The sequence below is a fragment of the Balaenoptera acutorostrata genome, chromosome 5 (assembly GCF_949987535.1).
Source record: "Balaenoptera acutorostrata chromosome 5, mBalAcu1.1, whole genome shotgun sequence".
NCBI classification, from domain to species: Eukaryota; Metazoa; Chordata; class Mammalia; order Artiodactyla; family Balaenopteridae; genus Balaenoptera; species Balaenoptera acutorostrata.
In genome coordinates, this window is record NC_080068.1 from 45,860,739 (window position 1) to 47,014,171 (window position 1,153,433).

Sequence of the window (1,153,433 nt, forward strand, 5' to 3'; positions counted from 1 at the left end):
TTTTTTTTTTTTTTAAAGAAAGAGATGTCCATATGTTCTAAAATCTTGCTTTGAGTTACATTCAGAAACAGATATAGTCCGGTTCTCCCTGGTGGAAATCATCAGTGTATTTACTCATTCTCTTTTGACTATTACAAAATCTTTTGAAATGAAAGGCATTGGCAGTGTCAAAAAAAAAAAAAAAAGTCCATAAAAATAAACTAATGATTGAATTAAGCATTCAGATGAGTTCTTTGCCGGGTTATCTGCAAGCGCAAGACTCTACCGTCATGTTTGGATATACCTTAAGTACCACATTCTTATTTTCATCAAAGAATAAGATGCTGAGCGAGGACATCTTTTCTGGCACACAGCAAGGCTCAGGAATCCCAGGAACGACGCCCACGGCTCTCACTATACTCTGGATGGTAGCATGATTTGATGGCTTCAAAGACTGGAAAAGAAAAGGGAGAACACCAATTAGGTGGAACTGCTTTTCCGCTCTCCAGCCCTCATCGCTAAAATGTATATATTATGAATTTGTTTCAACAGCTTACTAAAGCCCTGGCATCATTACACATTCAACCCAACCTCCAATATCACCATCACCAAAACGGTGATTTGTCATTTACTAAGTGCCGGCTCAGTGCCAGGCATGTTCTGTGTAGTATTTCTAATCCTTACAAAACAACGATCTCGTACATTTTACAGGTAGAGACATAGACTCAGAAAGCTTAAACGACATGTCTAAAGTCATGTAGACATGTAGAGTGAGGATTTTAATCCAGTTTTTAAAGCAAGAATCGTTTAATTAAAAATGACTTACTCCCCAGAGGATGGATTAATACACCCTAGGTTGTTTTGGATAACAGGATTGCAACGGAAACAATTTGATCTTGATCCTATGCTACTCATAAAAAACCCTTAACAAGAACCTATTTAACATAGATATTTTTGCCACTGCTATAGTGAAATTTATACTTTGTTTTAAAAATAACACCGGCGTGTCGAGAGGCATTGATTTAGTTAATGATTACCGCCAGGATGAATTGATGGTGATTACACAATTGGCCACTGGGGGTCACTGTTGCTCAGTGGGTTCAGACTTAAAGGTTGTAGCGTCTTCCAAGTCTCGGGCACATCCTCAGGGAATAATCTAGAGGGCCTGAGGTTATCCCATAGCTGTCAGAAGTTTGACCAAAGAAACCTGGGTAAAAGCTGTTCCCCAGAAATGCCAAATGGGATCATTAACATCCACGGAGACGTGTGGTTTTATCTAGAGAGTATCATCCAGCTCTGCTAAGCATTGAAGACGGGTCACTCTTCCAAGCCCGGAATGCTTAGGTATCGCCAGAGTGGTAAGAACGTCTTCATGAGCGGTGCCACAATTTTCAACATTCGTTCTCCCCAATGTCTCTTTTAAGCAGATGAAACCAGTTTTGTTTCAAACAAATTTAAAAACAGGAACTTGGTAACTTGCCAGAGATCATGTGTCAATTCAGGAGTGGGATTTAGGCCAAAACTCCGGTTTTCTAATGTTAAGATTTTGAGCCACGTTTCAGAGGCACCTCTGCCCCCAGTGAATTAATTGGTATTCGAATTTTACACACCTAAAACTCCCAGTATGGGAAACTGGAACAAGTTAAAAGGTTAAGAGTATATACAAGCCAAGGAAGAAGCAAATAATATAGAAAGGTGGCACAGTGTAAAAAAAAAAATAGGATTGGGGGAAGGGGGGCAGAAAAAGGGCAAATCTGATTTGTCTCATTTCATCTTTCAATCTTAGTGAAAAAAAATTATCCATACATTAGATTTCAACATTATTGCTAACAGGCATAAATTATTTTAAAATTAGTCTTGATGATGGCCAGCTGCCTTATTTACTCTTTCTTCCTAGAGATTTTAAGTGTGTGTTAAGAAGAGTAGTTAACTTACAATTAAGTAGCATTGCAAAGAAAGGTATTCTCTCCCCTTAAGGATAAGAAGTCTATGTTGCTCTGGGACTTCCCTGGTGGTCCAGTGGCTAAGACTCCACCCTTCCAATGCAGGGGGTCTGGGTTTGATCCCTGGTCAGGGACCTAGGATCCCACATGCTGCATCATGTGCCCAAAAAATAAAAATTAAAAACAACAATAACAAAAAAACCCATAGTTTAAAAAAAAAAAAAGTCTATGTTGCTCTATTTTGCATATCATGTGCCCTGTGGCATCAATACTGTCTGTGTAATTGACAAACTGCAATCCATATTGTACAACAGGGCTCAATGGCCACTGTTTGCTATTTTATTCTTATTGGTGATTTCTAAAGAAAACTTTTGCAGCTACACTTTTCTCTACTAATTTATTTTTAAGATTCCATCATCCAAACAGCATATGATAATGCTCCAAAGGATTTTTTTAAAAACCATAGATTTTACGACAATATTCTGTTATTGTTAATGTTTTACTGACTCCTATACTATTTAATTTTCATATAAAGTAGATCTATTTAAGTAGACGAGGACTTGATCCATAAATCCTGCTGTGCACGGCTAGTCCTGAAGCAGAGCTGGCTCTCTAGGCACTGAATTAATACTTGCCAAATGGATGAAATACTTATAAATAATAACATACCCTCCATTGTACCTATTTCTGCGGAAATAATTCCCATCAACAAAAATAAAAGGTTCTGAGCAAATGACCTGGCGCAGATATGGAAAATATTCATGGGTGTTCCCTAGGAAAATTCCTGTCTTTTTTTTTTTTTTAAGCTCTAACTCACAAATGATAGATTCAGGAACTATGAGCTGTCTCTGGTGGGCTCACTGGAATCCAGGTGCAAGCCCTTGATTCCCTGCTGGTGTGTCTTATCAGTATCCTCTCTGTTTTCGAGGGAGCTGTCCCCTTTTTTCTCACTGTGAAGTTCTCTGATCAAGCTGCCATGACCAGGAATAATTATATCATGCACAAAAGATCCATGCGGTCATTTGCTAGTGTGGAGCATTTGCCAGTTTATCGTTTTTGTTTGTTTTTGAGCTCCGATTACATTTCTCAGGACTCTCTTTACGTAGCTTAAGAAACCTGGCGATGACAAAGGCAAACCTGTGTTGTTTTTCTCCCCAGTCTCCCTTTTTATTGAAGGTGAAACATGACATGGACATCTGTTTAGGTCATTTTTTTTAATTTTTTGCTTAGGTAACTCGGTACATCAAGATTTAGGATTTTTAGAGTTCATCTTCATGATCAGAGATTGGAACTGGAAACCTCAGGAAATTAATTGAGGGTGCATCATTTTGACCTCATCCATGTGAATTTCTTCTTTATATAGGATGCTTGGTTCAAAGCGTTTAGCTTCTTTGCTCCCTAATTCTGCGTCTTTGCTATTCCCAGCCTTTGCACCATTCCATGCAAAAAGTCCTTCACTCCTCCGATCCTTGCTGGTTCCCTTGGACCTCTGTCAGCAACAATGGCTCAATCATTCTCTTCTGAAATCTCTGTTTTCCATCTCTTTTATGGTGGTGAGGGGAGGCAAAAGCATACGGCTTGGCTAAAGCTACATGGGTATTTCTCATCTCATGGCAGAATGCCAGGGGTCTCTCTCCCTGGGAGGACACATTGGCTGTAGGGGCTAGAAATCAGAAAAATTCAAGCTGCCGTGTCTGTGAATGAAATCTGCAGTGGTCAGGCCCGCACCTGCCAAGCTGTGGATGATGTCCTCGAGTTGAATTTGATTACAAATGCATTAGCAGGGGAGAGTATGTCATCAGCTCCAAGCCTTCATTCCTGACTCAGGCCATGGGGTTTCGCTCTACACTCTTCCAATCCAGCCCACATGGGTGTGATAGCCCAGAAACTATCTAATTGGAATCAGTGAAAGGGCAAAGCCTGGAATTTGGGAAAGGCAGAACACAGCTGTTCTGAATTACAGACAGGTTGTCAACTTTTGCAGACAAAGAACCCGCTCTAGAGAGCAGGCCCTCACTCAGGAGGCCAGAAGGAAGGAGGGCCAGCAGAGGAGTCTGGCCTGCGAGAAATTTTCTCTGGGGCAAAATGTATATCTACAGTCTGAGAGTTCTTTGGCACCTCACTTATTCCACATGTGTTTGTACTGATCTGGTCAGAGACCTTGTTTTCCTCTGTTGCTCAGACTATATATATATATATATTTTTTTTTCAGACTATATTTTTATTGAAATAGTTTACTCTGCTTACCATGCTGGACACCGCTGATAACAGCAACACTGATTAGTTACCCCTGACGTCACAGCTTCACACTGCTTCACACTTCCCATCCTTTAGGTGACTGTACCATTTGAAAGACACAAAGCCTGGAACACTTAAAGGGAACCACTAAAAAGCTTGAAAAGCAGATCCACACAAGGTGATGAGAGACTGAGAACTCCACATCACAGCCAAACTTCTACTCTCAACTTGGCAGAAGGAAATCTCCAACTCAGAGAGAAAACAACCTTATCCCTGTTACGTCTCCCTATAGTTCTGATGCCATCTCAAGTTTTGACAAATATTATCATGAGTTCAGTGGTGCAACCAATGCCCTCCTGATTCTGTTACCCTCCAAAGAGGTTATGGACTATTGGACCGAAGGGAGAATCCAGTTTGAAGTTTTGTGATGTTTAAAAAGGGGTAAGAGGGGCCTTCCCTGGTGGCGCAGTGGTTGAGAATCTGCCTGCTAATGCAGGGGACACAGGTTCAAGCCCTGGTCTGGGAAGATCCCACATGCCGCGGAGCAACTGGGCCCGTGAGCCACAACTACTGAGCCTGCGCGTCTGGAACCTGTGCTCTGCAACAAGAGAGGCTGCGATAGTGAGAGGCCCGCGCACCGCGATGAAGAGTGGCCCCTGCTTGCCACAACTAGAGAAAGCCCTCGCACAGAAACGAAGACCCAACATAGCCATAAATAAATAAATTAATTAATTTTTTAAAAAAGGGGGGGGTAAGAAACATATACAAAACTTTTTCTTGTCTTACATCTTTTATTCTTTTGATCCCTTTTCTTAAGTGGTTTTTCTTCAGTCCCCTACATTTGATTTTCTATTCTCCTCAGTCCATTGGCCATTAATACAGCAATAATAATAAACAATTGCCATTAATAATCATGTCAATGGCAAAAATTTATTGAGTGCCTACTAAGCACAAGGTGACCTATGATCTCATTTTCCCACTGTTTTCATCATGTAGATACTATGATATTTTTATTTACTGCGGTAACTGTTTCAAAGATGAGAAAACTAACACACAGAAAGTTTGAGTAACTCCCCCACCAGCAAAAAAAATACAAAAAACACAAAGCTGGTAAGAGGTGGAACCAAGTTTTAAGGCAAAAGGATTTGACGGCTCAAAGTATGATGTGTGAACCAGTAGCACCAGCAACATCTAGGGGCTTGTGAGATACATAGAATATTAGACTCGAGCCTCAGAACCACTGCATCAGAACCTACAGATTAACAAGATCCTGAGGCAAATTGCAGGCATCTTAAGGTTAAGAAACCCACCTATGGGGCTTCCCTGGTGGCACAGTGGTTGAGAATCTGCCTGCCAATGCAGGGCACACGGGTTCGAGCCCTAGTCCAGGAAGATCCCACATGCCGCGGAGCAACTAGGCCCGTGAGCCACAACTACTGAGCCTGCGCGTCCGGAGCCTGTGCTCCGCAACAAGAGAGGCCGCGATAGTGAGAGGCCGGCACACCGCGATGAAGAGTGGCCCCCGCTTGCCGCAACTAGAGAAAGCCCTCGCACAGAAACGAAGACCCAACACAGCCAAAAATAAATAAATAAATAAATAAATAAATAAATAAATAAATAAATAAAAATAAAGGAATTCCTTAAAAAAAAAATTAAATAAAAAAAATTAAAAAAAAAAAAGAAACACAGCTATGATGGAGCATGCACATTTAATCATTCTGTTGCACTACCACACTTCTTTCCTTAAACTTATCTCTTCTAGTCTTAAAATGCTCATAAGTTTTTGAATTATTATTCTTTAGATCACTGAGAGCCACAATGAAGATCTATGGAAGCAAGGTTTTTGAACAGGAAAAGCAAGCGGAACCAACAGGAAATGGGAGAGGTAAATTGGGGTAATTGTGGAGACCAGGCCAGGTAAGCTAACTGACTAAGTATCTCCACGTTATCATGGCTCCCTGGGTCTTAAAATCTGGAGTCAAGAGGAAAGAGGGAAACTCCTTCCCCAGGCTACCTAGAAGAAACCACAGTTTATGAGAGTGAGAGGAATTATTTGGAAGACTCAGAGACCCACTTAAAATCAGTCATCCCAAGTTTAGAGACAGTTTGAATCCATCTCTGCCTCTCAATGCCACCAAGCAAGCCACACTGTAAAATAAAGATTCATCACTGCCTGTTATATTTGGCATCTTTGTTGTGTGTTTTAAATGCTATCCCAGTTCGACCAAGTTTCGTTTGATCAGTAAAATGTCCTTTATAAATATTTAGACAAGATAAGGCAGTTTATGTCATTATCAATGTATATAATGCTTACTTTGTGTTTGTGTTGACAAAACATGGAATTCACTTTCTAGAGAAAGTGTAGAAAGCTCATCCTCCTGAGACACTGTAACAGGAAAATGGGATTTCAATCAAGGTCCTGGCCCTGAGGCTGACCTGGTCTTGTTCAGTCGGCCCTTTGCTTTACGGGTGTGTTGCCCTTAGCATCCCAATGATCACAGGCCTGTAACATGAACAAGCTGCTTTAAAGATCTGTAGGCAGAAGTTGGTCACTTTTTGAGGCAAAGGGTTTTTTTCCTCCATCAACATACAATAGCAGAAGTTGATTCACTTCAAGTTTTGCAAAAAACAAACAAACAAAAACAAAACGAAACAAAAAAACCACTCTTATTCTTCCTCTGAATTCTATTTCTAGGAACACTTTTCATTGTATAATTCAAATTGTTAACAAGCTAAGAATGAAAGTGCAGCAATAAGCTTAACGGAAGGCAAAGGGGTACAAATATGTTTTATTAACTCTAAATTCAAAGAGAACAGTCACTGGGACTTGCTGTGCAAGATGGAGGTGGGGTTGGGAAGGCTTCTGAGAATATATCTGTCAGGATTCTGAGTACTGATAGGAGGAAGTTCAGTCCATCGATTTTGGAAGAGGCACAGGTAAGCTCTGACCGGATGAAATGGGTCTTAGAAGTCTACAGAGTCATCGTTCCCTATTCTGACTCCTGTTTTGATATTTATCAGAGAAGCAAATGATATAAGCATCTGGTGGATTTCATGAGGCAAGTTTTCCTAGCCCAACCCTGGTGCTAAGCCCCATGACAATTCATCTCACAAGAGACTATCAAAAATGTTCTGAATCAGGGCATCAGTCCAATTAGTCCTTCCTTTTGCTCTCATGACATTCACTCATTCCCTGAATACCCCCTCAAAGATCAGCCTTCTACCACTTGGCGCTTGCTTGTTGTGGACCAGCACAGATTCACATGTGACCAGGTAGCTGAATATGCACTGTGTTTGGAAACAATGCAAAAAACATGCTTTACACATACATTTTTTTCTCATATCCTTCTTCATACCAATATTGACTTCGTATTACTTTAACAACCATTAAAGAGAAACCAAGCATAACCATGTTACCTATTACACTTCAGAATGCAAGAATAAAGGTCCAGATGGATTTTGTTAATGAAAACACACACTCAACTTGTGCCTTTCTACTCTGTGGAAATAGGAAGGACAGGACAAGGAACAATGGCTACCTTTGGCATGGGGAACTGGCATGCTCCGGAGCAATAATAGGCATCAAAGGACTTGGGGGAGATAATCCATTCACTCCAGCCAATATCTGCAAAGTCCACTTTAAGGTATCGCCTGGCACAATTGCGAGGTTCAATCCATTGCTTTCTTCTCGCCTTCTTCAGGGTCTGTTCATCAAACTGGAGCGTCTGGCTCTTCTGGTGAGGTCCCTTTCTCTGTTTCTTTTTGTTCTTACTCTTTTCAGGGGGCTGAGTCTGAAGAGTCTTGTAAGGTTTTCTCTCCTCCCATACCCCATCCTCCTTATACTGATATTCTGCCCCAGGAAGCTCATTGTTCTGCAGAGGTAGCAGGACCCCAGTAGAGCGCTTCTTCCTCCGTTCAGTAGAAAGGGCAGCCCTGATATGGCTATCCAGTTTGGGCACAGCTCCAGTGAGGAAATTCCGGTGTCCTTGCAAGCTTGATACCACACTCTCGGGCTCAGAAATCGCAATATCATTGGCATACACCAAGATATAAGGCTCAGGAAAGGGTGTTATCTTCTTTGGCAGCTGGTGTCCTTTGGAAGTAATGTTAAATCCTATGAGGAACTCCTCATTTTCTTTGGCTTTCCTCAAAAGTTGAGTGATGTCTTTCGACAACCAGGAAACAAAATCTCGATGAAGTTTCACTCCATCTACTGAAAGATGACCCAGGAGTTGACTTTGGTTTCCGGTGGATTTGAGGATCCATGTAGAGAGCTCAATCTGAATGTGTTTCCTTTGGGTATGATGTGAGCATCCTTGGGACACAGGACAACTCAGGCTGATATTTATTAGCTCTCCAATATAGAAATACAGTGTGGCAGATAAAATGTTTTCAGACTTGGTTAGAGAAGTCAGGTTAAAAATATGCAATTTCTCATTTTCAAGGGTCCCTAGGAAGAAAAAAAAAAAAAAAGAAGAAAGTAAACAGGAGTAAACGTGATCCCTACCTCACATCATATACAAAAATTAACTCAAAATGAACGAATGACCTAAATAAGTACTAAAATCATAAAATTCTTAGAAGAAAACATAGGCGTAAAATCTTCATGGCTTTGGATTTGACAGTGGATTTTTATATATGACACCCAAAGTGCAAGTAAGAAAATAACATATAAATCAAAAAAGTAGATAAATCCATAAAATAGATAAACTGGACTTCATCAAAACTTAAAATTATGTGCATCAAAAGACATTATCAAGAAAGTCTGTACAACCTACAGAATGGAGAAAATATTTTCAAATCATATATATGATAAAATCTAGGACCCAGAATATAAAAATAACCCTTACAACTCAAAACAAAAAGACAAACAGACCAATAAAAAATGAGCAAAGGAATCAAATAGACATTTCTCCAAAGAAGATATACAAATAGCCAACAAGCACATGAAAAGATACTCAACATCATTAGTCATCAGAAAAATGTAAATCAAAACCAAAATGAGGTACCATTTGACATATACTAGGTTGGCTATAATAAGAAAAACAAGATAACAAGTGTTAGTGAGGATGTGGAGAAATTGGAACACTTTTACATTGCTGGCTATAATGTAAAATGGTTCAGCTGCTGTGGAAAACAGTTTGACAATTCCTCAAAGTTAAACATAGAAATATCACATGACCCCACAATTCTACCCCAGGTATAAACCCAAAGGAATTGAAAACAGGTGTTCAAACAAGTACACGTACATGCATGTTTATAGCAGCACTACTCTTCACAATAGCCAAAAGGTAGAAACAACTCAATGTTCATCAATGGGTGAATGGATAAATAAATGTGGTATAGTCATATAATGGAGCATTTTTCAGCCATAAAAAGGAATGAGGGATTGATAATACTACAATGTGGACGAACCTTGAAAACATTGTGCTAAATGAAAGAAGTCAGACACAAAATGTCCCATGTTGTACGATTCCATTTACGTGAAATATCCAGAACAGGTAAATCCATAGAGACAGAATGCAGACTAGTGTTTGCCAGGGACTGGATGTGGAGAAATTGCTTAATGGGTAGGGGGTTTTACTTTGGGATTATAGAAATATTTTGGAACTAGATAAACCTGGTGGTTGCACAACACTGTGAAGGTACCAAATGCCCCTGAGTTGTTCACTTAAAAATAGCTATGCTTAAATTATGTAATTTTCACCACAATTAAACAAAAGGAGTAATTTTATAAACTGGATGAAGATGAAAGCAAGGATCAGCCATTTTTACTAATTTTCTCTTTCCTTTACTGAAACACACTTGTAGACTTAGTGGTATGAGAGCTGAGAGTTCTGGCTTTTAATTATGAGACTGCCAAGAACTATTCCTGTAATTTTGGCACAGTGCCATGATAGCATCTTATCTGAAGCAGCGTCTAGCCTACTGGTTACAAGCATTAGTGGAAGTAAATTCACTTTGATTCAATTCCTGGCTCAGCTGCTTATTAACTATGTAACTAGTGTTCTCATTCATTAAATGGAATAATACTCCTGTCATCAGAATTATGAGATGTGTGCAAATCAGTTCAGGGGGCCCAGTAAGTGTTTCTTAAGTATAAATTATTATTGTTATTAGTGCTGGTGTTAACCGTAATACAGGGATTACCCCTTCTTCCATCTTCCTCACAAAGTTAACGGTGCAGGATGAGGGTGGGTAAGCGAGACCATATAGCTCCATCTTCAGATAACATCTGAAAATATGAGTCACACATTCGAAAAGTGTCATGAAGAATTAGTGCTGTTGTGGAGCTTGTCTAAAGTTTATGACATTACATGAATATAGGAGTTGAATTGCTTCTGTAGAGTGCAACAAAATTATTGAAACTGGGCAATTTGTATTTCCAAGTCTTCAGATGCAGAAATGAGAGAGAGTAACAGAATGGGCGATTGATTAGTAAGGGCAGAATTGGTTCCTGTTCTTGAGATCATCTAATGAGCTAATGGTAAGGCTGAGCTTAGGCTCAAGAATCCCCTGTCCTGGGATCGGTCACCAGAGCCTGGGCCCTCCTCCATACACTTGTTTCATATACATATTTGTTTCAGAAACATACACGCAATCGTGAAATTATGCTCTTGATCAAAAACATATTTTAGTAAAAACATTTTTATAAAGATCTGGAAACTTAAAATGAGTTCATTGAGTCCCCACGTATAAGGGAAGTGCAGTGGGAAACATATTTTACTCATTTCTAACATTGTGTGAGGGAAAAGGAGTAAACTGCCATTTGTGAATGTTTGTATAATCCATGACACCAGGATAATATTTTACAGACCTTTATAACAAAGCCATGGCATCAGACTTGTTCAGACTCTAGCTTTAATTCATACTTTTAATTCATACATTCAAAGAGCGTGTACTTTTACCCAGATGGAAGTTTTAAATGGAAGGAAGAGAAGTCACTCTGTTCTAAGTATGTGGCAATCAGATGGTTGCCAAACGAACACAGTGGCAGGGAAGAAATGAACTCGGAGGGATGTGGGTGGTCGTGTCTTATTGGGGAAACCAATCCTACTCCTTTCCCCTACATTTTGCTTCAAAATATTTCCTTCCTTCACACACGTTTCCAGACACCTTGTGCCCTGATGTTAACCAGCCTCCGCCTTGTGTCTAATCTTCAATATCGTCTCATAAATGTCACAGAACTTGCCATATTGCCTCTTCTGATGGCTTTAATTTTAATTCAGTGCCTTCGTTTGAAGTCAAAGCCCTATGGCCCAGCCTCAGCTCCACCACACCCAATAGCTGTACTCAGGCAAATTACCTAAACTCTTCGAGTCTCAGTTTGCTCACCTGTAAAATGAACCCAATAGTATCAACGGCAGAGTTGTTGTGAGAATTAATTGAAAGAATGCAGGTAATGCACATAGCCCTTAGGAAAAAACTCAATGAATGTTAGCTAACTAGACCTGCAATGTCCACTAGGATAGCAACTAGTCACTTAAGTTTGAATTGAGATGTACTGTAAGTGTAAAATACACACTGTATTTCGAAGCCTTAGTATAAAATATCACATTAATATATTTTGTATTGATTACGTGTTGAAATCATAATATTTGGATACACTGGGTTAAATGTTGTGATACTGTGATTTATAATAAGAAATACATATTTGGTCTTCGTCTCCGTTTCTGGTCTAGAACTCGGAAAACTCTAGGAATTTCCTAAGTGATGAGAGCCATAAGGTGTCCTTTGTTATGTTCATGAGGTGACTTTTGGAGGTCACCTAAGAATGGGGTCTGGCTGCCTGGGAAACAACCCTGTGATTGGGGGTTTGCACTTTCAGCTCTAATCCCCACCTCTGGGGTGGGGAGAGGGGCTGAGGGTTGAATTAATCACCAGTGGCCAATGATTTAATCAGCCATGCCTACATAATGAAGCTGTAACAGGGAAGAGCCAAATCTGACTACATATCAGATCTGTTTCTTTTACTTTAACCTTTGCTTTCTGCTGCTTTTGTTCACTAAAAGGATACTGTCTGTACATAATGGCCTGCCTCAGGGAACCCTGCCCCTCTGCCTGAATGTTAAACCAAAGTGCCTTTGTTCAGGGAAGCATCCTGACCCTGTCCACCTGTGGATGGCTGCAAGAAAGAAGAAATTAACACATCCCCTCCCCGAGGCTGGCCATTCCAGGGGATATTCGCAAAACTTATGGCCTTTTTACTTTACTTCCTCATCTCCTCTCCCTCTCTGTGCTATAAAAGAAACTGGCATCCAAACCCTGATAAGATGGTTTTTCAGAGACACTAGTCTGCCATCTTCTTGGCTTTCCAAATAAAGTGTATTCCTTGACTCAACACCTTGTCTCCAATTTTTTGTCCTGTCCTGTGGGGAGCAGAGCGAACTTGGACTCGGTAACAAAGCCTCCATAAAAATTTTAAAAAACAAGGTTTGGAGAGCTTCTGGGTTGGTGAACAAATGGAGATTGGGGAGAGTGGAATGCCTAGAGAGGGCATGGAATCTCCAAGCCCTTTCCCCTACCTTGCCCTCTGCATCTCTTTTATCTGGCTGTTCCTGAGTTATATCTTTTTATGCTAAACTGGTAATCTAGTGAGTAAATGGGTTTCCTGAGTTCTGTGAGCCACTCTGGCAAATTAACCAAACCCAAGGAGGAGGCTGTGGGAAACTCCAATCTGTAGCTAGTTTGGTAAGAGGCACAGGAAACAACCTGGGTTTGGGGCTGGCATCTGAAGTGGAGGACAGTCCTGTGGGACTGAGCCCTTTACCTAGGGAATTTGATGCTGTCTTCGGGTAGATGGTGGGAGAATTCAGTTGAATTCTCAGACCCCCTGCTGGTGTTCAAGAATTGCTTGTTGGTGTGGGCGCAGAACATTTAAAATGTAATATATTATTGAAATTAATTCCTCCTTTCGCTTCTCATATTTTTTAATGTGGCTACCAAAATTTTAAAATTACATATGTGGCTCACATCTGTGGTTCAAAGTAAATTTCTCTTGGACAGTGGAATGACCACCATTTTTGTGGCCATATAGCCCAAAAGGAAAGAAAAAAGGCATTGTTTTTCAAAGGCGGTGAAGAATTAGGAATTTGCTAAACATGAATATGCAAACCAAAATGTAAGTTGAGCAAAAGATTATTTTCTTGGAATGCAACACACCTTCCTTTATTAAGGACATATTATATTAAGATAATTTTGGTGAATACTTTAAAATTTTCCCTCCAGCTGTAGCTAATCAGTTCAATCTGCAATCAAAAGTCTAAGACCAACAGACTGCTCTAAAATAGAGTTAAATGGGCAGTTGAGCAACAGTGCTTTATGGCAAAGCAATTATACACATAGCTTCAATTGTGTTATTTGTGTATTACACATATACAACCACTACAACCAACAAAGAACAGGAACTAAAGCAAAACAAATGTTTTACTTTAATAAATATGAATTGAACACCTATTAGGTGCTGGACCCTTGGCTGGGTCCCAGGGCTGCCCAGTGGCCACTGCTGTCCACACCAGGACAAGGGGAAAAGATTAATATGCAGGTAGCTACACCGTGATGATGCTACTTTCCGTCAAAGTCAAAGGTATTAACTATGCTTTTGGACCACAAAGGAGGGAGCAATGAACTTTCCCCATGTATGGGGAAGAGGGACATATGGGGAAGATGCAACCTTTAACCAGACTTTTAAGAATGAGGAGAGAAAGACAAATATCATATGATATCGCTTATATTTGGAATTTTTAAAAAAAGATATAAATGCGCTTATATACAAAATAGCAATAAACCCACAGACACAGAAAACAAACTTATGGTTACCAAAGGGGAAGGTGGGGAGGGATAAATTAGGAGGTTGGGATTAACAGATACACACTACTATATATAAAATAGATAACCAACAAGGAACTACTGTACAGGGAACTACACTCAATATTTTGCAATAACCTATAAGGTAAAAGAATCTGAAAAAGAATATATATATATGTATAACTAAATCACTTTGCCGTATACCTGAGACTAACACGGCATTGTAAATCAACTATACTTCAATTAAAAAAAAAAATGAGAGGAAAAGGGAGTGTTGGGGAGGAGGTAAAAGCAGCACATTCTAGCCACAAGCAGTGCTGGACATCTGGAAGATTTTGCATGAGCAATATTTCCAATGTTTAATGGAAACTTATAAAAATATCCCAGATTAACGTAGTTATTCGAAGGCCTCACGGACACCTAAGCTGCCGAAATTCAGAAAAGGAATGGCCAATTCACATTCAGCTCCTAACTAAAGGTGTTGTATGATACGTAGCACTCGATGCCTTTGCTATTTCCACCCAGATGAGGAGACGCATTACCTCTGCCTGCCCTAGATCTCCCTCCTCCCTACGTCTTTTAAAACAATGAGCTAGAAGTCTCAACAGTTCCACAAAACATTCTTTAACCCATACTTTATTTTTGCCTTCCCTGACTTTAAGCATTTCATTTCCGTGCAAGTCAATGCTCTTTTCCCTAAAGCAAGTCAACAAATACTTAGTCTTTATAAACGGACAAAAAGAGTAGTGAGAGAGCTGCATGGAGTTGAGTAGATGAGTGCAGTAGAGTATATAAGATAAGATAAATACCTCCCTGCAAGTTGAAATATGTGGTAATAATATCTATTCAATTACTCTCATGCTTTTTTAGATTTTATATTAATTTAACTTTTCAAAAAATATCTTCTCGTATACTTAACAACAGGAGTTTTGCAGTAGCCTTCTCTCTCTTCCCCATGAGTAGCAGACTTATCTGTGAAGAAGATATCTATGTTGAAATATCAGTGAATGGAAAATGCTTTCGTGTTCACTTTTTCTATTCTTCTGAAATATTCCGATACTTACCTATTTGGAATCGATGAATCCGGAAACGGAGGTATACTTTCTGGTTAATAAGAACAAACATATAATAATAATATTAAAAAGCAATGGCAGATGTTATCAGGTTACAAAACAATAGTTTATGTATTTTTAGGCTCTTGGTAGTCTTCAGGTATTAGAGAACGTTACTGTGCCACGCCAATCCAATTCTATCTAGAGTTGCATGGTTAATTCTGGGTGCTCTCATTTTAACTAGTTTATTGATATAAAAGAGAGCAACTAGGAAAGTAACCAAGATGTTGGTCTTAAAGTTATTTCTTACAAATTTGAGTTAAATAGAGAATACGTGCTCTGGAAGAAGAAAAAAAAAAAGGTTAATCGTTGACGTGAGAATTGTTTGCAAATATTTGAGGGGCTGCAGAGAGATCAGGTTTTTTTCTTGTCAGTGTCAAAGATGAGAATTAAGTCTAAAGGTGATAGCTTAATGGAACCAGAATCAAGGTCAACGTAAGTAATGACTTTCTAAGTGTCTAGCCTGAGGGTGAGACCCCTGTGGGACCAGGCAGACAGAAGAGAGATGGTCATAATTCAAGACTATTACAGGAGGATCTCTTTATGGTAGGGAAGGTGTGAAAAGTGAACTAGATAACCTCTCAGATCCCTTGCAAAGAACTACGACAGGCTATATATCCAGCTCTTCCTAAGGAAATGTTTTTGATGCCAAAATATAACTACCAATAGGTGGTGCTGTTTTCTTACTGTTTGCTGGCACTAGCACAAACTTGGATTTTCCTTGCTGAGAATGTGTCTACTGTGGTCTAGTTAGATTATCATGCCATTGGCATGATAATCTTACTCTGAATTTTCTAGAGTCATAATACCTGTGAATTGGAAAGGGGTTTAGAAGTCAGGTGAGTTTCGGAACAAGCCATACTTTCCTTTGCACATCTGTTAGGACTTTGCGGCTGCTGCCACTTCTCCCTGAAATGCTTTCACCCAACGTAGTTCTCCTTGATTATTATCCGGATTCGATTTTTAAGGCAAAGCAGAGGCAAGCTTGTCATGACAACCCACTCCTTCGGTTCAGACCCCTCCTCTATTACTATTTTCATTATATTGTTATTCCTTCCTAAGACCATAAATTCCTTAAAGACAAGGCTCTGTAGTAATTACATCAGACCCTTCAGTCCCAAGCATGGAGCTTAACTCTTAAGCGGTGCTCAATAAATGCTTCTTTTGTGAATAAACAGATTTAGTCCAACCTATTCATTGTAGAAATGTAAAAATGAAGGACCATAAAAGCCAGCCAGCTGGTGAGCATTGATTTTGGAGAGGAGCCCCAGGTCTTGTACTACCTATACGGACTTTTTAAGGAGTTTGGTTATTAGATAAAGGTAGAAGATCTATTTCTGTTTTCATCTGAAATGAAAGCACCTGCACCTCATGAGACCAAGGGCTCAGCAAGGAAACTGTGACTTGGGACCAGCTGTACTATTGCGACCGTTCAGTTCCTCTCAGGGAACAGCCGGGGCAGTGCCCAGGGAGTGGTGAGTGGAAGGTCACCTTCGTGCTGGCCCACACAGAACGTTTTCAAAGGGAAATAGAATATACAATGGAAAGCTTTCTATGTAAAGTCTGATTTTAAAACAAATAGACTAAATGAAATCTTGATGATTTGTTAAATCCCCAGGAAGCAGGGAAAACATTTTAGTCATACAGAAAATATGTAACTAAGAACAACTCTTTTTTTCCACCTCTTTCTCCAAACAAAGCACAGCTGCTAGAAATGCAGGGGTGCCTAGGACAGGGCCATATACGCCCACGGTCACTGGCTGAATATTTGCTGTAGATTATGGAGTCAAGGCTGCAGATCCTCTATGCCACCTTCCGTTTCCGGGCAAAGGTGAGATGGAGAGATTGTAAATAGAACACAAAGTCAGAATGTGGTTTTTCTTGCAGGGTTACAGTCAAATGACTGACTTTTATGGGATCTCAAAACAACCATTCTCTATGTCCAAAGTAAAACATGGCCAAAGATGGTATAATGTATGTTTTTCTAGAACAGCAAAATGTTCACTGATCAGTTTATCTGCTCTTCGCCTCCATCCAAGGGCATTCCTAGACTGTGAGCTCTCGGAGGGTAGACCCACGTCCAGATAAAGTTTTGAACTCCTAGTTCTTTGCACGGTCTGGAGCATCGATATCCTGAAAACTACTTGTCAAATTTGTTGAATGAGCAACGGTATAAACTTACCAGATTCTAAAGTGTTTCCTACTTCACACTAAAGTGAAAAAGCTTTCAAGTGAAAAAACTTTCAAGTCAGCACAAGGCCTTCTTGGGGATAAATACTGTATGGAGTTTCAGTTCATCAGAAAAGAAGCATTACAAGAACAGTGGTCTATAAAATAGAATAGTTTTGCCGTTCAGCGTATATGTGGTAAAGTGCCTCATGGGAAATTCTTTCATGGCAAGTTTCTTTTTAAAGGATCCTTTGCCTGGCAAATAGCTTTTCTACTATTTTTTCTTATCTAGTCCTCTGAACATCTAATTCAGGTCAACTGAAATATTTACTGAGTGCCTACTGTGTGACAAACTATGCCAGGCCTTCAGAATACAAGCATGACATGAGCTATGCTCTTTGCCCTCCAGAGACTTGGCCCCTGTCCCATCATCCTCTTTCTAGCAATCCTATCAGGCCCCAAACTCTCTGCAGCTGTGAAAGAAGGGTAACACGTCTTTATCAACTTACTTTTGAACTCCTCCCCAGGGTAAAACTGTCATAAAGACATTAATATACCTTCCAAAGTGAAAGAAAGTTACCCTTACATAAATTAATAAACCATTTGTCTGGGGGAAAGGCCCACTAAAAGGGCCAGATGAGACCACAGCTAGAATGTTAATCAATCCTAGATTTCAGACGCTGGTTATAAGATACTCAAAACTCCAGAGACGTGAGCTTAGAACAGAGCGTCTCAAATATGCATCAGAATCACCTTGATGGCCTGTGAAAACAGAGATTTGTGTGCCCCACGCTCAGAGTATGATTCAGATGGTTTGGGTGGGCTGGAGAATTTCTAACAATTCCCAGGTGATGTTGCTACTACCAATCCAGGGACCATACTTTGAGAAAAACGAACTTCAAGAAATCACTATAAAAAGGTGCAACTCTGCTGCATGCAGCCACCAATGTCAGGACAGAAACAGTAGTTTCTTGAATGTAGGTTTGGCATAGCATAGACTGTATTACAAGAGGACTACTACCGCTTCATATTTACATTGCTACCCAGATATATCCTTTGTGCTACAAACAATTGCAATTATTAATGTTTTACGTAGGTTTAAGGTTTGGTGGGAAGCTAGAGAGAAACAATATCTCCAAATATTAAGAATACCTCATTTATATAGGGCTTCCAAACTTTTAATGCATTTTCACACTCAATTTTTTTCAATTAAGTTGCATCATCTTTCTGTGAGACTAGCACAGTAGGTGTGACTTAAGCCATTTGATAGATGTCAAAACTAGGCCTAGCAATGTTAGATAACTTTATTAATTAGCAATTCAGCCAAGATTAGCATTTAGATCTCTTAATGCTTAGCCTCAGGAAATAGAAAAACTGAAACTCTAGGAATTTATTCTCTTCTTGAAAACCATTTATCTTAACCCATGCCTAAGTGCAGCAATTATACTCAATTCAAACAGTCTTTAGATTAATTCCATGCAATTAAATTAAAATTTTCTTTGAAGGAAAAGCAAAGAGGATCATGTTGGGCCTCAATAGTTTTAATTGTAAAATCAGAGGACTGGGCAAAGAAGCTTTCATTTCTAAAGCTATTGGATGCAATTATTTTATAAAAGGAATATTTAACACTTACTATAATATTTAATAGGAATATTTAATATTTACTCACTCAATAAAGGAAGAAGAACATACTGAAGTTGGTAATACAGTAGGATCAGTTTGTCCAAACACTTTTACTTACAGTGTGCCCAAATAAAATCAAGGCACTGCATTTACTGTGGTTCTATTGCCAAGAAACGATGGGTCGTAAAGGAAGGTAGATCATTGAAGGAGTCAATAAAACACCATGGTCAATTGGCTTTATGACTTACATGCTGATGTTTCAGATGAATAAAGAGACATTCGTGCCTTTAATAATATCATCCCTGAAAATATTCTAGGACACAGCCACTACTAACATATGAATAGACTAGCAATTTTATGGATTTTTAAATATATTCCATAGATGAGGGCTCTTCGGTCATACTGCCATGGTTTACCATGGTCCAAAGTAGATATTATCCTGGTATACTTGTGTCACTTGATTAATACTATGTCAGTGTTTCCATTACAAAATTCTATTTTCATGTGTTCATAACATAATCCTAAAAATTCACTCTGAATTGAAACTTGGCATAGGAAAGTTCAAATAGAGACTATTTGTGATGCCAAACTTCTTTCCACCATACCACTGAAATAAAGTTATTAAGATACTGATTACTAGGGTATACACATTGGATATATGAGAAAACCATTAAAATTTTAGGAGAAAATTTCTGACGTAGGAGCACAAAAATCCTGAATAGCAAATACAAAGTATATGCGAAGTTGCTCAATAATTTTCACTAGGCTTTTTGATAGGTATGAGCTTTAGTATATCTAATAAATATAGCAAACAAATTGGGATTATATAAGAGATTTGATAGGTGTCTATAACCAAGGATTAATTGTGGTAAAACCTTAAAGAAGTGATGTGCATGATCTCTAGTGAATTTTTCCACAAATAAAGTAGCTTTTCTTTTAAAAGAATAATACCAGATTAGATGTAAAATAATAAATATTAATCCTATAGAAGAAAACAATGAAGGAGAATTCATAGGGAAACAGGCAAAATAAAATTTAATGACAGAAACTCTAAAATTACATTCAGAGAAATTTAAGATATTTAATCAGGAAGATGGTAGAGTCGGCCCTTGGTATTCGCAGGGAACTGGTTGCAGGACCCCTGCAGATACCAAAAGCTACAGATGTTTAAGTCCCTTATATAAAATGGCATAGTATCTGCATATAACCTACCACATCCTCCCGTACACTTTAAACCATCTCTAGAGTACTTATAATTCAGCAAAATCAAGTTTTGCCTTTGGGAAATTTCTGAAATTTTTCCCCTCAAATATTTTCAATCTGTAGTTGGATCCCTGGTAACCAGGCATGTGGAGGGCCAACTGTACAATGCCAACTGGACTCAAGTCCAAAAACTAACAATGTAAGTAAACATCCTGAATAAACAAATGAGAAACGAGACAGTTTTCAGTCATAATATTCACTTGAATTTTGCATATCTTCTCTCTTGAGAAATTAGGAAGGCTCTGAACCAATGTTTCCCCAAATAGATATCTTAGAACCATAATTCTCTAAAATGCTCTCTTGGGGAGAAAGTGATCCACTCTTAAGAGGGTCCACTAACATTTAAAGGACCTGAAAGGTCCCAAAGCAAACTGATCATTTTTCCCAAACTTATTTGACCATGGAATGCAAATTTATGTAACACCTGTTAACATCTTTTAAAGACCCTCTTTTAAAAAATCTTCTCCTAGAAAATAAGATTATTAGAAATCATAGGTTTTGAGATGAGCTCAGTATGTCTGAAAAACTGTCTGGCAAATACATCATGATGCCCATTTCTTCTTCCATTTAAGTAAGGGGTTGGACTTGCTTTCTTTAAAGCCTCTTCCAAATACAAAATTGTATAATTCCAAAATGCTTAAGAGCAGGTTTGACATCTACATCTCTATTTAATTTTTAGAAAAATCTTAACTGGGTCAATCAAGTGCTTATAAATTTCCACTGCTTAGATAAAATGCCTGTAACCCTTTTAATATATTCTTAATTATGTATATATTTTTAATGTACAAATATTTCCCGAGTGAATTATCTGCTTAGGGGATGTTTTTCATTGACCCTCGTGGTCTCTTGGTCTCTTTGAGTATGTCTAAACTATACTAAAAAGCTAAATTTAAATTATTTTCTATGTAATACATTCTCTTTCTCTTTTCCATTAGCATAGATAATCAAGAATTCATGGTATTATGGATTTTTAAATGTCAGAGATTGTAAAGCTGTCTTGCCTATTACAGTAAAAACTTCATTAAAGGCTATCATGTATTCAAAGTAGTGTGTAATTCAAAGCAGCTGCACATCCAGCTCCCCTTCTCCAGATGTACTATTGTTCTTGGAATAAAAACATCAGATAATCTAAGTACGCTTTAATTTCAAGCCTAGTTTCTAGGTGCCAGAAATTTCAAGGTAACTGTGTTTTAATGAAGTTATTACATCCCCTTGCCATCAAATCCATCAAAAATGATGCTTTCCCACTGGCCCATGCATTTTACAGGACTGGCTCCTATTGGAATGATTGTTTAGCCCTTAATTATATCTTTTCTAAAGCCTTACATTTTAGACTTGCACTTCAGAAACATGTCACTTTATAGTTCTTCATTTTTAAAGACTTTTGGTTACAGTAGGAAAGACTCTCCCCTTTCTCACTGAAGGAAAATATTCCTTTTTGGGTCTGACTTTCCTCAATTTTCTTTTCTTTTTGTCTATGAAATCTGTGTCATTTTTTTTTTTTAAAGGTGACATAAATCCACTGAAATGCAACCATTTTTGTAGTTACATGTCATAAATTAAAATAATGTTAGTTTCCTAATAAGAACATCTGTGCTTTAATTGCTTTCCCTAAAGAGGTTAAATTTATGATTAAGAAAAATAAGATTAAGTGACTATGGAAATGATGAGAAACTAATGAACACAAAGTATGTATCTTAAAGGATCAAGCCAGGAGAAAACCTCATGTAAAACACTCTTCTTTTATTACATAGAAGCCAAGGACAACTTAAGCTAAGATTAAAATAAAAGCTGATTTCATATCCCTCTTGTCTTCCTTTAAGACAGTGTGTTTTTCTAAAGCCGAACTTCTCTGTCATCGATAATTTTGCAAATTACCTTTTACAAAGGGAAAGATAAAACGTATCTTTATGTAAACCCTTACACATCACAGAAAGACTTATGAGTTCTCCAAACTTACGGTTTTGGCACACCAACTGCACACCATTGAGGGAGGAGAAAAGGGTTAGCAGAAAGTGTATTTAGGATGAATGCCACCCACCATCAAGTAATGGTTTAAGTAGAAAGTAATCAGAGGGAGACCACAGCAGCTAAATTTCAACCAAAGATATTCTAGGTCTAGAACAATAAATAATTTTAATCAGGTATGTTCCAAGGAGCAAATAGGGCTCTAAGGCTATAACTCAGCCTGAATAAGCACTGGGAAAGTCTGCCAGAACAGCAGCCACTTCATAGATACAGCACACACCTGACCTCCCATTAAAATCTGTAACATCCTTGGTACGGAGAAGCCCATGCGTTGTGAAACTTAAACACTACGGACTAGAAAAAACATATCTAATTTATTAATGCAGACAGCATCTTTCGCCTGCATCAGAACATATGTCACAAGATGAAGGATGTTACAGAAATGCTGTTATGGACAAAGGAGAGAGACACACACGAAAACCTTAGCACCTTCCTGGAGCCCTGCCTTACTAAAGCCAGAACTGCCTCATAATAAGGTCCTTCTAGTGTGTTAGTAACTAAACACTCTTGGAAGGGGTCCAAGGCGAACAGTCTCTCCAGGAGTCTCCAAGGTAGTAACAGGACACTTGAGCTTCCACAAAAACCAGTGTCTACAGTTGATGAATAAGTCATTAAGACAGTCTCTAGGATGTTAAAGGAATTACTTTTCTTATCAGGGCATGCAGCCTTGTATATATGCTTCAAGCTGCAATTCATCATTTCAAGGGAACTTCTGGCCTCTGTATCAGAGTTTATCATTTGATGGTATAAGAGTACAGAAAGGCTGATAAGGGACACTCTGAAATTATAATGCATGGAGTGAGTTGGACCCAAAAAAGTAAATGGGGCCTGAGTTATTCAAATCCTTATCCATCTCCCACTCATGGTTCCCTCAGTCTAAAACAAACATACAAAAACACTATACAATAGGTGTGAATGAAACAAACTCACATGCTACTTCCAAACTTCGTGATTCATACTAAAATGAAATTTGCTGATACCAAAAATACTATTCACCTTTTGGGTACCTCAGCTACTCCCTAGGAATAGTGCCAAGAAAATGAATATCGAGATAAGAATGATTCAAGTATCTTCATTATTGCCACCTGCCTTGCCCACCCAACTACCCTTGTTTCTCCCACACTACTTCTTCATTGAGCGCTGCCCTTGGAGTTGCACTAAAGTAAACAGGGCATTCACTGGTGTGGTCAGCTGTCAGGACAGCCTTCTCAAGTGGCTGACACACTGTGGATGAACCAGAGCAGGTTTCTGTTTCCGTAGCAAAGGCCAGCTCCTTATAGATCATGCTCATGGTTTTAAGAAGAAAGTGAAATCTGGTTCAGCTCAGACTATAGCTGAAGACTTCTGCATTAGAAAGCATAATTCACGTTTATTGTAAATGTCATCATGCCTATGAGCTCTAGAGTATATTTACAGTGTCAACCTAGGGCTTTCCTTGATGGATGCTTTCGTGTTCCTCTTTTCCAGGAGTCCTACATATCAAAGCTTTGGGAGATTTCTTTCTAGTGATTCTGACAGAATTGATAGAGCATGAGGCATGGCCCCCTTACTTGAAGTTCTTGGCTATTTTTCAACGGTTCACTGAAGACAGGTCCCTTTATCGTGAATGTAGTGAACAAAAAAGCCTGGTGCATCCTCAAAGCACATAAAGCGTGTTAGAGTCCAGGAAACTTTCCCTCAAGCTGTTAGCACAAGGGAGGCAGGCTGTTAGCATAAGTTATTCGCTTCACCGCAGGGGCCAGGAGAAACCTTGTTAAGCCATGAATTTCAGTCCGCAATGATCTGTGTGTTGAAAAACGGGATGAGCAGATTTTCATCGGCGGATTCCAAGAGGTGTTTACATCCACGGCTGCTCCCCTCCCTCCCAGCTCCTCCCAAGGTGGGTGGTACAGCCCCTATTTGCCCAGATGGGTTTTAAATAATCAAAACACGCAAGCACCTGGTTTAGTTTGTGTGTTTGCCACCAAGGGACTATCAAGTAGACAGTGTCAAATATAGTAACACAGAGGACGCGAGTTAAGAGGAGGTGCAAGGTCTGGAGAAGCGACTGTCTAAAAGCCCGAGGGAAGGCATCTAGTTCAGGTGTGACTTTTCTCTCTGGTGCCCCGGGGTTGGCATAAAATGACATCTGCCTCTAGGTAAACATGGCTAAAGTCCAGTCCAAGGGAATTTCCGCTGACCGACTTAAGAAACATCAGCACAAGGTACCCCAGAGAAGCTGCAGACACCCAGGGCAGGAGGACCCTGTGGGCGGTGGGGGGGGGGGGGCGGGGGCAGCCCCTTCCCTTCTTTCACACACTTCCTCCAGCCGACCCCCTCCAGGGTTCGGCGCCCTTCTCTCCACTTCTCCCTCTCAATTCGGACTCTACCATTGGGCTGACTCACAGGCGGAATGCGGGTGTGACAGGACCGAGGGGCTCGGAGGGCAGCTGGAGGGCGAAGGAAGGTCTCTAGGTAACACAGGGCAGACGAGGAAGCCGTGGGGGTCCCGGGAGACACCTGGGGCGGGACCGCGGAAAGGGGGCGCCTCGGGCACTCACCTGCTGCTCGAAAGCTGCGAACCGTGTTGCCCTCGCGCAGGGGCTGGGGGAGCCGAGGCGGCGAGCCCCGCTCCGAGGACCCCGGTGTCCGCGCCGCCTCGGCTCTGCCGCCGCCGCTGTACCTGTCGTAGAGCCGCAGCATGTGCTCTGACACCTTGTCGAGCGGCTGCGGGAGGGGGTCTGGGCCGCCACCTGCCGCGCGGTCGCCTGGCACAGGCTCGCGGAGCTCCGGGAAATGCTGCTCGAGTCTCTGCCCGTGTGCCAGGCTCACGCACAAGCAGCTCAGCCATAGACAGAGCAGTCTGCGCGCCCCAGCCATAGCGAGGTCCGCGTCCGCTGCTGCGTCCTGGGGGGTCCCTCTGCGGCGCGCGGGGCCGGCGGCAGACAGGAAGGTTGAACTCCCAACGGGCTGGGCGAGGGCGCCCGGAGCCCGGACGCTGCCTGAGCAGGACAGCGACCAGCCCCACTTTTTGCGCCGGTCGATCGCGGACCGGCAGGTGGGCTCTTCCCCGGCAGCGGCGCGGACCTCACCAGCGCAGGGCGCTGCCGGCGCAGTCTCCACTCGGACCCCAAGAAAGAGCTGAAGTCGTGGCGTGTGTGGCCGGGGTGTTTTCGGATCTGTCTGTACCCTCCCTCCCCGCTTTATTTTCGGGAACACCCGGCCGAAGTTGCCGCGCTGGGCACGGGGACTAGCGCCGCGTCGGGCGCAGAGACTGAGCGGGGTTGAGCGCCGCGGTCCTGAGGGCGCTCGCTCGCCTTTTGCAAGGATTGGAGCAGCCGCGGTGCGGCCAGTCCGAGTTTTGAGTGTATGCGTGTGTGTGTGTGTGTGTGTGTGTGTGTGTGTGTTGTGTGCAACAGAGAGAGAGAGAGAGAGAGAGAGAGAGACTGCCTTCGTTCTCTGGCTGATCCGCAGCCAATCTTGGTGTATCCCTCGCCCTCGCAGACAGCTGGGACCCCGCTATAGCCGGGAGAGAAGGGAAGGGGGAAGTAACCAGCAAACCAGCAGGGGGAGGGAGAGAAGAGGAAGCAGGGTTGGGGGTGGCAGGGGAGAGGAGGGGGGAAAGGAGAAGATCGAGGAAGAAGGAAAGGGTAGGAGGGACGGGGTATTATTTTTTTAATCCCTTCAAGAACATTGGCTATGTCCCGGCCAACAAGAGAGCAGAGGAAAAATAAACTTCTTCCTGGACACTTTCGCTTCTGATTCCAAACAAGATCAAGATGTGAACACCATCCTCGCTTCCTTTCGTGGGCCTCTCGAGACCCAGGTTGCGGACCCTGCACCTGTGCCGGGTTGCCATCTCTCCCTGTCTCTCTGAGAGTTTACCCATCATCGCTCCTTCTCTTCTGCATCTTCACTCTGCATCCAACCCCTCCCCACCGCCCCCCAGGAGAAAAAGATGTGCGAGTGGAGTCAATCCCGTCTTAAAACAAATAAACAAGCAAACACACTACAACCCCCCCCCCCCACCACCACCACATTCCCCCTCGAGAGGATTCTAGGCAGGATTGTGAGCGGTGGTGAAACGGAAAGACTTCTGGGACGCTCCAGAATCCAGAGCGGGCTCTCAGAGTTAGCACCTCTGGGGTCCTTCCTCACCCTGTCTTTCCTGGCTGTAAAATGGCAATTAAACTACTAGCTAACTAACATTTTACCCCACACTTATCACGCCCTAGGTACTCGCTGTTCTTTTGATTTCAAGTGTATTATCTTTAAAGGATTTTAACGAGAAAGCCCATTTTACCGATGAGGAAACTGAGGCAAAAGGACACTCCGAGATGGCAGACCTGAGCTCCAAAATCAGGGAGTCTGATTCCTGGGCTCAAGCCGTTAATCATCACACTATTGATAATGAAACTAGCATTTATTTTATTTATTTATTTTTAACATCTTTATTAGAGTATAATTGCTTTACAATGGTGTGTCAGTTTCTGCTTTATAACAAAGTGAATCAGTTATACATATATATATGTCCCCATATCTCTTCCCTCTTGCATCTCCCTCCCTCCCACCCTCCCCATCCCACCCCTCTAGGTGGTCACAGAGCACCGAGCTGATCTCCCTGTGCTATGTGGCTGCTTCCCACTAGCTATCCATTTTACATTTGGTAGTGTATATATGTCCATGCCACTCTCTCACTTTGTCCCAGTTTACCCTTCCCCCTCCCCGTATCCTCAAGTCCATTCTCTAAGAAACTAGCATTTAAACTTAAGTTTCAGTGTGACAATTCAGGTACATGTTCTTAGCACAGTGCCTGGCCTGCTGCAGTAAAGACCTCAGTAAATGTCTGTTGCAGCGTATCTATCTGTTCCCTCGGTGGGAGCAGACTGGGGTTTATGGAGAAGAATATAGGCTGTGGGATCACATTGGGCTTCCAAATCTCCCTTTCTTCTTTGAAGGTGAATAAGGACACATTCCTTTTAGAGTTTTGTTTGCATGACAGTAGAAGACAGTGCTAAAGTGACTGGCACACTGGCTAGCCTCCAGTAAGGGCTCAATCTCTTTGTATCCCAAATTTATCCCGAATGCAGACTACATCCTCCCCACTAAGTCACTTCTCAACCCTTTGTGGTTTGGAATTTGCCCTTGGCCACCCCTGGAACTGTGCTGCAGATAATAACACAAACTTCTAGGCTGGTTGTGAGACTTATGTGAGATCGTGTGTGTGATCTTTGTCTGGCATAAAGAACATAATAGCTTTTGTGATTAATAATGAAGACCCAATTGCAAAATTCAATAGGCCCTGGAAATTCTCTCCCTCTTTGATTTTTCCCTGTGAATCTTCGGTTCATTCCCTCTGCTTCTTGCTCTCTCTCAGTTCTGTGAGCTGCCTCCTCTTTCTTGGGCTGCCTTCAGTGTTTCTCACATGTTTATAACCTGCCTTGAGAGGATACCAAATTGAGAAAAAAAATCTCCTGCTTTGGTGGTCACCTCTGACCGTCAAATATATAGTTCTGGCACTCTCCCAGTCCCAGTCTGCATTGCTTAAATTTCACCTTCCTCCGTTTTGAAACCATCCCCAAGACTTCCCTTCCTTTAACTCTAGTGCATAGCTCCATTGTTACTTCTGCTACTTTGTACTCAATGTAATTTTTCCTTTGTAGAAGCTGTGCTGTGACTGTGGGAGTTGACCACATGTCTTCAATGTCTACCCTTACTTCTTCCTAGATGTATATACTTTCCCTTCCTTGTGTTTCCATTTTCTTATTTGAGTCGTAAGTATAAAGTAATAGTTCCTGTTGACAGGGTCGTTGTAAAAAATCATGGGACAGCCCATGTCAAGAGATTAGTACAGTGCCTAGCACATAACAAATGCTTAAGAAGAATCAGCTCTGAGCTAAGAGAGAATTGCTTGTATGTTTTTGTCTAAAGCAGAGGTCAAAAAAAAAAAAAAAAAGCAGAGGTCAAGCCATACTCATCTTTATATTTTAGTGACCAGCCATTACATTCAGAGTAAACAAAGTGACAAGGAGATATTAAGCGGGTAGACTAACCCCTACCTGGGACTCTCACCTGTAATTGCAAGACCAGATAAAAAAGTGTGGATAAAAGCTGGCAAACTGAAGAACACTTGTAGCAGCCAGATCCTGGACCAAAAGTGCTTCATTTACAACTAACCTACACCCAAGTAGATGGAGCAAGGGATGAACAGATCAAGCCAGCAGCATAATGTTCTTCAATGACAAAGAAATGACACTCATGTCAGACCCTCTGAGTGACCTCCTGAGAAACTGAATTGAAAGCAAATTGAATTGGGAGTAATAGTTCCCTCATCAGAGTACCTAGAGATGCCATCTTATGATACTTCACAACCGTAGCACAATGTTCCTTTTATCAAAGTTCACAGAATCACAGATCTGGATGGTCTAAGTTGTCTCAGAATGCTGGCATCTTTAGATGCCTTCCCCCAAAAGGGATGAAAAGTGGGATTCATAATTCTGGCTGAGCATCTGGCTTACCTGATACTTGGAGGATTTGTAGCTACACAAAACAAGGAACGTCTGTATTGAATCTAATGGTGGTACATGGTCTGATTTCTTGTTGAGTCTGGTTAATTAAAATCTGTCTTATATTTTAGTGATAGGAGTTTCCTATTTTTATCTTAGCGAGTAGCTGTTACTGTTACCACCAACAGCTGAATCAGAGGACGCTTACCAGTCTCTTTTCCTAAACACAAGGAGGGTTAAAGAAAGACATTTCTGTAATCTAACAGCAAATGCAAATTAGAGATTTTAGTGGATTCCGTTGAGTTGAGCTCTACTTTTGACCACAAAATCATGTCTCTGTGTGTGTGTATATACATGTATGTATATGTATATACATGTATGTATATGTATAGACATGTATATATGTGTATACATGTCTATATGTATATGTATATATGTATGTGTATATATGTATATGTATATACATGCATGTATATGTATACATGTATATACATGCATGTATATGTATACATGTATATGTGTATATGTATATACATGTATATGTATGTGTGTATACATGTATATATGTGTGTATACATGTATATATGTATGTGTGTGTGTATATATATGTGTATGTGTATATATATATATATATATATAATGCATGTCCTTTTATTAGCCTTCTTAAGCACTATATACATTTATTTTCTAAAAACATCCCATGGACAATTTTTATTGAATACTTACATAAGGCTGCAGTAGCAATTGTGGGGAAAATATATAAGAAGATTGTGTCTTAGGCTTGGAGGAGTTTAACCTTCTAGTAGGTGAACCAAAGAAACCCACATGGGACAACTAACAAATAATGGGAGAAGTAGTGTTCAACCATGTTTTGCAGACTGTGTCACAATTTGCTGTGTCAGTCAAAAGGAGGAAATCAATGGGAGATGGAGTAGCCAGAGAAGACTTCCGGGAAAAGGTGAGTCATTTTTTTAGCCTTGAAAAACGAGTAGGACTTTAGACAAGTCCAACATAAAGGACTTGTAATTTAGGAAAGAATAGCAGTAAGAGATGAGTTGCAGAAGTCAAAATGAGCTTGCCCTGTTAATAAGGCTGTGCCTGTTGGGACTAGGGTTGATCTGATTTGAATAGAGCATGTATGCTGGAGAGTACAGAAAATAGAGATGGATTGTTGGCTCGAATGAGTTTATGGAGGACCTTGAATGCTAGATCAAGGGGAAAGTAGGGAACCATAGAATGTTTTTTGAGAAGAGAAGCCTTTCTAATGGTCCAAACTCTCCAAAATGGTCTGGAAAGTTTTAATAACTAATAAATTTCCTGCCTCTGGAAGTATGTAAACATAAGGTAGATGACAACTTGGAGAAATTTTAGAACTGATTCAAATATCAGAAGGTTGATTAAAGATATTTAAAGCCTTATTAGTTGCAAATTTACTTGACTGCAAGGATATGTATATATCTATCTGATTCACAGCAGCTTAAACATATAGGGATTTATTCTTCATCCTGTTGTAAGAAATCTGCAGATAAAGAGCTGTTGATATTTATTCAGTGGCTTGACAATGTCATTAGTAATGTTTAGGTGACTCATCTTTTCTCTCTTACTGCCTCAGGGTCACCAGATGGCTCCTGCAACTCCAGCCATCCAGCCCTTGCTCAAGGAAGAAAGAAGGAGGAAAGGGGAGGCACCAGCTATATCTCTTCCTTTTCATCAAGAAAAGCAAACGCCCTCTCAGAGCTCTGGCCGTTATCGCTTATATCTCACTGGTCTAAATCTTATCTCATGGCCTTCTTTACCTGCAGCCATTCAAAATTATCTGAGTGAGGGGGACTGGAGTATTTTATCTCAGCCTGGGCACATTGCCATTGCAAATAGAATCTGAGTTCAGCTGTCAAGGAAGAAGGGACAATGGAAAATGTAAAGTAACTAACAGGGTTTGATATAAGGACCCTCCCAATGTTGAGAGTCTATGAATCTTCAATCCATTTATTAGTTATTTTCTATTCTGCCTGTAAACTTGTTTAGTTTTTCTCCATTCTAAAAAACAAACATCAAAACTCTTTTCCATATCTATTGCACAAACTATCATCCTCTCACTTTCTTTTCTTTGGTCTCTGAACTTGTTTAAAAAGTAGTCTACACCTAACATTTCACTTTCTCACTACCTATAATCACGTCACTTCATTTTATTTCTTACCATCTGTAACAAGATCTTTGTACTCTACTGAAACTGTCCTTGCATTAGGCACTAACCTTCTAATCACCAATCTAATTGCAACCCTCCTCCCACCCCAACCCCCAGGCTTCATCCTTATCTGAGTGTTTGACACTATCTACCACCCTCTCCTTGAAACTCTCTTCCTTTTTTATCTTACCTATTCTGGTTTCTTCCTATCTTTTTGATTACACATATTGTTGTTTCATTCATTCAACAAATATTTAGTGTCTACTGTGTTTTATTTATTTATTTATTTATTTATTTATTTTTGGCTGCATTGGGTCTTCGTTGCTGCACACGGGCTTTCTCTAGTTGCGGCGAGTGGGGGCTCCTCTTCATTGTGGTGCACGAGCTTCTCATTGCGGTGGCTTCTCTTGTTGCGGAGCATGGGCTCAGTAGTTGTGGCTCATGGGCTCCAGAGCACAGGCTCAGTAGTTGTGCCACATGGGCTTAGTTGCTCTGTGGTGTGTGGGATCTTCCTGGACCAGGGCTCAAACTCATGTCCCCTGCATTGGCAGGCGGATTCTTAACCACTGTGCCACCAGGGAAGTCCTCTACTGTGTTCCTGATGCTTAGTTTGGTATTGAGAATACAGAGATGGAATGAAATGGTCCCTATCCTCTGGAAACTTAGTCTACTGGGGAGATAGGGATATTATCACTTGAGAAACCTTAAGATAATTTTGAATGGCTGAATAAAGCCAGAAGTGCTACATGGAGGAGATGATACTGAACTGAGATCTGAAAGTTAAATAAGTGGTTTTCCAGGACAATTTCAGATACAATATTCCAGGCAGAGGAAGTATACAGAACACAGAAGTAGGAGAGGCCTTTCTTCTGGGATCCTCTTCCAACTTCATACCAATCTCTCTCTCTAATTATTTCCTTGGTAGTTAAGTCACTTTAGCTATGTACGTTTATTTACTTTTCAGAAACTCCCCAAATGACTTTCCTAACCTACAAAATTTCAGACTCCATTTTTTATAAATTTGTGGATGTTCTGTTGGCATCATAAATTCTGTGCATCTGTAATGAAACTGATCATCACCCTCCCCACCATCTTATTCTTGGTTTCCATTCTTCCGTGAATGGCACCATTATCCTTATAGCCATCTAGGTTCCAAGTCTTAGAGTCACATTTGCCTTCTCTCTCTCTCTGACTACCATATCTAATCATTGCTAAGTCCCTCCCATGCAAGCTATCTCTGTGATATCTCTGCCATCTGTCCTCTTTATTTTTATTGCAATCTCTTTCATTTAGTTGCTAATATATTCTAATCTAGATGAGTTGTCTCCCAAATGGCTTCCCGTTCCTCGTCACTCCAACTGTTTTTGATTTCTATTGCTGCATAACAAATTACCACAAACTTAAAGGCATAAAACAACACCCATTTATTATGTCACAGTTCTGTAGGTCAGATCCAGGTGGGTTCATCTGGGTTTCTGCTCAGGGTCTCAGATTGAAGGTGTTGGATGGGTGGTGTTTTTATCTGCTAGCTCTGAGTAAGAATCTTCTTCCAAGCTCATTCATGTGTTGACAGAATCCAGTTCCTTATGGTTATAGGACTGGGTTCTCATCTCTTTGTTGGTCTTGTTATCAGCTCCCAGAAACCACTTGCCATTTCTACCATGTGGTTCTCTCCATCATCGAACCAGCAATGGAGAATTTCCTGCACGTTTTATACAGTGCTTCTAATCTCTTTCTCCAGAAAGAGTCCCCATCCTTTTAAAGGACTTGCCTGAGGTCAGGCCCACCCACCAAGGATAACCTCCCCTTCTTAAACTCAATTTTGCCATATAGTATAATCACCAAAAGGATATCCCATCATATCTATAGCTTTCTCTTACATGGAAGATTGTACAAATGACTGGGAGTCAGTTTAGAATTCTGCCTACCATAGTAATCATCTAAATACTACTACTAGATTTATCCTCCTAGAACTTACTTCAGTAATATTATAAGCTTTCTCAAAAACAAATAAGTAGTTGCTCATTACCAACTAAACTTAAGCAAAACAAAATAAATCCTCAGTTTGATTCTCATAGCCTTCCACAGTATGTCCTCAGCCCAATTTTCTGGTGTATCTCTATTCTTTCCCACATATTCCCTATGCTCTAGCCAGAGTAGATTGTTCTTTCCCACTTTTTTTCACTTGCAGTCTTCCTTTGCCTGGTTTGTAATCTTTAAGATCCATCTGAAAATGCTACCTTTTCTGTGCAGTGATTCCTAATCAGTCCAATGGCTTGTGAGCTCTTAATCCTTTAAATCTTCATAGCATTTAGCACCTCTTATAACACTTAAGAGATTCTGTCATATGCTGCTTTTGTTTACTTTTATAAAGAAATAGCTGCTTCTCTAATAAAACCCAGCTCCCTCAGTGCTGGCAGCAATGGGAGAACATCCACCTGCGGAAGAAGTGGCTGGACCTCTTGTCTGACTCTTCGTCCCCGGAGATTTTTCATATGCCCCATCTTTCTCTGGCTGCTTCCTATTTTTATTACTGCATTGCACAAAAGGATTCTGCTACACCTTTCTCTCTCATTCTAGCTAAGCTTGAACACACAACTAATTTAATTTTGGAGTTTTGTCACATAGTTCAAGCAAGCCTGGAACTTGCAAACAATAATTGACTAAAGGTTCATGGAAATAAACACACAGATATCAACACACAGCTCCATAATCTGACTTATACCACATTTTGATTTTCTGCTTTTTGGGTCTTTTTCTTCCTGGCTCCTGTCCTACCATCATTTTTGCTAACAATTATTTAACTGAACATCCATCGTGTATCAGAAATCCCTCTACGGTGCTGGAGAGGCAATGGGAACAACATGGTTTTTTTTTTTTTTTTTTTTTAATCTGGGTCAAGATAGTAAGACCCAGAGAGGCAGAGGCAAGTGCTTCCTCATCTATTCATAAATATTTATTGAGCGTACATTATAAGCCACACGCTATTCTAGATGTTGGGGATATAGCCACACAAAAGACCACTGAAATCCTACCCTCATAGAGTTTATATTCCAAGAGAAATGGACAATAAAACCAAGCTGAAAATTTAAGAATTTCACAAAAGTATCATGAACATAATGCAGCAAAGTAACAGGATCTAGAATGGTATGTGTGTCTGGAAGGGGATGCTGGGGTATTCCCGGACGATGAGGTGGTCAAGAGACACCCCCTGAAGACCCAGCATTTGAACTGAGACCTGGAAGTGTCCTTACATTGATCCGACTTCTTATTAGATGCAAAGGCAGGGAGAGTTATTCATCTTTTACGCCCACCGCCTTCCTCTAATTTCCTTACACTTCATTACATGCTTAACATAATATTTGCAGAACAGAATCCAACTGAATAGTGACAAGATGAAGGGGTGTTGCACCAGACATCTCCCACCAAACACATTTGTTTTCCTATGTAAATACATAGAACAAAACATGTTTATCTTCCTACAACACAAAATAATTTGATTTTAGCTGTTGCTTATTCCCTTATTTTCTGAATTCATTTCAACTGCTTTTCAACTAAGACATTCCTTAAAATTTGAACGATGTGAAAATTAAAGATGACTAAACAAATATAATAAGGAAAAAGAATTAGATCCTTAAGGGCAGAAACAGTATTTTATATACTTTGACATTACCTGTTGTCATAGGACCGAACCAAAACCAAAATTAGCATCTTGGGATATAACTTCTCAGTCTCCCTTCTTCTGTGCCTAGGGCATAGAATATTTCCACGTGTTAATTATATCTTTAGAATCACAGAGTATTTTGACTTTTTACTGTTTAATAAAAAAATAAAGAAATTATATTGTGAGGGGACTGGATCCTTTTTTACGCTTGACGATGTTGATTCTGCTTCATAATCAACATATCAGAATCACATGTACACTAAGGTTTTATAACTGACATGCCCAGTCATATTCTCCCTTGTATTATTCAATTCCACCTATACTGAAAATTTCAACTGATAATGATGCTATGAGAATATGCCATTACACCTCCCCCCTCCCCCAAGAAAAAGGAAAGAACTTTACTTATAACAACTGATGTTTTTCCCCTTGGTAGAATGTTTTGTGTCATGCTTGAATCACAGCATGAGAAATTTTGCAAGCCTGTCTTGAAGCTTTCCTTCCACTGGCTGTTCATTTAGTCCTTGTGATTTGATAGTTGGAGTGTCTCCTCAAGTGCTGGTCCTATTGTTTTCCTAGTGCGTGTGGAACACTACCTGCCATCTTTATCAGCTTCTTCCTGCAGGCAGTTCAGGTGGCATCCTTCCTCTGGAATTCGTGTTTTAATTCTTAAGGCCTCCTAAAGATCTTTTTACCAGCAGATTTCTCTCTCTTGGGCTTAGCTGTTTCTGTACATGGCAGTTTATTGCATTTGATTCTTTTGGGAAAAGCCGTTACTTAAAAAAAAAAAAATCTCCTCTTCTTAGAATTCATCTCTCTGTTCTCCCTCACCCTTTTGGTGATTGTTTCCTAAATTGAGTTTCTAAAAGTATAACAGTTAAATTATTTTGTGCCCTAGCAATTGTTCCATGCACAATTCAGTGAATATTTCCATTCATATGTCCATAGTACTCTCCCAGGTAGTCATGCCTCCAAGCCCCCAGAGGTGAGGATTAGCTGGCAATGCAGAAATACCTGTGGCTATCCCATTCCTCTTCTGCTCTCAGGCTCACACCTCTCTCTCTACCTTTGCCCACTCTCTTAATTCTACCTCCTTTTGTCCCTCTTCCTTCCCAACTGGCCCTACCTCTAAATGCAGTCCATATGATGGTTGGCAGTAGGACTGAGGATTGAAAAGGTTACTGACCCTCCAGTATCTGGAGGGAGGTGATCTCATTTGTCACTGGTTGCCCCTGGCAACCCAGGGATCCAATCATTGGCATGGCTGCAAGCATCTGCCTTTTCACCCTGCAAATAAATTTCCAGGCGTAGCTGCTCAGATGACCCATGTAAAAACCTTACCAGGATCAATTAAAGTTGCTTAGGTATGGTGATGAATCCTTTAAAAATATGGATAGATGGGGGGTGTAGAAATGATAGATATCATCACTGGGAACTAATTTTATTCTCAACTTTCACTGTAGAATTTCCAGGTGTTTTTCTGTCATTTCTTCCTTGAGGGAAGTCATTTCAAACTGCTCCTGGATATCTGCCCACAGAAAAGCAAACAGCTTTCTTTGACCACAAATGATCAGCACCAACAACTCCACCCTGTTTTTCAATTTTTGAACTCTGGGGTAAATTCTTGACTTATAAAATTAAGATCTAGATAACTCTGGCAAGGAGCCAGCCCCTGCAAACCCATCTTTACTAGGCAATGAAGAGTGATTGCATAAATGCTATATAAATGCTTCAGGTATCCATGTCGTCAATCCTGGTAACCATTGCTGAGCTGTAAACAGAGCAGGAGTGTCTGGGTAGTGCTGGGCGAGCTAAGTAGGATTTGGCTGGACTGGAATTATCATTGAATGGAAGCTGACAGATCCTGAGCTCAGCAAGACCAAAGCCTGCTTCTTTTGCATCTTTGTCCTCCTACATCTATACTAAGTATACATTTTTATTGAAATCCATATTTTGAAGGAAGTGTAAATAATTAAAAAGAGATTCGTGATGATCTTTGTAGCTAGTTCAGCATATATTTTTGAATTCTAAGGAATTGACAAGGAATACCCTCAAGGAATATGCTGCTGTCCTATGGCAGCTGTTCTTGCTTTAAAACACTCTGGTGCAAATTTCCTCCTAATGTGACATCCAAGCCAAACCAAAATGTGAATCTTCTCCGGATCAGCATACTTCAGATTTTATTTTTTTCATAAAGCTTTCCTGGATGACTTCAGGCCATTATTATCTGATACATAAACATATGAGAAGTTAACTGACCATATAAAATGGGCATTTGTATACATTTGCGTCTCTATTTAGAATGCAGCCTCCTAAGAACAAGAATCACGTGTAGTGCCTGAGAGAGCTTTTTGACTACAGTAGATATTCAGTAGCTACCCTTTAGAAAAGTAACTGAAATAAGAACACTGAGGCACAAATAGTGATATCCTAGTTCTGTCACCTAAGATGACATAAAGATGAAAAAGAGAAGCTTTAAACGGGATAGTCTATTATATCTCCAAACCCCACAGGGCTGTATACAGAGGAAATTCATGTTGATAGCAGAAATGTGTTTCCTTTTTAGAGAAAAGCAGTACTACTCTTCCAGTGACGAAAAAGATTGGGAGAAAAATTTTTTTTCAATATTTTTCTCTGTTCATTCAGCACTTATACATAATGTGAGTATAACTGCCTTCTCCAATATTTGTAAATGATGCATGTCATAAAAGATATGCAAGTGATCATACAGCAAACCTCAGCCCCTGAGTGCCTATTTCCCACTTTCCTTTTGAATCATGTGTAATAGACTGACTATTTGAAACTAATTTAGGAAATCAGATATAAGTTCCAACAAAGGGCAATAGACAACCAGGTATTTTTCTAGTGGTTTCAAATTGTTCCAATTTTTCCCCATTTAGGTAGGAAAAGGTGTTAAATGTTGCTGATCTTGGAAGTGCTGTGGGAAATGTCTGTCCTGCTAGGTGAAAGAAATCCCAGCTGGTGGCAGTGTTTGGATTGTATTCCCAGCAAATGTCAAGGCACAATCCTCTTACTAACAATATTCGGGCACAAAGAATGGAGCGACAAAATGTTTTCAGGGATCCTGCTGCTTAATGAGGAGGTCGCTGAGACAGAACCAGATGGGTCCTGATGTCAGAAACTTCTGGGCACAAAGATGATACTTTTGTTTCCACTTCTGTCCTTCAGACAAAGCAAAACCTCAAAGTATACTGGTTGATGTTATAGGAGAAGAGGTTTCTCTCTGGAGATGGTCTCTGGGGTGGCAGAGCAGGGGGTGAATGGTCCCCTGGGCAGTACACATTGTGAGCAATGAGAAGGGAACAAACTCTCCATCAGTGGTTCAAAGAGCTCTTTTCCTTGGTTCTTGAAATTCATCCAGGCTTCAAGAGCTCACTAATAAAAGGTAGGTATCCCCGGGAAGGCTAACACTTTGAGCATTATCAACTGGTATCAGTTAACACCTTGAGGGAAACTTGGGAGAGTTGCCAGAAATTGGTAGAAAAAGAAAGGGAAACTAGAAACAGTCCCTGGGATAAAGTATTATCTACTATCCTCTTTGGTCCAGGAAGGGCCCTGCTTTAATCTCCAGAACAAGTGGACTTCTGTCTTACCTCAGTGGCCTTGGGCAAGTCATTCAGCTAAGCTAGTTTTTGCTTTATCTGTTAGGGGAGAGTAATCATTCTTTATCTCATGAAGGGTGTTGGGAGAATTTATGGTCTATAAAACATTTGAGATTTTTCAGTGTGAGGCAATTCATAAGTACAAAGTATTATTAGTGGCTTTATTACAGGACTGTAAACTTGATCTATGTAGTATCATAATGGTAATATTTTGTGGAAGTACTTATCTCTAGTTCTGCAGAGAGGTGGACCTGTTTGTATCCCCTTGCCGGGCCACGGTAGAAGTCCTACTAACCACTGATGAATATAGAAGTCCTGATAGAAAGGAGATGTTGTTGACTTTTATTACCTAACACAGGTGTTTTATAGTATTTCTTATCGGAGAGTGATATCCGAATGCGTAGCTAAGCCCCGTTCAAAGCAGTTTGGATAGATTTTTTTTTTTTTTTTAATCCCGTGAAAAAGTGGAAGGCCTTCTTTTCCATGTCCACAGTCATTTCTATTCTCCCCCTCTTCTAAGGCAGCCACACTCGTCTTGATGCCAGCTTAGAAGAATCGCTTGCTGATGGCCCCTATCTCTGTCCACACAGAAACAGGACAAGAACAGCCGAGGATTTCCTGGTTGCTTCACATTTCGGGAATCTACAGTGACTGTCCAGGGCCTAACAGAGTTAACACTTGAACTCCTCGCTCCAGAATTCAAGGGCTTCTAACTTCCATCAGCTTCATTTCCATTTCCATGAACTCAGTACATCCAATCATTTTTGCCACTAATGGCTGACCCTCTGTGTCAACTCCATGACTCTGAGGACAATTAGAGCCCCAGTACTATGAAAAGCATCTGGTTCATAGTAGCTGTTCAATAAAGAGTTGCTGAATGCGGGAATAAATGATTTAAACCCCGGAACACTTCTCCTTGTTCTTTCTCATAATCTGTGTTGTTGAGTCATCAGGCTCAAAACTCAATTCCTTCAGGCAGCCTTGTAATTCAGTGTGATATATTTGCCAGAATAGGCAAACTCATAGAGGCAGAAAACAGATTAGTGGTTGCCAGGAGCAGGGGAGAGTGACTGCTTAATGAATATGGGATTCTGTTTGGGGTAATGCAAAGATTCTGCAAGTAGCTAGTGGTGATGATTGCACATTGGTATGTGCACCTTTATAATGGTTTAAACGGTAAATTTTGTGTTCTGTGTACTTTACCACACACACACGCAAGCTAGTGCAGTGCTAAATTAATATAGTCTGACTTGTGATTGGCTAGATAACTTGTGCCAACAATAATTGGAAAGATCCTGCAAATATGTATAACACTAATATTTCTTTTTGCCATGCAATTTACTGCAGGAAGAGACACTTTAATGTAGGATGATCAACTTGTCTTGGTTTGCCCAAGTCTATCCTGGCTTTAGGACTTAAAGCTCCATGTCCCATTTAATCTCTCTATCCTGGTTAAACCACAATGGTTGGTCACTGGATTAGTCAGGGTTCTCCTGCTCTCAAGACCTTCAACTAATTGGACGAGGCCCACCCCACTATGGAAAATAATCTGCTCTATTTAAGTTCAACTGATTGTGAAAGTTAATCACATCCACAAACATCTTCACAGCCACATCTAGACTAGTGTTTGAAGAAATAGGCACCATAGCCTAGCCAAGTAGACACATTAAATTAATCATCACAGTCATGTCACTTTAAATGCCTCTTGAAATATTTGATGTCTACAATAATACAATCTGGAGGAAGCAATGGAAATAAGACATTTCAAAAAGAAATCTCAAAAAAATATTGATATTGACAGTATACTTTGCAGGGCACTAAAGGTGAAATGAGCTATTTTTTTTTTTTTTTATAAAACTGACATAGAATTGTGAATAATACTTTATAGTGCTGAAATAGTTGCATTTGCATGTACAGAATTTCCAATTTATCTGAAATTGAATCTAGAAGCACAGAGCAGGTGGAAGAGGGTAGCATGTTATGCTATGGTGCACGTCAACCCAGTGAGATAATTGTTCTTCAAATACAGATACTGCAGTGATGGACCAAAGAGACAGTGGGAGGACACATTAAAAACACACTGGCTGGAGTCAAAGAGTTGAATTCAAATCTTGGTTTTTACACAGTACTATATATGAAAAACAGATAACACACAAGGACCTACTGTAGAGCACAGGGAAATATACTCAATATTTTGTAATAACCTATGAGGGAAAAGAATCTGAAAAAGGATATATATATATATATATACACACACATATGTATATATGTATACACATACATATCTGAATCATTTTGCTGTACACCTGAAACTAACATAACAATGTAATCAACTATACTTCAATAAAAATAAAACAAAACAAAATAAATCTTGGTTTCTCTACTAATGGCTTAGGGGACTTGAACAGGTTATTAAACCTCCATGAGCCTCAATATACTCATTTACAAAATTTGTTGTAAGGTTGTTGGAAGGAGCACACAAATACCCTTTTCCTGGTGCAGTGTTTGACTCCGTTGACACTCACTGTATGGCAGCTACAGAGAGGGTAAGAGAACGTTTAAGTGGTTAACAGTCATTTCATACGCTATGAGCTGTACTAGTCATTTTACAGGCACTATTTGTTTAAGCCTCACAATCACCAATTATGTAGTGATTGTTATCGGTCCTCATTTTACCAGTGACACAATCAGGCTTGGAGGGGTTAACCAATATCCCAAGGTCAAACACATAGTAAATGGTAGAACTAGGATTTGAACCCAGCCACTGAGATTCTAGAACCTTCTAGCCTAATCCTTCTAGCACGCTGACTGTTTGAAAAAATTAGTTAAGGTTAAAGTCCCTAGATGAGGCTAAGTTTGAATAGTCGTTGAGCCGGTTATTTCCTAGATGGATATCCTTGGAAAGTTATTTAAGCTCCCTCTATTTCTTTATTAAATAGGAGTAATAATAATTATGGTCAATCCTTATTATGTGAAGATTCTGTATTTGCAAATTCACCTACTTGCTAAAATTTATTTGTATCCTCAAAATCAATATTTGGCACTTTTGCAGGCATTCATGAACATTTGCAGTGTGGTGAAAAATGTGAGTTGTCCACCGTGCACATCCCCAGCTGACGTTGAACAAGGCAACCCTCTGCTGTCTTACTTCGGCTCTCATACTATAAACAGGTGTCCTTTTCACAGTCTAGCTGATGCCATGGTTTTCACATTTTTATGCTTTTTGTTGCTGATTTTGCCTCCAGTATGGCCCCAAGCATAGTGCTCTAGTGTGTCTAGTGTTCTTAAGCACAAGGCTGTGATGTGCTTTATGGGGAATAAGATAATGTAATGGATTTAATAAGATAATGTAATGTGCTTGGCACAAAGTAGAAACTCAGCAAATTATAACTAGATTTTTTTTCTCTTTCAAGATACTGTATCACTTCATTCTAATTTAGAGAGTATTTAGTACAAATTTTACTATGTTGTCCTAATATGTCATTTCTAAAAGTTACCTTTAAAAATACATGTTATAACCCATATCTCAAAGAAACAACAGAAAACATTTTTTGAATATTACAGTAGGAGGCAAAAACTGTTGCCTATTAGACCTCCTGTGAATCCTCATGTGTGGATGCACAGAACTATGGAATAGAATCAAGTAATTACTGTTTCAAAAGACAAACTCTTATTGCCTTGATTCTCCCAATCATAAGAATAAAACATTGATTAAAAAAAATCAGGAAGCTTCTATAAATGCTCATACAATTGAACAGAATCCTTTACTTGGCGGGATTTTTTTTCTTTACTAAGGTCTTTTCAGTAGAACAAAGAAGAATGAAACACATCAAAAAACCTGTAAGAACTCATGTACTTTGTAAAAATATTGAATGAATAGGTCACTATTTTAAAACATTTTTATCTATCTCTGTTAGATTATATGGAAATGTTAATCTTGTTCAGCTGTTTTTGAGACTTTCATAAAATTTCTTAATTTCTCTCAAACAGGATAATTTCTTTACATCCTATTAACCTCTTCTCAAAAGAATATGTATTATTCTCCGGAAAGAAAAGTTTAAAGTTTAAATTTTAAGTTTAAAATTTACGAGATTGGTTTCAAAATCATTTAAATGTCAATACAATGGGTTTTAGTTTTCTGATTACTAGTCAGTTCTTTCTAGTAGGAAAGTCATCCACAGTGGAAACACGTGGCAAACGCTTGTTCGACATTTGAGAGAGTTCAGATTTTACTTCCTTCGTGAAGTCTCTCCATAGCCAAGGGGAGCTTTCCAGTCTTCTCTGGAAGCATTCCCAGCACACTGAGTTGTCTTTTGTTTCACTATTAGTACCTTATAATTCCTCCTCTGCCGTCCCCCAGGGTGGTGAACAGTGCCTAGTGCAAAGAGGATGTTCAATAAAAGCTTGTTGAATGAATAAATGAATGAATCAATGCCACTAACTTCCCAGTGTTGTGTGTGCGTGTGTGTATATGTGTGTGTGCCCGTGTATGTGTGTGTATTTAGCTACAGCGTGTTTGTTGTTTTTCTTATCCAAGGCACATAGCTAGCAAGTAGCAGGGCAGGGGTAAGAAAAAAAAAGTTCTTCCTGATCCAGTGTTCTTTACACTTTATCCTTAATCTTTACCCTCTAATTTTAAATTTGGGATCCTTAAGACCTAGTGTGTTCTGACAAGGAGATCTTCTGGTCTGCGAAACGAGGTGAGTTGATAAAGCCACGTCCTTAAGAATAAATAAGAGGTCATTCCCAAATGTGTTTTTCTTCCTCTAGCACTTACCTTTTTTGGTGTAATGCATGATATCTCCACCAACTGTAAAACAAACTTAGCTCTAATGCAGCATATGTTAACATTAAGGATCTTACTGATGAAGTTAAGATAAGAAACCTAGAAATCTAAGAACCACTCTTGACCCCGTGCCTGGAGAGCTGTGAGCATTTTGACACATCTTATCAGTTACCACCGGTTTGAGGAAAACTTACTGATTTCTTGGTTTTCTATGGTTTTTAGAATGACTTAGCTCATTTATATTAGGAAATTATTCCTTTTCATGTGGAATTTCTCAACCAAAAGCTTCTCATCATTTTGCAATCTTGTCTTCCTCTTTTACCCTCTGTCTCTAATTGTTCTCAAGTTTTGCCAGTTCTTCTGGTAAAGATCTGATCCTTTTAAAAATATTCTCATTGACACCACTCTAGTTTACATTTCTGTGTCCTGAGGACTGTTTATGCAGCAACCTCTCTTTCCCGACCTTTCGAATTTTTGATTCTCCTTCCCATCCATCCATTTTTGCATACAAGTAATGCATCATCTTTCTGCAGTACAAATTGATTCTGCCTTTTTTTTTTTTTCTGATAAAAACACATCTAATGGTCCCTTTTGTCCATCTGATTAAGGATAAAAGGCCTGGGTAACTTAGGGGAGCTTCCTCATCACTCTTATGTTTCTGTGACCTGGACATAAAGTTTATGCGCTATGCCCATCTTTGCTCACGGCTCTGTCCCAGGACTCAGCAGGGCATGTGGCATAGAGGAAGCACTCATGCCTAATTTTTGATTGAACAAATCAATTTTTAAAAACTGGTGTTTAGGGGCTTCCCTGGTGGCGCAGTGGTTGAGAATCTGCCTGCCAATGCAGGGTACACGGGTTCGAGCCCCGGTCTGGGAAGATCCCACATGCCGCGGAGCAACTAGGCCCATGAGCCACAACTACTGAGCCTGCGCGTCTGGAGCCTGTGCTCCGCAACAAGAGAGGCCGCGATAGTGAGAGGCCCGTGCACCGCGATGAAGAGTGGCCCCAGCTCGCCGCACCTGGAGAAAGCCCTCGCACAGAAACGAAGACCCAACACAGTCAAAAATAAATAAATAAGTAAATAAAATTTTTAAAAATGGTGTTTAAATTCCATTTGACTTGGGTTTAACCTCTAAATGAAATATGTAGTTCTGTGACATTTCATATTAATGCACACGGACTCATACAGAGGCACTTTGAGTCTATAGGAGACATAAAGGTATGAATTTAGTTCTAGTTCTTGCTTCCCAGCCCACCTGTATGTATTCAAGTTTCCTTAGCATTTTGTCTTTATGTATTAAATTATCCAGAAATAGCAATAGTTCTTGGATGAGTGATTGTGTCTAAGACTAGTTGTTGTTGTTTTTGTTGTTTTTAGCTGTTGTTTTTAATCATATTCCAGTATGGTTTAATGCGGGAAAGTGATGAAACAATGGGAGTTTGATTATTCAGGTTTTCCCTATTTCTTCCAGACCCATTCCTAATAGTCTTCAATTTTCCTCTCCTATCACCATTTCTGGGTAAAAAAGATTAGTGGGAAATCTCTCCAATAAATATTACAGAAGTTCAGCCTTTTCTGCCTCTTCTCTATTTCATCTCTAGTGATATTGCTATTCTGCTCCATACTTGGGTTCTCTAAGGCTGCTTTATTTCTAAGCCAACTTTTACGCTAAGGAGAGGGGAGATCTGGTCCTTATCTCACCAGGAGCAGATGTGTATCATTTCACACTATTAAGGCAGTATAGATCGGCTTGACCATATTTACTTCTAAATACAGGGGGAGAGTGTTTCAATCCTTAGTAGTTGACCACTCTACCCACTAAACCTTGTGAATCCTTTCTTGGATTGTGACAAAGTCTGGGCTCAGCTGTGACTTTTTTGTCAGCTTTCATGGGATGTCCACACTGGCCTTTTCTACTTCTTCCTGGCCCTTTTTCCCCTTCCCCTCCTCCCTTCTTCCTGTCCTCTCTGCCTGTTACTGCTCTTGCCCAACTTCTGCCCTTAGCCCAGAGGGCAATTTCCAGCTCTGGGTATGGTCTACTTTTTTTCTTTTTTACAACATCTCCTTCAGGGCAATAAACACACATTTGCATTTCAATAGCAACTCCTGGCTATGTTTTAAAAGTACCACCCACAAATAATTAATATTTTAACCCAAGAAACCTTGATTCCCCTTTCTGATCTGTCTCCTCTCTGCTTTCAGAAGGGAGAGGGGGTTGGCCTAAGCTTCTCACACACTGCTTGCTTTGAGTGCAAGTGAAGCTTAAAATAGTCATGCTTGACTAATTGTGCTTTTCACACTTTGAACTTGTGATGACTGTTCGTCCATTTATGGTTGTAACTGCTCTCACCTTTTTCCTTGCGGACTCACCACACCCACCTTATTTCCTATAAACCATCCAATGTTTGACTTACGGAGGGAAAAAATGGAGACTCCCTTCTCTCATTCACACCTTCTGCAGACAATCCCTCTCCATCGTGGAGAAAGATGATTGAAGACCCTTCCACTTCTTCTGTACAAATGCTCACTTCTCCCTTTCCCACTCTACCCTTAACCTCACCCCAACCCCCCCTAGATAATGTAAAGGTAGATTGAAAGGGACAAAATCTGTGGAAACATACCAGGGACTTTTCACTTTTTTCAAGGAAGTGAAATAAAAATTACTTAATTGTGTAGAGCACTTGTAAATTCCAGAGCGCACTCATTTGAAAATTACAATGACTCTTTGGGGTAGGAAGGATTATTCAATTTTAACATTATTACTATATACATTTTCCTAAAGAAGAAACTGAGGTTTAGAGAAGTAGGTTACTTGATCACCATTCTGTCAAAAACCAAACAAATGAAAAAAAAAAAAAAAAAAACCCCAAACCCACAACATATATTAGTCTGCATTTCCTATCCTCTTACAGTCCAAGACCAAACTCATTCATTTATTCATTCATCCAGCTAACATTTCTTGAATTCCTACTATGAGTGAGGCTGTGTCGACTGCAAAACTGGGAGGTGCTTATATTAGATGATGTGGTTTAAAGTTGTTCTACAAATGTCTTAATAAACCTCTTCCCCCTCCTGCCCCCCGCCCCCGCTTGGTGCTTTGACACTACTTTAGCACTACACAGTTGATTCTCACATATTATGCCATCCATCCTTCCCGTAGTGGACCCATGGGAACTGGTTTTCTGCAACCTTCAGTTAGAACTTTTGTAATTGTTTATTGTAACACTTATTTCTCAAGAATTAATGAATTCTTATTTGTTGGACTCAGATTCTCCTGCTCATGTGCTTTTCCAGATTATTACTTCTATTTATGTTGTTTTTTGGGGGGAAAAAAATGTCATGTATAAATATTTCTTATCCCAAGTTAACAAAGGTGCCATATAGATATTTCATTTGCCAATCTTCTATTAGACATTGAAAATAAGATGTATGATTTTTAAAATATGTATCAATGCTTAATAATAGACGAATCAGAAAAGAAAATAGCAAATGAGTATATCTTTGCTGCAATACTTTAAATAATTTGGTCCTGGTGTAACAGGCCATTCCATTCATTTGAAAATGTATAGAGGCAGGTAATGAGGAAGATGGGCTATTGTCATCCTAAAGGGTTTTTCCTTTAGTGAGCAATTAAAGTAATAACTTATTGGCACTAAAAAATTGACAAAAATATTTTCTCACATTGTAAAGGTACTTATGCAACAATACAGTAGTTATACACTATAAATTAAGAGCAAGGTAGAAGGTGAGACAATTTTCTAGGAATGGGTTAAATTATATCAACAAATCCATAGTACAAATTGTACACCCTTATTGTACAGAGCCATTTTTTTTTTTTTTTTTTTAATTAATTTATTTATTTATTTTTGGCTGTGCTGGGTCTTCGGTTCGTGCGAGGGCTTTCTCTAGTTGCGGCAAGTGGGGGCCACTCTTCATCGCGGTGCGGGGACCGCTCTTCATCGCGGTGCGCGGGCCTTTCACTATCGCGGCCCCTCCCGTTGCGGGGCACAGGCTCCAGACGCGCAGGCTCAGCAGCTGTGGCTCACGGGCCCAGCTGCTCCGTGGCATGTGGGATCTTCCCAGACCAGGGCTCGAACCCGTGTCTCCTGCATTAGCAGGCAGATTCTCAACCACTGCGCCACGAGGGAAGCCCTGTACAGAGCCATTTTTGAGGTAAGATGGCAATATACTTGTGTTGGCGTCATCCAATGGTCAATTAAATTGATTAATAGTCAGCCTAGATAAAATACTGAGTTAACTTTTATTGAGAACTTAGTATGTGCTAAGGACTACTCTAAGAAGTTTATGTTGATTACCTTACTAAATTATCTTAACCCAATGAAATGCGTACTATTATTATTCACTTTGCAGATGAGGAACCTAAAGCTTCATGGGGTTAAGTTACATTCCCTAGTTCACACAACAAGTGAGTAACAAATAGGGACTGTGCTATGAACCCAGGCAATCTGGTTTCAGAAACATGAACTCTTGAAATCAGCTCATTCAAGTCCAAGTTCTATCAGATACATTTTGAAAGGTCACCCTCATAAAGCCCATTGATGATAGAGAAAGTAAAAGTCTATTCTGACCATATTTTCCAAACAAAAAATTAGGACACACAGTTTGACAAACAGTAATATACTCTGTATGGCACAGAGGGGCCACTCAGTAATTGCCTGGGGTGAACATGGCAAGATGTTTGAAATCAAGGTTGTCTTGGAAACCCTTGGGAGATTTGGTGTTGTATACATGCTCTTCAAGGGGCCAACCATAGACCTTATGCATAAGGTGAATATGTGATATTCCTCCTCTAGAATGAAAGACTAGTTGATATTCTTTTTCAAGGTCTGTTGGTATCCATCTAGTCATTCACCTAGAACTGAATCATTTAATCTTTTGTTGACTGGTAATATTTAATCCGTGGTAATTCAGGTATTGATCAAATACTTGACTTACCTGGTAAAGCACGAAGTCTAAAATCTTCTTTGTATTATTTATAATTAACTTTAATCTAGGTTTGATGCAGCATTATAGAATTTTTTCCTGTTCAACTGGGGTAACTTTCCTGGGGTTTTTCTTAAAAGTGAAATAGTGTACACTGGTTACTATTTAGCAACCAAACATAAAATCAAAGCAAGGGCAGGGAAAAAGAAAGAGGAGAAGTGTTTTCTCTTTTAATTTGCTTATAAAAATAAAACAAACATTTCAAGAAGAAGCATTGTCCAGTTCCTGTAAACTTTAGGAGGTTACAGCTTCCTAAATCACTTTGGAAAATTCCAACAACCCTGTCTCTCTATGAGACAGAGACCCAGCAGCGATATCGGTGAGTACAGAGTGGAAATTTCAGGATACTGTGTTAAGTCAGGTCTTTACATGAAAGAGAAGAAACAGTATAAACAGCTTGTATCTGGCCTGTTATCATTCCTGCAGACCCTCACCTCCTGATGCCGTGGAGCTTCAAAAGAATCTTTCAAAAATAAATATAAAAAGTAGGACTTAGTTCAACTGACTTGGAAGACGTCTTCAGCGTCAGCAGTGATGTGGTAATGGTAGTATTATGAAATAGAAGGTGTAATTAACTTGAGCTCTTGTGATCCTGAAATAGCGTATTAGTGAAAACATCTAGACACACATAGGAGGGCTGATATAACCATAGGAGAGAAGTGATGTATTATTTACATTACACTGTTTCATCCAGTTGGTTTTATATTCCCAGTGACAATTTGTGTGTAGACTTTACATTATGTAATTATACGTTTTTTTAAATTGATTTGTTCAGTCAAAATAATCCCTGAATGGGAATGGGTGCTATGCTTATGGGAAAGATGACAGATGGATATTATAAAGACAATTGAGTTTTTTTCAGGTATTCTCCTGTGTGTGTGATATATATAATGCTGAGTCACTTGTACCTTTAATTGTTACATTCACAATCTTCTCTTTAAAATGTCACCTGAATGTAGAGGTTTTGTCATCATCGAAGAATAAAAATAGTAAAAATAAGCATGTGAAGTATTCTTAGAAGCAATATATCAGGGTGGATAATAGAATGAACGGGGGCTCGGCTCCATGTGTTCAAATCCCAGTTCTGCTGCTTAAAGCTGTGTGACCCTCAGAAATTTACCTGACCTCTCTGTGTCTCTGTTTCTGCATCTGTAAAATGAGGACAATTAACAGTACTTCCTTCAGAGGGTTGCTTAATTAATTAAGATTAATTAAGATCACACAAGTCAAATCCTTAGAACACTGTATATATGTGCTAGCTACTTAAATTAACTGCAAATCCATTCCCTGCTGAAGAAATAGTTTGCAAAAGTGCAATCAGGAAAGCATCCCATTCTAACTGAGGTACCTAAGCTGCTTCTTCAGGAGGTAAAAACAAGAACCATAGCCTCGTCAATGTCACTGCACACCAACTGATGGTGTGTATCAATGGAAGATTGGAATTAGTCAGGGGAGACAAGGAGCAAGAATTTTTCAGTGCAGACTAGATCTGGCCAAAATAGAGGTTCCCCTGTCAGGTTAGGCCCATTGTAGACCCAGGCATAATGATGTTATTCTTGAGTTAATCCAAACCCCTTTGTGCCTACTCCATGCTCACTCACCAGAGCCCTTCTGAGAGGAGTTTAGTTTCTCATGTGCTGGGGACAGAATAGACCCAACCAACCTGAGTATTACCATTTTCTTGGCATCTATATTTCTTTTCATAATTCTTTCTATAATTACATTTTGGGTCATATCAGGTTCTGTAAGTTTCACTTCAAAAGGTAACATAGTATTGTGCAGAAGTTCTCAAATTTGAATGGGTAAAACAATCACTTAAAATTTGTTTTAAAAAATTTAGATTTCTGCCCCCCTTCCCCAGCAACACACACACACACACATACACACACTCTTTGTGTGGAAGGTCCAGCCTGGGGTCCAGGAACCTACATTATAAACAGACACCCCAAGTGCTTCTCACGCAGGTAGTCTTTGGACCACACTTTGTATTGGCATATCAGGGAAAATTAGCTTCATAATTAGAGAGACCAGGGTTTGAAACCAAGCTCTGCCTCTTACAATTTGTATGATTTGGGGCATTTCTCAGCATTTCTGAACTTCAGCTTCCTCATCGTGTATATGATGGGACTGATAAGGCTCTAGTGAGTACGAAAATACGTATTGTGGGGAAAGTGCCTGACAGGGTCCTTGTGTGGCAGTTATTATTATTTCATCAGTGTGAGGCAGGCTCTAGGAACCTATTCATCTCAAAGAGAAGTGAAGCACCTATTAATATGCTCCAAACCATGAACATTCGAGACTAGACCATAGAAAATGTGACCCCACCAAGACGCTACCAACTTAGTGTACTTATTTCAAGCATCTAACCCACTGTGGGTGCTAAATGGAAATCAAACTCTTTCTCTCCTGCGTAGACAGGTGGCATCCCTTCTTGAGATCTTTTACTTATATATCCTTTGTTTCAGAATTTCCAAGATGACCAAGCAAAGTTCCAAAGCACACACTGGTACATCACATTTTGTCTGTTTGGGACAAACATCCCAAAAGTTAAAACACTTTATTTTACTTGTAGAATCCCTGAATCTTATCTATGAAGTTAAAAAAGTAAACTACACCCTAGGGATGCCTTTATTTATGTTATAGAGATTTGAAGCTGGAAACGACCTTAAAATCATCTGGTCCAGATCCTGTCTAATGTAAAGATGAAGAAACTGAGGCCTGGAGACACTCAGAGCCAGGTCTCAATTCCTGTTTCTTGTCCGTTCGGTTCCTCCAGTTTTTAATGGTTCTCTAGGTAGATGTGTCACAGCTACTCAGAGAGCTCTGTTCCTCGAGTGTGGTTCAGGACGGGGCAGGTTTCTCGGAGGCTGAGTTCTGGTCATTGTAAGGAGGTGGCTGTGTGAGTGACTTTAACAGCTTTACTTTGCTTCCCAGATGAGAATCTGACAAAGTCCAGGCACTTCGGAGACTGCTGTGTGCTGACAAGTGGCTTGACAAATGGGAGACGTGAAGAGGGTGTTGGTCGGTGGGAGAGGGGCTGGTTCTTCCCTTGGGAATACTTTAGACCAAAAGCCAAGGGCTACAAAGTGATTTCTGAGTGTGTGGCCTCATCGGATTTAACTGGAAGGCTTCTTTTTGTCATGAGTAGTTTTGTATTTCACTTGATATGCAATGTCAACTATCAGAGAATTGGTCCTTTTTATTATAAAGGCTAAGTTAGAAATTCATTTTGGTGTTAAACAGTGTATCAGGCAGGTTCTTTATGGGAATAAAAGGAAGTGTACTTTGTGCGTTCTTTATAGTACTATAATCTTTTTTCTCTGTAAGATATTAAGATCTGAAAGTTATATGCACGAACATTTAGACCTTAACCTTGGTTTGTACATACTGAGAAGGGTCAAAATTCAGCTGCTTATCCCAGAAATTAATTTTTCACTCCAAACTTCCAATGGGAGTGTTTTATATGCCTCTGGGTAAATTTATTTGACCCTCATAACACACTTTTGTCCACTCCATTAACAGATCCTGACTCTGTGACTACTTTTTTGTATCCTATTTGGCCAAGTGACTTCTGCAGGATGAATTATATGTGGTATACATCATTAGTAAACAGTGTCATATATAATTTCAGACTTGATAACCAAAGAGCAATGATAGAATAGTGTTAGGGAAAGAAAGAAATGAGGAAGAGGGGAAAGAAGTAAGAAAGGAGGAAAGAAAGGAGTAAAGAAGGAAGGAAGGAGTGATGGGAGGGACAGAGGGAAGAAATGAGGGAGGGATAAAAATGCAAACTACAGGGAGAAATTCACTGTGTGACTAAGTTAAGGCCTAAAGGAAAGTAGTGTGTTTCTATGAAAATGAAGGGCTTGTAAAAGTAGACAGAAGATTATGTGCAAAGGCAAAAGCTCTATTCCTGCTCTATCCCTCTCTCTTTCTTAGAATCATTACTGTATGCTACCAGATATTTCTCCCCTGTTGAAATATTTTATTGAAGACTTGTCTACTGTGTGACTATTCCTTTGTGTTCTGCTTCCCTACTTCTGGTAGAAGCATCAAGGGACTGAGAAGTGTCTGTGTTCAATGTCCTTAATGCCATCACTTATTGACTGTGTCCAGACAGTCTGCTCTAGCAGGAAAGAATGGAATTTGTAATCTTACATATCAGACTAAAAGCACATGTCTTCAATATATCTACAAGGTGGTCTTGCACAAGCTATAAAACCTCTCTGACTCTCAGTTTCCTCATCTGCTTAATGGGGATAATAGGCTTTTAGAGAGGTGCGCTGGAGAGGCTTGTACCAGCTCCTAAGAGCCCGGTGTGCATAACTTTTCTAACTCTGTGATCAGAGATGTCATATCAGTAGTTTGAAATTGAAATAATAGTAGTAGAAATATTTACACTAAATAAATTGGCAAAGAGTACAGATCAAGGCCCCCTTTTTATTTCAGAGAGTCTATTGTTAAACATTTATCAGTACATCTCTGCTTATGTATAAAATGAGATAATGAATAGGTTCTCATCAATTGTAGGGAGGCAATATGAATTTTCCTTCACCTGATCCATCCCTATAGAGCACATGTGTCTGAAAATCTTTGATTTCAACACCTCTAGACAAAACAGAATGATAATAGATTTTTACTTGGAAACCTAATTTCATATTATATTATGTGACTCAGTTCTCTACTCTCTGTTTCTCTCTCTCTTTCAACCCAGCTCAGACAAGATCAGAAATTCAGCCTCTTTTCTCTAATTCTCCTTACATATGCCTAATACAGTGTCCCGTGGAGATCGTTATAATATTGCACTTTGGTGACGGTTTTCAGTGTGGGCATAGATAGTTCAACATCACCTTTAATGGATTAAGAGGCACAAGTTTAACATGCTAAGAGTTATAATGGATTTAACACATACTAAAGGTGGAGAAAAGATTTCACTAGGGAGATGGTATTTGTGCTGATTTGCAAAATATGGCAAAATTTCCCTGGGAGAAGGGCGAGAATAAAGGGTAAGAAAGGTAAGTGAGAGAAGCCTTAGCTGTATGAGGAAGGGCAGAAACCCAGGATACAGCTGATACAGGTCAGGCTGAGACTACATCTTAAGAGGCAGACAGAGCAGTTTGTATGTCCTTGACTAGATAAGGGAAGGGCTGTGGAGTATGAAATAATCAGAATTTTACAAAGATAAATGAAGTAGTGTGAAGGATGAAATGAGGAGAGGAGAGAGTTGTGGAGAGTATCAGTCTCCCCTAGCTTCAGTTTCTTTGCCCATCAAGTGTGAACAGCAATGTTCTCTTGTAGGGGTTATGATGGTGATCAAGTGAAGCTTCATCTGTAAATGATGGACATGCACCTGGCACAGGGTAGGTATCAAGAGGGCCCTTCTCTCTTTCCAAATTCCTCTTCTTATAGTTGACTTTCAATTCCCCAATTTCAATTTGGGGAAATAACAGCATGTTTCAGACAGAACTGGGAGCTGATAACATACAACTGGATGGAAAAGATGCCAGGAATCTGTATAGAAGCAGATGGAAACTGTTCTCCTTAAAAAGACTGAAGACAAGAGAGAGATGTGTGAGAAGCAGACAGGCTATAGAAAAACGGTTCTAGTGTGTAGTCTCTGACTCTCAGCATTCACGTAATTAGCACGTCTTGACGGGGGGAGAGCGGCCACCCAGCCTTTCCCTTTGAAGGGCCAGAGGTCATTGACAGCTGCTGCTTGGGCCTTTGGGGGGATATGCTGCTTGAGACCAGCTGGGGGAAATAGATCCCCAGGAAGAGTGGCCACTCAGTGATGAGAGCTCTGTTCCTTTTTCTTGTGAACAGTGAACACCCTCGAAGGCCCATCTGCACTGCTCCAATACATTCTGCACCTGGCTTTCTGTTTCCTTTGCTGAAGAACAGTTGCCTGGTATGCATCAGGAGTTCTCATCTGTCTCACAGATAGTCATGGAGCTCTTGACTGTGTGCATTTTATCTGAGAATGAGTGACTCAGTTCATTCCCACTCCAAAACAAAATCTCATCCTGGCCCCACATCTCAATATTATGAATGTTTCAGTGGCAGAATAGGATTGTAACATAAAATACAGAATTATATACTTACATAAGACTTAGAAATGATAGACTTCTTGCCTGTCATTTAATGAAAGTCTCGTTCTTCTTCAGACTGCAACTTCAGAATTTTTGGCAAACTGCAGTGTCTGCAAAAAGACTGTTCCTCTGCAAATTCCCAAACACTTTACATTTGTCATTTGGTGAGGAATACTGAAATTTGTATTTTATAAGTTAAAAAGAGCAGGAAATGAAGGAGGAAAATACTTGCCAATACCATTTTTGAAAGCCAGAGAAACAAAAGGGCAGATAATTTTTTTTTTAAACATCTTTGTTGGAGTATAATTGCTTTACAATGGTGTGTTAGTTTCTGCTTTATAACAAAGTGAATCAGTTATACATATACATATGTTCCCATATCTCTTCCCTCTTGCGTCTCCCTCCCTCCCACCCTCCCTATCCCATCCCTCTAGGTGGTCACAAAGCACTGAGCTGATCTCCCTGTGCTATGCGGCTGCTTCCCACTAGCTATCTATTTTACATTTGGTAGTGTATATATGTCCATGCCACTCTCTCACCCTGTCACATCTTACCCTTCCCCCTCCCCATATCCTCAAGTCCATTCTCTAGTAGGTCTGTGTCTTTATTTCCGTCTTGCCACTAGGTTCTTCATGACCTTTTTATTTTCCCTTAGATTCCATATATATGTGTTAGCATACTGTATTTGTTTTTCTCTTTCTGACTTACTTCACTCTGTATGACAGACTCTAACTCCATCCACCTCACTACAAATACCCCCATTTCGTTTCTTTTTATGGCTGAGTAATAATCCATTGTATATATGTGCCACATCTTCTTTATCCATTCATCCCATGATGGACACTTAGGTTGCTTCCATGTCCTGGCTATTGTAAATAGAGCTGCAATGAACATTTTGGTACATGATTCTTTTTGAATTATGGTTTTCTCAGGGTATATGCCCAGTAGTGGGATTGCTGGGTCATATGGTAGTTCTGTTTTTAGTTTTTAAAGGAACCTCCATACTGTTCTCCATAGTGGCTGTATCAATTTACATTCCCACCAACAGTGCAAGAGTGTTCCCTTTTCTCCACACCCTCTCCACCAATCACAAGCACTGAAATTGAAACTGTGATTAAAAATCTTCCAACAAACAAAAGCCCAGGACCAGATGGCTTCACAGGTGAATTCTACCAAACATTTAGAGAAGAGCTAACACCTATCCTTCTCAAACTCTTCCAAAATATTGCAGAGGGAGGAACACTCCCCAACTCATTCTACGAGGCCACCATCACCCTGATACCAAAACCAGAAAAAGACGTCACAAAGAAAGAAAACTACAGGCCAATATCACTGATGAACATAGATGCAAAAATCCTCAACAAAATACTAGCAAACAGAATCCAACAGCACATTAAAAGGATCATACACCATGATCAAGTGGGGTTTATTCCAGGAATGCAAGGATTCTTCAATATACACAAATCAATTAACATGATACACCATATTAACAAATTGAAGGAGAAAAACCATATGATCATTTCAATAGATGCAGAGAAAGCTTTTGACAAAATTCAACACCCATTTATGATAAAAGCCCTGCAGAAAGTAGGCATAGAGGGAACTTTCCTCAACATAATAAAGGCCATATATGATAAACCCACAGCCAACATTGTCCTCAATGGTGAAAAACTGAAACCATTTCCACTAAGATCAGGAACAAGACAAAGTTGCCCACTCTCACCACTATTATTCAACATAGTTTTGGAAGTGTTAGCCACAGCAATCAGAGAAGAAAAAGAAATAAAAGGAATCCAAATCAGAAAAGAAGAAGTAAAGCTGTCACTGTTTGCAGATGACATGATACTATACATAGAGAACCTAAAGATGCTACCAGAAAACTCCTAGAGCTAATCAATGAATTTGGTAAAGTAGCAGGATACAAAATTAATGCACAGAAATCTCTTGCATTCCTATACACTAATGATGAAAAATCTGAAAGTGAAATTAAGAAAACACTCCCGTTTACCACTGAAACAAAAAGAATAAAATATCTAGGAATAAACCTACCTAAGGAGACAAAAGACCTGTATGCAGAAAATTATAAGACACTGATGAAAGAAATTAAAGATGATACAAATAGATGGAGAGATATACCATGTTCTTGGATTGGAAGAATCAACATTGTGAAAATGACTCTACTACCCAAAGCAAGCTACAGATTCAATGCAATCCCTATCAAACTACCACTGGCATTTTTCACAGAACTAGAACAAAAAATTTCACAATTTGTATGGAAACACAAAAGACCCCGAATAGCCAAAGCAATCTTGAGAACGAAAAATGGAGCTGGAGGAATCAGGCTCCCTGACTTCAGACTATATTACAAAGCTACAGTAATCAAGACAGTTTGGTACTGGTACAAAAACAGAAACATAGATCAATGAAACAGGATAGAAAGCCCAGAGATAAACCCATGCACCTATGGTCACCTTATCTTTGATAAAGGAGGCAAGCATATACAGTGGAGAAAAGACAGCCTCTTCAATAAGTGGTGATGGGAAAACTGGACAGGTACATGTAAAAGTATGAAATTAGAACACTCCCTAACACCATACACAAAAATAAACTCAAAATGGATTAAAGGGCAGATAATTTAGGAATCCAGAAGCACCCAACTTCTAATTCAGAGGACTTCACCACTAGGTGGCAGATCCTCTAGATAGGAGTAGGATTCCTATTCCCTCTTCCTGGGTTCTATCGAATTATGTTCGCTGTGTGAAGTGGAAATCTGGTGGAGTGCCCTCAGCCAAGACACAGTGATGCCAAAGTGCCTCAGGGAGATCAGCTCGATGGTTTGTGACCACCTAGAGGGGTGGGTGGGATAGGGAGGGTGGGAGGGAGGGAGATGCAAGAGGGAAGAGATATGGGAACATATGTATATGTATAACGGATTCAGTTTGTTATAAAGCAGAAACTAACACACCATTGTAAAGCAATTATACTCCAATAAAGATGTTAAAAAAACAAAGTGCCTTTTTTACAGTGATGGGGTGCCACTGAAAAACAGTTCAGAACAGGTTTTGGCATTTACTGCCCAGTGTGCTTAGATGAGCAAACTAATTCCACAAAGATATGGATGACAGAACACTTATGTGTGCTTTTGACAGAACTTTATTTGGTTTGTCTCTGTCCAAGGATCTTTACCCTTAAAATGGGGGATAATGTGTAACTTGCAGTGTTGTCTCGAGAGTGAGATGGAATAACCCTTGAAAGGTTACCTGGCACATACTAGTTCCTCCATAAATATTTGTTCAAATAGTGACTGAATTAGTCAACAAGAAAATAGAGGTAGATAGATTTCCTGTAATGCCCTGAATTGAACATGGCTTTGTGCAAAGAAAGGGAAACTTAAAAATTATCTTTCAAGAAAATAAAGTGACAAAATCTTTTTATAAAATACAAATATATATAAATATAAAATACAAATATATATATAGTTTAAAATACACACTTCCAAAAATTTCTGCTAAAAGGTGACCTACCGTCTGGTAATACTATGAGAGAAGAGTGGGTTATCACTCTAGGTCCTGGATGAGGGTCTATTGCAAATGCAAGGACCATGGTAATTCACTAATAGTATATCCTTTTTCCTTTGAGCTGCTATTTCTTTTAGGACTCTGTAGTTGCAGATGGTGGAAAATAAAGTGTAAACTACTCAGTATTTTTTAGATGTTTAAAAAAATTGTTGACAATAATATAAATCCATGTCTATGTATTTTGAATAATTAAGTAAGTCCATTCTAAGCTTAAGACAGCTTCCAGGATTTACATGGTAAGAAGCTTTCATTCTATCATTTAAAAAGGTATACAAATAGAAAGAGTAGGATATATGATGAATGTACAGTCTTAAAAAAAAAATTCTCCAAACTCTGTCATGTTAAGATACTTAGACATGTTCAGACACTTAGACACTAACAAAATCCACTAAAAACAAAATAAACACACACAGTACAGCCCCAACTATCTCAATTCTGCCATGTGATTCATTTTGTAGATGGCATAACTGCAGTATAAGTTTTCATGTATTTCAAAACAAAGTCTCCTAAAACATCTCACGAGTGAGTCAAATTATACACATTTTTTTGGTTTACTTGTTTCTTGGATGATAAGATTCCCTTTCATTTGACTATTTCATACACTATTTTCACTACATTTCTCTTTTCAACATCCCTGTAAGTTACGTTCATTATGAAGATGAAGACTGAGACTCTGAGAGGCTATTTCTCCTCAGCCACACAGCTATTATTACTCAGCAAAAACAAGATTCAAATCCAGATCCTCTGACTACAAGTTCAGTGCTCACTCACTTAACAAGGCCGTAGGTTTCTCTGTGGTTTTAGGAAACTGAATTTGGATCTGAATTAAGTGAGTTTTAGCTGTAAAGAGGACTGCTGCTCAAGTCCTATGTCAATTCCAACTGTAGCAAGAGTAAAAGAACTAATACTAGGCAGGTTGGGACAAGAAAAAAAAAAAAGAAAAAGAAAAATATTTGTAATAAGATAAAAGAAGAAAAAAGAAAAATACAGGAGAAAATGAATGGAGACATGGGGAAGAAAGCCACACATGAGTTTTCAGATCACTTCCTTGGAGTTTGCTCCCTTCCACACCCACAGATCCCATGACACATTTAGTTACTTCTGCCACGTACTTCTACAGAATACTGTATCTCTCAATTATTACCACATTATATTATATTACTTGTTTAATCATTTCCTTGTTATTTAGTAAGCCCCATAGAGGCAGGTGATATCTTTCACACCTTTGAAATTGGTATGTGATATGCACTTACTAGATGTATTTTGAATGCATTAATAAATAGGTAGGGGATAGTCTAATACCTTGGGCTGCTTGGATGCCACTGAATTTTGCCCCTATATATTCTACAGGGAAGGGATCTAGAAGCTGGAATGTTTGCTTGAAAGTGGATCACAAATGGCTGGATCCTTAAGGAGTTGCCATTTGGACTGACTAATTTGGTATTATTCAAAAAATGTAATGGATATTCAACACTTTAAATACATTGAGAGAACAAGTTCTCCTCTTTTGAATTTTGGATTATTTTCTGAATGAGTGCTGATTACACTCTGTTTCTTTTGGGTAGAGTTTTCAAATTACATAATTGGATATGATTCATGTTATACTCATATTAGAAAGTGAATTTATTCCATACTACCGAATACCATAATTTGGCAGTGGAAAGTTTATTTCTTTTTCTTCACTAATTTGATTAGGAAGCCCCTGTTTCATTCTCTTATAATAATAATGGCTGTAATGTTTTTGATCTGTGCCTGAGGTCATTTATACCTCAAGAGATTTATGCGTCTTTTCTATGTTGTTTCACTTCCTGAGTTTAAGACTGTCTCTATTAAAATATTAGGCAATTAAATAATAGGTAAGGGAAAAATGTCTCTCCAGGGACAAAAACAATTTCTTTAAGTTTTATGTTATAACTAATAAGAAATATTTGAACTTTATAGAACCCTAGAAAAATACTCTTTCCCTGCTATTTAAATCTTCCTTAAGCTGGAAAATAGGCATGTGTTTTTAGACCACAGAAAATCATAAAATGCAACTCTTCAGCTTACTCTATGTGTTAATTACTTTGACTAAATTGTATAATATGGATCGTGTTGTTAACTTCAAACTTAAACAAGTAAAGGTTTTGTTTTTTGAAGCTTAGAACCCCTTTAAAATTCTGAGTTTCTGAGACACTAATCCTAATCTATCTGGTGAATAGTTCAGAAATGTCTTGGTTAAGAAGTCTTGAAATTACATTAAGTTTAAGGTCAAAGGCAGCTGTGTGTATGTGTGAGTGTGTTTATGTGTCCTGTTCTTTGACTATTGCATTTTCAGTTGTAAAAATGTCTTTCAATGGGCATATTCTGACTATGCGTGCTAATACAGAGTCCTCTACATGGAGGCAAGGCAATTGCTTAGGCTGGGGATAGGGTCTGGAATTTCTGAAAGGGAAGCAAATTTTATAAATAAGATTATTTGGTTTAGTGTATCTTTTATCAAGAGTTTTAAATCTTTATTTGGTCTAATGGTGGTTCCTTCCTCCTCCTCCTCTTTCTTTTTTCTTCTTTCTTCTCCTCCTTCACTATCTCCAAGTATTTAGTAAAGTCTATTTAATGTGTTGGCTTATTGCCAGTCATGCCAAGAGCAGGCAAGGGAAGTCTTGGATGAACATTGAGGCCACATTGACAAGAGAGCAGTGGCCCTGGATGATGCTGTGCTCTTGGCAGCCATAATTAACAGCCTTTCTCCCATATGGAGGATGCATTTCCAAGGAGACAAAAGTTGAGGTTACAATGCCTACTGACTTTTTCCCATGTGGAGATTATTTTGTATTGCCAACCTTGAAAAATCTTAATTTATATTCAGTAAATAAAGATAACAGTCCTGTAATTGGGTACTGAGATAATGGTTGGGGAGTATATAAAGAAGAAGAAAGTGTAGTCCCAAATTTAAAGAATTTGAAATAATAAGAAAAAAATATTAATATTTGCATCCTATGTTAGATTTTGCAAGGCACTTCAACACACATATATCATAATTTTGCCATCTTCTTCATTTTACAAATGGAGTGGTCACTTGCCTAAAGTCTCTGGTAGCTCAGCCTGGGTGACAGAGGGTGGCACAAAACAGATTTGCTGTTGTTCTGACTTCATAGTCAAATGTTTTTAAAACTATTACATCATCTGGTGTTTTAATTGTTATCTTTTCCTTAAAAATTACAAATTATGAAATATTTATACATACCAAAACTTCAGAAAATAACACATACATATATATTACTATTAAGTCAAAGAAGATATTCATTTTTCCCCTATATTTGTCTCAGCTTTCTCTTTTTCAAAAACTCTCATTTTGAACAATGTAATACATTAAAAAACCAAACAATTAAAAAAAATACGTTGAAGAGCATTGTTGCAATTCCCATCTATCTCATACCCACCAACTATGGGTAACCACTTCTATTAGCTCCCGTTTTTCTGTCTCTCATTTTTGCTTCAGCAAAGAGCATCTACTAACTGCTTAGTGCCAGTGATACACTAGTAAAAAATACAAACAGCCCTTGGACATTACAGTCTAGAGAGAGAGGCAGACAGTAAAAATATACACAAATAGTGGAAGTATTACAGATTGCAGTAAGTTACTTAAACAAAATAATAGATACTGAGATGTCAGTGGTTCTTAAAACTGAAGGGCACCAGAACCATCTTGTTTTTTTTAAAACAGAATATGTTAATACATCCACCTTGTAGAAATAAACTACATACAACAAAAAACTATATAGTAAAAAGAATATATATCCCCCAAATGCTTTTCCTCAGAGGTTAAGTTGTAATAATTATATGCATTGCTCAAGTTATTTTATATATTAATTCAAACATATTTATAGGTACATATCTAATAAGATGTTAAATATGACTTTTTTATCTCAGAATTTCTGCTGAGGCTCCAAAGCAATAGAGCTATTGCTCTTAGAGCAATAATAGAGGTACCAAGTTCTCCTTACATAGTAAAGCAAGATGCCAGACTGTCTATACAGGATGTATTGAGAAGCCATAAAGCTTGTGTGGCTGCTATTGGCTCATTATCCATCACAAGGCTATAAAAAAAATTGGGAGAACAACATTTTTGGAAAGTCGTTTTTCTGCTGTATGGATTCCTTTCCCCAATGAGGGGCACTTGGGTGATCCCTCCTCTTCACATTAGCCCACTTGGGAAAGGACGCTTCAAGAGAATTGCTTAGAGATCTTGCCTTGTGCTATCTGGGGTTTGGAGGACACAGTGACCTTGACTCATGTTTGCAAAGTCAAGGGCAAGAGACTCTTGAGGGACAGAGCAGATTGAGGACTGCAGGTACCTATTTTCTGAAGGAGAAGATGCAGGGAGAGGCAAATGTAGGTGAGTGGGAGGGATTCTATTGGGAGTCATCTTAAAAGGGATCTCATCTAAGAGGACTGCCTGGAAGGGCCATGTAACCTCAACAAAAGGCTGGACTGTCTGAATCCAAAGGCTGTAAGAATGACCTAAGCAATCAGCCAGAGAAGTAGCCAGAGACCATTTGGAGGTCTCCGGCCTGAAAACTCTGACCTCAAAAGAAACCCGTAGGAGAAGAGTTATAGTGACTGCAGCCACCGCAGTCATGGGGAACCAATGCCAGGTTACAACTGCACCAGCTACCTAAAGCTGTGTTCTTTCTCCTCAAGCTCCTTCCATCTGAAGCCCCACCTTAGAAAGATCAGGAACAGCAGGTACTGAGTGGCAGAGGAGAACTACGAAAGTAAGAAAGGAGAATAGATAAGATGCTTGTCATGGTTTCCAAGCTAGGTTTCCAAGCCTAAAGCTAGCCACAGTCTTGGGGTTAGGGGAATGGGGTATTATTATATTTTAACTTTTTTACCACTTTACTTTTTAAAAAACTTTTAATTAACATCCATTTAATGTAACACTTATGCTTATAGTATAGTGCACAGCCTTAGGGAGGGGGTAGTTTTAAGACAAATTTTATATTATTCTCTTTGACTGGTGTTAGTAAAACTATATCCCCTCCCCCCAATCCTGATTTTTAGCATTCACCAATTTTGTGGTGTAAATACTCCCGCGATTGCCAACATCAAGCTACCAAAACTTTAACAACTAGCACGAAAGGTCTCCGAATAGTAGATACATTTTAACCTCATCTGAGTTGGCGCAAACTAGTTGAGATTGTTCTGCGGTAAACAGAGAAGGGAAAAGTTATAGGATAAGTTCTTCCTCATGGAGTCTAGGGTGGGGAATTGGTGTGGGTAAGAGAACAGGCCAACAAAATCAGTTTAATAGGGAGTGTTGAGAAAGAATTACATATCTGTATGAAGGTTCTCCAGAGAAAGAGAACCAACAGGATATCTTTTTATCTATCTATCTATCCATCTATCAATAGATATCTATCTATCGATCGATCTATCTATCTGTTAAAAGGAATTGTCTCAAACAATTATGGAGGCTGAGAAGTCCCAAGATCTGCAGTCTGAAAGATGGAGACCCAGGAGAACTGATGGGTTACTTCCAGTCTGATTCCAGGTAAGAACATGGAGAGCCAAAGATAAAAGTTTCAATGCAAGTCCAAGTCAGAAGACAAGAGAAGACCCATGTCCCAGCTCGAAATCAGGCAGGCAGAGAGAGAGAGAGAGAGAATTCTTTCTTACTCATCCTTTTTGTTCTATTCAGTCCTTCAATGGATTGGACGATGCCCACCCACATTGGGGAAGGTAATCTGCTTTGGTGAGTCTATTGATTCTAATGTCAATTGCATCCAAAATCACTCTCAGGGTCACACCAGAAATAACGTTTAACCAAATATCTGGGCACTCCATGGCTAGTCAAGTTAACACATAAAATTAACCATCACAATATTTTTATTATTGAACTCAGCTGACTTGAGTTTAAATATCTGTGGAACAGGGTGTTAAAGCGACTTCCTAAATGTTGGCTAAGGCTGAAAGTGGAAAACAATAAGAGATAAGTATTTCCCTATTCTAAAGAGAATTACTAAATTTATCTCCTCTTTTTGCATGGTGAATGAGCTTGTCTCTTAACTAGCAGGACTCATCTAAAGCATATAGGAAAGAAAATTACAATTTGGAAAAATCAATTTCCTAAAGAAATGTGTCACAGAAGGAAATATTTTGACTTTTCTCTTCCCAGAGAAGAGGAGGGTACTTCTTTTCTCAGCCAAAGGAGAGTCTCTAAGTCAAGAAACACTTAAGAAGATTGTGCAGGCATGCACCAGATATTGACTAGGCTGAAGCACCGCTATGGGCATGGACCAAAGCATCAGGTATGATCTCAATGCATGTTCTCTAGGGGTCGGGAGTGTATGTAGTTATAGGGATTAGTGGTTGCTTCCCACCTGGAGAATTATGAAAGTGGGAAGCTAGCAGGGTGAGGAAAGCAGGCCACAGTTGGGTAAGCTGTCCATTGGTGGAGAAATAGAGCATGCCATTTCCTGAAGATCAAAGGACATTTCGGATGGTGGTTAGGTCTGAGCTGTCTTGAAAGGAGCCTACCCCAGAGTGCTGCCTGCTGGGCTGGGCCATGGCACCCAACTGAAAGGGAATATTCTCATGATTTCTAATGACAGGATATGAATGTGCCACTTCTTGAGATGTTGATTCATTAGAGCTAGGATGTAGCTTTATTTTTAAAAGACTTTCCCAATTACTGAGTTGGGTTTAAGATCCACTGGATTTTTAGATGATAACCTCTGTGAACATCCCTCCACAACCACCTGCCTAACTATCTTCATTGCTGCCTCCTCACAAGTGTAATAAACAATCTAGAAATAGTATACATTCAAACTTTTAAAAAACTGCACATGTAACATGTAAATGCGAATATACATGTAATTAAAAAACGATGTTTTACTTCCCTTACTGCTCAAACAAATGCATACTCTCTTACTTCTAAACAGAATCTTTTTCTTTAGCATATTGCTGTTATGTTGCTGTATACCCAGAAACTGCTAATCGCTACTCAGAGAAGATATAACTATCCTCAGTTCCACCATGTTTTAGAAATTAGCGGGATTAAAATCCAATAAAATGGATTAGCTTTCTGATATTTTCTTTTTAACCTTAAGATGATTTAGATCCCATATTTCAGCATCTTCTGTAAATTTCAGCAATCTCAGTTAAACTCACATAGAAATCATACTATATAGCGGAAGATAACACTTGAATGATATACACATATTATATGCTTTTCGCATGGGAACAACTTTTTGCTGCTAGTGCTTTTTGTTTATTTTAAGGTATAGTATTTTTCCCTGTGTTTCATAATATCACTTGCACTATAAAGAGAATGGCAGTAGAGTTTAGGAGAGCAAGCTGTTATAGATGAGTACACACCTGCTCCTGAAGCAGGTTCAGCTTTGACAGCTGTTCCCAAGAGCTGAGCTTCACCAGGTGCTTTTGGTTATTACCATTTTGAGACACTGGCCAGGGAAATGGCCAAGATCTGTGCTTTTATACACATGGCTGGCTTCAGGAATTTATTTATTAGCTTTGATTTCTAATCTATTGTTAAGATCTAGCTCTGAAAAGTTGGAGAAACTGGGGAATTTTCCTAGAGTATGAACCACTGAGGGACCTGGCGTATGACTTTCTGAAATTGTACAAGTCTGGCTGCAAGTCACATTCTTGAATCTCTCAAAACAAACAAACAAACAAAAAACATAAAAAAAACCACCCAGCTCTATATTCCTTCTTTTAGACAGGGAAAGTCTTATACATGCACAGATAAATCAGATAATGAGTCCCTTCTGCCTCATTTCCACACACATTCCTTCTCCTTTTGTCTTAATACCAAACTCCAGCCAACTGACACTGTTCTCCTCATCTCTCCCGCCTCAAGTTTCTAATCTGGTGTTATGCTGCCGCAAACAGATCCATATGATCACAGATTCCCCAATTTTGGGGACAGTGAAACATATTCACACCCAGACCACATCCATTTCAGAATATGTTCATCAGACGTGAATGCTGCAGAATTATTGACGCTCACATTTTGCACTGGGGCAGAAATTATTTGAGTGGGTTCAGCTTCTTAATTTCACTATGAGAAAATTTAGCTCTTAGCCTCCTGGAGTTAATTTACTGTGTATATCATTTCCTTCATTAAGGATAATATGATTGACCTGTTGCAAGTATTTGGATGGACTGACAGGCAGGTTTAGCCAAATTGGCTTTTCTATTTTCTATTGGCAAAAATACCATACAAGGCTCAGAAAGCCAGAGACTGAATAGGATTTCAGAAATGAAGATTTATTATGTAAACCCGGTGTAAGACTGTCCCCAACATAGGGAAGTAGACTAGCCTGTTTATAATATTGCCATCCAGTGTCCAAATGATATATTACAATTTTAACCTTTCACACACCACAAGACCAAATGGATTACCACTTTACCAAAGATGTACAAAGCTAAGTGCCCTCAAAAGATAAAGTATTATTCTGTCTATGGCCTACCTTTGTGCTCAGAAAAGAAAAGCATTTGCTAGTCTGTGGCCCTGGGCACAGAGAGCCTATAACTTACAAAGTTAAGGTTTAGGCTACAGTCGGAGATGACTACCTCTAAGTTTCCTGAACTTTCCTGGACATCATTTTCTTCAAGTGTTGCGAGTATTAGAGGACATAGTATGCAAAAATAATCTAAAACAGTGCCTGCATATAACAGGTATTTGGCAAATATTAATACCTTTTTCTTTGGCCAAGTAAAATTACATAGAAACGACTCTGAGAGTGGTATAAAAGCCACTTCTGTGCATCTTCTTTATGTATTAATGACATGTTTGGGCAACATTTTAGAAAACATTTTAAATGAAAAATCATACTAAATTATAAACTTTTAGTTCTTGGATAATTTTCAGCTGCTCCATGAAGATGCTGGGCTAATGTGTGCGAGTCAACATAATAAATAAAGCAAGCTTTTCTCCCACCTCCGCCATGAACTCTGTGCCACTTTCACTAGGTTTACTATCGTTTAATGCCATCATCACTTTCCCAGTTTCCCAGGCTGGAGATCACTAGGTCATCTGCAATGTCTTCCTCCCTCATAGCCAATAGGTCTCTAAATCATGTTAATACTACTTCCCCAATATTTCTCACAGCTGTTTTCTTCTTTCTAGACCTCTGTCACCCCCTGATGATTCTTTCATGAATTATGGCAAGTGCCTCCTAAGTGACCTTCTTGTCTCTCATCTCTCCAGCTCCAATGTTTCCATTACACTGAGCGGCCCAGTCACATCTCTGCAGAAGCTCAAGAACTAACCAAGCCTCTCCTTTTCTCTCTTCAATCCCATGTCATCTAATCTACAAATTAAAATGCCCCTTCTTCCATTCTGTCTTACCTCAATCCTATTGATATTTCAGGTTTTTCTGTCTAGTTTTCCCAGGTTTGTCAATACAAAATACAAATGCATGGGTAGCATGCAGGAGACCTTTCATGATCTGGCTGTTGTTCACCTCTCCTTCCCATCTCGCCGGGCACATCCTGCTGCACTTTGTTCCAACAAGCCTCGTTTATGCAGAGTTCCTCAAATACATCCTGTTCTCTCTCTAAGTCTTTTCCTGTAGATGTCTCACCTTTGCCTGGGTCTTTCCTCTCCTTCTTTAGGACTTATCTTAGGTATCGCCTCATCCAGAAAGCTGTCTTGGTGCGTCTTCTTTAGACTATCAAATAGTCTTGTGAAAACTTCCATCATACTCTTTACCCCATTTAATTAAAATCATTTATTTATCTATTCCTACTACTATGTTCTCAGTTCTCAGAAATTCTTAGAATTTCTCAGAAGCAGGTTAATTCACCAAAAGCTGAATCATTGAAAATAAATCGTGGAAAGCCCATTAGCCCCTTAGTGAATTAAACAAGTACGAAGTGGCTGAGAATTTAAGCTTCTTGAGGGCAAAGCCTTATATTATTAGCTTTGGTGTCCCCAGTTCCTACTCTAGTGCCTAGCAGAGCAGGCATTCAATACACAATGTCCCCAATATAACTGAATTACTTCTCCCTTTATGTCTCCTAAATGTTGTTAGTTCCAACAACACTGATTTTCTTGTTTCATAGAAATACCATTTTCCAACAGTGCCCTTTTAGAAGTAGTCAATATTATGTAGGAATAATGAAGTTATTTTCTATGTCAAGAAGGTGATTCTCTTTTCTGAAAATATTGAACCAGTTTCCTTGTCCCTCTGTATGACTCCCACTTCAGCTCATATAATTTGCACTTTCTTTGGCGAAAAAGTCCCAAAGCCAAGGAGGACATTCTTAAAACTTTTATGTGGTTATCATTTCTGGGAAAATCATTGCCCTGTCATCCATATGTTTGGCACATTTGTCTCACTCTGTCTGCCTAGGGCTCTGGGCTGACATTGCTTAGAGACAACAACATTGTCATTTTCAAAATATGGAAAAATAAGGAAATCAGAGAATGGAGAAACAAACATTGGAACATCATTAAAGAACCATATCAACCGTAGGGAAATTGTTCAGACTACAAGAATGGTCATGGTCTAAAGATTACCTACAATGTTTATTGCATTGTATGTTACAGAGAGACCCAGATGATACTGTTGTATCAGAAGATTTTTATTATGACTGCCTTCTAAAACTGTAATATGATATTTACTCTTTAGTACCATAGAGATAATTCAATAAAATTAGTTTTAAAAATCTGAAGTGTTCCTTTTAAAGCAGATCAGATATGTTATACCAGTTCTTTAAACTAGTCATGAGGAAATGACATAAATGTGTGCATTTTCTACACATTTATTTATTCATTCTTTTATTCTTTTTGTTCAACAAAAAAATTCTTGAGTATTTATTTACAATGACCTGAACTCAGAGCATTAGGGGTTCAAAGATAAAAGTCAAGATTCTTGTTCTTGAAAAGCTCATAGATTTAATAAGGACAAAACAACATTTCTGTATTAAGAAGTTAGAAGGAACTAAAACAAAATTAAGAGACATAAACAGGGTAAAGAAAGCACAGAAGAGAAAATGATTCCTCTCCTGCTAGAGAAGTCAGAAAAGGCCACTTGGAGGAGATGGCAATGGATTTTGAATTTGAAAGACAACTAGAATTTCAGCAAGTGGCGATGAAGAGGAAGCAATTCCAGACAAAAGATGTGCAGAGGCACAGTGGTGGGAAAGTGAAGGACTGATTTGGAGAGTAGCTTATAGACATTTCTTAGGTATGTAATGGTGAAGGGAAATAGTGGAAGATGTCTACAATAAAATTATAAATTCTTTTATATATAATGTTGACTCACTGGAGTTACACCTGACAGGCGAATGGTTGTTACAGAGTCTTCAGCTGGAAAAAGAGCGTAGGGATGTTCTTAAATTGATTAAACTAGCAGCACATGAGTATTCATTTTCAATTGCTGCTGTACCAAATTAACACAAATTTAGTGTCTCAACACAAAATTATTATCTTCTAGTCCTGTATAAAGGTCAGAAGTATGATGTAGGTCTTGCTGGACTAAACTCCAAGTGTCTGCAGGACTGTGTTCCTTTATGGAGACAGTAGGGGAGAATGATTCCCTGCCCCTTTTTTTTTTTTTTTTTTTTGCTCTTTCCAGCTTCAGAGGCTGATGCATTCCTTGTCTCTGGCCCCCTCCCTTCATCTTCAAAGCCAGCAACCTTACATCCTCTGACCTTTTCCATTTAGTCACATTGTCCTTGGATCACAGGAGGAAAGCTTCTCTGATTTTAAGAATTTGTGATTAGGTTGGGCCCACCTGAAGAATCCGCAATAACCTCCCCATCTCTAGGTCCTTAAACTTAATCACATCTGCAAAGTCCCCTTTTGCTGTGTAAGGTGACAAAGTCACAGGTTCTGGGAATTAGGATGTGGCCATCTTTGGGGGCCATTATTCTGTCTTTCACCATGTAGGTGGATTGAAACTGGGAGGAGGCTTGTCTTAGGAATTAATTAGGTGGCTTTTGATCCTCCCTAGGTAAGGAACAGGATGGGCTTGGGCCAGGGCAGTGGCACTGAGAATGTAAAGAGGAATTGACACAGGATTGGAGATCTACCAGACAGACTTTGAACTAAGTAGAAGTTCTTGGATATCGTAGGATATCAATGGGAATGGAAGTATCAGGAGAAGGACAAAGTTTAGAAAGAAATATTATGAGTTCCATTTTGAATTTGTTGAGCTTAATGTGCCATGACTTATTCAGGCAGAAAAATTCAACAGGCAGTTGGTAAAATGCTTCTGAGTTTTGGGAGACTGGCTGAGGCACAGAAATGTTATAGTAAAAATATATGTTCCTGTATGCATACCCCTACTGACTATGTGATATAACAACTTAGATGAAACATCCTTATATAATGTTCATTGTAAAAATAAAAAACAGATTGCATCTTGTCAAATGAATACAATTAATGGAGGAAAATTGGTAGTCCCCAAATTGAATTCTAATCTATAATATGTTCTCATTTTATGTTGTCAGCTTTCAGACTGAAATGCAAGCATTTGACTTGGCATTTAATATTGCCACCCTAAATTTCATTATGTTTAATAAATTTCTTTGGCATTTTTTAAGTGGGTTGCATCTATTTCAAAGAAACATATCAAAATATCAAGCATTGGAATCTCAGTCTAATATCAGGGTATTGAGGTTTGCATCTCAAAAATGCTAACAGTTGAGATAGGATCATCTGTATTTAATTTGGGGTTTAGCCACCTCTTTCCTGGCCCTGCGCCCGTGTTGTTCTGCCATTGCCTACTGATGATCTGCTGAAGCTAACAGAACATCAGGATATGTTTTACATTGGGCAACAGGAAGAATTCTGCACTTTTGGGTACTTTTGAATTGTTCACTAGCCTTAAAAAGGACAATTAAAGGAAGACATAGTGCTGAAAAAGAATGTACTTTTTGAAGATGACTTTAACCTTATAAATATGTTTCTCTTTTTCACTATTTTATTGCAAGGGGTTGTTTCAGGTCTTATATCAGTTAACTCTAACAAAAATGTATATGATTATTGCTTTTTTTCATGTGAGGGATCTGAAGATTGGAAAATTAAATTGTGATTTACTTAAAATAATTCAGCTAAAAAGTGAATAAACTGGCACACAAATGAAGGTCTCTTGAGTCCAAAATCATAGCTCTTTATATTATGCTACAGTTGTTCCTCAATCTTAAAAGCACAGTTGAAAGTTATAGAATAATGTTATCCTTCTCTCTTTCTTTGTCTATTGTCTGTGTTCCTCACTGGAAGGTAAGATCCCTGGGATCAGGGGCTTTGACTATATTGTTTACTGCTTCAGTCCCGGGGCTTAGAAACTTGCCTGGCACATAGTAGGTGCTTAGTATTTCTTGTATGAATAAATAAATAATACACACTTTAACAACGTCATTGCTTAGGTAGTGAATATTCATATTTCTAGGCACTTCACAGTATGTGACAGTGTCAGATGCAGCCCTTCAGGTTGACGCTATGAGGTGCATGCAGACTCTCATCAGGAGATAATTGGAGGCGTGCCTGCAGACTCTTCCTAAACCCATATGGGGGGGGGGAGGGGCCCTGTACAATATTCTAAACTGTGTTTGACTGCAGTCAAGGAATTATGACACGTGAGAGCTGCACGGCTGAAGATGGGCCCAGAGCAGTTAAAGAACTTACTCAAGTAAACTGCAGGGGGTAGAATATCAGAAAATGAACTTGGATCTTCTAAGACTAAGGCTGGTGAAGGTTTTTGGGTTGTTTTGGTATGTATGGCGTGGGAGAGGTAAGTAAGGGTACCTTCTTACTTTGCATTACAGATATGGCTGGGCAGAGTTACAGTCAGTGATAACAGTTGTAGAATTTGGCAAATGTGCGTTTAGGTACAGCAATGCAAAATCATAGGTTTTTATCACTTACATTTCCAGGAGTCTCTTGAAGGTTTTTATTTGTTTGATTCCACGCCACCCCCCCACCCCAACCCTGCCATTTGTATCTGATTTTCTAAGTTTTCAGCTTCCTTAGTACACTTTTGGACTTAGACTGGAATTTCTCATCATTATAATAGTTAATCCTTCGTACAGTGATAATTTGAAAGAAACACTGACCAGTTTAAAAATAATTGGCAGGAATTCTGGGACGGACACTGCTCTGTACACCATGCAGCCTCCTGGGAGCTGTAGTCGTGGTCCTGAGGCAACTGGAGAGTGAGCGCGTTGTTTATTTGTCTCTTCAAATCTCAACTCGCAGAAAGGAGGGGGAATGAAAAAGACACTGAAGCCATGTGGCTGACAGGGTCTTGGTGCTCTGGCCGGGTGTCAGGCTTGTGCCTCTGAGGTGGGAGAGCTGAGTTCAGGACATTGGTCCACCAGAGACCTCCTGGCCCTATGAAATATCAAACAGCAAAAGCCCTCCCAGAGAGCTCCATCTCAACGCTAAGACCCAGCTCCACTCAACGACCAGCAAGCTAGAGTGATGGATACCCCATGCCAAACAATTAGCAAGACAGGAACATAACCCCACCCATTAGCAGAGGGGCTGCCTAAAATCATAATAAGGTCACAGACACCCCAAAACACACCACTGGATGAGGTCCTGCCCACCAGAAAGACAAGATCCAGCCTCATCCACCAGAACACAGGCACCAGTCCCCTCCACCAGGAAGCCTACACAACCCACTGAACCAACCTAAGCCATTGGGGGCAGACACCAAAAACAAAGGGAACTACGAACCTGCAGCCTGCAAAAAGAAGACCCCAAACACAGTAAGTTAAGCAAAATGACAAGACAGAGAAACACACAGCAGATGAAGGAGCAAGGTAAAAACCCACCAGACCAAACAAATGAAGAGGAAATAGGCAGTCTACCTGAAAAAGAATTCAGATTAATGATAGTAAACATGATCCAAAATCTTGGAAAGAGAATGGAGAAAATACAGGAAATGTTTAACAAGGACCTAGAAGATCAAAGAGCAAACAAACAATGATGAACAACACAATAAATGAAATTAAAAATTCTCTAGAAGGAATCAATAGCAGAATAACTGAGGCAGAAGAACGGATAAGTGACCTGGAAGATAAAATAATGGAAATAACTACTGCAGAACAGAATAAAGAAAAAGAATGAAAAGAATTGAGGACAGTCTTAGAGACCTCTGGGACAACATTAAATGCACCAACATTTGAATTATAGGGGTCCCAGAAGAAGAAGAGGAAAAAAAGGGACTGAGAAAATATTTGAAGAGATTATTGTTGAAAACTTCTGTAATATGGGAAAGGAAATAGTCAATCAAGTCCAGGAAGCACAAAGAGTCCCATACAGGATAAATCCAAGGAGAAATACGCCAAGACACATATTAACCAAACTATCAAAATTAAATACAAAGAAAAAATATTAAAAGCAGCAAGGGAAAAGCATCAAATAACATACAAGGGAATCCCCATAAGGTTAACAGCTGATCTTTCAGCAGAAACTCTGCAAGCCAGAAGGGAGAGGCAAGACATATTTAAAGTGATGAAAGGGAAAAACCTACAACCAAGATTACACTACCTTGCAAAGATCTCATTCAGATTCAACAGAGAGATAAAAACCTTTACAGACAAGCAAAAGCTAAGAGAACTCAGCACCACCAAACTAGCTTTACAACAAATGCCAAAGGAACTTCTCTACACAGGAAACACAAGAGAAGGAAAAGACCTACAATAACAAACCCAAAACAGTTAAGAAAATGGTAATAGGAACATACATATCAATAACTACCTTAAATGTAAACAGGTTAAATGCTCCAAGCAAAAGACATAAACTGGCTGAATGCATACAAAAATAAGACCTGTATATATGCTGTCTGCAAGAGACCCACTTCAGACCTAGGGACACATGCAGACTGAAAGTGAGGGGATGGAAAGAGATATTCCATGCAAATGGAAATCAAGAGAAAGCTGGAGTAGCAATTCTCATATGAGACAAAATAGACTTTAAAATAAAGACTGTTATAAGAGACAAAGAAGGACACTACATAATGATCAAGGAATCAATCCAAGAAGATATAACAATTGTAAATATTTATGCACCCAAAATAGGAGTACCTCAATACATAAGGCAAATGTTAACAGCCATAAAAAGGGAAATTGACAGTAACACAATCATAGTAGGGGACTTTAACACCCCACTTTCACCAATGGACAGATCATCCAAAATGAAAATAAATAAGGAGATACAAGCTTTCAATGATACACTAAACAAGATGGACTTAATTGATATTTATAAGACAGTCCATCCAAAAACAACCAAATACACTTTTTTCTCAAGTGTTCATGGAACATTCCCCAGGATACATCATATCTTCGGTCACAAATCAAGCCTTGGTATATTTAAGAAAATTGAAATCGTATCAAGTATCTTTTCTGATCACAACTCTATGAGACTAGATATCAATTATAGGAAAAAAATCTGTAAAAAATACTAACACATGGGGGCCAAACAATACACTACTTAATAACCCAGAGATCACTGAGTAAATCAAAGAGGAAGTCAAAAAATACCTAGAAACAAATGACAATGAAAACATGATGACCCAAAACATATGGGATGCAGCAAAAGCAGTTCTAAGAGGGAAGTTTATAGCAATACAATCCTACCTTAAGAAACAAGAAACATCTCAAATAAACAACCTAACCTTACACCTAAAGCAATTAGCAGAAGAAGAATAAAAAACTCCCAAAGTTAGCAGAAGGAAAGAAGTCATAAAGATCAGATTAGAAATAAATGAAAAAGAAATGAAGGAAACAATAGCAAAGACCAATAAAACTAAAAGCTGATTTTTGAGAAGATAAAAAAATTGATAAACCATTAGCCATACTCATCAAGAAAAAAAGGGAGAAGACTCAAATCAATAGAACTAGAAAGGAAAAAAGGAGAAATAACAACTGACACTGCAGAAATGCAAAAGATCATGAGAGATTACTACAAGCAACTATATGCCAATAAAATGGAAAACCTGGACAAAATGGACAAATTCTTAGAAAAGCATAACCTTCTGAGACCGAACCAGGAAGAAACAGAAAATATAAACAGACCAATCACAAGCACTGAAATTCAGACTGTGATTAAAAATCTTCCAAAAAACAAAAGCCCAGGACCAGATGGCTTCACAGGCAAATTCTATCAAACATTTAGAGAAGAGCTAACATCTATCCTTCTCAAACTCTTCCAAAATATAGCAGAGGGAGGAACGCTCCCAAACTCATTCTATGAGGCCACCATCACCCTGATACCAAAACCAGACAAGGATGTCAAAAAAAGAGAAGACTACAGGCCAATATCACTGATGAACATAGATGAAAAATTCCTCAACAAAATACTAGCAAACAGAATCCAACAGCCCATTAAAAGGATCATACACCATGATCAAGTGGGGTTTATCCCAGGAATGCAAGGATTCTTCAATATATGCAAATCAATCAATGTCATACACCATATTAACAAATTGAAGCAGAAAAACCATATGATCATCTCAATAGATGCAAAAAAAAGGTTTAGACAAAATTCAACACCCATTTATGATAAAAACCCTCCAGAAAGTAGGCATAGAGGGAACTTACCTCAACATAATAAAGGTCATATACGACAAACTCACAGCCAACATCGTTCTTAATGGTGAGAAACTGAAACCATTTCCTCTAAGATCAGGAACAAGATAAGGTTGTCACCTCTCACCACTATTATTCAACATAGTTTTGGAAGTTTTAGCCACAGCAATCAGAGAAGAAAAAGAAATAAAAGGAATCCAAATCAGAAAAGAAGTTAAGCTGTCACTGTTTGCAGATTACATGATACTATACATAGAGGACCTAAAGATACTTACAGAAAACTACTAGAGCTAATCAATGAATTTGGTAAAGTAGCAGGATACAAAATTAATGCACAGAAATCTCTTGCATTCCTATACACTAATGATGAAAAATCTGAAAGAGAAATTAAAGAAATACTCCCATTTACCATTGCAACTAAAAGAATAAAATATCTAGGAATAAACCTACCTAAGGAGACAAAAGACCTGTAAGCAGAAAACTATAAGACACTGATGAAAGAAATTAAAGATGATACAAAGAGATGGAGAGATATACCATGTTCTTGGATTGGAAGAATCAACATTGTGAAAATGACTATACTACCCAAAGCTATCTACAGATTCAATGCAATCCCTATCAAACTACCAGTGGCATTTTTCACAGAACTAGAACGAAAAATTTCACAATCTGTATGGAAACACAAATGACGCCGAATAGCCAAAGCAATCTTGAGAAAGAAAAATGGAGCCCAAGGAATCAGGCTCCCGAACTTCAGACTATACTACAAAGCTACAGTCATCAAGACAGTATAGTACTGACACAAAAACAGAAATATTGATCAATGGAACAGGATAGAAAGCCCAGAGATAAACCCAGGCAAATATGGTCACCTTATTTTTGATAAAGGAGGCAAGAATATACAATGGAGAAAAGAAAGCCTCTTCAATAAGTGGTGCTGGGAAAACTGGACAGCTATATGTAAAAGAATGAAATTAGAACATTCCCTAACACCATATAAAGAAGAAGTTCAAAATGGATTAAAGACCTAAATGTAAGGCCAGACACTTTTTAAAACTCTTAGAGGAAAACATAGGCAGAACACTCTATGACATAAATCACAGCAAGATCCTTTTTGACCCACCTCCTAGAGAAATGGAAATAAAAACAAAAATAAACAAATGGAACCTAATGAAACTTAAAAGCTTTTGCTCAGCAAAGGAAACCATAAACAAGACGAAAAGACAACCCTCAGAATGGGAGAAAATATTTGCAAATGAAACAACTGACAAGGGATTAATCTCTAGTATTTACAAGCAGTTCATGCAGCTCAATATCAAAAAAACAAACAACCCAATCCAAAAATGGGCAGAAGACCTAAACAGACATTTCTCCAAAGAAGATATACAGATTGCCAACAAACACATGAAAGGATGCTCAACATCACTAATCATTAGAGAAATGCAAATCAAAACTACAATGAGGTATCACCTCACACTGGTCAGAATGGCCATCATCAAAAAATCTACAAACAGTAAATGCTGGAGAGGGTGTGGAGAAAAGGGAACCCTCTTGCACTGTTGGTGGGAATGTAAATTGATACAGCCACTATGGAGAACAGTATAGAGGTTCCTTAAAAAACTAAAAATAGAACTACCATATGACCCAGCAATCCCACTACTGGGCATATACCCTGAGAAAACCATAATTCAAAAAGAGTCATGTACCACAATGTTCATTGCAGCTCTATTTACAATAGCCAGGACATGGAAGCAACTTAAGTGTCCATTGACAGATGAATGGACAACAAAGATGTGGCACATATATACAATGGAATATTACTCAGCCATAAAAAGAAATGAAATGGAGGTATTTGTAGTGAGGTGGATGGAGTTAGAGTCTGTCATACAGAGTGAAGTAAGTCAGAAGGAGATAAACAAATACAGTATGCTAACACATACATATGGAATCTAAAAAAGAAGTTTCTTAAGAACCTAGGGGCAGGACAGGAATAAAGACACAGACATAGAGAATGGATTTGAGGACTCGGGAAAGGGGAAGGGTAGGCTGGGATGAAGTGAGAGAGTGGCATGGACATATATACACTACCAAATGTAAAATAGATAGCTAGTGGAAAGCAGCCACATAGCACAGGGAGACCAGCTCGGTTCTTTGTGACCACCTAGAAGGGTGGGATAGGGAGGGTGGGAGGGAGACGCAGGAGGGAGGAGATATCATGATGTATGTGTATGTATAGCTGACTGACTTTGTTATAAAGCAGAAACTAACACACCATTGTGAAGCAATTATACTCCAATAAAGATGTAAAAAAACCCAAAATTGTCAAATTAAAAACTAAAAATTTGGTTTATAAGCTTACTGACCTTTTGACTTTGACATGTGGTTATAACTTGCATAGTAAGCACATTTTTTCCCCATTATCACATGCCAGCTATGGAATTAATAAACTGCCAAGAAAAAGTAGAAATTATTTTTCAATTTTAAATATTACTTATTACATAATGAGATTAGCAAACACCTACTTATTTGATTTCCTGAAAGAAATAACCACAACACATTACTGGCTGAATGTTCATATTTTTTGGAAGAAAATTATGTCTGAGAAGGGGAAATCTTTCAAATAATGTTCTTTTTTTCCATTATGAGCCATTTGAAAATGAAATAAAATATCTTTTCTTCAAAATTGACAGTTATGATCTTTAAAAATAGATATTATTAAAATAAGAATCATCAGTGGCAAGGATTGGGAGAACCAAAAGGAAGATTTGCAAGCTGGTAGTATTCACTCAAGTGTTTTCCAAAGTGTAAGAACAGAGCAAATGAAATATTGGAGAAATTGAGGATCCAAACTGGTCTGGTGAGAAAGATGTGAAAGTAAAATAAAGACTGATTCAAGGTATCAGTTACCAGGTATCCAATTCTTATGCATGTTTTCATGGGCTACTGGAGGCTGAAACCCACCAATGAGAAGACATTGCTTGATTTATGTTTATTTGCTGTTCATCATTAACTAATAATTTTCTGATTACTATGGCAGTACCATACAATCTAAAGTCTTCAAGGAGGCTGGTATTAAGTGCTATCACACTAGGAGGACTTGATGCAGTTTTCCTAACCTTATAAACACTAAATTACTAAATCTAACAGAGCCTGGAGGGAACCCCTATTAATTAAAGTCTGATAAAATGGATTGAAAAGCATAACTGGTTATCAAAAGCAAACTTGCCAAACTGAAGAAAGATATGAGGTGCTTCACACACCCACTATTATGGCCTCAAGATGCAAAGGCATGATCTATACCTGTGGTTCTCAGCTGCTGACGATTTTGCCAACCATGCGAGTTTTGGCAATGTCTGCAGACATTTTCTTCTATTACAAGTGTGTAAGGATTGCTACTAGCTAGAGGCCAAAGCTGTTGCTGTACATCCTACAGCTCACAGAATATCCCCCTCTACAATAAAGAAGCTTGTAGCCCAAAACATCAATAGTGCTGATGCTGAGAAACCCTGGTCTATACTGCCTAGAGGGTTGGATAGGAGTCTCTCTGCTGTCTTGTCCTCCCCTTCCCAACATTTATTTTAAAAATTATTTCATCATTTGTCCCAGTGAAGTATTTCTTGAAACATAAAGAGCTGTTGTGGCTGAAAATGCACAGGAGTCTTGGAGCTCCATTAGCTCTACCTTCTATTGCACTTTGAGATGGTCCTTAAGGCTTTTAACCATAACTTCAGGGTTCTGAAGAATACAATTTAAAAACAGCCACTATGGAGAACAGTATGGAGGTTCCTTAAAAGACTAAAAATAGAACTATCATATGACCCAGCAATCCCACTCCTGGGCATATACCTGGAGAAAACCATAACTCAAAAAGAGACCTGCACCCCAATGTTCACTGCAGCACTATTTACAATAGGCAGGTCATGGAAGCAACGTAAATGTCCATCAGCAGAGGAATGGACAAAGAAGATGTGGTACATATATACAATGGAATATTACTCAGCCATAAAAAAGAACAAAATAATGCCATTTGCAGCAACATGGATGCACCTAGAGACTGTCATACTGAGTGAAGTGTCAGACACAAAGACAAATGTCATATGATACTGCTTATATGTGGAATCTAATTTTAAAAAGGGTACAAATGAACTTATTTACAAAACAGAAGTAGAGTCACAGATGTAGAAAACACACTTATGGTTACCAGTGATAAACTGGGAGATTGGGACTGACATATACACACTACTATACATAAAATAGTTAAGTAACAAGAGCTTGCTGTATAGCCCAGGGAACCCTACTCGGTACTCTGTAATGGCCTATATGGGAAAAGAATCTTAAAAAAAAAAAAGAGTGTATATATGTATACGTATAACTGATTCACTTTGCTGTACACCGGAAACTAACAGAACATTGTAAATCAACTATACTTCTTCAATAAAAAATAAAAAAAAAAAAAGCACTGCTCTCTCACATGTGTACCATTATTTTACCACTCTTAAAATAACTGCACGAGAAGAAGAAGGAATCCTTGCAGTAGTGTGTATGTATGCCCCAGGTACAAGACCCTTGAGCAGATAGGAAGAATCTTGGTAAAAGTGCATGCTGGGAATAACAATTGTCACAGTATCTTTTGGTGCTTGGCATGATGAGCATAGGAGAAAGTCCTAACTCAGCCTAGGACAGATACACAATATAAATGACTGCTAAGGACAGCTGCATGTGTTCTGCTGTGGTTGAGGAACATATGTGAATAGAGAATTCAAGCAACATCCAAGTGCAGAGTGAGTGGAGACAGTGGAAATGTCACCATCTTCTCAAGGTCTAGATAGATTTTACTTCATTGGACAATTAATTTAAGTGGCTAAAATTTATTGAGTATTTACTATGTGACAGATATTATTCTAAATGCATACATTCCTTATATGCCTTTTTGGAATTTGAAAATGATATTAAAGATAATATAAAAAAAATTATTGTGTGAACTATAAAAAACGTAATGAAGATGAACTTGCTCTAAAGGACATTGAAAGCTATTATAAGAAAAGAGAAATTAAAGCATGCAATGACCCAGCAATACATGAGATAGAGATACTAGAAATGAACTAAAAAAAGGGTGACTTTATTATGATAAATTTGGGATTTTAAATTAGTGAAGAAAAAGTGAATTATTTTGAAAAATACTGGAACAAATTAACAGCTATTTGAGAAAAACATTATGTTAAATTTCCTGCATCATCCCTTATATCAAAATAAATCACAAATATACAAAAATGTACATCTAAACAATGATAAAAGTATCAGAAGAAAATTTTAAATGTTATTATCATCTTGGAGTGGGGAAATCTTTCTGCCATTAAATGCAAAAGCTAAGCGCAATTGAACTTGGCTACTTAAAAATTAAATCCTTTTGCACAACAAATGTTACCATAGAAAATCAAATAACAATAAACTGAGAAAAACATTTGCATCACATATTTCAGAAAAAAAGAATTCTTTATATATCCCAAACTTCCCCAAATCAATTAGAAAATAAAGAACATCAAAATAAGAAGTAGGTAAAAATGCAAAAATACATAAAGGTATTCAATACATACATAAAAATATGTTTAAACTCACTTATGATTAAATAAATACAATGAAACTACAATGGAAAACAAATATTTACCTATTAGTGAGGCAGATAATGAAAAGATCACTAAGATGCATTATCAGTGAGGAGAAAGATGCACCTTCATATGCACTTTAGAGTTATGAATTGGTGTAACATTTTGGGATGGCAATTTGATAATACCCATAAACATTTAGACATACCTTTTGACCCAGCAGTTCTACGTTCAGGAATTTCTCCTACATGTAAATTCACTCCATGGCAGAAAAATACATGAAAAAGGATGTTAACAAAACTATAGTTTGTGACAACAAATAGTTAAATACCATAAATACCAGACTGGTTAAAAACATTACGGCACATTTCTACAATGGAACAGCATGTAGTACTTGGGAAAACTGAAACATGTTCATGTTCTCTTGGTCTTTGTCTTGCATAAATGCCTACAACAGCAGGCATCTTAATATTTATTGAAGTGAATGGGTGACCTTCATTCTAAGTGTGGAGCAATGAAGAGTGGCATGTAGCAATGATCCCAAGTATTTAGGGGGAAAAAAGCTACACATACATATACATGCAACCACATACAGTTTCCTGGAAAGAGAGAGAAGAAACCATTAGCAGTAGAGTCTTTTCTAGAGTGGACTGAGTACAAGAAAGCAGAGCCAGACCTACAGTGAGGTGAATGAGGCACCTAGGCTACAGGTTAGAGGAAGCACCCTGAGATTAATTACCTCCTTAAATTTTGTGCCCAGGCATCTAACTCCCTTCACCCTCCCCCTGACCTATGAGGAAGGGGACTTGACTTCCAGTTTTCTATTTTTCAATCCTGTTTGAGTTATTTGCCATGAGAAGGTAAATGTAATTTTGGAATTAAAAAAAAAAAGAAATTACTTGATAAAATTAGAATTTAAGAATAGAGATTTCATTCTATAAAAACTTCAATCCCTTATAAAGGGACTGAAGGTGACATTCAAGCACTTTAAAAACAGAATCGAGAACAACTATCATAAATATTGTTACAAAACTGATTTTAAATTTCAGTAAACATTATTGAAAGAGAGGTTATATTAAAAATGAAAATAATACAGCCTTATACCTTAAGATTACATTAATAAGTACTGAAAAATGTTGGGAGTGGTAATAAATTGGGCACTTATTTATCAGACAAATAAAAACAGATATAAAGTAGTGTTGGTATTTTAAATTTCAGAAAAAAATAGGATGCAGGTTAAAAAAAGAAAAAAAAAAAGGAAATTGAAGGTTCTTTTCTTTTAGTAAAGGTAAAACCCATGCTGACAACGCCCATGAAGAACAGCAAAAGAAGAGTTTCAAAATTAATTAAACAAAAATTTTTAGATTTACAAGGAATAATAAACACTTTTTAGTAGAAAGCTTGACTATATCTCTGTTAGCCTCTGATGGGCCAAAATATATACATTCATACATATACAGATATACACATAAAACAAGAGCTATAGGTACTTGGATAATATGCTAATAAAGTTTAAATGCATATTAAAACAATACTCAGTTTTTTCAACCATCTGTGGAACACTAAACTAGAAAAATAAAACTAACTGTAATCTAAGTAACAAAAGAAAATAGCAATAAAATCTCCATAGTAGGAACTATAAAGGCAAGGTTCTTTGACAACAATGCAGTAACATTAGAAATCATGTTCACAACCTTAGATAAAAGTAATTAGGGTTACTTTGAAATTAAAAAAGGATCCAGCAAAAATATTGTGCTAAAGACAAGTGCAAATCTACAAGTGCGGAGTACTTATAAAATAAGAAAAATGAGAACTCTAATTCTCAAAATTTGTTGATTGTGGCCAAAGCTGTTCTCAGAAGGAAAGATTTTGTGTTAAAAGCTTTCATTATTTTAAAAAACAGAAATAAAAAATAATGACTAATCACAACTCAAGGAGTTTGGGAAAAACAACAAAACATACCTAAAAAGGCATAAAGAAGGATGTGGTAAAGAATAAAAATAAAAATAAAATTAATCAGAATCAGAATCAATTAAAAAATTAAATGGTAAGTGCTTTAAAACCAAATATCTTATGAATATAATTAAGGGAAAAGGTCAACACAAATTTTAAAAATAGGAATTAGATATTTGATATCACAAAAAGTATAGAGGAAATATACTATGATGATATTATATACTATTCTATGAATATATATTAGAAAATTTCAGTGCAGTAGATATTTGAGAAAAATTTAACATTCAAATTGGCTCAAGAAATAAAAAGCATTATTTTCTCTTATCAGAAATAATCAAAATTTTTTTGTGAAAAGCTATGAGCCATGTAGTTTTACTGTTGAGAATTATGTCAAACTTTTTAAAAAAGATAGTCCAAATTCTACATAAAAACTTTTCTCAAATATGGAAAAAGCCAACTTTGATTTTTAAAGAGTCTTTTAAAGGTAGTATGAAAAAACTATACTGTATACTTTAAGAGAATGAAAAGAAAAGCCACAGATTAGGAAAAAAATATTTGCAAAGCATATCTGGTAAAGGACTTGTGTCCAAAATATACAAAGAACACTTAAAACAATAAGGAAACAGCCCAATTAAAAAGTGGACAAAATATTTGAACAGATACCTGACCAAAGAAGATATACAGATGGAAACTAAGCATATGAAAAGATGCTCAATATCATATGTTATTAGGAAATTGCAAATTAAAACAACTGAAATACTATTACATACGTACTAGAAAGGCCAAAATCCAAAACACTGACAACGCGAAATGCTGACAAGGATATAGAACAATAGGCACTGTCATTCACTGTTGGTGGTATAGCCACTTTGGTAAACAGTTTGACAGTTTCTTGCAAAGCTAAACATAGTCTTACCATATGATCCAGCAATCACGGTCCTAGATATATACCCAAATGAGTTGAAAATCTGTCCGCACAAAAACCTGTACATGGCTATTCATAGCAGATTTATACCATAACTGCCAAAACTTGGAAGCAACCAAGATGCTTCAATAGGTAAGTGGATAAATAAACTGTCATACATCCAGACAATGGACTATCATTCAGCACTAAAAAGAAATGAGCTCTCAAGCCATGAAAAGACATGGAGGAACTTTAAATGCATATTACTAAGTGAAAGAAGCCACTCTGAAAAGGCTATGTACTACATGATTCCAACTATATGACATTCTGGAAAAGGCAAAACTATACAGACAGTAAAAAGATAAGTGGTTGCCAGAGGTTAAAGGGGATAGAGGGAGATGGGTGAGTACCTGGGGCACAGGGAATATTTAGGGCTCGATATTTGGATATCTGCTCTGATAACTGTTACGGTGGATACAAAACAGTACTTATTTGTCAAAATCCATAGAACTGAATGACAGCACAAAGAGTGATCCCTAATGTAAACTATGGACTTAGTTAATAATTTTTCAATTTGGTTTATTAATTGTAACAAACATAGCACATTAATGCAAGATGTTAATAACAAGGGAAGCCATGTAAGTATGGGGAGAAGAGGTATATGGAAAATATACTATCTGCTCAATTTTTCTGTAAACCTAAAACTTATCCAAGAAAATAAATTAATTAAAAAAGTTACATAAAATTCAATATCCAGTGTCCATAAATAAACTGTTATTGGCAAAGAGGAAAACTACATACATAGAAAGCACTCTCATAAGTAGAATTGCAGAAATCTCAAATAATAGATGAGCAAAACAATTTGGATGATCTATTGAAGAAATAATTCAAGAAGCATTTTTACCTGGAAGACATCTCAAAATTTATACACATAGCACATTGTATAACTTAATTTTATTCATAATAATAATTTCAACTGATGGCAAAACTGCATTTGGAAGGAAACACTGACATCCATTCCTGGTTAAGTCTCAACTAGCAGCATTAGGAATAGGAGTATATTTCCCCCCAGATTAAAATATTAATATTAAATCAAGAGTCAACATCACACTAATGGTTTTTAACTAAGTGTGTTGCTAGTTTCAAGAGATTTCATAGTAGATATTTCTTGGGTGTCTTCCCGACTTATGATAATCTCCCCCTCTCTAGAAACAGCCCTTGAGACATAGGGATGAGCTTCCAAGTGTTACGTCTACCATCTGACCCTGACCATTGCTGACTGATGCAGTGGGGGACACTTGACCCTTCTGTGGCCTATCAGGTTCCATCTCCAAGAATTTGAAATTTGGGATTGACAGAGACTGGGAAGTAGATGGAGCTCTGCTTTACTTACTGACAGTGTTTGACAGAGAGGCTTCCAGAATTCTTTAGTCTTTCTTTCCTGAGTCTTGGCTTTCAACCATTCCTTGGATTCTAGTATACTCCTATATCTGCTTAAATGTGTGAGATTTGTTTTTGTGGCTTGCAAACAACAACAGAAAGCCTCCGGTAACTCAGACACTAATAGGTGTTTGATGGTGAAAATGGAGAGGTGTTGATCAGTGGACAATTTGTGTGGGAACTTAAACAAACTTACAGAGCTGTCCTTATTTTGGAACTTCTCAGAGTCAATAAAATGTCACATTGTGAGTCTCTAGGAGAAATCTGTGGTATGCAATTTCTCAGCCTTATTCGACCACAGAGAATTTTATTTTTTGGAAGATACTTTAAAAAGACTAGTGTGCTACAGAACATACTTTGGGAAATACTTCCCTAGTGGTATTCCCAATAAACCAGCATGGTCATCCTCATGACTTCATATGGTTCTGGAAAGTCTTGGCCAATTCATGGAATACCTGTAACAATCTACTGGTAGCTGTAATGAGGAGGAAATCCATCCATAATAGCAGCAGCAGCAGCAACAAAAATAAAAGCATAAGATCCCTCAGATTTCTTTTTAATCCAAGTTGGTGAATTTCTTGAGGGAAGCACTTATTCACTACTGTGCCCCTGGAAGAGTATCTGGCTCACAAGAAACAAACAAATGAGTAAGTAGTGTGTCCTCTATACTTAAATAAGTAGATATTTCCTTTTAATTTCCTTGAGATTAAGATAGTTTCTGGTTATTGTCGACTGTTTAAATCATATTATTCTGGAAAATACAATAAAATTTGAGGAGGTTGGTCATAGATCAGGCAGTTTTAATCATATAATTTCTTATCTTAGAAAGTTGTGTTATAAAGTAGGAATCATACAAAAAGAAGATTCATCCAGTCACATTGCCACTGCTGCTTTTCTTGCTTTTGTCACCACCAGTGAAAAGAGGAAGAATGAATTGCTACTCCAATGACTGAGTACCTTAGCATCCCAGACTTCTCCCTTTTCTCTCTCCTACACTCTCTCTCTACTCCATTGAACTGGATGCATTGTTTTGTCACAGAATTACCTGCTTTTCTGAAGATTCTCATTCATTCACAAAATTGTTATAGTTGTAATTAAGGAAAACATAAATCTGCACAGCCTGACCATTCTAGGTTTTAGTGGGGCTTGGCTCCCGACTGATGCTGAGTCAAGTTTCCCTTCTCTGGGAAAAAAAAGAGAAGGACTTGGGGAAAAAAGAGAAGGGGAAAGGGAGGGAAGGAGAGAGGGAGGAAGAGAGAGAGGAAGAGGGAGAGGGAGGGAAAGGGGGAGAGGAAGAGAGAGAAAAGTGTGTCTGGAGAAACAGAGAGCCTGTTTTGTTGGAAGAGAATAATGATGCACAGAGAAAAATACAGTAATGAGATAGAGTGGGACGTCTGATAGTGTTCAAGGGTTTGATTATTCCTGGGATGCAGACATATTCCTTTCTTTAGTTCTGGGAGACCCCTCAGTGTTTTTATAATAAAGCTTCAAATTGGATAGCCATCACTTGCAACTAGAGTCTTGGACAATGCGTTTAAACTATCACTTGGAGAAAATTACACTTACCTAGCAAGGTTATTCTGTTCATCCGAGGGAGTCTATAAATAGATTAGAAAAACAGCAAGGAGAAATCATAGATGTTTTGGATTTTGAAGGGACCTTCAAGAGCCAAAGTCTGGAGAGATAAAGTGATTTGGCCAATTACCAACATCAGCTTGCCAAACAGTCTGGTTCTTAATGCTCTTTACTCTGTATTGCATTGCTTGATTTCTGGTTTCATTTCCTTTCTGTTGGCTAGCTCATTCTTTGGTCCTGTGTCTTTGGCCCGCTGTTCTGCTGATTCTCACATTCATTTCACATATTCCATTTCCTTGGCCCTGCATTCAACCATTAACTTCAAGTTAAAATTACTTTCTTCGTGTACCCTGGACTCAGGCACAACAGCTTTCTAATTGCTCTCCTTTCTTTACTGGGTAAAAGTCAACCTAATGAGCTTCCATAAAAGGAATTTCCAATTTCTAATAGTTGCATTAGTTTGACCTCAGTACTGTGACCACAGCGCAAGGTAAGATGTGAGGGATAAGCTCGACACAATGGGATGTTATTTAAACATTTATAGGAATTGTGGCTCTGTTGACAGAAAGAATATGCAAAAAAATCAGAAATAGAATGAAACCTTGAATATCAGTCAACCTGAGTGAGTGCTGCAAACTTAAATCAGGCTACAAAACGAGGCAACATGACATCTGAATCCAAGGCCATCCACATTTAAAAGACATGAACCTCAGAAGGAACCCTCAGAAGTCTAGACTTGGCTTAGCATTGAACGAGAGGTTCTAATCATGAGAATGTCCTGGGTATTTGTAGTCCACAACCTATGTTATGGGTCGAATTGTGCCCAAATTCATAGCTAAAGCTCCACCCCACTCCCCCCACCCCGGTACCTCAGAATGTGATTGTACTTTGAGAAAGGGTGTTTAAAGAGGTTACTGAGTTAAAATGATGTCATTATGGTGGACTGTAATCCAATCTGACTGTTGTTCTCACAAGCATAAGAAATTTTCACACATAGACAGACACCAGGGATGCCTGCACAGAGGAAAGACCATGCAAAGAACAGCAAGAAGCATGCCATCTGCAAGCCAAGGAGAGAGGCCTCAGAAGAAACCAAATTTGTTGATACCTTGATCTTGGACTTACAGTCTCCAGAAGCGTCAGAACATAAATTTCTGTTGTTTAAGCCACCCAGTCTGTGGTATTTTGTTATGGCAGCCCTAGCAAACAAAAACATCCCATAACCCAACTCAAATCTCTGTTCAGTATTTACTGTCATTAAATTCAGTTCAGAAGGTAAAGTAAAAATTACTTGTGATGACATAATTAATGTTTGTGTCTTAAACCATGGGACTAAATATAGGAATAATCTGTAAATATACAAAGTATTTTAAATATTTGAAATACCAACACTTAAAAATATTTAAAATAGTTAAAACATTTAAGAAACACCAGCATATTAGAGGATAGAGTATTTAATAGGTAAGCATTATTTTTCCAGTTTAGAATATATACAAAACAGAAACAGACTCACAGACATAGAAAACAAATTCAGTAAGTCCCCTACACACAAACAAGTTCCGTTCCGAGAGTGCATTTTTAAGTCCAACAAAGTTAGTCTAGGTACCCAACCAACACAACTGGCTATATATTACTGTACTGTAATAGGTTTATAATACTTTTCATACACATAATACATAAAAAACAAACAAACACAAAAAGTAAAGAAAATATTTTCAATCTCACAGTACAGTACCTTGAAAAGTACAGTAGTACAGTACAACAGCTGGCATACAGGGGCTGGCATCGAGTGAACAGGCAAGAAGACTTACTGACTGGAGGAGAGAGAGTTGGTGGGAGATGGTAGAGCTGAAGGATCATCAGCAATAGGAGACAGAGGGCAACCTGCAATTTCACTCATGCCTGACATTGATGGCACAGGTTCTGGTTCCTTGCTGGATTCTATTCTTTCTACTCTCTTGAAAAAATGACCCAGTGATGTCTGGATAGTAGCTCTTTTTTTCTCATCATAGATGACACGGTAGCACTGGATTGCATTCTGAACCTTGCAGAAGGTAGCATTGCTTCAACCTTTGTGTACAATTCTACTTTCGGTTCCTGTGCCCCCAAAACTGACAGTGCCTCCTCAAATGAAGAAAATCCCCTGGCCATTTGTTGCATCGTGAATCTCTTCAGTTCTTCAGTTACTTCTTCTTCCTCTTGTCTCTCTTCCTCCTTCCTATGCACAGCAAGTTCCATTGTTATTGCTTGGCATTTCTTAGCAGTACCAGCTACATCACCGCTGCTTTTACGCTTGCTTCTGGACATCCTGGGCTTGAAATAAAGATTCTGTACTACTGTACTCTATACAGTTCTGTACTGTAAAGTACACAAAAGCACAACCACTTGTAGAGGATGCACACATATGACAATGTACGCCAGACATGTGAACTAACTTATGTGATTGGAGATGTGAACGTACTTTCACATCTTTGAAAGTTTGCAACTTGAAGGTTCGTATGTAGGGGACTTACTGTTTATGGTTACAAAGGGGAAAGGAACGGGGAGGGGAGGGATAAATTAGGAGTATGGGATTAACAGATGCAAAACTACTATACATGAAATAGATCAGCAATAGGATTTACTGTATAGCACAGGGAATTATATTCAATATATTGTAATAACCTATAATGGAAAATAATATGAAAAGTATATATAAGTGAATCACTTTGCTGTACACCTGAAACTAATGCAACATTGCAAATCAGCTATACTTCAATAAAAAAAAGAAAAAAATATCTAAATTAGATCAGCTGAGAGGCAGCTCCTAAAAAAAGGGATTAAGAGAAATTTAAATCTTGATAGAAGTTACATTTATTTAAAAATAAAATAAAATGTGATATTTGAATAGTTAATTCAGACTATTTTAAATTGAAATTTTATAAATTTGTGAACTATATTGAAACTTTAAGAGAACATGAATCATTACAATTTTAATTTATTAAATTTATGACAGCTATTTAAATGTGTATGAAAGCTTATTTGTTACTTGGAAATTTGAAATTATTAGAAAATTGAATGTAATGAAGTTCAAAAATAAAATTTAAAATGTTTAAAGGAATTTAGTTAACTGAACTATAGAAGAAATAAAAATGATTGCTAAAATTTCATCAAATCTATAGATAGAACAAACTAATTTGTGTACATACTTAAAATATAAGTAGAGTTTTGAATTGATAAATATAATAAATTAAATATTTATTTTATTTCAAAAACAATCTCAGACTTACAGAAAAGCTGCAAGTACAGCACAAATAATTTTTCCCCGTAAAATTTTATAAATAATTTGCTGACATGATGCCCTTTGACTCCCAAATGCTTTAGTGTAATTTCCTACAATCAAGGACATTTTCTAATATAACCACAACATAATCGTCAAAATCAGGACATAAACATTTTTATATTACTACCATCTAATCTTCAGAAATCATTCAATTTTCACCAGTTGTCCCCGAATTCCCTTTATACGGTACAGATGAAACTCAGAGTCTTGTGTTGCATTTGATTATCATGTCTCTCTAGTCTCACTCAATCTGGGACAATTTCTCAGTCTTCTACTCTGATGATCTTGACACTTTTGAAGATGTCAAGCCAGTTATTTTGTTTAATGTCCTTGGATTTGGGTTTGTCTGTGTTTTCTCTTGATTAGATTCAGATTATGCAACTTTGGCAAGATTATTACAAAAGGGATGCTGAGTTCCTCTGTTGCATCTTATTCGGTGGGGAACAAATTCAGTTCACCTCATTACTAATCATATTCTCTTTGATCACTTATGAAAGTGGTGTCTTTCAGGCTTTTCCATTGTTCCCTCTGTAATTAATAAGTATTTTATGTGAGATACTATGTAAATATCCCATTCCTCATCAATTACTCATTTACATAGATCAGTATAGACTCATGGTTTCCTATTTTACGCCTGTTGTTATCACTATTTATTTTGATGCTCAAACTGTCCCAGATTTGGCCAGTGGGAACACTTTCAAGGTGGATTCTGTGTCCTTTTGATAAGTCCCCTTCATTTTTCTGGAATTGCTTTGCTTTCTGGCACAGAAAGAGATTCCAGACTCTTTTATTTTCCCTGTCTCAGCCCTGGAATCAGTCATTTTTCTAAGGATCCCTTCTTCCCTTTGGCAGAAAATGGTGTTGAGAAACTAAGATCTGGGTGCTAGGTGTGCTCACTGATATTGGGTGCTGCTGTTCCAAGGCCCTCTCAGTGGATGGAGTATTGGAATATGCAGACATACACACATTAACATATATTCTGTACCTGTTGTATATATTGAAAATGATGAGATCACACCAATATATCCAATTCTAATTTAACACCACTCTACTCACCTAGATTGAGATCTGACACCTCGTGCCAGACCATCACCTCCACCATGAATACAGCCTTCTTACCCCATTGTAACTGGGGAATTCCTGCTCTGGGATCTCCCACCCCCATATCCACACTGAGCAGACTTCTACCTTGCTTGGCTCCACCTAATTGCTTTAGAACTGGATTGTTTAGAAAGGGAAGAAAGACAATGGGAAGGAGAAGAGGAAGAGCCAAATATGAATCTTAAATCACAAATGGCCTCTGAACATCTTTTCTGCACAAAAGCCACCTGCAGGGGCATATTAGGAAAACGTGTTCTTCACTCTTCTGAGGTCCTCATTTCTCTAAAATCTTCTGGTTTCCTTTAGATTTCATTTTCTCAGCTTTATTGTCATGGGGTTCATATTGTCCAGGCACATAAACATATCAAACACTTCAATCATTTTATACATCATCTCATGGGATATTTCAGATTATATTTACTCATGCAGTGCTACTAAAAACCTTGTATTTATATTTCCTTATGCCTGTCCTCCAGTGATTTCGGAAGATAGCACTGCCATGTGGTATAAGGCTTGGCATGCTATATTTGGCAATAGTAGGACCTAGAACATTTTTGGAACATTTGGAAACATGTGAAAAATCTGAGGTACAAAAGAAGTCACTAATTACTATATCTTTGAAGTAGCAACAAGATTTTCTCCCATGAACTATTGCAATCAGCTTCAGTGTTTAGGGGAAAAAATTTTAGAAAAAGCTCAAATCAGATTAAGAAGTTATTTGTACCACAAAACAGATAGTCAAGATCATGATTTTCTTTCTAATTTCTTTATCAACTTTTATTATTCTGATTTGCCTTATAGCTACAGGACTCATTTATTATTCTAATTTGCTTCTGTTATAGGAATCATTTAAATTTAGCAAACCATTAGGAAACCATCTAACATGTTGATAGTTAAGTCTTTCTTCTGGAAACGTGGTCAAAAATGACAGCTTGTATGTACAGCTCTGTCTGGATAGGGGTTCTAGTAGAGTTGTCACCTGGTTGAGCCTAAAATACATAAATCATATCGTTAATCAGTCCAGTCCATGCACATAATTAGCATTAAATGAATTTTCTTCATGCTTCAATGTTGTAGCAAACAGAACTAAGAAGGCTGTGGCCATGGAGATATGTTTGTGTTTCCCCCCAGATTCTTTTTCTCAGGAGCGGTAATAATTCCAATCAGGAGCTTTGAGGCCCTGGGTTGTGACATTACTGAAAATATCTAGGATCAAAGCAGTGTTCCCCAGGTTCATGCTTGTCTAGACTCTGCTGAACCCCATGGATCACTAACTCTGCAAAGTTCCCAGGGAAGGGTTTTGTAAACACATGTGATTGCAGGGTAATAAGTCAAAAAGAATGCTATCTTGATTTCAAGTTTGTCAAATAAAAATGTCTCAAGTTTGGAATTGGTTCAGACTAGTGGAACTAACTACCTGTCCCTGGTGGGTTTCATAAAAAACTTCTTATCAGTTTAAAAACTATTTGATCTACTTTTTTTCCCCTTTGTATTGTAATCTGTGAAAAAAGGTTTGGTCCTTTTGCCTTTATTCACGATAGTCTGTCATGCTTACAGGCTCCTAGGGAATGCCTATGGGGGCAAGCATTCACTAATGTGGTACTGGTAAGAGAGAAAACAGATGTTAAACGAGTCAGACAGTATCTACAATTGCAAAATATTAGTCATTGGGCCTTTTCTATATTTGAAGTACAGAAGAATGATGTTACTCGCTCTCTCTCCTTCTCTTGTAGGAAGAGATGATAAGAAATTTAGATCTGGGACTAGAGAGAAGCTTTGATATTGCCTTTTCCCCATAGTATTCATTTTCTTACACTAGTGAGAAAGAATATATTTGACCCATCTTTGGTTAAATAGAGTTTGTAAAATTGTAAAGATTTTGAAATGGGTAGAACAAAAAGAGTGGGTGTCTCGAGTGGCTTACCCGTCCACATTTTTGCGCCATTTTAGATTTTACAAATCTTTAAGTTGGAGAAAACTGATAATAATGCAATATATTCTTGTCTACAAAGATGCAAATTAATTGTGCCCAGTGGCATGCAATTGATTATTGCCCTGTATGGGGACCTGCTTTGTACCAACTTGTGAATTAATTTTATTTAACTTTGTTGATCCTCTGTTTCTTTACATATTTTCCTTTTCGCTATTTTTGCATTTTGTTTGTGTTTTCGGAACTTTTACAATGAATAAATTATTCCCCATTGGTGACAACAATGATTCGAAATTTGATTTTACGTCTTAACCTTAGTGATCTCTGTAAATAGATTAATAGATCACCGAGATTTATTCTTTCTTGAGGGAGAGATAACAGAGAATCTGATTTGTTAGCATTTTTTCTTTATTTGTTTACTTGTCTACTTTGAAGAAATTAAGAATTCCATGCGCATCAGGAAAGAGGACAACTCTTTGATATATGGACTGGTAACTTCTTTGCGTTTACTTTTGAATTGTGGCTAATGTTTAGATTTGAAGCTATAAGTTCCCTACATGTCTGTGTGTATATATGCTTAGCATTCAGAAAGGCCTTTACATCTTTATGTGTGAGAATATAATATTTTCCTATCTTTGGAGGAATTCACAAATTAGATTTAAAGGTCTCCTAAATTAAAGAAACTCTGTTCTGATTGGCCTATAGAGTTGTTATACAAATAAGTTCTTATGTAAGTCAAATATTTATAAAATTCCAGGAAAATATGGAAATTAAAGTTTGGATACTTTAAATGTGCTATCCTTAAAAAGTTATTCTCACAGAAATGTTTAAACAAATTAAAGTCATATAATTGAGATAAATATTTGGTAAATCAGACTACTGTAATAATTTTGGTTTAATGCAAACAGCTTGTCCTCTGATTTTTCAGTGTTAGGTATAACATAAGCATATACATTTTATTCTACTGTAGTTGGGTTTATTTTTTAAACTTATTGAGATATACTGTTGAAATAAGCTAACATTATTCTGACACAATCTTTAAGATAATGAGAAATGTAAGTCTGTATTCAACAAAATCAAATCATTATTCTGACAACTTTATGTCAACAGTAATTTTGTTTTTTACTATGTCAGCTTGGATATAATTCCCCAGATCTTTAAGTAACATAAAAACTTAGATGGCTATTGGGTTGAATTACATAATGAATATTCATATGATATCCAGATAGTTTCTAATTATGATAGAATACTGAAAATTTGATGCCTAATTATTAGGCATAATTTTAAGTTTATATACTTTGCTTATATCCAATGGAAAGTTCCTATCTTGGGTCATGTTAATGAACTGTTCATTTTGTCTCTTTAAAAAGATCTGTGTGTGGCTGTACAAAGATGTAATATAAACTTTGCTTGTCTGTTAAAATGCTTTTGGGAGAGAGACAGTACTTAGTTATCCACCTCTAGTTTTCTCTATGAAATAGAAGTTACTTTGGTTAAAAATCACAATTAATATGAATGGTTGAGACTCATCATAAGCAATAGGGACAGACTAATACCACTGTCTCTTTGCTTTTGTGTTTCAAAGAGAAAGTAGTTATATCCTATACTGGAGGCTTTATAACAGTATATAGTAGTAATTATACATATCTATATACACATATAACACATTTATATATAACTTATACATTTATATATTTATAATTTATATATTTATAAATATAATTTATATAAATTTATAATTTATATATGTTTATATATATAAAATCACTATTATAGGAACTTCCCTGGTGGTGCAGTGGATAAGAATCTGCCTGCCAATTCAGGGAACACGGGTTCGATCCTTGGTCCGGGAAGATCCCACATGCCGCGGAACAACTAAGCCCGTACACCACAACTACTGAGCCTGTGCTCTAGAGCCCACATGCCACAACTACTGAGCCCACGTGCTACAACTACTGAAGCCTGTGCTCCTAGAGCCTGTGCTCTGCAACAAGAGAAGCCACCACAAGGAGAAGCCTGCGCACGGCAACGAAGAGTAGCCCCCGCTTGCCGCAACTAGAGAAAGCCCACACGCAGCAACGAAGACCCAACGCAGCCAAAAATAAATAAAATTAAATCTTTAAAAAAAAAATCACTGCTATACACTGTTATAATTTTATACACAATATATATTAAACATAACTATATAATGTATATATAGTAGTGCTTTTCAGGCTTTTCTTTTTTTTCTCTTTTGTTCTATCTCAGAACCTCTGTAAAATCTTGGGACTTACTGAAGACCACAAAGAACTTTTATGTGGATTATAACTGTCAATATTTACCATACTGGAAGTGGAAATTGAGCAAATTTAAAATACTGATTCATTTGATCATAGCTATGATGAATATAATTGAAATGTTAATAGAAATAACATCTTACTATTAATACAAAAATTATTTTCAGTTCATGGATCTCCTGAGAATTGCTGTGATATGAAAAAGCAAAATGAAGGACAAAATTTGGAAGTAAATTTTCCTTTCCTTGGTTTATAGTACTTGAGTCTGAATAGAAGTGCTGAAATGTGCTAAAATTTTAGTTACGTTTGCCCTGTCTTGATGGACTTGATTACTGGCTAATTCCTTTGCCTACTATATGAAAGTCTTTTCTTTTCTTTTCATTTTTTTTTAAACCTTCCGTGTAATCTGTCTAGGTAGCAAATTGTGTCTTACAAGAATAATTTTCTGTGCTTTATGATGAATTTATCACATCCTTGATTGTTTAAGAGAAAGAAAAAATAAGAAACAAATAAAAGAAAGCAAAGAACAAAAATTCCCACTTATAAAGAGCTAAGGTTCTTTACAATCATGTTAATGTAATGTTTATTTTTAAATGTTTTATTGTCTTAAAATGTTTAATTAGTTAACTCAGTATTATTTTTTGTAGCACCCTGATGCTATCTTAATCAAGTGTCCAAATATCTTCTGATAATTTTTTTTCCTGATTTTTGACTTTCCATAATTGGATCCTAAGTATAGAAAAAATTAAATAAAACCTTCCAGATATATTTTACATCAGAAACTATACTTGCGATTTCCCAGAGGGCCCCTGGAAAAATCACAAAGATTTATTTTTTCACCTTTGAAAAGAGGTGCCAGAAAGAATTAGATTTTTCTGTAGAATTCTGTGGGAAGAGTTGTTAAATCAGAAGAGGTGCTCAGCCTTGCTGAGGTTAGATTTGTATAGGTATAATGTTATTAACATAAATATTTCAGATATGTTGTGTGCTTTTTGGGAAGCCCCTGGAGTTATGTCATTGCCCTTGCTGTCTTATAATATGGCTTTACCCTCAGGGAAAACACTGATTGTAACTCTTAGGAATATTTCCATCAGGTTTTGCTATATTTAGCAGAGTTCTGGTGGTACTGAGCCTGATGATATTAGACAACAGTAGTATAATGTTATCTGTCATAATTTCAGCTCCTGTTTTTAAAGATACAAATGTTTAGGTCTTACTGCAGACTTACTGAACCTCTTACTTGATGTTGCTGGTATAAACAATTATATCTCAGGATTATTTCATGTCATATCTCAATAGTTCTTCCTCTATAAAATTATTTTCATCCATTTTTCCGAATCAAATACAGCACTCACAAACTTCTTTTAAAATAAATTTAATCATTATCCTTAGATGGTTTGTCATATTTTTTTTTGCGGGGGGGCAGGGAATGGCTTTATCATCTTTGTTTTGTATGCCACAGAAAGCACTAACCATTTTGTTTTCTGCATTATTCTTATTATGAACCCTCATCAGACTGTTCACATTTGAAAATTATTAGTAATAAATCACTCAGCCATTTTAAGTCCCTATCACCTACAGATGGTATTGTTTTACTCCGATGCTTCCTTGAAGTCCCTCTTATAGTTACAGGTGAGAATCTGTGTCTTCGACTAAGAAGAAAAGTCTCAGAATATTGTAGAAAAGAACTATACCAGGTACTTCAATTATTGATACTTCAAAGCTGAGCTGACATAGATTAGACAACCTCCAAACTGCACCGCCGATGGACTGAGTCAGGATTTCCAGGTCCTGTTTTGGCCAAACGAGAGGACTGCATAAGACAGCTAACCAAAGATCCAGTGGAGCAGGAATCAATTATAATAAGACTGAATGAACTAATAAGAGAAATTATACTGTGGCTATTTGTCTGGAATATTTTTGATATTCTTTTAATGTTCTATTTTCAGATATATAAGAACTACCCTATCTCTCTCTTGTTAAGCAATGTGTAACCCATTGCAATTTAGTAAAGTCTGCTTTTGTAAACTGAAATGAAACTTTTTTTAAAAAAAAGAGTGGTTGCTTGAGGATAAACAGCTAGTTTTTTTTTTTAATTAATTAATTAATTAATTAATTAATGGATGGCTGTGTTGGGTCTTCGTTTCTGTGCAACGGCTTTCTCTAGTTGTGGCAAGCAGGGGCCACTCTTCATCGCGGTGCGCGGGCCTCTCACTATCGCGGCCTCTCTTGTTGCGGAGCACAGGCTCCAGACGCGCAGGCTCAGTAATTGTGGCTCATGGGCCCAGCTGTTCCGCGGCATGTGGGATCTTCCCAGACCAAGGCTCGAACCCGTGTCCCCTGCATTGGCAGGCAGGTTCTCAACCACTGCGCCACCAGGGAAGCCCCGAAATGAAACATTTTTTAAATGATATCTGATTCCCACTTACTCTTCCAGGATTCAGAAATTTATATTAAGTCTCCTTACTTTCCATGGCCATTTAGTTATTTGCATAGGTTCAATAACGCTCTGTCATCTATAATTGTACATAATATAATTGCACAAATTATAAAATCAGGGCCTTGTCTAGAATGTCATACTTGAAAATAATGCTTATTTAATCAGGTAGAAACAGCCACTCTTTTCAGGGATTAAGTTTGACTTTACTTATGGAAGCAATGCCTACGAAGCCCTGGCCTATTTCTTGGCTTAAAAAGTCCAAGAATATTATATATTCTGTGTAACTAACTTTAAAATATTTGGGAGACCTAGTGAAGAGAGGAATTTACCCAAATTTATAGGTATTTCAGGTGAAACATGGTAGAGAGCATTCCTTGGGCTTGGTTTCCTAGCCTCAGGTCAACAAATAATAGAGGTTTTTAAAAATCCAATTTGAGAGTTCTTATGAAAATTTCCAAGCACAGTTTAATTTAGTATTTGTTCAAAATTGTATGGATTTAGAGTTTACATGGGCAACTTAAGGTGTCCAATATGGTAAAATAAAATTTTTACTTCACCTATGTAAAAAATCAGTCAACTCTAATGAAACCAGCTTTATTTTATAAGAATAATCTTTCTTTGAAATTATTATGATAAAAAGAGGGGAGGAGACTGTCAGGGAAAATTGTGAGAGACTGTGAAAGGGCAAAAAACAAATGGTGACTATCTTGACTACTCACTAATTTAGGTTTTCTCATCTTTGATTGATACTACAACTCTGTAAGTTGTAGAAATCTGATAATAACGCAAATACCTCTTGTATGTATAAATGCAAAGCAGTTGTGTTTGATGGACTGCAACTGATTTTTGCACGGATTTTGATAGAACAGTTTTGCATCTAGTTGTAAATTCATTTCAGAATTTATTTTTCCCTTTATATGTCTCTGCTCTGAATTCTTCTTGGAATCCATAGTAACATCTACCAGTTCCTCATTAATTAATGAGTTAAAAATCTTTGATACATGCTCATTTTATATCTATATCCTTAACGATAGATAACAAGAATGCTAGAAATAATCTCACATATACAACAACAACAACAAGCAATGCAGTTGGTTGAGAAAATTCTGCACTTAGAAAACTCTGACTCCAAGTTCATAGCACTGTAAGGAGTTGCTAAAAGACTTCTGCCTGAAGTCACTACTAGGTCCCAGGAGAGATGGGAACTCCAAGCCAAATATAAAATATGAGTAAAACAAGACCTGGGATAAGATCATTGGTTATAAATTACTGAAAAAGAATAACTGACCAAAGTAAAAAGACTCTAAACTTACTCTACAAAATCTGAGAAAAGTTATAGAGTTAAATGTATAAAGGAAACCATAAACCAATCTACAAGAAAATATCATTAAATACTTGCCCATTCTTAGTATGGGAATCTTTTTAAACATAGAAACATGGGAAGAAATCAGAAAGGGGAATCAACAGTTTGGGCTATATAAAATTTAAAATTTGTATGCCAAAAATATTATAAATGTGAAAAGATAGATATCTAAATTGGAATGTGTCATGAAGAAATATGAAAGCCAAAGATTTTCTACCTTTCATACTTTAAATTTAATGAAGAAAAAAAAAAAACCCTACTAAAACTCCATAGAAAAGTGTGTAGAGGGCAATATACTAACATGCATGTGAAAGAAATGTTCATCCCTGATAATAATTGAAAATGAAAATCAAAGTGACCCTCAATTAATCTGAACTATAAAATTAACAAAGCTTCAAAAGTATGCAAAATAAATAGAGCATGGTTTGGGGGCAGTCTTAAAGAGTTCAGGTATAATTGTAAATTGATATGGGTTAACTGCCAAGTGATTTGACAATATCTCTCTAAAGCTTTACAATGTATGTACCTTTTGACTAAGCAATTTCCTTTTTAGGAGTCCATCTTAAAGAAAAAAAAATCAGAAACTTGGTTATAGAGAGTTGTTATTTAAACCTAGGGAGAAAAACAGAAACCAACCCAAATGTCCATCAGTGGGAAATTCTTATATAAATGATGAGTACTTTATAGTGTAGAATATTGTTTTACAGCTTGCTTTTTCCATTTAATAGTGTAAATAAACATCTATCTATACTAGCACATCAACTTCAATAAGTATAGCTTTAACTCATTTTTAAAGCTGCTTCATACTATTTCACTGTGATGATGTATCATAATTTATTTAGTCATTGCCCAGTCATGGACATATGGATTATATCCAGTTTTTAACTATTCCAATAAAAAATGAAATTCCTTTAGAACTTTCATTTTTTTCTAAGTTGATACACCACCAGGAAACAATATCTATTCAATAGCACATTAAACACGTTCTCTCATTTAATCAGCACAACAACCTTGTGTAAAATGGTTGTTTTTTACAGATTTAACAGATGAGAAAATCGAGGTAGAGAAGTGCTCCGAAGGGGTTAAGTAATTTGCCCTAATCATGAAGCGGATAAGATCTATTTAACTCCAACTCATTTTACCTATTGCCCCTCTTTTTATTTTTTATTTTTTTAAATTTATTTTATTTATTTATTTATTTTTGGGTGTGTTGGGTCTTCATTTCTGTGCAAGGGCTTTCTCTAGTTGTGGCAAGCAGGGGCCACTCTTCATCGCGGTGCGCGGGCCTCTCACTGTCGCGGCCTCTCTTGTTGAGGAGCACAGGCTCCAGACGCGCAGGCTCAGTAATTGTGGCTCAAGGGCCATTTGTTCCGTGGCATGCGGGATCTTCCCAGACCAGGGCTCGAACCCGTGTCCCCTGCATTGGCAGGCAGATTCTCAACCACTGCACCACCAGGGAAGCCCACCTATTGCCCCTCTTAAACAGCTTTTCCCTGCTTGAGTCCTGGTGGTTATTCCCCCCACTTTCCCACTTGTGTTGTTCTTCTAGCCCCTTTCAATTGATCCCAGGCATTTTGGAGAGCCCTTAGGTCTTCAGTTCTCAAGTGGAATTCATTAAGAGACTTACGCAGGTCTTGTGAATATCCTAAAATATTATTATATTACTCTGTGTGTGGCCCCATGTGTGCATTTTCTTTTCTGAGCAAATCCATAAAATGTATCAGATTGTTAAAATAAGTTGTGTTTCCCAAAAGGTTAAGAACCTATTCTCTGGAGAGCAGCCTCACGTGCTTGTTAAGGTAGTGTTCTGGGTTACCAAGTTGGGGCTGCCATTTGTTTGTTTCTTTTATTGTGTTTTTTACTCTTGCTTCAGCTGTTTGAGGCTATGTGTATCACCAAGGCCACCAATATTTATGCTGAAGACATCCCAAGCAGCAATAACCATTTAGAAGTTATCAACGTGAGATTTTTCTCTCTTGCCAATGGACTTGATCACTATTCATGCTAGTGTGTTCCATGTTCCAATACATTTCAATATCCCTCAACCTGCTTTAGGATTTCAGTGACTCAGAAACTGTAAGCATCTGCTGGGGTGGTGAATGGTTAAGGAGCTGACTACGTGTTCAACTGTTGAGACCCAGAAGAAATCATGCTCTCTTTGAATTAGAAATGATCCATTAACTGTGGTCTTGCACCAACAATGACTCCACGCCTGACTCTGTGTTTCTGGTGCCTGCTTCTCTGTCATTAGTTATCAGTCTTTGAAATCATGAAGGAAACAATTAGTTTGTTCTTATTTAATCCTTTCATTTAGCCAAGAAACTAACCTTCCACTCCTTCCTTCCTTGTCCTGATTTGTGACAAATTTTGCAAAAAAGTGAGCATGAATTGGGGCTAAAGCTCTCTTCCTCAAATTTCTCCATTCTCATTTCTGTTTTGGTCTGTTTTACCATTGGCATAATGTTTGATTAGGCTGTCCTAGTCGGAAGCTTAAAACAGCAATTTTCCTTTGTCATGTATATTTTATTGAAATATGTACTTTTCTTTTCACAGCAGATATTCAACTTGGACGGTGAAGGGTTATCATTCATACTTTCATTACTAAGCACTGATATAAATATATATATATAATAATTTAAAATTATATATTTAAGTTTTTTCTTTCCTCCAGCTCACCTTTTCTGTGCTACACCTTATATATGAGTTCATATATTGGACACTTAACAACAATGTGCTTATCTCTAGGGGTTGTTGCATAATACTGAATAAAAATTAAAATCAGTTTTCCAGGTCGAGAAGAGGTCATCGCATTTAAGTTTTAGGAGTTTTAATTCATAAAAGCCAAGCTCTGTTGTGTAATTTTTAATGTATTCCTCAAGGCCATTGATTTTAGCAGTTAGTCGAGTAAATACTTAATTTATATGTGGTGGACTTTCAGTTCAGGTACACCAGGTGATTGCCCAGGGGAGAAAATGTTTAAAAGCTTCTTAGTATGCGGGTGTTTTAGGGCTATAATCAACCAAACATTCAGTAATTTGGGCAGCAAAACCAGAAAGTTGGCAAGGCCTCAGCGTTACTTAATAACTGTGACTGTGCCACAGTTAAAAAGCAGCTTTTACAAGAGCCCTCTGAGGAAAATCCAGGAGCCAAAAAAGTGGCGCTGGCGATTCAGTAAGTGTCCCCTGCCCCATTAATTCAAGTTTGCGTGAAGTTGAGGGAACGCTGTTGGAGACTTTGAAGAAATCATAGCTTCTCTTAAACCTATTCTAGTCAATATGGGTTCTTTTTAAAACTATCCAGTAGGAAATATACCTGGGCCTTGTAAAATGACAGACTGTAAAACTGAGGACCTTCAGTGAGGGTGGAGCTTCAAGAGAATAAATTCGAAACATCTGTGGAAAGGATGTAGGAATGTTATGGGCCAACATTTTGAGAAGAGAAACTTCAGCCTGTGACAGGCTCCAGACGATTTTAACATAGTCATTGAACTGGGAGGCAGCACTAGGAGGCAGTTAACACCTTTTCTACTAATAGTAGCAAGTGTTTGGGTGGGGGGTTGCTTGGCAGGAACGGAACAGAGGAGAGAGGAGCTGTGAGGAGGTATTGCTGGAATCGTCCTCTAAATTCAGCAGACAAACAAAACCCCCCAAAACAAAAACATATGTTTTCATTAGTAGAAGTTATTTTTAATTTTAAACCTTGTTCACCTAGCTATTGTTTTGCTCATAGAAAAAGAAAGTAAAATTTGGCTTTTTGATTTTTTGTGTCTTTTTGCATCTGTATCATATACAATATGACTATACATTCATTTTAAAAAATAATAAAATACCAAGAACCTAACACAGCGCCATTGCCCTGGACACCTAGAATCAGCACTCCAAAGTTCAGCAAAGGACCCCCAGGGTTAACTCACCTACCAAGGACAGAAAAGCACCAGAGTCAATTACTCTGGCAATTTTCAACTCTTTAAAGATAGCATTAACTCTACATATGTTTCAAATGTCTAAGATCCTAAAATATTTTAAAGTTAACCTCAAAAGTTTCCAGGATATTTTTGGCCCTCCTATTCATTTCTTTAGCAAATATTTAATATTCAGTTTATTCATTCCACAGATGTTTGCTAAGCACCTGCCATATGCTAGCACTAGAGACCAGAAAGGGTTTCTGCCCTACGTTTCAGTTTATGCTTTATAAGTCTCTGTCATGTATGTTTCATATAAGCCTCTGGGCAAACCTACCTGACAAAATGCTTCTTGATGAGGCCATGACAGCAGGAATGAGTACCATCACCCTCATTCTATAATGATCCAAGTAAGTAAGGAAAAATAGTGGCGATTTATCAGTGTAAGCATCTACTGCAGTCATTCATATTACTGTGGAGGTTATTGAGAAGCCTTTGGTGTATGGTTTGTACTTTGTAGTCAGTTTGTGCAGTCTCAGGAATGTGTAATTTAGACTAATTAAAATTAAGACTGTTGACTTAAAAGATGTTTTAGAGGAATGAAGTTTGATTACCTTACGGACATATGGTAAGGTGAAACAATAGCTAATAATATATCACTATGCAAAGCAGTATATATCAAATCCAGCTAATCTTTAAGCTCACCTGAGGAGACATTTAAAAATACTCCTGGGCATATATCTGGAGAAAACCATAATTCAAAAAGATATATGCACCCCAACGTTCACTGCAGCACTATTTACAATAGTCAAGACATGGAAGCAACCTAAATATCCACTGGCTGATGAATGGATAAAGAAGATGTGGTATATATATACAATGGAATACTATTCAGCCATAAAAAAGAATGAAATATTGCCATTTGCAGCAACGTGGATGGACTTAGAGATTATCATACTAAGTGAAATAAGTCAGACAGAAGACAAATATCATATGATATCACTTATATCTGGAATCTAAAAAAATGATACAAATGCACTTATTTACAAAACAGAAATAGACTCACAGACATAGAAAACAAACCTATGGTTACCAAAGGTGACAGGTAGGGTGGGGCATAAATAAGGAATTTGGGAGTAACATATACACACTACTACAAATAAAACAGATAAACAACAAGGACCTACTGTATAACAAAGGGAACTATACTCAATGTTTTGTAATGACCTATATGGGAAAAGAATCTGAAAAAGAAAAAAAAAAAAATGTAGAACTGAATCACTTTTCTATACACCTGAAACTAACACAACATTGTAAATCAACTATACTCTAATAAAATAAAATATTAAAAAAATACAAATTCCTGGGCCTTGCCACAGAACGATGCAGTTTGAACCTCTCGGGGGTGGAGCCTAGTGTTCTCCTGATTGGCTGGTGTGAGGAGAGAGGAAGGGGAAATGCTATATAGAAGTGAAGGAAATTGCTACTAGTCAAGCCATGGTGGGCTGGATTTTGAGGAAGAGCTCTTGTGATAACAGCCTGCGTTCCAAAGTAGCACATTTTTATGTTTGAACAGTTGTGATTTTTCAAAAATAGGAGACTGGGTTGGGGAGCGCCTGCTGTATAGACAGGAGTATTGATATGTAAAGAGAAAAGAAATACATCCTGCTAAATCAATGCACAGTCTACATTGCATAATGTCCAAGTTCTGTGACACTCAGGGTGAACCAGAAAGGTTTATGCTATAATAATGTCTTTTGTTTCAATTTCCTACATCTAATAGAAACCATGCATCTCTAAGATCTTTTAACATTTTTGTTTGTTTGTTTGCTTGTTTTGTTATCAGCTATTTATCAGGGAACTATATTCAAATGCACTCTATTAGACACTAAACAAAGTAACAAAAAGGAGCCTCTGTCTTACTGAATTTCACATTTTTCATACAATTGATTTTCTTTTGCACACCAATTGGAGTTTAGCCAACAGAAAAATAACCTCCTTTCAAAATGTCTTAATCATTTTTGTACTCAGAAATTTTGATTCCAAGTCATAACACAAATGGTACAGATTTTCATTGAACTGTGCAGAATGGCAAAAACTCATTAGATTTGGCTTCCACTCTTGGAGTTCAATTTTCTCTCAAAACGTCTCTGCTATTTCTCTCCTTCCTGTACCTTGGTCTCAACCCTGCTTGCAGTTAAGAATCACCTGAGAGCTCTTAAAAAGTACGGATGCCCAGGCCTTCCACCCAGACCAATTAAACTAGAATCTTTGGGGATGAATCTTTGGACATCAAATATTCTAAAACTTTCTGGGTGATTCTGATGTCTGGCCCATGCTGAGAATGAATCTTCAGCCAAAAGGAGCTCCTCTCCCTTCCCATGTAGCCTCATGCTCTGTGCTTCCACACCTTTTATGTGATGTTCCTTCCTATCAGAATACTCCTTGGCTCCAGTCCTCATGTTTTCACCATACTCATCCTTCAAGATCTGGTTCAGATGCTATCTCTTTCATTAACTTTTTTTTGAACGCCTTAGGTCTAAAGTAACTTCTGCCTCCTTTGAATTCTTAGAGCATTTTCTTTCCTCTCAGGTCACTTTCCAGCTTGCCATTTCTGTGCGTATTTTATGTTCTCACCCACCCACCAATTAACCTATCAGCTTTTTAGGGCAAGAAACCCAACTTTCTGGTTCACTTTTTATACCTCACAGTGCCCAGTAGTTACTCAGTAAACATCAGATGAGGAACAGGAGGGTGGAAGGAAGAATGAAGAGGCGACAGACTGACTAACATCTGTCCAGCTCACCTGTTTCTCTATACTCATCCAGCACTAGAACTAACTCTCTTTCTCTTTCCTAAGTGTTGGAGTAAAGTGAGATCTCTCAACCACTTTTTCTTCATTGATATATTCTCTAAGTTTTGTCCTTACCTGGATGGCCAGGTAGTTGCGATACTAAAAACGTAACTCAGAAACATCCTAACTATGGTAGGGCCCCTAATTCTGGTGCTCTTTGCTCTTCACCTGGATTACTGTTATGCTCTCATCTTCTCCAGTCTTTCTCCCTAGTCTGTCGTAATCTACACCCTCTCATCTCTTTAAAACACAACTTTCTTCCTGTTATTTCCCTGCACAAGAGCCTGGGCATATTTCTCTATTTCCTGTCAAGTCTACTCCAAGGTCCTCATCAGTCTTGCATTCAAGGCTTTTCATGACCTTTCCATGCTCAATTCCCATTCTGCTCCTCTCCAAACCAATTCAGCAGCCAAATCGAACTATTTAGGGTTTTCTTTGCCTTTGTTTTACACTCATCAACCTTATCTTTGTTAATAGGTTTCATTCCTGGCATTATCTTCTTCTCCATCTCTATGAGTTCAATTCTTAATCATTCTTCAATTTCAGTTAAAAGATTACCTCCTCTATTAATAATCACCTAATAATCCCCAATGCTGTCCCTTCACCATCCCCTTTCCACTGGCTCCTGCCTCAGATCAAAAGTCATCTCTTCTTCCACTGAATCCCCAAAGCATTTCTCTTTTTGCAACATATTACTTTCTTCCTTATGTTGCAGTTATATTTTTTACATGCCTGTTTCCTTAAAAATCTTTCAAGCATTTAAAGGGCAAGGGTTGAACTCTTGCTCATCTTTACATTCCCTATGGTGTCTCAAATTTATGTTTAAGCTCCATCGTTAGATTCTACTAATGATGGACTCTGTGACCTTGAGCAAGTCATTTAACCTGTTTGTGTCAATTTGTTCATAAATCAAAAACATATTCTAATTTAACAGTGTTAATTTGAGACAGCTTAAATTACATATTCCTGGGACTGCACAAGAACACTTTAAAGCACATACCAAAATAAAGGTTTCTGCATAACCTCAACAAAGCCTAAAATTATGGCCACACTAGCTGTTTCCACCAATAAGTTCCTGTAATTTGTTTTCTGACTTACTTGGATCAATACAGAGCGGTGTGACTGTACCCTTTCTAGCTATCACTGTTACCTCAAGCATCAGTGACATAATCCACTCCTCAACTTTGAATTACTATGGCATTATATTTGTGTGTTTGGAGGGAATCATTCATTTAATCATTTGTTCCATGAATATTTATTAAGTACCTATTAACCAGACATTTTTCCAGGTGATGAGTTCTCACATTAGTAAATAGAAGAGGGGAGGGGAAAGGAAAAAAGCTGGTGTAACTGTGGAAGGTTTTTCCTATTTTAACCATTTTATACATTCTCTCATCTTATTAGTAGATCATGAAGGTTTTAGACCACCTATGTTAGGCTAAGACTCAAAGCAAACTCTTTCAGGTTAACGTTTCCTAAAAGCAAAAGAAAAATGCCTAGTTTTTCTCATTTGTCCAGATAATGCAGAGGAGTGAGTGCAAAGTGCGTCCCCTCAATCTTTCTAAAGATAATACAATGGAAACATTTTGGTGGGTGTGAATCACTTAGACAAGCATTCTTCACTCAAAAATAGAAACTGACCTTATTTGTTCCAGATGTTATACAGCTGCAGGGAAGTTAAAGCCAGTGGTCCTGTTTTCAGTGCAACCAAACTCTTATTGCATTGGGAATTTCTTAACCAATGAACTCATATTACTTGTTCTAAGACCTGCACAATTTTCTTTTTTCCACTCTTACCATTCACAAACAACTATGTTTCATAGGAACCATGCTTCAGAATTAATGAGTCTACATCTGTGTTGTACAAAGGAAACACATCCTTTTTACCAGTATTTCCACTTTTCATTTATCTTGACCGCTTTAATTTTAAGCATAAACTATTTCAAAGAGAGTACTTGAAGGAAATGAAAAGGAGAGTTGAGTTGTATTGTTCTTACAACATTTTATAGCACTTTAACTATGGAGTTATTAGAAGGTGTTCATCTTCGGAAGAATTGTCAGCAAAATTATTAAGAAGAATACTGACTATAAAAATGTAACTCGTATCATTGCTTGTAGTTCAAAAACCTTGACATATTAGCTTCTTTCTTTTTTTTTTTAAAATTTTTATTTATTTATTTATTATTTATGGCTGTGTTGGGTCTTCGTTTCTGTGCGAGGGCTTTCTCTAGTTGTGGCAAGTGGGGGCCACTCTTCATCACGGTGCGCAGGCCTCTCATTATCGTGGCCTCTCGTTGCGGAGCACAGGCTCCAGACGCGCAGGCTCAGCAATTGTGGCTCACGGGCCCAGTTGCTCCGCGGCATATGGGATCCTCCCAGACCAGGGCTCGAACCCGTGTCCCCTGCATTGGCAGGCAGATTCTCAACCACTGCGCCACCAGGGAAGCCCCTTAGCTTATTTCTTGACTCTCCTGCAGGCCTGTAAGAGCTGCTATGTGGATGCATGAAATATAAAAGGATCATGGCTCTTTGACGAGGGTGAAAAAGCTAAGAAATCAGGTAGGTGATGTACATGCTACTTTTATATCTAGTCCATAAAAATGAAAATATATGTGTTATATTTTATTTGAGAACACTTGTGTTTGGGAACAGAGTACCAGATCTCTTGAGATTATTGTGTTTTTATAGATAAGACTTTTTCAAATTGTGGTTCATGGCAATCTACAGCAGAATCACACTGGCCACTTATGAAAATATGTACTTCTGGGCCCAGTTGAGTCAGAATCTCTGTGAATCAGGTCTGAGCCTGTAGAGGGACTCCAGAAATCAGAAAACAATGATAACAACTACAAAAACAGACTCTCATCGTCCAGTTGTGAACAGTAAAGTCTAGGGAGGTAAAGTGAATTTCTCAAGGCCATGCAGCCAGTTAATAGTAAGGAAAGGCCTAGAATTTTGTTTATTAATGCTGAGACTGACATTCTTTTTCAGTAAGTTTTTATCTTTAAAAAGATAAGCTCAAAATAAAATTTAAAGAAATAGAAGTACCTAAATATCATTGGATGTCTCACCCAATAATTCTTTACTTTTATCATTAATTAACCAAATCTTTGTTCATTCTCCAAGATTTTGGAAGTAACTTTCCTTCAGACTCATCATGAATCTTTTGAGTTACAATTAAAATCTTCCAGGAAAAAAGAGGAAGATGTTATATTTCATGGATTGTTGACTAAGTCTTTGAAAGATCATGATTGATTATTTTGTAAATGCGTGTTTTAGTTAAAGTTATTTGAACCAGTCAAGCAGCAGTTTGGATTCAATAATGATTCTTCAAAGACATAGACAAAAACTCTAATGCATGACATACATTCTTGATACATGTATATGGCATCAGTTAAAATAGAGCCCTAAGAGAGTCTGTGTGATGTCATTCAAAACTGATTCAAAAATTTGTTTCATACATCTTAATGATGCTGTAAATTAATTTATATCTTTTCTTATGTACATAGTTCAGCCTTTGAAAAGGAAAAGACTCTGTGAATGCTATTTATTAAGTTTTCTGTAATTTGCCTCAAATGAAAACATTTTGACACTCATCTATGATGAGTATAGAGGCACCACCAGAGAGAAGATGCACTCATAAACTCTGCTATTCATAGATTCATAATAAATATGGCCCTACTGATGTTCAGGTCCAGTCCCTCATCTTACTAATGAGAAACCTGAGAACAAAAAAAAGGAGTAGTGTTCTTTTGAAGGAGATAGCGTTGTGTCAGAAACTGTCACCCTGGTTGTTAACTCTAACTCTCCCTCTCCCCTGAGGGAATGTAAGCTGTGGAGAAGTGTTATCTTTGTCTCACAGGAAACCACCAGAAGAGAAAAACAGGAGGCCACCAGAACTGGTTAGAACCAGCCAAATCTAAAATGGCTGATGACCTGGTCTTCAGTAGACCTTGAGCCCCATCATATGCTCATTGTAATACACGAGCATGCTAAGTGACATGCCTGCCGGTGGCCATAACAGGAAGTATCGCACCATAGAAGGAAAAAAAGGAGGTGGCAACCAGTTCCAGGAAGAGCCCAGCCTATTCCCGGAAAGCCAATGTATATGCCTCACTGCCATTAACCTTACCGTTAGAAATCTTGCCTTGCTAACCCCCTGACTAGAAGTTGATTTGTGAACTAAGTTCTGACTTCTCCATTCTCTGGCCATTGAATAAAGCTTGTGTTATTTCAATCTCAGCATCAGTTTTGTTATTGCCTGTGCAAATATGAACAGGAAAAGAAGCTCCCCTGCCAAGGCAGGGGTCTTCAGCCAGCCTAGGGCACAAGGGTGGGGGGGGGGATGTCCATAAGGCCAGTCTAGGAACAAAACTGCTAGTTGTCTACCCAAACCTCTCTTCTCCCTTTTGTAGAACTCTTGTTTCTAGCTGGACATATGGCTACCTAAATAAAGATTACATTTCCTAGCCTTCCATGTAGCAAGATATGGCCATGTGACTAAGCTCTTGCCATGGAACATAAGTGACCATGAGTGTGGTAGCTTTGCGGAAACCTCCTTACAAGGCAGTGGGAGCATGTTCTTTGTACCTACTCACCTTCTTCCATACATTCTGTTTAAAAGGTGTTTGTTTTGGCTGGAGATCTATGTTGGCCTAAGAGGATGAGGGCCACCTTGGCCCAGATGACAGTGTAGCTGCCACTCCAACTTTGGACAGCCACTATCTAGACTTACAAGTGGGAGAGAAAGAAGTCTCTGTTCTCTTTAAGCCACCAGCTTGGGGTTTCTTGTATTTGGAGCTGTATCTGATTCAGACAAGAATCTATTTCTTGCTACAAAATTTCCTTTATTCATTTTTTGAGCCCATAGTTACTAAGTACTTTTTATGAGCAAAGAACTACATTAAGTGGATATGAAACAAAATATTTTTTATTTTGAAAAACTTTTTCAAAAGTTTTTAGAATCAGACTCCCCTTTACCTTCGGTCCATCCTTTACCTACCCCAGGCATATCACACAATTTCTATTCTTTCACTATGAAGAACTATTTTTCTTGACTTTGGATTTTAGACTGATACTGTCATGTGAGTAACATGTTTTTCAAAAGTTAAAAAAAAACCACCAAAGCAATCCAAGCACATACGATTTTTACGTTTCAACATTCGACCCCAGCTATATGACAAATCATGATTAAAAGTCATGATGTAAATGTAGTCTTTGAAAATATGTAAACATTGTCTTTGAACAAATTCAAAATATCATGGGACATGTTTTTAAAATATTTAAATCAAATGTATTTTCTAAGTTAATGCTCAGAAATGCACTAAACACAATACTGTTTTCAGTGTTAGTCACATAAAAAAAGGTACGTATGTGAGGTGAGAGTTTCTCTTCCCTAAATGATTCATCTCCCCATTCAGAGCAGAAAGTGACTGGACTCCCCAGAATCAGAGCAAACAGATTTGCTGCCACTGGCTCCCTGACCTAATTCTGCTGTCAGACATGGAGAAGTGTTCCCACATGTGAGTTCCATTTAAATTCCCCCCAAATTCTTCCTTGTTGATTTCTGATAATTTATTGCTTTGAAGTTTTTTTTCTTTAGGGATAGTAGATGCTCTAAGTTTCCACATAGCTTTTCACTTCTAAATTTAAAAGCTTAAGATCAAATATTTAATAATTTTTGAATGATGGTAGAGATACAATAAAATTTGAGGAGATACCTAAGTGTAAAAGCAGACTTACCTTAGGGTCCACGTTGAGAATTTTTCTGTCTCTTTTGTATTTGAAAAGTAAGCCTTCTGGATTATCAGCAATCACTTGGTAGTTGGGAGTTGAATTCCAAACAGCAACATGACTGTCCCAGTTGTAAAAACTATAGAAATAAATATTTATTAGGAATTAATATGCATAATGAATTAAATTGACAAATATATTTCAGAAAATATTTGGGGCAGTTCAGCTTCAAAATAAATGGATAGGATCACAGTCTATACAACCATGTAGACCACATGTGTGATTAAAATTCTTGCAGAAAAGATTAGACTGGGTTATTTTCAAATCATTTAGATACATATTTATGACTGTTTTGCATGATTTCCTGGTTTGGACACTCTAGGACCTACGACCTATTCCAGTATCATATTCCCAGGAAGTCAAGAAGAAAATTGTTGCAATTTAAGGCTATTTCTTCTAGTTCAGACTCTTCAGGATATTGAGTATTCAGGGTATTAAGAGACTGTTTACTGGAAGGAAAGGCAGGCTAAGTCACTTCTTTTCATTCAAAACAAATTAATTCATTCCTTTAAGGTTCTATTTTTCAATAATATGTTTTCCAGGCAGTAAGAAAACTACTTGTGTTTGAGAGGTTACCAGAGGCCAGACATGATGTGATGTATTCTACAACAACACCCATACGAATTTGCTCTTATTTCACAAACAAGGCAAGGATACTATGGGAGTTCAACTAGCATAGTTAACACCCTGCAACTAATACATCATAGGGCTAATATTTCAACCCAGATCTGTGTGTTTCAAAGCATGTGCATGTTCTTTCTACTGTTCAACATTGCCTGTTCAATCCCTTCTTTGGATGTTCGTCTATGGAAACTTTCTATTTTTTTCCACCTCTCATTTTATACCTACTTGTCAAAAACAAATATAATGCTGTTATGTGCATTGGAAGTATCCTCAATACACTTATTTTTACATATCTTATTCCCATTAACATATCTCTAATATTATGTTTGCTTTTAAAATGACAGCCACAGAGATAAGTCATGTAGAACTCACAGCCCAGTATGCCTCTCAAATATTTGTAATATTTATTTTTAATCATTTTCCCCTTATCCTATTTCTGGGTTGTTTTTCCCTCTATTACTCCTCTTCTTCATTTTGAAAGAGTAGATTTCATTGCTTAAACTCACTCTGAATTACATTGTTTCTGAGGCATCACCTTCTTGCTACTACCTGAAAATGTAATATGTTTGCCCTCAAATTTTTTAATACTCAGAAAAAACTGATTATATAGATCATATATTCATATCTTTGGGGGTGCATATTAGTGAGAACTATTCTCTCTCTTCCCCTCTTACTCCTTCTATGGCCAGGACATAGGAGTGTTTGCCCTTTCTGAGGCACAGAGTTAGGAAAAGTGGTTTTCCAACCATCTTTGTCTGTTTAATCAAGCCTCCACAAGAGAGCAGGAATGACTATCTGATTAGTGAATTGAGAAATGGAGCTGAACATTCATGGCTTTCTAGGTCCTCACTTTAGCTAGCTTTCATGAGTGAAGTTTATCATGGCAGGCTCAATGCCCAATAGGGTGATGATAGGAGAGCAGCTTATAGTACTGGTGATAAATTCAATCCAGTGGTAAAAGTATTACAAGCCAATTTGACTATGCACCCAAGCTGGGTCCCCCAATTCAGTTTAATTCATAATAAAGAAGATAAATTGACCTCCATCCTCCTGGCTGTTCAGTTAGGAGATTCACAAATTGGAATAGGGGACATGGGTATGATCCTCAACCTTACATATATATATATACATATATACATATATATATATATATATATATATATATATGTATGTACACACACACACATACATATATTTCTGAGATATATAGATATACATAATCCCAATAAAATGCTTGAGTCATAGTTATGCTCAGAGTGGCATGGTTTATATCACACATTCTTATCTTGTTGCTCAGACCTCAAATTAAAAGCCTTATTGAAGTACAGGCAGATTTTATATATATACACTTTATCTAAAGAAGTTAATTTGTGTAGCACGTGGTACTTTTGATGAACTGATTTGGATTGTTAGTCAATACTTTTGTTTTCCTAGGCTGGGAAGGGAAACAGGTTTCATTTCACATGCCAATTCTGATAGCTAATAATTATTAGTATTTAATAAAGATAACTAACACTTATTTAATAAGCACCATGTGTTGGGTACTGTTCTGAGACTAATGAATCTATTATCTCATCAACCTTATTGTCAACACCATGAAGTAGGCATAAAACTATCCCCTTTTATACAGGCAGAGCCCAGGTGATCTTGAAGTGTACTTGTGGATGAAGATGAGGGACTGGATTTGAGAAGACACTGAAAAGTGGATTTAATGGTTATGAGAAAGACATCAATGAGATAGTCTAGGATTACTCTTACATTTCTGGTTTGAATATCTAAGTGGATGGAATTATTTACTAGGAAATAAAATACAAGGTAAGGAACAGATTGCAGGAGGTGGGGTGGGGGCATGTAGTTCAGTTTTAGACGTCTTGAACTTGAAATCCTTATGAAATATCGAAGAAAATGAAAGCAAGGATCTTGGTTTGTGTTGTTTACTGCCCTATTTCCATTTCCTGTTTTCAGCCCATGCCTCACAATGGTAGATGCTAAATGCATATTAATGGAAGAAATAGATAATGGATGAATTTCTGAAGTTAGAGAGTTTTCTTAGATGGAGTAATGTATCTAGAAGTATCAGCAGTATTTAAATTCAAAGAGGTGACTGAGATGGACGAAGGAGAAGATGGAGATAAGAATGAAATCTGGAACATCAATTTTATCGGGTAGGAAGAGGAATCAGCAAAAGAGAGTAAAAAACAGTGACCAGAAGCATCAGAAAGAACGAGGAAGGAGTTACTTTGTTGCAAAAACTGAAGAGAGGAGAATATATCAAGAAATAGTACTTTAAGAAAGACAATAGTGTCAAATGCCTCATATATTAGATAAGGAATGAAGAGAGTTCATCGAAATTTGCACTTGGAAGGATATTACAGGAAAAGCAGTTGCAGTAAAATGGTGGGAGCAAAATTCAGTTATAGAGAATTTAAGGGAAGATGAGAACAGATTGCTGAATAAAAAATTCCTTTAGTAATTTAGTTATAAAGGAAACAAGAAAATTAGGGCAGCACTGGGGATATAAAAATTTAAAGGTCAGCTTTTTAAAAAAAAGATGAAATATTCTTGAATATGTTTCCATGGTGTGAAGAGGGAAAAGTAGAGAAAGCAGGATCCTAAAGAGGCAGGAGCTATAAAAAGGCTTTGCCATAAAAAATTCTATATGAGAAGATGTATCTAATATACAACAGAACTATGATATTCTTATATCTATGGAGGTTAATTTGATTTTAGTAAGAACCCTGCATATTATTTATTACTTTTCCTATTATATAGATGAGCGAACTGGAGCTAAGAGAAGATAATAAAAAAATTGAAGTTTACATTACTAGTAAGTACTAGAATACAGTCTCAGACCTAGTCTATAGAATCTAAAACAACTACATTTTCTAAAAATTTTTATTTTATTGTGGTAAGAACACTTAACAGGAGACTTGCCCTCTTAACAAATTTTTAAGTGTGCAATACATTATGTTGACCATAAGTATGATGCTGTACAGCAGAGCTTTATAGCTTATTCATCTTGTTTAAGTGAAACTTTATGCCTGTTGATTATTAACTCCTCAATTCCCCCTCCTCCCCAGCCCCAGGTAACCACCATTCCATTCTTTGAGTCTATGAATTTGACTATTTTAGATACCCCATATAAGTGAAATCATACAGTATTTGTCTTCCTGTGACTGGCTTATTTCACTTTTCATAATGCCCTCAAGTTTCATTCGTGTTGTCACATATTGCAGAATTTCCTTCTTTTTTAAGGTTGAATAATATTCCATTGTATGTATATACCACATTTTCTTTTTCCATTTATTTGTCAATGGACATTTAGGTCGTTTCCACATCTTGACTGTTGTGAATAGTTTCTTTTAGACCACATATAGTTGACTGTTGTTTTTTAAAATCCATTTAGCCACTCTGTCTTTTGATTGGGGAGTTTAATCCATTTATACTTAAAGCAGTTATTGATAGGGAAGGATTTACTCTTGCCATTTTATTAATTGTTGTCTGTTAGTCTTGGAGTTCTTTTGTCTGTCTTTTCCTCTCTTGCTGTCTTCCTTTTTGTTTTGTTAATTTTTTTATTGATATATTTTGAATACTTGATCTTTTTCTTTTGTGTATCTTCTATAAGTATTTTTTTGTAGTTACCTTGGGGTTAACATAAAATATCTTATAGTTGTAAATGTTAATTTTAAGATGATAATAACAAGTTTAATCACATACACAAACTTTACATTTTAACTTCTCCCATCCATGTACTTTATGCTATTGTCAAAATTTATATCTATTCATGCTGTGTATCTTTAATTTTTTTGTTATAATTATTTTTAATACTTTTGTCTCATAATTTTTATAGTAGAATTAAAAGTGATTTACCCACTGCCATTACAGTAATACACTACTCTGAATTTTTTTATATATTTACCTTTATCAATGAGTCTCATACTTTCTTATGCTATCATGTTTCTTTTTAGCATCCTTTCATTTTAACTTGAAGAACTCCCTTTAGCATTTTTTGTAGGGCAAATCTAGTGGTGGTGAACTTTCTGAGCATATTTTCTGCGTGGGAAAGTCTTTATCTCTTCTTCATTATTGAAGGACAGTTTTTCTGGGCATATTACTCTTTGGTAGTAGCTCTTTTCTGTCAGCAGTGTGAGTCTATCATCCCACTCCCTTCTGGCCTGCAAGGTTTCTATTGAAAATCTGTTAATTGTCTTATAAGAAGGGGAGGAGAGTCCATAGAATGTGACAAGTTGCTTTTCTCTTGCTTCTTTCAAAATTCTCTCTTTGTCTTTGATTTTTTGGTAATTTAATTGTAATGTGTGTCTTGAAGTAGATTTCTTTGATTTATCTGATTGGTGTCCCTTAAGCCTTTTGGATTTGGATGCCCATTTCCTTCCCCAGATTTTGGAAGTTTTCAGTCATTATTTCTTTGAATAAGTTTTCTCATCCTTTATCTCTCCTCATTCTGGGAATCCCATAATGTGTGTATTGGTTCCTTGATGGTGTCCCATAACTCTCTTAAGGTTTTTTCACTCTTTTCCATTGTTTTCTTTTTGCTTCTCTGACTTAATTATTTCCAATGACTGGTCTTTGAGTTCATCGATGTTTTATTCTGCTTAATCTAGTCTGATGTTGAAACACTTTAATGGTTTTTTTTTTTTAAGTTTAATTATTGTCTTTAGCTCTATGATTTCTGTTTTGTACTTTTTAATATTTTTTCTTTGTTGAATTTCTCCCCATGTTCATGAATTGGTTTCTTGACCTCAGTGAGCACCTTTATGACAGTTATTTTGAATTCTCTTTTAGGTATACTATCAGTACCTCTCTGTAGGGTCAGTATCTGGAGATTTATCTTATTCCTTTTTGGGGGAACATTCTTGCCTGATTCTTGATTTTCCTTGACTTTCTGTGTTGCTGCCTGCATATTAGACAAAGCAGGCACCTCTCCCAGTCTTCATGGACTGGCCTTATACAGGAGAAGACCTCCACCAAGCAACCTGGACAGAGATTCACTGGCCTCTTCTAACTTTTTCCCTCCCCAGGGAGAAGCAGGCAGCTGTGGGTTTTGTCACTTGCTCTGTGATGAGCAGGGAGTAAGATCTATGTATGATGTCTACCAGCCCAAGCTGCTGTCGGCATTTTCCTCCAGGTGCATGGAATGTGCCTGGCCCACCAGAACTCCAAGACTGGCAAAATTGAAGTTAGTCCTCTGGGGACCCCCCTTAGAAGAGCTGGGAGTCTGGATACACAAACCAACCCCTGCCTCCCTTGGGAGAAGCTGAGAGCTAGGGTGTTTCTTTTTCATAGTATGGTGCTATGCTGGCAGTAGGGATTCCAGTAAGAGGGTGTCCCAAACCTCTCTACTGGCTTTGGTGAGGCTTGCTTTGCATTTGCCTGGGGGTACAGGGACCTTTCAATTAGTTTCTGGATTTCTCACAAAGGGAATTTGTCTAGGAATTCTTGCTGAATCTGTGTATTTGTGGGAGGAGAGTCCAGGGTTTCCTACTCTGCTATCTTGCTGACGTCACCAATCCAAATGCTCTTTTTAATCTGCTATTTCTTGATTTCTTTTATTTTTAATTAATTTTTATTGGAATACAGTTGCTTTACAATGTTGTGTTAGTTTCTACTGTACAGCAAAGTGAATCAGCTATATGTATACATATATGCCCTCCTTTTTGGATTTCCTTCCCATTTAGGTCACCACAGAGCATTGAGTAGAGTTTCCTGAGCTACACAGTAGGTTCTCATCATTTATCTATTTTATACATAGTATCAATAATGTATTTATGTCAATCCTAATCTCACAATTCATCCCACCCCACCTTTCCCCCTTGGTATCCATACATTTGTTCACTATAAAACTTTTCCTAGAACTAACAAACATATAAATTTCAGCTAAACAAGGAAAAGACAGAAAGAAAGAAAAAAAGAGAGGGAGAGAGAAAGAAGTAAAAAAGGAAAGAAAGGAATAAAAAGGGGAAAGGAAAGAAGAGCAAAGAGATTTAAAAACTTCCCCAAACTTAGATTCTCTCCAGGTCATCACACTTTTCTCCTAATATATTATAATTAAATCTATCTTCTCTATGCCAACTTACCCCGACCACTGTTCCATCTCAGTTCTCTCACCTGAGCTGCTTATCTACATGACCTGCTCAATTGTAAATACTTACTGGGATAAATCATAGACTCCTCAATCTCAACATATCAAGAAATAAATTTTTCCCACCTTCCAAACCTGTTTAAATTTGCTGTACTGTCTCTATCAATAAGTGGCACTCAATAAATGTTCATTGACTAAATTAATGATATATGTCCATTCTTATTATTATTTATGATCCAGTTGATTACAGTATTTTTAATTATTACAGAATTAAAATAAAGAAGTAGCAAGAAAATTTATTTTAAAATGTAATTAAGAGAATTGATCTAGAACATTGATCTGGGACTTAGGAAATCTAAACCCTCATTCAGTGGTTTCAATTTTCTCTTATCTAAAGTTTAGAGGTTGAACTATATATTGTAAAGGCTCTTTACAATGGTAATAGACTGTTATTATGAAAGCCTCCTTTGATTCAATGAGTTCTTACACGTTATTTTAATTTATGTCTAAGTGGTCACATCTAGAAAATACTTGTAGAAAAGTTCAAACATACTGTATCTAAAATAGATAGAAGAACTTAAGGGGAAACTTATGTGAAATTATTTAAGGTTTAGGAATACAAGAACAATTTTCCATTTGCTCCCCATGAAAAACATCCAAGGTTTGGGCATTTTGTTGTATGAGAGTGTACTTATACACAACTTATACAAATAAGTTGGGATAATGAATTGAGATAAATATGTGTAAAATCTGTTCACTAAGTGATAAGGGGGTCCTCATGTATGTTTTTGGAAACAATTACCTGTTTGTCATCTATTTTACACTATAACTCCTGATACCAGAGAAAATATTTTTATGACATTACACGACAACAGAGCGTTGGACCACCAGGGGGAGTAAATTTCAAAGCCGTGTCTCCAGAATACTTTGTTTGCCCTAGTTTTGCTCAATATCTTCCTTCAAATGGAGTGGAAATGGCATATTTAGGGAAATTATGAAAGCACAAAATGGACAATGCTATCAAAGATTAGAAATATTTGCACATAAAAATACATTTAAAGGCAATCCAAGGCCTTAGGGGTGAATATAGAACAAAAATAATGACTATAACAATTGTAGTCTCCAGTACATAAAGTATAGGGAAAAAATAAGATCACTACCACAAGAACAGGAAATTTGAAATCACAGAGAACACATCACTGAAATAGAAGCTATTACCATCTAAGACATTTTCCCCATGAATATAACCAACAGTTCATAATGATTAGGAGGGAGTTGTTTCAATCTCTATTAATTATGGAATCTTTTTGGGTTTTAAACAGTTGGACCAGTAGGCATTTACAGTACCTAATACTTGAATATGCTTATAAAGTTAAAAAAACATTTCATTTGAGAGAAAAATAAAGAATATTTATAAGATATAATTTTTAGGACAGAGAGATATTCATATTTAAAGGAAATTTGTAAAAAACAGAAATAAAAACCTACAAAAACGGTTTTTGGGAAATCAAAAGATTTTTATTGAGGGACTTCCCTGGTGGTCCAGTGGTTAAGAATCCACCTTCCATTGAAGAGGACACGTGTTCGACCCCTGGTTGGGGAACTAAGATCCCATATGCCGTGGGGCAACTAGGCCCATGCGCCACAACTAGAGAGCCTGCATACTGCAACTACTGAGCTCGCGCACTCTGGAGCCCCCATGCTGCAACAAAGAGCCTGCTCGCAGCAGCGAAATATCCCACATACCGCAACGAAGATCCCACGTGCTGCAACTAAGACCTGATGCAGCCAAATAAATAAATAAATAGAAACACAAAAAAACAAAAAAACAACTGACAGTGGTTTACACCAATAGTTCATTTCTTTAAAAAAAAAAAGATTTTTATTGAAAAATGAAAATTCAGGGGATTTTATGAGAGTCATGGGGACATTTAAGCATTAAACATTATTGTCTCCTTTTTAATCTCTGTGTAGACAGTCTGTAAGTAGGATGGCTTTACAATTTTACTGTCCGAACTAGGCTCCTTCTGTGAAAGAAGAAAGCTGCTACTAATTGTGCCAAGACAATAAGAGTAAGCCCAGACGATGCCAGGAAAACTGAGATGTGTGGTCTCTACACCTACAAACCATTTAAACACTGCTGTTTTAGAGCTGATTTATCCAATGTTTGTGCAAAATGTTTCCAAAGTTTTGCCATGGATTTGCCAAAAATATGATAAAGTTGTTTAAAAAATGCTAAAACATGTTTTCTTATGGTTGATACTTTTTATTTTATTTTATTGCTGTGGAAAAATTATATTATATGAAATTGCAATTGTGGTATAGAGACATGAAATTTAATCTAGAATAATAAACACTCCTGTTCTTTTTCTATTTTTCAAATAATATCAAAGCAGTAAAACATTCTATATCAAACTAATTTCCTGAAATATCATATTCCATGTAAAAATATAGGTTTGATCAGTTATTTTGGTTGGTAAGAATATGAAATCTAAAGTTTAGTGTTTCCATAAGTTAGTTAACTTGGCTCCTATTCATGACTATATAATGTATCTCTAACTTCAATCAGCTATTTAATAAATGCATATGCCAGTTGGGAAAATATAAATAACTGTTGAACAACCTACTGTAATTATTAAAATAATTGAGAACATTAAAAGCCCTAGTGACAGGTAGTCAGAAGGGTCATTCAATTCAATTCAGCATGTCAAAAATGCAAACAAAGGATTATAATACAGCATGAAAAATGGTGTGAGGTATTTTTGGACTGTAGAGGTCAAAACCAATACATATCTTGCTGAAATATATTTCTAATGAGATTTTCCTGATGGAAAGAAGCAGGGCCAAGCATTCCAGGTAGAAAGGATAGTAAAAGTTAGATTAGATAAGAACTGGAAAATGTTCATAATCAGTGTTAACATTTATGAGAGATATTCAGTAGTTTACTGCTAATGAGGCAGAAAGCAAATTGCTGTGGATTGAGAATTAAGTGTGAAATGTGATTATTAACTCTCTTCTACCAAAGTGCAGAAAGTTTGGTTGTGCATTCCCTTTGGAGCCAGAGAGGCTCAGAGCAAAGGAAGCAAGGAGAGCTGGTAAGGTTTGCTTTCCTATCCCTTTAAGGCAGTGGATAGAAGGGAGTGTTCATTGCCAGCAGGCTATTGCTCCTAATTTTCATTTGAGTCAGAAAACAGATGGGCACCTGTCTAGCATGTTCATCATATTATGTGCTCTGAACCCAAAGTGCAATGTCAAGTATATGGACTGGTTATGGAAGGTGTTAAGGGAGAGATGAATGTAATATAATACCTGGGATACTTGACTATTTGTGATAAGTCCCCAACGGTAGAGAATAATGTAACCCTTGTCAAGAGGAACCCTTCTTACAGGAAGAGATTCTGAGGAAGTACTCCATAACTGCTTCCATACTCCTACGCTGGCCTCCTCACTGAAGGCCCTAGCCCTCTGGTGGGATGTCTGGAATGCTTCATTGCTAGCTCCATGCAATGGGAAAGAAGCAGGTGATAATCACAGATGTACTTATAACCATATCTCCCCATAGTAAGGCTATGGAGATAGATTTATGAGTTACACAAAGCTCTTTCTGATTTTGCAATCAGAGCAAGTATTAGAAGCATCCTGAGAAATATTTGAAACTTCTCAGTTGCAAATCATTGAGTGAGAACCTCAAGGTCAAGCAAGAATGCCAGTAGCTAGTCCTATAGTAACTGGGCTATGTGGCCATTCCTGGTGAAGAGACTGCAAAGGAAGCACTTTCCCAAGGCAGAAACCTGAAGGAATGGTGCAGAGATGGGGTGGGTGTCCCAGAGAGCCCTACCTTTATTTCATTCTCTTTCTGATATTATTATTGAAACAACTGCCACTAATGTTATTTTACATTGATGTAGTGCTTTGTCATTTACAAAGAGCTTTCACCTACGTGCTCTCGTTTAATGTCCAGAATAATGATGTATTAGGTAGGGTATTTATTTATAGCTTATTACAAAATATTGAATATAATTTCCTGTGCTATACAGTAAATCCTTGTTGCTTACCTATTTTATGCATAGTAGTTTGTATCTGTTAATCCCATACTCCTATTTTGTCCCTTCTCCCCTCCCTCTCCCCTTTGGTAACCATAAGTTTGTTTTCTATGTCTGCGAGTCTGTTTCTGTTTTGTTATATGCATTTGTTTGTTTTATTTTTTAGATTCCACACATAAATGATAACATACAGTATTTGGTTTTCCTGGTCTAACTTATTTCACTAAGCATAATACACTCTAGGTCCAACCACATTGTTGAAAATGGCATAATTTCATTCTTTTTTATGTCTGAGTAATATTCCATTATGTGTGTGTGTGTGTGTGTGTGTGTGTGTGTGTGTGTGTGTGTCTGTGTGTGTCTGTGTATACACCAACTCTTCTTTATCCATTCATCTGTTGATGGACACTTGGGTTGTTTCCAAACCTTGGCTACTGTAAATAGTGCTGCTGTGAACATTGGGGTGTAGGTATCTTTTAGAATTAGTGTTTTCATTTTTTTTTCCATATACACACCCAGGATTGGAATTGCTGGATCATACAGCATTGTTTTGTGGAACCTCCATACTGTTTTTCACAGTGGCTATATCGATTTATATTCCCACCAACAGTGTACAAGTGTTCCCTTTTCTCCACATCCTCACCAACGTTTGTTATTTGTAGACACATTTTATGTTTTTATGTCACAGTTTACACTGAGCATACATAAGAGACAAGCCTGAGAAGGAGACAGAGAAATGCATACAAATGTAAGAGGAGTAAGACAGTGCCATGAGAACCAAAAGGAATAGAAGGCATGAAAAAACTATGAGGAGATCCCCCTTGTCAAATGCAAGGAAGGAATGAGAAAATGACCAGAATTTGATGGCTATTATTGGTAACTGTTCTCTTTGGGGTTAGCGAGCATTTATCTTAGGCTAAGGAGATTGTATAGATAAGTAATCTCTGTTGCTTCTACTGGAATTACAAGATTAGAGTTCTGTTACTTAAAAATAACAAACATTCTTTGACTTAACATACTCTTTCTATCTGGAAGGTCTCGACAACTCAAATTTTGTGAATATGAAAATATTTTGAACTATTGCTCCACTCAGCAACCTCACGCTCATTTTTACATTATGAATATTGAGATGTTCTTTAGGTTTACTGATCTTTCTATAAGTAGTATGTCAATTCTGCCCTGTAATCACCATAGTTTTCCTTCATATCTGTGGATATATTTCTAGAATTAGAATTTTCTAGTCATGACTATGTGACAAGGCAAGGCTTTTCATTAAAGAAATGTCAGTACATTAGGGAGAGGAAATCATGGTGGGTCTTGGGTCCTAGGGACCAGGGAAAGAAACCAGAGGGGAAAACTGGAGTGTAGGTATGTCGTGAGGGAGACTGGCTACTCCCCCAGGCTCAGGCACTGTAATTGTGCTTTGAGGTAAAATGGCTTTGAATTTGTGTAAACCAAAAGAGATGTGCAATTTAGAATTATATTATAAGTGAGTTTAATGAAACAAGGTTTAGGCAGCGTGAAGCTATGATGGAGAAATTTAATGCTGGAGGAGAGACACTTCCTGCTCTGCTGCTATACTTGGAGACATCGCCCAGATTAGCAGTAGAACCCCAGGTCGTTAAAGTACTTTTCTTAAGTGGATAGGAGTTTTACTAGGCATTATCTGCCTGGTATGGTATGTTTGTCTAGGAAATGGGATCATTTGGCAGTACAAGTAAGATGATTTTGAGAACATTAGAGTTTCTGTGATTAAATCACAATTCTCTAGAAAGGGAAGGCATCTGAGCTTCTGGGTGGCTGGGTTTCAACAGGGACAACATGTTAAAAGGGGGCTCCTTGGCTACTGAAGATGGTTTTGTGACTTTGTGTCCTTCAAAGGATAGTAACCAAGACTTACTCACTTTGGAACAGGTAGGCTTGGTAGGCAGAATTCAAAATATCTTCTGTGATCTCTGCTCTTTGGGGTTGGATCCGCAATATGTTATGTTACTTGGCAAAAAGGACTTTACTAATTGTTTGACTTTAAAATTGGGAGAAAAATCCTAGATTATCCAGACGGGCACAATGTAACCATAAGAGCCCTTAAAAACAGAAAAGGAAGCCAGAAGTCAGAGAAATTCAAAGCATGAGAAGGATTTGATGCACTGTTGCTGGCTTTAAGATGGAGGGACCACAGGGACCTCAGTTCTATAACTAGATAGAACTGAATTCTGCCAACAGTCTAAATGGGCTTGGAGTGTATTCTTCCCCAGAGTATGCAGAAAGGAATGCAGTTCTGCTGACACCTTAATCTCAGTCTTGTGAGATCCTGAACTGAGAATCCAGCTACACTGTGCTGACCTGTGGACGGTGACATGAGTGTTATTTTAAGCTGCTAAGTTTGTGGTAATTTGTTACTCAGCATTAGAAAGCTAAGATAGTAGGCGTTGTAAGTGCTTTGGAGTTAGCTTAAGGGAGTATGTTGAGGATGAAATAAACATTTTATCACAGTTGGGAGGCTGGGATGGATCGGAGGCTCAAAATTTATTTTGAATATTAAAAGGAATGTGACCTCATTTTGTACTCGAGATTGGTGAAGCAGAATATCAGTTATAAATAGAATGTGATCAGGGAGAAATAACAAAAATAACACTGAAACAACACAGATGAAAGCAATGAGAATCCGTGTACTAGAAAAACAACCTTAGGCAGAAAGAGAAGCCAAACACTTCATAGCCTTTGACTTTTCATTGGACAATTTTGTATTTCTGTACATGCTATGGAAAACTATCTTCAAAAAAATGTATGTCTGGGGCTTCCCTGGTGGTGCAATGGTTAAGAATCTGCTTGTCAATGCAGGGGACACGGGTTCGATCCTTGGTCTGGGAAGATCCCACATGCCGCAGAGAAACTAAGCCCGTGCACCACAACTACTGAGCCTGCACTCTACAGCCCATACTCTGCAACAAGAGAAGCCACCGCAATGAGAAGCCCGCGCCCCACAATGAAGAGTAGCCCTCGCTCGCCGCAACTAGAGAGAGACCACACGCAGCAACGAAGACCCAAAGCAGCCAAAAAAATATATATATATAGTATGTCTGCCCAACTGTACAGAGCTAAACCAGGAAAAGTTGTGCTGGCTCTTCTGGGACAGAATGAAAATGGGAGCAGTTATTCGTTGGGGCCCATTGTGGTGAAGGTAGTAAGAACTGAGGGGGCAAAACATTAAGTGGAAAGAATCAGAGCTGCTCATTCAGCTCTCCTTCCTCAATGGACATATCTCCTTTGAAGGCCTTCTTTATTTAAATAATGAAGTGTTTAATGATTTATATTTACAAGTGAGACCATTACCTTATACTTGTTCTTTTATACCAGAACTCTTTCTACTACACTACAATGTTACTCAGTCTTTTTCCTGCAAACGATTCTCCTTCTCCTTCCTTTGATATTTTTTAACAGTGAAACAGAAGAAACAATGTCTTATCACGTTTATGAGCCATGATCTGATGAATGTGAGTCATCAGTAAGTGACACTACTACCCACCCTGTCAACCAATCTAGAAATGTGGGTCACCTCAGGCTTTTCCCACTTCCTCACCCTGCATCCTGTCTCCCATCAAGTCTCATAGATGCTATCTCTGTAACCTCTCATGTCCACATACTCCTCTCCAAATGCTGCATCATATACCAATTCTTACCTGAATTAATACAATACCTTCACAATCAGTCCCCCTCCTCCTTTTGTCTGCATCCCCTATCATCTATCGTTCTTGCAATCACAGATATCTTTAAAAATATCACATCAGATATTACATCCCTGCTTAAAATATTTTCCTGACACCCATGGCTTTCTAAACACGCTCTGTAGCTTAGCACACAAACTCTCCCAAACCTGGAAGCTGCCTCCCTGGTCGCCCCACACACTCCCAACCCCAGATTTCTCTTAAGCTTTTCCCACTATCTGCATTTCTTTAAACATGTCATTCCAGGCCCTGCCAGTGCCTCTCTACCATTGGACATGCTGTTTTCTTTGCCTGGACTGTCCTCTCCACATTTCTTTTTCTCACCTAGTTAAGTACTGCTCATTCTCCAAATCCGATATCACGCAATATCTCCCAAGGGAACCTCCAACCCTCACCTAGCCTAATTTACATTCCAGTCTCTGGGCCGAATAGTTACCTACTAACAGAAACAAAAGTTCTGTCCTGTAACAATTGATTTACTATTCTGTCTTCTCAATTAGGCTGTGAGCCTCATTAGGGTAGGAACCAGCTTTATCTGACTACTCCTAGAGCTTCTTGTGGTACCTGGCACTTGGTTATTTCCAACAAATGTTTAACCTTTCCCTCCGCTACCACGAGACTGCCATGAGGGGTATGACTTGACTTTCATCTTCAGCATCAGCTTCTCTTTTGCTCTTGGGTCTACTGTCACCTTCTTTGTCCTTTTGTCTTCACTGTTCTGCTAAGAGCTTTGAGTCAGGACATTATGAACTACTCATACATTAGCACAAAATAATATGTGACTTCTTTCATTTGCCAATGTCATGGATCTCTAATTGTCGGGGTGTATGCTCTGTCACTTTTAAGAGGACACATTTTTGTGTGGGAGGTGAGGCAGTTTCCTGACTGTCCTTCAACCACATCACATACTCAGCAACCTCTTTTGTTTATACAGAGCATAACTCTCTTGTCAGTATGACCAGAGCATCAGGCACCCCATTGGAAATTGAATGGCAGAGATCACTATAGTTGGGTAAAACACACTGCATTTAAAAATCCATTGTTTCACCCTTAAGAAAGCTGGTAAGATATGCCTTTGACAAGTATTTGAACTTGATAATAATGACAAAATGTAAAAAGGTAAATTAGCAATATTTTGTTCAGTAAAGATAGAGTAAGAAGACCAAAAGAGACTACATATTGAATGTTATAAAGCTTCCAGAGGATATGAAAGGGAAGACATGTAGGTTACTGTTTATTTGATTGGCACATACCAAGGGATTTCCCAAGCTTAAAAGTAATGGAAGAAATCTTAAAGGAAAAGATAGATCAGTTTAACTTCATAACAATTTAAAATATTTTTATGTCATGAGAAGTCATAAATAGAAATAAAGGCAAACAAAAAATAAGGAAAATATGTGCTATAAATATCCTTAAATTATAAAACTCTCTTATAGAGTAATTTTTAAAATTTCAATGATCCTAACTTTTAACTTTGGGAGAGACCAAGGATAGACAGATCATGAAAATAAAATAATAACCAAGAAATAATTGAAATGAGCATAAACTTTGCTAATAATAAAAGGAATGTTATTGACTTTTAAAATGGGGAATAATTAAGAAGCCTGTAATACTTCCTACTAGCAAGGGTGCCATGAGACCAGCATATGCATTGATAGCTTGTGAGAGTGCAAGTTATCACATTTTTGGAAAGCAACTTAGCAATGTGCATAGTAAGTCTTGTAAGTATTTATATCACTTGACCCAGCAATTCCACTTCTAGGTACTATAGACAAAGATGTATGCACATAAAGACTCTTCACAGTATTATTTATAATAGTGATGGTTTGAAATCAACTTATGTGGTCCGAACTCTTATTCTAGGCAATCAGGAGGCCAAATTCTTACTTAAACTGGGCCTGCAACTAGTAGTAGTGATGAGGAGTTAGTAGGGGGAAAAGGCAGACTGGGAGGTAGAACATGTAGAGAACAGTGGTTTTTAAACAGCAGCTATTGTGAGTCTTTTTTGAATGCAAAATCAATTTGCTGGGCCACAGTCAGAATGAAAATCCAGAATGGTGTAGAATGGAGTAGAAAATATCGGAGGGCATTTTACTGGGTAATTTATACAAAATGTTTATCTAGAGTATTTATTTAGAGACTCAGGGCATCTCCTCTTCCCCTTTAAAAAAATGTTTTTTGAAACATTTCAAACACACCTAAAAGTAGAGACTAGAGTAATAAATCTTCATGTACCCATTATCTAGCATCAATAATTATCCACAAAGTGTCCCTCAGTTTCATCTCTCCCCTCCCACAAACTCACTCCCACCAACCAAATTAGCAAGTTCTGGACTTTATATCATTTCATCTGAAAAAACTTCAGTATGAATTTCTGTGATATTGTGATATAATAAGAAATATATATTTGGTCTTCTTCCCATAAACCCTTGTAATTTCTTGAGCAGTAGGGGTGAGAGGAGAATGTTTTGTTATTCAAAATAAGCCCTTTTCAACCATCCCTGAGTGTATGCTAATGAGCAGACTCTTGGTGGGGTCCTAGATAGCTTCAGGATGGGGGTTGGTTGCCAGAGGAACTGACCTTGTGATTCAAGGGTTAGAACTTTCAGTCCCACCCTTGGACTTCTAGGGAGGGGAGAAGGGCTGGCTGGAGGAGCTAGAGATTGAGCTGATCACCAGTGGCCAATGATTTAATCATTCATGTCTACATGATAGGACTTTTATAAAAACCCCAACCAATGGGGGTTTGGAGAGCTTTTGGGTTGGGGAACACATCCCTGTGCCAGGAAGATGGTGCACCCCAAACTCTATGGGACAGAAACTCCTGCACTCTTGGACCCTTCCAGACCTCACCCTATGAACCTCCTTCTCTGGCTGTTTGTCTGGGTCTTTTATAATATCATTTATGATAAACTGGTAAACATAAGTAAATATTTCCCTGACTTTCATGAGCTGTTCTAGCAAATTATCGAACCAGGTGGGGGAAGTGTGTGGTGGGAACCCCTGACTTTGCAGCCATCTTGGACAGAACCGTGGGTACTTGGGGACCCATTACTTGCAACTAGCATCTGAAGTGAGGGCAGTCTTGTGGGACTGAGACCTTAAACCTGTGTAGTCTGACTCTAACTCTGGGTAGTTAGTGTCAGACTTGCATTAAATTGGAGGAGACCCAGTTGGTGTCCTGAGAGTTGGAAAATTCTTGAGGGGAAACTCCGCACCCCATATCAGGTGTCAGAAGTGTCATAAGTAGAGAAACAGTTTTCCTTTAATCTCTAAAAGATAGCCCTTTTTAAAAATATAACTACCAGTTTTTATCATACCTTAATATGACGATAATTATTCAATACCACCAAGTACCCAGTTACCATTCAAATTTCACCAATTGTCTTATTAGTTTCTTTTTTACATAGAGTTTGCCAAAGTCAGAATCCAAATAAGGTCCATATTTTGTAGGAGCCCTGAGACTTCAACCAATGAAGGACAAAGAGCCTTAGAGGGCACTCAAATTGTTTTGAAATAATGCTTAATAATTGAAAATTGGTTAACTAAAGACAGCACCATAAAGTAAGATACTGGCAGCTGTTGTAACTGATATCCATGAATAATTTTCAGAGAGAAGATAAAGTGCTTACTATATAAGATTCAGAGTTGCATACATACAATAAGACAGCAAAAAAACACATCCATGAACACACCTACACATACGATTGACTATTTGACAGTCGCCGCCACCTTTGATAGAACTTTTCCCTCTTTATAGTAACATCACAGTAAAAAAGGGCAAATATGTTCTTGAATGCTTACTGGCCCTTAGAGCGACACATATACTATACATACTGTTTTGTATATATCCTGAGAGACTATAATGAAAGGCAAAAGTGAAAGGTTGTAGTGGAAGAGATAGTGGTAGATGTGGTGAGAGGTACACAGTTTGGGACCCAGTTAGATTCAATTCTAACTCCACAAACAGGTGTGCCTGAGAATGTCTGTAACCCCCTCCCTGATTGGCTAGGGGTAAACTTGTATTAGCAGCAGTCCTTTGAAGGCAAAGCCCGTAACAACCAGGAAGGAAACCGTCCTTGAGCTAGTGATGTTTTCCCCCTTGGAATAGGTTATTTAAGAAAAATGTAAATGTTTTGCTGCTCTTGCCTTTGTTTAGCAAGTAGCAGGCATGTAACTGATTACATGGCACTCATTCGACCTGCAGTCACTGAACTGAGCAGAATTTTGCCCAATAGCCAATCTTCTATCTCTTCCTAATATGTATGTGTGTGTGTCTATGTATGTTATATATACATATATTATATATATTATATATGTATGTATACTGTTTATATTTATAACATTTAAAATAATTGTAAAATTTTCTGTTTATAACATTTTAACATTTATAACACTTCAGGATTTTGAGTTAGGAGAGATTTTGATTTTCTCTTTTATACTTTATATGCTTTTATAGTTTACATGTTTTTCACAATGAGCATACAATATTTTTAAGTCCAAAAAGAGCAAAATGTTTCTTTTTAAATAGAGGAAAAAGAAAACTCTTTATTAGAATATGTGTATTACATAGATAAATAAAATACATGGTTTTCTTTTGGTTCCAAGTATGTCTGGATGTGATATGCTTTGCAAGATTATACGAAAAATCTTGAAGTATAAACTGGGGGGCTGATTTTGAGAAAAAGAGTATTCTTGAGTTTTTATCTGGGACACTAAAAATTGACATGAAATCCATCTATAAACAGTAAGTTATTGTTTTATTTTTGAGAAAAATATTTAAAATTACCTCTCAAGCTTTTAGTCATAAAATCATGAAAAAGAGTTGTACCTGTTTCCTTACCTTTTTATATTTTAATTTGAAAGTAAAAGTTAATGATATTTGTCAACTGTCTATCTCAAAACATATGTGCTATTCACATATACACAAAATAATAATAGTCATTCTTCAAAAACAGTAAACAAAACTGGTACTGCTATAAAAGGAGCATTATCACTGCTAATGGTATAAAGAACGACCTCCTTGGATAACTTCATTTTCTCTCATTGTGTTAGTTACTACTTATATTTTAAAAATTCCACATCCATTTCTCTGCCTGGACATCTCAGAGATTCAGAATTATATATCTATCTACTGTATTTTAGATATTCCATTGGCACTTTAAATGCAACATATCCAGAACTGAGTCCTTGATCTTCCCCCTGAACTACTGTGGCCCTGAATTTTCCTTCTGTTATTTGTTGGTACCTCTGTTTATAGAGACATTCATGTTTTAGATCTGGAATTGGGCTTGACTCTCCTCTCTCCTCTCTGCATAGCCCGTTTCCACTCAGTTCTGCCAGTTTCCCTCCATTAATATTTCTATCAGGTCCCTTGTCATCCTGACTCCCTCGCTACTGCCCTAATCCAGGCCCTTAGCTTGCTTGTCTGTCTCCTTTCTTCCTGTCTTATATCTCTTCAGTCCATCTTCAACACAGCCTCCAGGGTGTTTCTCATACTCAGATTTAACCATGTTGCTTCCCGATGCAAATCCCTTTCAATGACTCACCATCACCTATAGCATAAATTCCAAACTTCTTAATTTGGTTTGCATGGGTCTTCATGTCTTATAGCTCCCAGTTTGAGGTTTATGCTGTAGCAACCTTGAACTGTGAATAGTTTCTTTCCTATGGCATTTGTTGTTTTTTAGTTTTACGCCCTTGTTCATGCTGTTCCCTCTGCCGAAATGCCATTTCTCCATCTTCCATGCCTGGAAACGCCTATGCATTCCTTAAGAATGAGTTCTGTCGGCACCTCCTCTAGAAAGCCCTGTCTTTTCCCCACATGAATTCTTTCTATATTTTCCTCTATAATTGGATATGCCCTGGGCATATCTATATCTTTCTATTTCTAAACTGTTTTATAATTGTTTCTCTATGTCTCTAACTTTTTATTGGACAATGTGTTCCTTGAGGGAAGGAACTATATCTTATTTATCTTTTATAAAATCACTTAACGCTATGCCCAATGCATAGTAGGTTCATGAAGAGAAATTTAGAAAATAAAATAATAAATGATATGTGGGAGGATAAACTAAACTATTTAAAGATTAAGGATATGAGAACTGGGCTTGGTGCTTGCATTTGTCAATTAATATGGGGGAAATGGTGTCATGAAAATTTAGACTGGAAGGAGACAAATGTGCATATTAATAAATAAGAACATGGCTATTTAATTCATGAGAAATAGAATAAAAGTCAGGTTAATAGAAGTACTTTGTGGGTTTTAGAAGGATTAGGTTGATTAACTCTCGATAGGGAAATAATATTTTATTGGTAAGTTGGGTTTACTTTCAGTTACTTTTAGAAAGTCAGCCACAGCCCAGAATAGAAGTCCTCACTCCTACCTTAACCACATCTCAACCTTTCCTTTCCCAAATCCCCATGTATACTCCTAAAAGTATTAGAAACTGAGGCCAGAGCTTCTCGCTTCCTGTGGCAGAAAGAAGTCATGGATATTTTGGGGACTTCTGGACATTATTAAAAAGTAACATAAAGAGACTGGAGGCTGAGGCATCACTATTTTGCAGTAAAAGTCACATATCTTAGGGCAGGCTGGCTCAGAGACATCATACAGAAAGGAGCTAAAAGGAAGATGCATTATGGGAAGAGAAAGTAGGAGAAGGGGCTAGAACTAGAGGGTAAGAGGACATCCAAGTGGCATACCCTCTCAAGACCTAAAGACATCATGTGAAGACCTAAGTCATGAATCTTGGCCTCTTTTGCAGTCCAGGAAGCAGGTTAGGTACACTGACACTACAATCTGGCTCATATTCTATATGACCCCCCCACCACCTCCGCCTTTGATTTGCTTAGCATTGATTCAATTTGGTTTAGTTAGGAAATACTTTCACCTCCAGTGGGACCCAGTGTGTATTCAAAGGAGAAAAGATAGATGAGTCACATTCAGAGTGAGGAGCTAGGAGTCCAGCTCCATATTCGTTTGATGGATATTGACAAATTCTGCTTATGACCTTATTTGTCAGGAAGGAATTTTGACCAGGATTATTGGTCTTGCTCTATAAGTTTGAAAGGGTATGTATAATTGTAGAAGTAACTTCAGTGCAAGATCCTGGGGTGGGGCTGGAGATGGAGAAGTGCATCACACAAGAGTAGTATTTTGCATAGAGGAGGTTTTACAAGTCCAAATTTTTACTAAGAATTAAAAAAAAAAAACAGGTTAGATAATTCTTTAAGAGAGAAGTTATGTTTGTGGCCTATATTGTGGAGCTGGATGGGGTATCCTAGAAGGCCCATATACACTGGGGCATGTCAAACCCTGCCTATGCAAATGATCTGGGGTAGGCATCCTACTTTTGACACCTGAGGGAGTTAGGTTCATGTAAGAAAATTACAGCTCCCTTTGATTTTATCTGGATGGCAATCTTTGCAATAGTAGTATCTAATATTGGCCTGGAATTATAGAGACAATAAATTTTCCTTTAATGAACTTGATGTCCTGATACTATGTGAACCAGATAAACTTGGACCAAAACAATAGAAAATGATGCCCACCTAGTAATGAAATGATCCAAACACTGAACTTGTGAGTCATGGATTTGGCTCAGAGGGAAAATAGTTTCTCATGTAGCTTGGAAAATGAGAGAACTGCTTAACTTGAAGTAATGGATAATTCAATTTCACCTGAGGATCTCATACTAATAGCTGAAGATGGAAAATATTGCAATAGCCTGAAATTATAACAGAAAATTCTACCCATTTGAATTATAATGTGCTGAGAACTGCAGATGACTGCATTTCTGTCTTAGACATGATTGTGACCTGAGGCTAAATTCTTGAACTTCATGTACCACATTTGTCCAGTAAGTTGAATTAGAGGGTTGCATGGTAATTCAACATGGTTATTAAAACATATGGAGACTAAATACTGATATAATACATTGGATTATAACCTGAATTGTGGAATCTGGAAACCATTCTAACTAGGAATATTCTGTTTTGTAATTTGCTCCTTGTAGTATGCTTTAGGAATTAACATTTAGAACTAAATGTGCATTTACTGAAATAGTAAGAAGAAAATAAATGCAAGTCCTCAGGGTTTTGGGTTCAGTGCCCAATTGTGGAAACTACAGACAGTCCCTGGCTTTTGCCCATACAATTTACAACCAACAGTTACACATGCTATTGTGTGTGGGCTCTTCCTTTACCCTCCTGATTGACAGAAGGGCTTGTGCTGTTGCTGGAGACCTCAGCCACATCACAGTCTACAGATCTTTTACTTCTACTTAGCTTCCTTACAGATGGACACTGTAAATAGAACTTACATCCTCAGAAACCACTTCCCCGAACCCAGAGTTTCCCCTGATTTAGGGGAAGCTGCTATTGAGGCAGCCCAGACACTGCCTGTAAGATTCCATCAGCCTCTCTTCCTTACCTATCCCCCTCTCTTCCTCTACTGGAGCTGGATTGTGACGCTTGTGCCTGAGTAGGGTAGGAAATTTTTTACCTTTAGGGTGGGAAAATTATGTTATTGGATATTATATATTATTAAATTATATTAGATATTATATATTATATTAGATATTAGAAACATTAGAACTTGTAAAATGTTTTTTACATAAAACCACTACTATAGATAAAAGACAGTTATCAGTTTGCCATTAAAAGTTTACAGACACCCACACACACACAACACACTACAGAAGTAATAGTATCATTGAATAGATCTGACTTCGATACGTAACATTGTTGGAAAAATACAGTAAATGTTTCTAATAGCCAGTTTGCAAACTTCTGGAATATAAATCATTTGTAAATTGGGGTCTACAAGGATAAGCTAGATATGATTAGTCATAAATTAGATTCTATCATTTGTTAGTTTTCCCCACCATTTTAAAGTGGGGGGAAAATTTACGTTGTTATTCATAGCCATGGAAACTAGAAATTTATCTCGTAATTAGAGTCAAGGCATGCAGTAACAAAAGAGATATAGGCAAAATGCTTGTTTTAGATGTGTTGTGAAATCAACTGAATCATTGTAGGTCAATTGGAGATTACCCAGGGTTACCCAGCTGCTTTATGAGTGCAACAGAAAACCAGGGCAATGTAAGATACCGACATTTAAGGTGAATAAATAAAAAAATCATGCTTGACTGGCATCTTCCTATCTTAAGAGAGGTTTTAAAAATATTTGCAAGGAGCAGAGCTAATGGTACAGCATGTAGCACTGAGCAGACATCACATTTAATTCTAGTTCTAACTGTGTCATTAATCTGGACAGGAAAGTATACCATTTCCTACTGACAATTTCTATATCTATATAGGAAAGCATCTGGAGTTGGTGATTTCTAAAGTCCCCTGGAATGCTATAATTTATGTTTTTGTCTAATGATTAATTTAGAGTAACAGTGGTGAATGGATTGCTACCCTAGGAAATTATACAGAACAGAAAATTGTGTGATGTATTCTGGAAGTTGTCTGTATTATGAAATGAGCAAAAGAATCATCTATTGTGTTTTTAGAGCCTATTTATGCTGTATGAAATCCTTCCTCAAAGCACAAAAGGCTCAGATTCTTTGGGAAATGTGCCATGGAAAGGAAATGAAAGCATTAGCCTGGCAACTGCTGGTGGTGACTATTGAACGATTTGGAGGCTTGTTTATCTGAAGGTTAGCCAAAATTCTGGTAAAGAATATGAGCTGGAGTTCCCTCAAACACAACATTTTATGTGAGGCTTCCAATACTTGTGTAAGTAATTACACAGAAGAATAGCTTCCCTTGAATTATTATGATATTTCTAATTCCTTTTCAAATCTAGAAACCAAAAGACATTCAAAATCTAAAACAGAGAAAATATTATTATTAGTTTTTCTTTTACCAAAGCAAGATTGACATGAGGATTGAATTTTGAAGGGTAATGCATTTGAGAAGCGACTAAATTCATCCATACTGACCATGTCATGTTTTGTCTAGACTTAGGTCTCCTGCCCAGATCTATTATCTGTAACACAGTTGTCTTTCAACAGCCTCCAGGACATGGTTACTTGGATGTGCCACCTTCATCAGGAAACGCAAGTCCAAAACTTGCTCATCTTCTCCTCTTGAAAGCTATTTTTCCTTGCCCATTTCTTTTAGTATCACCCTGGCTAGAAATCTTGGAGTCAGTTTTGACTTTTCCCTTTCCATTCCTAATATCTTATACCCAGTTTGTCACCAGGCCTTTCCTTTCAGATAATTTCTTCCTTCCAAATGTTGCTCATAGTAACCATCTTCTCTCTACTGCTCCACACTTATCACTGTTGGGAAACGCTGGATTCCTCAACTTCCTAGCTGGTCTCCCTATTTCCACACTTTCTTTCCTTGAATACACAACACAAATTACTTCACCCCAGATTTTATTCCCTTGTATTTTATCAGTTACCTTTTCAAAAACCAATAATAGTTCCATCCTTACTCTTGAATTGAGTTGTAACTTGGCTGCTCAGCTAGACTTTCAATGTCTTTTATAACTTATTTTCTCCTAATTATATAATCCCAGCAACCATTATTCCCTTTCTGTTAGAATCTTCTGGAACCTGTCCTGGCTGAATTGAAAAATAAGGAATTTATTAAAGTATCAGAGGAAGAGTTCCCAGAACTCACCCAAGGGATGAAAGTAGTTCAGGTTCCCTACAGCTGGACTGTAGGTATCATAATATCTGGGTTATTGGGCAGAGTCATTGCTCTGAATCTGCCCAAACACAGCTTGAAAACAAATGTCAGAAGGATCTTACTGATTCCATATAACTTAATTACATTTCAGGATAAAGTGCTACACTCTTTAAAGGAATACAAAAATATCCAGCACCCAAAAATGTAAAATCCACAATACCCAGTTCTAATCAATATACTAGATATACAAAGAAGTAGGAACATGTGATCCACAGCCAGAAGAAAATATCAATTAATGGTAATATACTCAAAAGTGACAAAGATGATGGGCCTAGTTTATAAAAGAGCCAGTATATATGTTTTAAATATGCTTAACAATGTACCTGGTAAAGAAAGAACACGGAAAATATGAAAATAACCCAAATGAAATTTTAAAGAGAAAAAATATAGTATTGGAAATAAAAAATAAATTTGATGGAATTAATAGCACATTAGACATTGCAGAAGGAAAAACAATACCAGTGAACTTGGAGACACGGCAATGGAAGCTATCCAAAAACATTTAACAGAAGCTCAGTGAGCTAACATAGGTGTAATTGGAGTCCTCAAAGGAGGTTAGGAGAGAGATGGAGGATCCAGAGGGGATAGTAAAGAGGGAATTCAGAAAAAAATACTTGAAAAAATAGAGGCCTAAAATTTTCTAAACTTAGTGAACACTACAAGCCTGCAGCTGTAAGAGGCTCAATGAACTTCAAGTAGAAGACACATTAAAAAAAAATATACCAAGGCAGCAATCCACTAAAAATTGTGGAAAATATACCAAATTGTAGAAAATCAGTGATGAAAAGAAAAATCTTAAAAACCAGAGAAAAAGATACATTATGTGCAGATTAAAAAAAGGGATAAGAGTGATAGACAATATCTCATCAGAAACTATGTCTGCTAGAGAAAATGAAGTGACATCTTTAAAGTACCTAAGGAAAAAAAATCTGTCAATCTAGAATTCTATACACAGTAAAAATATCTTTCAAAAATGAAGATGAAATAAAGATGCTTACAAAGATAATTGAGAGAAATTTCCAAACATTTTAAAACAACCCACGGATCAAAGAAAACAATCACAAGAGCATTTAAAAAATACTTTAAATGAATAAAAGTGAAAACAAATATATAAAAATTTGTAGGATGAAGCTAAAGCAGTGCTTAGAGAAACAGCAATAAGTACTTATACTGGAAAAGAAAAAAGATCTCAAATCAATGATCTAAGAAAAAAAAGGAAATAATAAAGATAAAAGTGTACTTTTATCAGTAAAATTGAGGACAGAAGAATGACAGAGAGAAAAATCTATGAAATTAAAACCTTGCTCCATGAAAAGATCAATAAAATTGATAAGACTCCAGTTGGCTTGACCAAGCAAAAAGAAAGTAGACATATCCTACAGATAGTAAAGAGGATAATGAAGGACTATTATGAATAACTTTCTGTTAAATAAATTTAACAAATTAGATGAGACTGACAAGTTCCTTAAAAGACACAAACTGTCAAAGCTCAATTGAGGAGACAGGTAACCTGAAGAATCCTATATATATGCTCATTCAGAGATGCTCACTGCCTTCATTATTAGAGAAATGGAAATTAAATCCACAATGATACACCACTACATTAAAGGTTCTCAATAAGGAGGTGGTCATTTGCCCCAGGGGACATTTGACAATGTTTGGAGACAGCTTTTGTTGTTATAACTAGAGGATTGTTATTGGCATCTAGTGGGTAGAGGACAGGAATGTTTCTAAACATCCTAAAATAAACAGAAGAAAAAATTATCTGGCGTCAAATGCCAATGGTGCTGAGCTTAAGAAACTGACACTACATACACAGTAGAGTAGCCAAAATTAAAAAGTCTCACAATACCAATGTTGGTAAAGATGTGGAGCAAAAGGATCTCATAAAATGCTGGTGGAAGCAAAAAATGTTACAGCATCTTTGGGAAAAAGTTTGGCAGTTTCTTAAACTGTTAAACATGAGCTTATTTTATCCAACAATACTACTGCTAGGTATTTACCTAAGAAAAACAGAAACGTATGTCCACAGAAAGACTTGTTTATTGTCATAGCCATTTTATTCACTTTAGCAACAAACTGGGAAGAACTCAAATATCCATCAACTTGTTAATGAATAAACAGATTGTGGCATATCTATATAATGAAACACTACTCAGCAATAGAAAGAAATACACCATTGATGCATGCAACAGCATGGGTGAATCCTGAAAGCATTAATCTAAGTGAAAGAAGCCATACTTCAAAGACTACATGCTGTTTAATTCCATTTTTATGAAATTCAGGAAAAAGACATATTATGGTACCAAAAAGCAGACCACTAGGGCCAGATTGGGGGTTGGGGATTGACTACAAAGGGGTGAAAGTAGTATTTTAGGGGGTGATGAAAATGTTCTATATTGATTCTTGACTGTGGTGGTATTTGGTGGTATTTGCATGACTGCATACATTTGCCGAAATGCAGATTGTACATTTTAAAATCAGGAAGTTTTATTGTATGTAGATTACATCTCAGAATAAACTGATTAAAGGCGGAAATAAAGAAAGAAACTGCATGCCAAATGAGGGAAACTCCTTCTAAACTTTATTTATTTATTTATTTATTTTTGGCTGTGCTGGGTCTTCGGTTCGTGCGAGGGCTTTCTCTAGTTGCGGCAAGTGGGGGCCACTCTTCATCGCGGTGCGGGGACCGCTCTTCATCGCGGTGCGCGGGCCTTTCACTATCGCGGCCCCTCCCGTTGCGGGGCACAGGCTCCAGACGCGCAGGCTCAGCAGCTGTGGCTCACGGGCCCAGCTGCTCCGTGGCATGTGGGATCTTCCCAGACCAGGGCTCGAACCCGTGTCTCCTGCATTAGCAGGCAGATTCTCAACCACTGCGCCACCAGGGAAGCCCAGGAAACTCCTTCTATAACTCTGGGTTTCAGAACCATTCAGCCTCTGTCAAAATTGGGAAGCCCCCTGCCCAAATAGGAAGCTGCCTCTACAATTCCAGTTCCCTCTACCCCTTTCAGAGCCATAGTTCACACTCCCAAACTGGATGCTTACCACCCACCTCCGTCTCCATAAACACACATCCAAACTGAAGCAGGGAAACCTATTTCTCAGAGTCTAGCTGTACTGGAGTCTGAGCATGTGATTTTTAGCTCCAGATTCCATAGCACATCAAGGCATATTAAATGGAAGCTGGAACCAAAAACAAATGAGCCAGTCCAAAGTGTTCACCACAGTTCTTCAGCTCACCTTGAAGTAGTGACTGGCTAGTCTCTTCCCTGCTTCTCACATGTAATTTATTTTCTTCTTTCTCATTTGGGATCTCTCTCTTACTACCTTCCAACCTTTCTCGCTCGCTTACTGTCAAGTCCTTCTTTATTCTTATCTGGATCCCTACTATCTTTCCAAGCCTAGCTCCAGCCCTTCTTTCTGACAATACTGCTCCTAGACCCAGGGAAGCAGGGCTTACATATCAGGGGCCCCAGTTCTTTGGAGTGCCTTCTAAAAAATGTCAAAATACCCTTACAGTGGTACTTAGTGGTGGAGATCAACTGTGGTAGGCAGTGCTGTATGGGTGGAGAATCAGACCGCCAAGACCTATGTTTTCCCTGGTCCCCGTTAGTCCCCTTGAAGGTCCTCTCTGACCCTCCTTTATCCCTAACTCATGCTTGTGGGATCCACCAGAAGACTCAAGGAGCTCTAGGATTCATACTTTCAGAGTCTTCCTAGACCCAGTAGCTGGATCCTCTAGCATGAGATCACAAGAGATTGTGCTGCTAAGAATGGGGATGAAGTTGATTTTGAGTGAGCCTCACTTATGTCTGACACAGGAAGTATTCAAGACACCAGGTTACCCCTGATGGATGTGTCAACTTTCTCTGTCTGTTAGGATTGCAGCCCTGCTCAGGTCTACAGCACGCTATGGCCTCCACAGGTCCCACGCAATGAAGAAGGCAGTGTTCCAGGACTGGTCATGTCTATCCTCTCCAAGGGCTTTCAACACTATTGCTCAACTGTGCCAATTAGCTCTTCTGATTGATGTTCTCTCTTGACTCTGACTAAGAAGATGACATATTGTTCGCCTAGGTCTGTCTTAGGTCATATGGATCTAGGGTTGTACCTTCTTCATTCCCACTGACGATGAGTCCCTTGCCTGTCTCCTGATAAAGACAGGTGTGTGGTGATAATCTGATGCCCAGGTATTCTCTAACTGCAGCCTAAATGTTAATTATACTGGTGGAGGTAGAATAAGTTCTTGGAGAAGTAGCACTGTATCTTACATTTGTTTTTCATTTTCACTGCATCTAGCTCTATTAGGCACTAGCATGCCATTACTGTTGTATGTTTGTTTGTTTTTTCTCTGAGAGATTGAAAGGCCCACAGAATACTTAATCTTCTCAATAAATCAAACATTTCATTCAGGGGATCAAATGCTTAATATTTTCTTTGAAAAAAGAAGCTATTAAATAATGTTGGCCTATTGCCTTGAGGTCAGCATTCCTTAAATTAAAAAAAGGAAAATATGAATTTTTTTCTTTAGATAATTCCAGCCAAATTCTGCTTTTGAAATAGAGTTCTATGTCAGTTATGTCACAGACTAAACCATTTTGCATGGTATAAAAAAAGACCAAGTAAATAGACACAGGTTTCTTGAATGTAAAACAAGTGCCTCTTCCTTTTTTTGTAAATCATTTTCCCTTTCAAGAAGTACTTCTTATGGCATTATGTTGATCCTGACAGAAGCAATTCTAATTTCCTTCCTCTGGTATGTGGTATGGTTTTAAAGGTTGGTGTGATGTGCTTTGGTATGACATGAAAGTCATCATGAGATTTACGGAATTGACCAGCATCTTATTGCAGCCAGATTTTTTCCTAACAACCTAAGCCTGACATCAATTTGGATGATGAATGTACTCAACTTAAATTTCTTTTTAGCATACAGACAAATAAATGGTAAAAAATAAAAAAAAATCTGCCATTTGGAATAGATACCCGGTTCTGAATCTATCCAACACCTGTGTTGGTCATAAAATTAAACAAAAAAATCTTTTGATTCTCTTTCTTCTTTAATCAACACATTCACTAGTATATTTGATATGAAAATTCTTGTAAAACCAATTTGTATTTATGTCAGAATAATGTCTTCAGAAATGAGTTTGGCAGAATAGAATGGGAGGAGTGTATGAGTGAAAAAGATGGGAAAGGTTAGAAAAAAGAGTGATTGCAATAGAAAAGGAGATATTTTATATATAAGATGGCTTAAAAAAAACAAAATCAAGCAAAAACTTTAAATAATGGATCTGACCAGAGGCAGAGAAACAAAAAAGGAACAAACCACTTATGTTTCATTTTATTTAGATACTCTTTAAGTGCTCAATTGTAAATGTATAAATACTTTAAATATAAATACTTATTTTAAGAATAAAATGTTAAGTTTGGGATGAGTCAAAAAACTGAAAGCCAAAGATTAGGAAAAGTTTGTAAGATAAAGTGTTACTGAACATTTATTAAATTATCCAAATTGCTTTTTTTTTTTTAAATTTGGAAGCACTTCTAGTAATCTATCTTGAGAACTAGAGAGGGTGGTACAAATCTTGCAGAGAACTCTGACTTTATATTTCCCAGACTATTTTACTTTTAGAGTAGAAAATGATAAAACTGACCATTTTAATGAAGTCAATAACTTATGTAAAATAAACTGTCTATTTGGAGATAAAGTTCAGATGTAAATTTTGGTGTGCTAATCTGCTGGGCTAAGAGGACTTTATACGATCAAACATATATTTAGTTATTCTGAGCCTTTTCCTTGCATAGTGAATTTAGATGTAAATATCAATTTGTGGACTTTTTAAAAGTATGAATTAATTCAAGCAACTGTTATTAAAAACATAGTTAATAGCAGGTTGTTTGAATTCCACTTATGGTTTTCAAAAATTCAATTATTTGACTAAATTGAACCATTTAAAAAACCTGTTTTCGTTGCAAGCCTGCTTCAGAAATTGAATAGAGAGTTTAAAGCACACTGTTTTCTAAATTTTACATAGGCCATTTTTTCCTTTTAAAATCACAGAGATTTTATTTATCGTTTTGGAATACTGAAATGAAATAACTTGTAAAAATGAATAAGAATTTAAAAATTACGGTAATTTCTCTTTCCACTTGAAGTTTAAGAAAGGCAAGGCATAATTAAAAAAAACTTTCTTAGAATGAAAAATTTACAGCAGCAAGGCATACAATGTACATCAAATTTAAATGTTTCCTGGGACTCTAAAATACATATTACTGGTATGCATGCCTCTGGAATCATTAGACCATTACATAATAGATTCATTTTTCATATCTGTTTAGAACAGCTAATTATGAATTTATCATTAAGATTGTCACAATTAAAGTACAAATTTTAATCTGGTGCCATAGCTGGAAGGAAACTAAATCTTGTAACAAATATCCAGATAAATTCTAGAAAATACTGAACCCTTTTTTGATGCAACCATGAACTAGCTCAAGCACTTGCTAAAGTTTGGTGACTATTGAACAAAATATAGTTAATTGTTAGCATTCAAGTAGTAAAAAATATAAAGTCAGTTGGTAAAATAGATTTGGATTTAAATTCACAGCCACCACTCTAGATGTATGTTTTAAGTAAGTGTTCACAGGTTTTGCATTTGGAAAATTGGGGAGAATTGTGAGAATTAACGAAGTTGTGTATATATTTGGTCGAGTAAAAAGCCTTTACCATGCTATGAGACTTTCCAGAAGTTTGGGTCATAATGTCAGCATCAGGGCATGACTCTCATTGCCTGAGGGCTCAAATCAGGTGGGACTAAGGCAGAATGTGAGTTCATATATGTGTTTGTGTGCACACATGCACGTTAATGTGTGTATGTTTAAATTGATTTTTATTTATTTATTTTTGGCTGTGTCGGGTCCTCGTTTCTGTGCTAGGGCTTTCTCTAGTTGCGGCAAGCGGGGGCCACTCTTTATCACGGTGCGGGGCCTCTCTCTATCACGGCCTCTCTTGTTGCGGAGCACAGGGTCCAGACGCGCAGGCTCAGTAGTTGTGGCTCACGGGCCTAGTTGCTCCGCAGCATGTGGGATCTTCCCAGACCAGGTCTCGAACCCGTGTCCCCTGCATTAGCAGGCAGATTCTCAACCACTGCGCCACCAGGGAAGCCCTGTGTGTATGTTTAAAATGCATTTTCAAACATTTGCATTAGATCCAGAGTTATATTTTTGGTATAGATCATGCACAAGAGTAAAGTGGTGATGAAAGAGGTGAGCATTAACACCTAAAGATAACTTAAATGAACTTGGAAACTGCTTCAGAAAATATGTCAATTGACAATTTGAACAACCTTAGCGATATTACACAAGGTATAGTACACCAATACCAACAAGGCAATTTGGCTTGCACACTTACTTCCAAAGGACATTTTAATCTGGAGATGTAATGAGAATCAGCCCTTAAAGAAATGCTTTCTCTCTCCTGACTCTAATGTGTAGGGGCAGGTGCATCAGCAAAGCAAAGTATGGAAAAATAAAATCCTGGCATGGGAGCAACTCTATCTTGGATCACTTCTCCACTAATTTTTCCCAAACCTTGTTACTTAAGCAGGTAGGAATGTCATGCTAAACCCATATTCTCAAAATATTAAACAAAGAAGCGGTGGAGAACAAAACTTGAACTCAAAAAATATTCTTAAAGTTTAAACTCTATGGGACATCCTATCAGCAAAATAAATTAAGCGTACTTCGTGTTTTGCGGCTGTTTTCACAGCGTTGATAAATGTAACCCGCAGGATTTGTCCACTACCTGCAGTCAAGTCGTCGTCATATACAGATGTAAAGTGTCTCAACTGAAACACCAGAGTTCATTACACACTCACTAACAGTGACTATTGGGGACCATTGGAAAAGTAGTAGAAGCGTTTGTGAGAATTGAGAAATTCCAACACCAACGAACAAGACACTTCAGGCTCCCTGAAGCAAAGTTTGAAACCATTTTGCATTTGCCTGTTAATCTCAAGATGAAAAAGCATGATGAAAAATTGCAAGGACGAGCCCTTTGCCACAGGGAAACTGCATTGAAAGCTAATGGTAACTAAAAGAACCGTTTCTCCACTGCAGCAACAAGGTGATGGGGCATGAGCTCCCTTAAGCTTCCTGGCAGGTTTCTCCTGGTGAACTTGATGCATTTCTGGCAACCTTTCCGGGTGAGGGAGATTCAGAGTAAAAACACTGTCAGGAGATTTTCTTTGAGTACTAAGAATATTACTGCCGTGTATATCCAAGTCTTTAGAATTCTAGTCTTTTTAAAAAAGATATATTTTCTGGTTAAAAACTATTTTAGTGATTAGAAGGTACAATGGAAAGCAGCCCAGCAGTCTCCGTTGAGGAGCAGGAATTAGATGGCAGTCCTTATCTATGGGCAAACTCAACAGTAAGTTTGGTTTAATAGCTGTTTTCCTTTATTCCTGGCTTTTTTCACTGAACGGACTAGATTCAAATATAGTAACCATTAACTTGATGGACAGAAATGATCAAATAATTGAAATGATAAAAGTTGGTTGGCAAGTAGTGCATAGGTTTGCATTGTAACCAAGGAGTGTTCTTTTAGTGTAATTAAGCATTTCCAGTTTTTCCCAATTTCAAGAAATGGGGAACTTTAATTTAAAAAGTATAGGGAGTGGGAGTACTGTCTTTTAAAAATTGTTTCAACTTATAAAATTTTGATCATGTCTTTATTACAAACTCATGTAGAATTTCATTATCTCACACATACTTTTAAAATATCATAAAGCTGGATATTCTAACAACAGCCTATCATATTGCAAAACCATTTTGTATTCATCTCCCACCGTACAATGCTTTTTTCCTCATATTTAGGAGACGGCTTTTATCGCCTGTGACAAAGGCTTAAGATACTCATGTTTGCTTCTTATGACACATATCACCTCACCGGCTTCTCTGAGGATCAATATCGGTTTTACTGCGTATCAAAAGATTCACTTCTTCTCACTAAGATGTATACGTGGATGATTTTTATTATTAGGCTTTTGTCCCAAATTCCAGTGCATTCTCTTGAGAGCTAGGCTGAACCATGGATGGCTTTCCTAGACCAGGTTGACTTAAGGCCTATAAAAAACATGCTGAACAGCCTGCTTGTTCCTTTTTTCTTGGCCTGGTCTCCAATATAGGTTTCTCCAGATATTGCCACACCAATTGTGAGGAAAGGCAAAGCCCAAGGAAAAGTCCTTCAAGGAAAATGAGGGGGAAAAGAGCATTCCCTTAACTAGGGTATGAAACAAAAAGATGAAATTATCCAATGTAGAGCTTCTTAAAGCGTTCCCCATAGCATCCAAGCAAAAGGACCCTACCTGCCATTCTGACCAGGACCTTGGGGTGGGATGGGGTGGAGAGAGGTACGTGTCTTTATGTCGTTACTGCAGCAGGCCTCACTCATTGACTTGCCAATATGCACTCCACAACTCTAAAAATAGTTGAAGCTGTTCCCACCTGACTTTGAACCATGTTCTGAGATTCATTGCTTGGACTCAGGGTTCCTCAGACCAAACATGTCATTCCTCCAATTGAATCACAGGATTAAGTCAGATAACACTTAGCATCATGCTTGGCAGAGAGCAATGAAGGCAACATTTCCAAAAATGATACACTTGAAACTGGGAAACCTTCCATTTTACTTAAAATCCATAGATAATTAGCTAACTGCACTGCACATGTATTGCTCTAAGTAGAATCTAAAGCACACAAGTATGTCATATGAATCATTTTGAAATAATATTACCTCTATGAAGTGTATTGCCAAATAAAAAGTGATAGAGTTTCTACTAAGTAAATGTGTCTTTGGGCAATTCAGAAATGTCTCTCCATGCTCCTGATTAAGTATAAATTTAAGTTTAACTTTATTTTTCTATGAATCCCTGTATAAGTGCAGGGAATGATAAAAATTTCTTGAGACTAATGACTATGTGTTACACTGCTGTGTATGTTACGGATAATCAAAATTATTTAATGGGTTTCACGGAATTGACTGATAGATGCCTCTCAGATATATGTTTGAGGAACTTCCTTACAACAAATGAAATAATTACAAACAGTCCCCAACTTAACGATGCTTTAACTTACAAGTTTTCGACTTTATAATGGTGTGAAAGTGATACGCATTCTGCAGAAACTGTACTTTGAGTTCTGAATTTGGATCTTTTCTTGGGCTGGTGATATGCAGTATGACACCCTCTCATAATGCTGGGCATTGGCAGTGGCAGCAACCACAGCTCCCAGTCAGCCATGTGGTCACAAGTGCATATGGATAAACCACCCATATGCTTACAATCATTCTGTACCCATACAACCATCATTTTTCACTTTCAGTATAGTATTCGATAAATTATGTGAGATATTTGATACTTTATCATAAAATAGGCTCTCTGATAGATGATTTTGCCCAACTGTAGGCTACTGTTAAATCAGCAGTCCCCAACCTTTTTGGCACCAGGGGCCGGTTTTGTGGAAGACAATCTTTCCACAGACCAGGGTGGGGGGATGGTTTCAGGATGATTCAAGTGCATTACATGTATTGTGCACTTTATTTCTATTATTATTATTACATTGTAATATATAATGAAATAATTATACAACTCACCATAATGCAGAATCAGTGGGAGCCCTGAACTTGCTTTCACTTGCCACTCACTGATAGGGTTTTGATATGAGTCTGCAAGCAATTGATTTATTATGGTCTCTGTGCAGTCAAACCTCTCTGCTAATGATAATCTGTATTTCCAGCCACTCCCCAGCGCTAGCATCACTGCCTCAGTTCCAGCTCACATCAGGCATTAGATTTGCATAAGGAGTACGCCACCTATATCCCTCATATGTGCAGTTCACAGTACGCTTTGCACTCCTATGAGAATCTAATGCTGCCACTGATCTGACAGGAGGCGGAGCTCAGGCAGTAATGCGAACAATGGGGAGCAGCTGTAAATACAGGTGAAGCTTTGCTTCCTCGCTTACCACTCACCTCCTGCTGTGTGGCCCAGGGGTTGGGGGCCCCTGTGTTAAATGTTTTGAGCAGTTAAGGCTAAGCCATAATGTTTGGTAGGTTAGGTGTATTGATGCATTTTCAATACAATATTTTTAATTTACGATTGGTTTATGGGGATATAACCACATTATAAGTTGAGGAAGATCTGTGCTCTAAAAAAGAATTTACTAGAGCAATTGAAATAATCTTGTATGGCAGCATGATTCAAATTTTGAAAATACCTGTATTAGGATCTACATATTTATGTGTACCTATATTGATATCCATTTTGCTATTGCTAATTATATATCTTCACAAATAAAGGAATACTAGAAGGAAATGTCAAAATAATAACAGTAATATCTTGGAGTGATAAAATTATGGATGATTTTCATTTTTTTTATACTTTTGTATACTATTTGTCTTCACTAAAGGTAAATTATCTTTATAATTACAACCAAAATAAGGGTTATGATAAGAACACTTATGAAAATAAGTGTTATGATAAGAACACCTAGGAAAAGTTATTTGTATTTGATTTTAATTTTTTTCTATGTAACTGTGATAGAACTAGAAATCTGCCTTCTGGATAATAAATAGAGGTAAACTTCTCCCTTTTCCATTCCCCAATTTCTCTTGAATTTTAGGTTCTTTGTTGGACCACTAGGAAAAATCTCTCCTTCGGCTATGCAGACCAATGATATATGGTCATGGGCAACACCAACACCGAGGATTTCTTACCCTTGACACATCTGCAGACAGACATGTGATTTGAATTCTGAGGTCAGGGTGTCCCAGTGGGGCAACAGCTGTCAAAATGAAAGATGCTTTGTAACATTCCATAGTCTCCTCTATCCAAAAAGGTAGGAACTTTCAATATCATCTCACCAAAGATTTAGGTTTTCCCACTTAGTCTTTGTCAATAAATTCATTTAAAAGGCTTATCTTTGACTGAGGATTCCTAAGAGTCTAGTAAATCATGATGACCTGGTTATAGTGTAATGCTTTATATGAAATTATACCAAAATATTGAAATAATCTCAATTTATTTGAAGCATAATATTCACTGATGATTATTTATAATATGTATACATAAATGGCATATTTATGTGAAAATGTAATTCAATAATCCACTACCATAATGTCCTATATACAGGTATAGCTCAGACATATTTCAAGTTTGGTTCCAGACCATCAAAATAAAGCAAATATCACAATAAAGCAAGTTATATAAAATTTTTGATTTCCCAGGGCATATAAAAGTTATGTTTATACTATAATGTATTCTATTAAGTGTGCAATAGCATGTCTTCAAAAAGTGTGTCTTCAAAGTGTGCATAAAACAATGTACATAGCTTAATTTAAAAATACTTTTTGCTAATGCTCATAGCAGCACTATTTACAATAGCCAAGACAGGGAAACAACCCAAGTGTGCATCAATAGATGACTGGCTTAAGATGTGGTACATATATATACAATGGAATATTACTCAGCCATAAAAGAGAATGAAATATTGCCATTTGTGGCAACATGGATGATCTTAGAGAATATTATACTTAGTGAAATAAATCAGGGAATACAAGTACTATATGATATCATTTATATGTGGAATCTAAAAAAAGAATAAAAATGAATCTACATACAAAACAGAAACAGACTCAGAGACATAGAAAAGAAGCTTATGGTTACCAAAGGGGAGAGGAAAAGGAGAGGGGCAAATTAGGAGTATGGCATTAACACATACAAACTACTATACATAAAATAGATGAGGAACAAGGATTTATTGTATAGCACAGTAAACTATATTCAGTAACTTGTACTAACCTATAATGGAATATAATCAGGAAAAAAACCCTGAAACACTTTGTTGTATACCTGAAACTAACACAACATTGTAAATCAACTATACTTCAATAAAAAGTAAATAAATAAAGTAGTAGGATTTTTTAAAAAAAGGTTTTTTGCCTAAAAATGCTATCATCCATCTAAGCCTTCGGCAAGTCATAATCTTTTTGCAACAGTAATGTCAAAAACCACTGATCACAGATCACCATAACAAATATAAAAATAATGAAAAAGTTTGATATATTGTGAGAATTACCAAACTGTGACACAGAGACACGAAGTGAGCACATACTGTTGGGAAAATGGTGTTAATTGACATGGTGGGTACAGTGTTGCCATAAAACTTATATTTGTAAAAAATGCAATAGCTGCAAAGCACAACAAAATGAGGTATGGAGATTGGTTCAAGATGGCAGAGTAGAAGGACGTGTGCTCACTCCCTCTTGCAAGAGCACCAGAATCACAACTAACTGCTGAAAAATCATTGACAGGAAGACACTGGAACTCACCAAAAAAGATACCCCAAATCAAAAGACAAAGGAGAAGCTGCAAAGAGACAGTAGGAGGGGTGCAATCACAATAAAATCAAATCCCATAACCACTGGGTGGGTGACTCACAAACTGGAGAACAATTATACCACAGAAATCCACCCACTGGAGTGAAGGTTCTGAGCCCCACCTCAGGCTTCCCAACCTGGGGGTCCAGCAATGGGAGAAGGAATTCCCAGAGAATCAGACTTTGAAGGCTAGCAGAATTTGAATGCAGGACTTCGACAGGACTGGGGGAAACAAAGACTCCACTCTTGGAGGGCACACACAAAGTAGTGTATGCATGAGGACCCAGGGGGAAGGAGCAGTGACCCCATAGGAGACTGAACCAGACCTACCTGCTGGTGTTGGACGGTCTCCTGCAGAGGCAAGGGGTGGCTGTGGCTCACCGCAGGGACAGGGACACTGGCAGTGGAGATTCTGGGAGGTGCTCCTTGGCATAAGCTTTCTTGGAGTCTGCCATTGGCCCCACTGAGGAGCCTCTATTCTCTAAGGCTGGGTCACTTCAGGCCAAAGAGGGAGGGAACTCAGACCCATCCATCAGCAGAAAAGTGGATTAAAGTTTTATTGAGCTCTGCACACAGGAGCAACACCCAGCTCTACCCACCACCAGTCCCTCCCATCAGGAAGCTTGCACAGGCCTCTTAGATAGCCTCATCCACCAGAGGGCAGACAGCAGAAACAAGAAGAACTACAATCCTGCAGCCTGTGGAATGAAAAACACATTCACAGAAAGATAGACAAGATGAAAAGGCAGAGGGCTATGTAACAGATGAAGGAACAAGATAAAACCCCAGAAAAACAACTAAATGAAGTGGAGATAAGCAACCTTCCAGAAAAAGAATTCAGAATAATGATAGTGAAGATGAACCAGGACCTTGGAAAAAGAATGGAAACAAAGATGGAGAAGATGCAAGAAATGTTTAACAAAGACTTGGAAGAATTAAAGAACAAACACCTAAAAGAGTTAAAGAACAAATAAACAGACATGAATAATACAATAACTGAAATGAAGAATACACTAGAAGGAATCAGTAGCAGAATAGCTGAGGCAGAAGAACAGATAAGTGACCTGGAAGACAGAATGGTGGAATTCACTGCCGTGGAAAATAAAGAAAAAAGAATGAAACGAAATGAAGGCAGCCTAAGAGAACTCTGGGATAACATTAAACACACGAACATTCACATTATAGGGGTGCCAGAAGAAGGGGAAGAGAAAGGACCCAAGAAAATATTTGAAGAGATTACAGTTGAAAACTTCCCTAACATGGGAACGGAAATAGCCACCCAAGTCCAGGAAGTGCAGAGAGTGCCAGGCAGGAAAAACCCAAGGATAACACACTGAGACACATAGGAATCAGGTTGACAAAAAGTAAAGACAAAGAAAAATAATTAAAAGCAATAAGGGAAAAATGACAAATAACATACAAGGGAACTCCCATAAGGTTAACAGCTGATTTCTCAGCAGAAACTCTATAAGCCAGAAGGGAGTGGCACGATATATTTAAAGTGATGAAAGGGAAGAACCTACAACCAAGATTACTGTACCCGGCAAGGATCTCATTCAGATTTGACAGAGAAATCAAAAGCTGTACAGACAAGCAAAAGCTAAGAGAATTCAGCACCACCAAACCACATCTATAACAAATGCTAAAGGAACTTCTCTAAGTGGGAAACACAGGAGAAGAAAAGGACCTACAAAAACAAACCCAAAACAATTAAGAAAATGGTAATAGGAACATACATATCGATTATTACCTTAATGTGAATGGATTAAATGCTCCAACCAAAAGACACAGGCTCACTGAATGGATACAAAAACAATATCCATATATATGCTGTCCACAAGAGACCCACTGCAGACCTAGGGACACATATAGACTGAAAGTGACGGTATGGAAAAAGATATTCCATGCAAATGGAAATCAAAAGAAAGCTGGAGTAGAATACTCATATCAGATAAAATAGACTTTAATATCTTTAATATAAAGAATGTTACAAGAAATAAGCAAGGACACTACATAATGATCAAGGAATCAACCAAAGAAGATGATATAACAATTATAAATATACATGCAACAAACATGGGAGCACCTCAATACATAAGGCAAATGCTAACATCTATAAAAGAGGAAATCAACAGTAACATAATAATTGTGGGGGACTTTAACACCCCATTTACACCATTGGACAGATCACCCAGGAAGAAAATTGATAAGGAAACACAAGCTTTAAATGACACAATAGAACAGATAGATATAATTAATATTTATAGGACATTCCACCCAAAAACAGCAGATTACACTTTCTTCTCAAGTGCACACAGAACTTTCTCCAGGATAGATCACATCTTGGGTCAAAAATCAAGCCTCAGTAAATTTAAGAAAACTGAAATCATATCAAGCATCTTTTCCAACCACAACGCTATGAGATTAGAAATCAATTACAGGGGAAAAAAAGTAAAAAAACACAAACACACGGAGGCTAAACAATACATTACTAAATAACCAAGAGATCACTGAAGAAATCAAAGAGGAAACCAAAAAATACCTAGAAACAAATAAAAATGAAAACACGACAACCCAAAACCTATGAGATGCAGCAAAAGTGGTTCTAAGAGGGAAGTTTATAGCAATATAATCCTACCTCAAAAAACAAGAAAAATCTCAAATAAAAAATCTAACCTTACACCTAAAGGAACTAAAGAAAGAAGAACAAACAAAACCAAAAGTTAGTAGAAGGAAAGAAATCATAAAGATAGAGCAGAAATAAATGAAATAGAAACAAAGAAAACAGTAGCAAAGATAAATAAAACTAAAAGCTGGTTCTTATTTTAAAATTAAAAAAAAATTTTTAAAGTTTGTTTTTTTCTTTTTCCTTATTTTTTTATTATTTTTTTAATAAATAGGTTTTTTTCTTTTTTTTTTATACAGCAGGATCTTATTAGTCATCAATTTTATACACATCAGTGTATACATGTCAATCCCAATCGCCCAATTCATCACATCACCACCCCCACCCCCCCGTGGCTTTCCCACCTTGGTGTCCATACATTTGTTCTCTACATCTGTGTCTCAATTTCTGCCCTGCAAACCAGTTCATCTGTACCATTTTTCTAGGTTCCACATATATGCGTTAATATATGATATTTGTTTTTCTCTTTCTGACTTACTTCACTCTGTATGACAGTCTCTAGATCCATCCATGTCTCAAAAAATGACCCAATTTCGTTCCTTTTTATGGCTGAGTAATATCCCATTGTATACATGTACCACATCTTCTTTATCCATTCGTCTGTCGATGGGCATTTAGTTTGCTTCCATGACCTGGCTATTGTAAATAGTGCTGCAATTAACTTCAGGGTGCATGTGTCTTTTTAAATTGTGGTTTTCTCTGGGTATATGCCCAGTAGTGGGATTGCTGGATCATATGGTAATTCTATTTTTACTTTTTAAAGGAACCTCCATACTGCTCTCCATAGTGGCTGTATCAGTTTATATTCCCACCAATAGTGCAAGAGGGTTCCCTTTTCTCCACACCTTCTCCAGCATTTGTTCCTTGTAGATTTTCTGATGATGCCCATTCTAACTGGTGTGAGGTGATACCTCCTTGTAGTTTTGATTTGCATTTCTCTAATAATTAGTGATGTTGAGCAGCTTTTCATATGCTTCTTGGCCATCTGTAAGCCTTCTTAGGAGAAATGTCTATTTAGGTCTTCTGCCCATTTTTGGATTGGGTTGTTTGTTTTTTTTGTTATTGAGCTACATGAGCTGCTTGTAAATCTTGGTGATTAATCCTTTGTCAGTTGCTTCATTTGCAAATATTTTCTCCCATTCTGAGGGTTGTCTTTTCGTCTTGTTTATGGTTTCCTTTGCTGTGCAAAAGCTTTTAAGTTTCATTAGGTCCCATTTGTTTATTTTTGTTTTTATTTCCATTTCTCTAGGAGCTAGGTCAAAAAGGATCTTGCTGTGATTTATGTCATAGAGTGTTCTGCCTATGTTTTCCTCTAAGAATTTGATAGTGTCTGCCTTACATTTAGGTCTTTAATCCATTTTGAGTTTATTTTTGTGTATGCTCTTTTGGAGTGTTCTAATTTCATTCTTTTACATGTATGTAGCTGTCCAGTTTTCCCAGCACCACTTATTGAAGAGTCTGTCTTTTCTCCACTGTATATGCTTGCCTCCTTTATCAAAGATAAGGTGACCATATGTGTTTGGGTTTATCTCTGGGCTTTCTATCCTGTTCCATTGATCTATGTTTCTGTTTTTGTGCCAGTGCCAAACTGTTTTGATTACTGTAGCTTTGTAATATAGTCTGAAGTCAGGGAGCCTGATTCCTCCAGCTCCATTTTTCGTTCTCAAGATTGCTTTGGTTATTTGGGGTCTTTTGTGTTTCCATACAAATTGTGAAATTTTTTGTTCTAGTTCTGTGAAAAATGCCAGTGGTAGTTTGATAGGGATTGCACTGAATTTGTAGATTGCTTTGGGTAGTAGAGTCATTTTCACAGAGGTAGGCTTTTATAGCTGTAAACTTCCCTCTTAGAACTGCTTTTGCTGCATCCCATAGGTTTTGGATTATCGTGTTTTCATTGTCATTTGTCTCTAGGTATTTTTTGATTTCCTCTTTGATTTCTTCAGTAGTCTCTTCGTTATTTAGTAACGTAGTGTTTAGCCTCCACGTGTTTGGATTTTTTTTACATTTTTTCCCCTGTAATTCATTTTTAATCTCATAGAGTTGTGGTTAGAAAAGATGCTTGATATGATTTCAATTTTCTTAAATTTACTGAGGCTTGATTTGTGACCCAAGTTGTGATCTATCCTGGAGAATGTTCCGTGCGCACTTGAAAAGAAAATGTAGTCTGCTGTTTTTGGATGGAATATCCTATAAATATCAATTAAATCTATCTGGTCTATTGTGTCATTTAGAGCTTCTGTTTCCTTATTTATTTTCATTTTGGATGATCTGTCCATTGGTGTAAGTGAGGTGTTATAAAAGTCCCCCACTACTATTGTGTTACTGTTGATTTCCTCTTTTATAGCTGTTAGCAGTTGCCTTATGTATTGAGGTGCTCCTAGGTTGGGTGCATATATATTTATAATTGTTATATCTTCTTCTTGGATTGATCCCTTGATCATTATGTAGTGTCCTTCCTTGTCTCTTGTAACATTCTTTATTTTAAAGTCTATTTTATCTGATATGTGTATTGCTACCCCAGCTTTCTTTTGATTTCCATTTGCATGGAATATCTTTTTCCATCCCCTCACTTTCAGTGTGTATGTGTCCCTAGGTCTGCAGTGGGTCTCTTGTGGACAGCATATATATGGGTCTTGTTTTTGTATCCATTCAGCTAGCCTGTGTCTTTTGGTTGGACCATTTAATCCATTCATGTTTAAGGTAATTATCGATATGTATGTTCCTATGACCATTTTCTTAATTGTTTTGGGTTTGTTTTTGTAGGTCCTTTTCTTCTCCTGTGTTTCCCACTTAGAGAAGTTCCTTTAGTGTTTGTTGTAGAGCTGGTTTGGTGGTGCTGAATTCTCTTAGCTTTTGCTTGTCTGTAAAGCTTTTAATTTCTCCATCAAATCTGAATGAGATCCTTGCAGGGTAGAGTAATCTTGGTTGTAGGTTCTTCCCTTTCATCACTTTAAGTATATTATGCCACTCCCTTCTGGCTTGTAGAGTTTCTGCTGAGAAATCAGCTGTTAACCTTATGGGGGTTCCCTTGTATGTTATTTGTCATTTTTCCCTTATTGCTTTCAATTATTTTTCTTTGCCTTTAATTTTTGCCAATTTGATTACTATGTGTCTCGGCGTGTTTCTCCTTGGGTTTATCCTGTATTCGACTCGCTGCACTTCCTGGACTTGGGTGGCTATTTCCTTTCCCATGTTAGGGAATTTTTCGATTATAATCTCTTCAAATATTTTCTCTGGTCCTTTCCCTCTCTCTTCTCCTTCTGGGACCCCTATAATGAGAATGTTGGTGCATTTAATTTTGTCCCAGAGGTCTCTTAGGCTGTCTTCATTTCTTTTCATTCTTTTTTCTTTATTCTCTTCCACAGCAGTGAATTCCACCATTCTGTCTTCCAGGTCACTTATCCATTCTTCTGCCTCAGTTATTCTGCTATTCATTCCTTCTAGTGTAGTTTTCATTTCAGTTATTGTATTGTTCATCTCTGTTTGTTTGTTGTTTAATTCTTCTCGGTCTTTGTTAAACATTTCTTGCATCTTCTCGATCTTTGCCTCCATTCTTTTTCCGAAGTCCTGGTTCATCTTCACTATCATTATTCTGAATTCTTTTTCTGGAAGGTTGCCTATCTCCACTTCATTTAGTTGTTTTTCTGGGGTTTTATCTTGTTCCTTCATCCGCTACATAGCCCTCTGCCTTTTCACCTTGTCTGTCTTTCTGTGAATGTGGTTTTTGTTCCACAGGCTGCTGGATTGTAGTTCTGCTTGCTTCTGCTGTTTGTCCTCTGGTGGATGAGTCTATCTCAAAGCTGGTTCTTTGAGAAGATAAACAAAATTGATAAACCAATAGCCAGACTCATCAAGGAAAAAAGGGAGAGGACTCAAATCAATAAAATTAGAAATGAAAAAGGAGAAGTTACAATGGACACCACAGAAATACAAAGCATCCTAAGAGACTGCTACAAGCAACTCTATGCCAATAAAATGGACAACCTGGAAGAAATGGACAAATTCTTAGAAAGGCATAACCTTACAAGACTGAACCAGGAAGAAACAGAAAATATGAACAGACCAATCACAAGTAATGAAATTGAAACTGTGATTAAAAATCTTCCAAGAAACAAAAGTCCAGGACCAGATGGCTTCACAGGCAAATTCTATCAAACATTTAGAGAAGAGCTAACACCCATCCTTCTCAAACTCTTGCAAAAAATTGCAGAGGAAGGAACACTCCCAAACTCATTCTATGAGACCACCATCACCCTGTTACCAAAACCAGACAGAGATATTACAAAAAAAGAAACTTACAGACCAATATCACTGAGGAAAATAGATGGAAAAATCCTGAACAAAATACTAGCAAACAGAATCCAACAACACATTAAAAGGATCATACACCATGATCAAGTGGCATTTATCCCAGGAATGCAAGGATTTTTCAATATATGCAAATCAATCAATGTGATACACCATATTAACAAATTGAAGAAGAAAAACCATATGATCATCTCAATCGATGCAGAAAAAGCTTTAGACAAAATTCAATACCGATTTATGATAAAAACTCTCCAGAAAGTAGGCATAGAGGGAACCTACCTCAACATAATAAAAGCTAAATACGACAAACCCACAGCAAACATCATTCTCAATGGTGAAAAATTGAAGGCATTTCCTCTACGATCAGGAACAAGACAAGGATGTCCACTCTCACCGCTATTATTCAACATAATTTTGGAAGTCCTAGCCATGGCAATCAGAGAAGAAAAAGAAATAAAAGGAATACAAATTGGAAAAGAAGAATTAAAACTATCACTGTTTGCAGATGACATGATACTATACATAGAGAATCCTAAAGATGCCACCAGAAAACTACTAGAGCTAATCAATGAATTAGGTAAAATTGCAGGATACAAAATTAATGTGCAGAAATCTCTTCCATTCCTATACACTAACAATGAAAGATCAGAAAGAGAAATTAAGGAAACAATCACATTCACCACTGCAGCAAAAAGAATAAAATACCTAGGAATAAACCTACCTAAGGAGGTGAAAGACCTGTGCTCAGAAAAGTATAAGACACTGATGAAAGAAATCAAAGATGGCACAAACAGATGGAGAGATATACCATGTCCTTGGATTGGAAGAATCAATATTGTGAAAATGACTATACTATTCAAAGCAATCTACAGGTTCAATGCAATCTCTATCAAATTACCAATGGCATTTTTACAGAGCTAGAACGAAAAATCTTAAAATTTTTATGCAGACACAAAAGATCCCAATTAGCCAAAGCAATCTTGAGGGAAAAAAATGGAGGTGGAGGAATCAGACTCCCTGATTTCAGACTACACTACAAAGCTACAGTAATCAAGACAATATAGTACTGGCACAAAAACAGAAATATAGATCAAGGGAACTGGATAGAAAACCCAGAGATAAACCCATGCACCTATGGTCAACTGATCTATCACAAAGGAGGCAAGGATACACAGTGGAGAAAAGACAGACTCTTCAATAAGTGGTGCTGGGAAAACTGGACAGCTACATGTAAAAGAATGAAATTAGAACACTCCTTAACACCATAAACAAAAATAAACTCAAAATGGATTAAAGACCTAAATGTAAGACCAGAAACTATAAATCTCTTAGAGGAAAACATAAGCAGAACACTCTATGACATAAATCACAGCAAGATCTTTGTTGACCCACCTCCTAGAGTAATGGAAATAAAAACAAAAATAAACAAATGTGACGTAATGAACTTAAAACTTTTGCACAGCAAAGGAGACTATAAAAGACAACCCTCAGAATGGGAGTAAATATTTGCAAACGAATCAATGGGCAAAGGATTAATCTCCAAAATATATAAACAGCACATGCAGCTCAATATTAGAAAAAAAAAACTAACCCACTCAAAAAATGGGCAGAAGACCTAAATAGACATTTCTCCAAAGAAGACATACAGATGGCCAAGAGGCACATGAAAAGATGCTCAACATCACTAATTATTAGAGAAATGCAAATCAAAACTACAATGGGGTGTCACCTCACACCGGTTAGAATGGGCATCATCAGAAAATCTACAAAGAACAAATGCTGGAGATGGTGTGGAGAAAAGGGAAACCTCTTGCACTATTGGTGGGAATGTAAACTGATACAACCTCTATGGAGAATAGTATGGAGGTTCCTTAAAAAACTAAGAATAGAACTACCATATGACCCAGCAATCCCACTACTGGGCATATACCCAGAGAAAACCATAATTCAAAAAGATACATGCACCCCAATGTTAACTGCAGCACTACTTACAATAGCCAGGTCATGGAAGCAACCTAAAGGCCCATCAACAGATAAATGGATAAAGAAGATGTGGTACATACATATAATGCAATATAAATAGGAACAAAACTGGGTCATTTGTAGAGATGTGGATCGACCTAGAGACTGTCAGAGTGAAGTATGTCAGAAAGAGAAAAACAAATATCGTATATTGACACATATATGTGGAATCTAGAAAAATGGTACAGATGAACCGGTTTGCAAGGCAGAAATAGAGACATTGATATAGAGAACAAACGTATGGACACCAAGGGGGGAAAGCAGGTGGGGTGGTGGTGGTGGTGGGATGAATTGGGAGATTGGGATTGACATATATACACCAATATGTATACAATAGATAACTAATAAGAACCTGCTGTATAAAAAGATAAAATAAAATTCAATAAAATAAAATGAGGTATGTCTGTATACCATTTTACTCTGTAAAAATAACTTACTCTTGTATTTGAACAGTTATAAAATCTAATTGGAAGTAAAAAGTTGTTTATCAACTTCTTTAAAAATTACTTCCAGAAATCTGCATTTATAAAAAGTGATGTTCTCTTGAAACCATTTCTTCTGTGGTTAGCAAACCAACCATCCTTTTTTTTTTTTATTATTTTTTAACCAAAGGCTGATGATGTACAGTCATCCCTCATCCACATCCTGGAGATAACAAAATCTAGGGATGCTCAAGCCCTTTATATAAAATGTAGTAGCGCAGTATTTGCATATAACCTATGCACATCCTCCTGTATATTTTAAATCATCTCGATTCCTTATAATACCTAATACAATGTAAATATTATGTAAATAGTTGTAAATACAATCTAAATGCTATGCAAATAGTGGCCAGAGTATGAAAAATTCAAGGTTCACTTTTTTGGAACTTTCTGGGTTTTTTTTTTTTTCTGAATATTTTTGATCCACAATTAGTTAAATCCATGGATGTGGAACCTGCTGATATTGAGGGCTGACTGTACTGCAGTCCTAACTAGACATTACCTAAATCAGATTTGAAAAAAAAGAACAGTACTGAAAACCAGGAGCCATCTTCTGCCATATATATATATATTGTAGATATGCAGATGGTTGAGACAGATCTTACTTCCATCCTGGCCCCAGAGAAAGAAAAGGCTCTCTGTTACAGGCTACATGTTTTGCAGCTTCTCCTTCCTTAAGGAAATTATTCAAACTTTTCTCACAGAGAAATATAACTTCAGGGCATCTCACAATGAGAAAGAGGGAGGAACCTGACTCAAATGAAAAATATCACAGTTTTACTATTTAAAGTGCCACTCTTGAATATGTGTAAAAGTGTGTAACTTTAGAGATGGGGAGATCAAAGTATGGGGAGAGGGAAAGCAAACATTAGCCTAAGGCAAAAACTAATTGGCCAACTCAGGAAGAAGGGGGAGAATTTACCTGGCAATCTTTGAGAAGGAAAAATGAAAACTATTCTAAAACTTTGAAAGAAGATTAATTTAGAGTTCTCTTTGGAAACTGTTGGCTTAATAAGCCTCTAGTCATATTTAAGCTAAATTAGGTATCCATATCTGAAAGAAATGAGAGAGTTGGACAAATAGCTGACAGTGATTGAGCCAAGAGGATAATATGTTAATAATTATTAAATCTGTAGTCCAGAAACCTGTCATTCTAGACAGTGGAATAAGATGAATATTTGCACAGTGACCCAATTTCAGTGGGTTTTAAAGTTTCAAGCAGATAAAACAAGCTGTCATATACCTGTGGCAATACCTAAGGACCATAAGCATCTTAGAATTGAAAAAGTGAAGCCAAACATCTTTCTTGAAAATGTTTACTATGATGGAATATGAGAGCAAATGATTTCTGTTCTTTTTTCACCCTCAGAAAGACCCAGAATGTTTAATAAGAATATCCAGTAACATCCATTACATAATTATACTGCTTCATCCAAGGGAGAAGAGAATGTCTCTAGCAGATCCTGAGGGCTGCTAAAAAAAAAATCAACCCTTTGATAAAGCAATGGATTTCAAACATTAAAATTGCTTAATATGTAATGTGTTTGTGTGTGTGTGTGTGTGCGCACACACATGTGTGCATGTTCTAGTCTCTGCTACAGATCCTATACTTGAAACTGTTTTATTCTGCATTGGGTATATTTTGTTTACCCTTCCACATTCCTTCTCCACCCCTTCATGCCCCAAGGGAGAGTCCTGCCTCAGTACGCAACCTTGCCGTCTGATTTGTGCATAGTTGCTTACTATGGTGGTGACTTGTGATTTTTTCTCATGCTCTTTCACAACTGTCCATTTTCCAGTTTTAGAACCAAAATTATTCTAGCATTTCATGTATTTTTCTCAAAGTATATTCCACATGATAGGTGGTCTATGAAATTTACATTGTTACTGGCCTTTATAAATTCCTTTTAATCCCACATTTTTTAAACCAACTTCACTACTCATTGACACTCAGCACTTAATGAAATAATTAACAATGCCTTAATATATTAAGTATCTCCTATGGGTTAGTTTTCATGCTAGGTACTTTACATGCAATACCATATGATCATATGATCCTCTATCATTTGAGGAAGATATTATTTATCAACTTTTATAAGACGTAGAAGCTAAGGGTCATAGAAGTCAAACGCTTGTCCAAGATGACAGAACCAGAATTAGAAATGAAGGTTGAGTGATTCCAAAGCCCAGGTTCTTTAAATATAAGGCATATAACCAGACAAGGACATTGCTATTTTAATACCTCCCTATTATAATCATTGTGTAGTTATAGGAAATGGGCATGTATACATATAAGAGAAAAATATAAAAGAATTGATTTAGAATGACATAGGATGGGATGATTTGAATGCCATTCCGTTTCCTTTTTGCTCTTCTATCTTGTCCTAAAGAACTTTTTTAGTTCTCATATCTCTCTTCCTTGATTGATTACTATTCTCATCTACCCCTACCAACACACACACACACACCTGCAATTTCTTCCACTTTGATTTCTTTTCTCATCGAACTTCTAGAGTTTTCTACTCATGCTATTTCTCTTTCTCCACCACCAAGTCGCCTTTCAATCCACTAAAATACAGTTTTCACAATACCACCACCATGTGACAGAAACTGTTCTTATAAAGTTCACTAATGTTCTCCACATTTCCAGACACAATGGACTTTTTAAAATGCTCATCTTAATCAATAGACGGCACTTCTTCATTCTTTTTTCCCTAGCTTTACTGCATTATAATTGACATATAACATTGTATAACTTTAAGGTATACACTGTGTTGATTTGATACCCTTATATACTGCAAAATGATTACCACCACAGTGTTAGCTAATACCTGTATCACATCACATAATTAATATTTCTTTTTTTGTGATGACATTTAAGCTCTACTCTCTTAGCAACTTTCAAGTATATGAGTGTTATTAACAATAATCACTATGCTGAATTCTATCATATGATTGGGCTCTGCTTTTCCTCCTATGCCACTGTATCTTCCTTCTGTTTAGTTTACTGGGTTCTTTTCCCTTCCCAACATCTAAAATTTGGCATTATATCTCTTCTATTCTTTTCCCTCGTTAGCAACATTCCTTCCCAGAGATTTAAATACTAATTTTCTGTTGAATACTTTCAAATTTGTATCTCTAGACCTATCTCATAGATAACTCAGACTTAACATGTTGGAAAAGTTAATGATAATGACAACCATTTTTACTGTACATATTATGTGTCAGTCACTATTGTAAGTGCTTTACACACACTAAATCATACAATCCTCACAGTAACCTTCTTTGGTAGGTATTATTATTATCTTTGTTTTATAAACAAGAATAACGATAGAGTTTGAGTAATTTGCCCAAGATCATAAAGTAAGCAAGAGGCAGAGAAAGTTTTTGACCCAGTTTGGTTCTAGAGATCTCACTCTTTACTAGACTCTATATATCTCTTTGCCTAAAATCATCTTTCCTCACTCTTCATGTGGAAAGTTAGGAAGCACTCTCCTCTTTTAGGAAATAAGCCTACATTTTACCTATTCAGAAAAGCTGTCCTTACTCATCCTATCTAGAGCAACTCCTGCCTGCTTGTTCTCTCTTAGCCTCCTATTTATTTCTTTGAAATTATTTATTACAAATTGTAAGTCATGCAATTTACTCATCACTTTTGTCAGATACCATGGATTGTTTTGCTCGATACCCATTCTAATCCCTTTCTGGTGTGCCTTCCTGAACTGCTGAGATGGGAGGCCTAAAATCTACTTTTCTAAAATTACCTTGCAGCTGGGTTTTTCCGTGTGATTTAGTTTCCACCAATTAGAAGCTCTCACAGGGGTAATTAATTTAGAACTAAGTTATGTGGGGAGAGACAAAGGCCATAAGGAAGAGTTTTGCTCAAGCAGATTTTGGCAGGAAAGGCACAGTTCTAGAAGTGGCAGGTGTGGCAGAAAATTCAAGATACTGCAGCTCCTGATTGTTGCAGAACCAGCATGGTTCTGGAGCTGTCAACAGTGGTAGAAGCTTCTTGATAATGTAGTTTCCTGATTGTGGTGGAAGTTGCAGCTTTTTGCCAGCTCAGTTCTGCAGTGTGACTTAAGAGTAGAAACTCAATCTGGAGTCTGTTTCTTCAGTCCTCCAAATGATTTTGTGAACTATTTATATTCTTATTAAATCTCTTTGTGCTTAAAGCAGCTTTAGTAGACTCTGTTGTCTGCAATTAAGAACCTTGGTCATTATATCTAATAATTTTTGTTTCTGTCTTATCTGCCAGAATATAAGCACTTCAAGAGAAGTTAGCCTTTTACTGTTGGTTGCTGAATTCCCACTGTCAAGTAGAGTTTAGCTCATAGTAGGTGTTAATATATTATTACTGAATTTCATGACAAAGATTTAAAAATGTTTAATTTCTTCTACAATTATAGAAACTGCTTTGGAATACCAGCTAAAAAACTTCCTGCCAGCCTACCTTCCTCTTTCTCTATGTGTATTATATTTCATTTCAGCTTGGTCCTAGAATATGATGTATCAAGGAGACCAAGATTGCTGAATAGGTATCAGTTACTCACTGTTCCTAAAATTTGTCATGGTCTCTCATGAGCTTTTGCTCCTATTTGGAATACCCCATCCTCCACTTTTCTACTACATAGACTCCTACTTGTTTTTCAAGGACAAGCCAAATTATTTTCTTGCAGCAGCCTCTCCTGTACTTCCCCCAAGTAATTAATTAATCACACCTTAATCTGTGTTCTTGTAATACATTGTAGATATTTTATTATAGTATTTATAACATTTTAATATTATATGTTATTAATAATAATAACATTTTATTATTCTGAGTCATGTTATAATTACTAGGTGAAATAAAATGTATGGGTGAAGAACATTAAAACAACAAAATGCTTGTGAAAATGTGCTATAGACTCACAAATGTAAGTTATTTTTTCTTTCCATGTGACCAAATAGGGTTTATTCCAACAGTACACTCTCAGGAACTCTAACAACATAATTTTTATTCTTTCTCATTTGAAATCATGTCAAACTCACAGAACAGTACAAGAACAGTACAAAGAACTCTCAAGTACCCTTTACCCAGAGACATTATTCAAGTTTTGCCAACTCTCCCAGTAACGTTCTTTAGGAAAGGGATCCATCCAGGATCATGTGTTGCAACTAGCTTTGTCTAGTCTCTGGGAACAGGTCCTCAGCCCTCCCTTGACTCTCATGACCTTAATATTTCAAAAGATCACAGGTCAGTTATTTTGTAGACTCCACAAGTTTGTGCTTGTCAGATGTGTCTTCACAATAACATGAAGATTATGTGTATTGGGCAGGAACTACATATTGATAGAACGATGTGTGATGCTGCATCCCCTTGAGGGGCACTTGAAGTTGATTTGCCTGGTAGTTTGCTCACTAGAGTAAGGTGGCATTGCCCAGATGTCTCCACTATAAAGTTTCTCTTTTTCCCTTTGTAATTAATAAGTATTTTTGTGGGAAGATACTTTGACAATAGTAAATATCCTGTCCCCTGTCCAACTTTCACTCCCTAGTTTCTTTTTTTTTTTTTAACATCTTTATTGGAGTATAATTGCTTTACAATGTTGTATTAGTTTCTGCTGTGTAACAAAATGAATCAGCTATATGTATACATATATCCCCATATCCCATCCCTCTGGTGCTTCCCTCCCACCCTCCCTATCCCACCCCTCTAGGTGGTCACAAAGCACTGAGCTAATCTCCCTGTGCTATGCAGCTGCTTCCCACTAGCTATCTATTTTACATTTGGTAGTGTATATATGTCAATGCTACTCTCTCACTTTGTCCCAGCTTACCTTTCCCCCTCCCCATGTCCTCAAGTCCATTCCCTACATCTGCATCTTTATTCCTGTCCTGCCCCTAAGTTCATCAGAACCAATTATTTTTTAGAGTCCATATTATGTGTTAGCATACGGTATTTGTTTTTCTCTTTCTGACTTACTTCACTCTGTATGACAGACTCTAGGTCCATCCACCTCACTACAAATAACTCAATTTCATTTCTTTTTATGGCTGAGTAATATTCCATTGTATATATGTGCCACATTTTCTTTATCCATTCATCTGTTGATGGACCCTTAGGTTGCTTCCATGTCCTGGCTATTGTAAATAGTGCTGCAATGAACATTGTGGTACATGTCTCTTTCACAAATGTAAGTTATTATCTTTATTTTTACATGCAGAAGCAGAGGAAAGTTATTGCTCAATTTCACTTATTTCTCTTTCCAGGTAGGTAGACCTCCAATTTATTCCATTTATCTTCTTTTTGTGGACTGACTTACACATAACCTGACTTTTGGAAGCCTAAGAAAGAAGGGCCAGGAAGCCTTTGGCATACACATGCTAATTTGTATGGCTGACTTGAAGTGTAGAAGCCTCCCTCAGAGTAATTCCTCAGAAAATTAAGAAACAATTCAGTTTAGAGCTAGTTCATTCCTGCATACAAAACATTATAATACTGTCCTCAAACAGATAAACACAAGTGAATCATTTTTACTTTCTTTGTTCCTTTTAAATTATTTATACTCACTTTCAAAATCATGCTGTATTGCAAGTATACCAAAATGACTACTTCTCTGGTCATTTAGAGAATTTTCTTTCATAGTATTTAATATATTAGGTGACTCATATTCAAACAATAAAAAGGTTTATTATTTCCAATATTTTCAATTTTCTTCTTTAGCAGCTTTTGTTAGCACATGTTAGAAAACAGGTATTATTTTGTATTTGAATATTTTATTTGAAATATCTAGCATTTGTAATATTAATACATCTCTCCACTGATTTTTATTTTATTTTTGTTAATAAACAAAAATTTTCATCAAAAATAAAGTAAAAAATCAAAGAGGTAATATTTACAATATTAAACATAAGCCAGATGTGGAAGCATGCTTTTCCAGATTAAACATTTACTGAGTTGGCAGAAAAAGACTTTCTTCCTCATTCATCCAAGTTAAGTTTTGTTTGAATGGATTCTAATTTCTTATTCCTTTACCCTTTTCACCATCTTTCTGTTGCTTTGTTTACCTAATAGTGATTTTTCCTTACCACTGTCTTCCACAGTTCTGTACAGCTGCTTCCCAGATGAGCTAAACAGCTCATTTTCATCTTTATACAAGTCTAAACTATGGTTTAATCCTACATGGCTTTCACAGACACAGTGACTGAAATCTCTTTGTGACAGTTCTCATATATACATGTATGTTTTTATTTTCTGCAGGTATTCAAGTAAACTTGACTATAGAAAAGCACCGAACATCATTATCTGGTTCTGCATCCTTCAAATCTTACGTGTTCTTTGAAAACTATGGGAGACAAGGTCTCAAATTATGAAGAACATAAAGTATGCATTTGGAAATAAAGAAAATGGACGTTTCCAGCAAATTGAGAAAGCTTCTAATTTTGTTCTTTTCTACTAAAAGTTGATTAATTTCTACAGAGTATTTCACCCAAATGCCTTTAAAGTGGCTTCAATCAACATGAGCTGATGAACTAAAGCAATAATTTCTTTTCCTTTCTTTTCTGTGTTCATTTTTCTGCACTTTCTTGACAGTTCATCGCAGACAAAGGACTTAAGCACCAGCATACTCTCCAACTTAAACAGTAAAATCCCAAGGATCAGACATGCAGGCTTCCATTCAGATGGATGACAATGGATAGAGCTTATGGGAACTAATAAGAAGGATTGTTGGCATTCCCAATGACTTGTCTTTTCATGTTGGACTTTTTATTGCTTTCCTTATTTGAAGGTAAGGGAGGGAAATGAGAGGTTGAATTCTGGGTTATGACTAAAGACGCTAAACCATTTAAAGTGCCATTATTCCATTTCATTAAATTTTGGCACAGAAGTGCATGCACATGGATTACCGGATTGTAAGGTGTGTTCATGAATCAGAATTACACAGCCTGAGGGCTTATCTGGTTCACATTCTTTCTCGAAAAATGATTATGTAAGAATAAGTAAAAATCAAATATAAATGTTGATATAAAGTAAAGATCCTGAGAGTTAAAAGAATAAAAATGTTGGTACGGAATTTGTAGATGCATGTCATCAAGTTAACTTCCCTTCTGTTGTGCCTTTACAAATTTATGTGTGATGGAACATAAATGACTCAGAATATGAATGTGTTAACAAGCCTTTATAATATTTGTGTGTGTGAGAGTTTGAATATATACACTGTATTGTTGTTTCCATAGCTAAATAACATCTAATTGTGCTAATGTGGGAAAGTCAGGAAATCAAAGAATTATATTAATTGTTCCTGAATTCAAATGCTCAGGCAAACTGCAGTTGGGTTTGTCTTCTTCAGCTGAGTGTGCCTAGGGCGAGGTGTGAAATCTTTGTATGTTCCTGGATCCTCTTATAGAAATAGACAAAGGTAAGACACAATTGAATCAGGATTTTGATTTCATTCTTCTCATTTGCTCATGAAAACAAATTGAGAAGTCATCAAATTGAACTGAATTATTTAATTCTTTTAAAATGAGCAGCCTTACTCCTAAAAGTAGGGGTAGGGAAAATAAAAAATAACACACAGAGTGTTCTCTTTACAACAAAATCTTTAAGATCAGCTTGATTTTTCAAATTGTTGTTCTGGTTTTGAAATTTATGTGAAAAATTTTGTAACATTTGAAAATTAAATCATATATTGTTTAAAGAAACTGTTCTCACATTGCTTCATTCAATTTCATAAATTAGTAGAACTGGAATGAATTTTATTTTATAAGTAATTTGACAGTTCAAGTTCTAAATTTTATAAGCTCTTGCATCCCAACTTATTGCCCAACACACTCCTTTTATGTAACAAAGTAGAACCAAATGGAAATTTGATAATATAAAGGAAATCATTTCTATACAAAAACCAGAAGGAAATTCAGATACTTTGTACATATCACACTCTATATTCTTGGATATTTATGAAAACAGTGAAAGATTATATTAAAATTTTAATTAGTTTTTGAATAAAAGAGGCAAGAGTGGGCATCCTTGTCTTGTTCCTGATCTTAGAGGAAATGCTTTCAGTTTTTCACCATTGAGAATGATGTTAGCTGTGGGTTTGTCATATATGGTCTTTATTATGTTCCATCTATGCCCACTTTCTGAAGAGTTTTTATCATAAATCAATGTTGAATTTCAACAAAAGCTTTTTCTGCATCTATTGAGATGATCATATGGCTTTTATTCTTCAATTTGTTAATGCAGTGTATCACATTGATTGATTTGTGGATATTGAAAAATCCTTGCATCACTGGGGTACATCCCACTTGCTCATGGTATATGATACTTTTAATGTATTATTGGAGTTGGTTTGCTGGTCTTTGTTGAGGAGTTTTGCATCTATGTTCATCAGTGATATTGGCCTGTAATTTTCTTTTTTGTGTGTTATCTTTTTCTGGTTTTGGTATCAGGGTGATGGTGGCCTCATAGAATGGTTCTGAAGTGTTCCTTCCTCTTTAATTTTTGGAATAGTTTCAGAAGGATAGGTGTCAACTCTTCTCTAAATGGTGGAATTCACCCTGAAGCCATCTGGCCCTTGACTTTTGCTTGTTGGGAGTTTTTAAATTACTGAATTAATTTCAGTACTGGTAATTGGTCTGTTCATATTTTCTATTTCTTCCCAGTTCAGTCGTGGGAGATTGTACCTTTCTAAGAATTTGTCCATTTCTTCTAGGTTGTCCCTTTTATTGGTGTATAATTGCTTGTAGTAGTTTCTTATGATCCTTTTTATTTCTATAGTGTTAGTTGTAACTTCTCCTTTTTCATTTATGATTGTATTGATTTGAGCCCTCTCCCTTTTTTTCTTGATGAGTCTGGCTAAAGGTTTATCAATTTTGTTTATCTTTTCAAAGAACTAGCTTTTAGTTTCATTGATCTTTTCTACTGTTTTTTAGTTTCTACTTCATTTATTTCTGCTCTGATCTTTATGATTTCTTTTCTTCTACTAACTTTCTTCTAATAACTTCTACTAACAAACCAAACTTTTGGGTTTTGTTTGTTCTTCTTTCTCTAGCTGCTTTAGGCATAACGTTAGGTTGTTTATTTGAGATTCTTCTTGTTTCCTGAGGTAAGATTGTATCACTATAAACTTCCCTCTTAGAACTGCTTCTGCTACATCGCATAGGTTTTGGATCATTGTGTTTTCATTTTCATTTGGCTCTAGGTAATATTTTATTTCCTCTTTGATTTCTTCAGTGATCCATTGGTTGTTTAGTAGCATTTTGTTTAGCCTCCACATGTTTGTGTATTTTGCAGTTTTTTTTTCTTGTAGTTGATTTCTAGCATCACAGTCTTGTGCTTGGAAAAGATGCTTGATATGATTTAAGTTTTCTTAAATTTACTGAGGGCTGCTTTGTGGTCCAGCATGTGATCTATCCTGGAGAATGTTCCATGTGCACTTGAAAAGAATGTGCATTCTGCTGCTTTTGGATGGAATGCTCTATAAATATTAAGTCCATCTGGTCTAATGTGTCATTTTAAGGCCTGTGTTTCCTTATCAATTTTCTGTCTGGATGATCTGTGCATTGATGTAAGTGGGGTGTTGAAATCCCCCACTATTAATGTGTTACTGTCAAGTTCTCCTTTTATATCTGTTAACATTTGCCTTATATATTGAGGTGCTCCTATATTGGCTGCATATATATTTACAATTGTTATATCTTGTTCTTGGATTGATCTTTTGATCAGTATGTAGTGTCCTTCTTTGTCTCTTGTAACAGTCTTCATTTTAAAGTCTATTTTGTTTGATATGAGAATTGCCACTCCAGCTTTCTTTTGATTTCCATTTGCGTGGAATACCTTTTTCCAACCCCTCACTTTCAGTCTGTATGTGTCTCTAGATCTGAAGTGAGTTTCTTGTAGGCAGCAAATATACGGGTCTTGTTTTTGTATCCATTCAGCCAGTCTCTGTCTTTTGGTTGGAAATTTAGTCCATTTACGTTTAAGGTAATTATTGATATGTACATTCTATGGCCTTTTTGTTAATTGTTTTGGATTTGCTTTTGTAGCTCTTTTTTTCCTCTTTCTTCTTTTGTTCTCTTCTCTTGTGATATGATGACTATCTTTAGTGTTATGTTTGGGTTCATTTTTCTTTTTTGTGTGTATATCTATTACAGATTTTTGTTTTGTGGTTACCATGAGAATTTTGTGTAGGACTCTGTGTTTATAAATGCTTGTTTTAAGTTGCTGATCTCTTAATTTCAAATGCATTTTAGATACCCTGCATTTGTACTCTCCTCCCCCTATGATTACCATTTTTGATTTTATATTTTACATCTAATTGTTTTGAGTATTCCTTAACTATTTATTGTGGATACAAATGATTTTTACCACTCTTGTCTTTTAACCTCCCTATTAGCTTTGTGTGTGGATGATTTCCTACCTTTATTGTATGTTTGCCTTTACCAGTGAGCTTTTCCATTTTGTAACTTTCTTGTGTCTAGTTGTGGCTTTTTCTTTTCTGCCTAGAGAAGATCCTTTAGCGTTTGTTGGAAAGCTGGTTTGGTGGTGCTGAATTCTTTTAGCTTTTGCTTGTTTGTAAAGCTTCTGATTTCTCCATCAAATCTGAATGAGAGCCTTGCCGGGTAGAGTATTCTTGGTTGTAGATTTTTCTCTTTCATCACTTTAAGTATATATAATAAGTATATCATGCAACTCCCTTCTGGCCTGCAGAGTTTCTACTGAAAATCAGCTGATAGCCTTATGGGAGTTCCCTTATATGTTATGTGTTGCTTTTCCCTTGTTGTTTTTAGTATTCTCTCTTTATCTTTATTTTTTGTCATTTTGATTACAATGTGTCATGGTGTATTCCTCTGTGGGTTAATCCTGTAGGAGAATCTCTCTGCTTCTTGGACTTGGGTGACTGTTTCCTTCCCCAGATTAGGGGAGTTTTCAGCTATTGTCTCTTCATATATTTTCTCAAGCTATTTCTCTCTTCTTCTTCTGGGACTCCTGTAATGTGAATATTAGCATGCTTGATGTTGTCCTACAGGTTTCTTAAACTGTCCTAATTTCTTTTCATTCTTTTTGCTTTTTTTCTGTTTGACAGCAGTGATTTCCATTACTTTGTCTTCCAGCTCACTGATCCGTTCTTCTGCCTCATTTAGTCTACTATTGATTCCTTCTAGTGTATTTTTCATTTCAGTTACTGTATTCTTTAATTCTGTCTGGTTGTTCTTTATATTTTCTAATTCTTTGTTAAAAACTTCTAATTTCTCACTCTATGCAACCATTCTTGCCACTTTTATTCAACACAGTTTTGTAAGTCCTAGCCACAACAATCAGAGAAGAAAAAGAAATAAAAGGAATCCAAATTGGAAAAGAAGAAGTAAAACTGTCACTGTTTGCTATGCAGATCCAGGTTTTCCTCAGGCAGCCCTGATGCCTGGCATTGACAGGGGGAAGTAGAGGCATTCTCTAGACCAGTGGTTCTTAAAGGGTGGTGCCTGGACTAGCAGCATCGGCATCACTTGAGGATTTATTAGTAATACAATTTCTCAGGTCCTACTTTAATTTTACTAAGTTAAAAGCTCTGGGAGTAGGGTCCAGAAATCTGGTTTTAACAAGTCTTCTATGTGATTCATGTGTATGCTGAAGTTTCAGAACCCATGATTAGACCAACTTTAACAGAAAACCCAGTGTATGGAATTACTGGACTACCATTGAGAAAGTTGACATTTTAGATCCAGTAGCCTCTGTTTCTCTCTGCTTCTATCTTTACTCTCTCCATAGTTTCCTCTTAATTCTATAGACAGCATGATCATGTAAAAATTTAATTCACATCACTTCTACTACATTTACTCTTTTGTGCTTAAGCAAGCCATTAATCCTCTTCTCACTTGTGAGATTTACACTTAAGCATCCTTAGATATTTAGATTTTCAATCATCACCAGATTGATAGTGTTCCCCAAGTTATGAATGTTGGACTTTTGAACAGAATCTACCCGGAATGTGTTGATTTACATGTATTCAAAGAATAGGAACTGATCTTGCCTACTACTCCAGAGAGCAAGATGTGTTCCCTGAAGCATGTTACCTTCCTTTTTTGATTCCATGATGGTCACAGATATGTTATCTGAAGGAAGATTATCATGGTGTGTCCCTATTTATTTAATTAACCCAAATGGGATGGTCACCATATACGTGAAGCAGGGAACTTGCAAAAGGGTGGAGACATTTATTTGCTGTCACAGAATTTCTTCTTGCTACATAAAACAAAATTAAATTTCCAAAAGAAATAATGGGTTTGGCATTTTGTGAGCTGACCTAGGAAATGGACTGATAGTTCCCCTAGGAAAATGGTTCTGAGTTCCATAAACAAGTGCAGTTTTGGTGCACAGTTTATGTACATATTGGAAATTGTTTATGATTTCTGACAGCTCTACAGTATAACTTTATTTGAATTCTTTTATAACAAATACTGTCTTTTATTCTGATTTAGACAATTAAATGAAAAAACTCTGGATATCAAGGTTAATTTGCTACTAATAGTCTTTCTTTTAAAAAAACATAGATTTTAAATAGGAAATAAACAAATACATAAATGTTAGTTCATACTAGTTTAGCTACTATAAAATTTTCCCAAGGAAAATAAAATGTAGCTTTTCTGAAGAGATATTTAACACTTCTTCTTTAACTAAGGGGTCAAATTGAGCATCACTAACTATAAGACAACTTGACATTAAGCACCTTCTGATACGATGCAATACATAGTTGTCACCAATAAAGAATTCTTACTGAAAAAATGTTTACACTTAATACAATCAAGCTTTTAGACTTTATCTCCCAGTTTAAAGAAAATACAGATATGAGAGAAGCAAATCAAATAATACTCCAAGGAAACAATCAGACAAATCCAGAATACAGGACAATGTAAAAGGCAACTGGCCTTATCTCTTTAAAAAAACAATGTCACGACCAAGAAAAAAATACCTTGTTGGAAAGTAGGGGAGAAGGTGCTATCTTAGAATAAAAGGGAGTCAAAATACATAAGCAATGCAATTTTTGTACACTGTTTGGATGATGGTTCACAAAACCAGCTACAAAACACTTTTTGGAACAATTAGGAAAATTTGAATATGAGCTGGATATTAGATAATAATAGGAAATAATTATTAATTTTCTTATATATGATAATGGTAATGTTATATAGGAGAATGTTCTTATTCTTAGGACATGAATGGTGAAACATTTAGGGGTAAAATCTGCAAGCTATTTTAAAATGGTACACACACACATACACACACACCAACATACTAAAGAGAGTTAAAGCACATTTGGAAAAATGTTAACAGTTGTTTAGTATAGGTTGTGAGTATATTGGCATTTATTGTACTGTTATTCAAACTTTTCAAAAATTTTTAAAATTTTGTAATAAAAGTTGGAAGAGTTCCACAGTTTGAATGTACTTAATGCCACTGGACAGTACACTTAAAAATGGTTAAAATGGTAAATTTTATGCTATGTATATTTTACCAAATTTTTTTAAATGCTGGAAAAAATCTTGTGTAAAGAATAATACTGTTTGGGATTCCCTGGTGGCGCAGTGGTTGAGAATCTGCCTGCCAATGCAGGGGACACGGGTTCGAGCCCTGGTCTGGGAGGATCCCACATGCCGTGGAGCAACTGGGCCTGTGAGCCACAACTACTGAGCCTGCGCGTCTGGAGCCTGTGCTCCGCAACAAGAGAGGCCGTGACAGTGAGAGGCCTGCGCACCGCGATGAAGAGTGGCCCCCGCTTGCCACAACTAGAGAAAGCCCTCGCACAGAAACGAAGACCCAACACAGCCATAAATAAATAAATAAATATTTTAAAAAATTATTAAAAATAAATAAATAAATAAATAAAAAAGAATAATACAGTCACAACCACAGTAAATGTTGTCAGTGAACTAGAGGTTGTCTCAGATCTCTAATTATTCACTTAAGGTTTACCCAGAGACATAATCTTCAGTGAAACACATTCTAGACAATTAAAGATACTACCAGATAATTGTTCTGGGATTCTGACTTTTTTTAAGGCAATGAGCCAAACAGCCTAGATAGAATTCTACCATAGAATAATGTAGACAGATATTTCAGTAGGAATTCGGTAGGAACTATTCTAGTATATCCGGGTTTTATAGACCAACAGAAGGAGGTCCATCTTTCAGATCTCTCTTCTACATCCTTGAGTCTTCCATGAGAGATAGTAGTTAATATTCACCTTTGGATAAGGAAAAACTAAAAGGAGTTAAGTATTGGAAAATTAAATTTATTTGTAAAAGAATTCCATGTAAATATTACAAAAATTATGTGAACCACAGTTCAGAGGATATGAATAGATTCTAAAAGTATCCTGGAACATAACTGAGGTTCAACAAGTCAGGGCCAATTTTTCCCTAAAGATTTTTAGGCTGAAGCCACAATTAAAGGCCACTTTTAATTCTGTCCCGAGCTCTTCCACACACAAAGCTGTGGGGCACTATAATTCTTACTCATAGTGACTGAAAATAAAAGCCTGGTCAAGTACAAAGAGTTGTTTTCTGCCAAGCTCAGTGAAAGGAGGAAGTGGCAAGGGTGGGTACAGGATGGCTGAAATTCCCCAGTCTTAACCATGGATAGCAGGATTGCTTAAAGTTCTGAAAAACAACCCCAAATTAGGTCTTGTCAAGTCAGATACACATCTGCAAAAGAAATATATGACCTGACAATGACTAGGATATGGATATAAGACCAAAGGGGAAAATATCTTTTCATGACAAAGTCCTAAAGTAGAATCATGTAGCATCGATTTAAAAAAATCATGGCATCTGGGGTTCCACAGATCTCTATTTGGTCCTGGATTGTGAGTGCAACTGTCTATGTGTAACTTTGGTTAAGCCAGTTAACACCACTATGATGCATGTTCTTTGATGTTAAAATGTGAAAAATATTCCTAACCCATAAGGTTGTTGTAAAGAGTAAGTGAAATGATGTATATAAATTATTTAGCACAGTGCCTTGTGTCCGGTAAGCTCTCAGTTAATTTTTATCAGCATCATAATCATCTCAGGCTTTGACTCAGACCAGTCACAGTGGTATGGAACAACCTGAGAGAGCTCAAGGGCTGTAGTTAAACCCACCCAGAGGGGTCGAGCAAAGGAGATCATGACTGGGCTACTGGCAAATATGACTTTAAAAACCTAAGGTGGGAATTTAGACCGGAAGTCACAAACTCAAAGGCTTAGAAGAATCTGATAGGTGTTATATGAATGAGTGACTCAAGGATGACAGTGCAGTTATCAATAAGTATGAGTGGGCAAGTCTCTGTTAATCTGGTGAGAACATACCCCATCTCACGGAGCAGCTTCTATTTAATTCAAGACCATGGCTGGAATGAGAGAATGCAGGCTCAGTGTGGGAAGACCTTATTAGTTTTTAGGAGAATCTGCAACTCAAAGATATTTGATGTGACATTTCCTGTTTCAAGAACATTGACATTGACACAACTTTTAAATATATTGTGCAGGCCAAATAAAACATGTCTGCAGCCAGACACTATTAAATGGTGATCTCTGGTTTATGATTTCTTGTATCACACCTACCTAAGATCAGTATTGGTCCTAAAGATCAGAATGGGAGTGAACCTCTGGGTTGGGGACCAGCAGACCAGAACAGTGCTCTGTGTGTGTGTGTGTGTGTGTGTGTGTGTGTGTGTGTGTGTAATGTGAGCCATAAACATGAGCCATATATGTCATTTTGAATTTCCTAGTAGCCACACTAAAAACAAGTAAGAAGAAATATGTGAAAATAATTTTAATAATATATCTCATTTAACTCAATATATCTAGCATATTATTATTTTAACACATAGTGAATGTAAATTTATTAATAACTTATTTTATATTTTTATGATGTCTTCAAAATCAGGTGTGTATTTTACACTTACAGCACATCTTAATTCAGGGTTAGTTACACTGAAAGTACTCAATAGCCATACATGGCTAGTGGCGACCCTACTGGACAGCACAGGTCTAGAGTATGCTTCTCAAACTTTAATATGCATATTGAAATTTGGGGGATCATGTTAAAATGCCATTTCTGCTTCACTGGTTGGAATAGAGCCTGAGATCCTTCACTTCTTACAGGCTCTCAGGTGGCTCTCAGACTGCTCCTGGTCCATGGACCACACTTAGAATATCTAGGAGCTAGATGGTTATGGCAAGGCTCCTTCCATCAGCACTTTCCCCTCCAAAGCACTCCCTTCTCTTTAAAATTTAGCAAATATCAGTTGAAGAGACTAAATTGATATTCTAATGTTTGGTCACCATATTTAGATGTGGAATAATATTAATAACTTTAAAATAGGCAATATTTTATATACCACTTGTAGAAGCACTGAGTCATTTACTCCTTTTTTTTTTAAACTTCAGAACCTGCCAATATGTTACCAGATGCTTTCATGAGAATGCGTTTAAGCACAGGATAAGTGCAACTTTATAGTTCTAACTTCAGAGATTTGGCACGTTCAACGTTTTAATAAAACAGACAATGGGACGGCAAGGGAAATTTGACAATAATACCTCTCTAAGCTTTAGTATTTAGGGGCATTCCTCGGTCAAGGGTATGAATATTTCATGGACTCTCCAAAGAGAAACACAAAGAGAACTTTTTCATTTCCTCCTGACCATTCTATTTGAGGGATGGGTAGAGCTCGACAGGCAGACCTTAGATCTTTGTTCAACAATACATAAATACAGAAATTTAAGCAGCTAAATGTGGGGCAGAATGTAACTCAAGGATTCTACATAGTGCAAATGTCCTCAGGACACAAACACTTTTAAACCTAGAAGAGTGTTTTGGAAGTGAGCAGTGAATTCCTAAGAACTTGTTCTCACTTATCACTGTTTCACTTGTGAACTTTAGCAAGTGATTTATCCTCTTTTATCTCCCTCGGATGTTAAGTATAATGCTTGTTGAACCTATTTCACAAAGTTGTTCTAGGGAAGTGTAAAGGAACTTGGTAAACGGTAACATGCTATTTGCTTATAGTTTATTCACAATCATGCTCAAAGGAAGGTACTGAATTGTAAACACATGGTCAAGATGAAGTCTGAATTGACAAGATGATCAAGCTCTCAGCCCTTTCTACTGCTGCATTTCATAACAGTTGCAGCTGTCTGCTCATATTTATGTTTTCCACAGTAAAAATGCAAGGCAGGATTCTAATCACAGACCTACTGTCTCTTCCTACATAGAATAAAACAGCATGTCAAAAGATAAGTAAATAGAAAGGGACATTTTGAAAGCTTTAAAAAGTCATTGTTTTAGTTCTGAATCAAACTAAGTGTGGAATTATGGATACCAAAGATATTTTTTTCCTCTAGTAACAACTGTTTTAAGTCATTTAATGGCATGAAATCTCTTGAGTGAAAAATCTGAAGTCTGATTCTGATGGATGGCTTAAATTAAACTCAACATGGTCAAATTTTACAGTGGGGTCTTCGTAATAGAGCTAATTTTGTTTGAAAGCTCAGAAATTATCTGGCACCGAGGAGGAAAAAAACTCCAAAATGACAAAACTCTCTAATTGAGAAAATTATAAAATATTATTAAAAGACATTAAAGAGGGCATAAATAAATGTAAATAAATAAATGGAAGACTTAATACTATAAAGATGTCAATCAGTGGTACATTGGTCATAACTTGAAAGCAATTCCAATCAAAATTACACCATTTTTTGTGTGTGAATATTTGAAGTTGACTAAAATTTATATGACAGAGTAAAGGACAAGCATAGACTAGATACTCTTGAAAAAGAAAAACCAGACGGAGAAATTGCCCTTCTTTATATCAAGAATTATTATGAACATATAACAAATGAGTAAGATTTTATTATTTTAAGGAGAGAACAGTAAAACAAAAGAGTGAGCCCAGAAACAAACCAGCACATACAGAACTCAACTTTTGACACAAATGGTGTTGCAGATGTGGGAGAAGGGATAGTGGACTTTTCAATAAATGTTGCTAGGACACATTATTAGTCATATGGAAGACAAAAACAGAAAGTGCACCCTTACCTAACCACCATATACAGTCTTAAATTTGGGTAGGTTAAAGATATAAAATAAAAAGCTAAACTACAGTACTTTATAGGACAATATCTTTATGACTTCCAGAAAGGTAGGAATTTGTTAAACAAAACACAAAAAATGCAAACCTCTGAGGAAAAGATTAATAGAATGAACTAATCTATCAAAACTTCTGACTTCTGACCATCAAAAGTCCATGTAAAGGAAGTGAAAGGAGAATCACATACTGGAAGATTATATTTTTTAATATATATAAGAGGCAAAGGATTAATCAATATTCAAAAAAATAAAAGGAACTCCTAAAATTTATAAGAAAAGGAAGAATAAATAACCAATAGAAAAAATGAGGAAAAGTCTTAATAGATACTTCAAAGAAAGGAAATCTGAACAACCAATAAAAGATGCCCAATCTGACTAGTAATTACAAAAATAAAAATTAAGACCACCATGGGAGATCAATTATAACTTAGCACACTGGAAAAAAAAGTTTGTAGATGTCATGTGTTGGTAAGAATGAGGGCTAATTAGAGCACTTATATAGTATTTCTGGTGGATATAAAATAGCATAACCACTTTGAAAACAATTTGGCACTATTTGTATACTCTTGTGCTTTCGGCTTTGCATTTTTTCATAAACTTAGGAAAATAATAAAACATTTATTTTGTCTTTCTGCATGAATTGAATTCTATTTCAGGGCAATCAAATAAACAATGAGGAAAAGTTATTCTCTGTGGAAGAATTCTAGCTAAAAAATGCAGAATGAATGATAGAATTAGAAAATCACCATTATACAAACCTTAGTAAAAACATTTAGGTAGCCTTTGTTACTGTATGCTAAAATCACTGGGTGAAATTTGATGGGAACTTTATGATAGAGTCATCAGACTGACACCACCTGAACCCACTGATCAAACTCACAGAGTTTCACATTTAAAAAAATCTTACCTAAGAAAAATTGAAACTGAATTTCATCAAGCCAGTTGACAGGAAATAGGAGGATAGAGGGAGTATGTAACAAACAACAGCATGAGCACAATCAGTCACATTTAGAATATGACATTTCTTAGGACAAATGACCTAGTTTCTCCAACAAATCACAGCATAAAAGATGAAAAGAAGGAAGGGGGCTGTTATAAAGTAAAAGAATAACACAGTATTATTTGGATTTTGATTTGGTCAAACCAGCTATGGAAAGATAACTTTAAGATAGTCAATGAAGTATGAATAAGGACTAACTAGGTATTAGATGATATTAAGGAATTATTTTGTTAGGTATAATGTCATGATGGTTTCATTTAAAATGTTATCACATGAAGATTCATACTGAAGTGTTTACAAGTGAAATGACATATTTTATATTTGCTTTAATATAAACAAAGCTGTTAAGATAACAGAATCTAGTATTTTTAGTAAATCATTAGTTATAGAGGTGGTGGTGATGGAGAGGAAGAGGTCTAGGATAACATTTGGATTTTGCGTTGGGTTACCAGGGTGGTACTATTTGCCAAGAAAGGGGACACAGAAACAACAGTAGGTTTTACAGATAAAAATGATTTTAATTTTGAAAATAAGTTTTAGATGCTAATGGGATACCCAGAAGGTTCTCAAGTGAGCAATAGGATAATTGAGTCTTAAATAAAGAAGAGGTCTGTGCTGGGGTTATAGTTTCAAAGACAACTCCACTCCAGAAAAGTGATCAAATCACTCAAGAGAATGCATATGATAAGAAAAGAAGTCCAAGGATGAACTCTGGTGATTACCAACATGCATGAAATAAACAAGGGGAGAGTTCAATGAGAGATTCTGACATAAAATGTTAGAATATTTGAATAGTTTTGAGAAGAAAGAATTAATCAGCATAAGGATTAATCAACAGTAATTAAATAATGTAGAGAACTTAAATAGAATGAGAAATAAAAATAGTGCATAAGATTTTGAAATTGGCAGTCACTGGTGATTTTAGCAGGAGTTGTTTCATTTGAATAATGGTGGCAGAGGGCTAATTACAATGGGTTAGCACCTACATGAGAAGTGAGAGTTGGAGACACTTGTTCTTTTGAGGAGCTTAGCTGGAAACTGTAAGAGAGGTAGAGGATTTCTTTTCTTTAATATAGAAATGGTTCTAGCATGTTTAGAGGCAAGATAGAAGAGCCAGTTGGGAGAGTCAGTTTGAGAATGTATATAAAAAAAAAGAGAACAATAGATGAAGTATGGCTTCAGTGAAAAGAAGGGTGAAAAGGATAAAAAACAAGTTGAATAAATTAGCTCTAACCAAGTCAAGGAGTCCTTTTCTCTCTGAATCTGGAAAAATGTGGTGAGAGTAGATGCATGTATAAAGGAATATTTCACTTAATAAAAATGAACTACTAATTTTTTTTCCAGAAAAAAACTGTTTCAAGAAGTAGAGAGTGCAGCCACTTATTTTATTTCAGAAATGTCACTAGAAAAGCCTGAGTCACTCTGAGGGCATATATTCCCTCGTGGTCTTTGGAGAAGCCTAAGCCTTGCTGTGTTGGGGGAATGTGGACAAGTGTGCAGCAAATTGGGCCTCTGAGAGGTGGGCTGAGGGAAGGAGGGCATGTGGTGTTCTAAGAGTTAGGGGCGTATGTGTTCTGAACATAGATGGTGGGCCCAGGGGCCAGTAGCAGCCAGAATGGAATTGTGATTGGGAATAATCAGAAGGGCACTCTGAGGGGGGCACCAGCTAGTGAGGAAGCTGATTTTGGTTGACAGAGAGACAGACAGATCAGGTGTTGGTTTCTATGTTTAGACTCAACGTTCTCTGTGAAATGCGAGGCAAATATGGACAGGAGTCAGGGTCAGCAGTTGAGAACAATGGTTTTGAGAGAGTGGTGAAGCTTCAGAATATTTTGGGGGGAGAATGGTGAAACTAAGAATTGAGAAACAGCAAATAAATGGGTGGCTGAGGGCCAAAAAGGGGCTGGCTGAGTTTGGAGACCATAAATCACTGGTAGCAGCCATCCACACCTTTGTGAAATTTCTTAAAATTTCCTTCTGTGTTACCCAGGGGTCAAGCTAATGGTGCAAGCAAGAGGATAATTGGGTCAATCTGCTTTTGAGGGTTATCAGGACAGATACAACCAAAGCACAAAAAGACATGGGCAGCTGGGATTATTTATTGCAAGAGGCAAGTTAAATGATTTTGCTATGCATCTAGGTTGGATAGGAAAAGGGGTATGTCCATGAAACGGTGATGGGTTATGAAGTCTTCAGATAATAGCAAGAAGGATGGACACAAGAGGGCAGGAATGTCAGAGGAATAGTGTTGTTAAAAGTGTCAAATAATCTGCTGTACAGTGAAGTGGAGTTCCCTGTGCTATACAGCAGGTTCTCATTAATACCCCAATTTAAAAAAGTGTTAAATAATCTGGATACAGCAGTGGTGAGTTAAAGCAGAATGCTGCTACTACTTCTGTGTTCTATGATAAGTGAGAGGTGTAGAATAAAAAGTTTAGCTTGAGAGCTATTCAGGAGGTGGTAGAAGGATCGGGATCTATAAATAGGTTGACTTTGTAGAGTAGATCCTATGTGGTGGGATAAGGGTTACAGAGGAAAGGATAGGGGTCAGTAGTAAAAAGAATCATGAGTAGAAGAAATCCCCAAATAGGCCAAGAAAAACAAACAAACAAACAAAAAAAAAAACGGGAGGAGAATGTGTTCCATGGACTGCTCTTGAGGCTTCTAGACAGACGAAGTCCCAAGTGGTGCAACAGCCATGTGAGAGTAGCAAATTTTAGGCTCTACTTATCATTTAAAAGGAATGTCACTGAGAATTTACTTATCTCATCTCTGAAGAGTTCCCTTCCTCAGGCTGTTAATGGAAAATATGCATCCACGTTCATTCCCCGTTTTAAAATGTATTTACTTTTTATTCAAACCACTCTTACCACATTCTTGCTGTATATACATTAGCGTTCCAGAAAATAAAATTAAAATCCTTATCTTTTCTCTTATTGAAGGTGTGAGAAATGTGCACAACTTACCTCATATCTGTGGGTCTTGGAAGAAGTCTTTTTTTTCCACTAAAGTAGACTTCAAAATCTTCAATCTTTAGCCTGTGGGCATAGTCAATGTATCCTGATACCTCCTGCCCATGAGAATTTCTGTCACGAATAAAGATCACGGACTAGTACATAGAAAAATAGAGAATGGAGAGAGTAAATGAACAAAACTCATTTCAGTAAATTTTACATGATAATAAAATCTACAGTTATTGAGTGATACCTGTGTTATATCCTATTCTAAGTGCTTTACGCTTCATACTTACCATGATCCTATGGGGTAGGTATTATTATTTTCTCCTGGCAGTGAAGAAATTTATGAAAAGTTAACTGAACATGCATATAATGCTTATATATAGTAATTGTATATAACAATGTCAATAAATAACTCATAGAAGTCTTCCTAAGGACAGACATTATTTTCAGTATTTGAAATACATTATTTACTTTTTTCCCAGTCCCATTGTCTTCTCTTTGTCATCATTTTGCAAGTTAAAAAACTGAAAAACAGAGAGGTTGAGTACCTCACACAGCTAGTAAATTGAGAAGCTCAGATTAAAACCCAGGCTATGTGTTTGTCCTTCTAATCATTACATTCTTTTTCCATTTAAAAACCTATATATTTTATGTTATATATAGAGAAATGGGGTCCCTTCTTTTTATTATCATAAGAGTCAAAAAAGTCACTACAAAATTAAAATCTCTTTGCAAATTAAAATCTCTTGGGACTTCCCTGGTGGTCCACTGGTTAAGACTCTGTGCTTCTATTGCAGGGGGTGCAGGATTGATCCCTGTTCAGGGAACTAAGATCCGCATGCTGCACAGCATGACCCATAAATAAATAGTTAAAAAAAAATCTCTTTACAAATTAAAATCTCTTTACAAAATTAATTCTATAGGTCAAACCTATACAGAAAGTACATATTTCTCCTTTGTATCAATTCCTTCACAAATATCTTTGAGCAGCTACTACATGTGAGACACTGTTGAATGTGCCAAGGATACAGTGATAAGCAAGTCAGTAAAGGTCGTGATCTCTTGGAACTTATGTTTAGGTAAGCAGAGACAGACAATAGACATGAAAAGAAAACATGAGTGAGTATAATTGGAAGTATAATTGGAAAAGCTCATAATGTATTCATTTCCAAATCTAGATCAAAATGTAGAATTTCATGGAGAAGTTCTATATTTGGAAGAACCTGTAAACAAGCCTTCCTGGTCCTCTTGAGCAATTACTGGATTGTTACTTGTTGGGTCTCTGTGTAGTCAATTATAGGGAGCACTAACACAGGTCACCTTAGATAGCAGAGTTTCCAAAAGGGTGAAGTTAGAATATTGAAATAATTCTTTTTCCTCCTACACCTATGAAAACAGGTTGCTAACAATATGCCAACGGAAAAATGGAGGAACAGAGACACAATTTACAATTATTTGTTATTCTGCTGATGCTTCCTCTTCCAGCTTACTATGGAACAGCATTGGGTGCTGAGAAGACTGTGCTAAGAAGAATCCTGAGGCACTTTCTTAGCTCAAGGGGAGGGAGGGTTGTGCTGGATTAGTGATGTTTCCCATAGATATGCCTGGATGAACTAATAGTCATTGTTATTCCTGTGCCCAATTGTGTATAAACTCAATCCATAGTCCTTCTCATTTCCCCCATGTAACTCCCAGTTAAATTTATATAGATTTCTCCATGCTTTTAGTCACATAGTTTTTAGTTTATACAGCAAAAAATTTAAATGGATAGTAACTTAGACTTCTTGAGATTCTCACACAACTAAACCAATAACTAACTTTGCTGTCCCTACTTAAACAAGGCCATGAGCTATACATATTTCATATGTAATACGAAAGGTGCTTGTAATCTTTATTCAATCAAGGCTGCACCGGATGTAAGGCAAATCATGCAGGGACAGAGGGGGAGAAAGATCCAAAATAAGTCCTTTACTTTAAAAATGGAACTCTATTAACAGAAAAGAAAGCTCCTCTGTCTCTGTCTGTCTCTGCTTTTGTCTCTGTTTCTCTGTCTTTCTCTCTTTAAATGAGAGATGGACCAGCCTTATTCTTCCAGCAGAATAGCATACCAGATATTTTAACTGACCTTCCTGCTGAAAACAAATACGAAATCTGGATAAAATCTAAAAAATAACTTGTAACATGCATTGAGACACTGGCAAGAAAATGATGAATACTCAGAGTCCAAAAAATAAATGAAAGCATGAGCCCAGAGAGGAAAGCAGAACCCTAAAGTCATCCAGGTATTGCCCAACCTTAGAGAATCTCAGCAAAGATTTCATGATTATGTCAGGTGGGGGTGACAGGAAACAAAATCCAGTCTTTCAGATAGAGAGACTAACAGGACATATTGCAGCAACATAAAGCTGAGAAACAAAAAAAGGATGAAAAAATATCTCCACTGTGTTCAGAGAAAAGAAGAAGAATCATTCCAGAGTTACATCTAGAGAAAACACTTTTATGGTGAACAATATATAGATTTTTTAGACCAAATAAATAAATAAATAAATAAGAGACTTGGCTAACAACAGCCTCTTGCTCAAAGAAATTCTGCAGGATGTATTTCAGGCAGAAGAATGTGACTCCAGCTGGCAAGTTAGAGATAAAGAGTAGAATAATAAGAAAAAATAGAATAGATAAGGAATATAATCAAATATTATAAATATATAGGTAGATATAAATAAATGTTGACTGTGTTAAATAGTAACAGTATCTTCTGTAATAAAAATAACAGTATGCCTAAACTTTTTTATATAAATGTATGTTTGGAGAAAATTGTCAGAGTTAAAGTTGGAGTGTCTAAATTTTTTAGAATGAGGGCAGCTATACTGATTAATTTTAGAATTTGCTAAATATGTATGTATAAATTTGGGTCACAACAGGAGATAGTGTATATCATCTTTAAATTATTAGAGGATAAAACAAAGTGAGGAAAAAGCAATCAATCAATGAAACAGAAGGCAAGAAGGAAGAGGAAAAATTTGGAAGAGGCAGGACAAGTAAAATACACAAATGTAATGATAGTATTATGCGCTGTATTGTGTTCCCTCAGAATCCATATGTTGAAACCTAACTCTGAGTACCTCAGAGAATATTTTAGACAAAGGACCTTTAAAGAGTTAATTAAGTAAAAATGAGCCCATTAGGGTAGGCCCTAATGCAATCTGACTTTATAAGAAGAGGAAATTTGGACACAGAGAGAGACATTGGGGGGTTGTGTGCACGGAGAAAAGACCATGTGAAGACACAGTGAGAGGGATCATCTGCAAGCAAGGAGAAAGGCCTCAGAAGAAACCAAATCTGCCAACACCTTGAACTGTTTTGGACTTCTAGCCTTGAGAACTATGAGAAAATAAATTTCTGTTATTTAAGCTACCCAGTCTATGGTATTTTGTTATGGCAGCTCTAGCAAATTAATACAATAATAATAAATTAAAATAATTAAGTAATTACAATAAATGTAAATGGCCAAATGTTTAAGTTAAAAGACAAAGATTATTAGAGTGAATACAAAAATATGAAGTAAAATATGAGGTTGAAAATTAAATAAAGAATACACATAAGAAAGTTCCTATCCAAAAGAGAGCTGGTATTGGCATATTAATATTAGGCAAAATGGACTTTAAAGGCAAAAAGCATTACTGGAGATGGAGAGTCACCAGATAATGATGAAAGATTCCATTTACAGAAAGATATAATTCTAAACTTGAATGAACCTTTGAAAAGATAGTCTTAAAATATCTAAAGCAAAAATTGATAGAACTGTAGAATAAGTCATCATCACTGTGGTAAATTTATCTCTCTCATTAAGTTCTAGATCCAAGAGAATAAATACTTAAATATTATAGAATAAATATAGATTGTAAAGAATTAAAAAATACAAGCTTGACTGTTCAGTTTTTAACTTAGTCAAGTACCTAAACATCTTTAGTCTTTAATGTTCTTGTGGATAAAATGACTGATTGTCTAAAATGATATATATTTGACCATAATTTCACTATTTTACATTATTATATATATATCCTTCCCATGTGTGTTAAAGCCCTCTGTCCATGGAAATCTGAATAAATTTCAAATCTCACTTCTCTAGTCTTGTGAGAGTTAAGTGCCTGCTCTGTGATTTTTGTGAATCCTGAGATTTTGGGTTTTCTGAAGCTAGATAACTTCAAGTAAGGCCAAACTGGGTATAAGTGTGATTCCCGCCATGTTCACTATGTGTCTTTGGGTGGGTTGTTCAAACTCTTAATGCCTCTCTATATTCATAAGTCCTATGGCCTTAAGTAGGTTCCTGCAAAATCCAGCAAGTCTCTACACCAAACCAAACTGAACACCCCCCAAAACAAAACAAAACACACCAAAATAAACAAGAGGCCAAAATCCTGCTTGGACCTAAGCATTTAGTTAGTTAAGCCTCCTCTTTCTTTTTTCTTTTTCTTTTTTATTGAAGTATAGCTGACTGATTCTGTATATTTTCACTTACATGTGAAATCTAAAAAATAAAACAAATATAACAAAAACCAGAAACAGACTCACAGATACAGAGAATAAACTAGTGGTTACCAGAGGGGAGTGGGGTGGGGGAGGGGCAAAATAGATGAAGGGGATTAAGAAGTATAAACCACTAGGTATAAAATAAATAAATTACAAGGATATAATATACAGCACATGGAACATAGTCAATGTTTTGTTATGACTTTGTATGGAGTATAATCTATAAAAATATGGAATTACTATGTGGTACATCTGAAGCTGATATAACATTGTGGTTAAGTCTTCTTGCAACCTCTCCCTTCTACCTGTTTGTCTTTCCACTCTACAGAGTAACAGAATAATCTCTTCCTTTTGTCTTGCATGAAACTGCTAAATTCACATTTAGGTGCTGTCAAAGCCTTACCTTCTGCCCTACTGACCCAATTTGTAAACAGCATGCAAATACTGTTTCTTTCCCAACAGGAATTCTGGTGATCATTGTATCAATGATTCCTTTTACTTTCAATAAAAACAAAATGTTCAACTAAAATTTATATAATTTTAGACCTAGGAAAATAATCAGAAGGAGCTGTTTTCACAAAAATGTGTACAGACCAAATGAAAATTACTTTATTCATATCTTTCCAAGTATGGTTACATATGTGTAAAAGTATATTTTTAAAAAAACTTTTTAGTAAAATTTAAAAAAAATTGCTAAAATGAAAAATCTTCCTAATGAACAACATGCTTTATGAAATTATTTAAAAAATCTGATTAGAACTGTTGATGTATAGTAGTAATTGGTGATAGTCAGGAAATTACAAATTTAACTTTAGAAATGCATCATTAAAAAAGCACAGTGGGGTTTCCCTGGTGGTGCAGTGGTTGAGAATCCACCTGCCAATGCAGGGGACACGGGTTTGAACCCTCGTCTGGGAAGATCCCATATGCCGCGGAGCAACTGGGCCTGTGAGCCACAACTACTGAGCCTGCGTGTCTGGAGCCTATGCTCCGCAACAAGAGAGGCCACGATAGTGACAGGCCCGCACACCGCGATGAAGAGTGGCCCCCATTTGCCGCAACTAGAGAAAGCCCTCACACAGAAACGAAGACCCAACACAGCCAAAAATAAATAAATTAAATTATTTAAAAAAAAAAAAAAAAAAAAAAGCACAGTGTAGGGACTTCCCTGGTGGCGCAGTGGTTAAGAATCTTCCTACCAATGCAGGGGATATGGGCTTGAGCCCCGGTCCGGGAAGATCCCACATGCTGCAGAGCAACTAAGCCCGTGTGCCACAACTTCTGAGCCTGCGCTCTAGAGCCCGCAAGTCATAAATACTGAGCCCGCGTGCCACGACTACTGAAGCCTGTGTGCCTAGAGCCCGTGCTCTGCAACAAAGATGAGCCACCACAATGAGAAGTCCGCGCACCGCAGCGAAGAGTAGCTCCCCGCTCGCTGCAACTAGAGAAGGACCGCACACAGCAAAGAAGACCCAACACAGCCAAAAATAAATAAATAAATTAATTAATTAATTTTAAAAAAAAGCACAGTGTAGGGTAGTAGAAAAACAGTGAGATAGAAGAGGTGAGAGGTAGTTAGAGAATTAGAATGAAGTTAACTAATGCTCTTGATTAATTAATTTAATGTGTTCATTTATAAAATGTGTATTTTCCTCCAACGTGAATACTAATTACTCCTACCATTAATACTACTATCTATCATCTATTAAGAACCCACTATGTTTTGAGCAAAATATTAGCTTTATACTTATCATCTTATTTAATTCTCTAAAATATATATACAATGGCTAGATAGCATTATTATCCTTATTTTATAAATGTAGGACCTCAAAGCATTGAGAGTTTGAGGAATCTTCCAAAGGACATGCAGCTAGAGAGTGGGGCACACACACTCACACACCTACTTCCCATGAAGCCCATGCTCCTAACCACCATGCAGTGGACACACAGACCTGGATCCAAATGCTGACCCTGCCACCTACTTACTTTGTGACATTGGTAAGTCAGTTATCCTTTTTAAGATTCAGTTTCCTCTATTACAAAATGGTCATAACACCTGCCTCTTAGGGTTGCTGTGTGAATTAAATAAGACTATTTTTGCTAAGCACATAACAATGCCTAGTACATGATAAAACCTCAGTAAATATTACCTATTGCTTAAAAAAATGTTTACTATATTGTCACTATTGTAGTTGTACTGTGTTAAGAGTTTTGTCAATTCCTTTGGGATAAGGAAATGGAATGATCACATCAGAATTCCATTACCTAAGTATTGTATTATGTTTAGGTTGCAGTACATGGTTCAATTCATTTGTTAAATTTAGTCATCCTCAGTTAAAACTTTGGATGTATTTTGAAGTTAAAATTTAAACAATCTTCCCAGGTATTATACAGGATGGGCCTAATTGACAGTAAAATCATGATTCTGGCATCCAGAATGGATATAATAGGTTAACGGAGCCCCTTTGAAGAATCAGGTTTATTTCAGCTTGAGTGTGACATATTTTAGTAATTGAAAGCTTTCTTATTTGGATATCTCTGTCGTTTCAATAGGAATTAGAAAACGTCATAAATAATTGTTTTAAACTTCTCTACTAACCTTTCTTTTTCTTTTAAAAAATATAATAGCTTTATTGAGGTATAGTTTATGTAACATAAAATTTATACTAAAGCTTTAAGTGTATAATCCAATGACTTTTAGTAAATTTCTAGAGCTGTGCAACACAATGTAGCTTTAGAATATTTTCATCACCCCAAAGAGATCCCTTGTGCCCATTTGCAGTTATCCCTGTTCCCACCCCCAGTCCCAGGCAATCACTAATCTACTTTGTACCTCTATAGACTTTCCTTTTCTGGATTTTTTTTCATATAAATGGAATCATACAATATATGGTCTTATTCATTCTAATAACTTTTTAATCACAGTTAATTTCCCAAAAGACACATGAAAACTCTATACTTTATATATCGAAGGGCTCTTTTAAATGATGATGTTATGTTTATAAAAGGAAAACTTCCAAAATGCTCATTGTCCTTAGATAAGACCCTTTAATCTTTTCTAGAATAATTCAAGTTACAACCAACACAAGTATTTCATTAAATCAAATGATACTCATTGAAACCATGAATAATGGTCTACATTTATTTGCAACCTAAGCAAAAGACACAAATTTTTTTTAAGTAACAAAAACAACAATGAAAAGCACAAGAACAAGCTATTGATCAATATCAAGATACAGGCATTCCTGATATTGAAGTGGGGGGTCAGACACCAAGGAGCATGTGGAACCTGAGATTTTACTGAGATGGTCTGTGACCTCAAGTGTGAATCAAAAGACTTATGGAATGCTTAGTTAGTCCTCATTACTTCTCATGTGTTGGGAAAAGATGAATTAAAGTACAGTTTAGACCATTAATATATCATTTGGATCTCTGGCTGCTTGTCTTTTCCCAGAAGTGGATTAAAATACAAATTCATAAACTTGTTATGAGTTGAGTACATGTGTTGCCTGATTTTTCTTGCCAAACACTAATGAGGAGGCATAAACCTGATACATCAAAATGGGACTTTTTCAACCGTGAAGCCAAAGTCAGTTAAACAAAAAGCGCACTAAGCTGTATGTTGCTGCACAAAAACTGAAACATCCATTTCAGGGTATGAAAGCTGTCAGACAAGCTAAGTACTGGTGACTCCCCCCCTGAGACTGTCAGCATGCCCCCTGATAAAGACAAATGAAGAAATAATTTTATCTCCTAGAATTTTAAGACTCTGGAATGCCTTTATGAATCATTAGTTTTAGGGAATTGTTTTGTTTTGGAAGAGAAATGATTTTGCAAATGGAGTCTAAGTTTGGACAAACAATTGTTTTCTAACATTTCAAAAGGTCTGTCATTATAAATTTCTCTGATACAAGTTATTTTATGAATTTTTTATGCTGATAATTATTTCAAAATTCTATATCTTCTTATTCATTTGCAATTAGACATATCTTTTCACTATTCACACACTTCTCAGGGTTATGTGAAAGACAGCTTTTGTCCTCCCTGTTGGAGGCTTATTCTCAGAAGCAGCAGACTTTTCCTTCCACATCCTGTTGCACAAAGCAGGTCACAAGCCAGCTGAGATTCAAGAGGCAGGCAGAGTGACTTCTCTTCTTGATGGGAGCACTTGCCAAGTGTCATTGCAAAGGGGCATGGATAAAAGACAAAGTGAAGAATGGTGGCTATTTTTTGCAATCTATAAGTATTTACCATAAAGAACCTAAGAGTTCTGCTCATTTTCTGACAGTAGGAGATTTGATTTCTGAAGGGAATCATTGACTTGATTAATTTTTTTTTCTCTCCCAGCTCACAAAAATGTCCATATTTAAAAAGGTTTCTCTTTGCATTACCAGTGAGGGTAAGAACTTAGGAATGTCTGATCTCACTGTTAGTATCCAAAGCGTTCTGGAAATTTTAATGAATGAAAATAATATTAAAAGTATATATAAGCTCTAAATACTGGAAAGGAGAAAAAATATCATATTTGTATATAGACTGATAATTTACTTAGAAAATCAGAGACAGCTAACTGAAACCAGTACAAAATATCTATACAAAAACATAATAGCTGGTTTCACACTAGAAATAACCTATTAGCTATTGTTCATGCAATCTTTATTTGTATTATGCTTTTTAAAAATTATAACATTCTTCCAAACATTTTTTATGAAAAACTTTTCTAAAATAACATAAAAACTAAACAAAGAGGCTACATTGATGAAGGAAATATATTATTATAAAATAAATGTATTAAAATTTTAAGCAAAATACCAATGGGGTACTTTTGATTCCTTAGAATTTTACCTTGAAGACTGTGGCTAACATTAGCTAAGATAATTTTGAAAAGGAAGAATAAACAGCAGAACTTGCATTATTAGATATGAAGTTACAATAATTAAATCTTATATCATTGGTACAGTGATAGATGGATAATGGAAAGTAATAACCTCAGAAACACACCCTTACACACAAATGTGTATGCGTATAGTGTATATGTTTTTCTATAGCATATTTTCTAAATTGTCTATAATGAATGTCTACTCTTCTTTTTTTTTTTTTTTACAATTTTTATAGCTACTTTATTTATTTATTTATTTATTTATTTTTGGCTGTCTTGGGTCTTCGGTTCGTGCGAGGGCTTTCTCTGGCTACGGCAAGTGGGGGCCACTCTTCATCGCGGTGCGGGGACCGCTCTTCATCGCGGTGCGCGGGCCTTTCACCATCGCGGCCCCTCCCGTTGCGGGGCACAGGCTCCAGACGCGCAGGCTCAGTAGCCGTGGCTCACGGGCCCAGCCGCTCCGCGGCATGTGGGATCTTCCCAGACCAGGGCTCGAACCCGTGTCCCCTGCATTAGCAGGCAGACTCCCAACCACTGCGCCACCAGGGAAGCCCGAATGTCTACTCTTCTTTAACTACACAATTCCAAAATCTTTTCTCCAAACATACCACTCTCTGAACCTCCACCTCCTATTTTTCTAGCTCACATAATCTGGAAGCCCTTTCAGATCTTTGGAACTACTCATCCATTAAACTACCATGTTTCAATGTTTACTACCCTCTTTATACACTTGCTTTCCGCTTTATACAGCTAAGATTCCATGGTGGAGCATCATAATTGTTCACTTGCATATCTCTTCAAATTCCTTGCACATATCCTGTTACACTCATTGAAAAAATTCCAGTATGGTTTCGACCCAACTTTCCTTTTATTGTTTTTCCATAGCTATGACTGAGTTTGGTAAGAAAAAAAGAAAACTATAATGACTCTCTCACAAATATTAATGACCATAAACTCCTCTGGACCTATAGCACTTGCATAATAATTGTCTACGATAAGCTCTTCCTCCCTCCCACACTCTCATTTTTTTATATCTTCTCTCCTCAAACTTTCAACAATACCCTTTTTTTTTCCCTCACATTCAATGATCTTTTCCCTCTGAAAATAGAAGCATCTTGGGAATTTCCTCTGCTTGTTACCTGAGCTCCCATAACAGTTTTAAAAATATTTTTCTTTTTGCACTTACTATTTTATATTGTAGTGTTCAAGGTCCTTGGAGACTGGAGACTATATCTTTATCTAACTTTGTATGCTTAATATCTCCCCTGGCCCTTGGTTCAAAGAAGGTGTATAACCAACATGGTTTTGGATTTGAGGTGATTAAACAAAGCCCAACAAGATAAACTGCCAGCGTGCTATTTATTTAATCATGCTTCACAGAAAGTGTCACCACGTAACAAAATAATACTAGTGCTAAGAGCTAACTTTTAAAGAGTGTTTACTAAGTGCCAAATTTTCTCTCATTTAATCCTAACACAAGTCCCATAATGTAGGTAACATTATTAATCTCATTTTACAGATAAGAAAACTAAAGCAAGAGGAGGCGCTAGGGCCCAGGCTTATATGGTTAGTGTGTCAGTCAGAATTCCAACAGAAGACAATGGCAACATTTGTGTATGTACGCAGGGATTAATGGATGGCATATAGGGTCATCACAAGGGATACTGCATGAAACCAGGGCTACTAGTACTGAAACTGACACTATCCCTACCACGGGCCTCTCCCTCACCCCCAAGTGGGAGAGTTTATCAGAACCCAAGAGGGAAGGAGAGATGCACAGGCTGAGAGCATGCTGGAGAAGAGCAGATAACTGATGTCAAAGGACATAGATAGCTGTAGGTAATTTCACAGAAGGAGGATCAAGGGAATAAATACCTTCCTGCTGGAGCCTCATATTGGCCAAATCTAACTGGGTCCAGATCCCTGATACCATGTGTGTACCCCATAGAAGCAGCCTCCTTAGGTAGAGAGTATGGTGGAGAGAAGAATGGAAGAGGCTATGAAGAAACAAAACCAACGTATGTGGAATAGTTAGTGATAATGCTGGAAGCCTCTGCTATGCTCGTGGGGTGGCAGGCAGGAAGGTAGGTTTCATTTTCAATTCAGATTCCAAAAACAAAGTGATGCTTATGAACAAAGGGATTTTTACTTCCTTTCCACCATTAACATTGATGGAACATTCATTTTGCAGGGATAATACAATTGCTTAGGAGAATAAGAGACAATCTGGGAATAAGAGAAAAATGACTATGACATCACATATAGATTATTTTTAGCAAGCTGATGGGCACTTAGAATTTTGCATGGTGTTATTGGTTTGGATCAAAGGGCTTCAGGCATGATCAAAGACTGAGAAATCAGAAATAAGAGAGGCTGACAGAACGTGGTCATCCCAGTGGGATAACTGCATCCTGACAATGAAGATGTAACAAAGCCAGAACATAGTCTCTTCAATTAACAAGACTATTTGTGGGTTAAAACCACTTCCTTAGTGAGGAGAAACTATAAATTGATACCTGAACTCATTATATAGTGAGGTTTTATAATTCAATGAATATGAATGTGTAGTAAATTATTTATCATTCTCATTATAGACTGGATTCTGTCAACCTCAAAAATTTTTTTCATTGTCTCCATACAATTCGAAGTTAAAAAACTCATCTATATCTTTTAATATAGGCTTCTGAACAGAGTTAATCATACTTTGCTTTGGAGGGGTTCATTCAAGTACATTTATTGAAAGACCAGTGTGCACCGGGCGCTGTCCTAGGTGCTGGAGATACAATACTGAACGAAGTAAGAACCTGACCTCATGGAGTTCACAGTCTAATGAAGAAGACAGGCAACTTCTCCATATGGAAATCTGGAAGGAACTTCTTCTCCTTTACCATCTGGGCATTTTCTCTTATTCTTAGAACTCGTTTTCTTGAAGGATTTTGTGGACCCACTCCCCTGCCCCTATGCAGTATCCCTACAGAGCCCATTTCTTAGCTCTCCTCTCAACTATCATACTGTATCTTATTGGTCTCTTGACTGTCCCCCTGTTAGACTCTAAGCTGCTTGTGAACAGGGATGTTACCATCATGTACCTTTGTTCCTCCACAGTCAAGCCTCATGCCCAGCACAGAGAAGACATACGATAATGTTTATTGATTAAATGCATAACTGAACAAAAGAGAGAAGAAAAATATCTTTCTTCTACCCACTTTCCAAATGTTAACCTCAAAATGGGCATGGGTCATATGCACACTTGGTGGTGAGAAGTATAAGAGTCACAATTTATTGATAGTCCTCTATGTGACAGGGGCTTTACTTGCATTTCTACTAAGTAAGTTAGGCACTTCTATTTTCATTTTTTTAATCACATAAGAAAAATATTATATTTTTCCCAAGGACTCACAGCTAGTAAATGGCCGAGTTGGAACTCTGAATGAAGGTTTCCAAACTCAAGTCTTTGCTCTCTCCAACACCAGACTACATCCCAGCAAGCATGGAAGAATGTCTCAAAATTAGTTGTAAATTGTTGCTATGACAATGAGCACATTCTCTAGTAAGATGCCCTCAACCCTATGTATAAATTAGGAACATGGTGGGATTGTAAAAACTCACACTGCCATACTTTGCCTTCTATACAAGATTGTGCATGGTCTAAAGGATATTGCCAATCAATATTGCCTGGAAGTGAGTACCTTCTGGAGGAAACAAGGGCTTATCCAGGGTTTAGTAAGTGTCCACCTCTCCGTCCTCAGCCCCCAAAGAGAGGTGATGGTGCCCCACCCAGCAATCAGTAAGCAAATGAAAAAAGGAAGCCTGTGCAGCATTACCTGGAATGTGAAATGCAGGGTGACCATGTGGACCAGCGGTCCCCAACCTTTTTGGCACCAAGGACCGGTTTTGTGGAAGACAATTTTTCCACGGATGTTGGGAGGCAGGGCGGTTCAGGCGGTAACACGAGCGATGGTTCGGGCAGTAATGCGAGCGATGGGGGGGATGGTCCAGGCGGTAATGCAAGCGAGCGATGGGGGGGGTGGCAGATGAAGCTTTGCTCACTCGCCCACTGCTCACCTCCTGCTGTGCGGCCTGGTTCCTAACAGGCCAGGGGGTTGGGGACCCCTGATGCGGAGAGTTAAAGGGATTAGGTAAAAGCTAACTGATATAAAAGTAGCAAAGTCCTAAACAATATTACTCAATGCTGAATACATTTCAGAGGTATGCGACGGGGAGTCAGTGGAGACGAGACTACTACCAAAGAAAGATTTCAGGTCATTCATTCATTCATTCTCACGTTTAATGAATATTTATTGAGACTCCATAAGCAAATCACTGTTCTAAACACTGATAATAAATGGTGAATAAGATAAGGTCCCTGCTCTCACTACAATGCTTTTCAGTAGAGAAAGAAGAATCATAAATATGTAAACAAATAATTGTAGGTATAGATACTGTGCTGTGAGAACAATGAAGTTGATATTAATTGGAAAGGACCTAGCTACTTTAGATAGTGAGGTTGAATCAGGCCTCTCTGAGAAGGAAATGTTTTAATTGAAACTTGAATAATAAAAAAGCCATGGGAAGATGCTAGGTAATAACATACCAGGCAGAAGGAATAGCAAATGCAATGGTTCTCTTACAGGAAATCACCTGGCTTGTTCAAAAAAATAGAAAGAAGGTCATTGTGTCTGGATTACTGTGAGAACAGAGAAGTGGGTGGGGAAGGGATGACATGAGATAAATTTTAGGATTAAGTAGGACCCAAATTTTGTAAGCTAAGTGGGCTCTAAGAATGGCTTTCAATTTGATGTAAATGCGATAGGTCTGCGTCTTTATTCCTGCCCTGCCACTAGGTTCATCAGTACCACTTTTCTAGATTCCACATATATGCGTTAGCATACGGTATTTCTTTTTCTCATTCGACTTACTTCACTCTGTATGACAGACTCTAGGTCCATCCACCTCACTGGGGAGGCTGGGACGAAGTGAGAGAGTAGCACTGACATATAGACAATACCAAATGTAAAATAGATAGCTAGTGGGAAGCAGCCGCATAGCACAGGGAGATGAGCTCGGTGCTTTGTGATGACCTAGAGCGATGGGATAGGGAGGGTGGGAGGGAGGCTCAAGAAGGAGGGGATATGGGGATATATGCATACATATAGCTGATTCACTTTGTTGCACAGCAGAAACTAACACAATACTGTAAAGCAATTATACTCCAATACAGATGGGAAAAAAATGCAATAGGAAGTCACTGAGTAGTTTCATGTAACAGAGTACCATGAGTTTTAATTTAAAGACGTCGCTGGAGAATTTAAAAGGTCTCCTGGAGAAGAAAGTATGGGCTGGAGCAGACGGTGCTGTGATAAGAATTGAGGATGGAACAGAAAAGACAACTGAGATGTATAAGACTTTGTCCCAACCTTCAGGACTAGAAGGCCGCTGCAACCAGTATGAACACAACAGCCATAAATTCTATTTAGTCATGTTTTAGGCAGTAAATTGGCATTTAACTTACATTATTGTTGAAGAAATGATAGTAAGATTGGATTTAGCAAGAATACCCCAGACCCTCAAACCCTATCCACTACCCACTCCTGCAAAGAGTCTGAAGGAAATGAAAACTTAAGGCTAGTGAACGTTCATGATGACTCAGAAGTTCTGTTGGCAATACCTGGTGTCATAGCCTAAGGACTTAGGCTGAATTACGTGAAAGGGCAACTGTTATTGAGGTGCCCGAGGTGACCCTGAGTCTAAGATTATAGGTGGCTGAAAGGCATCCTCTTCCCACATCCCATTTAGGCTCACATCCAAGCTTCGGCTATTGTTATTAAAATCTAATATTTATTAAACGATCAAACTGGGTCATGCACTGTGTAGACTGGGCCATGCACTGTGCTAAACACTTCACATGCATTATTTCATCTAGTACTCACAATGAGCTCACTAAACAAGCACACTTATCACCTCCACTTTACTGATTAGAAAACTGTGACTTGAGAGAAGTAATTTCCCCAAGTTATAGCTATATGTGACAGAGCTAGAATTAGAAGCCAAGAGCTTCCTCTGGTTTGTTTTCTTGCCACGATTTTCTCATTAGCCTGGTAAACAAAGAATTACAGAAGACGGCTTGGGTGGAAAGGAGACAAGAAGTTCCTCTTAGTCTATTTCAAGTGTTTTGGGTCACTTCGGACAAAATCTAGTACAGACAGAAAGGCATCCTTCATGTGGTTTAGTTTCGCTCATCATGGGATTTGGGATAAAAGTCTCATTTTAAAAGAGGGTACCCATTTGCCTGGATTATTATCTTAGCATTCTATTGGGGAAATTTGTTGTCACACAAGTTTTAGTTGTCTGGGGATCAAATGTAATTTTTTGGATTCAGATTGAAATATAACTGTAATACTACCTTAGATGTACCTTACATTACCAAGCATAATTTTGTAATATTTTCATTACTTTCTTGGTTTCTAAAAATCTTGTTTAAGAAGTATATTGTAATAGGAATTTCTGAGCCTGTGTGGATTTGTTTGCTCATCTGGGCAGCAGAACAATACAGTCAGGGACTGCGTTGGAACATCACCTTGGGGGCGTTGTAAAATGTTATTTGCACAGGGACGTTTGTATGGTCACTTTGAGCATTAAGATCTTCCAGACCAGTGCTCTAGAGGTTATTTCCTTCTAGATAGGAAGAGTTTGTGACCTTTATTGCCAATGAGACCACAAAATCGAGGCTAATTGAACAGCTAGGCTTCAATTAAGATGCCTACCTCAGCCAAAGATGATGCACTGATTCCACTGCTATGTGATAGAGCAAAATGAGCACTGGTCAGCAGCTCCACTATTCAGTGTATGTTTATAAAGTGTTTGTTGCTATTGTGTGCTAGGCACGTGGATGAACAGGACACCATCTTTGCCATCAATCTTCCTCCATTCTAATGTATAATGACATATTTATCCTTCTTGGAAACATTTAGTTGTCATGAGTGGCAGTTTGGGATAGTGGAAAGAGTCTAGACTGGGTAGGAGGGAAAACATCAGGGGCTCTTCTAATTTCTGCCTTTAACCAGCTATATGACCAGAGATAAGCAACTTAAGCATTTTGTGACTTATTTTCCTCATATGTAAAAGGAAAGTGGCAGGAATGATTAGACATCTGAATCTAAAAATCTAAGAGGTAAACATTTTTTTGGAGGCTATTTTAGTTTGGTGTTTTCCAAAAATTCTGGAATAACTTGTATGCTTAATAAATATTAAATAAAAATCAGATCATCTTGATCCTCTTCTTCCTTTGCTCATAAGTCCAGAGGATCTTTAAAGAACTTAAAACTCTTATGTATCATGCTAGGGAAAAAAAATCAAAACAAACTCTGAGAATAAGCATAAGATAAAAAGAACTGCCCTTAATCCTAAACTCTCTGAAATTCAAAACATGCAGGATGTGGTTTAAGGGTAATGTGCAAATACAACATTGTGATCTCAAGATTAAAAAAATAATAAATGTGTGTTTATCTTTGTTATCTGCCCATTTAAAATACTTTTGTTTTTAACCATGATAATTATGCCAAAATAACCCAATAGCATCTACTTTTAAAACAAAATGCCAACTTGTCTACTTATATTTACATCATTTAAAAATATCAAGTCATCCAAGTCCTTTCTGTCTGTATGATTTGTTTAGGCACTTTAAGGCTATCAAACATGTAAACATTTTTGATAGTCATAGCCATAGAAATAGTTGATGCTATTTATTAATGAAGATTAATTAATGAAGATTAAAGCATAACATACAGCATCTAGTTCAAATCACATATTTTGATTATGAGAAACATGAATTTGAATGTGGATCACTCAAATCTGTAATGTCCGATTTGTGAATTTTTAATAAACATGAAGTTATTAACATCAGCAAAGCAGATAGATTAATAGATGAACTTTTTCAATTTTCCTGAGTTAAGCACCTAAAAACAATGTCTTTGCATAATGGTTTTCACAAAAATTTACTCGTTTGCAACTCACAACAATCCTGTAAGGCAGTGTCGTCATCTGTAGAATGAGTACAATCTGTAGAGTGGGTACAACAATAACACTTCAGATAAATTAGGCTTCAGCATGGGCTGGGGTTTTCCTTGCTGGGACCTTGATCATTTCTTGGACGTTTCCAGAAACTTCAAGCTCTCAGAAGCAAGGAAGCAAGTAAACTGCTCTAGTGTGGAGTCACAGAGCAGAGGAGGGGCTTTTATGACCTTGAAACACATTCAGGGGATTTTTAAAATGGGAATTCCACAGAGAATGTCTTTTAAAAACCGTTTATCCCCTTGGGAATTCCCATTTGCGAATGTGATTTTAAGATGACAATGAAAGAGAATTTGGTTTTTATGAGAAATATACCTTTTTAAAATAAATTATCTTCTATTTTTTAAATATACCCACAGTATAGCCTAGGGGTATACATAGGAAAGAAATCGCTACAGGGGCAATTTTGCAGGATGAGGAAACAGCACAATGGCCAAGATAACTTAGCTTACCTAGAGTTAGTCTGCTAGTGAAGGCCTGAAGGAGTAGGAGGTAGAACTCCTGATTTCTTTTTAATCCCTTAAAATGTTCATTAGATCACACAGCCTTTTTGTGCTCATAACTGGCCCATGAATTCACCAGTACAAGACAGTATTTCCTTCCCTGTGTATGATGCAAGACAAACATGTGTTAAGCATTTCTGAGGACATTCTTTGCTGTTCTAGACAATGACTTGTCATTTTCTCAGTAAATGCTTACTGATGATGCTGATAATGATGATGAGGATGGGGATGTGATACTGCTGACCAACCAACAAATGTGCTATAATTACCTACAATGGGCAGAACAGTATGATAAGCACAAGAGGAATATGAAGAAACATAATGAATATCATTTGCCACCAAGTAGTTCACAATTCATTTGGAAGAAAATGTTTATCCATAGAAAAAGTAATGGATAATTCAAGGCAGCTCACATGTACCAAATGAACAATATACCAAAGAAACAGTTTAAATCTTTGGAAGAACCATATCACTGCAGACTGGGATAATCAGGGTAGGCTCATTGGAAGAGAGGGATATGAATACATTTTGATGAATTTGTGGACTTGAGATGGGCAGAAATGTCCACATACCTAAAAAAAAAAAAAATCGGCAGATGAGAGTCTGCTAGTTTTCTCTAATGTTTAGGCAACACATTCAGTTAACGTGTTAGAAAAACACAATGAATCAATAACTTGGTTACAATGGAATTTAAAGAACCACAAAAAGGATTATAGGTAAAATATTTGTGACCTCTCATTTTAGCTCTTTTTTCCCTTTTGATAGGCACTGGTAAAATCAATGTCTCCATCTCAGCTTGCTAATTTATAAAAATAGGATAATTCTTGTCTTTCACTTCAAGAAAGATCATCTAACAAGTAACTAAACAATATATTTTAAATAGTACTACTAAAATTATTATATATCTCTAATTTAGGAAAAATAATAATTCCAGTATAAAAACTACTCTAACAATAATGATTCTCAAAATGGCTGAAAGCCTGGCATTGTATTTAGCAGCACTATACAAAGATAAAATATTTGGATGAGTAATGTTTTAAATAAGTATTTTACTTAAAGTGAGTGACTTTAGAAAATAGTTAAGATTAAAAAATCAAAAAGGCTCTTTTATTTTCTAAAAGTACGACAAAATATTAAAATCTCCTACATCATCAAAATTAGGTTGTGGAACTAGAAAGGCTAGATCATGGACCCCAAGGATATCCATGTCTTAATCTCTGGAACCTGTAAATATGTTGCTTTACGTGGCAAAGGGACTTTGCATATGTAATTAAGGTTAAGAACCTAGAAATAGAGAGGTTAGCCTGGATCATCTGGGTCAACCCAATGTATTCGCAAGGGTCCTGAAAAGAGGAAAACGTTTCCCACTGTGATCAAGGGAGAGCTGTGACTCTTGCAGAAGGGTCATCAGATAGACGCAACACTGCTGCATTGAGTAGAAAGGAAGGGGGCCATGGGCCAAGGAATGTGGGCAACCTCTAGAAGCTAGATAAGAAAACTAATTCTCTCTATAAATCTGCAGAAAGGAACTCAGCCCTGCTGCCACTTTGATTTTAGCCTGATAAAACTCATGTCAGACTTTCGAACTATAAAATGTAAGATAATAAGTTGTGTTGTTTTAAGCTTCTAACTTTGTGGTAATTTGTTATAAGTTGCATAGAAAACAATGCAGCAAGAAATTTAGACTACTTACTTTGCTTTTACATTAGAAGGGGTTATTCAATTATTAGCTACAACCAGGGATTATTTAGAAAAATCAAATCCTATCATTAATTATACACAGGCTGAGGGTAAAAGTGCTAAATCAATTTAAGAACTACAATAATTAAGAATTAAGTAAATAGGGCCAGTAACTGAGATACAGAAATTTCTCAATGCTAAATATGTAACTGTATCTGAAATTGAAAAGTAAAATGGAAAAAAAATGAGCAAGTTATGTCATTCAGTAATATGAAGATATCAGACAGGGACTTTTCACTCATTTCGTTCAGGTTCCCTAAAAAGTGTTCTAAGAAAAGTATATGAGTCTTAATGGCACCAAAGGATGAGAGATATTTCATTTAAAAAAGAATTAAAGCTGGTATATTTATTTCCCTCTTGCGGCTATGAAAATTACCATAGACTTGGTGGCTGAAAGCAACAGATGTTTAATTCAACCTCAGTTCTGGAGGCTGTTAAGTCCCAAATAAAGGTGTCGGCAGGTCTTCACTTCCTCTGGAGGCTCTAGGGGGAGAATCTGTTCCTTGCCTCTTTAAACTTCTTGTGACTAAATTCCTTGGCTTGTGACTACATCACTCCAACCTCTGCCTCTGTCTTCACATGGCCTTCTTTGTGTGTGTCTAATCCCTCCGTCTCTCTCTTATAACACTTGTGATGGCATTTAGAGGCTGCTTGCTTAATTCAGGACAATTTTGTTTTATTTCAAGGATCTACTATAATTATATCTACAGAAACTTTACAATATATGGTAACATTCACAGGTTTCCAGGATTAGGACTCGATAGCTTTGGGATCACCATTCAGCCCACTATAGCTGATTTCTGGAGTGCTGGTAATAATGTTTTTTTTGTTTTTGTTTTTTAATCTGGATGCTATACTAAGTTGCATTTAGTTTATGAAATATGTCTGACCCTAAGTCTTACCGAAATCTGCATTTTAACAAAATCCTCAGTTGATTTCTATGCACATTAAAATTTGAGAAGCACTATTCAATAAATAGTTGAAGGTGACATTGTCAGAACTTGAAAAGTGATTGGCTGGCAGTGAAGAGAAGTAAGGAATAAGTAAGAAGGCAGTATGTAAGACTTTAGTCAAACTTTTATATTTTAAAGGAATAAAGTTTTAGGCTAAAGGAACAATGATTTTTAGTTCTAATGAACACATTTCCAAAATGAGAGAAGAATGGCAGAGATATTTGAGTCAGTCTGTCACTGAAGTCTCTGAAATTATTCTCTGTAGGTGGATGCCCATTGTTCAGAGGTGCAAGTCTCTCCTGTAAGTACTGATGACAGCCTCCAGGTTCATCCAAAATGTTCCACAGCTAACATCATACTCAGTGACAAGAAGCTGAAAGCATTTCCTCTAAGATCAGGAATAAGACAAGGATGTCCACTCTCACCACTTTTATTCAACATAGTTTTGGAAGTCCTAGCCATGGCAATCAGAGGAGAAAAAGAAATAAAAGGAATCCAAATTGGAAAGGAAGAAGTAAAACTGTAAGAGGCCATCAGAAAACTACTAGAGCTCATCAATGAATTCAGTAAAGTTGCAGGATACAAAATTAATATACAGAAATCTGTTGCATTTCTATATGCTAACAACAAAATATCAGGCAGAGAAATTAAGGAAACAGTCTCATTTACCATCGCATCAAAAAGAATAAAATACCTAAGAATAAACCTACCTAAGGAGTTAAAAGACCTGTACTCAGAAAACTACAAGACACTGATGAAAGAAATTGAAGATGACACAAACAGAAGGAATGATATACCGTGTTCTTGGATTGGAAGAATTAATATTGTTAAAATGACCATACTACCCAAGGCTATCTACAGATTCGATGAAATTCCTATCAAAATACCAATGGCATTTTCCACAGAACTAGTGAAAATTCTTTTAGTCATAAAATTCAGAGCTTCCAAAACACTTTGGCCTCACATGAAGCATCAGCCATTGTAGCACTGGTAACAACATAATTGATACTTGCAACCATTAAGGGCTTATTTGATGCCTGGCACTCTCTCTGAAAGAGCTTTATGGTCTCAAATAATGTTTACAGCAACCCACGAAGTAAGGGAGGCACTTCACAGATGAGGAGACTATGGCCTTTCTTGCACATCTGGCCCCCGGTTGCTTCAGGATGCCTCTAGCTCACTGGCAAAGTGTCTTCAATCACAAGTGAGAATTAGAAATACTCACTAGTTCATTCATTCAGAAACTATTTATTGAGTGCTAGGTAATGTGAATGAGCTGGGGTATACATGCACTCTGAGGACAAAACAAAAACCAGAAAACCAAAAAACTGAGCTTCTTTAGATGCACATACAGTTAGGGAACAGCAACTATTTTCCGTATGAAATAACTAAAAGAGCTTTACCTTTTTACTCCTCTCTAACTGTGAACCTGCAAACTTATCACTTCTATCTACTATCTAATATACCACTGATTTGGGATGTTCTTAGCTGGCTTCCATTTCTTACTCTGCTCTGGGTCAAAAATTAATCCCTGGAATTCACTGAGAAGGTTGATATGGGGTTGTCTGTGTATCACTGTATCAGTAATGTTAACGCTAGAGAGACCACATGTTATTTCACATCTACCAAGGAAGCTTTTTCCTTCATTAGAATACGCACAGTCTGGTAGACAGTTTTCCATGCAGGGTAGGTTCCACTGTTTGCTTGCATTTGAAATTATTTATTCATTAAAATATCTCCAATAATCAAGCAGTCATACTATTGGGGGAGAATGAATGGATGTATGAAATATAGAGAAAAATCCTTAAACATACTTTTAATCAATAATATCATGTATTTCCTTATTAAGCTTATTAGAATTGCCAAGTGGTAATAAAATTGTCTCATTTATGTTTTGCCTCTTTTCCTTCCCTCCTGATTTCCTAAAAGTACCTGCCTCACACACTGTGTGGCACATAGTAGGTCCAGTACATGGTGTTTCTCTCCCTCCTCGCAGAACTGTTGATAATGCTATAAATTAACGATGAAGCAGGTAGCTGGGGAGGGCAAGATTAGTGTTAGGGAGGTCTCATGGGTTCTCAGTTCCCAAATAAGCAAATGTTGATTTTAACTATCAATATTCAATATATTTTCAGGTTTAAGAACATGAATATATTTGTCTTCACTACAGCACTCTGAAATTAAACTGATAGTACTTCATAAAATAGGTTTATGGGCTTGTAAATTATGCCTTTTATTATCTGAAATATTTGACCCACTTTTGGTTACTATGTTCAGTAAATACTGCAAAGTCTGTTTTGCATAATCCCATGCTAATTGAGTAAAGTAAAATATCATTAAAATATATGGTTAAGAAAACATAATTACTATAAACTCACAAAAGTTCAAGTATAATACTCTCTTCCAGGTATGAATATTTCAGGTTTAGACTCTTTTATAATACTTGGATTTAGAAGATTAAGAAAGTAAACATCAAGAGTAAAAGAGATATGCCTGATTTTTTTTTTTTAAGAATAAGAATTTTTGACTCAGGACCCAGTGGGGGCAGCGCGATGAGGCGGGTGACCCTGTTCCTTAACGGCAGCCCCAAGAATGGAAAGCTGGTCGCTGTATATGGAACTTTATCTGATTTGCTTTCTGTGGCCAGCAATAAACTCGGCATAAAAGCCACCAGTGTGTATAATGGGAAAGGTGGACTGATTGATGATATTGCTTTGATCAGGGATGATGATGTTTTGTTTGTGTGTGAAGGAGAACCATTTATTGACCCTCAGACAGATTCTAAAGTACCGGAAGGGTTGTCAGGATCTCACACAGACTGGCTAACATTAAATGTTGGAGGGCGGTACTTTACAACCACACGGAGCACTTTAGTGAATAAAGAACCTGACAGTATGCTGGCCCACATGTTTAAGGACAAAGGTGTGTGGGGAAATAAGCAAGATCATAGAGGAGCTTTCTTAATTGACCGAAGTCCTGAGTACTTTGAACCCATTTTGAACTACTTGCGTCATGGACAGCTCATTGTAAACGATGGGATTAATTTGTTGGGTGTGTTAGAAGAAGCAAGATTTTTTGGTATTGACTCATTGATTGAACACCTAGAAGTGGCAATAAAGAATTCTCAACCACCAGAAGATCATTCACCAATATCTCGAAAGGAATTTGTCCGATTTCTGCTAGCCACTCCAACCAAATCAGAATTGCGTTGCCAGGGTTTAAACTTCAGTGGTGCTGATCTTTCTCGTTTGGACCTTCGATACATTAACTTCAAAATGGCCAATTTAAGCCGCTGCAATCTTGCCCACGCTAATCTATGCTGTGCAAATCTTGAACGAGCTGATCTCTCTGGATCAGTGCTTGACTGTGCAAATCTCCAGGGAGTCAAGATGCTCTGTTCTAATGCAGAAGGAGCATCCCTGAAACTGTGCAATTTTGAAGATCCTTCTGGTCTTAAAGCCAATTTAGAAGGTGCTAATCTGAAAGGTGTGGATATGGAAGGATGTCAAATGACAGGAATTAACCTGAGAGTTGCTACCTTAAAAAATGCAAAGTTGAAGAACTGTAACCTCAGAGGAGCGACTCTGGCAGGAACTGATTTGGAGAACTGCGACCTGTCTGGGTGTGACCTTCAAGAAGCCAACCTGAGGGGTTCCAACGTGAAGGGCGCCATCTTTGAAGAGATGCTGACACCACTACATATGTCACAAAGCGTCAGATGAGAATCCTAGGGTTGGAGGAAGGTGCCGAAGATGAGAAATGTTCTCCTTATCACTTTTCTTTCTCCACCCACTCAGCTGTCTGGAAGAAATGACACTGGAAGGGAATTAAAAAAAAAAAAAAACATGTAGAGGATTATGCTTGTTCTCAGAGGTGCATAAGGGAAAAAAGTGACCTTTTTTCCACATTGTGATTTTAACAGAGAAGCACTCATGTAGTAGATGTAGGGAAGCTCGATTAGATTGCTGCCTTTTGAGTGGAGTTAGGGGGATTTGCCTGGCTTTGTGACCAGGAATAGTATCTATTATATTTGCTTTTAAATAGGCATGATGTGGAAATACCATCTTGGTTTGAAATGCATTTGAAGATTTTAATTTATGAAAAGCACAACATATGCAATTATATTTATTGAATCTTTAGATGCAGTATGGATATTTAAATTGTTAACCTTTATGACAATTTTGAAAAGGTTGTTCAGGTTTATAAATATCAGTAGCTTTAGTGATGCCTCCCCTACTTTAAATACCTGTCACACCGTGTGAATATGGTGAGATCAGACTCCTCAAGGCTCCTTTTTCAGGTTCATTTTTATAATTTTATTTTCTTTAAGAATAAAACATTAGCTAAATTAAAGAAATCCTCTGTTACTGATTGAGACAGAGTGGAAGGAAAGAGACATTTTTGTACATCATTGTCAGCTTAAGTAACAGTGGAACTTTCCAGATGGAGGAAGGATTTACGTACAGCTACAACTTTTAAATGAGCATTCCTTAGGATTTCATTCTTAGCAAGTTCCACTCAACACCAGACCAGGCAATTTTATCTATCTATTTACACTGCTAGCCTAGTTTCCTCCTGTACAGTCAAAACAAGCATAGGAAGATAATTCTGAACCAAAAAACCAAGGTGCATAATTAACGTTCATTTAATTCAAATGCTAAATAGTTTAAACAGGACCAGCTCGGAAATAAATAGGTATTGAATCCCAATCCACTGCAATCAGCTATAAAATATGAATGAATATGGTAAATTCATCTTTTAGAAGTCAACATAATATAATTGCAGCTCAAACCCTACAATGGGGAATGAGGAATTTTAAACTGACAGTTTGACTATAGCTATCAAAAAACTTAAATGAAAATAAAGGCATTTGACTGGTCCAAGATGTAATACCAATAAGTCGGCACCTGTGGTTCTTATATTTCTGGTTTCTTTTGTTTTAATAAATTTAACCTGGCTTTCGTGAGTTATTATCTCTGCAGCAGCAGGGGCAGGGCCTTTACTTCCTTACCAGTAACTGGTGTCCTTATGTCTACCCCAAGAGCAGGGATGTAAGCTGTGTCCAAATGGGTTCTGAATTCTACAGACTCATCGGTTTGAGGCAAGGAATCATTAAAAACCACTTTGTCTCCTTTGGGAGAATGACATGTCTTCAATATTTACGTAGCTTATTCTTCTATATATACATATGCAAAGCTTTCCTTAACAGTAAAGGGTATATATGCATAGTGGGAGGAGATCAGACCTTTACAGGTGAAGGAAAGCAACTTCAGAAATGAATTATTTTCTTTGCTTTATTATTTTTACCAAGACAGAGAAGTATTGAGAGATATCTATTTTCATAATCAATATGTGCCTAAATTATATTTAAATCATTTCACTCTGTACTATATTTTCAATAATTATAGAATGTGTTGTTCATCCACTTAAGGGTACATCTGTAGACATAACCTAAGACTGCAAAAGAATCTGAAAGATCCAAACACAGTATGCTTAGAAAATGCAGATTTTGGATCTAATGTATACTGCATTAATAAACGACGTGAAATGTTAAAAAAAAAAAAAAAAAAAAAGAATAAGAATTTTTTAAAACTAGGTATCTCTAAATGGTAATAATTATGTCAAATTTCTTGAAATTTTGAGATATACTATCTTCTTGCTTCTAATGTAAATGTAAAGTGAAAATGTTAATATTTGAATCTCTGATAAAAACATTCACTTAATCATTATATGTCTGTAATAGAAAAACACATTCTCTAAGTGGGGCCTCAGGTTTTGTGATAACAAACACTATTGCTTTGCGAATGAATTAAAAAAGCAGTTTATTGTTTACATAAGCAGTCAAGATTAAAATAAACAATCTTAAACCTTTATATTTTAAATTAAAGCCAAATTAAGTAAAGATTAAAACTTTACTTTAAAATTTAATATTTTTGAAAAATTGTATGAAATTTTTTTGACTAGCTGCAACAGTTTTTTATAATTTTTTAAACCAAATTATCAATGATCTTATCTTTGGTGAGTACATGTCTTACTTTTATTTACCAATGTACTTTCGAGCTATTTTAGTCTAAATGTACATGTACCATTTCAAGTAAAGGACATATTTCCCAATGTGATGCCATAGAAAATAGTAAAATAAGACTTAATTTAGAATTTAAAAATTTCTTTGGGATTTAATTACTGCCTCTGAGAGTTGTCACCATGTTGCATGTCATAGACCATAGTATGTATGCATGGTGTCCCCTGGAGTTGTGCAGTGCACATCCTGCATCACTGTACATGACAGCCCTAACTAATAGACACATGGGAAGCCAATTCCTGGGGAGACTCAAAGCCCATTAGCATTAAACAACAAATATTTTGAATCATCAGAGGAGTAAAAATCCATTCCTATTGTGCTCTTTGTTCTGACACAGAAAAACAAATCTGACACGTTTTCTGTGGAAGCGTTATTTGGAAACAGCTCCTGTAACCTTGCGGTGGCCTAGATTTATTATGAATGGGCATAGTACAGTTCTGACATGCAAAATTATTTGGAACACCATTATGGAGTACCAGTCCCTACTGATTCAAGGATTTGTGTTCTCTCTTTCACACAACAGTGATTGATTTGGGAATGATTGGAAATGGAGTATTATACTTTTAAAAAGTAAACAAAAAGGAACAGAGAATTATTAGATGCTAAAATGGTATGTCCTCAATATATAGTTATACATTTGGAAGATTAATGGTATAGCTTTTATTATTAAAATACCTCTGTAATATGAATGCAGGTAAATACCACATACTATTAGTTGTCAAAATTTATGGTACATAACTGTCTCTTTTTCTTTTTAAACTTTGGGTTTATTTATTTATTTATGGCTGTGTTGGGTCTTCGTTTCTGTGTGAGGGCTTTCTCTAGTTGCGACAAGTGGGGGCCACTCTTCATCGCGGTGCGTGGGCCTCTCATTATCGTGGCCTCTCTTGTTGCAGAGCACAGGCTCCAGACACGCAGGCTCAGTAATTGTGGCTCACGGGCCTAGTTGCTCCACGGCATGTGGGATCTTCCCAGACCAGGTCTCGAAACCGTGTCCCCTGCATTGGCAGGCAGATTCTCAAACACTGCGCCACCAAGGAAGCCCCATAACTGTCTCTTGAGAAGCCAGTTAAACTGTAGTTTCTGAGCCACACTCCCAGAGATCCTATATAGAAGCATGGGAGGGGACCTAGGATTTGCATTTTTAATAAGTACTCCTGAATTCCTAATGCCAGCAGTCTTGCTCTCCCATTTTGAAAAACACTGCCATAAATTGTATATAATGGCGGTTCTCAGCCCTGGCATCTCTGAGAAGTTTTAGAAAAACACAGATACATCTCCATATATTTATTCCATGGGGTGAAGTCCAGATATGCCTTGATTTTACAAATGCTAAAGGTGGGAGGGTGGGAGGGAGATGCAAGAGGGAGGAGATATGGGGATATATGTATATGTATAGCTGATTCACTTCGTTATAAAGCAGAAACTAACACACCATTGTAAAGCAATTATACTCCAATAAAGATGTTAAAAAAATTAAAAAAATAAAAATGCTAAAGGTGATTCTGACTCGCAGCTAGGCTGAGAAACAATGGGGTAAATAGAATTAACTTCTATTGGCTGTTCATTATTAAATGCTTTTAATATTTGACCTGTTTAGCTTAAGAGAAATAGTAAAACTTCTTTTGATATTTAGATCATGAAACTAATAAATTATATATAACATCCATTTCCATTAAAGTGTTTAAAAAATATTTTCATTATCTTGACCCCCTTCCCCAATACACCCTCTCCCATTATCCTTCAGTAAATGGCCATACCTTCTACCCAGTTGGCGACAGACTGCCTAGATAGTGGTTATGAGCATGGGTTTGGGAGTGAACCATCCTTGATTGCAGCCCTAATTCTGCTATTTCCAATCTGTGCAACACTGCACACGTTACCCAGCATTTCTAAATTAGTAAATACCTCATAGAGTATTGTGAGAATTAAGTGAGATGATTTATGTAAAGTGCTTAATACAATGCTTGGGCCATGATGAGCTTTTTTAAAACTCAGTTGTTGGAAATTTCCTGGCGGTCCAGTGATTGAGTCCGCGCTTTCACTGCCGTGGGCCAGGGTTCGATCCCTGGTTGAGGAATTAAAATAATCCCACAAGCCGTGCGGCACAGCCAAAAAAAAAAAAAAAAAAAAAAAAAGTCAGCTGTTATTATCATTCTTAATTCCTTGTTCTTCTCATAGGTAGTCACCATTTTCTGACTCTTTCACTTGTTAATCAGCTTGAATATTGTCCACTTGTATCCACTCTTGTTGCAATTACCCTAGTCCAGCTTATATCACCTCTTACCTGGATTACTACCATAATTTCCGGCCATAATGAACATTTTCATTCCTGGTATGTGCCAGATTCTCTTTTGCTTCTGGGTCTATGTACATATATTTCCTCTGCCCAAAGCACATATCCATCTCTCCTCATCTTCTCCTCATTCCTCTGGAGGGTTATCCTTCCCTTCAACTAGGCTTGATCACTTTTCTACGGATTTGCCCCCTTCATAATACACATGGTATTTTATTGTGATTATTTGTTCATTTGAGTGCTTTTCATGCTGGGATATGGGAATCTGGATGGTCTTCACATGCATTATTTGACAACTGTGAATCCTACAACAAATTTAAAAATTTGATGACAATCTATAAAAATAAAATAAGCATGTTCTGGAATAGCTGGATGACTATGCATTTTAGTGTCTGTATTTATTTTCAATTTTTTTAAATTGTAAAATACATATAACATAAAGTTTGTTATGTTAACCACTTTTAAGTGTACAGTTCAGTGGTGTTACATATATTCATATTGGTAAGTAACCATCACCATCATCCATCTCCAGAACTCTTTTCATCTTGCAAAACGGAAACTCTATATCATTCCCTCTTCCCTCCAGCCTGTGGTAACCACCATTCTACTTTGTCTCTATGATTTTTCAATACTCTAGGTACCTCATATAAGAGGAATCATATAATATTTGTCCTTTTGTGATTGACATTTCATTTAGCACATCTTCAAGGTTCATCCATTTGTGGCATATGTCAGAATTTCCTTTCCTTTTTAAGGATAATAATATTGCATTGTATATACATGCAACATTTTGCTTATCCATTCATCCATTGATAGACACTTGGGTTACTTCAACATTTTAACTGTTGTGAAAAATGCTGCTATGATCATAGGTGTACAAGTACATTTTTTTGAGACTCTACTTTCAGTTATTTTGGGTATATGTTCAGAAGTGGCATTGGTAGATTGTATGGTAATTCTATTTAAAAAAATTTTGGAACTGCCATATTGTTTTCTATAGAACCTATACCATTTAATTTCCATCAGCAGTGCACATGGGTCCAATTTCTCTACATCCTTCTCAGCATCTGTTATTTTCTGGGTTTTCTTTTTTTTTTTTTATTGATAGTAGCCATCCTAATGGTGTGAGATGGTATCTCACTGCAGTTTTGATTTGCATCTCCCTAATGATTAGTAATGTTGAGGGTTTTGTTTTTGTTTTTGTTTTCATGTGCTTGTTGGCCATTTGTATATCTTCTTTGGAGAAATGTCTATTCAAGTCTTCTGTTGATTTTTGAATCTGGTTGTTTGGTTTTTGTTGTTGAGTTTTAGGAGTTCTCTATATATTCTGGATATTAATCCCTTATCAAATATGTGAATTGCAAATACTTTCTCTCATTCTGTAGGTTGCCTTTTTAATTCTGTTCATAGACTCTTTTAATGAAAAAAATGGTTTAATTTTCATGAAATCCAATTTGTCTATTTTTTCTTTTGTTGCCTGCGACTTTAGTGTCATATCCAAAAAATCACTGCCAAACTGATTTTCACTGCTATAATGTCATGTCATGAAGCTTTTGTCCTATGTTTTCTTCTGAGAGTTTTATAGTTTCAGCTCTTACATTTATGAATTTAATCCATTTTGAGTTAATTTTTGTATATGGTGGTAGGTAAGGGTCTAATTTCATTCTTTTGCATGTGGATATCTAGTTTCACCAGTACCATTTACTGACAAGACTGTCCTTTCCCCCATTGAATGGCCTTGGCACCCTTGTTGAAAATCATTTGTCCTTATATGTGAGGGTTTATTTCTGGGCTCTCTATTCTATTCCATTGATCTATATGTCTGTCTTTGTACCACACTGTTTTGATTACTAGAGCTTTGTAGTAATTGGTTTTGAAATCGGAGAGTTTTCCAACTCCACTCTTTTTCAGGATTGTTCTGGCTGTTTGAGGTCCTTTGAGATTCCATATGAATTTTAGGATGGATTTCTCTATTTCTTTAAAAACTTCATTGGGATTTTTACAGAGATTGCATAAAATCTGTATATCACTCTTGGTAGTAAGCACACTTTAACAATATTAAATTTTCTAATCCATGAACATGGAAAGTGTTTCTACTTACTTATGTCTTCTATAATTTCTTTCAGCAATGTTTTACAATTTTCAGCATACAAACTTTTTACCTCCTTGATTAAGTTAATTTCTGAGTATTTTATTCTTTGTGATGCTATTGTAAATGAAACTGTTTTCTTCAATTCCTTTTCAGATTGTTCATTGTTAGCATGTAGAAATGTGATTGAGTTTTGTGTGTTGACTTTGTATCCTGATCTTTTGCTAAATTAATATATTAGCTCTAAGAGTTTTTTTGTGGAATTTTTAGGGTTCTCTACATATAAGATTGTATCATGAACAGACATAATTTTACTTCTTCTTTTCCAATATGGGTGCCTTTTATTTCTTTTTCTTGCCTAATTGTTCTCAGTAGGATTTCCAGTACTATGCAGAATAGGAGTGGTGAAAGTGCGCATTTTTACTTTCTTCCTATTATTAGAGGAAAAGCTTTCAGTTTTTCACCATTGAGTGTGATGTCCACTGTGGGTTTTTCATATATGGCTTTTATTATGTTGATGTTGTTTCCATATATTCTCAGCTTGTTGAGTCTTTTTATAATGAAAGAATGTTCAATTTTGCCAAATGCTTTTTCTGCATCAATTGAAATAATCATGTAACTTTTTTCTCCTCCACTTTGTTAATATGGTGTATTACATTAATCTATTTTCATATGTTGAACCATCCTTGCATTCAGTAATAAATCCCACTTAGTCATGATGTATAATTCTTTTAGCATGCTGTTGAATTCAGTTTGATAGTATTTTGTGAAGATTTTAGCATCAGTGTGTATGTTTACACTTACTGAGATCTTTATTTCCTCATATGGCTTCAAATTACTGTCTAGTGTCTTTTCATTTTAACTTGCAGAATGCCTGAGCATTTTTTACAGGGCAGGTCCAGTGGTCATGAACTTCCTCAGCTTTGTTTATCTGCGAGTGTCTTAATTTTGCATTAGTGTTCATAATGTAGCTCCAAATATCGAATATCAAATGAGTCACAATATGATATATCAAGGAAAGCTTCATGGAAATGAAACTAGAAATGATTTTACTCTTGATATTTTATTATGAAAATTTACAAACATGCAGAAAAGGTGAAAGAATTATACAGTGAATCCTCACATACTTGGTGCCTAGATCCTATAATTAACATTTTTGAAAGCAACTCTATTCAAATATTAATTCTATAACTTCTTAGCTGGGTAACCTTGGGCAAGTTAGTTAACCTCTTTGAACTTCAGTTTCCTTATCTAGAAAAGGGGGGTAATGACAGTACTTACTTTATGCATTGCTGCAAAGTTTAAATGTTATGATCTGTGCAGAAAATTTAACACACTATCAGGCACAAATAGATATATGCAGTCAGTGAAAGCTATAGTAGTATTTGTTGAATAAATGAATGAACAAATGAATGAATGAATGAATAAACAAAGGCATAATAAATTTCCTGAATCTTCTAAAGGAACTTTAATATCTATATTTCAGCTGCTGGATGTACAAAAGTGGTGTATCTATTTAAGAATAAGCATTCTGAAGAATATGAATATGGAACTTTTTTTCTTTTTTTGTTTTTGGAAATTGTTTCTTAATAGCTGAAACAATGTACCTAAATAAGCATTGTACCAGTCAAGTTATTTATTATTTAAATTCTGGTTACATGCAGTGAAAGAAAGTCCCCAATATATCCCTTGGATTTCTTTCATAAAAACAATAAAAAGACAATATGAGGGAATTGCTACAGTTTCTGATTTATTAATATGTAGCAGTGATTGACTACTGGCTATACTGAGTTTCAATTATCTGCTGGAGCAAAGAGGAGAGGTATGGGAAACAGGAAATGGAAAGGTCCTGGGAGCAATCTTGGCAACACAAACCAAGCCTCTTGCTCTCTCCAGGTTTCATTCCTGTCCCTGAGGAGTCCAAGGGCATGTGTTTAGGGTTAGGGCAAGGGAGGAGGTGCTAAGTAGGTCCAGGTGGAATTTTTTAAGGCAAACTGGCTTTTCTCCAGCTTCAAGTTTTGCTCACATACTTTCTACAGCTGCATTGCTCTTAAACCGCAGCTGGTGCGTTCTCTCTGGTCCAAGAATGGTTTTGAGTATTCCTAAGATTGATGTAAGTTATTTTAAAGACCATCAGAGAGATTGTTAGTGAGAAAAAAATGAGACAAAAGCAAAAGATTTCAATTTGCTAGAATCTCTAAACAATTTGAGATAGTACCCAATTTTTTACTCATTTTTTTTACAGAAAATTACTGTACCATTGACAAATACCAAAGGAAGACATGCACAAGATAGGCTGTACAATATTCTAGAAAGAGTATATTGTATTAGAAGTTTGAAATATAGTTTCCATGCTAACTCTGTGCCCCTTCTTATGTGGCCCTTGGTTATGTTATGATACATTGTTGTGTGCAAAAATTTTCTATTTTTATGCCCTCTCATAAATCTTATCCAGTTTAAAAATATTATAAATGAATTGAATCTTAGGTTTTTGAAGCCAAATAATTATAAAAATTAGCTTTCCTTTATTTCTCCTGTCATGAATAAGCATTAATCAAAAGCACTGAGTGTACTGAATATTTAAAATACCAAGCAGGCTCCTTAAAGATATTAATTATTGTATTTGAATATATTTGAAATATTTCTCTCATAACATGATAAATGTTACTACATATATTCCTCTTTATTCATTACCAACTTAAATCATATTTTCTGAATTATTTAGAAAAATATTTCAAACTCAAATTCATAGAAGAAAAAAAGACCTTTGTTGTCAATTCCAGGAAATCCAGTTCTGAAAAGTTTTCAAATGTTATTGAAGGCTTTTCAGGTTACGTGAATGCACCTGCTTGATCAGACCTTCAACTAAGTATTTTCATTGGCAAATATGTAATTTATGAATAAATAAGAAGTTGGATCCTGAGAAAGTGGAATAATAAGCTCCATGCCTTCAAGTCTTTGTGTAAACTCTTGCATGCAGTTTCTACCCAACTTTTGCAAAATTAATTTCAGCAAGTCCAAGTGCTTGGGATACAAGGGGATGACTGCATAACAGAGGCCTTTTCACACATGGCTCCTCACAGTCAGCGGTTCTTTTCTATTAGCCCTATTGGCAGTCCAGCAAGCCCTCAGGAGGGTCCTTGGTAAATTTCTTTCAGGTGTGTGTGTGTGCATGTGTGTGTGCGTGTGTGTGTGTGTGTGTGTGTACTGAGCCAGAGGATGGTTACCCATCCACCCTCAGTCCAAACGTTCCCTCTTGGATGAACAATCCTGCACTGTGAGTGTTCTGCAGGTGTCTCTGGTGTCAGCCGGCCTCTGTTTATTATTGGTGTGCTGTGTACAGGGAGGCCTAGTGGGCCATCAGTAACAACTCTTGGCAAATGGGTCAAGGAAATGAAAATAAAGCCTGTGCAGCAGGAACTTCTAACGTCTGGGGTTTTGCTGGCAAGCTCTGCCTGAGTTCCTCTTTAGGTGCTACTTTAAAATTGCTACTTGTTTGACTTGGACGAGACTTCACATGGTAAGGCCGTGTGAGATATGTGAAGGGGGGACCAGCTGCGAGCAGGTGTGCTGCTTTTCCATTTTAGCTTTCACCAGAACACATCCTCTGCTTGGTCCTGAGGCAGTTCTCTTCTTCAGAAGTTTGTTTGTATAATTTGTTTTCCAAAAGTGAGGGAGGGGGGGGGTACTATTAAAGGAGCTAAGAATCATTCACATGATTTTGAACTGCTTTATTTTTCAAATCTATTATGCACAGTTGAATAAAAAGAAATAAACATCTTTTCAAATGGGAAACCTTTTCCTCCTCAAGTTACATTTTCAGAGACCCAAAACTAAGAATGGAGCTTCTTACTGTGATTGTTCCGTGATGAATTTACAAATGCCACTTCATACATGGGAAGGTTACTGGTTTATTTACTAGGCTCACTCAAAGTAAAGTGTATGACGTTTACTCTCTTAATTACAATATTCAAAAACAATTTCTGCTGAAGGAACTGCTGATTTGTAGAAATTACTTAGCATAATTGTTTTATGATAATTCCGTTCTGTGATCCTCTTTGCCATCTTTCCCCATAACTACTCTAATAATATTGTGGACCCTATTCACCACATTTAAAGGGATGTGGTAAAGTTAAAAGCGGCTCAGGATTATTAGGCTGGGAATCTTTTAACTGGTTCTCAGTGCTTAAAATATTCCTCTCTGTCTAATGACCTCTATTATTTCAAATGACAGCTTATATCACTTGAGAAGTTGCTATTTATTATATTCATAAAATCTATCATCAGTCATAAATATCTTCATTCATTTACTCACTCAGTGAACACTGACTGAACCATCCATGTGTGCCAGGCAATGTGCCCGGCAAGGCAAAGTGAAACAAAGAGAATGATGGTGTCTTTCCAGCCCCTTCTCTGTCCGCCCACCACACTGATCCATAGCGTCCACAGGTACCCTTTAAAAACATGAGTCAGATCACATCGCCCCTCTGCCTAAAACTGAGCTACACCTCTAAGGCTAGCACCTCACTCCCTCCCACCTCATGCCCTGCCCCACTGCTGCCCTTAGTCTGCTCCAGCAGCAATGGCCTTCTTGCTGTTCCTCAAACACACTGCCCCCAACTTCCTGTTCTACAAACTGTAGCTGCATATTTCTTTATTAACTCCATGGTATTTATCTCCTGATCTGATCCTTTTCTCATTAATCTCTAGCTTTGGTCTGATCTCTTATTCAAGTTTCACGAGGTTAGAGTTTTTTGTTGTTTCCCTCTTGTATCCCCTGGATCTGGAACAGTCCTTCATATAGTACAATTTCAATAAATATTTGTTCAATAACTGAATGAATGCATCAATACATGGTCTTTAGGCTACTTAGAGATATGTGAAAAAAGAATCCTAATATATCACCATAAATCTTTAGTGTTATTGTATAAGATGTTATAGTGATCATATACCAGTCTATATTTCTTAAAATGGAAATTTACTAAAGTGTAAATCCACATGCTACTAAAGAAGTGTTTAGAAGTCAAGGAAAGCATCATTTGTTTCAAGCTTTATTATATTACTAACATTTCTTTCGGCTACTGTGATACAGCTACTTTCATCTGTAATTCTCTTATCACTTCTCAAATTGTCTGGAGGCCAAAAAAAGAAAAAAAGGGAAAAAAAGAAAAGAAAGAAGGAAGGAAAGAAAAAAAGGAGGGAGGGAGGAAGGGAGAGAGGAAGGAAGGAAGGAAGAGAGGGAGGGAGGGAGGGAGGAAGGAAGGAAGAAAGAAAAGCTACTTTCCGAAAATTTTCAGCTGGTTCTCAAGAACTTTGGCTAGTTAGCCTTTCGAGTTAGTCTTAGGCAAACTCATCACACTGACTGTCCATGACAATGGAGCCTTTTAAAAGGTCTCTAAAATAGTAGGAGCCTGGTGTTGACAACATTGTTGTATTTGTTTTTGTCAGTTTTATATTAAGACTCTCACAGTACTTACTCAAGCTAAAAGCTTTTTTGGATTTTATGAGTTGGGATGTTTCCCAATAGACTTTTTTTAGTTTAGGTAAATAGAAAAGAAATTGACATCGTTCCTGTAGCCTGGAAATGAATAATTCTATTGTCCTCTTACTTATCCTTATTGAGATTGTAAGTTACAGCAATTTCCTCCTCTATACCAGTTAGCTGCTTTTTTTATTTCTTTTTATTTGTCTAGACATCAAGTTAATTTTGACCACTTCCCTGGATTACTTGACCTGGAAACTTGTTTCTTGTGGACTTGGTTGGCTCATTAGTACAACTTTTGTGTGAAGCCATTCTCAACAGTCTCCAAAATGTACCAGGTGGTTTGATCTCTTTCTTCAACTAACACACTCTTAACTCTCCTAACCATAAGTCTTAGGCTGCCTGCACTCCCTGATGTGGCTTTCCTTTCGTCAGTATTTTTACACCAAGCCTGTTCTAAAGACCTCCTGTGACTTTTCTGAAGCCCGCAGACAGTTCGTTTTTACTCTCTGAAATTTTTCTCACATACTTGAAGCCCTCATAAATCCTACACAGCTGCTTCTCCTAGCTGAGGACTTACTGCTCAAATGTTATCATTTTCAGCTTTCTCTTGCCACACATGAAATCAGTTTCATATACAATGACTTCCTAATATACCTAAGTCAAAGAAAATCACATTCCTCCAGTTCTCCTTGTATTGCATGTGTCCACCAATTCATATAAGCAGTCATTTGTCTCACTCTTAGTTACATGTATACACTTTCCAAACCTGGTTTATAACACTATGAAGTGAAACTATTTTCGTTCCCCTCCTGGGTTATTTTCTGTTAAGAGAGAACCTCTCAGCTTACCTCCCCTTCAGTGTGCTCCAGTAATTTAGGTGTTCCTTTCCTTTCTTTTTTATTTTTTCTAAGATTTTTAGTGAGTGAGTTTTATTTAATTCAATTGAATCATGCCATAATGACTTAATAAGCAAAAATCTTAAAGAGTGGGTAAAAGGACAGCATTTCAAATAGGCAATATGAAGCCTGAGGGAGGGGGAGAAGCAGAGAGAAGGGATGGTCCACCAACCACCCTTTTACCTGGACAGTATATTATCCTGTTTGGTTTGACGGAACAGGTTTTTACGGGTAATATATTTCCCAATCCCAAATCAGGGACTACTAGGTTGTTGTTATTGTTGTTTTTGTTTCAATAAAAATCATAGGTACTTAAGGTATACAATATGATTTGATATACATATACACAGTGAAATGATGACATCTACATCACATTTTAATGTGAAACTCACTGTTTTTAGTTCCTTATGTCAAAGTGTTACCAAGGCTCTCCAAATCTCTATTCTAATAGTTCTCTTTGATCTGCTTTTTCCAATTTCAGCAAATTATTGTACATCTAGATTATTTTTTTTGGTGGGTGAAGGTGACTTGATACAACAGTTCCTTATATTTCCTTGAGAGACTGTAAAAGAATCTAATGATATGTTAAAGAGAAGAGTAATGATGCATTTACAGTTGAACTTTAATATTCTATTACCAGCTAAGATGTTGTCAGATAGAGCAATGGAACCAAACATAATATAGTAGACATAAGTACATATAAAATAATTTAGTATATGAAAAAGTAGTGTTTTGAAACAGTGGTAAAAGAACAGTTTATTCAATAAAAAGCTATTGGAAAAAAAATTGGCAAACTATTTGGACCCAAACAGAAGAAAATTTTTAAAAATTATTTTCTAAAATCAAAATAGATTATATATCAATTAAAGATGATTAAAACATAAAAGGAAAACTATGTAAGCACTAGAAGAAAAATAATAGCACTAGAAGAAAGTTGAGATGATTATGAACATACCGAACATGCCACCAAAGCCATAAATTTTAAAAAATTATTCCATGATAAAAAGTTTTTTTTAAAACCTTGATTTTAAAACACAGATAAAATTAAGAGGCAAAGAAAAGTTTGGGAAAAAATATTTGAACCTACCTATAAAAATGTTTTTGAACAAGAAATAATACTAATTACATACTACGTGTCAGATTTGTCCTATAAGTGAATCACTGATGGCCCTTGCTCTCATAAAGTTTCTAGTCTAGTGGAATTAAACATATTTTATTATATTAAACAAATATCCACATGGGTGAATATACAGTCAGAATCTATGATAAGATCTGTGAGGAAAAATTGCATGATGGTATAAAAAAATAATACCAAGGCAATCTAATTTGTATTTTGGGGTCAAGAAGGCCACATTAAGGTAGCTGGATTTGTAATGTAATTTTAGTATATTCATATTAATACTTTAAAGCCAATTAATTTTAATTTATTCATATATCAATACTTACAAAATATATAAACTGTGAATATATACACGTAAATTATATTATCATTTATATATCAGTCTGTATATTAATATACTATATATTATATTCCATGTATTCTCATCACTTGATGAGAAGAAAGGGAGTGGATTCACATTAACACAATTCATAAGAATGATATGCATATCAAAACTCCAATCTATTAATTTTCACAGAGTATATAACTGACATGAGGACCAAAATATTTGTATTGGCTGACAGTTGAAAAAAATCTCCTTGTGAAAACAAACTGATACCAGAAGGTTTCTTGATTTGTATTGTATCAGGGAAAAAAAGTGATGGTACTAAAAGATACCTGCTTTCAAATTGAAATAGTCCCATTATACCATTTTCTATATTAGAAGGATGCATTTTCCTTTACTGTTGAAGGTACAATGATACATTTTTTTTCCAGACTTAATGTAGATTCTACACTTTATTTTATCTTTCTTATAGTTTATTTATTGGTTCTAAATTTGGAAGAATCTTATCCACAACCATTCACAAATCATTTGCAGCATGAGTTGCTCCTGGGGAAATTTTGCATATATTTTATATGAATTATTATCCTAAAGAGGGTGTCTTTTTTAAAAACCTTATTCTCTAATTCTGATGTACTCTACTAATTCATTGACTTTACGAGTGTCTTTGTAGAAATGGTTTGTCAGATAGGAGTTGTATGATTATGTTGTAATAATTTTTTTCTGATTTCAAAACGTTTTTATTGATACAATTATCTTTGGAAAGTAGCAAAATATTTCTTATTTTCAATGTTACAAGTATTGTAAAAATTATTTTATTGGTAAAAAATATTCACTGCAGTTTTCCATCACCACTCCCAACCCTAGTTCAATTCCTACTCAGAGGGAAACAATGTTAAAAATTTGACATATACCTTTCTAACCCTTTACCTATGCACTCACATTTAATCATATGTACTATGCACAACGTTCAAACATAATTGTGGTCACAATTTACACATTGTTCTGCTACTTGCTATATTTTATTTTTATGATTGACTTGGAGAACGTTTTAGGGCTCCACAGTATGCTTATAACAAATTGATGGCTATAGTACCTATTTTAATAGATAATTGTTATTAATTAATGTTTATTGTGATTAGCAATGTCTGCTACCTTATTTTTCCTGCCATCTTATTAATTTTTAAACAAATGCCTCATCACTCAATACCACTGTTTATTTAGTTTGATGTCTTCCTCTTTCTTGAGTTTTTTCATGTTTATTATTTAAACCTTCTTATATATTAAATATAATTAGAACAGAAAGGGTCTGTAGTTAGTGACTTTCTGAGACCTGACTCTGAAAATTATTTTCAATATTGGGAGTTTCTTTTATTTCTTTATTTCTTTCATGGCATTTTCTCAGTCCTATCCTTCTAGAACTCTTATTAGACGAATAGTGGAAATTGCAAATTTATATTTTGTGCTTTGGCTTTTCTTTCACATTTTCCATCTCCAGGTCCTTTTGTGTTACATTTTAGAGATTACTTTATTACATTTTAGAGATTACTTTATTTTGATCTTCCAGCTCATCAATTCAATCTTCAAAATGCATCTATTTTGTGCTTCTACCCATATATATATGAAGCTGTATTATTTAGATTATCACATATATCAATCAGGGTTCCAGTTGCCCTCTGGCTAGATTAGGTAGAAAAAATTTAATAGATTAAGTTAGATGTTTACAAAATCATCTGAAGGTCAGGAGGAGCAGTCCATAATTGGGAAGCCCTGGAACAACTCCCAGAGCATGATAGAACTGGCCAGGCTGAGGGCTTGTGCTACTGCGAAGAATCTGCCACCACAACTGCTGGCTCCATGTCTAAGTGCCTCAGTCCCAGCTCAGGGATAAGGTGTCATTACGTTACATCTCTGCTGGCTACAGAACATGCAGCCTCAGCCCTGACATGTACCAGTAAACAGATGTCACATGCTGCTTCTGAATGCCCCTGAAGCCAGAGGACAGACACTTGGACCTCTGCTATAGCTGCCTCAGAAAAGCCAAATGCCTCCCTGACTGTACTTGCCAGCAGACACAACAAAAGCAGCTCAAGTGTGGCCTCCACCTCAGCATGTTCACGTCTGCCTTCCAAACTTCACACATTGCATTCTCCTTTTAAGAATCCGTCTAGGTCCCACTCAGATCCCTAGATGGAAAGGAGTTTGAGAAATACAGACTTCCCAGTCTCTAGCACGCAACAGGGTATGTTACAAAGGGGTTGGAACAGAGTTGAGAAAGGAAATCTGCTGCATTTGCCACATCATAGTTTTAATTTTACAAAGGTTTATTTCTCTTTCTTAGTAGCTTAATTTTATTTTATAGATGCAATATCTTCTCAACTCTAAGTACATTAAATGCCAATTTTAAAGTTTTTCTGTTTGGTTGCTAATTCTTCTGTTGAGTTTGGCACTTCTCTTTGGCTATTGGTTTTCATCAAATGTTTGGCAAGTTTGTTTATTTGTTCATATTTATACTCAATAATTCCAGTTTGCCTTTGGGCAATGTAGGTGCTGACTGCATTGGCCAACTTCTTCTGACTGGTGTGTGTGTGTACATTTGTATGTGTGTATGTATACATGTTGCACAGAACATGTATCCATTTGAGATGTATGGGTGGCATGCCTTCTAGATTTTATGTCTTGGGTGGCATGTCTTCTAGATTTTATGTGTCTCGGAGCACTATCCTGATACCTGGGTCAGAATTTTCAATGCAAACTTTATGCTAGGAGCAAATTTTATTCTTTATTTTATTTTTTCTCCTTTACTGCCCTTATGCAGATAAGAGGTTACCTCAGGCTTTGCCCGGCTTATTTTTCTAGCATCAATATTCACTAGGGACTTCCTCTCAGCCAAGCTGTTTAATTTGTTAAGAAAGAAAATGAAGATTATTTTTAACCTTCATTTTAGATTAATAGCTGAAAGCAAGTAAAAAGAACTCTTTTTGCTAAATACTCCAAGGAAGTATTTTAAATCACATATGTAGAGCTTAAACTAGTTGGAGACATTAAAATGACTCCCAAATTACAAAGAATCTTAGAAAAAAAATCATATGAACACAAAACTCACTGGGGAGTTGATTTCTTGCATATTTTTCTGTGGAATGTGTGTTCTGGCTCAAGTATTCTCCTTTCACTGAAACTATCTAAAGGCCTTCAAAATCCACTATAAACATGAAAAAAATGCCTCTCTATGGGTTTACTAATGACATGATGACACTCATGTCCATCTGGGTTTGATACCAAATGCCAACATCAAGTACACTTCCAGAGCATGAAACAGGCACGTGCTTTTAACAAGTTTGGGGGTTCCTGAGGAACACGTGTGGATGTCTCAACAACATTTTAAAAGGAAGGAACATCATTAGCTTACTTGTTTAAGGGAAGTGATGAAGTGTAATTGAATTCAACTTATTCAAACACACTTTACAAAGCTTTGAGCAGTAGAAGTCTGCTTCTTAAAGTTCTGGGATAGCGCAATGACAAAAGACAGAGAAAGAAAAATAGTTGTGCTAAATAAAACTTTCCAGTACTTTTGAGAGATAGCTAACATATATGCAGTCATAGCAGATTGTAATATGTAGAATAACGTACACCAACTTTTAAAAACATAATTAATTAGAAAAGAGAAAATAAACATGATCAAATGCAACCTATCTTTACTTAGCAATGATAATAAATTCAGACAAACTGACCAAACTGATTTTCCAATAAGCTAAGGACTTTTCCAATACGCCTTCAAATTTGATTTTTTTTTTCTGGGTAAGAAATTATACCAAATTTTTGGCTGCATTGGGTTTGGCTTCATATCTACACTTATATTTCTGACAATGATTTTTGTCAGAGTGATGATGTTATTTTCATTTATTTGTTAGTTTCATAAACCCATTATGGCTACTCCACATATCCCCTTCCCACCCAATAGATGTTTAAATAAACTCCGGTTTCCTAAACTTCTGAATTCTGTGTGAATTAAATCAAAGTCTTGATTCATGTAAGTCTGTCTCATTTGGTACAGATTTAGTTGATGAGCCATAGGTTTTATTGACAAGCCCAGAAGACTTATTATTTGGAACAGATACCTACTGCCAATAAATATACTAGGATATAAAGAAGAAGATGTCCTTCCTGTAAATACATATAGAGAGCCACTTTGCCTCATTGCTTGTTATCCTATATACAACGCTCCTTGATTTTCACAAAAAAATCCTTTGAAAAATTTAATATAGTTTTAAGAATAAACCTTTAAACTCCAGAAACATTCCTTTGTTCATGGAAACCTGCCTTTCATAAATCTAGTTGTTGAGTGATAGAAAACTGCTTCTCAGTTTATGTCAAAGACCCAGTATAATAATTTTCCTCATCTATTTAATGACAATCTGAACTTTGGTAATATAAACTTTTTCTTCTGTGTTAATAAGTATACTTTAAGCATGTGGAGTTTTACTTGCATATCAACATTCGTGCATACAGGTAGAATAAGCATTTATATGGATCCTATAATTTAATATGTGATGAGAGGTTTTCATATTAGACTTATATTATGAAATGTTCAGTTAAAATATTTTAAAGTTTTAAAGCAACATAGTTTTCTCCTCTAATTTAACATTTTCTGAAAGTTAATAGAACACTAAAATAGAAAATAACATTTCATGTGAAAAGTCAATAATCTCTTAAAGAAATGCCTGCAGACTTTAACGGGTATGCTTGTAAATAAATATATTAGTGATATTGTTAGATTCAAATGTGAAATATGGAACCAACATACATTGTAATGATTAATACAGAAGTCTCAACCATATTGTAGCCAGTCTTTAGGATAAAGTGATCTGAAAATTGTTCATGTAAATTATGATTAACCGAAGTGTTTCCTCTGTAGCCATTCCATTTTTAACACAAATGCTCTATTTTTCCTAGGTGAATGTTTTATTGGTTTGAAAGCAATGTAAAAACTATTCCTGCTAATTTGACCATATTGGTTGTCTGCACTGGACTGCAAGGTCCACATTAGATTGTAAAGCTCTAAAGGTTTTTCAAGCCCTCTGCAGTGCCTTGAAAATAGTAGGTGGTTCAATAAGTACTTACTAACTAAATAAATGGAATAAATGCAAGCTACTTTTCATGATAAATTTTAGTGTTTCCACCACTTTTTAGAGCCTCCTTCTTCAGTTTAAGTGCCATTTCATCTTGGAAGCTTTCCTTGCTCAATTCCAAAACAAAGGAGGGGACTCTTTTATGTAATTGTAATCCCACTACATACAAATTTCTATCAAAACATTTGTCACCTGTACTTTAATAGTGTCAGGACATCCAACCACCTCTGCAATCCTGTGGGAGGTAGGGACTATGTGTGCAGAGACGCTTATGGCGCCTAACAGGTGATCAATAAATGCTGAAGCAAAAAAAATAAAAAAATAAAAAAAAATCAAGGCAATCAGAAAACCGTTCCTTCCAGCTATGACTCATTGGTCAACTCAGCTTACTGGGTACATAGACACATACTAGTCGCCATTTTTACAAGCTTAACTTTTGGAATTTTGGAATGTATAAATACATTACTGACTCATTAAAAAGAGACTTTATCTCCCACTGTTGAAACTATGTGGCTGCTATTGCAATCCCCTTTCACATAACTTTGTTGTTCTTCAGCTACTTCATACGTTGCATTTTTATGTATTTATGACCTCCCATAATCCTGCTTTATTCTAGCTTTTTTTTGATTCCCTGATTCTTTCCAAATTTCTGCCTTTGTGTTTTGCTCTGCTTTTACACCTGCTCTCCTTTTCATACGTTTTTGGCTCTGGGCCTTCAGTTTACACCAAGATTAACCTCTCAAGTCTGAAGTGCCAGATGCCTTATCTTCAATCTTTGACGCCCTTTACAACCAGCTCTCCAGTAATGCAGCTTCTCAACTCACTGCCCTTTGAACACAAAGTGGACACATCTGACCCAGTGTCACAAATTTTTGAGTCAGCCAGCTGTGGTAAAGGGGACAGCCTGTAGCTGCAAAACTAAGTAGGCCATAAGGAGATAAAACCCATGGCCTTAGTTACGGTCTGTGAAGCAGTAACTATGAACAACTCAATGAAACAGTCACTAATACATCTGTCATATTAACTTACATGGAAAATTTGGATTACATGTTTTCAAGCATGCAAACATTTTCATCTAAAGAATTTACATGAGAAACAAATTATTATCATAGCTGATAACAATGTATACAATTAAGTCATATGTTAAAGAATAGGTACACCGTGATGGCCATATATTATATATAATATTTTTTTGGGAATATATCATATTTTTTGCAATTGATGATGGATACATATGCTTCTGGCTATCAATGTGACAGGTATCACTGAAAAGGTATTTAAATATACATTTTGTATATTTTAAATATATAATTTGTGTACTAACAATATCTTGATAAAAGATGATTGCAATTTAAATGAATTGTTTTTACTGGCAGATTTTTCAATAAATTTAGAGAATCATATTATTCATAAAGTTCAGAGGTGATTTGGATCAATCAATTAACATTTATCACAGCCTATGGCATTAAAATTGTTCTAAGGGAAAAAAAAAATTGTTCTAAGGGGTATAAAAATGTGTGGGGATAAGATTTCAACCTTACAAGGTTTATAGTCCTTCATGTGCAAAGGCAAAAAGGGAAGACAAGATAGGAACCAAATGAGTAGGGCTGATGGCCTTTCAGTAAAGGTTCAGAACAGACAGCGTTTGTGTCAGGCTGGAGTGATTTAATCAGAGAAGGTTTCACCACATCTGGAGGAATTGAACAGAGACTTGAAAGCTGGATAAAATGATGCTTACATATTGGCTTCCTGAGGCTATCATAACAAATTACCACAAACTGATGGCTTAAAATAACAGAAATTGATCACAGTTCTGGAGCCCAGAAGTCTAAAATCAAGGTGTGGGCAGGGTTAGTTCCTTCTGGCAGCTCTAAGTGAGAAAGCATCCCATGCTTCTTCCTAGGCTCTGGTGTTGCAACAATCCTTGGTGTTCCTTGGCTTGCAGATGCATCCCTCTGATCATTACCTCTGACTTCACATGATTTTCTTTTCAGTGTCTTTCTGTGTCCTCTCTTCTTAGAAGGACACCAGACAAGAGATTTAGGGCTCACTGTAAATCCAGGATGATTTAGCCTCAAGATTCTTAAATAATTACATCTTCAAAGCTGCTATTTCCAAATAAGGTCATATTCTGAGGTTCTGGATGAACATGAATTTTGGAGGGACACTATTCAACCCACTGCAGATGGCTAGGTAGTACTCACAGAGGTAGAGCACTCTTATTATATTTCTTCAAGGACTTGGAAGTAACAAGTAAGTTACTAGACATCAAGATCAGTCTAAAAAATTGCAAATTCAAAAAATAATTAAAACATGGCTTGCCAGATAATATACTTCTGGAGGAAAGATTTAGCCAGAGGATACCTGGTGTGTATTCTCCAATAAACAACAATAGCAATAAAAATAGCTCTCAATTTGAGAGTGCTTACTATATGCCAGGCACTGTTATAAGTGTTTGACATGTTGATTAGTATTTGGAATTTTCACCAAGACCCTAAAATGCGGATGAAATTATTAGAGCCACTTAGATGAAGATATTGAGCCCCCAAGTTGTTACATCACTGGCCCCCAGTCATGCAGCTGGTCAGTAATGTGACTAGACTTCAAACCTGGACAATCTGAATTCAGTAGGCCATGGGCATTTCCAAACACAATATTGATGTAGCCCTATAGGAAGGGATACACCAAGAAGAGGAGTTTGGGAACAGCTTTGGAAGTTTGTGAAAGCCAGGTATGGGAAATTCTGCAAGGAACAGAGTCACTGAAGTTTTTGAGAGGGTGCATAACATGATAGAAACAAGGAAATGGGAAGATTGTGCCAATGGTTAGTGTCCGGGAGAGACTGAAGAATGAGGATCTTGATGTAATCTGTTAGGAGCCACTTGCACTAAGAATCCTTGCAATCAACAGTCAAGAACTAATAAGGGCCTGAACTAGGGCGGTGGTAATTGACTCATTTCAAACATACACTTGGAGGGAATAATCCTGGCTGTGTAGAGATCTCTCATTCCCCTTCTCTCTTTCTCTTTCGTAGAATTTAAAGAGTCTCTCTATGCAGTTAAGAAAAAGTATGAAACATTATCGTAGAACACTTGCATGGTTTATTCTGTGGACAATTTTACTTCCTTAAAAGTTGCACCTAGATCGAAACAATGCAATCCTCCTGTTTCCACCCAAAGGATTTAGCTATAATACACTATCAACAAAATCATGAGTGATCCCTTCCCATATAATTACAGGGTGTGCCACGGTACAGATGTATCCATGCAAAGCAGGAGTAGCCTGCAATTAGTCAGAATTCTGCAGCAAATGTGGTTAGAGGCAAAAGGTTTACTCTAAATTTGACAGCTTGAGCTATAGCTATAAATAGTTTGTTGGGTTACTTTTTTTTTTTTTTTTTTTTTTGGTCTTTGTCAGGACATTTTTGCTTCATCTAGCATTTTCTTCGAAATCGTGAGTGTTACAGCTATGGATGCCATATGTAAAAGCTGTTTTTGCTTTGGATTGTTTTTCTCCCCCCACTCAAAATGGTCTGAATAATCCATTATGAAAATGTCTTTGCATTTTCCCTGCATCTGGAAGGTATGCGTATGAATTTATAACGCTTATGTGAGGCATAAGTTAGTGGCTAATCCATCTGATTGTAAATCCTGTGACTATGTACCGTGACCACATTAAAACTTAACCACAAATAAAAAGGGAGAATGGGCTCTAACCTATAATTGTGGCTCTTAGAATCAAGACTCTTGCAAGCGTTTAGTCCTAAATGTGTCACATGTAGGAGATGCTTGAAAAATCATATTAGTTAATGTCTAACATGTGCAGCACATGAAGTGACAGGTTAGCAGCTTTTGTAATGCTTATTTTATGGAAAGAGAGAAAAGGATCACTACATACTCAGTGCAAAGGCAGTAGGGTTGGCCACATAACGTATACTGAAATCAAAGATCTTTACTTCACAAAACTCAATAAATTCCCTGCACGTCAGAATTAACACTGTATTTTAGAGTAATGTGGAGTATACATTTGAATTCAGAATTAAGTGTAACAATTTTTTTTCATGACATCACAGTGCTATTCTGCAGGAAAATAACTTAAAATACAGACTGACAACACATCACTATGTTTGGTATTTCACGTGAAACTAATGCTTCCACCGTTGTGCATGCAAATGCCTTCACAAAGGTCATCCAAGGTAGCAGCATATTATGATCTATGAATGCCAAATTCCTTCTTCAAATAGAATTTTGATTAGTAACCGGTGAATCTGGTTTTGTCATAATGATAAACATATGGATCTTAGAAAATTTTAACAGCCAAATTAATTGGTTTGACTCTCAGTATTTCAGTATCAAAATGGAAATACTGAAATATAATCTTGTGAACTTTTGAATATTTATATACGGAATGCTTTGATTTATGCATAATATTTTTAAAAGTTCCATATTGAAAAATTAAATGCTTGTGTCCCCCTTTGTTTTCTTTGCTCCTGACGAACAGGGTTTAAATCGCTCACAGTCCCTAGGCAGGTTCTCGTCCTGGTTTTTCCTGTTCGTGACGTCTGCACGCAAAGTTTTGAAATAGGGCGATTCAACCAATGAGGTCCCCTCACCCACCTCCCACCCTCAACCCTGACTTTTAATGATGGCTCAGTGAAATGGGTTATGTTTTCATTTTAACTCCAAGATCCACCATTACTGAACTGAGGCTCCCTAGCATGTAAGCTTTGAAATGTCTGAAAAATGTTATTCGTCAGGAGAATATAATAAATGACTATCAGAATTTTTTTTTTAATGCATGCTCTTTGTCATGTTTATTGAATGTGAAAGCCCTTCTTTAAACCACTTAGAGCAAAAGAACAGCATCTTTTCAGTTCATTGTGCCATAACCTATGATTGATACCCAGGGACCTTTATTAAAGATCAGATTTTTTTAAAAATTATTATTTATTTATTATTTATTTTTGGCTGTGTTGGGTCTTTGTTTCTGTGCGAGGGCTTTCTCTAGTCGTGGCAAGCGGGGACCACTCTTCATCGCGGTGCGCGGGCCTCTCATTATCGCGGCCTCTCTTGTTGCGGAGCACAGGCTCCAGACGCGCAGGCTCAGTAGTTGTGGCTCACGGGCCTAGTTGCTCCGCGGCATGTGGGATCTTCCCAGACCAGGGCTCGAACCCGTGTCCCCTGCATTGGCAGGCAGATTCTCAACCCCTGCTCCACCAGGGAAGCCCAAAGATCAGATTTTAAGAGTGTATTTTTCTACTAAAGTCTTTTTATTAAAAATTAAATCATTTTTATGTATTGTACCTGAGTCACTAAATTTTTTGAAGGATGAAATAAATGTCTCGAATACTTTCTGGTTTTTCTCTGGTGCTTCTTTGTGACGAGCACAACCTAAAACGTGCATGTTATTGCGTAGTTCAATATCTATTAGTTACTTCACAACTGGCAGATATATTTATTAATTTTGAATTTAAACCAAATTAACTCCAAAAATTGCAATGTAACTCTATGTTTTGATTCGTGAGATGGTTATGCATTTACAGCATACATATATTTCACTGTAAAGATAACTTTTCTTTAAAATATTTGGCTTTATCTGTAGGCAAAATGGAGGACCAAAGTGTTTTATATTTATTCATCACCTGCATTATAAAAAAGTTTATATATATATATATATTTTGGCTGCAATGGGTCTTTGTTGCTGCATGCGGGCTTTCTCTAGTTGCAGCGAGCGGGGGCTACTCTCCGTTGTGGTGCGCGGGCTTCTCATTGCGGAGGCTTTTGTTGCAGAGCACAGGCTCTAGGAGCGTGGGCTTCAGTAGTTGCAGCGTGCGGGCTTCAGTAGTTGCAGTGCACGGGCTTCAGTAGTTGTAGCACGTGGGCTCAGTGGTTGTGGCTTGCGGGCTTAGTTGCTCTGCGGCATGTGGGATCTTCCTGAACCAGGGATCGAACCCATGTCCCCTGCATTGGCAGGCGGATTCTTAACCACTGCACTACCAGGGAAGTCCCAGTTTATACATTTAAACAAAAAAATCAGTCTTTAAAATAGAGAACACTGTTTAAGGGGGATAATTTACTTCTAAGAGAAGAAGCACAACTTCACTTCTATAAACTGCCAGCCTTCCTTCAGTTGACAAGTTTGACACCTCATGAATAGGTCCCAGGGTAATTCTTTCTTATCTTCAAAGCATACTTAATATGATTCGGCCTATACTTTTACAATTATTAACAGAGAAACTGATGTCTTCAGATGATTAAAAATCAACAAGATACACCCTAGAGATATTCTGGCATTTTCTACCATCTAATAGGTTTTAGATTTCCTTAATATATTATCATCTAAGAGGAAGTGAGTGCTGTATGTGAACAGATACCTTGGAAGCCCTGTCTCCCTCAGGACCTTTGAAAGCCTTCAACTTCCATTAGCGATGTCTGACACCTCCTTGTTAACCCAGCAAATTCCAGTTCATCCTTCAAAGCCTACCCTAAATGTCCAGGCCCTCTGTAGTTTCTACGGACTCTTCTCAATCACTGGAATGAATTATCTCTTCATTGCAGGTCCAATTGCACTGGAAAATGAACTCCACAGGGCAGGGATTTTTGCTGGTTTTGCTTGTAATGTATCTCCAGTGGTACACCTCTAGAACACTGCCAGGTTCATGATAGGAGTTCAATAAAATTTGTTGAATGAACCTCTCTTTGTAAATTCCTTAGTATTTTCACGTTATATTTTGGTTCTGTATCTGACTGCCAGAGGAAAGTTTTTCAAGGACATCTTTACGACTCCAGACCCTAGCACAGGGCCTGCTACATAGTAGATGTTCAATAAATACCTAATGGATTAAAGTTTAGCAACATGGTTTTAGAAAGCAAGCAAAGGGTCTTCTTCTGAAAATATAAGCAGAGGTAGAAGATGCGGAATTATGAATTAACCTCTTTAACAGGACCTGATGTTAAATGATAACATCGGCAGTGTGCTCATCAATGACTGGCACATAGGACATATTCAAGAAATTGGGCATTTTCAATCATTAAATCAATCAGCATGATTTGACTTGCCTCATTTTTAAGAATGTGCAAAGAAAAAAAAAAAAAAAAAAAAAAAGAATGTGCAAAGAGAAGTGAGTCCACAACCTCCCTTAGTTGCTATTTAGTAGTTTACTGTTCTGGCATTTAAGACCTCCTTCTTATATCTGATTTATTATTATTTTACATGTTATTAATTACTATAGTTCTCCCCAAGTATGTTATAGGATTCTTGAGTGCAGAGATTATTACATTTGTTTGTATTCTCAGAGCTTTTAGCACATTACCATGCTCTGAATAGCTATTCAAAGATTATTTGCTAAAAGTATTTTTGCTTTAATTTAAAATCACTTATTTTATGAATTAAAGAGATATAGTCCCTGCTTTTGTGAAGCATTATAATTCAGTGGGAAGACCTTACTTACATCACTTTCCTCTGAAGGTTTGTGGTTCTTTTTTGTTTTTAAATGTGTGGTGACAAAAACTGCACTCTGATAAGCGTTAGAGTTACAGAGTATAGTGAAAACTTGTGTTATTTTTGTATCTTTTAATATCATCTAAAACAGATGCCATTCTCAAAATTTCTTTAACTTAAACACTGCACCCTGAAGTTTCTCTTATGTTCCCAAAATGAAAATTTTAATAATGAAAATGTAAAGTTAACTTCTCTGTACCTTAGTTTCTTTTATCTGTAAAATGGAAATGATAATAATGGGATGACTGCAAAAATTAAGTGATAATATAGTAAATTCTCAAACATGGCAACACTCATTTCTTTACATCATATTTTCTGTAAGTTTGACTATTCTCAATTTGTCAAGGTCATCTGGAATTTAATAGTACTCTGACATAGTATTGTTCCTTGAAATTATTTAGAGAACAAGTATATGAATAAAGATGATAAGGAGCATGTATAATAATAGCAAATCAGTAGAAATAGTATCTAGAGAGTAGAGAAGAATGAAAGAGGCAATGGTTAAATGCTTAAATTTATGTATTATCTGCATGAAAATTTCACAAACCACAACAGAAGTCTGTGTAACTATATGGATAAGAATAAAGTAAATTTTCTTAAGTTCAGTCACGTTTGCTAATATACTGACAATATGTATGCCTCCATTATACTCACAAGTTGATTTACGATACCATTTTAGAGGTATTTTTCCTAATATTTCTAATGATTCCACTGTTAGATGTAAAGGTAAAAAACAAATCAGCAAATTCTCATTTATCTAGATGGGTTGTGGGTGCTCCAGTTAATTGAATATTTTGGTTATAAGAGTGTTACTACCTCATAATTTATACATAAATGATCAATTTTCAAGAGATTAAAGTTATAGCTGACACATAATTTAATAGTTCACTAACCACTGCTCTAAATGCTTTACATTTATTAACTCAGCTAATCCTCACAACAATCCTCAATTACAGTTTAAGTAACTTGTCCAAAGACTCACTACTAGTAAGTGTTCGAGACAGGATTCACACCCAAGAAGACTGACTACAGAGTCATGGCTCTTAACCCTTACATTATGTTGCACAGAGTCAAGTATAAAACACTTAGGTTAAGAAGACAATCAACTAAGACCTTTCTAGAACAGAAACTATGCATCATTCTTGGAACCTCCTGCACCCTCATGCCCACTATCAAGTTGATAATGTCCATTCAGCTCTACTATCAATCCCCCTTTCCAGGGCACCCCCATGATCACCACTTTAGTTCAAAACCTCCTTACAGGGACTACTGCAGTAACTTCTCAGTTAGTCTGCTTGCTTCCAATCTGTCCGCCTTAATCCATCTTTCAAACTGCCAACAGAGTGACACAAGTTGGTCGTATTATTCCCCCGCTTAAAATATTTCTTATTGTCTATAGCTGGATCAGTCACTGTGGTGGCTGTGTGGCTATTAAAGCATTTGAAACGTGGTTCGTCCTAATTAAGATGTGCCATGAGAGTAAAATACACATGGGAACTTGACAACTTAGTATAAAAAATGTAAAATATCTCATTAGTAATTTTCATTTTGATGATATTGAAATGGTAATAGTTAGCCCTATTGAGTTAAATAAAATCTATTTTATATATTATGTATAAAATGCAACGTATTATATTCTGTACATTAAGTGTCACTAAAATTAATTTACCAGCTTTTTTCCTTCTTAATATGGCTACTAGAAAATTTTAAATTACATATGTAACTGGTGTTGTTTTCTACTGGACAGAACTGACCCATAGGATGGATAAATGTAAGCCTCCCCTTGCTCCGGTTTCCACCTTCCTCTCCAAACCCTTAGCTGATCATTGAATCAGCCCATGGTCCAGGCTGTGATCCAGTTTGGTATACACTCTGTGACCCAGCCTGTGATACTTTTACATTCATTCAGACTTCTAAATACCGTAATCTCTTTGATGGAAAGCCTTTCCATTTTTTTATTCCCTTGGTGAAATCCTAGTAACATTGCAAAACTTACTTCAATGTTTTTCTCTACGAGATCTTCTCTGATCTATCCAGCTAACATTGACCACTTACTTCTTCATTGATGATGTTCCCATATCTATATGTATGTTAATAATTTCCCTTATTGCACTATATTGTAATCATTGGTATACACCTATCTTCTGTAACAGGCTGAGAGTTCTCCCACAAACTCTAGATGCACTTAATAAGTGTTCATAGGATAAAAGAACAAAAATGAGATTTGGAGTAAAAAATTATTTTGAATTATGTCCTCAACACTGATAACATGGGTGAATTTTAAACTTTTATTTAAATTCTAATATGCAGATAATGTAAGAGCTGAATCTGTTAATTATTCTATTTTATGCCATTTGGCACTCCTTTAAAAAATATATCCTTTATATCAACTTCCTTGCCATTAACTTTTTGTCAATAAAGGATATTTCCAGGTTTTATAAATAAAGATGTTTCCAGGTTTTGGTTTAAGGTTAATGAGAGATTTCAGTATAAAAGAGTTACCTAAATCATACAGATTAATAATGCAATAATGTATAATTTAGAATGGCAATTTGTTACATATTGCATTTTTTTAACCTTAGGAAATTCATTATAGTTAAATGAACAAAAATTGCTTGTATAGAAGAAATGCCAAGTGAAAGACAATATAATCTTTTCAAATTATACCAAGTGAGGGAGATGGAAAGAAATGAAAGAAGGCATGGTGGGGCTCATTTCAAATATTGACCTTTTTCCCAGAATTTCTTCTAAACACTGGAGGTTTCAAATATCAAAGACTGTTTTTGATGGCAGAAAAAGTGGAGTGCATCTGGGAGCTTCTAAGATGGTGGAGGGAAAATCTGAAGTGCTCATAGATGACCACTAATGAACCGACATCATAGCAGCTAATAATAAAACCGAGTTGAAGGCATGTATTAGAGAACCCATAATTCTATTATTCTTTTAAAATGAAATATGATAGAATGAGAATAAGAAATGAAAAATAAACAATACCACAATAATATATACCACAACTCAAAGCACTCACCCACTTCTAAAAATATATATCTTGAGTAAATCCAGGCCTCAAAACGGATACGCTTAAGTGTTCTAAAACCTCTGTCCCATTGCATTCAAAATACATTTAAAATTAGTTATTTACTCCCTCTTTCCATTCCTACATTCCCTACATCTAGTCTCTCTGTTGTAAAAGAAGACAGGTGTTGGAGATAAGAATGTTTCCAAATCCTTTAATTAAAATGATGAATAAAACAATCTTATTTTGAAAGTTTTAGGCTAATTCATTTTGAACATTTAAATCATGTTTTGAAAAATACAGTGTTTTGTTCTTTATGCTAATTTGTAACTTCCTGCTTCAGCAAAAATGGCTTTATAGAAACACACAACATGTTTCTCTGACATCAAAAAGTGCTTGCAGGGGCTTCCCTGGTGGCGCAGTGGTTGAGAATCTGCCTGCCAATGCAGGGGACACGGGTTCGAGCCCTGGTCTGGGAAGATCCCACATGCCACGGAGCAACTGGGCCCGTGAGCCACAATTACTAAGCCTGCGCGTCTGGAGCCTGTGCTCCGCAACAAGAGAGGCCGCGATGGTGAGAGGCCCGCGCACCGCGATGAAGAGTGGTCCCCACTTGCCACAACTAGAGAAAGCCCTCGCACAGAAACGAAGACTCAACACAGTCATAAATAAATAAATAAATAAATAAAAGAACGTGAATTTCTTTTAAAAAAAAAAAAGTGCTTGCAAAACATTGTTGTGCTGAATTAGTTGAAAATGAGTCAGAAACATAAGAATTGCATTTCTACTGAACGTCACAGGAGCTTGAATGTGAGAAAGCAAAGAGTGCTCTGGGCAGAATGGTTTTGAGACTTTACTTAACCCATTCTTGTGAAAGTCAGAGACATCTTTTTCTGCACAAAGTTTTGCCTATTCCAATTTGATGGACAATCTACTTTGCTCTCTTTTGTCCTTCCCAGTTGATGCTATAACTCTACAGAGCTTGAGAAGAATCTGAAAACAATCCACCAGTGATAAGTGGAACATGACTGACACCCCTTCATGATTTCTTCTGCTAACCATGAGTAATAAAAAGCAAGATTCTGACTTAATTCATAAAACTGACTTGGAACAAATGCTTTAAAATGCAGCCTTTATTCTCTCTTATAGATGTAAACTTAATGAACAGCCTATCAACTTCTTGTCAACCATTTTTTTAAGTAATGACTAACAATACATTTTTCTCTTTATTTGGATTTCACTTCACAGAAAATTTCACTAAACATTTTAGAGTAAAGGGATAAAAATCAATATATTACTTACATTTGTTATTCATGAATTTTATTTCATAATGCTTTTTTGGGGGGAGGAATAACTATTGCAGGTAGAAAATTCTCAAAAGCATTGTTTCAAAAATTAATCATTTAGCATAAAGAAAATAATTTTTGAAGCTCAAAATTCATTGTTTTTGTTGTTGAACAATAAATTGGTGTCCCTCAATTATGTGGTCAGGAAATAAGCAAATTGGATATCATTAGATCCCTACTTTCAGATAAATATTATGGGAGGACCAAGCTCAGAATCTCCCTTTGATCCGTAGCTAAATATGCCCAAAACATAAGATGACCAAGTTTTTAGTTAGACCTAAGAGTTGTACATGGATATATGTTGATCTTGCAAAATTCAAATTGCTTACACAAATTGGGTTGTGGAAGGGATAAATGCAGAAAGTCTATCTGAACAAACATTTTAAAATACAGATTTTGTTTATGTAGGGATATAAAGAAAAGAAATTCCAAGTGTGGTTTACTTAACAACCTTCAACTATTTGCCTAACAATACTGTCTCAAACCCACAGCCACTGAAAAATATAACATTTTCATGATTAAATAAATAACATTATACTTAAAATTCATAATCACTATAATGACAGCATCATATATTAACACTATGATTCACCCAGAATTTCTAGAGTTGTAATGCATTTCTACCTTTTCTAAAGGTTGTTTAATTCTTTCACTATCGCTAGGAGGCATTTTCCTACTTACTTGTCTGGTCTATCACTCATGGTTTATGAATTTAATCCAAAAGAATACTAAATCCTACTGCAACTCAGTCAGAAAATTCAACTTTCTTATGAGACCAAATCAACCCAGATATAATTTTGCTGTACAGTCCTACCAGATGCCTACAAAATCTTTACTAAGTCAAGAGTGTGAAACAGAGATCATATTCTGTTTTTTTGTTATTGAAGATCCAACTTGGTGCCACTGAGATTAGATCTTTTATTTAACTCTAAATAAATATTAATTTTAATATTCACATGTAGTAGATGACCATATTAGAAAATTATTACCTGATAAAAATTTCAAGCTACATACATAAAATTATAGATAATAATCTGATAACACTATAAAAATTTTCAGATCAAATTTATTGTAACATCCAGTTATTAATTTCAACAATTTGGTGTGTTTTCTGTTTAGTAACTCTTGGTCAAAGTTGTTTATATTTGATAACCCTGCTCCTCGATGTTGTCCGCCATGATTCTAAGAACATGTGGATGATTAAGATTTTATGCATTTTAAATATATATTTGTCAATATTTCCTTGAGAGGGAATATGGTCTCAATTTCCTTTTTCAGTGAGCTTCTATAGTTTATATTGTTCATTTATGTAGGCAACAATACACCTTAACTCCTTGAAATCTTTACTCATTGGTCATTATGTCCAGGCTCGTTTTCTCTCTAAAGTCAGCTCGTACCTATTTAAGGGTTTGCAAAAGTGCAGTAAAGCGAAGACTGGGGGAGGGGCGGAGTCAAGATGGCGGACTAGAAGGACGTGGAATTCACATCTCTGCACAACTAGGGCACCTATCAGGCACTGGTGGGAGAACACGGACACCTAAGGGGACGGGAGGAACCCCCAGCGACCGGGTAGGATGTGGGGCATGGGGGGGAGTGAGGAGGAGTGAGGGGGGGAGGAGAAGTGGAGGCAGGAGGGGACTGGTGCCCTTGAGGGGTGGCTGGGGGAGGGGAAGGGATCCCATGCCTGAAGGGGGAAATTGGGGGACCATTGGGAGGGCAGAGGATCAAAAGGAAGTGTGGCGAGGTTTCCCCTGCCCACTTGGGCCCCCCGGGAACCTGCTGAGATCCCGGGCCTGATCCTCTGTCCACCAAAGCCCCCTCCAGCTGCCTGCGTTCTGAGGGAGGGAAGGGGAAGCAAAAGTAAAGGCCAGACCTATGGGACCGGCACCAGTGAGGGGTGGCTGGGGGAGGGGAGGAGTTCCTACACCCAGTGGGACCCACCCATGGTTAGGGGTCCAGCAGGGATGGGGGAGACCCTCGGGGGGGTCGCAGAGGAGCGGAATGTGGCCAGTGATTTCCCTGTCCACTTATGCACCGGGGAACCTGTTGGGCTCCCAGGCCTAATCCTCTGCCCTCAGAGCCTCCCTCCTACCATTCAGAGCCCAAGCCCCACCCCTACATCCCCACCCAGGGCCCTACCTCTACACTCGGAGAACCACTCTGAGACCCCCTCCAACTGTGCTGGGCCTAACCCCCACCCACACACCCTCACCCAGGGCCTTACCTCCAAACTCCAGAACTCCACATTCCAGAGGCCCCCCTTTAGATATGCTGCCTCTCCCCTTCCACACACATCCTAAGCAGAGGCCCCGCTCTGAGCTTGAACATAGCCCCGCCTAGGCCCCACCCCGAAGGCTTTTTCCAGCTGCATGGGTCCCGAGCCAAGGCCCCCCCCAGCCGCCTAGGTCCTGCCCTACCCTAAACCCCACCCCTGCCTAAATTCCATCCCCGCCTAAACTCTGCCCCCATACCCAAGGCTTTTTTTTTCTTTTTTCTTCTTTTAGGTTGGGGTTCTTTTTCCCTTGTTGTCATTGATTCATTTATATTTTTATTTTTTCTAATAAATCTTCTATTGTTCTAATTTTATTTTATTCTTTATACTTTGCTATTGTTCTGCTTCTTTTGGCTTGTGCCCACCCCCACTTTTTTTTCTTTTTTCTGTTGTGGTTTTGTTTTACCTTGTTGCAGTTGTTTCAATTATATTTTTATTTTCCCTAATATATTTTTTATCTTTCTAATTTTATTTTATTTTTATTCTTTGTTATTGTACTGCTGCTTTTATTCTTTTTTTTTTTTTTTTTTTTTTTTGCCATGCCACACAGCTTGTGGGATCTTGGTTCCCAGGCCAGAGGTCGGCCAGAGCTCCTGTGGTGGGAGCACAGAGTACAAACCATTTGACTAACAGAGAACCTCAGACCCCAGGGAATATTAATCAGAGTGAGGCCTCCCAGAGGTCCTCATCTCAGCACCAAGACCTGGCTTTACTCAACTGCCCGCAAACTCCAGTGCTGCACACCTCAGGCCAAACAACCAGTAAGACAGGAACACAGCCCCGCCCATCAAAAAATAAAATGAAACGACAAAAAAATATGTTACAGACGAAGAAGCAAGGTAAAAACCTACAAGATCAAATGAATGAAGATGGAATAGGCAACCTACCTGAAAAAGAATTCAGAGTAATGATAGTAAAGATGATCTAAAATCTCAGAAACAGAATGTAGAAAATACAAGAAATGTTCAACAAGGATCTAGAAGAACGAAAGAGCAAACAAACAGTGATGAACAACACAGTAACAAATTAAAAATATCCTAGAAGGAATCAATAGCAGAATAACTGAGGCAGAAGCATGGATAAGTGAGCTGGAAGATAAAATGGAGGAAATAACTGCTGGGGAGCAGAATAAAGAAAAAAGAATGAAAAGAATTGAGGACAGCCTCAGAGACCTCTGGGACAACATTAAATGCACCAACATTCGAATTATAGGGGTCCCAGAAGAAGAAGAGAAAAAGAAAGGGTCTGAGAAAATATTTGAAGAGATTATGGTCAAAAAATTCCCTAGGGCTTCCCTGGTGGCGCAGTGGTTGAGAATCTGCCTGCTAATGCAGGGGACACGGGTTCGAGCCCTGGTCTGGGAAGATCCCACATGCCACGGAGCAGCTGGGCCCGTGAGCCACAATTGCTGAGCCTGCGCGTCTGGAGCCTGTGCCCCGCAACGGGAGGGGCCGCGATAGAGAAAGGCCCACGCACCGCGATGAAGAGCGGTCCCCGCACCGCGATGAAGAGTGGCCCCCGCTTGCCGCAACTGGTGAAAGCCCTCGCACGAACCGAAGACCCAACACAGCCAAAAATAAATAAATAAATAAATAAATAAAAAAGAAAATAAAAAAATTCCCTAACATGGGAAAGGAAATTGTCAATCAAGTCTAGGAAGCACAAAGAGTCCAATACAGGATAAACCCAAAGAGAAACATGCTGAGACACATATTGATCAAATTATCAAAAATTAAATACAAATAAAAAATATTAAAAGCAGCAAGGGAAAAACATCAAATAACATACTTGATGGAATGTTAAGGGAATCCCCATAAGCTTAACAGCTGATGTTTCCGCAGAAACTCTGCAAGCCAGAAGGGAGTGGCAAGACATATTTAAAGAGTTGAAAGGGAAAATCCTACAACCCAGATTACTCTACCTGGCAAGGATCTCATTCATATTTGACAGAGAAATCAAAAGCTTTACAGAAAAGCAAAAGCTATGAGAATTCAGCACCACCAAACCAGCTTTACAACGAATGCTAAAGGAACTCTCTAAGCAGAAAACACAAGAGAAGAAAAAGGCCAACAAAAACCAGCCCAAATCAATTAAGAAAATGGTAATAGGAACATACATATCAATAATCACCTTGAAGGTAAATGGATTAAATGCTTCCACCAAAAGACATAGACTGGCTGAATGGATACAAAAACAAGACCTTTATATACGCTGTCTACAAGAAACCCACTTCAGACCTAGGCACACGTACAGACTGAAATGAAAGTGAGGGGAAGGAAAAAATATATTCCATGCAAATGGAAATCACAAGAAAGCTGGAGTAGCAATACTCATATCAGATGACTTTAAAAAAAAAGAGTGTTACAAGAGATAAGGAAGGACACTGCATAATGATCAAGGGATCATTCCAAGAAGAAAACATAACAATTATAAATATTTATGCACACAACATAGGAGCAATACATAAGGCAAATACAAACAGCCATAAAAGGAGAAATCGACAGTAACACAATAATAGTGGGGGACTTTAACACCCCACTTACACCAATAGACAGATCACCCAGAAAGAAAATAAATAAGGAAACACAAGCTTTAAATGACACAATAGACCAGATAGACATAACTGATAGTTTTAGGACATTCCACCAGAAAGCGGCAAAAATACACTTTCTTTTCAAGTGCACACGTAATGTTCTCCAGGATAGATCACATCTTGGGTCACAAATCAAGCCTCAGTAAATTTAAGAAAACTGAAATCATATCAAGCATCTTTTCCAACCACAACGCTATGAGACTAGATAGCAATTACAGAAAAAACTGTAAAAAATACAAACAATGGAGGCAAACAGTGCACTGCTAAATAACCAAGAGATCACTGAAGAAATCAAAGAAGAAATTAAAAAATACCAAGAAACAAATGACAATGAAAGCATGATAATCCAAAACCCATGGGATGCAGCAAAAGCAGTTCTAAGAGGGAAGTTCATAGCAATTCAAGCTCACCTCAAGAAACAAGAAAAATCTCAAATAAACAATCTAAGCTTACATCTAAAGCAACTAGAAAAAGAGGAACAAAGAAAACCCAAAGTTAGTAGAAGGAAAGAAATCATAAAGATCAGAGCAGAGATTAATGAAATAGAAATGAAGAAAACAATAGCAAAGATCAATAAGACTAAAAATTGGTTCTTTGAGAAGATAAACAAAATTGATAAACCTTTAGCCAGACTCATCAAGAAAAAAAGAGAGAGGACTCAAATCCATAAAATTAGAAATGAAAAAGGAGAGATTACAGCTGACACCGCAGAAATACAAAAGACCATAAGAGACTACTACAAGCAACTATATGCCAGTAAAATGGACAACCATGAAGAAACGGACAAATTCTTGGAAAAGTACAACCTTCCAAGACTGAACCAGGAAGAATTAGAAAATATGAACAGACCAATCACAGGTAATGAAATTGAAACTGTCATTAAAAATCTTCCAGCAAACAAAAGTCCAGGACCAGAGGGCTTCACAAGCAAATTCTGGCAAACATTTAGAGAAGAGTTAACACCTATCCTTCTCAAACTCTTCCAAAAAATTTCAGAGGAAGGAACACTCCCAAACTCGTTCTATGAGGCCACCATCACCCTGACACCAAAACCAGACAAAGATATCACAAAAAAAGAAAATTATAGACCAATATCATGGGTGAACATAGATGCAAAAATCCTCAACAGAATACTAGCAAACAGAATCCAACAACACATTGAAAGGATCACACACCATAATCAAGTGGGATTTTTCCCAGGGATGAAAGGATTCTTCAATGTATGCAAATCAATCAGAGTGATACACCATGTTAACAAATTGAAGGATAAAAACCATATGATCATCTCAATAGATGCAGAAAAAAGCTTTTGACAAAATTCAACACTGTTTATGATAAAGTCTCCAGAAAGTGGGCATAGAGGGAACCTACCTCAACATAATAAAGGCCATATATGACAAACCCACAGCAAACATCATTCTCAACGGTGAAAAACTGAAAGCATTTCCTCTAAGATCAAGAACAAGACAAGGATGTCCACTCTCGCCACTATTATTCAACATAGTATTGGAAGTTCTAGCCACAGCAATCAGAGAAGAAAAAGAAATAAAAGCAATACACATTGAAAAAGAAGAAGTAAAACTGTCACTGTTTGCCAATGACATGATACTATACATAGAAAATCCTAAAGATGCCACCAGAAAATTACTAGAACTAATCAATGACTTTGGTAAGGTTACAGGATACAAAATTAATGCACAGAAATCTCTGGCATTCCTATACACTAACAACGAAAGATCAGAAAGAGAAGTTAAAGAAACAATCCCATTTACCATCGCAACAAAAAAATAGAATACCTAGGAATAAACCTACCTAAGGAGGCAAAAGACCTGTACTGAAAAAACTATAAAACACTTAAGAAAGAAATCAAAGATGACACAAGCAGATGGAGAGATATACCATGTTCTTGGATTGGAAGAATCAATATTGTGAAAATGACTATACTACCCAAAGCAATCTACAGGTTCAATGCAACCCCTATCAAATTACCAATGGCATTTTTCACAGAACTAGAACAAGAAATTTTACAATTTGTATGGAAACACAAAAGACCCCGAATAGCCAAAGCAATCTTAAGAAAGAAAAATGGAGCTGGAGGAATCAGGCTCCCTGACTTCAGACTATATTACAAAACTACAGTAATCAAGACAGTATGTACCAGCACAAAAACAGAAATATAGATCAATGGAACAGGATATAAAACCCAGAGACAAACCCCCTCACATATGGTCACCTTATCTTTGAGAAATGAGGCAAAAATATACAATGGAGAAAAGACAGTCTCTTCAATAGTGCTGCTGGGAAAAATGGATAGATACATGCAAAAGAATGAAATTAGAACACACCCTAACACCTAACAAGAATAAACTCAAAATGTATTAAAGACCTAAATGTAAGGCCAGAAACTATAAAACTCTTAGAGGAAAACATTGGCAGAACACTCTATGACTTAAAGTCACAGCAAGATCCTGTTGACCCACCTCCTAGAGTAATGGAAATAAAAACAAAAATAAACAAATGGGACCTACTGAAACTTAAAAGCTTTTGCACAGCAAAGGAAACCATAAACAAGATGAAAAGACAACCCTCACAATGGGAGAAAATATTTGCAAACAAAGCAACTGACAAAGGATTAATCTCTGAAATATACAAGCAGCTCATGCAGCTCAATATCACAAAAACAAACAACCCAATCCAAAAATGGGTGGAAGACCTAAATAGACATTTCTCCAAAGAAGACATACAGATGGCCAACAAATACATGAAAAGATGCTCAACATCACTAATCATTAGAGAAATGCAAATCAAAACCACAATGAGGTATCACCTCACACCAGTCAGGACGGCCATCATCAAAAAATCTAGAAACAATAAATGCTGGAGAGGGTGTGGAGGAAGGGAAACCTCCTGCACTGTTGGTGGTAATGTAAATTGAGATAGCCACTATGAGAACAGAATGGAAGTTTCTTAAAAAACTAAAAATAGAACTACCATATGACCTAGCAATCCCACTACTGGGCATATACCCTGAGAAAACCATAATTCAAAAAGATACATGTACTACAATGTTCACTGCAGCACTATTTATGATAGCCAGGACATGGAAGCAACCTAAGTGTCCATCAACAGATGAATGGATAAAGAAGATGTGGCACATATATACAATGGAATATTACTCAGCCTTCAGAGCAACGACATGGAGTTATTGTAGTGAGGTGGTTGGAGCTAGAATCTGTCATACAGAGTGAAAACAAATACCGTATGCTAATGCATATATATGGAATTTTTAAAAGCGGTACTGATGAACCTAGTGGCAGGGCAGGAATAAAGATGCAGGTGTAGAGAACAGATTTGAGGACATGGGGAGGGGGAAGGGGAAGCTGGGATGAAGTGAGAGAGAATCACTGACATATACACACTACCAAATGTAAAATGGATAGCTAGTGGGAAGCTGCCTCATAGCACAAGGAAATCAACCTGATGCTTTGTGACGACACAGAGGGGTGGCATAGGGATGGTGGGAGGGAGGCTCAAGAGGGAGGGGATATGGGCATATATGTATACATATAGCTGATTCACTTTGTTGTACAGCAGAAACTAACACAACACTGAAAAGCATTTATACTCCAATAAAGATGTGGAAAAAAAATGCAGTAAAGCAAGTGTTATTTTACTTCTCCTTCACCAATAATGTATTCATTCTCTGATTTCAGTATTAGATTCTAATGTGCATGAAGGGTTTACTTCTAACTTATCAAAATATGTACCACATCTCAGTAATTGCTGTAACTGCTAATATATATTGAAGACCTCCCATGTGCAAGAATGGTACTAAATACTTTCTGTGGATTATCTCACTTAATCCTCTCTACTGTTCTTGAAAGTAGGTATCATTATCCCCATGGTGATCCCCTCGTCTAAGAGTCAACGAGGTTAAATATTTGTCCAAGTTCACACAGTTAGGAGACAACAGAGCTAGGAATCAAATCCAGTCTGTCTGACTTTCAAGCCCACAGACTTAAATAGTTTCTTCCCCTGAAACTCTCATCCATAACAGGGAAATTTTATCTTTTATGTTCATGAAACAAAAGGAGACTTGCTAAGTAATGTATTTCCTTTCTCTAGAATAATCATGAAAATTGCAACCAGTCAGAAAATTCAACTTCAAACTTTGTTAATGTTAAGATCTAGTTAAGATCTAGTCATTGAAAATTTAAGAGGTTTTTTTTGTTTTTTTGTTTTTTTCCCCTGAGGGAGAAGGCATGCATGTTTGGCGTTATATCATTAGAAATTGCAAAACCTCACTTATATAGTTCATGGTTTGAGATATATTCAAAAATAAGTGTCCCATTAGAATTTTAACATGGGAACCATTTCTGCTATTTAGGATTTTGGATGGAATGTTACTAATCTCATCCTTAATTAAATGTTCTTTGCTCACATGTGATAGTTGTGATATCTTTAGCAGGTAAATCTCCTAGTTTATCATCTGTATGCTGATTGTGGTTCAAGATGAATCCCAGTGTCTATGAAAAAGAAAATCATACTGTGACAATTAAGACAGGGACTTCCAAACCTTTTGGAGTTTGCGAAATCTGTCTGTGTTGTACTGCAAAGTGGTAGTATGAACTAGAAAACAATGGAGAACATCCTTTGGCCACAGGTAAATTCATATTTCAAGGAAACCTATGCATTTAAAATGCAACCTGGTGGTTTTCAAACTCGTAAATAGTAAATGAGAATAATGCTTCAATAAAAATGATAACACTTGATCCTACTTTATGCACAAAAGAACTATAACATGACTTTGCATGGAAATGCAAAAAAAATGGATTTGTGGGGAGAGAATATAGTGATGTAGACTCTGAGTTATTTGATGGATGATCTTGAGCAAGTCTCCTACTGATTCCTACTAAGGAAATAAAATACTGGTATATTAATACCTACCTTACCTAGCCATTATGAGTAGAATATGTGAGGGTAGAAAGCACATTTTCATTTTTTCGAAAGCAAATTAACTCTTAGGTGAGGGGTCTATATCAGCAAAATAATTGGATGGCTAACATACAGAGAAAGTTAATGCAGTTTTAAAATGTGTGAACAGGTGAATAGATTTTCATCCTTGATGAGGAGGATTTAGCTGAAATGTAGTAAATTCTAGATTTGCAGTCAGGAACTGGTCCCACATCTGCTTACTAAGAGTTATTTTCTTGGGCAAATCTCTCTTATTTAGAGGTTCTGTTTATTCATCTCCAGGACAGTGATAAACATCAGCCATGTGAAGAATAAATGCATGTCAAAGAGCTTAAACATAGTATACGCTTAATAATGTTTGGTTTTTCATTCACAGATGGTGAAAGTAACTGAGCACTGATTTATAAGGATGTTTAGGATAGAATGATTTATCAGCATTTTAACAAACTCATAATAATCCTATATCAGGTAATTTTCTATTAGTATTAACTTTTACCCAAGTTAATGAAGTTATTTAAAGTAAGTAGAGTAGATTAGGTTCTAACTGAAATCAATTCCAAAAGTTCATTCTGCTTTCCTCGCAAACCCCCGCCTAAGTATACTAAGAGATCAGTTTGGCACTTAAGTCACTCCAACATAGGAGTAAGATATTTTTCAGTTTTCAGGATTTTGGTTTTAAGAATAGCTTCAATGACATTCTAAAGACCTGACAGACTGAAGCACCTTCCTTCCTGCCCAACCCTGGTCAGAACAGGCCAGTTGTATATTTCAGTCAGATGATAGCTGTTCACCTATACTTCCTAGAATTTGAGACTTTCTCTTAGTCAAAATCCCTCCGTGTTTTAGTGTACACACATGCAAAATCTCCAGATGGAAAACGAACCTCACACTATATGTTAATCATTATTCAAGAACTGTATTTCAGCAACCCTCAAGTGACTTGGCAATGTGCCAAGGAGAGCAGCTATAGGAGATGAAGAAAGTATTAGATGTTTATGTTAAGTTAACCACATTTAATTTAAAGGCTTATCCATTCCAATGAAAACCAAAGCTTTGAAAATTCAAGAACATATTGTCTAACCCTAAACCACTTTTTAATAAACAAGGACTTTCCAGTTACCACAGAAAATCATGTTTCAGAGACCTATCATGTGTCCTCTTGTCCTCTATGTAATAGCTTTTTTCGTCCTCTTGCTTCCACTGCTCACCCCCACCCCTCCATAGAAGCTGACCAGTACAAACTGTGCAGTTAATATGGTTGGTAGCCAGAAGAGAGAGACTTTTCAAACAAATTTATTCATAATTCTAATAAGATACTATTACTAAGTACTTAAGATGCACTAGCAATGAGCTCATCACTACACACACACACACACACTTCAAAACCAATAGAGAGGATTATATCAAACATATATTTATATATGTAACATATGTCAATACATTTCATTTAATAAAATAACCAGATATGGTGTATCCTAGTTTTTAATCCTTAAATATAGATGAGGAAACTGAAGGCCTGACAGCTAAAATTAGATACCCAAGTTACCAAACAGCTAGTTCAGGTAGTTGCTGGTACAATAAGATGCGTTTCTGCCTCTCTCCCAAGTCTATAAGATTTTATTTCTCAGTACTGATTGCTTACTGAGTGTCAGGCACTGTGCTCAGGTACTGAAAGTACATACAGTTGCCCCTTGGTATCTGCAGGGGGATTGGTTCTAGGGCCCCCTCGGATACAAAAATCCCTGGATGCTCAAGTCCCTTATATAAAATGGCTTAGTACATTAGGCTCTCCTCATCCGTGAGTTCTGCATCCACGGGTTCTAAACAAAGTCCTTTGCCTTCAAAGAGTTTGCAGTTGAGTTGGGGAAACCCTACATTGTCTTATCATTTTCTATGTTTGACTAGAACCTGGAACAGTGAGTCTCAAAGTGTATCCCTACATTACCAGTATCAACTTCTCCTAGAGACTTGTTAGAAATTCAAAATTTCAGGCCCCACTTCAGATCTACTGAAACAGAAACTCAGGAATCTGAACTGCAACAAGGTCTCCAGGTTTTGGTGCACACTGAAGTTTGAGGGCCTAAATACACAGGGATTAGAAAGAAACACACGGGAGAAAAGGGAACCCTCCTACACTGTTGGTGGCAATGTAAATTGGTGCAGCCACTATGAAAAACAGTATGGAGGTTCCTCAAAAACTAAAAATAGAGTTGCCATATGATCCAGCCATCCCACTCCTGGGCATATATCTGGACAAAATTATAGTTCAAAAAGATACATGCACTCCAATGTTCAGAGCAGCACTATTTACAATAGCTAAGACATGGAAACAACCTAAATGTCCATTGACAGATGAATGGATAAAGAAGATGTGGTACATATATACAATGGAATACTACTCAGCCATAAAAAAGAATGAAATAATGCCATTTGCAGTAACATGGATGGGCCTAGAAATTATCATACTAAAAGTGAAGTTAAGTCAGAAAGAGAAAGACAAATACCATATGATATCACTTATATGTGGAATTGAAAATATGACACAAATGAACTTATCTACCAAACAGAAACAGACTCACAGACATAAAGAACAGACTTGTGGTTGCCAAGGGGGAGGGCAGGTGGCAGAGGGAAGGACTGGGAGTTTGGGATTAGCAGATGCAAACTATTATATATATATATAGAATGGATAAACAAGGTCCTACTGTAGAGCACAGGCAACTATATTCAATATCCTGAGATAAACCATAATGGAAAAGAATATGAAAAAGAATGTATATATATGTATAACTGAATCACTTTGCTGTACAGCAGAAATTAATATTGTAAATCAACTATAGTTCAATAAAATAAATTTAAAAAAATAGAAACACAGATGTTAACTTGGAGGTTAACTGATACTTGAGCTGTGGGGAGGATTTATAAATTTTTTTCCAGGCAGAATGGACAACATTAACAAAAGCAGAGAGGAAAGAATGCCATTTGTTTGACATTCCTAGAAATTGAAAGTTAAGAGGCAGGAGATGGTAATAGATACAATGGAATTGGAGTGTATGTGTATGCCTTAAATATTGCAGGTCTTGTCTCATACAGTGATTGGTATAAGGGCTGGAGCAAATAACTTCAGGAACCCACTGTGAAAAGGACCTGGAATTGATGGAAGATTTGGGTTTCCTGTTAGCCATCTGTTACAGACCATGGCTTTCCGGAGCTTCCTCAGGATGCTCTTAGGTAGTGTCAGGAAGATACTTTGCTGTCTAGTGCTGGGAGAGAAGGAAAGAATCAGAAGAAGGGAGGGAGCCTCAGACTCAGGTGCTTCCATATAGGTGCAGAAGCTCAGGGACCCAGCTGGGCTGTGACAGATGTAAGCAAAGGTGACTGAGCTGGAGTAAAGAGAGGGAAGAAAAGGGGTGGAAGGATAGCAAAAAGTGCTTTTAACTAAAGTTCCCTTTATTCTAAATAAAACAGACACACACAACAATAACAGAAACAACATAGGGGGAATTAAATTAACCACATAGATACGTATGGCTATTATATAGTTACTATAGATAGTTCACAGACCAGGAGATAGAACATTATCTGTACTTCATCGTTATCTAAGATACTATTGACGATGACAGGGTCAAGCATCGGCTCTGCACACTTTCGTTTATTCCTTCTGCTAGTTTCCCAGCAATCTGTTATTTACAAGTTTGGGAGTGTTATTTTATAATCACCAAGCCCATTTTATAGGGACAATCTCTGAATATCTTACCTGTCCATTTTATTGATCCAGTGTGTCAGAGGGACAAACTTCTTAGCACAAATGGTATAAACATTTTAAGCGGTGAGGGATTACATTTAAAGTGAATATTTTGTATCAATCACTGGGGAATCTGAGTTACAGAACGTGGCTGACTTGAGAATTGGTAGCACTGCAGCAACCCAAAAGCACTTTCGAACTCTGGGGCCTCCAGTGGCTTAGGCACAGCTACAAATTTAGCATTCCCTCATTTTAAGCATTCCAAAATATTTTAGTGATTGTCTTGATAGGATTCCAGTAAAAAACAGCTGTCAAAATGTATCATATATTTGCAAACCTCCTACACAGCACTGTTACTATAATTGGTTGAGGGTTGTTTTTTTTTTTTTTGACTTTAAAAAGGTTGGGGAAAGCATAATTTAGGTTTGGTCAAACTTTTATTAATGTTCACTGGAGGACTATAGTCCATAATTAGATTTCAGTTTTTAAGTATTTCATATTTGAAAAGTAAGCAAGCATAGAGGCGGCAATTTTTCTTTACAGTTTCATTAATCTGAAAGTCAAACCCTCTTGGACTGTAGTATGTACATAGTATTGCAAATCACCACTTTTTAATCAGATGTATCTGCTCCATCAAAGAGCCAAAGTAATTTGGTCAGCAGTGTTTTCATTGGTTTTAATATCTCCTTCCCCACCCCCTTTCCACTCCAAACTATGACTTAATTGCACTAGGGTTATCCTTTTAAAGCCCTGACATTAAAATAGCCTGGAGTACTATAGTTCTTTCTGCAGAAACCATAGTCCACTAAACAGAGGGTCTATTTCACCAGCCACATATCTATCATGAGGTCTTAGAGTTTAGGGTAACTAGTTTACTGGTTAAATCAGAGCCAAAGACAATAGCAATTCCAGATTGCAAGATTTCTAGAAAATATGTGGAGGTCCTTTCTGACATTGAAAGGAAAAAAATTAAAACTTATGGGTTTTTTTTTTCATTATTCCATTCTGCTTGGCCCTGAGCATTGAGCTTTATTGCCAGACTCAAGAAGCGTACCTCAAAAATATTATTTTAGTGCTCTGAGTTACTTTAACTGTGTTTTGAAGCAAGGCACTTTCCTATATTGATGAAACCAATTATAGACTCTTTCAGTTAAAAAAAAAGTTACACTGTGAAGAATATTAACTCTAGTAATCACTGGGAAAAATATCTATTCATATGGCTTCAACAGGCAGGTCTATATGCCTCATGATCAAAACTTCTATCCTGACTTTTTATGCTCCATGCGGTCTAATGACTCTTACTACCTACAGACGTTGCTGTGTCATCATTATCCAAAACAAGTGTGTTTACATAAGACTCCATAATTTCATATTTTCACTTTAGTAAATGAATGTTCGGTGCATTTAATGCATGAGCCCAGCAGAGTGTTACTGGGGTGATTAGAATATGCATTGAAATTTTGACCATGGAAATGGAAAGAAAATGGTGATCCTAGGGATGCTCTGCAAGAAAAATTCTAGACATGATGGAGAAGAAAACACCTTAGCTCAAGGACAGAAGTATGTGGGATACCATTGGTAGAGGTGGGAAAGTAGGGCACCATATATAGATATTCCTGAAAGTATAACCTTTGGTTTTCATCAGGGAACTTTTTTTTTTTTTTTTTAAACATCTTTATTGAAGTATAATTGCCTTACAATAGTGTGTTAGCTTCTGCTTTATAACAAAGTGAATCAGTTATACATATACAATATGTTCCCATTTCTCTTCCCTCTTGCATCTCCCTCCCTCCCACCCTCCCCATCCCACCCGTCTAGGTGGTCACAAAGCACCGAGCTGATCTCCCCATCAGGGAACTTTTAACACATGTAAATAAGGATCTTAGCTTTAAATAAATAAATAATGACAAGCTAAAGATGAAGTGCTAAAGACACAGTGACATGGAAAAGAGGTTTCTTTTTGTCGTTAGGGTATTCACAAATACTTTCTCAAAGAAAAATGATACTAAAATTTGGCAAAATGTATCAGCCAACTTGATTCTGTTAAAATAATATTTTAAATAAAATTATTGGATACAACTTGTCTTCTTTATTGATCACAAAGCATTTACCTGTTCTGTAATATGGAACATGCCATATGAATAGCAGAGCATAAGGGTATTTGTACAGTCATTAAACTCTTCACTTTATGAACTGGGTAAAGCCTTCTAAACATACTGTTGGTCCAAAAAAAATTCAATATGAAAGGATGAGGAAAAACAGCCTATTTAAAACAAGAAGAAAGAAGGACTATGGATGAAATATTAACCATTCAGAATATTTTGGTGAGCTAAAATTTTCTGGAAAATCCCCTAAAACTGTGCTCTACATAGGGTTAATTTTTCACTTTACTTACAATTTGCTTCTTTCCAAGTAAGCTATTTACTAATTAAAGGTGTAGGGATGTTGGGCTTGTAATTCTCTGCTTGCCTCAGTGGAACTTCTTTGCCCGTTTCTGCCTGGCTGTATTCCCTGCAGACTGATCCTGAGAAGTGCATTCAAGGCTCCCAAACTGGCTGGCTTCTGCTTGGGTTTGGCCAATGGAGATGCCAGGAAAGTTGTTCCAAATGCCTTAACATACATGAAATCTCTTTGAAACAGCCTTTTGCAAAGATATATTATTTTAAGCCTCACTAATATTTACTATAGTTTTAAAACAAAGACATGTTTCAACATTAAAGTGAGAGAGACATTGTTTTACATTCTATAGTTTTACATCCATTTATGAAGGAAAATGAGTTGCTGAACACATTATAATTAAGTAATAAAGGATAACTTTTACTGAGACAGTTGACTAAAAAGCATTGCATTGTGATTAAGAGAGCAGATTCTGGAAAAAGACTGGATAAGTCCCAAATCTTTTTTTTTTTTTTAAGTTTTTAAAAAATTAATTAATTAATTAATTAATTTTTGGCTGTGTTGGGTCTTCGTTGTTGCGTGCGGGCTTCCTCTAGTTGCAGCGAGTGGCAATACTCTTTGTTGTGGTGTGCAGGCTTCTCATTGCCATGGCTTCTCCTGTTGCAGAGCACGGGCTCTAGGCGTGCGGGCTTCAGTAGTTGTGGCACATGGGCTCAGTAGTTGTGGCTCACGGGCTCTAGAGCGCAGGCTCAGTAGTTGTGGTGCACGGGCGTAGTTGCTTCATGGCATGTGGGATCTTCCCAGACCAGGGCTCGAACCCGTGTCCCCTACATTGGCAGGTGGATTCTTAACCACTGCACAACCAGGGAAGTCCCCAAATCATGTTTTATCACTTAATAGTTATGTGACCTTGGACAAATTGCTTAAATATTGTCTTAATTTCTTCATATTTAAAATGGAGACAATAGCATACTCTTGTGTGGTTAGCCAGTCTCCAAGGCGGCCCCTGATGGTCCCTGCCTCCTGGTATTCACGTCCTTGTGTAGTCGCCTCCTACACTGAATAGGGGTAACTTGTGTAAGCAATAGGATGATATGCGAGTGGCAGAGTGTCACTTCCAATACTCAATCATGAAAGATAGTGAAGCTTCTGTCTACCGGATCATTTACTCTTCTCTCTTGAAAGTGGATCCTCCAGCCCCAGTCAAGTCTTCGGGTGTCTGTAATCCCAAATGGCATTTTAACTGAAACCTCATGAGAGACTATGAGTCAGACCAGCATCAAATAAGCTGAGTCCAAACTCCTGACTTACAGAAACTATGAAACAATGAATGTTAAGCTTTGGTGTAATTTATTATGCTGCAATATGTAACTAATATACCCTGCCTGAGAGGCTGTAAGATTAAATGAGATAATTATGTGAAGCCAACAGAATAGTATCTAGAATATAATGAATACACAGAAGTGTTTGTAATATTCCTGAGCACCAGTGTGTTTTAGAAACTGGGAGATATATATATATATATATGTATATATAGATAGATAGATATCTCCTATCCTCTATCCTAGTTCATATATATATATACATATGTATTGTCTCATTTAAACCTCATATGGTTAGCATTCTTTATGTTTCAGGTGTCCGAAGACCCAACTCAAACTGGCTTAACTGAACCCCCCTCCCCTCATAAAATAAGGAATTTTTTGGTTGGAGTAACTAAAAAGACAAGGCAAGAGCTTCTTTCACAAACTGCTAGATTCAGGGGCTTAAACAATGCCCCCTTGTCTCTCTCCATCCTTGCGCTTTGCCTTCTTCCCATGTTATTTTAGTTCTCAAGCTCTTCCCAGCAAAGGCTCCCAGCAGCTTTGGCCCTACATTCTTCTCAGTTCCAGTCCAGTGGGAAAGAAAATGCCTCTCTCTCCCAACAATCCCAGAAAAATTCTCATTGTATCACTGTTGCTCTGACTGGACAACGTAAATGTCTCTGACCCAATCACAGAGCCAGGGGAAGGACACCATAATTGGTCAGGTTAAATCACATACTTCCTCTGATGAACATAGGTTAAAAGTAGGGGAGGGGTGGCTGCCAGAGGAAAACTAGGGTACTAGGGTCTCATGATTAGAAGAAGGGTAAATGGATACTGGGCAAAAATAATAAATATCTCCCATACCTCACAACAATTATATGAAGTAGTTGATATGATAATGACATTCCACAGGGGACAATGAAGTACAGAGCTTGAGTGGCTTGCCTGGAATTGCACAGCCACACCTGGAAGGGCCAGTCAGATTCCTGATTCCATGTGCTACACCACATTATTATATTACCTCTCTAAGTGATCCTAGGAATTATTATTTTGGCTTGGTGATTATTGTGGCTTGGTGATTTGAGTTATTCAGACACTACACCTGTTCCACGCCCTCTCTTCTAAATTATACTCCTACCCTGTATAATCTGGTCAATGTCTTCAATTATCCTATATACTCAGCTATGAAACCTAAATTTTTGAGTCATGGTCTGGGCTATAGAAAATCAGTGTACAATCTTGTTAATTAAACCTTCCCTTGTGGTTACTGGATGAACAAGTCTTAATAATTTCCCCTCAGGCCTTGCAAATGGTCTTATTCTAGTTTCCAGCAAACCAAGATCAAGGGCTATGACAGACAAGTTTTTATTGGCTATCCTTTCTGCTCTTTATGTAATCTAACCCTTGAAGATTAAATCTCAAAAACAATCTACCGTTCTAGAATATTATACAAAGATACAGGTGCTTACCTATTCCTCTTCATTTAACATATCAATATTGCATTTATCTGTTTTATTTGACATTCACTCTTATCCCAGGCTCTTTTGAAGTACCACTTTAATATTGCTACTGATTATTAAAACCATTCTTAAGTTTTTCAAGATCAACGATATTAATCAAACAGTTCTGCTGATGATAAAATAATTGCCCTCTTTGTCACTTTCCCTGAAACAAAGAAAAATAGTATGACTTTTCCCCCAAAGTAGGATTCTTTAAACTACTCAACAATAGCAGATCTTTGAAGGCATCAGAATTTTCTTCTTCCCTTCCTTAATATCTCATACTATGACTTTTTGAACTTGATTAATTATAAATCTCCTTTAAAGAAAACAATATGGTATGCTAATGTCTAAATATGAAAAGTATACAATTATGAATGTGATAATTATGTAATACACATTTTATATAAATTTCTTATGGCTGAAGTTTGTCACAAAGAATCAGCATAAGCATGAAAATACATGGGTTTGGGGTCCAATTCATAGGCATAACATATTTAGAGAAAAACATCAACTTAACCCTTTTTTATTTATACCAACTGTATTTCTACCGTAAACATAAGATTTTTATTTATACATACCAACTGTATTTCTACCGTAAACATAGACTGTGTGTATTTAGTCACTGACTGTGCAATCACTGACAGGCTTAGATATTATTTTTACATATGTTTCTTTCCCGGATTCAGTTGTATAGGCATATAAGCAAAACTATTTGAATTTTCATTAGTATAAGTCATTAGGAACAACTCTATGCATATGATCAAAGACAAACATTTTTCTAACTAAAAGTCTGTAGCAACAGATTTGAATGGGATTATTGGTTTTAAGTGAACTATGAGGCCAATAAGAATCATTTGCTTGTTTCTAAGGTATTTAAATATTTTCCTGAAACACTGTGTACCTCATATAATTTCTATACCCCAAGCTATGATGTTATAAACATTTCAGTTATTCATTTAACGAAAAATGTCTCTGTAGGCCTTATATGTAGTATGCTCTGCTAATTGCTATGGGAATGCAAAGAAGTACTTTGCCTGATTATGTAGTGGCAAAGATGGGATTCTGAGAAAGTTGCACTGCCATTCAAGAGCTTGTAATGGCACAAAGAGACCATCAGAAGTCATAAATCCCAACATAAGCCAACATATTATTAAATGCCAAAAGGGTGCATTGGTACAGGCAATAGCAGCCAAAGAGCTGCTGGGGAGCAAAACAAGGAATGGGAGTGGAGTGAGAAAAGGAGGCAGTGTCTTAGACAGAGTTTGTTTGGAGAATTAATAAGAATTGCAAATGTGGAGGGGAGGAAAGAGAACATTTCAGGTAAGGATAAAAAAGTATGAATCAAAGCAAACAATGAATAACCATGGCAACAAAAATGGAAATGTGGAGAAGAGGAGAGGAAGGTCCAGAGGGGTGGAATGAGTTGTATGAAATAATGTAAAGGTGGAATAAATAAAAGCAGAGGTGTTTTTAAGCTGTGTTCCACAGAGCCTGGAGCTTTTATTCAATGGGATTCTGGAGACCTTTTTTTTTTTTTCAATACCTATTACATACTGGAATTTCACATATGCTTTCTTCAAAGAAGAGTACTACTCTTCTCACAAATAAATAAATAAATAGAAACTGACAGCCAAAGATTGAGAAGAAGACACTACAATGCTGAGTAGGGGAGTGACAAGCTGAAGATTTAGGAAGTGACATGCCAGCTGGATGAGAAGAAGTATAAGTGTCATTGTGGTGGGTGAAGAGTGGAGGCAGGGCTGGGAGAGGTCGGAGGAAATAAAAAGGCTACAGTCTGTTACAGTATATATATGAACAGTGTCTGAATATCTTAATTTATTATCTTGAGGAATTCAGGTGTGTAATGACAGGGTCTGGACCCAGCTGTGGTGAAATGAAGAAGGAATAATAGATTCAAAGGGAAAGAAGGCAAAAAATTCTTGTTATTATCTCTTCAACACTGTGCTAGACAGTTGACTTGCTGGGTCTCATTTAATCCTCATACCATTCCAATAAAGTAGGATAGATAGATAGCTAGGTGCTGGGCCGGCTGTGACCTGAACTTAGAGTCACAAAAAATAACTTTTCTGTCGCAGAACTAGACGTATTGAAATAGAGATGTTGGCTCAAAAAATTCTCAATTAGTAAGCCCATTTAGAAAGTATGGAAGAGCTGAAAAATGAACTAATTTGTCAGGGCATACAGTGTAAAGATTAAGAGCACAGACACTGGATCAGAATGCCTAGCTCAAGTTTGCGCTTTCCCCCTGGTTTGCTATGTGACACAGGAGTGAAGTACTTAAACACTCTGTGCCTCAGTTTTTTCATTTTTAAAATGGAGAGAACAAATAGTGCCTACTTTCTAAGTTTGTTCTGATTACTAAGTGAGTTAATATATGTAGGATGCTTAGTACACTGTTGGGCATATATTAAATACTGTATGTGTTAGTTATTTTTATGATGGTTCAGTTAACACATGGTATCTGTACAAAAGCATACAAGTGAACATGTGTGGGTTAACCTATACATGCAGCAAAACCACAAAAACCAAGTACATATACACAAATTAGTACAAATAAAATTGAGGAAATCTGGATAAGATTGATGGGTTGTATCAATATCAATATACTGGTTGTGATAGTGTACTATAGTTTGTAGGATGTTAGCAATGGGGAAAACTATGCAAGAAGATATTTCCTACAACTGCATGTGAATCTACAAGTACTCAGAGTATAATTTAAAGAAGGTGTGGGTTGTTCTCTATCCCTTTATAAATCTGTGGAAAAAATGGGTGTGTTGCAGTGCACTGGTTTATGTGAAGGGGAGGATTTCATGTAATATGGAGAGAACAGTCATCTTTTAAGGGCTTAAAAGCAGTTTGCACCAGCAGTGTGAAAGAAGGTGGTAGAAAACCAATGAGAGGAGGAGGGGGTAGTTAATCAGTAATTTTCTATGAAAAAAAAAAAAATCAGTTTGAAAAGCAGAGCCTGGATGATGGAGAAAATATTCCATAATCCCAAGCCTTTCTCAAGAACTTGTTTAATTTGTTCGTTAAAGAATAATGCCCAGCTGAGGGATCAGCAAAGGCTGAAACCCAGATCCCAAACAAGTGGCCTCCACTAGGACTTTTTTTCTAATTCACACAAAGGAGCTCTAAGGACCAGTACAGGTACACAGTAAGACTTGCTCCTCTCCAAATTGGTGTATAAAGCACATTCTGTACAGGTCGTTTATAAATATCTGTTGCATTTTAGCTAGGAAGTCTTGAAACAGTGTCTACATCACAAATTTGAAAAAAGAAGAAAATTTTTAAAAATGATTCTAAGCCTCTATAAAAGGACTGAAACTTTGGAATCTAGAATTGTTGCTTTGACTTTTTGTGTTTCTGAGGAAATACCTGGGACTTAGGTATAATAAAATAATTCCACAGATATGCCTTTTTAAAATATCAATTGTAATCTCATTTTGTTCAACTCAAATAGCTAAAAGTAATTTCTCTTTTTAAAGTTTTGGCTTTTTTATTATAGAAATGTTCTAAAACACAAATATAGGTATAGTAGTATGATAGATTTCCTATATTCATCAACAAGCTTCAAAAATTATCAACATGGTAGGACTTCTCTGGTGGTGCAGTGGTTAAGAATCCTCCTGCCAATGCAGGGGACACAGGTTCGAGCCCTGGTCCAGGAAGATCCCACATGCCGCGGAACAACTAAGCCCATGCTCCACAACTACTGAGCTTGTGCTCTAGAGCCTGCGAGCCACAACTACTGGGCCCACGCACCACACCTACTGAAGCCCACGTGTCTAGAGCCCCTGCTCTGCAACAAGAGAAGACACTGCAATGAGAAGCTCGTGCACCGCAACGAAGAGTAGCCCCCGCTTGCCACAACTAGAGAAAGCCCACGTGCAGCAACGAAGACCCAACACAGCCAAAAATAAATGAAATAAATAAATTTAAAAAAATCATCAACCTGGTAAATCTTAAATCTTAATTCTCCACTGAATTCTATTAAAGTAAGTCATGAATATCATATTATTGTGTTTGTAGTTTGGTACATGTCTCTAAGAGTTAAGGGCTTTAAAAAAACATATCCAAAATAGAATTATCACACCTACAATTCCCCAATTGTTTCACAAATGTCTTTTTTCAGTTTATTAAAATCAGGACACATGCAAAGTTCCAGCACTGCATTAGACTAATATGCATTCAAGATAATTTCTCCTTCTCCTCTCCCTCTCCCTCCCCTTCCCCTTCCTCTTCCTCTTTTTCTTCTTCTTCTTCCTTCTCCTCCTCCTACTTTTCTCCTCTCCACTTCTCCTCTTCTCATTCTCCTCTTTGTTCTTCTATCTGTCTGATGCAGAAACCATATACCATTAGAATTTTTGACATTCTGGATTTGGCTGACTTTTTACCTGATGACATTTAACATGATCTTCTATATCCTTATGGCTTTTGTAGTTATATTTATAACTTTGATCAGATTCATCTTGTTTCCATAGTTTCTGGTTCATAGTTAGGTGTTAGTCTTACTACAGCTGCATTGAGGGAAATGTTTTTTTTTTTTTTTTTTTCTTTCTCTCTCTGGCTGTTTTTACAATATTTTCCTGTCTTAAATTTTCAGAAGATTTTTTTATGGGATACATAGGTGTGGGTTCTTTTCATTCATACTCTTTAGGATTAATAAGGTTTTATTAATTTATGATGATATCTTTAGTTTATTATTTTTTTAAAACTAGTATCTCTTCAAATTGTGCTTCCACCTCATTATCTCTCTCCTGTATATTAGAACCCCTGTGACAGGTATATTAGGCTTTTTCACTGGGTCCCATGTCTCTTACATTTTTTTTAATGTACCTTCCATCCTTCTTTCTTTCACTGCTTTAGTATAGTTTTTATCTGCTGCTAAACATATCTATTGTGCTCTTAATTTCATTAATTGTATTTTTCACTTTTAGAATTTTCAATTTTTGCATACATTATGACTGTGGTGAGTTATCAATACTGTCATTTATTTTCTTAAATATATTAATCAGTAGTTTTAAAGTCTACACCTGGTAACTTCATTATCTTGACACTTTCAGGTTCCCTTTTTATAATTTGTTTTCTTCTCTTGCTTTTCACTTGTCTTTGTCTCCTGACATTTCTGGTAGTTATTGATTAAATGTCAGGCATTGAGTATGAAAAATTATAGAAGTTCTGGATAAAGTTATGTTCTTCCAGAGAGGATTTACTACTCTTCAAGTTGTCAAGAAGAGTTGGTAAAAATCAAGGACTTTGATCCAATCAAGGGCCGAGAGGTATCAAAGATGGGAGTTAGGTTTTATGGAGTCTTTCTATTTTGAGTTTGCTCTTAGTCATAGAGCATATAGCCTTTCTGAGGTCTCAACTGAAAAACATGTATTTTCCAGGGCTCTTTGATACTTTTAGGTTTCCTTTCTATTATGGCACTGGCAGCCCTAAAATCCAATATTTGTCCCTCCATTTCTGTGAGAGAGACATAAAGTCATGTCTGCTTTACAGGCTAGACAGTCTCTGAGAAAACCACTCAACTCTGCCCTTGTCCTGCAGAGCAGCCATAGACATTATGTAATCCAATGAGCATGGTGTGTACAACAGGCCAGATCTGGCCCTCGGGTAGCAGTTTGCTGACCCCTGCTTTAGGTTATTGTTTTCTGTTGCACCTCAGTGCTGTGACTAAAATTTGGCTAATATTCCATGGGGAAAATGGCAAAGAAAGTTGAGTCACCTAAATTTCTTTCTGGAATGTGGAGCCCTCAAATGCTGGCTGCTTTGTTCGTTGTCCACTGATTAACTTTAAAACATTGTATTTATTTATCTATTAATTTTTTTATCCTGCCTTTATAATTATACTCAGTAGAAGGGATGATCTGATGATAGAGATTACTCCATAGTAGCAGAAATAGAAGTTTCATTTACCTATCATTCTTCATTTTGATTATGAAACTGTCTTCCACACAACCTCGGTATTCTTTGAGAGCTTCCTTGATTTCTAGCATGTCAGGATATTCTAGGTTTATTTCCTATGTTTGGAGGAGGGCAAGTGTTGCAATCTTGACAGGCTGGCTTCACTTGAAAAATAAAGACATAAAGTAGAAGATAAGAAATAAGAAATATGTTTTTAACTGGGGGATGGGGGAGGGAAGCAGGGAGCAATCCAGCTAAAGTGAACAGCAAATCAAAAGCCCTGAAATGGAAGTTTGTGTGGAATGTTTTAGGAACAGTAAGAAAGTCAGCATGGATAAAGCTGAAGAATAAGTGGCGGGGGTGTGGACAATAGTAGAATAGGTTAAAGGGTAGAGGGATGCATAGGGTATACGGCCTAAAATTTGCTAAGCATTTACTGAACATTCTTCAGTTTTCTACATGTATATAATATAATAAAAATATAAACACTGTTAAAAATTTAATGTAGAAAAGATGGAAAGAAGAAAGCTGTTCTAGAAAAATATGTAGAGATAATCTTTTCTAATTCTTATAACACTATGAATTGGATATTAATATTTCCACTTTATAGATGAAGAACTTGATGCTTTGAAATGTTAGATAAAAGGTCCAAGATCACACAACTAATAAGAGATAGAACTAAGAATCAAACTTCAGTGTTTTACATCTGTATGACTTGTATTTCTCCATATGCCATGCTGGAAAATGTAGAAGCATTAGTTAAGATCAGCACTGATGTAATTAAAGAGAACCTTGCCTAGTCTGAATGAAAAGTCAGAGCAAGCACATGAGTGACTTAACAGAAGGTGAGGCCAAACAATCAAATGTCCTAGTGATAGAAAAGAGTAGATGAAGTAGGTGTGGGGGCTGGAGTAGAAATGGGGGATATGCAATTTCATTATACTTTATGGAATTGTAGCAAATATTACATCTGAATACATGAAAAATTATTTGATTTTCAAAGATGAAAAACATTTGTTATGGCTCCCTCCCAAAGGTAAGCATTTCTCTACTAATATAAGATGAGGGTACAGAATAGGAGGAGGATTAATCCTCTTTGGTGTGTGTGGTTTAGATCACACCTGAAATTTGCAAGCTGGGAACCACACTTGAAGAAGCAATAAATGATCAAAGTGGAGTATGTATAAAAGAGAGTAGACATGGTGATGGGGCAACCAGTCTTCAAAAAGGAAATGTTTAAGAAAATAAGAGTGTTTAGAGTGGAGGAGATTTTAGGAGTAAATGGTGAATTATTTGTTCTATTAAAGGGTTATAATCAGCTCAAATGACTAGACTTATTCTGTTTTGTCCCAGGATGAATGTGTGTGTGTGTGTGTGTGTGTGTGTGTGTGTGTGTGTGTGTATTTTTTAAGCATTTGATCTATTTGAAAATGTAATCAGCGACCTCTACAATGGTTCTTAATTCTTTTGAGGATGCTGACATTTTTGGGAACTTAAGATATGAAAACTAACACATTTGCATGTAACTTCAAGGTGTTATATGATCCCTAAAACTCGTTTAGGTACTCCTATGGCATTTGTGACCCCAAGTTAAGAACCCAGGAGAGATTGAGAGTTCTCTGTTCTAGAAACATTTAAGTAGAGGCTCAGCAACCACTGTGGCCTGACATTGTAGAGAAGCATGCTTTGTTGAACTTCTGGCTACGGTCCTAAAATAAGTGTGAAAATTGCCAAATTAGCATGATATATCTGTATGTTCCCTCTCTTGATCACCTGTACAAGGGTATCCTTGTATCCTAAACAGTCATAAAAGCCTCATTACCTTGAAGCATTTCATCCATTGCACCTTTTAAATTATTTCCATGGCGTTAGAATTGGCAAGAGAATACTTTGAACTTAGTGGCAACGATCTCAATCCAGGGGGACAAAAAAAGTAAAAGAGATGCAACCTGAGCCAGAACCACCATCTACTCTACAAGACAATTTCTTTTATAAAATGCCAATATCCTCAAATGGCATCAAATTGTCATATTTATTTTGTTGACTCAGTTCCTAAATTGCAATTCAAATCACTTACTGGAATATTCCAATGTGTTAAAAATAATATCGAAGCAAACAAAGACTCATGCGTTTCTCACTTCATACAACCATTTTGTTTATGAATTTACATCCCAGACAAACTTGTTTTATTTGGATGGCCAGTGTTTCAGAAATATTCTCCAAAATTCTCCCAAGCCCAAGATTTTAAACTTTTATACAAACATATTTGCACTGATTTTTTTTTCACTTTTAGTGTTCTGGTGCTTCTTTTAGTTAATTTTCAAATTATTTCTTGTTTTGCAGTGTAGTCTCAGTCAAAGAATGCTTGGTTGGAATTTGGAAGACTGTGCTCTAATTTCATTCCCTAAACTGATGAACTAGATGATCTAAAATTACACCAACTAAACAGAGCCAAATAGCAAGAAAATAAATATGGTGTGTTGCAAATGGAAGAGGCCTAGTCATGAATTAGTAAATAGAATGAATGAATGAATGAATATATAAAATTGAATATCCCTTATTTTTGTTATTAAACTTTAAATAAATAATGTATTATGTATAATTATTAAAGTAATGCATAATCATTGAGGAAAACCTGGATATACAGAGATGCATAAGGAAAATATATTTTAAAGTTTGTAACTAGCAACCTGAGATATTGAAATTATGTTGTAATACTTTTTTGTCTTCTTTTATACCTTACAAATATATCTCTCTATATTACATACTCATTTTGATTAGAAGCATATTTATACATAGGTTTATAGCTTAGTTTTCCACTAAGCAATATCCTCATGAAATTGTTCTGAAACAAAGTTTTTAATAGCTACATCATAGTTCACCACATGAAGACAACTTTTTAATGAGTCTTTTCTTTGGATGTTTAGTTTTATCCAATTTTTTAAAAAGTATGATTGTGATGAATATCCTTGCCTGTAAATATTTTGAAACAGAACCAATAGATCAAAGAATGTGGATATTCTAAGCTTTATGACATATATCACCAAGGTATCTGCCAGAGAGTCTGCCTGTTTTCCAGATTCATTTTACCAGGACACCATTACCCTGATACCAAAATCAGACAAAGACACTACAAAAAAAGACAATTACAGGCCAACATCTTTGATGAATAGAGACGTAAAAATCCTCAACAATGTATTAGTAAATTGAATCCAGCAATATATAAAAAGTATCATATAACATGATCAAGTGGGATTTATTCCAGGAATGCAAGGATGGTTCAGTATCTGCAATCAATCAATCAATGTGATATGCCACATTAAGAAAAGAAAGAATAAAAATCACATGATCACCTCAATAGATACATAAAAAGCACTTGATAAAATTCAACATCCATTCATGGTAAAAACTCTCTTCAAAGTTGGTATAGAGGGAACATATCGCAACATAATAAAGGCCATTTATGACAAACCCACGGCTAACATTATATTCAATAGTGAAAAGCTGAAAGCTTTTCCTTTAAATAAGGAACAAGACAAGGATGCCCACTCTTGCCACTTTTGTCTAACATAGTATTATTGGAAGTCCTAATCACAGCAATCAGACAAGAAAAAGAAATAAAAGGCATCAGAATTGGAAGGGAAGAAGTAAAACTGTCACTATTTACAGATGACATGATGCTATATATAGAAACCCTAAAGTCTCCACCAAAAAACTATTAGAACTAATAATGAATTTAATAACATAGCAAAACACAAGCTTAATATACAGAAATCTGTTGCTTTTCTAAATATATACTAATAATGAACTATCAGAAAGAGAAAGCAAGAAAATCATCTGTTTAAAAATCACATCAAAAATGTCTAGGAATAAACTTAACCAAGGAGGTGGAAGAGCTATATTCTGAAAACTATAAAACATTCATGAAGGAAATTGAAGACGATACAAAGAAATGGAAAGATATCCCGTGTTCACAGATTGAAGAATTAATGTTGTTAAAATATACATATTACCTAAAGCAATCTACAGATTTAATACAGTTCTATCAAAATATCCATGACACTTTTCACAGAACTAGAACAAATAATCCTAAAATTTATGTGGAACACAAAAGACCTCAAATAGCCAAAGCAATCTTGACTAAAAAAGAACAAAGCTGGAAGTATCACGCTCCATGACTGCAGACTATACTACAAAGCTACAGTAATCAAAACAGTATGGTACTGGCACAAAAACAGACACATTGATCAATTGAAGAGAATAGAGAGCCCAGAAATAAACCCACACAAACCCACACACTTATGGTCATTAATCTATGATAAAGGAGACAAGAATATACAATGGGGAAAAGACAGTCTCTTCAATGAGTGGTGTTGGGAAAAACTGGACAACTACATGTAAAAGAATGAATTTGGAACATTTTCTCTCACCAAATATAAAAGTAAACTCAAAATTGATTAAATACCTAAATGTAAGTCTGGAAACCATAAAACTCTTAGGAGAAAACATAAGCAGAATACTCTTTGACATAAATCGTAGCAATAGTTTTTTGGATCTGTCTCCTAAGGCAAAGAAAACAAAAGCAAAAATAGACAAATGGGACCTAATTAAACTTAAAAGCTTTTGCACAGCAAAGGAAACCACTGCCCAATCAAAAAAACAACCTACTGTATGGGAGAAAATATTTGCAAATGATATGACCAATGAGGGGTTAATATCCAAAATATATAAGCAGCTCATCCAAATCAATGTCAAAAAACAATCTAATTAAAGGATAATATGAATAGACATTTTTCCAAAGAAGACATACAGATGGCCAACAGGCACATGAAAAGATGTTCAAAATCACTAATCATCAGAAAAATGCAAATCAAAACCACAATGAGATATTATGTCATACCTATCCGAATATCTATCATAAAAAAGACCACAAATAACAAATGTTGGCGAGGATATGGAGAACAGAGACCCTAGTACACTGTTGGTGGGAATGACATTGGTGCGGCCACTATGGAAACAGTATGGACGCTCCTCAAAAAACTAAAAATAGACCTACCATATGATCCAGCAATTCCACTTCTGGGCATATATATGAGGAAAATGAAAACACTAATTTGAAAAGATACATGAACCTCAATGTTCATAGTAGCATTATTTACAATAGCCAAGACATGCAAGCAACATAATTGCCCATTGACAGCTGAATGGATAAAGTGATGTATACTACTCAGCCATAAAAAAAGAGTGAAATTTTGCCATTTGCAACAACATGGATGGACCTACTGAGTAATAAGCTTACTAAAATAAATCAGAGGAAGACAAACACTATATATTTTCACTTACATGTGGAATCTAAAAAATAAAACAAATGAATGAATATAACAAAATAGAAATGGACTCACAAATATAGAGAATGAACTAATGGTTACCAGAGGGGAGTGGGAAGTGGAGAGGGACAACATAGGTATAAGGGATTAAGAGACACAAACTACTATGTATAAAATAAATAAGCTATAAGGATATATTGTACAGCACAGGGAATATAGCCAATATTTTATAATAACTTAAAATGGAATGTAGTCTATAAAATATTGAATCACTATGTTGTACACCTGAAATTCATATAAATTGTAAATCAACTATACTTCAATAAAAAATCTTTGTCCAAAGAAATGTGTTTTACTCAAAAAAAGAGAAAATAAACTTTAACTGCTTATACATATAAATGTATGTATTTATATTAGCAGAGAAAAAAATGTGAAAGGATATATGCCACTGGAAGAGAATGTTTAGAAGTGCACAAAGATACTTAGTTTTTTTGTTGTTGTTGTTGTTGTTTACTGGGAAAACTTTTTTAATTTAAAAATTTTTTTTCCACATCTTTATTGGAGTATAAATGCTTTACAATGTTGTGTTAGTTTCTGCTGTACAACAAAGTGAATCAGCTATATGTATACATATATCCCCATATCCCCTCCCTCTTGAGCCTCCCTCCCACCCTCCCTATCCCATCCCTCTAGGTGGGCACAAAGCATCAAGTTGATCTCCTTGTGCTATGAGGCAGCTTCCCATTAGCCATCCATTTTACATTTGGTAGTGTATATATGTCAACGTTACTCTCTCATTTCATCCCAGCTTCCCCTTCCCCCTGTGCCCTCAAGTCTGTTCTCTCTGTCTGCTTCTTTATTCCTGCCCTGCCACTAGGTTCATCAGTACGGCTTTTTAAAATTCCATATATATGTGCTAGCATATGGTTTTTGTTTTTCTCTTTCTGACTTCACTCTGTATGACAGATTCTAGGTCCATCCACCTCACTACAAGTAACTCAATTTCATTCCTTTTTATGGCTAATATTCCATTGTATATATGTGCCACATCTTCTTTATCCAATCATCTGTTGACAGACATTTAGGTTGCTTCCATGTCCTGGCTATTGTAAATAGTGCTGCAATGAACATTGCAGTATATGTAAAAGATACTTAGTTTTTATATGCACTTTTGTTTTGTTTAAATTGGTATTACTCTTATTTTTCAAAATATAAGTATTACTCTCCTTCCCCCTAAGAAAGTATTTGTCTGTGTCAAATTTTGGTGACTGTGAGGTTAACTCTTGTGCCTGGAAAAATTAATTATAGCTATTTGGATTCTTTAAATACTAAATTTAATAAATTCATAAAATCACAGATCTATTTTACCTAAGACTTTTAACTTCAAATTTTAAATTATCTTATATTTTTCTTCATTATTCTTTTCATAAATTGAGTAAATTTTAACAATATCTTTCAAGAGAGCCTTTGATTAATGTTTAACCAGTCTAATATAAACAAACTGAAATTTCTTAACAATCTCTACCATTTACAAACTTAGTTAATTAAATTTCTTGAAACACTTTCAGTTACAGCTCATGTGTAAATTTGTTATTAACTTTCTTTTGAAGTAATTCAGTTATTCCAAGTTAGCAGTTTGCTAGAGTACTTAAATAACTTTAGTAACCCAAATATATTAAACTCTGAAGTATGACACCTAAGACTCATTAATAACATGAAAAATTCTTTTATAACTTTTGACCTACAAATTGCAAGTCTCAAAAAATTACTCAGGTACACATTTAATTGAAATCTAAGGCTCACCTGCTAAATATCACTTATTAAAATATTTAAAATATCAAATAAAATGACTGATAATATTATTACAAAAATCTGCATTTCTAGATTTAACAAAAACATAATAAGGCCATGCTTACAATTTACTCTTTATCACTTATATTTGCAATTCTAATACTTGTGGAGTTTTAAAGAAAATTATCCACCAAGGAAAAAAGAAAATTGGGATCACCATTTTTTTGCAGAATGAAAGAAAAAATGGACTACAGACAGCCAGAAGGATTTTTCCCCTGCCAATGAGGGACACATTGGGCCACTAGTCACTATAACAACCATGGATTCAAGTCCATACCTTCCACATGGTGCTGGCTAACATCAACTCAGGGCTCTCAACTCAGGAAACTTTAGCAAAGAATATCTTCTGTCTGGTTTGAGTCATACCCTACTCACTTTAATACTTACTAGGATTCCATGAATCTATCCCCTGCTTCATGCTATTCTGAATTTGTTTCATATTCTTACAGTATGCCAGGCCACAATTCTTAAAGGATATTTAAATGATATCCGATTATATTCCTTATATCTGAGCTATGCTGGTTCTGTGGTTATATCATTAAATTCATACTAATGACAGTTATAAAGAAAAGAGTGCATATTAGGAAAATGTGCTTTCTCAAGTGGTTATAGACAAATATTAACCTAATTATACGTGAGATTTTAATGATTTATATAGAGTCACTATTTTATCCAGCCTAGAGATGAGTTCCCTGAAATGGGAGCATCATCTGAATAGAGCTGGATGAAATTAATAGCACTTATTCCCCCACACAATTGTGTTCCATGTCTTTATATGTCAGTCATATCCTCTTTTCCTCACAACCTCTGAAGCAATCAGATGCCTGCACCACACGTTTTTCTGGCAACTCTTGACATTTTTGTCACATTTCTTCAGGCTCCATTGATGTTTATAATGTCCTTTGTAAAGGAAAAAATTTCTACTAATTTCTTATTGACCACTGATTTTTACCATTTATTTGGTTGCTATCTTAAATGTGCTTCTCTGCCCAGAGTCAGTAAAACCTTAGATTTTCATATCCTATGTGATTTGCCTACCATTGGTTAGCCAGAAATGATAGGTCAAAACCAGTCATAACAACCTGAAGTACTGGCCAACAACATTCAGGGCAGCAATTACAAAACATGTGTCAGTCACTGCTAATGGTCCTCTGATCTTCATTTTCCTTTTTTCCATGATAATAAAAAATTTTGGCTGAATCTGTCATTGTTCATCAGACTAAATTTCTTAGAGTCCTTTGCAGCTAGGAATGGCCATTTGACTAGGCTCTATAAAAAATGGGATGTGAGAGAAAGCAACTGTTAGTCATTCTCTTAAATAGAAATGCCCATGGACATGCCCTCTCTGTTCTTCCCCTTGTCCATGTTAGCTAGAGTTACAGCAGGGGTCAGAGGAGCCACCTTAGAGTACATAATGGACATAATGGAAGACATGTTTTTAGGATGGCTGAGCAACAACATGGAAGGGGCATGGGTCTCTACCATATAAGACCTAGTTGCTTATAGTTAGCCTAATACTTAAGTGAGATTAAAAAAATCTATCTTATACTTTACCATTTATTAGTACTTGAATAGACTTCTAACTAATAATATAAGCTGAAAAGATGAACACAAAAGTGCCAAAGCAGTTTTTATTGGTTGAGATCATGTAATAGATTTTATTCAATTGAATTGACTGGGTATGAGAACAAATTTAGTTATATTAACTGTACTAACCAGTATTGTAATTAATGTTTATATATGTAAGGTGTTTCTGTATCAAATACCTATATTTCTGAGCAAATGTGGATTTATCTCTTTATGGGTGGGAGGTAAATAAATTTGGTCTGTGCCTGATACTTTGAAAAAGCATGTACATCTATCCTGGCTTTAACATATTAAATTATGAAATATGCTTCAAAATAACTGTAGGAGATGGCAGTATAACCTAATATTAAAAGAAGGAGCTTTAGAGTAAAAGAGGTCTGGATTTAGATTATGGCTATTTCAAGAGATTAAGAGTTGTCTCACACACTTCAATCAAACTAGAGGACCTCTAAGAAGAGGAGCCAAAGAGAAAGGAGTTATCTCACAAAGATTTGTGAGTATGGCTTTGCCTAATGGAGTGAATGTCATGGAAATCCATGGAAGGCCCAAAAAGTCCTTGAAAAAATTCTATTAGCACAAACTTCTCAAGCTTGGCCTGAAAAGGACAGAGGAAGTACAAAATGAAAGGAGGCTGTCAGATTGCTCCTCCCCAACCCCGGCCCGAAATTCTACTGCCAAGAAGGAGGTAGATAAACTACTCAACTGCAAACTACTTTTCATAAAGAGAAAGGATGACTCAGAGGGTGAAACTTAGAGCCCAGAGGGTGGAATGAAGAGCCACAGAGAATTATTCACAGCCTTTACAAAGCAATCAAGAAACTCTGGATTATAGAACTGTTTTGGACCAGTGACTCCTTTTGACCGTCCATTTCTCTGCTTTTGAACCAGAATGTTTATAATCTGATATGCCTGTCTCACCTTGTATGTTGGGAATGTTGTGAACAAACTACTTTTCTGTTTAATTTTATAGATCTACAGATGGAGGGGAAATGTGCTCCAAGAGCTGTATTTATGGATTATGGTAGGAGCCTCATCTATACCCCATTAAGATGATTTGGATGATGAAATGTTTTTACTTTAAGCTAAGGAGATTTATGATACAATTTTGGACTTGACCTGAATGGATTATGAAATTTTTGTTTAGATGATGAGATTTGGGACTACAGCTGATGGTGTGATGGGATGAGTCTTTGGGGGACTTCAGAAGGGGAGTGAATGTATTTTGCATTTGTAAGGGCAGACAGTTCTGAGAGGGCCTCCAAGATTTTGGTCCCCTGGTGTATACACCTTGTATAGTCACCTCCTTTCAAATGTGGGTGGAACCTGCGAATATGATGGAATAGTCACTCATTTTCAGGTTAAGTTTTACGCCAAATGGTGATAGGATTGTCACTCAGTGATTACTTTACATTATATAAGACTCCATCATAACAATCTATAAAGATATTTAGAAGTCAGAGGGATCAGCTTCTCCTGGCCTGGAAGAAAGCAAACACTCACATTGTGAACTTCTTATGGGCGTCAGCTGGAAAGGAACTGTGGGCAGCCTCTAGTTGCTAAGAGCAGTCCCCTGCCAACAGCCTGCAAGAAGACAGGGACCGGGCTTCCCTGGTGGCGCAGTGGTTGAGAATCTGTCTGCCAATGCAGGGGACACGGGTTCGAGCCCTGGTCTGGGAGGATCCCACATGCCGCGGAGCAACTGGGCCCGTGAGCCACAATTACTGAGCCTGCGCGTCTGGAGGCTGTGCTCCGCAACAAGAGAGGCCGTGACAGTGAGAGGCCCGCGCACCGTGATGAAGAGTGGCCCCCGCTCGCCGCAACTAGAGAAAGCCCTCGCACAGAAACGAAGACCCAACACACCAAAATAAATAAATAAATAAATAAATAAATAAATAAATAAATTAAAAAAAAAATAAAAAGAAGACAGTGACCTTAGTCACAGCCACAAGGAGATGAATCATGCCAACAACAGATAAGCTTGGAGGAGGTTCTTGAGCTTCAGATAAGAATCACAGGCTTGGTGAGACCCTGAACAGGGGACTGGGCTAACCTGGACCTGTACTTCTGACCTACAGGACTATGAGATAATAAATGGGAATTGTTTTTAGCCACTAAGTTTATGGTAATTTGTTGCACAGCAATATAAATCTAATATAGCTACGAATAAGCTATGCCACACTCAGTAAAATTCTATAACAGACTCACTAATCCTGAGTTAGAGAATCAGTAAAATAGGATAGTAATACGTCTGTCATACTACCGTGTATTGAATGAAATAATTCTCATTAAGCCAAAGCAAAATGTCAGGCACCTAGCAAGCAATTAACAATATATATATATATATCATTATTTCCAAGAAAATTATAAAAACCTTAAATTTTTCTTTCAACTGACTATACTGACTTCTATCAAAGGCTTAACCTAAGGTTATCCAATCTGCTCTGCTTACCTACTTATTCTCCATCTTTAGAAAGTATTGCTGTACATCACAGATCAAATTAATATCTCTTGCTGCCTAAAGCTTTACTTGAATCCTCTCAGACAGCATTAATCAGTCCATCCTTGGAGCAACCACAGTATTTGTTATTTGTAGTTCTATTTAAGGCATACTTTATCCTACCCTCTATCTGGATGTTTGCATGCCTATATTCCCCTTAAATGGCAGACTGTTGGAATTTTTTTATTCTTCCTGGTATCTCTGTCTTCGACCCTTGACCCCAGAATCTAACAAAGCATCTGGTACACAGTAGAAGCTTAATCAATATGTACTGAATTAAAATGAATCATCAGAAGGAAATTCTACATGATGTATTCAGTTAATAAAACACTGAATTTCCCATAACAAAAAAAAAATGGTGATTTTCTGTATACTTGTGATGTTTAAATATTGGACCTACTTAGGCAAAGCAATAGAATAGGCCTGCTGAATAATAAATTTATTTTCATGTTGCAAGTATGAATCTATCTTTAACATTGCTAGTAATTACATGCTAGTCTTATATAGTATGGAACAGCCAGATAATTTATAAAGTTCAGTTAAAATCAAATGTTCTGTTCAGTAGATATGAATAAAATATCATCTGGATAGATTGGATTTTTTATATTTCCACTGATTTTTTTTCTCAGTAGAGATTGTTGAACAATCTCTATCTCCTTGACTTTAGGGTAAGCCATTATACTTAAAATAGTAAACAGATACAAGTTACTATTATGTGATGCCTTCTTACTTCTCAGGTGTATGCATCGTACGACTTCTTGATAACATCCGTGGAAACCTCTACACTTTTTAAAAGCTGTGTTTTAGAATCTTAGGTAGCATTTTTAAAGTTTGGTTACTGATGATTCAGCCTTCCTGAAAGGGAAAAAATGGGTGCTAATAATGTTGACGGCACTGTGGACCTCACTTATTAAAATGCTCTCACTTGCAAAACTGAAACACTAAATATATTTTCAAGTCCAAAGCAAACATATTGTGTATAACTAGAAATAATACATTTTACTACAAATTATAGCACTAGTTTTAAAACATCAATGCTAATATTAATTTATTTGACAAAGATGTACATAGGGTAATTAAAAGGGAATGATAATTAACTAGTGGAACAAAAAATAGAGATTCTACTTTGATGAAGGAGAGTTGTATTTGATAAATAATAAATGGAAACATCAACTTAAGTTCTTCAAAAGAATGAAAGTCACCAAATAATAGAGCAATAAGTCAGGTGATAAAAGTCATAAGAAGGAGACAACTGAATACTGAAAATAATACTAAGTCTGTTATTGTCCTTATTGCATCATTCAGGGCTTAACAGAAATGCAACAAGACTCATATCTGCTTAAAACTAAAATCTACTCCTTTAAAACACATACACATACACACAATCACACACAGTTTTTAACAAGTTGACTCTCCACTTAAGATTCTTAAATCAAGGAGTTAAATAGGAATGAGGAAATGGCTTTATAGCAATTTGCAAAGCAAAATTTGATGACATCTGGCAAAATTTCAGTTACTTAGACCTCAAATACAAAATGTCATTTCTAGCATGTTATCTGGCACTCACAAAATCCCAACATTCATGATAGTTCTTTTTTTGTAGTTTTTTGGTTGCTTGCTTGGTTTTAATTTGTGTGGCATAATAAAGAGAGCGAAGGAACGAGTCAAAAACGTCTGAAGAAGTCTCAAAGTATTTTAGAACCTCAATCTCACTCTCTGTAAAAGAGAAATGGTACTCCTGTCTGATTTAACTCTGTGTGTGTGTGTGTATGTATGTCTGAGGGCTATGTAGAAATGTTGTCAGTGTTGTATTAGCTGAAAAGACCCCATAAATGATATAAAACTAGTCTTTGGCCATTGCTAATGATTTCATATTGCAACTGTGTAGAGAGGATAAAATTCAATTATCTTAAGTGCTTAAAAATGAGCAAATTATTTCCTGTATATATTACACATCTGTGTAAGTAGAATCTTTTACCTAAACAACAGTTTAGAATTCTAGTGTAACATTTATTGTCCTTGAGAAAGTTGAAGCTATTTTCTCATTGTCTTTTGATTTCTATTGTTGTTGACGTTTCATACTATTGTGTACATTTTAATTTGTCAATCTGTTTTTCTTTGGTAGATGACCTGGATTTTTTCTATAGTTATTTTGAGTATTTTCTCTTTGTTCTTGGTGTTATACATTTCACTATGTTCTGTCTAGGTGATGGTTTATTTTTATTTATCCTGCTGTTAACTCATTATGCTTCTCAAGTCTTAAGGTTCATGACTTTCATCTATTCAAAAAAATTGGGGACTATTGTTTTTTTAAATTTATTAAAAAAATTTTTTACTTTAAAAAAATTGAAGTATACTTTGATTTACAATATTATATTAGTTTCAGGTGTACAACATAGTGATTCAAAATTTTTATAGATTATACTCCTTTTATAGTTATTATAAAATATTGGCTATATTCCCTGTGCTGTACAATATATTCTTGTAGCTTATTTATCTTATACATAGTAGTTTGTACCTCTTAATCCCTTACCGCTCTCTTGCCCCTCCTGGCTACTGTTTTTTCAAGTACTGCTTCACTGCCATCTTCTCTGTTCTGTCCTTCTGAAACTTATAGTAGATGTGTGGTCCAACATCTCATTTTATCATTTGTGTGTCATAACCTCTTTATTAATTACAAAATATTATATCTCTATACTGCATTCTGGGTAATTTATTTAATTCTATATTCTGAATTACTAATTTTCTCTTCCATTTCTTTAATGTTATTTAATCTGTCCATTGAGGTTTTCCCCTCCTTTAATTATAATACAATGTTTTTATTACATTTTAGAAGTTCACATTAGTTCTTTTAAAATTTAACATTTTCATAGTGTCTTGTTCTTTCTGATGACCTATTTATTCTATTTTTTTAATCTATTCATTTAAAAACACTAATTTTAAATTCCCAATCTAATTATCTTAAATTCTTGAAACTCTAGTTCTTTAGTATATTTATGTCTACCAATTAATATAAAGTGAATTTTCTTGATATGTTTTATAAAGCATAAGGCTTCCTGAACCACGTGGGTAGAGTAAATTTGGACCTCAGCGTGGGCTAGGCCCACATCCAGCAGTTAGACTTCTCAAATAGTCGTGTTTTTTTCCCTTCCTATGCAGTATCTTGGAAAAACAGATAGCCCTCCTGTGTCATTAGGCAGGTTACCTGTAGTCCACTCTTTCACCAAGTGTACATGTCACAGATTGGGTTCTCTGAAATACAGACTGAAAAAGAGTTTAGTGCTCAAGCCATTTGTTAGGAATGCTCTTGGGATTAACACCTCTGGAAGGAAAAGAAAGGAAATAAGATTGGACAATGGAAGAAGTTAAGCTGTATGCAATTACATTAAATGCCTCTGCTGACCTTATGTATGGCTTTGGAGTTGGGATGGCCCTTTATAGTTGTTTCTCACTGAGGAAACAGGGCCAGGTCTTGCCCTGGGAAAGGGGCATGGCTCTGGTGAAATAGCTCTCTTTAGCTGAGGCAATTTCCAAAGGGGGCTGGTAGCAAAGGACTGTCTGCCAGGCACTCCTAACAACTGGAATAATAAGTGTTTTATTGAAAGGGGATCTAGAAGTATGTCACTCACTACAGTACAGACTTTAAGGGCCCCAACTCCCCTCCTCTGGTGGGCTCAAGACCACATCTCCTATTCCTACATGAGCATTAAACTCATGCTCTAACTTACTGACATCAAAACTACAAACTCAATTCTCACCATATTCCATCCCCCACACCAGGACCAGGTGCATTAATAGTTCATGAGCTTCTAGTTCCTGTTTACAATTAGTGGAGTCATCCAAACCAAGATATTTTTGGAAGTCCACTTACACTTGGACAGCAGGACTGTCCCAGGCAAAAGGAAAAGTATATCATTTATTTCATGTATCTTTCTTTCTTGTGATTTTTATCCACGAGATCAACATTTTTATATTTCATCTCCAGCATTTCTATGTATATGTGGGAAGTTTTTGATGTTATCTTAGTCCATCAACTTGCAAGAAAAGAAACGTAGGTTTTCAATTTTTAAAACTTAACCTTAATTTATCAGAATTGCATCAAATTAATATGTTCATATACTGTTATATTTTATACCAAGTTAAAATCCAGCACCATATATGGAATAATTAATCATTTATCTATTGATTTAAAATGATACTTTATTATATCTGAACCCCAAACACACATAAACATGCACAAAGATATTCAACCACATTTCTGTTCTTGTGTTTTCTATTCATCTCCATTAATCTGCTTATCTACTTCTGTACCAATATCACATTATTAGATATTTGTATATTCATATTTTTTTTTACTATACAGGATTCTCTTATGCTCTCCTAACATAGGTTGACTATTACTTAAAAGAAATATTAAAATTGCCTTTAAAACTACATAAACTTGCATTGGAAATTTGATCAGAGCTTACTAACATTATTTAAAGTCTGAATTTTTTTGTTAAGCTATTTCTCTAGTTATTGTCTAATTATTTTATATTTATTATTAATTTTTGTCCTTTACAGAGTTGGCTATTGTAGATTTAGAGGAAATCTTTTGCTTTTCTTTCTGTATACATTGTGTAGGCATCTACTTTACTGAATATATATTTTAGGTTTTTTTTTTATAAATTTATTTTTATTTATTTATTTTTGGCTGTGTTGGGTCTTCGTTGCTGCACGTGGGCTTTCTCCAGTTGCGGTGAGCAGGGGCTACTCTCTATTGCGGTGCGCGTGCTTCTCATTGCGGTGGCTTCTCTTGTTGCCGAGCATGGGCTCTAGGCACGTGGGCTTCTGTAGTTGTGGCTCGTGGGCTCTAGAGACCAGGCTCAGTAGTTGTGGTGCACGGGCTTAGTTGCTCTGCGGCATGTGGGATCTTCCTGGACCAGGGCTCAAACCCGTGTCCCTTGCATTGGCAGGCGGATTCTTAATCACTGTGCCACCAGGGAAGTCCCTATATTTTAGTTTTTATAACCTGGGTATTTGAATCTAAGGTGAAGCATTCTCTCTTTTCCCCCTATATTGATACAAATATATAAATTTTTCAGTTTTGAATAGTGCCGCACATCATTGTAACTACAGATTGACTATGCTGGTAACAACAGGAAGTAATGCACCCATGATTGTGGTTTCTTTAGTAGTCTAATTCTAAGCAAAGTTCCACTGTGGTTTAGTTTACAGGAGAGTCCTCTTATATTTTCCTTTGGAAAAACAAAGACCACCATAGTGACCACCCAGAAGTAAAGGGCTTGTTGCTAAGAGGATACGGAGAGAGAAAAAAACATTTTCTTAAACACATGTTCTTGTTTATATTATACTTTTAGACACATTTAAATTGAGAATTTTAAAATAAAATGCAGTTTCTATCTGATATAATTATTTCTAAAACATCTGCTGTGAGACAATAATACCAATTAAAGCACACTCTTATCTAGGACCAGAAGAACTTTTAAATGACAATCCTCAGATAACTGAATTACTATCAAAATGAGTATGGGGACAGGAAAAAATTAAATATATTTATAACAGTTTACCAAAGAAACAGTAATTTGTTCATCACAGGTTACGCAGTCCTCCTGGGGACTCAGCATTCTATTGACAGTTATCCTGAACTTTTTTCAGTTCTCCCAAGACACCATGATATCTCTTGGTTCTGGGGCATTTCACATGTTATGTTCCTTCCTCTACTTCTCTCTCCCATCATCCATCACATCTGTTCACCCATCAGGTATTAGTTTAGATGTCTCATTGCCCAGGAAGTCTTCTCTGGTGAACTGTTTTGGAAAGGCCTCTGCCGTTCCCATTTTTACCGGTACTTCTTGTTACACTTTTATTTTGTTTCTTAGATTTTTGTCCCTGAAAAAAGTTGAATTTTGAGGAGAAGTGGCATTCTTGTTTAGAACTGTATCTTCAACAACTAACAAGGGGCCTGGAAACTTGTAAGTGCTTATTAAATAACTGTAAAATAAGTGAAAGTATATATAAATGATTTTTTAAAAAGAGCAGTGTGGTAGTTTTGTACTATGTCAACTTAGCTAAGCTGAAACTGTTTCTCAGAATCCCCTTCCCTGGATAGTTCCTGGCTAAAGTTAGGCAAAAGAGAAATTTGCACAGGGTTTGGAAATTGGAAATTACCCAGTGGCCATTGCGCTTTGAATGTCATTGTGGTTAGATATGGTGGAAATAGATGCAGAGGGGGTAGTGGGTCTTAGTTTGTTCTCTCTCTCCCTTGCTCTATGTCCAGCTCTTCTTCCTTCCAGACACCTAAATTATTCCCTAACTTCTTCCACAGCTATGTAAGATCCAGTTCCTACAATGGGTCCATTATTCCATAATGCTCATAGTAGAGTAGTTCTGCTTTGTGATGAAGCCCTGATTGATACAAAAAGTAATAACCACTATTTCTCTCTCTTTCAGGTTATTTCATACTTTGTTAAACATGCTAAAGATCAAAATTCAGGTTAGTGATTTCCTAGTAGATGTTCATTGCAGAAATAAATAGAACCAATATGAAAATTTAAAAAGACAGTCTAGCTTTGTGAAGAGTTTGTGAAAGCCATAAAGTTGACTAAATCAGGGTAAGCTAAATAAAGATTTTTCTCCGTCCTTGGACATATTTCTTAGACTTGTAAAAAGGTTGTCTGCAGCTATGGGCAAACTTACCCATAACACAATCCCAAATAAAAAACTGCTGTGATAAGATCTAGAGGGTTTTTTAATATATAAGAAAAAAAAAAGCTTAAGGAGAGTAAGTCCATATTGAGGTGAATAAAGCTATGGAAAATCAGGAATAAAATATGGAATAAAGTTATGGAATTAATTAAGTTAGTAAATAAATTCAGTGTAAAAGTTATGTAAATCTTCATTATTTCTATTTTTGTTAAATCCCTGTAACATTGACATCAAATAGTTCTGGTTTTCTATGTTTACGGAAAGTCTGTCCTATACTCTAACAACAAGAACAACAATAAAATAATTCCACAAAAAAACTATAATAATTCCACAAACAAATGAAATAATGGTGGTGTCAAAATTGCCATGGATATACAATAGTCAATATTATTAATTTGATATTTTTTCCCATTTCTTAACATAGGTCAGAATAGTTGTTGAAAGGAGCAACATAAAACAACAAAACCAAACATATAAAACAAAAGACAACTTTGCTCACATTTTTCTTCTATGGTTTTTAAGCACAACTATAATCATAACTACCCTCTACTCAAAAGTTTTTAATGAGTACAAATGAAGTTCAAAGTATAACCATGGCATTCAAGTTTTTCGCTTTAATAGGATCTCAGACTACCACTTTAAATCTTTTTTTCTCATAACTTCATCTGATACACGTTTGGCCATGTAGGAATTGTCCAAATTCTACATCAACTGTTGGACTGTGAGTACCTGGAGAATCAGTCTACATACTGACCAAGTTTATATCCTCCTTCAGAGCCTAACACAGTGCCTGGCACATAGAGGCATTCAAAAAGATTTATTGAAATAAAGTGATTCACTAAAACCACACTAAAAAAAGAAATAGGAAGTTTTAAGCACGAATATTACATAAATCAAGTTTTATGTCTTTTTGTGGTCATGACTTTTATTTTTTATAAAAATATAAATATATTTTTCAAAGTAATTTGAGTGAGCTTCACCACTTCTTTTCCAGAGTTAATTTTAAGAATAAGAATCCAGGACAGTACAAAAAACATTAATAATGCTTTCCTGCTGTTTTAATATTTAGAAGATGGTAGGAATTCATTTTGGCCAATACAATTTACCCTGATTTTATCCATATTTGAGGAAGTTTACTTCTGCTTTCTGGACATCTTTGACATATAATTCTCTCTGTTTTGCTAGCCTTAGAAAATATACCATCTTTACATGCCTGACATACATTTTTTTGCAATCAATTTAATAAAAACTTTGAAAAGGGCAATATTGTTTTATCTGTATTAATATCATTTAGGTCCACAAAGTTATGTCCTTTAGAAATTCTTTATTATCCTTTATTGTTTATATAATGCATATGTTATAAAACATAGGTCCAGGAGGAAACATCAGTTTAATTCAACTTAGATTGGGAAAATTAAAAAAGTGATTTTGTGGAAAAGTTAGAACTAATGTTTAACAATGAAAAAATGTCTACATTAACTTGCTAATATCTAATACTAAGCTAGCAATATGAATAATGGAATATTAGGTCTGGTAAGAAACTATAGAAGCTTTCAGGATAAAGGTGACAAACCCAATTGTTTATAGTCATGAGAAATACAATTTTAAAATTATTTTTTACTGAATTTTGAATCTTAAACAATCCTTTGATTAATAATATATTTTTAAAATTGAACTTTCAGTAGTTATCAAATATCCGATATTTTACTTCTAATTATAATTTTGCTTTCTCTTTTTAAAAAATTCTGTCCAGTGTCTCATATAAACTAATGAAGAGAGATTATAAAAACTGACTTACCAGAACATAAGAAAAACCAAACATTGATGTGTTATGAAAATAGAAAAATAGTACTGATTTCTAGGTGTGGTTTGAGTGATTGTTTTCATTATTTTAAAACTGATTAAAACCCCAACCATGGTGTGGGCATTCTTGGGGAGGAATCAGTATTAGCTGCATGTAACCACAAATATCAACTACATTATTTTGTAAAAATCCAATACACTTTAGGACGTCATGAATTCTAGGTAATGATAACAATGATAACTCTTTTGCATCATCTACTGTTTGGCACACTTCTTTCTCCTTGAAGTATTTTTGATCTTGATCAATCTAGATACTTTATAGACAGCAGAGGCCAACAAACATTTCCTGTTAATTGGCAGATCAGGCTTTGTGGGCCATACAGTTCTGTGGCAACTACTCAACTCTGCTCTCATAGCAGAAAGCAGCCATAAATACTTCAAAGACAAATGAGTGTGGCCGTTCCAATAAATTTCTGAAAAATACTAAGCAAATAAAGTTCTAATAAAACTCGATTTATGGACATTGAAATTCGAATGGCATAATTTTCATGTGTCGTAAAATATTACCCTTCTTATGATGTTATTTTTAAAATAATTTAAAAAATATGAAAACCACCCTTAGCTCCTGAGTGTACAAAACAAGTGATGGGCCAGATTTGGCCTGTGGGCCATAGTTTGCCAACTCCTGACACAGAGTACTGAGGAGCCTGTCAACTGAGCTCAGCTGTGGGATAACAATCTTAAGACCACTGATGGTGGTCAAACATTGGAAAATAATCACAGGTTTTCATACTTAGAGAGTAAACTGTAATACGTTTGTATAAAGACAAATAGATGCAGTGACACTGTGCAAAGGCAACCAGCCAAATATCTAAACCATACTTTCTTCAAAGAAAGAAAAAAATGAAAAACTTGGGGCACAGAAAACAAAACTAATGAAGCCACACAGATTAATCTAACATGCTGTTTGATTGTCTAGTTGGAGAACTATTACAATTGATTCAAAGTAGGCACAGTATTTTCTATATTAAAACTACCTAAATTGCAAAGCAGAGGTACATGGGCTCCCTCTGAAAATGAGGCAGGCTGGGACCTGGGACCTGGGACCCTTTGCTGCAGTGCTTGCATCTAGACAAACGTCTCTTCAAGCAACAGAATACAAAGAAAAGATAAGGGACTAAAAATAACATACTCAGTTGGAGCAAATTATGCATGAACAACACGATACAAAAAGACCAAAACCCAAGTGCCACTTCTGAGGTGTTGGGGGCAAAAGCAGGGTCCTGCATAGGATCCCTGCACACAGCACCACCAAGTGGGTGAGCAGGACACCCAGGCCACCCCTCCTGCCTGACCCCAGGACCTGCCCTTACCCTCACCCTACTTAAGGGACCAGCTTGCCCCCCATTCAGGGAGTAAGCAAGGGAACCTGTTACCTGTTTTCACTCCCTCGTGTTGCAGCATGAGTCCCAAAAAAGCCTTGCCTGAATTTCTTGTCTGGCCTCTTATCAATTTCTATTGATTAAGTAATCCAAGAACCCTGGTCAGTAACAAAAAGATGAAATTTTGAGGGACAACAAGGGGTCTAATGGAGGACATGTGTTTTTCCCTGCATTTCACGAACTTGGGTAACATGCTTTCTTGAAGGTGGAGAGAGCAGAGTCCACACAATATAGCTCTCAGATATCTCTAATGAGAAGGACCATGGGCAGGATGGGAGGGCTGTCCTAAAACTGACACTAGCCCTTTGTTACCAAAAGCACCAAAGGAAAGAAACAGGCCTGCTTGAACCAGTCTTTTTTATTTATTTATGTAGAAGTACAAAAATACTTGCTAGTAAAATGAACTAAGCGGATGTTTCTGCTGGCCACAGAGTTCTAATGAAAACTTCACTGCTTACTGCCCAAGAATTAGAAAGGGAGCCCTTGAGTTTCTCAAGCATTGACAAAGACCTATCTAGGACCTATCTTGGATTATGTTGGATTTCCACTTCCCATTTAGCTCAACTTCTACTTTCATTATTCATTATCACCTTGAAGAGTAAAGGGTGAACTTAATAATTGAATGAAATCATTTTCTACACAATCTTTTAAGTATTTGTTCTACATGATTTATGGTCCTTTAATTTCATTCTCAAAGTATTTTGTCATAATATATAATTGAGAAAACATTGAAGAATGGTTTCAAAATCAATCAAACGAAATGGAAAGAAGTACTAGATTTTAATGTCTTACAAAGAGTTTAGCATTTTTCACCCATGATTCGTTTGGTTGTTTCTTTTCTTTTGTTAGATCTGACTCCAGAGCAGGCAATTTTGTATTTAGCCTAATGCCTATTGGTTCTACTCACCTCTCTCAAAGAGCAGACCAAACAATGGTACATTATGACTCTTTCTATAAAACTATCAGGCAACAATAGTAGAGAAATAAAACCACTGCCCATGTATCTACCTCTTCCCTCTTCACCCTGTCCATAGACTCGGCTCTATCTCATTTGGTTACTATCGACCTAGAAAGCCTCAGACTGCCTGGACCTCTAAAAGTAAGATCCTTGTTGCCGATTGACCATTAATGACTTAGAAATGAACACCTGGTTCCACACAGTAGGTAGACAATACTACAATACCTTCGACAACCTGCAAACACAACTTTTCTTGAACTCATCAGAGTTGAAGTCACAAACTAACTAACGTGAAGTCTAAGGAAAGGCAGGCATCTCCACAGACAGAATACAAGTTTTCTTGCTTACCTAGAGTGGATCCCAGTAAACACCTGCAAGAATTCAACTAAAAATTTTAACAAACTGCTGAAGGCTGACTGTGGACAGCAAGAGAATATAGAACATGTGAGAACCACAAACACAAGGGAAATTCACACAAGCACTCAGGTTCTTCCTGCAAAAAAAGACCAATGAGAGTCATGAGAAAGTATATGTAAGGCACATGCCTAGGGGAGTTGAAGAGTGACCACTTTTAGAAAAGGCGCAACACCTGACCAGATCTTCCTCTCATTTCCCTAGGGGGAAAAAAGGCCTTAAAATGGTGGGGGAATGCCCCAAAACACTGTCACCCTTAGGGACCTCCTGAAAACTCACTGCAACTAGAAGAATGGAACTAAGAAAAAGTCCACTTTGCCCCTGGAGGAGGAGAGAGGAGGGGGATACATGTATGACCCAGACCTGAATCCGGGATTGGGACAGAGTCACTGAGAATGCCCTATTTCAATACCCATTGACAAAGTGCTTACCTACACCTAGTTCTTAATCAAGAAAAAAATGCCCCTGTCCCCCACCCCAGCAGGATGGCAAGCACTGGGTAACAGCAGTCTTCTTACTCTTGGGACAGGGACAAGAGGTGGTAGGAAGACAGTCTAAGGCACTATGCAAAGGGAAGACCTAAAGTTCAAGGTGGAGCAGCCTAAAATACATATATTAGAACAGAAAAAAAAAAAAAGAAGAAGAAGAAAATCAATAGTCCCTAAGTATTCATCTCAGAGAGACAGAAAAACAATAAAAATAAATGAAGAAAAATACAATGAGGGGAATATAAAAGATAAAAGCAATAGAGTGGAATCTCATAGAGAAATTTAGATCTTTGATAATAATAATAAAAATGTCACCTGGTGATACTGACTGTTCAAAAAAAGAGAGAGAGCGAGAAAGCATAATCAATTCCAAGAATGAAAAAGGAACATTACTTCAGGTCATACAGACTTTAAAAAGGTCAGAAAAGAATTTTACAAAGCTTATGCAAACAAATTGGAAAGTCTGTGAAGATATAAAATTCCTAGAAAAGCACATCCCACTACATTGACATAAGAAGAAATAATTTCATTGAATACATAAATAAAAATCTTTCTTACAACAAAACTCTAGCTCAGATAGTTTCATCAGTAAGTTTTACTAACCACTTAAGGAAGAAACAATGTTAATCTTGTAAAAACTCTTCCAGAATACTGAAAAAGAGAAAATACATCCAAATTTGTTTTATGGGGCTAAGATAATCTTGATGCCAAAATCTGAAAAGAACATTACAGGACGAGAAAATTACAGGCCGATCTCATCGATGAATATAGCTATGAATATTTATGTTCAAAACATTAACAAATGAGGGAATCTGCCTTCCAATGCATGGGACACGAGTACCAGCCCTGGTCCGGGAAGATCCCACATGCCATGAAGCAACTAAGCCCGTGCACCACAACTACTGAGCCTGCGCTCTAGAGCCCACGAGCCACAACTACTGAAGCCCGCACTCCTAGAGCCCGTGCTCCGCAACAAGAGAAGCCACCGCAATGAGAGGCCCGTGCACCACAATGAAGAGTAGCCCCCGCTCACCGCAACTAGAGAAAGCCCACGTGCAGCAACAAAGACCCCGCATGGCCAAAAATAAATAAATAAATAAATAAATAAAATTCTATTTAAAAAAAAGAAATTGACAAACGAATTTTAGTCATATATAAAAAAAATCCATCATTGCCAGGTTAGGTTTATTAATATTAGAAAATCAGTTGAGGTAATTCAACACATTAAGCAGAATAAAGGGGGGGAAATAAAATTATTCTCTCAAATAACATCCAGAACGAAGCATGTGTAAATTTGTAATTTAAAATATCTCAGCAAAATTAAAATTAGAAGGGGATATTCTTAATTTTATAAAAAAATCAACAAAAAAATCTAAGCAAATCTCATACTTAGTGGTAAATCTTTCCTTCTGAAACCAGAGAAAAAAAATGGATGCCTGCTATTAGCAATTCTATTCAAATTGTAGTGGAAAGCCTCATCAATGAAATTTAAAAAAAGGAGAAAAGAAAAAAAAAGCAACATCTATGAGTTTTAAAAGAAAAAAAATAATAGTTTATTTGTGTATAATATGATTGTGTATATAGAAAGTGCAAAAGATTTTCTTAGAGTAAACGAGTTTAACCATTTGGCTTGACAGAAAGTTAATATTTTAAAAAATCAATCATATTTCTATTTAAGAGCCACAAAGAGTTAAGAACATGACATTTTCAAGTTATCATTTATGATAATAACATCAAACACTTAGAAATAAATCTAGTAAAACTTTTAAAACATTATCTTGAAAAATGAATAGAAGGAAATATCATACTCAAGAATTGAAAAGGCCATTTTTTTACAGGCTCCCGATTTTCTCAAAATGGTTTATGAGTCAATAAAATTCAAAATTCCATCCAATATTTTTGTGAAAATTGACAAAATGACTGTAAAACAGTTATGGACGTGCAAAGGTTAAATAGCTAAGACAACCTTGAAGAATAACAAGATGGGAGAACTTATTCTGCTTAACATTAAGGTGTGTTTGTGCAAGTACAGACAAATAGATCAATGGAACAGAGACAAAAGTAGAGACAGTTCTATGGAATCAATCATCTCATTTACAAGAAAGGTGCCTCTGAAGGGTAGAGAGGAAAGGACAGTTGTTTCAATAAATGGTCCCAAATCCAAGGGATATCCATACAGCGGAAAAAACTAAAACCTGACTTCCCTACCTCAGTTTACAAAAACCCATTCTAAGTGTTCGGTAAACATAAATATGCAAGATAAAATGGGATAACATGGGAGAGTATCTTCATGTCATTAGGACAGGGAAATATTTCTTAAACATGGCAAGAAAAAGGCACTAACCATAAGAAAGAGATCGATAAATTGGAGTACATTCATTTTGGGAGCTTCTCTTCATCAAAGACACCATTCAAAGAATGAAAATGCAAGCTATACGGCAGAGATGATATGTGCAACCCATGTGTATTAGTTTCTAAAGCTTCTCTAACTGATTACCAAAACCCAATACAACAGAAAGGTATTCTCTCACACTTCTGGGTGACTGAAGTCTGAAATCAACATCACTGGGTCAAAATCAAATTGTCAGCAGGCCCTAGAGGGAGAATCTCTTCCTTGCCTCTTCAGGCTTCTAAGGTTGCGTTGACAAGGCTCTAAGTCCTTGTTGCCTTATCTTCTATATCTTTGCCAAATCTCCCTCTGCACCCCCCTGAAAATGATGTTTATGATTGCATTTACAGTCCATCCAGATAATCCAGGGTCATCTCTCCATTTCAATATCCTTAATTAATCACTTCTGTGAAATTTTTATCACATAAAGTAACATTTATAGGTTCCAGAGATTTGGACCTGATATATCTAGAGGGCTGTTATTCAGCCTACTGCACCATGTAACCAACAGAGGGCTCAAACCTAAACAATATAAAGAACACTTACAAATCAACAAGAGAAAAGCCAAGACAATAAAATATGAAGCACACAACTTCACAAAAGAAGATATCTAAATGGCCAATAAAGATTAAAAAAAAAAGTCAACTCTACATTAGAGTTTGCAGGGAAATGCAACTCACTAGAATGGCTAAAAAAGAGACTGACAGATCTCAAATTTTGCTGAGGCTCTTGAGCAACTGGAAGTCTCACACATTCCTGATGGGGATGTGTTAAAACTACTATGGAGAACTGCTAATATTTTGTACTAACTAACGACAAAGCAATTCCACTGCTAGGTCTATTTCTTATATTGACGTACAGAATGTATAAAGAAGTATAGAAGTATAGAGAAGTCTACCAAAAGACAAGTCAAAGAATATTCAAAGCAGCATTATTCATAATAGCCAAGGGTTGGAAACCAACCCAAATGTCTGTCAACCGTATAATGGATACATAAATCCTGGTGTATTTATACAATGGTGTATTATTTGTAACAGATCTTCAGCGCTCCATCTGTATGTCCTTGAACTCCTTTGCCATCCTCCTTGGTGTACTTTCGTTTTCAGCAGCCAACACCTGCACCTAGATCAGAAGGCTTTCTTTAGACTACAGGAAACTAATTTATTGTGCACCCAGAGAGCCAGAAGTGCCTGAAAATTTATGTACCTTATGGGCAACCGTTAACCAATGAGTGACAGGTGCAAGAGTCTAAGTTTCCCAACTCCTCTAGCCCCGATCCAGACAACTCTGACTTCAAGTTACACTCTGCACAGGGCTCCCCTGTGGGATTGGGCACAATTCCTCCTGGCAACTTTGCTTTATATCGTACTTACCTTGCTTGGCCTCTAACCTTCTCTATCCCCCTCCCACAGTCCCCTACCATTTTTTCCCTTGGGATTTTATTAGGAACGATAAAATCAGTTTAACATAATCTGTTATCCCAGGTTTTGCTTCTGGGGAACATAATCTAAGACATTGTCAAACATGAAAATGAATAAACTATTGCTACACACAACAACATAAATCCCACAATAATAATACTGAGCAAAATAAGCCAAACACAGAAGAATACATACTGCATGGTTTATTTACATAAAATTCAATACCAGGAAAAACTAATGTATATAGCTATAAGTCAGGATATTGGTTTGCTTTACGGAGGAGAATAAAAAGGAGGAATAATTCATCGGTGATGAAAGAGGTAAAAGGAGGGCTTCTGGAATGCTGGCAGTGTTTTATTTCTTGATCTTGGTGGTATTTATGTGGGTGTGTTCACTTTGTGATAATACCTTGAACCACAGCTTGTGATTTGTGTCTTTTTTTACATTGAATAGAATATTTAAATAAAGGTTTAAAAAATTAACAACCGCATACGTAACTATCATAATAGCTATAGCATGCTCTAAGCTATCCATGAATCCTCTATTTCTAATTTATGCTACAGCAGAAATAAATTTCAAATTTAAAAATATATAGAATGAATTATTTAATATATGACCAAGAAATTGGATCATGTCTCAATCATAAGTAATTATTCAAATCAAAATAATAAGCTGGATGCGCATATAAACTCTGTGATATAAAAGACCAATTTTAGGTAATGGTGTAATTTAAATACACTTATTTTGCTAGCCTACCATTTTGCCTAAAATTAACCTTAATAATACTCTTAGAAAGTTCTTCTTAATACCAATTTCAGTTGCACTGAGAATTATCTTGGTAGTGTAGCAGAATTGAGAGGTAGATAATATATTTAGATGTAGAGAAAGTATAGATTTTGAGAACCAGGTGCTAGATAATGGGCTTTCAAAATTATTTAGAGTTGCCTGCTTCCTCTGGACCAAAAGTGATAAAGGGGAAATCAAAGACAATTTCCAGCTACTTAATAATTTTGGTTATTCATCACCATTATCATCCTTGTCCTAATTTTCAACTTTGTCATAAGTAAGTACTTCTATTTCATATCCTTAAGGCTCCATAAATCACAGTCTGCATTACTTTAAGAACGCATTAGATTTCATCTATTGAGATTTTTCTTATTTAAAAATGCTGAAATGGCTTTTTCCCCCCTAATGACAGATGCATTTCTTGAAGTTGCTCTTGGTATCCAACTTTACAGAGACATTGTCTGTAATACCACAGACTGGATGGCATATAAACAACATAAATTTATTTCTCACAGTTCTGGAGGCTGGGATGACTAATATCAAAGTGCCGAAAGATTCAGCGTCCGGTGAGAACCTGCTTTCTGGTTCACAGATGGCTAGCTTCTTACTATGTCCTCACATGGTGGAAGGGAGAAAGGAGCTCTCTGGGTCTCTTTTATAAGGGCACTTATCACTTTGATGAGGTTTCTGTCCTCAGGACATAACCACCTCCTAAAGGCCCTACCCTACTTCCAAATACCATCACACTGAGGATTAGCTTTCAACATATGAATTGGGGACGGGGGCTCAAGCATTTGGTCTATAGAAGACGTATTAAATTAGTATGTGGAAAAAGTAATAGTAATTATATTGCAAATAGAATGCTTCATCTTTTCAGTATAGGAATAGTTGCAAACAATGAAATGTAAGCTGAACTTAAACCAGTCTGATTATGTTTTACAAAAATATAACACCATTTCTTTCAAAAGAAGATTTAATATTTAACAAAAAGAAGACAACTCAAATTAGGATGTCTGCATACCTTTATAATTTTTCACTTCCTGGTTTACAACTTGTTAATTTTTTAAAACTTAAATGTAATAAAAAAAAAAGGTCTTTTTTCCCCTTTTAAACTAAATATACCTAACTCTTTTTCATTTCAGATTTTTATTCCAGAGTGATAGCAAAGAGGTAAAACTATAGGGAAACGTATTAGGGCACATATACTTGGAAATAATTTTGGAAAACAGACCATGTATACACTTATAAATAAAACAATCTTTAATATAGAATATTTCTTTGAATTGAATGTTAATGCAGAGGGCTTGGAATGTTTCAACATTTCTCTTGCATAAATAGCAGCTAAGGACATTATACTTACTTTGCTCCCTGAAAAATTAATCCTACTCATGCATACAATATTATTATATTCAATATATTAAGTATTTATTGAAAATGACTATAGCTCTAAAATTCAAACCTGTCATCATGTGATATGTATGTGAATTTAAGAATATATATTCCCTCTACTATGAAACTTTCCCAAATTTCTTTGGCTGGAATTAATTGTTCTACTCTTTTTGTATTCTAATTTGCTCAAAAACATACTATAGAAACTTATATTGTGTTCCCCAAAATTCACACGTCGAAGTCCTAACCCTCAGAATGAGTGGATCTGGAAATTGAGCTTTAAAGAGGTAATTAAGGTAAAATGAGGTCATGTGGGCTGACCCTAATCCAATATGACTAGTGTCTTTACAAGGAGAGGCAATTATGATACAGAAATACAGAGGGAAGACCATGTGAAAACACCAGAAGAAGGAGGCCATCTACAAGCCAAGCTCAAGAGGCACCTTAGAATAAAACAAACCTGCTGACACCTGGATCTTGGACTTCTAGCCTCCAGACTGTGAAAAAAAAAATTTCTGCTGTTTGAAGCCACCCAGTGTGTGGTATTTTGTTAAGGCAGCCCCAGCAAACTAATAGAGTACATAATTTTACTCTTTAGTTGGAGATAATTGTACAGGTGAATATTTTAGACACTGGATAGCAGGGATCTCATCCCTTTCCTCTTGTTCTGCTTCCACTTCCGGTCTTTTCTTTGTCTTCTTGCCATTCCTTCCCATCTTCTTCTTCTACTCCTTCTTCATGGTATTTCTCACAGTCCCTGTTTATTTGTCAGTTAAATTTTTAATAAATAAAAATTTGTGAGCAGCAACCCTGATATTCAGAGAAGGCAGAGTAGAGAAAATCATGGAAACACTTTTGGAAAAATGAAAGTAGTAACACTAACCTGAAATCTTCAAAGAATAAACTTTAAAAGATAAGAAAATTGGAAAGACAATTCTCTCTTTTGAACAGAGCTCCTCACTTCCTTCAACTTTTACTACTCTGAAGGCATGTACTTGATAAGACTTTGTGTTTGGAAATTTATCATGCTGCCTGGAATCCATGCTTTCCTTTTCCTCCCTCCTCCTTTCTCAGGCCTACATTATAAGTTGACAAGTAAAAGGTAAACCAAACTTCTGAAACTCTGAACATGGTATTAACTTGCAGCATTCTTTATGACTTTGTCTTTCTTAAAGAATAGTTTAAGCAGAGCCTGACATAATCCAAAGCATGTTTTGTTTCTGATGTCGTCACAACATGATCAAACCATGATATTGCGAAAGTAACTCACACAGGGGCTGCAGCTTTCAACATGACTTAAACACAGAGAATTCTCTTACCATTTAAGTATGCAAAGCACTTAACAATGATCTAGATGTGTCAAGCATATTATGAATACTTTAAAGTGATATCCTTTAATTTTTAAAAATATTACTATTTTCGAATGTAATTCGACAAGGGTGGCAGAGAGACTTTTCATTATAATACCATTTTAAACAGTTTAAATGATTTGTCGTGGATTTGTATAACTTATTCATACAATATTAGAAATTTTACATTAGAAAAAATAAGTATTGGCATGTGTCATATTTTAAAATATATTTTATAGTATAAGCAATAATTTAAGACTAAAGATTTATCTTCTTAAGTTTTACTTTAGTAATTGCTAAGATTTATTAATTGCTTACATAGTGCTAGGTACTGTGATAAACGCTTCTTTTTTAATCCTCACAACAGCCCTATAAGATGAGATTTTATTTCCATGTTATACATAAGGAAACCAAAACAAGTAGCTTGAACAGCTCCTATGTGGTGCAATGAAGATTCAAAACTAGGTTGTACATTCCAAAGCCTTGTACCTCATACTCAGTATTACCTCCATGCATTGAACACCATGTAGCATTATTATTCATGATTCCCTAACTATTCAATAAATGTTTTAAAATAAGTGGATGAATGTTCTTTTTCATGGCATGTAAATAGAGCCCTACCATATATGTCTGCACAAATGTTTCCTATTAACTAGTGAATGTGAAATGGTTAAAGAGAAAAAAATCATATCATTCTATAGAGAAAGAGAAAATTAAGAGAGTTGTTAATTAGGAAGTAGTATGGTATTCATGCTGCTGTATTGTATATATGGGCAGAAGTTTACTTTTAATATTGGACCCCAAATGTTTACCAAAAAGAAAGAACGAACCCCATCCATTGTTGCAGTGTGGCAAAGAATACACAGGCTGAACACATGGGCAAATAATCAGAATGTACAATCCTTCCAAGAGGGCAAAGCCAGTCCCAGGTCTATAAGCAAATGGTGGCAGAGCATATGGATGAGAAGAGATCGTCTTAGGGATATGATAAATAAAGACACTGTATTAAAATCAATTTGAGTAAATTCACAAACAGCGATAACATCTAAAACCAAAAAAGGGATATTCCAGCATAAATGAGAATGTGGAAAACACCATGATACATTCTATCCATTCAACGAAAATATACTAAATAGTTACTAAGTGTCAAAAAAGAAGAAACAGTTATGTTTTCCTGGAGTTTACAATCTAGTAGGGAAAACAGACAATCATGTAGAAGAGGGAAAAGAGATGAGGTTGAATAAGTCAACAAGATGAAATTATGCCTGATTGTTTAAGCTACTTTAAGGGATAAAGGGATTTTTATTACCCAAAAAGCATGCAAAATCACTGAAGGGGGTTAAACAAGGGAATGACAACTTAATATTTGAATTCTATCCTTTTTTTTTTTTTTTTTTGGCTGAGCTTCGAGGCATGTGGGATCTTAGTTCCCTGACCAGGGATCAAACAGACCGTGCCCCTTGCAGTAGAAGTGTGGAGTCCTAACCACTGGACCACCAGGGAATTCCCCTGCATCCTAAATAGATTACTCTTCAATGTGAAAAAGGCACTGGGGTTACAGGGTAAATGTAAGGGTACTAATTAGAGAGCTGTTGGTGTAATCTATGACTTGATAGTGGCTGAAAAGAGAAATACTTAATAAGTAGAAGGCAGGATTATGCAGGTGACAGTATATAACAGTTGAAAAAGAAAAGGTGGGTATAAAGGATGATTCCCTAGAACTTGGACAATAGGTGTGATTTACCTAGCAAGAGAACATTGGAGAGTCGTAGAAAGTTCATGAGTTCATTTTTGGACATATTTGATTTCAAGTGCCTGTAAGCTGATATATCAGGAATTCAGAAAAAAATGTTTGATCTGAAGATATAAATGTGTAAGTTTTCATCATATAGCCATGAATACAGATAAGAACACCTGACATGGAATAAACAGTGAGAAAAGAAGAAAATTTATGAGTGAGAGCTCTATGAATTTTACCATTTCAAGTTGGATATCATAGAATTTGACAAAAAAGACTGAGAGTAACAAAAAATCAGCTAAGTACTAGCTATGTCAGGGCAGACAAAGGAAAATGCTAACTGAGTAAAACTAGCATGCAGTCAATTATGCAGAATGCTACCAAGACATTATAGAAGGTGAGAATGTAAGTAACACAAAAAGAAACCATAGGAAATCCTAAAGATGCCACAAGAAAAATACTAGAACTAATCAATGAATTTGGTAAGGTTGCCAGACAAAAAATTAATACACAGAAATCTCTGGCATTCCCATATACTAACAATGAAAAATCAGAAAGAGAAATTAAGGAAACAATCCCTTTTACCATCACAACAAAAGAAATAAAATACCTAGGAATAAACCTACCTAAGGAGACAAAAGACCTGTATGCAGAAAACTATAAGACATTGATGAAAGAAATTAAAGATGATACAAAGAGATGGAGAGATATACCATGTTCTTGGATTGGAAGAATCAATATTGTGAAAATGACTATACTACCCAAGGCAATCTATAGATTCAATGCAATCCCTATCAAACTACAAATGGTATTCTTCAGAGGATTAGAACAAAAAATTTTACAATTTGTATGGAAACACAAAAGACCCTGAATAGCCAAAGCAATCTTGAGAGAGAAAAACGGAGCTGGAGGAGTCAGGCTCCCCAACTTCAAACTATACTACAAAGCTACAGTAATCAAGACAGTATGGTACTGGCACAAAAACAAAAATATAGATCAGTGGTACAGGATAGAAAGCCCATAGATAAACCCACACACATATGGTCACCTAATTTACGACAAAGGAGGCAAAAACATACAATGGAGAAAAGACAGCCTCCTCAATAAGTGATGCTGGGAAAACAGCACGGCTACATGCAAAAGAATGAAATTAGAACACTACCTAACTCCATACAAAAAATAAAGTCAAAATGTATTAAAGACTTGAATTTAAGACCAGATATTATAAAACTCTTAGAGGAAAATATAGGAAAAACACTCTTTGACATAAACCATAGCAAGATCTTTTTTGACCCACCTCCTAGAGGAATGGAAATAAAAACAAAAATAAACAAATGGGACCTAATGAAACTTCAAAGCTTTTGGACAGCAAAGGAAACCATAAAAAAGATGAAAAGACAACCCTCCGAATGGGAGAAAATATTTGCAGATGAAACAATGGACAATGGATTAATCTCCAAAATATACAAACAGCTCATGGAGCTCAATATCAAAAAAAACAAACAACTCAATTAAAAAAATGGGTGGAAGACCTAAATAGACATTTCACCAAAGAAGACATACGGATGGCCAAGAGGCACTTGAAAAGATGCTCAACATCACTAATTATTAGAGAAATGCAAATCAAAACTACAGTGAGGTATCACCTCACACTGATCAGAATGGCCATTCTCAAAAAATCTAGAAACAATAAATGCTGGAAAGGGTGTGGTGAAAAGGGAACCCTCCTGCACTGTTGGTGGGAATGTAAATTGATACAGCCACTATGGAGAACAGTATGGAGCTTCCTTAAAAAACTAAAAATAGAACTACCATATGACCCAGCAATCCCACTACTAGGCATATACCCTGACAAAACCATAATTCAAAAAGAGACATGCACCACAATGTTCACTGCAGCACTATTAACAATAGCCAGGGGGGAGACCTTCAAGATGGCAGAAGAGTAAAATGTGGAGATCACGTTCCCCTGCACAAATACATCAGAAATACATCTACATGTGGAACAACTCCTACAGAACACCTACTGAATGCTGAAAGATGACCTCAGACTTCCCAAAAGGCAAAAAAACTCCCCACGTACCTGGGTAGAGCAAAAGAAAAAAGAAAAAAACAGAGACAAAAGAATAGGGATGGGACCTGCACCTCAGGGAGGGAGCTGTGAAGGAGGAAAAGTTTCCACACACTAGGAAGCCCCTTCACTGGTGGAGGTGGGGGGTGGTGGCGGGGGGAGCTTCAGAGCCACGGAGGAGAGCACAGGAATAGGGGTGCAGAGGGCAAAGCAGAGAGATTCCTGCACAGAGGATCAATGCTGACCAGCGCTCACCAGCCCGAGAGGCTTGTCTGCTCACCTGCCGGGATGGGTGGGGGCTGGGAGCTGAGGTTCTGGCTTCCAATTTCAGATCCCAGGGAGAGGACTGGGGTTGGCTGTGTCAACACAACCTGAAGGGGGCTAGTGCACTGCAGCTCGCTGGGAGGGAGTCTGGGAAAAAGTCTGGAACTGAAGAAGAGCCAAGAGACCATTGTTTCGCGGTGAGCGAGGAGAGGGGATTCAGAGCACTTCCTAAACGAGCTCCAGAGATGGGTGCGAGCTGCAGCTATCAGCACGGACATCAGAGATGGGCACGAAATTGTAAGGCTGTTGCTGCAGACACCAAGAAGCCTGTGTGCAAGCACAGGTCACTATCCACACCTTCCCTCCCAGGAGCCTATGCAGCCCGCCGTTGCCAGGGTCCCGTGATCCAGGGACAACTTCCCGGGGAGAACACACGGCGCACCTCAGGCTGGTGCAATGTCATGCTAGCCTCTGCCGCCGCAGGCTTGCCCCGCATTCCATACCCCTCCCTCCCCATGGCCTGAGTGAGCCAGAGCCCCCGAAGCAGCTGCTACTTTAACCCCGTCATGTCTGAGCAAAGAACAGATGTCCTCAGGTAACCTACATGCAGAGGTGGGTCCAAATCCAAAGCTGAATTCCAGGACCTGTGCGAACAAAGAAGAGAAAGGGAAATCTCTCCCAGCAGCCTCAGTAGCAGGGGATTAAATCTCCACAATCAACTTGATGTACCCTGCATCTGTGGAATACCTGAATAGACAACGAATTCATCCCAAAATTGAGGCGGTGGACTTTGGGAACAATGATATATATATTTTTTCCATTTTATCTTTTTGTGAGTGTGTAGGTGTATGCTTCTTTGTGTGATTTTGTCTGCATAGCTTTGCTTTTACCATTTGTCCTAGGGTTCTGTCTGTGCATTTTTAAAATTTATTTATTTATTTATTTATTTATTTATTTATTTATTTTAGTATAGTTTTTAGTGCTTGTTATCATTCACGGAATTGTTTTTTGGTTTGGTTGCTCTCTTCTTTCTTTCTTTTTGTTTCTTTTTTATTAATTTTTAACTTTTTTATTTTTAATAAGTATTTTTATTGTAATAACTTTATTTTATTTTTTTCTTTCCCTCTTTCTTTTTTTCTCCCTTTTCTTCTGAGCCACGTGGCTGACAGGGTCTTGGTGCTCCAGCCGGGTGGCAGGCCTCTGCCTCTGAAGTGGGAGAGCCGAGTCCAGGACATTGGTCCACCAGAGACCTCCTGGCTCCATGTAATGTCAAATGGTGAAAGCTCTCCTAGAGATCTCCAACTGAAAGCTAAGACCCAGCTCCACTCAATGACCAGCAAGCTACAGTGCTGGACACCCTATGCCAAACAACTAGAAAGACAGGAACACAACCCCACCCATTAGCACAGAGGATGCCTAAAATCATAATAAGGTCACAGACACCCCAAAACACACCACCAGACACAGACCTGCCCACCAGAAAGACAAGATCCAGCCTCATCCACCAGAACACAGGCACCAGTCTCCTCCACCAGGAAGCATCACAACCCACTAAACCAACCTTAGCCACTAGGGGCAGACACCAAAAAAAACGGGAACTACAAACCTGCAGCCTGGGAAAAGGAGACCACAAATACAGTAAGTTAAGCAAAATGAGAAGATAGAGAAATACACAGCAGATGAAGGAGCAAAGTAAAAACCCACCAGACCAAACAAATGAAGAGGAAATAGGCAGTCTACCTGAAAAAGAATTCAGAGTAGTGATAGTGAAAATGATCCAAAATCTTGGAAATAGATTGGAGAAAATACAAGAAACGTTTAACAAGGAACTAGAAGAACTAAAGAGCAAACAAACAATGATGAACAACACAATAAATGAAATTTAAAATTCTCTAGAAAGAATCAATAGGAGAATAACAAAGACAGAAGAACGGATAAGTGACCTGGAAGATAAAATAATGGAAATAACTACTGCAGAGTAGAATAAACAAAGAAGAATGAAAATAATTGAGGACAGTCTCAGAAAACTCTGGGACAACATTAAACGCACCAACATTTGAATTATAGGGGTCCCAGAAGAAAAAGAGAAAAAGAAAAGGACTGAGAAAATATTTGAAGAGATTACAGTTGAAAACTTCCCAAATATGGGAAAGGAAATAGTCAATCAAGTCCAGGAAGCACAGAGAGTCCCATACAGGATAAATCCAAGGAGGAACACACCAAGACACATATTAATCAAGCTATCAAAAATTAAATACAAAGAAAAAATATTAAAAACAGCAAGGGAAAAACAACAAATGACATACAAGGGAATCCCCATAAGGTGATAAGCTGATCGTTCAACAGAAACTTTACAGGCCACAAGGGAGCAGCAAGATATATTTAAAGTGATGAAAGGGAAAAGCCGACAACCATGATTAGTCTACCCAGCAAGGATCTCATTCAGATTTGACAGAGAAATTAAAAACTTTACAGACAAGCAAAAGCTAAGAGAATTCAGCAATACCAAACCAGCTTTACAACAAATGCTAAAGGAACTTCTCTGGGCAGGAGACACAAGGAAAAGTCCTACAATAACAAACCAAAAACAATTAAGAAAATGGTAATAGGAACATACATATCAATAATTACCTTAAATGTAAATGAGGTAAATGCTCCAACCAAAAGACATAGACTGGCTGAATGGATAAAAAAACAAGACCCATATATATGCTGTCTACAAGAGACCGACTTCACACTTAGGGACACATACAGACAGAGAGTGGGGGATGGAGAAAGATATTCCATGCAAATGGAAATCAAAAGAAAGCTGGAAAAAAAAAAAAAAAAGAAAGCTGGAGTAGCAATTCTCATATCAGACAAAACAGACTTTAAAATAAAGGTTATTACAAGAGACAAAGAAGGACACTACATAATGATCAAGGGATTAATCCAAGAAGAAGATATAACAGTTGTAAATATTTATGCACCCAACATAGGAGCACCTCAATACATAAGGCACATACTAACACCCATAAAAGGGAAAATCGACAGTAACACAATCATAATAGGGGACTTTAACACCCCACTTTCACAAATGGGCAGATCATCCAAAAAGAAAATAAATAAGGAAACACAAGCTTTAAATGATACACTAAACAAGATGGACTTAATTGATATTTACAGGACATTCCATCCAAAAACAACAGAATACACTTTCTTCTCAAGTGCTCATGGAACATTCTCCAGGATAGATCATATCCTGGGTCACAAATCAAGCCTTGGTAAATTTAAGAAAATTGAATTTGTATCAGGTATCTCTTCCAACCACAATGCTATGAGACTAGATATCAATTACAGGATAAAATGTGTAAAAAATACACACACATGGAGGCTAAACAATACACTACTTAATAACCAAGAGAGCACTGAAAAAATCAAAGAGGAAATCAAAAAATACCTACACACAAATAGCAATGAAAACACAATGACCCAAAACCTATGGGATGCAGCAAAAGCAGTTCTAAGAGGGAAGTTTATAGCAAAACAATCTTATCTCAAGAAACAAGAAACATCTCAAATAAACAACCTAACCTTACACCTAAAGCACTTGGTGAAAGAAGAACAAAAAAACCCCAAAGTTAGCAGAAGGAAATAAATCATAAATATCAGATCAGAAATAAATGAAAAAGAAATGAAGGAAACAATAGCAAAGATCAATAAAACTAAAAGCTGGGTTTTGAGAAGATAAAAAAATTGATAAAACATTAGCCAGACTCATCAAGTAAAAAAGGGAGAAGACTCAAATCAATAGAATTAGAAAGGAAAAAGGAGAAGTAACTACTGACACTGCAGAAATACAAAGGATCATGAGAGATTACTACAAGCAACTACATGCCAATAAAATGGACAACCTTGAAGATATGGACAAATTCCGAGAAAAGCACAACCTTCTGAGACTGAACCAGGAAGAAACAGAAATTATAAACAGACCAATCACAAGCACTGAAATTGAAACTGTGATTAAAAATCTTCCAACAAACAAAGCCCAGGAAAAGATGGCTTCACAGGCGAATTCTATCAAACATTTAGAGAGGAGCTACGCCTACCCTTCTCAAACTCTTCCAAAATACAGCAGAGGGAGGAACACTCCCAGACTCATTCTACGACACCACCATCACCCTGATACCAAAACCAGACAAAGATGTCATAAAGAAAGAAAACTACAGTCCAATATTACTGATGAACATAGATGCAAAAATTCTCAACAAAATACTAGCAAACAGAATCCAACAGCACATTAGAAGGATCATACACCATGATCAAGTGGGGTTTACCACAGGAATGCAAGGATTCTTCAATATATGCAAATCAATCAATGTGATACACCATAGTAACAAATTGAAGGATAAAAACCATGTGATAATCTCAATAGCTGCAGAAAAAGCTGTTGACAAAATTCAACACCCATTTATGGTAAAAACCGTCTGGAAGGTAGGCATAGAGGGAACCTACCTCAACATAATAAAGGCCATATATGACAAACCCTCAGCCAACATCGTTCTCAATGGTAAAAAACTGAAACCATTTCCACTAAGATCAGGAACAAGACAAGGTTGCCCACTATCACCACTATTATTCAACATAGTTTTAGAAGTTTTAGCCAGAGCAATCAGAGAAGAAAAAGATATAAAAGGAATCCAAACTGGAAAAGAAGAAGTAAAGCTGTCACTGTTTGCAGATGACATGATACTATACATAGAGAATGCTAAAGATGTTACCAGAAAACTACTAGAGCTAATCAATGAATTTGGTAAAGTAGCAGGATATAAAATTAATGCACAGATATCTCTTGCATTCCTATACACTAATGATGAAAAATTTGAAAGAGAAATTAAGGAAACACTCCCATTTACCTTTGTAACAAAAAGAATAAAATACCTAGGAATAAACCTATGTAAGGAGACAAAAGACCTGTATGCAGAAAACTATAAGACACTGATAAAGAAATTGAAGATGATACAAACAGATGGAGAGATATACCATGTTCTTGGATTGGAAGAATCAATATTGTGAAAATGACTATACTACCCAAAGCAATCTACAGATTCCACGCAATCCCTATTAAACTACCAATGGAATTTTTCACAAAACTAGAACAAAAAATTTCACAATTTCTATGGAAACACAAAAGACCCTGAATAGCCAAAGCAATCTTGAGAAAGAAAAGCAGAGATGGAGGAATCAGGCTCCCTGAATTCAGACTATACTATAAAGCTACAGTCATCAAGACAGTATGGTACTGGCACAAAAACAGAAATATAGATCCAGGGAACAGAATAGAAAGCCCAGAGATAAACCCATGCACATATGGTCACCTTATTTTTGATAAAGGAGGCAAGAATATACACTGGAGAAAAGACAGCCTCTTCAGTAAGTGGTGCTGGGAAAACTGGACAGCTACATGTAAAAGAATGAAATTAGAACACTCCAAAACAGCATACACAAAAATAAACTCAAAATGGATTAAAGACCTAAATGTAAGGCCAGACACTATCAAACTCTTAGAGGAAAACATAGGCAGAACACTCTGTGACATAAATCACAGCAAGATCCTTTTTGATCCACCTCCTAGAGAAATGGAAATATAAACATATGGGACCTAATGAAACTTAAAAGCTTTTGCACAGAAAAAGAAACATAAACAAGACGAAAAGGCAACCCTCAGAATGGAAGAAAATATTTGCAACTGAAGCAACTGACAAAGGATTAATCTCCAAAATTTACAAGCAGCTCATGCAGCTAAATATCAAAGAAACAAACAACCCAATCCAAAAATGGGTAGAAGACCTAAATAAACATTTCTCCAAAGAAGATATACAGATTGCCAACAAACACATGAAAGAATGCTCAACACCATTAATCATTAGAGAAATGCAAATCAATACTACAATGACGTATCACCTCACACCAGTCAGAATGGCCATCATCAAAAAATCTACAAACAATAAATGCTGGAGAGGGTTTGGAGACAATGGAACCCTTTTGCACTGTTGGTGGGAATGTAAATTGATACAGCCACTATGGAGAACAGTATGGAGGTCCCTTAAAAAACTAAAAATAGAACTACCATACGACCCAGCAATCCCACTACTGGGCATATACCCTGAGAAAACCACAATTTAAAAAGAGTCATGTACCACAATGTTCATTGCAGCTCTATTTACAATAGCCAGGACATGGAAGCAACCAAAGTATCCATCGACAGATGAACAGATAAAGAAGATGTGGCACATATATACGGTGGAATATTACTCAGCCTTAAAAGAAAAGAAACTGAGTTATTTGTAGTTAGGTGGATGGATCTAGTGTCAGTCATACAAAGTGAAGTAAGTCAGAAAGAGAAAAATACTGTATGTTATCACATATATATGGAATTAAAAAAAATGTTATGAAGAACCTAGTGGCAAGAAAAGAATAAAGATACAGACGTAGAGAATGGACTTGAGGACACGGGGAGGGGGAAGGGTAAGCTGGGATGAAGTGAGAGAGTGGCATGGACATATATACACTACCAAATGTAAAATAGATAGCTGGTGAGAAGCAGCCACATAGCACAGGGAGATCAGCTCGGTGCTTTGTGACCACCTAGAGGGGTGGGATAGGGAGGGTGGGAGGGAGATGCAAAAGGGAGGAGACATGGGGATACATGTATATGTATGATTGATTCACTTTGTTATAAAGCGGAAACTAACACACCATTGTAAAGCAATTATACTCCAATAAAAATGTTAAAAAAAAAAATAGCCAGGACATGGAAGCAACCTAAGTGTCCATTGATAGTTGAATGGATAAAGAAGATGTGGCACATATATACAATGGAATATTACTCAGCCATAAAAGTAAACGAAATGGAGTTATTTGTAGTGAGGTGGATGGACCTAGAGTCTGTCATACAGAGTGAAGTAAGTCAGAAAGAGAAAAACAAAGACTGTATGTTAACACATATATATGGAATCTGTACAACAGAAACTAACACAGTCTTGTGAGGCAATTATACTCCAATAAAGATCTATTTAAAAAAAATAAAATTATTGCTTAAAAATGTTAAAAAAAAAAAAAGAAAAGAAATCATAGCCAGGATTATTCTTATTGTCCATGGCCGCCGACAAGATAGTCAAGAAAAGGAAGTGAAAATTGGCTTCAGAACTCTACTATATAACTATCTTATATATAGCTATAGTCTCATCAAGAAGAAGATTAACAAACTGGACTACATTCATATTGGGAGTGTCTGTTCACTGACACCCCATTAAGGAAATAAATGTAAAGGCAAGGTATAGAGTGAGAAATCATGTTTACAACCCACGTAATGGACAGAAGCCTCAATACAAAGTATGTAAAGAACACTTACAAATCAACAAGCAAAAGACAAACCAATAAAAAATTCACAATTGCTTCCATAACCTCACCAAAGAGATATCTAAGTGGCCAGTATACATGAAAAAAATTGTCAACTCCATTAGAAATCAAGAAAATGCACATTTATACCACAATGTGGCACCTCTATAAACTCACCAGAATGGCTATAAAAGGTCAACAATCCCATGTTTTGGTGAGGTTGCAGACAAACTGCAAGTCTCACACACCAGTAGGCACATAAACTGTTGAAACTACTATGGACACCTGTTAATATTTTCTACTAAATGTGGGCCTAAAAACAACCTATGGCCCAGCAATTCTACTGCTATTTCATACACATACACACACATATATATATATGTATATTTCCTACAGTAATGTTTGCACAAGTCCACCATAAAAGAATGTCCACACCAGCATTATTCATGATAGCCCAAACCAGAAACAACTCAAATGTCTGGTGTTTGTTTCCTCTATCTGTTATTGACCCTAATCTTTCTCTTACAAAGTTCTGGCCAGTTTTAAATCATATTTCCTAAGAACTATGTCAACTCTCATATATATCACATCAAACTCACTGAAATTAAGGAATCTCCCTATCCATATCAGAAATAATTTTAATTAGGTAAAATTTGTGTCCCAGTGGAACAGACACATGCACATAGAAACAAATCATCACTGGTTGGCTAATAGCTGCCTCTTGCTATCCCAAGACAAACTACAGGGCTGAAACCTGTGGAAATCTGGGAAGTGTCATTATAAGAATGAAGCAAAGAGATGTGGAAAAAGGGAAAGAGAAAGAACATGATAGACATCAATCTTTGCTTGGAATATTGATTTTTAAGAAATCCAGACAAGGGCAGTTAAATCCCAGCAACTCTATTCAATGTGATAAATCTTTATCACTCCATTAATATGATGTGTACCTACTAACTGCTGGGTGCTAAAGAGCAGCTCCCCTTAAACCACTGATAATCCCAATGAGCACATTAGAAAGCCCTCAGCTAACAATTGCATAGCTATGAAGGCATACCACTGTGCTTAAGGTTAAGTACCAACAGTCTTGGCAACCTCCTTTTTTTTTTTTTTTTTTTTTTTTAAAGTGACTTCTCCTTGTCAAAGTAATTTGATTAGTTGTGAAATCACAGACTCTGACTGTTTAGAATTACTGCCTTGCTTTAAGGAAACAGAGCTGGATACTTGGGATATTGTCCATAGATATGCTAATGGCATCTGTAATGGAAGAAGAAAACTGACTCATCTGTAAGCCAGCTGAGCTCTAAACACAAGGTTGTCATTTGTTTGCTCACTGATTAATTTCACTGAGGCTTTCTAGTTCCACTATGCTCCTCCTTAAAAAAAATTAAAATAAAATAAAGAAAGCTTGGACGCAAGAATATTTCTTTTTTGTGCATGTAGCCATTCTTTTTTTCCCAACTTTGCAAAATGTGTTCAGAAATATTGGCTATATTGAGAGCCTCAAAGTTCATTAATTTTAATGTTGTTTTGTTCTCTCGAAGCAGTAAACAATTAGACTACCAAATGAGTCTATTTCCTATGATTATAATTATAATTATTATCCAGAAATATGTTCAGTGTGAAGGCTGTTGAATGTGCTAATTTGGGAAGAGCACATGCCTTTAACAGAGACAATAATATTTGCTTTCGATGGCATTTTACAATTTTCTAAGTGTTTTCATTTGGAGCCTATACCAGATTCAATTAATCTGTACCACAATATTACTTAGAGATAAAACAATTCCAATTTATAGATGGTCCCAACATGAAAATGTTTGTTAAAAAATAGAGATTTCGGGCTTCCCTGGTGGCGCAGTGGTTGAGAATCTGCCTGCCAATGCAGGGGACACGGGTTCAAGCCCTGGTCTGGGAAGATCCCACATGCCCAGAGCAGCTGGGCCCGTGAGCCACAATTACTGAGCCTGCGCGTCTGGAGCCTGTGCTCTGCAACAAGAGAGGCTGCGATAGTGAGAGGCCCACGCACCGCGATGAAGAGTGGCCCCCGCTTGCCACAACTAGAGAAAGCCCTCGCACAGAAATGAAGACCCAACACAGCCATAAGTAAATAAATAATAATAAAAAAAAAAAATAGAGATTTTAAGCAACAAACCTAGCTGGAACTCAGGATTCTGGTCAAAATACCTTTTTCTCCAGTTTCAATTTTTATTTTATATTTAATAGTGATACTTTTAATGTGCCAAACTGCATTCTTTAGAGCTTAATTATATAATCAACTCATTAGGATATAATAAGCATCACCTTAGCATCACTCGATTATTCCGATTATTAATTGCATATCTTCTTTGTTATTTTTGTTTCCTCTTATTCTATTTGTGAGAGCTCTTCCACTCAAAAACGGCAACCCCAGTCCCTAGAGCTGGAAAGGAATTATTTTGTGCATCATCTACTTATGTTCTAAAATTTCATGAATTTAATTAATTGTTGATTTGAGATATTCTGCCAATTGTTTCAATCGATTTACTTCTGAGTCCACCTTCGACTTTGGTGTCTGGAATTGATGTGATAATAATTATGCCCTTTGCTTAAAACAGAATTTGACTACATTTAGTAAAATTAAGATCAGTATCAAGCTAGCATTTACATTTATTGAAAGCTTAAAGAGCCGTGGAGTAAGTTCATTTGTAAATTTCTTAGTCATGTACTGTGTATATATTAAACTATAAAGTTTCTTCCATACCTGATATATTCTGAAACTTTACTTAGTAAAATCTTAAAGAGCATTTAACCATAGTACACATGTATAAATAACTTCTATATACTGCTTGGAGCAAATAAATTTATATTCCTACTGGATGTATAATTTCTAAGGCCTCTTTAGATATACTTTCCAAATATATGGAACCTATTTCATGGAACTGTTGTCTAGAAAATCAAACTATTCCAGTGCTTTTTTGAAATTAATACAATTCTATTACAATAATGGAGGACAGATTAGCTAAACTATGAAACAAAGACAAACAATCAAATATCCAGCTCACCCAGGCAAAAGCTATAAATCTCCTTTATATTACAGAGCATCAAATCCTATCTGCAAAGATTTCGACGGTCTCTCTGACATACACCAGTGGCGCCCTCTCCTTTTTTTCCTGTATCTTTCTCTGCTTCTCCATCTCAGTAGGCTTAAAACCATCTTCCACCTGCTTCAGATAAACTTAAAATTGGTCTGTAAATAGAGATTTCTTCCAAAACCAAATTAAATAGAAAGCAGAAAGAAGAAGCAGAGAACATTAAATTTCTTTTAGGCTCCTTGCCTAATTCTTCTTGGGCTCAGAGCCCAATTTCCATTGAGCCCATTCTGGTTTCTTTAAAGCCATGGATACAAAGGCCAGTACTTATTATCATGATCACTCAGTCTTACCCAGCTTGTCATATTCTGACGACCATTTCCTAGTTTCTAGTTTGTTTTTCTAATGGCCTTATTTGTGCACACAAACTTTGAATGGGCTTGATTAGGTTACTTTTTACAGGCTGAATAAAAAATGCATTTCAGTTAGACTATATACTATCTTTTTTCTATTTTCACTATCCACTTGAATAGAAGTCTATAAAAACAGCCGTCTGTCCCAATACTAGATTATTTTCACTATAGAATTAACTCTTGTTTGACTATGAAGGTAATTTTAATAATTACTCAAGGGTGATTAGACACTAAGGAGCTGACCTATCTCTGCTCCTGAAGGAAGTCACGACAACCTGATTGATATCAACCTCTAAATTTGATGAACAACGAAATTTTGGTACCCTAAAAGCTGAATAGATTCTAGTGAAACCAAGTGCAAAACATGTTACTTCCCTTAGTATAACAGTATATATTTCCAAATTAAATATTTTCACAAATTAAGTAGGCTTACTTCTCAAGTCACTCATTTTTAATAGATTCTTATAAAGCCCTGTGCTGTGCCCAACTCTTTACATGTGGTATCTAATAATATTTTTAAAGCTACTACTTATTAATAACATTATGTCATGGAACTATATCAGAAACGTAGCATGCTTCATTTATTTTAATCCTTAGAACATCCTCTAAAGTGGAAGGTGGCCCTTTACTGATGAGTAAACTGGCTCTAGGAGATTAATTTATTTGCCTCAATACAAAAATCTAATGAGTGGTCGAACCAAGACTCAGGCATAGGTCCTTTTTGTTTTCTGTGATATTTCCAATTTTTTACTTGCAGAAAAGCTCCAGGTCCTAAATTGCTTATACCTTGGGTTTTTACAACATGTCTACCTCAACTCAGATAGGATTGATAGCCAGAAGATTCTAGGAAATTGGGGTAGAATTTGAATTCCTTGGGAAATTTCTTAGCTCAAGACACATATCAGGCAAATGAAAACACAATCACACAAATCCCTACTGAGGGATGTTCTGACCAGTATGCCTCAAAATTGTCAAGTCTTCAAAAACAGAGAAGCCAAGAAGAGCCTAAGGAAACATGATGATTAAATCTAATGCAATATCCTAGATGGGACCCTGGAGGAGAAAAAGGACCTTTGGTAAAAACTAAGGAAATCTGAAAAAAGTAGGGACTTCGGTCAATAATAATGAATCAATATTGGTTCATTAATTCTGATAAATGTTTCAAACTGATGTAAGACATTAATAGTAGTGTAAACTGGGTATGTGGTATATGGGAACTCTATATTACCATCACAAATTTTCTGTAAATCTAAATCTATTTTAAAATAAAAAGTTTATTAAAGAAGTTAAAAAAATGCTACTCTATACTTCATTTTTACTAAATGAGACCTATAAACACAATTCTCAAACTGAATGCAATCTTTTTGAAGACTTACTAGAAACATATAAAGGAAATTTTATTTGGTGCATCATACCCACATGCAATATTACAACCTGTAACTTAATTAATTAAGGTTTGGTTCATATTATGTTGGATATGCTGGTCATTTTAGTAATATTATTTTTATACAAACTATGTCATTAATTTCATACATACCATCAAGGCATAACCTTTCACAAACTCCTTAATTCATCTCATTCTGTTTCTTTTTTTTTTTTTTAACATCATTATTGGAGTGTAATTGCTTTACAATGTTGTGTTAGTTTCTGCTATATAACAAAGTGAATCAGCTATATGCATATGTATATCCCCATATCCCCTCCCTCTTGCGTCTCCCTCCTGCCTTCCTTACCCTATCCCTCTAGGTGGTCGCAAAGCACCAAGCTGATCTCCCTGTGCTATGCAGCTGCTTCCCACTAGCTATTTTATATTTGGTAGTGTATGTATGTCAATGTTACTCTCTTACTTCATCCCAGATTACCATTCCCCCTCCCCATGTCCTCAAGTCCATTCTCTACATCTGTGTCTTTATACCTGTCCCACGCCTAGTTTCATCAGAACTATTTTTTTATTTTTTTAGATTCTATACATATGTGCTGGCATATGGCATTTGTGTTTCTCTTTCTGACTTATTGCTCTCTGTATGACTGACTCTAGGTCCATCCACCTCACTACAAATAACTCAATTTCATTTCTTTTTATGGTTGAGTAATATTCCATTGTATATATGTGCCACACCTTCTTAATCCATTCATCTGTCGATGGACACTTAGGTTGCTTCCATGTCCTGGCTATTGTAAACAGAGCTGAAGTGAACATTTTGGTACATGACTCTTTTTGAATTATGATTTTCTCAGGGAATATGCCCAGTAGTGGGATTGCTGGGTCATATGGTAGTTCTATTTTTAGTTTTTAAAGGAACCTCGATACTGTTCTCCATAGTGGCTATATCAATTTACATTCCCACCAACAGTGCAGAGGGTTCCCTTTTCTCCACACCCTCTCCAGCATTTATTGTTTGTACATTTTTTGATGATGGCCATTCTAACTGGTGTGAGGTGATACCTCATTGTAGTTTTGATTTGCATTTCTCTAATGATTAGTGATGTTGAGCATCATTTCATGTGTTTGTTGGCAATCTTCTTTGGAGAAATGTCTATTTAGGTCTTCTGCCCATTTTTGGATTGGGTTGTTTGTTTTTTTGTTATTGAGCTGCATGAGCTGCTTGTGTATTTTGGAGATTAATCCTTTGTCAGTTGCTTCATTTGCAAATATTTTCTCCCATTCTGAGGGTTGTCTTTTCGTCTTGTTTATGGTTTCCTTTGCTGTGCAAAAGTTTTTAAGTTTCATTAGGTCCCATTTGTTTATTTTGGTTTTTATTTCCATTTTTTTAGGAGGTGGGTCAAAAAGGATCTTGCTGTGATTTATGTCATAGAGTGTTCTGCCTATGTTTTCCTCTAAGAGTTTGATAGTGTCTGGCCTTACATTTAGGTCTTTAATCCATTTTGAGTTTATTTTTGTGTATGGTGTTATGGAGTGTTCTAATTTCATTCTTTTACATGTAGCTGTCCATTTTTCCCACCACTTATTGAAGACGCTGTCTTTTCTCCATTGTATATTCTTGCCTCCTTTATCAAAAATAAGGTGACCATAGCTGTGTGGGTTTATCTCTGGGCTTTCTATCTTGTTCCATTGATCTATATTTCTGTTTTTGTGCCAGTCCATACTGTCTTGATTACTGTAGCTTTGTAGTATAGTCTGAAGTCAGGGGGCCTGATTCCTCCAGCTCCTTTTTGCTTTCTCAAGATTGCTTTGGCTATTCGGGGTCTTTTATTGTTTCCATATAAATTGTGAAATTTTTTGTTCTCATTCTGTGAAAAATGCCACTGGTAGTTTGATAGGGATTGCACTGAATCTGTAGATTGCTTTGGGTAGTATAGTCATTTTCACAATATTGATTCTTCCAATCCAAGAACATGGTATATCTCTGCAACTGTTTGTATCATCTTTAATTTCTTTCATCAATGTCTTATAGTTTTCTGCATACAGGTCTTTTGTCTCCTTAGGTAGGTTTATTCCTAGGTATCTTATTCTTTTTGTTGCAATGGTAAATGGGAGTGTTTCCTCAATTTCTCTTCCAGATTTTTCATCATTAGTGTACAGGAATATAAGAGATTTCTGTGCATTAATTTTGTATCCTGCTACTCTACCAAATTCATTGATTAGCTCTAGTAGATTTCTGGTAGTATCTTTAGGATTCTCTAAGTATAGTATCATGTCATCTGCAAACAGTGACAGTTTTACTTCTTCTTTTCTGATCTGGATTCGTTTTATTTCTTTTTCTTTTCTGTTTGCTGTGGCTAAAACTTCCAAAGCTATTTTGAGTAATAGTGGTGAGAGTGGGCAGCCTTGTCTTGCTCCTGATCTTAGTGGAAATTGTTTCAATTTTTCACCATTGAGAACTATGTTGGCTGAGGGTTTGTCATATATGGCTTTTATTATGTTGAGGTAGGTTCCCTCTATGCCTACTTTCCAGATGGTTTTTACCATAAATGGGTGTTGAATTTTGTCAACAGCTTTTTCTGCAGCTATTGAGATTATCATATGGTTTTTATCCTTCAATTTGTTAATATGGTGTATCACATTGATTGATTTGCATATATTGAAGAATTCTTGCATTCTTGGGATAAACCCCACTTGATCATGGTGTATGATCCTTCTAATGTGCTGTTGGATTCTGTTTGTTAGTATTTTATTGAAGATTTTGGCATCTATGTTCATCACTGATATTGGCCTGTAGTTTTCTTTTTTGGGGACATCTTTGTCTGGTTTTGGTATCAGGGTGATTGTCACCTGGTAGAATGAGTTTGGGAGTGTTCCTCCCTCTGCTATATTTTGGAAGAGTTTGAGAAGGATAGGTTTTAGCCCTTCTCTAAATGTTTGATAGAATTCGCCTGTGAAGTCATCTGGTCCCGGGCTTTTGTTTGGTGGAAGATTTTTAAACACAGTTTCAATTTTAGTGCTTGTGATTGGTCTGTTTCTATTTTCGATTTCTTCCTGGTTCAGTCTCGGAAAGTTGTGCTTTTTTAAGAATTTGTCCATTTCTTCCAGGTTGTCCATTTTATTGGCATATAGTTGCTTGTAGTAATCTCTCATGGTCCTTTGTATTTCCGCAGTATCAGTTGTTACTTCTCCTTTTTCATTTCTAATTCTATTGATTTAAGTCTTCTCCTTTTTTTCCCTGATGAGTTCGGCTAATCGTTTATCAATTTTGTTTATCTTCTCAAAAAACAAGCTTTTAGTTTTATTGATATTTGCTACTGTTTCCTTCATTTCATTTTCATTTATTTCTGATCTTATCTTTATGATTTCTTTCCTTCTGCTAATTTTGGGGGGTTTTGTTCTTCTTTCTCTAATTGCTTTAGGTGTAAGTTTAGGTTGTTTATTTGAGATGTTTGTTGTTTCTTGAGGTAGGATTGTATTGCTATAAACTTCCTTATTAGAACTGCTTTTGCTGCATCCCATAGATTTTGGGTTGTCATGTTTTCATTGTCATTTGTTTCTTGGTATTTTTTGATTTCATCTTTGATTCCTTCAGTGATCTCTTGGTTATTTAGTAGCATGTTGTTTATTCTCCATGTGTTTATATTCTTTACAGATTTTTTTCCTGTAATTGATATCTACTCTCATAGCATTGTGGTTGGAAAAGATACTTGATATGATTTCAATTTTCTTAAATTTACCAAGGCTTGATTTGTGACCCAAGATGTGATCTATCCTGGATAATGTTCCATGAGCACTTAAGAAGAAAGTGTATTCTGTTGTTTTTGGATGGAATGTCCCATAAATATCAATTAAGTCCATCTTGGTTAATGTGTCATTTACAGCTCATGTTTCCTTATTTATTTTCTTTTTGGATGATCTGTCCATTGGTGAAAGTGGGGTGTTAAAGTCCCCCATTATGAATGTGTTACTATTGATTTCCCCTATTATGGCTGTTAGCATTTGCCTTATGTATTGAGGTGCTCCTATGTTGGGTGCATAAATATTTACAACTGTTATATCTTCTTCTTGGATTGATACCTTGATTATGTAGTGTCATTCTTTGTCTCTTATAATAGTCTTTATTTTAAAGTGTATTTTTTGTGATATGAGAATTGCTACTCCAGCTTTCTTTTGTTTTCCATTTGCATGGAATATCTTTTTCCATCCCCTCACTTTCAGTCTGTATGTGTCCCTAGGTCTGAAGTGGATCTCTTGTAGACAGCATATGTACGGGTCTTGTTTTTATATCCATTCAGCCAGTCTATGTCTTTTGGTTGGAGCATTTAATCCATTTACATTTAAGGCAGTTATCAATTTGTATGTTCCTATTACTATTTTCTCAATTGTTTTTGGTTTGTTTTTGTAAGCCTTTTCCTTCTCTTGTGTTTCCTGCCTTTAGCATTTGTTGTAAAGCACGTTTGGTGGTGCTGAATTCTCTTAACTTTTGCTTATCTGTAACAGTTTTAATTTCTTCATCGAATCTGAATGAGATCCTTGCTGGGTAGAGTAATCATGGTTGTAGGTTTTTCCCTTTCATCACTTTAAATAAGTTTTGCCATTCCCTTCTGTCTTGCAGAGTTTCTGCTGAAAGATCAGCTGTTAACCTTATGGGGATTCCCTTGTATGTTATTTGTTGCTTTTCTCTTGCTGCTTTTAATATTTTTTCTTTGTATTTAATTCTTTATAGTTTGATTAATATGTGTCTTGGTGTGTTTCTCTTTGGGTTTATCCTGTATGGTACTCTCTGTGCTTCCTGGACTTGACTATTTCCTATCCCATGTTAGGTAAGTTTTCGACTATAATCTCTTCAAATATTTTTTCAGACGCTTTCTTTTTCTCTTCTTCTTCTGGGACCCCTATAATTCGAATGTTGGTGCATTCAATGTTGTCTCAGAGGTGTCTGAGACTGTCCTCAATTTTTTTCATTCTTTTTTCTTTATTCTGCTCCCTGGCCGTTATTTCCACCATTTTATCTTCCTGCTCACTTACCATTCTTCTGCCTCAGTTATTCTGCTATTGATTCCTTCTAGAGTATTTTTAATTTTTGTTATTGCTTTGTTCATCACTGTTTGCTCTTTAGTTCTTCTAGATCCTTGTTAAACGTTTCTTTCATTTTCTCCATTCTGTTTCCGAGATTTTGGATCATCTTTACTATCATTACTCTGAATTCTTTTTCAGGTAGACTGCCTATTTCATCTTCATTTATTTGGTTTTGTAGGTTTTTACCTTGCTCATTTGTCTGTAACATATTTTTTTGTCATTTCTTTTTTTTTTTTTTTTTTTTTTTTGATGGGTTGCTGTACTCCTTTCTTACTGGTTGTTTGTCCTGAGACGTCCAGCACTGGAGTTTGCAGGCAGTTGGATAGAGCTGGGTCTTGGTGCTGAGATGAGGACCTCCAGGAGGCCTCACTCAGATTAATATTCCCTGGGGTCTGAGGTGCCCTGTTAGTCCAGTGGTTTGGACTTGGAGCTCCCACCACAGGAGCTTGGGTCTGACCTCTGGCCTGGGAACCAAGATCTTGCAAGCTTTTTTTTCCCTTTCCTTTGTGCTTAGTCTGGTTTCACTTGCTCACAGGGTGCTGTGTGCAGAGGCCTTGCTCCCAGCACCTCAGACCAGAGTTCCTGGTGCGATGTGGCTGACATCCTTCAGCTTCAGGACCATGGGCAGAAGTTGCAGACAACACCCAATTCAAGAAGGCAGTCTCTCATTCTGTTTCTTTGTGTGTAAAGTGGGGATAACAATTGATAACCCACAGGATTGCAGTTGGGATGAAATGAGATAATGATATCCATACTAGTAGTACAGATGAACCTATTTCCAGGGCAGGAATAGAGACGCAGATGTAGAGAACGGACATGTGGACACAGTGGGGGGAAGAGAGGGTGGGATGAATTGGGAGATTAGATTTGACATAAATACACTACCATGTGTAAAATAGATAGCTAGTGGGAACCTGTGGTATAGCACAGGGAGCTCAGCTCGGTGATCTGTGATGACTTACAGGGGCGAGATAGGGGTGGGGGGAATGGGAAGGGAGGTCCAAGAGGGAGGGGATATATGTATACATATAGCTGATTCATTTTGTTGTACAGCAGAAAGTAACACAACATTGTAGAGCAATACTCCTGAAGAAAGACTAGTGGAAGATCTTTATATGTTAGCTCTTAAAATATATTGCACCTTATTCAAACATTATTTTTATTGAGTATAGGACATCATATTTTGCTTCCTTGCCTGTAACCATCTGAACATTTTCAGAGGGCATGTGGAGCAGATTAGAAATATCCCTTTGAGATTTCACTACAAGATGGGCTAAGGCACATGGCTTCTGGATGAATCACCAAACGTGAGTATTGAGGTGTTACAACACAGTGATGTGCAGCCACCATTTCTGAAGATTTGCTGTGTCACTGCTTCGAGGTCATGTCCTTCTCTGTGACTTAATGCCTGCCTACACTGTGGAGTTGGCTTAGACACTTTGTATGTTTATGATCTTCATTTTAAAGTCAGTGTTCATCTGTCCTTTTCAATTTTTTTTTGGCCAGATGAGTCATTTGGCTTTGTCTTGGTTGAAACAAATAATACATTGGAAATTCCTCTTTGGTAGGGCAAGCCTTAGTTCAGAATGCTTTTATTCATCTATCAGAAATGTTTTCTTATCCCTCACTGCCACATATAAGGTGACCAACCCAACTTCCCAACCAGTGGAGTAGTAGTTTGCATAATTTTTGAAGTGATCTGTATCTCAGATGATTTGGATTTCTTTCAATCATGGAACTCACTTTCTCAAGTTGAGGAGAAATTTGAGGCTTATTATTATAAAAGGTGGTCAAATTCTTAAAAAATCAATGTACTTCCTGTAAACTATACAAATGCATAAAGGAATAATTTATATGCTGGGTAGATCTTGTATGTTAATAGGAATTAATAAAGTGAACAGCCTTTAAAAAGGAAAACAAGAAAACCATAAAAGGTAAGAGAAAGGAGGTGCTCATAGGCAGGGAAGCAGGATTATTTGCCAAGAATGGTGCCCTAACATGCAAAATGTCAGGGCTGACCTGCATTAGTAAAATATGTATATCAAGTTTTTCAAAAGTGAAAATAAGTGCCTATTCATCTATTTTCCACTATTTTCCCCCTGTTCTTATGAACTATAGTAAACATCTCTGAGTTGGCTGTTCAGGGTTACAGAGACACAGACATAGCAGGGATTACAACTAGGACCTAAATGAGGCACAGTGTCCTTGGATTCTTTCTAGGACATCTGGACAATGGAAAGACAGCAATAGCACTCCTTATAAGGTCATTATATTGCTGTCTTTAAAATGAGATGTCTCTGTTGTGAAGAAACTGCCATCTTATTTTCCTACCTTTTTCTTCTATTATCTTCTTTCACAAAAAATCATGAACATTCAGTCCTAACCTAAATTACTTAAGTAATGTTATCGTATACCTTTTAGAGATAACTGAAATAATCTAACTTACGGTTTGTAGCAAAATACAAAGATATTATCTTTATGGAAAACTCACATCTGTAAAGAGTTGAAAACAGATTGAACTAAATTTCCCAAGGAACAGCCTGGGTCCATATTTACAATCTGGCAATAATCATATTTACTATAAATGATGAAAAAGACCACTTGTGTTATACATGTAGGCATGAAAGACCTTTAGATACATTTGCTTTTATGGCTTCTGACATGTGGCAAATTAAGTCATATTTTATAGATTTCAATTCTACTCATTCTCAAATACCACTGAGAAGCTGAATAGTCTCTTTTAAAGATCCCTACTTAGGCTAACCCAGAAAATAGTTCATGAAAACCAAGTCATTATATATTGTAGACTCAAAATTCAATTTAACATTATTCTATATTTATAAACATTTATATGCATGTATTAATGGCTATCATAAAATGCATTTCCTATTTTATCAGAGGTCAAAAGCTAACCACGGGATCAGATGAACCTGTGTGTGTGTGTGTGTGTGTGTGTGTGTGTGTGTGTGTGTTGTGTGTATGTATGTGTGTGTATATATAGAAAATAGTATAAATAAATATAAATTATCTAAAGAATTAGGTTGGGTTATGATGTTTAAAATTTTCCTTCCTTTTTTGTCATTTCTAGCAACAAGTTATATGTGTATAAGTCATAGTTCTACAAATACTTTTTGCTGAATATTTCTGTGCTGGTTTGAGATTGCTCCTTTACCATTTACATTCCAAGTTACAGGATTAGCATAGGGAATTCAAGGAATTATGGACCAAGAGTGAGCATTGCTCAATGTGGAATGAAGCTTGGCTTCTGACCACACATGACAGTACATTAACTTTTTGAAATCAAGTGTATTTTATGAATTTAAATGCATATTTATCAGTTATTTTTATGATTTTTTGGTCAAGGATTTAGATCTCCTCTATAAGGAAGAAATAAGCATTGTTTTATCTATCTAGATATATTCTTTCAAAACCTAATATTTCCTTGTGTAATCAATATCTCACTAAATGGGAGTAAAACAGTTTGATTTAATTTTAGGGGCAATACGTTCTCTCAGATCCAACTCCTAACTGCTGATGAAGAGAACAAAATTCTATCTTGTCTGAAAATGTTACCAGCTACCTGAACTTGAAAAAGAAACCAATGACTTCAACCCAACTTCCTCCTAGAGATAAAAATCATACCCGACTGTTTGTTATTAACTAATTACCTGCCAACATACCTCAAAGAAACCCTAATAATTTAATGATCATTTACAAAATAAGTTTGAAAAGTTGCGTGAACCTTGTTATGAATGAAACACAGTATTATATAACAGACACATTGTGTGTGTAAACACACACTATATATATACTCACACAATGTTTCAATGACATATAAAATAAATATCAAATTTGACAACAAGCTACACAATCAGGTTGAGTCAAATACAGAAGTTGTTAGATGCATATATTCTTCAAAATTATCTCACTTGTAGAAGACCTTTTCAGATCCTGATATCATAATTCTGATAAAGAGCTCTCCTCTTACCACCTATCCAAATAGCCCACTCATTCTCTGACCCGTCAGTTTTCTTCATAGCACTTATCAGAGGCTGACATTATTCTTTCTATCTGTCTGTCTGTTTATCTATCTGTGTCTCTTTATCATCAGTATATGATAGATTTGTTTATGGTCTGTCTCCACCACTATAATTTCACCTCCCTGAGGGTAGGGAATTTGTTTTCTCTCCTGCTACAGCCTAGAACTAGAATGGTGCCTGGCGCTTTTTAGAAACCCAATAATTATTTCATGAATGACTGAGGAAATGAATAAATAAATTTAATGACTGGTATTAGAAACTACCTTATTTTTCCTATAAGAGCTCTATCTATACACTTCTTATTTTATTCCCTTTCTAATGCCCTATGTTAAGCTGAGACAAAATGAGCTGTTCATTAAAATTGGCATAAGTTCAAAGAGTAACTTGGTAGTTCATTAAAAATTTATTTGCATGCCTTTACAAGTGTTAATTTGTATTTAATCCTCTTTCATAGATTTTCAGTTATAGTTCAGGCTAGTAGATTTATGTAAACTTCAAAATTATTATATGCAGAACTTAATATATTATTGTTTCAAAATTATAGACACATGCAAATGATAAGCAACCATAATCACATTACTGATGTGGGCCCAATTAATACTGATTTAGTAGTATACGTGTATAGTCCAGGGAGTTTTAAAAGTAACCCAGGCCAAATGCTTCAATAAGGCTTATAATTCATCAAGAGTTAGAAAACAATGCTAAATTTATTGTCATAGCTCTTGGGAAACAATGAAAAATTTATCCTGAAGTTCGTTCTTGCTGCCTTTCCTCAAAACATTTGTTGAGAGTCTATTATGTAACAGACTCTTCTCTAACATGAGGAATACAGAGAAGAATGAGTCAAAGTCTAGAGTAAACAGAAAAGAATACTGCAATGTGACAATTACTCAGCGTGGGGACTCAGGAAAGGGTATCAGAGAATACTTTTCTCAAGTTGATCTTGAAGTTAGAAGAGGAATTCGTGGGGAAAAAGGAGAATAATGACCCTTAGGGACAAATGCTACTCTGCATCTAAAAGTTGATTGGAACAGTAATAATTAAATATTACAGTGTTGCAAAATAATTCTTCTACAGTTGCTGTTTCTTTTCTTTATTGGCTAAGTAGATGAAAACTCGTATGCATGTCTTAACTAACCCTTGTATGTGGTCTCACTGTGTTCTGTATTTCCAGTCAAAAGGGAAGATAATTTCTTAATTATTGAAAAGCTGAGGAAGCAAGGTTAATGTGTAATCGAAGAATAAGCAGCAGGTCATTCTATGCATCTGGAAACAGCAAGGAGAGCTAATAGGTCAAGGTGTGTGATTCTTAAAGCAAATTCCCAGAGTATCTATGGCTTTCCTCCAAGTAAACAGCAAGATTTATGAAGGAAAACCATGAAACTGAACGCTTTCTTTCAAATATTCCAACCTTCCTGGAACGCTTCCAATCAGATTGGTCTTTTTCCTGCTTTCAGTGTCTACACTCAAAACATACAATATATATTTTTTTAATGCAGGGAAATATTTGCACAGCATTTTAAAGGAGAAATCACACAACAAAAAGAAAAGTTTATGAAAGCTTTCAGAAATGAGGCAATTTGGGGTTATAGCATGGCAAACACATGAGAAGCTGATAATAAAAATTATGAATTATAGAAATAAATCAGTAAAGAACCACACTGAGGGTTGATGAGAATTTAAAAAGTCAGGGATTTTTTAGAATTCTATACCTAGGATATGAACTGGTCATAATCGTGACATTCATTATGAGAAAACGCATGAAAAGCTGATGAAAATCAACTTGGCCAAAGGTTTCTATAGTTTTAGGCCAATGAACTTAACAATACAAGATCACTCACTACTAGATTATGGTGAAATCAAGGAATTTTTTTCCTTTCCATTGGTAAACTGAGCTTGCCAAGGCAGTGCTAAATGAGTGAACGATGAGGGCGAACAGATGGATTGGGCACTGGGGTAACAGCCAGTGATAACGGGATTAAGTAAAAACAAAAACATGTTAAGAACCAACCACACCTGCACCCATTAAAGCTTGGTAATGGTCACTGGGCCCTGACAGAAACCAGAACGTTTGACTTCTTGTAATTTGAAAGTTACTTTACAAGCCATTATTGTGCATTTCCTCATGCATGCCTTCCTTTTTATTGTCAGTGGAGGTTTCTAGGAAAATTGCCACAGGGCATTTTCAAAATGCAGAAGATATGGTGATTTTACTGTGTCTGTTTTTTTTTACCCATATAGTCTAACTTAACGTTTATTCCAACAATGTGGAACTACCTTGTACCTGCTTCAATATGTGATTTGATTGGCATTTTGAAGCTCTCAAAAATTAAAAAAATAAATAAATAAACCAGGGACTTACTACTCTCACAAAGGTTTTACTTTATATGTTCCAAGAGGAAAAGTAGGTGTCATCTTTAAACACACACACAGAGAAAAGAGGCACATAGAATTAGGTTATATGTTTATGAGTCAGAAGATCTCTCAAATCATTACAATAGAAAGTCAACAGTAGGTACAAAGCATAGAAATAATAGAGAGGAAGTGCTATGTAAGTTTACCATCTCAGGAATCTCAGAGTAAGACTAGAAAACAAGTGAAGATGAAGGGCAGATAGGAAGAAGAAAGGCATGTGAAAAGGAGGGAAGAAATGAAACAACTCGGTGTGTATGGGAATTTCTAAAGTCGTTCAGTACTTTAGCAGTGTAATTAAGCTAATGGCAGCCAATGCATTGCAAGGAGGTGAGACAGTTGTAAGGAACAGTGTATTGGTTATTTACTGCTCAAATGACCCCTAAAATTTAGCAGCTTAAAATAACAAACATTTATTATTTTACAGTTTTTGTGAGCTAAGAATCTGGTCCCAGCCGAACTGTGTGCCTCTGTCTCAGGGTCTCTCAGGAGACTGTAGTCAAGCTGTTGACCAGGGCTACAGTCATCTCAAGGCTTGACTGAAATAAAGGATTAATTTCCAAGCTCACTCAAGTGGGTTTCTTCCCAGGACCGCTCATAACATGTCAGCTTGCTTCCCCCAGAATGAGCCATCTAAGAGAGAGTGCTCAAGAAGGAAACCACAGTCTTTTTATGACCCAATTTCAAGAGTGACATACCATAATCTCTGCTGTATTCTATTTGTTAAAAGTGAGTCATAAAGTCCAACTTATTTGAGGGAAGGAGGTAGCATACGTGCATGAATATCAGGAGGGGAGGACCATTGGGAGCTACCTGCCTAAGAGGCTGTCGATCACAAACATATGTAAATTTCCTTCCAGGCATGCTTAAGGTGGCATTGCTGAGGCTGAGGGGTCAGCAACCTATAAAAGCTCTGAGGTGGCACTGGTGTAAGCCAAAGCTTTCACACAGAACCTTATATACTGTTCTGCCTATGAGACCAAACTGGTGGCCTCAGTTCCACTGATGACTAGGAAATCTGTGAAAGCTTTGTGGCAGCACCCAGAGTAGACACTTATTAGGATAAAGATGCATCTACCTTCCATTCTTTTGTGTAATCTCAATCTCATCATTGAAGGGGGACAGCCTACAACAGCAATCTGCAATCTTTTTTTTCCCATCTATCTAAGAAACTTTGTCTTGGTTAATCAAACTCACTTTTCCTGATCACAGGAAAAAGGAGTAGAACTCTTTTGGTTGTATGTGGGTTGGGGGGAGCAAAAGCATCCTTTAAAAATTGAGTGTACATTGGTGCAAAGGTCAAAGCAAGATACTGAATAGGTAGGCAGGAACCAGCAAAAGCAGGCTTTATCTCTCACCTTAAAAAGCCTAGATTTGTCCTATGGGCAATATGTGACTTCTGAAGGTATTATGTTTTATAGAGATCAAATTCACAGTAACGTGGAAAGAGTGGGTTTGAAGGCTATGTTTCAAGGATGATTATATCTTCAAGTCCTCATATTTGGGACTGGTACAGGAACTAAGATAGGGACAGAAAAGACAGAGAGAGAATGGAATTGAGAGATTTTTTAAAAGCAAAATGCATGAGATGATGATTGATTGAATGCAGAGTATATGGAAGAAGGAAGGATTTAGGTTAGTTCCCAGTCTCCCAGTTTACTTGATGAGATCAATTGGGAAGACAGAAGGAAATGTAAGTTTGAAAGAAATTATAACAGGAAAAGATAAATATAGAATATGGTTCTGAATAGTTTCATAAATCTGAGGTCAAAAGCAAATGAAGAAAGAACTAAAATAAGTGTTGCTCCTGGAAAAAGAGTATTTTTTTAAAGAAAACAGAATCTATAGTAACATTCTTCAGTCTACTGTTTTTTGTTTTTCCACAATATTTTTAGCCTATTACTCCGCTGTCATTGTAATACGTGGAAAGTGCTAACCCAAAGTTTTTTAGACTCAGAATTAAAGAGAAAATCACTAAGATTAGAGGAAATAATATTCTACAGGTTTGGAAAAATAAGGGGATAAAAAAAGAATATCACTATTGTGCAATAAATCATATCAGTTTTAAGATTACTTACTGAGGTCTGAATATGGAGATATTAAGGATAGTTTCCTTTCCAAAACCAACTGGAACTTTGTTATTGCTATTAATTTTTAAATTGTAATATGTTCTGAAGGAAAATCCCTGACATTCATGGTTTTAGACATAGCAATTGTTCTTTTGTTATTCACTAAATGCATAATTGGCTTGAGCTTTTCTTAGACTGCCAATTAACAGTTGCAAAAAGAAATTCTATTTTAAATTTATTAATATTGCTGTCACTTCAAAATAGGATGATGAATTTCCTAACATATTTTACCAGTAAGTTCACATTTGTTTTCTATACCATTTTCTGAAATATATTTTGCTTGTCAATGGAAGCCTAGGAAGTCAGGACTCAAGACCTAAAGATCTGTCCCAAATCTAACAACAGAATATTCTTGGGCAACATCTTAAAATGATCTTCCTTGATTTGGTAATAATGATAATAATAATAATAGTTACTAGTTTATGATAATAATGACAATTAATACATAACATTTATTGAGTTTTTACTAAGTAACTGGCCCTATGTAATGTTTTTTATGTCTTACCTTTCTTTAAATTTCTTAACATTTTTATGTGGTACTATTATTAGCCTTATTTTAAAAATGAGAACATCAAGGGCCATGCTTCCACAAGACAAGATCTGAACTCAGGTGGAAACAAGATCTGAACTCAGGTAGTCTGGCTTAAGAGTCCATTACTCTTAACCACCTCTACATATCTTTCCAGGCATTTGTTGTCCTTAAAGCAATAACACATGATAGTGCATGTAAGTTAAAACAATTCATATTCTACATTCTTTATCCTCTTGGAGGAGTAAAGTGAAGTACAGCCTAGTTAAATAATTTTCAGAAGATATTCTAGCTATTTAAAAATATTATAGCAGTAAAGTAGTAAATAAAATGTTCCAGAAGGAAAATAAGAACATGTAGATACCTTCGTTAAATGACCTGGAATGCTGACTATGTCATATTTTACTAGTGAGCTGAAATAAAAATATTTTTTCTAGAAAGGATACATAGACGTTCTTTCACATTGAAAGTAAATATTTTCCTTAAAATATCTAAATGTTATCTTGGAACATATAGGACATTGCCCTAACTCATGGCGATCTATTTTCTTTTATTTATTTTTTACTTTATTTTTCCTGGAAGGCTGGGGGTGGGGTGTGGAAAGAAGAAACCTTTAGATTTTCTCTGAGGGAAATTACTGAACTGAAGGAAAAACAATACAATCATGAAAAGTATTCCTAGATGAGAAAAGACCAACTGATAAACACATATATGCATCCAACTGATTATATAATACCTCATGGGTGTTGTGGTAACACTGTCAAAACATGGTTTGTATCTTTGAAATATCAGATTTAATTTAAATCAATTTCAAGCCAACTACTTTATTCCACCATTGGTGAGTAATACAGCCAAGTCTCCACAATGTTTAAGTTAGTGAAGAAATGGAAAATCAGGAAAAGAACATATGCTAGTTTTGATCTGCTATGAATGTGAAGTGCCAAAAGCATTACAAAGAAAGATAGCTCATAACACATTTCAACACCAGTGAAGTGTGGGGAAAAAAAGTTAATCTTCTTGATACATTTTGTTTTGTTTTTCCTTTTAATTCTCATTATTTGATAATTACTTATTCAACTTTGAACACAGGTTGTATAAATATATTTGTTTTATTTTTAAGTATATTTAAAGTAAGTATACTTTAAATATACCTACATATTTAAAGTAAGTATACTTTAAATATACCTAAAATGAGTAGAAAAAATTTATTTGGAGTCTTTTTAAGAGACATTTTCTTCTCTCTTCTAAGTTAAACTTACCAAGTATTAGTGATCACCTAATGGGACAGTTTTTTAAAAATGCAAAAGAAAACCCACCCAAACACTTGAAAATTACAGACAGCTTCAGTATATAAATTTTAATGTTATTATTCTAATTATGTCATACAGGAAGAGTCTTATACATACAAGCTTCTGGTTAAATTTGACAGATTGAACACACTCATTTACCTCTGCTCCCTCTGGAAAGCCTAATGAAACAACAGTAAAAGGATACAGATTGCATACACTCACAAGAGCAAAGACAATTAGGGAGGAAATGAGTGACAAAGAGAGAAATCCACAAAACCACAGAAGATATCAAGCAGATTGTTGAGCACTAGTTAACAGCAGAAGAGGTTGATGCCCAAGTGTTCTCTGCAGAGGGGAAAGAAAATTAGAGGCACTAGGTGTAAGAAGGTTCCTGTGGGAATGGGGCAGAAATCAAAATGATGTGAAAGCCTAAATGGATACCACTTAGAACTATCTTCCATCCCCTCCCTAGGTTTGGCAGCCAGGAAAGTGTCTCTCCTTCCCTTACCAATGCAAGAGTTCAGAGAAGTTGAAAAACACAGGGTCTCTGGAACTCAGAGATCAGTCAAGCAGGAGGATCAGAGGCCACAGTGAAAACAGGATCATGAAGTGAAAGACAACAAACCAGAAAGTCTGAATAAGAAGACGCCAGCCCCTTGTTCTTAACTCTCAGGTTAGCAGTGAAGTCTATAGTTGCCCCCTTTTTAATCTCCATTGTGGGCAGAAGATTAGAGAAGTCCTCGCTGGTGCTGACCTCTGGAGAGAAAGAATCTGACTTGGGGTAGGGATCCCATAACTAATTAGGTTCTTCTCCACTCAATACCTCCATGGTGAGATCTACTTTTGTACCTTCGGAAAAACTCAGCCACAGGGATAGAGACCTTGCAAATGGCCTTTTCAGTGCATTTTCTTAAATATAAGTAAACCAAGGATCTCCAGACATTGGAGGGAAGTTTCTAACATAAAACAAAGGTGATAAAAAAGACAAACTGAAAATGAGACTCAGGGGAAATATAGTCTCTTCATGCTAATGAAGAAAGCAAAATAAAAACCCTCAAAATATATAAAATTAATATCCTCAAAGAGTTAAAAGAAAGAAGTTCATCCATGATATAAAAAAGAAACATTCAGAGAATAAGGCAAATCTTTTGGGAATTAGAAAAATAATGAAAATAAACTATTCAATAGGAAATATTAAGAAAGTAGTTGGATGTAGTTGTGTATCAAGGGTGGGACGATGGAAATGGTTTTACCTGGGTACAGGCAAGAAAGGGGTGCACTGTGTGTAGAAAATTTTAAAAGAATGAAACCAACTAAAAGTAGTCTGCTTTTTATTAGTATCATGAGCCAACAATTCTAAACTGTGTCAGTGATAAAATAGTCTTATCCATAACAAGTTTGTGTGCATCTAACTTCTAAACAGTTGTTGCAGTTGCTGTTGAGTCTATGAAGAAATGAACTCAAGGAAACAAAGATATGGACGGTACTAAAATTTCTGGAATTTATTGTGAAATGAAATGAGATATTTATGTTTTAACAGAGATTTATGTATTATCATTTCTTACCTTGTATAATTTTGCTTCCCTTCCCTTTTTCCTTACAAAATTAGCTGGTGGTTTGTCTATTTTCTTAGGGTTTTTTTTGTAACAATAAGGTTTTGAATTATTAGTTAGGTAGGTTATTTTTCCATTGTCTACCTCATTATCTCTACTTTTATATTTAATAATTCCTCCTTTGAGCTTCCTTTGATTTGTTGTTTTTTATCTAGTTTTTTTTGTGGGGGGCTGTAGGTATTCAATCCATTTTTTCATTTAATTTTTATATTTTAATAGGTACCATTGACATACATTAAAATATGCACACATATAAAGTGTACTATTTATGTTTTACCTGTGTAAAATCTGTAAAACCATCCTGACAATATGGATAATGAACATACTCATTACCCACAAAAGTTGTCTTGTTGCCTTCCATATCATTCCTCCTACTTCTCCCCAACCTCTCATCCCGAGACAATCACAGATTTGCTTTCTTACACTGTAGATTAGTTTGCATTTTTAGAATTTTGTATAAATGGAATCATCTATGGACCCTTTTATCTGGCTTCTTTCACTCAGCATAATCATTTTGGGATTCATCCACGTTGTAACATGTATCAGCAATTCATTCCTTTTTTGCTAAGTAGTATTCCTTTGTATGTCTACTGTTTTTTTATCCTTTAGCCTGTTAATGGATATATGGGTTGTTCCCAGCTTGTGACTGTTATGAATCATGCTCCAACCATTCATGTACAAGTCTTTGTATGAGGATATCTTTTTGATAACTGACTAGGAGAATAAGTCATATAGTAGGTGTATGTTTAACAGTTAAGAAACTGCCAAAAAAGTTCTCCAAAGTGATTGTACCATTTTACATTCCCACTATAGAGTATGAGAGTTCCACATCCTTGCCAACAGATGGTATAATCAGTCTTGTTTATTTTAGACATATTAATAGGTGTAAAGTGGTATCCCGTTAGAGTTTTAATTTGCATTTCCCTAGTGAGATTAGTAACGTTGAACATTTTTTCAAGTGTTTATTTGCCATTCATGTATTGTTTTTGGTAAGGTATTTGTTCAAGTCATTTGCCTGCTTTTATTATTGCATTGTTTGTACTCTAATAATTGAGTTTTGAGAGTTCTTTGTATATTCTGGATACAAGTCTTTTATCAGATATATGCTTTAAAAGTATTTTTCCCAGTCTGTGGCTTGTCTTTTCATTCTACTAAGAGCATCATTTGAAGAATAACATTCTAAAGTTTTATAAAATACAATTCATCAATTTTCCTTTTATGGATTATACTTCTACATATGTTAGAAAACCCACAACTTGTCATTATTTTTGCTTTAAACAGTTTATTATATTTTAAATATATTTAAATATATTTAAAAATCTATTTACCAATGTACTTATCATTTCTGGTGTCCTTCATTCCTTTGTGTAGATCCAGGATTCTATCTGGTGTAATTCTCCTTCTGCTTAAATGACTTCCTTTAACATTTCTTGTAGTACTGGTCTGCTGGCGATGAATTATTTCAGCTCTTCTATGTTTCAAAATGTCTTTATTTTGCTAGTTTCTTGAATAATTATTTTGTTGGGTAAAAAGTTGTAGTTTGACAGTTTTTTCTTTCAGTTGTTTAAGGACGTTTCTCCACTGTCTTCCCACTTGCATTGTTTCCTACCAGAAATATGCTGTCTCCCTTATCTTTGTTTCTTTGAATATAATGTATCTTCTCTCTCCTCCCCTTCTTCCTGCTGCTTTTAAGATTTTTATCTCTATCACTTGCTTTAAGGAATTTGATTGTGTTGTGCCTTAGTGTAATTTTCTTCATACTTCTTAGACTTGGGGTTCATTGATCTTTTTGGATCTGTGGGTTTATAGATTCCATCAAATTTGGAATTTTTCAGCCATTATTTCTTCTCATTTTTTTTCTATCCCTGTCTTTTCTTTGTGAACTACAATTGTACATATATTAGGTTGTTTGAAGTTAGCCCTCAGCTTTCAAAATTGCTATATTTTTTTTCATTGTTCTTTCTGTGTTTAATTTTGGATAGATTCTGTCATTAATTCAACAACTGCATCTTTTTTGTTACTATTTTTTCCTCAATGTCTAATTTACTATTAACCCTATCCAGTATATTTTTCATTTCAACTGCTATAGGTTTTATCACTAGAAGTTCAATTTGGGTCATTTAAAAAATATCTTCCAACTCTTTTTCTTTTTGCATTGTACTTGGTATTCTCTTTTTTTTTCTTTTCTTTTTTTTTAACATCTTTATTGGAGTATAATTGCTTTACATTGTTGCGTCAGTTTCTGCTTTATAACAAAGTGAATCAGTTATACATATACATATGTCCCCATATTTCTTCCGTCTTGTGTCTCCCTCCATCCCACCCTCCCTATCCCACCCCTCTAGGTGGTCACAAAGCACGGAGCTGATCTCCCTGTGCTATGCGGCTGCTTCCCACTAGATATCTATTTTACATTTGGTAGTGTATATATATATATGTCCATGCCACTCTCTCACTCTTTACTTAACATGTCCAGTCTTTTCTCTAATTTCTTGAACATATGGAATACAGTTATAATAACTATTTTAGTATCTTTGACTATTAATTCTATGCTCTGTATCAATTCTGAGTCCGTTTTGTTGGTTGATTTTTCTCCTCATTCAATAGAATCTATTATGTGTAGTATTTTTCTGTTTCTTTGTATTTTTGGTAATTTCTATTAGATGCCTGACATTGTGAATTTTACCTTTTGGAGTGCTGGATATTTCTGTATACCTATAAATATTCTTGAGCTTTATTCTGGAAAGTTGTCTAATTACTTGGAATTAGTTTCATCCATTCAGTTTTGTTTTTAAGGTTTGTTAAGTGGGGCCAGAGCAACATTTAGTCTAGGGTTAATTTTTCCTGTTACTGAGGCAAACCCCTTCTGAGTACTTTACCTAATGCTCTGTGAATTGTGAGGTTTTCCACTCAAGTTAGTGGTCCTGTGTTGGCTTTAAAGATTGTTCTTTCTCACCCTTTCAGGAAATTAATTCCCCCCAACTCCAGACAAGTTGCTCACATGCATCACTAATACTCAGCTGATTGCTTGAGAGGGACCCTCTACAGAGCTCAGATGTTGTCTCTCTGTGTAGCTTGCTCTTCTCCAGTCAACTGCTTGGTGAACCATAGCTGCCTTGGCCTCCCCAGGTTACCAATTTCATCTCTTCATCTCATGGAGACTTCTGGGCTCTGCCTGGTTTCCCCCTCCCTGCATTGCAACCTACACACTTACTCCAGGCAGTAACCTGAGAAAATTGCAGGGCTCATTTCATTTATTTTCCATTTTCAGGGGTAACTGCCCTTTGTTTTCTTGATATCCAATGGCAGGACAACTGTTTTTTCATACATTTTAATCGATTTCTTTAGTTGTTTCATGAAGAAGGTAAATCTGGTCCCCATTACCCCACAATAGTCAGATATGAAAATATCTTAACTATTTGTAAACTATCCAGGGCTGGTATCTCATTCACCTGCTTCTCCCCCACTTCTCCACCTATGCACTAAGATGGTAGCAGCAAAGGTCTTAATTCAATAAGTTTTTGGATTTTCTTCTGATTACTGTTTAAATATATGCCATTGGTCCTGATATGTAGTATTTTTAATTATTATTACTGTTTGCAAATTCTGTTAGATCAGTTTATTTTTCCCTTTTTATCTGAAAGTTGTTTAATAGAAGATTTTATTTTTAATTTACAGATGGAAGGACCTTTTTGGTCTTTATTTTATGAATAATTTCTAATTTTATTGCCTTGTGATTGAAGAATATTTTTTGTAATATTTTTACATCAGGATACTTACTGATGTTTTATTTGTGACCTAATATATAATTGACTTTTAAAATACAAATATGTTTTTAGAATTATTTTATTTTTTGTTCTTATTTTCAGTACTTTTAAAACTTTCTCTTCCATTAAATTCCTAAAGTCTCCCTACCATCAATTGTTTACTCTTTTTTTTTTTTTGGCTGTGCTGTGTGGCATGCAGGATCTTAGTTCCCTGACCCGGGATCGAACCTGTGCCCCCTGCACTGGGAGCACAGAGTCTTAACATTTGGACCACTGGGTAAGTTCCCAATTGTTTACTCTTGACAACTGTTCCAAAATACTACATAGAGACACTGCTACTGTATGTTTGCATGAATGAAAATAACTGTTTTAAACACATTCCTTATTGATGAGATTCTTTCCTCTCCATCTGCATATTGTTACTTTAATTTTTTTTAATTTTTTAATTTAATTTTTATCTTATATTGGAATATAGTTGATTTACAGTGTTGTGTTAGTTTCAGACCACCTGTATATGCTTCAGTTCACCAAAAAATTGAGCATAATGTGGGTACCACAGATACCAAGTTGAAGACTTGGTCCCTGTCCCAGAGGAAGCATGGTAATCTGCCATGTCTTTTTTTCTCCTTGAGTTTTGCTAGAATCACTCATGGTTTTGTTCCATATTTTTAGGTACAATGTTCCAAAGAGTTAGTACTGCCATGTAATGTTACTCAAATTATTGTAGAGTCTATCTAGAAAAACTATATTAATGATCACTATAACAATATTGTGTATCATCTTTACCTCTTCATGTTCTTGCTTACCCTTCCCTGAGTTATAAAGACTCTGGCTTCAACAATTAGTAGGGCATTACTATTACCCAGTGTAAAATTAAAGGAGCGGTCATAGAAAAATAATACATACTGGAGAATTAATACACAGTTAAAATTATAAAACTAAAAATGGTCAAAATTTTATAGTGATTAATAATAAGAAGGTATTTGTGAAATGGGGAAAGTCAAATGCTTTAGCTGGCACACAGTTGCACATGTAATATTTTATAAAAGTAAGACTTCATGATTAATAAAATAAGAATTAGACAAACTGCACCTCAATTTTTATTTGCACAGTATGTTGATAAAAATATCAACTTATGGGGTTGTTGATAAGATCAGAACTAATGAATGCAAAAGCTTTCTTGACACATAGCAGGCGCTAGATATATGGTAGTTCTTGTTTTCATTATTAGCGCATTCTTATATAAAGATAGACATTTAAAAAAAATTTTTAAACAATGATCCTGAGACATCAATAACTTAAAGGCCTTTCCAGGATACATTTTGGGGGAATTTAGATATTCTGTCTACCAGTAGTTGGAAAGAAAGAGTAGTAGTCATATGTGATTTCTGCTGACCTGAGTTTATTTCCAGTAACACACAGTGGTCACAACAAAGCATTCAAATATGACTTTGTATATCTCAAATGTCATGGGAGAAGCTGGAACTACACAGAACAAAATCATTGCCAGACTTCCTGGTTCTCTTCTCTCATTTAAAAACAGCTAACTCAACTCATCCTTCGGTTTTCTGCTTAAACATGCTCACTTCCTTAGTGAAGCCATTCCCTTTAGGCTAGACTCCTCTAAGTGTCCTAACCTCAAATCCCCGTATCATAATATTCATTGCATTTTTTCATAGTTATTTTTTAGCTGTATATCTTCTCAATATATTGCAAACTCCATAAAAAGAAGAGGCCTGTCTGTCTTATTCATTGTTGTTGCCTCAGCACTACACAGACTGTTTGGCACAATGTTGGCAACTCATTATTTATTGAGTAAATGAATAAATTCCCTAACAGACATGGACATTTCAATGTACAGCCAGAGATAGTTCTAGAATCTGGGTCTGAAGCAAACACCAGAGAACATGCAAGCACACTCCTCCAAACGTCTTGATAGAATGAGAAAATTTTATCTGCATCCCCAGGGTAACTTCTCTATCATTGATAATGATGGCACACCTTCAGAGACCTTCTGGATTGGCATTGCTTTGGAACCAGCAGAGATTCCTTAATCCACAGCTATGTGTTGATTGCTTACATATTCAGATTCAACTAAACTAGATTGTAGAGAACTAGCTATGTACTAGGCTAAGAGCTATGTGCTTTATCATGCCATTTTACTCATGGCACAAACTATAAGGGTGTAGGATGATCATTTCTATTATAAATAAGTAAAGTGGCCACAAAATATGTCATAACTGATCAAAGTCACGTAGTTTGGTAGTAGAAGAACCAGGATACATATACAAGATGTAAGCTTACATGTTGGGAGTGAATGTTTTAAGGTAAGACACAGTGAAGTGATTACATTCAAGTTGTTTTTGCATGGGTGTAGCAGGTGCACATGTCACCAATGGACTCAACTGAAGCTCAGATTAACGTAGTTATATCATATATTAGGAGCCAGAGTTATCCTTATGACATTCACTTGCTGTCAGACATTAGATATTTTAGCTTTCTAAGCTTCCTTTTCCTTATCTGCAAAGTGAAACTATGTGCCTTGTTTCTCTCACAGGATCATCGGGAGGAACAAATAAGACATCCATATAGAAGCCACATTGTGTTAACGTATCGCTTCAAAGTTTTAAAGGGATTGTTAACACACCTAGCATATTGATTTTCTTACTCTATTTTACTGAACAAGGTCTGCTTTCTTGCTTATTTCCATTTGGAGTTTTATAGCGTTATAGGTTACAACTCCTGCATTCTTTCAGTCGCATGAACATTATCCTAGTAAGTTTACAAATAGGAGAATTATTTTCAGTTTCTGACATAATGAAAATCAAATCAGGGTCCCAGAAAAATAACAATTGCTTACACTAAAGGTTTGCTATCTCTTAGTTACACCAAAATGGGTACAAATTCAAGGTTTGATGGAAATACTGGACATGACTTTTAAACATAACTCTGCATTCATTATCATTGCAACCATTAGTTTGAAATCCTTGCCAATATAATGGGGATAACAAACTCTAAACTTCTTAAAATCATCAAATGCCATCAAATTTTTTTTTGATATTTGAATTTTATTTATTTTTTTTATACAGCAGGTTCTTATTAGTTATCCATTTTATACATATTAGTGTATACATGTCAGTCCCAAACTCCTAATTCATGACACCACCCCACCTCCCCCCCGCCACTTTCCCCCCTTGGTGTCCATACGTTTGTTCTCTATGTCTGTGTCTCAATTTCTGCCCTGCAAACCGGTTCATCTGTACCATTTTTCTAGGTTCCACATGCATGCGTTAATATACGATATTTGTTTTTCTCATTCTGACTTACTTCACTCTGTATGACAGGCTCTAGATCCATCCACGTCTCAACAAATGGCCCAATTTCGTTCCTTTTTATGGTTGAGTAATATTCCATTGTATATATGTACCACATCTTCTTTATCCATTCATCTGCCAATGGGAATTTAGGTTGCTTCCATATCCTGGCTATTGTAAATAGTGCTGCAATGAACATCAGGGTGCATGTGTCTTTTTGAATTACGGTTTTCTCTGGGTATATGCCCAGTAGTGGGATTGCTGAGTCATATGGTAATTCTATTATTAGTTTTATAGGGAACCTCCATACTGTTCTCCATAGTGGCTGTATCAATTTACATTCCCACCAACAGTGCAAGAGGGTTCCCTTTTCTCCACACCCTCTCCAGCATTGGTTGTTTGTAGATTTTCTGATGATGCCCATTCTAACTGGTGTGAGGTGATATCTCATTGTAGTTTTGATTTTCATTTCTCTAATAATTAGTGATGTTGAGCAGCTTTTCATGTGTTTCTTGGCCATCTCTATGTCTTCTCTGGAGAAATGTCTATTTAGGTCTTCTGCTCATTTTTGGATTGGGTTTTTTATTAATATTGAGCTGCATGAGCTGTTTATATATTTTGGAGATTAATCCTTTGTCCGTTGATTCATTTGCAAATATTTTCTACCATTCTGAGGGTTGTCTTTTCGTCTTGTTTATGGTTTCCTTTGTTGTGCAAAAGCTGTTAAGTTTCATGAAGTCCCATTTGTTTATTTTTGTTTTTATTTTCATTACTCTAGGAGGTGTATCAAAAAAGATCTTGCTGTGATTTACGTCAAAGGGTGTTCTTCCTATGTTTTCCTCTAAGAGTTTTATAGTGTCCGATCTTACATTTAGGTCTCTAATCCCTTTTGAGTTTATTTTTGTGTATGGTGTTAGGGAGTGTTCTAATTTCATTCTTTTACATGGAGCTGTCCAGTTTTCCCAGCACCACTTATTGAAGAGACTGTCTTTTCTCCATTGCATATCCTTGCCTCCTTTGTCATAGATTAGTTGACCATAGGTGTGTGGGTTAATCTCTGGGCTTTCTATCCTGTTCCATTGATCTATATTTCTGTTTTTGTGCCAGTACCATATTGTCTTGATTACTGTTGCTTTGTAGTGTAGTTTGAAGTCAGGGAATCCGATTCTTCCAGCTCCGTTTTTTTCCCTGAAGACAGATTTGGCTATTCGGGGTCTTTTGTCTCTCCCTACAAATTTTAAGATTTTTTGTTCTAGTTCTGTAAAAAAATGCCATTGGCAGTTTGATAGGGATTGCATTGAATCTGTAGATTGCTTTGGGTAGTATAGTCATTTTCACAATATTGATTATTCCAATCCAAAAACATGGTATATCTCTCCATCTGCTGGTATCATCTTTAATTTCTTTTAACAGTGTCTTATAGTTTTCTGCATACAGGTAGGTTTATTCCTAGGTATTTTATTCTTTTTTGTTGCAATGGTAAATGGGAGTGTTTCCTTAATTTCTTTCAGATTTTTCATGATTAGTGTATAGGAATGCAAGAGATTTCTATGCATTAATTTTGTATCCTGCAACTTTACCAAATTCATTGATTAGCTCTAGTAGTTTTCTGGTGGCATCTTTAGGATTCTCTATGTATAGTATCATGTTATCTGCACACAGTGACAGTTTTACTTCGTCTTTTCCAATTTCTATTCCTTTTATTTCTTTTTCTTCTATGATTCCTGTGGCTAAAACTTCCAAAACTATGTTGAATAATATAGGCAAGAGTGGGCATCCTTGTCTTCTTCCTGATCTTATAGGAAATATTTTCAGTTTTTCACCATGGAGAATGATGTTTGCTCTGGGTTTGTCGTATATGGCCTTTATTATGTTGAGGCAGGTTTCCTCTAGGTCTACTTTCTTCTTTTATCATAAATCGGTGTTGAATTTTGTCAAAAGCTTTTTCTGCATCTATTGACATGACTATATAGTTTCTATTCTTCAAACTGTTAATATGGTGTATCACATTGATTGATTTGTATATATTGAAGAATCCTTGCATCCCTGGGATAAATCCCACTTGATTATGATGTATGATCCTTTAAATGTGTTGTTGGATTCTGTTTGCTAGTATTTTGTTGAGGATTTTTGCATCTATATTCATCAGTGATATTGGTCTGTAATTTTCTTTTTTTTTTTTTTTGTAGTATCTCTGTCTGATTTTGGTATCAGGGTGATGGTGGCCTCATAGAATGAGTTTGGGAGTGTTCCTTCCCCTGCAATTTTTTGGAAGAGTTTGAGAAGGATGGGTGTTATCTCTTCTCTAAATGTTTGATAGAATTCACCTGTGAAGCCATCTGGTCCTGGACTTTTGCTGCTTGGAAGACTGTTAATCACAGTTTCAATTTCATTACTTGTGATTGGTCTCTTCATATTTTCTATTTCTTCCAGGTTCAGTCTTGGAAGTTTATACCTTTCTAAGAATTTGTCCATTTCTTCCAGGTTGTCCATTTTACTGGCATAGAGTTGCTTGTAGTAGTCTCTTAGGATGCTTTGTATTTCTGCAGTGTCTTTGAAACTACTCCTTTTTCATTTCTAATTTTATTGATTTGAGTCCTCTCCCTCTTTTTCTTGATGAGTCTGGCTAATGGTTTATCAATTTTGTTTATCTTCTCAAAGGACCAGCTTTTAGTTTTATTGATCTTTGCTATTGTTTTCTTTGTTTCTATTTCATTTATTTCTGCTCTGATCTTTATGATTTCTTTCCTTCTGCTAACTTTGGGGGTTTTTTGTTCTTCTTTCACTAATTGCTTTAGGTGTAAGGTTAGGTTGTTTATTTGAGGTGTTTCTAGTTTCTTAAGGTAGGATTGTATTGCTATAAACTTCCCTCTTAGAACTGATTTTGCTGCATCCCATAGGTTTTGGATCATCGTGTTTTCATTGTAATTTGTCTCTAGGTATTTTCTGATTTCCTCTTTGATTTCTTCAGTGATCTCTTGGTTATTTAGTAACGTATTGTTTAGCCTCCATGTGTTTGTGTTTTTTACATTTTTTCCCCCTGTCATTGATATCTAATCTCATAGTGTTGTGGTCAGAAAAGATGCTTGATATGATTTCAGTTTTCTTAAATTTACTGAGGCTTGATATGTGACCCAAGATGTGAACTATCCTGGAGAATGTTCCGTGTGCACTTGAGAAGAAAGTGTAATCTGCTGTTTTTGGATGGAATGTCCTTTAAATATCAATTAAATCTATCTGGTCTATTGTGTCATTTAAAGCTTGTGTTTCCTTATTAATTTTTTGTTTGGATGATCTGTCCATTGGTGTAAGTGAGGTGTTAAAGTTCCCCACAATTATTGTGCTACTGTCGACTTCCTCTTTTATAGCTGTTAGCAGTTAACTTATGTATTGAGGTGCTCCTATGTTGGGTGCATATATATTTATAATTGTTATATCTTCTTCTTGGATTGATCCCTTGATCATTATGTAGTGTCCTTCCTTGTCTTTTGTAACATTCTTTATTTTAAAGTCTATTTTATCTGATATGAGTATTGCTACTCCAGCTTTCTTTTCATTTCCGTTTGCATGGAATACCTTTTTCCATCCCCTCATTTTCAGTCAGTATGTGTCCCTAGGTCTGAAGTGGGTCTCTTGTGGACAGCATATATATGGGTCTTTTTTTTGTATCCATTCAGCGAGCCTGTGTCTTTTGGTTGGAGCATTTAATCCATTCACATTTAAGGTAATTATCGATATGTATGTTCTTATTACCATTTTCTTAATTATTTTATGTTTGTTTTCGTAAGTTCTTTTCTTCTCTTGTGTCTCCCACTTAGAAGTTCCTTTAGCATTTGTTGTAGAGCTGGTTTGGTGGTGCTGAATTCTCTTAGCTTTTGCTTGTCTGTAAAGCTTTTGATTTCTCCATCAAATCTGAATGAGATCCTTGCAGGGTAGAGTAATCTTGGGTGTAGGTTCTTCCCTTTCATCACTTTAAATATGTCCTGCCACTCCCTTCTGGCTTGTAGAGTTTCTGCTGAGAAATTAGCTGTTAACCTTATGGGATTTTCCCTGTATGTTATTTGTCATTTTTTCCTTTGCTGCTTTTAATAATTTTTCCTTGTCTTTAATTTTTGCCAATTTGATTACTATGTGCCTCGACGTGTTTCTCCTTGGGTTTATCTTGGGTGGGACTCGCTGTGCTTCCTGGACTTGGGTGGCTATTTCCTTTCCCATGTTAAGGAATTTTTCGACAATAATCAAATATTTTCTCTGGTCCTTTCTCTCTCTCTTCTCCTTCTGGGGTCCCTATAATGTGAATGTTTAATGTTTAATGTTTAATGCTGTCCCAGAGGTCTGTTAGGCTGTCTTCATTTCTTTTCATTCTTTTTTCTTTATTTTGTTCTGCAGCAGTGAATTCCAACATTCTGTCTTCCAGGTCACTTATCCGTTCTTCTGCCTCAGTTATTCTGCTATTGATTCCTTCTAGTGAATTTTTCATTTCAGTTATTGTATTGTTCCTCTCTGTTTGTTCTTTAATTCTTCTAGGTCTTTGTTAAATATTTCTTGCATCTTCTCGATCTTTGTCTCCATTCTTTTTCTGAGGTCCTGGATCTTCTTCACTATCATTATTCTGAATTCTTTTCCCGTAAGGTTGCCTATCTCCACTTTATTTATTTGTTTTTCTGGGGTTTTATCTTGTTCCTTCATCTGGTACATAACCCCCTGCCTTTTCATCTTGTCTGTCTTTCTGTGAATGTGGTTTGTTTTCCACAGGCTGCAGGATTGTAGTTCTTCTTGCTTCTGCTGTCTGCCCTCTCACAAACAAATTTTAAATAGCAATGTTATAAAAAAAAAAGTATGTAAGGAAGACATCCATTCAAGGGAAAAATGTGTATGTTTTATATTTAAAAGCAATTTTTCTTTTTTAAAAGACAAATGCTTTATTTCTGAAAAGCACTTACCCATAATATTAACTAAACTGATGAACAATGGAATATATTTCTTTGACATCACTCTGTAGGCTCATTTAGGTGTTTCAGAAGTGCAACATTTATGACAACCCTCAGGAAATTAAAAGGTATGCTATTTCTAGATGAGAAACAAGAAAAATAATTTATGCCATCACAAAACAAATCTTTTTGTGGAAAATATTTCTTCATCTGTTATTATCAACAGCAAACAGACCTAAGTATTGCCAGGATTTGCAGGGATATCAAAATATATCTGTGGTAAGCCAACTTGCCTTTTTTTTTTCTCTTCTCTTAATGTTTGGGTCATACAGAGGAAGCAAAATGTTTTGTGTTTCTTTTTCTGTGTTCTACCTAAATCATACATCCAAGTTTCAGTACTATTATGTTTATATAGTGAACTTCAAATACCTATTTCCTAATTTGGATTGATCAGAACATCTTCAAAACATCTGCCCAACTTGGTACACTGCCCAGGAAGTCTAATGACTTTTGAGAAGAGAAAATGAGATTTATTGGCTAAGACAGGGAACTACCTGGAAAATTATGAGGTTTTAGTAAGACTATCAGTACTACTAAGCTTGCCAAGAGTAAGCCATGTGGAATGCAGTAAGAACTCTAGGCAGCCTTAAAATAAACTCTTTGATTAAATGCAATTATAAAAAATTGTCAGCTGTCAGAATTGATATTTTTCCTTGGAAGAATATAAGAAGTCATCAATGTCGGAAGTATGATTAGTAGATTTCCAAAACGGGCTCAATTTTCTTACATGATATGGTCTGGAGGTAATGGAAAAGCCAGCTTTCTCAGAACTCTATCTCCCTTCCAAGTCCTAAGATGGAGATGCTTACAATTTGAGTTTCTAAACAGGTCTTGTAAAACTTTCCAAAGGGAAGGGACATATAGCCAAGTAAGGGTGTAACATAGGAAGACAATCTGGATTATTGCCAAAGAGCATTAAAAGAGAGCATTTTCCTTGATGGAGTCACCATTACTCCAAGCCTATCCTCAGTGTGTCAGACTTAGAATTTGATCTGGGAGCATTCTGCAAATGGATTTGCATCTCAGAAACTGACTCACATTAACCAAAGGTGATAGACATGTAACAGATAAAACCAGCTGCTATTTTAGGGATTAAAATTGAGAACTATAAGAGACTGTGTATCCAGGTACTTCACCTTTACTCAGAGCACCCTCTCCAGGCAGTCCAACCACAGTGAAAGTCATATTATAATCAGACGTTTGCTTTGAAGGACAGAATCTGAATATGGATTTTTTTACTATGTAATTTGCATGCTTATATTTATCATACAGGATGAGTATTTTAAAATTAGAGTTAGTCCTTCTAGGAAGCAACCCATTCCAAGTACTTCTGAAACCTCTCTCTTTACTTTCTATCCTTGTATAGCCCACTCTTCATATAAAAACATCCTCTAGGAGAAATATCCCACTGAGTCACTAACAATCATAGATGTTAAAATCAGTTTCTCAGATAACTTTTATCCCAAGAGGTGGGAAAGACAGAATTAAATCACAGATAACCTAGTGAAGAGGACAAAAGTCAAAAAGAGCTGCTTGTAAATTTTGGAGATTAATCCTTTGTCAAACAACCCAATCCAAAAATGGGCAGAAAACCTAAATAGACATTTCTCCAGAGAAGATATACAGATTGCCAACAAACACATGAAAGAATGCTCAACATCATTAATCATTAGAGAAATGCAAATCAAAACTACAATGCAATATCATCTCACACCAGTCAGAATGGCCATCATCAAAAAATCTACAAACAATAAATGCTGGAGAGGGTGTGGAGAAAAGGGAACTCTCTTGCACTGTTGGTAGGAATGTAAATTGATACAGCCATTACGGAGAACAGTATGGAGGTTCCTTAAAAAACTAAAAATAGAACTACCATACGACCCAGCAATCCCACTACTGGGCATATACCCTGAGAACCATAATTCAAAAAGAGTCATGTACCACAGTGTTCATTGCAGGTCCTTTTACAAGAGCCAGGACATGGAAGCAACCTAAGTGCCCATCGACAGATGAATGGATAAAGAAGATGTGGCACATATATACAACGGAATATTACTCAGCCATAAAAAGAAACAAAATTGAGTTATTTGTAGTGAGGCGGATGGACCTAGAGTCTGTCATACAGAGTGAAGTAAATCAGAAAGAGAAAAACAAATACCATATGCTAACACATATATATGGAATCTAAAAAAAAAAAAAAAAAAGGAGAACCTTGGGGCAAGACGGGAATAAAGACACAGACCTTCTAGAGAATGGACTTGAGGATATCGGGAGGGGGAAGGGTAAGCTGGGACAAAGTGAGAGAGTGGCAAGGACATATACACACTACCAAACATAAAATAGCTAGTGGGAAGCAGCTGCATAGCACAGGGAGATCAGCTCGGTGCTTTGTGACCACCTAGAGGGGTGGCATAGGGACAGTGGGAAGGAGGGAGATGCAAGAGGGACGAAATACGGGGACATATCTATATGTACAACTGATTCACTTTGTTATAAAGCAGAAACTAACACACCATTGTAAAGCAATTATACTCCAATAAAGATGTTTAAAAAAAAAAAGTCAACAAGAAATAAGGGTGAAGAGACAAGAAGGGCTGAAGATATATTGTACTACTTCATAAATTTAATAGGGCCTGCTTTGCAGCTTACTTCTGTTTCGGTATGAGCAGACTCCTCTGGAGTTTAAGCACCTGTCAAAATGACTGCAAACTTGGAAGTTAAATGCCCCTTTGAAGCGTGGGCAAAAGCAGTCACAAAGCCCACTTACTTGACTACTTTAGTAGACAAATTTATTTAGTTTTTATTCTGAAAGTCATTAGTATTTTATGCAAACTTAAAGTTATAAATAAAATAAGCTTGGTTGCATAGCATAGTAGTTAAGACCACAGCTCTAAAAAAGATCTGGCTTTGAGTCTCAGTTCACCCAATTCCTAGCTGTGTGACCTTCTCTCAACATGGAGATAATGAGTACCTAACTCAAAAAGTCACAGTAAGGATTGCGCTGGAGCATATAAAGTCTTGGCAGAGTGCCTGGCACCAAGTAAGCTCTCCATAAATTCTGGTTGCTACTGTTGTTGCCACCGATGTTACCATTGTTGCTATTGGTGGTGTCTTTGTGGGATTCTTCTGATATCCTCGAATTCTTCCTACATTCTAGAGAACGATTTATTTTCTATGGAACAAGAACAGCCTACTTCAGACCATCATCATCTCTTGCTTGGCCTCTTGCCTTAAAGTCTGATAGTTCTCTTTTCACAATTGCACACAGCTGCCTGTTGCACAGCTGGATATGCAATTCTTCTGACTTCAGCTCTTCAGTGGCCTCCCTTCAGGGGCTCAAACCCGTTAACAGAATCCTTGTAGCCAAGCTTTTGCCCAACTCTCCAGCCTCTTCTTTTTACTTTATGCTCCATAAACACCATTAACTTTTAGTCCTTTATACTTCGTGCTGTCTCTCTCCTCCATGCCTCTGCTCCAGTCTCTCTGCTCTCTTGGAATGCACTCTCATGCCCCATTCATCAGGTTAACTCCTGCATATTCTGAAATAGTCAGTTCTTACACCCTCTCCTAGGCTCCCAACCCAATGGTTGGCTCACCACTATTCCCTAGCACCCAGAACAGTGCTTGGCACACTGTTGGCTCTCAAAGAATGAATGGATGAAAGGATACCCCTCTGATAGGGTACCTCCCCCCCATACAGAGAGATGACGAAATGGAGGCATACGAAAGCTTCTGTTTGCAGGTTCAAAGTACAATATTGCTCAGAGTGTATAAAACAGTCTGCATATATATGAACATAGCACAACCTTTAGTACCATTTTGTTAAATCTAAAGGTCAACAGATCATTTTTGGACAAACTATTCACTGATTTGTTGAATTAGTCAAGTTATTATGGAAAGACAAATGATTTCAAATCATTTCTATATATGATTTTTAAAAAGTCTTTGGCTCTATTATAATACATTTGGTTGTTGATCTGAAAGATTACAGTTTACTCATTTTAGTGAAGAAAATAATTAAAAATTGTTAAGTATGGATCATACAATTAGTCATCATTACTGACTTACACATTTAATTTGTTCAAGTCAAAATGAGATTTTTTTTGTACAGCCAGCACTGCAAGCTCAAGCTAGTAGCTAAGAAACAAAGATTGCCATTGTTAGCTGGTCTTCGTCATACTTTATGTTATCACATATAACCTAGATTCTGGACTTAGTACTTATCTGAAGTTTTTGTTGATACATGAGGTTAAATGAAGCCAATCTACTCTATCCTGGCTGTACTGGCTTTGCAATATTAACAGTGGTACAGATGTAGGGTTTTCTTCTCAGTATGCTAAACAGTCATAATTCAGATAGTACTTAAGGATCAGATGTTAGGAGATAATGGTTCTCAGGGCAGTATGGCTGTTGAGAAGTAACCAAATGCATTAAATACATAAAGGGGGCACGTTGTCAGACACCTGTACCTTTAGCTTTCAAGAAGTATGGTTACCTCATAACCACAGCCTCAGCATGTGTGAACTTACCAGAAGTTTGGCTTCATTAAACTTTTGAGGACTTTTTGAACAACATTTTCAACTAGATAACTATTGCCTCTTCATTACTAACATGAAAATTTAATGTTAGTAAAATTAACATTACAGAATATCCTGCATTTTAGAAATGCAAGCAAAATATAACTTTAAACATTGGGATGATAATTGCAACTTTACATTTTGATCTGCTCTAAGAGAACAGAATCAATTCTTAGAATTTGTGTTCTACAATGCCTGGTCAAAGAAGTATCTCTTAAGCCTACTGGGAGGGTCTATCTTGAAGTAACCTTATATGATGAAAGATAGCAACTCATTTTTACAGCATAATTAGAAAATATGTCACTCTGGATGAGAACAACTCCAAGATGACTAAATACTTCCACTTTTTAGGTTCATAATTTAAAAAATAGCAATAGTGAACAATAGTTTAAGGAAGTATGGTACTATGGGAAGGCCTTCAATCTTGGTTCCAGTTAGGTGAGAATTAGGACCATGGCCCTGCTACTCACAAGGTATGTGGCCTCAGACAAGTCATTAGCATCCCTTAGGCTCAATTTCATCATCTGTAAAATAAACATAATGTTACTGACCCTGTAGGGTGGTTCTCAGGGTTACTGTCAAGCACATAAAAGGAGGCCAAAAACTAGCCAGTATTACTGTTCATTCTATCATTATCTGCAGAGACTGATGAAATTTTAGAGCCAAAAAAAAAAAAAAAAAAACAGCAAAAGACAATAGAAAGAGAAGTAGAGAGGCTTCATATTCAAACACTGTCAAGGGCAAAGCAAGTGCTTGAGCAAGGAGGACAAAGAGTAGAGGAGGGGAGTCCTGGTAGAATCAGGAAATGTATAAAAGCCTCTTTAAGGCTTTAGATTCAAATCTTTTAAACATCATGGACAAAAAGTCTCACTTCAGTTCTTCAAATTAGAGACCAGGCCAGCAAACTGTAATGCATGATATTCCAACATAATTATTTTAAAAGTAAGAAAGTCAATGCTCAGAGAGACTGTTACTTGTCTTAATCACCCAGCAGCTTAGCAGAAGAGTTAGAATTAGAACTTGCTTCCCTGGTAGGTTTACTTGAGCTTCTTTCTCTCAATCCCAAGTTTGTCCCTTTTTGGGATCTGTAAAAAAATCAAATTTCCTTTTCTGTTTTCTGTATGTTGCTTTCCTTAAACAAAGGAAACCTTTTTTTCTCAATCATCCTTGCCAATGAGAAGACTTCACCTACCTCCACATTGGGTCTCAAATAATGAAGCTCAGATAAAATGCCCTCCCAGTTCACATTCTTCTGATTTTTTGACCTTGAAGATAGCTGGCTACAGAGCTTCCTTCCCTCTTTGAGCCCCAATTTTTAATCCCATAAAAATTTGTTCAGCTACTCTATTAATCACCACAGCCTTATATAATTCAATCTTGATTTATCATTCTCATCATTCTGAGATCAATTTCTCCAGCTGGCATTCAGATAAATTTGATAGTTTCCTAATAGCCATTGATTTTTATTGGTTATCAGAGATATGAGAAGTCAATCAATTGTGCACTACTTACTGTATATGCATAGCTGTAAATATTAAGTATATGTGTCATAGTGTGCTCTGGCTGAATAACTGTGATAGTTGTTAACATTCATTATGTGCTTAATAATTGTCATAGGGACTTTAAAGTTAAAATAATTTTAAAGAAAATGAGAGTCCCTGTTATCTACTGGCCCAAGCTCCCTCCTTATCTTCCTACCTTTCTTCCCCAGATATGTCTTGAGCTCCTACAATGTTGAAGCAATGTGTTTAAGCAAAAACCAAGATTTTTGCACACTGCCACCAACATGAGTGAAATCTAGATCACTGTATAAGTGTTGACTTAGCAAAACACACTTCTTGTTCAACCAGTCTGATCAACCCTGTGCCTGATGACCCAAAGGAACCAGGCTGTATTTGTGTTGCATTTTATCTAGCTTACAGATGATGGAACACCATGGGCCTCTACTGAAACAGACTGTCCAGCATCTGAACTACTAGAGGGTAGGTGAAGCACTAATACACTCAGATTGAAGAAGAAATTTAAACTTGGGAAGAAACTTGCTCAATAATTGTTCTTAATCATAGGGGTAGCGATTTATATCAAAATATGAATGAGGATAGCAGCAATATATAACAGTGCTTCTGACAACCGTGATATTTAACCCAGATTACATATACGTTTTACAGGCTTATACTTGTTTGCAACCTTGGCAAAATTTTCTTTTGTCTTTACACTTTACAACAGCATCATTGACTTTCATTTACCCATACAACAGAGAGGTTGTAAGTTAAAACGTCTTTCAAAGAAGCCACATCCTTTAACAAATGTAAAACATGTGGAAGAATCAAACAGCTAAAGTCCAAAAAGAAAAATGGACTTTTCTAGCTACTGACCAATATCTAAACGCAAAGGCTACAAGAATATATTTGCCTTCGTTATAACATTTACTGGGCTCACTTTGGTTTGGTACACTTTTTCCAGCTATTGAAAAAAAAGCAGAAGTGTTAATAGCTATAGTATTTATAATAGTAAAAGCAGAGCTGACATTTATTTTGTGTGACTTTTACAGGTTTAAGACTGATACTCTACAGATCAGATGTCAAATTAACCATACCCTGATTCCCTCTTTAAATATAGTTTTTCTTTACATTTAAAACAATGCGTATAGTCATCTATTTTAATATTTTAAGTTGTGCTCTTGGTTATTAGTAACTAAAAGTTCAAATTCAAGGGCATTTTCTTATGATTTATAGTCCTTACATGTTATTTGCTTTTTAACCATATTATTATTGCCTAAGTGACTCTCTCCACTGAAAAAGCTATTTGAACATGTCCATATGTACTTCTTTCAGTATGTTAAAAATACTAACATCAAAGGCATTGTTTCATAAATATTTTACGCTAATTTAACATAGAATCCTAGCAAACCTTGTAAGAAAACTACCAACTGACAGCCTTTCCCAATTGAATATCTCTATAAAGAGAATAATTTGAACTGTAAATAGTACATTGAACCTAATAAAGAAAATGCCAGACATCATGTGGAATGTTGGACTCACTTTCACTTATATTCATAAAGTAAAAAGAATCTGGAATACATTCACATAAAGAGCAAAAAGGTTAAAAAAAATCTATTTCCTACTAGGATTGGACTCTTTTCTAGGTGGTCTGCAAAGACAAAAAGAATGTAAAAGCACATAAATAAGTCATAGGATGTTATAAAAACAAAGGAAATATAGTGAATAATATTGTAAGAACTAGTGATGGATGATAACTGGTCTTATTGCAGCAATCATTTCATAACATATGAAAATATTGATTCACTATGGTGTACCACTGAAACTAATATAATATTATATACTAATTATAACTCAATAAAAAAGTGTAAAAGCATAAAGCATAAATTTGATCAGTCCTTTTTTTCCTAGCCAGCTCAAAAGGAGAACTGGTTGAAATCTAACAAGAAAACATGGTGTAAGCATCAAATGATCAAACTGTGAAAATCATATCAAGTGAAACAATTTAAGTGAAAAACTTGCCCACAGTTGGGTTTGCTGGTAAGAGCTATTGCTCAGATATACTAGTAAAGTTAACATTCCTGATTGCTATTGATACTGGGTCCAGATTTCCTGATTTGAAACCAATAGTGTCAAGATTAAACTACCTGTCCCTCATGGATGAAAATAATTGAAAGCTCCTGATTTGTGTTGCTTAGACCTTCAGATAGTCCCTCATCAGATTCCTGAAATTTTCCTTCCTCTGAAGACCACTTTCTCTAATTCATCACAGCTAAAGTGGTGGTGGCAAATAGCCACATGTACAATGATACTTTCTTGAACTAGAAGAAAATGCTCATTTACTACAATTTTGTGTTTGCTGCACACATAGTTAAAATTTAGTAACATGTGTGACTCACTCAATGAAGTTTTAAATATTCAAAGTTGGAAATAATGGGATTACTGTCCAGAAAAGAGACAGAAATAAACTTGAATGAAACATTTGGAACTTTAGAATTTATCTGCAATGCCTAGAACAGGAAGAGTGGGAATTAAGAAGTGTTGTGAAATAAATAAATACTTGGCAGGTTGAGCTATTGATCTGTAGTAATGGTGAGGTTGTGTATGCCCTAGAAGTTACACAATTCTAATACACAAAATAAATGATAATTATGGCATGGACTAAAGTAAAGGCGATCTAAACATCAAAGTGAAGAAGTACATTATTGGTGATTATAAAGATTACCAGGAGAGAAAGATACAATGAGGTTGTGTTAGTTGAGAGACTGATAAAATGGCTGATTAACCAATGTAGCTAAAAGAAGGAAACAAGCTGCATAAGAATGAAACTGAAGACACGATACACTGGTGAGGACAAACTGGAGGCTGCTATGGCAAGGTAACCATAAATAATGAATGAGAATGAGGGGAAGTTGAAAATATTGGAGTTTCTTGTTTTATAAATTTGATAATGCTGGACATGAGCAGTTTTGAATGACACATGAAGCAGTCTTGCAAGTGGATAACTGCCATGATGTACCAATGAGACTTAAAAGAGCCAGGAAAGATGAGAAACTGTAAGATCAGAACATTAAGACTGTCATTATGTAAATGTTGAAGTTACTAAAAGTAAATATAACTAATGGGTAAAAGAAAAAAGTGTGAGTTTTCTATTAATATACTTGAGGAGGATAAATTCATTCGCTCTTTCATATAACCATCTAACATTTATTGAGTTCCTTCTGCTTCTCAATGACACTGAATCAAGTGCAAGAAATTACATATTTTTTTATCTTAGAGATAAAGGTGGGAACCAAATTTATGTGGGAGTAACATGAATATCAAAAGAAACTCAAAAGAACTTAATTCTTCTTTCATCAATACTAAACCAACCCTAAAAGAAATGTTAAAGAGCCTTCTCTAAGTGGAAAAGAAGTAAAAATCTATAGGAAAGAGAAAATCCCACAGGAAAAGCAAATATATAATAAGGACTGAGGATCAAACACTTAAGCCAGTATAAAGATTGTAAAAGACAAAAAATTGTAAAAGCAACTATAACTACAATAAACAGTTAAGGTATAACCATGAAGATGTAAAATATAACACCAAAAACACAAAATGTAGGGGGAGGGAGTAAAAAATTGTAGATCTTTTAGAATGTGTTTGAATTTAAATGACTACCAGTTTAAAACAAATAGATATAGTTATAGGTCAAGGTATATGAACCCCATGCTAACCACAAATTAAAACCCACAATGGGGACAAAACTAAAAAGAAACGAACACAAGCATGCTAACAAAAATCATCAAACCACAAGGAAAGAAACACAAAGAAATGAACAATGAAGAACTACAAAACAACCAGAAAACAAGTAATAAAATTGTTACTTGCAGTAGGTAAATACTTATCAAAAATTACTTTGCACCACCACCACCACCACACCCACCCACCACCACCACCACCACACCACCACCACCACCACCACCACAAAAAAACAAAAAAAAGAAAAAAAAATTACTTTAAATGTCAATGGACTAAATGCTCCAATCAAAAGACATAGGGTGGCTGATTGGATAAAACAAACAAACAAACAAACAAAACCAGGACCATTCAATATGCTGCCTGCAAGAGACTCACTTCAGGGCTAAAGACACACACTGACTGAAAGTAAGGGGATGGAAAGAGATGTTTCATGCAAATGGAAACAACAAGATAGTTGGGGTAGCAATACACATATCAGACAAAATAGTCTTTAAAACAAAGGGTATAACAAAAGACAAAGAAGGGCATTACAGAATGATAAAGGGATCAATACAAGAGACATTAAGCTCATTAACATATATGCGTTCAATACAGGAGAATCTAAATATACAAAGCAAATACCAACAGACATGAGGGAGAAACTGACAATAATACAATAATAGTAAGGGATTTTAACACCATACTGACATCAATGGACAGATCATCCAGACAGAAAATCAATAAGGCAACAGTAGTCTTAAATGACGCAATAGACCAGTTGTACTTAATAGATATCTGTAGGACATTACATCCAAAACAGCAGAATACACATTCTTTTCAAGTGCACATGGAACATTCTCCAAGATAGGTTACATAATAGGCCACAAAATAAGCCTCAACAAATTTAAAAGGATAGAAATTATATCAAGCATTTTTTCCAACCACGATGATATGAAACTAGAAATCAATTACAGAAAGAAAAAGGGGAAAATAACAAACACATGGAGACTAAACAACATGCTACAAAAAAAAAAAAAAAATGGGTGATACTAAACAACATGCTACTAAAAAACCAATGGGTGAATAAAGAAATCAAAGGTGAAATCAGAAAATACCTTGAGACAAATGAAAATGGAAATACAACACTCCAAAATCTATGGGATGCAGCAAAAACAGTTCAAAGAAGGAAGTTTATAGCAATACAGGCCTTCCTCAAGAAACAAGAAAAATCTCAAATAAACAACTTAAACTACCACCTAAAGGAATTAGAAAAAGAACAAAGCCCAAAGGCAGCAGAAGGAAAGAAATAATAAAGACCAGAGAGGGAATAAATAAAATAGACATCAAAAAAAAAAAAAAAAAAGATCAATAAAACCAAGAGTTGGTTTTTGGAAAAGATAAACAAAATTGAAAAATCTTTAGCCCAGCTCACCAGGAAGAAAGTAGAGAGGACGAAAATAAAAAAAATAAGAAATGAAAGAGGAGAAATAACAGCTGATACCAATTGGACAACCTAGAAGAAATGAGCAAATTTCTAGAAAGATTCAACCTGATGAGACTGAGTTAAGAAGAAACAGACAATTTAAACAGACCAATCACTAGCAGTAAAGTTAAATGTGTAATAAAAGCACTCACAGCAAAGAAAAGTCCAGGACTGGAGGGCTGCATGGGATAATTCTATCAAACATATAAAGAGGAGCTAATACCTATCCTTCTCAAACTATGCCAAAAATTGAAGAGGACAGAAAACTCCCAAATTCATTCTACCAGGCCACCATTACCCTGAAATCTAACTAGACAAACACTACAAAAAAAGAAAATTACAGGCCAATGTCTTTGATGAATATAGAAGCAAAAATCCTCAACAACATATTAAAAAACTGAATCCAGCAATATATAAAAGCATCATACACCATGATGATCCTTGGAATTTATTCCAAGGAGGCAAGGATGATTCAATATTCACAAATCAATCAATGTGATATATCACGTTAACAAAGAAAGAATAACAATTACATTATCATCTCAATAGACAGAAAGTATCTGACAAAATGCAGTATCCATTCATGATAAAAATGCTCATCAAAGTGGGTATAGAGGGAACATATATCAACATAATAAAGGCCATTTATGACAAAGCCACAGCCAGCATCATACTCAATGGTGGAAAGCTGAGAGCCTCTCCTTTAAAATCAGGAACAAGAGAAGGATGCCCACTCTCTCCACTTCTATTTAACAGAGAATTAGAAGTCCAGCCACAGCAATCAGACAAGAAAAAGAAATAAAAGACATCCAAATTGGAAGGTAAGAATAAAACTGTCACTAGTTACAGATGACATGATACTTTATATAGAAAACCCTAAAGTCTCCACCAAAAAACTATTAGAACTAGTGAATTTAGCAAAGTTGCAGGACACAAGATTGACATACAGAAATGTGCTGCTTCTCTATACACTAATAATTAACTATCAGAAAGAGAAAGTAAAAAAAAAGAATCTTGTTTAAAATTGCATCAAAAAAAGTAAAATACCTAGGAATTAACTTAATCAAGGAAGTGAAAGACCTATACTCTAGGAACTACAGAACACTGATGAAGGAAATTGAAGTTGATACAAAGGAATGGAAAGATATCCTGTGCTCCTGAACTGGAAGAGTTAATATTGTTTAAATGTCCATACTACCCAAAGCAATCTACAGATTTAATGAAATCCTTATCAAAATACCCAAGACATTTTTCACAGAACTAGAACAAACAATCCCAAAAGTCATATGGAACCACAAAAGGTCCCAAATTGCCAAAGCAACCTTGAGAAAAAAGAACAAAGCTGGAGATATCATTGTCCCAGACTTCAAATTATACTACAAAGCTACAGAAATCAAAACAGCATGGTACTGGCACAAAAGCAGACACATAGATCAATGTAACAGAATAGAGAGCCCAGAAATAAACATACACACCTATGGTCAATTAGTCTATGAAAAAAGTGGCAAGAATATACAATGGGGAAAAGACACCCTCTTCAATAAGTGGGGCTGGGAAAACTGGACAGCTACATGTAAAACAGTGAGATTAGAACATTTCCTCACACCGTATACAAAAATACACTCAAATGGACTAAATACCCAAATATAAGACCTGAAACCATAAAACTCTTAGAAGAGAACATAGGCCAAACACTCTGACATAAATCATAGCAATATATTTTTCGATCTCTCTCTCAAGGCCAAAGAAATAAAAGCAAAAGTAAGCCAATGGGACCTAATCAAACTTAAAAGCTTTTGAACAGCAAAGGAAACCATTGACAGAACAAAAAGACAATGTATGAAATGGGAGAAAATATTTGCAAATGATGTAACTGACATGGGGTTAATATCCAAAATAGTTAAACAGTTCATACAACTCAATATCAAAAAAACAAACAACCCAATCAAAAAGTGGGCAGAAGACCTGAATAGACATTTTTCCAAAGAAGACATACAGATAGCTAAAAGGCACATGAAAAGATACTCAACATCACTAATTATTAGAGAAATGCAAATCAAAAACCACAATGAGGTATCACCTCACACCTGTCAGAATGGCTATCATCCAAAAGTCTACAAATAACAAATGTTGGTGAGGATGTGGAGAAAAGGAAACCCTTGTACACTGTTGGTGGGTATGTAAATTGGTGCAGCCATTATGGAAAATAGCATGGAGATTCCTCAAAAAACTAAAAACAGAACAACATCTGATCCAGCAGTTCCACTTCTGGGTATATGTCTGGAAAAAACGAAAACACTAATCCAAAAAGATACACACACCCCAATGTTCAGAGCAGCACTATTTACAATAGCCAAGATATGGAAGCAACCCAAGCGTCCATCAATAGATGAATGGATAAAGAAAAGGTGGTATATATATATATATATATATATATATATATATATATATATATATATAATGGAATATTATTATATATGTATAATGGAATATACATATAATGTATATAATATATATACATTATATAATATATATAATGGAATATTACTCAGCCGTAAAAAAGAATGAAAAGTCTGCCATTTGCAGCATCGTGGATGGGTCTAAAAGATATTATGCTTAGTGAAATAAGTCAGACAGAGAAAGACAAACACCATATGATATCACTTATATTATGTGGAATCTAAAAATGAAACAAATGAATGTATATAGCAAAACAGAAACAGACTCACAAATACAGAAAACAAACTAGTGGTTACCAGTAGGGAGAGGGAAGGGGCAAGGGGCAGGACAGAGGTATGGGATTAATGGACACAAACTACTATGAATAAAATAGAAAAGCAATAAGGATATATTGTATAATACAGGGAACTATAGCCATTATCTTGTTATCTTGTAATAACTTTTAATGGCATGTAAGCTGTAAAAATGCTGAATCACTATGCTGTACACCAGAAACTAACATAATATTGTAAATCAATGTACTTCAATAAAAATCTTAATTCTTACAACTCTTAATTTGATATAGAATTTTATTTTATAACATCACCTATTTTTCTTATGTTTTTATTTTAAAATAAATACATCAGATATTTACCACCCCCAGTCCTTGACCTTTATGAAATATCATCTTATTTACACCAGAATTGCTGGACTGATTCAGTATTTTTAAAAACATAATCTGAATTGGAATCAGTAATTGGAATCTAAACTCAGTATTTTCCTCTTTTTCTATCCAAATACACTTATCCAAATTATGATGACCACAACAGTGAAATTTTTATAAATTCTACATTTTATAAATTTTATAAATTTTAAATTTTTATAAATTTTTATAAATCCACCAGGGAGCCTCCTGGAAATTACAGTTGCTATTAAAAAGTAATATTAACTAAACCTTATATTAGGAGATAAACTGTTTCATGGTTTTCTTTATTCAGGCAACATTTTCTGAATACCTACTATGTTGCAAGCACAGTGGAAGAAGAAGATAGAAACATAAGTAAGATTTGAAGCCTGTATTTGGAAAATTCATGTTAAAGTCATTGGAGACAAATGCTAACATGTAATGTAGAATACAATAATATCAAAGCTATAAAGAACCTGCTGGGGTGGGAACAACTAAATCTGTGAGGAGAGTCAGGAAAGGCTTCAAAGAATAGTTAGTAATGAAGCTGTGCCATGGAATGCTGATAGGGCACAAAATGTTTAGGGAATGACGTTAAATGTAGTTTGGTTAGACCACTGAGTGAAGGAGAGGATCACATGCGGTGGTGGTGAGTGGGAATGATGTAGTAAATTACTTTCTCAAAACATGCATGTATGATTTTATCCTTCACTTAAAACTCTTTAATGGCTTACCCTTCACTTTGAATAAATCTAACTTCCTTTTAAAGTGTGAAATACCTTGAATAATGTCTTTCCCTCCATCTTATGCCACTCTTTTCCTCACATGCTATGCTACACCCCACAAAAACAAATTTAGAAACATATTTACTGAGACCTACTGGGTGCTGGGGGTGCTGATGACCAAAACAGGCTCTGTCTCAGGATCTCTGCACACATTGTTCCCTTAATTAGGACACTCTTCCTTCCATTCTTTGTAAGAACAGCTCTTCTTATCATTTAGGTTCACCACAGAAAAGGATTCCCAATTCTTCGATATAATGGCGACTGATCATTTATTCTTTTTCAATTCTTGCTTGTTTCTCCCACTAGAATGTAAACTCCATTAGTAAAAGGACTATTTTGACTATTTTTTTTTTCTCCAGTAAATCTACAGTGCCTAGAATAGTGCCTGGCTCAGAGAAAGGAACTCAGTAAGTATTCTGAATGAATGAATGAATAGCATTAGCTACACTTTATAAATATTTCGCACATTTATTTTTTACTTTATTTTACTTAATTTTATTTTATTTTTGTTCTGCTATCCAAACTAGAGTGAAAACCCGTGAAAGCAGGAATTAAGCCTGTCATTCACCCTGTACCTTCTCGCCAAGACTAACACAGCACCTGACACCTAATAGGTGCTAAATATTTATTAGATTAATAAATGGAAAGAAATGAAGGAGTTGAGGAGGTTGAGTTTAGTAACTGCAAAGATGTAAATCATAGAGACATTCTTGATGAAGGTGCTGTATAGCCAATACTATATACGACATCACTTAGAAGCACACACCAAAACAGACATCACTATCATCATTGACCCACAGATAGCTGCACGATTCTAAAGCAAGGAAACTTTTCCTTTAAAAGGACAGATAGTAAATATTTTAGATTTTTGTTGGTCAAGACACAAAATTGAGGAAATTATGTACTTATGTAATTATAACAATAAACATTTTATTGATGAAATTCAAACAATAATAGTAATGATAAAATTCAACTTTTTATAAGACAAGCCTATTACCAAAAATTGAATTCCTTGTTGTTTTAAATAATAATTTACTTAATTAGAGTTCAAATATATTGTTCAAATCAATTGCAAATGCTCATCTGTTAATGCTGATCTTCGATGAGATTTTATGTATTTCATATTTGAGAATGTCTTTTCACAAGACAGGTATTGCCAACTACTGATATCAAGCTATAAAAATATGATTTTAATTGAGCATATTCATTCCTTGGAAGGAATTTGTTTAATTCTACTACATTAATCTTTTGATATTTTCCCTTAAGCATGTTATTACACTGCAGATGAATCACTTCTAATTGAGAGTTATGTCAAAGCTTCTCAATGGCACAGTTAAATGGATTCTTAATTATTGAAATTTTCTTTGTACTTACATAGAGGTCTGAAAAACACTACTGGATCTATAGTTTGAGTTCAGAAAATATACCCATTGTAAAGTTGTGTGGAAATGGAGATCTTGCTTTTCATTTTACCATTCAACAGCAATGGAAGTGCATAAAGCACCTTGACATCACTAATGTGTGGTAGGCAGAATTCTAAGATGACCCCCAATAACCCCACCCTCTGTGTACACACCCTGTATAATCTCTGAGACTGTGAGGGGATGGAATTTACTCCCATGATTAGGCCTGACCACAGAAGCCCTTCAAACCTGTTCTAGAGGTCAGAGATAGAGGAAGTCTGAGATTCTAAGAATGAAAAGGATTGATGCACCTTGCTGGCTTGAAAATGGAGAGTACCATGTGGAAAGAAATGTGGGCAGCCTCTAGATGTTGAGAGTGGTTCTTTGATGAAGCCATCAAGGGAACGATATTTTTGTCCTAAGACTAAACGGAATTGAATTCTGCCAACAAAAAGAATGAGCTTGGAAGTGTGTTTTTCCCTAGAGCGCCCTTAGGAGAACTCAGCCTGGCTGACATCTTGATTTCAGCATACAGAACTGTGAGTTAATAAATAGGTTTTGCTTTAAGCTGCCTACTTTGTAATAATTTGTTACACACCAATAGAAAAGTAATATATTTAATTCAAACAACATAAGTCATTGTTGAAATGACTTTACTGCAATAAAAATTGCACATATAAGCACTGTTTTGCTTATAAGTTTAGGTTGAATCCATTAAGAAACATTATCAAGTCTGAAGCAAAGCTAATTTCCAAAATCATTTAATATTCAAAAATAATCATTAAAGGTTGTTCTTCCTATTCAGAAAAATTTGAATCTCAGCCTTGAGTTAAAAACGAAAATTATAATAAAACTTGACCACTCTTACACCATTGAACTGCCACATGGTGGGGCAACTCAAGATATTCAGTCTCTATTTCTGACAAAAAATGCCTGGAACTGACAGTGGTTAAAGCCACAAGAGTGAACGAAGTTCACCACTAACACAATTAGCTCGGTAATACACTATAGATTCGAATATTTTCCACAAAGTCCCTGGTGATGAATAATAGTTTAAACACCTTTTCATTTTCACAAACTTTGTAAATTTGTATAACTAATCCTTCTCTGCTCGATACATATCTTCAACACTATTATAACGTCTTAGCTGATTCCGCTTCAGGTTGTACTGAATTAGTGTTTTTTCAACTTCTTTACAAATTTCTTACCTATGGTCTATTCATAGGGGCTAATTCTTCTGTTACTTTACACTTGGCATTGACTGCTCAAATTAACAGCAGTATCAGCAACATTCGTGGGCTGATCAACAGCCAAGGAAATCACTTGTTTTGTTTTTCAATTGACTATTGATGTTCCTCCCAACATCCTCAATTCTTTCGGCAACTGTTCTTACAAAAAAGCTAATAGTCTTAAACAAGTTTATTTTCTCCCGATAAATTTCTTCAACTATTGCAATCAAACATGACTTAACATCAGCAAATTACTTTCCTTGTTCAACAAATGAATGATTCAGAAACTTAGAAATATTCTTTTGATTTTTTTAAACCATTTCAAAATGAAAAAACCACTCAGCTTATAGGCCCAACAAAAACAGACAGGCTAGATTTGGCTCACAGGTCATAGTTTCCCAGCCCCTGTTCTACAGCTTAGATATTTCTTGTTCAAAGGGAAACTGGGTGGGTTATTAATCAGGAACTTCATGTGTCACTATAGAATTCAGGTTAAATATGGGTGGCACCAAATATTCATTTCAGAAACATCATTTTGCATAAGGCTGGATGTAAGATGCATGATAAAGGAGTTGAACATTGAAATATTCCTTGAGTCACTACTTAAGGCAGTGTTTCTTTTTTTTTTTTAACATCTTTATTGGAGTATAATTGCTTTACATTGTTGTGTTAGTTTCTGCTGTATAACAAAGTGAATCAGCTATACGTATACTTATATCCCCATTCCCCTCCCTCTTGTGTCTCCCTTCCACCCTCCTTATCTCACCCCTCTAGGTGGTCACAGAGCACCAAGCTGAACTCCCTGTGCTATGTGGTTGCTTCCCACTAGCTATCTATTTTACTTATGCGTTGACAAATATACACTACCCAAGGCAGTGTTTCTTGACATGTGATCCATGGAGCAAGCACCTTGGAGGGGGTGCTTATAATAAATGCATATTCATGCCCTTCTAATTTTATTTCATTAGAATTCTACACTTCTATTAAGCTATCCAGTTAATTTCTGTGTATACTTAAGTTCAAGAACAACTTTCTTGATATGGAGATACTTTGGTAGGTATTATTTAAGTGATGAAATCAATGTTTCATGCTTATTACTGAAACCAGAGAAGCCCATATGCCTATCTAATTATCCATAAAAATGTTGTCAAAACTGACTGTAGCATAAAACTATTCAGTAAATCTCACTCTAACGAATTGGTATGAGAGCAAAGGGAAACTGGAAAACTCAGTCTTACATGCATGCTAAACATACACACGTGGTACACACACAGAGACATACACATTGCCACACAATCCTCTGTCTCATAGCAGGAAGAAATTCAATGTATCTACGAAATTTTTATAAATTTCTCCTCACAATTATTCAGGCTATAGTTCCATATATGATTTCATTAATGATTATTAGGAATTTGTATATTTGCATGTTGGGAGGGTATTAGGACAGAAGAGAATAATAATTTCAAATATGATTTGAATTCATGTTTTTCCCAGAAACCTTTCTTTTTTGGGAAAATCTTTATTCTTTGAAACTTTGAAGCTTGTGCTGACCAGTGAGGCCAAGACTTAATATAAGTAATGTTTCCTTTAATCCTTAGACAATATAGGGATTCTGGAATATTCTCATTTGTTTTAATTAAATTTTTTAACATTTTAAGATATGTTCACACAAACCCAACTCCCAAATATGAGAAAAAATAAACAATATTTTCTTAAGACATAGCACAGACCACAAAGTAACAAAGGCCAATAATAATGACAATTTTTTAAGGAATGCATCTGGGCATACTTGCTAATGAGAGCCTACATTCAAAGTCAAGTTAAGATTATAAGAGAATTATAATCTGAATTTTGAAAATTCCATAGTAGGTTTTTAAACATAACATATACATTAACATAACATAGGCACTTAAACACATTTGAGAAACTTGTACTCACCATTTAAAAAGCAAGAGTTTTTATTTATTGCATAAACAGTATTGCGGCAATAGCAGACATTTTTAAAATGAAAAAAAGTATGTAAAATCCCACTACTTTAACAAATGAATATTATCATCCTCTTTAGTCAAAACGCACTCATTATTTTTACAGTTGCCAATCACAGTGGGGATAAGACTTTGTGTCCTTGGAAAAATAAGAATTTTCCACATTGCCTCATCATCAAGGGTCATGTATAGTAATGGTACTGAGCAGGTGAATTCTAAAACTATTCAACAGTTTTCAAATGTTGGATAATGAGGTTAGTTGCTGATTTCTTAATTTTAAAAATGTATTCAAACAAGGTCTAACTAGAAGGAAACCAGCCACGTGTTCCCAAACATTAAGTGGAGATTAGGGTTAGGTAAGAGATAACCTTCCATATTACATTAATATACCAGTTACTGTTGTCACAATGCCTACTAAGCAGTTAGCATGGCACCAACTGTGAGTTGTTCTACACCCCTTTTCCTCTTCTCCTAGGCACACAACTAGATTACATGCTTAGCTTCCCTTACAATTAGGTTTGGCCACATGACAAAGTTCTGGATGATAGAACAAAATTTAGCACAATCAACGTGCTACACTTCTATATTGGCCCATCAAACTTCCCAGAAGCCAATTTCCAGGATCTTTCTCATTCTTTCATTGGAAGGAGACTATACAACCTCGGAAGCCATGTCTTGAGTATGATAGAGATTCCATTAACCTGGGTTCCTGAATGACTAAGCGGAATGAAACATTCCTTATTTTCCACTAAACTGGAATAGCTCAGGACTGTTTTGTGAGCAAGAAATAAACTAGTTGTTCAAGCAATTATAAATGTTGTGGCACATTTTTTATAGCAGTTACTATTACCCTATTATTATGTAATTGGGGATACAGGCAAAGAGGAGGTTACATTCTCTCTCTTTCTTCTTTCCAAGACAAAACTGCTAGCAGTCCTTTCAAAAAAAATTTAAAAAAGAAGAAAACTGCTAGCACTCTTGTCCCTCCAATGCCTGTCAAGCACTTCTGACTTCATTGTCATTACCATCTCTAGTTTCTACTTGAACCTGTAGTAGAGTCTAAAGCCAATGGTTCTATGATCTCCTATCTATACAAAAACTGGGTGAGCCTTATCCAATTACTATCATCGTATCTAAAATGGCAAAATAACCATTTAATCCTGTAGTCTTAGTTCTTCTTAACTGACAGTAATGTAAAACCATGTATATCAACAGTCTATAAAACAGAATTTTATATTTATTAGAATTGACTGAAACCTCCATAAGTGCTTGGTACATCTGCAGATATAGTTCTGTCTAGGACAGGCTGGTATTACGTTAGATTATTTTAGCAACCAATAGTTATACATTTTGTTAATATTAAAGGCTTGAAGAAAGGCATGTTGCTTCTGCAATTTCAGGAATGTCTGATCTTTTGCCAACAATAACACTGACATGTAATTATGCCTTTTATCTGCTATGTCTATCAGGAACCTAATCATAAAATGTAACTGTACTGCATCATGCCTTATTTTTAGAAATGAACAAAATATGAGATTCCTTAATTGCAACTTGCATCATCTTTATATGTATCTAATCTCAACTAGGTCTTCAATTTAACTTTGCATTCCTTAAATTCAGCTGACAACCTATCTTATTTCCTATGATAGCCCTTCTAGAACTTTTCTACTCTTCTTAAGTGTCCATCATCTCCAACCCTGCATTTCTCATTTTCAGCAGTTATGTTACTGAGAAGATGCAGGCCATCATAATGAGTTCACTCAAATTCTTCACCTTTCACCTATCTATATCTTTATATATATATATTCCTCCTTATTTCCTAAAGCAATAAATAACTCTCCAGCATCTCTTTGAAGCCTTATCATGCACTACCTCCTAGACTCTAGATACAGCCCCATCTTTACTCTTGATTCAGTTTATTTTCACCTCCTCCAGGTTTTCTCTATCAAGCTTCCTCATTTTCCCAGTACATACAATTTTCTCTTCTTCTCTATTAATTTTCTCAGTCTAAAGCAAAATTCTAAGAACAAAAAGAAAAGAGAAAGGAAATCTTCCTCAGGGACTCGCAACATTATTTCACCTTTCTCCTTTTTACTAACAAACTTTTAAAAGGGTAACCTACATTTTCTGCTTCTTTTCCTTTCCCAGCTGCTGATTTCTTAATCGGTTTTAATCTAGATTTATGAGGAAGTGGGCTGGATATTGTCCACTGAAGATGGACTAAGATAGGCATAGAAATAGAAGAGCAAAGTTGAGACAAAAAGACAACGTTTTTGGAGGGAAATATATTTATCTTGTTGGGTGGTTGCAGAGAAGGAAAGGGAGAAAGGGCTGAGAAAGTAGACTATGATAGAGTGTAGAGGGTCCTGAATATCAACATCTATGTAGCATATTCAGCAGTTTCATTATAGTTATTTTTAAGCAAATAAATATTTCATAACCTCTAAAACTGCCAAAATATGAGAATACACTTTAAATTCAGGAAAATGGGTAAGTAAGGAAATTTAGCTACTCTTCTTGGTCCCAAATCCTTGTATTTTGCTACATCCTATCACTTATTCCTTGCTATTATATTCTTCTGCCTTTAGACCAAATCTAACTATCTACGTCCTTATCACATTACAACAATTCACAGCTTTCTTTGCCACTATCAGAACTGACATTTTCATATTTTATATTTCACATAATAAATGAAATACAGTGAAGAGAAATCTGAGTGTGTAAATAAGCCATTAATACAGGATATTCTGGTTAAAAAATGAGGAATAACTAACCGTTTACCATCACTTCCAGTATTTCTTATGGGCTTTTCGAGATATGATTCTTTCACAAGATTGCTGTGACTATAATGGGGAACTTATTGAACCACTAATTTAGCCTTACAAACAGATTTGCTCTTTCAGGAATATATACAATTGTCACTGTTCCTTCTAAGCTTTCTCATAGAGTTATGGTGTGTAATGGGTTTTGGGTGCCTGCTGAAGCAAAGTCCATGGGCTGATCTGATATGTGCATAACTACCTACAGGAATTGATTTATTGATTGTTGACTTGTTGATATTTTCTGTGTTCCATACACTGTTCCATATGCTTTATTTATTTATTAACTTATTTAATTTTTTTAAAAAGAGAAAGGTGGCTCGGAGAAGCCAAGGGTTTGAGTTAAAGTAGAAGAGACAAGATCTGCCCAGGTAGATGAGTCGGTAGCCCATGCTCTTTTCATCACATAGCTGGGACTTTTCCTAAGTCACCAAAAGCTGCTACCGCTATGTACAACCTTTCCCAAGTCCCAGTAAAAATAGTTCATGCAGACAACAAAGGCAAGGAGTGTTTTCACAAAAATATCACAATTTAAGGGAAAGTGACCTGAGAAAGAGATGTTCTATTTTCTCCCAATTACAAGCAAACTTGCGTGCATCAGTTTACCTGGTTTTCAGATTAGATATTGCTCTGTAATAATTAAATAGAAATTTGATTATTTTTCTGTATGGAAGTGAAGGGCCAAGATTATTTATGCACTGTTGATTACAGAAGGACAAATGGGCAGTAACAGAGAAGACAGGGGCAGAGACCAGAGAGAATTCTGTAGATATTTCTAAAAATTTCTATAGATATTTCAATTCTGTTTATAGGTCTTAATTTCCCAGGGTTCAAGTCTTACTGTTTAAAATTTTCATCCTTGATCACAAGAAAGTTGCTGTTATTCTGTACAGAGGACAAAAGATATGTTGATATATTAACACTTCATTGTCTTTAAGGAGATATATAGGGCAAGCTAGACTGTTCCTTCCTTAGGTCTTCAAAAATTGACATTTCCTCTAAGGTCATAGGATGTTAGTTACAGACAGCAGTAGGTCAGTAGATCCACATCCAATCAAAGACAGTCTTTGATCACAAAGATTTCAGTTTAATGAATAAGAAAACTACAAATGTTAATTGGGGTTAACCTGAAGCAACCAAGACCTATTAACTTCTTTATTAAGAAGACATGTGCTATGTTTGTGTTAAGGGGCAGGAGTAGACTCCCCTCCAGTCCCACTAAGACAAAACAGGTCCTGGAAGGTGAAATAGACGTAAGTAGGAAGAAGACAGCTGAGTATATGTCGAGCTGGAGGTTGATCTAACTATGAAAGATGGCATTAGCACAGTTTATTTCCATAATATCTTTCCAGAAAGTTAAGCATTTTTTCTTCCATTATGTCAATTTTTCCAAGGATAGTTCTGAAATGCTCCATGAATCAGAATACAGACTCAATTGGAATAGTTTCCAGTTTATCTGATGAGGCTTATTTGTTATACGATACAAGATTTTAAACCCCATTAGCAGTTAACTAGCATGAAATACTTAATATAGGCAAACTTAATTGAGACTTCATATGTTAATTTTTAAAAATATAAAATGTAAAATATTTGCAGATTCATTTCTTTCTTACTTAGCAGATGTTGTGAGGTAAAATGGCCAGGAAAAAAATATTCAATGAAATTCCAGAATTTACCCAAATAGCAAAAACTTTAAAAAGGGACAAATAAAAGTAGTTGTGTGGTCTTATCTGAGTACAGTTTTCTAGAATGACCTAATATCCATCACAGACATGCAGATTAGCTTGTACCGAAGCCAACATTTCAGACATTTGGTAAGATATTTATCGCCATTCCAGTAAGGAACAGCTTAGTGCTGTATATTAAAGCAGAAAAATAAATTATTTCTGCAGCATTTCCAAGAGAAATTTTCTGTGCCATAAGTTTTTTTAATTGATAAATGTCTTTTAAACAGATGGGAAAAATGCAATAAGCCAAGTATGGATTCGTGAAATGTATGGAAAAAGAGTTTCTGAAAAATGAATATTTACAAACATTGAAATACATCTTCTACATTGTGTTAAGCAAAAGAAAATACAAGGTAATGAGTATTGAGAATGAGAATGAGAACGTAATGAGAACGTCCTAAGCTTGGGATTAACTTGAGTAACTGAAAAGGGCTGAGAAGATTTTTGAAAGGCCATTATAAAAATAAATCTATTTATGCATCTCCTCAAGCATCACTGTAGAGTTTTTCCACTCCACCTCATTCTCCCACCTGTTTGGAAAGATATGTCCTGGCAGTGTGTCTAGAACCTAATATCATTCCTAACCACATACAAATTGAATTCCAGCCTCATAGCATCAAATCTCTGGGGAATAAAATCTGGCCACATACAAAGAACACAAACTGTTCCTTAACAAGATGGCAGGTATTTGGCACATGATTTGGGTTTTGTTTAAACAAGCTGATTAGCAGTATCACCTTGGCAAGTTCATTGTTTATAATCATTCTATTTCATTTGCCTATTAAAAGTAGAAGCACACATTCTGTTTTATAAGCCTGGTATGAATCAGTACGGATTTTTTTTCCCCTCAAGTAAATACTGCATAGATAAAATAAGGAGGAAAAAGATAATTTAAGTACAAGGGATTTTAAAGCCCACCAACATTGCTGTAAGGAAAAGGTTTCTGCTAACAATTACCCCATTAACAACATTCAAACTATTGTGGAAAAAAAACAGACAAATAGACACACCAGTAAATCTCACTGTATTTCCTGCCTAAAATCAGTTTAGGTAAATGGACTCACATCTAGGATTATTATTTTTAAATATCACTTTCAAATCCTTCTTGCCAAAGGAGTCTTAGCACTTCCTCAAGAGAACCAACAGATTTAGGTATTCTTGAAAAAGCAGTAAGTTCATTAAACTTGTTTGATGACTGGTGTTTGACAACTGAATATTAGGATTTAGACATTTTTAATATAAATAATATTTCTGTTTTCACAGTGTCCAAGGTATGAGAAATCTGTTCTCTATATCCTCTCACTTGTTTAATATCTTCCTTTCTAACCCAATCCAAAGATTCTTCAATCCTATCCTCAACTATTTGATGCTCTTGATTTATCCATTTTTTTAAAAAAATATTGAAATATAGTTGATTTACAGTGTTGTGTTAGTCTCAGGTGTACAGTAAAGTGATTCAGTTATACATATAGATATAAATATATATATTCTTTTTTTTTACATTCTCTTCTATTACAGGTTATTACATCGACTTTTCCATTTTTGTTCTCAATTCTAACCCCTACTCTTGTTTTTAGGATCACTGTCCATTATCCCTTTTATTCCAAGTATGGGAAGCAAAATAGTACAGGGCTTAGAGACAATAACTTTGGTAACAAGTAGTCCTGGGTTCAAGGCCACACAGTCCAGCTTAGCCTCTCAAACTCCAAGCTTCCTCATCCAGTACCCATCTGGCTTGGTTCTGAGGGTCCAGTGGGATAATGCATGTAAGTACTTAGAACGGTGGCTGACACAAAATAAGTATGCCTTTTCGTTAGTAAATAATTAATATTAGTTTTTATTTTGATTTTTATTAAGCGTTTTCCTTTCCTTGCCATCCTCTGGCTTTGTATAAACTCAGTCTATAAATATATTAAATCTATTTTTTTATTTAAAATATTTTAAGATTTTATTTTTAAAAACTTTATTAAAAAATTCTTCCTCTCTCTGACTACTGCCATACATATTTTTCTCTCATCTACAACTTCTTGAAAGGATATGCTAGACATCCTATCATCACATTCTCATTTTATTTATTCCTGAACAAATTGGTTTCTGTTTAGTTCCCAAACTCTAGCATGTTTTTTTAGAAGGCAATCTTACCTACTCACATTCTTCTAGCCAGACCCCTTGCTAGAACTGCAGGCTCATCTTCTGGTAGTACGTTGCTACCTGAACATATGACTGGCACCTCAGACTCAGTAAGTCTAAATTAAAACATTACCTTAGTTTTCAAGTATACTTTGCCTCTTCTATTGCCCATTCCAATTAGTGGCACCATTACCATCCATTTGATAAAATAATAAGTATTATATTAACTACAAACTATAACAGCAATAACTAAAGCTATCTGAATGTTTACTGTGTGCCAAGCACTGTTCTAAGAATTTACAAATATTAACTCACTAGTGGTCCAAAAAATCCTAGGAAGTAATTACTACCATAGCTGATGAAAAGCAGGCTTAAGTAACTTGCCCAAGGTTACACAGCTAATAAGTAGTAAAACCAAGTATTCTGCCTTTGGAGACTGCATATTTAACCACTTTGCTATACTGACCTCAGCTTAGAAGACAGAAAGATGAAAGTCACCTTCAATTCTCAATTTCCTTCACCTCTTTATTGGACTAGTATACCAAATTCTACACATTTTAGCTCCTATATACCTAACAAATAGATTGCTTCAGATTCTCATTTTATCTCACCTATATGGTTACTACATTCTTTGCTTCTAGTTCTTTCCAATCCATTTACCCTAATCCTGCCAAAAGGATCTGTCTAATATTAAATCCTGATGAGTTACTTCCCTGCTTCAATGGTTCCCAATAACTTTGAGGATAAAAACTAAGTTTCACTATACAGACACTGCCTACCTCTTCAATGCCAACTCTTGTCATTTTTATCCACACATATAACTAGGGATCCCAAGTTGAGTATAGACTGTGTCCAGAGCTCAAGTTCAGGCATGTGTGATAACCTAGCAGTCTACTGAGTCAGGGACTTAGGAACTTTCTGGCAGAATTTAAACCCAGGGACAAAAAAACAAACAAACCCAGTAAACCAAGAACTAGCCGAAAAAAATGGGACAGGAGATTAGGATTCAAGGTAAGTTTGAAAGGTAACATAATGAGTTAAATTTTTGAAATACTGAGTTTGAAGAGCCAGTGGCATATCCATATGGCAATGTACAATAAGCTAGTGTAAACTTGCACTAGTAACAAAGCCCTGGTTATCAGAGGTAAGGAGTTATTTCATATATAGCCATTGACCATGTCTTCAACTGTTCTCTGGAACTTGACTACCTGTAACAATTGAAGAAGCCGTAAAATATTAGCTAACAGCATTTCTCGGGCAACTCTAATAAGGTATAAGTCAGAGGAAAGTCACCTTCCCATTGTCCATTTTGCCACAGATTGCTTCCCATCTTGGGCACTATGGGGATTCAGAGTGTTTCTGGTACTGCCTGGTGGAATAATAAGTATGCTTTCTGCATCTGGGGAAAATGTGGCAGGTGGTTGGGAATTATGGGGTCTGGAAAAGCAGCCATAGATAACATGGTATCTGTTGGAGCAGCAATGAAGTTGTAGAGTGAAATGTTGACAGGCAACCCATAGCGCAGCAGAGAGCCTGTCCTGCCCAACAGAGCAAATGCAGAACCTATTTGGAACAAAGTTTTTTTTTATAAACACGTCTGAGATAATACTGACTAGTCTCAGACAAAACTAAGTTGCTGGGGTGAAGGGATGTATCAATTATACCCCTTTGGGGTCTGCGAGCTTAAGGCACTTACTGCAAAGAAGTTTCAAAATTTAATTATCACTGTTAAGTGATTTCTTTGGCACCAGTAAGCTTATGAGGACTGAGGAAATTCAAATTGTGCCAGAAATATTAAACATTTAGTAATTTTCCAAATAAGCTTAACATGCTTAGGATTCTAATTCTTATCTGTGTTGGAATTATTTTGCAGCATATGTTGTGAAGTCTTTGAAGGCAATGATCATCTAATTAAGAGAGTGCTTAATATGTAGTAGGCACCTAAAAAATATTTACTGGATTGAACAAAAGTTGAGAAAGAAATCCAATTAATTTAACTTATTAAGAAATTCAATTGCAGTAGAGTCATTCATGTATTCATCCATTCTTTTATTTATTCAAAAACATTCATTGACCACCAGGCCACTGGGCTAGATTCTAGAGATGTAAATATACTAAAGAAAATATTTGTCCTCAAGGAGCCTATGGTGATAGAAAACAGTAATGGCAACTGCTAATTTGGGGTACTTGCTATAGGACAGACACTATGTTAGTGTCTGTAAATGAATTATTTCATTTAATTCTCACAAAAATAATGATGAAATTTGGAATATTCCCCCCATTTTATAAGAAGTGGTCCCTCAAAGATTAAAGTGATTTGCCAAAGTCATACATTTAGGAAGTCAAAGCACCAGAATTTCAATTTTGGTATCTATGTTAGGTCAAGGCTATCATTCCTCAATCTTCCATCGTTCAGCTATGATGTTGACAATTTTTGTCATATAAGGTACTACTTCCATTTAAATATTACCTGTCTAAAGCAATACTGTCTACAAAATCCTTAGTTTGATTTGTTATAGTTCTTTTCTTCATAATATTCATTAAAATAAATATATTTCTAACAAAATTAGAAGTTTGTCCTCATACAACCATAAGTTATCTTGACTGCCACTTTGTATGGACACATCTTGAGACATACTGCCCCAGGTCATGCATGGTAAATTGGAGGGCTAAAGTGAAGCTGAGTAGTAGCACCCATAAATCTTGCTCTTGTCCACTTCCATTGTGACAAATCTAAATGTTATGATCACGCTTACCTTTCACCCTGGTCCAAAGCCACAATTCTACAAATCTAAGAGGTTTCCATGACCCTTCCCAGGGAGTGGTCCCTAACACTGTCACCCAATGTCACTGCTGAGGTTTAGCCTAAATTGTGTAGGTTCATAACACCAAGTCCCAAAGGCCAGGAGCCACTTGATTCTTGTTTCAGTCTGTCTTTTGCAGTTGTGGTTTATTCTGTTTATTTATTCATTTGTTTGGAGATGAGGCTAGTCGTGGCTCCTGTACTTGCTTGAATAGACTTGGAAAGCTGAGGCAATAGGGTTCTATTATGAGAGTGACAGCAATTAAAAAGACAACAAAAACAGTGATTGCACAAACACAATTTGCTTCTAAAATTACCCCCAAACCTTAGGCTATCCTATAAAGAAATTCATCCTCCTCAAGGTCCCCTTTAACCAGGATCTCCATTTCTGAGATAGATAATTTTCTTGGTAACTAGAAATAACTGCTTTAAGGAATGTTTAATTTTTAAAGATTTAAGTACTTTGATTAAAATCTTTTTAAAAGCATCAGTCTTTATATGGTCTCAAATATACTGAACTTCATTTTTTTCCACTGACACAACAGAATATAATCCAAATTGCTTCTCTTCAAAAAAGGTCACATGTGATTTGTGTCTGACTACCTCTTCCCACCCTCATCTCATACCACTCTTCTCAGCGCTTACATAGTCCAAGTATACTGGCCTTCTTACTGTTCTTCATGCACGTTAAATTCATTTATGCCCCAAGGTCTTCACATTTACTATTCCTTCTGCCTGGAACACTTTCATCAGTTCTTCCTTTTGCTCTTCCAGCCATTCAGCCCTCCTCTCAAATGTCACTGTCTCAGATAAGCCTTTCATAACCATCCTTTGAAAGTCTTTATCATGCCTTGTTTTTATTCCCTTTTGTATTTTTCCCATGAAATGATCAGGTTTATTTTTATTTATGTGTGTCCCCACATAGAACGTAAATTACATAGAAAGAGGAGCTTTGTCTGTTCTATCCTCTGTTCTACATTTTCAGTGTCCATATCCTTACTCGCTGTTCTATATCCTTATTCGCCATTCTGTATCCTTACTATATAGAACACAGAAGACAGTAATTATTAAAGAAAGAAGCATTTTAGAGACCAGGTGATGAAGTCTGTAGATTCACTGTACTTTCACAGATCATGTGCTGCTTTCTTTATTTTTCTGTCTCTTATCTTGGTATTTGATTGTCATTTGTCACTTTTAACTGCTGTCGGGAGGTTCTCCTCTCACATGGTGCAGGAAAACCATACCATTCTTCATAAATCCAGCTTCTCCTCTTTCCTATATGTCCACTGAACAAATGACTCATTTTAAATTAGTAAATTTAAGACATAGTGACTCAAATTTTTCTTAAATAGTTTTAAAAATCCTATATACATGAGGGTTTTGTCTGTTTATGCCCAAGTTTTTGTACCATTTAAGATGATAAAAATGTGGTTTGCATTGGTGGATTTCTGATACAGTCAACTCTAGCTTTATGAAAGGAGAGGAACATTTGAGGATGTGGTGGTGGGGAGTAACACAAACAAAATTTATACAGGTGCTCACATCCATTTGGGCCATATTTTCATTCTGAAAAAAACAAAACAAAACAAAACCCGTGGACGGATAGAATACAGCTTGTCCCATCTGGGCAGTGAAGGTACCTGCCAAGGATGGCAACTAGACCTCACTGCATGTGAGGAAGCTGCCCCTGGAATAAGGTAAGTGGGAAGAAGCTAGGTGGTAAAAAGCAAAAACAAAAACAAAAACAACAACCAAAAAAACCCAAGAAGGTTCTAGCAGTCCATATATTATCACTAGACTTAACTGGTAAGATATGCTAATGAAATCAGTTTTATAATATACCTACGATTATCCAGAATAGTCCACACTGCCTATTAGTTAACAACACATCAAATATTTCCCCAAATGAATGATGAGGTATGGATGTGCTATCGAAATATTATCCTGTGCCTAAACAAGAAAACCATGTGCACATTCATATTAATGTGGCTCTCATCACATATACGTGTATACTTAGTTTGTTTAATGATGCTATTTTGAGACATTTCCAAACACCACAGAGTGTATAGGGTTTGTTAGCAAACCGAAATGGTGTGATAACCACTAGAACAATTTTAGCACCCCAAATGTGGCCCCTGCATCTAAAAAAAGGTCAAGTTATGGAGACTCATCAAAGCTAAACAAATGAAGCTTTCGTTTCTGCTTTCGACTCTAAACCTTATAATGCATTTGTTCTGCACAATTAAATCACAGTAGTTTTTCTTTACGTTACTTTAAAAAGTGTCAAATTCAAGACACAATGAAAACAATCTCAACTAAATACATGTTGTAAATAATCTGAGATTTCTTTAAAATAGTAAACATGTTTTCCACCCACAATTGACATTTATGAATAATAAACAACAATTTCTAATGAAAGTGAAACTTTTTAAAGAGCTATTGCCAAGTTAGAATTCAAAATATCAATTAAATAGTCATTATTCTGGCAAGTAATAATTAAATTCACAAACACTACGCAGATACTGGCAACTCTTTTGCACACCTGTTATTACAAATTACAATGAAATTTAAATATTCAGTGTATTTGGCAAGTCATCTACTTTGAAGCTCTGTTGGTAGATAAAGTTGGGAGCAGTATATAGATATACCCTGTTCCTTCCTACTGAGAAAACATTACCATATATAAAACTACTGGTGACCAGCATCTGGTCTTGCAAAATAAGAATAAAAAACACAGACTCCTCCACTCTCAGTCAGGTGGCATGAGTGCTGAGCTTTTTGCTTTTCATTAGAACCTGCAGGAAAGAGCTGAAGAACGCCTGTCTTGTGAGACATATGTATTGACCTCAAAGGGTGAAATGCAGGGCACTATTTATTCAGGTGAAAAAATACAAAGCTTTGCGTGTTGTTCAGCAGTGATCAAACAAAGAAGATTCCAAAGAATGTACTCCATGTGTGACTTTCAGAACTCAACTGTTGTATTTCCAATATTAAGTGGTGAGGCAGAGACACCAGTTCTTAGGGCAGTGACAATTTTATTCATAGTAAACTTTAAAATGGAAGTTTTAAAATAATTTTTATGTATAAATATTAAACACTAGGAATGACTCCCTCTATGATTAAATTTAGCTGTTTATGACAGCTATAAGGGCATTAATCTGCTGAGATGAAAGAATGATTTTTACAAATTATTGTGTTGGCCAAAAAGATCATTTGGATTTTTCCGTAAGATGTTACAGAAAAACCTGAGCAAACTTTTTGGCCAACCTAATATTTTTGTTGCAAAGTTTCTAATGATGGAAGCCAATACTTTACATTTTGGATAGCCTTTAGATGATGAAAAATGGTCACCATTTTCTATCATGTAAATCTGATCAGGATGTCATCATCAAATTATTTACAAAGCACCCGTTACATACTTGCTAGGTGATGGGTATGAGACCCAAACTCTGATCTCAAAGAATTTACAATTGTGATGCCCACCCACCACCCACCCCCTGCCCCAGGGATAAATCCTTCCTCTGTGTATCTTTAAAGCTTTCTTCAATAGCAAGCTATTAATTTTATCTTCCATGGCTCTCAGTTTTCTTACTTATAAAATGAGCTTATTAAAATAGGTCACTTATAAAGCTCCCTTTAGGTATGAAAATTCTGAGATTCTACAATAACTAATTTCAAGAGTTTTGAGGCTGAGGAGATCAACGGTGGTAGAGCTGGAGTTTGAGATAAGAATGTGAAATATGGAGGTTTAATAAATAGAGAAGAGGGAGGAGCACATTCCAGGAAAACGGAATTGGGCGAGCACAGATTAGAGGAGAGTTGACATAGTAGTTTCAAAAGTCCAGTGATGGGTCAGATTTGTTCAAGTGAAGACACATTGGAGGGTGGCAGGAGAGAAAGTTGACTGGTAAGTTGGGCCAGATGGCGTAATGACTTAATTATCCAGCTCAGGGTTCAGGATTTATTTTAGAAGCAAGAATGTTTTCTAAGGAGAAGGGGTAACTTTTGCAAAGTACATTTTATAGAGATTTATGAAACTGATATGTGTGGGTATTTTAGAGGTGATAAGTCCAATTAGCAAGCTATAGGGATATAGAAACAAGTATATAAGGAGCATAACTCAGGGGGTTTCAGCTGGAAGTGTAAAGAGAAAAACAGAAATGGTATACCATGCACATGGTCTCCAAATCACTGCACTGTAGAGTGGAGATCAGTTTTACATGCAACTTTGGAGGAAATTAGTCCATATTTTCATTTGGCAGGGCAGATGCTTCACATTGCGGTAGAAATCTAGGCTCAGGAAAGGCCATATCCTGGTTAAGTGCCAAAGATATGATCAAAAATTATATTCTCTGGAAATCTTCTTGCTCCTCAGAATTAAGAATGGCATCTATGTGCTGCCACTGCACCATAAACCCTGCCATTGTGCAGTAGCAATAAGACCCACGAAATAGTGAGATCTGGGGCAGCATTTCTGTATCCAGTAGGGTGACAAAATTTTTCTTCACATGCATTTGTATGATCATAATGAACTAAAAAATTACTCAGCTCTAATGATTCTTTTAGGAAGAAAATAATATTTGCAATGCAAATAAAAGGATTTTTATAACATAATCTCAAAAAGGAGCGAGAAGAAAGTACAAAAAAGCTAGAGAGGCATATGAGCAACTGGAGGGCAGAAGGTTGTAAAATGTGGATTTCACTAGATAGGTCAACAATCTAAAAAGTTCTCTTAGGAGTTGATCCTAATAGCATTCAAATGAAATTTTCACCAAAGTTCTCATGGATTTATTTAATCCTCAATATGTAGGCTATATTTGGTTGGTTTGGGCAAATTTGCAATTAAATTGTGAAAATGGTGCTTAGCATGTTACCTCTGGGGTCCTTTTTTCTAACTTAGTTCCCACAAGAAGATGAAAAATATTAAGAACCTGAATCACTCAGTAATACTTGTGCCAGATATACTATGTAGATCCCATGGCAGGCATACTTAATGAGGGAGTCAGTTGCTGCCTCAGTTCTAATTTGGTCTTTCCCAGTGTCCAATATGTTTCTCTCAGATGAACTGGTCCACTGGGAGCTTCAAAAAGTCAGGGTGTATGAAGAGAAGGAACAGGAAAAATTTCAGCATTATGACAGTTTTCTGCAAGCTTTATTTTTCACAGAGTTATGTTAATTGATTTCCATGGTTTAAATTAACCAGAGCATAGGCACCTTAATTAATCAAAAAATCCCCCTTAATATCAATTCACACACATGCTACCATTCCACTGTAGAGTAACATATTTCTTCATTGTCCTACATATGGTCCAAATTAGCACCTGCATAGTTCAGTTATTAAATGAAAAACAGCCCTTTACTTGACCTAGAGTGTTCTTGTATACAAGAACCTATCCAACAGCATTATGTCTTCCCTTATCAGATGTGTGTGGTATGACATAATGAATGTAACACTTCAGTGCAATTGGCAAGATTTCAATTCCCAAGCACGGGGTCACATTTCCCTGCTCATTGTTTTGAAAGCAGACATTATGTGTTGGGTAGCTAATGGTGACGCACTGGAGTTTTCCCCTCAGAGATCTCAAACCAAATCTAAGAAACTAGTAACCTAAATTTAATAACATTTTGAAAATTCATTCGCTGAACAAGAGTTTCTTAGAATAAGTGATGAAAACTACAGAGAAATGTTAGCTGAATGTGTGAGGCCAGCCCCAAAGTCTCTTTTATCTGAAAATTTTAAAGGACAATAGCATTGTACAGAGTATTCAATTCTGGCTTTGTGGATAAGTTTCCTATTTTTGTCGCCTTGATAAAGCAACATCCAGACACGAATTTTAAATAATTTTCTAATATCATTTAAATTGTGTATAATTACACAAATAATACATATCGATATCATTGTACTGTTTATATGAACTTTAGTATTTTACCATTTCTATTTTTAAAATTTTTTCTGAGGCGTTATTGGGACAGACATAATATACATGTATGTGTGAAGTGCCTAGGCTTCAATGGAAGAGAAACAGTTTTGAGACTGTGTAAACAGACATAATAGAATCTACAGAAAGATGTACTTTTACTCAGAAAAAGAAAAGTGTGAAGGTAATCATAATAAGAGTTTTTAATGATGTAAAGCCTAGTAGTCCTGGGTAAGAGTGGCTAAACCTTATCCACTGGGTGAAGAACAAGAAAAATGGAATTCATTTCAAAGAGAAGGGGTCTAGTTTAGATAATATTAATGACTTCCTGATTCTAAAGAATTAAACCAGCATATAATAGTTAGAAAGATTAAAAAATAGATATCTCAGGATAAATGACAGAAATAAAACAAAGAAAAACATCTTAAGATGCCCTGGAACAACAAATAATGGTCACTCATACCTAGAAGCTTACATTCTGATTAATCAGTTGTGGAACAGAAAAGATACAACTACTCTGGCAAAGATTCAGAAATGGACAACTGCAATTAGCAAGGATGGTATGCAGCTCTCATACAAGATTATATTAGAAACAACTGGGACTCCAGTTTAGAAAGTGAAATTTAAAAATAGATATGATTAAAGTCTATAAAATCCTAAAACTTATAAAAATGGACCACTCTGCCAAATATTAAGACTAGAACTAATGTGCACTCCTTGACACTCAAAGAAAGACATTTTATAATACAGAAAAGAAAATACATGAGATTTCCATAACACAAAAGCCCTTTAAATAAATACTTATTGAGCATCTGTTATGGATAAGGCACTGTGTAAATAGTATGTACTCAATAAATATCTCATAAATTTTGTGCTATTCCTATTTTTCAAAACTAAAATTATAAAAAAGTTCTAAAATACTTATTTTAGGCAGTTCAGTAGTAAACATATGGAACTCATTAACCTTAAAAGTAAAGCTAAAAATATAAATATGTTCAAGAGATATTTCATTAAATTCAATGTGGATATATCCACATTAGGTTAGTTAAAAGAAAATGGAGATTTTCCAGGTAACCCTGTAGGTTTTATGTTATAAAATAAATACCAGTCTCCTCTATTAAACATCTTTTGGTAATGATAAAATAAGAATATATTAGATAGAATGGTCAAGGGGAACTTCTGTAAGACTTTTGAGTTTATGAAAATTTAGACATCAGGCACTAGGTTTTGTTACTAAGAAGCATGAGGACTTATAGATATTTAAGAAATAAATAATATAATTATTAATGTATTTGCATGGAGCAGAATGTATTGGGAGACCCCGTGAGATATTTTCACTTTGTGAACTTAAAAATAATAGTTTATAGAGGCTTCATACTTACACTGTATTCTGCCCACCACCATCACCACATCAGCCCACAGAACAGCAAATTCATTCTCATATTATCTATAAGATAAAGGTGTTATACTAGAGAAGAAAAAAGAATTTGACAAAATCTGTGGACCAGGTTTTTAAAAATGGGCTGAATGAGAGTTAATTCACAACCTGTAAATCAGCAGCCTGCATAGAACATTGAAGGATGAATTGATACAACGTAAGAACTGCTCTCTGGCAGACGACCTCAGGGCTCTGCTCTTGGTACCAATCTGTTCAACCGTCTTATCAACAATTGGGATGATGACAGGGAAGGTTTTATCCATTGGCAGCCTTCAAGAGCTAGGAGAAAGGGGTAGGATGTCAGAAACATTGGGCCAGATTTGATAGAGTGAAACTTGAAAAATGAAATCTAAGTGATATGCGTAAAATGCTGCCTTAGTGGGGAAGATCTAGCCTAAAAGCAGTGAAAATATGACCTTTGAGAAAGGGACTTCATCTTCTCAGTCTCAGTTCCCTCATTTATGTGATGGAGGCAATAATATGGTTGTCACAAAGAATAAATGCGCTATGCACATAGAATGCACAGCTTAGCACTCAAATTTTAGCTATTGTTCTTCTTATTCAAAAGAATATGAAATAAACAACAAAACAGATCACAGTTTCCTACCCCAAATGTAAGGTGAGACCTTATCTGATAATAATAATTGTGCATTAGACTAAAAGTTTGATTTAGACTGGACTGGACTTTTAAAAACTGAAAGTGAATTTGAATTAACCGTAAGACTATTTTTAGTGGGAAAAAAATAGAAAACTAAGCCTGTGATATTGTCCAGGGAAAAGGAAGGCAGATTCCACAGGACAAATCTAAAAGCAGTGGTTGGAGAAGAATAAAATTGACCTTTTTTGTATATCCCACTGAAATCAGCCCATTCAACAGCTAATTTCTCCCTTTTCTCTTTCACTTATATTCGAATATCACCTTGTATCTCTTTTCTCCACCAGTTTCTAAAGTTGTAAGTTTCCAAGGCCTTCCCCAAAGTTCTGGGAACTTTTGGTGGTCTAATATTCTCCAAGTTCTTGAATTCAAGGGCTGCCTTTGAATTGGGCTACATGGATGCAGGCATGAGAATTAGCCCTTTGGCAGTTTAAACACACCAAAATGTTTCTCACACAAAGCGTTCATGAGCTTAGGGGACTTTATTGAATATTTTGTAGTTACTGGTCAGGATCACAATTATGCATCTTACACATCTTGCCATCTGTTAAATTACCTTTGGCTAATGCTATGCTACATTACATTCTCTTTCTAATTTCACACAGTTTTTATGCTTCACCCTTCCCTTTCAACACGTCAGGAAGAGTTCTCTCCTTTTCTCTGCTTCTATATCTCTAGGTCCCTGGGCAACTAAAGATGTGGGTAGTCCTAATTCTAGTTCAGATGCATAAGTGGAAATGTCCTCTACTGCCCCAGTTTCCAGCATTCCAGTCCCAAACTTTCCAGTTCTACAAGCTTCCCACCTCCTTTCCTCCACTGGCCTCTCCTAATTGTTTTCTTCTGGTGCTAACCCCTTGTGATTTTTTCTTGTTTACCCAACTTACTCCTTTCTGCACACCTGGGTACAAGTTGTCTTTCATCCTTTGTTAAACTTCCACCTCATCAACCTCCTGATTGATGGGGCATTAACAAACATATGCATGTACAGAACTCACAAGAGATTTCCCTTTGCCACAGGAAGGGCTACACATACATTCGATAGAGAGAAGGACTATTTTTCATAATCATAATATTAGCTAGGAGTAGGTAGGGAAAGGAATTAAAACGCTATCATGCAGAATTTCCAAAGATTATATTTTTCACAAAAATTTCAGAGTTAGAACACATCTAGATGTAATCCATTTCAATACCCTCAGTATAAGGATAAAGAAACAGAGGCCCAGATGGATTAAATAGCTTGCTGATGACCACATAGCTAGTTAGAGGTAAGAACCAGAATTTCTCAACTTCTCAACTGCTATCCAAGGTTGTTTCCATTACACAATAATGTCTTCTTTGTATTCTAATGGTTCAGGTATTATTAATATCCAAAAATATGCAATATTCTCCTGCACTAAAAAAACTGATGGAATACTAATTGCTTTTATTCGATGTCCATTTGTGTGGCCGAGCAAAAAGAGGACAAAAAAAATGTGGTTGATAACTAAAATTCATATGAAATTTCAAAGCACCCCAAATAGTCAAAACAACCTTGAAAAAGAACAAAGTTGGAGGTCTCACATTTCCTGATTTCAAAACTTACTACAAAGTAATCAGTGTGGTACCAGCATAAAGAGACGTATAGACTAAGAGAATGGAATACAGAACCCAGAAATAAACCCTCACATGTATTCTCAAATGATTTTCAACAAGGGTGCCAAGACCTTTCAACAGAGAAAGAATAGTCTTTTCAAATGGTGTTGAGAAAACTGGATATCCACATGTAGAAGAACAAAGTTAGACTCTTACCTTAGAGCATAATCAAAAAATGAACTCAAAATGGATCAAAGACCTAAACATAAGATCTAAAATTATAGAACTCTTAGAAGAAACAAAAGGGGAAAAATCTTCATAACACTGGTTTTGGCAATGATTTCTTAACTATGACACTAAAAGCACAGACAAGTAGATAAATTGGACTTTATCAGAATTACAAATTTTTATGCATCAAAGGATATTATCAACAGAGTGAAAAGACAGTCCACAAAATGGAAAATATTTTCAAACCATATATCTGATAAGGGATTAATATCCAGAATATATAAAAGAACTTCTATAACTCAACAGCAAAAAAACAAACAACCCTATTAACAAATTAGGCAAAGGACTTGAATAAACATTTTTCCAAGGAAGACATACAAATGGCCAATAAGCACATGAAAAGATGCTCAACATCCCTAATCATTAGGGAAATTAAATCAAAACCACAAAGAGACACCACTTCACACCCACTAGGATGGCTACTATCAAAAAGCAAGCAAACAAACAGAAAATAACAAGCATTGGCAAAGATATGGAGAAATTAGAGCATTGCTTGTGGGAATTTAAAATGGTATAGCCACAATGAAAAACAGTAGAGCAGTGCCTCAAAAAGTTATGTATAGAATTGCCATATGATCCAGCAATTCCACTTCTGGATATATGCCCAAGATAACTGAAAGCAAGGACTTGAACAGATATGTTTACACCCATGTTCACAGCAGCATATTCACAACAGCCAAAAGGTGGAAGCAACCCAAATGTACATTGACAGATGAATGGATAAACAAAATGTGGTATATACATACAATGGAACACTACTCAGTTTTAAAAAGGGATGAAATTCTGACCATGTGACAACCTGGATTAACCTTAAGGACAGTATGTAAGTGAAATAAACAGTCACAAAAGGAAAAATACTGTGTGATTTTACTTGCATGAGGTACCTAGAGTAGTCAAATTCATAGAGGCAGAAAGCAGAAGAGTGGTTCTGTGGGGCAGGAGCTAGCTATTGTAGAATGGGAAGTTTTGGTTTAATGGGTACAAAGTTACCGTTCAGAAAGGTGAAAAAGTCCGGAGATGGATGGTGCTAATAGTTGCACAGCCATCTGAATATACTTAATGCCATTTGACTGTACAGTTTAAAAAAGTAAAATAGCAAAATTTATGCTATGTGTATTTTACCACAATATAAAATGTTGGTCAATAACTCCATTCATATCTCAGTAATCCTTAATCAAAACCATGCATACACTCAAAATATTTAAATATTCAAGGTCCAAAAACTGAAAGCTAAAAGCTGTGGGGATACAAAGAAAAAAACATAAACTATTTCTTAAAGAAAATTACAAAAGAGGAGAACAGAAAATAATCATCATGTAAATAAATGAATTCCAATGCATAAAACGATAAGAGAAGTAATAGAATTTGAGTGATCTAGGAACTGGAAGATTACATTTGTAGGGGTGAGGTTAGGGCCGATTATGGGAAGAAAATGCAGAATAAAGGCTTGACCACAGGAAATTCTGGTTTAGGTATGAATAACAAAAGTAGTCCTGTTTGTCTGTAGTACAGAGTAATGGAAGGACAAAAAGAAAATAAAAGTAGATGAGCTGATCTTGGAGAGCCCTGAGTGCCAGACTATGGAAATTGAAGGCAGGTCAGTCATAAGAAATGTTCTATCACTCTTCATCCCTTGGGAACTTTGATGTTAGGGTTTCTGCTTCAGCTGTCCAAAATAATCAGATGGTACCATCAAGGTTTGACAGAAGATATGGTGCTTGGTGAGTGTGACTACTGAATCTGCTTGCTTAGCTCCTCCCTATTTGGAGGTATCTATGTCACAAGTAGAAATCTAGTTGCAAGACAGTCTAGAAATATGTAATTTTATTATTTTCCAGCATCTAGAATTTGAGAAGTCAAAATAGAAAGGGGGGGCTTCCCTGGTGGCGCAGTGGTTAAGAATCTGCCTGCCAATGCAGGGGACACGGGTTCGAGCCCTGGTCTGGGAAGATCCCACATGCCCCGGAGCAACTAGGCCCGTGAGCCACAACTACTGAGCCTGCGCGTCTGGAGCCTGTGCTCCGCAACGAGAGGCCGCGATAGTGAGAGGCCCGCGCACCGCGATGAAGAGTGGCCCCCGCTTGCCGCAACGAGAAAGCCCTCGCACAGAAAAGAAGACCCAACACAGCCAAAAATAAATAAATAAATAAATAAATAAATAAAGGAGTTCTTTAAAAAAAAAAATAGAAAGGGGCTGGAATGGCTGTTGAATGAGATACTCTGCTATTGGTATTGAAAAGCTAAAATTGATAAGCCTTGATGAGTATTGTGGGAGATTAGGTGAGAAGGAAGATATTACCTATAGGATGATGTCCATGCTCCTGGCCTCTTCAAGTAGTAGTGGGGAAACACAGGGCTTGGAATAGGGGGAAATGAAAAATAATAAGTTCTGTTTTGGAGAAACTGAGTTTAAAGTGTCTGTAGAACAACTCAGTGGAGATTTCCAGCAGCACTTGGTGATATGGTTCTGGAGTTCATAGGAGAGAGCTGAGATGAAGAAAGATCTGTTAGCCTTGAGCATGAGGTGAAAACTTGGGGGAAAAAAGAAGTACCCAGGGTAGAGTAAGTTTAATAAGAAAGGAATATACAAACATGAATAAAATTCAGACATATTTAAGAGGCTAGCAGTGACATGAGATGCTGCTATGAAAAAGTACCAGGTCTGGAGTAGGAGGGAGAGTTAGAAAAAGGCAAAAAGCTTGAATGACTAATACTATCAAATGCTAGAAAGAGAATTCAATCAAGTCTTAGAAGTGAGCAATAGATTTAGCCACGGTAAACAATTCTAACCCCAGATGTCTCATAATTTTGAGACATACAAGTAGTATATTAAAAAAATATTTTAATGATACTTTTGCATTCTCAATATTTAGAAAATATTTTTAAAATATTGATAATTCAAAATCATTTTTTACTTCAAAATTCACAATAATGGGTATCAAAACTATTTTTATGCTTTAAGTGTTAACTTTCCTTCCAAGGAATCCTTTAGCATTTAGAATCTTCATGGAATAAACAAGATTACTATAGATGAAAGTTACATGTTTTCAGCATTAGTTTAAATAGTAGATGCTGACCCCAAATACAAATGCTAATCAACATTTCTCTTTTTGTTTGGAGATTCTTTATGAAAAAATCCAAAGCTATTTTATAAATAAGAAATTAAAATTTAAGTTAATAATAAGGTATGCTCAGAGAGGTAACATTTTCAAAACGTTAAAAATTTTTAAAAATTAAAAAAGAAATAATTTAAAAATAGAAGAAATGTATGGCTGGACAGACACAAGAATTGAATAAAAAAATGAAAGCTAATGAAAAGTCACAAAGTTCTAGCTTTGTCCTAATAACAAGAAATATATGGCAGGGAGCACATTAATTATTTAACATGGCTTTGATAAAAGCAAATGACTATCTTCAATAACCCAAAATTGTATTAATAATTTTGAGGGGTAATCATAAAAAAAACTAAATAGAATTTTTTGGAAACTTTGAAAAGGAAAAATTTCTCTAGCTTTTGTCAAAGAATTTTCTAAACATTTTCAAAGTGTACATTAAGTAAAAATATATCTCAAAGGCCCCCTAACAATAAGAGTCCATTTTGTACAGTATCAAAATGCAACAATAATATTTCTGCCTTAAAAATGTTCAATGCAAACTGAAATAGCCAAGAAGATAAAGTCACACTTTCTTTTTAATCAGAGCTGAGCATTGGTCTATGCATATTCAAAATGATGTTGCACAATTTAGTGCAGCTGCTCATTTTGAGCAGATGAGAGGAAATCATTAAAGCAACTTCAAACCACCTGACTTCCACCTTCAAACAGAAGAAGTATGTGGTAGAGAGCAGGGAGATGGTTTACATGTCAACAAAGGGAAGAGGGTGACAAAATGTAAATTTCTTTGTGATATCTGCAAATGTTTTCATAAAACGCAGCTGGCAGCTTTCCAGCTTTCCTTGAAGGGTCCCCAAGTTTATAATTTCAGTAGCTAAAATCCACATAATTACAACTTCAATTTCACTTTGAGGCTATTGTTGGGCTTCTTTTGTGCCTGATCAACTGAACAGCTGTATCTTCAAGTTGAAGTGTCTACTCACTGTTTCAAACATTTTAAGGAAATAAAATGAAGATAATATTTGGGACTATTATTAAAAGGAAAAAAATATTCTCATGCCCTTGGAAGATGAGGGGACTGCTTTATTATTCGCTCTTCAAGAATGACACATGCAAAGCATTTGTGAAGCCAACACAGCTGCAGGACCCACTTACCATACCAAGTGTGTCTACCCACTATCCTTTCTAGCTTTTTTATAGGTTCAAATTTAAGACACATGAAATGTATTTCCTGCCATGATTCCAGAATATTGGTTTGTTTTTTTTTTGTTCGTTTTAACTCTTGGCACTCTAGTATTTTTTTTTTTTTAAACTTTGGGGGTTTATTTATTTATTTATTTATTTATGTATGTATTTATTTATTTATTTATGGCTGTGTTGGGTCTTCGTTTCTGTGCGAGGGCTTTCTCTAGTTGCGGCAAGTGGGGGCCACTCCTCATCGCGGTGCGCGGGCCTCTTACTATCACGGCCTCTCTTGTTGCGGAGCACAGGCTCCAGACGCGCAGGCTGAGCAATGGTGGCTCACGGGCCCAGTTGCTCCGTGGCATGTGGGATCCTCCCAGACCAGGGCTCGAACCCGTGTCCCCCGCATTGGCAGGCAGACTCTCAACCACTGCGCCACCAGGGAAGCCCCAGAATATTGGTTTTTAAAATAAGCATTTCAGTGATATTGTATTAGGCACCAATGGAAGATAGCTTATCTTAGTACTTTTCAGTGTCAGCTTTACTTCATAGTAAATCCTTTCTTTCTATCCACTATGCTAGAGAGACTGTTTAGCAAATAATTACTGGAAATGATAAATGGACAACTGATATGTTATCAATAATTTAATGGATAAAACCTATTCAAGTTAATCAGTTTCACTGAAAACCTTCACTGTCTTTCATTAATTCTGTGCAGAATACAAACTCCTAGGATATTATTTTTATAAATAAAAGTAATAAGTTAATATTGATAATTAGGTGGCATTGCCTAGAATTCACCCTTAATGTCTTTTATGAAAATATTACCTTGGTCTGGGGGGGGCTCTGACTAAAGGGACTAGGAAACAGAAGTCTTGGAATATTTCTTACTTATATAAGTGGAAATATCTATTATTATTTTAAAAACAATATTTAGAATAATGAATATAAAATGGCACAAATTAATAAATCAGTGCAATATAGGCAGTGTATCTGTGAACACTCTTACAGTTGTGTGCTTACTTTAAATTTCTATTGACATTTTATCTCCGGATAATCATTCATTTACGTCAGAAGACTTCACAATAAGATTAATCAGACCTGAAACACAGCGTGACCAAAAAGCTGAAAAAAGGAAAGAAACCAAGAACCATAAACACATCATTTAGTATAGAGTCTGACAAGACCTAATAAGAACTATCAGGTCTTTGGAGCACCGCAGAATTTAAGAAAATTCCATGAGTCATCTACACTGACCAGTAAATACCACCTAAATACCTGCCATCTAACTTTATGCCTTTCTTTTTGTGCCTCTCTTTATCCTAAGAACATAATGAATCACTAAATATGCTTCATCTTCCTTGAACATCAGCAATTAGAAAGATACACATGAACCCAATAATGTATTAATATTGTTGATCTTCTTAATCATCTTTCAGAAGATGCCTATCATTCCCCAGTACTCCAACATCATGGAGCTTTATAATCAGGTTAGCCACAATTTGAAGCAAATCTTATACCTGAAATGGGAGTAATTGCAACAAGTGAGCATCTGAAATAAAAAACAATCAGCTTAATGCTTGCCTATTGCATTTGTATATAAAAATGAATTCTCCTTAATTAGCACACTATGCATACCCACATCTACATAACAGACATTACTAGTATGTGAAAAAATTGGACACAGACTTCATGGCAGTGAATAATTTCATAAAACACTCACATGAAATGTCCAGCAAGAAAAGAACACTACATGGCTGTCTAATTTATTGAGAAAAAGTATCTTAGACTATGAAAAAATTTCAATATTGGAGTGTAATAATTCAAGTGATAAACTTCAAATAATTTTAGTGAAAATTAAAACCATTTTAATATAAAAACGAAGTGTTTCTTGATACCATCATGAATATCCATCTTGTATTATGTAAAGTATTATACAGCTGAGTAACCACTTTTGAGATAGTTCTTAATTTTCCCTTTGCTTTCAGGATGTCAGCTGTCTCCTCACATTTTTTTTGCCTGTGCCTACCTCACAAGTACTTTCCTCTAGGAGAACTGGGAAACCAGATAGTGAAATTTATTATACACTATATTTAAATTAGATGGTCAGGATTATGAATAGCCCTTTTTATCTTGTCAAAACTTTTAATTTTAATTTTATCCTGACTTTCCTAAATAGCATATATTCCATAACTATCCTAAATTTATGCTATTTTATTAACCTTTTAAAGAATATGCACTATAAGTAAAAATAAAACACAGAAGTATTTTAAGTTTGTGCCTTTTTTGTTTATTATAAATAGATAAATATATACATATATATTTATTACTTTACTAACATGGATGTATGTTTAAACACACATCAAATATATTTTTTAAAGGATGCAATAGAGATGAAATATAGAATTTTTTTAACATCTTTATTGGAGTATAATTGCTTTACAACGATGTGTTAGTTTCTGCTTTATAACAAAGTCAATCAGCTATATATATACGTATATCCCCATTTCTCCTCCCTCTTGCATCTCCCTCCCACCCTCCCTATCCCACCCCTCTAGGTGGTCACAAAGCACCGAGCTGATCTCCCTGTGCCATGCAGCTGCTTCCCACTAGGTATCTATTTTACATTTCATAGTGTATATATGTCCATGCCACTCTCTCACTTCGTCCCAGCTTACCCTTCCCCCTCCCCGTGTCCTCAAGTCCATTCTCTAGTGGGTCTGCATCTTTATTCCCGTCCTGCCCCTAGGTTCTTCATGATCTTTTTTTTTAGATTCCATATATATGTGTTAGCATATGGTATTTGTCTTTCTCTTTCTGACTTACTTCACTCTGTATGACAGACTCTAGGTCCATCCACCTCACTACAAAAAACTCAATTTCATTTCTTTTTATGGCTGGGTAATATTCCATTGTATATGTGTGCCACATCTTCTTTATCCATTCATCTGTCGATGGACACTTAGGTTGCTTCCATGTCCTGGCTATTGTAAATAGGGCTGCAATGAACATTGTGGTACATGACTCTTTTTTTTTTTTTTTTTTTTTTTAAGGATTTTCTTATTTATTTATTTATTTATTTATTTATTTTTATTTTTGGCTGTGTTGGGTCTTCGGTTCGTGCGAGGGCTTTCTCCAGTTGCGGCAAGCGGGGGCCACTCTTCATCGCGGTGCGGGGACCGCTCTTCATCGCGGTGCGCGGGCCTTTCTCTATCGCGGCCCCTCCCGTCGCGGGGCACAGGCTCCAGACGCGCAGGCTCAGCAATTGTGGCTCACGGGCCCAGCTGCTCCGTGGCATGTGGGATCTTCCCAGACCAGGGCTCGAACCCGTGTCCCCTGCATTAGCAGGCAGATTCTCAACCACTGCGCCACCAGGGAAGCCCCCATGACTCTTTTTGAATTATGGTTTTCTCAGGGTATATGCCGAGTAGTGGGATTGCTGGGTCATATGGTAGTTCTATTTTTAGTTTAGAATATTTTTTAAATAAACATGTTTCATTTCCCCCCCCCCCAAATTTACATCTAACACTTTGTAAAATAGTGCTTTAAAAATCTGGTTCTAAATTTGGATTAGCTGCCCACTTGCTCTTGATGTCTGTCAGAAACGAAAAAAGATAACTCACAAACTTACTTAGATGCAAGTAGAAAAGTTACAAACCAAGATGCACTCACTAAATCATGACACTCATTTTTCAATTACATCCACAAATTAAACGATTTTTTTGGTTAAAATTCAGCTAGCAAATCTTCATCTTCTCTAATGTTATTTTTTTTCCAGACAAATTAATTGAAAGATATTAGATATTGCAGCTTTTATCTATTTTTTAAATGTCTTTTATTTAATCTAATCTCCCTAAAGGAAGATTTTCCTCACTTAGAAAATTTATTCAGTAACGTGTGGGAAAGACAGTGTTTAAAGAATATAGTTTTTATTTTCAACAAATAGTTCCCCAAAATCACAAAAACCTCTTCATTTAAAAATAATCAAAACGATTTAAAGATTTATTTTCTAAAATTTTAAATGCACAGATGATTATTTGGAATAGTCCTAAAATTACTTTCAGCAATGAAATAATATAATAGTGGAACATATTCAAATCAGTTTTCAAATGTTCTCTCCTATAGCAAGCAAGAGTTTGCTTCAAAAATTGGTTTGTCTTCAGGTTCTAGGTCCTTGACTTGGCAAATCGTTGGAGCCTCATATTTTCATTACTAATAGCTGAAGCCTCAGTATATACTTCCAGTAAGATTTACTGTTAAAGATAGTGGCTGTAAATCCACATTTCCAACTGTCTTCTTTCTAAAATCTAATTTAATTTAAAATTTAATTTAGTTTGGCCAACTTCTTATTCTAATTAGCTCACCACTGTTTTTATCTCCAATGTGAATTATTTGAGTTTGTACCACATGTAGAAGGGTCAGCTCTGCCACTTGCAAAGTATTACTTGTGTGTTCATCATTAGTATTATTCCTAATCAGCAGGTTTTCTTTCTTTCCCACCCTCACTTTCTCCTTTCTTCCATCCTCCCAACCTCCCTCCCTCCTTCCCTTCCTTCCTGCCTTCCTCTCCCCTCTCCCTTTCTCCCTCTCTCCTTTTCTTTCATTTTGCAGAAATATTTGTTCGTTTCTTGTCCATTTTCTGAAGGTTAGTTTAATTAAAACTAGATATTATAATCAGTAAATCCAATTAACTTGGCACTCATGAACTGCAATATGTTAATATATGCTGAAAGGAAGAAAATAAGTAAAGGTACCACTAGCCAATTGCTAGAGTTTTTAAATTCCCACTTGCTCCTCAATATATCTTGTTACTGTTCATAACCAGTGGCCATAGACTACATAGATTGAATGAAAAAAAAAAAAACAGTGCCAATCCAGCCAATACATATTTTAATACTAATAAAGATTAATTTCTTCCTAATTTTATATATTCACAACAAACACAAAATGTTCTCAGCACAAAAAAGAAATTATAATTATGTGATGTGATAGAGGCATTAGCTAAAGCTACAGTCTTAATCATATTGCAATATATAAACGTATCAAATCGACTTGTGGTACACCTTAAACTTACACAATGTTATACTGTCAATTATACCTCAATAAAAAATAAATAAAAAACCAAATATAAATGTAAGTGTTAATGTTTTCTTCCTGCACTACACTGGTTTGTCTTGCCCACCCTTAAGGTTTGCACTTTGGAGACCACTGACACAGATATTGAGGAGAAATGGTTTTTGAACAGGAGGATGATATTGATAGATCGATGTTCTAGGATGTTCACTCTGTGTAGAGAATAAATTTGAGTAGGCAATATGATAGGTCAATAAGGAGGTCATTTGTAATTTTTAATTTGTTACTACATACATAATCTAGCTGAGTAAAAATGAAGCCCTAAAACTGTAGCAGTGAGAGGGAAGGAGGAAAGGAAACAGATGGCCAGGGTGGAGTCACTGGAAATGAATCGGGGCACAAGTTCAGGGTGCCTCCTATGACTCTTATCTGCACCATTTGGCAGTAGCCCTGCAATTCATCAACACACAGCACAGGAGGAGGAGGTTTAGGGTAAGTGTGAGGAATTATGCATCCACTTTATTATATGTTTCCTATACAAGTAGGGCATGCAGCTGAATATAGAAACGTGGAGCTGAGAAAAGAGGTTTGGGATAAAAATTAAACATCATTTCACAGTTTTAAGTGGACAGCAGAAGCGTGGGCCATTGTCTCTGAAGGCCATCGATAACATGCAACAAAGGAGAGAAGAGGCTCTATGTCTTTTATCGACAATTTTCATATAGTATTAATGTTTTAGACTTTTCAATTCACCATTTGGAAAACATGGGGGCCTGAATCTGAGACTGTATGGCAATAGGGCACATGTAAGATAAGTAAATTGGAAGTGAGTCAGGTTTAGAAGCTCAAGCTCATTAATATGCTTCTTGGGGAGAACTTACCCAAGGTATTCCGGCAGAGAAAACTGAACAGCCATATCAGGAGGGCATCCACCAGAGAGCAGTGAGAGAGCACCAGAGGCAGAACAGAAAAGCAAGACAGGTAGGAAGGAGGTCAATACAGTGTGGAAACGTGATGGGGGAAGGTGAACCAGACATGAGGGAATTACCTGGCACATAGGACACATTCAGAAGTATAGACTATCACTGTATTTATTTTAGATATTTTTGTGATTTCAAAACTTATTAAAATATTTTAATAGCTTCTTCAAACAAAGCCTAGGCATAATGTATACATAAGGGATAATAATGATAATAACAACTTGTGTAACCACCACCACTTTGAACATTCTCAGTAACTTGTTGCCCCTATTTACCCTATTCACACTCCCTTTCCTCTCTCCCAAAGGTAACTACTAACCTAAAATTTATGTTTTTCATTCTTTACTTTTCTCTATAGTTTTGCCAAATATATAAATACATATTTTCTAAAATATTGTTCATAAAATTTTTGTACTTGGTGAAATTTAACCACATGCAGAGAATTCACTTGATGAAATATTTCTGGCACTGTTGAAGTTCTATATCCATTAACAACAGTATTTCATCATCTAAAATGTACAGTGTCCCTTCTAATGGGAAACATTTATTGGCAACCATGCACTGAATTTCAAGTTCTCATCAGATGAAAATTTCATTGTGACAATCACAGCCTAATTTGTCTTGAGTGTTTTGAGAGACTTAATCATACCACTGACTTTTTATCTCCTAGCATAAGTGTAGATTTTCATCTTCGTAGGAATTCTCTTTTCTGTTCTATTCTCAAAACCACCCAAATACACTAATTTTGAGTAGAGTATGTCTTAGATTGTAAGAGCATTATCTTTCTTTTAGAGAGAATTCATTAGCCCCAGAACATTTTTAAGGCCTTAACCTTGCAACTTAAGTGAATCCTCAAATTCATAAAAATATGGACTATTTAAATAGGCTTTGACTTTGTCCTGAATGAAATTGAATAATATGTAGTGGATTAATACTTCAAAATTTATCTGAGTGTTTTTTCCTTTTATATGCCCATTTATAGCCCCATACCACACACAGACCCAGACACACACACACACACACACACACACGTGCATGCACCTAACAGCCTAGACAAGGAAGTAATATATTTAGACTAGACTAATCAAATTATAAATATCTGCATTTCAGAAATGCCATAAACAAAATATCAAAGCAAGGGACAGGAGGAGGGAAATATTGGCAACCTAAATGACAAAAGGTACCATATAAATTCACAGAAAAGTACATTAATGTGCAATTCACAAAAATATAAATAGCCAATAAATGTAAAACATGTTCAATACCAAAGACATGATTTTTAAGCAGAAAACTACAAAGAATAAAAATAACAAAAATAATGATGCTACCTAGGATGGGAGAGTTTAGAGAAAGTAGGCATTTAAATTGGATAGCCGTTTCACACTGCGAATCAAAAGCCTTAAGACTCTTACTGCCTATATCCTTGTACTGTCCTCTAAGAGATGGGCACAGATATTTAGGTCTCAGGTAGTTCACCTTCATGGTTACATTAGAGGCAACATGAACAGTGTAAATGCCCACCACAGATGACTGACTAAATAAAATATGATATATCAATATGATAACATTTGTGTAAGCCTTAAGATCCTGTTCTTAAAAACTGATTTAGAATATCAAAAAGATGTTAACGGGATATGCTAAGTAAAGAACTGAAGTTTAAAAAATGATATATCAATATAATTTTTGTAAGAAAACAGTAAAAAAAAAAAATAGGTTACATAGTTTTATGTAACCATAAAAGATATATCCTACAAAGTATTTTGGGGGGATGGTAGGATAAAAAGTAATTTTTTTTGTCTTACTGATGTTTCTAAAAAGTTTTTCATTGAGTATTAATTTAAAATTGTTATTTTAAAAATAAATACCTAATACACAAAAATTACAGCTCTCAATATGTGAATACTAAGAATTCTGCAAATGCTTGCAAATATTAACCTTCCCAACATATTTTTAAATGATTCTATATATGAACTGTATTTCTTATACCACATGTATTATATAAGGCATTTCTGTATTATGAAGCTATTTTGTCACTATTTTGCTTATTTACAAGCTAGCCTCTCAAATGAAAGCCCGTACAGCACTGAAAAAAAAAGACACAATTGTACTTCTTTCCCTTATTAATCATGAATAAAACTGAAAGTCCATTTCACAGGAACATATTTTTCAGTGATTTATGAAAGGAAACTCCTTAATGCCTAAACAAACATGAAACTGAACCATATGACAACAATTAGGAATCTTTCAAAAACATTTAAAATCCAATTTTAGTGGTCTTTTGATAATAATACAATTTGAGCAAACATTTTATTTTTCTACACAATAAAATTGTACTTTCATTTTATATTTCATTTTATTTAGAAATAATGATCAGTTTTGATCTAAAGGTTTTTAAAATTAATTTTTCACTTCAGTCAAATACCTCCAAGACACTTAGTGGTAGACTTTCTGAATGTAAGAGAAAAGGACAAATAAAGCAGAAGGAAATGATAATTTCTTAATTTAAATTCCACTGATTTGGAATTTATTTTTAAACTTCAACAGTAATTACCTTAAAATGAAGGGAAATTGTTTGACTAAAGTCATAAATTATTTTCCATTGCACCATATCAGTATCACTGTCTCTGCCTCTGGTCTCTACCTCCTTCAAATTATGCCCAGTAAGTAGATCCGAAATATGGATTCATCAAGTTATAATGAAGTGTCATCTCCTCTATGAAGAAGATTCCCTACAGGAAGAAGTAGTCATCGTTTCACAGTTTCTCCCATATTACTTCATACCCTTCTTAACAGATGTTCCATAAATTAACAATCAGTGTCATTTTCAGACTCAGGCAACGTCAGTGGCTCAAAAAAGACACTTACTTAAAAGGTCTAATGCCTTGGCCTTCAGGCAGCTCCCTCCCTCCCCTGATTCCAGGACCAATTGCTTCTACCCTTCTTTATAAGTACTTTCTACTTCTCTTGTACCATCCTTTGCTGAGTTTCCTCTCTGCAATTACCTTTCCCTCTATCTGCCAGAAAATTTTAAGGCTGAGTTTAAACTTACTTCCTATGTGAAGTCTCCCCTATTCCCTGACTGGGAAGGAAGCCCACCATCCACTGATTTCCTTTGTATCAATCTGATATTGTCCTGTTCTTACTCTTCTTTCTAGAGAGCCCAGGCAGGATCTGAATCACTTTTGAACACTCTAAAATAGAGTATTTGAAGCATATTTTGATAAAGAAATACTATTTTGATGAAAACTTACATAAATCTCCCAATATATTAAAATGTGCTTTAGAATTTCTTGTTTATGTTTGCATTTATGATCTTTACTTATTTTATAGTTAATCAGTGAAAACAATGAGGCTGTTTTGAGAGACATTTGAAAAGAGAAGCTGAGTAACATTTATTTTCATGCCTAACAGCTGTACTTTTTCACTTATTTCTGAATTTTCTCTAGGTTGTACAATATCAAAAAATCATGACTCACACAATTAAGTTGCAAATGGTAATAGATTTTTTACTCCTTATTTTTCAGTCTCAAGATCTTTCAATAACATTGCCCCAAAAGCATGAAAGAGGAATAAAAGGAAATGCCAAAGTTGAATTATGGTAGAAGGCCTCTTCATTGACACAGTTAGACTGGTAAGTAGTCTGTATGTCAAAAAAACAGTTAAGGAGAGGATTATGAAAGGATACAAACAATTTGATTTTTCATGTAAAACATACAAAGGTCCACATAGTGGCCATTTAAAGAATTTTTTTATTGTGGTATAGTTGATTTACAATGCCGTATTAGTTTCAGGTGTACAGCAAAGTGAATCTGTTATACATATACATATATCCACTCTTTTTTAGATTCTTTTAGATTCTTTTCCCATTACAGAGTATTGAGTAGAGTTCCCTGTGCTATACAGTAGGTCCTTATTAGTTATTTATTTTATATATAGTAGTGTGTATGTGTCAATCCCAATCTTCCAATTTATCCCATTTTAAAACTATGGATAAGCCTTTTCCAAGTAAGCAGCTGCTCCTCAGAGCTTCTTATGCATCATCTATAAAGTCCAGTATCTGTTTCTTTAAAACATGACAGGAACTCAAAGATATTTAGAAGCAACTGGCACATGAAAATCATCTAGATTTTTATGATTCTTTTTCCAATAATTTATAATTATTTTTTCTACACCTAATGTAACTGTGATTTTAACCAAAACTTTCCAAAGCATTTACCTTACTTTTCTTAGAAACAACATTTCTTTTTGCTCCCGTATTTCATCTCCTTACGTAACATTCAATTACGTGAACAATTAAATATTAAATTTAATGTAATAGTAAATAAGAGAACAACTAGCATACACAGGTAGGGAAACAAAAATAAATGGCTCATGGTTAGGATACAGCACAGCTAGGGGGAGCAGGAGTGCACAGGGCTGCAGCCAAGAATTTCACTAACTTTGAACACCCATCCTACCATGGGCTTTCAGAGGAAATGGATCATTTCATAGTCCAGTGAGCCATGAAATGTAGATTTAGAGGCTTTCTACTGTACTCGTTACTTAACAATATTTGGAATCCCTGTTAGAAATATAAAATAGAGAGGAAACATAAAATACATGTGAAATCTATCTGTAATACCATTTTAGTACTTGCCATTAAAACATTATTTGACGTTATTCACCTGACAACAAAGATAAGAGCATCCACCAAACAAATGTATCTGAGATTTGACTGATTTTTAATTGAGTTCTATGCAAGTGAGTTGAATTGATTAATTAATGTTCATTGACTCCCAAAACATGCAATAAACTGTGCTCGGTTCAAGAAATATATTGATAAAAAGATCCATTCCTTTATAGAACCTATATTCTTGAGTTGTAGTCTCTAAACTTACTGTTCACACATCTCTACCAGTAAAAATATTTGAGGATTATCTATATCTCTTTATTTATAAATATATGCTTATCCATATACTTATCTATGCACATATATGCATATATACACATATATGCATATTTATATATGTATATTTATAAATTATATGATGTGCATCTGTAAATATTATGCTTTATGAAATATTCACAGTCAACTTTGGATTCCATGGTTCTTAATGTAGGAAAATTATTTGTTACTTCCACCATTTTACATAAGGGGGCATGCACAGAAGTGAGTTTTTCTTTCTAACATGACCAGTGCAAAGATACAGTCATCAATTTGATAAAAAATTTATCAGATGAGCCAACTGCACCATGATTGAGAGTTTATTCCATGGTCTACACCAGGGGTCCCCAACCCCAGGGCCATGGAGCGGTACTGGTCCACAGCCTATTAGGAACCTGGCACACAGCAGGAGGTGAGCGGCAGGCGAGCGAGCAAAGGTTCATCTGCCCACCTGCCGCCCCCCATCGCTCGCATTACTGCCTGAACCATCCCCCCTCCCAGCCCCGTCCATGGAAAAATTGTCTTCCACGAAACCGGTCCCTGGTGCCAAAAAGGTTGGGGACCGCTGGTCTATACCAGAAATAAATACACCTGTCTTCATAAGTAAACAAACTGGTGGACCTAAAAAATTTTACAATGCACGTGAGAGTTTTTTAAATTATATTTTAGGGAATGTTCAGAGAGTTTCTGTGAAACCCTAGCATTCACTAGCACATGGTTTGAAGCACACTGCTCTCTGGTCTGGGGCATGTAGGTCCACTGTCTGGCACAGACGGTCTCTCCATAATATTTATTATTAGACACGTTATTTTAAGGAGAATTGTTCATATACTTTAACAACAAACTATTCTTACACTTCATTTTCCAGTGCTTGGAAATATTTATATATTCAAAAAACTGAAAAACCTAATTGAAATCCAATTTCAAGTCTTTTTTTTTCACTCTATATATTTCAAAATCACAGTGTCAGATTGGAGAATATAATATAAAATCAAAACATTATTAAATATTATTACATAATAATATTTAATATTACTAAATGTAATTATTTATATTTTTAAATATTATTAACCCATTCTGCATTTATATTACTTTATTAGCACACAAAATATGGCTTATAGTTTGGAAGGAGAAAAAAGAGGGAGAGGGAAGAGACAGGGGCAGGGAGAAAAGGGAAGGTGGAAAGAAGAATAAAACAGTATCAAGAATTTCCAAGTTATCTGGAGTCTAGGATTTAGAGAAGACAGTGAATATCGCCAGTCAAAATGCATTGTTTTCCAGGAATGAATATGATAAAAGTGTGACACATGACCTTGTTTTCTGATAAGACTTTCAAAATGATTTAGATTGCTTTTTTTCTAACCTTTCAAAACACTCAAAAATTAAAGTGGCTCACACAGGAGATAATTAATTAAATGTAGAATTTGTAAACATGAAACTGAGAATAAGACTCTTTTTGGAATAAACTGCAGCACTCATATTCTGGACAGTAGATCTACTGTAATCAGCTGATGAGAAATTAGGATAATAAGTCACCAGCAATCAACAATTTAAATTGGATGCAGGAAGCCAGCACTGGCATGGTGCTGTTTGGTGACAGGAAAGACATCATGGAAGAATTTCCAGGCTGACTAAATATCACATCTGGGTGAAGCATGTCCACTCCTTTCTTTTTCTTTTTTTTTTTTAACAAATATTGCATGGGATGAAGGAATGTCAAGGCGAAACTTTCTAATACAGATGCAGAACACATGCATCTGTGCCAGCTCAAAGCAAGATTACAGACACTGGCGGCACTGTTGTGGTTTGGCAGTTGAAATCATCCATTTTCATTAACTTGTGGTTCAAAGATACGACCACGTTTAGGAAAGGATGCTGCCTTTTTGGTGACTGTGTGTTAAAAGCTCAGTCCTAAAAGCTAAAGAGTGAAACAACCACATGTTTGGAGATCATGCTAAATTTCAAATATTTTGGACTGAAAGCAATTCAACCACAGTAAAAACACAGGTTCTAAACAAAAATTCTTTGCAGATAATGTCTACCAAGCACTTTCCTCATTTTTACTTGCTGTTGTTTGTGAGAAAAGGCACAACCAGCACTTAACCTTCCAAGTCATGAAGGCCTTGGAAAATATGCCAAGTAATAGAAAGAACCCCACACAATAGAAGCCAAATGACTCTTCCCCACCTCAAAAATAATCCAAGTGATGGGAAGACATTTAAAGCACCCAGAGAGCTATTAGTTCTCCCTTTTTTCCTAGTTATTTTACATTTCATAAGTTAGATGACTTGCAACTGACTGTTGCAGGGTGACCTAAAGAAATAATTAATTCAGCTTCTGAATATAACATTAATTTAAATCAGCTATAATTCTAGGCAGTTACTTGCATTATATAAAGTCAAACCTCTTGCTCTCAATGTCGTCTACTTGGATAATGGCATTCTAATCTTTCAAGGCAAAATAAAAGTCAGACTACCTCTACAATATAGAGGGGAGTTTTCCCTGGCAATATGATTTTTGACTAGTATGGACCATAAAAATCATAGAGTTGGGGAAGTGGAAGAGAATTTTTCATTTTCTAGTTGGGGACACAGGTCATAATTTGCCAAAGAAAGGGAGCTAATTAAAGGCGGGGACTCAGCAGTACCACTCCGCTGTGGGATGCTTCCCAACTGCATACATAGCTCCAGCCACACTGAACAAGTGTGGCATCAGGAGATTCACTGTCACAAGTGGCCTAGACATAGGGGAAAAAATAAGCACTAATTATGTCCAATAACCAATTTATTTTATTCTCTTAAGTCTCCTGTGTTTCCAAACTCATACACTAAACTCTTACTGTACAAGTGTGATTTTATTGGAACACCTAAGAACACATCAGAAGAAAGGATATTCCTGACCCCGTAGCCTCATGCTACTCATATCATGTTTGCTTTCACATTCTCTCATTCCAATTACTATATAAATACTTGACACCCCACTCTACTCTCCTTTTGTTGTGTGTGCGCCTAATTTGCATACATTTTCTAGGGTGAACCCATGTGTTAGGTAGAATAGTGGCCCCAAAAGACACTCACATCCTAATCTATAGAACTCAAGAATATGTTGGTTACTTGGCAAGGGGGAATTAAGGTTAGAGATGGAATTAAGTTTGCTAATCGGCTGACTTTGAGATGGGAAGATTAGCCTGGGTTATCTGGGGGGTCCAATGTAATCATAAGGGTCTTTATAAGTGGAAGAGAGAGGCAGAAGAAAGTAAACACAAGAGATGCAGCATGGGAAAGATGCAGTCCAACACTGAGAGAGGGATCACAAACCAAGGAATGCAGGTGGCCACCCTAAGCTGGAGATGGCAAGGAAACAGATTCTACCATTGAAACTCCAGAAGGAATGCAGCCCAGCCAGCACCTTCATTTTACCCCAGTGATACCTGTTTCAAGCTTCTGACCTCCAGCATTTTAGAATCATGAATTTGTGTTGTTTTAAGTCACTAAGTTTGTGGTAAGTTGTTACAGCAGCAAAAGGAAACTAATACAGTTGGAAATAGAAAAAACCAACGTGGATAAAAGATGCTAAATATCAGACTTTCTGAAGGCTCAAACTGGGGAGAATCCACTTCCAAGCTCATTCTCACAGCTTCTGGCAGGATGAGATGAAGTAATTCATGGGCTACTGGACTGTGGGCCTCACCTCTTTGCTTGCTCTTGAAGTACATCTCCACAACTGAATAAATGATAGATATCTCTCTGGTTCCCCTCTTCTGCCTCTGTGTGTTACAGTTATAAGAACTATAATTATTTTAAGGACGCTCAACATTTGTTGAGATGGCAAACATTGGAGAACAGTGATGGGAAAGATGGGGAATTCAGCTCGAGCAATGTCAGGTTTCAAGTTTTGATCTAATGAAGAGCATCTGTGTGTAAAGTAGGTACTCTGGAACTCAGGGAGGAAGTCTGAGCTGGAAGACATAAATGGGGTAAGATTTCTGTGGGAGAATGTTGTGTCACAGAAGCTAGGTTAATAAAGTCTTTCAAGAAGGAAAGCTTGACTAAAAGCAACAAACACTGATGAAAGATCAGTGAGAGTGGAGGTGAAAAATACTTCTGCGTCTAATATCCTTTTTTCTTTTTTTGCTCACAGTTTTGCTATGAATTAGGCATTTTAAAAATTATTTCAGGGGCTTCCCTGGTGGTGCAGTGGTTGAGAATCTGCCTGCCAATGCAGGGGACACGGGTTCGAGCCCTGGTCTGGGAAGATCCGACATGCCGCGGAGCAACTGGGCCCGTGAGCCACAACTACTGAGCCTGCGCGTCTGGAGCCTGTGCTCCGCAACAAGAGAGGCCGCAATAGTGAGAGGCCTGCACACCGCGATGAAGAGTGGCCCCCGCTCACCACAACTAGAGAAAGCCCTCGCACAGAAACGAAGACCCAACACAGCCAAAAATAAATAAATAAATATTTTTTTTTTAAAATTTCATTTCATAATGAAGCATGAGAAATATTGCCCTATGAAGTTAGGCAACAGACCCAGAGTCATACATAAGCCCATTATAGGGACAGCAGCTGCCTCAGGCATAAAATTCTTCCAAATAGGTTGCAAAATTCACTCAAGGAACAGAAGTTGGCATTCTCTAAACTTCTGAATTAGGCTTCATAGAACACTTAGACAAATACTTAATTATTTTCTCCTTCAACCCAATTACCAACTGATCTGTAATTCCATGGGGATACAGGAAGAAGAAAATAGGATAGTAGTATGAAAAGTCCAAAATATGAAAAAAGTCAATATAGTTTTTTTTCATAAAAAGAACCATAAAATGGAATTGTTAAGTCTGGTTTCTGGTGTTGGGTGTGTTACTGAAGGATGATATTGAATAATAATAGTCTCTACACCTGTTTGCTCTTTAATTTTTAATTAAAGTATATTCATTATCATCAGTGAAACAGTGAAAAGATATGTAAAAATAAAGCTATTAATCCCTCCATCACTCTTTCACTCTCACTCCCCAAAAGTCAATTAATGCTAATAGCTTACTATGTATCCTTTTGCATTGCTTTTTCATATTAATAACATGATATACAAAAATATACACAAGACACATGCTTTGTTTTTATAAAATCTGGGATCATAATAACTACATTACCCTGTAACTGGCTTTTCTCACCTGACAAAGATATATTGGAAATACCTCTAGTCTAGTAGCTGTAGAGCTAACAAATTTATTTTCTAATAACTACACAGTATTCTCTAGTGTGGATGTACCATAATGCATTCAACTACTTCCCTATTGATGGACATTAGAGCTATTGACACTATATCTTAGAATTTGCATGATGCAAAAATCAATATCTCATACAGATACTAAAGCAGCCTGTACTGCTTAATGTTACAAATATCTTTCAAAAAGACATATTACATTGTAACATGAAAATTTTCTCTTTTTTCCTTTAAATCTATTATAAAATAATGTTTCTGATTATTCGTGAGAGTTACACAAAAAACTCATTCTCAGCTAATTTCCTTGATTCTTATTTTTCTGAAGCAAAGAGAACTGAAGCAGTAAGAACAGAACTTCCATATGTTCCCTCAATCATACCTACCAATCCCTTCATCTGGACCCCAAAACTCTGTTTTCCCTTATCATACAGGATGAATCATCCATCCTCCTATCCAAGAGCCAACTCTCCAACTTGCATGCTGGATGCCATTGCCTCTCACCTATTCGAAGACATTGCTCTAGAATTCTTCTCTTTACTTACTTTATCATCATGTTTCCTTCTCTAGTGGATTTTCCCATCAATAAACAAATATCCTACAATTTCATCCACTTCAAAACAGACAAGCCAATGACTCCATGACCCCTCTTTCCTCTCTAGCCACTGGCCTCTTTCTATACTCTTCATTATGGCAAAGCCTTCTGATAAATGGTAGGGTCTGTCACACTCATTCCCTCTTCTTCTTCTTTTTACTGGTCCCACTCCACTCAGGTGTCTATCCTCACCCTTCTCTTCAAAGCAGTTCTTCATGAAGTCACCAACAACTTTCATCTTGCCACATCTAATGACCATTTGTTTGTCTTCCCCATCCTCTACCAGCAGCATTTGACCTAGTAGGTCACTCTCTCCTTCTTTAAACAATTCCTTTACTTCTACTCCAGTTTAGCCTCTCTCTGGATTTTCCTCCTATTTCATTCAAGTGTCCTTAGCTGTTTTTCTACCACTAAAATGTAAGCTCCATGACAGGGGGGTCTTAGTTTCTGTCCCTTTTATTAACTGCTTAATATCCCAGCACTTAAAGTAGGGTCTGGCATGTTGTAGCCCATCTAGTAGGTCTATGGTATGCTTGCACAACTATTGACTTTTCACCGAATTACCAAGGTAGATACTGGTAATTTTGGCACAGTGAACCTCAAGAGCTCCTACTAATTTGTAAAATGCCTAAACAATTGATTATATTCTCTCATAAATCAACTTTTCTCCTGACTTTCTTAGTTCAGTTAATAATGCCAACATTCATTTCCCTGGCTGGCTAGATTATTCAGAACAGTACTTAAATCCAAATTTAGTCAGTTGCCAACACCTGTGAGGTTGTATGTTTACCGTATCCCTTCCAACTGGATCCCTTGGCCTCTATCCTTCCACAGTTTAAATTACTCTTCACACTGTTAACAGATTAATTCTCCTAGACAGAAGATTTAGAATGATAATTTGCAATTTATAAATTTTTTAACTCCCTAAAAACAACAGATTAAGCACAAACTCCTCAGACTGGCCTTTAAAGGCCCTATTAAATGCAAACCCATCCCCCCTCCATTAGCTTCATTTAGTTACCCCTAAATATCCATGAAACAGAACCATCCCTTTTTCCTGAATTAGGTACCTGTCATTGATTTTACAAGTTCCTCACTACCCTGAATGACCCCTTCATTAAGTACTTGCCGAATTGTACTTTGCTTTATTTCAGCTTACAGATTCTCCCTATCCCATTTGCTTAACTCATATGATACCTTTTCCTGTTCAGCTCAATGATATGTGAATGTCCCCCACTGTGTGGCCATAACCATGTGATGCCCTTTCTACTCTTTCTTGTTATAATCATTTGTACTTTCATATGAAATGTAAGCTGTGGGTAGATTTCTTATTCATGATTAAATTCTGTATAGCACCTAGCACAATACCTTGTACAAAGTATATACTTAATTTTAAAAGTAATTAAACTAAGGTGATAAATAGGGCAAAATGTTGTGCAATCTCTGGATAAATACCACTGTGATATTGGATTTAAAAGAGAAACTGTTCATGTAGCCAAATATGCTATGATGAATATACTAACTTTGCAGAAATGACTTTTAAGTTATAGATATGATGATGTTATATCTGCATAACTATACTGATTTAGTTTTTAAAATGCTTTGATGATCAAAAAATCAAGTCTTTCAAAATAATACTCTGTATAATAAAATTTTTCAAATTCATGTAATTCATCTGATATCATATTTAGCAGTTATTGAATTTTTCTATCTATAGTGACAGACTTACCCAGAAAATTTAGCTAATGGACATAGCATATTTATTTACATATCCCATTAATACCTGCATGAAAATATAAAATATTTTCATCTAGATTTTGTTGAGCAAAGTATGGATGATATTCCCTAATGATTAACTGCAGAGGTTGTCACTTTCTATACACAGGGGGCCACTAATTAATCTTGAGTAACCCTCTGAGACACAGAATATAAGCAATGTGCACACAGGAGGAAAACAATAATTCGCCAGAAAATAGACACAGAGAAAAAACAGACTACATTTAAACAAATACAATGAGTATTACGGGTGATATCTAGTGTCACTACTGGAGTTCACTTTGGGGGAATTATAAAATCCCCAGGACTAATCCTGAAACATGATTACATGTGTTTCCTAGCACTCCATGGAGGAAAACATGTGAAGATGAATTGGGGCTGCTGCTTAACTAACCACTGGCAATGGGAATACTCTGAGTACTGCTCTGTTTTCACAGGCTAATCAGTATTAAGCTCTGAACTTGAGATAGGGTTACTGTGCCCAAGGGCACAAGACCTGAACAAAACAGGTGGCTAATTAAGAGGAAAGAAGGGTAAACCTCATTGGGTAGGCAAGCAATGCTACGGGCCAAAATGACCTGGTCTCAGTCTACTGTTCCAGCTCTCATCTCCTCTCAGCCCTGACACACCCACATATATGCCTCTGGCATTCGAGCAGATCTAAGGACTCAGCATTTTCCTAGCTGCTGCAAATCAGAGCTGGATTCATGGGCATACCTCCCAGCTGTCACATAGTGCCCTGGACTCAGAAGAGCCCCACACTTGGTTTATTTATTTTTTATTGTGGTAAAATAGACATAACAAAATTTACCATTTTAATCATTTTTAAGTGTACAGTCCAGTGGCATTAAGTACATTTACATTGTTGTGCAACTGTCACTGCCATCCACTGCCAAAACTTTTTCATCATCCCAAACAGAAACTCTGTATCCCTTAAAAAGTAGCTTCCCATTCTCCCCTTCCCCAACCCCTACAGCCACTTATCTACTTTGTCTCTTTGAATTTGTCTATTCTAGGTACTCCCGTATAAATGGAATCATACTGTATTTGTCCTTTTGTCCATATTTGAATACTTCACTGTCACTGCCTTGAAATTCTTAATAATTTTAGAACAAGAGCCCCTCCAGTTTCATTTTGCACTGGTCCTCTCACAAGTTATGTAGCTAGTCCTTCTGTGAATAATTGTAATTGCCTCCGTCTTCTCCACACCAAAATCATCTCCATGTCCTTCTGAGCTTGACTTAAATTTCATCTCTTCTATGAGATGAATAACAGATGATACAGCCCACTACACTCCTTAGAGTGTTTATATTTACTCACTGTTGGCACTCTTCACATTGTATTGTGATCCTTTCTTCTTAAATCTGTCTTCCCTGCTAGAGGAAATGTCTTACTTATCCCTATATCCTTCATGCCTGGTGTAACTCCTGAACTGTGCCCCGTCCCAAAATGCATATGTCGAAGCCCTAATCCTCAGTATGATAATATTTGGAGATGGGGCCCTTGGGAGGTAATCAGGTTTAGATGAAGTCGTGGTAGGGGGTTACTGCACTCATGATGGGAATACTATCCTTATGAGAAAAGAAACCAGAGAGCTTGTCCTTGTTCTTTCTGTTGTGTGAAGACACATTCAGAAAGTGGACACATGCAAGTCAGGAAGAGAGTCCTTATCAGAAATTGACCATGCCAGCACCCTAATCTCAGACTTCCAGTCTCCAGAAAATGTGAGAAAATAAATTTCTGTTGTTTAAGTCACCTACTCCATGATATTTTCTTATGGAAGCTCAAGCAGACTAAGACAATCTGATACAAACTGAGTGCTCTAATATGTTCACCGAATATAAGAATGGCTGCATGCTCCCATAGTGGATCACAATTGGCATTGTTATAGGACTTTAAATTTAGTAAGAACTGACGGGGAAACGATAGAACACTGGGAAATGTGATAGCTTTGGTGTCCAGAAACTCTAGTCAGGGACTTGGTCTAGTCGCTGAAACTGTGAGCTGTAACCTCGCACTTATATTCTCAGGAAAGTGTGACCCAAGTCTTAGACTCCATGTGTTAGTCATCCAATAGGCGTGCCCTAGTGTTTCTGATTCTGGAAGTCTCTAGCTCCCTTTTTTTGGAATAAAAAATAAGAATAAGGCTACCTTACCTGTTTGTATCTTTCATGTCCACCTTGTATTCTCATCTGGGGACCTATGACTAGATCTAAGAAGGATGGCTAAATAGGTTTCAAAGCTTATAGTACCACAAGCACACATATCAGTAAAGTGCACGATAATATTTAAATGTTGAAGGAAATGTCCTCAAATTGGAGCCCTTTGGCATAACTTAACTCCTTGCCGCACCTCAACAGATAAACTGAATAAAAGTTCTCCAAGTAGGGAATTAAACTGGTACTGTGCAGAGTCTATGACAGAAGGTTGGTGTCATTTGTTTCTAGTCTACCAGCCACACTCTTACACATTGTGTAGCTCTGGAAATAAGGCTCTCTGAGCCTCAGTTTCCTTATCTGTCAACACAGAGGGTTTGGTGAGGTGAATCTCCCTGAACTCTAAACATTACAAAAGTCACCAGTTTCCCTCCCATCTATATAAGTGCAAGTAGAAAGTTAAAAAAGCATTGTCTTTATTGCTAGAAATCAACCATGATACTATAAATTAAATATTATTTTAAGAGAGTCAACTATGTGTGACAAAAGAAACACATTGTACTGACTCTTTACCAGTGGCTTCTCCAGTGAAGACTGGGAAGCCAGGCACCATGACCTTTGGTTGAACTGCTGCTTGGACATGTTATTTTTTTAAAGGACATGATAGAGATTACAGACTTTTGTTAATTACTCTTTTGTCATTCTTTTCAGTCATGTAATCGGCTCGTTCTAGTGTTTCTGTTAGCTCCTTTTCTGTGGAATGAGACTACCTTACTTGTTTGTATCTTTCATGTCAACCTTATATTCTCATTTGGGGACCTATGACAAGTAAACGAGCCTGGCTGGTGAAGAGCTTTGCATAAAATGAAATGCTATAGTGCTGGGAATTCTTCTTTAATTTTAACTTTAAACTCGATCTTTCGGTTGCATGACTGACCACCTTATTATTACCTGTACTGAAAAAGGTCCCATCAATACTGAATGTCTTAGGTCCACAGACCAAAGACAAATGCTGCCATTGTGCACCATGGCATAATCTGTCAAGGAAATGCACAGGCATTGACAACCATTTCTTTCCAAAGTAAGGGAGTTGCACAAGAATGAAAATGCATGTCTATCACTTCTCCTTTTTACTGTACATTATATTATATCTATTATACCTTGCTGACAATGACTCTTTTTCTCATTTACCCTCTATTTTGTTGGAATACAATTTAGAGAATATTATCCATACCTTTTATATAGCCTTTCCATACTAACATTTTATGTTCATTAAACATAATACAATGGGTTTTAAATTCTTGATCTCTAAAAAAGGAACAAAAGCAACTTATGAAAGACCCAGGCTTTATAACATCCATGTATGGCTATAATCTTTATTTTTGATTGGAGATTCAGAGTAAAGTTTCAAACTATTTTTTGATAGGCACATTGAACAACACTTTTTAAAGCACTGCAATTGTTCTCTTTTCTAGCACACACTCATACCTTAGTTCTCTTTACCAGGAGTTGGTGAACTTTTTCTGTAATGAGCCAAATTGTATGCACTCTATAGTTTGGGAATCATACAGTCTGTGTTATAATTAGTTAACTTTGTCATCTAGCACAAAAGCAGCCATAAACAATATGTTATTGAATGAGCATAGATGTGCTTCAATAAAATTTTATTTACAAAAAAATACAGGCTGCATTTGGCCCACAGGCCATAGTTGCTGACTCCTGCTCTATCCTATTCTATATATGGTATTGTGCAAATCATAAATATAGGATGCCAAGATATGTTCATTTAGAACAAGCTTTTTCATCAACTATGTCACTTTGGGCATGTCTCTTAGCCTCTCTGAGCTCCCTAATTTGTAATGTGAAGGTGTCTGGTCGAGGTGAATGTTAACAAACCGTAACATTTCAATAGTCACTTGAGCATCCCCTTCACTACTTGTGGACAAATGCTAAAGAAGCTAAATGCTACAACTTGTGAACAGTTTTTTTTAAATCTTAAAAAAATTCCTTTTTGCAAAATATTTTATTTTTTATTGCTTTCCTTTGAAAAGTAAACTTTTAGAACCACTCAATAAAATTTCTGAGTGGTTATAAATGAAACGTTCCATTCATCCATAACTGAACTTTTAATATTGAAAAGGAAGGGTCTGAGAAGGATCTGCCTGTGACGTCTGATACTGCTTGAATGGCCAAGGTTAAGGCTGCTGTTCTGTCCTCTTTCTCCCTCCCAAATTGCTGTCTGTACCCCTGAAGAAGAGAGTGATCTTTCAGGAGAAGGAGGGGCCTTTATTTTCTGAACCTTCTGAGGAATATTAGTGACCATGATACATGACAACTGCAGTAGTATCCAAAAGGTTTGTCATTTTGGTAATAATATAGTACTCCTATTAACTAGCCGAAATGCTGATAAGATTTGCTTTTCATGGTACATTTACTTTGGGTATTAGTGAATTTATGTGAAGTTTCTTCCAAGAAACATATAATTTATAATTCTATCAGAATGTAAAATTATCCAATTATCAGTGGGCCATATTTAACAAAAGATCTAAGATCTCCAAATTTTCTGCAGTTGCCTAAGGTAGTAAAGTTGAATAAGTGAGGGCCCATGGTTGTTAGAACACTACAAATTGACAGATTAATGCCTGCTGCTACTTTCAATACTAACATGGGTCATAAAAATCCACTTCCTAGCAAATTACTGCTGTATTACCTGAGGGGAATCTGAGGGCAGCTGTGAAAACGTAAATGAGCATGTAAAATAATGAAATAACCTGCTTATTTTACCTTTACATTTCTCTTTTATTAATTTCAGTTCTAAGTTACAGATAAAGAGTAAATAGCAGTCACTAACATACATTAAATTTATGAGCAATTTTGTTTCAGAGAATTTATCTTAGCTTTTAATAAAATGCTGTACTTTAACAAAATTTAAAAATGTAAATCTATTTTCTTTGAGTATTATTTATTTTGTTTAAATGTAATGGAAGTAAAGTAGGAAACTGAAAGTGGCTGTTAGTTATAGGATGGCTGTTTGCAGCAGGAAGAAAAAAGGAGAAGGAAAAGCAGATTCTAGATCTTTACTTCATGGTAGGGAGATTGCATTCCAGATTCAATATCTTGGGGGGGGGGGGTAGTTCTCTCTCATGAAACACACTTCCTGTGGGGAAAGCTGCATATGACAATCACTTTTTCAGCTATTTTCAGCTTAGTTCCATGTATGTTATACGTCAACATGAGCTAAAATGTTATAAATGAAAATTTTCCATAAACATGCATGAAATTCATTTCCTACTTTATAATTATAAGAATTACAGAATTTTATAAAGCTAGATTACTCTAAGGATGCCTATATTAAGAAAGTACAATTTTTGTACAATTAATCATTTCATATATTAAATTCCTTTGGGAGATAGCATAATACAAAATTATTTACATTGACCTCAGTGGAATACATAATGTTAATTGTACTTCACTATTCACATTTTGATCATTTCAAGTTAGAGAATGCATAGTCTACAGCTTTTATATTTTAGCAATTCAAGTTTAACAGGCATTCACTAAATGGAACTCTTTGTCAACATAACTTTAATACAACTACAATTAAATGATAGTAGACGTTCATAATGATGTCTCCAAAGAACTTAAAAAAAAAACAAACCCTAAATGCTTTTAGAAACTTACAAAATTCAAATTAGTAGATCCAATGTGGTTGTGCTTTTGAGTACAATTTAATAATTCAATTACAGTAGCCTACCAAAAAAGTGTGTTTTGTCGCACATGTTCAACCTCTATGCTCTAAGACCACACTACTTTACAATCATTGCAATCAAGGTAGAATGTTTAAACAGCTAAGTGAAAATGTTAAAAAATAATAGCAAACATTAATAGAGTGTTTATAAAATAGCAGGCACACTCTTTTAAATGTGTCTATGTATATATAACTCTCTCTCTCTATATAGGTATATATATATATATATATATATATATATATATATATATATATATACCTATATATATAATGAAAATGACAGTCTGAGGAAGATATTATCTTCTCTATTTTACACATGAGGGAACTGAGGACCACAGAGATGATCTTGCCCAAGAAGGTGACAGCAGAGCTCATTTGAAGTGAGCTTAATCTGGCTCTAACCCCTTCACCTCTACTCTTCACCATTATTCTGTGCTATCTCATGAGTTTTCCTCTCAGTGAGCAAGAGTTTACAGTCAGTTTTTTGTTTTAATAGTTTCATGGTTCTCATTCTCTGCATATGTATAACTGATACACTTTGTTATAAAGCAGAAACTAACACACCATTGTAAAGCAATTATACTCCAATAAAGATGTTAAAAAAATTAAAAAATAAAAATGTTTAAAGAGGGAAAAAAATTAAACCATGAAGAAAAAAACCTGTAATTAAGACTAATTATTTTCAGGAAACATTGCTTCTCATACATTAATGCAGTTGGTATTAGTGTACAAATTTGAGTAAAGTAAATAATCAGTACAGTTCAAAATAAACTATTCTCCCGTGAAATTCAGAAACAAAGGAGCAAGATTTAATTTTTTAATGGTAGTTATAATCTTAATTAGACTCAAAGAAAATTCAGGAAAGACAGTATCTACATTCCTGATAGTATCCTGCCATATATAAAACCCTAAAGCCATGGCATAATCTAATAAAATGTGTCCTAAGAACAAAAAATTAAACCAAGTAATAAGGTCTATTAAAATTAGCAAAGTAATTTTTAAACTCTAATTTAAAAAGTTAAGTAGTCATGTTCACATTTTGAAAAAAGAAGATTCTACTACCATAATGTATATGATTTACAAGTTTCCTAATTTTAAGAAGTGTTAAGATAAACATTTAATTTTTTTCAAAAATGGCATTTTAAAGAGATGAAAGATAATCATGTTTAATATATGCCCTTTCAGCAAATTTTTATGTCTTAATTGTTATATCAAATAAAAGTCACTCATATAAAATTTTTTATTCATCATATTGTGAGTTTTCAACACAATATGGATTGTGCTTATTAAAATTACGTTGTTCACATAGATTATTTTTACACTCTTTTCTCTCTTCTTTTACAAATCAGGTAAATGGGTTTAAAAAATGTCCACTAGTGAGAGCTTAGGAGATACTTAAATTTCTATTTACTTGATAATACATTTTCTCTAGTTCAATTATCATTGTGTTGAATATATACAAAGAAACTTGCAAAAAGGCACCTCCTCACCAAAAAATGATTTTACTTCTCATTATATGCGTGAAAAGTGATAAGTGTATGTATTCTCATAAGCATGTATATGTAAATTAGCCTGCCCCACATAAGTCATTATTCTTGTTCTTTGTTTTCTTCATAGTATTGTAGTTACCACTCTACATTTACTTATTGTTTATTGTCTATCTCTCCTAGGGAGCATTAATTTCCAGGATATCCAGGGACTTGTCAAGTTTTATCACCAGCAGCTAGCATTTGCTAAGCACATAAAAGATGCTGAGTAAACGTAGATTCATTGAATGAATGAATAAATGGATTAACTAATATGGAGAAGAGAATAAATAAATAACTCAGTGTTAATAATAACCAGGAGTATTTGGCCTTTGTGAAAAGAAAGTCATATTGTTATAAAAACAATTTTGATACAAGAAAATGATTTTTTATTACAAAATGTTCATATCATAATGAAATAAATCAATAAAATGAACTACAAAATGAAACCTCAGATAAAATGTTCTGAATAACTCTAATTTTCCAAAATGCTTTTACTATTGTTAACATGACAAAAGCAATCATAATCCATGACGATATGGATTAAAAAGAAAAAAATTTGAAAGAAATTTTATGCAAATTGATTTGAAAACAATATGTTCATACAGTCAGAATTATGCTAGTATTTGAACATTGCAAGAGGCAAAGTGAAGTGCCTTCTCATTTTCAAAATGAAACAGATAAATACTTGAACACCTGAGCTACTAGGATTATAATATACCAAAAAGCATAAAGGAAAGGATGCTAACTTAATGGAAAATTATTAAAAGGGAAGAAATGCATATGGCCAGGAATCCCACCATATATATTTTTCTTTTTTAATGTTTAATTTTATCAACTACTAATTTCCAGCCCTAGTGTTTAATTCATAATTTGTGCTTCATACTTATATGAGCACCTATTTTAAGTATTTGCATAAAATCTTATGATGTTTATATAATTTATCACTTAATAATGTATATGTAAATATAATTAACAAAGCATATATTATATAATACAATATCAGCAGATATTTCATATAAAATCAATTATAAAATAACAATGCAGTTTACTATTCATATCTACTAATCTGGTAACATTCAATAATCACAAAATCAATACTTTTATTGTGTTTTTTATTAAAGTACCGTTGTATCTTTTATTAAAGTTAAAAAGATAATCCTAGTGACTATACCAGTTTAACATATCAAAGACTGGACCAATTGATGTGAACACAATGTTAGTTTATAGTTAATTTAAACAACACTATTCTCTAATACAGGAAGTAACTGTATTTTATGAATAGCCCTACAACTGATCATACTTCTCTTATACTTTCTAATTTTAATATTTTAACAGTCTAAATGGCATCTTCCTGTCATTAAGGGGATTTGGTGAGGGTCTATTCTCATATTAGACCTACTTAATCTCCAAAATATGTTGTGCTAAAGTAATATGTTAACATAACTCTTAAGTATGCTTGAGTGAAAAAAATAATTTACAAGTCTGCCTATATTTGGCATTGATTTCATGGAAAATCCACCATGAATCAAGTAATATCATTTAAGTTCTTATAAAAAAATATCATGCAGCTATGGTCAATATATTACTTAATAATAAATGGATCATTAATTTCCATCTATAGTACTAACATGTAATGAATAAATAATTTAAATGCCATGTACTACATAATTAAGTGTATATGCTGAAAACTTTATCATCATAACTTTGTCCTTCTTTGAATGAGTCCCATGGCCCTAAAGCAATGCATTTTCCAGGTCCCTGGGCTATTTCAAACTTTTGACAAGTTTATCCAAGTAGAAGAAAAATGAAAGATTTTCAAGGAAGAAAATCAAAATACAGAACTATTTCTGTTTCCAAAGTATAAAGACAATTGATATTTTCAAATACTATACCAAGGAAACTACTTTATAAGTTGTAAAGTTTTAGGAAACTATTGAAGACACATTTATAAGCAAACCCTTAAAAGAAAATAAGAATCCTGAGATATTGATTTATAGTTGTGATGTAGTGTGTGTGCGTATATCATATATCTTAGCAAAACTGGTACTTTTACAATTGCATTATTAATATGGTCTCAAAATTTCAACATATTGCTTCACCAAATTTGGGGGTTTGTTTTTTTAATTTTCTAAGAAATTGTGTAATTTGGAATGTGTTTAGAGTTAGGATTACGATCACCAACTATCACTGAACTGTAGATCTACTGAAGTGGTGGTTATCAAGGCTTTTGCTATTAAAAAATAAGTTTATGTCTTTCATTTGCCTTGAACAAAATATGACTAGAATAATATCAACGTTATAGTTGCCACTAAGGTCTTTTCTAAAGCATTCCAAAACATAATACTTCTTAAGTTTATTATCTCATAATTTATTTAAAAATTGCACTCTTCTAAATTTAGTTATCACTCAAGCTACAGTTTTTAAAACAATGGTATTCACCAATTTACAAAGTAGAAGACAAATTTAGAGCAGGCTGCAAATTTTCCTTTTAAGATATCTTTAAAGACAGCACTTTTCTGATAACTGCTATAATGTCTGGCACATGCAATTTTCACAGATGCAGAGTGATGAGGTTGAATTTGAAATAATTTTACTCTACCATTAGTCAGTGTTTTCCTTTTCTCTGCCACAAAAAAAAAAAAAACAGACAAATAACAAATATTGCTTTTGTTCCATTACTTCCATTAACTGCTGGAAGTCCTATTGAAAATATGTTGAGCCTCTCAATCTATCCTCCATATCTCTTGGTTGTTTTATATTTCCCATCTCTCTGCCTCTCTGTGCTACATTCTGGGTGAGTTCCTGAGTCCAATCATCCAGCTCACTAATTTTCTCTTAGATGATGTGCAATCTAGAATTTATTCCATCTAATACTTTTATTAACTTCAATAAAAATAGTTGTATTTCCAAAAGTGTAATTTGGCTCTATTCATATCTAATTATTTTTATTTCCTTTCTGCCTTTTTTGTTTCTTAATCTTTGTCATGAATATTATTATCAGACTATTCCCTAAAATTAATTTCATCTTGAGTGCATTCTTGTGAACATTTACCTAGTGTGTTGGCTGTGCTTCTTAACATTAAGTTTGCTCATATACTTTGGAATCTTGGTTTGCAAGTTCATTTGAATGAAAGGAATCCCCTCTCTCCTCCACCTTTTCTTTCTCACTTCTCTCTCTCTCACCTATTATAAGCCCTTCTTATTCTTCTGTATTTTAGTTGTTTCCACTTAGGCTCCTAATGAGTTAAGTCCAGAATCAGACAATAAAATAGGTCCTTCTTTGTGGTATATCAGTGATAACACAGGCTTTAACCACTAAGCCAATGAGCAACTTGACTCATTTTCAATTAAAAAAAAAAAAAAAGTGATGTATTGGTATTCTTGCCTAATTTGACCTACAGTGTCTTATAATGCCATAGTCCCAGGCTCACAATCACAACCATAATTCTAACCTCCTTTCCTGAGAGGCACCAGAATAGGCAAGAGTCATTCCCATCCCAGACATGAAGCAGTAAGCCCACTCTTTCTAGTTTTAAGTATTACATAGAGATTTTTAGACCATGTGACCCAAACCATTTTCTGGGTCTATAGAGATACTGATCTTGCTTGCTTCTGAGCCCAGCTATATCTTTTAGATATTCTTTATTTTCATCTTTCATTGCTATTTTTTGAAGCAGAGGTGGTACTTTAAATATGAATTCACTGTGCTATCTCAACCTGAAATGCAAGTTATTGTTAAAAACACATCTATAAGAAAAATTATAAAGACTGGTAAAGTTAACATATTATGAGACAAGATGGTTTTAAAAAAGATGCCTATGTAAAAGTCTTTATCTAAGAAAGAACATTTTGGCATACTGAGATTTGAAACAGAATGCTGATCAACATTCTCTGATCTAACTCATCTGAGGATGGCCTGATCCAGATAGTAGGGCCATGGTGCAGGCAAAATCATTCCATGTTGATGCGAAGAAGAAAACAGAAGCTTCCCCGTATAGGTCACAGTACACCTGGACTGTTGTATTCCTATTCAATGCCCTTCCTCATCTTACATCCCCTCTCACCTGACTATTGCCACAGTCTCCCACTATCAGTTTCTCCTCTTCCATGACCAGAAGAATTACTATTCTAATAAAAATGATCATGGCAGATCTTTGTATTAAAGAATGCAATTGTTCCCCAACCTTACAGGAAAGAGACTGACTTTCTAAGCATGACACTCAAGGCCTTTAGCATCTGACCCCAACTTACTTCTGCATTCTCAGCTTGTAGTATTGAACTTTAAGTGCCTTCTTTGTCCACAAAAACATTCCTAACACAATGCTTCACTCTAAGACTATAAAAGTCTTTTTCCTTAATACATTCCCCTCAGCAGCCCACACTTCCCCCAATGTCCTAGAAAATTCTCACTTCCTTAAAGATCCAGGCCAAATATCTGCCTTTTCTGCATGCCCCAGCACTGGGTTGACATCTCATTTGAAGCACTTATCATACTGTATTAATTATTTATAAGCAAATAATTACAACTAAGATCTTCTAGAAAGAGTCCTTATCTCCTTCACCCCAGGATCTTCAATGTTTGTCTAACTATTAGTTGAGCTTTTTACTCAGTGAGTCCAAAAGTAAATTTTTAGAATCTGGTATTTAATCTTTCATAAGTCTTCATAATGTAACTACTCTCTTAAACAGGTTCCAAGCTTACTCTTTGGGAAAAGGGAAGAAGTCACCTTCAAGTGGCAACATTCACAGCACACATTTCAAAGCATCTTGGATAAAACCGACGTGGCTTCACACCCATAACTGGATCCCGGAAAAAAATATTTTTCATAATATACCAAATATTTAAGGCAACAATTGAAGTAGGGAAGCTCTCCACTGGAAATACTCACGGGGACCACTAGAAAAGGGTGTCAGTGACTTTATTAAAGGTCACTCACTTGATGAAGTAGATAGAGCTGTTGAGACAGTTCCAGAGCCTGGAAGTAGCAGTCACAGAAATAGCTCCAATTTACCTAAATAATGTAGGCCAAGTGCTCTAAATACTTGTGTCATTTAGTCTTCATCACAACCCAACTCCCAGAGGCAGACATCATTTTTCTTATTTTATATACTAGGAAAGTAAGGTTTATAGAGGATAAATAGCCAAAAATCTCATAGTTAGAAAGTAGCTAGGCCAAAATTTGAACCCAGATCTACTTTGCTGTAAAGCCAGGGCTCTGACTTTCTACAGGGCACAGATTTAAGGATACAAAAGAGACAGGAGAGACTATCAGTCAGTCAGTGTAAAGTTGATTAAACATGACCTCAAAGAACTAATTAAATCAAGGGATGAGAATGATGACAGGAATGAGGAGTCCAGCCTGAATTTATCAGTATAGCATCAGGAATAAAGCCATCCCCCTGAAGCAATAGTAACGTAGTCTAAGTTCACTCAATCGTAGATCAAACAGAAAATACAAATGAAAGATTTATTAAATTCATTTCAAAACTGTTTTATGAACATCTTTGAATAAAGTCACAATAGCTCTCAATCACAAAGCCCTTTCAGAAATCTTCTTGTGTTATCTCTGAGAATAGAACAACACCTCCTTCATTACCAAGACATCCCTGGCACCTCTGTAGTCACCTCTTTTTCAACAAATTGTTCTTTTCATTCTTCTCTGGAGTCATTCACTGATAAGCCACCCATAAGTAAAGTTATACATTGTATTACTGCCCTTATCAATAAGCAAGGGTAATGGCAAACATTCAACTCCAAAGATTCTTATCTGTAAATTCACTGCACAGCCTTGACCACTGTACTCTGCATACAGGTGTTGAGACAAGTGTGTACTGTTGCATGGATTTTTTTGTAACTTTTTTCATAAATGTAACTTGTGAAAATACATAGCATTCAACCTAAGAACAATAACAGTAACAAAATGCTTTGTATTTTATATCACATATTTTAAAATTGTTTCCACAACTCTATATTATCTCATTCTCTCAATGCTTTTGACCACTAATGGCATTTTTCATTAATATATCAAAATGTTTATACGGAAATTGGAAAACAATAAGTTTACAGATCATTTAGTCATTTTTATAGTAGAAAATGGACTGCTAACAACATCATGACAAATTTTCTCAACCTCAGCTTAGCCCATTGCAATAGAGAAAAAATATTATGAAATCATTGTATTAGATGCAATCGCCCTGGAATATATGCCTAAACATAAAATGCATATGTGGACAGATATTTTACGTAGGCAAATCAAATCAACTGTCACAGAGAGTGATAGGAGCTTAGAGAGTGAGAGGTTTAATAGGTGCTTAGTAAAGATCTGTTTGCACTGTGTTTTGAGATGAAGGAAAATATACTGTATTTCAGTCCTTCAAGAGTACTAAATATCTGTTGAATATTTAACTACATTCTAGATGCATAATATGTGTAAGGCATCTAGCTGGGTGGCTGGCACATTAAATATAATATTTTCTTCCTTCCTTCTTTTAGGATTGAAGAAGATAATAAAGGTTAAGGAAATGAATAATTAAATGTTTTCCAACATTAAAGGTATTCAGAAAACGCCATGTGTCTAAACAGGAAGTTCAATTATCGAAAAATACAAGATAGAAATAGAATGTCAACTCTAAAGGGCCTTCAGTGCCCTCTGAAAGGCCACAGCCTTGAGCAGGCCACTGCGACCTTGTGGCATTTTGATTCAACGAGTTTTGATAAGCGATGTATCCCTAACATATCACAATGAAGCGTAAACTGGAGTAGGGATCTTTCCCAATTATTTCCTTTGGTGGTAAACTGATTCTCACTGGATTTTAATGCTGTATAGGTAATTCTTTTCATATCTAGTTTGTATTTTCACAGGTTCAGACAAGTCAATCAATTACCTTCTAATAAAATATTTAACAACTTAAAATTGTCCCTGAGTTCTGAATGACTTTGCAAAACTGAAAGGTAACCAAAGATCACTTTAGTAATTGTGATATCATGATTTAAAAGAAATAAATATAGACTTGGTCATTCAGATGACCAAAATATATTTCTCATATATATTTGATCTTCATCCACAGTTCCTGGCTCACAGCTCCCAAAACACCTGGAATTTCCTAAGCAACAAGAAGAATAAGAACAACTTTTACGACAATATTTGGTCTCCTATCCTCAGTCCCTGAAAGTGCCTCAGAGCCACAAAGATGAAATGGGTGTTTTGTTATTCTTGACAAACCCCTTTCCATCACAATTGAGTCTACATTCATATTATGGAAGGTGACTTTTGTAAAGTACTAAGGATGAGGGCTGGTAGCCAGGAGAACCAGCCATGTGATTAGACGGTTGAAAATTTCAGTTCCCCCCCCATGATTTCCAGGGAGGAGAGAGGAGCTTGAGGTTGAATCAATCACCAATGGCCAATGAGTTAATCAATCATGCCTATGTAATGAGGCTTTCATAAAAACCCAAAAGGAGGGGGGTCAGAGAGCCTTCAGGCTGGGGAACCAGATCACTTCCAGGTGTCACTATGCCAGGCCCCAAGCTCCACGAGCATGGAAACTCTTTTGCCTGAGACCTCACCCTATATATCTCTTCATCTGACTGTTGATCCATATCCTGTAATATCCTTTGTAATAAATCAGGACTCCAGTGAGTAAACGGGTTTTCCTGAATTCTGTGAGCTGTTCCAGTAAATTAACCAAACCCAGGGAAGGGGTCATGTGAACCACTGATTTATATAGTCAGTGGGTCAGAAGTACAGGTAACAAACTGGACTTGTAATTGGCATCTGAAGTGAAGAGTGGTCTTGTGTGACTGAGCCCTTTACCTGTGTAATCTGATGCTATCTCCAAGTAGATAGGTCAGAATTAAGTCAAATTCTTGGACATGTACTGGTGTCTAAGAATTGCTCATTGGTGTGAGGAAGCCTACACACACACACAGACACACACACACACACACAGAGACACACACACACACACAGACACACACACATGCTGGAATTGGGTCCTCCTGGAATAATAAATTGGGTCCCCCAAAAGAGTAATAAGTATTACATATATAGATGTCACACTTCCTCTATTTTTAATAAATAATTTTTATTATGAGTTTCACCTGTGCTTTAAATAAAAATTTTATTTCATTTCTGCTATTAGAAGGTACTTATTTTAAGCTCTTAACTAGTAGTTTGTTCTATTTATAATATAGTAAACCCTACTCTAACTACAATAAGTAAAAATCCACTTGTTATTAGCTATCTCAATTGAATTGGGAAAAACTGATGTATTTTTTTTAGTTTATTAGTAATAAAAATCATGGAAATAATCAGAGTTCATGTGACTGATCTGGCTGCAAGACCCTTCAGAAAGAACTCCCTTCCTGCTACTTCAACTATTTTTATATGATTTTGGTTTGTGCTTCCATTTTATCTTCTAAGACTTCATGGATATTTACCTAATATGATTTCACCTCTAAATTACTTTTATATATCTCTAATTCTTTTCTAACACAGCAGAGGTCCTTAACTTTTTTGTATCCATGGTACAATTTTGAATATAAGAATACTTGATCACAAACTTGAAAGACTTAATATTTAACTATTATCAAATTACTTATTTGCTTGGTTGTCCTTCAGTCCTGTGTCTGTTTAAGAAAAACTGCTTACTCTCTTTACTTACATGCTCATGAGATAAAAATCTTACATGTTGCAGATAATACTTTTTTCTTTAAATATAACTTGACTTCATACAATACCTCCTACCTCTTAATTCCAAAAGTAAACCTTGCTCGACCTCTTATTTTTTCTTCAAAAACCTGAAAGAGTAAAAGCTTATTTCTTCCAGGCTTGACCTTCATTAATATAACCATAAGATGCTTATAGGTTATAACGGATTCTTAACCCTTCATTGTAATTTTATATGTTTGGGGGCAGCCAGAAGGCTAGGGCTCACAAAAGAGAGCTACTTTGGCCTGGTTCCAGTCTTCACACCCAAAATGAATAGTTTACAGTTTACCTGGGAAGACACACAAACAAAACTTACATGAAAATAGAATATGATAAAACATAATACAATACAATGTGATATTTGTTATAATTTTACGTGAGGTTAACTCTTAGACATCTGAGGTTGTATTAACCAATCAGAGGAAATAGCTCCCCTTTCCTGGAGAGGGTTAGTAACTAAGCAGTGGATAATTAAGGCTAATTACCAGCTCCCAAGCAGCTGAAGGAATGGCGTTGAGAGTAACCCCCAGACTGCTCTACTTTGAAGGAGATAGTGAGGACCCAGATACCCACCCACCTAAACCTACTCTACTCCATGCCCACAAGCAACAATGTGTTTTTTTCAATAATGTCCTTCAGGTCTTGTAAAGGTTGCTGAGTGAAACAGGGGAGACAGAAATTACTTCTAAGCTAACATTGCTGAAAATACCAAGATGCATGCCCACCTAGGGTGAATCAGTGGTGTCAGTTTTCTATTCTAAAGTAGACACATTGCAGTTAGGCATTAAAGTATTCCTAAAGATTTACTTTGTAAAGAAGTTTGACTTCCAATAACCCATAATACTTTGTAATAAATAGATGGAAATATTAGAAAAAAGTAAACACATTGTTATTTACTTTGCACTTGTACAAGTTTGCTTCCATATCATTATTTACCTAGCCAATGAACAATGTTTGACCAGTAAATGGCCAACGATTTCTAAATTCTGCACTCTGTCTACAGTTCCCTAAGCTCAAATCAGGATTTCTAAAGCCTAGTACAATAATTTGTTCATATTAGTAAATATTAGCAATTTCAGTTCTCAGTATTAGCCAAAATTTGACTACACAGAGAGAAGGAAAGAGTTAATGAAATAAAAATATAGAGATTTTCAAGTAAAGTATACTATTAAAATACAAATGAACTTTTAATACTCTTTACCATTGAGGAAATCCATAATAGAATATGGTATTTAAAATATAATTAGTTGATAAACATTTAAATATATTAATAAAGAAATGGGAAACTTGAGTCTATAGTTAAAAATAGTTCATCAAGTTTTGGTACAAGTGCAAGCAAAGGTGTCTTCTTCTTGTTGACCTTAAAATCATGTTTTTCTCTTCTGATCAGAAAATATTTCAAAACATGTCAATGTCAAACAACATTTTAATAGCATGCGTATGCAATGCTTTTTCAAAACTTTTGGTAAATGGGACTAACTCATCTACTTTTTTATAGGCAGGGTATAACTAGAAATTTTATTATTTAGTTTTGAAGTAAAGATCTATTAATGCTGAAATCCAGGTAACTGACATTCAATGCAATAAGGTAACACATTACTGGAGTATAGTTGAGTTACAGTATTACATTAGTTTCAGGTGTACAGCATAGTGATTCAGTATTTTTACAGACTATGCTCCATTAAAACTTATTACAAGATAATGGCCATAATTCCCTGTGCTGTGCAATATATCCTTGTTGCTTACCTATTTTATACATAGTAGTTTGTATCTCTTAATCCCAAACTCCTAATTTGCCCCTAACTCATTTAAATTTGACTTGTAACCATATTTAAAAAGAGCCATATTGCCAGAAATTGACAGCATTTATTCTTACAAGTTAAAAGAAAAAGCATTGTCCCATATTACCTAACTTCTCTGTCAAACAAACTACATGAACTTTGCCTCCTAACTTTTCAGGAGTGCAGCTAGGCTTCCAAGGACACAGTGACACATGCTTTTCCAGCAGAAGACCTGGCCCCAGTTCTTACCCATCACCCATATCAAATCAGAGCCATCTTCTCTAATTAGAGTATCTGTGGTATCTGCTACATCAAGATCTCCTTTTTCAGTAGAAGTGCCTTTAATTTAGAGACAATGCCTCCCCACTGCCATGTACCTCTGTCATCTGTATTAAATATAGAGCTACAGGGACCTGGTCACTATTAGTCATACAAATGCACTTCCTAGGACACTTTCTGTCAAGAACACTCTATGTGTTTTGAATCATCCCTTGAGACTTAAAATATTCTAAGATAGCAGTTAATTTTAATCAAAACTCTTCTCATTAAGAGAGGAAGAATATCATAATTTCAGTGTAAACTGACATTAACAATCTGTTGGGGTAAACCTAACTTGTAAATGGATGATTTGTTATATATACGGAGAGAAAAAATGGAATACAGATCACAAATGTACTTAACAAATAAGACAGGGGCCCACGCGATAGTGAGAGGCCCGCGCACCACGATGAAGAGTGGCCCCCGCTTGCCACAACTAGAGAAAGCCCTCGCACAGAAACGAAGACCCAACACAGCCAAAAAAATAAATAAATAAACAAAGTAAACAATGCGTTAAAAAAAAAAAAAATTCTTAAAAAAAAAAAAAAAAAAAAAAAGACAGGGGCCCATGAATAATAGCATCAATTAACAAAACCCAATTCCATACTAATTGGGAAACAACAGTAATAGCTTAAAATAATTGGAGAGAATGAATCAAATATGTTCCGGCCTGCTTTTTTTGGCAAAGGAATAGGAAGAGAATGGCCAACAGTGTTCGGAGTTATAAACCAAAGACAGACATTTTTTTTCCCCATCACTTCTGTCTCAGTTAACAGCGTTTTGGGCAATCATTTGTCTTTGTAGGTGTAGATGGATTGTAAAATGCAGTCAGTGCAAAACACCACCATTATATGTACATAGGGAAATGATGTTGAACTGAAAGACAGTGGTTCTCAGATTTAAGTGCCTAAGCCCCCGTCCCTGACGACCTAATTTAGCTTTCTACAAAGAGCAACATAGGTGATTCTCATGGAGGTGACCTGTGGATTGCATTTTGTAAAATACTGCTACATGGTAGGGGTGCATATCAGTAAAACATAAAAGCCAGCTGAAATGGGGCAGGAGACAAGTGCTTCTGTTTATCCTGATTGGCATTATGTATGTGACTGAGTTTTGGACAGAGAGTGAAGGAAATAATGTAATTTGGGATTATAATGAATTGAGTTTAAGAAACTGAGTTATTTAAATTTATTTGAGACACCCGAGGGGCCACATCAGTTTTAGAGTTAAATGATTCAGGCAATGACAACAAAAATATGTAAAATAATATATTAATTATCTTTAGAAAATGAGAGGTTCCACAAAAGACATGATACCAATGACAAAGCTTGGTATATTTTAACCATTTCTATGGATCTCCCTAAAATGAATTCTCTACTTCTTGCTCTGACAAACACTAGACAACATTTACACTCACTGTATAGGTGACTTATGTCATCCTTCTGACTTTTCCCCACTGGTTTAAGGTAAAATATCCTGAGTTAATATCCCAATTCTGTTGTGTACTATCCTTGAGGAAAATTGCATGTCTTATGCCTTAGCCTACTTATTTGTGAAATAAGTAATGTACCTCATGTACTTATTTGTGAAATAAGTAATGTACCTCATGTAAGGTTGTGAGCATTAAATGTGAAAGAGCCTAATAAAATGTCTAGCACGTCACTGTTATTTTCCTTTCTCTCCTTTGCTGTTAGTTTTTACTTTCTTGCTATTGTACTTAATTGTTTTGTGTTGGTGCGTCTTATCTTCTAAAGGTTAATGAAACAGAAAAACAAGCTTCTTAAGAACCATGCATTAAATGGAAGAAGACTTGGAGTGATAGCCCAAGGCCGCAATGTTAGGGTTTGGGGTGTTCAGAGGCAATTTGCACCTAATTGAGAGGATTGTTCAATAGCTATTTAAGTGGAAATAGTATTAGAACACTTTAAACCACAGAGAATTATTTAGTATAAGGATTATCTGGGTAAAGAAACAGGAATAACTCAATTTTCACAAATGATTTATATAGATAAAGAGATTCCACAGAACACAGTACATTTTTTTGGAAGTCCTAGCCATGGCAATCAGAAAAGAAAAAGAAATAAAAGGAATCCAATTGGAAAAGAAGAAGTAAAACTGTCACTGTTGGCAGATGACATGATACTGTATACAGAAACTCCTACATATGCTACCAGAAAACTACTAGAGCTCATCAATGAATTCAGTAAAGTTTAGGATACAAAATTAATACATGGAAATCTGTTGCATTTCTATACATATAACAATGAAAGACAATAAAAATAAATTAAGGAAACAATCCTATTTACCATAGCATCAAAAAGAATAAGATACCTAGGAATAAACCTACCTTAGGAGGCAAAAGCCCTGTACTCAGAAAACTATAAGATACTGGTGAAAGAAATCAAAGATGATACCAAAAGATGAAGAGATATACCATGTTCTTGGATTTGAAGAATCAATATTGTGAAAATGACTATACTACCCAAAGCAATCTACAGATCCAATGCAATCCCTATCAAATTACCAATGGTATTTTTTTGCAGGTTTAGAACAAAAAATCTTAAAATTTGTGTGGAAACACAAAAGACCCCGAAAAGCCAAAGCAACCATGAGAAAGAAAAACAAAGCTGGAGAAATCAGGCTCCCTGACTTCAGACTATACTATAAAACTACACTAATCAAAACAGTATGGTACTGGCACAAAGACAGATTTATAGATCAATGGAACAGGAAAGAAAGCCCAGAAGTAAACCCACATACTTATGGTCAACTAATCTACAAAGGAGGCAAGCATATACAGTGGAGAAAAGACAGTCTCTTCATTAAGTGGTGCTGGAAAAACTGGACTGCTACATGTAAAAGAATGAAATTAGAACATTCTTTAATACCATACCCAAAAATAAACTCAAACTGGATTAAAGATCTAAATGTAAGACCGGATACTATAAAACTCTTAGAGGAAAACATAGGCAGAAAGCTCTGACATAAATCGCAGCAATGTCTTTTTGGATCCACCTCCTAGAGTAGTGAAAATAAAATCAAAAATAAACAAATGGCACTAATTAAACATAAAAGCTTTTGCACAGCAAAGGAAACCATAAACAAAATGAAAAGACAACCTACAGAATGGGAGAAAATATTTGCAAATGAAGTACCCAACAAGGGATTAACCTCCAAAATATACAAACAGCTTGTGCAGCTCTATATCAAAACAACATACAACCCAATTAAAAAAAAAAATTAGCAGAAATCTAAATAGACATTTCTCCAAAGAAGACTTACAGATGGCCAAAAAGCACATGAAAAGATGTTCAACATTGCAAATTATTAGAGAAATGCAAATCAACACTACCATGAGGTATCATCTCACATGGGTCAGAATGGCCATCATCAAAAAGTCTACAAACAATAAATGCTGGAGAGCGTGTGGAGAAAAGGGAACCCTCCTACACTATTGGTGGGAATGTAAATCGGTACAGCCATTATGGAGAACAGTATGTAGGTTCCTTAAAAAAATAAAAATAGAGTTACCATACGATCCAGAAATCCCACTCCTGGGCATATATCCGGAGAAAACCATAATTCAAAAAGATACGTGCACCACAGTGTTCATTGCTGCACTATTTACAATAGCCAACACATGGAAGCAACCTACAGATAAACAGAAGCAATTGACAGAGGAGTGGATAAAAAAGAAGTGGTACATATATACAATGAGATATTACTCAGCCATAAAAAAGAATGAAATAATGCCATTTGCAGCAACATGCATGGACCTAGAGATTACCATACTAACTGAAGAAAGTTAGACAGAAAAAGAGAAATATCATATGATATCACTTATATGTGGAGTCTAGAAAAATGATACAAATGAACTTATTTACAAAACAGAAATAGACTCACAGACTTAGAAAACAAACTTATGGTTACTGAAGGGGAAACATAGGGGGGGAGGGATAAATTAGGAGTTTGGGATTAACATGTATATGCTACTATATATAAAATAGATAATCAACAAGGGCCTACTGTATAGCACAAGGAACTCTACTCAATATTCTGTAATAACCTATATAGGAAAAGAATCTGAAAAAGAATAGATGCATGTATATGTATAACTGAATCACTTTGCTGTACACCTGAAACTGACACAATATTGTAAATCAGCTATACTCCAATAGAGAATAAAAATTTTAAAAAGAATCAAAAAACACATCACATTAAATAATAGTAATTCATTTTTAGCCTTATATGTGGTTGAGGTTGTTTCTATAAATAGGATATTAGTTGATAAAGCTTCAAATAGATACTTCAGATTTTTTCTCATCAGACTCTAATGTAATCATTTCCAGACAAATTAAATTTGCATTGTGCCTTTGGCATAAATTTTTTAGATTAGTAACATGCTGAGTCAATCCACCCTTTTCACTAAGTTTTAGGTTCTCTTTTTTTAGTTTACTGTGGTTTTTTTCTCCTTAGGGGAAATAAGAAAATGGACAACACAGGGTAAGAAACAAGGTACAGAGACAGAAGAATTATATATTTCCTCTGTGTTCTGAAAAAAGTAAAATACAATTTTTTGCTAATAATTGTGGTGGATAACTGTATTCGTGTCTTCTTCACAGTATCACTAATCTAAGAACAACTGGCACATACTTTCTCCTTGACGGATAACAAAAACTACAACAAAAACTCTTTACAGTATGACCATTATCAGTGACTTGTGGAGTTCACACAATATTCATTCATTTACCTAGTTGAGTTTTAGGATATTGACCCAAACTTTTTCCCTCACCCTCATGTACATCAGACCAAATAGATTTGTATTTCAAGAATTCTCTACCTGGGACAGTGTATGGAGTTCATGGTATGGGCAATAATGACACAATTCGGTTTTTCTCATTGCTTAGATCCAGACCTACCATAGAGAGTGGTAGCACTACGAGTAATGTATTCAGTCTCCCGGCTTCCCTTTCATCCTTCAGTAAATGGGGAGTTAAGAGACCAAGTCCTCAGAACTTTCAAGAGAACTCAAGAGAGTTTGCTCAATGGAGTTCAAATATCAGGCTGAAAGCAAGTTGCTATTTTGACTTGAACCCTGCTTCCTACTAATGTCTCAACCCAGGTGTGACCTGCATTTGATAAAACATTAACTTTGTTCTCTATGTAAATAAAATGGTGACTGTCCAGGTGCACCTGCTGTATGGTATTACGGGCAAACACAAAGTTATCAGAGGGTAAGGTAGAAAAAATAAACAGAACAAGTGTGCTAAGGGACACATTTAGATTGCCGTTGTAGATTATGTACACAGTTAAATCTTTCTGTCAAATAAGTTTAATGCAGTTACTGAATATAATGTATAGCTCACATGGAAGCTGATTTCCTCAAGGTTCCCCGATTTAGGGGAATATTTTTAAAACCATCTTACGTGAGAATGTTTTAAATTCTCTCAACAATTACATAACTGGAAGGTATTGAAAAGTACTGTGGAGAAACGAAAAAAGTGTTGCTAACTGAATTTGGAATAAGCTATGCTTCCTTTTAATATCTTTTGTGAAATGACAGAATGATAGAGAGTACTGGGCACATTTATTACTGACAGGTGTAATTTCACCCCTACTTGAAAGGCCATGACTTTAAAAGGAGATGAAAGCCTCCAGCTGATGAATGAGGGAAGAAAAGTCTGACAGGAATAACACGACTGTCTCAAGGGAATTGAGTCATGTGGTCCTGCGGTCTACCATTTGGCCATGAAGTTACAAAGATTTACAGTGTGTTCTGAAGGGGTTTGGAACCCGTTTATTTGCATTTACTTCTGGAGAGCTGATAGAACAACTTAGTGAACCTACAAATAGTGTGACCAGCTCATCCTGCAGCTGATAATGACATAATGCTTATAGGCCACCCAGAGCAACTGAACCATGACTGATGAAACCCTCCTGCCAGCAAGTTTCTGGGCTAATCACTAGATTTAAGACAGGGACCCGGGTATAAAAAGACTTTATAATTATCACTGAACACAAACCATGGGTTTACATTTAGAAAGGATCTTATGTCACTTTTTTAGATTGTATAGTATTGAGAATAAGGTGCCAAAGGACTTTTTAGCTTTAAGTCCATTCTGATAAAAGGTCTTTAAATTGTATTGATTGATTAGACCAACATATATTCTGTACTATTATCATTAAGGCACTGGGCTTAGCAACAGTGAGTTTAAGAAAAATTTTAAATGTGAAGGAGAGAAGATGTAAGTGCAAATTACTATAATGTAAGGAAGAATGTAATCAGTGTCACAGGAAAGACATGGGATAGAATGGGAGACAAAAACAAGAAGTGGCTATTTCTCTTTAGATATCAAATTAGCCTACCATTTTGTTAGAATTTACTCTTTGGGGAGAAAAATAATTTCAAACTACATATCTGATAAGAAGTTCATACCCAAATTATATGAGGAGCTCATGCAACTCAACAGCGAAAAAACAAATAATCCTGTTAAAAAAAATGGGCAAACAATCTGAACAGACATTTTTTAAAACAAACATACAAATGGCCAACAGGTATATGAAAAGGTGCTGAACATCACTAACCATCAGGAAATGCAAATCAAAACCACAATAAGATATCACCTCACACCTGTTCAAATGGCTATTATCAAAAAGTTAAGAGATAAGTGTTGGAGAGGATATGGAGAAAAGGGAACCCTTCTACACTGCTGATGGGAATGCAGTATATATATATATATATATATATATATATATATATATATATATATATATAAAATTAATCAGACATAAAATTATAATTATGAAATATTATTAAGCCATAAAATAGAAGGAAATTCTGCCATGTGCAACAATATGGATGAACCCTGGGAACATTACACTAAAAGAAATGAGCCAGACACAGAAACACAAGTACTGTATGATCTCACTTATACGTGAAATCTTAATTAAAATAGCCAAACTCACAGAAGCAAAGAGTAGAATCGTGGTTGCTAGGGGCCGTGGAGTGGGGGGTGAGGGAGGAATGGGGAGATATTAGTCATAGAGTATAAGACAAATAGTTATAAGATGAATAGATTCTGGGGATCTAATGTACAGCATGATGACTATAGTTAACAATACTGTATAGTATACTTGAAATTTGCTATGAGAATAGATCTTGTGCTCTCATCGAAAAAAGTATGTGAGGTGATGGACATGGTAATTAGCTTGATTGTGGTAATGATTTCATAATATATATGTAGATCAAATCATCATATTTTACATTTAAATAGATATGATTTTTATTTGTCAATTATATCTCAATAAAACTGGAAAAAATTGCTCTCTTTTCCTTAAATGTGCATCTTTTTACTACTTCAGCACTATGTCCAGTTGGGGTGGATTGGGGGTTCAGATGAGTTCAGGGAAATTCATTCCTGTGAAACCAGTGTAATGTCTTCTGTGAACAGAGAGCAGACTCTCATTTCCCTCTGCATCTTGCTGATGTTATTTATTTTTATTAGAGCTTCTATTAAATCAAAGAAGTTAATGTGATCAGAAAGAGGCACTACAAAGGGGAACTGAAATCTCTTCAATTAACAAATTAGAACTACCTCATAAAATATAAAGATTAAATAAATATGCAAATTACCTGAAAATCCACAGATATTAATGAGTATTATTCTGCCTTTTGTAAAGTTTCAAGAAACTTCCCATGGGTAAAATGTTGGCCGGATATGATTCAAAGAAGGAAATAACTACTAAAATGCATTTGGTTTGTTCAAAGACAGTTTAGAATTTTTGGCTTCTTTGCACTTTATCATTTTGAGGGTCATTTATGAACTATTAAAACAAAATCATTATTTTACCAGACAAAAATCCACTAGTGGGTACAGGGATACGGTCACAAAAAGTCACAGAATGTAGCATACCAACAGGCAAATATATAGACAGGCTAGGTATCACTGAAAAGTTACCAAAACATACTGTTAAACATAAAATAGAAATTATAAAAAATTCCACTAATGCTATATAAACAAAAAATAGGGAAAGTTGTAAACATTCAAAGCACCATTAAAAAATCATCAGACCACTCCTTGATATTTACCCAAAGAACTGAATGCTTACATCCACAGAAAAACCTGCACACAGATGCTTGCAGCAGCTTTATTCACAACTACTAAAACTTGGAAGCAACCAAGATATCCTCCGGTAGGTAAGTGGATAAATGAACTGTGGGATATTAGTCAGTACTAAAAAGAAATGAGCTATCAAGCCATGAAAAGATGTGGAAGAAACTTAAATGCATATTGCTAAGTGAAAAAAGCCAATCTGAAAAGGCTACATACTATATGATACCAACTATATGACATTCTGGAAGAGGCAAACTATGGAGACAGTGAAAAGATCAGTAGTTGCCAGAGGTTGGGGGGCAGTGGAGAGTGATGAAAAGGCAGAGAACAGAGGATTTTTAGGGCAGTGAAAATACTCTGTATGATACTATAATGATGGGTACATGTCATTATACATTTGTCCAAACCCATAGAATGCACACCACCAAGAGTTAACCATAATGCAAAGTATGCACTTTGGGTGATCACAGTGTGTCAATGAGGTTCATCAATTGTAACAAATGAACCACTCTGTTGAGGGATATTGATAATGGGGAAGGCCATGCATGTGTGGAGGAAGGGGACATATGTGGAGAAAGTAATAACTATGAATATTGTTCAGATTTCACTGTAAAGTTTTGCTAGTATAAATAATTATACACAGGGCAAGAGTCCTATTGATTTACAAAGTCATGTTATATAACAAAATGTAAACTTTTTTTTCCCCCAAAACAACCTTAAGTTTCTGGATATAGTAAGGTGCTCAAATAGCAAAGAGTATAGTTATACAAAAAGTCCTTGGAAACTTTTCCAAGAAATTCATCCCTACATTTCTTTCTTTCTTTTTTTTTTTTTTAATATTTCAGCTTACTTTTTTTTTTTTTTTTTAACTTTGGGTTTATTTTATTTATTTATTTATTTATTTATGGCTGTGTTGGGTCTTCGTTTCTGTGCGAAGGCTTTCTCTAGCTGTGGCAAGTGGGGGCCACTCTTCATCGTGGTGCGCGGGCCTCTCATTATCGCGGCCTCTCTTGTTGCGGAGCACAGGCTCCAGACGCGCAGGCTCAGTAATTGTGGCTCACGGGCCCAGTTGCTCCGCGGCATGTGGGATCCTCCCAGACCAGGGCTCGAACCCGTGCCCCCTGCGTTGGCAGGCAGATTCTCAACCACTGCGCCACCAGGGAAGCCCCCTACATTTCTTTATATTGAGTTATAAGCCCTAATTTAAAAGTCTCACACACTTTGTGAAACTCAAACAATTGAAATAAGCTTAAATGTAGGTAATCCCAAATCATCTGTAGAATTAAATTTTATCATGAAAAAAAAATTTTATCATGAAATATTTTCACACGTTTCCTTATTTTCATCTCCTTTTCATCATCCACTCCCTCTCAACCTCTTTCTTTCTTTCTCTCTCTTTCTGCATACATGCCCACAGATACACACACACACACACACACACACACACACACACACACACACACACACACTGTTAGCTTTACTCAGTTGTATATAAGAATTCTAACCCTTTTCTGACCCTCAACTTGATTATTCTAACTCTCTATTATTCCTCATTAAACCTCCTGGCTTCATCCCATCAGGTAACACCTGCTTTCTATCAATGCCAAGAAAGACTGGTTCTTTAAATAAACTTTCTTTACAAAATAAGAATAAAAATGTAGGAGTTGTATGGATCTTTAAAAAGTAGAAATCTAGGTTCTTTTATTACATCCAAAATGAGTTTTTCTATATGAAAGCCCTCCATTTACTTCATGAAAATTGTGGAAAACAACAACATCTGCGTATGGCAATAAAAGCACTACTTGTAACTGCCATTCATCAAGCCAGTGAGTAATTTGGAAAACGGTAGCAGTAGACCTTGGAGTGTAGTATATGTAGGATGAAGCCAAAATGTTTTTCTAACTTGTAAAGGAAACTTTTCCACGAGCACTACTTTCTGCCAGTTGCTTCTTCAAGGTATGAGCAACATCAGCCTCCTGTTGATTTAACTCCAATAAATTGAGAGGAAATCCAAATGAGGCATGTTCCATAGGTTAACAAATGGTCCTATTAGAGTATAATTTGAATCTCACCTTCTGTTATTGTTGGCATCAGTCATCAATCAGGCATATTGATAAGTATGAGAATACTGATAAGTAAAATGAACAAAAAATGTGCAACCTGCTATTAATCATTTAAATATTTCATTTACTTTCCTTTCAAGAACCCTTTCCAATGTTGGTGAAAACAGACATATGGCCCCAAAAAAGGAGAGTGAAACAGAAAAAGCAAGAAGCTTATAAATCGAATAATCTACTTCCTAATTTTTTAGGTTTAACAACACTTATGAATGGTATTAAATTTAAGATGGTTCATTTGTGAATGTGAATGTCTCTATGCATTATAATTATATTTTGCATGTATATATAGACATATAGAAATACAGATAAAGAGCTATATAATTATAATGTAGTAGATTCAAAAAGAAATTTCAGCTAGGAAATGTTTTATAAATGTCTCCACTACATTACACTCTAATCTAAAATAAAAATAAGCAAAACTACCTCATATAACCTTCACACTCTTACATTACATGAGCTTCGAGTCCAGTGCAATTTCCAAGTGGCCCCTCTATGATGGATTCATGATTGTAATTATATTCCTATTCCCACAGCACTAGGAACAGAAAGCAGATATTTCACCTTTACAGTGTTACCTTTCCCAGTTCTCTTTGCACCACTTCATGGAAAAGCAACTCCTCCAAACAAGCCTTCTCATTCTGGACCTTCCAACACTCATGGCTTTCACTCTGCAGTCAGAAACCAAGCTATGGTCAACTCCTTTGGTTTGCTGAAAAATGACCCAGTGTTTCCCGATTCTAGTCAGAAAATACTGAGATTCTTATATCTGTGAGTTTTTTCTTTCTTACCATTCATTTTTTACCTATTTCTCCCATATTTACAGCTCTAACTCCTGGCATCATCAACCTTCTCATCTCCCTCCTCTAGTCCCCCCCTCCATTGCTCCTTCCCTTCCTTCCTTTCTCTCTCTATTTCTCTCTCTCTGTGTCTATTTCTCCCTATCTCTCTGTCTCCCTCTCTCTACTTCTCTCCTCCCCGCCACCTTTTTGCTTTTAACAAACGCTGAACACCTAGACATCCTCATGTAGAGAATACACTGACAAACAAGACAGACACGGCCTCCATCCTTATGGTGCTTCTTGCTTCTGATCTAAGGAGACAGACATTGAAAGAAAAGGCAAGTGTGAGGAAGAAGTTTAGGGTATGACAGGACCATACAATAAAAATATTTAACATTCTATTTGTTATATTCTTCCTGAAGAAGTAAGAGTCAAGCTGGCCTCTGAAAGATATAAAAATTACATAGGGGGGGCTTCCCTGGTGGTGCAGTGGTTGAGAATCTGCCTGCCGATGCAGGGGACACGGGTTCGAGCCCTGGTCTGGGAAGATCCCACATGCCGCGGAGCAACTAGGCCCGTGAGCCACAATTACTGAGCCTGCGCGTCTGGAGCCTGTGCTCCGCAACAAGAGAGGCCGCGATAATGAGAGGCCCGCGCACCGCGATTAAGAGTGGCCCCCACTTGCCGCAGCTAGAGAAAGCGCTCGCACAGAGACGAAGACCCAACACAGCCATAAATAAATAAATAAATAAATAAGTACGTAAATAAATAAATAAATAAATAAATAAATAAACCCAAAGTTTAAAAAAATAAAAAGAAAGAAAGAGCAGCCATTTGAGAAGATATCATACCCAGATTTAGGGGTTTGGAACACAAGATTTAAAAAAATAAATAAAAATTACATAATATTTTTAAAGTATGCAAATACAAAGATATAAAGCATAGTAGAAAACTTGTAAGTAAAGGCAATCATAATCTTGTCTGAAAGGTCCCTCTTCTTCTTCACTTAGGTAAAGGAAACTGTCCCCAAGAGACTAGCCTTCTTTACTTCTTTCCCTACTTTTCTACCTCCTTCCCTCCCTTCCTTCTACAAATATTTACTGAATGCATACTGTGTTCCAAACACAAGAAATACCAAATAACCATTATCAAAATTATTTAACAATTATTATCACAATTTAAATGCACAAATACCCTGCTAGAAGTTTATTTTACGGAAACTCAGTTAAGAAAAGGATATGTTAGTTCTGTAACAGCAAAAGGTAAAAAGAAAAAAATTAAATACTTATCATTTGTAGTATGGATTAAAAAATTATGGCATATACACACAATGAAATATTATGCAGCTTTTAAAAAGATTGAGGCAGATCTATATGACCTAATATCACAAGCTAATTCAGATATATTGCTACGTGGAAAGAGCAAGCTGCAGAAGAGTATGCAGTATAATCTCATTAGACTATATATGGAAAAGGATTTCTAAATCTATATCTGTAATTCCACTTACAAGTGTATTTATAATTCTATATATAACTATCGCGTTTGCCAAAAAGTTAGTTTGGGTTTTTCCATAGCATCTTACGGAAAAACCCAAACTAACTTTTTGGCCAACCCAATATATACCTATTGCTATGGTGATGGCCATACATCTTTGTACATCTGTAGAATTTTTCTGGAAAGATTTACCAGATACTGTCCGTTGCAGAAGGAGTAGTGAGATTGGAAAATGGGACTTTCACTTTTAAAATTTATACCTATTGTTAAGACTTATTTACTTGCTAACACATTTATTTATTTATTGTTTTTTAGTTTATTCATTAGGTAGAATAGTTGGGAGCTTCACTGACTCTTCTTTCAACAGGTGGAGTGGCCCCTCTTAGAATTACAAAGGAAAGGCAACTTGGCTCCTGTTGCCCTAAGAGGACTTGTGTGGACTGGCTAGAGCTGTCCTTCCCTGGAAGCAGGGATGTTGCCCATGAAACACACAAAACAATGCAGCATGACTAACTTTTGTTTAAGTACTCAATATATTAAAATTTTGAAAAGTGTCATTAAAAATGATAGGTAACAATAGGTGAATCTGGGTAAAAGGTATACAGATGCTGTCTGTATTATTCTCGTGTCTTTTCTATAGTTTGACATTATTTCTCAAGAAAAAGATTCAAAAACAAAAAAAGAAAGCTGGCATAATGAAGTGTTGTCAAGCAGGTGACAAAACAAACTGTTTTTGGTTTTCTATAAAAACAAATAAATGTCCTCTTTTCATTTCATATGTAGGTTATGTTTAGAGCCAGAATGACATACCACAAGCATAAAGCTCATTCTTGAAAGAACATTCCTAACATTTGTTTCTATTTCTTTTATTTAAAAGGTAATGTAGTAAATCAGTAGGAGTATTTCATAATGTTATTTCCTCTTGGCTATATAATCTAGTTTTTCAGTTTTCCAGTCTGTATCTAGAGTTAGATGTATTAGTGTAACTTCTTTTATGTTTAAGGAAAAATTATTATGAAAACACATTAGGAAAATCATTCTGGTATTTTTCTTCTCCGATTAGGTCATTTTTTACCCTTGGAAAATAAAGTCACAGATATACTTATTAAGCATTTGTTTGAAAAGTAAATGTTGTTCAAAAGAAAATGTATTTGCACAGAAGTATCTGTTCAATGAAAATCATCTAACTCCCACTTTTTAAAATATGAATAAATTATCTTAACATGACCTCAAGTAGGATACAAATAACAATTTCTCTTTTAATTGAGGTATGAATTTTACATAACTCAGCTATGAAAAATGAAGCTTTAAGTTTTTTCCTGTATAACTGAACTTACCTTGTGAGTCCCCATTTCAACTGGTGGCAAAATATGTAATCGTGCCAGTGTAAAATAAACTCAGTTACTTTAAACACACTTTTCTCTGAGAAAAACATTCTGACGGCTGAGAATTCTTCTCCTCCCTGTTCTCTTTTTGATCCTCCCAGCGTTAAATTTTTCCTTCTGGTATCACACTGGCCTCGGGGGACACGTGTCCAATCCAAGGTCACTGACATCTACCCATTCTGCCTTTCTGACGTGATGTGCAATTCATACTTTTGTACGACACATACTTTGATTATTGATTGCTTTCCTGTGTTCACCTTGAAACATGGGTGTCCCTCTTTGCTTCCCAGTTGACAGTCATGGGCAAACGCCACCAACACTTTACAGTGCAGACAGAACATGGGGATTATCAAGAGAAAACTGACAAGCAGAGAAGCAGTAGAACACACAGCATTCCCAGCCCTCAACTGTCATCATCCACCGCTCATATCCATGTGCACATGGCCAATGTTCCAGGAGAGTGGAAGTTCGCGTCAGTAACACCGCACATATTTGTAAGGCTAAGGATCAGGGAAATCTATGGGATCCGTATCAGTAGAAACCTCCTCATCAGGGGATGGCCCTGTTAGAAAGGGGTTGCCTCTGGACCCCAGTGACCGTTCTTCTGTTGAACTAACTTACACCTTCTGAGTCAGTTCTCTGCTAAGCAACCAAGAGAGGAAAAGAGGTTAGTCACCAGTGCAGCTGGATTTGTCTCTCATCAGCCTAAATCTAATGATTAATTACTTTTTATATTTAAATTTTTATCCTGGAATTCTCTGGCAGAAGGCAAAGATCTGATATTTGGTCTTCTTACCTAGTAGTTTCAATAATTTTTCATTTAGTTCTCTTGAACTTTGAAAAAAATGACATCATCGTCCACTATTGATTCTTTGAATTCTTCCTTTCCATGTTTACATATACGCTTTTTATTTCATTAGGTTATTTCTTAAGCTAGAGCCTTTAGGATAATGATAATCTTACACAACTGCAGTGACTGCCAACATTCTTGCCAGGTAGTCCAACTTTAATAGGCCTGCATCTAGGGTTTCATCCCTGCATTCTCCTCATCTACACTTACTTGGAACCTCTTGATTTTTAAGAAAACTGCCTTGTTCTACCTCTTACTCCTCCCTACAGAAATGGACAAGTTAGTAATCCTTGCTTCTCTCAACTAGGTGGAGCTAAAAAAGCTGTAACTGTGAAGTGGTGTAGTGATCCTAGGTAAACGAAAACCCCTCTCTGTAGAGCGAACTTTCCCTTTAGGCTAGTTGCTCCAAAATCTATCCTGGGAAAAAGAATAGCAATGGCAAGCCCATTTGCTTTCATCCTAAGCCACCCATTCAATATACATTTATTTATCTGTTTGAAGATCAATATCATTTTCCCATTCTGTCTGATTTTAGGATCTTCTCTCAATCAAATCCAAATTTAGGTGAGGAACAGAGAAATCATATATAATGTCCTCGAACTCCAACAGTATTTATTGTTTATTCATTCATACCACTTACATCTCAAAATGCACAAAATATGGTATATTTTCCATTAAGTAAATTTCATCAAATGAAAAATTTCAAGTATCCAAATCAGATAAACTCAGAATTTAGGCAAAAGTTAAGTTATACCAGCACAAATTTCCACTTTAAATAATGCTGTATGATAAAACAGTGAGATTAAAAGCTTAACCTCTTCAATTTACCTTGTTAGGTAATTAAGATAGCTATAATAACCTGTCACCTCTGAGTCTCAATTTCATCACCTGTATACAAAAGGTAACTGAACCTTATTAATCTTCCCTAGTGATGCCATTCTTCAACCCTCTGGGAAGGTCACTACTTTATATAATAATCTTGTGTGTAAATCTTAATAATAACTAATATTTATTGAGCACTCACTAAGCACATCACACACTCTATCTCATTTAAAGCATTCCATAATCCAGTGACTGAGAGCCACTATCATCCTTATTCCATAACTGAGGAAACTGAGGTACAGAAAGGGCATATCATTTTTCCCAAAGTGCTCAAACTAGTAAATATCAGAGCTCAGCTATAAATCTAAAACCCTGAGTCCAGCATCTACTATTTTTTTTTTAATCACAGAATAAGTCTAAATCCATTTATTAGAAAACTTCTTCCTTATATTTTGGAAACCCAGAACCATTCCTTTAGGAGCTGTCCATTCCCATGGAAAAACATCTTAATTTTTCAATGGTGAAAAGAAAATAAACAGCCACAGTATTTAATAACTGTCATGAGAGCTATAGTACAGACTTGATGAAGCAGTCTTAATTTTGCCACTTTTTGCAGCTATAAAAGACTTTAAGACAAAAGCTTATTTTTTGTTTCAAAACTCATAACAGCACAGGGAGGCCAGTCTGTATTATCATACATTTGCATTTGGAAAATAAATTTACACTGTTAAAGGAGAAAACCGACAAACAGAAGCTGATTAAATACTTGAAAATAATTCAAGTCACTATACCACTGAAGTGATTCCAAAAAGTGACATGGATGTAATATAAGATCCCGGACTACATCAGAACTTCAGGAATTAGCAAAAGGGTAAGAGGGGAGTTCATTCACATAGAGGAAGAGAAAATTTTCTTTGGACTAGTTATATCAGATAATATGTTTGTTTAAGGAAAAATAAACAGGTGGGAAAAAGTTCTGCATGCCTAACATGGAAGGAAAGCATATTTGTGCCTAATATATTACAGAAACTGTTTTAGTACAGCTCATTCTTTCAAAAATACTGCTCCTATACAGTGGCCAAGGTCAGTTTGAATTTAGGTAATCTGCTATATATAAGTGCGGATCATATATGTTAAACTGATCTCAGAGGTATTCTGACACCCTACCTTTTAAAAATATTTTCTCCGTTTATTATTCATGGATTACTAATTTTTCTCTTTGAGATCTGGTCATCTTTAGCTTTTTGTTTTGTTTTGTATCCCAATTTCAAGTGTATAACATCCAAGTTTCCAACTGATAATCAACAACCTTTATTCCTTCATCACTAAAGGCACATATTATGATTTGGTCACATGCCTTATAAAAACACTACTGTAAATGTTTCAGGAATAAATGATCCCTTGTAATCTAAACACAAGTTTCAGACCTCAAAGATTTCCTAGGAGTGTAACAGTAGTAGCATGCAAGATCAGGAGCGGCAGTACCTCATTTTACATGAAATTCACAACAACACGGTCATGAGGTACACCCAAGAGAGTTTTGAGTCTGTATTCATTGTTAATAAGGGTCCTTAAATTCAATGCCTCTGCAATTCTGAAGTCCCACTTTGTGGACTAGTGAAAAAAGAATAGAAATGGACATGAGGGCATTTATTTTCTAGACCCCGCTGGCCACAAACTACGTGATATAACTTCTAAAAGACTCAGTGTCCTTATTTCTCATTACCAATCCTCTGTATGACAGTAGAGAATCAAAGGTGGTTCACAGGATAGGAATATTAGGCATGTGGCTGTAAAGAGTCAAATACTGTCACTGCTGGAAAGAACTTAGAAAAGCGCCTTGTAACAAAGAGGTGTCTCAAAGAAGCAATGATATCACAGGAAACGATCTGGGAACAAATTACGTGGAAAATGAAGAAAATTATAGAGTTGTGGACTCACTAGCAATATAAGTGACAGACCTCTAAATTAGATATATGGTGTGATGGCAGGGATCCGTAATTCATGTTACACTCTTCATAACATCTAAAACAGTGCATTGCACAAAACAGGCACTTCATAAATGTTGCAACTGAAATGAATGCATGCTCAGGGACTTTTTCTTCTTGAATTTGGCTGAATAAAAGCTACTCTGCACAGTTTTTACTTTCACACTGTTGGAGGTGGCTAGAGGCCAAATGTGACATTTGGGCATGCATCATACCATCTTGTGGATATTCCTTCTTGCAGAGGTGAAATAAATTGACACGAAGTAATTTACTCTGACAAGAATGTAGGCAAGATTTCAGCATTAGGTGCCCCACTCAAGACTACCTAAAGTGAGAATTCAAACAAAGATGGCTTCTCTCAAGATTTCTTTCCCAGAAAAGCTGAGGAAATATGATCTGGATGACAGTAAGTTAGACATAGTTGAACAGTTTTGCTCAAACAAGGTTTGAGATTGGGAGCAATGTCAGCTAGAGGAGGAAGGTTTCTAGTGTACCAAAGATTTCAAGATATGATCCTATAGTATCCAATATTTCCTATTAGTCCCTTGCTTATCAAATCTATAAATGTTGAATGTCTGTAAGTATGACAGATAGCTAACATGTTGGATTAATTATTTAGAATTCCAAAATATCCTGATAGGTTGAGACAAATAACCTGGATAACATGAAAACCTCATAAAATGCTCAAGAAAAAAATATAAATTGTTGCTTTTATATGCCAACTAATTAACTCCATTAGTGCAGAATGAAGCATTTGGCTTAACAATTCATGTTAAAAAATATGACATTCTGGCTTGCCATAACATTGAACTAAGTTTATGTTCTGCCTTGACTGTGGCATAAGCCAACACAATCATGGGATGCACTACTGAAGGTGGTATCCAAATGGCCAGAATCAATAGTACACTCTGCCCTATGTTAGTATGCTGTACTCCACACTAACATGTAGCAGAGTACTGAATGTAATTTTAGGTGACGTGTTGGCATGCCCCTGGGCTCTGTCTTCAGGCTTCTTCTCAATCTATGCTCATTTCTCTAGCAATAGCAATCAATCTCATAACTTTAAGCAGCATCTTGCACACTGAACACTCTTAAAACTTTAACTTCAATGCAGACCTCCACTTGGAAATCCAAATTTTTATATCTATGCCTGCTTGGCATCTTTGTTAGGCTGTACAATAGGTATCTCAGTGGAACTTGACCTCTACTTCACACCATATTTGAAAAAGTAATTGCAGGTAAAATATACATCTAATGTAAACATTAAACAATAAAACTACTAGAAGATAACATAGGAATATATATTTATGATCTTGGAATAGCATTGATATCTTAAACAGGATAAAAAAAAAAAAGCTCTAGCCATAAAGGAAATGATTAATAAATTAGACTACATTAAAACTAGGAACTTTCATTAAGAGAGCAAAAAGTCAAGGTACGGAGTGGGAGAAGATATTTCCAGCACAAACAATCAACAAAGACTTTTTATCCTGAATATATGGAAAATGCCTTAAATCAATTAGAAAAAGGCAAAAAACTACAGTAGAAAAATGGAAGAGTCTTGAACAGACACTTCTCAGAAGACCAATGAACATATGGAAGACCTCATCAATAATCAGAGAAATGCAAATTTAAACCACAATGAGATAACATCACACACTTATTAGAATTTCTAAAATCAAAAATTAAAATAAATGAATGTTAATGAGACTGAGGCAATAGGGACTCTCATACATGGTTGCTGGGAATGTAAATTGGCTCAATCACTTTGGAAAGTGTTTGGCATTATCTACTAAAGCTAAACATATATATAACTTATGACCTGACAATTTCATTTATAAGTATATATCCAATAGAAATAGAAATGTTCATGCACATATGCACACAAAGGCATGTGCAAGAATGTTCATAGCACCATCATTCTTAGCAGCCCCAAATGGTAAACAATCCACAGTCCATAACAGTAAAATAGAAAAATAAATTGTGTTACCATACAGTGAAAAACCACAGAAATGAAATACTATATACTACAACTACACACAACAACATGGATGAGTCTCACAAACAACATATTGAGTGAAAGAACTCAGACAATCTGGTTTTATTTACATAAAATTTCAAAAATGACAAAACTGTTCAATGGTGTTAGAAATCAGAATATTATTATATTTGGGGGTAGGAGAGTAGTGAATAAATGGGCACAGAGGGGGCTTTTTTGATATCTGTAATGTTCTTTCTCTTATTCGGGGTATTGATCAAAGGGTTTGTTCATTTATGGTAATTTATGAAGCTGCACATTTACAAGTTGTGTACTTTTATATGTATGCTATAATTCAATTTTAAGAAGCTTGTTAAGGGACACTGAAAATTAGGGAGTTTCAAGAAAAAATCAATCAGAATACTGAATGTTCAAATAAAGAGTGATTGAAGGAAATAAAAAATTTAACTTAAAAAGGCCAGAAAATGTAAAAGAAAAAAATGAAAGCTATCCTCAAAAATCAGTGTGGCAGCAGCATTATTTTATATTGTTCCAGAAGACAAGTAACTAAGAGGAGGCAGATTTTTCCCAGCTCTAACTGTTAGACTCTGAAATGTAAATGACAACCTACAGAGAAATGAGCTCCCAGCCAATGAAAGTATTTAAACTATTCTGTCAGAGAAGCTGAAAAAGGGATTTCCATATTGGAAAAGGGCTGAACAAGATGCACTCTGCTCCCTTCATTTCTAAGATGCTATGGTTCATGATGAAATTGGTGTCAACTGTGTCTTGTCTTTCTCTCCTCCCTCCCTCCCTTCTCTTTGCCCTCCTTCCACAATCCCTCTCTGTTCCCCTGACTCCAAAAAGATAACAATAGAAAATGAGATCTTTTGTTTTCCTAATTCTATTTCCTTCAGGTGAATCACACAAAGACTGGTAAGTGTGATGGGAGCCCTCACCATGGGCCAGATGTAGAGTGCTGCATAGTCCATGCCCTGCCAACTTTGCTTCTCCCAAAAGAGAAAATATTTTGGAACTGGATGTTTCTTCTCCCCAAATATTACACCAAGAATCTTTAAGAACTCCACTACCTCGGAAAACGCTCAAGTAAATACATACATAATAAATATTTCAAACCTGACTACAAATGCCAAAATGATATGCAGCATTCTTTCAACAATACCTTATCCCTTAGGTCTTCAGAACAACAACATTTGGTTGAATTTTATATTCATTTCAGCATATTAGTTCTCAAATAATTGAGATGTCATTTTATTTTTAACCCCAATCCAATCAGGTAGAAAGCATTTAATTAAGAAGCCGTCTTAGTTCTGGCCTATCAAATAACACCTATTGCAAAGCCACACATACACACAAAGTGTTGAACAAGTCCCCTCAACATAATGCCCAAAGAGTTCCTATATCATTTGGTGCATATATTACATTTCTTAGAATTCCTAGAAATCTTTAAAATATGGGAAAATCTGCTTTACCAAAAATTACATTAATAAATGCACAGAACATTTTCTTGTATAATTTATAAATTATACATCTATATGAGTACACTATGCTCATATCAAATGTTAGATTCTTGGTGATGAGGATACAATGGCATAATTCTGTTTTAAAAACTAAAGCTCTGTAACTATCAAGGATTAAAATATACCTGTCATTATTAATAAAAGAGAAGCAGGTATAACTGGGCCTATTCACAAAGGAGGAAAGGAAGAATGGATGGCAGGAGGGAGTGGGGAGAGGACTGCATCCAAGTAGGAAACCAGTTTTATCAGCCGAGCCTTGGAGAAGCTCAGAACTCAGAGATTCCACTTACGTAAGTGTCAAAGGCTAAGAAGTGAGCTAGAAACAAGAAAGCTAATCAAAATATACTCCACCTGCATGAACAGAATTATCAGTAGCTAGACAGTCATGACCCTCAAACACCCAGACAAAGAATTGAAGATTAATATCTAAAGAAACTGCACAAAGTCCCTGGGGAGAATCAGAACAGCCACGGAACAAAGTCTTCCATATTTAAGAGGGCTCTTGCATTATGGTAAGCTCCTTGACCAAGAGCAGGTTAATGCAAAACCCATCAGAGCTCATAGTCAGCTTTTATGCTGTCTTTTTCTTAAACATGAATGAAGAATCTTGCAACATGATAGACAAAAATACATACAAAATGATTTCTGCCAGAGGACAAAGAAGTAATTTAGGCAACAGAGAAAATTAACAAACAAAAAACCAAAACATCTAGTCTCCTCAGGGATCACATAAGAACACAATACTAGGATGAAAGAACATCAGCTAGAACAGTGATATATTAGCCTGTTGATCTCAAATGATAAGACCATGGCAGTAAAGGAAGAAGAGGCATAGGTAATCAAAGTTAATAAATTAATCTTAGACCTTGGGGCAATCTTAGAAGCTGGAAAATACCTAAATATTTGGAAACTAAATAATAACTTTTAGATAACTCATGGGTCAAAAAGAAATCCAAAGGGAAATCAGAAAGTAATTTGTACTGCATATCAAATGAATTGCATGAAAATGAAAACATGACCTATCAAAATATCTGCTGGAGCTAAAGCAGTGCTTAGAGAGTAATACATAGCACTAAAACACCTGTATTAGAAAAGAAAAAAAAAAACCTCAAATCAATGACTTAAACTTTCATCTAAGAAACTAGAAAAAGAATGAATTAAACCCAAAGTAAGCAGGAGAAACAAAATAATAAAGGGCAGATATCAATGGCATAAACAATATGAAATTAATAAAGAAAATCAATGAGGCAAATAACTGGTTCTATAAGGAGACCAATAATATTGATAAACTTCAGGGCCAGACGGCTCAGGAAAAAAGAGAAGACACAAATTACCAATATCAGGAATGAAAGTAGATATCACTATAGATCTTACAGATGATAAAATGATCAAGGAATATTATGAATAACTTTATGCTAATAAATTTGACAAATTACAAGTGCCAACAAGAAGTGAACATTCAATAAAAGACAATTATCTTAATTGTAATTGTAATTTGTAAACACTGCAAAGGCTCTATGTTGATCAAATATGAAGAGGAATAGAGATTTCTAAAAAAAAAAAAAAAAAGAGTGACAGATAAAGTGATCCTTCTGAGATTTTTCTTCCGTCTCTCAAGAACTAAAGCTGAGTATAAATGTATTTGGTCCCCTACCATGCCAAAGGACGCAGGTATTCTTGCTATCTTGAGTTTAATGAAGACATTGGTACAGATCTGGTCCCTCCCCTGGAACCTCTCTACCCAAGATTAGTAAATATAGAGACCAGCAATGGTCAGACATGTAGAACTGGTCCAAAGAAAGGCACCCGGCAACACTACACTGTTTTTCTCATCTAAAGGAACACAATCTTGTCATGTGTTTACAGCTATTATATATACCTTTCCTTGGACTGGAGAACGTGGAAAAAAAGAAGAGCACTTAATTAATTCACCACATACTGGAGTTAAAGAGGAAAAGAGAAATCAACATGGTTGCTAAGTTTCTGTTTGTGATCCAGACCTTGCTAAGAACACATCTACTAATCTCTTAAAGTTCTAAGTTATATTCAATTGAAAAAATCAAAAGAAAAAATCTTTTGAATATGATATAACATAATTTTTTCCTAACACCACAAACATTAAATTAGAATTATTAGGTATTACAACTTTCTGTCAAATTCACCATCACGTTTTGCAAATTAGGTTGAGCAAAAGTGTTAATAAATTTTAAAGAGCAATCTTTGTTATATCCCTCTATTGTTCTGAAGGTCAGCTCTATTATTTATTATAGTAAACAGCTAATTTTCAGTAGAAACTTCTTTATGAGATCCTCTGTTAATTTCAGGAAGTGAAACTATCTGTTGACAGAAGAGCTAGTTAATTCATTCATTTCTAAGAGCATATTTTATGTATCAAGAAATTTTCTTTTCCTGTTGTTTTTGTATCACTCACTTTATGAAAATCATCGTGTTTGTTAACATTAAGCAGCCAGAAATTTTTTCTTAAAATTTATGGATTTGAAGAAAGAAATATTACTATATGTTGCATCAGTGGTCAAATAGCCTCATGAATATACTGGGCCTCCACTGCACATGTCCAAATACAAAACAATCTGTAAATGTTTCTTCACTTATATAGAGTATCAGATGTATAATTTAATTAACATATAACATTTAAAAAACAAAAGCCCTTGTGTATATCATCACAATTGGCATATCCATTAATTTTACATTTCACTGGACTCACAGCATTTTGCATTACATCTCTCCAAAATTTGTTTCAATTAAACTTTGTATTGCTGTGTGAGAAGTAAGTACGCAGAACTGGGTTTAGAGGAAGCAATAGGTTTCTTAGATTCACATGGAGCATGAATCCATAGATTCCAACTCTACCAATGCTTTTGGAGGTTTCTTCTGGATGAAATTGGAAATATTATATTCCCACAAAAGGATTCTGCTAAATGATTATCCCCTCTCTATCAGAGATAAACTTTACTAATTTTAAGATTGTAGGTTCCCTTGCTGTAAGCCAGGAATTGGACTCTAATTTAAGCAAAATGGAGGTTTTATTGGAATAGTCCTGCAATATCTCCCAGATTCAAAGGCAGGATTGAATGTTCAAAACATAAGAGTAGATACATAGGCAGCTCAGATAACTCAGCAGTTGGAGTCCATGGACCATTTCTCTTAGAGTCAATGACTTCTTGGTTGTGTATCTCAGCATTTCTAATGTCACTTCCCACCAGAGAACATCCTATTGGCCCAACATGAATCAGTCATCTGGATGGAAAGGGGAAAGCAGGACACCTGTGGCCTCTGGAGGCCCTCTTCTGGATCTGGGTTCCATTCTCAGAGGAAAAAGAATTGTGAGCTGCCGCCCCAAAGTTTGTCCTTTGTGTTTGACCTCTTGGCTGCATTTTTTGTTTATTTCCTTATAAAAATTTAAACTCACTCATTTCAAATTTTTTCAAAAAATATTATAATCTGTTTTTCCTTCCATTTATGACTATGAAATATTTCAAACATAAAGAAAATTACAAAAAAATTAACATGAATAATATTTATTAATATAACTACCATAACTAATACACCTTAGCCAACATCCAGCTAAGCAACTTGCTTAAATCTTTACAGTTTCCCATACTGGCATCATAAATTTTAGAGAAATAAAACATTACATAAAAGCCTGTTCTTCAATTCTATTCTTTTCCCCTCTTTCCTTTCCAACCTCTTCTTACCTTGCACAATATAACCACTTTCCAAAATCTGGTGCATACTGACCGCACGAAGTTTTTATACAATTAGAACATGAGTATATCCGTAAAAAATGATCAGTGACTTTGTATGTTTTTAAAGCTTACGTAAATGTTTTTAATAATGGTATTTGTTGAGAATTTACTGTGCTCCAAATAGAGTTCCAAGCACTTTGCTTGTGTTAGTTCCTTTAAACTTCACACCCATCCTACTAACTTAATACTGTGATTAGGTCAATAGGCAGATAAGGAAACTGAGACATAGAAAGGAACAGAGCTTGTCAGTGACTGAGGGAGGGTCACCCTGCACATGTCATTCTGAAACACACTTTTTTTTCTTTTAACTTAAAATGATGTTTTTAAGATGACTCCATGTTGATATACAGAATACACCTAGCTTTTCACATTGACTGCTGTACAATATCCCACTCCATAAATAGACCACAACTCGTTCTCATGTTTATGAACATTTAGGTTATTTTGCTATTCTAAGCAATGCTATAATGCACTTACTTGTAATTATCTTCTTATATATATGATCGACAGTTTCTCTTAGATATATATCTACTAGTTTAAAGATTGTGTACATCTTTCTTTCAACCAGATATTGCCATATTGCTCTCTGAAGTGCACTTAACAATGCACTCTCCTGCCACCTCTGAACATGGTTTCCTACTTCTTCACATCCTCACCTGCATTTGGAAAGATCAGTCTTTTTAATTTTTGTCGATCTTATGGTCATGAACTGTAACTGATTTTAATTTTCATTTCTCTGATTACTAGCATAGTTGAGCATTCTATCTTTTCACGCTCCAGTACCATATTGATTTAGTAATGATAAATTTTTAATGTGTATTATTATCTGGTAAAACTGGTTACCCACACCATTATTCTTCTTTTTCAGAGTTTGCCCATTATTTTTAGAAATGTAAACATCATTCATTTACTAAAGATCACTGATGGCCTTAATTAAAAAATAATTTTTCTGTGACTAAACATTTTGGGAATATGACACAGCAATATATATATATTATATAATGTGTACATATGCGTATGTGGCAGATCCCAGGAACACCTAGGAGCTCATCAATCACATTTCCTTTTCCTCCTGTCACTCAGCTAGACTGCATTTCCCAGTCACCCCAATTAGGTGAGGCCATGTGACTGAGTCCTAAGCACAAGAAGTGGGACAGAGTACTGTAAACAACACGTCCAGGCTTGACCCATAAAGAAACGTCTGCATGATTCGCCTCTCTCTCTTCCCTGAGCGGATTCTCAATATCAAGAGCATTTTCAGAAGCTATATAATGAAGATAATAGAGCACATCCATCAATATAGGTTCCTAATGAATGCAGGAAACAGGAAAAGCCCTACTGTGAGTTTAACTTGGACAAGAGACTGAGCATACAATGACAGAGCAATAAATTTTTATTGTATTAAACCACTAAGATGTATTTTGTTTTCTTATACAGCTCACTGCACCATAATTAATACTTTGTATTATATGTATACAGGTTCATAACTTTTATCTGAAATCTCTGGAGCTAGAATTGTTTTAGAATTCAGAATATATGGACTTTGGTAAGGTAACATGGTGGATATTCAAATATCAACCCACATTCCCACATAAGCCTAGGACAGCATCCATTAATCTAACGCATTAATTTTTCTGTGATGAACTAAAAGGATAGTCTCACTAAATGAGATAAACTCCATAAATAGCCTCATGTCAGGTCAGGTTTCAATGCCAATTTACTTGATTTCAAACTTTAAAAGTCCTTTGGTTTCCAGAACTTTGTGGATTTTACATTGGTGGTTAAGGGACTGTGGACTTGGAAATTCACAATCTTTCATATCAGGGCACTTGCTGTCAGTAAACTGGCGCTTTTTTAAAAAACATTTTTAGCTCTATTTTCATTTATGGAGAAAAGTGATGCATTCTTAGGATATTCAGACCTTCGTTAATATCTAAACAATTCTACTACATTTCACCATTAGACAAAGAACCAAGGTAACTGGTTTGCACAGAACATTGGGAATATAATAACTCCATAATGTGGCAAAGAGATTCATTTTCAAATTTTAGTAACCATATATCAACTTTACTGTTTTTCATATCCCACATGCAACCAAAAGCATCCGAAAATATTGTACTAGATCTGAAAATGCATTGCGTTTAGCAGGTAATAAAATGTATCTCCATTCCTTATGATGACTTTATTTCTTACTATATTCACAAACATACCTTTGGTGAATGCACTCGAACGTGAGGTTGGTTGCTCACTCATGAGTAGAGTCACTAGTCATTGATTCTGTCAATCCTAACAAAACATTCTATCTATATGGGGACATGTACTAGTGGAAATAAGACTTAAATGGGAAAGCTTATTAATATATGTAAAATTTCTGGACCTGAAAACCATGTTTGAACTTCTGATTATTTGTGAATGAAGAGGCCTTTGCAGTATAATACATTTTATTTTAATTCAAATGATTACGGAAAGGTAACACTAAAGAAATAACTTTTTGTATAAAAGTGATTGATAAATTTAAATATTTTAAAAATATTTTTTGTCTATAAGATTACATTATTGAAAGAGGGGCATTCTTTTCTTTCAAAAATGGCTGAAACTAAGCTTTTGCATCTGAAGAATATGTTGGTGGCGTCCCTCCTAGATCCCCTTTCCCAGGCTGGTACACTCAGTTCCAGATGCTGCCAGGTGTTAATGGCTAATGGTTCACACTTGTACTCCCTTCAGAAAGGATTGTCCTTTGGTGACTGGAGCCACTTTCCCTCCTCCTCCAACCCCTGTGGCAGCTGACAATTAATTGATGGAGACAGGAAAGGGGACAGAGAGTGTAGATAAGCACATCCCCCTTACCTCAAGGCAGAACGAATCTGATACGATTCATGCTCCAGAGCCCCCTGTGTGATCAGACTGAGGCTAGATTTCCACTGAAACCACATCTCTGCCTACCTTTTTCTTCTATACAATCGTGTATCCCTCATTCCCTTAACAGGTTTCACGTGAGAAAACTTTCTCACGTAATCACTTGCACTAAAATCTGCATCTTAGACTCTGCTTCTAGAGGACCTGAACTAACACAACACATACTATTTATAATTTATTAAACACCTACTAAGGATTAGGCTTATTTGTGCTTTAAACATGGTATAATTTTATTCTAGAAGTATCTGAACTATATGAAAATTATGATCCCCATATGGTTGGTGGGGAAACTCAGATTGTAGAGTTGAAGAACTTAGTGTATAATAAGTGGGAAATCCAAGAATCAAACTCAGCTGAATATGGCTCCATAATCTCTACTCTTTAGAATTTCTCGCTGCCTCTGTATCACATTTTTATCCAGGAAATAAAAAAATTAAAGATCTAGTTGACTATACTTTTTTTTAGTGAAATGGAAGTTGATGTGCATTCTATTTTCCAAACATTGATGTAATTTGTTTAAAATGAAGGTAAGATTGTATGAGTCATATAATTTCCATAGGGTTTATTAGTGGACAAGCATGGATTCAATTAAAAAGGAAATAAACATCTGTATAATACCTTCATTTTCTTGAAAGGGAACATTTTATATAAGTTGGAAAACAGCAAGGAGGGAAAAGATCATGTCAGCACAATGTTACTGGTCATATACAACGCAATCTTATGTTTCATAGAGGTTTCAACACAGGAAATGGGTATATTAGGAACTGCCTAATTCATAGGTTTTCCTGCCCCACATACAGTAGTTTCTTTGAATGACTCTGAAGGAAAACCTGTAAGCAGTGCTTTTATACCAGCTTCAATAATGCATACTTCAAAGCCCAAACTAGTCAGCCATGTAACTGTTTACACAGTCAACATTCAGTGGGAAAATAAGTGTCAACAGGTTCTATTTTCCCAACCCATAACAGCTGTGACCCTTCATTTCAATCTTCATCAGCCTCTGATTAGGAAGGGACTTTTTATTTTTGTTTCCATGGAATCAATAAATGCAGGATTCTTTGTTTACTACCATCTGAAATATAACAACTCCCCTCACCCGCCCCCACCCAGCCACTTAGCTGCTTAAAAGAGTTATGTAATCCTATCACACTAGAAACCCTGTAGGGAAGGCCTGTGTCTTTTTAGTCTTTGGAAAACAGCAAATACTATGGCAAAGAGCAAAGTGGTTTGCATGGAGCAGAAAACTAATGAAAGGGACTGTGGTTTCCTATATGGTTTCCTATAACATTAAAAAAAATCCATAACATAAAGGCTTTTTAAAAATACTCTGATTGCTATAATATCTTGCCAATGACCAACAATCTTTAGATCTCTAATAGAATCTATAAGTATCTATGGTCTCAAGGAACCCTTTCTACGATCTTTTCTAAAAAAGGATTAAAAACTATTCAATGCTTACCTTAAAAACTATAAACAAAAGTATTGCATACTTTCTACAATTTCTGTTTTATTTACAATTTTAGCTCTAGCAATGCTATATTTTCTTTTACTGCAGAAATCACATTATTTATTTATTTCTATTTTATTTATTTTTTTATACAGCAGGTTCTAGTTAGTTATCCATATTATACACATCAGTGTATACATGTCAATCACAATCGCCCAATTCCTCACACCACCACCCCCACCCCGCCACTTTCCCCCCTTGGTGTCCATACATTTGTTCTCTACATCTGTGTCTCAATTTGTGTCCTGCAAACTGGTTCATCTGTACCATTTTTCTAGGTTCCACATATATGCATTAATATACGATATTTGTTTTTCTCATTCTGACTTACTTCACTCTGTATGACAGTCTCTAGATTCATCCACGTCTCTACAAATGACCCAATTTCGTTCCTTTTTATGGCTGAGTAATATTCCATTGTATATATGTACCACATCTTCTTTATCCATTCATCTGTCGATGGGCATTTAGGTTGCTTCCATGACCTGGCTATTGTAAACAGTGCTGCAATGAACATTCGGGTGCATGTGTCATTTTGAATTATGGTTTTCTCTGGGTATATGCCCAGTAGTGGGATTGCTGGGTCATATGGTAATTCTATTTTCAGTTTTTTAAGGAACCTCCATACTGTTCTCCATAGTGGCTGTATCAATTTACATTCACACCAACAGTGCAAGAGGGTTCCCTTTTCTCCACACCCTCTCCAGCATTTGTTGTTTGTAGATTTTCGGATGATGCCCATTCTAACTGGTATGAGGTGATACCTCATAGTAGTTTTGATTTGCATTTCTCTAATAATTAGTGATGTTCAGCAGCTTTTCACGTGCTTCTTGGCCATCTGTATGTCTTTGTTTGGGAAATATTTATTTAGGTCTTCTGCCCATTTTTTGATTGGGTCGTTTGCTTTTTTAATATTGAGCTGCATGAGTTGTTTATATATTTTGGAAATTAGTCCTTTGTCCATTGATTCGTTTGCAAATATTTTCTCCCAGTCTGAGGGATGTCTTTTCGCCTTGCTTGTACTTTCTTTTGCTTTGCAAAAGGTTTTAAATTTCAGTAGGTCCCATTTGTTTATTTTTGCTTTTATTTCCATTACTCTAGGAGGTGGATCAAAAAAGATCTTGCTGTGATTTATGTCAAAGAGTGTTCTTCCTATGTTTTCCTCTAAGAGATTTATCGTGTCTGGTCTTACATTGAAGTCTCTAATCCATTTGGAGTTTATTTTTGTGTATGGTGTTAGGGAGTGTTCTAATTTCACTCTTTTACATGTACCTGTCCAGTTTTCCCAGCACCACTTATTGAAGAGACTCTCTTTTTTCCAATGTATATCCTTGCCTCCTTTGTCATAGATTAGTTGACCATAGGTGCATGGGTTTATCTCTGGGCTTTCTATCCTGTTGCATTGATCTATATCTCTGTCTTTGTGCCAGTACCATATTGTCTTGATTACTGTAGCTTTGTAGTATAGTCTGAAGTCAGGGAGTCTGATTCCCCCAGCTCCGTTTGTTCCCCTCAAAACCACTTTGGCTATTCGGGGTTTTAGTGTCTCCATACAAAATATAAGATTTTTTGTTCTAGTTCTGTAAAAAATGCCATTGGTAATTTGATAGGGATTACATTGAATCTGTAGATTGCTTTGGGTAGTTTAGTCATTTTCAGAATATTTATTCTTCCAATCCAAGAACATGGTATATCTCTCCATCTGTTGGTATCATCTTTAATTTCTTTCATCACTGTCTTATAGTTTTCTGCATACAGGTCTTTTGTCTCCCTAGGTAGGTTTATTCCTAGGTATTTTATTCTTTTTGTTGCAATTGTAAATGGGACTGTTTCCTTAATTTCTCTTTCAGATTTTTCATCATTAGTGTATAGGAATGCAAGAGATTTCTGTGCATTAATTTTGTATCCTGCTACTTTACCAAATTCATTGACTAGCACTAGTAGTTTTCTGGTGGCATCTTTAGGATTATCTATGTATAGTAACATGTCACCTGCAAACAGTGACAGTTTTACTTCTTCTTTTCCAATTTGTATTCCTTTTATTTCTTTTTCTTCTCTGATTGCCAAGGCTAGGACATCCAAAACTATGTTGAATAATAGTGGTGAGCGTGGACATCCTTGTCTTGTTCCTGATCTTAGAGGAAATGCTTTCAGTTTTTCACCATTGAGAATGGTGTTTGCTGTGGGTTTGTCATATATGGCCTTTATTATGTTGAGGTAGGTTCACTCTATGCCCACTTTCTGGAGAGGTTTTATCATAAATCGGTATTGAATTTTGCCAAAAGCTTTTTCTGCTTCTATTGAGATGATCATATGCTTTTTCTTCTTCAGTTTGTTCATATGGTGTATCACATTGATTGATTTGTGTATATTGAAGAATCCTTGCATCCCTGGGATAAATCCCACTTGATCATGGTGTATGATCCCTTTAATGTGTTGTTGGATTCTGTTAGTATTTTGTTGAGGATTTTTACATCTATATTCATCAGTGATATTGGTTTGTAATTTTCTTTTTTTGTAGTATCTTTGTCTGGTTTTGTTATCAGGGTGATGGTGGCCTCATAGAATGAGTTTGGGAGTGTTCTTTCCTCTGCAATTTTTTGGAAGAGTTTGAGAAGGATAGGTGTTAGCTCTTCTCTAAATGTTTGGTAGAATTCACCTGTGAAGCCATCTGGTCCTGGACTTTTGCTGGTTGGAAGACTGTTAATCACAGTTTCAATTTCATTACTTGTGATTGGTCTGTTCATATTTTCTATTTCTTCCTGGTTCAGTCTTGGAAGGTTATACCTTTCTAAGAATTTGTCCACTTCTTCCAGGTTGTCCATTTTATTGGCATAGAGTTGCTTGTAGTAGTCTCTTAGGATGGTTTCTATTTCTGCGGTGTCTGTTGTAACTTCTCCTTTTTCATTTCTAATTTCATTGATTTGAGTCCTCTCCCTCTTTTTCTTGATGAGTCTGGCTAATGGTTTATCAATTTTGTTTATCTTCCCAAAGAACAAGCTTTTAGATTTACTGATCTTTGCTATTGTTTTCTTTGTTTCTATTTCATTTATTTCCGCTCTGATCTTTATGATTTCTTTCCTTCTGCTAACTTTGGGTTTTGTTTGTTCTTCTTTCTCTAGTTCCTTTAGGTGTAAGGTTAGATTGTTTATTTGAGATTTTTCTTGTTTCTTGAGGTAGGCTGGCATTGCTATACACTTCCCTCTTAGAACTGCTTTTGCTGCATCCCATAGGTTTTGGATCATTGTGTTTTCATTGTCATTTGTCTCCAGGTATTTTTTGATTTCCTCTTTGATTTCTTCAGTGATCTCTTTGTTGTTTACTCACGTATTGTTTAGCCTCCATATGTTTGTGTTTTTTACGTTTTTTTCCCTGTAATTTATTTCTAATCTCATAGTGTTGTGTTCAGAAAAGATGCTTCATATGATTTCAATTTTCTTTAATTTACTGAGGCTTGATTTGTGACCCGAGATGTGATCTATCCTGGAGAATGCTCTGTGCACACTTGAGAAGAACGTGTAATCTGCTGTTTTTGGATAGAATGTCCTATAAATATCAATTAAATCTATCTGGTCTATTGTGTCATTTAAAGCTTCTGTTTCCTTATTTATTTTCATTTTGGATGATCTTTCCATTGGTGTAAGTGAGGTGTTAAAGTCCCCCACTATTATTGTATTACTGTTGATTTCCTCTTTTATAGCTGTTAGCAGTTGCCTTATGTATTGAGGTGCTCCTATGTTGGGTGCATATATATTTATAATTGTTATATCTTCTTCCTTGATTGATCCCTTGATCATTATGTAGTGTCCTTCCTTTTCTGTTGTAACATTCTTTATTTTAACGTCTATTTTATCTGATATGAGTATTGCTACTCCAGCTCTCTTTTGATTTCAATTTGCATGGAATATCTTTTTCCATCCCCTCACTTTCAGTCTCTATGTGCCCCGAGGTCTGAAGTGGGTCTCTTATAGACAGCGTATATATGGGTCTTGTTTTTGTATTCATTCAGCAAGCCTGTGTCTTTTGGTTGGAGCATTTATTCCATTCACGTTTAAGGTAATTATTGATATGTATGTTCCTATTACCATTTTTTCAATTTTGGGGGGTTTGTTTTTGTAGGTCTTTTTCTTCTCTTGTGTTTCCCACTTAGAGAAGTTCCATTAGCATTTGTTGTAGAGCTGGTTTGGTGGTGCTGAATTCTCTTAGCTTTTGCTTGTCTGTAAAGCTTTTGATTTCTCCATCGAATCTGAATGAGATCCTTGCCAGGTAGAGTAATCTTGGCTGTAGGTTCCTCCTTTTCATCACTTTAAATATGTCATGTCACTCCCTTCTGGCTTTTAGAGTTTCCACTGAGAAATCAGCTGTTAACCTTATGGGAGTTCCCTTGTATATTATTTGCCATTTTTCCCTTGTTGCTTTCAATAATTTTTCTTTGTCTTTAATTTTTGTCGATTTGATTACTATGTGTCTCAGCGTGTTCCTCCTTGGGTTTATCCTTCCTGGGACTCTCTGTGCTTCCTAGACTTGGGTGGCTATTTCCTTTCCCATGTTAGGGAAATTTTCGACTATAATCTCTTCAAATATTCTCTTGGGTCCTTTCTCTCTCTCTTCTCCTTCTGGGACCCCTATAATGTGAATGTTGTTGTGTTTAATGTTGTTCCAGAGGTCTCTTATGCTGTCTCATTTCTTTTCATTCTTTTTGTTTATTCTGTTCCATGGCAGTGAATTCCACCATTCTGTCTTCCAGGTCACTTATCTGTTCTTCTGCCTCAGTTCTGCTATTGATTCCTTCTAGTGTATTTTTCATTTCAGTTATTGTTTTGTCATCTCTGTTTGTTCTTTAACTCTTCTAGGTGTTTGTTCTTTAATTCTTCTAGGTCTTTGTTAAACATTTCTTGCATCTTCTTGATCTTTGCTTCCATTCTTTTTCCGAGGTCCTGGATCATCTTCACTATCATTATTCTGAATTCTTTTTCTGGAAGTTTGCCTATCTCCACTTCATTTAGTTGTTTTACTGGGGTTTTATCTTGTTCCTTCATCTGGTACATAGCCCTCTGCCTTTTCATCTTGTCTATCTTTCTGTGAATGTGATTTTTTTCCCCACAGGCTGCAGGATTGTAGTTCTTCTTGTTTCTGCTGTCTGCCCTCTGGTGGATGAGGCTATCTAAGCGGCTTGAGCAAGTTTCCTGATGGGAGGGACTGGTCCACATTATTTATTAAATACTTGTCATGTATCATGCAGTGTGCCAAGTGTTTAACCTTTATTTTCTTTTCAATACTCAGTCAGTATTAGGATGAGGGTATCCTTTTAATCTCTACATTACAGAGCAGGATATTGTGGTTTAGGGAAAACTAGCATAGTCCTTTAGAAATTTGTAATACTGGGTAAATAGTAAATCTGGAACTTTAGACTAGTTACTATCTACTCCAACTTCTCTAAAACTACACTAAATCCTCTAAAGCCAGGATCACACTTCTCTTCCCATAAATAAAATTATTGTCAGCTGTTTATATGCTCCATTGAATCCCCCAAACTGAAATGCATAAACAGTATTCAAAACTTCCTCTCACCATTTCCTTATCAAAAAAACAAAGTTATCTCCTGAATTACACATATCCATCCTTTCCCACCACTCATTCTGTCATTTCTTTATCCCAGCCTTTTATTATCTATCTGAAATGTTACAGTGTCCTCTCAGTTGATCTCCCTGTCTCATATCTCATCTCCTATCTCCATAGACACATGCTTTTCCTTACATCCTGCCCCCGATATACTCTTAAAATACACATTGGATCACATGGACCATTTGTCTAAATTCTTTCATGGATAGCCATCATCTTCAGGGCATTACCCACGGTACTGAGCACAGCACAACAGAGCCCTCCGAGCTGTCTGTCGCCCACCGCTTTGGCTTTCTTGTCACCTCTCCCACATTTATTTGAGACATATTTACAAGGTAGAGTTGACCAGGTTTGGTCACCAAATGGGTGTGATAACTGAGGAACAGAAGAGGAACAGAAATTTGAATTAGCTATAGATTAAATGTAAGTATCTGAGGTATAGCAATGTGGAGATAAACATTGGAATAGAGTTTAGATCTTCTTCTCCAGCTCTCTACTTAACACCTCAACAACTTCTTTCATCAAAGACAACTCAAACTCAGTATGTCCAAAATCAGACCCATGATCTCTGTACCCCATTCCCCTATCTTTCACTGCCCCATGTCTCAAAGAGTAGCAGCACCTTCTATCCAGCTGTGAAGGCCAATTATCCATGGCCACTCCCTTTGCCTCAGCCCCCTCCTTAGCCATATCCTGTCACCAATTCCTGCCCAGTTTACCTTCTAAATAACTCTCAAATCTTCTTTATCTTCCCTATCATCTTTCTCGTCCAGGCTACCATCTCATCTTCTCTTATCAGATTTTGCAATGCATTTATTGCATTGCAAAAAATAAAGCATCTGCTTTATGCTTTCTATAAATTATTCTCTATATTGATAGCACACTGATTTTTTTGTCTAAAAATCTGATCATATCATCTCGCAACCTACTTAAACGCAATCAGAACTTTTTGTGTTTTTCATTCATAGCACTTGTCACAGTTGCAATTTTACTTTATCTGTATGTTTACTTGATCATACACTTTCTTTTCCAAGCAACTCTAAGCTCTGTAAGGCACTTGCTGTCCACTGTATCCCCAGAAGCTCATACAATGCCTTGTACAGAACCAGTTATCACAATTTACTAAATAAGTGAATAAATTAATAAATAGATGGACAGCAAAGAGCTAAGCCTCTGTTTTGGTAGCAAGAAGCATACAGTTAGTGAGTTCATGGGTCTGGGTGATTCACCAAGGGAAAATGTGTATAGTGGAAGAGATGCAGGTCAAATGGAGGTATATGGTGGTCAGCCCAAGAAAGAGACTGAAATCAAAGTCAGAAGAAAGTTGGAAAACTATAAGATAATCATGTCATAGACACCAAGATAGGAGAGAAAAAAAGATTAATCAACTATATAAAAAATTCAGAGCAGTTTAGAAAGAAATTGGAAACTACTGTCTCGGAAGAACTCATTTTACCTCTTCACTCTGTTTTCTATCTAGTCTTTTCTTTATACAATCATCACATCTTGACCTCAAATATTTTCCTTAGCCTCTATCATGAACATGGAATGCTCTCAGGATGTAACATCTTCATTCAAGCATCCTCTGTAATTCAACAATTTCTATTAAGACATTTCTGGAAATTGTAAAAAAAAAAAATTACCTTTAATCTCACTCTCATTTAAATATTTAATTATTTAACATTTCCACTGATTTTTCTGAGAAAATGCATTTTGCACTATCTCATATGTTCACACAATGTGTTCAGTTCTCTGTGAATATTTTTATGTCCACTAGCATCACTATGATTTGCCTCTGATCTGAGTTTCTGGATATCTAGAACCAGACCTGTTTAATGTGCTTTTCCAAGCACTTGTTATAAACATACACTTAATAAATGGCTCATTGTGGTGGCAGTGTTAAACACTTCATAGAATGAGCAATCAGAAAACTATGCTTTCCCAGGAAACAAATCTGCTTACCAATGAGAAGAAAATGGCTAGTCATTTTAGTCTTTTAAAAAGTTTTAAATCTGAAATACATGAGTCATGAGGTAGAAATGTTTTCTTACATGAATAGCTCACATTTGAAATAAAATTAAATAGTTATATTACTAGGAAAAAATACTCATTGTAGCTGTCATTTGAAGTACTACACAATTAATCCTTTCAAACATTTTTGTACATGAATTACACATAAGGCTCAATGTTTTGTTTAAACAAAATGCATGGAGCATCATAGTAATTTAAAACAGAGTATTTTGGAAAAGATGTAAAAAAAGAAATGTGTACTTATACATACATATATATATGCTTGTATATGTGTATATATATGTTATATATACATATTCATATATTATACATACACATTATTTTGTATACACTATATACAAAATTCAGAGGTAATCATGAAATAATACTAATTCTTGAATTAAATTGAGTTACCTCTGGCTTACTACAAGCTTCTTAAAAAAGGGACTTATCTAAACAATATCTATATCTAGAACATCTGACCCACTGAGCCACTGAAAGCTTTAAAGGAAGTATATTTTCAAGAATTTTTATTCTTTAAATAGCAGCTATATAAATTTCTAATTTTCATAAAACCCTATTCTCTCCCAGGGCATAGCCCAAGACTACACACCCAAGCAGCAGCTTTGTGGGAATGGTATAAATGTATATAATAAGCAAATAATCCTATAACTTGCACATTGAAAATATTAGGGTGGAGGCCCCTGGAGATGGGAGACAGAGAGGAGTGCTGTTTTCCTAAGCTCCAGGCTCTATAGCAGAGTAAATTCAAAGCCTAAGTGGAGAAAACTAATAAATCACATTTGCAATTAGTTGACCAGAGGGAGAAAGAGGACACTCAGAACAAGATCCAATTACACTAAATAGCATTTGAAACCTGGGATCACCAAACTTAAAAATAAAATAAAAAGTTATGAGTGTGGGAAAGTAAATCCAATCTTCTTCTAACTTCCTAGCTACATTTAAAGAAAATTACCTAGGAAAATTGCTATGAAATTAGCCCTTCAAACCTTATTAGGCCATGGAGGTCAATTCAACTACATCAGTTCTAAAACTCTAACATAATTTTTTCTAGTATGTACTTTCAATAAGATGGATCAAAAAGAGTAACAAATGTGCCTCTGGGTTGAAGTTCTCCATTTATTTTGCACCTACACATTATGTAGAGAAATCTCAATGCTCAGGAAATAGTCATTTCCCTCAGAGAGTTCAGACCTCATAAAATTCACATATAATTTCTGCTGACATTAAATTAATATAGATTCAAATCTCATGAATATTGTATATTTTATAGGACTACTTTTTAAAAAGCATATCCAGTTAGTAAATGGCTTTTAAAGTAAGCCCATGATCCTAATAATTAGATCTTTCTAAAATATGTTGTATTCTGTTGTAAATTGTTTGCTCTAAAACTATTTGGAGTCTTCATTAAGACAAGACTAGGATATAGAAAATTAAGTCTTAAATGCCACCCTTGATACAATGATATGTAGTCTGCTGATTATAATAGTATCACAAATTCAAAGGCCCAAATAAATGACCATATATTATTTTCAAAGTCACCAAGCAAGCTATGAATCTAAAAAAGACGCTTGTTTCCAAATCAATGACAACCTACCCAACATTAAATGACTCAAAAAAAGTTAAATTTATATTTTCTAAGGGGAGAAAAACCATAACAATGTAATTAAAGGTCATTTGGAGCAGCAATGTAGAAAAAAATAAACTCACAGCAGAGCTATCTCATCTTCCCAAATCTAAATCCACCAACCTATTTGGCAGATGTGCCTATATACTCTTTCTTCCCTCCTGCTAGTGGCTTCTGCCCCTCTCAGAGACAAACCCTTTCCTGGTGCTCTGAATCCCAGCAAAGATCCCCTTTGTCCACTGTGCCATCAATATCCCTCTCTCTACTGGGTCATTCCCGTTAACATAAACTTGGTTAATATTATCCATCTTAAAACAAACTTCCTAGACCCCCAGCCCTGTACCAGCTGTCATTCAAGGTCTAAGTTAGACTTCACTGCAAAAATCCTCAAAAACAGTTGACCTCTTATCTTCACTTACACACTTTCTTCTTTTCTATACATACTCCAACAAGACATTTAACCACAGCCCTCCACTGAAACAGCCCTCATCAACATATTCAATGATATTTACCTAGCCAAAAACAATAGCAAACTTTTCATCATTTGTATGTCCCCCCCATCTCCAAAAGATATGTTGAGATCTTAACACTTGGTACCTGTGAAAATAACCTTATTTGGAAATAGGCTCTTTGTAGATGTAATGGAATTAATATTAAGTCATATTCAACCAGGGGAGGGGGTGCTAATCCAATGACTGGTGTCTTTATAAGAAAAGAAGACAGAGACACAGATACATAAGGAGAATGCCACGTGATGATGGAGGCAGAGGTTAGAGTGATGTCTCTACAAACCAAAGAACACCAATGACTCAGACACACCAGAAGCTAAGGGAAAGGCATGGAATAGAGTCTCCCCTAGACGCTTCAGAATGGTTCCGCTGACACCTTGATTTCAGACTTCTGGCCTCCAGAAGAACTGTGAGAGAACAAATTTCTGTTGTTTCAAGCCACTCAGTTTGTGATAACTTGTTATGGCAGCCATGAGAAACTAATTGATCATCTTATTTAACCTCTCAGCAGCATTTGACATGGTTAGCATTCCTGCCTTTGAAATTTTTTCTTTTCCCATGTCTATAGCATGGCTCTCACCTGATTTTTCTCCTACCTGTTACTTCTCAGGTTCCTTAGCTAGTTCTTTCACACATTTCAGATCTCAAAATGTTGGAGTGTCCTAAAAATCTGTCATAGAACCTCACTCTCTCTACCCACACTCTCTGCCTGGTAAACTTTTGCAAGCCCATGACTTTACATACCACTTAGATGTTGATAGCTTTCAGATTTATATCCTAGCCAAAACTTCTCCCAAGTTCCAAACCAATATATGTAAATAACCAATCAACTTCTCCACTTGGATATTTAATAGGCATCACAAAATTAATATAGCCAAAACAGAGCTACTTCATTATTGATTCCTGAAATAAGTTTCCCTGTCACAGTAAGTGCCACCATCATCTCCACCTGTTCAAACTAAAAACCTAGAAGTCATCCTAATTTCCTCTTTTTTAATATTCCACATCCAATCCATCAGTGAGTCCTGTCTGCTTTGCCTCCAAAACATAGACACAATTCAGTAACTTCCCTCCATCTCAACTACAACCATGCTGTTTTGAGAGTTTCATCTCTTGCTGGTTGATTACAAGAGCTCCCTAACATATCTCCTTGCTTCTGGCTCTAGACTTATTCATCACATTCTCCTACCCCACACAGCAACAATGAGATCAATCTTTCTAAAGTGTAAACCAGATCGGGTCACTTCTCTGCTAAAGATCATCTGTCCATCAACTTTCTATCACAATAATAAAAGAATAAATATAAAAATTTAAAAAGAATAAAATCAAAATTCCTTAAAACCTACATGCTGGCTGCTGACCTCCTCTCTGATCTCATCTGTCTTTCTAATTCCGTTCAATAGCTGCCTTCCAGCTATTCTGGTCTTCTTACCATCTCTTGAATATGCCATGATTGCTGTTATCTCAGGAGATTTTAATACATGTTCCTTCTTCTTGGGATATCTCTCCCTCTCAAATATTTATCTCTTTGGGGTATCTCACCCTTCAAATTCCATGGCTATCTTCCTCATTTCATTCAAGTCTCAACAGATGTCACCTCCTTAAAGTAATTTTTCCTGTATACAGTACATAAAGCAACCGACCACTGTCTATTCAATCTCTCTATATTCCATATTCTAATTCTATGTTCTTCATAGCACCTATACAGAGCTGAAATTAATTGTTCCATTTTTATTTTGTTTACTAATTTTTTATCTCCCTCTCTAAAATATAAACACTTTAAGGTCATAGATTCTGCAGTGCGCCAGTGTCCCAGCGACTAAAACAGTTCCAGGCTTGAGCAGGTACACAAGAAATATATGTTGAGTAATTGGAAAATGGATGGGAGTCAGCCAAGAAAATACACAGGTGTATCATTTAGGAGGCTGTTAGAGTAATATATTTAAGATATGATGGGTGTTTGAATCTAGATGAGAGAATAAAGAGTTTATTATGGGATTTCCCCAGCGGGCCAGTGGTTAAGACTTCACCTCCAATGCAGGGGGTGCAGGTTCGATCCCTGGTCGGGGAGCTAGATCCCACGTGCCTCGTGGCCAAAAAACCGAAATATAAAAAACAGAAGCAATATTGTAACAAATTCAATAAAGACTTTAAAAAAAAAGTTTATTATAACTTACATACTTCCGATCTGGGTAAATGAGTGGATGATGTCATCATTCATTGTTAAAGGAAATACCAATAGGATAGAAAGGTTAAAAAGACATTTTTGAGAGGAAGTACACCATTGCAGTAAAAAAAAACATGGGCCTAGCGTCTCTAACGCTGTTTGTGTTTGTTGATGCTACTGTTTAACCATGGGCCATTTTTTTTTCAACCCTAAGAAACCTTACTTCTATCCTTCCTATGAATGGAATTTGTTCATGTCAAATTTTTTTTTTCTTTTAAATGTGCATGTTCCCAAATACAACAGATCCTTTTTCAGTTCTTATCCTGCTTGATCACTGATGATCGTTTGTTCCTTCTTGAAAGTCCTTACCATGGATTCCTATGTCACCACATTTTTCTGCCTTTCTTCCTACCTTTCTAGCTGCTCCTTATATTAATGGTCAGGTAAATTCCAAACTTTTCTGTTGTGACTGACAAAGTCCTCTAAGTCTAGTCCCCACCCATATTTCCAACCTCACGCAGCCCACTTCCACTAAGAAACTTTCCCTGCTTTCAAGTCCAGGATCATTCTATACAATTCTCTAACGAAGGCATGCTTTTTTTTTTTTTCTTTCTGAAGAACACTGAGGATTTTATCTGTATGTGAAATTTTCAAGGGACATGATAGTGAGAAAAATGCCAACTCTTTTATTGAGAAAACTTTGGTAAAAATAGACATCCTTATATTTTTCTGTTGCTCTAAATTTTTCATTGTACTACTTCTGATTATTTTTCTGTAATTCACTATTACAGTTTCAGCATGAATATTTGTCTATACTTATCCTTAACTTGGAACATTTTGAGACTTACAGAAGACTGTTATCACCAATCTTATATTAGCAAAGCATGAAAGCAAATATCCCAAATAATATTAGCAATTTTAAATATTTGATCTAGCACATATTTTAATAAAGCAAGAGCATGCTCTCCTTGTATGATTCAAAATCATATCTCTCCATTATGTGGTTTCTATCACACCTCCTCAGATAGGACGACTATAGGGCAGACTCTATCTTCTATAGGTAGCGCGAATCAGGTAGGTGGGGGAAAACCTTGGGGATGAGTGGATGACATGATTTGAAGAAGTGTAGTAGGAGCTTGGGTTGAAAAGAAGCAGGAAGTTTCAACATAGGAGTAGCACAGAGTTGGAGATGACAACCAGTCTGCCAAATACAGACATTTTCTCCACAACAAATACATAGAATACTACTAACATTTTTCACCATTTGGCTACTTCTACAGATGTAAATTGGAATAAATTTTTTCTACATATATTCTTATAATATATAAATAATAAAGAGCTATATTACATCCCTCATGAATTACCTTTCAGAGACAGTAGTAAAAGTTATATTATTAACTAACTATATATTATATACTAACTGTGCCTTTAAGGTATACATTTTTAGCCTTTGAATGAAGTGTACTCACGCTCACTATTCCACTGCGATTGTCTTCTTCTCTCATTGCCAGAGCCTTCAGAAAATTATCATGCAGGTCTTTACCAGCACTTGTTAATGTCCTATAAAAAGCAGGTCTTCGGTTATAATATATTAGATAAACAAATATGCTGAAAATACTCTGGGTACAAAAAACAATGCTTCTTTATTCCAAGTGACAATTCCTTTAACACTAAAACTATATATACACATTATACAAAATCATTATAAACCATACACAATTATTATAATCTATTAGATTCTTCAATTTAATTTCAAACAGTTATACAGTCTTTATTTACAAATAATTGGAATCAAGTTTATAAATAATGTCAATACTCACACCAGATACAGTTAATTCCATTTATGTGCCCATTTTATTCTTTTTATCACGCCATGAAAATTCAATATATTTATTCCCCTCACTACAAACAATAATTTTAAATTGCCTGTAATTTAAGTACAATTTATTAATTTAATATAAGAAAACTAAAATATTAGCCACTTAAGCCAATTCAGTTATTGGAACAGAGCACTACTTTAGTTTTATGAGTGGAGATAATCAAAGCAAGATAGGAAACTAGGTTATCTTTGCCATATAAAAGAAAGCATTAAGAATTGAAGAGAGAAATGACTTTCTCTGGAAATAAATTTTAAAGAAAATTTATCACAGCGATATTGATCAAGCAACACTGAACCACAAAATAAAGAGTGAGTTCAAGAGTGATTTGCGAAATAATAATCATTTCTTTATTTAGCAATTTTCTATATATTGAACAAACATTTCTATTGCATGTCTATTATGTACCAGGAACGGTACTAGGGACAAAGATGAATGAGACATAATTCCTGCTTTCAAGTTGCCTGTGGTCTCATAGAGGTGAACAGATACAGGAACATTATAATATCATACCATGTGATAAGTGTAATAATAGAGATATGGATGGATATTGAATCATAAAGAAATATCCTACCTATTCAAGGAAAAGTCACTTAATCTTTTTTTTTTCACACACACACACACTGTATTTTATTTTTACAAGAGATAAATAAGTCACTTAATCTTAAGTTTTAAAACCATCGTTGAACTAAATGTTAAAAGATGAGACAGCATTAGCCAGTTTGGGGGTGAGGGTGGTGGGAGAGGGAAAGAGTTATGAGTAACGTCAAAGGAATTAAAGAACAGAGATGAAAAACTGCCAGGTGCCCTTGGGTAACTGCAAAACAGTCAGAAAGTAAGCACAGGAAGTAAAGGAGAAACCATACAATATTAATAAAAGCTAACATTTTTACAGACATACTGTTGTAAATATTTAGTTAAGGCCACTCAGCTAATCGGAGCAGACCTGTTTTCAAACTCAGGCAGTCTGGTTCTAAAACTCATTCTCATAACCACTAGGCCATGCTGCCTTTCCAGGAAGGCCTTGTATGCTACATGAAGGAGCTTGAGCCTTATCTTCTAGGAGATGTTGAACCACAAGGGTTGTATGCGAGGAAATAAGATGGTCACGTTTGTGTTTCAGTAATACTGTCCAGGCATTGTGATAAACATAGCCTGGAGGAGAGCCACACTGCAAAGATTAATTAGGGGGCTTTAGTAAGAGATGACGAAGACCCAAGTCAAAGCAGTGGTGGTAAGAATAAGAGGGGATAGATTAAGGAAATATTTAAGAGGGAAACAGACCTGGTGATTTCTTTTTGTGAGGAGTTAAAGAGAGATTACTACCAGGTTTCTTTAAATCAATATAGGCATGTACAATATGTAACCTACTGATTATTTTGTTGAACTATAAATTCAACTCGTTAAGTTGATCACAGCTTGTCAGCTTTTCCTTTTCTAGTTTTATGTGCCTTGGCTTATAGTATCAATATCAACTAATAATCAAAATATCTAAATATACATAAACTACTCATTGGTACCAATGCAGAGAATCAGATATTTGAGAAACTCCTCAATTTACTGTTCTATTCAAAAGTGAGTCTTCCATATTATAATATACCTATGCACTGCTCTGACATTAAATCTCCAAAATATCAAATTTATTTTGTCAGAAGCTTGCCCAGAAAACATGTATTGTTTCTCCATTGCTCACAGGTTAATCTTTTCATCACTGGTCAGTTTCTACCTAATTTCCTGCTTATGGTCTATATTTAAAACCAGAACGAGTTAGAAATTCTTTGGAAGTTTGAACAGAGAATTAGTTTTACAAGTGTATCAATCAGGACTGGTTAGGTTATACTATAGTAACAAGTGGCCCAAATGTCTGTGGTTTATAATTACAAAGGATTATTTCTCAGTAATGTTATGCATCAATAGCAGGTTGATTGTGGCTCTTCATCTTGAAGGGATGAACTGGGAGGCTCATGAAATAGCCTCTATCTGAAACATCTTTGGTTATTGTGCAGAGGGAACATGGTCACACACTGGCTCTTAGAGCATCTGCTTGTAAGAGACTCATGTCACGTCCACTCACATTTGATTGGCCAAAGCAAGTGCCATGCCTGAAATCAATGGGATGGAAAAGTATAATCCTGCCCAGGGAAGAGTAGCAAATATCTGTAAACAGTATCCTATGTACCCCTTGCTTCTATAGCATAACCAAACAAAGGCTGAGAGTAGATAGCTCAGTAAACAAGAGCAATAAAGAAAACAATTTCTGAGTAAAATTTAAAGGTATACAAAATGTGTTAAATAATGTGGTTCAGGGGGTCTGGGCAAGATGGCGGAAGAGTAAGACGCGGAGATCACCTTCCTTCCCACAGATACATCAGAAATACATCTACACATGGAACTGCTCCTACAGAACACCCACTGAACGCTGGCAGAAGACGTCAGACCTCCCAAAAGGCAAGAAACTCCCCACGTACTTGGGTAGGGCAAAAGAAAAAAGAAATAACAGACAAAAGAATAGGGACGGGACCCGCACCAGTGGGAGGGAGCCGTGAAGGAGGAAAGGTTTCCACACACTAGGAAGCCCCTTCGCGGGTGGAGACTGTGGGTGGCAGAGGGGGGAAGATTCGGAGCCACGGAGGAGAGCACAGCCACAGGGGTGCGGAGGGCAAAGCGGAGAGATTCCCGCACAGAGGAGCGGTGCCGAGCAGCACTCACCAGCCCGAGAGGCTTGTCTGCTCACCCGCCGGGGCGGGCGGGGCTGGGAGCTGAGGCTCGGGCTTCGGTTGAGAGAGGACTGGGGTTGGCGGCGTGAACACAGCCTGAAGGGGTTAGTGCGCCACAGCTAGCCGGGAGGGAGTCTGGGAAAAAGGCTGGAGCTGCCGAAGGGGCAAGAGACTTTTTCTTCCCTCTTTGTTTCGTGGCACACAAGGGGAGGGGATTAAGAGCGCCGCCTAAACAAGCTCCAGAGATGGGGGCGAGCCGCGGCTATCAGCGCGGACCCCAGAGACAGGCATGAGATGCTAAGGCTGCTGCTGCTGCCACCAAGAAGCCTGTGTGCGAGCACAGGTCACTCTCCACACCGCCCCTCCCGGGAGCCTGTGCAGCCCGCCACTGCCAGGGTCCCATGATCCAGGGACAACTTCCCCAGGAGAACGAACGGTGCGCCTCGGGCTGCTGTAACATCACGCCGGCCTCTGCTGCCACAGGCTTGCCCCGCCTCCTCCGTACCCCTCCCTCCCCCCGGCCTGAGTGAGCCAGAGCCCCGGAAGCAGCTGCTCCTTTAACCCCGTCCTGTCTGAGCGAAGAACAGACACCCTCAGGCGACCTACACGCAGAGGCGGGTCCAAATCCAAAGCTGGATCCCGGGAGCTGTATGAACAAAGAAGAGAAAGCAAAATTTCTCCCAGCAGCCTCAGAAGCAGCAGATTAAAGCTCCACAAACAACGTGATGTACCTGCATCTGCTGAATACCTGAATAGACAACGAATCATCCCAAATTCAGGGGGTGGACTTTGGGAGCAGGATATATTAATTTTTCCCCTTTCCCTTTTTTTTGTGAGTGTATATGTATATGCTTCTGGGTGAGATTTTGTCTGTATAGCTTTGCTTTCACCATTTGTCCTAGGGTTCGGTCCATCCGTTTTTTGTTTTTTTTTTTACTTAAAAATTTTGTTTTCTTAATAATTTTATTCTTCATAATTTTTTCCTTATTTTTTATTTTAAAAAATTAAAAATTTTTTTCTTAATAAGTTTTTTCTTATTTTTTATTTTAAAAAATTTAAAAAAATTTTTCTTAACAATTTTTTTCTTAATTTTTTCCTAACTTTTTATTATAAAAAATTAATAAATTTATTTTTAAAAATTTTTTTAAAAATTTCTCTTAATAAATTTTTTCTTAATAATTTTTTTCTTATTTTTTATTATAATAGCTTTACTTTATTTTATTTTATTTTATCCTCTTTCTTTCTTTCTTTCCATTTTTTCTCCCTTTTATTCTGAGCCATGTGGATGAAAGGCTCTTGGTGCTCCAGCCAGGCATCAGGGCTGTGCCTCTGAGGTGAGAGAGCCAACTTCAGGACACTGGTCCACAAGAGACCTCCCAGCTCCACGTAATACCAAACGGCGAAAATCTCTCAGAGATCTCCATCTCGACATCAAGACCCAGCTTCACTCAACAATCAGCAAGCTACAGTGCTGGACACCCTATGCCAAACAACTAGCAAGACAGGAACAGAGCCGCATCCATTAGCAGAGAGGCTGCCTAAAATCATAATAAGGTCACAGACACCCCAAAACAAACCACCAGACGTGGACGTGCCCACCAGAAAGACAAGATCCAGCCTCATCCACCAGAACACAGGCACTAGTTCCCTCCACCAGGAAGCCTACACAACCCACTGAACCAACCTTAGCCACTAGGGACAGATACCAAAAACAACGGGAACTACGAACCTGCAGTCTGTGAAAAGGAGACCCCAAACACAGTAAGATAAGCAAAATGAGAAGACAGAAAAACATACAGCAGATGAAGGAGCAGGGTCAAAACACACCAGACCTAACAAATGAAGAGGAAATAGGCAGTCTACCTGAAAAAGAATTCAGAATAATGATAGTAAAGATGATCCAAAATCTTGGAAACAGAATAGACAAAATGCAAGAAACATTTAACAAGGACATAGAAGAACTAAAGAGGAACCAAGCAACGATGAAAAACACAATAAGTAAAATTAAAAATACTCTAGAAGGGATCAATAGCAGAATAACAGAGGCAGGAGAACGGGTAAGTGACCTGGAAGATAAAATAGTGGAAATAACTACTGCAGAGAAGAATAAAGAAAAAAGAATGAAAAGAATTGAGGACAGTCTCAGAAAACTCTGGGACAACATTAAACGCACCAACATTCGAATTATAGGGGTCGCAGAAGAAGAAGAGAAAAAGAAAGGGACTGAGAAAATATTTGAAGAGATTATAGTTGAAAACTTCCCTAATATGGGAAAGGAAATAGTTAATCAAGTCCTGGAAGCACAGAGAGTCCCATACAGGATAAAACCAAGGAGAAACACGCCAAGACACATATTAATCAAACTGTCAAAAATTAAATATAAAGAAAACATATTAAAAGCAGCAAGGGAAAAACAACAAATAACACACAAGGGACTCCCCATAAGATTAACAGTTGATCTTTCAGCAGAAACTCTGCAAGCCAGAAGGGAGTGGCAGGATATACTTAAAGTGATGAAGGAGAAAAACCTACAGCCAAGATTACTCTACCCAGCAAGGATCTCATTCAGATTCGATGGAGAAATTAAAACCTTTACAGACAAGCAAAAGCTGAGAGAGTTCAGCACCACCAAACCAGCTTTACAACAAATGCTAAAGGAACTTCTCTAGGCAAGAAACACAAGAGAAGGAAAACACCTACAATAACAAACCCAAAACATTTAAGAAAATGGGAATAGGAACATACATATCGATAATTACCTTAAATGTAAATGGATTAAATGCTCCCACCAAAAGACACAGACTGGCTGAAGGGATACAAAAACAAGACCCATATATATGCTGTCTACAAGAGACCCACTTCAGACCTAGGGACACATACAGACTGAAAGTGAGGGGATGGAAAAAGATATTCTATGCAAATAGAAAACAAAAGAAAGCTGGAGTAGCAATTCTCATATCAGACAAAATAGACTTTAAAATAAAGACTATTACAAGAGACAAAGAAGGACACTATAAAATGATCAAGGGATCGATCCAAGAAGAAGGTATAAAAATTGTAAATATTTATGCACTCAACATAGAAGCACCTCAATACATAAGGCAAATACTAACAGCCATAAAAGGGGAAATCAACAGTAACACAATCATAGTAGGGGACTTTAACACCCCACTTTCACCAATGGACAGATCATCCAAATTGAAAATAAATAAGGAAACACAAGCTTTAAATGGTACATTAAACAAGATGGACTTAATTGATATTTATAGGACATTCCACCCAAAAACAACAGAATACACATTTTTCTCAAGTGCTCATGGAACATTCTCCAGGATAGATCATATCTTGGGTCACAAATCAAGCCTTGGTAAATTTAAGAAAATTGAAATCGTATCAAGTATCTTTTCCAACCACAACTCTATGAGACTAGATATCAATTACAGGAAAAGATCTGTAAAAATTACAAACACATGGAGGCTACACAATACACTACTTAATAACGAAATGATCTCTGAAGAAATCAAAGGGGAAATCAAAAAATACCTAGAAACAAATGACAATGGAGACACAACGACCCAAAACCTATGGGATGCAGCAAAAGCAGTTCTGAGAGGGAAGCTTACAGCAACACAAGCCTACATCAAGAAACAGGAAACATCTCGAATAAACAACCTAACCTTGCACCTAAAGCAATCAGAGAGAGAAGAACAAAAAAACCCCAAAGCTAGCAGAAGGAAAGAAATCATAAAGATCAGATCAGAAATAAATGAAAAAGAAATGGAGACAATAGCAAAGATCAATAAAACTAAAAGCTGGTTCTTTGAGAAGATAAACAAAATTGATAAACCATTAGCCAGACTCATCAAGAGAAAAAGGGAGAAGACTCAAATCAATAGAATTAGAAATGAAAAAGGAGAAGTAACCACTGACACTGCAGAAATACAAACGATCATGAGAGATTACTACAAGCAACTCTATGCCAATAAAATGGACAACCTGGAAGAAATGGACAGATTCTTAGCAATGCACAACCTGCCGATACTGAACCAGGAAGAAATAGAAAATATGAACACACCAATCACAAGCACTGAAATTGAAAATGTGATTAAAAATCTACCAACAAACAAAAGCCCAGGACCAGATGGCTTCACAGGCGAATTCTATCAAACATTTAGAGAATATCTAATACCTATCCTTCTCAAACTCTTTCAAAATATTGCAGAGGGAGGAACACTCCCCAACTCATTCTACGAGGCCACCATCACCCTGATACCAAAACCAGACAAAGATGTCACAAAGAAAGAAAACTACAGGCCAATATCACTGATGAACATAGATGCAAAAATCCTCAACAGAATACTAGCAAACAGAATCCAACAGCACATTAAAAGGATCATACACCATGATCCAGTGGGGTTTATTCCAGGAATGCAAGGATTCTTCAATATATGCAAATCAATCAACATGATACATCGTATTAACAAATTGAAGGATACAAACCATATGATCATCTCAATAGATGCAGAAAAACCTTTCGACAAAATTCAACACCCATTTATGATAAAAGCCCTGCAGAAAGTAGGCATAGAGGGAACTTTCCTCAACATAATAAAGGCCATATATGAAAAACCCACAGCCAACATTGTCCTCTATGGTGAAAAACTGAAACCATTTCCACTAAGATCAGGAACAAGACAAGGTTGCCCACTCTCACCACTATTATTCAACATAGTTTTGGAAGTGTTAGTCACAGCAATCAGAGAAGAAAAAGAAATAAAAGGAATCCAAATCGGAAAAGAAGAAGTAAAGCTGTCACTGTTTGCAGATGACATGATACTATACATAGAGAATCCTAACGATGCTACCAGAAAACTCCTAGAGCTAATCAATGAATTTGGTAAAGTAGCAGGATACAAAATTAATGCACAGAAATCTCTTGCATTCCTATACACTAATGATGAAAAATCTGAAAGTGAAATTAAGAAAACACTCCCGTTTACCACTGCAACAAAAAGAATAAAATATCTAGGAATAATCCTACCTAAGGAGACAAAAGACCTGTATGCAGAAAATTATAAGACACTGATGAAAGAAATTAAAGATGATACAAATAGATGGAGAGATATACCATGTTCTTGGATTGGAAGAATCAACATTGTGAAAATGACTCTACTACCCAAAGCAATCTACAGATTGAATGCAATCCCTATCAAACTACCACTGGCATTTTTCACAGAACTAGAACAAAAAATTTCACAATTTGTATGGAAACACAAAAGACCCCGAATAACCAAAGCAATCTGGAGAATGAAAAATGGAGCTGGAGGAATCAGGCTCCCTGAGTTCAGACTATATTACAAAGCTACAGTAATCAATACAGTATGGACTGGCACAAAAACAGAAATATAGATCAATGGAACAAGATAGAAAGCCCAGAGATAAACCCACACAGCTATAGTCACCTTATTTTTGATAAAGGAGGCAAGAATATACAATGGAGAAAAGACAGCGTCTTCAATAAGTGGTGGGAAAAATGGACAGCTACATGTAAAAGAATGAAATTAGAACACTCCATAACACCATACACAAAAATAAACTCAAACTGGATTAAAGACCTAAATGTAAGGCCAGACACTATCAAACTCTTAGAGGAAAACATAGGCAGAACACTCTATGACATAAATCACAGCAAGATCCTTTTTGACCCACCTCCTAAAAAAATGGAAATAAAAACCAAAATAAACAAATGGGACCTAATGAAACTTAAAAACTTTTGCACAGCAAAGGAAACCATAAACAAGACGAAAAGACAACCCTCAGAATGGGAGAAAATATTTGCAAATGAAGCAACTGACAAAGGATTAATCTCCAAGATTTACAAGCAGCTCATGCAGCTCAATAACAAAAAAACAAACAACCCAATCCAAAAATGGGCAGAAGACCTAAATAGACATTTCTCCAAAGAAGATATACAGATTGCCAACAGACACATGAAAGAATGCTCAACATCATTAATCATTAGAGAAATGCAAATCAAAACTTCAATGAGATATCATCTCACACCAGTCAGAATGGCCATCATCAAAAAATCTAGAAAAAATAAATGCTGGAGAGGGCGTGGAGAAAAGGGAACACTCTTGCACTGTTGGTGGGAATGTAAATTGATACAGCCACTATGGAGAACAGTATGGAGGTTCCTTAAAAAACTAAAAATAGAACTGCCATATGACCCAGCAATCCCACTACTTGGCATATACCCTGAGAAAACAATAATTCAAAAAGAGTCATGTACCAAAATGGTCATTGCAACTCTATTTACAATAGCCAGGACATGGAAGCAACCTAAGCGTCCATCATCGGATGAATGGATAAAGAAGATGTGGCACATATATAATGGATTATTTACTCAGCCATAAAAAGAAATGAAATGGAGGTATTTGTAGTGAGGTGGATGGAGTTAGAGTCTGTCATACAGAGTGAAGTAAGTCAGAAAGAGAAAAACAAATACAGTATGCTAACACATATATATGGAATCTAAGAAAAAAAAAAAAGGTCATGAAGAATGTAGTGGCAAGATGGGAATAAAGACACAGAGCTACTAGAGAATGGACTTGAGGATATGGGGAGGGGGAAGGGTAAGATGTGACAGGGTGAGAGACTGGCATGGACATATATACACTACCAAATGTAAAACAGATAGCTAGTGGGAAGCAGCCACATGGCACAGGGAGATCAGCTCGGTGCTTTGTGACCGCCTAGAGGGGTGGGATATGGAGGGTGGGAGGGAGGGAGGGATACGCAAGAGGGAAGAGATATGGGAACATATGTATATGTATAACTGATTCAGTTTGTTATAAAGCAGAAACTAACACAACACTGTAAAGCAATTATACTCCAATAAAGATGTTAAAAAAAATAATAATAATGTGGTTCATTGCAATTTAACCAAATAAAGATGCTTTTGGAAATTAAGATCACTAATCTTAGCTCCAAAGCATAATATTTTCCCACAGACCCACAAAACTTCTAAAAATTATGGCTGAAGGAATGAAATAGACTTTGGTATGTGGTCTTCTGTGATAGTCATAGACACCTGTTGGTTTTGCCTCCCTGACATCCCTTCCCACTTTTGATAACAGAACCTAATTTTTATTTGGAAAATTGTCCCTCCCACATTCTATGCTTTGGTAACACAGTCATTTAAGTTATCCACTCACTCACACAACTCTTACCTCCCAAACCCCAGTGAATGAATATGCCTCAAGCTTAACCAATATCACTTAACCTCAAGAGAACGTACATCATAAACAGAGAGACACAAGGATGAAAAGCAACTGGAATTGTAGTGATTGTCCTTAATTCCTACTACATAACCTCATCATTCAACTGTTTCTTCAAATCTATGATAACCAGTGCTCCTCCAATAAATCTCTTTTTTTATTTAGTTCATTAGAATTGGTTTCTATTGCTCACAACCAAAACCTATAATTGATACGATGGTTATCTAGCTAAGATACTGCAGAGCTCCTAAAGGTTTCCATATAGTAAGTCTACTCCTCACTCCTCCCACCTCCCCAAATACACCTTACTTTGCTGTAAATCTTTAGAACATTACAGATAAGTTAAAGTCCAATTTGATCACCAACCCCAGCCTCAAAACACCAAAGGTAACCATCATTATCGTTTCTGCATGCATCCTTCAAGGTTATTGTCTATTGTTTACGTATATACTTGTGTACCCATAAAAGCATATAGAGTATCATTTGGTGAGTTGTTCATTTTATCACGTATTTTTCAACTTACTGTTTTGTTGCATTGTTGTTATTGTTCCTGGGAGTAGATGTTTATAAGAGTGCCAAGGAAGACCAAAATTATTCCCAAGTTCATCAGACATGAAAAGTCAGAAGAATAGATTTCTAGGTACCATTCACTAGCAGGGAAGGAACTCCTAATATTCTGCCAGGCCTAGCTCACTTGCAAACAACTGAGGTTTTTAGCAGGTATCTGGGCAGGGCAGGAAAAGGAAATAATTGCAGTAGAATTTTTTGCTGTCCCTGGACACTTACTTTGACCCACACTGTTTTCCCTTTTTCCATAAAAATAAAACCCCGGTTTTCACCTGAGCATGTAGCTTCCTGGAATAAAGACTACATTTTCTAGGCTTATTTGCAGTTATTTATGCCCATGTGACTAATTTTTGCACAATGGTATCCAAGTGAAAATTACATACAACTTCTGTACTTAAAGGGGGTGGGTGCATTTTGCATGTAGTTGGAATGCCATATAATGACTGTTGCTCCAGCTGCCATCTTGACTTAAGTGGGAGGCCACTTTTATGGAGAAACAAGAGAAAGAAGGAGAGTCCCTGACACCCTGGAGGACCAACCCAGCCTTGACTGACACCATCTGGACATCTGGAATATAAGACTAAAAAGGGTTTATATTTGGTTTCAGCCACTGTCATTTTGGGTTTTTCTATTATTTTTAACTAAACTTAATCTAAACAGATACGTTCACCATATGAAATTGCTCACCCTTCCGACAAAGATGCTGTTGTGGAATTGGCTTGGTGATCAAACTAGACTTTAACCTTATCTGTAATATTCTGAGGATATCACAGGAGACTGTATTACTTATTAATTAAAATCAATTGTTTTTTAAACAGTCAAAATGTTAAGTATTTTAAATGGAAGCATGAGATAATGGAAATTAAACTGAAATATAAGATGGGACATCAGTCTTTAATTCTTATCCATTTACCAACTGATTAGTCCAAGTCATCATGTTTTTCTGAACCTGGGTTTCATGATGGGCTAAATAATCTCTAAGCCCCCTAGCAGCTGTACAACTTGTAATGTAAAATGATCATACTCTCTCATCAATCACCAAACATCATTAATTTAAGAAATGTGACTGTCACACTGACAATACATTAAGAGCATATTGTTCAAGTCTTACATACACAGACTTACATCATTTCTTATAACCTCTATGAAGATAAAAGTATTTTTGTTATATAAATTGGGAACAGAGAGGATACAGTCTATAACCCTTAAGCTATTTGCAGCAGAGTAATAAAAAGTTATATAAATAATCAATTATTATAACATGCTACATCTGAGAACCTGAAACTTCTCAGCAAGGAGAAATATTGGAAAAGAAAGGTAATACCGAGTGTGTGGTAAGGAATTCTTAAATCTTTAACATGCATTACTCTTACTTAACTAGATTTATTTAACAGTCAGTGACCTGAGAAACCTTGCTTAAGTAAATATTACAAAAGGAGTTACTTCCTCAAGAAGTGAAGTAGTTCTGTTACAGAATCTGAGGGTTATAAGTTTTATAAAGGCAAATACTCCATCTTTGTTGTTTACACTCCACCACACTTTCAAAATGGCGTAAAAATCATATGGATGAGTTAATTTTTACCAACCTTGTTTAATCATTAGCTAAACGTATTTATATAATTCTACATGAATGACTCTAAATATATTCTTAATCCTCAAAAATTAGGCTACTGGCTTTATGATTTAATTACATTGCTTATATATCCCACATTCACATTTCATATTTCTAGAATTTACGTTCAGCTCATTAGCACTTGTTTCAATATGCAATTCAACCTCTCTGTGCCCCAGTTTCTTTAAAGGGATTTTTAGTAACTCAGTTTGGAAAAATTAAATGGAGAGTATAGTAAAAAATAAAGTAAAAAATAGTAAATGAGTAAAAAATTTATTATAAAAGCTCTATAATATTATCTTCTTAAGAAACAAGCACACTTTTTCTGAAAAAGTAGTTTTCATAAACAGCTTTATTTCCCATGATGAGTTTACTGACAAAACTATTTGTATGTATGTGTATTTGTATGGTCTCAAATAATATAATTTTGATTTTTTTAGAGGCCAAAATGGAAAAAATTGTTTGCAAAGTTGATAAAAAATATATAATTTTAGTTAAAACAATGTGTGAATTTTTAGATAAGTCATTTGAGTGTTTGAGTATGAAATAGGGAGATATGTTTTTATAGTCCTTTATCATAGGGCATCTGTTGCTTTGTCAGAGAGTGATGATCTCGCACATTTTTTCCAAGACAACATGATACCTCTTGTTTTGTCCTTTACATAAATTAGGAGGAAAAAAATCTTATTTTTCCCCCAATAAAATGTTTTATAAATATCTTTAAATTGGTAACTCTTCACATTCCTTTTCTTAATTTGTCATTGTATATTTATTGTGTATTAATCAGCTCAGGCTGCCATAGTAAAATACCATAGTATTTTATTATACCCATAGACTGGGTGGCTTCAATAACAGAAATTTATTTATCACAGTTCTGGACATTGGAAGTCTGAGGTTAGGGTACCAGCATGTTCTGTCTCTCTTTAGCTTGCAGCTGGCTGCCTTCTCACTGTGTCCTCACAGGGCAGAGAGAGAACAAGAGCAAACTCTCTGGTAGCTCTTCTTATATGAGCACTAAACCCATCACGAAGACCCCACCATCATAATCTCATCTAAACCCAACTACCTGCCAAAGGCCAGTCTCCAAATACCATCCCACTGGGGGTTAGGGTTTCAGCATATGAATTTGGCAGGGTGGGAGTGGGGTGAGAGGTGCACACAATTCTATTCATAGCATATTCTTTCTCCCTTCAAAACTCATTTCCCACATTTTATTTTTTCCTGCAATATTCTGTCTTGCTTGCCTTATCACTTCTTTGGTACAACTTTGATGTTTCAAATTCTCTTTTGTCATGTGGGGTAACTTAGCAAGTTTTTACCTCTTGAGATATGCTAGATTAAGTTACTGCAGTCAGCTATTTGTTCCTCTCCAGCTATCCTTAACAAGGTGCAAACAATTTCAAGCCAGATAACCACAGAAAAACTCCAAATGCCAGACCATAGGAATTTGCCTCAAATAGCATAGAGAAAAACTTCCTGTTCCTTATCTTGAATGTGAATTTAGATGAAAATAATACACGCATTATAGGACTATTTTAACTTTTATATGTGTGGAATATAACTAACATACATAAAAACAGCATAAAACGTAGAGTTAGTTAATCCATTATGACAAAGCCAACCCCTGTAACTCATCACTTAGTCAAGACACAGAATAATGATGACACTCCAGGACCCCCGCTTACTCCTTCCTGCTCACAACTCCATCTCCCACCACCATCATCACCACAGGTAACCACTTTCTTACTCTCATGAAATCCACTCCCATGCTTTTCCCTTATCTGTCTTCAACTTTTCATGATCATCATTACCCTTTACCACTTAAGTATGTATCCCCAAACAATATAGTTTAATTTGCCTGTTTTTGAACTTTCTACAAATGGGATCATGAAGTGTGTTATTTTTAACATACTGTTTCTTTCATTAATATTTTTGATGTACATTTTTGCATACATGCTGATACATGGGGCTGTACCTCACTTTCACTGAATTCTTTTACATGAATATACAATTATTTATCCTTTTTATTAACATAGACCTCAAAGTTGTTTCTCGTTTGGGTGTATTATAAACATGCTGCTAGAATTTCCTGTACATGTGTCCTGAGCATAAATTTCTCTAAGATATGTAGCTAGCAACGGAACAGCTGTGTTGTAGGATACTTGTAACTTTAACTTTACAAAATAATGCCAGCTTCTATCCAAAACGGTTGAACCAATTTACACTCCTACTACCAGAACATGAGAGTTCTTTTTGCTCCATATCATTTCCAAAATGTTGCATTTTAGGACTTTTTAATATTAAGCAACTCAGTGTATTTGTACTAGTATCTCATCATGCCTTTAATTTGCATTTCCCTGATTACTTTTATGTTTTGTATGTACATACTTTTATGTCTGATTTGTATGTCCTCTGAATACCACCAGAATGAATACCAGAAATTGTGTAGAAGGAAAAAAGGAACCAGTGAACAATTTCAAGTCCTTTCCTTTGAGAGTAAATCCACCTTTAATACTGGAGGGATGATTTTTTGAAGATCCAAGAGGAAAAAAATAGTGGAGCTAAATCCAGTGTGTGGTTTTTGAGTCTCCTGTCTTTTCGTGTAAGCTATTCTTGGTGGCTTTTCTTTCTTTCTTTTCTTAAAATGTAATTGAAACAATGTTCCTTAGGAGTCAAATCAGTCAGGAATACATTTGGAGACATTTAAGGTTTAGGAACTTTTATACCGTATACTGTGATTCCCACAGAATTTCCAGGAGGTCATCAATTTATATTCTAATAAATTTCAGAAAAGGAGACTCCTTGAGAAATGAGATTCATTTATTGGTGAGAAGGAATGAGAATCAAATTTCCATTAAGAAGATGAATGGCCCCACCTTCCCCACCCTTTTCTGTGTGAAAGAGTTTTTAAATTATCAAATGTACAGTAAAGCTATCAACATCTCTGGGAAAAAACTTCAACTGTCAGAAGCACACGGACGAAAGACAAGAAGTGCTAACATGCACACTGGACAGCTGTTTCTTTTCATTTTCTATTTTGAGAAAAACCTAAGTGGGAGTCCTGAAAAATCTGCTGTATCTTCCATCAGTCAAACTCCACTTCGCGTGGATGAAAATTTGTGCTTTTCTTTGAGGCAACAAAATGGTTTGGCTTCTGTGTGAGAAAGTGTCAATGAACTCCTCAGTTTTTGGTACATTTGGCAAGTTTCTCTAGTTAATTCTTAAATATGGTAGGTTAAGATGTTCTCACACTTTGAGGAGAAAAAAAGTTGCTTAGAGAGAAAATAAATGCTCTTAGTTTCTGAACGTGTTTGCTTTTATTCTGTAAACACATTAATATATAACTTTACTTTTACTCTCCTCTGGGAGGCAGCTAAATCTTTTATCTGGTTTGAAGTATATTCCCTCATCTTCTGGTTATATTTATACAGTGAAAGCCAGTGAGAAAATAGAAAGCAAGGAAAGTAAACACTGGTTTGATATGCTTGCCTCCAAACTCCTCTCTATCTGTGGGAATCAGCCTTATTGCCGAGGTTGTCATGCACATGAGGCTTTAGAAAGCTGAAGGTCTTGAGGCTCAACATCTTTATGCTATTTATACCTAGCCTTTATGTGTGTGTCTCCTGTTAATAATTTTTGAAAGATTCTATATAAGGAGGAAGACAATTTGATACAATGAAATTCCAGGGGGCAATTCCTAACCAGAGAAAAGCAGTCTAAGCAGAAGCCCACACTGCATTTCTCAACAACTGTATGAGGCAGTAAGGTCTGTCATGTATCGGGAATAGTGGACATATGGGTACTCAGAGCAGAAGAGTATACAGACGAGGGGGGCACTGTATGGGAGGAGAGGGGTATCCATGTGGGACCTTGAGGAGAAAGATACCTAAAGAAGGCTGTTAGGAAGGCTTGCTGCCTGATGTCCCCTGTATGAACCCCTGTGTTAGCCCTTTAATAAAAGTTGCAGTACTGTGATGCAAGTCTGACCCTTAGTGATAAAGAGAGTTTAGGAAAGATGGGACAACATTAGAATGAGGAGACAGAAAGAGAGACCTAAACTGCTATGCTTAGGAAGGTTCAGCTAAGCTCTACGTATGTCCTTGAACCAAAGTCAGCCAATAAAGAGTTACAGCCCCCAGAAATGGATCTGCCCTTAATATCCCTGCCACACTCAGTCGCTGAGGGAAAGCAGCCTATGGGAGGTGTGGCCTGGGTGCAAATGCACAATAGGTTTCAAAACCATCTGATGGGGTCCTCAGTTAATTACACTCCTTATGTGAGGTATATTCTCCTAACAACCACAATCTCCTTTCATCCAAAACAAAAATCCTGAGGTTCAAAGTCACCAACACAATAATTCATTTGCTTTATCACAAATAGAGTCTCAAAATAAAATTGCCAATATTATCATCAACAATATGCTTTGAAAAAACTTTAAGACTTTTTGCAGATCTTTTTTTCCTTAGGGTATATCCCAGTAGGGATGCATGACCACATTACTGTGTTGTAAAGTCACCACACTTGAAAAAGATCCCTTCTTTATAGCTATGATCCCAGTTAGAAACATAATTAGGTTCATTTATTAATTTTATTTCAGTTTTTAAGCAATTTTAAAATTTGCCTTATAATTATAGAAAATATTCTTAGAATTCTAAAGTCAAATCTACAATTTAGAGATTTAAAGAAGTCTAGCTTGTATCTCCCCCAGTTCCCTCTATCCTGTTCTATTACCTCCCTTCTATATAGATCATCATTTTAAACAAAAGGATTAGTTTTATATTGCCTTTTTTACTGTTATTTTTTAAAATATAAGCATATCTATCTATCATCTAGCTAGCTAGCTCTATATTTATTTTGTAAATAGTAGCATTCTATACTCATTTATCTCAACCTTGCTTTTTCACTTAGCATTATATTCAGGGAATTATGCTATAGCAGTAAGAGACATTTTCACTCCTTTTTTAGTTGTATAGTACTCTATTATAATATAGTCACTTAGCTACTTATGGTCATTTGGGTTGTTCTCTGTTATTTGTTATGACAAGTATTGCTTATAGCTTTGGGCATAGGTCATTTCATATTTTTCGCCAGTATATTTTTGGAATAAATTCCTCGGTGCAGAATTCCTGGTCAAAGAGTGCATGAGTATTTTATTTTGTTAAATATTATCAAATTCTCCTTCAAGGGGTTGGGCTATTTTGCAGTCCTCCCTGTCATTTATAAGAGTACCATTTATAAGTTTCTACACAGACTCGCCAAAAAAGTATGTTCCAAAGCTTTTAGATTTTTGCTGATTTGATAGGTCAGAAACCATCTCAGTACACTTTTTGTATTTATCTTATTTTTTTTAAAAAGTGAACATATTTTCATATGTTTAGACTATTTGCATTTCTTTTTCTGTGAACTATATGTCAATACCTCATTTTCCTATAATATTCTTGGCCTCTTTTCTATTTTCTTCTTTAAACATGAAGAATTTTAGCTATTCTCTGTGATATGAATTGCAAATATTTTCCCAGTTTTTCATCTGTCATCCTACTCTGCTTAGAGTGCATTTTACCAAGAAAATGTTTTGTGTTATCAAATTATCAACCTTTCCCTTCCTGACTATGGATTTTGAATCACTTACAAATTATGGAGGAATTCATGTTGTTTTCTTCTAGAACTTGAATGGTTTCTTTTTTTATTTGTTTTAACATTTATATCTCTAATTCCTTGGAATGTACCATAATTGTCTGTGTGATAAATTGATCCACTTCTAACTTTTTCCATTTGCCTATTCCCAACACCATTTACTTAAAAGTCCACCTTTGTTTTCTACACTGATATGAGATGATGTCTTTATCAAATAATGAATTTCCATATATGCCTGAGTCTATTCCTATGTTTTATGTCTTGCTCAGTTGCTTTGTCTGTTCGTGCATTAGTATCACACTATCTTGATTACAGAAACTATATCTTTTAATATCTGGTAAAGTTACCCCCTCTCACTGCTATTCTTTTTCAGGGTTTTTGTAGATATTACCGCTTATTTGCTTTTTCCAAAGCAAATAACTTTTTAATTTTATAATTAAATTGTCTAGTTCCCAAAAACCCTCAAAAACTGATGATCATTTCCCAGGATTACTTTAAATTTCTAAATGTCATAGCTTATGTTTCTAAAGATGGTTGCAACAATATCCCCCATCTCATGCATTCTTTTTTTATTTTATAACATGAGTTTTGCTCTCTCTCACTAAGAGGTAGAATCTACTCCTCTCTTTGACCTATACAATGTAGCAGAAGTGACATTAAGAAATGACATTAAAATGCCAGAAAGCTTCCACTTTTGCACTTTGGGGAAGCCAGCCACCATGTGTAAGAAGTCCTGCTACTCTGAATCTGTCCTATGATATGAAATCCCAAGCTAACTACTTGGAGAGTCCATATGAAGAGAGGGAGATGTTTGGCCAACCCCCAGCCGTCCCAGATGAGAAGACATGTAACTGAAGAAGCCATCTTGGATATTCTAGTTCCAACAGATGTCACACAGAGTAAAAATAAGCTATCCCCACTAAAATATGCCCAAATTGCAGAATCATGAGCAAATAAATAAATGATTACTATTAACCACTGAGTTTTAGGTGGTTTGATTTGCAGTAATAAATAAGCAAAATAGAAATGATCAAGATTTTTCGCCTTACCATTGTTTATATGATGGATTTTATTGTTTCCTATCTACTTCTATTGAATCACCCCTGTATTCTTAGGATAAACTGCACTTAATCATGATGTATTATTTTTTGATGCACTGTAGTATTTTATTTAAGATTTTTGTATCATATTCATAAGCAAAGTTAGTAGATATCTTGTTACATATAAGCTTTGTAAGGTTTGTGAATCAATGTTAAACACACTTCATAAAATGAATTTAGAAGTTTTCCTTCTTTTTCAATGTTCTGAAGTAGTCTAACACCTGGGACTATTTGATATTTAAAAGATTGGTGGAATTCCTGTGACACCACTGTGACTGGAACTCTTTTTTGGTGCAGCTCCTTAACTAGTCTGAATCATACTAGTTAGCCATAAAAAAGAACAAAATTTTGCTATTTGTAGCAACATGGATGGACTTGGAGGGCATTACGCTAAGCGAAATATGTCAGAGAGAAAGATAAACACTGTCTGATATCACTTATATGTGGAATCTAAAAAATACAACAAACTGGTGAATACAACAAAAAATAAGCAGACTCACAGATACAGAGAACAAACTAGTGGTTACCAGTGGAGAGAGGGAAGGGGGGAGGGGCAATATAGGGGGAGGGGAATAGAGGTACAAACTATTAGGTATAAAATAAACTACAAGGATGTATTGTACAACACGGGGAGTATAGCCAATATTTTATAATAACTATAAATGGAGTATAACCTTTAGAAATTGTGAATCACTATATTATATACTTTTAACATATAATATTGTACAGAATTATGCTTCAATTAAAAAAAAAAAAAGTTAATTTCAGGCCTGTGTCAATCCAGGCCTGCCTAAGAGAACAATCTCTAATCCATTTGCACGGCACTGTTTTCTTTAGAACTACAGAATGGAGATAGATATGGAATTTCTGTCTGCTCATCTGCTGTGTGGGACTGCACTGAATTGAGGGAGCTTTAAATTGAAATGTAGGCCTTGACTAGAACAGTGTAAAAGATTGGCATGAAACTGGAATTGCAGCTTCTCTGTGCCATGGTTATCCACATGTATCCTGGCTCCTGTAGATGCTGTGTACCTGAATTATTGCTATGCCTTTCAAAGTGAGTAAAATGCTCCATTGTTTTATCTCCAGTTCTATATTTTCCATTAATCTAATAAATGTAACATTAGATTAAAACCATGTGTTTTCATGAGTCTGATCACCAAACTGAACTCATAAATACTATCGTACTGTGCACCATCTACTTCATTTCTGTCTATAATAATTGATCTATTTACACAGTTAATCTCTTCCATAACCAATTTTGGATAGTTGTGTTTTTCTAGAAAAATTTACCTATTTCATCTCTTGTTTACAAATATAAAGTAGTCTCTATTGATTTTTTTAAAGTCTTCTGTTTTAATAGTTAAAACCCCCTACCATTTCTCATTTTATGTACTTGTAGTTTCTCCCTTTTGTCTTAGTTGGGTTAGCTAGTTATTTGACTATTCTGTTAATTTTTTTTCAAAGAACTGGCATTTGGATTTATTATTAATTCTACATTTTTCTCACTTATTTGGATTTTTTAATTAATGTCTTCCTTTTACTTTTGGGGGTACTCTGTAGTCATTTTTCTACCTTTTGAATTGGGTACCTAGTTCATTTGTTTTTATTGATAGAGATATTTAATGTTATACATTTTTCTCTGAAAACTGCTTTAGCTGTATCTGTAGATTCTGATAGTTGTATTTTCACTATTTTTATTTTGAAGAAATTCTGCTATTTCATTTTCTGTTTCCCCTTTGACCCAAGAGTTATTTAATAATATGATTTTAAAAGCCTCACTTTAAAGTCGTTTTTATTGTTGTTGCTATTAATGTCATTTAATTGAATTGTGGTCTGATAATGCTCTTTGTAGTAATCAAGAGAGTGAAATTTATTAAGGGGATTTTTTTTTTTTTTGGTGCACATGTGTGGCAAGGTATAGTTCAATTTGGAGAATGTTCCATGTAGACTTGAAGAGGTGAAGTCTTTGTTATCAGAGTTCAGAGTTTACTATATACTAATAAAAATGGACTTATTAATCACATTGTCTTTCATCCCTCTAGCAAATATTTGTCTGCTTGTTCTGATTTGGATTGAGATAAATGCGCTAAAGACTCCTGTTATTAGTGTGTTTCTGCCATTTATCATTTCCTCTACTGTGTTTCTGCTCTATCAATTTGTGTTCTTGGGTAATTAATTGGGTAATATTAACTCATATCTACAATTGTGAATTATAGCTTTAAGCACTATACTTTGTCCTTCATTGTCTGTTAATGCTTTTTTATTTTAATACTAATTTGTTATATGTCAAAATTATAACTCTTTTATTTGTGACTGGAGTATTTACATTTTTTTATTTTTACATTTCTGTATTTCTCTAATTTATATATTTTATATAAAATATGGACCATTTTGTTTTTATAGTTGAATTAAGTTCATTTACATATACTGATATAATTGATAAATTTGGCCTTAGTTTGTGTCATAATGCTTTATAATATGTCATACTGATTCGTATTGCATATAGCACACACACACACACACACACACACACACGGTTTTTCCACTATGAAGATACATCTTTTTTTCTATGTATTCCCTGGCATTATGAAGGGCCTGTATTTTGTTCAAATGATTACCTTTATATTAACACCTTTATATAAAACTCTTGCCCATCTCTTTTTATCTTTAGCTAATGTTCATTGTTCCTACTATGAAAAATATTGAAATTAGCTAGCAGCATTTTTTTCTCCCACTCTTTCCTATCTCTAAACATCTAATCTGGAATCATATGCCTTTTCCCCTCAGTTAATACCTATAAGGCAGTTAGTGAATTTACTTTATTCTTTGTATACTTTCCCTTATTTTTGATAGCTAATTCTATCTGTATTGCCAGTGTATACAACAATGTTATACTATACTCCCTCACTTATATTCCATTTAGTCTTAGTTTTACAGATAAATATATATTTATTGTTGACCACGAGTCCTTTGGTTTATGTCTTTCTGGTCATCTTGGTGGTCTGAAGTGTCTTCTTTAGTTAATTCCTCAGGAAGGCTCATGGGGAAAATATTCCTGAATTTCTGCATGCCCAGGAAAGCGTGTTTGCAGCTTTTGTACATGAAGTTTAGGTTGGCCGGAAAAAAAATCTCTGGCTCATAATTTCTTTCTTTGAGTCTCTTAAACGTTCTCCATTATTTGCTGCATAAAACACTGAAAAGTCTGATGACAATCTGAGATGCTTTCCCTACAAAGTCTTTTTTGCCTGTATATCCAGAGGCATTTTTTTTCTTTTTCCTTAAATTCTATTTTACATGTCTTATAGGCTATTCTGTTTTTTCCTGGAAAAGTAGTGTGCCCTTCCAGTATTTTATTTCCAAAAATTTCCTTAAAGTATAATGCTTAGTTCTAATTTTATGTTGTTGTTTTGTTTTTTTTCTTCTCCAGGCACTCCTACAATGTATGTGTATATGTATATGTATATTTGTTATTCATGTTCTTTATCCTTGTTGTGTTAGTTCTTTAATTTTATAATAATGGGAAACCAACATGCCTGTTTTTCTTATTAACATTATCTATAAGGTAGAACTATATATCTTACTCTGCTTGGTGAACTCACTCTGATTGACATATCCAAGTTAAAAAAAAAAAAAAGTAAAAAACATTAGACAAATGCAACATTGATAAAAATGTCTGCTGCCTGTTAGCAATTCTTGGCAGCCCAGAATGAAAAAAGATCGTTGATAATAACAGTATGTAATGCAGTAGTATTGCTGTGGGCTCTAAGATAATTTATGCAAGGCCCTTAGTACGCTGCATGGCACATAGTAAGTGCTCAGTAAATAAAACTATTTTTGTTATCATTATGATTATTATTGCCATCATTTGATGGAGGATCAAAACAGAGAAAGAGATAGCTGGTATAGTAAAGTTATACTTTAACATTTAAATTTTGAGTCTCTTTTATCTTCACCTGCCTCTCTCTATGCTCCAATCAAGGAGATATGTGGGCTTCCCAAATAGGTAAATCATAAAGTATCCATCTAGACCACTGCTTTTTAAAAGATTTACTGGACATTGTGCTAGACTGTATTTTTCAAAATGGCAGCAATAGTATCTCCCATACTACATACTCGTATGCGTTGCACTCATGCCATCCCTCCCAGCAGAAGGAGTAGTCTTTTTTTCTCCACCTCCTTGAGTCTGATTATTTTGAACAACAGAATATAGGGAAATAACACTGTGCCAGTTCTAAACCCAGCTTGTACTTGAATTGGCATCTTTTCTCCTTCTCTCTTGGAACATACTGTCTCAGAAGCCAACTGCCATGTAAGCCAGCTACACTGAGACAACATCCATACTGTGAAAAGCCCAAGCCACAAGAAAAAAACCCTGGAGAGGGAGCTGTCACTTGGAGAGAAGGAGAGGGAGAGACGGACAGACAGACACTGGTAGACAGAGTACTGAGGCCACAGACACATCAGTGAAGAGGCCATGTTGGAAGTGGACCCTCCAGCTCCAGCCCCCTCAGAGTCTACTGAGCAAAGACCAGATTTCCAGACAAGCCCTTCCTGAAGTCCTGACTCACAGAACTATGAGCAAAACAAAACAGATGTCTAAAGCTGTGGTGTGTTTTGCAAAAGAAGGGATAACCAGAACAAATATTTATTTAGAAGATGTAGAATGAAGTTTATTTCCTATGGGAAAAATATTATAAACCTTCATGTTTATGTTCAAAATAAATGATTCTCACATTCAATGAATGGAAAACCACATTTTAATTTACCTTTCATTTCATAAATTTGTCTACTATTCATAACTGACTATTCATTCACATATGTTCTAAGAATAAAGCTTCTAGATGCAGTAATAAACTCTTGTTCAAAATATATTTAAATCTTTGTAAAGTCAGCTTTCATGTTAGCAAAATATTTCCCTTTTTCTTTTCCTCTCTACGGCTTCCTTTGTAATATTCTAGACCATACAAATACATAGGGGACATATTAGAAGACTTTAAAGTCTAGATAATTAAATATACCACTCATTTCTAATAAAAAGCACTATGGCCCATGCTGTTCTGGTTGGGAATTTCATCTGGCTGGCTCAGAGTTGGTGGCACAATTATATATATGCTACGAAAGCATTTTACAGGTCAGGGCCAGGGAACAGACATTTTTCTTTTTCATTTCCTTTTGATGGCACTTTCTACTTCATCAAAAGCAGAATCTATTTCTATTTCCCAAATACAGAAGCAATCAAGTTGGTCACCTGTGTTACCAGCACCATATTCCAATTTAAACCAGCAATATTTTAATACCTTTTATTAACTGATGTTCCAAGCAGCATGTACTTGTTAGGTTGCCCCAATAAGGAAAACAACAAGATTCTATTATTTAAGTGGCTATTTGTATCTAAATACTACCTTGAAAGGCAAAGAATTTTATTACGTTCTTATCTTAAGTAAATAAAATGGTTTCAGCTCCTTTAAAAACATTAGTAGATATATAACTTACATGAAAATCTTTTATACACCAAAATTCAAGTATTAGTCATCTGAAGAAATCTTAGATTTGATATTGGAGGAATTGTACACATAAATTTCCATGTATCAAACTAAAACCCACTCCAAGGGAAAAAAGTTTTAACACATGATATTACTTATAGTACAGTTAGTTGATATCTGGACTTAGAATATATGTGAATTAGAAATAACAATGTATATGTTGTCAGAATAAACACATTTTATTTATGTATACCCTATCTTTCTATCATGTATTTTATTTCTAAGTTAAAGACACTTTTAAAATGTGCTATCCTTTATAAGAAATAATTGGATTAGGAAGTCATTTTTTAAAGCTTAGACTGTTAGTCATTTTGACATTGTTGGCATGTTGTCAGCTGAAAATTCTACCATAAAAATTTGATTGCTACGTACATAATCTAATGTACATGAAATGCCTTTGTAAGGATCTTAATACGCATTTTTATTGTTTAATAAAATGAACAAGTAATTGTAAAAACTACACTTAGTATATGACATTTGAAACTCCACAGAGTAAACGATTTAAAAAATATTATTATTGCTCACATACTTCAGTTGAACAGTTTCCATGGTTATGGGAGTTTTGGCTTACACTGGAAGTCCACACCTGACCAAATATTGGCACAAATGTTCCAAACAGTTAACAGAGCTACCAGCAGCATGTCCCATGTCACTTACCCAGCATTAACAACATATATATATATATATATATATATATATATATATATATATATATTAAAAATTTCTTTATCAGCTTTCTGCTAAGTTTGTAAAACCCACCACTTCCAGAAAGGGGAAAAAAATTATAACTGAGAAGCTCTTCTTATGTGGTTATAGCATAGCCCAGTATATGTGAAGAGGTAATTTTTGCCCTTCATATTTCATATTTAGAAGTGTGTGTCTGTGTGTGTATCTGTGTGTATTTGTGCATGTGTGTGTGTGTGTGTTGAGTGACACTTTTAAATATTTAAAAAATATTCTAAGTTATATACGTTGCTCTGAATCATATGAGACGTTAAGTTAGGAACAATGTTAATTTTAGGATAAGAATGGTAGGGATTAAAAGAGGGATCAGGGTCAAACTCTAACTTCATTTTCCATATGAATAATTAATAATAGTAAACAATAAAACAGAACCTATTTTGAAGCCACTTAAGAAGATGATATTACCCAGTCAAAAATCTAAAGACATTTTTTTTCTTAACATCTTTATTGGAGTATAATTGCTTTACAATGTTGTGTTAGTTTCTGCTTTGTAACTAAGTGAATCAGCTATACGTATACATATATCCCCATATCCCCTCTATCTCGCGTCTCCCTCCCACCCTCCCTATTCCACCCCTCTAGGTGGTCACAAAGCACCAAGCTGATCTCCCTGTGCTATGCGCTGCTTCCCACTAGCTATCTAAAAAATCTAAAGACATTTGAGCCTTAAATTGAGACAAGGCTACGAAAAAGTAAAATTTGCCCATATCAGATCAGCCCAACTTATGTAGATAAATGTGTACTTAAATGTAGGAAAGAAAGAGTTGGATATGGTGACTCAGGATTCAGATGATTCAATTAAATATAAAGGGATACTAGCACTTAATATCAATCAATAAATATTAACATTGGCTAATTTTTTACAAGACAATTTTCATGTCTTATTTATAATTTTATATGCAATACATGCCTAATATAATATTTAGCTCAATAAATGATTGTTGAATAGACAAATAAAATCTCCTGTGATAGATTAATGCTATATTGTGTAAAATTTTAAGTAGCTGCATTTTTTAAATTTCTACAATCACATATAATAATTATAAAATATTAATTAGAATGGCATTTTGTAGATAGTTAAATTTTGCATAATATAAAAATAAATATGTTATTTAATGAACTGGTAAAGTTTAAGGAGTTTGAATGAACAGAGGAAAATTTTGACAAAGGATAATTTCCGTAGATAAATTTTCATTTTTTCCTCTTACCTTGCAGCAATGATAAAGTGCATTTATAACATACAAACTTTTTTCTGTCTAATAAACTTATCAAACATTATATTCTGCTTTCAATGGTTTTTCTAAAATCCCTTTTTATCTCAATTCCTAACACACATAAATATTCTCAATCAGCTAAAAGAAAAATTTATTAAAATTCAGAATTTAATATGAACAATTAAATATGTTTCTATGAGAGCTCATTTACTCCTTTAAGCAGTAAATCACAAAGAATGTTCAGGAAAAGACTAAGTCTACAAGAATTTCATCAAATACAAGAGTTTTTATTGTCACCCTGCTGAAAATCCACAGTGCACATTAGTGTATTAAAGACATGGAAAACTCTTATAGTAATCTTTTTAACTTTGCCTAAACTCAGTGTTTCCAAAATTCATTTGACCACAGAATGAGTTTTTGTCATTTCACAGAGCCATCTATTAATATATGTGTAACAAGTATATACATAAACATATAAAATATGTTTTTGGAAACATTGTAAACATTTCAATAGTTTAATCATGTGGCGTCCTTCCCTCTCACTCTTCACCAAGTCTTGCTAAGTCTCCCTCTATAATATATCTAGAATCCATTCAACTTCCTCTGTCTCCTTTGCCACTATCTTAAATCCAACCCATAGTCATCACTTATGTTCAAAATTACAATAGCCTCTTAGCTGGCATCTCTAAGTTTACTCTCCAGTCAATTTTCCTCATTGAAGCCAGAGTACCCTAAAAATAGGTGTGTCTGTATGTGTGTGCATGTGTCTGTTGCTTGCTTGATTAAACCCTTCTCATTAATTGTTTCCTGCAGAACTTGGAATAAAATATAAAAATCACAAACCTGTCCTGAAAAGCGTTGCAAGATTTTTCTTGCCACTCTCTTCCTCTCACTACTTTGACCGTACTGGTCGTGTACATTTCTTGAAACATGTAATGCTGTTTCCCGCCTCAGGTCTCCCTACAAGATGTTTCCTTTGCTGAAAATACTATTTGGAATATTCTTTTGTCTCTCTAATTCCTGCTTATCTATAATATATCAGCTTAAATGTCACATCCGCAGAGAGCCCTCCCTGACCTCCTTTCTAATTTAGGCAGTTACACAATTTCAATGAAAGATAATTACAGCACTTGAAAATACAGCAGATTAAAACTAAGGTTTTATTACAAAAGAAAGTACTACTAAGGGGAAAATGAGTTAAGCAAACCATCATATCCTGATCAGAGCCTTAATTCACACAAACTCACACAGAGCGAGGAGATTGGTAGGGCCACGGTTTCCCTCACAGGGAAAACACAAAACACACTGCAGTCATACAAACTGAATTTCTCATATCTTAGAGTTTTCATAATTAATTATGTAGATGGATATTTCTAGCCTAGCGCTCATGTTTTACAATGGCTTTTTCTTATTTTTCTTGTGAATATGCCTTCAAACTTGATTCCCTTGACAATCCTTGGCCAATGGCTCAGTAGTGGCCTAGTACCATGATAATAAATAAACTACTTGGAATTCCTACCACATTATTTTAGAGTTCCCACAAATTCACACGGAATCCTTTTCTTTTTCTTTATAGCGCTTATAACATTTATTTTTGTGTTTAATTGGGAAATGTCTATTACCCTCACTGGGCTGAAGCTGGTGAGACCAAGAACCTTATCTACCTACCCAATGAGCAGCAGAGTGCTTCAATAAATGTCTGTGAACTGAGTGAATTATTATATGAATTACCTACTGTATCAGTTACTTTGATAAAAACTAGAAGAAGAAATGTGATAATATATCCTTCTCTTAAAAAGTTATAAATGCAATAGAAGAAGCCAGAATATTAAACAGAGAATTAGAAGTTTGATAAAACCTATGAGGTACAACGAGTGCCAAATAAACCTGTAGAAATGGCATATAACACTACATCAAAAATATCCTAACATTCTCTTAACTAATGTAAAATGTTAAGAAGAAAAATATTCATAATATGCATATGTAAATATATATATATATATATTTAACGCATTTATAACTTTGATTGAACTAACCCAACTGTCTCTTGGAAGAAATGTTTAATCCTTATAATGGTCAAAACTACCAACCACAGTGAAGCAACATGAAAACAATGTGTTCAAATAAACATAACCATGTTTATGTGGAATACACATAAACAGAGAAATTATATTTCTGCAATGTCTAAGGAAAGTTAGAAAAAATGCTATGTATATTATTTCTCACAATAATCTTTCCTGTCATACGAAACATTTATTTTCTGTTCATATTATGTCTAAATCACATAAAATAATATCTCCATCATGTTTCTTGGAAAAAGCAACATACATTACTAAATGTCTTAGAGGAAGCAAATTTCTTTTTTGTAACAAGGTTTTAATTTTGCTAGGACACAAAGATCAGAGCAAGAAGTGAATCATCTGCTTCTCTGATCCTTCTCTGTGGTTAGCAGCTCTGATAATTATCAAGAATAAAAATCCCCATCAAAGAAACATATGAGAGTTTTGCAAGAATTGAAAAAAAATGTTAGATAGCCCCCTGCTAATCACTACAAAGGTTTCTTATATGACATAGGAAAAAAATTACTTGGGGCCATTTGTGGCACATTAAGAACTCTTCATTTTTTGTAAGTTTCAAGTATACATTATCTACTTTACATCATGGAAATAAAAACTTACATATAGAGAAAATACACACTTCATCCTTCTTATTTGAACCAGAGGTTTTTAGCTTGCTATCTATGGGTAGGGGTGTGCTGAACATCCTGATGTACGATCGCCAACTCTGTCTTTCCTCTCTCTGTTCCACATAAACAGACTTTGTTTTGGTTTCTAACTAAAGTTGTTCATTGTAAAGAGCTGTTTGCCTCTAAATCTCTTTGTGTCATCAAAATAGTCATAAAAGTCTATATTTACAACTGAAGTTTACAAGTTAATTTGCCTACTTTTTATTTCCTGTCATTGTTTGCGGTATTAGAATTACACAGTCTTGCAACATATTATTTGTTTAACCCACTTACAATTTCTCCCTTTCATCATATGGTTCAGTAAATACTTAAGTTTCAAGCCATAATTATTTTATTGATATTCATGTTTAATTAAAATAGTTAAACATATTTTCAACTATTTATGTCTGGATTCTCTATTTATTAAAAGAAAATTCAGGAAAATGTAGACTCCTAGAAAGTCACTGTATATCTCAATGTTCTTAGTTGCAAACAACAGAATCCACTCTGGCTAGGTTAACCATAAATCAAATTTAATCAAAGGATCTTAAGGAGATCACATAACTTTGAAAAAGGGCAGAAATCCAGAAACAGAAGCTACTCAATTACTTTGAATTGATAGCTTTAGCAAAAACACTTAGCCTCTGCACTTAGCCAAGACATTGTGTTTTTATAGACTCCATAGCTCATATCCAAAATACTAAGACTAGATTCCAGAAGATTCCCCACTGCAGGCCCCAAGAACTAGATGCTTTACTCACCAAAAAAATGTATTCTCAATGTCTTGATTCCCTCACCTTGGACACCTCCAAATACAGATCTCTTGCAAATCAAGAGATTTGTAAGTTGAAGTCACATGTTCATGCCCTAGAAGCAAGAGAGGCTAGGATAATGATCCTGGCTTCTACTTTGAGGAAGCATTCTGTATTTTGTTTTGTTTTGTTTTAATTCTGTATTGGTCTATTTGGCACTGAATAATCACAGAGCTAAATTAACAGCTAAAATTGTTTACATCTCCCTTGCAATACAGCTTTTGCAGGTATATGAAGATGATATTATAAACCCTCCAGCTAATCAAGACTCCATACTCCCAACCAACTCCTTTACCTAACTCTCACACACTAAGCCAATATTCTTCTTGTCCTAAATCACCCAGAGCCAGGTACCAAACAACTAGAGACTACCCCTACAGCCCAGAGCCGGCTGACATTATTCAAACTAGCCAACCCTAAGTTGTTTCCCTTGCCCTGCCTTGCCTTTCCCACAGAAAACATGATAAAGGCTTTCAGCCACACTCTCTCCCTCACTCCTGCTTCTGCCTCCTGACAAAACCTGGTGCTTCTCCATGTGGCCCTCTGGGGCATGGCATGTCCCTTCTCTTAGAAAATGTAAGTAATAAATTCTTCTTTCAAAGGCAGATGTCTCCTTGCCTGTCACCTTACCATATCTAATTAAAACAAAATCCAGGGTACAAATCTTAAACCATGAGTCCAAGGCATATAATCTGAAGAACTATCTAAATACAGAACAGGTGTTTCAAAGATGGTGCAAAGCCACAAATATGATAAACGACCAGTACATCTAATAAGTAAATGAGATCATTTTATTAGTAGAAAGTTTTCCAGTTAATTAAGTTTAGTGAGAGAAATTATAGACAAATTTCAATTTAGGATACTTCCCTGGAAAACCACCAATATGTCCTTTAAACTTGTCCTTAATCTGAAGATGTCTTTAGTGCTGTGAGACAAGTAAAAGCCTACTAAGGAAGTCACAGTGTAGACATGTGAACCCTATTGTTTATACGACACATTTTAAAGTACCTTAATCTAAGAGTTGTGGATGATGTAGCACTCTTCTATGAGTTTTTGTTAATGAAATAATATTCATATAATGAATCTCAGAGTAGTATAATTAAAAGATCTTTAAATGATACATGTATTTCATGACTTAGAGTTACCTAGTGGAATAATCATGCAGATTTGTTTATGTAGAACAAAATTAGAGTCATAAAATCAGAGAATCTAAGGATTCCTACCCAGTGTAGGAATCCACTTAGTGACATCCTTGAAAGGCAGTAATTTGGATTCTGCAGCAATATTTTCCACAGCAGGAAATTTCTAAAGGTCAGCTATCCCATTGTTGAGCAGTTCTAATGATTAGAAAATGGTTCCTTACACTGAGTTGAAATTTTCCTCCCTGTAATTACTACCTACTGCTTCTAGTTTTGTTTTCCTAAGCCTCACAATTATGCCATCCATCGGGCATACATTTAACTATTTGAGGATAGCTTTTCTGTGACCACCTTATACCTCACCTCTTTATGCTAAATATCACCAGTTCCTTAACAACTTCAACACACATGGTTCTAGAGCTCTCATTAGTTGATGACCCTTCTCTGAATAACCTCCAATTTTAAAGTATTTCCTATAAAATAAAGTTCCCACAATTCAGAACTATACTCTGCAGGTGGTTAACTGAGAGTACAATGGGAAAGCATTTCTGCTCTACACTTGTAAGCACTTACATCATGCTGTTGACAGACTGATTTTAACAAATCTTAAAGTCACTTTTATCTAACTGCCCAAGGTATTTGCAAGGTTCAGTCATACACCATTAAAGCTCAAGGCTAAAAGAATGACTATCAAGCTAGTAAATTTATCAAAACAGGAAAAGAGTTTGTTAAAATTCCTATTCCTAAGAATCAAGGTTCTCTTCTAGTGTTAATATCGCCCCTTCACTAAGTAAGTGTTCACCAATCATTTGTCTATTTATATGTTCCAAAACAGGGCTAGGGATTGACATGAAGCTCCTCAGTCTACAGTCTCTGAAACTGAATTCTTTTCCTGTTTGGAAAACTAAAGTAGGGTCCCCTGTAAGGTCTCTCATTCTTAGAAATGACTCTGAAAACAAAATGGCCACTCTATTCTACTCCTAACATGTGAGTTCTGGGGGCTAAAAAATGGGACTTAGAAAATATGCTTCATGCTTAACTTTTTATACATTTATGGTATGTGCTTTGCCCTACCCAGGTTGAAAATGATTCTCCTCAACGAAACAGGCACACACACAAATTAGCTAAACTATGAGTCTCTTTCCTCTGTCATGTAGTTATAGCACATTATCTCATCCAGGACTGGCATGAGTGGGACGAAAGTTCTCTTTTAATCCTTACTAATTTTATTGTTCAGAAATCAGGTTAAAAAAACCCTGCAGAATCTAGAATTCTTAAGAGACTTCTTGATAGTCTTACAAATTTCTCTCTGGTTATTCCTATCATCCAAAGGTTTCAATCATTCCTACATTTAAAAAAAGAAGGGAAAAAAAATCCATGTCCAATTAAAAATACTGATGAATAATGAAATCCATTTATTTTTTTTAAATTGGAGATTGTCATTCATAAATTTCCCAGCATGATTCTTAAAATATCTTTGTCCTATAAATGTGTTAGTAAAAGAAAATGTCTTTATTTTAATAACAGGAGCCCATGGCTTACTTTCTTTCTTTTTTTTTGTTTGTTTGTTTTGTTTTTGTTTTTGTTTTGTTTTGTTTTAATTTTTCTTGGAGTATAGTCGCTTTACAATGTTGTGTTAGTTTCTGCTGTACAGCAAAGTGAATCAGTTATATGTATACATATACCCACTCTTTTTCAGACTTCTTTCTCATTTGCCCATGGCTTACTTTCTGAAACAAGAAGAAAATGTCTTTATATTCCCAACATAAAACTATAAATTAAAAACCTTATTTTTTATATTCAACTGATTACCAACCGTGGAAGTAACCAGATAAGGCACAAGATGGACTAGCGCATGCTAAGCCCCATATCAGCAAACCCAAACTTATCTATGTTCCTATGCTTGACTCTCTCAGAAAGGGAAAGACTGAGTCAACCACTCACCACTTGCCAGCTCAGCACAAGTGACCTGACCCGGCTCTAATACTTCCCGTTGCTCCACCCAAGGAAGGTAACCCTGCTTTAACTAATCAGCAAATGCCCAGTGTAAATTCCTTCTTCTTGCTCACTTTGGTCTATAAAACCCTCTCACCTTATACAACTCTCTGAAACACGATTGTATTTTCTAGACTAGATGCTTCTTGATTCACTAAATAAAAGCCAACCGGATCAGTAAATTGTCTGTGGAAAATTTTCTTTTAACACCACAGTAAATCATTTTGTTTCTGTGGATAAATAGAACAAAAGTTAAATTTGTTAAACCCTAAGAAAATCATCGAAATCTTAAGAGATAATTTTCTATTTCTAATTATCAAGATTAATTGTGTGTTGTACTTAAAGTGCATTTAACTACTGAGACCAGGCCAGCATACATTGCCGATGGAATCACCTCACATAGAAATGTTATAAAAGTTATCTGAACTTTCTAAACCTTAACAAAAATATATCAGAAAAATTTTGGTTGATTTCTTTATGAGTTTTATGTTTAATTTGCAGATAATTTGCTTTTAAGGAAAGAGTCATAAAAAATGTTTTTGAGCTTTTTTTAATGTTAAAAAATAACAAAGTCATTTCTCAAAGGTTCAAAAATCAGAGATAAACAAAAATAGAAAAATAAAATAACCTTTAATCCACCTCCCAGAAATGATCACTTTTACTGTTTGGGGCAAGAATTTTAAATATATAGCATTCAGGACATTAGTATCCTTTTCTTTACCTATGGCAGTTATCAATAATTAATCTTAGTATTCTCTCCCAGTGATGATAATGTTTGCCTCACAATTATTCTGAGCACAATGCTGGATCTAATCAACATTTATGTATATTCCCATTATTTTTACATAATACAATGCAATGTATCTGGAGTTTTCTTTCTTACTTTTAAGAAGTCAAGAACATATTCCTAGGTTATAAAACAGTTTTTTGTTTTTTTTTTTACAATATTACTTTAAAGGACAACTTAGTATTCAATTGTATGTGGGTTCCACATTTTACTGTAGAAAGCTTCTCAGGTTTTGTCTTATAAATCTCTCTATGATGAACATCCTTGGACCATGTGTGCGTATGATGTGAATTCATTGACATTAAAATGCTTCTGATATGTATTGCTAAATTGTTGTTACAAGGTTTTTTGATTTTGTTTTTGTTTTGTTTCAGATATTGAAAGACTGTGAGAAATGGCTGGACCTTACATATTTAGTCCATAGAATCAGCCACAATCCTTTTTTAAAGTTTCCCCGAGGCCGGAAACCCAGTAGCTTTGTTTTGCCAACTGTTAAGGCTCTTCTATAATTAAAATTGCAAAAGGTACCCACCCTGAAAGGAAAAAAGTATTTAGTGGCAAAAACTTCCTTTCTAGCTAGAGAAGTCAAAAATAAGGTTTAACGAAGAGACTGCGACATTCCAGTAAAAGAATTTATAAATAGGAATCCTAGAATTCCACACCTGTGCATACTAATAAATGTTAACAACATTCACTAAAGTTTGTAAAGACTAAAAGGTAGACAGCTTTAGGGAACCATGCTTGAATACCGTGTTTTTATCTTTTGTGTCTGGCCAGGTAACCACTGACAGCTTCAATTACCCAGCTACTATTATGCAAATGAAATTGAAGCCAGAAGTCATGCACCTGTGCTTGCCTCTGGATTTAATATTTCTAATGAGTTCTTAAATCCTGTTCCACAGACAAGCATGTGAGATTGCTCAACTCAGATTACAGTAAAGCAGGTAAAAAGCTTTTTAAAGGAAGACAATACTTTCAAGGAATTCAATAAGGCATAGTACACATAAGGTTTAGACATTGTCAGATGAAAAACAGACATAACAAGAATATAATAAATTATTAAGTTTTTTAGTATTGAGATGCTTGGCCCAGTGACATTAAAGTAATAGGAAGAAAAAGGTAAAGAACAGTACTTAGCTATCCACTAGGTTTCTCCTTGTAGGAGGTCCTTTGTACTCGCTTGGCAGACAACTTTGGTGTAACTGTATCATATCTGTGGTCTCTCTAGCTTTGTGGAGTTTTCTTTCTGCTTTATAAACAATGTGTTCAACTTAAAGTTTATTTGCCAAATTTTTTACTGTGTTACTCAAATAACATGTAGATTTCCAAATATCAATGAAACAACAACAATAATAGTAGCAGTTAACATGTAATTAGCTTTTACCATGTGCCAGACATAGGCTGCGGAATTTCATAGGATTTACATAATTTACCAATATTATGCCATTTAATCCTCACAACAAATTAATCAGAAAATAACTGTTAATCTTATTTTACAAACCAGGAAACTGAACCTTAGCCGACACATAATGATTAAGGGACAGAGCAGAAGACAATTCTAAATCTACCTGACACTACAGAGAATGGGCAAGATAAATATGGCTTTCCAATCTTACATTCCATAATGTTGCAGAGAAATGATCAAAAAAGTCAAGAAGTTTATAATGGACTAATGACTACTTTTTAATACCTTGTTCCCTTCTAACAAACCTTTTCCCAACACTTAGAAGTAAATATCTAGAGAAGTGTCACATTCTTCCTTATGCTTATTTCTCTTATTTAAAAAAATAGAAGTATTAAACTGTGATAAGATATTCCCAAAATAGCCAGATCTCCAAGATACTCAATTGAGATTTTAAGACAGCTCAAAGTAGGAAGAAGAAGAAAAGGCAGTAGGAAGAAGCACCGTGTCATCTTCGTCTTTATACCTTAAAAAATCTTTCCCAGAGTCTCATCACCTGTGCTTGCCTCTTACATTTTAATGGTCAAAAATGGGTCACATGGCCATGTCTAGTTGCCAGGGAGGCTGAGAAAGCAAGTATATTTAGCTGGGCACATTTCCACCTTGAACTAAATCAGAGATCTCTCTTTAATGAAGAAAAGAATGGATATTCAATAGGTCACTATCAGTTGCTTCTCACAGACTAAAATAGTCTTTGTGGTGTTTTTTCTGTAGATTTTCAAAGATGATAAAAGACTATAATTTAGTATTATAATTAAAATATTAATTCTAAATTGGAAAATTGTATCAGCTGCAGGTGGAGTAACATTTGAAAACAAATCTTTGAGCCATAAGCTAAAATAATAAAAACTAGTAAAATTATCAAGCACTTCATTTTGCACTTTAAGAATTATTTAAAATTATGTTCTAAACATTAAAAAGCAATGTTTAAATTGAAATATAAAGGTAGGTAACAAAACTATAATTTGAAAAGATACATGTACCCCTATGTTCATAGCAGCACTATTTACAATAGCCAAGACGTGGAAGCAATCTAAATATCCATTGACAGATGAATGGATAAGTAAGATGCAGTATATATATAAATACACAATGGAATATTACTTAGCCATAAAAAGAGAATGAAATAATGCCATTTGCTGCAACATGGATGGACCTAGAGATTATCATACTAAGCAAATTAAGTCAGAAAGAGAAAGACAAATACCATATGATATCACTTATATGTGGAATCTAAAATACGATACAAATCAACATATCTACGAAACAAAAACAGACTCACAGATATAGAGAACAAACTTGTGGTTGCCAAGGGGGACAGGGGTAGGGGAGGGAAGGAATGGGAGTTTGGGATGGGCAGAGGCAAACTATTATATATAGGATGGATAAACAACAAGGTCCTACTGTGTAGCACAAGGAACTATATTCAATATCTTGTGACAAACCATAATGGAAAAGAATATGAAAAAGAATATATATATATCTATATCTGAGTCACTTTGCTGTATAGAAGAAATTAACACAACATTGTAAAAAAAAACTACACTTCAATAAAATTTTTAAAAATGATAAAAAAGAAATATAAAGGTAAAAAAATTTAAATAATTCACGATTTCTTCCTTTCACTCACATTTCACATCTAAGACATCAGGAAGTTTTTTGAAAGCTACCTTCAAAATATATCTGGAACCTGGCCATGATTTTCTATTTCCACCCTCTTACCATCATGGTCAAGCTATCCTCAACTCTTGCCTAGATTATAAAACTAGACTTTTAACTGGTCTTCCCACTTCCTCCTTTGCCTCTCAACACAGCAGCCACAGTCATATTCTAAAATGTAAACCATTTTTGCCTCTGCTTTTAACCATCTAAAAGAGTCCAATCTTTTTCCGAAACAAAACTTCAAGTTTGTATGTTGACATACAAACTTGATCACAAGGCCGTATGTGATCTGTGCCATCACCCACTCCCACATCACAGATCTTGAATCTCATTTCCTATCGGCTCTACTACTTATCCACTGTAGCCACTCCTGGGAGCACACGTCCACCTCAAGCTCTTTGTACATGCTTTCACTCTGCCTGGAGCATTTTCTCCCCCAAATTTGCTTGGCTTTCTTCCTCAATTTCCTTTCTTCTCTTCTTCACTCTCATCATATTGATTAGGCATTGCTGGGGGACACTATGAAAAATGGCAGCCCAGCTCCTCTCCTCCAGCATTCCGTATCCTACCTCTTCTGCTTTCTTTTTCTTCTCTGCATTTATCATCCTTGTAACATACAACACATTGTCTTGTTACTTATTTATTGTCTCTCTTCCCTCCACAGAGTAGCCTCTATCAAAGTAGGGACTTTACTTTTTGTTAACTGATGAACCCTTGTGCCTGAACATGGTTGGCACATAGGAGATACTCCATAAATACTTGTTGAGTGGCTTGATAGACATCATTATTTAATAAAAAAGAAGAAATGCCTTATAGATCAGAAACAGAAAAAGAAAACTAGATTACAGCTTAATTAAATGACTTTCTTTTTTGCATAAGATTTCTAAAAATGATATTCTCTAGAAAATATCAACTTGGTAGCAGGGTACCCATATTATCTTAAAAACATTTCACTTGACTGTTTCAGGAAGTATTTATATCTTACAAATAAAATCTATACTATTTCTGAAAGAAATCACCAATATTAACATGATATATTTTGCTTCTCTTGGCATTTCAAATTTTGAAACACTATGATCATAGTTTCAGACATATTTTCAAATATATTTGTGATGTCATTGCAATCACATTCCAAAGCAAACATCTAGAAGTTGAAACTCCTTGTGTATTTCACATAAATATTCTCACCATACTAGTGAACGTGTGACTTGCTTTGCTAACTCACATGCATTTTAAAAATTAGTATTTATAGTCTGTAAGGAAAATATTTCAACTTGGTGATTTATACAATTTCTTCCCTCAGGTCACATTCTTTTTCCCTCACTGTGTTCAAATACTGCTTTCAAAACAAGAGATTAGGTGTTTAAAAATTTTGCACCATATTAGAAAAAGGAAAATCTGCTGTCTTTTAATTCAGTTAATTTGTATGTAATTCACTGTCCTTCCTTTGGGTCCACAGGTCCCCTCACCTCCCTGGGTTTTTCTTACAACCTACCTTGTTTGCCAACGAAAGGAAGGCCCTGTGTCTAAACAGGGAGTTAGCAAGTACAGGTGAACAAGAAGTCCTTAGACTCTCTCCATGCACACAGAAAAGAAAAACAAAAACTAAAAATAAACACAGCAGTTCCAAAATAGCTCTTTAAAATGTTTCTCTGCTAAAATTCAGGATAAAAATGTGTTCATGTGAAATACATGACTGTATTCCAGCAATGATTAAACCACATTAGGGTGACCCAAATGGCCAACTAATTTTACTGTAAATGAGTGAAACTATCAGCACAGATTGAGAGGAAATAAACAATCCAACACAGAGATACAAAAGCAGTGAGTACTGTTTTGAAAATTCAACTATGCTAGTTCATGTTTAGAAAATAAGAACATTATTTGTCTTATATAATGCAGTATACTACAAAAATGAACCAGGAAAGGTTTCTCAAACTGTTCACATGACTAAACGGAGGCATGAGACATGAGTCATACCTATTCTCAGGAAGGAATTGGAAGAGAGCCTATGAGCAGAGAACACAGCACATGCAAAGGGCTGGATGTAAGAGAATATGGTTCAGGCAAAGGTGCAACAGACTGGGGCTTGAAGAATCCAGCAAGAGAGAAGAAGACTGTTGCCAGATCACAGAAGTCACTGAAATGTTTCATTGAGTTTGAGAAAGATTGTTTTGGCTACATGCAGAGAGTAGATTGAAATGAAGATATTCTGAAGGCAGATAGAGAAAGTTTGTGGGAGTAATCCAAACAAGGTAGTTCCATGGCCTGAAATAAGATAGTGAGTGAATAGAAGTGAATGTATTTGATATCAGTAAGGTAGTAAAAGTGGCAGGATTTAGGAATTGTTTGCGTAGACCAAGAAAGGAGTAAAAAGTGGTCAGAATAAGCAAGAGATATTGGGACACTGAAATTTAAATACCAGAATGAGAGCTGGAGTGAATAAGATGAGTTTAGTTTTGAATACACTGTCTTTAAGGTTACTGTAGAATATTCAAAGCCAAAATCCAGGAAGAACCCTTGTCTCTTCTCATCTAGTCCATGAGCAAAGCCTACAGGCTCTAACTTCAAAATATATCCAGAATCTGATCTGACCATTGCTCACCATTTGCTCTTCTCTTATCCTAGTCCAAGATAAGGACTCTCTTGGGATTATTGCAACAGTCTCTTCATTGGCCTCCTTGTCCCTTTATAACTGATTTTCAATATAGCAGCCAGAGTGAACCCTTTAAATTTAAGTCAGATTGTGTCATTGCTTGGCTCAAAACCCTCCAAAGACCTCCCATCTCACACAGAATGAAATCCAAAATCTTTAGATATGACCTTGGGCATAGCCTCCAAGGTCATGCCCCTCCAACTAGCCTCTCTGATCACATCTCTAACTATGCTGTCACCGTTCTCCTTGCCATTTCTCAAACAAGCCAAGCACACTCCCATCTCAAGGCTCTGTACATGTTCCTCTTTCTGCCTGGAACACTCTGCCATCAGATATCCGCATAGCTCGCTGCTATACTCATTCACTTTATTAGGAAGGTCTTCCCTGATAAACCCATCCTGAACCTACCTAAAATATCACACTGCCCCTTTCTAACTGTTTAAACATTCTTATTTTTCTTCATAATATAGTACTCATCACTACCTGAAATTATACTATGCATTTATTTATGTGTCAATCATCTATATCCTTGTATGGAATGGAAAATACATGAAAAAAACTGGTCTGTTTTGATCACTATTCCTATCACTTAGAAAAGTTCCTGGTCATAGTAGGTGCTCAATAAATAAATTTTTAATGGATTCAAGAGGAGATATCTAATAGGCAGTTGGATATATGGGCATGAAAAGACCCTAGTCAACTTGAAATAAAGCTTTGGTGGTCCTTAGTTACAGTAATTAAGGACATGAGAGTAAATGTTTCCCAAGGAGAAGGAACTCTAGCATTTAATTGCCAAACAATCACAGAACAAAAGTGCTAATACCTGTCTCCCAAATCTGGATGTGGGGGTTCCACCTTTCTTTTACAGGTTTTATTCTCCTATTTCTTTGATTCTTCTAGATATCTCTACCTGGCTATCACACAAATGTACCGATAGATAGCTCTTTTCTTTCCCACAGGCCCACAGTTATGAAGCTTTATCAAATCTAGTGCCTAAATTATCTCTTGATTCTCTCTCCTCTGCCACTGCATTCACTCATCCACTCATTCAAAAAACATTTATTAGCTATCTATTACACTCTAGATACCATACTAAGAGCTGGGAATGCCAAGATAAATAGATCAAGAAACACACAGTTTAATGAAGATGACAGGAATGTAAATAATTATAATACAATGCAGGACATTGTGATTAAAAACACAATGTTGCACAAGAGAGAATGCAAATTCACATTTTTGGAAGTGGGTTGGCAGTGATTGTGATCTGGGTCTGGAAGATAATGAGAACTGCAATGCAATGTGGGAGAGATGTGGCATTTCTGAAGGGAAAACAAAGGGCAAGTTCAAAGCCAGGGAGTGGGAGGTGTGAAACAGCATGAGATGTTTCTGGAACATGAGATGCTCTTAACTGTGTAAGGCTCTAGTTTAGGGTGTAAGGTGGTGAAGTGACAGGAAGAGCAGAACTTAATAACTATCAGCAGAAAACAGGAAAGATTTTTTTCTAGAAGAAAGGAATATTGCCAAGAGTAGTAGGTTGAATTCTCTGAGAATCAGACTTTGAGCTTCTAGGATTATGTGTATGAGGCTTATTGGTGAGTGTTCTCATCATTGCTGTAAAGGAATGTGCAAGGGGAAAAGTTTAACTATACTGCGGTTGCAAAAGGGGTCTCACAGAGACGTTATAGCTCTTAGAGTTATTCCAATTCAAGGCAAGAAGACCAGACATTTATATTCTGACATCAACTGGTTATTGGATGTGGGCTGTGCGTGAGGTCTGGGTAGTAGGCCTGGGAGGTGAGCCAGGCAGCGTCCTTCTGTAAGGGCAATTCCTGGAGAGGAGCTCAACTGTGAGGCTATAGCAGCCAATAATCTCCCCGCAGCTGGAGAAGAAGGGCCTTGATCTGAAAGGGGGTTGCTATAGACAAATGTTTATGTTCCCCCCAAATTCATATGTTGACATCTAATCCCCAGTGTGATGGTATTGGGAGGTAGGGTTTTGAGGAAGTGATTAGGTCATAAGAATGAAGCCCTCAGGAATGGTATTAGTGCCCTTATGAAAGAGACCCCAGAGAGCTCCCTCACTCCTTCTGCCATGTGAGGACGAAGTGAGAGACAGCCTTCTATGAACCAGGAAGCGGGTTCTCATCAGACACTGAATCTGCACAGCCTTGATTTTGGACTTGACAGCCTCCAGAACTGTGAGAAATAAATTTCTGTTGTTTGCAAGTCACCCAGTCTATGACATTTTTGTTATAGCAGAGTGAACAGAATAAGACAGGGATCTAACCATCTCTCCGTGATGTCCACTACAAATGGAGACACTTAGACATTAGACTCAGAAGGTTCCATGAACCATGACTCTAAAGAAAAACAGCTGGAAGGAGACACAGGAAAGTACTTGCCTTTTTCTTTTCAAACAAAGTGGCATAAGCATGTTGTAGGGAAAGATCCAGTAGCAGAATGAGGTTGCAAATATAGGAGAGAGGGTCTAATGGGCTCAAAAGAGGGCTAGAGGAATTCTAAGGATTGGCATTAAATTCAAATATGGAAGGGCTTCCAGTAAGATGAAAACTATCGAGCAGCTTCCGATGTATCTCCTTCCATTTATTTATGAGAATAACACACAACAAAGTGAAAAATGCAGCCACACGAGAAACCAGAAATCTTAATAATCTACCAGACTGCAAGAATTGTCCATTAACCAAAATGTAGAAGGGGCTCTGAATCAGGAAATAGGAGAAGGAAGTTAGGGGTGATAGCCACCCCCAGCTGCTTGCAAGCCTAATGCAGAGATCACAAAATTTGTCAACCAAGAAGACAGCAATCATTCTCTTCTTCAAGGTCTGAGATGGCTAAGTTCTTTAACCACCCTTCTCCAACAGTTCTTTTCTTTATATAACAACATCATAGAGTATCCCTTCTTTTCAAGCATACACACAATGTTGGCAAAAGCAATCATAAGAAGCCATAAAGACTTAATAAACTCTGAAACAGAGGGGGCACACCAGGAAAGGAAAGGGCATGAATGGCAGTGCTGATGTGAGAATGGTTATGCAGTTCCAGTGAAATGGAGAGCAGACCAATCCTGCTAGGGCAGCATGTACACGAGAAAGAGGAATCACTGGTGAAAGATGGGGAAGGCCTGATTATAGAGGGAGCTTCACTCTCTGATTTTGGCTTTGCACACTGTCCTCTAAACAACAGAAAGTCGTTAAGGGCTTTTGTAAAAGGTGGATAAATGAAAAAAGTGGTATTTTAGGAATACAAATAAGGCCCTATGCCCTCATTTGATCCTCACAATAATAAATGAGGTACGTACTGGATGAGGAAAATGTAGCTAGAAAAATTTAAGTAATTGCCCCAAGGCCACACAGCTGATATCTTGCCCTCGTACACTGTACTTTGGAAAGAGATGGATAAAGTTCAAAGTGCACTTTTTGTCTAATTAATTGTAACATCTCAAAATAAAGGCCTTATATATGTGTTTATTCAAAAACTAGATATTAGGCTGTTAGGATGCGTACAGTGCTGGCTAGACGGGGAACTAAAAGGGATATAAGACATGATGCAATAGAACAGCTAAGTAAATCCATTCTGCTTGTCTATTTGTCTATTTGTTTATGTTTGTTGGTCAGTTTTAATTAGAATCACAGTATATACCTTACAAACTGTAGAATAACCTTATTTACTAAAACAACAAAGTACCAAGAGAGCCCATTAAAAAATGGCAATACCTCATTTGATTTTAAAGTTATAAATTGCAATTGTAAGATTGTACTAATGCAAAAAATCTATACTCATTATTAAAAATCATTAGAATATTTAGAAGGTTTCACTTCCCTTTTAATTGCTAAGACAGAATGATATTGAAGAGATGACACACAGGTTTTTAATTTAAATTTGCTCTTTAATAAATACACATTAGCATAAATAGTAGAAACTATGTTACTAGTCTCTAGAGATTTATGATTTTTGATTTACTATGTATTAGTCAAATTTGCATGAAAGACTTTTTTAACTGGGCAGTAGAAAGATTTGGGGCCCTAAAGGAATAGAAAGTTATTTTTCACTTTGAACTTCTGTTCAATATTATATAACGAATTTTCTATTTTCTACGCCAAAATGTAGTCTTTCAAGCTACTTTCCAAATGAATACATTTTCTTAATTTCTTGATTAAAATTGCTGAGCAATTCATCTCAGTTGAAGTTTTCAGAGTATTTAATTGCAGCCTATCTTAGTCCATTCGGGCTGCTGTAACAAAATACAGACTGGGTAGTTTATAAACAAGAGAAATGTATTTCTCACAGTTCTGGAGGCTGAAAGTTCAAGATGAAGACACCAGCATGGCTGCATTCTCTGGAGAGGGCTGTCTTCCTGGTTCATAGCCAGCATTTTCTCTCTGTGTCCTCACATGGTAGAAAGGGCCAGAGATCTCTCTGGAGCCTCTTTTTATAAGGCACTAATCCCATACATGAGGGCTCCATCCTTATGCCCTAAGCACCTCCCAAAGGCCCCACTTCCTAACACCATCATCTTTGGAGGTTAGGACTTCAACATATGAATGGGGGGTAGGGTTTAAACAATCAAATCATAGCATATCCCAAGCAGAGGACCCAGCTGAGCTATGCCCGGACTCCTGACCCTCAAAAACTGTTAGATATATGACTGCTAAGTAGTACATGTATGTACTGTTCTCATTCTAGAATCAGCTGATACTAAAAACCAAACAAAGTATCCATATCTCCTATATGACTGCAGTTTCCTGAATTATCTCTCTGATCAATTATTCATCTACTAAAATAAAAAAAAATTTAAATGCCTATCATGTGTCCATCAAAAGAGGAAGGAATGGATAAAGAAAATGTGGTACGTATATACAATAGAATATTACTCAGTCATAAAAAGGAATGAAACTGGGTCATTTGTAGAGACGTGGATGGACCTAGAGACTGGCATTCAGAGTGAAGTAAGTCAGAAAGAGAAAAACAAATATTGGATATCAACACATACATATGGAATTTAGAAAAATGGTATAGATGATCTTATTTGCAAAGCAGAAATAGAGACACAGATGTAGAGAATAAACGTATGGACACCAAGGTGGAAAGAGGTGGGGTGGGAGGAATTGGGAGACTGTGATTGACACATACACACTATTGACACTATGTATAAAATAGACAACTAACGAGAGCATACTGTATAGCACAGGGAACTCTACTTAATGCACTGTGGTGACCTAAATGGGAAGGAAATCCAAAAAAGCGGGGATATATGTATATGTATAGTTGATTCACTTTGCTGTACAGTAGAAACTAGCACAACATTGTAAAGCAGCTATACTCCAATAAAAATTAATTATAAAAAAACAATAAATGCCTATTATATGTCAGACCTAGTACTTCATGCAGAGGCTAAAAAGTAAGCAAAATCAGACACAGTCCCTGCCTTCATAAAGCTTATTGTCTAGTGGAAGAGAGGGACATTATTCAATTAACCATAAACTCATTTATAACACTGAGACCGCTATAAACTCCAAGAGGAGGAATTTGTCATAAGAAGAGTTTATATACATAAAGGTCAGAAAGTTTCTCTGAGGAAGTGAGCTGGGTGATGATGAGAGGTAAAATCTTTCTAGGTGAAGGAAGAAAATGTATACAGAGACCCTGTGGCAGAAGGAAGAAAAGGATCTGAAAAAAGCTGAAATGACTGGAGCAGACACAGTGAAGAGGAGCAGTGAGGGAGGAGACCAGGGATCTTGATAGGAATGACCAGTTAGAAGGAGCCCTGGAAGTTTTGATACGGAGTTTTATCCATCAAGAACTCTTGAAAGCCTTTGGAAAGCTTTAAGCAAAAGGGGGACATGAACATATTTGCATTTCAAAGAGATCACATTGGCTATATGGTAGAGAATGGATTGGAGAAGACCAGAGTGGATATAGACAAACTCATTAAAGAAGACACTGCAACAGTCCAGATAAATGATGACGATAGACTGGAACAGGTTCATAAGAAAGGCTGAGGAGGAGACAGATGGAAGCTGGTAGATATAGATAAACATGTTAAGATAAAATTCACGTGTTGGTAATGGACTGATTTTCTAGGGAGGCAGTAACACCCTAAGATGACCCCCAATGAGTCATGTTCTTATATAATCCCCTCTCCTTGAATACAGGTGGGACCTGTGACTTGATTCTAATAGAATATGGCAAAGGTAGTGGGATTTTACTCTTGATTACATTATGTCATAGAAGGCTGTCTTAACAGACTGGAGAGAGATTCTTTTTCTGGCCTTGAAGAAGCAAATACCAGATACCGTGAACTGCTTATCGAGACGATCATAGAGCAGGGAACTGTGGGTAACCTCTAGGACCTGAGGACAGCCTCCAAACAACAGCCAGCAAACAGTCAGGGCCCTCAGTCACACAGCCACAAGGAAATGAACTTCAACAACAACCAAAAGGAACTTGAAGTAAATTTTTACCTAGTCAAGCCCTCAAACGAGAATAAAGCCCTGCTGCGGACTTCCCTGGTGGCGCAGCGGTTAAGAATCTGCCTGCCAATGCAGGGGATACAGTTCTATCCCTGGTCCAGGAAGATCCCACATGCTGCGGAGCAACTTAGCCTGTGGGCCACAACTACTGAGCCTGCGTGCCACAACTACTGAAGCCTGCACGCCTAGAGCCCGTGCTCCACAGCAAGAGAAGCTACCACAGTGAGGGTCCCACACACCACAACAAAGAGTAGCTCCCACTCGCCGCAACTAGAGAAAGCCCACACGCAGCAATGAAGACCCAATGCAGCCAAAAATAAATAAATAAAATAAATAAATTTATTAAAAAAAAAAGAATAAAGCCACTTTGATCACAGCCTTGTAAGATCCTCAGCAGAGGAGTCAGCTAAGCTGTGCGTGGACTCCTCCTGACTCACAGAAACTGTGACATAAAAAATGTGTGCTGTTTTAAGCCACTAAATTTGTGGTAATTTGTTACACATCAGTAGATAATGAATACATCTAGAAAAAGAAAGATATCTAGGTTCTGGCTTGCAGAGCCAGAGGGTGTGGTGCTTTTCATTGAGTAAGCAAGGATAGGTAAACACCCAGGTTTAGAGACAGGAGTTCCACAATTAGTTTTGTTTGGGGCATGTTGAATTTGAGGATCCTTGAAACACTCAAGAGGCATGGTAATTAGATATTTGTATATATGGGGCTAAAAGAAGCCTTAGGCTAGATCAATGGTGATTTTGCCCCTCAGGAACATTTGACAATGTCTAGAAACATTTTTGATAGCTACAAATGGGGGTTACTACTGGCATCTAGTGGGAGATGCCAAGAATTCTGCCAAACATCCTAAAATGCACAGGATAGATCTCCATGCCGAAAAAAACCCACCCAAATTATCGATAATGCTAAGGTTGAGAAACTCTGGGCTAGATATATAAATGTATACATAGGTGTGTGAATAATGTATGAATCAATGGGCATGGTATTAGATTATCCAGAAAAAAAGCATAAAGTGAAAAGTTGAGAAAATTTAGAACTGAGCCTTCAGTAAGGTCAACATTTTATGGCTGGAAAGAGAAAGATTAACCTGCAAAGGAAACAAAGATGGAGTTGCAAGAAAAGTAGAAGAGAATACTATATTAAATAGAAGTTTGAGTTCTTCCAGAGTTTGTCCTAGGTATTTTCCCTTCTAGGCTGTATTCTCCTTCAATGATCTCACCCACTATTGCATATCAAGAGAAGTGAGTGTTCCAGGGTTAATTCCAAGGTTTGGCTGTTGTAAACTCAGTGGTATATATGTTCTCAGATATCTGTGGATTAGTGTAAAAAAAAATCACCCAAGTCAATTTCCATTCTTAACTAACATGCCTGCCCAATCAAAGCACTCACCCAATAATGAACACATTATAACATTTCATCAGAGTGAGGAAGTTTATGTTCAATTTATCATAGTGCCCATGGTCTTAGAAATTTAAGTCAATTCTTCTCTCAGTCTTTCCTTGTCCAATATGAATCCAAAATATTTCATCTGTTCTCAAATAAATATCTACACATCACTCTTCTTTCATGTCTTAGAGGGTGTTTGAACATGATCTTCTAGGCATAGATAAAAAGAAAGTCTCCTGGAGGTCAAAAGACATCCTTGAATTTTAGTGGTCTTAATGACTACAGTAATTTGAAAATCGTTGATCAATTTTCTTGTCATAAATAAATATGTGAAAAGTTGCTCAACATCACTCATTAATAAGTACGGTTGACCCTTAAACAACGTGGGGGTTAAGGATGCCAACTCCCCCCAGCGTAGTTGAAAAATCAGGGTTTAAATTCATAGTCAGCCCTCCAGCCCTCCTTATTGGTAGTTCTCCATCCACAGATTCAACCAACTGCAAGTCTTGTAATACTGCAGTACATATTTATTGGAAAAAAAAAATCCACGTACAACTGGACCCACACAGTTCAAACCTGTGTAGTTCAAGGGTCAACTGTACAGGTAAAAATATAGTGGGGTATCATTTTTCATTTGGGAATTTGAAAAGATAAAAAAGAAGTTTGATAATAGCCTGTGGTAGCTGAGTACAGTAAATCTCATAGCCCATTTTTAGGAATGTAAGTTGGTAAAATTTGGGGAGGACTATTTGGAAATATCTATTAAAATTTAAAATATACATAGTTTAGCCCAAGGATCCACTTCTCAGAATTTACTATACTAATATACTAATAAAAGAAAACAAATATATTAATATATTCACTGTAACATTTTTTAAATTTATTTTTTATTGAAGTATAGTTGATTTATAATGTGTTAGTTTGTTAGTTTCTAGTGTACAGCAAAGTAATTCAGATATATATATCTGAATGGTTTATCACAGGATATTGAATATAGCTCCCTGTGTTATACAGTAGGACCTTGTTGTTTATCCATCCTATATATAATAGTCTGCATCTGCTAATCCCCAAATCCCAATCCATCCCTCCTCCACCTCCCCCACCCCTTGGCAACCACAAGTCTATTCTCTATGTCTGTGAGTCTATTTCTGTTTCATAAATAAGTTCATTTGTATCACATTTAAGATTACACATATAAGATTACACATATATTTGTCTTTCTCTTTCTGACTTACTTCACTTAGTATGATAATCTCTAGGTCTATCCATGTTGCTGCAAATGGCATTATTTCATTTTTTTTTATGGCTGAGTAATATTTCATTGTATATATATACCACATCTTCTTTATCCATTCACCTGTCAGTGGACATTTAGGTTGCTTCCATGTCTTGGCTAGTGTAAATAGTGCTGTTATGAACATAGGGGTCCATGTATCATTTCAAATTATAGTTTTGTCCAGACATACACATGACTGGGACTGCTGGATCATATGATAGCTCTATGTTTAGTTTTTAAGGAACCTCCATACTGTTTTTCATAGTGACTGCACCAATTTACATTTCCACCAACAGTGCAGGAGGGTTCCCTTTTCTCCACACCATCTGCAGCATTTACTTGTAGACTTTTTAATGATGGCCATTCTGACAGGGGTGAGATGATACTTCATTGTAGTTTTGATTTGCATTTCTCTAATAATTATCAATGCTGAGCATCTTTTCATGTGTTTTTGGCCATCTGTATGTCTTCTTTGGAGAAATATATATTTAGGTCTTCTGCCCATTTTTTGATTGGGTTGTTTGTTTTTTGATATTGAGTTATATGAACTGATTATATATTTTGGAAATTAAGCCCTCATCATTCACATTGTTTGCAAATATTTTCTCCCAGTCCATAGGTTGTCTTTTCATTTTGTTTATGGTTTCCTTTGCTGTGCAAACACTGTAGCATTTTGATAAAGGTAAATAATTGGGAAAAATCTAAATGTCCATCAATAGGAACCTGGTTAAATAAATTATAGGACATCCATATATTAAAGTAATGAGGTAAATCTATATCCACCAAGTGAAGTGATATTTAAAATATATTGATAAATGGTTAAAAAGGTCACAATATATTATTCCATTTATATGTAGAAAGTACATGTTTGTGTACATATATAAAAATTATATACATTTTCTATTAAAAAATGTCTGAAAGAATGACTACCATAATATTTTTAGTAGCTTACTCCAAGGAGTATATTAAGGATATAGACAGAGAGACTTTTGCTTTTTATTTCACACAATTTTATTTTTTAACTTTTTAAATAAATATATATTGTTTTATAATAAAAATATTTTAGAAAGACTATAATACAAAAACTTTCAATAAAAAATAGCAATAACTTCAACCTGAAAAATTCTAGTAAATAGTGCTAGTTTCAAAGATAGATTAATTATATTCTCTCTACATATATGTGTATATCTAAAATTCTCCTCAAAAATAGATTTAATAACATAAAATAAACTTTCCAGTATGAATGACATATAGAAAATAATATAGAAAATTTAATGTATTTTTAAAATATTTCCCTTAAAAGGACTTGAATATGGTTGAAGGACAAACTGGATAAAAGTCAGAATAAAGAAAAGAGATTTAGAAGAATGCAATATGTTTTTTTTTAAATAAAGGGATGCTTACAGGGTAGTTTGGGGAGGAGGATCCTAAGGGCCTGAATTACGTAGACAGAATGTGGAAAAATAAAGGAGGTCAGAACAGTGATAAAGAAGAGTGCAAATAGGGAAATGGCATTGAAGATGGATAGGAAAAAAACGCGTTCTGGATATATTTATGATGTAAAATAGGTAGATGTTAGCAATTGACCAGAAATTGGGAGCAAGACTATGGGAGGGGTCCAAGATGACTCCCAGTTTCATGGGAGATGAGAGTGAACCCAAATAATGTAATGAATATTGAAGAATCTATTTCAAGCAGGACATACAGTCATTTTTTAATAGATTTAAATATTAAGGTAAAGGAGAATTTGGGGGGATTCAGTAAATAAATTCTGGGAACACTGGGCAGGTGGTAGGTGATCATCCTGGGGTAAGTGATCATCAATGAGAGTCTCAATAATATTACCAAAGTTCTGGCAGACAGTCAGGCAGCAATCGCTGGTGGGAAAGCTTAGTAAGTTCTAGTAAGCAACAAGCTTTAAGATCCAGGGTTCCAGGGCTGGCATCCTATATTTGGCCACATAAAGCAGGACCTCAGGTTGAGAGAAATGAATACTGAGAAGGATATCACATAGCACTCTAGCTTTCAGAATCTGTTTTATGTGCTCTTCTGTTCTTCAAGGTCATATTCTTCCTCCCATTACCCCAAGATTCTTCACTTGCTAGGACACCAAAAATGAATACTAGAAAATCATTAGATCTGAAGATGTTAAATTTCCAAGACATTTGTGTTTAATGATTAAACTGTCATTTAACTCTTAGTAACATAAAAGCCTTTGGGACCTAAAGTGATAGTGAGGGAGATATTTTTGAGTAAAAGGTATCCCTTGGCAGTCTTCAGCTCATATACTAGCAGTAAAAACTTACTTTGTCTACTTAAAAAACTCTTCATACTTAAATTCTCCCTTCTCCAACACCTCCTTCTTCCTGAGCTTGCTTTAAGTTTCATTTTAATACATTTGTATTAGTCTAATTTCTGCTATTAGACTGTGAGCTCCTTGAAGGCTGAGAATACGTCACCTATAATTTTATTTTTGGCACTGAAAATAGCACAGTGTTTTTTGTTTTTTGTTTTTATAAATTTATTTATTTATTTATTTATTTTTGGCTGCGTTGGGTCTTCGTTTCTGTGCAAGGGCTTTCTCTAGTTGCGGCGAGCGGGGGCCACTCTTCATCGCGGTGCGCGGGCCTCTCACCGTCGTGGCCTCTCTTGTTGCGGAGCACAGACTCCAGACACGCAGGCTCAGTAGTTGTGGCTCACGGGCTCAGTTGCTCCGCGGCATGTGGGATCTTCCCAGACCAGGGCTCGAACCCGTGTCCCCTGCATTGGCAGGCGGATTCTCAACCACTGTGCCACCAGGGAAGCCCTAGCACAGTGTTTTGAAGCAGACATTTATTAAATATTTGTTGAATGAATGGATTGGTTTTCAAGGTAACACTGCCTAATAAATAAAAGACTGGGTCAGCAAATTATCTGATGTCTTATTCATTTTGGATGAATTTCAGCTGCTTCTATAGTGACTTAGGGCATTCCTTGAAGTTTACTTAAAATGATAAAAAATCTCTAGTTTAAATACCATAATGGGTATTTTTATCATTCTCTCTTTTGAAAATATCGTCTCATGTAAGGCAAGATGGATTTCTATTGTATGAGCATAAATTACAGTACAGATAGTACAGATTTGTTCAAGAGCATACTGTGATAAAAATCAGAACTGGGTATGAGATTCAAAATTATAGGTTCCTGTCCTGCAACCACTAGACTACTTATGAAAAATTTCCCCTTAATTTATTGTATCATTTACTTGTTTTATTTACCTTTTATTTCAGGGAAATTTCTGAAAGTGGTAAAATAACTCTTTAATATTTTAGTTAAGTAATTTACCATTTTCAGAAAAGTGTATAAAACATTTGGCACAGAACAAGACATTTTATGCATGTTAAAATAAAACCATTCTCTTACTTTTGTCATAGCCAAAGACTACCTGTTATAACATTCAAGTATAAAAACATTAATTTCATATAACAGAAATAGAAGCCATTTCAATGTAAATCAAGGAGTAAAATATTCAAGTGAACATCAATTTTGTGATAGTCATATAATAATTAGAATAAAATTTATCTCTTACTGTGCCTAGGGAAAATCTGTACCAAATCTGATATCATTTGGTGAAAGTTTTACTTAGAACAATACATACAAGAACTAGTTTTTGTCAGTTTAATCCTTCAGGAATGAACCTAAAATCTCCATCATTTCAGTTATTAATATCTAATTTTTTGTACTATTTTTAAGTTTTCAAGTGATCCTAAGACTTTCTTTTGCCTACATATTTGGTGTCACTGCTCTTATGGCAAAAGTTTTCTCTATTTCTTTACGTACATAATTCCTTTGTCCTATGAGTTCATCTTTTTGTTTCATTTCTATTTTTTATACAATTTTTAAAGTTTACTTTTCATTTACCATTTATTACAAAATATGGGCTATATTTCCCATGTTGTACAATACATCCTTGAGCCTATCTTACACCCAATAGTTTGTACCTCGCACTCCCCCACGCCTATATTGCCCCTCCCCCTTCCACACTGGCAACCACTAGTTTGTTCTCTATGTCTGTGAGTCTGCTTCTCCTTTTTTCACTGACTGATAAAAACCTTAAATTGGTGGCCCACTATGGTATGTGTTTTCATAGACGTCATAACCCTAGCTCCATATATCTTTATTTTTTCTTCATTTTCTTTTTTGTTTCTAAATTATATCTGCTTGCTATAAGGTACCTTAAATTATTTGTAGAATAAGTTAGAACATAATTTATAGTTTTTTAAGAACCACCATAAAGTCTTCTTAACCACAGTTTTAATTTTTAAAAATGTGTCTACTATCTTTAAAGTCACTTTTCTGAAAGTATATATGACTTGGGTGTTTTCTGCTAGCACAACCACTTATGCGTGAGTAGATATGAATCATCAAGGTCTCATCTTCTCACATACAAGGCTGACCTCAGTACCTTGAACTTGTACACTAGTGGGGCATAATTTGGTGAAGGTGTATTATAGCTGAGCTACTGCTTGTAGGGAATGTTTAATGATGATCCATGGGAAACTTTTTCCCACATTTATTGGGATGTAATTGACATATAACATTGTGTACATTTAAAATGCACCAGGTGTTCATTTGATACACTTACATATTGCAAAATGATTACCACTGTAGCATAAACTAACACCACCATCACATCACGTAATTACCATTTCCTTTTTGTGAGGAATACATGTCAGATATACTCTCTCATTTTTCAAGTATATAATACAGTACTGTTAACTATAGACACCATGCTGTACACCAGATCCCTCAAATTTATGCATCTTCTAACTGGAAATTTCTACCCTTTGTCCAACATCCCTCCATTTCCCACAGCTCTCAGGCCCTGGTAACCACCATTCTACTCTCTGTTTCCACAAGTTTGGCTTTTTAAAATTCCACATATAAGTGATATCATACACTTTTTAAAATTCCACATATAAGTGATATCATACACTTATTTATCCTGACATTTCACTTAGCATAATGCCTTCAGCTGCATCCATGTTGTCCCAAATGGCAGAATTTCCTTCTTTCACATGGCTGAATAATATTCCATTATATATGTATATACCACAACTTCTTTATCCATTTGTCCTTGATGGACACTTAGGTTGTTTCCATATTTTGGCTATTGTGAATAATGCTGCAATAAACATGGGAGTGTAGATACTTCATTGGGATTCTGTTTTCATTTCCTTTGGCTATATACCCAGAAGTGGGATTTCTGAATCATATGATACTTCTATTCTTAATTTTTTGTAGAACCATTATACTATTTTCCATAAATGCATCAATTTACTTTCTCATCAACAGTGTACAAAGGTTCCCTTTGTTCTGTATCCTTGCCAACACTTGTTATTTCTTGTCTTTTGGATAAGACAGGTTTGAGGTGCTATCTCACTGTGGTTTTAATTTGCATTTCCCTGATGTTAGTGAAGTTGAGCACCTTTTCATGCACCTTTTAGCCATCTGTATGTTGTTTTTAGAAAAATGTCTATTCAGATCCTCTGCCCAATTTTTATTCAGATTGTTTTGGTTTTTGAGTTGTATGAGTTACCCTTTTATCATATATATGGTTTGCAAATAATTTCTTCCATTCCATAGGTTACTTTTTCATTTCTTTTTTTTTTTTTCTGTTAAAAACTTTGATTTGAGTAGGGAGATATCTTATTGCTCTTGAACAATAGGGCTGTCATATGAAAATGAAGATACATTTCAGAATACACTCTTAATAAATTTACTGATACTTCATGTGTACTAGGTAATATCCTAAATTATTGAATAATAATGCTTGAAATAGGTCATTACTACTTATCCTCATTTTATAGTTTAAGAAGCTGAGGTTATGTAATTGCCCCAGTTACACACCTAATAAATATTAAAGCAGGGCATCTGAAGATAAGCATTAACTATGTGATAATATCTGCTTGTAGTGAGAAAACACATGCCCCTAAAAGAATGCAGCAGTATTTTTAAATTAATTTTTATTGGCGTATAGTTGATTTACAATGTTGTGTTAGTTTCTGCTGTACAGCAAAGTGAATCATATCCACTCTTTTTTGGATTCTTTTCCCATATAGGTCGTTACAGAGTACTGAGTAGAGTTCCCTGTGCTATACAGTAGGTTCTTATTAGTTATCTATTTTATATATAGTAATGTGTATAAGTTAATCCCAGTCTCCCAATTTATCCCTCCCCCTCTTTCCCCTTGGTAATCATTTCCTTTGTTTTCCTCTGACTGGGTATTTTCAAAATTCCTATCTTCTAATGCACAGATTCTTTTTCTATTTGGTCTATTCTGTGGTTGATGCTTTCTATTACATTTTTTATTTCATTCACCGAATTCTTCAGCTCCAAAATTGCTGTTTGGTTCATTTTAGGACTTCTATCTCTTTGTTAAATTTCTCATTGTGTTAATGATTTCATTGAATTGTCTTTCTGTGTTTTATTGTAGTTCATTGAGTTTCCTTAAAACAGCTTTTTAAAATTCTTTATTGGGTAAATCATAGCTCTCCATGTCTTTGGCTTCAGTTACGGGAAGATTACTGTGATCTTGCATAATGTTTCCTTGATTTTTCCTGTTCCCTGGAGTTCTGTATTGCTGGCTTCACATTTGAGTTAGCAGTCACCTCCTCCAATCTTTATTAACTGACTTCAGTGTAACAATACCTTCCATCAGTCCCGGTAGACATTTTGAGGCTTTCTCAGACCTTGTATGACTATGCCTGCTCCATACTTCTTGCTCCCACTGTGGCATAATTCTTAAGCTTGTATGTCTTCTCTCAGTCCTACAGTGCACCAGGCTGCTTGCTGATAGCCTCTCTTTGTTTTCCTGAATGTAGCCCTACCATGGGACTTTTTAGTGGTTTCCCTGTGGCCCACAGAACCTGGCCTGCTTTCTGTGCATGCTTACTAGCCTCCTACCAAAGCTCACTCTCCCTGCTTTCTGGAGTGACCATAAGGAGCCAGCAGCAGAGTAGGGGGAAGTGGGCGAAGGCACGCAGGTACTGCAGGTACCCATGGGCCAGTCGAGGGAATTCACACATGAGGCTTCCCCAGTGGCTCGTGGGCAAGCTTCCTAATGAAGTCCACTGTGCAGCCATCAGAAACTACATCCCTTTAATGCCCTCTCAGAATCATATCTGCCTCTTTCCCAATCTCCTTCTTCCTCCCAGTCATGAAGCTCTCGGTTTAGGATTCTGGATGCTGGAAGAGAGAAATGAGTCTCTTTGGCAGCATCCCGCACAGCTGAAGAAGCCTCACATTCATTCACCAGTTCTCCCTTCTCCCATGGGAGACATCTCAGGCCACATGGACCTCATTTAGGCCTAAGCTGTGCCACCTGGGGGATGGGTGATGTGGGCAAAGTCAAGTTATTCTCCTTATCCACTCCAATTCATCCAAACTCATATTTTTTTCTCTCCAGCAGAGTGCTACAACTTCTTCTCTGGAAACCTAGACTTCCACAAAGCCTCTCTTGTCCCTCCATGGGTAACTGCCCAGGTCAGTGTTCCCAGGTGCTCTGGACCACTGCCGAGAGGGCTGGAACTGGTTCACAGGCTACTGCAGGGTCCACAGCTGGTACTGAGGTCTGTCAGTCTATTACCCGATGCACAGGTGGGCGAGACTCTTTCCAGGTCCCTTGGTGTATGGTACTAGATCCCACAACTCCCACAGAGGCAGTTTTATTTGTGGATGAATAAATGCCAAATTTTTGTTGTTATGGGGGGGACAAAAACGAGGAATGTCTTATGCTACTGTGATGGTGATGTCACTACCATCTTGGGCAATGTTTTGACAATTCCATATTAAAGGTAAAGGTAAAGGAGGAAATTTTAAGGAAAAAATTCTTAAACAATCAGTAGATTCTTTTGGCAGATCAAAATATAGCCCTCCCTAATGTGTCAGAGAAGGTAATCAGAAAAAATGCTGATAGAGAACAGGACCAAGTGAACTAACTCTAAGGTATGCTGCTAAATATACCCCAGCTAGCTGGTAAAAGTCAACATTTTGGTGCTCAGAGGAGATAAAATGAGTTAAGGAATGCCCCTCCCAGAACAATGTTTTAGATAGGCTTATTTCTCTCTGGTTGTGTCACATGATACAATTAAACATACTAAGTACTCAAAACAGAGTGAACACATAGAAGATTAAATAAAGAACTTTTAAAGAGCTTTAAAAGTCAACATGTGCTTCTTTCATACCGTCTTCAAAGATCTGTTGGCAGCTCTCCAGTGAGACCCCCAAACTCGTGGTTGCCTAGAATGGCGATGGGGAGGCAGGCAAGGAGTAGAAAGCCTGTATCTCTTTCTGCCTTGGTCCATCCCAACGCTCACTAACTATAGTTCTTACACTATATGAATCATAAAATTATGTGCTCAGAACTCAAAACGATGCTCCAGGTATGGACTAACTTGTAGGTTTCTGGGCTCTTACCCACTTTGCTTTTGTAACTTCTAGTGAGCGACATATATTTGGGGATCCATGATTTGGGTCCTTTGTATGGCAGTGTTGACACATATTTGGCTATGGTCAGTTAAAGCCCCTACATTTTCCAGTCCTAAACTGCTCTTCAGCTCGGCTTACCACCACACCACCACACCATGCTGCACTTAGCTGGTTGACTTATTGAACATGAGGCTAAAATTGTATATTGGTCCCGATATTAAATTACACCTCAATGTTTTTGGCCCATTCCAGTCTGTTCTCAATTTTTTTTGAAATCTAATTCAAATGTGTTGATTCCTCAAAGCTGTAGGTAACTGCAAATGTATTTGTTCAACAAATAGTAACAGAGTGCTTTCTATGTGTTAGTAACTATGCTAGGAAGTGAGGTTACAGAGATGAGAAAGACAAAAATAGTTTTTATTTAATCACCAGTATTGATAAAACTTTTTTACTCCTTTACAATCGAGCCTTATGGTCTACTACTCCTGCCCACATATGCTGTGGCTCTATCCATACTGACCTTTACAGCATTCACTTTACTTGTAAAGTACTTTCATAGTTGTATTTCTTAGTGTGTGCTATTCCTTCTGCCTGTTACAGCTTCCCACGCTTTTTTTCTAAGCAAAGTCTTACTCACTTCGTCAAAACCTAGCTTAAATGCCAAACTAGGCCATCGGTGACTGTTCTGAGCAAGCTGAGGGTCTCACACTCCCATTCACCAGGGCAGGAAATCTGATGCATGTTAAGTCAGCATGCCTCTCTCAGTCCTGTTATCTTTCCACCCAAGGTGTAACCTTCGTCGGTCATTTTCTCTCTCTTAAATTCATATCTCCATACAGTTCTGTAATTCCTCTCATCTGACCAAGCATTGATTTTCCTTCCTCTAAAAACAGAGTAGTCCCAAAAAAGTATTTCATGAAGAACAAAGAGACATGCATTCTGAACATTTTCACTGAATATCTCCTCTATGTCCTTGCCTTGATTCAAACCTGGTTTTCCCATATAGAACTCATGGGTAAAATCCGCTCATTTCCTCATATTCTGTTTTATGTTAGAGTCAAGATGACTAGTTATCATAATCCCAGATCCTCAATGATGCCTCTAGATCTTTATGCCTACAGAATTCCATGAGAACCTTTGATCTTTAAAGGCTTAGGCTGCATTCCAGCTTTCTACCCTCTAAATCTCCTTGTTACTATTTATCTATCAATCTCTTAGCCATTGCCCCACATTCACTGAAGGCTTTCCGCTTCTCTCAGCATTACTTCCTGTACACCAATTGCTAATATCACCTTCAGTATCTTCAAAGTCCAAAAGCACAAGCTTAATCTCTCATGCTTCCTCATCTTCAGTGAACCTCACTTCTACTCCACTTTACCATCCAACTCTTTTTTCTGTATCCTGGTTCTTTTCATAACCTGCAACTGGTCCACTGCCAAACTCTGAAACTCAAACAACCACACCTGTCCATTATCCTAGCTCTATAACTCAGCTTTTCTCCCCCTTGCACCAGGTCTTAGATCTTAGTAAGGTACCCAATTTCTAATGCTTCTACTTTCTCCCTATCAAATACACTAATCATATCTCTACTTTATCTCCTCTCATATTCAACTCCATAGTGCACCGTATCAATTGCTCTTACTATGTCCTCAACTCCCTCGCTTATCCCTATAATATACCCTCACTGATTTAAACTGAATGTCTTCCTTCTAAACCTGCAAAGCTGTACCTTGCTAGAGAAAATAAGTAATGCATGTCAGTGTCACTAAATATCCGTGGCCTCCAATATCAACAGCTCACTCTGCTGTCTAGGACACTTCTAGGTATCACTAGCAAATGCTCTCTTTCCAGTCCTCATGCAGCCTTTTCAAAAAAATCTCCACTCATCTCAAAACTCTGGCTATACCCTTGCTCAATATAAAATAATAACCTTAGCATTACACAACAAAAATTAAAGCCAACAGCATCCTCTCAATTTTCTGCCATCAGACCTACAAACTTAGCTGCATCAACATGCATGTTTTCTGTCGTCTCTCCTGTTACAGTGGGAGAGGGGTTTGGTCCCCCAGTAAGGGCAATTTTTTACTTATTCCAGCAATTTCAATATGTAGTTATTGAACTTTGAAGCAACTATGCTTTTATCTCCAATAGATTGTTTTTTTCTTAAAAAAGGACATAAAATGATACTCTTGTTTAACAACTAAAAGAGGTAGATGAAACTAAGAGAAAGGAGTGAGAAAGGTAGGGGAAAAATCACCAGGTATACAAAAATGTGGTTAGGAATGAAAAGAGGATATAGAGCTTAGTGCTTTGATGGGATTCAATTGCAACATCAAGGGACTAGTGGGCTTCAAACAATCATTTTAATTTGATAGTGGCTTGCCGGTCACCTTTTGGTAATTCATCTGAATTAGCCCATTTTTATGCCAATAATTCTCTTCCAATTGACTTGAAGAATTAAAAACTTTTAAAACTCTGATCCACTCTGATCCTTTCTTTTCCCATCACATGCTATTACAGACACTTATAGTTTATTGTAATTATTGACTACCTCTTAGTTTAATTGTAAAATTGGCTTAAGCGTTATTAAATTCCTGAAAGATTAATAACATGATCAAAGAGCAAAGCCCATTCCTTAAAGGGCAGTTCTCAAACTCTGCTTTCAAATTACCGGCCGAAAAGTTCACGGCCTACTGATGTCCCAAGCTTTCCTCCTCTGTAATATGGTGTATTTTTTAAATTGATGTTAGGCTGAAATCACAAGCCATCTCTCTGAACATGAAAGAAATTTGTAACATAACATGGAAAGTATACTTTTAAGAGGCTCCAGAATAATTATTGATAAGCTTCCAACAGCAAGTCTGAAGAAATTCATGGGACCACCATTCACCATGACAAGAAATTCAATTATTTCATGGGTACTCTCCCCTCCACATTGTTTTTTTCTTCCTTCATATTTAAACATATATGGGTTAAAGTTTCTCAGTTAATATTTCACTTGGGGTAATTTAGTTAATTCTCCTTTAGTGTAACCTAATAAATGTGGATACTAGTGACTGGCTATTTTCCAAATAAGAATTTTATTATTCGCATTGTAGCTTGGATGACTTGAAAAATAATGCCATTAACTTAAAATAAATTAATATATTTTTAAAGTTTAGAAAACTATCATTGCTACTCATTCATTCATTTAACAGATATCTATTAGGTGCCTACTGCATAGCAGACATTATGCTACATCCAGGATGATGCTTCCAGAAGCCAAGAGTTTACCTGAGGATGAAGTTGACTAATGAAGCTATAGCTTCCAAAAGATCTTTCCTCTACTGAATAATAACACAAACTCCTAAGTACTGCACAAATGAAAATATTAACATGTTAGATATGTTAATATGTTTGGGGAAAAAGTGGACTTGCATTTTTGAATGTTTTCAATAAAACATGTTAGAAAGGAGTAATACTTTTTTACTTTAAAGAACGTGGCAAAATATTTGGAGGAATGCCTCATAAAGCAGCATTGTTAAGAATGACCAGGCAGAAGAACTGATGTTTATTATGACTGTAAACAATTTCCACCACTACATGTGAATCACAGTCTGAAAAGTTCCAGAATTTTTTAGATTATAAAAGCACATCACAAACAAATTCTCTCTACTAGGTAGGATGTACATATGCTGTATCAATCAAAGCACAATATTGTTGAGAGTCAAAGACAGTGTTATGAATTATTATGCTGGGACAACTGACACAATCTGAAACTATCCATACAAAGTCACAAGCAAAAATGGTCTCCTTAATATCAGGGGACCAAAGAATGAATGTATAATTCTTCCATACATTTTTATGTAAATGGAAATTCAGCAAAGTTTAAAAATTTGAACTCAGCTTGGGGTATAATTGGAAATATTATTGATCTACTATTTATTTTATGCCTTCAACAAAATTTAAAACATGTAATTAATTTATTTTAATCATTATCAGTGATCATTTATGTGAAGACAGAAAGAGAAAAATTCTAAAAATGTCAAATATGGTACTAGATGTAATTGAAGTTAATCCTCTAGAGACAAGTACAAAGTATTGTTTTCCTCAGTATTATTATCACTTAGTCATCAAATACATTTTACTAAACTTTCTTGGTCTTCACATACAGAGATTATTTTTGCACAAAGGCTCTAATGTAATTTCTCTGCAGCTGGATAATGAGAAGTTACTTAACACATTGGTTGAGAACTGATTAAAGGTGCTTATCAGGTTACATTACAACTGTTTGAAATCATTTATTTATTGATTTATTTAAATATTATTGCCCAACTACTTCCCCCTAAAATGGCTCTTGTTGTGAGGTTATATTCTGAGTACTCTTCAAAGGAGCTGTGGGTATTTCCTAGGCCTGGTTATCCCAGAGAAGGTCAATGAAACACCTCTGAGAGAGGAAAACTGGTTAAAGCCCATTTGTATTGCTCTGGTTTTGCTACCACTTAAAGCTGTGTTAGCATCTTTTGTGCATTCCCTACAGGTTCTCTCTAGGCCCCAGGAATAATGTCACTGCAATTGGTGCATATGTGTATTTTAATAGGGTTGAAAATGCAGAGTTGTGTTTGAATAGGTTTTTAAAACTTCTCTATTCATTATCAATTTTCATTTAAAATTCACAAAAATTCAATTTTTATTTTTTTAAAAAAATGTCTGTTGAGGCAAGTAAGCCAAAAAGATGTCAAAAGGAAATAGGCCCATTTCTATTTCTTGTAGTCAACATGCATTTATTGAGCATCTACCCTAGGAGATACAGTGGGTGAACAAGACCCACAATATCTGTGTTCTCATGTCTCCCCTTCTCAAAGTTATTCAAATACACAAGACAATTTTAGATAGTGGCTTAGGAGCTGTAAAGGAAATAAATAGTACTCTAAGTAAGTGAATGAAAGACAGTGACTCTAAGTAAAGACTGCTTATGTTTACCTACCTTAGTTTCTAGTTTCTTCTCTTTACCTTTCCATGACACTTACTTTCACTAAATATTAGCACCGAGGCTATCTACTTCTCTTTACAGTTAGCTTCACCCCAAGGGTGTCAGCCACCTCTCCAATCACTCATACCCACTAATACAAATCAAAATGCAAAATTCCAATTTCACTACTCCAGTGCAGGGGCACAGATTTTTTTCCGTCAGAGGAAGGGAGCCACAGGTAAGGCTATTAGTAAGTCACACCTTAGTGTGTATTTGCCAGTGGGTGTGGTCCCAAGTGCTGATCACGTAAGAAAAAAGAGTTTTGAATTGATGGGAAGGGGCAAGAGGGTAAGAAGTTATTATTTTAACACTTTGTGATAAGGCAGACAGAAGAAAAGCACTAGAGAAATGGACTTTAGAAAACCAGTGTGGGCAGCTTAAAGGCGTTATTTTTTAAGAGTGGCTAAAAAGAGAATATTGAATACTGGAAAAGAGACAAGAGTGCAGAAGGGGAGATGGAATGCTATAAAAAAACAAATTTCAACAGCTTCATTATTTTTCCCAGGCCAGGCGAGTAAAGGTGTTATTGAAAAGTCTGATTTCTCTCCCCTTATACCTAGAGAAAGGCAGCAAGAGTAACAATGGTTTAGGAGAAAGTCAAATACAGGGACACTGAAATTCTTCAGCTATATATTTTCTATATACATATAATATATAGAGACACACACTCATATATATACACACTTGTGTATATATATGTGTGTGTCTATTATATAGAGAGACACCTTATATATATACATACAATATATACAGAATATATACATTCTGTAATCCTCACAGAAACCCTATGAAGTGGGTACTGTACTAGCATAATTTGTTTCACAGACGAGGAAAATGAGGCACAGAGAGGCTAAATAATTTCCCCAAAGTCAAAGTCACACCGCCAGCAGGGATATGAGCTGGGATTTGAACTCATGCAGCCTGTCCTTTCTGTTTGGACTCTTGACCACTATGATATCCAATATTGGGACTGGTGTCAGTGGCTGTGGGAAAGGTACAGTTGTTTACAATATGTTAGCACTAAAGTCTAAAATTTAATTTTCAAATTTGTACTTTGTAAACTATAACTTCAAATGCTCCCTGACTGAACTTAATAAAAATTTTAATTACACTGAATGTTCTTTATCTAAGCATGCAAGTTTTTAAATAAAAATATGAAGTACAAATCAACCAATTTTGCACTGTATTTTCACAAGCTGGCTTTCAGCATGGATTTAAACACTAGAATTGTGTTAGAATGTAAATATGGTCTTACTTCTGTGCTTTCTAACTTATGTATCCTTCCATTACAGTGGCTCTGGTGAGCTAAATATTTGTGATTGCATTTAGGTTAAAAAATCTGCAATGGCTCTGAAGCTATATGTTAAAGATTCATAGCATCTGGTTCCTATTTACCATCTTTCAGTCTTCCAGGATACATTAATGAGGAACACAATGAGGTAAATTGGATTTCTACAGAGTTATGCTTATTGATAAACATTCTCCCTGATGTAGTCAGACATGACCATACCTAAAAATTATATGGATTACAAAATATTTCAAATTCCATACTTTTAAATAATGTAATGATAAACATAGAAAACAGGTACCAAAGGGCAAGGAATCCTGAAATATGTTAACAGTACTAATCACTACAAAGTAGAAATCAAATAGGAAAGTTTTTTTTCTTGAATTCTCTACAAAATTTATTACTAAATTGCCAAATAATAAAATTAAAAATAGTCAGCATTTATTGAGTGATTATTAAGTACTAGGCATTGTTCTAAGAATAATACTTAACTCCTTATAATAACTCCATCAGGTAGTTATTATTATTCCCATGTTTCAGATGAGAATACAGAGACAGTAAGAAGTTAAGCAACTTACACAAAGCCCCACAGCTGCTAAACAGTAGAGCTGGGGATTTGAACTCAGGCAGTCTGATCTCTTGAGCTTAACTCGTAGCTTCTATCCTATAGTACCCCACTACTAAATGGCTCTAGTTGTCTTGTTGGTCAGCTCACACATATAATATATAACTTACTCAATAAAAGCCTTGAAGACTGCATCCTCATCTGGGTCCAAAATATGTGTCACTATACTGAGTAGTGTCATTTGGAGCTGTTCTCCATGTGTGGTCCATAAGCATACTGCTGCTCTATAAGTTGTTCGTCAGAAGTTGAGTACAATTTTCTCTTGCAAGACACAGCTCTTCCTAGCATAGCAAGTTGCATCAGTTTCTCCTATTTTCTTCCAATTAGTAGATATCGAGGTAATCAATCAGGGAGATGGCTGATGGGAAAAGATGTGTTCTATTTTATACATACATAAAAAACTCCCAAGGTACTAGTATATAGCGTGTAAAATGTGTGCCTGCCATCTCTACCAAACAGAATTGACCTTTTTATTATTTTCCTCTTCTATGGTTGTACTTCATCTTCATTTTAATCTGATTTCACACATATAAAAGTGTTGGGAGTTAGAGCTGAACAATTTGGTTTGTCCCAGGTCCTAAAAAAACTGAAGGGGGCTGAGGGGACACTCTCTTAAAAAAAAAAAAAAAAAAACAAACTTATATATGTTGATCAATAATTAAAACTTAAGAATTTTTAAAAAAATCAACTTCTAGGCCTCTATGAATCTCTCAGGATTTCATGTGAAATCTTAGCCCCAGTGTAGTAATCCTTACAATGATCCTAAGAGAAATTAGCATTAAGGCAATTCCTGAGTTAATATAACTTTAAAGAGAAGAGGACCTGTTATTTTATGCTTGGTTTGACTACAGTTATTGGACATACCATTAAGATATATAAAGATTCTCTTCAGTCAATCTTTAGGTCATATGATGGGCCTGGGGTCGGTAGCTTTATAAATGTTGCAATATGGTTTGCCTGAAGATTTCGGTCTTTAATAAATTCAAGAAAAAGAAATACACCCTAAGTGCTGCACAATGACTAATTTCATTATCACATCCATAGCCACTAACTTCATTGTTAGTAACTACTGACTTACCAAAAACCAGATATTAAAATATCAGTCTCTTCACTTTAGTGTAAAAATATGAACTGGTAGTTTTGAATAATTCAATATATTAGTTATATTAAACCATTGTTTTATTTCTTCATAGAAAATATTAGCCAAATTAAGATATTAATCATTTTATCAATTCAGGAAAAATCATTTACAAATCAGTATTGACTACAGCTGTAATATACTCAAACATAAATTATCAAATGCTATGGGCATCTCCTGTATTTCATGTCAAAAGTAACAATCACCAACATCAATAGAATGCTTCCTATGTGTCCTCAGTTCTAATCATTTTATATGTACTTAGTTTATTCATGAAGTAGGTACTTCTACTATAGTTACGGAGAGGCACAAGGAGGTTAAGTAGATTGCCCAAGATAATATACAGATAAGTGAAGCGGGACTTGAACTCAGTCCAACTTGAGCAACCATGATCTTAGCTTCAGGATGGGGGCTGGCTGCCAGAAGAACCAACCATGTGATTAGAGGGCTGGAACTTTCAGCCCCACCCCCAGAACTCCAGGGAGCGGAAAGAGGCTAGAGGTTGAGTTTTATCACCAACAGCCGATTTAATCAATCATGCCTGCATGATGGAACCTCCATAAAAATCCCTAAATGACGTAGTTTAGAGAGCTTCTGGGTTGGTGAACACATTGAGATGCTGGGAGGATGGTGTGGTCTGAGGGGGCATGGAAGCTCTGCACACACACACACCCCTCCCCCCATACCTTTCCCTGTGCATCTCTTCCATCTGGCTATAATTTTCCTGGGTTCTGTGAATTGCCCTAGTGAATTATCAAACCTGAGGGGAGGTCATAGGAACCCCTGAATTTGTACTCAACCATGCAGAAATGTGGGTCTCCTGCGCACCTCACTTGCAACTGGTGTCTGAAGTGGAGAAAATCTTGGGACTGAGTCCATAAACCCGAGAAGACTGACACTAATTACATATAGTTAATATCAGAATAAAGTTGTAGGACATTCGGTCAGTGTCAGGAAGGAAAAAAAAAATAGAATAGGACACACATTTAAAAAGTATCAGCAGGTCCATTTCATCAAGGAATTTTATAATTATAAAAATATCTAATATATTTTATTATTTTTTTGCATTTTATTTATTTTTTATACAGCAGGTTCTTATTAGTTATGTATTTTATATGTATTAGTGTATATATGTCAATCCCAATCTCACAATTCATCCCACCACCACCACCAACCACCCCTGCTTTCCCCCCTTGGTGTCCATACATGTGTTCTCTACATCTGTGTCTCTATTTCTGCCTTGCAAACCAGTTCATCTGTACCATTTTTCTAGATTCCACACATATGCATTAATAAGTGAAATTTATTTTTCTCTTTCTGGCTTACTCCACTCTGTATGACAGTCTCTAGGTCCTTCCACGACACTACAAATGACCCAACATCATTCCTTTTTTATGGCTGAGTAATATTCCATTGTGTATATGTACCACATCTTCTTTATCCATTCATCTGTCAATGGGCATTTAGGTTGCTTCCATGACTTGGCTATTATAAACAGTGCTGCAATGAATATTAGGGTGTATGTGTCTTTTTTTTTTAACATCTCTAATGGAGTATAATTGCTTGGATTATTATTATTATTTACTGAATCAGCTATATGTATACATATATCCCCATATCCACTCCTTCTTGCCTCTCCCTCCTACCCTCCCTATCCCACCCCTCTAGGTGGTCACAAAGCACCAAGCTGATCTCCCTGTGCTATGCAGCTGCTTCCCACTAGCTATCTATTTTACATTTAGTAGTGTATATATGTCAATGCTACTTTCTCACTTCGTCCCAGCTTAACTTCCCCCTCCCCATGTCTTCAAGTCCATTCTCTACTTCTACGTCTTTATTCCTATCCTGTCCCTAGGTTCAACAGAAACATTTTTTTTTTCAGATTCCATATATATGTGTTAGCATATGGTATTTGTTTTTGTCTTTCTGACTTACTTCACTCTGTATGACAGACTCTAGGTCCATCCTCCTCATTACAAATAGTTCAATTTCGTTTCTTTTTATAGCTGAGTAATATTTCATTGCATGTATATGCCACATCTTCTTTATCCATTCATCTGTCGATGGACACTTAGGTTGCTTCCATGTCCTGGCTATTGTAAGTAGTGTTGCAATGAACATTGTGGTACATGTCTCCTTTTGAATTATGGTTTTCTCAGGGTATGTGCCCAGTAGCAGGATTGCTGGGTTATATGGTAGTTCTATATTTAGTTTTTTAAGGAACCTCCATACTGTTCTCCATAGTGGCTGTATCAATTTACATTCCCACCAAAAATGCAAGAGGGTTCCCTTTTCTCCACACCCTCTCCAGAATTTAATGTTTGTAGATTTCTTGATGATGGCCATTCTGACCAGTGTGAGGTGATACCTCATTGTAGTTTTGATTTGCATTTCTCTAATGATTAGTGATGTTGAGCATCCTTTCATGTGTTTGTTGGCAATCTGCATATCTTCTTTGGAGAAATGATTGTTTAGGTCTTCTGCCCATTTTTGGATTGGGTTGTTTATTTTTTTGATATTGAGCTGCATGAGCTGCTTGTGTATTTTGGAGATTAATCCTTTGTCAGTTGCTTCATTTGCAAATATTTTCTCCCATTCTGAGTGTTGTCTTTTTGTTTATGGTTTCCTTTGCTGTGCAAAAGATTTTAAGTTTCATTAGGTCCCATTTGTTTATTTTTCTTTTTATTTCCATTTCTCTAGGAGGTGGGTCAAAAAGGATCTTGCTGTGATTTATGTCAGAGAGTGTTCTGCCTATGCTTTCCTCTAAGAGCTTGATAGTGTCTGGCATTACATTTAGGTCTTTAATTCACTTTGAGTTTATTTTTGTGTATGGTGTTAGGAAGTACTCTAATTTCATTCTTTTACATGTAGCTGTCCAGTTTTCCCAGCACCACTTATTGAAGAGGCTGTCTTTCCTTCATTGTACATTCTTGCCTTCTTTATGAAAGATAAGGTGACCGTGTGTGTGGATTTATCTCTGGGCTTTCTATCCTGTTCCATTGATCTATATTTCTGTTTTTGTGCCAGTACCATACTGTCTTGATTACTGTAGCTTTGTAGTATAGTCTGAAGTCCAGGAGTGTGATTCCTCCAGCTCCGTTTTTCTTTCTCAAGATTGCTTTGGCTATTCGGGGTCTTTTGTGTTTCCATACAAATTGTGAAAATTTTTGTTCTAGTTCTGTGAAAAATGCCAGTGGTAGTTTGATAGGGATTGCATTGAATCTGTAGATTGCTTTGGGTAGTATAGTCATTTTCACAATGTTGATTCTTCCAATCCAAGAACATGGTATATCTCTCCATCTATTTGTATCATCTTTAATTTCTTTCATCAGTGTCTTATAATTTTCTGCATACAGTTCTTTTGTCTCCTTAGGTAGGTTTATTCCTAGGTGTTTTATTCTTTTTGTTGCAATGGTAAATGGGAGTGTTTTCTTAATTTCACTTTCAAATTTTTCATCATTAGTGTATAGGAATGCTAGAGATTTCTGTGTGTTAATTTTGTATCCTGCTACTTTACCCAATTCATTGATTAGCTCTAGCAGTTTTCTGGTGGCATCTTTAGGATTATCTATGTATAGTATCATGTCATTTGCAAGCAGTGACAGCTTTACTTCTTCTTTTCTGATTTGGATTCCTTTTATTCCTTTTTCTTCTCTGATTGCTGTGGCTAACACTTCCAAAACTATGCTGAATAATAGTGGTGAGAGTGGGCAACCTTGTCTTGTTCCTGATCTTAGAGGAAATGGTTTCAGTTTTTCACCATTGAGAATGATGTTGGCTGTGGGTTTGTCATATATGGCCTTTATTATGTTGAGGTAGGTTCCCTCTATGCCTACATTCTGGAGACCTTTTATCATAAATGGTTGTTGAACTCTGTCAGAAGCTTTTTCTGCATCTACTGAGATTATCATATGGTTTTTATCCTTCAATTTGTTAATATGGTGTATCACATTGATTGATTTACATATGTTGAAGAATCCTTACCTTCTTGAGATAAACCCCACTTGATCATGGTGTATGATCCTTTTAATGTGCTGTTGGATTGTTTCCTAGTATTTTGTTGAGGATTTTTGCATCTATGTTTATCAGTGATACTCGCCTGTAGTTTCCTTTTTTGATGATATCTTTGTCTGGTTTTGGTATCAGGGTGATGGTGGCCTCATAGAATGAGTTTGGGAGCGTTCCCCTCTCTGCTATATTTTGGAAGAGTTTGAGAAGGATAGGTGTTAGCTCTTCTCTAAATGTTTGATAGAAGTCGCCTGTGAAGCCATCTGGTCCTGGGTTTTTGTTTGTTGGAAGATTTTTAATCACAGTCTGAATTTCAGTGCTTGTGATTGGTCTGTTTATATTTTTTATTTCTTCCTGGTTCAGTCTCGGAAGGTTGTGCTTTTCTAAGAATCTGTCCATTTCTTCCAGGTTGTCCATTTTATTGGCATAGAGTTGCTTGTAGTAATCTCTCATGATCCTTTGTATTTCTGCAGTGGCAGTTGTTACTTCTCCTTTTTCATTTCTATTTCTATTGATTTGAGTCTTCTCCCTATTTTTCTTGATGAGTCTGGCTAATGTTATATCAATTTTGCTTATCTTCTCAAAAAAACAGGTTTTGGTTTTATTGATCTTTGCTATTGTTTTCTTCATTTCTTTTTCATCTTGTCTAATGTGTCATTTAAAGCCTGTGTTTCCTTATTTATTTTTATTTTGGATGATCTGTCCATTGGTGAAAGTGGGGTGTTAAAGTCCCCTACTATTATTGTGTTACTGTCAAGTTTCCCTTTTATGGCTGTTAGCATTTGCCTTATGTATTGAGGTGCTCCTATGTTGGCTGTGTAAATATGTACAATTGTTATATCTTCTTCTTGGATTGACCCCTTGATCATTATGTAGTGTCCTTCTTTGTCTCTTGTAATAGTTTTTATTTTAAAGTCTATTTTGTCTGATATGAGAATTGCTACTCCAGCTTTCTTTTGATTTCCATTTGCATGGAATATCTTTTTTCACTCCCTCACTTTCAGTCTGCATTTGTCTCTAGGTCTGAAATGGGTCTCTTGTAGACAGCACATATACAGGTCTAGTTTTTGTATCCATTCAGCAAGTCTATGTCTTTTGGTTGCAGCATTTAATCCATTTACATTTAAGGTAATTATTGATATGTATGTTCCTATTACCATTTTCTTAATTGTTTTGGGTTTCTTATTGTAGGTCTTTTCCTTCTCTTGTGTTTCCTGCCTAGAGAAGTTCCTTTAGCATTTGCTGTAAAGCTGGTTTGGTGGTGCTGAATTCTCTTAACTTTTGCTTGTCGTAAAGGTTTTAATTTCTCCATCAAATCTGAAGGAGATCCTTGCTGGGTAGAGTAATATTGGTTGTAGGTTTTTCCCTTTCATCACTTTAAATATATCCTGCCACTCCCTTCTGGCTTGCAGAGTTTCTGCTGAAAGATCAGCTGTTAACCTTTGGGAATTCCCTTGTATGTTATTTGTTACTTTTCCCTTGCTGCTTTTAATGTTTTTTCTTAGTATTTAATTTTTGATAGTTTGGTTAATATGTGTCTTGGCATGTTTCTCCTTGGATTTATCCTGTATGAGACTCTCTGTGCTTCCTGGACTTGATTGACTATTTCCTTTCCCATGTTAGGGAAGTTTTCAACTATAATCTCTTCAAATATTTTCTCAGACCCTTTCTATTTTCTCATCTTCTTCTGTGACCCCTATAATTCGAATGTTGGTGCATTTAATCTTGTCCCAGAGGTCTCTGAAACTGTCCTCAATTCTTTTCATTCTTTTTTCTTTATTCTGCTCTGCAGTAGTTATTTCCACTATTTTATCTTCCAGGTCACTTATCCATTCTTCTGCCTCAGTTATTCTGCTATTGATTCCTTGTAGACAATTTTTAATTTCATTTATTGTGTTGTTCATCATCATTTGTTTGCTCTTTGGTTCTTCTTGGTCCTTGTTAAACATTTCTTGTATTTTCTCCATCCTATTTCCAAGATTTTGGATCATCTTTACTATCATTACTCTGAATTCTTTTTCAGGTAGATTGCCTATTTCCTCTTCATTGTTTGGTCTGGTGTGTTTTTACCTTGCTCCTTCATCTGCTGCATATTTCTCTGTCTTCTCATTTTGTTTAACTTACTGTGTTTGGGGTCTCTTTTGCAGGCTGCAGATTCATAGTTCCCATTGTTTTTGGTGTCTGCCCCCAGTGGGTGAGGATGGTTCAGTGTCTTGTGTAGGCTTCCTAGTAGAGGGAACTGGTGTCTGTGTTCTGGTGGGTGGGTCTGTATCTTGTCTTTCTGGTAGGCAGGGCCATGTCAGGTGGTGTGTTTTGGGGTGTCTGTGAACTTAATATGATTTTAGGCAGCCTCTCTGCTAATGGGTAGGGTTGTGTTCCTGTCTTGCTAGTTGTTTGGTATGGGACGTGCAGCACTGGAGCTTGCTGGCCTTTGGGTGGAGCTGGGTCTTAGCATTGAGATGGAGATCTCTGGGAGAGCTCTAATCGATTGATATTACGTGGGCCGGGAGGTCTCTGGTGGACCAATATCCTGAACTCAGCTTTCCCACCTCAGAGGCTCAGGCCTGACACCAGCCTGGAGCACCAAGATCCCGTCAGCCACATGGCTCAGAAGAAAAGGGAGAAAAAAAGAAAGAAAAAAATAATAACAAAAAAATTTTTTAATAAATAATAAATTACTAAAATTTAAAAAATAATAATAAAAAACAAAGAGAGCAACCAAACCAATAAACAAATCCATGAATGATAACAAGCGCTAAAAACTAAACTAAGATAAACATAAAAATCAAAAACAAATTAGTCACAGACAGCAAACCCCAAGTCTACAGTTGCTCCCAAAGTCCACTGCCTCAATTTTAGGTTGATTCATTGTCTATTCAGGTATTCCACAGATGCAGGGTACATCAAGTTGATTGTGGGGATTTAATCCACTGCTCCTGAGGCTGCATGGAGAGATTTTCCTTTCTCTTCTTTGTTCGCACAGCTCCTGGGGTTCAGCTTTGGATTTGGACCGCCTGTGCGTGTAGGTCGCCCTCAGGCATGTGTTCCCCGCCCAGACAGGAGGGGGTTAAAGCAGCGGCTGATTAGGGCACTCTTGCTTTCTCAGGCTGGGGGTGGGGAGGGGTACAGTAGTCATAATTGGAATGCGGGGTGAGCCTGCAGCGGCAGAGGCCAGCATGACATTGCAACAGCCTGAGGTGTGCCATGTGTTCTCCTGGGGAAGCTGTCCCTGGATCACGGGACCCTAGCAGTGGCGGGCTGCAGAGGTTCACAGGGAGTGGGAGGGGTTGTGTGGATAGTGACCTGTGATTGCACAGAGGATTCTTGGTGGCTGCTGCAGCAGCATTAGCATTTCATGTCCATATCTGTAGTCTGAGCTGATAGCCATGGCTCGCACCCATCTCTGGAGCTCGCGTAGGCAGTGCTCTGCCTTCTGTGGGCACACAGGAAAGGAATCCCCTCTCCTCGTGCACCCCGAAACAATGGTCTCTTGCCTCTTCGGCAGCTCCAGACTTTTTCCCGGACTCCCTCCCAGCTAGCTGTGGCGCACTGGCCCCCTCAGGCTGCCTTCATGCAGCCAACCCCAGTCCTCTCCCTGGGATCTGACCTCCGAAGCCCGGGCCTCAGCTCCCAGCCCCTGCCCACCCCGGCGGGTGAGCAGACAAGCCTCTCGGGCTGGTGAGTGCTGCTCGGCACTGAGCCTCTGTGCGGGAATCTCTCCGCTTTGCCCTCTGCACCCCTGTGGCTGCGCTCTCCTCCGTGGCTCTGAAGCTTACCCCCCAACTACCCCCCGTCTCCGCCAGTGAAGGGGCTTCCTAGTGTGTGGAAACTTTTCCTCCTTCACAGCTCCCTCCCACTGGTGCAGGTCCCGTCCCTATTCTTTTGTCTCTGTTTTTTTTCTTTTTTCTTTTGCCCTACCCAGGTACGTGGGGAGTTTCTTGCCTTTTGGGAAGTCTGAGGTCTCCTGCCAGTGTTCAGTCAGTGTTCTGCAGGAGTTGTCCCACATGTAGATGTATTTTTGATGTATTTGTGAGGAGGAAGCTGATCTCCATGTCTTACTCCTCCGCCATCTTGAAGGTCTCCCCCTTCAATGTATTTTATATCTTAGAACTGGCTGTACATGAATAACTATCTTATAACAAAGTGTGAACATAAAGTTCCCACATGAAAGATGAACTCTATAGGCAATTAATAAATTAGACATTAATACTGCCCTTATACTGAATAAGACTTTAAACAAAAATATTAAAAAAAAAAAAAAAAAAAATTTAAATTTATAATTAAAGTTGCCATTCTTTGAATTTCTTCTGGCTTATTATTGAGATAACTTTTTATTAATTATTGATTTTTCACTTGAGAAAATTGTTGATTCACATGTAGTTAAGAGATGTAATACAGAAAGATCCCTTGTACACGTTTTCCAGTTTCCCCCAATGGTAGCATGGTACTATAATACCATTAGAGTATAATATCCTAATCAGAATATCAATATTGATACAATCCACCAATATTATTCAATTTTCCCATTTTATTTGTACTCAGGTATGTGTGTGTGGATTTGGTAGTATATCATATGTGTAGCTTCCTGTATGTACCACCTAGCCAAGATACTGAGTTTCATCACCATAAGAATCCCTCCTGTTGCCCTTTTGTAACCACATTCATCTCCCTCCCACCTCCAACCTTCCCTTGTTCCTAACCTCTGATATCCACTAATCTGTCCTACATTTCTAAAATTCTGTCATTTAAAAAATGCTATAACTTCAAGATCCTCATTAAAAAAAAAAAAAAAAAAAAAATGCTATAACTTAGAGGGTATTACGCTAAGTGAAATAAGTCAGACAGAGAAAGACAAAAACTCTATGATATCATTTATATGTGGAATCTAAAAAATACAACAAACTAGTAACTATAACAAAAAAGAAACAGACTTACAGATATAGAGAACAAGCTATTGGTTACCAGTGGCAAGAGCGCAGGGGAGAGGAGCAATATAGGGGTAGGGGATTAAGAGGTACAAACTATTATGTATATAATAAACTACAAGGATATATTGTATAACACAGAGAATATAGCCAATAGTTCATAATAACTATAAATGGAATATAACCTTTAAAATTTTGAATCACTATATCATACATCTGTAACATAATATTGTACATCAACTACACTTCAATTTTTTAAAATGCTCTATAAATGGAATCAAGGTATGCAACTTTTGGTGACTGGCTGTTTTTCACTCAGCATAATTCCCTGGAGATTCACCCAATTTGTTGTATGAATCAGGTCCTTTCTTTTTATTGCTGAGTAGTAGTCCACGATATACATGTACCACAGTTTGTTTAACCATTTATCTGTTGTAGGGCATTGGGGGTCATTTCAGCTGTCGGCTATTCCAAAGAAAGCTGCTATGAACATTGTACAGGAGTTTAAGTGACCGTAAGTTTTCATTTCTCTGGGATAAATGCCTAGGAGTATAATTACTGGATCATATGGCAATTGCATATCTAGTTTTATAAGAAACTGCCAATTTGTTTTCCAAAGAGGCTGTACCATTTTACATTTCCACCAGTGACAGACCTAGTTTCTCCACATCCTGTCGAGCACTTGGTATGGTCACTATTTTTTTTTCGCTTTGCCCTTCTGATAGCTGTGCAGTAAAAACTCACGGAGGTTTTAATTTGTGTTTCTTTGATGCTGAACATATTTCCATGTGCTTATTAGCCATCTGTATATCCTTTTCATTGAAATGCCTCTTCATGTTGATTTTCCATTTTCTGTTTAGACTATATTTTACTGTTGAGTTTTGAGAGTTCCTTATATACTCTACATTTTAGTCTTCTGTTGATAAATAGCCTGCAAATATTTCCTCCCAGTCTGTAGCTTTTTTCATCCTTTTGACATAGACTTTCACATAGCAAAAGTTTTAAATTTGGATGAAATCAAATTTACCCAGTTACCTTCTATGGGTCTTCGTTGCTGCTGGCAGGCTTTCTCTAGTTACGGCAAGTGGGGGCTACTCTTTGTTGTGGTGTGCGGGCTTCTCATTGAGGTGGCTTTTCTTGTTGCGGAGCACGGGCTCTAGGCACGTGGGCTTCAGCAACTGTAGTACACAGCCTCAGTAGTTGTGGCTCACAGGCTCCAGAGCGCAGGCTCAGCAGCTGTGGTGCACAGGCCCAGCTGCTCTGCGGCATGTGGGATCTTCCCAGACCAGGGCTCGAACCCATGTCCCCTGAATTGGCAGGAGGGCTCTCAACCACTGCAATCCTGCATTTTTTAAGTTAATATTTTCATGTATACCTTTTTCTGTCTTTTACTTTCAACCTAACTATGTCATTGAATTTGAAACAGCACATGGTTGTGTTATTTTTTTAAGCCACTCTGCCAATTTGTCTTTTGATTGGTATATTTTGACTGGTATCATTGAGGTGTCAATGCTCTAGAACTTAAGTCTTCCATTTTTATTAAATTTTTTTCTGTTTCTTTCTCCTGGAACTCATTCTTCTGTTTCTCTTTGCTTGCCTTTCTGTGGGTTAACTGAATATTTTTTAGGATTCCAGCTTGATTGATTTATAATGTTTTTGACTGTATCTCTTTGCGTAGTTTTCATAGTGTTGCTCAGAGAATTACAGTATACACATGTGACTTATAATACTTTACTGGTATCATCATTTTTACCACTCCTATTTAAGTGTGGACACTTCACTTCCATTTAAGTCCCTTTACTTTCCTCACTTTTAAATATCATTGTCTTGTGTACCAGATGGTTACATCTGATAATTTATAATTTTGTTATGATCATCAGAATAGGATTTATAAAGCACAGGAGAAAAAGGATAGCCCATTATATGTAACCACACCTCTGATCTTTTCATTGTTTCTTTTCTTCTTGTTTCCTGAACATCTGAGATTTTTTCTTTTACAATTTCCTTTCTGGATATTCTGTAAGGCTTCTCTCATTCTAATATTCTATGAATTCAAAACTTTTCCAAAGAAACAGAGTTTAAAATAGGCAGTCAAAGAAATAAACATTTTAGAAGTCTGAGATTGGAGTTAGAGATGGTCTAGAGCTGAGGCCCTTACTGGAAAGACCACACCAGGAAGCTAGAGGGAAGTATATATCTATGAAGGAAGAGTAATTTATACCCTCCACAATTATGTCTTGGACAATACTAAATTAAGAGAAATTTACCAATAAAATAAACCATCCTAGAAAGGCCTTTCATTCAAACATTATAGAACACCTATAATGTGTCAAGAACTGTGCAAGGTGGTGGAGATGCAGAGACGAGTAATAAATGGTCCCTGTCCTAATCAGTGATTGACTCAGACAGAGGTACCTAGAAGCAAAGCCTGAGTCAGGGATTCGGGTACTTTTGTACTGTTAAGGGACTGCTCAGAGGAGAAAAGCAGTGAGGGAAGCAGGATAAGTCAGAGGACAGAGGATGATCAGGGAATCAGTGTTTTGATAAATCCATGTTTTTTCTAGGTAACTTTGTCATTACTCACCTCAATGAAACAAAATGTTCAATCTTCAAAATGTATGGTGATTTTCTGTTGCTGATTAGTTAATTCTAACATCGGTAATAGTCAATTCTATGTGAAGAAAGAATAATTATGTATCCCTAATGTATATGGTCTAATAAATTCTGTTGCTAGTTACTATTTTTTTCAGAAATAGGCAACTTTATAAGATCACAATATAGAGTTCCAATGTTCACACTTAAAGGTCAAGATTGAAGGTCTGACTAAGGAAAACTGCTATGAGTGTATATAACAATATATTTTTGACTACAAGCCACATTCACACGTGTTTATTCACACATAACAAAAGATTTGGTGTTTACTCAGCTTTCATTTCATTTTAAGTAAAAGCCTACTTCATGTGAAAGCAAATACATCTTAAAACTTTGTTTCCGGGCTTCCCTGGTGGCACAGTGGTTCAGAGTCCACCTGCCGGGCTTCCATGGTGACAGCAGTGGTTGAGAATCTGCCTGCCAATGCAGAGGACACGGGTTCAAGCCCTGGTCTGGGAAGATCCCACATGCTGCAGGGTAACTGGGCCCGTGAGCCACAACTACTGAGCCTGCGCATCTGGAGCTGTGCTCCGCAACAAGAGAGGCCGCGACAGTGAGAGGCCTGAGCACCGCAATGAAGAGTGGCCCCCGCTCGCCGCAACTAGAGAAAGCCCTTGCACAGAAACTAAGACCTAACACAGCCAAAAATAAATAAATAAATTTATAAAAAAAAAAAAAAAGTGTCTACCTGCCAATGCAGGGGTAACGGGTTTGATCCCTGGTCCGGGAAGATCCCACATGCCATGGAGCAACTAAGCCCATGCACCACAACTACCGAGCCTGTGCTCTATAGCCCGTGAGCCACAATTACTGAGACCACGTGCCACAACTACTGAGACCACGTGCCACAACTACTGAGCCCACATGCTGCAACTACTGAAGCCCACGTGCTGCAACTACTGAAGCCTGTGCACCTAGAGTCCATGCTCTGCAACAAGACAAGCCACTGCAATGAGAAGCCCATGCACCACAACGAAGAGTAGCCCCCAGTCGCTGCAACTAGAGAAAGCTCATGCACAGCAACGAAGATCCAATGCAGCCAAAAATAAATAAATCAAACAAATAAATTTTAAAAAACTTTTTTGTTTCCTCTGTGTGCAGAGTACTACTGTCTATAAATACTCACATTTAATTCCGCCTCCTCTACTCAAGCTTGTTCTAAAATGCTTTCACATAAATTCAAGATTTAACAATATATTTTAGCATGCTATAGACTAATAAAAATAAAGGGTGCCATGCTGTTACTTTTTATAAGTTGTCTAAAACAAAAATTACATAATTTCACATATTTAGAGTACATGAGCAAATGTGTTTATTATTTAATTTATATAAGCCATAATTAGGTATTTAATTCCAACCATACCATATCCTGTGGTTTAAACATCTTCCCTCATTCCCTTCATTAGTCACCAAGATCATCATGGAAACACCTGGGGTCAGGAAGCTATCTTCCAGATTTATAGTCAAGAAAGGCTAAACTTCTAGAGCTGAACTCCAGTTCTAGAAGTTTGTGGTTCTCTGTCTAAAATGTAATCTCAACCGTTTCCCATATTGCTCTGTTGGCAACTTGTCATTTGGACTGTTCTGGTGTCTGGAGAGCTGTGTTCCAGAGAAAACCTATAAACACTGAGGAGAGGAGGCAATTCACCACGAACTTGGAAATTACTCAGTGTTGGATCTGGAAACCTGAAAATCTCTGAGGGTGGCTTTTATTTACTTATTCTTAAGCACAACAGATAGGAACTTATTTACCCATGGTGCTTTTGTATATATGATGGAGAGTATCTGGATTCTCCTCTTGTATAGATCTCAAATGTTCCCAAGGTCAGGGCAACCCCTATTCTACAGTTGTGTAGAAGATATTTTTGCCAATCAGAGCTGTATAAAGAGCTCCAAATATCAGCCGAATGCCCCCTGAAATGTAGCTAAGAAAGCAATTCTCCACTGTCATCATATGAACTGTGGTTGTCTATTGAGTTAAGGATACGTATTAGTTAAAACTTTCAGTATATTTGAAAAAAGAGATGTTTGAAGTAGGTATGAAGCTCTACCCACATATTCAGCTGTAAGGGAAAACAAAACCTTTATTTTTCTATAACAATTTAATTTCTGAACTCACCCAAACTCCAGCTATTTTGCTTAGGATTGAGTCTACATGCCAAGGGTCTAATGTAGTATTAAAACATAGGGTTGGGAGTGTTCCTTGGTGACACCTGCCCAGGCTCACACGTTCTGAATCTTACCTAATCTGTGGTCTGGTCCTTGGAAGTCAGTCTACTGAGGTTACAATTCTGTCAAACCTAATTCTCATTCATTGGCTCTTATCCAGAAACTCTCTCCTTTATTTTCATGACCCTTCTGGCTGCCTGAGGATTTTTAGTCACTGCAGAGAATGGTGGTCCATGGGAAAACTATGGGTTAACCTCAGGCCAGTCTGCTTAGACGTGTTATGTAGCCATCTCTACTCGCCAGGTCTCCAGGTCCCAGGCCCTTCCATAAGGGTAAGGTCTAGGTCTCCTCTGCTCTGGGATCTCAATTGAGATCTCTATTGATCTTCACCTGGGGCTCGACTATTAGAGGGAGGCTATCAGGGTACATGACTCTTTTCTCAAGGATCCCCCAGACTGAGATAAAGCCTTTATCAATTCTCCTTTGAATTTCTCCCCAGCCCCATTCCTATACCTTCCTGAAGCAAGACATTCTCTTGCTTTTCCCTTTATTCTCAACTTTTTTCTGAGTATTCCCTTCTCTGGAGAAATGAATAAAGACTTCCCCAGCATACTGAATAGCAGATGGACCAAGATCCACCAAAAATCTGGGAAAGAAAAGTGGAATATACTTTAAAATACTATCGGCTACAAATGATTTCATTTAATGTTTATAGGTTGATTCACAGTTATTTATTTTTAATACAGGACTGTTGAGCCTAACTCTTAAAATGGATATAACTTGCATATAATACTTTCTTCAAACGATTACACTTAGGTTAATTTTTTCATGTGTATCACATAATTAATTAGAATAAAAGTGTAAAATGACATTTCCTGTACCCAACATAATCTAGAAATGGTAGCTTTATTTATACACATTTTTCAGACAGCCAAGTGACTATAAGCATTTACAAATCAAGTTTATTTTAACAATTTTATGAAGGTCTTCTAACATATATTATATATTTTTACTCCTCCTTAAATAAGGAATAAGACTAGACATGAAGACGCCTTCTAAATTTTTTTTCCAAATACCCATGTTGCTTCAAAATGTTTAATATCTTGATAATTTATTATAAAGTTTAATCTCTGAACAATACATATGGTGCTGACTGTAGGACTGACATTGCTATTCCAGGCCATCAACGTTCCAACAAATTTATGCAATGTGTGGTGGTCTATTTGGAGACTTTATGAGACTTTTAAAATATCTGAAAATGTGAAACAACTGGACTTTGTTAAAATGATATTCTGTTGTATATGGTGTCAGGAATAAAATAAAAATTAATTCTTACTTTGTTTTAAACTTTACCAAAAGTATAGTCAACATTTGGTTTTCATTATTACACCTAAGTTCTAAATGAAGCCAGTTAGCTCCTAAGGAACTGTTATAAGAAGTTAGATTCATCTAAAGCAACTTATTTGACCTCTTTCCTTCCTTCAAAGAGAAGCAAGATGTTAAAATACAGATCATATACAGCAAAGGAAACCCTAAACAAAACGAAAAGAGAACCCACAGAATGGGAGAAAATGTTTGCAAACGAAGCCACCAACAAGGGATTAATCTCCAAAATATACAAACAGCTCGTGCAGCTCTATCAAAAAAACAAATAACCCAATTTAAAAAAATGAGCAGAAGATCTAAATAGACATATTTCCAAAAAAGACATACAGATGGCCAAAAAGCACATGAAAAGATTCTCAGCATCACAAATTATCACAGGAATGCAAATCAAAACTACATTGAGGTATCACCTCACACCAGTCAAAATGACCATCATCAAAAAGTCTACGAACAATAAATGCTGGAAAGGATGTGGAGAAAAGGGAACCCTCCTACACTGTTGGTGGGAATGTAAATTGGTACAGCCACTATGAAGAACAGTATGGAGGTTCCTTAAAAAACTAAAAATAGAACTACCATGTGATCCAGCAATCCCACTCCTAGGCATATATCCAGAGAAAACCGTAATTCGAAAAGGTACATGCAGCTTAGTGTTCATTGCAGCACTATTTACAATAGCCAAGACATGGAAGCAACCTAAATGTCCATTAACAGAGGAATGGATAAAGAAGATGTGGTATATATATACAATGGAATACTACTCAGCCGTAAAAATAGAATGAAATAATGCCATCTGCAGCAACACGGATGGACCTAGAAGTTATCATACTAAGTGGAGTAAGTCAGACGGAGAAAGACAAATATCATATGATATCACTCATATGTGGAATCTAATTTTAAAAATGATACAAACGAACTTATTTACAAAACAGAAACAGACTTACAGATATCAAAAACAAACTTATGGCTTTTACCCTTACAAAAGGGAAATGTGGGGGGGGGGGGATAAATCAGGAGCTTGGGATTAATATACACACACTGATATATATAAGATAGATAACCAACAAGGACCTGCTGTATAGCACAGGAAACTTTATATTCTGTGATAACCTATATGAGGAAAGAATCTGAAAAAGAATGAACATATGTATATGTATAACTGAATCACTTTGCTGTACACCTGAAACTAACACCACATTGTAAATCAACTACACTCCAATAAAATTTTAAAAATAAAATAAAATAAAAACAGATCCTAACACTAATAAAGATTATTGAAGACACTGAACTTGGATTTTATCTAGGATTTCAATCTGATAATGGGCAATAAATCAAAACAATTCCCCGAGAGAGAAAATACGGTCTAAAAATTAATCAAAGAGTAATGAGAGTATTATTTAAAACATTTACTAATGAATAGTCAAGTTGTCAAGGTTGCCAACAGTATGTTTTAAAATTTAATTCAAAAGGTACCCATGTACTATTCATTTAAGAAGTTTGAAAGCATCAAACAAATCTTAGCATACAATAAAGATAATTATTAGATGTACAACAAATACTATTTCTGCGACACTGGTAGAATCCCAATAGAGAATATATATGTGATTCATTTATTCAACAAATAATTATTTGAATACCTATTATGATACAGTTACTGAATGTGCAGTGGTAAACACTTGGTATTTGCCCTCCATGAGGGCACATATGAAAATAGGCAGGGTGATAAGGTGCAAAAATATGGCTTAGTATAGGATGCAATGACTGCAGCTAAGAGGTGCAGCTAATTCACTCTTGACATGGGGGCAGGAGGGGAAATAAAGCCTTCCCAAAGGATGTAAAGTATAAAATAAGATTTGAAGAATGAATAAAATTACAGGGTGAAGATGGAGAACATTTGCATTGTGTTTCATTCATTCATTCATTTAATAAGCATTGTTATAACCCAGCCAGGCACTGTTCTAGGCACTTGAAAATCAGCAGGGAGAAAACTAGACTAAAATCCCTATCCTCCTGGAGCTTATATTCCAATGTGGAGATAGACTATGACCACATAAGCAAGTAAATACGTATTCAGTCATATGGTAGGTGGTAGGGTTGGCCTCACTGAGAAGGTGATGCATAAGCAAAGGTGCAAAGGAGGTAAGGGTATGACTCACGAGGAAGGGTATGATCTGGAAGAAGAGTGTTCTAGGCAACAGGAATAGCAAGAGCAGGGTCCTTGAGTTAGGAGTTGCGTTAAGGTCAGTGTGGCTTCTGTGAAGTAAGTAATGGGGAGACTGGTAAGAAGTAAGGTCAGAAAGGTGAAGAGAAGCCAGTTTGGGTAGGGCTTTGTAAGCCATCATGCAGACTTTGGCTTGTACAGTGAAGGAAAAGAATATGTACTGAAAGTTTGGGGTAGAGAACTAAACTGATCTAAATTAATATGATCATTCTGACTATTGAGTTGAGAAAAGAAAGTGGTGGGGAAGCAGGAAGGGCACAGAATCAAGCAGACCAGTTAAGAGGCTATTGTATGTTATTCATATTCCAGGCTAGAAATGGTGGTGTGTAGACCAGAAAGGTAGTAGTGGAGTTAGTGAGTAATGATTCAATTCTGGATATATTGTAGAGGTAGATCTTACATGATTTGCTGACAGATTTGATTTGGGGTGAGGTAGGAAGAGAAGGATCAAGGTAACTCAAATATTTTTTGGTCTGAGCAACTGGATGGATGGATCTTCCACTTCCTGATATGGGAAAGCCTGTGGGAAAAGAAGGTTTGGAGATGGAGTGAGAGGTCAGAAGTTCAGCTTTGGACACAGTAAATTTAAGTTGCCTGGTAGACATCTAAGTAGAGATGTCCAAGAGGCATCTGAATATAAAAGTCTGGAGTTTATGGGAGAAGTCTGGAAGTAACAACATGTAAGTGGATATGAAGAGGTCAAGATCTTAGCTCTAGAATACTCAAGCATTTATAATTATGGAATATTAAAAGTAACCAGTCAGTGAGACTGAGCAGGAATGACCAATGAGGTAGGAAGGAAACTAGAGGAATATGGTGTCCTGAAAGAGTTTTAGAAACCAAGCAGAGATGTTGTTTCAAGAAGAATAAAGTGATTATCTCTGTCAGACCAGGACTGAGGATCAGCCATTGGAAAAAACAACATGGAGATCAGTGGTGACCTGAGCAAGAGTAGATTAAGTGGAGAGAGGTGGGGATGGAAGGAAGCCTGGTAGAGCAGGTTCAAGAAGAAAAGCATTGCAACTTTATGATAGCAAAAACACTGGTATGTGTTTCAAGTCATAGCGTCCTGCAGTAAGACCATACCAGAGAGCATTGCTAATAAACTATCTTTCTTGCTAGTGAATATAGTCCCTCCAAGATAAAATGGTAATTATCATGTCACAAAGGTAGGTACAAAATACCCCATGAATATTTAAAAAGTGAAATGTCACATTTCAGTATCTTTTCATTGGGAATTTTAAAAAGGGAGACTACTTAATAGCCATGTTTTTAAGATGATAGAAAGCAAAAAGGTTTCAATAATATTAAATGGAAAAATTATATAAAACTCACTGGCTCAAGAAATCATAAAAGAATAGAACAGATTTTGTACACTACATGATGCTAATCAATAAATCTGAATACAATTTTTTCTAAGGTGAGAAATAATAAGAGGAGAAGACTTGGAAGCAGAAAGTATAAATAACTATCTCAACTAGTTTTGTTGTAAAGAGAAACAGAGAGATGGTATGATATCTAGAGTGAAATATGGACTAAAGATTGGGATTTATGAGATGAGAAAAATTACAGTAAAATTTTCCACTGACGTGAATGACCTAATAGTGAGAGAAAAGTTTATGTTGAAAGAAGAGAGGGTGCCTGGAGAGATGTCCTTAAGTTGGCAAGAGGGGACTGGCTCTAGTATATCAGTGTGTATGTGTGTCACCGTATTGTTTTTCCAGTAAATTTACTTTAGATAGTCAATAGAGCTGATTAGAATTGAAGAGATAAAGGGAATCTGAAGACAACACCTACTTGATACAGGATAGAGTCACTACAAGGTTTATACAACTAAGTTCTTACTGCAAAAGTTTCTTCCTTATTTTGTTTATTACATTAGACAGAAAACAAATCAAAACAAAAAATTGCTTTTACGGGACCATCTATTCCATAGAATTGGTTGAATCAGAAAAAAAATTATACCTTTCTACCACATGATAAAAAAATAATTGTTATACCAAACTATATCACAGAATAATATCTTTACACAGTCCTTCTCTGTGAAGAAAGTTATTACATGGATGGTCAATTTATTTGGATATTAATATTAAAAAGGAAGAAGTGTGGAAATTTCAGAATATAGGTAAATGAGTAGAAAAAAATCAAATTCATACTAACTGCTTCCCCTAAAGAAATAACACCTTTCTCAGTATAATCTAAATATAGGTTTTAAAAATTTTTTTTTCCTAGGGTGCAGTAGACATGACATAATTTTAAGGTCTCAATTATGTATTATTCTTGTATACCAGCTGAGACCAATTTTAAAAATGTGTCTAGCTAGTATAATTAAAGTTATTCTGGTCTAATTATAGTGTACAGTATAAAGACAAAACTGACACAAAAGTGTCATCTGTCTTTATATGGAAATCAGTTGTAATTTATTGTTTTTGAATCAAGAAAAGATAACATAAATCCCCAAAAAGTGAAGCTTCTGGAACCTGAGTCCATTACGAAAGTTCCTAAGGCTTAGAGTTTGGCACCTGTAATGTGTTTCTGCTGTAAAAGCATCAGACAGGGGGCTTGTTGAGAAGAAGAGCCAAACTGCAAGCACCCAGACCAGGTAGGAGGCCAATGTGGTGGTTTTCTACGGTGGAAATGATGTGACTGGACCAGGACAGTGGCAGTGAAAACTGGCAGATGTCAATCAATTTAAGATCTCTTTTTGAACTGGGATCAACATAATTTGGTGATCGATTAGATTTTAATTAAAAGTCAGTCTTCCAAAAGAATACTTGTGAAAGATCCAAGAAAGTAATGCTTCTAAAGCTAGTATTATAAAATTAATGCAACACTCTGAATGTACTACTTAGAAAATTGCCTCAACTCCTGTTATAGGATATAGTTCCGAAGGCTCCCAAACACATTAACAATATTTTCAAATAAGTATAATCAGGATCTACCTTAGGAGCAGATGGAGTGGGAAGACCACATGATGCTCCAAAGAATGCCCCTCCCATCACATTGCCCAAGGCTTGTTACTCTGAAGTTTAACTATTAGCAATGCCTTCAGGAATCTGTGGCAACATGATGACCTAAGATGATAAGGACAGCTCCTTTCCCCAACTACCGACATACAAACACATATATGTTTCTTATGAACATGAAGAAATAAACCTCCATAAAAGAATGTGAGCAGATATGAGATACAGGAGAATCAAAAACTCTAGAACTGGAAATAATAGGACAATCTGATACTGAGTTTTAAATGACTAAGAGATGGATTCTTTGAAGTAAATTCAGTTATCCATTAAAATGCAAATAACTCTGGAAAGTACTGTAGCCTTATCATCTAAAAATGGAAAATATTGTTAGATAGACTTTAGTTCATAGAATTGGATTAATCACCATGGGCCATGCATGATCAACTTTTCTTTTTCTCTGTATTTCATACTGAACTTCCATGAACTGAACAACCAACTCTGGAACTAGAATACTGACAACAATTCACACCAATCTATGTGTTATTTTCTTATATCCCACTGCTTTTGAGATGCTTATCAGGTAATTGAGAGTTGAAGTTTATGAGGCAGATAAAGAATAGCTAGGAATAGCTAGGAGATTAGGAATAGGAGAAGAGCTTTGGGGAACTAATTCAGGAAAAAAGGACAAACTTTGTCAAGTTCATAATTCAGTCAAGGGCTTCCTGAGTATTTTTTTAATTTATTTTTTTATTTTATATTGTAGCATAGTTGATTAATAATGTTGTGTTAGTTTCATGCATACAGCAAAGTGATTCAGTTATACATATACTGAGTACTTCATATCAAGACATCAGTCAATATATTGACACTCATTCAAGTGACAGAGAAATTAGTTTGTTACCCTAATTCTGTTTCCCTACAAAACCATGAACAGATATAAAAACAAAGGTGGTAGTAAAAATTTCATTCAAAGAATTTCATAGAAATCGCAAACCACAGACTTTCATTTAGCTAGTCTAGCTTCAGTGAGATTTCCCCTCTGACAAGTACACTTTCTCACTACAGTATTATTATATCTGCATGTACACAACCTCCATGGATTTCAATAGTCATATTACTATAAAAAAGAATATTTCCCACATCTAGAAATCTCTTTACGTAAATATGTGTCTCAAACAGTCTCACCTGGATTTACTACAACCAAAAATTCTTAAAATGAGGACTGATGTTAAAATGAATCTATCTACCGTAACTCAGTCTAGAGATTTATGAATAGTAGAATTTTACATTTAAAGTCACAAGAAATTCAATGTCATTTTTATCGCTTACATCTAAATGTCATCTCCCACACCGAGTCAAGAAAAAAGCATAAAATAAGTACATTCAAATTTATCCACAAGCAGAAAATGCCAAGCAGACATTAAACAAAACAAAACAAAAAAAACCCCACAAAGGTATGACCCATAGGATTTCCTTTTGAGGTAATAAAAAATATCTTTTCTTCATATATAATAGACTTTAACCCTTCAGAAAAAGTATCTTCACATATATTACTATACATACTTATATCTTAATAAGCACCCTTCTTATATTGTTTAATATCTAAGTGTCTTGGGAAATAGGCTAGGAAAATAAGAGGTAGTTGAACTTATTTTTCGTAATGATATTCACATTTTATATGACTTCCACTTTTAAATTTTTTACAGTAATAGTCATTTTCATATTGTCATTCTTAACAGTTTTATTGTATCATTCCTAGCCTCTGTCCAAAACAAATACAACTGCACAGGAAAATGATGAAAGCTTATGTCACTCCCCTGTAATAAAAGGATATCATTTCATACGTCAATTGGCACCTACACAAGCGAATTAATGGAGAAAAGAGCATTGCTTTAAAATGTAACAAGTTCGTTCCTCCATTCAGAAAATAACTGGATTAAATTTTGGTCACTAGACATATAACTTAGCAGTACAGTTCAATATTTCAAAGAATATAAAAGAAATAAAAGTTGCAAATCATAAGTACTAAATATATTACTACTCTAGAAAAAAACTGAAAAGGTAACATGTATTTCCATCTCTTTTATATATATATGTGTATATATATATATACACATACATATGCCTTCTTCATCATATATGTATCCTATATACATATATATCCTTTCATATATATGTGTGTGTATATATATAGATATATATACATATATACATACATACACACACACATATATATATAGAGAGAGAGAGAGAGAAAGAAAGAGAAATCCTTTCATATATGCCCTTCTTCATCTTCCTCTTCACTCCTGTTCCTTTTAGCCTTAGTAACCACATGCTACCCTTTTCTCAGCCCACTTGCCTTGACCTTGTCAAAAAGTGCCATGTAATCTCTCATTTCTAAAGTGCCTTCTTATCCTCTATTTTCCACAAACTCCCCAAAATCTTAGAAATTGAGGTCTTAATAAACAAAAACTAAAATAATTTAATGTATTTCCTTCCCAGTAGTGCATATGTTTTTAAAAGGGAAGCTTTATTTTATTCTCTGAATGGAATTTTAGAGAGATGATCCATTCCAAAGGAAAAAAATCTATAATGCTGGGATTTTAAGTACAATTTAAGTAAATATTTAAGTAAAAATAAAAAGGTAAGTTAAAAAAAAATCATAAAGTACAAAATTTAAGTAAAAATGCTGGGGAGCTGGCTACTTTGCTATTTTGTATGTTTTTTAAGGCTTTCCTTGGACATGAGCTCCATGAAGGACTACCATGTATGTGATACCATCTCTTTGTTTTTTCAAATCCATCCAAGTCTCTCCATCTTCCTGACGTTACTTAACCATCATCAAACTAATGGAAACATCTCATCATCGTCCTAAGATATCAATTTAGATCCTTTCTAGGCCTATCCATCTGCTCTTCACATTGCTGGCAGAGAATTAGTTTTTTTTAAGTGCAAAACTGATAACACCCAGTTATTCTCACAATACAAAACATACTCCTACTCTACAAAGACCTACCTCTACTGTGCCATCTCCTACCATGTTCTCCCTTGCTTTCTCTGTCCCAGACACACTGGCATCTTTCCCCCATGCTTACCAGGTTCTCTCTACCACCAACTTGATCATCCATCCCATCTCAGAACATCTATCAATTCCTCAGGGAAGCCATTCATAACCTCCTAAATCAAGTCAACCTCCCCCCGACGATAAGCACAAGAAATGCCACATACCACCCCTTCATAGCACTAGACAGTTTGAATTATATATCTATTTGCATGATTATTTGTTTTGTATCTTTCTTAACCACCATCTATAAAATTCACAAAGGCATGAACCTTGTTTCTTTGCTCACCATCTCATCTCTAGTTCCTAGCAGTGTGCCTGGCACAGAGTAGGCTATCCATAAATATTTGTTGAATGAATGAATGGTTCTGATGCATAATAGGAAATACCACCCGATCAACTAACTAAAGCCTGAACTTTAATGCCGTGGCATCCCTTTCAACTCAGTCTTACAAATATCTATTTTTTAATTTATTTTGTGGCCAGCACAAAGGTGAATAAGACAGCTTCTGCCCCCAAAAGGCTTGTCGTTTGAACATACAGGTTGATATATAATAAAAAAGTGACAACTAAGAAAGTGACTGCTTAATACAAGTCAGCCACTGTTCTAAGAAATAAATACCTACTTAGTGGACAAGTAAGTTCTTTATATGAAATATCTAGTCTTTCTAGAAATTTAGAAATGCTTGATGTATTTAAAAGTAGAAGTAGTGGAATAATGCTTCTTGTAAATAGCTTGTAAAAACTGATGGGAAATACTGTCTTTGGAAATGGAATTGTTAAACCTCCTCTCTGAACAATATACTCTGTGCTTGTTCATTGGGTTGAGGGAGGTGGGAGGGAAGACTGCAAAAGGCGTTTTGCTAGTGTGTACCAGAACATTTCAACTTATCCATTGCTCTGTATGTTACATGCATTTTGTTTAACTTTATATATTACGTATATACTGGACAAATGGGTCCCAATTTTATAATATCTAGTCTCTAGATATTAAAAAGGTTGCCAATGTATGAGAAAAGTAGAGTCAGTAAACTAACACATTTTGTACACTTTGTGTTAAAATTCATTGGAAGGCCGTCTTCTGAAAAGACCTTCGGAAGTGAAATTGTAAATCACATCTAAGTGACACACGTGCCTGTACTCGCCCACTGTTGGATGGATGGCGGAACGGAGGAATTGAGAGAAATGAAGGGTTCTAGACAAGAATGTTCCTACGTAGAAGACACTTACAGATATAACCATTGTTACGTGTGTAGTTTATTCAACACTACCGTGCATACAGTGGATACACTTAAGTCCTTATTTAAAACATCTAGTCTTTCTAGATGTTTAGAAGTGCACAAAGCATGTTAAAAGTAGAGGTAGTGAAATCACACATTTTGTAGATATGTCCTTTTGTTAAAATTCATATGAAATACTGTCTTCTAGAAATGGAAAGATCAAAATGATCAGACCACCTCTGTGAGCAGTACACATTTTTATTTGTGCTGGTTCAGGGAGAAAAAAGAAGGTGCAAAGGGCTTTATACCAGTATGTTTACAGTTAGGCAAGATTAACCATTGTCCTGTATGTCTCTGCATTTTGTTTTACTTAGCTGTGTATACAGTGTACATAAAGGACAAACGTCCAAATTTACAACATCTAGTCTTCCTAGATGTTAAAGAGGTGGCCAGTGTATGACAAAAACAGCAAATAAATACACTGTGCACACTTCTGTGTTAAGATTCATAGGAAAGACTTCTGAAAACAACTGGAAGAAGTGAAATTGTTAAAATCCTCTCTAAGCATTATAGATGCTTATTACACTTGTCCACGGGGTTGACAGAGATGAGAAGGGGAAGGGTTCTAGGCCAGAGTGTTCCTGTTTAGAAGACACTTTGAGATTATAGCCTTCGTGTGCAGTTCATTCAATGCTAGTACGTGTATGTATAGTGGATAAACTTAAATCCTTATTTGACATATCTAGTCTTTCTAGATGTGTAAAAGTGCACAACATTAAGTTGAAAGCAGTGAGTTAAAGTGACACCTTTTAAGTATTTTTTTCTGGTAATTCATAGGAATGGTTGTATTTGGGGAGTGGAATTATTAAACTTGAGTCTTGGAGAGTAAGCTGTTCACTGGGTAGTGGGGGAGAGGAGAGGGGACAGGGAAGGAAGTACAGAGAGAAGGGTTCTGTACCCATGAGTCTTTAGACAGGTTCAGATTGTCTAACCATTGTTCTATTTGTGCATTTTAGTTAATATTGCTATGTAGTAAAGAATAAGCAAGTCCTAATGCCCAAAGTATATTAAAAGTAGAGGTAGTAAAATAATCCCTTAATAAATGTCCTTTTGTTGGTTTTTAGGAAGGGCTGTGTCTTCTGGGAGTGTCTATGTTAATCCACCTCTTAGAGCTAGATATAGTCCTGTACTTAGTCGCTGGCTGATGTGCTGGAGGAGGGGTAAGAGGAAGAGTGAAGGGAAGGGCTCTTGGCTAATATCTCCATGTCTAGAAGACAGTTTTAGGTTACAAACATAGGTCTATATGTGTATTTTTGTAAAGTACCTATCTTTATTATAGCCAAGGTCCATTCTTTATTTTGCAACATCTAGGCTTTTTAGATGTTCTGAGGTGACAATGTATGATTTAAAAGTAGAGCTAGTGAATTAACTAATTTGTAAATATCTTTGTTATAATCGATTAAAAAAGCAGTATCTTGCACATGGAATTGTTAAATCATCTCTGAGAAATGTACGTCAGGACTTGCTCAGTAGGTTGGCAGCAGAGGGCAGTATAAAGGGAGGGATGTATGTGGATGTGCTCATGTTTATATTTTGATGATAACCACTGACGTGTGTGCATCTCTTGGCTGTACTATAGGAATACATTATTAAGTAATTCAATGGAAACATACATCTTTGCTAATACTTTAATAGTTTAGATCAGATAATGAATCCTCTTAGAAGCATTATACTTTGTGTACTCTGTTGCTTTATGTCTCATTTTTAATTGAACTTTAAGGGAATGTAGTATTTTAATCATAACTCTGCCAATATCTTTATCTAGAGGCCCATTGCCATTTTTGTCTTTTATGAATTTTTTGTCACCAAGAAAGGCAGGATTACATTTTTTCCTTCCAGATTGAGTTGGTGTAGTGTATTCTTGGTTATCAAAATACTCATAGCTTTGGGACTTTGAAATGGTAAACATTCATGATGTGTGAAAAAACATGATACATAACTGTATGATCTTAATTACATACAAATGGATGCTTAGTTGTATAGATACACAAACGAGACCTGGAAGGACACATCAAACAGTAACTGCTTGTGATTATGGATGACTTTGTTTTTTGCTTCTTGTGTTTTTTGGTTTCCTATTATGCACATGTTAACTTTTAAGAACAAATGTTATTTTAAAAACCTTTAAAAAAAAAAAAAGAGAGATACCTATGGCCCTTACAACAACCCTATGAAGTACTATCATAAACTTGTACAAGATCACACAGGTAACAATCAGAGGAATCAGGATACTGATTACAGGCAGTCTGTGACCTGGGTCATTGCTCTTGGCAACAATACAATGTGCCTCTTGTGAGCATGATACAATGGGAACATAATAAAGTCACATAAAAAGTTCTACGAAAACCCATTGTGTAGGAAACTTGCAGAGGCGCAATATTTCATTGGACTTTGAATGATGAGTAAGAGATGCTCACCAGGAACAAAACGTGGAAGAAAAATGACAATCTAGGTAAAGAAAACAGTGGAAAACAAATGACAAAGTATTAGGTGTACATTTATGTTTAGGGACCAACCAAGTAGATCAGAGGGAGTTCTAGAAATTAGATGAAAATTAACTTGAGATATGAGGGACTTCAAGTCCTAGACTGAAGGGTTTTAACCTTATTTTGTAGATGATAAGATAGCACTGAATGATTTTAGTCAGGTATCGTTACCATGAGAATGATGTTTGGCAAATTCAGTTTTAGACAGGATGCAAGAATCTTGCTTGTTCTTCTACCTCTTCATGACATCATTTCCACCAATGCCTTCAAATTCCACCTCAATTATCAGTTCCTCCAGGAAGTCTTCCCTAACCACCCTTTCCCCAATGGGTCAGATTCTTCCTTTTATTTTTCTAAATTATTTGTTTATTCTCATAGCTCTAATGGAGCTTTATTCTAACACCTACCACAGCTTGTAATTATATGTTTCATGGGTGATCCAGGCTCATGAGCTAAGAAAGGGTTTGTATGCATATAAAACTGGGAGTCATCAGTAGTTGAAGCCATAGGAATAAATGAGGTGGACAAAGAAAAACATGCCAAAAGGAGGACAAAAAAGCATATGTGAGAAACCTAACTAGTAAAGTTAGGTAGAAGAAGTAGATCTGGGGGAATAGCCCAAAAAAGGATCCCAGAAGGCAGAAGATAAATTAAGAGAGAAGTGTGACATGGTAGGCAGAAGCTGAGATATTATCGAGGAGGTGTTGGTCTCAGTGACAAATGCTATCAAGAGATTGGGTAAGATGAAGATAAAAAACAGTAGTGGACTTAGATTTTTCCAGAAGAACTCACAAAATGCTGGGAGGAAATCAGATTGATATTTAAGGACTGAGAAGTAAAAGCAGTGAATACAGACTTACATCTTCAAGACATTCTGTGGTAAAGATAACCATTAGGATGTCTTGGAGAAATCAAGAGTTGAGAGTAAGCTTGTTCAGACACTAAAGGACAACAATCTCAGTTTGCCAGTTCCATGTAATTCTTCGGGTTTTCTGTGATAGCTCAGTTTAATAATTCCTACCATGGAAGGCAGATGGTCTTTCAAAATCCTAGAGATCTTTGGATCTCACACTTTCTCTCACATGCCCTTCAGGAAATTAACAACACGTTTCTACCCTTCCCCACCCTTGTCCACTTCCCTACCTAAACTTTTACTCCCCTCTAGAGTTTGATTAATTGTGCACTAGATTAAACCCCAGTAGGTGAAAAGCATTTAGTCAGGATCTCTTATTTGCCAGTTTCTATCTGGAACCACCTGAGTAAAGGAAATTTGCAAATTTAATTTACTTGATAAGTGGGTATGTGGGGCAAAATTAAAGAAAGCATCAAATTTGACTCATTCATCTAAGCATTTCATAAAATAAAAGTAGTAGGAGAGGGATTATATCATGGCCTTTTATAAAATCAGTATCTTGATCAAGAATAATTAAAATGGACCACCCAAAACATAAAAGTATTTCAAATTATTTACCATGGGGTAAAATATTGGGCAGTTGGGCAGAACTGAGCAGAACCAAGACACTGAATTATAACCTTAGTAAAATGATCAGAATAATTAAAATTCATCCTAAAAAATGAAAAACCATATATTCCAAACTACTGAACTTTATGTTTCATTTCCTCTATTATGTTATAAACAAGAAAAAATAAAGAGAATAAATATTACATCAAACATAGTGCCATCTGTGAACACTGTAGAAATATTTTTCTGTGTTCAAAAATCTGGAGACAAGTTCAAACTGTTAAGACAACTCTTAGAAACCTACTCAGTTACATGAATAGAATTTTTTTATTTTAAGTCAGAAAGAGAAAAACAAATATCGTTATTAACGCATGTATGTGGAACCTAGAAAAATGGTACAGATGAACCGGTTTGCAGGGCAGAAGTTGAGACACAGATGTAGAGAACAAACGTATGGACACCAAGGGGGGAAAACCGCAGTGGGGTGGGGATGGCGGTGTGCTGAATTGGGCGATTGGGATTGACATGTATACACTGATGTGTATAAAATTGATGACTGATTAAAAAAATAAATAAATAAAAAATAAAACAAAATTTAAAAAAGAAAAAAAAGATTAATTTTAATAAATTAATTGCAACATGTTTATATATTTATATACTATAAATATACACATATTTCTATTTATATATAAATATAAATTAATAAAGAATACATTATTTTAATTACAAAAGAAAGTGTCTCCTGAGAAAAATTGAGTCCACTGTTAAGCACAATGCACCAATTCCATTTTTAGTACTTTTGTCCCCATTTAAAATAATTTCAATTTCAATAAGCAATAACTCATATTGTAAATACAAATGTCCAAGAGCAGTGATAAGGTAAGCTAGAGTTATGAAGGCCCACGTTACCTTACAAATTATCAGGAAGGTTGACCATTAACGTACCAGTCTGTACTTGCTGTGACCACACATTTTACAAGCTTCAATGGGCTTTATTAAAACCCCCAGTTTCAGAAAAGTCAGACTTAGACAGCTATCATTTTAGTTATATGTCCACATTTTACTTAAGTAAATAAGATTGCCTTCCACTTGGTTATTCCAGTAATTTTGAGTACTTAGAAGATCCAGGAAATCTAAAGTGCCACAATGAGCACGTAGGCGGCCTGCTGGAAGGGAAAAAAGGTTTTAAAAAAAGAACTAAAATCACTTCCTGTGGTTAACGTTTTAGAACCTAGTCCAGAACAGTCTGTACCAATATCGTGGGTTTGTTGGTATCTTATTTATGAGCATCGGAAACAGACTTGCACTGGAGCCATACTCTGAGTAGGGCGCACGTGTAAGACAGATGGAACTTGTACTTCTAACAGATATAATTAAAGACTTACTGAGTATAGTGCCAAATACCACAAATATTAAAACATTTTAGGATAAATTTACCATTGCTTTGACAGCAATTTCAACAAAATAACTGGTTATTCCAACAAATGAGAAATTGGGTATATGGAAATAGCAAAATTATTGCAATTTAAAATATGGTAGCTTGGTATAGTCTAATTTTACTAATACTCTACAATCTACACAGATTTAAATGTAAGGATTTTATTATAATAAAATATATCAGGCTCTCGTATGTGAAAAATTAGGAAACAACTTTTAAATGAGCTCTTCCAAGGAGAAATTAATAATCAGAAGAGAACAGACCCAAAGACTAAACACTGAATGAAACTACCTTCCATACATGGAAGAAGGTGACCCAAAGGAGACTGCCCATTAAGACACTACTCTCTCACGGTTTCTCACCATATTTTTCTGGGAACCCCTTTTCAATAATGCCAAAAGCATCAGAGAGTTTAATTAGGATAGCAGTATGAAATGACCAATGGGTTGATTAACTACAAGTCACTGGTGATGCTGACAAGGGCAATTTTAGTTGAGATGGGAGTTCAATCCAGATTGCAGTGGTCTGAGGACTAAATGGAAGTGTAGGTAATATTCCCCCTGACCAAAAAAATCAAGTGTTAACATTTCAAAAGCAAATGCATAGGCCTGTCATAAAAAAAGAGCAACAACAACAACAAAATGAACTCAATAAAATAAGTAGGTTTCTAAATTCCTTAGAGCTAGGCTGGCTATTAATGGCTATTTTATGTAAATAAGATATGAGATTTAAAATGGCAAGGCTTAATTAGAAGTTATGAGACATTTTGCCATCATACTCTAGAATGTGGGCTTTAATCAGAGAAATAATGACTTCATGTTTATTATTAAACTTAGAAGAAGAGCTATCAAGAGGAGGTAGAGGAAACAACCTAAGTATGCACTGATGGATGAATGGATAAAGAAAATGTGGGCTGTGTGTGTGTGTGTGTGTGTGTGTGTGTATTCAGCCATAAAAAAAATGAAATCTTGCCATTTTTGACAACACAGATAGACACTGAGGGCATTAGGCTAAGTGAAATACGTCAGACAGAGAAAGACAAATATCATATGATCTCACTTATATGTGGAATTTAAACAACAACAAACCTCATAGATATGGAGACCAGATTGGTGGTTACCAGAGGCAGGCGATGGGGAGCGGATGAAACAGGTGAAGGGAGTTAAAAGATAAAAACTTCCAGTTATAAAATAAATAAGTCATGGGGAGGTAATGTACAGCGTGGTGAATATAATTAATAATACTATAATAAATATTTGAAAGCTACTGTTAGAGTAAATCTGAAAAGGTCTTACCACAAGAAAAAAATTTTTGTAACTATTATACATATGGTGATGGATGTTAACTAGACTTATTGCAGTGATCATTTCCCAATATATGCAAATATCATATTATTATGTTGTACACATGAAACAAGTATAGTGTTATATGTCAATTATACCTCAATTAAAAAAAGAGGAGACAGAACTAAAATGGCTGAAGTAGCTCATGGACGTATACTGCACCCACCCACTAAAATTAACACAAATTAAACAAAAATATTGAAAGTAGGCTAAAATCTCTTCTTAACTATCAGAGATTTTCCACCCAGATGAATATATTTTTTAAAAAATTACGTGCACACTGTTAACAAGAGACATACCTATATCAAAATACAAAAAAAAAAAGGTAAAAATTAAAGGGATGAAAAAAGTACATGGGGCAAATGCTAGTGGTATGTACAATAATGCAGAAATGTTAATGTCAGAAACATTAGATTCAAGGTTAAATCATTACATGGTAAAAATAATATCTATTAGTGTTCTAGAAAGCAAATTCAAGTTTGAAGCATACTATCATTATTTTATTATATTACAAGAAAAGAATAACGTGAAATATAAAGTGCAATAAAAATCCTAAACACGGTACATCCATCTTATGATATTGCCATTAAAAATTATATTACATGAAATCACTATCTTGAAGAGTTATTTGTGCTCCCATGTTCAATGAAGCATTATTTATCTTATCCAAGGTATAGAAACAACCTAAGTATCCTTTAACAAATGAATGGATAAAGAAAATGTGGTTTACATATACAATGGGATATTATTGTGTTAAAAAAAAAATCCTGGCATTTGCAACAACATGGATGAACCTGGAGGGAATTATGCTAAGTGAAGTAAACCAGACAAAGAAAGATAAATACAACTGTCCCTTGGTATCCATGAGATATTGGTTCCAAAACCCCCCACAGATAAACAAAATCCACGGATGCTCAAGTCCTTATATAAAATGGTGTCATATTTGCATATAGCCTATGCACATCTTCCTGTATAGTATAAATCATTTCTAGGTTACTTATAATACCTCATACAATGTAAATGCTATGTAAATAATTGTAAATAAAATATAAATGCTATGTAAATAGTTGCTGGTGTGAGGCAAATTGAAGTTCTGCTTTTTGGAGCTTTCTGGAATTTTCTTTTTCAAATATTTACCATCCGTGGTTGGTTGAATTTGCAGATGCAGAACGGATAGGGAGGGCAGACTGTACTACATGGTCTCACTTACATGCAAAATCTTAAAAAAAAACCCAAAAAACAAAAAACTAGAACTCATAGAAACAGAGTAGAAATGATGGTTGCCAGGGGCTGGGGTGTGGGGGAAGTAGGGAGAGGCTAGTTCAAGGGTAAAAACTTTCTGTTATAAGATAAATGTGTAACATGGTGACTACAGTTGATAATACTGCATTGTATAATTGAAATTTGCTAACAGAGTAGTACTGAAGTGTTCTCACTAAAAAATAAAAAATAAAAAAGTTAAATATGTGAGGTGATGGATATGTTAATTAACAGTGGGTATCCAGAAATCCTTTCACAATGCATATGTATACCAAATCTTCATGTTGTATGCCTTAAATATATAAAATTTTATTAAAAATATATTTATAAATAAATAAACAATAAGTTACAAAAAAATATGCAATGATTTTGAACATTGCCCATAATATACTATTAGGTTAAAAAGCAAGTTTCAAAATGGAATGTATAGCATGATCCAAATTTTAAATAATATATAAAATATAGATTCACATATATATATAAATAAAGGGAAAGAAATGTATCAATATACCAAAACAAGGTGACAGAATTACAGGCAGTCTTTATCATTTTTGCTTATTTTTTTATTTTCTTTATTGAATATCATTTTATAAGAGGTTACTTTTAGAGTAACAAGTATTGACTTTATCTTATTTGATACTCTATTCCTTACCTTTTAAATTAACATATTTCTGTTTTACTTCAAGAGTCTCATTTATCAAAGCCACTTAAGGAAATCTATGTCAAAAGAAATGACACCAAACTACTGGTTCCCAGTGTGGGGCGGGGCGCGATACAGGGGTGGTGAGTGGGAGGTACAAACTACTGGGTGTAAGATAGGCTCAAGGATGTGCTGTACAACACAAGGAATATAGTCAATATTTTGTAATAACTGTAAGTGGAAAGTAACCTTTAAAAATTGTATAAAAATAAAATTTTTTAAAACGTAAAAAAAAAAGAAATGGCCAAAGTCACTTATTAACTAACAAAACTTGCATTACTGCTTTAAGAAAATTAAACAAAAAAAAAATTGATATGAAGTGTATAATTACTTTGGTAGAAATTAAAATTTTCTTCTAAATAAAGAAAAACTATAATTTTTTTACCCACATTAAAAATTTCACAATAACCAAAAATTGACAGCTAAATGTGTCTGTGATGTTTCTATGATTTCTTAAAATGTTATGTTAAATATATAGGTAAAATTTGTTCTTGCTGCAGATCCTTTTTTGCTAGTAAAGTAAGCGATATAAGGATACATTTCAAGAAGGAAATTAGAGTTTCAGCCAAATTAAATAGTTTTTCCTTCTCCTTCCTCTTGCTACCTTCATTGTAAAATGTAAGCTAATACTGAATTTTCACATTGTGGATGAACACCAAATCCATAAAATCTAGCCTACCTTTATATGCCTTAACAAAACAAAATAAAATTTAGCATATAAATTGTGATGATTTTCTTTTAAAACATGAGGTAAAACAGAGACATCTCTCTTTAGATTATAATTGAGAAATTGCTGGACTTGGAGTCAAATATACTGGAATTAAGACTCTTAATTGCCACAGGTGATCACTTTGATTTTTCTGAGTCTACCATATATATTAATATATTGCTTTATTCCACAAATATTGACTATGTGTATATTCTAGTCACTAAAACATAAGGGTGATATTAGAGCAATGGGAAAGAGAAAGAGACTGGGTCTCAGCCGTCTTGAGGGTTTCAGTTCAGTGGAATAAAAGACAATAAAGAGCTGAATAACTAAACATAATTATAAATTGTAATTTTTAAAAAAATGCTGTGAAGGAAATAAAATTGACATAGGGTTAAGGAGCAGAGGATGGGTTAGTTAATTCAAGTGATCAAGGAAGACTGCTTAACATAACTGCCATATGAGCTCAGACCAGAAGGATGAAGAGTCATACATGTAGAACATGTAGCAGAGCAATCCAAGCAGAGGAAATACAAATAAGGGAAACAAGAATGCACTTGGGGTGTGATGAATGGAAAGGAGGCTATCATAGCCAGAGGGTCATGAGCACATGAGCACAGGTAGAGTGTATGAAATACAGATAGAAAGCCAGGCAACTGTCAAATCATGTAGGGACTGATAAGCCACAGTAAGGAGTTTAGATTTTACTCTCTATATAAAGGGAAGCCAAGCAGAGGTTTTAAGCAAGGGAGTTACCTGATCAGATGTATGTTTAAAAAAAAAAAAAATCGTACTGCCTATTATGTGAAGTACTACAGGAGAGCAAAACGTGGGAACAGTTAGGGTACTTTGATAATGACTTGGTCTAACATAAGTGGAGTTGGGGATAATGGGAAGAGGAGCAGTTTGGGATGAAGGATGGGTTTGGAAATCAAGCAAAATGTTAACTTCAAGAATATAATATAACCAGGTATGAGATGTTGATGACACAGTTCAGGCTCAAGTTCAAAGAGAGGCCAGAGCTAGATATAAATTGAGTCATTAGCATATAAGGAATTTTAAAGGCATGAGAATGTAGGAAGCATGCAGTTAGATGAAATAAATTATAAATACTATACCGACCTTAAGGGTTGGTGAGAGACTTGTATTAAGCATCTCTTTATTCTGATGCTGTGACAACTGGGGCCTCGCTGACCCTGAAGAGTTGGCCCCTCCTTGGGCTAGCCAATTTCCTAGAGACAGTAAAGGACTCTCCTCTCCATATACCTTTCATGTATAAACCAATTGATTCAAAGCGCCAACTACATATATTCCCAACCATACCTTTTATCAGGCTCTCACACCCCAAGCTACTATCATCCTGCCCCAATCACCAATCCCAGGTACATACAACTAGAGACAGCCTTATATATACTCCAGAGCCTGTTGAAACTATTTAAACTAGCAACTAGCATTATACTATACCAAGGTGTATTTCTTCCTGACTCCTTTACACATATTTGCAAGTTCCTCCACTTTATCCTACATAAAAGCTCTCTGCCTTTGTCCTCCTATTGGTTACAACTATTTTCCCTGCATCCCCCAAAGAACTAGTTTATCATGAGCCACTACACGCTTATTTACTTATACAAACATCTCTATCGTTAACTCTTCTTGACACTGGATTGTCAAAAATATTAACTCATGAAATCAGGTGAGAATGAACAGAAAAGTAGAAGTTTTTCAAAGTTATTACACACAGATATGGGCTGTATAATATCGTGTTTACCTGACTACAACAAAACATTTCCTTAACTAGAGAAAGAAAATGGCTATATTACTCTTAGGTCCTATTTATGAACGTTAACTATGGTATCTGTATGTATATCATATGTGTTGTCCTGCATAACATATTTTCCAGATGAGTTCTTTTTTAAAGCCTGAGCAAAACTCATTATTGTTTAAGTGCTTTTATCAAATGGCATTCAGAATTCTAAGTTTAATTTTCTACCTCTAGTTTTATGAACATATGAAACTTACAAAAAATCTGGTATCCAGCCTATATTAATTCTATTTTTAAACCATGAAGTTATCCTTAGAATTTTTTTTAAATCTTGCTCATTAAAATAATCATTACATAAAATGTGTGGTCTTTCCTGAAAAGCAAATTACAATTATTTTCATTAGAGTTAAATAATTTTGATCCACAGCTTAATGACATCCATATTAGACAAAATTAAACATATTAAAAAAGCATTTCATGTCAGAATATTTTTACTCTTGGCAAACACTGTTAAATGCTAAATTGAACTTTTTGCTGCGAGAATGACAAGCTACTCAGGCACTGTTAAAACAAAAGATTTGCCTTTCGTAAAATAGAGATGCAAACAAGATTAATTAACCAAGAAAAACATCCTCTTTATAGAAATACTAGAGAAAATGAAATTTATATAATAAAAAGTTATGAGTAGAATTGTCTTTAAAAAGGCAGTAAGCCCTTCTGTAGAATATTTTACTGAATTATTGGAAAGTTGTAAGTGTTTAAATTTTATACATAATGACTATTTAATGCACTGGATTTAAAACTATGAGATCTCAAAACAAATGTGTGTGATTTTTTTAAGTGCTAATTTAAACCAAAAAAAAAAAAAAAAAATCCAGGAAAGTTTTGTTAAATGTGAAGAATGTAATTGGGAATTTCCAGAATATATAAATTATATTACTTCTAGAAGAATAAAAATCGTATAAAGAGGCACTTGGTTCAGCATTTATATAATATCTAACCTCTGTTATAATCCAGGAACAACTCAGGGTATTAGTGAATGAGGCAGAAGAGGTTTCTGCACCCATTGGTCTTATACTCTATAGGGTGGACATTGATAAAGTAGAACAAAAGTAGATGGTGACTTGTTTTTATTTTTTTTTTGTTTTTATTTTTTTTTAACATCTTTATTGAAGTATAATTGCTTTACAATGGTGTGTTAGTTTCTGCTTTAAAACAAAGTGAATCAGTTATACATATACATATGTTCCCATATCTCTTCCCTCTTGCATCTCCCTCCCTCCCACCCTCCCTATCCCACCCCTCTAGGTGGTCACAAAGCACTGAGCTGATCTCCCTGTGCTCTGCGGCTGCTTCCCACTAGCTATCTATTTTACATTTGGTAGTGTATATATGTCCATGCCACTCTCTCACCCTGTCACATCTCACCCCTCCCCCTCCCCATATCCTCAAGTCCATTCTTTAGTAGGTCTGTGTCTTTATTCCCATCTTGCCACTAGGTTTTTCATGTCCTTTTTTTTTTTTTTTCCTTAGATTCCATATATATGTGTTAGCATACTGTATTTGTTTTTCTCTTTCTGACTTACTTCACTCTGTATGACAGACTAACTCCATCCACCTCATTACAAATACCTCCATTTCAATTCTTTTTATGGCTGAGTAATATTCCATTGTATATATGTGCCACATCTTCTTTATCCATTCATCCGATGATGGACACTTTGGTTGCTTCCATGACTTGTTAAATCAAAGTCAGGAGGCTTTGTAAGAGAGGCAATATGGGCAGGCTGAAACAGAGAACTGAAACAAAGAAAGACCAAGTACCAAAGAAGCTAAGGTTTAGAAGAGTCAAAGTCAGGAGGCATAGGTAAGTATTCTGAAACCCTCCGGTGACACAGCCTTGAGAGGCTTTACCTAAGGCAAAAAGATCCATATATTCACCACGTGAAAAACAGTAGTAAGAGGATGAAGAGACCCTTATAGACTTGCCCAGGATCCCCTGAGTTGGGGAGATTATGTTAAATTTCACAGAGCGATATTCAGTAGAACAGAAAGAGATATGTCAGGGAAAAAAAGAATGTATATTACTATTTTTAAAAACCTAAGTCATCATAGTTGACAAAGATCATTGTTGATAAAGTAAACATTTTTTTAAATTTTATTGAATGAAAGATTCTTTAAATTCTACAGTGCTTTCCAATCTTCAAAAGTTTCACACACATGATTTCATATAATCCCATAATAACCCTTTTTCAAAATCCCCTATTCCTATATTGCCCCTCTCCTCTTCCCTCTCCCCACTGGTAACTACTAGTTTGTTCTCTATATCTTTGAGTGCTATGTTGCCCTATTTTTATTTTTATTTTATTTATTTTTTTGTTTTTAAAGTTCTTTTTTTTTCACACACACACTGTATTTTATTTTTACAAGAGATAAATAAACTGACACCAAGCATTGTAAATGGATGACCACAACAAAAGCAACAATGATTGCAATTACCAAACATGAAACACACTCATACTATGTCATAATATTGACATTCAGTCCAGTAATCCTCCACTGTAACAGCTCCTGATAAACATTTTTTTAAAAATTAAATGCATCTTCCATTATTGCTAAAATAATGTACTAAATAATAGTTTGGAATTACCAAATTTATTTTTTGCATGCCTTTGGTGATATAAGTTCTGTACATTTTCCCAAAGTATTGACATAACTGAAATAATGCTACACTACAGCAGCACCTAGAAATGGGGAGAAAACAAGCCAACCTATATAAAGTGCCCAAATACACTTGGGACTTGACATTCAAGAAGAAAGTTCTGCTTACTATAATGTTATAGTCTATAGGAGATAGTATAGATCTAGAAAAATATAAAGTCAAGTTGCAATGAGGACTCCAAATGTCTGAAGCAGTTGGCTGATCACACAGGCAGGTTGTCACATGTAAACAGGCTCAGGGGATACTGATTTCTGCTAACCAAATCCCCAAGAGGTTGCTATAAAACCAGACAGCTAATCTGCATTGGGAACTGTAACTGCCAAAAAGAAATTCTACAAAGAAAGCATATTTAAAATCAGAAGGTGGCTTCAATGGTCATGGATTCCAACACGAGCAGATAGTTGAATAATCTTAATGGTCAATAAAAATAAAGTTATAATTCATAGCCTGATAGATCATAACTTAAGGATATATTTGCCAAGTAGTCTGACAAGTTTGAATGCTATGGTAGAATCATCAAAGGAACTTGTTTCAAAACTTCTTATACAAAAGCAGTACCTTATTACAGTTAGGTAGGTTGAAAGGTGGGAAAATGAACTCTGATTCCTAGCACCAGAGATAAAGAGGAGGTGAGCTGTCTGAAATAAAGTAGGTTTTTATATGTAACCATGGTTACTTGTACCTCTCCAGCTAGACGAAGATCCCAATGCCTTACATGACATAGCCCAGCTAGATGAAGGGCCATATTTGTTTTCTACATTTGCCTTCCTTAGCCTCCATATTATCTCTTGTCTTCCTGTGACACTGACTGAAGTTGAAACTTCATCCAGTAAGAGACTCTTAATTTTCATGCTGCCCAAAGACCAATTGCTGGTACATTCAACCCTACCTCTCTCCTTGGTCGGCAATTGAAGAGAATTGCCAACTTCAGGGCTTACCAAGATGAGCCAATAAGTGAGCAGCGGCCATCTGAATAGCAGCTCCCAATTCAACAAAAGGATACATGAAATCATTTTAAAAATAATAGTAAAAATACCTTTAGATGTACCTTGTTGGAGAAATCTATGTTGTCCAACTAGCAGGAATCTAACTCTGGACCCATCTCCAAGAAGAAACAGAAAAAGTAGAGAAGAAACACTCAGGGAGGCCCTAACACCTTTGGCTTCAGCTGACCCTTTCTGTTAAATCTAAATAAATATAATTGTCCTTTGAAGACAAGGAAAATGGAGTAATTACTTTTGTTTCAGGCAACCATTGAGGTGAATCTGGGCAGTGCCAAGAAACACATTGACATAAGCTTGCCATCTGATTCCAGATTCCATGCTGAGCATCTCCTTTTCTTTCAACAGAGTTTTTCCTTTGCAAAAGATATAATAATATATTCAGTTGATTAAGAGAAGTTACCATGGTATTTTGTTTGTTGCTCTTTTACCTAGCACAGAGCCTGCTGCATAGTAAGGTACAGTCAATAACCACTAATGAATAAATGAATGGATGGTTTTAAAATTTCTCAGCTGCAACCACAATCCAGCTCTACCTTTCTGAGACAACATTCCAGTATACTTGATTGGGATTTTTACGTGTTCCCAAAACTCCTCAGGATTCATTTACACCCACTCTCTTGGGCTACTTCTGCAGAGAGTTGTTCCAGTTAAGTCTTCATTTTACTACTTAAACATACAAAGGCTCAAAGTGTTTTAACATTCTTAGAGATCTCTTCACAGGTTCATCTATATACCAATTGGAAATAGTATTTTGTCTAAAATTATTATTTTATATTTTATGTATACTAGTAAATTATATTGATATTCTGTCCAAAATTACTATTAACTTTTTTGTGTCAAGCTTATTTGAAGTCATGATATTTACAAATTAGCAGGCATAAGAGTTTGACGTTGCTATAAGCTATATCATTTTCCAACAGAGATACAGAAAACAGACAAGATACTGAACCATTACTACTTTACCATCTATTGCACTTTCCCATGGATGAATAATTAGAAGACAATGTCAGTCCTCAAATAATGTCATTTTTTTTTCCCCAAATGTTTCTACAGGCATTACAGGAAAGTAAATTTTCTTACATAATTATAATTATTACACTTAACAAAATTCCATTAATATCATTTAATATCATTCCTATTAAATTTATCCCAATCATCTTCAAAAATATCTTTTAATAGTTGGCTTATTAAAGTTGGGATCCTAACAAAATCCACACATTTAATTAGTTTTTTACTTCTCTTGTAAATAAGAACCACCTCATTCCACCCACCTATCCATGCCATTAACTTGCTGGAGAAATTGGGTTGGTTGTCCTGAGAATACTCCATATTCTGAATTTTTCTGATTGCTTCCTCTTTTATAATTCATCTCATTCCTTTATCCTCCATATCTCATAGAAATTGTACTTAGAGCTAAAGGCTATATTAGTCAAATTCAACTTCTTTAGCAAGACTACGTCATAGATGGTGCTGTGAAATATATACAGCATCGTATGAGGAAACACATAATGCCTCATTGCCTCCTTTTAGTGATGCTAAGCCCAGGTGAGTACAGCCCAGTCCTTCCATTATAAACTTCCTTGTCACTCTTTCTCCTAATGGTTTAAGCATTCATCGCTGCTACTAATTCATTTATTTCAATAGGATTGCAAAATGTGATTTGCTAATGCTGTCATTCCTTCTATGGTTCTTAGCTGGAATTTTCCTATAAAAAATGTTCTCTCGTCAACTAGGGCCATTTCTACCCTGAAATATAATGGGACAAATAGGAAAAAAATTTTTTTTCCCTTTATTCCAGCTATATAAAAACATATGCACTAAAAAAGAGCAGGAACACTTACAGTGACTGGGTTAGTAGGTGCTGAAATTTGCAATAATTTTTCTTTATACTTAAAATTTTTTATAAAAAAATTGCATTCATAATGGTAAATTAAAACTAAAATTTGTTATACAAATGTTTCTGATGGAGGAAGGCAAATCTTATAAGAAAAAAAATTTTAGCTTGTAGTCCTATACTTTAAACAATTTCTGCCATCAGTATTCACTTCATTTACACTCATTCAGATAAAAATATTATTAAGTTACAGTTATCAAATACATTTATTTTAACACAACAGTGCATCTTGTTAGGTATCTTTAGTGAATATGATTTAGATGTTTTTAGTAGAAATCAATTTTTTATATTTGATCTCTTCAATTATTCATTTCATTGAGGCATTACAGTTACAGAGAAACTGAAATTAATAATATTTAGCAGACAATTAAAGTTTGTTTAAAAAGCTACATTTCGGGGCTTCCCTGGCGGCGCAGTGGTTGAGAATCTGCCTGCCAATGCAGGGGACACGGGTTCGAGCCCTGGTCTGGGAAGATCCCACATGCCGCGGAGCAACTAGGCCCGTGAGCCACAACTACTGAGCCTGCGCGTCTAGAGCTTGTGCTCCACAACAAGAGAGGCCGCGACAGTGACAGGCCCGCGCACCGCGATGAAGAGCGGCCCCCGCTCGCCGCAGCTAGAGAAAGCCCGCGCACAGAAAGGAAGACCCAGCGCAGCCATAAATTAATTAATTAATTAATTTAAAAAAAAATTTCAAATGCATGTCCTTTCTGACCTAGCATTGCCCTTAAAAAAAAAAGCTACATTTCACTAAGACCAAAATAACAGGAAAAGAGAAAGGTAAGCATATGCAAGTTGAAAGCAAGTCATTTATTATTTTTAAAATCACAATACTATTTCAATACCTCTTCCATATTTGAATAAAATGATCTTTTCTCTACCATGTTTAGCATTAAGAATTTGCTCTTTTAAAGAAAATTTTTGAGACTGTTACAAAAACTAATGCTTTCAATACTATTGCCAAAAAATCAGGTATTACAAGTGGTATAGAACAAAACAACAATTTGAACATTCAAGTATCCTAATTATTTAATTGTAAAAGAAAATGTTTTAACAAGAGATTCAAAGTTTACTTAAATAATTAACAGCAATAACAAGAGTCTATGTCTTTGATTCACAAAGGTGTTTGGGACAAAAGGAAGAAGGAAGGAGGAAAGTTTTAAGAACACTACTTTTAAAATATTTTCAACATTTGATGTACACAGTTTTGAACTGACTACTACAAACTACTCCTGAAGATGTTTTAATATTTTCATTCAGATTTTTAAAAATTGACCCCATACTTCATCTAGTTATAACTATAATCTTGCTTAAACACATTTTAAAAGACTATGGAGAAACAGTATATAATGAAGACAAAATTGAGAATGACAAGAAGATTTTTTAAAATATTCGTATCCATAATCCAATGAAGAGAATAAAAAATAGGAAATCATCAATGTAACTCATCATAATTGGAAAGAAAGAGAATGATAAAACTGCACCTGGTGTATTAGTTTTCTACTGATGCTATAACAAATTACCACAAATTTCGTGATGTAAAACAAAATATATGTATTATAGTTCTGTAAATTAGGGCTCTAGGGGAGAACCCATTTCGTTGTATTTTTCATATTCTGGAATGCACCTGCATTCCTAGATTGTGGCCTCCTTCAATCTTCAAAGCCAGAATGCAGGTCGAATCCTTCTCACATAGGATGCTGTGATCACATGACTTCCTCTTCTGCCTCTCTCAGCCACTTTCAAACACCCCTGGGATTACAATGGGCCCACCAGGATAATCTAGGATAATCTCCCTACTTTAATGTGAGCTGATTAGCAATCTTACTTCCATCTACAGCTTTATTTCCCCTTTGTCAGACAGGTAACATTCACAAATTCCAGGGATTAGGACATGGACATCTTCGGAGGCTCGTTATTCTGTCTACCTCAGTTCTCTTTGAAGTCCCTTCTTTGGAATTTACATATACACTAATAAGTACATTTAAAAGACAAAAGTTGAGGTGACATTATCATTCACCGAGAGCTAGCGTTCAGAGAGGCACCTGATTCAAATTTCAGCTTCAGCATTTAATGGCTATTTGATTTAACATATTTTTGAAATTATCTGGGCGATGCTTTATCTAAGAAACTGAGACAAAAAATATTTCAAAGGATTATTGTGAGGATAAAGGTAAATTAGGTAAAAGATTGGACACAATACCTGACTTAGTATAATCAGTCCTTCAAAAACACTAGTTGATATTATTAGAGATTGAAAACAATATACTATTTGCTACCTCCTCAAATTTCTGCCCAGAATTAAGACTTTTTTCCTTAATTTATTCTCTACTGCTTTGTTCTTTATGGTTTTACTAATTTCAACAATCGCTAAAATGCATATGTCATGACAGCCTGAATGCCAAGATATTTTATTAAGTGCATGTGCTAAAACTTTCTTATTTCTTGGATGACTTAATAGGAGATTTCTTAGTAGTGTTAAAATCTTGAGTGGTATTTTAATCTTTCCAAAAGGAATACTTTATGGGTAATATTATTATTAAACAAATGATAGTAATATCATCTAGACAAAAGTGACAGTCCATGAGACTTCACTCTGAATTTCCTCTCATGCTCTAATATCACTTCATGGTCAGAGAAAAGAGAAAGGGCAGTTAGAGCCAGTACCGATATTACTACAAACAGTAATATGTACTTTCTTATTGATCTAGTACACATTTCTGGTAAAAGAATTTCAAGCATCATAAAATCTTTCCTTAAATTCTATATTCCCAGATAGAGTTGCCACCTGTACAGTTATAGAGCCATTTTACACTTCCACTTATTTTATTACTATCCAGTTTTAGATAGTAAGCCTTTCTCATACATTCACTCAAAACATGTGTTCCCATATTTTCAAATAATGCCGTATATACCAGAACACAAAATATTTTGTCTTTCCACTTCTTGGAATAGGATTTCTAATTAAATGTGTGATACTGAGTATTAGCCATGAACCATGTCCTAAATATAAACCAGGTTCATACTGAAAAATTCTTAGAGGAACAGAATATAAATGGGGGGAAAAAAATACATGGTAGCACCGCTATCACCATATGTTAACTGGTAACAATAAATACATACTCGTTCAATTATATTTTCTATTTTCAGCTTAGAAGTAGGAACACCTGTATTTTAGCCCCAGCTCTGCTACCAATCAGCATGAAATTTTTAAACAAGTCACTTTTAAGCCCTCGGGGTCAGGCATGGTTTCCTCAACCTGTAAAATAAGGAAATAACGACTAGATCTCCAAGTTTCCTTCTAGTTTTAAAATTTTATCCACATTTAGTGGCTACAGTCAGTAATCAAAATTCTCTAAAGAAAACAAAATTCATATTAGCAAAATTATTTCATATGTACTTTGCAAAGCCAGTAAAATAGGTGAATTTACTCTTTCAACAGAGTTTTTTAAAATGCCTTAAGCTGAGTGCACTCTCTACAGTGAGTTTCAATTTTGTTAACTTAAAAAAATCAATAGCTCACTAATACACATAGATCTTAAAATACGTTATTTGCTATGCCTTTGGGGGGATTTAAGTGGTGGTAATTAATCATTTTAGCACATTATTTTGTTTTTGTGGAATAAAGAGATTTTTCAGAAACAACCAGCTATGAACTTCACAAGAGCATCTTCATTTCAGTGAAGTACTGGCATCCTTGTCTAGACTATTTGTCTTTACAAGTCAGACCCAAAATCCTCAGAACATCTGTTGGCTGCCTCTACTGATACTAAGCCTTTCCAACAAAGCGCTGCCTCTTCTTAGAAGTATCTATGACTATGCTTTCCCATCTGCCATACATGATGATGTCATTGTCTTTGAACATGCCATTTATGCTTTCATGGCTTAAAGAGACTAATAGTCTAAAAATATGTCTTTGGGGCATTTTGATACTTTTCCAGGGATAACGATTGACTTTCTGGCCATCAGTTGATCTTTAACAATAGCACATACTTGTTCAGATAATTTATTAGCTAAATTAATATAGAATGATTTTTTTAAAAAAATACTTCATGGGGCTTCCCTGGTGGCACAGTGGTTGAGAATCTGCCTGCCAATGCAGGGGACACAGGTTCGAGCCCTGGTCTGGAAGATCCCACATGCCGCGGAGCAACTAAGCCCGTGAGCCACAACTACTGAGCCTGCGCGTCTGGAGCCTGTGCCCCGCAACAAGAGAGGCCGCGACAGTGAAAGGCCCGCGCACCGCGATGAAGAGTGGCCCCCGCTCGCCGCAACTAGAGAAAGCCCTCTCACAGAAACGAAGACCCAACACGGCCAAAAATTTTTTTAAATTAATTAATTAATTAATTTAAAAAAATTCATGGATAAATGCATATTTTATTGCACTCTGTAAATTGAGTAGAGCTATGAATAATGAGAACAAATCCAATACCAGAACTTCAGAGGTTTTTCTACACATACTGTAATTGGAAATTTATTTTGATTGGAAATACTATCTTGAAAATGTAATTCTTTTAAACAATCCATCAAATAAACAACCAGAAGCATCTTTACAATATCCACTTAGACACTTTTATCCTTGGAGTACTATGCAATCGATAAGGAAGCATGGGGATAATACTTGAACAAAGAACACAGTTAAAAGTTTTGTATTAATTTGTTTTTAAGGAAAATGCCCTAGTACATTAAGGGAAAGAATAAATCAAATAGGTACTGCCCAGGTTCACATTAAATTGTTATAGTTGGGTATAACCATTAAAAATAAAAATCTGGATACAACTATTAGCAGATATTTGGCCAGCATAAATCAGAACACATGTTTTAGCTCTATGGCAACAGGCTGTGAGCTTTCTGTCACTTGGTTCTCTTAAGGCTTCCCAAAATGTGTTAATGTTCCAGGTGTCCACTTAATTCAGTTAGTACTGAATAAGTACAATATAAAGATTTTTCAAGATGTAGTCTAAATTTACTGAATTAACCAATTTCATTGGACTAAAGTGATGTAGCACTTTCTAAAGCTGCAGTAAGTTCTACATGACCACTTAACATTAAAATATCTAATTTGAATTTTTTAACTAATGGATTTGTTTACAATGCCATTATTCCAAACAGACCAGTTTTCATAATAAATAATTCATTACTTTATCAGTCTGGGGCAAATATTTGCACTTTTGACCAGAAATGTGTCCTAGTTTTACCTCACAGTTGTAAAAACCAATTAATGATAGAAACATTTATTTAAAGTCTAATTTGGTGTTTTCCCAGAGTGTGTTCCACAAAATATAAAAGTATTTATCTGCTTTTCTTATGCATGTTAGCATATTAAATGATCTGAGAAATCTGGCAAAAAAGAAATCTGTTTGATTTTCTTTAACTCGGCATTTCCCAAATTTGACTATGGAATCCTTATATCCGATAAAAGATATTAACTCTATAGTTCTTAGAAGATGCAGAAAGAAATATTATCTGAATTTCATCTATCTGACCTGAAGTAGAGTCTCCCAAAAATACAGCTACTTTTAAGGGACCTTTTACTTTTACTTTTAAGGGAGTTTCCTATGAATTCAGCTACCATGAAGACAGACTACTCATTCCCATAGCATCAAAAAGCCCAACAAAACTTTCCATACCTTCCCAGTGAAACCCAGTGAAACCCTAACCCAACACCCCACCCTTGTGAAGTTTGGTATATAAACCTTTTATCTCTGGCTACTGAGTGAGTTACTCATCACTGAACATCCCACATATACCCCATACCTGTGAACGTACAAATGAACCTTGTCTTTTTCCTGTTAATCTTTCTATTGTCAATTTACTTGCAGGTCCCCAAACACTAGACCCAAGTTGGAAGAGGACAAGTTTTCATCCCAACACTATCAAGGCAGACAGAAGTGGTTGGTGAAGTTGTGAGTGTTAAGAAAGAAGGGATCTTTCCAGGAGCTTGGAGATTCAAGAACTCCTTCATTACTCCTGCCATTGATGCTTTAGTGGTTGGAGGAGGGACAGCCTTATTACAGCACTTCATCCATTAACAAAACAGACCACTTGGTCTCACCAGGGACCAGTAAGAGTTTAGCAGCCTCTGCCAACTAAAGAATGTCACTCGCCATCTGGCTCCACAAGGATTGAGTCATTAGCCACTGCATTCGCTGACCTTCAACACACCCTGAAAGGAGTTCAGGACAGAAATCAGGAATGAGGCACTCTGTGCTCTGGGAAAACCGCCAGAACATGTCTTCAAGACAGATATTTTCTGGAGAAAATTTTGTGAACCCAATTTCTTGCATCTTCTCATACTTAGAAAAGCACTAAAATCATTAAGTAAGGTATCTGTGCCTTGTGACTAGCAGTAACCTTCTACCAAGATGTATGCTTGATTGCATGTACCCCTTTTCTTTAAAGGTACTCTTCACATACATGCTGACCTCCCCCCTTACCTCTTTGGAGCAGTTCCTCAGAGCTGTCTGAGAGGCTGTATCCTGGGCTATAGTGCTCAGTAAGTCCCCAGTAAAACGGAACCTCACAGCTCTCACGTTGTGCATTTTTATTTCAGTCAACACCTCTTTCTTTACTGACCTCTGGGACAGCACATTCTCTTGGCTTCCACCCTGCCTCACTGACTCTCTTTCTCAGAGTCCTTGCTAGATCATCCTCCTCTCCTAATGTCTAAATTTTGAAGTGGTCTAGGACTCTGTCCTTGGCCCTCTTTACTTCTATCACTTTCCCTGGAGGCTCTCAATTAGGCCCACTAAGTTAGCTTTAAACACCTATGTTCTCATCACTGAACACCCCGCATATACCCCATACCTGTGAACATTCATTTGTCTGTTCATTTGTACTGCATCACCTCAAGTCAGCCCAGGCACCGTGTTCTGCTTCATTTCCTCATACCATCAATAAACACTTAAACCTGGATTTCAAATTGATTTGTTTACTTCCTCACTAGAATATAAACCCCATGAACACAGGAACCATGTCTGTCTCTTTCATCTCTGTATCCCCAAAACCTTGAATGATAGTTCCATGACCAAATAATATTGCTGAAAGAATTGAGGAATAAATAAATGCAATTTATAAATATATTCTTTACATTCTCATTCTGTGTTTTTTTTTTGCTTTATATACTAAATCTCAAATTCTACTGACTTACACGACTCAGTTTAATTCTTCTTTGTATTCTGCAAAATATTTCTAACCTGACCCATTTCCTGCATCCCATTACATGATATAAGGCCATATTTAAATAGTTGTCATAGTATATTGATGGTAAGATGCAGGGATTTTTCTTTCCTTTTTTTAACTGAAGTATAATTGACATATAACATTATATTAGTGTCAGGTGGGCAACATGATTCAATATTTGTATACACTGCAAAATGATCACAATAAGTCTAGTTTGTATCTGTCAAGATACAAAATAACAAAAATTCTTCTTCTTGTGATAAGAACTTTTTAAGATTTACTCTCTTAGCAACCTTCAAGTTGTTTGTTTTTCTTGTTAAGTTGTATGAGTTTTTTATATAGTTTAGATCTTAATCCCTTATTAAATATATGTTTTGCCAATATCTTCTCCCACTCTGTACCTTTGCTTTTTCATTTTGTTGATAGCTGCCTTTGCTGTGCAGAGGATTTTAGTTTGATGTTGTCCCACTTGTTTATTTTTGCTTTTGTTGCCATTGCTTTTGGTGTTAAATATGAAAAATCATTGTGAAGACCAATGTCAAGGAGCTTGCCATCTGTATTTTCTTCTAGAAGTTTTATGGTTTCGGTTCTTACATTCAAATCTTTGATCCATTTTTAGTTGATCTTTGTGCATGGTATAAGATAGTAGCCTAATTTCACCTTTTTGTGGCTGTCCAGTTTTCCCAATATGATTTATTAAAAAGACTGTCCTTTCCCCATGGTGTATTCTTGACTCCTTTGTCGGAAATTAATTGAGACTATATATGTGTAAGTTTATTTCTGGGTTCTCCATTCTCTTACAGTAATCTATGTGTCTGTTTTTATGCCAATACCATACTGCTTTGATTACTATAGCTTTGTAATATAGTTTGAAATCAGGAAGTGTGATGCCTCCAGCTTTGTTCTTCTTTCTCAAGATTGCCTTGGCTACTTGGGATCATTTGTGGTTCCATACACATTTTAAGTTTATTTGTTCTATTTCTTTGGAAAATTCCATTGGAATTTGACTGGGATTGCACTGAGTCAATAGATCACTTTGGGTAATAGGGACATTTTAACAATATTTATTCTTCCAATCTATGAGCACAGAATATCCTTCCATTTATTTGCATCATCCTCAATTACTTTCATCAATGTGTTATATTTTTCAGTGTACAGGTTTTTCACCTTCTTGCTTAAATTTATCCCTAGGTATTTTATTCTTTTTGATGCAATAGTAAATGGCACTGTTTTCTTAATTTCTCTTTCTGGTAGTTCAATGTTACTGTATAAAAACACAACAGATATCTGTATATTGATTTTGTACCTGCAACTTTACTGAAATTTTTTATTAATTCTAACAGTTTTTTTTTGATGTACTTGTTAGGTTTTCTATATGTAAATAATTTCATTTGCAAATAATGACAGTTTTACTTCATCCTTTCCAATTTAAATGTCTTTCATTTATTTTTCTTGCCTAATTGCTCTGGCTAGGGTTTCCAATATTATGTGGAATTAAAGTAGTGAGAGTGGGCATCCCTGTCTTATACTTCATCTTAGAGGAAAGATTTCAGCTTTTCACCATTGAGTATAATGTTAGCTGTGGGTTTGTCATATATAGCCGTTACTATGTTTAGGTATGTTTCCTCTATACTCACTTTATTGAAAGTTTTTTTTTTTTTTTATCACAACTGGATGCTGAATTCTGTCAAATGTTTCTTCTGCATCAATGAAGATTATCATATGATTTTTTATTCTTCATTTTATTAATGTAGTGTATCATGGTAATTGATTTGCAAATGTTAAACAATCCCTGTATCCCTTGAATAAATCCACTTGACCATAGTATATGATCCTTTTAATATATTGTTTAATTTGGTTTGCTAATATTTTGCTGAGGATATTTGCATCTAGGGTCACCTGGGATATTGGCCTATAATTTTCTTTTTGTGTGGTGTACTTCTCTGATTTAAGTATCAGTAATGCTGGCCTTGTAAAATGAGTTTGGAAGCATTCCCTCCTCTTCAACTTTCTGGAAGAGTTTAAGAAGAATAGGTAATAAATCTTTGAAAGTTTGGTAGAATTCACCAGTGAAGCCATCTGGTTCTGGACTTTCATTTGGGGAGAGATTTTTGATCAGTGGTTTAATCTCCTTACTAATAATTAGTCTATTCAGATTTTCTATTTCTTCATGATTAAGTCTTGGAAGAGTGTATGTTTCTAGGAATTTATCCATTTCTTCCAGGTTGTCCAATTGGTTAGTGTATAATAATTCATGGTAGTCTATTATGATCCTTTGTATTTCTTTGGTACACTTTGTAACTTCTCTTTCACTTCTAATTTTATTTATTTGGGTCCTCTCTCTTTTGTTCTTAGTGAGTCTAGCTAAAGGTTTGTAAATTTTGTTTGTCTTTTCAAAGAACCAGCTATTAGTTTCATTGATCTTTTCTACTGCATTTTAGGCTCTTTCATGTATGTCCACTCTGATCTTTCTTATTCCCTTCCCTCAACTAACTTTGGGATTCATTTGTTCCTCTTTATGTAGTTCTTTTAAGTGTAAAGTTAGATTATTTGAAATATTTCTTGCTTCTTGAGTTAGGTCTGTATCACTATGAATTTTCCTCTTAGAACTGCTTTTGCTGTATCCCATAAGTTTTGGTACGTGTATTTCCATTTTCATTTGTCTCAACGTATTTTTTTTTTTATTTCTCCTTTGATTTCTTCACTGACCCATTGGTTGTTCAGTACCATGTTGTTTAATCTCCACATATTTGTAACTGTTCCAGTGTTCTTATGGATTTCTAGTTTCATACCATTTTGGTTATAAAAGATGCTTGATATGATTTCAATCTTCTTAAATTTATTGAGACTTGTGTGGCCTAACATATGATCCTTCCTGGATGATGTTCCATGTGCACTTGGGAAGAATGTAGTCTACCTTTTTTGGAAGGAATATTCTGTATATATCTATTAAGTCTATCTTGTCCAATATTTCATTTAAGGCCAATGCATCCTTATTGATTTTCTGTCTGGATAACCTATACATTGATGTAACTGGGGTGTTAAAATCCTCCACTATGGTATTGCTGTCAGTTTCTCCATTTAGGTCTATTAATATTTGCTTTATATATTTAGGTGCTCCTATGCTGGGTGAATAAATATTTACAAATGTTATATCTTCTTATTGGATTGACCCCTTTTCATTATGTAATGCCCATCTTTGTCTTTTATTACAGTCTTTGTTTCAAGGTCTATTTTGCCTGATATAAGTATAGCTACCTCAGCTTCCTTTTGGTCTCCATCTACATGAAAAATATTTTTCCATGCTTTCACTTTCAGTCTGTATGCGTACAGCTACAGTGAGTCATTTAGAGGCAGCAGATAGAGGGGTCTTGTTTTTTATCCATTCAGCCACTCCACATCTTTTTTCTTTTTTTAATTTAATTTTATTTATTTACTTTTTATACAGCAGGTTCTTATTAGTTATCTATATTACACATATTAGTGTATATATATCAATCTCAATCTCTCAATTCATCCCACCACCAACACCCCCACCCTGCTTTCCCCCCTTGGTGTCCATACGTTTGTTCTCTACATCTGTGTCTCTATTTCTGCCTTGCAAACTGGTTCATCTGCACGACTTTTCTAGATTCCACATATATGTGTTAATACACGTATTTGTTTTTCGCTTTCTGACTTACTTCACTCTGTATGACAGTCTCTAGGTCCATCCACATCTCTACAAATGACCCAGTTTTGTTCCTTTTTACGGCTGAGTAATATTCCACTGTATATATGTACCACATCTTCCTTATCCATTCATCTGTCGATGGGCATTTAGGTTGCTTCCATGACCTGGCTATTGTAAATAGGGCTGCAAAGAGCATTGGGGTGCATGTGTCTTTTTGAATTATGGTTTTCTCTGGGTATATGCCCAGTAGTGGGATTGCTGGGTCATAAGGTAATTATATTTTTAGTTTTTTAAGGAACCTCCATACTGTTCTCCAAAGTGGCTGTATCAATTTACATTCCCACTAACAGTGCAAAAGTGTTCCCTTTTCCCCACACACCCCCCCAGCATTTGTTGCTTGTAGATTTTCTGTTGATGACCGTTCTAACTGGTGTGAGGTGAAACCTCATTGTAGTTTTGATTTGCATTTCTCTAATAATTAGTGATGTTGAACAGCTTTTCATGTGCCTCTTGGCCATCTGCATATCTTCTTTGGAGAAAGGTCTATTTAGGTCTTCTGACCATTTTTTGATAGGGTTTTTTTTTTAATATTGAGCTGCATGAGCTGTTTATATATTTTGGAGATTAGTCCTTTGCCCACTGATTTGTTCGCAATTTCTTTTTCCCATTCTGAGGGTTGTCTTTTCATCTTATTTATAGCTTCCTTTGTTGTGCAAAAGCTTTTAAGTTTCATTAGGTCCAATTTGTTTATTTTTCTTTTTATTTCCATTACTCTAGGATGTGAGTCAAGAAAGATACTGCTGTGATTTATGTCAAAGAGTGTTCTTCCTATGTTTTCTGCTAAGAGTTTTATAGTGTCTGGTCTTACATTTAGGTCTTTAATCCATTTTGAGTTTATTTTTGTGTATGATGTTAGGGAGTGTTCTAATTTCATTCTTTTACATGTAGTTGTCCAGTTTTCCCAGCACCACTTATTGAAGAGACTCTTCTCCAATGTATATCTTTGCCTCCTTTGTCATAGATTAGTTGACCAAGGAGCATGGGTTTATCTCTGGGCTTTCTATCCTGTTCCATTGATCTATATTTCTATTTGGGTGCCAGTACCATATTGTCTTGATTACCATAGCTTTGTAGTATAGTCTGAAGTCAGGGAGTCTGATTCCTCCAGCTCCGTTTTTCTTTCTCAAGATTGCTTTGGCTATTGAGGGTCTTTTGAGTCTCCATACAAATTTTAAGATTTTTTGTTCCAGGTCTGTAAAAAATGCCATTGGTAATTTGATAGGGATTGTATTGAATCTGTAGATTGCTTTGGGTAGTAGAGTCATTTCACAATATTGATTATTCCAATCCAAGAACATGGTATATCTCTCCATCTGTTTGTGTCATCTTTGATTTCTTTCATCAGTGTCTTACAGTTTTCTGAGTACAGGTCTTTTACCTCCTTAGGTAGGTTTATTCCTAGGTATTTTATTCTTTATGTTGCAATGGTGAATGGGATTGTTTCCTTAATTTCTCTCTCTGATCTTTCATTGTTAGTGTATAGGAATGCAAGAGATTTCTGTGCGTTAATTTTGTATCCTGCTACTTTACCAAATTCATTGATTAGCTCTAGCAGTTTTCTGGTGGCATCTTCAGGATTACCTATGTATAGTATCATGTCATCTGCAAACAGTGACAATTTTACTTCTTCTTTTCCAATTTGCATTCCTTTTATTTCTCTTCTCTGATCGCTGTGGCTAAAACTTCCAAAACTATGCTGAATAATAGTGGCAAGAGTGGACATCCTTGTCTTCTTCCTGATCTTAAAGGAAATATTTTCAGTTTTTCACCATGGAGAATGATGTTTGCTGTGGGTTTGCTGTATATGACCTTTATTATGTTGAGGTATGTTCCTTCTATGCCCACTTTCTGGAGAGTTTTTATCATAAATGGTGTTGAATTTTGTCAAAAGCTTTTTCTGCATCTATTGAGATGATCATATGGTTTTTATTCTTCAGTTTGTTAATATGGTGTATCACATTGATTGATTTGTGTATATTGAAAAATCCTTGCATCCCTGAGATAAATCCCACTTGATCATGATGTATGATCCTTTTAATGTGTTGTTGGATTCTGTTTGCTAGTATTTTGTTGAGGATTTTTGCATGTATATTCATCAGTGATATTGGTCTGTAATTTTCTTTTTCTGTGTGTGTAGTATCTTTGTCTGATTTTGGTATCAGGGTGATGGTGGCCTCAGAGAATGAGTTCGGGAGTGTTCCTTCCTCTGCAATTTTTTGGAAGAGTTTGAGAAGGATGGGTGTTAGCTCTTCTCTAAATGTTTGACAGAATTCACCTGTGAAGCCATCTGGTCCTGGACTTTTGTTTGTTGGAAGATTGTTAATCACAGTTTCAATTTCATTACTTGTGATTGGTCTGTTCATATCTTCTATTTCTTCCTGGTTCAGTCTTGGAAGGTTATACCTTTCTAAGAATTTGTCCATTTCTTCCAGGTTGTCCATTTTATCGGCACAGAGTTGCCTGTAGTAGCCTCTTAGGATGCTTTGTATTTCTGCGGTGTCCGTTGTAACTTCTCCTTTTTCATTTCTAATTTTATTGATTTGAGTCCTCTCCCTCTTTTTCTTGATGAGTCTGGCTAAAGGTTTATCAATTTTGTTCATCTTCTCAAAGAACCGGATTTTAGTTTTATTGATATTTGCTACTGCTTTTTTTTCTTCCTATTTCATTTATTTCTGCTCTGATCTTTATGACTTTTTTCCTTCTAGTAACTCTGGATTTTGTTTGTTCTTCTTTCTCTAGTCTCTTTAGGTGTAAGGTTAGATTGTTATTTGAGATTTTTCTTGTTTCTTGAGGTAGGATTATATTGCTATAAACTTCCCCTTTAGAACTGCTTTTGTTGCATCATATAGGTTTTCGACTGTCATGTGTTCATCGTCATTTGTCTCTCTAGGTTTTTTGATTTCCTCTTTGATTTCTTCAGTGATCTCTTGGTTATTTAGTAACTTATTGTTTAGTCTCCATGTGTTTGTGTTTTTTACGGGGTCTTTTCCCATGTAATTTATTTCTAATCTCAGAGTGTTGTGGTCAGAAAAAATGCTTGACATGATTTCGAATTTCTTAAATTTACCGAGGCTTGATTTGTTACCCAAGATGTGATCTACCTTGGAGAATGTTCCATGTGCACTTGAGAAGAAAGTGTAATCTGCTGTTTCAGATGGAATGTCCTATAAATATCAATCAAATCTATCTGGTCTACTGTGTCATTTAAAGCTTGTGTTTCCTTATTAATTTTCTGTCTGGATGATCTGTCCATTGTGTAAGTGAGGTGTTAAAGTCCCCCATTATTATTGTGTTACTGTTGATTTTCTCTTTTATAGCTGTTATGTATTGAGGTGCTCCTATGTTGGGTGCATATATATTTATAATTGTTATATCTTTTTCTTGGATTGATCTCTTGATCATTATGTGGTGTCCTTCCTTGTCTCTTATAACATTCTTTATTTTAAAGTCTATTTTATCTGATATGAATATTGCTACTCCAGCCTTCTTTTGATTTACATTTTCATGGAATATCACTTTCAGTCTGTATGTGTCCCTAGGTCTGAAATGGGTCTCTTTTAGACAGCATATATAAGGGTCTTGTTTTTGTATCTATTCAGTGAGCCTGTGTCTTTTGGTTGGAGCATTTAATGTGTTCACATTTAAGGTAATTATCAATATGGATGTTCCTATTAACATTTTCTTATTGTTTTGGATTTGTTTTTGTAGGTCCTTTTCTTCTCTTGTGTTTCTCACTTAGAGAAGTTCCTTTAGCATTTCTTGCACAGCTGGTTTGGTAGGGCTGAATTCTCTTAGCTTTTGCTTGTCTGTAAAGCTTTTGATTTCTCCATCAAATCTGAATGAGATCCTTGCCAGGTAGAGTAATCTTGGTTGTAGGTTCTTCCCTTTCATCACTTTAAATATATCATGCCACTGCCTTTCGGCTCGTAGAGTTTCTGCTGAGAAATCTGCTCTTAACCTTATGGGAGTTCCCTTGCATGTTATTTGTCGTTTTTCCCTTGTTACTTTTAATAATTTTTCTTTGTCTTTAATTTTTGTCAACTTGATTACTATGTGTCTTGGCATGTTCCTCCTTGGGTTTATCCTGCCTGGGACTCTCCGAGCTTCTTGGACTTGGGTGGCTCTTTCCTTTCCCATGTTAGGGAAGTTTTTGACTCTAATCTCTTCAAATATTTTCTTGGGTCCTTTCTCTCTCTCTTCTCCTTCTGGGACCCCTACAATGAAAATGTTGGTGTGTTTAATGTTGTCCCAGAGGTCTCTTAGGCTGTCTTCATTTCTTTCCATTCTTTTTTTCTTTATTCTGTTCTGCAGCAGTGAATTCCATCATTCTGCCTTCCAGGTCACTTATCCTTTCTTCTGCCTCAGTTATTCTACTATTGATTCCTTCTAGTGTATTTTTCATTTCAGTTATTGTATTGTTCATCTCTGTTTGTTCTTTAATTCTCCTAGGTGTTTGTCTTTAATTCTCCTAGGTCTTTGGTAAATATTTCTTGCATCTTCTCGATCTTTGCCTCCATTCTTTTTCCAAGATCCTGGATCATCTTCACTATCATTATTCTGAATTCTTTTTCTGGAAGGTTGCCTATCTCCACTTCATTTAGTTGTTTTTCTGGGGTTTTATCTTTTTCCTTCATCTGGTACATAGTCCTCTGCCTTTTCATTTTGTCTATCTTCCGTGAATGTGGTTTTCATTCCAGGATTGTAGTTCTTCTTGCTTCTGCTGTCTGCCCTCTGGTGGATGAGGCTACGAGGCTTGTGCAAGCTTCCTGATGGGAGAGACTGGTGGTGGGTAGAGCTGGGTGCTACTCTGGTGGCCAGAGCTCAGTAAAACTTTAATCTTTAATCTTTAAAACTTTAATCAGCTTGTCTGCTGATGGGTGGGGCTGAGTTCCCTCCCTGTTGGTTGTTTGTCCTGAGGTGACCCAACACTGGAGCCTACAGGCTCTTTGGTGGGGCTAATGGCAGACTTCAGGCGGGCTCATGCCAAGGAATACTTCCCAGAACTTCTGCTACCAGTGTGTCTGTCCCCGCGGTGAGCCACAGTTACCCCCCCCACCTCTGCAGGAGACCCTCCAACACCAGTAGGCAGGTCCAGTTCAGTATCCCACAGGGTCACCGCTCCTTCCTGCTGGGTCCCGATGCACACAGCACTCTGTGTGCAACCTCCAAGAGTAGAGTCTCCGCTTCCCCCAGTCCTGTCAAAGTCCTTCAATCAAATCCTGCTAGCCCTGAAAGTCCGATTCTCTGGGAATTCCTTCCCCCGTTGCCAGACCCCCAGGTTGGTAAGTCCAACGTGGGGCCCAGAACCCTCACTCCAGTGGGTGGACCTCTGTGGCACAACTGTTCTCCAGTTTGTGAGTCACCCACGCAGCGGCCATGGGACTTGATTTCACTGTGATTGTACCACTCCTATCATCTCACTGCAGCCTCTCCCCTGTCCTTGGATGTGGGGTGTCTTCCTTGGTGAGTTCCAGTGTCTTCCTGTCAATGACTACCCAGCAGGTAGTTGTGATTCTGACGCTCTTGCAAGAGGGAGTGAGCGCCTTCTACTCCACCATCTTGAACCCACCACTCCACATCTTTTGATTGGAGAATTTAGTCCATTTACATTTAAAGTAAGTTTGATAGATATGTACTTATTGCCTTTTTGTTAGTTGTTTTCTGGCTGTTTTGTAGTTCCTCTCTGTTTCTTCTTCTCTTGCTCTCTTCCCTTATGGTTCGATGACTTACTTTAGTGTTATGCTTAGATCCCATTCTCATTATCTTTTGTTTATCTACTGTTCATTTTTTAGGTGTGGTTATATGAGGCTCACATATAATAGCCTATGTATGTATATTTGTGTATGTATAGTAAGTTCCTTACATATGAACGAGTTCTGTTCCAAGAGCACATTCATAAGTCCAGCTTGTTCATAAGTCCAACTTGTTCATAAGTCCAACAAAGTTAGCTTAGGTACCCAACTACCAATCGTCTATATAGTACTCTACTGTAATAGGTTTATAATACTTTTCACACAAATAATACATAAAAAACAAACACACCAAAAAAAGAAACATTTTTAATTTTACAGTACAGTACCTTGAAAAGTACAGTAGTACAGTACAACAGCTGGCATATAGGGGCTGGCATTGAGTGAACAGGCAAGAAGAGTTACTTACTGGAAGAGGGAGGTGAGGTGAGGGATATAGCTGAAGGATTGTCAGCAATAAGAGATGAAGGGCAAGCTGCAATTTCACTCATGCCTGATATTGATGGCACAGGTTCTGGTTCCTTGCTGGATTCAATTCTGTCTACTGTCTTGAAAAAACGATCCAGTGATGTCTGGGTAGTACTGTACCAGCTACATTATCACTGCTTTTACGCTTGCTTCTGAACATCCTGGGCTTGAAATAAAGATACTGTACTACTGTACTCTATACAGTACTGTAAAGTACACAAAAGCACAACCACTTGTAGAGGATGCATGCACGTGACAATGTATATCAGACATGTGAACTAACTTACATGATTGGACATGCGAATGCACATTTGCATCTTTGAAAGTTTGCAACTTGAAGGTTCATATGTAGGGGACTTACTGTATATATATCATTCTATTTTAAGTTGTAGCAATTTAAGTTTGAACACATTCTAAAACACTACATTTTTATTCCCCCTTCCCCACATTTTATGTTTTTGACGTCACATTTTACATCTTTTTATTCTGTGTAACTAATTTTTGTAGTTATACTTATTTTTACTACTTTTGTCTTTTAATCTTCATACTAGCTTTATAAGTGATTAATCCCTTACCTTTACTATATATTTACCTTTACCAGTGAGATATTTATAATAATATGTTTTCTTGTTACTAATTAGTGCCCTTACTTTTCACCTTAAAGAAGTCCCTTTAACATTTCTTGTAAGGCCAGTTTAGTGGTGATGAACTCCTTTACTTTTTGCTTGTCTGGAAAACTATCTTTCCTTCGATTCTGAATGATAATCTTGCCAGGTAGAGTATTCTTGCTTGAAAGTTTTCCCTTTCAGCACTTTGAATATATCACGCCACTCCTTTCTGGCCTGCAAAGTTTCTGCTGAAAATCTGCTAATAGTCTTATGGAGATCCCTTTGTATATAACAAGTGTTTTTTCTCTTGCTCTTTTAAGATTCTCTCTTTATCTTTAACTTCGACATTTTACTTATAATGTGTCTTGGTGTGAATCTCTCTGGGTTCCTCTTATTTGGAACTCTCTGGGCTTCCTGGATCTGGATGTCTATTTCCTTCCCCATGTTAGGGAAATTTTCGGCCATTATTCCTTCAGATAAGTTTTCTGCCCCTTTCTCTCTCTCTTCTCCTTCTGAGACCCCTATAATGCAAATGTTGTTCTGCTTTATGTTGTCCCATAGGTCCCTTAAGCTACCTTCACTTTTTTAAATTCTTTTTTCTTTTTGCTATTCTGTTTGGGTGAGTTCCACTGGCCAGCCTTCCAGACCACTGATCCTTTCTGCTTCTTCATCTAGTCTGCTGTTGAACTCCTCCAGTGTATTTTTCAGTTCATTTATTATATTCTTATTCTTATTCAACCACAACCTCCGTTTGCTACCTTCTTGTATTTTTTCTTTTTTTTTTTTTAAATTTATTTATTTATTTTTATTTTTGGCTGTGTTGGGTCTTCGTTTCTGTGCTAGGCCTTCCTCTAGTTGTGGCAAGTGGGGGGCCACTCTTCATCACGGTGCGCGGGCCTCTCACTATCACGGGCTCTCTTATTGTGGAGCACAGGCTCCAGACGCGCAGGCTCAGTAGTTGTGGCTCACGGGCCTAGTTGCTCCGCGGCATGTGGGATCTTCCCAGACCAGGGCTCGAACCCGTGTCCCCTGCATTAGCAGGCAGATTCTCAACCACTGCGCCACCAGGGAAGCCCTACCTTCTTGCATTTTCTATCTCTTTGTTGAAGTTCTCATCTTTATGACCATTACTTTGAACTCTTTATCAGCTAAATTACTTATCTGCATTTCATTAAGTTTCCCCCCCTCCCACACTGGGGATTTATCTTGTTCTTTCATTTGGAACATATTCCTCTGTTTCCTCATTTGCTTGACTCTCCATGTTTGTTTCTATGAATCGGGCAAAAAAGCTCACTCTTCCAGATTTGAAGGAGTGGTCTTACATAAGAAATGAACCTTATTGTTCAACCTTGCCCTAGTTCTTAGTTGTCTCTCAAACCTTTGTGATTGTTTAAGCAACCTGATTTATTCTTGATAGGTCCCAGTTACTGAGGGTGTGCCAAGATCTGTCAGCATTCCAGAGGGAGGGATCTCAGTCAGCACAAGTTTCAGGCTGAATGGAAGCCAGACCCTCAGGCAGCAGCTTTTAAAGTATGCACACATATACAGTCCTGTGTGACCTCAATCATAAACCCTGCTGGCCTCCAAACCATGTGATCTGGAGGTGTCCTCTTGATGAAAGTTACAAAAATCAGGGGTCCAGACAAGTGTATAAGCTCCTTTCTGGGAAGTACTGGCAAGCTGTAGCAAGGCCAAGGGAGAGTGCAAAGATGGTTCCCCTGGCCCACATACCCTGAGAGCACCTCAGTAGCCTCTAGATGTGTGAAGTCTGTTGCTCAGGCTGAAGCTCCAGGACAAGTAAATAGGCCTCTTTCACAGGATGACTGGGGATGTGTTTCAGTCTACTGTCTGTGCAAAGCCTGGCAAGAACTGTCTCTCTGATTGTTTTCAGTTCTGCAGGGGACAGAAATGCACAACCTGATGGCAACAAGCATCACCAGCTGCATGGACTGTGTGCCCCCACGAGCTTTAGCAGAGTGACAGGAGAGTGTGAGGCCAGTGTGCTCCTGTTGACTTTAGCAGGTCCACAGGTGAGCACGAGGCTGGGGCACACCTACCAGCTTTTGTGGGACTGTAGGAGAGCCTGGGGCCAGAGCATGCCCACTGTTGCTAGCAAGGTAGATGGTGAACACAGAAATGGCACCCAACAACACCTCTTTTCCCAGAGAGAGCGCCAACAGGCTCCTGCCACTCCAACAGATGTTTTAAGATTAGCAAATGAATCTCCTTCACATATGATCTATGTGCTTTTCAAACTGCTGCTTTTGTGCTGGGTCCCAGGGTGAATGACTCTGTGCGTGAGTCCTTCAGGAGTGAAATCTCTGTTCCCTATAGCCCGTTGGGTCTCTTGGATGTAAGTCCCTTTGGTTTTCAAAGCCAGACATTTTGGGGGCTCCTCTTTCCAGTGCAGGTCCCAAGGGTTGGGATGCTTGACGTGGGGCATGAACCCCTCGCTCCTCAGTAAGAAGCTCTGTATTTGTGAGATCCCTCCTGACTGTGGGAGGGTCAAATGTTTGGTGAGACCACGTCTCTGCCTCTCCTACCATCTCAATGTGGCCCTTTTATCCTTTATTGGGGAGGAACCATTCAGCTAGTTTTCAGGTCTTTTTCAGAAGGAATTGCTCCAAACGTAGAACAATTGGTTCTACACACACAATTTGTGTGTCCATGGGAGGGGGTGAGTCTTCAGGATCTTCCTACACTGCCATCTTGAATTGCCCCTCAGAAAATTGTTTTAAAGTCATATTTGAACATATATACTCTTCATCCCACCCTACCATGTCAAAGAAGAAAACTGAATTTGTTTTACATTGCTTGCTTTTTATAGATGAACAGGGAATTATTCAATACCTCACTAACCTTAAGTGTTCCAAAACTGACTTTATTGTCCCATCCAGGAAATTTCTAGGTGGATAAAACATTTTCTAATTACAATCACTTTCTTACTTCCATTTTAAAAATAAGGAGTATTATTTGTCAGATCTGTAAACTCACTGCTCAGCTTTTTGAAAAGAGTCATAATTCAATAAGTTAAAACTATATATAACATCATATTTACCAGATAAATTATGTACCCAAACATTATTGTTCAAATAAACACATTTTTCTCATTCTATTATTCAGCATGTTCCTTTGCTTAATGAAAATGCTGATAATACAAAATTGGAGAAACCTGAGACACAGCCATAATGTGATGAAAACAAATTTTTTTCCAGCTCCCTTGAGATATATAATTGAATATTAATGTTATGTAAGTTTAAGGTGTACAACATTTTGATTTAATATACTTAATATTGCAAAATGATCACCACCATAGTGTTAGCTAACACCTGCATTATGTCACATATTTCCATTTCTTTTTTGTGGTGAGAACATTTAAGATCTATTCTCACAGCAACTTGCAAGTATATAATACAGTATTACAAACTGTAATCACTATACTGTACCTGAGAGCCCCAGAACTTATTCATTACATTTCCATTTTAATTTCAACATATTCATTAAATTATTCAATTAAATTAAATTTATAATTTAACTTTATTCGTTAAATTAATTTAATTTCAATTTTAAAATCATAATTTAAAATGGTGAAAACATATTTTAAATAGTAAAAAGAATGATTTATAATAAACTTTTTTAATAGCAGAAATTTTTTAATAGCAAAAAGATTTTTAGTTTTAATGTAGTTTATAATCAACCTCTTTTTGGTAATTCATGGACTGAAACAAAATTTCTAATTTTTTTGAACAGGCTGTGCTCTTTCTATTTTACTCCCAAAGGGCACAAAATATATAAATAAAAGAGATATTCCCTGAGAGACAGTCCACCTCCCTAAAAAAAGTAGCACCTTGGATTTTTTTTTTTTTTTTAAAGCATGGGATTATTTAAGCCTATCGAAAACTATAAATTTAAAATTAAACCTTAGAACCACTTGGGAAGGATTAATGATACTGGCCTTAGACTCATTTTACTGAATTTGTTTTGTAGAAATATGTTTTTGGTTTTGGGGATTCATACATCTCTACCTTCTGCCTAGAATATTCTTTACCCAGATCGTTACCTGGCTGGCCTCTACTCACCTGTCAGGTCTCAACTTGGCTGTATCCCCCTCTGTGTACAGGCTTTCCTGGTCCCACAGCATCTGGGTTAGGGGTCCCTCCTGTGGATTTCCAGGACATCCTGCACTTCTCTTCTTATTTATTCTTATTGTAATGGTCTATTTGCTTGTCTCTAACCCCTAAACAAGTTTAAGCTCCTTGTGGGCAGGAGCTGATTATCTTCTTCAGCAATGAACTTTTGGAAAGCATAGTTTGTTTCATGAATCAATTAATCACATCAGTCACATTCACTGTAGTTGAATATAGCCACAGTACCTGCTATTTCCCAAGATATCTGGAGGTCAATGCACTCCACTCACTATTCATTCAACAGGTTCTGAGAGCAGTGGCATATATTTTGATGAAAAGATTAACTATGCATCAAATTTTTCATGAAAAGTAACATCTAAAAATTTTAACCATCACAGCAGAGTTGTATTGTTATAGATTTCTTTTGCTTTAATATCTTGTACCTGAAACCTATGAAGCCTCAAAGAAACATTATCCCCCTCCTGTCTTGCTATCTATTTTGCTAAATAACTAACTCATTTTAAGTCCATGATCCCTATTTTTCAAGAGTTGCAAATAGAGAGAAATATCTTAAGTCCATATAAAAGCAAAAAGTTACATGACAACAACTCCCCCCCCCTACTCCCTTTTTAAAGTTCAACAGTATTTTCAAGACATAATCAATTCCAGTTTAGGATTTTAGAAAATGTCTGTGTAGCATTCTAAAATGAGTGAGATTCAACAAACTGATTTATATGAAATTCCAAGCTTAGGACTCCTGAGTCAACATTCTAACAGTGCTAGCTAGTGAAAGTGCAGGGACAGTGCAGCCTGCCATGGCTGAAAGCAAACCGAAAGCTGTGAGTGAGGGATGGCTGCGGGTCATGTGCTGCCAAGGCCTCAATGTAAACACAGGTGTGTGGGAAGGCGCGCAGGGCTCTCCCATCTAGCAGCTAAAGAAACACTGGTGGTCACGCTGTGGAGTCTGAATGTGAAATTCTGAAAATAGACCATCTTTGTAAAATTGCTACATCTTAATGTGCAGGTTAATACATCCTCAACTTAAAGGGTTCATGAAGCACACTTGAACCTCATATCATTGTTTTACATTGAAAATTTTAAGAGATGGAAAGCAGATCTTTTTTTTTCCCCTGCTGAGCATCTCCCTGCTGAGTAAAGTAGTTTGAAGTTATTACCACCTCATTTGCTGGCATTTAGCAAGGATTTTTTTTATGGTTGCATGGAATTAATGCCACAAGAGGATTATTCTTGCCAAAGTCTGTTAAATGGCATAGCAGTGCTTTTAAAAAATATATTAGGATTATGCCATACATAACCAATAAATGTATCAATAAAAATAACATTTGTTAATAGGTTTGGGTTTGGGGTTTCTTTTCTTTCATTTTTTAGGGTTTTGCTTTTTTGAAGTTGTTTTGGTTTTATTTGGGTTTTTTTGGGTTTAGTTTTCTGATATATCTGTCTGTTGTTATCAAAAATAGTGTTAAAATAGTGTATAATAACTTTTAGGGTAGCCAATGGTTATAAATATAGGTTGTAACACACCATTTATAAAGCAATTATACTCCAATAAAGATGTTAAAATATATATATATATATATAGGTTGTGAAGGCAGACAGTCTCAGTTCATATTTTAGCTGAACAACCTATGAGGCTTGAGCAGATGATGTAAATTCTCAAGCCTCAGGTCTTCCTTTACAAAACGGAGATAAGTGTGATAGCTCCCTGTAGGGGGTTATTTTGTTGGTTATACAGTGCCTGGTAATAGTGTAAAACAACTATTAATCTCATTATTACCACTTTTTAATAATGTCAACTTATTTCATTTAGAATGTAACTTCATTTGATATGGTTCCCAAACTGCCTGATTGTATGAAATGACTGACTATAAAATGCAAATAAATAAATTTGTAATTAACTTCTCTGCTAAAATATAATCTCTCTCCCTTATTCTATTCTATTTTCTCAGTTTTGAACATTTCTCTTGAGTCAATTTTCTGCTGTATGAAAGATGGCACTTTGGTAAAAACTGTCGAAATGCATCCCAGGATTTCATTAACAACATGTCATGCTATTATTCCTGATTCACAAAATAACTGACAAATTTTAAGTTAACATGAAATTGAGACAACTGTCATATCCACAACTGAATCTAAAGAAAATAAAAACAAGTACGGGCCATTAAATGACATCAAGTGACTCAGTAACAATACATATAATAACAATTACAGTTGTATAAGGTACTTAAAAGTATCACATTTCCATTTGAGGTGATATCTACATGAACTGAATACCATGTTCTTAATGACAAAATGAATTTCATTTTTTAAAACACTGCCCTAAACTTTGTTCTGGAAGCCAGTATACTCAGGCACAGCAATAGAAAGAGCGGGAAAGAGAAGAAGGCAGATGCAGAAACAATTCATTCACTGTTTCTCCATTCATTTAACAAATGGTATCTATGTGACCAAAATTTTGTATACATCAGCTTCAACTTGTGTAGAGCTTTGTTATTTACCAAGCATTTTTACACATATTTTCTTATTTGATCTTCATAATCCATTTAAGAGATGAGGAAACAATATATGACATGTACAAGGTAGCAGAGGCTTGTGGTTGGTTTTCCTGAATACTGGCTAGTGCTCTTTTCACTATGTGGTACCAGAAAATCATTTTTCATTATGCAGAGGAGAGAATGAGCATGAGAAAGCTTATGACCACAGAAAGAACACAGAGGCATTCCTTCAGTATGGAGACTTTTCCTGGTATTCCTAGCATTCTTAAGTAAAGTTATTTTACTAAATCAAATGATACTCTTAGGTTTTTTCTTCTTTTTCTGTTCTATTTTTTACTAAGACAAAAAAAAAGTAAGTGTGAAGGAACTTACAATTAGGGACTTATACAAAATAAGGTGAATTTAAAAAAAATAGAACCAAGGAACTAAGGGAAGTAAATGTATTATACAAGAAGTCTTGAGTAATTGATGGGATTGAGTATCAAATTGGGCCCTGAGTATCTTAGCAACCAAAGTAAAAATGAACACATGAAAAATTATATAATTCTCATTAGCAGAAATGAACAAGGGCACTTATTTCTTGGGGAAAAATAAAATATTTTTCCTGCCATTAAACCTTTAAAGGAAATTTCTCACCTGTTTTCTTTGATTGGACACCCACAGATAATATATTAAATGATGCCCTTTCCTAACATCCTAACCCAGCATCCTCCTATATATTGTTAGCTATTGTTAATACTATTATTATTAATATTAAATGTATAATAATGCCGAATTTTTATGTGTTTTCACACAGAATATCTTTTGAATTAGGTACCGTCATTATCCCCACTTAATGGATGAGAAAACCTTTGTACACATGAGAAAACTTAGTGGCTTGCCCCAGGTCACATAAATAGTAAATACTCATGCATTTCATCATAAACACTTATGCACATCCTGTTACTCCAAATCCCATGTTCTCCTTCAGATAAAAAGACAGCACCGCATTGGCAGTCAACTCTGTGGCCACAGCCCAGAAGAGTGGTTCTCAAAACCAGCGGGCATCAATCACCTGGAGGGCTTGTGAAAAACACAGATCACAGCCCCCCCATCGCCCCACTCCCCCCACCCCTCCCCCTCCACCATCAGAGTTTCTGATTCAGTAGACTTGAGGTGTGGCCAAGAGAATTTGTATTTCTAACAAGTTCCCACATGATACTGATGTTGCTTGGTCAGAGACCACTTACTGGGAACCACTGGCCTAGAATTTTAAAGCTTCTAAATATATACCTCACTGAGATAAAGAATAATGAAAGAGGAGTATCAAGAAATAACATCACTTTCTTTTTTTTTTCAATTAGGGTATTTTTTTATTGTGGTAAAATAAACATAACATAAAATATGCTATTTTAACCATTTTTAAGTGCACAATTTAGTGGTATTAATTATTCACAGTGTTGCGCACCACTACCACTATTTACAAAACTTTCCATTATCCCAAACAGAAACTCTGGACCCATCAAGCAATAACTTCCCATTACCCTTCTCTCCAGCCCCTGGTAAACATTAATCTACCTTCTGTTTCTATGTATTTTCTACGATATTTGTCCTTTTGTGCCTGGCTTACGTCAAGGTTCATCCATGTTGTAATATGTATCAGAACTTCATTCCATGTAATGGTTGGTTATTATTCTATTGTAATTAACATCCCTTTCTAAACCACATTTACCTATGAGTTTTCTAAAGCTAACAAAGGAACCAATGTTCACTTTGGTTCTCACTATCTTCTTTTATTAAAGACATTTGCAATGGTCACATTTCTTTTGTTCAATTTTATTTTATAAGAGAAAAATCTGGATTACATATAAGGGCAAAAAAACAAACAAGCAAAAGACAGGTAACACAATGCCTATGTAGTATCAACTTTTTCTTTCTCTCATCCACACTTGTATCATATCACTTAGCATTAAACTCTACATTATTTAGTCTCTACTACATATTCCAGCGTTGGAGGGCACATGAAAGGAAAATATTCTCCCACATGTTGAATAAGAGGGATGCAGGTGCAGTCAAAGTTGTGGACTTAGAAGCCTGCCAGACTGAGACAAGGCAAAGAATTAGGGAACTTTCTGGGAAGAGATTCAGGAAGCAGATGATTTTACAAGAAAGGTAGAATGGGAAAAGTTGGAGAGGGCAAGTGGAATAGTCTGGAGAGGAAATCTAGGGCAAAATGAAGATGAGAAAAAAGCAGAAAAATGAGGCAAGGTTTGCATTTTAGGAAGTGGTTAAGACAGTGGTACCACCAAGGCATTGGCTTAGAATGGCTTTAGCTGCTCTGCTCCAATCACTATCAATATCCCCAAACCTGGCTGGGGTGGGGTAAAGGAGGGACAGAGGCCCTGATTGACAGCATTGGCCAGTATGAATGGTGTAAAGGTGTAAACACTCCCACCTTGGCCAATTTCAAGCTACCAACTGATGGCCTATCTGGGAAGAGAAGTGCCCAATGGTCTTGCTGGTTTGTGAAAGCTGGCTCCAGCATACCCCTGCCCCAAACCCACACAGGAAAACACAACCTAAGAGAAAATCAGTGGACCCACTATTCAAACACAGCTTCAAGACAATAGCTCTACAGCCTTCTCCACAGCCCTCTGCTAGAATGGTGACCCTAAAGTCCTTGGTAGAATGGAGAACTATCTCTTCTCTGTAATTGAGAAAGAGGCGTGGGATTACCTTCTTCCAAGTTGCTAAACAAAGCCTTAGCCTGCAGCTATTTCATCTTTTGGTACTGACATACATCTCTAGTTGCTCTCATTGTACATATACCCTGCAGTGCAAGGGTCTGAGGTGATGCAAGACTGCAGCAGCCTGGGGTGACAGAGCATTTGACGGGGTGGTAAAGATTACTTGCGGTCAGCTTCAGGGGCTAGATCAGTGAAAACAGAATTCAAGAGCTGAGGGGTGAAAAATGCTGCCTTCAGCTGACTCTCTGTGATTCGGGGTGGGCTGGTAAGGGGAATAAGGCTCTCTACCACAGTTGGCTTCAAAGTAACTAGAAGGAAAGCAATTGCCCAGGAGCAGAAGGTCTCCATGACCACCCACCATAGTTCTAGTGCTGGTCAACAGTCCACAACAGGACCATACCTCCAAACTGAGCCTTCAGGTCAAACATTTTGAAATATGGTTCTAAATGCTTTGTACCTATTTTAGATTTTTAGGCATATTTATTTTAAAAATACTTTGAGAGAAACAGTCGCATATTTCGTTTCTTCCAACGTTGATAAGCAATTCACAGAGAATTTTTAAAACCTTAAAATACTTGGTTCCTTTTGTTTGAAAGAACATAACAATGACTATCCTGGTGGTATTTCCATGACTTATACTTGTTATTCCTTTTTTCAGAAAGGGTCTAGAAAGATTTGGGCTCAAAAAGGGCTTCTAATTTGCACTTTGTGCCATTTTTTTTGTACGTAAGTCGATGTCATTCCAGTCTGAGATGACATTACATAAAAACTAGATATTTTTCCCTTGATTATTAGCTCATATACATTTTAAATTACTAGAAAATGATTTGAGTTTTTTAAGGTACCCTGAATTATTTTCAGGCATCCTCATTTAAATTAGAAAATTGCAACTGGGGACCTCAAAAACTGGACATTCTGTGCTCCTCTGAACCTGTGCGAGGATCTGTTTCTTCCCAGAAATTATGGCTGCTGAATGAAAGAGGAGTTTACATTCGTCTGTGTGTGAAATACAGCTTGAGTTGCCCGGCTGCAATCCTCAGGGTTGTGAACATTAATCACACAAAGTGTTTATTCATTAGGCACTCCTTTTTTGTTTTCTTTGGGACTGCCTGTCTCAGGAGCCTTGCTTATGTATGTCCAAGGAAAGAAGAGTCTTCAGAGGGTTAAAACATTAAGGAAAAGCTCCAAAATGTGTTGAAAGGCTGTGATTTGTTAGTTTGTGTGTTGGCTTGATTTGTTTTTTTCATTCTGTGTCACTCACTCCATTTCTTTCCTTGGTTTCTTTCTCTTTCACTCTCCCAAGGGGAGAGAGGGAGGGACAGGGATCTATTTCAATTTCCTCATAATATAGCAACAGTTTTTAGGGTGTGGAAGGGATGGAAGGGCAGTGATGGATATAGAAAACTGAAGTATTTGGTTCCCTCACTCCAGTCCTGATGCATAATCTCAGGTTGCTCCCGGGATCTGTGGGGCATTTTGGAATCTTTGTCTCTGCGACCCTCTACCACCTCTTTTCTAATGCAGTCCACTTTGAACCTTCCTGTCTCTCCCTTCACAGGGAATTATGACCTCCCAACATCACCACCCTCCTCCCCTGTCACCTTAGCCTGTATCTCTGGCATTTGTGTTATCTAAATTAGGGTACCATATAAAACAGAAATATCAAATTCTGTTTTTGTCTATTCTTGACTTATGTCTGCTGGAAAATAAGGTCCAGTACATACAATGCATGGTAATTTAATAAAATAATCCAGATCATTTAGGTTACACACACACCCAGGAATTGTAATTTTTATTGCATTATTAATTGTAAGTCAAATTTGATCAATACCTGAAAGCCACTTAGCCATGGGAAAATCATTTTTACATGGAATTATGAACTAATTTATAATTTTAATGCCATTCTTAATAAAAAAGTTTAGGCTCATCATAGAAGAGAAAAAAATACTAGCTAGTTTTATCTTGCCAGAGTAGAAAATTAAATAACTGAAAAAGTAAAAGACATAGAAGTGTTCTCTGCAGTTCACAGGATCCTTGTTTTTCTATTAATCAATAATATGCCAGGTACCTTTTTAATATGAAGCTCACTAGAAGATGTCAAAATATTATGAGAAGGTAGAAGAAACTATAAAATCTCTGGGATTTACATTTTTATGTCATTTGGTACAACTCACAGAAAGTTTAGCCCATTTAAAATTTATTAAAAATGAATTATTTCAGTACTACTAACTTTATCTGCAAATGGCAAATGCAAGAAAAAGGGTGTTTAAAAGGAAAGGTTACAAAAATAATGGAAGTAAAACAAAAACAAAAAGTTTGTTAGTTTGCAGTTTATTTTTTAAGCCTTTGAAGTTTGGAATCCTGGACGATATACCTCATCTGTAAAGCTCTAAAATGTTAGGAGCAAAGTTTTAAATGTTGGAAAATTGAAAGACACTCAGTGTTTTTAAAGTTCTGCATCACACACTATGGGTGTACCATTTAGCACTGCAACATTTTGAGTGGCCAATGAATGTTACTTTTTTCACTGCTTAGGTAAAAATCATCATTTTCTTAGTGAATGCTGAAAAAAGTAAAATGCACAGAAAATACAACACATAGTTTCATGTGTCTTGAATTAAGCAGCCACGTTCAGTTTCCTTTAGCTTAAGGACTAGTAATGTAAGTAAATGTTACAGTAAGCAATTGGCAGCACAGTAATGTTAAGGTTCTAGCAAACTTCTACATTTTAGGGAGTTATAATTTGGTTTTAACATTGGTTCTGGGATTAAACTTGGCATGGAAGTTCTTCACTAGACTGTGCAATTTTTTTTTTCTTTTACCTTACAAAATAAAGTCAAAATTAGTTTTCTTGTTATTTAGTCAAAGGTGGCCAAAAATAACATGAACTTGGCTAGAATTTAGATACTTTTATGCATCTCTAATTTAAAGTCAGTTTTAACTTTAAAAATGAAATGTTGCAGACATTTGTAGATAATGAAGACCAGGTCTGACTGGCAGAGCTTTAACGTTTGTGCACATGAGCCTATGCCATGGGAGTAATAATATTACCTAGTAAGCAAAATATCACTTCAGTGAACCTCTACTGTGTTTAGTATAATGTTATGAACTGAACTGTGTCCCCCTAAAATTCATATGTTGAACCCCTAATGCCCAAAGTGACTGTATTTGGAGATAGGGCCTTTAGAGAGATAATTAACGTTAAATGAGGTCATAAGAGTGGGACCCTAACATGATAGGGCTGGTGTACTCATAAGAAGATATGTTTAATCTCTTTAAGGTCATTTCCTTTTGTTCGTGAAATTCTTCAGAGCAGTTTCTTGATCATACCTCATGTTCTTTCTTCATATAATTTATAGCATTCATTCCTAATTGGTTCATTCCTATGATAGTGTTTCTAAAATAGCCATTTGCTATACATGATTTTCACAAGTTTTGCTTTTCTTCTGAGTGTTTAGTCCCGTTTCTTTTCCTCTGTTATATAAAAGTTTTAATAAGTCTTGTGTTAAAAAGATTTTTTTAAATATTTAATCATTTTATTCAGACTTACTGTTGCCAAAAGATAGATTTTGAAGACTTTTCCTGTCCCACTCACTATCTGAGGGGAGCAAGTGATTCCTTTTCTCAGATGCACAACTTCAAAACAACCTGATGTGCATACCTTCCTCTTCTACTTCCCGTTTTGCTCAGATATTCACCTGGTCCTATTCTGTCATCCTTAGGAGTCAACTTCTCCTGCCCTCACAACCTCATCCTCCAATACTCTAGACTGAAGTGGTATGTTGAAGAAAAAAAGAACTAGAACTTCCAGTATAGGCTGTTATTAGGACTCTGTTATCATTGAAAAGGTAAATTTAGGAACAGGAGGAAGTTTCCCTGGGTGATAGGTTGATGCGTGCACTTTGGGACATGTTGAGTTTGAAGCATCTATGGATCATCCAGTGAATAGTTGAATAAACAGATCTGAAACTGGGCAGAGGTTGGGACTGTTGTAAATTGGGAAAGCATGGGTGGGAAGAGATCACTTAGAGTCTATAAAGAGAGAAGAAAGCAAATCAGTACCACCAGCATGAATAGATAAATTGATGGTGGGAGGGCAAGAGCAGAGAGATAGGAAGAAAACCAAAACTATGTGTCAAGGGAACATGTTGTGGTGGGAGTAGGGGAGTGACAACAGTGTGAAATCCAGCAGAGAAATCAAGGAAACTAAGACAAGAAGAGTGCTGATGTACTTTTAATTTAAGAACTACAAAGTCTTGCTTAACAAACAAGCGAAACAGCTTAGTGAAGCGATGGAGACAGAAGTCTAGCTATGGTGGGCTGAGGAGGAGAAGAGTTATGTAGATAGCTCTCCCAGAAAGGATGCTCATAAAAGAGAAATAGAGCAGGAGTTTGAGGAGTTTAAAGGTTGAGGAAGTTTTGTTTACTTCTATTTGTTTTTCATAGGGACAGAATCGACTATATGCTGAGGAGGAAAAGTATCAGTAGAGAGGATGATGTTGAGAATACAGTAAAGAAAATGCAATTATTTTCTCACTCAAGAAATTTGTTTTGAACACCCACTATATATCATGTACCATGCTTCATGTTGGGGATCCAAGGATGGGTTAAATTAGCATGGCTGCTGCCCTGTTGAGATTCCCAGATGGACCAAAGGCTCTAAGAAGGTAAATGAGATGAATATCCAAATGGAGCTATTAGCCTCAAGGAGAAAGAGAATCAATTCTTTCACAGAACTAGGGTAAAGTGATGAATGCAGGCATGTTTGTAGATGGAGGGAAGAGCGGGATAGGAGTTGGGTAGGAGTTTGAAAAAGTTCATACATCAAGTTCTTTCCTATTTCTATAATACAGGATGAAAATCATATACCCAAATGAGGATGTTCATAGTAAAATAAAAAAAATAATTATTGAATGAAATGATAAAAAGAAGAAATATGATACACAGGGTGATCATCGAGCACAACTGACAATCCAGCTAAAGTTGAAGGTGGTAGATTTTGGTACAAATCCACACGATGGTGAGAATTTCTCCAGTACCAATCAGTGACAGAAAAAACATGGCGAAGAAAAAAAAGGCAGAGGTGTGGATCTATCTTTGGTTATGATAACACCAAATGCTATAACAGATTAACTTAGAAATTTCAATTGTTTAACACAATAGAAGCTTATTTCTCATTCATTTGAAATTATGTAGAATAGGAATAGGGATTTATTCATGAAGTCATTTAGGGAGTCAAGCTAGTGAAGGCTCACCCATCTTCAACATGCGACTTCCAAGAACACCTTGAGTGTTGTCATCCAACGAGCAGATGGGACTGGGGGAGAGATGAAGGGTCATGCCAGAGGTTTATTTATAGACCAGGCCTAGAAGTGGCACACATTATTTCCACTCACAGCCTATTGGCTAGACCTCAGACACATGCTAAAACCTAACTGGATGCCCGTGTGCTAGAAAGAAATTAAAAAAAGGTTTTCGGTGAAGAGCTAGCCAAGTTGCTGACATAAGGGGTAGGCTTCAGTAAGTTAGGATGGATGGATGGATGGATAGATAGATAGATAAAAAGAAAAATAAAGAGGAAGATACAGATGAAGGAAGGAAGGAAGAAAGGAAGGGAGGGAGGGAAAAGTAAAGAGGGAAAGACAGAGACAAGCTAAGAAGTTGAGAACACAAGCAAAGGAAGATTTAAGTAGTAAGAGAAAAATGAAGTTAAGCCAAAAGGGGAAGGAGAGATGGAGTATAAGCAGTTAAGGAACTGGAGATTAAGATGACCAAGTAGGGAAGAGAAAGCTAGAAATATTAGAGATTGTGACTAGAAGTAAAGATAGTAGAATTTTGGAGTCCAAAGAAAGAGGAGTACTGGGAATGAGAGGTTCCAGGATGTAGCCACCTGGCAGGTTATCGTAAGAACTGTGAACTTTCAGAGCTGTGTGAACCACAGGAAGTAATGGTAAAAAATGAAGGCACTTGGAATGACAAGTAAAATTTTGACCTAGGTGCCAAAGTCCTTGACAAACACAAGAGATGGATTAATATGTCACAGAAGGATGGAGATGGATGTCAGGAATAAGTCTCAAAGTAGAAGGAGGATTTTTACTGGAAGATGCAGGAAATGGTATAGAAAGTCAACAGGGAACTACAAGCTCTGTGAAACACAGGATGGATAAATAGTGTCTCTTGCAGATGGCTGCCAGAAAAATCATATCCTCAGCAGGGGCGCCTAGTTTCAGTTAGGGCAGAAGTGAAGTGTTGTATGAAGCAGTCTATGAAAAATGAGTGCTAAAGTAGAATGTAGTTAAAGAAGGCCTGGAAGGCATTTGAAAATGACCCATGGGGCAGGGAAGAACCAGCAAAGTTAGGGTTGGCTCAGGAGAAAAGCTATGACTAAAAAACCTTAAATTTTTGAGCAGTAGCCTATGAATAAAAGGCAAAAATGAGATGGTACTGTATGATGGTACTATACGGAACTCTTGCACATAAATTTGTTCCAGTGCCACCTGAAGATCACAGAAGAATGATGTTTGTTGCCTCTAGCCACAGAGGCCCTGGAAGCTGAAGGTTTCCCCTGTGTCATACCTGGTATGGCTAGGACCCTCCATTCTTGGGGACCAGGCTCCTTAGGCCCACGCTGAAAGGTACTGCTCTAAGGTGGGAATGGATTCCCTCCTACTCAAAAGATCTGACAGCCTCTATCCTACTGAGTCAGGAAGAAAACCTGTTCTGTACCTCTCCTTACTTTCAAAGATTGGGCTCTCTCTGCCCCTCAGGACTCCAAGCAGAAGCTCTAGGAAAATACCAATAAATGAGGGAAGGAAATGCAAAGGACCAACAAGTAATATCTCAACAAGTTAACATATATTGTTGTATCAATATTTATAATAAATGAAGTATTAGCAGCACTCTAGGCACCCCCAAAGAATATATTAAAAGCAAGAACTTTTCCTGCTACCCTGCCAATGCATCCAAGCCAAAGCGATTCAGTGGTTAAACATCTATCACTCCATTTAATTTTGCGTAAGTGAGAAAACTCAAAGAATATGTTTTAAAATACCACAAACAGGGTAGCCTCTTTGACTCTCTTCTCCAAACTAGGGAAATTACCAAAAGCAACTTTCCAACATGCCCCAATAATGATTTCAGGTTTCAGAGATGCTATTAGGGCATAGGCAAGTAACAAAGACAGTTACTCAATGTCCCATGTGATTTATTGGGGGGTTGGGAGGGAATGCTGCCTGTGGATCAACAAATACTGTAACCCTTCCCTTTCAATTTAGTGGTTAACTCAATAATTTACTTCTACTCTGCTTACTTCAAAGTAGTATTTGAAGTGGCTACTTTTTGGTATAGTGTAAACTACTTGAGCAGTATAACTCTCCCATTTTCACTTATTCTCATAGCCTCATAAAATAAGAACACTATCACTACCCATTTGCAGATGAAAACATTTTTATAAAAGCATTTGGAATGACTGACTACTGCCTCAAAATACTTTCCTCTCTCGGTATCCAGAACACCATACTCCCTTTGGTCTCTTCCTGGCTAACCCTTTTCTGTCTCTGCTAGGAAGTTCTTCCTCGTCACACGGACCTCTACGTGTTGGCATGTGACAGGGCTCATTCCCTGTAACTCTTCTTTATCTTATCCATTCACATGACTTTAAATACTACTATACTTGAAATGACTCACAAATTAGTATCTCCAGCCCAGACCTCTCCACTGAACTCCAAAATGATTACCCAACTGCCCTCTCCATCTCCACTTGGATTTCTACATGGCATCTTTAACTTGATATGTCTGAAACACAAACTCTATAGATTCCAACCCTCCATAAAATCCTCCTCCCAACCCCACACCCAGCAGCACCTTTCCTATCTCCTTTACCTGCTTTATTTTTTTCCAAAGTACTTATGACCATTTATCATACTATATATTTTTGGTTTTTGTTTATTGTCTATCTTTCCCAACAAAAACATAAGCTCTGTGGATACAGAAATTTTTGTACGTTTTGATCACTGTGTCGATCACTACTTGGTACTTAGAGTAATGATAGGCAAATAGTAGATGCTCAATCAATACCAGATAATAAATGAACAAAGGATAATTCATTGATGTGTGAATCACTGAATATTGTATACTGGTGACTGTCAAAATTTATATCTGAAAATAGTAACTTAAAAAATTTAAAGGCATTTCAAGGAGGTGCTTATTCCCTTGGGCTATATGTTATAAAATGAAATAGGTCAGTCAGTGTATTTTTTTCCTGCTCTCTAAGAATTTTCCTCAACTTTACTGGTCCTACATTTGAAATCTTTTATTGTGCCTATATTTTTTAAAAAATCTTTCTTGTTCTCCAAGTGTTGTTTTCACACAGCATTGTATCCTTGTTTTTAAGAATACTGAATAGAGTGTGAAAGTGTGTATGACTGTGGGGTGGGAGAATTCACTAAAATCTCCATATAATTTGAATAAGTATGTTTCGTTTGTGACTGTGTGTGCATTTGTAGGCATTTTTTAATATGTTTACCTTAGTTTTTCTTTCTTATGTTTCAAGTTTTCCTCAAATATCTGTTGAACCTTAGTCATCTTTTCACATTTAGGAATGAGGCAATAAAAACCTAAATAACGTGGCAATGTGTGCACGGATGCTGGTGGAATTTTTCAGTGATGAGCTGGTCCTTATGCTTGAGAACTCCTACCTCCCAGAACGCTGAGATCTTTGATCTGGGCACCAACTCCCACACCAGCTGTCCACATCCATTCAGACAGTCACTTATTTCTAAAAGAAGGAACCTTCCAATATTTTGCTTAAGTGGGTTGATGGTCATTGTTGGTATTCTGTCCACCATGTGAAGTATAAGATTATTGTGACCTTCCATATATAGATCTTAATGGTCTTGTTTTTCAACTCACTCTTCACTCCTGTTGTTCATCAGAACTGGCATTCCAGAATCGTGAGGCTCTCCAGGATTCAGCAGGGTAGATCAACTGCCTTCCAGGGCCTGGCCCCCTCTATCCTGCTTCTTCCAGTAGCTCTCCCTAAACTGCTTTCTGTCTGCCAGAAAATTGCTGAAAATTGTCAACCACTAATGGTCACCTCCTATTATCTTCAAAATGATGTATTTATATGTTTTAATCCCTTTGAGGTGTCTGAAATGGTAAAGGACACAGTACCATGTGATTAGTGTGCCACCATGAACCAAAAATCTTCTCTGACCTTTAAAGCTACTGTAAAGCTAAAATGCTAGGAAAATAGCTAGTTGGGTAAAAATGAACATCAGGCTTGTGGGATTATTTTTAAGGAATAATTTGAGGATTAGGTATATGTGAATTTTTTTAAATTATTCTTTAGAGCATGTCTAAAGCTTGTTAAAAATTTAGATTACTGGGCCAAAATACTAATTAAATTAAGATGTATAGGACAGGATACATGTACACTAAAATTTGGTAACAAATGAATTAAAGGGATGATATATGAGAACACACCTCTTAGTATGAGTACTCTTTTTTTTTTTTTTTTAACCTGGAATTAAGGGGGGAAATTCTCAGCCATTAAGATACCAATTTCATTTTTTTTTAAATTGTGTTGGGTGTGATAATGGTATTGTGGTATGTAGGAGAATGACTTTTTTTTTTAAATTAATTTATTTATTTATTTATTTATTTTTGGCTGTGTTGGGTCTCCGTTTCTGTGCAAGGGCTTTCTCCAGTTGCGGCGAGCTGGGGCCACTCTTCATCGTGGTGCGCGGGCCTCTCACTATCGCGGCCTCTCTTGTTGCGGAGAACAGGCTCCAGACGCGCAGGCTCAGTAATTGTGGCTCACGGGCCCAGTTACTCCGCGGCATGTGGGATCTTCCCAGACCAGGGCCCGAACCTGTGTCCCCTGCATTGGCAGGCAGATTCTCAACCACTGCGCCACCAGGGAAGCCCTATGAGTACTCTTAAAGGAGTGTAAATGCCTCTGCCTGAATGCTCAGAGAAAACTCTGTTGTCTATTAAAAATTGGAGTGTTTGTGATATGCAAGGTTCATTAGACAAAAGCATGATCTCTCCTAATAGTTTTTATGATTTTAAAACCTTTTCTTAAACATAAATAAATAAAAGGGATTGAGTTCTCACTGCTTACTCTATAGCCTTGTAGAATAATAGGTGAGTGCATGCTATATCAATCACATGAAGCTTGATAAGACTGCAGTTTCTATGAGACTCTACTCAGGGCTTACGTTGACTCCTGAGTCAGGCATTTTAATAACCTGTGCCAATTTTAGTTTCTCCTCTGCTCTCAAACCCTATGCAAACACCAGGGGCTACTTTAATGTAAACATTCTAAGTACCAAATGCATCATCATGGCCATGTGCTTTTACTACCGTTTCTCACGGTGTCTCTGACTTCAACTAATAATGCAAACATCATTTTCAAATTAATCATCAACAGAGTAGTGTGAATTGTTTTAAGTTAAATTAACATCGCTGAAGATGACTAATGGAAAACACCAGTGTGGACAGATGTTTTCATTTGGAGAAATGTATTATATCCCTTCAAACAAATCCCATAATCTAACCCCACAACTCCTACTGCTTAACAAGTAATCAAGTAAAATACAATAATTTAATTACCTTATTTTTCAGACTTATTGTTGTTGTACCACATTGTTCTCATTCAGCTTGGTTTGACGGCCCTTTTAACGTTAGTAGTATTAACAATAATAGCTTTAACTCCAAAAGGCATTATATTTCTGTCATCTAAAATCAATCATGAGATGTATTTTACAATAGTCTTTGCCCAAACAGCAGCATGTTAACATAACTCAGCTAGTTCCATACAGGATACCCAAGGCCTTTACAAACCTGAGAGACCAACAATTCTCAGAAGAAATTACAAAAGTAATTTTATCCACTTCTCTTTCCCAGAAATGACAGTAGCCAGAAGAAAACTAATTTGGATTCACATATCCTGTAACTTATTCTGCTGGACGTTCCTCTGTATCAAGAGGAACAAGTGGGGAATGAAATGAATAGCTGAGGGCCTGTTTGCCCCAACAGGATGATATAACCGACTAAAATATACCCACAGAGCCATGCAAGGACTAAATTGCTCCTTTAAAGTAAGGAAAGAATTCAGGTTACGACATACAGCTTACTGTATGCACCAATCATGACGTGGCAGCACTCCCAGGCAGAGGGCAGGTTTGCCTGCCTCAAGCCCCCAGCAAACATTTATCAGCAGGGTCATGTCTCTTCAGGGTGAAGATCTCCTAAGGCCTTCTGGAAGTTACTTTTATATTTCTTCCGGTGGGTTTATATTTTTACCGTCACCAACTGTTCTTGTACCCATGAGGCACAAGTTAACAGGTAACATCCCTAGCATTTTTCTGAGCGTTTACTGCAGGATCTAAGTGTTTACTGGTGCACCATCAGCTTTCTAGGAACAATTTTTCAGTTAACAGGCTCAGGATTTAGATATGATGGGATCTAGTCTTTCACTGAGTAATTATCAGATCAATATAGACAGTCTTAAATGAGGCTCAATCTTCTCAGTAGCATAGTTTGTTAGAGTAATGGGCGAAGGTGAGGAGGAGACTAAATTAATCTAAGCCATCTATCACTGACATTTCTAGCCTTTGTATAATGTTTTGTATAACTGTTGTCAAAGAGGAAAGGAAATGAATGGATTATATTGTCAAAAGATTGAAAACAAACACTAAATCAAGCATTAAAAAAAAAGTTTAAATGAAAGCAGTTATTTCTGTAGATAATTAACTATATTAATTGTATACCTGACAGAACTATGTTTCCTTTATCATTACTGAATATCATGAAAATCATTCCTACACTGAAAGATATTAACTCAAATTTTTAAAAATGAGCTCTTACAGAGTCTCAATTGCATTGCTGGACCCCTATTATGGGCTGAATTGTATCCCCCTAAAATTCATATGTGAAAATCCCAAGCCCCAGTACCCCAGAGCATGATTATACTTGGAGATACACTGTATAGGCAGACCCTATTCCAATCTGACTGGTGTCCTTATAACAAGAGGAAATTTAGACACACGAAGAGACACCAAGGATGCTTGTGCACTACAAGAAAGCAGCCACCAGTAAGCCAAGGACAGAAACTTCAGAAGAAGCCAACCCTGCCAACATTTTGATCTTGGACTTCCACCCTTTAGAACTGTGAGAAAATGAATTTCTATTGTTTAAGCCAGCCACCGAGTCTGTGATACTTTGTAACAGCACCCCGAGCAAACTAATACAACCTCCATTCACTCAACAAATACTACCTGAGCACCATCATGGGCTGGAAGGGTGCTAGCTGCTGGGCTGGGTACAGCACTGGGAGACTGGTCCCATCCCAGCTGCTCAGTGCATTACAGAAACACTTCACGTAATTGAGAAGCACAATTACTAAAAAACTGTATAAAAATTGACAAAGATCGTCGTGTCTCCATTGTCATTTGTTTCTAGGTATTTTTTGATTTCCCCTTTGATTTCTTCTGTGATCACTTCGTTATTAAGTAGTGTATTGTGTAGCCTCCAGGTGTTTGTATTTTTTACAGATCTTTTCCTGTAATTGATATCTAGTCTCATAGCATTGTGGTTGGAAAAGATACTTGATACGATTTCAATTTTCGTAAATTTACCAAGGCTTGATTTGTGACCCAAGATATGATCTATCCTGGAGAATGTTCCATGAGCACTTGAGAAAAATGTGTATCCTGTTGTTTTTGGGTGGAATGTCCTATAAATATCAATTAAGTCCATCTTGTTTAATGTATCATTTAAAGCTTGTGTTTCCTTATTTATTTTCATTTTGGATGATCTGTCCATTGGTGAAAGTGGGGTGTTAAAGTCCCCTAGTATGATTGTGTTACTGTCGATTTCCCCTTTTATGGCTGTTAGTATTTGCCTTATGTATTGAGGTGCTCCTATGTTGGATGCATAAATATTTACAATTGTTGTACCTTCTTCTTGGATCGATCCCGTGATCATTATGTAGTGTCCTTCTTTGTCTCTTGTAATAGTCTTTATTTTAAAGTCTATTTTGTCTGATATGAGAATTGCTACTCCAGCTTTCTTTTGATTTCCATTTGCATGGAATATCTTTTTCCATCCCCTCACTTTCAGTCTGTATGTGTCCCTAGGTCTGAAGTGGGTCTCTTGTAGACAGCATATATACAGGTCTTGTTTTTGTATCCATTCAGCCAGTCTATGTCTTTTGGTGGGAGCATTTAATCCATTTACATTTAAGGTAATTATCGATATGTATGTTCCTATTCCCATTTTCTTAAATGTTTTGGGTTTGTTATTGTAGGTGTTTTCCTTCTCTTGTGGTTCATTGCAGCTCTATTTACAATAGCCAGGACATGGAAGCAACCTAAGTGTCCATCATCGGATGAATGGATAAAGAAGATGTGGCACATATATACAATGGAACATTACTCAGCCATAAAAAGAAACGAAATTGAGTTATTTGTAGTGAGGTGGATGGAGTTAGAGTATGTCATACAGAGTGAAGTAAGTCAGAAAGAGATAAACAAATACAGTATGCTAACACATATATATGGAATCTAAGGAAAAAAAAAAAAAGGTCATGAAGAACCTAGTGGCAAGATGGGAATGAAGACACAGACCTACTAGAGAATGGACTTGAGGATATGGAGAGGGGGAAGGGTAAGCTGTGACAAAGTGAGAGAGTGGCATGGACATATATACACTACCAAACGTAAAACAGATAGCTAGTGGGAAGCAACCGCATAGCACAAGAAGATCAGCTCTGTGCTTTGTGACCACCTAGAGGGGTGGGATAGGGAGGGTGGGAGGGAGGGAGATGCAAAAGGGAAGAGATATGGGAACATATGTATATGTATAACTGATTCACTTTGTTATAAAGCAGAAACTAACACACCATTGTAAAGCAATTATACTGCAATAAAGATGTTAAAAAAAAAAATCAACAAAGAGTTTCCAACTTCCCAAGAACAGTTATCTTCCCTAATCTACTTTAGCTTTACCTCATTTGTTTTTTTATTCTGATGAAAATTATCCAACTCATTTAGTCCAATCTTTTAAACCACTACCTTCTTCACTGCCTGTTTTCAAAGATGCTGCTTTTTTCAGCCCTGATAATTTCACCAGTTATTGACTCACTTTTCTCCCTTGCTGCATTATAAAGAAGTGACTCATAGCCTTTTTTTCATGACACACATAGAAATAAAATTTTCACAAAACTGACTCTGGGAGCACCTGTATAAGACTTAGAGGAAAAAAATATTACATTTCCTTTGCATTTTATGATTATAATATAAATAAAATACAAAGTATTAGGGAAGATTTAAAATATCGACTATAAATGCACTTTCCAAAAAATGTTTTCTAACTTTTAATAAGAAACATGAAATTTCTTCTGTGGACATAATGCTTTAGTATATGGTTTTACGTTCGAAATAGCTATACACATATCCTTATCAAGACTTTTTAATGATGATCTCCTTAAATTTTTCATAGTGATATTAATGACAAATTTTGTTCACACAAGTAGGTGGTATCAAATGAATATACATTGCTTGTATTTAATTGCTTTCTTACAAAATTACCAGAATTTATATAATTCTGTTTAAATTATATCAATATTTCATGGGAGCAATCAGTCCTTTAAAATGTCTTCCCTCTTTTTTGTGTGTGACAAATTTAACAGTGAACAGTCTGGTGGTATTGCTGACTTTAAACCTTCAAGTATTTAAAAATATTAAAGATTTTCCTCAGTCCTACACAGATGTTGCTTTGCTCATCTTAAATGTTTAGGATTCAGATTTTTCCATTAACTCTATCAGTACCTGTTGAAGTACTTTAATTAAGCTCCTTGGAAGCTGAAAAAATACAAAGTGCACTATTTTGAATGCCAACAACAATGCTTTTTAAAAATATGCAAAGTAAGAAACCAGCCCCTCCTCTTCCTTATACTCCTTCATCTCTCTCTCTTTCACACACACACACACACACACACAATTCATCAATAATTTTATAAATTCTTGCCTAACTCTCCTTGAAGAACCAATGCACTTCAGTATGAAATTGTGTTCTGATCATATTTCTTTGAATAAAGATGAAAAAGATATTTTAACAGCTTGGATTTAATTACCATTATATGTATATTACCCTCATTTTTTATTACCAATCACCATTTTAATAACATCTTTTAATATGGACTGTAAATCTATGGACAAACACTGACATATGTAAATATATCTAATGTTAATTAAATAACGTATTTTTGAATTCTAGGGTTTAAAAAGAACTTTTGATGTAAATCTCATATGTTTTCCTACAACCTAACATAACCTTCAATGCCCAAAGATATTTTGGTGAGTGCTTCCTTAGTATGTTCTTGGTTTCAAGTATCCCTTTACCACTTTGAACATTTTATTCTCAGATGTTTGATATAGAGCTTCTTTGGAACAAATAATATTCTTCCAAGCATTTGTCTTCAGGGATTCCAAGCTGTATGATATTAGTAAGTATATTACTTCTGTGGAATCATCCATGTGTAATGAAAACTTTATGATGTACTATTCTTCTGGATTCATGTTGTCTCTCTCATATTTGATATGAATGTCAACGTATTTACTAATAGCATTGTTTGAAAAGGCAACTTTTTTATTGTCTTCCCTTCTTTGGTATCAAATACAGTACTGATAAGTTTTTATATAGGCTGGTAAAATTAAAGGTTTGCAGTTATGTGAGGTGTCTTTTTTTCTAGCACTAGGACTTAATTCTAAAACTAGCTTCTTGGGTTTGATTTGCTGTTATAAGCAATCTCAAAATAATGATTTTTTAAAATTTTGTGCCAGCATAATGTACTTTGCTCCACTGCTTTATTGCATATCTTTTCCAGGCAAGTAAGACATGTGGGAAGAGGAAGAGAGAAATTATTGGGGGACCAAAAAGCTACTTGAATTAGTAACAAGGTAGTCTACCTTATGAATCAGTAACTTTCTAGCTTTGAGAAAGAAGTTGTACATTCTGGTGAAAAATTAATATCTATAAGTATTGAACTGAATTAAAAATAAAGTACTGAAGGGGACTGTGGGACCTTCTAGCTTCAGAAGATAAGTTTGTCAGTGTTTTTTAGATGTTGGCATTCTTAGAAATTAAACAAAACAAAATGGATTGAAAACTTGATAGTTAAGCACATGGTTAGCAAAGTAGAAAATATTATAAATTATTTAATTTCATTGTAATCCTGGAAAATTCAAAAAATATAATTATCAATTATGATCATTATTTTAAATGTTTTTTAAAAATAGATTTATGAATCCAGTAAGACACACAATCATGTTTAATAAAATTATTAAATTATTTTCATTTATTTGCTTTTAGAAGTAAACCTTTCCTACCTCTACATGAAAAAATTATGAAATTGCATCAAGAATCAGGCTTGGCTAATTGTTAATATCAGTAGCCAATAAGGAAATAAGGAAAACAAGAATGAAGCTAGAGATAATTTAAAAAGTAACTCTGTTTTTATTATAAAAATAATCAAATTAAGCATGAAACAATTTCATTGTGAAAATTCAGAGCAAAATAAATCTTAAGAAAAACTGAATATTTTACTTGTACCCACAAAACAAAGAACTTTATTGATAAACATCATGACTCAAATAATAATCAGACTATGGTAGGAAAGTGAGTTGGATAGTCTCCATGCCATCATGCAAACTTTGACTAAAAATCAAAACAAAATAGAAAAATGCAGGTGGTATATCTTCGCCCCATTGGGATATAAGACCATCTGCAAAATGACTCTATACTTTGCAGACTGTAACAGAGGAATATGTGGATCTTCTTGTCTTGACCTAAATCTCCAATAAGTACATTAAGCTGCTTTGCCTGATGTTTTTAATTTAGCTCTATCCAGGGGGAGACAGAAGATTAGATGATCACTTGGGGTATGTTTCTGTCACAGGATCAGTAACTGCCTTATCATTGTTATATACGCAAAGCCCAGAACACCAAAACTCTCACTTAGAAATATGTTTGATAACTTTCTATACTTTCTATACTGGATATGTCATAAGTTCATTAGAATAATAAACAAAATAACTGAAACTTGAATTCTAAGAATTACCTGAGGCTGACAATAAAGCATATTAACTGTTAAAATTAGGTCCGGAGATGTATATTTCTCTATTATGTTCAATGTTACTAACACCTAAACACAATTGAAAAAAAAAGGCCTAAGTATAAACCCAATAACCAAAAAGACACATTATTGTACCTTAAAGATCTATTAAGGAGTATAAAAGAATATTTAAATAAATTAATAAACAAATCACATTCTTGTATGGGATGACTCAGTTGCTATACTCATTTATCTATTTATCTATCTGTCATCTATTAAGTGCAATATAAATTAAAATACCAAGAAAATGTTGAAATCAGACATAGGGATTATGCATTTCAATTGGAAAAATAAGGAGGAAAGTCTAGAAATTTCTAAAAAAAGTCATGTAATTAAAATAGCTTCTTAATGAATTTTAAAAATTGACAGATGAATGCAACAGAAGTAAAAAAAAAAAAAAGCTTAATTCAGATAAGAATTTATTTTAATTCTTTAAATGACAAAGGTAACATTTCAAATCAATGGAGAAAGAAAAAGATTACTCAATAAATTATCTTAGAAAAACTAGACAACCTTTTGGAAAATTCTCTACCTTAACTCTTACAAATGGATGAAGCATGTCTCTCTCACACACACACACACTCACACACATAAAACCATAAATTTGTAGAAGAAAAAAAAAATTAAGTTTATATTGTCAGAGTTAGGATGACCTTTGGAAGCTGAACAATAAACGGATAAGTAATAGGACACTTCCTGCTATTCCTCAGACACACGAGGCCCACTATGGGCTCAAGGCCTTGCATTTCCTGTTGGCTTTTCCTAGATCTCTTCCATCCACCCTCAAATAGGGCTCAAACAGCCTCAAGGTTTGCTCACTTATTTCAGATTTTTATTCAAATGTTACTTTCTCAGAAAAGCCTTTGTTCTCAAATGGCAACCCACTGGAATCTTCCTATTCCTCTACTCCTTTACCTTGCATTAATTTTCTCCTTAGTACTTGCCACCACCTAAAATATTATATATCATTTAATTTATCTCACTTATTATCTGACTTCCCCTACTAGACTGCAAGTTTCATGAAAGCAAAGGTGCTTTTTTTGTATTATCCCCTTCTCAGTGCCTACAAGACTACCTGGAGCATATGAAGTGCTCAAAACATATTTGATAAATGAAGAAAGAATGAATAAAAAGTCAAAGGAGTAAGAAGAAAGCCTAGAGAAAAAGGTGTAATTAAATCAGAATGGGTAAAATGACAATAGAGCCGCAAGCTGTAAGAGATCAAGTTAGATAAGCAGACAAAAGTACATGTTAGAACAAAAATTAGAATGTCACTAATGACTTTGGCAAAAGCAGTTTGGGAGACAGTTCTCCATGGATCTCTCATTTCTACACCTGTTGCTAGTAGGGATACTGACTGTCCTTTATTCCAGAAGATCATTTCAAGTATGTTTGTATCATGAACAGCCTTGGAAGATGTGGTATTTACTCTGCAGTAAGAGACACATTAGTTTACAACTTTGGAAGATAAAGATATTGTCTCCCCTCTGTAGCAAAAGGCAGGATGCTTACCACCCATTATTAAAAATTCTGGGCTCTGTATGCTCTGGATTCTTCTCCTGTAATGCAACCCATAGAGTGTGCAGGTAACAGCTCACCCTCTTTGTGTTTCCTTATGGGAACTGGAGCCCAGAAAACAGGTACAAAAAAATGCTGATTTTCTGGTTGCTGCTAATGCTGTGAATAATAAATTGTTCATCATCTCTGACCCAAGAGTCTTATCTCCCATCAGCATCTATAAAACTATAGCAGGCTAACTTATTAGTGTGCAATTAGGGTAAAATCCCAGGCCTTTTTACAGTTCTAGATAGAGAGATGGCAAAATAACAGGATTTTTGTATAGCTACACTAGCATTAGCACTGATATAGTAATTTACTTCCACTCAATACAGTACTAAATTACACCTTCAAAACTCAAAACCATCATTCAACTTCTCTTTCACCTACATGATATTCATAAATGCATAATAGTTCACCATTATGTAGGACAGTTCACTACAGTCATTTATCTGGCTCTCATAACTCTTAGCTACAAACAGTATACACACTCATATGATCTTAGGAGAAGTATGAGAATATGAAGCAGAATTTACCATTCTACCTGAAGTATGAAACAGAACTGTTCCAACCAATTCATAAAATCATGAGCAAGAAATAAATGATTATTTTTGTATGCCACTGAAATTTTTATATTGTTTGTTATGCAGCAATAGCTGACTGATATAAGACCCAAATATCAACCCTCTTAATGTAATAAAAGTTTACTTCTCCCTTGTGAAATATTCTTAAGGGGAGCAACACAGAACTAGTATGGGAGCTCTGCTACACAAAGTTACCCAAGGACAAAATCTCCTTCTATCTTATTGGTCTACCTTTCCCTCAAAATCATCCTTAGTTCTTGTTCCAAGATAGCTCACTACCTCATTTGTGTTCGAAAAAATGGGATAGAGGAAGGGTGACAGGAATGCAACACACTTGCCTTTTAAAAACATCCCAGATTCTGCACCCACAAAGTCTCCTTACATCCATTAGTCATGTGGCCACACCTAACTACAAGGAAGGTAAAAAAAACTTTATTTTTGGCAGTCCTGCACATAGCCAAAAATCAGGGGCTTTACAGGCATACATTGTTTTGTTGTGCTTCTCTTTATTACACTTCACAGTTACTGTGTTTTCTACAAATTGAAGGTTTGTGGCAACCCTGCATGGAGCAAGTCTATTGGTGCCACTTTTCCAACAGTATTTGCTCACTTCATGTCTCTGTGTCACAGTTTGGTTAACTCTCACAATATTTCAAATTTTTTCATTATTATTATATTTGTTGTGATGATCTGAAATCAGTGATCTTTAATGTAACTACTATGACTCAACTGAAGGCTCAGATGATGGTTAGCATTTTTTAGCAATAAAGTATTTTTAATTAAGGCATGAACGTTGTTTTCTTAGACATAATGCTATTCCACATTTAATACACTACGGTATGGTATAAACATAACTCTTATATACACTGGGAAACAAAAATAAATTGTGTATCTCACTTAATTGTGATACTCACTTTATTGTGGTGGTTTAAAATTGAACATGCAACATCTCAGAGGTATGTCTGTGTCTCTGTTAAAGGAGAGAATGGACATTTAAATACAACTAGCATTATTTGCCACAGTCAATTCATGTGGCAACCCAAATATCCATCACAATCTCTCTCCTTCACATAGAATACATTGATTACCTCCACAAGGGAGAAAATTCCAAAGTCCCACTGGTTACTGTACCCAGCTCTTTCCCTTCATTAATCATGGATGTGGAGCCTCATGATTTGGCAACCTACAAACTAAAACAAGTTTATCTGTCCCCATACACTCAATACTCATGGCTTGTGAAGAAGTAGATATTGCAAACTAAACTGCCCCTATTGAGCAAAGAGGGATTGGGAAATTTATAGCAGTCACTGGGCCATAGCAATAATCAAATCCTACTAAGTAGGCGTTACAAATATTCCATGAACCAACAATGGATTAGTCTCATCTGGAAGGCCCTGATTCTGCTTTCCTGGAAGAAATTTGCGCTTTCTTCCAAAGCCTTTGGTTCTATCCCCTGGCGGGTGCTTTCCTATCTTTTGTCCTCCCTTGCCATGAATCAAGCAGGTGGTACAAAGATTGCTCTTCTTGGAGACTGTGATATTTTTGTAGCCTTCTCCTTGCTGGTCCAGATTTGGTGGCCCAGGAATTTTCTAAAGGGTTGAACAATTACAGGCTTTTGCAGGCTATGTTGTTGTTCTGTAGCCATACAATTCCATCAAAACCTTAGCTAGCTTCCAGGCAATTTGTTTTGGATTAGTTCCATATGTAAGTAACTATAGCCAAAGATTTAATCTAGATGTACTCTTTAAGCCTGAAGATGCTTGTCTTTTCCTTATTACCCTGTGTGCTTTCCTTACCCCCTCTCTGGATGGAAGCTACATCCAGGCTATCTAAACCATTTTGTTTGGGTGGAAAAGCAATACTCTTAATTTGATTTTGCTTCTCGTCTGGTTCCCAAATCTGGCAGGACATTGAATTTATCTCCTACTAAGGCAGTGGCTTTGAAGCTACCAGTTATAATTGCTTTGGTTTGGAATACAGGAGTTGACTTTTTCAACCCTCAAAGGCCTCAAATTATAGGACTCTCAGTGAAATTATTTTGCTAACCTGGCACAAAGAGCCTTTCTTAACAGAACTATATGCCCTTCCACCTTTGCTTGCAGACTGGTTAACTCTAGCCTGAGTTCATCTCTGTCATAGGATTTTGCTGGAAGAGCAAGAAGCTGCCAACACACATGAAGATCCTGCAGCTTTCCAGTGATTTCCCCTAATGTTATATATGGCCTCCGTCACCATTTAATCTGCCTTCTAAAATACTGTAATCAACAGTTATATCAATGCTTTGCCTCAGCATATCAGGGATCAACCAGCTTTTCAACTTCCAATATCTGTGTCTGTGCTTCCTGCCTCCCAAGTGCTAAACATATTATGCCACAGATCTAGGTTATGCCACTTCATGCACCCCATTTCTGGTACCAAATTCTGTCTTAGGAAATGCATAACAGAGATTCAAATACAGTCCATAAAGAAAACAGAGGTTTATTCCTTTCACATTACAGTATGGAAATGATAGTCTAGGGATTTTATGGGGGAACCAGGCTTTTTCTATCACGTAGCTCTGTCATCCCTCAGATACTGCTCTTATCCACATGGTACAAGATGATCGATCCATCACCACAAACACTTTTCAAAGCAGCAGGATGGGGAAAAGGTGGCAGAGGGCCAGCTCTTCGTCCTTTAAGGAAAATCTGGAAACCGCACACATCACCTCGAAGGGAGCTTAGAAAATGTAGTGCTTACTCTGTAGCCACATGTCCTGCTACAAAACAAGAGTCCTTTCATTATAGGAGAAGAGGATCATTGATATCAGGGAGCAAAATATGTCCTTGCTACAGCCTTAAAATAAGTGACATTGGGATCTAACATGGTGTTTTGTGAACCAGTATTTATAACAATAAGAACTAAGGTGAATAGAACATTATTTTAAGAATAACTGCTCACCTAATGATATTTATAGAATATTTTCCAAGGTATAACATCCAAAATATAAATTTTGATATAAATAAATGTGAATTTACAGTTTACCTTTTGCATTAAATATCTGATATATAATAGGTATTTGATAAATAATTGTTGAATGAAAGAATGAATGAACTGAGTAAGTAACAAATATTTACTGAATCCCTGCAATGAGGCCATGACTGTGTAGACACCAAAGACATATTTAAAAAGGTATGACATATGGAAGGGGTTGGCAGCATTTTACTTGATGATACTGGCAATGTGAAGAGCTATACACATCAAATAAACATATAAAATAATAATATATAAATAATAAATATAATAAAGAAATTTTCTACACAATTCCCAATGATTATACAGAAAAATAAAACTTCCTAAATTAAATTTTTCTTAAAATAATTTTATAATTTCAAATAAGATAAAAAATTGGGTATCCTTTTTTTAACTCACTCTGAGTAAGAAGGTTACTCTAAGAGCAAATGAATTAATTGGTATTTATTTATGTAATTTTTATATTATACTGAATCTTACACTTAAGATTTTAGTAAAAAGTAACAACATATTTAGCATGAAATTGTGACATGTAATTATTCGCTTAAAATTGGAATGGTTTTCAAGTAATTTAAATCAATGACACATACATGAACTATTTCTTTATAGCCATCAAAGCTATTTGTGCTTACATACAAAGAATAAAATAATTCATTTGTAGTTCTGACAAACAGAGAAAAGAAGAACTTGAACCAGTACTTTCAATGAGGTAAACTGTTCCTCTCATTTTTTCACAAATCTTTCTCTTTTCTATTCTTCCATTCCTAGAAGCAGCATTTAGTTATCACCATGGATTATTTTTAGGAATGCATTGCTACAGACTATTGGGATATATTATTTAGAAGGCTGTGCACACATTAAGGGAAATGACCTGTTTACAAACATATATAAAATGTTTGTTTTATAATCACTCAGGTACATGACACACCCAGATGTTTCTACAGAATAACACCTCAGGAGAAATCACATATCTTTAGCCTTTTATAACTTTTTTTCTCTGTAGTTTTGCATATTTGGGAATGAAGAGATGAACAGAAAAAATTAAGGACAACAGGTGCAGGAAAACAACTGCTCAATACCTGCCTTGTCACACAAAGAAAAGATTTTTTTTTTAAGTCTCCTTGATGAGAATAAATTTTTGTTCTTTGAGAGTGGACAAAGTCATTTATTGCTCTATCAAGCATATAAGGTGAGTAAAAAAGCTGAGAAGTAATTTTCATTACAACACGTTTATTAAAAAACATAAACATTGGTGAAAATATTCTGGGAAAGATGGCAAGCTAGGCACACTTATTCCTCTTCATCCAGCTCCAGATTCCCATTAACATGAATGAAAGTATATAAAAAATAGGGTGTACATTGTATAAGAACTGGAAACTTTGTGCCAAAAAAAGACAAAGACTTTTTTTAGAAATAGCATAGATAAAACAAATGAAAGAAAGAACTATGTGCTTATTACCAATATTTTATCATCATAAAATAGCTTCCATCTTATTGTTTTCAGATTTTTCTATCTATAAGTGAAATTTAGACATTCCTTCCTTTATTCAACAGATAGTTATTTTCATGACCAAGGCAGTGTCCTAGATCTTACTATTCAAAAAATGTTCCTATTCTCATAGAGCTTACAATTTACTGCCATGGAGAAAAATAAATGAGTCTGTGAATGTAGCACAGTATCATAGGAGGTACTAAAGGAGGGTTATCCAGAGCCATGATGGTGGGCAGCAGCTCGGACACTCACTAGAAGAACAAGCCACTCCCCAAACAGAACTTTTGCAGCCACATATCAATGGCATTCAATGACTGCTGAGCTGCCAGGAGCAGAATTCAAATTATAGGGTTAATAGGCTGTGACCCTGATAGATGCACCACGGCTTCAGTAGGGACCGCTCCTCTCTAAGGGTCTGAGTCTCGCCAGCCTCTCCCCCAAGAGGCCGTTGCAGTCAGCCAGCCGCTGCTCTTTGGTAACCATGTGTGACCGAAAGGCCGTGATCAGAAATGCCGATATGTTGGAGGAGATGCAACAGGACTCGGTGGAGTGCGCTACTCAGGCACTGGAGAAATACAGAGAAGGACACTGCTGCCCATATCAAGAAGGAGTTTGACAAGAAGTAGAACCCCACCTGGCACTGCATTGTGGGGAGGAACTTCAGTACTTGTGTGACACATGAAACCAAACACTTCATCTACTTCTACCTGGGCCAAGTGGCCATTCTCCTGTTCGAATCTGGTTAAAAGCATGGACTGTGCCACACACCCAGTGATCCATCCAAAAACAAGGACTGTAGCCTAAATTCCAAATACCACAGACTGAAATCTTCAGCCTTGCCCAAGGGAGCACCTCAATCTTTATTGTGTTGCTTTGTACAGGGCATACTCTGTACTAGTTTGTTGTGGTTATAAAGCAATTAGCAAAACAAAACAAAAAAAAAGAACAGGCCATGACCCTGAAGATGAAGAGGCTTCTATGATGTCCAGGCAGCCCACACCTCAGGAAGACTAGGCACGGATTTCCCACATAACCAAGTGACTGCCAATCCAAACAGAGAGCCAGAAATAGAAAACTGGCTTTAACTCAGCGGCTTCTCCAAGCCTATTAAGAACAATGAAGAAAGAGGAGGAAGAGGAAGGGGGCAGGGGAAGGGAGGAAGGAAGGGAGAGAAAGAGGGAAGGAAGAAGGGAAGGAGGGGAAATGGTGAGGGAAGAAGGAGGGAGGGAAACCCTGCAGAGGTGTGGTTCCTCTGCTCTGGAGCCCCACATTCCACTGAGGACTTACCGCATGCCAGATACCATTCCAGGTACAGAGCAGAACATGAAATTTCCTGCCCATGGAGCTCACATTCTAGGAGGAGAGGAGCTAGCAAAAGTACAAAGGAAGTAAAATACCTAGTATGTTAGACAGGGATAAATGCAATACAGAAAAACTTAGTAAGGAACATAAATAAGGGGTGTATAAATTTCAATAGATAGGTCAGGGAAGGTTTCACAGAAGTGAGTTTGGGAACAAACCTGAAGGATGTGAGGGAGTGTGCCATGAGTAAATCTGGGAGATGAGATTTCCAGCAGAAGGCCCTCGGGCTGAACCATATACGGTGTACTGGAGGAACAGCACGGAGGCTAGAATGGCTGGAGTTGGGAAAATGAGGGGTAATGAGATCAAAAAGACAATGGACTAGAGATGTGTTAGAAGAGAAAGAGAAGTGAGCGATAGCTCTTAGATTTTTGGCTGGGGTTACCATATACTAAAATGGAAAAGCCTGCAGGACAAGCCAATCTGGAAGGTACAATCAGGACTTTATGTGTATCAGATATTAAAGAAGATATATGGAGTGAACAATTCCATAGTGAACCTGGAGATCAAGGGAGAGGTCTAAGTTGGAGACTAATAAGTAGGCAGTTGTCAGAGTAGAGAGTGTATTTAAAGCCATGCTCACAAATACAATCATCAAGGATGCAAAGAAGACAAGGAGGAGAAGAAGTTCAAGGACAGCCCTGGAGCACGTCAATATTAAGAAATCAAGAAGATAAGGAGGAACCAGCAAAGGAAATAGAGAATGAACAGACAGAGAAGAAAACCTGGGGAAATCCCAAAACTAAGTAAAGAAAGTGTTGCAAAGTATTGAAAAAGATCAGCTGTGTTGAATGCTGCTGTAAGTCAACTAAGATGAGAACTAAGAATTAGCCATTGGATTTGTTTGTTTATTGTCTTCTCTCCTGCTATAATGTAAACATCATTATGGTAGGAAGTTTTATCCTGCCTTAGTCATTAGTAAATTCTGAGGGACTAGAACAGTGTCTGGTACATAATTCATGTTCAATAAATGCATATTAATAAATGAATGAATCTCTGTTGTGAATATAAACATAAAAATAAAAAATAAAATGAAAAATGTTTTATGATGGTGAAATGCTTGTAAACATTGTTAGATAGAAAAAAGTAGAACTTTGCTATAAACCTTCAGGTTCTACATAGCACCAATTTAACTACAAAATGCAGAGAGAGTTGATAGTACACAGGAAAGAAAACTTGGAAATAAAACAAAAATTTGCATCCCTAATTTTTGCTTTAGCATCCAAATTACTTGTTTTACCTAAACCTTGCATATTTACAAACATGGCCATTTTACATAATGTTTTGCAATGACACATCACAAATTACGGCTCTTAATCCCAAATCAGCTTCTTCCAAAAAGCAATATTTAATTCTATTGGAAGACACTGAAGAACTCCACTAGAATTACATTAGTTGTTCAACATTTCACAGCCCGCTTGAAATCAAGCAGGACCCTGTGGGGCCCTCCCAGGTACAAAAGCCTTTTCATGTCCCCACTTTCATTTGTAGGGAAAAGACTTCAGCCTCCTAAACCTTTCCTGAGTTTCAAAGGTCAGATTCAAACAGTTACTAAGCAGGGAAGTGAAGGAATGCAGAAACAAAGGAAAAGCAGTCAAACAATAGTGCAGCAATAAGGTCCTAGCTCCTCCTCAAGGGATGTACCTAACTATCTTTGAGTTCTTCTGCAGGAAGTAAGGACTCCACCCAGGTGGAGGATGGTAGCTCCAGGCTGAGCACAAGATCCCTGGAGCACCGCCCTGTTACCTCACTGCCAACCAATCAGAAGAAAATCATACACCCTGCAGTCCGCACCCCAAATTCTGCCTTTAAAACCTCTTTCTTGAAAACCATCACGGAGTTCGGGTGTTTTTAGCATGAGTTGCCTGTTCTCCTTGCTTGGCCCTCACAATAAACCTTTCTCAGCTCCAAATTCTGGCATTTCGGTTTGTTTGGCCTTACTGTGCATCAGTCACACAAACTTGGATTTAGCAACATGCTCACACTCTTAAAATCAAATTTTAGACTCACACTATAATAGTCAATATGAGTCTATACTCTCTGAATACTACTATAATATTTTCCATGAGGCAGAGTCTATAGTTCAAAATGACATAAAATTTCAGCACTATAGCCACCAAAATAAATTAACAAGTGAAAATGTTGATGGCATAGTAAAAGTACAACAGTAACATGTCATTAAATGAAGTTAGAGCAGAAACATTTCTAAGAAGTTCCTACTTAGATTTTATCCTGAGATATATAGGTATTTCTATAACTTACCAATAATATAATTATCATATTATCAAAGATACAAATTCAACATATATTTTCTCACCAATTTTTAGGCAAAAGAATATTTGAGTCTTTCAATTAAATGTGTCCCATTGTTTCAACAAGTCTAATGGAGAGTCATCTTATTCAGATAAATAACTCTAGAGCAGTTAGTTGGTCCCAGCTGATGACTGATTTTATAATATTAGTTGAATATTGGGTGGGATGCAAGGAAACCTACCAGAATTTTCCTAGGCAATTTGCCAGAGAGAATTCTTGTCAAGAAAAACAGTGCTGTGATTTCAACTTTGAACCCTGAACTGTACATTGTGTGAACATGTCAAATACTCATCCCCCAAATAACCTCATGCTCTTTCTAAAAATCTTGCCAAATGCAATGAATCTGATTTAGTGGAAAAAAAATTTTAAGGCCAAGAAAAATATACACGTTGTATATGGAGTGTCAGTAATTCCGGAAATATTAGTTTACCTCTATTTATGATTTCACTTTAAAAGAATGCAGTGTTGTTTCTGCTGAAAATTTTTTACCATAATTAATTCATTTTTCTCCCAAGGAAACATTTTCTTCATATGTTACTACATTTGTACATTATTTTCTTAGAGTAATTAATTCAGCTTTTTCAAACATGATGCTATTAAGGTCAAGGTTTCAGATTTTGCACCCTCAGCCATTCCTCATTCCCAGGCGGATCACTTAAATTATTAAAATTACACGCTGGGACCTAAATCCTGCCCACATCACTTTATAGAATACAGATAAAAATGGTCCCTGCCTGTTTTCAATATAAAATAGACTTTTTATAAAAAGATGTTGGATGGATAGGAATAGTGGAAGAATGAAAATAGAAATTTTATGGAATTAAGAATCAAACTAGAACTAAAAGGACAGTCATTAATGGGAAGTTCTGTGATACAGAGCCAAGGAATAGCATCAGAACAGGTGTCTGAAGTAACAAAACAGGAGTAAGTTTGGCTGTTCAACAAACTGCTAAAAATGCATCCCTTCAGTTTCTGTTGTTTTTTTTTGGGGGGGGGGGGAAACACCTGCATATTAACCTTACTAATTATTGTCCAAGAAATGTAAAGTTCAAATGAAGACTTATCCTCTAAAATCACCTGATGATTCTTATTTTTATTTCATAATATCTAATATATGGCAACTAGTCGCTATTTAATAACCATCTGTGAATAAATATAAACAGACCAAAAAAACACATCAGGAAACTAAAGCAACAATGAAAAATAAAATTTGAATCTGCTATTTAATATAAAAACATAAAGAGTGTGACTTCCCCTGCCCTTTTATACAAGTTATAATCATTATAGGTAGTTGAAATAAAAACAAAATGTCCTAAATGCCTTCACCCACATATTATAATGTATCTTTATATCTTGTTTAGATACCTAAATTGCTGTTTAATGCAGTACCTTGATTTGGGAAAGGAAAAACTACACAAATGGTGGCAACTACCTCCTATAGAAGAGTAGGTCTTAATCTTACAAGGGTCACAAACTCTTTGAAGACTGAATTTTAAAACAATGAGCCCTTTCTACAGAAATGTGCACATCTTACACAAAATAGCATACCCAATTTGAGGACTGTTCATGCCATTCATTGGAACCTGAAAAGGTCCATTAGATGCAGACTAAGAGAACTTTCTATAGAGGAGATGACAGTAAAGTTACAGATTTGTTATTAACTTTAAAAAGCCAAGAAAGATTAATTATATCAGTGCATAGTATAACATCCCACATATTGTAGAAACCACACAAATTATTTTCAACTTATATTTCCCAAGCTAAAATTGGTTTTAATAGGCATTAATAGACTAAAACTTATTAATTGGTGATATGCAAAGTAAAATAAAATGAAATATATTAGAGAGGAATTACGTAGTTAAATAAATTTGGATTATTTAATTATGTAGAATTATATAGTTAAATGCTAGATTAAACAAAGTTAAGCAAGAATTTCTTTACTACATAACTTTTGAGAGTTGTTACTATGTAAATATACAAAAATGGGATAGATTATGTACCATTTTCTCAACTTATTTTGACCATGGAGCCCCCTTTTCCTCAAAACACCTGTTACCTGTTGCTGGAAATTACTTACGACGGGTGTGGTAAGAGCTACAATTGCTTTTATTAATACTGAATTTTGAATAGAAATAAATCTACATTTAATTTACATTTTATTCCTCTTCAAAGAAACCAAGATATCAGAATAAAAGAAAAATAATATACCTGAGCAGATTTCTTAGAAAATTTCTTTAGATCAAAACATGAGAGAAATTCAGAGGTAAGGCAGGGTCACAGGTAACAGTAAGGCAGGCTGAGCCCAGCAGACAGGGACCCTGCTAAGAGGGTGAGGGTAGAATATTCAGCCCACATACTGTGGGGCTAGAGCAGCCCTAAAAATGGCACCTTTTTACAATTCTTCCCCCAGTGGGAGTGTTTTCCTCTACTTTTCACAGACACTGTGTGTATTAGCAGGAACCCTGAAGCAAGGATACAGATACTGAGAAACAGAAACTAATTTTTTAAATGTTATATTCGGTTTTGGAACACATTTTGCACTTCTTTCAATAAGCATCCCAAATTTCTTACCATTAATAAGTGAAACAAAATGAGAAAGAAACTTAATGAAAGCAAAAATGACAAGAAATAAAATATTGCCCTACTGGCCAATGAACTTGACCCTACTCCCATACCTTACACCTGACTGAAGATGGAGACTATTTTGTAGTTCCTCTGCTCAGCAGAGTGGCACTGATATTACCCCCATCTACAGCACTTTATCTCTGATTTATATTTTATAAGTAATAAGTGGGGCAGATGAGTGGTAGTTAAGCTAGAATGAAACAAGGAAGAGGTAAATGAACTATTAGGTAACTGATGTTGAAGTAAAAATTGTAACACTGTCTGATTGATTAAATGCATGCAGAGGAGAGGTTTAAAACAATTATGTTATAAATAAAGGAAAATAAAAGGATTAAATGGTAGGTAAGGCTTCTATATTTAACTCAAATGAGAAAAATGATAATAGCAGCCGATTGTGATAAATTACATATATATCAATATAATTAATCTAGAGCAACCAGCAAAAAGCTATGCAAAAAGACACACTCAAAAACAATACAGATGCTGGACACCCTATGCCAAACAACAGTCAAGACAGGAACACAACCCCACCCATTAGCAGAGAGGCTCCTTAAAATCATAATAAGGTCACAGACACCCCAAAACACACCATCAGATGTGGACCTGCCCAACAGAAAGACAAGATCCAGCCTCATCCACCAGAACACAGGTACCAGTCCCCTCCACCAGGAATCATACACAACCCACTGAACCAACCTTAGCCACTAAGGGCAGACACCAAAAACAACGGGAACTACGAACCTTCAGCCTGCGAAAAGGAGACCCCAAACACAGTAAGTTAAGCAAAATGAGAAGACAAAGAAACAAACAGCAGATGAAGGAGCAAGGTAAAAACCCACCAGACCTAACAAATGAAGAGGAAATAGAGAGTCTACCTGAAAAAGAATTCAGAATAATGATAGTAAAGATGATCTAAAATCTTGGAAATAGAATGGAGAAAATACAAGAAACGTTTAACAAGGACCTAGAAGAACTAAAGAGCAAACAAACAATCATGAACAACACAGTAAATGAAATTTAAAATTCTCTAGAAGGGATCAATAGCAGAATAACTGAGGCAGAAGAACGGATAAGTGACCTGGAAGATAAAATAGTGGAAATATCTACTGCAGAGCAGAATAAACAAATATGAATGAAAAGAATTGATGACAGTCTCAGAGACTGCTGTGACAATATTAAATGCACCAACATTCGAATTATAGGGGTCCCAAAAGAAGAAGAGAAAAAGAAAGGGACTGAGAAAATATTTGAAGAGATTATAGTTGAAAACTTCCCTAATATGGGTAAGGAAATAGTTAATAAACTCCAGGAAGCACAGAGAGTCCCATACAGGATAAATCCAAGGAGAAACACGCCAAGACACATATTAATCAAACTATCAAAAATTAAATACAAAGAAAAGATATTAAAAGCAGCAAGGGAAAAACAACAAATAACACACAAGGGAATCCCCATAAGGTTAACAGATGATCTTGCAGCAGAAACTCTGCAAGCCAGAAGGGAGTGGCAGGATATATTTAAAGTGATGAAGGAGAAAAACCTACAACCAAGATTACTCTACCCAGCAAGGATCTCACTCAGATTTGACAGAGAAATTAAAACCTTTACAGACAAGCAAAAGCTAAGAGAATTCATCACCACCAAACCAGCTTTACAACAAATGCTAAAGGAACTTCTCTAGGCAAGAAACACAAGAGAAAGGACAGACCTGCTATAACAAACCCAAAACATTTAAGAAAATGGGAATAGGAACATACATATCGATAATTACCTTAAATGTAAATGGATTAAATGCTCCAACCAAAAGACACAGACTGGCTGAATGGATACAAAAACAAGACCCATATATATGCTGTCTACAAGAGACCCACTTCAGACCTAGGGACACATACAGACTGAAAGTGAGGGGATGGAAAAAGATATTCCATGCAAATGGAAATCAAAAGAAAGCTGCAGTAGCAATTCTCACATCAGACAAAATAGACTTTAAAATAAAGACTATTACAAGAGACAAAGAAGGACACTACATAATGATCAAGGGATCAATCCAAGAAGAAGGTATAACAATTGTAAATATTTATGCATCCAACATAGAAGCACCTCAATACATAACGCACACACTAACAGCCATAAAAGGGGAAATCGACAGTAACACAATCAGAGAAGGGGACTTTAACACCCCACTTTCACCAATGGACAGATCATCCAAAATGAAAATAAATGAGGAAGCACAAGCTTTAAGTGATACATTAAACAAGATGGACTTAATTGATATTTATAGGACATTCCATCTAAAAACAACAGGATAAATTTTCTTCTCAAGTGCTCATGGAACATTCTCCAGGACAGATCATATCTTGGGTCACAAGTCAAGCTTTGGTAAATTTAAGAAAATTGAAATCATAACAAGTATCTTTTCTGACCACAATGCTATGAGACTAGATATCAAATACAGGAAAAAATCTGTAAAAAATACAAACACATGGAGGCTAAACAATACACTACTTAATAACCAAGAGATCACTGAAGAAATCAAAGAGGAAATCAAAAAATACCTAGAAACAAATGACAATGAAAACATGATGACCCAAAACCTATGGGATGCAGCAAAAGCAGTTCTAAGAGGAAATTTTATAGCAATACAATCCTACCGTAAGAAACAAGAAACATCTCAAATAAACAACCTAACCTTACACCTAAAGCAATTAGAGAAAGAAGAAAAAAAAACCCCAAAGTTAGCAGAAGGAAAGAAATCATAAAGATCAGATCAGAAATTAATGAAAGAGAAATGAAGGAAATGATAGCAAAGATCAATAAAACTAAAAGCTGGTTCTTTGAGAAGATAAACAAAATTGATAAACCATTAGCCAGACTCATCAAGAAAAAAAGGGAGAGGACTCAAATCAACAGAATTAGAAATGAAAAAAGGGGAAGTAAAAACTGACACTGCAGAAATACAAAGGATCATGAGAGATTACTACAAGCAGCTATATGCCAATAAAATGGACAACCTGGAAGAAATGGACAAATTCTTAGAAAAGTACAACCTTCCAAGACCGAACCAGGAAGAAAGAGAAAATATGACCAGACCAATCACAAGCACTGAAATTGAGAATGTGATTAAAAATCTTCCAACAAACAAAAGCCCAGGACCAGATGGCTTCACAGGCGAATTCTATCAAACATTCAGCGAAAAGCTAACACCTATCCTTCTCAAACTCCTCCAAAAAATTGCAGAGGAGGGAACACTCCCAAACTCATTCTATGAGGCCACCATCACCCTGATACCAAAACCGGACAAAGATGTCACAAAAAAAGAAAACTACAGACCAATATCACTGATGAACATAGATGCAAAAATCCTCAACAGAATACTAGCAAACAGAATCCAACAGCACATTAAAAGGATCATACACCATGATCAGTGGGGTTTGCCCTAGGAATGCAAGGATTCTTTAATATACGCAAATCAATCAATTTGATACACCATATTAACAAACTGAAAGAGAAAAACCATATGATCATCTCAATAGATGCAGAGAAAGCTTTTGACAAAATCCGACATCCATTTATGATAAAAAAAACTGTAGAAAGTAGGCATAGAGGGAACTTACCTCAACATAATAAAGGCCATATATGACAAACCCACAGCCAACATCATACTCAATGGTGAAAAACTGAAACCATTTCCACTAAGATCAGGAACAAGACAAGGTTGCCCACCCTCATCACTATTATTCAACATAGTTTTGGAAGTTTTAGCCACAGCAATCAGAGAAGAAAAAGAAATAAAAGGAATCCAAATCAGAAAAGAGGAAGTAAAGCTGTCACTGTTGGGAGATGACATGCATGATACTATACATAGAGAATCCTAAAGATGCTACCAGAAAATTACTAGAGCTAATCAATGAATTTGGTAAAGTAGCAGGATACAAAATTAATGCACAGAAATCTCTTGCATTCCTATACACTAATGATGAAAAATCTGAAAGTGAAATTAAGAAAACACTCCCGTTTACCATTGTAACAAAAAGAATAAAATACCTAGGAATAAACCTACCTAAGGAGACAAAAGACCTGTATGCAGAAAATTATAAGACACTGATGAAAAAACTTAAAGATGATACAAATAGATGGAGAGACATACCACATTCTTAGATTGGAAGAATCAACACTGTGAAAATGACTATACTACCCAAAGCAATCTACAGATTCAGTGCAATCCCTATCAAACCACCACTGGCATTTTTCACACAACTAGAACAAAAAGTTTCACAATTTGTATGGAAACACAAAAGACCCCAAGTAGCCAAAGCAATCTTGAGAAAGAAAAACGGAGGTGGAGGAATCAGGCTCCTGGACTTCAAACTATACTACAAAGCTACGGTAATCAAGACAGTATTGTACTGGCACAAAAACAGAAATATAGATCAATGGAACAGGATAGAAAGCCCAGAGATAAACCCACACACATATGGTCACCTTATCTTTGATAAAGGAGCCAAGAATATACGATGGAGAAAAGACACCCTCTTCAATAAGTGATGCTGGGAAAACTGGACAGCTACATGTAAAAGAATGAAATTAGAACACTCCCTAACACCATACACAAAAATAAACTCAAAATGGATTAAAAACCTAAATATAAGGCCAGACACTATCAAATTCTTAGAGGAAAACATAGGCAGAACACTCTATGACATATATCACAGCAAGATCCTTTTTGACCCAACTCCTAGAGAAATGGAAATAAAAACACAAATAAACAAATGGGACCTAATGAAACTTAAAAGCTTTTGCACAGCAAAGGATACCATAAACAAGACCAAAAGACAACCCTCAGAATGGGAGGAAATACTTGCAAATGAAGCAACTGACAAAGGATTAATTTCCAAAATTTACAAGCAGCTCAATAACAAAACAACAAACAACCCAATCCAAAAATGGGCAGAAGACTTAAATAGACATTTCTCCAAAGAAGATATACAGATTGCCAACAAACACATGAAAGGAGGCTCAACATCATTAATCATTAGAGAAATGCAAATCAAAACTACAATGAGATATCATCTCACACTGGTCAGAATGGCCATCATCAAAAAATCTACAAACAATAAATGCTGGAGAGGGTGTGGAGAAAAGGGAACCTTCTTGCACTGTTGGTGGGAATGTAAATTGATACAGCCACTATGGAGAACAGTATGGAGGGTTCTTAAGAAACTAAAAATAGAACTACCATATGACCCAGCAATCCCACTACTGGGCATATACCCTGAGAAAACCATAATTCAAAAAGACTCATGTACCACAATGTTCATTGCAGCTCTATTTACAATAGCCAGGACATGGAAGATACCTAAGTGTCCATCGACAGATGAATGGATAAAGAAGATGTGGCACATATATACAATGGAATATTACTCAGCCATAAAAAGAAACAAAATTGAGTTATTTGTAGTGTGGTGGATGGGCCTAGGGTCTGTCATACAGAGTGAAGTAAGTCAGAAAGAGATAAACAAATACCGTATGCTAACACATATATATGGAATCTAAAAAAAAAAAAAAAATGGTCATGAAGAACCTAGGGGTAAGACAGGAATAAAGACGCAGACCTACTAGAGAATGGACTTGGGGACACAGGGAGGGGGAAGGGTAAGCTGGGACAAAATGTGAGAGTGGTAGTGTATATATGGACATATATACACTACCAAATGTAAAATAGCTAGCGGGAAGCAGTCGCATAGCACAGGGAGATCAGCTCTGTGCTTTGTGACCAGCTAGAAGGGTGGGATGTTGAGGGTGGGAGGGAGACGCAAGAGGGAAGAGATATGGGGATATATGTATATGTATAACTGATTCACTTTGTTATAAAGCAAACACACACACACACACACACACACACACACACAAACAATACAGATAAATCAAAATCAAGTTCTAAAACAGGTTTAAGAAATACATAGGAATATAGGCAAAAGAAAACAAGAAACAAAAAATAAAATGGCAGACTTAAACCCCAACATATCAATACATACATTATATGAAATGGCCTAATATACTTATTTAAAGACAAAGATTGACAGAGTGAATTAAACACCATGGACTAACTATATGCTGTCTAAAGAAACTCACTTTAAATGTAACCATATAGGTCAGCTGGAAGTAAAAGGATTAAAAAAGATATATCATGTAAACATTAATCAAAGGCAAATAGGAGTGGCTCTATTAATATCACATAAAATAGACTTTAGAGCAAAGAAAATTATCAGAAACAGAGAGACACATTATCTAGCTATAAAAGGGTAAATTGACCATGAAGGCATAACAATCCTAAATGGGTGTGAACCAAATAACAGAGCTGCAAGTTATGTGAATCCCAAACTGCTAGAACTGAAAAGAAAAAGAAGTAAATTTCAAAGTATACTTGTAGACTTCAACACTCCTCTCTCAATAATTGATAAAACAATCACCAAACAGAAAATCAGCAAGGACATAGAACTTGACAACATTATCAACCAACAGAATCTCAACATTTATAGAACAGTTCACCCAACAACAGCATAATACACCTTCTTTTCAACTGCCCAAGAAATGTACTCCAAGATAGACTATATTCTGGGCCATAAAACAAGTCTTAACAATTTAAAAGAATTCAAATCACATGCAGTGTGTTCTCCAAAAAGAGATTAAGCTAGAAATCAACAAGAAAGATAATGGGAAAATCTACATACACTTAGGAATTAAACAACACACTTCTAAATAGTAAATGGATAAAAAAAGAAAGTTTCAAGAGAAATTAAAAATACATTGAACAGGATGAAAATGAAAATACATCATCAATTTGTGGGAGACTGCTAATAGTGCTGAGAGAAAAAATTTATAGCGTGAACTTAATGTAGTAGAAATGGGGAAAATTCTCAAATCAATAATTTAAGCTCCCGCCTCAAGAACCTTGAAAAAGAAGAACAAAATAAACCCTGAGCAAGCAGAAGGATGAAAAAAAGTAGAGAGCAGAAATCAATGAAATTGAAACAGCACAGAGAAGCCAGAATGGGCCCACACAAATATAACCAATTGATTTTTGACAGAAGTTCAAAAGCACTTCAATGTAAAAAATTCACCTTTTCCATAAACAATGCTGGACAATTAAACATCCATAAACCAAAAAATAAAACTCACCTAAGTCTCATTCTTTATACAAAAATTAGCTCAAAATAGACCTCATATTAAATGTAAAATATAAAACTATAAAACTTTTGGAAGGAAAAAAAAATCCTGAAGATCTAGGATTAAGCAAAGTGCTCTTAGTCAACACCAAAAAGAAAAAATGATAAATTGGAACTTATCAAAATTAAAATCTTTTGTTCTGCAAGAGATCATATGATAAATGTGAAAAGACAAGCTATAGTCCAGGAGAAAACATTTACAAACCACATATTTACCTAAGGACTAGCCTAAAATATCTAAAGAACTCTCAAAACTCAACAGTTAAAAAAAAAATCCGATTAGAAAATGGGAAAAAGACATGAAGAGACATGTCAACAAAGAAGATATACAGATGGCAAATAAGTACAAAAAAATATGTCCAGCATCATTAGCCAGTAACAATGCCTTAAAACCACAATGAGATACACCTGCTAGAATGGCTGAAATAAAAACTAGTAACACACCCACATGCTGGCAAGGATACAGAAACTCTGGATCTCTCATACTTTGCTGTTGGGAACGTAAAAATGATACAGATACTCTAAAAAGTGTGGCACATTCTTTAAAAACTTAAATGTGACTACCATATAACCCAGCAATTGCACTGCTGGGCATATATCCCAGAGAAATAAAAACTTACATTCACCAAAAAACCTGTACACCCATGTTTATAACAGCCTTATTCGTAACAGCCAAAACAACCCAGATATCCATCAATGGGTAAATGATTAAACAAACAGTGGTACATCCATACCATGAATAACCACCAAGCAATAAAAAAGAATGAACTTTTGATACACACAATGACCTCAATGAAGCTTCAGAGAATTACGCTGAGTGAAAAAAAGCCAATCCCAAGGTTACAAATTGTATTACTCCAGTTATATAACATTCTTGAAATGACAAAATTATAGAAATGAAGAACACATTTGTGGTTGTCAAGGGTTATAAGGAAGGAGTGGTGGTGAGTGGGAGTGGCCATGGCTATAAAAGGGCATCAGGAGGGATCCTTGTAGTGATGGAAATGTTCCGCATCTTGACTACATCAGTGTCAATGTCAAGGCTATGGTGTGTTACAGTTTTGTAGAATGTTGCCATTGAGGGAGAATGGGTAAAGGGTACATGGGATCTCTGTATTATTTCATACAACTGCAAATAAATCTACAAATATCTCAAAATAAAAATTTTAACTGAAGAACATTTACATAAAGAACAATAAATATGCTACCAATCTTTATTACCAACAGAAAATTAAGAGATGCTTGTGGAAATTAATACATGAACCTTAGTTTCTTTATTCAGCTCTATCACCTGTCTTGATTTTATCTGGGTTTTATCTCTGAATTTCGTCTAAAACCAACCTCTTCTGCCAAAGGCCCAGACCAATTCTGTGCTTCTAGCTGGCTGTATTCCACATCGTCTCCCAGCAATGCAATGTGGTCAGAAAGAAAGCAAGAAATTTATGAGCTTTTTAAGTATTTGCTGACCTTTATCTTCTATGCAAAGGTACTATTCTGAATCTTTTTTAAATCCAGTGAATCATGAGTACAGACCTGTCAGAATTGACACCAAACCATGAAAGCCTAGGTAAATATTTAGCAAACAGCTCTGCGGTGGTGGGGGGGGGGGATGGTTGGGGAAGTTTGTGGAGTTTGCCAACTTGTGAACATTCCTGCCACGTTCTATTTCAAGCTACCAATGAACCTGGAAGAGATATGCAGAATTGCCTCTTTTGAGTGAATATATGATACCAAGGATTGAAAAACGAATACTAAGATCCCTAAGATTTTGACCTTCAACCTTTAAAACTTGCGATGAAACTAGGAGGTATGTGTGAATTGAAGTAAACTTATGTGGTGTTAAATTAAGTAAACAAAGAAGCCATCAGACTACAGTGGTACTAATGTCTGGGTGGCCTATGTAAGCAAACCAAAATCTCAGCCTGTAAATGCCTCATGGTTTTGAAATCAAAATGCTAAGCACAACCAATCACAAACAGTCAGCAGGGCTTTAAGCTATAGCCAATCAATAATTTCCTTTCTTTGCTTCTTCATCCTCTCTAGGTAAGTCTTTCCCCTGGCTCCTGTCCAAGGAGTGCTCCTAACCACTTCTGGTTTGGCACTGCCCAATTCAAATCAATTTTTGCTCAAAAACACTTTTAAAATTTTTAATATGTCTCAGTTTATCTTTTAACAGTGGTCACTCAAAATTGGTCACATTTTTTTTTTGAGTATCTCTTGCTTAGTAGCTTTAATGATCAAAGGCAGGTGAGTGCTGCAAGTGTCCTTTTCTACAACTCACCACCAGAATATGTGAAAAACAAAGTTAGCTTCACAATGAATTCCGCCACATGTATAAACATTTATAGCAAGGAAGCACAAACCCAGGTCTGTAAGCGAGATGAAGTCCTCATTTGCTCTTGGGCTCTCCAGGAAGAGCCTCATATTAAAGATTCAGAGACAAACACAGCATTCTGTGGGCGGGATGAGCTGATCTGAGTACCTAGCTGAATCACACAATGGCCCATCCTTTAAGTGTCGGGACAAAGGACTGAAGGAAAGTCAACATATCTGTATCAATCCAAAGGGATCAAGCTGATGGATGCTCCTAATTTTTCTACCCCAACCATGCAAAAGTGGTGGTGCTTTATAGTATCTACCCAATCCACGTAAATTGAAAGCTCCCATTTAATCAATGAAAATTTTTGTCTAAAATCACTTATGCTAGTTAATAAACCCTCTCTTGCAGATTCAGATAATTGTCTCTTTGAATGCTAACTAACTTCCTTTAGTCCATGGATTCCTGATTATGTCATTTCAAATGTTAACAGTTGTGGTTTAAAAACAATTTACAGGACTTCCCTGGTAGTGCAGTGGTTAAGAATCCGCCTGCCAATGCAGGGGACATGGGTTCGAGCCTTGGTCCAGGAAGATCCCACATGCCGCAGAGCAGCTAAGCCCATGCGCCACAACTACTGAGCCTGCGCTCTAGAACCCTCGAGCCACAACTACTGAGCCCGTGTGCCGCAACTACTGCAGCCCGCATACCTAGAGCCTGTGCTCCACAACAAGAGAAGCCACCTCAATGAGAAGCCCGCACACCACAACGAAGAGTAGCCCCCGCTCGCCGCAACTAGAGAAAGCCCGCGTGCAGCAACGAAGACCCAACGTGGCCAATAAATAAATTTATTTATTTAAAAAAAAACAATTTACACATATATATCACACTTTCTATGCATAAGTATTTAAAAGTAACTTACAGACAATACAACAAAAATCACCTTTTAGATCTGTTGCAACATTTTACTTCAGGAAAATGTTGTATTTTTTAAAATGCCAGAATATATGTGGCATAAATGTGCCTTTTTGTTAGGGAAAAGCTCAAAAGACTGAATTAGCTTCAAAGAGCTGAAAATGGCATTTTGGTTCATTTGATTCTCACATTAAATAGTAACCAACCTATTTAAATAATCAGTGTATTTCATAATTTCTTTGAGAAAATTTATTTGAATATGTACTAAATATTATACTACAAATGATAGTAGCTAATATTTATTGAACGTTTACCTAGTGCCAGGCCTTGTACTAAATACCTGACACAATTTACCATCTCATTTAATCCATACAGCAACCCTCTTAGTAGGCATTATCACTTCCCCCATTTTATGTATAAGAAAACTGAGGCTTAGAACTTTTAGTAACTTCTCCATGAATAACCTGTTAAAAAATGATGAAATCAAGGTTCTAACTCAGATATTCTAGTCCCAAACACCTGCTCTTAACCACTACCCAATGTTTTGTATGTTAAACAAGCACTCCAGGCCCTCTCCCTGGAGATTCTGATTCTGCAGGCCTGGGGGACCTAAGAATCTACATTAGCAAGAAGTCCTCCTGTAAGCAGATGTGATAGGGGGTCCCTGGAGAAAGAGAACCAGGCATGGCTTTCTTGACATAAGAGAAGCTATTTTGGGCCTGAGCCATTTTGTGATCTAAGCCGGGCCACGGTGCTTGTCCTTGAACAGATCTCAGTAATTAATGATCCTTAGGGAAGTGAGGGAATTCAGGAACAAAGGAAAAGCAGTCAAGAAACAATAGTTCAGTGATAAAACAGAGTCCTAGTTCCTCCTCAAGGGATATAACATAACAATCTGATACATATCTTTGAGTTCTGCAGGAACTAAGGTCCTCACCCAGGTGAAGAATGAATGATGATGTTGACCTTTCCTGACTTCAGTCAAGCTAGAGCTTGGCCTCTGAAGACCTCTGCCCCACTTCTATGCTGAATTCTCCTCTGCTGAAACCCCTTCATGAATATGCATGATGTTTAGTTTAAAACTTCCCCAATTTTGCCGTTCAGGAAGACATTACTTTGGGAAATATCCCTGGTGTTCTCCTTACTGCTGCAAGTAATAAATACTTCCGCCTCCCGATCTTTGGCTTGGTTGTGCCTTTTGTCTTGACACTCACCAAGGTGACACACCCAGAAGATTCTTATGAACAAGCAAGTTCGGGAAATCCCACACTATGTTATGCTGAATCTCTGAAAATTCTAACATATATGTAACCTAATTTCTAACATATATTAACCTAAATTCATACATTTTATTTGTTTTCTTTACATCTGTATTGGATTATAATTGCTTTACAATGTTGTGCTAGTTTCTACTGTACAACCAAGTGAATCAGCTATATGTATACATATATCCCCATATCGCTTCCCTCTTGAGCCTCCCTCCCACCCTCCCCATCCCATGCCTCTAGGTCATCACAAAGCACGGAGCTGATCTCCCCGTGCTATATGGAATCTTCCCACTAGCTAGCTATTTTACACATGGTAGTGTATACATGTCAATGCTACTCTCTCAATTCGTCCCACCCTCCCCTTCCCCACCTGTGTCCACAAGTCCGCTCTCTACCTCTGCATCTCTATTCCTGCCCTGCCTCTAGGTTCATCAGTACCACTAAATTCATACATTTTAGTTTTTTTGTGTACTTTTTCACCTGAGGATGAAGAACAGCAGATACTTTTTCATCTTTATATATTCTACAACTTTTGAGAAAAACTCCATATTAGAGAACTCCAAATTCCAATATAAAGAAAATATCTAGAGTCTTCCAGAAAACATAGCAAAACATAATGCACTGATCATATTAAAATATACAGTAAAAAAATAAAGGCTAATAACTTTTTTTCCCTTTCATAATTCCTTTTAAAAAATAACTGAAATAATCTCTATTAAATAAGCATTGAATACGTTCAGGTAAAGAAATGTGGAAACAGTCAACATGAAACAAGTCTAATATTTTTAAAAAGTCAAGTAACAAGAAGAAAACTGACAGCCCTAGGAACTCTGTTAAACCGTCTTTGGTTGTGTTGGGGAGGAAGTATCATTTTCCCTCCACCTTTCCAGGTTCTCAGTTGAGATCATCTATAATAAAACACAGATTAACAGGAGAAAACAAACAGACACTTAATACTATGTATACCTTTTATAAATATGGGAGATACCCAGGAAAACTGAGTACCCAGGAAATGGCCCAAGCACTGCCTTAAATACCATCTCCACCTAAAGACAAAAATGTTGGGGTAGGGGAGCCAGTTATGGGAAATCATCAGGCAAAGCACAATAAACAAGACTAACGCTGTTATACAGATTTAAGTCATAGCCTTCTCCATTGATAAGAGTTTCTAGAGATTTGGTCATCCTCCTCCTCCTGTTACAGCAGGGAGACACCCTTACAAATGGAGATTTCCCTTATAACTGTCAATGTCTCTTACTTCTATTCAGTTTTCAAAGCTTTTCTGTTTCTTAAAAAATAACCAGGTAAAGATAATCCTTATGCCAAACAGGCATATTTTGGGGTGGCAAAATCTGCTCCCCTTCCCTTCCCTTCAGTGGTCAATTTTATTAAATATATTGATGTTATCAAAATTTTAATATACATAGCTGTTGACTAAATGATCCTTTTCTGTGTGTTTAGATAAAAATCCAACTTCATCTATAACTTTAAATACACACACACACTTGAAGCATTTCTAGTGAGCCCAGCTTTCATCAAGCATTTTTACCAGTCTTTTTTTCACTTTAACCTAAGAGTCTGATATTTTTACACAAGACTATAATCATTCCCCAGTGTGAAATCACTCCCCAGGCCATTCAGTGGCTTAACTGGCAACACCGCCTTTTTACTAACAACTCCACAATAAAGGAAATGTTTTTAAACAATGAATATGTAACAAGGCAGCATGTGATTAAAATTCAGTACATTATCTCTCTCGAATTTTATTACTGCAGGTGCAGAAAACAACTGTTCAGAGGCTTGCTAGGGGCAAGGTTCCCTTTCATTAAAAACAATTCTGTTTATACACCTGTTTTACAAGGATTCTAAATGAAAAGACCTAGGAACAGATAATGGAACAAGAAAACAACACTAAACATTTTCTTCACAAAGCCTGAATCAGTTCTCCCCAAGGACAAGAAAGGGTGAGAATAATCCTTGGTCTAGCAAAGGTATCCCCAGAGCTATGTAAGTGTGTTCTCAGAAATTTATCTGTAGTAGTAAATAACAGGAAAATATTTTTTATTATCCCCCAATGGAGAAATAATTACCAGGAGTAACAGCTAAGCATTTTCTCTGTGCCATTTGTTATACAGTTATCCTTTTCAATTCAACAGGTATGTATTAAGCAGCTATTATTCATTCAACAAATATTTATTGAGAGCCTACTGTATGTCCTCAGTGTACAATGTGAAAAAAAAAATCATGTGAGAAACTATGGGCTAGGCCTTGCAAGAGGTAAAAAATGACTAATAAATAAAACAGTGTCCAGGAACAGATGGTACCATTCCTTCCAAACAATCCATGGACAAAGTGCTGATTCTGGCTAGACTGCCCCTAGAGTGTGTAGGGTCCCTGTCTATATAAACTAGTTGATTAAATAATGTATTTTAAAAATTCATGAGTCTATATGATGTCTAGTGATTGATAACAATTTAGTAAAATGGGTAGAAAACAGGTACTTCAGTATTTTTGTATTGTCCAATCAGTGTATGTGAAACCAAGTACCCCTAAAACCAAGTTTCTCTGTCAGGTTTACAATTAACTTCTTTATCCAAAACTTTATTCTCTTTCTTGCCCTGCCCTCTGTTCCCATCAGGATTGAGAAATATCAAAGAAAAAGAAGGGTTGAAACCAAGCAGGACCATGCAGGGCCTTCCCAGGTATAAAAGCCCCTCTTTGTCCCCAGTTTCTTATTTGTAGAAAAAAGCTTTAGTCTCCTAGGCCTCCCCTGAATTCCAAAGAGCAGACTCAAGCAGTTACTAATTAGGGAAGTGAGGGAATGCAGAAACAAAGAAAAAGCAGTTAAGCAAGAAAAGTAGCTTAAACAATAATTCAGTGATAAAACAGAGTCCTATTCCTCCCCAAGGGATATACATAACAATCTGATGCATATCTTTGAATTGTTCTACAGAAACTAAGATCCCCCTGCCACCCAGGTAGAGGTCAGGACACACTGACCACAAGCACCAGACCCTAAACTGGTTAGAACCAGAAGGTTGATGGTTAAGATTCCTAAAACATCACCCCGTTACCTCAGCACCAATGAATCAGAAGAACGTCCTTGAGCTGCAACTCTCACCCCAAATGTTGCTTTTAAAACACCCTTCCCTGACAGCCATCAGGGAGTTCAGGTCATTGAGCATAAGCCACCCATTCTCCTTGCTTGGTGCCTGCAATAAATGCTATACTCTCCTTCACCACAACCCATTGGTGTCAGTAGATTGGCTTGGCTGCGTGGTGGGCAAGCAGACCCAAGTTCAGTCCAGTAACAGATGTGACAATTCCTCCTAATGTCTAGGTAGCATCCCCTCTTGAACAAGTCCAGGAACTATCTCTTTGTGTTCTTTATTATCAAGTATGCTATTCTTGGTTAATTTCCTATCCCCTTCAGCAAGAAAAAGTTAGCAGCACTATTACTACTCATAATGCCATGACTCTTTGGCACTTGTTTGTATTGAAACAATATACACCTTCTTGCCTCTGCACTTCCCTAATACCAGTTCTTTCATGCTAATTACATCATTCCTTAGGAACCTGCCTCATCCCTCATGCCACTCGTGAATGCTGGCATGGCATCCAGTGACATTCAAAAGATGATACTTGCTTTACTGATGATAACCACAAAAGCAAGTCTTACCCAGAGCATGCAGGAAAGTGTGAATGATAATTCCTTTTCTGGTCATGTTAAATTTACCTTTGGATTTTTATACCACAGAACAAACATCTTTCAATAGTGCTTCTTCCTGAAGTCTTCTGGTTATAATCACTGCATTCATAGAATGTGGATTCTTTTGAAACCACAACCCTGCCTCCCACACACTGCCACTAGTGTCCTGGTTAGGGGAAGAGCCATGGTCTGCAAGAGAAGAGTCCCACCAGAGTAAGGAATGTCCCTCTTTTCCAACATGGCTTAAGATTGACCAGGAGAACATGCATCTACATAGATCAGAGACGAGAGAGGATATCAATCAGTAGGGCCCACTGGTGTTGAGAGCAATGATTTCTAAAGTTCTCAGAGGTAGGGGCATGCCCACTTTGGAGGAACATCTGCAGAGAGGTGGGTGGCTGCCCTGGATGCCAGCAGTGGGAGGGGTGGGCGGGGGTGGGTAGTGCTGAGAGTAGAGTAGACTCAAGGCAGCATCACAGTTGGAATACACTGACAATGCCTACACCTGCCTAAATGGTTCAAGCACAAGGTTCTTTCAGTCTCCCAGAGCCCTGAATTTGTTCACTGACCTGCATGGGTGAGTCACCAATAATCTGTATGTCAGTACCGTTCTTGTGACTCAATCTTGCCCAATCAGAGAAAGAATTACTGCACCAGTGAGAAGAGGGATCTTCCCAGCAGACTGCCCCCCAGAACCCCAGCCCAGCCATGGTGGGCTGAAGTGACCCCAAAAGCTCAAGTCCCAGAGCTCCCGTGACATCTAATTGGCTTCATCCTCAAGGTAGAGAGTTGGAGAGCTCCCCCAGCAGGAAACACAGGGACTGCAGCCCACACAGTCCAGAACTTGCCAGGTTCTGCTCCAGAACACACCACTGGTCTTAACAGGTCCCAGGAACCAGAAGAGGACTCCAAACATTTGAGGAAAGGGCTTCTGGCAACCAAACTTAGCTGGGTGTCCTATATTTTTATTTGCTACATTTGGCAATCCCAACTATATCAGGCTATTCTAGGGATCACCAATAGTCCAGTTATTATGCCATGATTTCTCCATCATTAATTTTGATTAATTTTTGTCATCTAGAATATTTTTTTGATGGTCTGAATATTTTTCGTTGCATTTGATTCCAGAAGCTCTGAAATCCAGCCCATCATAATCCAGTTAAATTTTCAGAGTTCCTTTTCTCCTTTCTGTTCATTTATTCAGGAAACATTTACTGAGAGACTATTCTTGCCTGGCACTGTGCTCTCTTCTTTTTCCACTGTTTTCTTATTGTCTTTTTTACCCCCAGTTTTATTGACATATAATTGACACACAGCACTGTATAAGTTTAAGGTGTACAGTGTAACAGCTTGAATCACATATATCATGAAATGATTGTCACAGCAATTTAACATCCATCATCTCATATAGATACAAAAAAAAGAAAAAGAAAAAGAAAAAACACTTGTCTCCTTGTGATAAGAACTCTCAGGATTTACTCTCTTAACAACTTTCAAATATATAACACAGCAGTGTTAGCTGTAGTCATCGTGTTGTACATCACATCCCTAGGACTTATTTATAACTGGAAGTTTGTACCTTTTGACCACTTTCCTCCAATTCTCCCTCCCACTTCCACCCAGCTCTGGCAACCACAAATCTGATCTCTTATACTATGAGTTTGCATTTCTTCTTTTTCTTTTTCCTTTTTTTTTTTTCTTTTTTGGTTTTAGATATAAGTGAAATTATACAGTATTTGTCTTTCTCTGTCTGCTTATTTCACTTAGCATAATGTCCTCTAGGTCCATCCATGTTGTCACAAAAGGCAGGATTTCCTTCTTCTTAATGGCTGAATAATACTCCATTACATATACCACTTTTCATTTCCTTTGAACATACTCCCAGATATGGAATTGCTGGATCATGATAGTTCTATTTTTAATTTTTTGAGGAATCTTCATACTGTTTTCCATACTGACTGTACCAGTTTACAATCCCACCAATATTTCACGGGGGTTCTCCTTTTCTCCACATTCTCACTAGCATTTGTTATCTCTTTTTGGTGATAGCCATTCTAAGTGGCATGAGCTGATATTTCATTGTGGTATTTATTTATATTTCCCTAATAATTAGTGATGCTGAGCACCTTTTCAAATACCTGTTGACCATTCATATAGCTTCTTTGGAAAATGTCTATTCAGGTCCTTTGCCCATTTTAAATTAGATTATCATTTCTTTTTATTTTTTGCTATTGAGTTGCATGAGATTTTTATATATTTAGGATATTAACACCTTATCAAATATATGTTTTGCAAATATTTTTCCCATTCTGTAGGTTGTCATTTTATTTTGTTGATAATTTCTTTTGCTGTGCAGAAGCTTTTTAGTTTGATGTAGTCTCACTTGTTTATTTTTTATTTTGTTGCTTGTGCTTTAGGTGTCATATCCAAAAAATCATTGCAAAGACTTAAGAAGCTTTTTTCCTATGTTTTCTTAGTTGGAGTTTCATGATTTCAGACCTTACATTTAAGTCTTTAATACATTTCCAATTCATTTTTGTGAGTGGTATGATACAGGAGTATCCAGTTGTGTTCTTTTACATGTAAATATCCAGTTTTCCCAGCACCGTCTATTGAAGAGATTGTCTTTTTTTTTTTTTTAAAGGCTTTATTGAATTTGTTACAATATTCTTTCTGTTCTATGTTTTGGTTTTTTGGCTGTGAGGCATGTGCTATCTTAGCTCCCTGACCAGGGATCGAACCCACACCCCCTGCATTGGAAGGTTAAGTCTCAACCACTGGACTGCCAGGGAAGTCCCGAAGAGAGTATCTTTTCTCCATAGAGTATTCTTGGCTCCCTTGTCAAAAATTAGTTCACAACATAGAATATTTCTTAAAATAATGTTTTCAAGAAGGGCACATACGTAAGAATGTGTTAGTAGATGATCAGTATGTTTGTCTGGTATACATATACAGTACAAGTATCCAGGCAGAAAAAAATAGGTTCTCTACATGAAAATGTGTAAATGACTGTGAAGGCTATTTTATATACATTTTTATGTATATAAAATGTATATTGATCATCTACTAATACTTTATCCTATCTAATTACCCACATGGCCAGGGCAGGGTATCAGCTGCCTGAAGACTATATCTTACTTATCAGTAAGTAAGATACCTGGTGTTCAGTCCTGGTACAGGGTACTTACTCAATAAAAACTGGTGGAATAAATAATTGAGTTAGTTAACTCCTTTCTCCGAGGAAAAGTAAAAAGCTGAAAAAGTGCAAGGCCCTGCAAGTAATCTCATTTGTAAGAAACTTAGGTTCTATGTATGAAGGTCCTGGGAGATGCAGTTAGAAATGCAGCTCACTAACCATGCTGTGGAGGGCTAAGCTGAAGATTTTTTTCTTAATTTGGGTAGCACTGGAAAAACCAATGCTTTTAGATTAGTAAGGAGGAAAACTATTTATTTCCTAAACTACAGAGGACTGTTTTCCATCAGGTATGTAATACCAGAGACTTTATAGGACACTGAATTGTGGTGGATAGTTATGAGTACAAATTCAATGGAATGAGAGTGTCATTCCAGAATCATTGTATTCTCTGTTTCCTTAAACCTCGGCCAGCTTTAAGCAAGGCAGCATTTTTTCACTCTTTTAGTATTTAGGGAAAAAATCACATGCTCTTTCATAATAGTACACCAGCCCTTGGGACTGCTGTATTCACATTTTTGTATTTTATCTCATTAAGACAGGAAAAAAAACGACTTTGGCATTCACTTCTCTAAGTCTTACTAATGAATGATCTCTTAGTGAACTATACTAAATAACTGTTCTTATCACATGGACTTTTGCTGACAACCATAATGTCTAAAATTAATTTATACATAGAATTTAGTTTCCAAAAACCCTTTCATATATAGTGACCTTTTTTGAAATGCTGGGATAAAGTAGAAGGATGAAGAAGACTAATTAGAATGGTAGGGTTCTTTGTTCTTATTGTTGTTGTTTTGTTTTGCTTTTGTGTAAAAGATGCCTTTGAGAATTGGATAAAAACTACTGACTCACCCACAACAAGATCTGCATATAATATCATGGAGTTCCCAGACCCTCTAAAGGCCATTCATGGAATCCCCTCTTTAAGGAGTTTGGGGAACACAGGTTCAAAACCTGATTTGGTCTACATTAAATTATTTTCTATTTTTTTTCCTACTTATCTTTCTTATCCAAACATTTTAAATAAGAGAAAGACAAGACAGAGGGAAATAAAAATTCATGGGACTATAAGATAAGTAATCAGTAAGTGCTAATTATTTAGAAAGCTACTGTACCAAGACCACAAAATGTCATAAAGTAGATATATCAGTCTCCTAATTTCTCAACATGGAAATCAGTTTGAATTAAAACTGGTCTAAAATCTAATTTCTGTTATTTATTCCGCAAATGCCTATGACAATCTACAAAGTACCATGCTAGGGATTATGGAGAAAGCAAAGGACTAAAACATAGTCTATGTTCTCAAGGAGACTATAATCTAATAGAAGCTCTAAAAGCCTTACATAAGTAATGATAATGCAAGACTGAATGTGATTTGTCATGAGCAAAATACAGATAATGTGACAATATGTCATAAGCTCCCAAAAGAAGAGAAGAATAGGGCTATTCTTGGAAGATTATATATATATCTTATCTTATCATATATATCATGGAAGATTTCATGAAGTGTCGCAGTTGGGCTTTGAATAATGGATAGGATTCTACAGCATATGAGGAGGTTAAGAAAGACAGGTGCCTGGCACGAAGCAGCCCCAACACATGGTTATTCAACAAACAAAGGAATATGAAAAGGCAAAGAAGCAGGGCAGTCCAAGGCCTGTGTGAGCCATAAGAAGCATCTTATCTTGGTGAAAGTAAATAGCAAGAGGAGAGGTGAGGAATTAGATAGGAAAAGTAAGTTGGAACAATGAGTGAAGGGAAGCTGTTAAAGGGTTTTGACCTAGAGAGAAGCAAAACCAGAGCTCCGTTTTAGTGAGAGGAGAGTAGGATATAAGATCCAAGGGCAGAGATGAGGGCTGGGAGCCACAGAATCATGGGGCACGTCATAACCACCCCCTTGTCAAAACCTCCCTAAAACATGGCAAGGCATCACCCGGCATCTTAGGTGCAAAGCTCTGGAAACACTCTTCAGTGTAATGAAATATAGAATATAATTGGATTTCAAATTGCCACCCAATAGTGAAACTAATCCTTCTGTAATAGTAAAAATGACCTAGTATTGCCAAAATAGAAACACAACATGCTGAGTACCACCTCAAGGAAAGAGCCACCAGCACAACATCTGAGCATTTATTCTTGATCTCACATGCAGAATGGGGCTATCTTACTGTTGGTGAGCCGTTGTGATAGAACTCCTGCCACGGTGCCTTCCTTTTCTGAATGTCAATGTTATGCACCTTTACCAAATCCCCAGGCTTCAACATCTATACACGGGAGACCATTTTAAATTAATTTTTAAGTCAGTAATTATAACACAATGATGCAATGTATAAAGTAACTTCATGTATTTGGTTTGCTCATTATAATAGCATCTTTTGAGAACTGTCCTCGTTTTACTCAAATCAGTGAATGGTAGGATGAAGTTTATGGAAATGTCATAGAGAAACTTGCTATATTTCTTTTATTTCTGATGAGCAGAAATGTGTGGATTTAAAAGTTCAGACAAATAAGTAGTGCTGCCATTTACACCTATGGTGAGATACAGACTATGCAGACAATGAAATAATCAGCACTCAAAAGAAATGAACTATCAAGCCATGAAGACATGGAGGAAACTTAAGTGCATATTTTACTAAATGTAAAAACGAATCTGAAAAGGCTGCATACTGTATGATTACAAAGATACGATATTCAGGAAAAGGTAAAACTGTGGAGACAGTGAAAAGATCAGGGATTGACAGGGGAGGAATGAATAGATGGAACACAGAGGATGTTTAGGGCAGTGAAAATACTCCATACGATACCGATACCATAATAACGGATATATGTCATTATACATTTGTCCAAATCCAATGAATGGACAACATCAAGAGTGAAACATATGTAAGCTATGAATTTGGGGTGATTACAATGTGTCAATGTAAGGTCATCAATTATAACAAATGTACCACTTTGGTAGGGGATGTTGATAATGGGAAAGGCTATGCATGTGTGGGAAGGAGGCATATGGGAAATCTCTATACCTCCCTCTCAATTTTGCTGTGAACCTAGAACACCTTTAAAAATAAAGTCTTAATTAAAATATTTAAATATATATACACATATATAAACAAAATTCAAAAATTTATTTCACTCAGATTTAATGTGTTGAGGTAGGATTATACACAAATTGGTAATCCACTATACAAGTGGCAGTAATTTTTATGCAAGTGGTAAATGTCTGCAAGAGTATTTTTTTATTTGACCTCCTTTACAGTATAGAATTATTTGGGGGAAAAAACTCAGAAATGGAAAATTACTAACAACTTTTAAGCCTCCTAAGTCATTTTTTTAGGCCTGAACCGCACCTTAGTTAATCCAGAAAGACTGGCAAATTTTCACTAGATATGTTATCACAGCCACAACTGTAATACTACCAAGCAGCACTAGATAGAGGTTCTATTTTTATTTTTAAGTTGACTTAATTAAGCGAATATTTATTGCACAACTACTAGACTTTTGTTAGGTGAATAGTTTTTACAGTATGACATGGTCCCTATCTTTACAATTTTATTAATTTATCTATATTCATTCAATACAACTATGGCTTCAGCACATCTGTGTTCCAGACAGTGGTCTGGGTTGGTAGGGTCACCCTGGTGAACCCAAAAAGTTCAACAGTCCCTTCAAGGTCCCTAACATAAACGTACATGAAACTATTCACATAGAATGCACATGTGAAAATGAAGAGTATGTATAATTAAAATAAATATGTCAAGAAAGATGAAATTCCTCTACGGTACACCAAGGGTAGTTTCATGTGGATGCTAGATGTGGAAAAGGGGCTAGAAATAGAAGTAGAAGATGGAACCTATTAGGATATAACATATATTTCAGAGAATGGGGCAGCGAGGGTTCCATGCCCCTTGACAATACTTCTGCCACAGCACTCCACCCACATCTGTTCTATCTTGTGGAATTGCACATGAGATTTCATTTGCAAAAAGAGTCTGCTGAAGGAAAAACAAAAAACAAAAAAATTTGAAAATCACTGACCTATTTACTATGCTTCATTTTATTCCTTAAACTTGATGAAAAACTACCTTAGAACTATGTAAAAATCTTTTGATTATCATGGATAAAGTTTTGAACTGGTTTCTATTAAAAAATTAGATTTGGAATTATATTATTCTCTAGCTGCGCTTTCCAGACATATCCCACTACACCAGAAATGCCCATCCATTTCCTGCATGGCCTTCACACCCCACTCCAAGACAATGACTGGGTCTGCTTTTCAGAGGAGATATTCATGCTTGTTAAGAGGACAATGGACCACAGACTTTGCTCCCTTAGCCAGAAGTGACTGGACCTGGGTCAATCACACTTTTTGCTCCTAGAAATTTGCAGTTGTGACTCACGACTTTTATGAGTTTCTGATTGCTTGAACAGAAAGATATGTAAGGCTGCATCTGTCATTTTATGGCATAAACACAGAAATAGAGAAGCAGGTTTGTAGCTAAAGACAGAAGAGAATGACACAGATAGGAAGACAAAAGCAGAAGTGAGTGACCATGAGACACTGGAGAGGCAGAGAAAGAAAACTTCATTCCTGACTTTTTAATTCCTGGGTTCTGGTGCCTTATGAGACCCAGCCATAAAATGGGCTTCTGTTCCTTTCACCCAGAATTCTAAGGCGTCCACCACTCTCCACAGTTCCTCCAGTTTCTTGGTCCCTTCATTGTCCCAGACTTTTCTTCCTCTTTTTTTTACTCTTGTAGAGTGAGTTTCAGACTCAGAAGTCTGTATATTACAAACAGGGTTTTACTGAAGGTAATAAGCTACATTTGCAGGTGTTAGCCCCTGTCTGCATAGCTGCAAGCAACTCCAGCTCCCAGAAGAAGTAATCTCACCTTGGGAGGTGTCACAGGTGAGCTCATGCACAGTCTTGTCGTCTTTCCCCACTCTGCTCCCTCTCAGGAAGCCTGCTGCTCGTACAATCATTTAAGGGTAAGACTTCAAAGCTGTGGCCAGCACCACAGTCAACACCTAAGTAATGACACTAATGTCTGGGTCTATACTTGGGTCTATGCTTGCTGTCCAATTCCACTCCTCCCATTCTCTCTTAAACCCATTCCAATTAGACTTTTACCCCTATAATCGATGTCATCACACAGGCAGCTTTGGGATACAAACGTAACATCTTTTCTAGCCTTTTAAACTCTGCTGATAAATCTTAGTTATAAGCCTGGAAATTTTTAAGGGTCTGTTTAAGCAGTCTCTGATTGATATTTTGTTCCATTTGTAAAATTAAAAACCTTCAAACATATTAAAGTGCATTCATAAATTCAATATAATCAATTTCCTTTTTAAATACTTCAATTGTCTTATTGGAAAAAAAAATTTTCTAAAGTATTTAAGTATTTTTTATATATTTAGTAAATTAAACATATAAAAAGGGTAATCTTAAGTTCTCTTAAATGTTCTAATACAACATATAAATTTAGAAATATTTATACATAAAACCACAAGTTGAAACTACTTACTCAATTATACATTTTAATTTGAAGCTACTAGGTTATCATTTTAAAAGCTTGAGATCTGCTCATTTTAAGCAAACACAATAGTAATTATGAAGATTCTTCCTTAACACAGAGATATTAATGCTCTAAAATTTTGAGTCTTAAACACTTTTACACTCATTTTAAATCTTCTTGAGGTTGAAAAAATGCATACTTATTAAGGAAGACAATCACCATCCCAATTAACTGATATTACTTTAACCAGAGATTTGATAAAAGAGTGAATAGCCAGATGGATGGATATGTGTGTGTGGCAAAGTGCCATTTCTGATGTTCATAATCCAGCAAATAATTGAGAGATATATCTACACATTGCTGCATTTCCCCCAGTCCTCAATGGTCATAAGCTGCTGGAAAGAATGTCTCTCTTTCCCGTACTGCACATCATCTGTGCCCACATGTCTCGTAGTTACCCTGTTTAATACATATCCTTTAGCTCTCTCTCCCTATAGCAAGCTCCATGGCACTACACTTGCCAAATGAGAATGAATCTCTCCCTCCTCTGTGCTTCTGGAATATGTTGTTTATACTTCTCTTATACCAGTTAGCACATTCTGCTTCAAGCAATATATTTAATTGAATTTATGTGTTAATCTCTCTGAACTATAAGTTCCTTAACAAAACAAAAAGAGCTTTTTCATGCTTAACTTTTATCCTAAAATGTGTCATGCAAAATGCATTCATTTTAGTCATAGCTTAGAAGAAACAAATATTTGAATTGTAAAGGTTTTATGGTTAGTGTTTAATAAGCAAAAAAATAAAAACACTATGTTGATTCAAACTATTAATTAGAAATAAGGTACAGAAAGCTTGGACTATTGAAATGACGGTTATGAGATTTTCCATAGACAAGTGGTCTCAAAAAGACAGGCAGCATGGTATGAGGCCAAAAGCATGGTCACTAGATTGCCTGAGTATGAATCCTTACTCTTCCATTTACTAGCTGGGTGACCTGAGTCATTAGCTAACCTCTTTGTGACTGTAGTCTACAAACCACATACTCTGTTTCTTATTCCATAAGAGGAGCCTAATCAAAGTCCCATTCATAGGATGAGTATCAGGATTAGATGAGATAATACCTGCAGAGCATTTAGATGATTACCTGTCATACAAAAAAGAAACCACTGCATAGACTGTACCATAGATGATGCCCTCTGCGGCACTGACAGTAACTGTTCAATAAATGTTATTTATTATCTTTCTTTCTCTTTATTATGAAGTAAAAGAAATCTAAATTATGGAATACAAAAGAGAAATTGGGCAAAGAGAAATCTTACCCTAGAAAATAATATTCAAGTGCTCTTAACATTATTTGCCTGATAAGCTTCCCAAGAATCACAGCAATGAAACAGTAACAAAACAGGGTGAAAGACTTCACATTTCTACTACCCTAACAAATTAAGACTGCATAGTACATAGCCGCAGGTTCTTTAAAGTTTATCATTGGATAGATTAATGAGAAAGGTATTATTTTTTCTAAAAACAAGATAAATACTGTAGTATGTTAATTGCTAACTTTTTAATTTAAAAAATAGATTGTTTATATCCCTTTTATCTATTTGGATTTTCCCAGAAGTATTTTTTACTAGAAATACAAAGAGTCGGATTAAGTTAACTCTAAACAAACTTTAGGCAGTGATAAAATTAAATGAGGTATTGATTGAGGACCACTAAGAATTAGTGAATCAAACATCAAATTAAACATATACCATTTGATTTATTTAAATTTCCTCTAAAATAGTTACATTATATTTTGTGTTTAACTTAATTGTGGAAGTTTGCAATATCCCATGCCACTCATGTCTTTAGGAAGTATAGATGCTCAAACTTCAAAGCTTATTTGAATTGTAAAGTTTTTATGATTCATGAGGCCACTATTCAATTGTCCTAACTATAGATCAAATAGCCAAAGTAAATAATCATCTTTGGTTACATAAAGTGCTGCTTTAGTGAAGGGGAGCAACTTAATTATGACATATATCACAAAACATCACAAATTTTACTTCAAATCTAAGTCTGGGTCATCATTCATTCAACACATATTTCCTTATATTCTTCTAATGATGATTATTACTTTTGTACCCACATTCTATTCTTAATAATAACAGAAGCTGCCATTATCAATGAAGAACACATCTAAATGTGTATAACCTCTCATTAGAACAGAGGCAAACAAGAAGTCCGAACAAGAATTCTGCCTTTGTCACTAACTCACTGAAGGACCTTAAGCTAATGACTAAATTCTTTAAGTCTTGGTTTCCTTATCTGTGAAAGGAGAAACACACCACCTGCCTGTGATTGAGATAATTTAGTGCAATGCCTGACCTTCCATGTCACAGTAGCTAGCACAATCCCTGAATTACCAATGCATATTCAGAAAGCTCTGGGAAGAAAGAACATATATACCATAGTTCTACAAATGAACAGGTAAGAAATACTTTCTCCTCTCTGGTCCAGTCACTAATACCTATGTAGTGAGAAGGAGATCAGAGATACTCAGGGGAACACCGGGTAGCCCTTGATCTCTGCCTTTGCTGAATTCTAGCTTCTATCCTGGGATAGATACTACTAACTGACTATCTTCCAGGTAACTCTGAAAGAGTAGAAACAACATGCATAGAATCTCAAAGTGGGAAGAGTTTCAAAAAGAGAAACAGGGTAGCTCCCTGCACTGAGGTGGAAGACACTTAAACCATCCTAGGCAGATGGCTGTCTATTCCTAGTTTTAAAGATCTCTAAGGACTGGATTTCCCTATATTCCTTGGTTACCTGTTTCAATGTTTAATCCCTTCTTCATAGTTATGTCCATCCTTATGACCAACTGAACTTTTTCTCTGGCTACAATTTAAAACTATTTCCTTTTATTTGCTCTCCTGTGGAAGTAAAGAACATCTGTTCTGCATCTTCCATATAATAACCTTTCAAATACTTGAAGACAGTTAAATCACCCCCTAGTCTTCCCTTCTCCAAGTTAAACAGCCCTGATCCCACTGAGCCCTCTCTTAGGAGCTAGTCCCCGTTCCTTACATCACTTTTGCTGATCTTCGCTGGACCTTCTCCAGAGTCTCCATGTACTTTGCCAAATGCAAAGACCAAAATCGAACACAGCAATAATGCCAAATAAAGCAAAAGGATTACTTTTCACTTCTGTATCCCTCTCTTGATAAAACATTCCAAGCGGTGTGCTTGCCCTTTTTTCCAAAAATATATTGCTCTTTCTAATCCTCCTTGCTTTGTAATCATGTATGCTATCATCTTGTGGTACCTTCCTCCAAGGCTCAGATCAGATTTCGGGTGCTTCAAATAATTCCTCCCTGTCAGTAAGGACCAAATTTAGAAGCGCACAGCTTCAGAACATTTTTCTACCTTCTATCAAAGCTAAAATAGAAAAGCTGTGAAAACAAAATCAAAATTCACACAATCCATGAAATAACCATCAACATTTACATCTTGATGACATTTAAGAAATATGTTTTCTTCACATGTATGTAGAAATCCATTTTCTTCTAATTTAAGATGACATATTCTGACAGATTTTAAAGAAGTAACTTGTAAACAAGTAATAACAACACCAGAAACAAAAAGGTTAAAATTTACAGATGAATTTGTCAATAAATTTGTAAAAATAGTGAGGCCAGCACATTTTAAACCTGATTTGAGTTTCATAATTTTAATCTAGACTCCATCTTTTAATGATATACATTAAGCATTTTCAGACATATATTGCTTTAAATGTTTGAATGTATTTATCAAGGGATACATTTCGGAGGGTGTTAAGAGTTGCCAGTAACTCTAATTTTTTATTTTGAACTATTATAAATAAATATACTTGAAACCAGCTAATATTTCTCATGTTTTTTCTGTTTACCTTCATGATGCTAGTGAACTATGTACAAATTCTCACTTCACAAACATGTTAAGCCAGAATTATACAGTTCCCTAACACATATATTTATCAGTTGTTTATATTTTTAAGACATCACTTGACCACTTTATTGTTTAGGAATACTAAAACTGAAAGACGTAAAAAGAAAAGCATTACAATGATTTGAAGAAAAACAGTAAAGGCAATGTTTTCATTTTAGAAATTAATTTTTTGAATAGGGAATTTTCTTCCCAATTTGTTCCATATTTTCAGAGCCTCTTCTGGGTGCCTGCCATTCTTAACCATTCCCTCAAACAGCAGTACACAATCTAAGGAATGTATGGAAGAGAGGACAATATGCATCTCTGTTTTGTGTGTGACAATACAAATGTATAACTCACTCCATGACTCTTCATAACCTCACAGCCAAATTAATTTCATATTCCGACTATCAAAAGACACCTTAAACTAAGGGAGAAGACAAATTACAGACTAGAAGGAACTACTTGAAGTATACAATGCTGAAACAAGTATAAATAAAATATTCCTGCAAGAAAATAAGAAAAGCACAAAAGAGAAACCTATATGGCTGATAAACATATTGGTATTTTCAATTCAATTTCTTTCGTGATTAGGGAACACAAAACTACGTTGAGAAGTCACTTTAAAAAATTCAAGTGACAAAAATAAAACAAAATTCTGACCATACAAGTATTGGGTGGGATGGAGAGCCAAAAGATAGGAAGGCAAATTGGCTCAACTACTTTGGAAGTAAAATTAAACATTAACATACTCTACAACTGATATATCCCAGTGTGTGGGATATGCCCAGGAGAAACATGCATTAGGAGATATGTTCACAACAGCAAGACCTATAAGCAACCCAACAAGGATGTTTAAGACTCAGTGCTGATACCATCAAAAGAATGCAAAAAAATAAAATAAAATATAGCAACATACAACAACATGAATTATTCTTAGCAATAAAATATTATGTGAAAAAGTAAATCCCAAAAGAGGATATTTAGCAATACCATCCTTTGTAAAGTCAAAACAATTAAAATTAAAAATTTACTTTTTAGGAACACATATAGATATAAAATTATATTAAAAGGAAAGCAAGAGGATAGTGCATGCAGAATTCAGAATGTTGGTTAATTTGTGATAATAGAAATGAATCAAATTATTACAAAAATGGGCTCAATCTTTCATACCTCTCCCTACAACTACTCCCTTTGCAATATCATTTTGCACCTTCTTCCATCAAGAGGCAGAGTCTGTTTTTCCATCCCGTGAGTCTGGACTGGCCTTGGGACTCACTTTGGTGAATAGGATGGTACAGAAATGATAGTGTCTGGGTCTCTCTCTCCCTTAGATCTCTGCCTCTGCCAGGAGAACATGCCCAGGACCCGTGCTTCTAATATTTTGGAAGCAAATATACAAGATCATTAAATAATGTGTGCTGAATATATCGACATCCCTATGCCTCTTTAAAATTATTCCTCTTGGGTCTTTCCTGTGTGTGATTTACCTTTTTTTTATTTTTCAGTTAAGACATTGCATATCCTGATGGGTAGGTATAATAAAAAATATCACCCATAATTCTGCAGTTTTTGATCAGCCTATTTAAAAAAAGCATGTGAGTTGATAATAATTATTGTCAAGGCTAAATATAATAACTATATCCAGGATATAGTTAATACTTTTTCAGGAGCTGAAAAAAGACTAAAATGAAAAAAAAAAAATAACACGCTCTTCAGAAAATGACAAAGGAAATTCTGACACATGCTACAACATGGATGAACCCTGCAGGACATCATGTTAAGTGAAATAAACCAGTCATAAAACAGAGAATACAGCATGATTCCACTTACATGAGGTATCTTAGAGTAGTCAAATTCAGAGACAGAAAATAGGTTGCCAGGAGCTGGGGGGAAGGGGAAACCTAGGGAGTTTTGTTTAACAGGTATAGAGTTTCAGTTTTGAAAGACCAAAAAGTTCTGGAGATTGGCTGCACAATAATGTGAATATACATTTCTGAATTGTACACTTTAAAATGGTTAGGATGGTAAATCTTATGTGTATTTATACCACAAATATAGAATTTATATTATATATATTTATATATTATATACGTTATATATTATATATAATTGTTACTTAACCATTGACTTGTTAATCACTGCCATTGATTCACATTCTAAGTTAGGAGCAATTTGCCTAAGTACCTAATTGCACATAGACGTAAGTTTTTAAAAGATATATGGAGGTATAGGTTTTGGCAGTGTGATTTATTTTAATAATGTAGGTTCAAAGTGCATGTGTTAAGTTACTGAACTCGGGTGAAGCTCTTGGGTGCCATATCTGGGACTCCATTGTCAATGCTGGATAAACATTAGCGTTACAGATTGAATGACAAACCATTTTATTGCTACCTTGTCCAGAATACATCCAGCACCTGGCACTCTCAAGTCCTGAATCAAAAAGTCATTTATTCAACTAGTCGTTGAGAATCTACTATTTATCAGGCACTAAGGTTGACTTTGGTGAGACAGTGGTGAGCAAAAGAAAGACACCTGTTCATACAGAGCTTACATGTAGCTGAGGAGAAAGACTGCATATATCAATCAATACAAACAAAAATCTATGAAGTTTGTTTTTTTTTAATTTATTTTTATTTATTTATTTTTGGCTGCATTGGGTCTTCGTTGTTGCACGCAGGCTTTCTCTAGTTGCGGCGAGCGGGGGCTACTCTTCGTTGCAGTGCACCGGCTTCTCATTGCGGTGGCTTGCCTTGTTGCAGAGCACGGGCTCTAGGCGTGCGGGCTTCAGGAGTTGTGGCACACGGGCTCAGTAGTTGTGGCTCGTGGGCTCTAGAGCGCAGGCTCAGTAGTTGTGGCGCACGGGCTGAGTTGCTCCGCGGCACGTGGGATCTTCCCGGACTAGGGCTCGAACCCATGTCCCCTGCATTGGCAGGCGGATTCTTACCCACTGGCCCACCAGGGAAGTCCAACCTATGAAGTTTTTGACCTCAGAGAAGACTAAAATAGAGCAATGTTGAAGCAAATGACTGTGGCCAGATTAGATTGACAGTCTGGGGATGCCTCTATTGAGATATTGAGCTATGGACTGTGCTCTGAATAACATAAAGAAGCCAGCCACATAATGATCAATCAAGCAGAAGAGTTTTCCAAACAAAAAGAACAGCTAGTGCAGAGGCTATATCAGGAACAACCTTTATGGTCACAAAAGAACCAAATCAAAACTGTCAGTTAATATTGAAATACAAGCGGAAAAGGATTCAAAAGAGCAGGATCCTTTTAAACCTATGCGTAACAGCCTTGGACTCCACAAATTACTGCCTCTAGCCCCTCTTGCTTGAAGATTATTAACTTATTACAAGTAGAAACAATCCCTATTAAAAGGAAATGTTTTGTTGCACCTATGTAAACAAATTTTATTTATTTATTGCTGCAGGGTCTTCCAAAATTATTTAGATTTAGACTATTTTTCAGTCATAGAAAAAAAAATTTTAAGGAGTCCAAATGTATTCTTAGGCTGAGAAAGTCTGTTATCGCTGTCCAAATCCAGGTGCAAAAACATTTTTGCTAATGTTACAAATTCACTACTAAGAGAGAAAAGCTACCCAAACACACCTGCACCTTTTCAGAACTGATTTAATATTGTGTTAAAGTAAACATATTAAGGACATGAAGTTTAGTCATCAAAAAGCTCTACTGCACAATCTGCTACTTAAAGTGAATTAAACAAGCTACTTGGATTCTGATAAAGATAAACCTTCGCATTTCGTGACTTCCGTTTCAAATCCAATATTTTCAGGTGGTACTTGGTGCTTATAAATTCACTTTAGTATTATCTTGGTCATAAGACATACATGATTAAGAATATACAGAGTAATGCACTGAATATAAGGAAGAGGCTATGTACTGAGGATATGGCATTTAATGACATATTTCATTACATGAGGCAAGGAGTGTAGTAGTTAAGAACCCAGGCTCTAACACCAGACTGCTTGCGCTTTCATCCTACATCTGCCTCTTAATGGTTGTTTAAACTTGTATATAAACTCTATGTACTGAGTTTTTCCACTGTAAAATGGAGATAATTATACTTATATCCACGAAGGTGGTTGTGAACATTAAATAAGTTAAAACACATAAAATGATCTATGGTGCCTGGCACATATCAGCAAATGATAGCTACAATACTACTAATTATTATTATTATATTATACACAAAATACACTCAGATCACTACCCTGTCAAACTATTCACTGCCATGAAAGTTTGTTTCTAAATACAGATATATGTATATATTGTTGTTCTATGATATATGGATATATCATTCAACATACAGACATAAAGAAAAAGATAATATATAAACTAAAGTCCAAAATTAAAAAGTCATAACATTAGCCCAACAAATAGGGAAATTAAATTTTAATGTTAAAAATCTAGTAGTGGCTTCCCTGGTGGCGCAGTGGTTGAGAATCCGCCTGCCAATGCAGGGGACACGGGTTCGAGCCCTGGTCTGGGAGGATCCCACATGCCGCGGAGCAACTAGGCCCGTGCGCCACAACTACTGAGCCTGCGCGTCTGGAGCCTGTGCTCCGCAACAAGAGAGGCCGCGACAGTGAGAGGCCCGCGCACCGCGATGAAGAGTGGCCCCCGCTTGCCGCAACTGGAGAAAGCCCTCGCACAGAGATGAAGACCCAGCACAGCCAAAAATAAATACATATAAATAAATAAATTTAAAAAAAAAATCTAGTAGCTTTATGATGCTAATTTGTTTCAAGGATGTGCCATACAATCGTTTAACGTTATGGCAAAAACAAACAAAAAACCCCTCTGGTGTAAAAGAACGTCTCTGTTTTCTAGAATGTATAAGTTGCGTCAAGTAAAGAAATTAGCTCACATCTGGAAATTATTTCAACATTTTAATTAAAAAAGATCACTTACAATCATCTTGATTGGGATAATTCTACTACTAGGATTCTGTACACTTGAAAGAACTTAATGCTTACCACCTGTCTCTAAAATTAATACTGAGGCTAATAAAACTCATAGTATAAAATTTTAGAAATCATTATCTGAATATCATATATATGAAATGCTATATATATATATATATATATATATATATATATATATATATATAAAACGTATATTTCATTTTCTCAATGGATGTTTGCAATTACCCTTGAAAATATGTTTGAGGAAAACAAGGGTGTTTACGATATACTGAACTGACTCATGAGAAACTGGAAGAAACTCTGTTTACCCCGCTCCTGACACCTCTTCTTATTATACACTGATTACTGGAAATGAACATCTCTAACTCAAAGTAGATCAAAGGACCATTGTAGTGAGGTTTTGCTATCCTTCTCTCAGATCAAATATATGGTTTGATGGTTATAAAGAATTTTCCTATCAAATAAAAACTAAAACAAAAAGAAAAATAATTTGTCAACTAAGCAAACTAGTTAATCGAATATGCTAAAAAACTTGAGAGCAACATATAGCAATGTGGAAAGTATCTATTGTTCCGTATACTTATTTTCCCTCAGTAGTGACTCTAAACACATTAAAAGAGAAAGGGAGAGGAAGAAAAGGGAAAGAGAGAATACGTGTGTGTGTGTTCCGTGTGTGTGTAGAACATAAGCATTTTTTAGGATCTCCAGGCTCAATCTTAATACCATTTCAATGTTAACCTATTAAATAAATACAGTAACCAGGGGTTAAAGGAATTAACATAGTAAGTTATTCAATGACTTGATAAAAAATGAACACTTTCATGGGCTTGAATTTAGTTTTAAAACTTCATTCAAATTGATAAAGATAGCAAAAAGCTACATGCCACAGGTTTATTTAAATCATTCCATTTCTTTTTTCAAAACTTTTACCTAATAACTTGTAATAATCAGGTTAAGACTCATTAAACTTCTCACTTAAGGCATGATACTTAGAAAATGTTTTAAAATCTCTAGTAATCAATTCTTAAACTAGAAAACCACTGTGGGCTCTGGCCGAGATTTAAATCTTCAGCTACATACCAACTGAAGGACTTTGGCCATGTTTCTTGATTTCTCTGTGCCCAATTTCATCATCCATGAAATGGTTTTAATAAGTAAATACTAATAAAAGCATTTTAGTACTAAATATCTGAATGTTATTACGGGTTCAATAATGTTAGCTATTTTCATTATCAATTAAACAATGGAGGCATAAAGTAAAAATGCCTCTAACTAGCTCAGTTAGCCAATGAGTTACCCAGGTAGTAGATCTTGATTTCTTAATGACAGAATCAAGCTCCTGTCTTCAAATAAACATTTTCTGCCAAAGTCTTATCATTCTACTCATCCCTGTTCCCCTGGTGCAGTTAAAACCAAAAAGTATTCTATTTATCCTTCATCCCTCAGATACCATTTATTTTCTGCTCTGGTTTTTTGTCCATTCTAAGCACAGGTCCCTTGCCTGGACTACAGATTTAGAAACAGCTGGGGACTGCCTTGTTTTTTAGTTCCATGAGAACCAGACCTATGTTAATTAAGTGTGTTTTTAAAAAATCCTTAGACTCTTAAAATGGGGCTTATAAAAGATTGATTTAACCCCAGAGGGGAGAGGTAGGGGAATGAATTAGGGAGATGGTTAGAAGGTAAAGCCCTGAAGAGAAGAGTTAGTTTGTTACGGTGATACCAAATAAAGTGATAAGCAGGTAATATTGGTAGAAAAATCCAAGAGACAATCCAGATAAGTTACTATTATCTGAGTGCAAAAATGAATAATAAACATGACCATCTTAAGTTTATACCAGGAATGCAAGGATAGCTCAGTATTAGAAAAACCTTAAGTATCTTTCTCCACTTTAATAAAGGGGAAAAAAACCATATGATCGTCTATCTCAGTAAACTGCATATAGAATGGAACTTTCCAGGTCAAACACATACAAACACACACATGTGCACACACACACATGTGCACACACACATGCACACACACACCACTATAAACAGGGAAATAGTAGACACCATCCCTTTAAAATCAGGAACAATATAAGAAAGCCCACTATCAACATTCCCATTGACCCATGTACTTGAGTGCCTTACAAGGACAATTAAAAAAGAAAAACAAATTAAGCAAAATAATTGGAAGAAACAACATGATATCATTATTTGCAAATGATATGATTACCTACATTGAAATCCCACTGCCCCAAATACACTACTAACAAATTATAAGAAATATAGTATATATAGTGCAATTCATATTTCTGCAAAAATTTAAACATGATTTTTCTAGAAAGCATACATTTAAATGTATGAAAGGAAGAAAACAAGGGAAATAAATTAAATATTCTAGGGTAGGTATATTAGGAGGAAGAGAAGTGCAATTGAAAATGGGGGATAAAGAAGGAAAATTTTTTCATTAAAGAGGAGCCTAGTAAGGACTCATGGAAATAGCATGCAATGGAAAGAAGAGCACAATCAGATAAACACTGTGTTCTGAGGTCCTTAAATTAAAAAGGGACTGGGAAGCATGACATCAGCTTTGCTTTCTGAAACAAATACCTTCAATGTTCTTGGTATTTTTTAAAATTTTTATTGAAATATAGTTGATTTACAATGTTGTGTAAGTTTCAGGTGTACAGCAAAGTGATTCAGATATATATATGTGAATATATAATTTTTTTTTACATTCTCTTCCATTATAGGTCATTACAAGATATTGAGGATAGTTTCCTGTGCTATATCATAGGTCCTTGTTGGTTATCTATTTTATATATAGTAGTGTGTATATATTAATCCCAAACTCCTAATTTATCTCTCCCCCACCTTTGGCAACCATCAGTTTGTTTTCTATGTCTGTGAGTCTATTTCTGTTTTGTAAATAAGTTCATTTGTACCTTTTTTTTTAGATTCCACAAAAATATAAGTGATATCGTACATTTCTCTTTCTCTGTCTGACTTACTTCACTCAGTATGACAATCTCTAAGTCCATCCATGTTCCTACAAATGGCTTTATTCCATTGTTTTTTATGGCTGAGTAATATTCCACTGTGTGTGTGTTTGTGTGTGTGTATGTGTGTGTGTGTGTATATATATATATATATATATATATATATATATATATATATATATATACACACCACATCTTCTTTATCCATTCATCTGTCAACAGACATTTAGGTTGCTTCAATGTCTTGGCTATTGTAAATAGTGTTGCTATAAACATTGGGGTGTAGGTATCTTTTCGAATTATGTTTTTCTCTGGATATATGCCCAGGAGTGGAACTGCAAGATTATATGATAGCTCTATTTTCAGTTTTTTAAGGAACCTCCATACTGTTCTCCATAGTGGCTGTACCAATTTACATTCCCACCAACAATGTAGGAGGGTTTCTTTTTCCCCACACCCTCTTCAGCATTTATTATTTGTAGACTTTTTAATGTTGGACATTCTGACCAGTGTGAGGTGATACCTCATTGTAGTTCTGATTTGCATTTCTCTAATAATTAGTGATCTTTTCATGTGCCTCTTGGCCATCTGTATGTCTTCTTTGGAGAAATGTCTTTTTAGATCTTCTTCCCATGTTTTGATTGGGTTGTTTGGTTTTGATATTGAGCTGTTTGTATATTTTGGAGATTAATCCCTTGTCAGTCACAGTGTTTGCAAATATTTTCTCCCACTCTGTAGGCTGGCTTTTTTTGTTTATGATTTCCTTTGCTGTGCAAAAGCTTTTAAGTTTAGTTAGGGCCAGTTTGTTTATTTTTGTTTTTCTTTCCATTACTCTAGGAGACAAATCCAAAAAGATACTGCTGTGATTTATGTCAAAGGGTGTTCTGCCTATGTTTTCCTCTAAGAATTGTATAGTATTCAGTCTTACAGTTAGGTCTTTAATCCATTTTGAGGGTTTTTTTTGTGTATGGTGTTAGAAAATGTTCTAATTTCATTCTTTTACATGTAGCTGTCCAGTTTTCCCAGCATACTTATTGAGGAGACTGTTTTTTCTTCATTGCCTCCTTTGTCATAGATTAATTGACCATTTATCAAAGCCCGTTTATCTCTGGGCTTTCGACCCTGTTCCATTGATCTATATTTCTGTTTTTGTGCCAGTACCATTCTATTTTGATTACTGAAGCAATGTAGTATAGTCTGAAGTCAGGGAGTCTGATTCCTCCAGCTCCGTTTTTTTTTTTTTCTCAAGATCGCTTTGGCTATTTGGGGTCTTTTGTGTTTCTACACAAATTTTAAAATTTTTGGTTCTAGTTTTGTGGAAAATGCTATTGACAGTTTGATAGGGATTGTGCTGAATCTCTAGATTGCCTTGGGTAGTATAATCACTTTGACAATATTGATTCTTCCAATCCAAGAACATGGTGTATCTTTCTATTTGTTTGTGTCATCTTTGATGTCTTTCATTAGCATCTTATAGTTTCAGAGGACAGGTCTTTTGCCTCCTTAGGTAGGTTTATTCCTAGGTATTTTATTATTTTTGATGCAATGGTAAATAGGATTGTTTCCTTAATTTCTCTTTCTGACCTTTTATTGTTAGTGTATAGAAATGCAACAGATTTCTGTATATTAATTTTGCATCCTGCAATTTTACCGAATTCATTGATGAGCTCTAGTAGTTTCTGGTAGAGTCTTTAGGATTTTCTATGTATAGTATCACATCATCTGCAAACAGTGACAGTTTTACTTCCTCTTCTTTTCCAATTTGGACTCCTTTTATTTCTTTTTCTTCTCTGATTGCTGTGGCTAAGACTCCCAAAACTATGTTGAATAAAAGTGGAGAGAGAGTAGACATCCATGTCTTGTTCGTAATCTTAGAGGAAATGCTTTCAGCTTTTCACCATTAAGTATGATGTTAGCTGTGAGTTTGTCATATATGGCCTTTACCATGTTGAGGTAGGTTCCGTCTAAGCCCACTTTCTGGAGAGTTTTTATCATAAACGGATGTTGAATTTTATCAAAAGCTTTTTCTGCACCTATTGAGATGATCATATGGCTTTCATTCTTCAGTTTGTTAATGTGGTGTATCACACTGATTGATTTGCATATATTGAACAATCCTTACTTCTCTGAGGACAAAGAAATGCCAAGAAGAATCCTAACAAACAGGCCTTGCTAAGTTTCCCCCAGTTTACTATAATTACCTCATACTCCTTAACCTGTCATATTCCTTGATAACTGTCCACTTTTCATCAAACCTAGTATAAAATACTCAGGTCTGTTTCTTTAAGTCTTTATTGCCTCTTGAAGGATGCTGTATCATGTAAAACTTATATTAAATAAATTTGTATCCTTTTCTCCTGCTAATGTGTTTGTCAATTCAATTTTCAGATGCATCCAGGGACCCTAAGTGGGTCGAGGACATTTTTTCCTTCCCTACAGCTCTCAGAACCAGGAATATCTACACTTTTTGTCGATGGTTTTGTTGCTCCAGGTGGACATAATGAATTATGTAATGTAAATATTTACCTCTTTGCATTATCTTCCCAAATCTGGCATACATTTTGGGCACTAAGCTCAACCACAGCTTCACTGTATTTCTTCCACCTTTACTTTTTCTTCTCTACCTTTTAAAGTCTTGTTGCTATGAGACATTCCTATTTCCCTTGTAAACTCATATTTATGCCTCATATTCTTTTGTAGAGATGAAGATTTAGATGCTGATAGAAAGAGGAAGGAATGGAATGAGGAAGGGACAGGATGAAAGAGATGTTTTGAAAGCTGTTTCACAGACGTATGATCAGGCACCATGGTATTAGAGAATGAAGAAAATTGAGATTGAGCAATCAGGTAAGACATCGCAATAAAAGTCAATCTGAAGAAAAATTGGATTAGCAACATGTAAGTAGAATGAAAAATGTATGAACGTAGGAGCAAATCTGAACAAAGGAGTCAACAGAAATCCATTGTTAATTGCCTTTTAGAATTGCTCACAAGTAGACTTTGAAGATATTGTAAAATATAACGCCTATAGAGTTTTTAAAAAAATGGTATTACCAGCATTAAAAAATGGAATTTTTGTATGGGGAGTGGATCTGTAAGGGAACAATAATGAGACTTTTTTACTATTTTGTTATTGGTTTGACAACACAGTATTAAAACAAACATGGAGTTAAAAGCCCAGGAAAGAAGTCAGGATTGGAGATCTGATGCAGGAAAACTGGAAACATAAAAGTGATTGATATATGAAAATAGTGGAGTATAAAAAGGGTGAAAAAAAACAAAGAACTGTCCTTTGGGAGAGATCCAAATTAGTGAGAAGGAAGAAGATACAGCAAAGATAGTGGACAACAGCAAACAGAAGAAAATGGGAGGTTAAAGGTAATAAAAGTCAAAGATAGGGAACATTTCAAGAAATGGATAATTCCAAATTGCTGTTAAAGGAATCAGTAGACGTCAACCAAGCAAAGTGAATCTGAGAAGAAATCCTTGAATTTGCCTACAAAGGGACTATGAATGAGTATTGAATGAATCAACACAATTTAAACCAAGAGCTAAATTAAGAAAAACAAACAAATCTAAATAATATTCTGAAGAAAAGGGCTATAACATTTTTAAACATGTGAATTTCATTTGCTTTTGATTAATCATTAGCTGAACTATCAATATTGGATTTTGTCTACATAGTTTTCTCTGTGACTATTTTTAGATTTATTTTAAGCTCAAATAGGCTAAGATCTATAAATGTGGCAATGTTAACAACTTGCCAAATACAAAAATAATCAATTCATCTAAGCAATGGGTCCATTTACTCTCTGAGATAGAATTAATTGCACTTATGAGCATGTTCATATAAGTACTCAACTAAAGAATAATATGGGGCTTCCCTGGTGGCGCAGTGGTTGAGAGTCTGCCTGCTAATGCAGGGGACACGGGTTCGAGCCCTGGTCTGGGAAGATCCTACATGCCAAGGAGCAACTGGGCCCGTGAGCCACAACTACTGAGCCTGCGCGTCTGGAGCTTGTGCTCCGCAACGAGAGAGGCCGCGATAGTGAGAGGCCCGCGCACCGCGATGAAGAGTGGCCCCCGCTTGCCGCAACTAGAGAAAGCCCTTGCACAGAAACGAAGACCCAACACAGCCAAAAATAAATAAATAAATAAATAAATAATAAAAATAAAGGAATTCCTTTAAAAAAAAAAAAAGAATAATATGGATACACCTGTAGATAGATAGATAGATAGATAGATATAGATAGATACAGATAATATGATGTTCCTTGAAAAGATCAACACCATCTGTAATTACTTGCTTGTTGGAGAGAGAGGGAGGGAGGGAGAGAGAAAGAGAAGGAAAAAAAGGGTGAAAGAGAGGCAGAGGGAAGGAGGGAGGAAAGGAGGAAAAATTCAGTGTGTAATCTCAGTGATGTTACAATATCCAACTAGTTGAGAGTGAGCATTTACCAATACCATATATTGCAAACTCAGGGGTGGAGCTAAACCTCAAGAATCCAGTGACTTGTAATTATTATAAAGACCAACAAGCTCAGAGTCAAGGACCCTAACCTTGAAAGTCATGAAGTTGGTTTACTGAACACGACATCCCTTGAGGCAAAATAGATAGGTGGTCAACAAAGGAACTACTCAATCTGTATCACAACAAGAAATCAAAGTTAATTATCTGAGGTTGAAGGCAGCCATCACAATAGAAAGTCAGGATGTCTTGCCCAGTGTGTCTACCTGATCCAGTTCTCAGACTAGGAACCTGCTGACTAAAGAAGTTACCCTGTCCTAAAGGAATAGACCTGTAACACTATATCAATTATCCATTGCAATGATTCCCTCTGTTCTTCCCCCAAGGGATCTTTAACCATTTACTTAAATGAGTAGACACTAAGGAAAGGAGAATAGCCAGATAGTTGATAGAGTATTGGGTGCAGGATCATAGCTGAGATTGGTATCTGGAGATCCAAAGCATCATCATGGTCCCACTATAAGAGTGCAGGCATAGGAGGGTAAGATAACACATGGAATCCTGGCCAAGGGTTGGTTTATAATAGGTCCACTGTGTCCATGGATCCACCCAGGGATCATTGATCTGAATATCTGCAATGATCTTATTCCCAAATCAGGTCACATGCTAGGGTACTGGCGATTAGGATTTCAACATACCTTTGCTGGAGAACACACTTCAACCCATAAAATTCAAGGATGGCCTTAAATTACAGTAGGGAAGAAAAACTTTCCCAAATGGGCAGAACTTCAGGTGACACATCTGATCATCCACTTTGTGTAGAAGGATAAAGAAAAAGAAATGTCCCAAAGATTAGAAGAGACTCATAAGCAATGGTGAATGGTCTGGTTGGCTGGGCAGGAAACTGTGAAGAAAAAAGGTGGAGACTAGGAATGTCTGAGTAACGTGGATGGACATAGGGGAATGAGTACAAGTGTGAAGATTTTTATAACACCCACCAAAAATGATGCACTAAACAACCCAAACAGACAAAAAGCCTCAGCCAGTTGATGTCAGCCAGCCTTGTCAGCAGTCGTCTCAATACTGGCATGACGGACACATGAACAAAGTAGAGCAGATGAAGGCTATCCAAGGACCCAAGAGCATAGACTCCCACTTACCGAGGCCAATCTAGCTACTTCTACTTCTCCATGTCCAATTTGCCAGCAACAGGGACCAATGTTGAGCCCCTGGTAGGTCATTATTCCTCAAGGAGAACAATGGACTCAATTTGACTACACTGGGTCCTTTTTATAAACCAAGAAGGGACAACAGTTCATTCCCACAGGAATACTTACCTATTCCAGATATGAGTGTGCCTTTTCTGCCTCCTTGGTCTTAGTTGGCCCCACTATCTGGATGCTTACAAAATGCCTGATCCACAGGCATGGAATCCAACACAACATAGCACCCCAACCAGGGAACCCGCTGTACAACAAAAAAGGTGTGGGAGAGCGCTCATGACCATGGGATCTTCTGGCCATATCACACAGTGCCCCATCAGAAGCTGTCAGCCTGAAAATGTTGGAATGGTCCACTTAAGGCACAGCTGAATCACCAGCTTAGAGGCAACACTGTTCAAGGATAGGGCGCCATCTTTTAGAACACTCTTACCAGGGAAAACGGCAAGTGTCTCACTGAACTACAAACTATGGCTGCCACGTGAGCACTTTGGGCGTCTTGTGCCCAGGGAACAGCAGGCAAGACAGAGAGACACTATCTTGTGACGAGTAATTGCTGCTGATCAGCAAGAGAGATAGGACTGTTGTTACAGAATGGGGAGGACTGTTGTTACAGAATGGGGGTAGAGAGTAACAAGTGACAAACTCGAGTGGCCCACCCAGCTACCTCTTGGTGCGCCCTTATAGAATTTTAAATGAGAATGAGAAATGCAACAACCCCAGCCTAAGGATAGTAGGATTACCAGGGCCTCCACCATCTTATGATTGAGACTCAGAGAAGTGACAGCTGAAGGCAGAGGATTTAGGATGGATAATGGAAGAAGGAGATGATGAGAACCACCTCTGGCCCCCAAACCAACAGCAGTGATGGGGACTAACTTTCCTCTTCTGAGTATCCTGCCCAGGAGAAAGGCCCTCGGTGCTCTGGAAGAACTGCTCCCTGCATGCACAAAATGGATCTCTATGTCCCAAGGGGCGAACTGTGGCAGGCATGTGGACACGTCACTCAGATCCCCCTTGCAGAAAGGCCTCTCTGCCTGGCTGTGAGGAGTTGCTGAGCTGACAGCCTCCAGCTGTGAACCTTTCCAGGGTCTGCCTCAGTTTCAAGCTGAGATCATACTTTTGGGGGCAGACCTCAGGCAATGACTGGGCACAGAAGAGGTACCAGGGCCTGAACATTTCACCCAATGTGGGACTTCTTTAATGGACAACCTTTACCCTGGAGCTTTCCACTGTGCTGGGAGAGTCTCTGTAACTTCGGCATCAAGATTCTGACCCTGCTTAGTCCTGTTTCCTCACTTTTCCTTTCACAGGTGTTACGTCCCCATCAAACCTTCTGCACTCTTAACCCTCACTGTCTGCCTCCTGGAGCAGCTAGTCTGTGACAAGCCACAACTCCATATTTTTTTGTTTAAGAGCTATAAAATGTATGAGAATAACTTTTAAAACATAAAATATTTGAAACAAAGCAAAAAGTTGAAACCATTTCACAGAAGTCAGATTTTATCTAGCAGAACATTTTAAACTTACAGAAATTCATTTAATTCACTAGCATATGGTATTCACTTTTGATCATAAAGTGAATGGAGTAAAGTCATTTTACATGAAACAAATTTTGGCCTTTTTTATCCAGCTTCATCTTCATAAAATTAAAAGAGCATGTTATCAATTAATAGATACTTCCAACTCCTATTTTTAAAAACAAATTGAAGAAGAATACTCCAATCATACCAGAAATAGTTGACAGTTGATAAACTGACTAGATTGGCTAGAATAAAAAAGGTTGGGGACTTGTCCAACTTTTTAAATTTAGTCCCAGATGTACCAGAGGATAAAAGGACACAAGAGCCTTCTCCTTAATCACCACAGATATCCTCTTCATTTCAGCAAAAAAGATCACAGGGATCCCTATATATTCAGCATCTGAGACTCCTGTCAAGCTCACTTTACAAGAATTCCCAAAGGCTCATCACAAAGTCTCTTGAGAAGATAGCAACAGCCAAGCAGTATAATTATCAGTTCCACCAGGGCTGCCATTTATTCCATCTATGTTTCAGATTCTGTGTTTCAGTAAAATAAGGTCATTATCTCAGAAGCAGTTTTAAGAAGAGCTAATTCATCTCCTAAAAAGATAAGCTGACCCAAAGTGAAGAGGCCAATGGTCTTACAAGCTCATCCAGGGAAGTGTTCCACCTGAGATATGACTCAGTTATAACTACTAACTAGATCCCAAGAACCCAATATTCAACTTCTGTGCAAACAGTCAAAGTCTCTCTCTCCATCACCCATAGAAATCAACTGAACTTCTCACTGCAAATAGAAATTCTCCAGGACTTATGATGGGAGCTACCTCAGTAACCACCAGCTAAACTTATCCCATCCCTTCTTTCCAAACTTTATAGTCTCTACCTTGTGGCTACTAAACCCAGCTGGCATGAATCTCAGGGGAAGAGAGATGAGAGATGCTGTTTATGTGATAGTGAAGCAGAGATGGCTTTGAAGCAAAGCTTCAAGAAGCCAGGAGAATGCAGAGCCCACCTACCACCACCACTGCCACCACCACCAATCCAGTACATGTGGAAATGAGTGGCCTCTAGCTGGCACAACTTTAGGGGGGAAAAAAGTCTTAGCAAGGGAATAGGCACAAGTTAAAACAAAGAGGTAGAGAGAATGATTTGTGAAGAAGAAAAATTTATCATAGAATTGAGGCAAAGTAAATGTGTCCATCTTCATACCCTTGTTTGCCTGCTTGGCTCCTACTTATCCTTTGAAGGTAAATTTAGCAGTCATGCCTTAAGAAGAGCCTTCCCTGTTCTCCACATCCTTCAAATCTTGACTTAGTACTACTTTAGGGTGTTGCCACAACACCTATGATAGCGTATGTTATCTTCCGTTGTAACTGCCTTTTTTAATTGAGATATAATTCACATACCATAAAATTCAAATTTGTAAGGTATACAATTCAATGGCTCTTAGTATAGTCACAAAGTTGTGCAGTCATCACCAATATATAATTCCAGAACATTCTATCACCCCAGAAAGAAACTCCATACCCATTAGCAATCATTCTTCTTTCACTCTTCCTTCCAGCCCTTGGCCACCACAAATCTACTTTCTGTCCATATGGATTTACCTATTCCAAACATTTTATATAAATGGGACTATACAATTTACAATCTTTTTGTCTGCCTTCTTTTGCTAAGCCTAATGTTTTCAAGGTTTATCCATGTTGTAGCAGGTAAGAGTACTTCACTCCTTTTTATGACTAAATAATATTCCATTTTATCTATGTACCACATTTTTTTATCCATTCATCAGTTGATGGATATTTGGGTTGTTGCCCCTTTATGGCTACTATGAATAACGTTGCTAGGAACACTGGTTTTTAAGTGGACCTCTGTTTTCAATTCCCTTGGATATACATCTAAGAGTGGAATTATTGGGTCATATGGTAACTCTATGTTTAACTATTTGAAGAATTGCCTAACTATTTTCCATTGTATACTCCCACCAGCAACGTAATTGTCTTTCATCTATCTAACCCTCAAATTTCTTGAGGTCAGGGACTAAGTCTTATATTCTATCGTACTCCCAGCACCTAGCATAGTGCCTAATGGAGTATGGTTGTCTATGAGTATTTGTGAAGTTAATAACTAAATAAAGGGTCAAAATAATTTTTTTCACTTTATGCCTTCTTCTGGCAAAATACTTATCAAAATACCCCCTCCCAATATCTTTAACCAGACTTTTTTTATCTATGAAACTATTCTAAGTAAGTGACATACTCTTAGGTGCCAGCGCTTCTTGAAACGAGTGCTCTATGATTGCTAGTGAAGAGGACTGTGATCTACTTGGGGCTGCTCACCCACACATTAGAGACGTTAATGTAAGATAATCTGATAGTAGAATCACGTGTTTCCAAGTTGGTACCACTTGGCGGGCAGTCACATGTTCATGCATATTTTCAAAGTGATCCTTAAGCAAATATAAGCACAGGACATATTTGGTGTCCACACTCTGCTGGCCCTGCTGCCAATAACACTACAATGGACCTGGCAGGGAAGGAAAGAGGAAACATATGGGGCCCATCCCACTACAAAGGCAGATGAGAAGATGCGCAGATGAAAAGGCTTTCCGATTCTAGCAGCTCTGGGTGGGGATTAGTCTCCCAAGACTGGCACTTAAGTAGTCTGATGACTTCCAGCTCTGGCCAGTTAAAGAGACTATCGATAGAATAAATACTCATTTTGAGCCAAACACAAAATGGACATGTACATGGATAGAATTTATATGACCAACATGACCAACTCCTCTCGATATAAAATAGGATACAACTCTAATAAAATATGAATATACATTAATTCCTTATAAAATCTCACAAAAATCTCTATACTTCTGCTCCTGACTGATAAACATTTATTGATTTAAAACAGAAAGGGAAGACTCCCCTGATGTTTTATATGACACAGCACATGTACACATATATCTTGCATCATTTCAATTTTCTACAAATAGAAGCCAAGTATACTTGTGTTGCATAAACTAGTGAAGTTTTATATAAATTTACCTTTGGTAAGAAGAATGGCCCCTTCAAAGATCCCCATGCCTAATCCTATCAGTATGTTACAGTACATGACAGGAGGGACTTTGCAGATGTAATGAAGGTTATAGACCTTAAAATAGGGAGATTATCCTAGATTATCTAGATGGACCCAGTGTGATCACATGAGCCCTCAGAAGGAGAGATCTTTCTGTGGCTGGAGTCAGGGAAGACTTGCATAAGGAGAAGTCAGAGAGATTTAAAGGTTGGCAGGATCTTGACCCATTCTTGCTGGCGGGCGGCCACATGGAAAGCATGAGAAGGAATGTGGGCAGCCTACAGGAGCAAAGAGGAGTCCCCAGTTTGACGGGTGACAGGGAAATGAGACCTCAGTCCTATAATCACAAAGAACTGAATTTGGCCTGAATGAGGGTGGAAGCAGACTCATCCACAGAGCATCCAGAAAAGAACTCAGTCCAGCCAACAACAGGATTTTAACTTTGTGATATATGTAGCAGAGAATCCAGCTGAGCCACTGTACTCTGATTTCTGACCTACAGAACTATGAATAAATACGTTTGTGTTGTGTTCAGCGACTACGTTTGTGGTAATGTGTTATGACAGCAATAGAAAACTAGTATATTACTGAATGTTACTGTATTAAATGACAGTATTCTAGGGTTCTGAAATACAAGAACCACTAGAACAATCAATTAAAATTGCACATTCCCAGAACCAATTCACATTCCACTACCAAATGTTATTTTTATAATAAATACATGGGAGACTTCTACTCATAATTACTGGGTATTTTTTAAAATGTTATCTAAGAACAATATACCAATGTCTAAGTAATTTTTCTCACCAACATTTACAACTTTAGCATTCATTTTTAAAAAGTAAATAGATAATTACTTTGTCAAGTCTTTTTCAGTTTGTCTTAGTTTGATACGGTTCACTTTAGGTGTACATCTCTTTCCTAACATACTTTATTAGATTCATATTTTATATAACCACATATGAGTCATATTAACAAAAGCCAGTGATCGTTAATAGAGGTCAATGAATCAATGTTTACAAAAATGTGAGAACATAAATGAAGCCAAAGATTTACAGGCCTCAAAAGTACAAAGAACTCTAAGACAAAAGTCACTCATACTTTTAGTATATAAATGTGTAAAGCCAATAATATTGAGCTATGTGTAAACAGGACTTTATTGGTATGATGGCCATATTTTGGTATTTATATTTTTAAATTTGTAGCTCACAGTTGCATGTGGCTTTATCGCAACCATAATGCAGTTCCTCCAGTTCCTGATCTGCAGAACAGATGCTTAGAATATTCCAAGTTCTACCTGCTCCAACCAATGTTTCTAAATTACAACAATGCCAACAAAATTGGATTTTTCCAGACACTCTAAAATATAATATAAAATCCATTTGGAACAAGGACACTTACTTTTTCTGAGTTCTTTCAGCCAAACTTGCAATCTCTATCGCTGCCTTCCTTGCTTCGAAATCTTCCCTTTTCACCACCTCTCCAGTCCCGTGGTAGCCTAGCTCCACCAACTGGCGGGCCAGGCCTTCATCCTAAAAAGAAAATCAATTGTTACATCTGTGGATTAATGAGACATCTTATTTTATCTAATGTACACTGAATAATTGTTTTAAATGAAAAATCAAATGGAATATTTAAATATGAGACAACAGCTATTAGATATGAAAAGTTAGAATTATTTCTAACAATAATTTTATAAACATCTGATTTGTCATCCCTTTCCCAGAGATGTAAGATGAAAAAATAATAACATCAAGCACTAAATTTTCTCTAAGGGATTGCAGGACAAAGGTCTGTAATGTTTTTAATCAATTTATGAGAACAGCTGTAGATAATAAAGTATCTTTAAAACAATAAAACTATAGACAATAGTATTTATACAAGAAAGACTTTTTAAAAACCAACTGCACAAAAAGAAAATTGGGTTGCTTTCAGCAAGTTCAACATTTCAGAGACTTACTTCCTTGAAGTCAATTAACTGATGACACAGAGCATTATAACTTCAAATACAAAACAAAGGATAGATGAATTTCCTATTTGAGTAGAAAGATATTGTTTCCATATAATGTTGGTACCAATAAAAGCAGAGAAGTAGAAATCCAAGAAGATGACAAGAAGCTTCAAACTGAAAAAATAAAAATTTCCCCACAGTCCTTTAGACCTTTTATATTTCAGTTACTTTAAGAACTGTCACACACATTTTTGTCACTTGCATAGCATATTCAAAAAAGAACAGCATTTCCCCGAAACTTGAATAGGTGACGTTTTACTTGAAGTTACTAATATAAAGGCTTATGTATTACATAAAAATATGTATATTAACATATTACATTATCCTTACATTAAACATGAAATGTCTGAAATATAGAGAAAACAGCATATATTTTATTGTTACAGACCCTTACTTACTACATCACTGCTGAATGCAAGAACTGTCTAACAGAATTAAATAAGAAAACTTAAGATTTGTGGTTAATAATCTATACAACCCATGGTGGCTATTTTAAAGTTCCAACTATTCTAACAAAAAAATTTGGATACCATCAACCTAGAAAACTTTGCTACTTTTCTTTGCTAAACACTAAAAGCAAATGCTGAACTCTGTGTAGCAACATGGATACATTTGCCAAGTTAAGGCAAAGCACCAGGCTTTGCACAAGGGCGCTTTGCCTTCTTTCTGACTTGTTCCCCTGCTCACTATACTTGCTATCCCAGGTTGCTTTAGTGCAAACAACAAAACTGAGCAAATGCCTCCACCTAGTGGAGTTAATATTTAAATGAAAAAGCGATGCAGATTTCGGGTTTGATTTACAAAAGTGGAATGATTTGAGTGTAAATCTTCTTAAATACGTTACTTAAAGTGAGCTTATGGGAAGAACTCGCAGTGAGCTCTGCTGAGATTGTGGGTTTCTTCTAGTGGAATATAAGTTGCTTGTGATCAACAGAGTATTTTACATAATAAAGACCATTAAAAAGTTGCTGTACTAACTTTGTATATGGAATGAATTATGCATTCCTGTGTGCCTTACCTGAGCCGCACAGAATCATTTGGATAGTTCTGCACTCACTGACACTCATGTATATTGCAAAAAATGACAAGATCAAGTACAAAGTTGAAGTTGTTGCCCCAATTAACCATTACCATGTTTTAACTGGTGGAATTACAAGCCATCTCTCTACTGTAAATGGTCAATAATCTTTAAAGAAACTGAGAAATAAAATACTTTCATTTATTCACATATTTAGCATTTCTGGTGATTTTCATTCCTTTGTGTAGACCTAAGTTTCCTACTAATATATGATTTTCCTTCTACCTAAAAATCTTTAACAATTCTTATAGTAAGGGTCTGCTAACAACAAAAGTATCGTGGCTTTTGTTTTACTGAAAAAAATATTGATTTCACTTTAATTTTTTTCTTCCAGTTTTATTGAGATATAATTGACTTATAGACATCACGAAATGATTACCTTAGTAAGTTTAGTGAACATCTATCATCTCATATAGATACAAAATTAAAGAAATAGAAAAATATATATATTTTTCCCTTGGGATGAGAACTCTTAGGATTTACTTTCATATATAACATAAAGCAGTGTTAATTATATTTATCATGCTGTACATTAGATCCCTAGTACTTATTTCTCTTATAATTGGCAGTTCAATACCTTTTCACTGCCTTCATTCAATTACCCCTCCCTCCACACCCTAACCTCTGGTAACCACAAATCTGATCTGTTTTTCTATGAGTATGTTTGTTTGTTTGTTTTTGCAGTATAATTGACCTACAACACTAAGTTAGGTCCTATCACACAACATAGTGATTCGATATTTCTATACATTGCAAGATGATCACCACGATATCTAGTTAACAAATATGTCACCATACAAAGATATTACATAGTTATTGACTATATTCCCCACACTGTACATTTCATACCTGTGACTCATTTACTTCTGTGCAACTGGAAGTTTGTACCTCTTAATCTCCCTCACCTATTTCTCTCCTCTCTCCAATTCCCTCCCCTTTGGCAACCACCTGCTTGTTCTCTGTATCTCTGACTCTATTTCTGCTTTGTTATATCTGTTCATTTGTTTTGATTTTTTTGATTCTACATATAAGTGAGATCATACAGTATCTGTCTTTCTCTGTCTGACTTATTTTACTAAGCATAATGCCCTTTAGGTCCATCCATGTTGTCAGAAATGGTATGATTTCATTCTTTTTTATGGCTGAGTAATATGCTATTGCAACCACATCTTCTTTCTCCAATCATCCGTGGATGGGTGCTTAGGTTCCTTCTATATCTTGCCTACTGTAAATAATGCTATGATGAAAATAGGGGTGCATGTCTTTTCAAATTAGTGTTTTTCATTTTCTTTGGATAAATACCCAAGAGTAGAACTGCTGGATTGTATGGTAGTTCTGGTTTTAATTTTTTGAGGAATCTCCATACTCTTTTCCACAGTGGCTGCAGCAATTTACATTCCCACCAACAGTACATAAAGGTTCCCTTTTCTCCACACCCTCGCCAATAGTTGTTATTTGTTGTCTTTTTGATAATAGCCATTCTGAAAGTTGTGAGGTGATATCTCATTGTGGTTTTGATTTGCATTTTCCTGATGACTAGTGATATTGAGCATCTTTTCATATGCCTCTTGGCCATCTGTATATCTTCTGTGGAAAAATGTCTATTCAGATTCTCTGCCATTTCTTTAATCAGGTTGCTTGGGGGGTTTTTGATGTTGAGCTGTATGAGTTCTTTGTATATTTTGGATATTAACCCCTTCTAAGATATGTCATTTGCAAATATCTTCTCCCATTCAGTATGTGGCCTTTTTGTTTTATTGACAGTTTCCGTTGCTGTGCAAAAGCTTTTTAGCTTGATGTAATCCCATTTGTTTATTTTTGCTTTTGTTTTCCTTGCCTGGGGAGATGTATCCAAAAATATATTACCCAGACCAATGTCAGAGAGCACACTGCCTATGCTTTCTTCTAGAAGTTTCATGGTTACAAGTCTTACATTGATGTCTTTAAAACATTTTGAATTTATTTTGATGCATGGTGTGAGAAGGTAGTCCAGTTTGACCCTTTTGCATACAGCTGTCCAGTTTTCCCAACAGCATTTATTAAAGAGGTTGTCTTTTTCCCATTGTATATTCTTGTCTGCTTTGTCAAAGGTTAATGTCCCATTAAAGTGTGGGTTCATTTCTGGGCTCTCTATTCTGTTCCATTGATCTATGTGTCTGTTTTTGTGCCAGTACCATGTTTTTTTGATTACCATAGCTTTGTATTATAGTTTGAAATCCAGCTTTGTTTCTTTATCAAGATTGTTTTGGCTATTTGAAGTCTTCTGTGTTTCCATACAAATCTTAGAATTTGTTCTAGTTCTATGAAAAAATCCCATTGGTATTTTTATAGGGATTGCATTGAATCTGTAGATTGCCTTGGGTAGCATGGTCATTTTAACAATATTAATTCCTCCAATCCATGAGCACTGTATATCTTTCCATCTGTTTGTGTCACCTTCACTTTTCTTCATCAGTGTCTTAAGTTTTTCCAAGTACAGGTCTTCTACCTCCTTAGTTAGATTTATTCCTAACTATTTTATTCTTTTTGATGCAATTGCAAACAGGATTGTTTTCTTAGTTTCCCTTTTTGATAGTTCACTGTTAGCAAATAAAAAAGCAACAGGTTTCTGTATATTAATTTTGTATACTGCAACTTTACCAAGTCCCTTGATGAGTCCTAGTAGTTTTTTGATGACATCTTTAGGATTTATTATGTATAGTATCATGTCATCTGCAAACAGTGACAATTTTACTTCTTCCTTTCCAATTTGGATTCCTTTTATTTCTTTTTCTTGGATTTACAATTCTATGTTGAACAAAAGTGGCATGTGTGGGCATCCTTGTCTTATTCCTGATCTTAGAGGAAATGCTTTCAGCCTTCCACTGTTGAGTATGATGTTACCTGTGGGCTTGTCATATATGGCCTTTATTATATTGAGGTATGTTTCCTTTATACCCACTTTGTTGAGAGTTTTTATCATAAATGGATATTGAATTTTGTCAAAAGCTTTTACTGCATCTATCGAAATGATCATATGATTTTCATTCATTAATTTGTTAATATGGTGTATCACTTTGATTGATTTGTGGATATTGAGCCATCCTTGCATCTCTGGGTTAAATCTCACTTGATCATGCTGCATGATCCTTTCAAAATATTGTTGAATTCAGTTTGCTAATATTTTATTGAGGATTTTTGAGGCTATTGGGCTGTAATTTTCTTTTTTGGTCTGATTTTGTCTGGTTTTGGTATTTGGGTGATGCTGGCTTTGTAGAATGGGTTTGGAAGCATTATTTCTGCCTTAATTTTTTGAAGTGTTTGAAAGGTATAGGTGTTAACTCTTCTCTAAATATTTAGTAGAATTCACCTGAGAAGCCATCTGGTCCTGGGCTTTTGTTTGTTGGGAGTTTGTTTATTACTGATTCAATTTCGTTACTGGTAATTGGTCTGTTCATATTTTCTGTTTCTTCCTGGTTCATTTTTAGGACATTGTACATTTCTAGGAATTTGTCCATTTCTTCTAGGTTGTCCATTTTATTGGCATATAGGTGTTCATAGTAGTCTCTTATGATCCTTTGTATTTTTGTGGTGTCAGTTGTAACTTCTCCTTTTTCATTTCTGATTTTATTTGTTTGGGCCCTCTCTCTTTTTTCTTTGATGAGACTGGCTAAAGGTTTATCAAGTTTATCTTTTCAAAGAAACAGCTCCTAGCTTCATTGATCTTTTCTATTGTTTTTCTAGTCTCTACATCATTTATTTCTGCTCTGATCTTTATGATTTCTTTCTATTTACTCACTTTGGGTTATGTTTGTTCTTCTTTTTCTAGTTCCTTTAGGTGTAAGGTTAGATTGTTTATTTGAGATTTTTCTTGTTTCTTGAAAAGCTTCTTTCATTATACACTTCCCTCTCAGACCTGCTTTTGCTTCATCCCCTAGATTTTTGATTGTTGGGTTTTCTTTTTCATTTTTCTCCAGGAATTTTTTTTAATTTTCTCTTTGATGTCTTCAGTTATTTCACCTTAATTTTTGAAAGACATTTTTGCTGGATTAGTGTTCCAGGATGACTTTTTACCTTTCAGCACTTCAGAGATGTCATCCCATTGTCCCATGACTTGTATTATTTCTGATGAGAAGTTCAATCTTTCCTGTATGAACTCATCCTTGCATTCCTATGATAAATCACACTACTTAAGAGTAGTATTTAGTAGTCTCTGATCTATTATTTCTTAATATAGTCCTAGATTCATTTTTCACTTCTTTTCATCCAGTTCATAAGTAAAATTAGTCCTTAGCTTTCCATTTTGTGCTATCCTCCTCTAGGTTGATGTCAGGGTTACACAAGTCCTATAAAATGATTTAAGAATACATTCTGGGGTTTCCCCAGTGGCACAGTGGTTGAGAATCTGCCTGCCAATGCAGGGGACATGGGTTCGAGCCCTGGTCTGGGAGGATCCCACATGCCACGGAGCAACTAGGCCCGTGAGCCACAACTGCTGAGCCTGCGCATCTGGAGCCTGTGCTCTGCAACAAGAGAGGCCACGATAGTGAGAGGCCTGCACACCGCGATGAAGAGTGGCCCCCACTTGCCGCAACAGGAGAAGGCCCTCGCACAGAAACGAAGACCCAATACAGCCAAAAATAAATAAATTAAAAAAAAAAAAAAGAATACATTCTCCTTGTGAAAAAATTAACATGTGGCAGATGTAGTGAATTTGTATTCTGTCAACTTAGCTAAGCTGGAGCTTTGTTTCCATAATTTTTCTTCCTTAGATAGTTACAGGTTAGATTGGGCCACAAGAGACATTTGCAATAGATTTGGAAGACAGCAAAGGAGAAGCCATATTGTTCTAGCTCTTATAGAAGCTTCTCCTTTACGTCCTCCAACTCCTGGGACAAGTGCATGAGTATGTTAAGCTCTGTGACTAAAGGTGTCAGCTTCTTCTGCAGATCTCTTCTACCATCAAAGATGAAGGTGTGAAAGAGGTGAGGGCCTGATCCAAGTTCCAGTTTGTCCTTATGAATTCTAGCTCATCCTTGCAGGTCTGTTTGCCCTTGTTTCCCACAATTCTCATGTACGTTTCCTTCCTGGCTGTCTGTCCTAATGACTTCAGGTTCCAGCACCAGACACCAAAGAAACAGCCTTTCATTGACCATTTAAACAGTTCTCATAATTGTGTAGGGGCAAATCTTTATAAAAAAGTAAATACATGTGACACACATATATCTACATCTACATCTACATATATATGTATGTGTGTGTGTTCTGCTTCTCTGATGGAACCCTGAATGAGTCACAATTAGCTATTGGCAATGGTTCCAGAGGAATAGAAATTTAAGGGTGGGTTCTCTGAATTGGTTCTGGGTTACCTAGAATTGGTTCTCTGATCTTATTAAAAGTATTACAAGCCCTGTTTACAGTAGAAAAGATTATACTGTAGTCAGTGAAATGCAGAGGCCAAGTTATTTATCACCTTTAGAAACGTGCAATGAAAACAGAGCTTTAGGTAACCAAGTGTTTGCTGCCAGAGGACAATTTAGTGACAATAAGAAACATAACGGTATTGGTTGCTTCCAAGTGTGTTGAAGGTCTTGGGAAAAGAAAATGAGAAGCTCACAGTTTGGGGATTAGCCAGCCATGTGGTGGCAGGTTAGTTACACAGGACTACCCACATAATGAAAGGGGAAAATATTTGACATAGTTTCATGATTTTTAAAAGCTTTTTTCCATAAATTATATTATGCCATATATATATACAACTTTTCATATAATTATTATTTTTTAGCGTCCATGTAAGAATTACCGGTTTGTTAAATTTGCTCATTTTTCTATTGGATTTTATTTATTTATTATTGATTTATAAAGCTATATTCTATACAGCAAGTCCTTGTTGAGTATACATTTTGCAAATATTTATTCTCAGGTAGTTGCTTATCTTGTGATTTATGATATATTTTGTCATACAGAGTTTAAAAATTTTGGCAAGGAAATTGTATATGAAACCTTAATAAAGTACACAGAAAAACTGCATCAGTGCATTTAATAGAAAAAAGAAAGCTTGAAAATAAACAGCTAACCATTCAACTAGAGAAAGAATAACAAAATACACCAAAATGATATAGAAGGAAAGAATAAAAACAACAGGAAAATGAATAAAATAGAAATTAAAATATACAAATCCAGTCAGCTTTAATTGTCTAATGAAAGCCAAGAGCTTATTCTGTTTTTTTTTAAATTGAAGTATAGTTGATTTCAAGAGCTTCCTCTTTTTTTTTTTTTTTTTAACATTTACTTATTTATTTATTTGGCTGCACTGGGCCTTAGTTGCGGCACACGGGATCTTCATTGCAGCACATAGGATCTTTAGTTGCGGCATGCGGGATCTTTAGGTGTGGCATGCAGGATCTTTAATTGTGGCATGTCGATCTAGTTCCTTGACCAGGGATCAAACCCGGGCCCCCTGCACTGGTAGTACAAAGTCTTAGCCACTGGACCACCAGGGAAGTCCCTCAAGAGCTTATTCTTTTAAAAGACCAAGAAATTAGATAACATTTGGCAAGATTTATGGTGAAAAAGAAGGAATACACAAACAATTTTAGAAATCAGAAAAGAGCCATAACAACAGATAAAAGAAAACTACATACAAGTTTATAGTAATAATTTGAAAATCTGTGTAAAAATATATGAAGCATTTGCTCAAGTTATGAATTCAGAAGAGATCTGTCAGTGGTTTTATGAGTCCTTGATTTTCCCCAAAAATGTCTTCATTTTGCATTCCCATTTGAATATTACTTTATTTAGTCAGAGTCCAGGCAGGAAATAGATGATGTATTTAAATGGAGTAACTGAAGGAAACTGAATGGTTGAGTTAATTTACAAAGGTATTCACCAGGTTAAGAGAAATCCAAGTGGTACAATGAAATACCCTGCAGCTAGCAACAGCAGTAAGCTACTGTATTAGTAGCCATTAACCTATGCAAATGAGGTAAGGGGAGGGAGCAACTAATAGGACACAGGGAGATGGCTGTAGGACAGTGTTATCAGACCCTGAGTTTTGGCTTGATGGAAGAAAATATCGACTGCTAACCTGTAGCACAGTATGGAAGGAGTCTGAAAAAAAAATGCCCAGCCTCCTGGCTTCTAATCTCTTACTGGTGCCTCTTATTGGCTGAACCCAACTGGCCAAATGTAAAGGGAGTCCAGTTGAAGTAGTCATCAGAAATCAACCTCTTGGAGCACACAGCACAGAGCACGTTGGGGTAGGATAGAACTCAAGGTAAAACAGAATCTCAGGGGCCAAACAGGGACAGAATATAGCCAGGGACAGAATTCTAGGCTCAAAGTAAAATTTCCTAAGAAGTTTAAAGCTATTACTCCATTTTCTTCTAGGAATCACTATTAGGAATGCAAAGTCTAAGATCAAGCTGATTCCCATTTACAGGTTATTTGTTGACACTCTGAATTATTTTTTAAATTGTGGTAAAACATACATGACATAAGACTAACCATTTTAAGTGTACAGTACAGTGGTATTAAGTACATTCATGTTATTGTGACGTTATCATCACTACCATCCGTCACCACAACTCTTTTTATCTTACAAAACTGAAACTATGTGCCAGTTAAACAATAGCTCCCCATCTTCCCTTCCCCCAAGACCCTGGCAATGACCATTCTACTTTCTGTCTCCGTGAATTTGACTACCCTAGGCACCTCATATAAGTGGAATTACACAGTATTTGTCTTTTTGTGGCTACTTATTTTGCTTAGAATAATGTCCTCAAGACTTCCATGTTGTAGCATGTTTCAGAATTTCCTTCATTTTAAAGGCTTAATAATATTCCATTGTAGATATATACCACATTCTGTTTATGCATTCATCCATCAGTAGACACTTGTGTTGCTTCTACCTTTGGCAATTGTGAATAATGCTACCATCAACATGAGTATACAAATATCTGTTCAAGTTCCTGCTTTCAATTTTTTTGGCTACATAGTATCCAGAAATGTAATTTCTAGATCATATAGTAATTTTCTTTCTAATTTTCTGAGGAGCTGTCATACTGTTTCCACAATGGCTGCACCATTTTACATTCCCACCAGCAGTGTACAGTGTTCCATACTCTCCACATCCTCACCAACACTTGTCATTTTCTGTTTTTTTGATAATAGCTATCCTAATGGGTGTGAAGTGATATGCCATTGTGGTTTTCACTTGCATTTCCCTAATGATTAATGATGTTGACACATTTTTATGTGCTTATTGGTCATTTGTGTACGTTCTTTGGAGAAACATCTTTTCAAGTTCTTTGCCCAATTTTTAATTGGATTATTTGCTTTTGTGTTGTTCAACTGTAGTTTTTTCCATATTCTGGATATTAAGCCCTATCAGATATATAATTTGCAAATATTTCCTCCCATTCTATGGGTTGCCTTTTGACTCTATTGATGGTGTCTTTCAATACACCAAGTTTCCATACAAAAGTTTTTAATTTTGATGTCATGCAATTTGAATTATTTTTGAACTATCATTTCATTCTCAGAGTTCTGTAATTCTACCACTAACTGCCAAGGTGTGGATCTTTTTCATTCATCCTACTAAGCAACTGATTGTAAGATGGGCACTTACAATCTTGCACTTATCTCCAACACAGAGAATTTTTGTTGTTGTTGTTATTCCATTGATTATTTTATCCCCCTCATTTTCTGTATAATTTATTTCTGGAATGTCTATTAGATAAATATTGAGCCTCCTTGAATTATTTGTTCATACTTTCCTTCATATAATTCTTATTTTCCTCATTTTTTTTTACTGCATTCTGGGTAATTACATCAACTTTAACTTCCAGATCATTAAATTGTCCTTTAAAAGTGACATTGTCCTTCCATTAGTTAGCTCTTTTAAAAATGTCATCAAGTTTTTAATTTCTAAGAATTCTTTCTTGCTCTCTGATTGCTCCCTTTTCATACCAGTCTATTATTTTGCTTACAGACTTCATATTATACATATTAAAATGCCTGTAAGGTAGAAAATTAGAATTTATTTAAAGTTGCCTCAGGGTTTTGAGTGTTTTGTTTTGTCTGACATTACTTGTTCTCCTTATTCATCTTAGGCCCTCTCTTTCATGCTCCTGTGTTCCCTCAAACATCTGGGAATACATAGTTATGAATAGAGAACTGGGTAATTAGCAAAGTCATTAGCATGGATTCCCTCTATAGTCGTACAGATCTGATTCCCTAACTGGTTTCTCCTCTGAATAGATGAACTGAGGAAGTTATGTGTAAAAGAGCAGAGTATAGTAATGTACAGACTCCACTTGAGGATGTGGACATGAAGAAGGAAGGCGGTCTGGGGTAAATCCCACCCTCTCCAACCTAATTACCAAAATAAGAAGGACTTGGTAATAAGTGTAACTCTCTCCAGATTTTCTTCTCCTCTCCAACATCTATTCTGGCCTTCTAGCACTATCTAACTACTTCACACTTAGTTTTGATTATCTCTCAAGCCCCTTTACCTGCTCCAGGACTCCTTGCTAGGCACTTTTTTTAGAGAGCAGTTCTCTCATTTATCCTTGGGTTAAACATTGCAGGTATATGCTGGGGATAGGATACACCTCTGGCTTAGCTAATGCAGAATTAACTTCTTTAATCAATTATAGGTTCTCTCTTGCTCTTTGTATTATTGTTACCCCTGACTTTTCTCTAAATCTGCTTTACCTTCCCAACACTGTTCTTATTTATTCATTTTGGGCTATGGTTTTCTCTATCTTGTCAATCTCTAACTTATCAGAAATAAGCACAATTTCTGATCCTGTAGAGTAGCATCCTTTCATGTCTCCTAGTGCTATTATAGATTTATTCTATTTCATATTTACCAGGAAAATGGATAGACAGATGACGGGTAGGAAGGAAAGGAAGGAGGGAGGGAGGAAGGGGGAGGGTGAGAGGGAGGGAAGGAAGGAAGGAAGCAAGCAAGGAAGGAAGAAAGCAAGCTTGATTATACCCAGGGCTCTACAAGTCCACAGTGTCTACTTCAGCCACAACTTTTTCTTTTTTTAATATACCTAAAAAGCTTCAGAAAAAATCTTCTTGCCTCTAGTTGTAAAACAATCTAATCCATCCTTTCAATGGAAGACTGAATGATTAAACCAGAAAGTGTCCATTGGATTTAGTGACACATCCTTCACTTGTCACCATGGCAAGAACAATTTCTATTGAATGTGAAGATGGGAGCCAGCTAGCAGTGGGTTGAAAAACAGAAGATGGAGGAAATAAAGATTAAGGATTTTACAATTCATTCAAGAAGGATAACTGTGAAAAAGGAAGAAAAGACAGATATGGAGGGGAGAATGGGAGATACCTCACTGAGCACAGAAGGGACTGATGGAATTAAAGGTGAGAGGAGCTAATCAATAGAGGTAGTTCCCTAAATACATGAAGCAAAAGGGTAGAGAATGCAAGTGACCATCATCGATCAAGCCTATTAGTTGCAAACAGCAGGGTTTACTGTACCCAGTCCAAGCATTAAAAAGGAATTATTAAAATACAATAGCTCCAAAGATCCCTGGGAAAGTGAAATTTGAAGCCTACACAGCCAGAAACAATATTCTAAGCCATACAAACTATTTCAGCAAATATCCCTCACTGCCACCACTGAAAACATATACTGCAACTCACCATGTTGACCTAGGACATTACACGACCGAACTTCTGCCACTGCATCAACTGAAAGTCAAGAGCCTCAACCACCTCATTCAATACAAAATGGATTCTACATGGTGCTTTCTTCCTCATGTCACTCTTTTCCTATACAGCAGTCTCATGTAGGTGTATATGATTGGCAGTGCCTAAGTCACACAAAGATACACTAGCAGCAAGGAAAACTGAGAAGATGAATTTCTGCCTCTACCTTAGGGAGGTGGGACTCAGAGTTGGGAAAATTCCCAAAACATTATAATGATAATGGGTGTTCAAATGCCAGATTCAGTATATTCAGATAGGCACCATGCATGGTAGACACCATTAACACAGGTGGGAAGGAAGAGAGGATGGGCAGAAATTAAGGTGGTTTTATAAGTTTCATGGTAGAAAACTGAAGAGGGTTCCAGCCTGATTGACTCTTTTTGTTGATTTGGAGAGATGAAGTCATCCACTAAGAGCCTGAAGAGAGGAAAGAAAGTTTGAAAAACAAGCTGGGGCGGGCGGAGAATCAAGGAAGTGCAATAGGCAATTCGCAAAAGAAATGCAAATGGCCAGGAAAAATTTAAAAGATGGTCAACCTCACTAATAATCAGAAAAATTAAAATTAAAACAACGAGTTTTTTTTCACATATGATTTGACAAAAAACAAAAGGGTTGACAATATCAAATGCTGGTGACTGTCTGAGAGAAAAGGTGTCTCATACACGCTGGTGCGAGAGTAAATGACTACTCTGGAGGGCACTTTCACCATGTTTATCATGACCCATCAATTCTACTTTTTGATACATTTACAACTGCACACAAAGAGGATGTACAAAAGACGCTCATTTCACTGTTGTTTGGGATATTGCAATAAGGAAAATGAACTTCCAAAGGACCAACCTAAGTAAACAATGGATTCAATGTAGCAACTTATAAAGAATAGGAAGATCTACATAGAGTGACATTAAATGGCCTCCAAGATTTAATGTCGATTTTTTTTGTTTCAGAAAGATATAAATATTACCTTTTGTGTAGAAAATATAAATGAAGAATAATATATATATTTACATACAATGAAAATATTTATGTAGTAAAATACTGAAGCCCATGTGCCCTGGAGCCCGTGCTCTGCAACAGGAGGAGCCATGGCAATGAGAAGCCCCCACTCACTGCAACTAGAGAAAGCCCATGTGCAGCAACGAAGACCCAATGCAGCCATAAATAAATGAATAAATAAATAAAATTTATTAAAAATATATATATTTTTGAAGACTACTCAGATGTATGTAAGAAGAAAGATACTAGGGTAAACTTCAGCCCTTATTGCTGCAGCTTGACTCAGAACCACACAAATATCATCTCCTACCTCTGCCACCTAGTCTAGATTCCCCTCACCCTCAACTAACATCTCTACTGGTCTTGGTAGCATATCAAGTGGTGTGAGCCAGACCCTTATTCCTGAGGGCTCTGAACCCCTGGTCACCATGCCATTTTCAAGTCTGGGTTGCTGCCCTTGTACATTTACCACCACAACTGAGAAAGAGATTACCAAGAGGCATCCAAGTGAGTTACCAAAATTCCAAACACATTCCTTCATGACTGATTTTATAAGTCCTAACTTTTCCTGACAGTAAAGCTCAATTATGCTTGCCGAGATGGTGACTCTCTTCTTGCCTCCTGATTCCTAGACAAGGAGCCTGAAGATTCCAGGCAAGAGTTATAACTTCTAATTCAACTGACTCTCACCAAGTCACCTGATGGCATGTTCCCCCATTTAGTACCAGGACAATTAACCCGCAGAGGCCCCAGTAAGGAAAGAAAGTCCAAATTCTTTGGGTTAGGTGCTTTAACCTCTTAGTTCCCAGAAAAAGGGAACAAAGCTCAGTGCAAAGATCTTGGATGCTAAGTATATGCTGTATCATGGTAGATGGCACCCATTCTCTGAAACTATCATCTCCAAATTGGCACTTCATTTATGCTTTTAGCAACCCATTCCAATGATCTATCTGCTGGCAGCTCTGAATGTTTCTGAATATATTATGAAAAGTGAACCACATGCTCAGGTCCTTACTCCCACAGCTCCTCTGTTGTAGCCTAGGTCCCTAGTCTGACAGAGTGGTAAATGGGACCCTGTGCCTGTGGATGAAATAATCATTCCGTAAGACCCCATCTATAGATGCTATGCAATTCCCATCAAGATTTTAATGACATTTTTTTTACAGAAGTAGAAAAAAATCCTAAAATTTATGTGGAACCACAAAAGCCCCCAGACAGTCAAAGTAATCTTGGAAAAGAACAACAAACTGGGAGGCATCACAATTCCTGATTTCAAGCTATATTAGGAAGTTATAGTAATCAAAACAGTATGGTAATGGCATAAAACAGACACATAGACCAATGGAACATAATTGAGAGCCCAGAAATAAACCCATGCATATGGTCAACTAACATTTGACAAGGGAACCAAGAATACTCAACAGAGAAAAGACAGTCTTTTCCATAAGCGGTGCTAGGAAAATTTGATAGTCACATGTAAAATAATGAAACTAGACCCAGATCTTACATGACTTGCAAAAATTAACTTGAGGGCTTCCCTGGTGGCGCAGTGATTAAGAATCCGCCTGCCAATGCAGGGGACACGGGTTCGAGCCCTGGTCTGGTAAGATCCCACATGCCGCGGAGCAGCTGGGCCCGTGGCCACAAGTACTGAGCCTGCGCATCTGGAGCCTGTGCTCCGCAACAAGAGAGGCCGTGACAGTGAGAGGCCCGCGCACCGCGATGAAGAGTGGCCCCCACTTGCCACAACTAGAGAAAGCCCTCGCACAGAAACGAAGACCCAACACAGCCATAAATAAATAAATAAATAAATAAATAAATAAAAAATTAAAAAAAAAAAATTACTTTAAAAAAAAAAAAAATTAACTTGAAATGGATTAAAGACTTAAATGTAAAACCTGAAACCGTAGAACTCATAGAAGAAAACAGGAAAAAAGCTCATTGAAGTGTCTAGGCAATGATTTTTTGGATTTGACGCCAAAAGCATAAGCAACAAAATCAAAAGTAAATAAGTGGGACTACATCAAACTAAAAAGTTTCTGCACAGCAAAATGATCAACAAAATGAAAAGGTCACCTATGGAATGGAAATCATATATCTGATAAGGAGTTAAAATCCAAAATATAAAAAAAAGAAAAACTCATACAACTCAATAGCAGAAAAATAAACAATCTAATTTAAAAATGGACAAAGAACCTGAATAGACATATTGTCCCAAGAAGATATTCAAATGGCCAACAGGTACATGACAAGGTGCTCAACACCACTAATCAGTAGGGTGAAAATCAAAATCACAATGAGATAATACCACAGCATGTTAGAATGGCTACCATCAAAAAGACAAGAGATAACAAATGCTAGTGAGGATATGGAGAAAAGGAAATGCTTGCAGCCACTATGGAAAACAATATGAAGTTCCTCAAAAAATTACAAATAGAACTACCATACAAGCCAGCATTTCCACTTCTGGGAATACATCCACGGGAAACAGAAACACTATGTTGAAGAGATATCTGCACCCCCATGTTCATTAAAGCATTATTTACAACTGCCAAGACATGGAAACAACAACGTAAGAGTCCATCAACAGATCAATGGATAAAGAAAAGTGGTGTACCATTCAGCCATACTGAATACTATTCAGCCATGAAAAAGAAGGAAATTCTGCCATCATCAATGACATGGATGGACCTTGAGGACATTATGCTAAGTGAAATAAGTCAGACTAAGAAAGACAAATACTGTATCTCACTTATATGTGGAATCTAAAAACAAACAAACAAACACACAAAAAAACAAACTCAAAGAGATCAGATATGTGGTTACCAGATGAAGGGATTGGATGCCCACGGTCAAAAGGTACAAACTTCCAGGTATAAATTAGGACTGGAGATGTAATGCACAACCTGATGACTACAGCTACCACTGCTGGGTGGTAGAGCTGAACGTTGCCAAGAGAGTAAATCCTAAAAGTTCTCATCACAAGGAAAACACTATTTTTTCTTTTTTTTCTCTTTCATCTACATGAGATGACAGATGTTAACTAAACTTACTGTAGTAATCATTTTGCAAAATATGTAAGTTAAGTCATTATGCTCTATACCTTAAACTTAGGCAGTGTGATATGTCAATGAGATCTCAATAAAACCAAGAGAAAAAAATATTCCATTAGGTAGCAGAGCAGTGTTATGACTATAGCCAGAAGAGGCAAACCCATTACTACCAAATGTGTCTGTTCCTATCACACTGAATTGCTGACCCTTCCAAAGTTGAAGGGGCCCAATGCTTTTAGTTGCCACCAAGTGGTTAGCTGGTTCCCTTGAGAAATGGTGCTATATCGGAGGCATTCGACTTGCTTGCTGACAGTCGAATGCCTGTCATCCAAGTTGGACATTCTGAGGTAGCGGTAGCTACATCAGCCTTGGCAAGTGGGAGCCCACCCTACTGGGCCCATGTGTAGCCTCCATCTTCCTCCCTGTGCCCATCATGCCAGCACTAAGGTGGCCAATGAAAGAGGCTGGCTGACAGCAACTGGCTTAACCAATGCCAAATTTAAAAGTAAATTTCTTTACCTTTCACCTAAACATAGTCACCATTACCCATTTTGCAGATCTTTAAAATTCTGATTGATGAAACACAGAGTATTAATTTCCCACTCCTAATCAACGTTAATGCTTTTACTTTCTAATTCACATGAAAAAAAAACCTCTGCCTTTAAAAAAATTGAAACCCTTCTTAAGGATATCAAGCTTAAGCTTGGCAATTTTCCACAAGTGCTACGAAGATGATTATAGCCTATTGGGATATTTATTGTCTATATTTCATTCTTGTTTATTTAGATATTCAAAACTTGAGATGCAAACATTGTTTGGCACCACTACTATTTCCCCTTCATTGCAGTGACTTCCATGCAAGGCATAAAACGGAACCTTCATGATTTTAAACATGTTATCTGTATAAAATATTAAAAAGCTTGTTTTTGAAATCAGAAGACATGTTGGAAATATCACCTGGCTTTTTTTAACAGTTAATTCCAGAAAGATCAAATTATCTGTCCAAGGTCACACAACTTGCTCTTAGCAGAGATAGGACTAATAATAGATGATTCTAGTTCCTTAAAATTATGTTCCTATCTAGAACATGAATGTGTTTTGGAGGATAAGCACTTTTCAGACCTTGGAATCCACACTGAAGTAAAATCTCACTTTGAAAACGATCATTGGAGTCCAAAAATTTCAGTCCCCTAAACGGCTGAATCATGTTGTTGCAGATAAGGGGTTTGGGGATTGGCTGCAGGATACAAATCCTTCTCAGACTCAGGTGTGGTGTGACCCCAAACAGAGGCCCTTGCTCTTTCTGGCCTAAATAGAGAGGGGCAATTGGCGGCTCTGTGGCATGGCTCCAGGGCAGGAGAATCCAAGTCAGTGCCCATTTAGTCGGCCTGGTCTGGGAATACGCCCGGGTTCTAGGGACCACCGTCCACCTCCTGCTTCTCAGGACCCGTAGTCTATTATTTTCCCCTTGGTTCTCCTCGAAGAAGACAAGAACTCCATCCCTCCTCGGCCCCCCGCCCCCTACCAGCTTCCCACCCATCCCCACACCTTTAAGAAGCAGGTCGGAGGATGGATGCTGAGAGGAAGACAGTAGCCAATCCCAATTACGTCCGATTTTGCTGTGTTGCAGGCTTTTTTTCTTTTTTTTTAAGCTATCAACAATAGTTGTGAACAATCAACTCGAAAAAATGAATCAGCTCATGCCTGCAATGCCAGGGAGCTGTAACGTAATTAAAGGGCTTTCTGAGTCAACTAGCTTGGGGTGGAAGTTCATGGAACCAAATGCCTAGTATATACTAGATACACCTGAAAGGATACTGTCTTCCGTTCTTTAGTACAAACTGGCAAAGGAAAGAGAAACAGAGTCAGACCTGAATTGCAGCGCCCGGAATGGTCTCAGCGGGCCTCGGAATCCAGCCCCGTTCCTCAAAGGAGCAGGACTTTGGAAGGGGCACGGGCCAGGAGGGGGGTGACGGAGGCCGCCGTACAGACATTCCAGGCCCCGCAGCGAGTGTACGTGCGTGCGCGCGCGTGCGTGCGCGCGTGCGTGGGTCCGTGCCGGGTCACGGACGCCAGGGGCCCGAATTCTGTACGGACCCAGGCCCCGCCGTACAGCAGTCGGGAAACTGCGGGGCCTGCCGTTCCCGCGGTCCACCGCCAGGGGGCGAACACCCCACGACGCGGGGGCTCGGGAGGGACCGAGGAACGCGAAACTGTGGCCCCCCCTGCGGGGCTGCCGCCCTTACCTCCAGGTAGTACATGTCCAGTGTAGTGATCTGCGAGTCCAGGAAGTCTTCATAGGTGTTGAACTGAGTGACTATATTGTCCACGGTGGTCGACCCCTCTTCCTGATCCATTGCGGTTGCCTTGGTCGGAGCGTCCCCAGCGACGGAGGCGGGGGGTGGGGGGGGGGGGAGGGGGGCAGGGTCAGAAGGTTCCACCCACTTCGTCCCTTCCAATCAGTTGGGAACCGGTGCGGAGCTTTGGACGTTAATCCCACCCCCGTGTCCTGCTAGAGTTTCAGGCTTCCTTCTAACTCCTAGGAACGCCGTCTCAAATTACCCACTCCAAGTTCAGGTCTGACACCGTCAACTGACTCGGACTTCGGCGAAGCATGCAGCCACGGGAGAGATGCAAATTGCAATCCAAAATTTAAAAGAATATGTAGACAAAATACTATAGATCAGAGCTTCTAATCTTATTCTAAAACAATGCTGTGAAGGACAAAAATATCAGGGTTAGTTCTCAAGTAACTGAAGATCCATTTTTGCAGGGAGAGTATCTCAAAACAAGTTTCTGGAAATGGTCTTGTGAACAAATCCGATAACAAAATACATTAATGATTGTGTTATTTCAAAAATTTTGGATACAAGGAAGAATTTGTGAATTTCCCAAAGGAAAGAAACTCAACGAAATATCTTTGAAGACCTCTTTTGGCCCCAAGTGCTTGTTTTTAATTTTTTTTTTCTTTTTACTTTTTAAGTTTCAGTAAGCACACAATGAAAGACCTTGGCTTGTTGAAGCTGCCTTTTTCAAAGGGTACAATATCTGTGGAAACTTAGACAGTAAAGGTTTTTACTAAAGACTTTTCCTTTAGAACAGTTTTGCATTTTTAAAACATGGATTTAAAGTAATCCATCCTGGCAGCTGGCAAAACTTTTCAGGATCCATTTTTGGATTTTAACGTTCTATAAATCGTCCTTAGGAATTAACACATAGTACAACACTTGAGCCTGAGGTAGTTGCTCTCTAAGTATTTACTGAATTGATTTTGAAGATTTTCACAGAAGTGCAAAAACATTTTTTAATGAAAACATCTGGTAAGATACTTCACCTTGAGTTAGCTTTCTTAATTTAAAAAATCATCTCAAAATTAGGATGTCATGAATGTACGAATTTTAAGTGATGTAAACAATAATCTCTAGGATATTACTGACTTGTCTTTTAATTAATATATTCTGAAATGTTTTAAAAGGCACTTTGGACATTACTTTTAAATGCAATGTATCAATCATTTAATTTAGGAGAACAGAAAGAAAGGAGAGAGAAACCCTGGACACATAATAACAACAACAACATTAATAATAATAATACCATTTATTGAGTGCACCCTGCATACCAGGCACTGTCCTAAGTGTCAACAATGAATTACATCTTTAACTAGTATTTATGCTAAAATTAACAACCACCAACACTTTGATATCATCTAATCTAAAAAGATTATCATGTCTAAAAAGACTTGAAAATTCAAACAGCCCAAGGATGAGAAGAAATCCATGTGACTTAAGACATTCTAATTGATAAGAGACACAGGTCTCAGTATTCTCAATTATCCAGAGAGTTCTATAAATGCTTCCTGAAAGAGGCTTTATTCTGGATGAACTGAGCATAAGGAAAGGCTTAGAAAAGTTCTAGCCACTTACTATGTACGGAAAATATATATTTGTTTCAGTATGATAATATTTATTAAAACTTTACCATGTGCCAGCCCTGTTTTAAATACATACTTTACATGCATTATCTTGTTTAATCATGACCTCAAATCCACCAGGAAATTAGCACTAGCGTTATCCATAATATAGAGACAGAATGAATCTTAGTGATTGGCCAAAGTCTTAAAGATAAAAATAGCCACACAACTAATTACTCCTGATTTCCCAGAAAGAGAAAGCAGAGGTGAATAGAGGTTTGAAGGGCCACATGGAATTAACTATGAAAGTTGGTTTTTTTGTGTTTATTAGAAAAATAAGTCCAATTGTGAGAGGGAATACAGGTCAGTGCAAATAAAGGAGCAAAAGGTGATGGCATATTCCGGGACATGGAGGCAAGGAAGATTGTGTAGGGAAGAGCTGCACATCGATCCGACAGTTGTGAGGGATCCAGTAAGGAGAGCAGAGGAAAAGAATCTGACTAAGGAGGAAAACTGGTAGGGAGGCTTTGAGTGCTCGGGTGAATCGCTTGCAGAGATAGTAATCGTGCAAGAAGAGAGGGTAAAATGAAAATGACTGTGAGCGATGATCACGTACCGCTGAACAAAACGTGTCTTACTCTTAAAGCCTCCAGAGTGCTTATATTTATTATATTAGCTTTGAAGTCCTCCTCCATCACAATCTCATCGCTTTCGAGAAACTGTAAAGCATCTAGGGAATCTTTGGGTTCATTAAACTATGGCAGTTTGATTACAAGGACATATATGTTAGTAAAATGTGAGGTTATCGTTTGCCTGTATATCGTTCTATTATCTATTATCCATGGTGACTATGCATTTTCAATGGAAACCTCATTAAATCAACAGCTCTTTGATGAAGTAATCTCTGAAACATCTAAATTTAACCAATCATGAAAGTATTTTCAGTCAATGAATCTAGTAATGTGTTCCAACTCAAAACACTGAGGATGATTTTCAACAAATTAGTTTCTCTATGAATAGTGAAAAAAAAATGAAAATGTGTAAACATAGGCTTGGTTCCCACAGAAAGGCTTGCATGATAGTAGGCCTAATTCAATTGTATTTTGCTTAACTTTCAATTTAAGTTCAAAAGCAGTTTCAAACCTGTGCCTGAGAAATCACATGAAAGAAATTGCGTGACATAGCACAGAGAGATCAGCTTGGTGCTTTGTGACCACCTAGAGGGGTGGGATAGGGAGGGTGGGAGGGAGGGAGATGCAAGAGGGAAGAGATATGGGGACATATGTATATGTATAACTGATTCACTTTGTTATAAAGCAGAAACTGACATACCATTGTAAAGCAATTATACTCTAATAAAGATGTTTAAAAAAAATTGCGTGAAAGAAATTAACAAGCTTCAGCAGGTCTCTATTTCCTATTGCAAAGTCTTTGTTATGATTGGGAAATACTTTATTTTGGATAACATGAATTCTTACTTAAAGTTGAGGATTTTTAAAGATTGAAGTCTGAATTTAGCACCGAATCCCAGATATTCCATTTTTTTGCAAGAGGACCAGCAAGGATTATGTATATCCACAACAAAACTCCAAAAGATAAGAGAAAAGAAACACGTGCTATGTAAGAGTAACAAAATATATACCATATTTAGCTTAGTTTACTGAGTTTAAAAAAATGACACAATATCAAAATAAAAATCATAGGACTGTAAGCAAAATCTAAGCATCATTATTTCTTTGAAATAAAAAGGCTTTGGTATTATACTTACCTGGTGAAAGTATATGAAAGAATTTCAAATTAAACTCTATGCTTTTCTATGTCCAAATATCTAACAATATACCATGAAATCTGGGAAAGTGAATAGAAAACATACTTTTGATATTTTGACGTGCTAAGAAGGGGAATGCCCTGCTTATTATGTTAATAAGATGCTAAACACTCTTAAGAACTTGAAGCCCTATTAAAATGGACTTAATACATTACCATATTGTAAGAAAGAAAAACATATGCTCATGCTAAAAAGATAAGAGATTTGTGTCTGATGTTGCCCGATTGCTTGTAAAGTTTCTGTGGATTACAGATGAGAACTATTGCTTAATCATCAGCCAAAGAGAGCTCTTTTGTGCTTTATAATAATGATGACACTGAATTTATTTAAGATATTTGTTGTGATGAGATCACTGGACTTCCACACCGTCTCAATTATTAAAGGTGCCGGAGTTCTGGTTCCACAGCTTCTCGGTCATGGAGACATGATGGGTTCGTGTGTCATAACTCCAGAGTTTTCTCCTTGCCTGTATCTGACAGTGTAAAAGGAAGGATCCAGAAGAGAGAAAGACAAGTGTAAGAGGGAACTGCTCCCAGGAGTGGAGATGACAGGTGTCAGAAGCTAATAAAGGTTTGAAAGTTACGGTGCTGTGGGATAGATGATGGATACGGTAGCCTCAACCATCTCCTTGGAACAGAAGAAAACTTGGGCTCTCAGTGACTCTATAAGATTTTCCTAACAATTTCACTGAAAATTCCCTCACCCTCCTTGCCTACATGGAAATCAGGCTCTACCCTGAAATGCCACTTCCCCTGAGTGGCCAAACACTCTCAAAAGACATCACCCATGAATAGACAGTCACCACGATCAATGCAGAGCTGCCAGTTTCAAATGGCTGCTCAGCACTGCCCCCAATCTTTACTATGTTTTTTCCCTTCAATTCTCTCTTATTTCCTACAATGACTTTTCCTACTCTCTCTTCTCTCTTTAATCCTATATCCTGCCATCTCAAAGCAGACAATCTTAACTCCTACATCACAATGGAAGTAAAGGTCATCAGATTAGATATCCTGTAGTCAAATATACAAGCTTACTCACATATCAATCCTTTACTTCTTCCCTTTTGTTTCAAAGGAAGACATTCATGTGCTCTTAGACCTTCATTCTACACTGGTTCTCTCCTGCCTTCTCGGGATTTCTTATTTTCATTATCCCTTCTCACTACTGTATCATTATCTCTCTTCCTCTCTCTTTCCCTTCCTCTCTCTCTCTCTCTCTCTCTCTCTCTCTCTCTCTCTCTCTCGCTCTCTCTCTCTCTCTCTCTCTCTCGTACTTCCTTTCCCATTTTAAAAACAAGCAAATGAACCCCAAAACAACCCCCTGTCAACCCCACAGCCTGCTTCAGCTATAGGCTCTCTCATCTTTCACAGCAAGGCTTCTTGAAAGAGTTAGCAACAATCCCTATCCCCATTTTCTTACCTTCCACTTTCTGCCCAACACATTCCAATCTAGTGTTACACACTGTTCCATGAAACTGTCTTCACCAATATGATCTCCTAGGCATTTTTTCTGTCCTCATAGTACTTGACTCTCAGGGGCATTTGAGTCTGTGACCACTCCCTTCTCTTCAAAACTCTCCCATAGCTTCCACCACATTACTTTGCCCTAAGGCTAGTTGGTTGGTTGACTGGTTGGTTGGTTTTCCATTAGCTGGGTTTTTTTCTGTCTCCTTTGTTGTCTCCTCTTCCCCTTAACTAGCTTTTAAAAACTGGAGAGTCTCAGGGTTCTCTCATAGGCCTTTTTCTGCTTCTACACTCTGACTTTGAGACTAAATCTACATCCATAACTTATATCCTACATGCGTACAGTTCCAAGGTTTATGCAACTAGTCGGGTCACTCTCCTGAGCTCCAGCCCAAATAACCAACTGCCTACAATACATCACCAGATGATAAAGTGTATAAAATTGAATTTTTTTCTCTTCCCATGCTTCCTAAACTTGCTCCTCCCCATGTGTTCCCTCCTTCAGTATACATCTTTCTTTCTCCTCTTCATGGTTCATGGAAGAAACCTGGAAGACAGTTGTGATCCTTGCCTCTCCTTTACCCTTGAAATATATGACCTGTTATTTCAGTCTCCCAAATACATCACTTGAAGGTTTCAATTTCTCTCCAATCTCATTGCCTTTGCTTTCTTGCCTAAGCCAGAGACTGACATCTAGGATCCAAAGATAGCCCCTTTTCTGGTTTCCTTAGATCCCATAGGCACCCTTTCCATTCCACTCTTCACAATGGAGTCAAAGTGTTTATTTAAAAACACTGATCTCATTTCATCACACTCCTCTGAAAACCTCCACAGGCTTCCCATTGTCTTCAGAGTAAATTTTCTTTCCTTTTTTTTTTTTTTTTTTAACATGGCTGACAAGGCCATCCACATTCTTTCATCTGACAATCTCTATCCTCCATCTCACACATTACACCTAGGAGAGATGGATTCTAGAAACCTTTGGGGAAGAAACTGTATAGAGGAGCAACTGATTTCAAGTTCAATATACACTTTTTACCCTCAAATAAGATTCAGAAAATTTTCATTTCAGATCAAACTTTTGCCTGCTCAAAATAAGAAATACAGTGATGTGGTTGGTTTTTAATGAAACCTTGCAACTACTTAATAAACTCAAATAATGAGGCACTGACGTGAAGGTAATAAAAATTCAGATGAAATTTCTGGAGAAAATAAAAAGTGACACTTTTAAAACTCCAGAGACAAGGTGGAAACAAGCTGCTTCTCTGAGGAGTATATTTAGCACCTCTAAAATACGCACTGACCTCTACAGAATTCATCAGAGGGGAAGTTTGATCTATTTTAAACCAACATCTTCTTTCTAACCTCTGAGTACAGTGTCAGGGCTCATCAGGTACTAAAGTGTTTTTGCAGCCATGGTAATAATACAACCCCAATCACAACTAAGCCAATATAAAAAAGGGAAAAAGATCACTAGAATACTTTAATCGCTCTAGAAGAAGCATTAAAGGAAGGGATGCCAATTCCATTAAGAGGAAATTCACTCATTGAACTTGGCTCTAATTCTCCAGGATATCAAACATTCTCTGACTACAAATAAATTAATCACGGTAATTATAATAAAAGATGTTTTAGTCCATCTTTCCCACTGACGCTTACTTATCAAAGCAATAAACTTAATCACTCAGCAATAATTTAACCAGATCAGGCACTGTGCTAGGCCCTGAAAGTGCAACAAAAAATAAAACCTGGTCCTTTACATCTTCAAGGATATTATAATTTAGGCATGGGAGATAGAGGGCCTGAACTGGTAGTTGGTTGAGTGAAGGAAAAGAAGGAGATGAACTAAGCAGAATTGGGAAACACATTTTTAAATAAATGAGGAAATGAAAAATTTATAGGAGTTATGATAAAAATATTTACAGTGTACAGAGTGGGATATAGGTGAGAAAAATTGGTTCTATGTGTGAAGGACATACTTAATAGAAAGAATGCAAGAATGTTGTATTTTAAGAAGTCAGAAAATAATTTTGTGTTCTCTAAGAGAACTAGATGATCCGTGAGATCACATCTAGCTTCAAAATTCTGTGATACTCTAACATAACATAATGTTTATTAAGTGTTTGGATTTAACCTAAAGAAAGTCTCTGAAAAGAGGGGGAAAGAGTAGAATTGCTCCCCTATAATGGGTTTTGCCTTAAGAAAAACATATATTGTACTAAATTATTTTACGACCACAAATCTCAGCACGCTTGGCAAGACTATCATATTGTCTTAGTATGTCCAAAAAATGTGAATTTACAATATTCTCTCTTATTCAAAATTGTCTCTTTCCTTCTCCCTCCCTCCACCACTACTACCCACCCAATATTGACATCTACACAGCAATTTAATTTGTGAATATGAAAACAGATAAGATGAATATTATTTTTAGGAAAATTCAGACAGATAAAGCTAACCCTAGCCAAATAATCTGAACACAAAATATATTAATATCTTAGAATGTATTTATGAAGAAAAATGAAAAGCTTATATAAATAGACACTGTTACCACCTGCCAAAATGATGTGGTTAACTTTAGCCAAAGGCACACAAAAATATGAATTTCAATAACGAAGAGTGAATATCTCTAGCAACTACAGTGTTTCAGCAATACGCACATTAAATGTGAAGTTATTTTAATGAACATAACACGAATGTGTTATTGTGTGACCGTGTTAAAAGATCCCCAGCTGCCACCTTTTCTATCCGGACCTCATTAACACTTTTATTTCTCAGATTCCTTTTACCTTTCTCCTCAGACTTCTCCTTTTCCACGTCCATTCAGAATATCTACTGTCATATATAATTACTGGCCCACATTTTCTTTTTCAAAATTGTTGCTATTCTCAGAATTTCAAATTTCTTAAAAACTTGTTTTCTTCCAGGACACATCAGTGTTAGTATCTCTGATTTGTATTATAGAACATTGAGACAGATGAGGTGATGGCAACAACACAACTGAAATGGCTGTGAGTGAGTCTGTGATAATGTTTTGTCACATAAAATGTGGCTCTATATGCATACCTATCAATAACCAAATGCATTAATAATGATAACTTAGGCGTCTGTTTACGATACCATGTGTAATGCACTATGCTTCTAATTTTTTCCCTTTCCATTTACTATTTAGTTTATGAGTCAGTTACTGGATTTTGAGGGTGTTTGTAAAGGGGCTGATAATAAAAATTGATTGCAAAGTACTCTGAGAGCCTTTCATGATAACCACTCCGGGAGAAAAACAGTTTTTTTACTTTGTGTTCTTTCATAATGTTTCCCAGTAGATTACATATTCCAGAAAGAGTGTACATGTAGTATAAATTCCTGAATTTTTAAAAAATGTAGTTTAAGAATATTGTCCCTTATTTTAATTAAAAATCTAGTTATTTGCCTTAAAGTATTACTGCAATGGCAGCTATCAACAACATGTGACTATACAAAGCTATAGTAATCAAGATAGTATGGTACTGGCAGAAAAACAGAAATATAGACGAGTGGAACAGGATAGAAAGCCCAGAGATAAGCCCACACACCTATGGTCACCTAATCTATGACAAAGGAGGCTAAAAAAATACACAATGAAGAAAAGACAGCCTCTCGAATAAGTTGTGCTGGGAAAACTGGACAGCTACATGTAAAAGAATAAAATTAGAACACTCCCTAACACCATACACAAAAATAAATTCAAAATGGATTAAAGACCTAAATGTAAGGCCAGACACTATAAAACTCTTAGAGGAAAACATAAACAGAACACTCTTTGACATAAATCACGGAAAGATCTTTTTGACCCACCTCCTAGAGTAATGAAAATAAAAACAAAAATAAACAAATGGGACCTAATGAAACTTAAAAACTTTTGCACAGCAAAGGAAACCATAAAAAAGATGAAAAGACAACCCTCAGAATGGGAGAAAATATTTGCAAACAAAGCAACCGACAATCTCCAAAATGTACAAGCAGCTCATGCAGCTCAATATCAAAAAAACAAACAACCCAATCCAAAAATGGGCAGAAGACCTAAATAGACATTTCTCCAAAGAAGACATACAGATGGCCAAGAAACACATGAAAAGAAGCTCAACATCACTAATTATTAGAGAAATGCAAATCAAAACTATAATGAGGTATCACCTCACACCAGTCAGAATGGCCATCTTCAAAAAACCTAGAAACTATAAATGCTGGAGAGGGTGTGGAGAAAAGCGAACCCTCCTGCACTGTTGGTGGGAATGTAAATCTATACAGCCCCTATGGAAAACAGTACAGAGTTTCCTTAAAAAACTGAAAATAGAACTACCATATGACCCAGCAATCCCACTACTGGGCATGTACCCAGAGAAAACCATAATTCAAAAAGACACATGTACTCCAATGTTCATTGCAGCACTATTTTCAATAGCCAGGACATGGAAGCAACCTAAATGTCTGTCAACAGAGGAATGGATAAAGAAGACATGGTACATATATACAATGGAATATTACTCAGCCATAAAAAGGAACGAAGTTGGGTTATTTGTAGAGACATGGATGGACCTAGAGAGTGTCATACAGAGTGAAGTAAGAAAGAGAAAAACAAAATATCATATATTAACGCATATATGTGGAATCTAGAAAAATGGTATAGATGATCTTATTTGCAAAGCAGAAATAGAGACACAGACGTAGAGAACAAAGGTATGGATACCAAGGGGGAAAGTGGTGGGGAGGACCTGGGAGATTGGGATTGACACATATACACTATTGATGCTATGTATAAAACAGACAGCAAATGAGAGCATACTGTATAGCACAGGGAACTCTATTTAATGCACTGTGGTGACCTAAATGGGAAGGAAATCCAAAAAGGGGGGATATATGTATATGTACAGCTGATTCATTTTGCTGTACAGTAGAAACTAACACAACATTGTAAAGCAACTATACTCCAATAAAAATTAATTTAAAAAAAGAAAGAAAAAAGATGTCTTTTGTCAATCATTCTGATTAACCTAAGTCACTCAATGTTTCCAAATAATTATTAATACACAGGAGGAAATCTAATTTTTAATTTAAAACAAACTAAAAATATGCTAAGTAATTTTAAAATAGAATTAACGCTTCTACTGATTTCTGAAAGTTTGGCCTGCATAATTATTCAAGAGTAAAGAATGATATTATTTTTATGAAATACTTGCACACTTTCTATTATAGGCCTATATAATTTATTGACCATTATAATATACATGATTATATAACTAATTTGTTCCTCCACATGCTAATCAATCTTAATCAATAGCTTTTTTAGGCTAATGTAATTTTTATGTAGGTCTTTGGATACTAACAGAAAAAAAAGTAATTAAACCTTTTGTTGGGTCAAGAAAAATCTATTTAAGACAGTTTTCCTGAGAAGCCAGCATTTAACATACCGTGTTGGTTTAGGTTCTAAAAAATCAAGGCCCAATTATGTTTATTTAGTTGGGAACCATAGTCAAATCCTATAAATCCTTTATATCTTACTTTATTGAGAGACAGTGATAATTACAGCTTCAAGTCATAGTTAAACAGTGATGTTAATTAAAAGAAATGAGCTACATAAAACAGAGACCATGTTTTCTTCCTTTTTTTTTTTAAGTCATGAGCCCTTCAATCCATAAACTCTGCACCCAAGACATTAGATGACAGCTGGCTTCCAATCACTATTCAAGGTTCTTGGTCCAGAATCAATTGCCCTAATTTATGCACTGTGTTCCAACCAGTTTCTGACCTCTCTATTACTGATGAAGTTTGTTACTCTTCCATTTACAATCTGACTTTGCTTTCCGCCCCACATTTTACACTACTTCCCCAGTTATGACCTTGGCCATTGCTTCTGGCCTGGAGATGGATTTTTCTTCCACGTTGCTTCGTCTTTCCCTGAGTAATGCATTTATTCCAACTTCCTGTGGGTGGCGCTCCTGCCCGAGTCTCCCCAACCTGAAAGCATGATCCAGTGGTTACTTCTGTGTCTGCCAATGGTGCCCTTCAGGAACAGCTTTACCTACAGGTGAAAGCTGTAATACGGTGTGGTTTGAAGGGCATCGGGCCTGTCAGCCAAAAACTCCGCGGGAAGCCTACCTGAAATTCCAGCCAAGGACCATTAGTGTTGCTCCTTAAAATAACTTTGTTGTTTTGACTCTGAATCCTTCTTGCCCCCCTCCTACCTCTTCCTCTTTGAAATAATTGTTTCCCTACATGATTATTGACAACTCAAGGTTTCCTAAGATTTCAACAATTACGTTATAGCAGAACAGACGGTGCTTGGTAAGCAAGATTTTTACGTTTCTTGTAATCCTTTTATTCTACTTCAGTATTTAGAAAGGAAAAAGAAAAAGTGTTAAAAATAAGTTTGCCTAAAGACAAGAGATTGTACGCACATAAGAAGAGAGCGGCCCCGGGGGCGATGGTAACAGAAGTAATGGAAACTGTAACTAGAATGAGAAAAATCCAAGCAAACACAGATACTCAGGGAACATTCCTCACCAGATGATTCTACTTCCTAAAACACGAGAAGTTCTGAGTTTTCCTTTCCCTGTGGAGGTTATTTTCCTTATAAATGCCTTCTGAGCAGTAGATTTTAACAAGATTAAGCCTTTTGTTGCCTGGAACAAAGAACACGTTAATTAGTAAATGGATCATTAAAGATACATTTAATTAATTAATTAAGCTGCTTACAACAGCATGGTACTTCCTGGAACAAATGCAGACCTAGCCATGCTGATTTGGGGTAGGGAGGGATGAGGAATCAAAGGAGTGAGCTTGGTCCAGGTGAGGTAACCTGTCTGGTAGAGGTTTAAGAGCAGCCAGTGATAAACATGTGGGAATACAGGGTGATGGGGTGTTGGGAAGGAATCACCAACATGACTGAGAGATGCATAAAGGAGGGGCAGAGGAAACCAAAGGATCTTTTTTTTTCTAAAGCTTTAAAAAATTTTTCTTTATTGAAAATTGTAACACACCAAAAGAAAAATACCCAGAATGATTTATATCAAAGTGAATACCCATATTAGTTCCCCCAAGGACAAGAAGTATTTCCATTATCCTCCCAAATCCTTTTTTCTCCTTCTGCTTGCTATTCTCTCTCTCCCCTTCTAAAATGTTACAGTTATACTGATTTTTGCACCAATCTCGTCTCCCCCAAAGGGAGATCTTAACCAAGTTTGCCATTCTGCCCAGGGTTTAGAGTTAAATTGTTCTGAAAATGTGTGCTCCTTGCAGAAAAGAGGGAGTAACCATGGAAACGTACACATCGGAGGATGTAATAGAAAGAGTAGTTAATATCTCCTCTCAGGCCCAGCCCCAATATTTACATGGCCTGGAGCCCAATTCTCCCCTCTCCTCTCATCCCTGATGCACAAGCAAAGGTTTATTCTGGGTCCATGCCTAGCCTGACCACCCTTCAGGCAGGGTCCGTACACTTGCAGTGTGGAGGCCCTGTTAACAGAGAATTCTGGAATCCCAGTACCAAAAGCCCAGTCTGAAAGGAAAGGATCCAGATCTGAGTGGACTTGTGCTTTTAGCCACTTAACTCTTCAAATTGGGAGGGGCATGGCAGGAAAAGGAGGGTACACTTAAAAATACAGAGCCCAGGTTTCAGCGTCTTCCTCCCCATCCCCCATCATGAGGAAGCAGATTGATTGTGAGCAGGGCTGAAGGACCAAAGGGCAGTTTATAAAGTGGCCCGTATCCCCTAATGTGACTGCGACTAAGAACACGTGCTAGCCCCTACTGGGCTACAGCTACACTGGTCCTCATTGCATTTGGTCATTTTTTTTTCTTGAAAAGGGGGAGAAAAATAAAGGAGAAAGTGGAGTAGAATCCAGCAGTTTTTCAAGACTAACAAAATATCTTGTCATTCCTCCCTGTTCAGACTGGAGGGAATCTCAAGTCATTTAAAATTGTGACACCACACCATAAGTTGCCCAATGTCACATTTCCACTGCTGACTTTCCTGTCAGGTTGTATGCACACACACCATTTTCATTTAAAGTGACTTTCAAAATTTAGTTTAAGGCATGTACAAGACTTTATTAACATCACTTAGAATAGAGGGAGCTTCCCTACGAGTGAGAAATCATGGTGTACCAATATGGGTAAAATTTCTGATTTCTCTAGAACAAAGGTCAAATGTGTTAACCTCTGCTCTCTGGATCATAGGAGAATAATCTACTTTACAGCTTAAAAATCATGTTTCATTTTACAGATGAGGAAACTGAAATCCTATGAGTGTAGACATCTAGACCGTACTTTGCGCATTCACAGTATGTGCTTATAAATATTTGTTGGATGATGGAAATATTACCCAAAGGCAGAGTTAGTGACAGAGCCAGTGTTAGAAGCCAGAAGGACTCCTATTTCCTGGTCAGTTGTTCTGGCACTATTCATCCCCACATTTTCCCTAGCCATAGTCAGCAATGCAATAAGACATAATTGTAGTCATGTAGGTCTGAAATCCAGTAAGGAAAAGAATGTACTCCCAATCACAGAAATGCATCTTTGTATACTTCTAATTAAACGAAACATAATGCCTATCCTTTTAAAGGGCAGAACAAAATGTCCTTGCCTGATGCTCCATGGGCACAAGACCCTGGCAAAAAGGAAGCTATTCTAACCTTCTGCTTAAATGAGGTTCGAAGAAGTGTTTTAACTTCTTTAGCCCAGATGCACCAAAAAAAAAATAAATAAATAAGTTTTGAAGTATATCCAAATGTACCTAAAACTCTTTCTTCTAAAGAATTACTAGACAAAAATCTGGCCTACGATAACTTCCTAGGTACCTTAGCAAATGGCCAGTGCTGATTTTATTTTACAGTATTGAATATTTTAACACAATAGTTACTTGAGACAGAGAACCGGATTCAATGAGACCTTTATGAATAGTCTATTGTTTTTAAAAATACTACAACTACAGGGGACTTTCCTGGCAGTCCAGTGGTTAAGACTCCATGCTTCCACTGCAGGGGGCATGGGTTCGATCCCTGGTCAGGGAACTAAAATCCCCACATGCCACAGCGAGGCCAAAAAATAAATAAATAAAAATACTACAATTACAGATCTGCTAAAAGCATGGAGTCATTCCCTACTAAACCCATGATTCCAAATGTAATTCCATCTGCTTGATACTTTGACATTTTAGGTCTGGAAAAGCACAGGGTGAAAGATGGCAAAGAGCGGGGAAATTTTAATTCAGAAGCGCAACAGCCCACTTAGAAGAGAGCTTTAGGAAAGCAGAATCCAAAACCACTGTGACTAATACATTTTTCAGATTTATTAAGTAGAAAGGCTCAGAGGCAAAAGAGAGACAAGAGGCAAACAGAATTGGCTCTTGCGCCAGCTCTTCAGGATTCTGGTGCGATGCCCTAAGATTATTTTTGTAGCTGGGCAAGAATGACAGGTTGTAAACGTATAACTCGTTGGCAAGACAATACTTTCTGAAAATAGTCTTTTCTACTGAGATATCAACAAAAAAGATGGATATAGGGGTTACACCAACTGTTTCTCTGGATATGGTGCACCTGTTAAAAAAGAAAAAAGTCTGAAGAATTTGTTCTCCTATTTCACATCCTTTGACCTTTTCAACTATAACTTCACAATGCTAGTAAGCATTGTGACATACCAAAGTTTAAATGAATCTGCATTTTCGAAGTATATTGGATGTTTCTTCATCCAGACCAAATAAAGTTCTCTTCAGAAATATTTCCTTATTTTGCACAGGTATAACTGGAAAATCCATGTTGAAGGGCTGGATACTTAATATTAAAAGTGTGTGATTGTTGCCTCAGAAATAATGCTTTCCTTGGTCACAGCTGTATTGAAATATAATTCACATACCATATAATTCACAAATTTAGAGTTTATAACTCAATGGTTTTTAGTCTATTCAAAGAGTTGTGCAACCATTAACACAATTAGTTTTACAACATTCTATCACTCCCCAAAGAAACACTGTACCCTTTAGTTATTCCCAGCCAGCCAGACTCCCACCCCCAGTCCTAGGCAACCACTAGTTTACTTTCTGTCTCCATAGATTTGCCTATCCTGAATAATTTATGTAAATGGAATCTCAAAATACATGGTATTTTGTGATTGACTTCTTTCTCTTAGCATCTGGTTCATCTGTTATAGCATGTATACACACTTCATACCTATTTTTAGACAAATAATATTCCATTTTATGGATATACCACATTTTGTTTATCCATTCATTAGTTGATGGACATTTGGGTTGTTTCTACCCTTTGGCTATTATGAATAATGCTGCCATGAAAATTAATGTACATGTCTTTGTATGTATATGTTTTCATTTCTTTTGAATATATACCTGGAATTAGAATTCTTGGGCCATATAGTAACTCCATGTGTGACTTTTTGAGGAACTGCCACACTGCTTTGTAAAGTGGCTGTACCGTTTTACATTCCCACCAGCAGTGCATGAGGATTCCAATTTCTTCACATTCTCATCAACCCTTGTTATCTGACTTTTTGATTATAGCCACCCTAGTGAATGGAAAAATGGTATCTCATTGTGGCTTTGATTTGCAATTCTCTGATTAAAAATGGTATTGAACATCTTTTCATGAACCTATTGACCATTTGCATATGTTCTTGAGAGAAATGTCTGTTCATATCCTTTGCCTATTTTTTAACTGGGTTACTTGTCTTTTCAGTATTGAATCATAGGAATCTTTTCTATATTCTAGATATGATCCCCTTATCAGATATATGATTTGCAAATAATTTCTCTCATTCTGACAGTTGTCTTTTCACTCTTTTGGTAGTGTTCTTTGAAGCACAAAAGTTGTAAATTTTTATAAAGTCCATTTAATCTTTTTCTTTTGTTGCTCATGTCTTTGGTAGCATATCTAAGAAATCATTGCTAAATCCAAGGTCATGAGGATTTATCCCTATGTTTTCTTTTAAGAATTTTATAGTTTTAGAGTTTCCATTTAACAAATTTCAAGTTAATTTTCACATGGGGTATGCGGTAGTAGTCCAACTTTTTTTTTTCAAGGTGGATATTCAGTTGTCCTATTGACATTTGTTGAAAAGACTCTTCTTTCCTCAATGAATGGTCTTGGCACCCTTATTGAAGATCAACTGATGATAGAGATGTTGATTCTTTTCTATAGATCTATATGTTTATCCTTATGCCAATACTATGCTGTCTTAATTACTGTTGCTTTGTAGTAGTGAGCTTTGAAATTGGGAAATTCAATTTCTCCAGCTTTGTTCTTTTTCAAAATTGCTTTGGTTATTTTGGGTGCTCTGAATTTCTATATGCATTTTAGGATCAGCATGTCAGTTTCTACAAAGAAGCCAGTTGGGATTCTGATAGGGATTGTGTTGAATCTATAGATCAGTTTGGGAAATACTGCCATCTTAACAGTATTAAGATTTCTAATCCATGAACACAGGATGTCTTTCTATTACTTAGATGATTAGTTTCTTTCAACAAAATTTTGTAGTTTTCAGAGTATTAGTTGCATACTCTTTTGTTAAATTTACTCCTAAGCGTTTTATTCTTTTTGATGCTATTATATGAATGAAATTGTTTTAGATTTCATTTTTGGATTGTTCACTGCAAGAGTACACAATATATACTCTTATATGTATATACAATATAGGTTTTTATATATTTATCTTATATGCTGCAACCTGGCTGAATTTGTCCATTACCTCTAATGGTTTTTTAGTTGATTCCTTAGTTTTTTCTATATACAAGTTCATGTCATCTCAAATAGAGATAGTTTTACTTCCTAGTAATGCCTTTAAAATAATAATTTACCACATTTTATCCTTAAATGAAATCATTGAGTATACTAAGTCCAAATGTAAGAATTTATACATGGATTTTTCATTTTTGTCAAATCTACTTTTCACTAATATATGATTCTCTGATAAATATTCCTTTTCTTCCCTTTTTTTCTGTTCTTAAATATATGCTTGGACAGTTGTTTCCTCTGACCACTTTACTTCCCCATAGTAAAACTGTTACCTTTCTGCCAAAAATAAAGATGTTATTACCATTTATTTTGAAAGGATTATGTTATCTAACCAATCACAGGGTCAGTAGTATTTGATTCAATAAAATAAGACAAATTTTTTTAGAATAGAGTTTTACACAGCAATCAAAAGTACAGAATAGCAATGTCACATCACTACGGCAGTAAATTTGTAGTAATATAAATAAGACAATAGAACATCTGCCCACAAGAGGCCAATTAAAATTTTGATGTATGTGTCCCCCACATCACAAAACATAAATACCTGCCACTTATGGCTAATTTCCCCTCTACATAAAAAAATCCGCCCCTGCAATCACTTTGTAACATATTGAATTAAAAACAAAATCTACCAGCATTTGGCACAAGACTAATAGCAAAGCAATAAAAATTAGTCAAGAATTATATAACTGATTCTGGGAACACTGTGAAGCTTTCAACATGTCTCTCTGTCTCTGTCCAAACTCCATCTATCACCCACATATGGCTGTCTTCATTAGAATTATGTTTCTGAGGCACTCATTAAGGAGCTCAGCTGATGGGTTACTGTGTTACCAAAGAGGGTACTGAGTTCAGGAGCAACCTCCTAACCCCAGGATGTGGGGTGATCCCAGAACCAATGTATATTATAAGGAATATGGCTATGAAATTTCTGAGAAAATATCTCTTTTAAGGAGTTTTATCTAGAAGTTAGGAGAGTGGCACACAGAATAAGATGCTGCATTTAGAATGAAGTTAAAATCCTTAATCAGAAAGAAATAGATTAATCTCTGATAGAACTTCAGCTCTGTTCTGAGATATTTTGTATTATATGCTTCTAGAAGTGAAATATACATAATCACAGGAAAAGTTTAAGTAATTAGTCTTCTAGTCTGGCTGGCTATATTTCGTATTTTTAACCGTTGCCACTCATACATATTTTTATTTTTTTTTATTTTTTTATTTTATTTTTTTTATAAAGCTGTTTTTTTGTTTGTTTGTTTGTTTGTTTTTATAGCTACTTTATTTATTTATTTCTTTATTTTTGGCTGTGTTGGGTCTTCAGTTCGTGCGAGGGCTTTCTCTAGTTACGGCAAGTGGGGGCCACTCTTCATCGCGGTGCAGGGACCGCTCTTCATCGCGGTGCGCGGGCCTCTCACTATCGCGGCCCCTCCCGTTGCGGGGCACAGGCTCCAGACGCGCAGGCTCAGTAGTTGTGGCTCACGGGCCCAGCTGCTCCGTGGCATGTGGGATCTTCCCAGACCAGGGCTCGAACCCGTGTCCCCTGCATTAGCAGGCAGATTCTCAACCACTGCGCCACCAGGGAAGCCCTCATACATATTTTTAAAACCAAGCTTTAACTGTTATAAAAGCAGTTATCGAACATATATTAAAATTTGACAGAGTTGATAGCCTCAGTTATCATTAATTCATAACAAAACAAACCGCGAGAACACTTACTTACAAGTGATTTATCCGAACATGCCTCCACAAACTGTACTTAAATGCTGTTGATTTCAATCTCAGTGAAAACACTGGAGCATCCCTATTAGTAAAGAGGTAGGAAAGTCAGTCTAGAATTGACTCCAGAGCCTTAGTTATTAACCAGAATAATCTGAATTGTAGTCTTGGATCTACCCTTTTGTGGCTGTGTCATATTGGGTAAATCACAAAATCTCTCCTAAGCCTGCTCTCTTCTTTGTAAACTGAAAGTAATGGAATTACTTAGCTGAAGAGTTATCTTAAAAGATGAAATGAGAATATGTACATTGAAAAATTTAGCACAATGCTTGGCACATGGTAAGTTCTCATATAGACTTTGAATGCTATTCCTTTCTTTGCCTACTAATCTGAAAATCTTAACTAATAATTTGTCTTACACTCATGTTTATTTTAATTAAAATTGAGAGCTAATAAGAATACACTATAATTTCCTCTTATAACATATACATTGATATTGTCTACTATTAATATTACTGAAACACTTTAAATTTAAAAGAAATATATAACATATATATATACCATATATGCTGTATATAAAGCATATATATTTATGTATAAAGTATATATATGCTATATATATTATATATATAATTTTCCAACTTTTGTACCTTAGCATTCACTTTATTATCTTCTTTACTTCCAGGAAGGCAATACTCCCTGGATGGAGGACTAGCACATAACAAACCACAGCCTGCATTGAACCATATGCCCTCATTAATTCAACAGCTGCTATTATGTCTAGGGTGTATCTTTTTCAGAGGCACTAGGCACACAATAGATGAGATATGACAAGCTTGTTTCATCTATGTATCACCTAGAGGTCTTAGTATTGTACCTAGGAAATAGTAGGAGTTCAAAAAGTGTTCAATGAACAAAAACTACATCCTGTACCTGGTGAAAGATAGGGGGGAGATGATAAGGTAGATTAAAAACTCAATAATACAAAAAAAGTCCCCTTGGATATGCTATAAAGCAATATAAAAATATTTACTCTGTTTTGATACATATTACTGTTAATTATATATTGGTACAATAGTACTTTATGCAATTTATAAATAAAGATATAAAATTTGGGCTTTGGGTCCAAATAATCTTTTGTTAATAGGGTTAATTTTAAAAGGTATGGAGACTTTGGTGAGGGGTGCTGAAATAGCTTTCACTCATCTACCTATACATCTATCTACCTATTGATCCATCCATCTTTTTTTTTCAGCTTGAAATTTCTCTCACCTGAAATTCTTGTTTAAATCCAGATATGATGGAAGAGAAAACAGGAGGTATGATTGATCATCAGTGGTTATAAAATGGATTGTGAAGAGTCTCTTAACATCTAATTCCCCAAGCCTCATAGGTACTACACACATCATAGCATACAAGAAACTCTACTTGTCAAACTCTTAATATGTATTAGAAATATTTCACAACTCATAGTTGTTGTCTTGATATACAGCTTGCATCTCTCTTGCTGAATTAAAACAATCACCTTCTTATAAGTCCTCAATAAGATTTGTAGGGGTTTTGGATTGTTATTTTTGGTTTGTCTGTTTGTTTTCATAAAAGAACTATAATTGCCTTTGTTTGTGGATGAACCCAATACTCTAATTCACCCACTTAGGGGTCTTTTTTGTTACTAATTTTCTGTTATAGATTGTCCCCTATATAGGTGACCTTCCCTTATAAACAATAAAAAATGAATATGTAATACATATTTATATCATGTTTGTGTTATAAACATATATGAAATTGAAATTGAAAAGGATGAGATAAAATGTAATTCATAAAGTTTTAAATAATTTTTGTTATTTACCAATAGTTCAAATAATTTTTCTCTCACTAATATTAATATTTTAATTAAGAGCAAAATGATTGGGTGTCTTGTAATGTTTTTAACTTGATTTAACCCTTTGTGGTACAGCAATTCAAAGCTATGGGTCTAAATTCAGCATGTTTCAATACATGATTTTAAATAGCTGTGGTAACTGAAAAATATTCTTCCTAACTTCATAGATCCATATGGGAGAGGTGCAACGTAGGCACTGCTTATTGAATCACAGTAGCATTTTTCAATCTCATCTGCCAATTAGGTAAAAGAGTTTTACTGAAATCCAGCAAATATAGCTCTGTCTTCCCTGATAACAATCTTTCATGCTAGTTAGAAAGTACTGTGCATCTTTAACTAGAAGAGATCTCATTTCCTCCAGTTCAGTACTTTCTGGTTCAACCTCTAATCCTGGCCCATGTGACTGCCTCCAAGACCATGTTTTGGTTAAAGAGAAGGGAATAGTTTTGCGACTAAGGCTGCAAATGTGTGTGTGCGCGCATGCTCATGTGCACACACGCACACATGCACACACGTGTATCCATAGACACATGTATTTTGAGATTTGTTAAAAGCATGTGAATGAAAATTGGCATTTATCAATTAACCTATGCCTCAACAAAAATGAAAGTTTACATGAACCTCTTAAGTGAACTTTTCTGACTTAATAATACTTGGAGGTACGTTAGAGTAAGAGGGCAAAAGGGAAGGTAGGGAGAGAGATAGAGAGATGGGAAAAGAGTCCTTTTATGCTACAGCAGAACGAATATTTACAATATTAATATGTAAGAAGGATAGAGTATAGGAGCAATAAAGCCAGAGGCCATATCTGTCTCCTTCCTAAGTACTCCATTTAGAATCTGATCTTTGTACGGTTTCCAAATCCGGCGGTTGAAACCAACCATGATGAATGGACCGTAATAATTATATGATACGCTTCATATGGTACCTGTCAGAAGCACATACTATCTGGAGCATCATTTATGAGAGGACAGGAATGTGCTGCACTCAAACCCTTCTCAGCTTATAAATTGACTTGATAATAAAAAAGAATCATGAAATCAAATTTAAGCACATCTAATCGCAGCTTTTTTTAAAAGGCAGCCAGAGAAGCTTCTTATTTTCTATAGCCAATTCCATTCCTTTCATGAAAACTTGATTTTACAGGTACCTGAATGGATTGCTTTCAATTGATTTTACAGTTGAAAGAGGTAAAGTGGACACTCTCAGTTCATAGTGTGAACTTAATTCCAGCAATTTCTGTGTTTCCCTTAGAGCATCAATCTTATTTATCAAAAGGGGAAAGGTTAACTCTAATAAATGAAAGAGCCAAAGGAATAAGACTCAAGGATTGAGATCTGTGATGCATCAGACCATGTTGTCTCTTAATAGGTAAATGTACAAATATTCCCTTTGCATGAAACTAAAGAAGCTGGAGGAAGGGTATTGAGTAGCACAGACAAGGAAACAGGTGCAGAGTACTTAAGTTATTTGACCTCATTGTAGAGCTTGTTAGTGGTGAGGCAGGTGCTCCAGTGTAGATTTTCTCCCTCTGAGACCAAGTTCTTTCCATGAGCCTCACTACTTTCCCCTCGCACAGAGCACAGTTGCAAAAGGGGCAGTGGGCTCTGTTCAAGGGTATACAACTCTACTTGTGCATGTGTCCAGCAGCCTGCAAAGGCTGCTGACAGATCAGACTAGGAACAATGGCAGTGGCCTTGCAATCTAGACAGTCTCCTAATTGTGACAGGAGCTCTGATAACTCAGCTAACTGGTGGCTCTTACCATCCAGTACTTAAATTGTGTTTTTAAGGAAATATCACTAACTTTCTCTTATGGTATTTCAAGTTCCAAACTTCAGGTCTCTACAACAGTGATTCTCAACCCAGGCCACCACATTAGTCATCTGAGTGAGCCTTGAAAATATGGAAGCCTGGGACCCCACCTCAAGGAAAATGCAATTGCTAGGTTGTAGCCCAGAGTGGAGTTTTTTTCATTTGGTTGGTTGGTTTTTTTGGTGGTTGGTGGTATTTTTTTAAAGTGCCCCCAAGTAATTCTAATGTGCAACCACGAGTTGAGAATCACCTTTCTCCTGCTCCACTGTTAAATTGTCCTTATGAAAGACTCTACTGTGAGTGACAGACCAAAGTCACAGCTAATATCCTAGGTCAATGTATTTTCTACCCTTTTGAGCCTTTCTTTAGGAAAATTGTTCTAAGACTGTGTTCTCAAGCTTTCCTATTCATGAGGATCCTCTGGAGAGCTTGCTAGAACACAGATTTCCGTGCCCTCACCCAAGGTTTCTACTTCAGTAGGTCTAGGATGAGACCAGAGAATTTGTATTTCACAGGGAATGCTGTTGCTGCTGGTCTGGGGACCACACTTTAAGAACCACTACTCTGAGCAGTTGATAAAAGCCCACCAGGTTCCTTCTTCCTTAATGATCTTTCCCCACAGAAGGCAAGATTCTTTGACAACTAACTGCCAAGTCCCCTTCTGATCAGTACCTAACCTCTCGCAAATGTACTTCCCTCTCAGTAGCTTCAGTAAGCTTCTAGCAGATTTTATCAGCTAGACTCTGCCATTTACTTTTAGTCCTTAAAGAACAACTCTCTTTCCCTCAAAATATTTCTAATACATTTGAAGAGTAACCTTCTAAAGACATGATCTTTTTCCACAAATGCAGCACAGCTGTGATTACACTACACTGTCTCTTGTCCGTGCCAGGTAGATTTTGCTTCTTCGTGCAGTACAAATAAGTGGGTAAAAATGCCCCTGATTTTCCTTCTAAATGCATTAATTCAAGAAACCTGCTGTTGGTTAATAGGAAACTGATATTCAAAGTCTGGGGAACACCAAGGTAAACATAAATCGGGAAGATATGAGGATCATTTAAAATGTAGATTAAAAAAGGAACTAACATTTATTGAGTGCCTACTAGGAGCCAGAGCATTACACATTTTTAATTCACAAGATGGCCATCTGTGTTTTAGCAAGTGCTCCAGGTAATTCTTTTGCAGACTAACGTTGGAGAACCATTAATCTAAAGAAATAAATATTTGAATGTTGGTATTTTAGGAAAAAAAAAAACACTTTGGCATTTTAACAGGTCTGGTGAGGTCTCCCCTGAAAGAGAAACATTTAATGAGAAAACAAGATAGCTGGGAACTTGGGGAGATTACTGCGGGCGGGCAAGAGCAATGTATAGAGAAGCAACAGAGCTGTCATCTGTTTCAAGCAATCCATGTGTGTGCCCTACTGCCTTACTATGGGGTACTCGCAGAATATGCTAGGGGATCCCTTTTGGAGAGGTGGAAGAGAGAGCTTTTATTTTATTCTATTTTAAACTATAGTTGATTTACAATGTTGTGTTAAGCTGTACAGCAAAGTGATTCCGAGGTATATATATACACACACATATATATATTTTTCAGATTCTTTTCCATCATAGGTTATTACAAGGTATTGTGTATAGTTCCCTGTGCTATACAGTAGGTTCTTGTTGTTTATCCATTTTATATATAATCATTTGCATCTGCTAACCCCAAACTCCCAATCCTTCTCTCCCCCTTGGCAACCACGAGTCTGTTCAGAGTGATGTTTTAGACATAGCCTGACTCTGTGACTTTCAGGATGCCTCTGACACCCGGAATTCCACCGTTCTGAATGTTCACAGGACGGCCTCACGAGCATGTCAAAAATATACATGGAGTTAAGAAAGAAATCGGACTTGTGGGGAGGGGTGGGCAATACAAAGCAGGGGAAGGAGGGAAAATGCTGCCTGAGTCAGATTCAGACTTAATTCCGAAAGTCACTTCCTAGCTGGTGATCTCAGGCAAATTACTTAATCTAACTCAGGTTCTGTCCTTATCTGTAAAAGGGGATAATCATACCTACCTCAGAGAATTGTTGAGAGGATTACAAGAGATAATGACATGCTTGGTACCCAGTAGGAACTCAATTGTCCAAAGGCAGCTGGCAGACCCACACTCCCTCCGGCATAATGGAAGTAGTCCTACCTTTTTTCTTAAGCTGAAGCTTTTCTAGGTGGGTTTTTGCTTTTCATTATCTGCTTTGTCTTGTGTGAATAGAAATGACCAAGAGAAAGAGCTCCGTCCTCCCCTGCAGTAGGTGGGAACTGGTTACATAGCAGCTTGTTCTCTCATCCTCCTCTCAACATTTCCAGTCATTCCCTCCGGGGCGGTTGGGGGGGTGGGAGGGGGAGGGGTGGGATGCCACCACAGGCGTGTCTATGTACTCTTCCAACACTCAGCCAGCTCTGCTCAGAGACTCAGCCTTAATTAGTCATTTACCTAGCATAACTCAGCAGATCTGTGTTCTCAGTAGAACTATCCTATATAAAACTTAATTTGTCTATTTCCCATTTTGCCTCAAAAAGGAGGAGGAGAATGGAGAAGGAGAGGCGGAATGGAGGAGGCTTAGGTCTTATTTTTTCTTCAATGTGCCTGGTTTGGATTGGGGAATTTTTAAAGTAAATACTTATGATTCATAGACGAATTCTGCATGCCAGCTACCTGTCAAGTGTAGCAAGTCCTCAGCCAGCTACTGCATTAGGTTTTGGTTTAAAGCCACTCTAAATGATTTATTGTTTTTAAATTATTTACATGGTATTGTTCCTTTCTTGTAAAATGCAATAGTGCTGTCAGGAACAGCACAGCAGCAAGGTTATGAATGGAACTACAAGTAAATCAAGGGAATTAGAAGCTACCAGTTGCAAATACTCACAAGTTCTCCACCAGCCAACCACCACTTCACTGACGATAATAAAATTTGCATGATTTCCTGACATTATACTCACCACATATTTTCATTGCATGCTCACTGTAATTACTTAGGTCATGATCTCATGCTCACGGCAAGCAGAACTTTCACTGAACCCAGCCGTGACTATTACAGTTGCTTAGAAATGAAGCAGGTGGAATTAAGGGAAGAGTTCCCTACATAGTTTTAGGGATCTGTGATGTATCAACTGAATTTTGACAGCTAAGAAAAAGGGAAATATTCTCAACTACTCCTCAGCTACAATCAGGTCAAATTTTAACGAGACAAACGTATCTCAAAGACAGGATTTGGGTCCTGAGTTTTGTGATGATTGATTCCTACCATTTGTTTTCTGGTTCTTTGATGTAAAAATGTTTTAAATTGAAGGTGATATTAATCCCTGAGATGTAGGTGTAACAACAGAAAGAAAAATTGTATGTTATTCATCAAAAATCAGAATGGACAAGTAAAAAGGATTCAATACCTTAAAAGATCTGTGGGCATCTCCAGATGTATAGGGTGACATACATGTCATTCAATACCCATAATCTTTATCCAACCACTCATTTGGTTATTTCTCAGAGCGTGGTGCATCTCTCCTGTATACCAACACACAGATTCATAAACTCTCCACCTGCAGGCTCAGAAAACCGAATTTACATCTGACCATTTGCTCTTCTTTTCTAAACCCTAGATCCCCCCTGCACCCTACCCCCCATAGCTGTCTCAATAGAGAAGGTAACATTTAGGTTTTGAACGATGTAATATATAACAGAGTTTCAAGGATGAACACACTGCTTTTAAGCTAAAACTTGGGGAACACAGGGGCAAAAAACAAACCCGATTTGATTCTCAGTTTTGCCCTGTGATCCTAGAAGACTTAATCCCTCAGCCTCAGTTTCATCAGCCTGAAAAGCGAGAAATTACTCACTCACCTGCAGTGGTTGTGAGGGCTAAAGATATAGGATGAAAGCACTGGGCACTGTACCTGGCCTATTAGAAGTAATGGTCGATTATGAATGAAAAAATAGAGTTAATTATCTGGAAACGGCCTTATTTCATAGGTCTTTTAGCAAGTCCACATAGAATGGAAAGCTTTACTATAGAAAGTTAGTGTCTGAGTTAAGAGAAAACTATGAGACAGCAAGAAAAGGAGCCTTACTTTCTAGAATTTAATAACACTCCACCAGACCTGAACAAAAAAGGAGAATTTTATAAATGAATCCTCTCTCCCCCGACCATGGAAAGCAGCTTGTGGCATAGCAATAAAAGCAACTTAACCTTGAGACAATCATATCTTAGGAAGTTATCACCCCAAATCACAGTACTCCCAAACCCAAAGGTATGTACTGGTAAATCTCTGAAGTAGTGAAATTCATGAAGGATCCCCAGATCTTAGCCGGGCTCTGGTCAAAGTGACAACCATAGTTACTGGATTTACCTCCTCTAGAACTGTTACAATGCAGATATCTCTTTGCTTTGTGTGAATATGTTGGGGGAGGGGTTGCTTTTGTAATGCTAAGGTATATGAGCTTGTAGTAACATACATGCAATCTTTAGAAAAGTGGAATAAAAGTCCATTGTAAATAGTTTGTGTTAATTACCGTAAAAGATTACATCAAGCTCTGCGGTAGGTTTACTCATCTTTAATTATATGCATTTTTAGACCAGTAGTAACTTATGAGATTTCTGAAATGTGTTTAGTAATCCACTGAGGAGACTGACTCAGTCACAGAAGAAAGATTTTCAGAGTGTCCAATTGCCATGACTGTTGACTTCTATCACTTGCTACCCACACTTTTACATGAATAAAGAATGCATCAAAAGTACAGAGTTCAATTAACACAATAGCAAGCATGATGCTATTATGTAGATGGGACATGTTTTTTATTGGATCATATGAGTGGTCGTAACTTCTGCTAAAAATATGTGTCATTTTCCTTAAAGTGCCCTTTCCTTTGCCCCCTACTGTATTCTGATGACAAAACAGACTATCTTTTGTAGAACTCAGCCGTCCATTCATTTTCTTGTTGTTGTTGATAACAAAAGTGTTCTCATTTCTCCCACTCAAGATATGTGGAAAATGAATCTTAACTCTCTCAGAGACAAGATCAGAAGCTTGGTTTAAAGCCACTCTAAATGATTTATTGTTTTTAAATTATTTACATGGTATTGTTCCTTTCTTGTAAAATGAGTACCTCACTACTAGAATGTGTGGCTTATCACTGAAATATTTAAGCACATCTTAAGGTCAGTTCCTATGAGGGCTATTACCATGGTTTTCCACTTCAGTGAGATTTTCAAAAAATGACTTAAATTATAATTAATGTAGCAGCTGGTCAATCAACATATCTAAAACTAGTGAGTTTTATGTAATTTTAAAAGCTTAAATTTGGATAGTGCCTTAGAAGCAATTTAAGATGCAACTTCCTACATCTTACTATAAACATTTCTATCTTTGTCTTGTTTTTTTGTCACATTTGTGTTTATAACTGTAAGATTTTTTCTCTCTCTCTCTTTAATTTGGAAAATATTCACTGTAAGAAAGGAAAACAAGTCTTAAAAGAGAATTGAGTTTCTAGGTCAATAGATTAACGGGAGCTACATTAGGAAGTGTGACTTATTTTGGGAAAGTCAAGTTGAAAACAAGATTTAAATCTAGTAGGAGAATTTAAAAGTTTTGGTTACCTCTACATTGAAATAATCTCATCAACTCCTTCTACCCCAGAGTGGAATGTTATTAAAAGACTTTCGAGAGTTGGCCTACACCAGCAAAGAAAGTAGTAATCTTTGTTAATTTTTTCATTCATTCAATTAACTGTACTGATTAAACTAACCATGTCTTATTGGTATCCTCTCCCCCTTCTCCCCCTGTAGTCTGTAATTATTAAGTAATTCATTTCTGAGTGCACCATGTTCCAAAGTTTGAAGGACTCTGTGTTCTTACAGAAGACTTTGTCTTATTCCTATTCATCCACTAAGGTCTTCCTAAAGGAAGCTTACAGAGGTCTGTGGAGTTTTGGTGGAAGAACAAAGCATTCTCCACAATATCATTTACAGCCTAAACAGAGGTTCAGCCCTAAATGCAGCCAATTTGGAAGCTGGACTGGAGGGAAAACAGCAGAAAACCCAGCTGTGATGGTGAATTTTATGTGTCAACTTGACTGGACTAAGGGATGCCCAGATAACTGGCAAAACATTATTTCTAAATGTGTTTGGGAGAATGTTTCCAGGAGAGATTACCATTTGAATGGGTAGACTGAGTAAAGAAGATCACCCTCCCCAATGTGCTTGGGCATCCTTCAATCCACTGAAGGCTTATATAGAATAAAAAGATGGAGGGAGGGTAAATTTATTTTCTCTGTTTGAGCTGGGGCATCCATCTTTTCCTGCCCTCAGACATCAGTGTTCCTGGTTCTAGGCCTTTGGACTCAGACTGAATTATACCATGGGCTTTCCTGGTTCTCCAGCTTGCAGATGACAGATGGGGGGACTCTCAGACTTCATAATCATACAAATCAATTCCTATATAAATTGCCTCTTTACATAGATAGATAGATGATAGTTATATAGACAGATAGATAGATCGATCCTATTGGTTCTGTTTCTCTAGAGAACCCTGACTAATTCACCAGCTCACGTTGCTGGGGAACTTTACAAATCATCAAGTTAATCCCCATTAAGATGTCCAACCCCTTCCAGTTAATTCATGGCAGGGCTAAGGTCAGGGCACTGACTCACATCTGCCAATTGCAGCTCTTTCTATTACAAGCAGTTCACCCAACGGCTCCCCACCGTGGAGAATGCACCCAGTAAATGGAACAACTAACAGAAGGAGTCTTCTTTAGTCATTTTTACAGATTTGTACATAGTTCGTGTTTGATAAATATTATCTGATAATAAAATGCATGGCTTCTTAAAACTGTAATAAAATGATTGTTTATATATTAATCTGCTTTATATTTTTATTTGCTGCTGACCTGTGTGATTTGAAACTGATATTATTTAATAATAAATGTATATTTGACCTAGAAAATGAAATAAAGCATGAATCAAACAATTGTCAACTCGATTGAATCCAGTAATAAGGGTATACCATGTAAAATTTCAACCTGTCCAGCATTGTCAACGAAACACTTTGGACTTAAGTTATCTAAGCCATATCCTCATGTCTTTTGCCAAGGCAAATATCATCATAAAAAGACAACGCATTTCAAAGATGATCAGATTAAAGATGGTTGCTAATGTTTAGAACTGAAGGTTAGGGGCTTCCCTGGTGGTGCAGTGGTTGAGAATCTGCCTGCCGGTGCAGGGCACACGGGTTCGAGCCCTGGTCTGGGAGGATCTCACATGCCGCGGAGCGACTGGGCCCGTGAGCCACAATTGCTGAGCCTGCGCGTCTGGAGCCTGTGCTCCGCAACAGGAGAGGCCGCGATAGTGGGAGGCCCGCGCACCGCGATGAGGAGCGGCCCCCACTTGCCGCAGCTGGAGAGAGCCCTCGCACAGAAGCGAAGACCCAATACAGCCATAAATAAATAAATAAATAAATAAATAAATAAATAAATAAATACATATTTAAAAAAATATGAAGGTTAATGTCAGAAAATACAAGACAGAAGCTCGCCTGGCACACTAAAGAATACGTTATGACTTATGCCTAAGGCTTCAATTCTTTGCTTCATCTATAAAGTAAGGATACATTTTTTGCTATATATTTGTTATATATATATAACATATCTGTATAGTTGTATATATTTATATTTACACAAATATATGGATATGTTTGTTTCTATAACCCAGCATATGCATTTCTAAAAAATCACTGCAATACACAAAATTATGCAATAAAAACCACAGGAGAAAATTGGGGGGGAGTTAGGAATACAACACTCAAAACTTCCTCAGGTGACCCATTAAAAAGGGATAGAAACCTAATAAAAATGACAGCACAGATTATACATGTTAAATGGTTAAGAAATATATACATATGTATAGATATAAATATAAATATGCCATTTTACCTTTTCAAAAGTCTTAAGTTTGCTTATACTTAAGTTTCTATATAAGTAACAGAGAAAGAAAGCGATAGAAAAAAAGTGAGACAATACTTTTATAATAAAAGAGCGCTAAAGAGAGGAAAAGAACAGAGATGAAAAAAATACCAAAAAGGCTAAGAGGAGAAAGGGAGAAATTAAAAGGAGGGAGGGTGCCAGACTGTGTGACCAGGGTGGCTGTAGGGAGGGGTGTGGCTTGTGAGTTATTGCCAAGTGGTTTGTACCAGTCTACTGCGGCTACCGTCACCAAAACCTACAGAATGGGCAGCTTGAACAACAGAAATTTATTTCCTCCAGTTCTGGAGGCTGGAAGTCCCAGACTGAGGTTCCAGTAGACAGTTTCTGGCAAGGGCTCACCTCCGGGCTCTCAGATAACTGCCTGCTCTCTGTGTCCTCACGTGGCCTTTTTCCTCTGTTGTGTGAACCCGTGCATCAGTGCGAGGGTAGAGGGCGCTCTCTGCTGCCTCTTACTCTTCTTATAAGGACACCAATCCTAGCCAATCTATCAAATTAGGGCCCCACTCTTATACACTTGGTTAACTTTAATTATCTCCTTAAAGGTCCTATCTTCAAATACATAGGGGATAGAACTTGAACATATGAATTTGTGGGAGACACAATTCAGTCCATAAAATTGTTGAAGGAGGGTCGTGTAAATCAAGTGGAAAGTTGTAAAACCAGATGTGGACAGGTGTGGCTCGCTGACTTCATGAGAAGTGTGCAGTATATATTGTGTATGTCTATGCAGTTTGGTTTATCTGAAATGCATAATATTTCTCATGGATGAAATTTCATATAAGCAAACACGAATTCTCATTTTGTTCAAGTTGTTCCTTTACATATCAATCAAGTTGGAACAAATTAGCGTTCTCAAAAGAAGCATCGCAACAAAATTGACCATATTCATTCATTCAATCAATAAATATTGGGTGCCTCCTACGTGCCAGGCACATTGCTTGGTGCCTGAGATACTGCAATGAATAAACCAAACAAGGTGGCTTCCCTCAAGGAGCTTACGTTCTACTGGGAGGAGACAGACTACTTACATCCCCCTGGGGAAACCAGTAAACACAGAAGGATGTAAGATAATTAAGGAGTGTGTAAGATGAGCTAAAGAAAATAAAGAGAGGATGAGATGGAGTTAACTTGGGGAAGAGGTTTTAAACAGAGCTATCAGAGAAGGCATCTCTGAGGAGAGAGAGAGAGTGCAGTTGGTGGAGAACTGGAGGGAAGGCATTCCAGGCCATTGTGTTTGAAGCAGAGGGAGTGAGGCTGCTGGAGAGTGGGAGATGTGATGGGAGAGTGGAGAAGGGACCAGGTCCATTCTAGTGGGCAGAGAAGGAACTAAAGGGTTCTGAGCAGGACTTTGACATGATTTAACTTTTGAAAATTTTACTGTGATTTCTCTGTAAAATCCACTCTTGTGAGAGGAGAGACCAGTTGGGAGGCTGTAGTAATAAATGGAGGGAATAATGAGGGTGGCTTGGACTGAGGTATGGAGTAGAGAGAGCAGATTCAGGATTTATTTCAAAGGTTTGGGCAAAAGGAGTTACTGGTACGTTGGATGAGGGTTATGAAAGAAAGAGGAGGCACAAGAATGATTCCTATTAGATTTTTGGCTCATGTCACTAAATATATCATCATGCTGTTTATTAAACTGTGGAAATCTGGACACTTCAGCTGTTTCGGAACAAGAGTTGAGTTTTGGACAGTCTAGAGCTCAAATTCCTGTTAGAAATCCAAGGAGCAATGTCGAGTAGGCAGCTGATTATGTGAACCTGGAGCTCTGGGAGAAGTTGAGGCTGGAGATTTAAATTGGAGAGTCATCAGCATACAAATGGTATTTAAAGCAGAGATGAAGTCACACAGAGAGTGAGTTTTGAGAGAGAGTTGAAAAGAGCTGAAAACTGAGCCCTGGGGTCCTGCAAGATTTAGAGGTCAGCTGCAAGAGGGGTAGCCCAAGAGATGAGGAAGGAACGGTTCATGAGTGTCACAGCACTGAAGAGGGAATCTGCACGGAGCTAGCCACTGAGCTGGCAGGAAGACCAAGAGCATGTGGCACTTTGGAAAATAACTAAAACATGCGGTTCACGAAGGCGGGAGTGACCAACTTTTTAAGAGACTTTCAGAAATGTTGGTGGTAAGTCACAAAATGATTACATTCCTTGCATAATTTTAGGAAAATACAGTCCAAATGCTTTGGTATTATAACACATACAAACACATAGACTGGCAGCCAATATCTTGGTGGAGTGAAGGGTTGATGCCTTAAGATCACACTTTGGATAAAAAATAATTTAGGGGTTGTATAGCCACTGAAACTTCTGAATTTGGCATTGTTTATAACAGTCTTTATGCCCATGAAAATGTCGAAATACATCCCCCCAAATGTGGAAGGAGAAACTTCTAGATCTTTTTCTTGTTCCTCTCTGAGTTTTCATTGGCAATCCAAGGTAACCCTTGGTGTTTAGTGCCCATAGTACCTTTTCCTGGAGAATGGATTCCCTGGAAACAATCTGTGTCTGACAGTAGCACACAGACGGTTTACTGGGGAGTACGCTCGAGAGTAACTTCCCTAAGTATGGTTGCCAAACTTAGCAAATAAAAATACAGGGAGCCCATGCAACATCTGAATACACTAATACTAAAACATTATTTGGTTTATACCTGGAATTTTAATTAAACTGAAAGTGTTGTATTTTATCTGCATCCTTGCCTGTAAGGAGGTGAAGAAGGCAGGTTAGAAGGAGGTGATCCTCTGTATGATTACAACGAAGGCCTCAGATGATCCTGGGGGCACTTTGAAGCTAGCATGGTCCTCCTTATTTATTGCAAATTGTGGCAAGTGGGCTAGGCCATTGAATCTCTGAATCAGCCAATCACTGGCGTCATGGTGCCCCTGGGAGTGGGTATAATCTTGGACAGGACTGTTCTCTAAGGGCCAAGGGCCACAGCCTTGAGTAGGTGCATTTCTGGCAGCTGGGGAATGAGTGTCACAGCACTGAAGAGGGAATCTGCACGGAGCACCACAGGGTTCAAGGTTCAAATGCCAACACTTTAGAAACTATTGATTTCCTTTGAAGCGTTTTAACTATACATCTAGGTAGCTAAATATATTCTGAAAACCAAAAGTGCCAAGTTAAAACCAAAAAGCACTGTTCCAATATAAGGTAGTAGTAGTAATTAGAGTAGTCAAGTTCTGATACTTATATTATTGCCTACCTGGCCCAGCCCCTCCTCTATAGCATGTATAGGGCTTATTTGCTGAATTGTCCACCTTCCCATCTAGACTAGAAGCTTCTTGGCAGAAGAAACCATGTCTTATTTATCTCTGTGTACCCAATACTTGGTACCGTATTAGGTATACGGTAGGTACTCAACCAGTGTCAATGGAAAATAAAGAGGCAGGAGATGAATGAGTAAGCCATCCAAATGATGGTTTACAACAATTAGACCCACCCTCCATAAGGGTGCAAGGAGGGTGATATTAGGCCCCAAAATCAATGTGAGACTTCATTTTCATTTTTCCTTATATTTTCTTCAGCGATACAAAACTGGTTCTACCCTCTCTGGCCTTTGAGTTTCTTTATTAGGCAATCAGAACCTTGACCATATCCTGAATCATTCGGTTTATTAGATATTCACTTAATGCATTACTGTTTCAATGCACCATTCATGACAGGTTTTAAAGAGGTAAGGAGACAATAACCCTTTCCCATTTGTGTGCCTGCCTTTGGGAAATTTTGAGAGTTTCCTTCCTAAATGGAAGGTGACACTGTACATTACCTCAACAGTGAAAGCCCTGGTGAGAAGTCCAAGAGGCCTCTATTTCTCTCTTAACCTGCAACCTCACCTCTTAGGAATGCTTCCTTCCATTACCCCTTGAGTGATGATACTTGATGATAATCCTCTGGTGGACATACTTCTCCTCCCAGAATGAGTGTTGACATGAAGAAGTCTTCAGATTCCCTACAGCCAGACCAGAGATCCCAAATTTTAACCACATTGGATCTTGCCTGCACATCCTGCCTCTGGCTCCACACTCACCTTTCCTCCCACAGCATGACCATGACCACAGAAGCAGACACTTGCAGGGTGGTCCTCTGAGCACACCCTGGGGGCGAGAGACATGAAATACTTATTGACTGCAGGCCAATGTTACAGGAACGCTGGCTGAAAGCACTGCAAGGGTGCCTCGGTAACACTCAAGGTAGACACTGCAATATTTGCCAACCCCCTCACATGTCCTGAGGGAGGTTGGTTTGCAGTAATTTAGCAGCCCCCGAAGCAACAGCTGTTCTCAAAGGGAGTCTGATAGATATAATCCTTTGTTTAAGACCAACAGTGGGAGGTAGTTTTGTTTTTTTTTTTAAGTTCTAAATTGTTAACAATTTTTCCAGCTTCCTGCAAACAGGTAGAAAAGAGCTGAAAAGTTAGGCAAGACTCAGGGCCACGTTCATATCTTGATTTTTTTACCCACACACTTGTTCCTATCCTATGGACATCTTTGTCGTGGGAAAAAAATCAGACTCTGGGAAGCACTAGTCCGTTTTTCCCATTTCTAAGCAATACTGAAATTAGTTGGCCATTGATCTTCCAATCCCGGCTATCAGGTCAGTGTTATAAAAGATAGAATTAGAGGTCTCCATAGAAAAATGTACGTCCCATTTTCCCATGCTCTATTGTCTTCCTAATTGTCTTTCAATGAGTGTAGAATAATTTTCCATCTTTTCCAATAACGAATAGAAAACATGCTATGAATTTCCAAAGGGAGCACCAAAGAATTTTGTGAAGTACTTCCAAAGTTATAATGTAACCTACAGCTTAAGCTTTGGGGTCTATTGTGGTAAATAGTATCCTGACATACCATATTACATTCCTTTGGCAAGAATAAGTGTCATTTTTAACTAACTGAGAACTGGATAAAACACTCAAAAGAAATAATCCACTACCCTGACAATAGAAGCAAGAATGTTAAGTTTCCTCCCAAACAGGTGCTATGTTTAGTTCTATCCCTAGAACCCCAGCACTAGGCCAGTGTCTTGTAAGGGGTTAAATTAACATTGAATATTTTTATTAGAAATTTATTAGAGATTTCTGCCATAAATTATTAGCAGCCAAGAAATCATTACCCCTTTAGTTTGAGTAGGTTCCTTTGGATCTTGGAGTTTGCTGGACAGACTTGATTTCTCATCATTAAATGTTAAACTCCCTTAACTAGCAGAGACATCTTGTGGTTTGTGCTCTGTACCAGCACATCGGGCTCTGTCTTTTTCTCATTTGCTCTCTTGCTCTCCAGCCGGTAAAGGCTGAGAATCTCAGGTAGCATGATTTCCAAGGTGAAAGCAAACTCTCACTCAGAGCTGACTCAATTTTATAACCCAGTGATATAATAAATGTGGCAACATAAATGGGCATAGCTTTCCCTCTTCATCATCATTTACAGGAACTGCAGGTCTCAGAGGAGATTTATAGTAGTCATTGCCATGACTGTAATTCTTTCATTACCTAAACAGAAAACATGTTTTCGCCCTTTTGTAATGCATCTTGTATGCGAAGAGAGAGAGAGAGAGAGAGAGAGAGAGAGAGAGAGAGAGAGAGAATAGACAGAGAACATACAACTTCTGACTGCTTTTCGCTTCTAGACTTTAAACTCATCCTGTCCCATTCTCCATTAGGATGTTGACTATTAGGGAGATCTTTGTATCTTCTTCTGGTGCATTTAATATTCGAGGATATTTCCACTTGCTCTCAGGAACTTTTTATGGAGAAGAATGTAGAACAACTAGCAAACTTTTAAAAATGTAAATCTATAACCTGTGTCAAAGTATGGTTATGGAATGCACACATCCCACAAAGAGAGCCCTATGGAAAATGAAGCAGGGCTGTGGCAGCAGAATGATAACTGCACTCCGGAGAGTAAAAGACATTGTGTTGCCTCCTCAGCAGAAATTCACCTCCCTGTATGAAAATCTGGTAAATTTTCCAGTTTCCCACAGAGGGAATGACAGAGAATTTAATGAGAAACACATTGGAACCGGACCTGTCACTGTGTGATTATGCATTCACTACTCTCTCTGTAGGGTACAGAAAAAGGCAGTCTTCTCCGAGAGAGTTTATCTGACAAAAGGGAAAAAAACATGTCTAGAAACAAATTACCAAAAAGTAATGTCTTCACCCTCCCACTGATACCTACTGACATCCCACTGGACTGCTTATTTGGCCTGCAAACAGCAAAATCATCGGGATTTGCACTGTCACCTATTTTTCTGATTGTCAATGAAATTGAAGTTTTGTACGACGACTAATTTATTGATATTTAAATACAGCTTGCAAGTGCCTGATATTTCTAGTCTGGACTTGGGATTTGTGTGTGAGAAATCCAAGTACAGTGAGGGAAGCAGCCGGTGTTCTGACTCTTGTTGGAGCCATTTTGTATCTCACAGGAATTCTCTTAACCATCATCATCCTCTTCATCAAGTAAATCTTATTCAGCGTTAATATCCATCCTACAAGCTTTTTTTTTTGAGCACCTAACATATTCCATATAGAGACCTATAGATATAATTATATAGCCCAGTACTTTGAATAAATAGAATGTCCAATAGCCTCCACGAAGTGTTTAAGTCAGAGGAACACATCATTCAAAATTGCTGTATCAGCTAAGAGCATTTCTTAAGTTCCTTTTATTAGCCTGAACTTGGGTTGGGCAACGTGCAAGGAGAGAGCAGCTATATTCCCTGCAGGAGTTCAAAATCTAAGACTATGTTGATGTCAACCTCTACAAGGAACATACTGAACAAGTATTGAGCAAATGAAGAACTGTTTCACTAGCTGAGTGTGTTGGCAAAGCAGGATCTCAGAAAATACTGAATTATTGGGATAGTAAGGGAATGGTGGTGGAATGTCATGAGCTCTACATATTTGAAGGAGTGGTGTCAAGATGAGATTACTCATATTTCTTCATGAATTTCTTTTTTTTTTAGGTGAAACTGTGGTTGACTTTATTCTTTTTTTTTTTTTTTTTTTTCCACACACACACACTGTATTTTATTTTTACAAGAGATAGATAGACTGACACCAAGCATTGTACATGGATGACCACAACAAAAGCAACAATGATCGCAATTACCAAACATTCTTCATGAATTTCTAGAAGGCTTCATGGAGAAAGTGTGATTTTGGTCAAAACAGAGATGTTCAATAATTACATGTTTAGTTAAGGTCATGAACTATGTATTATCAACAGTGACGCTACTCTGACCGTTCCTATCTGGATTAACAGGAAATTTGATTTAATTAATAGGAAATTAATGCAAATTTGCAAAGTCCCTCATGAAAAGGTAAGCCCAGGGGAATTCCCTGGTGGTCAGTTGGTTAGGACTCAGCGCTTTCACTGCCAAGGGCCCGGGTTCAATCCCTGGTCGGGGAACTAAGATCCCACAAGCTTCTTGGCAGGGCAAAAGAAAAAAAAAAAAAGAAAAAAAAAGTAAGCCCAGCATTGATCCCCATTTTTTAAATGTCTTGATCCAATCTTACAGTTTTTTTTCTTAATCTAAGACAAGGCCTTTTTAAAATATCTGTTTATTATTTCTTTGACAATTCTTTTTATGTGGTTGTCCAATTTCAACTGGACATAGACTTTTAGTTTTGCCTGAAGAGGAACCATGTCCTCTTTTTGGTACGTCAACATTTTAAGACTCAAACAATCACTGATGACAAAGCTGGAAATGACGTTTGAGATAGCATGGGTGAAACAAGGCCTAGAGATTGACCTCTGATAACACGTCAGAGTCAGGACAAAAGACAACTTAATAAAATTCAAAGTATGTAAGAGCTATTGCTTCCTAATCTAGTATTTTTATTACATAAAATTGGTTGAATACTGATGGATGATTTGTAGCTGAGTTGTATGATGGTATCTCTGAATGTTCTATGTGATTCTTAGATGTAAAAATTGCCTCCACTGACTCAGGCTGCGTTCTCCTCCCTTCTCTCCTGTGGAATGAGATAGAGGAGGTAACGCTTTTCTTGGACTAATGCCTAATCATATGATAATCTTATTTCAAAAACCAACTAGTACAATTAGATGACCTACAAAAGAAAAATAGAGGAGTCATGTTCACTTACCTAAAAGTCTCTTTTGGGCTTCCCTGGTGGCACAGTGGTTAAGAATCCACCTGCCAATGCAGGGGACACGGGTTCGAGCCCTGGTCCGGGAAGATCCCACATGTCGTGGAGCAGCTAAGCCCGTGTGCCACAACTACTGAGCCTGCGCTCTAGAGCCCACGAAGCACTACTGAGCCCACGTGCCACAACTACTGAAGCCCGCGCGGCTAGAGCCAGTGCTCCACAACAAGAGAAGCCACTGCAATGAGAAGCCCGCGCACCGCAACGAAGAGTGGCCCCTGCTTGCCTCAACTAGAGAAAGCCCGTGTGCAGCAATGAAGACCCAACACAGCCAAAAATAAATAAATAAATAAATTTTAAATAAGTAAAGAAAAGTTTCTTTTAAAATGTGCAAAAAAGATGATTGTCTTAAAAAAAGATTTTAAGTGATCAAAATTTAGTTGTAGCAATGAAATAAATCTTCAAGAAGGTGTAGAATTCCTTGGACAAGATATTTTTGTTTTCTTCCCATTGCAGCATTGTCTACAATACTGTTTTTATTTTTAAAATTAACTGTACAAGAAATTTTCTGTAGCTGTAAAAATCGTGCCAGATTTCAAGTTTTTGGTTAGTGCAGTATTTTCATTTCGTGATTGAAAATGTGGGAAGTTATGGTTTAATTCCTCTCTCCTTTGGAAGGGTAAAAATGTTAATGTAAGACAATTGTTCAATTTTCTATTTCAAGATCAACTTTATAGAAAATTTACCTACTAGATTTATGGTGTTTTATTTTCAAGTACAATAAATAAAAGCATCTAAGATGATATAACTGTTAAATTTGGAAATAACTTTTGTCAGTGTCCTTTATCACCGTCACACAGTTTTTGTACAGCTGAGTCACTATAACTCAGCTAAAAGAACTAAGATAATTTATACATACCCACACTCTCAAATTAGTTTCTTGAGAAAGAAGTGACGGTATATTTTGTGAAATAAAAACCATGATATTATTACATCTTATTGAAAACCTCTATTTACCTCTACAGATGCTCCAAATAAAGATTATCTTAAATTAAATTAAACATAATATAATTAATAAAACTGAAATGTCATTCTGAAGGTGTTTGTCATCTCTCTTCTAGACAAATGAGGTTTTGAAATTGTAATGTAAAATTCATTGACATTTTTAGGTGAACACAATCTCAATTAAACAATTTTATTTAATATTAGATAGGTCTAGTTACTTCAAAATCACCAAAACTACATAAGCAAGGACCCCTTTAAAAAGTGCTAGGTATTGGTAAGGAATTATATTTATACATATTTTCTCTACATGAGTTCTTTCAATTAATTAATTTAGGTAACTTTTTGCTTCAGTGAGCTTTAATTAAATATAATTGTGTATGGCCAGTAAACTAAAGAGAAGTGTAATTTAAAGTTTTTTGTTTTTAATTTTAGCTTGGCTTTAAATTTTGAAATTAATGAGTCGTGACTTGCATAATATATTTTGGTAGCTATTCTACTTTAAATTCCATATGCTAATCAAATCAAACTAGGAGTACAAGATAAGGTAATTTTTTTAGTTTAACATAAATTACCAGCAACATTTGTCCAATATAATATATACATTAATTTAGTTTGTTGTTAAGCATCATTAAAGTCATCTTTTCCTTGCCCATTTAGGGACATATGTCTACTGTTCTCCTGTTCTGCAATTTTATTTCTCATGTGTAGTAAGAACTTGATATACAGTGCACAATTTTTAACGATATATTAAAATAAACTAGAGGATTATTTTTAGCTTTATACCATGTATATATGTGATATGCCAATTAGATAAGAGTTAGACATATCTGTGTTGGCAAAATTTCATTTCATTTAATCCAGGAGATTTTTAATGTATAAATTAGTTAAAACTATTGTAGCATTTTATTTTGTTTTTAAAAAATCATGTATTAAGGGATGTCCCTGGTGGTCCAGTGGTTAAGACTCCACGCTTCCACTGCAGGGGGCACGGGTTCCATCCCTGGTCGGGGAACTAGGATCCCACATGCCTCGTGGTGCAGCAAAAATAATAATAATAATAATAAATTTTTTAAATAAAAAATTATGCAGTAAATGCAAACAGTGTTTAATCATATTATTAGTTTTATAATAAAACACCATACTAGAGTATATGTGTGATGCTTTAGTTGATGGATGGATTTTATATATATTGTATATAATATATATGTGTATAGTTTCCATTAAAACAAAGCAGTCTGCTTAAATGGTAGTAAGTTCAATTTTGCTGAGTTTCTATTTTGCATTTGTGCATCAAAATAAACCATACTTTGTTTTTAAAAGAAGTTTAGCAATATTCTCTAAAAGAAAAGAAACATGCTTAAATACAAACCATAAACTTTCTGTGAATGCTTTTGCTCTTCCTATGAGACATACTTTTAAACATTAGCTTTACCATTTTTATTGCCACATTTCTGAAGATAAACACTTATGTTTCATAGAACTCCATAAAAATGATTACCCAAGAAAATAAATTATGTAAATTCTTTTAAGTTAAATTTTCTGTGATTTATGCCCAACATCCAGTATTTGGGCTGACAATTAAGTGCCATTTTCAACTCATCAAATTTCCAAATTAAGTTTCCCATATTGCACAGTCAACTTTTTAAAAACATACATCAGAAATTTTCCTTATAAAAGGGCAGATCTATTCACTGGGATGGTTACCTTTAGGATAGGAAACTCAAAGTGTGTTTAACTGAGTAATAAGAATATTTTTTGACAATGGGACTTGACATGGGTAACTGTTACATGATTCATCTCCTTCAGTTCTCTGTGTTTTTCCACTAAGTGGGTTGCTCCCTGTGGATCTACAGAGTGGAGATAGCAGAGGGTCATAAAAGAGGTATTTTAAGCACTCTGGTTTCATAGTGTATGCTTGATGGACAGAATAAAATGTATTCCTCCAGCTGTTAAAGAATGAGGGCAGGGTAGATAAAAGGAGAAGTGAAGGCAAGGCAGAATTGGATGTCAGTAAATGCTGCAAACTCAATGTACTTGTACCTCTAATCCTTTTCCTTATCTCCAACTTTTAATTCCACCAAAAAAGTCCTTATATTTTCTCCTTACTTCCCACTCATTGTAGCCCAGCCACCAAAGAGACAGGATTCCACATAATAGCATGAATTTATACACACACACACACACACACACACATACAAACCCAAGCTCAACATTTGGTGCTGTTGAAGAGAATTTAAACATTTTAAGATGCAAGACTAAACTTACATTATCTGAGGTATGGTAAAAAAAAAATAATCACAATAAAAATTAAAAGTGCAATGAATAAGAAAAATGAAAAAGAAATCCACATGTTATAAACAGGCTATAAACACATTTATAATTCATAAATTGCATTAAAATGGCTGTTTTATGTCATTAATTAAAAATAACAAAAGTAAGAAAATATGCTCGATGCAAGGTACTTTAAAAAAAAACAAAAAACAAACGTTAATAAAATACTTTTATCTGCATCAAAATAGTCTTTGGAAACCAAAAATAAAAATGTATCGTATGCTTTTTCAGGTTGATCTGTAAAAGTCAGAAAAATACATAATCCCTACCATTTAACTTTCTGGAAACGGAGTCCCAGTATGCACCAAACATAAAGCAAAAGGCTTTATGTCATACTGAACTAAAGCAGTGAACTCCCTATATTGGTACAAAGAATTCCAGTTTAGTTCCTATCGGGAGACATTTTTGTTTCAGCCAAACTGAAACAAATGTCCTGACTTCAGTACAGTGTAGTGTAACTGAAGCTGTGTCCAAAAAGTTGTCTTCAGACCGCAAAGACACCTACAGAAACTCCTGAGGGGAAGGTGTGGTTTCTCACAAGGCCAAGATGAATATCATCCAAAGCGAAACTTGAGTCTGTATTTCACTGTGTTGGGACTTCTCCGAGGTGCGGAAAGGGGAACCTTTGGCTTGATGGGATTAGGTGGCTTTTTCTTTTCAGGAGCAGTAACTGTGAAAGAAAGTTCTGGCTGCTCTGATTGCTTGAATCTTGGCAGAAAGTGGGTAGAGATGTGCTGAGGTTTAACACGGGGACTGCAGCCCCGTTTAGCTTTCCCTCTCTTATTCAGGGCCACGTACCACTCCCGCCCCGTTTTTTCAGTTCTGTGTATTGCTGAGGCATAGGTATTATAGCTGTTTTCTTGAAATCGCTCCCTGAACTTGCAGTCATCTGTAAATTTGGCCTGGGAATAAAAGAAGAAGAGGAAATTTAAGTAGTGATAATATTTTCAGCATGTAATAAAATGAGGTCTTTTACTGTAAAGAAAAACCAAGAATTCCATTGACCCCTGCCCTCCTACTCCATTCTCTTTTATAAAGACACATTTGCTTCTTTTAGAGTTGCTTTAAAATTACTATTTTCGTTTCTATATTCCTACTTTATTCATCTTTGTAATGCTGATTTTTGTTTACTATGTACAATCGTGAAATAATATCAATGTATATAAAAATGATAACAGGAACTCAGTATATTTAAATTCTATTACTCTTTTTAATTACTTTGAAATTTTTAGTTAAAAATTTAACTTATAAGATTTTCCCCCTCTTAAGCCATCAAGAAAATAAATAGTACTATATTATTAAGAAACAATTGCTGGGTAAAACATGAATTCATTCAGAGAAATGGGGTCATATTATCCTTTGAAACAAGAATACATTTTTCAATCTTATCAGCGTGCTTCATGGTGCTGAGAAAGGGGTAGCATATGGCCCTATTAATATTGCATATGTTAGAGTTCTTTAGGAAAGAATGTATCTTCACACAGTGATACAGGAGAGTATATTTGATGGCAGGAAGAAAATAATTACCTTTGGAGTCACTAACAATACTTCAGCCAGATCTCTCTCTCTCTCTCCACACACACACACACACACACACACACACACACACACACACACACACACAACTCTGCCCTTGAAATGCTCACAGAACAGTGGATTAAGCAAAGAAGTAGACATCCATCACAATGCAGCTTGATAAATGGAACTATGACAGCGGTATGCAGAGGATACAATGATAGCATAGAGGAAGGGCATCTGAGAGGATGGAGGTAGCAGGGAAGAGGGCAGGAAGTCTTCCTAGAAAAGATGACTTCTGAGCTGAGTCTTCAAGTCCAACAAGGTGTGAGCAAGGCAGGTGACGTGAGAAAGGATTTCAGGGAGCAGAAATCGTGTGTTCACAGGTCAGCAGGACACCACTATAAGTAGTTCAGTGTGACTTCCACTTAGGACGCACGGAGAAAGGAAGAAGAGATGAGGATGACCAAGCAGGCCACAACAAGCTCTGAAAAGGCTGAGTTTGCCGTATTGAGGAAATTGAACGACCACAGTATAGGGGAAGCAAGTGAGAATGTGTCAGACAGACATGCGATCAAATGCCAATCTTGCCAATTGAGTTCTTAGCTTTAGGCTCTTTATCCACAATCCTTGCAACTGTAGGGCTATTGTGAGAATCAAAATATTTTTCTAAGGAAAGGATCTGGAGCTTTCATCAAATACAAGAGTCCATAGCCCCCAAAGAATTCAAATTCCTAACCTGGGCTAGACCAACATGTTTCACAATTTCAGGGAGCACCATTTGTATAAACGTCCTGGGCTTGGAAATACCAAATATCTTGACCCCTATATATAAGAACACTAAACACACACACACACACACACACACACACACACACACACACAGATGATTCTTTCTATATCAAACCAAGAGGTTCTATAATGGAATTAAAAGTCCTTTAATTCCCTTGCTTTTCTAATAATGCCAAACTTCCTTCTGCAATACAGATCCCAACACTGTAATCTAGAAGTCTGAACATTGCAAGGCAGTCTACACAGAACTACTGTTGATGGCCACATGGAATTTTTGATTTGTGCAAGGTACTGACAATATCAGAAGACAACCAGTTTCAGAGTATTTCCAGCAGCACATTTATCTTATGTACGACAGTCTATCCAGGTTATTTACATTCGAGTGTAGTTCAATCAATAAAGCTCTTTATTTGGAGGCGATGAAGCTATATATAAGCACTTGTCTACTGACGATTCCCTGGACTGGTCTCTAGCAGGCTATAAGCCACTATTTTTTTTTTTTTTTAAGAGATTGGAGTTTATTTATTTATTTATTTATTTATTTATTTATTTATTTATTTTTGGCTGTGTTGGGTCTTCGTTTCTGTGCGTGGGCTTTCTCTAGTTGCAGCAAGCGGGGGCCACTCTTCATCGCGATGCGCGGGCCTCTCTTGTTGCGGAGCACAGGCTCCAGACGCGCAGGCTCAGTAATTCTGGCTCACGGGCCCAGTTGCTCCGCGGCATGTGGGATCTTCCCAGCCCAGGGCTCGAACCCGTGTCCCCTGCATTGGCAGGCGATTCTCAACCACTGTGCCACCAGGGAAGCCCCCTGCCTAGCTCTTAAAAGGACTTCAATGCTCTCCCATTCAATTAGATAATCCCAAAGTTTTATTTTAAAATAAAAGCTATAACCGTCTGGAATATTTTCTGCTACAGAAAAGAACAAGCATTTTAGAAAGGTGTGGGAGATTTCATTAAAAAGGGTAGCAGGTATATTTACCCTACCTCAGATTTTTTTCTTAAAATCTATTTGAATAACATTTTTAATGTATAATACATTATAGACCTGACTTCTACCCTTGTTTCGCGCACAAAAAAATCATTTTCCTGAAATAAAGATAGCAGTGATTGCTTTATTCAATTTTGACAGTTAGATTTTTTTAAGTGTACTGCATAATTTAACCTTATTTTTTCCTTAATGGTGTCAAAAAAAATAAAGAAGGAACATGTCTTTTTTTTTTTTTTGTCTTTTTAAATTGATGTGGCCAACAGACACACATGCGTGTGCATGCACACATACACATACACACACACACACGGTATATTAACCTATAGCAATTCCATCTTACTGTCTTTCATGGAGTGAAAACCTACCAACGCCACCCCCGAAAATTATTCCATCTGAAAACTTTCTCATTTCCCCCTCAAGGTTCATGTTCTAAGTTCTTTCTTAAGAGAAGCCTTAAAGAGGATGGCTGTTCAGGCTCTAGATTTTTCAAGGGTCACCTAACTGTCACGTGGGGTAGAGATGTTCAGAATTCTGAGGACCCACACACTACTTGCTGGCCCTCAGCCATTCCAAACCCCACATTAAAACAGGAGTGAAGGCAGTCAGACTGTTCTGGATTTCTTAATTGAATTCTAATTTAATATTTTGTCTGAAAAATTCTTCCAGCTACGTTGGAACAGAACCATTTGAAACAAACATAGTGAGTTTTTCATCAGGAGATCTGGTTTCTTCTGGAGGGATGGACTATTCCTGTCAGTATTCCCAACCCTGTTCAGACAACACGGCGACGCTAAGCAGTTCATCTCTGTCCCTAATGTTACGCATGAAGCATCTTCACAACAGAGTCACCAAGCAGCAGAGCCATTTAAATATATTTACCATTTACCATTACACAATTTTAGATAATAAACTTTCCAGGTTACTTTTAATTTGTGAAATCTCCTTTGAATTATAAAAAGTGCTTTAGCAATATATATACTTTTAAAACAATAGAACTGGATTATTTCCCTAGAAAATGGGAAGTGGACGTAAAGACTTTATCTACAGTTCAGCTGTGAAGTAGAGAGGTGAATCTAATTTCAAATAAGCTATTGAAATCAGGACCCCCACAACCTCCACCCTACAACCATCAGCCACTACAACAAATGCATTCATTGAAATGTTCGTAAAGAGGCCCTATCTTTGTTTCAAACTCAGTTTTTTGTGGATTCATTCCACAGATATTTATCGACTGTATATCACATGCCAGACACTGTGCTGGTTGTCACTTTTACAGTGAACAACAATATAGCCATGGTCCTGCCCATGTTCTTTGTTGACTTAAATTATTTATGTTTTTCTCTATAATTTCTCCTTGACCTTGCAAGTGTAAAAATAAGTTGTAGTCAACAAGGCATAATTGCAAAACTAACCTGTTTAAATTGGCTGATGTCTATGTAATTTAATGGAGTCTTAACTGAAAAAAACAGATGAAAATTAAATTAAACTACTTTTGCTTGAATATGCAAATTATTCAGAGGTGGGGCAATATAGTGCTATTAAATAAAACAAGAATTTTTGGCTTAGGAGGATACTTTACCTTGATTCTACTCATCTCCTCACGTGATGAGGGCACACAGTGAATATTTAAAAGAAAGGTCAAATTCAGTTCAAAGAAAGTAAAACTTTGACTGTGATATTCCAGAAAAGACTAATTCTGCTTAATTAAAATCTGAAGGTCAATGAAACCAAACAGAGAATTCTTTCTGAAACAATATTTTAGAAAACTTTCTAAAACCTCTTAACATAGTTTTGTTCCTTAGTAAACATGCTCTATGATGATTGAGACTCTTGTAGCAAATGAGTTGGGGCTATGCCTACAAGTCCCGATTCTCATTATGTGTGACTGAAGAAGTAAATATGCATTGTATGAAAGAGGTGTATAAAGAGGATTGAATTTGTACTAACAGCAGTACAAACCCTGGTGTCTGCAGGCTATTTAATCATTTAATCAATTTTAATTCTTTATTTCACTTTGTTTTCTTTGATTTGCCTCTTTCTCTTGAGAAACTTTATGAAGTTAAGAAATAATTAAATATAAGTAACTAAAATGCTATTATAGACTATATAATATTATTAAACAATTAAACTCTTATTATAGACTGTAATGAAAACAATTAAAGACCAAGCTGTGCTCTAAGCAAAGTTTTCTTGCTGCCTGCATCCTTACACTTCTGGTTTCCCTGCCCCCTTTCAATGTATTTTGGTTCCCACCCCTAGTCCCACCAATGGGACTGCCGGGATCAGGTCCCCTAAGCCCAGGCTGTTTCGTATGGTTGTGAAGGATGTTCCCAGCACAAAAGCACCCACTTTTGGTGGTGAGTGAAGGCTGAAAGCCAGACCCTGCTCCAACTGCTCCCAAGCAGAGAACCCCAGAACAGGGTAGCATGCATGCACAGGAGCTGCCTCTTTCTCTTTACTTTACAAGCCTCATATGGGTCAGTTGATGTATGACCATCTCCAGAGCATGGTCATACTTCCTGCTTGACACTAGGTATCTGGTCATTCTGTGTCTCAGTTCTTCATGCAACCAAGGAAATATACAAGTTGGATTTAAATCAGCCTGAGGTAAGGTAATGAAGAATGCTAGCCACATGATTTCTCCTCCTCTGAACCTCTTGAATTTGACTTCAAATTACTCAGGGAGCCAGGTCAAAACGCAGAATACCCAGGCCCTATCTCCAAAGATTGTTTTAGTAAGTCTGAGCTGAGACCCTGGAATCACATCATTAACCAGCATCCTGTGTGATCTTGATGCAGGTGAGGTGAGAACCACACTTGGAGAAGCATGGTATAAGATAGTTTACTGTCTGATGCTCTTAATAGCTCAAAAAAGCTGGGTTATTGAGGGCTACCATGTGCCAGGTGTTTTACATATATTATTTCATTCTTGCTATGATTCCATGACTATTAGGATGTTATTACCTGATTTTCCAGACAGAAGAGTAAAGAAAAGGATTCGTCTAAAGCCCCACATTTATCACGTGCCAGGGTAGGCCTGTGACTTAAATCTCATCTACTGATTCCTAGATTCAAGCTCTTTCAGTAACACTGTACAAACCCAGGGCATCTCCTAGGCTTCTATATAGTCCTACCAGCCCTGAAGTTGCTCCATATTAAAATACTGATGAAAAACAAGTGCCATTCCCCCAACCATCTAAGACGTAGAACACCATCTCTCACTTTAGGCTGAAATGGATCTCTGAAATTACAAGTCCATTCATCACAGGCAGATTTCCTCAATAAAATAAGCCCTCTAACCAGATTTACATAGTGTGAAATTAAGAGAAAACTGACAATTACTGCGAAGGTAGAACACTGAACCCATTTTTTAGCCTGAATTACTAGCTATTCAATTCTACTATGTAAATTGAAAGCTCTTAGAGGGCAAGGCGAGTTTCTCTTCAATGCCTTTCTATAGCTCAGGGTCTTGACTGCAAGAGTGGAGTGCTTAATAACTTATTTTTTTAATGATGTTGATGACCATTACCCAAGCCTCCGTTTCCCCTTTCAGTAAACATGCCCAGCTTTAGGGGCTGCGGACTCCTCCTCACTGTGTCCCCAGCTCAGGAAGTCCAGTCCAGACTCTCATCCCGGGCAAGCCAGCTGGCACCCTCTGAAACCAGGAAAGGAGACTGTTCTAGTCCTTGCTTAGGGCTGATCAAGCACACATTCCATGCCTATTTCGTAAACTCTGCAACTAGCTTTCCTTCCAAACATGATTCCCTAAAACCCTGAGAAACAAAAATAATTCCACCACGTGCTTCTTTCTGTATCTTTAAAATGAGCTAAAATGTTTTTCCCCAACAGGCAATAAGTGATCATGCATACTTTATGAAAAGACTGAAGAATTCATGATAACCACCCTTTTCAAGATTTAGATTTTTTTAAGGGGAAAAACATGATGCACAAGAAGGATCTTAAAAAATTATGAGATTATGACCATTGGAAATCCTTGCCTCTTTAAGATCTTGAACCTGGGAATTTTGCTTTCAAATTAGGTTCCTTGGAAAAAGGAAAACCCAGGAGAAAAGGGGCTACTGTATGAAAGACGAGTTGGACCTAACGAAAAAGAGGCCAATAATAAATGGGATTTGCGGCTGGTCTAAATATCTGAGGAGGTCACAGCTGCCTGACCCCAAAATCAGAAAGTATTCTGAGAGGAGATAGAGGATCATCAAACAGCTGCCTGAGAGCAAATTCAGGAAGATCTGTTCTAACATTAAATGCTGAATACTTTCCAGGAACTATTCTAAGTGTTTTATACGTATTATCTCATTTAAAATGCTCAACTATCACCATGTATTTTTACTTTAATTTTCTTCCATTTATAGCTGATAAAACCAAGGAACAGAAAGATTAAGTAAAATGACACAGTGTATCTTAAGTAGAATGACACAATTGAACTGTGCTCTTCACCACCACAGTCAAGACCTTTTACTCTTACATCTAGACCCACCTCAGATAAATCCAGAAAGGCTCGCTATGCAACTTTGGATAAAGACAATAAACCTGAAGTGAGAGCAAGAACAGAGTGAGGAGGAACACGAACAGACAGGCAGGCAGAGATAGAGACCAAAAGAGAAGGGGGCTCAGCCCCACAAAGCACCGCAGTCTGGGAATAAGTTGAGAAAGAGGATACAGGCCACAGTGAAGGCTCTGACTAACCCTCATAGCCCTTGGGGAAGCAATTACCTGCTCTTACTCTCAGTGATTCCCAAGGCATCTTGAGAAGAAGACCAGACACCTTCATCCTTATAAAGAATGCTGAAAAAAACCTGCACGCTAGGAATTTAAATGCATTGTCTACTTAGGGTCTATCAGTCAAGGTCTTAAGGAGAGCTGCATGGAGATTACTATGAGTATGTAGGTTGACTGAGTGCATGAGCAGAGCACACGGAGATGGCTGAAGTTCAATGAAAACTTCTCTTACCGAATTAACAAACTTAGCACACAAAGGAAATCAGCATGTATGTTGCCTAAGTTTAACCTTTCTGGCCTGATAATAGTGTTTACCATCTTCCTGTCCACTGACAATGAAGCATTTTCTAAATGAAGAGTTTCTGTGAACAAAACAGATCTCTTTTCTGTTCTGAAAGTACATCCTAAAAGGGGGTTCCCTATGCAACTCATCTTCACACTGAATAACCAACATTTATAAAACTGTGTGACAAGTTTTGTGGTGCACACATCCCCTCCTTTCTAGACTTTAAAATCAAGTAGGAGACACAGAAGTAGATGGGAAAAAAAGATCCTCCAAAAGGTTTGGAATGAGAGAGAGAGAGAGAGAGAGAGAGAAACAAGCAAAAATATTCTAAGGATGAACCACAGTATTCATTCTTTAAAACGTAATACAAAAATATTATTAAAACATGCAATTATTAATTCCTATAAAATAATAGCTGAAAACAGTGTAAATAGTTCCAAATGAAACAAAATATCTTCTTTCAAGCTAACTTTTCCCTACCAAGTATTATAGCATTTAAAGGGAGAGAGAAATTTTGAAGTATGTAATTCTGGTTCAATCGTTAACTGTGGTAACTTGGGAAAATATTTAACATCTCTGAGACTATTTCCTCACCTAACTATGTAATGAGATAATGTGAATGAAAGAGATTTTAAAGAAATATGCAAATCTTTTACCTCTGCCAAGTAGCTAATTTTTAATAGTCTGATTGTTACTATAAAAACGAAGTTGAAAATCTCCTATTATCCATGAGTATTTCTCGATACGCTATGGGTTTACTTTCCCCAGAATTATATGAATACTTTAGATTTATAGTTCACATTTACTTTGTAAATAAAACCCTAAAGTTACTCTTTATTTATTTAAAATTTTTTTCCAGTTTTATTGAGATATAATTGACATACGACATTGTGTAAGTTTAAGATGCACAACGCGGTTTTATATACATATATTTTTGAAATGATTATAAAGGTACTCTTTAAATGCCTCTGCACAATTATTAGTTTAAAGCAACTCACTAATCCTAAGCAACATTTAATCCTAAAAGTATAAGGGGTTTTAGCCTTTTTAGTGGTGATGAAATTTTGTAAAAACCAAAACTAAATCAAATAATTATATTTAAAGCTAGCTATAAGAAGAATTTTTCAACATGTTTGTTTAACTAGAAACTGAAAAGAGGAAAGAAACCATCTGGCATAAAACTAATAATGGTTAGAATTAATACTATTTCTAAATTCAACTTCCTTAAAAATAAATCACTTTATAATTTAATTAGGTTTCCATCTAGAGAAAAAGTGCTAATAAATGCTAAGAGAAAGTGGGCTTGGACAAATGGTTTAGAAAGAATCCACATAATCATAGGGCTTAATTTTTTATCTACAATTCAGCTCAAAGTCATCAGAATGACTTTTATATCAAAGGGCTTCAGTGAGTGACAAGAGCAAGGCTTGCTTTTGTACTGTTTAAAAGTCATTATTCCATGAAATAACTTTAGCCTGCCAAGATGAGAAAGAATAACAGATGCTGTTTTTGCATTATCTGCATTATTTCGGCCAGCCATCCTTAGACATTTGGGTCAAGTTTCTGGAAATTTGTTACTTGCATTTGACAGAGGAATCATGTAACCTAACCTTTCAGTTTGACCTTTCTAATTGGCATCCATTTGTAGTACTTCGCTTTCTGTTGCAATTATCCTTAAGCTGCCCCAAGGTAGTCTATTTTTTCGTATGTACTAAAGCATGAATCAGAATATTTAAAAAATTAAGATTTTCACCCAAAACAAGCAAACCAATAAGAGAGAATTTCTTTTTAGGCATTGCATATTATTATGATGCTTAGATTTTGAAGGTGTTTCAATCTTTTACCACCTTAAAGTAGATCAAGGAAAAGTTATTCAGTGTCGATGCACTTGATCATTGTTTTTTATTTTGTATGTGGATTTTAAAAAATCAAATATTTTTTAAAAAATAAAATGTCATGTCCTACTTTTCCACAGCAATGAAGAACTTTTTCCCTTAAGATATGTAATAAATCAAAGAGCAATTATTTTATGAACACTATATTGTGGTTTACTAGAATATAGCAACCAGCTCAGAAGATGAAATAAGTAAATCTGGTTTTAATTCTTGTAATGGATGATCAAAGAGGTTACCAAAGATTTCCCATCTATCTTAATAAACTGAGATTTTAGTACTTTATTATATTTAGACTATATTTAAATTATCATTCAATAATAGGTAAAATTTATTGAGTACTTACAAGGTATCTAATACTGTTCTAACAAGCTTTATATATATTATCTCATTTAATCCTCAAATAACTGTAGAAATAGCTTGAATTCTACTGTCTCCTCCAAGAGATATTAACAAACCACCTTTAGATGCTAGAGAAAGGAAAATTGAAAGTCTTAAACATTAAACCAAGTGAAATTCTCATTCAATTTTTTAAAGGTCTGTAAAGAACAAATCATAATTAGCAAGTTCCAATTGATTGCACTCAATTAAAACTTCCTATATACTTTGAAAACTGGAAAAGTGATATTTCTCCAATTTGTTTAATAAGTGAATAAGGATTAAAGGAGTAGCTTTAAAGAAGAATTGCTTTTTAAAATGATTTAATATGACAAAACTCAGTACACTACAGAAAAAGCATAAATCACTTTTAAGGGCTGTGCATACTACTAATACTAATAAACAGAATCTGTGAGCGGGAAAACTAAGCTAAATATATTTTATTATCTTTAAAACATTTTAATGCTTCCCAAGTAATGAGCATTTTCAGAACAAAGCATAGAAATCTATAATTTGTAAATTGATTGCAAACTGTGTTAAGTGGGCTGAAGAAATTTTTAAGAGTGCAAAATTAGTCTTCATAGTTTTAAGAAGTGTTTTTGATGCAACAAAGAAACAAGATGGGGCTTCCCTGGTGGCGCAGTGGTTGAGAATCTGCCTGCCAATGCAGGGGACACGGGTTCGAGCCCTGGTCTGGGAAGATCCCACATGCTGCGGAGCAACTGGGCCCGTGAGCCACAACTACTGAGCCTGCGCATCTGGAGCCTGTGCTCCACAACAAGAGAGGCCCCGACAGTGAGAGGCCTGCGCACCGCGATGAAGAGTGGCCCCCACTTGCCACAGCTGGAGAAAGCCCATGCACAGAAACGAAGACCCAACACAGCCAAAAATAAATAAATAAATAAATAAATAAATAAAACAAGATGAAAATTTCTCAAATGAATCAAATTAAATTTCTCTATTAAAGGTCAAAGTCTTCTCACTATTGGTTTCTTCCCTCCATACTTATTAATATGAATATACGTTATATTACTTAGACTCCAGTTTTGACATCATGAGTAGCTTTTAAAATTAAGAACATGATCTACTGAACACACACACGATCACCATAAACAGGTAAATTAAAAGTACAGTATTTCCATAACATTTCTCCTCACTTGGACCACTTTTAAGAAATAAATAATGGCAATCACTTAGAGAATGCTGTTTTCGAATACACTTACCCTTAAAACTTTTTGTGGATTCTATATTATCTTCTCAAGTAAATAAAATATTTAAATGACCACTTACAAAAACACATACAATTCTCTTGGTTTAATGTACATATAATTTTACAAAAACAAAAAAAAGTTAAGTTCTCTGGGCAAATTGTCCTATCAATTTGGAAAATCACTTCATTCCATTTTACAAATATAAAATCTCTATAACACCTTTAACAAATATAAAGTGGTTCTACTTACACTTGCATGGAGTTTTCCTTTTTTTGACATCGCTAAAAATTTGTTGCTGAAAACTCCTCGTATTCCTACAATCCCCTGAGACACAGCAAATATTTCCAAAATACCTAGGATGACAGAAATCCCAAAATAAAACACAGACTCTTCTATATACCATTGTGAAGAATTAAATTTCTACGTAGATTGTCTCCATTCTTTATCACTGTGATTTTTTAAAAAAGTATTTAACATCCTTATTTTTTGTGACATTTATTATGTAAAATAAATAAAAAGGTCTAGCACTCAAGTATTCATTTAAAATGATAAATTTCAAGGTTCAAAAATTTGTGCTTCATTAGTAATTCTTTTTCTTCTTACAAATGATAAGTCACTTTTAGTAATCAATGTTTGACAGTAGAATCTTTTCAAGTTCTAAAGGAATGGCAAAGACTTTTTAAAATGTTTTACAAAACAGTCCTCATGCATTGTTTTTCTGTCAGAGATAATACAGTACTTTTAATATTAAAGCACAGAAGACAGTACTCAAGATTAGTATAAATCATTGGAAGCCTTGAAAATAATACTTATTTACATAAAAGAAATCCCTCTTCTCAAATGATCATAATACAAATCGATAAATCAATATATATCACACTCTATCATTTAGTGAGTTGCTCATTTAAAGATTATACATAAGATACTGAAAGCAATATAAATAATCTGAGACTATTGGCTCAGTGAAGTGTTTGATGGATTATGGTTTGAGACATCTTGCATTTTGAGTGACTTTTCTGGAAAAAATTTAATGAGGTATTTATTATGTTATTGTTTATATTTGACATTTAGTAGTCAGAATTATCAAGTCGATGTCCCTCTGTCTCCTTTAATAATTTGAAAGTCCACATCCAATGGGTCAAGAAAGTCACACACCACAGTTTAGAGTATTTAAGAAGATGAAACTCATAGTTTGTATATAATTGGGATTCCTGCCTGTTTACCATAAACTTGTATGTAATGTTATATGAACAGAAGAAAAGCATAGAGCTTTTTGTTAATTGCCTACAACAAAATGCAAAAAAAAAGGACAAAATAATATGGTCCACTAAAGCTAAAAAAGGACTTGTCCTGGAAGAAAGGAAGGAAACAAGCAAGGATGGGAGGGAGGAGGGAAAAAACATCTCAACATTTCAATCTGTAATATTTTGAGTACATATTCTAATTAGAATATGTCAATAAGACTATGACGAATAGAGAAATTCACCAGATTTTCTTAAAACAGCAGTGTCCCCCTGCAGTAATTGAAGTTCATATAAAATTATTCAACTTACCAAATGCAGTGTATTGTGGATACACATATATATATAATACATGTAAACACATATATGAATATCTTTATAGAGCACTTATGTTGAACAATGCGACCTAATACCTATAATTGTAGCAAATACTGTCGCTTATTTATTCAACCTGATTTCTTAAGAATACTTGATCAGAAAGTTCATGAAGGAACTATTGTTCTTGTGATAAGCATTCTTAGCCTAGAGTAAATAAAACACATCTCAAGAAAACTGCAGCTACCACTTTATTAGTGGCTGTTGCTTTAAAACAAACCAAAAAAATCTAAAAACTGTTGGAAAGGAACTACTTATGCTTCTAGGAAGAAAAACTCCTAAAAAAAAACTGTCTCAAAAAATTCTTTCCTTCAAAATGTTTTCAAAATGCTATTTACAATAGATTTTGCTATGCAAATTATTTGACTGTGATGCATACCCAAAAAAGATTTAAAAGCATTATCATTTTATCAAATAGTAACAAAGCACATAGAATCCTTTGTAAAGATAAATTTACTACACAACGTAGTGCTGTAATAATATTATTAATAAAACATGAATAAAACATCTGATACAAAGTTATATTTCTATCAAAATTACAGAATGATATTGAAAAACAGCATTAATGATTTTGGATATTTCAGAGATGGGGGATGTGATTGTGAATACTGTGTAAATGTCTGTTAAAAAATGAGACAGGGAGAACATGAGAAATCATCTATGTGTAGAATGACAGCCACAAAAGAGACAATGTGGAGTTGGTAGAAAAGGAGACTTGACCATATGTTTCCCCCAGTTTACTCCTGGTTCTGCATTGTTAAAGGTTTTTTTATACCATTGTCTGGAAAATTACCTGGTTTTGTAAATGCAAATCTATTGTGTATTAGTGGAAAAAAAATACATGGTAGCATAAAAGATAAAATTCTCATTAAGCATATATGTTTGCAGACTATCATTTAAGAGGTCAAGACAAAAGGACTCTGTAAATATATCTTTAATGGGAGCACTGCTTTGCTTATGTAAACTATTGGTTTCTGACAACATATTCTATTTTTAAGAAAGACCCATCTTGACTCAACTTGTTTCCCAACACACTGTACATTCTGCATGTATATGTTATATAAATTTGCATTGTAATAAATTTTAAATATGGGAAAAATGAAATAATATATATTAAAGTGTTATTTTATTACATACTACATGGTTTCTTTTCTTGTAAGTTCCGGTATAAAAAATGATATAATGCCTGAGAATGAAAAGATTTTATAACAGTAAGAAAATTATATTTAATTGAAAGCTTAAAAACATACTTTTACATACATCATTCTATTTAAAATTATGAAGAATGCAGGAAAGAAAAAAGATGAGATTAGATGAAATAATTGTTTTTTCAAATAGGCAACTTTGGTATGATGTTCTAAATAATGTAATTATGGTGTAATATTAGGAACCTTGTTAAGATCATAGTTTCCAAAGTAATTTCAACAGCAATTTCATGATGTCTTTTTTCCTAGAATATAGGAGCAGATTCTACAAGCCCGGCAATTCAACCTCCTGCCCCCGCACCCCAAAAAGATCACAGGCCTATTGACTTTTCATGCCAAATCTCAGTAACTCATTAAAGAATTCTAAGTATTTTACACCCATGTGCATTAAATCACACATATATAAATTCCAGAAAACATTTCTCTAAAACTGATTTTTTTTTCAATTTCAGTAATTTCCTCTTAGGAGTCAGTAATAATAAATTTGATGGGAATTTACAGTTCACGTGGAAGCCCAGATGGTATCCCCAAGCAAAATTATGGAAGGCCAAGTGTGTCTCACAAATCATAGATAGTCAATGAATGTTTGCTAAATTGGATTGTTTCTTTGACCTTCTCACTACCTCTCTTCCTTTTCAGGACACCCCATATGTACACATGTATGGACACATGCCTTAGTACTCTCCTGCTATCTTGGCCCTCTACTGCTGGGGGAGTGGGGCAGGGAGAGAGTTAAAGTGCAAGTGACAATGTGTTATCTTTCCTAGGGTGTTCACATTTAAGAGGATCAAAAGAAAAAAGCAGGGCTTCCCTGGTGGTGCAGTGGTTGAGAGTCTGCCTGCCAATGCAGGGGACACGGGTTCGAGCCCTGGTCTGGGAAGATCCCACATGCCGCGGAGCAGCTGGGCCCGTGAGCCACAACTACTGAGCCTGAGCGTCTGGAGCCTGTGCTCCGCAACAAGAGAGGCCGCGATAATGAGAGGCCCGCGCACCGCTATGAAGAGTGGCCCCCACTTGCCGCAACTAGAGAAAGCCCTCGCACAGAAACGAAGACCCAACACAGCCATAAATTAATTAATTAATTAATTAATTAATTAATTAATTTTAAAAAAAAAGAAAAAGAAAAAAGCAGTGCTTAACTGAAGGAGTTATTCTCTCTTGGTGGAATTTTGCAATTGACATCTAGGTTGAAGGATGCAAGAACTCAGTGTCTCTCAGATTATACACTGTTTAATCCACTTACTTACAAGCATAAGTATGCGTTACAAAGTAAAATTATTCCGGATATAGGTTTTCTTACTTAGTCCCCTCTAGAATTTTTAATACATTAGGACTCTATCAATGATGGCTGATAAATTATGTAGACTTCTCCTTTTTCTCTCTTTTCTCAGTGAATGAGAAAGATATACAGATATTCCATGTATTCAGAAGCTTTCAACAGCCCATCTGAAAAATCCTCAAAGAAAAATCATTTAAAACTGAAGTTTCTCTACTTGTGCTCACACAGCAACAAATATGCCATGTCTTTATCAAATCTGAGTCTTGAAATATCCAGTTTAGTAGTCTTCATTGATTAAGTTAGCAACATAGAAATTTTCTGCTTGAGTTTTTCCGTACAGAAGATAGAGATTCTGGTTTATTTAGGCTTTGGGGACTATATAAAGGTTGACTTTACATTAACATCAAAATTGATAGTGAATTCAGATTTTTAAAAGTTAGTAAAACTGAGGGTTTGGTTTAGCCAAAATACAAAACTGGAATTTCTATATTTTATGTGAACAATTTGGCTTTGTGTAGCTATAGCCTTAAGCTTTTGCTCCCTAAATTGACAATTACTTGATTGCCTATTCTTCAATGGCCCAAGATAAGCCAACAGAAGCATTGTTTTGGAACTAAACTTGAAAGCATAGAAATTAAAACAAAGTCTTTGTTTCTATTCAGTAGTGGGATTTTATCATCTATCTTGTCTTGCCCATCTTTCTTCACCCTTCCCTAGTATTTCCTCATAATAAGAGTTTATGTGCAATGAGCTTGATTCGTTTACCTGTCTTCAAAACCTGGGATAACTACTGTATAAGAGAAGCTAAGAATATATTAAGTGGTATTCCTTAACTAAACAAATTATATTTCAAATCTATGGCCAGTGTACCTCTGATAGCCAAACTAGAAAATATTCACAATTTGCAAAAATTTTAATGTCAAAAGATAGTTGTGAAACATATATTCCAACATATATTTATTTCTTCTGACAAACATTACAGAAAATTATTGAGTTTAAAAGAACTTGTTAGATTGTTTGGCATGGCAAAGTTTTGACTCTTTACAGAAGTAGCAAGCTGTGACAAAATAATGTAAGTTTTCTATCACTGCTAACTCACAGACTGTAGAATTAGATGATGAGAGAAAACTCTGATGTATTCTCCATTATCCTCATGGTCCAAGCTCGTTCAGTTTCTCTTGAGAGACTTGGACAAATGGTTCCTCATCTACTCTAACCAACATTCCATAAACAACTCCTGAGTTTACATTATGTATCAGGAAACCATCAAGCGCTATCTACAAAGAGGTATATGACCAACTGCAATTAGCAGGGCCTGTTTCTCTTTCACAGCTACTTAAAGACAGAGATTCATTTTAAACTTCCAAATTACTTGCTATCCTTTTAAACATGACGTATTTCATAAATTCTTCACGGATCTATGGTAGCAAAATCTTATGATATATTATTGGACATTCCAGACATCACAGAGCTGAAAATCACCATGATTTAAACACTTAAATTATACTTTCCTCTGTGAGAAAAACCTATGGAAGGCAAAGGAAAAAAAAAATCCCAACTAACCCAAAAGTAACCAAAATAACAAGCTTGGTGAGCTAGGTATCCTATGTTGGGTACATGAATAAATGGATAAATGAATAAGTGAATGATTGCAAGCCAAGTGAAAGACACAGACTAAACTCTGAAAGGCTGTTATAAACTGAAATGAATTAGGAAAGTGTTCATTAAATTAAGAAAGTTTTATTTAGGCACTTCAGTTTTGTTTAAGAAACAAAGCAGTGTTTTGTGTCTGTTCTTTGTTAGATATCTTTCAAAGTGGATTTTAAAATAAAATGTACCTTGGAAATAAATACTGGCCAATGTCTTCTTTAGCTGAATGTGTTCTTTGTTGATCTGTTCTCATTTTCCTTTCTATCCTTTTCTACAATTTCCCCTCCACAAGGCCTAAGCTGCAAAAATCTTTGTCTCTTATGATTTCTTCCAAGAGAAGAGGGTGAATATCTTGGGAATAAGTCTGGTTTTCAGAGATCCCTAGCACACCGAAACCCACCTCCCGCACATCCTTTTACCCCTCTGGGGTCCAACCTGCCCTCCTTGCAGGCTAACTTTGGATGTTCCCTTGGGAACACAGAAGTTATCCTCTGTTGAGGCTGATTTTTTGGATAAACTGCAAGAAGAACAGAATAGAAACAGTGTTCATGTAAGTGAAAGGGGAAAATATTACTAGAAGTGGGGAATGAGCTCTGATGGCTGGTGGAGGAAAAGAGTTTGGTGGGACAAAATGAGGACAAATGGAAATACTGAACTAGACACAACTCTTGCTTACCCTTAAATCTTAGGAAATTCCCCTTCGCCCTAACTGACCTTGCCTTTTATCACCGAAGATGGTCAGTTGATTAGTGAGTGTAATAAACCTTAAAACATAAAAGCAGGCACCTCTAAGGAGCGTGTGGGAGGGCCTGGGACTCGCTGGGGCAGACAGGGAAGGCCCTCTCTCGGGTTTGGTGCTCCAGGCCACCTCGCCACGTGCAACCCAGACAGCTGGAGCGGCGGAGCCCGAAAGACCAGTCAGGGGCAGGAGGCTGGCGTGGACCCGCTCGCCTCCCGGCGCGAACCGCCAGCTCTTCCACTTCCAGCCTCCTGAATCCCCCGGAGGAAGTTTGCCGGCCGGCCATCCCACAGACGTGCACACCTCCAACCCTTGTCGGGGGCGGGTGCCAGATGCCAGCCCCGCTGTGGAGCCCGCGCTCCTCCGGAGCTTGGGTAAGAAGAAACCCGTGGGGTCATTGGTTTGAGACGGAGAAAGTTAAGTACACCTGGGAGCCACCAGGCTGACACTCCGGAGCCGGGTGACCGTGTGCGCATCGGTATCTCCTGGCCATGTTTCCGCTCTCCCTGGGTCCCTCTGAGGCCCGGGCTGTGCTTCTGTCTGTTGGACTAACCCGGGCTGGAAGACCATCTGGCCCTACGGAGGAAAAGGCCCGCAGAGATCTCCCCAGTCCCGCATACAACCGCAAATCATCTCTCCCCTCTGCTGCCTAGAGGGGCAGTGAGAGGAATCAGAGGAGTGGCAGTGATGGTCTGAAAACTCAGATGGGGTGGAAGGGAGGAGAAGATGAGAAAGGAGGGAAAGAGAGAGAGCTAAACTCCGAAAGAAAATTTAAAACTTGGCTTAAAAAAAAAAACTACAAAATTTTCACCTGTACCGAATTGAACCGCCTCTGAATTTCTTCTGAAATAAAGAACTTTCCCCTAATTGTCCTTGGGGACCAAAGGCGGGCCACTCTTCCTCACAAGGTCTGGTCATGGTTTCAAGATACTAAAAGATGCTAAACCCAACTCCGCAATTAATAATTCTAATGTCCATCACGTCTCCCTCTCTAAACGTGTCCGGTTTTCTAGATCACTGTCTTCTTCCAAACAGGGAATGTCTGGTCTCCCGTATAACATACATATATATTCTATATGTATATAATGTGTAAATATGTACGTATCTACAATAGACATATCCATATACACATATGTATATATACATTATATATAATATTAATTTGGGGTTATGGTAGCCATTGTGAGGGGCAGTATGTGAGATCTGATTATTCTAAATAAAACTGTTCAGTTATGGGCAGGGAAAAGGGGTGCACTTTGATGCCCAGTGAAAAATGCGAGTCTGGTAAACAGAAGCTAAACGAGGAGAAAGGAGATTTTTGGTTTTTCTCCAGGCACAGGCTGGAACTCCTCTTTGGGACCAGGGCAAACTGGAAACAAGGTGCCTGTCTGCACCAGCCTCCGGGTAGCCTATACCTCAGTAATCACCATTCCTCGTACCCACGAGAGGGGAAAGTGTGTGCCCGCCACGTAGACGCATCTCCACCCAACCCGCCCGGCTGTTTCGAGGGCCGGCTGGATCCCAGTGGCCGGGGCTCCAGAAGGTGGGCTTGCAGACCAGGGAATCACCAGCTGTCCCCTCCCGAGACTCCCGCCGCCCGCTTAGGACAGGTTTTGTAGGAGAGCAGGCAACTTACTTAACGTATTGGCTTCGTGGGAGCCATTGACTTTGCCATCCGGGTAGATCTGCAGATGGAAACCGATGCCCACTCTGCAGTAGAGGCTGCCGGTCCGGCGCCCCGAGGGGCTCCACTGGAAACTGCTCTGCTCCAAGCCACTTCCTTGACTGCCCAGAGAAGCCCCGGGGGAGGAGGAGGCAGAGGAAGAAGAGGAAGACTTCGTGCTACTGCTGCTCCGGCTGCTGCTGGCTCCTCCGGCGTTCCTACCGGTGGCAGCCGGTCCGGGTTGCCCTTTGGGTGCGAGGCGCTTCTCCCCTTGAGCCCAGGCGCTGAGGATCAGGTGGCTGAGGAAGAGCAGGAAGAGGAAGGACAAGCTCATTCTTCCAGCCGCGGGGGTCCTAAGTGCATTTTGCAGGGCTGGTTCTGGGCTCTGCAGCCCGCGCGCGGCTGTGTGCCTCTGGCGCTGCCCCCCTCGCCGCACCGGGTGGACATAGCCTCGGGGAAGAGAGAGGGAGAGGGGGAGAGAGAGAGAGAGAGGCCACCCGAACGGATCTCGGCGCTGGCACTGGGATATTTATAACGCCAGTGATCTCACTGCTCGGTGCACGCCTGCGAAGCTTCCCCTCACCCGCCGCTTTGTGTACTCTCCGGCCGGTGCGGGGAGGGAGCCTCGCCGTCCCGGGGGCGGGGGTGTGGAGGAGGGAGGAGACGGGAGAGGGTGAGTGGGAGGAGAAGCCAGGCGGAGAGAAGCTGCACCCCGACGCTGGGCGCGCGCACACCGAGGCCACGCACCCCAGCACTTCTCACGCGCCACACGGCCACCCGCCACTCGAGCCAACGCTGCGCGGAACTCAGCTCCCCGCGAGCCCTTGAGTCCTCCTGGGGCAGCCACGGGAATGGGAGGGCGAAACGTGGGAGTGAGTTCTCGTCCCTCGCACCTCTGCCGCAGGCTTGCGTCCCAGCAACGCGCTCTCGCCTACCCAGGACACAGTTTCCAGGTTCCCTTCCCTTTGCCCAGCAGACCCGACTGGTACAACCCCTGCCCCGGGGATCTCTCGGGAACTGCGTCCCGCCGAGGCATCCCACCGCTGCAAGTGTTCGCAGCGCAACTTGGAAGGCTTTGGTGTGGCGCGGTGGGGAGAAGGCTTTTGTTGTTGCTACCGATTTACTAATAGAGCTAATGAATGGATTTACTCAGCGTTTAGAGAGCCGCCCTAAGCCTTTACGCCAGGGCTCGAGCTGCTTTCCTGTTGGGAAACTCTTGGTCGCGCTAAGCATAATGCCACCGAATTTGTTTTTCCTTCTGGGAAGCTCTAGGTCTGCGCCCGGGAGGGAGAGCGCACACGCACACCGTGCTCGGAGCCGGGCGAGAGGGGTAGGGGTCTGGGCGCCAGCACATGTGACTAACTGTCCAGTTGTCCTTTCTCGCCCCAGGATCCCCGTGGCAGGAAGGATTAGCTAACGGCTCGCTTCAGCTTACTCAGAGCTGCCATTGACTGAAGGGCCGACTCCAATGAATGATTAATGATGCGCGCGCTGGATTTCAGGAAACCTGAGAACGGAGAATTCCCGTGTATGCAATGCCCCTACTGTCATTTATCTGAGAAATATACCTGGCTTGCATTCTTGAAATATTTCCATCTGAAAACATATTTGAAGGTTTAAACTACACTCTGGTACATTATTCATTGCTCATTTTAATGAAAAGGCTGTGATTTGGACCGATAAGGTCAATTCATATAAGCCAAGGTTGATGCTAGGAGGTGGCTTTCTCCATTTCTGAGTACCCACTTAAGGATTCCTATCTCAATAATGAAAAGCATATAAAACATATGTTTATTTTTCAGGATTGGAAATCTCCCATGGCTAGAATACTTAACGTCAAGGCAGCTGTAAACAGAAAATCACCTGGACAACTTAGTGAAGCCACGGGGTGGGGGTGGGGGGGCAGCGAGGGAGGGGGAAGAAAGGGCGCATCACACATAGATGTGCAAGGCCTGGGCAACTATATCAGATGCTGCCCTGGGCTGCACACCCCTTCTTTTTCCGCTGTGCTAGGCTCAAGCTTTATGCTTCTGGTTTAACCACCATAGGTAAGCAGACCCTTGCAAGGCAATCCTGAAAGTGAACATTGAGGACGGGTGGTCCCTCAGGACCATCCACTTGACTGACATTGCCTCTTTCCAGGGTGAATGATTGTGGAATGCTGGGCCTGGGCACTGTGCCTTCTGCAAGTGATGGCCTTGGGTCTCTAAAAAAGCTGTCAGGGTTTAAGACCCATTGGTGGTGCTGGATGCCATCACTAAGTTCCCCTGTGTGTCACCCATTCCTCAAGTGACAAAGATTTTCCAAAGTAAATCCAGTTGCTGTGTCTCACCCTTCCTCTTCCCTAGGAGTCTGCTGAAAGAGCAGGAGAGTGGCTGGCCTTAGAGGCGCTATCAGCCTCCTTCCCAAACCCAGGAGGTCAAAACCACTCTGGGGCTGAGCCTCTGGAACTGAGATCACGCCTTTTCTTTTCTTCTTTCTTTCAGCTCCTCAAGCCCCACCCCCAGTGAAACAACCATTCTAGTATCCCTCCCCTGTCCTGCAAGATTCCAGCTGGGGATCAAACTCTTGTCTAGGGATGACCCAGGAAGGCCAAGACACCTGCTCAGGTTTTAGCCCAGCTCAGCCTGGAGGGTGGCAAGGTGCACTCCGACCTCCTCTGGGGTCCGAGGTTGAAACTTTCCGAAAAGCAGAGCATTCCCTAAGTGGAGAGCAGTGACCAGCTCTTGTGACTGAGTTTGGCAAACTGGACCCCAGGTTCCTTCTCAACTCTCCTGGATGCTAGGAGGCTTTTTTAACAAGTGCGCCCTTAAAACTGAATCGGTATGGCGTGCGTGAGAAAGTAGGGTGGGTGCCAGTAACCTTTTAAAAATCTACAAGAGGGTTGAACATGTATTTGGGTCTTTTTTTTTTTTTAAATGTAAAGACCCGCAAAAACTGAACAGTGAAAGAAGACAGCCCTGTGCCTGTCCCGTGCGCTGAAGAGCCAAGCTCCCTCTCTCCGCAGCGCCGAGAGAGGAGCCAGTCGCCCTGCGCTCCCGGCTGCGCCCTCCCTGGCCCGCGGGCTGCCTCACTCTCGGCGCAGCAGATCCGCGGAGCCTGTGTCCACCGCAAATCTGCGGTCGGAAAAATTCTCATTTCACGGTCTTGGCTAGCCGGGCTCTACTCCCATAAATTCCACTCAAAAGAGAGTGCAAGCCTGTACCACTTTTTTTTTTTTTCTGGTTATTTTCTGGATCATCAAAAGCCCCGTGGCTGGAGACGATCCCTCAGTCCATTCACAGGCCAATGAGCCTGGTCAAGGTCGCCAGGGCATAGGCGGAGACGCGCCCGCGGCCGCTGCGCCATGCTGTTCTTGATTCATGCGCTCTCCCTGCCGCGGAAGCAAGGTCGGGGAGAAGGTGCAGGCTCCTGGCTACCTGCAGAGATAAAGGCTAGTTTCCACTCACCTCCACTGGACGGGGCACCGGAAAACTAACAGGTGGATGGGTCCCACCAGTCATCTAGGCATCAGCTCTGGTCCCCATCTCTTCGGGTTTACCTTCCTCAGCTGTTCAACCCCTCGGCCTCACGTTCTGTAGCCTCACCACCTCAGGTTCACCTTTCCTAGCCCCAGCACCTGAACCTTCTTTCCAGGCCTCCCCTAGTTCTGTGTGGGAACCAAAGGATGAATTTCTCGTAGGTCTTTTGTAGCTATAGCTATGATCCAGTTACTAGCAACAGGAGTCAATTCAAAGCAAGATACAATGACTTGTATCCTCAGGCTGGCACTTCAAAGTCTAGGAAGAAAGAGATCAGGGCAAAGACAAGCTTCCCTTCACCCGAGGGACAAACTTACTAATTACAACCTTCCTCTGGTTGTAAACAGATGTTGGAGGTCTCTGAGACCAGGGCTCCAGAGGAGAGGCCAAAGCCTGGTCCATCCTACAGTGCATCACACTGTGATGGAGGGAAGGACCAGAGATAGATGGTGGGATAGGATGAGCAACCCTGGGCAGTGCAAACCACAGTGCCCCGAAGGCTCTCCAACCCACGAACGAGGCTGCCAGGGTCCCCGCGGACCTCGCACAGGCTTCTGTTCAGAGCAAGTCAGTCTCTCCTCATCTCTTCTGCTGGAGGTGCCCACAATCTATGAGGTTTGCCTAGCCTGGTTCGTTGCAGTGCAAGGCAAGGACCGGTTTTCTTTGCTTGATTCAAGCAGACAAAAGCCCAGAGGATTTCAGCAAGTTTTCCTAAGTGAAGGGCTTGAATCTGGCCCTCCCTCTCCATCCCTGCCGCCTTTCCACACACTCAGAGGCTGAATCCAGACAGCAGCACCGCTTTTTGCTAACCAGGTCCCTGGTGACCCCACAATGACTTCTAGTTCCATAGGATTTTTGTCAGAGGCACAGTTGCATTGTGGAGGACTCAGGCGCTGACCCTGTTGGGGCCGTCAGTCCGCCTTCTTGCCAGGACCCTCTATTTCCTCCAGGCCTGGCTTCTCACCAGCCAAGTTGGCAGCAATTACAGGAACAAATAGCCTGTGGCGAAAGGAGCCCTGAGCAGGCTGAGAAGGGTGGGAAGGGCTGGCTGTGCGGGAAGGAAACAGAGAGCGAGGGCGCACAGGCAGGGTGCTGACAGAGTGATTAGGCACTCCGCAGGTCCGGAGGTTAGATCTCTTCTTCTTTCTCCAGGGTCTATTACTTCTTGCTGAAGAGGCAGCTGTTTTGAAATGGCCACAGGCAGCTGGTCTCCTCCAAATCTGTGGAGTCAGAAAGCAAAGCAGCCCTTGCTAGTAGAAAGAGATCTTTTGTGAATTGACTCAATGAAATCAGTTACTTTTTTCTCATAAAGCTCATTTCTAGTGCTTTCCAACTAACCTGGTGACTAGTTTTGCTTTAGTTTCTGCTATGTCCATGCACTGAGTCCCAAAGCACTACAGGCCCCCAGTTATCTCAGCACACAATATCCAGTTGCAGGAAATAACTGCTCTTAAAGTACTAGAAGCCCCTTATCCTGTCCAGGGCCAGCCATTGAAGATGGAGGATGTATTTCCTTGTGCTGGCTACATATGAGTGCAAAAGTCGTGATTTGAGATCGTGCCACCATCCCCTGCCCCAAACAGAGCCCACTTTGCCTTTATGATGGGTTTTGTTCCCGGCACAATCTGTATCTAATAATGTCTAGAGAGGTCGTTCTGAGCATAGGAGGAGAGGTGTGGTACTTCCAGTCTTAATTCTCAGTAAGAAGTGGGTCAGGTAGCAAAAAGAGTGAGGAATCAGAGACTTTTCTCATCTCTCATCTTTATCATGAGAGATAAAGAGGGTGAATTAGAGTTGCTGCTATTGGAATAGCTTTAGCATTCTGGATGTTTGGTTTGTATCCAGAGAGACAGGCCGTAAGCAAATGGGCACTCATTCAAGAAAAATGAGGGTGGGGGGATGAAGAGAAAGGAAGCACAGTGTCCTCTTCTAGGACATCCCTTTTGTGCCAAATGAGACAGGAGGAAGAGAACAGAAGTGAGACCAAGCCTGGTACCAGTGATAAACAGATAGGAAGCTGCTGAAACCCGGGACACATGGGCTATCTTTTCACCGACCCAGTCAAAGGCCATTTGTTCAGAAAGTAATTTGATCAAAGCTGATTTCTCAGACTAAGTCTGAGAGCCAGTCCACACAGACAGTTTTTTTTTTCCCATAATAAGATGCTTATTTTTCTTCAGTTGTTAAAGCAGTATGGGGACCAAAATTGAAGATGCAACTGTTGGCAGGGACGTACACAGAATTTGAAAGATATCTTCAACAATACCAAGTGGTTGTTTTGCTTCGATTTAGTTTTTTTCCCAATAAAACTTTAGACATCACATTCTAGAGAAATACTCCTTTCATACTTTTTTTATAATCAAGAACTTTCTGAGAAGCCCCAAAATTTTTTTCAACTTAACCAAAAGCTGTTAAAAAAAAAAAAAAAAAGCAAAAAAGCGTCCCATTCCTGTGTCCTCTAGAAGAATTATTTGTGAACTGCCTTTTTAATTTCTTTCAATGTTTTCTTTTTACATTGAAAAATATCTAGCTGAAAAATCCAGGACCGTTCTTTCGGCAATCACAGTATAAAAGTATTTAATAATCGCAGTATGTAAGTTATTTATTACTCTAATTTAGTGAATCATAATACATTACTTATCCCTTTAATAATTATAGAAAACTGAAATAAAATATGATCTTACTATGTAATACACTAAGAAAATCAAAATAAAAAGCATAAAAATTTTAAACTTGGCTAGAGAGTTGGGAGAGGGGAATATAAAGGCCTACAAAATTGAAAATTGTATAAGCATTTTTAAACCATATATGATGAATAAAAATTATATTGTTTACTGGAAAAAAATATCTATAAGTTTTCCACTTCCGTAAATTTGTTAAAATAAAGAAGCTCCTGATGGCAAAAATAATAGTAATAGTAATCACAGTATGCAACAGCTAGAATTGAACTACCCACATGCCTCCCTTCAGCTCCCATGTAAACATATAAAAAAAGATTGAAAATGGAGCATAGGGACTTAACAGTTATAATTTACTTTGCATATTGTGATCATATATGCATAATATGAAAATCATATTGATAAAGTCCATGACATATTCTGACCTGTGTCCTCACCCTTGGTGCATTCCACCCTTTGCTTTTCATTCCACTAGCCCACTCAGATCAGAGCAGCGAGAGGATCCTTAGCTCCTAAAACACAAATGAGTGACTGATGTATGTTCACAGATTTTTTACAAAGAAATACTTACCTTATGCACACCATTCTGCTATCTGCCCTAGCTCTGAAGTTCATGTATGCTTCCTAGGGGAAGAATTGAGAAGCACACAGCATATTACTCTCAAGATTTTTCTTGGTTGTAAATGAGGCAGTTTCCTGCTGGGAGGTCATGGGACACACAGTGGAACTTGCTGTAATGAGGGTCACCACCAAACTTATTGTGATTTGAGTATTGCTTAGCTGTTTCACTTTTCTTATGGATATATATGGGGCTCTCAAGTAAATCATAAGCCCCTCAAAGGCAGTCTCCTTCAGCATACACTGCCTTGTAATCCCCCAAATGCACAATGACGTAAATTCTAAATGAGGATCCTTAAGAGGGATGGTTTCAAAAGATACCTTAATAATCGTTTCAATCTCTCCCCAAAAGAAGTGAGAACTTTAGCATTTAAATGGATATCGTAATGCTGGGTGATCTGTAGTCTGTCATTTCCTCTATCCAGGGGAACAGAGAATTTGGGAGAGTGTAAGTGCAAATGTGTATGAGTTTTCATCGTTTGCATTACCATAGCTCTTAATTACAGTAATCATTTTCACAAATGGACCTTGTTTTCTACTCTGGCTCCTTGGCTTTTGGCAGGCTGCACTGGGCAAACACCTGTTGTCTGGTTATACAGAGAAACACCTGTCAGTGGAGTCACTAAGTACTGATGTAGAGACTGTCATCTGGGGTCTTGGGAACCTTTGCTATTGTCAGAAGAAAGGAAAGAGCACCTGCTTAGGGCCCGGGAGGGCTGAATAATAGCTTACTGACTTCTGACAGAAGATGTCGATGAATCCCTTCCCTCTACCTACTCCCCAGAAATGCAGCCTGGGGCCGCAACATCTGTTGATGAGTGAATGAATGTGGTCAGGTTTGAGGAAAATTCCTTTCTAAAGGAGACTGTAGTTTAACAGATATGAGGGTTTTGAGGCATCAAACTATAAATGGCTTCTATGTATGAATATCCAGTTGCTAAGAGTGGATGAAGGGAAGCAAGAAGAAAAGAGAGAGGATGGGAAGAAATGTTGGGAGAGCAAGAAAAATGGGACAAAGAAGATTTTTTCTATATGACAGCCTCCTTCAGAAAATCACCGTTTGGAGTGCATTCGTGGTACTGGGCTGGTTCTATGTAGAGACAGGTATAACCAGCTTAATGGACTTCTCTGGAAAAAGTCAGTGTCAGTTCCTGAACTTATCGATTATTCTTTGACAGTTTAGCTATTTAGACACAGTTTATGTCCACACATGGAGAAGGAAGAAAATGAAATGATGCAAAGGTTTGGGAAGGAGAGAGAGGAGATTAAAAGCCTACATTTTTCAAAGATAGATTTTAGCACCAATATTTATTTTTAGATTTCCTAACCTTTTGCTCCCCATAATCAAGATATCTAGAAATCCACGCCAGCTCAGAGAAACGTCTTGATCCTGCCTCATCTGGTGAAAGATAACCCACAGAGCTAGGGAGTGTAAGAATGGGGCCATCAAGCCTTTCCATTTGTAACTCTGTCCAGTTGGAACTGTTTTCCACTATATTCTGTGGGAGGAGCTGCCAGCTTGAAATTCCTCCTCCAGATGGATTTTGCTTCTCTATTCTGTCCCACTGTCTCCTTTCCCTACGTCATGACTTTTCCTAGGCTCAGAGCTCTCTTGGCATTAGATAAAAAGAGGAAATGGGGGTGCATGAATAAAACTGTAGGTAAGGAGAGCAGAGAGGAGAAATCATTAAGAGAACTTTTAATCTTGGATTCACTCTTGATTTTTCTCTTTCTTGCACCCACTATGTGCAATCTATCAGGAGCTCCGTTTGGCTTTATCTTCCAAATATATACAGAATCCACACACTTCATACCATCTCCATTGTAACCACCCAGGTATAAGCCATCATCACCTCCCAAAAGACCTTGCTTTTGGCCTTCCCACCCTTTCAATTTATTTTCAATGCAGCATAGTAATCTTTTTCAAAAGAAAAGTCAGTGTATGCCACTCCTCTCCTTAAAACTACCAATCACTTCTCATTTGACACCTAAAATAAAAGCTAAACTCCTCTCAGTGGCCTTCCAGCCCCTAATTGAACCCCAGGCTCACTCTGTTCAAGCCAGACTGGTTCCCTGGCAGTTCTCAAAACTTAGCAGCCACTCGCTCATCTTAGGACATTCACCAAGGTCACTTCCTCTGTTTGGACTACTCTTCTCAATATATTTGTCTAACTCTTTCACCTCTTTCAAGGTTTTGCTCATATGTTTTCTTCCCAAACATTACCTGCCCACCCTATAAAAAACTACAGGCTCCACAATCCCTAACTTACACGCTGCTTTTCTTTATAATTTTTTTTCCACAGCAGCTATTTGTTTAATACACATTTATATGGCTCTTACTATCAATCAGGCATTCTTGCCAGGTATTAATTCATCAAATGCACATAGCAACCTTATGGAGTAGGCCCTATTGTCTTGTCTATTTTATAGTCATAAGAAAACTGGGGCACAGAGAGGGTAAGTAACTTACCCAAGTCACACAGCTAGGGAGTGGTAGAGCTGAGGTTCAGACTCAGTCTGATTCTGGGAGCAATACCCACACAAATGTGCTCGAAGTACTTATCACTTTCTAATATACTATAGGATATACTTGTTATTGTATTTATTGTTTATTGTCTGTTTCACCCTGCTAGCATGTAAGCTCCACGATGGTAAGGATCTTTCTTCTGTTCACAAATATTTATCATTCACCTAGAATGATGCTTGACATATATTGTGGGTGCCTAATAATTATTTGTTGAATGAATAAATAAACTGGATGATTGAGAGTCGGCTCCCCAGCTTGAGATACATTATTTTGGGTTCATTACCAAAACATCCACTTCTCAGTTTATCCTCCAGGGACTTCAGGTAGACTAAGAACAAGGAGAAACGGCATTCTAGTTCAGATATTTTATTTCACCCTATTATTTTTGAATGAGAGAAACTGCCTCAGATGCTGCTGTTATTTCCCTCTAATTTGTTTTCACTGTAAGTTTCCTTTACAACTCCACCCACTTTTCTCCACCCTATATTTGGAGTGGGTAGATGTGAGAAGAGAGAAGTAAGGAAAGAAGTGAGGGTCACACACACATACTAAACACCAGTTAGCCTTTAAACCTTACTTCCTCTAAGAATTCTGTAGTGATGACAACACAAAGACAGACAGATCTGGAGCCAGAAAATGGGGATGGACTATGTGATAGCAATGGAGCTGGTTCTTCGTGGTACCCACACTTGCCAAACAAAACAAAGCAAACCTCCTGCATCCAGATTTTTAAAAATTCCAGAGTGGAAGCCTGCAGTGCTTCACGACTCAGTTCATTTTGTAAAGACAGAAGGGGCAATGGTGGAAAAGATCCCTAACGAGAACCAATATACCTGAATTCTAATTCCACAGCTCACCTCCACACGTAAATATACACACAGTCACTGTGTGGTGACTCAAACCTTAGATTCTCATTTTCATGCTCTGTAAAAATAGGGGTAATAATTTCTGTTTTGGTGTTCTTTGTTTTGAGAAGTAAATAGGAGCACAGGTGTGACCATAAACATGAAATTATCACACACATTTAATTTATAATTAAAATTATATAATTATAAAAATTATAGTTGTTCATGTTAAATTTGTCAGAATAATGCACTTCCTTCATATACAAAAAATCTAACAATGTATGAGTGTAAAAATATTTTAATCGGTTCACCTTGCCTTTGGAGAAATGTAGACGGTAAAATAAATAAATTTAATGCGCTGGTGTGTCATAATTTGTGACAGAAGAGCTCGGTCCAGCAACTTCTTACAAGGTTGGATTGTGATTCCCTATAGGTACTTCAGCAGCTGAAAGACAATCACAATGAACATTTGTGAATTATAAGATGAATGAGATTTATCGGCCTTATTTTGAGGAAAACTAAAGGAAAGGAAGATAATCGAAGTAAAGAAGCCCAATCTGCATTTGCAACTGTCTTCTTCAAACAGTGATCCTAATACTGTTAGCACTTCTAAAAGCAGCAAGAGTCACTGGTGTATCGTCTTTTCTGACTCTAAGGCCTTTAGCAGGTACGGCAGTTTGCAGAGTAGGAGAATTTATCCAGATAACTTGTCCTTTGAAAGAAAAGGAGTTCTGGTCAGATTTCCATGTGGGAATACCTTGGTAGCAGACACATTGACGCCATGGTAGTGAAAGCTACTTGTCTTAAAATCAAACAAATAATTTCCGCAGACTGCGTTGAATAACCTCACAGTGTCTGAGGTGCCAGAGGAGAGCACTTGGAACAAACTCTAACCTGTTTTCACCGCATTTTCTCCATGAGTAAAACTGAGACACAAACGTGTCAGTTTTAAGAGTTTTCCTTATATATGATTAATTTTCAAAGTTTGTTTAGAAAGTATTTTAGGACTTCTTACTTCATTAAGCTTCATCTGTAATGTGTTTTGATTTGTTCGGAGAAAGATGAGCAACAGGGTTGTAGGTTTACTATAACAAGCCCTCATAGGGACAATTGGGGGGCATGTCTAAGATTAAAAATTTTAAAGGTCAATGTGTTTTAAGAAAAAAAAGAATCAAAAAGAAACTCCCTATTTCAGTGGCAAAGACCACTGTCGGTTTGTTACCAAGGTAAAGCATTTTGAAACATTTGAAATTGTTATTAAAAATATTACCTTTGGGCTTCCCTGGTGGCGCAGTGGTTGAGAATCTGCCTGCTAATGCAGGGGACACGGGTTCGAGCCCTGGTCTCGGAAGATCCCACATGCCGCGGAGCAACTGGGCCCGTGAGCCACAACTGCTGAGCCTGCGCATCTGGAGCCTGAGCTCCGCAACAAGAGAGGCCGCGATAGTGAGAGGCCCGCGCACCGCGATGAAGAGTGGCCCCCGCTCGCCGCAACTAGAGAAAGCCCTCGCACAGAAAGGAGGACCCAACACAGCCATAAATAAATAAATAAATAAAATATGACCTTTGCATTGATTAATAAGGAGGTAGGAAACTCTTGCACTCTCCATTGCAATTGTTTCACACCTAATCTATTGACATTGAAAGCAGGACTGTTAACAAAGCAAAATCTGGGGGACACTTTGGTTACAGCTTCTTAAAGGGAATCACAGGAAACTAACTTCTATGTAAATTCTGGGAACCAGGAGGTACGGTACTGAGATCTTAATATAAATTGAAACAAGATGCAGGCCCAACAAGAAGAAATCAGCACCTGAACATGAGCATTAGAGGCTGATTGGATGAATTATGCAGCATTACTCCTCTCCACAAACACACCTGTCCTTGGCACATGAAACACACACTCAATCTTCTGCATAATACTCCTAGCTCTGCAACCTGGACCAACTTTCTTAACCTCTCTGAATCTCACTCTCCTCACTGGTAAAATGGAACTGGTGATAACCTCTGTCTCCAAGTGCTTTTTTGATTATTGTTGTAAAAGCTAAGGAACTAGTGCACATAAAAGAAGCAGTACTATCCTTTCCTGGCACGTTGGGTGCCTCAATACTGTTAACCATCAAAATACAATCCCTCTTTTCCGCTCACTTATTTTGGGGGAAATCATTTTGGAAGAGAGAGGGCTTCACTTTTTGATGCAAGTTAACAAATGCATCTAAATGGACCTTCCTTTTCTAAGTCAGATTTCTTCAATTCTGTGAAAGGAAAAGTAAGTGCTCTTTATCCTGATGGGTAAAAATCACAAGGGATTTCCTTTGTCATAAATATCAGAAACAATGTCATCAGATGACACGTAGAGAAGTGACAGGCCTCCAATTTACCAACAATAGTACACAAGTTTTGCAGGCTATGGAATAATGATCACCCATGTCTTCCCATTACTGAAGTGATGATGTTCAGACACCTATATCATGGGTTCTCCCAGTGCGGGTAGCATATCTTTTCTACATAGCAAAGACACCTGCCACGTAATGCCAGAATAAAGCCTTCAAATGACACTCCATTTGTCATGTCCGTATGTCACAAAAAGTATTCTTCTTGCAGGGATTTTCCTAGCCAGTCCACATATTAGAGGCATATTAAAGAGTCCTTCCTGTATTAGAAAAATAAAACATAAAACACTCAAAGAAAAACAAGTGCAAACAGTCCAGGGTAAGATTAGAGTTTCCAGGAAGCACACATTTATTTCTGTGTTACTTGCTGCTTCTTTACATGAAGCCCAAGGAGCAACTGGACAACAGTAGTCAATGCTCTACTTTATTTCCATTTTGTTTATTTTGTTTTTCTTTCTTTTAAAAATTTACATATAGTAAAATTCATTCTTTTTTGGTGTACTGATCTCACTTTTACAAATGCATAGACATGTAACCATCGCCACAATCAAGACCTTCATTTGGTTGTAATTGGCCCTAAGATATATGTAACACAATATAAATACAAAGTGTAAGTGATTCAGTCCTTTAAATGGAAAACACAAAGAATGGGGGGAAATGTTAGAAGAAAGGTACATGGGCTTCTGTCTTCTGAAATAAGCCCTCCACTTCCCACAATTTTTCTTAATTAATTTCTTCTCTTTTGTTCCTTTTTTTAAAAAAGGATCTCAGTTTGAAAGCTATTTCCTCTCAAGTGCCTTCCCTGACTCATTTCCCACTCCACATCTAGATTAGGTCCTCCCTTGATGTCTTTTCAGTGTATCCCATTCTTTATAAAGTATTCCTACTTGTCACAATTGTATCTATACAGCTTTATCCTACAAAGCTTTTTATGGGATAATTAACCAAAGTCCATCTCCCACAACACCTAAGCTGAAAAAGGAGTTGAGAATACAATTGGTCCTGCTAGTCTCTCCAAAAATGGTATTTTTTTCAACAATTTTTTCAGGCTCAAGGGTAAAACAAGCCTAATACTATCAAATTCTTTTTTTATCTGTTTTATTTATTTTTTAAAATTGAAGTATAGTTTACAATGTTGTATTAGTTTCAGGTGTATAGCAAAGATATTCAATTATATATATGTATATGTATGTATATATTATTTTTCAGATTCTTTTCCATCATAGGTTATTGCAAGATATTGAGTATAGTTCCCTATGCTATATAGTAGGTCCTTGTTGGTTATCTATTTTTTATTTTTATTTTTATTTTTAAATTTTTCTTGGAGCATAGTTGATTTACAATGTTGTGTTCATTTCAGGTGTACAGCGAAGTGAATCAGTTATATGTATACATATATCCACTCTTTTTTTTTTTTTTTAGATTCTTTTCCCATATAGGCCATTAGAGAGCATTGAGTAGAGTTCCCTGTGCTATACAACATGTTCTTGTTAGTTATCTGTTTTATATATAGTAGTGTGTATATGTTAATCCCAAACTCCTAATTTATCCCTTCCCCCTCTTCCACTTTGGTAACCATAAGTTTGTTTTCTATATCTGTGAGTCTATTTCTGTTTTGTAAATAAATTCATTTGTATCATTTTTTTAGATTCTGCATATAAGTGACATTATATGATATTTGTCTTTCTCTGTCTGGCTTACTTCACTTAGTGTGATAATCTCTAGGTCCATCCATGTTGCTGCAAATAGCAATATTTCATTCTTTTTAATGGCTGAGTAATATTCCATTGTGTGTGTGTGTGTGTGTGTGTGTGTGTGTGTGTGTGTGTATATATATATATATATTACATCTTCTTTATCCATTCATTTGTCGATGGACATTTAGGTTGCTTCTATGTCTTGGTTATTGTAAACAGTGCTGCAATGAGCATGCATCTTTTTGAATTATAGTTTTCTCCAGATACATGCTCAGGAGTGGGACTGTACCATACCAATTTTTCTCTAATGGTTGGGTAAAAACTGTGTGAAAGTAAAGATCAGTGTGTACAACTGAAAATCAGCATTAGGGTTTATAAAGTACATAAATGAAGTTAAATGTGGAGGCTTCCTTGTTTGAACTTGTTTCCAACCAACAAATGGCATGAGACCTACCACCAGTCTCTCTCCTCCTAGGGTTAGACTCTATAGTCATCTAAACTTTTCAGTAGCTTTCAATGGACAATCAGCTCTAAGCCAGGCTGGTCCACAAAGGTTGATCTAGGTTCAAATACTGGCAAGAAAGGCAACCAAACTGCTAACAAAGGTTTCTTTCACTTTGTCTTACTACAGAACCAGCAGTCATACAGAGTATGGCTTACGCACAGAAAGATCTTAGAAGGGAGTGCTCGTGACTGATCATTTCTCCTTAGTTCTTCATGCTACAGTGTGCAAAGTGTTGCATTGGTTTATTCAGTCCTTTAAATAACTGACCAATAAAAGGAGACAAAAAACCATAAACCTACTGCCTTTTATACTATCTTTTTTTTCCCATTACTCTAGGAGGTGGATCAAAAAAGATCTTGCTGTGATTTATGTCAAAGAATGTTCTTCCTATGTTTTCCTCTAAGAGTTTTATAGTGTCCAGTCTTACATTTAGGTCTCTAATCCATTTTGAGTTTATTTTTGTGTATGGTATTAGGGAGTGTTCTAATTTCATTCTTTTACATGGAGCTGTCCAGTTTTCCCAGCACCACTTCTTGAAGAGACTGTCTTTTCTGCATTGTATATCCTTGCCTCCTTTGTCATAGATTAGTTGACCATATTTGCATGGGTTTATCTCTGGGCTTTCTATCCTTTTCCATTGATCTATCTTTCTGTTTTTGTGCCAGTACCATATTGCCTTGATTACTGTATCTTTGTAGTATAGTCTGAAGTCAGGGAGTCTGATTCCTCCAGCTTTTTTTTTTCCATCAGACTGCTTTGGCTATTCAGGGTCTTCTGTGTCTCCATACAAATTTTAAGATTTTTTGTTCTAGTTCTATAAAAACTGTCATTGGTAATTTGATAGGGATTGCATTGAATCTGTAGATTGCTTTGGGTAGTATAGTCATTTTCACAATATTGATTCTTCCAATCCAAGAACATGGTATATCTCTCCATCTGTTGGTATCATCTTTAATTTCTTTCATCAGTGTCTTATAGTTTTCTGCATACAGGTCTTTTGTCTCCCTAGGTAGGTTTATTCCTAGGTATTTTATTCTTTTTGTTGCAGTGGTAAATGGGTGTGTTTCCTTAATTTCTCTTTCAGATTTTTCATCATTAGTGTATAGGAATGCAAGAGATATCTGTGCATTAATTTTGTATCCTGCAACTTTACCAAATTCATTGATTAGCTCTAGTAGTTTTCTGGTGGCATCTTTAGGATTCTCTACATATAATACCATGTGATCTGCAAACAGTGACAGTTTTATTCCTTCTTTTCCAATTTGTATTCCTTTTATTTCTTTTTCTTCTCTGACTGCCGTGGCTAGGACTTCCAAAACTATGTTGAATAATAGTGGTGAGTGTGGACATCCTTGTCTTATTGCTGATCTTAGAGGAAATGCTTTCAGTTTTTCACCATTGAGAACGATGTTTGCTATGGGTTTGTCATATATGGCCTTTATTATGTTGAGGTAGGTTCCCTCTGTGCCCACTTTCTGGAGAGTTTTTATCATAAATGGGTGTTGAATTTTGTCAAAAGCTTTTTCTGCAGCTATTGAGATGATCATATAGTTTTTACTCTTCAATTTGTTAATATGGTGTATCACATTGATTGATTAGCGTGTATTGAAGAATCCTTGCATCCCTGGAATAAATCCCACTTGATCGTGGTGTATGATCTTTTTAATGTGTTATTGGATTCTGTTTGCTAGTATTGTGTTGAGGATTTTTGCATCTATATTCATCAGTGATATTGGTCTGTAATTTTCTTTTTTGGGGTATCTTTGTCTGGTTTTGGTATCAGGGTGGTGGTGGCCTCATAGAATGAGTTTGGGAGTGTTCCTTCCTCTGCAATTTTTTGGAAAAATTTGAGAAGGATGGGTGTAAGCTCTTCTCTAAATATTTGATAGAATTCACCTGTGAAGCCATCTGGTCCTGGACTTTTGTTTGTTGGAAGATTTTTAATCACAGTTTCAATTTCATTACTTGTGATTGGTCTGTTCATATTTTCTATTTCTTCCTGATTTAGTCTTGGAAGGTTATACCTTTCTAAGAATTTGTCCATTTCTTCCAGGTTGTCCATTTTATTGGCATAGAGTTGCTTGTAGTAGTCTCTTAGGATGCTTTGTATTTCTGCGGTGTCTGTTGTAACTTCTCCTTTTTCATTTCTAAATTTATTGATTTGTGTCTTCTCCCTCTTTTTCTTGATGAGTCTGGCTAATGGTTTATCATTTTGTTTATCTTCTCAAAGAAGCAGATTTTAATTTTATTGATCTTTGCTATTGATTTCTTTGTTTCTATTTCATTTATTTCTGCTCTGATCTTTATGATTTCTTTCCTTCTACTAACTTTGGGTTTTGTTTGTTCTTCTTTCTCTAGTTCCTTTAGGTGTAATGTTAGATTGTTTATTTGAGATTTTTCTTGTTTCCTGAGGTAGGCTTGTATTGCTATAAACTTCCCTCTTAGAACTGCTTTTGAGGCATCCCATAGGATTTGGATCATCGTGTTTTCATTGTAATTTGTCTCTAGGTATTTTTTGATTTCCTTTGATTTATTCAGTGGTCTCTTGGTTATTTAGTAACGTATTGTTTAGCCTCCATGTGTTTGTGTTTTTTACGTTTTTTTCCCTGTAATTGATTTATAATCTCATAGTGTTGTGGTCAGAAAAGATGCTTGATATGATCTCAGTTTTCTTAAATTTACTGAGGCTTGATTTGTGACCCAAGATGTGATCTATCCTGGAGAATGTTCCGTGTGCACTTGAGAAGAAAGTGTAATCTGTTGTTTTTGGATGGAATAGCCCATAAATATCAATTATATCTATCTGGTCTATTGTGTCATTTAAAGCTTGTGTTTCCTTATTAATTTTGTTTGGATGACCTGTCCATTGGTGTTAAAGTCCCCCACTATTATTGTGTTACTGTCGATTTCCTCTTTTATAGCTGTTAGCAGTTGCCTTATGTATTGAGGTGCTCCTATGTTGGGTGCATATAGATTTATAATTGTTATATCTTCTTCTTGGATTGATCCATTGATCATTACATAGTGTCCTTCCTTGTCTCTTGTAACATTCTTTATTTTAAAGTCTATTTTATCTGATATGAGTATTGCTACTCCAGCTTTCTTTTGATTTCCATTTGCATGGAATATCTTTTTCTATCCCCTCAATTTCAGTCTGTGTGTGTCCCTAGGTCTGAAGTGGGTCTCTTGTAGACAGCATATATATGGGTCTTGTTTTTGTATCCATTCAGCGAGCCGTGTCTTTTGGTTGGAGCATTTAATCAATTCACGTTTAAGGTAATTATCGATATGTATGTTCCTATGACCATTTTCTTAATTGTTTTGGGTTTGTTTTTGTAGGTCCTTTTCTTCTCTTGTGTTTCCCACTTAGAGAAGTCCCTTCAGCATTTGTTGTAGAGCTGGTTTTGTGGTGCTGAATTCTCTTAGCTTTTGCTTCTCTGTAAAGCTTTTGATTTCTCTGTCGAATCTGAATGAGATCCTTGCCAGGTAGAGTAATCTTGGTTGTACGTTCTTCCCTTTCATCACTTTAAATATACCATGCCACTCCCTTCTGGCTTGTAGAGTTTCTTCTGAGAAATCAGCTGTTAACCTTATGGGAGTTCCCCTGTATGTTATTTGTCATTTTTCCCTTGTTGCCTTCAATAATTTTTCTTTGTCTTTAATTTTTGTCAATTGATTACTATGTGTCTCAGAGTGTTTCTCCTTGGGTTTATTCTTCCTGGGACTCTCTGCGCTCCCTAGACTTGGGTGGCTATTTCCTTTCCCATGTTAGGGAAGTTTTTGACTATAATCTCTTCAAATATTCTCTTGGCTCCTTTCTCTCTCTCTTCTCCTTCTGGGACCCCTATAATGTGAATGTTGTTGTGTTTAATGTTGTCCCAGAGGTCTCTTAGACTGTCTTTATTTCTTTTCATTCTTTTTTTCTTTATTCTGTTCCATGGCAGTGAATTCCACCCTGCTGTCTTCCAGGTCACTTATCCCTTGTTCTGCCTCAGTTATTCTGCTATTGATTCCTTCTAGTGTATTTTTCATTTTGGTTATTGTTTTGTCATCTCTGTTTGTTTGTTCTTTAATTCTAGGTGTTTGTTCTTTAATTCTTCTAGGTCTTTGTTACACATTTCTTGCATCTTCTCGATCTTTGCTTCCATTCATTTTCTGAGGTCCTGGATCATCTTCACTATCATTATTCTGAATTCTTTTTCTGGAAGGTTGCCTATCTCCACTTCATTTAGTTGGTTTTCTGGGGTTTTATCTTGTTCCTTCATCTGGTACATAGCCCTCTGCCTTTTCATCTTGTTGATCTTTCTGTCACCTTTTATAGTTTTAGGTTGGGGGAATAGGCCACACCAGCAGCCAAGATCCTATCAATGAGGAATTCTTGCTACTCCACAGTTAAATATTCCCAAGTTCTCTTTCTCATGTCACCATTGGATCTATAGCAGCCCAGCCATGGTCTCCATGGTCATGAACTCCATTACAGCAGGAACTGTGTTTATTTTGGTCACTAGTTGAATCCACATCATGCCAGCAACTGAGAATGCACTCAGGAAATATTTGTTGCCTGAGTGAAAAAATGAATGAGTGAATGCATCAATGGGTTCTGGTTCTGTCTCTGCCATCGATTAACCATGTGGTTGCCAACTTCTTTATTTTCTCCATACATCAGGTTTTCCTCAACAGTAACATGTAAAATCTGAAAAGCAATTCGATTAGATAATCACTAAGAGTCTTTAAAAAAAACATACAGATGTTATAAACACAGGATCAACAGAAAAAGCCACTTACCTCTACCTTATTTTGGGTTTTAAAGACCACATTGCAGCCCATTTCAATTAAACTACATTAAATGACGTTAAGAGTATATCTTAGTGCTGGCAAGGCTGATTATTGGTATGTGGTTTTGCATATTATATAAATTGCATGGACCTTCATTTTCTTATATACAAACTTAAGAGAAGAATCAGGATATTTCTGACCATTTTTATCACCAACATTTGATTATTCTAGTTTTTTTAGTATTTTTTTTGTTTAAAATTACTCTTTTTTTGTGAAAATTCTTGAATTAGTGTCTTTTAAATGCCTAATTTCCAATGATTTTCTTTAAGCTTGTCAAACTAACAAGTTCTCTAAACCTTATAAAGACAATAAATATTGTAGAAAACAGTTACTTCTGTAAAAGACAATAGAGAGTATATACAAAACTAGGAGAAACAAAGCATAGAGGAAAAGTGATATCCCAGGAGATGGGGATCACTGTGCTTGCAGAAGGATTAGGATAAGGAAATATGATCACAGCATCCTTGCCACAAGAAGAGTACTCTAACTTACAAGAGTGGATTAACATCATTTCATCTTCCAAACTCTTCACTTTTTGTTCTCTTTGAAACAACAATTTTGATTCAAGCAGAACACTTTTACTTTTCCCAGACACAAACAGCTTTCATTATTGCAAGGGTTTCTTTTAGCCTTTGGAAAAGTGCCAAAGATCCAGGATTTCTCCAGATTTTAACCACATTTCTGACACTGTGCATCCAATAAGATATGACACATGGACATAACAGGTTCCTAGAGATTTTTTTTAAAAGAAAATAAAACTCACTTTGTTATAATACTAAACCTCTCTTAGATTGACAAGACGAAGCATGATCAAAATATTTTTTATTATGTTCTTTCACATTGTTTTTAATGACACTGCTTTGCATTTGATGAAATAAAGGCACACAGAAGGGAACATGCCCTTATTTAGAGTGAGTAGATTTAGGAAAAAATTAGGTGTGGCCCCAGGGCCAGAAACTCAAGAGAGACCAAAGATTCTCTGAAAAGAAGCTAGACCTGTATATAGTCACATATGATCCATTTGAGGAAGAAAAATGTGAGGCATTTTAAACAAAATTGCTGTTCAGTAAACTTTCTTAAGATCTCAGACTTTAAAAATAAAAACAGTAAAATAGGAGAAGGGGCACAGAACAATGATAAATGTAAAGAAGGGGCAGAAAGAAAAAATTTTGAAAGGGTGAAGAGCAAAATGGATCAAGACAATGGAAAGACTATTTTTGAGATGCCAGTAATTAATTTTTAACTTTCTAACGGACGTCTTCAATGAGTCTCCCAAAGACCCGTAAAACTTTATCATGTCCTAAATATCATTCATTATCTTTACCTTAGATTTGATCAGAGCCTGAGACAAAGATTGGGTGTAGATAGTTTATTTGGAAGATAACCCTAGGAAGCAGACAAGAGAAATGAGAGAATGAAACCAGAAATGAGGAGAGAGCCAAAAAAAAAAAAAAAAAAAAAAAGGATAGATTATTGAACTGGTTTCCAGCATCAGTAACTGGGGCACAGACCCACAGGGGACATGCTGGGCACCTCGTAGAAACTGGCTCAGAATTGTCTCATAGAAGGATGGAGAAGTTGGAGCAGTTATCCACTGATTCCTCTTCCTCTCACTTCCAGGCTACATCTACGTGCTGGATGAGGGTACTGTCACCTTAGAAGGAAGTCCTGTGGTAGAAAAGTAGAGAGGTACATTTCCTGTTTGAGATGGGACCCTGGTGATACACAAGAGTCTGCTTACTACAGCAAGGATGAAATATTTGGGCAAAGGAGAGATGGTGCAAAGCACCACAGCATCTATTAATATCTTCACTCCAAACTGCTCCTCTTCATACATATTCACTTTTTCCATTAATGCAATAACCCTCTACCAAGTTGCTCCAAGCCAGAATGCTTTGAGTGATCATATTCTTCCCCATCCACCATATCTAATATTGAAGTTTACTCTTTTCACACTTTTTTATAATTGTGGTAAACACACACATAACATAAAACTTACCATGTTAACCATTTTTAAGTAGTGTTAGTTCAGCAGTGTTAAGTACCGTCACATTGTTGTGAAACAGACTTCCAGAACGTTTTCATCCTGCAAAACTAAAAATTTATACCCATTAAACAACAGCTCCCCTTTTCCCTTTTGCCTTTTATCCTTTTAAGTCAGGAAACAGGCCACATCAGCACCCAAGATCCTATCAACTAGGCACTCTTGCTTCTCCACAATTAAATGTTCCCAAGGTCTTTTTCTTATGTCATCATCAGATATATAGCAGTTTGTTCAAACAAACAAGATGAAGGTTATTTTAATTTTTGTATTTAAAAGAATATAACTTTTCATTGAAATATCATTAAAGAGAATTAGAAAGCTATCAGAAGAGGGTGGGAGGACAAATCACTTATGATTCTAACCCCTAACCATACTTGCAGTCAATAATTTTGATCTGTTTATTTTCTTTCTCACTTCTTTTAACGAGTATTTTTCACATAGTTTTAGTCACACCATATGTACAATTTAGTTCCTATTTAAATTTTAACATGGTGAACACAGTCAATGTGAAAATGGATAATGATAAAGCCCTACATGTAGGCTTAAAAAAAATCAGTTGCTCAGGTACAAGATAGGTGGGGCAGAGAATCTAGCATAGTTTGTGTTAAAACATTCACAAGTACAACACAGGTAAAAGACCTTGGGACTGTTAGTTTGCCATAATCTCAATGTAAATCTCTATTGAGACAAGACTTCTCAAAATCGATTGCAGTATTGGGATACTTTAGAATAGATATGGATGGGACTTCCCTGGTGGTCCAGTGGTGAAGACTCCATGCTTCCACTGTGGGGGGCACGTGTTCCATCACTGGTCGGGGAACTAAGATCTGCACATGCAGTGTGGTAGAGCCAAAAAAAAAAAAGAAGATATGGAAAACTGTTTCCAAAGCAGTGTGACATATTTTAAAATAGGACCAGAGAATTACAGACAATACAGTATAAAAGATCTGATAATATTAGTATTTGATTGAATGATCAGAGGATGTTTATCATAGAAAATAGAATTGGAAGGACTATACCTCTTTTGGGAGTTATAACTTTTCTACATCTACTTGGTTGTATTCCCAATTTCAATCGAAATATAAAAGTGAGGACTTAATAAAAAACAGAGGCCTTATTACCATAACTATTAGAGTTGAACAATGATTAACAGGATCCTTAATGATTCATGTATGAAAGCCAAGAGTCTCAGGTATAAATTTGTCACTGTGACTGGGAAAATTAGTGTATAATTTCCACACCAGAAGAAATTCTAAAAGCAACTTCAATTTCATGTATAGTTATAGATCAGCATAGATTGAGATTTAATTTTAAAAATATGTTTTATATTTTTAGATATTAGTTTAAATTTTAAAAAGAATGCAAACATTCAAATAAAAGGGACCTATATATATTTTTTTAATTAGGGTATAGTTGCTTTACAGTGTTGTGCTAGTTTCTGCTGTACAATGAAGTGAATCAGCTATATGTATACATATATACAGATCCTCTTGGATCTTCCTCCCATCCCTCCATCCCACCCATCTAGGTCACCACAGAACGTGGAGCTGAGCTCCCTGTGCTATACAGCATGTTCCCACTAGCTATTTATTTTACACATGGTAGTGTATATATGTCAATCCCAATCTCCCAATTCCATCCCACTCCCCCTTCCCCCCACCCATGTCCACACATTCTCTCTCTACAACTGCATCTCAATTCCTGCCTGCCAATAGGTTCATCTGTACCACTTTTCTAGATTTCACAAATATGCATTATTATACAATATTTGTTTTTCTCTTTCTGATTTACTTCACTCTGTATGACAGACTCTAGGTACATCTACATCTCTATAAATGACCCAATTTCATTCCTGTTTATGGCTGAGTAATATTCTATTGTATATATGTATCACATCTTCTGTATCCATTCATCTGTCGATGGACATTTATGTTGCTTCCATGTCCTGGCTATTGTAAATAGTGCTGCAATGAACATTGTGGTACATGACCCTTTTATTTATTTATTTATTTATTTATTTATTTATTTATTTATCTATGGCTGCATTGGGTCCCCGCTTCTGCACGAGGGCTTTCTCCCATTGCGGCAAGCGGGGGCCACTCCTCATCGCGGCGCGCGGGCCCCTCACCATCGTGGCCTATCTTGTTGCGGAGCACAGGCTGCAGACGCGCAGGCTCAGTAATTGTGGCCCACGGGCCCAGCTGCTCCGCGGCATGTGGGATCCCCCCAGACCAGGGCTCGAACCCGCGTCCCCCGCATCGGCAGGCAGACTCTCAACCACTGCGCCACCTGGGAAGCCCAACATGACCCTTTTTGAATTATAGTTTTCTCAGGGTATATGCCCAGTAGTGGGATTGCTGAGTCATATGGTAGTTCTATTTTTAGTTTTTTAAGGAACCTCCATACTGTTTTCTTATAATGGCTGTATCAATTTACATTCCCACCAACAATGCAAGAGGGTTCCCTTTTCTCCACACTCTCTCCAGCATTTACTGTTTCTAGATTTTTTTCATGATGGCCTTTCTGACCGGTGTGAGGTGGTACCTCATTGTAGTTTTGATTTGCATTTCTCTAATAGTGACGTTGAGCATCTTTTCATGTGCCTCTTGGCCATCTGTGTATGTCTTCTTTGGAGAAATGTCTATTTAGGTCTTCTGCCCATTTTTTGATTGGGTTTTCTGTTTTTCTGATGTTGAGCTGCATGAGCTGTTTGTATATTTTGGAGATTAATTCCTTGTCCGTTGGTTCATTTGCAAATATTTTCTCCCATTCTGTGGGTTGTCTTTTCATCTCGTTTCTTTGCTGTGCAAAAGCTTTTAAGTTTCATTAGGTCCCATTTGTTTATTGTTGTTTTTATTTTCATTACTCTAGGAAGTGGGTCAAAAAAGATCTTGCCATTTGATTTATATCAAAGAGTGTTTTTTAAAAATATAATCAATGTTGGTTAGTAGTATGTTCCTCCATGCCTTTTTCTGTACTATTTCAAACACATATCCCCAAATATATATATTTGGGTTGTTTTTTTGTTTGTTTTAAGAAATGAGATCATATAATACACATGGTTGTGCTTCCCTCATATAAAAATATGCCAAGAGTGGCCTTCTTAGACTAGATCAGTACATATGAATCTAATTCATTCTCTTAAATAATTGCTCTATGTTCCATAGAATCATATACAATAAATATATATTCTTTCACCGTTACTTAAGTTGTTTCCAGTATTTTTTAACCATAGTTACTTAGAATGCAAAACTTTCAAATGTACCTTTGATTTTATTTCTGTGGGATAGATTCCCAAAACTGGGATAGCTGGGTCAAAGGTTATGAGCGATTTTTATTTGAATAAATATTGCCAGATTACTTGTCAAAAAGCTATATATCTCTCCACAGACCCCCTCCACAATGCACAAAACTCTTGATTTTTCACTTTTACGGAAACATAGATATTCTGGAATTTACACTTACATCTTCAATTGTTTTAAAAGATTTGCTAATGAGATTGCGCTATTTTGTATCATTCTAGAACATAGAACTAGCATAAGTGAAATTAGCTTTTGGCTTGGTGTAATTTTTCTAGCAGTGAGAGCTGTTCATAAATGAAATAGACTGCCTTTTTAAGAGATCAGTTTACTGTTTCTAGTTGTGTTTTGGAAATAATCTCCTTAAAAATAATCCTTATATTTGCATAATAGTTAATTGCTTACATAGCACATTCATATCATTTGATTTCTATTGATCTTTGGATCTGCATTAATCTATTATTCTATAGAAATGTAAGTTTTTAAGAAATCTTGTTTTCTGAAAATGTATATTAACCTCTGACATACTCTCTCATTTTCCCTCGCTCTCCCTCTCCCACCCCTGAGTTTTCTCTTAGGCATTTTGGAAAAAAACCCAGAATATTATGGGACACATCATTCACCCAGATGTATGTGGCATAGTCATCAATATCCTAATTATGTATCTTTTACAGATCATATACCAACTTAATATTCACCTTAAAATCTAAAAGTTTAATTCAGACTTACCTGTAAACGTAATAGGGCTCTTTGATTTCGACTTATCTCTATCACCTTAGCTAACATCAGTGATGCTGAAACCAAACTTTTGCAAAATATCCCTCCCTTCGTCTCCCCATAACTAAATTTTGATATGACAATCAAAGGAGAAGACTTTAAACACAAGCTTAATGGAGTAGTTTTCATTAACAGTTGGATTTTATTTTGGTAGAGGTTGCAGTTCTTAGAAAGCTGGGGAGTGGAGGAGTGGGGAGTGTTCTTAGAACAGTAAACACCACAGACCTCAGAACTTGGTGGTTAAATATCGAGGCAACAAGGAGAGTGAGTACACCAGCTCAAGGGCAGATGACATGATATTTCCCAGATGTCACTGTTTAGTTGTGTCACTGTCCAGCAGCAGTCACCAATTAAAACCCTTTTCCCCTGAAGGAGTATTACCAGCACTGAAGGCAGTAGGGGAGATGTTGGCAAGGTACCGGAACAGGTGGCAGCAGCAGGTGTGATAGGCGAGAGATGACAAGGGCACAGAGTGTGCTGTTGGCAAGCTGTCGGTAACCAGAGTTCAGGAACTACTGATAGCAGAGAAAGAGCAGAGATGGTGGCACGGGGATAGAAGAGCAGGGCAGAACAGACTGTCATAGCAGGATGACAGGTACCCCCTGAACAAACAGGAAATGTGATGAGAGTGGAAGTGGTGACCTGAAGCCCCAAATTGGCTTGGGAGGATCACACCATGATGACAGGGAAGCCTGCAGTACCCCAGCAGACATGCGAGTCACCCAGAGCTCCCATGCCAGAAGGCAGTGCACACACTGAAGCCACATAGAGAGAGGAAAGCAAAGAGAAAAGAGCCTTAGTGATATTTCTTTTTTTTTTCATCTATTGTTGATGATTTGCTTATTTTTCCACTCAAAGAACCATGATCTGAGAGGAACATCTGGGTGTCCCCAAATACTCTAAGAACCCAGAGTTCTTAGATTGAGATTAAATATCTTGTTATAGCCCCAATTCTATCTACTTGATAGCTGTGTTGAGACCACATATCAAGGTGGCTAATTACAGATGATCGTAAAACACTTCTCTCATACAATTCAATTGAGTAAATATTTACTGATGCTAGATTACTGCATTAAAAGTCCTATAAAATAAGGAGTCACTGAGGATTGCTACTATGCTGCATTTGGATACTGCCTTGTCACTATGCAACTATATGATTACATACATAATTCACTGTGATAGAATTGCATCAATATTTTATTATGTTTGTTTTGACAAGTTGTCTCACATAAGAAGATATTCCTCCAGGATTCCAAAGTGTCAATCTTGCTGAGGGGAGAGTTGAGTTGCAAAGTAGAATTTAATTTCAGTACCTTACTGTATATTATGTTTTCTAATACACTTAATAATTTTTTTAAATGGAGATTCTTAAAATGTCAACCTATAGGTATGACTAGATTGGTTTATTCATTCAAAAATCTTTTCTTAGTTCTTACTTTGTACCAGGTGCTGTCCTAGGTACTAGAGATGTCATAATAAACAACAACAACAAAAAACAACCAAGACTTTTGTTGAACTTTCATTGCAGTGAAGGGCGGCAAATGGTAAATAAACCACTAAAAAATTAATCATAGTAAGGAAGATGGAGATATTTGGTTGGAGGATAGAATGTTGTTATTTTATATAGAGTGATCAAGGACAGCTTTTTTTTTTTTTTTTTAACAAATTGCCATTGCAAAGAGATTAAAATGTGAGGAAGCAAGCTGTGCAGATATGGACAAAAAAATATTCTGAAAAAGACATGTCTGGTGCAATTCAGGAAGAACAAGGAGGCCAATGTGATTGAAACATAATGAGAGAGAATGAGAGTTATAGGAGAACAGGTGGATGCTTATCGTGTGTGACTTTACAGATGATGGTAAGCATTGTAAATTTTATTCTGAGAGGTAAGGGAAACTGTTGAAGGTTTCTGAGCAAAATTATATGATCTGACTTAATTTTCCAAAGGGTCAGTCTGGCTTTTGGGTAGACAATAGACTGTAAGGGGCACAAAAGTCAAAGCTAGAAGTTCTATTAGAAGACTATTGAAATAAACTAGTGCTGAGATGATATGGTTGGACTAAGGCATTTGCACTGAAAGAAACTGAAATGGTTGAATGCTGGATACATTTTGAAGATAGAGAGCAGGAGCCACCCATGGATAGAATGTATGGAGTACAAGAGAAACAGAGAAACCAGAAAGGACACAAAGATTCTTGAACTAAGCAACTTGGTAGAAGGGATATGCCGTTGAGTGAGATAGGGAAGACTCCTGGAAGGGTCGATCTGGAGAAGAAAATCAATTGGGAGTTCTATTTTGGCTATCTATTAGGTAACCACATGGAGACATTGACTGGGTATTGATTGTAAAAGTCTGGAGTTTGGGAGAAATTGGCTCTAGAGATACAAATTCCAAAGCCATGGGTGTATACATGAAACAAAAGCCCTGAGACCAGATGAGGTCACCTGGGAAACTTGTATAGATACAAATGAGGTCTAAAGGCTTTTTTTTAAAACACAAAATAAAATTATTCTTTAATTATATTTTCAAGCAATCCAAATGAGGTCTAAAGACTTTAAAGTTAAGCTACAAATAAAATGAAAACAAAACAGACTGAAAACCCCCAGCCAGTGAGGTAAGAGAAAAACTGAGAGAAAGATGGCCAGAAACCAAGAGAAGAAATTATTTCAAGGAGGAGGAAATGAGCATTCACGTTAAATGTTGACAGTTAGGTTAGGTGAGAACGAAGAATTTGACCATTAAATTTGGCAACAAGATCCTCATTAGTGACCTTGACAAACGCTATTTTTCTAAATGGTGAGAAAGAAAGCCTGATTACAGTGGGTTCAAGAGAGAACAAGAAAAGAGGATTTGGAAAATTTATTCATTCATTCACGAATTTTGTTGTTCAGGGGATCTGAGAAATGGAAAGGTGGCTAGAAGGGAATGCAAGAATGAGAAAAAAAGTTTTTTAAGATAGAGGGTATTAATCATATATTGGTATGAAGACAAAATGATAAGGTAAGAGGAAAAACATGATGATACAAAGAAGGGAGGAGAGAAATGCTGGGATGGGATTCAGGGCTCTAGGTTAGGTCAGGATTTCTCTACCTCGGCACTACTGACACCTTGGGCCAGACAATTATTTATTGTGGGGATTCTCTTGTAAATTGCAGGACTGCCTAGCAGAAACCATGACCCTACTATGCATTAGATGCCTGAAGCACCCCCTCCCCTATAGTCAAGTTGTGATAATCAAACATGTCTAGACTTTGCCAAGTGCCCCCTGAGGGATAAAATCACTGAGAACCAGTGGTGTAGAACTTGGTCTTAGGCAAGAGTACAGATAGTTCACCCACAGTAGCAAGGGGAAAGGCAGAGTAAATGGTCATGGATTCAGATAATCTTGAAGATGTGATAGTGGGAATATAAGGATTGATTCTGTTTCATCTGAGAATGTAAAGGGGAGAGAATGCACTGGAAACAGGAGAAGAGAAGAGCAGTATCTCAGAGAGTGGGAGAGTGAATGGAGTAGGGAAATGTAGTTGGATTACCAGAGAGCCCTAAAGCTAATGGTAATGAATTTAAAGGCCTTAAATTTTAAGGCCAATCAGCATGGTTAAGGCATTGCAACAATGGTTGTTGGTGAAGGACAATATCCTTAGAGGAAGGCAGATCAAAGAACTGCAAGGGTATTGAAGGATGTATAATACGGATATGGAAACCATTAAGAGATAGTTCAGAAATAATAAATTATATACATGATGGGGGAGGGGAGATAACATCTTCAGGAAATAAGATCTGGGAGCATCTCCAGCAAAGAGCAACAAGGAGAGTAGCAAGTGGTATAATCCGATGACATGACTCCAAAGCTGGGATTCAGAGAAGTGAGGGGCAAGAACACATACCTCAATTCTGGCTCAATGGCACAAAGGGACTGAAAGAATTAGCTGTGACTTGAGAAAGCTGTCAGGGAAGCACAGTCCCTCGTTTAGAGGGGAACAGAGATTAAATTAGAGCAAAGAGATGAAGGCACATTTAGAAATGCAGTTGAAGACATTGTGGATTTTTCTCATGACAAAATAGGAGCTTCAGATGTCACAGTAGAAAATGTGTGAAGGTTAGGGAAGAAGGTGGAAAAGGGTTAGATGAAATGTGCAAAGTTGTATGGAGATGAGAGTCTTCTGGATGCAGTCAGCCAGAATGTAGGACATGGTGGCATTAGTCCTAGTAGTCTCCTGGGCCAAGCCCTTAAAACATTTTGTTTGAAGAAGTGCATTTTATGTGGCTTCCAATATACACTTTCACAAACTAACACTTAAGCTAGCCGTGGGTGAGACTTTTTATGGACTCTCTTTTCTTTCCCTTATCTACACTATTCTCTCTACAATGTTGTAGCCCACCAATCGGATTCACAACCCACTAATAGACTATGCTTAGCAGGTTGAAAAACGCTATCTTAATCAGGTTGTGTGGAGGGGAGATTGTGAATGGCTGAAGAAAGAAGCCTTGTCTTAAATATTTTTCAGTCATGGGGAACTAAGCACAACTCACCTATAACGGATATGAATTTCCAGATTCTTAGGTGCGAGGAATATAATTCATCTTATGTAACAACTGAGTTTATTTCTCTGGGTCCTTATTATGTCAGATTGGCAAAATACTAGTGATTCCTGGGATCTCCATCCCTCTCTCCATGTTGGGGGCAAGGTGGGGGAGAAGTAGGGAGTCTTGGCTATTAGCTGTTTTTTGAATATAGGTTGCCACTGGAATGACCATTTATCCACCCTGAACTATCCCTTCAGGATTATTAACCTTGTGCTGGTGTATGCTGTATTTGTGGTATGAATTCACCAGACACATTTCTCAAAGGTTTTCTTCCTCTCTGACAATGCTACCTGAGCCTCAAAGCCCCCAAATATCTCTCTCCTCATATGTCTGCCTCCAGGCTACCCTTACCCACAATATTGGAGGTTGTGCTTTTAGTCTGTGGGTGGGAGAGTGCTACCTATGCCCTTGAATTCTGAGGCACCCTGTTGATACCTGAGAATTCCCTTGTCCCTGTGTCTTCATCCACAAACCCTCTCAGTTCTCCTAAGCGTTGTTTGGATTTTCAGTACCCTGAAATACGTGCATGATGCTTCGCTTCTACCCAGCCATGTAGATCCTCTAGCACAATAAAGTATACAGTCAGCCACTTGCTCTGATGGAGATCAGGGGAATGGGAAGTACAGAGATAAAGGAAATTAAATTAGCAACTCAAGGTATTACCTAAACCAGTGACAGGAGAACTAGGGCTAGGCTCTTGGATTTAAAACTTTGGTCCATAGTGGGATGTGTAGGCTTATTACAAAGTGATAGATGGAGAATGAGCCAGGAACAAGGACAAAGATTTCTACCAGAGGTCTCAGCAGGAGTTTCTCCCTATGGCAAATACATATGATTTTTTTTGTTGTTGTCTCTGGAAGCTTAGAGTTCCAAACTTCCTTATCACCCTGAGTCTTGGAACAGTTTCAGCATCAACATGAACTGGCTTTTCTTCTCCCAGTTCATATTCTTTTTTTTTTTTTTTTTTAGATAAATTTTATTTATTTATTTACAAAAAAAAAAGTATTACCTAATCACATTAAGAAGCTATTCATCACAGGGACATCAGCTTGGTGTTTTGTGACCACCTAGAGGGGTGGGATAGGGAGGGTGGGAGGGAGGGAGATGCAAGAGGGAAGAGATATGGGAACATATGTATATGTATAACTGATTCACTTTGTTATAAAGCAGAAACTAACACACCATTGTAAAGCAATTATACTTCAATAAAGATGTTAAAAAAAAAAAAGAAGCTATTCGTGGCTACTCCTAATAGACACCTATAACAAGGGTCATATTTTGAAAATTGTAAATATGCTTCTCTCCTTCATCTTTCTGAGTGTAAGCTCTTTACCAAGCTGACCCAAAATATACAACTGCCTGGAAAGGGAAAATAATGGTAAGAGTTTGCTAGAAAACATGAAGAGAAAGGATAAAGTAATATTTTACTTCTGACATGGAAAACAGGATTAGGCAGCAGGGCTAGTTAGGAATAGCTTTGTCAAATGGACTACTGTCTTGATAGACCAGGGTTTAGCAACCTCAGAAAAGTTTCTCTGTTTTGGGGGGACTGTCCTGTGCATTGTAGGCTGTTTAGCAGCATCTCTGGCTTCTACCTAGGAGAACCCCAAGTGTGGCAACTAAAAATATCTCCAGATGCTGCCGAATATCCCCTGCAGGAAAAAAAACCAAATCCTTAGTTGAGAACCACTGTGGTAGGAGATTTAATAAATTCCTTTTAGCTCCATTTAATATATCAAGCCAGTCCTGAAGGATTTACATGATAGAATCTTCCAAAGGATGGAGAAAATAACCCTTTCACCTAGAGTAGCTAAGCCATAGGAAAAAGATATAATCTGAATAGAGGGGAAAATGTACAATTAGGCAAAAGACTCCCTCACTTTCTTTAAAGTAGTAAAAATATGCTTCCACTTTTGGTCCAATTGTCATCCTCTGGAAATACATTTAATTATTTATTTAATTGCTATTCTATTTAATAGTACTTCAGCTATTTGAGGACAGTTGTCATGTCCAATATAGTTCTTCCTCTTTTTGAGTTAATCTTTCCCAATTCCATCAACCAATTTTGCATGTTGGTAAATTTTTGCTGTGAATCATTTTCGTGGGGGCCCTGGAGGATAACAGACATTCCTCTTAAGACATTGACAATATCCACAATTCTGTTTCTTTCATGAATGCATGATTATCCCTTATTGGCCTCTTACAAAAGTAGGGGCACTCACTTCTGTTTTGCTAGTGGCAAGCCAGGATCTACTACAATGACTCATAATATTCAAGAAGTATGGGAGAACCCTGGAACTCCTAGGACTGGGGACACCAGCCTCTAGTCTAAGCTCCAAGATTAATGGTCAGTGTGACCCTTACTCGGTGACTTAAATAACTGATATTTCTTCTTTTTAACAATAATTGTATCTTTTTACCTGTATCCTGAAGCTGTAACATGATAACTACCGCCTAAAAGGGTAAGAAGTAATGATTGAAAGAATCCAGTAGCAGTTACAAGAAAATACCAAAGGGGGCTTCCCTGGTGGCGCAGTGGTTGAGAATCTGCCTGCCAATGCAGGGGACACGGGTTCGAGCCCTGGTCTGGGAAGATCCCACATACTGCGAAGCAACTAAGCCCGTGAGCCACAGCTACTGAGTCTGCGCGTCTGGAGCCTGTGCTCCACAACAAGAGAGGCCATGACAGTGAGAGGCCCGCACACCGCAATGAAGAGTGGCCCCCGTTCGCTGCAACTAGAGAAAGCCCTCACACAGAAACGAAGACCCAACACAGCAAAAAATAAAAATAAATAAATAAATTTATTTAAAAAAAAAGAAATTACCAAAGGAAGAAAGAATGGGGAGAATATGCTAGAAAAGAAGTTAATAGCCACAGAAAGGAAGATGTGGGGGTAGGGGGAGAGGTAGAGGAGGAACAATAGTAGGAAAATAGCCAAAAAGTATAGGGTGCGAATACATGCTTTCTCCTTCTCCTTTTTAGGAACTGACAACTGCTAGTCAGCTATAGGGAGTGGTGAGGGGAGGGTATGGAAGGACCTGAGGATAGAGAAACTGGACACCTGAGAAAGGAAAAGGAAGGAAAGTGAAACTACGGAGAGAGGAAGTGTGAATATTCAAAGGTACTCCAAGAATTGGTATGTCCCAGACGAAGGAATGGAAAGTGAGCAGAAGGAAATCTGAATTTAAAATAGAAATTGGTCATCAGGATAAAATGTAAAGAAGGCAACACGCAATGAGAACTTTGTTAACACTCGCCTAAGAATAGATAGCTTAGAGCTTCTCTCAGATTATTATAAATTATAGAGATATATTTATGCATTATGTTTTATATCATACAATTATAAATATTATATTTATATATTATATTATATATATATTATATTATATTATATATATATACATAATTTCCAAGAGAGTTAACTAGGTGATATAGTCAGAATGAGAAGGCATTTAGGAGTCTGCTAACTATGATGCTGTGTAACAGGGAATGTTGGTTCACTTGACCAGCAGGGAAAGTTGAATGGTTTTCCAAATTCTCCTTATATGTTGCCATGGTAAGAAAGAATATTTTACAGCAATTGTCATTTCAAGAATGAACCTATGTAATTTAAATTTTGGAGGGAGAAAATGTATGAAACATTTTCAAGGAAACTGGGGGCTTGGGTCTAGTTTTATGATACGTTTGTACCCATGTTTTGTAACAACGAAATACTGAGTTCTGCTTCACACAAGAGGTCACTGCAAAAAAAAACAGGCCTGATTACTTGACCTCCTCTTTTACCATACTGTAGATTTGACTTAGAAAATAAGCACAGGGAAAATTTAAAAAGTATTAGAATAAAGAAATATTTATTTTAAAGTTATTCTATTGTGCTTTTAGACTGACTAACTGTAGTAAGCAACCAACCCAACTGATCTGACCTCAAAATGGCTATGTTTATTTGTTTGCCATGAAGACAGGGAGGAGGCTAATATATCATTTCCAAAGAAGTGCTTTTAAAAGTTTAAACCTCAGAATGGGAGGAATAAGTATGTTAATATGCTATTTAAAACATTATTTATGGGTGGGGGAATTGGATGAAGATGGTCAAAAGGTACAAACTTTCAGTTATAAGATAAAGAAGTATTGGGGATGTAAGGTACAACATGATGACTACAGTTAAAACTGCTGCATGGTATATTTGAAAGTTGTTAAGAGTTCTCATCACAAGGAAAAAAAAGATTTTTTTCTTTTTTTTTTACCTATATGAGATGATGGATGTTAACTAAGCCTATTGTGGTCATCATTGCACAATATATGTAAGTCAAATCATGCTGTACACCTTAAATTTATACAGTGCTGTATGTCAATTATATCTTAATAAAATTGGAAGAAAAAATAAAAATGCTTAAAATGATATAACACAAAATGTTATTTATTAATTTTAAAACTAAAAATACATTTGTGAATCATTTCTAGGGTTGCCATCAAGATCAGATGAGAATGTGTAAATGAAATGCTTTGATAAGTATAAAATGCTAAAGAAATTCAAGCTCTATTATTCAAATTTCTTCTGAAATAAAAGTCATTGCAAGTGCATTTCTGATGGCTCAACTAAATGAAAACATTAAATGATAAAATACGGGCTCCCCTGGTGGCGCAGTGGTTGAGGGTCTGCCTGCCAATGCAGGGGACATGGGCTCGAGCCCTGGTCCGGGAAGATCCTATGTGCCTTGGAGCAGCTGGGCCCCTGCGCCACAGCTACTGAGCCTGCGCTCTGGAGCCCACGTGCCACAGCTACTAAGGCGCGCGCGCCTGGAGCCCGTGCTTCACAACGGGGGAGGCCAGTGCAGTGGGAAGACTGCGCACTGCAATGAAGAGTGGCCCCTGCCCGCTGCAACTAGAGAGAGCCCGTGTGCAGCGGCGAAGGCACAATGCAGCCAAAAATAAATAAAATAAATAAATTTTTTAAAAAAAGATAAAATACACATGAAGAAAGATAATTCAGTTCCTACACATTTAGAGAAAAATAAAGTTTGGAAGATACAAATATTTAAAAGAGAAAACCAAGTAATGTGGACTAAAGTTTAAAGAGGCAAAGTATTTACTATTGTTAGTCTTTTTTTTTTTTTTAAAGATTTATTTATTTATTTATTTATTTATTTTTTATTGATTAATTGATTGATTGATTGATTGCTATGTTGGGTCTTCATTTCTGTGCTAGGGCTTTCTCTAGTTGTGGCAAGCGGGGGCCACTCTTCACCACGGTGCGCGGGCCTCTCACTATCGTGGCCTCTCTTGTTGCGGAGCACAGGCTCCAGACACGCAGGCTCAGTAATTGTGGCTCACGGGCCCAGCCGCTCTGCGGCATGTGGGATCTTCCCAGACCAGGGCTCGAACCCGTGTCCCCTGCATTAGCAGGCAGATTCTCAACCACTGCGCCACCAGGGAAGCCCTATTGTTAGTCTTATAAAGAGACAATCACCCTTGCAACATGGAAACTGATGAGATTGACTCATGGGCAAATTTCTGGTAGAAATACCTTGTATTTGTAGGACACATTTCAGAAGGAATGAGAAAAATAGACAAACAATAGTTTTGTTATAATGTACAATGTTAATATTAAATGACTTTGTAAAGATGGGCAAGTTTAGTGAAGAGAAATAGTGCCTCAGATCATTTAGATAACTGGCACAAAGATAAGTTAAATTAAAGTGATAAAAAATAAAATAAAATGTCAGTAAGCAATGGAAACCCTGTAGAAGATGAGTGTCAGGAATGAAGGGAGAGTTTCTGGATAAAAGCTCCTTGAAAGAGCGAGGGAGGAAGGGAAGAGGTGATGCAAAGCAGACCAGCTTGGTGCCACTGCACAGGCAAGCCAGGGATCTCCTGACTGATTTCAGGAAAATGTGAAGTAGGGTCAGCTTCACAGTCACGTGACCTGTGCAGGTGCTCAGGGCCCTAGGCTCAGAAAGACCCTGCTTGGTTTAACACTCTGTTCTTGCTATCTTGAAATTCTTCATAATTTTATCCTTGAAATTATGTTTTGGATATGAAGTCTAGTGGGACAAGGAAGCATGTGGGAGAGCAGAGAAGATATGCCCAACATGAGTGTCCACCTCTGCTCCTCGCTGCCCCACTCACGTTTCGTGCTTGTGATGCCCATGAGCATAGAATTCCAGCGGACCCATGATGTGTGGGAGTTCAGTGAGGCACAAAGCCGGTACCAGGTAAGTTTGATACATCTAAGACCAAGAAAGGGGGGTGAGGGAGCCCTGCTGACAGTCCCCAAGGGCCACACTTACAGTCTGAACCAGAACTTGCTTTGAGAGCAGAAAGAGGGCAATGGTGGTGTGCTGCTTTCTTGTATTAGCCAACCACTTATACTGAAAATAAAGACATAGAAGAAAAGGGAAAGATAGGACAATGCACAATTTCTTTTCCTTTCAGGTCTTCCTCGCTTATCAGGAAGCCAAAAGCAAAGACTATTGGTAGAACGTGTGTCTATTAAGAAAAGAAATAAAAACAGTTGAGTTAGTTTTGTACAGATTGCCACTGTTCTGGTAAGAACAAAAACTACAAAGCCACATGTATGAGGTACAAAATAGAATTGTGTAATTTCAGTGATTGATTCTGCAAACTTGTTCAATATTCTTATATTTACGTTTAAAACTGGCATCACACAATACGAAGATAAACAGTAAACTTTATGCAATAATTTACATTTAAAAATTTTCTTTACTTAGAACCATATTAAATAGCTAATGAAAAAAACAAAAAAAAACAAAAAAAACCCCAACAGGACAAGTTGAGAGAGAGAAGCAGAAGAAAAGGAAAAACTTTTTTATTTTAATACCTTTAACGGCACTCTTCTCCTGCCGCACTCATTGTGCACTGGGCCCTGCAAATCCTGTAGCCAGACTAGTCTGGGACATCTCCACCACTTCCCAACCATCACCCAAAATCCCTTTCCACCTACTTACTGGGGCCTCAAATTCTGTTAAAATAACACAAAGTTGTCATTCAACAATTGCAAAGAAGCTTACAATGCTCAAAGAGGTGTAATACAAAGAGCAGAGATTTGACTAGAAGAGAGGAATCGAGTCCCAACACTGTTACCATGTGTATTTGGGGAAGTTATTTACATTTTTTTGCCCCTAATTTCCTCAGCTGTAAAATGGGCTAAATTTTCTGTCTGTGAGGCCACTTCAAGCTCCAAGGAATCTGTAATTATAGGAAATTACAGACAGAAAAATTCCAGCTAATAATAATTAAAGAGGAAATGTTAGAATGTCACCATTTTTCAACATTTGATGAAATAATGGATCAAGGCAATGACCATCAATGGTCATTATCATTCCTAAGTGAAACAACAGACAGATGGCTCCTGATGCATGTTCACAGTACCACCTATGAAGAATTCTGATCAAGTCTCTAGAGATCTAACTGCCAGTTTACATGAAATAAAGGTGACAGAGAAACATGATTTAATGACACTACAATGCAATCCAAAAAACCTAGAATGTAGGAAATTTTATAAGCCAAATGGCCAATTTTTTCATGAAATGAATTACAAGAAAAAAGTAAAGAAAGGAATTGTAGATTTTAAAAGGTTTAGGAAACATATAGATCAGTTGCAATTTAGATCTTAATTCAAACAGTTTGTAAAATTAGTATGGGACAACCAAGGAAATTTGAACACTGATTTGATTTGATACTTGATGATGTTAAGAAATTAGTCTTAAGTTTTAAAACGTGATCATGGTTTTTTTTTCTGAAAATTTATCTTTTAGGATTACATATGATTTGCTGTCTGGAACATGCTTCAAAATAATCTATTAAAGCAGAGAGTGGGAAATTAGAGATGAACACTAATTGGTCATGAGTTAATTGTTGTTGAGGTTGGGAGATAGTTACATATGGGTTCATTATTCTATTATTTCTACATTTGTATCTGTTTGAAATTTCCCATAATGAAAACCATCCAGAATTTAATCATTTACTGCCACTATCTCTACCACCACTAGCCTAAGTAGAGCTGCAATCACTCTCACCTGAATTATTGCAATGTCTCCTAATTGAACACATTGATCCCACTCTTGTTTCCCTCTACAATCTATCCTTAGCACAGCTCCTGGAGTAATTAGTTTAAAATTTAACTCAGAAATGCAACAGATTTCTATGTATTAATTTTGTATCCTGCAACTTTACCAAATTCATTAATGAGCTCTAGTAGTTTTCTTGAAGCATCTTTAGGATTTTCTATGTATAGTATCATGTCATCTGCAAACAGTGACAGTTTTACTTCTTTTCCAATTTGGATTCCTTTTATTTCTTTTTCTTCTCTGATTGCTATAGCCAGGACTTCTAAAACTAAAACAAAGAAACAAACAAAAAACAAATGAACTTACTTACAAAACAGAAATAGACCCACAGACATAGAAAAGAAACTTATGCTTATCAAGGGGGAAAGGAAGGGGGAAGGGATAAGTTAGGAAGTTGGGATTAATACATACACACTACTGTATATAAAATAGATAACCAACCAACAAGGACCTACTGTATAGCACAGGGGACTATATTCAATCTTTTGTAATAGCCTGTAAGGGAAAAGAATCTGAAAAAGATTATTTATATACATATATATATATATATCTGAATCACTGTGCTGTACACCTGAAACTCACACAACTGTAAATCAACTATACTTCAATAAATTTTTTTAAAAAGAAAAGCAAAAAAAAAAAAAGATGGATAAAATAAAATTTAAGTCAGATCAAGTCACTGAAGGTGGAAAAGGGCTTCAATAAGGAGAAGCATTAGAAGGTTTTGATAATAATCCAGGCTTGAGATCACCTTTGCTTGGATCAGGCAGTTGGTAGTGGCAAAAATGATGAGATGTATGTCATATTCTGATACATTTTGATATAGAGCCAACAGGATTTATTGATAGTTTGCATGAGGAATAAGAGAAAAATAGAGGAATCAAGGCTAACTCCAAGGTTTTTAACATGAGAAATTGTGAGCATGGAATTGTATATCTTTTATGAGGAATAATCATATTTTCCAAAACCAAAAATAATTTAGTAGGAAGAGAAGCTTTGTTTTACATTTCTGTAAATCTCTTTACTATCTGGATTAAAAGAGAGCTGGATTCTCCTATCTGCATTCAGTCTGTTGTGATAGCACACCTCCTATCCCCTCTGAAACACCCCAATCCAGTGTGAGAGATTGAGATTATATGAGTTAGTATAGACATTATGGACTCCCCAAAAGTATCTCAGGGATCTCTGAACTTTCAGAACTGTTGTAGTATACCACTGGTAAATATATGAGTTTGAATGTCTGTTTTTACTTCTAGACTATGGCAATAACAATTGAATCAACTCAGATTTTCAGAGGAACAACTTTTCTCCAGCTTTCAATATTCACCTTCTATGTCTGGTACAAAATGAGCATTCTTTAAATGTTTGTTGAATAAATCACAGACTCCTTATACTGTCATTGGTTAGAAGTATTCATTATAACAATGCCAAGACCAATAATGGACTACCTATTAGTCAGTAAAGTTTAAGCAGCAGTGTTCTTAGGAAAAATTGGACAAAGTATTTAATATGTAGTTTAAAATTGTGTTGTATCTGATATTTTAGTACACACCAGTGGTGTATTCTTTATACATTTGGCTTCAGATTTCTCTGACAAACAGCCTTAGAAAAAAGAATTTCTATTAAGAGAAAACCTAAAGATTAGGTCAGAGGTTTTAGCTGCCTCTGATTATTTTTCTAGGATGAGCCTCAGCTTCACTCACATTGAATAGACTAATTCATGTTGTATGCAATTTATTTGGAGTACTGAGCAACACAATAATCCATTATAACTCAACACTTTCAAAATAGTGATTACGCTGTTTAACAAGAATAATATTTTATTACATTATATGCAGATTTAAAAACTAATATCATGTTCCCTAACTTAATAAAAAGTGGCTGTCAAAAACCCAGCAAAATCATAATGACATAATAAAAATTTTCCCATTAAAGTCAATAGAAGACATAGATGCCCAATATTCCTTCAATTCAGCATTTTAAAGATCCTAGTTAAATGCAATAAACCAGAAAAATAATAAGAGGTATATATCTTTGGAAGGGAGAAATAAAACTGTCATTGTCTGATGATGATATAATCACTGATGTAAAAATCATCTAAGAGGGTCACCTGACAAACTATTAGAATTAAGATTTAGAATTAATCTATTTAGGTAGACAGACACAAGATCAATCTTTAAAAGTCAGTAGCTTTCTTTTACACAAGCAATCATGAGAAATGGCAAAAGAATAAAAGGTTTCATTCACAATATCAATAACTATAGCACGACTGTGAATAAAGCTGGCAAGACCAGTGTATTAGAAAAATACATTAACTGAAGGGCATGAAGTGACATAAAAATTTCAGAGATACATATTCATTGATGAGAGGACTCAACATGCCATTTCACCCCAGACTGATATGTGAATTCAGTGCAATTATTGACTTTCAGTAGAATTTTTCAGTAACTTTCATAAGCTAATTCTAAAATTAATATGAAAGAGTAAGTGAGCAAAAATAGCAAAGATAATTTTGCTATTAACTTTGCCATTTGAAGAAAGAAAAAAAGGTTTGCTATGCCTGTTAGCGAAACATGGGCTACTTTTTAAAATGTGGTGTTACACAGGTATGCATGAATAATAAATAATAATAAATTAATAATAAAGTGCCCAGGAATAGTTCTGTGAAAGTAAGGAAATTTACATTATCATGAAAGTAAGAAGATATCAACTATTCATCAAAGGGTGTAAGGAATATTTATCATCCATTTGGGAAAAAGAATGAAATGAGATTTTTACCTCACACACAAAAAATAATCCTCAGAAAATCTGAAGACTTGGGGAGAGACCTTCAAGATGGTGGAGGAGTAAGACATGGAGATCACCTTCCTCCCCACAAATACATTAGAAATACATCTACATGTGGAACAACTCCTACAGGACACCTACTGAACACTGGCAGAAGACCTGAGACTTTCCAAAAGGCAAGAAACTCCCCACATACCTGGGTAGAGCAAAAGAAAAAAGAAAAAACAGAGACCAAAGAATAGGGATGGGACCTGCACCAGTGAAGGAGGAAAAGTTTCCACACACTAGGAAGATCCTTCACTGGTGGAGACAGGGGGTGGCAGGGGGGAAGCTTCAGAGCCATGGAGGAGAGTGCAGCAACAGGGGTGCAGAGGGCAAAGTGGAGAGATTCCTGAACAGAGAATCGGGGCCGACCAGCACTCATCAGCCTGACAGGCTGATCTGCTCACCTGCTGGGGTGAGAGGGGGATGGGAGCTGAGGCTCCGGCTTTGGAGGTCAGATCCCAGGGAAAGGACTGGGGTTGGCTGCGTGAACAGAGCCTGAAGGGGGCTAGTGCACCACAGATAGCCGGGAGGGAGTCTGGGAAAAAGTCTGGAGCTGCCTAAGAGGAAAGAGACCATTGTTTCAGGGTGCGTGAGGAGAGGGGATTCAGAGCACCACCTAAACGAACTCCAGAGACGGGCGCGAGCCACAGCTATCAGCACGGACCCCAGAGACGGGCATGAAATGCTAAGCCTGCTGCTGCAGCCACTAAGAAGCCTGTGTGCAAGCACAGGTCACTATCCACACCTCCCCTCTGGGAGCCTGTGCAGCCCGCCACTGCCAGGGTCCCATGATCCAGGGACAACTTCCCCAGGAGAACCTGGCCTCTGCCACCGCAAGCTCGCCCTGCATTCCATACCCCTCTCTCCCCCTGGCTTGAGTGAACCAGAGCCCCCTAATCAGCTGCTCCTTTAACCCCTTCCTGTCTGAGCAAAGAACAGACGCCCTTAGGCAACCTACACGCAGAGGTGGGGCCAAATCCAAAGCTGAACCCCAGGAGCTGTGCGAACAAAGGAGAGAAAGGGAAATCACTCTCAGCAGCCTCAGGAGCAGAGGATTAAATCGACACAATAAACTTGATATACTCTGCATCTGTGGAATACCTGAATAGACAACAAATCATCCCAAAATTGAGGCGGTGGACTTTGGGAGCAACTGTAGACTTGGGGTTTTCCTTTTGCATCTAATTTGTTTCTGGTTTTATGTTTATCTTAGTTTAGTATTTAGAGTTTATTATCATTGGTAGATTTGTTTACTGATTTGGTTGCTCTCTTACTTTTTTTTGTACATATAGATATATATATTTTTTCCTTTTTCTCTTTTTCTGAGTGTGTATGTGTATGCTTCTTTGTGTGATTTTGTCTGTATAGCTTTGCTTTTACCATTTGTCCTGGGGTTCTTTCTGTCCTTTTTTTTTTTTTTTTTTTTTTTTAGTATAGTTTTCAGTGCTTCTTATCATTGGTGGATTTGATTTTTGGTTTGGTTGCTTTCTTCTTTCTTTCTTTTTTTTTTTTCTTTTTTTTAGCACTGTTTAATTTTTTTATTTTTAATAAATTTTTATTTTTTACTTTAATGACTATTTTATTATTTTTTTCATTCTTTCTTTCTTTTTTTCTCTCTTTTCTTCTGAGCCATGTGACTGACAGGGTCTTGGTACTCTGGTCGGGTGTCAGGCCTGTGCCTCTGAGGTGGGAGAGCCAAGTTCAGGACATTGGTCCACCAGAGACTTCCTGGCTCCACATAATATCAAATTGCAAAAGCTATCCCAGAGACCTCCATCTCAAAGTTAAGACCCAGCTCCACTCAACGACCAGCAAGCTACAGTTCTGGACACCTTATTACAAACAACTAGCAAGAAAGGAACACAACCCCACCCATTAGCAGAGAGGCTGCCTAAAATCATAATAAGGTCACAGACACCCTAAAACACACCACCGGATGTGGTCCTTCCCACCAGAAAGACGAGATCCAGCCTCATCCACCAGAACACAGGCACCAGTCTCCTCCACCAGGAAACCTAGACAACCTACTGAACCTTAGCCACTGCAGGCAGACACCAAAAACAATGGGAACTATGAACCTGCAGCCTGCAAATAGGAGACTCCAAACACAGTAAGTTAAGAAAAATGAGAAGACAGAGAAACACACAGTAGATGAAGGAGCAAGGTAAAAACCCACCAGACTTAACAAATGAAGAGGAAATAGGCAGTCTACCTGAAAAAGAATTCAGAGTAATAATAGTAAAGACGATCCAAATCTTGGAAATAGAATGGAGAAAATAAAAGAAACATTTAACAACGACTTAGAAGAACTAAAGAGCAAGCAAACTATGATGAACAAAACAATGAATGAAATTAAAAATTCTCTAGAAGGAATCAATAGCAGAATAACTGAGGCAGAAGAATGGATAAATGACCTGGAAGATAAAATAGTGGAAATAACTACTGCAGAGCAGAATAAAGAAAAAAGATTGAAAAGAATTGAGGGCAGTCTCAGAGACCTCTGGCACAACATTAAATGCATGAACATTTGAATTACAGGGATCAGAGAAGAAGAGAAAGAGAAAGGGACTGAGAAAATATTTGAAGAGATTATAGTTGAAAACTTCCTTAATATGGGAAAGGAAATATTCAATCAACTCAAGGAAGCACAGAGAGTCCCTTACAGGATAAATGCAAGGAGAAACATGCCAAGACACATATTAATCAAACTACCAAAAATTAAATACAAAGAAAAACTATTAAAAGCAGCAAGATAAAAACAACAAATAAAATAAAAGGGAATCCCCATAAAGTTAACAGCTGATCTTTCAGCAGAAACTGCAAGCCAGAAGGGAGTAGCAGGACATATTTAAAGTGATGAAAGGGAAAAACCTACAACCAAGATTACTCTACCCAGCAAGGATCTCATTCAGATTCGAGGGAGAAATAAAAACCTTTACAGACAAGCAAAAGCTAGGAGAATTCAGCACCACCAAACCAGCTTTACAACAAATGCTAAGGGAACTTCTCTAGGCAGGAAACACAGAGGAGGAAGAGACCTACAATAACAAACCCAAAACAATTAAGAAAATGGTAATAGGAACATACAAATTGATAGCTACTTTAAATGTAAATGGATTAAATGCTCCAACCGAAAGACATAGACTGGCTGAATGGATACAGAAACAAGACCCATATATATGCAGTCTAAAAGAGACCCCCTTCAGACCTAGGGACACATACATACTGAAAGTGAGGGGACGGAAAAAGATATTCCATGCAAATGGAAATCAAAAGAAAGTTGTAGTAGCAATTCTATTTTCAGACAAAATAGACTTTAAAATATAGACTATTACAAGAGACAAAGAAGGACACTACATGATGATCAAAGTATCAATCCAAGAAGTAGATATAACAATTGTAAATATTTATGCACCCAACAGAGGAGCACCTCAATACATAAGGAAAATGCTAGCAGCCATAAAAGGGGAAAGTGACAGTAACACAATTATAGTAGGGGACTTTAACATCTCACTTTCACCAATGGACAGATCATCCAAAATGAAAATAAATAAGGAAACACAAGCTTTAAATGATACATTAAACAAGGTGGACTTTGTTGATATTTATTCGACATTCCATCCAAAAACAACAGAATACACTTTCTTCTCAACTGTTCATCGAACATCCTCCAGGATAGATCATATCTTGGGTCACAAATCAAGCCTTGGTAAATTTAAGAAAATTGAAATCATATCAAACATTTTTTCTGAATACAACACTATGAGACTAGATACCAATTACAGGAAAAAAATCTGTAAAAAATACAAACCCATGGAGGCTAAACAATATGCTACTAAATAACCAAGAGATCACTGAAGAAATGGAAGAGGAAATCAAAAAATACCTAGAAACAAATGACAATGAAAACACGATGACCCAAAATCTATGGGATGCAGCAAAAGCAGTTCTAAGAGGGAAGTTTATAGCAATACAATCCTACATCAAGAAACAAGAAACATCTCAAATAAACAACCTAAACTTACACCTAAAGCAATTAGAGAAAGAAGAACAAACAAAACCCAACGTTAGCAGAAGGAAAGAAATTGTAAAGATCAGATCAGAAATAAATGAAAAAGAAATGAAGGAAATGATAGCAAAGATCAATAAAACTAAAAGCTGGGTTTTGAGAAGATAAAAATATTGATAAACCATTAGCCAGACTCATCAAGAAAAAAAGGGAGAAGACTCAAATCAATAGAATTAGAAATGAAAAAGGAGAAGTAACAACTGACACTGCAGAAATACAAAGGATCATGAGAGATTACTACAAGCAACGATATGCCAATAAAATGGACAACCTGGAAGAAATGGACACATTCTTAGAAAAGCACAACCTTCCAAGACTGAACCAGGAAAAAATAGAAAATAAAAACAGACCAATCACAAGCACTGAAATTGAAACTGTGATTAAAAATCTTCCAACAAACAAAAACCCAGGACCAGATGGCTTCACAGGAGAATTCTATCAAACATTTGGAGAAGAGCTAACACCTAACCTTCTCAAACTCTTCCAAAATAGAGCAGAGGGAGGAACACTCCCAAATTCATTATATGAGGCCACCATCACCCTGATACCAAAACCAGACAAAGATGTCACAAAGAAAGAAAACTACAGGCCAATATCACTGATGAACATACATGCAAAAATCCTCAACAAAATACTAGCAAATAGAATCCAACAGCATATTAAAAGGATCATACACCATGATCAAGTGGGGTTTATCCCAGGAATGCAATGATACTTCAATATAGGCAAATCAATCAATGTGATGCACCATGTTAACAAACTGAAGGATAAAAACCATATGATAATCTCAATAGATGCAGAAAAAGCTTTTGACAAAATTCAACACCCGTTTATGATAAAAACTCTACAGAAAGTAGGCATAGAGGGAACTTACCTCAACATAATAAAGGCCATATATGACAAACCCACAGCCAACATTGCTCTCAATGGCGAAAAACTGAAACCATTTCCTCTAAGATCAGGAACAAGACAAGGTTGTACACTTGCAATCCTTATCAAACTACTGATGGCATTTTTCACAGAACTAGAACAAAATATTTCACAATTTGTATGGAAACACAAAAGACCCCGAATAGCCAAAGCAATCTTGAGAAAGAAAAACAGAGCTGGAGGAATAAGGCTCCCAGACTTCAGACTATACTATAAATCTACAGTAATCAAGATGGTATGGCACTGGCAGAAAAACAGAAATATAGATCAATGGAACAGGATAGAAAGCCCAGAGATAAACCCACACACATATGGTCACCTTATTTTTGATAAAGGAGCCAAGAATATACAATGGAGAAAAGACAGCCTCTTCAATAAGTGGTGCTGGGAAAACTGGACAGCTACTTGCAAAAGAATGAAATTAGAACACTTCCTAACACCATACACAAAAATAAACTCAAAATGGATTAGAGACCTAAATGTAAGGCCAGACCCTATAAAACTCTTAGAGGAAAACATAGGCAGAACACTCTATGACATAAATCACAGCAAGATTCTTTTTAACCCACCTCTTAGAGAAATGGAAATAAAAACAATAATAAACAAATGGGACCTAATGAAACTTAAAAGGTTTTGCCCAGCAAAGGAAACCATAAACAAGACGAAAAGACAACCCTCAGAATGGGAGAAAATATTTGCTAATGAAGCAACTGACAAAGATTTAATCTCCAAAATTTACAAGCAGCTCATACAGCTCAACATTAAGAAAACAAACAACACAATCCAAAAATGGGCAGAAGACCTAAATAGACATTTCTCCAAAGAAGATATACAGATTGCCAACAAACACATGAAAGGATGCTCAACATCACTAATCATTAGAGAAATGCAAATCAAAACTACAATGAGGTATCACCTCACACCAGTTAGAATAGCCATCATCAAAAAATCTACAAACAGTAAATGCTGGAGAGGGTGTGGAGAGAAGGGAACCCTGTTACACTGTTGGTGGGAATGTAAATTGATACAGCCACTATGGAGAACAGTATGGAGGTTCCTTAAAAAACTAAAAATAGAACTACCATGTGACCCAGTAATCCCACTACTGGGCATATACCCTGAGAAAACCATAATTCAAAAAGAGTCATGTATCACAATGTTCATTGCAGCTCTATTTACAATAGCCAGGGCATGGAAGCAACCTAAGTGTCCATCGACAGATGAATGGATAAAGAAGATGTGGCACATATATACAATGGAATATTACTCAGCCATAAAAGGAAACGAAATTGAGTTATTTGTAATGAGGTGGAAGGACCTAGAGTCTGTCATACAGAGTGAAGTAAGTCAGAAAGAGAAAAACAAATACCATATGCTAACATATATATATGGAATCTAAAAAAAAAAAAAAGAAAAAATGGTTCTGAAGAACCTAGGGGCAGGACAGGAATAAAGACACAGACGTAGAGAATGGACTTGAGGACACGGGGAGGGGGAAGGGTAAGCTGGGACGAAGTGAGAGAGTGGCATGGACATATATACACTACCAAATGTAAAATAGATAGCTAGTGGGAAGCAGCCACATAGCACAGGGAGATCAACTCAGTGCTTTGTGACCACCTACAGGGGTGGGGTAGGGAGGGTGGGAGGGAGACGCAAGAAGGAGGAGATATGGGGATATATGCCTATGTATAGCTGATTCACTTTGTTATAAAGCAGAGACTAACAAACACACCATTGTAAAGCAATTATACTCCAATAAGGATGTTAAAAAAAATAAGAAAATCTGAAGAGTTAAATAATAATTATAACAATAAAACGATATAAGAATTAGATGAAAAAATCATATATGATAAATATATAAAATATATATTTGTTGTGAGAGTGGGAGTGGTCTTCTTAAGCAAGATACCAAAATTAAAGTAATAAGAGAAAGAATTGAAAAATTGACCACATAAAAATATAAAAAAATTTATGACAGTGAAATCATAAACAAAGTTAAAAGTCAAGAAAGAGACTTGAAGAATATTTGCATAAATATAACCAATAATGACTTGATAGTCAAAATATGTAAAATCTCCTAGAGATTAGTAAGAGAAAGCACATGATGCAATAGAAAAGGGGCAAAAATATGAATAAGAAATTCACAGAAGAGAAAATACAAATACCCAGTAAATGTACAGAAATATGGTGTACATAATTAGTATGAATAACTAGGCAAGTACAATTTCAAACATGAGATACCATAGAAATGACCCAAAATGTAAAAATAGTTAATGAATGTGGACCTGGGTGTGAGCATCCCACTCTTCTGCAATTGCTGCTAGTTGAGAGGACATTGGTGAGACACTGAGAGACATTGGGAGAGCCATTTGACAGTATCTGTTAACATGTTCAATGCCTCTTCCCTATGATCTAGCAATTCTCTTCAAAATATTCAGTGTAGAGGAAGGCTTGACCACGTGCAGGAGAATATACACACATACGCACATTGTTTCTAAGAGGAAAAAGAAACGACTGTACTTATCTAGGAAAATGGGTAATTCAGCTATAGACATGTTCATTCTCAAAGACTTTAGGCTGTAGATCAAAAGAATGAGAGAGATTTATAGGAACCAACATGTACATAACTCCAACATCTATTATTGAATAAAAATCAAGCACATAAATGACAGAACAATTTGTTCAATGTTATATAACATTTACTTTAAAACGTATGTACATAAAACACAACATGTAGTACATGTATATAATAGTAGTATGGTACATAAAACATGTAGTACATATGTATAATAATAGTATGGTATATATTCTAACTGTTTGAAACATTTGAATGTAAATATTTATCACAGGATCTCGAAGAATACACAAAAGAAGGTATCTTTGGGACGCTTTGGAGATTAGACCTTGTAAACAATGGAGGTCGCCTCGTCTCTGTAATATTTCAGTATTTTACATGGAGAAATTATTCATGTATTATATTCGTGCATGAAAATAAATTCAACAAGTAATACTGTTCAAATTAGGTATTATATGTAGAATGATTTAAAGCATACCTGCTGTTTTAACTTTTGTTTTCAGATATCAAATATTTTCTTCAGTAAGATATTTTCAAAAGTGGTAGAAATTATGTTAAAAGGGCCTCTGTTATAGTGTACTTAGATGAGTGTTGAGTGAATGATATAAAGAGATAGTCTTTTGGAAGGTAAGAATAAGTCTATGTGATTTCCCTACAAATGCCTCCATTTCATAGAGAAATGAGATATTGCACTATTTCTGAGTTTAAAAACTGCTGACTTGGTATAAATTTTTTTTAAGAATAACTGAAAATCAATATAGTTATGAAGAGGGCATTTATTCAACTGGGAAGCCAGAAAATTGTAATTTTATGTCAGACAGCTTAGTGAAAAGTACACAAGACTATATATACACAAAGATATGTTTGTAAAGTGACTTTTTATGTACAAGTAGTGGTACTAACAATGTAATAGCAGCTTGTGAACATTTTCATGCTAGTCAAGCCTCAAGCAAAAAAATGTGTTAGATAAACAAAAATACATTAGGCATTCACATTTTAGCATCGTTGTTTTTTAAAAAGTGATTCAGAACATGGCTCTAATGGATCACTAGGGAAATTAAATCAAGAGTGATGAAATTCAGAGATTCGATTCAACAGGTGTTGATACTGGATGTTTTTCATCAGCACTAGTGTTTGTGACAAAAAGCAGAAATAGAGCAGATGTTTCTAAGTCTTAGGAAGACTGTACTTCTCTGGTTCTTTCACGCTAATACAGCATTTTAAAGTCCATGAAAACTTCGGGAAATAGACACGTGTTCTAGATGCTAGTGTTCAAATAGAGATATTTAAATAATCAAAAATAATATAGACTTAATTAGACATCTAAGAAGGTCACTAAAAATGTCACAATAAAAAAAATGTCACAATAGAAAATATACTTGAAACATAAGGACGTATGACCCCAGTATTAGAAAGATTTCAGGAAAAAGAGATTGAGAAATAGAAGAAATTTTTCTGGGAGGAATCAAAAGTTCCAATGGGGAAAACAAAAAGATTCATGTACAAAAGATTCAATGGCAGGAATGAAAGCTAAATTTTTCTGTTTTTAAGGGAAATAAGTTGAAAAAGTGACCTCTAGTGGACTCTTAGATTCATGTATAAAGTTTTGCATTTTGACCCAGCAATCCCACTATTGGGCATATACCCTGAGAAAACCATAATTCAAAAAGATTCATGTACCACAATGTTCATTGCAGCTCTACTTACAATAGCCAGGACATGGAAGCAACCTAAGTGTCCATCGACAGATGAATGGATAAAAAAGGTGTGGCACATATATACAATGGAATATTACTCAGCCATAAAAAGAAACGAAATTGAGTTATTTGTAGTGAGGTGGATGGACCTAGAGTCTGTCATACAGAGTGAAGTAAGTCAGAAAGAGAAAAACAAATACCATATGCTAACACATATATATGGAATCTAAAAAAAAAAAAAAAAAAGGTTCTGAAGAACCTAGGGGCAGGACAGGAATAAAGACGCAGACGTAGAGAATGGACTTGAGGACACGGGGAGGGGGAAGGGTAAGCTGGGACAAAGTGAGAGAGTGGCATGGACATATATACACTACCAAACGTAAAATAGATAGCTAGTGGGAAGCAACCGCATAGCACAGTGAGATTAGCTCGGTGCTTTATGACCACCTAGAGGGGTGGGATAGGGAGGGTGGGAGGGAGGGAGATGCAAGAGGGAAGAGATATGGGAACATATGTATGTGTATAACTGATTCACTTTGTTATAAAGCAGAAACTAACACACCATTGTAAAGCAATTATACTCCAATAAAGATGTTAAAAAAAAAGTTTTGCATTTTATAAAAAAAAAAAGTTTTTATTATGAATATAAGTTGCTGAAGACACAGAATCTGGATAACGTATCTTAAAAACAGATTTAGTAACATAATGTATTTATTTTGATTGTTTTCAAAATTTAAAAATCATAATTTCAAAAGGAGTTCATAAATTCTCCTGAAATAATATAATATATTTAAAATAAGCTTTAGGGGACTTCCCTGGTGGCGCAGTGGTTAAGAATCCGCTTGCCAATGCAGGAGACACGGGTTCAAGCCCTGGTCCGGGAAGATCCCACATGCCGCAGAGCAACTAAGCCCGTGCACCACAACTACTGAGCGTGCGTGCCACAACTACTGAAGCCCACGCGCCTAGAGCCCGTGCTCCACAGCGAGAGAAGCCACCGCAATGAGAAGCCCATGCAGCACAACAGAAATTAGCCCCCGCTCACGGCAACTAGAGAAAGCCCGTATGCAGCAACAAAGACCCAACGCAGCCAAAAATAAATAAAATAAATAAATTTCTTTTAAAAATAAATAAATAAAATAAGGCTGATCCACACAAAAGAATGAAATAATGCCATTTGCAGCAACATGGATGGACCTAGAGATTATCATACTAAGTGACGTAAGTCAGAAAAAGACAAATACCATATGATATCACTTACATGTGGAATCTCAAATATGACACAAATGAACTTATCTATTAAACAGAAACAGACTCACAGACATAGAGAACAGACCTGTGGTTGCCAAGGGGGATGGGGGATGGGGGAGGGATGGAGTGGGAGTTTGGTACTAGTAGATGCAAACCAGTATATATAGAATTGATAAACAGCCAGGACCTACTGAATAGCACAGGGAACTATATTCAGTATCCTGTGATAAACCATAATGGAAAAGAATATGAAAAAGAAATATATTTATAACTGAATCACTTTGCCATACAGCAGAAATTAACACAACATTGTAAATCAACTATACTCCAATTTAAAAAATGAGGCCGATCCTCTGCAGGGGCTCAAATCCTCTGATGAATAAGTGCCACAAACCAGCACCAGTTGTTTCCTGACTTCAGGATCTTGAAGGAAGTTCATTAAAAAGTACAAGTTGGAGACAAGATGTTGATTTACAGTAGGGTGATAAAATAGTAAAAGTAGAAGAGGTTCTCACCAAGTTAAAGATGATATTTCTCTTCAAAAATCACAATAAAATATTCTAATAAAAAAAAGAACCATTTTTTCTCAAAGAGCAAAAAAAAGTTAAAAGATGAAATTTCTTGAATATAAAAGCAAATATATTCAGAAACTGTATTTTCAAGTAAATATAGAAATTCTGTGCAAGTTCCAAGGAGCATAGAAAATTCCTGGAATGATCATTTTACTCTTTCTAACCCAGAAAAACTGTAATTTTTGATTAGAGTTTAAAATTAATTAAAAATTAATTTCTGAAAACTTGTAAATCAGTAATCATCTTGAGGTGAGGAGATTTTTAGAAGGAGAACTTTATAGGTCTTCTTTAACTAATATAATATAGTTTTATGGGACTAGTAAGATTTCAGTAACCGTTGAAAACCTCTTGCAGCTCAACCCCACACCCATTCAGAGAAATATTAAAATGGAATGGGGTGTGTAAGCTTAGTATTACTTTCATCTACTTTTCATGTTTTGTTTTTCCTTTTTACTCAATTCCTTTAGAATGAAAACTACAGAGCCACGAATTGTTCATCCTTCCTGGTTTAAATTCTTCTCACATCCAGGTAATTTAGGAAAAAAGAACTGGAAGCCTATTTAAAGAGATAGGATAATTCTTTTCCAAAGTTAAACGTAGAGATTTGAAAATATTCTATATAGAATCATCTTTTAGGGCTCTAATAGGATAATATGCTAATAAAAACCTTGCTTTTATTCTTTTTTTTTTCTTTGAATACAGACTTCTTAGCAACCACTTGACAATTTGTCTCACCAGCCTATACAAGTGCTCAGAACGTGCCTTACGTGCTTAAGAAGCCAGCTTCTCAAGACCTCCCATGCCGCTCACTCCGAGTCTGAGTGAGCAAACAGGTCTGGCCGGTGTGCCCTAAAGGCCAGCATTCCTGGGCTCCACCAGACCACCAGGGAAGGGAGCTCTCTGGAGTAGTGAGCTTCCAGAGGAGTCTGGGGGAGTGGATTTTTACCCAAGATGTTGAGGGGAGGTAAGGAATCTATTCTGTCAAGTGGAGGAGTCCGTGGTTCAGGCTCCAGCTGCATTTGTCTTAGTTTCCCACCTGCAATTCTCAAGAAAAGAAACAGTCTGCATCCCAGGAAATCTCCTTTCATAGTTTCCCAGCAACATCCTCTTCTTTGTACACGTAGAGTACCGAAGATGCCTCCCTTCATTCACAGAAGGGAGAAAACAGTTTATAAAGTTGAGTAACCCCAAGGAAATGGAAAATTCACAAAGACCTAGAAAGTGGGGTTATGAAAATAATTTTTATGCATCTAGTGCCTACTAGGTGACTTGGACTTCCAAACTTGATCTCCAGTCTTTACAACAACCTTATGTGGTCTTCAGTATTCCACTTTACAGGGGAGAAAGCTGAGGTTCGGAAAAGTAAGGTGACTTGCCAACAGTACACACTGCACAGACAGCTACTGAGAAGAAATGCCATGGTCTCTCTGACTCCGATACCTGTTTTTGGAGTCAGAAAACCTAAAAAAGCAAGAAAGGGCAGTGGTCATTCCTTAGGTCATCAGTAATCTCAATATCTGAATAATCATTCTTATTAGCTGCCTAGCCAATAATTCTGAACCCTGACTTAAGTTTTTTCCCACCAATGAACCAAAAGAAAAAAAAATCTCTAACAAGATGAAATAAAATAAAAACCTGTGACTTTTTTCAGACCACCTAGAAGCCAAATTCATCCACTCAAATACACAGAGGTATTAAAGGTATCATATATAAGCCCCAAATGAAGGCTCTACCTCTAAGGTAGATAGAGAAAGCCATTTAGGCAGCTTGTGTAGCCTGTCAATTAATATGCTTTTCAGAGTGCAGCAACAAGAGGACAAAAAATTGTTATGATTTGAGATACTGAAAAAGAAACAAAGACTTTGAATCTCTCAGGCATTTGCTTGACTCTTAGAATAGTAGAATACTCTAGGCTGCTTGCCAAATGAATGTTTGGTTGACTATAAATAAGCTTATTATCATGCATATGTGTAAATGTGTTCAATAGAACTGAGGGTTAATAAAACATTTTACTGTTAAGCAGACCAATATTTTATCAGAAAGAACTATTGTCAGTTTTGCCTGTATTTCTGGGGCATTTTTCCATCTTAACTCTCTCTGAATTCTAAGTATGAGCAGTATTTCCAAACTATTTCATTATACTACAACTTCTTTCTATTAGGAGCCATAGAAAATGCCTGGAATTTAACACGCACGACTTCAAAAATTTCTTTTCATTTATTGTGAAAAAAAAACCTTTGGCTTTTTAAACTCAGCTTCCCTGGAATGTGTATCAGATGAAAGTGCATTTGGATAATAAAAAGGAAAAAATCAATGCAGTCAAATCAAAGTTACCTTACAAAGTACCCATTCCATGAGTCTGTACTTAGGATGCCTTCTTTAGTTGAAATGGAATATTTTAATAATAGATTACTAGAGCGGGAATCATCTCATTATTTCATATGTTCTTTAGTACTCTTCCACTACAATGCAGGGGAAAATGCTATCTTAAAGAGAATAATAATGGTAATCAGTTGACAGATGTATCTGTTCAAGGAACAGATATATTAAATTACGTTGAAATTTAAGTCATAGATCAATCTGATAGTTTTTTTCAAACCTATAGAGATTGCTTCCCTAATGACATGTGTCATGACCTTTAATTTGTCCTTGTCACATCCAACCATTGTTTCAAGAATGCAGTATACCCCTCTCTCGTATTTTATTGCTGAAACTACCTACCTGAGAAATTTGACGATATATAACAGGCTGGTGACATTGATAATGAAAGTGATGTGAAGCAGCCGTATAATCTGATAGAATAAAGAGTATTTCACACTATTAACTGAAATTTTTACCTCTGAAACTAGGTGGATCTGGTTATTCATATAGAAAAAGCAATAGAGGAGAAACAGTTATGCATTCTGAGAAGACAGGTAGTTTCTAGCTACATATTTGAGACTTAAAACATTATTTTTCTTCAGTTTTGCTTGTTTGAAAACAGAATAGGTAAAATGGGCAACAAGTATCACAATATGCACCTAAGAATCAATTATTGCTAAAGAGAACACACAAAAAGAGTTTCTAGGAAGAAAAACTGAGACCCTAGATGTCTTCTCTGTTCTCCTCAGCTGTCAGAAGCAACTTTCTGTGACTTTATTAGAATAAATGTACTTTGGAAAATTAGCCATTTCTCTCTCTTTTGTTCCTTTTCCTTTCTTGCCTCTGTTGGGAGGTGAGGGTGGGACAGAAAAAGGGACAAGTAAGGGAAGTTACTAGAAATAATACAATTAGCATTCCCTAGTGCCTTATCTCTGGATAAAGCCTCGAACAAAAGTTTGATATCAATGTTTCCTATGTCTTCTAACTATTTTCTTAATGCTCATATAAATGCAGTTTCTCACAATTAATTATTTAAAAGTTGAGTGATTATAGCAAACTACCTATCTGTAGTATTTCATGACACCTACTAACTTAGCATGCTTCCTTATTTCCTATAGACATATTGATATTTGCACTTTAAATCCATCCTATTTGAAAGGGAAAGACTTCTACCTTAATGCTGTACAGCAAGAAATTGTATCCAACAATTTGAGCCAAAACAATTTGATAACTTAAGCTCCCTGAATTACATCACCTGAAATAGGACCTTTTCGGAGGGCATACACATAGTAGGGTTAACTAATTAAGGATTGTGACACTCTTGATATATACCAAGGGCTATTAAAAGGGAAGCATCTTTAAACTCTCCTTTCCTTCCCTGGCCTATGGTAAGAAAGACCTACAGAATTACCAAGTAGTTAATATTATCCTTCATGCTTATTAAAGTTCAGCAACAGTAAATCAGTTACGAGCAACTTCCTAAAAGTTTAGGACAGGAAACAATAAAGGATGCTATATCCAAACAGAAGCTGCAAGGATAAATTAGCTGGATAGAATGTAATTGCTGAAGTTAAAATTAGCCAGGTCATCTTACTCTTATGGAAAAAAAAAAAACCCTGGGAACCTGGCAACCAAATAAATAGATAGGAACTTCCTTCCCATTAATAAGCTTCTTTCAGTTCTGTGCTGAAACATTACTCCAAAGACATACACCTATTAACTCACCAACACTGGTTCCTAAACCAAGTTTGGGTACTCTCCTAATTATTAAAAAGACCGTGAGCTTAATAACTTAATAAGCATGTATTATAGATATATAATCTGAACATATTAGAATTGAAAATGTCTAATAAATCGTGTAGTTCAACCCCATTTTTTTAGATGAGGAAACAGTCCAGAGCTGTGACTTGCCCAGGCTCAGTCAGCTATATTTACATTGGTTGTTTACTATATTACTGACCTTTTGTGGGTGGTAAATATTTAATATTTAGCTGTAAATTCTTTTGTCACTTTAGCTAAATATCTTTGATAAAGATTAAGTTCAACTTTATGAAGCAGCATATACTACATGTATATGAGCAGTTGCTAAATAAAAGTAAAGAATATATAAAAGTCAAAGGTGATATTGCAGCTAAACATGGGAGACATCCTTTCATTAACAAAGCGTAATTATTCATGATCAAAAAACATTTTAAAACATTTCTTGTACTAACCATTTTGCAGTTTAAACCTAAATTACAACCAGATGATTCTGCCTGTTTTCCACTAGGTGGCAATATATCTTTTTCTTTACAGTCTAAATTTGTTTTTCCAGGGTATGATGAAAATTACTTTGTTTGAGTAGTCTTCCTTTTTAGTTGACCCAACTGAAATTAAGACTAAAGAAACCTTAAGAAAGAGGCATTAGAAATTAGAGATGTATTAAGATAGGGGACAGGGTTGTCTTATAAAACCCAGCATTAAAATTAATAAATTTTGCTTCACATATGCTCATAATTAAAATTTACATTAAATTTACATGATCACATTAAAAATTTGGTAGTGATTTATTGTTTAATTGAAATCAGGTTTGTTATTTATTGTTAGTAGCAAAAAACACTGAAAATTTTCTTAGTCCTGTTTAAAACATCATCCTCAAGATTAGGTCATAGCTTTTACTTATTTCCATAGCCTATCTTCAGTCAAGATTTTGAAAAAAACCTCACTAAATCACTTGTGTGTGTGTGTGTGTGTGTGTGTGTTTAGTTTGTGTCCATACTAGAGATAAGTTGGTTCTGAATGAATAATAAGACAAATCCTATTTTCTTTAAAGTCAGATAAGTTTCAGAAAACTGTTTGACTAATATATTAACTTTCAAGGGCTACCATAACACAACTGCGCAAACTGAGGGGCTTAAACAACAGAAATTTATTTTCTCTCAATTCTGGAGGCTAGAAGTCCAAGATCAAGGTGTTGGCAGGGTTGGTTTCTTCAGAGGCTTCTTTCCACAGCTCGCAGATTGCAGCCTTCTCCTTGTGTCCTCACATGGTTGAACATCTGTGTTGTGTGTGTCCTAATCTCCTCTTCTTACAAGGCCACCAGTCATATTGGATTAGGATCCACCCATATGACCCTATTTTACTTTAATTACCTCTTTAAAGGCTCTATCTGCAAATGCAGTCACATTCTGAGGTACTAAGGGTTAGGACTTCAACATATGAATTTAAGTGGGGAACACAATTCAGACCATAACAACGAGTAAGTCTGTATACACAGAATGCCCCATTTTCTAAACTGAGGTATTGTGGTAGAACCAAAAATCCTAGATTGAAAGTCCGAGTTCTAGAGCTAAGGAAAGATTTTAGAGATTATCTAATCCACTGATTATTGACCCTTGCCACACAGAAGAACTTTTTTTTTTTTTTTTAATTTTTTTTAAAGATTTATTTATTGATTGATTGATTGATTGTTATGTTGGGTCTTCGTTTCTGTGCTAGGGCTTTCTCTAGTTGCGGCAAGTGGGGGCCACTCTTCATCGCGGTGCGTGGGCCTCTCACCATCGTGGCCTCTCCTGTTGCGGAGCACAGGCTCCAGACGCGCAGGCTCAGTAGTTGTGGCTCACGGGCCCAGCTGCTCCGCGGCATGTGGGATCTTCCCAGACCAGGGCTCGAACCCGTGTCCCCTGCATTGGCAGGCAGATTCTCAACCACTGCGCCACCAGGGAAGCCCAGAAGAACTTTTAAAGCACACCAATGCCTGGTCCCAGACCCAGATATTCTGATGAATTAGTTTGCAGTGGGACCAGTCATGAGTATTTTGAAAAAACTTCCCAATCATTTCTGAGACCTGAGTAGAGAATCACTGATTTTAGACAAATATTTCCCAAAGGTGGTTAGAGAATCACCCAGAGGGTTTATTAAATTGCAAATTCCTACACATGGGCCATTGCTGTCTTCATTCTGAATCTCCAGAACTGGAGCCAAGTCTTCTTCATCAGGTGTCCTAGTAATTATTATGAACCCAAAAGTCTGAGAAGCTCTGATCTAGTCTAACCCTCTCATTTTACAGGTGAAAAGGCTGAGGCTTGGTGAAGTTAGTTCATCCAAGGTCACACAGCTAGAGAATGGCAGAACAAGAAGGAGATTGGATGTTAGATCTGAAATCGAATCTAATTTTTAGCAGGATTCTCTGTTCTAATATAGCACTGTGTGGACATTAAAACGATCTTGTAGCTCTGGTCCCAGTATTAGACTGCATCTACCCTTGAATTCAGGCGTGTCCTGACAAACTTAGAAGCCCAATAGGGCAGGCTCATTACGGTTATATTTCCATTAAAAGTGCATTCCAGGAGCCTGTATTGTGTTCAGGGACAATGGGCGACATCAGAACTGATGGGTTATTGTGAATAACTGCATTCCTCCTCCACCACCGTGCTGCCAGGCTTTGCTGGCCACCTCCTCAGATCTAGGCCTGAGTCCTAGGTAGAAGCTGTAGTAACGAGTTAACAAATTCAGGGAGATGAAGCCAATGGTGGAGACTGTTTCCCTGGCACCAGTAGCTTCTGCAGCAGGAGTCGTTGGCTTAGAATCACTCATCATCAGAAACGACAGCCTCTGTGCAGGCATCACAGCAGAGAAGCAGCAGTGGTTGATTGGTCAGCTGCAACAGGGAGCAAACGGGTAGCTCAAAAGATTTTCAATTCTGCTGCTATTCCACATCCAAAATCCGTGGGTAAAGAGGGCTTTTAGGAGCTTGGTGTCAGAGTATGAGTTGGTGAAGGCCATGAACACACATATACAAATAAGTTGTGACATGATTTTAGAAAACCTAATGTATCGAAATCCAAAAAATAAAAATCAAACCCCTCAGGGGGTGATGATCCATGAACAGTTAAAAAGTTTTCCATAAAGATTTAGCTTAAAGGTTTTCTTTAACAGAGGCTTTCTTATGCATTTATATTTTTTTGTTGTTCAAAGTGACCCAGACTTGAGTGAGAAAAGAACAGCAAAATGTAGACATGTTATGAAACACCGGAAATGGAAAAAAACTGATCTGAAACAAAGATAGAGCATCACTGAAGAGTTTTTTTCTAATTTAATGTATATTTATAGCACTATAATTCAATTTAGCCTCAGTATTTCAGAAACAGAGCAATTTTCTAGACTGAGGATGCACACATTTTCCTTTAAGTTTCTATAGGGCTGGTTGCTATTCTAACCCCTGCACTGTATTTCTCAAAGTATGCATCGAGAACCACCTGCTCTAGAATCACTTAATGATTCTTTAAAATGCAAAATTCTGGGCCCCTCATGAGATCTACTCAAGTTTTGGAGGTGAGTTTGAGAATCTGCATTTTTAACAGCTACATAGGTGATTTAGAGATTTCTCTCTCTCTCTCTAGGGCCTCTTTAATCTCAAAGATATTACTTTTCCTCTGCTCTGGGAGCTCTTAATAACTCTTTGATAGAAGAGTAATGACAGAAATGATAGCTCTTTCTATCACTTCTGATGAAAATTTCTGAGAATGTGAGTTTCTGGGAATTACTTTCTTTTGGAGTTGTTCTCTCACTGAGTCAATGAAATTGTGAAGTCGTTATCAGAAGTCCTCTTTTTTTCAGTATCTTTACCTGATTTTCCAGTTGACTATGCTCCTGGGTCCCTGAACAGGCTATGGAAAGAGCCAATATGACACGGACTCAGAAACTGTACATATTAAACTTTAAATTTCTTCTCCTGAAATGTGTTCAAAGGAAAGCCACTATCCCAGAAAAGAGAGAAATTTGTGCTATCTGAAATCCCAGGTCCCTGTTTTTGAGCTGCTATAAAATTGCCTTAATACCAAAATAGATGTATTTTGAATATTTAAAGGATTTAAGAAATTCAGATGTGAGCTGCTGGCAATCTTGTAACTTGATGAAACTTGTCTTACCATGCTATTATCTTTACTATGCATGGAATTAGATTTTTGAAAGGTAGGTTTTCTAAATATCTCCCTGGTTTTAAGTTTAGACATGTTTGCAAGCTTAATAAACACTTTCAAGTGCAGTCTCAAAATCAAAGATCTCTGATTTGAAAGCAGTTTTAGGCATTATCACCCCCAAAGAGAAGTACCTCTGCATACCAATGTCTCATCTTTCCTTAGATTGTTCCAAAATTAGAAATTAAGCCCCAAAAAGCAAATGGAGGAAAAAATACCTTCAAGTCAATTCAAATTTTTTCTTCCTATTTATTCATACTGGTGGGAATTTTCTATACCATCTCTTTGCTGGAGGGGAAAGGACTAAGGGAGATCTAATAAAGCCATAAGGCAGAGGCAACTGAGGATGAGAGGTTCTGAGATGGAATTCAGAGAGCACATTAAATGTCCATGAAGATAAACTTCATGGTATTCACTATTTACCTCTATCCAGCCCTGCTAAAGCAAAGAGTTTAACTTACACTCTCTCCAAAAGGATTTTAATGGAGAAGTCTGATTTACCCCTCTTTCTAGGAGGGACCCTGCAGTAATATTTCCTCCCTTTTTTTCCCCTCCACCTTCATTTTGGACTCCCTGAACCTAGAGAATCCTATGGATACTAAGATTTTTCTAACTGCATGATTTGCATCATTTTGGGGGCTGGGTGTCGCTGTTTGTCTATGTTTTTCTTTTTCAAAGACCCAGTGAAATCTTGCCAGAGGGGAAAACAGATCTTACTTCATTTGTTTGTCTGGGGGAAAAAAAGTCATCAAATGCTTTCAAATGCTTTTTTTTTTTTTAAAGTTGCACACTTCACCAAAAAAGTTACTAAACACTGAAAAGGCTACTTTGAGTTCTACAAGCAATAGTGTAACACAGGCACACCCAGCTGAGATGAATCCCCAGAGAAAAGTGTAATCATGCTAAATTTTCCCAGATTCCAACCCCCAAAGAAGATGTGCTCTGGGCTGCTGGTCAAGGGTGGGCTTGTTTTCTGGATTTCTCCCCTGAAACCCACAGTCCTGCTTTTCTCCAGAAAAAAAAAAAAGCAAAAAAAAAAGGGGGGGGGATGAAAGAAATTTGGAATTGGTGGCTAGACATCTGAGAAGAAGTGAAGGGACAAAGAACTGATAGAGTTAGCTACTTTTCTCCCATGATTTTTTCTTCCAAATCTCATTCCTGTTCTTGGTTTACACAGGCTCTTAATATTTCCCTGAAGAATTTACTCCCTGGAAGATTTGGGAAAGAGAAGAAGATAGTGTAGGTATTCTTCAAATCTCCATTTTAAAGGAGGGGAAATGTACAATAAAATAATGCATTCTAGCTCAAGGTCCATTTAAAAACACTAAAAAACATAAGCTGGAGTCAGGGCCCCCTTCTAATGACATTGACTCATGGTTTAGTATCATTCATGGATCCCCATGATCTGCAGACCCAGAGTTGTCTTCATTAAGCACTGAGACATCTTTCTAAGCAAGATGCCCTTTGTTACATGGTACTCAGGAAGAGAAATGGGCTACTCTTCTGCACTTTGATCATCTTTTCTACAGCAAGGCAAATTATAGCTAGGGCTCCTCTTATAGCCCTTTTCATTCTTAGTGTTTTGAGTGCATATAATTTTTAAGTGCTGGGAACACATTGTACTTATAGTTTAAGATTATTCTAGCTAAGGTAATTAAAACTACATATCCCTGGATGGCTTGCTTGATTTTATTTCTCAAATATTTTTTCAGTGACCCTTCTGTAAGTTTGGGACATAAGGAAGAAGCATTGAGTAGTTAAATACACATCCACAAAATCAAACCAGCTGTTACTCCCACCTCTGCTTAAAAATGAGCAAAGATCATTAAAGAAAGTCAAGACCACGACCACAAAAGATTTCTTATAGAGGTTCCTGAGGATTTCTTGTAGAGGTTCCTGACCACCTGAGGAAGATAAGTTGAGGCTAAAAGTATATCTCTTTCACCAACTGCGAAGTCAATCGTGTATAATAGTATCAAAGCTTCTACATGAATGATTTTATTTGCTTTTCAAGACACATCTGTGTGATAAGCCCACAGGTAGTATTATTCACAAGTTCAAGTAAAGTAAACTGAGACACATAGATGGAAGGGTCACAAAGTTCAGACAGGCTTTCTGACTTAGGATCCACTATTATTTCCATTACATTATGGTATTGCATCTCAGCTTTCTGTTCCAAGATGACAGCCATACCAACCACACAATCCTAAAACGTGATGGAGTGGGACCCTTAGTAGGCTTCCTTCCGGGTAGGTTGTGAGAATTAAACCAAGTCAACATATGAAAAGTACTTAGAATAGTGCCTACCAGTTCTGTGTCTATGTGTGTACTAAAATGGATATGTACATTTGTATATATGAATACATATGTGTGCACATAACATATACATATATGTGTAAATATATACTATGTGTGCAAACATGCATACATATATATACCAGTACACACACACACACACACAACTTGGAAAGGGATAAGTAAATAACAATTATCATAACCAGGTTAGCTATTCAAGTAGAACACCTTACCAGACCTCTAACCCTAGAGAGTTCTTAAAAAGAATTTTTTTTAATAAGTTTATTTATTTTATTTATTTATTTTTGGCTGCTTTGGGTCTTTGTTGCTATGCGTGGGCTTTCTCTAGTTGTGGCGAGCGGGGGCTACTCTTCGTTGTGGTGTGTGGGCTTCTCATTGCAGTGGCTTCTCTTGTTGCGGAGCACGGGCTCTAGGCACGTGGGCTTCAGTAGTTGTGGCACGTGGGCTCAGTAGTTGCAGTGCATAGGCTCTAGGGCGCAGGCTCAGTAGTTGTGGCGCACGGGCCTAGTTGCTCTGCGCCATGTGGGATCTTCCCAGACCAGGGCTCGAACCCGTGTCCCCTGCACTGGCAGGTGGATTCTCAACCACTGCGTCACCAGGGAAGCCCTAAAAAGAATTTTTTATAAGAACTTTCACTTCAGGTTCTTCATCCTCTAGTCCTGGAGAATAGACATGTTTCTAAAAAGTTTTAAGTCCAATTTAAAATAAGAAAAGCAAAAGTTGCCTTAGGAATAGGATCTGTGAAGCAGAGAGGCAGAGAGTGCCCCTTCTGCCGCCCAGCCAGATTATGGGGCCAGCAGGCACTCAGGCCCACCGGCCTGACACTTAGGTTTCTGCCTCATCATTCTAGGCTTCATGGCCCACCTGTCAACCAAAACGCATTTGGAAGAGGCAAAGGAGGTGGCCCAGCTTCTCACCCATCCCCAGTTCAGCTTCTGGGCCGAACTGGGAATGGTGTGAGGTATTTCTACACCCCTTGGAGGTATTTTTGCACCTTCAAGGGACGACAATATTTCCAAGCAAGGCCAAAAGCACATCAGTTCAAAAGTCAGGACGGCTGCCTCCTCTCCTAGGAGGAACTGTTCAAGAAGCGACACACATGGGTGTGTGTGTGTGTGTGGGTGTGTGTAGGGAGGGGTCTGTCTGGGTGGGTACTGGCACTTGCCCATCTCTTTGAAAACCCGGGTAGGGTGTGCAGTAGTCCTCAGTGCCCAGTAAATTGACAGTGCAGTCTCCCGTCAGGCTGGTGCGACTACCATAGGAGTGGGTTGCCTGAATGGTTGAGAATCATCAAAGGGGGGTTTCCTAATGAAACTCCAGGAAAGACCTCAAATCTCCAGAAGTACTTAGGAGACGGAAAAGAGCGTGGAAGTCAGGAGGCATAGAGGGAAGGGGAAACGGGAGATACCACAGAATGAGCCAACCGATTCCAGAATATAGGATTGGGCAAGGGGAGAAAAAAGAAATCTAAAGCCTTTTTTAGATTTGCGCGTGGATCCTCGGTCGCCGCGCTCGCCCGCGCTAGGTCGGTAGGTCGGCGATGATTTGCGTACGCGCCGAGTCTCCGCGCCGCCGAGGGCTGAGGGCTGAGGGCTGCCACAGACCTGGGCTTGTGCGCCTCCCCAAGGGCATCTGCCCGGGCCCCTGCAAGACCAATCGTGGACTCCTCCACCCGAGCCGGCTGCACGATCCTAGCGGGCGGAAGGGAGTCTGGGCCGATCATGGACATGGATGGAGAAAGAGAGGGGAAGCCCCTGACTCACGAGGCGAGGCCGCTTTGGGGCCCTCGGAGTCGGGGGAGTAGGGCGTGCACTTCCTGGTCGTTTTCTGGGTATGACTGGTCCCGGGTGTCCCAGGTTTCCGCGCTGGGGGTCACGCTCACTGGACAGGGAGCTTAAAGAGATAAGCTGCGGGGAGGGCAAACTTAATAGAGGACGGAAAGCGGGCGGTGCACAGCGGTTCAGAGACGGGAGTGGGAGGGGGAAATGCGCCACGCCGCTGGACCCCTGTCCCTCCACCTCCACCGAGGCGCCCGTCTGCGGCGGCTGCGGCGGCACGTGCTCGAAACGGGCTGGCCCGCGGGCGCGACGGCTACACAAGGTACTCTGGACCTCGGAGAGCCACAGAGCCTAGCAGTGGGCCCAGGACCTTGGGAACTTTCCCGGGTGGGTCTGGTTTCGGTCTCGGCTCGCCAGCGCCTGCGAACAGGTGCAGAGATGTGCGTGCATTCTTTCCCCAGCCCTCCGGTTTCCACACGCCTGTACGCGTAAGCTACACTCTGCAAGCTCATCTTGGGAAATAGAGGCGTCCCCCCTCCCACTCGCAAACGCCCGAAGAGGAGAGGGGTTCGCAATCCGCGCAGAGAGCACGCTTGGAGATCGCAGACGCTAGGCGCCGGGTCAATCTCAAGCATTCTGCCCCTGACTGGGACACAGCAAATGCTGGTGCGGCAGCCGCTTGAGTTGACTTTTCCCCAGTCTTTAGGATGTGCGATTTCGGCAGGCACTCGGAGCTCAGGTCACCAGCCTGGACTTCACGGTACCAGCCTGCTCCAAGCCTGCATGACCCTGTGACCTTGTTTCCTCCGCAGCTGGGTGCAGACATTTACGCCTCCGGCTTCAGCCAGCAACCTCAGCTAGCTTGGCAGATGAGTGGGATTATGGGATTTCAGAAACTCTCATTTGACAAAGTTAAGATACATCCAAAAGCTTGAAAATGCAACATTAAAAAAAAAAAACATTTCTCAGTTTGTCTTGGCTGAAGGCAAAACTAGCTTTGGGCACCCTTCCCCTACTGCTTCTCGCCAAAGAAAGTCTTGTAGGCAGACTGGTCAGCAAAACTGCCCAGCCCTAAAGTGTCTGCCACTAACACACCTACCTGGATCGCCTGGGCATTAGCTCAGCCAAGGCTCGGCTTTCTTCCTGATTGTGTGATTAAATTAATGATCATATAAAGGAAAACACAGGGGAAGCTCAAAATTGTCTACATGCGTCCTTCAAAAAATAAGATTCTACACTATGGGGAAGTCTTTTTCAGAAAGCAGTATTTACTTACTGTTTCTGTAGACCTAAGTTCATCTTTGAAAACCCAAAATGTAATAAAACTAGTGAAAGGAAGATTCTGGAAGGATGGGACAGAAACAAAGGGGCATTCCAGGTTTTTTGTTTGTTATTTGGTTTTTGTTTTTAAGTTAGGCCCCAGGCAACCTGGGTTGGTTGGCTGGTATTTAAGAAACTTTTGCTTTAGAGATCCACTAGTGTTCCAGGCATGGACAATTTAGTCAGCCTCTCAGGCATAGTGGTTTAAGGATCTCTTGCGGCCCACCTTCCATTTACCTCCAAATATCTTTCTCACTTCTTGCCATCAAATTTACTCCAAAGCAATCTTGGCCTTTTCTCTAGAAAGCCCCCTTTAGGTTTAATTGGAGCCTGATTAGACCATTAGAAAAAACAATTCTCCATTGCCAGAAGTGCTTTAAAGATAGCAGAACCTGTCTCACTCATTGTACAGATAAGAAAACCAAAATGCAGGTAAATTAATGATACAAATAATGATGCAAGGTCATACTAGTCATGCAGAGAAGAGTTAGAACGGGAATTTTGGACTGTTCTTTTCATCACACTTTGCTGGGGATTAGTGTTTCAGATCACCCAACTGTTGCCTAGGAAAACTGAGAGCAGGCCTCAAAGAAATGTAGCACAAAAAGTACTTGGATAATCTTAAGAAAGTCAACCTGCTTTTTCCACCAATCTTGGTCACACTATGGATACATCTCTTTGCCTTACCCCTGGTCTCTACCTGCCTAATGGTAACTCATTATGTAGTCCTCTTAAGATAATGAAGGCTTCAAAATCCTTTTAGGGAAAACCATCGAAGGCCTGCAATGAGACCTTGTACAAGTTTCACATTTCAGACCTTTTCACAAATATCCTTCTTCTGACATAGGGGAGGGTTGGCAAGATATGAAGAAAGGAATTACAAATGGGAAAGAACACCTCATGTGATAGATAAAACAGTGTAATATTCGTTTCTAGAGCAGCTATGGAGTGACTCTGAAGATGTCCATGGATTAAGTACATGCTACCCTAAGACCTAAAGGATCATCATTCATTTGGTTTTGCATCTACTGGTTTCTGGACATACCACATACACCTACATACATACACTCTGTTTCAGAACTGTTGTAAGTATATGAAGAGTACAGAGGGACATTTCATAAGAGGAAGGGCAGGGAGAGGAGGAAAGTTCTCAAGGTCTTCTGTATTGTAATGCTCTAGGGTTAGTTTTTTTTCCAGAGGCTGTGCAGCTGTTCAAGTCTGTGCAGGGAAAGCTGGGCCAATACATAGACTACCATGGCCATTTCACCTTGGTTTCTAAAGAAGCTCTCCATAGGGTCTCTTAATGGGTAATGACAGAAAGCTGAAGGGTCCTAGAGCACAAGATACTCTTCCATGTAGGCATCACTAGTAGAACCTAAAGTGGGCTTTTCACCTGGTCTCCCTGATCCAGGTCTGAAAATTGTTTGTCTTTGGCCACTTGTGAAAATGCTAGTTATCCTGCTGCTGAAAAGAATGATGACATCCCAGGGACAGGTTAGCTTCATGGCAGGCATCTTTGTTTAGATGAATGGTCCTTTGATCAAGAAGCTCAACACTCTCCAGATAAAGATTTTCCAAATAATAATCAAACTTTGTCTTCTCACTTTTACGCTCAAAACTGGCTTAGAGTAAATAATGCAGGTGGTGTAGGGTTTATCATTCCTCTGTTCTGAAGTTTCTTCCCCTTCTTTTTGGGCACTCAATGAAAATATGTGGTATCTATTCAGAGTGTAGCCCTTAGCTACAAAAAACATTTTAAAACACCTTCCCAATAATTGCTTTGAAGAAAATAGTCATTTATTGTCAAAGCATCCAACATATCCAGATAATCTATATAAAGTTTAATAAATCTTTCCAGGGATAAAAGAAACACATAACTATTCAGACTCCATTTCACTGGCACAAAATTACACTTTGTATTCAAAGGAAATACATATTTACATAATGATGACATTCTTCATTGAAGTCCATAATCATTTCATGATACATGCACTTCCCCCTGGAAACTTAAATTGAATGGTGACCCCCTTTTTATTTGTTTTGCTTATTTTTGTAGGAACACAAACTGTAATCAAGAAATGCAGAAAGCATCTCACACTCCTCCTTTACTTTATATCTAAAATAAATTTTGCCCTTACATATTATTCCATCTAAATCGTAAGTGCTTAATAATTTAAGTAGAAACGTATGACAAATGCATCAATATGTTGCAATATATGACATTTTAAAAAATGTACTTTGTTTTGGGGAAAGTGAAAATACGTGCATTCAAAAGAAAAGCTCTTAAACACCCCACCCAATCAAAAATCCACCATCTTGTCTCTTGTGTGTGTTCGTGTGTGTGTGTGTAGTGTAGGTCACGGGTAAACACTTGGATGTAAAGGTTGGGGGCAGAGCACGTGTGTGAGTGTGTGTGTGTGTGTGTGTGTGTGTGTGTGTCTGGGTGCGATGTTTCAGGTCACAAGGAGGTGGTGCATGTCCTCGTGTGTTTGCTCCTGCAGGGCTCGACTGTGCGTGTGCGCGCGTGGAAAGCTGGAGTCCTTTCCGTGTCAATTATGCGAGGTCATGTGCCTGGAGAGGTGGTGGCGCTCCCTGAAGGACTCGTTGCAGATGGGGCACTTGAGTTTCTCCTCCCGTCTTCGCTTCACCAAGGGCTCCATGGCGTACTCCTTTTTGTGATGCGACCTCATGTGGTACACCAGGTCGGAGGTCATGCGGAAGGAGGCATTGCACTTGGCGCACCAGTTCTGCGCGGGCAGACACAGAGAGGTGAAGGAGGGCGGCAGCAGCGTGAGCGCCGAGGGCAGCTGCAACTGCAGGGGCCCCGCGGCCGCAGCCGCCGCGGCCGCCGCGGCGGCGGAGCTCTTGGGCCAGAAGGCGGTGGCGTAGAGGAAAGGGCTCTGTTTGGGCAGCCCACCGCCGCCGCCGCCACCGCCGCTCGGCAGGGACCCGCAACCTCCGTTCAGGTCCGCAGCTCCTTGGAGCTTCACGGCCAGAGGATCGGAGGCGGCGGGGTACAGTCTGGTGGGGCCCACACCGTCTCCGGGGTGGCAGGGCTCGAGCGCGCTCAGCTTCTGGCCCAGCACCAGCGGGGACAGCTGAGAGAAGGAGCGCGCCGGCTGCGAGAAGGCGCTTTTGCGCTCGTCCGACGCGGCGCCCTGGCCGCCGCCCGCCCCGCCCGCGGCCCCAGCGCCTGCACCGCCCCCTGCGCCGTTGCCGCCCGCGCCCAGCTGCTGCACAGAGGTGAAGGCGCTGCCCCGCGCCGGGCTGCCGCCCTCCAGCCGGCCGGGCAGCGCTCCCCCGGGCCGCGGGGCCAGCAGCTTCTCGGAGCCGGCCGGCGACGCGGCCACGGGCGTGGCGGAGCCGCCGCCGCCCGCGTCCTGCTCCTCGGCGGCCGTGCTCCCGCCGTCGGCGGCCGCCTCCTCCTGCACACCGGCCGCTCGGGCCGCCTTCTTCACCTCCACGAAGGCGCTGCGCTTCGCCTCGCCTGTCTCCGGGCTGGGCGGCGCGAAGAGGCGGCTGTTCTCTTCCAGGCCGAAGTAGCTGCCCGAGGCGCGGTACTGTTGGGGCGTGCACACCAGGTCCTCCTTGGAGGCGGGCGGGGGCCGCTCGGCGAAGCGGCCCCGGCCCCCCACCAGCCCGGCGCCGCCGCCGCCGCCCTCCGCCGCCTCCTCCGGGAATTTCCTCTTCCCTTTGCCCACGCCCGCGGCATTGCCGTCGGGACTCAGCTCCGCCTCCTGGTGGTCGCTGCCGCCGCTGAGGCTCCGCACTGGGGAGCAGCTGCTGGCTCCCCCGGAGTTCTCCAGCTCCCGCGCCAGGTTGTGAAAGTCCGTGGACGGCTTCGCGCTGCTGCCGCCGCCGCCGCCAGCCGCAGGCGGGTTACCGCCCTCGGGGGAGGGCGCCGGGTAGTGGTGGACCGGGCCGGCTTTGCAGAACTTGGGGCTGGGACCCAAGGGTGCCTCCTGTGGCTGCGGCGGCTGCTGGTCCTTGCCGCCGCCGCCGCCCCCGTGATCCTTGGTGCCCACGCCGCTGCCTTGCTCCTCTCGGGGGCTCACATCAACGCTGTGAAGTCTCTTGGGGCAGCGGAAGCGCAGATGCGCCACATAGGGAAACTCAAACTGGAAACGTTGGCTGCATTCCAGGCATGTGTAAGGGGACGACCCTGCTTAGTGAGCAAACACCACATACACACAAGCGCGCGCGCGCACACACACACACACACACACACCACATGATTACTCAGCATCGTCTCTAGGCCAGTTTGCCATCACCCCCTTCACAAATCCACCTTCGCCTCTCAGGGCCTGAGTGCCTGAGTACAGAGCATCGTGAAAGACCCGATCTAACTTCCCCTCCTGCTTTGGGGGGAGTGCAGTCATTAAGCCAAGCGTGCCCCGAGCTATCCTCACCTAGCTGCCCCAGCTTCATTCCGGACTATATCTCAGAAGCTCTCTCTGAGGCACTCCAAGGGAGGAAAGGCGCGCCGAGGCGCCAGAGTGAGCCCCGCCGCTCCCTGCGTCGCTCCCCCCCTAGCTAAGGGCCCAGACGCAGGTCGAGAGCCAACCTACCATTCATTTTGCTGTGGGATCTAGAGGGGCAGAGCAAGAGTAACTCAGTCAGTTCTTTCCCGTACCAAACTAGTAACTCCTCATCTTTGGCAATCCTGCGGAGAGAGCGGTAAAACAGCTGTCCGTTTTTTATGTAGGCTTCAAGGTTCTGCTCTTCTTTATCTCTGGCTGACTGGACCAAACGCAGCCACATAAGACCTTCTGAGGAACCATTCGCCGCTGAGGTGTCTACCTACAGTTTAGAAAAAAGAAAGAATGCAAGAAGGAAGGGGATGAGGGAGGCAGACTCTTGTGAGAGAATGAAGCCACAGGAGCCAGGGCCATTTCCTCTGTTATTCTTTCCCAAAGAATTATCTGAGGTCAAGCTTCCAAAAACTTGACCCGAGTTGACATCCATCCTCATGTTTGTGGCCGGCAGGCAAGGTAACGTTCCTAGAAAGCTGCATCAATTATGTAGATTATTTAAGTCGTCATATATTGGTTGAACACCAAATTAGCAAATTTCTTCTTACAATTCAAATTAGTGTTAACCTCTTGAGAATTGATTGCTAAATTATCCCACGTTGCAAAAGTATGGGGAATTTTCTCTGTTTTAGAAGTAAAAAGCAGGCGTAGGCTTTAAAAATTATTCTGTGACATTCACTCATCTTCCTAATTTTGGCTTAAACAATTAATAGTTCTTTGTAAAGAAAGAATAGGAAGTGAGAGGACTTTTCACACTCAAACATATGACTTTAATGATGTTTTATTGTCAAAACATTAACATTTTTATTTAAATACAAACTCTAGGCACTAGCTAGCTTAACCAGAAAGAGTAATATTCCAGGGAACAAGAGGCCTCTGGGATAGGAAGGCAAATGCACCGAATATTTATAATAAAAGTACTTATAGCAAGTACTTAGTATGCAAATAGCCTCAACCCTAGTGAAACCTCCCAAAATGTTAAGGAAGTGGTGTTCATCTCCAGGAAAGTCCAGAATTGAGGCACTGATTTAGACATATCTGGCATTCAAAATCAAATTTTGTCACTTATTTCGGAAAATCAGTTGACAATACTTTTGAGTTTAATTTTCCTTTTCTAATTTTTGGTGTATAAAATAGAATGGCACATATCATTGCATTTTCTACATTCAGAACCTGTCTCAGCTTGTCATTAGAATGATTCTTAGTCCACTTTCAAGAGGATATTACCTTCATAACCCTACACAGCATTGGCCAAGACTTACCCGGAAGATATAAGGGACTGTTCTCTTGTCGGTGGACTTGAGAGCTATGAAAGCTATGCTGTCGTACAGGGAAGTATGGCTCAGGATGCAGGGACCAAATATAGCATTCTCAGGGATGTCGCAGGTGGTGTAAACGCTGGTAAAAATATCTGTCAGACATTGTTGGACAGCTTTGGCATCTCCATCCCAGATGCCTCTCTGGATGCCCGAATCCTCCATCACTGAAGACAGATACACAGGACAGTTGAAGCGAGTTACATTACTCCTTTTGCCTCTATGAATCCAGGCAGAACGTTTTGACTACTAGACAGATTTTTCTTGAATTTGCCTGGTTTTTGCATCGCTATTATTTCAAAAATAAAGCCAACGGCAGATTAAATCTGGCATATTACAAAGATGCCAACGAAGAGTACTTTCTTTTCCTTTAAAAATTAAAAAAAAAATTGTGATGGGGGAGCTCAGAGCGGACTGACTGCTAGAGAGAAAGAAAAACTAGGCTAGGAAAGAGAAGATGGCTTTTTTCATTACCTTGGGGGAGGATGGGGCAGGATGGGGGGAGGGAGAAAGAAGGGGAGAACAATAGGATTTTTTACTAGCCTATAGACTTTCCAGACTGAGAGAAACTTCTAACCCTTGGGAAAAAGCTCCTCTCTTCTACTCTTAGGTATTGAACTGGGTGCCGGGGAGCTGATTTTATTCTATTTTTTCTTCCAAAGAGGGGAGCAGCATTAGCGAGCAGGCGGAGACAGCGGAGCATGGCGAATGGATTTCAAGTAGAGTGTCAGGGCCACTGATTCCATGTCAGCTAACCTTTCTCTGCAGCCTACAAGAGGGGACGTGTGTCTGCTCATTACCATAATCCAACACTGTCCCTCCGAGGGCTTTAATTAAAAGCAGCAAGCAGAGGTAATTATTTTTTTCTAGACATGCTTATTTATGGATGAGGGTGAATCCCAGTTACCTTGTTATACAAGGGGGTGGATAGAGTCACATGTGCCTCATGAAGTGTGCAGGTATAAGGCAGGACTGAAGGGTCCCCGGTCTGAAATACCGCGTGTGTAATGATTGGTGAATGCTCTCTCCCCCAGATAGGACCTTGTCTGGGCAAGAGGGGGCAGCCCCGCTTGAGTAGACCTCGGTGGGCTCTCCAGCTGTTTAATCCGCAGCAGTTCAGAAAGTGATGCCCCGATGGAGATTTCTCTATTATTAAGCTGTCATAAGGAGACATTTTCCTTTCTTTGCCACTGGACACCCCCCCACAAGACTTATCATTAAACAAACAAACAAAACAGATATTTAAATTTTAAAGTGGCTTTAAACTAACTGCGTTGTTTACTCTTTCTGACTGATTAAAAGATTCCTCCAAGTTGGTTTTTTTCCCTAATAACGTCTGCATAGGCAGTTATTTAAGCATATTTTGTACAATTTAAGTAGCAGGAAAGGGAAAGCTAATTCTTTTCCTAAGAAGCTGTTCTTCATGGAATAATATTAGTCATGTCCATTTTTATCTTAATGTCTATTAACCAATTAATCTTGCAAATGTGATTACAAGGTAGTGCTTTTATTTTTTTTTTTTCTTTCCAGCTAACAGAGCATGAAACTTTGGTCAGCCTCTTTTCCATTCACTCTGCTACATCCCCCAAATGTCAAGTATGGGCTGTATATGCCAGGCAGGAATAAGAGAAAACATCCATACAGTAGAAACTTACTTTATTATGCTACAGCATCTATCCCTGGGCATTTTACCCAACACAAGGTAGCCGTTCTGATTTCCAACTGCAAATTTAAATACATTTTAAAAAATCCCTCAGAATCTCTCAGAACCTCCTTTTCAACGGAATCCTATTCTCTCCTTTTCAATTACCTCAATTCAGCGTTTTATGCTCCAATTTTTCTCTTCCTTTTAAAAGTCTCTTTCACACAAGCGTTTCATTGTGCCGAGAGGTCGCCCCGTCACTTCGGGCAACAGCAGGGACCAATCATTAAAATGCAGTTCTACCTAACAATACGGTGAAAAGATCCTCGCTACGCCGCGCTAATAGGGGTTCGCGTCGCCGCGGCGGCCGCCACGAGCCTCGAGTCGGTCACAATACAGCTGGGCGAGAGCCTGGGCTCTGCCGCCCGCGCGCGGTCGCCTTTGCCACCCAATCTTTCACAGTTCTGCATCCTCCTCTAAGCCCGGGTTCTCAGACGCCCGGGGGATCCTCCCAGAGCCCGCTGGGCTCGCCGAAAGCCGTCGCTGCCGCCGGCCGTTCGCCCTCCCCCGTAGGCAGGCATTGTCTGGCGGCCGCGCGCTCCCCAGTCGCTGGCTTCTTCGCCAAAGGGCTCTCCACCCCTCCTCCCTTTGTATAACCCTATTGGCAGTAGAGATCCCGTCAATAATTATCCCCCCCCCCCCTTTCTGGATAATGAGAAGACGGAGGACAAAATTTTCCACTCTCCCCACCAAACCTGCCTTCCTCCCATCCTCCTCTCCCATCAATGCAAATAGACTTACCAGGAATAAGGTCAGGATCAAATCGCCCAAATAAGGCCACCTGGAACCGGGAGATGCAATCGAGTGTTTCTTTTGCCTACTGTATCAGTGTATTTCCATGTCAAGAGGTGTTGGTGTTGCTGTCTTGTAGGTTCTGCCTAAAGAGAGGAGAGAGAGAGACGGAGAGACGTGGAGAGAGAAATGAGGGGAGAGTGAGAGAGAGAGAGTTGTACAGATGGACCCGATGCAGTGACTGACTGGCACGCAGACACACACTTTTTGTTTGCTGCACATAATCTGCCCAATGACGCGTGACAGCCCACGTCCCCTCCCTTTAACTCTTTGCTGGTCTGGGCGCTCCCTACGGCGGCGCCGCCTGCCTGGAAACGTTCTCTCCGGCCTGCCCGCGCCCCGCAGCCCCGAGCGCTTTCCCCAAGTGGCAACGCCTCTCCGAGCGCGGCCCGGCCCGCCTCCTCCTAAAGCTTCGGCCCTCTGAGAGTGGTGGTGGTGATGGGGAGGGGAGGGATCAGTTTTGGGGTCGGAAAGGGAAGTACCAAAAGACCTGGAGAGGGCCTTTTGCCGTTTCGCTTGGCACCTGGAGAACCTCTGGCAGACAGCTGGCCACACAGCGCGCGCACGGATCCCGCGCGCATTGCCTGAACCTGAGTTCTGTGAAGGGAAAGGGGGCTGCGGTTTAGCCCCGAGGGATTCTCTGGCCCTCCAGCCGCGGCTGACACGAGCAGCTAGTCGCCTGGGGGTGATAAACCGGCGTCAGCTCTCTCCAGGAGCGCTCACACTACCAAGCCCTCACGAGCAAGATTCAGAAAGGGTGCGCTTAGGTGAGAACTTGGCTCAGTGTTTCCTTGAACACAGAGATGGGTAAGAGGGATGGAGTAGGGACGCCACCAGACCTCCGAAAGGGATTTACAAGGGTCTTTTGGTCCCAGCACACACTCACCTGGGCGGGGGAAGGGGTGAGGAGGGGACTGGTGGGAAAAACCCAGGTTACGGGACTCCAGCTTTTCCGGCTCTTCCGCCTTCAGCCTGGCGCGTTCTGCATAATCCCCAAGGGGGCCCCTTGCCGGGGAGGGAGGTAGTCTAAGACCCCCCCGGGGGTGGGAAGGGTGAGTTAAAGTACAAATTATTACCGAGATGGGCTCCGGAGAGCTTTTCACGTCCAGCAGGTGGTGGAAGAGTGGATGGAGTGGCCGACGCCGTCTCGGGAGCCTCGTTTGTGCGCTAAGCCACTTAGAGGCGCTGGCTGGCCCCTTTAGCGCAGCAGCTGATGCTAATGACTTGAGGTCTTTAACAGCCTGAAAGTTGACTCCTTCAACAGCGGCCCGCAACACATCTTCGCTGGGGGATCTCGGGGTTCATTTTCGACATTTAACTCTCTGCTCCTAAGGGAAGAAAGACCTTTGAGTGGTATAGACAGTCCCACTCCTTCAGCCTCATCCATAACACCACTACATTGAAGAGGGCAGTCAGTTAGCTTTAGGATAGATCGGACGTGTAGCCGCTACAGTGGACAAAGCAGACCCACGACTTGAGGAGACAGCCTAGTTTTTAGCCAGTGTTTAAATAAGGTAAGTGGACTGGGGGTTGGCAAAGAGCAGCCTCAAAGGAAAAGGTGTGTGCAGTGTTACTCTGATGCTCCCGTGGCTCAGAGACCTCCCTCCGGAACCCAGGCAACCAGGCACGGAGCGCCTTTCTTCGCTGGCGCCTGCCATACAAGGAAGCTTGGAAAGGATTTTGCAGAGGAGAAAAAAAAAAAAAAAAGTGCGAGGAATTTCCCACCGAATTCTCCTTTCTCTCTCTCTGCCTCCCTCCCTCCTTCTGTCTCTCTCTCTCTCCCTCCCCTTCTCTTTTCATCCGGCCCCCACATAAGTTCAGAGTCCTTCTGATCAGACAGAGCCGTTGTCTAGGATTAAGCTGGGACTTGGAGAAAGAAGGGTTGCAAAATCTCCATATACTAGGAAGTAAAGGAAGAATTCTCCCTTAAAGTTTCAGGTTAGCTATTGAGTTTTCAAAGAAACCTTCTCAAACTACAGTTGTCTTTCATCTTAACATATCATTTCTCTTATGCACATGTGCACACTTTAAAATAGTTTGCTCAAGGGCAACTCATGTAATGACCAAAGCTTAATGCTGAGGGCTCTCACATGTCTCTATATAAGACTCTGCAAGGTATTTAGCCACCAATTGGCTTATACCTGGATACTCCATTCATTACTCCCCCCATCTCACTCACACACATGCATCCCCCCCCATCACTTGTTTAAAGAAAGGGTGATGGGATTAGAAATGTCAAAAGAATTGCCTTAAACATCTGAAAAATAACTTGCAGTGTTGAAGAATTCACTTAAGTGAATTCAGAGAAGGAAAAAGAAAGGACAGGTGACACACAGGTGTAAACAACAGCAAATTAAGATACAGAAGTAGCCGTAAGAGGGTTGTGGTCCCTTAGAAACTACAGCAAAGGTGTGTATGTGGGCAGGGGGGAGGAGTGCTGTGTCTTCAAACCTAATTCCTAAACTGTAGAACAAAACACTCCTTAGGGCCTTCTTTTGCTTTTTGTTTGTTTTTGTTTTTAAAAGAGAATAGGAAGTTTGCCTTTCCCAGGAAAAGTCATCAGTCCATGCACAGACACTTTTTAAAAATCCTCTTACATATTGTAAATTTAAAAGCATCCACCCCAGAATATAAGCATTCTGGAAAACCTTAAAATCTAAACGGCAGGCACTTTTCTTTTCCCTGGCCTTTCCTTTCTTAAATATAAAGGGCACTTAGACTATGTCTCCTTTGAGGTACTGAAACCTAGACTCCAATTTGTATAAAATAACAGATGTTTCTGGTACTTAAATTGGGGGTGAGGGAGCTTGACTTTCCAAATCTCAAGCTAGAAACTAACTAAGATTCTATATATCAAAGAGGGGAGAGATGTATTGAGAATCTGGCCATCAGATGATATTTCCTCTTAGTTTCACTTACCTGCCCCCTAATTAGATTTCTGCTGCTGATTTTAGATATAAATCCCCAGATAAAAAAATTTCCTACATTTTATGAGTCCAACCAACTCTTTGTCTTATGTATTAAATGATTCACACAACAACCACAAACCCACAAATACAGGTAAGAGTAAGTTTGAAATTCCTACTTTGAGGGTTTCCCAGTACTTTAAGTGATACACATTTCGCTAGGTGATATAAATGGTCTAAATGAAAATTGTTAATTGGAGGTTACTAAAATCTACAGATTACTTTTATTTTTTTTAAAGAAATTTATGGGCTAAAATGGTGCATAAGCCACTTTGAAATCATTCTGCATTATTTCTTACTGGAATTCACTGGTACCAAATGAAGAGTTGAGGCATTTATTCAGCCTAAAACAATACTATAAAGATGCATCTCGGCCAATAGTTTTATATAATTCACATGGAACAATGGGTTTATGCATATATTTGGAGCTCTCTTCCCTGGGATTTTATTTCCAATTCAATGATTAGAGGGATGACTATGAAGAGTGAAGGTATTTTTGCCTTGCCCCACTTTAACAAGGCTTCTTGCAGTTATGGCAAAAAATACATGTGTAGACAACTGCAGTATTGTTTTAGAAGAGAAGACTGGAGAGAGGTTGGTGAATGATTCCCGAGGTGGTGCCTTTTATGACCTAAGTGAGAGGGTGGAGAAAGGGTAAGAAAGGAAATCTGATTCTTGAGAGCATTAGAATGGAAATGTCGTTTCTCCTCCCAGGGTAGAGAAAGGGGGTCCCAAATATCTCAACTTCTGTAATAGGAAGCAGGTAAAGTCTCTACGAATAACTCACGCAGAAGGATTAATACTTTATAAGAATGAAAACACATTATTTTTCTTTCTCTATCACTTTCTAGGTCCTGGCTCATCCCCCTCTAATCGTATCACCAAAGCACTACACCAGCAAAGTCTCAGTTTAAAAATATATATATATATATGCATATAATATTATATATATTTACACATTGGAAGACAAGAGGATGCCAAAGAAGCAGATAGATGGTGGAGACTTTTTCCTAAACTTATGAATTTCCTACAGGGAGGTCTCTGGAAGGGGCTATGAGGAGATTGGGGGAGGCAGAGAAAGGAACTTCATGGAGGGGTGTTGCATTGCCCTAGCCTCACCAAGGAGGGTAAGGAACTTTCTAAGGGATAACTTAGAGGCAAGAAGAGGCAGACTTACTGAGCGGGATAATGGTTTACAGGGATGGGGAGGGGGCACTTTGTTTTTTATAAGTATTCATGGCAATTTCAGTATGGGTCCGCTCCTCACCAAGAGTTACAGTTGGTTCAATAGGTCATAAATGGTTTCCCAGGCTCATTCTTGGACAGCCAGAGACTCAAAGGATGGATAATTTTGTAGCCTGTGAGGAGGGACTCCAGGCTTCCAACTGCAGGGATCATTATTCCTGACTCACATTTTTCTCTTTTCAGCTTTTCCTCTTTCTCAATAAATGGTAACTGTTCTTCATCCTGCTGCTACTAAAGCTATCATCATTATAGTTATAACCTACATTTCTCAAGTTTAAAACCTTCTCTCTGAGGGATCTCAAGTTCCACTTGCCCTTCCTTTTGTTGGAGTTCAGCTTCAAGCTGAATAGCCTTTGAGAGCTTTGTGTAATTCATTTTCTCTCCTGGATCTAAGTTGTAGTCAGCTGGCTTAATGGCTTCTGAGAATGACTTCCAGCAGGGCAAGCAAACTGTGGTAATACTGAAGGCAACTACTACAGATCTGAAACCAATGTCTCATGCTCACCTATGTGAATGTAACCAGTGAACCAGATCTAATATGCAGCATCCTGACCCCCTGGATTCTCCCAGATTTTATACCCCTCCCCAGATGAATATCTAGAGGTCTAGCAAGGAATTTTCTGTCAAATCTTCAGGTTACAAAGTCCTTCCCAGAATCATACACACAGCCCTTGAACGTATCTTAGTAGGAGGAGTAGGGTAGGAGGAAGGAAATGGTGGACAGGGCATAGTCAGCCCCTCTGAGCCACCTCACTCTCTGGGCCAGGCTTTCCAGGCAGACAGGGGACCAAGGGGTGTCTAGCAGTCTCAAATTGGAGGGAACATCAGATTTTGAGAAGACTGACTCTAGGCCTTAGGAATGTCACCAAGTTCAGAAGCTCTACATCAAATTTCTTTACACAGCCAGGAGAAGGGACATTATCCCAATACTCAGTGGTACCTGAGTTCCACCTCTTTCCCTCTTTATTTTAGGCTGTGTGCAATTCCTGAGTTAAAAGAGAGGTGCTTATTGAAACAGTGGGTTCATACTAGGCAGATTCGACTCCCTGGAACCTGGTCGAAGCTAGCCCTCGAAAGTATGGACTTAGATTGTAAATTGGGCTGCTGGGGAATGAGCAGCATTCTCTGCTGGGAAGGGGGCCTACTCAGAATGCACACATGCCCGGGACTTTCTAGCTCAGAATCTGTCCATGGCATACTTTCCTGAAGCCTGAGGAGAGGGACATCTGATTTTCTCTGAGGAAAAGAGAGGCAAAAAAGAAAAGGAATGAAAAGGCTTGGAGGAGTAGATATCAATCAGTGACCACAACAGTGATGATTCACATTTCTTTGTTAGAGCCTTGGAAATAGTTTCATTTTTTCCACAAACTGTGTTCTCATACCCAAACTGTTTCCTGGTCATCTTGCAAATTGGATTGAGTCAAAATTATCTTTTACGATTTCAATTCAAATTAACTGCAGGTATTCCATGATTTAATACAGGGGTATTGATCTAGCATCAATGTGGGAATGTCTCCCCAAATATTATATGGAAGGCCTATAGCTTTTAACAGATTTGCATAAGCACTAAAAAACTACCAGAGTAGGTTTTCTTCAATTCTAATACTTGGAGAAGTGGTCTCTTAAGGAATTCAAAGATCAGCTTGTCACAAGCAACAGTAATAGCAACACTACTATAAACAATATTGTATATACATTACAAAGTGGCAAAAATAATAGGCAGGGGGATTGAAACTTATATTTGTTCTCTTGTACCTACTTATTGAAAAGCCAATTCCCAAATGATTTGCCAGTCTTCTGGTGATGTAATATAAAGGTAACCAAGATATAATTAATAATGTCCTCTAAAGTTTTAAGGAAAATCCATATTTTAAAAATAAATAATATCCAGAATTGTCAAACAAATCATTCACACAATCCTAAGAAGAATAAACATATTGACTTTAAAGACCTGAATGTTCAGTTTCCTGAAGGCCTAGAATTCAATTTAGGTCTGAACAATTTTATACCTGATCAGACATGGTTGTGTGTGTGTGTGTGTGTGTATTACAGAGAGATATTTTTCTTGGCTGCATGTCTACAAAGCAGTCATTTCTCCTTGTCGCATGTTTTCATGTAAGACGGTTTTGAGAAAATGTGTGAAGTCATACAGGAGAGCAATTGGTCTTGGAGAGGCAAAACAATAGAGTTCTAAAGAATATATTTTATACATATGATTTTAGTAACAAGTACCTTGTGTATGTGATCAGATGCCCCATAGCATTATCTACATGCTAGAGTCAGTTTACCTGAGGCACTAGGAAGTCAACGTTTCCAGGGATCCTCTGAACTTGGGAAAATGTCCTGGGGAAAGTCAATGCTCTGAGAGTGTGGCCGGTTCCATTTCTTACCTGGGGGACTGAATTAGTTCTTCTATCGCTAAAGTCACTGACAGCTGAGTTTGGGCCTCAAAGCAAGGCAGGGAAGTGCTTGCAAGCCGCAGACCATTCCTGATGTCTGGATCTCCTGTGTCTATGTCTCAGTAGAGCTAAGAGTACAGAGAAGGCCAAATGACAGAGACGGGCTTAGATGTGGGCTAAGGAGGTCTCCCTGCGAGAGACCCAGGGAGGGCATTACCCGGACAGTAACACAAAGGGCAGACAACACTCCCACTACATTTGGGATGAGTCACCAAGGAGTGACACTGGACAGGACCTGGGCGGAACCAAACAAGCCTTCAGCGGAGGGTTACTCTTTTAGAAGCAGCGCTAGCAAACCTGGAACATGCGGCAAGAAGAAGCCACGCAGCGCTCTCAGCGCGCGACAGACACGCCCTGGACTAAGCTGGGAGCAAGTGGAGTTAAGCCTCCTCTCCTCCAAGTTTTCCGTGGTCTCCAGCCTCCTACCGCCTCCGCGGAATTAGTGCCAACTCTGGCCTCCTGCTAAGCGACTGCTTTCTGTGTGGAAAGGCTTCCCGAGCGCTGGGCTTTCGCATACACCAGCTCCCTCCCTCCACCTCCCCCCTCCAGCCCCTTGCGCGGTCCTCGGCCGCCGCCCCCCTCCCCCGCCCCCCTTTCCCAGGGCACGGGGTCTGTGTTCTGATGTCTCACTAGCTGGGCTGCCAGTGACCTCTCCCAGCCTTGGATTTCCTCCTCAGGCAGGCTAAGGCTGGCAAGAGCTGCCTCCCGGGTCGCGGTAAGGACTCGGTGAGGGAACGAGGGCTAGCGCGCTTTTGAAAGCCAGTTGCTGAGCAGATGGTAAGGGATACTTCCAAGAGCCGGGGTTAGTTTCATTTCAGCCTTGGCCATCCCAGAGAGGTCTCAGTGCCTTCATTAAGGAACATTCTCAGACGTCTAGGGAACTGACCCAAGCACGACCAACAACTCAGGTTTAGGCCGCAACTCCATCAGGGCAGCTACCTGTGTTCGAATCCCGGCCCGTGACGCTTGGCAGGTAATTTAACCTGTCCGTGCTTCAGGCCTTCCTCTGTGAACCGAGGGTAATAAAGGCAACTCTTTTCATGAAGTTACCGTGAGGGCCGAGTTGGTATTTAGCAAGCGCAGAGAACACTGCCTGACACACAGTAAATACCGATTTCAGTGCTGGCTACTGTTACTGTTAGTAACACTGCCTCAGCTTCCTTTTCAGAAATCGTATTGTGCACCCGCCTTCAAAGCCACTCAGTGAAGGCTGAGGATTTCTCGATGCTTCTAGGAACACCGGAAGGAGGTACTGGAGGATAAAATAAGCAGGCGGGAGGAATGTGTCCAGGTGTTCAGGAATCCCTTCTACGGCCACAGGAAGGGTCCGAACAGACTTTACGGAAGAGCGAGCAGTTTTCGGCCGGGAGGCTGGGAGATTGGACTTCTTCCATCCCTCATCCCGGCCGTGAGTCCTCTCTTTAGACCTGGCAGCGGCGCAAGTTAGAAACGCAGGGAAGTCCGGGCACTACGACCCGGTGGGGTGAGAAGCCTGTGAACGCATCGCTGATTGGCTCAAGTGCCGCGGCCAGAAACCTGAAGCCTGGGTCGCCCGCTCCCACCAGGGCTCAGGGCCTCGGAGCGGCGCGGCCCTTCTTTTCCCTCCAAAGGCCGGGGCTCAGCTGCGGGGCTCGGGAGCAGGCGGGCCCGGAGGCAGGGTGGACATCCCTGGACCTCCCCTGCACACCCTAGCCTGGGGAGCGCTGCGGGACCGGGCGTTGCCGCCGGGGCCTCAGCCTCGCGGCCCCGCCCCGGCCCCGCCCCAGACGCCCGCACGCGGTCTGCGCGGGGCCTTGTGGGCCGCACGGCCGACGGAGCCCAGTCTCTGGGGCGGCGCTGCCGGGCAGAGCCTTCTCCCCGGGCCCCGCCGGCTCCGCGCAGCCGCAGCCCTGAGCAGGCGCGGTCCGTTTGCCCCCAGCCTACAGTCTCACGCTCTGCGAAACCTCTTGCCCGGGCAGGGACAGGCAACAGAGGTCAGTGTGGGCTCTTTCTTGTGAAGGGCCCTGGAACCAGTGGTTAAGAGGTCAAAGTTTGGGATCCTGAACGCTTACGTTTGAACCCCAGGTCTGCAGTCTACTAGCTGTGTGTCTTTGAGCAAATCACCTAATCTCTCTGAGCTTTAGTTTCCTTATTTGGAGAATAGCAAAAACACCATTTGTCTCATAGGGTGGCTATGAATATTGTAAAAGCAAGCCTGGGTTCAGAACCCAGCTGGACCACTTGCTTGGGTTAACTTCTCTGTTCTTCTGTTTCCTGTGAAGGAAGGGGATCTGTGAGCTAGCGTTAATAATACTTAACTCAAAGGGTCATAAGAATTAAATGCAATAAGCCTATGGGAGCATTTAGTCTAGCACATAGTAAGAGCCTAAACAGTTAATTAAAGCACCTCAGTGTCTGCTACTTCGAAATGCTGAGTAAACATAATTTTTAAATCTTAGCTCTCCTAATCTTTTTATCCCCTTCAGAGAGAAGCAAAATGCAAAGGTGCATGTTGCTGTGTGGGTGGTGGTGCACGCAGAACTGGGAAGAAGCAGCTTGTGGCAGTAAGGTAGGTGACACTTCTGAAAGCCGCATGCCTTTCCTTCTTGGCCTTTCCTCTTCAGTTTCTAGGGTCAAGGTAAAAGAATAGGAAAGGCAGGGAAAAGGAACTTAGAACATGGAAGATGCTCAACAAATGTTTCTTGAGTAAAAAAACGGCATTTCAGATATTCATGAGACAAGGAGTCTGTCTGAAATGGAATGGAGGACCCAGAATTGGGGTTGTCTTCCATCTCTCTGCACCTGGCTGCCCGTAGCCATGTTACGAGCATTTCTGTGTGACATTATGTCTTGGCTTGTGGGAGGGGAAGACACAGGGGTGAATTATCTTGGGGTGAATTAGGCCTTTAGTGGAGGGTTGGGATCCGTATATTCCCCAAAGCTTGAAAATTCAATTAAGAGTCCAGGAGCTCACATTCACAGACATCCCTTAATCATCCTTAGAGCTCAGAGCCTTTCAAAGAAGGGGAGCATACGTGCATCACCATATGCCTCATCACTGCCCCACTCCTTCAACACCAGTGTCTTCTGATTTTTCAGATGGCAGCACTAACATGCTTTTTTGTTTTCTATAGATAATAGGATAATGGAGGATGATGTTTCACCAGGAACTAACAGGACATTGGGGGAAACATGGCCCCAAACAGCATTCAAGACCATACCCTTCTGCTTTATTCCTGACGGCGGAGAATACTGATGCAGCAACAGCAATCTAAGGTATTTTATAAACTTCTGGCTCTTCTTCTGCTCTCCTCTCAGACCCTGACTAAAACTGTGTTAGCAGAAAGGAGAATGAAATGAAATAAAACCAAGTCCTCAGTGTTTCAACACCCGCCCCCCCCCCCGCCCCCCACCCAGGGCAAAGGCAACAACTGGTGAGAAGGAGCTGCAACTTGGAAAAGATTTATTTTTCCTGGCCATAAATCTCATCCCCTTGTTCCTCTGCCCAACGAAGCATGATAAAGTCCTTTTCCATAAAGTATTCAGTATTAGAGCCACAAAGCTCCCCCAATCAGTAGCCATCTGCTTCTACCATAACTGCTGCTCCTGAAGCAGTGAAAGCAGAGCAGAGAAAGGGCACCACTGTTAGGCTGCTGGACAAATGAGGAGACTGAATAGCTTTGGTTTTCCTTGTGTATCTGTATCTATAGAGACAGGAGAAGAAAGGCCGCATTATATTGATACAACAATTGTAAAACAAAACACGGAAGAGGCATCTAAAGGGCAATATCGCATGCATCAGGGGTCTCCAGATAAAAGGGGAACTAACAGATTTATAGAAACCTTTAATTGGTTTTCAATTGGAAGCTAAAGAGGCTGGGGCGAAGCTGTGAAGAGTGGCAGAGTGAGTGCTCTCCTTCAGCCGTCTGGGAGGCGTGATCGATTTCGCGGAGGGCGAAAAGAAGAATCTGGAACCCGCCTGGCGCCTCGGCGAGGGCAGGGAACAACTCCACGAGCTTTCCTCTTGGGCCAGGGAGTTACTGATTCGATCATAATAGCAGAATCTCTCAATCGCTCTCTCTTTCTCTCTGTCTCCCTCTCTTCCTTTTTCCCTTCCTCCCACCCTCCTTCAGACTAGTAGGCAAGTGGAGAGGGAAGGAAAGGGTGCAAAAGTAAATATAACTTTATATTCCCGGAAGAAAGAGACCCCAGCTTAAAGACACCAAGCTTTAAACCTGTTCATCCGCTAGAAGGGAGGCCTCTTTGGAAGAAACAGGAGTCCCGCCCTCACCCTACCCCAGCCCTCTCCTCTCTCCTTTTCTAGACCCAAACAGGAAAAGCTAAAAATCACTGGAGACTCTCCACTGAATAAGGGAGAAGTCTTTGCTTGCGGCCACTGGGTTTGTCTCAGAGCAGATCTCTCCACTCTGCAGGCACCGCGCGCTTTTACTTAACCCCTTTCTGCCCGGCCGGCGGCAGCCCCCATCAGCCTCTGCGGACAGCGCCCACCCACACAGCAGCCCCAGACGTCCGTCAGTCGGCTTCTAAGGCTAATTTATTGGCCCGACCCTCCATTATCTTTTTCGATTTCCTAATTAATCAAAGATAAAAGGCAATGGTGCAAATTACGATTATGAGGGAACTGGTAGACGGTTTTGAATAAAATGGAGAAGGGGAACATGATTGATTGAACGGCAGGAGAGTGGATAGTGAAATCTCAAGTGCGAGGAACAGGCCTCAGAGGGTGAAACCCTGACCCCTCCGTCTTGCGAGCTGACCCCTCCGCCTGCCCTAACGCCGTCGCAACGGGACAGCCCTAAATGAGGTCACTTGTGTCCGAAGCCTCCGGAGGAAAGAGAACTGGGTTTCCTTTCGGGGGTCCAACCTCACTAGGCGCCTGCCGCCTACCTAACTCTGCCCCACCCGTCCCACCCCCCCCCCAACACACACACACACACACACACACACACACACACACACACACACACACACACACACACACACACACACTCCGCAGCCGCCCCTGCGGAATGTCAGGACTCCTGGCCGGCGATCCCACTCCACTGCAGGAGCGCCTTTTGACTGAAATGCACCCCATTATTGCGACACTGCGCCGCGTCTCAAGCCTCTCACGGTTTTCCTTCTCTTTGCAATATTCCTCTAGCGAGGCTAACTCTTCGTGAAATTGCAGGAAAACAAGTCTAGTAGGTCAGAGATTGCATTTGCTCGTGTAAGGGATTAATAGAGCCCCTGTCTGAGGCTGCTTTCCAGAATTACGTTCGGGATTAAAAGGCAGACACTGCACGGCACACATTTTGCATTCTCTGGTGGTTGTGATTAATGTTTCCGAGGGGATTTGTGCTGGGAGCTTACGGAACGTGCTCTCGGGGGTCTAATGCCCGACGACCGAGAGCAGGGACGAGCGGAGGGTCTGTGGGCACGCGCCAGAGCACTGGGGGATTAGAGGGGACGTCAGATGGGCGCGCGACGCCAGGCGCCGCGGCCTTTTAGCGCCTTCCTCCCTCCACCCCATCCCAGCACAACTGCTACGGAGGACCGCAGTGAGGACTGTCCGGGGAGGCGGACTTTAGGTTTTATAGGGGTCTGTGTAAGGGAAAATGCCCTCGAAGTGTCCTGACTCTGGGGTGGGAGAAAGGTGCTCAGTACCAGGCCGCTGAACTTCATACATCCCTCCAGTAAAGGGAATTCCGAGCTCCGCATTCAGGGGAAGCGCTGCTCCCAAACGCAGCCCCCTCCCCCCCCAGTGAAAGAGTCGCCGGGCCCAGGCCAGGAAGAGAGTAACCTCAGCCCCACGAGCCACCACTCTCAGAGCTGCTTTCGGGGGAACCCGGGAGGCACCCGTGGAGACGAGCCAGAGCCTAGGCACGAAATACATCCCCCTTGCCACCGCCCCAGGGGGCGGACAAACCCTGACCGCGCGGTTGGAGGAACCAGGGAAGGAGAGGAAAGGTCCAGGATGCAAGGGGGCAGGCGGGGAGAAAAAAGGGAACCTGGCAAGCAAGAGAAAAAGAGAGGCAAATAGCAAGCGAGAGAGAAGAGCAGAGGGAGGAGAGCGGAGTAAATGGGGAAGGGGATGGTCGCAGCTGGTGGGCATTACCGCTCTCCAGCAGGAGGGGGCACCTTTCCGGCCCGGACAGCCTTCCACTGGGCTGGGGCGGGATGCCCAGGCGAAGCCCGCCCTCGGGCCCGGTCTCCGGGGTGCTGGGCGCCCCCTCCTGGCGGCTGGGCGGCGCTCCCGGCGGTCCAGCGGGTGCTCGGATCCCGCGCCTGCTCGGCCCCCGGCGCCGGGGACGTGGAGGTGGTGCCGGGAGGAAGGTCGGGAGACGGTGGGGGGTGTGAGGGTGCTGAGGCGGCGGGCAGGCTCCCCCTCCCCGCACCCTCCCCGCGCTCTCCTCACCTGGGGCCTGCAGGACTCCTTCCCCGCGGGCGCGGCTCCTGCGCGCCCCTCAGCGGCCCGGCTCCCGCACCATTCCGAGCCGGCGGAGCATCCCGCCCTCCTCGCCGAGCGGTCGAGGTCTCAGCCGCAGCAGCTGGGAGGGAGGGAGCGACCGCCGGCTGCTGCCGGGCGGCGTCTAGGGGCCGCGAGCCGCGCGCGAGGAGCCGCCATCTGGAGCCTCGGCAGCGGGCGGAGGTGCGGGTGCACAGGAAGGGGCCTGGCGGCTCGGCCCGAGGCGCGCAAGGGGCCAGGGTCCGAGCGTGGGAGCGGATGCCTGGGGCTGTGGTGGGGAAGTGTGCGTGAGGAGGTATGGCCCCTGGTGAGGAGGGGCAGAAGTCTGCCCCTTTTAAGCGCCCGGAATTCCGGGGCAGTACTGACCGGCAGGTCTAACAGAAAGAGCGGGGGACCCGCGTAGCAGTCCATCCTCCTACCAGCTATTTCGCCTTGGCGGGTGGAGAGCTGTGTGTGTGTGCGGGGGGTGGGGGGTGGGGAACCAAAACACTCCTCGACGCGCACATACCCGCTGCCCATCAGAAGTGGTTTTCTCATTTCCCTTCCCTCCCACCTTGTCCATCCCACTCCAGGAAACAGTCCTCTCCACACGGCATGGATTTTTGGACACCTCCACGTTACTTCAGACAACTACTTAAGCCGGAAAGTGGGACAGACACTGACAGGATATCACCCCTGGGGATAAATACCATCTAGTTTCCGGTGGACGGTAGAAAAGGAAGGGGGTGGGGTGAGGGGAGCTCATCCTTGTACTTTCAGCGTAGGGAAGGAGAGGATAAGGTGTGTCTTTCCTCCCCTCTCCTTTTTTCATTTCAGACCCTCCAATGTTTTTATATCTTTAACTTAAAAAAAAAAATCCCCTTTCCTAAATTTAGATGGTGGCGGGGAGCAAACTCATGGAAGGGGAAAGGTGATGAGTGTGGGAGAGAGCCGAGGGAGCCGGTCAAACGGACTCAAGCTCTCCAGCTTCGGGGCTATCTCTGAGGGAGATGCCCTCAGCCATAGGTTTTAGCTCAGTGTAGGGGGAACTGATTGGGTGTATGGGTGGTGGCGGGAAGTCTGGATTAAAAAAAAAAAGTATACCCACTCCCACCTCAAGGCATTAAAAGACCCCCCCCCCCCCCGCCCCAGCTGTCTCGTGTCCGGCAGAATGGCATTATGTAAAAGATCTGGCATGTCACCCAGTGGCACATCTGGTAGGTGTAGATGACATTCATTAGCACAGGGCTTCTACTCTGCAGCATGCCAAAGCCCTGACAGAGATGCCCGCTGCCAATCATTCATTCGCTGCCAATCCCAGAGCGGGGACGGGCGGGATGGCTCTCTTCCACCCTGGCACCAGGACTGGAGCAAACAATGCGCTGAGATACGAAGAGATGAAAGCGGAGCTGAGGATGCGCGGCACCCAACAGATGTATCCCGTGAGGAGATAACGGTGCAAAGAGTCATTTAGCAAGAAAGCGTATGCAGGATCTCAGGAGGGAGGCATGGCCAGGGGTCTGCCTGCCTAGGGATGAGCTCAGGGAGGGGTAGGGGAACCCTTTCAAAACCTCAAAGTTGAAGTTGCTCCTCTAAAAACACACAAAGATCAACCCCCTACCACCTTAACTGTAAGACCTCTCTCTCTCTTCCACCCTCTCTCTCTCTCTTTCTCTCCCCACCCCTGCCCCACCCCATGTGTACCACCTCTGTGTATCTAACCAGCTCTGAAAATATGAACTTCTCTGTTCTCCTCAAGGCTTTCTGATAACTGATATAAAGAGCACCTTCCCGTGTTTAATGTTGCACAGTCCTCTTTGCCTTGTAAATTGAGGAGGGAGGGAGGCTGTCAGGCTATCTTTACTGCTTTTGAAACGGTAAAGTGTGTTTGGGGGACTAAAGTGTTGCATATATTAACAACATGAATGAAAAAAAAGTAAAAGTCTTATTTCAGTTCCTAGCCTATCACAGGGGATAGAGACGAACAAGGGAAAGCAAGGGAATTTTTAAAACAGGAAAAGGATGGATAAATATAAAATCTAGGACAGAAGTTGCCTCTGAGGTTGTTCTTTTTCTTAGGCTGGGTTGTGGTTACCTAGGTGGTCAGTGTATTGTTTTTCTTTATGTCATGCACATAGTTTATAAAGATTCTTTTTGTCCATGCAATATTTAATAAAACAACAACAAAACTCAGAGGTTTAAGGGCTTGTGGAACTCAGTGTTTAACTGGAGTATATTCTTTATTGAATACATACATATATATATATAATGTATAAAATTATAATACTCTTTTTAGTATAAATATACTATGAAAAATTTTGGGTATTCTTATACTGGCTCATGGTCACAAGATGACTGCTATAATTCCAGGCATCACACCATTGTTTTAAGCATGAAGAAAGGAACAGGGCAAAGAAGAGTAGTTCTTTCCATTTATGTGAAGGAAATACGTTCACTTTTTATTAGCCAGATTTGGGTCACCTGGCCACAGATATCTGCAGAGAAGTCTGGGAGAACTGACCTTTAAAATGTAAAAAGATAGGGATAAGGTTATTGGAAATAGTGGTCGGGTTGCAACCAAGGGTGTCTGGCAAAAAAACTCAAGGCAAAGAAGACAATGCTAGCAGCAGACAAGTAGATTATCAAGTTTTATCATATTGTTTTAAATAAGAGTCTTTTCTTTTCACTATAGTCATTAAAACTTATCAGTCAGGGATACTGTACTTGAATTTTGCAATTTCTTTGTAAATTTTATCAAATTCTATTTCAAAATAAGGGCTCAAGCTTAATCAATATGAGACAGCAGACATAAAATCTGACATATCTAAATAAAATTAGTTTTTTGGAAGAAAAGTATAAATAAAACTTGTTTACAAATCTAAATGAAACAAGGAAAATGGCTCTTGTTAGAAGGACTAGAGTTTTGATCCCAACACTGTGCCTCACTAGATGTGTGACTTTGGGTATTTTACCTGTTTAAGTCTATGTCCTTATCTGTAAATGGGTTAATAATGTTAATAATGCCTTTCAGGTTTACAGTGAGACTTAGAAATAGTGAAACGTTTTTAAATGTAGTAATTGTTAGGGACCCAGCAGGAATCAGAATTTAGTCCAAATGGATCATATGAAGAGACTACTTAAAAAGATGTGGGCACAGTTATGGGAACAAATGACCTGATGAAGCACACACAAACAGCACCACAAGAAGCTCTTAGGAGAGGAATTAGTGTTTCTAGAGCCCAGTAAGGACTGGAACCTTGGAGGAAGGGCTCAGTGAGAGTCATAGGGATATAGCTCCTGCCAGAGAGGCAGTGGCATAGCAAGGAGGGAGCAGGGATGAAACACCCTATCTTTCTCTTCTCACATCTTCCAATTTCATGTTGATGTCTTTCATTGGCCAAACCCAACTGGAAACTAGTTAGCAATGTACTGGAGCATGATGATGAATCTACATGGGTCAGCTTTCGAGGACCCCGAGTCAGGCATAGAAGGCTGGAGAATGGATCTTGGGGAGACAAATGGAGAATAATCAGCACAAAACTATTATTATTCACCAAAAAGATTGTCTGAGAACCCTCCCTGCAAACATCTTTTCGAAGCACAATTCCAACTGGAGGTAAAAACTTAACAGGCTTTGTAAACCTAACCATCCAAGTTTTTAAGAATCATCTCTCAGAGCAGTTTGGCTGAAAGTTCCTACTAGCACTCATGAAAGATTTCCAGAGGTCTTGGCAGTCTTTGCAAGCCAGGACCTGGAAGAATTTCAAAGTGCGGCCTATTCACTTCCTTTGGGCATCCCCAGGTCTCTCATCATTTTGTGGCTTCCTGTGTTGGGATCAGTCTTGCTGGGCCTGGTTAGTCACTTGCTGACTGTTGCTTTCAAGGAAGTCAGCCACGATTCAGCAAAAAGTGACTACTTCATAACAAATCAACCCCACAGCAATAGGAAATCCTATTAATGCCTTTTCTTGAGTTCAAAGTCTGTGTGGACTTCAGACTGAAGTAATTTTTCCTCTTTCCAATTTTGCCATCCCTATCCTTTCCTCCTATACTTGAACTAACCCATAGGCAAAATGATGAAAAACAGTGGTAAAGAAACATATTCTCTTTTCTAATTTTAGATAAAAATTATAACTAATAACAGAGTCTTGAGTGTTCACTCTAAATATTAATTAGCACAATCAAACGCCTCATTTATGGATTTCCTAGACACTAAGAGTTTAAAAAATTGAGAGGCCTGATCTAAAATTAGCAATCACTGTTTTAATGGAAAGAAACAAATTATAGAAAAATTGAAAATTAAGAGTGAGCAGCAAAGATGAATAATTTTGGAAGTACCATATACAACTAAACAATGAATATAACTGAAACAGACCAACTTCTGGCATGACAGCATGGGGAACTCTGTTGACTGATTCATTTAAAGCCTCGGAAAATGGTCCTAAAGGCAAACAGCAAACGAAGAAATACCTATTCAAGAAAATCTATGACAATCTGGTAAGAGAGATGAGAGTCTGCCGTATTTGAACTAAGACCACTCCCTTCCAAACCCGCCTCCCGACTCACTGAGGCATAGACTCAACTCTAGACTGCTGCGACCAAGAACACAAGACTCCCTCTATCCCCCAGGTCCCAACTGGAGGATTTTCTTTGCAGTAGGGGTAGGATTCCTGCTCCTGCCTCTAGCTGCCTGTTGCTGAGGCTAAATCTCAGGTGAGTGTGGTCAGGAGATGGAGCGTCCTTCTTCTGCCCAACCCTTACTTGCGGAATAAAGGTTCTCCTTTGGGTGTGTGGTGCCTTGAGAATCCTGGGGCACAGCCAGCCCCTTCCCCAGTCCTTGAGGCAGAGATTCCATGCCAGGAGAAGCAAGCTGCGAAGACTGCAGGCTGCTGCCATCCCCAGCACACTCCCATTCCTCCACTAAGCGCTCAGCTCCTAGAACAGGGGTGTCACTCAGAGAGAAGCTTGTCACTGTTCCCACCCCCAGCTCCAGAGCCCTGGCTCAGAAATTTTGCCTTGGCGGGGTGGGGGGAGGGAATTAGGTCCTGAAGCAGATAGCTCCTAATCTTTTCCTGAAAGAACTGACTTCATTTGCAGCAGAGTGGTGAAGTTTAAACTTAAGGCCTACTTTCAGGAACAGTAGAGGTTGCGGTAAAAAGCAGTTGGGAGGAGACTTGTGAATCTACTGAAGATGAAACCTGGATTGTAAGCTAACTAGTTTGTGTGAGTGAACTTGGAAATAAGAGCTGTAAGTAATCCTTCTGGGGTTAGTACAAATATCAAACACTGACCTCAGAAACTGTTCCATCTAAAGAGCCACAGCGTGATTGGGTTAGTTTTAAGAGGAACTCTGCTCCTGGGAACTGTTAGTTTGTTTGTTTTTAAAAAAAATTTCCCCCAGCTTTACTGAGGCGTCATTGACAAATAAAATTGTATATAAAGTGTACAAGGTGGTGATTTAATATACGTATACTTTGTGAAATGATAACCACAATCAAGTTAATTAAAGCATTCATCACCTCATAGTTACCTTTATTTGCTGAGACTGCTTAAGTTCTACTCTTTTTGCAAATTTCAAGTGCACAGTACAGTATTATTAACTATAGTCACCGTGCTATACATTAGCTCCTCAAAACTTACTCATTTTATAACTGAAAGTTTGTATCCTTTGACCAATATCTCCCCATTTCCCCCATCCCCGACCCCACAGCCCCTGGAGACCACCATTCTATTTTCTTTCTCTTATGAGTGCATCTTCTTTTTTAGATTCCACATATGAGTGAGATCGTACGGTATTTGTCTTTCTCTGTCTGGTTTATTTCACTTAGCATAATGTTATCCATTGCAAAAACGGCAGGATTTCCTTCTTTTTTATGGCTGAATAATATTCCATTGCATATATAATATATACCCCATTTTCTTGATCCATTCATCATCCATCAACAGACACTTAAGTCGATATCACACCTTGGTTATTGTAATACTGCAATGAACATTGGGAATACAGATATCTCTTTGAGATGCTGGTTTTGTTTCCTTTGGATATTTACCCAGAAGTGGGATTGCTGTATCATATGATAGTTGTATTTTAGTTTTTTGAGGAACCAGCATACTGTTTTCTATAATAGCTTTACCTAAATTTACATTATCACCAAGAGTGTACAAGGGTTCCCTTTTCTCCACATCCTCACCAACACTTGTTATCCATTGTCTTTTGAATAATAGCCATCCTAACAGGTATGAGAAGATATCTCACTGTGGTTTAGATTTGTATTTTCCTGATGATTAGTGATGTTAACCATCTTTTCATGTGTCTGTCTATTGAGCATCTTTTTGTGTACCTGTCTGTTCAGATCCTTTCTTCATTTTTAAATCAGATTATTTGTTCTTTTGCTATTGAGTTGTAGGAGTTTCTTATACATTTTGGGTACTAACCACTTATCAGATAGATGGTTTGCAAATATTTTCTCTCGTTCCATAAGTTGTCTTTTCACTTGGTTGATGGTTTCCTTTGCTATGCAGAAGCTTTTTAGTTTAATGTAGTCCCACTTGTCTACTCTTGCTTTTCTTGCCGTACTTTTGGTGTCATATCCAAAAAATCGTTGCCAAGACCATTGTCAAGAGGCTTTTTCCCTATGTTTTCTTCCAGGAATTTTAGGGTTTCAGGTCTTAATTCATTTCAGGTTAATTTTTAATTAAGGCTTAATTCGTTTCAAGTTAATTTTTGTGAGTGGTGTAAGATAGGGTTCCAATTTCATTCTTTTGCATGTGGATATCCAGTGTTCCTAACATCATTTATTGAAGAGTCTGTCCTTCCTCCATTGTGTGTTCTTTGCACTCTTGTCAAAGGTTAGTTGAGAGTGTATGCATAGACTTATCTCTGCACTCTCTATTCTGTTCCATTGGTCTATGTGCCTGTTTTTATGCCATTACCATGCCATTTTTATTATTATAGCTTTGTAGTATTGTCTGAAATCAGGAAATGTGATGCCTCCAGCTTTATTATTTTTTCTAAAGATTGCTTTGGCTATTCAGGGTCTTTTGTGGTTCCATACAAAGTTTAGGATTGTTTTTTATATTTCTCTGAAAAATGCAAAGGCACTGTTGAGAACATTAGAGCAATAGGCCAGGAGTTAGTAGAGTTTAATAGCTAGGTGTGGTCAAGGAAAGAGTGGAAGAGAATCCTGCTGGTACCAGTCATCCCAGAGTAGAAAGATAAATAACCCAATTAAAGAATGAGCAAAGGAATTGAATAGACATTTCTCTAAAAAAGGTGGAAAAACGGCCAGTGGGCACATAAAAAGATGCTCAGCATTATTAGTCATTAGGGAAATGCAAATCAAAACCACAATGAGATACCACTTCACACATACTAGTATGGCCATAGTAAGAAAGACAGACAATAACAAGTGTTAGCAAGTATGTGACAGTTCCTCAAAAGGTTAAACATGGAGTTAACATATGATCCAGCAGTTCTACTCTTAGATATACAGTCAAGAAAATTGAAAACATATGTCCACACAAAAACCTGTGCACGCATGTTCAAAGCAGCATTATTCATCATTGCTAAAAAGTGGAAACAACCCAAATGTCCATCAGCTGATGAATGGGTAGACAAATTATCCTATATTCACACAATTGAATAATATTTAGCTATAAAAACTAATGATGTACTGATACAAGCTGCAATATGAATGAATCTTGAAAACTGATGTTATGGGAAATAAGCAAGACATATTATAAAAAAACAAATATTATACCATTCCACTTATATGAGGTAACTAGAGCAGCAGATTCATAGAGACAGAAGGTAGAATAATGGGGGTAGGGGCAGGGCAGTTATGGTTTAATGGGTATATGGTTTGGAATGATGGAAAAGTTCTGATGATGGATAAAGATTGCACAACAGTGTGAATGAACTTAATGCCACTGAACTGTACAGTTAAAAAGGGTTTGAATGGTAAATTTTATGTTACGTATATTTTACCACAACTGAACACATTGCAAGCAAGGGAACATTTAGTGATGGTGTTTTCTTTGTGGGGGAGAGTAAAGAGACACATATGGTGGTAATATATCTATCTTCTACTTAAACTGGTGAAATACTCACTCTAAAGTAGACTGTGAAAAGATAACTAGTTATCTTACAATCCTTAGAGCTGTTGCTAAAAAACTATATAAAAAGATATAGTAAAAAAAACCAATGAATAAACTGAATGAATACTCAAAATGTTTAAATACAGACATATAGATCAATGGAACAGAATAGAGAGCCCAGAAATAAACCTACACACCTATGGTCAATTAATCTAAGACAAAGGAGAATATACAATGGAGAAAAAACAGTCTCTTTAGCAAGAGGTGTTGGGAAAACCAGACAGCTATATGTAAATCAATGAAATTAGGACACTCCTTCACACCATATACAAAAATAAACTCAAAATGGTTTAAAGACCTAAATATAAGAGATGACACCATAAAATTCCTAGAAGAGAACATGTGCAAAACATTCTCTGACATAATCGTAGCAGTATTTCCTCAGATCAGTCTACCAAGGCAAAAGAAATAAAAGCAAAAGTAAACCAATGGGACTTAATCAAACTTAAAAGCTTTTGCACAGCAAAGGAAGCCATCAACAAAACGAAAAGACAACCTATGGAGTGGAGGAAATATTTGCAAATTATGAGACCGATAAGGGTTCACATCCAAAATATACAAACAGCTCATACAATTCAATATCAAAAATCAAACAACCAAATCAAAAAATGGGCAGAAGACCTAAATAGACACTTCCCCAAAGAAGACATACAGATGGCCAACAGGCACATGAAAAAATGCTCAACATCACTAGTTATTAGAGAAATGGAAGTCAAAACCACAATGAGGTATCACCTCACACTGGTCAGAATGGCTATCATCAAAGAGTCTACAAATAATAAATGCTGGAGAAGGTGTGGAGAAAAGGGAACCTGCTTACACTGTTGGTGGGAATGTAAATTGGTGCAACCGCTATGGAAAACAGTATGGAGTTCCTTAAAAAACTAAAAATAGAGTTACTATATGATCCAGCAACCCCACTCCTGGGCAAATATCCAGAAAAGATGAAAACTCTAATTTGAAAAGGTACATGCACCCCAATGTTCATAGAAGCACTGTTTACCATAGCTAAGACATGGAAACAACCTAAGTGCCCATTAACAGACGATTGGTTTAAGAAGATGTGGTGTGTATATAATGGAATATTACTCAGCCATAAAAAAGAACTTGGATGCTTCTCAAAGGCATTAGGCTGAGTGAAAGAAGCTAATCTGAGAAGGTTATATACTGTTGTTTTTATTTATTGGACATTCTCAAGAAGACAGAACTATAGTACTGAGAAGTGGAGTGCTGCTGGACATATAGCTGAGAAATGTGAAAGTGGCTATTTCATCCTTATCACTACTTCAGGGGTTCTGAGGTATTTAGAGGCTGATCTCAGGAAAAATATGACCATGAGGTGGTAGTTGCACAAACAGGCTTTATTTGGGCCCTTTGACAGGTTTGAGATGCATGACACTGTCCAGAGGGGCTACCATGCTGAAATGGAGCAGGGCAAGGGAATTCCTGAGGGAAAGGTGTTAGGAGAGGTGATGTTACCCAGCAGCCCAACAGGGAATCTCTGAGTTTCAAAGGGCAGCGGCAGTTTAGGATCTTTACTGCTCTAGAGTTTGTCTTATCTATGGCTAGCAGATATTGTGTGCAATTTTATGGGGTATGCAAAGCAGGCAGGCTTTACATGGCTAAAAGTCTGCTTATTTGGGGCACGTTTAAAACAACTGGGCATGTGAAAATTTGAATTTGACACTGGTGGAGTTGATGGTGGAGCCTTCTGTGAAGAAGTAAACAACCTAGAGGCCAATATACAGAGGCTATCTCTGGCTCATTTATATAACAATTGGGTAACGGGTAGAGGCTGGAATAAATTTGAGCACATAATAGAGAAAATCTAGATTGCCTTGAGAAGACTGTTGGGAGAAACATGAATGTTACAGGCAATTCTGGTAAGGATGCAGAAGAAAAAGAGGAACACATTATTGGAAACTCAAGGAATTTTAAATATAACTGGAAGAATTGTTATAGTGGCAGAAAACTTGGCTTCATTGTGTTCTACAGTTGTGGAGAGAGCAGACGTAAATGATGAAATTGGATATGTTGCTGAAGAGATTTGCAAGCAAAGTATTGAAGATGCAGCCAGTTTTTTGTTTGTTTGTTTTTTATTCTGCTTAGTAAAATACAGGAGGAAAGAGGTAAATTGAGGAAGGAACTGTTAAGCAAAAAGGAACCAGCATTTGATGATTTGGGAGGTTCTTGGCCTATCCAGATATCAAAGGATGCTAATATTAGGAGACTGACTAAGGAAGTGTGTTCTGGAGAGAAGGCCAAGGTTATGGCTGGATAAACTTTTGCTGAAGCAATTAATCATGTGACTCATGGATCCACTCAATTATCTTAGGAGAAGGCAGGAATAGAGATAGGGTTATTCTGGAAATATCTCTGGAGGACTCTCTTGTCTAATGCTATGGACCCTTGTGACGTATAAGGGAGACCCACAAGGTTGTTGAGAATGTTACATCAGTAGGAGAGCACTGCTAGTTTGGACTGAAAGGGACAGAAACAGAACAAAATGAGAAAGCTGTTAGGCTTCCAAAATTACTCAAGCAGTAAATTGCGACTGCAAACATATGCTACCCTTCAAAAAAAATGTAATGATGATTCCAAAGGTGCAGCCACTGCAGGTTGTACAGAGACCTATGGAGTCTCAGAGGGCAGAGCATTAAAACACAGAGTATTATTCATAGGGTTTGAAGCCTAATGAAATTTTCCCTTATGTATTTCTAACTTACCTGGAACTGGTGACCCCTATATTCCTTCCAATTTCTCCCTTTTGGAATGGGGATATCTATCCTGTCTATATCTATGTCTAGCCCACCATTGTATTTTGGAAACAAGTAACTTGTTTTCTTGGTTTAGATGTCCACAAAAAGAAAACTTTTGTCCCAGGATGGATCATACTCAGAGTCTAACTTATACCTGATATAGATGATGAGATTCAGGACTTTTGAGCTGATGATATTTCAATGAAATTTTGGACTTAAGAACTGACGCTGTAATGTGTTGAGATTTTGGAGGATGTTGGGATAGTGTGAATATACTTTACACATGAGACAGATATGAATTTTGGGGAACTAGAGAGTGGACTTTAGTAGGTTGAATGGTATCATCCCCCAAAAGATATGGCCACATTGTAATCCTTAGAATCTGAGAATGTGATCTTATTTGGAAAAATGGTCTTCGCAGATGTAATTGTTAGGATTTTAAGATGAGAGTACCTGAATGGGCTCTAAACCCAATGACAAGTGTCCTTATAAGGAAGACAGAAGAATGACACATAGGAAGATGAGAAGGCCATGAGAAGATGGGGGCAGAGGCTGGAGTTAACAGCCATAAGCTAAGGAATGCCTGGAACCACTGGAAGTTGGAAGAGGCAAGACATTTTTCTTTCTTATTGTCTTCAGATAGAGTAACACCTTGATTTTGGACTACTGGCCTCCTGAACTATGAGAGAACTCTTTTCTGTTGTTTTAAGCCACAGAGTTTGTCATTAATTTGTTATGAAAGCTCTAAGGAAACAAATATACCTACATTGTTATGTTTTTAGATTTAGAGCTGTGTTCGAGAGGATCACATTAGCATTATAAAGAGCCCTCATATAGTTTTGGTTTCTTTGTATAAGTTTGGGAGCCTGAGATTTTTGGTTCTGGAATGATTGGGACATGGGAAATATGGCCTAAGTTTACATAGACCTCTTTACAGGCCCTATACAGAGCAAACTTTTAGGAAAAGCTTAAGATTCTATATCACCTGTAATTTTGCATCTTATCGGGAAATATACAGTTCCTCTGGAAAAAATATCTTGTTTTTAATTTGTGGTGGTATTACTTCTAAAATAGCATGTAATTCCAACATACAGTTAAGACATAAGGACACGAGGACAACCTTTCTGAGCTGGTTTTCTCATCTCTGAAATGAGTAAGCACTAATATCCAATGTGCAGAATTGTTTATTTTTTTAATGGGAAAGAACATGAATGTGCTTTTAAAAGTGTAAAGTACTACTTGTGATAGTTAATTTTGTGTGTCAATTTGACTGGGCCATAGGGTGCTTAGGCTAAATACTATTTCTGGGTGTATCTGAAGGTGTTTCTGGATGAGATTAGCATTTGAATTGGTGGACTCAGTAGATTGTCTTCCCAGATGTGGGTGGGTAGCATCTGATCTGCTGAGGTCCTGAACAGAACAAAAAACAGGAAGGGAGGATTCATTCCCTTGTTGCCTGCCTGCTTCAGCTGGGACATTGGTTTTTTCCTGCTCTTGGACTAGGATTTATATCATTGGCTCCTCTGGTTCTTAGGCCTCCAGACTAGGATTGGAATTACCACTGGCTTTCCTGGGTCTTCAGTTTGCAGAGGGCAGATTGTGGGACTTCTCAGCCTTATAATTGTGTGAGCCAATTCCTCATAATCTATCTATCTATCTGTCTATCTTTCTAGGTTCTAGTTCTGTTTCTCTGGAGAACACTGACAAAACACTACACAAATCTACTTTAAAACTATTAATATTATTGGATGATTTTAAGCCATACTATTACAACTTTTATGCTTTACCTTGTTGTGGTTTTTCTTTTTTTTTTCTTTTTTCTCTCACTTCTTACTCCATTAAGTTCACTCATTCAACCAGGGTGAGGTATCCTAATATTTTATCAGTTTGCACAATTTTGGATGACTTCCCTATTCCAGATCATTTTCAGACTAAGAATTTTACTTCCAATTTTTCAGACTATTAAAAAGAGTAAATTGCCTTTGGAAAATTGTGAATAAGCAGTTCTCTCCTAGGATTAATATATTCACCAAGTCATTCCCATTGGGCTATCACTTACCTATTACATACTAGAGCTATTCAGCTATTTTGCTGTTTTTCTTTAGTGGTAAAGGTTGGTCTTTTGACTTCCTGGATCCAATTCTGAGGTACCAGCAGGAGATAGCATCAGATTCAGCAGATAAAGGGCTCAGTGCAACAAGACCACCCTACACTTCAGATGCCAATCACAAGTCCCTGTGATTCTGACCAACTGGCTACAAATTGGAGATTCCAATGACTCCCTCCAACTCAGGATGCCAATGGCAAGTCCAGGTTTTTACCTGTAGTTCTTACCAACTGACTATAAATCAGAGGTTCCCACAACCCCTTCTTTGGGTTCAGTTAATTTGCTAGAACAGCTTACAAAAATCAGAGAAACATTTTACTTGCTAGATTACCATTTTATTACAAAGGATGTTAGAGAATACAAATCAACAACCAGATGAAGAGATACATAGGGCAGGGTCCCAAACAAAGGAGCTTCTGTCCTCCTGGAGCCTGGGGCTTGGAAAGGTGACATGTGGAAGCATTCTGGTTCCCCAACCTGGAAGCTCTCCAAGCCCCCTTCAGGTTTTTAGAGAGGCTTCATTACATAAGCATGATTGATTAACTCATTGGCCATTGGTGATTGATTCAATCTCTACCCCCTTTCCTCTCCTTGGAAATCAGGGGGTGGCACTGAAAGTTCCAGCCCTCTATTTATGGTTGGTTACCCTGGCCAAAAGTCACCTTGATTAACATAACCCCAGTTGTGGTGCAAAGGGGTTTGTTATGAATAACAAGACACCTGTTTGACTTATGGCTCTGAAGTGTTTTCAGGAACTAAGGACAAGAGACCAAATATTATAACAAAAGATGCTCCTATTACTGTTATCGCTCAGGAAATTTCAAGGGATTTGGGAGCTGTGAGCCAGGAACTGTGAATGAAGACCAAATATATATGAGGAATATATTTTGGTCATATGAATGACCAATTATGTGTATTTCTTATAAATCACAACATTACAGTTGGCCATGGGATTTTTGTTTATTTCTCTGTTTTGAGAGAGCCAAGTATTCAATTATACTGATTTTAACTTTAGAGTCTTCTTGTGTCTAAGAACAAAAACAAAAACCCCCTAGATATTAGCTGAAAATCTCAGTCAAAAATCTAAATAAATATTGCAGAATCATTCCTGGTATTTGAATTTTTCTGTTTAACCTGGATTTTAGATGTCACTGACTGTAGCCTTCATGTTAATTAATTTCAATCAAATGGAGACTGATTTTAGCAAGAAATGTCAGAAAGAATAAGATAAGAAAAATATGTCAACTCTCACTATTCATGTTGCAGCCTTTAACTCCAAAATAATAGTTGAAAGGCTCTCTAAATTTATTCATGCCAAACAGTTACTTCCCATATCTAATTCATTACCATATAGCCGTGTTAACTCATGGTAGATTCGTTTCCTTTATTTGCTTTCTCTGAAGGCATTTTTTTTCACTTTACTGTTTACTGCTTGTCCAATATTTTGTTTTTTCTACTATTCTTTGTTCAAACTGCAAAAATCTGAAATAAAAATATAATATAGAAGTATAGGCATCAGCTAACATTTTCTATGGCATATGGTACTTCAGATGCCATATGTACCAGTGTTTAGTGATTCTGGCAAAGAGGCATAGAATGGTGAAATCCAACTGCCAGGATTGCTGAAAACAAATATGTAAATGCTCCAGGGCTTTTGTTATTCATAACATACCTCTAACACAGCACATACAATATGCTGTTCATTCTGTAACTAGTATAACTAATAAACCACATTTTTGTCTCTTATTTTTTAAGGCATCTCCAAGTTTGTGTGGTCTTCTGCCTCTAACCTTGAATCTCACTACTGAACTCTGCATTTCATGAAGCTCATATTAATGAAAGAGGCCTAGGGGAATACATTTATCTTTTCTGAAGGGCATTTATTTATTTTTCAAATTAAAATCCAAAGTCTTCTGCAGGCCTATTCTATGAAACAAAGAAAACACACTGGTCATGTTCTCTAGACAGCAGTCATTAGGGGAAAGCAGCTAACACCAGGAAAGGCAAATTTGGGCAGGAGAACAGGAAAAGTTACTTTACTGGAAGGCTATTCAGTGGTCTTCCCAACAGTAAAGTTCCATAGGATGTAATGTGACAGGAGGTCTGCAGATATAATTACTTTGAAAAGGGGAAATAATGATAGTTTTAATAACTTTTAAGCCCATATAAAATATCACAGTTTAGAGAATAAAAGTTCACCTTGTTTGTTTTGTTGGGTTTTTTCCCTGCTGGTTCTTTTCTGTTTCATAGATAGGAAATCCACACAAAGTGGAAAGAACAGCAGACCAGCAGCTAGAATACTTAGAGGTCATTACTTTCCACTTGTCATCAGACAAGCCGTTTAACCTCTTTGAGCCTGTTTCCATATGTACGATGAGGATAATATCTTCCCTGGGGATATTACTGTGAGGATAATATGATATAATCTTTGTGGAAGTGCACTTATCTAGCATTATTATTATTAAAAAGAAAGCATCTGTAGATTTGCTGGTAGTTTAGAGACCTAAGGAGGCTTTTACTACTTACCAGTGAGTATTTTTCTGTACACACAAAAACCTAGAAAGAATATTGGAAATGGAAAGTTGTGAAACGTGTCAACAAGATTGTCAGCAGTGGAAATGGCTCCTTCTGGGTTTAATCCTTTTAGGTTGAAATCAAGTGAAATTGACATTTTATAGGTCAAAAATGGTCTAATATTAGAAATTTCACTTGGTTCTCCTTAGTTCTTCCCCGTGATTCCCCATGATCACACACACACACACACTCATTCCCTTTCCTTTCAAGCAGTAACTAGCAACTAGAAGAGCAGTCTGATTTCCATTTCTGTTTAACAGCTTCTTCCCTTTCTATCACCAGCAATAAATCACCAGATTATTTTGTTTGTAAGTTAAGTGCCTCTCAAATGTGAACCTCTCATGTTCACTGCTACGCCTCAGTCCAGGTCTTCATGTCTTGTTTAGATTATTGAATTATTCTTCTACCTAATAGTCAACCTAATAATTCTGTGGTGGCAGCAATAGTAGTCTGAAGGCATTGGGAAGGGGAGTGACAACAGAGTCTGCGGGGGTCAGGAAACTGCCTCCAGGTTTAGTCTGAGACCCAATGTACAATCATAAAGAGATGTTAAGGACATTAACAGAAGGTTGGGAGGAGAAACTGAATGCCTAGGAAATGGGTGCTAAGAGCCATTCCAAAGAGGAGGATAAAATCAAGAATCAGGGAGCTCTAGGATAAGGTCACAGAACTCCCATTAGAGCAGTTACTGGAATTGCCCATCTTGTAGTCTCACTGTCAGACATTGGGACTGGGAGATAAACCTCTTCTTACCTAAAGGTGAAAATAGTCTGGAAGGATTGTTTCTCTGGGAAACTTGAGAACTTAGACTTTCTATAGGAAAAGTAGATGGAGTTATGTTATAGAGATCCTATAGAAAAATCCCCAAAATGGGCCTGAGGTCCCTGGTATGCTACCATGTAATAATAACTTTTCCTTCCCGTGGGTACAGATAAGACTAGTGTAGTCCAACTATTTTTCTTTTTTTTTTCTTTTTAAAAATTTTTTTTTTTAATTTTAATTTAATTTAATTAATTTATTTATTTATGGCTGTGTTGGGTCTTCATTTCTGCACGAGGGCTTTCTCCAGTTGCGGCAAGTGGGGGCCACTCTTCATTGCGGTGCGCGGGCCTCTCACTATCACGGCCTCTCTTGTTGCGGAGCACAGGCTCTAGACAGGCAGGCTCAGTAGTTGTGGCTCACGGGCCCAGCCGCTCCGCGGCATGCGGGATCCTCCCAGACCAGGGCTCGAACCCGTGTCCCCTGCGTTGGCAGGCAGACTCTCAACCACTGCGCCACCAGGGAAGCCCCCAACTATTTTTCTTAAACAAGGTGGCTCAAGGTTGCTGGGCTCCTTTTTGAACAGTCCCATCACTGAATTGAAAGAAAAATGAATCCCTTTTTAAAAGCTCCTTTTGTTTAGGAATTATACTTGATTAGTATTTTGACATGTATATATCCATATATAAAATAGGGAAAACCTTGTCTCTGAAATCCAAGGAAGATAAAAGGGTATTACAATTGAGTTTCACCACAGGTGAAATAGTTCCAAATTTCTGCCTGGAAAAAAATAATAATGGAAAAAAATAATAAAAAATACTAAGTGTAAGAACACTATTTCTCCTTCCAGCTATGGCATATTGGACAAACATGCAGAGAATCAGCAATTAGGAACAAGTAATCCCTCTATCATTGGGCTCCAGTTACTGAGGAAATAATGCCAATTCTGGGACCGTTAACAATTAAAATTTTTTTATCTTCAGACCAAGATGTCTAGCTTAGAGAGGAAAGCATCCTCAAATTCAGCAGAAACTGTGACATATTGTTACCCTAGTTTTATTATGGACCTAGGACTTACTAGATATATTTGCTCTACTAGAGAAGTCCTTCAATAAGAAAAAAGTAATAGTGGCAATGAAAGCTCAAAATAGCTTGCCTGTGATCATTAGAAGGAACCAATGTAATGCAGACCTACTCCAGAGAATAGTATCAACCACCATCAGTCAAAATTCTCAAGTGAGACTAGGTCACGATGCTTGCTTAGATTTTTGGATAAAGAAGTTCGAACTACCCTCATGAACTTTTAATAAATACATTTTGAAAAATTCAGAAAGGACAGAGAAAAGTACTTCATAACAAAGTAGGACTCCCAAGAACAGTAGACATATTAACCCAGGACAGACACATTAATCAATCAATCAATTAACTCAATACTCTAGAAACAGATTCTGTAAGAGACTCTGGGGATAAAACATAAATATGACACAGTCTCAACCAACAAGGAGGTTATATACTAATAAGAGAGAAAAAAGAGAAAAGCCAAAAGACCATGAGGGCCTTGCAGCCATGGTATGAGGTAGCGTGATACATTCTGTTTGGGTTGGTCAGAGAAGGCTTCACAGAAGGAGGATTATCTGAGATTGATATTGGGAGATGAATAGGGACCTGCTATAAAGGGAGGGAAGACATCATAGTCAGAGTGAACAGCACATAGTGGAATTTAAAAGGCCCAATCATATTGGAAAAAGCAGGAAATAAAGATTGGGATTTATGGGAAATATGGGTTGCAGAGAAGATAAACTAGGGAGATGAAGAAAAAATAGAGATTTGGGAACTTGGAAATGCAGTAACTAGATTTTATTAGTAATTTGCAAAATAAGGAAATTATTGGGTTCAGTTATTATGATCAGTCAGCTAGTAGGTGGCTTAAAATTGGTATAAGTTGGGCACACTTCCAAATGACAAGAGGTAGTTAATATATCTGTATTTCTGGATTTTCACATCTTCTCATCCCTTTATTCCCTTTATCACCCAACCCTCACTTCACTAGATATCTCTGTAGCTAATCTGCATGGCACTGCGGCATGGTTAAACAGCTGGGGGTTTGAGAGCGACTGATTTTATCACAGACTGTTGTGCGTGACTTCAGAAGTTACACCAAAGACATTTCTTGGATGCTTCAAAGCTGCTGGTCAGGCCCCTACTCCAGCCTGACTTTGCCCATTCTTGAAGTGACCTTCTTCAGATGCAGAGAGAGAAATGGATTGAGTAAAACGTTTGCTCATCTACTGGAACAATAGAAGCTTATTAATATTCTTGTATTTTAAAACATCTTCTGTTTACACAATGACTGTACCTATTCTTGTGGACGATCTAAGACATACAGAGTTGATGCTGAAAAATGCATTCTAAATAGAGATAGGTGCTATAGTGAGGAGTTAGGATCTCAGCTTTATTCCATAAACTTGTATTTTCTAAGTAAATATTTATCATTATAACAATAATTATTATTATAATAACTCAGGTACAAATGTTGCCATTAAAGAATTAAGAAAATATATCGCTATATCCATCTATATCTATATATTGAATATTTTATAGAATATCTATATATACATATATATGCATATATGTGCACACACACACATGCCCACCTGCACACGCACACACACACAGAACATACTTTAGAAAAGAGCCAAACCCCTTTATGACAAATTTTCCAACAGAATAAACAATCTTGAGTATGATGCAAAGCTTGCCAAGTCTTGTCAGAAAGCTCTTGTAGCTCAATACAATTGTCGGATGGTGAAGAACCACTAAAATAACCCCTTCACTCATACTCCTGTGATTCCCTGCAGGGAGCTTTCAATGCAGTTGTCACTGTGAAAAAGCAATCAATTTTAATATATAGATACAGGAGGTGAAGGCATGTGAGTATACGTGTGTGCATGTCTGTGTGCTCTCTTGAATATGTATGTATATAGAGGGACAGTTAAGGTCTTTGCTCTAATAAAATATATATGAATAATTGGGAGAAAGGGTCGGTTAGGATTTCAGTGTCTTGTTTTTCACTCAATAGAGTTCTAAACAATTTTTATTAGAGCTAATAAAGATTTCTGTATAGGTTATATTAATAGACTTTTAGTACACACCCCATAGGATAAAATAGTTACATTTTTCAAATGATAGGATGTGATTTATTAGGAGATTATGAAATAAATTGAGAGTTGTAACGAGCATTTTACAAAATGAAGTAGACTAGAATAGAAAACTATGAGAAAGTGTATATAGCATATAGTAAGTGTAAGTATTATTTTGTAAAACCTTTGTCTGTGTGTGTATATGTGTGTATTGGATCATAATTTCCACTTTAAAAGGGGTCTATAATTTTTAAAATGTGGAAATTTGCTGACTGTATTAGTTGGCCTTGGTTGACATAACTAAATACCATCAACTGGGTGGTTTAAACAACATGAATTTTCTTACAGTTCTGGAGGCTGGAAGTCAGAGAGCAGGGTGCCAGCATGGTTGGTTAGATTCTGGTGAGAACTCTCTCCTTGGCTTACAGACAGCTGCCTTCTTCACACAGTGGGGAGAGAGAGCAAGCTCTCTGGTGTCTCTTTTTATAAGAGCACTAATCCTATCATGAGGGTTCTATCCTCATGACCTCATCTAAACCTTATTACCTCCCAAAGGCCGCTTCTCCAAAACCATCATATTGGGGATTAGGGCTTCAACAGACAAATTTTGGAGGGACATATAATTCATTTCATAGCATTAACATACGGTTTATATCTTAATTTTGTCTTCAGTTTACAGTATTCTTATACTGGAGACTGTGAACTCCCTGAAAGCAAGTATTGGATGTATTTTATCTTATACCCTCCACAGCCCCAGGAGTGTCATACACTTACTGGAAGATCACAAAATAGTTATCAAACAAATGTTGAGGTGCTTGTATTTAGAAGGACAATAAGGATAATAATTTGCATGGATATGGTACTTACTACCTTTCAGAGTGCTTTCCATCAATGATCTCATTGATAATTCAGAACTATGCTTTTGGAAGGAAGCAAACAGAATGTTGCATTAGTTAGTTTAATTATTTCTTAAGCTTGTTCCACATTACAGAGGTACACAATAAAGACATTATTTAAGTAGACCCTAATATTTGTGTTAGGGAAGGACACTATGGTTTTTAAGTAGACCCTAATATTTGTGTTAAGGAAGGACCCAGGTTTTATGGGGCCTGAAGCATGTAGAATTTGGGAGAATTTCATTAAGAACGAGAGTACAGGGACTTCCCAGGTGGCACAGTGGTTAATAATCCATCTGCCAATGCAGGGGATGCAGGTTCGAGCCCTGGTCCGGGAAGATCCCACATGCCTTGGAGCAACTAAGCCCGTGCACCACAATTACTGAGCCTGCACTCTAGAGCCCACGAGCCACAACTACTGAGCCTGCGTGCCACAACTACTGAAGCCCGTGCACTTAGAGCCCGTGCTCTGCAACAAGAGAAGCCACTTCAGTGAGAAGCCCGCACACCGCAACGAAGAGTAGCCCCTGCTCGACGCAACTAAAGTCCCCACGCAGCAATGAAGACCCAACGCAGCCATAAATTTAAAAAAAAAAAAAAAATTTATTTATAAAAAGGAACAAGAATACAAAATGATGAATAGAAAATTAAGTGCAGTACTGAATACTTATTTAGAAGGAAAAAAGAAGTTGCAAAACTTTTAAAAATTGACAAATGCCTAATTTCCAAATGGGTATTGCTAAAATATAGAAATAAAATGGATATTTGTAGATTAACCTTTTATCCTGTGATTTTGCTTAGCTCACTTACTAGAACTAGTAGATTCCTTCTACTAAAACTAGTAGATTTTGTAGATTCCTTAGGATTTTCTACATAGACCATGTACCCTTTATGAAAAAAAGAATTTTTTTAAATTTCTTTTTTTCCCAACATGAGTGACTTTTAAAATTATTATTATTATTATTTTGCCTTGTTTCACTGGCTAGGATTTTCAGAGAAATGTTGAATAAAAGTGCTGAGGGTGATCATCCTTGCCTTATTCCAAAATTACAGGTAAAGTAGCCAGTCATTCATCACTGAGTATTCTATTGGTGATAGATTTTTTTAGAGATTATCTTTTAGGTTGAAGAAATTCATTTCTATCTACAGTTTATGGAGAGTTCTGTCACAAGTGGATGTTGAATTTAATAAACCATTCTTTTTTTGCATTTATTGAATTGATCATTTCAGCAGTTTGATTATTATGTGCCTTTGCATGTTTTTCTTCAAGTTTCTCCTGCTTGGGATTCGTTGAGTTAGATTTGTGAGTTTAGTACTTTAATCACATTTGGAAAATTTTCATCCATGATTTTTTCAAATATTGTGTTCTGTCACTACTTCATTCTCACCTTTTGGGGTTCTAATCATTTGTAAGTTTGACTAGATTACTGATGCTCTGCCCACTTATTTTTCCATACTTTTTTCCCTTTTGTCTTTCACTTTGGAAAGTTAATATTTTTATGTCTTCAAATTCACTGATATTTTCTTCTCCAATGTCTAATTTGCTGTTGACCCCATTCCATGTCTTTTTTTTTCCTTTTCAGATATAGTATTTTACATCTCTATATGTACAATTTTTTATGTAACTCCCATTTATTTCCTCATCATGATCATGTTTTCTGTTACCTTCTTAAATATAGAGAGCTTATTTATATTAACTGTTCTAATATTCCTGTCTACTAGTTTCATCATTTATGTAATTCTTCTATGTTTTTCTATACTTTGATTTTTATTCTCATTATGAGTCATATTTTCTTGTTTATGTGCATGTCTTGCAATTTGTGATCAGGTACCTGGCATTGTGAATTTATGTTGTTGGTTGATAGATTTTGATTATTCTTTTAAGTAATGTTAGATTTTGTTCAGGTCCATAGTTAATCAATTGTACTTTTTCAAGGGTTAATCTTTGTTTATCAGTATAGAGAACGCTTTAGTCTGAGACTAATTTAACTCCGTTACTAAGACAATGCCCTTCTAAGAATTCCATCTGATGACCATGTATTATGAGATCTTCCCACTTTGATGGGAAGACAAACTATTTCAAGCCTTGTGTGAGCTCCAGAATTGTTGTCTATTCCTCTTTGGTATTTTCCCCCTGACCTTGCATATTTTTTTCTTGACTGTGTGCAGACCAGTGCTCAGCTAAAGGCTCAGTGGGATCCCTCTGCAGAGCTACAGAACTCTTTCTATATAGAGCTCCCTCTTTTTCACGACTTTGAATGCTATCTCTGTCTTCTCAACGAGGCAGTACTGATGATCTTTGTGTGAGTTCTTTCTCCCTGTTCCGTGGACTGGAAGCTGTCTCCAAGCAGTAAGCGGGTGAAAATGTAGGGCTCAGCGTGTTTGTTTCTTATCTCTCAGGGATCACAGTCCTATGCTGCTTGCTGCCCCATGTCTGAAAATTGTTTCTTCATATATTCATCCATGTTTTTAGTTGTTAAAATGGGGAAAGTAAATGTGGTCTCTGTTATTTCATCTCGTAAGAATTTGAAGTCTACAATATTATATTTAATGTATGCATAGTATTCCATTTTATGGATACCATAATTTAACTAGCTGCCTGTTGTTGGATATTTACATTTTTCCAATCATAAAAATTCTTATGCATAAATATTATGAAAATTATTATGCATATATATTTCTACATTTGTTTAAATTATTTTAGATGAAATTTCTGGGTCAAAGAATGTAAAAACCAAGACTTTTGGTATAAATTGTATGGCTCTTACTTATCCCATTTAAAATAAGTGCTGGGATTCTTTAGGAACTTATTAAATAGCAGTTTTCTTCAATATTCAATTTTCAAATAAACTGATATATAATACAAAGGAATGCAGTAAGCCACAATAGATCCTTGTTGCCCAGAGAAGGTAAGTTAAATCATGTGAAAGCTAAATGAGCCTGCTAACTGAGCCCAGGGTTAGTAGAATTGCACAGGTACAGGTAATGCTGGACCTGGGGGTGGGGGTGGGGAGACTTCACTATAGGACAGAGTCTGTCTCTGAAGGAGTAATAGGTGGCATGTTCCCAGTAGAGGACCATTGGCAACAGGTTCCCAGGAAGAAGCAGAGAGGAGCTGAGCTAATGATGTTCCAGTTCATTCTTCCCAAATCTATCAAACCGATAAGTCATTCCACTTCCTGGGGCAGTTAAAGTTGTGTAAAAAACACCAGCAGTTACACTAATTAAGGTCTCTCAGTATAGAAGAAAATATCAGGAGGTAGTAAGAAATGTTTCTCTGCTAATAAGTTAGTAGTTATCAGTAACTTATTATACACCAAGTAACATGTATTGTCTCATTAAATCCTTACCTTAACCCTACAAAGTAGGTACCAATTTACAAGAGAGGCCAAAGATCTGTATGGAGGAGGACCTAGACTTACTCAGTAGAGTTCACAGTATTTCTGTAATTTGCAGGCCACCTGAATCAGAAGAACTTAGGTAGCTTTTTAAACTGCAGTAGGAGTACAATTTTCAAAATATGTGGGAAAGTTTAACTTTTATAAGATTTTCATATAACTGAATCTAATTTCTGCCTAGAGCCAATGTTTCCAATGATGACAGAAACATTAATCTACTGACATTCAATTAAACCCAGGAATTCATGGATTATTCTGTCATTGTAACTTTAAATTTATTCAGATTTAGAGTTCGGCTCTACCCCCTTTTCCTGAGATTGTATCTAAGTTCCATAGTTATTTTTTAATGGTTTCATGGCATCAGAGGTTTGGTCTAAATTGTCCTACAAGATCCTTGATCTTTGCTGACCAGGAATTTCATGTTCACACCTAATTCTATTCTCTGTCTTCAGGGTTCCTTTTCCTCTAGTTGGGTAAGCTCCATCTTTTCTTGGGCTCAGGGTGGGTGGGAAAATGGGGTGTTATCTGACTCTTCCCCATATCCATTGTCTATGGTATGATCCTTGAATTTTGCCCATTCACCATAAGCCATTTTTCCCCCTTTCAAAGTCTTAGGCTCTGTGGAATTAAAATTTCTTTTGAAAAATAGCAATTAGATTCTTGTTTTTATTATTTTTTTGTCCTGAGGTAATGCTGCTTCTGACTGAATAGGAGAAGAGCAACAAGAAAATTTAGTAATGGGGTGAAAAATGCGGAGAGAGACCTCAGTTGTTATCTCAAAATATTAGCCTCTTTTGTGAAAATGCAGAAGAATATTTTGAATCAAAACCTCTGGGTCTGGGGCCTTGGAATCATCATTTTAACAAGTTCCCCAGTTAGAACACTGAACTCAGATGGATTCCAGAGGATCTCGAGGAGACTGGAGATGATCTAGTAGGTGTCATAATGACATGAAAACTTGGCTGCTCACACTAGACATAAAAATTTTGATTTATTATAATGCCTGTGCTAGAAAATCAAGGAGCCTTCCATAAAGTATTATGGTTTTTTACTCTTATTTCTGCACTTTTCTCTGGAACTTTGCTTTCTTCCTCTGTATATTCAGTCTCATTTACCCAAGACTCCACTCCTTCCCTGTCCTAGATGTGGGGAGTGGGTGTGAATGGGTGGGAAGAGTAATAGTTATTGGGCATCTATGATGTTCCTGAAACTTTATATGATCTCAGTTAATCTGCACAACATTCAGTTAATTCTCAGAAAGGTTAAGTAAATTGCTCAAGATTGCACAGGTAGCAGGTGGCAGATCTGGGATTAAAATCCAAGCCCATCTGGTATCAAAACTGGGCTTTAATTACTTCACTTTGCTGCTTTCCTTGATTAGAAGCGTTAGTGATGCCCCCGATTCCCTCATCATCAACATCTCTCCTACTTCCCAGCCATATGGAAGGCCTAATCCTCACTTTTTCTTTTTCCCATACTAATTATTAGACCGAGTCTGTAAAAGAAATTTTATATGTTGTATTGCCTTTTCTGTTTTAGATTTCCAACGATAGTACTCTTGTTTATATGGCAGTTTACAAAGTGCACTATAAAGTCATGATTTAAGGCATCTTGATTAATCCTGATGTGGGTTTGAAGCTCAGGCTAACACTTGTGTGGACAAGTTAACCTCGGAAATCCCCACAGTTCTCTTTTTTTCAATTTCTGTGTTAGGATCCATTTCACAGAGTTTAAAAAACAAACACAATATTTCTTCATCTGAATGAACTTCTTCAGGTCTAAGGTATCTAAAGCTTCCCTTTGTGTGAGGTTATCTTTCTTAATGGCATTTTGGTTCAGAGTGGTTGAACTGCAAATTGTTAAGAGAAGACATAGGACAGGGACATGAGAAGTGAGGGGAGAAATTTCCAGAGAGAAGAAGGGACGGGGACAGTTGTTAATTGCCTTTTGGCCCGTTGGCTCTTTCAGATTCCCCAAGGCCCAGCATCCTTTAATACACAGCCTCACCTTTTTCTTGGTCTCAGGTGGGTGCGACTGGCTGCATCCAAGGACTCTCCTGTTTGTGCAGCCTGCTGTGCTGATGCACTTGCCTTTCTCTCTCCTTACGTCTCTGGAAAGTGTAAGTGTATTCATATACTTCTTGATGTGCTCCAGGGTATTATATCATTATAATATATTTAAAACATATATATCAAAAGCATTTTCCCCTTAATAAATGAAGGAGGGACTTCCCGGGTGGCACAGTGGTTAAGAATCCGCCTGCCAATGCAGGGGACATGAGTTCGATCCCTGGTCTGGGAAGGTCCCACATGCCATGGAGCAACTAAGCCCATGAGCCACAACTACTGAGCCTGTGCTCTAGAGCCCGTGAGCCACAACTACTGAGCCCACGTGCCACAGGTACTGAAGCCCTCGTGCCTAGAGCCCGTGCTCTGCAACGAGAGAAGCTACTGCAATGAGAAGCCCACGCACCGCAATGAAGAGTAGCCCCCACTCGCTGCAACTAGGGAAAGCCCACGTGCAGCAACGAAGACCCAACGCAGCTAAAAATAAATAAATAATTTTAAAAAAATGAATAAATGAAGGAAAGTGTGAATTCAGTTATTCTTTGAAGATATTAAATCTATATACCGGGGGTGACATTAGCATAAAAATCGTCCTCTTGAGCCCCCATTAGCTGGATAGTGTGGATTGTGCCATGGCAGCATTTAAACTTGTCAGTTAAAATGATCTCAGTCTCTTGGTTTTAAATAGCACCATGTTATATAACTCCTCAGACAGTCCAAAGTTCAGCTTTCTATGACTCCTCCTCTCCTGTCCTACTTGAAAGATATCTGGATTCAAGAGGGCTTATGTGTCCTTATGGTCATGGGACAAAAGATTGTGTTCTCCCTGGGTTCTGGGCAACAGCCCTCGTCCCTCCTCATCATAGGGACCCTTATGGAATCACTCGCAGAAGTCTGAGGCTAGTGAAACTAGTTGTCTAGACTCTTGGTGTGGCCAAGGCACTGTGATCTTCCACTTATACTAATGCCTCCACCTGAACTCTTGGCGGCATTGCTGGTCCTCAGCAGCCTCAACAATGATGTCACCTCATTTCTCATCTCACCCTAGTAGGTCTTCTGGGTCTCAACTCAGTTACATCACATCAGAATTTCTAAACGTCTGACAAGCCTCACAGAGGAAGACTCAAAAGGCACTGTTTCTTGCCCCTTTTTTTGTGCCTAAGTGTCACATCAGTTTCTAACCTCTACCAGATAGCCTGTGTTGATGATGGGCAGCTTAGGTGATGATGTGCCAGAATTCCAAATGAAAAAGGGAAGAAACTTTTTGTTTTAATAAATTTTTAAAAAAATTTATTTATTTATTTATTTAGGCTGTGCCGGCTCTTAGTTGCGTCATGCAGTGTCTTCGAGGCGGCACGTGGGCTTCTTAGTTGCGACATGCGAACTCTTATTTGCGGCACGCATGTGGGATCTAGTTTCCCGACCAGGGATCGAACCGGGGCCCCCTGCATTGGGAGCGCAGAGTCTTACCCGCTGGACCACCAGGGAAGTCCCGGGAAGAAACTTTTTACTTCCCGTTCTGTTTACTAGTATATCTTAATATGCATTCCTCCCCAGAAGCAGCACTAGAAACAAATATTTGAGTGCACATATTTGGGAGAGGATCTATGGAAACGCAGGCAGGGGATTAAGGAAGTGAGACCAGGAAGGGAATAAAACCAATAAAGAGTGCATTATTAAGCAACTTAAGATGTGATTTGAAACACAGTAGAACATAAGCCTCAGAGTTATCTGTTCCAAGGTAGCAGGGAGTTGGAATACTTATATACCACGTCCACCGGTCATTAACTGAGGGTTGATCTTATGGGGTATTCATTTTCAAGATCTCTGTCTGCTGTGTGTGGAGGCAGAGCAGGCTTTGATGGCCAGGGAAAGCCATCAGGCAAAGAGATGAAGGTGCTGTAGTTGGAAGTCAGGCTGGCGTGCACAGATGGTAAGGGCTGAGGGGATATGGCTGGGGCATCAACAGCATCTGCTTCAGTCTACTCCTGACACCACTTAGATACACTCATGACCCATGATGAGTTTACTCGCTTCTCTCACTGATTCTTCAAATTTGTGGCTGGTCACAGCTTAAAAAAAACACACAAAGCAATACTAAAACCCCCAATAGTAAAAGTTACTGTACTACCTGATTATCATTATCAATCACTATATTGGTTGATATCAACCAATATAGTGATTGATAATGATAATCAGGTAGTATAGTAACTTTTCTCTGTCTGAAACAACATAGGTGGCAGCTGCAGCTTTAAGTTTATAGAAAAACTTAACCATATCTCCTGGTAGAAGGATTTGCCCTCCCCTCCCCCACCCAGGGAATGAGGTGTCTAGTTCTATAGAGTTTAAAAGTGTGGAATGGGTAGCACAATTTCCCTCAAATGAGTCACTAGGAATAATGGTGTGAGAGGCCATTCCTACTTCACTTTTTGGTAGTGAATTCAGCACCATATAATGGCCATTGTTTCAAAGTATATAGCTCATCCTGAAGGACAGCACCTAGTGTTGCGGGGGAGTGTCAACCCTAGTTAGCAATTGGCTTTACCTTTAAGAGGTCATTCCGATGGTCTGTCAGGCTTGCAGCTTTCTGGCTGATGCTGTATAGGGTAGGATAGGGGATCCAGTGATCATGTATTTACTTCTTTCATTATAAAATGTTTACATTGTACTAGTATTATCTCAGTCTTTGTATCCAACAGCCGTGTAAATATTTGGATATTCTACTTTTTATGTGTAAAATTTCTCGTAAGTTGTTATAGGTCACTCTGGGGAAGTGTAAAGGGGATCACTATTGTATATACTTGTAGTGTGAAGGTCCTTCCTCAAGGATATCGGATTCCCTTTTGATCGATGGCCTCTGGGTCTGAGAACTGGCCGAGATCTTGGAACTGGATGAAGAATCGTGACATTTAATTGTAGTAACTGACACCAATCTTCTGCTTTCTTGCTCTTGATCTTTTTCGGTTATACAGGTGAAGCAATACCCTGTCAAGTTTGTCTCTTGGAACTCCAAGGTCTATTGGCTGTTGCCATATGGTCTCTGTGGGAAAGGTCCCCTCACTGTCATCCCATCTTTGCTGCCTATGTCCATCTTACTTCAGGAAGTTAAGTGCTACCACTTGGCCTCTCCTATTTTGGAATTCTGTCTTCTGCATTGAAAGTAGAGAACCCAGTGACTAAAAGAGGATAGCCATTCTACTCAATGACGCTGGTGACTTCCTCATTGCATTAACAACTGGAGTATCCTTTGGGCCCTCCTGAGGAACATAGCTGATGATCTCTGGTCATACATAAAAAATCCATTGTAACATGTTCATTTCTCTGAGCCTTTTGCCTCCATCATAAATACTTTGCCAAGGCAATTCTATTTCATTTACTGCAGGCCACCATCATCTCCACATTTCAAAGAGCTATCCCAGCAACATTCTAGGATTGGCTCAAAGCATCTTTGTTCCCAGTGTCCTGAGTCATGAGAGAGTGACTGTAGATCAAAACTCAAGACTCAAAGCTGCTTTATATCTGCTTTATATCCTATACTCTCAGATCCATTCTTGGGCATGTTTTCTTGGTTCCTATGGTAACGAATTATTTAGATTCTGTGGCTTTTTTGGTAAATAACCTCTTTCTTTCCAGCAGAGACAGTACTTCCCTAATTTAAGCTGGACTGAAAGTTGTTCCTGATTATTGTTCTAAAATAGTGGTTCTGAGAGTGTGGTGTCCAGACCAGCAGCATTAGCATCACCTAGGAACTTGTTAGCAATACAAACTCCCAAGTCCCATTCCAGACCTACTGAATCAGAAACTCTGGGGGGTGGTAGCTCAATAATCTGTGATTTAACATATACTCCAGGTGATACTGATGCATGTTGAAATTTGAGAACCACTCATCTAAAAGCAGTGAGCAGCAGTGGGGGCAGATCTTGAGGAATGTAGACATCATCTTGTGAGACATCTGCCTTAGGTAAGGACTCTTCATAGTCTCCAGGCAAGGAGAGGCTGTGATCCTCTAACGAGGAGAGAGTTGCTTTTACTACCAAGTTTTAGAGAATTTAGTGGTTCAAAATTCTTATGTGTATAAACCAGGATGTTCTTGTTCCAGATTTTAAGTCCCCTTCTTCCCTATCAGGGCAATACATTTAGCACAGGGACTTGCCAGGGGATTGTAAATTCAGCTTTTATTTGTAATGGCTACTTTCCTAATAAGATCCATAGCCTGATTTTCAGCTCAGTCTGCCTTCTGGCTGCTTAAGAGGAGAGTCTCTCTCTCTCTCTCTCTCTCTCTCTCTCTTTTTTCAATATTTATTTATTTATTTGGCTGCGCTGGGTCTTAGTTGTGGCCCACGGGATCTTTTAGTTGCGGCATGGGGGATCTTTAGTTGAGGCATGTTGACTTTTAGTTGCAGCATGCGGGATCTAGTTCCCTACCAGGGATCGAATCTGGGCTCCCTGCATTGGGGGCGCGGAGTCTTAGCTGCTGGACCACCAGGGAAGTCTGAGGAGAGTCTCTTTAAATACTGCCATAACAGACCAGTGCCTTTCACACTGTTTTGAGTTGAGAGCCCCCTGTTATGACTGTGATTTTCTTCCTTCATCACTTTGATGACACAGCAACACACAAGTTCACAGGTATTATCATTACCACCGTCCCTTTACCTCTCAAAACCCAGAGATGTTGCATAAGCCAGTGCTCCTCTTCCACATGAATCCCATCCCAATTCACCATAGCTATGACTCTAATTGTGTTGTTACAGTACTGTTGGACTTACCACCATCTCATTGCTTAGTCTTAGTTTGAGTTCCTCCAGAAAAGAATTCTAAGACAAAGATTCAATTTCATGCAGATTTAACAACTCCCATCTCATTGCCCAGAATTGTGGCACATGGCCTAATTGTACTGATGACTATTCATTGAGTGTTTGTTTTCCTACCCACTATAATGGGAAACAGTAAGAGAGAAAGGGAATAGAAGTGGATATTGACTCAGCATTGCCCCAGAAAGTATATAAAAAACATTACATACAAACATGCACACTCATACATGTCTGAAAATGCATATGTATTTTGTTCTAGCTTCTGTTCATATAACAATGTACATCTTTTAAAGTGTAGAATGAGGAGCAGGATGATGGTAAAGGAGGTGGTAGAAATTACAGAAAGTGGTATATCCATCTATATTTAGGAGAAGGGCTGGAGACAGTGGATGTGCTCTGCAATACCAGCAATGATTTGTGGGGTTGAAGAAGTTCCATATAGACTTATTTCTTCACTTAAAAGAATTTTTAAACAGGAAAAGGTTTAGAGTGCAAAGTTTTTGCACAATAGATCACCGAGAAGCTGCTAAATCACAGAGAAAAAATGGAATGCTCAGAACTGTCAGAAACAGAGAAGGTACACATAAAGATTGCTCAACAGTGTTTAATGACCAGAAATGAGTTTGAATTTCTACAATTCTGCACACCTGGTTGCTTAGGCTAAATCAGGAACGTATTCATGTCCTTTTTTAGGAAACAGGTGAGGTTTACCTACCTGATTGCCTTTCATGTAGTGAGAGTTCTTAGTGGTTTGCAAAACCTCATTTAAAAAAAGTGAAATAACACAAAGTAATGTTAAAAATGATGTTAAGTTAGACAAGTCAATTTGAAACTTGACTCTAAAAAGGAAAACTTTTTCCCATATCTTTCTTTAAAATTTAATAACAGTATTAGCACTCTTTCCTACAACAGCACAAATGTATATACTTCTCATGCTTAGAATTTTGTTTCTGACACTCTGCCACTGATGGAATCATAACTCCTTTGACAGTGGCTGTTTCAATGTCTTAAAGCAGAAAAAGGATTAGAAACAGCAGGTCTAAAGCATATAGTTTTTGTTAGAGAGTAAAAATATTTTCAAGAATGTCATGGGATGAAGAGTAAAAGGATAAAGAAATTAATGAAGTTCAAGTTATGGAAATTTGAGCTTCAAACACAATAACAATTATTATTAATTGACATAAATTGAATGTGTGAAAGCCTATGAATTCATAATGACATGCCAAAAAGTTATAACTGTGAAAATCTTGAAAACATAAAAAGGATGAGAATATAGCAGAAAAGGGTTTTAAAAAATTATTTTAATAAGTAGAGAAAAGCTTTGTTCCTTTTATTATGCATATGAATTTTACAAATTATAGTTGTTTCTTTCTCTCTGAGTAAATAGAGTGAATACAGAGAACAGTAAGTAAAACAAATGATCAGTCCTGGTGTTTAACCATAATACTGATGTATAACCAGAAGTCATACAAAATAACCAAGTAGAAAGAGGCTTCACCTGTGTATACTGAGATGACAGATAAGCCAAATGTTCTACAAAGGAGATTTACCTTCACATAATTTACTCTTTAGCTGGGTGATGAGACTTTTAGATGGCTCTACTAATTATAGTGATACAGCTAAGATATAAATACCTTTCCAGTTGTTGTAGGTAGCCTTCTAGGATGATCCTTGTCTCCTAGTATTTATATCCATGTGTGATCCCCTTCCTTTGAGTGAGGGCCTTGCCGAGTCACTCACATCTAATGAAGAGAAAAAGCAAACGTGACGGGATATCACTTCCTGGATTAGGTTTTCAAGAGACTGACTTACATCATCACTGTCTCTTTCTGGCTTTATTGGCTTGCTTTCTCTGATGAGGCCAGCTGCCTCAGTTGTGAGTTTCCCTATGGAGAAGCCCATGTAGCAGGAGACTGAGGGTAACTTCTAGCTAACAGTCAGTGAAGAACTGAGATCCTCGATCTGACAGCCAGGAGAAACTGAATTCTACCAACAGCCAAATGAATGGGCATGGGTCCTCATTCAGTTGAGCTCTGTGATAACAGTATCCCTGGATGATGCCTTGATTGCAAGCTTATGAGAAACCCTGAGCCACAGAACCAGCCAAGCCATGCCCAGATTCCTGACCCTCAGGAACTGTGGTAATAAATGGTGGTGTTGAAAGCCACTAAGTTTTAGAATAATTTGTTATGTGGCAACAGATAATTAATGCACCAACAATGATAATGCCAGAGAAATGAAGTTTAGGTGCATCCTTGTCCCATGTCTCAATCAGGAATCTATTGGTAGACAACCCAGAGTTTACTACCTAGACTAGAGACAACTCTTCCCTTCTGTTGAGATTTCTGAGATATGTTTGCTAAACTCACTGTACACCATATACAAGAGGAAGAAGAATATGCATTAGGATAAGAATAGAATAATAAAAAATGGAAGAATTTTAAATACTGGAAAAATTTAGCTGGTTTTAGTGTAAGTATAATAAATTCAAATCACTGTTACTTTGTGCATGTGTTTTGTCTAAGACATTAATAGATTCTAATATAGCTTAAGGCATTAAGAGATTCTAATATAGTAGATTGCAATATAGTAATATTAAGAAATTCTAATACTAGTAGGTTTAAGTCGAGTTTTAGAATAGTTTGAATAAATATAGTCAGTGTTCAGATGTTTGGGAAAATGTTGATTTATTAGTTATGTAAGTAGTATAGAAATTTACAAAAATGTTAATTTTTATTTCTGAAAGATTATTACATATTTAATGATTTTACTGGATAAATAAATTGGACATTAGGAATACTCTTCTTGATACAATAAAGCTTCTTGGACACTAAAGGATCTATCAATATTGGCTATTAATTTTGAAAGACTTCTAAAATTTTAAATACCTATGAACTGTTTACGACTCATCTAGCTTTCTTCCCCCATTATAAATGAGAATGACTTCTAATGACTTTTAATGTTACACTTTCATTTCTTTGTACCCCAGATTCATATCTAAGATAATTTCTGAATTATCTTTTAATGGTCATTATTGAAACTAGATAATATTAACTGTTGGTCAAAAATCAAATATGAGTTTCTTGGATATTGGGTGTATTATTGAACTGGTTATTGCTGGGTGCCTAAGGCCCAATCCTACTGGAGATCCTTTGCAGAATTATGTAAAATATACATAAACTTTTCTCTCCAAAATACAGGAAGCCAAAACTTTTATCCAATGACTGTCCCCATTTGGTTGAGGGTTAATCCTTGGGGATCCTTGCATTTCTGGCTGCCCAGGAGCTCTAATTCAAATGAAAGAACTCAGAATAACTCATTCTTGAGCTAAGAGTGGCCTGCAATTACATTGTAATCGTCCATGTTATGCTCAAATTCACCTTATCAAATAGTTTCTTTTTCTGACAGAAACAAGAAGTAGACAATGGCAAGGGTTGTAGGAGATTGTATGATATTTCAGATAGTGACAGATCCAGAGAAACAGCTTCCCAATCTGTTGGGTGTGGATATTTTGCCTTCTCCCCATTCCTGAAGTCTCATTCTACGTGGAAGGTATTTAATTAGTGTGACATTCATGCCTTCTGCCCATGCCCTTACCCTTCCCTTAGAGAGGAAAGAGTGACTTATCTGATAGTTGAGTTTGGGAGGAGAAGCTAGGCAAGCATAGTTTACCTCTCAACCCTCCTTTCTCTTGGGATCCTGCTGTACAGAAACACACACACACACACACACACACACACACACGCAGTTTGACTCCTCCTGTGGTAAGTTGTACAAGGCAGGCCTCTCCACTCAGGGATACCTGTGCTGGTAATTTCCCCTGTGGTTGAATGGGTGAACATAAGGAAAGCCCCTGGCCTGTAAACTAGTCTAAATAAAGTGCTATTTTGACTTCTGGCTGCTTGATTCCTATTGGTTTTCCTCCTAATTAGTCCAAAATATGGTTATGGAAACAAGGGTATTATCTATTATTCCCACCCCAATATTGTCCTACCTTCAAATCAGAGACAGTTTGAAATTTCCTGACAGACTTTCCTTTTTGTATGGAGCAACTTACATACGACAACAGGTGTAATGTTACATAACTGCTTGAGGTGAATGTAGTTCCTCTTCCACAAATCTTACGTCTACAGTTAGATTTGCATTTTTTTACGAAATCAGGCATATATTTCACAACTTTGTTAGAATTGTGGTATACTTTTAGTCATTCTATGATTTCATTTCCTTACAAAATCCATTCTTTTGGACATTCTTAATGGACAAAAGTTATTTTTCTTTTATTTGGTAATAACATTCATGCTGCCCGTGGTTAACATTGCTAATTGTTACCATAATAAATTGCCTTTTTTTCCAGGTATTAAACTGGACTGCTCAATGACAAGTGTTTGATAAATCTGATATACAGATACTGTGCTAATTTGGGTTCCCTTAAAGCAGAGACCGAGACAAGGGTGCCGCTACTTTATTTGACTGGGGGTGGGGAGGGGTTCTGGTTAGAAGTTAGGAGAATGAGGCAGGGGAGCGGGGAGAGTCTACAAAGGGTGTCAGTATTCCCGAGTTGGTTTCTGCTTTGTGTAACTAGAGCTCAGTTCTACTGGGACTCCTCTGAGGAACCAAGTAGAATGCACTCAGAATTGTTTCTCCAGAGGATGGGAGACCAGGAGGCCAGGTCATCTGTCTAGTGACTCTCCTTCTCAGTTGACTGAGGGTTGTCCTTGGGAGAATTAACTCCCCCCAACTTCTGGGCTGCCCCTTGTGCAGGCAGAATGAAGAAAGGTGGAGTGATACAGCAGGGACTTGAGGGGGCTGGGGATACTTGCAGCCGGCACAGGATCTGTCCAGCACAGTGTCAGCTGACACCCAGGATGAACTGAAGGGATGTGGCACAGGGTTCTGCTTCAAGTATTACCCAGAAAATATTCAAAGGAGAGCAACCATTGCTAAATTCATCCCATCAATCAGTACCTTAACTGTTGACCTGGTATGGCTAAACAACTGTTTGCTTTGAGTCCTTCCAAGTTCCAGAGCAGTTGGAATTAAGTTGCTTTGAGTCCTTCCAAATTCCAGAGCAGTCAGATATATCTATATCTTTATCTATGTCTATCTCTCCATTGAGCGAGTCAAGATTTTCTTTATGTTGCACTGATTTTGAGTTAATGACATGTGTTACTGAAGTAATAATTGTGTATTGATATTAATTCTTAAATAACATAATTGACAGTTCATCAAATTGGTCCTGATAAGGAAATTGCTCCTCTTTACTCCTGTATGTGTGTATCTCTGCTACAAAAGTTGGGATTGTCTTGTGATTTCAAGATGATGATTATCCTGTTGTGATTTACTTTACAAGAGTGAAGTCAGGGCTTCATAGGTCATACATTCCCTCTTGAATGGTGCTATTGACAGGGAAAGAGAACTGAATTTGAAAGGGAATTGACTTTGAAAGCTTAGGTTATTGAGTGGTGGGTGCTGAAGAGAACATCTCTCAGGAAGCCAGCCAGAATCTGGATAGGATGAACAACTTAAGCGCCAGAAAAAAAAATTCAAAATTCAGAGTCCAGATTCTCTAGATTCAATTTCTTTCTGTGTATTTTTGTTGTTTTTGTTGCCCTCCAGGGTTAAATAAAATCTTGTGGAGATGTTTTAGTCCATTTTCTGTCATTCTCATGGATATTAAGTAAAAGATTTGGTGTTCACAACTGACTCTTAATGTTAAGGGATAATAGCATCCATGTCTTATGTCCTGGTGATGGTTTAGGAGTAAGGAATTATCCAATCCACACTGGGGAGACCTTCCCTTCTTTGTCTTTTGTTAAAGAAGGTAGTAGTTTCCCACAGGGTCTGACTATGAATAGTTAAGGGTGTCCTTAACAATTGCTTCACCTTCTATAGAGTTGATTTAATTCATTTGTCTTCTAAATCACATAGATTCAAAACCATCTCTTGCACTGAAATAACAATTATAGTGTTTAATTCTTCTCCATACATTTAGTTTTAGTTTTGTGATCTATTCAACCATTTAAAGTTAAGGATTAGCTCAGAGGCCAGTCTTAGTAACATCTTTATAAATGATGTGGAAAAGGAAGTGTTCACAATGAAATTACCAAGTTTGCCAATAACTCTAAGCTCTTCTCATTAATAAAATTCCAAGCTGATGGAGATAAACTGCAGGAGGACCTCATGAAGCTGTCTTAGTGGACAGAAAATTGACATATGAATCTTAGAGCGGACAAGGATAAGATAATGAGCCAATGCGTTTAGGAAGAAAATAATCCAAACTATGCTTGCAGAGTGATGGGCTTGCATCTATCCACTACAACTCAGGGATCATTGTAGAGTCTTCTCGGAGGACAGTGACAAGTCCATTAAAGGCAGATAAAGTTCTGACAATCACCAGGAAGGGAAGGGAAACAAAATAAAACACAGTATCCTCCTCTTACAGAAAATTATGCTGCAGATGTGCCTGTCACTTAAAGGTCTGATCACTATATTCAAGAATATAATGAAAAAGGAAGCACTAAAGGGTAAGACATCTGAAACAATGAAGAAGAATGGCAATGCTGCCACGTAAATGCAGACTAAAAAGATATAAACTCTGACCTAGAATGGCAAAGTTTGAGAGAAAGTGGAGCCAAAATTTTCAAAATCCTTAAGGAGGGGCTTCCCTGGTGGCGCAGTGGTTGAGAATCTGCCTGCTAATGCAGGGGACACGGGTTCGAGCCCTGGTCTGGGAAGATCCCACATGCGCAGAGCAACTAGGCCCGTGAGCCACAACTACTGAGCCTGCGCGTCTGGAGCCTGTGCTCCGCAACAAGAGAGGCCGCGATAGTGAGAGGCCCGCGCACCGCGATGAAGAGTGGCCCCCGCTTGCCGCAACTAGAGAAAGCCCTCGCACAGAAACGAAGAGCCAACACAGCCGTAAATAATAAATAAATAAATAAATAAAATTTAAAAAAAAAAAAAAAATCCTTAAGGATTCTATTTTGTGTATGAAAACTAGGTAACTCTCTTAAAAGAGGCAAAACAAAGACAAAAACCAAAGGACATATACACACTACTGTATATAAAATAGATAACTAATAAGGACCTACTGTATAGCACAGGGAACTCTACTCAATACTCTGTAATGGCTTGTATCAGAAAAGAATCTAAAAAAAGAGTGGTTATATGTGTATGTACAGCTGATTCACTTTGCTGTACACCTGAAACTAACACAACATTGTAAATCAACTATACTCCAATAAAAATTTTAAAAAAACCAAAGGAATTTTAAATTGATAGATTCAGCAGAAAGTGAATTTGTGAAACTCATTTCCTGGAGAGAAGTTCTTGATGAAAGTAGAATTTCCAAAAAGAATTTAATAAACTCTTGTGGTATACATTTAAGTTATTATTTAAGGGGGAAATAATGATTGTGGATTTATTTCTAGCTTTTTAAACTGATTATTCTTATTACTTATCCTTTGGGGTCCATCAGAGACCAAAAAAAAGCAGCTTCTCAGGACCAATAGTTTCATGAGTTGAGAAGTTAAAAATGGAGATGTATAATACATAAGTTTCGCAAACATCTGTCACATCATATTGTTTAGTTACTACTGGGACAAGACAGTGAACATCTAACAGATTTCATCTTTGTAAAACAGAAACATTTCTCAACATTTTTCTTTCTCAAGTAAATCAATGAACTCTCATCTGAGGAAGACTAACCAGTATTAGAAAAATCCCTGCTGAAACAACCTGGAAACACAAGAATTTTTTTTATGATTTGAGTTTACGTGTCTAAAATAACAGGACCACAACCTTAATTGTTTCAGTACTGTTGATTTTCAATAACTACGGGTAGCCTGGGGTAGAATCAGTCAACTGTAGTGTGACTTGCCCTCGATGTTATTCAAAAACGACTTTAGAATGGTTAATTTGATAGCTGTGCATAGACACAGTCTACTTCTAAGGAAATTATACTTTGTTGGCTACGATCTATTCTCATTTATCTAAAGATTTTAAAGGATTGAACAGTAGTGAAAAAGCTAAGACAGAGGTCAACAAACATTTTTGAAAAGGTCCAGATAATAAACATTTTAGGCTTTCTGGACCACATGGTCCCTGCTGCAATTATTCAACTCTGCCATTGTAGCACAAAGACAGCCCTAGACAATATACAAATAGGTGAGGCTATTTCTTCCAATAAAACTTTATTTCCAAAGACAGAAACCAGGCCTGATTTGACTTGTAGGTCAGCTAACATCTAAAATAAGGGTGAGCTGAAGTTAATGAAACATAATTCATGCAAGTAAAGGCATTAAATTAAAGCATATATTTTATAGAAATCCTCTATAAAGTTTCACTTGTGTATAGAGTAGGCCTTTACTTTTAAGATCTGTGCTGCTCTTCCCAAGGTTTTCTGTTGAAAAAGAGTATGGGATTTGCAGACAGAGGGCCTGGGCTCAGGTCCTGCTCTTCCACTTTCTACCTGTGTGACCTTGAGCAAGGGGCTTTAAGTCGTGGTTCTTTCTTTATAAAATGAAAATTTCTTTAAAACAATATTTAGTTGTGAGAATTAAATGAGATAATGAGAGGAATTTTGTAAAAAATCACCTACCAATACTTAAATTTATAAGCATCACTTACCCTGGGTTGTTAGTTAACAAGAACCATTTTCCTCTCTGTGAGTAGTTTTACAGGCTAATTAGCTTCATTTACTTCCCCTAAATGAGAAGTAGGTTAATCCAAGGAGAATCTGGCAATATAATTTACTTCACTAAAATAATTAAATTACCCATTAATCGTTAGATTTTAAGAAATGTACATTTATAGAGAAAAAGAAACCTTAGAATTTGTAAAAAGAAAAATTAAGAAAAGTTGTAGTAGCTGATATAAATGATAATACGAATTTAAGAAGAAAAAAATGTAAGAGGGCAAGAAATTAAAGAAAATAAAATAAGTAGGAGATGGAACATAAACCAAAGGGCAAACCAAAATAGGACCAACTATGGTAGTTTGGGGGGAAAAGCATTAAAAAGGCAAAGTTAATAAAAGTAGGTCTAGTTCAAGGTAAGTATCAGAGTGTGCAGGCAAAGCACTGAATAGGGAGTTTGCAGCTCTGGGTTCTGTCCCTATGACCAGTGTGACCATTTTGCCTTCTTTACTTTGTTTTAGTTTCTACACTTGAGACCTTCCCATGTGTATCTGTGTTTCCTGCAGGCATCCAAAAACAAAGACCAGGGAAGCATTTCAAATAATAGACCACAGTTCTATTGGTTCTGCATTTCTAATCAGAGAAAGCTTCCTTGAGAAAAATGATGCCCATGTGCCCTGACTACAAAATGAGTTAAGATAAATGAAGATTAAATAACAGACTTGTTAATCAGAATTTGGGGTAGACTTAAATTTTCACAGTCCATTTTCTCGCTTTCACTTTCTCGCGCTCTCAAGCCTGTACTCCTGCTTATACATTCTCACAACACACATCCACACCCACGCACGCCTGTCATACTTTCTCTACCCAGATGGATAAAATGGACTGAAGTTGGGTGCACCAGTGTGTCTTTTATAATCAGTATTCACTGTGTCAGAGTCAGACAAATGAGGAGAAAATAAAAAGCATACTTCTTTTTGAAAGCATAGGGAAATGACATTCCTGTTTTTCTTCATGTTATGACTTAATCCAACCTATCTAGGTACTACGTTCATATTAAGTGGATATTCAGTTCCACCATCTGGCAAACAGAAGGTTAAAAGTAAGACTGTTTAAAGAGAAACACACAATTCAAGTGGGTTTTATTTTCATCTCAGAAAAGAAGTATTTGAAATATGTCTCCTCATTCCCAAACATAGTTATTTCAGTCATTGGATTATATGTAGTCTTGGCTATACCAGCAAAAAGATGTAAACACACTGAAGCATTTTATCTTTTGTTATCTTGGAGTTGTGAAGATTTGGAATTTTGGGCTTAATGGCAAAGGGAGAACAATTAAATGTTGGGAACAAGGAGAATGGGAGTGGTTTGATATGCGAGAGAAAGGAATTCATTGCTTTGAGGAGAAACACTTTGAAAATTCTGTGAAACATTATCGAGGGTTCCCAAAGATGAAAATCCTCTCAGAAAAAAAATGTAAGGTCAAAATATTAATGACATTTTCATTTTTTTTCCCGAGTTTAAGAGCGAAAGAGAATGTATTTTGGATACTTTCTAAATATCCAGGGGGAAAATACAAGTTCTGGCAGTGGGACCATCTCTCTTTGTTTCCTTTTCCGCGATGTACGTATCATTCTATAGTGAAAAGCAGAATTTAATACGGCTTTCCTCCAGGCCCCAAACCCCCCATCTTAATATGATAAATCTTCTATATTCTTCTTTTACAGACCTTCTTTCTTTTCCTGATTGCAGACTTACTTAGGCCCCTTTCAGCCAAAGGAAAAAGATTCCTAGGACTATGCTTTCAGTATATGTTCTTCCAAAAGGATTGAAATAGTCCATCTAAATGCTTTTATTTTTAACCCAGTTGATAGAGAAAGCCAGGAGACATAAGCATTACAGGTTTTCCCCAGAACTCTCCCCACTCCCGGTCAGTTATGGCTGCTACCACCAAGTAGAAGTAGATAGCACACGTATATGCTCTGAGTTTTAAATTCTATTTTTAAAATATTTTCTCATCTTATCTCTATCACCCCAACTCACTCCGAGGACAGTAGTTTCCAAACATAACAAAACCATTATTTTAGTCAGTAACTAAAGCCATGAAGACTTGAAGGAAGGGCCTGAATTGGGTTGAAACTTATTTCTAGATTGCTTTTAGGTAATTATAGATACCTGAAGTAATCAAAAACATGCACTTAAGTAAGCTTTGCAGAGCAGCTTGTCAAAGTCTGTTTGCTTAAGAATATCCTGTTTTTTGCTCTTTTTTTTTAATGCATTACAGAAGAAACACTCCACTATGGTAACATGATGAAAGTGACACTGATTTCGAATGTAAATATATGCAGGGTGTTTTAAACCGACAGCATTTCGTATGTAAAAATACTTTAAAAAATATATACTATATTTGAAACAATTGTCAGAGAATAAAACAATCATTGTATTCTAATTTTTAAAGTGTGCATTGGAAGAGGATATTCACTCAGGGTATAATTTTTTACTTTGGAAGAAAGCAGAGAATATCTTAGTTATTTTTTAATACTTCACTATGAAATGGAGCGGGTTGAAAAATTAGCTTTTCATTAGGTTGAATCATATGAAATTGCTGATATTCAAAAAGTTTTAACCGACGCAGAGGGTAATTTCACACGGTTCAACCTAAAATATAGGGCTAAAATAAAATATAGAGCCTCCTCAAAGAAAATATCTTTTCCAAAAAAGGGATACTTTTTAAAACAGCAACTCTTTGTTATACTTTGAATAACATCCTAAGTTTTGTAATTATACTACTTGTAATTTATCAGGTAAATATTTGTTCATGCAGTTTCCCAGTAGTATTTTCTGGAAATCAGGTGGAAACATTTAGAAGCCACGTTAATTTGGGGCTCTAGTGTAGACTAATGTTCCTCACATTTTTAAAGTCTTGAATAATAGCCATTGGTTTGTCAGCACCAATTTGATGAATTTTGGTACATTTTCACACCCATGTATACACCACAACTATCAAAATGTAAAACATTTTCTTCACCCCACATTATGCTCCTATACAGGCAACACCCCCATATCCCTAAACAACCAGTGATCTGATTTCTATCACTATAGATTAATTTTCCTTTTATAGAACTTATAAAAGAAGAACTGTATAGTATGTACATTTTGTTCCTGGCTTCAGCCTGCATAATATTTTAGAGATTCATGCATGTTGTTGTGAGTATTGGTATTCATTTCCATTTACTGCTGTGTTGTGGAATTCCATTGTATGACTATATCGTAATTTTGCCTATCCATTCACCTGTTGATGGGCATATGGCCATTATCAGTTTTTGGCTACTATGAATAAAAATGCATACTAGTGTATAAGACTCTATGTTTTCATTTCTTCTGGGCAAGTACCTAAGAATGGAATTGCTGGGCTATAGAGTAAATATACATTTAACTTTATAATAAATTACCAAGTTTTTTTCAAAGTGGTAATACCTTGATTTTTGTTTCATAGCCTTTGTATTAATTTTCTTGTTCCTGCTGTAACAAATTACCATAAATTTAGTGATTTAAAACAACACATATTTATGATCTTACAGTCCTGGAGGTCAGAAGTACAAAATGAGTCTTGGGGTAAAGTCAAGGTGTTGGTGGGGCTGATTTCTTATGGAGGCTCTGAGAGGAGAATCCATTTCCTTGCCTTTTTCAGCTTCAAATGGTTGCCTACATGCCTTGACTCACGATCATTGTCTTGCTTCTGCCTTTGCATCTCCTACCGTCTCTTTGATCTCCTGCCTCCTTCTTATAAGGACCCCTATGATTACACCAGATTTACCTGGATAATCCATGATACTGTCTCATCTCAAGATTCTTAATTTAATCACCTGTGTAAAGTCTCTTTTGACATGTAAGGTACAGACTCTGGGAATTAGGACCTAGACATCTTGGTGGGCTGTTATTCAGTCTACCACATCCTTTAACCTTCTAATCAAGTAATTTCAACTAAAATTACTCATTTACCCAAAACTTTAAGGTGCACGCACATTTTTTTGCATACCTTCCCCAGACTCAGTAACCACTAGTAATCAGTGGTTACCATTTGCCAACCACTGCAGCATTGAGTTGGCAAAAATGTAGGATGATGTAGGATCATGGTCTTTTTTTGTCCCTTAAAGGACAAAAAAAAAGGCAAAAGAATGTTCAGTCAAGTGTTTGGGGATCTCAGAGCAGATGGGACCACTGTGTTGCTCCACAGGGTATAGCCACCAAACTGCAAAGTATGGAGAAACCCACAGTCCAACATCATGCCTGAGTGGTAGATTCACCATGGCTAAGGATGTCTGATTGATGAGTCCAAGGACAGCCTCTCAGGGGCCCATGCACCCTACTGGGAGCGGCAAGAGCTACGTGTAGACCAGTAATCCCAAAGGGAAATAAGGGTTTATTCACTGATGACTAGAGGCTATGACAGGACAGACTTGGCTTCCAAGTTAGGACAGGCATCAAGTGACAAAGCAATACTCAAAGACAGAATGAACAAAACATTCGGCATTGGCTAGTGAGGACGGAGGATAGCATACTTTGTAGGCATTCATGGCCTGATACTGGAAACATAATATGAGCTTCATAGAACTTAGATTATCTGGGGGGAGAGGTAAAAGGAAAAAGCATGAAATAATAGATTTTAAACCAAAAGAGACTGAGGCATATCTGGAAGTGACTGAGCCAACTTGAATTAGGAAAATTAGTTTTACATTAGCGTGAACTTGAGAGCTAAGTGAAAATCATCTATAGAAAAATTAAAAAGTGTACTTCAGCAAACCTGACTGTTGTTGCCTGAGAGCTTCATGCTCTTTATGTAGAGAGAAGGTATATAAAAATACTCTAACAAAGGTAATGCAAGTAGGCTTGCTGAAGACTACTTGGCCATAAATATTTGTTCCTCAAGATTTCAGATTTTTTGTTCTTAGGATTATCAGGAGTATCAGCCCTAGAAATTTTCTTATAGGTTAATCTTAGAGGTTAACTTTGCTTACAATCATTGAGAAGATTATAAGAGGTGTGTGAAAAGTTAAGGGAAAGTCCTACTAACATGTGAAAGAACATAGTTTTCATTTTTTAAACAACAAAACCATGGTCTGTGGCAAAACTAAGGTCTCTTAACTGCAGTTCATTTCCTTTTCTATAATATCATATACATTGTCTTCCATTTCATGAATTCTTTCCTGCCCCAACTACTCTAAGATGACGGTATCAGATGATGTTGAAAAGGAAGGCACTGAGGTTAGTCAGTCTTCAAGTCACACAAAGCAAGGCAATATTAGCTGTCTGTTGCTAATTAAAGCTTGAAAATGTGAGTGTCACTGGGCTGTGAATATTTTCTAAAGTTCATCATTTTGGCAATTTAATGTGAGATATTTTATAGGAGAGGGTTGAGTAGGAGAAAAAGCTGATCTAACTGCATTTCCTACTGGTTGTAATCATGTCTGTCACTCACCTGCTTGAACTGCTAAAACCTTTCAGGAGCCCTACTGTAGAAGCCTCCTGTTAGTGGAGAAAAGTCTTCCCTGCCTCTTAGCAAATCATGGTAAACATGTCAACACATTATGGGATGTGGTAAACTTTTGGATATGTGAACATCTGATGAGGAGAACTTTCTGATCGGAACTTTTATGTTGGTTCAATAGGCAGGACTAGTTATCTGCTTTGTTTACTTTCAGGTATGTGAGACAGTTATACACACATGCTGGGATTTGGGGTCAGCTCTCTGTGAAATGAATGGAAACACATTTAACGCATGGGCTTTTGAGTCTCCCCCACCCCTCCTAGTATTTTTAAATGGGATGTCCTGCCTTTAGGATGGCGCCTAGATTTTCTAAAATAGATACACTAAATCCAGTACAAAATGTGGTTAGTTTTTTTTCTGGGTGTTTGCAGCACATTTATACAAGTCGTGAAAAGACTTGTTTTGCTGAATTTTCATTAGCACATTCTTAGTGAGATAGTAACATTCAATATCACTGACAAATGTATTGGGCATCTCTAGTAAGAGTTTTTCTAATTGTCAGATTTGTAGATATTCAGATGTTGGCAGACATTCTAAATATTGAAAATTTACTGTGATGACCCTAATATTCCAACTAATAATAACTAAAGCTACACTTTTTTAGCACTTCTTATGTTCCAGAAATTGTCCACAGTGCTTTCCATATGTTACCTTATTAATCACAACAACCCTATGAGATAGGTACTACTATTACCCCATTTAAAAGATGAGGAAACTGAGAGGTTAACTACTTTTCTCTAGGTTACATAGCTGGTGAGTGGTAAAGCTGGAATGTGAATGGAGTCAGTCAAGCTCTATAAGCAATATTCTTAATCTCCATGTTAATTGTATCCCATTTTCTTTAGTCTTTATGTTTTAATTTTATTTTTTATTAAGACTTTATTTTTTAGAGCAGTTTTAGGTTCACAGCAAAATTGACAGGCAAGTGCAGAGATTTTCCATATACCTCTGCCCCCACATGTGCACAGCCTTCCCCTTTATCAATATCCCTCACCAGATGGTACATTTGTTATAACTGATGAACCTATATTGATACATCATAATCACCCAAAGTCCATAGTTTACATTAGGGTTGATTCCTGCTGTTTTACATTTTATGGGTTTGGATAAATGTATAATAACATGTATCCATCATAATCGTATCATTCAGAGTTATCTTCACTGTGCTAAAAATCCTCTGTACTCCACCTATTCATCCCTTTACCCCCAACCCCTAGCCACTGATTACTTTTATTGTCTTCACAGTGTTGCCTTTTCCAGAATGTCATATAGTTGGAATTATACAGTATGTAGCTTTTCCAGATTGTCTTCTTTCACTTAGTAATATACATTTAAAGTTCCCGCATGTCTTTTCATGGCTTGATAGCTCATTTCCTTTTTAGCACTGAACAACAGTCCATTGTCTGGATGTACTACAGTTTATTTACCCATTCATCTACTGAAAGACAACTTAGTTGCTTCCAAGTTTTAGCAGTTATGAATAGAGTTTCTGTAAACATACATGTTCAGGTTTTGTGTGAACACAGTTTCATCTCTTTTGGGTAAATACCAAGAGGCACTATTAGCTTTGTGAGAAATCACAAAACTGTCTTCTAAAGTGGCTCTACCATTTTGCATTCCCATCAGTGATGAGTTCTTTTTGCTCCACATCATTGTCAGCATTTGGTGTTGTTGGTTTTCCAGATTTTGGCCATTCTAATAAGTGTGTAGTGGTATCTCATTTTCATTTGTATTTCCTTGATAACATGTATGTGGAGCATATTTTTATATGCTTATTTGCCATCTGTATATCTTCTTTGGTGAGGTGTCTGTTAAGATCTTTGGCCCATTTTTAAAAATTGGGTTGTTTGTTTTCTTATTGTTGAATTTTAAGAGTTCTTTGTATATTTTTGGATAACAGTCTCACTGTGTGGCTTGTCTTCTCTTTCCCTTGACACTGTCTTTTGCAGAGCAGAAGTTTTTAATTATAATGTAGTCCAGCTTATCAATTATTTCTTTTATGTATCATGCCTTTGGTGTTGAATTTAAAAAGTCATAACCCTACCTAGGGTCATCTAGCTTTTCTCCTATGTTATCTTCTAGGATTTTTATAGTTTTGCTTTTTACATTTAGGTCTGTGATCCACTTTGATTTTGTGAAGGGTGTAAGCTGTGTCTAGATTCCTTTTTTTTTCATGTGGGTGGCCAATTATTTCAGCACCATTTGTTGAAGAGACTATCTTTGCTCCATTATACTGCCTTTTCTCTTGTGTCAAAGATCAGTTGACTCTATTAATATGGGTTTATTTCTGGACTCTCTAATCTGTTCCATTGATCTATTTGTCTATTCTTTCACAAATACCACAGTCTTGATTAGTGTAACTTTGTGCTAAGTCTTTTTTTCTCAGTGCTATGTGAAAGGGGGAAATTTGAACTTGATAACAGTTAGAATGTGAAACTAATATGACCCTCCCTTTTTTTCCTGCAATATTTCTAAGTCTTCTGCTTAAATGGACTTTAGAACACTATGGGTATCTAATGAGAAAACTGTCCTGAGGTTTTCCTACCTAAAACTTACAGTTTTGAGGCTACTCTGCCAAATTGGTCCCAGCCCTTGGAAAGTAGTTTTTTCACCAATATCTTCCCATCAGTGGGGAACTTAGGTTCTGAATCCTAGTCAGTGGCTGGGCCATTGATGCTCCCAGAGTTACAAAAGCCCTTTCTGCAAACTTTTAACAGGGTTAAACATGAGGTTAAACTCCATCTGGTTTTCACCACCTCATATCAAATGAACATCTTGGTGATAATCTAGTCTTCACCTGATGCTGCAAACTGATGCTATCTAGAACTTATATGTACTCAAATAGAAAAAAATTCCTGAATTTTTCCTGTCTCAGCACTTAACATACTGTTTTCTTGCTTATCTCTTCATCTAGATTATAAATTCTTTGTGGTTAGAAATAGTGTCTTCTTTACTATTGTATATCTAGTACCTAGTGGTATTCATTGCCTAAAGTGAAAGCTTATATCAGGTAAGATTCCTTCAGTTGAAAACCCAACTCAAACAAGCTTAAGCAAAAACTAAAAAAACAAACCCAAAAAACTCATCACATTATTAGTTCATGTAACTGCAAAGTCCAAACCTCAAGTAATGTTATCAGGAACTCGTTTTTTTCCATTTTTTATTTTCCTCTCTGCTGTATTTGGCTTCACTCTTAGACAGGACTTCTTTAGATGGAGGCCCTTGGTACAGCAAATGCAGTTTTTTAGTTCTGATTGGGCCCAATTGAAGTCAGGTAGTGTTAGTCCTCCAGCTTTATTCTTCTCTTTCAATATTGTGTTGGCTGTTCTGGGTCTTTATCTTCTCCAAATAAATTTTAGAATTTGTTTCTTGATATCCCCAAAATAACTTGTGGAGATTTTAAGATTGTATTGAATCTAGATTGGGCACAACTGAATCTTGACTGTGTTGAGTCTTCCTATTGATGAACATGGAATTTCTCTCCATTTCTTTAGTTCTTTGATTTCATTCATCAGAGTTTTGTAGGTTTCTTCATATAGATCTTGTACATATTTTATAAGATTATACCTAAATATTTCATGTTCTGGGGTGCTAATGTGAATGGTATTGTGTTTTTAACTTCAAATGCCACTTGTACATTGCTGGTATATAGGAAAGCAATTGACTTTCACCTTGTATCCTGAAACCTTGCTATAATCACGTATTAGTTCCAATAGAGGTATTTTTTGTTGATTCTTTCAGATTTTCTACATAGATAATTATGTCATTTGTGGACGAAGACAGTTTTATGTCTTCCTTTCCAATCTGTATTCCTTTAATTTTCATTTCTTGTCTTGTTGTATTAGCTAAAACTTCCAGTATGATGTTGAGAAAGAATGGTGAGAAGGAACATCCCTGTCTTGTATCTGTTCTTAGTGAGAAATCTTCAAGTTCCTCACCAGTAAGTATGATGTTAGTTATAGGTTTTCATAGATGTTTTAAATTAATTTGAGGAAGTTTCCCTCTATTCCTATTTTACTGAGAAATTCTAACATGAATTGATGCTGGGTTTTGTCAAATACATTTTTTGCATCTATTGATATGATCATGTGATTTTTATTTTTTATCCTGTTGATGTTATGTACATTAATTGATTTTAGAATATTGAACCAGCCTTGATTACCTGGGGTAAATCATACTTGGTTGTGGTGTATAATTATTTTTATACATTGTTGTATTCAATTGGCTAATATTTTATTGAGAACTTTTGTATATATGTTCATGAGAGATATGGTCTGTAGTTTTCTTTCCTTGTTATGTCTTTGTCTAGTTTTGGTATTAGAGTAATGCTGGCCTCATAGAATGAATTAGGAAGTATTCCCTCTCTTTCTATTGTTTGGAAATGATTATAGAGAAGTGATATAATTTAAATGTTTGATAGAATTTACCAATGAGCCCCCCTGGGCCTGGTGCTTTATGTTTTGGAAGATTATTAATTATTGATTCAATTTCTTTAATTGATATAGGATTATTCATATTGTCTATTTCTTCTTCTGTGAGTTTTAGCAAATTGTGTCTTTCAAAGAATTAGTCTGTTTCACCTAGGTTATCAAATTTGTGTGCACAGAGTTGTTTATATTATTCATTTATTATCTTTCTAATGTCTATAGGGTCTGTAGTGATTTCCCCTCTTTTATTCCTGATATTAGTAATTTATGTCCACTCTTTTTTCCTTAACCCGGCTAGAGGCTTATCGATTTTATTTATATTTAAACAGAACCAGCTTTTGGTTTTGTTGATTCTCTCTATTGATTTCCTATTATCAATTTCATTGATTTATCTTCTGCTTCTTATTATTTCTTTTCTTCTGCTTACTTTAGATTTAATTTGTTCTTCTTTTTCTAGTTTCCTTGGTGGAAACTTAGAATATTGATTTTATATTTCACTTCTGTTCTAATATATCAATTCAATGCTATAAATTTCCATCTAAGCAATGTGTTTGTTGCATCCCACAAATTTTTATAAGTTCTATTTTTATTTTCCTTTAATTCAAAATATTTAGGTACTTAATCCATCTTTACTTTATTTTGTATATGGTGTGAAAAAATGTTATAATTTCATTCTCTTACATGTAGCTGTCCAGTTTTCCAAGCACCACTTATTGAAGAGACTGTCTTTTCCCTGTTGTATATTTTTGCCTACTTTTTAGTAGCTTAATTGACCATAAGTGCATGGTTTTATTTCTGGGTTAGTAATTCTTTTCCATTGATCTATGTGTCTGTTTTTGTGCCAGTACCATACTGTACTGATACTGTAGCTTCATAGTATAGTCTTAAGTCAGGGAGAATGATACCTCCAGATTTGTACTTTTTTCTCAAGATTGCTTTGGCTATTCACGGTCTTTTGTGGTTCCATACAAATTTTAGGATTACTCTACTTTTGTGAAAAATTTCATGGGTATTTTGATAGGGATTGCATTGAATTTATAGATTGCTTTGGGTAGCATGGACATTTTTTAAAAATTGAAGTATAGTTGATTTACAATATTGTGTTAGTTTCAGGTGTACAGCAAAGTAACACACTCACACACACACACACACACACACACACATATATATATATATATATATTTCAGATTATTTTCCATTATAGGTTATTACAAGACATTGAATATCATTCCCTGTGCTATACAGTAAATCCTTTTTGCCTACCTATTTTATGTATAGTAGTTTGTATCTGTTAATCCCATACTCCTAATTTGTCCCCCTCCCCTGCCTTTCCCCTTTGGTAACCATAAGTTTGTTTTCTATGTCTATGAGTCTATTTCTGTTTTGTATATAGATTCATTTGTATTATCTTTTTAGATATCACATATAAGTGATATCATATAATATTTGTCTTTCTATGACTTAACTTCACTTAGTATGGTATTCTCCAGGTCCATTTGTTGCTGCAAATGGCAATATTTCATTCTTTTTATGTCTGAGTAATATTCCATTGTGTGTATATGGTAGTATAGTTTGAAATCAGGGATTGTGATACCTCCAGCTTTGTCCTTCTTTCTCAAGATTGTTTTGGCCATTTGGGGTCTTTTGTGGTTCCATACAAATTTTGGGATTATTTGTTCTAGTTCTGTGAAAAATGCAATGGGTATTTTGATAGGGATTGCATTGAAACCGTAGATTCCCTTGGGTAGTATGGATATTTTAATGTTTCAAATCCATGAGCATGGTATATCTTTACATTGTTTGTGTCATTTTCAATTTCTTTCATCAGTGTCTTAGAGTTTTCTGAGTGCAGTTCTTTAACCTCCTTAGTTAGATTTATTCCTAGGTATTTTATTCTCTTTGATGCAACTGTAAATTGGATTGGTTTCTAAATTTCTCCTTCTGATAATACATTATTAGTGTATAGAAATTTAACAGATTTGTATACATTAATTTTATGTCTTGTAACTTTACTGAATTCAGTTATTACTTCTAACAGTTTTTTTGGTGGTGTCTTTAGGATTTTCTGTATATAGTGTCATGTCATCTGCAAACAGTGACAGTTTTACTTCTTCCTTTTCAATTTGGGTTTCTTTTTTTTCTTTTTCTTGTCTGATTGATGTGGCTAAGGCTTCCAATACTATGTTGAATAAAAGTAGTGAGAGTGGACTTGCTTGTCTTGTTCCTGATTTTAGAAGAAATGCTTTCAGCTTTTCACCACTGAGTGTGATATTAGCAGGTTTGTCATATATGACCTTTGTTATGTTGATGTAAGTTTACCTCTGTATCCACTTTGTTGAGAGTTTTTTCTTATTATCATAAATACATTTTGAATTTTGGAAAAAGGTTTTCTACATCTGTTGAGATAATGATATAATTTTTATTCATAAATTTGTTAATGTTGTTTATCACATTGACCGATTAGCGAATATTGAATCACCCTTTCATCCCTGGGTAATCCTACTTGATCGTGGTGTATTATCCTTTTAATGTATCATTGAATTTGGGTTGCTAATTTTTCACTGAGGATTTTTGCATCTATGGTCATCAGTGACATTAGCTTGTAATTTTCTTTTTTTGTGATGTGCTTGTATGGATTTGGTTTCAACATGATGCCTTCTAGAATGAATTCAGAAGTGCTCCTTCCTCTTCAAATTTTTGGAGTAGTTTGAGAAGAACAGGTATTAACTCTTATTTAAATGTTTGGTAGAATTTACCTGTGAAGCTGTCTGGTCCTGGGCTTTTGCTTATTGGAAGTTTATTATTATTATTACTTATTCAATTTTATTCCTGGTAATCAGTCTGTTCATATTTTCTAGTTCCTCTTGTTTCAGTCTTGGGAGATTTCATGTTTCTGGGAATGTATCCACTTTTTTTCTAGATTGTCCATTTTACTGGCATATAATTGTTTGTAATAATCTCTTATGATCTTTTGTATTTTTGTGGAGTCCATTGTAACTTCCCCTTTTTCATTTCTCATTTTATTTATTTGGGATCTCTCTCACTGTTTCTTGCTGAGTCTGGCAAAATGTTTATCAATTTAGTTCATCTTTTCAAAGAACCAGCTCTTTGTTTCATTGAACTTTTCTATTTATTTTTAGTCTCTATTTCATTTATTTCTGCTCTGATCTTTGTTTTTACTTTCCTTCTACTAACTCTGCGTTTTGTTTGTTCTTCTTTTTCTATTTACTTTAGGTGTAAGGTTAGGTTGTTTATCTGAGATTTTTCTTGTTTCCTGGGGTAATCTTGTATAGCTATATACTTCCCTGTTAGAACTGTTTTGCTGCATCCCATAGATTTTGGATTGTTGTGTTTCCATCTTCATTTATCTCTAGGTGTTTTTTGATTTTCTCTTTAATTTCTTCACGGGCTCATTGGTTGTTTAGTAGCATACTGTTTAGCCTCTGTGTGTTTGCGTTTTTTGTAGTTGTTGTTTTATTTTCTTGTAGTTGATTTCTAGACTCATGGCATTGTGATTTGAAAAGACCTTTGATATGATTTCAGTCTTCCTAAATTTATTGAAACCTGTTTTGCGGCTTAGCATGTGATCAATCCTGTAGAATGTTCCATGTGCACTTGAAAAGAAAGTGTATTCTGCTGCTTTTGGATGGAATGTTATATAAATATATAGTCCCTCTGATCTCATGTGTCACTTAAGGCCAATCTTTCCTTATTGATTTTCTGTCTGAATGATCTGTCCATTGATGTAAGTGAGGTGTTAAAGTCCCCTTGTGTTATTGTGGTACTGTGAATTTCTCCTTTTATGTCTTTTAATATTTGCTTTGTGTATCTAGGTGCTCCTATGTTGGGTGCATGTATATTTACAATTGTTGTATGTTCTTATTGGCCTGATCCCTTTATCATTATGTATTGTCTTTCTTTGTCTCTTGTCCCACTCTTTGTTTTAAATCTAGTTTGTCTGATATAAGTACTGCTACCCCAGATTTCTTTTCATTTCCATTTATATAGAACACCTTTTTCCATCTCCTCTCTTTCGGTCTATGTATGTCTTATAGCTGAAGTGAGTTTCTTGTAGGCAGCATATATATGAATCTGCGTTTTGTATCCAATCAGCTACTCTGTGTCTTTTGACTGGAGCATTTAGTCCATTTACATTTAAAGTAATTATTGATAGGTGTGTACTTATTGCCATTTTGTTAATTGGTTCTTGTTTTTATACTTATTTTTTCCCCTTTTTTCTTCTTTTGCTCCCACGTGATTTGATGACTATCTTTAGTATTATATTTGGATTTCTTTTTCTTTTTTCTTTGTGTACCTATTATAGATTTTTGGTTTGTGGTTACCATGACATTTATATATAGCAATCTATATATATACAAGATCTTTTTAAGTTGATGATTTCTTGAATTCAAACGCAATTTAACAACCGTGTGTTTTAACTTCCCCACCCAAAGTTTATTGTTTTTAACATCATATTTTACATCTTTCTGTTCTGTGTATTCCTTAACTGCTTATTGTGGATATTGATGATTTTACTACTTTTATATTTTAACCTTCCTACTTTATAAGTAAGTGGTTCATCTACTACCTTTACTGTTTATTTTTACCAATGAGATTTTTCCTTTTGTAAATTTCAAATTTTTGTTGTGGTCTTTTCTTTTCCACTTAGAAAAGTCTCTTTAATATTTCTTATGAAGCTGGCTTAGTAGTCCTGAAATCTTTTTAGCTTTTGCTTGTCTGTAAAACTCTCTCTCCTTCAAATCTGAATGATAGCCTTACCAGTTAGAATATTCTTGGTTGTAGGTTTTTTTCCTTTCATCACTTTAAATATAACATGCCACTCCCTCCTGGCCTGCAGTGTTTCTGATGAAAAGTCACCTGATCATCTTAAGATAGCTCCCTTGTACATAACTAGTTGCTTTTCCCTTGCTGTTTTTAAGATTCTCTTTTTATCTTTAATTTTTGCCATTTTAATTACCATGTATCCTAGTGTGGATTTTTTGGGTTCATCTTGTTTGGGACTCTGTGTGCTCCTGGACCTGGATATCTGTTTCCTTTCCCACATTAGGAAGTTTTCAGCTATTATTTATTCAAATAAGTTCTTTGCTCCTTTCTCTCTTTCTTCTCCTTCTGGGTCTCCTATAATGGGAATGCTAGTATGCTTGATGTTATTCCAGAGGCCTCTTAAATTTTCCTCATTTTTTAAAATTCTTTTTTCTTTTTTCTGTTAGCTTGGGTGATTTCTACTACTCTGTCTTCCAGTTTACTAATCTGTTCCTCTGTATGATCTAATCCACTTTTGATTCATTCTGGTGTATTTTTTAAAATTTCAATTATTGTATTCTTTAACTCTCTTTGTTTTTTCTTTATATTTTCTAACTCTTTGTTAAAATTCTTCTCCCAAGGTTATTGGGCATCTTTATTATCTTTACCTTGAACTCTTTTTAAAGTAGGTTGACTATCACCTCTTCACTTAGTTCTTCTTCTGGGGTTTTAGCATATTTCTCCTTCACCTAATTTTGCTTAATTCTCTGCTTTTATTTCTATCTATTAGTTAGGTCTGTTACATTCCCTAATCTTGGAGAAGTGGCCTTATATGTATGTGATTTTCAGTGGGGCCCAGCAGCACATCCCACTCTGGTCACCAGAGCTGTATGCTCTCGGGGGTGTCCCTTATGTGGGCTGTTTGAGCCCTTCTGTTGTGGCAAGGATGAGTATTGTGGGTACCCTGGTAGGTGTGGCTTGCCTATGGCCTGTTTGTCACCAGGTCCTGCCTCATGCAGAGGTTGCCAGCCCACTGATGGGTGGGGCTGAGTCCCCACATGCCTGGCTGCTTGACTTTGGGGGTTCTGGAAGTGGTACCAACCATTTGGTGGGTGTGCAAGCCCATGGTGCTAATAGGCTAAAGGGAGGACTCCAAAATTGTGTTTTGCTGGCACCAGTGTCCTCATGGTAGCACAGGCTCCCCAGAATAACTGCTGCCAGCTTCTGTGCCCCCAGGAGGAGTGCCCATTGCTTCCTACCTCTCTGGAAGGCTCTCTAAGATCAACAAGTATGTTTGATCCGGGGTCCTTTCAAATTACCACCTCTGTGTTGGGTCTCAGAGCATGTAAGATTTTGTATGGCCCTTTTCCTGTGGCTCTCAAGCTCTCCCATAAGCAAGCCCTGCTGGCTTTCAATGACATTCATTCTGGGGCCTCATCTTCCTGGTGTAGGACCCCTGGGCTGGGGAGCCTGACATGGGGCTTGGACCCCTAACTCCTTGGGGAGAACCTCTGCAATTGATTGTCCTCTCATTTGTGGTTCACCTTCTGGGGCTGTGGGTCTTGCATATATCCCACATCCTCCCCTCCTACCCATCTTGTTGTGGTTCCTTCTTTATATCTTTAGTTGTGGAAAATCTTCTCTGCTAGTCTTCGGTTGTTCTCACTAGTAAATAGTAAATAGTTTTAATTATGGTGTGCCTGTGGGATGAGGTTAGCTCAAGGTCTTCCTATTCAGCTATCTTGGCGCCTCCCCCTTTGCTTTTTATTTCCAGTGATTCTATTGATATATCCTCTAGACCAGAGATTCTTTACTCAGCCATGTCAAATCTACTAATAAGCTCATCAAAGGCATTCTTCATTTATGCTACAGTGTTTTTTATCTCTAGAATTTTTTTTTTTAGGATTTCATCTCTCTGTTTACATTGCTCATCTGTTCTTGCATGCTGTCTACTTTATGTATTAGAGTCCTTAGCATGATAATCATAGTCGTTTTAAATTCTTGATCTGATAATTCCAATATCCCTGTCATGTCTGGTTCTGATGGTTGGTCTGTCTTCTCAGATTGTGTTTCTTGCCTTTTTATGTGCCTTGTCATTTTTTCTTGATAACTAGATGTTTTGTACTGGGTAAAATAACTGCTGTAAGTAAGCCTTGAGTAATGAGTGAGGTGTTGGGCGAGGGGAAGTGTTCTATAGTTTTATGATTAGGTCTTAGTCTTTTAGTGAGCCTATGCCTCTGGACCATGAACTTCACAAGTGTTTCTCAGTTTTTCTCCCCTCCTTAGTTGGGACAAGGTGGCCAGAGTGGGCTGGATTTGGGTATTTCCCTTCCACCAGGCCAATTAGGCTCGGATTATATCCCAGCAGGTTACGTTCTAGTTAACTAGTTTCCCCTGAAGGAACAGAGTGCTCTGGCATATTTCAAAATGGTTCCTTTTTCCCTCCCCTTGTCAGAAGCACAAGAAGATTTTTCTCTGATATTTACTATGGGAACCTGGTCACCTTCTGTAGGTAACTCTCACAATATTTTGGGGCCTCTCCCTGTGACTGGGTCCCTCTGGAGTTTTAGCTGCCCTCACTGAGACTCCAGCAACTCATCAATTACAGCTCAAGCTTTCCTACTCCAGCACTTGTTCCCATGGTGATTTCTACTTGTGAGTCTCTGCTCCAGTTAAGCCATGAGTCCTTGTATTCACCTGTCTCTCCAGTCTTGGGGGAAGTGGTTTTCCCTGTGTCCTCCCCTCTCTTATGGATCCAAGAAGAGTTGTTGATTTTTCAGTCTTCAACATTTTACTTGTTGTTAGAACAGAGTGGTGACTTCCAAGCTCCTTATACATGGAACCAGACACCAGAAGTCTAGTTTTTATTTTTTGTTTTCCATTTTCCACTAATCTTCCCTAATTTTCTTTCTTATTCTACTTCTCCCTTTTTCTATACCCTCATCATCCCCTTTCCTCCTTTTTACTGGCTTCCCTTTCTTCTCATCCTCCCCTTCTCTTCCTTCCTTTTTTTTCTTCACCCCACTTCTTCTGTTTAAGGTTACTCTTCCAAAGTATTCTCAATGTAGGCAGTGTATCACTAAACAAACATAAGTGTTTGTACAGGTTTTATTTAGAGACTTTAAAGAAGAGAATAGGTTAGAACTGTGAGGTCTAACATTGGGAGAAGTAGGGAACGAGCTATTTTACCATTTGGGTTGAGACTCCATTCATTTAAGGCATTGAATTTCCATGGGTGTCCAATTTTCTGGTCCCAAATGGCTTTTTTCTTCCCTGTTTTTCTTTCCTCTGAGGAATTATGAGGGGAAAAAAAGCAAATGATAAGGCAGGATATAGAGGTGATTCATTAGCCATAGGGTGGTTTAACATATGAACAAGACTAGGAGTGGTAAATGACTCAGTGAGAAGTAACCCAGGGAAAATCTCCCATGAGAGAAAGCAAAAAATTGCTTGAAAGCTAGGTGTCCTTTGGGAAAGTTGTTAAATAAGGTCTTTAATAGACAGAATACCTGGGAGGTTTGAATAATTGCTCTCTTGTTCATGCCTGAAGTTTTTTTTTATAAGTAATTCTCTTCCCTATTTTAAGATACAAAAAGAAACTATAAGAAATAAACAGGTAATAGGTAATATTCATCCAGAATATCTTACTTTGACTTACCTTCAAGTTCACTAATCCTCTCTTTACCTTATCTAAGATGCTCATAAACCCCTATATTAAGTTCCTAATTTTGGTTATTGCATTTTTCTTTTCTAAAATGTGTTTTGTTTAAAAATAAATTTTTGTTTTCTGTCAAAATTCTTTTATTTCCTTTAACATATCAAGCATAGTTATTTTAGAGTTATTGCTGACATCTCTGTGGTTCTCTTTTAATTTTCCCATGTTTTTCTTTTTTTTTTTAATCAGGTTCTTATTTCTTCTTCTCTTATTCTTCTTTAATTTGGATTGCATGTCTGACCTTGTATATGAAACATCGTTGAGATAATTTGAGGCCTAAGAGATGGTATCTTTCTCCAAGAGATTTTATATTGGCTTCTTTGATTTAAGGCTACTCTTCTATGGCTTTAGTTCATTCAGGGGTTAGGATAGTTTGAAGCTGAACTACAAAAAGACCTATTTTTTCTTCAGCCATCACTGACATTGTTCTAGTATTCTGAAAATGATACTTCAATCCTTGTCCCATCACCTGCCCCAAATTTTCTGGCTATCCATTGTCCAGAGCTTAAAATTTCAAACTGCAGTGTTGGTATTCACAGTTCTCTTAACTATGACCCCTATTTTCCTTTCCAATCTTACCTTCCATTATTCTTCAAAATGTAGTCCCATTTTGTGGAATAATTTATCTAGCACTCCAGTGATATACTCTTCCACTTTCTCATTTTTGTGCCAGCATTCTGTCTGGAAAGCTTTTCTCTGTTTTCCAAATCCTCATCCTTTTCACCTTCTAGGCCTTCTCCAAATTTCATCTTGTTTATGAAGCCCCTTTTCACACCCAAGCTCATGTCATTGTTTGCCTTTTATAGGTTTTGTCCTCACCTTTTATTTAGCAAGTATAATGCACTTACTGCCATGCTAATTAAGACAACAGTGATTTATTTTTCCAGCTAGGCACTAGTTTCTTTATAGCAGTGCTTTGACTCCCTCTCTTCATTATTTCTGCAGTACGCAAAATTTTATATATAATAATTTAGTATACAGTAGTTGCTCGAACAATACAAATCTATTTTAACCCACTGAGATTTTTATAAAATCTTATCAAGCCGTTGGTCCTGGGTATACATTACAGCCCGAGTCAACCTTTCTCAGATTTAAGTAATGTGGGGATTCCTTCTAAAAGGGCCCTGATGGGCTCTAAGAGATGAATTAAAGAGGAAAGGGTGGAGAAAAGATATATTAAACATCATGTTTTCAGTTAAAAAAATTATTTTATTATAGTGGTTCTTAACTAATTAAAACAAAAGGTTAGGGAATAAATTCTCTATGCTTATTGTCCTTATATTAATAATAGTAAATTTACCAATCAAATAACAAAATTAGAAAGCCAATAACATTAATTTAATATAACAAGTGACATTGTTTTGCTAAGACTGAATCACTCTTTGATACAGGTTTCTGTGGAGCAGGTTTTTTGCAGTTGAGAATGCTTATACTACATTATATTTGTGATGACTCAATTTTCTATCACTTTTTTCTGCTCAAATGCCACAAACACTTTTTAGAGTATGCCATAACATAACATGACTTTCATTTGTCAGAAATATTAAGGTTCTCGATTTTTTTTACTTGCTAGCTTAATACTTGTCATTCAAATAGAATTTGAATTTTTAAATTTTAAATTTTAAATATGAAAGACAATTGTTTTGGGCATCTCTATCATAAAGTGGTCATCAAGATGATCCAGAATGCATTTACTATATATAAAACATATATATGTATATTATATATGTATGTATATGTATATAATATATATATATTCTTCAACCTGTGAATCCCCCAAATCATATATGTGTGTATTATATATATAGTACATGCACATATATATGTGTGTATGTGTGTATATATATACACACATATATATATACATGTGTGTATATATATTCTTCAACCCGTGAATCCCACAAAATCATGTCATCAGACTTTGTCTGATTCAGCTAAAACTTACTTAATCTAAGTCTACAGATTCAGCTCGAGAAACACTTGCTTGTTCCTTTTGTATCAAAATGTCACACATTCTCAATCCTTTATAAAAAGGTATACCTGATTGCATTCCCACAAATTACTATTTTAGATTCAAAAACTTAATTATTCCTAAATTCCTATTTCAAGTCTTCAGGTGGAAGTTAATTTAACAATATACAGTGGGTTTCTCTTTTCTATTTGAGCATATGGTTTAAGAATCTTATCATTCAGCTTGTGGCATCTCTGTATTTGAACTCATGTTCAGGTGTCCTTCAACTTTGTTGCATAACTGAAAGAAGTGGCAGTGCTTGAGACATTTGATTCTTTCAGTCATCAGAAGACGATCTCCTTCCTAAATTTCCAAAATTCCAAAATTTCTTCTAGTTTTAGAAATCAGAAGAACAAATATCACGAACGTCTCTTTCCTTTCTTTTGTGTTGGTGGAGCAGATGCTTTGGCTGTTTCACATCCTCTCTGCCCACGTCTAATTTTAGCTGCTGCTCTCATGTTTAGTTTCCTGTAAACTCAGACTCACCTCATGCTGATAGCATCCACTATCTTGTATCTTTCTACTTTCTTGCTCAATGCCTACTCCACAAAGCTGTGTGCACCTACTTGTGTTTTTTGGAAGTGTAGGGATATTAACACTCCCAGGGTGGCCCTCTATCAACAGAGCCCACAGATAAATGCTCCAGTACGTACGTATCCTGTTTCTCAGGTGGACAGTTCTGTGAGCATTCTAGGGAAGTTGAGCTCCTATCACCTAGAAAGCAAACTTGATGATTAAACCTTATATTGCTTCTTCTCCTCCCCTAACTTATTCCTCCTACTCCTTCTTGCCTGCTTCCAGAGATCATCTTCCATATAAATGACCTCAAATTAAGTCCTTGTCTGATGTTCTGCTTTTGGGGAAACCCAAATTAAGAGAGATTGTTCCTTTATGAGTTTAAGGATGAACTACAGCTCTATTCATTTAACAGATATTTACTGAGGCCTACAGTGTTTCAGGCCCCACTCAGTATTCTACTGGAAATGCAGAATGAAGAAAACAGACCAAGAATCCTCTTTTTTTTAGAAGGTTACACTGTAGGGCCAATCAGTTAAGGCTCAAAGTTTTTCCATAGGGAGTGAATTTGGATTAGGATTGTAAAGAGGCAGATTAGGTGGGATTTGAGAAAAGATTGGACAGAAAGATCCAGAATCTAGGGTAGTGGAGCCTAAGTCTGTTCTTCATACAGAGAGAGACAGGAAGCCACTAGATTCCTGGAGAGAGAGAGAGACACAGTTACAATTTGTTAAAAGTTTGAGATGGGCAGGGGCCAAGCTCAAGCTTTGCCTCTGTCACTATTTTTCATAAGGATCAAGTCTAGTTAATAAATAGGTACTTAATAAATAATGTTTGATTTGCATACAAGTTGGCATTTAAGTCCTTGTTCTACAACTTACTTTGAACATGTAATTTAACATCTCTGTACTTATTTCTACATCTATAAATAAGGATAATAGCATTGACCTCATAGGATTGTTGTGCAGTGTAGATAAAGGATTATAAGGGAAAAGCACGTTTTAAACTGTAAAGCAAATATGAAAATCAGTTGTGGGGTCAAAGTGTAAAAGAGTGTACCTACTAAAGTCCAGGCTAGCAAATACTCCTTTAGGTATGCCGGAGAAGTTCAAGGCCTCATATGGAAGGCTCTATGACTATTGAATTGGTCATATCTTGCTTTTTCCCCTGCAACTATCAATGCAACTAAGCACCTCAATGGTCAAGCTCTTTGTTAATTTTGACATTTGGTACTGTCAGGTGTTATCAGCTTGCTATGGCTTATAATCCATGCCTAATCATAAGTGGTGCTGAGTTTTTTGTTGACTGGAAATATAAACACAAAGCAAGAAAATTGCCCTTACAAGAAAAACGATATAAGGGTATTCTTTTCATTTGTAGACTGTGGCGGAAAAGTCTCATTGATGTCAAACAGCATGGCTCTATCATGATGAATATTTTCTTTCTTTTCTCCCCTGCGTGCTTGAGAATGCCAAATTAAAAAAAGAAAACAGCATCCTTGTGAGCCATTGTCCTCAGAACTGTTAGGCAAACGAATGAGTATTTCATAGACTTAACGTGACAATGAATTACACGTCCAAAGCAGGTTGTGTGTGTGGTTTAGCAAAACAAAATTAACAGTCATTCTAGGGAAGGACATTGCCACAGCTTTGGCATAATTAGGAGTCATCATAATCAAATATAGGAAATTGGCACATCTGCTTTTCAGGCTGTTGATCCAACTGTGAGGCTGCCTGTGCGCACTGGCACAAGTGGTTCTGATGCAGCTCGATGTGTTCTGCAAAGCTGTCTTTGCATAAATATTTACATAATTTTCTCCAAACACCACTATAAGCAGTTGTTTTTTTATCACTTTTTCTCCCTTGGGTTATTATTTCTTCCCATCCCTACTCCTGGTGAAAGAGTGATCACTTGTTATTCTGAAGATTTCTCTTTCTTCAGGGGAATTTTAGAGAAAAACCTTGGAACCTGAGAATTTTATAAAATAACCGTGAGATGGAGCAGTACCTTTTACTTGGTATATTTTTCTAAGAACACAAAAAGAAAAACTACACTTCACCCAGCTGTGGGAGCACAAAGCAGAGAGACGGAGAGAGAAGTTGGGGAGAGAATCCGCTCGGGGTTTGAGATTGATCAAGAACAGAAAGTCAGATGAGGTGAGGTGGAATAGCATGGCCTTAAAGAAGTCATGTCTCCACCCCACCCTCTATTTCCTTCAGTTATTAAGGGTTAAAAACGTCTCCTGCAGAAGCATTGGTTGAGCTCTTTAACTTTTAGTTACTTAATAATTTTGATAGTTTCCTTTTCCTTCAAAAGATCTAAAAGATCTCTCTTGTCTCCTCCAGTTTTGATGTTCTATTCTACATTTTCGAAACTACAATGTATTTTAAAATGAAACATCTTTCATCCTTTAAAAAATCCAGTTTAAAAAAAATCTACCATCTTTATTTTCCAAGCATTGTTTTGCTTACCGATGTGCACAGGTGTCCTATTTTTATTAATAACATCTAAATTGCAACAGTTAAAATACTTTATAATGTTCTAAATATTTATAAAAATATTCCTCCAATGTGTAAGGCCTGTTTTTTCTATTTTAATATGAACCCTTTTCTTTTGATGCAGACTTTTGCTGACATATCCCAGTGAGTGTGGGATTTGTACATTGGAGGGTGGTGTAGGATATATTTTTATAACAAAGTAATTGGGAGGTTTACACAGGGAAAGATATGTTCACTTTTCCTTACAAAATCATTAGAGAGAGGCTACTTTTCAAAAATTTGCAAATAGGAAAAGAAAAAAAAATCCTAAGTAGGAACAGGCAAGAAAACTCCCTCAATCATATCCCCAACTACAACTTACATTGATATATAAATTATGAGATATTGGTAATTATCAGTTGTGTGGTTAGTTATGTGTATATATGAATGCTAGATTGTGAATGGGGTGCTTGTGTTAGGTGCTTATTTTAAACTTTTCACTGAGCTTTACATAGTTTAATTACAGAGTATAAATCACTTCTTTTCAATGAATCATTCTGTTATATTAAACCTTATTGAATCATAAAAACCTTTTCAAGTAATATTAAAAGGCATTTTCCTCTTTTCCCTCTGTCATTCTTAGAGCATTGTTTTTTATTCCCATGCTTGTTTCCCCATGGACCCCAGGTAACTGCTGCAGCATCAAAAAACACAAGGAAGACAAAGGGTGAGACCTGGGCTATTTGATAACCTCCCTCCCCTGCCACTGAGAACCCATTTCTGCTCTTTTACTCTCTTTTCTCCTAGTATCTGTCTTACCCTTATCTTGTCACTCCTCACCCCATACTTTTTCTCCCTTCGGTTTTCCAAATGAGCTGACAACTCCATGTCAATAAATGGGACCACTGGTTGCTTTCATTTTGCCTGTGGAGGATTCTAGAAGTTTAAGTACTCGAAATGATCCAATGAGTCAAAGTCAGATTTAGGAATAAAATCAAGTGTCTACCATTTGATTCATAGTTGTCTTGTACTAATAACTCATTAAATTTTTTATTACTTTATAATTTAAGTAGAATGTTTTTCTGTGATGCACATATACACCTCTGGATATTTTAAAACCTTAAAAAACCTGACATATGAATGGTGGTGGCGGTGGTGTGTGTGGACAAATCATTCTTGTCCAACTATTAACAAGATGTTAAGAGTTTTAAACTTTCTCTTTCCTTCTAAGTCTGATAACTCTGGATTTTTCCTTGTTTAGTCCTGGGATTAAATACCTATGTTATGTCTTTAATTAGTCATGGTTGTGATCTGCTTTAACAGATGAAGAATTGTCAACAACTTCTTTGATCATATCTAATCTCACTATCAGCTAGCAATTTAAAATTTATTTCCCCTTGCATTTACCTATGGCAAGACTTTTTTAAACTCCACGTATGTCTTATAATATTTGTGTTTTATAATATAGTTATTATCTTCCCTATCTCTACTTAAAGTTACTCTGAAAATATATAATACATACTTCAAAGTTTGAGCAAGTGCTCTGTGGCAAAAAGAGCTCTTTCCTGGGAGTCTACTGTTCATGTCCAGGAGCTCCAGTTTCTTATCTGTAAAGTGAGGAAATTGGACTAGAGAAAATTTTAGTCGGCATTTATTGAGCACCTATTACGTGCCAGCAACTGTTGTAGGTGCTGGTGAGAAAAAGAGACTCTCAGTTCAAGCTTATGATACTGTTTGGAGAAGAATCAATTCAAAATATCATAAAAAGTCTCTATTAGGAAACGCAGAGAGTACTAAGGAACACAGAGGGTGCATTTATCTTCCTCCAGAGGGAGTCAGGGAGAACTTCTTGGTGTCAATTCTGTTTAAGATGAGAACAGAGGGGAGGGATAAATTGGCAGATTGGGACTGACATATACGCACTACTATGTATAATATAGATAACTAATAAGGAACTACTGTATAACACAGGGAACTCTACTCAATACTCTGTAAAGGCCTACATGGGAAAAGAGTCTAAAAAAGAGTGGAGATATGTTTATGTATAATTGATTCACTTTGCTGTATACCTGAAACTAACACAACATGGTAAATCAACTATACTCCAATAAAAATTTAAAAAAAATAAAAAGATGAGAACACAGAATAATAAGTAACAGTAAGACAAAGAGAGGTATTTAAGATAGAAGTCCCCAGTGGTAAAAATGCTACTGTGGGGTAATTTCAACTGCATTTATATAATAGTTGAGAGGACAGAATTACTTACCTCTTAGAAATATGGAACTTCGGGCTTGATCTGTAATGAGAGATCCTTAATTATTTTTAATTTCCTGTTATATTTTTCTTCTTCAAGAGCTCCCTCTGGGCCTGCTAGTTCAGAAGAGGAATATTTGTAACATGAGCTACGTAACTGATATAATAGGATGTTCAATCTGGAAATAATCTGCAAGTTTAATCAGTCCAGCCCCCTTACTCTGCAGAATGTGTCTTTAAGGCAGAGAGATTAAGCAACACATCTACTAAATTTTCATAGCTGATTAGTGGTTGAGTTTGCATTAAATGCAGTCTCTTTCCTGGTTTAGTGGTGGTTCTCCTATCTCAGGCTGTCTTTTCATAACATGATGATAAATAAATGGACATTTCCATAGTATTTTATATTCAGGTACCAGTAGAAGAAAATTATAAAAAAGAAAAGAGGTGGAAATGGAATGATACGTTTTCTGTTTGTTTGGTTTCGTTTTGGTTCTCTGGTTAGTGGTTTCACCATTGTGATAGTTACAAATGTGTCTCTAACGTTTAAAAAACGGACCTATCCACTCTTGTTTTCTTCAGGACACATTTTATTGTTAATTATATATCTGTGCTAGTATTTTAATTGAGAAATAAATATTTTAACCTAGAACAGTTAATATAAGTCTAAATTTCTCTTTTCATAATGATGCCTGATTTTCTGGTACTATCTGTATCTGTAGTTACAGATTACTTATAAATTCTTATGTCAATTTGGTTGGTCAAATATGACAGTGGTTAAGAGTTCAGATTCTGATAAAATTATTGATTAATTCTGGACTGAGTATTTATATTAGATGACTTTAGGCAAGTAGTGTAACTATTCTCTATGATTATATTTCTTTATCTGTAAAATGGAGATGAGATTGTGATGAGGATTTAGTGAGATAGTTTGTGTAAAACATTTAGCCTAAGCTTAGAACTGTTATGTCAGTTGCTATTATTGTTGTGTTTCATAAAAGTCAAGGTCTCAGTATAAATCATGGTTGGAGGTGGTCTCCAGAAACACTGCTTACAGAAGTACTTGACAAAGCATATAAAAAACAAAGTTTTACATTTGTGGAATGGATCAAACTAATTTTGATATTGATGTTACCACTGCTGTTGCTGAAAACCAGATTTAGTTTATGGGTCTTGGCTGCCAGATGAATGAAGCAGAGAGCCAATTTTGTATAAGTGGGCCCCACATGATTCCTGGGAGTGTCCCTAATGTGAAGAAGGCATAGTGTGTTACAGCTGCCAGGAGTGACATTATCCAGATAGCTTGGCTCGACCTGGTCATCCCACCCTATTGGCAGCAGGACAACTGTGAGACACAAACAGCCTGGGCCAGGCGAAATAAGCCACTGGGGAATGTGGGAAGGGGATGCAGAGAGCTTGTGGAAGGACAAGAACAAGGAAGAGGTTTGGGCAAGGATGTGATAAAGTAAAAACAAAAGTAGATCAACCCCATGGGATTCCAACTGGGAAAGGTGGAATAATATTTTTGAGATATTAATCAAGTTTTTGTTGGCATTTCCCATTCCCACTGTCCTTCCTCTTAAGCTCATCTTCCACACTCTTCCTCTCTGCAGACTGAAGCTGGTTGGCACATGCCCTGTGGACACGACACTGAGGGCCAGATTCTATCTGCCCATCCTCCACTCTTTCTGCATATATAAATACCTTGGTACTGAAGAAATCCCTCTGATTGTAGATGCATCTTGAAAAAAGGAGTAGGTAGTCACAAGGATTGACTGAAATTGTTTACTTTCTACCCCAGTAGAAATTTAGTAGTTAGAACAACAGAAATAATATTAAATTCTTGAACATCTTGATTTTGAGCATGAGATTCAAATGTGAAACATATATACATTATATATAGTTTTCCTCTTAAATTTCCAGTTTCTATCCAAAGTAGGCATTAGGTAAAATATCTTAAGAAAGATTCATATTTTTGCAATACTTGTGAATAAGGAAGTACAAGGAGGTTTCTCATGAGGATTTCACTGCTGTTCTGTATAATCATGAAGTCAATATTGATGCAATATAATTCCATTTGAAAATAACAACGACAATAAGACCTGAAACTTTCTTGCTGAACTGAACTAAACCTCTATCTGAGGGACAGGTCTTTGTGTTCATTCTTTCAACAAACATTTACTGAGCACCAATTTTCGATCAGGCACATGCTTGGCACTGGGGATTTACTGACAAGAAGCATAGATTTACAGAGAAGCTAAGAGTCTATGTGAAATCGTGATGGGAGTATGTTCTTACAAGCAATTTTCACATAAGGTTATTTAATCATAGACTTAAGTGGAAATTGGATAATCTATAATTTCCTCTCTTAATCAACATTCTCATTCCCTAAATAGATTTGGAGAAGACCAGGATACTGAGAACACTGTGGGCAAGTGTGTTCTCATTGGTTCATCTGGCTTGCTAATTCAAAGTATAAGACCTCGCCTCTCAATTACTCACTTAACATTCCAGTACATTTTTGGAACAACGGATAATTTTGGAGACTGCCAAGCAGATGGATAAATGGTAACTGACTTAGCAGATCTAGGAAAGCTGAAACCTAAGCTTACCAATAGGCTAATTAAAAGTGCTGAACCCTGGATTTACTCCTGAATTGAAACCACAGGTGCTTCTGAAGGTGAGAATGCAGGGTGGGGCTGAAAGCAGGAGAGTAGGTTGACAGTGTTGTGTTATAAGGAGGCACTCCCATTCCCCCTATTCTATCTCCTCCCCAAGCAGAAGCCTGCAGGTTAACTGGTTGAACCAAAGATGTTTTGCTCATAGAGATTCCAGATACAGTTAAGAGTGGATGTGGAGAGGAGATACCATAATAAAGATCGGGAAAATGTGAAAGTCTGCATTATGAAAAATGAGACTCTCAGAACCCTTTTCCATGGGGTTCTTAACATACAGAATACTGGAGGCCAAATTTATATTCTTTAGGCAGGAGATTGTAGGATTCTTCTCTGGGAAAACACAGCCCATGGGGAAAAAAGAAAAAAAAAACCCTATAGATATTACAGCTCTTTTGGAAAAATAAGGGGAGGGAAATATCTACATGCAAGGCAGTGGTATAAGGGAGTTAAATCTCTCTCTTATAGCATGTTTTCATTAGTGAAAAATCAGGGTATATCACAATAATCATGTTATTTCTTATTACATAGTATTGGAAATATAAAGATAACACCAGAAGATGCTGCTAAAGTATTTGAAAGTGGATTTAACTATTTTCCTCTTCTTATCAAGGATTAGGAGTGGGGTAGGAAAATGAGAAAGAAACAGTGCTAATTCTAGTTAGGAAGAAGAGAGATAACTTTCCTAACTAATCTTTTGTTGACTTAACTCCTTTGTGGAACAAGGTGGCATATAAATAAATCCAAAGTATTTGCTAAGTACCTACAAGGTGCAAGGTACTAATTTCAATTATAAAATTACATAGTTGTTATATTTAATAAGAGTACTTTAACTTACATTCTTTCACTTTATTTTCACAATTACCCTGTAGAATAGGTAGGACAACACTTTACAGCTGGTTTTGTTAGGAGGTAAGAAATAGGGAGGGTGGTAAAAAAAAAAAAAAGGAAACTAAAGGAGTTGCTTAAACACTAGCATAGCTCTGGAAGCAAGATAGAGACAATAATTTTGTTATAGGTACCTCAGTGTGACCATTTATTAATTTTCAGTGAAAAGTACAACTGCCAAATGAGTTTTAAGATACTGATATCACCTGGTAGGCACATCCTCTCCCCTGTAAGAAAATGTTTCCATGGAAATTCAAATTGGTTGGTAGAAATGCAATCAGAGCATAGCTATGGGATGATTTTCATGGCTGATATCAAATTATGACATGTGATGTCCCTCAACACACGGTAAGGCGATATTTGCCAAGCAACCGGAAAGTCCATGTCAGATGGCCAGGTCACCTTCATCTCTGGGTGGTGCTGAAAGTACACTGACAGAACTGTGTTCTTTGACTTCATGCAGACCATCTGCTGACACTTATTCAGTGATCTTTCAGTACAGTTGTTTAGGTTAAAGCCTTCCCTTATATCAAGCCACATTCCAGTCATGCCTTCTTAATGAGTATCACATATTTTAAATAATTGGAAAACTCAGTTTGTGCAGAGATTAAGAATGAGTAATGTATCCTGAAGGTTTTCTAACATACTTATAAGTACGTTACAAGAAAACCCAACAATTAATGGAAATGAACTTGAGTTCATTTTGATAAGATGAAGCTAAAGATGATTACTGGATTAAACAAATATAGTGTTAGAATCATAGGTGCTAGTGTCAGAATATAGAATGCACAATCTGTGCTGTTCTTTATATTATGTGTACATTTAAGATGCTATCAAACTCTTTTAATCACTACCCTATGTTAGAAGCTTTGTTTGTCTTAGCTAGTGAAATGTCACTTCAACAAAACCAAAAGAATTTTTAAAAAAATACCCACATGCTTGGAAAGCAGAAAATAGTAAAATGTGGGAAAAGAAGTCATCTTTGCAAGGAAAGGTCGTCAGAAACATATGGATCCCAAGCGAAATTAAAATAAGGTTTCTGTACAGGCTCGATACTGTGGCAGATAATGGTGCCACAGGCCAGACAGAAGGTTCTCAAGGCCCCAGGCTGCTTTCTTACTTCTGCTCCGCTGAAGACTTCATCCAACATTATTTTGGTGATAACACTTGTTATACATCCTCTGGATCCTCAGATGCTAAATCATCCTATAATAGACTTTATCCAGGAAACCTAAAGGCCAGCCATATTTCATCATTTTTAAAGTTTCAGTGATTATAAAACAGCCATCTGTACATGTCTGGAAGCATATTTTTATTTGGGTTATTATTTGATAAGGTACAGACAACCCAATCTTCAATCCTCTCTAATGTGTCTACTTTTTTTTAAGTCCATAGGAAATTTTGTTATATATTTTTAATTTATATTTTATTTAGTTGAAATGCACAAAAGACTTCTTAAAGTCTTTTGACTTTAAATATTTAAATATTTCCTATTTAAATATTAAATAGGAAAAGAATAAGTAATTACACAAAATAACAAAGAATACGTTCATTGAAAACTATTTGAAAGTATTATCTCATTGAAAAAAATTTTTTTGATTAAGCAAACTGCCCATATGATTAGAATTGGAGACCATACATAATTGTCCTATACAGAAAGCCCTCCTGGAACTTTCCATCTAAAGCACAGTCTTTTACTCTTGTTTAATATTAATGTATTACTAATTAATTTTTATCTATTAGACGCTTTCATCACCAACCAGATTCAACATAGGGAGAGAGTGAGTTAGATGCTACAAAAGTAGCTTTGAAACTCAGCCCTAGACAGTAATCCCTCCCCTTAACCATAGACCTTTGAGCCTACATAGTTAAAAAGATCTGACCCTAAGCCACCTGCAACAGATGGCTGGCATTCTGCCATTAGATATTTATTCTTTGAGATTAATGCAAATATGCAAATATAGTTGGTCAGCTTGGAGATGGGTAGAAGGAAAGTTAACGCATTAAATATTTATTAGTGTTGCATATATTAGTGTGAATTTTTTTATCAGACTGTTTTGTCTTTATGAGGAACACTTGAAGAACTTGTTTGTTTTGAACAAGAATTGCAGGAATGGGTACTTTAATGGGAGCAAGTGAGAGAGTAGTTGAGATGGACCTGGTAGAAATGGGAGGGGGGATGGAAGTTAGGAGAGAGTTGGAGAGTGCTGCTTAGGGGTGAGCCATACCAATCACGTTCCCAGCAGGAAACAGATGAAAAACATTCAAATTGGATAATCTAATGGAGAGGTGATTTATAAAGGATGAGGTAGGAATAAGTCAAGAAGGAGTAAAATCTAGAGCTGTGCAGATGAAAGTTGCCTGACAGAAGCTGTGCCCTTTGATGGGGAGACCCTGCAGAACAAGGGCCAAGGCATCATGGAAAGAAAACTACACAGGGCATCCATCAAAAGACTTGCCCTTAAGTCTCTGTTCTTCAGTGTACCAGCTAAGTCTTGACTCTCTATGCATCAGTATTCTCATCCAGAAGATATAGTACCTTTTCCAGAAATTCATTGTCAGATGGTATCATTTATATAAAAGCTCCAAATACAGAGCCCTACAGAGAAGGAAGGTTGGAAGAAATGAATGTTTAATCTCGAGGATGTAGACATTAAAGGCACAGGTAAAAGGAAAGGAAGATCTTCTTTACCTGAGGCAGGTTTTAAGGTTAATATACGGAAGGTGATTAATCTATATATATGTGCTCACAGACAAATGTTTCAGAGATATCTGTGTATAAATACGGATCAATAAGCAAGTTAGAAATAGTTAGAAATAAATTAGAAAGAGGTGGTGGACAGATAGGGAAAGGGAAAATACCAAAAGAAGTCCAAAACTTTTTCCTGAATCATTAGAATCAAGAATATTAAATACGTATTTTGCTAGTAGAGGTCTTACTAAAGAGAGAGCCTATAATGCAGACACAATCACAAGGTTCATTCCCCCCATGCACTGGAAACAGAATAACCCATAGCTTTTAGCAAAAGGGTGATTGCAAACATTTCGTCATATTTCTTCAGAAATTTATTTTATACTCAGATACACACTTTTAGCCTGCACTGTTAACTTTCTTAGTAAGCCACAGCAAGGAGACTTAGAAATGTTATTTTTTTTCTTGTTTCCCTATGGAACTAGCTTTCAGTTTTAAATCCCAGCATAAAGTAATATATGAAGAATGTCAATGCACTTTACCTCTTACAAGATACTCTTGTAAGAAAAATTACTAGTTAAAAGGGATGATACACTTCTTAAGTCAGCATCAGGGAAAAGAGAAATTTTTTGTTTGATCTCATGAGTTTGGTATCGTGTTGTGTTACCATCTAACATGAATGCAGTTTAAAATTCTATGTGAAGTCTCTCTGTTTTGACTGTCAATTCAGGGTGGAAAACCGTTTTGTTAGAAGTGTCAAGGATATGATGAATAGTGAAGATATCAACTTTGTTAGCATATTTTTTTGACGGCCACATGATTCTTCTTGTACTATATCATGTATGAACAAAAGAGCATTAATGCAAAGACTAGAAATTCAATGAGTTTTAAACTAATCACCTCAAGGTGCAATGAATTTATCTGCGATATCCTTTACATATTGATGTTTGTGCCTACTTGGACTCCCTTGGTTTATATTCAGTATTTGTGCCTCAGAAGGGAAATCATTAATGAGTGTCTTTAAAATGCAAATTTGTCAAGGTCAGAGTTTCAAAAACAGAAGCTTGTTGGTTGAACCATGCACTGAATTTTATTTCTTTTTAATAGTTGGTTAGATTATCAATCAAAATGTTGACTGTAATTGTTTAAAAATTAATTTATAAAAGTCATTTGCAGCCTTTTCTTTGTCTAACTGAGCTTCATGTGAGAGAAAAATCTTTTAGACAGAAAAGAGATGATCGGTATAAACAATACACATATTATACTCTGTGGAACTGACGTCTCCCAAAGAATTTTGCTGTGAGCAGAATTTTTGTAAAGTGAATCTTGCTCCCTCCATGACTCTCCTTATAAAAGAGGGGCTACTCTTCTTGTGGGGGACATCTTCTAAGGTATCTTCCTGGTATGCCATCTCTAGGAAATGTCCTCTCACCACCAGGGGTGAGGCCATGTCTGTCGTGTGTCGGTTACATGTTCCTGCTTCTGAACTTGAGTTTCAGTCAAGGATGGACATCTGATCCAAACTAGACCAATACAACAGAACCTTCTTTTTTGGAAATTCGAAATTGGAGCCTGGATCTTCCAGATTAGACTCTAATCCCATCTATAAGTGCCATTACACTCTGCTCCGGAGTTTCTATGAGACACTTTGTAGCTTAATGATATTTCCTTTTGTCTTTCCTTAGTTCACCTTGGGATCTGTTACTCTAACCAAATTTACTTCTTCCTTGAGGTGAACCCTATGAATGGAATTGAAGACTCTGGTTTAGAAATGTCAGGCTTGGGATTTCCCTGGTGGTCCAGTGGTAAAGAATCCACCTTACAATGCAGGGAACGGGGGTTCAATCCCTGGTCAGGGAACTAAGATCCCACATGCAGCGGGGCCACTAAGCCCACGCACCACAACTGCTGAGCTCGCACACCACAACTAGAGCCCACGTGCCGAACTACAGAGCCCACGTGCTCTGGAGCCCGTGCTACAACTAGAGAGAGAAAACCCGCACGCCACAGCTAGGGAGAAGACCGCGCTGCAACGAAAGATCCCGCATGCCGCAACTAAGACCCAACACAGCCAAAAATAAATAAATAAAATAAATAAATAAATAATAAATCTTAAAAAAAAAGAAAGAAATGGCAGGCTTACTACCTACTGTCAAGACCTTCTGGGACCCTATTCCAACAATGAGATTTCCCATGTGCTGTTTCCTCCGAGCCTTCTCACCCACAGTCTTCTGCACAGCTGCCAATCTCCAGCTTTTTTCCCAGGCAGCACTTAGTTCCCGACTACATGTATTGAATATTTCTCTGAGGCAGAGAAATTCCTTTCCCTTCCCATTCCTAAAAGTGTCATTCTTCTAATTTTACTGTTAATTTTGCAGTTTTGAATCAACCTAGGCTTTACTATTTCATTAAACACAAGATAAAAAGCAAGAAAAGAATACCAAATTTTATCTATTTTGAAAATAGTTTTAAGTGTTCTCAGCTCCCCAGTGTCTTTCTTCTCTAATTTGTCTCACCAAAGCAACCTGGTTATCCTTCTTAAAGCAAAGCTCTGTTTGAACTCCTTTGGTGTTTAAAATTTATTATTGTCTCCACGAAAATGTCCATAACACTAAAAGGTTTTTATTGAAGGGCGAGGTTGGCAAACTTTTTCATTAAAGTTCAGATAGTAAATATTTTAGGCTTGTGGGACATATGGTTTCTGTCTCAGCTACTCCTCTCTGCTGCTGTTGTAGCACAAAAGTAGCCACAGACAATGTGTAAGCCAATGGGCATGACTGTGTCCAGTAAAACTTTATTTACCAAAACAGATGGTGGACAGTATTGACCTAAAGCCTTCTACGTATTGGACCTTATCCAGCTGGATTAGTTTTACTTTCTACTCTCTCCCTTCACACACTCAGGGCTCCACTGACATTAAGTTTATTCCGTGCCTATTAGGTACTCTGTACATTCACTGCTCTGTGCTTCTGTTCCCTTGGATGGAGGCCGGAGTGGGGCTCAGGGAGACTGTTGTTTCCCCAAGCACATTTTCCATAAGAGGTGACTTAACATTAACTTTAAGGTGTCATGTAGTCATACTGCTTGTTAAGAGTATGATGACAGTACTCTAGAGAAAGCATAATAAGATACATGATTAAAACACAATACTAATCTTATGAAACAGGTAAAGAAGGTAATCACTGGTTGTGCCTTAGAAAACATATGCTTGCTCTTCTACACATCTTAATTGATGATGCCATCTTTTCACCATCCCCCATCTTCAGACAGAAGCTGTTTATGCCTTTTCTTTCTGCACACTTTTCTTCCCTTCATCTGGGCTAATCTTAAAAGCACTACCCATCTTTCAAAATGCAGACTAAACGCTCTGCCCTCCATTGATCCTAATCTTTCCAGCTATGAGTCATTTCTCACTCTTCGGAATTCCTGTTATACTCCATCACATCATTTTAATCTTGGTATTATAGTTATTTAATTATCTTCGTTCAATAACTAGAGTATCTCACTAGAGTATCTCTTAATAGACTCTGTCTTCCAAAGAGCACAGATCAGTGTTTTGCAAAGAGTGGGCATTACATATTTGTTTGATTAATAAATTTAAAAAATTTGTAAAAATGAATTTCTTCAAATTGAGACTCCCTTTATTTGATGAACAAGTGTTAACTCTGTATAAAGATCAGGGTCAAAAGCAAACCTCTGGTTTACTAAACTTTAAAAAATATCCTCAGGCACTTGTGGTCCAGTGTTGGTGAACTTAAGCTGGTATTTTTGCTAGCCAGATTTGCTACATATGAAACCCATTGGCCATTTGGGGATTGACAACTTTCCTACTGCTCCTTTCAAAGAACCTCCCAAGAAAACTGGGATAGATAATCTAGGTGCCATATGTGCTGTTAAAATAAAGTTGGATATGCACTAATCAAGCGGTTTCCATGAGAAACGCAAGGACTCCAAAATATGAAAAATCTTTTTAATTGTAGTACTTATGGTAGGCACTCCAAATAGAAAAATTACATTTCAAACTTTTTTTATCTTAAAAAATAGTTTATACCACAGCTTAAATATCTTGGAGCAGAAACAATGTGGCTGTTTAAAATGTTATATAAACAAGTTTGGAAGAAGCAAAAAAAAAATAAAGTTTCTTTTTCATGTTGCCTACAAAGTCTTTAAATATAGCACTTAGCTTAAAAGAAAGATTTTTTTTTTCACTTTTTGAAAATGGTGGAGACATAGGTATGGGGAGCCCTTCTCACACAACGGATTTCAGGCAAGGGAACAAGGATAGCCAAAATTGAATTCCCTCAGCTGAATGGATGGGCTAAGAGCATCTTCATTTAGGTATCATCTGCAGGATAATTGTCTTTTTTATTTGTTTGTTTCTTTTGAGGAAGGCGTCATTCTTAACTATAACTTGTTTTGTCTCCCTTCCGAGTTGTCTGTTTCTATCTATAGCCACTTCCATTCTTTGAACTTTGTTACTTCTGTGTTCTTAGGAAAATTAAAAGATTTGTATTTGTCTTACGATATCCTCCAAGAAGTCGATTGGATCTTCTTATTTTTAAAAAAAAAATTCCCATTATGTAAAAATCTATTGATTTGCTTACTGTGAAGGTTACTTTTTTAGTTGAATGAAAGATTCTTTAAATTCTATTGTGCTTTACAATTTTCAATTTTATGCTAAGTGAAATAAGTCAGACAGAGAAAGACAAACACTGTATGATATCATTTATATGTGGAATCTAAAAAATACAACAAGCTAGTGAATAAAACAAAAAAGAAGCAGACTCACAGATATAGAGAACAAACTAGTGTCTACCACTGGGGAGAAGGAAGGTGGGAGGGGCAATATAGGGGTAGGGGATTTTTAAAAAAATGGTTATTGCGGGATTATATGAAATCATGTGTGTGAAACTTTTGAAACTGTAAAGCACTTTTGAAAACTTTTTTTTTCAAGTCTAATTTCCCTTTTTCCTTCAGAATATCTGAGTTTACCAAGAAGAATAATATCAAATGAGTGCAATGGATAATTTAAAGCTTCACAATTTCTTATCTCTTTTTTTCCATTTATAACCTTTTATCGTAATTATAAATTTGTCAGCAAAATGACTAATGTAAAGTTCACAGGGATTATAGAATATTAGGACTTAATGTGCTTGAAAACAGAACTTGGTCTAGCTAATCTAAATGAAAGGGATTTATTAAGAAGTATAAATAGCTCACAGAGTCATCCGGATTGCCGAAGAAGGAGAGGGAAGCCCGGGAGATCATGAACAATTCCCCAAATACACTCCAGCACTGGGCTGGAAAGGAGCTGCTCACCCTGCTGAGATTAGGGAGGTGAACCCCGAAGCCACTGGATGAACCTCACATGCTCCCTTCCGCACACAGCCTCTGTCATGACCTGCATGCGCTGCCTGTCTCCTCAGGGAACTTGGTTCTGATCCAAAGTCTGGCATGAGCATATATGGGTGGATTCTAAACCGTGAGGAGAACCTGTAAGGGAGTTTAGGAAATGTCCATTTTCTTAGCTCTTTCTAACAGGCAGAAAGACATGCTAGAGGGGAGTTGGATCAGTGTTGAGTGAGCTTATTCAGTGTCCACCATTTCAGGCAACTTTTCTCTTTTCTTTGATTCCCACCACTTCCCCATCTGGGATGCTGATAAACAGCAAAATGACTAGAATTTGAAAACTGGCTTATGAATCAAGTTGTGTCAAGATGCATCATAGACCTACGAGAAGAATAATTATTTTCTCATTTCCTTATTTGTAACTTCCCTCTCTAGTGGTGAAAAGTGTGTTATTTATGTTTCCTTAATTTATCTATCCCTCTGTATGTAACCACCTTCTCATCACCACTGTTACCCTCCCCCAATACTGATACCCTCACGCTTTAGGAGTTCTGACACTGTCACCACCTGCCACCCCCACTCAGACACTGACACTCTGTACTGGCCACCACCCTGCCCTGGGGTGGCACTTTCTATAACCCATCTGGTCTCTGATACCCTATGCGGGGGACCCCTGATAAAAAGCCCTCCATGTGTTACATGGGTTTCAATATTCCCTGCCACGTGTTCCCCATTCTGAAACTTTCCTTGCCCTGCTTGGGTCCAGTCCCATCCCAGGCTGGTTCCTTTGTGCAAAAGGTCTTTTCACACTGCTCAGGCTCTTATACCTGGCACTGTGCTGCCCCACCCTCGACTCACCCCCCTCATGCTCCAATATTCTGGACAGCTTGTCTTCCAGTGTAGACTCTCTTCTTGCTCTGTTCATGCTCTGACACCCTGCACTGGGGTGACCTCCCTACGTGGAAGTCTGTGCTCAGCCTCCAACTACTCCACAGTGGACTTCCTCCCCTGTACAGAAGTCCTCCTCCCCTCATTTAGGCTCAGAAACCTCACATTGGGCAACGCCCGCTCTACACACACACACACACACACACACACACACACAGGTAACCTCCTCACCTGGCTGGTTCTTTGACTCCTCTTGCTGGGCCACTGCCCTCCCATGTGGATATCCCCCTCACCCTTTTTTGGCGCAATATTCCATGCCAGGCTGCCCTTCCCTGCCACAGGGGAGCACTCCTCACTCCGGTTGGCCTCTGACACCCTGCCCTCAACTACTATAGCTTCTCTCCACTGGAAGACCATTTGCTTGGCACCACATAATGGCTTTTGACCTGAACTGTTCAGTAACAGGATGGAAGGGAAGAGAAAGAGGAGATAGAATCTGACACCTGGAACATGGTGTCAGGGAAATGTGGGTACAAAATGAGGCAAGTCCGAAAGGTATAATTGTGTATATGGGGGGCACCGTGACTATCATGGTTTCTCTGGAGCATAGAGTACATTAGGGGGCTTAACTTGTTATAGGTGAAGATACAGAGCTAATTTGTAATGCTATCGTGGAGGGCCTTAAATGGTTAGGAAATGGTATCTCATTGGCGATTATTAGTTAGGCGATGAGTATGATTGGTTTTGCACTTCAGAAAAATAAATCACAGCAAAGTGTGTAGGAGGCGTGGGACGATAGAATATTATTAGAATAATTTCACTAAGAATTGAGAAACTGACCTGGACCAGGTCTACTCTAGAGGGCATGAGAGGAAGAGATGCCCTCACAGGACTTTATCATTCCAGGATGCCAGTCTGAGCCTGCGGTGGTTTGTGAAGGTCTGAGATTGCACATGAGATAAGACGTTCAGCAAACAAGCTGCCAGGTGTTTGGCTTTTTGTGGATGTTCTGGATGCTGGAATTTGACTGCTGGCAGCTCACTGCTGAGTCCCTCCTTATAATTGTCCTAACCCAGAGGAAGCTGCGTTGCCCAACGTTATACTTTCTCTAAGGGGCAGCCCCATTTAATGACTGGTCCATGAGGAGATATAAAACTCTGGCCCCATTGCCTCATTCAATTCAGGACAACTGTGAAAGGCCATTACGGCTCCAGAGTTACCACTGGGGTTGTCTGAGGCTTCCTTTGTAACTGTGTCATGTTTCAACTTTCTCTCTGACCATTTCTGCTTCCCTCACCCCTCATGGGTTTTCTCCTGAGAGCATGACCCAATATACCTCCTGCAGGCAAATCCTGGAGTCTCAGGTCTGTTTCTGGGAAACTGGATTTAAAATACACCCAATCCCAAATGCAGATGTTAGTAACCATTCTCTGTCATTGGCTACATTCCCTGTTGGTCATACATAGAGATATTAACTTAGAAGTAATTGCACCTTCCAAGAGCATTTTGTTGACTCTCAGGAACTAGTTCAGACATTGGGGAAATCTAATTCTTTAATGACTGTACTGACAGAGTTTAAATAAGCTTTGTCATCTATAGGTAGATTTATTATCTTCCTGTGAATCACGGTAGTTATCATATAATGAATCACTCTACACATAATGTGAATATGAATCACTTCCAGTGTGGTACTGTACTTCCAGGAGAGCCATGTTTGTCACTGTGGATGTCATACAAAGTTATCTACTTGTAAATAATATAGATTATATGATTTTTTACACATAAAGAATACATTTATTTTTATTTTCCTGTGTCTTTTATTGTTGCTTATTTGTCTCTTCTGTTTTTTCATTGTTGGGGTCAGGGGAGATAGAAATAAATTAATGACAGGTTATTGGAAAGATGAACTCCTGGAACAAGGGTATAAGTTTTATTCTTAGAATATTACCAGATACATAGTAGGTATCAATAAATACTTGTTAAATAAAACTCAGTAAATAAATAATTAAATAAAATTTAACATGAAATCCATAGGAGCTTTGTGGGTGCAAGAGATGGGCAATGATACAGGGCCTAGCGGACACTTTTAATCATCAGGTTAATGATGATTAATGGTTAATCAATATCAAGCTATTCTAACTGCATTAAACTGAATTTAAAATGTTTTTGGATTTATTAGTGTATTTTATGTAGTAAGGTGATAAATTCTAATGTTGAACTAGAAGTTTGGTTTGATACAAAGAATAACTTTCAAAGAGTAGGGGCTTGCACGGGTTATGAAGCAAAATACTTCAGCAGAAATGCAGATAATTTGATAAAATAGAAATATTTTAGATTCATTTATCTAAATAATTCAGTGCAACCATCCCCCTCTGCTTAAAAATCGGCATTCCCTATCCCATCCGATCTTGATTTAAAATAGAAAGTTAAACAGTGTTCCAGCATGTCTGTAATGGTACAGAAGTCAGTTGGAAGCCTTACCTGGATGGTGTCCAGCTGACACAATGGCCGAGTCCTCTCACCTGAGACAGGGGAAGAGGAAGTGTTGCTGTTGTGACCGCTCCTTCTTCATGGCTTGTTGAGATTCCTAAGTCTGCCCTTGCTTTCACCCTCCCTCATTATTGCTTGGAAATAGTGTGGCCAAGAGCGTCCTTCAGGACAAGGGTCCCCAACCCCCGGGCCATGGACTGGTACCCGTCCATGGCCTGCTAGGAACTGGGCCACACAACAGGAGGTGAGCGGCGGGCATATGAGGGAAGCTTCATCTGCCGCTCCCCATCGCTCCCCATCACTTGCAATACCGCCTGAACCTCTCCCCCTGTCCCCCCCCAACCCCGTCCCGCCACCCGTGGAAAAATCGTCTTCCACGAAACTGGTCCCTGGTGCCAAAAAGATTGGGGACCGTTGCTTTAGGGACTATCCCAGGGACTGCCCCAGTTTTAGCGCTGGAAGTCCTATGTCACTGGACACCCCTCAGTCTGGAACAAATTGGGACAGTTTGTTGCCCCAGTAATTAATGACCTTCCCACTAATTTATATTAGATGAAAGTGATTTGATTAATTATTGGTCCGTGCTAGGTGAGGCCACATCCCTGCTTTGCTGTAGATCTTATATGAGCAAATGAGTGAAATGATAAAAGTTCCAGAACTGGGCAGAATTAATTACCCAAACAAACTAAAGAAAGGTAACACACTTTAGTATGTCAATCACCTCTGCTGGCCTGGGTCAGGAAAGAAGAACTGAATGAGGGAAGTCTAGGAGGGCCTAGGAATTTTGAGGAAGAACAAGTTTTAAGTCCAAAGTATTTTGCTTTAGTTTGGGCCTAGCCCTAGATAGATCCTTAGACTAGGGTGTGGAGTTCCAGAAGCTGAGCAGAAAATGAGTCAGGAAGCTTGGGGAAAAGGAGGCCAACGTGAGTTTAAAATACTTCCTCCTGAGGATAGAGTACACGGTTAGCATTGTGTCTCATATTTCTTTACCTTCTGCCCCCTCTTAACTTGAAACCACTTGTCATTACTTTTTGGCAGATTTTTTTCCCCCCAGATTTTATTCAGTCATGTACTGATATGATATTAATTGGTAAAGGTATATGCTATCTTGGATTCTGTCTTCATTAAAACTAAAGCTGAAAATGAAGACCAGTTTTAACCAAGAGTAAATAATAAAAACCTTGAAAAAAAAAACTTTAACAGCTGTTAGCACAAGTTTCCTGAAAATGTCAGCCCATTCCAGTTTTGCTGTGGGAAGTCAAAGAAATTAATGTATCTACGGTTGGCCCTAAATTTGAAATGAGAGGTGGCACTGTATCCCTGGAGGCCTGATGGCTGCAGAAGAATCAGAGTTTCAGACCCTTAAGAAGAGATGAGACCGAGGAGCACAGAATTAAGATGCTTATCATAGAGCCATCCCTCTCATTGGGCTTTTTTTTCTGGAGCTCAGTTACTTGAAAACAAGGGAGGATTTGCATTTCTTTCTAACAAAAGTGTAAGTTATCTTCCACTCAATCAGCCACTTGCCCCATCAGAACCCTCCCTACCCCCCTATCAGGTAAAAAGTGGTGGATCCAGTGGTTGATAGTGGAATTTCCATCTCTAAGTGGCAGACATTTCCAAACTGGGGATCTACCTGTATTTATTGAAGCTCTCATCCATTCATATCTCTCAGTTCAGCCACTATAGGGGTGATGGTCCAAGGTACCATTTTATTGTGTCCTGATCCTGCAGTAGTCTCCTGACTGGTTTTCTGGCTTTCATTCTTGCTGTCTCCAAATTCAGTGTGTCATATCAGCTAGAATGATCTTTGAAAAACATAGATCATATCACTTTATCCTATTCCCCACCCCTGGAACGCCTTTAATGGGCTCCAGTCGCACAATATAAAATATCTGAATTCTTTACCACAGTTTACAAAGCACATATACTAGTCCCTGCCTACTCCTCTTACTTCCTTTTTCTCACAGAACTCTAGCCACACTGTTTTTCTTTCTGTTTCTTGAATGTTCTAAGCTAATACTTATGGAAAGTTGGAGCAGCTGGGAATGTTTCCCTCTCTAGTTCTTGGAATGGCTACCTTGTTTGCGTTAGTCATCTAGTTGGTCATTCTCTATCATATTACCATATATTAAATCTCTGCAAACTACCTTCTAATACAGACATTTACTTACGTATTTTTGTCTGTTTTTCCTCCTCAACCAGACTGCAAGCTTCATGGAAACTGGGGCTTGTCATCTTGTTCGGAGCCTTAACTCTAGGTCCTAGAACAGTGCCTAGCACATAGTAGGTATTTAATAAATCTTTGTTAAAGTGGCAGGTTTCTATCTTCAGAGAGCTTGCAAATCTGGTTGTATGTCAAAGAGTATGTAAATGAAAAGTTAAATACGCAGGACAACCAATAGAATTGCTAAGACGATATGTGATTAGGTACTATATGAACTTTTGATCGTAAAGCCTTGATTTAATGCAAATGAAAAGGAGGAGGTGACACTTCACTGTGTTTATACTGTGTTTATACCAGTGAGATTGGTAGCTTCTAAAAGCCAGTTCCTGCCAGGGGAAGGCAGATGTCACAGGTGTGGTGGGGGAGGAGAGGAGGGAGGGAATGCAAAATGAGTAAGCAGAGAATCCAAACGCCTGCAAACTTTTGCTCCTGCACAGTTTGGCAAGGGTGGCCTAGCTTGCTGCAAGATGCAACGCTTAATATCTGGAGCTTGAGATAAATGACAGTGGGATGAAATATTTTGAGGTACAACTGTCCATTCCTGAAGAGTTCAGTTCCCACCCCCGACCCCACCCCCATTCCCCCCACCATGCTGTTTTCTAGGCTTGGTGAGATGAAACAACCAAGTAGGTTTATAAAAAAAGAGGAAGTTGCCTTCCTTAGGTAGCGGTGCCGCAAGTGTGCTTGTGGTCATGGGGGTGGGGCAGAGTGCGGGGGGCATCGCCTCTCTTGAGATGGCTACACTTCAGTTTCCCAAACCACAGCGAGGGCTGCTCTGCACAGCTGCTGAAATAGGCCGAGGCTGCAGGATACATGGAGATGTTTAGTTTCTAGAGGACATCTGTTTTTCTAAACTACGTATCCTCTTTCCAAAAACTGACAAGCGTTAGTCATCTTCAACTCGGCACGAACCCACAAGTGTGCTCGTGTGTGGCTCGGCGGCCTTCGGCTCAGGCCCCGCCCTCGGGCGCACACGGACACTGCCGGCACCCGGCCAGATCGCGCTTTTGGCCTGGTGTGAGTGGCCTCTCCGGAGCCACCAGTCCCGGGGCCAGCTCAGCCTCCTCCCCTAAAGGGGACCGCCCGGCTGCGCTGTGCCGGAGTGGAGTACAAGGAAGAAAGTTTGGAGTGCAGAGCGGAGTTGGGCCGCCGGAGGAAGGGAAGCAGAAGAGAGGGGTCTCCACTCCAAGTTTGCGCGGCGGTGGCCGCGTCCCGGGGGTGCCTGTCCCGCTTCGCGCTGCAGCAGCCGGAATCGAGCCCTCCCGGCGGACTGGACCTCTCGGTCCGGGTTCCAGGCGGGCGCTAGAGGCTCGACCAGAGGCCGGGGAGGAACTTCTCTTGCAAGCTGTCGCCGAGGGCCCTTATTGTCTGCAGGAACTCTCCGGAATCGGGAGGGGGAGGACTGGATCGCTCTTCCACTGGGATTCGTCAAGAGTTCCGGCGGCAGCTGCGGCGGTTGCGGAGTCTCCCTTTGTCCTCCTAGGACCTCCCTCCTTCCCGGTCTCCCTCCCTCTGTCAGTTAGTAGGTCCTGCTGACCCAGGCGCCGGCGCCCCAGCTGCTCGCAATCCCCGACCCTAGGGTGCGTCCCTGCTAACTCCTACCACCCTAGCGTCGCCACCGAGTCGAGCAGAGGGGGCTGCGAGCAGGAGGGAGTCGCAGACCCCTGGCCGCAGGATGGTGGCGGGGCTGTCCCCGGCGCGCAGTCCCGGGAGCTGGCTGGTCCCCGGGCTGTGGTTGCTAGCTCTCAGCGGTCCTGGGGGACTGGTGAGCGCCCAGGAGCAGCCCTCCTGCCGTGGAGCCTTTGATCTCTACTTCGTCCTGGACAAGTGAGTGCGGGAGGGAGATGCAGGGTCTTCTGGTGAGAGTGGCACTGGGTAGTGAGCTGTGGCTGGGGAGGCTGAGATGTATGTGCGACCTGGGGAGGGGCGTGGGTAACCCGGTGATGGGTGCCCTGTTGCTATCTCTGTCCGAAAAGCGAGCGCTTTCGGATCTGTGCGGGCTGCGGGGTGATAGGAGGATCCCCGAGCTGCTAGGCTCGCTGGGAGATGGGTAGTCACTGATGGCCAGTTGTGGAGTTTCTTGGGAAACTGCGGCCACTTGGGATAGCCTTCTGCGACCCTGTAACCCAGACAAGACTCTTTCTCGGCCCCTCTGTCCTCAGCGCCTCACGCTGGCTGAAGTTTAACATACCCACCAGTGTGGTTTGCGTTTCCTTCTAAGGAAGGCTGTGTTTATTTTGAAGAGCTGGGATCCTACTCCAAACAATTAGCAGGCAGGTGGGCCCTGAAGATGGGTTGACTTCCTAGACTCTCCTAGCACCTAAGTTTCAGATGCTGATACTGTTACTTTGCTTGAAGAAGAGGTCAGGTTAGGCCCCAGTAAATGTGTTGTTTTTATGATCAGTTCAATTTCCTTTTTCAGGTCTGGGAGTGTGGCAAATAACTGGATTGAAATTTACAATTTTGTCCAGCAACTTACAGAGAGATTTGTGAGGTATTTCTCCCACTTTCCATTTCTAAGCAGGGGAGTTTAATGTGGAGGGAAGTTGGAAACCATTTGCAGGGAAATCCTTTACTCAATTGTTGATTTTTAAGTGCCTCAAGGTCTTATCACACACATGCTGTTATTAGGACAGCCCTTCAGTTGTTGAGGGCTTTTTTCATCTGGATCCCAGAAACTTGGCTCAGGCTCTGGGGAAGTATCTTCAGATACAATTCCAAATGTCTTTTCCTTTCCGAATTTTCATCTGTTCTGAATTTCAGTTATGCTTTCTCATAATTTACCACATTAAAAATTTTATGCTAATAGTATCCATAATATATTTTCCTTTCCATACAATTCTTAGCATTGTTGAAGTCCTCATTAAAAAAAAATAAGTGTTGGTAATCTTCAAATGAACACGTGTTAATAACCCACTACCAGGAAAGGCACTTGTGTGTGTTTAAAGAAACGACTTGTGTTTACGCAATATGTGGGCGTGTGGCTGGTTTAAAATTTAACTGTTCTATATATGCAATAAGCCTTACTAGGAAAGATTGGTTTCTCTCCTATAAAAAGCATAACTGCTATGAAATCCAGCTTACTCTCTTATTTAGAGGTAACCAGGAATTAGTGGCATCCCTATTTAAAAATAACCTTAGGACACTAGTCTTTTGAGGCTTTTTTTTTTTTTCTCCTTTTTTTTTTTTTAAGAAGAAAAAAATGCAATGAGCAAATGCAAGTTTATCAAGATAATGGAAAGGACATGAAAAGGAGCTGTATCATTAAATATTGCTTCTTTCAGTCTTGTTAGCCCAAATGTTTTCTGTAAAACAGGCTTGGATGATCAAAACATTTTGAAAGTCATGTTGCAAGTAACTTCAAACAATCTGTAGAGGCCTAGGCAATCCTTGCTTTTAGTTATTGGCAGCCGTAAGTTTATCCCTATAAAAATGTATGCTTGTCCATGTTTAATCATCAGTCTCCTGCTTAAGAAGCCAAGTATAACACTCATTTCTGGACAAGGTCTGAGGTAAACTTGTCTAGGAGAGAAAAATAAACAAGGCCCTATATCCTTAAATGTCAAAGGCAGAAGAAAGAGTTGTTTATAAATTTTCTGATTTAATCCAAGAGTGTGCAGAGTCCCATAGATTTTGATCAAAAGCAATGTGTCATTTCAGTATATTTCCAAGAAGTGGGGCTCTTATTTGGTCTGGTTTACAAATTGGAATTCTATAATACACAGTTCTCTGGCTCAAGTTTAGTTGCTCAGTTACTAACCAACAGTGCATTGTAGAAAGTAAATAAAGGGTGACTACTGAAGAGAATGACTTTTCAAATATGTATAACCCTTTGCCATCATTCTGCTCTTCAGTTTGTAGGTCTTACTTTCACATCTTCAGTTTCAGATCTTAGTAAGAGTTGCATTGAGTGTCTTCGAAATGAGAACCGTTCTGTGAGATCAAGGCTTAAAGCTTAAAAGGTGTAGCTAACCAGCGCAGTTGTTGCCAATTGGAGTGTGATATTTGAGACTTAGAAAATTGAAAATGTCTAATCAAAATGTGATTTGTTCTTCTCTTTCACATTGTCCGTGACACTCTTTAAGTAATCTTACTTCAGGATAACTTCTGTATGAACTCCTTTCATAGCTGTGGTAATTAAATCAAACGGACTGCTCTCCAGCCCTAAAATTGCTAATGATAATCACTCTGAAGGGACTGGCCTCCTAGAAGGAGATGAGATAGAACATCAAAGGAAGAAGCACTTTCTACAAAAGAGTTTTCCATTGGCCTAGAATTCATCTTTCTAGTTAGCCTCTTCCTAAACAGTCCTATGGGTCAGGGAGGAGTGCTTGAGAGCTGAGAAGCACTGTCTAAATCCAAAATGACATATGCAGTAATGTTGAGCAGAGTTAAGTGTATCTACTTAGGGAGTTCCATTTAAAAGAAGCCTGGACCATTCAGTGAGACTGATTTTAAATGAGACTCCCTAGCTATACATCTGTATTATATCAATATTTCTTTTAAAAATGTTTTAACTGCCTCTTTTCTTATTTTGCAGCCCTCAAATGAGATTATCTTTCATTGTGTTTTCTTCTCAAGCAACCATTATTTTGCCATTAACTGGAGACAGGTTAGTGCATTATCATTTCACTGCAGGCTTTTAGTAGAGACTAATCTTAAAGGAATGATTGATATTTCCAAGTGGTGATTCAGGCCTCTCAGTGGAATCAAGCAACTGCACAGACAATTTCGTTCTCTTCACTAATAGAGGGAAAAGGAGGTATGAATAATATAAAAGAGTAGGTAATCTGAAAATCAATATCACTCATATTGGCTGTGGAATGTACAGTGAAACCCATATCTCTGCCTTAGTTGTGTATTTACTGCCTCCCACTTTTCTCCTCTCTGTTACTGTAAGTAGTTCTACATCTTTCATGTTTAGATGTAATATATTAATCAACCAGGAATTGGAAGAATATTAGGGAGGAGAAAGATATGGATCAATTTGGATAATCTACTAGATTGAGCAGACATCCTGAATCTCCAGTCTTACTCTGAGGTCCACTGATGCTGAATATGTTTACCTTTATAAAGGGACTTGCTTTCATTTTCGTGTGTGTGTGTGTGTATGTATTTTTTTTCCCCAAACCAATATCATAGTATTTTATATGACCATTTCTGTGTCATTTGGACCCATCACTGTGGCAAGTTAGAAGTAGTCACTGACATATTTTAAAGAATGGTTCTTTCCATAGTGGGAAGGGAGATTTTCTACTTCATTTTTTTTTTTTAATTAATTTATTTATTTTTTATTTTTGGCTGTGTTGGGTCTTCGTTTCTGTGCGAGGGCTTTCTCTAGCTGCGGTGAGCGGGGGCCACTCTTCATCGCGGTGCGCGGGCCTCTTATTATCGTGGCCTCTCTTGTTGCGGAGCACAGACTCCAGACGCGCAGGCTCAGTAATTCTGGCTCACGGGCCTAGTTGCTCCGCGGCATGTAGGATCTTCCCAGACCAGGGCTCGAACCCGTGTCCCCTGCATTAGCAGGCAGAGTGTCAACCACTGTGCCACCAGGGAAGCCCTCTACTTCATTTTTATGTCTACTTCATTTAACACAAAGTATGCAAGATAGTTCTTGCTCAGTTCTTGTTGAATAAATGAATGGGTTAGTGTTATTTTGAAATCAAATTTCTCCAAACTGTAGTATTAGCAAAGGAGGCTGTTGATTCTTTTTTCACATAATATGTGGATTTCTGAAAAGTTTTGTCTTTAAAGTATTTTTTTTTCCTTTAAAAATGTCAAGAAAGCATAATATTTAAAGGAACTCAGGGAGATAACATTTAAAATTCACATAATTGATTTGGAAAATCAATCCAACTTCTAATTTCTTTGTGCTTTAAGTTTTACTTTTCCTGGAGAGGAAATCTCTCTGTAGGTGGGGAGTCCAGCTTATGACCTCAGTCTCCTCATTGATATTTCCTCTCATACTTTTTTATGTGCATCTGGGTCTCATCAAGGGCCAGAGCAACAGTAGTCCCTAACAACCCATATACAACAGCTTTTTATACCCATTGATATAACAGTCCTTGCCTTCATGAAAAGAAGTTTTCTCTATTGCCCAGCTTAATTTCCAAAGAAACAACTTTTGATTCAGCCTATCCATTAGGACAAAAAAAAGAACCAAGTTAAGATTTATGGAGTATGTATAGAGAAAAGGATTTAGAATAATGCCAGACACATAGTAGACTCTCAGTAATTGTCAACTGCATACATTGTGCCAGGTTCTCTGTTAGGTACTTTACATGTGAATCCTTCAGCACTTTGATAGTCACAGGTCGGCGAGATTGGTATTGCATAAACATGCATGGAAAGGGTTTAAATCCTGTTCATCTCAACTAGAGATTCTTCCCTTATCATTGGTTGAATCTGATAGGGGAGGGGTTAGAATGGGATAAAGAAGCTTCTATTTCAAAAGGCAGCGTAATGTTGCACCTAAAAGTCGCTGAACCCATTTACTTGCCAAATGGTCATGGACAAGTTACTTAACTTCTTTATGCCTCAGTTTTTTCCATCTATATAATGATGATGATGATGGTGGTGATAATAATAATACCTACTTCATAAGATTGCTGTAAGAATTGAAGTCAATGAATGTGGAGAATGTAGGACAGAGTCCGGCATATGTGTATTCAAGAGATGAGAGCTTTTTTGTTGCTATTATTATTATCTGCAGCTAGGGAGTATGTAGTATTTTAATGATCAGGAGGAATTATGCTTATATACAGGGATTATTATCCTGCTTGAAAGGATTTATAATAAAATTCCAGGAGGAATTTTAATAATGCTACTTGCACTTTTTTTTTTTTTTCCCCAATATAGTTGGCTCCTCTGGCTCTTTTTAAATAGAAATAAGTTCAGTTTTAACAAATTGCACGATTTGGCACGTCATATTACTTTGGGGTGGCAGAATGTACACTGAGAAGGCCTGGGTTAAGAGTTCCAGTTTTGCTACTTAACTGATTAGAGACTTGGGGTAAATCATCTACTCCGTGTGTCAGTTTTTACGTTTATAAACTGCAGACATAATCTACCATGTTTTCTTAAGAGATTTGTGAGGATCAAAAATAAGACAATGCATAGAAAAGTTTTTTGTATATCACAGAACAGTCTGCCCTAAAGGATTATTTTCTAAACCTAGTTGTTCTTTTACTAATTTTATTTAATTAAATCAGTAACTTTTCAAATTTCTTTGGTCCTCTATGTTTGGATATAATGTCACTTTTCGTCCATTATACAATGTTAAGTGTGTAGAAACCATTCACATATTTAGATGCAAGATCACTGAACAGATGTTTCCACAACTATTGGGGATCCTTGTTTCAAGGCCTAGAAAGGGGAATTCTATGTATAAACTTTCTCGATGTCACACTAAGAGATCTGAGTGCATGGAAAATGCAAAGGTCAAATATAGCAGGTTTCACAATTTTGGTTCTGTTACTTATAATTCGTCAGTACCTTGGTAAATATGAGAAGTACCTCTTTCATGTTTCTCAGAGTGTTGCTAAATATTTTCAGTAGAGATGAAGCAAGATTGGAAGACAGTAAGTCCTTACAGTAGGGCTGTGTCTTCTGTTAGGGTTTCAGCATGAATTTGGTACTATGTAAATGCATGAATAGAATAATAAACATGGCAAGAAATGATCAGTTATGCATTTTATATACTCATGATCTAAAAATATTATTATTTTGAATAATTCAATTTGAAACACTCTCTTCTTTTCTTTTGCCCCCATGATTTTTGTCTTCCATATATCTGTTAGTCCATCCATCTACCTACTTACCTACCTGCTTTGCCTGCCCTATCTGTATATGATGTATTGAGCATTGTGGACTCTGGAGGTAACAGAAGGATGAATAAGCTATGTGACAGTAGGGGGCTGTTTGTGTACACAAACACATACACAAACACATATAGCTCAGGGCTGTATTATAGGATCAGGTAAGAGGAAAGTGCTGACTGTTGATTCAATATGGAAATAGCCAGCCTCTCAATATTAGAGAATTTGAATCAGGACTAATTTTAAAGGATATTCTTAGCTATTGTGTTGCAAAATTGGGGGTAGTGAATTATGCTTAGTTCTGCTTAATGTAATCTTAACGATGTAAAAGTGATTTAATCGAAAACATTTAGTGAACAATTATTATGTGCTAGATATTGTGCAAAATGCTTTCCATTCATTACTTCACTTAACACTTATATCAACTCCATGTAACAGATACTGTTATCTCAACTTTATAAATGAGGGAACTGAAGCTGAGAAAGGTAATGTAACTTGTCCAAAACACACAATTAATCAGTGGTGGGGAGTATATTAGCCAGAATGGTCTCTTAAAGTGTCAAGTAGATCATGCCCCTCTTGTGCTTAAGACAATCTAATGGCTTAGAATAGAAAGAACACGTTTCCCAATGGCCTAAAAGCCCTACCTGCTTGCTCACCCAAACCTTTCCTACAACATTGTATGCCATAGTTTTGTATACTGGCCATCTTTCCATTCCCTGAACAGACCAACCTTCTCTCTGCACTAGCAGTTTTGCTGTCTGCCCCAGATCTTCCCCTGACCAGCTCATGCTTGTTATTGAGGCCTCATCTCACGCATCACCTCCTTTGAGAAGCCTTGCCTCACCATCAGGTGTAAAGAAATCCTGCCTCACCTCCCTGGTAACGTCTCACAATACTCTATTTAGTTATCACTTTTTGAAATTGTTCTGTTAATTAATCAATTTATCTTACTCCGTAACCCTAATGTAAACTGCATGAGAGCAGAGGGGTCCTCTTTGTCTTGTTTACCTTCACCCATATATCTAACACCTAGAACAGGGCTTGGCCCATAGTAGATGCTTGTAAATATTTGTTGAATGAATGATTGAGTTGGTCTGACTCTAGAACCTGAGTTATTAACTGCTATCATATATTTTCTCTCCTTGAGAAGTGATAAATGATGACTTATATTTGCTAATTTTCTCATTTTTATGTTATAGATCAGTTACAAACATTTCCAGCTCTCTTTTTGATATAACTGTCCCCAAATTGAAAAAGTCAAATAATTGTTTGACCTGAGAATAATAATCAATTACTTAGGAAAAAATATTCCTTAGGCAAACTTGTGGGAAATTAAAGAGAAGTCGTTTGATTAAATTTATATGAAAATTTAAATAATATACACATTTCTATTATTTGAAAGGATTTCTTCTAATTCCTTTAAATCTGAATTAAAAATTTACTTGTGATAAAATAGTCTTTTTTTAAGAGTTGGTAACTTATAAATTGGTTCATTCATTTTGCAGCGAAATTTGTCAGTATCTGTAAAAGTTTAGAAGTCTGCTATCAGCAATTCTACTTTTTAGGACTATACCCTACTGAAATACTAACACCAGTGTGCAAAGATAGGTATGTGCAAAATTAAATACTGCAGCATTGTTCATTATAGTGAAAATTGTAGTAAATCTAAATGCTCGTCGATTGATGATACTATAATAAATTTAGACATAGAATGGGATACTATACAGTCGTTCAAAGAATTGGAAAATCCATATATATCACCATGAAAATATATCTAAGATATACTAATTGAGAAAAGCAAGTTACAGAATACTCTGTTAAAGATGATAAATCAAAACAAACCAACAATTTACCTGTTTTTATGGCGTGTGTGTGTATAATAATGAATGCATGGAAAAAAGTCTGGAAGTTGAGCAACAAGTTACTAACAACAACGTTGTCTTAGCAGTGAGATTCAGGGTGGGGAGAGCCTTCATGTTTTTAATTTCCATACATCTAGGTTATTCAATTTTATTTCAGTAGCAATGTAATACTATTTGTAAAAAATTAAACAAATACTTAAATTAAAAATAAATGTTATTGACTTCTGTAGCCAGAGACAGCTATCTTGGAACTCAAGAGTTGGAAAGAGTAAGCATTAGGAATAGAGCATATTCAGCTGTTCACTTGGAGGATCCTGAAGGCTCCTTGTTAAAATGAAAACACCAGGATTGGACTTTGGGTCAGAAAGGCATAGGAGCTGTATACTAGCTGTGTGACTTTGGACAAGTTATTTCACCTCTTGCTGCCCAATTCGCTTGTCTGCTAAAAGGAGCTAATCATTCCTACCATATAGAAATGTTGGGGTGATTAAATGCATACAATGCATGAGAAGGCCTAACTGATGACTGGTTGGGAAGGAGACTGAGGTTGAAAAGGGATTTGGAGGTTATCATTGTACCGCACCAATGATGTGCCAATTCCCAAAGTTCTAGTCTTTAGCTTTTTTTAGTTCTTAAATATATATGCATTTTCTCAATGCCACCCAAGGTAATCATGTGCCAGGATTCTAGCAGAAGTTTGGAGAAGTCAAGTGACTTTGCTCAAAGTGACACAGCTAAGGAGTCAGAGCCAGAATTCACGCCTGGGTGTGGCTCGAGCGTGACCACCTACCCACTGCACTGCCTCGGACTCTCTCTGTTCCCCCTTCTCCAGTTTTCACAATTAGTCAGAATTGTCATAATTCAAAGACATATTCATCCTGTAAATGTGTTCTGTTCTCTTACAAACCAGTGACGCGGTGAGAGGAAGTGACTCTATTGTTTTTGCTTTGATTCTATTAGGGCAGTAATTATTCCTGTTTAGAAAAGTCAGTTTTGGCCACACGTCGTGGTAATCCTGAGAGGTCTGGGCATGGCAGCAACTCGGATTCTGGGCGTGCATATGTGAATAGTTACTTTCAGTGAAGTCCCGTATCTGCTTCATGAGTGTGTTCGAGAAAATTAAATACATTGTTGCTTGTGCCTGGAAGACAGACCTGGCACACTGAGGTGGTAAAATGCAGAGGTCGGTTTCTCATGGCCCAGTAAGGCATTGAATGGGGAAATGGGAGTATAAACATTCAAGATACAGCAGATGTGAACTTTAGGTGTGATCTGTGTACCACACTTTGGTAAGTGTAGACTAAATTGGAGAAAAAATTTTCACGAACCCAGATTGTGTGGGGCATTTTTTAAGCAGATATTTTTGAATCTAGGACTTTACCTTGGATTCATTGGTCTGGAATCTGGACCACAGAGACCTTGGCATATATTGGCTTTAGAGTGACATATTAAATAAAGACTAAGCAAGTTTTTATATAAAGTACAAGTTACTAAGATGTAACTTGGGATGCATTAGAAATGTTTGTGTCTGGAAAGATCATCTTTTACTCTTTTGAAACCTTTAAAAATTTTTAAGTTGAGGAGCTAGTAGGGAATAATTTTTTTTTTTCCTTTGGCAATTTGTCCTTCATACAGTACGTTGTATAGCAGTATATAATGACTCAATTAAATAGATAGCTAGGATGGGTATAGTATTTGAATGAATGAACAAATTTCCCCTCATGTAATTTTTCTAATTTTGTCAGACTGATTCATATTGTGGTTTATTAATGGAAGGAGGCAAAAGTAGTAGATAAAGTTCATTGAGCACTTACTATGTATCAGACATTTTGCTAAATGCTTTATATGTAATAGCTCAGGTAAAGTACAATGCTAAGTGGATTCTAAATCATTTGTATAGACATGAATAACATCTTGAGAACACTGTTTTGTTTCATATTTTACTCAATCGACTAAGTTTTACCTTCCAAGAGAAACATTTAATTATGTTATGAAACTGACTAATTTTAAAATTCTTGTGTATTCCTACATTTTGTTTGCAGTTTTGTTCATTTCAAGGACTAATATCTCTGGCTAATATTCTCTTGAGGATAAAGAACAGAATTGACCTATGATATAAATACCTATAGCTAACTGACCTATGATATAAATACCTATAGCATTTATGCTTATGCAGTTATCTAAACTGGCATTTGATAGCGTAGATGCACGAAGCTTTTAGCTTTTGTGATAGATTGATCTTCTGTGACCTCCAATGAAACACAGAATACATACAACATATATGCATACATGTGTATACATGATTATATATGTAATATGTATAATATATATAATATATGTGTATGTAAGTATTTTTAATTTAAATATATAATTTAAAAAATCTGGGTTGGGCCTATGGCTTACTAAATTTAACCAATGGAATTCAGTAGACATGAACATGAAACTGAGCCTCCAATAACAATTTGCTCACTGCTCTTCCAGTCTTTACTGTCAATCTCCTCAAGGTCATTTATCTTTTACCTTAGTCACAATTTCTATTTTGGTTATCTATTACTGCATAATAAACTACCCTAAAATTAGTGGTATAAATACAATTTATTGTTTCTCATGATATTGTGCATTGAATGGGCAGTTCTCATGCTTCACATGTTGTCAGCTGGGAAGCTGGAATGGCTAGAAGAGTTGAAATCACCTCACCCAGGCGGCTCGCAAGTTGGTGCTGGTGCTGGCTGTTGTCTAGGAGCTCAGCTAGGACTGTGGACTGGAGTCTTCATTCTCCTGCATGTGGCTTCTGCACATGGCTAGGTTGGGTTTCCTCCTCTGCATGGTGGTCTCAGGATAGTTAAAGTTTTTGTATGGCAGCTAGCTACCAAGGGTACAAAAAAGGAAACTCCCATGCCTTATTAAGGCTTTGGCCTGGAGTTGGCACCGTGATCATAGAAAAGCACCCCAAAACTTAGTGGCTTAAACAACAATTTTGTTATCTCTCACAATTCTGTGAGTTGATGGCTCAAATGGAAGGTTTCTCTGCCCCATAGGAAGTTATCTGGTGTGCTGTAGTCATAGAGGGTGGTTGTTGATTCTGAAGCACACCTGGCTGCGCATTAGAATACTCTGGGGAATTTCCAAAAAATACCCTGACCCCAGCACACACCAAGTGGATTAGAATCTCTTCCATTAGAGTCCAGAAGAGATTTTTTTGAAAGCCCTTCAGATGATCCCAGCGTCCAGCTAGATGGAGAACTACACTACATCTGTAGAGATGGGTGTGAAGGTAGCTGTGGACTAAGCATGAGTCGTTCTCATATCACCGTGTAGGATCACAGCGTTCACATGTGGTAGGTGCTCAGCAGATGTGTGTAGACTGATTGACTGAAACCTGGAAAGAGCTTTAAAATCTGGAAAGTTAAGATGATGCTCATTGAAAAGTTCAGGTTAAATCTACAGATATATTTATAAATGTATATCTTTAGTCACAAGTAGAAGGTACTTAAGATTATGCCTTAATTGTGCTAGTTGGGCAAGTCAGAATTTTCTGCCAACCATTTTATTATGCCACTGTTTATAAAATACATCTTTATTTTAGTTATGACATCATGCACATCTTCCACAGTCCCAAGTGTTCTATGGATGGAGAAAAGCCATTGATGTGGCATCGTGCATGGCAGTTGTGGTTTCCTTCCCCTCCCTCCTCTTTTCTTCTTGTCCTGCCTCTTCCCTTTTATCTCTTCCTTTCCCTACTCAGCAGAGAAACTTGAGAGGTACTAACAGAGCTGAAAGTGTTAATTTTATAGATTAAAAAAATGAGTCAGTGTGTTTTTGTCTCCACCTCCCACCCCCTGCCTCATTCTCTCTTTTCAATCAACATAGTTATAAAGTCAAGAAGAAAGAGTTGATTAGTCCCCTGATGCTCAGCAACAGCAGACAACAACAACAACTGTAAAACAGAAGTTTCATATCCTATTTTATTTGTTTAAATTCTGCCTCTTTGCAAAAAGTATTTGAAGCTGCACAGAATATAATAACATTGCAGAAAGTTAATAACATATAAAAAGAAAATTTAGGATCTTGAAAAAGAGGATGTAGCAATATGATAACGATATGAACTTAGCAGAATTTTCTGAATGAGTAAGAAATTTATCATGGGGTTCCCGATAGGGCAAGAAACAGTTTACATAGCCGTAGTTAGCAGAAAGAAGGAAGTATATAGTGATTACTCAGAGATGGCAAAGAAACTTCTGCTGTGTGACCTCATGGGGGACTTTGTGTGTCTTGACAGCAGCACCCTTGACAACAGCTTCACAACAAACACCAAAGTAGTTTCGATATTGCTGTTCCTCGTAGCTGAAGACATAACGTTAAAGCCATACTCAGTGAAGCTGATCTTCTAAGATGATGTTGGATTGGAGCTGATCTTCTTAACATACCCATTTGTTTTCTTCTTTTATTTTTTATCAATTTCTCCCTTGCTTTCCTTTAGAGTTTTCTTTAAGTCACAGTATAGATGGATGAGTTGTGTTTTTCACCTGCTATATAATTTTGTTTCCCCCTTAGTCTACCATTTACTAATAGAGAAATTTAGAGCTTATTTTTTAGTTTCTTGGGATCCTTCAAAGACCCTATCTTGTTTCGGTTTCCATTTCCCATTTGGTGACACTTGTTGATGGAGGAGAGGCTGGCAGATTATGTAGTTACTCTGGAAAGTGACGGACCAGGACTCAATGTATGTTGATGTTATTGGCTATGGGCAAGGAACACTTTTCCTCTTATGACTCTGCAGCTGTAAAAGTAATGATGCAATTCAGAGCTGCTTAGAGTATTATGGTGGCAGGTATGGGTACAGATAGAAAAGCAAGAGGTGCTCTGCTTCTTCCAGTGAAATGAGCTAGCAGAGACCTCCCTTCCCAAACACTCTGAATCCCACATTTGGCAAGTTCTTTCAGCTTAAAGTCTTCTGCTGGTGTTGTCTGGTCCTCAGAAGTAATGATGAGCTGAATCTGAACTGAATGGAGAAGGTGATGTTTACCATGCAAAATTTGTTTGCGTAAACTTGGATTTCAGTTGTCTTTTTCATTTCTCTTTTGGCAGCAAACATTAATGCTTGAGGACATGCTGCCACTCATTTTTGGGAAGCACCAAATATTTGGTTTTTATCTGCATTCAGACAGAATCAGTTTCAAGTTGTTTCTGTAGATATTAAAACATAAATATTTAGATAAAACAAGTTTATAAATTATGTAATTTACTCCATAATCTGTGGAATTATGAATTTTTTTCCTATGGTAGATTGAAAAATTTATTGAACACTTACTTTGTAAAAGACATTATAATAAGTAGTTAGCGCAGAGTTGGGGGCTACATTAAAAATAATAGACATGGTGATAGTCCACTGTAAACTTCCAGTCTAGTTAAGAAGTAAAAAAATTAAATTAAATTCATTAAATTATTTTAAAGTAGAATGTTTTTAAGAAACAGAATTATTCAATGTAGTAAGAGTTGAACATGAATATGTTTGCGGCACCTTAGAAAAAAGAGTACATTGAAGTTAGAGATAGGTTCAGAATAGGTAGATTTTAAACCAAGGATTAAAAGAGACAATCAACATGGGTTGGTAGAGATGACTGAATTAGGAATGAGGAAGATTAGGATTATACTTTGAAAGTTGTCTTGTGTTATCTGGAAACTTCTTGAGATGGAGAACTTGTCTGATAATAATTTTCATTACAATATTAAAATAGAATCAATAAGTTACTTTTAAAATGTGAATGCGGCCCTGGTGAATGACTCATTTATTTCAAGTATTGGAAACACAACATTGCAGCATGACAGAATAATTTTTTTTTACTATTTTTGACATTTGTTTTAATAGATATGATGTATACATATCATACACATATGTATATACATATACTTATGTATGTATATATACACACACAAATATATATATATGTATATAAAATTTTGTGTGTGACCCCAGTAAGTTCCTTGATGTTCAGATAATATACTTTATACAATTAATTTTTTATCTATCATCCTCAGGAGTGTGGATGATCTTCATGTTTTATTTAAAGCATTATACTTCAGTTTACCATATCATGACTTTTTTATTTAGAAAGGTATTTTTTTGCTTCTATTTAAAGGCTAAAATTCTGAAAATAATATATTCAGATCTCTCTTTGGATCTTTTAATTTTAAAATTTTAAAAAGAAACTTTGACTTTATTTTGGATTGTTTTTGCAACACTTGTATTTGTGTCTTAAGATTCTTTTGATTTATTTTCAAAGGGGTCTCTGGAATCTATATTTTAAAAACCTGAAAAATGAGTCTTTTACTTATACACGCAAAATAGCTGTTAATATTGTAGTCCTACTTTGTTTAGACATACTCCACTGAGACAACTAATTAGTCATGATGAGAAAGATTATTCTATGATTTTTCCTCTTTTTCATTTATATTGTCTCTGTCAAGAACCATTATCATCCATTCATTCATCCATCCAATCATTTATTCTTTCATTTGTTCATCAAATATGTATTAAGTACCTACAATATGCAAGAGAATGAGCTGGTGTCTGGATGGGTGAGAAGAAGCCACAGAAGTGACTAGATCATGAGACTTTGGGAGACAAATATAGGAAATGTTAATTTCCATAAGTAAGGGTTAAGTAATGTGCCTTAGGAATTTGCAGATAAGAGTGCTGCAGAAATACTTTTTCACTTAAGTTGACCTACTCCATCCTGGTTTTTTTTGAATGCAGGAAAATGTTTTACACCTTAGCATTTAGTAAAACAAATGTGATAGAAGATATCTGTTCTCAGCTCAAAAAGCCTAGAATATGCCTGGCTTTTTCAAGATATTTCACATTGTTAGTACTTTTAGTTTTTATGGTTAAAATACAGACATTGTTAAATACTCATTAAAATGACAAAAAGTATAAGGAGCTATCTGCCCTCAAAGCCCATGTTCTTTCCTTTCCTTCTTACTAAAGAAACTTTAGTTGCAAAACTGCCGTGCTTTTTGAGAAGTGCTTATTATGATCTTTCTTCATTTTTCTTTTGTTTAATTTTATACTATATTATTTTCAGAGGCAAAATCAGTGAAGGCTTGGACAATTTAAAACGTGTTAGTCCCGTAGGAGAGACATACATCCATGAAGGACTAAAGCTAGTAAGTTCTTTTACATTTATGAGTATGGGAGAGATTGTTTTCTTACTCTGTAATGAAATAAATTGTAACTCTCTGGTAAAACTCAAAAGACCCCATTACATGTTTATCTTAAAATTAAAAAAAAAAATGCTTTTAGTTGTTCTAGGGATAAGACAGATAGAAAACATTTACCATGGTGATAAGAAAAGTTTGGATGACATTTTGCCTTTTATGGAATTTTCCATTTTCTCTATGGCTATATTCAGAGAACCACATTTTCTATGTGGTTATAGTCAGCCAAGGCTAAAATCTTTATCATTTAAACCCTATACTAACTACTCTATAATGTGAATATATGTATATTTCAAATTAAAATAGTTAACACAAAATACCCTGTTTTAAAAGCCAGTTCATAATATTTCGATTTTGTCAGACTTAAAATTCAGCTTGATGGAACATGCTGGTTAAAAGTTAGGATTAACTTATGAGTTGGACAATTACTCTTCATTTTCAGGCAAATGAACAAATTGAGAAAGCAGGAGGCTTAAAAACCTCCAGTATCATAATTGCTCTGACAGACGGGAAGTTGGATGGTCTAGTGCCATCATATGCAGAGAAAGAGGTGAGTGTTGAACTGAAACGGTTCTTTACACCCCAGTGTACTTGGCTGTATGTCTCTGCATGTATTAGCCTGACATTTGAATAATTCACCTCTCTGTCTTCCTCTCTCTGTCCCTCTCTCATTCTCTCAATAGGCAAAGATATCCAGGTCCCTTGGGGCTAGAGTTTATTGTGTTGGTGTCCTTGACTTTGAACAAGCTCAAGTAAGTCCAGCAGATCTGCAGCCTTTAATCTAAATCACATAACTGTCTTAAGGAGAGTTTATCAGATTTTTTTCACTGATGACTTATTATGACTCAAATCAGTCATTAAAGATTTCCCATGTCTTGAGCTCTATGTTAATAATGTCTGAATTTGACAGGCTTCATTACCTAATCAAGCTGAAGACAAAACTCTAATTTTCTTGAACATTTATTCCATTTGAAGGAACTAATATTGGAAAAGCTGTTGGATTACAACAATATGCATACTCCTCTTCTTTAACTCAACTGACAGGATTATCATGACAAGTCTTGTTCAAATGTTTTAGTTTGAAAACTCAACTCAGGAGTTCAGGGATTTGGGAAGTCTGTGTAGGAGAAATCTTTAATAATTTTCCCTAAAGAACCAATTTTTTTTTCATGAAGTTTTGAGGGTTTATGTGTTAAATTTTTTTCCCCACTCACAAAATGATTTTACATTTAAATATTTGGTTGAGTGTGACTGAGACTCCTGTGTCTCATGACATTTACAGCTAGTAGAAGCTCTGAGCTGTTTTGAAATTGAAACTTGATGCCAGTGTAAAGGGGCTGTGCCTGATCTCAGTTCATTTTCTTGTGATGCATTTAGAGTAACACTAGTCCCATCACCTTCAGTTCCTGACAGTGAATTAATCCGCTGGTGTAATTTTTCAAGTGAATGTAATTGACGTGTAATGAAGTGTATAAAGTGTTGTATGTCTCAACCACCTCTCAATTAAATTTTCCTCCTTTATCTAAAGCTCGAAAGAATTGCTGATTCCAAGGAACAAGTTTTCCCTGTCAAAGGTGGATTTCAAGCTCTTAAAGGAATAATTAATTCTGTGAGTATTTCTCTGGGGTCAGGAAGGGCTCGTAATTTTAGATATATTTTAAACTATAGGAAGTAATCTTGATATCCAGTTCAGTGGGTCATTATCTTGAAGAAAGAAGTTAAGAAGGAAGTTTGTTGGGTGTTGCAAATGCAGGGAAATTCTAAAAGATCTGGATTTTGTTTGTTAAGTGAGATTTGGTATTAATTCTTGCAAATTGAGCTCTGTGAGCCTGGGTTTGTGATTTCAAGTTTAAGATTTTCATAAACAGTCTCAGAGCACGCTTTGAGCATGGAGTTCCTCACTGTCTTGATATCTTGAAAGTTTTATAGGCTTTATAGAAGAGTAAAATAAAAATTTGGATTGGAATGTGTGATTGCTTCCTCCTCCAAATATGGTATTTCTTAGCTATCAGTTAGGCAACTCGAACGGGTGGCAGAGTATTTGACTGCAATTGTTGTTCTTTCCATTTTAATGATTAATAGTTTCACTGGAGCTCATAATATTTCTGTTTGGAATTCAGTTGAGCTGTCTCTGGTGATCATTAGAATCCGGGCCATCCTAAACAGGGTATGGGGAAGTGGAGTGATGAAATGCAAAGCAAAACTCCTGGGCTTTCACAGCTGAGGTTTATGTTTCATTTTACTGCCTTTTGCTAGAAGCACTAGGAGCAGTTGCTATTAAGTATTTATGATATTTTGGTAAACAACATCCTAAAATAGAAGTGGATAATATATATTCTCTAAGCCAAAGTTTTTTCTTTAATCCTTGGGTATTTATTGAAGGAAAAAAAAAAATCTCAGTTTTTTTCTGACATTTGGTTCTGGAATTTAAAATTTGTTTTTAAAAATCATGTTTTTCAGAAACACAGAGTGAGATTTATTGCATTTGTTTTTGGTAGTATGTAGGCTTTTTTCCTCTTAATAAATGGATCTTTTCAGGAAAAACATACAATTTGATTCTAAAACATATCAGTATGACCAGTGGACAGGCCCAATATAAGTGCAGAATGGAACAGAGATTCAATTATTTTAGGAGTTTACATATGTGTTTAGTTTTAGGAAAAAATTTCAATGTAAAAAAGTAATAAATATTTTTGTAGGTGGATTCAAGGTACATACTCTACAACTGTGATTTGTTTTACAATATAGGAAAATGTATTGACAATGCAAAAGGGAGGATAATTTGACCCTGTAAAAAACAAATCAGTGTATTGTATTTTAAATAGAATTTTATTGTACTTGGGAATTTGCAGTTATTTTTATATTTATACTGGGAAGGAGAAAAGACCTCTGTGGGTTTTCCCCTTTGCAATTTTTTTTCTCTATATAAAAGGATTAATTCAAAATTCTCCAGGTGACTAATTGACTTTTGAAAACTCTTTTTGTGGGTTATGACTACAAATATCTCCTTCAAAAAATTAGTAGTTGACTACTGGAGGAGATAAAGTTGTTATTGTTTTATTATATTTATTTGTTCAATTTCACTTTTTAAATTTGTATAAGAAAACTTTAGAATGGAATTTCGAACTACAGTGTTTCTCGCCTGAAGTTCTTGATGGACTTTAGCTCAAGTAAGTTATGTCGAAAGATTTAGCATGAACTTAGACAAATTTGCGTTATTTTAGCCACACATTATGAACAAAGCCTCCTGAATTTCATCTGGAGGGGGCTGATGGGTATAGCTATCATCTCATTATAGTTAAACTGCAGCTATTTTGTCACAAAAGGAGTTGTAAGTGATCCTGAGGGAAGCCAGCCTCTGGGGAAATCCTAGCAGTAACTTGGGAGAGGAGGCAGGTAGACAAAGGGAGCATTACAATCAAAGCTGATCTCACTGATGGTTGAGATTTCTATCAACATGATAATAGCTTGGGATTTCTGCCCACTTTGTAGAAATGTAAGGCACTAAATCAAGCACTTTATCTCTCTTCAGGGCAGAGATTGTACCACCTCTGATAATATACAAAAGCTGTACTTCTGCCTCAAATTTGAATTACCCTTTATATTTACAAAGTACCATCTTATCTTTAAAAATTATATATGGTATTTAAACACATATAGTGTATTTCAGGGTAAGAGCTGAGAGAAGAGAATCTCTCTCTGTTCTTTATGGTTTACCAAACTAATGGGTAACATGGTACTGTGGAATGTATTTACACAAAGCTAAGCAAATGGAAGAAATCAGAAAATTTAAATCTTTCAGATGTTTGGTACTCTGAAGGCAAAATATTTGCTAAATTGGTCGATAATTTATTTTTCCTGCTAGAAGTTATTTAAATACATCTGGCCTTATTAATTGTCAGTGCATTAATTTCCTTGAAATTAATCTTTAATTGAGAAAAAGTGATAACATGGTTTTCTTGTTTTCTTTGTCCTCCCTTCCCCTGCCCACTAAACTCCAGTGACCTAGATGGTCTGGTCCCTATTGTAAAAGATATCACATTTTGTTAAGGCATAGTTTGTTTAGAATCAACTTTTTAATCAGCAAGGATAAGAGTTTAACTTTGGAGCCTTTCTTCATTATAGTTTTTTGAAAAAAGAAGAAACACTGTAGTAGTTCTAACTTTTATAACTTCAAAACAAGGGACTGTAAAAGGCCTTTGTTATGAACATATTAACAACTTAATACCTTTTCTAAAATTTATTTGATTCGGAAAATCATTTTAATGGTCTATTTTAATTTGGAGGGAAATGTATCATTTCAAAATTTTTAGATTTCTATCCCGGCAAACATGATACGTATGTAACCTTTTTTGTACTATTGGTTTAACCTCTACTCTTAATTAGCATATATGAGGGTTTGGAATTCATTATCTCAAGGAGGTACTGGTGAAAAACTTTTCCTCTTTTTTACCCTTCTTTTCCCGTTGTATCATGTATTCTTTCATTTCCTCATTTATTGAGCTCTTACTATGTTAGGGCATGGTATTAAGCTTGGAAGAGGGGGACACAAACTTATATAAGACAAATTCTTTGTTCTAAAGGGGCTGGAAAATGACGATTCGAGGTTTGGAATATCGTGGTGCCCTGCGAGAATTACAAAGTGTGGGAATTTGGAAAAGGGAAATTTCAGTGAGTCACCCTATGTGATAAAAAGGAATCCTGTAATGCAGTATGTGTTAAAATACCAATATAGCAAGAGTAACGCTGACAGAGCGGTGGAATGAGTTTGGTTATATGAAGTCATGGGAGGCTTTTTGTGGTGGGATCTGAACTGCGCTCTGACAATTGGAGTAGATTTAATTAGAAACAAGGAACACAGAACTTCAGAAACAGCCTGGGCTGAGTGGCTGAGACACAGGAGGGTTTGGCTTGGATGGTGGAATGATGTGGGGGATAAACATTGGTAGGTAGGTTGGATCCAGATTATGGAGACCCTCAAATGTTTGAGTGGTGAAATGGCTCTTTTTGCATAAATAGTCGAGGAACCATGGAAGATTAATTTAGAGCATGAAATTTATAACAGTGAAAGTTTACATAGAATATGCTTATGGTAATGTATGGGATGATTTGAAAGATGAAAAGCTGTGTTATGTCTCTTGCAATAGTGCTTGTGAAACAAGGTGAAAGGAAACCTAACATAGTGAAGACAATGTGAGATTGGAAAATACGAAGACCTGAGTGTGGGTTCCAACTCTGCCACTGCCTAGCCATGTGACCTTGTGTACCTCCTATAGTGTAATCTCTCTGAGTTTTAAAATTCTCATCAGTCAAATGAGGATAATGATATCTATATCAGTGAATTGTTTTGTGAATCAAATGAGATAATGATTAAGAATGATCTAACTCAGAAGGGCTGACTTTAAAACATGTGGTAGGAAGCTAGGAATGGCTGGAAGCTAGGACCATGTAGGATGGGATTATTGATCCTTCTGTAGGATAGTCCACGGAGAGAGCTGGCCAACATTCTAAATGATCAATGACTTAGGTCTAAAGAGGGGTGGTATTGATATGTGCAAGGATCAAATCTAGCAAGTGGGTCATAACAACAAGGATTTCTAGATGGTGTAGCTACTCAAAGTCAAGTATCTGGCTGTGCCCTAGTTCCGAATTCTCAGGGCGTAGGTCTAGGACCCAGCCGACAACTGGAAAAGAAGATTCAGAATTCCCATGGCAAAAGCTATGTAGAATTTCAGGATCCTCCATTCAGAAAAAAGAGCCACAATTCTTGTGGGAGAACTTGTGGTGCTAATTAGTGATTCAGAGTAGAAATGTTACTTTGTTAAGGGGAAACCACAGCCCCAATGGACTATAGTTCCTTAGGGCTAATTTCAGGCACTGGGATTCTAGGTCTTTCACAATAAAACTAGGTCAAGGACTGCAAGGGAAGCAATTAATAAATTCTCTGCCCGGGTCAGAATTATGTCAGGAACAGGGTGGGGCTGAACCTCTAGGTATGAAACTGTTTGCTCTGTCTGAGCCAGGCTCTGAAGGCTCTGGCAAATATTAGCTGGCAAATACTAGTTGTTGTTAAAATTGTGATGGCTGTGAAAACTGGAAATAAAAAGGTAAATGTGGGAAGCTTTAAAAAATTAATAGAACCTGGGAGCTCACTGGATATGGATGAAAAGGACAGAGAGGACAGTCAAGTGTAACTTGGGCCTTCCAACCCTGATAATATGAGTATCTAGAAGCATTGAAAGTGAATGCTGTTTTCTCAGAGGGGTCAGAGGGTTAGAGGACAAAGTGGAATTGGGCAGGAGGGCAGGGAGAGAAGGTGAATTGGGCCTGGGAAGAAATCCCGGTGGGGGGATGTCGCTGAGGGAAGTGGAGATCCAGGGAAATGTTCAAATCAGAAAACTGCAGAACTGAGTCATTCTTCCTCCTCTTGTTCTTTCTCCTCTCCCTTGCCCACCAACACAAGGATATAATTCTGTTTTCCACAGATCTTAGAATTGTTAAACAATTATTTTTGGTTTCTTGGAAAGGTGATTGTAGAACTTTTATTTGAAAATAAAATTGTATTCAAACTAAGATAAGCCAGACTAACCTGTGAGTACCATGTGGTTTCTAGTGCAGTGTTTCATAAGGCAGTGCTGTGTAAGAGAACATTGAAAATAAAACAAAACCACGATTAGTGAATAACAGGGAAAGAATAAAAATCAAAGTGATGTGGAAAAGCCCCTCCTTTTTTTCTAAAAACAAGACCATGAGATATTTTACTCTTTCCAATTACTTCCATAAATTTTTTTTGATAGCACACCTCAAAAATATTAAGCATAAGAGATAAATCAGTTGTGAAGCTGTTTTTATAGATAACCCTGATCCAAAAGAATTAAGAACACTGCATCCTAGGTGATGGCAGCAAAGTTTCTAAGTACCTGATGGGGAAGTAAAGGAGCCTAAATAGGAAAGGAATGATCACTCACACATGTAGGAAATTTAAATAAAACTGTAATAGATTGTTTACTTTTTTACTGAAAAATGTAAAATTTACATTTCAAAAAGTAACTTCATTCATAGTGCTGGAAATATAAGCTTCATTTGACCTTTGGAGCCAAGTTGTTTGTCTCAGTAATACCTATTGTTGTTATTATTATTTTTAAAAAGTATCTAAGAAAGGTGTCTAAACTATGTTTTAATGGAATGAGAAGACGTTGCAAAATCATTTTCTCTACAGGAAGATCATTTTCATAGAAGAGGGTACCTAATAAACATTCTGATAAGACTTCAGCTTAAATGCTTTTAGCAGGTTCTGCTATGAATGTCGACTGCTTAGTTGTGGAAATGTCTATTTATAAAATTATGGCTTAATGAAAAACCTAAAGTCTGAGCTAAATATAAAGATATATTCACAGGAAAAAAAAAAAGCCAAACTGGTACAACTTACTCAAAATTGGAAATCAGTTTCTAGGACTCTTTTTAAAAAGGACTGACTGGGCTTCCCTGGTGGCGCAGTGGTTGAGAATCTGCCTGCCAATGCAGGGGACACGGGTTCGAGCCCTGGTCTGGGAAGATCCCACATGCCGCGGAGCAACTGGGCCCGTGAGCCACAATTACTGAGCCAGCGCGTTTGGAGCCTGTGCTCCGCAACAAGAAAGGCCACTATAGTGAGAGGCCTGTGCACTGCGATGAAGAGTGGCCCCCGCTTGCCACAACTAGAGAAAGCGCTCGCACAGAAACGAAGACCCAACACAGCCATAAATAAATAAATAAATAAATTTAAAAAGGACTGGCTGTAGCATGAGGCTCACTGTGCGTCAGATTCTTCTGGGCTTCTATTTATCCAAGGATCTTTAGTACTGAATATAGATAAGGTGTCTCCTTATAACATCTTTCACCTTAATGGTTAGGAAGGTTGGGACCGTATTTCCCACCTCTTCCTTTTTTTGCCTAATACAGTGTTGGGTTAGTAGTTATTGCCTAATTCATGTTTATCAATGAATGAATAAATAAAATCCATGCTTCTTGAAAATATTTTTATATTTTTAAAATACAATTATGGTGTGTTTAAGCATTAAAAAAATCAACTCCTTTTTTCTACCAGAAAATACTTTATTTTGAATTGACTTCTGATTCCATATTACTTTGACTTTATCCTCTTATTTATATTCCACTGTATTAAGACTTTTGGTTACAAGTGACAAAAAAGCAAGTTCATACTAGTTTAAGGGGGAAAAAAAAAAGAAAGGTATTGGCTTATCTAACTAACTGGGTGGTCCAGAGGAGGAAATTGCCTCAGGTACAGTTAGATCCAGGGAACCAATCCATGTTCTTAAGGTCTTCTCTCTTTGGAAGTTTTGCCTGTGATTCTATTTGCCTCATTCTCTCCTTGTTCCCATGAGTGGCAGTTGAAAGTAATTGCCAAGTGTTTCAGCTTACATGGGCCTCAATTAGCAAGCCCATTGGAAAGAGAGAGATGTTGTCTCTGGGCATCAGTATATTCTGTCCCAGTTAAGGACTCTGATTGACTCAGTTGAGTCAAGTGCTTATTCCTGTAACAATTACATAGTCAACAAACATATTTGGACCAGCTTGAGTAACCTGCTCACCCCTGTGATGAAAGATTGGGAGCAAGGTGGAGAGGGCTAATGATTGACAGCCTCACCAGGACCACATGGAGTAGAGAACAGTTTCTCCAATAGAAAGGGAACACTTCAAAGATGTGTAAGGATGAAAAAATGTTCTGGGTAGGGAAGAAAAATCAATAGTATTACAGTCCACTGTATTAAAATACATTTAAAATATTTTTGACATATTCTAATAAGGCACTCCATTCCTTCTAAATTCCAATTAACTAAAAAATACAAATAGAAAATTTGCTTTAAAATAGTCATTTAATTTACTGAAATTTTATAATCTTGACATCCTTTGTCCAATGGTCTATTTGCATTTGCATGATAATTTTACTTAATAATATTATTCTTTCCTTCTTTCTTTGGTTGGGATTGTAGTGTAAGGAAATCAAATCCATTTTGGAAAAATAATTACAGTTTTTTGTGATATTTTGTGAGAAAACTAAAGTGGTGGCATTAGGTTACATAGCCAAAATTAAGTGCCAAATGTTTATTTCTTAACATTAATCTGTTGGGCTACAAAAGAAGATGACCTTTAGAGGCTCACTTGTTTTTGAAAGCAAATTCAGTTGAGTAGAAGGACATTAAAAAGGGGGATAAAATGGTTAAGATTTATGATTAAATGTACCATCAGTGTAAATTATGACGCGTAAATGCGTAACTTCTCAGTTATATCTCATTTTCCCCCCTGAAATAATAATTCCTAATTTATTTGGAAGCATATTTTTGAAAACTTACTGTGTTCAAGACACTTTTCTGATGTTGGGTTACAGAGATGGATATGGTACCCTTGACTTTTCTGAGCTTACAATTCTTAGGGATATGTGTTTGTAAAGTCAATAGAACTGGTAAAGTTTTTTTTTTTTTTCTTTTCTATTCTTGTTGCATAGGGAAATAGTTTATTTGCCGTCTGGATTTCTGAAAAATCAAATAGAACAAGTATAGACTTATCATGCTTGTCAGGTCTATTTCATGTTTTATTTAATGAAACAAGGGAGTGGGTAAAGAGGACTAATATGAAATAATATATGCATCAAAATGAAAAACATTTTGGGACTCAATTTCTTTAGATTCTGAACAAATAGTACATTTATTATTACTTTACCCCATAATTTCAGTGCACTTTTTATGGAAAGTCTATTTATCCTTTAGGAAAGCATTAAATGATTATTCTGAGTTTGTACTAAACAAAAGAAAATAAAAAAATCAAAGAGATATAAACTTTTGTTTCATATCACAATGCACTTTGGGGCGTATTTCTATGGTATAGTGAGAAAGGAAGAGCTGCTAATATGATTTGGTATGAAAACTGCAATTATAACATGCAGAAGAACTTAAATGTTGTTTCGCTATTTTGTTTCACAATTTGTGATATGGGAATAATTTCACCAACAGTATAATCAGAACTACTCATCTGTTATGTTTGGAGCAGAGAGGAGTAAAAGGCAATGATTATAACTTACATTCTTCCCTAGATTTATTAGAGTAAAAGTTTGTTTAGAATTTGTCACTTGTGCTTATACTACTCACTTACTTGCAAAGGGAGAGAAAATCCATATTTAGAAATGGGTCAGTGCAGAACATGCTGTATTGAGCAACTGGCATTTTGAAGCTCCAAGCATTTAAAAAAAACAAACACAACCAAAACACATAACTACAAATTGCAATTGTTTTTCATTGACGTATTACCTCTTACAGAAAAATACATTTGGTAGGAATGTTTCACAGCTAGAGAGAAAATAAAATCATATCTGAATGTTGAAAGGTAAAAAAGCAAACAAGAAAAGATTGTGAGAAACAATCTTTCCAGTTGTTTTAGCTGCTTATTTTATGCACATGTGTGGCTAATTACTAACGCTTCATTTTAGGGGGATCTTTTTTGGGGAACTAATGCTGTGCAGTGATTTTTCCTTATGAGATTTAAACTTGGAATGCTTCATATTTGGGATGAACTCCTGTAGTGCTTAAGCTTCTCAGTGAGTCAGAAAAAAAGTAGCTTTTTTTTTTAGACCTTATTATTATTCTTACTGATATTTTCTGACATGCTGTATGACATGGAAATTAGCAGTTTCTATTTGTTAGGATACACTGAAGGTATTTGTAAATTATCTGTAACGTTCTGTTGTACATTGTGTTATATACTCAAAGTCAGTGTTAGAAAATTATTGCTAGAATGAATATTTTGAATTTTGAATAAAGTTAAAAATGTTGGAGATGTTTGGGTAGCATATTGAATTTAAGTGTGAAGAAATAATCTGTTTTTTTTGGAAAAATCTTTTTATTTAGAATTGACCTTAAAAAAGAAAGTCACATTCATTCAATGGGACTTAATATCCTTTTGCTCTTTCACATATACTATCCAGAATCAGCCCTCTTTTTAAAAGAAGATGCATATCTTAAATTTGTTCCTTTTCATGTTGTTTTTATTGTTTCTTTTTCTCTTTGTTAAAAAAAATGTTATTTTTGCATTTGGCTCAATGCCTTATGAGTGCTATTGATTACCAAAATTTGAACTATACAAATAAGTTTTCCTTTCATTGTGTGTGACCAAAGATGTGATTTGATTGACTCAAGTAGCCCCTCATTAAGCTCTGTAATTTTAAATATACTTAACTGTTTATTGTTACATACCCCATTTATTTGTCTTATAGCCAAAATGCTTGTGCTTTTTATTAGAAAGTTTTACATTTACTCTTCAATTAATTCAATAAATATTAATTGAGAAGCTGCTGTTTATAACATTGTGTTATATACCTTTTATATTAGATTGGTTTTAAATATGAAGTATTATTATTCATTATAAAAGTTTTTACATAGTTTCTTCTGGAATGGGCTCTATTTTCCAAATACAGTAGCCTTACCATCACCATTTAGAAATTGGAAAAAATATAAATTTTTAAAATCTGTCTTGGTTTATACTAGTTGTAGGAAGTGGGTTTTTGTTTGTTTGTTTTATTTAAACTGGATGCTTGATCTTCAAATCATAAGACCTAGATATTGCTCCCAAATTCAACATGAACTTCCAAGACACTGTAGGTCCTAAGTAATATTTTACTTCATTCCCCCCCATCTTAACTAATTCCATGCTAAATTTTATCTTGGATATAGCCCAACTATAATTCTTTATTAATTAATCCCATTTTGTCTTCAATGCCAGAAGAAAAAGGCCACAGCTATATTCATTTTATGCATTTTTTAAGGCCATGATATGGCTTTTACTACTTCCTACATGTTCTATATTTGTCATTATAACATGTCCATTATGTAAACATGTTCAGGTACTTACAAGATCTCAATCAAAATATGGTTTCATATGTAGCTTAAAATATCTAAGAAAGAAGAAATCAAGTCTGATGCTATCTGGTTGTTTCTGCTGTAGATGTTTCCGTGATTAACACTGTCACTTCACCTGGTTATTATTCAGTCCTTATAAAGATCTGATCCTAACCCTATAGGCAAGCAGGATAAGAAATTGCTTTGTGGCCACTGGGATTCTTGGAAGAGTTGTGTCTCTGACTTAGCAGCGGTTCTCACCCGGCCACAAATCTTGCCAGTTCCGGCTCCAAAGTGCATATCTGCCCCTTGTTGCTCTGTATGCAAATTGGGCCTTTAGTGAAATCCTGCAGCCTGACCACATGCACTAGACGCAGACTCGATCCAAATTACTTTGGAATATGCCTGGAATATCCAGGGTGAAACACCATTCTGATACTCCATTCAAGTTGAACTTCTGGGAAGGGACAGCACAATGGAATCTACTTTCATCTCCTGCCAAACATCTGTATCTCAGAGAGGCCAGCGGGCAGAGCTGACTCCTAAGGCTGCATCTGGTTTTTCCACTAACCAAAACTAACCCAGAGGGGGCCATTACCAACCTTATCTTATCCTACCCCACTCCCTTGACAAATAGAGAAATTCCGTGAAATTCATGTTTACAGCGTTCACCAAACTATTGAGAGTATTCTGATGATCTAAGTTATACAAAGAACGTATCGAAATTGTTTACAAGTTAGAAACAACAGAAAATAAATAGCTATAATTTGTAAGGATGAACGCTATTGTTCCGCCTGCAGTTTTATCCCAAACAACTCAGAAGAGGGGAAATACTTGGATTTTCACTTTCTTATGACATGTATTCAAGACAAATACATTTAAAATAGGACAGAAAGTTTTGATAATGAGAAACAACAGTGACGGTTACAGGGATTAAATATATAAAACCATCTTTAGTCATTTAATTCACAGTTTGGGACAGCAAGCTGGAATGTAGACGCTTTACACAAAGTAACAGAATTTAGAATTCTATATATTTCAGCCTCTTTTCTATTATAGATTTGTATTGGTTTATGAACACAGGTCTTGCAGATGGTCTCGTGTATACCATCAGCTGCTCTGCCTAGACCTCTCCCTCCTGGAAGTTCACACTTTTATCTCCTACCCAACCTGTGCCCTGTGGGTGTAACTGTAGGTTTAAAGACCCTGTGGTTCACAGATTCTGGAGGGAAAGAGACTAAGAAAAAGAGTAACAGAGGGACAGACATGTAGGCAGACCTTGTTTTCCAATGTTGGCATCCCATTTTAGAAAATGTTTTCCCTCATGCTGCTTGCGTTTCTTGCTTTACTAATGTTTATGTTGCCTGCATTTCCATGTATAGGGATTTTCATGGTTTAACAAAATATCCTCCTGAGGCTATAATCCTGTCCAGGTTGTTTGAACGGTCGTGCATTCACATATTCACATTCATATATCAGTATGAATGCGTTCATGACATGAGAACAGCTATGTTGAAGTGGAATATTTGGGGAGATAGGGCAAACGTGGATCGTAATTGTGTTTAGAAAAAGAGTGTCTCTGTGTGTCTAGCAACCCAGGTGAGACAATGAGAGGGGAGGGACACAGACTCATTTAGTCTGTATCAAAAATTTGCCTCTCCACGTCAAGAAAAAATAAAGAAAAACCAAACCAAACCAAACAAAATCACCAAACTTCTGCCTTCTGGCTCTGAATGTGCCTTTCTGTTCCCAGGACTCAGGCAAATTCTAGAGTTTTAGAACTATGAAACCTAAATACCATTGACATCATTACTTTTACGGAAAAAAAAATCTGTCCTAAGATCGAATAACAAATTAATTTTTCTAAGTTTGATTTTAGTTTCCAAGTGCTTGTTGTGTTCTTATACCAGTATTAGGACCTCTGGTAGCTTGTTGTTCTGGTAGCCTGGCTTGTCTTTTAGCTTCTAGATGATGCTGAGAAGTAAAAAGTACAAGTGTTTTATCTGTGCAAAACCAAATTTGAGAAAGAAAGCGGTAATAAAGTAAGACAATAGAGAAAAATAAATACATAAAAAGAGAGAAAGTGGTGTTGGGAACTTTAAAACAAACCTGTAAAAACCCCATAAATAAAAGTAAAAGCTTAGTGACATAATTTTGAAGGAAAGAAATAAGCCCGATTTTAGATTGTTTTGGATAGTATAAAAGGTGTCCAGGCAAAACAAGCAGGTAAATTTCACTAGTTTGTTGGATATTAGGTTTTGTAATGGGTAGACCATTTATCACAAGTCTGGAGGGTGGCAGAGGGCACTGATTAGAGGAATGGGCTTTGGACTCAATCAAACCTGGGGAGATCTGGCTCTGCTATTTAAAAAGCTAATTGTTCTAGGACAATTTTTAAAAATCTCTCTAAGTTCCAATTTTCTCATCTGTAAAATGGGGATAAAGATAGTATGCATTCTTAAGACTTGGAAGGATTAATTGAAGAAATTTATATAAAGTGCTTAGCACAGTTCCTAGAACATAATAAGCACCCAAGAAATGGTAATTATTATTATTGTTAGAAATTCTTTTGAATTTTTGACTGCTGCTAGTTGTACTGAATTTACAAAGTTTGACTTTTGTCATCCATATTAACATTTGAGGATTTAAAAGTAGGGATTAGATAATAATGTACATATTTTTTTCATTTATAAATATTCCTTAATACTAATATTATTTTTTAAGTGAACAGATGCTTCAGTAGTATACTTTTTTCATGGTGATCATCAAGTTCTTTGCCAATTTATATATATATATATATATATATATATATATATATATATATATATATATATATACACACATAAATGGACTCCAAAGTCTCAAATGATGCAATTTTGCATCTACTGTGTCCATGACTTAGAGAACCCTGGTTTTATTAATAGCATTTGGTTTGTCTTTAAATTCATTCTATGGTGCTATTAGCTCTCTTGATGTCAACTAAGGCCGACCTTTATTGGAAACTATTTTCTGTTTCTGTTGAGACTTAATGAAGGCAGATGGCAACATATATTTAAAGAAACATCCTTACAAGGTCCTCTGTTGTACAGGTGATGAAAGTGCAGAGTATGAAAGATAATGCATCAATTATCATACATGGGACACCTGATCCAATGTTCAATCAATCAGTAACAGTATTTAAGTTGGTAAAAATTAACTAGTGTTCAAAATAGTTGTCCCATCTGTCAGTTGTCATTTAGTGATGACAATTTTAATGTAATAGGTCCATTCTGAGGTCTTGAGCATTTGAACTTGTGCAATTACTTGGTGAGACTAGATTATGAAGTGCTTTTTATTTATGAAAGTGCTTGTTTAAAAATTTAATGTAAACTATTTGCATACGAATATTAAATCACAGCAACTTCTAGTTGTTCTTTTCTTAAAATAGCAACATGGTAAACTCTAGATAGAAAAACCAAATTTAGAGCAAATTTTATTTTCTAAAATGCATACACTTTCTTCTCTCCTTTCTTTCCCCACCACATTTTCTTGCTCTCTATTTTATCATGTGAAGATGGTTTAGGTGAACTTAGTTTCAAATTATGGGTCTCTGGATTTCCAACCTTTAAAATTTTTTGAAAGGCTAGATGCTTTTTCACATAAATTAACTTTATTTTGCTTTATCTTGGTCTTTTTATGATTGTTGATTTACTTACTAGATAGACATTTTTAATATTCTCATTAATTCGTGCATTCAATCTTTATTCTCTAAGTATTTTTTGTTGTTGTTGTACTGTGTGTGCAAAGCAATGTGCTAGTCCTGGAAGGCTAGCACAGTATAATATGATCCCATTTCTATGCTCAGAGTTTGTCTTCTAATAGAGGAGGTGATTCAACACTCAATAAGATCCTAAGAAATAAAAAAATCAAAATAAACTTTAGAGAAAGGTAGGTAGTGTTCTGAGGGGGATTCATCTAGATTTTGTCAGATGGTGATGCCAATTTAATGACTCATGGTCTAAACTGCTTGTCTTTCAATGAATGTGTTACCTGAATCACTTTTTCATTCAATAATATCATTTCTATAGAACTCATTTTGTTAAAATAATTAAGTATGAATATTAAACTAATGTAAGGGTATTCTTATATATAAATGTATATTATACAAGTTACTGCAAGATGTAACCAACCTTTAGTTATTCTTAATCTCTGTTTAAGGTAATTTAATTTTGTTAATCTCAGACTTGAATAGAACATAAATTTCTAAGTTTTCCTGAACTTATTCTTGAAAATCAAAATACTTTACAGGGGATAAACAGGGTCTGACTTCAGAACAGTAGACCATCAATGGCCCTTGAAGGTGTTTATTCTCCAGTCTTAAGGAGAGCTCCGTTAGAATTGATCATTTGATCTTGCTATTAGAACTACCATTTTAGAAATGTTTTGATGGAATACATCAAATCAAAAGAGGAAGTCAACACAAACATTTGTCTTAATAGTTTGAGATCTGATTTAATTATGGCCAATATTTTTAGGAGAAAGAAAACCAACATAATTTCAGAAATTCACACAGGTCATTCTGGGTTGCACAGTCTTTGACACAGCTTTTGGAAAATCTCTTTATAATTTCTTGATTTACCTTATTCTAAGGAATTTTTAAAAAATGATTTCTATTTCCAATAGACTCAATCTTTAAGCCTCTCTCATAATTTTCTTGATGTTTAAAACATTTTTCTGTAGTGCTGATAGAGGTGTGCCTAAAATAACTAGTAAAAAGATTGTAAGCTAAGATCAGTCAGTTTCCTTAACAGGATTTATTTTAAAATAAATTCTTTCAAGAATTGTCACCAGATAAAGTAGATTTGGGGGCTTTATGTTTTCTTTTGACTGTCCATTTTCGAGGCTCAATTCTCACTTTTATTTCAAATTGGTCAAAACTAAAGCAGTAATGCCCCAATTTTGTTAGTTAGGGTATTATTAGCTTCATATTCCTTTGGCAAAACCTTTTTAGCTTCATATTCCTTTGGCAAAACTTTTGTATTCTGTTCCCTTCAGAGTCCTGTTATCTGAATTATGTCAAAATATTTAAAGATGTTAGTGATTTGAGATACTTCCCTTCCAAGAGGGCACATTAACCTTTGACAATGGTCCTCAATTCTTAAATGAACAAAGGTACTCACTCATCAAAGGAGTGAGTGTTGATTGTCAAACATAAAATAGCAGACCACAAGGTGTTTGGGCCCTGACAGTTTTTGGGTGACTCTGGAATCTCTTTGGTTATTTATGAGCTTAAATAAACCTCACTTGGAATTTCTCAGATATAATATTTTATTCTATTTGTTTCCTAATTACTAAAACCTCAATCACTAAGTGAAAAGTGGATTCACTGGGAAATGACCTTAAAAAGTGCAAATGTTCCCTCTTTCAGAGAGGCATATTCAGCAACTAAAATTCCGTGATTTGACCCAGCTGTATTTTAGAGTCTGACAATTTATATTTCCACTGTTATTAAAGAAAGCACAGAAAGCATTTCTGTATCCTGCTACAGTCCTTCCTTCCTGTTTTAGTTATGAGCAGGAGATGCTAGAAACTACTGTACATCATCTGTCTTTAATGTCTGTCAAGAAAGAAATGTCGTTCAAATATCATCTGGAACTTGTCTGCCTTTGCTAATGTAGTGCAGAGCAGTTCTAAAAATAAAGGCAGGATTGTTGAGTCCATTAGGAGCAGCTTATTTCATCATTGTTGTTTTTCGCTCGTAGCCTTGTGCCTTGTATGGTGGTTTCTGTTTCTGAGAACAAGCTAAGAAGAGCCATTCTGTTCCTGTGCTCTGGGAATGCTGGAGTAGAGAGTCTGTCTTTTTGAGAATAATATTTGGCTCATACAAGGGGCCTGTGTTCTGCAAGTGTAATGTTTGATGCATGTAAGGAGGATTAGCGTCTATGGGAACTGAGGCAGAGAAATTGAATAGAAATGCCAGAGTCAAATAAAGAAGTGTTTATTTATTGATATTATGTTGAACCTTTTAATAGAAAACATTCAATTAGCATAATTAAATAGGAGGTCTGATTTTGCTATCTTGTTTTTGCCTGATGAGAAATTCAGCATTGATTTTATGGCTATCAGGAAATTTTAGTTGTCTTTTCATGTCTAAGGTTCCCAGACTTTGAGGCAACAACCCACTTTATCTGTGCTTATCTGTATTTATTTTAATCAAATAAGGGTTCCTACAGAATACAATCTTAGAATATATACTGAAAGACGACACAGAAATTTCCTAAGAGCTTGGTAGCTGTATATGAGATGGTTAATAAAATTTTCTCTGCCATCTATTGAAGTTAAAGGGAGGACCACAGATTATTAGTAATCTTATAATTCACTTTACATGTTATGATTTAGTGCTATACCTTGGTCTTCTTTTTTTCCTTTTTAGATACTAGCTCAGTCGTGCACTGAAATCCTGGAATTACGGCCTTCAAGCGTCTGTGTGGGGGGTAAGTGGTTAGAATTTAAAAATACCTTGTAAGAAGTTGTACTTTTTTCCTAGTTAAAATATACGATTTGAAACTCATGTTGGAAAGGGAATAGCAAAATTAATTTTTTGGCATCTTTTTCTGTAAGAATTTTTAAATAATTCCTTGAAATATTTCTATTTTAAATTCAAATTTTTAAGATTGGAGTGTTATTTTAAATAATGAACATATTGTGTGACAGGCTTTTAAAATCTTCTGTATATTTAGTTCATGTTTGAGACCTTTCCTATGACAAGTAAAATAGAAAATTTTCTCTTTTATCTGATTATACAAACAGTCAGGTATCTGTAGACATTGAGCTCCGTGCCTTGATGACCTGGCCAAAGTACAGTACATGCCAGCTCAGGGCCCATAAAGAAGTGATTTATGGGTGGATGGCAGGAAAGAAGCAGGTGGCTTCATCAGTTTGTTCTAAGAACAGACTCGGGTTTTAGCACTTTCAAGCCATCCAACCCAAAGAGAGTGCGATTCTCTCTAGCCTATACTATTTCTACTTCAAGTCTTACCTGGAGTCCATTTTAACCTGACTTTTCTTTCAAAGGAAAAACATTGGGTCTGGTGGGGAAGGAAATGTGCTGTGCAATTTACTGCAGAACCTCCCAAATGCTGGACATGGGATGAAGTTCTACATCTTTGGACTCCTCCAGTAATGATTACTGAGAAGTTCAAGAGGAATAGTGCATTTGAACATTCCAGGGCAGGATGGCATTCTATGCATTTAGAATTTTACCTAACCCTCATAACAACACTATTCGACAGTTTTATAACCCCGGGTTCACGGATGGGGAAACTGAGACAGAGACATGTTCAGTACTTGCTATTAGTAAATGTCCTGTTAGACTCTTGTCTGTCTCACTCCTAAAGCTCATGTTCTTTTTCTGAGTCACATTTTAAGTTTCACTTGCACTTTATTTTAACTTATAAGAAAATTCCTTTCATAATACACTGAATGGAGAGTGGCATGGCAGTATTTTCTTCCACAGTTAATTACTCTATATGTGTTAGATTATTTCAGATAGGAGGTCTCTGAGAGGATTGAAAGTTGATCACTATTAAAATAGTTGACATACCACCTTGCAACTGAGCAGCAAACATTTAGTTGCCAATCAAAACATTGATTGGCAACTAAAATTTTCTTCTAGCATATTATTTCACTCTCTAACATTTAGTGACTGCTCCTCTTACACAGAATATGAGTTCAATCAACCTCTTTTACCTATTGGCCATAGATTATTATTAGTCCAAAATGCATGACCCTTGATGAGTTATAAGTTTGTATGCAACAGAAAATAAAACTGGAATTAAGGATGTGAAGAAGCTGTTAAAGAAGAGCTATGTACGGGGTGTCATAGATTAAAGAAAATATAATACACGACTGTTCTAAGAACCAGATAATATGAGGCATTAACTTCTTTACATTCTCATACCTCAGTTCCTAAGACAAGAGGAAAACAAAGAGTTTTCTTTCCTGTGGATGTTTTCTTCAGGATAGAATTTGGGCAAGTTTGTATGGTGTTTGTCTGGGATGACTGTTATGCTTCAATTCTAAAATCTTGGTCACTATTGGAAAACACTTTGTTCAAAAAATAAAATAACGCATCTCTACATGGCAGCGAAGGGTATCTTCACTGTACGTACCTGGAGGGTCTAAGAAAGCAAGTAGGACCATGTCTTTGTTGTTATTAGTTGGCTGATTAGAACTAAAAAATTCATTCTTTGTACCTTGATACTTTTGTTTCAAGTAATGCTTTTTGTTGTTGTTTTTGTAAAGTAGTGATTAAATTTTTTATTTTTCCTTTTACTTCTAGAGGAATTTCAAATAGTTCTGAATGGAAGAGGATTCAACTTGGGCAGTCGGAATGGCAGTGTTCTCTGTACTTACACTGTTAATGAAACATACACCAAGAGTAGGTCTCCATAATTTCAATATTGCTTTAATGTCTCCATAGTATATCAGCATCAAGTGTTTTCCTCTTTTCCCCAACTGAAACCAACTGTGCTATATTTTTTTATCAGAGGGGAAAGAAAGGAAGTCCAATGATAATACAAGTAGTAGTAATAATTACTTAATAGTTATTTAATAATGGCAACATTTGTTCATAACTTAATAAATGCTGGACCCCATCCTAAGTAGCCTCATTATACAAATGATGCCCTTGTGGCTGAAAGAGTCAAATAACTTGCCTGTGGTGACACAAGTAATAATGGGCAGAGCTGAGAGTTGAACCCAGTTTTCCTGACTGCACTCCGTACGGACTCTATCCACCGCCTGATTTAATTGCCTCTTTCTCCAGATTTGTTTCTTGTAACTCTTGCCTGAAAATCTAACTGTCTTGGACTACTCTACTACTTATTGCCTTATTTTATTGTCACTTGTTATCTTTATCTAATTTCCCAATAATTTGTCAGCCAGTTTCCTGAAGACGGGCTTTTTGCTTAATAGATATATCTCCAATGCCCACCTGGCACAGTGTTTGTTGATAATTATCATATTTAGGGAATTAGGTTTTATTTTCCCTCACTTGGCTTTCAAAATAGGAGAAGATGAGTGTAACATTTTTATCTTCATTTTGAGAAAAACTTCTGCTCTTTAAATAGATCTTAGTATGCTGAGCGTTTTGGGTCTCTATTAAGACATTTTCTCCTCATTGATGATTATTATTGTCTTCTAAAATTTTATACTGTAAGGCAGATGCTGCAACTCTGTGAACTCTGGTGGAATTATTTTTTGAGAGGTTCATCTACAATTTTGTTGTTTATCTGATGGTTCTAAACCCTCCAATTAGCACAGCTTTGGCTACATACACAGTCACTGCTCCATACGTTTGTTGAATTAAAGTGGTGAGGATCTCAGCATGGTAAATGCCATCAGTAATTCCTCTCTTTCTTATTAAGATCATCATTTTGGTAAGGAAAGACAATAATATTTGTAAAAAACTTTCTTCCTAGTAGGTTCTACAACTGAAGAGGACAAAATAATTTTACCATTTTTATTCAGTAGTCATCTGTATCTAAGCATTAGCTTTACCTTACTCCTTTTGATTACATATTTGAGTTGATTATAATATAAACATATTTTACACTTAGCTACATAGGATTGAATTTATTAAAGTAAATCTCAAATAAATTGAGTCAGATTGTATTTTCATCATTTGTAGTCTAACATTATCCATCTAATTATGTAACTTCTCTGAGTATTTATAGTCTAGATCATTTTTCTCATATGCTATTAAAATTGCAAGGCAATTTAAGCATTCTATAAAATGTGTTTATATATTATAAACCCAATTATTTTATTAAACTCTTGAAAGAAATGTATTATCCTTTGGGCATTTGTCTTCTCTATCATTTTTAAATTCTGCTTTTAAAATATATATAATTTTTCCTTGAAAATCTAATATATTGGCAAAATGGAGGGAGAAAAGGTGATAATTTTATAGTATCTACAAGCTGTATGTGAACTTAATCTATATCAAAAAATCGTAACTTATGATTTATCAGTACTATATATCAATGAGGCATATAATCTCTTCCTGTTTTTCATTCTGTGTTCCTTCTCTTTCTTTAGATGAGTATCTTTTTGTTTTTTTCATGCTAATGTATCTAATGTCCCACACTTGAACTCTGATTGCTATGTCTCTTCATATTTTTAATGAAACTGTGTGAGATGCATAAAACCCTTTATTGATTAAATGACATTTTATTTTATAGGTGTAATGCCAGTGAGTGTGGAAAGTAATTCTATGCTTTGTCCTGCACCTACCCTGAATGAAGTTGGACAGTAAGTACTTTATTAAAAACATTTAAAAACTTTTTAGCTACAAATTATAAGGAAATGATGACAAAATATACATTGGTTGTTTTATTTTATCTTTTCTTGATATACAGATTAAACATGAAATAGTAAATCCTAGGCAAATCACTCTGGTTAGAACTTTAACTATATGTATTCTTAGTAGGTTGAAAAGGGTAAAGTCTGTTTTATCTTGTTTCTTAAATATTGATTAAAAGGCTCTATAAATATTTATCTGGATAGATTTGAGAACTATTGTTAGAGCCTTTAAATAATGAAGCCATAGCCATTATTTTGAACTTTAGAGTATTGAATTTACACACACACACACACATACACATACACACAAGAGTTTCAAAGTGGGATTTTGACTAATTACTATAGTGTTTAAATATTAAGATTGAAGAGCAAAAGGAACATGGCTCAATAAGGCACAACTTAGACTAGGAAATATGTGTGCATTAATTTGTGTCCCAGTCCTGTTAAGGAGTATATTTTCATGTTCTTTGGTGTGGCAATAAACCATGATAGCTGGATAAAATAAGGGATATTTAGTTTGGAAGAAGGGCTTTTATTTTAATCAACTATATACAGATAATTTCACCATCAACTTAATATTTCCATGTGTGATTTTTTTCCCCCCTGCCCTCTCTATCATGCAGGAAATGATTGCAAATAGTTCAAATGTTCTCTTGTCCAACAGTAGTAGATGCAATATGCTTAGGATAATGGATAGGATACAGTTTTCAAGAATCACTATATACTGATCTCAAACCTTCCTCTGGATCAGAGGAAACTAAAATACATAAGGCCCCAATCCAAAGTCTGGATTAGTGTTCAGAGAGTGAAGATTATATTTTCCTTTGTGGAACCTAAGAAAATCATTTTAGTAGTTTGAAGTTAACTTGAGCACTTAACTTTTGTGGATGCTTAAATATTCAAGATATCTGTTGGACATCACTTCTGGTCATCCAAGTAAATTGGAGCAGTATCAGCTTTCTATTTGAAATTGATTGTAAAGAGCTGCATAATATAACTTATAAAAGCAAGACTATCAGAATCTATTTTCTTTCTATAAAAAAGTATTCGTTTTCTGAGTCATATAATAATCTGGTATTGGTAACATGCTTATGGCCAAATTAGACTGGCCTTGGAATTTAAGGCCCATCCATTTTATGTGGAGCCATCTGTACCACAAGGGCACAGTGGGACTCAATGACTTTCTGAGTAATAGTCTTGTATTAGCAACGATAAATCTGTTGACTTAAAGTTTGGTCTTATTTTATTGAATCTATAAGTCCATATTGATTCTCCTGATCATTCTCTGCAGTCTACTTTCAGAGCTGTCTTCTCTCTCTTAATCACTGGCAGCTCCATCCTTTTTGTTGTTCAGGTAAAAAACCTTTGACTCATTATTGATCTCTTTTATGCAGCCCATAAGCAAATCTCAGCTCTGATTTCAAAACATGTTCAGAATCCAGTCCTTCCCCACCACCTCCACGGATACCACCCTAGACCAAGCTACTGTCATTTCTTGCTTAGGTTATTAGCCTCTCAACCCATCTTTCTTCTTCTGTCCTTGGCAAAAGTGATCCTGTTAAAATAGATCAGTTTATGTCACCCCTCCTCTTAAAATCCTTGATAATGAGTTCCTCATTACATTTAGAGTGCAAGTCTAATCACTGCAATGTTCTATAAGGTTCTACAAGATCTGGCCCTCACTGCATCTCCAACTTCATCCTCTTTTTGCCCCTTCTGTTATGGTCACACTGGCCTCTTTGTTGTTCTTTAACCAGCTGAGCTTATTCCAGCGGCTTGAAAGGCTCCTTCCTTCTTGTCTCACTCTCTCAACTTCAAGTTTTGTTCAACACATCACCTTCTCAGTAAGCCCTTGCCAGTCACCCTATTTAATCATACAATCTACCCCCTCCCTTGAGTTTAACAGTCTCTATTCTCTTTTCATGGTTCACTTTTTCTCCAAAGCATTTATTTGTTTGCTATTGTGTCTCCCTCCTGCTGGGATGAATTTGGTTTATTTTGTTTCTTTCTGTATCTCTAGCACTGACAATGCCTGACAGATAGTAGATTCACTAAATGTTTGTTGCATGAAAGAATGAATACATTTTTCTCAAACACTTTGATTTACTATTTATATAAAGAGCTAAAAGAGTGCATTTGATTACTGGGTATATCAGATAGGAGAAAGATGATCAGAATTCTGTTTGGGGAATCATACCATTTAAGAGAGCAGGAAACTATCTTGACCTTTTCATAGTAATGACTAGTTAAGTAATGACTAGTTAAGGAAGACAGCTTATTTTCTTCTCCAAAGTAGTTATAAAATGCAATATACCTGTTTTATCCAACACTGAATTTGTTTTCTCTAGAATTTGCCTTGGGGCACAGTCTCCTTTTTAAAAGACTGCCATAGGTACTGCTGGTATTCTTTAGTGATTTGTAGATTGTCTAAATACTCAGAAGATGTGATTTTACAAAATCATATAAGACATAATAAATATCAAGCACGAGAAAAAATCATTTGTTTGCTTTTTGACATTAATATTTCACCTACAAGCAAGCTGAGAATGCTTTGGAAGGCAATCTGTCTAAAATAATTACTTTTGCTTCTTTTTTGTCTATCAAGTACATGACACCACTGAGGCAAAATATGTGAAGATTTTATTTGTTAATGTATCGGACATTTGGCGACATCATTATTTGTTCTACTAAGTACGTTGCAAGTAATTTGGACCTTTCCTTTGCCTTGAATTTCCTTCAGATACTTTTGTAGGCGATGAGTTCTCTTATGAGATTGGATTAAAATCAACACAACTGAAACAGTTTAGCCTTGTAAGGTGACTGTGCTTAATATGTTTGTCTAATTAGCTTTTGGCTAAGGATTCAAAACCATTAAGTAGCTAGTTAGTCTATGTTTCAAATAAACACATCTGGCCCAACAATGAATGAAAGTTTTTCCTGTGTGAGGGTGACAGATGTGGTGATGGTTCCCCCTGTTCTCTCACTTAAATAATTAACAGCATGCTGGTGAAGTAACCCTAGACAGACAGCCTCAAAGCCAGATGCACAGTCTCAGAGCTGAAGCCACGGACGTGTGTCTCGTCTCAGTGTGCTCTATCAGTTCCTTTCTCATCTTTATGTTACTTCCTGAATTACATTTTCTTTGAGGATTATTCCTTTAAAAATCGAGGGCTCGTGAATTTTGGTTTGAAAGAGGCTTAACATGAAGATGTTTTACTTGGAGATGGGAACTAAGAATGTAGCAGAGTAGCTAGGACATAGGTTTGCATTTGGAAATTGATGTCATGGAGTAAACAAAAGTTAAAGCTATCTGGGCAAATCTTATCCAGGTTTATCATTGCTTAGCATTGTTGGAATGGGTCTTTGGAGTCCTTTCTTTGAGAGACATTGAAATTTAATCTCTATGTATTAAATTTCTTTATCTGGTATAGAATTTTAGACTAAAATGAACATATTTTTAGTTTTTAAACAGAAAGAATGCAAAGGTGAGATTGTTCTTTCTGAGATTGTTCTTTCCTATTTTTTTTCATTGGACACAATTTAATTAAAAAATGTCATATGGTTAAACAAATTGTCTTACCTAGAAAAATCTGTAGATTGTTTGGGAGTTAATTTCTGCCAGTGGTTCATTTGAACCAAAATGTCTTAAGTTTGAGTAGGAAGGACTCTGTGAAGTTCTGCAGATCCTACCCTTTTGAGGGCCGTGGCCTCCTGGTGTAATGTGCAGGTGTCACCCGTTCTTGCAAAATGGGCTTATTCTCTGACCCTTGTTTAGTGAGACATCAACAATAGCACAGCTGCTCTGCAATAGTTGAGATCTCAAACCTGTAATTTGGCAAGAACAGAGCAAATTGGGTAAATATACATAAACACATTGTGAAGAAAGAAAAACAGAACAGAATGAACCAGATCCTGATCCTACAGCTTGTTTGATAGATTTAAGGAGGCATATGGTATAGTTAAATGTGCTTTCAAAAACATTGGCCAGAATCTTCTGGCAAATATGAAATAAATATCTAAATCAGATGAAACTGATAGTATTAGTTCCCTTAAAAGGCAGCATGGAAAGACAGTTGACAGAGGGTTTAAGTAAGAAGTGGTGGGACATCAGTGTATGTGGAAAATTTGAAGCATCTGATACTGAAGGATCACTGAGATGCATGTGTGGCAGACTTGGGGTTAGAGCCTGACTTGGTAATGGAATCTTATTTTCCTCAATGTTGTGATTTTTTTAAAATATAATTCATCTTGCCTGGAATAAAATTAATTCCATTTCCCTTTCTTGGTTTGACAAATTCTGCCTTTAGCACAGCTTCTCACATGAACAGTTAGAAGAAATATATATATACCTATATATGTATGGTTATGTGAATTTATTTTATCAGTTTGTTTTTTTTTTGAGAGGGAGACATGACAAAAATTTTTTTTTATTAGAAAAATTCTTTAAAAAACCAAAGAACTGAGGTGATGAATTGGTCGTCAACAGATGACTTGGTGGATGAGGCTGCTTTGGCTGCACTGATCTCCCACTTCCTCCCTTGTTCAGGGTCCATGTCAAAGCAGCGCCATAGCTGCAGGGCCCCCGTCTGGGCTCATGGTTGGACTGAGGACCTGAACTGTGTGACCTTTGAGCTGAGCCACCTTGGTTGGGTACTTACAAATAACAAGCTGGTTCTGGGCAAAGCCATGGCCTGAGATGAGCTTCTTGTAGTGGGGGGACCAGAGGATGGACCACACTTGGAAGCATCTGCAGCACTCAGGCCCCATAGTAGACATTCTAGATGTGAATGTGTCAATCACTGGGCCTCCTTCTAGTTGCCAGGACCTTGACCTGCCAGGGACACCAAGCTACAGCCTTGATAGCCCCTTGACACTGGGTGAATGTCTGCAGGGGAACGCAGCCACCCATGCCAGGAGCACTAGGCCACATGATGACCAAATATTGTCCATCTGTATATCTACACAATCCCCAATTCTATTATCTTAGTAGCAGGTGATGCAACCATAACTTTCTTCTTTCTTCTCTTCCTTATGAGGAATGAGACTGGATTTATTTACTTTTTAAATCATGGATACCAGGACATTAGTTATATCTTTATTTTGAATATAAACATTAGAATCTTGGTGAGATTGGTTAAGGCTGAGGAGCCTCTCAGTTTTTATATTTCTCTATATCCCTCCCCCAATGGTGGAACATTTATGTATTCGTTCACACAGTGTATTGCTTTCTGATTATACCTATAAATGTGATACGTTCACCTAATCTGCATTGCATCTCCATCCTAAATATTATATTCAGTTCTGGAAATTGTCTTTTAAGAGGAACAATAGTTAATTCGAGTACGTCTAGGGTGGCCAACAAAATCTTGCCAAGTATGAAAATGTTAAAATACTGAATTAAAATACTGAAAAAGACACGATTCAGGTGTGACACATCAGCTCTCCAAACGTCAGGTCTGTCATGTGAAAGATAGATTTGACTTATTCTTTATTGCTCCAAGAACAAGAGAAAGAAAGAGTGGAAGGTAAAAAGGAGGCACATTTCAGCTCAATATAAGAAAGATTTTTGTAAAAATTAGAATCATTTAGTGAGTGTTTTGGTAACTAAAAGTGTTCAAAGAGGGACAGCTATGTGATGATATGGAAGATATTCCTTAAGTATATATTTAAATCCTCTTATATATCTGCTTTTAAATTTTATATTATTAAAGTTTTTACTATTACTAAAATATTTGACTTTTTTGGATGAAAGGCACTAAAAATTGAGTGATCATTTTGAAGCATCTTTTTAGTATTTAAAAAGATACACAATGCAGTTAAAATGGGGTTATTTTCAGTATAATACTGAAAACATTTACAATGAAAGTGTAGGTGTGATGTCCAGTACAATTCTGATATAGCTTTTTTTTTCTTCGGAAATCTAGCAATCTTCCTGACTGCAGTGTTTGTTTTAGTTATATACATATATTGAGTATCTCAAAAAGAAATTATTTTATTCAATTATTTTATCCTTTTACCCCTTTGAAGAAAATATCCTTAAACAAAACATTAATTTATATATATATATTCATAACTAGAAGTAGAGTCTTTATTCACAAATTTGAAGCCTTATTTTCACCTCATAATTTATTATGCATAAAGCTAACTTTTAAAAAGCTCTGCAGAGTATTAAATAGTAGCACTTGATTTCAAAATATCTTAAGTCACCATAATTTTAATAGCTTTTTGAGTAGTTGCCAGTTTAATTTGCAGTATGTGCAAATTGGAGGTAAATTATTTATTACTTCCAGCAAATGTCTTTCACAATTTTATTTAATTTTTTCATCTTTTTAAATGGATCATAAAATGGCGGTCTTTTATTGGACATCCATAAAGTCAGCAGCAAATAAATACTTTGCAAAGAGGTTGCTATGATTGAAATGTCAACCATATTTCATGCAGTATGAAATTTCCTCAGATCAGAGTAGCCCTAACGTATGGCAATGAGCTGTTCTGTTCTGGAATTGTCTTACATCTTTAAACATTAAATTAAAACACTGTGACCGTTAGGACTTTGAATTTTATTTACTTAGCTATATATCAGAATACTATTTAATAATTTCTCATGTGGAATGAATTTAGTACCCTTGAATTTAGTTTTATCACTATTAATTGAGGACCAATTGACATTAAAATACACTTCAAGCAGTCTTTTTGTTAAGTTGTTCAGGTTTCTTCTATCCTTCTACTTAAATGTTCTGAGGATGGAGCAAAGAGCCGTTGAACATATTTTTAAGCAATTCTAAACAATGTAGAACCAACTTATAGAAAAGGGAGTTGAAAGAGTCCTCAGTTCTGAGCCTCGCCTTCCCTGACCACCCAGAATTATCTGCACTGTGGGCCAGTCCTGTCTCAGAAGAAGGTCTTTCCTTGTCTTTCACGACTTCATAGTCTCACCTCCGGGACTGTTTCTTCTCCAGTGTTACCTCCGGCTCCTCTTCTTACAGTTCCTAGTCAGTTTTCACCATGGCTGGATTCCTGACCTCTAAACTCACCTTCTCTAAGCCTTTCTTTTCTTGCTGATGAGTTCCAAATCTCCAGACAAGATCTTTCCCTTAGCTTTAAACCAACCGAATGTCCACTATCCAAATGTCAGCTCATTCACTTGGATTTCCCTTAGGCAAGTTAAACCTGAAGTTCCCAAATTAAACTCATGTACTTCTGTTCAAACCTGTTCCTTCATGTTTCCTGTGCAAGATTACCCATCTTCATGTGCAAAACACAAACTTTGAAGCCATCTTTAACTACTCCTTCTTCCTCACCTCCTACATCCTATAAATGTCCAAGTCCTTTTTAATCTAACTGCTTAATACCTCTCAATTTTCATTTCAGATTACCCTCATTGACACTATTTGGTTCAGTTCTACTTTGGTCCTTATCTGAAATTCACTGAGAAATTCTTTAAAAAAATGTTTTGTAATTGAGGTAACATTGGTTTATAACATTATATAAGCTTCATGTTTACAAATATTAAGTTTTGACTTCTGTATACACTACAGTATGCTCACCACCAAAAGTCTAGTTTCCATCTGTCAGCATACAGTTGACCCCCTTTACCCATTTTGCCTTCCCGCTCTTCGCCTCTGGTAGGCATCAATTTGTTCTCTGTATCTAGGTGCTTGTTTTTGTTTTGTTTTGTTTCTTTGTTTTTATATTCCACATATGAATGAAATCGTACATATTTGTCTTTCTCCATCTGACTTATTTCACTTAGTACCCTCAGGGTCCATCTATGTTGTCACAAATGTCAAGATTCCATTTTTTAATGGTTGAGTAGTATTCCATTGTACATATATACCACACCTTCTTTAGCCATTCATCCATCAATGGGCATTTACGTTGCTGCTTCCATATCTTGGCAATTGTAAATAATGCTGCAGTGAACATCAGGGTGCATATATCTTTTTGAATTGGTGTTTTTGTATTCTTCAGATAAATACCCAGAAGTGGAATAACTGGATCATATGGTAGTTCCATTCTTAATTTTGGGGGGAAACTCCATCATGTTTTTCATAGTAGGTGCACCAATTTCCATTCCTACCAACAGTGAAATACACTATGACATTGTTAACTGGTCTTCTACTGTAGAAATTTACTCTTCCAATCCATGCTCTATGATGCAACAAGTGATATTTATAAAACACAGTTCTGACCATATTTCTGCCTGGCTTAAAAACTCATAAGACTAACTCCAAATATCTAAATATGGCATCCTGGGTTCTTCATGATCCTTCTCCTACTCTTCTTTTCGGCCTCAAACCATATATTCTCACTCTCACATTGTGTGTTGCTGCCATATTGAATGGCTTTTATTCCTTGACTGTTCTGTGCCTTTCTTATCTTCCAGCTCGTCAAATAGTGCTCCATCTTCTTGGATCCCTTTTTAATCTCTTTTCCTAACTAATTCTTGATCATCCTTTAGGATTCATCATAGAGGTGACTTCCTGCAGGAAATCTTTGTTGATGCCCCCGTGCAAGGCTCAGTCGGTTGTAACTCCCACATGGTCCTCTAGTACCTTTGTGCTTATACCTATTTTAGTTAATATCACATTCTATTGTAATTGTTCATGTGGCTTCCTTCCAATTACATTGTAATGCTGTGTTTCATTTGTTATTGCAGCCCTATTACCAAGCACAGCCTAAGTTGGCCTATTGTAGGCAATTTATAAATATTGGAGTAATAGACTGATTGAGTGATTGACTGAACTTACTGGCCAACATTCAGAAACCAATTTGGAGTACAGTTTTAAGTGTTAGGTTCAAGCACACAGCTCAACATAGTTGCAGTGTTGGGTTTTATCAAGGTAACATTTTGTAACAGGAAGGAAATAGCTTTGAATAATTTCTTTACACGAACTTGCATGACATTATATGTTATACTAGGCATTTTTGGAACAATTTAGCTCTCTCTATTTTTATATGGAAGTAAGTAGAAGAGAAATTCTTTAAAGTAAACAAAAAAGTATTAGGCAATTATTTCTTTGCTACAATACATTCTTCTATATTATCTGTGCTGTTTTTTAACTTGGATCTAAAATGTTTATGTAAAAGTACCTTGATAGCTGAATATTTTTTTAGACAAATAGTCAGATGTTACAGTAATTTATAGAGTACCCGCTGTGTTCCAGGCACTGTGTTGGACATTTTATGCACATTATTTCATCAAGCTCTCCTCCCCAAAGCAATTCTGAAATAGGTACAGTTATCCCCATTTTACACATTGAAGAATGCAAGATTGAGAGGGTAGTGACTACGGTTCAAACCTAGAACTCCTGATTCCCCAACATGTGGGCTGAATCTATCCCCTTTTTCAATTTTATTTTATTATTGGGACAAATAAAGATAAATTCTTTACTCACCTCTCCTTTATGTATGGAATTATGTAAAAACAATGTGGCTTTAATACATTTTTGCCCATAATAAAGTTTCTGTAACTGAGAGTATGAGTTCTACTGTCCTAAATATACTAACCAGCAATAAAAGTTATATAGCACTCAGAATGAGAAATCCATAGATACTAGCACAAGTTACATAAAATATGATGAAACATGATATACGTATATTGGAGTCTTGGGGCAAAGAAAGGTCAAGGTATTGAGTCTGGGTTAGAGGGTGAGATGGTTTTATCAATCTGTGTGCCAGCAATGGAGTAGCAGAGCTTTGGACAAAAGTATCAGCTCATAACAGTGCCAGTATCATACCAATAATTTCAAAAATCTTTTCTAAAGAAACAACAAAATTTAAAAGCAGAAATAACTTTTAGAGTGTGTTTTTCATGTTTGCAACACTTCTGAAAACATTTCCCAGCAAATATATATACATATAAAAATATACACATATGTTCACAAATAAATATCATATAGTAAATACCATTATAACCATGAGAAATATGTGAATATAGTAAGAAATTGGAAGAGTGACACTGGAGAAGTGACACAAAGCTCTCGCCAGTGAGTGAAATTTAGATGTAAGACTCTAAAGCACTTACTGAGGATTAAGGTGGTATGCAGTAGAAGTGAAAGCACTTTGACTACAGAGCCAGAGAAGTCCAATATTTGGGTAAGTTACCTTTTTAAGCTTCAGGTCCTTTATTTGGAAAATGGAGATAATGCTACAGCCTCCCTCAGTGGGTTGTTGTGAGAATTGAGAAGACGTGTTAATGTGTTTAGCTCATAGTAAGGAATCGATAAACACTGTTATTATTAGTACTGTTGTTTCTGGTAGTGGTTTGATCGTGCTACTACTGCTCTCAGGAAGGTGAATATTATATTGTTTCAACTGAATCCATGTGTCAAAAGAATCATCTGGTGGCTTTCCATGTCTGTGGAGACTAACTCAGTTTGATCAGACACCAGCTACATTATACTAGACTGAGATTTTAAGAATAATGTGCAAATTGGTTTGGTTGCCTACAAGACCTCATCAGCATGCTATGGGAAACCATAGAAAAGAGTGAATTTTGTTATAAAATACATCTTCTGTTCTTATTCCATTTGGATAAGTACTAAATGTTTTAAATGTTTCCTTCATTAATTAGAGAACTGGTTCATTTCTGGTGAGTTCTACCTGCCAGATTATAAACAACTTTGGTCAATCTACTGATCCCTTTAAAGTTGAATCAATAAGATTATAAACAACTTTGGTCAATATCTACTGATCCCTTTAAAGTTGAATCAATAAGATTACCTGCAACAATCATACATTATTATGAATCCAGTAATCTTCCCCCACAAACCAAAACCATGCTTTCTGTGTCATATGCTTTCTGGTACATGCTTTAAAGTAGAGGAATTAGGATCTAGGAAACATTATTTTTGGATTGAACTATGCTTAATCTTCAAAAAAACAAAGCAAAACAAGGCACTCAGTTCTGCGGAAAAAGCAAGTAGGTTTAAGTTTTCTTTCTTAAATAAGCCACTTGGCATTCTGTGTTGGAATAGTTCAGAAGTTTAGTTAAGTTGATATAAATACCCCAAGTTCTTGTTCTTTTCTGGATTTAGCTAAACTTTTTTTTTTTAACAAAATGTTTTAAAGGGAATATTTTACAAGGAATATTTTTAATAGGGGTAATCCTGAATTTTGAAGAAGAGTTCAGCTAGAAGTTTGTTAGTCCTGTCTTTCCTGGGGGCTCTAGCCCTGTAAGAATCCAAACTAAATATCACATTGAGGGAAAAATACATATTAAGAACTTTCATTTCTTCAAGCCTGTGTGGTATAATGGAAAGAATTCAAAATTTGTGAGAATCCTAGCTTTACCACTTTGGACAAGGTAATTAATATTTTGGGGCCTATGTACCCCAGCTGTAAAACTGTGAAACTACTTACTTTAAGAGTTCTTTTAAGAATTAAATGAGATAATATCCATAAAATGCCCAGGAAAGCATCTGGCACATGGCAGGGACTGAATAATATTTCTCATCTCCTCTCCCTAGCATCATTACTGAAAATCTTACCAGTGGCTTGAGATTGCTTCCATTTTATCCTAACTCTCCATAACTAATAGTATTTGGCACACAACTCAAGGCATAGAGAAGAAATCGTCTAAATTTAGAGTAATTAAGGCAAAGTTTCTGGCTTTTAATTCTTGGAATTTAGAATACTTTGTGAGCATTGGAGCATGGTGTTCTATAGAAGCTAGATTAACAAAATGTTGCCTACTGCTTCCACTTTAATGAATGGATAGCTTTGTTTTATTGGTATCCTGATTATTCTGTGGTAATATATTTCATAAACTCTTTTGGAAAAGAGCTGTTTCCTCAATAACTTAAAAACTCCTTGTTGGGCTTCCCTGGTGGCGCAGTGGTTGAGAATCTGCCTGCTAATGCAGGGGACACGGGTTCGAGCCCTGGTCTGGGAAGATCCCACATGCCACGGAGCAGCTGGGCCCGTGAGCCACAATTGCTGAGCCTGCGCGTCTGGAGCCTGTGCCCCGCGACGGGAGGGGCCGCGATAGAGAAAGGCCCGCGCACCGCGATGAAGGGCGGTCCCCGCACCGCGATGAAGAGTGGCCCCCGCTTGCCGCAACTGGAGAAAGCCCTCGCACGAACCGAAGACCCACCACAGCCAAAAATAAATAAATAAATAAATAAATAAATAAGAAAATCCTTTAAAAAAAAAAAAAAACTCCTTGTCATCTTTTTCTCTTTGATATCTTCTTAGAGCTATGAAAAACAAAATTACCTACTGATCCCAAATGATGAATTATTAGAATCTGAATTAATGAAATTGTAATTATTTTTAATTGTATTATTCGTTGAAATCATATTTTCAGAATGAGAGCTGTATTTCTTAGCAATGGACAAAAATTATTCTCCCTTTTTTCTACCTTTGTCAGGATATTTTAAAATCCTGAACATTTACAACAAATGCCTACAAACATGTAAATTGCATTCCTTTTTTTTTTCATTTAGTTTACTCTGTCTTTCATGATCACTTTCTCTATATTTTATCTTTCAATGGTTTGTTATTTCCATTTTTTAAAAAATTTTATTTTATTGAAGTATAGTTGATTTACAATATTGTGTTGGTTTCTGGTGTACAGCAAAGTGATTCAGTTATACATATATACATTCTTTTTCATATGCTTTTCCATTATGGTTTATCACAGGATATTGAGTATAGTTCCCTGTGCTATACAGTAAGACCTTATTGTTTATCCATTTTATATATAATAGTTTGCATCTTGTAATAACTTTTATTTTAATATCTTTATTGGAGTATAATTACTTTACAATGTTGTGTTAGTTTCTGCTGTACAACAAAGTGAATCAGCTATATGTATACACATATACCCATACCCCCTCCCTCTTGAGCCTCCCTCCCACCCTCCCTATCCCACCCCTTTAGGTCATCACAAAGCATTGAGATGATCTCCCTGTGCTGTGTAGCAGCTTCCCACTAACCATCCATTTTACATTTGGTAGTGTATATATGTCAATGCTACTCTCTCACTTTATCCCAGCTTCCCCTTTCCCTCTCTGTGTCCTCAAGTCCATTCTCTACATCTGTGTTTTTATTCCTGCCCTGCCACTAGGTTCATCAGTACCGTTTTTTTTTAGATTCCATATATGTGCGTTAGTATACGGTATCTGTTTTTCTCTTTCTGAATTACATCACTCTATATGACAGACTCTAGGTACATCCACCTCATTACAAATAACTCAATTTCGTTCCTTTTTATGGCTCAGTAATATTCCATTGTATATATGTGCCACATCTTTATCCATTCATCTGTCGATGGACACTTAGGTTGCTTCCATGTCCTGGCTGTTGTAAATAGAGCTGCAATGAACATTGTGGTACATTTCTCTCTCTCTCTCTTTTTTTTTTTCTTCTAACATCTTTATTGGAATATAATTGCTTTACAATGGTGTGTTAGTTTCTGCTTTATAACAAAGTGAATCAGTTATACATATACATATATCCCCATATCTCTTCCCTCTTGTGTCTCCCTCCCTCTCACCCTCCCTATCCCAACCCTCTAGGTGGTCACAAAGCACCGAGCTGATCTCTCTGTGCTATGTGGCTGCTTCCCACTAGCTATCTATTTTACATTTGATAGTGTATATATGTCCATGCCACTCTCTCACTTTGTCCCAGCTTACCCTTCATCCTCCCCACATCCTCAAGTCCATTCTCTTGTAGGTCTGCGTCTTTATTCCCGTCTTGCCCCTAGGTTCTTCATGACCATTTTTTTTTTCCTTAGATGCCATATATATGTGTTAGCATACAGTATTTTTTTTTCTCTTTCTGACTTACTTCACTCTGTATGACAGACTCTAGGTCCATCCACCTCACTACAAATAACTCAATTTCATTTATATTAATGGCTGAGTAATATTCCATTGTATGTATATGCCACATCTTCTTTACCCATTCATCTGTTGATGGACACTTAGGTTGCTTCCATGTCCTGGCTATTGTAAATAGAGCTGCAATGAGCATTGTGGTACCTGACTCTTTTTTTTTTTTTTTTTCCTGACTCTTTTTGAATTATGGTTTTCTCAGGGTATATGCCCAGTAGTGGGATGCTGGATCGTATGGTAGTTCTATTTTTAGTTTTTTAAGGAACCTCCATACTGTTCTCCATAGTGGCTGTATCAATTTACATTCCCACCAACAGTGCAAGAGGGTTCCCATTTCTCCACACCCTCTCCAGCATTTATTGTTTGTAGATTTTTTGATGATGGCCATTCTGACTGGTGTGAGGTGATACCTCATTGTGGTTTTGATTTGCATTTCTCTAATGATTAGTGATGTTGAGCATCCTTTCATCTGTTTGTGGGCAATCTGTATATCTTCTTTGAAGAAATGTCTATTTAGGTCTTCTGCCCATTTTTGGATTGGGTTGTTTGTTTTTTTGGTATTGATCTGCATGAGCTGCTTGTATATTTTGGAGATTAACCCTTTGTCAGTTGCTTTGTTTGCAAATATTTTCTCCCATTCGGAAGGTTGTCTTTTCGTCTTGTTTATGGTTTCCTTTGCTGTGCAAAAGGTTTTAAGATTCATTAGGTCCCATTTGTTTATTTTTGTTTTTATTTCCATTTCTCTAGGAGGTGGGTCAAAAAGGACCTTGCTGTGATTTATCTCATAGAGTGTTCTGCCTATGTTTTCCTCTAAGAGTTTGATAGTGTCTGGCCTTACATTTAGGTCTTTAATTCCATTTTGAGATTATTTTTGTGTATGGTGTTAGGGAGTGTTCTAATTTCATTCTTTTACATGTAGCTGTCCAGTTTTCCCAGCATCACTTATTGAAGAGGCTGTCTTTTCTCCATTGTATATTCTTGCCTCCTTTGTCAAACATAAGGTGACCATATATGCATGGGTTTATCTCTGGGCTTTCTATCCCGTTCCATTGATCTGTATTTCTGTTTTTGTGCCAGTATCATACTGTCTTGATTACCGTAGCTTTGTAGTATAGTCTGAAGTCTGGGAGCCTGATTCCTCCAGCTCCGTTTTTCTTTCTCAAGATTGCTTTGGCTATTCGGGGTCTTTTGTGTCTCCCTACAAATTTTAAGATTTTTTTGTTCTAGTTCTGTAAAAAATGCCATTGGTAATTTGATAGGGTGAATCTGTAGATTGCTTTGGGTAGTATAGTCATTTTCACAATGTTGATTCTTCTAATCCAGCAACATGGTGTATCTGTCCATCTGTTTGTATCATCTTTGATTTCTGTCATCAGTGTCTTATAATTTTCTGCATACAGGTCTTTCACCTTCTTAGGTAGGTTTATTCCTAGGTATTTTATTCTTTTTGTTGCAGTGGCAAATCTCTTTCCTTAATTTCTCTTTCTGATTCTTCATCATTAGTGTATAGGAATGCAAGAGATTTCTGTGCATTAACTTTGTATTCTGCTACTTTACCAAATTCATTTATTTGTTCTAGTAGCTTTCTGGTGGCCTCTTTAGGATTCTTTATGTATAGAATCATGTCATCTGCAAACAGTGACAGTTTTAATTCTTTTCCAATTTGTATTCCTTTTATTTCTTTTTCTTCTCTGATTGCCATGGCTAAAACTTCTGAAACTATGTTGAATAATACTGGTGAGAGTGGGCACCCTTGTCTTGTTCCTGATCTTAGAGGAAATGCTTTCAGTTTTTCACCATTGAGAATGATGTTGGCTGTGGGTTTGTCATATATGCCTTTTATTATGTTGAGGTAAATTCCCTCTATGCCCAGTTTCTTTCTATTTCCATATTTATATTCTTAAACAATGATCTTGTGATAATGGTAATGTCTAGAGACAGGGAAAAGCTAAATCGGATGGAAGTATTTTTCCCCATTTTAGGTTTTTGTGAACCTGAAACAATGTCAGCATTTTTCTGGATTAAGGAATTTTTTAATTTAATTTTTTTCCTAAAAATGTATTATTTTAAACTAGAACAATGACAACAACAGGAATTTCTTCATGTTTCTATTGACATTAATGCTTCTTTTAGGAACAATTAGATCACTTAAGGAATTTGCCTCTGGCTACTGAGTAAGGACTAGAATTATGAAAGAAAAACACTAAGATAACTGATCAAATGCTTTGACTTTTAAAGTAGACTCTGGCTAATTCTGAATTATTTAAGGAAAAAAATTTTCCACAAAACTCCAGTTTTTAATTTACTGTTAATTATTGTTTCTGCGTTTTCTTTCAGAACTCTTGATGTTTCAGTGAGCTTTAATGGAGGAAATTCTGTCATCTCAGGCTCGCTAACAGTCACAGCCACAGAATGTGTAAGTTACTGTTCACATAAAGTTTCCTTTTAAAAATAACTCTCTCCAGAAATAATTTATGGACCTTCAATATTGTTGCATCCTATAGTAAAGAAAGTACAAATAATAACATTGGAGACCATTACAAGAAAAGGTTTGTATAGAATTTATTGTAGGTTGTTTTGTTTTTTCTTTTAGTCTCCTTTAAAAGGGATTTTAAGACAGTATACATTATACTTTGATATTTATAAAATTGAAGTCATATTTAAATATTAGAATAAGGTAGGAAAATGATTTCCAAATGAAGCATTTTTTTCTTAAAACAGTAACTATGTAAAGGAAATAATGTCTTTCTTTTAATGAAGGTTGCATTATAGTATCTAAGACATTTATCATGTTTTTGAAATTATTAGTGCATCTTAATGAGTGAGCTTATTATTTTGTCCCTTTTAATGTTGGTGCTTTCTCAAGGGTAGGGAACTTGATTTTGGGAGCTTTATAATATCTTGGTTTGAAACTACACTGAAGCTATAATTTAGTTAAGATGGTTGATTTGCACTACCTAAGATGCAATATTTGGGTATATAAATTCCATTGATAAGAGAGTGTTTTCCTTATACTTAATTTATTTGGTTTATCTTGACATTAGATTGTTGAACATGAAAACACAAAGCACTAAAAGGAACTGATCACATGGTTGATATTCTTATGAGTGCATTTTCTTTGTTAAAAATATATAAATCAAACTAAAAAAAAAAAAATTCCTGCCCTTCAAAAGACCAATCCCAAGCCTAAACATTTTCTCACATCTCATGATTTTTTTTTTAACATCTTTATTGGAGTATAAAGACTTTACAATGGTATGTTTGTTTCTGCTATATAACAAAGTGAATCAGCTATACATATACATATATCCCCATATCTACTCCCTCTTGAGTCTCCCTCCCACCCTCCCTATCCCACCTCTCTAGGTGGACACAAAGCACCAAGCTGATCTCCCTGTGCTATGTGGCTGCTACCCTCTAGCTATCTATTTTACATTTGGTAGTGTATATATGACCATGCCACTCTCTCACTTCATCCCAGCTTACCCTTTCCCACCCCGTGTCCTCAAGTCTACTCTCTACCTCTGAGTCTTTATTCCTGTCCTGCCCCTAGGTTTGTCAGAACCAATTTTTTTTTTTTTTTAGATCCCATATATATGTGTTAGCATACGGTACTTGTTTTTCTCTTTTTGACTTACTTCACTCTGTATGACAGCCTCTAGGTCCATCCACCTCACTACAAACAACTCAAATTCGTTTCCTTTTATGGCTGAGTAATATTCCATTGTATATATGTGCCATATCTTCTTTATCCATTCATCTGTCAATGGACACTTAGGTTGCTTCCATGTACTGGCTATTGTAAATAGTGCTGCAATGAACATTGTGGTACATGACTCTTTTTGAATTATGGTTTCCTCAGGGTATATGCCCAGTAGTGGGATTGCTGGGTCATATGGTAGTTCTATTTTTAGTTTTTTTAAGGAACCTCCATATTGTTCTCCATAATTGCTGTATCAATTTACATTCCCATCAACAGTGCAAGAGGATTCCCATTTCTCCACACCCTCTCCAGCATTTATTGTTTGTAGAGTTTTTGATGTTGGCCATTCTGACCAGTGTGAGGTAATACCTCATTGTAGATTTGATTTACATTTCTCTAATGATTAGTGATGTTGAGCATCCTTTCATGTGTTTGTTGGCAATCTGCTTTGGAGAAATGTCTATTTAGATCTTCTGCCCATTTTTGGATTGGGTTGCTTTTTTTTGATATTGAGCTGCATGAGCTGCTTGTATATTTTGGAGATTAATCATTTGTCACTTGCTTCGTTTGCAAATATTTTCTCCCATTCTGGGAGTTGTCTTTTCGTCTTGTTTATGTTTTCCTTTGCTGTGCAAAAGGTTTTAAGTTTCATTAGGTCCCATTTCTTTATTTTTGTTTTTATTTCCATTTCTCTAGGATGTGGGTCAAAAAGGGTCTTGCTGTGATTTATGTCAAAGAGTGTTCTTCCTATGTTTTCCTCTAAGAGTAATAGTGTCTGGACTTACATTTAGGTCTTCAATCCATTTTGAGTATATTTTTGTGTATGGTGTTAGGGAGTGTTCTAATTTCATTCTTTTACATGTAGCTGTCCAGTTTTCCCAGCACCACTTATTGAAGAAGCTGTCTTTTCTCCATTGTATATTCTTGCCTCCTTTGTCAAAGATAAGGTGACCATATATGCATGGGTTTATCTCTGGGCTTTCTATCCTGTTCCATTGATCTATATTTCTGTTTTTGTGCCAATACCATACTGTCTTGATGACTGTAGCTTTATAGTATAGTCTGAAGTCAGGGAGCCTGAATCCTACAGTTCCATTTTTCTTTCTCAAGACTGCTTTGGCTATTCGGGGTCTTTTGTGTTTCCATACAAATTGTGAAAATTTTTGTTGTAGTTCTATGAAAAGTGCCATTGGTAGTTTGACAGGGATTGTATTGAATCTGTAGAGTGCTTTGGGTAATAAACTCATTTTCACATTATTTATGCTTCCAATCCAAGACCATGGTATATCACTCCATCTGTTTGTATCATCTTTAATTTCTTTCATCAGTGTCTTATAGTTTTCTGCATACAGGTCGTTTGTCTTCTTAGATAGATTTATTCCTAGGTGTTTTATTCTTTTTTTGCAGTGGGAAATGGGAGCGTTTCCTTAATTTCTCTTTCATATTTTTCATCATTAGTGTAGAGGAATGCAAGAGATTTCTGTACATCAATTTTGTATCCTGCTCATTTACCAAATTCATTGATTAGCTCTAGTAGTTTTCTGGTAGCATCTTTAGGATTCTCTATGTATAGTATTATGTCATCTGCAAACAATGACAGTTTTACTTCTTCTTTTATGATTTGGATTCCTTTTATTTCTTTTCTTCTCTGATTGCTGTGGCTAAAGCTTCCAAAACTATGTTGAATAATAGTTGTGAGAGTGGGCAACCTTCTCTTGTTCCTGGTCTTAGTGGAAAAGGTTTCAGTTTTTAACCATTGAGAATGATGTTGGCTGTGGGTTTGTCATATATGGCCTTTATTAGGTTGAGGTAAGTTCCCTCTGTGTCTACTTCCTGGAGGGTTTTTATCACTAATTGATGTTGAATTTTGTTGAAAGCTTTTTGTGAATCTCTTGAGTTGATCATATGGTTTTTATCCTTCAATTTGTTACTATGGTGTATCACATTGATTGACTGGCATATATTGAAGAATCCTTGCATTCCTGGGATAAACCCCACTTGATCATGGTGTATGATCCTTTTAATGTGCTGTTGGATTCTGTTTGCTAGTATTTTGTTGAGGATTTCTGCATCCGTGTTCATCAGTGATACTGGCCTGTAGTTTTCTTTCTTTGTGAAATCTTTGGTTTTGGTATCAGGGTGATGGTGGCCTTGTAGAATGAGTTTGGGAGTGTTCCACCCTCTGCTATATTTTGGAAGAGTTTGAGAAGTATAGGTGTTAGCTCTTCTCTAAATGTTTGATAGAATTCGCTGTGAACTCATCTGGTCCTGGGCTTTTGTTTTTTGGAAGATTTGCAATAACAGTCTCAATTTCAGTGCTTGTGATTGGTCTGTTTATATTTTCTATTTCTTCCTGGTTCAGTCTTGGAAGGTTGTGCTTTTCTAAGAATTTGTCCATTTCTTCCAGGTTGTCCATTTTATTGGCATGTAGTTGCTTGTAGTAATCTCTCATGATCCTTTGTATTTCTGCAGTGTCAGTTGTTACTTCTCCTTCATTTCTAATTCTATTGATTTGAGTCTTCTCCGTTTTTTTCTTGATGAGTCTGGCTAATGGTTTATCAATTTTGTTTATCTTCTCAAAGAACCAGATTTTAGTTTTATTGATATTTACTACCTTTTCTGTCATTTCTTTTTCATTTATTTCTGCTCTGATCTTTATGATGTCTTTCCTTCTGCTATCTTTGCAGTTTTTTTGTTCTTCTTTCTCTAATTGCTTTAGGTGTAAGGTTAGTTTGTTTATTTGAGATGTTTCTTGTTTCTTGAGGTAGGATTGTATTGCTATAAAATTTCCTCTTAGAAATGCTTTTGCTGCATCCCATAGGTTTTGGGTCGTCATGTTTTCATTGTCATTTGTTTCTAGGTATTTTTTGATTCCCTCTTTGATTTCTTCAGTGATCTCTTGGATATTTGGTAGTGTATTGTTTAGCCTCCATGTGTTTGTATTTTTACAGTTTTTTACCTGTAATTGATGTCTAGTCTCATAGCGTTGTGGTTGGAAAACATATTTGATACGATTTCAACTTTCGTAAATTTACCAGGGCTTGATTTGCGACCCAAGATATGATCTGTACTGGAGAATATTCCATGAGCACTTGAGAAGAAAGTGTAATTTGCTGTTCTTAAATGAAATATCCTATAAATATCAATTAAATCTATCTGTTCTACTGTGTCATTTAAAGCTTGTGTTTCCATATTAATTTTCAGTCTGGATGATCTGTCCATCAGTGTAAGTGAGGTGATAAAGTCCCCCAGTATTACTGTGTTACTGTCGATTTCCTCTTTTATACGTGTTAGCATTTGCCTTATGTATCGAGGTGCTCCTATGTTGGGTGCATATAGATTTATAATTGTTATATCTTCTTCTTGGATTGATCCCTTGATCATTACGTAGTGTCCTTCTTTGTCTCTTATAATAGTCTTTACTTTAAAGTCTATTTTTCCTGATAAGAGAATTGCTACTCCAGCTTTCTTTTGATTTCGATTTGCATGGAATATCTTTTTCCATCCCCTCACTTTCAATCTGTATGTGTCCCTAGGTCTGAAATGGGTCTCTTGTAGACAGCATATATATGGGTCTTGTTTTTGTATCCATTCAGCCAGTCTATGTCTTTTGGTTGGAGCAGTTAATCCTTGCTGGGTATAATCTTGGTTGTAAGTTTTCCCTTTCATCCCTTTAAATACGCCCTGCCACAACCTTCTGAGACTGAACCAGGAAGAAATAGAAAATACGAACAGACCAATCACAAGCACTAAATTGAAACTGTGATTAAAAAAAAAGAAAGAGAAAATATAAAATAAAGTTATTAAAATAAAAAAATTATTAAAAATAAAAATAAAAAATAATTCAAAAAAAGAAAGAAGAGAGCGACCAAACCAAAAAACAATTCCACCAATGATAACAAGTGCTAAAAACTATACTAAAAAATAAACAAAAAAACCCCTCAAAAAACGGACAGACAGAACCCTAGGATAAATGACAAAAGCAAATCTATAGAGACAAAATCACAAAGAAGCACATACATACATACTCACAAAAAAATAAAAAGGAAAAAAATATATATTAAAAAAAAAAGAGAGAGCAACCAAATCAATAAACAAATCTACCAGTGATAATAATCTCTAAATAAATAAATAAGATAAAGATAAAACCAGAAACAAATTAGATGCAGAAAGCAAACCCCAAGTTTACAGTTGTTCCCAAAGTCCACTGCCTTAATTTTGGGATGATTTGTTGTCTATTCAGGTATTCCAGAGATGCAGGGTACATCAAGTTGATTGTGGAGATTTAATCTGCTGCTTCTGAGGCTGCTGGGAGAGATTTCCCTTTCTCTTCTTTGTTCGCACAGCGCCTGGGGTTCAGCTTTGGATTTGGACCTGCCTCTGCGTGTAGGTCGCCTGAGGGCGTCTGTTCTTTGCCCAGACAGGACGGGGTTAAAGGAGCAGCTGATTCAGGGGCTCTGGCTCACTCAGGCTGGGGGAGGGAGGGGTATGGATGCGGGGCAAACCTGCGGTGGCAGAGGCCAGCGTGATGTTGCACCAGCCTTAGGCGCACTGTGTGTTCTCCCGGGGAACTTGTCCCTGGATCATGGGACCCTGGCAGTGGTGGGCTTCACAGGCTCCCGGGAGGGGAGGTGTGGATAGTGACCTGTGCTTGCACACAGGCTTCTTGGTGGCTGCAGCAGCAGCCTTAGTGTTTCATGCCCATCTCTGGCATCCACGCTGATAGCTGTGGCTCGTGCCCTTCTCTGGAGCTCGTTTAGCTGGTGCTCTGAATCCCCTCTCCTTGCGCACCCCGAAACAATGGTCTCTTGCATCTTAGGCAGGTCCAGATTTTTTTCTGGACTCTGTCCTGGCTAGCTGTGGTGCACTAGCCCCCTTCAGGCTGTGTTCACGCAGCCAACCCCAGTCCTCTGATCTCCAAAGCCTGAACCTCAGCTCCCAGCCCCCACCCATCCCGACGGGTGAGTAGACAAGCCTCTCGGGCTGGTGAGTGCTGGTCCGCACTGCTCCTCTGTGCAGGAATCTCTCTCCTTTGCCCTCTGCAGCCCTTTTGCTGCACTCTCCTCCGTGGCTCCGAAGATTCCCCCCTCTGCCACCCCCCATCTCTGCCAGTGAAGATGCTTCCTAGTGTGTGGAAACCTTTCCTCCTTCACAGCTCCCTCCCAGAGGGGCAGGTCCCTTCCCTATTCTTTTTCTCTGTTTTTCCTTTTTTCTTTTGCCCTACCCAGGTACGTGGGGAGTTTCTTGCCTTTTGGGAGGTCTGAAGTCTTCTGCCAGTGTTCAGTAGGTGTTCTGTAGGAGTTGTTCCACATGTAGATGTATTTCTGATGTATTTGTGGGGAGGAATGCGATCTCCACGTCTTACTCTCTACCATCTTGAAGGCGCAGCCTCCATCTCATGATTTTATGGTTTTATATTTTGATCTTTTAATTTGAGAGACATCCTTCCTCCAGCAAACAAAACAAAGCAACTCAATATTATCTGTAGAGAGATAGTTTGTTTCTTGTTGTAAGAAAACATTGCAGGGAAAACAAGCATCCATATGGACTCTTGGGTCACTATTAAATGCCTTGGATAACTCTTTAACAACACCTGTTTTTATTTTGAAAATAGCTAGTTGTTTTTTTCCCCTTTTTATCTTCAATTCATGTTGCAATTTATAGGTTTTGTGGATGTTGTAATGTGTAGGTTTCCTGGTCCCTCAGGATGTGGTTGAGATTACACATGTTTGTGGTATATGGTATCTCAGTGTTTTGCTCACTGAAATGGCATTCTTTCTCCATCCTCCTTCCTTTTCTGTACCTCCAGCCGTCTTTTTTCACCTCTCTTCCACAGAAGCAGGAAAACAAATCTTTGTCTGCATCCTGTAACCATGCACAGTTTCTGTGTGCAGGGATGCTGAAGCCAAATGACTCATTTGTAATGTACAGGTTGTTTGCTTCCTGGAAAGAGGAAGTCTTTCTAGGTCTTGCTAGTTCTAAGGGGAGTGTAACATGACTCGAGGTGGTTTTAAGAGTAAGGTGATTTCAGAAAAAGGAACATCAGTTGTGTCAGAGATGGAGAGAAAGTTTGGGGTCACGTTGTTATATTAAATAAGGCATCTGAATACTTTCCCTTGAGAAGAGATTTAAGCAAAGCCTTGAGGAAGGTGAGGGAGTGAGCCCTGACGACCGTGCAAGGGAAGAGTGTTCTTGCGGAGGGAGCAGCTTGAACAGAGCCTAAGATGGGACTGTATGTGACTGGTTTAAAGAGGAGAAAGGCAGCCAGTGTGCAGAGTGGAGGTAGCTGGGGGAGGAGGAGGCCTGAGATGAGTAGGAGAGAGTGGAGGGAGAGGAGAGATCATGGAGAGTTTTGTTAAGTCAGTGTAAGATTCTGAGTTTAAGTGAAACAGGAGCCACTGGAAGATGACATGCTATGACTGTGTTTTAAAAGGATCATTCTGGCTGCTGTGCAAAAATAGACTTTGCAGGTAGGGGCCAATGTGGAGACCTGGAGACCAATTCTGTGGCTAGTTCAGTAATCTAGGAGAGGGGATGGTGGCTCCACTAGGGAGATAGCAAGGGAGATGGTGGGAAGTGGTTAGATTTGAATATATTTTAAAGGTGGAGTCTACCGGATACCTAGACAGATTAGATATGGGTGTGACAGAAAGACAATAAGGACAGTTCCAGGCTTTTACATCTGAGCAACTAGAAAGATGAGTTGTCATCAGGTAGAGCCGTTTTTTGAAAAAGTTGAGGAGGTCTGTTTTGGAAATGTTGAGTGAAAGACGTCCATTTTTCATCTCAGTGGGAGTGTCAGAAAGGCTGTTGAATACACAAGTCTGAAGTTCTAGAAAGAGGTCTGGATTGGAGGTGCACATTTGGGAGCTGTTGTATGGAATGAAAGAGTCAACCAAATTCCACATGATTTTTAATAAAAAAAAAAAAAGGAGCTTTTAGTAGGTAGAGCAAGAAGGGAAAGAAAGCCAGAGAAATGTTTTGTATTTATGGAGGAACCGAGATAAACTGGGTCTTGAAAGGAGAGCAGGTCTTAGGCAAAGGGAGAGGAGGGGGGAGCATTTTACAGATAAATAGCAAACAGAAATTGAAGGGAGGAGGGACAAATTAGGGATACAGGATTAACAGATATAAACCACTATATACTGAATAGATAAGCAACAAGTATTTACTGTATAGCACAGGGAGCTATACCCGTTATCTTATAAAACCTTTAAAGGAATATAATCTGCAAAAATACTGAATCACTATACTGTACACCTGAAATGAACAGAATATTGTAAAGCAATTATACTTTAATAAAAAATTAATGAAAAAAAATTGAAAGTAGATATATTTGGTTGTGGTAAAAATAGTGGAAGGAAAGCTTGGAAAGAGAAAATTTAGATCAGATTATCCATGGCCTAAAAAAAAAAAAAAAAAGAGCTTAGAGTTCATCCTACAGGTCTGTGGTTCCTAAACCTCAGTACACAGTGTTAAAATGAATGAAGGGAAGAAAATCTTCCACGTTCATGAGAGATTGAACTCAACTCTGCTGAGACAAAGGGCTAGAGAGTTTTTTTATTTCCTTCCAGTTTTATTGAGATATAATTGACATACAGCACTGTATAAGTTTAAGGTGTACAGCATAATTATTTGACTTACATAACCACGGGATAATTCTTCTTTTCTCATTAGATTTAACCACTATTTTGATTTAAATGCAAATATGTCTGGTGTGTGGTAGTAATATCACCGTTTTATAGATGTAGAAAGTGAGAATGGAGCTGATGAGAAAGTACCTGCAGATGTGTGCATTACATCTCTATTCAGAATAGAAGAAGACAGTGGGTAATATTATGATAAATACCGGCCTTGTATTTACGTGATACCTAGCCTTTCAGGCATATTCGGATGTGATAATTAGGAGAGATGAAGTTAGTAATCTTACTCATTCTTGGATGATGCTTTCGGCTCTTCACAGGCATTTGAAAAGCCAAACAAAATAAAACACCATTATTTAGCAATTGATTAATACTTGTGGAAATCTCACAAATAAAGACGCTCCTCTGTTCTCCAAGAGCATCCGGGCTCGGTCTTATTAAGGCACTTATGTCACTGGGTTGTAATTTCCTGTTTACTTCTCGGCCTCTCTCTGCAGTCTGTGCCTTGCTCATTGTCTCCCTCTCAGTGCCTGTTCCTTACACGAGGCAGGTGCTCCAAAATTATTTGTTAAAGGAATGAGTGACAGTACCTGTATATTCAGTTTAAAAGTGGGGAAACTAAGGTTTGGACTTAAAAGATTTAACACTAGAATCTGAGGAGGGCTTAGACTTAGGCAGTCCATGCTTTTCGTCTGTCTCAGAAGATCTAAATGTGTCTCCGCTTTAAACAATTCAGTGAAAGATGTCTTTTTTCCCCCCTTGGGCCACTGCTCTTCTGATTCTTTTAGAATAATAATACTAAGAACAAATTTTCTGAGCACTAATTAAGTGCCAGACACTGTGCTAAGCCCTACATATGTGCTCAGCACTTCATGATTTCATTTAATTCTCACCACTCAAGAGGAGGCTATTACTATTACCTTAATTTTACAGATGAGAAAACTGAGGAACAGAGAGCCACCTCCAATCTTTAGTGCACATTGATGCAAACACATTAGAAGATGCTTCTGCTAGTAGGTGGATCCAACCCTCAGCATGCTACACAGCTTGATGAGCAGAATATTGGCTGATTTCAGCTTTCACTGCCCCCGAGAAAGGGGAGACTTGGAGCCTGGAGGCCCTGGGGTTAAATTGCTTGCTCAGTTTCATAGTCGAGTAAATGCTAGAATTGAGAATTGAACCCAAGTTTGTCTTCCCCTGGCCTGAATACTTGCACAATCTGCCATTCGTTACCAGGTCCTAATTTGATTTATATAAGACAGAGGTTGGCAATTTTTTTCTGTAAAGGGTCAGATAGTAATTATTTTAGGCTTTAGGGGCTACACAGTTACACTACTCAACTCTGCCACTATAACACAAAGGCGGCCATAGACATATAAACAAACGGGCATGGCTATGCTCAACATACTATGTACACTACAATTTGAATTTCATGTATTGATAATATATTTTTCCTTAAATTTTTTTCAGCTATGTAATAATGTAAAAAATTTTTTTTAGCTTGCCAGGCATCTTATGAAACAGATGAGCTGATTTGGCCTTTGGGCCGTAGTTTGCTAGTTCCTGATATGGAATATTTCAAAAGAATCCAGTAAATGAAATCATTACCTATTTTATGACTATTTTTTCTTCCCCTAGCTCTAAATTCATGGAAGCAAAATTGTGGAGATTTAGTTCCCCTTTTCTGTGTCTGTTTTATTCTATTGTGGTTGCTGTGATTAATTATTTTCTAGATAGATTGCAACAGGCTATTCACGCACTTTTGAAATTTTTGAGTGATTCCTCTTTTCCCATAGTTGTTTTGCAAGTACAGTAGTGACTCTGATTTGTTTTTATACGTCTGTCATTCTGTTAGCTAGAATTTCAGTTCTATTTGGTGGAGTGAAGTTTTTCATTGTACATTATAACTTCCTTTTAATGAAGAAAAGGAAATTAGATGCAGATGAAGTTCAAAGACTGAATGTGTCCAGGATGACTAGAAAATATATTCCTTTTAACCTGAAATCAAGCTCAAGGTTCTGGTGTGTCCCCAACTTAACCCTTAAAAGAGTTTTGGCTTCAAAGCCTTGACCAACATCTGGGTACTAAATCTCCAACTGGACTCCTCAGCTAATTTGTCTTTGTAGACATCTGAAAATGCTACTTGTTCAGAACTATAGCTAGGAAGAATTGATCCAACAAATGGCCGATTGGAAGGTCATCTAACAAATGGATATTAACCCAACAAGTGGCCAATTCTCTCTGTAATAAAGAGGATTACTGCTTTCCAGAAATTTGTGTTCCATTATTTTCTTCAGCTGCTTCAGGTACTACCAAGGCCTCTCAAATTCTATTTTTCAGACAAAGCTGTCTTTTCTTGTTCTTGACCTCCACTCCCTTCCTGGGCTTTCTTGAACTTCCTCAGGAGGTCCTCTCAGAACCCCAGACCAGGCTAGTCCCTGCTTTGCCCTGTTTCTGTTGTACTCTCCTTCCATACTTCTCACATTTATGATTGTGTGTTCAAGGGTTGTCCCTCCAACTAACCTGTGGGCTTCATGAAGACTTGTGCAACATTATAGCTTTGGCAGCTTTTTAACTGCCTAGTGTTTAAAGAGCAGCGCACCTAAACAGAGGTGAGAGGCTTTTAGTTTCCACCTATGATACATAACTCTGCGTAACCAGATCGAGTTTCATCTGACTCTGCAGTTTGCAGCATAGTATCTGCTCATAGGACTGAAATCTATGTGTTTGACCTTTTCTTAATTTGTTTATAAAGTTATGTGAGCAATGAAATAATTTCCCTTTCATGGCTGAAGTCTTTCATGCTCTGATAACGGCTCTGGCAAATCAAAACAAAGGAACTGGGAAAGCCTGGATTTGTATGCAGTGAACTGAGCTAATGTCTGGGACTGGGGCATCCAGGGCTGTGTTTATGGCAAGTTCGGGTTGCATTAAATTCTTCGCTTACTGTGACCTGTTTTCCATCATGCCTCTCTTAAATGTGATAAAGATTAAGTCTGTAGGTCTTCAGAAAGTGTGTATTTTCATAGTCAGTTTTCTTGTAGACTAATTTTCAGAATCAGTTGAGATGATAATATTATTATACTAAATGTATGTTTGCATCTGGATGTGCATAATGTTTTGTCAGTGTTCCTAACAGGGGCATTTTTGAAAGAAAATCCAAGAATTTTGACTGCCTATCATGGCCAGCCCATCTACTTTATATTCTGTCAGTATGATTTTCCGAATTTCCTGCTCATGACACATTTGTAGAAAGAAAAAACTAACCACTAAACTTTTAGCATATTCACACCCTCCAGTTTCACGTCCTTATTTCTGAACATAGGATTTGAATTCTAAGAAAAGGGAAAAACAAATGTTCATACAACCCTTTTGGAAGTGGTGTGCACAGCCACATGGTGAGCATTTCCATGGATGCCATGGCTCGATCCTCATGTGGGAAAGGTCTGGTGGGGAAGGCTGCATTCATTCCATACATGAACGGTCACAGATCGGGGCTATCTTATGTAAGACCTTATATTTGAAGGTGGAATCATGAATTTATACATTTGACAACATTTCTCCCATAGGATATCATAGTTTTCTATGTATTTCTTTGACATTCTTTTCCCATTATATTCTTGTTTGTCTAGATTTCAGAACTTAGTATAATCAAGCCTGTGGAGAATTGTATGATTTGTTCATGAACTTTTAGAATTCTGTGTAGAAAGTTGCACTTTGAGTGCTTTCATAAGTATCCTGATTTGTGCTCTGAATTACTTTCTTTGGTTTTGAGGACAGAGAACTTAGATATTTGCCAGGAAATTTCCTATAAAGTATTTATCTCCTCTCTCTCTCTCTCTCTCTCACACACACACACACACACACACAGAACTTTCTGTGTGCAAGACACTGATTTAGACGTTTAGGTTACATCAGTGACTACATGTTGAGCTTACACTTTCATTCTACCAAACTGTACATCAAGAAGTTGCAAGATGACTGCATGTCTTCTCATTTCTTAAATTTTAAATTAATTTTTTATGGTAAATATGTGGTAACGTCTTCAAGTGCCTTAAGAATGGTCTAATAGTAAATATTAGAGCTTTATGAAGATTGTGTGTCTATGTGTCTGTGTGTGAAGTTTCTGTAGTTATTTTTGTTGTCTTCTGAAAAATAAATTAAATGACATACTCAAGGATTCTAGGTGATATTTTGGTGGTGTCTGTTCTGGTTCATTTGAAACCTAACATTAGTTACCTAAATAGCTTGTATGGTTATTCCCTCTTGCATCCAGATGCAAAATTAGAAGTTAAAGGATAGCTTTAATTGTTCATGTATACTTGATTCTTAATCTTTTCCTTAAAAAAATTCTGAAATTAATACATGTTTTATGGTCTATGCTGCTTTGAGAATTATTTTTAAAATTATTTTTTAATGGATTTATTAAAACTGAAGTGCTGTTAGTAATCAACGTCTTTGAAAATTGATCTGTTTTGAGATAGTTTACAAGTCACTATATGGTAATCTCTTTTTCTTTTTTTTTCCATTGTGATACTATCAGATGATATAGGGAAACTGTGACACACATTTCAAGATTTTTGTGGTTAGCTATACCAAGTATATTTTGCTAGCACTCCCTAAAGTAATACTTTTGAAAAGTACCTTCTCTTCTCTTTTCAGTTATTTACAAACAACTGTTTACATAAAGATCATTATCTCTTTATGCATAGGTTATTATGTATTACTATTCAAATTCCATTATAAAATGTTCTAATTAAATGCTACCACCATTGTTGCTTCAACATCTGAAAGTCTCTTAGCTTTGATCAATCCTAACATTTCCCAAAATGGATTCTAGGAAATCCGATTTCTGTAGGATATTGATAATGTTATGAGAAAAAAAAAAATTGATCAGTGTTGATATAAGTTGGACTGTTTTTTTTTTTTACTACAAAGCCATTCAGGGCTTTAAAAATATGCTAATGTGTGCAGTGCTTTTCTAAGAGAGATAGCCTGGTTATAGATTTGCCACAAAGATGCTTTGTGGCAAAGCATGCTTTGGGAACAACTGACTTTCTTATTTTGTAGATTAGAAAATGGAGTCCCTGAGAAATTAAACAACTTGCTTAAAATTAGACCTCCAGACTAATATTTTTAAGACAATGCTATTCTAAGATGGAAACTGATAGGTTCTTCCCACCCAGCCTTTCTCTCTGTCAGCTCTTGGGCTAAATGTGGCTCTTGCCTTGACTTCTGGGCTTGTACTACTTATTTGTTTTGAATGATAGGAAATATATCCCTGAAAAGCTGCCTTATAAAGGCCCAAATTTCCACCCAGACAGTGTATTGATTTATTTACAGTTTTTTTTTTCTTCCTTGAAATCTTCCCCTTCCCCCACAAAAAAAACTCCACAAACCAAACATGATTACTGGGGATCCCGGAGAGCAGTGGTTTGGAAGAGACAACTCGTTCTCTTGGAAACTTTATCTCTGCACTAAAAATTCAGCAAACACTCTTCTTTGTTTTTGTGGCTTTTTCAGTCATATTTATTTGGAGTTCATTCTCTTAGTAAATAGTTTTAAGTGCCAGACATGGAGTGCACATTAGTAAGTAGGTTGGGCATAGGCGTTGCCTTCCTAGAGCTCACAGTGAATATAGAAAAGACAAATTAAATAAAAAATTGTAGTTCATCATAAATAAATAAATCAATAAATATATTGTGATAAATGCTAAGATTAAAGTACAGAGAACTATGCCTTGTACAGTAAGGAGGGGCATTTTCTAGGCAGAAGGTACAAGGAAGTCTTCCTGAGGAAATGGTTTAAGCTAAGCCCTATAGGATGCATAGGTATTTGGTAGAAGAAGGGGGTCAGAGGCAGAGCCCAGAGCAGGGGTGTTAGGCCTGGAGGAGATCGTCATTAGAAAGTGAAAAAACACCAGTGTGGTTCTTGTGTGGGTAGTGCTTGAGCTGCCCTGAGACATCTTCTGATATATGAATGCATAAGGTTACATTCTTTCCTGATGCATACAAGAACCATTGTTGTTGGTTTGCCACCTGATTAGTGATTTTTGATAATCATCTTGTCCTACTATTTACATATGTAAAGTAAATAATGTTCCATTATCAAAAAGTCTGGGAAAATTCTGCATAAATTCTGCCTAGAGGTAATCATGCTTGTAACCAGAATAATCCTTTCCCAGAGACAAAAGGTAGGGACCATACAGACCATTCGTACAAACCCAAATTGTGATTTTTCCTATTTTTCTTTAAGGCATAATTTCAAACAGTTTGGAAGATTTTTATACTAATTACTACCTGCCTTAATATACATGAAATATAAGGAAATTTAATACAAATAGATTATAATATACTTAATATATTATATAAATGTAATAAAGTAGAATATAAATAGGGTATAAGGTAATTTATGGAATTTAAAGAATTTAAAGGAATATAAGAGAAATCTGGTTTAAGATTATGATGCTTTCTGTAATTTTTTCTGATGTTTCCTTAAAAAATATGTGTTTGGGATTTGACCCTAAACTTTGCTGACATCCTTGTTTTTGTTTTGTGCTTCCTCTAGTCTAGTGGGATTGCAGCCATCATTGCTATTTTGGTGTTACTGCTACTCTTGGGCATCGGTTTGATGTGGTGGTTTTGGCCCCTTTGCTGCAAAGTGGTGAGTAAGAAGGATTTGCAATCCTACTCTTTTTTAAACATCAAGGTGTAAAGTAAGGCTGAAATATGAATCAATATTCAACAACAGCAAAGTTTCAATTAACAAATTGAATTTTAATAGTTTTTGTCATTATAATAAATTGTATTCATGCATGCCAATCAATGTTCATTATAAAACTTCATCAAAAAAAGGCTTCAAAATCAGATTTGGGTGAAGAAGGAGAAAAGAAGGTAGGACAGGTTGTAGGGATAAAGGGTTTTCCATGCAAGTACAGAAGAATTTCAAGAAAATTGAATGATATGTTCTGCTGGATTCATTGAGAGAGGTTGATAATCTGTCAGTTTTTTTTTTTTTTTTCAGTGCTTATTGAATGTTTCATTACCTCTTTGAAAGATCTACTATTTCAGGACCTTCTCTGTTTGCCTCTTAGAAAAACATTTTAGAAATAAGTCATGTGCAAATGACTAGGGTATCTGTTAAACAGTCACTTTTGAAGTTACGACAGTTGATTTCAGGTTGTGTCATCTTTCATGTTTGAGTCAAACCTCTGAAAGAATATGGGTAATAAGCTTTCTAGTGCTACTGTAACAAATTGCCACACATTTGGTGGCTTAAAGCAACACAAATTTATTATCTAAGTTATGTAATCACAGATCCAACATGGGTCTCACTGGGCTAAACTGGGTTAAAAGGTATCGGCAGTGATACATTCCTCTCTTAATGCTCTAGAACAGAATCTGCTCCCTTGCGTTTTCCAGCTTCTAGAAGCCACCTCCATTCCTTGCCTTGTGAGCCCCTTCCTCCACCTTTAGAGCCAGCCACGTTGCATCTTTGTCACCATTATTCTGTAGTCACATGTTCCTCTGACTCTGAACCCAGCTGGGAAAGGACCTCCAGTGTTAAGGAACCATGTGATTAGGTTTGACCCACCTGGATAATCCAGGATGATCTCCTATCTCAAGGTCCTTAACCTTAATCACATCTGCAAAGTCTCTTTGGCCCTGGAAGGCAATTTATTCACAATTCCAGGGAATTAGGATGGGGACATTTTTATAGAGCCATTATTTTTCCTGCCACAGGGTGGAACGTTGAGTAAAAAACATCAGCACATTTCAAGCAATACAACTTGGATTGTTCAGGCTTCGTAGAAAAGGTTGTTCTGAAGAAGTGCTCCTTCAAAGCATGCTACTACCTATTTTGATAATATTCCTTTCCTTATCAGCACATTATATAGAACTTTATATTCTGTAGATCAGAGTAGTGTTTTACATAATATTACTAGACTGACTTTTTTCCCCTTCCCGCTGCTGACTGATTTCCGTTTCCTTGCAACTTCAGGCAGTGCTTTGTATTACTCCTGCGTTTATTATTCATTGTACTTCAGTCTGCTTTCATGAGACAACTTTACAATCTTTTTTCTCCGAGCAGTTGGCCCATGGAGGAAGCACAGAATTAACTTAGACAACAGTAGAGACAAGAAGCATCCTGTCTCTTTGCTGAACTAATCAGTTTCCTGCCATAGCAATTTATGCTCAAACGGTTTCCTGTAGTAATCTTGATTATCTTAGATATGGTGATTTTAGGCTAGCTAGCACTCTTGAGTCTCAAATTAAAAAGCAAAAAGGTGCCTTAATGTGATGTGTGCTCCTTGTTTTTTTAATTTAAACTTCACAATGGTGGATTTCCTTATTTCATTACTTTGCAATTTCATATAATATTGACCAGAGGGCTCAAAAGCATCAAAGTGGTATTTTAAAAGGATGCTTGTGAAGACTGAAATGGGCTTCTTTGGGAGGTTGCTAGATGTACTCAAATGAAGTCTCCACCATAACATGGGGTATTATAGAGAGGATTCAATCATCAGGTGGTGAGAATAGATCCGTTCCATCCCTGGGTCTCTGCAGATTGGGCATCATGCAGTATATTTCTTTATGCAAGGCACAGAGGGACACCATTAAGGCGTGTTTTTACGATGTCAGGAGGGCTTCCTAGTCTCAGAAGCATCATGAATGCTTACTAATTTCTGCAACTTACTTCATAGAGAGAACCATCTTTATTTTACATTTAGAAATATAGACTGTAGAGCAGCTAGCCCTGAGTATGAGCTTGTATTTAGACCTAGGAATAAATGAATCAGAGCATATGCTTCCTAAAGTAGGTTTAAAAGCAGGGAGAGAGAGAGATTGGTTCAAGATGGCGGAGTAGAAGGACATGCGCTCACTCCCTCTTGCGAAATCACCAGGATCACAACTCACTGCTGAACAGTCATCAACAGGAAGACACTGGAACTCACCAAAAAAGATACCCCACATCCAAAGACAAAGGAGAAGCCACAATGAGATGGTAGGAGGGGCGTAATCAAAACAAAATCAAATCCCATAACTGCTGGGTGGGTGACTCACAGACTGGCAAACACTAATACCACAGAAGTCTACCCACTGGAGTGAAGGTTCTGAGCCCCACATCAGGCTTCCCAACCTGGGGGACTGGCGATGGTAGGAGGAATTCCCAGAGAATCAGACTTTGAAGGCTAGCAGGATTTGATTGCAAGACTTTGACGGGTCTTGGGGAAACAGAGACTCCACTCTTGGAGGGCACACACAAAGTAGTGTGTGCATCAGGACCCAGGGGGAGGAGCAATGACCCCATTGGAGACTGAACCAGACCTACCTACTAGTATTGGAGGGCTCCTGCAGAGGCGGGGGTGGCTGTGTCTCACAGCGGGTACAAGAACACTGGCAACAGAAGTTCTGAGAAATAATCCTTAGTGTGAGCCCTCCCAGAGTCCACCATTAGCCCCACCAAAGGGCCTGTAGGCTCCAGTGCTGGCTCATCTAAGACCAAACAACCAACAGGGAGGGAACTCAGCCCCACCCATCAGCAGACAAGCGGATTAAAGTTTTACTGAGCTCTACCCACCAGAACAACACCCAGCTCTACCCACCACCAGTCCTTCCCATCAGGAAGCTTGCACAAGCCTCTTGGATAGCCTCATCCACCAGAGGGCAGACAGCAGAAGCAAGAAGAACTACAGTCCTGCAGCCTGTGGAATGAAAATCACATTCACAGAAAGATAGACAAGATGAAAAGGCAGAGGACTATGTACCAGATGAAGGAACAAGGTAAAACCCCAGAAAAACAACTAAATGAAGTGGAGATAGGCAACCTTCCAGAAAAAGAATTCAGAATAATGATAGTGAAGATGATCTAGGACCTCGGAAAAAGAATGGAGGCAAAGATGGAAAAGATGCAAGAAATGTTTAACAAAGACCTAGAAGAATTAAAGAACAAACAAACAGATGAATAATACAATAACTGAAATGAAAAATACACTAGAAGGAATCAATAGCAGAATAACTGAGGCAGAAAAACGGATAAGTGACCTGGAAGGCATAAGGGTGGAATTCACTGCTGCGGAACAGAATGAAGAGAAAAGAATGAAAAAAAAATGAAGACAGCCTAAGAAACCTCTGGGACAACATTAAACACACCAACATTCACATTACAGGGATCCCAGAAGGAAAAGAGAGAAAGAAAGCACCCGAGAAAATATTTGAAGAGGTTATAGTCGAAAACTTCCCTAACATGGGAAAGGAAATAGCCACCCAAGTCCAGGAAGTGCAGAGAGCCCCAGGCAGGATAAACCCAAGGAGAAACATGCTGAGACACATAGTAATCAAACTGGCAAAAATTAAAGACAAAGAAAAATTATTAAAAGCAACAAGGGAAAAACAACACATAACATACAAGGGAACTCCCATAAGGTTAACAGCTGATTTCTCAGCAGTAACTCTACAAGCCAGAAGGGAGTGCCATGATATATTTAAAGTGATGAAAGGGAAGAACCTACAACCAAGATTACTCTAACCTGCAAGGATCTCATTCAGATTCGATGGAGAAATCAAAAGCTTTACAGACAAGCAAAAGCTAAGAGAATTCAGCACCACCAAACCAGCTCTACAACAAATGCTAAAGGAACTTCTCTAAGTGGGAAACACAAGAGAAGAAAAGGACCTACAAAAACAAACCCAAAAAACTTAAGAAAATGGTAATAGGAACATACATATCAATAATTACCTTAAATGTGAATGAATTAAATGCTCCAACCAAAAGACACAGGCTCGCTGAATGGATACAAAAACAAGACTCAAATATATGCTGTTTACAAGAGACCCACTTGAGACCTAGGGACACATACAGACTGAAAGTGAGGGGATGGAAAAAGATATTCCCTGAAAATGGAAATCAAAAGAAAGCTGGAGTAGCAATACTCATATCAGAAAAACTAGACTTTAAAATAAAGAAAGAGACAAGGAAGGATACTACGTAAAGATCAATGGATCAATCCAAGAAGAAGATATAACAATTATACATCTATGTGCACCCAACATAGGAGCACCACAATACATAAGGCAAATGCTAACAGCTATAAAAGAGGAAATCGACAGAAACACAGTAATAGTGGGGGACTTTATCACCTCACTTACACTGATGGACGGATCATCCAGACTGAAAATTAATAAGGAAACACAAGCTTTAAATGACACAATAGAACAGATAGATTTAATTGATATTTATGGGACATTCCATCCGAAAACAGCAGATTACATTTTCTCCACACCCTCTCCAGCATTTGTTGTTTGTAGACTTTCTGATGATGGCCATGCTGACTGGTGTGAGGTGATACCTCATTGTAGTTTTGATTTGCATTTCTCTAATAATTAGTGATGTTAAGCAGCTTTTCATGTTCCACTTGGCCATCTGTATGTCTTCTTTGGAGAAATGTCTATTTAGGTCTTCCACCCATTTTTGGATTGGGTTATTTGTTTTTTTAATATTGAGCTGCATGAGCTGTTTATATATTTTGGAGGTTAATCCTTTGTCCGTTGATTCGTTTGCAAATATTTTCTCCTATTCTGAGGGTTGTCTTTTCGTCTTGTTTATGGTTTCCTTTGCTGTGCAAAAGCTTTGAACTTTCATTAGGTCCCATTTGTTTATTTTTGTTTTTATTTCCATTACTCTAGGAGGTGGATCAAAAAAGATCTTGCTGTGATTTATGTCAAAGAGTGTTCTTCCTATGTTTTCCTCTAAGAGTTTTATAGTGTCTGGCCTTACATTTAGGTCTTTAATCCATTTTGAGTTTATTTTTGTGTATGGTGTTAGGGAGTGTTCTAATTTCATTCTTTTACATGTAGCTGTCCAGTTTTCCCAGCACCACTTATTGAAGAGACTGTCTTTTCTCCATTGTATATCCTTGCCTCCTTTGTCATAGATTAGTTGACCATAGGTGCTTGGATTTATCTCTGGGCTTTCAATCCTGTTCCACTGATCTATATTTCTGTAGCTTAACAATTTTTAGCAGCATTAAATTATTAGGGATCATTTTGCACTTTATCATTATCAGTAATATTACTTTTTCATGGGAAATGAAATGTATTTATTTCAGCTTGGTGTTTTACAAATTTCTTTGGTTTGATTGTCTTTTAAGTGCTAGGGCCAAATATTGAATCTTTCAACTAAAACATGATTAAATAGCTTAAAATGTCTGTTTTCAGGCACATTTAGATTATGTCAGCAATCACCTCCTCGGGAATCATATGCTCAGGAGCTCTTATCAAGATAGAAATACTGGAGGGAGATGCAAGAGGGAAGAGATATGGGGACATATGTATATATATAACTGATTCACTTTGTTATAAAGCAGAAACTAACACACCATTGTAAAGCAATTATACTCCAATAAAGATGTTAAAAAAAAAAAAAAAGATAGAAATACTGGAAAAAAAGCCCTGAAGAGAGGCACGGATATCTGTCACACATTCTTCATTCAATCATTTCATATTTTTAAAAAAATCTTATGAAATAATTTAACCATTCATTGTTCAGAGATTAAAAGTTCACAGATATTTAATTAATGACTCAGAGATGACAGTGTTACTTATATCTTAAGCAGTGGTTCTCAGGTTTTTTTCTGTTCCTAATAACTGGAAGGCTGTCAGAGTAGTAGCTGTCAGATTGCCATTGGTAGTGCCTCTCTCTGGGGGGAAAGGGCGGTTGGGTGAGACATCTCCAGGGATCAGTATGGTTTAGGAAAGCCCCTCTGATAGGCTCAGTAATGATCCCTAAATATATCCAGGTCTTAATTCCTGGAAACCGTGAATGTTATCTTACATGGCAAAAGGGGCTTTGCAGATATGATTAAATTAAGGATCTTGAAATAGGGAGATTATCTAGGATGACCTAGATGGCTCTAAATGCCATCACAAGTGCCGTTATAGGAGGGAGGCAGAGGAGATAAGACCACAGAAGGGGAAAAGGCAGTGTGACCATGGAGGCAGAGATTGAAGTGACGCAGCTTCTAGGCAGGGAATGCTGACAGTCACCAGAAGCTGGGAGGGGCGAGGAGCAGATACTCCCCTGGCTCCTGAAGAAACAATCAGCTCTTCTACCACCTGATTTTAGCTTTGTAAGACTGTGTTTGGACTCCTGGCATCCAGAACTGTAAGAAAATAAATTTCTGTTGTTTTAAACCACTAAGTTGGTGGTAATTTGTTATAGCTGCATTAAGAAACTAATAGATTTCCTAAATGATTCTGATAATTGCCAGGATTGAGAATCACTGCTCAGGACTCTTGATTTGGGGAATTCACATGTAATATGTTTCTAGATCGACTCATTACAAAAACTGTTTATGAAGTACAAGAGATTTTAAGATGGTAGATGGTTCCACGGCAATTAAAACCAATGTTCATTCTTTAAAATTAGAATTACCATTCTCTTTTGTTTTGGGTAACTGTAAAGTAAATATGCAATGCTTTATATACTGAGTAGAATTTACTCACTGTTTCAGAGTGACCAGGGATTTGTTGAAGAAACAGGTTTCTAATTTTCAGAAGTATCCAAGGTATATATGTTATTAGGACCTATTGACAGCAAAGCTGCATGGTCAGCTTTCTCAGGGTGCTTGTTATTTGCTGTAAGAGGCCAGAACAATCCCATTCATATTCAGATACATATCACTACTTCAAGATTATGACAGACGAAGACAAATACCGTATGTTTTCACTTATATGTGCAACCTAAAAACAAAGGAACAAATATAGCAAAACAGAAACAGACATAGATACAGAGAACAAACTAGTGGTTGCCAGAGGGGAGAGCGAGGGTGATGGGTGAAATAGGGCAAGGGGATTAAGAGGTTCAAACTACAAGTTATAAAATAAATTAGTCATGGGGATGTAATGTACAGCACAGATAAAATAGTCTATAATATTGTTATAAGTGTGTATGGTATAAAAATATTGAATCACTGTGCTGTACACCTGAAACTAATATACTACTGTAAGTCAATTATACTTCAAAAAATTATAATAGTTCCTAGACCTACTATTATATTTCATAATTTAATGAATTAATAAAGAAGCACATAGTATTTCTGTATCACAGATTTGGTTTCTTGTTTTTAAAAATAGATTTTTACAGTTATATTTCAATACAATTGGATTCCTTTTAATCCTGTGTATTTTAATTTAGCTTATTTATTCTGGGAAGGGGTTCATAGGTTCACCAGATTGCCAAAGAGGGACATAGAATAAAAAAGGTTAGAGAAAACCCCCTGCAATAGAATATCTGGCCACCAATGATGCTTTTAATATGAGACTATTTTAAAATTTTCAATCTTTCAGTTCATTTTAATGAGTATTTTCAAGGATAAAGGAGAGAGATGATATCATTTAAAATGTTGCAGAATTGTGTCCTCTGTGTACCTAGGTTTTCCATGACAAATAGGATCTAAACCAATGATATTTGGAGAACTTTATCTGGTGATAATAATAATAATAATAACAGAACCCTTATGCAAAGCTGGAATTTTAGGTGCTACCATTAGTGAATTACGGAGTATGTTGAGTTTGCAAACTATTCCGTAAGGGGGAAAGTTTTCATTTTTGTGTGAAGTTATTTCTCACCATCTGTTTACGAGTCTGTATCCTGCTCATTGAGTATCCTCACATCCATCCTTTACAACCGCTTTTCTATAACAGACATCAGCAGCATCCTTCCTTTTCCCTTAAATTAAAAAAGGGGGTAGGAGAGGTTAAAAAAATCATGTACTGAATCATGAGTGAGATATCAGAAAATACAACTCTTTTCATCATTGTTAGCTTAGAATGTATGTTGAGTTTATGGCAGATCTGTTTTACTATCAGGATGGCAGAACTGACAGTCCTATAGTTGCATCATTTGGAGTAACCAGACATTCTCCAGAATTACAGATGTAAGGCTAATGAGGTGGCAAACAAAGGCTTTCTGGAGTGTTGTCAATTAGAGTGTGTTATCCAGCTGCAAATAAATATCTGAATATGCTGGAAATGATAAATGTTCACTTTGATCTAGTGTCCTTGGCCAAAGTTCTCCATCCGCAAGGGAAAATTGCAAGCTCATTTTTCCTTAGTGCATTTAAGACATTACAGAAAGATCTCATAAATCTTAATTTAAAAAAAACATTTAAAAAAGTTATCTTTTTAAAGCCCAATTTGCTTATAAGTAAGTTGAGCTTTCGTGATGAGGATATATCTCACTGGAGCTCTATGGAGTCATTTTCTTAGCCAGCAACAGCTGTGCTGTTCTTTCTAAATAGTAATAATGCTTCTACATTGCACTTGTTCTTTATTGTTGAGGAGGGCTCTTGATGCCTTTATTGAGTTACTTTGAGAGCAGCCTGATTTTTTTTTAGAATGCACAATAAAACAGAAGTAATTTAAATTTTTAATATGCCTTCCTTGCACCATTAATTAAAATGATTTATGTTTGGTTGCCTCCTTGAAATAGTGTGATGTTAGTACTTATTGCTTCCATGGTGATGTTTTCCAACAGAGCATCATTTACAAAACACGGTATCAAACCCTTCCTGGTCTTAGTTTATTTGCTTTGACAGCAGCACCTTTACTTAACTCCGGGAGTATATACTCTCACACTTTTCTTCCTAGTCCTCATTTGGCCTTTAAAATTATATTTATTGTCCAGACTTCCAAGTAGCTATTTATTTGTTCAAAGCAGACTCTTTGAACATTGATGAGTCTGTCAAGGAGGAAAGGAAAGGGAGGTGAGAGAACCTCGACTATATATTGGTCTGGATGTTGAAAGCACCTAACTTTGCGGGATTCAGAAAAGGGCTTCCCAAATACTTATGTCAGAGAACTTTGTATTCATGAGAGGAAAGGCGCTACACTTGTTCTCTGATTTTATCAAAAAGAAAGGGAAGAATGAAAGGAAATCCCACATGTATTTTAAACAAGTTTTTGTAAACACTAAGAATGATTTGTCTAAGTCTGTGGGCTCTTAGGCGCTTAGATGACATTGCTGATAAATTGGGCATTTGTTTCTGTCACTGGCAAGAATCGGTTCTGAAATACTACTTGATCTACAGTTGTTATACAGTATCTTTTTTTTTTTAATCCAAGGCAGTTCACTGTTGACAGTTCTTTTCACTCTTTTCTGAATATTGGAACATATGATTGCATCAAGCTGGCTGCAGGCTCCTGTACTGACATTTTCTAGCTCAAAGAATGCCCACATCACTCGAACATTTGAAAAGTGTTAATGAGCAGATCAAAAGGACTGTTGCCTGAAGCAGCTAACTTTTTTTTTCTTTAAGAAATCGGCTCTCCTCCAAACTGAAATCTTCATTCTAACAGCTAAGTAGATGAGATGTAATCCTCCCTGATGATGATAATAACAAATGAAAAAAAAAAACTTGGAGAAGAATCAAAGTCTGCATATGGTTCACAAAGTGGTGAAAGTGTTTTCCAAAATCTTCAATACCGAGCTGAAGGATGCTAAGTGGAAAAAATCCTGGCAACTAGGCAATATTATGCCTTTTAAAATCTGCAAATTCTCATAAAATATGGTGCTTATGAATACATCCTTTTCAAAGATGAATGTATTCTTGCACTATTTAATACAAGAATGGGATTCTCATGACTGTTATTTTTAATGTATTTGGACCAACAGTCAGGTTTCCTTTTCTCCTGCACTAATTTTACTGAAATGTAGAAATATCAGTGGACACAGACTTTTGCCATTTTTGGCTTTGGGGCTGAATGGCTTCAGATTATTTTCACTCTCCTTTGTTACTTATGAAGCTGTGTGGTAGAATGGAGAGAGGGAGCATTTTGAAACATCACACACACACAAAAAACTTATTTCCTCTTCCAACATTTCTAGGGCAATGATGGTGGGCATATGAATGAATATGTTATATCCTTATAAAATGGGGAAGATAACATCTATCTCACACAGTTACCATAAATATTGATCTATATCTGTCTATATCCATCTATCCATCTATCTATCTATCTATCCATCCATCCATCTATCTAACCATCCATCCATGCATGCATCCCAGCAAGTAATAAACTCTCAACACATCTTAAGCCTTTTCTCCTGCACCCTTTCCCTTTGCAATCCAAACCTTATTTTAAAAGGATGTCATGTGGCAGAGGAAGTTGAACCCAGAGTTTCAAGGAAGATGGACCAGTTTAAATACTAATTCTAATGTTTTCTCTTTGTGTGTCCTTGGACAAGTTACTGAATTCAGGCCTCCCTCTCCTTGTATTTAAAATAAGCATAAGATTACTATGAAAATGAGAGAAATATAAGAGTGCGTGGCATATGGCAGCACCAATAAATGTCATTATTGTTAATAGTATTAACAGCATACAGATGAGCCTTTGCTCTGCTTCAGTTTCTGAAAGTGCTGTTATTTGTTGTGGTGGTGGTGGTATCTCTTAATCTACTAGGTCAAAATTTGATTTATGTAGAGTATTAAGGGTTTTGTTTTCATTGTTAACAATGTAGAAAATATACTTGCCAGGATTTCAAAATTGATTTAAATTTATAATAAGCAATGCATTTAGTCATACATAAGATTAATTACACATTATTGGAAAAACAAACCCTAAAGTTCTTTTCTGGAATAAGGTGAATACAAATGTATGTAGACATATGGCCTACTTAATTATGTAAAGGCATAGAAGAAAAAGACTTGGTGGAAATATTGTGATATGTATTTTGTTTTATCATTCTATTAGAATTTTCATTTTGGAAAGGACCTACAGTGAATCAAATTTATTTCCCAAATGAAGAAACTTAGCATGGTCTTATATTTTCCCGTCTGTCTTTGAGTTCATTAGCTCTCTGACTTTACTGGTTGAAAGAGAAATTTGATACTTCATTTTCTTTGGAACTAGCAATATTTTAGTTTCATGGAAATCTTTCTCTATTGGTTATCATTTATATCTTTTTTTTCCCCTCCGTATTTTTCTTATAAATTTAGAGGTTGGCTATGAGCCTTTGCAAACATTCTCAGCTAGTTTCTTCAGCTCACTTTCAATCATATTTTTAGTATCTGTTGTTTGCAGAGCACTTTATTAAGTGCTGTGATATTTTCAAAGAGGGAGAAATGATATTGCCCCTAAGAAATCTACAGTTTTGAGGGGTAATTGAAAAATTCCAAAATAAACATATAAACCCAAACTGATGAAGCATGAATTGTTCAACTGTGCAGCACGTATATTGTTAGAAGTTTTAAAGCTTCTAGGTAAAGCAATAGAAAGTTGGTAGACTACTCTGTAACGACTGGATGGGAATTAATATGGAAATGGTCATGTTTTGGGGGGTAGCAAAGGGATCTTCAGTCAGCCTGGAGTTAGAGGTACACGTGCAGGGATGTTTATACATAGGGTGTTAGGGTCGAACTATACCGTGCTGAGGCATTTGAACAATGACAGTTCAAGAGGTGGCTCATGTAGATGTACTGAAAAAGGAGTTTGCGTTTTCCAGGTTGTGGCTTATGATAACAGATAAAGAGTCTCTGATAAAGAAGGCAAAGATGCCTCTCATTATCGTGCTGCGAGTTTGTCACCAGTGGTCATATGAGGATTTTAAATTGAGACTCAGTTTACCCATATTAATGCTAAAACTTGATGCTATGCAGGATAATCAGCATGATAAATATGACATGAAAAAGGCAGTGTTATGGAGGGGGATGTTCAGTAATTCTTAGGAGATATAACATAGAACAGGGTTGGGGATACTGTTTAAGTCCTCAGAAATTTATATATCAGTACAAGATGTACACGTAATAAGCAGAGTAAATTTGAAATCCTCACAAGGAAATGAAAATGAGTTCAGGTACATTATACTCAGACTTAGTGGAATGAAGGATGTACCTTGGGCTTTTTCTAGTGAGAGAACTCTGGAGAGCACTTTATGGTAGTTTGCAAAACTGAGTGGTAAGCTTCTTCCCAAAATTCGGTAATTCCTCTAGTTCAGTTGTGGCCACTGGAACCTTTGATCCATTTTGACTAGAGAAACAATCAATTGAACTTCTGTTAGAAAAATAGTGACCTAGCTACACAGGTTAGAATGAAGGATGAGTTAGAGATAGAGGAACAAGCTAGAGGTCTAATTTAGCTACAAATAAAACATGTAGGCATTGATGCCAAAATAAAGCTATGGTAATTATAGACTATCAATCAATGTTATCAGTATGTTATTAGTTAAAATGCATAGAATCAAAGTGAGGATTGCTGGGGTGCATCTGTTTTGCCTGAGCACCATGCATTTAATTATAATGGATCAGCCACACTTAAAATGCTATTTATCAGTTCTGGAAACCACACTTTGAGATATTGTTCAAATGAATGTATACTGAAGAAACTGACCAAGATGACCCAATAACTCAGACCGTTATGCAAAAAATGGTTGTGATGTTTAGCTTCCAGATGTGTAAGTTCAATAGATATATGGTTATTATCCAAGTATTCAAAAATAGGAACTGCTCTTTTCTGGAATTAAAAATAGTTGTGTGTATGCATGTGTTTCCACACTCTAGGATCAGGACTAAAGGGTGGAAACTACGGAGAAGGAGACTTTGGCTTCTTTTGGGGGAAAATTTTTCAAATGTTGTGAGTTCCTTGCCAAAGGAATAAATTGCTTTGTGAAGTTGTGAATTACTCTTTATTGCAGGAATTCAAACATAGTTGGACAACAGCTAGCTGGGAATTTTTCAGAATAATGAAGTTTTGGTTGGATGTGTATTGGAGAAGTTGAAAAATATTGTACTAGATATTTTTAAGGTCCAGAGATCTTGAGTTCATGATTTTAGGTAGTGATAGTAGGAATGGAATGCAAAGAATCCTTCCTTCTTCCCGTGATCTTCCTTCCTTCCTCCTCCTCTCCCTTTATCCCTTCCTCTATCTTTTTTTTTCTCTTTCCCACTTTCTTCCTTTTTCTCTCTTCCTAACTTCCCTTCTTTCCTTCCTTTGTGCTAGACACTCTACTAAGTACTGGGAATACAGTGAGGAACAAAGCAGACATAAAATCCATCCTCCTAGAAGTTACAGTGTTTTGGAATTAGATAAAATTATCAATTGTGACCAATGCTAGGGGAGAACAAATAGGCATCTGTACATATTAAGGTAATCTGATCTGCTCTGAGAGGATTGGGGGAATTCATGGTGGGGGGGAAGAAAAGAGGAAAAGATAGAAGAGGGAGAGGGAGAGAGAGAGAGAGAAGAATATTTCAAAGAATCTTTTGAACATGGTAAATGATTTGGTGAAGTCATTTAGAAGTGAGAATAAATTATAGATTATGAGAAAATTTTAAGGCTGCAACTTTAAGGAAAGAGTGATTTACTTGAAAGAAACAAGGAAGATAGGAAGAAGAGTTGGCTCTTAAATGAAGCTTATTAGGTTGGTTTTGACCTTGTTGACTGTGAAATATTGATAGATCTGGTTTTCATTGATTGATTTTGGACGTGCAGGTTGATAATATGAGTGCTTCCTTTTTATAAAGGAAATGCACCTGTAGCTTGATAACCTTTATTTTATTTTACCACAGTATTATTTTAAATCTTTATCCTCTCCTGGCATTTGTTTCTGGGCTAAATGTAAAACTTCACAGATTTCTATCCTTCAATATCAGTAAAAAGAACTGGGATTTTATGTTTATTGATAAGACAGAATTGAATTAAACAGAAGGGTTAAATAGAAGTAACAGCATTTCTTGTAGCATTCAAAAGTTTGAATGCTACAATGAGTTAGTTCAAGATTCATTCAGATTAAATTACTGTCCAGTTATATCTATGTAATTGTAGTTACTGTTTGCATTTTTTTCCTGAGATTTAGATCTAAACTAAAATTTGATGATGAAAGTAATATATATGAAGAAAATTATGAGTCAATTCTCTAAACATTATCAGTAACAACAAAAAAACCTTTCATTATGGAAAATTTCAAACATATACAAAGAGACAAACTGAAATAATGAATCTCCCATGTCTACTTAGTTTCAATGATTCTCAATTTATGGCTGAATTTATTTCATATATAACCTCTTTACTTCCCCACCCCAAATTATTTTGATGAAATATCAGAATTATATCATTTAATCTAGAAATGTTTCAGTATATATCTTTAAAATATATGCAGTCTTTAAAAAACATATTCATGATAATAGGAATATACCTGAACAGTAGTAATAATGCTTTGATGATATTCATTTTCAGAGCTACTATTGTTCTAAAATTTTAAAAATTTAATAACATAATTGAAACATTTGACCTTAGATAAAGTGAAGCAGTTATATTTTCAAACAGATTTTCTTCTTAGTATAGAGACTTGGATGTGTACTTGAATTATCAGACACTACTGGCACTTGGTCAGTAATTTTCTATCATGATGGTATGAAAGTCCAGATACCCCAGTACCAGTAAAGGTCATTTAAATTTGATCTCAGTCTGTATTCCTCTCACATAAAGAATTAACCACATCAAATTTCATGAAATAATATATTGAGTAATGATTCACAGGAAAGGACTCTTGGCTAAGAGGTTGATTTGTTTCTAGGTTAAAAGGTGGGGAAAGAGAGTATGTTAATTTCTCTATTATCACATCTAAAGCAAGCTAACTTTGTATTGTCAATTTGTGAAAAAGTCAGTGAATCATAGCAGGAAGACTTGGTAAATTCCTACTCCATTTGAGTAGTAATCTGTAATTAGTAGTAGTAATCAGTAATAATGTAATCTAGTGAAAAATGTTTGCATTAGAAGAGCCACTTAGTGCAAAGTATTTGACAATTTTTGCTCTTGTTATTTACCTAAAAACTGAAGCTATATCTATATCATAAAGATAAAATGAATGAATGTGCTAGTTAGCTAGCGAGTTAGTCAAAAAAACCCTAGTAGCTGCTAGTTAGTCCAAAGCTAGTTACAAACAAGCCCAGATTCAAAAGGGGGGCATATGTTTTGGGAGGCTGGGTTCATCTGAGACATCTTTGGTGCCACCACAGTATTTTACTAATCTAATTATTTTTATACATCCTTTCTGTCTCCTCCCTGTGACACTGAAGTTTCTGCATTTGATTGTTTTTTTGGTTTTGTTTTTTTGGTACAGGTTATCAAGGATCCTCCTCCACCACCACCCTCTGCACCGAAAGAGGTAAATGAGTGCCTAATAAGTGATGTGGGTGTATTTAGATATTATCCCTAATTTGATCAATTACATTGTTATTAGATAACTGTGATACCTATGTATTGACTTTTGAAATTATGAAAATCAGTTATATTTTGTCTTCTCATGATTTCTTTCATGTGCTAGAGGAACGGGACCTTCACACGTTGATAAACATAGACTAGCCATCAGGATCAATAGTACATAGAGATTTAATTTACTTTTTATAGCAATATATCAATAGTTCTGCTGTCACTTGTCTTATTTACAAAAAGTTGGAAGATCCAAGCTGGCAGTTTAAGGATATTATTACTTTCTTCAAAATGATTATTACTTTTACATTACTCTGTTAGCCAAAATTGTGTTAACAACAGAAAATATGGTGGTGTGCATTTTCAAAGCTTCTCAACTACCTATCTTTTCAGTACAAATTTCGCAGAGTTTAAATTTACACATACATTGAGGCTTTAAATGATCATTGAAATGTGGTCCTAATTTTAATGTTTTATCTTCTTAACTATGAAGTGATGAATAAATCTGGAAAAACCAAATGATGCTCATAGTTAAGGAGCAACTTCTGGTAGCCTAGTGAAATAAGGTAGATTCCTCAAATTGTGGAATGGAAGGAGTCCTCATATTCTGTAGAACCTCACTTGAAATTTATGCACATAAGCATAAGTACATCCACATGTGCTATATGTAATTTTTACTATATTTCTTCCATATCAGTGTCATTATTTGGAAAAATATTTAAATGTGAGTTGGTTCTGACTCAGCAATATTTTAAGAAATCAATTAAACTCAGTTTTAAAAACTTGTATCCACATAGGAGGAAGAAGAACCTCTGCCTACCAAGAAATGGCCAACCGTGGATGCTTCTTATTATGGTGGTCGAGGGGTTGGAGGAATTAAAAGAATGGAGGTTGGTATCTTAAAAAAAAATTAGAAGCTGCTAATCTAGAATATGTATTTTTAGAACTATCAAGCCATGGAAACTGTACTTTTCACAACTCAGTATCCTAATATCATCCATTTTTACTTAACACTAGGTCTTTTTTGGACAATTTTTTTCTATGGAATAATCCTAGCCATTGCAGAACTATTCAAGAAGAACTGACTTCATTAGACAAAGAACTACATTGATAAGATGTCTGAATTCTAAAGGGCAAAACAAAATTAGGGTTTTTTTTTTTTACTATTTTGGAAAAAATTACTACGGAGAACATCAACTTTGAAGAAGCCAGCTACTTAAAGTTGCAACAATGCTTGTCTTTGAAAAGATCCAATAGTTAAGTACTATTTGAGGAGAAAAATATTAAAATATTCAATATCATGGATAAGACCCTATCACAAATGTAGAGGAAATACATTTAAGGCTTTTTTTTTTTTTTTACAGGTTTTAGTTACCACTTATGAATAATCAAAATTAATATTAAATATCATTTATAGACTATTAAATTTTTAGACTGGCAAAACATGTGGACTATAATTGAACTTAAATATTATATCTTGAAGATGAAATGAGGTCTTCTTACCACCACAGAAATATTTTTCAAAGTGATGGATTAATTAATAATAAGCAAGCACTGTCAGCACTGAGCCCTTAACAACAGCATAGATAGGCCAACATCCCTCCCGGAGGAGAAATTGGAGGAATTTTCTCATGATATGGTGACTTTATTATTAAACACAGATCCTGGCATTTCTTTCTTATTAGTTATTCTTTAATTTTATTTCTTGATAAGAAAGAGTTTTTATGTGTTTTGCAATCTTTGCACATCTCCTACTGTCATATCTGCTTTCTCCCATTACTGCCAGCAAAAATCAATAAGCTGGGCTTCCCTGGTGGCGCAGTGGTTGAGAATCTGCCTGCCAATGCAGGGGACACGGGTTCGAGCCCTGGTCTGGGAAGATCCCACATGCCGCGGAGCAAATGGGCCCGTGAGCCACAATTACTGAGCCTGCGCGTCTGGAGCCTGTGCTCCGCAACAAGAGAGGCCATGATAGTGAGAGGCCCGCGCACCGCGATGAAGAGTGGCCCCTGCTTACCGCAACTAGAGAAAGCGCTCGCACAGAAACGAAGACCCAACACAGCCAAAAATAAATAAATTAATTAATTAATTTAAAAAAATCAATAAGCTAATTAACAACCTCACAACTGTTGCAATTTTCTTTTCTTTCTTTTTTTTTTTTTTAAATTTTTTTGTTGTGCCATGTGGCATGCAGGATCTTAGTTCCCCGGCCAGGGATCAAACCTGTGTCCCCTGCAGTGGAAGCGTGGAGTCTTAACCACTGGACCACCAGGGAAGTCCCACAATTTTCTCTTTTTATATATTTCAATAAAATTCAGATTCCCGAGGAGAATTTCCCATTTTCAGCATAAATTTCAGTACTCTTCAAAAGAAGCCCAGACTTACTTAAATGACTGTCATTACTAAAGTGGTTAAGTCATCTGATAGTGATTCTCATTTTCTTGACCACATTAGATCTTAAAATAATGCACATTTTCCTAAGAGCTTGCCACTTTATTGCTGAAATATCTTCTGAGACAGGTACCTCATTGCCAATAAGCCATGGAAAAGGCAGGTGCTAGAACTTACTACATTTGTCTTTTGGAGAAAATATTGCTTCTGTGTTTTCAGGTGGGTAATTGGGAATATCCAGCAGTACAAAAGAACATGGTGAGGCTAGCTCTTGTTGCTTGACATGCAAGGAAGGTATTTTCCTTTCATTTGCCTTTGTTGTGTCATTCTAGGATTGGAGAGGTTGGGGAGAGTGTGGATTGGATGTCCCTACGTATATAAAAAATACAATTGTAAATAAAATTGTTACATATGAATATCCAGATGTAATCTGTCATAGCTTATTTTTAGTTTATTTAGTCTTGTTCCAAAATGTGTGTATAAAAAGATGTATGCAGGGGGAAAAGGGTTTGACAGGAAATAGCACAACATGTTAGTAGCATTCTCTGAATGAAGTGATTTTCAATTTGTGTTATATATTTCCCTGTTTGTTCCCAACTTATTTGACAGTGAGCATGTACTAATTTATATTCAGAATAATAAACTTAATTCCATTTTGAAATCCACACATATAAAATACCACATGACAATGAGATTCAGATATATTAGTTCTTGCTAAAAACACGAGGGATTGTGGCAGATTTTTGTTACTCCAATATTCCATGTTCCAAAGATTAAGATCTCTTTCTACAGAAAAGAAAAGTTTATGCATGAGCTCCTGAATGGGTTCTGAGTTAAAAGGCATATTATTGGAATATGGTCAAGAAAGCCAAGGGCCCATGAACATTCTTGAGTAACTCACATTTCACATTTTAAGAGTTATTGACTCTTTTACTTAAAATGTAAAATTTAATTTAATTCAAATTTAATTGAAATTTATTTATTTGTGTTTTAGTTATTGACGCTTAATTAATGTGAAATTATATTGCCCTAGCTTTATAGCTGAAGAAAATTTATGAGAAGGACTCACCCACTTTTAATAAATCAGAGTCCATTTTAGCCATGGATAATTTTGGCTACATTTTATGTAGTACTCCATCAATGAAATGGAAATGGGAATGAGAATGAAGAAAAAAATGAGAAAGTAAATGTGGGCTTCACAAAGGGGAAACACAATATGTAAAAATACACAATAAAAAATAAACTGAGGGACTTCCCTGGTGGTACAGTGGTTAAGACTTCATGCTTCCACTATAAGGGGCACAGGTTCAATCCCTGGTCAGGGAACTAGGATCCCATTATGCCACACAGTGAGGCCAAAAAAAAACAAAGAAAAAAATAAACTAGGAATTAAGTGCCTTTAGACTTTTTCAAACATCAACTAATTTAAACTTGGAGAGGAAAAATAGAAAACATAACTTGTTTTAAAACCGTGCCTATTCAAACCTGAAAAGTATTTTCCTTAAAAAAAATTCCCCAGTTTAAACTGTGGAAAGTGAAAGGAATTATAGAAATTATGAGCACATCTGAACTAAAGAATAAATCTTCATAACTCAATGTTATTTTAAGCCAGTATAGGGATTTTACCTAGAAATTTTTTCTTCCTCCTAAATATTTAAACACTATCATAATCACAGTTTGCAGAAAGCTGGAACTGAGCTGATGTTAATAACAGCTGTTAGCACAACTGATCCACAATACCTAATGGCTTCAAATGTGTGTTTCTGCCAGTTCCGCGTGAAACTGTTTTTGTTTCTTTTCTCAGTTCTGAAATTGCTCCTTTATGATACAACCTCCAAATATGCTGTGGAAATTATGGAATTTCATTGTTTATCATGAAAACCAAGCAGAATTGGAAGAATTTAGCTATCAAGCTTGCACTTTTTTTTAAATAGTAAAAAGTCAGATATATTAATTCTGTTAAAACTGCCTTTAGCAATCTATTCTTGTTATTCTTTTATCCTTTTTGACTATCTCAATGTGGTCAAACTAAAATATTAAAATTTATACATATAAGTGTATATATATATTTAATTGCTTTTAAGCATTTTAGGAAAACTCTATATAAAGTGTTTCCTAGTTTGAGTGAGAATTGATTGTTGTATTGTCTGTGGTGATGGTGATAATAATGATAAAACAGCTACTTCATGAACTAACACTAATGGATTTATGTAATGCATTTCCTTTAGACCTTAGCAACTATGTATCGCACGTTTAGAAATGCGATGTTGGGTCAGAACTCTAGTTCAACTGTCTTCGTGTTCTTTATCTGAGAATGGTACAATGATACTTGGAGGAAGAATATGAGTACCATTACCTCTAGGATATCAACTGTGAAGCCTGGGCTAGTTAAAATCTAAGTTAAAAATCTATCATTTCTGAATGGATCTAAATTTTACCTACTTATATTTCTACTCTGAATTACTTCTCTCTGTTATGATACTCATATATTTATTTGACTATGTATCTTAATTTGTTTTTTGTTTTTTCCCTTAAAATTGAGACTTTACAACTGCAGGAGATGTGTCCTGGTTTTAAAGTTTTTTAGTTCAATTTAGATATATCTAAAGATTTTTAAAGTTTTAGTTTATCTAGGTGAAGACACTGTGGTTTGAAAGAGAAGGTCATTTCTCTGGAAGGAAAGCCAACTATCTCATTCTAAAGGTTTAATGGTGTTTAAGACAAGTTTAACGACCTCATAAAGAACATTCTAGTACCACTGATAACACTGAAAGATACAGATACATTTTAATGACCCAACAGAGTCCACTTGAAATTGAAAACCTACTCTAAAATTGTAGTAAAAAAAAGTAAAAACATCTAAGTAAGCCTTATCAAAAAGCTATGAATAGATCTTTCTACGAACAGTAATCATCTGTATTCCTACCCACTAATTCAGGTCATTAAAATGCTTTTTTTTTTTTTAAGAAATCTCCATTTTAATTTTTATTTATTAATTTATTTATTTATGGCTGTGTTGGGTCTTCGTTTCTGTGCGAGGGCTTTCTCTAGTTGCGGCAAGTGGGGGGGTCACTCTGCATCACGGTGTGCGGGCCTCTCACTATCGCGGCCCCTCTTGTTGCGGAGCACAGGCTCCAGATGCGCAGGCTCAGTAGTTGTGGCTCACGGGCCTAGCTGCTCCGCGGCATGTGGGATCTTCCCAGACCAGGGCTTGAACCCGTGTCCCCTGCATTGGCAGGCGGATTCTCAACCACTGCGCCACCAGGGAAGCCCTAAAATGCTTTTAAAAAGCATTTAATCATTTTTTCTTTGTAGAAATTATTCAACTCTGGTGAGCCACTGTGTGCCCTGGACAGGCCTTCCTGTTTCTTTTTAGAGCTTCACTTATCTTTGTCTTCTTTGGTAACGTCCTTGGTTTTTAGACTTCTCTACTGTTCCTGGTTGGACAAAGCCTTTCTCCAGGGACCACAACTTCTTCACATGCCACACATGAAAAAATTTGGCTAAAATTTAGCCAATTTTCATTGAAAAATAAAGAAAACATCATTTGACCTTCTTGTTTTCAATGTTTAGGTTTTTCAGAGAAAGGAATCCTCCCAAATTTGTGGAATTCCCTGGTGTCCCGGAATTTTTCTCTTCAAAGCAGAGTCTTTTCAGATTTGTCTTCCTCAATGAAAAATTGATATGTCAAATAACCATACTCATATGAGTAGAGGAAGTAAAGACTGAGAGCTACTTTACAAAGTTGAGCTTTACAAAGTTGAGAAAAAATATATAATTATTTTACTTCCAAAGGCTAAATTTTAAATCATACTTTTTGCCTTAGTCAAACTTGATGGAAAGTTTGGAAGGAAAAATTAACTCCTTTGTATAAAATATATTTGTAAAATTCAAACCTATTTGAAACTTACTGCCCCCTTCAGACTACATATGTTCAAATCCCTGTCCTGCTGTTTACTAGCTGTGTGGCTTTGGGCTCATCACTTAACCTCTCTGTGTCTCGGTTTCCTCATCTGGAAGCAAAAACATAGTATCTATCTCATTGCATTTTTGTATGGATTAAATGCAGCTTGGCACATAATAATCATTCAATAAATGCTAATTATCATCATCATTACCATCTATTTCACCCAGTGTCATCAGTATATACGGGTATGTGTTTAGCTAGAAGGAGAACATACCTAATTAGAGAATAGAGTTACACACTGTCATGCATTTTGTATGTAAAACACAAATTAACTCCTTATTTGAAACAATGGAGAAATGGCTGCATCAGATTTAATAGATGCCAGATTTTTATAAAGGATCTTTACTTCTAGGATCTTAATATTAAATACATGAGTGGTGAGAAACCTATTAAATCTCAGAAGAGTAGGAATTTGGAGCTAGGATACCTACTCATCTTTGGACTCTGAAGTGGTGAATCAAAGAACCAACTAAACGAGAGCCTGTTCCTCTAGGCCACTATATGTCTGATATCAGTATTTCCCCTTGTTTTAAAGGTTCGTTGGGGTGATAAAGGATCTACGGAGGAAGGTGCAAGGCTAGAGAAAGCCAAAAATGCTGTGGTGACCATTCCTGAAGAACCAGAGGAGCCCCTTAGGCCCAGACCACCTCGACCCAAACCCACACTCCAGCCTCCTCAGACAAAGTGGTACACGCCAATTAAGGTGACTGTTCAAACTTTGTGGGATTTAATGGCAACTTCCTAGAGAAACTGTAATCCTTTTAGTCTCCCTGCCCACCCTCCCCAACCATCTGCAGGAGGACCAAGGTATATCAAATAACAGACATTTGGTTTACCTTATAACAACTGAATATTTCTCAGTAACAAGAAACTCCATTTTTGTTATTTATTTATTCATTAAATTTATGAAAGAAATGAGAGGAGAAAATAAGGCTTTACCTTCTTCAGTTTAGCTCATTTATTTAACAAGCAGAGGCCGAGTACATTCCCCAGGGATTTACAGATCATGTTTCCCTTTAGGGTCGGCTGGATGCACTCTGGGCTTTGTTGCGGAGGCAGTATGACCGGGTGTCCTTGATGCGACCTCAGGAAGGAGATGAGGTTTGTATGTGGGGATGTGTTAGGAAAATAGTGACCGCTCAGGTGTGTATAAGGAAGGGAGGGAAATAATAATCAAAAAGAACCTAAAGTCCTCATTACAGCTGAAGAAGGAATTATTATTGTCTCATGCAAATTCCTATTACGTAGGGTGCTTAATAAATGATTATCTATCGTTAGAATATGTCTTCAAGCCACAGTTTAACACGAGGCCCTTTTCAAGTAACATAAAAATTAAGGTCCACTGTACACATACTTTAATAAGCACACTCAGTGCTTCAGCCTTTGACTTGGACGACATCACGTTCTGTTCTGACGTTTTACCCAGTGGGGAGGGCAGAGTGGGGATTAGTAAGTCTTCCTAACATTTACTAGCATTGAGGCCTGGGGTACATGCCTCAGATCCTCTGTTGCTTTAGGTATAAATAAGCATTTTCCTGCCTTCAAAGTTGATTTAATCTAATTTCTTGAAAATGTGAAAGTGCTTTGCAAGTTATAAAGCGTTATGGACATCTGCAATGGTGAGATACACACACACACTTATGTATAAAAATACATACATAAATACATACACACATATATGTGTATGCATTTTCCCTATCAAGGAAGCCTTTTTTTAAAAAAATATTTATTTATTTAGTTAGTTGCGCCAGGTCTTAGGTGCGTCCCACAGGCTCCTTAGTTGAGGCACATGGGCTCCTCAGTTGTGGCATGCGAACTCTTAGTTGCGGCATGCGTGTGGGATCTAGTTCCCTGGCCAGGATTGAACCTGGGCCCCCTGCATTGAGAGCACAGAGTCTTAACCACTGTGCCACCAGGGAAGTCCCAAGGAAGCCTTTTGAGGCTTTTTTATTTTTGGAAATTTGGCTAGAATTACTCCAGCTTTATAATTTCTTTAATATATAAGCACTATTTCCTGTTGTATCGATGTAAGAAAAATAGTTTAAAACCTTTTCATATGTAACAATGAGCAGGTTTGGTTCAGAGACACAATACTGTTAGTAATAATAACAGAATCTTTTCATTGTGTGTCAACGTGATCATCATTCTGTTTTAACAAGTGCATGAACTTCATTCATTTCAGCTTCAGAGGACATTAGGTTATTCAGGTCTGATGGGCTTTTTTTTTAAAGGATGAAATAATTGATGAGATTAATATTTATTTTTCAGTGCCAAGCTATATTTAGTGTTATATGATTCTAGCTAGGTGTTTAAAATACCAAAACATCTAAATTTTTAGATCTTACTTCTATGAGATGGAGGTAGTTTTTTTTTTTTTTTTTTTTTTTTTTTTTTTTTTTTTTTTTTTTTTTTTAAAAGGATTTTCTTATTTATTTATTTATTTATTTTATTTTTGGCTGTGTTGGGTCTTCGGTTCCTGCGAGGGCTTTCTCCAGTTGCGGCAAGCGGGGGCCACTCTTCATCGCGGTGCGGGGACCGCTCTTCATCGCGGTGCGCGGGCCTTTCTCTATCGCGGCCCCTCCCGTTGCGGGGCACAGGCTCCAGACGCGCAGGCTCAGTAGTTGTGGCTCACGGGCCCAGCTGCTCCGTGGCATGTGGGATCTTCCCAGACCAGGGCTCAAACCCGTGTCCCCTGCATTGGCAGGCAGCTTCTCAACCACTGCGCCACCAGGGAAGCCCGGAGGTAGTTTTATAAACATCTGAGTTCAGCCATTTGGAGAAGCAATTTAAGAAAATATTCCTGGAATATTCCCAACAGATCATTTACCCTTTGCTTGGACCATAAGTAAAGAGAACCAGGTGGTTTATGAAGCAGCCTCTTTCATTACCAAACCACTGTGGTTAATAGAAATTTCCTATATTTAATGAAATTTGTGCCCCTGTTTAAATTAATGCATGATCTGGAGTTCTGCTTCTGGAACAACATATAACAACACTATTCTTCAATATTCTAGACTTTTACTTTACAGGTTTTTAAATTGTTTTCATGTGTTATCTTAGTTTTCTGTCCCCCAAGTTAGACATTAGCTCATTTGTTCAATAAGTTTCATCCTTTTGAGTGTTGGGTATAGTGCTAGCACTAAAGATGTATTAGCAAAAACAGAGAGTGGTTCCAGGACTCTTGTCAGTACTTTCTGTATTCTTTTAACTCTCATGATTAAAATTTAGTTTTTGGCCTTTTTTCACTCGTACTAATTTTGACTTAATTCAATAATTTTTGCATTATAAATATGCACAAGTAATGGCATTAGGTGATACTGGGGAGTGGGTACAAACTATAACCTTTGCCCTAAGAAACCTAAAATTTGTTTGGGAAACAAGATACATACAAAAATAAAATTTATTCCAGAATGTGATCTGGGCCATTTATAGGTAGGTGTCAAGTACTCTTGAGTGTATAGAGGAAGAGAGATTAACTCTTCCTGGAGGAATTTGGGAATGCTTCTTCAAAAATACAGGCCTTCTATCTTTGAAAATGAGTAGGGTTTCATCAGGTGAAGTTAGGTGGAATGGGTATTTCCACAGATGAAGCATCATGAACAAAATCTCTGAGGCAGCCAAGAACAGTGGTTTGTGGATTACAAGATAGTTAGGGGCAAACATGACCTTCAAAGTCCAGGGGAAGAGAAATTTTTGACAATACTCTGTGATAAGTGTCTTTTGGTGTCCATTTGATCAATCTTGTTGTGATTTACACTTTGTGTCCTGTTTAATTAATCTTTCCCTACTCTGATGTCATAAAGATGTTCTTTTGTATTGTCTTCAGAAAGTTTAAAAAAATTTTACCTTTAGTCCATCTGGAATTTATCTTTGTAAAATAAGGTAAAGCAAGGTACTAATTTTATTATTTTCTTGTGTGTGTTAATAGTAAGCTGTCCCAGGACCATTTATTTTATTTATTCATTTATTTTTCCATGTGTTTGTGTTTTTTACATTTTTTTCCCCTGTAATTGATTTCTAATCTCATAGTGTTGTGGTCAGAAAAGATGCTTGATATGATTTCAATTTTCTTGAATTTACTGAGGCTTGATTTGTGACCCAAGATGTGATCTATCCTGTAGAATGTTCCATGCACACTTGAGAAGAAAGTGTAATCTGCTGTTTTTGGATGGAATGTCCTATAAATATCAATTAAATCTATCTGTTCTATTGTGTCATTTAAAGCTTGTGTTTCCTTATTAATTTTCAGTCTGGATGATCTGTCCATCAGTGTAAGTGAGGTGATAAAGTCCCCCAGTATTACTGTGTTACTGTCGATTTCCTCTTTTATAGCTGTTAGCATTTGCCTTATGTATTGTGGTGCTCCTATGTTGGGTGCACATAGATGTATAATTGTTATATCTTCTTCTTGGATTGATCCATTGATCTTTATGTAGTATCCTTCCTTGTCTCTTTCTTTATCTTAAAGTCTAGTTTTTCTGATATGAGTATTGCTACTCCAGCTTTCTTTTGATTTCCATTTTCAGGGAATATCTTTTTCCATCCCCTCACTTTCAGTCTGTATGTGTCCCTAGATCTCAAGTGGGTCTCTTGTAAACAGCATATATTTGAGTCTTGTTTTTGTATCCATTCAGCGAGCCTGTGTCTTTTGGTTGGAGCATTTAATTCATTCACATTTAAGGTAATTATTGATATGTATGTTCCTATTACCATTTTCTTAAGTTTTTTGGGTTTGTTTTTGTAGGTCCTTTTCTTCTCTTGTGTTTCCCACTTAGAGAAGTTCCTTTAGCATTTGTTGTAGAGCTGGTTTGGTGGTGCTGAATTCTCTTAGCTTTTGCTTGTCTGTAAAGCTTTTGATTTCTCCGTCAAATCTGAATGAGATCCTTGCAGGTTAGAGTAATCTTGGTTGTAGGTTCTTCCCTTTCATCACTTTAAATATATCATGGCACTCCCTTCTGGCTTGTAGAGTTACTGCTGAGAAATCAGCTGTTAACCTTATGGGAGTTATTTGTTGTTTTTCCCTTGCTGCTTTCAATAATTTTTCTTTGTCTTTAATTTTTGCCAGTTTGATTACTATGTGTCTTTGCGTATTTCTCCTTGGGTTTATCCTGTATGGGACTCTCTGCACTTCCTGGACTTGGGTGGCTATTTCCTTTCCCATGTTAGGGAAGTTTTCGACTATAATCTCTTCAAATATTTTATCGGGTCCTTTCTCTCTCTCTTCTCCTTCTGGGACCCCTATAATGCGAATGTCGTTGCGTTTAATGTTGTCCCGGAAGTCTCTTAGGCTGTCTTCATTTCTTTTCATTCTTTTTTCCTTATTCTGTTCTGCAGCAGTGAATTCCACCATTCTGTCTTCCAGGTCACTTATCCATTCTTCTGCCTCAGTTATTCTGCTATTGATTCCTTCTAGTGTATTTTTCATCTCAGTTATTATATTGTTCATCTCTGTTTGTTTGTTCTTTAATTCTTCTAGATCTTTGTTAAACATTTCTTGCATCTTCTCGATCTTTGCCTCCATTCTTTTTCCAAGGTCCTGGATCATCTTCTCTATCATTATTCTGAATTCTTTTTCTGGAAGATTGCCTATCTCCACTTCATTTAGTTGTTTTTCTGAGGTTTTATCTTGTTCCTTTATCTGGTACATAGCCTTCTGCCTTTTCATCTTGTCTATCTTTCTGTGAATGTGGTTTTTGTTCCACAGGCTGCAGGATTGTAGTTCTTCTTGCTTCTGCTGTCTGCCCTCTGGTGGATGAGGCTATCTCCCAGGACCATTTATTAAAGGTTCTTTTTAAAGAAAAGAAAAAAAAAAGATAGTCTGGAAGTTGGGGATTAAAACCAGAATGGAAGGGAATAGACGATATTGATATCGATATTGGGAATAGATGATAAGAAATCTTTCAGTTTGGATAAATTGATATATTTGTGCTTTTGAATGATGCATTGTACTCATTCTTTTATTCATTCAACAAATATTTATCTAGTGTCTAACATGTACCAAGCACATTGTTAGATACCAAGTAAATCTAACATTCTTCTTAAATTATAGTGCTAGAATATTCTACATGTTGCCCCAGCAGGTTAAGTCATCATTCATTTTTCCATGATTGAAGAGTAATGTTTCCTTTATTTTGACCAAAATTTCCTTTGTTTTTTAGTAATTTGGTCACACTTCTGTCTAATAAAATCCTAAAGCCTTTTATTCTAACTCTTGGGGTTAAATTGTTTCAGAATTCAGAATTTTTCAGATTTTAGGAATCTGATACAGTCCATATATCATATTTCATGTAAAGCATCATCTCCTCAGCTCATTATTGAGACAGTCTGCTACAGAAATATTAATTGCTACAAGTGGATAAATATAGACCATAAATACTCTCAAGTTAGTTCAGGTTAGGTTTTGGTGACAGACTTAACACAAAACTTTCAGTTTTCAAAGATTTTGTATTTCAAAAATATAGACAAAAGATAGTAAACTTTTATTGTGTTATTAACTAAAATTCCAATTTTTTCACTCTTCACCTATAGATGTGATTTATGATTTTTTAATTTGTTTTTATTTAAATGCAGGACTTTAAGCTTAGTAAATATCAATTGTTAGTGCAATTAATTGATTTGCTTTTCCGTCAAATATATGATTCTATATGTGCCTGACACAGTCTGACTTAATCTTTTTTCATAGTACCTATTCTTGATGGCTTTGCTACTTCCAGAATTTTTGTCACTTAGTTCAAGCCACTGTTCAGACCTCAGTGGGGTACTCCATGAGAGCCTTGTCCACAGGTTGACACTCTACACAGTTAATTGACATGAATACGGTAAAGCTAGGAGCCCACCAATAGTATAAACTCAGTTTACCATCATATTCCAAGGATATTTAATAAATTTTGTTAAATAGTTTGCTGAATTTAATTTGTTTAATAGTTTGCTGAACATATATTTATGTATTCCCCCATCTAACCAAACCAGTGATCCAAAATTATTTGATCATGGAAATTAGGTAAGTGTGATATGATTTGCTCTTTTGCTTCTGATTCTTGCTATGATCCTTTATAATATTTATTATTTTTTTAATCTGGGGTTTGATGTCAAATCTATAGTTATCAGCATATAACTTTTTTCCTTTCGAAAACCTGGGAGATCTTTGCCCTCCCCTTTTTTTTATTTCTCATCTCCCCATTTTTCATGTTTCACAAAGATTATTAAGAATATCTGAGTTTCTTTCAACTCCACATCATCTATCAGATCCTCTTTATTTGATGGAATTAATTCCAATATAAAATTCCTGTCCCCCATACATACATGACTATAACCTGTATTTTTTCAGAGCTTAAATTATAGAATTACCCAGCAAGAATCATTCCAATACTGTGGCAGAATTAGTGTTCTGTATGTTATTAGGACAACTGAAGAGTCCCTACATTTGTTATATATTTACATTATGTTTTAGGAAGTCAGCATACTGTTTCGGTTGTATGATCTCTAGAATGCTTTCCTTCCCCCACTCCTTCCTTCCTTCCTCCCTCCCTCCTTACCTCCCTCCCTCCCTCCCTTCCTGCTTTCCCTCCCTCCCTCCCTTCCTTCCTTTCATTCATCCATCTAATCTGTTTCTTCTCAAACACATTTATCTTCACTATGCTTTCACTTACACAGTTGCTAATTTCTTATACCAGTTTATGCATTTCTTATACACTGTGCTTATTTTCTTTTTGGCTTCTTCTTCCGAATGAAGTTTTTCAATTGCTCTATTCTTTTCCTTATGAACACAGTAAGTATTGTTATTGGTAAGGCCAACCCGTGTGACTCTGTGTACTTGTGCCCCAAAGAATCTGAACCAATCATAGGACACTTAATCATAGTAAATATTTGGTGGATTTTATTTAAAAGACTTTATAATAACTGGAATACATCAAATATTATTATCCAAAAAGTAATATTTAATTATTTGTCTAAATAAAATCATGTTTGCATGGTGCATGGCATAATCTGTATTATAGTAGACACTCCAGCATCCCACAAATTTTATTTAAAAAAAAAACATATAATATTTTAAAAATTCCAGTACTTTTTTTGCTTTAAAGTAGCTTTCATTTGAGAAACTTTATTTACCTAGTAAGAAATTGAGGACTCAGAGGCAGAAAGAGAATAAGGGATTTAGAGGATATTTGGCCCAGCTAATTTTGATGTATGATATAAAGGTGGGGTGATTTGCTTTGGTAATGCTTTATCTATACATGAGAAAAAGACCATGGCTCACTGTTACCTTCTGTTAGTGGTAGAAGTTACCGTGGCTAGTTAGTGAAGCTCTCAAAAATTAAACTGCCTGAACTCTATGGTTTTTATCAATTTAGTTTATACAGACATGGTTTGTCTCATAGGATTACATGGGGTAGAGAAAAATTTAAATTTAGGAGACTAAGATGTCCAAGTAGCAGTGTCCTCTAGTTTTCTGGCCATTTGTTGCTTTGGATTTTCTAGGCAAGCCAGGGCATAATCGTTGAATGAGAAAATGTCTTGGAGTTTTTTCTGATAGCTTTAGATAACTAGACTTACCTATGATTAGGTTCCATCAACATAAGGAAGGGTAAAATTATGTCTTCAAAGTTACTCCCCTGAAACCAATCAGTACTTGATTAAACTAAGTTAAAATATTGATCTCAAATTACTCAGACTACTCATGAAAGATTTCATAAATACTATATATACGGTATGTGTACTATATATATGGTATATGTAGGTATATATATGTACTGATATTGATTCGACTAAAAAGGTTTGTCTCTGCATATCAAATAGTTCATTGGAACAAATGTTATTAGCTATTCAAGTCCAGTTCTTTTTAAGAGAAACTTTCTTATCAACATATAAATTGGTGAATACATTTTGCAAATAATTTTGTTATTTTCCTGTGCTTGTAAAGGCTTATGTATGTTTACTTTTGATTATGCTTCTTATGAACTGTGTGTGTAATGGTATAGGAGGGGTGTGTGTGTGTGTGTGTGTGTGTGTGTGTTTAAAGCAATTTGTACATTGTAGAGATTAGGAGGACTTTTGGAAACATTTTCATATCATTAGACATGGATGCAGTTTGTTTCATATTGTCAAGAAACAAATGAGAATGCTTTCTCATTTCTGAATTTTAAAGGAACAGTCACACTTTTCTTAAAAAAAAAAAAAAAAAGACACAACAAACTACACTGTTGGAGAGACAGTAAAACACAATTGTTTTCAGGTTTTGGCTGATGGTTCCAAAATAACACAACCTCTGCCTAGTCAACGGCGTATTTTCTACCTTGGAAACCACTCTTGTCATTTATTTATAAATTGTTTACTGTAGATTCTGCCTCTTGAGAGTTTAGTTTAATAAACAAATCAGGGTACGTAGGACTAAACTGGGAGTCACGCACACTTACTGTGCAAGTCCCATCACGCTGAATTTCAAGCCAAATGCTCTCCTTTTATGGCTCAGAGACCGCACCGGGCTCATTTGCAGAATGCACTGCTGAATTGAAGTCCTTGATCAAGTAATTGAAGTTCAGGCATCAAGAATCCAAGTGGCGCGAGAGATCTCTCGCTCTGCCCCTCGCTCCCGCTACCTATGGACGCCGCCAGCCCCTGCCGAGGTGGCGGGGTCCGCGGGCTGCACGCAGCCGGGCCCGGGCTTTGATTGTGGCTGCAACTCCTCGCAGTCATGAATGTTGCAGCGCGCCGCGCGTGTCCAGGTGTGAGCGAGCAGGTTGTCACCGACATCTGTTTGCAGCGGCGGCAGCGGCCGCCCCGGCCCGCAGCGAGCGGCCGGATTGTCAGCGGAGGTAGTTGAGAGCGGCAGGACTGTTTTTGGTCTCACACTCGCTGCCTGGAGGCTTGAAACACCAAAGGTAGGAGCGGGGGTGGACACAGCTGCGCTCCCTAACTTGCCTTAGGCACAAATAAAGAGATCTAATGCAGTTTGACTCCGTGGCGGTGGGGAGACGAGGACAGAAAGCCACTTCAGAGACAACTTAACGCTGCAACATCTGCCGCCAAGTTTCCAGGGAGTGACGGGGGACAGCAGGTACAGATCGAAGTCTCCACATAACCTCCATTAAGCCGTGGACTCTTTTGAAGGGCCTCTATCAAACATGCTGGAGTCCGCAGCAGGAGTTTTGTTTGGTTTTCAAAGCGGTGTTTTGTTTTTGCAATAACAAGGTGATTTATAAATGATGCATTACCATGCGTTCTCCTTTTTTTATCCGAAAAGAGAGAGCCAGAGAAGCAGCAAAGCGAAGAAAGAAGAAAGCGCAGCGCTAGTTTGGGAGCTGTTCCACAAACCAATTAAATCTCCAAGGAGCTTCCTGTCTGTAATCGAGGTTATGTTAACCTTCAGACCGCAGCCCCTCGTTCACCAGTAAGCAGACAAATTTAAATACGGCAATAAAAGAATCCTAGTGATAGTAACATCCGTGAAGTACGCCCACTATGTCTGTTTTTAAACTTATAGGGCTTTTTATTACATGGAGATGAAATAGAATTCGATATTTTCCGATGTATTTCATTTTTTAGTAAGACAAAATTTAGAAAATTGCATTGACTTTTTTTTTCCCATTTATAAAGGCGTCATACTGATAGTTGGGTATTAAAAATCAAAAGTAAGAATCACATGTTAACGGAAGCATTTTTCTCTTTTGAGGAAGTTCCCCTTCTCCCACCTAGATTCAGCCGGAAAAAAATTTAAGGATTTGTATAATTTTCGCTGGGAATATTGCAAAAACTCATAATTCTGCACACACACATCTATGGCATAACAGATTTGGTTAAAATATTAGTCTGGCAAGTGAAGCTCCAGGGTATGGTAAGGTAATAAAGATTCCATGGCAATGTAAACTTTTATCATTAATAATATTTAGGCTGCCTCACCTGAGGAAATAGCTGTGCCACCACTGAGATAAAGGAAAGGTGCTGACTTGAAGGTAGCCTTTGGAGTGGGTGCAGCTGGGGAGCAAAGGCCTGGGGAGAAATGCGGGCATGTGGCAAAGTTTTCATCAGTCAGTGGTGAAATAAGCAACATAAATGCGTAGTGAGTTTCCAATTAACCTAAATTTATTACTTGGAGAGGACTTCTGTTAATTGTGCAGATATTTTCATTTTTTAAAATGATTGATGGTAGCTGCTTTTATAAAGAAAAATGTTCATTATAACAGAACTCAATGCCAGTCCTCTGATTTTTAAAAAATCTACAGAAAAAAAAACAAAACAAAAAACCCCCACAAAAACCCAACCTGAGAACATAGGTAGTGCAGGTTCATTTAAAAGGCACCACAGAAGCCTGATAACCGCAGTGGCAGATGATTCAGGCTGGACCTCTGGCTTACATTTCCAGTTCTAGATTTATGTTCACTCCTCTGTCAGTCCTGCTTCTGAATTCTCATGTTCAAAACAAACGGCCTCACCCTCTTCAATGGCAGCTTCTTCAAGGATTCTTACCTTCCCAAGGATCACTCTGAACTCTGTCATGCTTACAAATCACCCAGGGCTCTGTGCTATCAAACCACTTCATCTTCAGATTGAAGAAGCATCTGGAAGGCAGAGATTTTGTGCCACACTGCCTTTAAGTTCCCCATCACATTCGCAAAACGTAAACCACTTGTGTGTGTTTCTGAGCAGTTTGAAACCTTCACTCAGATGATTTGATATGTCAGATGTTTTCGGTGCTTGGAAGTATGCTGCTGATGACTGCATTCTTTTTTTTTCTTTTAATTTTTATTGGAGTGTAGTTGCTTTACAATGTTGTGTTAGTTGCTACTGTACAGCAAAGTGAATCAGCTATACGTATACATATATCCCCTCTTTTTTGGATTTCCTTCCCATTTAGGTCACCACAGAGCACTGAGTAGAGTTCCCAGTAGGTTCTCATAGTTGTCTATTTTATACATCGTATCAATAATGACTGCATTCTTAAACTTAGTTTTTCGATTCCATGTAAATATTTTGTGTCCTATAGCCAAACTTTGTAATAGATTTTAGGTGCTGTAAGATAGCCCTTCATTTTAGCCTTATTGACTCAGTCCTGTTGAACACAAAATGCCACAGTGCTTTCATACTTTTCCTTTTTTATACTTAAATGAAAGAAAAATATCAAAAAATTTAAAAATTGTAAAGTGATTGCTTACATTTTATTTCCATAAGTTCTGAAGTTTTGTATGGTCCTTTAGGCCAATTATGTGGCAACATCACTGGAAAACAGTACCACTAGACTTTTCTATCCCTTATGTTACCACCAGTATCTTTCATTCTTATTATCTCTTGTCATTATATTTCAGGGCATCCTTAAAATACCTTAACTATCCCTTTTAAATTAGTAGAAGGAATTAACTTTCGTTTATACATATTTGAAAGACAAATTTTTACTAGAATAACTCACGTCATGAACACGCCATTGTTACAATTCCACTGTCTGATTTATGAGTGTGTGTGTATATTTGTATGTGTGTGTGTAAAATGTTTAATATAAATATATGTGTATATATATTCCTATACAACATATTTTCTCAGTGTGTATGTCATCAACTAATGTCTGTTTCGGTGGAAAATAAGAAATTCATGAAATAGAGTGCTTTTTGATACCATTTCATAGTTTAAATAAAATCATCTCTTAATTATGCATATAAGCTGGCAAAAGTGTTGACTCAGTTTGGTTCCCTAAAGTGAAATACAGAATATGCAAATTTTAATCATTTAAATTACCAAAAAGCTTTATTTTTTTCAGAGAAAGTATAAATAGAACTTAGATATTTAACTGGCTTTTTACCCCTCTGATCCAAAATAATTTGTATTTAGTGGCATCATATACGTGTTATGTATTAATTTATAAGTTTAGGTAGAGATATTTCTTGGTTAATGTTGATTAACAACGCTTTGATAATCGAGACAAAAATTATTAAATTAGCTTAAATATCCTCAAATTAATGCACTGAGTTTAGAAATAAACCTTTTTTGTCATCAGTGAGCACACTAAAAGAATACTTTGAAAATATCAAGAGTTAGCATTGGTTGTCCAGGGCTAAGTATATTATTTTCTTAGGCTCAATATACAGCTTTGATGTTGAGCACCTTGAGGACATCAATTAAATCATCCAATTGGGAGCAGAAATGTCAGCAAAGATAGAATTTTTAACCTTTCTTTTCCTGTGACTGAGTGCTTTTTGTGTAGCCTTTATGTAATTTTAATTACAGAAGATTAGATTTATATTTATTTAAATAAATCATTTTAAAATTTCTAATAATTTACAAAAATCTATATTATTTTGTATATGTTAAATCTTCAGTTTTCAATTTAGAGCTCAAAAGATATAGTCCAAGGAGGGAAAAAAGTACATTATTTTGTAGACAGTTTATTACTTTAACAGAGTGCATAATGATGGTGTCTTTATGTCTACCAGACCCCCATTTATAAGTTTAGTTTAAGGCAACCTTCATAACGCAGTTACAAAAATCGGCCTGAGTAGAAAGCTTTTATTGCCCCCTTTTTAAAAATGAATTTATATTAATACATTACATAAATATATACTTTTAAGGAGAAATAAATGACATTTTGGCTAAATAGCTTTCATTTCCTTTTCTTTTTTCCAAATAAAATACTATAATTTTTATAATATACACTTATAGTCTAAGTAAATCATCTTTAAAATTGCTTCACATAAACATATATTCTCCACTAATTCTTCTCTAAATCAAATCACAGCCTCTAACATTTGAGAAATTTGAAACTGTTGTAAACTTTGAGGTATAAAATAAAAATGATTTGCTGTTCAAACTTTGCAACAAATTATGTTTAAGAGAGCCAGTGGACATTCACTTGTTTACCATTTTATTTATCTGACTTTGGATTAAAAATTAACTATTTATTTCAAAGGGTTATAAGAAATTTCTTTTTTTTTCTCCTAATGCTTTTTTTTTTCAGTTAATGAAATTGGGATAGTTTGACAAACTCCCATTTCAAAATAATTTTATTCACTGATTATACCTCATATCTTTCACTCTAGAGAGCTCTTTTCACTTAGAAAATGTATGAAAAAAAGATGGTTCTAATTTCCTAAACTTTAGATTCCCATGATTCTTCTTCAAAAGCAAGTTAGTGTACTGAAAATAATACATATTATATATTGAATATTTTTTCATAATCCTGTCCAGTATTAAGCACATTTTGGTTTGCAGTCACACACATATCATATCATATCCTATCTTAACTGACAGAGTCAGTAAATCTGTAAAACATACTTCAATAAAAAATTAAAATATCACATTTATATACATAGCATACAGATAAGAGGTCGAGAATTAAGCTCAATTACTCTCCAATTATCTTTAACACTTTCATTTCTCTCCTTTCTTCTCTCGCCTAACATCGGTTGATTCCTACAGTTTTACCCTTGATCTTATGTGTTCTCTCATCCTACTTTCTCTAGAGACCATATAGAGTTTCACTGCTTTGCTATCATCACTATACACAACATTTTTAAACAATTCTATCCTCCCTCCTCCATTCTATTTGCATGTCTTTGAAAGCTTATATGAATTTTCATCTTGGATGTCTTATTGTCACCATATTCTCTGTGTTTAACTGGACTAGTGTATTCCTTATGTATGGCTGTCATATTTTAACTTTACTCCCAGTTATTCTAACTACCCTTCACGTCATGCATCTAAGCTGAGGCCTGCAGACCCCATGGTTTCCACAATGCAGGTAAGGTCAAGACCTTAACCTTCTAATTCTGGGTATGATGTCCTATGCCAAAATTCACAATATTTCCCTATAATGTGCACAAGATGTTGATTCAATGAACAGAATTGTGTGTACTAATGTCCCTTTTAGTTTCATTATAATTGATTAAAAGTAAAAATGAGCTATGAATGAATTTATGCGTAAACTCTAATGATTCTTAAGAGATACATCATTTTGACTTTGTAGAACATAAACGTTTTTTGTTATCAGGACTCTACCCTGAAACTAAGCTAAGACATCAGAGCAATTCTTAAATTAGACAAACTTGAATTATCTCTTAAAAAGATATGGCTGAGGATGTTGATACATAAAAATGCTATTTCTGTGGAGCTAAGATTTATCACTTTGGGAGGATGATTAATTTTTAATTTATAATTAAATCTATTGAACATTTTCTGAGTTATAGGAGCATGACACAATTATTTTCTCTTAGGTTGAATTCTGAATAGATGAAGGCTTATAATATTTATTAATTCTCTTTATCAGGATATGTTATTATTTTCTTGCTTGCAGTTACCTTTTTCTCATTTTTTAAAAAACAGATTTAATCTTTGTTTCATATTTGGTCCAAGAGAAGTTTTCAGTGATTGAAATTCTTGTAAGATGTATATTTATCCCAGTGAAATCATACATTGTAATGTCAGTCTCTTGTATTATCATCTTTTGTCCAGGCCTACATGTGGCTTATGCCAGCTCTGAGCGTCTCATTATTCATTCATTAATTTATTTATTTATTATTTTTGGCTGTGTTGGGTCTTCGTTTCTGTGCGAGGGCTTTCTCTAGTTGCGGCGAGCGGGGGCCACTCTTCATCGCGGTGCGCGGGCCTCTCACTGTCGCGGCCTCTCTTGCTGCGGAGCACAGGCTCCAGATGCACAGGCTCAGTAGTTGTGGCTCACGGGCCCAGTTGCTCCGCGGCATGTGGGATCTTCCCAGACCAGGGCTCGAACCCGTGGCCCCTGCATTGACAGGCAGATTCCCAACCACTGTGCCACCAGGGAAGCCCCTGAGCGTCTCATTAGTCCAGTTTATAGAAACACTGGCTTCTCAACAGTGACAAGAAGGCTGGTGACTGAACTCAGTCCCTACTCTCCAGAAGAAGTGTGATGGCTTTATTTGTCCTCTGAATCCAGATTTATGAACTAGTCCTATGCTCTTAACTAGATTAGTTTCTTTTCCATTAACTGCTTAAAGTAGGGCAGCTGAGTTGTTGTTTGTAAATTTGCTAATGTCTACTTCGTTAATCTCAGATACAATAGGCAGCAGATAACAGGATCAAAGTTTCAGGACCTCAGGTTTTCATGCTGAAATAAGCATGGAAGGGTCAGTGGAGTGGGGAATTGAAGAGATGGGAGGAAGTGTTACATTGGGGAAAAGGGGCTGACTTCTGTCATTAATCTTAATTAATTGCTGAGAGTTTTAAATCTGAGTTATTAGTACTGAAGTTAAGCCCTTAATACACTGTTCATGCTTTGGCATCAGATGCTCTTTTATAAGATGAGAGGTTTAGGAGAGAGAGAAGAGTGTATGTGTTTGTGTGTGTGTATCTTACATAAATATTTTCATTTACATCTTTCAAAGATTTCCCTGGGTTAATATTCAGGCCTTCACCTTTTGACAGTTACTGTAGGGCAGTTAGGAATTATAGACAAGTAACAATAAATCCAAATAAAATTCCTAGGCATAGCAACAGCAGTAAATCTGAATAATATTACTTTCATGTTTACCAGCATACAAAATACTTCACTGAAGAGGAAATGTCAGATTATGAAATAGAAGAAGGGAAGATTAGGAGCAGAAAGGGGGAAAGAAGCAAATAAAAAGGAAAAAGGAATGAAAAATGGGGAAGAGATTATTCTTCTGAAAAACTTGCAGGCAATAGGAGAATTAAATGTTTATTTAAGTAATAAACTACAATTGTATGTTTGTATGTTTCCATATTCCACTGTTGCAGACCTAATCATTTGGAATTAAACAGATTGAACCTTGAAATGACTAAGCAGCCTTTCCTTAAAATTCTTTTTTTCTCCCCACTGTGGCTGTTCCACTCATGTTTGTCAGGTTTATCTCCCTTTACTATTAAATCTATGTTATAATTCCATGATACTTTTCAGTGTGAAACTACAACTAACTGTATTAATTGTGAGTATTTTGGCTAGGGAGGCTATAAAAAAATGGCTTGCAGTTCTTCCAGGGGAAATCTTCAAAAAGCAGATAAGGCTTCAAGCTTCAGAATTATGATTTCAGAATTATATTTCAAATTCTCCATGTATTTGAGCAAAATGAAAATATCTGTAATGAAAATATACAACACACTAAATTAATTTTTACAAGTATATCTTACTGCTGATGACTGTGAACTGAATTTCAGTAGCAAGTTATAGCCAGTGACTTGAATATTATTGTCTACAAATTTAAAATCACAAATTTGGTTTTGAGATATATTATGTTTACTCTTTACAGCAGTGTTTTCTTCCTTTTATGATTAGCTTTAAATATAAATAAGATAAAACATGAAAATGAAATAGCATTTATTTCTTTATCTACCTATTTATTTTTGCACACTGGAATTATTGGAGAGACAATGCAAAAATCTGCGTGTATCAAGAGTTTAGATTTTCATTTATAGGCAGTGGAGAACCAGTAAAGTTTTGGAGCTGGGTAGTAACATGACCAAATGAAATTTGGGGTAGGAGTGGAGATAATATGTGTTTTTCTGTACAGTTTTACCTGGTATCAATGCTTTTATATTTATATCTAGTCTTTCATCATGAGTTGCAAAAAGAATCACATGAAAATGATGATATAGTAAGCCTGATGGATTGTCAAGTAGTTAAGTGGTTTCTTGGATAAAATAACACTTTTTGCTATTAGAAATCCCTTTTTTTTTTTTTTTTTTTGAACACCAGCTTAGGTTTATTAGCTAAAAAAAATAGAGATTCATGGCTTCATGTATTTTTCCTGATTTGTCAGGGGCCTAGGGGTCTTCCTTGCTTCTTAGGAATATTTAGATAGATAACTGAAGCTCAGACTGGCAATACAGATATACGTGAACGCATGTATTTATTCATATGTGCATGCATGTGTGGGAGTGTTTATGTGTCTGATGGGGGTGAAAGCACGGCATTGTGCTTGTTGAGGGCACTCATAATTTCAGGAAAGAGGGGACACTTTCTCCTCATGGGAAATACTGAGGACTCAAATTCAGTCATTGAGCACCTACTATGTCTTACGTATGTTCAGTTAGGTGTGGTCAACTCTTAATGCTAAGAGTTAGGTGTCATTTTATTCCCATTTTATAGGTGAAGAATATGAGACTCAGAGAAATTTAGTGCATTTGCCAAAGTTACACTGCTGAAAAATAACAGAGCCTAGATTCAAACCCAGGTTTTATTTATTTCCAGTTCAGTGAGTGCCCCATCGTGCCATGCCATCCTTGTTCAGTGCGGCACTTTATCCTTCTCCCTATTCAGTCAGTAACTGAGTGCATTAGGGCTTTTATACAAGTAGAGAAGTGCTTTTAAAATTTCCAGCTTTGAATCTGATTCTCTTGGGGCCAGAATGATCAATTTTTATCTATGTTTGTATCTATAAATTGTTTTAGCATGTACAGTTGAAATTCAATCCTCAGCTGGTTGAATCTGCAGATATAGAAACCGTGGGAAGGGAGGACCAACTGCTTTGCCGTTTCATATAAAGGACTTGAGCATCAGTGGATTGTGGTGTCCTCGGGGATCTTGGAACCAATCCCCCGTGGATACTGAGGGCAGAGGGACAACTGTATTCAGAATGCATGCATATTACCCTATTATTTATATATATATACTTTAAAAAATAATTTAACTTCGCATGCATCTATAAATAAAAGATAATATTTAGAAGTGGCAGTAAATTACACAGAAAGTTTATGGGCTGTGTGGAATAAGGAACTTCTGCATCATAAAGGACCTCAGAAGTCATGTAATTTAATGCCTTTTTATACTGCAACTTACACCGCCACCTCAATTCGGGGCTCCGAAAGGAAGAGCATGCTCAAAGGCACAAGATGGATGAAATAGTTTGTATATTCCAGGAATTGCAAGTAGTTTTCTAGGCTGGAGCAAGAAACTGGGAGTTGGGGAGGTAAGTTATGGGATGAAGGTAGAATTACAGCAATTCTTAAAGCCCTTGGTGGCATATTGGGAAGATCACTACATTAAGAGTCAGAAGATGTGTGATCTCTATACTGTCATTGATTAGTTTGAAACCTGGCACACATTTCCTCATCTCTCTGGTCCTCAGTCTTCTCATTTGTATTTAGAGAAATAAATGATCACAAAGATACCTTTGAATTCTTGAAATCTTGTCTTTTTATCTAATTCCAATCAAGGCAGCTCCATGAAGATGGGACTTTTCCTGTCGTGCTCACTAGGATAACCCCAGGACCTTGTGCATTGGCTCTCAGACATTAGGCTATAATAATCTTTGAGGAATGAAACAATTTTATGTAGGTTGAATGTTTTGGTCCATTGTTTACAAATCTGTTTAAATTAATTCATACTTTTTTAGTAATTAGACATTTCATGAGGCCATCAATAATTAATAAATACATATAAACATTTTACAAGTTACTATAAGAATTAAAAATGGCATATATCCCTCAATATTCTGAAATACGCTTGAATAACTATAACAACACTATGATTCTAGATCCATAATGGATATTTTACTACTATTATGCTTTAAATAAATTGAAAATAACTGCACATAGAAGAAAGTAAAGAGGATACATATTTAAGAGAGTAGCATAAATAAATTTATGCCAGTTTTCTGTCTATATATAAGACTTGTCTATTTCTTGCTGCTTCTTTCAAAAAAAGAGAAGATATTAATATGTGATTTTGGATTAGCTCCATTGTCATTTTGATATGTGGCAATTTGCTGCCTTGTGTCACAACTGCAAAATAATTTAAACACAAAGTTTCTTTTATTTAATACTATTATAAGCATTGAAGTACTAATGTGTTCTTGTCATTAAATATATATAGCTACATGGAACTGCTCTCCCAGTGGGTCATTCGGAAATTGATTTTCTAACTTGGGCTAACAATAGTGGACAAATGTTAAATGAAAATCAATCACTTTGATTTAAATCAGCTAAATATACTCCTTTTATTGAGTGGCCTTTTTCCCTACAGCTAACTAGATGACAAATTACATTTATGGTAACCTCTAGCCTTTGAATGCTTTTAACTTGAACCTCTAAGGACAATGGTTTGATTGTATGTAATTTTATTCTTTTTTTAAATAAATTTATTTATTTTTATTTATTTATTTTTGTCTGTGTTGGGTCTTTGTTGCTGCATGCGAGCTTTCTCTAGTTGTGGTGAGTGGGGACTACTCTTCATTGTGGTGCACGGGCTTTTCATTGCTGTAGTTTCTCTTGTTGCGGAGCACGGGCTCTAGGCACGTGGGCTTCAGTCATTGTGGCACGTGGGCTCTAGAGCACAGGCTCAGTAGTTGTGGTGCACGGGCTTAGTTGCTCCACAGCATGTGGGATCCTCCCGGACCAAGGCTCGAACCTATGTCCCCTGCATTGGCCGGCGGACTCTCAACCACTGCGCCACCAGGGAAGCCCCATAGTTTTATTCTTATATTAGAATTATCTTACTCTTGATTAGTTAGATAAAAGTATTTTTAGATATTATTTATAAATAGAAAAATTCTATATTAATATTATTTAAACCACACATTGTTAGACCTTTAATATTTCAAATCTATATCAGAAATATTTCATTACGAATACAATATAGATAGAAATAGCAATATGTTATTGGGAAGTACAAGGATCTAGCACGACATGGAAACACAGTTATCTTTAACTTCATTTTTACAACTAGAAAAGATAAAAATCAGGAAAGACCCCAGTGTAACATATACCTTAGATAACTGCATTCATGTTGTGACAGTGTCAGGATCCAAAACTGTGATGACCAGTGTAGAAAGTCAAAACTTGAAGAATATACTTAACTTAAAAATTAAGAATATAGTTCCATGGAAGTCAGTGTACACTGTCATCATTGATAATATCATCATCAGTAATGAAAAACCAGCATAATCACTAGAGCAGCAGCTATGTGCCAGGCACTGTACTAATGACCTTACATGTGTTACTGTAACTCTCAAAACAACTCACTTTCCTTATCTCCATTTTATAGATAAGGAAACTGAGGATCAGAAAGGACAAGTAAGTTGCCAGCATCACACAGAGAGGTGGTGAGTGAGTGGTATTCACTTTGAACTTTAAATAGGTTATAGGAAAATTAGTGTACCATTTAATTATGCTTTATGTCTTAAAACTAATTTGCCAACTTTACAGAAAATGCACCGCAGTTCAGAATTGTGCTTTAGTTGTAGTTTATAGACCCATGCACTGAACTGAGAAAATATAACAATGAAATAAAATTGCAAAGTCAAACATAGAAATGGGAATTAATAGTCAACTATTTAAATAACATAGGAATCACTAGTGACTATTTAAATACAAAATATCCAGAACATAAATGTTAAGAATTTTACTCATGTTTTTGTAAATATTGGGGTCAGAAAATTATCTGTAGATTTATTTGGGGGCACCTGCAGACATTATGCAGGGGCCAAGGCTTAGGAACAATTATAAAACATATAGTTTCTTTTAAAAAAGGAATAAAATATAATTAGTGGTAGAAAATATATTGACAGGTTATTCTTAATATAAAACTTTAAAAATTTGATTTTTATTTCTAATCTATAAAATCAAACTAAAAAGAAAAGTTCCATCCAGAGGCTAAGATTATGACACAATTCCAAGTTATGTTTTCCAAATGTGCTTCATATAAAAACTCATATTCACTATAGAAAGGTCATAATTTTTAGATTAGGATACTGTTGGCACAGTCATGTAATTTATTGTTTAGAATCCCTCTTAAAATCTAGTTTTCAGACTATTTCATCATCATTTGCAACTTCAATTAAATTTATATTGAATTTACTGTTTATTTCCTCGATCATTCTCTCTTGCTCGAGCTCTCGTTTTGATCTATGGAGCAACTGATTCCACTTGTCAAATTTATCCCTTGATCTAGCTGCAAATAGCGTGCCCCAAATCATCCTTAAAAAGCCCACTGAAATGGTTTTTAAAAAGTGTCTTCCCAGGTACATTAGTGAAAATTGAAGCAAACAGGCTTCCAGCCATTACTTTTAAGACAAATCACTAGTGTGTAAGTAGAGGGAACTGAAGGTTGAACTTCTGTAGGTTGATGGCCCACAGTGTAAGTGGTCCTTACGTTCCTTCCACTTCACATGGGGAGGCCAGGGTTACCTCATTATAAAGCTGCTTTGTTCAGGCATCTTGAAAGACTTTCATTGTCATAACATGCTGACATTGTCATTATTACTGTTGCTGTTTTTTTTTTTTTTTTTTTTTTTTTTAAAGTATAGTGTCTGGACTGGGTCCTATCTGTGGACATTCAGATTTAATTGCTGCCGGGTGCGGCTCAGTCATCGGTATGTTGTTGTTGTTGTTGTTGTTGTTTTTAAATTAATTAATTAATTAATTAATTTTTTTGGCTGTGTTGGGTCTTCGTTTCTGTGCGAGGGCCTTCTCTAGTTGCGGCGAGCGGGGGCCACTCTTCATCGCAGTGCGCGGACCTCTCACTATCGCGGCCTCTCTTGTTGCGGAGCACAGGCTCCAGACGCGCAGGCTCAGTAATTGTGGCTCACGGGCCCAGTTGCTCCCTGGCATGTGGGATCCTCCCAGACCAGGGCTCGAACCCGCGTCCCCTGCACTGGCAGGCGGATTCTCAACCACTGCACCACCAGGGAAGCCCCTGCTGTTGTTATTTTGCTGAGAAAAATACCTTTTTACCAAGTTGCAAGAAATAATATTTCCCTTATTTCCAAGGTATCATTCTGTGTACTCCCTCTCATATAAAAATACTAATATCAAAATTAATAGTAATGATAAGACAAATTTATGTAACTGAAAGCATAAGAATAATATCCATATAAACTATGTTTCAAAGCTTAAGTTACTATATTTTTAGTAAACAGTTCTTCTAATTCTTTACAAACTTTTACTGACTTGTTTTTGAAATCTTTTTAGGAATAAGAAATGGGGAAAACACTGGAATAATGAATGGCATTAATGAAATTGTAATATATGGCCTATAAGATTGCAGGTGAACATCTCTTTGAATTTAAAAATTATTAATGCTAGAATTTTTCTTTTTGGTGTATTGGGAAACATGCACTTAAACACATTTCTGACTTTTGTCTTTTCTGAATTTTTGGTTGAAATGTTTTTTAGTAAAGTTAGACTGAAAGGAAAATGAAGTATAATCTTGTCAATAGTCTCTTTTTATCTGAATTAAGAGAAACATTTTTAGAAATTTAATGATGACTAGATAGTCCCTAACCTTCTAGAAATTTATGATCTGTTTGGGGCAGAGGATAAAGTAAAGCTTCAAACATTATAATTCAAAGCAGAGCAAGCAAATTTCAGTTAAAAACAAAAAGAAAAAGTAAAGCCAATTGTACAATCTGGATGGATTCTAATTTCTAATACAATGTTCTACCATTGTAAGGTCTTGAAATCTATGGTAGTGCTGCTTTTGATAAATACCATATTTGAAGAATGAATATTTTTGCTTTATGTTAATTCTTAGTAATGCATACACAAATGTATTACAGATAATCTATACTATATATGAATACAGCAAAGAATGGTATAAAAAATATATATATATAATTGCATATGTACATATATATATCCACAATTATAATTCCACTTCAAACAAATGGTAGTTTGAAAAAATGAGGTAGAATTATGATGTGAGGCACAAAAATAAAATTAATAATTTTTTCTTGAGAACCCTGTATTTTTAAGCAGTCTTTGAGACCCCAAAATATTTAGTACATAGTCTTCAATAAATTTTTAATCTATTCAAAGGACCAAGAATACATATATAGAAAATAAAATATTGAAATATTTAAGTATCAACTCAAGGCAGTAACAAGAGATGTAGCAAAAGTGTTGCCTAATTAATTTCCAAATCAACGGTCTAGACATTAATTGCTATTTGAGTTATCAGGGAAGAACACTTCAGACAAGGTGGTAAGATGACAGTTTACAGAGGAAGAAAGATTTGAATTAACCTTGAAGGATTTGTATAGGTAGAGAAGGCAGAAAAGTTCACATTTGTTCTAGGACAGTGGCTCAACTATTTGCTTTAATCACTTCCAAGCTACAAGTGGGAAAATAATGGGGAATAAATCTACGTCATATCCATTTCTGAGGGGTCTAGTATATTAGACTCACACTTAGCAATCAATATCCAGCAAATATTTCATTGTACTCTTTCTCAAACTTTTAGGCTTTTGCCCCAGCAGACAAATCATTTTATTGAATTTTGTTTTCTAGTTCTGTATTAGGACCTCATGAAAACATTTTTTTTAAAGAGTATTAGCTTCATGACAGGCAGTATACACGGACAGATTGAAGGAAAGAACAGAAGACTGAACTAATGCAGGAACCACTGAGTGAGGGCACCAGCCAGGGCAAGGAACAATGGGATTCCAACGGAATGGGAAATAGTTGAAAAAGGACCTCTGACAGGACTTGATTACTAAGGGGAGCTAGATGTGTGGCAGGGAGAATAAGGAGAAGAGGGAGCACCTGAGGATGGTGCCCTGGAATTGAGCTTGAAGAAAAAGTTGGAAATGCTCAGTAGAAAGTAAGAAATATTGGCTTTTGGGGGAAAAAAAAAAATCACATCTGGACATGAAGACTGGAGAGGCTCCTTAGATAGTTGAAACTGTGTTTAAGAGACTGAGGATTAGTTTTCTCCTACCTTAGTACTGGGTATTTTTTCTTGTGGATCAAAATTAACATCTAATTTTAAAATTAGAATTAGCATCCCAACCTCTCATTGGCATATATTCTTATTTTCCAATTCTTTGCCATTTTTGATAATTTGAAATATACAGAAACTGAAGTACTATTGGAATAATCTACAGTGGAGGGTGAGTCAGCAGAGGGAATGAGGGAAAAAGGGAGAAGAAGAAATATTAGCTTCAGTTTGTAAAATTCTGAAGCTATTAACTTGCTCCAGCTATTTTCATCAGCTTAATTCTTTCAAGAGATGTAGATCTGTAGCTACTGGAGATGTAGGGTTTTTTTTCTCCTAAGGTAGTAGGAGTTTCATAAGTCGACAAGGGAATAACTGAGAGATGAGGGTCTGTGGGTCCTTGTGAACCATTGTATCTGGAAATAAAGTGTTAAAGAATGATATGAATGATGATATTGGATGTTTTGAAAGGAATAGTTCAAATAGTAACTACTTCAGTCTTAAATAGACTCGGGAAAGAGTATAAGTAAAGATATGATACAGGAATTTTTGGCTATTTTCTACAACTGTTTCTAAGATGGATGATCCAACAGAGTCTTAGGATGACTGTTTAGTTTAAAAGAATGTGAACAGATACTGAATAAAATAATGAATATTGAGTGGGAATTTTTTAAGAGTAGAAGTTTTCTAGTAGTTTTATAGACTTAGTTGGAATCATGCATATTCAAAGAGGACAGCAGTGATATGATAGCTGTTCTAGTCCTTTCCTAATCCTAAAATTTTGAATATAGTCATCAGTTATGTGCCTTATTTTTTAAATATCGGACCATAATTCATAAATTATACTATTTGTAAATTGATGTATTTTCAGCAAATCTTTGTAGGAATGATACACATTCACTAACAGAAAGCATTTAGATTCGACCAACTTGTTCAGTGGCTTAGGAAATAACTAAAACTTATCCCATACCTTCAGTGTGTCAGCTATGTTGCATTCATTTTTCACTATAGTCCTCATAAAAAGTAAATTCTCCATTATGCACACAGGATGTTAAAAAAGGTTATACAGCTGGCAAGCACTAAAGTTTAAACTCAGTTTGATGATACCAAAGTTTTCATTTACATTACACTGGAGTTAGTGACTTGTAAAGATATAATCTACCAAGAAGTAAATTCTTGGGGCATTGAGGACACTGAGAGTTTATGTGCATGTTTTTGTGTGTATATTATTTATATATTTTAACCTGCAGTATTGGCTTGTGCTTTCCCAGGAAGGACCTCCTTAGAGATAGGGATTATGGCAGTATGGTCACCCACCTGGGACGGTGACAGCTGCTGCAGCTGAATCCAGCCCTTGTCATCATTAATGACCTGCATTTGACACTTTATCCCAGCCATCCTTGTTTAGAGTACAGTGTATTGCATTAGAATAATTACTACCTGTCATCCTCTATTTCACAGACAGCTCTTAGTCATCTCAGACATGTAAGTGTCATGTGATAATATACCAAACCCTTCTTCGCTCCTGTGTTCTCATCCTGTTTCTGGATACCTGTGTCCTCTGTCTTTCCTTTTTTCTCATGATATTCAAAAATATTTTATACCTAAATTGAAGCATTTTCATTCTGTCACTCATATGGAAAGGATTCATCTCCTTAGTTTTAAAATACTAGCCAGACATTTATTAAGGGATAATATCTTCTGAACATAAAGCATGGCCAACAGATTTAGAGTCTCTATTCGTCCTGCTAAAAATTCCAGAGAGCTAGAATAGAAATCAGAGAAAAGGATAGTAGTGCTGACTCAAATGATAATGACCAAATCCAAAGGTATAAATCATATACAGAAGGTATTATAATGCCTATATTAAAAACTTTTTTTTAATTTAAAGATCTGAGTTACTTCCAAGGACAATTTCCTCTCTTCCTTACTTCCTCCCTCCCTCCCTCTCTCCTTCCTTTCGTTTTTGCATTTAGTTTAAGGGAGACACAGGGGATTCACTAAATTACTGAAATGGAAAGGACCTCCACCATGATTTTAAGTCATCATAATATTATTACATATTTATTTGAATGGTTTTAGAAATTCCTTTGTCGCAGAGATTGAAGACTGACTTTCTTTTTAAAACTTGTATTATCTTTGTTTTGCTTAAAACTCATAGGCATCTGTTTCGGTTTATCTTACTTAGGAGAGTTAATCTAAAATGTGCTTCTGAATTTTTTTGTGTATCTTAATTTGACACTTCAAGAAAACAAAATGTCATGCCTGAAATTTGGAATAACACATGCCTTGTATTCATTATGTAATTTACCCCAGCTTTATTGTCAAAAGACCTGGTTCACTTATCAGCTTTTGAATTTACCAACTGATTGGCCCCAAGCAAATTGTATAGCCTCTCTGAATCGTTTTTTTTAAACAGGATTTTTCAACTGAGGCTTTTTATCTGAATCAGAGAACAGAGAAGATAATTTAAGGAATTATTTTCTCATTCTCCCAAGGATGCTACACAACTAGCATAAAGCTTGGGTGAGAAGTTAGTTTATCATATACAATGGATGCCTCCAAAGGTCTTAAGGCACTCATAGAACCCCTGTTGAGAAAGGCTAATGAGGATTAATAAAATTCCACTATACATATTTTTGCCACTATTTTTCTCATTAACTGAGAAAAAGCTTTGGTTTTGTAAGCTAGAGGTGAATGCCATCAACTAGCAATTTATTTTCTTTAGTTCCCAGATTATCTCTCAATGAAGAGGAGATTTCTCTGAAGCTAAAATTAATTTATCAAATATGTACCTTCTGGATAAAGTATAACTTTATAGCAATAATGAACAGAGAAGACAGGACAGAAATCTGTTTTTAGACGGGCTTATTCACATATATATTTGTGATATTAAATTTATGTATACATTATATTAAGTTTGGAAAGCAAACTGCTTTTTTTTTTGAAGTTTTGTTTTTTGTTTTTTTTAAAGGAACTCCTTTATTTATTTATTTATTTATTTATTTTTGGCTGTGTTGGGTCTTCGTTTCTGTGCGAGGGCTTTCTCCAGTTGCGGCAAGCGGGGGCCACTCTTCATCGCGGTGCGCGGGCCTCTCACTATCGCGGCCTCTCTTGTTGCGGAGCACAGCCTCCAGATGCGCAGGCTCAGTAGTTTGTGGCTCACGGTCCTAGTTGCTCCATGGCATATGGGATCTTCCTAGGCCAGGGCTCGAACCCGTGTCCCCTGCATTGGCAGGCAGACTCTCAACCACTGCGCCACCAGGGAAGCCCGGAAAGCAAACTTTTTTAGAGTTTTGTAATGTTGACTGACAAGATACTTAACAGTAGATAGTAATTATTGTGCATGCCTATACATATTTGCAATAAGTTGTATCATCACTCAAAAGTGACCTTGTTAGGTGAGGGGGAAAGCAAGAGACATACAGTGCCTCTTGAGAGAAGTGGAGTGATGCGTATCAGGAGAAGACACTAAAGATTTATTGTCTGTGGCAAAGGAAACACAGATCTCTGCTTGTGCAATAAGTGTTTTTGACATCGCCCACAGTAAAAGGTGATTGGAAGCTGTAGGTTAGAAAATGTTCTGCTGGAGCAAAATAATAAACATTTTTATGTTGTTGTTTATATTTTGAGCTTGTCTTGCTATTTAGTCCCTGTAGCAATTAAAACATGAATGATGGTCATGCCAAACAAACCCCTGTTGTAAATAGGACCTTACTACCCACATAATTAGATTTACCTAATTGAACCAATATGCAAGAGCAGATTTGGTTATGAGAAGAGGTAGCAATGCAGAGCAACATAATTATTATTTCTTCTTCCAATTTCATATTTTGCTTATGAGCACTCTCTTCCCTATTTACATATGCTAGTTTAAAATAAGACAAATGTGGACAGCCACATGTAAAAGAAGGAAATTAGAGGATTCTCTAATGCCATGTGCAAAAAAATAAACTCAAAATGGATTAAAGACCTAAATGTAAGACCAGAAACTATAGAACTCCTAGAGGAAAACAGAACACTCTTTGACATAAACCATAGCAATATTTTTTTGGATCTGTCTCCTAAAGCAAAGAAAATAAAAGCAAAAATAAACAAATGGGCCTCATTATATTTAAAAGTTTTTGCACAGCAAAGGGAACCATTGACAAAATGAAAAAGCCTACTGAATGGGAGAAAATATTTGCACATTATATGACAAATAAGGGGTTAATATCCAACGTATATAAACAACTCATACAACTCAACCTCAAAAAAAACCAGACATTCCAATTTAAAAATGGGCAGAAGAACTGAATAGACATTTTTCCAAAGAGGAAATACAGATGGCCAACAGGCACATGAAAAGATATTCAACATTGCTAATCATCAGGGGAATGCAAATCAAAACCACAATGAGATATCACTTCACACCTGTCAGAATGGCTATCATCAAAAAGTACACAAATAACAAATGTTGGTGAGAATGTAGAGAAAAGGGAACCCTTGTACACTGTTGGTAGGAAGTAAATTAGTGCAGCCACTGTGAAGAACAGTATGGACGTTTCCCAAAAAACCAAAAATGGAACTACCATGTGACCCAGCAATTCTATTCCTGGGTATATATCTGAAAAAAACCAAAAACTAATTCAAAAAGATACATGCACTCCTGTGTTCATAAAAGCATTGTTTACAATTGCCAAGGTGTGGAAGCAACCTAAGTGTCCATCAACAGATGAATGAATAAAGAAGATGTGGTGTATATCTACAATGGAATACTACACAGCCATAAAAAAGAATGAAATTTTGCCCTTTGCAGCAACATGGATGGACTTGGAGGGGTATTATGCTAAGTGAAATAAGTCAGACAGAGAAAGACAAATCCTGTATGATATCACTTATATGTGAAATCTAAAAAATACAGCAAATTAGCGAATATAACAAAAAAGAAGCAGATTCACAGATATAAAGAACAAACTAGTGGTTACAGTGGGGAGATGGAAGGGGCAATATAGGGGTAGGGGATTAAGAGGTACAAACTACTATGTATAGAATAAATAAGGTACAAGGATATATTGTACAACAGGGGGAATATAGCCAACATTTTATAATAACTATAAAGGGAGTATAACCTTTAAAAATTGTGAATCACTGTGTTGTGCACACCTGTAACTTATATAATATTATACGTTGACTATACTTCAATAAAATTTTTAAAATAAAATTAAGAAAAATAAGACAAATGTGAATAATCCACGTAGCCTGAAATTTGGAGAAAGGAGAACAATTCTAATTGGAAGAACTGCTTTACCTTAGGGTAGCTGTTCTCAGTGGTCTTAAGATAGCCCCATCTGGCTGAGAAGTAGGGATTACAATTCAGTTGTTATAGTTGGTTCCCATTTGTTTCTGGCAGAAGAAGTAGGCATCTTACATATGGAAGAGGCTCGTAGCAATTTGGAATATTATCTATGTGTCTATATAAATTTTCACTTTACTGAGAAAAGAGATAAAGCATTGTGCCCTTTTTATTGTATATGATATCTAAATCCTAAGGTGTTAGGATTAGGACTTTAGTTGATAGGACATAAACTATCTCGTATAGATCTTCAGGTAGCATTAATCATCCTAAAAAAGTAAATGCCTTCAATTAATTAAAAAACAAAAACAGGGAGGGTTTTGTGCTTACTACCTATTGTCATTCTTTTTTTAAAAATTTTGGACAGTTCGTGAGAACTATAGGAAAGCTGTATTTCCTCTGAAGTTTCCATGGGAACAGAATAGGGCAGCCCACATTCAATGACTGACTGAATGTGGGCTTGACAACTTGAAGCTCCAAAAATCCCCATGGAGTTGGTTGAGGCCTCTGTTGAAACTGCAACACAGAACAAATTCTCACTTTGCCCAATCCTACTCTCTTCACAGAAATAGGGGTTGTTTCTGAAAGCACTCCTCAATAAACATTTTGCACACAAATATTCATCTTAGTCTGTTCACAGGGGCACATGACCTAACTGACTTATGATACCTGGGTTCCATTCCTGATTGTACTGTTTACTCTGTGCCCTTAAGCACATTCTTAGGCTCTCTAAAACTCATTTTCCTTTTTTTAATATTAAAAAAGAAAATTATTTTATAATACCACTTACCACAGTGTAACTGAAGATTAAACAAGATAGTAAAGCACATAGCCCAGTAATTGAAACCCAGAAAGTATTTAATAAATATTTGCTATCATATACTTATTATATTTCCAAAGTTAGCAGTCTCTGCTTCTCAGTTTCATCCTCACTCTACATTTTACCACTTTATATATTCTGCTCTAGAAGAGAATAAATTTAAATTAGGCTCTAGTTTGTGTAATTCAGATCTTTTTTGACTGCATGGGGCTCCTTCACCCATTCTCCTTCTAACAGAAGTATGATGGCTAAACCTTCTGGAGAAGTGCCAAGTGAGCGCCACAAAGCCCATCTGAATGGCCATAATGCAAATGGATCTAATGAAAACTGAATATGTTGGTTTCAACTTGTACTGAGGATCTCAGATCGGTGGAGAGTAGGTTTATTAAGACAAAACATAAAATTGCCTCTGTGGCATTATTTTATGTCATATAAATACCCTGCTTCATTTTTGTGAAGATTGTATGAGTTAATACATGAGTAAATGCTAGATAAATGTTAACAAATATTTGATCCATTAATAACAGTACATGGGAAATCAGTGCATTAATCCCAAAGAAATGATGTAAGATGGATGACGATTGACTTAAAAATCTGGAAGCTGAAATTGCAATGGGAATTTTGAGGAATATGATTATTCCATATTGAGGTTAACTACTGCTATATAAAGAAACTTTGGGGTATATTCCTAAAAAAGGGATTTCCATATTGGACTTTTGTACATATTACTTAACGTACTAAGTTGTCTTCTCAATCTCTACCTATTTACCTTCTCATCTTTACCTTCCGTGGGTGATTCTCTGTAGGCGAAATGTGGCGGAGGGCTGGGGGAAGCTCACACTCATCATTGAAGTAGCCCTAGTGTGGACAAGTCTGTCTCCAACAAAGCCACTTGAAACTAAGCCCAGATTCATGAGTTAAATAATTCAGGTAATGCTTGAAAAAACAAGAATGATCTGTTTGAAAAGCACGTATGCTTGATTTTACAAAGTTTAAGAATAGAAAATAGTGGTGTTACTAGGCAATTACAAAACAACTCTGTAATTTTAACTGAACTTCTTTACCTTCCTATTGGCAGGAATCACTCTACTGCAACCTCAAGCCCTAGGGAGAAAACACTGGGCTAAGAAGGAAGGAGAATCAAAGGGGCAGGAGACCCTGGCAGCAGGGATGGACATGCTTAATGTATTTAAAAGATTAATAGCCTATTGAAATTAAAATTGCCAACACAAAACATGTTGTACTAAACTCACAAATATATGTGTAACCACTATGCAGGCTACAGCTTAGGCCAATGGCTAGCCTTTATATTGTGACAGACATAGCATAGGGCTTTCTTTAAATTCTGAAGTCTGAAAGAAATACCTTTTATTTGTCAAACACATTAGAAATATACACTTAAGTACAAGAACTCATGTTCACGTTTTTTTCTCCCAAGTAGTACAGGACATCATTTTTTTGGTGTGGTGCCAGAATATGATACTGTAAAAATCTGAACGTTTTTTTCCTACTGCAGCAGTTTAAAATGGTCATGTGATTTAGTGGTTTTTAATGAGTATAACAATAGTAATTATTCCTATATATAATACAATATATTAACTGCCATGGATTACAAAGTAGCAATACTTAAGGTAATGTACTTCTTTTTCAGCATTATTCAAAGTTTTCTATAGGGACTGAATTGCTTATAGAGAGCTTGGCATGACACTGCAGAAGCATTTTGGATACACTTAATGGGCTTGAATTGTAGAGCTCTCTTCTCTTTCCTGCTTTTACGTTACTGTTCTGCAGCTCACAAAGATATCCTCCGGAGTAAAATATTCTGTAATTTGTATGAGTAGCACTACCAGTGATGTTAGGCTTTCCCAGCCTCTAGCAGGTTTTAATTAACTTGATTCAAACTCAGAAGTGAATGACACTCTGCCTTCAGACTTAGCAAGAGAACTTGCCATTTCGTTCGGTGTTCTTTCCTTCTGACCATCTCTGTCTAAATGGGCAGTAGTAATGTTTATAACCAACCTCATGAAAGCTTTGCAAAGAGTTGAAACAGCAAATTCCTAAAAAAAAGGAATGGATAAGGTAGTCATTTTTTAGTAAAAACTATAATAAAGTAGTAACCAGGTGTCAAAATATCATTTCTTGTTTTCACTGAAAAGCAATGAAGTATTCAAAAATATTAGGGTGCTTTAAAGGCACCAGCACAGTGCTAGGTAGCATGGTTGATCTTCAGTACAAATATTTGGCTCCATAAATACTTAATTGCTCAAGTTGTACTTTGTCAGTGACACAGCATTTGATGGTTTCTTTATTTGTGGTTTAGATAATGAAACAGAAATCTGTTGTTTGAGAATGGCACAATCCAGGCAGTATCTCTATCAGGGTAGATATGAGTTGCAAATTAGAGTTGGAAAAAAGTGGCCCAAGTGAGTGGCAGAAAAGTCACTTGCAGATAGACAATTTTCTGCAAATGTACTATAGTGAGAATTTCAATAAAGATACATCCAAAGGCGTATAATCAGAAACTGGCTGCCCTAGCCTAAACTTTTATGGATATTGCAAACAATCTTCCAGAGAATTTCTTCTTCTGCCTTATTTTGTGCTATTTTAGATGGTTATATGAGATTGGTTTTCAAGGAATTTTTGAGCCAAATCTGAATCTTTTGAGGTTTTCCTATTTACTGGTAATTGCCTCATTAAGAAACTGAAATGGGCACTTTGTTTTCTTAATGCTACTGTTGAGGCTATAGTGAGTGATTCCCATTCTTTATAACTGAATTAAAAGATTAATTAAATGTATGGGTGTTTTTAAGCTGTATAAAATTAGGGCTCATTCATTTATTAATTTCTTAAGAATAAAGCAAAAAAAATTATCACCAATACATTTTTCCTTCTTTCTAACGAAGATTAAAATGAGAAATGCCTCCAAGTGATTGAATTAATGCAAAGTGAAATTATTCATTACTTGCTGACTTTGTGTCTAGAATTGTGCAAGAAATAGAAAAATAGAAAATATAAAAATAGTTCTTATTCTTGTGTAGTACTAGGTAGGAATGATTATAAGTGCAAAAGTCATTATAATCCACAGTGTAATAAATAACCAGAGCTTAAAGTGAATTATTTTAAATATTGTGCAATAATTTTTAAATTAATTGCTTTCTGATTGTTTCATGTGTTAGTTTTTTTCTCCTTCAATATCTTTTAGGTTTAATAAGAGATTTTTATTTCTTTTGCATCATTCTCCAATCCCTGAGACCAACTTGAATACTGTTGAAATATTTCACTATTTCCTTCCATCAGCAATTATGCCTGAACTTTTATGAGGAAATAAATTATCTTAAAAGGAAAAGAAACTTTGATAGAATTAGAAAAATGTGAGAACATTTTGGCTGTTCATTTAGGTTTTAGATGTGTGATTAAGGGGGAAACTTCTTGTGTGGGAATCCTCTAAGCAGGATTTTAAAGTACATTTATCCCTTGGTATCTGTTATCCACAGAGGACTGGTTCCAGAACACACCCGCACCCTGCCTGCAGATACCAAAATCTGCAGATGCTCAAGTCCCTTACGTAAAATGGTAGTAGTATTTGCATATAGCCTACACACATCTTCCTGCATATTTTAAATCATCTTTAGATTCCTTATTATACCTAATACAATGTAAATGCTATGTAAATAGTTGACAGTGCCTGGCAAATTCAAGTGTTGCTTTTTGGAACTTTCTGGAATTTTCTTCGAGTATTTTCAATCTGAGGTTGGTTGAATTTGCCAATGCAGAACCCACAGATACGGAATTTTGTATAGGGAGGGTTGAATGCAGTGCTTCCAATTATAGTGCTGATTTAGGAAAGAGAATGGTAAGAGTTTTGAAAGAGGATAGCCAAGGTTTGACGACAGAAGATCTGAAAATAGCGGTTGAATAGCATTGTGTCATTTAAAAATGTATCTGAATAGAGATTGATTAACAATCCAGTGAAAAAGAATGCACCTACGACTAAATAACTAGGTCATTTGTAGTACTTGTTTAAGAGCTATGATTGAAACCACTGAACTCCTGGGACTTCTCTGGCAGTCCAGTGGTTAAGACTCCACGCTCCCAATGCAGGGGGCATGGGTTTGATCCTTGGTTGGGGAACTAAGATCCCGCATGTAGCAGGACGCAGCCAAAAAAAGAAAGAAAGAAAGAAAGAAACAACTGAACTCCTTTAAAGAGAAGCATCATAGTGATACTGGCAATGATGTGGTCACTCCCTACATTTAGGACTATGAATAACATCTTAATATTAGAATATGTGGGGCTTCCCTGGTGGCGCAGCGGTTGAGAATCTGCCTGCCAATGCAGGGGACACGGGTTCAAGCCCTGGTCTGGGAAGATCCCACATGCCACGGAGCAACTAGGCCCGTGAGCCACAACTACTGAGCCTGCGCGTCTGGAGCCTGTGCTCTGCAACAAGAGAGGCCGCGATAGTGAGAGGCCTGCGCACCGCGATGAAGAGTGGCCCCCACTTGCTGCAACGAGAGAAAGCCCTCGCACAGAAACGAAGACCCAACACAGCCAAAAATAAATATAAAAATAAATAAATTAACTTAAAAAAAAATTAGAATATGTGACCTGTAATCAGGTTGTACATATGTCAAATCCTGATAAATCCCATTTTCTTACGACTTTAGAATGGGATCAGAGTTCTTGGTGCTTTTTTCTCCGAACAGGAATTTATCGTTTAAGAAGATAGATCCTACTGGAAGCTAAGTCATCTCCTGAGAGTACAGTAACTCAAATGTCACTCTTCAACATGACTCTACAATAGCTAGACAGCAATAGAAATGCACTACATATTAATGCAGTGAACGTGAAATAGTAAATGTGTCTTCCAAAAACAAGTAGCCAATGTACACACAGTTGGGCACAGCATTCTCATTCTAAGTCACCTTAGATTCCTGTCCTTTGATTGAATTGTAAGCATCTTAAACTTTCTTCACATTACATTACATTCTGCAGCCAGGAGAAAGAAGACTTTCTTCCCACTTGATGCCACATACCTTAGGCAACTAAGCATACATGTCAATGTGCTGTCTTGCTCTTTGGTTTCTACTTTGCTTCCTCATATTCGTGTTTGACCCAGCCTTCACCCAAGTTGCTGCTGCTTCTGGCATTTCCCCCAGTTTTAGGTTCCCTTTTTTCCAATCCAGCTGGCCTTTGAGCTTCTCTTTTCGTGTTCAGTATTTCTCCCTAGACAATGTGCCCCCAACTCCTTGTCACTACTTCATTTTTACCTTTGTGGTCCATGATGTACCACCACAGGTTATGTATAATTTCAGGACTGCTGTTTCTAGTTGAGTAAATTATGTTCTGCATAAAGGCAGAAACCGAGGGAATAATGGGGGCAAGTCCCTGAAATCCAGCCCACTTTGCGCTGCCAAGCTGAGTCTTGAGGAAAGGGTGCTTGTTCTGATTGACCAATGTAATGCCTTTTTTTTAAAAAAAAAAAAGGAACATACAGTTTTTAATCTCTCCACGTTGGTGGAGGGCATGCATTTTAATTTTAGGAGCATGTTACATACCTGTCATTCTTAGCAACGGCCAGCACTATTTCGTTGTTTTCGAAATAGAATGTCCGGAGTCAATCCTCTGAAAGCACACAAGATCTCACTGTGATGACTATGTCTCCTTCATGAAAGAACCACTGAATAGATAGATATTTCTTTGGTTAGGAACTTGACTAATGGAGGCTTTTTTTTTTTTTTTTGGCTCCAGTATCTGCTCTGAAGTTATATTTAAAACAATCCTATATGCCAGACTATTTGCCAGTTCATCTCTGTTAGACAGAAACAGTGGTAGGAACACATGGCACTGATGAGTGTTCATCATGTGTCAGGCACTGAGCTTCACGGGCAAGCTCATAGTCCTCCCACTGACTCCATGAAGCTGTGATGTTGTCCACAATTTATAAATGAGGAAAATATAGTGGAAAAGATACATTGCTCCAGGTCAAATGACTCAAATGGTAGATTTGGTTTTCAAAGATGGAAAGAGACTACATGCTCCTTTCATCTTATTCAAAAGCATTGACAGTCATTTTCTGATACTGTTCGTCACAGAAATTCTGTTTTACTGTTTTTTCATACACACTTTTCATGTGCCACAGTTCATATCTGAGAGAAAACTCAATATTAACAGCTATTTAGTTTCTTTAGGTAATTTGATTCAATGGTAAGATTACAATTTAGAAAAAGTTAACTTTAATTTATGGATGTATGTCTGTGTGTGGAATAAGGTGGGATAAAATATGTAAATAACTAAGGTGGTAAAGTTTTCTTTTAACTCTTTGTTATAAAACAAACATACTTATTAAACAAAAATTGTAAAAGTTTCAAGACAGAGAAGAAATAAGTATCTTCTTATATGTATCACACAAGCCAAAGCTATTGAAGAAAGTATTGGGTTGGCCAAAAAGTTCATCTGGGTTTTCATAAGATAGTATGGAAAAAACCCGAACGAACTTTTTGGCCAACCCAATATTACCTCAAAATTTTTCTGAACCTGTTTTTTAAATATAGATGAACTCACACTATATAAATACTAATTTCTGTCCTGCTTTAAAATTGTATCATTATTGTTTTTTATATTGTTACATAGTTTATATGCTAACATTCACATAACATTTTACTAAGCATTTTACTGTGGTCAATGTAGGAATCTCTGTGTTTGGATATTTAATAATTTTTCATGGTGGGAAGGGTAGCATTATGACTAATGCAGCAATGATTACTTTTATTCCAAGCTGGGTATTTTTGAGGAGAAAATAAATAGGTTTATAATGAAGAACTAGGAAGGAATATCTTTTGCCAAGGAAAATGCATCACTCTTTTATTAAGAATTGTTGTGAGCCATTAAATAATTATACGAGGAAATTCTTTCTGTACTGCTGTTGCGACCCTCCTGGAATGCCTCCTTCACTAATCTTCCTGCTCCCTCTAGACTGAAGACCTTCTTCTCTTCTTGGTGGCATTTTTCATGAAACAAACTTAACTCTAGGGTAGGCATAGGTGTGATTACTAAACACAGTCAATTTTATTAATGTTTTGCTCGTATTTAAAATTTACCCAAGTATGAATATTGAAGGCCTTAGTTAATTTACCAAATAATGGATATTTTGTGAGCATTTTAAATTTACAGTATGGTGATATGACTTGGTCTTAAAAAAAAAGAAGAGAGATAAACTATGGTCAAAGTAACATTATATCAGCAGTTTACAAAACGTTTGAATGGATATCAGAATACTGTTATTTAATGTGTAAGCACACGTTACACATGAGTGCCTTTATTCACTCCTTTCTTCTTTAATATACATTCAGTCAACAGTTTATTACTTTGCACTGAGACAAGTGAATGAGATAGATCAAGTCTCTCTTCTGGTGGAGTTTAGCTCAGGAGACAGAAAACAAATATTTAAAATAACTATGAAATGTGAAGTTCTTTGAAGAGTGGTATGAATGAGAGTAAATAGGGGAGGCATATTTTCATATATTAATAGGCACACGATAATTTCAGGTAGCAAGAGCTATAAAGAAGACAAAATGATGTAAGGAAATAGAGAATGGCTGGAAAGAGGCTACAGATACTCAGATGCGCATGAATTTGTGAATGCGTTCAGACAGTTGCAGGAATTAGATTATCCTCATTTAGTGTTATTTCTAAGGATATATCACTTATCTAAATACCATCTAAATTAATACATTTGTGGCAAATAAAACAAATTAAATATGCTCGTTTGCTCAAGAATATCTAATGTTGATCTGGGAACAAATAGTGAGCTCTTACAGTTGCGGCTTTAACCTTGCCAATCACAGGCTTCCTGTAAGTGCACTGCAGTTATTTGGAACCTTTTCTGGGTTGGCGTTGGCATTCTTTTGCTAGATTACATTTATGCATTAGTACCATCTGTGCCTGCTGTACCTTCTGTGAGTGAGCCCTGGCCAAATGACTGGCATTTATCTGAAAGTGGAGAGAGAGAGAGAGAGAGAGGGAGTAAAAGTGAAAGAAAGAGAGAGAGGGAGAATGAGAGAGATCCTAGAGCATTTATTCTACTCACTGTTGGCACAAGTGCAATTTAGGAAAGGATAAAATATTTGCAGCTGGTGTCCCTGACTTCAACCCTTATAAAGTTAAGCCTACTCATTTGCTTTCTCTTAAAAATATATATATATTTATATATATATATATGAAATAGCTATTTACTTTCAGCCTGTGATATGCAAACTAGGTTAAAACCAAGTATTTAAATAAGGAAATACAACAAAGCACATTTGCAAAATTTTCAAGTTGAGAAAAATTATGTACAATTTGAATATATGAGCACTTCTTCTGTGACAGAGAATATACATAATGTAAGTTTGGTTTTGTTGATTAGATTTGGTAGACTGCTTGAATTGAACTCTATTTTGGTAAATGTGTTGAAATCGAGACTTAAGAATATTACAGTGATATGTAGGAAAAGTATGGAACATATAATCAGTGTACTGAATTTATTCTGTAGGATCTTTCTCAGATTATATCATTTTAAACTGTATGGTATTGCAAAATAGATCAGCAACTTTCATGCCTAAAGCACATTTTAGAGCTGTAAATGGAAATAAATAGATAAATAATTATCTGATCAGTAAAAATAGACGTGGAAGAGTCCCAGGTCATTTACACTATTATCTGTTTTTACCTTATACCTACTTTCAGTGGACTTGGTTATCTGGTTTCCATACCTGTGGCAAATTAGAAGCAGTACAGTAGAATTGGGGGCAGGGGCTGCGAAAGGTGGATATATCACAGTAATGAGAGGAAGGAGTTGCAAGGAAGAGAAAGAGAAAACTGATGAACACAAGACTCAGACAAACACTGAAATCCGGAGTTGTTTAATGTAAGAAGAAGCAGCTTCACATTCCCCAGAATGCCCTAAGGACATTGCTGGACTACATTCTGGTATAATCATCGATATTCATCATTATGAAGCTTTGTCTTGGATATGAGAACATGGGCAGAAAACTCAGTGTAGGAAGATAGAAATGTGAGTATGTTATTGAAAAGAGTTCCATCCTAAATGGAAAGTAGATAAAGCTTTAGGATTTAATGTAGTTGATCCACAACTATGCTTACATGCTAGTTTGTATTGTGCAGGTGCTAAAGATCTGAGTTCATTTTCTATGGTCATAAATATGCAAGGTCTCTCTCATATAAGTTCCTTTTGAAAATTTTATAATTCTTTTCATAATGTTCTTCAGATTTAATTTATAATGTATTTAATTTCTGAATTCTCACTGGATTTAAGTTTCATAAATGTAGGCATTTTCCCTATATTCCCATCCAGTAATATTTCATCATCTCTAATGTAATTTTAAAAGATCTATACATATATACAAAATACAGAATTTTATTAGTGCTTTAGTGGTGATGATTATGGGTGTTAGAGGTTGACTCTCCTGGGTCTGCAGCTGCTGTTTACTTGCAATGAACTTTTAAGTAAAGGATTTGCCTTCTCCAAGCATCAGTTTCCTCATCTATAAATTCAGGATATTAATACCTGCCACATAGGAGTGATGATTAAATAACCCCAGTGCTTACAAAGTCCGTAGAAAAGCACTTGGTAAATAAGGACTAAATTGTATAATGGTTAGTCATAATTCTCATTGCTGTTGTTGTCAGAAAACTATTGGTTATATTCATCTGGAATATAGTTGGTTATGGTTCAAATTATGTTTTTAAAAGTGATTGTAACTGGTTTCTCTGCTTTACTATTTTATGGATATTTAACCATGTATCAGTTTGGAAAGGTCTTCAGAATCACAGTGGTATTGCAAAGTTAGCACTAGGAGAAAGAAATGCCATAGTAGTTGCTCCTGTCCTAGGCACTGGGTCCTGTCTCATTTGGAGAAACTAGTGGTGGCAGCAACGTGAAGGACAACTGACGAAAACTTTTATTCTTTCATTAACAGTTAGAATCTTTACATTTTTGTTTTTGATGGCCGAGTCTGTGAGCCCAATGGTTGTCACCTATGTCCACCAGATGGTAGGCAAATAGGGGAGAAGGGCCAACTTGAATGGCTGAGGGAACAGAACAGAGGCTGGGGGAAAACCAGCAGCAACTTTTTCTCCCAGTCTCAATTATCAGGATAATTGTTCCACTCTGAATTACTTATTCCCACCTATTGCGTATAGTCAAGACTTTGTTAGCACTCTTCTGGGATTCAGATAGTAATATATATAAAAAACAATTTTGAGTTAACTTTTGAAATGTCAAATATTTTCTTGGCTATATGTCTTGCAAAAATACTAAGCAATAATTATTTTTTTCATGCCATCATTAAAATGAATTAACTATCATGACAGATAAAATAATTATGATAAATATATATATAGATAACCACATATTAGTAATGTATAATAAAAGTCTGTTACATCTTTTAAAGTAAATTAATAAATATTTTTATTTAAACATATCTTCCATAATATTCCTAACAATTATTACTAGTCTATGAGAACTTTTTGATTTTTTATATCTTGAATTCATCTATCACTATAATCTATAAATTTTGGTAATAATTCAGTTGATTTTTAAATCCTGTAAATAATAATTCTTTATTGTGGTAAAATATGTATAACATAAGATTTACAGTTTTAACCATTTTTAGGTGTAAAATTCAGTACCATGAAGTACATTGACATTGTTGTGTAGCCATCACCACTGTTCATCTCCAGAACTTTTTCAACACTCCAAATTGAAACTGTGTACCTATTAAACAATAATTCCCCATTCTCCCTTCCCCCTAGCCCCTGGTAACCATTACTTCTTTTTCTGTCTCTATGAATTTGACTATTTTAGATACCACATAAAAGTGGAATCATACAATATTTGTCCTTTTTTGTCAGTCTTATTTCACTTAGCCAAGTGTTTTTAAGGTTCATGCATATTGTAGCTTGTATCAAAATGTCATTCTTTTTCAGCCTGAATAATATTACACTGTATGTATATACCATATTTGTTTATTCATTCATCTGTGGATGGACATTTGGGTTGTTTCTACCTTTTGGCTATTGTGAAGAGTGCTGCTGTCAACATGGGTGTACAAATATCTCTTTGACTCTCTACCATCAATTCTTTGGGGTATATATGCAGTGGATCCATATGATAATTCTATCTTTAATTTTTAAAGGAACTGCCATACTATCTTCCACAGTGCACCATTTTACATATCCCTCAGCAATGCATGAGGATTCCAATTTCTCTACCTCCTTGCCAACACTTGCTATTTTCTGTTTGTTTGATACTAGCTATCCTAAGAGGTGTGAAGTGGGATAATGACAGTTTTGTTTTTTAGCTTCTACTTTTCCACTTATTTTTTCCTGTTTGTAAACAGGTGGTATGTACTTCCAACTTAGGCATTTTGCTTAGCATAAGAATACAAAGACAAAAGACTTATAAGTTATGGTAACCTCGTAGCAGCTTTTCCATATAAGAAACACAGTTGGACTTCTTAGTTCATTTAAAAATATCTACAGACATGTTATGTTTAGCTGTCTCCAAATTTGCTGAAATTGATGTATTTTAAAAATAAAATAGTTACTTTCACATGCAAGTCCTTACAGATCTTTAAAAATTCTCAATTTCCTTTCTAAGCTTAAAATCAAATCTCTTTTTGCTTCAGTATGGCAACAGTCTCACTCATCTTTGCAGCCACATAAGCTAAAACTTCTAGATGGAAGTTGACATGTGGTTTGTAAAGTGGTAAGGTTGTAACTACAACCTTCGGACATCAAGTTAGACACACTCCTAGCTCATTGATGACATGGTTTAATAAACTTTTTTTTAATAGACATGATTGGGATTGCTATGTTTTGGTAACAAACAAATATTCTGGTTAACTAAATCCCCTCAAAAACATGCACAAGAAAATATGAATGATAAATAGATTATTAATTCTTAAATAAATTGGATTCAAATTCTTGTTTAAAAATATTGGTTGATTTATCCAACACATATCAATCATTGTTAATTCAGCAGACCTTTGTCCATCTTGAAAGTTTTCCAAAACCATAATTTTGAATCAATTTTAAGTCTACAGTTCTCCCAAGGTAAAGAACATAGGACATTGAAGTGATTGTTTAAGAACACACTGATTGGTGGTAAATTGTAAGATCATTTTGTTAGGTAAAATTTGTCTTTTTCTCATAAAAGTGAAAAGCAACCAAAGAAAAATGCTTTAAAATTTCTTCTTGTCTAGATAACAGCTGAAGGATGTTAAATTTTTCTTTGCTCAGTACTGACTTGTTCATGGACATCACCTCTGTAATAATGCAGTTAAGTGGATAGATGGAAGTTGTTAACACTGGTTGCTGCTAATTAATTTATTCAGTGGCTGATTTGTAAAGATGTTATTTTTAATATTGCTCAATAAGAAAATGACCCCAAGTCACACAAAGGCAAGGACTCTCTTGATCTAATCCTTTTAAAATCTGGGATGAATTTTGTAGAACCTGAACAATGAGATATCAACTGTGGAAATTCTAAGTCTTAAAGGTTAGTATGATTATAGCAAAGAGATTATATTTTTGTTGATGCTGAGTCTCAATAAGTGGTATGATTTGAAATTACTATAAAGTAAAATTTGTGCCTGGATTTCAGATTTGCTTTTCTCTTATTTCCATATGCTCTGTCTTAAACATATGTTAAGTTGTATATTTAAGGCTAGAAGTACCAAAAACCCACATAAAAATATGTTTTCTTCATTATCAAAGGCTTCAATGCCATCATCATTTAGAAAAAAAGAGAAACAGTGAATATAATTTAAGTCTGTAAAACAGACTTTTAATAGCACCATATAGGAGGAACATCTGGCTTTCTTTTCGCAAGGTTGCATTGATGTTGTCAGTAGAGACAGAATAAAAATGCTGATATGATTGTCCAGGTTTGGGGTTTGCCAATACAAGCGTATTTCATTCATTCAGTCTTCTCTAAGTTCTAAAGACAGGTGTTGACTTTGAAGAAAAAATACAATGATATATATTTAGAATGACCCATCTTCCTCATTTAAATCTAAAAATGTGCTGCTGCAGTTGGATTTTTCTCAGGGATGCCATTCAAACCACACATTACATTGTCATCTCACATAGCCTTTCTATCTGTGACAGTGGGATGGTAGGTTAGAGGATGACAGCTCAGCACAGCTTTCATTGTGGCGTTGTGCGGATGCATGACTACCAGCGCCTCTCTTTTGTTTCAGTCAAAGAGACATTTTCCAGTGGCAAGGTTTTGGAATTGAATTTTCGTTGTCATATTTTAAAAGTGTGACAGAGACTGAACTTAAAGAAAGGAAGCTTTATGAACACTAGATTTTTTGCAGTTGCAAAAGGCAGTTTCTTGCCTTTTCCTTTCATGTTCCAGACTCTGAAGAATGTTCTGTTTACCAGCCCTGCCATAGAATGAATACTTTTCTAATAATCTCTTACTAAAGGAACAACAACTCCAATAATGCATTGTAGATTAAAGACTTTCTCATTAATTTTAAATAAGTAGTAACTGAAATTGATTTATCAAGTCATATTTTATTCTTTTAAAGAATGTTTTCATTATTTTCAAGCCCAAATCTCTACTTGTTGATAAAGGGTTCAGTATCCACTAAATATTAAACTTTCACATTTGTCAGCAAGTGTCATCAATTTTAAGACGGTTTTAAAAATATGTGTTTTGGGAAATCTGCATGAATTGTGCTGCATTGTTTTCAAATCTAATAATGTTAGTAATCAGAAAATATAGAATAATTCCTCCTGATACATAACTGGGTCTCTGGAATTTTTATTGACACACGTAGAGATAGTAAGTGGTATGCCACTTGTGTGAAGAAACACCATGTTTCTTCAAATACTGATTTCTTTGAAGGAAAGGAAAATAAACACCCACAAAATCAATTAATTAATTGGGCACTGATTTAATATTTCAGTACTTCATGACATGTTTACATGTGGTTAGGTTACTTGTAATGACCACTTCTTGCTTGTCAAACATGTGTTGTATTTAGATCTAAGAATAATAATGGACTCAGAATACATACTTTTATCTTCTCTGCCTGTTGGAGGTTTCAAGCCTGAAGCAGACCTCAATTCCTACCATCTGCTCTCTATTTGAAATTGATATCACGTTCAGTTCCTCCCTGATGCCTACTTGTTTTCCAGCTTAGAACACTTCTATCCTCCAGTTCAGCCATTTCCCTATTATGCCTAGCATTGGGCTGACATATAGGAAAGGAGACCTCTAGGATTGCTTGAATATCCGTGTCACAAAATAAGCCAGGAAGACTTTTGCCCTGGAACGATTGCCACTATTGCTTAATTACAAGTCAGTTAGCAAAAACTGAAGTGTAGTTTTATAGTTTTGTGTTTATATGTGTAGGCAAGTGAACCACTGTCTTTTATTTTATAGCTTACTAATCATCGTGTAGTTAGATTGAACTATCTCAATATTCATATGAATATCTATTATCAATATCAAGTATATGTTTTAGAGAGATGTTTGCTGCATAGATCAAATTTAGTATTTCAAACTCAGTAGTTAACATTAATTCAGCAAATATGTTTAAACACAAACTGTAGGGTGAACACTGTCCTAAGCATTTACAAAGTGGTAATGAAACAAAACGATCATGGAACTAATAGTCTGGGAAAGAAGATAGAGTTTAAACAAATACTTAAGATTTTTTTTGTTAAAAAAATTTAAAAGATTTGTTATACTGCTGAACAAATTTTGCTATCATCTGATCTAATTATATTTTGTAGTAGGATATTAGGCTAATTCTATTATTTTTAATTTAGAAAATCATTTTGTCTTTGAATATCAGAATTTGTTTTTCTGAGCAAACTGAAAATTTATTTCTATATTCACATCTGTCTATCTATATATCTTCCTATGTATTTATTTATCTATTTGTCTATCAATATCTATCTACCTATCTACATATCCATCCATCCATAAATCATCTATTTGCCCTAACACAAGACCCAATACCTGACTTGTAGATAGACCTAAACTCCAGTTTCTGGATCTGGTATTTATGTTGAATAATTACATGTAGACAATCAAATGCAAATTAAATAATCAAATCCAATCATTTTTAATTGTTTGACTCTTAAATGTACATGTCTTCAGCATTTTTGAGTTCTATGGCCAAAGAAGCAAACGGTCATTTGTATATAGAGGTAACTTATTACACATGAATAAGTAATTAGTATTCTGAAACACTATCACAATCATGTTTGTCTACTTATTTGAATGTATCTATATGCTTATCTGTGTATAAATGTTTAAACTTTGGAAGTTTATTCTTTCCGTTTGAGGGAGATTATTTCTCTAGAGATGGTTTAATATTACCTCAATTATTTTGAGTCAGTCTTGTTAGTTGAGATGTTATTTAGGCTAGGAATGTCTGTATTGATCAAGGGACAAAATTCATGTTTAGTTTCTTTTCATAGTGTGAAAAGCAAGGGATTCCCATTAAGTGCCACTGTATACTCATTGATAAGTGAAGTGACCATCTGGGTCACAGTGGCATCTATCTTTGCAATATAAATCCCTGTGGCTATATATGAAAGGCGCGTTCAGACTTGCATGTGCACATAAAAGCAGGGATAGTCTTCATGCTGTTATTGGCCTAATTTTAGTATAAACGATTTAAGGTGCTGCTTGAAGTTTTGTTCTCCTTGGTATAAATTTAGCAGTAAATGTAATCATTTGCCTGCTGCTCTAGCAGTTTAGAATGTAGAAGTGTAATGTGAAGAATTTTAATCCACATTACTTATGTGTTATAGAAAAGCATATATCTTCTGATATCATACATCTAAATATTAGTCTGTAATAAATATTCAAAATGAAATCCTGACTTTGGGGATTTGGATTCATTATTAAATATACAAATGAGTTCAGCAATTGTTTAAAATTGGTTTTCCCAAATGTAATAAAAATACCTAAAGCATAAATTTGTTGTGCAAAAGTTGAATACATATGTACGTCTTCCATTAGGACTGAATACCTGGAATGAGTTCACTAAATACTTGCTGTGCTGAAAGAAAACAGCATCACAGTAGCTAATTTTCCAGATAAAGCATTAGGTAGTTTTTTTTAATAAAATTTTTTCATTTATAATCTAGACAGTTATCTATAATTACCCTTCAAAATGAAGCTTTAAAAACTGTACATTTCTTTAAGGTATTTTTAATTGGTATTATCCATCAAGTATTAATTTCAAAACTTAAAGGAAGTTTTTAATATTTGTTTTTCTTTGAAAGAGGCTGTTAAATGATTGGTCTTAGTCTCAGATTAGCTGGGAATTTAGCTCTCTGACAAATGACCCAAAGAGCTGTGAATACTTTTAAGTAGAGATAGCTAATGAAATCATGTGCAGGCTGAATTCATCAACATGTTTTTAGGTATTAATTTTTTTTTAACCGGGGCAACAAACACTGTTTTAGAGTCCCAAAAGTGAGGATTTAATTCTTAGAAACTAAACTTAACTAGAGAGAAATCATTGCATTCCTAGGATCGTATACATTAGCAAAATGTCTCAATAAATGTTTTTCAGTGATAGTGATGTATAAGCATTCAGGGTTTCTCTTTAAATGTGCCTAAAGCAGTTTGATAAGACAAATAAATATCTCAGTGCCTAATTTCCTAGGAAAAAGACAAATGAATTGCATGTAAAAGTTTTGCTCTCTGATGTTAACAACTGAGGTTAAAATTTTAAGTCTAGAGATATTCAAGTGAAAATTAATATTTTCATGCATCATGCTTCCACACTGAGTCAATTAATTTATTCTATGTATGTCCCACCTGATTGAACAGTAGTGATATAATAAACCTTTCATTTGGATTTGTCTCACATTTATCTAAATACATAATTCAAATATGGATTAATTAATAATTAAATAATTAATAAGTATTAATTATTATTTCAGTTAGCCATTATTTGACATAATGTTTGGAGTTTGGGTTTTTATTCTGATTGTCTGTTGAGTGTGTCTGGGAGAGAGAGACTGAGAGAAAGTTTGTGTGTGTGTGTGTGTGTGTGTGTGTGTGTTGGCCTTAAGAACTTCGAAGAGTAAATCACTTAACATCTTATCTCTGTCTGCTGTAAAAGAGATGAGAAGGGATCCAGATGTTTACTTTTAGTAACCTGGCTTTTAAAAAAGAATTTATAACAGCTCCTGCTACAAGGCTTTGCATCATAGGCTCTCTGCTTCCTGTCTGACTTCATCTTCCACTTTCTTCATTGCTCAGTCTGTTCCTGCCATACTATCTGGATTACTTGACTACAGATATGCCAAAGACGCTTTCACCCCAGGGCCTTTGCACTTGTTGATTTCTCTACCAGAATTATTCTTCCCCAGATAGTCATAGTTTCCTTGACCTCCTTATAATCTCTGCTAAATGCCACCTGAACATTTTTATAAGATTACAACACCTCCAGCACTGGTCTGCCACACACATGATCATATATACTGACATTCTCTACCCCCTTGCTTTGATTCAGAATCACCTTTTTCTTTTGGAATGGATTATTCATAAGTGGTGCTGTGCACTGGGTAACACATCACACCAATTGTTCTACTATTTGTGATGCCAAGTTTGATCAGAGAAACCATACTGTAAAAGCCTGATTCATCATATTGATTATTATATATTTTTGACATGGTGCACATTAGTCTTTGATAAATTTCTTTAGTTTTGGCATAATATGTCCCAGACTCATTTTTACGTTTTCTGTTTCAAAAGTAGAATAAACCATTCAACTCCAAGGAGCATTAGACGTTTTTAGTAGATAATGGTATTTAGAGAACACATTTGGATACTAGGGGTGCAAATTGTTACTGGGTTTTCATTGCTTCTAAGCATTTTCAGCAGGTAGAACTAGGAAATTCAATAGTTTTGAAAAAATCATGAGTTTATGGTATAATTTTAATTCTGATTTAGCATTAAAGGATCTTAATGCTGAATGTTTTTGAACTTATATTTGTACCCCTTTTCTCTTACATGAAAAATCTTGGCCTTACCAATATTAAAATACTTATTTGCTCTATCCTATAATATATATAGCTACAAATTAATAATAAAATAGTATTAGTAAAATTAAGACTAATGAATGAAATAAAACATTTTTTGCTGGTCTGTTTATCCTTAAATTATATTCCGTAGTTGGTATACAAACACAATACTGTGTTAAGTCACTTGAAGTAGTTCTTTTGTCAATGTGGTTATGTATGCAGTTCATTTGTTTCAATTTATTTCCAGTTCTTGTGTCTACTGTATTTTATTTCTATCTGTCCTACCCATTCTTTGTTCTTCTGTTTCTCCTTTTCTGCTCTCTTTTGGATTAATATAGTATTTTTTTGTAATCTATTCCATCCCCTCTATTATCTTTTTAAGCTATACCTCTGTGCTGTTTTTCAGTGGTTGCTCTAGAGATAACAATGTGCTTCTTTAACTTTTCACAGTCTACAATAGTATACTAGTTTAAAATAATATATAAATATTACCATGGCCTAACTTCCATTTACCCCTCTATTTCTATGTGCTCTTATTATCATATGTTGTAGTCTACATAAGGTATAAATTCAATAATATATTATATTTTTCCTAATTTTGATATTATTATTTTTGTAATCAATAGTGTCATAAAGAAATTTTCTTTTATATATTTATATTTCATGTTTATGCACATATTTACTTCTGTTTCTCTGTATTTCTTCCTGCACATCTAGGCTTCCATCTAGTGTCTTTTCCTTCAGTTTCAAGAACTTCATTTAGCACTCGTGGTTGTTGAAGCCTGTTGCAGATAAATTATGTCAGGTTTTGCTTGTCTTAAAATGTCTTTATTTTGCTTACCTTCTTGAGTGATATTTTCTCTGGATATGGAAGTTTAGGTTGACTTTTTTCCTCCCCATTTAGCATTTAAGAGAGTTCCACTGTCTTATATTTTCCATTGTTTTTGATAAAAAGTTGGCTGTCATGCTTACAGTTGTTTTCTCTGTACAGAATATCTTCAGCTGGGGGATGATTAGGGACAGAGAGGTATACTCTTAGGATTTTCTTTGGCTTTCATAAGTTTTATTATATGTTCCCTGATAAGGTTTTCTATGTATTTATCCTGCTTGAGGGTCATTACGTTTCTTTGATCTGTAGGTTTATGCCTTTCATCAATTCTAGGAAATTCTTAGCCATTATTTTTTTCAAAATTTTCTTCCCCATTCTTTCTTCTCTCTTCTGGGACACCAATTACTCATGTGACAGACCATTAGATATTGTCCCACTGGTCTCAGATTCTCTTTAGTTATTTGTTTCTTTGTTTTTCAATTTGAACAATTTCTATTCTCCTACCTTCAAGTTCAGTGAGTTTTTCTTCTGCTATGTTCAGTATATTTTTACATGAATCAAAAACATTCTTTATATCTGATATTGCATTTTTGTCTCTAGTTTTTCAATTTTGTTCTTATTCAAAGTTTCCATATTTCTATGGAAATTCACTATATTTTTATGCATGCTGTCCACCTTTCTCATTAGAACTTTTAACATTTTTATCATAGTTATTTTAAAGTCCTTGTTTATTAATTGTAGATTTGTCTATATTAACTGTATTTTCCATTGATTATGGGTCATATTCTCCTGCTTCTTTGTGTGTACCATAATTTGTGATTTTATTCTAGACACTGTCATAAAAAATAGAGACTAATCTAGATAATATTTACCTCTAGAAAGATGTGTACCCTTCCTCTGTCATGTTGCTGATCTGTGGTTAAGCTGGGTCTTGGTTTGTTGCCGTCTTAGTTATTTTTAGTTCACTACTGGTTTCCAAAGTTTGGAGAGTAAGATCAAGGATTTTCCTTTAGCAGAGCTCTCTCTTTTCCTTTTTCTGTCTCTGTCTCTGTCTCTCTCTCCTTTACAACCCACCTATGAGCTTCTTGGTTGCAGGGGAATTCTCTTTGCTATTCAGCTACCAGGACCATACCTTCCCTATGCCCACCAACCACCACTTTCTGTACTTTGAGAGACCTGTTTCCATATTGATCTCCTGCCTATAGCCTTTGACTGGCCCTGTTCCTTGCACTCTCAGAAGGCCCCATGAGTCTTGGAGAGCTCTTTCTCAGTTCTCTTCCTCCCAAGTTTCAACAGGCTACTGACATGTGGTTCAAGAAGGCCCTGTGTCCCTCAGAGCTATTTTTCTCATTCCTCTTGCCATTCCCCAAATCTTCAATAGGCTGCTTCCTTTCCCTTAGGGAAGGCCCCATGTGTCTTTGAAAAGGTAATTATTTCACTACCCTCCTGCTTTTCTCCCTAGCCTTCAGTTGACTACTTCTTTGGTCTCAAGGAAAATGTCATGTACTATGTAGGGGTCTCTCTCAGCTTTCCTGCTATGTCTCCAGCTTTTGGGAGGGTTCTGCCTTGCACTTAGTGAAGGCAACTTTAGCCTTCATATCTTACTATTATGAAGTATGAGTTAGATGTTTCATTAAATGCCAACTATATGTCTGAATCTCAAAAAAATAAAGGTACATAGCTATTTCCAAAATAAATATTAACAGTGTGTATATAGTCACTAACATTTTGCAGATGCCATAAGAGAATGAAGAGGAAAAAAAATTTGAAGGTGAATTTATCAGGCAAACTCAGTACTTCCCTTCATGATATTAACTGAATATCCATATGGTGTGTTGTCTCCACTGTAAGGTGGAACATTTATAGGTTGAGCTTCCATTAGAAAAAAGTATATGGAACTTATATTTCAGCTCAAAATATTTCAGTTTTTTTTTAAAAGCAGAGGATAACACAGATTCTTTTATATATTATATATGTATATATATATATGTATATATATCTTTCTCTTTGTGTGTGTATATGTATGTATATATGATTATGTTTGTATATGTATATATTGCTGATAGTTGCACATAGTCCTATTATACTGTTAGTATTAAATATGTAAGGACTACTAACTTGTCCTTTTACTAAAAAAAATGAGGTAAACCTTTCAAGAATTTCTGAAATTCAGAGAGAGAGAAAGAATAGTAGGTGCCTTCTCTTCACTCTGTACCTCCAGTTGCTACAGGAAATCTTCACTCAAAGAGCCTATTGTGTTCTCAAGTCAACATTCTTTCCTGATATTTGTGATTTTCTGGACCTCTTGAATTGTCTTGTGTTTGTTTCCTTGTGTATCTGTGCTTTGTATACAATTTTAAATTTGAATCACTGTTCACTGTTGCACAAAGCATGAAGGTTTAGGAAACTCTTTTTTAAAGTGGAGATATAAATAAATCAGCTATCTGTGTTTGAAAAGTCTAAACCAAAGTGCAGTTGTATGCTTCAGCTTGTCAATGGATATTTATGAGGTGAGCATAATACTATTACAGTTATAGCAGTGAAATATACCCTGTGCAGATAGCTAGTAAAGGAGCTTGCAAATGTTAATGCCTGCAGAATTTTAATGCTCAAGAGATGGGAAATGTGGTACTTGCTCTGGCTAATGCTACTCTGGTCACAGTGAAAATGAATTGGCAAAATCAGTTTTCAAATATTGCAACAGAGTTGGGGTCTATATACTTAACCAACAGCAAATACATTGGTTCCTACTGTTGTCTAGTTTTTATCTCTTGGTTTAGTTAACTGAAGAACAGTAACAGCACTGGACATTTTTATTTTGGGCACCAACTTTCCACTCCTACTTATTATGAGACCTAAGAGAAGGTATTGCCAACAATGAAACGTCGATTAACCTCTTACTCTAATAGATACTTGGTGTTGCCTGAAAATCACTTAAGTGGAGTTAAAACTGACAGGTTCTAATTGTGAGTTTAGCCTTTGTTATGACCAGAGTTCTGTTTGTGATGTATCCTTGGTATATTCTGTTCCTTCTTTTACTGATGGAAGGTGAGTAATGGAGTAAAGCCTCTGCACAAACCTCTGCTCTAAGAGATGGATTGGGATATAAATACATTTATAGTTTATAAAGAATCATAAAATCATTGTGCTTATTTTTCCTAGCAGTCAAAGAAATGAAGTTAAGCTCTCAGTCTTTATAGACCTAGGGGATTTATTCTTGCAGAAGAACTTTTGGGATTTTATGGAATAGTATAGTTTCAGCATGCTTTCATGTATAAGCTTCAAATTCATATTAATTATCTGTATTAACTTAGTTAAGATTAAATTCAAATTAATCATCATTTGACATCAGCTATCTGAACAGTACCTCAGTAAGTCCTACCAGAATAAGAAAAGACAACAAAGAAGGGAATTAGACATGATATGATCTTTTGTATAAGGTAGAGGTTGAGGTAATACATTTGTTGGTGGGTTTTAAAGGTTTAGATGAGTGTGGAGTCTTTGTGATTAAGAAAGTTGAGAATTAAGAAATATATATTAGTTTCTGCTTACTTATACCTAATCTACCTATAGAGAAATATTGAAAAAAAATATACAATAAAACTTAAGGATAAAAATATAGAAATAATCATGGGCTAAAGTTAAGATAGCTATACCAGAAAATGTACACTAAGAGTAGCAATGCTTTTAGAACATGATGTAAATCTGAGCTTTTTGAAAGTCAAGGCACAAAGAGAAAGGCTGAGTTACATAATTGGCATTATATAATAAAAGGGAAGCACGTGAGCTTACCAGAAGTGACATGCTTTTTCCTAGCTAGCTCTGAACTCTCAGAATTGATCCCTTAATATCAACATCCTCAATAGCAATTTTCCAAAATACAAAATTCTCTGTATGTAACCAAAATTCATGTGAGTTCTAGATATGACCAAAAGTTGATAAGGGATGTTGAAAGGGATAATGCTGTAATGTTGAAAGGGATAATGACCAAAAGTTGAAAGGGATAATGCTGTAATGTTGACATAGATTTATTTAGGAAGGTATTTCTAAAGAAAAGTAAAGAAACCAAGTCCAGGTTTATTGATAGTTTACTGGTGATCTGGCTTCACATAAGTAGGAATAGCTTGAATAATAGGTATCAAACCACATTTTTAGGGTCAACAAAAACAAAATATTATACTGAACTGCAATTTTAAAGGGTAGATGAGAGTGCATCTTCTTGGTTTGGATTAGGGGAGGCTTGCATGTGCCTGCTTGCTCCATTCTTGTGCACCATTCCAGCCATAGTGGTCCCCGATGCACCTTGTAGAACCCCCAGGACTTCATGGACTATAATATGAAAAACAAAAAAACCACTGACCTAGAGAAATCGATGGCTAACATTTCACTTAGAACCTCACCTTCAAAGATAGTTTTGCCAACTGATCTGGAGAGAAAGGATTCAAAAATTATTACTGATAAGTGCCTGAGGTATAAATATTCTATGTTGTTGATTGAGTGCAGATATATATGTGTGTGTATATATATATATATATATATATATATATATATATATATATATATACCCTAGATACTGTGCATGTCATTAGAAAGTTTGATGTTGTATGAAAATTAAAGATTTACCTTATATTTTTGTTTAAATATAGTCAACTCCAGTATGCACAGGGCTTGAGGTAAGCCATGTGTGCACATGTACACGCACATGCGTGCATGCATGCACACACACATACTTTTTAAAATAAGATTGCTGATTGCAGCCTGGACAAATGCTTGAACAGGCATTTTATGAAAACTCTTAGAATTGTGTACCATAAAAATGAAAATGCTGACTGTGGATTATAAAATTTATTAATCAGTGGCTTCTGCCATACTCACACACTCTTGAGTAGAACTGCATACACGTGGGTTCATCAGAATATTAACTGTAAAAGACAACCTAAAGACAAGTAAATGAGTTGACCTATGGGAACAATGAATGCTGAAGAACTTTGGTATAGTTGGTAGATGGTGGTGATTCCTGAGAGTAGTCAATTGGTTCCTGTAATGACTTTTTTTTTTTTAATTCATTTTTTCTCACTTGTCTTTTTTTTTAATACATATTTTAATTAATTAATTAATTAATTAATTTATGGCTGTGTTGGGTCTTCATTTCTGTGCGAGGGCTTTCACTAGTTGTGGCAAGCGGGGGCCACTCTTCATCGTGGTGCACGGGCCTCTCACTATCGCGGCCTCTCTTGTTGCGGAGCACAGGCTCCAGACGCGCAGGCTCAGTAATTGTGGCTCACGGGCCCAGTTGCTCCGCGGCATGTGGGATCTTCCCAGACCAGGGCTCGAACCCGTGTCCCCTGCATTGGCAGGCAGATTCTCAACCACTGCGCCACCGGCGAAGCCCCCCCTGTAATGACTTTTAAAAACATAAATATAGATGTGTAGAAAAGACTGCATTTTTGCTGATTGAATTTGGTCTTTGAAAACTTATTTTTAAGCTATCAAATATATAAATATACAGAAAAGATATAAAATAGAATGTAAGAAATAATATGCAATTCCACTACTTATAGCATGTTTGGTGTAGTCTCTTAGTCTTGTCTTTTACTCTTTTGATATACATTGCATAATTATAATTACGTATATATACAAATTGGCATTTTTTCACTTATCATTTCCCTACATCTTTAAAATTTTTTTTAATTTCTATTTTAATGGCTACATAACCGTTAGATAGTTAATCATAATTTAATTATTCTCTGATTATGAGACAGAAATAAATATTAATTTACTGATTATATTTTTCACATTATAAAAACCCCATGGTAAACATTTTGAAATCTTTGTCTAGATACTTTACTTTACAGATACTTTGCTGAATTCCCGACATGAAATTACTGAGTCAAGGAATATAAGCTTTTAAAGACTATTATTACATATGTTGCTTATATATAGTTTTTGCCAATTTATATTTTCCCTAGCAATGCATGAGAGTTCTTTTCTTGCCACAGAAGCTCACTAATTAGGTAATGTGCTCAATATAAGGTTGCATAAGATGGTTTACATTCAATGGGAGGCAGTTTTATTCCTTTTAAACCATAATTTTTATTAGGCAAATAAAATGTCATACCCAGATTACAATACAATGATGTCAATTATTAATATATAAATAATTCTAATATTCTACAGCTTATTTTAAGCAGGTAAATATGCCAATAGTAATCTTGTTTATAGTTAATTTGCCTGGTTGTTTAATATATTGAGAAGGTAAATTATAACCTGGTCAGTCATTATCTGAATTATCACAATTTTTAAATTAATGTACTTTAAATGTACTTGGCTATAATCTAAAGTCAGTAGTTAAATTCTATTTGTTCTACCTAAATTTAATTTTTTTAATATTTAAGAAATTTTACTCCTAATCTCTGTCATACAAAATGGATAAATTTTACAATTATTTCATTGCATCCAAGGAATTCTATATTCCCAAGGCAAAAGAATGGAATACATACATAGTTCATTTTTAAACTAATGCAGTCCTAAGGATACTCATTTAATTCAATTTTACATTGACTATATGTTCTTATTGTTGAGATTTATGACCTAGTGACTTATACGGCATGATACCAAATTCAAGTTGGTTGAAGTGATTGCCTAATTGAATAAATAATATGGGCATTACCTAAAGCATCATGACAACAGTATACTTTGATTTTACCCATAATTTAGATGCATGATTAGAGCATGATTTTAAGTCAAGAAAATTATTTTTAAAAATATTTAATTAAAAATTTGAAAATATAGAGAAAATTAATGTTATTTCTCCACATCAATAATTATGCTTTATATTACATGTTTTATTATTCCCTAAACACTTATGCCACCTGAATTCAAATTTTTTGAATTATTTTGCAAAATATAAAGCAAACATAATGTTACACATTTGTTTTAACTCTTACTAGCAGAAATCTTGTGTTCATTTGTTTTAGCATATTACAAGTTTAGTGGTTTATTTTAGAGACTATATAGTCCTGTTACCTGATACTAGTATTAACCTCTATATAGAGAATAAAGTATTAAAATTATGTCTCTATGTATATTTCTGTATATTTAGGTTGCATTGAATGGTTTATTATTAACCTATTCAATTAACTTTTTAAAAATATTCAGAGCTTGTATTATTTGTAATTAAAGTGAAATAGTATCAGAAAAATAAACACTATTACTACTAATATTTTCCATTCTGTACCAGCCGATGATGAGTTGTATGCTCAAGTTATTTTACATTGCTTTACTTGTTACCTTGATAACATACCTTTATTGTATAGGCATTGTAAGCACGAGGATATGGCAGACCTGTAAACCCTGTCATATCCCATTTCCTGTGAATAAAAATTGCTCTGCTGTGTTCTGGCCTAGACTGCTTGCTATATCAATGGCAGCCTAACATTCTTGACCTTAAACATAATTGGCATTATATTGATGCGTTTTGTAAGATAGTATTGAGCAGTATTCAAAGGGCCACAGACTCCTAATCACAGCCACTTGCAACCAGGGTATGTTGCCTTGATTTTAGAATATTCTGGTAAGTGGATGGTAGCAGCTAGCATGAAATAATCCCCTGGGAGTAAGGTGCCTGATGGAATACTAAATAAAAATTTCCTTTGGCCAATAGTTTCTTTTTTTCTTGATTATTCTTTATCTATCTTTTCTCTTTAGAACTACTCTTTTCTATTTTCTCCATATTATCTTCTCTCCTTTTCCACTGTTGTATTTTTCTCCTTTGTAATCTCTTTTTTCCTCTCTCAAATTCATACTTTTTCTATCTTCCCATTTTTAAGGTCTGGCTCCTCCCCCAGTAGAGGTCTAGTCATTACGTATTAATTCTTTTATACATCATTCATCCATTCACTTGTTTCTAAGTGAGTATTTATAACACGTCTGCTCTATGTTAGACACTGTGCAATGACATCGTAGAGGGGAGATGGATAGTAACTATCTGCTTTTTAATTGCAAGTTTACTATGTGCCAGGTACTGTTCTAAGTGCTTTATAGATCTATATTAATAGACTTAATCTTTATAACAGTCCTAAGAATAGGTCCAATTTTTTAAAATTGTGATTAGTCACTTATTTCTTTATTTATTCATTTGTTTGTTTGTTTTTGGTTGCGTTGGGTCTTCATTGCTGCACGTGGGCTTTCTCTAGTTGTGGCGAGCAGGGGCTACTCTTTGTTGTGGTGCACGGGTTTCTCATTGCGGTGGCTTCTCTTGTTGCGGAGCATGGGCTCTAGGCATGCGGGCTTCAGTAGTTGTGGCACGTGGGCTCAGTAGTTGTGGTGCACAGGCTCTAGAGCGCAGGCTCAGTAGTTGTGGTGCATGGGCTTAGTTGCTCCGCGGCATGTGGGATCTTCCCGGACCAGTGCTCCAACCTGTGTCCCCTGAATTGGCAGGCAGATTCTTAACCACTGTGCCACCTGGGAAGTCACGAATAGGTCCAGTTTTTAATCCCCATTTTATTGATGAAGAAACCATAAGTTGTTCATGGTCACAAGGTTAATAAATAACAGAGCTGGGATACATATTCAGGCTTTGGAGCTGTCAGATTTAACCACTGTTACTTTTCCTTTTGATCTTGAAGCAAACAATTATGGTGTAATGTAGTTTGGCTGTGGTAGAGATGCAATTTGGGGGAAGGAGCTCCATGACTGGGAGAGCTGGGAAAGGCTTAACAGTGGAAGTAACTTTGGAATAGAACTCCTCTAAGTTACCAACTTCTAAATTCCTGTAAAATAAAACATTATCACATCTTGATAAAAATGAAAAACACTGAGTCCATGATCAGGAGGTGAGGAGATATTTCGTTGTTTTTGTCAATGTGTGTGCTAAAACACGGGGGTGTATATTGCATGTACCAGGGTTTTTAGGTACTTGAATCAATAGACATGCGGCAGCTGATGATTAATACTTAATCCCAAGCTTTGGAAGAGCTGAAGTAAAGACCTCAGGGTCAAAATCAATAGGGCTTTCTTCATTTGAGTTGCTAAATCTTTAATGAAACCACACTAAATGAAATAGAAAATAATTTAGGTCTGGAATAATTTAGGTGTTGAAGTGATTTTGAGAATTCAGGTGAACTATGAATTTCACTTTTTAAACCCTCCAATTGCATAAAATAAATGAATCAGAGTCACCAGATTAATCTGGTGTGTGGAACAGAAATGGTCCGAAAAAGAGCCTTATATCTAAATCTAGTTAATTAGTGATAAAATGCAAATAAAAGTAGAAATTCATGGTAACTTCTTTTCAAAATTATGCAGAAGAGAAAAAACTTCTACTTTTTGGGCCCATAATAAATACACAAGAAAAATGTCATTAATGCATATCTTTGTTGTCAAAATGTTATTCCTCATATATTTCCTCATATATTTGTTTGATTCTGGAAAATTGCCAGAAGATAATATTTTTAATATTTATCACTGTTTTAATATTCATAGTTAAAACCTATTTCTCATTGTATGTATAGTTATACTATCACACTGTCATGGCTTAGAAAGACTGATTTACTGATTTGCCCAAATATTTATTAATTATGTCATTTTCCTGCCCTCTGAAAAAAATTTTTAGGAAAGGGATATATCATGAAAATAACATTTTTAAATGTTTCCTTGGCACTTGATGCCAAATGTAGCTAATCTGGAGAAGAGCATCTTTTCACTTAATATTCATTCTAAAAATCTTCTTTGAAGGTTCTAGGTAATACAAAAATACAGTCTGAGTACATGACCTATGACCATTGCATTACCAAGGAATTTTTAACTCATTCTAAGGTAGTCTTCTCCATGCTTTTCTCCCACTTCCTTTTGCACAGATATTATTTGTAGACGTAAGACACAAAGTAATAAATTTGACAATTATAGTAATAATGTTACCTCCAAAATTATTAGAAGACAGATAATTTGATGAATATTTGCCTTTTAGGCAAGAGTAAATGTAAACTAGTTTGCTTTTATGCTTTTCTGTGTTTTCATTAATTTCTGAAATTTCCAAATTTGTTGAACAGTCGCTTTTGAGAGGAAAATAGACCAAAATCTTGTTTTTACATTCCAGGCTTTCTTCTCCAACAATATTTGTTGTTCCTTTTGAATGTACCATTTACTCTGGATGTACCAGATATTTGAAACAAATGTATTGTTCACATTTAGAGGGAAATAAAGAGAAGTTCTAAAATATGAAGTTAGAGAGCAGATATTATGAGAAATAGGAAAATCTCAATAGGGTGATGATCTGGACCCTAAAGTAGAAAGCAATATGCTACCTTTTGGCTTATTAAGGAATCTAGACATGATTTATATAGTATATCTGCAATGTCATACCAAGGAGAGGGAAGAAGAGGATCTTTTATTACTAATTGGAAACTTTATTTTCAACTAATTCTTAGATTATTTATGATTACATATGAAACAATGTGTTTCCACAAGCTTCATTGAACTGCTAAGGAATTGGAATGGCAAACTCTCTTTGGAAATGTGGAATGCAAATAAAGTCACCATTTATAGAGACCACATAATGGTGGTGTGCAGTTGTGAGAAATGATCAACAACAGTGGACAAGATTGCTAATAAATCTCTTGCAAAAGCCTATTATAAAATGGAATCACAAAGAGATGGCATCTCTTCCCTTTCTCCCTGACTTCTTATCCTCAATCTCTTACAACTTCTTAAATACACTTCTCATGCATACATTTTAGAAGCACCAATTTTATATCAGTTTTAAAAGCACCAGATTGTATAAATGGGACACTTCCATTTTAATACACTGTAGAAACATACAGGGTTGTGGCTTTGATATTTTTATTGCTCGGATAGTAATGCTATTCTTTAAATAGCAATAACAAAGTTCTGTTTTCTGTAGTGCTTTTTTCACTCTAATTTTACCATACCATTGTGTAGGTGAACTTGCTGTGGAAAAGATCTGAATGAACCATCATGCTTTGGCCCAAAGAAAAAACCTTATGACTTCATGTTTCATCCTAACATTGACCTTACCTTGGGTAATCGTTTGTTATATCATATTAGGAAAACTAGGTGTTCTCATGCTTTTTTTAAATAATTACTTCTGTATTTCAATAAGGATTTGTTTCTTTCCTAGGGCCGGTGCATAAACTTCTCCCGAGTTCCCGCTCAGTAAAAGGAAAGCAGGAAGACCAAGAGGTACGAAGATGGTACATCTTCACAATGCCGATTTCCAACCAAAAGAAAACAAAGTGCATTTCAGAAGTTTTTGGAAGAGCAGCTTTATTCCTCTCAGTCAGGAAATGTCTTCTCTGCCTTCTGCTTTGCTTGCATCAAACATTTTCAAACTCTTGTTCTGCCATCTACATGGGAACTGATGAAACTCAATGGTAACACATGATTCAGGACATTAAAAATAAAAAGGAACTTTAATGTACATGCTGTGGTTTATACAAGAAAGTTTTTTTGAATGTGTAAAAGAGGAAAAAGCGAAAACAAAAGCATGAAGATGATATCAAAATAGGGAGCACAAAACAATTGGCCCTGGTGAATCTTTAATGGAGAAAGGAGCATTTTACATGGAAACATGGCACTTGTGTGTTTACATGGCAAGATTGTTAGCCAAAGGCAGAGTATGAAATCTCCCACCAGGCTAAGCAAATAAAGGAGTCTATTGCCTTATAGCTGTGTCAGATCACAAAATCCTTCCAAGTCCCCTACCACGATGTGCCTTCCGGGAAGCTTCTGACTGGAAAATCTTGTCATTCTAACACTGAAAAGTGCACACGTATGACAAAATGTAGACAGGATGCCTCAAGGTATCGGTAGCAAGCAAGATTTTGCCCTTTCGTTTTTGAAGGCACCTTTCTTTCATTATGCACTTGGGAAAAGAAGAAAATTAATAGAGCATAATTCCACAGGAAGACGGCCTCTAACCAGAGATCTTCAGTGGAGCTTAATGGACTCATGATTTGAGAACTTGTCCCTGGGATTGGTAGATTTACCCCTCTTTCTATGTTTAGGGCTTGGTAGTACATAAAGCAGTAATATCTGTAAACATACCTAGGAGTTTGTTTTGCTTTTAATTTAAAGGAAGCAGTAACCACAAAGCTTCCGCTCAGGGTATTTTCTTCCTCCAAGTCTCCAAGGGCTCTTCAGCGTCACAAGCCAGCAACTCTCTTTGCATGAAAATTTCAAAATTTAATTAATATAATTAAAGGCAACAGCAAGCAGCAGCCTGTGAAGATTTTGCTCATCTTTTTTATGCCTTTTGACATTGAATGACCTATTACTGTATGCGCATTACTTGGATTTTGAGGGGCACTCTACCTTGGTTGTGATTCAGTAGAGAGAAAAAAAAGGCCTCCTCTCCTCAATTTATAAATTAAATTTTCAGGAGGGTCTACAACCACAAAACATCGAAAATGTATGTATTATAATTTTTTTAGAAAAACCACCATCGTGTCACGTCAACGATGCCAAATTATGTTAGCGTGAGCGGAAACACTGTGGGGGAGGAAGGAGGCAGCAGCTGAAGAAAAAAACTCAAATGATCTAGTCACTTTCGATACTGTACTTCAGATGCGAAATGGATATTCGACTGGAAACCTGACAAAGCGCGCCTGCTTTGATGTGAACTGGTATAGACAATGACCAGTGGCTGGGTCAGTGGGATGTCTCTCTGCGAGCACAAAGGCTTATCAAATGACACTAAAAATAAGTTCAACAACCATCACATTGGAAGGGAGAAGGCGAACATTTCATGTTTGGCGGGCATGTGAGTGCACAAGATGGAAACAGTGATTTGGAGCATCCCAGTATAATTACCCCCATGCGCGCTTAATGGAAATTTCAAAGGATGGGAGTGATTCTGATGGTTGGTGTCCAGATTTGTTGCACTGCTCCAATAAGCCTTGCTCACACACACAAATTTTTATACATAGATATATGTATACATATATATCCTCTAGCTTGAATCTTTTGCTCAAGTTTATTTATGTCACTGGCTGGCTGGATCCAAAGTCATGTGTCTACATATTCATAAATAAAATTTTACCTGTGCCTCGGCTACCATTTTTCTTTAAGCCCACATGAACTCAAGCCTTGTTTGGTTGAATATTTAATTGTCTTGATTAGTTTCAGGGACAGAATTGTATCCAGTTCCAAAATGTCCATTATGTTCACAAATGGCAGTGTTGGTACTAATTATCCATGTTTGCAAGTGTGACTTGGAAACCAGATATATACCCATTGAGTTCTTGTAGGCCATTGTTCTACATTTGCATCTGGGTCAGGGCCTACTGCGATTTTCTTAAATTGGCACTTCATTTCCAACCAGTGCACACCCCGAATTTAAGAGCCTCAAGGGTACTACAGAAGCTAAGGCTGTTTCTTTGGTAGTTCCTTTGAACTTGTCTAGTATCATGGCATTTGTATGATACTTTTATTTTGTACATGAGCAGTGTAAGTAGACCTTTGCCCTTAAATGGCAAAATAGCTTTCTGTAGATTGTAATGAAAATGGATTTCCAGTTCTGATACCACTATGAAGAACTCTTAGTGAAGAGGGACTGAGAGTCAATGGTCATAGGCAATGGTCTATGTATAGACTAAAAAAGTATCATTCATAAAGTTCAAAGACAGATGGAATTTTATTGCACTTAAATATATGAACCAGATCTAGGTTATAATTTTCTCTGATTATGCTAACTAGCAAATTGAGAAGAATTTGCTTTAAAGAGTACTGTATTCTCACCAAAGGACTAAATTGGACACCGCTACACTTTTCAACCAGGAAAATGAAAGGTTAAAATAAAGCCATTTCTATAAGTTTAGTAACATTTTATATTTTATATAGAGAAACAGTTCCTGTTTAATTTTTTGGACATAATGTCAGTCAAGATCTACTTTCTGTGAATAAATTAGTTAAGTCTTTATCCATAATCCATTTGTGTTGCATAAGGTTGCAAAAACAATTAAGTGGGAAATGACTCCTAACTTATGTGTCTACTCTGCCTGGAAAGAAAGTTTTGAAGGCATCTATATATATTTCATAACAATGTCTGTTCTTTATGGATTTGATCCATAAATATTTATCTATCTGAAAACTTTGATACTTGGAATGTTTTCCTTAAAGCATTTGGTGCTCCAAGAAAAAACATTTGGTGCTAAGAGTTGCAGCACTGATGCCTTTCCCCAAGTTAATTCTATTTTAAATTTTTATATTTCCTTCCCAATGAGATGCAGAGTAAAATTTGAGACCCTCCATTAAGTAGGGAGCAGCATCTGTCATCCATGGATAATTACTCTTCTGGCAAAAATATATAAGGTTTAAACCTCCTACATTTTAAATTGTTAGAAAAGAAAATGATTTGCTTATATTTTTCCTGAATTTTATTCTAACCACTTTAAATCATAAATTATTCAGTATTTGTTTTTCTAATAAATCCATACTGGATACAAGATCTGGGTGTCTCTGTCAACTTAACTTTATTATATAAATATCACTGACCATTGTTTACTGCTCAGAGGCAATTTATTAGGTTATTTTTAAAATTAAAACAGCCTATATTATGGCCAAGAAGGTGTCTAAAATATTTTTTTGATTGATCTGCTTACATATATTGTTTTTCAATCTTAAGAGGGCAAAATATAAATGGGTAACATTTATGAATATTGTAAACATTGTAACTTCCTCTTCTATCACAAAGCCTTGTGGTTACTAGATTTTGTACAGTATCACACTACTTTAGGAAGTTCATTAGTATTTTATTGCTACTGGAAAATTTCGGTGGGTATATGTGCACAGGAGAGAAATATATACATTATTTTAATATGAAAGGAAATACATATTGTAGAATCAGAGAATACTTCTGGTACATCTGTTGTACGTTTAAGGGAAGAAACAAGCAGGTGAGGCTGGAGAATGTTGTCTATCTGCGGGTGATGAAGTGGGTACAGCCATGTACTCTAGTCTCAGAGTTAAATTAACATTTCACTTAGTGAATTTCCATGGCTTATTTCTGAGAACACTTCAATTTGGGTATATTTGTATACTTATTAGTATCTAATTCAGTCAATTTGATAAAAGAAAGAAAAACTTGTTTTCTTTCTCATAATGTAGCAATCCCTGTGCTGGATTTTTTATGCACCTTATTTTTGGGCTCTTCTGCCAAAAGAAAATGCTGTTAAGTACACCATGCAAATTTATATTAAAATGTGCTTGTTCAGATTGCTTTGCAGGAACTATATTAAGGTAAAGTGTCTGTGTGTGTGTGTGTGTGTGTGTGTGTGTGTGTGTGTGTGTGTGTGAGAAAGAGAGAGAGAGAGACATGGAGAGACTGAGAGAGACATGGAGATTGACTCAGAGTAACGTGCTAACATTCGTCTTGGCTGAAGAATCAAATGATGGAGGGACTAGACCTAGACCTAGCCACAACTAGCTTGATTATTAAAAGAAACACCAGGAAATTAAAAGTATCTTGTACTCTATTTGCTTAGGTACTTGGGTAACTGGAAAAATAAACTGCCTTTCCACTCCTACTCTTTTGTAGTGAACTACAGAGCATGACAGCCTTTGTCTAAGACTGTAACTCGACAAGGAAGGGTCTTGCAAGTCATACATTCAAAGCTTCAGCTGAGTTCCTCCACGCGAACTGAATCTCAGATCTGAGTTTTGCCATAGAGGCTGGACAAAACTGAATTTCTCTGCATAAAACAAATCTTGGAGGGATTCTCCACTCACCCCACCCACCTGAAATTGAAGGGAAATAAAATGGAGAAAAAAGACCAGAGAGAGGAGGGCTGAGCAATATTATAGGAGGTAAGAGCATCAATTTAGAAAATGACAGAGGAAGTTTTTTGTCTTTAAGAATGCAGATGCCTGCTATTCCATTTTAAATGGCATTGCATTCCTGCAATGTACACCCTTCCATCTCACAATTTCAGTTGTCTGCTAACTCACATTTTCTGTCACTTAAGGAAGTTGGCTGAATTCAAAAAGAACAAGATGATCCCTCAAATTAGTATAAAAAATAAGCCTCTCTGAAAATTTGCAGAGATGATATTGAGGATTGGTTGTTCCAAAACTGATGAATGGATTCGAGGTAATAGTATACAGATCTTAAAGAGCAAGCTTTCCTCATCTGTTCATTGTTTTTTTCACAGAATAAAAAAAATATTTTGAAAGAAAGGAGAGTGATTTTAACATCAATAGAACTAACATCTACTTCAAATATTGTTCAAGTAGTAATCTTGAACAAGACATCAATAAAACTGATAAACTCTAAAATGTTAGAAATAAAAGGGATCAGATTCTCTAGCTAGATTTCCCCTCAAATACAACATCATATACCAATAGATCTTGAGTTTCTAGGAAAAATTATGAAATTCTATACATTAACTAGGAATAGTGTTCATGTTGCTCATATTTTTTGTTACTTTATGTATCTATGTGCATACACGCACACACACACAATCCTTTCTAGGGAAAAATGCTAAAAATGACTCACAATGTGAACTTTTACGTGCTTCACAATCCTAAAGATATCCTTGATTATTCATGTGATGCAATATGACATCTGAAAATAATGATTTCTCAGCATGTTTATAGATAACCAGGCAAATCACCTGAAAATATTAATAACTTGCACTTATATATCATTTTATAATTTTCCAAAGTACTTCAACACGTGTTATTCATTGTTTTTATTTAATAAACAGGTACTGGCTGCATGCTATATATTCAGCTCTAATTTGGCCAAAACCTAGGCAAATTTAAGTGTGAAACTGAGGTGTAAGGGAATGGATGGAAGGCAGAAGAGATGGCCTTCTCAGGATGCTCAGTAAAAAAAAAGTCTTACAGCATGAATCCTGAGTGGCCCATTGGAAAAGAAACCCTGATCACATAAAATGAGATTTAATGCTAAATGAGGCCTGTTTCATATGGGCAACCCTAGATAAACTCTGTACCACCGAGAGTATCTCATTTTGCTGCCACACTATTTCCCGTGTATATTAACGGCCTTCCTGAGGGAGCAAAATACTTTTAAATCATTCTATTTGTTGCAAAACACTACTTTAGTCTAAGTCACAGACAAGTTAAGCCTCATAAAAATGTAATCTCCTCTAAGTGTAAACAAAACAAAACAAAATAACAAAAATGATGAGGCTAAGAGATGTTTCCTAGGAAAGAAAGGTTTTTGTAGGAAATTGTTTTCAGGGCCAGCTGAAGGACATTATGATAGAGATCATTGCTTTAACATAATTTCAGAGGCAGTTAATGTTGAACAAGAAAGGAAAGAAAACCCAAGACAGTGAAAGGATAATTAATTCAGAGTCTTAGTTTTAATTTCCAAGGATTACATTGGTAAAGGGACACTTCACAGTGGAAAACTGAACGACTAGATTTATATTTTGCTTTTCTACTTTGTGATAATGAAACTGTTCCAGGTGTTTATTCTATTTTGACATCTGTGTTTCCTCTCCATTTTACCCACTGACCTACACAAAGCAGGTAAAGAACAGTGCTGTTTAGGGTGAAGGCAGGCCCCGCAAACCTTCAACCACACACAGCACCCTGATTTTCTGATAGCCCCTGGAGAATGGCAGAAATGACATGTCTGGGGTGGAGTCCTGGGGGTAGAGGAAGTTAGTTGTGCTTAGTAGTCAGAAATGTAAAGACTCCCCCCCTCCCAAACCTTTGCCAGATGAGCACAAACCATGCCTAAGCTTAGGGAATTTGTTCTGTTGCCAAGAGAAAGGAGCCAAGAACCGACCAAGAAAGTCAGAACTCAGGCAGCAGTTGTACCAGGGTTGAAAAACAATGGTAAAAACAAAGCCAGAGAAAGGAAATTGCACATTCATTAGCTTAATTAATGAAGATTGGCAGGTGCCTACCTTGTGCCGGGCTCTGTACTGGACAATAAGATGCTGCAGCAGGAAGGACAAGTTGGTCTCAGCAATCTTACTGGCCAGTGGAGACAGACCCTGAACAAGAAGATGCGAGACCAGGAGTCGCGTAAAGGAGAAACACAAAGTGCTACGAGCTTGTAATGGGAAGGGACTAACCTAGGCTGAATCATTAGGGAAAGCAGTGAAGTTTTTGCTGAGACTGGGAGGATAAATAGTGTTTCCTTCCTTCTTTCCTCCCTCCCTCCCTCCCTTCCTTCATTGCTTCCTTCCCTCCTTCCTCCTTCAGTCCTAATCACTTAGCAACATAAGTAGAACATAAAATAGCAGAGTTTCTGGCACATAATAGGCCCTCAGTGATTATTTGTTAATGAGTTAAAAAATGATTATTCGGACTTCTAGCTCCTCCAAGACTGAGTAATCCCATTTCTTCCATGTCCTCCTTATTACAACTAAAAATCCCTGTACCTAACAAACGGCAAAAGACATAGGAAGTCTCTGAAAGATGGAAAGGAGAAGGCAGACTGCTTAGAACTTGAGGAAAAACCTGCAGGTGGGTCTCCTGGCTGCCTGTATTGCCTTATCCTGAATAGGGTACTTCGGGGAGAGACCCACCGGTCATGGGGGACTGACACACCAACTGAAGCTGATCTTGCTCTCTCTCTTCTCTAAGAGTTGTTCCGTCCAGTGCTTGACTGCACTGTATTTTCCTTGGCATCTCCAATACCAAAATGCAATGGGCAGAAAGAAGTGTTTAGAGTCCTCCCGTGGGACCGGTAAACAGGTACTCAGCTCCACAGCTATTTTCAACTTTTTTTATTGTGGTAGAATACACGTAAGATAAAATTTACCATCTTAAGCATTTTTAAGTGTATTATGCACTGGTGTTAAATACATCCATAATGTTGTGCTCCCATCACCTCCCTCCATCTCCTAAATCACACAATTAAGCATTTTTGGACTTGCTGCAACATTCAAGTGGTTTGACTACTTGTATCATTTTTACAAATGGACTGACGTGCCACTTCCTTCTTCTTCTCTGATTGTAGCATAAGCTTTAAGCTTTCCTCTGCAAGAAAGTATAATTAACACATTTGGGCGTGTGTGCGTGAGCATTCTTTTGAACTACCTCAACTTGTTCATTCAGGTTCAACATTAAAAGACCTCAAGGCCACAGTGACAATGAGATTCACATTTTGGAGGCTACATTAGTATAGTAATGCATTTCATGCTGTTGTTCCATAATTTGCCTAATCAAATAAAATGAGATCAAGCATTACATTGGAAGGGTCCAACCTCCCCATTCATACAGTTGTATTTAGCTAATTACATAAGAAATTACTTTTTTCCTAAGGTTTTGTTTGCATTTTTTAAGCCAGTTAGAAGTCAGAATTTTTTTTTTTTTTTTTATAGGGAGCCTGCTATTTCTAAGGCTTCCCTTGCTTTTTTTTTTTTTATTTATTTTTTATTTTTTTTTATAGCTACTTTATTTATTTATTTATTTATTTATTTATTTTTGGCTGTGTTGGGTCTTCGGTTCGTGCGAGGGCTTTCTCTAGTTGCGGCAAGCGGGGGCCACTCTTCATCGCGGTGCGGAGACCGCTCTTCATCGCGGTGCGGAGACCGCTCTTCATCGCGGTGCGCGGGCCTTTCACTATCGCGGCCCCTCCCGTTGCGGGGCACAGGCTCCAGACGCGCAGGCTCAGTAGGTGTGGCTCACGGGCCCAGCCGCTCCGCGGCATGTGGGATCCTCCCAGACCAGGGCTCGAACCCGTGTCCCCTGCATTAGCAGGCAGACTCTCAACCACTGCGCCACCAGGGAAGCCCTAGAAGTCAGAATTTAATCAGTATATTTTATTCCTCTCCTAAGATCTAGTGAGACAATTTCCCCTACTGAGTAATGCCAAAATAAATGAGAACAAGGTATGCGGCTTAATTAATTAATCTATAGATATTTACTGATTACTGGCTACACCCCAGGCACTTTGTTGGCCACTTATTCACAGCAGTGAAAAAGGCAGAGACATGATCTTCACCTTTCATGAAGCTTCTTATCTCCAATTTTAATAGTTTTCTATTGCTGCCGTAACAAATTATCATAACTCTCTTGTCTTAAAGCAACACAAATTTATTCTCTTAATGTTTGGGGGAGTCAGATGTCTGACTGCATTCCTTATGGAGGCTAGAGAATCTGTTTCTTTGAGGTTATAGGACTGAGGTGTCTGTTTATTGCTGGCTGTCAGCTGGCTGGCATTCCCAGTTACTACGGGCGCCCATCCTTGGCTCGTGGCTCACTTCCTCCATCTTCAAAGCTAGCAATGGCAAGTCAGATTTTTCTCACTTTACATCTCTTAACCTACTTTTTGCCTTTCTCTTCCACTTTTTTTTTTAATATTTATTTATTTATTTTTGGCCGCGTTGGGTCTTCGTTGCTGCGCACGGGTTTTCTCTAGTTGCGGCGGGCGGGGGGCTACTCCTCGTTTCGGTGCACGGGCTTCTCATTGCAGTGGCTTCTCTTGCTGAGGAGCATGGGCTCTAGGTGCATGGGCTTCACTAGTTGTGGCAAACGGGATCAGTAGTTGTGGCACAGGGGCTTAGTTGCTCCGCGGCATGTGGGATCTTCCTGGACCAGGGATCGAACCCGTGTCCCCTGCACTGGCAGGTGGATTCTTAACCACTGCACCACCAGAGAAGCCCCTGTCTTCCACTTTTAACGAATGATTAGACTCGGCCACCTAGATAATCCAAAATAATCTCATTTCAAGGGCCTAAACCTTAAATAATATCTGCAAAAAATTTTTTAGCAAGTAAGGCACCATATTCACAGGTCCCAGATATCTGTGGGTGAGGAGAGCATTATTCTGCCTCCCTCAGTAATATAGAGAATGAATTTAAGAATTAGGCCTGTGAAAATATCTTCTTGAAATAATTTTATTTCGAGTAACAGTTTAAATTCATATCATATGCTTTGAGAATGGAACTAAATTAAAAATTACACTAATTCTCATAATGCCATTTAAAAATGTCTGTTAGTTTTAATTTCAGATAAATCCAGTTTGTTGAAACCCATGTGGAAAAATTCTGTTTTTCCTCATCCCAACTGAGATCTCTTTTCTAACAATTTTGAATATTTATTTATTTATTTATATTTTGGCTGCGCCGGGTCTTAATTGTGGCCCGTGGGACCTTCGTTGCGGCATGTTTAGTTGGGGCATGCAGGATCTTTAGTTGCAGCACGTGGACTCTTAGTTATGGCACGTGGGCTTCTTAGTTGCGGCATGCATGTGGGATCTAGTTCCCCCACCAAGGATCGAACCTGGGCCCCCTGCATTGGGAGCATGGAGTCTTACCCACTGAACCACCAGGGAAGTCCCATCTTTTCTAAAAATTTTGAAAAGCTCAACATTCTCAGATTCTTTGTCTATAGGCAACTGGCCACACCTACCATACAAATTCCTAGTTCTAAATTATAGCTTTCAGTTTTCACATTGCAAGTCTAAAGGACACTGCTGGAGGATATTGAGTCAATCACCAATTCGCATCATATATATAAATAAATACACACACACACACACACACATATATATATATGCACATACCTATGCACAAGTTTCCAGTATCATATATAGCTCTTCTGCAACTGAGAATAAATAACTCTTCAAGAAGGCAATTTTGATATCTGACATAAAATCCTTAACATGAGCACTCTCTAGACTCAAATAGGTTTGCTTTATGTTTCCTAAAAAAAAAAAAAAACAATCAGAGGTATAAACAAATATATAGCCATATGATTGAATACTATAGAACTACCACTAATAATAAAATATTGGAACCTGACTAAATAACAATAATAGGGTATTGGTAAAATAAATTCTGGTACATATAATATATTGAAGAATACTTGATCAAATGGGAAATGTACATGCCAACAAATATATATATATATATATATATATATATATATATATATATATATATATACTTGTTGAAAAACACTAGGTTATAAAATGTAGGTACACTATGATTTTCATCATAAAAACAATTAAGATCACAAAATAGAAATAAATGCAGATAAAAACTAGAAATATAAAATTTAAATATTGAAATAGATGTACACAAAAAGGTTGAGTTGAACATGCAAATTCTTGGGCCCCACTCCTGACCTACTGAAACAGAAATAGAAATTCTGAAGGTGGGACTCGTTAATGGGTAACGAGTACAGAGGAAAGAAGAGCAGATAGAGAGGCATGTAAAATGTTAATGAAGTAAAAGAGAGTGTGGTCCATTTGGGGGGAAATTATAGAAGTTCAGAGTCGATGAAACCTGAAGTAAGGAAAATGTCATGAGATGAGATTAGAAAGTTAACCAAAGGCCTGAATGTCATGTCTAACCTTTTTTTTTTTTCTATTTTAAGGTGCTTAGAACATATTTATTACGTAATGGACTAATTGAGGTTGTTTTGCTTTTTATTTGTTTATTTTTAAGCAAAAGAGAGATATAATTAGATATGCATGTTAAAAAGGTTATAAAATGCAAGACGGAGAATGGATTGGAGGGTGCAAAATTTGTAGGGATGTCAGCTGGGAGATTGTTGCCATGATCTTAGCCTGTAATGGCAGTAGACAGAGAAAGTAAAATGTACTGGAAAAAATATATTGTAGATTTAGAATCAACAAAATTTGGTGATTAATTACCTGTATGATGCAAAGATAGGGAATCAAGACATCCTATACTCCGACTCCGGCAAAGTTGGCTCACAAGAGACTGGTGATGTCATTCATTAATGTAGGAAACTTTGACCTGGGCTAATAGTCATTTCTAAGATAACTCACATTGTTGGCAGAAGACCTCAGTTCTTTGACATAGGAACCTCTTAGAGCTCCTTGAGTGTCTCCATGGCATAGAAGGTTTCATCCACCCGAGAAGCAATGAGAGAGAGAGAGAGAAAATGCTTTCTATGACCCAGTCTTGGAAGTTGTACAGTATCACTTCCACCATATCCTACTTGTTAGAAGGGAGTCACTAAGTCCAGCTCATGCTCAGTGTGAGGGTATTTGGCTCCACCTTTAGAAGGAAGGATGTCAAAGAATTTGTGGACATATTTTAAAACTACCTACACTACTATAAGAGGAAATATGAGCTTATCTATTATAATAGCTAACTTTGCTCTAAACTAATATAGGGAAACAATGAGCTTAGTTCTGGTCTCACAATTTTACCTTTGTGAAATATATACATGCCAATTTTCAGTAGAGTTTCAGATGTATGGTTTTATATCTGAGGAGAGATATTGGTTGAAGACATGGGAATGGATGAAAATAACTCAAAGAAAGTTTGGAGAGTATAAACAGAAGAGGGCCAAAGACAGAACCTCTTCTAGAGAATCTTTTGTAGGGAATACCTACAGTAGGAAGATACTGATGGAAGCGGAACCCAAAAATGATTCTAAAAACTAGTAGTCAAACCGTGTGAGGAGAATGAAGAAAGAGTGATAGTATTCTGAAAAGGAAGAATTGGCTATGACGCACATCACTTTAGGTTATATGCTACTCTGGGAGACAAAGATTCAGGGAAAGGATGGTGATTTTTAGTTATCTCTTATATTTTATTTATTTTTTCAATAAGATAGAATTCAAGAAAACATGGCAAAATGTCTACATCTGTTTAATTTGAATGGTAAGCAATGAATGTCTCATATTATTATATGTACGTTTATATTTGAAACACTTGTATATTTGAAATACTTTTATTAATAAAATTCAAAGGAACTGATTAACTTTGCCAAATCCTGCAGAAGGTCATGAAGGGCAGGCACTGAAAAATGCCCATTGGATTTAGTAATAAAGTGGTTAATAGGATTTAGTAATAAAGTAGTTAATAGGGTCCTTGATAAAAATAATTTCAGTGAACTAGTGGTGGTAGAAGCCAGATTCCAGTGGGATAAGAAGTTAATATAGAGAGCTTGGTTCAAAAGGTCAGAAATACATCTTTGTAGGATCAAAATCATAGAAGTTATTATACTTTGGTTACTGCTCCCTTTTAAAGCAAGGTAACAAATTTATTTATAGACTAAGGGGAAAAAGCAGAGAGGGAAGACTTGTAACACCAGACCAAAACCCCTACAGAGCAGAACAAGATCCAGAATGCAGACAGGAGCCTTGCCACAAAAGGACGTGGGTCTTTCTCTTTTTTTGTGTGTGGTGGGGAAAAGAAAAGTGAGAGGGTAAAAATAGTGGTTCCTGTCACAGTAGGAAAGTGAGGGAGCCACTGAGATAGAGATAGATGAGAATGGATAGCTTGATGAGAGTGATGAAAGTCTGGTAACTGTTTCAGGAATCAGAAACTGACTTGTCACCAAACTGTTCCTAGTGCCTGGGAGTAACTGCGTGAGTTACGCAGGCTGCTTTCTCAGAAGCAGATGGTGAGATGGAGCTTGGGATGTGAATGTTTATTGAAGATCACTACCTATGAAGGACTGGAAATCATCGAATGATTTTTTGCAGGCCACTGGGTGAATAAGCTGTGGATCATTCATATAGTTAAAATAAGTGTATCGATATAAATCAATTACAAGAATTTAGCATTGAGTGAAAGAAGAAAGCAGCCAAATTTATCTACGATATGATAAAATTTGTCAATTTAAAAAACAAAACAATAATACGTTTTATGTTGTGGATAAATATAGAGAGTAAAAGTATGAGAACATTCCTGGGAATAATACAAATTAACTTGGTTACCTCTGGTAGCTGATGAAATGTGAAGGAATGGGAGGCTCTGTGAGGCAAATAAGTTAAGCCTCGTGCTTGACACGTAGTAAACACTATAGGTGCTAGCTAATATAATAATAAAACATGTTAACATATGTTTATTCTTACTGGTGTACATACAGGCGTCTGTTATATTGCCTCTTTGTTTGTTGCATGTTTGAAAACTGTCATACTAAATGATGAAAAAAAACCCAGCACCATCAGGGACCCTTTCCTAATTATACAAGGCCAGTAATACTAATTTCCAACATAACATGTGACTTTAATCTCAACTTTCTGAGGGCCAAACCTCTTTGAATTGGTGAACGAGTGAAAAAGTCAAGTCAGACATATTCTTTGGCTGGACACACACATGCACATGCATATTCACACACACGAGCACCCTCTTGGTGTAATATAAATACCAATAATCTCATTTAAAGGCTAAGGCCAAGTGCATTTGTCTTTTTTCTTTACCTGATGAATTCTTCAAGGGCAGGACAGTGTCCCCTTATGCTCAGCCAGCCCTCCCTGGCGTACTGTGAGTACTCAATAAATAATAATTAATTCAGTCCCTTAATAAATAAGCATGCATTTACTCAATAAATAATAATTAATGATGGAATGACTGAAAAGAATGGCAAAACTTGAGTAAAATGTTATAAATGAACTAAAACTGTTTAAATCTAACTAAACGTAATTTTTGTGGAAGATGTACTTAGAACTTGAGTCCTATGAATTTGATACAGATATTTATGTCTTAGATTTTAGGACACTCTTGTTCTTTTAGTTCATAGTGCCATCAATGTCTCAGCTGTATTCACATCATTTATATAAACCCATATTATGCATGTGTGCATATATATATGTATATATACATATCCCTACGTATATACACGTATATTTATATATTTGTACATGCATAAACACAGTTTTTTCCATCTCAGTCTATATACCACTGACCCTTGGCAAATCTGTGAAGCATTGCATTTAATCTTTGTGGGTGTGTATACAGGAATAAGCCGCTCCATCTTGTAACCCTGCTGACCCTGTGGTGGCCTCCTTGTGCCCCAGATCTTCTATGCCCTATGTCCTCAACTATCATAGGTGTTAGCTAATATTATTACCGTCAGATTACTATTTAGTTAATCTCATAAACTAATTTGTCATGAGGCATTAGTAGCTCAATGTATTACTTTCTTTCCTTAATAAGGACTGTTGATACTTTCCTCTGAAAAAGTGATAGCATGAATTCCAGAAATACCTCTGTTGGAATTACAATTAAACAGGGATTCTTTTGATGCTACTCAAATTATGGCATATTTACATACTCTTGCTACTGAGTTCAGATGGCAAGTGAAATATAAATTCACCCTGTCATCTGTTTTCAGACATCTAGCTTTTTCATCCAACAGATAAAACAATTGGAAATATTGATTTTGCATTATTTTACTTTACTTTTAGGTTGTACAGATACGGTCTTATCAAAAGTTAAAACAAATTTCAAGAGACCATTTGGTAAACAGAGCAGCACTTGAAAGATCATGTGATATGTTGTAAATCAAGCTAAGTTGATATCACCACAATCATCTACCAGATTTCCAGTTTGTTTTTCACTTGGATATTTTATCTAAGACTCATTCATTTACTCCTTTCCCCTCAATAACTGCAATTGAAATGAATACTGTTCATCTCATTCAGGATCCACTCTGTGCCTCTTAGAAAAACAAATAAATGTCTGTCCTTTCTGAGTTCATTCCATAAAGTAACTACCAAGAGTGAATACCACATTCGAAGAAACATGTAATTCAGACAAGGCTTTTACTGATGAGAACAATTTTGCTAAAACCTGAAACCTTTTTTAAAAGAGGATAAAGTAAGAAATAGATGTAATAAAAGGAATGAGTCCTTTAGATGACAATGGGGTGATAATATGAACTTGATGCTGTGCTTATGAGTTATTATGTTATTTTAGTCTAATGGCCCAAAAGGTCCTTTAAAAATCATCTAGGTAGATGGATGTATATCATGCGGAGACAATAGCATATATGGTTGTTTCCATTTGACTTTAAAATAAACTTCAAAGCCAGAGAACTTTCTGTATTATGTTGGGCTGTCAAATTATGTACTTTTGAAAGGCATGGTTTTCATATGCATATTTCATATGCAAAATATCTTCCCAACATGTGCCTATTTTAAAAGAATTCTTTTACTTGAAATGTAGAAACACAAAAATAAATACCTTAATTTAACCAGGGAAATTGGTTGAGTCCCCTAAGGGAGTAACGAGTCAACTCTGCCCCTTTAAAACTCACCTTTGTCTCTAATGCCTGAGCCATCACTGAAGATTAAAGACAGGATTCAAAGAGGGCTATTCTTCATATTTTACCTGCTCATTAAATGCCAAGATAGTTTTTTACTCAATTATACATCTGCCAATGAAAATAGTGAGCAAAGACAACCTCAAGGCCATGTTTTCATTTCGATCATTGTTCCCTAGTGAATTACAAGGTTGCGAGCTCTCCTAAGACAATTTATATTGATCCAGGCTTCATAAATCTGGTACAGTAGACTGAGTTGCTGAGCTGTATGTTGTGATCATGTCTTTATACCAACAACATTAATCACTTGCTCAAGAGGAAGTAGCAGTTCAAGAGTGTTCTGTCTCATCAGAAAGGACATCTTAACAGAAGCCTTTAATGTTGCCCTTTCTCCCCAGGGGTTTCAGTACTCACTCCTCTCTATAGGTTTCCAAGCTCTAATCTATCTTGTCCTGCTTCTTAGGCAATGTCAAAATGAGCAAAATATTTACAAAGACTTATATACCCATGAGAAAAATATTTATTTTGTAAGCTACAATTTCTAAAGATTAATTAAATTAAAAGGACACTAGATGCACCTGCCTATGGAAAAATTTAATCCCCCATGTCTACAGTCAGTCAAAGTTGAAAATGCATCTGAGAGAAAATGATTTTTATTTAATTTTCTCCTTCAGGAAATATTAAACTTAACCGGAAACCAGCCAACGCATCTGTCTCTGAAATGTTCCAGAGCAGAGATACAAACAATGGTTCCAATAGATTATGCATCTGGCCACCGACATTTTGAGTGGAGAAAAGGGGGGCTGTGACTAATACACAGGAAATTATGTTAATTGACATGATATTATATTAGAGAACAAAAAAAAACCCAAAAAATTAGGCTAGTATGAATGAGATGAAATAAATGAGACTGTTTTAGGTATCACATACTGTAATCATGCCATTTCTTCCCATTGGTTTAGTGGATAAACAGAAGGAAACGTCACTATATGTTTTTTACTAAAGAATCACTAAAACTAAATGCATTACATGCCCTTTTACAATCTGATTTTTCATTTGCCCTCTTGTAACTGTTATTAGGTAACTCTTATGGGAGATTGAATTTCTTTTATTTGTAAAGTAATTTATAATCACGTAGTCAATTATTTTAAAAAGTAAGATACATTTTGTTGAGCACTATTCTCCCTGACACTATGGGCTAGTCCACAGAACATTTCTTTCTTTCCTTTACAGTAGTCTCTTAAAAGAGAAAAAAAAATAAACTTCCATGAAGTACAAAGTATGTAGGGGGCACTCAGTTTTAATTAAGGCAAATATGATGGCATTTTATTGGGGAGAAACAGAAGAGTTCTCAACATTTTTTTTTTCTTACCAGTGTGGAACACGTGTCACACTTTAAGAAAATGTTACTCCTGTCCTTCATTCCATCATTTGTGATAATTTTAGAAAACCATTTAAATAAGAATTTAATTGTATACAATTCATCAGACTGATTTCTTTCATATTGCTGGCAGTTTTAATTACTGTTGATAATATTGATTTGCCAATTATAAAGAGTCTGGAAATAAGAAGGTCAATTGAATTGACTTTTTAAAAAATATAAAATGGTAATAATTTTCCCCAGCTTTTTGTACAAAAGACTAAAGTTTTAATCTCATTTCTGCCACTAACTGGCAGCTTTTAAAGCCGTGGATTCTCTCAGCTTTATCTGTATGATAAAGACCATTTTTAATGCTACAATCTAATATAGAACCAGATTGCTGAACGATTTGTTCACTGCTTATTAAGTTTTTTTTAAACCATCTGTACCTGGACTGCATTTTGCTTACAATAAAATTAAAATGAGTCTGTAGGTAATAAAGACATTTAGAAGAATGTTGGATAATACAATTCAAAGCACTAAAAACAATACCAGCACTAATATTATTTTGTACAAATACAATGCAATATGATAGTAAAACCATTGTAGCAATAATAGTTTTTATGCTGTAAAATAAGTTTACAAACAGTCTAATAAGTACCAGGAGATTCTGACCTAAAGAAGAAGGTAGATTGAGATTTATGATGAGATATGAATCCTCCCATTAGTAGAGTCCATCAGCTTTGTCAGGTCCTGAGTTTGAACTCTGCTGGAAGGGTGGAATGTCTTCCACTTTGGAGCTTGTTTCTGTTTTTCTGTTGCAGCCTGAAGAATGCTAACTTCCAGGGCACAGGGCAAGCCTCATCTGTTAAGCCTCATTATTAAGGGAAGGGTGTTTCAGCTTTAGTCTCTCTGGGAAGGGTGGGGATGTAAATGGTTTCTGCTCTTACTTGTTAATTTTAAGTACATGCAGAAAGCCAGTGGTTGAATACTAGCTTTAAGATCAAAATCAAAATGAGACAAATGAAAATTAACAAGTTCAAGATATCAGACTAAAAGATTTACGGTTTTTCTAGAGAGATGCAGGAAAATAAAGATTAACTGCACAGACCCGGAAAATATTTGAATCAGCACTTTCTTCTTGATAGCCATTTACATTCCTTTTAAAGGCCCTTTTACATCTTCCAGTTTCCCTGACATGTTTCCGCTTCACCTACCACCTCCTGAAATACTCACACTTGCTGTATTTCTCCTGCTAAGAGCTCAATTTACTGAGCCCCAATACTAGCATATTACCTCTATGATATCATTAAATCTATATAATAACCTATGATGTATGTACTATTATTAGTCCTTATTTACAAATGAGAAAACAAAGACACAGAGAAGGTAAGTACCTTGCCCCAAATTACACAGTCTCTAAGAGTCAAGATTTTAACTCAGACAACCTGATAGAGATGGGATGTTTAACCATCCAGCTAAGCTATTGTCATCTCTTCCTTGATCTTTCCTCCCTCTTCCTTAAGTATAACTTTGTGCCTTTACATACAATATCTAATTTAATCTTTGCAAATGATTTTGAAAGGTAGGACTTAAAATCTTCACAGGTTAAAAAAACAAAGAAACAAAAAAAAATGAAACATTAAAGTTCAAAATGTTGATTAACTTGCCCAAGTTTGCAGGGCTAGAAAGTGTTGCTGACACCTGAATTTGAACCCGTATCTATCTACCTCCAGACTTGTGAGTCTTTCTCCCTTAGAGACAAAATTTTAACCACAGAATTTCTTCCCAGGCCTATTTGTGTTTAGATAAATTGCTAATCCACAAACTGTGACGATTCAGGCATCTGAGGAAGTTATTTGGGAAGACGGTGTAGGATGAAGGCTCCTTAAGTGACACTTCGTAGAGGTCACCTGTTCCCCTTCTTGTAAGGCTGGTGCTGAGCTGCGGCGTGGAGAGTAAGCAATGGAGACTTGTGGGCCACTTCTGTCTTCTCCCACGTGCACTGCCAGCTAGTCAGTGTCTGCTTGGCATACAGGGATTGCTATCTAAACTTGTCATTTGACATTTGTTTGACTGGCCACTTGATAACATTGCCACTCCATCCGTTTGGAATCTTCTAAATTTGGCTCTTCCTTCCATCTAACCTGGACAGTTCAAACAAGGTGGCTCATTGTGATCCGGCTTCAGCAGGTGCTGTAGACAAGGGATTTTTAATGGATCTTTGGAATCCATTTCCGTATATGATTTACCTAATTAGGTTTTACTTAAGCTAATTTTAAAATAGTTTGCATTCTTTGGGCAAATATATATGAAAGGAACCCAGAAGTGAGTTGGAGGTCAAGAGAGAACCAGGCAGTATGAATGTAATCGAAATAGTGTGGCATCCACACAAACTGTATATGTACTTTTCAGAATCTTGAAACCTCGATACTGTTCTAGGCAACTGATATGTTAAATTTCCCTAGGTCTTATTTTCCTTATCTTTAAAGGCAAGACATTGAACCTGTAGAGTATTAAGATCTTTTCCTAAAAAACATTTATCTTCTCTATACTATAGTAAGCTGTACCCATGTATTTTTACTTTTTAAAATATATATAAGTTATCATTTAAGGTATTCATCACTATTTCATGTATTCATCACTATTTCATGTATTCATCTTTTTTTTTTCATCTACCCAAATTTATTGAGAGCCTACTAAGTGCCAGGCACTGTGTTGGCTGGGGTGCAATAAAGATAAATAAGACATAGCCCCTGCCCTCAAAGAGATCTCTGCAAAGAATAGGATAAAACTATACAGACGGCTAATGAAATTCTCACGAGTGACAAACTTGCCAGAGATGCCAGATGACAACTGCTTTTCTTTTCATCACAAAAACATAAAAAAGGTCCATTTACTTCATAAGCCAGCAGGCACAAGCCATTCTAGCCACAGTCCTACCTTCTGTGCAACTTCCTCAGAACCAGAAGTTTTTTTCTTTTTTCTTTTTTGCTTTTTTTTGGTACATAAATGAATAATACAAGAGACAGCTAATAGCCAGTTTATACTCCCTGCTGTCCTTGCAAAGCTTCATAGCCCAAAATAAAGGTGCTGCGGAGGTGGAGAACCCAATTTCCATTCTAAGTTTCACACAGTGGGTTTCAGTCAATTAAAATTTCTGTTCCTAAGATACAGTTGCTTATGGAGGCAAGCAGCACCCACATTTTTTGGAAACAATGATCTTGGTCTGGAGGAACTATCTTCCCCCAGTACTTGTTGAGACCCCAGTCAAAGGAGTCTAGTCAGTTGCTGTGGGGATGTCATAAAGCCCATTTCATTTCCTTTCCCAGGTGTCAACTTCTTATTACCTGGGGTTTTGACTCCTCTCAGCGACACAATGTACATCTTGGGAGTGAGGGAACGACGTGTTTGTCATTCTTTTTATCCTCACTAATGCATTGGAACTAGGCCATCTGGCTGCCTTTTGGGTAAATCCATTTTATAACAAGATTTGTGTGTGTGTGTGTGTGATTCAGTAATTAAGCCCCTTTGGATAGAGTTCAAGATGGACCTGCCTTATGCTGAATTTTGCTTTATAGGAAACTGTTAGCCACAGGTGCCAGTGATTTATAAATCAGGATGAGAAATCTCTTATAGATTTCAGAAAATTAGTCATCTCTCCAAGTTTCCTTTGACCTTATGTTCACTCTTCTTCAGAGGTGAGTGAAGTAAGAACATGCTTAGAGTTACCCCTGGTCTAGCATTGCTAAGATTGTTATCTGCCAACTTTATCCTAAATCTAACCAACTAGGGCTAAAATGTTGAGATTAAGACAGGAGAGTCTTGATGTTGTTACTCGTTGCTAATGTATTAACATCATAATAGACTTAACTGTTCACTCATTCATTTAAAAAACATTGCTAGACACTAGGCTGAAGATTCAGAAATAACTAGAGAAACTCATGAGTTCAGCTTCCTTATAACATGATTCATTAGACACCCAATGGCCCTTTCTTGTCATCGTTACATGGGGGCTTCAAACATCAAAATGTGACATGACATGATATCATCTCTGGAATATTTTCTGAGAATAATTTATTTTAAGCAAATTACCTTGCCATGTCTTAAACTCAAAAAGTGTAAATATTACAAAAATGTGGTTAAAAGTCAAGTGATCAGTCATGCTTTTTTTGATATCTTGTGGGGAAAATTTCAACTTCTTGGCTAGTTGTGTTCCCAGTTTCTTTGGCCATGGGTAGTGGAAAGTTATAGTCAGTTTGAGAATTTTCTTCTGGTCACTGATTCATATGAAAATCCCTTTGCAAAACATGATTAATTTGATTGGACTCTACTTCTTTGGTTTTCTTTTTGCTGTCTCCTTTGTACCCACTTTCTGGTTGGTGAGATGAGTCATCTCTCAACAGGTCTGCGTGTTTTCTTAGCTACGATGTGGTTATAATGTCATTCATATCAGCAACACTGAGAGCTTCTTTGGCAAGGAAAGCAACCCCTTGTGACAGTTAATTGGGTAACAATTCATTTTTATATCAAGCTAAATTGTTGGAATCTTTTAAAAAGATTATGAACTTGGAACCTCTTCTCAGGCATAAGAAGAGCTTGCCTTGGGAGAAGTAGGCTATTTGAGTTCTGGCATTTTCCCCACTTGGACATAGATTTGCTTTCCTTTTTAAGACTCTATGAATGGTTACTGTGGTCTAGCCTCCTTGAGTAGAGACAGAATGATCCTGGAAATTCACCAGATGGTAACAGACTTCAGAAAACAAGGTGACTTTGACCTCCTTGTACTTCTGTGTTGGCCGACATAAACCATACCCTCACGAATGGATAGCTGATGTTTGTAATTAGAGAGGAATGTGCTATATGGCTTATGCGTTGACTCTGCAAGGACTAATAGGGTTACTTAATGAGTTTGGGGTCCTAGACTCATTACTGGAATTACATTTGGGGTCACATTTGGGAAAGGTTTTCATCTTGCTCTCACTGAGGTTCTTAAAAGCTGCTTATACAATTGTAATTCACTTTGAAACTTCCTGAAAACAAACTTCATCGAGAGATTTTTTAAGGCATATTTAGTTCTAGTTGGGTCTCAACTAAAATTATCTAAATTATCTAAGTAGATGCCAAGACACACTGCCATCTAGACACGTTCACAAAAAGGCAAATTACTGCAGGTGCAAAACCCTCTCAAGAGCTCACTGAGTTAGATAAAATTAAACACAGTTCATGGCAATATTGTGAAATGTATTTTTGTCACACTTTCTTGTGAGTACTATGGCATGATCATTTCAAAGAATTATCAAACTGATCTTGTAATCACAGTATTTTTGTGTGGTAGTGGTTTTTGACTTGTGGGCTTTATTCTTCTTGACCACAGTTGAATGCTGTGGGGATAACTGGATGACTATTGGAAGGGATTAAAAAGTATACTGATGAATTTTACAGCTTGTTAGTTAGAAGCCCTCCTTATTAATGAGGGGATAAACTCCAAAGATTCTCCTGATGAGAGTAAATTCCTACAGACCTGTGCTTCCTCTGGCCAGTGTAAGGCAGCGTTTGCAAACTACAGTATCTAGTGTTAAAGACCTGGGCTTAATTCAGTGACTCTGAGCTGACGAAGCCTCCAGTGAACAGCGGTAGGAGGCACAGTGAATATTTGGAACTGCAAACAGAAAATGTACATCAAGAGGACTGCCTGTGCTGGTCAAATTAGTGACCAAGGCAATGGAGTGTGTCACTGTATAAACAAATTACCCGTTCTTTTTTTTTTCTTAGCAGTCAAACCTGTGATTAAGAACCAGCAGGAGGTGGGTCAAAAAGGATCATGCTGTCATAGAGTGTTTATGTCATAGAGTGTTCTGCCTATGTTTTCCTCTAAGAGTTTATAGTGTCTGGCCTTACATTTAGGTCTTTAATCCATTTTTTTTTAAATAAATTTATTTACTTGTTTATTTTTGGCTGTGTTGGGTCTTCATTTCTGTGCGACGGCTTTCTCTAGTTGCGGCGAGTGGGGGCCACTCTTCATCGTGGTGCGCGCGCCTTTCACTGTCACGGCCTCTCTTGTTGCAGGGCACAGGCTCCAGACGCGCAGGCTCAGTAGTTGTGGCTCACAGGCCTAGTTGCTCCGTGGCATGTGGGATCTTCCCAGACCAGGGCTCGAACCCGTGTCCCCTGCATTAGCAGGCAGATTCTCAACCACTGTGCCACCAGGGAAGCCCCTTTAATCCATTTTGAGTTTATTTTTGTGTATGGTGTTAGGGAGTGTTCTAATTTTATTCTTTTACATGTAGCTGTCCAGTTTTCCCAGGACCACTTATTGAAGAGGCTGTCTTTTCTCCATTGTATATTCCTGCCTCCTTATCAAAAATAAGGTGACCATATGTGCGTGGGTTTATCTCTGGGCTTTCTATCCTGCTCCATTGATCTATATTTCTGTTTTTGTGCCAGTACCATACTGTCTTGATTACTGTAGCTTTGTAGTATAGTCTGAAGTTTGACATCCCCCCCCTAGAGAAATGGAAATAAAAACAAAAATAAACAAATGGGACCTAATGAAACGTAAGAGCTTTTGCACAGCAAAGGAAAACATAAACAAGATGAAAAGACAACCCTCAGAATGGGAGAAAATATTTGCAAATGAAGCAACTGACAAAGGATTAACCTCCAAAATTTACAGTCAGCTCATGCAGCTCAATATCAAAAAAAACAAACAACCCAATCCAAAAATGGGCAGAAGACCTAAAAAGACATTCCTCCAAAGAAAATATACAGATTGCCAACAAACACATGACAGGATGCTCAACATCACTAATCATTAGAGAAATGCAAATCAAAACTACAGTGAGGTATCACTTCACACTGGTCAGAATGGCCATCATCAAAAAATCTACCAACAATAAATGCTGGAGAGGGTGTGGAGTAAAAGGAACCCTCTTGCCCTGTTGGTGCGAATGTAAATTGATACAGCCAGTATGGAAGTTCCTTAAAAAACTAAAAATAGAACTACCATACGACCCAGCAATCCCACTACTGGGCATATACCCTGAGAAAACCATAATTCAAAAAGAGTCATGTACCACAATGTTCATTGCAGCTCTATTTACAATAGCCAGGACATGGAAGCAACCTAAGTGTCCATCGACAGATAAATGGATAAAGAAGATGTGACACTCATATACAATGGAATATTAGCCATAAAAAGAAGCAAAACTGAGTTATTTGTAGTGAGGTGGATGGACCTAGAGTCTGTCATACAGAGTGAAGTAAGTCAGAAAGAGAAAAACAAATACCATATGCTAACACATGTATATGGAATCTAAAAAAAAAAAACGTTCTGAAGAAGCTAGGGGCAGGATAGGAATAAAGACATAGACGTAGAGAATGGACTTGAGGACATGGGGAGGGGGAAGGGTAAGCTGGGACGAAGTGAGAGAGTGGCATGGACATATATACACTACCAAGTGTAAAACAGATATCTAGTTTTCAAATGTTCTATCCAATGTTCTATCAAATCTCTTTCTTTGATGCTTGTTCAGACCACTCTTAGTAACTGACCATTTCATACTTTCCAATTGGGGTGACACAGCTAAATCAGGAAGCTTTTCTTTTTCCCATTTGAATCATAGATCCATACTAAATTTCTCTTTTACTGTTTTGCTTTTAAGCAAAATTTAATATAGTTTATTTCACAAACAGGCTAAGAAAAAGAGAAATTATTCCTCATTCTTTGAGTGTAAAAGAAGAGTCATAATCTGATACTGAATGTCTTTACAATAGTGTCTAGCTTTAAAGTATTTCAGAAACACAAGTGTTAGAAGAGAGAGAAACATATGTCTCAGCAAACAGGTGGCTGTACAAGAAAAGGATCTCTATAATGACTTGTCTGCATTTCTGGAAGCTTGAAATACTGTACAAGCACAGCCTTAATATAACCATAACAGACAGCAGAGTGTGACTTAATGATCAAATAATAAATAGCAAAGAAAAAAATTAATCTACAGGTGTTACATGGTGAAGCATGAAATGGAAACCCTGAACCATGGGGCAGAACTCAGCCAAGTAATTTTAGCACTTCTGCAGGATTAAAAGATCTCTGGATTGAACTAAAATCCTTTTAAGAAAATAAATATTATGTCTTTATAAAAAATGCTTTATTCATATGTACTCTGTCTATTATGGTAGAAATTATTTCTAATTGGCTGATACTCATTCATTCAGTCATTTACTTAACAAACCTTAACTGAGTGCCTATTCTGTGCCAGGCCTCATGTGAGGCACAATAGAGGCAAAGACATCTCACAGTTCATAGTCTAGCAGTAGAGATGAATAGCAACTGTACAATTACACTACAGGATGATGAGTTCTGTGATGGAAGCAAAGGATGCTGTGTAAGGAGGGCCACCTAACCCTGCCTAGAAGACTCTCAGAGGGAGCTGATATTGAGCCAAGTGAGACTAATGTAGAAGAAGAATGGTTAGGAGGGTCCTTCTAGGGAGAGGAAGAAGCGGGTACAAAAGCATGAGAGACTTGGGTCAAATCAGTCATTTGGAGTTGAGTACACTGGTATACAGGGTGCAAGGACTGGGGAGGTAAACTTAGATAAGCGCCATTGTAGGATTTAGAAAGATCAAACTCATGGCAGTGTAGCATGTAGGTCAAAGGGATTACAAGTGAAGGTGGAAAGACAAAAGGTTATTATAGTAAACAGAGTGAGAACTAATAAGGTTCTAAACCAAGGTAATGGCAGTTGATATACGCAGATGTCAAGATCTAAGGAATAATTTAAAAAGTAGAATCACCTGAAAATCATGACAAATTTGATATGAGATAAAGGAATGAAAGAAGGTGTTGGGTCAAAGATGATGTTCAGGTCTCTGATCTGAACCATGGGTATGGGTCTGGCCATTCACCTAGATAGGGTAGTCTGGGAAAAGAAGCTGATATGGTGGGAAACTGATGGGTTCAGTTTGAGTTGGGTTCTGTTTACAGTGTCTTTTTAGGCATCCAAGTGGAAATTCCCATAGGTGGTTGTTTACAAAAGCCTAGAGTTCAGGAGGGAGATCTGGGCTTAAAGATGTATATTGGGAGTTATTGTATAATAAGAATGGTTGATGCCATTATTATGAATATATTACCCAGGAGGATTGGCCAAGGGATAAACCTAGAGAAATACTGATTCTTAAGGAGCAGATAGAGAAAGAGGAGATTACAAAAGAGACTGAAAAGCAATAGCTGGTGAAGTCCAAGTGTAACCATGTGAGAGTTGTCTCCTGGAGTCAAAGGACTTCAAAGAAAAACCCTGGGTTCCAGAGGCAATTACTGCAGCACAATCAAGCGAGTTAGGGTTACAAAGTGGAAAGAGTGATAGTATAAATTATCATTCAATATAGAATAAAATTGAGAATTAAAGGGATTGTGATGGTTGATGATATGTGTCATCTTGACTGGTGTCCCGTGTTTTGGTTAAACATCCTGGATATGTCCATGAGGGTATTTCTAGATGAAATTAGCATTTGACTCAGTAAACTGAGTAAAGGAGATTGCTCTCACCAGTGGGAGTGGACGTCATCCAGTCAGCTGAAGGCCTGAATACCACAAAAATGCAGAGGAAGGGAGAATTTGCTCTTTCTCTGCCTGACTACTTGAGCTGCAACATTGGTTTCTCTGGCTCTCAGGCTGGGACTTATACACCATTGGCATCCCTGGGTCTCAGGCCTTCAGACTTGGATTGAAATTTACACTGTCAGTTCTCCTGGTTCTCAGGCCTTTGGACTTCGACTGAAACTACACCACCAGCTTCCCTGGGTCTTCAACTTACAGACACAGTTCTTCTCAGCCTCTATAATCATAAGAGCAAAATCCTGATAATAAGTCTCTTTCTATATCTCTATTTATATCATCTATCTCTCTACCTCTCTGTCTATCTATCATCTATCTAAATAATCTGTTGGTTCTGTTTCTCTGGGAAAACCTGACTAATACAGAGATTGTTATTAACAATTATGACAGGACAATAAGTGTAAAATAGATGTTTTGCAGGACAACCAGAATGCATGGTCATCCGACATTTGGAAGAATTATTTCACTGATGTGGTAAAAGTGGAGCCTGTGGATGGCGGGAGTTAAGGAGTGAGGTGAATGATAAGAATTAAAGTACTTGTGTACAGACTATTTTTTTTTTTTTTGCAATAGCTTGTATTTAAAAGGGAGAGACTAGATGGGAGTTAGTGGGGGATACAGGGTTAAAGGAGAGTGTTTTACATGACAGAGGCTTGAGCAATCTTGAATGCAAGAGAGAAAATGTCAATGGAGAGAGAGAAGTCATAGAACTTACCATAAAAGAGAACAGGGCTTCTCTGGTGGTGCAGTGGTTGAGAATCTGCCTGCCAATGCAGGGGACAGGGGTTCGAGGCCTGGTCTGGGAAGATCCCACATGCCACGGAGTAACTAGGCCCGTGAGCCACAACTACTGAGCCTGCGCGTCTGGAGCCTGTGCCCTGCAACAAGAGAGGCCGCGACAGTGAAAGGCACGTGCACTGTGATGAAGAGTGGCCCCCGCTTGCTGCAACTAGAGAAAGCCCTCACACAGAAACAAAGATCCAACACAACAAAAATAAATAAATAAATAAATTTATAAAGTTCCTACCAAAATTCTTAAAAAAAAAGAAAAGAGAGAATAAATGACTGAACAACTTCTGTATGGGAGCTGGAGGGGATGGCAGGATTAGCTTCAGAAAAGAGGATAGAATATTTTGCCTAGAGAAACAGGAGAAAAAAATAGAGAACAAATGTAGCATATGTGTAGGTGGGTGAGTGTGAAGTTGGACAAGTTTTCACCTGATTGTGTTTTCTCTGTAAAATTGGAGAGGAGGTCTTGTGCTGAGAGTGAAGGATGAAATTATGGGATAGGGAGCTTGTGAAAAGCAGGTTGGAAAAAAAAAGCTTGGAATGGTTATTCTGGATAGCGAGAGACAAGCTGATTAGAAACATACTACAGAATTTTCAGGCAATATTAAGGGCCAACTGGACACCATTAACTTACAGTGACACAGATCTACACAGTTTTATGTTTTATTCCCCCATCCCCATCCATTTTAGGTAGTGGGGATTGTGGCCTTGACCAGATTGAGGTTATGGCAGGCAGATGCAGCAGAAGGGAGCAAAGAATCGAGACACAAAGGAGTGACTCAAATGCTGGATTATGGCCCACATGGGAAATGGGGACAGGAGGAGTCTGATAGATGGGCAAGAATGGAACAGTCAATAAATTTCAAGTCTAGTTAAGGATTAGAAACGAAGATGTTAATAGGACAAATAAGAAAGCTAGAAGAATAGGAAACTGTGCTTCGAGAGTGGACATAGAACTTTAAGGTTTCAGAGGTGTGTCAGCTCTGCGTGGGGTCTGGTGGTTATGGTGAGTGTCTGCAGCAAAGAGGAGACGCTGTCTGATTGGTGTTTCCACATGGATGTGGGAATCCCTAATTATTATGATAAAACTTAGAGCAAAGAGGAGAACTTTAAACCAAATACAAAATTAGATAACCGAAGTGGACAAAAATATGGAGAAGATGGGAGTGATATAGCTAGACATATTTTTACAAGTGTTTAGAGAAGCAAAGGTTTGGTGTTGCCAGGTGGAGTTGAAGCTACAAATGCTGCCTTTCAGCCTAACTCCCAAGAAGGCTCCAAGAGGTACGGTATCATCAGAGTCACATTTTCACAAAGACATTGAAATCAAGGGACCATTCTGTGATGAGGAGAGTGGAAGGGTTGACAAGAGTAAGAGGACTGGTTAAGAGAAAAGAAAAGAAGACCAGCTTGGACATAAGCATATGGAAGAAAAAGGTGTAACTGAGAGGTTTGTCTGCATTTTGGGAGGTGGGCAGAGATGATGAGGAGTTTGTCTAACTCTCTACCATGTTCTCTTCTTCATTCCCGGTGAACTTAACAGCACCTGATATATATGTGCAGAATGTGAGACCTAAGCTCCAAGAAAGCAGGAACTTGTAGTATTCTGTTTGCTGCTGTATCTAAAACACTCCGTAGCACATGGTCAGTGTGTCACAAATATTTGTGGGAGAAAGGAATAAATGATTCCTGGGAGGTGAACAATACAAAGGAATAGTTAAGACCCTGAGTTCTCAAATCAGAGAGCCCTGAGTTAGGATCCCAGCTGGGCCATCTTGGGTAAGTTGTTTAATTTCTTTAGGTTTCAACTTCCTCATCTATAAATTATAAGTTATCTTAGTAACCATGCTTCAGAGTTTCCAGAAGCACCTGGCACCTTGTTAGCACTCAATAAATAGCAACTATTGGCGCCACTATTGCTTTTAACTGCTTTATTTGGTGGGAAGAAATATAGTATGACAATAGTTTGAAGCTACAGCTCTGATTAAAACTTAGGTTTCTAAGCAGAATATTGGTAAGAAATCCTAGAAGGGGTGTGCCAGGTTCAAGATTAGTTAAACTGTTAGAAAGAGAGGATGCCTTCCTTGTACTTTAATAACCACTACAAAATTTCTACCCAGTTACTCTGAACAAGTGCTTTTGGGGATACCAACTTCCTGGGTAAAACTTGGATCCTCTGGGCAGAATGACAAGGAGGCTTTTTAATTCAGAGAATAGTGCAGGTATTTCTCCTGTTTCAAATCTACACTTACCTTTGAAGGAGGGTGTGACTGTGGTTTCTAGTTAGTCTGTGCCTTTCCTGGATTTTCTTTGATTTTTGTAAACTCTTGAGTTCCAGTGACAATCACTGTCTAAAGTATTCACTTTTCCCAGAAATCCTGAGTCATGAATAAGAAATCTTCACACAAAATTATTTTAAGTCATTTAATTCATAGGAATATTATACTGTATCAAGTGGGCATGTGGAGAATTTGGCTGTGATCTCTATCAGCAAACCCGTTTATCTTATCCAAGTCTGACATTTTATTCTTTTCCTGGGTTTGCCTTGAGATCTTGTATCTTAGTTGCATCTTGGCTTTCTTGACTCTATACTTTGGCTCTGATTCCTTCTCAATCAGCCCTGGAAACATCTTTGCTGGGGATAAGTAGCTCCTTCCTTCTCCAAGACTCACTCTAATACCCTTAGAATGCACATGACTCATGGGGAAGCTATGAAAATCACTTCCAACCCTTTTACACTGATTCTGGTGCAGCCTACCTTTTCCTCATGCTGTGATCCTTTTGCTTTCTTGCTTTAAAAATCCACAGACTGCAAAATAGCCCTTACCCATCTAAGCAACTTTCCATGCAAGTCATCAAAATTCACCCTGATTTTCCCAAATAGCAGAGGGAATTTGATTCCTTTCAATGTTGAAACCACTTTGGTGTCACTAGATCTCTCATTTCCCCTCCAATCCATCAGTGAACTTTGGAGCCTTCTCAAGATTTTGATCCAATGCTAAGGATGGAGTCCAACCTGTCAGTCCTGTGACACTTCCTTGATTTACGGTTGTGGTGTTTTTCAAATAAGGTAAGTATTGGGCATGAATATTTTAAAATGAAACTTGAGATTTTTTTTTCAACGGAGCCAAAGCCATGAATCGCTCATGTCTGCTCTTCTCCCTAGTGTGTGCTGTTGGATACAAAGCCCTCCTAAGAGCCCTGACAGTGCAGGGGTCTTGAAAAGATGCGGTGACTCTGTTGCTATGGTGATTCTGTAGCTGGCTAAGTGGTCACTGGTTGGTTTACCCAGCAGGAGTTTTTGCAAAAATAACTTGGATGAGAGTAAAATAAAATGCTTATTTTTGTCTCCCCTGGAAGCTGTAGTCAAGATGAATCAATAAATATATTTTCCTTAATTAACCCTGAAGAGAAAATGGGAGAGAAGCACAGAAGGTCTTTGGTAAAAGAAGTTGCTGGAACTCTACTGAAGCAAGTGCTGATATTGTTTTTAAGGTCAAAGACTAGAGGACTGGAGTTTAACTTGACTTGTTTCTCCTGTGATATGTGCTGAGAACAGAGGTTCAGGGAAGTTGAACCCCTTTTATACAGAGATTGAATTATGTGGTCATGAATTTCTATAGGACTGATTAGCTTTAATCCAATGAGAAATAACTTGATAGAGTAAGCATATAATGCCCAGAACAACCAGAAGACCTGACAACTTTTTCATGCTATGTTGTGGCTCTAAAGAGCACTACAATATTAAACAGAAGGAGACGAACATTTTACTTATTTTCTTTCTGCTGCTCAATTTGTTACTCAGCATCCTGACAGTCGTAAGTGCAAAATAATCTGTGAGGGAATTAGAGTCTAAATCAGGCGTATATAACTGTGTTTGTAACTGCTAAACTTATTTGGAGATAGATGCAATCTAGCCTGAAGGATTCTTAAAAAATGTGTTTTACTGATTAAAAGATAAACTCATACACACACATATAGACACACATATGTTCCTAAATTGATGATTAGATAAGTATTTGTATGTCGTTATTAGGTTGTTGTGTATGAGCAAATAAATGGAGAAATTCAAGGCACTGAAGTAGCCTCAATGGAAGCATACTATCTTATGTATATGACCTCTTCAAAACTGTCTGATGAATGATGGAAAAGATGAATGAAAAAACATATTCCTCTTAGGGTATTGGGGCATCATTTTACCTGAAAACCTCATGTGAATTCGTATTTTACTGTGTATTCATATCTGTTTTAGAACTATAAGTATAACATCTCGTAATAACTTTTAAAGAGGAACAAAAATAGTGAAATCTTTGAGTAAGATGGATTTTCCAGAAAGATGTGTTCAGTCTTTATCCTACACTTTTGTGTACCACTGGGCACCCTGGAGTGTTGCCCAATTCAATGCTTGTTGCTCTAATTCAATTGTTGTAGAAACACTAGGGTACCTTTTTGAAAATGCCATTGCCTGGGCCTCACTGAAGTCCAGTTAAATCTGAATCTCTGGAAAAGATTTTTCTACTCTCCCCAGATGAATCTATTGTGTACCCAGGGGTGAGAGCCACCTCTCTACCTAAAGACTTAGCCAGTTTGAGAAACATGGATGAGGTTATATTAGACACCATCTACCTGTGTCCACGTCACACCTCTCTTTGAAATTGTTTCCTTCATCCCTGGAACCTTAGGACAGCTGAAACTACAATGGTGAACTGATTGTAGGGAAGTGGAAACCTGGTCCTCATGGAAACCCAGACCTTGTGTGTAGCCCCCCTTTAGATCCTGACGATCAGTATCCAAGCTACTGATTCAACAGCAAATAAACAGAGCTACTACTTCTTAACACTTGGGCCATTGATTTTTCTTTTTTGAAGTAACTTCCTATATCTTAAGAACATTTTAATTTGACAAAATCCAAATTGTTGATTCCTGGAAATCTTTAATAATTATAATTTTATCAGTTTTAAACCCCCACAAAACTCTCCTACAATATTTTCAGTATTTGCTGAAGGATAACATCCTCCTTGCCTTAATCATGTGCCAGATTACTCGTAAACCTGGACCATATGCCACTGCAATTTGCTGATGGGCCCAAGCTGCTTTGGTAGATAAAAAAATCTAAGGGGATTAGAATGGCTCAATCCTCAGTGAATAGAGCAACGACAGTAGGCCAGCTCCATGCTCTCCTGTCTTTCCTTCTCTGTCCATTACCTATAGTCTCTGCCCTTAGGTCACTGATAACTCAAAACCCAAAGGTCACATCAGTGCCTGCAAAAATGTGTTTCACCCTAATAAGGTCTTTCTTTAGACACTTAGACAGAAACCAAGTTTCAGATAAACACAGAGCATGCAAGGGTTGGAATAGAGATAGTTATGTGCAAAAGTAGGAAATATTTCCCCAATTTTGGCTTTAGGATGATCCTGGGGGGAAAAACACTCTAAAATTGATGAGGGACATAAATTGCATCTTTCTCCTTTACTTGGCTCCTGTGTTCTGTCTAGCACAGTTAATGATGTTATTCTCTGCCATCAACATTTGAATGACTACAAGTTTTTCTATAGGTAATAAAATGGACCTCTATGACTCTTGACTTGAAATTGGAATCAGGTAGTTGATTAAATTATTAAAATTTAAAATGACCTTTGGGAAAATTTAATTTTCTGAAAGACACTTTCCCACACTCCCATTTTTCCTTTCTATTGCAAGTGAAATTTGCCCCAAATAAGGAGGTCATTGTGATTTATCTCTTGTACTTTGAGATCTGTTTTCTTGATAGCAGCCACTTGTTTTAAACATCTGACATGGTGTCTCTAAAGATAAAGCAATAAAGTATATTGATTTGAAGTATACTAGTTATTCATACGGCTAAGAGTGCTTTATACAAATATAAAACAGTAGGAAAATGCTAGTTATTCAGATTTCTGTGTTACTATTAAATAATTTGCATACTGAACAGTTATGTGTGGACTTTAGAGGGTAGGATACTTAAAGTTTAGAGTTGGAAGCACTGTAGAACTCATCCAAGCCAACGCAGGAATGATCTGCATTTTGTTCTACTCAATTCAAGGGTCTTCTCTAAATATCCCTGAAAAATCTTATTTGAACACTCCTAATGATGAAGAATGCAAGAGAATCATTCTTTTTATTGAATTTGAATCTTACACCCTATAGCTATTATTTATAGTTCTGCCTTTGAGAGCTCAGCAGAATAACTTTAATTTTGTTTTTCTCCATGACCACCCTTCAAATACTTGTCTGAGAGAAACAACTCTATCCTCAGGAATGTGACAGTCACGATGGCAAACTTTGTAAAAGCATTTGCCTTTCACTAGCAATCCCACTTCCTATATATACAGGGAACGATGTTCCAACAGCATTATCCAATATTACAATCAGCCAATACCAATATATGTGTTCAAAATGAATCACACACATATTGACTGAGTGTCTTTTCTTGGCAGTCAGAAAGGGATCATGCTCTCCTGGAAATCCTCCTTACTTTGTTTTTTTGTGTAACATTAAAATACAGCTTATTTAGAAGATCATGAATCATACTAAAAAGCAACTCAAATCCCTTTCACATTCCCTGTGGTGGGGAGTTCTTTCTTAATCACATGTAAATTAATTAATAAATTAATTCATGAACTTCTTACATTGTCTCTTAATCAAGTTTCTTTTAGTTGACAGTGACACAAACATAACTCCAACTCCCATTAGAAGCAAAGGGATTATTACTAAACATTATTGTTATTATTGCAGAAGCAAGATTCAGATAAAAGACTGCAGGTTTCTAGCAATGTAACCAAGACTTCCTTTCTCTTGATCTCTTGACATCTGGGGGAAAATGCACTGTTTTTCTTTACTCTCACGTGACCATCACACTAAAAACATTTCTGACACCAGATGTGTAGGTTTATTTCCTCAATGATCAATTCTCCAACACCAGCTGGGTGTCTTACAATTCAGCTCAGTTCTGACACTACTTACCTGGAATTAGCATCAGATCACACAAGTTAAGGGTTCAGTGCCATAAGACTGTCCCCACTTCAGGTGCCGATCACAAGCCCCAGGTTGTCACCTGTACCTCTAACTAACCAGCTATCAAACAGCCTTTCCACAACCATCTCCTTGGGTTTGGTAATTTGCTACAAAACTCACAGAACTCAAGAAGTCATTTACTTACAGTTACAGGCTTACTATATAATAAAAGATATGATCAAAAGGATAAAGATGAACAGCCAGATGAAGAGATACAGAGGGTGAGAGCCAGAAGGGTCCCAAGCACAGAAACGTCTATCCCCATGGAGCTGGGATGCACTGCCCTCCTGGAACGTGGATGTGTTCACCAATCATACTTTAGAAAATTCTACAGCGGCTTTACCATGTAGACATGATTAATTATTAACTCATTTTCCAGCCCCCTCCTTCTCTGGAGAATGGGGGGATGGGGCTGAAAGTTCCAAACTTCTAATTATGGCTTGGTCTTTCTGGTGACCATCCTGCATCCAGAAGCCCACCAAGAGTCACCTCATTAGAACAAGAGATGCTCTTATGACAGGAAATTACAGGGGTTTTAGGAGTTCTGTGCGAGGAACCAAGGTCAAAGACCATATATTAGCAGGAACAAGAGGCAGAGACCAAAATATGTATCTTCACACAGAGGGAGAGCGTGAAGAGGGCACCTGCCTTCCAAAGTCTCTGGAGAGGATTACAGTGAGCATTTAGATGTGTGTTTAATCAGAAGCCTGCCCCTTGGGCTGCAGCTGTGAAGATAAGCTAATAGACCTCTTTCACAGGAAGACTGGGTGTTTCAGTAGGCTTCTTCTGCATTTGGCTCAGGGGTGTAGCTGTGGTGAGTCTTCACGAGCCATTTAAGAACTGGTTCTCAGTTCACTATAGCCTTGTGGGTCTTGTGGACACAAGCCCCGTTGACTTTCAAAGCTAGATGTTTTGGGTGTCATCTCTCAGGTGCCCAGTCTTAAAAGTTGAGCTGCCATATTTGAGGTTGAAACCGTTCGCTCCTCAGGAGAAGTTCGGGGTTGTAAGTTACCACCTGATTGTGTGGGTTGCTGTGCTGGGGGTGAGGTTTATGATGAGATTGTGTCTCAGCCTCTCCTACCCAGTTTGATGTGGGTTTTTTCTTGTTCATCCAATGTGTGGGAGTTGCTTAGCTAGTTTTGGGGTTTCTCTCATAGGTGGCTGTAGAGTTGGTATGTCCATGGGAGGAGGTGAGTTCAGGATCCTTATACATTGCCCTCTTGAACCTGATCCTCTCTGGTTGTCACGTAACTATGTGCAGGTTGGTCCCTGGATCCCCAGCATGTCCAACTTAGGCTGTAATCCAGTTTGTATGGGCTGGAGGGAATTCAGGTTTCTCACTCTTCCAGATTATCACTTGATCTCTTATGGTCCCATTTTCTCCAGCTATAGCACAGGCTGTAGTATAGAGAGGGAAGCAACGTGTCTAGAGGAGAACTATAGATTCCCTATTGTTTTCCACTTGTTTTTGTAGGTCTCATTCTGTCCTACTCTAGATAGGTGTTCTCCATGGGGCAGGTGGCATGTTTACATAGCCTTGAATTCATAACATCCCAATTCAGTGGGCCTTATAGGAATGAAAAAGTTCTTGTAAGCCTCTGCATCAAAAATTCTAGGGTTGCTGGGGCTACATATATACACCTGAACTGGTGACCATGACCACTGGATTGACATCATGATTGGTCAGGCCAGAGTCACATGCCCCACTTTATACCCAGGTTCCAGCACCTGTGTTCTTACCTGGTCTCTCCATCTCCTTTCTATATTGATATGGAAGGCAAGGTGGTGTGGTTTAATGTGAACACCATGACCTTAGGACTTGAAATTCCTAGTGATTTTTGGTATTTTGAAAGCTGGAAAAATATTTTTTTTAATTACTATGATTTTACTCTACTGAACTCCACCCATGAAATAGCCTAAAAAAGTGAATACATTTCTGAAAATAGTTTTTTTTGTTCTAAGATTAATTATATCATTAAATCCCCACAAAAAATCTGTCATGAAGAAAAGATATAAGGTGGATTTCTTTACAGTGATTAGAAAACAAAACAACAGAATTTATAATGAGGGCTCTGAGTTATGAGAAATGTCTTTAAGCTATTAATTTAAAAAGATTTCAAAGTCCCATTTTGTCCAATGAAAGCTTAGCAATACCAAACTGTATAAAGATGTATTTATTTAGTTTTGATAGTTAAATAACCATTAAAAACTCTTAAAATCTTCAAACATCTTAAGCAATTCTTATAAACAGAGTACAAGATGTGGGAAGTGTGAAATCAAAAATGTTTTCACTCATTAGAGATGACCTTATATAGTTTCACCACTTATGAGTTATCAGGACATCTGTAACTTGTGAAAATGATCTTCCTATCTTATTCCCAAATATTATGTATTTTCTCTTTATTTTTGAAAACATGTATATATGCAAATGCACATATTGAGGGATATATTTTTCACATTTACTTAGTTATACCAAGTTGTCAAAATAGGAGTTAAAAAATCCATTTGTTAAGACATCCCAACAAAGGCGTAACTAAACATACCACCAAAATTATGTATGGCCTGGCTCCTTCACAGAAAGGGTCACCTTTCCCGAGGCATAACAAACTGGTGCGTTGGAAGTTAGAGAAACATCAATAAAGGCAAGTACATTTTTCACATGTGTACTGAAGGTACAGGAAAGTGAGCATAAATTTTTAAAAGTTTTAAAAAGAGAAAAATGGGGAATGGAAGGTCAAGAGCTGGACGAAAGCGTTAAGCAGATAAAGAAATGGAAATCTGTTTCAAATCTGTTTCCACACAATCACTTCAAGAAGAAGAGAGAGGCAGTGTTGTAAACAGACAGATTGGAAAATTCAGGCTGACTTTTGGGTATAATTATGCCAGCTGACATCTGTATTGGGTGCATCACATGCACTGCCTCACACCCTCTTGGGCCACTTTTTACTCCAGCCATTGCTGCAGCAACCAGTGGTGTGCAGCCCTAACAGGACAGGACTTGACCTCAGCTGCACAGCCATATCCGCGTCTCCATGGAGTAGGGTGAGGCAGAAATGATGCCCACTGGTGCCACCTGCTATGGGGAAAAGTAGAACACGAGAGCAGAAAAGGGTGTCAGCGTATGGAGCGGGGCGGGTTGCAATTTTTAGTAAGGTGGTCAGTGAAGGCCTCACTGGGAAGGTAATATCGCAACAAAGACCTGAAGGGAGTGAGAGAGTGAGACTCTCTGGACAAGGGCCCTGTGGACACAGGAAACAGGGTGCAGCAGATCTGAGGCCGCAGCATGGCTGGAAGGGTCACAAGGAACCCAGGAAACCAGTATTCCTGGAACAGAGTGAGCCAGAGGCAGAGAAGCAGGAGCTGAGGGGGGAGGTGATGGTGCCAGGACATCAAGAGCCTCATAGGCCTCTCTAAAGATGACGTCTTGGACTCTGATGGAATGGGAACTCAATGGACGGTTTTGAGAGAGGAACCGACATGTCATGACTGGTGTTGAGATTAGACTGGAGAGCATGGGGCCAAGTGTGGAAGCAGAGACATCTGTTAGGGAACTATTGCAATCATTTGGTAGAGAGATCATAGCAGCTTTGCAAAAGTTGGGAGCAATAAATGCAGGAAGATGAGGTGAGATTCTTGATTATTTAGAAGGTAGAACTTGTAGAATTTGCTAACAGGAAGATGTGAGACCTGAGGAGAGGAGTGAAAAATAATTTCAAGGTTTTAATTGAGATACAGGAGGAAGAAATTGCTATTAAGTGAAACTGGGAAGACTTTGACTTGGTTGTTGTGTTCGGGATTAAGTTTTGGATACAGTAAGATAGAAATACCAATTAGACATCAGAATGGAAATATAAATTAAGCAGTATGCTGTGTGTATGTGTCTGGAATTCAGAAGAGTGCCTGGGATGAGTTGTAAATTGGGGAGTCATCATCATCTAGATGGTATTTAAAGTCACAAAATTAGATGAATCACTGAGGTAGTGTGTGCAGGGAGAAAAGAGGTATGTGGACTGAGCTGTGGGTCACTCCAATGTGTAGAGGTTGGTGAGCTAAGGAGAAGCCTGCAAAGGACCAGAGAAGGAGTGGACATTGAGGTAGAGGGTAGCAAACAACTTCTAAAGGGAAGACCAGAATGAAGTTATGGCTGAAGGGGACCTGTGAGGGCAAGAGAAGGATTCTTTGGTTAATTTTGGAGAGATAATAGCATGCGTATAAGCTATCGGTAGACAGGGAAAATTGGTGATGCAAAAGAAAAGAAACAATTGTGGAGCTATGACCTCGAGTAAGCAAGAGGTCATGTGACTTCATATACAAAGGACCTTAAATAGGAACACAGGTTGTACAAAATGACAGGATAACAGGAAGCAAGCTAGGAAGGATACGTGGGCACAGATGCCGAGAGGTGGTTAGATGTGGTGATTCAAGCTTTCAAGCTTTTGAGAGTTGTTTTTTCATGGTTGCTATTTCCCTGTTAAACAGGAAGCAAGGTCAATAGCTGAAGTGAGGATTGGGAGGAGGTATTGGGTGTATGAGGACAGAGGAGGTTAGAAATGGTCCTCTGGAAGTGTGGGAGAGCTAATGGATTAGGGAAACATACATTATCGCTGAGCTACATTAGGGACCCGTTTGACAGTGGGGCACATGCATTTAAAGTTGTGTGCTTTTCTCAGCCATGTTCAGCTGCGGGGAGGAGCAGAGCCATCAGAGTCGAATTTAACCAAGATTGGGGTTTTGCCAGTTTAATACAGTAAAATGAGAGAGAGCAGGGAACTGAGAGTGTACACAAGGAAGGAATTTCACAACAGCAATGGTTATATACTGCATCTTCATGTTTTCTTTTTTTTTTTTTATTGGAGTATAATTGCTTTACAATAGTGTGTTAGTTTCTGCTTTATAACAAAGTGAATCAGCTATACATATACATATGTTCCCATATCTCTTCCCTCTTGCGTCTCCCTCCCTCCCACCCTCCCCATCCCACCCCTCTAGGTGGTCACAAAGCACGGAGCTGATCTCCCTGTGCTATGTGGCTGCTTCCCACTAGCTATCTATTTTACGTTTGGTAGTGTATATGTGTCCATTTGAGTCAACTCCCTCATCTGACTTTAGCCTTTCTACTAAGGGTGTCACCTCTTATTCATCCAACTTTGGAATCCCAGAATCATTGTTGTGTCTTCTTTCCTCTCACTCTCCAAATACACCCAATCACCAAGCAGCAGCTGTCACATCATTGCCACCCTCACCAGGGTCACTGTCACAGAAGGCAAGTGTAGGAGCTGCCGATGCATGGAACGGAGAGAGCAGGGTGAGGGGGACACAGCAGTCTAGTGTCAGAAGGTGAAGGGTCTAGAAATCTGAGTTAAAGGATACTACGCTTAATTAAATTCTCCATCCCAGGAGAACCAGGAAGAAGCTGCACGGTCCTTTCTGACCTAACCTTAGAAATCTGAATTAAAGAGTAATCTGTTTTTGTAAATGACTTTCATTGGAACACAGCCACATCCGTTTCTTTACATGTTGTCTATGGCTGTTTTGGCACTTCAACAGCAGTGCTGAATGATTGCAGCAGAAACTGCATGGCCTGCAAAGCCTAAAATAGTTACTATCTGGTCCTTTATGAGGAAAAGTTTGCTAACCTCTAATCTAAAACACAAAGGAGTGTCCTAAGTGTAAGCTTTCAAACTGATCAGCCTTGACCTTTGTTGTATACTGACCCTCATAACATGTAATGGAAACCTACAGTATTTATAGAGCAATATCTACCCAAAGATCAAATTCTTCAGTGAGATTAAAGGGCCATCGCTACCCCTCATTTCCTATCTCCAGAGATGTTCCCTAAGACAAGACAACATACACGTACTGCACCCAGATTTAAACATTAATTTTGGGATGTTTGCCAGACCAGATGTTTAGAAAAGCTAAATACCATTGATTTATTTCTTACCCTTTACGAGACAACATTAGAGACAATGGACCTTATCAGAACAAATGAGAATAAACAACAGAATGCAGATCAGAGGAGAATTAGGAAGAAATTCTACTGGATTTTATGATGCTATAATTAATTTTGTATGTAGAAAATCATTAATTATTAGCAAATTGTAACCTGCACCAACCGAGTTTTATCTCATGGCAGCTGTGCAAGGATGGACTTTTCTGTTTCATGACTGTCACTCTTCCTTGTACAGTACTGTGAGCATAATTTCCAGTACCCTCAGAATGCTCTTCTGCAAGTGCAATTAATCACCCATCAAATGCCTTTTGAGCATTTAGTACACAGTAGAGGCTGGGAAAACAGAGATTAATAAGCCCTGATTGCCGCCAACAATATTGCAGTACAGTGGTGATTTGCACCCAGAACTGCAACTATTGTTCTTAAGTTGTTTTGGATCATAGACCCTTATGAGATTGTGATCAAACATACAAATCCTATTTTTAGAAAAAAAAAATGTGCCAAGGCACATGTAAACATAATTTTACATATAATTTCAACAGATGTTTTATTTCCTGAAGGTAATTTATGAAAGTCCATATGGGAGTTTACCCCGTTTTTAGAGTCCTTGAGGTATATAGCATGGGCACAACTGAAAAAGTGAGCTGGGGTGTGTGTGCGTGTGTGTGTGTGTGTGCATGTGCAAGTGTCTTATTTTCTTCAGGAGATTAAGATGGGAAAATATAATATTTTCTAGGTAGGAGGAATGGTTTATGCAAAAGTAATGAGACATGATACGGCAGGGGAATCCAGAAAGTCAAGACAGTTTGGTCTGACACATTCCTAGGTTTTGTATATTGTATGGATAGACTTGTCACTTTTCCTGAAGAACTGTATGTCCCTCAGGGGGACACACACTATGAGACATACTGTTTATCACATAACACTTAAGGACACATATTTGTTTGCCTTAGGCTGGTTGTTTATTGCTGATTTTCTCTTTTCTTGATTTTTTTTTTGCTTTCTTTTTTTTTTTTTAAATTAGAGTATCAATTTATGCTACAAAACAAGGATCTTTATACATATTATATCATAGAATTTAATCAAACTTCATAGCAATCTCGCTAGGTAAATTTTATATCACCTATAAGAAAACTGAGATCCAGAGAGGTAACTAATGTGATCAAGCCCACACAGCTAAACATGGCAGAGCTGGTAACAGGGCACCCTTTTTTTCTGACCCTAGGTTCTATAGTTTTTCCTCTGGGCTTAAGACACTGCTCCAAGTAAATTTTGTATTGTAGGATAACTGATCATTTCTGGCTAATGTAGAATACTCCCTTAGAGTAAGTCAGGTTATTAATTAAAACCATACTTTTTATTTAGTATTTTACATAGCAATTTTGTTTGGGCCAAGAATTTTGGAGGGAATAGGACTTATTTCTAGTTTTCCGTGATCTTTCACTCTTACCTACCCTGACTTTGGTTTTTATTTTGGTAAAGAGGAAGCTGGAGGAAGGCTTATAGCTGGGATTGAACTGAACAAGTAGGACAGATTGGTAAAGGCTTGGAAGGGCTAACACCTGGATTACAAAGCCCTGGGAATTCCTCCAAAACACAAATTCCAAGCAGTAGACAAAATGACTCAACATCGTAAAGAGAATTACATGTTAAGAAGTTTCTAAAACATGTTTTTAGCCTTCTTCAGGGGTAGCGAAAATTTATAATGACATAACCACAAAGCAGAGAGGGCAATGATGGCCGATGGACAGGAGAAAGTCTACATATTCATTCACACATAGAGTCCTCTCCCATGTCCAAATGTGGCTTGAATCCTGTTTGCTTTGTTTTTTTTACATAATAGATTATTTCTACAAGGTCTTTCCAAAATTTAAACCCAGTTAACAAATGAACTCATTTTGACGTTTACATGCCAATTAAAGACTACAGGTTCTGAGGTGATAGAATAAGAAGGAAGTGACAGCACCCAAATCCATCTTAGCTGTGATAAGATTCAGGGAGACCAGACTTAAGTGTGGTACTCTGACATCATACGAGGGCAGTTATAGGATGTCTAAAATCCAACAGAAAAAGAAAAGTGATTGAAGATGTCAAAGGGAGGAGGGTTCAGTAGATTCATCTGTCTTGCTTCATAACTGTGCTGAGGGCCTGCTCGGAATACAGTACAAGAAGATCCATTGCTTGGTGAAATAATTTATAATAAGACATTGGATCATAGTCATAAGAAAGGGAAAGAAAATGTCAAAGGCACCTCCCAGTGTTGCATAAGTGACAGGGAAGCAGATCTGGAACAGAAAGTGTTGAGCACTGTTTGTCTGTCCCCACTGAAAGAACAACTTCTAACCCTGTTAACCCAGAGCCAGTCGGGTCACAGCTCTGTTTATGTGAAAGTTTCTGTGACCTTTCCGGCAGCCTTTCCCCTCAGCTGGATCCCACGCACAGTCCCATTTCACAGCCTTGCAACATCTCCTCGGAACCAGGCCAGGTGGAGAGGGAACAGCTGGGAAGGGATGATTGTAAAAAGCCCCTACGATTCTACAGAGGGTCCAGAAATCCCCTTCACTAAGTGAACTTAAGGAGCCCAAGGAGGGCACTTTCATCAAACACAATGGCAGTGTGAGGAGAGACACAACATGCAAGTTGATTGGCGTGACCACATTGCAGGGCAAAAGACATTTGTAATGAAGCTAAAAGTTTTATATATGTCTTAGCATTTGGTAATATGACCACAGACATGTTCACTAAAGCCTAGGAACAGATGCTCTTGATTCAACAGTAGGGCATAAAGTCCCACAGCAAATACATAAAGTCCCACTGTATTTTCATAATTGAAATATATAGTTTAAAGACACTTTCAATTGTACAATGTCACTGCGCACATTATGACTCATTTAAAAAAGAATCTCAGTTTCTAAAGTGACTCTTTAGTAGGTTTTCAGTAGATCCATAACATGAACTGAAATTATTTTGAGCATCAGTTGGTATCATTTAATCTTATCTCATTGCTCTAAATTGAAAGCCACTGTTACTCAAGCATATCTTGGAGAGATATGATGCCATTTTCCCCCTCTATTTTGGTTATTTGAATACATTTCATTGCTGTTTCATGATTTACAAGCTGGGCATTACTGTGGAACTTTTAATTCTCTCTGAGCCTGTGTAATTGCAGCTACAAGATGGAGATGCCATCAGAATCTACCTGATACAGTTGTCTGAGAATTAAGTGGGATAATATATGTAGTGTTTAGCAAAATGTTGGGACATAGAAAGTGCTCCGTAAGTGCTGGCAATAATAATCTTTATCATCACCATCATTATTCATCTAAATTCAGGATAGCCAAAGAACACAGTAATGATAAATTTTACATTTGAAGATAGCTTATAACTTCTGATTATTAACTTAATGCAATTAACAATACTGTCTAATTTGAAAATGTGCAAAAATTTCAGCATCCTCCAAATTTGCTTGGTAAGGGAATCATATATACAGAGGGAGAGGGTTTTTTTTAAATTATTTTAAATTTTTTAAATATCCAAGTTTAATTTTCAGGCATGATAATGTTTCATATTTGGGACAAATCTAAAAATCTCAATGATTAAAATTTGTTGATAATCATATTTGCATTAAACATTTTATCTAATCTTTAAATCTAATATGCCAACATAGAGTCTTTGATGTTTTAAAATTTGTTTATTCAAAGAAAACATGGAAACGTTTGTATACCAAAGTGGAATGCTATAAAAAATGTGCCACTCAGAGGAAGTTGGGAACAATGTTTGACCTCAAACCCATCTTGTTTGTTCTATTTTAGGGCAGCAGATTCTCAAGCTTTATTGAGAAATGTTCAGAGATGAGTAGAAAGTGTTTTGAAATCAGAAAAAGAAGATGTGCGTCAGTGCTTATCTGCCACAGCAAGGAGACCTCCTTTGTTTAAAGGCCAGCCAAGTATTGTCTTTGGATCTTCATGTACGCATCTCAGTGACATAAATGGGAGTGTCAGGATGAAATCCTTCCAGACCTGGAGACCTCATATGCTGGATTTTTTAGACCTTGATATGAGAATAATTTCCAGGCTTAGAATCAGATGTAATGAGAATGAAATAGTTTTCTAAAACCTTCAAATCTAATTTAATCAGGGTAAGTCCTGACATACTTTCATGTTTCAGAAACTTTTCATTCTGGCTTACTATGGCCTTGGCTTCCCTAATAGTAATTTTTCTTAGACATTCTCTGAAGGCAGATTCTAAGACAAAGGTTTCTGTGTAGGTAGTTAATTCATGTATGGATGTAAAACAAGAAGCAAGTGATTACAGAAAGCAAGAAGAAATGGTGGAGGGTTGAACAGGAAGGAGGAAAAGCCAACGCAGGGACTGAGTTGGCCACACGCAGTTCTGTGGTTCTTTCTGAAGAGCCTTCTGGTATGCGTTTCAGAATTGATCAACTGGATATCAAAAGGAAAATCTATCCTTAGCTTCTGTCCCTCATTTGTCAAGGGAAGCCTCACTGATCCTCCCTTGCAGTTTTGAATGATGCATAAGTATTTAAAGACTTCCCATGCAGGTACATCAAACCCAAAACCAAACATAAAGCAAAAAACCCAGGCAGGAATTGAGAGATATTAACACAGGCCTGAGTCAAGTGCTGTCAGGTTGCACCTGTGGGAAGCTGGTTGAGACCTTCAAAGAACTGGTCACCACCGTAGTTCTGGAGTAGGATGTAGAGAGGATTTGAGGTAGAGCCCAAGAGGTATCTGCTACTCTTCATCCCTTCCACCCCTCGGTTTCTTTCATTCCCTTTACCGTGTCCCTTTCAAGGTAGTGGCCAAACTTGCAAGGACTTAAGAAAAGAGGGTTAGTTGAATGAGCTGTAGTCCTCACTGCTGTAACTAGTCCTAAAGCCGTAATCAGTATCTCCTCTCCTCCACGGTCCATTTTGAATTTCCCTTAAATGTGGCAAGACACTCTAGTTGTATGCCCGGTGGAGTGACCCTAGACCTTTATCCTCAGGGTTCAGAATAAAAACCACATTTTGGAGGTCTACGTGCCATCCTCACAAGATGCCATATCTGAGCTGGTGCCTTTGCCAGGCAGTCCTATTCTATTCTATCGTTAGCTATTCTACTCAGGCAAAGTGCTTCTGAGTGATGAGGTGCGTAATACGTCTAATGCATTCTGTGAATATGTACCCATTCTTATGTCTCTTTTGCTGTAAAACTGGTCTGTAAAGAATTCTTATTTTCAAGATGAAGCAGACAGAAGAGGGCAAGTATATGATAAATGCACGCTCAGCTTTCTTTGTAATCTAAATAATGATTTTGGGGGGGATGAAACCCACAAGGGTAACAAGATTCCTTTTGCAAATCATTCTGTAAATTCAAACTGCTATGCAAATGTTGTGATGGTTAATAGTGATCACAGGATAGGGATTTTTGGTAAGGGATTTGGTAAAATAGCTCATCACTGGTGAGGAGCTATTTTTTTGGTTACAGAAAGAACTAGGCTGATGCCCCGAAGTATGTGGGCATCGAAAGAGAGACGGAAATCCCTTGATGTTTGCTACCTATTCCTCCCCTTTCTTCTTCCTGTAGAACAGCTACCTTAGCTTCAGGAACCTCAAGTACTCTAGGTAATTTAGAAAAAGAAAATGCAGTTTGAAATTCTGCATTTGCGAAGTCCAAGAATAATTTACAGTCATGGGTTCAAAAATCAAATTTTTATTGCCTTCTCACCAGCTGCAAAGTGTTTTGTACCAGAAAAAATTTGCAATAATGCAGTATGGTACATTTTTCAACTTTGAATAAAGACTGCTTGAACTTAGAGAGCACAAGACAGAGAGAGAGAGAGAGAGAGAGAGAGAGGGCGAAGTGTGTGTACAGGCCTCGGGGCAGGCACCTCACAGCAAGTCTAGGAAGAAAAAGAAGTGGGTCTGTGCTGCCGCTGTAGCTCAGACAGTGAGCACTGTAGTTACTCACCAAGAATTCAAAGCACCAACTGGCCTACAAGGGCCACGAAGTAGCTGGAGTAAAGTAACAACCTGTGTTTAAAGACAGTAGCTTCAGGAGGCTGAAAGCAGATATATTAGTTCCCCCTTTCTGTCCGATCCTCGTGGAGTTCATTGTAAGGGTGTCTTGGATTTTGAGCAGTTCTCCATGGTGAAAAGAGTCTCCCTGGACCCTACAGATGACACTTTCTACCTTCAGTTTATTACGGGGTGTGGACACATTCCCCTGGCAGAATGAGATGATGAAATCTGAATGTTTCAATGACATCACTGAAAGTGAAAATGAGGAAAATATGGCATTAGAGCTAGAAGAGAAAACATGCCACCCAGCTCCCAGACCAAAGAGAAGTTTCTTCTGGAGACTCCTCAGAAGATGGGGCTACCTCAGCAGTGGCCCCAGGGAGGAGGGAGGACCGCCCCAGTGCCACGCCCACTCTCTACGCAGAACCAGATCTCGACGCCAAGGAGCACGTGCTCAGTGTTTCGTCCTATCTGAGTTGTAACAGAGCACATCTAAATGTGAAAAACAAGAACCAATCTGTTAGCGTGAGGCAATGCTATATGTGATACCATGTCGATAGGCAGGCATTAGGTAAATCCTCTAACAGTCGTGCTGGAGGAGGCGCTGTAGCTATACAAGGAAAACCCAGGTGTCAAGTCTGGTAAAAACTGTACAAGGTGGAAGAGGCCCAAAGTAATGACGCTGGAATCAGATGGTTGGCTAGTCTCCTCAGGGGTGGTTGCTTCTGGTGGAGGGCACTCCGTAATGGCAGTAGCTAGATCATTCTTGATGAGAGAAAGCTCACGCTAGGTAGTCCGTGTATGGCCTCTGTCCCTAACACGATGGCCACATCATTCACAACTCACTGCATCAACCACACTGGGCTGAGTAAATAAGGTGATTGACACTAATAGGATGGATCATCTTGTCCAGTTGGTTGCTGAGTGCATCTTTTGTGGTGAATGCATGTCAGGGGGCATGCATGTGAGACATAAGTATTTGCATACTCTATGGCCACTTCCAGAGTTCCATCTACCTGCTTCTTCTCCAGACTTCCTTGCTTCTGCTCATTGATCATTTTTCCTTCAGGCACAGGCGTCAGTGTGTATTCATAACTCAAACCACTATCCCCACCACACATGGTAAACAATAAACTGTACTGCTCACAATTTGAACACAGACAATCTCCTTCACCTCAGTCTTTTTTTTTTTTTTTTCAAACATCTTTATTGAAGTATAATTGCCTTACAATAGTGTGTTAGCATCTGCTTTATAACAAAGTGAATCTGTTATACATATACAATATGTTCCCATTTCTCTTCCCTCCTGCATCTCCCTCCCTCCCACCCTCCCCATCCCACCCCTCTAGGTGGTCACAAAGCACCGAGCTGATCTCCCTGTGCTATGCGGCTGCTTCCCACTAGCTATCTATTTTACATTTGGTAGTGTATATATGTCCATGACACTCTCTTACCCTGTCACATCTCACCCCACCCCCTCCCCATATCCTCAAGTCCATTCTCTAGTAGGTCTGTGTCTTTATTCCCGTCTTGCCACTAGGTTCTTCATGGCCTTTTTTTTTTTTTTTCCCTTAGATTCCATATATATGTGTTAGCATACTGTATTTGTTTTTCTCTTTCTGACTTACTTCACTCTGTATGACAGACTCTAACTCCATCCACCTCATTACAAATACCTCCATTTCATTTCTTTTTATGGCTGAGTAATATTCCATTGTATATATGTGCCACATCTTCTTCATCCATTCATCTGTCGATGGACATTTAGGTTGCTTCCATGTCCTGGCTATTGTAAATAGAGCTGCAATGAACATTTTGGTACATGACTCTTTTCGACCTATGGTTTTCTCAGGGTATATGCCCAGTAGTGGGATTGCTGGGTCGTATGGTAGTTCTATTTGTAGTTTTTTAAGGAACCTCCATACTGTTCTCCATAGTGGCTGTATCAATTTACATTCCCACCAACAGTGCAAGAGTGTTCCCTTTCCTCCACACCCTCTCCAGCATTTATTGTTTCTAAATTTTTTGATGATGGCCATTCTGACCGGTGTGAGATGATATCTCATTGTAGTTTTGATTTGCATTTCTCTAATGATTAATGATGTTGAGCATTCTTTCATGTGTCTGTAGGCCATCTGTATATCTTCTTTGGAGAAATGTCTATTTAGATCTTCTGCCCATTTTTGGATTGGGTTGTTCGTTTTTTTGTTATTGAGCTGCATGAGCTGCTTGTAAATCTTGGAGATTAATCCTTTGTCAGTTGCTTCATTTGCAAATATTTTCTCCCATTCTGAGGGTTGTCTTTTGGTCTTGTTTATGGTTTCCTTTGCTGTGCAAAAGCTTTTCAGTTTCATTAGGTCCCATTTGTTTATTTGTGTACTTATTTCCATTTCTCTGGGAGCTGGGTCAAAAAGAATCTTGCTGTGATGTATGTCATAGAGTGTTCTGCCTATGTTTTCCTCTAAGAGTTTGATAGTGTCTGCCCTTACACTTAGGTCTTTAATCCACTTTGAGTTTATTTTTGTGCATGGTGTCAGGGAGTGTTCTAATTTCATACTTTTACATGTTCCTGTCCAATTTTCCCAGCACCACTTATTGAAGAGGCTGTCTTTTCTCCACTGTATATGCTTGCCTCCTTTATCAAAGATAAGTTGACCATATGTGTGTGGGTTTATCTCTGGGCTTTCTATCCTGTTCCATTGATCTATATTTCTGTTTTTGTGCCAATACCAAACTGTCTTGATTACTGAAGCTTTGTAATATAGTCTGAAGTCAGGGAGCCTGATTCCCCCAGCTCCATTTTTCGTTCTCAAGATTGCTTTGGCTATTCGGGGTCTTTTGTGTTTCCATACAAATTGTGAAATTTTTTGTTCTAGTTCTGTGAAAAATGCCAGTGGTAGTTTGATAGGGATTGCATTGAATCTGTAGATTGCTTTGGGTAGTAGAGACATTTTCACAATGTTGATTCTTCCAATCCAGGAACATGGTATATCTCTCCATCTATTTGTATCATCTTTAATTTCCTTCATCAGTGTCTTATAATTTTCTGCATACAGGTCTTTTGTCTCCTTAGGTAGGTTTATTCCTAGATATTTTATTCTTTTTGTTGCAATGGTAAATGGGAGTGTTTTCTTAATTTCACTTTCAGATTTTTCGTCATTAGTGTATAGAAATGCAAGAGATTTCTGTGCATTAATTTTGTATCCTGCTACTTTACCAAATTCATTGATTAGCTCTAGGAGTTTTCTGGTAGCATCTTTAGGATTCTCTATGTATAGTATCATGTCATCTGCAAATAGTGACAGCTTTACTTCTTCTTTTCCGATTTGGATTCCTTTTATTTCTTTGTCTTCTCTGATTGCTGTGGCTAGGACTTCCAGAACTATGTTGAATAATAGTGGTGAGAGTGGGCAACCTTGTCTTGTTCCTGATCTTAGTGGAAATGGTTTCAGTTTTTCACCATTGAGGACAATGTTGGCTGTGGGTTTGTCATATATGGCCTTTATTATGTTGAGGAAAGTTCCCTCTATGCCTACTTTCTGCAGGGCTTTTATCATAAATGGGTGTTGAATTTTGTCAAAAGCTTTCTCTGCATCTATTGAGATGATCATATGGTTTTTCTCCTTCAATTTGTTAATATGGTGTATCACATTGATTGATTTGCGTATATTGAAGAATCCTTGCATTCCTGGGATAAACCCCACTTGATCATGGTGTATGATCCTTTTAATGTGCTGTTGGATTCTGTTTGCTAGTATTTTGTTGAGGATTTTTGCATCTATGTTCATCAGTGATATTGGCCTGTAGTTTTCTTTCTTTGTGACATCTTTGTCTGGTTTTGGTATCAGGGTGATGGTGGCCTCGTAGAATGAGTTGGGGAGTGTTCCTCCCTCTGCAATATTTTGGAAGAGTTTGAGAAGGATAGGTGTTAGCTCTTCTCTAAATGTTTGATAGAATTCGCCTGTGAAGCCATCTGGTCCTGGGCTTTTGTTTGTTGGAAGGTTTTTAATCACAGTTTCAATTTCAGTGCTTGTGATTGGTCTGTTCATATTTTCTATTTCTTCCTGGTTCAGTCTCGGCAGTTTGTGCATTTCTAAGAATCTGTCCATTTCTTCCAGGTTGTCCATTTTATTGGCATAGAGTTGCTTGTAGTAATCTCTCATGATCTTTTGTATTTCTGCAGTGTCAGTGGTTACTTCTCCTTTTTCATTTCTAATTCTATTGATCTGAGTCTTCTCCCTTTTTCTCTTGATGAGTCTGGCTAATGGTTTATCAATTTTGTTTATCTTCTCAAAGAACCAGCTTTTAGTTTCATTGATTTTTGCTATTGTTTCCTTCATTTCTTTTTCATTTATTTCTGACCTGATCTTTATAATTTCTTTCCTTCTGCTGGCTTTGGGGTTTTTTTGTTCTTCTTTCTCTAATTGCTTTAGGTGCAAGGTTAGGTTGTTTATTCGAGATGTTGCCTGTTTCTTGAGGTAGGCTTGTATTGCTATAAACTTCCCTCTTAGCACTGCTTTTGCTGTGTCCCATAGGTTTTGGGTCGTCGTGTCTCCATTGTCATTTGTTTCTAGGTATTTTTTGATTTCCCCTTTGATTTCTTCAGTAATCACTTCGTTATTAAGTAATGTATTGTGTAGCCTCCATGTGTTTGTATTTTTTACAGATCTTTTCCTGTAATTGATATCTAGTCTCATAGCGTTGTGGTCGGAAAAGATACTTGATACGATTTCAATTTTCTTAAATTTACCAAGGCTTGATTTGTGACCCAAGATATGATCTATCCTGGAGAATGTTCCATGAGCACTTGAGAAAAATGTGTATTCTGTTGTTTTTGGGTGGAATGTCCTATAAATATCAATTAAGTCCATATTGTTTAATGTATCATTTAAAGCTTGTGTTTCCTTATTTATTTTCATTTTGGATGATCTGTCCATTGGTGAAAGTGGGGTGTTAAAGTCCCCTACTATGATTGTGTTGCTGTCAATTTCCCCTTTCATGGCTGTTAGTATTTGCCTTATGTATTGAGGTGCTCCTATGTTGGGTGCATAAATATTTACAATTGTTATACCTTCCTCTTGGATCGATCCCTTGATCATTATATAGTGTCCTTCTTTGTCTCTTGTAATAGTCTTTATTTTAAAGTCTATTTTGTCTGATATGAGAATTGCTACTCCAGCTTTCTTTTGATTTCCATTTGCATGGAATATCTTTTTCCATCCCCTCACTTTCAGTCTGTATGTGTCCCTAGGTCTGAAGTGGGTCTCTTGTAGACAGCATATGTATGGGTCTTGTTTTTGTATCCATTCAGCCAGCCTGTGTCTTTTGGTGGGAGCATTTAATCCATTTACATTCAAGGTAATTATCGATATGTATGTTCCTATTCCCATTTTCTTAAATGTATTGGGTTTGTTATTGTAGGTGTTTTCCTTCTCTTGTGTTTCTTGCCTAGAGAATTTCCTTTAGCATTTGTTGTAAAGCTGGTTTGGTGGTGCTGAACTCTCTCAGCTTTTGCTTGTCTGTAAAGGTTTTAATTTCTCCATCGAATCTGAATGAGATCCTTGCTGGGTAGAGTAATCTTGGTTGTAGGTTTTTCTCCTTCATGACTTTAAGTATATCCTGCCACTCCCTTCTGGCTTGCAGAGTTTCTGCTGAGAGATCAGATGTTAACCTTATGGGGATTCCCTTGTGTGTTATTTGTTTTTTTTCCCTTGCTGCCTTTAATATGTTTTCCTTATATTTAATTTTTGACAGTTTGATTAATATGTGTCTTGGCGTGTTCCTCCTTGGGTTTATCCTGTATGGGACTCTCTGTGCTTCCAGGACTTGATTAACTATTTCCTTTCCCATATTAGGGAAGTTTTCAACTATAATCTCTTCCAAAATTTTCTCAGTCCCTTTCTTTTTCTCTTCTTCTTCTGGTACCCCTATAATTCGAATGTTGGCACGTTTAATGTTGTCCCAGAGGTCCCTGAGACTGTCCTCAGTTCTTTTCATTCTTTTTTCTTTATCCTGCTCTGTAGTAGTTATTTCCACCATTTTATCTTCCAGGTCACTTATCCTTTCTTCTGCCTCAGTTATTCTACTATTGATCCCATCTAGAGTATTTTTAATTTCATTTATTGTGTTTTTCATCATTGCTTGGTTCCTCTTTAGTTCTTCTACATCCTTGTTAAATGTTTCTTGCATTTTGTCTATTCTATTTCCAAGATTTTGGATCATCCTTACTATCATTATTCTGAATTCTTTTTCAGGTAGACTACCTATTTCCTCTTCATTTGTTAAGTCCAGTGTGTTTTGAGCCTGCTCCTTCATCTGCTGTGTGTTTTTCTGTCGTCTCATTTTGCCTATCTTACTGTGTTTGGGGTCTCCTTTTCACAGGCTGCAGGTTCGTAGTTCCCGTTGTTTTTGGTATCTGTCCCCAGCGGCTAAGGTTGGTTCAGTGGGTTGTGTAGGCTTCCTGGTGGAGGGAACTAGTGCCTGAGTTCTGGTGGATGAGGCTAGATCTTGTCTTTCTGGTGGGCACGTCCACGTCTGGTGGTGTATTTTGGGGTGTCTGTGGCCTTATTTTGATTTTAGGCAGCCTCTCTGCCAATGGATGGGGTTGTGTTCCTGTCTAGCTAGTTGTTTGGCATAGGATGTCCAGCACTGTAGCTTGCTGGTCGTTGAGTGAAGCTGGGTCTTGATGTTGAGATGGAGATCTCTGGGAGATTTTTGCCGTTTGGTATTACGTGGAGCTGGGAGCTCTCTTGTGGACCAGTGTTCTGAAGTTGGCTCTCCCACCTCAGAGGCACGGCCCTGATGCCTGGCTGGAGCACCAAGAGCCTTTCGTCCACACGGCTCAGAGTAAAAGGGAGAAAAAATAGAAAGAAAGAAAGAGGCTATAATATAGTGAAGTAAAATAAAGCTATTGTAAAGCAAAGCTATACAGACAAAATCTCACCCAGAAGCATATACATATACACTCACAAAAAAAGGAAAAGGGGAAAAATTAATATCTCCTGCTCCCAGAGTCCCCCTCCTGAACTTGGGCTGATTCGTTGTCTCTTCAGGTGTTCAGCAGATGCAGGCACATCAAGTTGTTTGTGGAGCTTTAATCCGCTGCCCCTGAGGCTGCTGGGAGAGATTTCCCCTTCTCTTCCCTGTTCGCACAGCTCCTGGGGTTCAGCTTTGGATTTGGACCCGCCTCTGCGTGTAGGTCGCCTGAGGGCGTCTGTTCCCCGCCCAGACAGGACGGGGTTAAAGGAGCAGCTGCTTCGGGGGCTCTGGCTCACCCAGGCCGCGGGGAGGGAGCGGTACGGAGGAGGCGGGGCGAGCCTGCGGCGGCCGAGGCCAGCGTGACGTTGCACCAGCTCGAGGCGCGCAGTGCGTTCTCCCGGGGATGTTGTCCCCGGATCCCGGGACCCTGGCAGTGGCGGGCTGCACAGGCTCCCGGGAGGGGAGGTGTGGAGAGTGACCTGTGCTCACACACAGGCTTTTTGGAGGCGGCAGCAGCAGCCCCAGCGTCTCACGCCCGTCTCTGGGGTCCGCGCTGATCGCCGCGGCTCGCGCCCTTCTCTGGAGTTCGTTTAGGCGGCGCTCTGAATCCCCTCTCCTTGTGCGCAGCGAAACAAAGAGGCAAGAAAAAGTCTCTTGCCTCTTCGGCAGCTGCAGACCTTTTCCCGGTCTCCCTCCCGGCTAGCTGTGGTGCGCCAACCCCTTCAGGCTGTGTTCACGCCGCCAGCCCCAGTCCTCTCCCTGCGATCCGACCACAACCTGAGCCTCAGCTCCCAGCCCTGCCCGCCCCGGCGGGGGAGCAGACAAGCCTCTCGGGCTGGTGAGCGCCGCTCGGCGCCGAGCCTCTGTGCGGGAGTCTCTCCGATTTTCCCTCTGCGCCCCTGTTGCTGTGGGATCCGCGCTGATAGCCGCGGCTCGCGCCCTTCTCTGGAGTTCGTTTAGGCGGCGCTCTGAATCCCCTCTCCTTGCCCGCCGCGAAACAAAGAGGCAAGAAAAAGTCTCTTGCCTCTTCGGCAGCTGCAGACTTTTTCCCCGGACTCCCTCCCGGCTAGCTGTGGTGCGCTAACCCCTTCAGGCTGTGTTCACGCTGCCAGCCCCAGTCCTCTCCCTGCGATCCGACCGCAGCCCGAGCCTCAGCTCCCAGCCCCGCCCGCCCCGGCGGCTAAGCAGACAAGCCTCTCGGGCTGGTGAGTGCTGCTCGGCGCCGAGCCTCTGTGCGGGAACCTCTCCGCTTTGCCCTCCGCACCCCTGTGGCTGCGCTCTCCTCCGTGGCTCTGAAGCTTCCCCCCTCCGCCCCCCGCAGTCTCCGCCCGCGAAGGGGCTCCTAGTGCGTGGAAACCTTTCCTCCTTCACGGCTCCCTCCCACTGGTGCAGGTGCTGTCCCTATTCTTTTGTCTCTGTTATTTCTTTTTTCTTTTGCCCTACCCAAGTACGGGGGGAGTTTCTTGCCTTTTTGGAGGTCGGACGTTTTCTGCCAGCGTTCAGTGGGTGTACTGTAGGAGCAGTTCCACGTGTAGGTGTATTTCTACTGTATCTGTGGGAAGGAATGTGATCTCCGCGTCTTACTCTTCCGCCATCTTCTCTCCACCTCAGTCTTTTGAGGACACCTCTGTGGAAGGCTGCAGTGGGGCAGCAGTTCATTTCCTGCTAGTCACTAATGTATTACATCTTCCCATCCATGGACCAGACCTGAGTTTTTCCTCCTCTGTCAGTTGATCATAATTGTTTCAGGTTGGGTTTCCCAGGACGCAGACTCTGTTAAAGGCATTTACCATGCAGGGGGTTTATTAGAGTGTGCTCTTGAGGACAGTATCTGTGGAAGGAGAAGAGGTGAGGCACAATTGGGCAGAGAAGGGAGCTGTGATGCAGTATCTCTGGAGTGCATCCACCAGCCCTGAAGGGAAGACTGAAGGCCAGGAGACTCCTGAGAGCTGTCTTGAGCTGGGACAAGAGACCCAGATATTTACATGCCTCTGCCAGTGGTCACTGAATGTCGGCTGCTGAAGGAGGGGAGTGATCTTAGGAAAGGAAGCTCTATCCAGCTAAGGCAATCCCCAAAAGGGCTGACAGCTGAGAGCTGGACATTACAGTGTGTGGGATAATGAGCCCTTTGTTCCTGAAGGGAGATCTGGGTGGTGCATCTCAACATACGCCAGAGCAATCAACATCTAGAAGGTATGATTTGAGTGAAAGACATTGGTACAGCAGAGATGGTTTTCAGGGGAGTCTCTTCTCATGTAATTTGCTTGTTCTTTCTGAACCTGCTCAAGTCTGAACCCAAATAAAACTTTGTTCCCTTTCATACACAGGATTGTTGCTGTGCCCACTGGACTTTATGGCTTGGCTGATTTTATAATACCCAGCTCACAATGGGCAGCTCTGGCCCCATAGTCATCTGGTATCGCAGGTAAGGCTCCAGATCTGAATACTCATATTTTGAATTTACAGGAGACAAGCAAGCTAGGTTACCATCTAGAAATTTATCACATTCGTGAAGGAAACATGTAGCTCTGCTTTCAACCTCTGTGGTTTATTGATGACTCTAGCAATTCCACGGAGAATTAGGGTGTTAGAACACTAGGGTACAAATCAAAGCTGAAAGTTAACGTATGGTGGAACAAAAAAGAACATACATGATATAAGGCAGGAATCCTTACAAGGTATCTTCAGTTGGCTCTTTTGGAAAGCAATATCTGAAAGTCACAGTTGAAGTTTCTTTGTTTATAATGTTTTCTTCTCAGAATGTAGTGTCACAGAACCCTTAGATTACTACAGATCTTATCATCTTAACATCCAGAGATCTTAACATCTTCTAGTTAGTGCCTTTGTCTATAATTAAATGCCTATGTTTAAAAAATCAATCCTCTGGAAGATACACCAATCTTTTAATGATCTGTTTTAATACTTGATACCTGTAAGTGAATACTCCTAATATCTATATCTGACCAATAGATGTAGATATTAGGAGAATTTATGTATAAATTATATATAAAGATATATAATAAGTAAAGTATATAAATACATACATATATACCTCCAATATATTATATACTCCTGGTATATAAATAGGAAAACTTGAGAGAAAATTAACCTAAATTTCATGGCCTATGCATATCTCAAATCTGCAGGATTATATGGTGATTTTAAGAGCAATTGTTTGAACTTTGTCCCATCAAGATTTGGAGTCTAAAGTTCCCTCCCTTTGAACCTGGACCAGCTTTAGTGACTCTCTTATAATTAACGAAGTTTAGTAGGTGTGAGCTCTCTAACTTCAAGGCCAGTCAGAAAACACCATGAAGCTGGCTACCTGGCTGTCTTGGAAAGCTCACTCTGAGAGGTCAGAAACCATGTAGTAAGTCTGATTATACTGATACCACAATGCCGGAGAAGGCAAAAGTACACACTCTGGTCAACAGCTAAGCCTCCAGCCTATAATCAACTCCAAGTGTCAGCATTTGAGAGCCATCTTTGACAGTCTACCCATTCAGACTTTCGTCTGACTGTGTCCCAACCAACATCTGAGTGCAGCCATATCAGAGACCCTTAGGGCGAATGGCCCAGCCAAGCATTCCTCAAATTCAAATCTGTAACATGAGAAGCAAAGTGAAATGTTTGTTTCTATAGTTTTGGGGTTATTTGTTAGCAATAATAACCGATCAGTATGTGCCAAGTGCTCTGCTCTGCGCTCAATCAACTCCTTTAAATCTTGACACTAATGCAGAGTAAGTGTTTTTTCATTTTAGAGATGAGGTGTTGAAAGTGGTCACCGAGAAGACGTGACTGCCGGTTGACCCCCGAGCTGCACCTGGGCAATCAGAGGTTCCCCACCCCCTCCCCTGTCCTCAGAATGTATGTTCTGCCCATCATTCCCACAGTGGGAGCCAATTTCAAGGATGGACCCTTGAGAGAGCAATGTGTTGTTAAGACCATCTGGACAGTATATGTGACTGAACCCTATTAAGACCTCTATATGTTTTTAAGATTCTGGCAGGCGGGTGTGGAAATTTACTCTTCTTGTGGCCGTGCAAGACAAGTCTTCATGTAAGTTCCCTTGCTTCTTAAACCTACCACCTACCAATATAGAGTGGTCTGCCTCTTTCTTCAGTCTCTCCTTGCCCTCCATGGATGGGCGCCAGTTTCAAATTCCACCTGGGCAACTCCGGGGGTCACAAACCAAGATGATGAAAGTGAGTTTCAAAGACGTTAACACTCTCCTAATGGCATGCAGCTAAGAAGAGGCAGAGTTGAAACTCAAACCGAAGCCTTGCTAACTAACTGTAACCTGAAAAATGGGATCTAAAGAGTCTTATATTTGTAGAGTAAGGTCCACTCCTTAAGCAGGCAACATACCTGATATTGATTGAATTAGAAGTACCCATATTTAACTAAAATAATTAAAACACTTTCTAGAGTTCAGCATGTGCAGGCTGGAAATGAAAACTTTGGATGAGAGAGCCCTAGTGAAAAACAAATTTAACTATTACCATATGAACACTGTTGCCTGAATAGTGATGGTGCCAAATGGCTGAGCGAAAGGTATTGGAAATAATCAGTAACAATTTTTGTAAAGATGTTTTGGCATAAAAATGAAGAGCAATTTTATTTTGAAATACTGAGAAGCATGAGTGAAAATATAATTAGTACCTGTAAAAAGTGAATAATTCCAGCACTTTCTTTTAAATGACCTTTGATTAAATTCTAGTTCTTCCATATGCCATTACCCACTTAACCTAACATAAAAAAGGAGAAATCAGTTGTTGTGTGTTTTTTTGCCTTTCATCTCCTTTATACATCTACTGTCAAAACAGAAATATCGAACTTAAACTACCATATCATATGCCAAGACTGATTGAGGGACTATAATTATTTTTGTTCACACACTAAATGTATTTTTTATTTGTTCTGATTATGTATGTGGTTTGTAGTGTATTTATACCAAATGAAAGCTCTTTTCCATTTCTATATTCTACTTCACTTATGCCGTTTTTTACATATTAAGTCTGAATACTGGCAAAGAAACTTTTCATCAGTAATTACCCCTTTACCTCTCTGACTGTTCTTATATCTCCTTCTGAGGCTTTTTCCGTTATCCCTGTATGATATTTAACATTTGGGGAATAGGTTGGATGTTTAGGGTACATTTATTAGGATTTGGTTTGTTTGCTCCATGGTTCTTGAGTATTCATACGTGTAAGAATCACCTGGGGAGTGCATGATTAAAACTGTAGGTTCCTGGGCCATATGGCCAGAGATTCTGATCTGAAGGGTACAAGGTGGGGCTTAGAGATTTATATTTGTAAGGAGGATTCTAGGACTTTCTTTTGCAGATGGTCTGAGTATCATATTTGGATAAACACTGTCCTAACTATAATGCCAGTAATTTCAGTAACTGCTATCAGATTGCAGGATGCCATTTACTATAAGTTGCTAAGCATGTAGACCTCATCCATATAAAGGTATAAAGTTTCTTAAATGTAAAAATATTTTAAAAAACTTTCGTACTTTAAAAACATTCCTCAAAATAAATAAATGCTTAAAGTAAAACCAAATATATTTATTATAGCTATATGAATTATTAATTAAAATACAATTTTAGCAAAATTTACAGTATGCAACAACCTTAGCACAGAATGTATGCTTTATAATACTGATCATAATTATATATTATTATATATTTTATTACATAAAATAGATTATAGATAATATATATTCTATGTCATAATTATCTAGAAGACATAACAGTTATAATTATACATTAATTAAAATAATCATTGTTTAATGATTATTGTTTTATTATTTAATTCATGACAGTTTGCAAATAATAAAAGGTAGTCAAGGTTTAAGCAGTTACATAGTGCTCGCAAGCTGGTTGCTTATTTATTCACAGGCTTGCTATTATCTTGAAATATCAGAGGTTGCTATAAAACCTATGAATGCTCTTAATGACTTAATTGCTCTTAGACTTGATTTTTTACCTGTATACTCTTGTCTTTCAGATTATTTACCTCCAGTGTTTCTACATAAAATTTCTCCTCATAATCTACAAAATTGTCATATCTTTCTTAAAATGATCATCAAGTGAAATTAAAAATGGAAAGGACAAAGCCAGTAAAATTTCCCTCACAGCAATTCATTTTTGTATTAATTCGGCAACAAACCTATTAAGTAATCTCCATTACCAGATAGTCCCTCAGTACTCAGAATATAAAATATTCTATATTCTATATAAAATAACAAAGCAACTGCTCACTAAGATGTCTAATATAATAGGTTTCTGTACTTCAAAATCTGTTTTCCTGAAGTAATCATTTCTATTCTATATCCCTTCTTTGCTATTAAATTAGTTAGTGTAATATATTAAGAGAAGGAGCTTTGAAGTCTGCATTTGTAAGGACTCGACTCAAATCCTCTCTCATCAATGAACTGTGATGTGGAATAAGAATAATTTCTTTATCTATAAAATAAGGATAATAATATTTAATTCACAGAGGTTTTATTTTCAAAGTATTTCAAAGTTTTCAAAAATAAAATAAGGCAATGTGGAGGGCTCTACCTCCAGTATGACAGTGTGGAGAGCTCCGCGAACCTGCTTCCCAGCAAAACCAATAAAAAATGCTTAAAAAAAACCCCCAGCCATTTAAAGCCTCTGGAAATGGATCTAAGGGCATACAGTAAATGAAAAAGTATTCATTCAAGAAAATCTACTAAAACTTGGCAAGAGCAGCAAGAGTCAATGGTATTTGAACCAAGATCCACTCCCTGCTTTTCTCTTGAATCTTAGCGAGATAGAAACTCCACTCCAGACTTATGTAACCAAGAGTGCAAGACTCCCTCTCATTCTAGCTCCAAGTCAGAGGGCTATTTTCCTAGGAGGGGCAGGACAACAGCATTTCCCATGATGCTCCTGGTTGTCTCTTACTGAACCTAAGTTCTGAGCAAGTGTGACTGACAGGTGGGAGCTCCTTTCTTCTACTCAGCCCCCACTCGTGGGACAGAGACTCTACCTCGGGTACAGCACCACTGAGAATACAGAAGCCTGTCCTTTTCCTTGCATGTAAGGTGGAGGTTCCATGCTGAGAGAGGCAAGCTGAGAAAACCTGAGGCTACAGTTTGCACTCAGCACTCAGTTCCAAAGCTGTATGTCTTACCATTGTCCTCACACCTAGCACCGGAACCCTGGCTAATATATTTTGCCTGAAAGGAGAATCAGGCTGTATGTTAGAAAGCTCTGAATTTTTTCCCAAAAGAACTGACTTCATTTGCAACAGAGTGTGGAAAAATTTGAACCTTGGGGAGTTCTCAAAACCAGCAGGGGTTGTGGGAACAAACATTTGATAAGAGATTGGTAGATTCATTGGGAATATAGGCAAAAGTGTTGGCTAGCTGTTTGCCAGGAAGAGCCAGGGGAAGAGACAGTTGGGAAGAGCACTCCTTGGGTCAGAGCAAATCTCAACCACTGATCTTAGGAGCTGTCCCTTCAAAGCAGCCTAAATTTCACTGGATTGGTCTGTTAAACAATTCATGCCCAGGATATTGTTGAAAACAATAAAGCAATTAGTTGGAAATTATTGTAGTTTAACAGGTAGGTGTAGGCAGAGAAAGAGACAGTCAAAGAATGTTCTGCCAGATCATTGTCATCTGAGGGTGATGTGGGTTATCCAAGGCTGTGTGTTTTGATGAACAGCGTCAGAGGCTTCATGGAGTTGTGGGTGGCAGTGAGATGGGTGATATACTTCACAAAAATAGTACAGTCAATAACAATAACAAGCCCTGGAGGGAAGGGAACAGTACTAGAATTGCTTCAATGTATTATCTATAATGTCATTTCCAACAAAAAGATTATGCAAAGCAGCAAGAACATAGGATCCATACACTGGGAGAAAAGCAGACTGTAAGTGACCAGATGTCAGACTTAATAGATAAATACTTCAAAGCAGGATTATAAATATGTTTAAGAAACTAAAAGGAAACTATGATTAAGGACATAGTGAAAGGTATAATGACAATGTTGCAACAAGTGGAGAGTATCAGTAAGGGGCTATAAATGATAAAAGGAACTAAATGGAAATTCTGGAGTTGAAAGTTTCAATAACTGAAATGAAAAATCCATTGGAGGGGCTCAACAGTCAACTTGAACAAGCAGAAAAAATAATTAGCAAAATTTAAACTAGATTGATAGAGATTGTGCAATCTGAAGAGCAGAGAGAAAAAAAGAATGAAGAAAAATAAACAGATATTCAGAAATATGAGACAGTATAAGTACCCCAACACACACACAATGTGAATACCAGGAAAGGAGACAGAGATAAGAGCAAAAAATGTGTTTGAAGAAATAATAGTTGAAAACTTGCCAAATATATTGGAAGACATTACACATCAAGGAAGCTCAACAAACTCATAGGATAAATGCAAAGAGATCCACAAATAGACAAGTCATAATAAAAATGGTGAAAGCCAAAGGCATGGAGAAAATCTTGAAAGCAGGAAGAGGAAAATGCTCATTGCTTATAGGGAATCCCAAGAAAATAAACAGTAAATTCTCATCAGAAATAATGGAGGTCAGACAGCAGTGGGATAACATTTCCAATGTGCTCAAAGTCAAAACTGTCAACCAAGAATCCTACATGCAGCAAAGCTATTGTTCAAAAATGAAAGTAGAAAAAAGACATTAAAAGATAAACCAAAAGTGAAAGAATGTATTATTCACAGACCCATCTTTGAGAAATACTGCAGGAAGTTTTTCAGGCTAAAAGCAAACGATCTCATTTTTTCAAATCCACACAAGAAAACAAAGAACACTATAAAGGAAATTATGTAATTGTGAAAGAGAAGATAAAGGTATATTTCTTATCTTTTCTTCTCTTAACTAATTTAAAAATCAATTATATAAAACAAAACAATATGTATATAATGGATTGCTGAGCCTATGACTCATAGAAAAGTAATATATTTGCCATTAACAGCATAAAGGAGGTGGGTGGGAACACAGCTTAGCTGGGCTAAGGAAATGAATCCAGATGCTAACTTGAATCCACAGAAACAAATCAATACATCCAGAAATGGTAAATGATGAATATTCTTGGCCTTTCCCATAATCCCTCTTTGCTGAATGTGATACTGACTTTACATCCTCTGTTTCTTACCCTCTCCTGAAATCTCAGGTAGTTCCTGCACTGGTGTGCTTTTGTGATGCAAGAGGGAAAGAAAAGAGAGAAAAGATCAAGAGGCGGGAGCCAAGGATCAACAAGGGGTCCCTCTGCCACATTTCCCAGGGGAGCTGAAGACGGGGAGTTAAGAGAAGTTGTATGTGAGGAAAGAGGACTTAAAGAAGGATAGTTGTGGAATCCCATCAGGATATTCAATCAGTTTGCGTAAAAAAAAGAGAACTTATTTTGAAATTAACTTTTATTTGCTCATCTGCTCTTTTGATAGAAGCTCTCCAAACTACACTAGGTCTTAGGAAAATAGTACCTACTGCATTCTCTACTAGCTTCTGCTTCAAGTTTTTCATTAGTGATTTTTTTCATCTTATATCTTAGACATTTTATCACTTGGCTTGAGTGATAGTTTGTATTTTTACATCAATAATGTTAATTAATAATCATTTCATTATGTTATAAATAATATTAATTATTAACATTAATTATTAACATTTCCTAGACAGATAAGAGGCAGTTTGGGTAGTATAGTCATTTTCACAATGTTGATTCTTCCAATCCAAGAACATGGTATATCTCTCCATCTGTTTTTATCATCTTTAACTTCTTTTGTCAGTGTCTTATAGTTTTCTGGATACAGGTCTTTTGTCTTCTTAGGTAGGTTTATTCTTAGGTATTTTATTCTTTTTGTTGCAATGGTAAATGGGAGTGTTTCCTTAATTTCTCTTTCAGGTTTTTCGTCATTAGTGTATAGTAATGTAAGAGATTTCTGTGCATTAATTTTGTATCCTGCTACTTTACCAAATTCATTGATTAGCTCTAGTAGTTTTCTGGTACCATCTTTAGGATTCTCTTTATATAGTATCATGTCATCTACAAACAGTGACAGTTTTACTTCTTTTCCAATTTGGATTCCTTTTATTTCTTTTTCATCTCTGATTGCTGTGGCTAAAACTTCCAAAACTATGTTGAATAATAGTGGTGAGAGTACTATACTACCCAAAGTAATCTACAGATTCAATGTAATCCCTATCAAACTACCAATGGCATTTTTCACAGAACTAGAACAAAATATTTCACAATTTGTATGGAAACACAAAAGACCCCAAATAGCCAAAGCAAACTTGAGAAAGAAAAATGGAGCTGGAGGAATCAGGCTTCCTGACTTCAGACTATCCTACAAAGCTACAATAATCAAGACAGTATGGTACTGGCACAAAAACATAAATATAGATCAATGGAACAGGATAGAAAGCCCAGAGATAAACCCATGCACATATGGTCACCTTATCTTTGACAAAGAAGGCAAGAATATACAATGGAGAAAAGACAGCCTCTTCAATAAGTGGTGCTGGGAAAACTGGACAGCTACATGTAAAAGAATGAAATTAGAACACTCCCTAACACCATACACAAAAATAAACTCAAAATGGATTGAAGACCTAAATATAAGTCCAGACACTATAACTCTTAGAGGAAAACATAAGAAGAACCCTCTTTGACATAAATCACAGCAAGACCCTTTTTGACCCACCTCCTAGAGAAATGGAAATAAAAACAAAAATAAAGAAATGGGACCTAATGAAACTTAAAACCTTTTGCACAGCAAAGGAAAACATAAACAAGACGAAAAGACAACTCCCAGAATGGGAGAAAATATTTGAAAATGAAGCAAGTGACAAATGATTAATCTCCAAAATATACAAGCAGCTCATGCAGCTCAATATCAAAAAAAAAACAACCCAATCCAAAAATGGGCAGAAGATCTAAATAGACATTTCTCCAAAGCAGACATACAGATTGCCAACAAACACATGAAAGGATGCTCAACATCACTAATCATTAGAGAAATGCAAATCAAAACTACAATGAGGTATCACCTCACACCAGTCAGAATGACCATCATCAAAAAATCTACCAACAACAAATGCTGGAGATGGTGTGGAGAAAAGGGAACCTTCTTGCACTGTTGGTGGGAATGTAAGTTGATACAGCCACTATGGAGAGCAGTATGGAGGTTCCTTAAAAAACTAAAAATAGAACTACCATATGACCCAGCAATCCCACTACTGGGCATATACCCTGAGAAAACCATAATTCAAAAAGAGACATGTACCACAATGTTCATTGCAGCACTATTTCCAATAGCCAGGACATGGAAGCCACCTAAGTATCCATCGACAGATGAATGAATAAAGAAGATGTGGCACATATATACAATGGAATATTACTCAGCCATAAAAAGAAACGAAATTGAGTTATTTGTGGTGAGGTGGATGGACCTAGAGTCCGTCATACAGAGTGAAGTAAGTCAGAAAAAGAAAAATAAACACCATATGCTAACACATATGTATGGAATCTAAAAAAAAAAGGTTCTTATGAACCTAAGGGCAGGACAGGAATTAAGACACAGACTTAGAGAATGGACTTGAAGACACAGGGAGGGGGGAAGTGTAAGCTGGGACGAAGTAAGAGAGCAGCATTGACATATATACACTACCCAATGTAAAATAGATAGCTACTGGGAAGCAGCTGCATGGCACGGGGAGATCAGCTCGGTGTTTTGTGACCACCTAGAGGGGTGGGATAGGGAGGGTGTGAGGGAGACTCAAGAGGGAGGGGATATGGGGATATATGTATACATATAGCTGATTCACTTTGTTATAAAGCAGAAACTAACACACCATTGTAAAGCAATTATACACCAATAAAGATGTTAAAAAAAAAAAAAGACAATGACAAACTTGATTCAGGATTTAAGAAGTCAAAGTTGATAAGTTTAACTTGGAGACCAGAATAAGAGGATGTCGTTAATAAAGAAAGAGATGTTGGGAAAAGAAGCAGATTTACAGGGGGAAACAATCAGTTTTGATCACGTAATCTTAAAGATGATGTCCATTAGAAAAGTGATGCAGCTAATTCTCCTGATGTGAGAGAATCATTTATAAATAATTAATAAAGAGAATTGCAATGTGGGGATGGTCAGGGTATGTTCATGGACATTTGGAGTTTTGTAGTATCATGCTTTTAAGGCAATGACAGACAGAGTATAAAATGGGATTGTTCTGATCCAACATGATAATTCATAGACATTTTTAAAATTTTATAGCCACTGAAGTCTGAGAACTGTGTTATATAGCTTAGATTCTCAGAGATTGTTCCTGGAACACAGTAGGTACTCATACTGTCTGATGATGATTAGATTATTAGAATTATGCAGATCTCTGAAGAGGCAAAGATACTTTTCAGGGTCATTTGAACGCTGACTCTGCTTTCTTCCTCTGGATGGTATGTAGCCTTGCAGATGCTGGATTTGATACAAAAACAAGGAAAAGTCTAATTTATGTCAGCATTCACTTAAGTGGAAATGTATCGATTTTTAGAACAAACCCTCTATAGCTGCCACTGCTAGCACTCAACCCACGTCTCCTCCGGTCTCTACCATTTCACATACACAAGGCTGCAGTCAGCTTTTTTTTCTAACAGCTAGTACCTGTGTCTCTTGGTAGATGGATGCTCTCAGACCTTCAGATTCCCCTTTCTTACCTGCACAGAGATCTCCACTGCCTGGGCGCTATTCCTCTTGCCTCACCACCATGGGCAATGTGTAAGCAATGTCTGGTCAGAGAGGAACTAATAACTCAGTCCTATTGCCGTCTGATCTAGGATGATGTTGAGAAATGACCCAGAGTGTCTCCAGAGCTCCCTTGTGGAATTGAGCCAAAGTCTTTCCTGGGACTTAGCTTGCTATGGTTTCCTTGCTTGGCCTCCTTTCCTTCCTGATTCCTCTTTCCTACTCCCGGAAACAATTTTTCCTGGGAACACTTCCTAATAAAACACTTTACATAAGTCCTCATTTCGGAGTCTAAAACCAACTTAACTGAGGTGTATTAGTTTTCTATTTGCTACTGTAATAAATGACCACAAATTTGGCAGCTTACGATAACACGAATTTATTATCCTATAGTTCTGTAGGTTAGAGGTCCAACAGGAGTTAAAGCCAAGTCACTTAAAACTAGTGACTGGACTAAAAACAAAGTGTTGCAGGGCTGCATTCCTTTTTCAGGGTTTAAGGGGGGAATGTGTTTCCTTGCCTTTTCCAGGTTCTGAAGGCCACCTATGTTCTTTGGCTGATGACCCCCTCTCTCCATCTTTAAAGCCAGCAAAGGCTAATCGATTTCTTCTCACATCACTCCAACTTCCTCTTCTTCTCCCTCTTCTGCTTTAAAGGACACTTGGGATTATGCTGGGCTCACTTGGATGATCCACAATAATCTCATGTTAACTTCAGCTGATTAGCTAACTTAATTACATTTGTGATCTTAATTCCCATTTTTCCAGGAAACTTAGCACAGTCTCAGGTTCTGGATGTGGGGGGCTTCATTATTCCACCTATAGCAGTTGTTAAACCCCGAGTATAAAAAAGGCTTGTGGTGAGAAAAATCAGACTGTTTTCTCAGATCAGGCATTATTCTACTCTGTTCAAAGGGTTATCAGTTTCTGCCTTTTTTTTGGGAACTGGAGGCCCAGGAAAAGTCACATCAAGATAAATTACATCTGTTTCTAACTTGTTTGGTCCATCTTGCTTCTGTTAATTATTTGTGACCTTGGCTAATTAAGTTTGGAGTTTAATCTGTGTGTATCTGGGGAGGGTAGGGGAGTCTATTCTTGCTAATCCGCAACTAACACAAAAGACTGTTAAGTTCAGCAATGATGATTGTAATGCAGTATTTTTTTCAGCTTGGACATAAAGAATTAAAAGTGTGAGCAATACTTCTTTGCAAGCAAATTCTCTTTCTATCTCAGTGTTCTAAAAGAGATTGAGTAGCAACTGCTGGAGGATACTGTAATAAGAATTCAAAGTTTGACACTTCAAACTAATATAATATTGTATGTTAATTATAACAATGAAAAATAATTCAAAGTACGATGGGGGTTACATGAGATTGTGTCTAAGATATCTTCTATCATATGTTTTATTATTGTAATGATAGCAACACAATGAAGTTAATAATGATTTGGGAGCTGTCTTTACATTACAGTATAGCTCAAGTTGCCATCAGCAAAGCAGAAAGGAGACCATATCTGCAGCCAAAATTGCCCACATTCTGACCAATGAAGTAATGGAAAACAAACTGGGAAAGGACAGAATTCTGAATCATGTTACCAAGGAAGCTTTTAGGTTTCCAGGGAAGTTTGGAAAACTCTCCTTGGGATACTCTTTTAAGGGACACCGAGCCATGAATTAGGTGCTCATGTGAAAGAGGACTTTTTGAAGCCAGAAGAAGATAGATGTTTAAATATGCTTATGCTATTTTATTTGAGGCCAAGAAAGGAGACACTAGGATCGTTTGTCATATATTAACTGTTGCTGAGAAACTAAGACAGGTATTTCCAAAGTAAGATGCCAGCTAACTCTGGAAACCCTTGGGGCTGCTTGCCAAGACTGCAAACCCCATTTGTCACAGAGCCTGTGTAGAACAGAGCTTCTTCTAAATTTATCGTTTCCATTTGTTTTTTGTCATAGAATTATAAACAATGTGAGGTTAGACACCTGAAATTGCTATATGTGTCGCTTCTTTTAGCTCTGTCAGAAGCAGCTTTGTTTAATATCAACTGCACTGCTAAAATCTATGAGGACTCAAATCCCACTAGATCCTAAAGTTTTAAAAGAGTTAGGTATGGTTATCTTGTTCCTTTCTGTATGCTCTAAATTGCCCCAATGAATTAATGAAAGAAGAGAATGAATGAATTGTTGACTAAAAATCAATGTAGAGGTGCTTCTTCAATGTTTTGTGAAATGTGATGTTGAGCAGATCTGGTAAATAGAACCATATGAAATTGTCTATATATTATTATTACTGATCTACACAAGTGGTGATTTCTTATGGTATCTGAGTAGATGACTAGTTAGCAGTTCACTTGTCTTTCACCTTCCAAAATATCATATTCAGAATAAATCAGTTTATTAGGCCCCTATTAAGGTCCAGATATTCAGATAAATGTTTTTCCATGTTATCTTATTTAACCCTTAAAACAACCCAAGTAGGCAGAATTCTAAAACGGCCTCTGAGATCCCTACCCCAGTGTACATTTTTGTACATTATCCCTGGGACTGTGAATCTTGTAGATTTTACTTACATAATTAGATTATGTTAAGTAGCACCACTGACTTTAAGAAAGAGAGATTATCTGGGTGAGCCAGACCTAATCACATGAACCCCTTAAATAGCATGAGTCTAGAGATCAGACACAGAGGATTTGAAGCAAGAGAGGGATTTGACGTGAGGGAGATTCTTCTGTTGCTGGCTTTGCAGATGAAGGGAACACGTGGCAGGGAATGTGGTAGCTTCTAGGTATTAAGTGTGGTCCTGTACCTACAGTAATAGGAAAACAAAAGACTCAGTTCAACAACAGCAAGGACATAAATTCTGCCAACAGCCCATGTGCTTTGAAGAGGAGCCTGAACCACAGATGAAAACCCATAGATATAGCTGACACCTGGGTTTTACCGGGTGAGACCCTGAACAGAGAACCCAGTCATGTGTGAGCTATAGAAAGGAAGAGAAATTAACTTTATGTTGTGTTTAAGTTCCTATGTTTGTAGTAGGTAACTGGTTACACAGCAGTAGAAAACGAATACAAATCCTTTAAGCCCTTTCATTTCATTTTATAAAAGAGGAATGGAGACCTAGTAGTAATGCCTAATTTTCTCAGGGACAAACAGAAAATATTTTAACACAAAGATTTTTGACTATGTGGTTAATATTTGTCTTTTTAATGTGCCCTTTGTAAAGAAAAGAGGTTTGGAAGACAAGTGAGAAGGAAAGTTCTGTCAAGTCAATGGTAAATCCTCTGTAGATGAGAGGTCACAAAAAAGCCATAGGGGGACTTCCCTGGTGGCGCAGTGGTTAAGAATCTGCCTGCCACGTGGATGGATCTAGAGACTGTCATACAGAGTGAAGTAAGTCAGAAAGAGAAAAACAAATATCGTATATTAATGCATGTATGTGGAACCTAGAACAATGGTACAGATGAGCCAGTTTGCAGGGCAGAAGTTGAGACACAGATGTAGAGAATGGACATATGGACACCAAGGGGGGGAAACTGCGGTGAGGTGGGGATGGTGGTGTGCTGAATTGGGCGATTGGGATTGACATGTATACACTGATGTGTATAAAACTGATGCCTAATAAGAACCTGCAGTATAAAAAAACAAACAAAACAACTAATACTAAACTTTCATTGGGTTATTTGTATGGAAATATGTTAATATAAATGTTTCAGACATTACATGAAATTTCTAAAAATCTTATATTTGTATTTGTATGGAAATATGTATGGAAATATGTTAATATAAATGTTTCAGACATTACAGGAAACTTCTAAAAATCTTATATGTTCTGGTATAATGTTATAAGTAATAATCCTAGTTATTACTTTAAAATGTATATCTCAGAAATAACTAATTTTCTTGTCAACTGCATTATTATGAACTTTCATCAAATCTTTAACCATGGTCATTTTTAAGTCTTTTGTCATTTACAGACAGTTCTGGGTGTACTCTGATGATTTTGCAAATATGTTCCTATAAAAGGGTTTCATCTTCAAGAAATTCATGGAAAAGACTCTGACAAGTACAGGTTTCTGGTAACTGACTGTACTGCTGAACTGAATGAATAAGCATTTTCAGAACTCTAATGAAAAACTGATGAACTCATAAAAGTGCTAACAAAAGATCAAGATGAAAAAAAAAATTAATTACATGGGACTGAGTGAACTGATGAGGATGAGTATAATTTTTGTGACTTTCTGTCCGAATTAAAAAAAAAAAAAATCCCACAAGGACTCAGAGGCAAAGAATATACAAATCAATTTTCACTGCAAAGTAAAGGAGCTGTCACAGTGGAGGATTACTGGACTGAATGTCAATATTATGACATAGTATGAGTGTGTTTCATGTTTGGTAATTGCAATCATTGTTGCTTTTGTTGTGGTCATCCATGTACAATGCTTGGTGTCAGTCTATTTATCTCTTGTAAAAATAAAATACAGTGTGTGTGTGTGGAAAAAAAAAAAAAAAAAAAGAGCAAACTTCCAATGTGCCTGTACTTTATATTTGGTGTTCTGACCTTGTTTCTATGGAAACTTAATTAATAGGCAAATGCTGAAATTGAGGTTTCTCTTATCACTTTATTGAATGCCCCCCCAAAAAAGACAAATTGAAATGAAATTTTAACAATCATGTTAAACATAAAAAAGTAAATTCTGTACTCATGAAAAAAAAAAAAAAAAAAAAAAAGAATCTGCCTGCCAATGCAGGTGACACGGGTTTGAGCCCTGGTCCGGGAAGATCCCACATGCCGCAGAGCAACTAAGCCCGTGCGCCACAATTACTGAGCCTGCGCTCTAGAGCCCACGAGCCACAACTACTGAGCCCATGTGCCACAACTTCTGAAGCCCTCACACCTAAAGCCCGTGCTCCTCAACAAGAGAAGCCACCGCAATGAGAAGCACACCCACCGCAGCGAAGAGTAGCCCCTGCTCGCTGCAACTAGAGAAAGCCCTCACGAAGACCCAACGCAGCCAAATAAATAAATAAATAAATTTATTTATTTATTAAAAAAAAAAAGTCATAGGGAAGGTCCCTTACTTGTGGCTCCACTAGACCTTTTACATTTCTGTGTGTTTTAATCAGGAACACAAAGAGCCTCTGTGAACTCAATTTGAGTATGATCAAAAGTGTTTGGCAAGAAAGAATCACATGGTGTCAGATGAGCTTAAATATCTTTCTAAAGTGAGAGATGAATCTGTGGTTTGTGGCAACTTCCCAGAGTTCATGTGATTTCTCCTTATTTGTTTCTCTCTTGCTGAGAAAACAGCACACCAAACCCAACATGTGATGAACTATTTTTCTTATAAATCGCATCATACTATTTCATCACATGTTGTTGTGTTTCCTGTGGATCTCCAGGACTAAGAAAAGCAGCATATAGCAAGATCGCCAAGAAAACTCCATATCTTATTACATTAAACGTTTTGTGTGTGTGTGTATGTTTGTGTGTCTGTGTGTGTGTGTGACAGAGAGAGAGAGAGGGAGAGATAGAGGGTGTGGGTGTGTGTGAGTGTGTGATATCATTCTGACATCTAAAACTATGGCATGTGATGGTCATATTTTATATAAATCATGTAACTAAGAAAAATCCTAAGAAGATTATTTTTCAAGTTACTCATAATCCCAATACATAGAAATTTACTGGTTTTAAAAAATTAGCTTTATTCTAGACATAGAATATTTATTTGCCGATAAAAGGATAGCTAGAACAAAAATTAACATACTATAATAACATTTTGAAATAAATAAAATAGAATTTTACTTGGAAGAAAAGAAATTAAAGCTATGCTGAACTTTAGATAATTAACTTCCTTACCCCATGACATGTTAGCTCTAGAAGAACCCTCTGAAACAGAAGTGGGAAAACTTTTTCTGTAGAGAGCCAGATAGTAAATATTTTAGGCTGTGGGCCGCACATGTTCTCTCTCACGTATCCTTGTGTGTGTTTAGGGGAAGGGGCATGTATTTTACAACACTTTACAAATTTAAAAACCATTCTTAGATCCAGGGCTGAACAAAAACAGGCCATAAGCCAGAACTGGCCCAAGTAAGAATAAAATATTATGGCAAATATTAAAAGATTAATTTTTAGGCAAATTCTTTTATTAAAGCATAATATACTAAGAAAATACACGAATCATGAGCACATAGCTCAAAACATTTTCATGAGGTGAACCCACTTGAGGAATAAACTGAACTGGAGTAAAGAAAAGGTACATTTTTAGCAGCTCTGAAGCCGCCCTTCTGCCTGTGGCAGCCATGGAGGTGTTGCCCCCATCTATCTTCAAGAAAAGACTTGCTTCAGCTGCCTGGAGTGCAAAGAGTTGAATGCCCTGAGCTGCAGCTTTTTCAGCATCTGTGGCCCCTGAGGCTCAGTTCTTCTGGGACAACCTCAGCCAATAGCTGAACATAGTGGGGTTATTAGAGCCTGACCATTTCCGGCCAATGTAGAACTCCTCTATTTGGCAGTCTTTTTGTGGAGCTTCCCATTGGATTGGCTGAGACTTTCTCAATTCTGCGTTATGCTCTGAGGCTTACCTCAATTCTGTTTTCTCGCACAGGTGTCAGAGCCGCACAGGGTATAGAGACTTTCATTTCTCAACCACGCTTCCACCTACTTATATTTTTCAAGTGTTACCTTTCAGAAACCTATTGCCATCCTAATCCATCTCAGCATCTGCTTCCTGGAGGGCTCAGACTGACACCTGTCCCCTTGCATCCTCTCCTCCATCATATCAAGCATAACCACTACCCTCACTTCTAACTCCCTAGGTAGTTTCCTGGATTAAACTGAGTATCAATTGAATCATACACTATGTAGTAGTTTGTAACTGGCTTATTTTGTTCAATATTTTGTTTGTGAGATTCATCTTTCTTATTCTTATGGTTGTAGATTGTTCATTCTTTTTCTTTAGTTTTCTATTGTATGAATATAACAATATTTAGTTATCCATCCTATGATAGATGGACATCAGGTTGTTTCAAGTTTGAGGTTATTATATAGAGAGTTGCCATAAATATTGCTGTTATGTGTCTTTTGGTGAACATTTGATTCATACCTTTTGCTTGGGTTTATACCTAGGGGTGCAATTGCTAGGTCATACAATATGCATATGCTCAGTTTCAGTCAATTTTGTCAAACAAATTTCCAAAGTTCTATTATGAATTTACACTCCCATCAGCAATGTATGATAGCTCCAGTTGCTCCATTAAAAAATTTTTTTTTTAAATTTTAGCCATTCTGGTGGGTGTAAAGATATATTACATTATAGTTATAATTTGAGCATTATTGAAAAATGAATGCAGTTTATATGTTTATCGGCCATTTGGATGTTCTCTTTTGTAAAGTGTCTCCAGGCATTTTGCACACTTTTCCTTCCATTGTATTCATTTGTATGCATTTTTCATATTGATTTTTTGATGCTCTGGAGAAGAACAAAGCTGTTCTTTATATATATTCTGGATAGTAATCATTTGTTGAATATATATAGTTCAAATATATTCTACTCTTTTTACTCTTCTAATGGTGTCTTTTCATGAAAAGAAGTTCTTAATTATAATGTAGTCTAATTTATTATTTTTTCTTTATGGTTAATGTTTTTTGTGTTTATTTGCCTACTCTAGGAGATAATGTCATGAAGATATTTTCCAAAGTCATGAAGATATTCTCCTATGATTTCTTCTAAAAAGTTTTATTGTTTTAATGTTTACCTTTTGACCATATTTTTTGTGTATTAAGTGAGGCAGTGGTCATGATTCACTTTTTAATATGAACATTCAATTTCCCCAGCACCATTTATTGAAAAAGCATCTTTTTAGCAATGCATTAAATAGACGTCTAGATCATAAAAGAAATGATGCTTTCTTTACCCTCAATTTTGTTTTATTGGTCTATTTCTACTTCCTTGCCTTATTACCATATTTTCCTAATTATTACAGATTTGTAATATATCTTGATATCTAACATTGTAACTTCCAGCTTTGTTCTTCTCCAAGAATGCCTTGGTTATTCTTGGGCCTTTACATTTCCATATAAATTTTATCATCAACTTGTCAATTTTCACTCAGTTCTATAAATTAAATCTATAGATCAACTGAATGACAATTGATATTTTTACAATACTGAATCTTCCAAACTGTGAACATGGTATAGACTTGTGTATATTAAATCTCCTTTAATTACTCTTACCATTATTGTGATTTCTTTTTTTGGTGTGGAGGTCTTGTACATATTTTACTATATTTATTTCTAGGTATTTATTAGTTAAAATAATTTTTCTGTAGATTTTTTCAGACTTTCTATATAGCCAATCAAATTGACTCTGAATAATTACAGTTTTATTTCTTCCATTCCAATATTTGTAACTTGTGTTTCTTTTTTTTTTTTTTTTTGTCCTTTTTATCAACACTTAGGGCTACCAGCGCAATGTCTAGCAGTACTAAAATGATGATAACAGGCATCCATATCTCATTCTCAACCTTAGGAGAAAAACCTTCAGTAATTTATTATTAGGTAGAATATTTGGTAGATTTTTTTGTAGATAATCTTTCAAGGATTAAGATAATTTTTTATTATTATATAAATGTTGAATTTTGTAAATGCTTTTTTGCATCTATTGAGATTATACCATGAATTTTCTCCTTTTGTTCATTTATTTTCTAATATTAAGCCAAATTTATATTCTGGAGTAAGCTCCTTTTCCTATATTGTTGTATTCAGTTTTCTAATACCTTGTTTAGAATTTCTGCATCTATGATTATGAAAAAGAATGGTCTGTGATTTTTTTCTTTTGGTATCCTTGACAGTTTTTGTATAAAGATGATCTTGGACTCATACATGAGTGTTCCTTTTCTATAATTTCTGAAATAATTTT

General features: G+C 36.9%; 6 protein-coding genes, 1 long non-coding RNA gene and 1 pseudogene across 12 annotated transcripts; 4 read left to right on the top strand and 4 right to left on the bottom strand.

Annotated features, from left to right (window-relative positions):
- Positions 1-241: 241 nt before the first annotated feature.
- On the bottom strand, positions 242-25,021 carry BMP3 (bone morphogenetic protein 3). Its single transcript, XM_007165608.2, has 3 exons — positions 24,697-25,021; positions 7,700-8,610; positions 242-433 (listed from the first exon to the last, which is right to left on the bottom strand). The coding sequence occupies exons 1-3, from the start codon at positions 25,019-25,021 to the stop codon at positions 242-244; spliced, it is 1,428 nt and encodes a 475-aa protein (XP_007165670.1).
- A 66,443-nt stretch (positions 25,022-91,464) lies between these two features.
- Positions 91,465-693,289, bottom strand: CFAP299 (cilia and flagella associated protein 299). The gene is made up of 6 exons (XM_007165606.2): positions 693,165-693,289; positions 674,460-674,590; positions 462,310-462,400; positions 182,810-182,952; positions 111,544-111,673; positions 91,465-92,026 (listed from the first exon to the last, which is right to left on the bottom strand). Exons 1-6 carry the CDS (start codon positions 693,273-693,275, stop codon positions 91,931-91,933), a joined length of 702 nt encoding a protein of 233 aa, XP_007165668.2. The 5' UTR covers positions 693,276-693,289; the 3' UTR covers positions 91,465-91,930.
- Positions 206,011-208,436, top strand: LOC130708280 (BTB/POZ domain-containing protein KCTD9-like). The gene has a single exon (XM_057547384.1). The coding sequence runs from the start codon at positions 206,031-206,033 to the stop codon at positions 207,198-207,200; it is 1,170 nt and encodes a 389-aa protein (XP_057403367.1). The 5' UTR covers positions 206,011-206,030; the 3' UTR covers positions 207,201-208,436.
- On the top strand, positions 620,923-621,187 carry LOC103012903 (dynein light chain 1, cytoplasmic-like; annotated as a pseudogene).
- A 41,629-nt stretch (positions 693,290-734,918) lies between the features above and the next one.
- FGF5 (fibroblast growth factor 5) lies at positions 734,919-755,146 on the bottom strand. 2 transcript variants are annotated; one of them, XM_007165604.2, is made up of 3 exons: positions 754,709-755,146; positions 746,833-746,936; positions 734,919-735,683 (listed from the first exon to the last, which is right to left on the bottom strand). In XM_007165604.2, exons 1-3 carry the CDS (start codon positions 755,067-755,069, stop codon positions 735,336-735,338), a joined length of 813 nt encoding a protein of 270 aa, XP_007165666.1. In that variant the 5' UTR covers positions 755,070-755,146; the 3' UTR covers positions 734,919-735,335. The 2 variants fall into 2 exon arrangements, with proteins under 2 accessions (XP_007165666.1, XP_007165667.1); XM_007165605.2 differs by lacking the exon at positions 746,833-746,936 and having other exon boundaries at positions 735,578-735,683.
- Positions 755,147-822,632: 67,486 nt separating this feature from the next.
- PRDM8 (PR/SET domain 8) lies at positions 822,633-842,325 on the bottom strand. 4 transcript variants are annotated; one of them, XM_057546226.1, is made up of 7 exons: positions 842,222-842,325; positions 830,231-830,482; positions 829,104-829,240; positions 828,316-828,382; positions 826,607-826,827; positions 825,381-825,612; positions 822,633-824,977 (listed from the first exon to the last, which is right to left on the bottom strand). In XM_057546226.1, coding segments are annotated over exons 4-7 (2,070 nt in total). In that variant the 5' UTR covers positions 828,317-828,382; positions 829,104-829,240; positions 830,231-830,482; positions 842,222-842,325; the 3' UTR covers positions 822,633-823,361. The 4 variants fall into 4 exon arrangements, with proteins under 4 accessions (XP_057402209.1, XP_057402210.1, XP_057402211.1 ...); XM_057546227.1 differs by lacking the exon at positions 842,222-842,325 and adding an exon at positions 841,922-841,981; XM_057546228.1 differs by lacking the exons at positions 830,231-830,482; positions 842,222-842,325 and having other exon boundaries at positions 822,633-824,974; positions 829,104-829,322.
- An 83,176-nt stretch (positions 842,326-925,501) lies between these two features.
- Positions 925,502-1,080,101, top strand: ANTXR2 (ANTXR cell adhesion molecule 2). Its single transcript, XM_007165603.3, has 17 exons — positions 925,502-926,297; positions 926,893-926,964; positions 929,011-929,082; positions 941,238-941,319; positions 941,813-941,920; positions 942,054-942,122; positions 942,899-942,979; positions 959,671-959,731; positions 961,579-961,677; positions 963,482-963,551; positions 979,784-979,862; positions 995,360-995,455; positions 1,010,912-1,010,956; positions 1,011,798-1,011,890; positions 1,017,894-1,018,061; positions 1,018,379-1,018,459; positions 1,078,177-1,080,101. The coding sequence occupies exons 1-17, from the start codon at positions 926,146-926,148 to the stop codon at positions 1,078,213-1,078,215; spliced, it is 1,467 nt and encodes a 488-aa protein (XP_007165665.2). The 5' UTR covers positions 925,502-926,145; the 3' UTR covers positions 1,078,216-1,080,101.
- Positions 1,080,102-1,108,599: 28,498 nt separating this feature from the next.
- LOC130708288 (uncharacterized) lies at positions 1,108,600-1,143,570 on the top strand. 2 transcript variants are annotated; one of them, XR_009008484.1, is made up of 5 exons: positions 1,108,600-1,108,852; positions 1,122,581-1,122,906; positions 1,134,096-1,134,193; positions 1,135,530-1,135,827; positions 1,140,948-1,143,570. It is a non-coding gene; the product is annotated as an uncharacterized LOC130708288 (long non-coding RNA). The 2 variants fall into 2 exon arrangements; XR_009008483.1 differs by lacking the exon at positions 1,140,948-1,143,570 and having other exon boundaries at positions 1,135,530-1,137,299.
- The last annotated feature ends 9,863 nt before the right edge of the window (positions 1,143,571-1,153,433 follow it).

Coding starts and splice junctions, on each gene's coding strand:
- FGF5 (XM_007165604.2), bottom strand. CDS start 755,069: ATGAGCTTGTCCTTCCTCTTCCTGCTCTTCCTCAGCCACCTGATCCTC. Junction 746,937..754,708: donor CCACGAAGCCAATACGTTAA/GTAAGTTGCCTG, acceptor CTGTCATCCTAG/GTATTTTGGAAATATTTGCT. Junction 735,684..746,832: donor AAGGAAAACTCCATGCAAGT/GTAAGTAGAACC, acceptor TTTTATTCCCAG/GCCAAATTTACAGATGACTG.
- ANTXR2 (XM_007165603.3), top strand. CDS start 926,146: ATGGTGGCGGGGCTGTCCCCGGCGCGCAGTCCCGGGAGCTGGCTGGTC. Junction 959,732..961,578: donor TTCAAGCGTCTGTGTGGGGG/GTAAGTGGTTAG, acceptor TTTTACTTCTAG/AGGAATTTCAAATAGTTCTG. Junction 1,011,891..1,017,893: donor GAGGAATTAAAAGAATGGAG/GTTGGTATCTTA, acceptor CTTGTTTTAAAG/GTTCGTTGGGGTGATAAAGG.
- PRDM8 (XM_057546226.1), bottom strand. Junction 825,613..826,606: donor CAGTCCCTTATATCTTCCGG/GTAAGTCTTGGC, acceptor TCTAAACTGTAG/GTAGACACCTCAGCGGCGAA. Junction 824,978..825,380: donor ATCCCACAGCAAAATGAATG/GTAGGTTGGCTC, acceptor TTGCTCACTAAG/CAGGGTCGTCCCCTTACACA.
- BMP3 (XM_007165608.2), bottom strand. CDS start 25,021: ATGGCTGGGGCGCGCAGACTGCTCTGTCTATGGCTGAGCTGCTTGTGC. Junction 8,611..24,696: donor CTTTCGAGCAGCAGGTGAGT/GCCCGAGGCGCC, acceptor TTTTCTTCCTAG/GGACCCTTGAAAATGAGAAA. Junction 434..7,699: donor GCCAGTTCCCCATGCCAAAG/GTAGCCATTGTT, acceptor TTTCTTTTCCAG/TCTTTGAAGCCATCAAATCA.
- CFAP299 (XM_007165606.2), bottom strand. CDS start 693,275: ATGGATCAGGAAGAGGGGTCGACCACCGTGGACAATATAGTCACTCAG. Junction 462,401..674,459: donor GCTGAAAGAACTCAGAAAAA/GTAAGTGTCCTT, acceptor TGCTTTTTATAG/GACATTAACAAGTGCTGGTA. Junction 182,953..462,309: donor ATCGCAGTGGAATAGTGAGC/GTGAGTACACTT, acceptor TCTATGTACTAG/TCCGTGATCTTTATTCGTGA.
- LOC130708280 (XM_057547384.1), top strand. CDS start 206,031: ATGAGGCGGGTGACCCTGTTCCTTAACGGCAGCCCCAAGAATGGAAAG.